The sequence below is a fragment of the Vicugna pacos genome, chromosome 16 (genome assembly GCF_048564905.1).
Source record: "Vicugna pacos chromosome 16, VicPac4, whole genome shotgun sequence".
NCBI classification, from domain to species: Eukaryota; Metazoa; Chordata; class Mammalia; order Artiodactyla; family Camelidae; genus Vicugna; species Vicugna pacos.
Genome location: NC_133002.1, coordinates 4,289,286 through 5,442,718, shown reverse-complemented (window position 1 = coordinate 5,442,718; position 1,153,433 = coordinate 4,289,286). Strand labels below are relative to the sequence as shown.

At 41.6% G+C, this 1,153,433-nt stretch overlaps 14 protein-coding genes, 5 long non-coding RNA genes, 7 other non-coding genes and 2 pseudogenes across 72 annotated transcripts; 13 read left to right on the top strand and 15 right to left on the bottom strand.

The window, feature by feature from the left end:
• Positions 1-77,271: 77,271 nt before the first annotated feature.
• On the bottom strand, positions 77,272-86,468 carry LOC140686273 (uncharacterized). 3 transcript variants are annotated; one of them, XR_012059978.1, is made up of 4 exons: positions 86,199-86,468; positions 79,183-79,383; positions 78,610-78,823; positions 77,272-77,506 (listed from the first exon to the last, which is right to left on the bottom strand). It is a non-coding gene; the product is annotated as an uncharacterized lncRNA (long non-coding RNA). The 3 variants fall into 3 exon arrangements; XR_012059979.1 differs by lacking the exons at positions 77,272-77,506; positions 78,610-78,823 and adding an exon at positions 84,546-84,677 and having other exon boundaries at positions 79,073-79,383; XR_012059977.1 differs by lacking the exons at positions 77,272-77,506; positions 78,610-78,823 and having other exon boundaries at positions 79,073-79,383.
• A 32,112-nt stretch (positions 86,469-118,580) lies between these two features.
• MRM1 (mitochondrial rRNA methyltransferase 1) lies at positions 118,581-131,565 on the bottom strand. Of its 4 annotated transcripts, none has more exons than XM_072939993.1 (5): positions 130,802-131,565; positions 130,505-130,598; positions 128,767-128,903; positions 128,546-128,665; positions 118,581-118,828 (listed from the first exon to the last, which is right to left on the bottom strand). In XM_072939993.1, exons 1-5 carry the CDS (start codon positions 131,362-131,364, stop codon positions 118,816-118,818), a joined length of 927 nt encoding a protein of 308 aa, XP_072796094.1. In that variant the 5' UTR covers positions 131,365-131,565; the 3' UTR covers positions 118,581-118,815. The 4 variants fall into 4 exon arrangements, with proteins under 4 accessions (XP_072796094.1, XP_072796093.1, XP_072796091.1 ...); XM_072939992.1 differs by having other exon boundaries at positions 118,586-118,828; positions 128,771-128,903; XM_072939990.1 differs by lacking the exon at positions 118,581-118,828 and adding an exon at positions 127,690-128,348.
• Positions 131,566-132,374: 809 nt separating this feature from the next.
• DHRS11 (dehydrogenase/reductase 11) lies at positions 132,375-140,727 on the bottom strand. The gene is made up of 7 exons (XM_006213315.3): positions 140,330-140,727; positions 137,394-137,603; positions 134,907-135,001; positions 134,132-134,261; positions 133,415-133,507; positions 133,146-133,211; positions 132,375-133,022 (listed from the first exon to the last, which is right to left on the bottom strand). Exons 1-7 carry the CDS (start codon positions 140,684-140,686, stop codon positions 132,981-132,983), a joined length of 993 nt encoding a protein of 330 aa, XP_006213377.2. The 5' UTR covers positions 140,687-140,727; the 3' UTR covers positions 132,375-132,980.
• A 2,137-nt stretch (positions 140,728-142,864) lies between these two features.
• On the bottom strand, positions 142,865-172,874 carry GGNBP2 (gametogenetin binding protein 2). 6 transcript variants are annotated; one of them, XM_072940280.1, is made up of 15 exons: positions 172,774-172,872; positions 171,984-172,182; positions 165,180-165,260; positions 163,622-163,875; positions 161,361-161,459; positions 157,221-157,346; positions 157,005-157,118; positions 150,531-150,740; positions 149,290-149,464; positions 147,999-148,193; positions 146,018-146,165; positions 145,548-145,673; positions 145,317-145,465; positions 144,555-144,803; positions 142,865-143,509 (listed from the first exon to the last, which is right to left on the bottom strand). In XM_072940280.1, the coding sequence occupies exons 2-15, from the start codon at positions 172,074-172,076 to the stop codon at positions 143,306-143,308; spliced, it is 2,223 nt and encodes a 740-aa protein (XP_072796381.1). In that variant the 5' UTR covers positions 172,077-172,182; positions 172,774-172,872; the 3' UTR covers positions 142,865-143,305. The 6 variants fall into 6 exon arrangements, with proteins under 6 accessions (XP_072796381.1, XP_072796382.1, XP_015102633.1 ...); XM_072940281.1 differs by having other exon boundaries at positions 148,014-148,193; positions 172,692-172,852; XM_015247147.3 differs by having other exon boundaries at positions 172,692-172,851.
• Positions 172,875-177,401: 4,527 nt separating this feature from the next.
• Positions 177,402-181,710, bottom strand: PIGW (phosphatidylinositol glycan anchor biosynthesis class W). Of its 5 annotated transcripts, none has more exons than XM_072940283.1 (2): positions 181,609-181,710; positions 177,402-179,310 (listed from the first exon to the last, which is right to left on the bottom strand). In XM_072940283.1, the coding sequence occupies exon 2, from the start codon at positions 179,295-179,297 to the stop codon at positions 177,789-177,791; it is 1,509 nt and encodes a 502-aa protein (XP_072796384.1). In that variant the 5' UTR covers positions 179,298-179,310; positions 181,609-181,710; the 3' UTR covers positions 177,402-177,788. The 5 variants fall into 5 exon arrangements, with proteins under 5 accessions (XP_072796384.1, XP_006213375.2, XP_072796383.1 ...); XM_006213313.4 differs by lacking the exon at positions 181,609-181,710 and adding an exon at positions 180,776-180,881; XM_072940282.1 differs by lacking the exon at positions 181,609-181,710 and adding an exon at positions 180,338-180,653.
• On the top strand, positions 180,910-212,810 carry MYO19 (myosin XIX). 4 transcript variants are annotated; one of them, XM_015247165.3, is made up of 26 exons: positions 180,910-181,159; positions 181,814-181,951; positions 183,164-183,318; positions 186,196-186,334; positions 186,647-186,795; positions 188,154-188,267; positions 194,045-194,177; positions 194,787-194,856; positions 195,409-195,511; positions 196,152-196,248; positions 196,394-196,470; positions 198,177-198,261; positions 198,716-198,887; positions 200,670-200,743; positions 201,467-201,588; positions 201,768-201,881; positions 202,136-202,312; positions 202,655-202,807; positions 203,256-203,363; positions 204,270-204,340; positions 205,970-206,073; positions 207,682-207,842; positions 207,965-208,094; positions 209,379-209,464; positions 210,768-211,076; positions 212,031-212,810. In XM_015247165.3, exons 3-26 carry the CDS (start codon positions 183,307-183,309, stop codon positions 212,157-212,159), a joined length of 2,889 nt encoding a protein of 962 aa, XP_015102651.1. In that variant the 5' UTR covers positions 180,910-181,159; positions 181,814-181,951; positions 183,164-183,306; the 3' UTR covers positions 212,160-212,810. The 4 variants fall into 4 exon arrangements, with proteins under 4 accessions (XP_015102651.1, XP_031541088.1, XP_031541087.1 ...); XM_031685228.2 differs by having other exon boundaries at positions 195,394-195,511; XM_031685227.2 differs by lacking the exon at positions 200,670-200,743 and having other exon boundaries at positions 201,372-201,588.
• Positions 210,380-210,521, bottom strand: LOC116283630 (small nucleolar RNA SNORA11; annotated as a pseudogene).
• ZNHIT3 (zinc finger HIT-type containing 3) lies at positions 212,697-217,885 on the bottom strand. The gene is made up of 5 exons (XM_072940286.1): positions 217,721-217,885; positions 217,592-217,623; positions 215,288-215,371; positions 214,218-214,301; positions 212,697-213,223 (listed from the first exon to the last, which is right to left on the bottom strand). Exons 1-5 carry the CDS (start codon positions 217,804-217,806, stop codon positions 213,042-213,044), a joined length of 468 nt encoding a protein of 155 aa, XP_072796387.1. The 5' UTR covers positions 217,807-217,885; the 3' UTR covers positions 212,697-213,041.
• An 8,871-nt stretch (positions 217,886-226,756) lies between these two features.
• Positions 226,757-226,893, top strand: LOC116283626 (U4 spliceosomal RNA). The gene has a single exon (XR_004193265.1). It is a non-coding gene; the product is annotated as a U4 spliceosomal RNA (small nuclear RNA).
• A 22,774-nt stretch (positions 226,894-249,667) lies between these two features.
• On the top strand, positions 249,668-257,978 carry CA4 (carbonic anhydrase 4). Its single transcript, XM_072939989.1, has 8 exons — positions 249,668-249,803; positions 253,989-254,042; positions 254,906-255,061; positions 255,781-255,926; positions 256,035-256,130; positions 256,393-256,456; positions 256,595-256,761; positions 257,133-257,978. The coding sequence occupies exons 1-8, from the start codon at positions 249,746-249,748 to the stop codon at positions 257,319-257,321; spliced, it is 930 nt and encodes a 309-aa protein (XP_072796090.1). The 5' UTR covers positions 249,668-249,745; the 3' UTR covers positions 257,322-257,978.
• Positions 257,979-272,675: 14,697 nt separating this feature from the next.
• USP32 (ubiquitin specific peptidase 32) lies at positions 272,676-441,658 on the bottom strand. 4 transcript variants are annotated; one of them, XM_006213310.3, is made up of 34 exons: positions 441,440-441,658; positions 398,260-398,387; positions 362,827-362,932; positions 352,998-353,116; positions 347,598-347,757; positions 332,849-332,980; positions 331,272-331,379; positions 329,318-329,433; positions 328,872-328,934; positions 326,563-326,646; positions 321,099-321,160; positions 320,380-320,482; positions 313,058-313,253; positions 311,357-311,532; positions 310,786-310,926; positions 306,844-306,961; positions 303,713-303,867; positions 302,443-302,524; positions 301,300-301,374; positions 300,679-300,817; positions 300,309-300,414; positions 298,956-299,129; positions 298,111-298,285; positions 297,502-297,653; positions 296,514-296,625; positions 295,052-295,263; positions 289,985-290,169; positions 285,867-285,953; positions 284,810-284,930; positions 279,557-279,748; positions 277,501-277,789; positions 275,977-276,401; positions 275,443-275,535; positions 272,676-274,944 (listed from the first exon to the last, which is right to left on the bottom strand). In XM_006213310.3, exons 1-34 carry the CDS (start codon positions 441,495-441,497, stop codon positions 274,771-274,773), a joined length of 4,818 nt encoding a protein of 1,605 aa, XP_006213372.1. In that variant the 5' UTR covers positions 441,498-441,658; the 3' UTR covers positions 272,676-274,770. The 4 variants fall into 4 exon arrangements, with proteins under 4 accessions (XP_006213372.1, XP_015102659.1, XP_072796375.1 ...); XM_015247173.3 differs by having other exon boundaries at positions 306,802-306,961; positions 441,440-441,586; XM_072940274.1 differs by lacking the exons at positions 362,827-362,932; positions 398,260-398,387; positions 441,440-441,658 and adding an exon at positions 354,000-354,077 and having other exon boundaries at positions 306,802-306,961.
• On the bottom strand, positions 354,584-359,624 carry LOC102530045 (nuclear envelope pore membrane protein POM 121C-like). The gene has a single exon (XM_015247174.3). It carries the CDS (start codon positions 359,217-359,219, stop codon positions 355,989-355,991), a length of 3,231 nt encoding a protein of 1,076 aa, XP_015102660.2. The 5' UTR covers positions 359,220-359,624; the 3' UTR covers positions 354,584-355,988.
• LOC140686396 (uncharacterized) lies at positions 399,324-407,755 on the top strand. Of its 2 annotated transcripts, none has more exons than XR_012060181.1 (4): positions 399,324-399,635; positions 400,179-400,248; positions 404,804-404,899; positions 407,685-407,755. It is a non-coding gene; the product is annotated as an uncharacterized lncRNA (long non-coding RNA). The 2 variants fall into 2 exon arrangements; XR_012060180.1 differs by lacking the exon at positions 407,685-407,755 and adding an exon at positions 405,251-405,338.
• A 9,943-nt stretch (positions 441,659-451,601) lies between the features above and the next one.
• Positions 451,602-472,318, top strand: CHCT1 (CHD1 helical C-terminal domain containing 1). 3 transcript variants are annotated; one of them, XM_072940276.1, is made up of 8 exons: positions 451,602-451,702; positions 455,422-455,503; positions 455,600-455,674; positions 466,007-466,108; positions 466,390-466,565; positions 467,033-467,132; positions 469,262-469,462; positions 472,047-472,318. In XM_072940276.1, the coding sequence occupies exons 3-8, from the start codon at positions 455,600-455,602 to the stop codon at positions 472,140-472,142; spliced, it is 750 nt and encodes a 249-aa protein (XP_072796377.1). In that variant the 5' UTR covers positions 451,602-451,702; positions 455,422-455,503; the 3' UTR covers positions 472,143-472,318. The 3 variants fall into 3 exon arrangements, with proteins under 3 accessions (XP_072796377.1, XP_072796379.1, XP_072796378.1); XM_072940277.1 differs by lacking the exons at positions 451,602-451,702; positions 455,422-455,503; positions 455,600-455,674 and adding exons at positions 464,817-464,889; positions 465,406-465,527; XM_072940278.1 differs by lacking the exons at positions 451,602-451,702; positions 455,422-455,503; positions 455,600-455,674 and adding an exon at positions 464,744-464,889.
• On the bottom strand, positions 458,689-464,671 carry LOC140686397 (uncharacterized). The gene is made up of 2 exons (XR_012060183.1): positions 464,487-464,671; positions 458,689-458,960 (listed from the first exon to the last, which is right to left on the bottom strand). It is a non-coding gene; the product is annotated as an uncharacterized lncRNA (long non-coding RNA).
• Positions 472,319-483,006: 10,688 nt separating the features above from the next.
• APPBP2 (amyloid beta precursor protein binding protein 2) lies at positions 483,007-584,739 on the bottom strand. Of its 4 annotated transcripts, XM_072940290.1 has the most exons (15): positions 583,774-584,154; positions 578,450-578,654; positions 576,075-576,168; positions 515,610-515,698; positions 513,444-513,595; positions 508,916-509,039; positions 495,947-496,115; positions 494,225-494,314; positions 492,961-493,028; positions 492,774-492,879; positions 491,963-492,087; positions 489,340-489,425; positions 487,560-487,750; positions 486,446-486,611; positions 483,007-485,403 (listed from the first exon to the last, which is right to left on the bottom strand). In XM_072940290.1, the coding sequence occupies exons 5-15, from the start codon at positions 513,562-513,564 to the stop codon at positions 485,150-485,152; spliced, it is 1,500 nt and encodes a 499-aa protein (XP_072796391.1). In that variant the 5' UTR covers positions 513,565-513,595; positions 515,610-515,698; positions 576,075-576,168; positions 578,450-578,654; positions 583,774-584,154; the 3' UTR covers positions 483,007-485,149. The 4 variants fall into 4 exon arrangements, with proteins under 4 accessions (XP_072796391.1, XP_072796393.1, XP_072796392.1 ...); XM_072940292.1 differs by lacking the exons at positions 578,450-578,654; positions 583,774-584,154 and adding an exon at positions 584,671-584,739; XM_072940291.1 differs by lacking the exon at positions 578,450-578,654.
• Positions 526,354-526,425, top strand: TRNAA-GGC (transfer RNA alanine (anticodon GGC)). Its single transcript has one exon. It is a non-coding gene; the product is annotated as a tRNA-Ala (tRNA).
• TRNAP-AGG (transfer RNA proline (anticodon AGG)) lies at positions 553,792-553,863 on the bottom strand. Its single transcript has one exon. It is a non-coding gene; the product is annotated as a tRNA-Pro (tRNA).
• LOC116283609 (uncharacterized) lies at positions 569,814-573,859 on the top strand. The gene is made up of 3 exons (XR_012059976.1): positions 569,814-569,937; positions 570,273-570,361; positions 573,640-573,859. It is a non-coding gene; the product is annotated as an uncharacterized lncRNA (long non-coding RNA).
• PPM1D (protein phosphatase, Mg2+/Mn2+ dependent 1D) lies at positions 584,374-628,396 on the top strand. 2 transcript variants are annotated; one of them, XM_006213309.2, is made up of 6 exons: positions 584,374-585,068; positions 599,287-599,515; positions 606,635-606,759; positions 620,428-620,618; positions 622,757-622,999; positions 626,917-628,396. In XM_006213309.2, exons 1-6 carry the CDS (start codon positions 584,597-584,599, stop codon positions 627,472-627,474), a joined length of 1,818 nt encoding a protein of 605 aa, XP_006213371.2. In that variant the 5' UTR covers positions 584,374-584,596; the 3' UTR covers positions 627,475-628,396. The 2 variants fall into 2 exon arrangements, with proteins under 2 accessions (XP_006213371.2, XP_031541079.2); XM_031685219.2 differs by having other exon boundaries at positions 584,384-585,068; positions 599,290-599,515.
• Positions 628,397-629,604: 1,208 nt separating this feature from the next.
• Positions 629,605-629,677, bottom strand: TRNAI-AAU (transfer RNA isoleucine (anticodon AAU)). Its single transcript has one exon. It is a non-coding gene; the product is annotated as a tRNA-Val (tRNA).
• Positions 629,678-640,810: 11,133 nt separating this feature from the next.
• Positions 640,811-1,121,565, top strand: BCAS3 (BCAS3 microtubule associated cell migration factor). 18 transcript variants are annotated; one of them, XM_072940262.1, is made up of 28 exons: positions 640,890-641,054; positions 642,334-642,421; positions 645,265-645,319; positions 650,451-650,526; positions 659,202-659,308; positions 687,106-687,187; positions 709,998-710,070; positions 739,556-739,663; positions 742,874-742,950; positions 753,794-753,870; positions 758,237-758,320; positions 765,988-766,158; positions 773,938-774,031; positions 790,147-790,280; positions 805,495-805,759; positions 811,776-811,829; positions 829,271-829,421; positions 846,188-846,312; positions 848,321-848,486; positions 850,473-850,573; positions 851,950-852,015; positions 872,486-872,586; positions 874,946-875,142; positions 879,214-879,311; positions 1,098,283-1,098,450; positions 1,108,366-1,108,431; positions 1,117,234-1,117,324; positions 1,120,748-1,121,565. In XM_072940262.1, the coding sequence occupies exons 2-28, from the start codon at positions 642,351-642,353 to the stop codon at positions 1,120,782-1,120,784; spliced, it is 2,895 nt and encodes a 964-aa protein (XP_072796363.1). In that variant the 5' UTR covers positions 640,890-641,054; positions 642,334-642,350; the 3' UTR covers positions 1,120,785-1,121,565. The 18 variants fall into 18 exon arrangements, with proteins under 18 accessions (XP_015102616.2, XP_015102618.2, XP_072796363.1 ...); XM_072940260.1 differs by having other exon boundaries at positions 1,098,283-1,098,456; XM_072940259.1 differs by lacking the exon at positions 1,117,234-1,117,324 and having other exon boundaries at positions 640,892-641,054.
• LOC140686272 (cyclin-I-like) lies at positions 678,011-679,238 on the top strand (annotated as a pseudogene). Its single transcript, XR_012059975.1, has 2 exons — positions 678,011-678,082; positions 678,224-679,238. The product of XR_012059975.1 is annotated as a cyclin-I-like (transcript).
• TRNAS-AGA (transfer RNA serine (anticodon AGA)) lies at positions 936,917-936,992 on the top strand. Its single transcript has one exon. It is a non-coding gene; the product is annotated as a tRNA-Ser (tRNA).
• Positions 1,090,979-1,091,085, bottom strand: LOC116283628 (U6 spliceosomal RNA). Its single transcript, XR_004193267.1, has one exon. It is a non-coding gene; the product is annotated as a U6 spliceosomal RNA (small nuclear RNA).
• Positions 1,096,396-1,096,469, top strand: TRNAA-CGC (transfer RNA alanine (anticodon CGC)). Its single transcript has one exon. It is a non-coding gene; the product is annotated as a tRNA-Ala (tRNA).
• LOC116283617 (uncharacterized) lies at positions 1,114,413-1,128,410 on the bottom strand. 2 transcript variants are annotated; one of them, XR_004193255.2, is made up of 2 exons: positions 1,128,089-1,128,410; positions 1,114,413-1,114,648 (listed from the first exon to the last, which is right to left on the bottom strand). It is a non-coding gene; the product is annotated as an uncharacterized lncRNA (long non-coding RNA). The 2 variants fall into 2 exon arrangements; XR_012060179.1 differs by lacking the exon at positions 1,128,089-1,128,410 and adding an exon at positions 1,127,858-1,128,057.
• A 262-nt stretch (positions 1,128,411-1,128,672) lies between these two features.
• TBX2 (T-box transcription factor 2) lies at positions 1,128,673-1,138,131 on the top strand. The gene is made up of 7 exons (XM_072940273.1): positions 1,128,673-1,129,383; positions 1,130,516-1,130,783; positions 1,131,769-1,131,915; positions 1,133,135-1,133,211; positions 1,133,309-1,133,472; positions 1,133,916-1,134,553; positions 1,136,732-1,138,131. Exons 1-7 carry the CDS (start codon positions 1,128,992-1,128,994, stop codon positions 1,137,182-1,137,184), a joined length of 2,139 nt encoding a protein of 712 aa, XP_072796374.1. The 5' UTR covers positions 1,128,673-1,128,991; the 3' UTR covers positions 1,137,185-1,138,131.
• The last annotated feature ends 15,302 nt before the right edge of the window (positions 1,138,132-1,153,433 follow it).

Here is a 1,153,433-nt window from a genome sequence, read left to right as displayed (position 1 = left end):
CCCACCCCACTCAGCAAAGAGAGGGCTCACTAATCCTTACGGATGCGTTTAGGAAGCCCTGAGGCCTCCACTTGGAGAAGGGGTTGGACATAAGTTTCTCATCACCAGGCCTGCGGATCACCCCCATCCAAATCTAGGATGTGGCAGGTATGGGATGAAATGGTACGAGAGCCAGGAGGGCTGTGCTGGAGGAAGGCAGGCTTGGGAGAGCTAAGGGGTGGCATCAAAGAGGCAGGGACAACAGGAAGCAGGCCCTCTTGAGCCCACCTGTGACAGGCTGAGTTTTCTAAAGAAGGACATAATATGAGTTCCTATCTCCTGAGGGTGTTGTGAAGTTGAGACAAATGATGTAAGGGCTTGGTGTGGCCTGGCATACAGTAAGTGCTCAATAAATGTGGGGAAGTGTTGCTGTTCTCCTATTCCCTCTCCCTGTCACAAACAAGCGCTTGTTGAGATGTGGTCCAGAAGGAGAAATAAAGCACACGGAGCACCCACCTGATCCAGGGCTCCCAGCTGAGGGCCCCAGGAGCAGGGCGTGGCTCTTGGAGAAAACTCCTGCATGTGGACCTCAACCATCACTTACCTTCTGATGTGAGGAGCTCAGTGTTGAGACAAGGACACAGCTTTCTGGGAGCCCAGAGGAGGATGCTGAGTTCTGCCCAGAGGAGATGCTGTCTAGGTTGGAAGAACAAGCAGGAAGTCATCATGCAGGGACGTAAGGGAAGGGGACTCAGGCCGGAGGGAAGGAGTCCAGCCCGGCGCTGGCACACAGTGGACATCTTCCTTTTTCTCTCCAGCCGGCCCAGAGCTCAGCAGAGTCCCATGGTGTCTAGAGAACATGAGAGTCCCCTGTGGCTGCTGGGGGTATGAGGGTGGAGAGCCTGGGGCCAAACAGGAATGGGCCCAGAACACCACACCACACCACACGTTAGAGCCTCAGCTTCCTTTGCTATAAAATGGGACCAGATTTCAAAGAACATATACAAATGGCGAACAGGCATATGAAAAATGCTGAACATTAGTCATCAGGGAAATGGAGAAACATTTCACTCTACGAAGATGATTGTAAAAAAAAAAGAAAGAAAGAAAGAAAGAAAGAGAAAATAAATGTTGGTGAGGATGTGGAGGAAATGGAACCCTCATGCATTGCTGGTGGGAGTGTGAAACGGTGCAGCTGCTGGGGAGGGTCCTCAAAAATTAAACATGAAATTACCATATGACCCAGCAATTCCTCTCCGAGGTGTAGATCCAAAGAATTGAAAGCAGGGACTCAAACAGATACTAATATGCCAATTCATTCATCATCATTCACAACAGCCAAAAGGGTGGAAATAACTCAAGGGTCCATCAATAGATGAACGGATAAACAAAATTTGGTGTGGACATACAATGGACTATTATTCGGTCATAAAAATGAGTGAAGTTATGCTACCACATGGATAAACCTTGAAGACATCATGCTAAGTGAAAGAAACCAGACACAAAAGGATAACTATTATATACTTCCACTTCCACAAGATACCTAGAATGGGTGAATTCATAGAGACAGAAAGTAGATGAGAGGTTACCAGGAGGTGCAGGGAGTAGGAAATGGGAGGTTAGTGCTTAATAGGTACAGAGTTTCTGCTTGGGATGATGAAAACGTTTTGGAAACAGATAGTGGAGACAGTTGCACAACATTGTGACTGTAATTAATGCCACAGAATTGTGTACTTAGCAAATGGTTAAGGGAGGAGGGTACAGCTCAGTAGGAGAACACACGCTTAGTATACATGAGTTCCTGGGTTCAGTCCCCAGTACCTCCATTTTTTAAAAAATGGTTAAAATGGCCAATTTTTATGTTGTATATATTTTACCATAGTTTAAAAAAAAAGTTTTTTAATCCAACAAGAAAACAAACAGGGCCAAGACCCTCTTGGGCAAGAATTCTGCTCTGTCTTTCTGGGACTCTCTGGGATTGAGGAGCCCTGACGGGGTGGCCCCTCTGAAGTGAGGGTGGGAGACGGATCGTAAGGCCTGTCCTCCTCCTTTCCAGCTGCCCCCCAACCCCCGCCCCCTCCTCCGGCCCAAGCCACAGGGGCAAGTTGGCCAGGACTGGGCCAGCCGGGCCTCCTCTGAGAGCAGATGGCCTCTCCCCCTCCCCCCCAGCCCCCTTAAAGAAGAAGAGACCTTTCCAGAATACGTCATCTCACCGGAGCTGTAAATGTCGAATTTAAATTCATACTTTGTACCACCTTTGATTTCAAAGCGGATTACACCTCAGTGGTGAAAGGCGGCCGCAGTGCAGGGCCTGAGCAGGCCTCCTGGGTCGCTGCTGGGCCCCCAAGCATTGTTAACTCCTTCCAATTCATTAGGTCTAATCCAAGCGGCGCTGAGTAAGGGGCCCTGGGCCGCATCCGGCACTCGGGACCATATGCGCCCATTGTATCACTCATCCGCTAATCCAGCACCGTCGTGGGCACCGGCCCACTGGAAAGGGGCTCTGGCCCCCGCCCAGCGCAGGGCTGGGAGGGGTCCTGGCCCTCAGTGGGTGGCAGCCAGGGTCTGGCTCAGCTCCAAAATCCCCACAAGCCCTTTGGGGAGTGGGCCTCAGGGAGCACGGCGCAGGGAGGAAGGGGTGGGGGCCTGGGAGAGGTGGACAGACAGACAGACACCAACCCGTCCTGCTTTGCTTCTCTCCCCCGACACACACTCGCTTACTAAACGCCCAGTGTGAATGCACACTCACGTGTACACTTACACCTGCACACTCACTCTCATGCAACACATCCGCGTGCTCACGACACCCAGCAGCACACTTGTGCACCACACTCATACCCCCAGACACATCCAGTCTTGTACACACACAGCCATCCATATGTTCACAACAGCCGACACCCGGCAGTAACCCCGGGCGCCTGCACATGCTCACAGCACCCTCAGTACACTCAGTCACTCAGGTATACCCACCCACACACACATCCCCATCCTCTCACAGAGACATGGCCCACCCCACAGAACTTGCCAAGTTTGTTGAAAAAAATAAAAGAGCCCCTGGCATTTTCCCCCTGACCTTTCCAATGCCTGGATGTTAGTTCTTGAAGGGGCTTTAAAGGGAACTGAGCCCATCCGTCTCACTTACAGGTGGGTAGACCGGGGCACAGTGGAGTGAAGAGGGCTGGCAGGCAGTGTGGAAGCAGGGAGCATGGGCGGAATGGAGCCCAGAGCCCTGGGCAAGCAGCTCGACCAGCCGTCCCTGGGGTGGGAGCTGGGAGGAGGGGCGGGGGGGGGGCAGAGGGAGGGGGCATCAAACTAAAAAGAAACAGGTGTAAGAGCCCCTGCCCGGCAGGACCGTTGTGAGGATTAAACCAGACACTGTTTGTCCCAGTGGTTTGTGAACGTCAAAGCACCCCACACCCGTGTGGCAATGTCACAGATGGGTTTCCAGGGTCACCCAGGAAGCACCAGCAACGGGAAGACCAGGACCCAGAGCTCTGGAGCCTCTGCCCAGGCTCTTCACTGCCCACGACCTTTCAGGAGAGAGGGTGTGCCAGCCCAGCCCGGGGTGCTTCGGGGGCTTCGGGAGGAGGGCGCTAAACAGGCCACAGCTGGGCGGGTCCTGGGCTGCCCGCTGAGGCGGCTCCCACGTGGTGACCTGAGTCTTCAGATAACTCAGGTTTTTCAGGCGGAAAGAGTTAACTAGGTGTGTCTGGCCACTGAGAGCTCCCCAGGCCCCAGGCTCCAAACCCTCAGTGCTCACACCCCAGAAAGCTCACTGAAACGCAGGCTGGCTGGGGGCGATGCTTAGCTGGGGTAAGGGGCAGAGGCCACCGTGTTACTCAGCCTGTCCCCAAGGAGGGGACACATACACGTACAGCACCTAAGGCCAACCATACGCAGGGGCACTCGCACAGCACCACCTGTCTCTGCCATCGGTCTTTCTGGCCACCTGTCCACACTTACGGGTATGGAGGGAGGGGTCAGAGGTTAAGGCTGGTGGGGGAGGGGCTGGTTCTGTTTCATCTGATATTTTACTCAGGCCAAGAAAAGAAATGTGCACATGTTGGAGTTGGCTCCTACCTCACAAGAGCCAATGGCACACATCCCTTTCCAAGTCCGTGCTCAGGGACACCACACTGACAGCTTGCAACCCACTATGGTGGGAGTACTTACCCCACGGAAACTGGCAAATGCTACAAGTCAGGACTTTTTCAACCAAAGAGCCAGTTGATAAAGTGAGGTGCACCAGCCTCACTGGGAATCTTCTGCCCCATGAGTTCCTTAAGCTCAGGTGCCTTAAGTTCCCCAACTCCCCACACCAGCCAATGCCTCATCACCTTCTACTACTTCTGAGCCTCAGTTTCCTCAAACTCCAAATCAGGAGGCTAGTCATAGCGCCTGGGGCAGAGCTGCTGGAACTTCAGGGGGCACATGGATCTTTGGAGGGTCCTGTTTAGATGCAGATCCTGATTATCAGGACGAACCAGGGGCCTGAGAGTCCGCAGTGCTGACAAGCTCCCAAGCGATGCTGCTGCCGGTCTGTGGCCCACACTTGGAGGAACAGGGGCTCATTTGTTAACAGCGATTAGGACCAGGCACAGGTGTTGAGGGTGCCTTGCCTCTCTGACCTCTAGTCTGACCTCTCTCCTCAGCCTCCGGGGGGGCCCCCACTCCTGATGGGTCATCTCTTTTTGAATGCTCCTCTCAGACCTCCAACTCAGTGGTTCTAAAACAAAAATTAGAAAAACAAAAGCTACACTGAAGACTCATCCCTTCATCCCAAACGCCTCCCTCCAGCCTCGTTCTCCCTGGCCGCCCTCTCTCTTGCCTGTGACCATCACGACATTCACCAGCAACATCCTCTGCTCCAGCTCTGATTCCATCACTCAAGCCAGCCTGCCACCCCTCCGGGCCCTATCCCTGGGGGTTGGGTGGCAGGAGTCCACCCAACTTTGCCTGGGGCCCCACCCTCTCTAGCTTGAAGTCCCAAGGCTGCAGCCTGTCAGGTCTCCACCCCTGCTCGGCCATCTCCTCCCTCAAACCAGTCCTTTGCTTTAGGCTAGCCTGTCCATATTCCAATTCAGTGTTGCTGTTTGCTGTCCCCAGGAGGTGCTAAGAGCAACCTGGCTGAGAATTTGCTCATGTGTCCTCAACCCCTCTCTACCCCTTCAAGGGCAGCAGGGTAGCTACTTCCCTGGGAACCCAACCAGCCCTCCGTTCTCTGAGCACCATTCTTTGGCACTTATCTCTGCATCACCCAAAGGGTGATTCCACTCTCCCACTAGACCAGAGGCTTTCCCCAGGGCAGGGATTGAGTCCACCTTTCACAGCAGGTCAAGGAGCCCTCCTGCCAGAGGCTGTGTCTTCCACCCCCCACCCCCGCCCCCATCAGCCCTCTGGCAGAACCTATGTCTCCTCCATCAATCTGGAACAGGTAACGAACATGTTTCCTGTTCGTTCTGCAGCTCTGTCCATGGAACTTGGGCCTCCTTTGGTGGGGCTTGGCTGAACGCACCCCCTTCCCCGTCCATCTAGGCACCCTAGATCCCCCCTTTTCCCAGCCGTGGCTCTCCTGGGCCTAGCTGGACAGAAGAGAGAGAGGTCATTGAAATCACCTGGGGAAGGGGTGCTCTCTGCCCAGGGCAGGGTCAGCTTGGAGTACTGTCCCCTTCACCACCGCCCCCCACGGGCCCCCAACACCTGTTTACAGTGCCAACCCCTGACCCAGAACATCAAGGGAGCCCAGGATTCCCAGAGCCACAAAGCCACTTGTTAATTAATTGCACTAATTAGCAGGGATGAGGCTGGACATCTGGACCCTCTCCCGGGTGAGTTCAGACCCTCAGCACACTCAGGCTGAGGCTAGTTGCCGGCAGGGACACCATCTCCAGTCTGCCAGACCTGGGCTCCCTCCCCAGTGGTCCATTTACCACTTAGCCCCCTTCGTCCTCAACCCACAGGGACACTCACTGGCATTTCTATTTAAACGCTCCTCTAGGCTCTCAAATACAGTGTTTCTAAAACAAAAGCAAAACCGTGAAGATCCATCTCTCCTGCCATTCATTCATTCATTCACTCACACATGCAAAAAATACTGATTGAGCACTGATTCTGGGTCAGGCACTCGGCCAGGCACTGAGCCTGTAGCTGTAACCAAAACGCGGTGTATACGTACCACGGAGCAGTATACGGCCATAAAAAGGAATGAGATTCCGACACATGTTACAACATATGTGGACCCTGAAAACATGCTAAGTCAAGCCAAACTCAGAAAGAGAAATATTGATTGATTCCACTTAAATGAGGTATAGACAAATTCAGAGACAGAAAGCAGAACAAGGGTTGGCAGGATTTGGGGGGCAAGGACTGGGGAGTTACTGTTGAAGCGGGATGGAGTGTATGTTGGGGTTGATGAAAAAGTATAGGATCTAGACAGTGGCGATGGTTACACAACACTGCAAATGTATCTGATGTCACTGAATTTACACTTACAAATGATCTAAATGAGAAATATGTTATGCATATTCTACAGTAAAAAAGAAACAAAAGCCTACCTCCACGGAGTTTAGGTTCTAATGGAAGGGGATAACAACAAAGAAAATAAGTAAAAATATATGAATGATGGCGACAAATGCTACAGAGAGAAATTAAGGCAGAGAAAGGCAGAGTGGGTGCCAGGGGTAGGGCTACAGTACTGAATAGGGTGAGCAACAAGACCTCGCCAAGGGGGGACCTGCCAGCAAAGATATGAAGTGGGTGAGGAGCATGTGGACATCTGGAGGGGACAGAAGACAAAGGCCCTGAGGTGACAGTGGGTCTGGGGTCCAGGAAGTGCAGTAATGGGGCATTGTGGAGTGAGCAGAGGGGAGAGGGGAGGGAGAGGAGGTGGGAGAGTTGCTGGGGCAGATCAGATAGGGCCGGGCATACCTGGAGCGCTCCCATCTGTGAAGCCCCGCCTCGCCCCAGCACCTCCCAGGCACCTCTCCCCTTCTCAGACCTGTCCCTCTCACATCGGTCCATCCACAGACCCTCCCTACATCTCTGAACTCGGCCCCCTCTGTACCCTGGCCCTCAGGAACCTGGACACACTCCTGGCCTCACCACAACATTCACTCTCCAGCTCCCAGCTACACAGTCCTCAGCCAGGCCCAGGGTTCTTCCCCAGTCTCTGCCAGCACTTCTCAGATGAGTACACCAAGGCTCAGACAAACAGATGCGCTCCAGATCCTTGACCTGAAGCTTCTTAATTCTGCTTCAGCAGGAGGAAGGAGGCTTGAGTCCAATTCCAGAAAACACTATCTTGAAGCCCCAGGAGGCAGCCTGCACATGTGTGTGTGTGTACATGCCTCCCCTGGCAGGTCCCACGCGAGGGTCACACTTGGGAAGAAATGCCTGCCCCAGCCCTCGGCAGGCAGAAAAGAGGAGGGATTCCCATTCCACTGGCTTCACTCACCTCCTTGCCTCTCCTCCAACACACCAGGCCCAGGCCTGCCCCAGGGCTTTTGCACTAGCTAAGTCTCTTCCCCCAGAACTCTGCACACCTTACGTAGGTCAGGTCTCCGCTGAGCTGTCACCTTCTCAGTGAGGCCCTCCTTGACTACCTTACTGAAAACTGATCCCACCCCCACAACCCTTCCACTCCCCTTTTTTTCTCTCACTCACCACCTGACGCTGCTTACCATCTGTCTCCCGCTACTAGAATGTAAGCTCCTTGAGAGGAATCACATTTGCTTGTCCCCAGTGCTTAGGACAGTAGCCATACCTAGTTAGTCCTCTGTCAAATGAATGACTCGATCACGAACTACAACAAAGGTGAAGCTCCAGGGAAAGGGCACGGAGAAGGGAAACAGAAGGAAACTGATGTTTGTCTTAGCCTTTCTGTGAGCTGAGCACTTCCCACTTGGGCGACTGAAGCTCAGAGAGGTGAAGTCACTTGCCCAGGGTCACACAGCTTGGAAAGGAGAGGAAAAATGAGCTATCTCAGCTCCAAAACCTGTTGACTTCACCCCGTGCTGCCTCCAAAAGTTTAGCATTCTGACCTCTTGGATTCGGTGGCCCCTGCTTGTTTCACCAAATGCTGTTTCTGACAGTTCCCCCTCCCCACTTCAGGCAACAATCCCACTCCTCCCTTCCCCCACCCACACCATTCCTACTGGAAATCCTATTCTGAAAAACTCTGGCCGAGGATTCGAACCCATGTGACCACGAACAAGTTTCTGCTCGGCACCCCCTCACACTTACTTCCACATTAAGTGCAGGGGCTGCATTAGAAGGTCCCTCTGGGCCTGCTTTGGGACAGGACGAGCGCCCCCACTTCCACGCAGGCTCCCACCAGCGGACTTGCGGACTTGCGCATCTGCGCATGTCAGCGGCCCTTGAGGGCGGGGCGGGGCTCACCCCCGGGAAAAGCCTTGGGGCGAGGTGGCGGCTGGGCTCGCTGGACTCTGGTCTGGCCACAGCGCGCAGTTAAACAAGTGAATGAAGTGAACACACCTGAAAACCACAGGCTTCAGCAAATGAGGGCTGCAGCTGGGATCAGGCCGAGCAACCCCATCCAGAGGAGGAGGAGGTCGGGCAGGAGCTACTAAGGAGAATAGAGTTAGGGGCGGGAAGGTCCTCGCCGGGCGCTGGAGAAGAGGAGCATGGCCTGCCAGCCCCTTTAGAATGCAGCCGTTGCCGCACGATTGCTGCCACCATTACTGAGCACTTGCTGTGTACTCTGTACCACGCTAAGAGCTTCACACACATTCATCTCATTTCATCCTCCCAGCTCTACCTGGGAGGTCCGTCCTATTACTAGCCTCCACTTCACAGGTGGGAACACTGAGGCTTAGGAAGGCCAAGTGGACCAGCCCATGATCACATGGTTGGAAAGAGGCAGAATTAGGATAAGAACGCAGTTCCTCCTGATTCCAGAGCCCAGGCCCTGTTCTGCAGCCTTTAGGATAGACACCAGCCACCCCGCCTCTCCCAGAATGCCCCAGTTCCCTCAGTCTCATTTTTAGGCTCATCGATTGATTATTGACGGATGCATTTGTGGTCTGGCTCTGGGGCCTCTCAGTCAGGCCCTGGGCAAGGACAGGAATGGGGGTGGAGGCGGGGATCCTCCGACCCCAGGAAAGGCCCTGCGGCTGCCCTCACCCCAGCGTGCCTGCTTCTGGCTGTCCAGCACTGCCAACTCAACCCACCTTCCCTCCGCCTCTGAATTTAAAGGCACAGTGACAATTAATCACCCAACGACATGGAGGGCAGGCTGCAGAGGAGTTAATTAATTAGGGAAATTTCTCCCAGCCCTTTGAAGGTGAAATGTGTGGGGAGGGGACAGGGCCAGGGACAGTTATTATTCAAACTGAACAAGCTGACTCTGAGAGAAGTCTTAAGGAACAGCTCCAGTCGAGGGGGGAGGGGGGCTTTGACGGGGTGGAGCCCTCACCAGGGTAGCTCTGTGCATGCCCTAGACCTCCCTCGTCAGCCTAGCTCCGGGCCTCCAGCCCCAAAGGGTGGAGGCTCCCTCCTTTGCCAATGGACTGGGGTATCCCTAAAGGCAGATGGGCCTCTAGGAACCAAGTAGAATAAGGAGGGCAAAGCTGTTACCCCCACCCCCTCACCAAATAAAAGTAGCCAATGAGACTGTATGTGCCAGAGCCCCCTGGGAGTGATTTAGGTGTTATTTGCACAGCTTGGGTGCTCCAGACACACCGAAGACTGGGAGGAGACTCCATCGGACCAGCCCAGGCTCAGGGAGGGAAATTCGGCGAGGGGCAGCTGGTCGCAGGAGACAGGGAACTGGACAGTCTTCAGCCCCGCTCCCCTCTACCACTATGCCCTTGAGAGGTTGATCCTCTTGTGCTGGTGGGGGCTCCATGCTACCTGCCAGGCTGCATGGCTGCTCCCAGAGGCAGGGAGGGTCTGGCCCTGGGGAGCCCATTCTCACCCACAGAGGAAGCAGATGGTTGACTTGGTCATGAGAGTAAGGGCAGCAGGAAGCCCCTTCCCTGCAACCACACACCAAAGATCAGCTTTGGAGCATCAAGACTTGGGAGCTAGAGAGACACTGAAGTGACAAGGGAAGTTTAAGACCTGTCCCTACTGTGAAGGCTCCCACAGACCCTGTTACACCATTGACAGACAAGGCAAAGGTCTGAGCCAGAACATGGTAGGTGCAAAGCCCCATGGGGGCACAAAGGGGGCCACAATTCAGAATGATTAGGGGATCGGGAAAGACTCAAGGAGGTGCTGTCATCAGGGTAAACACCTGAAACAAAGCTGAAATCTCAACAGGCAAAGGCACAGAGGCAGCAACTTGCACAGCACATTTGGGGAAGGGTGAGATGGTGAGCAGGGAAGAGTGGATGGACAGAGGGCATGGGGAGGGCTGGAAATGAGGCCAGAGAATTAAGGTGGGCCCGACAGAAGCCTCACGTGCTGAGACTGGACATGATTCCAACATGGTGGGAATTCACTGAGGGCTTTAAGACAGGGCTGCCGTGACTGGAGAGCTCTGGGCTTTAGAAAGGGCACCCTGGCAGCTAGGGGACAATGGGTCCATTAGGGAGGGGTGAGGCAAGATGGGAAACCAGTGAGGAGGCAGGTTCCATGGCCCAGGAGAGATGATGTTGACTTCAGCCAGAAGATAGAGCACGGGAGAAGGGAACTATGGTTTATTGTTCACCTACTGGGTGCTGGGTGCTGTACTGGACACTTCATCCATCCTCTCCCTTTGTCTTGGGATTTTTATTATGCCCAGGATTTGGAGGCAGCTAGGGAGCTAATAAAGCTGAGGTGAATGGGTTTTGCACACCTGAGGAGGTGTTTTTTCTCCATTCTCTCCTCTCCCCACCCCTCCCCCCCTTAAAATCTCCTTCCCACTTTTGCAGAAGGGTCAGGGGTCAGGGAACATGTCCTGTGCTCAACTCAGGGACCCCCAGAGAGAAATCGTGAAAAGCAGTGCCACGCAGCCCACACTGCTCCCCAACACTTCCCCATCCCTGCCCCCTCCAATCATTTGTACAACAGGAAAAGAACCTAATCCCAAATCTGAAAAACTATGTGATGGAGGATTTACAGTATTAGAAGGCAAACAGTGGCAGGTGTAATTAGGAGAAAAATTTGTCATGCTCTCGACTTGGGGAAGAGAAGGGAAGGTCTGGCATCACAATCTCCCTGGTGTTTACCCAGCGTGTGCACACACGTGGGAGAGCGGGCGCTGGCCACAGGCAGATTAATATTTGATGCAAGGAAGAGAAACCCATGCTGTTCATGTTTATTTAGGATGTTGTGAAATACAGTGAAATTTGCAATTTTATTGGATTTGGGGGGACGGTGTTTTGGAGAAGTCTTAAGCTGCATGGTAGGACACGCACATCTCTCTGGAGCATAGAGGCACCAGCTTTGGTGGTGAGCCCCCTCTACCCCCCTTCCCAAATCCAAACTTCTAGTTCCATTCCCCTCCTGAAATGAGAGAGGATTGGCCCCAGGGGTATGGGTGGAATAAGAGAAATCTCAGCTGGGCCTCTTAATTTGGAGTTTAGTGGCATGGGGCTGGCACAGAAAGAGGCTATCTCCCGGGGGCTCTTGTCAATTACAGTAGGGCTGGAAGCCATGGTTGGGCAGCTTTAGGTACTGGTGACCCCGGCTGGCTTGGTGGAGTGGGGTGGGTGACTGGGAGAGGTGAGGAGAAAGGGTGGAGTGAGACAGAGAGCCACTCTCTTTGTAGTCAAGAAACTAGTTGATGGATAGAGTCTTAAAAAGGCCTGAAATAACCTCCCTGCCCCAGTTGAGGGTTCAATGTTCTTTCTTCACGTGGTCCTCCAGGCTGTGCTTCCACATCTCCAGTGTCGGGGAACTCATTAACTCATTCCATTGTTGGGCACTGCCCGCTGGAAAACTTCTTAGAAACAATTTCTAAGGTACATAGGTTGAGACTGGAGGGGGGAGGAAGACAAGGATTAAGTCATATATACTCTCTTTTGTGTTAAAATAAAAGATTTAGATGATAGAAACATATATAGAGATATAGATGGATAGGTGATAGGAAGATATGTTTGATGCACAGTAAATTTCAGAAAGAAAACATAAAAATTGGAAGTAGCAATTATTTCTGAAAAGGGAAAATGGAAGGCTATAAAACTGGGTAGTCTGGGAAGGGAGAGAGACCTACTTTACACTGTATCCCTTTTGACCAGTTTTCATCATGTGCGTGTAGTACTTTTTGTTACTAAAAAAAAGATTTACTTTTTAAAAAGAATATTTTCTACTCAAAGAAAGGGCTGAGATAAAGAGAAAATAGTATGATATGAGAAAGAAATAGGATGAGATATAGAGGAGTAGATGAGATAAAGGGCTATAAGGAAACTAAAAATGCAATAGCAGAATTCACACACCCACACCCACACCCACACACACACACACAATCACACTGATCATTATACTGAACCAAAGTCCGTCAGTCTCCTTGGAGCCTCCGCCTACTTTCCCGCTGTGCTAGTTCCATCAACTGGGTCACACAGAAGTCCCTTCCCTCTGCCCCACAGCAGCCCTTCCGGTATTTGAAGATAGAATGAAATTCTACAAGAGCCTTGTCGGGCACCTATAAACATCTGAGCTGGGTCGTGTTGGATCCCGGCCGCATCAAGACTTCTCTCCTTCACCACGTGTTGAGGACATGCTCTCGCGAGACTTCCGCCTCTGGTCCTCCCCCCAGGCTCCTGCTTCTCTTAACGGGGGAGCTCAGAACCGGGCTGAGCCTTCCCTATTTCGGGGCTGTCTATGCTGTTGTCTCACACTCTCTGACCTGGACAGAGGCCCAACCTTCTTTGGCAACAAACTGTGGACACTTGGAGCCTGATGGCCTCAGAGACTATCCAATTCCCACATTTTAAAAATGGATAAACTGAGGCATGATGGAATGGGAGACTGGCCTGAGATCATGAAAGCAAGATCCGCTTTGTGTCCGCTTCTCCTCCCTCCATGAGCCCTCTGGAAATTCCACCAGGACAGAACATTGGGCAAGGCCACTGGGAGAAGCGGGAGCAATGCTGGCCAGCCTAGCACTGGAAGTGGCTCTATTTCCAGTATGGATTGTCACAGAACCCAAAGAGCTGGGCAGGCCAGACAGGGCACGAGCGTAACTCAGGCTCACGGAGAAGATGGAGGCAGGGCAGGCATTGGCGTGCAGTGGTAAGGGTGGAAAGGTAGCTCTGCTGATGCTTCCAGGTGCCCATTCATGCATGCATGGGTGTGTGTGTGTGTGTGGTGTGCATGCACATATGAATCTGTGTGAGTGGTGTCTGAGTGCAAAGATTGTGTGTGTGTGTGTGTGTGTGTCTACATGTTACAGCCCTCAGCACACTGACTGCTTTGTTCTCAAGGCTGCCTCCTCCCCTGAACTGTGGCCTGATATTTCATCTTTTTTTTTTTTTAATTTCACTATTCCCAGTGCTAAGTACAGTCCATGGCATATAGTAGGTGCCCAGCAAATGTTTGCTGGACTAAACCGGATTGAATTGACTTCAACTGAACTGGGATGAATTTCCCCGGTGAGACTCGAGGCACAGGAGCCAATACCAAGGAGAGGGAAGGAAAACATGCCACGTGGGTGAGGTTCGTGTGGGTCTGTGCATGCATGTTTGGGGCAAGGCTCCAAGTTCGCCTGTGGGTCCGTATGCCTGCTGTGACCCTACCCTGGCACGAGTGGGTTCAAACCACAAGGAGGGAACGTGTGCACACACACGGGTGTGCCAGCTCCAACAGCCCTCTCGTGCATGCATAAAGCCCAGTGACCCCTGGCTTTAGTCGAACCAGGTTTCTTCCCGGTAAACCTGGAGCAGCTAAAAATTAGTATGAAAATGGTAGTGTTCAGTTAAAAGGAAGGGGGGGTGGTGGGAAGAGATGAGGGTGCCCGTGAGTGCTATTTTATTTCTCAGTGAGAGGATAAAGTGATTTTTCCTACATAATTTTTGATGTAGAGGCTAAATTAGGCCGGAGGAGAGGGACAAAGCAACTTTCGCCCTCATTAGTATTCCGGCCGCGTTGGCCCAGCCACGGCAGTTATGTATTTTTGCAAGTATGCATATAATTTATTGTGGAGAACACAATTTACATGGTAGTCGATGCCTGTTTTATAGCCTCACAAATAGATGTATGAACTCAAGCATATAATGGCCCAACCAGCAGGCGCAAATACGTTCTAAATCTTCTAAATGTGCTTCACAAAAATGTAACTGAGGAATATAAAACAGATCAATTCTTGCATGTTATATATTGGTTTTTGATTTACAAATCTAATCTGGGACATTTCTTCAGAAATGAGGGGATTTTTCCCCCCTCCTCCCCCTCCCCTTCCTCCACCAACTTCTCTGTGCACAAACCTCACCTGCTGATCAGGTGCCTGCTGGCGCTACCCCCACCCCAGGATGTGCATGCGTGCCCACGTGTGGTGCATAGTTCTGCCCAGCTGCCTGTGTGTGCACTCAAAGGGGTGTTGGGAAGCTGCAGACCTTGGGTGGAAGGGATGGAGTGATCTTTGCTCCATCTTTGTGACCTCCCCCATTTGAAGCTGAAAATTTGGGCAGGAGGGCTGATAAGAGGACCCCTTGGGGTGTGGCATCTCTCCAGCCTGGCCCCTCTGGGCTCCTGCCTCAGTGGCCTATTTTCTCTGGACCCAGACCAGCTTCATGACTGACTGAAGCAGAAAAAGAAAGTAATGAAGGTCTTAGGAGTGAAAACTGAACTAACATTCTCTAAGTTCCACCTTTAGTTTGTATTTTATTATACATATTTTTATCAGTTTATCTCCATGTACATGGCTTTTTTAAAAAGCTCATTTGATCAATAGTTGAATGGACACATAGACTGTGATATACTCATAAAATGGAACATAACATAGCAAAGAAAAGGAACAAACTACTACATGCAACAGTGTGGGTGAATCTCACATGTACATAATGTTAAATGCAAGAAACCAGACCCAAAAGAGGACCTGCTGTGGTATGGTTTGATTTATATTAAGTCCAAAGCATGAACTGAACCAAACTATAGTGTTTCAAGATGGCAAATCCATCAAGGAGAGCAAGGAAATACTTTCCATAAAAGTCAGGATAGGGGTTAACTTTGAGGAAGAGAGGTTGGTGAAGTTACAAGGGGGGCATCTGGCAATGTTCTAACTCTGGGTTAACAGTGGTTCCGTGTGTGTTCTGCTGGTGATCAATTTCTGAGCCGAGTGCTTCTCTTTTTATTCAGTTTTCAGTACATGTATTTCACAATAAAAACATTTACAAAAACAGCCTATAAGGGCTTATAATTAAAAGCAAATGGCCCTCCTCCCCTCTCCTGCTCCCCAGAGGCAGCAACTGGTAACCATTTCTGGTTGTTGTCTTCACATTTCTAGAAATGTTGTGGAACTTCCTTGGAGCCTCTTTACCAATGAAATTTTATAATCCTTTTTATTTCTGTAAGGTCAGTAGTAATGTCTCCATTTCCTTTCCTAATTTTAGTAATCTGAGTCTTCTTTCTCTCTCTCTCTCTCTTTTTTCTTTCTTGTTCAGTCTAGCTAAACTGTTGTCAATTTTCTTGATCTGTTGCAGGAAAATGTGCTACAGCTCAGTTGTGACAGTAACCCGGACCTGGGCGAGAGACCAAGCAGCAGTCAGAGAGCTGGAGAACTCAGGCTTATTACCCCAGCGAGCCCAGAGAAGTTAACACTTTAAGCTCTGGACCGGGTCTGTAGGTTTACACAGGCCTTTTATAGGCTGCCAGTTTTACACTTTGCGACATCATATGTAAATGAAGTACAACAGAAGTTGACCAACCAGGAACAAGCTTTGTAGAAATAGGCCAATCAGAAATGAGCTCCATGTAAATAAAGTACTACAAATGGACCAATCAGAAGTTAGGGAAATGGACCAATCAGAAGTGAGAGTAATAACCAATCAGGAGTGAAGGAAATAACCAATCAGAAATGAGCTCAGGGAACCAATAGAATTCTAGGTGTAAGTTAGCCGCTTCAGAGGCAAAAAGTGAGATAGAGCCACTGGGCCAGGGAACCGGATGGTGCTGGCGGGAGAGTAGTGGCCTTGCCTGGGGGTCCTGTTGGTCTTTTTATGGGGCTTCCCACCTCAGATCTTTTCAGAGAACCAACTTTTGGTTTTGTTGATTTTCTCTATTTTTTCTATTCCCTATTTTGTTTATCTCCACTCATCTTTATGATGTCCTTACTTCTGCTGGCTTTGGGTTAAGTTTGGTCGTCTTCTAGTAAGGTGGAAGGTTATTGTTTAGCGATCTTCCTTCTGTTTTAACATAGGTATTTACAGCTATAAATTTCCCTCTGAGCATTGCTTTTGCTGCATCTCATAAATTTCAGGATGTCGTGTCTCGATTTTCATTCATCTCAAAATATTTTCTAATTTCTGTTGTGATTTCTTCTTTGACCCATTGGTTATGTAGGAGTGTGTTGTTTGTTTGTTTGTTTTTTACCTTCACATATTTGTGATTTTTCCAAATATCCTCTGTTCTTGATTTTTAACTTCATTCTGCTGTCATCAGAGAATATACTTTGTACGATTTCAATCTTTTAAAACTTATGGAGACTGGTTTTTGTAGCCTAAGATATGGTGTCTCCTGGAGAACATTTCATGAGCACTTGAGAACATATATTCTGTGGTTGTTGGGTGAAATATTCTATTAGGTTAGAAAACAGTGTCTGTTAGGCATAGTTGGTTTATAGTGCTTTTCAAGTCTTCTGTTTCTTCTGATCTTCTGTCTAGTTATTCTATCCATTAAGTCAATGGGATTTTTGTTACTCACCTATGTGGTACTTACAATGTACAAGTCACAGCCTCAGTTTCAGGGGTCTGCAATCTGGGAAGAAGGGGGAACTGGGCCACCCCATCCCAGCTTCCCAATACAGGATGTTCTCCCTCACTGCCACACTGTCCTGTAGCCTGGGGTCTTGAACTGCTTGAAACACCCCATCAGCCTCAAATATCCCCCCCATGTTCCCAGGGTTAACAACCCTGGAGCAAGCAAAGCAGAACTGGAAGAGTCTTGGAGACCACGTGGTGAAGGTCAATGTGCCCTTGGTACACGTGGGGAAAGAGAGGCTCAGGGAAGGGGAAGATCTCGTTCTAGGTCTCTTGGAGCCAGGCCTGCTGGTGTCCCATCAGCTGCTGAGCCCACAGCACGATAACTGATACACTATTTGTCAAAAAAAATAGAGAGAGAGAGAGATCTGTTGAAGTCACCCTCTGTGCCATTTCCATTGTAGTGCAGGGCAGTGGTGGGCAGGGGCAGGACAGAGGGTGAGTGGAGCTGTGTTGAATGGACGTTCCCAGGGCACTTAGAAGGCCTACGCTCCCATCCCCGCCTCACCACTCTGAGCTGTGTGACCTGGGGGAAGCCACTCTCTGAATTCCAGTGTCCTCTGGAAGCATCATGATCGTAGCCATCACTTCCTGAGTCCCCACCATGCTGCTGGTATGGTACACATATAATCTCATTCAGTCTTCCCAACAGCCTGGAAAAGGCAAATACCTTTAGCATGGGAGGAAACTTGGGTCCCATAAAGCAAAAGAACTCCCCCAAAGCCACAGGCACTCACCCATCACTCTCTTGTGGCTCCAAAGCAATAGGACAGAGAGTCTGCCACTTGGCCTCCGTTCACCCTCAGAACATGAGGCTTAATGGCAGATTTGAAGCTAGACCGAGAATCAGATGATGCTCGTCACTGGGCTCGCCATTCATCTGGTTAGGTGTGATCACAGGGTGGGCAGTTATCAGTGAGAGAGGCACACTCAAGTGTTTCCAGATGAAATGGTCTGCTATCTGAGATTTGATCTCAACTACCTCAGCAGGGAAAAAAAGAAAAAGAAAAAGAAGAAGATGGGGCAGTTGAAGTAAGATGTGCAAAGGTGATCATTGTAACTGAGTGATGGGGACTTGGGACCCGTTAAACTAGTCTCTCTAGTTTTTAATGTTTGAAAATTTCATAATAAAACAAAAACCCTCAGGGCTTCTGACTCCAGTTAGACCCCATCTAGAAGAGTGAGTGGTTCTCTGATAAACTGGCCACTACTCAGGGACCATGCCCCTCAGTGTCCCCAGGGTCAGCAGGGGTCTGGTCTCCTGGTGGACTTGGCAGTGTTGTCTGGAACACAGTGTGGCTGCGTGACCACATGAAGTTCTCTTCCTGCCCTGGCCACCTGCCAGCAAAGGCGTGAGGAGGCAGGAGGCCAGCCCCCAGTGTTGAGACCCACGGTCCCCACAAGATGGAGATGGTCATTTTCTCCCTCGACCCGGGAGAGCCCTCCTGAGAGGCCGTGGAAGGAATGGAGGACTTTGCTTTAAATAACAGGGAGGGTCGATGAGCTGGCCTCTCAGTCCCCTTCCCAGACAAACACACCCCGGCTGGGGGTCTCCACCTGTCAGGAAGGGGAGGGGTTGGAAGGCTCAAGCTGGACTTCCAAGCCTGTATTCACAGCCAGCGTCCCCATGGCAACAAGCTAGTTAAAGGGTCCTCAGTCCGGCCCCCTGGGGCCACTTATACACCCTCCAGGAGGGCAGTATTAATGGTCTACTCTTCCCTCCTCCCCCTCCCAACTCTCAGACCTTCCAAGGTGACCCCACCACCCCCTACATCACATCTCCTTGGTGTACAGAGCCCAGGAGACAAAGCTCCCGATCCCTGGCCAAACACACTCGCACACACAGACCCACACAGAGCCCCCTGTACGTTCAGTGGGAAGGAGGCAAACATTTGCTCCCACACCTAGACATATACTTATAGTCACAAGGACATTCTCACAGTCACACGTGGCCTGGTAGGTCTGAGGTGCTGTGTCTCCACCCCCTTGCACACACACATACACACACACATGCAGGAGCTCTAGTCTGGGCAGGTTCTGGCTGTGCTGTCAGGTATAATCACACTTGTGTGTCAAGCCCTGCTCCACCACAGGGCAATAGGTAAGTTGCTCGTCTTCTTGGTCCCTTTTGAGCCTCATTTTCCCCATCTCTACATTGGGAATAATGAGACCAGCCACCTATGCCAGTGGTAAAGATTACATTTGATCACGAGAACACAGTAGGTGCTCAGTAAATGCTCCCTCCTTCCTCCCACTGGACCGAGGGCAGACTGTGTCTCTGGAAGGCTGTGCTGGGTTCTGGGTAGGTTGGGTCTGGGAGTCGGACAGCCTGGTGGGTGACTCTGGGCTCTGCCTCCTCCCAGCTGCCTGACCTAAGCTGTTGTGGAACATCCCAGAGCCCCAGGCTCCTCTTTTCTGTGAGGATTAGACGAGTTAATACAGCACTCAGTACAGTGCTTGGTGTATCACTAATGTTGCCGCTATAGTAATGACAATAACAGCAACAAAACCATGACGCTGGTGTTGGCCAACACTGCCAGAGGGCTGACTGTGTCCCCAGCTCCCCATCACTGCACGAGCCCAGCCAGTCCCCACGAAGTCTAGGAGGGAGATAAAGCTATCCCCATTTCACAGATGGGAAAACTGAAATATAGAATCACTTCAGAAACTCATTCAGGCCACAGAGATAGAAAGTGGCGGCATGGGGATTAGAGCCCAGGCAGCCTGACTGTGCTTGAACCACTGGGTCACCCTGCAGGGCCAGGAGGTGCCACTGTCGTGTTTAGAGAGCAGTCAAGGGTCACAGACCAGCTCAGCCTAAGGGCTGGACCCTTCTCTTGGCAGAAGAGAAAAATAAGGTCCTGAGAGAGGTCACCCCTGTCCCATCACGTGCCTGTCACCTCCCCAATCTCGTGTCCCCTAGAGTGGGCCCTCAGGGTCTGGATTGCATAGAATCGGGGTGGCTGTAGCCGGCTAAGAGGGGGCTTGGGTACAGGGGAGCCTGAGTTGGGCTCTCGTTGGCAGAGACCACCAAATCCTGCCATAAACCCCTCCATCCCTCCTTTTCCTTGCACAAGGTGACTGAGTTTCAGTTCCTCGCACGCAATTTCTCACGCTCACCGAGATTGCCCAACCCTGCCCCATCCACCAAGCTGGACAGTACATGGCGGGACTTTTCTGCTTCCAAAGAATCCTTTGCAGGCCTCGGGCAACCCTGAAATCGCTTGGTTTTCTGTCTGTAAGGTTGGGGTGCTGCACCCTAAGTCACAGAGCTATTGTAAAGAGTACTTGCGAGAACTCGGAAAAGCTCATGGCCAAGTCCCTATACGGGATGAGCACTCAGCCAGTTGTGTTCGCTACTCTTCCCAGTTCTCAGCAGCTCCCCTCCACGCCTTCCCCTCAGGCTTGGTCCCCTGGGTCCCAAGCTCATGCGTCTCTTCCCTCCTCCAATGATCAGGCTCTGAGAACCTGTTGGGGGCGGGGCCTCGTGCCAGGTCTGCCTATGGATGTTCTATTTGATAAGGCCCTCCCCTCAGAGGACCCCACACACGGCATGAGAGAGAAGCATGCATCAGGCAAGCGAGGGAGACCACCCCACACCCAGAGCACATGGACACAGCCAGCTCTGGTGGGCCTCACTGTGGGATGCGTGCTAGGATCCCCGGGATTTCCACGCCTGGAGTGTACTCTGACGATTAACCCAGAACTTCTGGGGTGGAGCCCTGTTGGGGGTATATATTAAATCCCCAGCAGATTATAACGTGCGTCCAGGTGGTTGAGAATCTCTGCTGGAATAAACATAGCCCCACGGGCATGAACAGAGATGACCAGGGCTCCCAGGGAAGACTATGGTGGGACAGGCCATTGGGCCACAATCCAACCCGTGGCAGTCACTCACTCACCCACATGCATGGACAGGAAGAAATGATGGAGAATGTAAAGAGGGAATAAGGCACTGAGCGGGGGGCAGGGGAGATGGGAAAGAGCAGGGGCTCAGCAGAACCAAGGACCCTGAATTAATATAAGTGTCACATGTCACCCACCCCTCCAGCCCACTGATGCCAAGGCAGCTCCTCCCTTTGTCCCCACCTCCCACTTACCTAATGAAGTAGATGCAGGAATAGCATCATGATGGGGTGGCCCGTGGGGTTGGGATGGACCACAGGGTCTCATAGGCCCCTGGTCACAGTCTGGGTGATGGAGAGGAGGCGGAGCACAGGACCACCATTAGGAAAGGATCTGGTACCCACCTCCACCCCCCCCCACCATCAAGTTTTGAAAACAGTTGAAAGGCTTTTAAAAACAGACTTTTAGATATAAGGAATCTCAACTCTAGAAAATGTCTTAGAAATCCACCTGCCCAACTCCCAAACAGATGTGGACACTGAGGCTCAGAGAAGGGCATGCAGGGAGTCATCAGCATCCGGTGGTGGCGTTGTTTGTGAGATTTCCCTGCACCGTCCCTGGGTTGAGGTGCAAGGATGCGAGATGCCTTCTCATCATTCTGAGAGGCTGCCAAAAAATCACGCTGGAGGCAGGTGAACCGAGATGGTGAGAAAGCAGCTGTATTAGTCCCCTAGGACTGCCACAGAAAATTGCTTCCAGCTTGGTGGTTTAAAACAACAGAAATGTATCCTCCTGCAGTTCTAGAGGACAGAAGTCTGAAACTGAGGTGTGGGCAGGGTTGGTCCCTTCTGGAGGCTCGGAAGGAGAATCTCCTCCATGTCTCACTCCTTACCTTCCAATGGCTGCTGGCACCCCTTGGCTCAGAGCTGCATCACTCCAATCTCTGCCTCCGTCTCCACACGGCCCTTTCTATGTTTCTTTGCATCTCAAATCTCCTTCTTTCTCTTGAAAGGGCCCAGCTCATTGGACCCACTGTAAACCTAGGATGATCTCAAGATCTTTAAATTAATTGTATCTGCTGGGTTTAGCCTTGAAGGATGAGAAGGACTTCAATGGAGAGAAGTGGGGAGGAGGTTCCAAAGTGAGCCCCAAGTCTGTAATTGTTGGGGTGGTTGCCAGAGGGCCCTCTGGAGTGCCCCAGGCTGGGCCCCAGGAGACTCCTGCCACACCTGGTGTCCCCGGCTTGTCCTCTGCTGACCCCTCCACTCAGCTCTGAGCTCCTGAGAGCAGAAGCCAGAAATGTCATCAGAGTACCTGAAGGATGGGGACAGCACACAGTAGGGGCTCAACACTTTTGTTGGCTAAGTGACTAGATGGACAAAGGGCTACGTTTGAAGGGTAACTGGAAAGAGAAGACCCCTAAGAATCTTGAGGTGGGGGACCACCGACCCACCTCACCTTCAACACATGCCACCGTTACTACCATCAGTGATTGACTGCTGAGATTCTTTCTGTACACCCTCCCAACACACACATCCCTCAAGGATTTGAGGTAGCTTGCAAAAAAAAAAAGATACAAATAGGTAAAATAAAATTTAAATATGTAAAGATGAAATTGAGACTAAGGAAAAATGTGGGGGGATTTATCAGCATTGGCATCATCCATTGAGTACCTACTGTGTGCAGGACACAGATCGGTGGTGATTCTAATTTCTCAAAGGAAAAGGGGACCTGGCCAAGGAGGCAGCTGGTTATTTTAAAATTCCAGAGTTTTCAATTTGGAACAGCCCCTAGAAGGGCCTGATTTCAATCCCCTACACAAAAAAGAATGCCCTCGACTTCATTCGTTCACTTGTTCATTTGTTCATTCAACAAGTCCTTATCGAGCACCTACTGTGTGACTGCTGACAAGGACAGGTAAGACGGGCAGCCTGGACAGAACTGCAGTAATCTGTTACTGCTCCATCTGTCTCTGCTCTTTACAAAGTGCTCTCCAAGGGCTGCTTCTCTGGTGGCTCCTTGCTAGGACCCTGCAGGGAAGCGGGACACAGATGTCGAGGCTGGGATCTGACCTCTTGGGGCCACTGAGTAAGAGAGCAGAGCTCAGGTCCCATCCAGGTTTTCTGGAATGGGAACAGGATGGATGCCAGGTGTTCAACAGGTGTTTTAGGTAGTGTATTTCAGTTTATGTATCATTATGCAGTGTGAGCTCAGGCTGGGTACTCAGCTTCTCTGTGTCTCCCTAAGCTCATTTGTAAAGTGGAGGTAATGAAAAATAAAAGGACCTAACGTGCCAGTGTTGGTCTTGGCAAATGTCCCATGGTTACGTAAGATGTTAACAATAGGGGAAACTGAGTGAGGAGTTTATGGAACCCTCTATCTTGGCAACTTTTCTGTAAATCTAAAATTCTTCCAAATTTAAAAGTTTATTTTAAAAAAGTAAAAAGACTGTCTCATGAGTTGATTGCAAGGAAGATTTACTAAAGTATATTCTAAGTATTCATGATAATGACTTTATTCTCACAAAATATTGTGATGGAGGTTTACTATTCCCACTTTCCAAACGGGCCCTGGAGAAGTTCAGTGAGTTGCCTAGGGTCATACAGACAGTATTAGGCAGCGTCTGGATTTGAATCCAGGCCTGAAATGCTCCGGAGGCCACACTCCATCCGCCACACTCTGCTCCCTCTAATGTTCTAGAACTTTTACCGACAAGGAAATGATCGCTTCACTGGGAGCAGTTCTGCTAGTTAAGAAATGATCGTTACAATGATAAACGATCAAATGTGCTGCCCTGGAGCTTTCGTGGGTTGATCCTCGTTCTACCCTCTGGGATTTGCATGGAGCGCATCTCCACCCAGTGCTCCTTCCAGCCCTCGGGTGTAGTAAGCAGAATCCACATTCTATTCGGAGGCCAAATATTCCTTGGTGCCTCCCATAGCATAGCCAGGAACTCATAGCTCAGGCCTTGATTCCGAATGGATGGCCACCTCCTCCCCTGCACCATCTCAGATGAGCTGACCCATGTCATCTGCATTGTCCCTCTTTACCTTAAGTGAGGAGCTCAAAACGGGCCCAGGGCTCCGAGTGTGGCCTCTTAGAGCTCAGCCACTCTCTTCCTCCAGGGATCTGGACCGCGGGGTACGGCTTATGCAACCTGGGGGTAAGGTAGCCTCACTTGCTGCTGAAGGGGACAGGGAGAGCATGGCCCAGGCTGCTGGGATGTCCCCAAATCAGAAGACATAGTGTTCAGTCCCGGGGACTCTGTGTGGTGGTGTGGTTGTGGGCAGTCCTTTAGCCTTCCTAAGACTCAGTTACATTATCTGTTACATAAGAAGACTAACAACCACACTTCCTGTCTCTACCTTCCTCTCCAGTAGAGTCTCAGGTGAGACAGGATGTCCTGGCTCTGCCCATCCCATCCTCAACCCCCGTCCCTTATACTTCCCGATAGCATAGCACATCCTTGGGACTGTAACACCAGTCTTCTTATATCTCTTCTCCCCAGAATTCTACAGTTCCTTCTGGAGCAGCAACTGTGTTTTATTTACCATTAGGCATCCAGTGTCTGGTAAAATCGACAGTAGAAAATCTTATATAGCACTTCCTCTGGCCTGGACTCAACCCTGTGAGGTAGATTCTATTATTACCCCTATTTTACAGAGGAGGAACCTGAACAGAGAAATGTCTGGCACATAAAAAGTGTCCAATATCTGTTATTGTTAGAGATGGAAGGCTGGATAGGTGAGTTAATGAGCAGATTGGTGGATGGACGGTTGGGTAGATGGGTAGATGGGTGGGTATATGAAAGAATGGATGGATGGGTGCATATGGTACATATGGTTGTACTGGTACACGGGTGAGGGCATGGGTGAGTAGACAGCGGTGGGTGGGCATGTGGAAGGATGACTGGATGAGTGGGAGGGTGGATGGATGGATCGATGGATGGAAGAGTGAGTGCATAGATGGACAGATCATGGATATGAGGATGAGTGAGTGAATAGATGAATGAGGGGATGGGTGGATATGTGGACAAGTACTTGGAGGGGGGTTCAGAAAGTGCCTGTATTATCAAGTCCTGAGGGTGAGGAAATAACCTTGCAACCATTTAAAGGGTGGAGGCATTCTGAAATATCACAGGAAACCTCCTCCCTCTAATAGTGGAAAGCGATTGGGAACAGGAGACGCCCTCACTCCAGAGCTTTGGGCAGGCGGCCATCTCCCAGACCTGCGGATTTCTCCTCCCCTGCCCTGACACGGCCTCGCGGCAGCACCCCTGACCCCAACCCCAACACCTGAGGATGAAGGGTTGGCAGAGGCAGCGGGTGGGAGGGCGGCACGTTCCCTCATTGTTGGCGGTAACCTTCCTCCCGGCTGCTTGTTCTGCGTAATGTTACACTTGTCTTCCCGCAACACTTGGATACCCGAGCCAATTTTGTCATGCAAATGAATTCAGCCCGGTGTAAATCCCGCGGAGGGAGCGGGTCTCCGAGCCAGCGGGGGCGGGGCTGCGCCCAGAGCGCGAGTGCCTTCCCCCAGCCCCCTCCACCGCCACGGAGGATGGGGTTACAGAGTCTTGCTGTGGACCCCTGACCGGTCCCCGCTGGAATCCCAGACCGTTAAAGCAGTAACGGGCTTTACAGATGGAGCCTCTCCGATTACTGGGTAACAAGCTGAGGCCCAGAGAAAGCCAGTGGCTTGACAGAGACACACAGCCAGTTAGCCAGGGCTCAGCCAAGTCTCCCGGTCCTCAGCCAGAATTCTCTCCACTAAGTTGAGCTGCCCCTGTTGTCTTCATTCAGAGCCCACTGACCACCAGCCTGGCCTGAATCTACCCCTCCACCCAATCTAAGCTACAGGGTCACAGGAGGACCTTTCAGGGGCCAGGACCTCCCAGTAGCTAGTTCTGTCACAGAGAGCAAGACTGCAAGGGACAGGTCTGGCCTGGAGAAGCAGGAGGGCCTAGGGAACAGTCTGTGGGTCTAGGCAGGTGAAGCCATGTCCAGGGATGTCAGTCAAGGCAGGGCTGGGCTGACAAGTGGTACCAGTGGAGACTAGGGATGGAGTGCAAATGCCAGCGGTTCTGCCAGGGAGGGCAGGCTGGGACCCATGCCGGGATGTCATCATCAGCAAAAGCAAGAGTATGTGGGAGGAGTGCTTGGTCACAGGGAGGTGACGAGTAATCAAACCCACGGAGCTACCTGGGGCCTCGAGGAGGGTGAGCCCTGTTGGGGAGCTCCGCCCGAGGGGGGCAAGGACAGAGGTTCCAGGCAGCCCTGTCGGAGCTGCAATGCTGGCAGCACACACGGAGGGAGGCGAGGACTGGAGAACTGGCATTTGCTTCAAGGCTGCAACACTCCAGACACTACACTGTCCTCAGCTAATTCTTGCAGTAACTCTGTGAGACAGATGTTGTCCCCACTTTATAGATTAGAAAACTGAGTCCAGGGAGATAACCTGCCTGACCCCCAAGGCCACACAGCTTGAAGTGGAGATCTGAATCACGGTCCATGAGATTCAGGCATTCCAGAGACTGTGTTCTTTCCCACCCATATTCTACCCCTCCTGCCAAACTCTGCCATCAGGAATCAGCCTCTCATTGAACTGCTGACCGCTGAGGAGGGTGGGGTTGATGAGGGCAGTGGTCATCGGAAGAGCCTAACTTTCCAGGAGGGGAGAGTTTCAAGCTGTTCGGAAGACTCGGGGGCTCCAGGGAGACACTGGATAAAGACTTGTCTCCTTCCCTGACAGTGAAGGGCCTTCCCAGCCTGCCCCCCTATATAACCCCGACTCCTGATTGTTCCTCAGCCTTCATTCCGTGCTCCTCCTTGCTTCCACATCTTTGCACAAGCTGTTCCTTCTGCTTGGAATGCCCTTCCCTGCTCTGTCCACCTTCTGACCTTTAACACTTGATTCAGTTGTCCCCTGGATCCTCCTTTCCCCACCCTGGTTGGGGTTGGCCTCTCCCTCTTCTGTGTTCCTGTAGTTCTCTCATTCACACCTATTATACTGCTTGTTTGTAGGAATTTATGTTGTCAGTCCTCCCCACTAGTCCTAGAGGGCCAGAGGGGTGTATTACCTCCCAATGTCGCGCCTAGGGTGTAGTAGGAACATGATGTTGCATAATAGAAGGAGAAAGGAAGGGAGGAAGAGAGGGAGGGAGGGAGGCAGGAAGGAAGGAAAAAAGAAAGGAAGGAACTGGGAAGCAGCTGGTCCTAGAAGGAAGATATGGGGCAGATGCAGAATGAATCAATCCTGGACTTTGGGGTCAGAGAGTCCTGAGTCTTGAGTTTTACTGACTTACTAGCTGTGTGTGCCCTGTTACTTCATCTCTCTGCTCTGAGTTTTCTCTCCTGTAAACTGGAGGGTAGTATCTTCTTCTTAGGTGGTTGTGAGGATAACAGAAGATAAGTGTAAAACTTGGAACATGTAAGAAGTGTTCAAGAGATGCCCAGTGTTAGACTCTTGCCAAGTGCCCAGGAGGGTGAGTGAGGTGATGCTGGGGCTCCATCATGTACCAGGAGAGGCTGTGTCTGGTGGCTCCCCATTGTCCACACTGCAGACTCTGTGACCAGCGGCCCCCTCGGGCTGACCTTCTCTACTCCCCATATCTGTCCAGGGCCCCTCCTCCTGCCCTGACTGCATCCCCAGCCCCATCACCAAATCCCTATGCTGTTGATGCTGCCCATTGTCACTGGCCTGAGCCAAACAAAATGCAGGGGATCAGTCAACTGCTAAAAGCACTCACATTTCAGAGCCTGGCCCAGGTCATACTGAGCAAGCCACAGACTGGAACAGCCTCAGATATAGGCTCAGGGCCCCTGAGGCCAGTGGCAGGGACTTGAGTCCCCTCTGCCCCTCATGGCTGTAAGCACCAGTGCTCTCTCCTGCCAGGCCAGCCTCCCTAGCAGAAGCAGCCCAGAAGGCAGGATGATGCAAAGGAAAGCAACTCTCCCAGAGCCAGGAGACCTGGGCCTTTGTTCAGCTCTGCCTGGGACTTGTATGTGCCCTGGGCCAGTCCCTTCCTTCTCTGGGCATGTTTCCCATCAGCCAACTGAAAGGGATGGACTCAGGAAAGGCCAAGGCCTGATCTTCATGGGAGCAGGAGACGAGGATAAAGAATTCACTTAGAGCTCAGACACCTCTTCCCAGAGCCCACCCTCTGCCCATACGCTGGGCCAGATGAAGAAGGAAGCGCTGGGCTGTACAGAAGGCCTTAGGGCCAGCAAGGAACAGTGGCTGCAAAGATAAGAACGAGTTTACTGAGCACTCAGTATGCCCAGGCACTGTGCTAACAGACCTTAAATAAAAGATTTCATCAGTCCTGCCAACCACCCTAGGGGGCAGGCTACATTATCACCCCCATTTCACAGGTGAGAAGAGGGCCAGAGAGGGGTCCTGGTTCCAAAGTCCACAGAGTCCCGTTCTGCTGACCCCAGCCTCTGCTTTCATCATATGGCTTGGTCCCTGCCTGGCTTCAGGGCTTGGCTTGAGGACATCTTTGAGCCTCTCTGCCCAGATGTGCCCACTCCCTTCTGTTGGCTTTAAGGAGGGTGGTCCATGGTAGGTGGAAGGAGAAGGATGGCCAGTGGGTTCATATGCAAAACATGCTCACGTAACCCCACAGCGCCTGGCTCCTCGTGGGCTCTTCTGCTGGAGGAAGGGTGAGATCCCCCCCCCACCCAGGTCCTTGATGTTGGGAGGGTGCCAGCCCTTCTCATCTTCACGTGGACAGTCGTCTGGGTTATGGGAAGCTGGCCTCTCTCAACCACTCCACATGTGAGGCATGGACGGGGGTGGAAGACCCCAGAATCAGAAGAACCTGCTCTGCCCATCCCTCCCCAGAGGCCTCAGGCGCGCCCCTTCCCTTCCCTGGTCCTCATCTGTGCCAGACGTGGACGTGAACCACAGGACCGCCTCCACCGCTGACCCTGCTTTACCGGACCCCCGCCCCGCCTCCCGCAGATGAGCGAGCCCCCGGGCCACCCGCTGCCCAGACCCCTGCAGATGAAAGCACTGAGCCCAGGCCAGGGGCCCCCGATGCCAGAGCCCCTCTGGGCCATGCACCGGGGCCGCGGGGGCCGCTCGGCCGCCTTTCGCTGGCATAATGTATGCCCTGCGCCACCGCCGCCCCCGTCACTCAATCCCAGCCGGTCTGCGGAGGCAGAGATAGTCCTTAATGAGAAGGGCCCAGGCTTTATCTGCTTTCTACTTCAGCCATTATCTCCCCCAGTCTATAGACACGCAGTTACCTCTGACAATAATGCTCAGAGGCAACAAATGCTGATGAGTTTTCTATGCAGCCCGCACAATAAGTCTATCAAAACAACCTCGGAAAATTATGAACCCCCGTGACAGACAAATACAACCAGCTCCGGCATGAATTTAGAGCCCCCAACGCTACGTTTCTTTTAATTCTTCCGGCCTCCCTTATCTCTGCTGTTCCTCTTCTGGTGGGGAGATAACAGTAATTCTTCTCCGAGCTGGTTTTTTTTTTTTCTCTCTCTCCCTCCCCCCTCCTTGCTTTTTTTTTTCCCCACCCACTGAGTGAGATGTTTTCCGTGTCTTTCTGCTTGCTAAAGATAAAGGGTTAAAGACCAACTTATGTTGGGTGCTGGGGAAGGGGGGAGGGGGCACGGGAGAGGGGGGAAAAAGTAATCAGCATTCAAGAGATTGCTATCAGAGAATCCGCGCAGAGAACAGTAATTTTGCTGGCTTTGGCGAGGGCTCTCTCCACTCCCCCCCCCTTTTTTTATGAATGCACATAATGCCTGGAGTGTTGGGGGCAGATAAAAGAATTAGCAGCAGCCAGGGGGACGGAGGCCCGGAGAACAGGGGAGAATTAGAATGTCTATCTTTGTCTCTTCCGGCTCATCCAGCCAGCCGAGGCTCCCGGCTCGTAAACAATTTAATCTTTTTGCTACAGTTAAAATACAAAGACAGCAAGCCTCCTTCCTCCAAATGGAAAAGGGAGGAGGAACAGGACAGGAGGAGGAGGATTGGGGTGCGGGGTGCAGGGGGAGGGGGGTAGGGATGAGGGAGAGGCAGATAGGAAAGGGCTGACGCCACAAACTTTGCTGCTGCTAGCTTAACCTCTTGGCCTTGAGACCTGAGTGCCCCCCCCCACCAATAGTGCTCCCCTCACTGGGAACAGAGCCCAGACGTGGCTTGGTCCAGCTTACCTCCAGGACTTACGGCTCAGCCACTGGAGGAGGGGGTGGGGGAGGGGGTGGACTTGCTCTCACCGAGGGTCCCTGGTCCCTGTCTCCCCGGGAGGTGGCAGCTGCTACCCGCACTTCTTCCCTTGGTCTTCCTATAATCACAGTCTTTCCTTATTCCTCCTCCACTTCCTGCCTCTCCTCCCCCAGCTCCTTCTAGGCTCTGGTGAGAGCTCTCAAGTCTTAGAAAATGACTTGCTTCCCAGGCTGCAAAGCTCCCTGAGGGTAGGGGCCACGTCAGTGTGCTCTCTGCACAGGGCAAGGATGGGGCTGTCTGCCTAGAATGGAGGCTGCAGCTCTCCACCTACTGCCTGAGACCAGCGATGGAGAGAGGCTGAGATGGGATGTAAGAACGCATTCTTTCTCCCTTTCTCCTGTTCTTTCACACCCCTGCAGGCAGTGGGAGAACAGAACTCAGGAAAGAACATGCCTGGAAGGAGAAGCCCCTCTGAAAAGACAGATCATTTTGAGGGACCTAAAAATAGGCCATAAAAGTGAAGCCGCCTGAGGAGTCCTAGGGATAAGAAGGAGGGATTCCTCCAACCTGTTGGGGGGGCATCAGCCTATGTGACTGGCCAGCTGGGCATCCTCAAGGCAATCCAAACAGTGGTGCCCCCAAGTGCTCGCCGTACCTCCACGCTGTGGTCACTTTGAGACATTTCAGCTGGACCCTTGTCACACACGGCATGAAATGCCCAATTTTCATAGGACCAAGTTGGAAGCGGGTTCCTCCTTCTTTGCCCTCCTTTCTCCTGCAAAGTGCTAATCCCAGTATGTTGGCACTGAATTTACTGCCCTCTCTTGCTTAAAAACACCTAAAGGGCCAGGAGCTTCTTCCCCACCCCCGGAAGCCTGAGCCCAGCAGGAGCAGATGCCCGGCCAAGCTGGGTGAACGCTTGCTGAGTGACTTGACGGATGAAGAGAGGAGTGAATGAAGTCAGATAAAGCCAGAAGGGATGGGGGGAGATTCTTTAGGCACCAGACACACACTTGAGGAGGTGCCACTCAGGCAAAAGGTGGGGAGATGAGGGCCCAGAAGAAGAAGGATGGGGTTGTGGTCTAAGAATTGGTCCTCTCTCCCCAGGCTCTACCAGCAGGAGCCATTCTGCAAATGGAGGGAACCAAAGCAATGATCAGGATTCAGCCAGGCGCATCTCTGCTGGGGCTCAGCCACATTCAGAGTGAAATCTCCAACTTCTTGGCTTGGGGTCCTTCCCAGAAGACATGAGGGGAAATCATGGGCCTTGGCATCAGAGAAGCTGGGGTCACCTCCGAGCTCTACCTCTTGTTGGCTGTGTGAACTCCAGTAGGTCAATCTCTCTGAGCCTCAGTTCCTTGTCTGTAAAATGGAAATAATAATGACTTCTACCCTATAGAGTTGGATTAGCACATAGTAGGGACCCAGCGGGTGCTGGTGATATCTAAGTAGAAGAAGCAATGGCTTGTAATGACAAGCACAGCAGACACAATAAACCAGGGATGTCGAAAACACAAGCACATCTCAAAGCTCCACAGAGAAGCATCCATTTACAGCTGACCCTTGAACAGCATGGGGGTTAATCCACGTATAACTTCAAGCCAGCCCTCCATATCCACGGTCCCTCTGCATCTGCAGATTGAACCAACCATGGGCTGTGTAGTACTACAGTATTTACTACTGAAAAATAACCGCATATAAGTGGACTTGTGCTGTTCATACCCACGCTGTATTCAAGGGCCAACTTGAACATATGTGTGTATGTATCTACATTGCTCATCCTACCTCTGCCCTCTTCTCCTTGGGGAATTGAGGCTGGGCTGAGCCATGCTGTGGGGAATAAAGCTCTTTTCTCCAGCTCCTGTGTGCCTCCCAGGGCTGGGGACGGGGAGTTCAGAGGAGCTCCTGGGAGACTCCAGGAGGTGGGAGCTAGTCACCTGCTCCAGAGTAGACAACTTTGCAGATAACCTCCAGCCTGCTGGCTTTCCTTTCAGTCCCTTCACATCTGTGACCTGGGCTAAGCTCTCCATTTACTCCCAACCCCAAGCCCTACTTAAATATTCATCCTTCCTCACCCTGACTCTGATGTCACCCTGAAAATGACCCCTAGTGTAGTTGAGGAGACGTGGGAGTGGAACATAGGGTATGAATATGTTATATATAAGCAATGTTCAAATAATAATGTTTAGTGCCTACATCTTAAAACCAGATAACAGTTATTTTCAAATATACATTAAACATATATAATCTTGGTCACGTCTTAAGCCAGGGTATACCAAACTGTCCACATGCCAGAATCACTTGGGTAGCTTTATAAAAGACAGCCAAGTCTAGAGATTCTGAATTAATATGTATATGTTTGGGGGTGGGTATTTTGGATTTGGGGGTTAGGAAAGTAGATTTTTTAAAAGATCCCAGGTGATTCAGTTGAGGAGCCTAATTTGGGGTCTGTTGTCTTTAGCAGCAAAGAAATCGGCTTCATTTTTTTTCATTAATTCAACAAATCCTTTCTGAGCACCTGCTATCTCTCTTTGTGTGTATTGGGGATCGGGGGACAAGACATAAAGAAGCCAAAAAGCCCATAGGGCACAAAAAAACAGTGTCTAACCAGCAATATAGATGCCCCACTCCCCAGCCTCAGTTGAAAAACCCACGCGATACTGATTTCCCCTGCTTCTGGTATCTCTAGGGTTTGGTGTCCCTTCTCTACTTAGGAATAGAGCAAGAATACATATTAAGTAAGGCCTACTAAGTTCCAAGCACTGCAGTCAGTATTTAACTATACATACAATCACTTTTAATCCATGTCTTGTATGGTGGCCATTATGACTTCGTACTATTTACGGGGAAATAGAGGCACAAGAGGCTGAAGAACTCACGTAAGTTCACAAAGCTAGCAAGGGGCAGGGTCATACCCCCTCAAAATTGTGTGTCACATAAGTGCAGGACCTTGGAGTTCTGCTTATTACTAATCACAGTGCATCACCTTCAATCATTCACTCATTCAAAAAACTGATAAACCACCCACTAGGTGCAAAGCACTTAACTCTGGGAGGATAAATAGGACCCTGTCCTCAAGGAGTACAGTTTAGGAGGTGAACTTGGGCAACTGTGCAAATAATTCAGAGGCAATGAGACTCCCAGGGGAGGGTCAGTAGCAAATTATCAGAATCAGTGGAGAGAAATTCCTTTCAGCTTCTGGGAGTCAGACTGCCAGAAATCCAAAGGTCCTTGACAAACACTGAGGTCTTATTTCATCAGAGAGGTGAAGCACCTCACCGAAGGTCACACAGCTGGGTGGGCCATAAATACATGATGAATCGAATGAGATTATTCACTAACTCCAATTACATCTTAACCACTAATAACTTGGCTCTGGCTCCCCTAATGGGATTTCCTCCTTGGACATCAACCTTCCCTCCCCACTTCCACTGACATCGGCCAATTAGAGAAGGGCAGGTGCTATGATTGGGGTCACCGGGAAAGGAAGAGATGGAGAGGACCAAAGCTTGCCCCCATCCAGGGCTGAGAAGGAGGTGATCGGTTTCAGGTGCTCACAGCCTCTTGTGACACAGAGTCTGAGAGAAGCTCCCCCACGTGGAAAGAGGGGACAGACTGGGACATCCGGTGCCCCTGACATGAATGCCCACAGCACCCTTTCCGTGCCATGCTGAAGGCCAACAGTCATGGGGAGAGATGTGTGGCTACATGTAGAGACATTCAGGCAGATCACAGACCTGAAGTCAGACACAGAGAAGGAGAGGAACAAATACAAGAAGTACACGTATGCCTGAGAACAAACCAGGCGCTGCTATGCAGAGCCACCAACCTAGCTTCTGAGAGTCACAGAGACCCAGAAAGGCATGGGCAGACACAAAAGGATTCTTGGGCAGATTCAGGTATCCACTCATTTATTCCACTGGAATGTCTGAGGCACCCACTGTGTGCTGGCGCAGGGAGCTCTTCGTCCTCCCCAAGCTCATGGTCTGGTGGGAGAGAGCAGGCCTGGAAACCGCAATTACAATACAGCGAGCAGAAAACACGAAGATGAAAAGCAGCCCAGCGAGGCACAGAAAGAGAGCGAGAGAGAAACAAACACAAAGAGAAACCCAGAGGTGCTGAGAAAGAGGAAGGCAGACATGCAGACACACAGAAGTGCTTAGAGAGAAAGAGCAAGAGAGAGGCAGCCACAGATGTGCACATGCATGTGCATTCACTCGCCAACATCTCCTACAGAAGAGGTCCCTTCCCAGGCACCCCAACAGACCCAAAGCTCCTTCCTGGGAGAATGTGGGAGTGGGGCTTAGGGATAGCTTTCTCCTGCAGGGGGACAGCAGGCTCAGGTGGGGGAAGAGCCAGGCCCTGATGAAGGTAAACAAAGTCCGCAGGCGTGTGGGCAGATAAGAAGGAGATGGCAGCTGCTGGGGCTGCTTCCCATCCCCCAGCTGCCCTGGGAGTCAAGGCCACCAGCCAAGCCTCTGTGGATTCTCCATGATGACTATGTTTGGGTCAACAACCCCCTGCCCCAAACCAAGAGCCCTCCAGCTGGCCCAGTGCAGAGGAAAGGCCTCTCCTGACCTTAATTTAAGAAAGTCCCCAGGCACCACTCTGGAACCATGCAATCCAGAGAGCTAACATTCTTTGGGTCTAACTTAAAGCCTTCCAACAGCAACCAAGGTCCAATTCCAATGGAAGAGTGCCAGAGCTCAAGGCCAAAGAGCCAGGATGCTTGCTTCATTCTGAGCACCTGCTCAGGAGCCTGGCCCGCTGGAAGTCACCTACAGGAGCACTCTTCAGGGAGGCTCTGGACCCAGCTCCCTCATAAAGAGAAAAAGAGTCAGGGTGGGGCAACTTGCCCAAGATTTCGCAGAGGTGGATTTGGAAAGGGGTCCTGACTCCTCAGAGCACAACCATTTACCCCACAACACCTGGCCACTGGTTCCCAGTAGAAGCAGTGGGCCCTTGGCGGACCTGAACACAAGAGGACACAGTCCACACATAGCAGACTGGGGAGGGTCTAGGTGTGGTCTTGGAGGACATGCGCCTGCCCCAGCCACCATCCAGAACCCCACCCAAGCCCCAGCCGCACACCCCCACCTAACAGCACAGCATCGGACACCCAACAAGTCACTCCGCCCCCACGAGCCCCCTCCCACCACCTAAGCCTTTGGTCGTGTACTTTCCTCAGAATCCTTCCATCCTCACACCATGTTTCCGCGCATCAACAGATGCCTGTTGAGGGCCCCCTCACTAGGCTAAGCCCTGGGATAGGGCAGTGATCGAAAAAATGACAAAGCTCCCTTAAAGGGCTGGTGGGCCTGCGAGGAAGCGGCGAGGGAGGCCGAGCCAGGGCCAAAAACCCCAGAAAAGGTTCAATCAGAGCAGATCGGGCTTCGCAGTGCAGGTGCTCACCCTCCGGGAGCCCCCGCGCGGGGGCCTTTCCACCGAACCCTTCCCTCGATCCCTCCGCGCCGGCCCCTCCTACCCAACGCAGCCCACCCTGGGCGTCCTGGGCATCCCGGCCCCGGCCCGAGCGCCCAGCCCTTGCAACGCTCCGATTTTGCCCATACTCTGCGGGCTTTGCCCACCCCACCATGACTCTGACCCTGACCCCGCTCCGCCAGACCCTGCCCGCCCTCCCTCCGCCCGGGGGCCCGCTCGACTCCGCGGCCTGGCGCGCGCCGACCGCTCCCAGGGGCGCAGGGGGGTGGGGGGAGGGGCGGGGACGCGCGGGCGAGGGCGCGCGCTGCGCCTCCCGAGGCTGGGCCGGGCGCGGGGCTTGCCCCCCGTGTGTTAAGTGCAGGGCCCAGACTTCAGTAGCAATTAAGGCTGCCAGAGAAGAAAGAGAAGGACAAACAGCCTGTTTATTTCCCTCCCTCCACTATCCCCATCTCTCCTCTCTCTCTCTCTCTCTCATACACACACACACACACACACACACACACACACACACACACACACACACACACACACACACAAAGATACGTCTTAAATGGATGTTTCTGCACAAAAACCCCAGGCTGACAACATCTCTGGCCTTGTAACGGGGAAATGACCGTGCCTCGGTGTTTACATAGCTGAAATCGGGGAATTATGCTGTCATACTGACAACTGTAGGAGGACAATTTTAAAATTACACCGTTCAACACCTTTAATGATTTGTAACAGAAGAGGTGTGGCTACTCCTATTAAATGTGTTGCCAAATCAATAAAAGGGATAATTGGAGTTGTTAGAGCAAATTATAGCAGCGTCTCTTCTGTTGCTGTACAATGTTCCCTTGTAAACTGCTATTACAGGCAGCGCCGTATTTCTCTCTTATTTGGCCGCTTTGTAATGAGTTGGCATTTTGCAGCATAATAGTTCCACTTTCTTTTATAGAGCTCTCACTTTAACTTTTTCTCCTTTGTGCAGCCTATAATTTCCTCGCCCTCCCAGCCTCCCTGCCTGTTTTCCGAGGTGGCCGCGCTGCCTGTCAGCAGCCTCTGGGTGATAAACTATATTATTTCACATTATTTTCAGGCCTTTTCAATTGGCAGTCAGATGGGGTGGAGGGGCAGATGGGTCTGAGGGGATGGGGCTGTGGAAGGCGGGGAGAGAGGAGACAGGGCCAGGAGGAGAAGTAAAAATCCACAGAAATCAAAAGGAAAGGGAATGAGGGGGCACAAGGCTGACCTGGTTCCCAGGGGTGGGGGCTTGGCCCTTTAAACGCAGGACTTGACAGAGGTTCTGAGCTGAGCAGAGACAGTGACTGGTGACTTGGCTATTGGTGTGAGGGGGTGTGCAGAACTCTGCCAGACCCGGGCCTCACCCTCAGCATCCCAGAACCTCTGCCTCTCCCTGTCCCTAGAAATAAAACCAATAAACAGCTCAGGACTAAGGAGCTTCGTCTTTCCCTATTCCCCCACCCATCCTCTCTGCCTGGGCAGAAGCAGGCACCCAGAGCTGAGGCCAGGCCACAGGACAAGTGTAGGAACTGCACCCCTGGAAACATCTCGGGACCCCAGATGGATGGATAAGTCTTAGAAGATGGACGAGCCATTCCTATTGCAGACAAAGCCTGAAGCCACAGGGAATTCTAAGGCACCATGGTCATGGCAGAGGCAAGGAGATGGAGACCATCACAGGCCTCTTCCTGGGGATGTTTCAGGAGACCAGAAGCCTGGTTCCAGGCCTGAAATGCCTCCTCTCATCTGACCCACACAGGCCTGGGCCCCTGGCTGGAAAGGACCGTGTCCCTGGGCGGCTCGGGACCAACCTTGCTGTGTGCATCATTCAGTTCCTAAGACAGCCATAACAGTTCTAGCCCAGATAAACCATACTCAGTCAGTCCCTGCATTGGGCTTCAGGAGAATCAATCCGAATTACCGAGAGGTCTCAATGAGAGAAAATTGGAAACGAAACACCACTTTATTACTCCCACGGAGCTGCTGTCCCTAGAACCCGTCTGCTGCCAAGCAGCGCAGTAGCAAGATCTGCCCGGATGAGCAGATCAGACTTGATGGTGAGCAAATAAGATCGATTTACAATGAGCAGCATCAATTTGCTTGCCAACAATGAGCAAAGTCCTAATTCTCTTTGGTAGGTGACTTGTGGCCTTTGGAGTGTCCTCTTGTGTCCATCTTTCACGGTTCGGGCTAACTTTTTTCCCAGGAGGGCAAATGAAAGTCAACTTGCTTAGGTGCAAGTTTGAGATTATGAAGGTTTGAGCGAATGTCATTTAGCCTGTGACAGCTTTGCAGATGCCTGTCACCAAGCTTCCTAATTGGAGCAATAATCAGTCCCATAAAATCCCAGCAAAATGGAAACGTGTGGACAGTCCCGTAGCATCTGCCTTTAGCAAGAAGGTGACATTTTTCTTTTTACTGGTCTGTACTAACATTGCTTCAATTCAGCTAAAAGTTAACTATCAGTCCGACCAATTTCATGGTCTCTGATATTCCAGACACTGCACTGAGTGTTGGGGACCCAGTGGTAAACAAAACAGACGCCATCACTGCCCTGCGGGAGGGCACTAGATATACAATACAGAACAAGACAGGTGTAAGGCTTGCTCCTATGAAGCTTACAGTCTAGCAGAGACAGATATCAATCAAATGGTCACATCAGCATATAATCACTGAATGTGATGAATGCTGGGAAGGAGAAAGGCATGAACTTATTTCTACTAGCCCCAAACTGGAAACAACTCACATGCCCAAAAGAAGCCAGAATGGCTGCAATACAAGAGGCAGAACAGTCTAGATGAAGCTGAAGAGGTGGGCGAGGGTCCTGGGCAGGCAGGGACAGGTCAAAGATGGGTCTTTGATCCAAAGGGGAAGAGAAAGCCACAGATGGGTTTTAAGCAGAGAGTAACATGATTCAGTGTACACATTAGGAACACCATTCGCTGCAGATATGCTGGGCAGATGGGATTGGAGAGGCCCAAAGCACAAACAGGAAGACTGGTTAGGAGTCCTTCCAAGTGGTCTGTGAGAGTATCCACAGTGGCTTGCAACAAACAAATGCAAGGATACTTAGTATCATTAATCATCGGAGAAACACAAAGTACCGCCATGACAAGATTCTACTACATATCCATCAGAAAGGCTAAAATTTAAGACTGACAATACCAAAGGTTAGTGAGGATGTGAAGCAACTGGAACTCTCATACACTGCTGGTGGGAGTGTAAATTAGTACAACTATTCTGAAAAAGATATTGGGTAATATCTATTAAAGTTAAAAATAAAGTTAAATATATGCTATAACCCAGAATAAGGCCCAGCAAAAGACATGAGCTTCATTTGTAATAGCAAAAAGCGATAAACAACCCAAATATCCAACAACTGCAGAATGGGCAAATAAACCATGGTATAGCCACACAGTGGAACATTATATAGCAATGAAAAAGAAAATCTAATACACACCCCATGGATGAATCTTGCAACAGAAGAGAGGACGTACTGTATGTTTCTATTTATATGAAGCTCAAAAACAGGCAAATGAAATCTGGAAGGACAGTGGTCAGAATAATCGTTATCTTTGGGAGAGACCATGACCACGATGGAGGAAAAGGAAGCCTGCGGTGAAGCTGGGAACGTTCTATATCTCCATCTGGATGGTGGTTACAACAGTGTCAAAATTATCAAACTTAGCATTTAGGATGTGTACACTTTACTAAATATGTTACACCTCAAAAAAGCTTAATGAAAAGAATTGAAAGTGGCTTGGACTAGGAAGGTGGCAGAGGTGATGGAGAGATGTGGACAGAATAGACAGACATTTTAAAGGTAAAATAATACCTTCCTGGCTTGCCTCACCAGAGTGTCTTGAGGATTGAATGAGATAACATACAGGAAAGGTTGTCACCCAGTGGCTTTCTTCCTGCAAAAACTTCAACTAAAACAAAAAAGAATTCCAGGCTTAGAGCTAATTCATTCTGAACGGCCCCACAGCACCAACCTCCCCGTACCCCAGAGGGAGAGCATAATAAAAGTGTTTGCCTCAAATATGGGATTTCTGGCTTTCCAGAAGGTGTAGATTCAACCAGAAGACCCAGCACCAGCCTGGAGACTGACTAGGCTGGGAGATTCGCAGGGCTTCTTGGTAGTAACAAGGCCACTTGCTTTCCAGCTGCAACGTAACCACTCGTGGCCGCCCCCGAGTCCCTCCTTATCCTAATTGCGTTGAATCACACCATTTTCATGCCATAACGGGATTTCCACGGGTGACATGGGGTTGCAGCTAAGACTGGATGAGGCTGCTGCTAGTGAAATCGGATGAGGGCTCCTTAGGGGAAGCCACAGAAAGCTCCCCAAGTGCCCTCCCCGCAACCGTGTGCGGCAGGCATTTCTAACAGATGAGGACACCAGAGCTTAAAAAGGGGGAGGCGGTTGCCCAGCCCAGGCTGGTAAGAGCAGAGCTGAAACGTGACCCAGACCTCCCAGCTCTGGTTCACTGCCCTGCTGCTCCACCAGTGTGGTCCCTCCACAGCCCAAGCTCTGACAGCATCAACTATGGCAAAGCCAAATTCACTGTCCTTGACAGGCAGAGGCTCAGACATAAAGGGTCACTGGTAAGTAACCTGATTCAGCAGACTCCCCCCCATCTTTTGGATCTTTAGGGGGCCATTTCACGGCTCACTCATGTTGAAAGTCCCCCAGGGAGCAGTGCTGCTCAGAAGGAGACAGTCTACCGGGGCACCAATGATGCGGACATGAGCAACCAGTCATATCTGCTCTGAAAGTTTTTCAGGCCAAGATCATTCTTGTCATGGTTGATGGTGTGGAGTTGTGGGTCTAAATCAACTTCTTATCTGTGAGCATGATAGGTACAAAAAAGACCCATTTGGAGGGGAAACCCTGGGTTTGCCTACAAGAGGGCACTCTAGTCTGCCTACACACACAGGTGGAGAGACCTTCCAGGTGGAAAGAACTCTTCTCAATCTCTTTAATTTTAGTCTTAGGATGTCATCTGGGTTGCAAAGCCTAAGGATCTCCACGCCCTCAGTGGGTGATTCGAAATTCTAGGCTTCCTTCTGGAGGCCCACGGGATAGTGCGGCCATGAAATGCATTTTTCTAGCCCAGAGCCAATGCCCAGCTTAGGACAGTGACTAAAAGTCTCAGTCCAAAGGCTCGAAGTACAAGATAAAACTTTTCTTTCTCTTTAATGCAATTTAATTTCCATTCTGAGTCTCCATTCCACTGGCAGTGGGGAAAAAATTTCAGTATCAGGTATTTCTGGATTTTCTCCAGCTCTTGCCTTTCCCCTAGACTTTCTTGCAAGTTACAGGGGCTCATGCAGTACTGAGGACAAGGGGTACCACACAATCCACCTGTTATCTGCCCGCCCTCTAAGAGGACCCCCTTTTCTTCCCCGACTTGGGCCTTCAGTTCTGTGCTCCTCGGGGCCATGATAGAAGGCATATCAGTGATTCTACTTCTCTTATCCTGGGCGTGAGATTCCCCATGAAGCCACAGATGCCAGCTGCCCGGACCCACCTCTCAGCCAAGCCCTCTGGGTTCTCACCCTCTGAGGTCCAGCGAAGCCTAAACTCTCTACTTGGAAACAGTGGCCATCCTGCCAAGGGCCTGAGGTTTTGGAAGAATTGATTTACTTAAAAAAATATATACTTAAGTATAAAGAAAAAAGAAAACAACCATAGTCCCAACACCCAGAATCAACCACTATTAGAGTCTTGGCACATCCAGGCCCTTGATCCAGATTTTTTTTTTGTCTAAAGTAAAACTGCCCTATTGTTTTTGCAAACATTATCCATACTCATTACAAAAATTCAGACAATAACTAAAAATTCCAAGCCTGTGGAGTGTGGGGGTAATAACGATGGCATCTGTGTATTAGAAAGTTTACAGGCTGCTGGGTGGAGGAGAGTCTGGTGGTCGACCAGGGAAGAGGCAGGAAATGACGAGGACCCACTGTAACAGTGCACAGTGGGAAAGAAGAAGATGGATTGGATTTGGACAGACAGCTGGGGCACATGCTCCAATGGGCATTCTAAACCCTTTCCTTGCTTCCAGCTAAGTCCCTAGAAAGCCACAGAGCTGGACCACATTAGGTGAGCCTCCTTCAGGATCGCCTTCACTGAGCCTGAGCTTTCACACTGTGCCCTCTGCTTTTATTGAGGGCAGATACCATAAACAGCCACATGAAGATCCAGGCTGCACCTGCTGTAAATCTGCAATGGAAGCCTTTATCCGTACGCTTTTGGAGTCCCAGAGAAGTGCCTCGGGTGATGACTGCCTGTTTGAATGTAGTACCAGAGAGCAGTTTGTCTCTCTTGAAAAGAAAGTGGCATACTTTTTCTCCCAGGTAGTGGGAATGATGTAATCCAATGTATTTCCCTTTTTGCCCTGCTTGCCAAGAAGCTCAAAGCCTAATTTCATCTTATATCAGTTCTGTGCCTAAACACTTTTAACCTCTTCATTGCTTTTCCATCTTAATTTTAATAACTGTGTTGCAGATGTATCTTCTGAGAAAATCTTTTATGAAGAACTCCCACTTCAGAGGCCGATGGACAACAGGTGTTCAGTCAGTGTTTGATGAATGAAGGAAGTCGTAAATGAAAAAGCCAAATTTTAATTCTGCTTGACAGCAGACAGGGTAATTCAGAGGCAGACACCTCTAGTGGCCATGGGCACAGCCCACAGGAAATGATGGGGCATTTTAGGAATTAATAAGGAATTAATGGAAGTGTCTCTTCTGAAATGAGTAAACATAACTTTCTCTCGGAGCTTAAGTACTATTCAGGAGACACTAAACCAATGCAGGGAAGAAACAAAAATGCGGTAAGAGTGTGTGCATGTGTTTGATCTTCTGAACTACCCTTGGCAACAGCTACCCTTTGCCTATCAAATTCCTACCCATCCTTCAGTATATAAGGCAAGCCATCCCTGGATCCTCCCAGCTCATGATTATAATTGTATCCCATTGCACGTATGTAGTACCTTACAAACATACTGCCTGCCATTCAATTCTTTCAACGACCCAATGAATCAAACAGTATTAGCATTGTTTATATTTCACAAGTGAAAATAATTGGGGCTCTTAAGCTGTTCCGTCCCCTGTGGTTAGCCACTAGCCATTTGTAACTACTAAACACTTGAAATTTGGCTAGTCTGACTTGAGATGTGCTGTAAGTGCAAAACACACAACAGATTTCAAAGACAGTACAAAAAAACATAAAATACCTCTTTAATAATTTGTACAGTAATGATGTGTTGAAGTGATAATATCTTGGTTATACTGAGTTCAATAAAATATACTCTAAATTAATGATAATAAATTAATTAGTATAAACTAAGTTATAGTCTAATTTCGCCTGTTTTTTCCCCTGATATTTTGCTTTTTTTAACTTTTTTTTAATTGAGTAATAGTCATTTTACAATGTTGTGTCAAACTCCAGTGTAGAGCACAATTTTTCAGTTATACATGAACATACATTTTTTTTCGCTGTGAGCTACCACAAGATCTTGTGTATATTTCCCTGTGCTATATAGTATAATCTTGTTTATCTGTTCTGCATATGCCTGTCAGTATCTACAAATTTTGAAATCCCAGTCTGTCCCTTCCCACCCCTCGCCCCATTGGCAACCACACGTTTGTATTCTATGTCTATGAGTCTGTTTCTGTTTTGTATGTATGTTCTTACTTTTTTTTTTAAGATTCCTCTTATGAGCGATCTCATATGGCATTTTTCTTTCTCTTTCTGGCTTACTTCACTTAGAATGACATTCTCCAGGGATCTCCTGTTTCTTTTTACTTTTAAAAAGTGCCTACTAGGAAATTTAAACTTGCTGCTGCTCTGGATCAGGGGTCAGCCAACGTTTTCTGGAAAACACTTCAGTAAAACCTGATAGTAAATACTTTAGGCCTGGCAGGCCGTGTGGTCTCTGTTGCAACCACTCTGCCCCTGCAGTGCAAAAGCAGCCACAGATGATGGTCAATAAATGGGCATGGCTGGGCTTCAATAATTCTAGTTACAAAAGCAGGCAGCAGGGTGAGCAGTAATTTGCTGACTCTTACTCTAGAGCAAAAAAACACCGGTGCAAGAGCTCAGGATTAGGAATAAGAGGGGTTTGGATTCTGGCTCTGCCTGTTGCCAGCTGTGTAATTGTGGGTGGGTTACTTAACTGCTCTGAGCCTCGCTTTCTTTGTCCAAAAAATAGGGATAATTAGTCCAAAAGAAAGTGGGCAATGTACAGCAGAAATTGACACAACATTGTAAACAGACTGTACTTTAATAAAAATATGTTTTTAAAAAAAATATAAATAAATAAACCTCTCTAAAAAAAAAAGAAAGTGAGCAAGAACATGAAAATGAATCCATGTATGTATACACATGACTGGGACATTGTGCTGTACACCAGAAATTGACACATTGTAACTGACTATACTTCAGTTTTTTTAAAAAGTGGGCAAAAAATATGGACAGACAATTCATAGAATATAAATGGCTGAGAGGTGTAGAAAATATGTTTAACTTCACTGCAAGAGACAATGAAGATTAAGACAATAATGCGATGCATTTACCTCCCAATTGAAAAGGTTTTTTTAAATTACGAAGTGTGCGCTTACATATACGTCTCCTGTATGGTTAGTGGGGATGTAAATTGATATAACCCTTCTGGAAAGCAATTTAGCAATATGGATCAAAAATCTCTTAAAATGTATACTCTTTGGATTAACAGATACACATGACTATATTTGAAATAGATAAACAACAAGGACCTACTGTATAGCACAGGGAACTATATTCAGTTTCTCGTAATGAGCTGTAATAGAAAAGAATCCGAAAAAAATGTATGTATATGTATAGCTGAATCACTTTGCTGTACACCTGAAACTAACATTGTAAATCAACTACTCTTCAATAAAAAATAAGAATTAAAGAAAAAAATTTTTCAATTTATACCCTTTGACCCTGTAATTCCACTTTAAGGAATCTATCCTAAAGAATAAGCAGAGATGAGGACAGAGATTTATGGACAAAGATGTTCACTGCAGTGTTATTTATAACAGTGAGAAGCTAGAAGCAACTTGTACATCCAGCAATTAGAATGGTGGTTAAATAAATGTTGACATATCAAGTTGATCAGAACTAAGCAAACATAAAAATTGTGTTTAAGATATTTAATAGCACAGAAAATAAGCTCTTTATCATACCAAGTGGAAAAAGGAATACAAGACTGTATATACCATGCTATACTAAGAGCAGGGGTAGGTGCACATTTTTTTGCATTTATTTGCATAGGAAAAAAGTGCAAAAATGCACAGGTATCCTGCCAAGTGTTATCTCAGGGCAGAGGGATTATGTGTGGAATCTGTTTTCTTTCTTTGCTATTGTCTGTGTTTTCTAATGTTCTTCCTTCAGAATGTATTACTTTTATACCCAGAAAAGTAATAGTAAAACACCTTAAGCCCTCAACCCAATCAAAAAAATGGGCAAAGCATATAGATAGATGAGATGTAAAAAGGGCAAAGAAGATAGGAAAAAATAGCAAATAAATATTAAGGTCCCCATTCTCAGGAGTATTCAGTGAAATTAAAACAGAGTTGTTGTTTTTTTTTTTTATACATCAGCTTAGCAAAAAGAGAGAAAAAAAGATGTATAATGGTATTAATGGCAAGGATAGAAGGTGATGAGGGTCCTCTCAATATTTTGTGGGGAGCATGCAGCCTTTTTGGAGGACAGCTTGGCAACAGCCATAAAAATGTTAATGGCACATTCTGTTCCATTCAGCAATTCCACCTCTAGGGATTGAGCACATGTGCACGAAAGGCCTGTATTAGAATGTTCAGGGAAGCATTACTTATTGCGTTCAGTATCGAAAAATTGGAAAGAGCTCACATGTCCATCAGTGGGAGAAATATGGTGAACCCATTCCATGGAATATTAGGTAGAAGTAACAGCAAATGAGGAAAAGAAAAGCAAACTACAGAAGAACACAACAGAATGATCACATTCATGGGAAAAAAACATACATATGAAAATTCTACCTCATAGCTCTTTGAAGGGGAGGGAGACAGGGAGGCAGAGTGTGACCAGGGTACAGGGAGGTGACAAAGGCTTCTCCCTTTGAGTCCATAAGCTGCTCTCTCATTATTAAGCACTCTGGGTCAACAGCTCAAGCTCTGGACTGCCTGGGCTTAAATCCTGGCCCCACCACTTATGGTCTGACTTTGGGCAAATTGCTTAACCGCCTCAAAATCTCAGTTCCCTCTTCTATAAAATAGGGATAATATGGTACCCACTCCATGAAGCTGCGGAGGAAATGAAATGAGGAAACGTAGATAAAGCACTTAACACAGAGCCTGGTCCTCAAATGTTAACTGCCATCCTTAGGGCCATTAGGATCAGAAACATGGCACAAAATACTTTCATTAAATATCCACACAAAGATAGAAATGTTAAAAGGGCCAATAAATTTATATACACGGAAATGAAGAGGAGGATCCCAAACCAGGGAAGGAGCTATGAAAATGTAGGTACCCAGCGCACAGCAGGTTACGAACTTAAGATCTTCGACCCCTGGAGTCAGCCTGTCTCAGAATCTTCCACTTGCTAGTTGTGCAGTTTCTCTGCACCTTTGTTGCTCTGCATCTCAGTTTCCTCATCTACAGACCAGTGGGTAATAATTCAGTACCAATCAGCTTCTATGGGATACCGTTCTTGGAAAAGTGCCTGGCACAGAGTGAGCATTAACTATTTTGGCTGTTGCTACCGACAGTCCTATCAGCAGCACAGTAGTAGCAGAGGTACCACAACTACTGCTATTGCTAAATGTCTTATCTCCCCCAAGTGGCCTCCAGACTCCTCCAGGGCAGCACCAACATCTCACTCTTATGAGCCCCTCTCCAGCGCCTGACAGACAGCAGCCACGTATATCTTTGCAAGATTGCTATCACTGCCTTAGTCTGATGTGTGAGTTTAAAAACAGAACGAGAGGCAGCCTGAGGGAACGGGAAGGACACAAGCTTCAGAGTAGGATTAGCCCTGAATTCCAATCCTGGTTCTTCTCCCACCTGGGTGACCTCAGGCTGGCATGTCATTGACGGAGTCTCCCTAATCCTTGGCTCCTCATCAGTGAGAAGGCTTCATAATATCATATACCTCGTAAGGTAATTAAGAAAAATAAAGGAGGTAATTCACATGACCCCTCACCCCCCAGCCTGCAATAGGTGCCCAGTAATGTTGGCTGCTTAATGCTACTCTATGCTGGCTTCATAGGGATGAGAATGGCAAGTGTGTACTAAGCCTGCTTGGATGCTTGGATCATAATTAGACTTCACCTCACATCCATTCACAGTATGTCACAACTCAGACCAAGTGCCTACCAGGGAAATAGCCACTTAAAATGCAGAATTTGAAAAGCTGTGGAGGGGTAGTAACTTCTCAGAGGCTGGGTTGTACACAACACAGGTGGGTGGGGCCGGGTGGAATCTACATCATGATAATCATGACAACAATAGCAACAATGTCTTCCCAGGCCCTGAGCTAAGCGCCTTACATCTATTAACTGCTTTATTCTTTACAACATTCCCATCAGGTTTCACTCCCAATACAAATACTCCCAATTTACAGATGGGAAAATGAGTCTGAAAACTGTAAAGAAACTTTCCAAGGTCATAGACAGGAAGTAGTAGAACAAGAATCTGTTTCTAGGACTCAAATTCTGAACTTGTCCTCTTCGAGGGAGATAAGGTGTGCGTGTGTGAGCGGGCACACACACACACACACACCTGCGCACACATGCGCGCCTCAGTGCTGCCCGTGGGCAAGGATGGGTGGGTCTGCTGGGCCTCAGACGTATTCACCCTCACTTTGTCTGCTTTGTTGAGGAAAAAGGGGCATCGCACAACACATCTAGGCAGAGCTGAGGCCCTGAGCCCCCAGCGTCTTGGCGGTTCAGCAGCAGCAGCCCTTGTCTTGCCTCAACACACAATCTTTTTTTAAGTCTATACTTTTCTGAATGATTAAACATTTTACAGTAAATATATATTTACTGTAAAAAAGTTACACACACAATAAATAAATAAAAGCTCCAGAAGGTGGGGGAGGCAGGAGTCAGGAGTTCAGAATCACAGACTAGTAGAAGCAGAGAAGACCTGGCTGTGCTGCCCTCTTGGGGCCGGCAGATGGCGGGGCAGGGGCAGGAGGCCAGGGACAGAGAGGTCCCAGGCTGGTCTAAGCAGCAGCCTTCACCCTCCCAAGCCCTGGAGCACACACAGGCCCAGGGAGCACCTTAGCACTGGGCACCCCGGACCACTCTGCACCCCAGCAGTAACGGCTGTCTGGTTGTCTGGTGGGTTTTCTTCCTGGCAGGGTGGACTAGGTCTCAGCTCTAGACATGAGGGCAGTTGGCATCACAGAGATGAGAAACCGTGGCCAGTGGAACCCATTCCTGGATCCTTTTATTTAACTGCCACAAGTTGTGCTTTGTGAACGGGCAAGGGATCTAGGTGAGAATATGATGCTTGCAAGCAGGAGGGACAGTATGGGACTGAATGACAAAGCCAGCTATGTGTTGCACAAGTCCACATGGCAGTGTGCAAAGTATGTGTACCAGCGCCCATCTGAGCGTTGCAAAGGGAAGGCAGCCCGACACTCCCCAGGTACCCTTACAGGCTTTTTCCAGGCCCGAGATCCTGGGTGTCGGTTTTAGAGAGTGAGAAGAAATCAAATGGTAAAATTGTGCTTGCATTCAAGTGTGCAAGATGCACCAGGGAGAGCTCAAAGTGTCACCAGGGGTGTGCGTTGTTGGGCAATGGAGCCAGCCAGGAGAGGCCACTGCTCCTTTCCTACCTAATCAAACCTCCTGGCATTGACAGAGGGGAATTGGGGGTGGAGAGATCGGCTTCACCATTATCTCTGCTCTCGAGGCACCTTCTCCTCCCTCCCTTTCTCCCTCCCTCCCTTCTCCATCCCAGCTTTGCTCCCGCCTATGAAAAATCAGCAAATAAAAAGTTACATTAACCCCACCCTGACCTCACCGACATAATACACTGCAGGCTGATGCGCTGCCTTTGGAAGCTCGCTGAGAACCTGTCACTCTCCAATGTCCCGAGCACAGCCTGGGGAGCATTTACCGGATAATTAATATATTAAATGCATGAAAAATAGTTACACAGACTTCCCCTCCCCACCCAGGGAAGGGGGGTGGGATGCAAAAAAGACAGATTCAGGCTGTATACCATCAATATAAAAGCATCCCCCGAATAGCCGTCATAAAAACTGTTCATAATTTTATAGCTTCATTCCTGTTGGAGCACCATAAAGGCAAGTCATATTTTTTACACTCAGGATGCCCCATAAAAAAAAAAAAGGAGCAAGCGAGAAAACGAGAACTTGGCAGGAGGCTCTTTACTCTCACCTGAGGGTGAGGGACAAGAAGGCGCCCCCCACGTTTGTCCTCTCTGACCCCCTTCTTCCATCATATTCTTGGCCTGGTTGTGAATTCTGATGAGTCCACCAGAATGATTATTAATTGAATGATTTTATTGCTTTTTATTTGGCCTTTTTTTCCCTTTTTGCTGATTCCATATTTGCCTTTTTATAAGGATGGAGGTAGTGGTGGAGATAAGGTAGTTCTCTGTGTCCAGGTCCTTCAACCCCTTTACCTTTCTTCTGAGAGGCTGGGGTATGAGGAGTGAAGTGACGGGGGTCTAGTTGGACCACATAGATATGTTAAGGTTCAGGTGCAGAAAGGAGTAGGGACCATGAGCATGTCTTTTGTGGGAGATGCTAAGGGCTCCAAACCAGGTGATGGGGAGAGAAGGAAGAGGAAGTTCTGGCATGGAGTAACTAGTGCCTCTGATGTCCTGACCTTAAACTGATGTGGGATGAGCCTTTCAGGGTCCCTGGCAGAAGCCAAGTAGGTGTTTCCCACACAAGACAGAGTAGGGGGGGCATTTGAAATCCGACAGACCCACACCTGATCCCCACCCCGGGAGCAGAACAGCCAAAGCTCAGAAGGAGGCTGTTCCTCTCATAGTCAGCCCCGCACTGTTCCAGGAAGACATGAATAGCAAGATGACTCCTTTACAGAAGTACCTGCAAACACACACACACACACACACACACACACACACACACACACACACAAACACTCCTAGGCCTTCAGGGAGACCTGCCACGCTCCTCCTGGCCCAAAGAAGAACCCTTGACCCCCCTCCTAGCCCTGGAGTGGGACAGCAGGTTGGGGAAGTGTTTCTCTCCTTCGCAGGGGTCAGGCTCGGGCCCAGCAGACACACAGGAGAGAGACACTGATGCGCACTCCTGATGCCTGTGTGAGGAGCTGTGGACGCATGGGGGAGACAGATACTTGCGGAGAGACAAGCGAAGAAGGCGACCCACCGCCTGACACTCACCTCTGCCGCCTGCCCCTTAAGCCTGGAGTGTCTGTGGACAGAGTGGCAAGAAGGGCCAGCCAGGCAGCTGGATGCGGAGGCCCGGGGCTGGGGCAGTGCTGGGGTGCGCGCCACTGTGCGGTCGCTGGCCGTGGTGCTGAAAAGGGAGTGGTTTTTGTTTTGTTTTTTTCCTTCCAGGCACTGAGTTTTCTGGCGGGCTTCCAGCTTGGCCTTACAGGTCCAGGTTGGCACTTCCATCCTTCCAAAGTATCTGCCACTTCTGTGGGCTTGGGCTGACTTCTTCCCAACTAAACTGAACAATGTGTGCCTCCCTTTCCTTGGGGTTTCTGCAATTTACCTGCCTTTCTCCATCCTGCTGTCCCTGTCAGGGTCCAAGCTGCCCCAGAATGGGTACTTTGTCTCTCCAATAAGTCTAGGACATTTGTGACAGCAGCAAAGGCCTCCCTCTAATCATACTGGCACTCCCTGAGGCCAAGGGGTCTATCTTCCCCAGCAGTCTAGGGGTTCCAGTATCTCCCATTAGAGAGGCATTCTTTAGGCTGTTACTTTCATTAGACTGAAATCTCTCCAAGACATACTTTGTCTCTCTATTCAACTGGGATTTTACTATGCTACAGTTATACATCTCTCCTTCCATCTAGGCCTATCTGTTAGCCACAGATTTAGAGCTCCCCTGGAACAAGGATTGTCTCCACCATCAAAGTGGGATCCTCTCCCTACCCACCAGAACAGTGACTGTGTCTTCTCCATCAGACTCGAATTTCCTCAAGGGTAGGGGCTCAGTTTCCCCAATCAGATTAGAAGCCCTCCACCCTGATCAGAGGGTAGGTTTCTCCAACTGGACTGGAATGCCTCCCCGATCAGAGGCTAGAACCTTCTCATAAGACTGCCCCCCCACCCCACAAATAGGCACTTTGATTCCTCCCCAAGACTTGGAGACCTTCAAGGACAGGTGTTCCACCAACAAACCAGATGCCTCTCAGATCAGAGGCTGAGTCTCTCTTATAAGACTGGGGGCCTCCAGGATAAGGATATGATTTTTTCATAGGAGTCTGAGGGCCTCTCAGGAACAGAGGTTCCCTCACTACACTGCAAGCTCCCATACAGTAGGCTTCCCTAGGATAAGAGGTGCGTATCCTTTGTTCAAGGAAAGGTGCTTGGTTCCTGCTACAGTTGATCCTGACCACACCATCTGTGAACAGGACAAAGGAGACTAAAATTATCAGCCCCCTCCAGGTGCCAGCCACAGCCCCAAGGCCTTTCACATCCATTATTTCATGGCCTCACCACCATCCTGCATGGCAGATATTCTTATCCCCTTTCCATCCATAAGATAAGACTGATACCCAGGGGTCCTGCTCCAACTCCCTCACCCTCAGCCCTGGCCTCCCCCCTCACCTCCCTCAAGCCTGCTGATTTATTCCTGTAAAAGCAGCCATATGGGCCAACTCAGGGCCAAAATCTCAGCGCTTGAAAGAAATCAGGCTACAAGCAAAGAATAAGCTGTGCACCAAGGTACATTCTCCCATCTCTTTGAGTATTCAGGACTGTGGGCAAGGGGGGGGAGGGGTCCGCAGTAACCAGGGGCCTCACGTCCTCTCTAGAAGCACCTTTTAGCTCTGTGATTCTGCATGCACTGGGAAAGGGGGAGATGAATGGAGGAAAGGAGGGCCACTGGGGTACTCTTTGTAAATCAGATTTTATGATTCTACCTTTTTTTTTTTTTTTGGCTAAATGAAAACCTAAACCCTCTACCTCCTTTTTATATCCAAAATAGTGTCTCAACATGCTGGAGTGAGAGCAGCTATTAGCATCTCTGTAACAAACATTGTTGTGTGTGTATGTGTGTGTGTATGTGCGTGCATGTTTAATAAAAATAGGTCCACCTCTTCTTCTAGACCAGAACTAAAAGTAGAGGGAGGTGGGGGATAAGCATCCTCTTCCCCAAAAGGAAAAGCATCAACTAATTTGAAAAATATTTAAGAAACTCTGGGTCGTCATCCACTCGCCTCTCCCTGCTCCATAATTACACTGCAGTGCCTGATATTTTCATGGGACATTAAACCAGGAGTCAGGTGATGGGTTCCTTCCGTCTACGCCTATCCGTTAGCCGCCAGGCCCCCGCGGACCTTGACATTATTAATAGTCCTATTCATTAAGTATTACTCTTGTAGAATGAGTAGCATAATATTGGCCTGGAGATAGGAACAGGCAGAAGGAATAAGTCAAATTAATTTTCCGGAGCAAACGCCCCGGTTCTGTAAATGACATTCTGTACTGTTAGCATTTTAAATGTGGCACAAATGGCAGGAGACACAATTTGAAAGCAAAATACTAGAAGACATGGCTCAGGGTGGAACGTGGCAGCAGGAAAATCTAACAGCGTCGGGGACCTGGGGGTGGGAGGGTCTGGCCCATGTAGCGACAGGAAGAGGAGGACGTTTTTTAATGGGCATTTATTTTAAATGCAGGTGTGGGAGGACGATGATAGCAGGGCAGGTATCAAGGTCTCTGTGTGTGACAGTGTGTGTGTGTGGAGTAGTGTCTTGTGGAACAGGAAGGAGAAATCAATCACAGTTTTCCTTTCCCCTCTCCTCCCTCAAGGGAAGGGTTTAGGATTGGAGCTGAGGGCTGTCTGCCACTTACTCCCCTGGTGGGAGGTTTTTCACCCCTTCCAAGCTTTTCTGACCAGGTCTAGGGAAGGTTAACTCATGCATTCTTACTTATGTGAGGTTTGGTAGGTAAGAACACTGAACCTTCCATCCATTCGTACAACAATACATGCCATTTCTGGGACAAACCATGTTATATTTTAGAGAGTGGGGCAGGCACAAACTGGTTAGATAAGGCCCCATCCCCTAGAACCTGAGAGTCCAGTGGTTGAGTCCAGAGGTGCCCAGGTAACTGTGCTACAATGCAGCTTATAATAAAGGCAATAAGGGAGGGAAATATAAAGGCTGTAGAGTGTTCAAGATAGAGAACCCATTCAAACAGAGGACGCTTGCTAGAGATGATGACATTTAACCTGGGCTTTGAAGGGTGAGTAGAAGTTGGTCATGAAATAATGGAGAAGGGCAATTCAGATGAAGAGGGGGGGATGAGCCAATACTGGAGGTATCTAAGGGAGCAGCTTGAATGAGGGAGAGTGGGCTGTTGTCCAGCACAGAAGGCTTGGAAAGGGTCATCATTAGTGATGAGATTGGGAGGGCCACGCGCAGAGAATCCTATGTGTCAGGCATCCGAAAGTGCAGACACTAGTCTGGGAAGATGGTGCCTTTTCTGAAGTCCATACTCCTGCCTCACTCTCCCCAAGACACAGGGGCAGGTGCTTGGTGGGAGCAAGGGAAGAGCACTGTGGAGTGCAGCTCATGCCTTGGATGATTTCTGGGCCCAGATTTCTGCATCCCAGTCAGTGGCTAGGCAAACCAGCAGCATGGTTAGAAATAAGATTGTTCCTCAACAAAATTAGATGGTAGCCAGGTAAAAAGATAAACGTCCATTCGTATGCCCCCACTATTCCCACCAGGAAGCCAGAAGCATTTTTTTTTCTATTTAACACTCCCTTACTTTTTTTTTTTTTAAGCCCAGCATCCATCACTACCTACTTAGGTACTCTCAAGTGTATCAAATATCCCAAGAGGATAGGCAGACCCTGCATCCTGGCCTCACGCCTGCCTGGGTATCTACATAACTATGTCCCTGTCCTCCTTACCCCAACCTCATCCAAGTTGCAGAAGGCTTTTCTCACCTCCTCTTTGAGCAAGGCAATATCTGAACTTGCCTGGATCCTGACTAGAACCTGAGGCTATTTAGGACCTGAGGAAAACAAAATCCCTGTGGTATAGACCCTAGAATCCATTCTTAAGGAATTTAAGTAGCAGATATAAATACACAAACAACTCAATGCATAGCAGTGCATATTTAAAATGTTAAATCCACAATAGCCATCACTTACATAACAATCAGTATATGCCAGACACAATTCTAGGTAGCTTTACATATATTATCTCATTTAATTTTTATATCAACCTTAATGAGGGCAGTACTGTTATCCCCATCTTGTAGATGAGAAAACTGAAGCACATAGGAGTTAACTTGCTCAAAGTTACACCAGCAATAAGTGGCAGGTCCGGGATTTAAATCCAAGCACCTTGGCTCCAAGGCCCATGCTCTTAATGCCAGCTAGGGCCTAGGGGACCCAGGCCCAGGGAGGTAGTCTGGAAGGTTCTTGGGATCAGAAAAGCCACATGTGTTAGCATCTCAGACAGGGCTGAGTAACCACAAAAAGAGTCCCTTTCCCAAGTCCAGGGGAGAAGATGCTGTCTTCAGTCTGCCTGGTCCATGTTCGGCCTTGGCCTGTCTGGGGCACAGAGCTACAGAGCTGGGATGCTGACCCTTCCTAGTCCCTGCTTCTGACACTGGCGCTGTTCATGCTACCATTAAAAAGGAAGGAGTGTAATGGAAAGAGCACTGGGATGGGGGTCAAGAGCCTGACCCACCCCTATGGATCTCGGAGAAGCCGTGGCGACTCTGAGTTTCAACTCCTCACCTGTGAAATGAAAAACTGAAACCAGGGGCTTATCTCCTAGTTCTGACACACTCCTGAAGTGATTCTCAACTTTGGATGCACATTGGAATCAATGAATCAACTGAACAGCTTTTTAAAGAATACCAACACTTGGACCACATCCTGGGCGAACTGAATCAGATTCTCTTGAGATATAACCCCAAGACAGTGGCATTTTAAAAACCTCCCCTGATTCTAATATGCATTCATGGTCTATAGAATCCAGGAGCATTGAAGAACTAAGGCTGCACTCTCCTTCTAGTCTAGTTAGAATTCTTAGAAACTGGTGACCAGGGCTATGGTTGGAGGGTTGTGGGGTTTACAGGTAAAAAGACCATTACAGTGGAACCAAGAATCCCAGAATAGCACCAGAACTTACAGAAAAGCAGCCTCTCAAAAATGACTGGTTAGAATCAAGCCACATTTCTGTGGACATGTCTCCAAGTCGGAAACCACAGAAGGTCTCAGGACAGTGGATATGACTCATCCTTCTTACTCCTGGCATTCCAGACCCTTAATGGCTAGCATCTCCCCCCAGTTTTGGAGGTGCTCCTGCCATAAGTTCTCCCAGAGAACTGGGGTTCCCACCTCCCTCCAGATCTCACTGGGGCACCACATCTTTTGGGAAGCAGTAGGGAGGAGACCTCTTCCATCCAAACCCAGAGGAGAAGCCACGTCTTCCCCTCACAGAACTGAATAAATACATTTAACACCGCCTCTGCCTTTTTTTCCCCAATTTAGTATTGTTTAATATGCATTTAATCAGGCCATTCGGTATTACAGTGGCTATGTAGCGTGACTCCCCCTGTGGGCACGGGGGGAGGGCGTTATAGGCCATTAGGCTAAAGTAATATGTATGAGGAGTCACTTTTCCCCAGGGCGCAGTAACTATTTTTGCTCCCCAGTCGTCCCCATTAAATCATTAAACCTCATGACTATACTTTCTGAACTCTACCATGATCTTTAAAAAGCCAAGCATTAAAGGGCAGCTGTCACCCTCCACCGCCCAGGCCTCGCGCTTTATGTATTCACAGCATTAAGTCCTTTGTCAGTCTATACATCATTGGTGAGGGGAGGGGGTTGGGGGGAAGGTGGTTACAGAGCTTGAGGAGTCGACCAGGCCCAGCTTTTCCCTGGGGAGGGCCCAAGGAGTCTGATGATAGACCCCTCCCTGAAAGAAGGCAGATTACATAGGGCTGACTGGCAAGGGGGTGAAGGCATGTGAGCCCGGGGACTGTCTGTGGTGCTGAAGTTCTATCCCACTGATGAACATTTTCCTCTCTTCCCCCTCTCTAACCAACTACATTTGGCTTTCTCAACTGGCAAGTCATTTTATAACCAAATGTATCCAGAAAAATCCCTATTTGTTTCTCTATAGTGGGTATTTTACTACCCAGGGAAAGTTGTGGAGTAGCGGAAGGATCTGTGGATTAGGATTTGAAAAGTGACTAACCTGCACATTTGGACAAGTTTGAGCATCAGTTTCTTCAGTGGTAAATAGTAATAATGCTGACCAGACAGGATTGTTACATTTAGATGATATTGTATTTGCTAAAGTTATTTGCAAACCATAAACACTGTGTATATAATATATATTCGTGTTCATGATAAATATTGATACTGATTTGTTTTTATCATTTAGGTAAATATTTACTGTATACTGTTACTACCATTTATTACTGTTGTTGTGGGAAGGTCTTACTCAAGGACCATTTCCAAGGAACTTCCTTCTCCCCTAGGAAATCTCTCCCTACCAGGATGCAAAAGAAGACTCCTACCAGTAGGAAAAAAAAAAAAAGGGTGGTTTGTTTTTACTTATTCCCCTCCTATGAGTTGAACTTGAAAGGACCGTTGAAGCCCTTTTCCCAAGACCCAGTCTTAACCCTAATTCCAGCTCTCCAATCCTCATCTCTGACACACAGGTGCTTTTCTTGTTCTGCATCCCCATGCTGGTGTCACCATCAAAAAGCTGGGCAGGGAAGGGTTAAGCATCTCAGCAACCCCCAACAGGGTCCTCCTCACCGGCTGGGAAACAATGGAGCCATCAGTCTATATTTGACCTTTGCTCCTGCAGCGTTTATGACTTATTCCTCTCCTACACAGCCTGCTGTGATTCAGCCTTCAATCTCCCACCCCTTGCCAGAGCAGAGCTGGCCCTCCCCCAACATCCTCCCCAGCCTCTTAGGCCTCCCTCCTTTCCCCTTCCTCACCTTCCTTCCTCACTTCTCCCAGATTCATTCTCGTCTCATTTCCCATTTGCTTGAATTTTCCCCCTCCCTGTATTTCCCCTTTAAGCTCTCCACCTCAACTTCCATTCTCTCTCTCTCTCTTTCTTTTTTACCTTTTATTCTCCTTCTTCCCTTCCTCAGTTTTCTCTTTCCCCTCTTTACATACTAATTCAGCAGGGAGCCTGCCAGACCTGGGTAGGGACTGCTAGGAAATCTCAGCTTGCCCTCTTCTCTCCCTTTAACATTCTCAAACCTACAGACCCTTCTCTGCTCATCCTCCACCCCTTACATCATTGTGTCCAAAAGTGGTCATGAGTTGGCACAACGAAGGTGTGGGGAGTGGGGAAGGAGCTGCATCCACTCATGGGATGGGGAGGTCTCAGGGGGTGGGGATGGTGTCACCCCAACCAGAGCAGAGATGAATGGAGGGTCTTATCCAGTAGGAGGAACAGGAAAAGAGCACACAGGCCCGAATATCAGAAAGAACCAGATTCCAGTCCTAGCTCATCCACCTACTGAGTGACCTCGGGCAAGCCATTTACCCTCTTTGAGATTCTTCCGGCCCTGCAAAATGGGAGTTAATAATGCCTGCCTTGATCTGGCTTGCAATGTTGTAAGGATCAAGAAATATCTGAGTGTACAACTGTGTTGTAAACCATAGAGGGCTGTATAAATACAAGGAGGGAGGGCTGTATTGTTTTTTTCTTGGCATCTCATCTGGTTGCCCTGCCCCATCCCCTGCCCCACCCTACTCTCACCCCTGCAGCTGGATGGAGGAAGCAATGGTCCCACACACCTATATAGCACCTTCCAATTTTAGAAGCACTTTGAGAGGTTTTTCACTTTTAAAACAGCCTGATGGATGGAGGATGTATCATCAGCCCCATTTTATCGATGTGGGCACTAAGGCTCAAGCAGGTTTGAAGTTACTTGTCCAAGGCCACAACACGAGTAAGTAATAAAACCAAGACTCAAGCCTAAGTTTTTGGCCTCCAAGTTCATTGCTGTTTCCATCAACCCCAGTGGTTTCTCACTTACCCTCACAGTCCCCAGGCTAGAGGGCAACTGTCTCACCAGCCTGATACCCTCCTTGTGCCGTTCGTTTACATGCCCACCTTCCTCCGGCAATGGTGAGTTCCACGAAAGGAGAGAACAGGTCTGGTGGGCACTTAGTGAAATTGTTTGCCAAGTGAATGAATGAATGAATCCCTCCTCCTAATCACATAGTGTTGCTCCTGAGTGCAGGGCTATATCCCAGGGGTAAATTACAACTTGATCCTCTTATTCACAACTCCAGAGGGCTCTGGTCTCTGGCATGAGAGTCTCTCTGGGGGAGGAGTCCAGCCTGCCACCCCCCACCACACACACACACACACACACACTGCTCAGCCCCTGCCCCCAGCCCTGTGACAGCAGCCCCTGTAATGAATGACTCTGCAGTGGGGCCCAGCAAAAGGACAGGAGGGCATGAGACAAATCATAGCTGCCAGGCGCTAATCTTCCCCTGGGAAAGTCACCTCCACCCCCCTCATCCATCACTGGGCACTGGGCTGCCACCATACCCCGCCACGTTCACACCCAAGACAACTGCCCGGGCCCCGCGGATGCGTGTGAGAGTACATAGAGGCAGGTTGCAGCATACATGTGGGAGCTTCTGCACACAAGCAGAGCAGCCCATGCAAAAAAACTATTGTTGCTCCACACAAGGCCCCTGCCTCCGATCTCCCATTCCCCAGAAAAAGCAACGTCTGAGATTCTAAATAAATCCGCTGAGCCATACATTTGTTTAATTGCCTAAGAAATGTTTGTTGAGAATCTATTTCAGGTAAAGCAATGTGGTACAAAGGACACAGAGGCAAACAGAACAGGGTCTAGTCCTGAAGGAGCTCACCACCCAGCAGGGGAATTGAAAGAAGCCAAGGGACGCAGGGAGGGGAGGGACACAGCAGTGAGAGAGGGGGAGGATGGAGAGTCCAGGGAGGGGTTTCTCCCAGTGAGGGTGCAGGAAGAGCTTCATGAAGGAGGACCATGAAGGAGTTTGCAGGGACAGGAAGAGGGCAGTTGAGGGCAGGGAACAGGGTGAGCCAAAGCAGAGTGTGAAGGTGAAGTGTGCAGGTCAGAGAGGCAGGAAATTGTGCACGAAGAGGGACAATGAAAGATGAGATTGAGACCCTTCCACTGAAGGCCACACGCTCCCCCATGCCCATCGATTGCCAAAACACACACACAAAGCATCCCAGCATCATGAAGGAGAGGAGCAGGTCCAACTTCAGCTGTAGATCAGTGTCATGGAGATGTGTCCAGCCACGTGTACATCTTCCTCTAGAGAAGAAGCCATGGGGTTGCAGACCTACATCCACATCACGGTAGAGCCACTCTGTGCGCAGTCACCAGCACTCCCTGAGCACCGTTCTGCAACCTTCACATGCGTTATCTCCCCCTAGAACGTAAACCCCACGGGCCATCGAATGTCTTACTGCTAAATCCCCAGAGCTCAGAACAGTGCTCGGCATACAGGAGATGTTTGATAAGCTTTCATTGAATGAATAATTGAGCTCCTGGCCCCATTTAATAGGGTTGTTGGGCTATAAATAGGTATAAACATTACCCACCCACTCTCATTTTACAGAAGAGAAAACTCAGCCTTGGAGGCATTCAGTAATTTGCCGGAGGGGTCATGCAACTAGCAAGTGAAGGGTCCTGAATGCAAATCCAGCCCTGTCAGCAGAGCAAGCTCTCTGCCAGCAGTGCTAATAGCAGCAGCCCTACCTCTGCCTTTTATATCCCTGCAGCCATGGTTACGCTTCAAGAAGGTATAATTTGAACCTACCCTCTCGGAAGCTGCATAATCACGAACTGTGGTAACAAGGCGCTAATATACACATTTCTGCAGCTCTACAGTTACACACACTCAGTCAGCCCACTTTAAGACAGCCCGATACAAACAAAAACAGCCAATTTCCAAAGTAGATAAATCTAGGAGGGCTCATTTGCTTTACAGAAAAATTCCCTGTGCTATGAAAAAGAAGGGTTATCCAAGGGGGTTTTTAAGTAGCCAAACTTCTCTGGGCACTGGGTGGAGTGAGAGCCCTGACATTCGTGGACCACCTTCTGTGTGCCAGGCACCTTAGGGCCCTGGAGAGGAGATACTTTTACCCTTACTTTAGAGATAGGGACACTGAAGCTCAGCTTCCACACATTTAGTCCTTCAACATTTGCTCATTCCAGCTCTGTGCTGGGAACCAAGGCAGCCCTCGGAAAGCGGCTAGGTACAGACACATCTCTGCCCTGCCCACAGCACTTGGATTCTAATGGGAGGAGATTGGTAATAAACAAGTAAATGAATAGGTGGACAAATCTTTGAGAAAACGTCAAGTTGTGATAAGTGAAGGAAGTGCACTGGGTGAGAAGAGAGTGCCGGGGTGTCTCGTGCTGATGCAGAGGCGTTAGGGAACCCCTTGGGTTCCTCCACTAGCAGCTGGCTGACTTAGTCTCTGGCTCCTGAGTTCCAGTACAGGGAAGGGAGGGAGGGAGGGAGGCGGGTAAGTAGAGAGGGAAGGAAAAAAAGAAGGAAGAAGGAGAGAGGCAGGGAGGCATTCGGCCTCTCCCTCTGTGCCACCACCTCAGCAGAAACCCAAACGGGAAGAGCTGCTAGAGACGCAAAGGGTATTCGAAGCCACTGTCCATTGCAGACCCATCTGAAGGTAGCTCTGAAGCCCTGGCACTGATGCTCTGAGAAAACAGGAATGTGGTTTGTAAAATTCCAGCTCAGCCAGCTTGGTGGGAGCACTGGAGCCAGGAGGACTGGGGCTGTGATAGGTGAGGGAGATGCAGGCTGACGGAAGTGAGGCTTGGTGAGGAATTAAGAGCCAGACCTTCTGATTCCACTACTTAAGGGCTTGTAGCTTAGGAGGGGGTGTTCGACCTCTTTGCGCTCCAGTCTCCTCATCTGTAAGATGAGGGTGACAATCGGAGCCCACTCTGAGGGCTGTGGGAGGATTAATGGAATCAGCAGCATGCACCTTCTTGTCCCTCCCGCTCAGGTGAGATTAAAGAGGTCTTGGCATCTAGCAGGTGCAGGGATGGGAGTAACTGAGGATGCAGACGGGGAAAGAGGGCAGGAGGAAGAACTCAGGGGCAGGACTGGAGAGAGGTGGAGGGAAGAGACCCAGGGAAAGAGAAGGCAGGTGTGCACATGGTTACACGGTTTCCCTTCAACTCCCCCAAAGCCTAATAGATTTCTAAATAGGCTTATTATCACCACCTATGAATTCTTTTAAAGGACCTAATTATAAAACACCAAACTAGCTAATTAGGTTTTCTGAGGCTCTCTGGATGGTAGTCCTGGCAAAGCCCGCAGAGCCAGATCACCAGGGGGCAGCGGGCGGAGGGCTACCTGTGACTTACAATTAGGCCTGTAATTGTCAGCCCCCCTCCTGCTGCTGCCAGGCCTCTGAAAATGCTCACTGCCTGCCCCTCTCTCACCTGCAAAACAGGGCCCAGCTTCCCCTGGGCCCCTCTGGGCTTGGGGCTGAGGATGAAGCAAATGGATGTCCCCAAAATCCAGCTTAGGAGGGGCTGCATCTAGGCAGAATGGTCAAGGAATCAGGCCCTGGGCATTTCCCCTTTCCTGTCTGAGCAGAAATGCTCAGGGGCTTCTTAGGCGCTGAGAAAATACACTTGTCTTCAACATCATCGGAGGGATGGGTGCACTTAGAGGGTAGTAAAAAGGCAGAGATGGCTAAGGCCCTCCCCATTAGATTAGAGGACCCCTGCAGGAGGCGAGGGGCCGAGTTCTCAAGCACTGGATGAAACCCTGTCTCCACTACAGCCATTGCCAAAGTGTGACCCCCAGTAGCATCAGCGTCACCTGGGAGCTTGTTAGCAATGCAGATTTTCAGCCACCACCCAGAGGTGGGGCCGTGCAAAACGCGTTTTGATGAGCCCTCCAGGAGATTCTGAGGTTCGCTCCAGTTGAGAACCTTTGCTCCTGTGTATACAGGAGGAGGCCATTAATCAACACAGCTGCCAGTGGTGGTGCTGTTGGCTGAGGGGGTGTGCGGAGAGGTCTGTTTCTTAAATTAAACTAAATGATGGCCATTAAGGGGGCCTCCCCTCCACGTAATTAATTCTCCTTTAGCTAAAGGGGCAGGTAAGAATTGGACAGCTCCTGATAATCACGGCGTGCCTCACCCTCACTCCTCCGCCATGCTCACCGTCTCCAGGGTCCTTCTCTGTGGGCCCCACCACTCAAGTCCGATTTTCTTTCCATGCGGTGACCCTGCTGGAGTCTGAGATTTGTGAGCTACATAACCCTCACTTCCCCAAGCTCCACACCACTGTCCCCTTCTCCAGGCCAGTCATCCCTCTCGTCAACTCTGTCCTCATCCCCCAACTCCTCTGCAGCCACACAGGGTCCCAACGTCCCTCTTTCACCAGAGCATCTCTGCTTTTACTAGCTTGACATGTTAAACTTGTGGGCAGAATTTTGTTTACTATTTAAACCACAGGTGTCACAGCGTTAAGAGATATAAAAACCCTGGAGCTGGAAACCCACACTTCAGACCTGATGGACTCAGGCAAACCAGAGTCCCGGGGCAGATGAGGCCGCCCTTTACTCGCTGTGTGACCCTGCACGAGTCCACTCACCTCTCTGAGCCTCATTTCCACAGCCCTCAGCTGTGAGTGATGCCACCTGTCTTGCTAGGCCTTGGTCAGGATAAACAGGAACTTTACGTAGGGAGCACCCAGGCAGCACGAGTTACACACTAGGGTTGGGGACACACTGCCCTCCCCAGCCACTCCCGTGGGTTCCGGGTGGGCTCAAATGGGGCTCATTCTCATTGACCTAAAGAGGTCTCTGGGTCACAGCAGCTCACCACTTCATCCCGTTAATAAATCCAGGAGTCCAGGTGACAGGCCAAGTTCAGCGCAGGCAACAAATCTCTCGTGGGTACCTGTTGTGTGCCAGGTGCCCTGGCAGTGGCTGAAGATGCAGAGACGGAACAAGAAAGGACCCTGGACCCTAGAAGGTCAAGTGTGATGGGGAAGACATTTACAATGCATCCTTAAGAACAAGGGAGGAGGCAAATGGGGCCCCAAATGGAGTAGTTTTGGAGACAGACCTGGGCTCCAGTCTTGGCTTCACCACTAAGTAACCAGGTAGCCTTGTGCAAATGACTTAATCTCTTTGTGTCCCCTTTTCCTCCTTTATAAGATGGGAAAAATAAGCACTTCAAAGGATGAGGCTTGCGGATGTTATGGGTAAGCAACCGGCATGTGTGGAGGCTCAAAAAGTGGTGCCATCATTATTATTATTATTATTTTGGTAGTGGGATTCCTTGTCCTCCAGGAGCACTGCCCCCCATTCCTCTGCAGGGTCAGGGGCTGAAACCGTTCTGGTGGCTCAGGCTTTGGAGCTAACCAGATGATCCTTTAATACACAAAGAAACCCCAAATAGCTTAACCTCAGCCGAGGCACAGAGGGCCCAGCCGCCCGGCAAATGCTGGCCCAGAATCCCGTGCTCCATTATTGCGTCTGAAAATCCGTTAAAATTTCACACAATTTCCTGCACAGCAGTGCGCTTCATAATGCTGGGAGCCAAGCCGGCCCAGTAATTGGGACTGGAGTGGGGCAGAGTCCAAAGCAATTAATCCAGCCTCCTTCCTTGTTTGCGCCAGGATAAGCCTGACGGGGTGGAGAGTAATTGGAAAGGAGCGGCCTCCATCCCCAACTCCAAATTAATATTTTCCTGTCCTGATTTAATTCCACCCGGGAACAGTGACACAGAGACACGCCGTGTCAAGCGCTAAGTAATCCGCCACGAGCCACCTGAGGAGGAGCAAAGGACTTTCCCCTTTCTTTGTGATTGGCGAGGGGGAAAAGGGGATGGCAGCTAACAAGACAGAACCTCACAAGTTGGAGGGCCTTCCAAGGACAATTGTAGTCTAACTTCCCTCCCAGTGCAGGGACACACCACAAAGGAGGGGGGAAATCCGGGACTTGAAAGGCAGATGGACCTGAGTTCAAATCCTGGCTTTACCCTTTAGATGCGTGACCCTGGGCAAATCATTGAAACCCCACTAAGCCTCAGTTTCCTCATCTGTAAAATGGGAATCACAGGACCTACCATGAATGACTGTCATAGAATTCATTACAATAAATATAAGGCACTTAGTGCCTAGTTAGTGACTGTAAACGGTCGCTATTTTTCCTGTTACTCTATATTTTATAGCTAGGAGCCAAACAATGGTAAGCTCTGAGAATACAAAGAGAAATCAAACATGGGCCCAGCCTTGAAGGAACTTGAATTCTAGTCCCATGTATCCAGGACTGGTACACAGTAGGTGTTTAATATGTGCTAGCTCCTTGCCTTCTGCTAATGGCATCCAGGGGCAGGTGATCATACAACCTCTGCCTGATCACTTTTAATCATTCCATTGCTGATGCGTTTGCCTACGGACCTGTCAGCCTCCTCTTGGGCTTCTAGCTGCCTCCCCGTCCCCTCATCCCCCTGGTTCTGGCCCCACTCGAGGGCCCGCCAGAGAGCCCGGACCAGGTGCAAGAGCTGGGATTCAGGAAGCTGCAGATTTCTGCTGAAGACTTCGCCGTTCTGACTAAGCCCTTTCCCAGCTGGCTCAGCAGCCTTCTCTAAGGGAGGAGGGCTCCTCTCTCATCCCCGGGGTTCTTACCTTAGGGCCTCAGGCCTGCTGGGTAACCTGGAAAACTGGAGCGTGATTAAGCTCAACTGCCCACGGCGGTATCCTTCCGCGACCCACATCCCACTCATCCCCGGAGACCCCTTTCACCTCCCAAATAAACACTTCTATTGAACCCTTGTCTCCAGGATCTGCTTCTGGGTGACATCAAACTGAGACAACCAGGTATTCTGTAAACCCTGAGGCCGGCGCAGCCCTGCTGTGAGGCCTAACAAAAGGCAGCACCAGAAGACGTAGGGGACAGAATATGCTGCCTCAGTACTGGGCAGCTGGCACCGCCTAAGGGTTTCCAGGCATTGGCTGGGGTGCCTGGAGACAAGAGATCTCCGGGGATGGATGGGTGGTTGAGTTTAATTCAGCTGCAGGGGCAGGAGGTGGAGGTGCAGACTTTTTCATGAACGCGTCGAGAGCGCCAGACACCCAGGACACTCAGAAACATTTGAAGGCCACTAGGTAACAGGAATCTTACAGGCGCATGAAGGGGCAAGAATCAGGAAGATCGGGTTATTTGTATGCCCTTCCCCGCAGCAGGTGGAATGAAAAAGTTCAGGGATGGGAAGGAAGAAGATGCCCCAGTGGGCTCCAAACTCCCAAAGAAGCCAAAGCAGGGAGTTACCAGAAAAACCATGTGTTCGACAGAACTGCAGGGAAACTATGCAAATGTCAAACTGATGAGGAGAGGAGGGGGGAGCAGGAATAAACCAAACATTAAATCACATCAGTAGGAGAATAATAGCTAAACTCCTTCTTACTTGTAGCACTCAATTCTGCAGTCGATACGGTCCGGAATGAATGAACGGCCTGCTCAGAGCCACATCTAGATTCAATGTGTGTAGCACCCCAAACTCCAAGAGGGGAGCCAGCCAGCCGGGAGCAATCCTGCCGCACCCCACATCTCCCACCCACAGGGGCTAATGTGCAAGCGGAAAGAGCAACATCTAGACCCTACAACACAGCTGGGGTGAAGAGGGGGGAGCCCTGCACACAAGCTGGGTGATGTGGAGTAAGTCACGTTCCCTCTCTGAGCCTCAGGGAATCAACATGGGGGCCAGCTTGAGGGGGCTGGTGGGAGGCTGGGGCAGGAGGCCTGGTAGTTGGCCACAGTGCAGAGAAGGGGAGGCAGCAGATTGACACTCGTGCCCTTTCTCCGGGGCAGCCTCAGTGCTACACTGCTCTCTCCAAGCACTCTGGACATGTAAAGGACCACTCACCCCAACCTTGGGCTGTGTCCCAGCTATATCCAAAGTTCTAGACATGACTCAGGGCCAGAAGAGCCTCACCTGTTCTGCCCTCACCCTCCTCAGTGCTCCTGCCCCTGACCTCAGGGATTTCAGTGGACACTTGCAGCTTTTATCTACCCAGAATCGATCTCTTTTGAAATGGTACCTCAAATTTCCTTGGGAGCCTGCACCCCTCTCCCACTGTGAGTCTTTGTGGTTCTGCAGGGGTCAGAGCCAGGGAAAACTATAGGCCTAAATCTTCTCTCTGCCCCCTGGCTGTGGTGACTAGTTCATGAGTAGGCATGTGACCTAAGCTGGGTCAATGACATTCAGTCTTGAGAATTTCACTGTTACTGTTGGAAAGAAGATGCTCCCTTTGTTGAATTATTAGGATATGGGCCCAGTGCTACCGGCAGCCGTTTTGTCGCCATGAGTGGAAAGCATGCCTGAGAAAGATGCCTCAAGAGATGAAAGAAGAACAGAGAGAGGAAGACAGATCTGTGATAATGTTGTCTGAAATTCCAGATCACACAGTACCTGAAGACTCCCATGGCCTCTTTAGTAGTCAACAACTTCCTTTTTGCTTACGCCAGTTTGAGTTTACATTTCTATCAGCCTCTTTCCCCAATCTGCGAAGAATTACGACTGATACAGGCATCAACATCCCGTGGGAATTGTGCTAGTGTGTGAACCTCTGCCCACTCTCACCCTCTGGAAGGAATCTTGGACAATGGAGTCCAAATCCATCTTTGGCAGTGGAGGAAACTGAATCCCAGATTTTTTTTTTTTGAAGTTACTTATTCAAAGCCACAGAGCCAGTTAGGGGCAGAACTAAGATTCGAACACCAACTTTAAGCCTCTTACTCCTGTGTGCTTTCTGGACCATTGTGTGATCCATTTCATCTAGTTCTGAAAAGATTTGTATGCAGAGTGTATATTGTGTGTGTGTGTGTGTGTGTGTGTGTGTGTGTTTCTGTGTCCTCAGAGAGATACTAAGGTCCTCAAGGGCCAAGCCTGTGCCACTGCCATCCCTGACATCTCCCAGACCCAAGTTAATGCAGTGGGTCCCCTAGGTCCCCCTCTGCCCCTGCCCCTGGACATCAAGTATCAGTGGACTTCCTGAGGATATACTGGGTCATGCCCAGAGCTGGGCAGCCATGTGGTTCTGGGAATGACACACTGTATGTCCAGGGACAGAGGTCAACCTTTCTGAGACTCAGGCTAATGATGAAGTTGCACAGAGTAAAAATAATACTAGCAAAAGAGGTAACTTTCATGAGTTATCTCTTGTGAAAAAGTGAGACACCTGCTAAAAAAAAAAAAATACTGAGTGTGTCCACTTTAAGAAAATCCAATATCCAAAATCTAAATTTACCCTCTGAATTTAGAGGATCCAGGACAGTTTTATAAAAGGATTCTAATTGTTACAGCAGTTCCATTGAGGATCCAGGGCTGGTGTCTATAGGCCTCTCCAGCAGGAAGGCAGAAATGAAAGAAACAAAGATTTAGAGATAAAGGACCGAAGCCCTGCCCACTGAGGACCCCTGAGGGGAAGGCCGGGGTCTCAGCGTGGGCAGAAGAAGTCAGCGGACAACTGTCACGGAGATGCGTGATTGTGTAAGGGGGCACACCTGTCTAAAGCAGCCGCACCATTCCTAATTGCACTGGGCCAAGCCCCTCTGGTCCATCCAAACAAGATCCTGGACCCCAAATCCTGGGGGAACCTAGGCTCAAGACCAAGCCCAGGAGGGCATCCACTGTTCCCAACCCATCACTCCAGCTGCCCAACCCTCCCGCTGGTGCCCATCCTCCTGTGGGAGAAGCAAGCTCCATTGACACTGGACTTGATGAGATGACTCCTTTTGGCTAACGGAATGGGAGCAGAAGGGACATATGCCACGTCCAAGCAAAAACTTGGAGCATCACATGTTTCCACTGTCTTTCTTGCACTTTTCCCTCTGCCACTGGAATAGCATGCCTTTGACTGGGGCTGCTTTTGCAGTCTGAACCCAGAATGAAGACATACAGAGCTGAACCATAAATGGTCCACAGCAGACGTGTACCATGAGCAAAAACTTAACTTCTGTTGCTGTAAGCCACTGAGATTTGGGGATTGTTTGTTTCTGCATCCCAAACTAGCAAAAGCTGATTAATACAGAGGGCAAGATTCAGAGCTTTAAGGCCACTTCTGACAACCCAGTGGGATAAGGGACTCAGACAGGTTGCTTCAGGTCACTGGGTTACTTAGGAAAATGCAGATTCCCAGATCCGCTGCTGAGCTTTAGTGCCATCTAAAGGAGGGGCCTAAGGAATTAGTATTTTTGACAAGCCCTGAAGATGACATACGGGCTGTCAACAGGCTATATAACTTGAGAAACCCTGATTTCATCAGTCCAATCTTTTTTGATACTCAGAGAGGCACAGTGATATGCCCAAGGTCACACAGCAAGGTGCTTGCAGGAAACAGATCTTCAGATCTCTCCTCTGAAGCACGCTTTCTCCAGAGAAATAGAGGGGAAGGTTGAAGGAAAAAGAGAAACTCACAGACTGAAAATGCAGCTCCAGAGAGAAAGACCAGTGAAGGCCGACAATTCAAGTTGAGCCAGGGTCCAGGTTCCAAGCTGAGGATGAGGCTGCCCTGTGGGCGGGTGGCTAGGTGACCCCCTGGGACATTCCTTGGAGGAGCAGGGGTGGAGAGAGAGGAGTCAGATTACAGAGCAAGGAGGCTGGAGGAAAGAGATAGAAAAAAAATAAATAAAAATAGAAGGAAAAAAAGTCTGCCAGCCCTGGTGAGCCCAAACAGCCCCAGCATCGCTGCAGGAGCCGCCCCAGCCCTCTTCGATTTTGATGTACAGTTTGAAACAAATCAATAGCGGTATAATAATACTCAGCACGCTGTGTAATTTTTATATCATTAGTTTTCATTTTCCGCTCCCCATGCATCAAAAAACTTACAACGGGCTCGTAAAGTTTATTTAGTATTCCATGAATTCCTAATCAGTTTCATTTCATAATGATTCAGGAGCCGCCCGCTGCCTAGGCCCCCGTGTCAAAAAATCGATAAAACCAACACAGTTTTCCTGATGGCGGCTGCAAAAGGATCTATTGTAGGGGAATTATGATTTATGCCCCGGCCTGACCGTGAGCAGCAGCCTCCACCCGGCAGCTCAGGGCTGAGGTCTTCGCCAATAATGATTTATGCACCTTCTGTTGGCCCCACCCAAGCCCTCTCCCTGCCCTAGCTGGCCCCTGACACTGGGGGGAGGGAGAAGGTCCAGCTGGGAGGGAAGGAGGAAGAAGGCACAAGGGGGAGGGCTGAGCAACCCTGCCTGGGCCCAGCCTCTGCCTCCAGGTCCATGCACTCACAGGAAGGCCTGAGCAGAGAAGTGAGATGTTTGGGGAGCCCTACCTGGCCCCAGGGATCTGCAGAGGGAACAGGACTGGGACAAGTGTGCATGGGAGAAGCCAGGATAATCCTGGTTCTGCAACTAGAATCCTCACTCCCCTCCAGCCTCTCTTTCTGGCCTCACAGGTAAGCTCTTGGCCCCCACTTCAAACCCATGCAGTGACCTCCACTCTTGCCAGCCCTGCCCAGAGGCCCCAAGGAAGCTGAGTGGGAAAGAGTCCCCAGGGTCATGGCGGCCAAAAGGCCTCAGCTGGACCTCATGGGATGCAGACACAGCTGGCTTCCAGGAATTCTGAGGCTGGAATGGAGACTTCCAAGGCTCCCAAAAGGGAATGAGGGGGTGGGCTTGAATCTCTCAGGTGCGCTCTCAGGTGCGCTTGGTTTTTAGGACCCTCTGCCCTCCCCGCCCCTGAAGCTCCCATCCCCTTCCTCTACTGGGGGGGGGGGATTAATAGGTCTAAGAGACACGTTAATGGCATTGGCAGTAAGTCCAACAACTGGTTTAATCAAAAGCAACTAACCTAGCCCAGGAAGAGAGATCTCAGGGCGACTTCATGGGGGAGGGGATGCCGTAGTGTGACAGGGGGCCACCAGAATGGGGGCCACCAGCATGTGCACCCCCACCCACCACCTGTCAGCTGGGTCCCTCCCTCCAGGTAGTGCACGGGGAAGGCTGGAGGGCCTCATGCTGGTGGGTTGAGAGAGGCGGAGTTTCAGGGGCTAGGTACCTGCCAGGACTCCGTTCCTGGTCCAAGGTGGCACTCCAGCCTTAGACCCAAGTTAGAATAAGCGGCCCTCCTCCTCACACCTTCACTTTCCTCTTCCTTCACTCACTCAGCAAACATCAGGGAGACACCCCACAGCCGCTCCTCTGCATGTGGCTCAGAGGGGAGAAGGGACTCGCCCAACCTGGCAAAGTCGGGGTTCTAACCGAGGTTTCCATGCCCTACCCCTCCGCACCCAGCGATCCTCCCACGCCTGGCCTGTGGCCCTCTCTCCAGGGCCAGGGTGAGGGCAGGCTCTCCTTCCATTTCTATTCCTAATCCCATGCACACAGCAGCACGGAAAGAGCCAGACTTTGGGACCAGACCTGGATTCAAATTCCGGTTTCTATCATCCCCGGCTGAGTGACCTTGGGCAATTTAATTAACCTTTCTGAGTCTGGCGTTCTTCATGTGTAAAATGGGAGTAATAATTTCTGCCCCACGGATGGTGATGGGTCAAAAGGGCAGGTATATAAAATACCCATCCCCAGGAGGCCCCTGCTAAATGCTTCCTGCCCTTCCCCCATGCCGATTTGCCTCTCAGCCTCGTTCACTTCCCCCCTAAAAAGTCTCCTGTGTGTGTTGGAGGTGACGGGGGGGGCCTGGATATGTCCCCACTCCTCCCAAGATAATTGAGAAACCAAGATCTAGCCAGGACTTGGCCGCAGTCACTATTCTGAGCTGCCTCCCGGCTTCGTCTGCACAAATCTGAGCCCAGCCCCCGCCAGGGCCTCCACCTGTGAAACAGAGGTGGTTCCTTCTAAGGCTGTAGCCTGGCAGCCCACGGTCCTGAAAATCACGTCCTAGGAACCAGCAGCTTCTCCCAGGTTGGGAGCCCTTGGGTGGGAGGGGCTGGGTGGGGAGAGAGAGCCTGGATCTGGGGCGGAAGAAAGGGTGGGACCCTGCCTGGCCCCTTCCATCCCCAAAAGGTTTTCGAGGGGAATCTGGGCTTCTCCCAGTGCAGCAGAGCCCAGACTCCTCCCCATGGAAACGGAGACCTTGGGGACCGGCTGTCGCTCCAAAGGTGCGCGCTTTGCCTCTCCTGCCCCGCCGGTTGGTCGGTTAGTTGCTAGGACCTGCAGCTTTGGGTCAGGCTGCTGTTGGCTCTCCTTGGTTCTTTCCTTCTCGCCCTGCTCCTGTCTCCCTGTCTCTGTTTTTCAGTCAGCTTCTAATCCTTCTGTCTCTTCTCTTTAACTCCTTCCCTCCACCACCGGCTTCAGTCACTGGGGAAAATAAACACTCCATCCTGCAAGGCCGGAGGGGTTCTAACACCTCCCCTGCCCCAGCTGGCAGTGCTAAAAGCCCTGAGATTTCAAGGAATAACCTATCTGCCCTGCTCCCCTTTCTGCTGCCAGGTCCCCCCTCTTTGCCCCCTCAGCTGTTCCATCACGCTGGGCTCAGTGACAATCCTACTGGGAAGGTAGCGAAGTGGGCCAGGAGGCTGATCAGTGGCCAGCCCAGGCCCAGAGCTGGACATCCACCTGGCACCGCGGTGTGAATGGCGTGAACGCCAGCCTGGCTCTGGCAGCTGAGGCCGCCAGAAGAGCCAGTCTCTCCGTCTCCTGCAGACAACCACAAACACACCCGGGCTCCTCAACCCAACAGGCAGCTTTACTGCCTCCACTGCCTCCCCCTCCCTCTCTCTTTGCCCCTCACTCACCTCTCATTCTGCCCGAGAGCAGAGTCTCAGCTGCTCCAACGCCTTGACGACAGTGTCCAGGCTCAAGCTCTCCAGCATCGGCTGTTCCATCTGTGAAATGGGCTCGGTGAGAGTTTTCTCGTCAAAGCAAAGGGCTAGGGCTGGATTATGTGCTGTGCGGACCGTGATTCCTTCTTTAACAGTCCTCAGAGGTCACCGCACAGAGCTCAGGCCCCAGGACTGTGGCCCAAGCAGGGACTCTTCCCCAGGTGACCCTGTAAGTTACAAAGCTCCCCAACTGGCAAGTTGCTGGAGATTAGAAGCTCGTTTGGGGGACAAAGAGAGTCACAAAGGAAATAAGAAAAGAGAGACCAGGACCAAAAGGCATCTGTGTCCCACAGTGGGGAGGGGGGTCACTGAGGCTGGAGGGAGTCGGGCTCCAGGGTCAGAGGACCCTGAGTTTGGAGGTAGATTTGGCCACCTGCCCGGGGAAGGGCATCAGACGGCTATTTAACCTCTGGGAATCTCAGTTACTCATTTGTAGAAACAACTAGGATCCTGAGCTGCCAGGAGCAGGAGCACCCCGTGGATTCGACAGAAAGTGAGAGGGTGGAGGGAATGAGAGGTGGGCCTCTGGAGGCAGAAAGAGGTGGGTTTGAATCTCAGCTGGACGGCGGCCTTCCCGTGTGACCTTCAGCGAGCTCCGTAAGAATTCCAAGCTGCCTTGTCCCCACGTGGGAGTGACCGGCACCCTGGCTCATGGGATTCTGCCGATGACAGATGGCCATGTGGCATTTAGAACATGGAGCTGGCACCCCATAGGTGCTCCTGGTAACTTTTGTGGCATGGGCACAGTGCCTGGCGCCGAGAGAGGTTCAGTCAATGTTTTTTTGATTTATTATGGGGGAGTGAGGATAAAAATTATTACGAGGGTCCCAGGTGAATAGGGTGAGGGATGGGCTCTGTCTGCTCATGCCCAGAGCATCTACACTGATGCTCTGTGTCCCCAGAGAACGGCAGGGACTTGGTTCCTATCTGGCAATGAAAGAAACTGAGGCCCAGAGAGGTTTGGTGGATTTTTCCAAGATCTCACAGAAAGGGAGAGGCAGGACTAAGATGACTCAACACTCCCCAGGCAGGACTTCAGACTCAGGGAGCATGCTGCTTCCTCGTGCCTTCTCAGTCAATTCCAGGCGGTCATTACCACATGCTGCGTGAGCTCCACCTGGCTCCACGCTGTGGGTGGGGGGGCTTATCTCATTTAATGCTCGCATCACCTGTGACCCTGGTTTTCTTCTGCTCTCCATTTTACAGATAAGGAAACAGAGGCACAGGGAGTTAGGGGGTTTGTTCAAGGTCATGCTGCTCACAGGTGCTGAGGGCTGGATTATAAGCTCTCATATGTGGAGCCTGTGAACTTGACCAACTAGTTGCCCTGGCTGACTCAGAGGTGGCCCGTCCAGCCAAACACAGGCTGGTGGGTCCTTGCAGAGGTCAATGTGACAACCCTCCTGTCCCTTCCCCCTCGTCCCCTTCCCCAGCTCAGGCTGACTGCATGTGAGGGGAGCCTGGGTACCCCAGGGAGGCAGTCCCCACAAGCTCCCTGCATCTGCCATTCAAAATCTTCCCTCTTCTCATGAGTCTAACCTAAATCCTTCAAGTTTCAGGGCGGTCCTGGGTGCCTCTCACTCACCCTTCCACCATCATTTCCACCCACCCACCGCTAACCTGGTGACAGCCTCTGGAGGGAGCAAGAAATGAGATCAACAGCCCCACTGGGGGCAGATGGGGCCCACGGCCCAGCCCTCTCCCTGCCCTCAAGTGCCCACAGAAAAGCCCAGGTTTTGGAGTCAGTGGACCTGGGCTGCTGCCCCAGTTCTGCCTTCCTTAACCATGTGACACTGAGCAAGGATGTTCCTCGACCTTCCTGAGCCTCAGTTCCTTGTCTGTGAAGTAGAATCCATCATCCTTATGGTCGCCAGGCTTAGACGCCACAGTGGGCCGGCGGCCTGAGCACTGTGCTCCTGGGGCACCTCTTGGGCTCAAGATGAACACTGCTTTCCTCTCCCGCCTCCCTCTCTTCTCCCTCATCCCCATGGAAACCACGAGGCATTTTCCATGGAAAAGAAAACCTCTGAGTGTTTTCTTTTTTTAAATGGAGATACTGGGGATTGAACTCAGCACCTCCTGCATGCTAAGCATGTGCTCTACCACAGAGCTATACCCTCCCCCCTGGGTGTTTTCTAATTACACCTGAGAAAGTGTGGCTGGAGCTTGTGACAAGCAGATTTTTCCCTTTATTGGATGCCAAGTACCATGCAGGGCACACCCCCACATGGCATCTTATTCCGTCTTCTCTATGCCCCAACAAGGTCCAGAGAGAGGCGGTGCCTCACCTAAGATCACAAAGCGAGGAAGAACCAGGGCTGGGTGGGAATTAGTTCTGTCTGCAGGTGGTTGGAGGCCAAGGGGGTCTTCCCCTACCCAGATTGCCCCCCTCCCAACCTCCCAGCCAGGGGCACTGGTGGGGAAATGCAATCACATGCACAAGGTGGGAGGGAGCTTGCTGTTCCAATTCATAGATGAGGAAACTGAGGCCGAGCAAAGATAAGAAGCTCGACTGAGGCTAGAGGCTCCACTTCTGAGATGACTCACTCCCATGGCTGTTGGCAGGAAGCCTCAGTTCTTTACTGGCTGTCAGCAGAAGGCTTCAGCTCCTTGTTACATGGGCCTTTTCACAGGGCTGCTTAAATGTCCTTGTGACCCGACAGCTGGCTTCCCCCTGAGTGATCCACAGGAGTGCAAAGAGGAAGGTGCAGTGCCTTTTGTGCCCTAATATCCTAAATCACACACTGTCACTCTGCCTTTTTTGGTTGTTAGAAGGAACCCATGTTCTAGAGGAAGGGAATTTGACTCCATCTTTGGAAGTGAGAACCATCAAAGAATTTTAGTATTTTAAATCCACCACAGTGTGTGAGGTGGGGTCAGGGCACTGGGATTTTAAACACTCCCCTGGTGACTCTAACATGCAGTCAGGACTGAGACCCACTGAGATGGAAAGTCACCACCTGGAGGGGGTTGAGAAGGGAGACTCAGCAGGACATGACTTCAGGGCTGAGCCAGCCCCCAAGTCCTCCTTCCCCAGGGAAGCCCACATCGGCAGTCTCAGCCCAGGTCCCCTCCCCGGCCCCTCCCTCACCCCTTCCAGCTCACCTCCTCTGGAGGCCTTCTCAGAGACCCCCACCCACAGGCTGCAGGCCCCCAGCCCAGCATCAGCCCTGCACTAGCTGCCTCTGGGTCTGGTTTCAGGCCTGTGCAAACGTATGGGTTGGTGTGAGCATGTGTGTGCACACGTATGCGTGTGAATGTACCCACACAGCCTTGTCCGCTCACCGGCCAGGGTTCCCAGACAGAAGGGACCCATCTTCTCGGCCCCCCTCTGCTGTCTGTCTTCCTTCATTTTTCCCCTTTCTCTCCCCTCTTTCTCTTCCCTCTCCTTTCTTTCTTCCTCTTGACTCTCCTCCACCTCCCCGTCTTTCTCTCTCCCCTTCCTGATCCCGTGGTCCCTACGCCCTCTCTCTCTTGCCTGTTAGGAGGCCCAGTGGCTCCTCTGTGACTATTTTGATGAAGCCACCCCGAGTGAATGTGGCCCTGGACTTCCCTGCCCACCTCCAGGAATCCCCCAGGTCCGGCCACTCAGGGTCTCAGGCGGGGCCCGCTTCCTATATCTTTAACCCCCGGGTGGAAGAGGGCACGGCTGAGGGGTGGTGGGCAGGAGCCAGGAAGGAGCCAGTCCTGGGGCTGCGTCCATCTCCAGCCTCCTCTGCTCCTCACTGCCCGCCCGCGGTGGGCCTGGCCTGCGAGGCTCCAGAACCTTCCTCTCCATCCCTCTCTCTGCCCGTTGCGTGGGCTTCCTCTTGGGGAGGAGCAGGCCCTGGCCACAGCTTCGAAGGCAGCCTGTGGAAATGAGGAGAGCAGCCCTGCCCTAGTAATGAGGAGAAGAGAGAACTCCTCTCGGGAATTAATGAGACCGCCAAGAACAAAAGAGGCGACGACCAGCAGAGGCCGGAGAGGCGGGGCCCCGCGCAGCCGTCCCCGCAGAACCGCACGCCCGCAATAATAGAGTGAGGAAAAATGGAGTAGAGATCCCTGTGGTAAAAACTATTAGAGGAGGCGAATTATAAAACTATTAACCAGAATGTAACTCCCAATTAAAAGATGATTTAACACTGGAACCTGATGGATGAATTTTGATTAAATGGAGAACTATTAGGAGCCCAGGGATAAGGCTGCTCCTGCCAGTTCTAAAAGTTAAAAGGCAGTTTGATATAAAAATTTATAAATTAAGGTTAATTACTTTAAATAACATGGCTGGAAGCAATGAAAGGAAATTTATCAGAATCTCCAGAGTTTGGGGCAAGATGGATACAGATGTCCAGGCTGGCCCCCAGGGAGCCTGGAGGTCAGGGTGGGGACAGCTGAGGCCAGTAAGAGGGCAGGTGATGTCAGTGCGCCCGTCAGGCCCGCCAGGAAATAAGGGATTGGCTGAGGCCGGCATGGGGTGCCTTCACTGCCCTCCACCCCAGGGCCACACCAAGAGAAGCCAGCTCTGGGAGATGGGCAGGAAGGAGGCCTCACGGCCCCAGGACTGGCCTAGGGAGCTAGTCGGATGGGGAGGACATAATCTCTCCTTGGCGAGCCCTCCCTCTGTTGGAGAGGACAGAGCAGGAGTCCCCATTCTATGACCTGCGGTTCACTGAGCACTCAGCAGGGTTGGGGACATCACCACAGTCCTGCCCCATCTGGAGTCACCAGCACCCCCCTTGCCTGACCTGCCTGGCCCTGCTCTGTAACTCCCAACCCCATGAGCCCTGATGGGCAGGACAGGGCCCTATAAGAGATTCCACAGGGTGCAGGCTGTTCTCCAATGCCCCAGGGTGGTGGGCCATAGGCACCCTGGAGGCTACCCACTGCCCATGGCCCCAGACCTCCCTGGGCTGAAGGTTGTGCTTCCAGGAGACCCAGGCACTGCCCATACCCAGGGCAATTTGAACCCTCTACCGCCAGGCAGTCTCCTCCCTGCTCTGCCCTGGGCAACTCATCCCTTCCCCAGAACCCCATTCCTGCCCTGGGAGGATTTCCCCTGCAATTTCCCCAATTGCAGGCGGGGAGGCCTGCAATTGGCCTGGTCCTGTCCCTGGGAGGATGGGACCTCAGCAAAGGGCATCCCCCACAAGGATGGTACTCAGCTCACTGCTACAGCCAGACCCCAGGGGCTTTGAAAGGCCACATCCAGGAGATATTAGTACAAGGCTGTCCCCACGTGGGCCTTTGAGCCAAGCTCCTTGGGCTCCAGCTCCAATTCCAACACTTACCATCCTGCGTCTCCAGGCCTGACCTCATCTCCTCATCTGTAAAATGGAGATAATAATCTCTCCTTGCAGGACAGCCATGCAGATGAGAAGTAAAGGCCTAATGCATGGGAGGTTCTCAACAAACAGCAGGGATTCTCACCGCCCGTCCTCAAGTCTCATCTGGTGAGAAATGTCGCTCATTATCTGGCAGAACTTCACTGAGGCTTCCTGGCCCCGATGCATGTGAACACTTTGCAGGCATAAGGGGAAAAATACCTTCTTTAATCTTCCCTACACCCTCTGAAGTCAGTCGAGTTATTTCTCCCATGTCACAGACAAGGAAACTGAGGGACAGAGAGATTCAGTCACAAGCCCCAGCCCTCACAGCTGGCAGGGGCCGGTCTGGATCCAGGTCTTCCAGCAGCCGTTGCCCATCGCACACTGCCTCCCAGGGCACTGCGCTAAGGCGTTCACACTCCCTCTTACTGTGCGTCCTACATAAACCTCAAATAAAGTATTTGGAGGTAGAACCAGTGCGCAAGGAAGGAGTGAGGGAATAGTGAAAGTGGGGAGGAGGGAAAGAAAGACAGGAGGGAGGAAGGAAAGAAAGAAGAGGAAAAAGCAAAAAGGAAAGGGATACGCTGGTGAGTTTATTTTTTAGACAAACCTCTGTGGGTGGGAGGTCAGAGTGTTAACCTTGGGGTGACGGGGGGGGTGCCCGAGGGAGACTCTGCGGGGCAGGAGACGTTCTGCTTCTGAGATGGGCGCTGATGACACAGCTGCTTTAACTTTGTAAAAATTCATCACTCTGTGTACTGATTTGTGCTCCTTCCTTTCCATTAAAAAGTTATTATAGTATACAATCTAAAAATGAACGTGATAATGGGTACATTTTATGGTGTGCAAAGTATACCTTAACAAAAGTGTTATTTAAAAAAATAAATACACCAGAAACAGCCCTTACTTGCTCTTGCAGTGCATAACGTAGACTACGTGTGAAAGGACAGAGAGCCCGCGTAGCTGGCGCTTGGCCCTGGGACCATCACCGAAGCCATTTAGCGGGCCCTCCCCACCCAGTGCCCTACTCCATCCACATACACAGCTCAGGAAGTGATCCTTCCCGCTGCATTCTGTGAACTTGAGTGAGTGTTCTTTTATCCCTGAATTTTACTGGATGTGTTTACCACTCCCCCATCATCCCCTCCCTCTACCACACTTCTGTGTGAAGCGTTTTCTGTAAGTCTTTTAAATCTTGGTTGGACTAAAGGCTGAAACAAACAAAAAAAGAAGCCATCAGCGTGTCCTGTGCGGGTAGGGTGTGGAAGAGGAGCTGGAGGTGCGGGGTGCCCATGTCAGCACGTGCACCCCAGCCACATAGCTTTCCCCCTCCCAGCCTCTCTCATTTCCCTCAGGAACAAGGTGGGGAAGAGGGGGTGGGGAGGGCAACCTGAAGGGCATAGCCCAAGCAAAAGTTTGGAGGTGAGGAGAGGGGAATTCCAGGACCAAGGAACAATGAGCCCCTGCAGGCCAGAACTGCCCTGAGCTCAAGGAAGGAATCAGGGTGCTTAGATTGGGGGACAATGTCGGGGAAGCTCCAAAAAGTCACGGACAGAAAAACATTATTGCAACTGAGACAAAGCTCACAAGATGGGGAGGCTCCCTTTCACGGTGTTACTGTCACTGCCGCTGTCATCACTATTGTTATCAGGGAAGCAGTGGGGTGAAGTACAGCTCTGTCCAAAGTCAGTTCCAAGGAACACTTCTCTTACAAGACTCTTTTCCCAACCAACTTTTCCTCAGTCAAGAAGTTAATATTAACTCTGCCCTTCTCTTGGAACTCCCCAGCGCACACCAGCATAATACAGCCTCTGAGAAGTCCTGCAGCAAATAACTTCTTTCACTTTTTGCAAACAGCCTTCCCTAAACAGAGTTGATCACAGGAACTTTTTTTACCCCATGACACTTACCAACACCCCAGGAATGGAGGCTTTGTGGATCACAGCTGGAGGAATGAGGGAGAGTGAAAAAGGCATAAACTCCAAAATGAGACAAAGTTCCATTTCAGCCTGTTTCAGTGTGGCCTTGGGGACTTGGTTTAACCTCTCTGTGCCTCAGCTTCCTAGCTGGAGGAAGTACTGCCAATCTCAAAAGATGGTGGGGAAAGATAAAAAAATAAAAACACTAAGGGAAAAAAGAGAATAAAAAAAGGTTGTGGTGAGTTTTAACTTATGGTGGCCCGTAACAGATCCTCAACAAGTATTTGTCCACCCATTTTACAGATGAACTAACTTGCTGAGAACACATAAGCAGGGAGCAGCAGCCGGGGTGGCAGGGGAGGTGGGGGGCTCAAATCTAGGTCTTTTTTTTTTTTAGTAAGTGCTTTCACCTTTATTTCTCTTGATACACCCCAGATACAGACATTTCATCCACAACAGGGCTAAGCGACGTTTTATGTAAGCTGGAGGCACAACCATGGCTCAAATAACATCTGGCCCAGCAACTAACCTCACTGAGAGGGCTCGTAGGAAGTTCACCCTCACCTTGACGAGCCATGACTTTACTGGAGAATGAATCACTCCAGGAGGATTCAGAAAATGAAGTCATGAGAAGAAGGTCTGTTATTTTTCTGGATCTCAGCGATCACTCTCAAGAGTCAGCTGTAGGTTGCTTTCTTTTCTTTCAGCAGCTTCTGAATTTGAGCAACAGATTCCTCCAGCATCAACCACGCCGGTGAACAGTGCCTAGGGTGGGAACACGGGGCAAGTGAGGTCCGTTTCGCTGAGGAGTCATGCTCTGAAGCATAAAGGATGCAGGATTATGTCCTGACAGGACAGCACAGTAAGACCCTGGTCCATCCAAGACTGAGTCACGACTCCACAGCTCATAAGCTCGGTGACTGTGGGAAGGTCACTTAACTGCTCTGGTTTCTGCATCCATAAGGTGGCAATAAAAACAGTCCCCTCTACGTAGGGTCGTTCTGAGGCAGAAATGAGTTAAAACAGGCAAAGTGCTTGGAACAGAGATTGACGTAAAGGCCCTCAATAAATGTGAGCCATTGTTTTAGTCACTACTACTGTTTATGGCTGGGCTCCAAGTCAGTTGACAGAAGGAGGAGGGAGAGGAGGCAAAGGATTCTTTCTCCCCAAGGGTCCTGAAAAGCAGAGGAGTCCCCCGTCTGCCAGGACCCCTCTTCCAGCCCTGTCCTTCTGCAGATGGCTGCCATGCCTGGGCCCCGTCCTGTCCCTGCTGAGGTCTCACCACTGATGCCCACCCTCCTGGGGCTGTCAGTGCCGAGGGTGAACCTGGGATGGGCTGGTTCTCAGAGACTTCATCTCGCTCAAGAGTCATTGTGAGCTCAGCAAAAAATTCTTCTTTCTTATGGGAGAGTTGTATTCCATTACATATACACGCTGCATCTTCTTTATCCATTCATCTGTTGATGTGCCCTTAGGATGCTTCCATATCTTGGCAATTATAAATAATGTTGCTGTTAATAGGAGGGTGTATGTATCTTTTTGAATTAATTTTTATTTTGTAGTTGGCTTTATTCCTTTGATAACTCTGCAAGTTTAAAAAGCTAAAGCTCTAAACGTTCTTAGAAACAATGAACAGTGCATACACGTAAATTTTAAAAAATACGTGCAGTATATTGTGTATATGTATTTACATGCAATATATTATGTATGTGCAGTCAAACTGTAACAATTTTACCTAACAAAACTGAAAAGTTAAAAAAAAATACTATCCACAAAAAAAAAGTTATTGTGAGCCCACCCTCGCACACAGCTCGAATTGAAGCGGAGGACCTGACCTCTCCAACCACTGTCACTTCTGTGGCACTTCTGAGATGAGCAACATGGGCCCTTGCATCCACAACTTATCAGTGGAGAAACTAAGGCACACAGAAAAATTAAGGGACGCCCCTCCCCCTTCATAGCCAAATTTTGGAGCCTAGAGCCTAGATTGTCTGCGTGTATGTGTGTGACTGTCCCGAGGTCACCTGCCCCTGGCCTACAAACCCCCACACTTGTAAAGGCGGAGACCAGGGCTGCCTCTGCAGTAAGAGTCCTGGCACAGAGCTGATGCTGAACAAGTATGTGATGGTTCAGTGAACCCATGGATGGACTGGCTGATGGTAAGAGAGACAATCTGGAGACATTGGTCTGTCGGGGAAGACGGACACTGGGTCAAGCCGTGTCCCTCTCATACAGAAATAAAATGCTGATAAACCTCCCCAGGGCCTCCAAGAAGGTCCAGGGCACCAAGAGCAATGGTGATTCTGAGAACACCCCTGCCCACTCTGGCGGAGGCTGAGAAAATCCCAGGCCTAGGATCAGACCCTGTCCCGTCCATATATGCAAGCCTGCCCTCCATGACCCACACTAGATAATTAGCAACAGTGCCCTCCATTCCCAGGACTGGCTGTCCTCCCCACCTGGGAAGCATGCCCTCGAAAAATCACAATAGAACATCTGTCTGTGACCAAACGAAAAAGTAGGGGCATGGAGCCAGAAAATCACAAAGTGTGCCCCAAAGCCCTCTGGAAGGAAGCAAGTTGGGGCCTCTCTGCCCATCCCTGGGATGGTTCACACAGTAGACCAATAGTAAAGCAGGTCTTCAGAACAAGTTGGACAAGTAAAGGGCTGAGGGCCCAGAGGATGGAGAGCAGACCCTGTTTCCCTTCCCCTGTAGAGGCTTCTTCCAAGAGTCCCAAGGGCAGCCTACCACAGTGCTGGGTTCACGTCTCACCAGCTGCATGATCATGGACAAGACACTTGCCCTCTTTGAGCCTCAGTCTCCTCATCTAGAAATTGGGTATGATGGCAGGTAGGCAGAGGGCTGCGGTGAGAATAAATATGAACTTGCACTTGGAAGAGCTTCATGAAGGGCACGATCAAGAGGCTTAGACCATGTGAACTGTTTTAGTGTTACTTTTATTAGAGAAGATCAGAGACTCAAAGCAGGATCCTGAGGCCAGTGCCATGACCACCCCCAAGGGGTCCAGCATCTGCTCTGAGCTGGATTTTCTGAAACAGGGTCCAACCGAGGCATCAAACAAATGGGGAGAGGAGAGCAAGAAAGGCATGTGTGTGCAAGTGTCTGTGTGCACACACACGTCCATGTACATGTGGTATGTGCCCGTCCGAGTGTGCGTGTATGTGTGCCCCGGGGTAGGGAGGGGAGGGGACAGAGGGGAGAAAGGGAGAATTGAGAGGAAAAGAAGAAAAGCAGAAAAGCACAGGGAAGAGGAGGACTGAGGCATTCGGTTACATGATCTAAATTCTAATCAAACATCATTTAAAGCGTGTTTTATTTCAGCCTCGGGAGAGCCGGTCCCTCCTGGCTGCTCACCATGGCAACGGGCCGCTCATTTCAGAAGTGTCATGCCACATTATCGTCCTGCCGCCTCACACGCTCTCGCCGCCTGACAACTTCGCTCTGCCCCTTGTGACAACCATCCCCGCTCAGCTGGTTTATTTTTGGTGTCAGCCAGCCCCCCTCCCCTACCCCCTCCCCATCATCAGCGGATTGAAAGACAACCTCAGCCCTCCAGCCAGTGAGCATCGCAGCCTGTTTGGTGATAAGAGATAATTTGAGGAGATATTTGCTTACATGTGTATGAACAATTTGCTGCATTAAGACAATTCCACCTGGTACATGGGGATGGGGGCGGGTGGCCAGTGCTCAAGCTGCCAACACCCCAGGAAAGAGGAGGGAGGGGGCATGCCTCATTTCTCAGGGCCCCTCCAAACTGGAGGCCCTAGGAGATTCTCAGCTGGCTGTCTTCCCCACCATCCTCCAGAAACAGCAGGCCCACCACTAACTCGCTGTGTGACCTTGTGCAAGTCACTCCCTTTCTCTGTGCCTCCCTTTCCTTGTCTGTCAAAAGGCGAGGTTGGACCAGCTAGGACCTGGGATCCCTGCCAAGTGTGGCAGTGAGTGAATCAATGGTTCTGAGGACCAGAGTGGGAGCAGCAGAGTGCCGAGGACCCGAAAAGAGGACAGACCCCTGGTCTCGTCACCAGTATGAAGGTTAATGAAGGGAAACGAGGTTAGTGTGATGCAGCCCACCTCTATCCACATAACAACTCAGAAAAGGGGGTTCCTGAAGCTCCCCACTCTGGCGGAGGCTGAGAAAATCCCAGACCTAGGATCAGACCCTGTCCTGGGAAGGGCCCTTCTGGGACACGCTACCCTGCTCTCTGCCTGGCTTTCTTCACAGGACAAGAGGCATCTCTGAAGCCACTCCCACCCCTCCATCATGTTCATACACTCAGTCCCACATGCATCTCCTCCAGATCAAGGGCCAGATGGAGTTATGAAGGCAGATTCAGAAGAAGATGGGGGAGAGAGGCGCACCCTGAGACCCCAGGTAAGAAGCTAGGACCCCTGGTTCTCCGAGCCGAGAATGGATATAATGGGCTAAAAGACAAAGTGGCCCCAGCCAATGCTTCCATCTACAGAAAGCCAAGCATAGTAGTAAGAGCTGCATCCGCTCAGGGCTTCGGGGAGCCAGGCCCTGTCCTGAGATTATAAGGGTTTGGAACCCCCTCTCTGCAAGCCGTGCCCTCCTGCCCCACCCCCATGGGGTAAGAAGCAGGCCTGGGAGAGAGTGTCAGTCGAGGGGAGCCGGTGCCTCTGTTTACTCATCTGTCAGACGGGATTAATAACAGTTCCTACTGTACCTGGTGGCTGTCAGGATTAAGAGAAGGCTTAGTACTATATACAATAGCCAAGACATGGAAGCAACCTAAACGTCCATTGACAGATGACTGGATAAAGATGTGGTGTGTGTGTATACATACACACACACACACATGCACACATACACAATGGAATACTCCTCAGCCATAAAAATAGAATGAAATAATGCCATTTGCAGCAACATGGATAGACCTAGAAATTACCACACTAAGTGAAGTAAGGCAGAAAGAGAAAGAAAAATACCATGTATCACTTATATGCGGAATCTTAAAAAAATGACACAAATGAGCTTACGTACAAAACAGAAACAGACTCACAGACATAGGAAACAAACTTATGGTTACCAGGGGGAAAGGGGGTGGGGGAAGGATAAGTTAGGAGTTCAGAATTTGCAGATACTAACTACTGTATATAAAATAGATCAACAACAGGGTCCTACTGTATAGCACGGGGAACTATATTCAATATCCTGTAATAACCAATAATGAAAAAGAGTATGAAAAGGAATATATATATGTATAACCGAATCACTATGCTGTACACCAGAAACACAACACTGTAAATCGATTATATTTCAATTAAAAATAAAATAAAATTTTTAAAAAAAGAAGGCTTAGCACAGTTTGAGGCACATAGTAGGTGTTCAGTAAACGACAGCCATTAGAAGTTGTCTTACTAATCAGGGTCTGAGGGACTACGGCTTTCTGAGAACGAGCCTCACTTCCCCACCACCTTAGCCTGTGGGCAGCTGGCTGCCGTGACCGGTTTTGCTCCCACTGAGGCCCTGTCCTGGGGAGTATGGACTCTCTGAGATACCTACCCCTGCCTCCCAGCCCCATGGAATTTCTCTTCTTGGTTTCTTTGAACCCTCCAGGAGTGCGTCAGACAGTGGAAGGTGATCTCCCACCCACCCCAGGTCCCACAGAAGGCACCTTTCTCTGGAACCCTCAGAACCTACAGGATGACCCCCTTCGGTCTGCCTCTGCCTCCTGTCTGCCCAGGGTTGAGGGTAAATGTTAGCTGAGAACTCGGACTTCCACTTACCTCACCTGGTGACCCTCTTCCCTGACCTGGGGTCTCACACAGACTCCCTAGGAGAACTAGGTGCCCAGGAAAAAACACACTAGGGAGACATAAGCCAGCCTCCTTTCCCATTGAGCTCTGGGTAGGCTCCCCTAGGCCTCTGCAGCCTACCCACCAGTGAAGTAGAGATGCAGGGGGCTTCAGGAAGAAGAATCTCTCTGGGGTCAATGGGACTCAGGTCCAATTCCAGCTCCACCACCTCTCAGCTATGGAGTCTGAGATCAGGGGAGTGCCTCAGTGTTCTTATCTATAAAATGGGGATAACAACACATATTTCACAGGGTTGCTGGCATGATTAAAGGTATACTGAACACTTAGTAGGTACCCAATAAAAAGTAGCTATGATGAATAAAAACATCCAAAGCTGGAGCCAGAGAGCTGTTTGCCTTTCATCCTCTGGAAGCTTCCGTGTAGACTCACAGGGCTGGAGGCTGCTCTGGCCCGGAAATTGCGCCCTGGGCTTGCTTTTCCCTCACCCTCCTCCCTACTCTGCCTCTCTACTGTCAGCTCAAGCCTGGGAAGTGACGGGCTAGAAGTGATCCACAATGTTATGCCCCTACTGGAGCAAGGCACACAGGCCCCAGCCTGGCTCGCTCTCTTTTCCCCTCTTTCTCAACAAAATAACAAAATGAATCAAATTACTCATCTCAACCCTCACCTGGGCTTGACTCAGAACTGGGAGGATTCAAGGGGTTCACCTCTAGGGGGGAGGGGTGGGGTTCTCAGGGAAGGAAACTTCGGCCCCAAAGAGGAAGGGTTATCTAATCACACCCACGGTTCTGTGCTTTCTGAACATGAAGAGCATGTTTTGTTCTCATTATTATTTTCATGTATTATTTTCAAAGCAGCAGGAGGTTGCTGGACGCCAGCATCTCGTGATCCCATAAGCTCTCCACCCCTACTCAGATCCCAGAGCTCTTGGAGGCAATGAATTGGGGGCACAGAGGGCTCAACACGGGCTGGGGAGTCCCACAGATCTGCATCTCTGCCTCCTCATCCCTCCCCAGCCGTGTGGCCTTCAGCAGGTTACCCAACCTCTTGAGCCTCAGTTTCCACTCTGCACTGTGGGCATAAGGCAGCTCTTGCCTCAGGACCCCTGTATGGAGTTAAGGAGATGGTGCCTCCCACGCCCACTCCTTACAAGCAGACAGCCCCCAAGTCCTTGGGCTTTGGGCCTTCGCCTCTCAACTTCTCTCCTGAAGCAGCTTTAGGCAGAGGCCAGGGAGATGGGAGCCCTCATCCGTGGTCCGGGAGCATTTAGCTTCCCCAGATAAGAATGGATCGGGAAAGGAGGAGCTGGGCGTCTAGCATCCCTCCTCCGACCAGGCGGCAGCCACAGGGATTCAGGGATTCGGCCCCCGGGATCGCGGGGAGGAGGGGCGGCCACAGACCCCCAACCCGCACCCCCTCCGGGGCCTTGGGGGAAGGAAAGGGGCGGGCGCCTCCCGTTCACCTTCTGACGGTGAAATGTGGCCATTTACCTTCACGCTCCAATGCCAGCCCCTAAATCACTGTCTCTGCGCCCGAGCTCAAGGTTGCTCCCTGAGCTGGCCGCCAACAAAGCCGCCGCCGCCGCCGCCGCCGCCTGGGACCCGGGCGCCGAGCCCCCCCACCCCCACCCCGCCAAGACCGGGAAGGGACGAACGCTCCTGGTCGGTTTGCTGCGCCCCCTCCGCCTTCCTCCCCTCCCTTCCCCGTCTCTCGCTCGCGCTCTAATTTTTGATCCCAATGACTTATCTCTGGGATCAGGGTCCTGGCCCAGACTCACCAAGAACCTCAAGTTCACTTTTCTATCGCAGACGTACATAATTAGGAAAAAAGGCTTGCGTGAAGGAGGTGTTCATTACGTCGCCACAACTTTACTCTCGGGTCCCTCTGCCCAGCGCCGTGCCGGGAGCGCACAGACTGAACAGTTTCTGATGCAGGAACTGCCTAGTGGGAGTCGCTCATAGAGCGCGGAGAGTGCGCGCGTCTCCAAAGCGCTAACCTGCGGTTAACATTGCACCCAGCTGTGCGACTCTGTTTTGACATGGCTTCATTAGCCCCGCTCCCTTCTTTCCCCTCCTTGATCTTTCCCTTCCGGGTCTTTCTCCCCACCCCACCCCGCCCCCGCTGGGGAATCTCCATTTGTCATCCGTGCAGAGAGGACGAAAGCGAGCCCCCCAACTCGTGGTCACGCAGGACACTGGGGGTCTGTTTGGAAAAGGGGGAGCTGTTGGCGCCGAGAACCAGAACCGTGGCGAGCAGGAGGTCTCCGCCCCTGCCCTGGCTTGAGGTGACCTCAGCTGTAGGTCACGGTAAGTTTAGCCCAAGGGGAAATGAAGAGTGCGGCCCACAGAGGGAGAGGAAGATGCTGACGCGACCCCCACCCCGCCCCGCCCAGGCCCCGCCCCAACCCGGAAGTGAGGCGCCCGCACCGCAGGGCTCTCAGTTCTGCGCTCTTGCTCCCAGCGTACAGTTCGCAGTGTCCGTTTGCTCTGCCTCGAATCTCATTCATTGGTACCTTATTTGTTTCCTCTATGTGGATTGGTGAGACTGGTGTCTCCCCAATCTGACTGAGGGTTCCTCCAGGACAGAAATTGTGCTTTCTTCATCAGACCCGAGATTCCCCCCACCCCCACCAGGGCAGAGGTTGTATCCCCCACTTTTCGTTGGTGCTCCCCCAGAACAGAGGCTACATGCCCCATTTGCCTGAGAGCTTCCCCTTGGCAGGGAGGGGATCTGTCTCCCCCATCAGACTGAGGACTCCTCCAGGTCCAGAGCTATGTCTCTCCCCTCCAGACCAGGAGCCCCCCCAGGACCCTGCTGACCACCGCTGACCTACTGTTCAAAACCCCAGGGTCCTGCCCAGTTCTCAGGCACTATGGCTCTAGGAGTCTTCAGGTCTGGATGCGAATGCAGCCTCATTGTGTTTTGGCTCTATGACCTTGAACAAGTCACATGACCTCTGGGGAGATGAATGCCACAACTCAGAAGACTGCCACTACTTGTTAAGGCTCATTTGGTGAAAGGGCCAAGCCAGGGCCTGGCATATAGCAAGTGTTCAATAAACGCTGTCTCATTCCCTTCCCCTCATTCGCCTGAGAAGGATGTCCCAAACCTGCTCTGCCAGCTCGGGCTGAGAGGACAGAGGGGAACCAGAGTTAGAAAAGAGTGCCACAAAACATACACACACACACACATACACACACACACACACAATCCCATCAAGCAACTGGGTACTGGCCTCCTTCGTTAGGGGATGGGGCGGTGGCAAGGAGTTAAATGTATTAAGCAATTTACAATTAATATAGAAGTCATTCCAGAGATAGCTACTAGAAAGAGTACAACAGGGCAATTAACCCACTAATACACTAGGCTATTACATCGCTATGTCTCTTATTTTAGCCCGAGGTGATTTGAAACGCATTGGATTAAAGGATATTACAGGAGATAGCATGAAAAATAGCTTAATGTAATGAGCCATCCCGTGATGTCTGCTATTAAAGATGATTTGCAGTTGAAAACTACAACATACAGTAGTTCAGCTATTTGAGGACCAACGGGGTTGGGGGTGGGGCAGTGCTATTAACCCTTCCCTCCTTCCAGCTGCCCCCACCCCCACCAGGCCCTCTACTACCTTCATGCCAAGATTATCAAGTGCATCTTATTAGGCGACAATGGCTTCATTGGGAGATTGGAGATTGGGGCCTGAGGTTGATAAAGAACCAATAATCTGCTAATAACCTTTAAAAAATAGATTCCCCCAGGGAGCTGTACTAATGGGCTGAGGCTGGGGAGGGAGGTTGATTGGCAACCGGGTGGCTAATGTGGAAAAGGGTGTGGGATTAGGGTTGTGGGGGGGAGGCTTCTCTGGGCAGGAGGGGGAGATCAACATGGCCCCCACCCCTGGCTCTCCTGATTGAGACAGCAGGGAGACCGATGGGTTATGGGCTGCTGCTTAGAAGGTGTGCCTCGGTACATGTGTGTGAATAATTACAATACGCAAAACTGAATTTTTTTTCTATTTAGCTGATCTTTGAATGATGCATCACAGCTCTTAAAGGCTGTTTCGGGATTTTCCAGGCATCCAGAGAGGCAGGTAGTAGTGTACCTTCACGTGTAGCCTAGGCATGCGACCCAGAGAAAGCAAGTAACTTACCCAAAGTTAATGCAGCCAGTTATGTAAGAAAACAGGAATCAAATAGAGGTTTTCTTATTTCAAAGCCTGTGCTTAAAGCTACAAAATGAAACTCCAGCTTGAGTGTCCTACATGAGAAATCTCTGCCTGCCCCAGGGTCACGAAGGTCTTCTCTCTTAGATTTTCTTTCGGAAGTTTGATTGCTCTACATCTCATATGTAGGTCTGTGATCTATTCTCAGTTCACCTCTGTGTGTGTGGAATGAGATCAGGGTTGATGTTCACTTTTTTCAGCTGGACCATGAGTACATTTCCACGTCCACGTGTGCAGATACGTGTGTCAGATGAGAAGTACACATACACGTGCTGGCAGCCGCACAGTGAAAGCCACATAATCTGAAGGCACACACATAGAGGCTAAGGCAGACACATGTAGAGACACACTGAAGATCAAGGATACGTGTGCACAATGGGCATGAGAAGCCGGTGAGTTCCCCAGATAGGCATGTGATGCATGCTTGTCAGGGGAGTGCACGTGTGTGCATCACATGAGTGCGTGCTGGCATGGTCTGTGTCCAGCACTGTACATGAGTTGGTATCTGTGTGTCCCTGGGCATAGATCAGACTGTGTATGCTCACCACTCTGGGTGTCACCGAGCCTGCACGTGTGTGGTCAGCATTTGTGGGCATGTCGTTGTGGCTGAATCTGTGTGTGTGTGTGGTTGTTGGCGTGCTCGGTACTGTGTGTCTGTGTGTGCATGCACGTGTGTTGGTGTGTCTACATGTGCGTGTCGCTGTGCCCATGTGTTGCTGTGTGACTGCACCTCCCCTGGTGCTGCCACCTCCGACAGCTGCAGGGCCAGCCGGGAGCAGCCCCCGCGCCCCCCTCGCTGCTGTCTTTTATCATCATTTGCCACGAAAGGGAGCCCAGGAGGACGGTGATAAATAAGGGCCACTTAAAATACGAGACGACCACTCTGACTTTGGGGAATATTTCTTCTGTGGAGCAGCTGGTGCCGCCTCTGTCCTTGTGGAAAGGGGTCCCAGGGGCCGCCAGCCCCTGCCCAGCTTCTGCAGGCTCCCTCCTATCCACTGCCCCCTCAACCCCTGCCCTACCAGCGCTGGTCTGGGAGGGGAAGTAGAGGGGGACCCACCCTGAGGCCAGTGCAGGCAGGGCAAGGTGACCCTCAGTTTGCCCTTCTCAGGTGCTCTGTGGAAGCCTGGGTGTCATAGAAGAAGAGGCTCAGAGGGGACTGGAGGGTACACAGCCTCCATCTTTTAGGATTCCCTCTCCCTTCAAAGCTGAGGGGACCGTTGGGGGGCTCCAGAGAGCTGAGAGACATACGTGGACACACACCCCACTCACACAATTTTCAGCACCTACTCTGTTCCAAGCCTTAGGAAGACACAAAGACATATATCCTATGAAGAGATAACAGGGTACACACACTCTACTTGCTACACAAAGACACATGCGGATCTGCAAAAAGACTTGTATATACTTGTTCTGGGAAGAGATGAGTTCTGGGAAGAGAAGGAGGAGGAGAAAGAAGAGAAAGGAATTGAAGGAGCTAAGAAAAGGAAAGAAATATTTAAAAATACAAAAACATGGATATGAAGGATGCACAACTGTGTCAGGGTAGAGGTGGTCCCTCGGTAGGAGGGAGGGGCAGGGCTAGGGGTGGAGGACCGCCCCATATGGGAGTACAGGTTGTTCACTGCCTAAGGGGGCAGGCGTCGGTGAAAGTCCAGCCTTCGCTTTATTGGCCAGGCCACACCCTGGTATGAGGCTGAGTCCACCAGGAGGAAGCATGCCTTGCATTGTTTCTAGAAAGCACCCTCCACTAGCCTTGCTTTTAGCCACAGGTCTGGGCGACAACCCCCCCACCCCCGCTGCCCAGGGGTCACCTTTTCCTAATTCCTACAGAGGCACCTCAGGAGCTAGCCAGGCCCTGAGGGAGGGGGTCTTTTACTGTGTTTGGGAGACATTCTTTCCTTAAAATGAAAAAAGAAAGGAAAGAAAAGAAAGAAAGAAATTGAGACAGAGGAGAAAAAAGAAGAGAAAGAGGAGGGAAGGGAAGGAACGTGAAGGGAGAGGAGGAGTTGAGGGGGGCATCCAACCACAGAGGCTCTTCTAATCAAAGAGCTTGTCACCGTCACTCTGCTAGTTGAGATGCCAGGACGGATCTGGGCCTGGCAGCATCTGGGGTTAGGGGTGAGGGGTGAATCAGTACTAACAGGTCACATACACGCACATCTCCATGCCCACCCTGCCTCCCTTCTCAGCCCATCCCAGGTGGCCAGGGACATGTCATGTCTCATTTCCTTCTCTCAGAAACAGTGATGGGGGGCTGGGGAGAGGTGCGGGGAGCCCGCCTGAGCTGATCTTTTTCCTTCAATTTCCCTCCCAAGCTCTGTAGGCATCAGCCATGGATGCGCCAACACCCTCATCTTCCATGACCCCCCCAACACAAAGCCGCATCACCCCCCTATCAGGGACTGTCTGGGAGGAGGGAAGGCAGGGAAGAGCTGGCCTCCTTTCTTATCTGGGGTTTTCAGCCCCCAAGCTTCTCTAGATGGGATCCCTAGAGCCCACCCACAGCCTCTCCCCTCAGCTTCAGTTCGCTGATCCCCACCCCCAACACCCTCTCCCCACACCCACCGATGTTCCAGTCCTCCCAAGCAGTCTCTAAACATTCTCCTTTCCAGCTTGCTCCCCTGTGGAAGGGAGAGTGGTGGGGAACCGACCTTTACTGAGCACCCACTGGGTGCTGGGCCCCTGCCTGGCTGTATCATTTGATGCCCAAGAGAACCCTTTGAGGTGGCTTTTTTAAAAACTTATTTATTGGAGGTACTGAAAATTGAACCCAGGATCTTGTGCATGCTAAGCATGTGCTCTACCACTGAGCTATACCCTCTCCCACCCCCCAGGTGACTTTTAACTCAGAATCTCCAAATTACAGATGGGAAAGCCTCACAGCTTATAACCAGGGTTGCAGGAGAAGCAATTCTGGTCTCTTGACTTAAATCTTGCTCTTCCCACTACAGCGTCAGACTCCTTGAAATCTTGCTCTACTCAGTCCTCTCAACTTGATAACTGAGAGTCTACCCTGTGCCAGGCACTGTGGTAAACAAGTTACCACATTATCTCATTCAACGTCACACTCACCCATAAGGAAGAGCTGTTATTATCCCCATCCCACAGATGAGGACATCGAGGCTTGCCCAAGGTCACACAGCATAAGAATGACAGAGCCAGGACTCAAACCAGGCCTAATGAATACACTTTGCCCAGTGGGATGATAACAGGAATTCTGCCACTACTGCCTGCCGCCCTGAGCCAGCAGCAGGACTCCCCGTGCAGGCCCCTCCACCACCCCACCCCCAGGGCCAGCAGAGAGAGATTAGAGGGTGGGGTGCTCAGGCCTCAGCAGACAAAGAGGAAGGAGATATCAGGGTCGAGCACTAAGCGTCCTCTATCTTCCCAGGAGCGCCAGCCCCATTGTCCCCACAAGTGCCCTCAGATTGTCAGAGCCAGAGCCTCATCTGGCCCTCAGAATATATGGTCGCAGAATAATATGACGGTTAGGGAGGAGGGGTGGGAGGCCGGGGTGGAGGGGCAAATGAAGAAGAATCTGCACAGCCCCCAGAAGAAAACTTAATAGTCTGGGGGCTCCCTTGGGTCCTTCTCATTAAAAAAAAAATCTCTATTTAAATGCAAATTTGTGCTGGAGCTGGGATGGGTTTGCGGGAGGCAGAGAAGCATCCAGACGCTGATACAGACCAGTCATTGGACCCTGCTCCCCAATCTTGCTTTGTAATGTGGGGCCCTGTGCCCAGAAGTTAGCTCCATCCTCCAAGATCGCACCCTCCCCACCACCCAGGAAAGCCCGGTTCAGTTTAACCCCCTTACCACCTTGCTGTCTCTTTGTGTCTGTCTGTGTGTCACACACACACACACTCCAAGTTCTAAATAGAAATGTGTCTAGCACAGGGAATTATACCCAATATCTTGTAATAACCTATAACAGAATATAACCTGCAAAAAAAAAAAAGAAACACTTCGCTGTAAACCTGAAACTAACACAATACAGTACATCAACTATATTTCAATTTTAAGAAATGTGTCGTTGGGGTGAGGGTGGCAAGCTGGAAGCCTAGATTACAGTTTTCCTCCTAAACCAAGGAAGGGAGAGGGTTCTGACCCTACACCCATTCTCCACACATCTTCCTCAAGGAAAGAACTTGACTTTGATGAGGAGGAGCAGAACCTAAAAAGCTTGTAACTAGTTTCAGCCCACCCCCTCCATTCCTATCCCCCCAAACTAGAAAACCCTTGAAACACACACACACGCAAAGGTTTCAAACTAGGTTTCAAACACTAGGTTTCAAACTAGACAATAGAAGACAAACCCAGCCCTCAAATCCAATTCTTGTGGGAAAAGCAGACGTGGGGTGGGGGGTGTAGGGTGGCAGCTGGGGACCCACACCTGCCCAGCACCCACATCCTGTCCCCTGTCCACCTCCCGCGGAGAAGGAGAAGACTCTGCTCCCCCAGCTTCAATAACCCCCGCACCCGTCCCGTCCCGTCCTGTCCCGTCCCGCGCTCCTTCCACTACCCGCAGCATCCCCACCCCACCCCCACCTCTCCAAGCCCATTACCTCCAGGGATAATTATGTGGGTGATTTCGCTGGCCCTGGAGAGCTCTTCAGTGGCATTAACTCAGGATGAGGGAGGGAGAGGAGGGTTGCTCCTGACTACCACCCTGCTCTCCCCTCTTCCTCCCCGCAAACCGCTGAGGGTGTTAATTTAGGGAGCGATAAGACGGAGATGCTGTGTAAATCCATCTAGAACACAAATACCTGTCCCCAGACTTTATGCTTCTATTTCTGGCTTTATCAGGGGAAACTGAGTCAAGACCCTCTCCCTAGGGGAGACACAGATGCCCTTTGGGTAGAGAATCCCAAACGTTCCCTATTGGCCCTGCCTCCCCCGCAGCCTCGCTGTTCCCTCGGCTTCTCCCCCTCTGCCGCCCCATCCCTCCCTCCGCCTTTGTTGATCCCGCACCAGTGTGGCTCCAAGTTGGCTGGGGTGAGCTCTCCCTGCCATGGCACTGCATGGAGATTCACAGGGAAAGGAGGATCAGGATTGGGGTGGAAGCACCCAGGAGACCCCTTACAGCTTCCCAGCCAGACCCAAATTTCAGGCGTGTCTGGTCATGCCCTTGGCAGCCGCTAAGAGGGAAGAGGCGTGGTCAATTCACCGCTGCCTACTTTCCCATGCTTGTGGCCGGCACTGGGCCCTCCTCTGGACACCACGGCCTCTTGGCGTGGGGAGGAAAGGCCGCTGGGACTGAGAGTTGTCAGAGGAAGTGTGGGGACCTTAAATACACAAGATGGAGCAGGTGCTGGAGGTTAGGAATGGGGAGAGAACCTTCCTGCCTCCTTCTGAGAAACCCTAAGTGAAAATCAACAACCACGTGGAGAGAAGGGAGGACCACGGAGATCTGGGGCAAGTCAATCTGCCACTGAGAGAGAGCGGGGTCCAGAGAGGGAAAGGAGTTGCCTTAGGCCACACAGAGTCACAGCTGGATGGAGAAGGCTGGAACCTGGTTTCTTGACTCTGAAGCCACAAGCTGACTTCAATGCGATAGTTTTATATATACGCGGTTTGCACACTCACGTGTTCGCACAGCTGAGTGGGGGTCTGCATGTGGCAGTGTCTGCCTACACGTTTGTGGGCGTGAGCACGTCTGCGCACGTGGGGCTGGGTCCCACGTGTATGTGTGTGCAGGAGGGCGGGGAACACGCCGGCACCTTCGGGTTAAGAAGCAGCGGCCTCTCTGGCCCCACCTGCAGGGGTCGCTGTGCACAGAGCGTCTCCTCCCCTCGCTGTCCCCAGGAGCTGGCTGCGCCTGCTGGGCCTGGACACATCCCCCATCTCAAGCCTGCCCTAGCCTCTGCCGTTCGGCTGCTTCCTTCCAGAGGACCCTCGTGGAGGTGGTGGTGCTGTCCCGAGGTTCTGATATGATAGGAGAAACAATTAACTGGAAGAGATGGCTAATATCTAAGGGAGAACATTTCTAGATAAATTACAGCCTCGCCTCAAAAATGGGGCTTTACCATGAAGAAATACAGTTTATTAGAAGACATATTTTCTTTTAATTTAATCATGTAACCTTTGGTTTTCCAAAAAAAAAAAGGTATGGAGTTGGGGGAGGGGCTGAGATGCTGACATCAATCCTCTGCATTTCCTGTGTGCTCACTGACCACCCAGCACGTGGGTGTAAGTGAGAAGAGGGCTGTGGGAGTCCCGGGAATGGGGCAGACCCAAATCTATCCTAGACCCCCCCACTAAAACACTGTCAGAGGGGAGACGGCTTCAGGACAACTGGGGAGGCCACAGGCCAGGTCTACCGCCACCTTGGGGGACGGTGAGGGCCCAGTCTGCCACAGGCGATCCATCTCACCCACTGAATCAGGCCGCGGCACACTTCCCTCTCTGCCTGACACAGGTACACAAAGAAAATCACTCACAGCACGAAGGGACCAGGCAGACACCCAAATCGGACTGCAGCTGTTTAAACAGTCCCAGGAAAAGAAGGAAAATAAGGCTCCTCCACTTGACTGTCAACAGACTTCTTGGCTTAGGGCAAGTTGCTGACCCCTCCCGGGCCTCAGTTTCCCCGTCTTTCAGGAGGTAGATTGATCGTTTCTAAGAGTCTTTCCAGCTTTAAAGCCCCCTGCTTTAAATTACCATCCTAGGCACATGCCTCCTTCCTCCTGGGCTTTCCCAAGGAGTAAGTAGCAGACTCTGGTGTCAGGAAGACATGGGTTCCAATCCCCACCCACCACTTGTTGAGTGCGAGACCCAAGGCGAGTGATCACGTCTCTCCATGCCACTTGCCCAGGTGTAAAGTGGAGCGGGAAGCTATGCCAAAAGAGGTCAGCCAACGCTAAGCGTGGGACTTAGGGTCTCCATCATGATCATCCGTCCCCAGAGGAGACCATGAAAGGCCCATAAATGCTCCCCAGAGATGAACCCAGCAAATGCTGGCAGGAAACAGAAAAATTAACTGGGTCCCCGTCTTTGGGGACCTCTTTCCTTCTTCATCCTACTGCCCAGCTGTGGCCTCTTCCACCCTCAACCCCATGACCACTGACCTTTGCCCCAGAGCCAGTTCCAATCACCCCCTCCATCATTCATCCCCCTCCCTGGGTCTAGGGCCCTCAAGGGCAGCCACAGAAGCCCCGGTGCCCATGTCTCCAGCCCAGAGTACCTGGTGCTGCCCAGACTGGGCAGCCCGAGGCAACAGGGCAGCTACGGCAGCAGCAAATCTCCCCACTTAGGTCCTAATGTAAGTCCTATCAAGACACAGTGAAACGGGGCGTAATTTTTGCAGAAAACAATGCAGGTGATGTATGCCCGAGACTGGCACACAATAAAACTGTAGTGGAACGCAGAAAAAAATGCGCCCAGTCAATACAATAAAATCAGCACAAATACACCCGTGTAAAGCAAATAAATCTCCCAATCCAAACACTTTCCAGCACGCGCACCACAAAGAAGGTGGAGTGTTTGTGTCTGTGCCGTTCAAGTTTCTCCCAGAAATCTCTAGAGGAAAGAAGCAAAGCAACCAGGGAGCCCCCCACACACACACACACAAACACGCCCCCCATCCAATAATAAATAAACAAAGAAATACGAAGGACCTGGAGGCTGGTTTGCACTTCTGGCTGCAGACAGCGTCAACTGGCGAGGCGACTGGGGGCTGGAGGCCCCCAAATCACCATTCATCTGGCCTTGTTGTGGGAATTTTCAAGGGATTTGCAGTAATTATATGACAGAATGCTTGCAAATCTCACTCATTGCTGAACAGAAACAGGCGGGTCAGGGATTGAACACTTGCAGCTGGGTAATTTGTAAATGTCAATCAGGCAGCGGGGCAGAGAGAGAGGAGAGGGAGACACCAGGAAAATCCTGTAGCAACCTCAGTGTAAGTGTAGGAGGCCTCTTCACCCTCCCAGAACCCAGGAATGGGAAGACCCAGGCCAGAGGCAAGGCAAGAGGGAGCAGGGGAGAGACCAGGGAGGGGCGGGGCAGGGGCAGGGGAGAGGGGAGGATGAATGGGGAAAGAAAGGAGGACTGGGACAGAGCCCAGAGACAGACACAGAAAAGAGGCTGGGCCGAGAGGGGAGGGGGAGATGTGGATGGAGAGTAAAGAGCGTGAATCAGGAAAAACAGTTTAAATAAAACCAGGGGAGATTAAATTAACTGATACATACATTCCAAGAGGTAGGTCGTGGGAGCAGCCATAAATACCAGGTCCCTATCTCCCAGGCTCAAGACAGCAGGGAGAGCAAAATAAAATTAAAAGATATAACAATAAAAATTACAAATGCATTTTGAGGGCCCTGTACCTGAGGTCTGTAATGGAGGCAACAAGCAGGGTGAGCATGAAGCACAGCCTCCACAAGTCAGGGGAGCTTCAAGGCGGGAGCTGGAGGAACGTTTTATTTTTTGGGTCTCCAGCAGACTGGCAGTGTGCCCACTGCACGGACGTGAAAGATCTGAAGGGCGGTGGCAACCGCCATGGCAACTGATTTGGCACTTTAGAACTTACATGGTTTTAACTGGTCATCGCCACCCCTTTAAGAAACTGGACTTTTAATCCACCCATTTTACAGGTGAGGAAACTGAGGCTTAGGGAGGCTGTGATTTGGCTCGAGATGACTAGCTAGGATGAAGCAGAGTGTGGATTTGAACCCAGGCCCCCTGATCCACACCCTTTCCACCATTGCCCTCGGGGATCTTATTCCTGCCAGTTCCATTTGAGAAAATGAACACACTTTGTGAGCACATACTGGTCACATCACCACCATGCTGAATGAGGGGTGCACCTGACAGCTTGTGAACAGAACAAGCCAAGATAGCATCCTCTGAAGCAGGAGTGTCCAACTCTCTAGGTTTCAGAGATCTTTTTTAGCATCCAAAATTTACTCGATACCCCACCAACGACAAGCACTCACAAGCACACTAGGGGTTTTACTTCTAAACATCTGTAAATTAAGAAAAGTGCCAAGTGACCCAAAGTTACCATAGATCCTGGCACACTTTTAAAGGAATTTTAATTTTCATCACCATGTTCTTGGGGAAAAAAATTATAACACAGACATTAAAATTATAAAAAGACAGAGACTCTGTTGGTGGCAATGGGAGGCATCTCTGAGGGTCGGAAGAACCCTCTGTAAGAACTCCAGGGCTCCTTCTCCCATCATGATCCACAGACCAAGGGTCCAAGAGCCTCTGATTGAGACGGGGCCTCTGAGCAACAGGGCCAGGAACTTACGAGTTGGCAAGGTCAACCCAGGAGGACTCCCTGACGGAGGCAGATCCTGAGAAGGGCCGGGAAGGGAGGCAGAGTGGCAGCATCAAGGTCGATATTGTGCAAGGGTTGGGAGGGAGGAGAGCAGGATGGCTGCAGCACTATCGCCCCACAGCCACCAAAGGCTGCAATTTATACTTTTGTCATGATCTCCAAATGGGTTTATGTTGACAGCCACAGGGACATTCCAGCAGGGTTCAAAGGTGTTTCTCTTACCACTTTAAACTGGAATCTCATCTGCCTACGCTGCCAGGAGTGCACTACTCACTCCTCAGAGGAGCGGCAAACATGCTGGGACTCCTGTGTGCCAGTCACTGCTCCAGCTGCTGGAGCTCTAGGCCGGGAACAAAACAGGGGACGAAAAAGCCTGGAGTTTATCTCACGTCCATAATTGTCTCCGTCTTTAATGATTTTGTTAGAGCACAATTATATGCATTGTCTTTTGTGAGTTAATAGTGTTAACTTGTGGACTGTAAATCAGATGACACTTTCGCAATCTTTTTTGGCATTTCTTCATTTTTAAATGTATTAGAGCCTCAGATATAGAAGGGGCCTGTAGGCCCCTGGGAGACTCTGAGCAGGGCAGGGGAATAGCACCCAAAGTCAACCATCCAACAAACAGTAGCTGCTATCTTCCTGGATGCCAGGGGTAGCCAGGGTGACAGAGACACTGTGGGGAAGGTATAGGCACCCACCATCCTCTCCACCCACAGCTGACCCACTTCTTCCTCTGCCTTCCCACCCCCTCCCGCAACCAGGTGCGTGGCTCTGGAATGAAGAGCCCCTGATCTGATTGGCTCATCCTCCAGTCTATCTGCACCACCTCCCAACCAAAAGAGAATTCCTGAAGAGGGACGGCGTTAGGGAATTTTGCGAATAATCCACTTATCTTTAACTAGATAGATGAGGTCACTGCAAAGTATAGAAGCCTTTGGTCTCTCTACCCCAGCATGGCCACATACTGTGCAACCCTGAGCAAATATTTTAATCTCATTGAGCCTCTGTTGCTTCATCTGTAAAATGGAGATAATTACTAGTAGCTGCTCTAGCAGGGTTGTTGTGAAGATTTAAGGACGTAATGCACGTGCTCTAGAAATGTTAACTATTACAATTATAGTCTCCCTCTGAGGATCTTAACTGGACATAAAACTTGGGGGCAGGAGGCAAACTGGGGGCAGAGATAAAGAGTCCAAAAGCTTTTGCCAGAAGTCAGCAGAGAGGAGTAGAAAGAGGACTGGACTGGGAGGAAGGAGGTGTGGCTCTGCCTGCCCCCAGTTCTGTGATGGCCTCTCTCTCTGAGCCTCAGTTTCCCCATCCGTTCAAGGAGGAGGTTGGACCTCTGGGCTGGAAGTGTCTCTGATTCTAGGAATTCATGTTGGAAAGAATGAGCGAGGGCCCAGGACAAGCCCCGATCAGACGCAGTCCATGACCCAAGGTGGGACCACTCTGTATGGGGCTTTGTCTCTCTGGTAGGTTCTCTTAGGAATCTCAGGCCCCAGAGGAGAAAACTAAACCAAGAAGACCCCACAGAGCCATCACCATCACCACCACTCAGCAAAAGGCTGACTGCCTGAGGGGGACAGGGTTGGGGAGGGTGACACCCTACCTGCTCACTTGCCACCTTGGAATCTGGTACCTGCCCCTGTCATTAGCTCCACCCTCAGCTGGATTTAATGAATCTGAGAAAAATTATGAAGTCCCATAAAGCCACAAGTATCATAAAAAGTATAATAAAATTGAGAAAAGCTATTAAGTTATAAATACAACCAATGCATGCAACATCACTCAGTCGGGGAGGAAGTCGCTATAAAATAAAGTCATTCCACAAGTGACTAAATCTCTTAATTCACAAGGCACCGGCTTCCCTTTATGGCGCCCAACTCGATTGTCCTCGCCAGGAGTTTCTGTAACAGGAACTTTCCGTGGCAAAGACCGGAGGGTGGGAAGACAAAGAAAAAGAGCCCAGATAAACAGAGTAACAGTGAGAGGGGAGGAGAGAACCAAGACGGCCAGGAAGACCTAGGCGGAGGCCTGGGAAGTAGGAAGCCTTGTGGGGTCCGCTCTGTGCGGTGGGGCCATCTCTAGATCCCAAATCACCCACTAGATACTTCGCCAAGCAGCCAAGGTGAAAGTAAAGGAGGAAAAAAAGAAAAGGGGGAGGAAAAAAAAGATACAGCGCGGGAGGGAAGTTTGTAGCTGGTGTTCTGGTCTGTGAGCTCCGGGGACCGCTTGATCCCGGCCGCGGCCAAGATCCCTCTCATCCTCCTGGCTCGGCAGCTCTCGGAACCAGCGCTCGCGCCCCGGGGCGCCCGAGACCAGCGCCCCCTGCCCCCCCCCGCCTCCCCTCGACCCCACTCCCCCCCTCCCCCGGCACTCAGTCCCGCGGGCGCGTCTCCCCGGGGCGCCCCCCGCCCCGCCGAGAGCCACCCCCTGCGCTATGAATATTCATAGCTGTAATGAGAGCGCGCGCCCGGCGCCCATTATGGTTATTGTGCGTCCAATAAAAACAAACACGCTAATGAGCAGCTTTAATGCGGGGCGGGCGGCGCGGGTGGTGAGAACCCCAACGCTCCCCTCCCGGCCCGGAGCGGGAGGGAGATCAGGTGGGAGATCAGGAAGAGGGTGCTGGGGCGGGAAAGACACGACCCCGACCCCGCGCCCAGAGTGGGGCGAGAGGGGCAGGAGAGCGGGGGCAAAGGAGACCGAGGGGCCGGGACGAGGGGCGAGGGGCTAAAACCGAGACTCCCCGGACGCGGAGCGCGTCGAGGGAGGCCAAGCGGGTCCCTGGCGACCAGGATGCGGGCTGGTTTCACACCCGCTGAAAGAACGGGACACTCCCAATTTCGGGGAGGGAGTCTGGGCGTTGGGCAGGGACTCCTGAAACACCGGGGAGTCGGGGGTTCACAGGCCCCGCCGCCACAAGGCTGGGAAGCGGACGGGCGGGAACGCCCTGGGCGCAGCCAGGCTGGACCCACTGACTCCACGAGACCTGGCATTTTCAGAGACGCCCGGGGCCTTAAGCACCTGAGGCCTCGTCCTCCTGGGAAGGGTGGGGAGGAAAGCCAAGACAAGGGGATAGTGGAGGCGGGCTGTGTACCCAGAGGGGGGGAGTTGGCAGTGGGTTTCTGGGAGGGAAGGCAGGCCAGGTGGGGAGCAGTCGACCAAGTGACCCACTGAGTGCACTTTTCAGTAGAAAAGGGTTGAGGTAGAGGGTAGGGAGCTATATGAGCCAGCAGATCCACACCATCTAGTGATACTCCGGGCATCCCCGAAGCCAACAGCACATCCCCTTTACCAGCAGAGAAAGCTGAGGCAGCCAGAGGTTAAGGCAATGTCCACAATCACACTCCAGAAACTAGTTTAGAACCAGATGTGTGAGACTCCCAAGTTACTGAGCCTGCAGGCCTGCTTGGTTTATCCCCAGAGCTATGAAAGGGGTAGATCCCCGCCCCCCTCACCTCCCTGGATGGTCTGAGCTGGGGCTCTGGGGGCTTTTGTTTTTGCCTAGGAGTCTGAGGCCTGCTCTCCGGGAAGGTAGGAAGGAGGGTGAGAAGCACCTGTACCTCTCTCCTTAGTCCTTGGGCTTACCCTAACCTGGACTTGGCACCCACAGTAAGTGCTGTGTTAATGTTTGTTCAAGGGATGAAAGAAGGGGGAGACTGGACACAGGGACTTGGTGTGGGAAGATGGAGAGCGAAAGAAAGATCTAGAAGAGAGATGGGGCATGAAGCCTAGACCAGTGGTCTTCAAATCTAGCATGATCAGATTCAAACAGGGATTTCTTATATTCAATACACACAGAATTTTAGGGACAGAATTTTCATAGCATTATTATCATAGCCAAAAAGTGGAAACCACACAAATGTCCATCAAGTGGTGAATGGTTAAACAAAATGTAGCCTATCCATACAGTGGAATACTATTCAGCAATCAAAAGGACTGAACAGCTTTTATACTGCTTCAACATGGATGAAACTTGAAAACACTATGCTAAATGACAGAAGCCAATCACAAAGGACCACATATTATATGAGTCCATTATATGAAATCCAGAATAGGCAAATTTATTAGAGACAGAAAGTATATTAGTAGTTGCCTAGAGTTGGGGGGATAGGGGAATTTGGAAGTGACAGTTAAGGGATGTGGGGTTTCTTTTGGGGGTAATGCAAATGGGCTAAAATTGATTGTGGTGATGGTTGCCCAACTCTGGATATATTAAAAGCCACTGAACTATATACTTTAAATGGGTAAATTGTATAGTATGTGAATTATATCTCAATAAAGCTGTTAACAAAGCAAAACATTATGCTAAGTAAAAGAAGCTAGACTCAAAAGATCATCCAGAATAAGCAAATCTATAGAGACAGAAAGTAGATTAGTGGTTGCCTAGGGCTGGGGGTGGGGGTGGGGTGGGGAAAGGATTAACTGTAAACAGACATCAGGAGTCTTACTGGGGTGATAGAAATGTCCTATAACTGGGTTGTGGTGATGGTTGCACAACTCGATAAATTTACTAAAAAATCATTGAATAGCATGCTTTAAAAGGGTGAGTTTTATGGTATGTGAATTATACCCCAATAAAGTTGTTTTTTAAGAACACAGATTGCTGGATCCTACCCGCAGAGTTTCTGATTCAGTAGGTCTGGGATGGCTGGAGAATCTGAATTATACCGAGTTTCCTGGTGACGCTGATACTGCTGACCAGGGGACCACAGTGGGAGAACCAGTGGTCTACAGAGGTGAAAGGCCAAAGCCAAGAAAGGGAGGGGCCTGTTACACACATGCACACACACACACACACACTCTTCCAGCTGCAGCTCTCCACACCCACCCACCCAGGGTGTGATAGTGCCACCCCAGCGGATAACCGGATAACCGGGAGGGGCTGTAATGGGCGGCCGAAGCCCGCTGCTCCCCGCGCCTGGCAGACATTCCCTGGCCCAGACAGCAGCAGAGTTAATTTCAAGGCAGTCTCTCCACCATCAACCGAAATTGGCAGCGTAAATGGGAACCGCTCCTTATTTGCCACTTACCTCTGTCTTGTTCCGCTTAAATACTGAGAGGAAACCGGAGCCATTAGGGTCAGAAGAAAATTACAAACACGCAGCGTCGCTGTGGGTGGGTGAAAATGATATTAGAGACTGGGGGCTGGGGGGGGGCGCATAGGAAAAAAATAAATAGAGGAAGGAGGAGGGGGAGAGGAGGGAAAACTGGCTTGCACCAACAGAGCATGAAATAAAATAAAATTAAATAAAGATCTGTTTGATGGGTGGGGAATCTTCGTCCCAGGAAATATGGGTGGAGTTTGGGGGAGGGGAGAGTTCTGGAGTTGTTTGTAAAACCCGACCAAGGAGATTAAATTGTGATTTCTGTTTTCTGGCCTGATTAGCACAGTTTAGACTGATTCTTTTTCTCTGGGTCACCGGGAAACGGGCCCAGAGAGGGGACAAAAGCCAAAAGCAAACATTGTCCCCACCCTGGGGTTATCTCCCGCACCTCCGTGGTCTTGGAGCGCCCCTCCTTCTAGGGGCTTCACACCCAGAGATGGCCCCCTTCTCCCTGACCGACCTCCCTCCCTCCCCACACACACACACCCCAGCGGCATTAATTGGAGGCAAGAGCAGTACCACATTTATTACCTCCCCTCCTGCTCCACACTAAATCTTGTGGCAATGCTTCTAAAAGTCAATAAAACGAGAAGGAAGATGCGATAAAATTAAGGTGGAAAGTGCGATGGGGAGAGGAAATGGGAATCTTCTTTTTAATTTAGCTTTAATTTTAATTTTTTGTCACCTCTCCAAACAGCCCGTGTGCTGCTGTGGTAGAGAGGGGGCTGGGGGAGGGGCTGGCCTGGCTTTTTAAAACTGGAGAAGGCTACACACTGGGCTGGTTCTTGGAGGAGAAGGGTCCACATCTTGTGGGAGACCCAGCTGAGGGGTGGGGGAGCTGCCTGCCAAAATCCTATCCAGGAGTCACTCTCTTCTTTGTGCTCTCAGAGCACGTTGTCCAGACCTAAGGGCTTCCTGGAGCTGACTCTGCACCCCCTGAGAGCAGGAACTAGCTCTCCGTCATTTTCTTCATCTTTTCACCCAGTGCCTGACACAGACCAGGAGCAGCAGTAGTGATGGTGACTGACAACGATGATGATGATGATGATAGCTGGGCGTTACTGAGCACTGACTATGTTCCAGGCACTGTTCGAAGCACAATGTTCATTTACAGTTTCATTCCAGTCCTCCCATCAACACTGTGAGATCGGTACCATTATAATAGCCCCATTCGACAAATAAGGAGGTTGAGGACAGAGCGGTGAAGCACCTTAACCGATGGTCCCAGGGCTTGTTGGTAGCAGGAGTGCTATTTAGGAAAACAGATGTGGATAATTCTCATTTATCAAGTGGGTGAATAAATGAGTGAATGAAAATTGCGGAAAAGGCAGGAGGGTATAGCTCAGTGGTAGAGTGCATGCTTCAGCATGCATGAGGTTGGGGGTTCAACTCCCAGTTACCCCCATTTTAAAAAATGTTTAAAGAAATAAATAAATAAAACCTAATTACCTCCTCCATAAATAAAATTTTGAAACTCATCTTAAAAAATAATGTAAATGTAATATTAGAAAATAATAATAAAATTAAATTAAAAAAATAAAATTGCAGAAGAATACTAAGCAATGAAGATGGAAGTGCCAGTGGTGCTCCCAACCCTGCCCCAACACTCAGCCCATGAACACTGAGGGTGCCCAGCAAGGCAGAGGCAGAGGCAGCCGGCCTCAGAGCTCTGTGAGGCTGAGGCTTCTTGGTGTTGTTGGGAAAGCCCTTGAGGTAGGACTGACATCAGCTGTCTCCTGATTGGCTTTCCATTTTTAGGAAGGGGGAGCTAACCCTCAATCCCTCATCTCTATCAAACCAGAAGGTGTTCTCTCCACAGAGGTACCAACCATGAGACAGAGGTTCCTGTGGCTCCAGCTGTAACCTCTTCCCAAGAACAAGGCCCCAAGGCAGCAGCACAATTGCCCCTCCCGCGCCCTGGCACCAGCTCGGGGTCCCGAAGTCCCACTGCAGGACCCGGCATGGCCTCTCAGAGGAAGCCGGAGTTCACTGGAAGCTCTGAGGGCCCTTGAGACTGCAGGTGCAGCTCCGCAGCTTACACACAGGAAAGTCAGTCCCAAAGGTGGTCCACACAGGTGGTCCCCTCTCTATACCGGGAGGTTCGCTACGTCTCTTTCCATTTGATGGGAGCCCCAGAGCCAACATTCCTCCACGTGGTAAGTGGACTTGTGTCTCAGGGCTTGGTGATAGCCCTTAAGGAGGTGGCAAGAGGTAGGAGCTGTTTCCTCTACATACAGATGGGGAAATTGAGACTCAGAAGGGTTCAAAATGTCTCCGGGACCACGGACTAATGTATGCATCAATGCCCAATGAGGATTCTGGCTATTGTCTGTCCTCAACTGAGTGTGAAAAAAATCTTTGTTTCCAGAAGACACTTTCCTCCATCAAGTTCAAGTTCTAAGGCAGCCCAGACTCCCTCCTAGCCCCACTCCCAAATCCACAGGGCTCACTGAGCTCCCCCGCCCCACCCCAGCATCACCGTCCCAAAGTCCTGAAGACCTCCAGCCTCTCCAACTGGAGGAGGCAGGAAAGGATAAACTTCTTGTTTAATGGGTTCCCCTTTGCCCAAAATACTGGTTGCCTCATGAAATAAGCATCTTCTTAAAGACTATTTAATGGCATGGAGAAGGGTGCAGGAAATACTTGTAAGTTTAAAACAAAAAAAGCAAATTACCAAACATCATGCAGAGTATAATCCTAATTATTTTGTTTTGTTTTCAGTATTGTTTATGGCTATAATTGTGTACACATAGAAGACTAGAAGGATGTACACCAAAATATTTATAGTGGTTTTATTTCCTTCCTTAAGATTTCTGTATTTTCCAAATTTTTTGCTGGGAACATGCGTCACTTTATAACTGCATAAAAGAAAATTATCAAAAAAAAAAAGAAAATTATCAGTGAATTTAAAAATTTGCCTTATTGAGTTCAATTTTTGAAAATATTGATACCCTTCTAGCTTGCTAGCTTTGTGGTCTCATAAGCAGCTGCCAAGAACAGATCACATGTGAGTGTGAGAGAGTGTGTGTGTGTGTGTGTGTGTATGTGTGTGTGTGTGTTGGTGGGGGGCCCCCAACTCCCTCACATCCTCTCCCAGTGACTGCTGTTCATCATAACCAGGACAATTAACCATCCCTTATTATTCACACGTCATGATTACTAATCACCCTTATTAATATCCATGCTTTGCAAAACCAGGAGGCAGCTTGGCTCCGATGCTTGGAGCGCCACAGGGATCCAGTCCTGACCCCAGGCACGGCCCTTTCTGCGCCTTCACCTCCCGCTGAAATGGGAAGGTCTGCCCCTTCCTCATCCCTCCGCAGGGACTGCTTCCCTCCTTTGCCAACTTCTAAGAGCCTCACACCCCTGGAGGGCCATCTAAGTTTCCAAACCCATTCACCACCTGAACCACCAACCTCCCTTCCACTGGAACTGAAAGAAGGGTCCCTTCCTGTAGTTGATCCCTTTTCTCCCACTTTGCTCATGAAATGCAGGCTCTACCCCAAACAGACGTGTTATGGCTAAAAACTGAACTTTATGGTTATACCACTTAACCACACTCAGTCTCTAAATCTTGCTGCCTGTTTTGCGAAACACATCAGCAGTTCCGTGTTCAGCCGGCTATTGGTGACCTTGGCCATCTGGCTACTGTTAAGTTCCCTGGCCAATGTTTGAGGCAGATTTATACTCTGAGTCATTCCAGCCTTTGGTTGGTTGTTTTGTTTTGTTTTTACTGAAGTATAGTCGGTTTACAATGTTGTGTTAATTTCTGGTGTCCAGCATAGTGATGCAGTTATACACATATTCCTTTTCATATTCTTTGCATTCATTATTGGCTATTGAATATAGTTCCCTGTGCTATGCAGTAGGACCTTGCTGTTTAAGCCCTTGGTGGTAGCCATGTAGTGGTGAAGTGGGTCCAGGCCATGCCATGTATGCACACACAGAATCAACACTGAACCAATATGCTGGCTCCTAAAGGGGCGGTGTAACCTCTTATGGATGGAGGTGAGTCCAAATGAGCCACAAGAGGTGGCTGCATCCTTCCCTGTGTCAATCATGCTCTGGGTCAAGACACCAAGGACTGATTTCTATGACCCCGGCTGGGAGGCAGAGCCCTGGGTGCCCCCTAGAACCTACTCATGGAACATCCTGGAGGTGAAGACGACAACGGAAGTAATCTGAGCATCATACCCACAGCAGCTGCATTTGTTACCGTGAGAAGTCAGACACCCTCCCATACCCAACCACGAGGGAGTGACCACACAAAGCGACGACCCATCAACGTGATGGGACACCATTCAAATGACAAGACAGGGGCTCTGCCACCCTGCAAATGTCTATGAGTGGATGTTAGGTGAAAGCAGGAAACTCAGAGGGCATGCAGCCCCTGGGGAGAGAGCCCTGCGTGAGAACAGGGGAGAAGTGGGTTCAAATCCAGCCTCAGAAGTAATGCTGTTCACGAACCTCTGTTGTTCCATTTGTCAAAGGCAATCAAAGCCCCTGCTCCCTCCCAGTGCTGCGGGGGAGGAGAGGGTGCTAAATCTGGTCCCAAAGCTCCAGATTTTTCAGGTAACAAAAAAAGATACCCCTGAAGGCAGTAAAAATCCAGAAAGAACTGACGAGAATGTGAATGTTTAGAAATTAAAGTTCTTTAGATCCTTTTTGGAGTAAGTCCATTTAAGAAAAAAGACAGGATATGGGAGGAGGGGTTCCAGAGTTTTAAAGATTCCCCTGGAGATGGGGTGGCCCAGCAAGGATGCACGAGGCTGGAGGGGAGGCGGGCAGTAGTTTAGCTCCGCAGAGCACCTGCCTAGCATGCACGAGGTCCTGGGTTCCATCCCCAGTACCTCCATTAAAAAAAATAATAAATAAAGGATGGGCTGCGCTCTGGAAGACAGGAGAGAGAGAGATAAATGTGGGCTCTCCACCCACCCCCGGGCCCCCAAAGAGGACCAAAGTCACATTCAGTGGCTAGAGGTGAGAAATCCCAAGCTCCATCTAAAATGAGAAGGAATAAAAATCATCCCCCACCGGATGCAGCTCTGTGGAAGCACAGAGGAGCCCAAGGAGTCACCTGCGAGAGGAGGGGGAGCGAGGGGCAGAGAGAGTGAGGGAGCTAGAGCCGGAGCAGGGAGGGAAAAGGGCCGAAGTGTCTCCTCTCCTAGTAGCCCGTGTTCTGCCTCCTGCCTGCTGTTGGGTAGGGACGGGCTCTGCCAGCACTGCTCTAGGAACCAGAAATGAAAAAGCAGTTCTGCCAGCTGGCTCCCTCCTCCTTCTTCTTCCATCTCTGCTGCTCAAACACCATCTCCTTCCTTGGGTCTCAGGCTGAAGAATGAAGAGGGCCGTGAGCCCGGTTTAATGTTCATCACTTGGCCTGAGTATTTCCCGCAAAGAACAGAATCCTCCCTGATGTGTATCTGCCCTGGGGGCCCAAGGACGAAACGTGGCCGCAGACGGATACCTCTGACACAGGGCTGTCCCTCCTTAGTATCTGAGGACAGTTTGGGGCCACCTGTCCCCACCAATCCTCCTCCTGCCCCATCTTCTTTCTTCGAGGAGTGGGAATGGAGTTAAGGGCACAGTGTGAAGCTGAGGGAGTGGAGGAGAAGAGATAAGGGGGACATTTTCCTTCACCGATATTTTTTTAAGCCTCCATTCTTGAGGGAAAGGAAAGAGGAGGCAGGGCACCTTGAGGTCACCTGGAGGTAAATCACCTCCAGGGATTTGACAGAACATTTTAGGAAGTATCCAAATCATTCAGCCTCCTACTCTTTTCCCAGTGCATCCCACTTTGGTTTTAATAATCTGGAATTCTGGTATAGGTCAGTGGTAGAGTGTGTGCTTAGCATGCACAAGGTCCTGGGGTTCGATCCCCAGTGCCTCTGTTAAAAATAAATAAACCTAATCACCCCCTACCCCCAAAATAAATAAATCCTTGCTAAAAAAAAATAATAATAATCCAGGAATTTGGGACAACTCCCTTTCAGCTCTGTCTCACTCTAGGAAAGCAGCCTATTTGCAGTTTGGAGGATGTGCCCCAGCTTTTCCACCTCCAGGCCTCTGCCCGTGCTCATCCCTCCCAGCAGGCACCCCTGTCCCTTCTCCATCAGTCAGTTTAATAGCACTCCCTCCTTCACAAGGCCAGGCGATCTCCCAACCAGAAAAGCCCTTTTTCTTCTCTGCTATCCGGGAAAGGAAATACTCTCTGGGATTTTCTGCTCACACCCTATCCCCCAAATGAATGCCATCTTGCTTGTTCCCCGTGATGCCTTTCACCTAATCAATCAATCAATGAGCTAAGAAAAATAATTGGGGTGGGGGATGGGAGGCCACAAGATTGCCCAAATCCAGGTTAACCGAACCCATCAACGAAGCTTGGATTTATAGTCTGAGGCACATTACTCAGGTTACCCCAGGAAAGTTGCATCTCCACCCAACAGAGTAGACCCTACTGCCATCCTGCCTTGCCCAGGACACTTCTAGCTGGTCAAGGACTGGAAGCCAGGCTGGCTGACCCCAACACCCACGTTCTTCCTACTCTACCCCATTGCCTCTTACAGCTCTTTTCCTGCTCCCAGTCCTAATTCTCCCAGGTGAGATTCCTCTCCTGGTCCTTTCTGGAGGCCCCATCCAAGCTGATCCCTGAATAGCTCCACCACTCAGCCAGCTGTGGGCAGGCGAGTAGGTGGGGGTTGGGGAGCCCTGGCATGCTAATGAAACTAAAGGAAGTGACCAGGCACCTTCTCCTCATGGGCACAGACATCAAAGATTTCTGGGATGGGGCCCCACTGTAGTATTTACCCCCGGATCATTCTGCAGCTGGGCAGCAGGAACTGGGCCTGGAGTGGGAGGCTGGTGGGGGAGGGGTGTTCGAGTGCTCACAGGAGGGAGTGAGGACCCCCTGACCTTGGCAGACAGCCCTGCCAGCTCCCAGCGCAGAGCTGGGGTGGGGAGAAGGGTTGATCCCAACTCAATCTCTGAGATTTACTTCCTGACTTCCCTAAGCCTTTGGAGAAACACTGCAATTTTCAGCCTGGTCCTCATCTCCATATCTCCGCCAGCGCCTCGGTTCCAGCCCCAAGGGATCAGATGTCCTCACAGGAACTGCCAGGGCACCACTCGTCCATCTGATGGCTCACCTGGGCTCAGGCGGCCTGCAGGATAGAGGGAGCACAAAGGCTGGGGTCTCTGATACACACCTCCACACACACACGTTTAAATTGGCCCTGCCCCACAGATAATCTTAATTGATTTAAACCTCATAACAGGGTCCTGTGAGGTGTGCAGGGCAGATGTTATGAATCCATTTCTTAGATGAGGAACCCAAGGTTTGCAGAAGGTGAGCGAGTTAGTCAAGGTCACACTCTCCAGAGCAAGTGCCCATGATTATACTGACAGACCCACAGCCGTTCACATCCACTCAGTGCCAGGCCCGGCACCCAGCACCTGCCAGGCCTCTAACGTTCACACAGGCCCATGGCGAGGCGGGGAGAGGGGAACATTATCATTATCCCCATTTCACAGATGATGAAACAGGCCTTTAGAGCTGTTAGGCGATTTGAGGAATCCACCTAGAGCCAAGCCTCAAGCAGCCTGACTTCACCGACCTCCCCCACGTGGGTCCCCCGAACCCCCAGCACCTGTGACAGTGCGTGGCCCACTAAGGTGCTCACTGAACACATGCAGCACGTTTATTGACTAAGTCTGCCCCCACTGCCCGTGACCTTGGCTTCTCCTCTAGGACCATCTTTGCCCTTCTCTCTTCTTGCACGTCTCCAGCCAGACATTTGACGTGTCTCCCCCAGGAGTCCAGGGTTACAGAATCCCCCAGGTCCCCCCAAGGAGGCTGGGAAGTCAACCTGCCTCCTCACTCCCCACACCTACCAGCTTTCAGGGATTTGTGGGCCCCCCTTGCCTCAGTCTCCCTACCTGTGCCAAAGGTGGGGGCAGACTGCTGGAAAAGAGGCCCCTCAAATTCCTTCTACCCCCAAGGCTGTGCTCGGGACCCCTTCCTCTCTCGATCCCACAGAGCCCCCGACAAGCAGAGAGGGGCCCGCGAGGGGAGGGACTCAGGACAGCTCTGCCGAGCCGTCAGGCCCAGCTCCAAGGGGTACATATCTAAGCAGGGAAAATGCTAAAATCTGAGCGCAGGTGTCTCTCGGGGATGGCTCCCCACAGAGTGAGGCTTGAAGGCCCCTTTGGAACACTGCCCACTCCAGCTGCCCCCACCCCCAGGCGTTGTTAATCAGCCAACATCACTGAGAATTTACTGGGCCTGCAGGCAAAGAAGAGATACAAGATGCTGCTTCTGCAAACTGACAGCCAAGAGAGACGCCTCCCCTGGGCGCCCCCAGTGCCTGTGTGTCACAATCTTGGTTAAGCTTCCCAACAACACTGAGAATTATGCCCATGTCACAAAGAATGAAGCGGAGGTCCGAGGGACCTGCTCCCCGTCACATGGTTAGGACACAGCTAAACAGGGACAAGAATTCATGTCGTGTGCCTGCATCTTGCCCTGAGAACAAAGCTGTTCCCCCACCAATACCTCCCAAAGCTTTATTTAATAGAGGCTGGAGGCCTCCTCTTCTCCAGCCTCTTACCTGCCCTGAGGTACCAGGGCAGGTAAGGTGGGCAGACCCTGCCTCCAGGTGGGCCCTGAGTTTAGAACCTGGGCTTCAGTGGTCAATGACAGGAAGCCCGGCTCAGGGTCACCCACACACCCCTGGGCTACTCCAGCCTCATCCCAGACCTCCACCCCGAGACACAGCACCTCTGCCCCTCCCACTGCCCCTGTTTCAGTCCCCACCGCCTGGGGCCCAGTGGAGGACCAGGAGTCACGAGTGGGAGGAATGATGCTCCTGACCCCTAGCCTGGCTGCCGCCATCTCCAGTGCCCCTTGCCTAGCCCCAGCCCCAGTGTCACGTCCAGTGACACCTGCTTCCCACCCAGAGGGCCACCGCACAGCCAGGCGCTGAGGATTGACCAATGTCAGAGCGCCACCTAGTGTGCCCGGCGGGCACCTCAGCCCCTGCCCCAGCCATTCACTTTGCCTGGGGCAGGGCCTCCTCTCATGGGGTTGGGGAGTGGGGTGAGGACCAGGAAGGTCATTCCAAATGGCCTCATATCCAGCCTGCTGACATAATGTCCCGTGACACCATTCCTCCAGTCACAGAGACCTCAGAACCCAGTCAGGATGGTCTCCTCACAATTTGGAAGCTTTGTCCTCTCACAGGACAGCACTGCCTGCAAAAACTGGACTTAATAATTACTGTAAGGCTTCAAATGAGCTTTCATATAGCCTAATCACGTATTTCATTCATTGGTGAAAAAGCAAACTTCCCAGTTTTAGTAACCCCACTTTGGTAAGCATTTTTAACAAGAGCCTCAAGTAATGAAGTGTATGGAGCCCATGCGCCATACTGTGGTCTTTTTCTTTGATTGATAAAGTCAAATGAGCACTGAGCACGGCAGCAGGGAGGTCAGGTGAATCTAGGTTTGAAAACTTGCTCCACACCAGCTGTGTGACCTGGAAAAATTCACCTAAGCTTTCTGAGCCTTAATTTTCTCATCTGTGAAAGGGGGTGGTAATGAGCACCATGTGAGATAAACGTGAGGCATCCAGCAGTGTCGGCCACTTAGCAGAGGCTCAATAAGGCCAGCCTCCTCTTCCTCACCCCCGCGGGGACCCACAGCCCCTTGAGCAGGGTCTCCACCGTTTTCTTGGTCCCGGAGCACTGGCCACGCTGCACCCTGCATCTCCATTTTCCGTGCGTATGTCTATCTCCTCCCTGCACCTGGCCCTGGACTCCTGGGGGCCCTAATCCCCTCTTCTTGCCCCCAGAAGCCCAGCCCAGCACCACGCCAATGGTGAGTGTGTATGGCAGCCAGTGGCTGAACTGGAATGTTCTCAGGTCAAATGCTACACCCTGTTAGGAGAGCCCATTCTCCAGCCCAGAAGCGAGACCAACCCAGGTTTCTTGCCCCGTCCAAATGAGCATTCCCCCTTCCAGAGCCCCAGTCTTCTCCCCTGTTAGGTGGTGCCGAAGCTCCTCATTCGCACAGTTGTGACAGGGAATAAAGAGGCCATTTTTGAAGGCACTTGTAAAGGGTGTAACACACAGCGGGCCCTCAGTAAGCAGACTTTACTATGATAGCTGGGAGGCCCAGTTGGTGCTCAGAGCGTGGAAGGAAAGCAGGAAGAGCAGTGTTATCTCAGCTGTGCAACTTCAACTAAGCCACCAGGGCAAGGAGGCCGAGGGCAAGCTGGGGAGGGTGGAAGATGCTTAAAACTGGCAAAAATTAAAACCCAGTCAGGGTCCCAGCCGACAACTTATCCACAAGGAAGGCATCCCACGGGCCAGTAACTGGGTGGGAGAGGTCTCTCCTTCCCCCAGGGTGGGGATGGGGAATAGGCCCAGCGGGGAGAGGGAAGCGGGGCGAACAGCCTCTTTATTAACACAATTATTTTATTTGCCGAAAGGTAATCATCCTAAGTGAGGTCAATGGGGCGGCTGGCCCACGTTGCCATGGCGATGGATCACTTCCAGCAGCAGCAAGGGCTGGAGGCACCTGAGGAAGGATCCTCCCAGATCTCTCGTCTTCCCCTAGAGGAGGGCTGAATGAGACCTGCAGGAGTTTGTGTCCCCCTCCCAGCTCCAGGTGACAGACCAAGAGTCCCTGGGAGAATGTCCCAGCCCAGATTTGCAAGGGGTCCATCCTAGTGGAGAGGGGTCTCTGCATCCATCATCTCTTTTCATCCTATAATAACCCCACAAAGAAGTGACTCAGCATCACCTGACCATTTTACAGAACACTGTGGCTCAGAGGGGCTAGTGACCTGTTCAAAGACACACAGCACATGAAGATTTAGAGGCTGGAGCTCGAAGCCTAAGGCACCACTGGCAGTTGCCTCAGAGCCAGGGCTGTGACAGTGACAGGGAGGGATTAGACCAGGATCTTGAATGATCAGAAAAGCTGATGTGGAGGAAAAGTTGCTAACCTGGAAGTCATGTTACCCTCAGCAAATTTGCTCAGAGCCTCGATTTACCCAATGCATTCTACCTTTGTGACTTGACAGTCTAAGATGAAGCAGTGACCAAGACATGTTTTCCCAACTGTAAAATGGGCCAACGAAGCCTGGCCTTGGGGGCCCAGGATGTCAACGACAGCAGGTAAACTTGCCCCACTGAACAAAGAAGCTAGTTTGGTCATTTTCATCCAAATCTCAAAGGGTGTTAGCTCTACAAAGAAGGGAGCAAAACATGCCCTGCCCCCAAGTCCTCCAGCCCTGAAGTCCAGAAGACAGCACAGCAGACGCAGGCCCAAGGAAAGGTGCAGCCAGTCCTGGGGTAGGGGGCGGCGGGGTGGAGTGTCGCAGGGTGGTCCATTTGGCTTATGCCCGCAGCATCTATCGCCCCCTGGTGGACGAATCTGACACAACTACAAGGGAAAACTACAACCAGTGGGAATTCAGATGGGGGTGGGGGAGAGACAGATAGGTGCACATGGAGCATCAGGGCAGGCTTTGTGGGCGGCGGGAGGCCAGTGGGACTTGAGCTGGGTCTCCCAGAAGATGGGCCTGGGATGGGAGTAGGAGGGAAGACATTTCGGGCAGTGGAAACTGTCCCCAATAAAAGCCTTCAGACTGTCAGGTGCCGAAAGAGGGTTTAGATGGGGGGAGAGGTAGAGAAAAGGGGCTTCCAGGGGCCCGAGAGGAAATACGAACCAGACTGGGGCAGATTGTAGCTAGTTCTGACCTTGAAGCTAAGAAGTCTGCACTTTATCCTGGAGGCAACGAGGAACCATAGGTTTCCGCGCAGGGACGGGAATGATCTGATTTGCAGTTGAGGCTTATCATTTGGAGAGAGAGTGGAGGCAAGAAGGCTTCGGGCTCTACAAAGAAGGGGGCTCTTTCCTTTAACAGTAGCCACACCTCAGCACGGCCTGGCTGGAGACCTTACAAGCCCTATTTTAACCACTGCACACAGGCCTCAAGCTGTGTGGGTTCCCCGCCTGGAGGCAGGTGGCAGGGAGGGTGAAGATTCCGACCCTGGGTCCCACTCTGGCCTCCTTCAGTCGGGGCCTCAACATTGACTGAAGAGATGTGAGTCCCCTGAATGATGAAGAGGGCACCGGAAGAGGGTGGGGAGGGAGCCCCATTTACTAAGGGCCTGCTCAGTCCTGGTGACGCTGGGGGCAAATGCCCTGAAGTCATTATCCCTGTTTCAAAGAAGGAAACCAAGATGTGGCATGGTTAGGGACAGTCCAGGACCCTTGGGGCTGGGACACAAGCCCAAGTGGGTCTGACCCCAAAGGTCCTTTGCCACAAGCAGGAAGAGAAACTGAGGCCTCAAGGAAGCAAAGCCCCCTCCTCCCAGGAGCCCAGATACCATGGGGAGGCATTCCATAGGCCCCTGTCCCGCTCCTGCATCCCCTCCCAGCAGTCTCTCCACCAGCCACGGCAGGGGCCCAGCCTCCTATGACACACGCTCACACGTGCTTTGAGTTCTGGCATATGGAAGACATTCACAAAGAAGCAGTGGAATCTAAAAAACTGACACAAATGAACTTATTTATAAAACAGAGACTCACAGACAGAAAACAAACTTACGGTTACCAAATGGGAAAGGGAGAGGGATAAATTAGGAGTTTGGAATTAGCAGATACACACTACTATATATAAAATAGATAAGCAACAAGGTCCTACTGTACAGCACAGGGAACCATATTCAATAGCTTGTAATAACCTATAATGAAAAAGAATATATATGTATAACTGAATCACTGTGCTGTATACCTGAAACACAACATTGTAAATCAACTATACTTCAATTAAAAAAAACAAACAAAGCAGTTCATTCCAACTTCCCATTTTAGATTCACCAACCTCATCTGAGGCTGCCAACTGGAGTTCCCGTCCTGTGCCAGGTGACACTGAGTAAAGGCAGGAGATAGCAGGAGGCTGCCCAGGATGGGGTCCCTGCCCCACCAACCCAGGGAGGAGGCCAAGTCAGGGGCCTGACAGACAGGAGAACTTCTAAGGATGGGACAAGAGCAGAGGTTTTGAGGGAGGCTCCAGGACAGGAGACAGAATCAGAGACTGGGTGAGAGACAGAGAGGAGGTGGATGGTGCTAGTTCACAGCTGGGCTGGGCAGCAATGCGCAGGGTACTGGCCACACTCCAGCCGGGTAATAGTGCCAGCTCAGCTCTAAACTTTAATCAGTGGATCTAAGGCTTGGCCACAATCAGCAGCAAGAAGATTAGCAGAGACCTGGAAGGGAAGGAGGAGGGGGGCGTCTAGCCAAGGAAGGGTGTGCATGGAATTTATCTGGGGGGAGTTGGGGAGGGTTCAACACCCCTTCCCACAAGGCATGGAGTGGGAGGTGGAGGTGGGAGGCAGACTGAGCTATGTCAACAAGGAAACAAATCTGACCCACTGAGGCTCAGCTGGACCCCAAAACTCAGCCTCCAATACCCTTCTCCCTCAATCTCAACAAGCCTCAAGTGAGACACCAAGAAGAACTTACCAACCAGTAAGACCCCGGGATGCCTGAGCAGGGGAGGCTCAAGGTGTTCACGCCTTCCTTACCTGGGGAAGGTGGTCTCCGTAGAGGGGTTCTGGTGCCCCCATTCTCCCCTTCAGGCCAGGCTGTACTAGGGATGGACCCGTATGGGCCACGGTCCCACCCCCCAAGTGCTCTGGAGAGAGGGTGGAAAGTAGGAGGCGACAAATGGTATCAGCTGCCCAACATAACTTATTAGCATCTAGGCAAGATTAATCAAGCCCAGAAACCTCGAGCAGACCCCTAATTAGTTGCTGCTGATAACTATATTTGTCATGCTCTCCAATTATTCCACTGTAAATTTCAGAGTTTAATTGCACCTTGTTCTTCATTGAAGTGTCACTGTTTGCACATGCTCCCCTAATTCTTTAGCAAATTTGACAAAATTCAGCATTAAATATAGATTATCTTTAGATTTCCATAATTAACACAACCAAACTGTCTCAGGCCTAAATATTTCTCCCAGCACCATAAATCTGGCCTGTCCCCGGAACCCAGAGAGCCGCTCCCAGCTCCCCCAGCAGAGGCCGTGGTGAGAACATGCATGCACATCTGTGAACTTACAGGACAGGCCTGTGCAGGGCTGTGGCGGGGGTGGTGGGCGAGGCTTCATTGAGGGCACACACCCAGGGACCATCGCACCCCCCAAATGTGTAGGAAGCCCCATTGAGGCTGCTCCCTGGGGCATCTCAGTCGTGTCCCAGGGCTTAAAAGTTCAGTCCAGCATCACAGTTGACCTCTGGCCCTGGCAGGTGGGCTAGAGGCCTATGGCCCTGCCTATAGTCAGGCCATGAGCCACTTCACCCCATGATGGCCAAAGGGCCCCGTGTGACTTTTCCCCCGTTACGACTGCCCTTGACGTTAGACATTACACTAGGATCATGGCCCAGGCAGACAGAAATGTCCTCTGTGCCACGCCCTCCCCCGGCGCCCTCACTGATCAAGCTTCTAACACCCCCTTTCTAGACTCACCAGGTGAATATATTTCCATCAACTCTAAACATGCCCACCTGAGGCTCTTAGCTCAGCATGGAGGGGAGGGAGGAATTCATACCCACCCCCAGCAGGCTGTGAATCTTTTCCACCAGCCCCCCGAGCCCCAAATCTAATACCCCGACAAAGCCAGCAAGGTATCCCATTTCTAAGATGACGAAGGGGCAGCAGGGGTGGGTAGCAGAGGGCAGAGAAGCCAGTGCTTCCCCGAGAGCCCTCCCAGCCCTTGGCCCTTGGGAAGAGATTCACATTATGGGTTTGTCCCAAGTCAAGTCCCTTCCCTAGGCTGGCTGGTTCGTGGGCAGCAGAGAATCCAGAGTTCAAGTGAGAGGCAAGGCCCCTACCCCATGCTGCAGTCATGCACACCCCCCCCCACCCACACACACACACTCACACAGACAAATGGGCACAGATGCAGACACACCAGTGATACCCACGGATACACACACAGACACACACAATCACACAAAGACAGACATACACACACAGAAGCACACATCCCTCTGCCCAAGCCCTGTGGGAAGATGAGGGCAGCCAGACAGGGAAGTACTCCCCAGAAATCAGTGGCATATCCGGTCTTGCTGCACTGAAGGGCCAGAACAGGCCGGGGACATCGGCAGACTGCTCGCCAGCCTTCTCGCCCTCTGCCCTGCCTGCCGGCTCACTGTTTCCCTGGTGAAGCTACCGTGGTGGCTCAGGGGCTGCAGGTAGAAGCAGGCAGTAATGCTGAGAAGCCTCAAAGTGTACTTGCAGCAAATTTGGAGAAAAATCAATGGCCTTTAATGAGATCTGATTTTTCTCCATGATGGGGATCTCTGGGTGCAACGTGGGAGGAGATGGGCCCGGGCACAGCTTGTAGGGCTGAGAGGGAGTGGACAACCAGCAGGCACTGGTCGAGGCAGAGACAGAAGACCAACAGGTAGGTGATCAGGCTGCCATCCAGCCCCACCCCACCAGGCGGAGAGGGCCCCTGGGCCGGCTTGGGTGTCTGCCATGGCCAGGCAGGGTTCTGGATCCAGGAGGCTGGATCCCCAGCCTGCAGAAGGAATGAGGGGCTGAGGCCCAGCCGGGTCAGATGGGCCAGCCAAGGCCAAGAACAGAGGGAAGTGGCACCGGAGGGTGGGGGAGAGCCCACTCAAGGTCATTGGCTTCAGAGGGATGTGAGAGGTGATTCCTGAGCATCTGCCAGGCCCCAGGCACTGGCTCTTGTCATTCAGCAGAAAACCCTGCAAGAGAGGTAATGACCCCTCGCTCGGGTGAAGAAAATGGAGATCAGAGAAGTTAAAGACATTGCCCACAGCCACCCATGTAGGAGAGCCTGAGGCAGCAGCTCTGAAGTTTGTGTTTCCTCCATTCTGCTCACAAGCAGCCCCTCGCAGGGGATGAAGGTACCACATCTTCATCCCTCTTCTTCTCTACCAGATACTTGGGCCATCTGAGTCAGAGCTTGGTTCAGGCTCCAGGGTGGCAGGAACTCAGGGAATCTCTTCCACGAATCACAAGACTTCCCCAGGCACAGAGGTCAGCTACAGTCCTATCTACAACGCCCCACTGGCTGAAGCTTTGAGCTCCCTCCTTCTTTACTGAATCATAGAGGGAATAGGGGCCATCAACTCAACCTTAACATCATGTGCCTGAAGCCCCTGTACAACATCCTGCCTGAGTGGTCATCTGAGTGCTTGCACTCCTCCAGTGACAGGGAACTCACTACCTCTAAAGAACTCCATTCAACCTCTGAGACCCTGTTAGACTGAGCTGCTATTTACCTCCCTGAGCCTCCCACTGGTCCCAATCCTGCCCTCTGGGTTGCTGCTCTGCTCCATGAGAGCTCTTCTGTAATTCGAACACCATGGCCACTGCTCCCACCACCACCTCCACTACGTGCTTCCATTCTCCCGGCTAAACACTCCCTCATTCCCTCAACTGTTGCAGACTGCCCTCCCCCATTCCCTCCCACCCACCCAAAGGTGTCTGCAGAATCGTTGACAGCAGAGGGGAGTGGTTAAAAGCAACCATTTTGGATGGACTTGGCAATGATTTCTTAGATATGACACCAAAAGCACAGACAATAAAAGAAAAAAAAGTAACATCTTTTCAAAAAAAATGGAGGTCTTGAGGATTGAACCGAGGACCTCACACATGCTAAGTACATGCTCTACCACTGAGCTACACCCCTACCCTCAAAAGAAAAAAGTAGATAAATGAGGCTTTATCAAAATTTGAAACTTCTGTGCATCAGGGGACACAGTCAGCGGGTGAAAAGCAACTACAGAGTGAGCTGGTTGGAGAAAATATTTGCAAATCATTATCTGATGAGGGATTAATAGTCAAAATACACAAAGAACTACAACTTAACAACAAAAACCTAAAAAAACCCAATTAAAAATTGGGCAAAGAGGCGGGGAGTGTATAGTTCAAGTGGTAAAGCTCACGCATGAGGTCCTGGGTTCAATCCCCAGTACCTCCATTGTTAAAAAATATATACTTAAATAAGAAACCTAATTACCTTCTCTCACCAGAAAAAAAAATTGGGCAAAGGACTTGAATAAACATGTCTTCAAAGATGATACACAGATGGCCAAGAAGCATATGAAAAGATGCTCAGCATCACTAATCGTTAGGGAAATGCGAACTAAACCCACAATGAGATATCACCTCACACCCACTAGGGTGGCTAATATAGAAAAAAAGAAGAAGAAAATAACGCGTGTTGGTGTGGCTCTGGAGAAACTGGAACCCTTAGGCTCTGCTGGTGGGATTGTAAAATGGTGCAGCCACTAGGGGAAACAGTATGGCGGTTCCTTAAAAAATTAAAAACAGAACTACCAGATGATCCAGCAATCGTACTTCTAGGTGTATATCCATAAGAATTAAAAACAGGATCACAAAGAGAGATTTGCACACTTATGTTCATTGAGCATTATTCACAATAGCCAAGAGAGGGAAGTAACCCAAGTGCCCATCAACTGATGGATGGATAAACAAAATGTGGTATATACATGCTGTGGAATATTATTCAGCCTTTAAAAAGGGAAGAAAGCTTGTCAGGTGCTACCAGATGAACCCTAGAGACATTATGCTAAATGAAATAAGCCAGTCATAAGAAGACAAATACTACATGACTCCACTTATATGAGTATCTAAAGTTGTCAAATTCACAGAAACAGAAAATAGAACGGTGGTTGTCAGGGCTCGGGGGAGGAATGGGGAGCAGTTGTTTCCTGGGTGTAGAGTTTCAGTTCTGTAAGACAAAAAATCTGCAGATCTGTTGCCCTCTGCCAATGTGCATTTGCATCCCCCTCTCCCTGCTCTATTTCTTGCATAACACACTACATAAATTTACTCACTGATTTTTGCTGAGTTGCTCACTGCTGTAGCCCCCTTTGGCACACAGTAGGTGCTCGGTAAATATTTGTTAAATGACAGCAAGAGCTAAGTCTTGGCCGTCTATCCTCAGAGGCCCTCTGCCCCACCCTCGACTCCCATCTTAGCGGCAGGGTCTGCAGCTTTAAGGACTCCTGCTCCCAGGTCCCGGCAGAGGAGGTAAGAGCCCCACTTCCCTCGAAGCCCCAGGCTCCCCAGCTGCCACTCAGTCTGGCCTGGGCACCAATCCTGTCCATCAATATTGGCCTCCAGCAGCCACACTTGGGCGCCCACCCCGATCGATAACCAGCGGCTGCCATCGATCAGCCCCTCGGGGTAGAGCCAGGGGAGAGCCAGAGAGAGGGACATGCAGGGTCTGGAGACACAGCCCCAGAGAGGGAGCAGGAACAGGGAGCCCCAGGGACAGGCAGACAGGATGGAGACAATCAGGCAGAGCTGGGAAGGAGAGGCAGTGCCAGACCCTGAGCTAGGACAGGGAAAGGGGTGGACACAGAGGGAGGCCCCTGAGAAAGACAGCAGAGGCAGCCGGGGAGAGTTCTCGAAGTTCCAACCTCGTGCCAAGGGCATCTTCTCTCAAGCCCCAGCACAACCCCGGGGAGGGGCGCCATTTTTCAGGGAGGAAACTAAGCTGGGAGGTTCAGAAACTCAGCCAAGACCTGAGCCTTTAGATGTGGGAGCAGAGCTGGGATTTAAGCCCAAGTCTGGGTGTCTCCAGGGGTTGAAGCTCTCTGCCACAGCCCGCTGCAGCTCTGAGCTGTCACTCTGGCCTCCCAGCCTGAGCACAGCACCCACAGCTGGGTTGGGAGGGAGACCCCCCCCATCCATTGGAATGTCCCTCTAAGAGCTTGTCCAGATGGCTGGGGAGACGGGGAGCGGAGAGGCGGGGTGGGGCGCTGCATGGGGGAGGGGCTTGGTGTCGGAGGTGGGGAGGGTGGCTGTGTGTGGACGTGGCTTGCCCTCCCCAGCAGCAGCTTCCTAGCTGGCGCTTGGGCTTCAGGCTCTCTCCTGCCAACCCCAGCTCCCCACCGTCTCTCCCCTCCCACCTCCCAAAGCCTTCTGATGGCCACACCACGACCTGGGGCAAGTCACTCAGCCCCTCAGAGCCTACTTCCTATCTCTAAACCAAAGGTAGTGACAGTGCCCACCCCAAAGCATCATAAGGACTAAAGGAGACAGGCATGAAGAGCCGTTAGCACGTGGTAAGTACGTGATAAACGTGAGCACCATCACCAGCACCAGCATCGTTATCATCATCCTCGTCACCGTCACCCTGCTCCAAGCACCCGGTTTCTGGGTCCCACACCCACTACTGTGAGACCGCTGTGTGTGTGCTGGTCTCAGGGCTCCGATTTAAACAAGACCCGGCCCCTTGTGGTGCCCAACCCCAGCTAGTACCCCCATCTGCGGGAGGGGAATCTGTGCAAGGCCAGGAATGCAGACGGGTCTCGGCAGGGCTGAGGGCTGAGGGGTTCCACCGAGCGTCCCCTCAGCCCTCGATTAGCTCCTTTGTTTCAGAGAACCCAGAGCAGCTGTGGCCCAGGCTCATTTGCATCTTGCCTCCTCTGAAAGGGGAAGGTCAGGGCCAGCTGGAAACAAGCAGAGAGATGTGCCCCCCAACCCACCAGAGAAGAGGAGGGGGAGGGAATTAGTCCCCGACCTCAGGCCCCATTCTCTTGTTCATTCAAGGTTTTAAAACCCCCAGTGTGTGCCTGGCCCTGTGTGGGACCGGGGAATACGAAGGGAGTAAAGCTAATTCCTGCTCCAGCATCTAAAGGAGGGAGTGGGTGTTCCCAGGGGCTGGGAGGGGCTTGCAGTTATAGGGGGCTGGGGGCCTGGAAGGTACTTGCAAGAAGGGACCAAGCCCACCGTCTTACTGCCTCCCTCTTTTGCTGACCTGTGTCCTGTTTTCTTCGTTCTAAAGGAATCTGTTCAGCCCACTGACATTTTTCTGAGGTGACAGACGAACCACAAAAGGTACCACTTTGCATGGAGTCTCCCTTCTGACAACCACAAACCTTAGGAAAAAAGCCGGGGGTTTGAGGGGCACAGAGGTGGCAGGAGACGGCAGAAGGGGCCATGTTCAGCCAGACTGCCTGCCGGGTTGGGGCAGGGAGGGGCCGGCCCCAGCCCACCTCCGGGCCACCGCAGCTGGTGAAGGGTGTCCTCTGAAATGGAATATTGTGACAGAGAGGGCGCATAGGGGGCGAAGGACAGGCATTTCCATAAGAATCCTCCTTGGAGTGTAGTGGAGGGGAACAGGTTTAGAAGCAGCCTTCCCAGGGCCCGAGGTATAAATCTCCAGGTCCCAGTTCAAGGACCAGCCTCCCTCCTGTTCCTGTCTAGGGAGGAAACTGGAAGCTTTAACTGGGGCAAAGCTCACGCCCTTTTCTGCGTCTTTTGAACCTAACAGTTGCTGGGGCTTTGGCCCTGGTACCCCACCCTGGTCGACCAAAATCCTGCTTTTTTGTTTCTTTGTTATATACTAAGATAATTCTGAGAGCAGTTGTTGTGCCTGTAAAATCACAACAGCCGCCACTGTAGAGAGGTTACAATTCACTGGGCACTGTGCTACCCTGCTGTGGGTACCCTATCCCCACTTCACAGAAGGGGTGACTGAATGAATGTCCTGGAGGACAGCGCCTTGCCTTAGGTCATCCAGCTAGGAAGTGGTGGGGCAGGATTCGAACCCAAGGCCAAGCCGTGTTCACACCGAGTGAGTCAAGGGAGATTCAAAAGGAAGGAAGACGTGGCCAGGTTGGGATGTGGTGGGGTTGAGGAGGCCTGCGGAGGAGAGGCCGATGGGGGAGGGGAAAGGAAGGGGCAGCCTCAGGGGCTATACCCCTGACCAGGCCCCCAGACCCTGGGGGGAGGGGACATAGCCTCCTGGCCAGTGGGCACCTCTCACCCACAGAAAACGCTCTCTGTGTGGGTCTGAGCACAGACCTAGGGGTGGGGAGCAGGGAGCTCGGGGCTGGGTAGGAGGCAGTTAGAACTTTCTGGAGCACCTCCCCCAGCAGGAGGAGCTGAAGACCACCAGGGAGGTGTTAATGAAACAGAGAAGCTGTGAACAGACCCAGGAGTGATTCCAATCTGACACCTCCACCCCAGCCCCCACCATTAATGAGCTGGGACCTGCCCTTCTCCCTAGAGAGAGGGGTGGCAGCGGCCGGAAGGAGGAGGGGGAGTCCCCGGGCATCTCTGTCGCGTCAGATGCCTCCTTTCCACCTCCTGCTCATAACTTGTTATTCCTCTCATCATCATTACTGTCACTGCCATAAACACTCATGTTTATTGAGCACTTACTGTGCCCAGGCTAAGTCCTTTTCATACATACACCTGATCACAACAACTTCTATGACAGGCACTATCTCCATTTTACAGGTGAACAAACTGAGGTTCAGTTGGATTAAGGGACTGGCCTGAGGCAGACCAAGAACTTGGACCCTGGACTGTCTGACTCAGAAGTGTGTTCTGAATGCTTTCACTAGCGTGCCTCTGACCTGGCCCCACCCCGGCCTCAGCAGGAGGGTGGGTGGGATGGAAGCGCTCCCCAGTGTGGGGACAGACTGGGGAGCCCAACCCTGGGGGCACTGGGAGTGGACCTTGGTGTGGCTCCAGGGCTAGAGCCAAACTGGTGAGTAAAGGCAACACCCTGGGTCCTGGAAGTTCCAGAACTGGGAAGAAAGCAGAGCAGGATCCCATCCCTGCCACCAGCCTCTGGTCTCCCTGGGGGCTCCGCTGGCTCTCCCCTCATGTGTGCAATGAGAGCTGGGCCAGGGGGCTCCGAGGAAGGACCTCCAACTCTTCGCACTGTCTTGGGAAGGGGATGGAGAGGGGAGGGGTGTTGGCTGGGGAGGCCAGAAGTAATGGGGTGGGGGGGTGCTAGGAAGACCCTTACCTCTGGCCCAGGAGGGAGAGGCTGAGCAGCTCTGAGTCCCATGTTTGTAAACATCATTAATCAGGGATTAGCAGATGGGCATGCTAATTGCACCTGTGGAAGCCTGAGACCTCAAGGTTGATTACATTTACAAACTGTGGGGCTTCCTGCCCAAAAAAAAAAAAAAATCTAGCCCTGGAGGGGGCACGGGTGCTGTCCACAACTGAGCTGCTCTGGGAACATCAGGCTTCTGAGACCCTTCCCCTTGTGGCTCCTGCAAATGTCCCTTCAACCCCTTCCCCTCTCCAACTCTGGAGCCTATGGAGAAACGGGGGCCGGGCTGGTGGGAGGGCAGAGTCGGCACCCTGACCTCGAGGTCTGCCCCCAGGGGCTGTGAGAACACCCCGAAGTCCTCCGTGGAGCTGAGGGCTTGACGGGCTCGGCCTCATTTAATCCGCACCGCAATCCTCCAGAGTGGCCACTACTCTTACCCCGTGTGCAGACGAGGAAAGCGAAGCCTTGGGAAAGTTAAGGCACAGGTCCACATTGACACCACTAGCAAGTGTCAGACTTGGAACTCAAAGCAAGCACTGCTAACAGCTGGGGTCACATTCTCCATCACCACCGTGCCCTCCTCTGGCTGCGTCCTGATGCTGCCCCCTTCATACCCTTGGCCACTGCCACCCCAGCTCCTGGGTATTTAATCACATTTGCTGAGCAACCTCTCTGCGCCAGGCACTGCTCTGCGCCAGGCACCCGAGGCTCCATCCAATGGTTTTGGGGCATCAGGTGCATTTCGTTGAGTCTTAGGACTACTTGGTTTGCATAACTACACACCTGTGTGTACCTGGCAGGTAATTACAACCCCAATTCCCTTTGGTTCAAGTGAGCCTGTCTTCCCAGAGGACAGCCAGCCCGCTACCCAGGAGGTGAAACAGGGAGGAACCCCCGGCAGGGAGTGGTCCTCTAGGTGGCCCAGACCATTGGGACCCAGAAAGCTAATGAACAGCAGGCTGGAGGCAGGTCAGATAGGGTTCCAGACACCATGGAGGAGTCGTGGGCAGGAGCGGGGCTCTGGACCCCGAGGACACCAACCTCAACTTCTAGGCTGCACGCTGGGTTTAGTCCTAGAGAGCAGAGCTCGACTTTGTACCCCATCCCTCGAATGGGAGGGAGCACCAGGACACCTCAGCTCATTTTTATCAAGTCTGTTAGTCTGGGTTCTCTGGAGAAACAGAACCAAGAGGGTATCTAACTATAGACAGACGCACCCCTGCATATACGTACATGGCGTGTATCAGCCACGGATGACCCAGCACCTTCTGAAGAACCTCAGGGACAGATGAAAGGCTGCTCGGCCCGAACCTTCCGGCACGCACGAGAAGGCACAGGTGTGAATGATTTGGAGGCAGTTCCCTGGACGGGAGCGGGGTGGTTTGAGGACTAGTGATTCTCAAACTGGCCGCACACTGGCACCCACCGGGGAGCTCTAAGCTGGTGCCTGGCTCCCTCCCCAGAGATGCTGACTGAACCCCTCTCTCCCCCACCCCAGGACGCCAAGGCGCAGCCACGGTTAAGTCACCCTGGGCTCTTGGTAAGGAATGCAGCGGGGATGCAGGAGGCCATATAGGACACCCAAGATGGACACGTGCCAGTGGAGGTCAGAGTCTGTGTGGCAGTAGGGGACAGACAGCTCGAGGGCGACCCATGCGATGGAGGTCTATGGAGTCCATGAAGGGGTTCCCCCTCTTTCTCAAGAGGAAAAACTTTGACTTTAAAGCCACCTTAGGCCTTTTTTTTTAAATACAAATTCAGACGTCTTTCTAAACTGGCATCACCATTAGAATTCCAAAATAAATCCACTGCACAAAGAAAAGTGCAGAACTACTTATCCGGCACCTACGACATGTGAGGACCAAGTTCGTTCGCCCTCTATATCTCCCGGCAGCCCCGGAAGGCAGGATTACCCGCCTTTGATGGAGGAGGGCACTGACGCACAGGCGGGTGAGGAACTGGCCAAGGTCACACTGCATCAGGATTTGCACCTGGGGCTGCTGTCCTCCGGAGTCATGCTCCCGAGCAGTGGTTCTCCGCTAGGAGCAGTTCTGTCCCCCAGGGGATGTGTGGCAATGTCTGGAGACATTTCTGGTTGTCTCAAATGGGGGGAGGAGGGTGGGCAGAGGCCACGGATGCTGCTAAACATCCTACCATGCACAGCACAGTCCTCACAACAGTCGTCCAGCCCAGGATGTTAGCAGTGCCAAGGCTGAGAAACCCTGCTCCAGTGGTTCCCAGCCTAGGCTGCACATGAGACCCCTGGTGGGGAGCAGAGGGGGGCTTTAAAAGTTCGGATGCCCATGTCGCACACTGACCAATTACATCAGGCTGGGAGGAGTGGGCTCCTGGTATCGGTTGTTTTTTACACTTGCCAGGTGGTTCCAGCGTGCAGCCAAGTCTGCTCTAAACTACTTGCATTAGTGGCCTCTGCTCATTTGTGGGTCCCAGGGGAGGAGTACCACATCTGTCTGGGTTGTACAATAAACCGCAAGCCTGCGAGGTCCTCACCACCTCACAGAATCAAAGACCAGGGCTCTGGTTCAGCGCTTCCTTCCATGGAGACTGACTGACTGACTGATGGCTCACCCGTGGTGGGTACCAGAGGGACAGAGGGCTGGGAGGTGCTTGCTAACCTTTCCAGGAATCCAGGAGATTCCTCGGCCAGGAATCTCCCCAGGTGGCTGCAAAAGCCTCCCGAAGAGACAGTGGACCAAAGAGCGAGGCTGCCACCTAGTGGGGGAATCAGGCAGAATAGACCACCACTGAGTGCCTGCTGGATACCAGGTGATGTTTTATTTGATTCTTACAACAGCGCTGAGGGAGGTGCAGACAAGGGCCCCGGAGACACAAGATGGAGCCCTGTGCTCAAAGCCCCAGTGGGGCAGGGTTTGAGCCTGGATTTGCACCTGTCTGGCCCACAAGAGGGCTCAGGCCTCCCTCTACACTGTCACACTGGTCCCAGAGGACTGGGACCCCTGGACTGGGCTGCCCGATCCCTTCCGATGTCTACACTTCCCAGGCGGGGTCTGGGAAGGAAGAGACCCTCTGTCCCAGCACAGCCTAGACACTGCAAGTCCAAAACCCAAACAGGAAACAACTTCCTCTGGTCTCCACCACAAAGCTCCAGGCCTCCCAAAACAGTGGTTTATAAGCAGGGGCCTGGGTACACACTCAGGCAAGAAGGTAAGAGTCTCTGGCACAGTCCAGCGTATGGATGTGTGTGCCCTCCAGGACACGTGCCTCGGAAAGCCCCAGTCAACCCCCGTCCTGCCTCTCCTTTTCTGAGCCTGAGGACCGTCCTGGGTGCTGAGCCACTCTGGGCCCTGCAGATGAGGCTGAGGGCTCTTGGGGGTCTTGGAGAAGTTGCTTTCTCTCTCCCTCTGCAGGGACACCCTTCCTCTGGCTGCAGATAGAGTGAAGAAGAATTCCTGCACAGACAGACAGAAAGACAAGGATGAAGAGGAAGGACCATGTGCCAGGAACTCCCTCATTTCATCCTCAGAAGGATGTAGGTATTCTCCTCATTCAGCACAGTGAGATATGGAAAGATTGAGAAACTTGTTTAAGATGAAACAGCTCTATATGTATGATCAGAGGGAGAGAAGTAAGGGGCACGTATACTCACCTGCAGCCACGGAGACATTTAAGGACTCGAGTCCACGAGGCAGCTGCCGGCCGGGCAGGATGGTAAGGAGAAGCTGGCAGGAAGCCTGCACCTCTGGGGACAGACCAGAGCCCTCGTTCCCTGCAGGGCACGGTGGAGAACACAGGGTTAGGGAGGCCCCAGCTGGACACGCAGGCGTTCGGGAAACGCCACGTGTGAGCCGGGAAAGCAGGGACACCTACCCACCCAGCACTAGGAGAGTAGGCCGGTCCCAGAGGAACTCCAAGCAACTGGTGACAGGCATCTCGGAGGACGGGGAAATCTCACACCTCGGGCAGCCCACCGTGCCAGCCACGAGCCAGCCCTGCTGGGCTTTGGCCTGAAAGGCAGAAGAAAAAATCATGCTTGAGTTCACCACGTCTTCATCGAAGCCTGGCCGAGAAGGAGCCCGGCCTTGCCCATTTATTATCCCCTCACTGACACCCCTGGGTCCAGTCAATAGTTATTAAGCCCCTAGAATGGGCAGGCTCTGTCCAAGGCACTGGGGCTACGGTGTGAGCAAAACAGGCCCAAATCCCAGCCTCTCAAATGGTGACCAGGGAAGGTGTCGCTGAAGTGACATTCGAGTGCAGACCTGGAGGAGATGAGGGAGCACCACATAGACACCTGGGGGGAGCACTCTAGGCAGAGATCGGCACGGGCAAAGGCTGAGGGGCGGGTGCTTACCTGGCATGTGTGGGGGACAGCGGAACAGCGAGGTGGCCAGTGGGAAAGAAGCCATTGAGACAGGAGAGGGACCAAAGGGCCACTTGAGGTAGGACCTCGAAGGCCTTTGGCTTTTACTCTGAGAGATGCAACAACTTTGAAAGGCTTTGAGCAGAGAAGTAACATGGTCTGACTTATATCTCAGCAAAATTACTACATACTGAGAGCCAACAGCAGAAGCAAGCAGACCAGTTAGGTCTCTGCAGTGATACAGGCAAGAGATGATGAAGGGGTGGACCAGAGTGGGAGCAGTGGAGATGGTGCAAAATGGTGAGAAATAATGTTAAGGTAAAAACGAAAGGATCTGCTGGGATACGGGTGGGAGAGCAGGAAGAATTAAGGATGCCAAGGCTTTGGCCCAAACTATTGAAGGGATGGCGCTGCCATCCATTGAGCTGGTAAGTCCATCAAAGGAACAGGAACAACACTTGGAAATGTTTGAAATGCCCATTAGACAGCAAAAAAGAACAGCTGAGTAGGCAACTAGATATGTGAATCTGAGGCCCAGGAGCAAGATCCAGGAGGATATACATTTGGGAGGCATTCAAATTGAGATGGCATTGACTGGATGTGACTAAGAAGAAATAAATACATACAGAAAAGAGATCCAAGGACTCAGACTTCGGAAACCTAGGGGGATGGTCAGGGAAGCTGCTATATGCAGGGCAATACTGCCCCCTTGTGTCCAGCGAGGGAAGCACAGCTGAAGACAAATGTGGATGGACCAGGAGAGAGGTTTTTACTTAGGTTTGCCCCTTCATTTTTTGGTTGGTGGTGGTAGTGGTTTGTCTAGGATTTGTTTGTTTTGTGGGAGGCACGAGGGGAAAGGCATAGACTAGTTCTTGTTCAAAGAGGCTTTCAATTTCAAGCTGTGCGCCTACCGGAGGAACCCAGGACTCCCGGCCACCAGTTCCTCACAGCTAAACGTTTACCAAAGACTTATACTTATCAGGCAATGAGGCACTGAGGTAAACCCAGTCTGCCTCCAAGAGGAGTGCAGTAAAAGTTCATAACTTCAGATTCTGTTCCACGTATGGTTTTAAAAACTCCAGGATCCTTCCCTTCTCAATGGGTTTTAGAAGGACTTAGGCAGCGAAACCAACACACCCCTTTCTCTCCCCTTTCTCCATCAGCTGCTGGCTGGGGGCCCTTGGAGAGGCTGAGCTCGGCTCATTTCTTTTCCTTTACCGTCACCCCACTTCCCCCCGCCGTTACCTGTAAAAAACCGGCCAGGTCATCAGTGGAGAACACGTCCATCACCTCCATGGCCCCGGCGCTGGCCTTGCTGACTACTGGAGTTAGCGGGCAACTGCAAAGTTTCCCCAAGTCCCTGAATGAGGCTGGGTAATCTCAAGCCCGCAGCCGTGCCCTCCTCCAGCCTCCAAGAGTTTAGGGGTGAGAATTCTGGGCGATAGGGAGGCCTGGCTGAAGGGACTACCCAGGGGTCAAGGTGCTTAGGAACTCGGCCGCGCCTCCAGACTGGGGCACACAGGGAATAAGGGGCGTCCGTGCCTGTTTCTCTGGCTGGTGATGACCTTATCCACCCCGAGGAAGTGAGCGGAGCGCAGAATGGCCCCAAGATTTCGGGGATCCTGGAGCCCCTCGAGGACGAGCCACAGCTGCTGGGAGTTGTCTCCTGGCCCCGCCTCCCCGGCCTCAGCCCAGGGCCGGGGCCACAGGGGGCTCACTTCCATGCAGACGCCCTGGTGGACCTGGTAGCGGCACAGGACGTCCAGCTGCTGCCGTCTGGGCCGCACAACTGGGATGTCCCGCGCCTCAGCCGTGCGGAGCAGCTCGGCCCGCTCCCCCTGCAGCCCGGACCTGCCGGCCTGGAGCAGGAGCCGGGCCACGCGACGGCGGGAGGCCCGCAGAGCCAGGAGACAAGGGGACAGGCCAAACAGAAGCTCCAGACCGCCGGCCGACCGCTGGGTCGGCGGCAGGTCATCCAGGAGCAAGCGGCTTAGCTCCTCCCCGCCAGGCCGCTCTCCACGGCGCGCCGCTTGGGAGAAAGGACGTTTGAGGAGGCGGCCGCAGCAACGCCAGGTCGCGCCCCCGAAGGCCGCCAGCAGTGCCATGATAGAAGCCCCGGCTGAGTCCTTGGGAGCTGTCACCCCACCCCACCCACCGCGGCCCGCCCCCAGGCCCCCAGCGCGGGTGAAGGGGACCCGACAGCCGCCCCTAGGCCGTACGCTCGGATACTGGAGACAAAAGCTGGGACTCCCAGTTCCAAGACTGCCCAGAACCCGGCCGCCCGCCCCAGCCCCCACGTGAACTGCTCCGCTTCCGCGTTCGGGTGGCACCGCCCCCTGCCCGGTGCCGCTCAGCGCATGCCCAGCCGCCAGGTCGTCTCCACAGCGCCCCCTGCAGGACCGGCTGAGTGACGACATCCACCGCACCGCCGCCGACCAGAGAATTCGCAGGTGAGCTGACCCTACTGTGGGCTGCATTCTGCACCCCTCAAGGTCCCAGGAGGCTGGAGGGCACCAGCAAAGGACACTTTAAGTCGGTGTGTTGGCTCTCCTAGTCAACCAGATCAGTCGTGGTGACTCCTTCACCATACCCCGCTCACTACCAGCGTTTCCTCAGACGCTTCTCCTGCACCCAGCTCCTCCTCTGCACCCCCACTGTCAAACCCTCATGAGTCAGCAGGACCCCACCAATAACTTCCTATCCGATGGTGCTGATTCTCTAAGTGACAGCTCTGTGCCCGTCCTGCACCTGCTGTGAAGCCACCCATTGCTCTTGGTCCACAGGTAATGGCCAGACTCCTTGCTCAGCCTCAGATTCCCAGGGATGCAGGCAGGCACTACCTTTTCAGCCCCACCTCACTCCTGCACTAAGTGCTGTGCTGTTCCCACAGCTCTGCATGCTCTTCCGGAGCCCCCAGCCTTGCACACCTTATTGTCTTCTTTTCTGGCTGGCAAACTCCTACCCATTTTCAAGGCCCAACCCAAAGGTAATCCACATCCCAGGAGTGATGCCCCCAGTCCACCCACCTTCCCACTCTACCGGAACAAAGTCACAGACACAACCACCACTGATCCCAGCAAGAGGGAAGAACTGAAAGATACTTCTGAAGTCGAAGTAGGTTGTTGCAATTTTTCTTCTTTAATGATCACAGTGAAATCCTCGTGGGAGGCAGGCCCTGGTATTCTGCTGCCATAGTCAGAGTGGAGTGAGGACCCCACCGGGGCCTGAGAAGCCACACTTGGGCTGGAGAACTGGGACGAGAGGGGAAGGGGTGGTGGGGGCGGTGGGGCAGGGAGAGGAGGAAGCCCGGAGCCCCGGACACCAATTCAGATGGAAGGTGAGGGCTTCCCTCTGCTAGCTCATCCTCAAGGGACAGGGGGTGGGGGACAGCCCCACTTTTGGCCACAGTCCCCTCCCCAGGTCAAAGAGGAGAGACCAAGGACAGCAAACAAAGGCCAAGGAGCTTAAGAAGGGGACCAAGAATGAGTCGGCAGGTGAAACAATCAGGGAGACACCACCTTCTCTCCCCAGCCTGTTTTTCACATTTGCGGTGGAAACAATTCAACAAGATTATATAAAAACCTCAAACAAGTTTTCCAGCCCCTGGTGGGGGTGGGGAAAGGAAGTGGAATCCAAGGGTCCAGAGATCAACACCTAAAATCTGGAGGCAGGTGCCAAGCCGAGAGGGGCAGGGAGGGAAGGAGGAGCTCCCCACGGGAAGCTAGGTCACCTGCTCCGTGGGCCTCATCTGGATGTCTCCGATCTGCGGAAGGCACAAGGCTTGAGGCAGCCAGGACGCTCTCCCCACCCTCTTAAGACACCCTGCTTTCCTCCTCTGGGGATGGTTGGGCTCCTCCAGGGCGTGGACAGCCAAAGCCAGACTCACCTGGACGTGGGGTGGGGTGCTGAGGACATAGATGACAGCCTCGGCCACATCCTCAGGTTTGAGACACTGAGAGTACCAGGGGAGAGGGGTGAGATGAGGACAGAATGGCCCCAAGTTCCCTCCCACCTATGACATCCTCTCCAGCATCCACATTCCCACCCCAACCCTCCGGGAGGGTTGATGGGCTGGCTAGAAGGGCGCGGTGTGAAGGCCAGGATCCCCTCTGCCTTCACTTAAGGAGCTTCACTGGGCCCAGAATGAGGACTCACCTTCATGTGTTCATAGGTGGCAGCTGCCTTCTCAGGGTCCTTGTCATGAAGTTTGAAGGCGAACTGTGTCTCCACCACTCCTGGAGAGATGCACTGGGCCGACAGAGAGAGAGCCTGCTCAGGGGCTGAGCCCCAGTCAGAGTCCAGGCCTTGGGGAGGTGGCAGGGAAAGGATGGGGGCCACGGGACCCCAGCTTCACAGCCCGATGTCCAGCAGCCACCTCCATCCTCCAAAGCTGCCACTGGGGGATTATCAGAATGATTCCTACCATCTACAGAGCCGTTACTATAAGCCAGGTAAACATTTTACAAAACAGTGTCCCTTAAAACCTCGTAACTTGATGGGTATTATCATCTCCATTTTACAGATGAGAAGACTGAGGCTAGGGAGATGGAGTGAGTCACCTGAGGTCATGTAGGCTTCAAAGGAAGTGCCCAGCATCCCGCTTTCCAGCCATGGTTTCCCACAATCCCTTGCTTTTCCCCACCAGTCTCACCTCACCGTGTTCCTTTCAGGTCAGCCCCCTCCCTCCTCAAAGTCAGAGAAATGAGGGAGCAAGGCCATGCAAACAGCAGCAGACCCCAGGAGATCTGTGCCCAGGACAGTCGCAGGAGCTCTAAGCAGCACACCCAGATCATGGGCTCCCTGGGCAGTGAGTGTGTGGGGTGGGGAGGGCCTGTGCCTCCTTGTCCCCACTGGGGCCAGGCCACCCCTCACCGTGGCTCGGATGTGGCTCTGGGCCTCCCGAAGCTCTTGCCTCAGTCCCTCGGTCAGCGCAGTGACGGCGAACTTGGTAGCACTATAGAAATGGGTCTCGGACAGGGGCAACACTCGATGGCCAGACATGCTGGGTGGAGGGAGGGAAATGAAAGGAGAGAGTGAAGCCCCCAGAGACCAGCAGTGCCCCTGCTGTACCAGTCAACCCCATCCCCGAGGTGCTGCAGGGACGCCTTCTAAAGGGGACCCCCAGAGGTCATCCTTGCCACCACTAATCCAGCTTCTGTAACTCAGGCAGCTCCTGTGAGCCCCACTCCTCCCGGAAGTCCTCCCTACGCTGACCACAGAATTCATACTCGTGCAGGCCGTCAAAAATCTCTCGACTTCACCTGTGTGTTCACTGATGTGATTCTACTGGGAGATCTCTGGGAGGAGAGGCCATGTCTTGGGGGCTCCCCAATGACAGATGCTGTGTAGTCTTTGTACCGTGAGGTGAGCTGCATCCTACGGCCTGAGGACTGGACAACCTCAGTCCTGGGAGAGCCCCCAGGCTTCAGCTACAAAGAGAAGGGCTGAGCTACCCCTTCCAGCCAGCTAGGGGCTGGCCCTGACAGATACTATTCTCCCCCTCTCCATAATTGTGCTATTTGGGTGTTAAATCCCTATTTTACCACTAAGGAAACTGGGGTCCAAAGAAGTCAAATAAGCCGCAGCAGATCACCCGGCTTGGAGGGGGTGTGGCGATCTGAGCTCTGGGCCTCGGCATCAGCCTCACCTGCTGATGTTAATGATGTGCCCATCATCCACCTTGCGCTCTTTCATGGACTGGTAGGCTTCCCGCGTGCAGATGCTGAGGGCCAGCACATTCACCTGCAGGCCAGGGAGGGCAATGGGGTGTCACCAGCTTGGGCCCATCTGAGCAGGTGATGGAGCCACAGAGCACCCCCGGGGGTGGGAACCGGGAACGCGGGGGCATCCAGAACAGGGTCCAGGTCCCACCAGAGACCAACGATGGGCCAGGGCACCTAGCCTCTGGTGTTCCTCCCCTTAAGCCACCAGCCACAGCTGACAGCAGGAGCAGCATCTCTCCCTGGGTGATGCTCCCAAGTTCTTGAAACAGGAACAGAAGTCTCCGCCACAGACCCACTCATGACCCAGGAGCCCTGTCTTGGCCGTCTCCTCTGCAAACAGCAGAACCTCTGTTCTAGGGAACTGTCTCCTTTTCTTCCCCCAAATACCCTATACTTCTCTGGGACAGAGCCACTGGCCCTGCTCTCTCCTAAACAGCCTAAAATTCTCCCTAAAATGGCTTTGAAAGTCTCTCCTCAAGCACAGACCCTAGCCTCTCCCCACCCTACCAGCTAGCCTCTGCACCTTTCCCGACCCCTCCCTTGAGTGGAGAAGGCCTGACCCTCCTTCCTTCCTTGCCTCCCTTTAACCTCTGCTCCATCTACCAGAGTAGGCACTGAGACTCTTCAGAGGGTGGGGTAACTTGTCACAGGATGGCAAGGGACCTCCCAGGGGCATGGGGGCTTCCTGCCTTCCTTGGCCCCAGTCCACCCCTACTCACTCTGGCAGAGGTAAACCCAGATCCCCGCCCTTCACGGAACAGAGGCCTGAAGGTCTCTGCTCTGAAGCTCCTACCAGCCCCGCCCCTTAGCCCTGCACAAGGACAAGCAGAGAGAAAGCTTTCGGCAGGTTTTCACGTCTCTCCTCTCGGGAAGAGAGGAGACCAGCCAGGAGATTAGATGTTTCTCTTTATCAGGTGTCAGAGCCAGGCATCAGGACAGAACACACTTGGTGTGAACCTGCCCCAGCGTTCATGGCAGGACAGTGGAGGTTTCCAGCCCTATTGCTGGTCCTCTTAGCAATGTGGGTTTGTGGGGCAGAGAACCCAGCTGCTGAAGACAAACGGAGTAGGAGAAGTAGATCTCCTGGGGCCAGGGGTGTGACTCTCCTAGGTCTGGGGTCAGAGGTGGGAGTGAAGATGCCTCATAAGATGATCCTAATAAAATTACATAATATTCAAGCCGAACGGGGTCTCAGAGGTTTAACATATGTGCCTGATTTTATAGATGGGCAAGTTGAGGTCCAGGTTTAGAGACCCACTTACTGTAGGTGAGGACCACAACTTGGATCCTCCAGAAAACTCTCTCAGGGCAAGGGCAGTGCTTCATTTTCCCTGTCCATTGTTTCAATGTTCATTGTTCATTTCCAGGCCCAAGCACCTGTTAGGTGCTACATCTGTTGTGAGCAGATGTAAAGAGGACTGGGGGGAAAAAGAAGCATCGCGTGTACGTACTGCTCTCAGCTTCTCAGAATATTTTCCTACCCTAATATTGCTCCATAATAAAGTCTGGAACTTAAAAACCCATGTCCTGAAGGCTGTGTTTGAGCCATACATGGTTTTAAAACATTTTAAATTCACTTCCAACATGGATTGGAAGGTTTCAGTCATTCAGAAAAAAGTATCTATTGAGTGTCTGCAGGCTGAGGCTATAAAAGAGGATAAAATAGACAAAAATCCTGGCCCTCATGGAGCCAAGGTTTTGGTGAATGGGAGGAGTGGGACCTCACATGAAAATCTTGGCTCCCCACTGCTGTCAAAGAAGTCATAAGATCTGGCCACACGGGGCCCACACTGCGGGGGCTGCAGCAGTGGCCACCACCACACACACCGGGGTACTTTCCCACGTGACCCACCTCATTCATTTATGTATCTACCTCGCCTCAGGGGACACTGGAGTTTGTGACCCCAGATATTGATGGTCTAGGAGTGTCCATCCCAATCAAATGTGACAAGACTGAGGTTCAGAGAGGGTAACTACCTGAAGCCGCATAGTTACTGGCAGAGCTGGGTGAGATTATCATCTCCTGTCTCTCTCCCTTCCTTTTCCTCCTAGAAGACCATGTTCCCAAGCACTCAGCACAGTGCCGACACCTGGGGACAGACAGCTGTTCTCTCCCCTACCAATCTGTCTTCCAACAGAAGGAAATCAGCCAGAGACTTTAAGAACTGCCCCCAGGGACTAAGAGAAAGAAAAACAGAAAAGATCTGGCCATGCATCCACTCACTGTCCCTCTGGTAAGGAAAGAAGCAGGAGAGAGTCAAAGAGCCCCAAGCAGGAACCCGAAGTCCCCTCTCACTAGATATCTGTCCCCAGCAGCCCTCTGGTGCTGCTCGGGACAGACATCCAGCGATGATGCAATCTCCGGCAACCCGCTCCCTCCCAGCCTCACACTCCTGGCCTGCAGCCCTTACATTGAACATGTCCTTCCAACCGCTGGTGCTGCCCGAGAGCAGGGTGTCCGGCCGGGCCAAGCCAGCGTTGTTGATGCAGATGTCCACACCGCTGTGCTGGGAGCGGACAGCTGAGAACATGGAGAGGATGTCCTCCTCATTCGACAGGTCACATCTGTAGGGGATCAAAGTCCCGGGGTAGCCTGCACTCTTACATTCAGCCGCCAGCTCCTATGAAACCCAACAGGGGTCTAACTGGGGTGAGCTGCTCACTCCACGCCTCCCCACCCAGACACAACCTCCCTCCGACGTCAACCACTCAGAACTCTCGCCTTTGGCAGCCACCTGGCGGCCACAGAGATGTTGGGACTGCCCATCCCCAAAGCTTTGGTCAAAGTCCAGGGAATGAGAGCACTCCCTGTGTGGGGGAGGGAAGGCTGAGCTCATCAATGGAGGAACCTCATGGATAAACTCGAGTCTGCAGTTCTAAGAAGGGAGAGGGTCTAGGGCTGGGATGGGGGGTGCCAGAGAAGAGGTGCAGGGATCCTGGGAATGCAGTGATATCTCTTTTCTGACTCTCTCCCAACTGGAACACCACCTCTGCTCGTAAGTAAGACGCCAGTCTCCCCATTCCATGCCTCTTCCGCCAGTGCCAAGCGTCACTGAGCTGGTTACACCAGGGCCTCAATTCTCTTCTCCCCATCACTTCATCCAGTCGCTCCCAGAGCGTTTGTATCTGAACTATCGCCCTCCCTCCACAAACTGCAGCCGGTCGGCTCTGAGTTCTCACACATACTTTTCAGTGGAACCCAACTGCCAGTCTCCCCTGGCCCTGCCTATAGAAAGGACCAGGAAGTCAGGACAGACTCTTTCTCTCTGTCCCATGGTGTGCCACCCTGCACCAAAGTTTCTCTGGAGACAATGAGCCAAGTCAGGTGGCAGATGACCTTGGACACACCCCGTGCATTGCCAGGGCCCTCCAGACACTGAGGAGCCCTGAGAGAGAAAGCAGAGCTGCTGAGAGATGGCTGTGAGGGAACCTGACATTCAGAAGTGGGAAGAAAACAAGCTACGTGGTCGCCTTGAGGCCAGTGACTGGGCACCTGAGCCTCATGAAGGTGACTACGTACGTGTGTGGGAGGCAGAGGGCTGGTGGGTGCGGGGTGCCCGAGAGGAGGGTCAGCTTGGCCAGCTGCCCTGGAACACCTTCCTTCCCTCAAACCAAGCTGGGAATAAAGGGCTGGATCAGGTGACCTAGGAAATTCTTTTCTGCTTTAACTTTCCAAGAGTTTAAGAGGTATAGTCCTCTGGGACTCAGAAGTCCCTCTGCACCGGATTTCACCTACTCACGACCACCTCAGGAAATAGGCCAGAACTTAAACTGTGTTTTTGTATCAGTGAGTGAATGAATCAATCAATCAATAAAACAAGACTGTGGGCGAGGAAGCCTGGAATTCTCCCCTCCCGTGGCATGCAAATTCTCCCTTCCTCCTCCAGACTCAAAGCCCTGCAGGAAAACCAGAATGGAAAGCCTGAGAATTTATTTCTCCTTGTCACTGCCTTCTCATTGCCCTACCTGTCCCCCTCTACCCTCAAAAATGACCTGAAATCATGTCAGTCCTCCCAGCAGAGGCATTCTCCCCTCATTAAAGGAGGCATCCTGGAGCTGAGTGAGCAGCTGGGGGATCCCCTTGGGGCTCAGGGACTACTTTCCTGGCTAGTTCAGGTTGGGCAGTAGGAGGAGAAGGCAAAGGTGGTTTTAGAATTGGGGAATCCAGTGGTCTAATCCCTGGCTTGATCCTCTAGGCTCCAAAGCATGGGTTTGGCCCTGAGTACCTCAGAATAGGAGAAAGGAGGGGCAGAGTTGGGCAATGGTATAGCCAGGTGACCTTGGGACTACCTAGGAGGCTATAAAGTGTACCTTTGGTCAGCAGCAGGGGAGGGGAGAGTCCTCCTTCCTGTACACCTTCCCGCTCTGTCCCCACCCAAGGCCTCCTCACCCTCTCCCCACACAGGGACTTTGAGCAAGGGTGGAGATAAAGCTAGGCACTAGCCCAAATCCTGAAAGGGATCTTGCCAGGATCCAAAGTGATCCTGTGATGGAAATTTCTCGTCTTCTTCCTCCCTTGCTCCAACACTGCCAACTTCATTTCATTTTTCTCTGAGCTTATTGTTCACAACTCAGGGCTCCCAACTCTCATTAAGGCAAAACCAAGGAGTTTCAGCTCCACAATGCTTTGTCCCCTCAGGGCTCACATATTCAACACCGTATTTTACCTACTCAGTCCCACCTGGGACAGTAAACTTGAAGAAAGGTCTAGCTATGAATATCCCATTCCTGTCTTATGTCCATTGAATAGGGGTTAATCCTTACATTTCAGGAGGAGGTGGGGCTAAGCCTCTTCCAAAGAACTCCAACCCCTCGCTCTGTCCTGGGAGAAGAATGATCATGATCAAAACCTCTAGCTCCTGCTCATCTGGATGGCCAGCCACTTTGCTTGGCTTTGTAGGCTAGGTCTGGGGACCAGAGGAAGCAATCCAGTAGCCAACTTAGCCACTGAGACCAGAAAGCTTTCTTTCCTTCTCCCTGGCCGCCTAGGTAGCTCCTGAGCTATGGCTTCTCTCTTCTTCAGCCAACCTGGGCAGGCAGGTAGGAAAGAGGGAGAAAGATGCCAGGGAGTCAGAGATTTGGTACACTGGAGTAGAGCCTGTCAGGAGAAAAGGCTCCTTAAAAGATGGAACTTTAAAAAGCGAAGGTAGAGGCCTGCCTTGAAGGATCCCTACTAGGCAGCCATCTCTCCTGCCCCTGAGCCCGCTGCAAATGGCCCTGGGGTGGCAGGCCAGTGAAGGCAGAGTGACAGCCTGGCTCCAGCCAATCCTCCTCCCCAACCTGGACCCTATCCCGGCGGGAACGACGCCACCCAGAGAGAGCGACCCGCTCCTCGGCCGGGCCTTACCTCAATGTTGCCCACGGTGCGGGCACAACCCACCACCTTCAGTCCCTGCTGGACCAAGGCCCGGGCCACAGCCGCGCCGATGCCCCCCGAGGCTCCCGTCACCAGTGCCAGCCGGTCACGCCACCGCTCCATGCCGGCCCTGGCCAGGGTCCCGAGCCACCCGCCCACCTCGTTCGGGGAGCCGGGCACTTGGATCGCGGAGCTCCGCCCCAGGTCGCAAGGGCCCGGCCGCTCTCTGGTCACCGCTGAAGAACCCGCCGCAGACTTGCCCCAGCCTGAGTCGCGCCTGGACCCGCCCCCACTCTGGCCGGCCTCCGCCCCCGGCTCCACCCTCCGCTCCTCGGCAATCGGCCGCATCCCGCGGCGGGGACGACCGCGGCCTGGTCGCCCCGCCCGCTACGCCTGCCGCGCGGGCACGGCCCCGCCCCTTCCGGCCCCGCCCAGTGCCAGGCAGGAGGAAACCGCTTCCCGCGGTGCCGGGCAGGAGGGTGCTGGGAGTTTGATGTCCTGCTTCCCCGAGGAGCTCCCACGCTTGCGGAAGGGAAACCAGGTTTAGCCGGGGCTTGCACCAGGCCCGAGAACGCACGTACTCTTGCCTCTTGCTCGGTCTGCCTTCCCTGTTCCTGACCCCTAAGGCCAGGAAGAGAAATTAAGGGCACTTAAGGTGACTCCAACGGCCTCCTAAACCAGTCGGTGGCTGATGGGGATTCAGCCCAGAAAGGATTGTCTCAGCTGAGTGACCTGGGGAGGGACTTTCAACCCTACGTGATCCCTCTGCTTTACTAATCAAGGACAACTGATGGTTAAAATGCAAACACCCCGAAGTACATGTGTACTGGGGAGACTGTATCCCTAATGCCCTACAGTTTCCAACTTTCCTAAGCCTTCTCACTTCTATTGGAGTAAATGTATCACGATGTATACCAAAGAATAAAGCAGCAGCTAACATTTATTGAACACTTACTGTGTGCAGGCACTTTTAAGCACTTCATTTTAACCAATACGTACAATAGCCATATGAGGTAGTACCTAGTAACACCTTCATTTTATAGAATAACTATACTGAGACAGGTGAAGCCTGGCTTGGACGGCAAGCAGTCCAATATTAGGCCAGGGGATGTGTTCCTAAATTGCCTTCATTCCATTCTCCCTTTTGTCTCTTCTTGGGTTGCTGGTTCTGTGCTCTCTGACCACTAAAGATATTCCATCAAAGCACTGAAAACTGCCTCACTCTGGTGTTAATATAATCATCCTTCCGAAGAGAAAACATCTCTGCATAACTACTGGAATTCCTCTACTGCAAGCAATTGAATAAGCAGTGAATGTTGCTGGTTTAATTGTCCAACAAGCACTCCTGTGTTTGGCCCTAAAGGCAGTGATTAAAACAAAACAAAACCAGTCCTTGCTTTCAGGGATCTCAAGAGAAATCTAGACTGCAACAGGTAGTGGAGACTGGACTCAAAGCCAAGGACGGTGGGAGACCCTTAGTCATTTTTTATGGATTCCAGGATGAAAGCAAACAAGGGTCAGAAAGGAATGACTCATTTTATCTCTGCCCCAATCCCTATACAACACTTTGATTTGACGACAACTCAGCGGGTGAATCCAAAAAAAGTCACCAACTACAAAAATTAAATCACTAAGCTTCTACTTTTGCCCACTTGAAATCTGATTAGACATCTGATTAAGTGGCAGAGCGCCCATAAAATTCACTCCATCCCCACTGCACAGAGGTATTGACTGGCTCACTGTTTGCTGCCCACCAAGTATTATCGACATGCAGACACAAAGCTCTAAGCATGTGTTTACTGAACTACTGACTCAACCTTTTAAACGGCAGCCAAATGCTACTCCTAGGGGAATCTCTCCTTCAGTCTCCAAAGACAGCTTGTGAAAGCAGCAAACTCTAATACCATAGTGACTTTATTGTTAGAAACCAGATAAGGAACACACACACAAATCGCAATGTCGTTAGCTCTCGGGGCAGCCTTCTGATCCCAGTTGTCTACGCGCTGAGTGATTACTTAACAAGCAACCCTTGGTTGAAACTCTGCCAAGTTTTGTTTTCATTCTTCTAGTTCAATAGGAATCGCTGATTTTTTTGTTTTTGGGGGGAGGTAATTATATTTATTTTAATGGAGGTACTGGGAATTAAACCCAGGACCTCATGCAAGCTAAGCATGTACTCACCACTAAGCTATATACCCTCCCCAAGAATCTCTGAATTTAAGGTGCTTTATGTTATGTATCAAGGAACTTTTAATAATAGCAATCAAAAGCCTCATGGGGAAGTATGATGCTACCCAGTATTTAAAGGTATTGCAACAAATTTATTCTTTCAAAACAAAAGACTGGAAACTGCTTTTCTCAGCTGTCAACGCTGATTAAGGGAAGAATTTTTTTTGTCTTCCACAATCTCTGTCTCTGTCCTCATTTGCTCTTCATCCTCTCTAACAGCAACACGGGCCAAGTACCAAGACCACAGGTGGCAAGTTAAAATACTGCCACACAGTAAGTAGAAACATGTACACCAAATTTTACTATGCGTATTAATAAATATTCTTTATTTTAAATTTTGCACATTGCGCTTTAACATTACATCCGAACATTTCGCAAGTGGATGTCTACTTTGTAAAACCATATATTCAGCTCGTTGTCATTTCTGTACAGAAGTATAAGTACAACATTACTTTTTGCCACTAAGTTGCTTTAGTAAGTCTCACAGGAAGAGAAACATTTAATGAAAAGAGATGGCTTAAATCATACGGCAGGCCTGCGCAGCCGCACAACTAAAGACACAAGCCTGAAGAAAGAACAAACTAATGAGGTTACCTCCACCGTCCCCCAAAACGAGAAAGAATCACATTGATTTAACATAAAATTTTGTCGTAAGTCACTAAATTAAGAGTTTTTTGAAAGAGAAGGCGCAGTAGTCATCTTGAGTGTTTCATTGAAAGACAGAGCTATTTTATTTATTTAACTTGCTCCAGCCGTTGTCAACCAGCCACTACAAATGGGCCTCTTGTGATCATTTAAGCGGCAGTATTTATTAAATTTCTCCTTCAGATGCTGTCGGTATTGTTCTCTATTGCTGTAGAAAGACTGGTTATTAGCCATAAATGACTGTATTTCATCTTGTGAGATAAAGATTTCCTCATCTGAAGTACATTCAGATTCATCCTGCAAATTAAAGCAGTTAAGTTAAAGTAGTTACAACTATGACTTAAATTAGGAATGTAAAATACTATGTGATGGAGGACAGCTAAAAATTAAAGCAGGCTAACTTTGTAGTTTTAATTCAGTCACATAAAGCCTTTAATTGGAATGTTTACAGGATAAACATAATGTCATTTGGTCTTACTTAGTAAGAATAAAATGCAACTCAACTTGATGTGAAACTCTAGATCTACAATTTGTTCTAGAAGCCTACTAAGAGACTACCAACACACCTTATTTAGCCTTAAAACATGATTAATTAGACAACCAGCCACCAAATTTTAAAAAATCAAACTTATCTTTAGCTGTTCCTATGTTGCAACTTTTATGTCTACAAATTAAGTAAAATATAACATTTTTAAACTATAAGTCAAAGAGCATCACCATTAAACTTTACAAAAAAAAATAGTATTCTAAAGGATTTGGTTCCCTTAGGATCCTGTAATGACTATAAAAAGATACCACCCTTCTCCTTCCTTGCCCCTCTTCCAAGTCTCACACAAACTATGCACTGGGTTGCTTGGAATCAGGTATACTTCATCTAAAGTACCAAGAATTGGAGTCAATTATAAAAGATTTTCCAAGTTCAGTTATGTTTTTATTATATATGACACTTAAAGGAAGTAACCTAGAATGTGGGTTCTAGCTCAGATTCTGTATTATTTCCTGTTCTGAAGAGTGGCTACCACAAATTGTCACTCAGAAAGTCAGTTTGCTTATAATAACCCTCCTCAAGGAGTCAGACTCCTATACGTAATACTAACTCTATCCCCTCTCCCAACTAGTCTCTTCTACCTACCTCTGAGACAAAGGAACGTGCTCCAGAGCAGGTACGTAGACCACAAGGGGAAGAGCAGGAACGAAGTCACCAAAAAAACAATGAAACACAGCCCCTAATTTCTTAAAAGCTTCCTCCTATTCCCAACTTTAAACTTTCAAATACTGTCCCCTCCCACATATACACTGTAATCAGTCAGCTATCCACAAGAAGATATCATGGTTTACTTACAAGGAGTTCAACTAAGCTCTTGGCACCTTTTCCAGAATCAGGACCAAACGACGTTTCTGTAGGTTCTGCAAACTGTGCTACGTTTTTCCTATGTTCAAACCAAGGCAGTGGCTGCCCACCCTTTTCAGAGCTGCAACAGCTTTCAGGATGTGCATCTTTGGTCTTGTCGCGGTGAAACACTGTGTGCACAGTATTTCCTGAGGTCTCTCGATTACCTGGATCTGTAATACAGCTTCCAAGCTTTTGGATCTGAAACCACAGCAAAAGGATTTCTCAGGCTAAAAAGGCAGGGAATAATAGCAATTACTAATTTTTAAAGGAAAAAAAAAATCTCTGACAGTGTGTTGAGATTTTACCAGGAATACTGAACAGCAGCAGCTGGCAGCTACTAGGCACTTAACTATGCACCAAACACTATGCTAACCCATCAATATAATCTCATTTCCTCTTCACGGATCCTAATCTGATAGAGACAATTATCTCCATTTTACAGATGGAAAAAGAGATCAAGCAAGCTGCTCAAGGTTAGCTGATACATTTAAAACTATTATGAAAAGAATGAAACTCACATGTTATGCTGGACAAAGGACCACATTAGACACATACGAATACAAAAATTACAAGATGAGCAACCAAAAGGTACTCATTCTAAAAAATAAACATCCTAGCAGCTAAGCTGTAAACACTTGCCACTCTAAGGAAAACAGGCTGTTCTCCCTTCAACACGTCAAAGGTTTAAAAGTTCCAAGTTATGACACTTACATGTTCATCACATTTTAACATCTTGCTTTTCTTTTTCTTCTTTTTATTTTTTCCTTTGGTGTTGTTCTCTTCAGAATTTGCCCAACATTCAACACAACTATCACCATCATCCTCTTTGTCTTCACAGTGATGAACACAGGAGTCATCACCTGCAGAAATCAATCATCTCTTATTTATGTGCTTAAATCAGCTATGCAGCAGAAATAACTGGGACGCTTAATCTGAACTTACCGTGTTCATCGTGATTACAGATGCCTTCAGTGCAGGCAACATCTGAACCCTCCCGAGAACCTGTTTCACTCCCTTCCATGCTAGATGAGTATCCACAATCACTACCGTTACAGTGTGGAGATAAGCCTGAGAATAAATCAGGTGAGAGCTACAATTAACATGCCAATAAATATGTTAAGACCAAGAGTGAACCAACTGGGGATCACAGAAACATTCCAAAATTAAAACAGTAAAAAGTAAATTAAATAATGAAAATATGATCAGGGATTTACAGGGCTTTTTTTTTATTGTTGAATAGTAACATATCAAATACCATAAAGAAAAAGGAAATATTAGGTGTCTAAATTATATAATATTCTTGGGGCCATAAAGCAGTTCCTAAATTCTAGGTTATAGAATCTCTAAAAGCTCTTATATTTAAAAGAAAGAAAGAAAGAATAAACTTGAGTTAATTTTTTAAAACTACTTACCTTTCTTTATTTTAGGGGACCCCAAAAGATTGCCACTGCTGGGACAGGTACACGATGTATTTTCGTTGGTAACGATTACTTCTACACAACTGTTAGCATCGTCAGTGCTGCCACAGGCTTTGCAGCTGTTTTCTATGAAGTCTGTCTCCTTTAAGAATCAATATTAAGAGACAGTAAAAAGCTTCAACTTTATAATGGCTATATTTTAATTTTCTTAACATTAGTCAATTAGACAGGAGCTATGAGGTTAAAAGCTAAAAAATAAAAAATCTATTCTAATGAAAAATCACTTTAAGACCAAGAACCAACTAAAAGCAAGTTAAAACTTAATGGTATCAAGGGAAGTCTAGGATATTAGTTCTCAGTGTGGTCTGCTGACCCCAGGGATTCCCTAGATCAAAACTATTTTCATCATAGTACTAAGATATGATTTGCCTTTTCCACTATCTTGGCACTTATATTAATGGTATAAAAGCAACGGTGGGAAAAGTTGCTGATGCTTTAGCACAAACCAAGACAGAAGTAATCAAGGTGTGTATGAACAGATACTATATTCTTCACTTGTCAAGCACTGTAATCAGGAGATAAATAAATAAAAGGACATTTCACTTATGAATGTCTTTGATGAAACAGTAAATATTATTAAATACCAACCCATGCAGTAGGGGTCTTTTTATTAGTCTATGACAAATGGGAAGAATGCTTAGAGCACTTTTGCTGCATACCAATGTACACTGTTGTCTCTAGGAAAAGTACCTGTGCAACTGTTTGAGTTGCGAGCTAAACTAGCTGCTTTTTTTCTGGAAGTGAGATTGTTCACTTGAAAGAAAGAATGAGAGACAAACTATGGTTATGCAGACTTGGACATTTAAAAGACATTTCTCAAAACTGAATGAAGTCAGTCCATCTCTTCAAGGAAAAAAAAAAACAGAAAATATTTGTTGTCACTGATAAAATTCAAACTTTCAAACAATCAGAATTTTGAAAACTTGCATACACAAGCACAATTGGCCTGAAGTTTCCCAATACTTAAAGACCTTTCTGATGAGACCAGTCGTGGTTTTTAATGATTATCTGATATTACATAATGAAATGTCAATATCTGGGAAGATCTCCATAACTCAGTGAACCACTGTCTTTCAAATGACCAATGCATGATGTTACAGAACCATGCATGAGTAAAATCTATTCAGAATGCCAAGATAGACCAGTGGATTTTAATTTAAGAGTATGAAAGGTCACTGATAGGGTGTCAGGTTTCACAGCAACTAGTCTTTAAGAAACTACCACCTGTCAAGTTATAATGCCAAAGAAGAATATCCACAACCGTCCAAAGGTTTATATTAAAACCCATCTCCCTTTTCCTACTACACATATCTGTCTGAGGCCAGACTTTCCTCATATGCTTCAACCAAGGAACCTACACAACATACGCAACCAGACTGAATGCAGTAGCAGATATGAGAATCCACCTGACTCCTTTTAAGCCAAATATTAAAGAGATTTGCAAAAATACAAAATAATGCCATTCTTTTCAACTTTTCTTAGGAAACAGTTATTTTTCAAAAAATGCTATTCATGTTAACATATAATGAAATGGGCTCATTATTTTTTAAAGAATAAATAATTCTAAATTTCTTCATTTTAATTTCTAATATAGTAAATGTTGGTAAGAATAATCCACATAAACAAAAGGTCATTGGGCACCATAATTTTTAAGAATGTAAAAAGGTCCTAAACCCAAAGTTGAGAACTGCAAGGAGTTAAATTTCCACATCTGGACTTTGACCTAACAGCATACTAATGTCAGGTAATAACTATCCAGCACTGTCTTTATAAAACAAACACATGACACACAGATTATAGTAAGAAAAAAAGCAACATGCAAGCCACAGGAGCCCATATTCCGAGAAAGCACAGTAAAAATACCGAGATCTAGCAAAAAGCGATACACTTCTGAGCCAATATTAAGGAATACTACCTTCTCTTGGCTTACTTCCTTTTCATCTGCTGTTTGTAAGGGAGCAGGAATATCACATACACATTTGTTTTTTCGTCTGTTCTTCCGTTTTTGGCGCTTCTTTTCTTGCTTAAGCTCTCTCACTCGTTCCTCTTCGGAAAATTCTTCACAAAGTTGTTCCAATCGACTAATACCCTGTACCTTTTCCACAGTCATCTGTTATAAAAACAAAGTTGAGACTGAATACTGACCCAAACTTCCCTTTATTTTCCATGGAAATTCTCACTGGTTAATTTTAAAAAATACCACACCTACAGAAACTGGTATTTCATGCTGCAATTTTGCCAGGCAGTCCTCACAAAGAATTTTAAATTTTAATACTCTTAAGTGATGACAGAGTACTAAAATATACTCAGGAAGTGAATATACAACGAATCTCTATGGGAAAGGCAGGCTTACACAATATTTTTATTTCAAACTAGCAATATTCTGGTTTCAAATTTAAGAATTTTTAACACAGCAAAGTAAACATTCATTCATTTCTTCACACAATGAGAAGGCTAGCTAAACTGAGTAGATAATCTAGTTTCTGAACACACAAATGTACAAACGGAAAAGGAATAAGAAATCTGTTCAACAAGAACTAACACAAAGCTCCTCCAACTCCCCAGAACAGTGTTTAAAGTTTGTGGACATGCTTCTGAAAAAAGGGTTTATAGCTTTCATACCATTCTCAAAAGGGACTGGTGACTCAGTTTAAAAATTACAACCATATCCTAAAATATAACAAAATATTCACTGGCCAAAAATTTATGTTCTACAGAGTATAACTGAAAAAAATGTTAAGAAATCATAAGCATTAAACCCAATACCCAGCATTATAAAAAGCCTTCAGTGTGCTTCTAAAAAGTAGCTCTTACATCATGGCATTCAGACAGCGTTTACTGCCTACTATTGGACAGAAGCAGGCAAACCAGGGCTCATTAAATGTTTCAAATGTGTTGCTTATTTTGGGGCTGATTCTAACTTGCCAATAGTTGTGTTTCATAGCAGCATCTCATCAAATAATCATCAACCTCTAAAAACCAAGACTGGCAGAGTAACAGGATTAAAAAAGGAACAGGATTAAAAAGAAAAATTCATAAACTTCTTCTAAATCCCAGTGCCCCAGCAAACTCTCCTAATCCCCCAGAAGCCATGACCAGTGGATCACAGCCCTTTAAGGCAAGCCAAGAGCAGTGACTAACATTAAGATTCACTCCAATAACTTAACTAAGCAATCGTGGACACTGAAGCAGCCCACCGTTTTTACCTCAAAACTCTTGCGTAAAGCGTCAACACCAAGATAGAAAAGCATCTGCCACGTCTGCTCTTCTGCTCGTAGTTTTTGCCAGATTCGATGCAGTCTTTCATAAAGATGAATTCCCAAGCAGGTCAGAACTTCTTCTTGAGCTATATCTATTGTCTTAGCATGCCTTTCTCTTCGTCTGTAAAGGAGAATGAATCACACATAATTCCTAACACCCTTAAACTAAAACAGTAAAAGATAGATAACACCTCTGCAAGTTCAGGTTTTAAACATAATTGCATACCTAGGAACAAACTAGTAAGAAGACAGTTATACATTCAAACTCAATGTGTATATAAATACACAAGCACACATTTATATAACCAATGAGACATACACATGCAGGTAGAACTCAGTCCTAATATTGCTAAAAATAAGGTAATTCAGGAACTGGTCCTCAAAAGAAGTGTTTTTTGGGGGGCACAGAAAAGCCACAGTAAGTGTCCCGCTCATAGGAGGCATGATAGCTCCTTTCACCTTCCAATTACAGTAAATGCCTGTTTGGTTTGTGTTTCTTTTTTTTTTTTTCCAGGGGGAATGGAGAAAGGCAATGCCAAAATGATTCACTCACGGGCAAAAGGCTTCTAGGCCAATCTTTAGTGAAAGTGTTCATGAACTTCAGTGGTAAAAGGAGTGTTTGTATACTCAGTGTCCAGCAGAACGTAGGCACTCAAATGAGAGTTGACACAAAACACAAAGGGAAATGGGTTCAATTTATTCTATGAACAACTTTTTCTGATTTTATTTTTACAACAAAGACAGAGATAAAAATTTAGGTTCCTATATAATTTAATAATAATATACACAGTTCATGAATTACATTCAGTAAAGTATTTCTTAACCCCCTGCTGCAAAGATCTCACTTCCTATGCAAAAACCATCATTATGAGCAAAATCTAAACATGGAAATGCATGGATGGAGGTGGGGGAAAAAACCCCTTCTAGTCATTTTCAAATGAAAATGATAATCTGTAATAATGAAAGCCAAAAACAGCCTACCTACTTCAAGCAACAAGGAGCAGATGACTGACACTTTCTCCTTTTTTTTTTTTAACTCAATTAAATGTTTATTTTAAAGAAGGCAAAATCTTTACAGGCACAATTATACATGTATCATCTGTACTGAGGTGGAAGGTGATGGAAATAAACTTCCAGTAATAAAATGAAGCAAAGCGCTAGATAGCCCATTCTAGCAAATTACATACTCATACCCTCCTGCGAACTCTGGCTCAGCACGACCCAAAAGATGTGCAATGAAGTCTGTTTCACAGCAAACATGTATGTGTCGCTCATGTGGACAGCACCGCAAGCCTTCATAAAGTGCAGCACAGTAGCCCTTCTCTTTGCTGCAATCAAGTTCACCAATAAGGATATTGTATGCTCGGAGGACTTTATTTTTGCAATCAGTGCAAAACCTGTTGAAAAGAAAAACCTCAAAATTAAGAACTGGCTGTGTAATTATTTCGTAAGGCATGTAACAGCGTACTAGACAATGACACTCCCCTCCCCTACAGAGCATTAAAAAAGCCTCCACACATGTGTATGTTTTCAATGTGTGTAAGATAAAAACATATCTAGGGATTACATGAGGATAGCTAGATCTCTATTTGCAAGTGATTTTTAAACTAGAGAAACACATGGGCCTAAAAAGAATGAGGCAGATAAATACCTGTTAGTTCATAAAATACATGCCCAGAAAATATTAGTTGCCAAGGACTAGTACATCTCCACTTCAAGACCTATTTGTACAGGTCAGAAATAGAACAACAGAGGCTACCAACCAGTCACTCTGGGATCCTCCCCTGCTCTCAGCCCCTGAAAATAGTTCGTATCTTCAGCCAGTAAACCCTGATTCCAGTGTTTATATTTTAATACATCACTAGCTTAAGCATGGCGGGTGGGGAGGACAAGAATGGGAAAGTAGTACATGTATTTTTAGTTTACTGGTGATTTCCAAAATATCAAATTCTTTCCTCCAAAAAAAAAACCGCATGTTTCTCAATATACAGTCATAATATAGAAACATATACATAGAAGTATGGTTTCAACCCAACTGTACATATTGTGGCAAAACTGTAGAAGAGCGTGTGACAAAATTTCCTTTTAGAAACCAAACATCATTCAATCAGAAAAGAAAAAAGAATAGAGCCTGGTTTATCTCTGAATTCCTGATGAAATTCCTGATGAAATTGGTCTGGTGAAAAAGCCAGGTTCACAATATTAATAACTGGTTCTCTGAGATTAGCTGTGGTGGAATGAGGAAATTTTGCTCTCTTTGATTTAAATTAATCTCCCTAGGTGAGTCCATCTATTCCCATGGCTTCAGTCAACATACCTTACTCTTTTTTTTTAAATTAATTTTGGGGGGGCTGGGGGAGGTAATTAGGTTTATTTATTTTCAGTACTGGAGATTGAACCCAGAACCACTTGAATTATACCCTCCCCCAACATGTTTCATTCTTGACTCCACAGCTCTGTTCAAGTCTCTGTCCCTGCCTGAGGGCAAGACCCATACTGAAAAACAGGGGACAACACAGATGACTAACAGGCAACATGTTAAATCAGCTGTCCAAAACCAAGGGCAACATGGTTCCCTTCCTATGTTCCCTTCTATTCCTGTTAAGAAATCACCATTCACAAAAACAAAAATAAACAAATGGGACCTAATCAAACTTAAAGCTTTTGCACAGCAAAGGACACTACAAACAAAATGAAAAGACAACATACCGACTGGGAGAAAATATTTGCAAACGATGCAACCAACAATGGACTAATTTCCAAAATATACAAACAGCTCACACAACTCAATAACAACAACAAAAAACCCAATCAAAAAATGAGCAGAAGGCCTAAATAGATATTTCTCCAAAGAAGACATACAAAGGGTCAATAGGCACATAAAAAGATGCTCAAAATTGCTAATTATTACAGAAATACAAATCAAAACTATAATGACGTATCACCTCACACCAGTCAGAATGGCCATCATCAAAAAGTCTACAAATAATAAATGGTGGAGAGGTGTGGATAAAAGGGAACCCCCCCTATACTGCTGGTGGGAATGTAAATTGGTACAGGCACTATGGACAACAGCATGGAGGTTCCTTAAAAAACTAAAAATGGAGTTACCATATGATCCAGCAATCCCACTCCTGGGCATACATCTGGAGAAGACTCTAATTCAGAAAGATACATACACCTCAATGTTCATAGCAGCACTAGTTACAATAGCCAAGATGTTGAAGCCACCTAAACGTTCACCGACAGATGACTGGATAAAGTGGTGTATTTATACAATGGAATACTGTTTGGCCATAAAAAAGAATAAAATAATGCCATTTGTAGCAACATGGATGGACCCGGAGATCGTCATTCTAAGTGAAATAAGCCAGAAAGAGAAAGAAAAATACCATATAATATTGCATATATGTGGAATCTTAAATTTAAAAAAAGACATAAATGACCTTATTTATAAAATAGAAACAGACTCACAAAGAAAACAAACTTAAGGTTACAAAAGGGGAAACAGGTTGGGGAGGGATAAATTAGGAGTTTGGGATTAGCAGAGACAAACTACTATATATAAAATAAACAACAAGGTCCTACTATATAGCACAAAGAACTATATTTAATATCTTGTAGTAAACCATAATGGAAAAGAATATACATATACATATATGAAACTGAATTACTTTGCTGTACACCAGAAATTAACACAACACTGTAAATTGATTATATTTTAATAAAAAAGAAAGGAAGAAAGAAATAAAGAGAGAAGGGAAAGGCAGGGAAGGAAGGAAGGAATCACCATTTACACATGGAACCTCAATTAATTCCAACTCCTCCTTAGGTCCTGCTTTTAGGGGTGAAGCCAACTGGTATCAATTCTTTCTTACATCTCTTGTAGGTCTCATCTTTTCAATTCCCTCTGTCCTGTTTCAAATTGCCTAGACAGTTTTTTAAAATGCTTTTTAACAGGTTTTCCTGCTTCCATTCTCGCTAGCGCTAATGCATCTCTCATACCAAAATAAATTTTTAAAACAAATCTCATTACATCAATCTCAGCTTAAAAACCTCCTCACTGTTCAAACTCATTACGGCCTTCAGTCATTGCTTCTCTTACCCAACCTACTATTTCAGCCTTATTTCCCAAGACTCCCCTCTCCCTTCCCATGCCCTCCATACCCTGCCCCATGTACACACTGTATAGACAATGGACTACTTTGAATACAGCTGACGTGTCCCTTCAAAGTCTTTTTTTTCTGCCTCCTCCTCACTCCTCTCCACATCCTTCTCCATTTGCCTAAATCATGTCCAACCTTAAAGAAGCCTTCTGCAATTTCCATAACTGGAATTCAACGTTCCTATGTTCCTATTATTTCCGATTTACACTTCTTACCCTTCTACTGTCATGCATTAGTTTGACATACACATCTTTCTGACCCAATAGTAGATAACTATTTCTTGAAATGAATATATGTTAAAACAGATGCTCTAAGCTCACTTGGTAAACAGAGAGAATACTGACAAATGAAGTCAAATCATTGTTTCACTAATGCTTTAAAAATAGACACAGAAATATACAAAAAGTAAGTCAAAATTGGTTAAAGACCTGAAACTACACAACTTCTAGAAGAAAACACAACCATGTGATGATTTCTTGGATACTGCATCAAAAGCACAGGGAACAAAAGAAAAAACAGACAAATGAGACTACACCGAACTTAAAAACTTCTGTGTAGCAAAGGAAACTCAACAGTGAAAGACAGTCTATGGAACAGAGAAAATATTAACAAACCACACACTGGATAAGGGGTTAATATTCAGAATAAAGAATTCTTACAACTCAGTAACAACAACAAAACCTGATTTAAAAAATGGGCAAAGGATGTGAACAGACACTTCTCCAAAGAAGACATACCTATAGCTAACAAGCATATGAAAAGATACTCAAAGCGTCAATCATCAGGGAAAAGCGTATCAAAACCACATGTTATCACCTCAAACCCATTACTATGTCCACTATAAAAAAAAAATAGAGAATAACAAGTGTTGACAAGGATCTGGAGAAACTGGAACCCTTGCACACTGCTGATGGGATAGTAAGACAGTGCTGCCAGAACGGCAAAAAGTACAGCATTTTCTCAAAGAATTAAAAATAGAATTACCATATAATCCAGCAATCCCAGTTCATATATTCAAAGGAATTAAAAACAGGATCCCAAAGAGCTATTTGTACACACTCATGTTCACTGTAGCATATTCACAATAGCCAAGATGTGGGAACAACCTAGATGTTCATTGACAGGTGAATGTAGGGTATACATATAATGATGGTATGTTATTCAGCCTTAAAGAATAAGAAAATTCTGTCGTAAGCTACAACATGGATGAACCCTGAGGACATTATGCTAAGTGAAATAAGCCAGACACAAAAGGACAAACACTGCATGACTCCATCTATGTGAGTTACATAAAGTAATCAAACTCATAGAAACAAAAAAATAGAAATGGTGGCTGGCAGAGGGTGCAGGAAGGGGTAAAAGGGGAGTTACTGTTCAAAGGGTATAGTTTCAGTCATGTAAGATGAAAAAAGTTTAGAAATCTACTCTACAACAATGTGCAAATAGTTAAAAATACTGTAATGTAAACTTAAAAGCTGTTAAGAGGGAAATGTACATTATGTGTTTTTTTTTTTTTACCACACACAAAAAAAGTCTTCCCCTTGCTGGGAGAAATGGACACAGAAATAAACACACTTCCATGTTTTCAGGTTATAAATGGTAAGTTTACATTTTCAGGTAAATAAATGGTTAAATATCATACAGTATCAATAATAAAATGAAGTATTTTTGCCATATTTTACTGCTTTAAATTCTCATAGTAGTTTAATATATGTTTGATTGTACACAATCATAAGTAACATAAGCATATGCAAACAGCAATTTAAAAATGTATACGGAAGCTGTAAGAATGAAAGCCATGTTTCCTGTTTTCAAAAGTAATCTTGCACATAAATTTTAAAAACATTTTCCTAAGGCAGAGGTTTTACAGTATCCTAACACCTCATTTCTAATGATGTACTAGCAAAATACTTAACTGGCTAAATACTGTTACCAAATCTTTATTATAAAGTGCTCAGAAAGGTCCACTAAATAAAGTAGAAGTGCCAAAAAAGTACATTATTCAGATGTTTAAAAATCACTTTCAACTGATTATACCTCAGAAACTCAACTTGTATCTAAAACAAGAACTAGATACACAGGAATTACAAGGACTTGCAGGGAATGAAAAAAAAAAACACCAAGGATTTGCAAATCCAGAGTGCAAACGTTCACTGATGTGATTACTATGTGTCAGATACTGTTCTAAGTCTCATTATGTATCATCAATCCTCGTAACAAACTTAATCTTACAATAAATCAGTACCATCCTGAAAGAAAAACACTAAAGCACAGAAAACTTGTTCAAAGTCATAATCAATAGAACCCAGATTCAATACAATCTCCCTTTATTACTTTCTTAATCATAACTTTCCCACATCCTTAATATATTTATAAAATGGACTCTACCTTCCTTACAAATATAAAATATTGCCCCCCAAACACAGAAAATATCTATAATCAGTTTAGGAAATTCCAAAACATTAGCTCTAATAACTAGTAACTTATCACTCCAAAAAGCTATCTTTTGGATGGACCAACTCAAATTGAAAGAGAAAGGAATTTACAGTGGGGCTATACATTTATATATGCTTTACATTTATAGAACCCTTCTCCCAAACTCTAAATAGTTGACACATTCTTTATTCTCTTGGGTATAATCAGCCAGAGAGGTAAATAAACAAGAAAGTTTGTAACTGAAGGATGAAAAACACTTAATAAACTTAGTACGCAGGTTAAATCGTTAGCTCATTGTGATGCACAATGTGAACACCAATCGTGGTAATGCCAGTTTTTATCATTTACGTATGTTTTCTAGAAGTATCCCCAAAGCAATCGTGTATATCTGTCCCAAAGTGAAAGAACACAAGACCATAAACCCAACATGTGACAAATTTATATTAAAACAGTACAACTCCCCCCAAGAATGCCATCACTAGATGGCTCCCTTACCAGTTTCCTTTCCTACTACACTCTCCCTCCCTACGAATTTCCAAATGTTAATGACACTTAGAAAATTCCTTTGTAAAGTAGTATTCTAAAAAGAAAAATCTGAAGTTTCTTTCATAGTACATGAAGCACATGAATTCCTACTGTATTTTTAGGTCTTGACAAACAAAAATAATTCAAAATATTACTAAGTAAAAGCTGCTAACTTTAATTCTGAAAATAACATAATGAAATGCTTCTATCATAAAAACAAGGAGTACTACAATTTCCAAAGTGATTAAGTATACTTTATGTTGGTTCAGTTATTCTGTATTTCTTGAAAGGCTAGCTTGGAACCAACAGATAAGAATTACAAAAAAAAAAAAAGAAATGCTGGCCCAACAAAAGAAGGCCAACACTGAGAGTCATTCCATTAAGGAACTGCCTACTCTAATATTAAGCTCCACCTAGTGCCAGGTACTAATGGGAAGGCTGCAGTACTATTATATGAAGGTCAGTGACAGCTCAGCCTGGATGACTGACAGCTAAGGCACCTTCCAACTACACCGTGATGACCTTTACACTTACCTGTGTTTTCGCAGGTACGTTTCTAGTGTTTCTAAAAGACAACTAGAGTCAATTAAAACTACTTCATCCCTGCATTCTTGGGACATTAGTTCCCATACGTCCATCCAGCAACCTCTGCAGAAAAAAAAACCAAATCTTAGTGAGAAGGAGGAATATATAAGGGTAAAACATTGAAAAAAAAAAAAAAGAGCAGGGTAAAGGATTGCTTGATTTTACCTGGCTGTTCTCTGGAAAGGTCCATAATGGAAAATGATCCTACACTTGCTGTCCTTCCTGTGGTCTTCACTACTTCTCTTATCTGTACTTAACTTCTCTGAACTGACACTGCTACTGCTCCCTTCACTGTAGTACAGTATAGTACACAAAGCTTAGTGACACTGAGGTAATCGGAAGGAATAAATTCTTTAGTCTAAATTAAAATCATGAACTCTTTAATACATTAAGATATTAGTAGGATAAATTTGCAAATTTGTATATAATTACATATCCACTTTAACCATATTAAAATGTTATCTAAACAGGTGCTCTTATCTTTATATAAAAACTTCTGCTCAACTATTAAGTTTACCTGATATAATTTAACATTTACATTTATCGAGATAGTAACTGGTTAATACACTAAGCATTTTATGAGCAAACCTACTTGGAATGTTTTAAAGTCAAAAGGGCTGAAAAAATTATATTTTCACCTATAAACATGGATCAACCTTCCACAAATTGAAAATTCTAAGAAGTTTTGATCTACTTATTGTGATTTTATAGCTAGGTCATAGCAACAAAATTCTTATCTAATTTCACATGTGTAAGTAGCTGGGAAACAGACTAATTACAGTAAATAAATTTTTACATTTACTAAAATAAAGATAGCATACTAAGATGAACACTTAATACAGCCTAAATCAGTAGTAAGTACTATACAAATAATTTTTTAAAAACTTACTAAAAACTTCCCAGACTCTCCCTCCCCCACAGGTTTCAATGTGGCGCTGGTCATGCATTTTTGCTTTGTTGCAGATGTGCATTCCAAGAGCAACGTGTTTCTATATTCCATTCAATGATAGTCTTCTTGATTTTTCATGATTCTGAACAACTGGCTCCTGCCTGTTCTTCTGCAGGTCTCACTACAGTCCTAGAAATTCATTACCTTGGATGCTTGAGATGGAAAAACTTCTGAATCTTTTCTTAACCTACTCTACTTAGCTAAGTAGGTATTTCTTAACACCCCCTGCCCACCATATAAGGTCACACACACAGGTTGGCTCCCTACTCCCTTCTCATGAGGACTCAGACCAAGGGTCAACGTTCCTTATTTTTGAAGCAAAAACTTCAACTCCTGCTCTGTCTTGCATGTGACATCCTTTTATTCTCAACTCCCATATTTGCTGTATTCTAATTATACTTGAGTGATTCATAATCTCCTAAAACTGAATTACTCTCAAACTCAGGTTCTCACTATTAAGGAAAAAGTTTACGAGATCAGAGCTGGGGAACGATTATTACATCATCAGAATGTGAAAGCTTTATTCTAAAAAAAGGTTAAAAAAATTCCACATATCAAATCAAGATTTTATCCATAATCTCTCTAGACCAAATGTCTTTATACCATTCCTTCCTTTCAAGATCAAGTTTTCTGAAAAAGAAAGTCTTTCCACTTCCTCATTCTACTGCCACAGTTTCCACTCACAGTTTAATCCATTACCACCTTACACGGCATTCACTTTTCTACAAACACTGATTCGGATTCTGTTCCCATTCAACCACAGATCTTCTCATCAAGATCACCTATTATCTCAGTGCTGCTATGTCCAATGGACACTTTTGGGTCCTTGATGCCTCAGCAGTCTGCAACACAGGTGACCAAACCCCCGGACTCCTGGAAAAAACTCTCTTCCCTTGGCTTCCTCCTACATCTCTGGCCGCTCTTTCTGGTTTCTTTAGGCTTATTCTTTTCTCCTATTAAACTGAACTCCTCAGCATTCCTCTCTCTTACTCTACTGTTCCTCTGACCAGGTAATTTAATGCAGCTGACCGCTGAACAACACAAGGCTGAATGGCGCAGGTCCACTTATACATGCATTTTTTCCACTAGTATACACAATACTACACAATCAGCAGTTCACTGAATCTGCGGATATGAAGGAACCACGTATAAGGAGCACCAACTGTAAGTTACACTTGCATTTTCCACTGTGTGGCAGGTCGGTGCTCCTCACCTCCATGTTGTTCAAGGGTCAACTGCATTATCATTCATCAGCTACAGGCCTACAACTCTGGCCTAGACCTTTCTTTCAGATCTCACACTCACTTCTAGACAGACAATACACTTGCGTTTACTTGTATGAATATGAATGAGAATACTCTCAGGAAGACTGAACTAGACTGTTCCCATTGATTAGGCTGAAACCTAACCAATTGTATTACACTTTCCCTGGATAAAGTCTAAAGAGAAAAGAGGAAATAACAGCAAGAATATATACAAAGAAAAGTCACAGCAGCATTGAATCCAAAGTGGAGAAGGAGTCCTGGCTAGGCAGACTGCACTCCGTGGCCTGCTAGCCACATGGCATGCGAAAATACCTGAAGCTACCTTAGGACGCACTGCTTAAGATCAACTAACTCTGTTCACACTGATTGCATAACTCAGCAAACAATCTTCCAGAACATTTGGCTTCCCATGTGGTGAGGCTAGAGCTGAAGGAGGATGTGAAGTCTAGGGGGGGTTTCTTTTCTGTTTGTAAACTGAAATGTAAGAAAATATAGCTGTATGTCAACGTAATAAAAGCAGATAACTGATGAAGCAAAGTCAACAAGAACAAGAGAGGAGATGGAATCAGGGCAAACGTGGAAGGACTGGTCTTTGAAGGAAGGTGGCAGCAAGCACAGATGTGTAAGATGCTTGGGTAGCTGCTGCTTTTTAGCTTCTCAATGAAGAACATTCACAACAAAAAACCCAGAAGGCAGCCTTTTTATTACATCACACTATTCTATGGCTTTAGTCAACAGGTCATTTAGATAAAGGTTACTGTTTAATGAAACAGTTAGATTGCATTCTGCATTCAGAAAGTCAGGAATTCTCTAAAGATATTGGTAAATGAGGCATGTGAAATAATTATCCTCAGACAACCATTTTAGGTTGTGTAGAACTTTACTGGGTTCAGAGTACTCTCACATTTAGATATCTTGTAATGCGTAGTTCTTGTTTAAATCTCGATTCTAACATATCAATGTAAAAAGACACTTTTAGATAGAGTTGAGGAAATGTGAGTATCTGGGGGTATTAGATTATTATAGTTAAAATTTTGTTAGGTGTTACAATGACATTGTCATGAAAAGAAAATGTCCCTATATTGAGAGATGAATGAGGAAATATGTGGTAGTAAAATAACATGATGCCTGGGACTTGCATTAAAATACTTCAACAAAGAAAAAGGTGAATAAATGAAATAAATGTGGCAAATCTTGAAAACTACTTAGTCTGAGTAAAGGTATCTGGGGGTAAGGGGGTCCTTGTATAGTCTCTCTACTTTTCTATGTGTTTGACAGTTTTCATAATAAAATTTAAAAAAAATTTTGTTTCTGAGTATAGAAAAAAAATTGATTATTATCACACCACCACCTGGCCATCCAGGTCCATTTACAGGCAGCAAATGTCTATATAATAATGATGTCAACACTACTACTGAGATATTCAAAAAACTAATTCTTAAAATTAATTCAGAACAATAGTTTTACATCATCCCATTCTCTCCAAAAAGAAAAAAAAGTTACTTCTTAGAAACTCCCTTCAAATTTCATGGCTTCTCCTTAGCACCCCCAGCCCCAAGTAATTATGTAGAGGCAACTGTGACACTGTGCTGGGGGATGGGGGCAGAAGCAGCCTTGGGCATTGTAGTACCTAACCAAGAAGAAAACTGCAAATTAGTTACATAAATGCACGTTGCTATAACTGATTCAAGAATTTTTTTAATCCTTGATAAATTATTAGGGAGACCTAAAGAAAAGACAAAAAAGAATAATTTATACATTATGACTACTACATTAATTAAAGAATACCACTACTTTGAAAAATTTAGTATTGGCTACATAAATTTCCACAAAGATCTCAACTTCCTTCCTCTGAACCTTATTTAATATAAGGAAAAAAACTTCAAAAACTCAAACCTATATTGAGACCCTATATAGTTCCAATGCAAAAAGTCCTACAGAATCAGGAGACATATTTACTTAGACCAATAACATGGTGTTATATGAATTAATGAAAATAAAACTAGCAGTATTTTTTTTCTTTTTGCTAAATATGATCAACATTCATAATCTTAACAATGACAAAGCATCTTGACAATCAATTCTACTTACCCCAAAGGTTTTGGTTTGTGCGTATCTAAGGAGTGCAACTGACATCTCTTGTTCTTTTTACTTTTTGGAATAGCATCTATCATATCATTTAGTTTGGACCTAATTAAAAATAAGCCATTAAAGATTTGATTAATATTATTTTTCTTTAGAATTTTCAAAATCTCTATTTTCTGCTTTTTAGTGAGAACTATATTTAAACTATTACAGACAAATCACTTACTTTGAAAATTTCTCATCAGACAAATTCTAACCTAAGAATTTGTACATTTATATTCCCATTCCATTCCTAGTCCGTCAAGGTGTTGAAGGAGACCTCCTCTGTTCAACATACTCTTTCCCCCAGACTGCATCTGTCTTACTCATCGCTGCATCCGCATTGTATCTAGCAGTGTGCCCGGCACTCAAGTATTTTATGACTGATTGCTACCTGACTCTCAGCCATAGTCCCTGGTAGAAACATTATCTAAATATAGATCCTTGATGAGGAGCCATCAGTAGAAATTTTATGCAAATATAGAAATATATAAGGCTAAATATCCGTATCTTGCATCCAACCAATCAGCAAAGCCTGCCAATTTTAACTTTTAAGTATATCCAGAATAAACTCACTTCTCATCCCCTCCACCATCATCACCCTTGTCCAGCTCGCCTCTCTAGCTTAGTCAACTGCAATAGCTGGCCTCCCAAACGGTCTTCTTGCTTCTACCCTTTGACTCCACATTCTAGGTTTCACTTAGCAGCTAGAGAGATCTTTTCCAAACAAAAATCACATTATGTTGTTTCTATATTCAAAAACCCTCAAGGGCTTCTTGGGGGGGGCGGGTATAGCTCAGTGGTAAAGCATATGCTTGGCATGCACAAGGTCCTGGGTTCAATCCCCAGTACCTCCATTAGAAAAACCAACCAAACAAAAACAAAACAAAACAAAACCACTATCCAAGGCTTCTTTTCTCAGCCAGAGTAAAAATCCAAGATCTCTACCACCACCTTTAAATAGGAAAGCCCCAGGGTTTAGTCTTCAGACCTCTTCTCTTTCCTTATTTATACTTACTCTTTGGTGATCACATCTCATTTCATCGGTTTAGATTATATATATAAATATTATTTATATGCTGATGATACAACTTTGTATCTCTAGGTCAGACCTATCTGAACTCCACCTGGATGCCCAACTGATATCTCAAACTTAACACATCCAAAAGTGAGCTCTGAAAAGAATATGAAAATGAATATATGTATATTCATGTATGACTGAAGCATTGTGCTGTACACCAGAAATTGACACATTGTAAACTATACCTCAATTATAAACAAATGTCAAAAGTGAGTTCTGCAAAGTTGCTCCTCCCTCTTCCAGTCTAACCTATCTCAGTAAATGGAAACCACTTAACCTGTTCTTTAGACCCCAAATCTGTGAATCATCCTTGATGCCCTCCTCTATATCCAACCCTTATCCAAAATTTGTGTTGATTCATTCTTCAAATACATCCAGGAACCAACCATTTCTCATTATCTCTGTGGCCACTATACTGGTCACTATTATTTCTTTCACAGATTTTATTAAACAGCCTGTTTCTCTGCCCTTCCATTTATTCTCAACACACAGGTCAAAGTAAGCAAAACTTCAAGCCAGATCATGCTACTCATCTGCTCAAAACCCTCCCAAATCTTCCCATTTCACCCAAAGTATAAAAAATAAAAACAAAAACAAAAAACAAAAAAACCCCACCACCTCAAGATGGTACTACATAATTAGGCCTTTTATTACTCCTCTGACTTCATCTTTTATTACTGTCCCCTTCATTCACCTGGCTCTGCCACAATGGCTTCCTTGCTGTTCTTCAAATGTGCCAGGAAAACTCTAACTTCTAAACCCTAACACTTGCTGCTCCTTCTCCACCTTCCCTCAGATATCTACGTGTTACAGTCACTCACTTCATTCAAGTCTGTATTCCATGTCATTTTATCAGAGGCCTTCCCTGACCATCCTCCACATTAATTCTACCCACTCATTCTCTGTCTGTCTTTCTGGTTTTTCTTTGTAACTTATCATGCCTGACAAATTATGTATTTGCTTACTGTGTCTGCCTTTCCCCACATGAGAAAAGAATCTTTACAGTTACTGGCACATAGAAGATACTCAATAAAATTACTGAATTTGGACTCAAGTTTTGCCCCAATCAAATTTAGAAAACAAGCTACCAGTTTCACCAAGTTTAAAAATTTAACAAACCCATTTTTTCCTCATTGATTATACTCACCCATGTACATAAAATAATGTATAAAGCTTCTTTGCATCAGTCATGCAGCTTCGAGTTACGGATAAGACTCCCTTGGGGCCTACTGTTAGGGGTTCAAGGGCAGGATTTCCAGACTCTACAAGCTGGGAAAAGAGGCGCTCCACACTGCGACGACAGCCAACACATGGGACAAGCTGAGAAAGTGCACTCAAGACTTCACGTGATGTCACCACCATGGCAATACTCAGATCTTGTTGCTTAAGCATACTATGTCGCTGAGAGAAAGAGGAGGGAAAAAAGTCCTTAAGACAGACATAAAATGACTTTCACTACCACTTCTGGTTCCTATCCTTGTGCAGTAAATACAAGGATAGGAACTAGAAATAGGGCAGGGCAGAGCTTGCCATCTCTACCTGCAACTGAGTCAGAAAGGCAAGGTAGGCGGCCTTGTCCATGCTGTACTGAGTTTGCCCAACAAATCCCCTGTTCTAGAATATAGGGTATATAAAACTGCTTAGGAGGCCAGAGCTATGCAGAGCAAGAAGCCCTGCATCTGGAAATCTACTGCTTGTTCAGTGAGTATTAAGCTTAGTACTCTCACTTAAAGAAAAAAAGAAAAAAACAAAAAAGAATAAAGACACAATACAGGTTTACCATGTCTTCTCAGCCTTTAACAACACACTATGTTTAGCTACACAAGTGAAGTTAGGAAGGTGATCACGTAGAGCAGCAATTCTAAACCTGGAGGCACGGACAGGTGTGTCACGGATTAGTGGGGGAGAAGAAAGCCTATCTTACCTACGTAGGAGCCTGCAGTGAGTAACTAACATGCTGGTGCATATGAATGTTATCTGTTGGTTATGACAAGGAAGAAAAATGACTGAGAACCACAACTGCAGAGAAATAAGCAAAACTCTAGTAAGTAAACTCCACCTGGATGGAGTTACAGTTATACTACAAGTAATACCTCCAGTTTACCACCCCACCCCCACAAAAACAGATGAGAAAGACAACTGCCAAGAAAGATATTCTCACATTTACCATTAAACTTTCATTCAGTTTTCTTCAAAAGTTGAAATAGAATTTTGAAGTAAAGTAACCATTTATCTTCCATTATCTTGATTATATACAGTATATTTACAAAGTACCATACTGTTTAAGAATTAAATAAAAATCACAAAAGTTCACAATACAGGATTAATTTTTTTTTTTTACTTGAACAAAACAATTACTACAGGAAAAAACAAAAATGTTCTCAATGAAAGGTTGGCTACTCTATCTTTAAAAACAGAGAAATTAAATTTAAACTAAATTTAAAGTTAAAATTAAAATGGTGAAATTAAAGTGAAATTAAAGCCTTATGGACATGTAAAATGGTAACACACCACCACCAAATCTCTTTCACATGACAGATACATAGATATACCTGGAGCAATAGTAAAAGAAAGTGACTTCAGTGCAATCTTAAGACCTAAAAAGCCCTAGGTAAAACAAAATTTACACTTATAACTAAAATTTTAAATGATTCTTTAAAACACACACACCCCCCATTTAAAACATTAATTTTTAAAACTATTACCTGAATGAACTGCTTTAGTTGTGCACCATTATTTTGATGCCCATCGAGATTTAACACATTGTCAGGAAATTCCATCACCATCTTAACATGCAAAAGAATAAAAATCAATTATTTTATCTTATTTGAACACATGATATAGACTATTTTATAGTCTTCTAGGATAGGAATAGACCCCTAGAGCCAGATTTGCCACCATCCTCCCACCCTGGTCCAAAAGCTTAAAACAAAAAAAAAAAAGCCAGAAATGGTACAGTCATTAGAAGCAAAGACACTGAAGTCAGGCAGACATGAAATCAAATACCAGCTCTACCACTTATGATTTATGTCATACTGGGCAAGTTACTTAAGCTGTCTGATTTTTAGCTTCCTCATCCGTAAAATGAGACTAAGTAATAATTTTTAGTATCCCTCACAGAATGGGTTGTGAGGACTAAATTACATTTAAAAGTGTTTGCTGCAGTGGCTAATAACAGTATTTAATAAGTGAAATAACCTGATATCTTACATTAAATAGCCTGCTATTTTTAGACATTCCTCTTAACTATGGAATATAGTAAAACTTATCACATAAGTGACTATACATATATATACATCAGAACAGTACCTGGCACTTAGTAAAATGTTTGCTCTAATTATGAACAGAAAGGATACACTGAGATATTTATTCAATTTTCAAAATTCACTACCAGAGGAAGGGGGATATAAAACTTAAGGATGTTTCAGGATGTCAGATGATGGGAACTAGTAATTAGCACATTTCACTGATCTGTGACACCACTGATTTTAAAAAGTTCCTTACGTATGTACCACTAGGAAAGAGCCATTATAACTGGAAGATGTCACCAAATGAAAGAAGCTTCCCAATTTCAGAGATGTTAAAACGTGGGGAAAAAAAAGTATGTCTTCAAAATACTGAAATAAAGTAACATTTATATCTTAACTAGAACATTTTTTAAAGGTATCAAACATACTGTGCTAGGACAAACTTCTATTTCCAGATGACAAGGGCCACAAACTCCTACATACTCAGAGAGTGAAGTCAGGATAAAGAGATCCATTTGAGGCAAAAACAAAAAACTGAAAAACCCCACCCAGTTGTATGGGGGGAGGGCTTAAGAAGATTCCTCCCTTCGCCAAACAGCATCACAAAGACCTACTTCTTCAATCAAGTGACCATTCTTTTCCCTCCATGTGACAAATGAGAGCCTTAAAACATACTTGTAAGAACAACAGGGGACTAAACAACTAAGGCAGGTATAAGCAAAAGATAGTAAGACCTTTGCTTGATTTGGTGAGAGGGGAACACTGGACATGTGAAGAGAGACAAATGAATACTAAGGATGGGCAATGATGCCAACACCAACTCAACAATCCAGAGGACTTCAGTGTATTTCATAGAACCAAAAACCACATGCGCAATGATTCAAATTTTTCTCTTTTCTTACAGAAAAAGAAAATATGTAATATATTAGATGTAGCTGATCTCTAGGCAGTGAAAAGATAGGTGGCTTTTTCTTTATGTGTTCCTATCTTTCCAAAATGGATTATAATACACATATCCCACTTATCATCAGTGCGAAGAGTTAGTGTTCCCCGTTCCCAATTCCATATTCATTATACCACGTTCAGAGACATGCTTCCACTGCAACAGCTTTTACTATTCTATAAAAACTTCTGTACATAGACTACATTGCCTGTATCTCACAGTTTCAAGGATCAATTTATCCAATTTTCAGGTTTATCAATTTCTCTCCAGTTTTCCCTCCAAGTCACTTATAATATCTCCAAAAAGTGGTGGTAATAATAATAAAGACATCTACTATAGCTTTATATATACTAGCCATTGTTCTAAGCACTGTCATATGTTAACTGCCAACAGTACAAAGTAAAATTGATCACTAGTCTTAATTATCCTGGTATTAGAAATCCTGGCCTATGAAAACTGATGAAAGAATAGTATAACTTACTCTCATTATGTTTCCCATAACCACCACATGGTTTAAAATACAAAGAAATTTAAATGTCATGTCACAAAAAAAGGTACAGGATAAACTTTTTTTGGAGGGAGGATAAACTTTAAAGCCATATAATTCAATAGAACACTGTAAGTCACTCCAAATCTACCTTTTAGGCCATTAACATCTTGATTTGCATTTTCACTTGCGTAATACAAATATATACACCATTTAACCACATATTAATTGCCATCATAAAAAAATTAAGACAATTATCTACACTATTTTAAAATCAAAGCTATCTATTTACCATATCAAGGTCTCTCCAGTCCGGTTCATAGGTGAAATCCTACATTCTGACTCTGTGTAAGTAAATTATTTTTATGCTGATGAACTATTTTATTGTTTTAACGGTTAAAGCAGAGGTCAAAGCACACATCTAACATATTGAGAACTACCAGCTGACCTTTAAAATACATATGTATATAAAATTTAATGGATAATACCTGCTACAGGAATCTTTTTTAAAAAGTCAATCAGGAACAGAGTTAAAAATTTTAAAAAACAACAAAAAAACCCCCTCATTTCCAATCATTTCATTTTCGCCTAACTAATACAGAAAAATGTCAAGATCAGGTCTACTACTGAGTCTCCCCTGGGTTTCACTGGCTTGGATAATATCAAATTTTCCCTTATATTTACACAATCCACCTGGTTAGAAATTCTGCACTTACACTAAATAATTACTCTGTCCTTACCTTTCCCTTAGGACAATGGCTTTTTACCTTGCTTTTTTTTTGGCCAATCACTATATGCTCTTTAATTTTGCGACCACAACAAGAAAAAGAGAAAAAGACAAAACAAACAAACAAACAAAAAAACAAGGAAGGTAAAGAGGATAGCAGCATTATTTTCCCCTCTTCTTTAAAACCACTTCCTTGACTTAATCTTCAGATTCTAGGTTACCTAAAGGAAGACAGTCATGTATTTCAGGTGTGGTGTCACAGAGGAATCATTAGTGTCTGGCTTCACGATGAGGTTGCCTATCCCTAGCTAGCCAAAAATAGAACGAGTCATTGTCCTGCAATTACTGTTTCATAAAGTTTATTGAATTCATTACCCACTTTCACTCTTAAGTATCTGTCCTGGTTTCTCCTGACCACAAATAATCTATTCTTAGTGCATCCTCACAAGCTCTAACCCAATATTGTTTGTATTTACTAAAAATCATTGCTCCTTTAGTTTTACTTTTTTACTTCTTCATCCTCACAGCTCTTTGTAACATCTATCATCTTTGGTAAATTATTTAAATATTTAATTAGGAGTTGAAAGCAAACCATAAATATTAAAATTATAACAAATGCTAAATACCTAATCCTCAAGTATCCGGATATGCTACATTTTTAAATCTTTTGTAAGTCTCAGTTAAAAACCTCATCAGTCTCTAGACTATTTAGATTGGTTTGAATTAGGAGGGTAAACCGTGTTCCAGAAATATTGTAACAATTTGACAGTATGTATCAAGAACTTTATAAAAGGTTTTTATCCTTTGAACCAGTAGTTTCACTTTCAAAGGCCTGAAAAAATTTTCAATGCAAAGATTTACATATTATTCATATCCTTAGAGTATTATTCATAGCAAAAACTAGAATCACCTCTATGTTCAACAAAGGAAGAATGATTACATTATGGAATGTCACACAACAAAGTATTCCATGGCCATTAAAGCTGTTTTAAATGACTAGAGAAAATGTTCTCAATATTACATTTAGTGAAAAAAAAAAAAAAAGCAAGATATAAAATGTTACAGAAGACAATACATCTCAATTCTGCACCTGTGTGTCTCTATGATGGAACTACACCAAATGCTGCTACATCCTTAGTCACCTCTGGGAAGTAGGATAAAGGATAATTTGTTTTGCAGTTATTTGGTGGGGGGTAGAGGGTGGTAATTAGGTTTATTTATTTTAATGGCGGTACTGGGGATTGAACCCAGGACTTTGTGCATGCTAGGCAGGCACTTTACCACTGAGCTACACCCTACCGCCACGCAGTTACTTTTAAATATCATTTTATAAGGAGTATATATCTTGGCTCTATTAATTCCTTTTTAAAAAACTTTAAACATTGTAATTTTACAAAGATGTCTCTAAAATAAAATCTGTATTCTGTCTATGTGCTATCCTATAATTCTAATGACACTGAAAAGTATTTTGGCTACATAGCATACCACTTTCCTAAATATTCCACCAGTTTACTTATTTGAGATTTTCTCAAATAAACCTACATCAGCACTGTACCCAAGATTTCAAACCCACTGAACTACCACATGAGCCTTCTGAATGTGGCTACAACACACCACATAAAAGAGGAGGCTACTTCCTCACATACAAGCTTGATTTCATTTTACAAATTCAACTTAAAATAGCCAGTTTAATAAGGAGAGGGGTTTCAACTTCTGTTACAAAAAACAGTAAATCTTTGTAACTGATTGTAAACATTGTAACTAGACTTAACATCTAGGAGCCAACAAGATTCTAAGACTACTTGAAATAAAGATCACAGTGTTTCCTCGGTGTATTACCTATGGACCCTAGGAACAAAGACCAAACCGAACGTTAACTTCAGGGACACAATGCCATCAATCTACCAACGGACCAGTGCAGAGCACAATCTTCTGCTACAGGCATCTTCCCTCTCTATTCCCCAACAGGTGTTTGCTCTGCATTCTTCCTTTAAGTACAGTTTGGTAGCATGGTTCTGAAAGAAACTTGTCTCCCCAAACATGATGCATTCCTGACAAAATTTCACTAACCAGCATTCAATGGCTGTGTCGATGTTACAAAATAAAGCAGTAAAAGGTCCCACTTAATCCCTAATGATAAAAACCCTTCCACAGTAAATAAAAACTGCATCCTTTCCTAAATAAAATGCTATTTTAAGATAGTTAAAGTAAGCTTAAATTTTATTTGCCTAGGTCACAAGTCCACAACACAACAAAAGCAAAACTCAACGACCAGGTCAGTCCAATCCCAACTTCTCTAGAGAAATAAGTACAATGATAAATCACAGTGCAAGGAAATCTTTTTCTACGGAAAGTTTTGGAAATTCATATCTTTGTACAGAGAACAGAGTATTAAAACACTCCCAAAACTTGGGTATTTTAACGTGCTATATGACAGATGTATCAACGCTACATTCACATCAAAGGCGATTATGTGAGCATGAAGAGAGGATCAGTGTCTTTTATGTCCAAACACACAGAATTTTTTTTAAACTTCAAAAGCACCCTGGAACAATAAACATAAAAGGTTGATACCAAACTATGTGCTCTAGAAGTGTTTGCGTTGAAGGGGGAGAGAAGAAAGAAAACATCAACAAATGAACTGATATTAGTTTTCAAATTAAAAAGTTCATCATTTAATCTGATTAGAGTGCTATTCTTTTTTTTTAACCACATAAATACAAGTCCATTATACTTTTAATGCAATAAGTGCAGAAATCATGACCAAGGCATACAAGTACACTTTCCAATATATCAACAGAAATTTCATTTACCTTAACGTGAGGTAAAATCATTTTACCTTTTTTCATGAGAAAAAAATGCACTTGGGTAATCATAGATGTCTTCACTTAAAAAGTTCTAACACATTAAGTCATTCAATAGCTCTTCTAATCCTTTAAAAATACTGCACCTCAATCAAGTCTTAATTGAGACTGGCAAACAGAAAGGCATAGAGTGACATCTCCACAATGACTTGCATTTTATATAAAATTTTTAAAAGTTCAGTAGATATTTGCAAAAAAGAAATTCAGGAACAAAACAGGTCAACTGCCTTTGAAAAGGAAAAAAGCCAAAGGAGGTAAAATGAAGAGACAATTACACCTTATCAAAAAACAGGCAAATGTATAGTCCAAAGCTTCAGCATCATCAAAATGTAGATTTCAAGACATTCAGAAAAGGTTCATTTCATTTCTTAAGAAATTGTGGCAAGCAACTGCACTCATTTCCTGTTCAGATTCAATTCAAATTTCTGCCATTTCCTTTCAAAGGAAATAGTACAGCAACACAGGGTAGAGGGTCTGTAATGCTATATACTACCACCAACTCCGAAAAGAAAACCTACTCAGAACTGGGTTTTGACACTCAAGATGAACAATCAGCTTTTTATAATACTCTAACACATGCAATAATTTTGCTTCCTTAAAAAAGGGGGAAAAGGCTACCTATAAAGAATAACATACCAAGAAAGCCCATTTTGAAGAGTCATGGCCTAGCAACACATTCATTTCGAAGAGTTTTAACGTAAAGATATGAGACTACTTACAACGAAATCAAATCATTTCAGTGGAATCTTTACCATGCACGAGCATGTCACTCGGCCCCCTTAATTATGCTTATGGAGTGAGAGCTGTAGTATTAAGATAGAAAATACACAGGTAGCAGTGCAGCTGCGACATTTCCAGATAATTAAGCCTCCCCGAGGGTGGGTGGTTTCTGTAAGGGATAGGCCCTAAACGCCCAAGATCCTTCAACCCCTCTCCGAGGCGTGTGCTTTGGCAAAAGCACCGTCTCCTATAGGAAAGGGTAAAGGAAGAGGGTTGAAAGGAGGAGGAAAATCTGGGGAGAGGGGTTCAAAGTGCGCATGGAGCGCTAGCTTAAGGGCCCGCAGAGGTTACCGAGCGACCCACTGCAAAGGCGAGTTTGTAGGGCCTGCCGGAGAGAAGGCCTCGCCTAGGAGTTGCAACACACTCTTTCTCCAGTGCGCAGCGCTGGGCCTGGGGGAGGGGGAGGAGGGGAAACAGCTGCCAGGAGAGCTGCGAGCCCGGCCCGGCCCGGCCCGCTCACCGTGAGGGTGTCGTCTATGTAGAGGGGAATCTGCCTCCTCTCGAAGGGAAACTCCTCCTCCCCGTCCCTGCACACTGCCACCAGTCGCGCCATCGTCCCCGACGCTGCCGTTGCCACCGTCACCACCTCCTCCCAGCTGCTGCTGCCGCCGCCGCCGCTGCTCCTGCCGCTGCCGCTGCCGCCTCCTCCCAGCTCCTGCCTGCAACAGCCAAACCCCGCGAGCGTAAGCACTCGCCGCCGCGCAGCACATTCGCCACGGGGGGGAGGGAGAGGAGCAGGAGGGGACCAGAGAGCCAGGCTGCATTTCCCATCACCCGATTCCACACGCGCTCAGCCAATCAGCGCCGAGCAGCGCCGGGACCCGCCCCCTCGCGCCGCTCTCCCTCCCCACCCCCCACCCCGCCGGCCTCCAGTCAGGGTCCAAAGGAGAGGCGGAAGGGATCTGCCGGCCCCGGGGCTTCCCCAGCCCGTCAGCGGAGTCCCGGCTCTAGGACCCCACCCCTGGCCTCCGCTCAATGCCCGCAGCCCGCTGCCCGCCGCCTGGGAGACCTCAGCCCCCAGCTGACCCCCTTCTCCCCCTTTGAGGGCGCGCCCCGCCCAGTCGGTCCCCTAGGCTGCGGTTGCCCAGCACGACCCCGCCCCTGGGAGGGGTCGACCCCGCCTCGGCTCTGCGGAGTCCTTGGTGGGCGGCTCAGATCCATTCCTCACCCTTCTCTGAGGAGGCCTCCCGGTTCTGACCTTCACCGTTTTCGTGGTCGCCTCCCTGACCCCCACCTCGACTCCCCGTTACCGGCTGACGAGGCCCGCGTCAGGGCCGGCCTGGGCGGGAGCGCGGCTTCGAATGTCGTTTCCTCTCCAGGCTCAGTCAGCCGCTCGCGCCACGGGCAGTGGGGGAGGGAGGGCGGGGGAGTGGGGAGGGTGGGGCAGGGAGGGGCTGAGAGTGCCGGGCGGGAGGGTGTGTGTTGGGGGGGGAGTGCCTTCTCCTCTCGCGATAACCCAGACCGCAGCTTCGCCTCTTTCGAAACCCTACCAGTGGGGGTGGGGTGGGGTGCTCCTTTGCTTCCTTCAACGCGTGACCTGCGCCCTCCGCAGAGTCTAGCTACTCAGATAAGTCCTAAATAGGGATGCTAGGAGGAGTGAGTAGGCCTAACCTCAGTCCCTCGCTGCGATGGCCTGCAAACCGCTTTCCCGAGGGCCGAAGGGAGCCGAGCCAAGCTGACTCAGGACCTACCCGAGTGTCGGGGCCCAGTGAGGACCTGGGTAAGTGGGGAGGAGCTGAGGCTTTCCAAGTCAGTGAGGGAAGGGGAGATGAGCATTTGGGGGCTGAGACAAACTCGGCTTGGTTTCAGGTCCTTGACGCGACTTTCCCTGACCCCCTGATTCACCAGGAGCCAGACGCACCACCGCTTCGCAAACAGACTCTAGTCGATACCCCGCCGAGGGGTCCAAAAATATTTTAAGTGCTGACAGTTTTTTGTTGTCATTGTTACACTAGTGACAAATAGCAGACTATGCGGAGAGTGGCTTGTGTATGCGTCCTGGAAACTTCTTGAGCTAGGTTAATATTAACTTAGAGACTCAGACAGGACACCGATTCCCTTGGGCAAAGTACTGGTACTGGCCAAAGGCCCTTCCCTCTGACCCTGTCCTGAGAAGCGGAGCTGCTGTCAGGACAAATCCATGTATTCTCTATGTGCCACCATGTACTCGGTTCCTACTTTGAAGGCTTTGGAGGCCTGCTTGTAAAGCCAAAATAATTGTTAGAAAGTATTTTGCCCTAAGAAAGTCTTGACGATTTTAAGGATCAATCTATTTGCTGCTCTTACAACTAATCCTGATGACAGATCTGTATTTCCTTGTAGAATAGGCTAGAACTGTGATACTGACCTTTAAAAAGTATTTTGGTCATCACATGACGTCTTAGATATTCACAAGAACAAAAAACCCCATAGTGCATCCTTAGCCATGTTGACTTATGACACTGTGTGGTCACTGTTAGGATAGGTGACATAATAAACTGGAAGAACCATTGTTCAGTCCCAAAGGTGTGATTACCCAGTAAGTGTATCTTTGGCCATGTTAGGAGAGCAGAACAGTGGAATCCTTAGCTAAAATTCAGTAAATATGTGCATGCAGGTTCTGACAGGTTAGGCTGTCAGAATATAGCCAAAATCTGGACATTTTTAGAGAATTTTGTGTTTTCTTATAAAAACACTTTTAAGAAAAAAATGAATACTATGGCTTTTAAGATCTGAAAGTACTTAAAGACTATATCAATGTACCTACTTTATACCTTTTAAACTCCTTTGGATTATGGTCAATAAAGGACATTGAAAATGACAGGCTCAATATATAGGTGCTAAATTTAATAACTTTAATTACTGAGTACACAGTACTAGCAAAGAAAGTATTCACCCTGGAGGGTTTTAATCTAAGTTAGAAAAGGCATTAAAACCCAGATATAAAATGTAACAAAGAATATATGTATGTATATGCAGGACATTGTGCTGTGTACCAGAAATTAACACATTGTAACTGACTGTACTGCAATTGAAAAAAAAGTAACAAAATGAGTCCTCAACAGTGTCTTTCCATTGGAGATTACTTTCCCCATTTGTCTGATTACTTTCTCCATTTTGGATTTGTCTTTTAGGTCCACTGAGCTCACTGCTTAGTATCTTTGGACAATGTTTCACATACTATAGGTATTTAATAAGTCCTTATTGTAAGGTTGAAAAGGTAAATAATTTGCTTGATAAATCACCGTTTCTCAAGGAGCCTGGGTGCTACAAATATGATAAAAATCAGTATTTGAGGGAAAATGCTTAGAAAATTATTTTATTGCAGAACAGTTGTTACAAGTTTTAACTATGTATCTTCATTTTAGAGCCGCCACTCATTTATTTTTTCACTACTGGTCTGTCTTCAGCTATAACGCATAGTGCTGCAGGAAATATTTTGTAACTATCTGCCTTTAGAGAGCTTACCTTTCATTGACAAAAATAAGTGATTGCATAAAAGAGCCGGTTGTTACCTGTTTTTAAATTTTGATACTGGCATCGTGAAGGGCAAGACTAAAGAATTTTAAAGGCCAAGAAAGAGCAGGCAATAAACAGCAGAGGACATTTTGCTGATACCTCATAAAGAACAGTTGATGTGATGGAGATGTGATAAATTATCGGCAGAATGCCATTATTTGTCTTCTTTGACAGGTTCCTAGTGTGTGAGAAGCCAGGCACAAAAGTCAGGCATGAATGAGATATGACTATTCTCCAAGCTACCTGGATTTAAAAATGAAGAATACTGATTTACTCCATATATTCTTATCTTCATAGACTATACATAAGTTCCTAGGGAACAAAGTATGTTTTTGTATAATTTATACCACATATTGGATGGTAGATGCTCAATAAAAATAAAACATTGTCATCTTCTGAACACAAAAGTATTGATAGACATCCCCAGTTTATAATTGTTTAAAATTAAAGTCATGGGAATGAGTCATTTTCTGAGGGTCATAGCCAGGATAAGGTCCTAGAGTATAGTCTTCCTTTCTCTCTTTCTCCCTCCCTTCCCTTTCTGTCCTCAAAAATGGATAGTTGAAAAGAAAATTAGTTAATCAGAATACCTACTGTTGTTTTAACTATAATTTAATTATAATAACCACGTTGTCATATGTGGCAATAAAATCGGCAGCAGAATGTTATTTAAATTACCACAAATCTGAGTATCTGTGAATTGGGTTTTCTTTTTCACAAACTGACAGTGGGAAGTTCTGTTGTATCTGTCAAAAATAGAGACACATTTTCCCCATGGAAAATTTTTTAAAGGAAAAATAATGTCCACAAGTTAAATATAAGCCACTTGAGGGCAGGGTCTTACTTTCTGTTGTTTCCCCAGCACCCCTGTATCTGGCACATTGGAGCACAATAAATCTTTACTGAATGATTTCTTTCTCTTTTGTAAACTAGAATCAAGTCAGAATGGTTTTTTGTTTTTTTTTTTTTTTTTTACTAATTTTTCTGTTTGTATGAATGCTATTCATTAGCTTTCTCTTACATGACTTTCATAATTGGAGGTGGAGAAAACAGCACATTTTGTTCTTAGTTATTTACAGAGACATAAACTTACTGAAAGGTACCTAAGACCTCAGACAAGAAGCAATAGACCAATTAGAAAAAATGCTCATTAAGTCATCAAATACTTTATATTACTTTCTTTTCTCTTTAATGAGAACAGTATGGCTAGAGCCTCTCAGCACTCCTATGAATGCTTTGAACAGGTAAGTTGTGGGCTATTAGCACTGGGGCATAGTAAGCAGGAAAACCAATCACATTTCCTAGTCATGCTTAATTTACATACTGTAATCTTATTAAATTTCGAACATCTTTTTAATTGAAAGTAAAGTCCAATTTGATCTTTGTTTTTATAGTTATGTAACTATTCAGCATACTCTTTTTAGGGGGAATTTCCTTTCAATAATAGATTACCTCCAAATATAATTGATTGTAGTTAGTAAGGATAAAATGCCACATAAATACTAAATTAGCCATCATCTATGTAACAAGTTAAAGTAAACTAATTAGTATAACAGTCATGTTTAACAAATCAGGGAATAAAATAAATTTTGAACTAATTTGGGGCAACTACTTAAAACTAACAGCAAATTTACAATTGACTGTTAGAGGAGGCTCCACCTACATGACACAGATAATCCAGATTGTTTACCAAATATGAAATTAACCTGAACACTGACCCCTGCCTACTTCTGCAATAATCAGATTTTTACTTGAAAATAGAATAGGCAGATTTTAATTTTTTCTGCCCGTTTTGAACAGTATACAAGGAACATTAGAATTGGAAACTAAGAATTTTGTAAGTTTTTTAAATCTTAGATTTTGAACAGCAGGTTCAAAGGTCTGCTTAGTTTTTAAATGACTCAAGTTCTCAGTAGGATGTTAAACCTTAATGTAGCCGTAGTTTTAAGTTAGACTAAGTACTTGATGACATTCTCATTGTTTCTCTTCCCCCCCCCCCCCGCCACCAAAACTCCTCATCCCATCCAGCTGTATCCCCCCTCCCCCCTAAAAAAGCCATCTGTGGGGAAAACTTTCTTGACTCTCCTGTAAAGTTGGTTCTTGATTATAACAGTTGTTTAATGTGTTTTCCCCATTAGATTGCAAGCTGCGAGACATCAGGAAACTTTTGCATATCATCCCTAGCAGAGTAGGCTAAAAAAATGGATTATTTAGTCTCAAGGCAAAAAAAAAGTCTCATAATTAGTGTGTAAACCACAACATACAATTCAGTCTATTCTTTGGAGCATTTAACTGTTTTCTGACTTTATAAGTATTTGATTTTAAACTTGTGCTTTCTTATACTGAGGCTTTTTTAAAAGATTAAAATTGAGCAGTAGTGTTGACAATCCCAAAGCTGAGGTATTTTACTGTAAATACTATAAAATACAATAAAAAATACAGAATGGTAATAGGTGATATAAGACAAAGTAAAAATCCTCTCTACCTTCCAATCTTCCAGTGGCACAAATGTAAACACAAGTTTCTTTAAAATACTGAAATTTATAAATATTCTAACAAGTCACGAGGCTTTGTTTCTTTATGGATTTGTTTCATATAGTGTTGAGATTCATTTAGAATATTAAGTATCACAACTGTTAGAGTAGGAATGAAACATTTATAATACAATAAGTTAACATTTCATTGCCAAAGCCCATTTTCTTCATATTTTATATTTATTCTTCCTCATTAAAATAATATTTTTCAAAACATATCCAACACCTATTGATCACCAATATTTTATAGTCTTATCTTGCAAGTGTAGCACATATATAATTAAGCAGTTGGTAAACATATAGAGATTGAGCACAAAAAAGGCCCACAAGTTACTGCTGTGTAAGGTATCTACAGACAGGTTGATTAGGCCAGTTGTTACATTTGACAGCAAGAAAAAAATCAGCTGGTTTCTGTTCATTGCTGTGATTAAACAAAGAGTGGGTTTCTTTCCTTCAGGTTCAGAGACTAGAGATTCTGAATGCTTTTTATCTGTAGCAGGTGAATGGATAAGTTTCCAAGAACATGGTACTGCTGCACCTTTAACTAGAAACTTGGCAAAACTCAAAATTATATCACCCAGTAATAAACTGCTAAGAAGGATCAGGCAAGAAGCAACTATCCAAATACAAAAGGCTAAATTGGCCATTCTTCGGGATGCCACTTCCACATTTACCTGAATGATGTAAAGAAAGATGAAGAGGACAGTAGCTGTCAGTAGAATATGATATGCTGCTTTTATCCAGTCTTTGATATGTGATCTTTTCTTAAGCACATATGACCCTGTTTGAACACCAGCCATGTGTATCGCCACGTACCCCAACGTAGAGATTATTCCTTCTCGGTTCGCATTTAATAAACCAACCCTTGTGCCATTGCCATCAGTGCCATACAAAATTAACCTTTTCAGGGGAGTAAAGTCAAGGGCTAGCTGGTATAATATGATAATGCTGATGGCCACAATCCAGGATTTATTTAGGGGGAAAATAATCAAGAGCAGTGATGTTATCAACTTCACAAATATTAGGGTAAAGAAAAAGTTCCAGTGAACTCCATACTCAGTTAAATGTTCCTGATAGTCTATGGATTTTATAATGACCAATCGTCCCATTCCTAGGAAGACTAATGGCCAAACAGAGTACAATGACCTTGTAAGATAGTAAAATCTGGACCCTTTTGTATATTTCCTCCTAACCTCTGGACAAACCATTGCAGTCCCAAAAACAAAGCCTCCTACTCCAAAATCCATTGCTCCTGTCCCATAGAGCTCGGTTTTGGCAAATCTTCTAGGAAAAAGTGGGAAGTCCACAGCCAAAATGGCAACAGCAGTAAATGCACTGTTAATTACACGGAAACAGGAGATGGCTGGAATGTGTTCTGATTCTAGACTGACTTTCAAGAATTTCTCATGGATTTTCTTGATGGGCATTCTGGCATAGCAAGTTCTCCTGCAGTATATTTGATAGAACAGCCCTGCCCCAAAGATGATTACAGCCAGGTACTCAAGGAGGACAAATGAAGAGAAAATGGTCAAAGTGGTCACCACGGGAACTATTATGAAAGCAAAGTCAATGAAGAATGGAGTTCTCCAGGTATGTGAAGAACATAAGTGCTGTGAGAGAATGATCAGAAGCCCTCTGCCCAGGATACAGAGTGCAGGCAAGCACAAGCCCTCGGTTACTTCAAGCACGCTTGTTCCATTATGATTACTGACAAAAGCTTCCTTCATCTGCTTTTGAGACATTTTTTTCTTCTTCCTATGTAAACAAGAGCAAAAGAATGCATTTGTGAAAAGCAATGTTTTTGTGGAATTGGCATAAATATGTACCTGAGTTGACTTTACTTATTCCTAAGTTTCAGTGCAGAATATAGGACTTGAAATTCTCCTTCTGAGGATTTAAAAAAATGTTTTTTCACTTTATTATATGTTTGTTTGATTTTTTGGGGGGGTAAGTTTTATTTATTTTTTTTTAATGAAGGTACTGGGGATTGAACCCCGGATCTCCTGCATGCTATGCACCCACAACCGAGCTATATTCTCCCCCTTTAAATTTTTTTTTTTACTTTATTGCATTTGTTTTCATTCCAAGTATTGTTGGAATAAGTCTAACACTAACACATGAGGGTAAGGATATCACACAAGTAGTATGAAATGATCGGTTAAAAGCTTTAGCTATTCTAAAGCAGACTCACAAAAGAAAGTGAAATAGATAATGGAATCATAGTAGGACAGGAATTCCTGTTACAGAGCATTATATATGACATGAAGATAATATAATGAAAATTTAATATACCTAACATGATTTAGAGTCAAGTCTCAAAAAGCAGCAGCGGGATAGGGAAAAACGTATTAGGTACACTTTGGAGCTGGGGGCCTTGGTTTCTATTTAGAGCCTCTCCGAACCTGTTGCCCCTAGTACAAAATCTGAGCCCCTCCAGTGATCTGAGCCCCAGGCTGCTCCTTATCTCATTTACAGGTTAAAATGTCGGTAGGTAGAATGGATGCTAATCGTAGAGTAGAGGCCCGAACGGTACATAAAAGTGTCAGTTGTTTTAAAGGGATATAAAACACCTCTCTGCTACATATGAATGTCTAAAAAGTGGCACAGAACACATTTGTTGGCCAAACGAGAACCATACTGAATAAAAGAACGCATGCATGCGTGGTGGCCTTTCTGGGCCCAGCAACAATACCTCCCGGGAATAAGCCGATTCAAATCGGTTGGCCTTTAAAAGAGGCTTTTTCCTGACAGACACAAGCGCCGGCCGCGCGGGCCCTTATACCTCACGCGCTCCTGGTGGTCTTGGCGCCCCCTCCGCACGGGGAAGTTTAAGCGGGCCGGGCCGCGGGGATCCCACCGCACCCGCCGGCCACGCGGAAGCCAGGCGTTTCCGCCTCCGGAGCGGCGCTTCCGGCTGGCGCCCGGAGGGCTGCGCTTCCGGGACAGCTGTCCGCGCCCAGGAGGCTCCCCACGCGCGTCCTTCCCTGCCATGGGCTTGCCCAGGTTGGGTCCTCTCGGGTCGCGGCCGTGGGCAGGTCAGCCAGAGGAGCCTGAGCGGAAAAGGCGGGTCCCGAACCTCACCACTGGCCCTCAGACCCCACGGCGAGGCCCGGTCAGTGGCTGGGTCCGGGGGCCTGGTTTCCCTACTGAGCGACCCACGGCCCCGTGAGGGCCCGGAGACCCAGAAGTCCCCACTCTTGGTCCCCTTCCCCCATCTTACTCCAGGATCTCAAGATACTTTGTCCGGGATCGAGCCCCCAACTCTGGATCCCGGCGTCCCGGGCGGGCCACGTGCGCCCCGCGCCGCGAGTGTGCGCCCCGCCCCAGGGGAGGAGCCGGCGGGCTCCTGGCCATGTGGTCTGAGCCGCAGCCGGCGGGTGTGCTCCGCAATTTTCGGCTTTCTCTCCTCCGGGGCTGGCTCACGCCCTTCCCTCCGCCCTCTTCTCCCGGGCTCTTCCCGCCGCCTCACCCGGCTCGCCCGTCTGCCTTTCCAGTCGGGCCCGGCGGGGGCCGCACGCTTGGCGGCTCAAGCCGTGGGACCGGTGAGTGCCACCTCCAGCCAGGTCCGAAGCCCTTCACGAGCACGAAGGAGCCGGAGAGGCCGGTGGGTCCCCGGAGCGCTAAGGAAGAAGGGGGAGCCTCTCCCTCCCCTTTCCGAAGCGCCGTTTCCCTTCCCTCTGCTTTTTTCTTTTTGACCCTCTCGTATCCCAGGAGGAGGTAGCCCAGCTTTTTGCCTTTTCCAGAACAAGGACCTTTCACGGTCACTGTGCCGGCAGGGGGCGGCCCGAGGTGGGGGAGATCCTGGCCCCAGCTCCTCCATTCTCCTTACCTAGGTACCCAGGAAGGGGCAGCTGGCCCGGGGAGGCAATAGGACAACCGCGCCCTTGGCTGGGGTCACGTCCACCTTCCCGGGAAGGACAAACCCTCCCCGTGCCAGCTGCTTCCGGAGCGGCATCCCAGCCCTGGGTCCGCCGCACACCGCGCCGGACTAGGAGTGCCCGGTTCCCGCCGGTAATCTGGGGGCGAGGCCGGCAGGCCTCCCAGGACCCTTACCCTGCTCTTCTCGTCTGTCCTCTCACTGTCCTCTGAGCCGAGAAAGAACCTGAAGCTGGGGGGAAGGGGTCGGAGGGGAATGGGAGGAAGGGTGGGAGGAACTGATGATCAGGTTGCTGCTTGCCTTGCCTTGGCTAGGTGTTTCATCTATTCATTACCGTCTCCCTCCAGCCCACAGTAGTTACACCCTTCACACCCTTTCCAGAAATTCTTGGCTTGTAACCGCGAAGCCGACAGGGAGCAAGAGCTAGGAGAACTGGAGAAAACTGCTCTAATTAGTTGATTCTGGCTGGAAGTGGACCCTGCATCGTAATAAACCAACATTTGCAAAGCGCTCTCAGAGGTACTGCCACCCCATTTGATCCTTAACTCAGCGCTGTGAGGTCTGGATATTGGTAGTCCTTTTTGCAAACGAAGAAACGGAATAAGGTTTAGAGAGCTCTTGTGAACTGTGTTTTAGGGCTTGTGGGCTTTGGATTCTAACCCCACAATCTGTTATGCTCCCCCTCTGGTCCTCTGTCTTAAATCAGTTTCCAGTTGAGGGAGCTTTGTTGGCCTTGAGTCTTGGGAACCTTTTACATGGCAGTCCCTTGTCCAGGGTGAATGTGTCCAACACAGTCCTGATTCCCTCCTCTGCCTGAATTGTCCTTTTTCCAGTTTCCATGAAAGTCCCTATCCCTGAATTCTTTCAAAGGCTAGATGTATTCAGAATCTCAAGAAAGTCTCTACCAAGGTCAGTCCATTACAGACATCCCTCGTCCTCATCCCTTCTTGTTGGGGAAGTGTGAAACCTGGGTAATTCTGAATCTGAGAGTCACAGTTTTTCAGAGACAGGCCTAGGGCCTCACAGTACCCCCTCTCTGAAATCTTCACTTTGTTAAAATTGACACTGGACTGTTCCACCTGATTAGTGCCTCCGAATGGGTTATCCCTTCTTAGTGACAGTACCAACAATATTCTCCCTCTGAGTGAGGATTCAGATTTGTACTTTGTCAGGTACTTTCAATCTATGACCTCATTGACCTTCACAACCTCTCCTTGTGAGGTAGCTTTTACTATCCCCATTTTCAAGATGAGGAATCAAGGTGGGCCAGGGAGACAAGGTGGCTTACCGGTGAAGGACTGAGCTGTGATTCCCCTCCCACCCAGCAGCCTTCCTGGAACATCAGGAGTTGACTCCAGCCTCCCCGCCCCATGGACTACTGGCTACACTAAGATAGGATATTTCTGTCTACTGGAGAGGATGGAGCATGAGGCTTCTCTGTCTTCCACAGTCCTCATCCTCCATGGCACACTGACCCAGAAGATTTGCGGCCCCACCCCAAACCCCTGTAGTAAAAGTTGCCCTGGAGGAGCGCAGGGAGCCTCAAGGAGGCGCTCATAAAAGTTTTTCCTGCTCCCTAATTGGTAGAGGGCGGGACAAACTCTCCCTCTCTGCTGAGGCTCGCCCTGATCCTCATTTTGGTTCCTCCTGCCTGGTGGGAGGAGAGTGAGTGAGTCACCCTGGAGAAGCCCTCACCTGTGTCTGGCCTTGGTCTTCTCTCTCATGCCACAGGCTCTAGGGTGACTTGTCTCAGAGATTCCTTGAGAACTGAGCCCTTTGCTGGACCCATGCCCGAGCCTGTGCCCCCATGACCAGGTGGACAGCAGCTCCTGGTGCCTGCAACCCAGAACCCTGGCTGACCGCATTGAAGCAGGATGCTCCAGCAGGTAAAGTCTGCCCACCCTTAGACAACCCAGGCCCTCAAGCACCTGAAGCACCTCTGCGTCTTTCACTTGCCCAGATGAAGCTTCCACTACCCTAACCTGGAAGGAAAGACCATTTTAAGATCTTTCTTTCTCTTTTCACACAGTCACTCCAATGCCTTTCACCTGTCACCAGGAAGCTCTTCCTGATACCTGATTTGAATCTCTCCTATTGTGGTTTTTATCTCCTCTTCCTGGGATGTGTAAGGGCATCCTAAGGGCATTTTGGTGACCTTACAGGTCTGAACTAGTGAGGGAGCCCTGAGAGATGTCCCTTGCAGCCTGAGTTATTAAAGCAAGTGGAAGTCTGGGGCTTCCAAGAGGAGATGTTCCTTGAGGCTGAGCCTTAAAGGACAAGTAGGAGTTATCCAAGTAAAGAAGGAAAATAAGCAGTCCAGGCAAAGAGATCAGCCTGTGCAAAAATGTGGAAGCTGACCTATGTGGAAATACGCAAGGATTCCACTGAATGGATCATGGGGTGCATGGGGGGTTGCTACTGGGACATGAAACCTGCCCTTACTCCAGACCTCTGCCCCTCTGGAAAGTCTCCTATGGCCCCAGGCCTGCAGGATTCCAAATCACCCTCTACTGTGGAGCTGCATCTCATACCCATATCATCCTTCACATGCAGCTCTTGGCCCCAAGAGAAAACCAGGAGATACTTGCTGAGTTTTTATTTATTGAGTGTTCCCCCTGGCGCTGAGGCAGATGTTTCAGATGATAACCTGCCCTCAAGGAACTCACGGTCTAGGGGAGAAGGCAGGTAAGACAGGATGACTGAGTGTGAGGTCATCCAGCCTCAAGGGAGCCACGGTCAACACTGCTGCGTGACCTTCTCCCCGCCTTTTGGCTCGTGAAACAGGCTAGAGGCTGGAGAGAAGCAAACAGGGCAGTTGTCTGCTCTGGGCTTTTTTATTATCCATTTTTAGTTTATTTCTTTTCTTATGAAAAAAGCAGTAGTTTTCATCATAAGTGTTCTAGCAGCTGCTCCATGTTGAGCCCTGCTATGTAGTAGGCATTATATTAATCATTTTACACGTATAGCTTTGTTTAGTCCTTGAGAAAGATACAGCGTTGTATGTGCAGTGCGGCTACGTTCCCATTTCGGAGATAAGGCTCAGAGAAGTTAAGTGACTTATTCAAGGTCACATTCATCATAAGCAATGTGGAAAATATAAATAAGCAAAAAGAACATTAAAATTACCCATGATTGTACTACCCAGAGATAACCAACGTTTTAGAGAATATCCTAGATCTTTTTCTCTAAATGTGTATTTTTAAAACATTTAAAGATACTTTTTGTAACTGCTTTATTCTATAGTAAGAATGTACTATAATTTAAGCCACTGTTTGGACATTTGGGTTGTTTTCAATTGTTCTACAATTATAAGTGTTTCTATGTACAGTGAACATTCTTATGGCCATTACACAGGATTATTTTCTAGAAGCAGAATTGCAGGTTGAAAGCACATATAGTTTTAAGGCCCTTGATATATTATTGTCTAATTAGAAGAGCTGCTTTTAATAGAATAACTAGTAATAGCTAACTTTTGGTGGCAAATACCAGATGCCTTTTCTAAATACCTTGTGTGCTTATCAGTATCTATGAGGTAGGTCCTACCTCCACTCCCATTTTACAGATGAGGAAAATTGAGGCACAAAGAGATTAGGAAACTTACATAAGGTTATACGACTAGGAAGTGGTAGAATCAAGATTCTAACCCTGACAATCTAGCTTTCAGTTCTGGGCCAAGGGCCATTATATTCAGCTGCCTCTCTGGTTGGATCAGAGCTGCTCATAAATTATGGCTGGGTTTGTGGCTGATTTCCTTTTTACCCCTAGGACGGAGGGATTTGCCTCCATACTCAGCATGGAGGTCAAGAGCCTGCCTTGTGCGTTATGGTGGGCCCAAGTTCAAAGAACAGGCAATACCTTTGGAAAGAAACTATTACTGAGCCTCTCAGATGACACTTGCCACTTTAGCTGGAGAGGTTTGAACTTTAAGGTTCATTCGTCTCATTGGAAACCCACACATGTTATATCACAGACCCCTTCCTCCAAAAGCAGATTTCAGCCAGGTTATTCCTGTCTTCTCCTACTCCTCACACCATCTTCCCTGCAGCCCCCAGGGAGGGAAGAGGAGAAATGGGATCATGGGAGGAAAATGGGGAGAGGAAACGTGAAAAATGTTGGCACTGAGGATGGGCGAGGGGGAAAGGGCCTTTCCCCTTGGTGCTCGTTCTTGACCTCATCTGACTTCTGAGCCAGGCTTCCTCTCAAGTAGACCAGGGCAGCAGGAGCTAATTAATCAGCTAGACTAAATTTAAGCCCCAGGAGGCAGATGATGAAGGCATGGGGCTACCTCACAGCTGATTTTTCATCTCAGGCTGAATAGTCTCTTTCAAAAGAGGTCCAAATCATTGTTCTTTTCCTTTGTAAGACTCCTGCAGCAGCCCCCCGCCTTGGGCCCCAGTAAGGCTGGTAGCTGGCCAGGCTGGAGGCTGGAACTCATGGCAGGGAGAGACGATAGCATTTATTCATTTGCTGAGTGCCTGCCGTGTGCCAGGCACTAACTGCTTTGTGTATCTCTCCTTATTTTTCTTCCTAACAGCCCTATGAGTTGGTTTTATTTTCCTTTATTTATAAATTAAGAAACTGTGGCTCAGAGAGGTTAAGAAACTTATACAAGCTCATAGGTCTAGAAGGGGGCAGAGCTGAAATTTGAACATCCAGACTATGATACTAGAGGCCTGTTCTCTTTCTACTCTACAGGCCCCAACCTTTCATAGCTGCCAGCTGGCCTGAGCCTCAGCTCTCCTGGTCCTGTTATTCCCTCCTAGGTTAATGGCCACAGTTCAGGCTCTGATGCCCAAGGCAGGGAATCCCTCAGAGAAGACCTGCAGGAGTTCCTGGGTGGGGAGGTCCCGCTGCACCAGCTGGATGACCTCACCAAGGTGAATCCTGTGACGCTGGAGACAGGTACGGACACCCCCTCCTCGAGTGTGTGGTCTCCAAGAGCGTGGAGGTGTGATGAGGGTATTCAACACCGCTGCCCCTGGCCAGGCGGAGGCAGGCAGGACTCCTGACCTGGAGCCAGAGGGGCAGACCTCTGCCTGGCAGCCGCCCCCAGGCTCCTTAGCAGAGGCTTTGCTCCAGATGTGGGGCTCATCTTAATTAGATCTTGTGGCACTTGGCTAATTGCAGAGGGAGCACTGTTGGGCGGATGTTTGTCTGAATATGCAGTTATGTCTCCGTTTGAGCCAGAGTCTGCTAAAGGCACCTCTGCCTCAGTCCTGAGGTGTCTGCAGGCCCGGTACACAGCTGACACGTTCTACACCAATGCTGGCTGCACCCTGGTGGCTCTGAACCCCTTCAAGCACGTCCCTCAGCTCTACTCGCCAGAGCTGATGAGAGAGTACCATGCTGCTCCTCAGCCCCAGGTAAGACACAGCTGTTTCCTGTGGCCTCAGGGCTCCCCCTCCTCCTGTAGGCCACCTTGTAGCTTCCTAGTCCTTATCCATGTATTCACCGGCCATGCAGTCCTGCACAGTTGGCTGGTGCCATGGCCCTGCCCACCAGGAGCTCACAGAATTTTGGATGCATAACAGTAGGTGTATAGTGGAAGATAAAGAAATACTTGTTCAGCTGATTTTGGAACCTAAAATAGGGACATAGGAGAGATGATTTTTTTTTCTTGTTTGTCAACTTATTAATAGGAAAGGACTTACAAGAGGACATTTGTGTATTTACCAAACCACTTTTTTAGAAAAGAATAAAATTACATGAAATAAGGATTTCCCTAGAAAATTCGCATGTTCATCCCCACTGACAGGAACGAGGAATAACTTCTTATGGGGGTGGCTACGGGACTGGTGCAGCCAGGGAATGGACTAGCTGATGTTAAAAAACAGGGAGAAGCAAGGCAGGAGGAGGGTCCAGAAAGCTTCTTCACCTGGGGTGAGATAATTACTCTGGAAGCTGGGGGAGCTGGGTTCAGGAAGGTGAGACAGGAGACAGGGAGAACAGTTGGAGGCTTTGTAACAGTCCAGGTGAGAGGTGGATGGGGCGAGGGCAGGAGGAGAGAGGGAAGGTTCTGACACCACCCAGAATGATGCTTTCTCCCTTCAAGAAGCCGTGGGTAAGTGTTCAGTCCTGGCTGGGGGGTGCTGGGCTGGCTTGGCTTTGTGCAGGTGGCCTGGCTCATGCATGGTTAGTGTTTGAGTGGGAGCCAGGGGAGATCTGAGAGCCCATAGATTACTGACTGTCTGTCTCCTCAAAGGTAAAGCCATGTCATGGTCCCCTCTGTTTCCTCAGGGCCCAGCACATTGAGGACAATTAATATTTGTTGATGGAAAGGAGAACGGAGACTTTGGAATTAAGTCACATGGATGCATTTTTTTGCTGAATGGCCTTGATAAGGTTATTTAACCCCTCTGAAACTCAACTATAAAACAGGGTTAGCTATTCCACTAATGCACAGACTTCTTAGGCAAAGTTCTTGTGAAGTACAATTACATAAAATAATAAATAGAATAAAACTATGAAGATGGGAGGATAAAGTGTTAATGTCATAGACTGGGCAAGGCCAGCACTGCTTCCAGACTGAGAGAAGATGAATGGATAAAACCACCGTGGGGATCCCACAGTTGGGCCTCACATTGTTACTTGCAGGAAATTTTTCTAGAGGAAGCCTTCTGGGACTACTGTTGTCAACCTCCCCATCTCAGCTGTCATTAGATCAATCACTCCTTGAAGACAGGTGTTCTCTCATGTGACCTTTCACCCCTTGATGTTTCAGAAACTGAAGCCCCACATCTTCACTGTGGGTGAACAGACCTACAGGAATGTCAGGAGCCTGATTGAGCCAGTCAACCAGTCTATTGTCGTCAGTGGAGAGAGCGGTGCTGGGAAGGTAGGAGGACCTCTTTCCCACCCTGTCAGCTTCGCGACTAGCTGGACGAGCAGAGGGGCAGGGGGCGTTACTCCTCGAGGAGCCATTTGCTGCCTAGTCCTTCCCAGATAGGCTGGCTTAAGCCGGGAGTCAGTGGGTATGCACTGGGCAGGAATTCAGGAGGCAGGGTTTTTGTCCGGGCTCTTCCACCGGCTCTGCTGTAACCCTGGGTGAGATACTTTCCTGTCTAAGCCTTCGTTTTCTCATTGAAGGGCTCTCCCAGCTCTGACACCACTGGAAACAAAAGTCAGCTGTTGGGGGTACCAGCATGGTGATTAAGAGCACATTGAAAGATGTTTAGCTTCTACAAACCTCAGTTCTTTCACCTGTGAAGTGATAGGGCAGGAACGGCCAACACCTAACTCCTGGGACTTCTGTGAGAATTAAATGAACCAGTGCACAGAAGGCACTTGGTGGCATGCTTAGCATATGGCCCCACTCCTTCAAAAGGAGAGGATTTTTTGGGATGTAGACCACCTGTACCTCTGGGTTGCCCTCAATGGCAAGGGCAGTGCATTGGGCCGACTGTGAGGAAGGACAGAAGTTCCTGGTGTGGTCATGTGGTCCCAGGCGGCAAAACCACTACAGGTGAGACAGAATTGTACAAGGATGCACAGCTGGTCAGGGGAGGCCACTGGCCCAGGCTTCGCCACCTTCTTGCCAAGGCTCACCAGCCGCCCCACCCTTTCCTCAACGTTACCTTCACAAGGGATTCTTTGGACCATAAACCCTTTCTGCCTACACGCACCCGTGAGAGCAGTGCTGAGCACTGAGCACCTGCCAAGTTCTAGGCCCCAGGCTAGCCAGTAAGGAGCGGCACAGGGCGGGGACAGGGATGACAATGCAGCATCCGGCTTTCCGGGGGATCTTAGGCCCCTGAGAAAGACAAGGAAACAAATGAAAGCAGCATGCTGTAGTGGTAAGGGCTAGGATGTGGGTGAGGAAGGGATCTCTGAGAGCTGTATCAAGGTAGCCAGTCCCCACCTCCTGGCCAAAGCCCACTGTCCCCCAGAATTTCCCTGGGGAGCTGAGGCTGGGTGTGGTATCTTTTTAAAATTTATTTTTAATAAATAGTAATATAGCTACGTGGTTCAAAAATCAAGCAATACTACAAAGGCTTACAAAGAAAAACAGCAACCCTGCCCCATACGTCTCAACCCTATTCCCTCTCTCCAGAGGCAACTACTTTCACACATTCTAGCAGTTTGGGTGCCTGCATCCATATTTCTAAACAACATGCCTCTTTTATTAGTTATTGATGTTTCACTTTTGGACCTTATCTGTTAATTTCCTACTTTGATGAGGATTTAGCCCTGTTTCCCTGGCCCCAAATACATAATGTAATTATGTCAGTTTCTAGGTAAGTTCTTCCTATTAACAACCATGTATGTGTTGTTCACGGCAGAGCCGTGTAATATACTATGATTATATTTCCCTTCTTGTACAATTTTCACTTTCCCTGTACTTAATAATTGCCCCCATTTTTCACTTGTTCAGTTTCTGTATACCTATTATTAATTCATCATCAAACTTGTCACCAAAACTGGACACCACCTACCCAACCGGCAAGTATATCAGGTACTCTTTGTTCTTGGTGACGCCCTTCCTAGCGCCCTCACATCTCCTGCTCCCATCTGGACTGGTGGCTGCCAAGGGCTGCTGCCACACAGCTCTTACCTGGGAGCTGTCTGCCTGGCTCTGGGGATCCAGATTGCCATCTGTCCTGTGATAAATCTCCTGTTGTTGGAGTGCAGAGGCTTCGTCTTCTTCCTTCACTGCCTTGTTTTTATGAAGCATAGTAGCTTCCTGACAAAGGTTACATGGAGAGCATATTTTGAGTTATTGCATATCTGACAATGTTTATTCTGCCTTAATTTGATATGTTGGCAGGACTTTATCATTTCAAGTTGGAAATAATTTTCTTCCCATATTTAGAAGTTATTTCCTTATATATTCTGTTGAGAGTCCCAGTCCATAAATGGTGATTTGTGTTTTCTATCCAAAAATTTTTAGGGTCATCTTTTTTATCCGTAGGTGTTAAAATTCATAGTGACGTGTCTTGATATGGTCTTTTCTCATTTGCTTATGCTGGATACTTTTTATGGTTTTGTTTTGTTTTGTTTTTTTACCTTTTTTTTTTTTGAGTTATAGTCATTTTACAATGTTGTGTCAATTTCCAGTGTAGAGCACAATTTTTCAGTTATACACGGACATACATATATTCATTGTCGCATTTTTTTTTTCGCTGTGAGCTATTATGGGTCTTTTGAACCTTGAAACTCATGTCCTTTTGTGTGTGAAAATATTTTTGTATTGTATCTAATAATTGAATAATTTACTCCCCTTGTTCCTTTCTGGAACTCCTATTGGTAGAAAGTTTAATTAATTGCCTAGAAAGTATCCTTATTTTTCTCCCCTATTCTATATTTGGTTCTGTCTTCTGGGAGATATTCTCTACCCTTCAGTTGTTTTGAATTTTGATTTCTAAGAGTTGCTTTTTGTCCCCTGAATTCCCCCCCAGCAACCTGGTCTTATCTCAGAGGTTCATTATCTTTGAGAATATTTCATGATTTTTGCTTATCTTCTGCTCCTCTCATTTCTGTTTCCAAAATTTATTTCTACTTCCTCCTAGTTCTTTTTCTCCCTTTGTTTGTGATATTTGTCATTCATTTAGTTTATCAGATAGTTATTATTCTTGAATTTCTATTCGTACTTAAGAATAAGACATTAAGCAACTGATCAGAATCTTTTATGTTTATGGATAGGAAGTCTCACTATCGGTAGCTTCCTAAACTTGTGGGACCAGAAGAGTTTCTTCGAATCTCATCATTAGAGGGGTAGAAACTATAGTTAAGTGGAAATGATAAACATTAAAAACACAAACAGCTCCTTCATGCTTATCAGCAGACTAGACATTCAGAATACATCAATGAACTTGAGAATGGGTCAATAGAAATGAAAAAACAGAGAGAAAATTGAAAAACAAAGTGCATCTAAGGGCTTTCGTACAGTATCAGGTGGTTTACCATACTTGTAATTAGTGTCCCAGGAGAAAAGAGAGAATGTTAGTGAGAAGTAATATCTTAGAAAATAAACAAAAGATGGCAGGCACAGATCCTAGAAGTCCAGGAAACACTAAGCAAGATGAATACAAAGAAAATACATCTAGGCACATTATAGTCAAATTGCTGAAAAACGAAACATAAGTAAAAAATCTTAAAGGAAGCCAAGAAAAACATACATAAAGAGAAGTAAAGATCAGATAACCAGCATCTTGTCAAAAATTGCAAGCCCAAAGATAATACAGTGACATCTTTAAAGTGCCAAAAGAAAATGTCAGCCTAGAATTCTGTTACCATCAAAAATATCTTTCCAAAATAAAAGTGAAGTAAAGATTTTTTCAGACAAAAGTTGAGAAATTCATTGCCAGCAGATCTATACTACAAGAAATATTAGAGGAATTTCTTTAGGACAAAGGAATATGAAACCAGGTGAATATTTAGATTGATAAAAAGAAATAAAGAGCATTGAAAATGTAAGATCTTATTTTTCATGTATCTTTAAAAGATAACTCACTTCAAGACAAAAATAGTAATAATCTACCATAGAGACACAATGGAATGATGAAAGTACTAAATTCAACCATTTTCATTTAAAAGAAGGAAAAAATACCAAAAATGACATGGAACAAATCAAAAAGAAATAGGGGGAGAGTATAGGTCAGTGGTAGAGTGCATGCTTAGCATGCACAAGGTCCTGGGTTCAATCCCCAGCACCTCCATTAAAAATAAATAAACAAACAAACAAACCTTATTACCACCCTCCCCCAAAAATAAAAAGAAAGAAGAAATAATGAGATGATGGATTTAAATCCAGCCATCGTGATTATTACATTAAATGTAAATGGACTAAACTCTCCAATTAAAGACAGAATTGGATTTCTTTTAAAAGGCAAAACTTACGTTGTATGATGTCTTTAAGAAACCCACTGTAAAGACATAGATATGTTCAAAGGAAGAGAATGGGAAAAGATACACCATTCCAACGCTTATCAAAGGAAAGCAGAAGTAACTATACATTAATACACAAAGCAAAAAAACAATTGAAAGGAGAAGTAAATAAAATCAAAATTAATAGTTTGAGATTTGCATATTTTTTTGAGTACACATGGAACTCAAGTGTAACATTCACCAATATGGACTGTCTTCTGAGCCACAAAACAAATCTGTCTGAAAAGATTAAGATACAAACTATGTTCCCATCCCAAGTAGAACTGAACTAGAAATAAATAACAAAGATACCTGGAAAATCCCAAAGCACTTGGAAATTAACACCCTTCTAAGTATCCTGTGGGTCAAAGAAGTAATCACAAGGGATATTAGAAAACACTTTGAATTGCATGAAAATGAAAGCACAACATATCAAAATTTGTGCTTAAAGAAAAAGCAGTGCCTAAAGGGAAATTTATTGTAGTGTTAGATGCTTATATTAGAAAAGAATAAACTCAAGTCATTGCTTTGAGCTTCTGCTTATTTAAGAGGAAAAAAGAATAAAGTAAAACCAAAGTAAGCAGAAGAAGAAAATAAAGTGGACAAAAAAACGGTAAAATAGAAACAAAAATAATAAAGTAAGTGAAATCAGTAACTCTTTTAGAAGATTAATAAAATTAATAACCCACTAGTTAAATTTAAAGAGAGAAAAAGACAAATTATGAATGTCAGAAAATAAAAGAATAGACATCACTAAAGGTCCTATAGATGAGAGATTTTATTAACTTTATCAATAAATTCTACAATTTAATGAAAAGGAGAAATATTTTGAAATACACAAACTGCTGAAGCTCACACAAGAAGAAATATATAACCTGAATATCTAAGTATATGAAAGAGGTTTAAGTCATAGTTAAAAACCTTTTCTCGTAGAAAGCTCCAGGCCCAGGTAGCTTCACTCTGTGGATTCTACCTGGTATTTAAGGAAGTAATGTTACCAATTCTGTACAGATTCTTTTCAGAAAATAGAAGAGAGGGAACACCTCCCACCTCAGAGAAAGACCTCAAAGAATTTACCAAAAGAGCTACACCTAAAAAGTTGTGAGGTGTAGAGAATTTATCGGGTAATAGGATAGAGTCCAATATATAGAAATTAATTGTGTTTCTCTGTCTTAGCAACGAACAAGTGGAAATAAAATGAAAAGAGACCTCTCAGCTGATTAAAAACAAAGCAGAATTTTATAATTAGATTGCCTGGGTTGAAATCAGAGCCTTATCACTTATTAGAAATGTAATCTTCACTAAAATTTGAATTTTTTCTATGCCTCAGTTTCATCATTTTGAAAATGGGCAGTATGTAATTGCACCTGCATCTGTAGAGTTAGTAAGAAAGTGCATAGAAAGTGTCCTTAGCTCAGCACCTGCCACAGGGTAATCAGTATTAGCTGAGAGCCTCAGAGACACTGAGTAGCCTGCTTAGATCAGAAGGTCACAGTGGGTTTCCTTCTCTACCCCAGCCCCTCTCTTTTCTTAAATGCATCTAGAGGCTGGGAGAAGCAGAAGAAAGCATCCCCATCTCACAGATAGGAGAAGTGCCTCACCCAAGGACACAGTTGAATTCAGCGGTCACCCCTTGGTCAGCAACACAAATGGCGGAGAAGAGGGCGCTGGTGGGCGCCATTCCCTTGGGCAGGCCCAGAAGTGGGAGGGAACAGGGACACAGCTCCCACAGGACCGTTTCTGCCGCAGACATGGACGTCCCGCTGCCTGATGAAGTTCTACGCTGTGGTGGCCGCCTCGCCCACGTCCTGGGAGAGCCACAAGATTGCAGAGAGGATCGAACAGCGAATCTTGAATTCTAACCCTGTCATGGAAGCTTTTGGTGAGCTTGGTGTCCTCTGCACAGCACCTTTGTCCCATTTCCTCTGGGGTTTGTCACCTTCCAGGGAGAGGAGCAGTCTCTCTTGGGATCGGAAGATAGTGTATCACTCACTGCCTTAGATCCCCAGCCTCCTCCCAGGTGCCCGTAGCATCCTTCCACTAGAGGTGGTGTCCCTCTGTCAGCCCCTTCTTTAGCCTAAGCAGATGTAGCAGTGGTGCTGGGGAGGACCCTGTGGCTCTCCCAGTTCAAATCCCATCCTTCTGAACAGTTTCCTGATGGTTCCGAGAAGGAGACTTGTCCAAGGATGCACAGGTAGTGTCCACGTTGGTACTCTAGGTGTTGCGTTTTGCTGTCTGCCTCAGTAGTAACAGCTTGTTTTTGATCTCTTCCCTTCGAAGAAAACAGTCCCTGACTGCCTGAATTTGCTCATTCCAATTCATTACCAGGCAGCTCTAGCTGTACTGAATCACACTTGCCCTAGTCCTGTCCCCTGTGACATGGAAACCAACAAAGGGGCCTTTAGGTGACTTGAGGGTAGAGGCATGGCCCCAGCAGACCCGTAGCCACCTTGGCCCATGAGGACACTGTGAACGTGGGTGTGGTCTGTAGGGAATGCGTGCACCTTGAGGAACAACAACAGTAGCCGCTTTGGGAAGTTCATCCAACTCCAGCTGAACAGGTAATTGCTGCTGCCGCCCTGGCTGATGCGGGTGTGGGGAGGTTGAAAGTGCCTAGGGCAGTCTCCAGCCTGGGCCACCCCTGTGGGCAGAACCCAGCTCCTCTTAGCATGTTTGCATGTGGGATAAGTGAACTGGAGGGTGTTCTTCAAACCTGGAGAACTACAGCTACTCCGTCTGGCCTTAGGATCCCTGGTAGTATGCTTGTCACAGCCTGTGTGTTCTGGCTTCCACTTTTGCTCAGAGACTTCTAGTTAAACTGCCACCTCTCTGGGCCACACCTCTGACCTTGAAGCTAGGGCTTCTAATCTGGTCTTGGGATGGGGCACAGTGATGTACAGAGGCCTTGGTTCTGCCCTCTTAAGCTGGTTGCAGGGGGATGTCCCAGACCCCCCCCCCCGCCTCTTGCCAAGGACCTGCTGAGTTGTCCCTGGTCCTCTTGACCCCTGTTGACTAAGTAGAAGAGCTTGAGGGGAGGCTGCAGCCTGGCACACAGGAAGTGCCCAATGACTATGGAATGAACAGCTAATGGGCTCCAGCCTGCTTGTGCCCAGGGACCACCAGATGACCGGAGCTGCAATTCAGACCTACCTCCTAGAGAAAACTCGAGTGGCCTGCCAGGACTCCACTGAGAGGAACTTCCACATCTTCTATCAGGTCTGTACCAGGCGGGGCCTGCAGCTGCCCAGATGCAGGGCGGAGATGGGTCTGTGCCTCTGTCTTCCCCTCCCCGCCTTGCTTCGTGTCTGCCTCTTCGCCTGGTGCTCAGTGATGCCAGCCCCTGTTCCTGCAAACTGTATGTGACACTTCTGCCACACTGGACCTTGCCCCCTGGGATGGTTTTGGCGTGGGGATGTGCTTGCCTTCTCTATGTGATCAGACTGTCTCTACAGTGGAAGCTGTCACCCTCAGACAGGGCTGTCCTCAGATGGCAACTGTCTCCCCCAACAGAGCACGGACTTCCCTAGACAGTGCCTCCTCCATCAGACTAGGGGTCCCCCAAGGCATGGATGGTATGTCCTCCTGCTCTCAGACTGGGACTAGGGGCTCCCCAGACAGAGTTGTGCTTCCTTTATCAGACAACAGGCCCCCTCCATGAGTTTTTGCACTGGGTTGGAGACACCCAGAACTGTTGCCTGCTGCTTTTGCCCCTGGGCCTGCCCTGGGCTCTCTACAAGGACCTCTTAGCCTTGTGGTGCTGCTGCCGTTCCTCACTGCTCTCATCCCAGCCCCAGGCTTGTGCAGGCCCAGGCTTCCCCAGAACCCCCAGCTCAGCCCCCTGCCCCGACTCCCACAGATCTGCAAAGGAGCCAGTTCGGATGAGAGGCTCCAGTGGCACCTCCCCGAGGGAGCTGCCTTCTCCTGGCTGCCCAACCCAGAGAGGACCTTGGAAGGTATGGGGAGCCTTACCCAGCACCCTGGGCTGGCCCAGCAGCACCCACCCATCCCACCAAGGCCTGCCTGTCTCATCCCTCACTGCCCCCCGCCCCATATTACCACTGGTCCTGACACTGGGCTGTGACTTGGATTCCTTTTCAGAGGATTGTTTCGAAGTGACCAGGGAGGCCATGCTTCATTTGGGCGTCGATGCCCCCACCCAGAACAACATCTTTCAGGTCAGAGGAAAAGCCACACCACTTACATGTGGCAGCGGTGATGGGCAGCCCCTTTCATAGAGCCCTACTCTCAACTCGTCAGTGTCTTTTCTTGAGGATCTAGGACTTTAGGCCCCGCTGCACAATCTCCAAGGAGTCAACCACCTGTCTGTGCAGCTGAGCCTGGAGACAAGGTGTCAGGGTAGACAGGGCATAGAGAACAATGACAGAGCACATAGTGCTATAGAATAGACTAGCACAGTGATCCACGGCGGTCGGAGGGCAAGGTGCCTGGGTCAGTTACTACTGCAGTCATCAGAATAGAAAAGTAATGCTGCCATGTGTTTGTCTAGTGCGTTAAAATTTTTAAATCACGTTCTTAGCTCACCTCTTAGCTCACTTGGCTTTTTCAGCAGCCCTATGGGTGTGGAGATTACTCCCATGTTATGCTGGAGAACACTAGAGCCCTGCCTGTGGCCAGCAGTACTAAGTTGTACAGAGAGTGTTCGTGCTGGATGTAGGGATTCCGACTTGCTGCCTTCCCCTCCCTCCTCTTGGGACCCAGTGCTGACCCAGGCGAGCCAGGCCCCGGGCCTCAGTCATCCCCACTATGGGCTCCCTTCTCCCATTTGTCTTTGGCTCCCCACTCACCACCTCCCCTGCAGACCAGCAGGAGGGGATCTATAGGATGGGCTGGCAGCAGAGACAGGGACGCCACTGCAGGGAAATGGCAGTGCAGTGCAAAGTAACCCCCACCTCCATATGGGGGCTTCTCAGGCAGTAGGGGGTGACCACAGCCAGTACAGTCACCACCAGCCAAGAGCTTGGCCAGAGGGACAGCACATGGGACAGCCCAGGGCAAGTGGACAGCACTAGGAGTCCAGACAGGAGTGCTGACTTGGGGGTGGCATGAGTCTCCGCCCCAGCCACACTGCCCATCGGGCATGGCAGTCTTCTGAGGTGGGTTGTGGCCTGAAAGGCAACAGCATGTGGACATACCCTTTCTGGGACAAGACAGGGTTGGTAGGAGAGACCCTGGCTCTGCCAGTACCGGGTCCAAAGGTTTCCAAGTTGCTGGACCCAGGGTTTCCCTATTCTACAGGCCCTGGGAGCTCATCCATGTGGATCATTGAGTGCTAAGGCAAGGGAGCACCCGGAGCACCCACTGTACAGAGACCAAGACCAAAGAGCCTCCCCTAGGCTGGGCCTGAACACCCAGTGGTGCTGAGAAAGGGCCTAAGGGAGCAGAGCCAAGCCCCCACCAGTTACACAGAGGTAGACCCTGTTCCGCAAAGGACAGGAGCGGCGTTCCCACACAGTCTGCTCCTGGAGCTAGGGAGGCAGAGGGACAGACTGGGTGACATGGAGGCCCCCCTGGCTGCGCCAGGAGGGATCTGAAGGCAGACTGCCCGGTTTCTCAAACCGCCTTTCTCCTTTACCAAGTGTGTGGCCTCAGGCTTGTGATGTAACGTCTCCCCCGTCTGGTCTCTATTAGGGGCATCATCACAGCACATGCCTCCTTGTTTGTTGAAAAGATTGCACGAGATGATGCCTATAGCTTGTGTAGAATCATGCCTGGCCAAGTCGTGGAGTAAATGGGCAGTAATTGAGAGCTACCGTTACTATCCTGTTATCACGATTATACTCAGCAGGAGACAGACCTTTCCCAGGCTGGGCTCCAGCCCTTGAGAAGGTGCCCACTTTGTGTCTTCTGCCCCCCCCCCCAGGCCCTAGCTGGACTGCTGCACCTCGGCAACATCCGGTTTGCTGGCGCTGGGGATGAGGCCCAGCCCTGCCGGCCAATGGATGATGGTGAGTGTGAGGGCGAGGGCAGGGGGCCTGCAGCTCAGGGTTTGGGCAGACACCTGGGGAGCGAGGCAGGCCCTGCCCAGAAAAGAGCCAACATTTGGTGGGATTGGGTGGGAGGGAGGCCAGAGGGTGAAATCTGGAATGTGCCCCTGAAGCCATCAGCTGTAGGGCCTTGCCCTCGGGAAGTTACTCCTCACCCTGTCTCTGGAAAGGCAGCATCATCCACAGACAAGAAAACGAGAGTGGGAGGATTTGTAAAGCGGTTTATCCCACAAGTGGAGGCGTGGACTGAGACACAGAAGTCCTGAGTTCAAGTCCTGCCTCTGCCGTAGGCGAGTCTCAGGCCCACCAGCACCTAGGTTCACTCTGTCCCACTGGGTGGGTCGTGGTTCCACTGATGAGTCCACAGTGCCTTGTGTGGAGGGCTGTTTGGATGGAGAGTGTTTGTGCCTCCCAGGCGCTGTCAGGACATCAGCCTTGCTGCTGCGGCTCCCAGAAGACCCACTGTTGGAGACACTGCGGATTCGAACCATCAGGGCAGGCAGGCAGCAGCAGGTGTTCCGGAAGCCCTGCTCCCAGGCCGAATGTGACACCCGCAGAGACTGTCTGGCCAAACTGGTCTATGCACGGTGAGCACTCTGGGCCCAGCCCTTCCGGGGCTCCCCCCATCCAGAGTTAGACCAGACACCGTCAGGCAGTAGGCCAGGCCCAGGGTGAGGACTGCCAGATAGAGCAGACGGGTTTCTCTCCCTGCTCCCTGGATCCTTGGGGACAGCAGGGAGTGGCTCCTGGGCTTTCCCCGAGCAAGGCCTTCAGCCTCGATTCCAGAGTACTCTGTGGGGAAAGTTGCCACAGCCTGGTCTAGATCCAGCTCGTTATTAAAGTACAGGAGCCTGCCTTGACCTTGAGAGGTGGCCTAGCTCTCCGCTGGCACGGCAGGCCCCAGAGGTGATGTGGGGCCCTCCCAGCTCCAGGCGCAGACCTGTGGGTGAACGGGCTTCTCTGTCTCCGTCCGCCCCTATACTCTTCGTAGTCACCTGGGGAGTTGATAGATGGTGATGGAGCCAGGAGCTTAGGCCACCGTCCTGGGCAGCACTGTGCAGCGGATGGGAGCCCAGAGCAGGTGGAAGGCAGGGGCCCTGACCCCTTCCTGGTGGTTCTGTGGGCATCTCCACCCCTGGCCATGCAGTTAAGGCTGGTTTCTTACCCCGCGTGCTGAGATCCCTCAGGGTGCCATTGAGGGTATCCAGGGCCCAGAACTCTCTGAAATGACAGGACAGAACGTGTGTATGTGTGTGTGTGTGCTTGCACGCATATGCTTATGAGAAATTGGGCACCTGGTGAGGGGGTCCCCCTACTTTCAGGAACTTCTCAAAGAGCTCAGAGCCTAAGAGGCACTGCTGAAGGAGTGGGATGCTCTGAGTTGAAAATGACCCAGGGCAGCCGGGCCCAGACTGAACCCAGTTCGGCAAGAGACTCAGTTCCCACTCCCTTGAAGCTGATTTTAGGACAGAATTTCAGGCCAAGAATTTTTAAGGCTTTTGTGTCAAGTCATTGCAAAATTAACAGATAAAGTGTGATGATCACAGACAGAGTGAGCCTCTAATCATAGAACATTCCAACATGGCAAGCAGGTCACTGTATCACTAGGTCACTCGTTTTTAGTACCTCAAATGGGTATTTGAAGCCCCTGTTGCAAAAATAGAAGCCATTTACTGAATTGAAAAAAGTTAGAGCAATTACTTAAAGAAAAAGAAAGAAACCCCTTACATAGTGTTGTATGTTTCACCAAGTTGTACAGCAACCGTCTCATCTCAGGGACGATGGTTCCAGAGTGCAGGATACCACTGTCGACCTCGGGTGACACAGGGCCCACCTGTGCAGAACCGAGTGGAGGGATGTGGCCCGGCCTTGAGCTCCAGAGTCACACGAATTTTTTGATTTCTCAGTGCATAGAAAAGTTATGTTTAACTCTACTGTAGTCCCTTAGGTGCAACAGCTTTGTGTCTAAAAGAACAACGTAGCTAATTTTAAATAACACTGTTGGAAAAATGGTGCTGATAGACTTGCCCGACACAGGTGTGCCACAGACCTTCAATTTATTTAAAAAAATATATATATCTGGGAGGCACCATAAAGTGAAGCACCATAAAACAAGGTGTGCTGCAGTTAGTCATGTGCTCAGTCTTGCTGGGGGGCAGGCCGGATTTCTATGTGTTCGGGAACACGCACCGCCACAGCCTGCATCTGCAGTGGGTGGAGACAGGATGGGCGGGAAACCAGAGGACAGGGTTTAGCCCTTCACCTGTCAGGCTCCAAAGACAGGCCCTCCGAGATGTGACACCCCGGCTGGAAGGGCAACTGTGCCACCCCTCAGGGTCAGCCTGACCCCTCTCCCCCAACCCCTGCAGGCTGTTTGACTGGCTGGTGTCGGTGATCAACAGCAGCGTCTGTGCAGACCCCGCCTCCTGGACCACTTTCATAGGTAGCAGGGGCTCACTCTCCCGGAGCCCTCCCTCAGAAAAAGGACAGGAGGGACCTGGACGGAGAGGCAGGACCCTGGGTCTGCTCCGGGCAGCTCCTTTCTCTTCTCTGCACCCATCTCCTCACCCGTCCACCGGCGTCTGGGCGAGGTCTCCGTGCCCTCCAGTGCCCACGCCTGACCGTCCGCAGCTCTCCAGGCAGACTCAGTGGTGCCCAGGACATGAGGGCCCTTCTCTCCCTGGAGGCCCAGCTCTGGTCTCAGGAGAGGAGTTGGGGGAGGGGGAGAAAGGGCTAGATTAGAGGAGGCCTGAGGGGCATGATAGCCTTGTCAGAACCTGGGTGGGATAGTCAGATGGGGGAGGACGTAAAGCTCAGAGGTTAGTGGGATTGGTGACATCTGCTCACAGAATGGTAGAATTCTAGGCACCCACTGCGTGGTGAGACCCAGGCCATCCAAACTGGGTTAAACGCAGAAAATGTCCCCTGGGACCTGGTTCCCTCACACCTCATTCAGCCTCTTCCTGCTCTGAGTTCTGACGGGGCGCGAGGTGGAGATGGGAGCCGCCCTGGGGTGGGGTGGGGGGCTCTGCCCACTGCCGGGGTTCATGCTCCCTCACCCTCGTCCCCAGGCTGCCAGGTATGAGGCTTCACCCTGCACGCCCATGGTTCTCCAGTCCCCGCCTCCTCCCTGCACTGGCCCCACAGGTTCTCCCCTTCCTCGCAGGCCTGCTGGATGTGTACGGCTTTGAGTCGTTTCCCCACAACAGCCTGGAACAGTTGTGCATCAACTACGCCAACGAGAAGCTGCAGCAGCACTTCGTGGCTCACTACCTCAGGGCTCAGCAGGTGAGGGCTGGGCGGTCCTGCCTTCTGTCTCCCAGGGTCTGACCAGGGCCTTTAGCTCTTTTGATGCCGTTCTGGAACATGCTGCGGTGCTGAGGCCAGCCGAGGGATGGCCCATCTGGCCCTCAGTCCACAGCTGCCTTCTGCCACGCCCCCACCCCACCTCTGATGTCTGCCCCTAGGAGGAATATGCAGTCGAGGGCCTGGAGTGGTCATTTGTCAACTACCAGGACAACCAGACCTGTCTGGATCTCATCGAGGGGAGCCCCATCAGCATCTGCTCCCTCATAAATGAGGTGGGGGGGTCAGCTAGTGTGCTGAGCACCGACTTGGGCTCTGGGCTTTTCTGGGACCTTGAAGACCATCCTTTGCCCTCCCTGTGCCTCTGTCTCTCCATCTGCATAATGGGTTTGCTAGCCCTATGTCCCCTCTGTCTCAGGGTCACTGTGATGCCTGTGTGACAACTCCCCTGGGGTCCACGGGGTGGGGACTGTGAGGGTCGTGAGCCCCTCTCACTTCTGTGGCTGACTGCGCATCCCGGCCCACACAGGAGTGCCGGCTTAATCGGCCAAGCAGCGCAGCCCAGCTCCAGACGCGCATTGAAAGCGCCCTGGCCGGCAGCCCCTGCCTGGGCCACAACAAGCTCAGCCCGGAGCCCAGCTTCGTCGTGCTGCATTACGCGGGGTCTGTGCGGTACCACACCGCGGGCCTGGTGGAGAAGAACAAGGTGAGGGCTGTGGTGGGAGCCGGTGGGAGGCGAGCTGCTGTCATTGTTGAGCGTGTGCGGACATTTCTGTTGTGCACCCTCTCCCTCCTGAACATCCTCCAGAACCCAGGGTCAGCTCTTGGGCCCACCTGTCTGAAGTCTCTGCTATCGGGCATGACCTGCGCAGAGACGACCCGTGTCACTCACACTGGCTTCAAGGCGTCCAGCGGACCAGCTCTGAGTCTCTCAGGCTCAAGCCCTGCCCTTCTTCTGGGGCCTGGGTGAGCCAGGCTGGCAGCCCATGGACAGCCCGGGGTAGCACTCCACCTGTCCTCACCTGCTGTCCTTGTCCTTTTCCCGTAGGACCCCGTGCCCCCTGAGCTGACCAGGCTCCTGCAGCAATCCCAGGACCCCCTGCTCAAGGTGCTATTTCCTGCCGACCCTGAAGAGAAGTCCCAGGCAGAGCCTTCTGGCCAGAGCAGGGCCCCGGTGTTGACCGTGGTGTCCAAGTTCAAGGTGGGTCCGGTGGTGCTGAGGAGACATGCTCAGCTCACTCACCCATCTCCAGTGCTTACTGAGCGCCCCCGGGATTGGTGCTGTGTGCTGGGGAGCACTGATGAGTCAAGCAGACATGGTCCCGGTCTGCACAGAGCTGATAATTCCATTTGGAAGTCAGAGGTGGGAATCTGACAGATGGACTATGGGCATAATTGATGTGACAGGAAGCTGAGGGGCCTGTGGGTGGCCGTGGGGCCTCTCACCTCCTGCTGATAGGGTGATTGTGGAAGAGCAGTGGTTACCAGAACCTCTGTGACCTGGTCCCCTAACTTCCTGCTCAAACTCGGTCCTCGACCAGAGCAGATTCATCACCTCCTCCCGTATCTAAAGTTTCTGCTGTCTCTCAGCCCTTGCACACTCTGCCTCCGCTGCCTGGGGTGCCCCTCACAGTCTCTGCCTCCTGCAGGCCTCCCTGGAGCAACTCCTGCAGGTCCTGCAGGCCACCACGCCCCACTACATTCGCTGCATCAAGCCCAACAGCCAGGGCCGGGCGCAGGCGCTCCACCGGGAGGAGGTAATACACTGGGCCAGCGCTCCTTCGGGGGGCCCCAGCCAGCCAAGGCCCCAGAGGGGTGAAAGGCAGGGCATCTGCTCCGAGTGCAGTGACGTTAGGGACGGCTTATCTCCCCAGCTCTGGCAGGACAGTCATGTCTGGTTGTGTGGTCTGTGCACTGCACAGTGGCCCAACCATAGAAGGCGAGTAGGGGCTTCAGTGCATCTTGCTCTCTGCTCACAAAGCCATGGGCCCAGACGAGGGACAGGCTGCCCAGAGGAAGGGGTATCTTCTGTGATTAGCTGAAACTGTGTCACCTTCCAGATCGGGCCCAGCATGGCAGTTTCTGACTAGAAGTATAGTTTCTAAAATTTGCACAAATGCACTCCGTGGCCAGTAGCTGCCCTTTGCCGTGTGGAGGGATGTGGATGAGGTATGAGTGCTGGACGATGCTGGAGAGTGTCCCACAGTTACTGGTAGATGTGGCCTTAGGGTTCATAGCCAGGGCCGCTGCTGTGTGGTAAAGACCTTGGTTAGGTCCTGGAAGAATCTTCAGAATATAACCTCTCCTGCCCCTCAGCTGTGACTCACTTGTTGCCTGCAGAATATAAGGTAAATAAAAGTAGAAATGGGTTGGGCTGCACCGTGAGGCAAAGTCGGGAGTGGTGAGACAGCCAGGACCGGCACTCACCTCGGCTGTACTAGAAGCCAGGCTTCAGGTAAGGGGACCTGGGGCCACCAGAACCCTTTCCAGTAGCAAGATTTTCTCAAGGTCTCTTGATTTCTCACTGCCCCAAAGAGTGTCCCCCATCAGCTGAGCCTCAGGAGAGCCTGCAGTCCCATGCCAACAGGGCCGAGGGAGGAGTGGCATTTCTGGCCTGCTGGCCCCATGCTGCAGGTGCCCAGCCTGTCTCCCCACCCCTGCAGGTCCTGAACCAGCTGGAGGCCTGTGGCCTCGTGGAGACCATCCATATCAGTGCCGCCGGCTTCCCCATCCGGTGAGTGGGCGGGTCCATCCAGGGCAGGGGACAGGGCCAATGCCAAGGTGGAGCTTGGGGCGCAGGTCAGACAACAGCCTGCCCAGCCCAGAGCAGGATGTGGAGATGGAGAGAGAGAGGTGGGCCCCAGAAGTGGACATAGAGCTGTAAGGCTGGACTCGCTTTCCATGCACTGTTTTATGGCAGGTAAGAGGGCAAGACTCACCTTGCTTGTTCACTCATATGTTTCTGGTGTGTATCAGTGAATAAGGAAGGTGAGTCTTGCCCTCTTGGGGTGTACATTGTGGAAACAAGAACAAGAAATATAAAGCTAATCAGAGCTGGGAAAGGAAAAATTGCCGTTAGGTAGACTAGGTCAGGGCTGGTCAGGGAGGGGCTCTACGGGGAGCGACCTGGCCTGGGAAGACCTGGGGGAGGAGAGAGCATCCAGACCCAGGGAGCAGCAACCACAAAGTTCCCAGGTTAGGACCTGAGAGATGCTGAAGTGACCGGAGCACAGCAAACTGGGAGGACGGTAGAGGGGAGCAGAAACCACACCCGCAGGGCCCGTACGCCGCGTGAAGACCGCAGTTGTCTGAGTGCTGTGGGAGCTGCTGGACGTCATAAGAAGGGATGCTATGTGGCTGGACGTAGGGCCAGGAGAGAAGGGAGGAGATAGGTGGGAGGCTGTTACAAATGTACAGGCAAGATGGTGGCCCAGTGAAAAATGGAGAGAATTGAGTAGAATTGGAGTATGGCTTGTGATAGAAATTGGACCGTGGATTAACCGACTATGGGATACTGGGCAGGGAAGCTGTAGACTTCCAGGCTGCAGAAGGAACTTCCAGACTTTTGTCTGAGACAAGTGGATGATTTGGGGGAGGGTCAGGTTGGAAATGGAGGCGTACGTAAGGGTCTGTCCTCCGTGATTTTTAACACCATGAGCCAGGAGGAAACCACAGGGGTAGAGGGAAGAGGTCTGTGGCCATTCCCTGAGGAATGCTCATGTTTAGAGAGAGGGTGGATGATAAGAAACCAGCAACAACTTGGAAGGAGTCAAGGTGAAGGAGGAAACCAAGACTGTGGGTGTCCTGGAGGTTGAGAGCTTGCAAGCTCTACAAGGAAGGGGTCAGCGGGGCACCTGCTGCCCAGAGGCCAGAGCGCTGACACATGGTGTTTGCTGATGGCTGCCCTGAGAGCCACACTGGTGCCGTGTTGGGGACAGAAGCCAGACTCAGGAGGAGGAAATACAGCTGTTCAGAGAAGCTTGGCTGTGAAGGGGAGGAGAGAGGTCAGGAGGAAGCAGAGGAGGCCGTGGGGTCAGAGGGGAGTGATGGCAGATGTGCTGAGCACCTGTGCACAGTTAGGGTGACCTGCTTGTCTGGGGAGAGGCCGGCGAGCCCCCTCGGGAGGAGGCAGGTTGCAAATCCCCTCCTGAAAGAGCAAGACTTGGCCTGGGGAGGACCAAGCCTGCAGGAGGTGCCAGCCCAGCGTAAAGTGGCCTCCACTGGCTTCTGGCCGAGTGACCCTAGTAATGTCATCCATTCAGTGGGCAGTCAGGGCAGCACATGGCTGGGGGTTGAGGAGATTAAACTCCTGACTCACAGATGAAGTCACTTCATCTCTCCTTCTGCCTGCTTTGGCTTCCAGGGTCTCTCACCGGACCTTCGTGGAGCGGTATGCGTCGCTGAGAAGGCTCCATCCTCGTGCACCCCCCGACCCCCACAGCCCATCTCCAGATGAAGGGCACTCAGGTGAGGCCGCCCATTTGCCAGTCATTTGTTCACTCAGTTTCCTGAGCACCTACCTGGGCCATCGCAGGGCGAGGGGCTGGGGCTTCAGAGATGAGTAGAACACAGCCCTGCCCTCATGGCTCTCAATTCAGTGGGGGAAGCAGACTAACAGAAGACAGTTAAACAGTGGGGAAAGTGGACAGGTGGAGTTAGGGATAGGTGCTGTGTGTAGTGCTGTATAAATCAGCAGGAAGGCTTCCTGGAGGAGGGGTGTCTGAGGCTAGATGAGATTAGCCAGGTGAAGGGCATTCTACAGGCAGGAGACGGCTGTGTGTGAGGAGCTCCAGGCTTCAATGTCGCTGGCTCTTAAAGGCAGAGGACAGTGGGAGGTGAGGCTGGGGTAGAGGCAGGGCGCAGTCACAGAAGCTGGACTTTATTCTCTGGGCAGATGGGAGGCAGTTGCGGGTAGGAAGGGAGTGATGCCAGCATCAGTGCTTTTTGGACGCTACTGTGGGAGCCCCATGGTTGACCAGAGGAGACAGAAGCTAGAGATGTGGGCCCAGCCAGGAAATGTTGGGAAGAGACTGGTCAGCATTTGATTAGATGGAGAGGATAGAATTGGCCACGCCCAGCCAGTGGGGAAGAGAGGTCCCGGGAGGCCACTGAGCCCTGCCGATGCTGCCGTGTACTCCGGGTCCCTGGACTCATGCAGTGGAGACGACTGCAAGCTTCAACCTCAAGGGAAAGGTCTTGTCTTCGGGGGGCTGTCGCATGTGGCGTCACTGAGGCTGAGAAGGCCCCAGGCACAGGTGGAGGGAGAAGAGGCCAAGGACAGGGTGTGGGGCCCCCACCCACCTGCCCAGCCCTATCCCGGGACCCAAACCCGGGTGGGACAGTTCTGCTTTGTTTTTCCCCCTCTCTTGGGCACTGTTTTGTCACTTTCCTTTCATCCTTTCTCCCCACCTCTCTCTCTTCCCCCATCTCCATGGTGTGCTCTCCTGTTCTGTGTCTCTTGCCCAAAGCTCCCTGGGCCCTGGTTGATTTTGCTGTTTCTCGTCTGCGCATCTCCTTTGGCAGCCTCTGTCCCCAGAGAGGCACTGGGCAGCTAGAGGTGGTCAGAGCCCTCAGGTAAACTGTCCCTCTATAGGAGTCAGCCCTGCGAGGTGCGGGAGGGCGGGCAGGCCTCCACGGGCCTGGGATTTGTTCTTCCTCTTCCCCGTCCGTCCGTGGCGGGGAGAGCTCAGGGCCAGAGGGGGCAGCCTGACTGCTCTGTTTGCCCCTCAGCATGTTTGGGGCCTTGGAAACAGATGCTGGCTGAGCAGCCTGGGGGGACAGGCACCAAGTGCCCCACACTACCCTGCCCAAAGGGACTCACAGGAATGGAGGCTGCAGGCCGGTCCAGGGCACAGCCTCACACGGGACTCAGATGCCTCAGAACAGTCAGGGGCCCAAGGGACAAAAGGGGGCCACCTCTGGCCTCCTCCAAAAAAGGAAGGAGGTAGAAATGGTTAGAGGCAAGAACAGCAGGAAAGAAGCCTATGGAATGTTAGGGAGACCAGACCAGTTCCTTAAGGCCACAGAAGTGTAGAGGACAGAGCGCTATTGGGACCTCTCTCTCCTGTGCCCCAGAAGGGTCTCCACATGCCGAGCAGGCCACGCTGCGAGCCCTCCTCCAGGACATCCTCCACACTCTGCCCGCTCTGGAAGCAGCCGCACCAGCTGCCCCAGCGGGGGCCACGCCAGCACCGGTGCACTGTGGCAGGACCAAGGTGTTCATGACTGACGCCACGGTAAGCTGGTCTGGGATGCACAGCGGCCAGCCACGTGCTGTCCTCAGCAGGCCAGGGTCTGGGCCCTCCTCCGGGCAGGGGGAGGAGAGGCTGAGGACCTCCGTGGATGTGCCTTCCCCCAGCTGGAGCTTCTGGAACGCGGGCGTGCCCAGGCGCTGGAGCAGTGTGCCCGCTGCATCCAGGCGGGATGGAGGCGACACCGGCGCCGTGAGCAGGAGAGGCGGAGGCGGGCCGCCGTGTGCATCCAGGCAGGTAGGAGAGGGTGCGGGCGCGCAGCCATCGCTCCAGGCCAGCTGCTGGGCCTCAGTCAGCACGTCAGCAACCACCCCACAGATGCCTGTTTGCTCTGAAATGCTCCTCACTGAGCCCCACGTGCCAAAGCTGCGTCCCAGCCTCAGGACGGTCCCTGCACGTCCCTGTGGTGTGCCAGGATTCAAATTCCCTGTCCTCACCCAGAGGTGTCTCCAGTTCAGTGGTGCTCTGTAGGTAGCAGGAGCTAAAAATCTGCCTTTAATTCCCCTCTCGCAGACCTAGGTAGCTATTTCTGCTGTCTTTTTTCCCCTCCTGACAACTCGTATCAATACCTGGGCTCCCCGGGCTTGTTACGAGTTTGAGAAGGTAAAAACCGACAAGATTTGATTGAGCAAGGAACAGACGTATGAACCACGACACAGCAAAAATACTAGAAGCAACCCAAATAGCTGACAGTGCCGGAGCCATGGCTGCATTAGGGACCATCCTTATGACCCAGCTAAGAAGTCTTTTTGAAGAATACTTTAAATTTATTGGAAAACCATTTTTCCAATATGATGTCGAACTACACACACATCAGGACAGCACCACCTTTGTACGTTGTGTTTCGGTGTGTACAGGCATAAAAAAAAGGAAATACTGTAGAACTATCTGGGTTGGTGAGAACAGGGGACTTTTATGTCTTCAAACTTTTTAGTTTTGCAAAATCCAAATGTCCTAGTATTTAATGGAATAGCCCCTTTTCTGAATAGGACTGTACCAAAAAGAATCAGAAAATGCTGAAATTTCAATTTTTTTAATTTTTTTTTATTGATTCATAATCATTTTACAATGTTGTGTGAAATTTCAAGAGAAGAAAATTTAAATTGCCACATTCGGTCCCCCATCCGACAGCTTTGACCTTCACTAGTGTGTGGCTATATGGTGATACCATTTGTGGATTCATAAAGCAAGCAGGCAAATTCAACTGAAGGTCTCCCCCTACAAAAAAGGAGAGGCAGACAACTCAGACCCCTCCTGTTCCCCGGGCATTGCCCCAGACTGAGCCCAAGGTGACCCCATGGCAGCTGCCCCTTCGATGCAGGGGTCTCTGAGTCTGGGCAGTCTGAGTGGTGGTTTTCAGAGCCAGGTTTGCTTAGCGTGTTGACTTTTAGTACCTGACCTTACGTGGTGGCACAGGCAGCCATTCGTGCACTTTCACAGTGGCTCTGGTGTTGCTGCAGCCAGGTGACCAAGGGCTCTAACGAACGTTTTATTGTCTCCTGTTTCTGGCAAACCCCTTAGCCATTCGTTCCTGGCTGACTCGGAAGCACATCCAGAGGCTGCACACGGCCGCCACGGTCATCAAGCGCGCGTGGCGGCAGTGGGGAGTGAGTACCGGCCTGTGAAGTCGGGGTGGGCAGTGATGTTTTGGACCCAGGTTGGAGTGCTGGCCCTGCCACTGCAGAATGGAAGGGTGGCCCCGTGTCTCAAGTGGGCACAGCACCACCCACACTGCAGGACGGCTGTGACACAGTGGGAGGGGTACAGGCAACTGTGGGAATGTACTAAAAACCATGGAATTGTACACTTTAGAGGGGTGAATTTGATGGTATATCAATTAGATCCCAATAAGGCTATACATTTTGGGGGGTTAATTTTTGCTTTTATTTGCCAGTGCAACTTAACTACAGTGGCTTACAAACTTTTTTGACCTAAAAGATACATTTTACATCACAATCCAGCACAGACACACACATACACGTATATAACTAAAACCAAAGTTTTGCCCAAAATGTCTACCCTGAGTTTCCTTGTTTTTAAGACTTTTTTTTTTTTTTTTTTAGCAGTTTTAGGTTTACAACAAAATTGACAGAAAGGTACAGGAATTTCCCGTGTACCCCTCTCCACACATATGTGTAGTCATTATTTTTATTTACCAGAGTGGTACGTTTTCTTTTTTTAAACCAAGGATGAACGTACATTGACACATCACAGTCAAAGTCCACAGTCCTCCTTAGTTTGGACAAAAGTATGACACGGATAGCCATTGTTCTAATGTCATACAAAGTATTTTCACTGCTGTAAAAACCTTCTGTCCTTCAGAATAGCATATAGAATCTCTCTTTTCCCTTGAAAGGAGGTTCAAACCCTTCATGTCTGTAAGACCACTCTCGGCCCACCCGTGCATGGACCGAACAGGCTCTGGGTGGCAAATTCCCCCACTAAATACTGTGGCTTTTCTTCCAGTAGTGAGCCCTGTCCCACTGGTCCTGCCCAGCAGCCATGTGGAGGTGCAGGGGGACACATGTAGTATATGTGTTCATAGGAAGGTAGGAAGGCCCCCAGTTTGGGGCGCTTGGTCACAGTGAGCCCAGATTCCTGTCAGGTGTGTTGTGAACAGAGACGCCATCTCTTCAGGCCCCCTGCTCTGAGCAGTGTCACCTCCAAGGCTAGTGTTTTCTAAGGCAGCGTGTGTAAGGCCTAAGCACAGCTGCCTTGGGTATGAAGTTGTGCCACACAGAGCCAGGTGCCCTTAACAGCGTCACCTTGTTGAGCTGAACGTTATATTAATTATATATATCATATAATTATATATGTATACACTATATAACCAAATACTATGTATGGTTTCTGTTTTCCATTAAGAGACCTAGTAAATCGAAAGCTATAAAGTGGTGTTCTCTTTTTAAGATCAGAATGGCCTTCCTTGCTTCTAAAGAACTGGATGGTGTGGAAGAAAAACACTCATCTCAAGCTCCTCGTTCCCCAAGCTCCTTCCCACTGCCCCTGGCACAGACCAAGCTCCTGCGGGCAGTAACCCACCTCTGGCCCCTGGGACTGGTCCTGGCCAACGCGGCTGTGGGTGTTCATGGCTTTCCGAGGAAACTGGTGGTCTTTGCCTGCCTCCAGCTCCCTGTGGGCAGCCCCAGTGGCTACACGGTGCAGGCGCAGACAGCACAAGAACGAGCTGGCATCATGTCCATCCGAGCACTGCCTCAGGTAAGCCGTGTGACGGGATGACGTCCTGCCACGACAGCTCCGGGTCCCTCACACCCCAGCGTGGAGGGGTGGGGGGCAAAGCCTGCGAGTCCACAGCGGGAGCAGGACCGAGGCTGGGACAAGAGCCGTCCTAACCCTGCTGACGAAACCAGAAGCCTGTGCCTCCCTGATGGCTGCAGGCTGGACTGTTCCCAGCATTATGACCAGGAGTTTCCCAGAGCCCTTTCACTTTTTAAAACTGCTTCTACGTGTCTTAGTATCACCTCTGTACCTTTAAGTCAGTCCCACTTTCAAAAAATTGGGGTTATGATGACAGCTTATTTCCCTCCAATGGCAGTGGATTTGATATCATGTTTTCCTCAAGTTATATTCCTTGGTTTATCCTATTCCAGCTGAGCAGATGACAAGCAGGTGAGTCAGCAGTCTAAGTGCTGTGTTTTTAGGTTATGGGCCACCAGCCCAGAAAATGGGCTAATACTCAGTCAACCTACTACATGGGCCCACAGCAAGGATTAAGTGACACTGGCAAGCCAGAAGGAAGGAAATGTTGGATTTCCTACCAGAATGATTCCTATAGGACATAATCTGGATGAAATTTCCATGACCACACACAGGCCAGCCAGAGCGTAAACAGGAAGTGTAATTCTTTCATCTTTCCAGCTCTGAGCCTTTGTAAGAATTTGACAGGCGATACTCCTAATAGAAGAGCGATCCCTCCTAGTGTTTCCTCATCTGTCTGAGTGGGTGTGAAACTTTACATTTTAATACTGCTTTGGGCTCCGCCACTGTTTAAGAGTAAGGAGAAAAAACATTTAGTAACTCAATCCTGCTACCGCCGTGACTCTCACCGGTACCTATGTGTCCCCACTCCCTGCATTTCTAGCGTTTGCTCTGGGAGGTACCTTGGCCCTGGCACCCGTAGGAGCTGGGGTTAAGCTGCATCTCTCCCCCCAGGGCTCGATAAAGTTTCACTGCAGGAAGTCTCCACTACGCTATGCTGATATCTGCCCTGAACTGCCGCCCAACAGTGCTACTGGCTTTAATCAGATCTTGCTGGAAAGACACAAGCTGGGCCACGTGTGATTTCGTCTCACCTTCATCCTCACCTGGCTGTGCCATCCTTGGTGCCTCTGTTCCTACAAGGCCTTTTCCTGCCAGCTGCCTTGCCAAAGATACTTAATCCACACACAGCTGCCAAACAACTCCCACAGCGACCCTGAGCACCCACGGGAGAGCAATGGCTCCAGCCTGCAGGCCAGGCCAGGCCAGCAGCTGTGCCCGTGGGCCTGAGGCTCTGATGTACACCTCAAGCCCGGACAAGTGTCAGGGTTGGTAGTTACCAAACTGGGATTAAGAAACGTCAGGGCCACAGAGAACTTCATTTTACTACCTTCAGAGATCTAACTCCACGGTGCTGGCCATCACTACAGTGGGTACCCACTTCCTCAAACCCAGTAGGCAAAGTCACCATGAAATCAGCTCTAAAATTATGGCCGGAGGAAATTTTGCATTTTAGTTCCTTTAAAAGGAACAAAACCCTACTATTTAAATATTTGTTGATTTATTTAATGTAATTTCAAGCAATTACATTATGAATCAAGAAGGATGAGCAATGCAATGTACCACAGAACAACCACATGTTAATTTTACTTAGAAACACTGAGCAAGTTTTAATTCAAGTGGGTGTAAAACTTGTCTTAACTGTACCAAAAATAAAACATTTAAAAACAACCATATAAATGTCAAGTTCTCGCTCCATAGAGGGTTTGCCACCATGAGTACCTTCACCTGCCTGCACCACAGCCCACAGAGATGAAGATGCGTGGGACCTACCCGGCGTCAGCTGCTCCACATCCTGGAAAGCACCGCCCTTGCTTGGGCCCCACACTGGCTGGTCTCCTGGGAGGAGCAGGCAGGGTCTGGGAGTCCAGCACATGCTTGAGCAGGCAGCACAATAAATCCATCTTAAGAATCTTCATTCTGGGATGGTTCCACGATCCTTAAACAGCAGTCAGCAAACTCCACGAACAGGGGCTCCTGCATGCAGGCTCTCATGAGCTTTGCCTTGTTGTCCGCCTGATCGAGGCTGACCATCAACTGTCGAAGGTGTGGATTGAGCAGTAAGCTTCTCAGTGCTGCAGACTCCCCTTAAAGATGAACAGGGGAAGAGAGCCAAGCTGAGTTCAAGGTGGGGGGAACAGGCAGAGACAGCTGAAAGCTAAATGTTTCAAATGTAATCCACATCAAGGATGCTGCATCCCCTTACCCTTTCAATCCACACATTAGGTCAGCATATTGGGTGATCTCCAAGTCCAATATTATCAGATTCTTGTTCTTGGTATCTTTGTAAATCATGCCATTTCAGCACAAACACAGAGAACAACAGCATTAAGTTGTTGGCATGTTTTCTTCACAGGTATAAAGGTTCTCAGTGGTAACGACAGTTACACCAAACACTCCGAATGGTGTTTCAGCAAATGTTCCAGCATGAAGCAGGCTCAGTAGCAGGGGACTGACACTAACGTCTGTATGGTGCTTTACAGGTTACAAAATTGTTCACACCTATCCCCAGCTCAGCTCCTACCTCTGACTAACTAATCACTCCCACAGGACTGGGTGCAAAGCACCACCTCTGGGAGATGGGAAGAATGAAAACAGTGCCACCTGTAGGAAGTGCACTGGCCCGTTAATTATACACGTAACAGAAGTGCAATCCTACAAAAATGCTGGGCAGTATTAATACTGTGTCCCTCTGAAAAATCAAATCCTGGGATGACCCAGTCTGCATGAATGGCTGGGTGTAACGTGAGCACTGGGAACGTGGGAATAAATGCACCCCCTGACTAGTGTGAGAGAGAGACTGCTACAAAGTGCTGTGAGTGGTGAATTACAGGGCACCACGGGAAGCCGAAAAAGTGCCTAATTCTGAAAGCGAGATAAAAGGTCAAGAGAAGTTTAGCTGAGAAAAGGAAACTTGAACTAAGCCCCAAACGAGAAGAATTTTGCCAGCTCACAAAACCAGTAGGATTCCAGGCCAAGGCTGGGAGCTGTGGAAGCCCTGTGTGTTTGCAGAATCATGTGGCTGGAAGGGCTCCGCACTGAAATATTTAATAGCTCTAAACAAGCACAGCATAGACTTACCTAAATTCTTTAAATTCTGCAAAGAAACTCTGTCTTCTTCCTCATCACTATCGAGAAAGTCAGCTACAGAGTCGTCATCATCATCTACAGAATATAACACAATCAGCTGCACGTGACTGAAAAAGCAAGCCTAGGTGGCAGATTCTAATGACGACTCCAATAGATAAAAACGTACGTCCACACAGGGGACAGAGCAGGCAGGTGCCCATAAGGATACAAAAGTAACCTATTCCTTCTCTGGAATCCGTGACTTCTCTAGGAGAGTGAAAGAATTGGTGACTTTAACAAATGCACCCCAGTGTTCACACGCTTACTCTGTGCATTTGGTCCTTGGACTTAGAGCCCAATTTTCCAATTCCTACCACCCCACGTCCCCTCCCTATTCAACAGCTCCAGCCCTGTCATGAGCCAAAAAACTAGGTGCTCTGTAAAAGCCTGCTGACATGAGTCCCCTGGGTTTTCAGCATGGGCAGAAATTTCTGGCCATGCCTGAATCCAACAAGGAAGTTTATCAAAGGGCAGAAGCGGGCCATCCCCCGACTGTGAATATTCAACACCTCTTTGGTGGCATCAGGAAGGGCTGCTTTCAGAGCCTGGCCCAGTGCATGACACCCAGGAGGCACTACTGAAAGGCTAGATGGATGGAAAGGATGGCAGCCCATTCCTGCTATAAGCTGTGAAGAGCTGCCAGCAGCAGCAAGGCCAAAGGCAGCCTCCCCGCTGGACCCAGCTCAGGTGACAGGCCCAGGGAGGGCTACCTGAAGCCGTGACTAGAAAGGCTCCCTGCCAGCAGGGTCCACCCTTCACTCCTAGCCACAGCTATGGCCTTTCTCCCCTCTGCCTCCTACCCCCGCTCTTCACCACCTGCACCTTCGGGCTGCTCTGTAGTATCACCGGATGACACGTGCCCCCACCTGCCATGCCCAGGGCTGAGGGAGCTGCTGCTCCCCAATGAAGCCACCGTTCTTGACTCCCAGCCCCAATCCAAGCCTCCTCTCCTCTTTTCTTTCAATGTGTTCTATTTGAAAACCCTTTTCCAGATTGGTTTATTTGGTGTCAACCCAACCCACCTTTGTCTTCCACGGGCTTTTTAGTTTTTGCAGTAAGAGCTGGTATTTTTTTTTGAACAGGATGTGTTTCAGGGTTGCACTGCTCTGAAAGAGAGACACAAATCACAGGTGCACATCACCTCCATTTGAGTGACAGGGCTGCACCTCCCCTACAAGCCAGCATCTGGGGAGGAAACATATGTACGGGGTAAGAGAAGTGGGTGGGGACAGAGAAAGTGAGAGATCCAATCAAGAGGCAGTAGAAGAAAACAAGCAAGCCTGAGCCTGGCAGAAGGGCCGAGGAAGCAGGCCTCGTGCACCCCTACCGCCTGTCCCCATCCTCCTGTAATAGGGAAGAACATGTCTGACTCCACTGTTAGATCTGTTTCCTTTTCTTTAACCTTTGTATTCTATTGCTTTTGCTACAAGTTAAGAATGTTGCCTATAGCCTAAAATATACAGGACAGCCCATTCTCAAGGCTGCGACCTTTAAAAGTGTAACACTTTTCCCTTCATATAGAGATAAAAAGTTGCAGAATAGAGAATAACATTTGTCTTGTTGGAGGTTTACAGGAACACCGCCACCTGACCTATGTGGACAGCTGCAAGAACAAAGATTCCAATACCAAGAAGTTTGTGGCAACCAACCTACTTTAGTATAAAAGAAGCCTGAATTCTAACTCAGATAAGATGCTTCTTTGGGACACTAATCAACCATCTTCTCAGTTAGCTGGCTTTCTGAATAAAGTCACTATTTCTTGCCCCAACAGCTCAATTTGTTAGCCTGTCGTTCAGCGAGCGGTACAAGATTGGACTTGGTAACACTCCTTGCCCTGCCTAACTGCACAGAGCTTTCACCATGGTTTGGTAGCACACCGACTTCAATTAGCATGAAACTATGTTCTCAGCAGTTTCAGATATCAAATTTGCATGTACCATGTGCTAAGGGGAATACACAGATGAAAGTCATCAGGCCCACCTCGGAGGGGTTTAAGACATGGACTAGATGGGAAAAGTCTGATATAAGTCACCTGAGAGGGCCAGGAGATAAAAGGGGAAGGTGCTGCCAGGTGAAAAGAGCGTTCTGGGCAGAGAGAAAGGTCTCCGGTTGGTCTTGACCCTTGAAAGAATAGTCAGGTACAAGGAGATGGTAATGAGCGACTGCCAACTCATGAGGCTTGCCCCTTGCCTGGCAGGTGGCTGGGTCACAAGAGGAGGGAAGCCAAGCAAAAGAATGCCACACACAGGTCTGCCTTTCTTCCCCAGACCAGCATCTCTCAGCAAGAGTGCTGTGCTGAGGGCAGAAAGGTCTTTAGAGGCATAGGATAACCTCAAATGTTTGTGAGTCAATATCAACTAAATAATAAATAAAGGCTGTTTATGTGAGTCAATACCAATACCAGAAGTACCACCAACTCCTCCCTACTATTGTGACCACGTGTCTCCATAGGGAGAGCAAAACCCAGATTAAGAATCCCTGACAGAGAAACTAGACTTTTCAACAAGGAGGTGAACTGCTCAAATTTGTATTTCAGAAAAAAATCACCCAGGCAGCAGCAAGGCCACGACGTTAGTTGAGCTTTTGACTGCCCTAGGGGTTCTTGGAGGGGCTGCAGGATCAGAGCTAAGCGTTCCAGACCCAGCTCCCCAACCCTATTTCCAGCAAAGCAGTTCTACTTCTTCCCTGTCTTGAGCTGAAAAGTTTTTTTTTTAATGCTCCAGAAATATTAAGGTTAAAAAAAAAAGTCGCCAGCGGGGGGGTGGGGGGGTGGCGACGGGAGGTGGTGTGTTCTTGAAACTGTAGAAAAACCACCAATGAGGAACTATAACATAAGCCACCGAGAGAGGTAGTGGGACAGGGTCGTTGAGGATTGAAAACAGACGCCGGATTAGAAAGGCGTAAAATGTAGACTTGACAGTATTAATAGCCAACAGCGTTGCTCCTTATTGTAAACAGGTCTACCTCAACGTTTCTATCAAGCTACTATTCAAAAGAAAAACAATGTTAACCTCAGCCAACATAGCTTCTTCCAAACGGTGCCGAGCTGCGTCAGAACACTAAGAGGAAGGAACAGCTAGGATAGACTCCTGCGGCGAAAGCAGTCGGCTACTCTTAAAGAAAAAGATGTAGAAGGGAGAGCAGGGCGGAGAAAAGGTTTTAGATTGTTCAAGACCCCGAGAGCCACTCCCAGGTAAAGGACTCCCCCCGCCCCCAAACCTAGGGCTCCCCAAGGATCGGACGCAACAGGAGAGCGGCCTGAACCGTCCAAGCCCCCGAGACAGCGGCGGACATCGGGGCTGCCGCGCACAAGGAGGGGCCCTCACCTTTGTGCTTCCGGAAGCAGGCCACGGAGCAGCTAGAACAACAAAAGCCACAGGCCGCCGTCAGTCCCGCAGGCCGCGCGGACCCTCCCGCCGCCCGTCCCCCTGCCCTCAACGACCCCCGGCACTCACTAGGGCACGTGGCAAGCGGGGCAGCGGTACTTCGGCTTCTCCAAGCAGATCACGCAGACGACGGTGCTGCAACTAAGCGACGCCATGGTCTTTCCCCTGCCCGGTGCGCCGGCCTCTCGCAGCGGGGCCCACCTGCACGCTTATTCCTCCGTTTCCTTAACCAGGACCAATCAGCGCGCAGCACTTACTGGCAGGCCAAAGCAATGGATTGATCCTGCTCGTTTCCCCAGGCCTGAGAAGTAGAACGTCGATGCACTCGATGTGCATCCAGCCGCCGTTATCAGAGGCTTCCTTGATTAGGTCACGTTGTCGAAGGACTTATCCATCACTGCCCCTACGCGGCCGTGTGACTTGGAGCAAGTTATTGTCACTCTCCAGCTCTGTTGCCCACATATACGTAAAAAGATAAATGTCCTTTATCTTCTGGCTTGCACTTTCTCAGTCTTGCACAGGCACTGGGTTCTCCTCGCACATCTCATTTATCTTTAGGCGAAGTCCAGACCTTGGCCAAACCGGACTTGATTAGATCATGTGACACTCATATGCCCTTCCCACCCTAGACGATTTTTCTCACAGGAAAGGAAGAGGCCTGGCCGCTGACAAATGTTTATGGAGCTCCAACTGTGAGCACTGCACTGCCCAGACACTGGGCTGGGGATACCTGGGGATTAGTAGGTGTGGTATCTGCCTTCTGGGAGTTTAAGGCTTAGAGTGAAGGCAGGAGGAAGAGGTGGGAGGGAGACTCAGTCTTAGATTTGTACAGGTGATAGCCTGCAATTACTCACCCTAGAGTGAGTGCCTTCTTAAATTTTGCACCCAAGGCTCTGCACTACCCTCATCCTAGTCCCAGCCTTGAGTAGACAGACTGGCCCGGGGAACAGATGAGTGACCTCTGGCCCAAAGGTGGCAATCCTGGTCCAGATAGGTGAAATGTGATGGGCCTTGAATGCCACCTCAGGCTTTAGGAATACACAAAGTCACATTATATTGGGAGCCCTGCTCCTCCTCAAAGCCTTGAGCATGCCCAGCCTAACCAGAGCTCCAACCTCACATGTGCAGTGCCCTCTGAGGGCCATAAGTCACCCTCACCTCCAAGGACCTCCCCCTTAGTGTTGGCCCATTAGCCCTCAGTATCTCACTAAGGCCCCCCGACTACTGTTACGTCTGCTGGGATAAACTGGCTACAACCAAGGCAGCCATTTGAGTCTTAACTCAAACCCCTCCCTGGCTGTGTGACTTGGAGAGATTGGCTACCCTCTCTGAGCTTCCTCATCTATTAGAGTGGATGTTCAGGCCTACTTTCCTGAGCTGTTGTGAGGCAGAGAGGAGACTGTAAAAAGGTCTGTGATCTGAAGTGCTACAAAGGTTATTTATGTCATGTCTAGAATGAGTCTGTAACTCTCCAGGAGCTCTGGTCCTGACCCCATGAGCACAGGTGCCAGGTCCCAAGTCCCTTGAGGCCAGGGTCCTGGAGCTCAGGTCCCTCCAGAAGGAATACACTAGGGTTGGGCCATGCTAGGGTTGGGCTTGAGGAACTATCCCTCCCTTGGCTTTGTTAGCCTTAAGGATGCTGTCCAGTCATCAGTGCTGAAGTGTCATGCGTCCCTCTGGCTGCCCAGCATGCAGCTGCCCCTGCCTCCAGCCTCTAACTAGAAATGAGCCCAAAACCCAAGACATGTCCACACTGACTCAGTAATCTGCAGCACTCCTTATATTCCTTAACAGTTGTGACCACTGCTGGTTTAAACCAGAAATATTCCAGAAAGTCAGTGCTTAACTGGGAAGGCCAGAGGTCAGTGACTTGTCTAGGCCACACTTGAATCCTGTGCCCTGTCTGGTACTGATACAAATTCACCCACTATGGGCATCACCATTCCCCACCCCATATTTTTCCTTGGAGTTGTACTTGGAGGCTGAGGCCATGGAGAATCTCAATTTTCAGGGGCTCAACCTGACCCCACTCCACATCCAAACCATGCTGAGTTTTCTACCTTTGGGTCCAGAGATGGTGACTCCAGAAAAAAGAAAATTCCTGGAATTCCTCATGCACATTCCACTCAGTAAAGATACCCCTCCCTTTGCTACCAGTGACCCCCAACTTCCATGGGCAGCCACATCCCTCCTGCTTCAATGACCAGGAAAGGAGGTGGCGGTGGCTCAGCTGTGATGGCGATTAGGTTAGGCAACACCAAGAAGTGAAGGAAGCCCAGTACAGCTCTTCTGGCCTGTGGCTAATTCAGAGAAGAAAGACAGGTATGACTCCAGGTCCAGCAACTAGATGTCTGTATTGATGGGACCTGGCTCTCCCTGCAGCCCTATCATGACCACCTACGGGCTATCTAAGGCTGTCTCATGCCTTCTCACAGTCAGCCTGAGGCTCAGGACTGGACCTGGAGACAGTTGAGGTAATAATCGAGGCAGAATGGTTTTCAGAGCTCTGCTGTCTGGCAATCGCTGTCAAAGCGCATTCCAGGGAGGCTGAGCCCGGCGCCAACGCCGAAGCCTAGAGACGCGCAAGGAGTCCGAGGCCTGGGGCTCATCACCGCCAGAGGGCGCGCCAGGTCGAGATTGGCCCTGGTATAGTGGGCGGGAGAGCTGGACTGGAGCACCGCTCACACCAAACCTTGTGTGGGGGGCAAGACTGTCTTGTCGCAAAGGGAAGAGTAAGTCCAGGCATGGCCTGCACCTCAGACATCACCAACTGGCGGGAAAGAGCACGGGGCTAAAGCAGGTAACAGAATGAGCAGGAGTGTCTTTCCATGAAAGCAAGGCCCGCGCCAGGACAGCTGAGGGCTCCAAAAGCAGCTGGCTGTTCAGGGACAGTTCCCGTGGTGCCTATTGCTCGGAGCTTCCCAACAGTTGGAAGCTGGCCACCCCACCTTAGATGAAAGTTTAACCTAACTTCGAGAGCTTTGGGGTTACTAACTAGGGTGCGCCACTGCCCTGCACCTAACGCCATGACGGGGCGGGCAGATCTATTTACCCCACGCAGGCTGCATGTTGCCCTTACCCGAGGCCAGAGGTTGATAAGGTTAGGCTCTCGGTGCAGCCATGCTAAATGGCTTTCTGTAGCACCAAGAGAAGTCAGTGTTTACAATGCCAGGTTCTCATCTGCTCCCCTCCTTTTACCTTCTAGTATAAGAGAGAGTAGTTCAGATATTAAAAGGTGTACAGTTGCTGGTGGAAATCAAATAAAGGAGGCCTGAGGTTCTGGTGGAGTGGATCCAATTGACATTCATTCCCCAACTCAAGACCATGACTGTCTGACCTTCAGTTAGACTCTAAGGAGAACTTCCAAACAACAAAAGAGATAAACTGCATTATCTACAGCAGAACTGATGGGAGAGCTCAGACCTTAAAGGTCACCATTGTTTCATGAATACACCCTACCCACCTCAACCCCTTCACTTTTCTTTTTTCACCCCCTCTCCCACTTGCAAATCCACATCAATCTCCCACCTTAACATTCCCTTAGACAAACAGAGATCAAAGGAATCAGGGTTTCCCAGCCAGATTCTCCAAGAAACCGCTAAAGGTGGCATGTGGAGTAGGAGTGGGGCTAGGGCTTGCACAAACCTCTTAACTCACCTCTATCTCCCACATGGCAGATGTCCGGGAGTGGAAATTCCCCCTCTATCCATCTTGAGTTCCAGTGGCTGCACTAATAAAATTGACACAAGACAGATTAATAGGAGAGAAAGAAACAAAATGTAATTCACGTGCATGGAGATCCCATAGAAATGAGACCGAAGAAGTGGCCAAAACAGGTGGCTTTTGTACTTTTTAGAGAAAGAAACAATAAATGTGTAAGGAATTGGCAAGACAAAGAAGGAGATTTTGGGTGCCCAAATAATGAAAAATCTAAACAGAATTTGGGCTCGGCTTCTGAAAATGTGAGAAGAGAGAAATGACTTAAAGGCGAATTGCTAAGCACAAAAAGAGCAGAACTAAAAGTTCTTCAGCCTATGCATATTGAAAAAAGTGAGAATACTAATGGTGCGGCCAAGCAACCATCTGATCAGGAGAATTGTATGGATTAGTCATCTCAGCAGAAACCAGGCATTATTCTTCAGAACAAGGATCCATGGAAGAATGACCCTGAAGGCTATTCAGAGATCACTGGGGCTGCCACTCCCACCGTGGCCCAGAGCACACAGCCCAGGGACAAAACAGTTTCAAAGGGTGCAACTGGCTCTCTGGTTCAAGGGGCCAGGATGCCTCCCAGTGCCTCAGGGATGCTCCCGTATCTTCCCACAGAGACTGGGGCTGAGCATCCAGCCAAAGATGATTATTCTCCAGTCTTAAGTTTTAATATTGTTTGCCCGTAGGTTTTGGACTTCCTTGGGACCCATCACCCCTTCTTTCTTGTTTCTCCCTTTGCGGGGTCCATCGGCCCTGCCTTCTCTGACCTACTGCCAGCCTGTGTGATCTTGTGGTTTCCCTTACAGTGGCCCTGATTTGGATCATTGATATTCTTCCACATCCATCTTGCCCTCACCCACATCCCTTACCCCATGCATCAGCTTCCCCTCTAGATGCTGGCTTGGTGGGTAGGTACAGCCTTGTCACTCAAGTGGAGGAGGTGACATGCACCTGAGATCTGTGTCTCTTTCGGAGCAGCGCAACTCTGAAGGAAAAAAAAAATGTTAAGCTGTTACTGCAAAAACTAAAAAACCTGTGGGAATAAAGATGTAATAATTAGAAAGAAGTGATCATGGGGTCTGTAGCTGCATTTAACGTGGAAATTGCCTTACGTTGAGGAGAAGCACCTATCCATCCTAAGTTTCTCCACTTTGTGTTACAGAAACGACAGGCCAGCCAAGAAACAAGCACCATTCAGAGGGTTGGAGTACTCAGATTTATTACGCCGTTGGGCTCAGAGGGGCTTCTGCTCCGAAGCTCTGAGCACCTCCAAGACGTGTGCATGGGGTTTTATAGGGTTAATTACAAATATGGGACTATTAGCCAATAAGGCTTGAACAGCAAAACCAAGGAATCAGTACACTGGAACTTATCTATTAGGAACAGATCATGTTACTGACACTTGTTGAGCTTGGATTTATGATTTAGCTTGTTAGCCCAGTAAGCTGACACTAAACTTCAGATTTACAAGTTAGCCCAGCAGAACTTAGATCAGTAAACTGACACTTACTACACTTAGATTTATGAGTTATCTTGTTAGCCCAGCCCGGCTTTTCCTTCTCACTTGCAAAGGCTGATTACCCACTGCGGGGGTGGCTGCCAGCAATGCTCAGAGGCCTGGCTCTTTCACAAAGACCCTTTGTGGGTAAGAAATACACGACTTATTTACAAATGGTTCAAACACTATAATGACAATAATTAGAGAGAGAGAAAGCAGAGGAAGCAGAGAATAGTAAAAACTTGGCAAAATATTAACAATAATCAAATATGAGTGTTGTATTTACTGAAGTTCTCTGTACCCTCTTCCTCTATAAGTTTCAAAACAGTATTTCAAAATAAGAAGTTTAAAAATGAAGAGAGCTTTTAAAGAGTGTCCTCTTGTGCATCTTTCCTATCATACACGTGCTACAGCCACGTTGCCCACAGGCCTTCTCTGATGGCACAATACTATTCACCTCTGATTTCTCTGCTCTTCATCAAGGGAACACATGGAGACAGCTGATATCTGCATTTCCCAGTTAGCTCCAAACAGCTCTAGTTATCCTGGCAGCGGAAGAGTGATCACTCCCTCGGTCGCACTCTCCACTTATACCAACTGGAGGGGACAGCTGGGGCCTGAGAACCAGTCCCGATGCCTCACAGCTGGCCTCACAGCAAATTCCAAAACAGTGTCCGAAAACGAATGCAAGTCTGCCAGGACCTTGAGAACTGATTCGGAGGTTCTAGTGCAGCAGCAGGTATGGCCATGACAAAGGCGGGAAACGGTCCTGCAGACTGGCCCCCAGCGGGAGGCTACTAAGTTCAGGGCCGCTATTCGGCGGTTTTTCTCATAGGTTTCTTTGAGTTGAAATGAAGTTTCCCTGCTGCTTCAGGTCCTACCTAGCACTGGCCCTTCCCTGCCTCTCTGTGTGGCTTGGGGCGGTCGGCAGTCCCTCTCTGGGCCTGAAGACCCTCTACACAGCAGGTAAGACCCTGCCGCTGAGGCTTCGCAGCCAGCTTCCGGGTGGAGCCGGCTTCTCCCCGCCCACATCATTTGCATAAACGAGCTCTCGGCAAGTCCCGGCACTGACTAAAACGGATTGGCGCCTCTGGCTGGGTGGCGTGACTCGCCTCGCGCAACCGCCCTCCTTGCTTTGCGCAGGCACCTGTGCTCTGGCCCTGCTTTCCAACCACGCCATCCTCGCTGAGGAAAGAAAGCCGAGACTCATCCTCTGACAAATAACTATGGAACTGCTTTTACTGTGTGCCCGCCGTTGAGCGGGCGCTGGGGCCGCAGGGAGAAGCCCATCTAGCGCCTGTACTGCGAGAGGGGCTGTGGTGGGAGACTGAGCAGAGAGCAGACCAATGACCTGCCTCGTTACCTCTATACCAAGGGACTGGAGCCCAGGATGACAGACCCCGAGCCAGGCAGACCTAGTCCAGGAGGTTCTAGGTCTAGGAACCTTCGGACGTGGACTAGTCAAAAATGAGCCCCGTCAGACAGGGTGCGACCAGCTTAGAGCGGTCAGGCCCAGGAGACAGGGCGTTACTTATAGACTGAATCATACTTTAGTGGGAGCCCTGCGCCTCATCCCGGCCCCACAGGGGATCCCAATCTGTTAGGATTTCTCGTGCCACGTACGCTCACCGTTCCTGGGCCTTAAATTGCCGCCCTCTCTGACTCCCCCTCATGGTCTGGTCAACCCCTGGGCCCGCGCTGGGTCAAGGACGCCCTGCCCTCCCCATTCCCTTACCCTCCCCCTTCTCCTGCCTGCTCAGGGCCCGCCCCGGAAACCCTGCTCCGTCCCCTCTGTGAGTTCAGGCTTAGAGGTGAGGACTGTTGTCCCTGTAGGGCGCGGCCTGCCTGCTCCGAAGGCGCTGTCCAGCCCACGGTGCTGAAGCGTCCTGGGCCCCGCCAACTGATCAGAGAGCAGTCCCCTCTGGCAGCTGCCATTCCCAACGTGGCAGGCTCCAGGCTTCCTGCACACTGGCCTAATAATCCGCAAGGATGCTTGTCTGCCTCAGCAGGCTTAAACTAGAATCGTGTCAGAGGCCTAGCTTCCCTGAGAAGGCCCAGGGAGGGCCAATGTTTGTCCAAGGACCACGCGGCTCGAGAGAGTGGACAGTACCCAATTTTTCTGCTCTATCCTGGAAGCAGCAGGCATTCAAGCACTATGAGCATCTCCACTGCCCCCTCTTGACTTGTCCTATGAGTTGTATGGGGAGACTGGGCCCAAGGGAGGGACCACTCATTTTCCAGGAACTCAGTCCCTCCCACCTGCATCCAAACTCAACAGGCCTTGCTACCTGAAGGGGGTAGGATGAGGCAATCCCAGGAATTCCTCCCATACACTCCCTGCAGTGAAATGCCTCTCCTTCCACTTTGCATGACCCCTAACTTCGTGGATGTTCACAACTCCTCGACCTCCCTCCCACTCAACATCCAGGCAGGCAGGGGAGATCAGGTGTCCCCAGTGAGGCACTCTGCAACTTGAAATCTAGAATCTTGCTCTTGAAGGAGTAAATGACACGGTTGCTTCGTGAGTTGAGCATCACTGTGATGGCAGTGATACCGAGCAGCATGAAGAAGCTGAGTACAGCTCCTGGGGCAGAAATTAGTCCAGAAAAGACAGGCTGGTAAGACACCAGAAAGAGCAGCCACTGGTGTCCAGAACGAAGCCCACATTGGACTTACAATGCATTAGCTCTCCCCCAGGCCCCACAGGTGATCATCATGGCAGCCCAGGACCCAGTCGTACCTCCTTAGCATCAGCCGAGCCTCAGTTCAGACTGGGAGAGAGATGAGGTACAAGTCCAGGCAAGAAAGTTTGGAGAGAGCGCTCCAGAGGAGCTAAGTCTAGCCAGCATTCATTTGGAGGAAGTGAATGTCATGTCCTGGTCCCCTGAGATTCATGAAAGGACCCAGGTCCAGTGTCTCCAACTGCTAGGCAACTCCAGTTTAAGGGTCTCCAGGGTGCATAGTGCATTTTGACTGGACGTGGCCCACAGAACCCCAGGTGACCATGCACCATAGCAGGGCTGAGTTCACACCATGAGGAAGAGCAGGTGGCAGCCTCAGGATTGTTGAATCATCCCAGGATGAAGATTCTTAAAATATTATTGTGCTGCGTGGTGAATCATGTTGCTGGTACACCCTGGATGAGCGCCTGAAGACAGGCAGTGCTGCTCAGCCCTTTGAAAGGATAACTGTGTGGGACAGGAGTGGGCAGTCAATCACAAGATGAGAGGGTCTATCCCCACCCCCCTATACATGGGACCCATACTGTAGCCCCCATGCCAATAGATTAATAACTAATGTTGCCCTGAGCATCACAGTGACCCCAAGAGGCAGACAAAGTGAATATTAGAGAACTCATTAGGTAGATGGGGCAGAGAAGGCATGGGACAGTCACCAATGCCCCAAAGAAAGCCCAGCTTTCTGGTTTTCAGCTCACCACAACCCCCTCCTTCCTGTCCCCTGCTCTCCATTTCATCCATCAAAGAGCTGACACTAATGGAGGTCCCCTCAGTCAGATCCAAACAGCCCTGGATGGTCCGTAACAAACAACTGCTCCAGGATCTCAACAACATAATCCTAGGGAAACAGGAGGAGGGCTCCTGCGGCCTGACGGCCAACATGCCAGAACTTGACTGACCCCACAGCCAGAAACAGGGGACCTGTTGTAGGGGGGGGTCTGAGGATCTTCCGACAAAGGGATGGATGCTCTTGGGTGATAGTTACATGGCAGCGGTACTAAGCAGTTGCCAATCCAAACAGTAACAGGAGGTCTGAGGGCCTCCAGGATATCTGTAGGGGAAAAGGGGCTGGAGGGATGTGCTGTGACTGCCGGCATCACCAATTGGTGTTTGCCAGCTCCAGTGGTCAGGTCGGGAATGAATTAATGATAGGTGTATAGCTTTGTACAGTGGCAGGACTGTAGCCAGTGAGGTTATCTGAGGCACGATTATTGCTAATTGAAAACTTTTCCCAACACCCTGCACGACAACTTGAAATTGGCATTGGCAAATTTTTTTGGCATTGGCATTGGCAAAGTTTTTAAAAAATAGATGTATAGAAACAGAATAAAGAGTCCAGAAATAGACCTACACCATATGGTCAGTTGATTTTTGACAAATGTGCCAAAGCAATTCAATGCGGGCGACAACAACCTTTTCAACAAATTGCCATATGTGCCAAAAAAAATTCAACTATGGTTTTACACTACATAGAAAAATAAATTCAAAATGGGTCATGGAAAAAAAATTTATTTTAATTTTTAAAGTTCAAAAAAAAATCAACTATAGGGGGAGGGTATAGGACAGCGGTAGAGCATGTGCTCAGCATGCATGAGGTCCAGGGTTCAATCCCTAGTATCTCCATCAAGAAATAAATAAGCAAGCAAACCTAATTACCTCTCCCCAAAACAAACCAAAACAAAAAAGTGCAAAAAAAAAATCAAAATGGATGATGTATCTAAACATAAGGAGGTAAAACTATAAAATTCTAGAAGAAAACATAGGAGTGACAAAGTTTGGGAAACAGTTCTTAAATATGGTATCAAATGTATAAGCTATAAAAGAAACTAAGCAAGTGAAAAATAAGGTAACTATTAACTACAGGAAAAACAAAACATTTTACAAAATAGGAAATTCAATTCTATTGCATTACAAGGCTCTGCTGTGACCATTTACATGATCAAAAAAATGAAGATCCTGCATATTAACTTAATCAGAAATTGTGATAAAATAATATTGCAGTGTAGGAAGAGTAAAGGCTAAATCCTCATTCAAGTAGCATAGATGTCTAAAATTCAAGTGAGTAACAACAGAAGCATATGATTTAAAGATATGGACATAAATGCTCCAAAAACCTCAGAACAATTTGAAAGGAGCTGCCTCTGGAAAGAGGGAACTTGTGTTAGATGTGTAGGGCAAAGATGCTGTTTTTGTCATAAGCCTCTTGGTGCTCTTTTTCTTTTCAACCATCGCCTGTATTACTTAGACAAAAATAACTTAAATTTAAAGCCACACCAGAGGGCCACTGAGATCTAGGTGTGTGGACCTCAGGCCAAGTCCAGCCCTGGTCCAGGAAGCAATCCTGGGAGGTGATCACAGCGGGAACTGTTCAGATGCTCTGCATGTCGGGGAAGTAAAGCTTTGTCCAGGAGCTGAGAGGCCTGGGCTATCCCATCGCCTAGCTTGACACAGGTCTCAGAGATGCACTCTCATCTTACCCATGGTTGGCATCACTCCTCTGTCCTTACCACCCTCAGCATTGCCCTCAGTCACAGCACTTCTCACCCTCCTGTCCCCATCTGTCTCCTTAACTGTCTCTTCCAGGGGACAGAGAGCCCCTTCAAAAGCCTGGAAGATGCTCTGTTCATTCTCCTCCTCCCCTCTCCCTTCTCCAGTGCCCAGCCCAGGCCTGGCACACTGCAGATGTTGGCAGCCTGGGTTCATGGACAAAGAAGGTCTTATGAAAGTAAAAGTGCTAGGTGGTGAGTCAGGCCCTGGCAAGTGGTTCCCTCTGACCAGTTTGCCACTCCTCACCTGGCTTGTACAATATGTTCTTATGCCTGCTGTGGTGCTGCCACCCAGAGGCCCTTTGGCCACCCCAGGAGCCTCTGTCCTCCCCTGCCAGTCCTCAGCACTGCATCTGCCCCTGTGGGAACAGATGCCAACGATGCCAATGAAGGGCATGCAGGCTCCTTAGTAAACCTCTTCCCACCAGGAAGCCAGCTGACTTCTAGGATGGTGTGAGCATGTGCCAGGCATGGTATGGAGTGCTTTACGTGCACTGGCTTTTTAACCCACTCAGAGGCTGTTGTACTGAGAGGGCATGAAGACTTGGGACATGGGGCAGGTGTGCCAGGCTCTGTCTCCTGCATCATGCCTTGGGCCAAACCCAGGTGTTAACTCACAATCAGAAACCTGTTCCTCATGGACAGTGACCCAGTATCTGCAGAAAAGGACCCTTGGCCTGGCCTAGTAAGGGATAGTCTGGTCTGTGTGGTCCCCAATAAATAAGCCAAACCATTCTGTCATCCCTGGGGCCCCAGGTCCCTGGCAGGGTATGCCTGGACCCCCAAGACCTGGGAGTGGGCGTGGGGAACAGCGAGGTGAAGATTGCGATAGGGAGGATGTATACAGACCAGATAATGTAAAATTTAAAGTCAGTTCTGCCTGGACATGTACCGGACATGGAATTTAATTGATTAATGATGATACTGATTAAAATAGGATCTACTAATTATTGAAGTATTTGTTTAAAATTTAGTTCACCCAAAATGGAGTAATATACTTCACTTCAGTGCGTAACAAAGCACAAAAACAGTATCAATGTTGAATCTGTGAATGGCTTTCCATTTACTATGATGTGCTACTGTAAATATACCTCTTTAATTACTTCTGGTCTCTTTGGTGACCTGTTTAAATTTGTGTACATTATTGTACATAGAATAAAACGTTTTTATGTCAAGTTTGAACAAATAGCTTTTTAACAGACGTAATAATAATTCAGTGCGTCAGCTGTGCCAAAGATTCCTCAGTGAAAGTACGTAATGGAAAAAAGCAAAAAAAGAAAAACAAAAACACAAAGGAGTGAGGCCCTTCAATCCTGGTGCTGACAGCTCAGAGAAAGGCCAACACACACCTTGAAACAGAATTGTAGGGTGGGGGGTATTGAGCAGAAGAGTATCAGGCATCTAACCCAGCCAGTAGGCAGGAGACTGGGGAAGGCTTCCTGGAGGAGGTAAGGACTGACCTGAGTCTTACCAAATGAGTAGACTCTAACTAAAGAAGGGCAGTCCAGGCATAGGGAACAGAATGAGAGAAGGCACAGAGGTAGGGTGTGAAAGAGCATTTGGTGAGAGGGGAGTATTGAAAGATAAGACTGGAGAGGAGATCCCTGGGGCCAGAGAGGGGAGCTTTTTTGTTGGGATCACTGATTTTTTAGGGGAGGAAACAGGTTAGCTGTGAGATATAGGAAAGAAAGCCCAGACAGGAGTGGCCCTCCTAAGGAAGAGCCGCTTTCTCCTCCTGCAGGAAGGGAGCAGGGCTGGAATTCAAAGCCTAGACTTCTACCCCCTCCCAGCACCCCTTCCATGTCAGCTTCCTGCCTTCTTGTCACTGGGAACCCCGGCTTCTGCCGGACACTGTTCTCTGCATCCTCTGATGGGCAGCAATACCTGGAAGGCTGTGCAGGGACTCTGCATATCCCTCGGTGTCTGTTGAAATAATCCCAACACAAAATAAGGCTTAATCAATAGCCTGAACTCGCAACCCAGATCTCTGCAATGGAGAGCAGAGACAGGAAAAGTTCCCTTTTTGCCAGGCCTGAGAAAGCTGCAGCGCCTCTCTCTCCCCTTCACCTCCACCCTGAGTCCTTTCTAGGCTATTGAGGGAGTCCTGGGGGAGGAAACAGAGCAGGGAGAGGGCTGGAGGAGGTCACTGGAGTATTATGGGGCCTCCTTGGTAGAGAGGGTGGGGGAACCTTCTGCCTTTAAATATTTTGAAATAGCAATAAACATAACAAGCACAAAAAATTTTGGCAACACGGAAGACACGTGGTCTCTTCTGGCTTGATGGCCCCGTCTCCCAGATCCCAGGCACAGGAGCGCAGGTTCACATCAGCAGGAGGCTGAGATCAGAGTTTCTGTGGACTTTCCAAGTGTGTTTACTCATATTCCTAAGGGGCCTGCTGAGGTTCCCAGGGACTGCTGAGGAACGGAAAAAAGCAGCCCCTGACATCCAGAACTGATCTGACATTCACAGCTAGACCTCAGACACTCAGAGCCAGCTCATATTCTTCTGTTGGGCCATAAATGATTACAAAATACCAACCTCAGATAAACTTACTCTGAGATCATGATAAAATAAGACAAAATAAGGCCACTTCATAGTGGCCTTCATAAGTTTATCTAAGCACAGACAAAAATAAGGTCACAGAGCTGCACCCATAAAATACCAAACATACCCCTCTTTTGGCTAAAACGAATGACTGCTGTATTTTTAGCAGCTCTTTTGAGATATAATTCACATAACACACTATTCATCCATTTAAAGTGTACAATTCAATGGCTGTGATTATATTCACAGAGCTGTGCTACCACCACCGTAGAAAATTTAGAACATTTCCATTGCCCCAGAAGGGAACCCTGCACCCCTCAGTCATTCCCTCCAAATCCACCCATCCCCCTGTGCCCTAGGAAACCCCTAAAGAGACTTTCTGCCTCTACAGATGTACCTCTTCTGGACATTTCATATAAGTGGATCATACAATATGTGGTCCTTTGTGACTGTCTTCTTTCACTTAGCGTAATGTTTCCAAGTTTCATACATGTTGTAGCATGTATCAGCAACTCACTTCCTACAATGAATTTTATATGTCAACTTGACTGCGGCATGTATGTGTATTGGGCATAACCAATCCTATTGGCTCCATGGCAGGATGTACTCAGAAGCTTCACTTTCATACCTCTGATCCCAGTGATTCTACTTCTAAGGATGGACTAATTCTACTACTAATTAAATAAACAAATCCTGAAAGAATTTAGCATCATGCTTATAGCAGCATTATTTTAAAAACTAAAAAAAAAAAAAAAGAAAGAAAGAAAAAAATCCAACTATTAATAGCAGAGAAATGGCTACATTCAGTACATCTTACAAAAGGTGTGTGGTTGTTGGGATATAAAGAAAAAAAAATCTGGTGGGAGGGTGTAGTTCAAGTGGTAAAGCACATGCCTAACATGCACAAGGTCCTGGGTTCAATCCCCAGTACCTCCTCTAAAAATACATAAACCTAATTACCCCCCTACAAAAAGAAAAGAAAAAAATTCTGAAAGAAAATACAGCAAAAACTTTAGGGTGGTAAGATTACAGGTGATTTTTCACTTTTTCTTTTAAATTATCTACAAACGCAAATATATTGAGTTTTATGTAATACAAACAGCATTTTCTTATTCTGACTTAAAAACAAAATGCTGAAACTACAAAAGTGGGAGTTACATATCCTCACACAAGGAGCTGGAAATCTCACACACTGCTGGGAGGAATGGTAATAACCACTCTGGAAAAGAGTTTGACACTTTTTAAAAATGTTATATGCACACTTACCATAAGATCCAGCCATTCCAGGACTAGGTATTTACACCGTAGGGGACAACTGTTCTTGGTAGTCTTATAGGTAACAGCCCCAAACTGGAAACAACCCAAAGGTCTACCAGCAGACAAACAGATAATCAGATTGTGGTACATCCATACAATGGAATACTATTCAGCAAAAAATAAATAAACTGTTAGGGCGAGGAGGGAAAAATCAGGAGTTGAGGATTAACAGACACTCATTACTATATATAAAATAGATAAACAACAGGGACCTACTGTATAGCACAGGGAAATATATTCAATTTCTTGTGATAACATATAATGGGAAAGAATCTGAAAAGGATATACATGTATGTATATGTTTAACTGAATCATTTTGCTGTATACCTGAAACTAACATTGTAAATAACTACACTTCAATAAAAAATTAAAAAATACATATATATATAAACTATTGACATACAACAACATAGATGAATCTCAAAGTAATTATGCTGGATGAAAGAAGCCAAACAAAAAGAGAGGACATACTGAAGGATTACACTTACAAAACTCCAGAAAATGCAAGCTAATCAACAGTGACAGAAAGCATATCATTGGTTCCTTGGGAACTGGGAATGGGGAAAGGACAAGGGGTAATTACAAAGGGCCATGGGGACCTTCGGGTTGATGGATACATATGGTCACTATCATGATTGTGGTGCTAGTTTTGTGATGCATACACATCAAAACTTATTGAATCACACACTTCAAATATGGGGTTTATTGTACATCAGTTATACCTGAATAAAGTTGTTTTGAAAAAAGTCCTCATTTGATCTGATCACCAGCCATAGGTCATTGTTTTTATCAGCATTTTTTAATATGGTGGAGTCATATCATGGATAAATTCAACCGAGGATTTACAAACAAAAAATAAAAGAGAAGACAGAGGAGGGTATAGCTCAGTGGTAGAGGGCATGCCTACATGCAAAAGGCCCTGGGTTCAATTTCCAGTACTTTTGTTTAAATAAATAAATAAATAAATAAATAAATAAATAAATAAATAAAGCAAGCAAGCAAGCAAGCAAGCAAGCAAACTAAATTACCCCTCCCCCCATAAAAAGAAGTTTAAGAAAATAAATAAAAGAGGAGAACGCATTTCAACAGGTGCGGAGGTAGCTCACCCCTTTCCAGTCCAGGGCTGAGCCTGAGGCCGGAGGTAGGACTCTGTTGGGCCCTCAGCCCCTCAGCCAGGCTCAGCTCCTGGCTGCCTCTTCAAAGTGTAGGTATTTCTCCAAGCTTGAGGGCAGTCTGAGATATTTTTTAAATAACGTTTGCTACTTGTACTGAGTGTAGAACTTAACCTTTGTGAAGAAGCATGATATAGCCTTCGTAGAAAAGTAAAATCTATCTCAAACTTTGAAGCAAAGCTGCAGCAACAGTGATGGCTCTACTTACACTTTCATTGTTCCCTCTTTTCAGTTTCAGGAAGAGATTATTAGCCATGGTTTCCCGTTAACCCGCAAACACCCAGAGGCTGCACATGGAAAGTGAGTTACTGGCCTGGGGAGGCAGGGAGGACAGTGGAGTGACTAAGACTTCAGACAGACCAGTCTGAATGCAGTTTCTGCCACAACTAGCTGGATGGCTTCAGGCAAGTCACTGAACCTTTCTGAGCCTTGAATTTCTCATGTATAAAATGGGATGATACCACCCACACAGCAGGGTTGTAAGAGTAAAAAAAGAAAGTGACATTGGTAATATAAGGCCAGTGCAGCCCAGTTAAAGGACTCCAGCTGTTTGCAGTCAGGTGCTAGAAAATGTGAAAGCAGAGTTTTGCTTCCAAGTTTCTGTTAAGAGGGCTGGAGAAATCTGAAGTTATAGAGCATTTTTTTTTAAGATCAAAGGACTGAAGGAGTGGAGGAAAATTTCTTCTTCCAGGCCCCCTATTCCCTGAGCTCCCTGCCCCTGGCCCCCAGTGCAGACCAGGCTCCTGGGGGCAATTATTTGCTCCTGGCCTCTGGTGCTGGCCCTGGCCCACACCCCCATGAATATGAGGGATCTTTAGGGGAACCCGGTGCTTCTGTCCTGCTTCCAGCTTCAGTGGGGTAGCCTCAGTGATTATACTGTCCAGATGGTACAACACAACTGGGCTGGGGTCACATCCATTAGAGCACTGCCTCAGGGAGCTTGTGTATGACTTACCCCAACTGCAGCAGGCAAGCAGCAAAGCCTAGGAGCCCAGGAGCAGGGGGAGGGATGGAAGCTGAGGCAAGGGCCATCTCTAACCCTGCTGGGTACAGCATAAGTCTACACGTCATAGCCCTAGGTTTGGATTATTTGTTTCAATACAGCTAGGAATTTTCCAGAGCCCTCTTACTTAAAAAAAAATATTTTTGCGGGAGAGATAATTAGGCTTATTTATTTATTCGTTCATTTATTATTTATTTTTTCTTTTTTATTTAATGGAGGTACTGGGTATTGAACCCGTGACCTCGTGCATGCTAAGCCTGCGCTCTACCACTGCGCTCTACCCTCCTCCCTCACCTTACTTCTTTAAACCTGCTAATTAAGTGTTCTAGCATCTTCTCTGAATTTTTAATTTCCCTTCCAGAGTACTATTTTGTTGATAGCTTGTTCTCTCAAGTGGTATTGCATTTAGTAATATTTTTTTGCTGTTGTGATTTTTTTTGTTGTCGTTATTTCAAATCTTACTACTCAAATTTGTCTCCCTTTCCAGGTTAGGGGACGGTGAGTAAATGTTCCAAAGCTACTGTTTTGTGTATTATGGGCAACCAAGAAAGGAGCATGTGCTTGGAGGCGGAACCCCAGAGTTCACGGGTGTAGAGAGGCGTTCAGGAACCTAGCTCCCCAATCCTGCTTTCAGCACAGGAGGGCCACTTGCAAATGATTTCTTTTGAAAACCAATGCTTCAAAACCGAGACTGAAGTTAGGGTTAAAATACTAATGAATTTTAGCGACGGAGCCAATAGAGCGTGAAAGCCTCGGAAGGGCCTCTGAAGCGCCAGATTGAGGCCGATTTAAAAGGCGGACTTGACGAGACTTAGACCCCGCGGCGGTGAGGAGTGAGGGGAAGCCCCCCTCCCGGGAGGACCCCACCTCCACCCCCTACCCCTACCCGGCTTCCCACCCGGCTCCCCGCACTCACGGAGCACATTTGGGCTCCGAGTACCTGGTGCAGACATTTGTGCTCAGGTCACGTCGGATGGTCTGGCTCCACGCCAGGCCCCTCCCACCGCCCCGCCCCCGCCTTGCTCCAATTCCAAACCAGAGCCAATCAGCGCCCAGTGACTCTGGGCAGGGAAACCAATCGATTGGTCCTGCCTTGCATTCAAGACTGCAAGTAGAGCGTCGTGCCCTCGATCGGTGGCAGGTTCTGGGCCCGAGGCAGGGACCGTGCTAAGTTCGAGGACCTTGCTCGGTGGTTGCCTCTTGGGCGGCTGGGAGGTCGAGGTTCCTTCGCGTGGGAGGAAATTGTCCTCGAACAGTTTATGCCCGAAAAGAGCACTATCCCAGGCCCTGCCCCTACCTCGCGGTGTGACTTGGGAGTGGGTCGTGCATTCTCTCTGTGGCTGTTACTCCACCTATAAAATGAATGAGTGGGATAAAAACGGTCTCTACAGTCTCTCGTTTATCCTGACCTTGCAAACCCAGGATCGGCGGCGGTGTGTGTGCGGTGATGTCAGTGGTCTCACCCGGGGACCATCTGAAGCTTTTTCAGCAATAACACTCACTACAGCCAGGTTTTCCCCAGTTCAGTTTTCTGAGGGTGGAAAGTGATTTTCCCAATTCGTTCATGTCTTAAAAAAAAAAAAAACAACTCTGACGTTGGCCCTCACCTACATTGCTATGTGATTTGAGACAAATTACAGCCCTGTCTCTGGGCCTGTAGCCCTATCTGTAAAATAAATTCAGAAGGCCCGAGGTCCTAAGGTCCTCCCAGCCACATCATTTTCATAACATTGCCAATACATCCTACAACTGAATAAACCCAGATCCTGGCAAGCTGCCAGGTCAGAGGGCAGTCATTTGATGGAGACACTTCCCGGGCTATTCTGAGCCATTGGCCAGTAGGAGCTCACCTTTCCTCAGTCTTTGCCACCCACGCTGAGTGAAGTAAGACAAATCTCCTTCACTGACAAATATTTGTTCAACTCCTACTGTGTATTACTATGTAATACTGCTGTGGAGGAGACAGCTTGGCTCCTGACCTGAAGAAGCTCAGGGCCTCGGGGTTGAGAGAGACTGACCAGGGTAGAGAAGAGAGATCTGCAGAGTGACATCTGCTACAAATGCCTGGAGCCTGGGCGGAGAGCCTCGCATTTGCTGCCCGGTTTAAAGTGTTGGAACTAGGACATTTCAGGCCAAAGGGGTTGTACAAACCTCACTGGGGTGTTCAGGGTGGGTGGAATCAGAAATTCGAGGAGGCTGAAATAGCAAGGAGGTGAAACCCTGGGGCTGCCTGTTAAATGGACCCAGGCAGAGGTGAGTTGGACAGCGGGGTGTGACAGGTGCCTTGAATGCGAGTGCAGGAAGTGGGGCATTGTGTCTAGATAGAATCATGCTTAGTGGGAGCCCTGGGTTTCATTCTAGCCCTGGGATGAGGAGGGGGGACCTGTCAGGGTTCCTGAGCCACCTGCGCTCGCGCTCCCAGAGCCGTAAGTTGCAGCTCACACGAAGTGACTCCGCCTCCACTTTTGTCCGCTCTGACCCGGGTCTGCACTCTGACAAGGATGTCCCATGACCCACCCCTGGAGGCGCTGAGGACGAGGCGGCTGCAGGAAGGCCCTGGCTGGGAGAAGACTCTGCTCCCTGGAGGTGTAATCTGAACCCTACAAAGGGCCATTTACACGGTTCCTAGAAGTCCGTAACTTCTTTCTAGGTCACCAGGTTAGCGCAGCCCATCGCTGTGCCTCTTTCCCCTGAAACAGCACTTCCACACCTCTATTTCCCTTCAAGAGGTGCCCTTATCTTTCCTTTTAATCTGAGGCGGGAGGTTGAGGTTGCATGCCTGGGCCTGCGAGTGCCCAAGGATCTGTCGCGTTGAGCACCGGAGTTTCAAGCGCTAAAATTCCGGACGGGAAGGAGGCCAAAGGGGCATAACCAGAAGTTGGCCTTTAGCCGCGGGCTCAACGATCCTGGAACACGATCCTCCCCAGGCTAGCTCGGCTCCGGTTCCCTCCTTCTTTCTCTACCCCTCTTCTCAGACCTCAAACTCTGCCCCGACCCTCTGAGCACAAGCCCCACACAGCCTCTGGGGCTTGAGGCCCGGGCCCAGGGGCTCGGCCCCGCCCGGACCTTCCCTCTGCCTGGCTTCCTACACTAAACCTCGCAGTAGGGGAGTGGGGCTCTCACTGCCCCTACCGGGCTTAAATTTGCACCTCGAGGTGCTGTCCATGCTGTGGTGCTGAAGCTCCCCAAGCCCTCCACCACTACGAGAAGCCGCGTCCCCTGCTGCAGTCTCTGCTCAGGATCCGACCTGAATTCCAGGCCGTGTATACACTGGTCCAGTAACCAGCATGGACCATTGTCTACCTCAACAGTTTTGCTGGTTTGAACTAGAGGCACGCAGGAACTCCCAATTTGCCTGAGGAGGCTCAGAGAATGTCCATGACCTGATCAGATCCAGGGACTACGGGAGGGATGGGCAAAACTCGAATCCCATGCTCTGTCCCGGCGCTGGTAGGAACTCACACACTATGGACATAGGCCTTGCGCACTCCAGACCTGTCCTGATAATTGTGTGGGCAGACGGGGAAGGTTTTCCTCTGTTTCCAGGGACTCAACTTCCTTACAGGTATCCAAGCTGCACAGACCCTACTATCTGCGAGGCAGGAAAAAAAAATCCCCCTCCCATGCACCTTTCACACAGTGAATATAACCTCCTCTAACTCTGGGTGACCCCCAGCTCATGTCGGCGTCCCCATCCGTGCCTCCCAAAGTCTGGGCAAGGAGGAAGGTGCCAGCTGTTCCCAATGTAGAGTGCTATAACTTCCGGTCCAGATCTTTGCCCTTGAGGGTGTAGATGAAGAGGTTGCCCAAAGAGTAGTGCGTGATCGCAATAGTGGTAATGCTGGAAAGCATGAAGAAGATACAGCTCCTTGGTGATGGGACTAGTTCAGAAATAAAGGACTCAGAAGGCACAACGAACAGCCAGGATGCCGCGCTTGTGCGCTCAGCCCAGGCCTGGGAGGGCCCTGCTGCACCTGGGCTTCCACGGTGTCCCTGCAAGGTCTTCCAGCGCGGCAGCGCAGAGTCTTCTTGCACCTTCTGATCATCAGCCCGGGGCGCAGTGCGAAACCAGAGAGTGCAGGCGGAAGTCTGCAGAGCAGGGTAGCAGGTGCAGTCCAGCACGTTCCAGGCGAGCGGAGCCGGTGGCAAGCGCCCAGCACTGCCAGCAAGGCTCCCGGCGGAGGCTGACCGAGGTGGCGGGCGCTCGGGCTGAAAGTGGCACGCGCCGCGCAGCCAGCTGTCAGGCAGCGCTGCACGGAGCCGGCGGCGCTGTGGAGGTCTAGGCGCAGACCCGCACCTCCAACTGCCGGCTGCGGGAGAGGCCTTTGAGGACACCGGCGGCGGCAGCGCGGAGCTGTGGATTTCGAGCAAGCGAGTGTGGAATGTTTCCTGTGAGAAAAGAGAATCCAAGCTAGCGGAAGACTCCACAAGGGGCTGCTGGTCCACAGGTTCTCAGAGGCCCCCAGCTGATTGCCCAGCTGCTTCCCGGACAGCCCTGGGAGGATGAAGACTCAGCGAGAAGAGGGCACATCACCGCCCCCTGATACAAAATGAAAATGCAGAACCCCTCGCTCAAAAATGAAGATTTTCGAGATGCCGACAGCAGAACATTCAACCAAGCACAGCCCTCTGTGCAACTATACAAAGTCCCATGCCCTTGAAGCCAGCCCTGCCCCTACTGCATGGGTCACATTAAACTTTACCCTTCAAGGTTAACTTTGGGTAAAGTTACTAGAGCAGAACCGCAGCCCTCTCTTCATTCTTTGCCATAATAAGGGAGGAGGCAGGGCAGACTGAGCTGACCACTCCACATGTACCCACGTGTAGCCCATATCAGAGGTGGCACGTGAGCTATCTATGCAGCCTTGTTAAATCTCAGCTCCTATCTGCAGCCCTGACACCTTCATCCTTCCCCAGGGCATGGGGGAGCCAGAGTCATACCTGAAGGAAGTGGCTAGGGTGGGGTCTTTAGGGGACTTGCTGACATTCTCAGTTTCTTGTCTCAGTTTCCCCTCTGATATGTAGGCGTAGGTCAGATGTTAAATGAGCTTGCACATGGTAGTAATATCCTGGAAGTCTCCTGAAGGGGGCTGTTAAACACAAGGCAACAGGCCCCAAATAGAGTCACTTAGGCTAAGCTACTTACTGTCCAATTGAGACTTAACTTAACTGTAGTTCCAGCTCTCCCCCAAACAAAATCTTAAATCAGTCAATCAGGAATCTCCTAACCAGCATGAGTTAATCTGCCTCATTCTGAATGACCCCTGCCATTCCCCAATGGAAAGTCCTTGCCATAAGCAATCCCCTCCTTTGTCTAGTATAAACTCCTTGTTCCCTCTCTCTCTGCCTGTACAAGTCTTTTCTTTTGTACAGCACCTCAGAGCTGGTTTCTGTCTGCGAGATTGGATGCTGCCCAATTCATGAAACATTGAATAAAGCCAGAGAGATCTTTAAAATTTATTCAATTGGATTTGTTTTTTTAACAAACAGAGCTAAAGGTCTGGGTATAAAGAACTGCTTTTCAACTCTCTTAATGCTATTTTATTGTCACTAAATGACATGCTCCCCCAAACTGAAAAAGAAACACAAGGAAAGACAGACTAATCTACAGCGAGGGAGAACTTCGAAACTGTAAAAGTCCCAGAGCAGTTGGAAGATAAGGGACAGCAGAGGGCGCTGTTGTTGTGCAAACACACCCACAGGAGGAGGGCCCCACCGCACCCCACCCAGGCACGGATTTTTTTCTTACACATCTCTACCCCATAAATCTACACAGAGATACCCTCCTTACCCCCTTAACCCTATCCGCCTCATAGTCTCTATCTTACAAGTACTTCAGAGGTCAGATTAGAATTCCTGACTCAGAGTCTAACTGGCCTCTGGGGGTCTCTTGGACCCTTATCCCACCTCCAAACTATTTTCATATACTGATGGTAGTTCTCAGTGAGGCACTGGGGCGAGGATCTGAGACCCCTAGTTTCCTTCCCCAGCCTGTGGCCCTGACTCTCCAGTGGAAAGATGTTCCATGCAGTGTTATTTACAATGGAAAGTAAACTGAGGACACAACCTATGTACATTGCAGAACCACAAGGTGACAGTCGCAGAGGCTGTGAGGCAACATGGACTCATATTAATATTGAAATGTGAAGGTTACAAAGCAGGACACTAAATCCTTCACAGTGTCAACAGTGTTTTGCATATAGATAACGATCAAAAGAGAAGTTGGAAAAATTAAACAGATGGATTAAGGTGGGGTGGATGATTATCCTCTATAAATTTTTTTCTTTAAAATATGCTAAACCGTAAAATGGTTACCTCTGGGAGATAAGGTTATCAGTAGTTTTTTTTCCCTGCTTCTTCCCAAATATCCTACAATGAGTAGGTATCTGGATAACCAGAGAAAAAGAAGTTCACACACACACACAATACACACCAGAAAGAGGCTATTCTCTTCATGGTGTCACAGCATTAACTGAGGAGGGACTGTTCCCTTTCCCCTCAAGGCTGCCTATGTGATTCTCCCCTTTTTCTCCCTACTTGGTTCCACCCTCACCACCTTCTTCAGAGGTCCTTCCACCACAGAGCAGAATATATAGGAATGCTACACTTGCAAGATCCAAAGCAGCTCTGATTCCAGCCTCCTGCTGTTGTGACCCTGGGTGCCTGTGGCTGAGACACTGAGAGGGGAGGGGACAGCCATGGGGGAGTTTTCCTGACTTCTCTGCAGGGTGGGAACAGGACATATGTCATCTCCATTGCTGGATTATTCCATGCTTCTTGCTGCTTCTTCCAGCTTTTATTATTTCAAAATGTTCAGGAGCAGAAGTTTCCATCAAACTCTCTACTGAAGAGGCCCCTAACCTGCCCCTGGGATAGCTCTCTCTCTGTTCCCCCTTCCTGCTCACCCAGCGTTCTCTCTATAGACCAGAAAAATAGGGAAGGCGTGAAGATGAGGGGAGAGGAACTGTAGCTTCCACGGATGCTGGCAGGAGAAGCGCTTCCTTGTCTCTGCTAGAACGTGGCAGAGATCCAGGTTTGGGAGTGGTGGCGCCCAGGCTACTGATTAAACACTGTTTTGCATGTGGGCTTAATCTCAATATCCAGGGACACAAAAGCTGGAGTCTCTGCAAACATTTCCTTGAATCATCTGTTAATCAAAAGGGGCTCTTGAGGGTACAGAAAGCTGGGGGTTCTAATGAGAGGGAAGTATATGTGTTGGACAGAATGAGATGGCACGGGGGTGGGGGCAGGAGACTCGGGTTCAAATCCCAGTTCTGCTCTTTCCGTGCTGGGCAACACGAGTCACTGCCCTCTCTGAGCCTCAGCTCCCTCCTCTGGAACTCAAAGAAGTAGTCTGAGGATCTCTGTTCCTTTCTAGGACCGAGTGACTCGGAATCTAAAAAAAAATGACACAGGCTCACACAGACACCTCATATCTGCGTGGCCTGCTGTTGTCTATGGCAGTGTACCCCTAATAAACTCCTTTACTATGCTCCTCCTTCATCTCTGGTAAATTCTTTTACCAACCCGAGTCACTGGCTCCCCAGCTCCCCAGCCTGCTTGTGTCCCACAATGTTCGGTGGCCCATACGTGGCCAAGACGCCGAGGGAGCCCCCTTGGCTTCTCTCTCCCCTCCCTGTGGGATCTCCCCCGGCTTGATCTGACGCTCTGTTCTGGAACAGGCTTCCCTCTTCCCTTTCTGCTTTCCTTTCTCATACCTTCCTGCCGCTCTCTAGCATTCAGGAATTTCCTGAAGTCTTGCTGAGGTTCAAGGAACCCTGGCTGGGCTACTCTCAGCAGGCTCTGAAACTCAGTCTGACAGACAGAAATGAGCCCCAGCCCCTAGTGGTGAACACACACAGGAAAGAAAGCTTTTCTTTTCTAAATACCCTTCTCTCCATCTCTCCATTCCTCTGACTCTGGCCCTTGAGATGCTCCTTGGTTCTCAGGCCCAACCACGTGGTGCACCTCTGTGCCTTCTCTCTGTGTTTTGCAGGTCACGCCTCCAGTTGGCCAAGCCTCCTGCCTTTGATCGCCCATCACCGAACCAGGTAGAAGTCGCAGTGGGTGAGTCCCCCTCCCTTTTTTCCTTTGCTTTTTGGTCCTTTGTGCCGGCTTTTCACCTGGTTTTGGCACTTGCACCGGTGGCTTCTCTTTCTTGGGGTGGCCCAAAGTAAGAGGACGCTGGAAGCTTAGCCCCTCTCTGTAGGGTAGACCACCCCGGAACGGAGTCTGTGCTGGTTTTGAAGTAGAATTAATAAAATGGCCACATACAGGCTAACAGATTGCTTATTCTTATGCTTGCCCTTAAAACGGTCAACTAATCTGACTGGCCGGTTGCTACTCACAGCTCCAGGCCCATTGTTAAAACTAAAGCTATTAATTTTACTGTTTCTGCTTTATGCCAATAATCGAAAGCAATAATCATGCTTGGTTTCTAAGTTGTTCTCCAGGGAGGTCGCAGAACTGTAACCTTACAGAGTAGGCTGAATACCAAGAAGACAGATAAAGATTGAAAAGGTGACAACCGCTAGCCTCTATAGAAGTGTTCCCCTAGGAGGCATCATGACGCATGATGACGCCATTCTAAGTCTTCTGATGAGAAAATAATTCTGTTGATCGTTATCAATGCTTTATTGTTTGAGCCACGGCTATATAATCACCCTACTCCATCCCCAAGGGGGTTCACAGTTTTGAAGGCAGCAGCCTGCTGTGAGCCCCCTTTGCCTGGCAAAGCAATAAAGCTATCTCTTTTCTTCTAAGCTCCAAGACCCTGTCTCTGAGTCTTTCTGCAACAGTTTCCTTCTCTCTTTGATACCTCCCTAACTACAATGGGAAATGCTTCTTCTAGTCCCCAGGACTCACCATTGGGTTGCATTTTAAAACACTGGGATAAGTTTGATCCCCAGACATTAAAGAAAAAGCAGCTTAGCTTTTTCTGTAATGTCACCTGGCCCCAATACCAACTTCCAGATCAGGAGACTTGGCCCCTTCATGGGACTCTGAGCTACAATCTTAATTCTTTGCATCATAAAGTGGGCAAATGGTCTGAGGCTCCCCTCTGCTCAGGCCTTTATGGCCCTCTTCCAAAATTAAGATCTTTGCAAAAATTGCCACGTGTGTCTCTCCTGATTCTTGGAGACACCGCCACACTCCAGTCCTCGGGACCCAGTGATCAGTCAGACTTCCTAGATGAACCCCTTCTCTCTCAGGCTCCTAACAGCCATCAAATCCCTTCTCTGTACCCTTCATTGTCTCAGCAATCGGGAGGAAATATCGAGGTCTGAGGTTTCATGATCTTATGCAGAATTAAAGTTAATGCAGTTGTTAGGTTTATGGTCAATTCCCTATGTCCAGTACTTCTGGGTTACCTTGGTGGATTTCTTCACTCTAAGGATCTAGTCGTTAGGCCCTTAGGAAATGTATTGAGAAGAAAGAAATGATAGTTCTGTTCAGGCCCCTAGTGAGATTACTAGGTGGGATTCCCTCACCTGGTCAATTAATCCCTGCTCTAATCCTGCCCATAGATTTGAATTTTCTTCTGAAGTTACTCAAGCTCAATCAGAGCAACAAGTAGCAACCTGAAGCAGTAACCAGATACACAGTGTTACAGGAGATTTGTGGTTATAAAAGTATAACTCTAGATGTGGGAAGAAGCAACAAGAGGGAATATCTTCTTGGACCATAACTGACTAGTAAGACCAGTGGTCCAGAAACTTTACTACTGTTAATAAGAACTAGTCCTGTAATAGCACAGCAAGTGGCCTGTCAATGAAATCCTCGCCTGACCTAGGAATGAGCGCTCCTAGTTCTGTGGGATGAAAAGGTCATGAAATGCCTCCCAAGCCATGGTCAAATTTACGATGATTGATGATTGATGACCGATGATCGACTGTGAGGATGACACAGAAGGGAAGGGGGGCAGAGCATAGCCATTCGAGGAATGGCACAGCAAGTAACATCAAACTGAGTCAACTCCCAGTAGGTCTTGAGGATTAAGATGGTGGGATATATGACTTCTAGTAGACTCTGAGCTTCATTATACTCTCACTGTAACATATTAGCATGGTAAATAACATGCCCACAGGCACCATGACAGTCCCAAGGCTAACCATAAAAGGTCAAAGAGTGGGTGGTGGCCCAATTCTTGGGAATCCCAGCCTCTTCCCACTTGTAGGTATGTGAAGCTACTGAGCCCATAAAAACTGGTGACACTGCCCTTCACCGCCTCTCACTCCCTCCTCTTCAGAGGTGGCCCACACTCTGTCTATGGAGTATGTACTTACTTTTACTTTAACCTGAGCACCCAACCCCCACACCTCATGGCCTTTCTCTTGCCTTTTGAAACAGCCTACCCTCTATGCAGTATGTATCTCTCTAAATAAATCTACCTTTACTCAACTTGAATTCTGTCCTGTGCAAAGCCAAGGACCCACACCTGGCGGGGCATGTCCTAGGGACTCAGTCCAGACTTGTGACACGGCCCCCCTCACGCCCCACATCCGTTTTCCCTGCATCAAGGGCATTTGCCATCTGCCTCCACAAGGGTTAAGTCGCAAGCCAGTGAAGTCGCTGATCTTCAGCGCACCCTGAAAGGAGATGGGGGTGGGGGGGGAGAGCAGGAATGAGGCACTCTGTGCTCTGGAAAAGCTGGTGAAACAGGCCTTCAGAGAGTTAGATATTCTCAGGAAAAGGTTTTATGAGCCCGAATTCTTGCATCTCCTCATATCTAGAAAAGCATTAAAATCACTGATGGTGACATCTACTTTGGCCATTAAGGAGAGCGGTCATGCAAAACCACACTGCTCTTGCCATCCTTGTGCCAACGTTTATGGTAAAGTAGTCACTAAACAGGTCTCTGACTGGTTCTCCAATGCCTTTTTCTGGATCCCTGAAGGGATCAGGTCTTTCTCTGCAGACATTCTCAAATTTCTTCTCGCTGTTTTTACTGGGTTTAGATATTTGTCATGGTATCCGCCTACTTTTGAGTTGTATTTATTCCTCTTCTACAGAAATGATTGTCTCTCTTTGAGGTCCAAGAACTTAGGAACAAATGTACCCCTCCTACCAAGATTGCCACCATGAACCAAACCAACATCCTGGTGATGCAGCCCTTGGAAGCCACGGGGGTCTCCTTCCGCTCTCACCTTTAAGGCTGCTGGGATGTTGGGGCCCCATATTCCCAGACAGACTGCCACCATAGGCAGAGACTGTGTCACACCCCACATTCAGCAGGAAGTAGATACGGAAGATGAGAACTCTGCCCCTGTTCTGAAGACTTATCACTGCCCATCTGTCAGGTGAGAATGTGGGTCCAACTGACATCCTTCGAAGTCCAACGACCCCCCAATTCCTGGGCTCTCAGATGTCTGCCTGTGATCCCTTAACAGATAAAGTACATTCTTCACTGGGCATCTTGGCCCTAACAAACGAATAGCCCTAAGTAGTGCCTAATCTCACAACAGCTCAGGCTGGCTTGTTTCAGCCCACCTTACCTGAGTCATAAACCCCAATGCCCTTCACAGACCCTAAATGTCTTACCTCACCTACAGCCAATCAGAGACTTGTGCACAAGCCGATCAGGCATCTTGTGACCCGACCTTACAAAAGACCCCAACAACTCGGTGCTCATCCGTGTTGCCCTAATAAACTCCTTTACTATTCTCCTCCTTCAAAAAAAAATGACACAAATGAACTTATTTACAAAACAGAAACAGACTCATAGAAAACAAACTTAGGGTTACCAGGAGGAAAGGGGTCAGGAAGGGATAAACTGGGAGTTCGAGATTTGCAGATACTAACTATATAAAATAAACAAACCACAAGTTTATAGCACAGTGAACCATGTTCAAATTTTGTAGTAACCTATACTGAAAAAGAACATGAAAATGAATATACGAATGTATATGTATGACTGAAACTTTATGCTGTGCACCAGAGATTGACACAACACTGTAAACTGAATACACTTCAATAAATAAATAACAAAAAAAGGCAAAAGGGGATGGGGGAGCGATAAATAGGGAATTTGGGATTAGCAGATAAAAACTACTATATATAAAATAGATAAACAAAGTCCTACTGTATAGCATAGGGAACTATATTCAACATCCTGTAATAAACCATGATGAGAAAGAATATGAAAAAGAATATGTTTATATATAATTGAATCACTTTGCTGTACATCAGAAACTAACACAACATTATAAGTCAACTATACAGCAATTAAAAAAATAAAAGGAAAGTTCAGTCCAATGTTCTAATCCCAGCAAACAAGTCCTCCCTGTCTGGTACCAAATACGCCTCCAGTCTCATCTCCCAGCACTCCCCTTCTCACCCCACCTCTATGCCTTTTCTCAGTCAGTTTCCTCTGCCTGGATTTCCCTTCCCTTTTTATGTTAACATCTACTTGTCTTCCTATACTTGGCTTGAGTCTCATCTCCTCCAGGAGGCTTTCCCCAACTCCCCGGCCACCAGCTGGGCCAGGTGCCACTCCTCTGGGCCCCTGTAATATCATGGGCATCTGCTACTGTTGCCCGTAACAGCTATTCTTACAGCTGAGGTTTAATGAGCACTTACTAAGTGCCTGGACCACTGCAAGGCCTTTCACTCAGCATCACCTACTTGAATCCTGACCATGCCCCTCAGCCTTCCTCATCCCTCCCTAGGTCTTGGGAGATCAGGTGGAGCCTGGGTGTGCCAGGGCCCCTCCCTGGACTTAGCCCAGTGTCCCCTTCCACCCAATGCCACATCCACACCTGTCTAGGGTCAGGTTCAATCCAGTTAAAAGGACTTCCACTTAGAAGTCATGGTGACATGTGCTCATGCGTCCAGGCCCAGGGCCGGCCCTTCTCCGACTTTTGTCACTGAATTCTCACAGCAATCTATGAGGAAGATGGGGAAATAGTTTTCACTTTACACGTGAGGAAAAAACCAAGGCTCTGCTAACATCACAGAGCAGGTGGATGGAGCCAGAAGTGACCTAGGGTTATCTCATCTCAAAGCCCTGTAGCTTTCTGAGTGCCTCCTTCTGTTCCATGGTGTGAAAATCCCCAGAGGATGAGAGCTGTGATTCATTTCTGCATCCACAGCAGGTCATGGCCTCACCCAGGAACCATGAGGCCGGTTGTGAAAGTCTGGGCTGGGCAGGCTCTGGCTCAGTAACTGTTTATTGGCAAGAAGTCAGCAGGGCAGGGTTGTCATCCCCACTTTATAGATGAGGAAGTGGCAATCAGAGAGGAGTAGGAGAGTTGCCCAAGGTCGTCCCTCAGTCAGAAGAAGAGCAGGGACTTGAACACAGGACACTCAGAGACTTTGTGTGGTAAGAGGAAGGAGGCTGTGGTGAGGCTGGGACTGCTGGGCCTGGGCTGGCAGCTTTATGGGTCCTGTAAGTCATGGAGATGTGTCAGAGCCCATCCCTGATTTAATGACCCCTGCTGTAAAGAGGGTCTTGTCCCCTCCAGGGAAGTTGGACCCAGGGTGGCCTAGGCAGTGACAGGTGACACGTTTATAGCAAGCAGGAGAGACTGGGAAATAAGGCTGGGTGACCTTGGTAACACAAAGTAATCTGCCTTTGTGTAACCTTGGAATCGGAGATGAAGGATGAAGCAGGAGCCACCCCTTGTTCTCCAACGTCACACATGTGCAGTTTTCCTGGTGCCCATGATTAAGATGCATCCTTGAGGAAGTGCCCATCCTTAACCTCCTCCCCTGCCCCATGCCTCAGAGGGGACACTCCATGGGATATGGTTCTCCTCCCCCAGCTCACTGGCCCCAAAACATACTAGAGGGCACATTGACGGGAGAGGAGCAGGATTTCTGAGGAGGCAGCTTCCTCCTCCTCTTCTCTGGGAACCCAATGCCATAGACTTTGGAGTGAGTCAAAAGGTCACCAGTTAGTAGCCCCTTAGCCCACCAAAGGCTTCCAAGCCTCTTTCCTGCCTGTCAGGAGGCTGGCCTGGGGTTACAGGGACCCCTGAAATCAACTTCATTCCCAGGAATAGGCTTCCTCCCAGCCCCAGCCCCAAGTCCTAAAAGATATTTCTACAGTCTTGTGAACGCAAACCCACTCCCCAGAAAAAGCTCCGGGATGTGGAATCCCTTCCCTGACTGTCCTAGTGCCAGGCTGATGATTAAATTCTAAGACAGTGCAGACAATAGGGCCCTAAGCCTGATGTGGATCCCTGCTCCCTTCTCTGTAGGATCAAAGCTACTCCTTGAGGCCGTGTGATCCTGGGCCAGAAGGTGGGGGGAGACAGCCAGGACTCTAACCAAGGAGGAAGCCCCTTTGCCTGAATAGTTCTTGGGGAGGCAATTCTTCTTCAGCAGTCCCTTACCTAGGTTCAAAGGCACGTTGGGGCTGAGAGATTGGCAGCGGATGGGGAAGCCACAGGACCAAAAAGCCCTGGCTTCCTGTTGACGGAGGGGGCCCAAGATCACTGCCTGGTCCCTGTCCCTCTTCCCCACCCAAGTCTGAGTGAGCGTCCCAAACTCCCACGCAGCCCCACTCCATGTGGGACGCACTGTGCCTACAGCGGTGAAGGAGTCTAGAGGCACTGCGGGGGTGGGGGTGGGGATGCACATCCAGGAGCGGGACCACCCCTCCTGAGACATGGAGAAGCTTCCTCTCTGTGGGGGCTCCCAGCCCTATTTCACCAAACGCCAAGACCTCCTTCAAGGAAAGTTTCCTTTCCCTGGACTCTGAAGATTCTGACAGATGAGAAAATCAGGAGGCTACTCGGATCCCAGTCTTTTCCCATCTCATCTCAGGAATCTGGAGGTCCTCAACAGGACCAGCCCCTTCCCTCTTGACCGCATTCGTTTCTCTCTCTCACTGAGCCCCTTTGCAATCAGTTTCTCAGTTCTGCCCCCTCGGCCTCCCCAGCGCTGGCCATCACATACACACTCACAGGAATTTAGTGGCGTCCTCACTCTGTGTTGGAAGAAGTCTTTGCGATGCTTAGAAATTAAGTTTGGAGCAGCCTGGGAGGGAACAGAAAAAGAGATGAGAACCAGAGAATCAGCGATCACTGCCGGAGAGAGAGAGAAACCAGCCTCTTTCTAAGGCAGACCTCCAAAGCTGTCTCCACTCCCCCAGCCCCTAACCCCAACGGGCTGCTCCCGAGGCGAGAAGTCTGCGCGGGGGTCCACGCCAAAACGATTGAAAGCAGGAATCCGGGGCACCCACTCTTGTGTGGATCAAGTACCTTGCGAGTCACTGCTCTGTCCCCAAATTAGAAACCAGGTGTGGGATGGGGGAGGTGCGAGGAAGGAGGAGAGGGGAGGACGCAATAGGTGAGGGGGCCTGGCGCACCGGGTGAAAGGTGGCCGGGGGGTGGGGGCGGGGGGTGGGGAGCGCAAGGTGGGGAGCGGAGTCTCAGATCAGGGACGGGCGAGGGGAGGGGAGGCCCCGCCAGGGGGAGGAGCCGCTACCGGTGTCCTGCTGCCGAGGCTCCCGCCCGTCGCGGCTCCGCTATAAAACCCCGGCCGGCATGACCGCGGCACCCCCGGCGGCCTCCTCGGTGCGCGACCCCCGGCTCCGCGGCGTCTCCGCTCCTGCGCAGGATGCGGCTGCTGCTGGCGCTCCTGGCCCTCGCCGCCGCCCGGCCCTGGGCCCGCGCAGGTGAAGGCGGGCTTCGGCCCCGGGACCCCTCTGAGGCCCCTCGGTGGCCCCTCGGCGCCCCCGCCCCGTGCCGTCCGCCGAGGCTGCGCCCCGCAGGCGATCCGGACGGCGCGGGCGGCCGGGAGGGGCGGGCGCGGAGCAGCGAGCGCTCGCGTGTGCGCGGCTGCAGCGCGCAGAGCCCGGCGGAGTGCGGGTCCCTGGCGAGGATGCTCTCTGAGCCGCCTCCACGCACCCCTCCGTTTCTCACCCTTTTTGGAGTGTCGCGCCCTTTCTGGTGCTCCTCGGTCTGTCGCGGGTCGCTGTCCATCTTACGGGGGCTCAGTGCTGGGTGACTGCCCCCGGCCCAGAGCAAGGACAACAAATTGGGCGCGGTGGGGCCCTAGCATCCCCGCTTCCCCTGGCATCCCTGCTTCCCGCCCTGGGTTCCTTTCTCCCCGGAGGCTGCCAGAGCCCTTCACCTCCGGAGACACCGCACTGCGTTGGGAGCCTGGCGGGGGGCCTCTGGAGACCCGTGGTCCCGGCCCAGCCAGTCTTTCCGGCCAGGGTGATTTTTGTTTAAAGATTAATGGTGAGGCCGAGCTCTTAATTATTCGCCTAGATGGGAGGTGGCAGGAGAGGGGTGTTAATATTTGATAAGGAGCTAAAGGCGCCTCTGGAGTCTGCACACAGGGACCTGATCCGACACCTTCTAGGACCCCACAGGGAACCATCGCCTTCGAAGGAGGCCCCTACCTGCCAGTCCCCAGCTCAGCTACCCCTTGGATGGTGCTTGGGGGCCACCTGGCCAAACCTCCTGTCTAAACCTAGCAGTTCCTCCCTTGGAGTCAAGGCGTTAAGGGTGAGGGTGCAGAGAAGGAGGGAGTTGTGAGCCGCTTTGCAGGAGGGACTTGACTGGCCCCTTGTGAGGTCTGAGGGGGCATCTTGCAAAAACTCCTAGCCTCTTCCTAGGAGAGGAAGAAGGAGAAAACGCAGGATGTAAACATTTTATTTGTAGGGTTGGAGGTTTGAAACCTACTTAAGCAGCTGGGCTGACAGAAAGAGAAAAGGCTTTGTAATTAATTTGGCTGCTTTGTAGCTGTGTTGGCTTGGGTAAGCCAACCTCGGTTTCATCACTTACAAAACAGAAAGTAATTCTAACTTCAGGTGTCCTTCTAAGAATTCAGATAAGACAGTGGATGTAAGTGCTTGGTGTGGTATATGTGCGGCATGTTGCACGGCTATGACAGCTGTACCACTGGCATCAGCCCAGCCAGCCAGGAATCTGTCTCAGCCGCCCCCTGAGGCTTCCTGCCTGGGAGCTGCCCAAAGTCCTGCCTTCCTCCCCTCATTTCCTCCCCTAGGGAAACTGAGGCTGGAGAGTGACCAGGCTGCACCTTGAAGTCCCCAGAGCATCCCCAGGGAGAGGAGGAGGGGAGAAGGTTGGAGGCTCCTTCAGAGTCCCAGACCTGGCCAGGAGCTGCTGAGACTTTGCCCAGGGCATATTTGGGTTTCGCTGAGCTGGTTTCCAAGATTCCTCCCTTCCCCTGGAGTGGAGGGTGGGGTGAGCAAGGTCCACAGAGGGAATTTCTTCAGGCATCTCTAAAGAAGGGGGCTAGGGTGATGGGCAAGTCAAGGGTGGGGGACCACGGCCAGGTGATTGGCAATGGTTGCTATTTCTCTCATGCCATCCCTGATCAGGGCAGACAGACGAGGTAAAACTCAGAGCTTGGAGCCAAGACCTACGGGTAGCTCCTCTCCCTCCCAGTTCCTCTTGGAAATGACTCAGGACAGCTGGCTGGTAATTATCTGCAAGGGTTGCCTTCTCATGAACTGGTACAGGAACCCGAGCCCTGCCACCTCTTGCCTAAATATCAGCCCTTACCTTCAGCCTTTGGACATAGACCCAGTTCCTTGCCTTGATCTCATCAACATCATGTTTTCCTGGCTTCTGTTTCCTGAAGAGTGTAGTTACAAGAGCAATCAACCAAGCAGATAGAAAGTCTCTGTGATTAAGACAGTGGAGCAGAGGTCACTATTACAAACCTAGGAGCCAAAGTCAGAGGCAGGGAAGAGCCAGTTCCTAGGAAAACCTCAACCTGGACCAGATGGGCTCCTGGGAGGCTGAGGGGGTTCCACCCGTCCCAGCTGGCTCCTGAGGATTCTGGCTCAAACAAGGCTTCGGCTAGAATGGCTTCCCTTGGACCTCAGTCCAGAGGAGGAGCCAGCTCAACCTCAGAGGCCCCTTCTGCCTGCAGGACCTCTGAGAGGTGAAGACACAGGAGCCTTTCACAGATGCAAATGACCTCCTATCCTGTGCCTCCTCCACCGTGGCCCTGGGAGTTCGGTGACAGCTCCTTCTGCCTAATGCAGAATGTGGGCTCAGAAAAGTTAATGAACTCTCCTGCATGGGTTAAGTAAGAGTCTGAGCCAGGACTGGAGGCCCAGTGAGCGGGCTCCAGTGTCAGAGCTCTGCTCACGTGCAGAGCGGGGCTGATGCCCTTTGCGGAGTTGACCTTCATAGGGCTTCCCCAGATGCAGCAACTCCCAGGGGCAGCAGAGCCCTGTCCCCAGGCAGGGGATGGACTGGTGTGGGGCAGGGACCAAACATCTCTGAAAGAGACCGGTGCTGGCTAGTAGTCTTTGATACAGAGTCTTTGATCCAGAGCTGGGAAACTCCAAACCCAAGGTGACTCTGAGGGGTTCAGACCCAGACCATAGGGGTGGCCCGTTTCCTGTAGGTGCTCACCCTCCCTCCGGGCCTTCCTCCCACCCCCTCCCCACCCATCCCTATTGCAGGGACCCCAGAGGAGGTGGGGTTGGGTGGGGATGGATGTGCTCAGAGGCTAGATGAGGCTGAGCTGGAAGCCGTGCTTTTCTTAGCAATTTCCTCATCCCTGAGTTCTTTCCAGCTCACTTCGTTTGTCTTCTCTCTGCAACCCCCCACCCCGACTTTGGCCATCTGCGCCCTGACAGGAGGTTGGAAGGATGGAGGGAGGGAGGGAGGGAGGGGGAGAGGGACGCAAGGGGAAGGGAAGGATTTGTCAGGGATTTGACTAAATTCCAGGCTGCCTGGAACACTCTCTACCATCTCTCATTTACTCCTCACCACAGTCCTATGTGGTGGGTGGTACTAGTTCTGCTTTACAGATGGCAAAACTGAGGCCCAGAGAGATTAAGTGACTTGCCTCTAAATGCACAGCTCCCAAGTGGCCCAGCTAGAATTCCGGCTCAGATCAAACATTTTGTCCACCCTGCTGGCACAGTCTTCTTTTAAATCAATAGACTAATTTTAGAGCAGTTTCAGGTTTACTGAAAACTCGAGCAGAAAGCCCAGAGGAGAGGGTTCCCTAGTGCACAGTCTGCCCTGCTATTAACATTTCGCATTAGTGCGGTCTGTCCGTGGTGCAGCCTTTTATCAGAGATGCTGGTTCTGCTGTCCTTAGGCAGAGCGGAGATTAGAGCCCTGAGTCTGTCTGGCCCCCAACACCAGGACTTCGAGGTGGGGCTGGGGGAAGGCCTGCTGCCTTCCTCCCTGCAGGACTGTGAAAGTTTAGCCAAGAATGGGTTTTAGTAACATAAGAGGGTGTGTTCCAGGGAGGGGTTGGCTGAACCTCCCCCATCATCCCATCAACTCTGGGAAGGCAGCCAGGCTGAACATGGCTGTACTGTCCTAGGAGGGGAGTCTGGGGGCCCTGATCCCTCTCCTATTCCTCTCTGACCACAGCCTCCCTTCCAGGTTTGAGGTGGGGGATGCAAGGAGGGAGGGGGGCTGATGAGCAGCAGATGGAGAGTGTCCAGGGTAGCCCCTGGGTAGAGCTGACCGGCCTTGGAGGGCCCCTCAAGGGCTGCTGGCTGCTTTGGCCATGTGTGTATGAGGACCATGCCCTGGGCAAGAGGACCAGTAGGTCAGCTGTGGGTCAAGGACACCTGAGGCCAGGCTACTTTGACCACCTCCTTCTCCATCCCTCCATTTTCCTCTTAAGCCTCCTTACCCTGGGATCTCTGTCTCTGACCCCCAGGAACGCTCCACCCCATCCCAAGGTGCACTGCGATGTTTCCAGCCTCTGTCACACTGGATACCCGCCCCCCCCCACACACAGTTGCTTGTGTGCACACAGTTCACCCGCACTCTTAGAGACGTGTGTGTACCCAGAAACACTGACACACAAATGCACAGGCCTCATGCGCTTTCTCTCTCTGCTCCAGAATCACACTGGTGCTACCAGAATCAAGTCAAGCCTTCCAACTGCACCTGCCTGGGTAAGTACAGCCAGTCCTGGGGACAGGTCCTTCTGTGCGGCAGGGCCCGTCCAGGTTGAAATGGAGACCCACAAGGGTGGGAAGGAGGAGGGGTGCTGTGGCCCCGAGTCAGATATCATCTCCTCACACACACGTGCACGCACACATACTCACCCACTCCTGATGCTCACGGAACAGGGAACATGGAGTGACTGTGAGTCTTTACTGGTACCTCCTGTCATCATCTCTGTCATCACAAGGGCTGTAAAATAAATCAGCAGCAGCAGCAGCAAAGGGAGAAATGCATTTTGCTCTCTCTCATAATGAAATCAAGAGTTGGTCCTATTCCAGACACACACACACACACACACACACACACACACACACACACACACACACAGCCAGGCTCGGGGCAGGACTGTCGGGGAACAGGTTGTGAGCTCTGGGATGGGCGACCACCTCAGATGCTCGGCTGTGAAAGAACTCTGGTGACAGCCTTTTAAAGGACCTCAGGATGGGACACTAAGAATTATCTGAGGGCTAGGAGGCAGGGAATCATTCCCTGGGGAGCCTGGCTCCCTGCACCCCAGGGACCTCCAACACCAGGTGGATGGGGCCTGGGAGTGAGAGTAGAGGGGTGGGTAGGTGACGGGACGGGGGTGGGGGGTGGGTAGTGTTTGAAAAAGTCCAAAGAACAGTTGCCCAGGTGAGCATGTGTGTCTGAAGAGGAAGGCCCAGGGAGGGTGAGGGCAGAGTTCTGCGCGGGCATCCCGCAGCCCAGCCTGCCAGCTTTCCGAAGACGGCCTGATCTGAGTGGGGCAGAGAACGCCACGCCCTACTGCCAGGAGCCCCTGACTCCCAGCGCCCACTCCCTCCCTGCTCAGGGCCAGACCTGTGGGGCGATAGCTGTCAGATGGACCACCAGTCCCCTATCAACATCGCCACTGCCAAGACGGAGGTGGACCTAAACCTGAGGCCCTTCTCCTTCTCTGGCTATGACAAGAAGCAAAAGTGGACTGTCCAAAACAATGGGCACACAGGTAGGTCTCACGTGGGTGGGATGGAGACCCCAGGTGGCAGGGGTACCTGGTCCTGGGACCCCGGAGTTTCTGGAGGACTGGAGGGTTGGGTTCCTCCTGGGAAGATGTACTGGCCCTGGTCCACCTTTGCCAAGGAGAGGCTGAAAAGCCTTGAGGGGAGGGGAGGAGGAAGCAGGCTGTCACAGTATTTTCAGTCTTGAATCAGACCAGTCTGGGGATGGGGGAGGGGACATGTTGAAGGAAGAAGGAACAACATGTGCAAAGACGGGGAGGCATGAAACAGCTTAGGGTGTTCAGAGGGCTGCACGTGGCCCCGTGGGCACAGAGGACAGAGCAAAGCCAGAAGGGCCCGGAGCCAGCCCAGGTCAGGTGAGCTGGGCTCGTGGCAGTCCGCCCAGGGCTGAGGAGTTTGGACATGGCCCTGAGATCACTGGGGCACCATCTATGTACGGAGAGGGTGGGAGCAGGGGCGGGGCCAGGATGCACTGCACATTTGGGCAGTGGGGGTGTGTAGAGGAAGAGGCAGGCGGGGAGACCAGAGAGGAGGTCAAGGGGCGGTCCCGGGCTGTCCCACTCAGTCTGTTGCTCTAGGCCCAGGCCAGTAGCCCATGATATGTGGGACAGGGGAGAGGAGGTTCTGCCTGGGTGGAACTGGGATGAGGAGGCTGGGAGAGGCTAGGAGAGGCGGTGCAAGGACTGCCCCCTCCTGTGCCCTCCAGTGATGGTGTTGCTGGGGGACGAGGCCACAATTGCTGAAGGAGGACTGGCCGCCCGGTACCGGGCGAAGCAGCTGCACCTGCACTGGTCCGAGGTGCTGGACTGGGGCTCAGAGCACAGCTTGGATGGGGATCGGTTTGCCATGGAGGTGAGGGACCTCTTCCCAGGTCCGTGCCTTGGCTGGGCTCTGGGTATGCCTGCCTTGGGTGAGAAGGGTGGTCCAGCACCCTCACAGGTTCTCCCCCGACCCCAACAGATGCACATAGTGCATGAGAAGGAGACGGGGACATCAAGGAATGCAAAAGCCCAGGACTCCAAAGATGAGATTGCAGTGCTGGCCTTCATGGTGGAGGTGAGCCACCATCTCCCAGGGCCCACGGGGCTGCTTCTCAGAATCCAGAGACCTGGGGTCTCAGGAAGGCAGAAGGGCGCTGGGGAGGCCCCACCTTGCCCTCTGTTTCTGTGGCTTGTACACTCCCAGGCAGGGTGCCCAGAGTCTCTCAGGGGCTCAGTCCCAGAAGCTGCCCGCCTGCCCCAACCCAGACCAGAATGAACTGGTGGTCACCACCGGCTGCCCACAAGCCTCTCTTAAGCCCCCTTCCCTCCCTTTCCAGGCTGGAGCCAGGAATGAGAACTTCCAACCCCTGGTGGACGTGCTGTCCAACATCTCCAGACCCAGTGAGTCAGGATGGTGAGGCGGGGGAGGCAGGGGTCGAGGCGAGGGGAGGAGACTTCTTTCAACAAAGGACAGTCCGGATGGTGCGGTGGCTTGGACTCTGAGAGTGAGGTGTGAGGGAGTAACTGCTGTCCCGCCAGATACCAACACCACGATGAGAAACAGCATCAGCCTCCTAGAGCTGCTCCCCAAACAGGAGAAACTGAGGCGGTACTTCCGCTACCTGGGCTCGCTCACCACGCCCGGCTGTGACGAGACGGTGGTCTGGACGGTGTTCCAGGAGCCCATCCAGCTCGACAAGGACCAGGTACAGAGGTCCAGGCAGGGGTTGCAGCCTCCCACTGCCTGGCTTCCCAGAAACGATCCCTTGCGGGTGGGCCCGGCAATCCAAGGCCAGACAAGCACGGAAGGTGAGGCTAATGCAGACTCAAGTCTGAGAACCACTGTTCTCTGGTGATAGTGATGATGGTGATAGTAATGGTAGACCCTCAAAACCGTGAGGTTTGAGTCCACTTGGCTGAGGGAAGCTAACGGGAGCTAAGCCCACACTGAAGCACTTTGCATCCCGTATCCTTTTCCTCTGCACAAAAACCCCAGGGGGCTCAGAGAGGCAAAGTGACTGGCCTGACGTCACACAGCAGGGAGTGCATATCCACTTGAGCCCTGTGCCTTCCACAGATCCTTGCATTCTCCAACAACCTGTACTATGACGACAATCAGAAAATGACCGACAACATCAGGCCCCTGCAGCCCCGGGGGCAGCGCGTGGTTTACCGGTCCCAGGCCCCCGGGCGGCTGCTGCCCTGGTCGCTGCCCGCCCTGCTGGCCCCCACGCTCACCTGCCTGACGGCGGGCTTCCTCCGATGATGGCTCACTTCTGGACACTTGACCTCTGGTCTCGGCCCTTAAGTGATCTTTGGCTTGTGTTCCTCAGGCTTCCCAGGTTGGACTTGGATGGTGATTAAAATATGGATATATTTTTGGAGAAATCTTCCTCAAGTCTGTTTATAGTTCCCGCTGCTACTGCTGCTGTTCCCCTCAACCCACCCGGTCGGTGCCAGGGTAGGGGCCGTAGGGCCTGGAGATTTCTTCTGAGCAGGGACCACCAGGCCCCCCTCCAACCCTTGTGAATTCCCTGTTGACCCCTGACTTGGGAAGATTCAGAAGGGACCTCAAAGCTCCAACACAGTGAAAGCTGGAGAAGTTCCAGGCCATCCTCTCCATTATAAAACGGGGGAGGGAAGCTGAGGCCCAGAAAGGAGAAGAGGCTGGACAGAGGCCACACGGAGAGGCCATGGCCGAGCCACCTGAGACCAGCCAGCGCTTTCTGCTCTGCGTGAGGACGATGAGTGGAGGGTGTGGGTCCTGTGAGGGTGTAGCCTAGGTGGGGTGGGTGATGGGGACCATTTATTTGCCTCAAGGGATTTCTTGAGCATCTATGTTCTAGGCACTGGGGATAAGACAGACAAAAATGCCTGTCCTCCTGGAGTTCACAGTCTCACGGGAGACACTATAAATAAAACAGACACATTATACGGTGTCACGTTGTTCAATGTCAGAAGGCAGAAGGTGGTGAGAGCCACGGGAAAGCTAAAGCAGGAAGGGAAGGTGGTCAGGGAAGGCAGGTGCAGCTTGAAGACTTGAAGGAAGCCAGGAAGGGAGGCCATCAGGAGGCCAGCGAGTGTTCATGCATGGAGGGGAGTGGGCCTGTCAGAGGACGCGCAGGGAGGCCAGCGAGGAGTGGAGGGAGGGAGGGAGAAAGCAAGAGAGAGCAGCTGAGAGAGGAGAGAGGATGGTAGAGGGGAGAGGAGGAAGGGGGGAGGGGAGGGAGGAGGAAGGTGAGGCAGGGGGAGAGGAGGAGAGGGGGAGGGGAGGGGAGCAAGGAGAGGCCGAGTGTGTGGGGGTGGGGGGCTGCGGTACAGGGGCTGCAGGGGTGAGGGGCAGGGGGCAGTTAGAGGAGCTCGCTGCTGTCTCCAGGAGCTGATGGGTCACAGGTGAATCCAAGGGCATTTGGCCCTTGTACTTAGTTGCTGTCAGTGAAGGCAGCCCCACCGCTCCAAGATTGTGTTTCTAATGGTTTTTCCCTTTCTGGGGCTCAAGGAGATCAGGAGACTAGGAGGCTGCAGGTGCAGAGAGGAAGGTCCAGAAAACCAGGGGAGAAAGATATAAGGGCCGCATGGACTTGTCTCAAGCCAAGCCCAGCCCGGGAGCCAGGGGTAATGGGGCCGCAGGACCTGGGACCTCACCACCCAGGGCAGGGCTGGAGTTTGGGAGGAGAGTGAAACGAGGGGAAGAGGCCAAGAACTGGCCTTGCTGGGTGAAGAGGAGTCCTGGGGCCAGGCCAGGTCAATTGGTGTGGGGACCACCTGTCTAAGAAGCTTCTGGTCCGGAGGTGATGAGCGTCCCATGGAAGATGTGGAGCCAGGCGGGCACTTGCTTGCTGCTGGTCTCCGGAGGGGGAGCGGGTCGGAGGGGACCTCTAAGCCTTCTCCCACTCCCATACCCTCAGACTCCCGGGACACCCCCAGCTGGGGGCAGGGAAGGACTGCTCGCCCTCCACGGGAGCCTCCCCCTCCCTCTTCCCCTTCGTGACCAAGAATAAGCACCCCCGTCCCTTCACTGGTGGCCACACAGCCGAGGGGGGGGTGGCATTACTATCACTATGGCAACAGCAGGCAGCTTGTGTCAGCAGGGGGTGTGTGGACACGAACCTGTTCTCTTTGGTTCCCACGCAGCCTGCAGCCTGCGGGGGATCTAAGCGCTAAGCCGCACCCCACCCCCTCCCCCTTGCCAGCTGAGGGCTCTCAGAGGTCTGAACTGCCCCTCCTCCTCCCCAGCTACACCCCCTAACCTCCACCCCGTCCCTGCCCTCAAGGCAACATTCAGTGAGTAAGGTGGCAGCAGAACCAGGAAGTCCTAGCTCTTTGCAAGAGATTAGGGGAGCCTTGGCCTCTCCCACCCCAGGCAGAGGGCGGACTACTCTCCCCTGTCCCTCTGACCCCACAGTAATATTAACCTGGCCAGTGGGAGCCGGAATGGGCATAGCTTATCCAGGGCCCAGAGATCTGCCCGCCCTCCCTGCACCTGGAGGCTGAGCAGGTGCTGTCAGCGCTGCGCGACTCACAGCAAGGTCACTCCTGGCCAGTCACCCCAGATGGGTGTGTTTCTGAGAACCTCCCCTTCTGGGTAATTTCACTCCCTCCGCTGTACCACTGCTCCCACTGCAGACCCCCTCTCTGGAGAAGGTGCTCTAAGTTCCCTGTGCCCAGCCTGGCCTGGCCCCTGACACAGCTCTCCCCATCGATACACACACACACACACACACACACACACACTTCAGTGCAGCTGGCCAGGCCGGGGGAAGGCTCAGTGGCTGATAGTTTGGGCCACAATCTGACTTCTCTGGGGTCTGCAGTTCCCAGCACAGACCACGATGCACATTCACTGGATGCCCGCTGGTGCTGGCCACGAGCTTTAGAACAATCCTATGGGGGTGGTGTTTCTCCCGTCCCATGAGTGAGGACACCAAGGCACAGAGAGGGGTTAACGGACTTTTCAGAACCTGGGGTCACTTCCCTGCACCTCCTTGGCTCCAAGGCCAGCTTTCTCCTTTGACAATCATCCGACTTCTGGGCCAGGGGCAGGGTGGGGTCTGCAGCACCCTGTCCCACCCTGTTACCACGTGCTGCTCCGCCTGCCTGGCAGGCTGTCTCCCTGGCCCCCTGTTTAGATTTGGCATCTGGGTGGGAGCCAGGGACTAAAAATATTCCCCATGTGTTTAGATGGTTCTTAGAGAATAAACTTCCCCATCTTGGCTCTCAGTTTGCACACTTGCTGGCCCTGCTTCCTGTGGCTCTGATCTGACAGTGCAGGGAGGGGGTAAGGGAAGTGGGGGAAAGGGGAAAGTAGAAGGGTCTGGGGGGGCCCAGGGTCAAGGGTGGTGATGGTGGACGTGCACACATGCACGCGCATGTGGAAAGGCTGCTGCATCACTAGACCCCAGGGGGTGCCCGTCCAGGGACCACACTGTGAACGGTGCCCCAGCGTGCTGTGACCCTGAGGCTCCATGCTTCTGTGGGTTCCTTGGGGATAGGAAGAGGGAGGGAAGTTGGTAAGCTTGTAGGAATGGACATGTGGCTTCCCCGCTCTGGGCCCCAGTTTATCCATCTGCAAAATGGGCTACGCTTGGCCCTTCTATCTGACTGGGCCTTGCAGAGCTCAGGCTCCTGCTGGGGGCCTTGCAGAGCTCAAGCTCCTGCTGGTGACCTTGGGAGGAAGGCCAGGCCTCTGTCTGTGGGTGGGGCGCTGCTCCAGCACCTTGCCTTACACGAGTTCTAGCAGCTCTGTTTGTTTATCTGAATAGGGACAAAGGCATTATCTCCTCTAGGGACTAAGGGCATGTCCCTGGCCCCCCTGCTCCCGGGGAGGGGCTTCCTTTGGAGGGAGCTACAGGACAGACAAGTCACAAGCCAGTTCCTTCCTCAGAGGCCTAGTCCCAGCGAGACTGGCTCCTCCTATGCCAAGTGCTGGCGGCTGCAAAGCCTGGGAGGGTGGGGAGAGGCCCAGGGGACAGAGAAGGGACGTGGGGATGTTCTGGAACAAGATTGTTCTTTCCACAAGATTTGTCTTTCAACAAACGTTATCACTTCCTCCGTGCCGGGGACTGAAGATTCAGGGAGCAAAAACCCAGTCTGTGCCTGTCCCCCAAGACTCCTGACTGAGGGGCAGACACGTAGCAGCAGGTCTACAAAATATAGGCCGTGGGGGGGACGCGCACAGACCTGGGCCTGAGTCCCTTTCCCCTACTGACTTGGTGAGCCGACTTTGGTAATTTAATTCACCTTTCCCAGCCTGTTTCTGCATCTGTAGGATGGGGACGAGGACGGGACTTACCTCAGAGGGTCGCTGTGAAGGTGGACAAAGATGCCCAGCCAAGAGGCTGTATTTCACAATTCATGGTTATTATTATGATTCTTTCTATTACAGACAGCACTGAAGGATGGGTAGGGCCTACAGATGGGGAAAACTGGCTGCTTCTGGGGATGGGGGTAGGGAATAAGGGGCCGAGGTTGGAGTTCTGAGTAGTGATGCACTGGTTCGCCTCTGGGGTCGGCAGCCAGTGCCCGGCGGGGTAGCAGTCGGGGCAGAAGCCACCGTCTCCACGGGGCTGCCTCTCTGCTCAGACACTCAGGGGCACCTCCACCCCTGCACTCCACCCCACCCACCCGTACACGGAGCAGCCCACTGAGCCAGACCTCCCAGTCTGACCGTTGCCCAGAGTAGCCCAGGGTCACCCAGGGCATCATGAGGAGCCAAGGGGACCAGTGGACGCCCAGGCGGCCCTGCAGCTCTCCGGTCCTGCCTTGTTGGCTGGGGTCAGGGTGGGCGCCTGTTTTCTTGCTGCATAATTGACTGGGCTGGGGCCTGGGTTCCCAGCTCACCTTCCTCCAGCCCCTCTCCTCCCGCTTCCCCTTCCCCAGGAGACTTGATTACCCACTCGCCCTCGGATGTGTCCCCCTCTCCAGCAGGGGCTCTGTCCCTGCTGTCTGCCAGCAGGCCTCTCCCATCCAGGTTTGCTGCAGGCTTTCCCCAGCACATGGTCTGTACCCACCTGGGGTTGCCGGATAAATCTGAATTTCAGATAAAGAACAAAGAAATTTTAGTATGAGTATATCCACTGCAAGTTGCATGGGGCCCACTTACACTAAAACATTATTTGTTGTTTATCTTGTGGAATAAAATTCATATTTGATGGCAAGACAAGAAAAAATTTAGACATAAAACATTCTCTGCCCTTTGGCCTCCTCTCGCCGCACTGTGCCTTATGTATCTGCATTGTGCGTGGACCAGAACTCCCCCATCAGCAGGAACACCTGCTCAGCCATAAAGAGCAATATTCTAGCATCAGCAAGACAGCTCCTTAAAAGATAACATTTCTTCTTGATCTTGTAAGGGGTAACATGACCCAGCAGGATGATGCTTAGATCGGGATTATGTAAACTGCCAATAATCCGTCATTGGATGTAAAACCCTTGGTCTCAAAAAAAATAAAACTGTGCCTTGATTTCTAACCAGCAGAACAGTTCTCAGAAGAGCTTTCTGAGATGTTCTTCCCAGGTTATAATCCTCAAATTTGGCTCGAATAAAATTTTCCATTTCTTTCTTAGACCCACTGATTAACTTTTCATCGACAATTTGAAAATTCCATTGCGCTAGGTGCCGTGTATTTGGATTTCCTAGGTCTGATGGCCCTACCCCCACCCCACCTACCCCAGGGGAAACCACCACCCCTTCCTCCTCCCTGCCACCCTCCCTCTCCCTCCAGCCAGCCACAACTTCCAGGAACTGCTGGCAGACAGGTCAATGGGTTTTCCCTCCCGGAATAGGTGATTCCGGTCTATGGGGCTCCGCGTGCGGAGGGCAGCCCGGCCGCCTCCAAGAGGGCGTTGGAGCAGGCCCTTCTGCCAGTGGATTTCCTCCCCACTGTTTTCCAACGAATTGGGAGAGGCCGGTGCCAAGGAAATCTCTTTATCTTTCTCTCTTGGTCTCCGCCTGCCCCCCCCCCCGCGCACCCCCCGCCCCCAGCTGAGCTGGACGTGCCAGGGCTCCCTTCCTGCAGTCCTGCTCCCGCCCATCATCCCAGGCACCTCCAGCGGAAGGGAGCCCTCAGGCAGCGCCTGGCTGCCGTCCTGGGTGGGGTCTGAAGGGGCCTGATGCCAGGGTTTTATTTACAAAGTGAGGAAAGACTCAAGAGGTGCAGGACCCCGTCAGGACAGGAACGCCTGACTCCGTCACAGCCTGGGGTGCAGACAGAGGATCCAGACACCAGCAGACAGCTGAGTCCCCTCTGCAAATTAGATGCTCTTCCTCTAACTCCTTGGACCTGGTAATCTCTGATCTCTTTAACTCCCTTTAGCTAGCACTATTTGCATACCTACCCTGTTACACAAGGCCCTTTATATCTATGATCTCATTTAATCCTGAGAGCAACCTTTAGAACATAAACTCCCAGTGGAGCAGCTGCTTCAGGACAGGGTTTTTTCATCTGTTTCCTGCCAGTGGTGGACGCTGTGATGCACAGTTCAGAGCCCCCTTCAAGGGACGCCGTGTCCCAGCACTGGGTGCTGAGGGCAGACATCTTCAGTTGTTGATGTCTCCAGGGAGAGGAAGCCTCTTCATTCAAGGTCACACTCGTTTCTGTAGGCCCCCAGCTAATGACTGATCGATCAATGGGGAGGATAAAGGGGGGGCCCCAATTTAGGGTGACTCCAAAGAGCCACTCCAGGTGCAGAACTTGAAACAGTGGGGCCAGTGGAGGTTACCACTGGGCCCGTGAGGCCATCCACTTCTCCCTCTTTGCAATCCTGTTTCCGTCCCCTCCCCGCCACAGGTGTTGGTCCTAGAGGAACTCCTTAGTAAACGTCCTGCACACTAAACTCCATCGGCTTCCTGGAAGCCAACCCCAGGGACATCAAGCGTCCAGACAGCACAGAGCATGGAGCAGACTCTCAATCCATACAGGTTTGGAAGCTCCCTGGGGCTGGCACTGGCATTGCTGGTCCTGACCTACACAAGTAACAGCATAACAACAGCAGCTGAGACGCACCCAAGTGAAGCTATCTGACGTGCTCTCTATCTCAGTCCTTAGAACGAGCTTCTGAGATGGGCGTTTTTGTTTTCTCCGTTTTCAGATGACATGAAATACATGGGACCCAGGGCTAGCAAGTGGTAGAGTAGGAGGAGGATTTGGATCCAGATGATTTGATGCTCAAGCCCACCCTCTTCCCATCACTTTTTGGAAGGAAACTGAAACAGAGAGGTAAAGAAACTTGCCCCTCCCCAGCCAGTGAGTGGCTACCAGGTCGACAAACCCAGCAGTGCTTGCCTGAGCTGAGTGCTGCGGGCCTGAAAGAGCTTCAGAGGAAAGCTTGGACCTAGAAGCCAGCAAGCCAGCTATGGATGGTGGGGACGTGTGCTGTCCCCTAGAGCTGGGATGTGCTCCCTGCCTCTCCCCTGCTTGTGGCTCTTCTCATGAGGTCTACACAGCAGCCAAAACCCAGCTTAAAAGTGACTCCTTTGTGAAGACTTTCCCGATCTCTGCTCCCGTCCTGCTCCCACACCAAGACCCCCAAAGGGAAGACTGGAGGACCCTGTCTTAGCCATCAGAAAATGGAAGTGCCGGGCCGAGGTTGGCCAGACAGTGGGAGGCAGGCAGCAGATGTTGGCAGGGTGAGTGAATAAAGGGAAAAATGATTAACAAACACAGAATTAGCAGGCACCATTCCAGGGCTGGGACTAAATATTTATCTAGCCCATTGGGCAATCCTGAGAGATAAGCCTGGTTTCTGAGCTCTATTTATGCAGACTTTCCTTCAGTGACTGACACAATCAGCCTGATTTGGTTATAGTTTGAACAGCTGTTTCCACATGTGGGGACTGGGTGCACGAGGTGCCTGATCCTTGGCTTCCGCTGTTCTCTGGCATCACGCGTCCTCCCCAGTATATCTGCTTCCCAATCTTTGGGCTCTAAATGATGCTGCCCCTCCACCCTGCAGGCCTGGCCAGGCTCCACGAGGCTGCGGGTCACCTCGGGTGGGCTTACAATGTGGGCTCTAGCTTAAGCTGTGGGTGGGCGTGCAGTCATAGGGTGGAGGGCGTGAGGTCTGACTCACCTGGGCACACAGCCTGAGTGGCCTCCTGGGAGGCACCCCTCTTAAGGGAGAGGAGTTGGGTGTGACATGCTGGGTCCAAGTGAAGCCTCGGAGCTATAGGCGTGGAGGGGCGTGGAGTTGGGTGTGACATCTGTTGGTCAGCCTCTGGGATTCACACATGAAAACCAGAAGAGCCATTTCACCAAAACACAAACGTGTCGGGGAAAGCAGTTCTGCTGCGGGAACACTCTAGTGGAGTAGAAGGGACCAGTGGTGGCCCCAGTCCTGGTGCTCAGTCTGTGAGGCGAGGCGCGGTGGTGTTGGATGAGGGGTACCCAAAAGATCGGGTGGTCCTGCCCAGTGGAAAACCACATCACAGCGGAAAGGACTTGTTTAAGACACATTTAGACCCTCTGGAGGCTGGCATCAATGTGGAGACGGAGAGTGGGGTTTCTCAGGGGTGAGAGTAAGATCCAGTGAATCCTGTGGCATCACAGAGCGTGACCTTTCACTGCGTCCAAGGCTGCTTTGGTCAGGCCAGAAGCTGGTGAAATTCCCAGCCGCTGCCGCGTGGAGTGTGATGACAGATCAAGTTCTGGGAGCCGCATGAGGCTGGCCCGTGCTCTAGATGAGGAAACGGATTCCTCGACCAGCTACCAATGTAGACAGGATGACAGTCGAAATGTTTCGTCTGAGCCTTCTCCCGGGGCAGCAGCCACACCCCCTACTCCCTCCCAGAAGGGCATCCCATGGGCAGTGCAGCAGGCCCTCGGCTTCAGTGTTTCTCTTCCAGTCGGTTAGGGAGTCTAGCTTTCCCTCCAAATTTATACTGGTTGCATCCCTAGAGTCCAAATTAGGCATACATTCTCCCCCCATCTCTTCCTTCCTTCTCTGTCTCTCTCTCTTTTGACATATACCAGTTTTGGATTGAGGCCTAACATTCTATTGCCATCAAAGGGGACAGATGAGAAAACCAAAGCTGGGCTCATAAACCCTGGGGAAAAAGACAACAGGCTGCCTCTATGGGGCTCAGCACGGTCAGAACTGGATGGAAAGCAGCCGAGGTGACTGCTTGCTGCTTGATGGCTGCGCTACGGTGGCCGGATGGACATGTGGTATTCGGTTTAGAAGGCTTATGGGCGCAGACACCTGGGTATAAACTGTCAGGCTCAATTGTTCTCCCTCCTTTTCCAGGAAGGGCCAGGAAGGAAGAGGCCCCAGCTGAAGGGAAGAGACATGGTCCTCAGTGGGTCCAGCATAGTGAGGTGGCCGGTCTGGCAGGGGGCCAGTGGGGGGAGCATGGGATTTTCACAGTTTCTGTGGCTGTTGGCTGCCTTCCCCAAACCAGTTCACTCAGTCCTTGTCTGTCTTTCTCATCCTGCCTCTGCAACTATCACATCCCTGTTAAATCCCTGATAAGATACTATCAGACACTCTAAAGTCCAGTTTGGAGCTAGTGGCCTTGACCTGCCCGAGTCCTTTCTTTCTCCCTCCCTGGTCCCACCTCTCCTTCTACACCCTTTTCCTCCCTCTGTCCAGCTCCTGAGATTGATCCCTGGGCCCCCAGAAATGAAGAGAACGAACCTAGGACATGTCTCCCTCAGGAGTCACCCGCAAGGCTATTTTGCTCCCAAGTTTTTCATCTTCTAGGAAGAGGGGGAAGAGGCCGCTTTCAGTACACCTACTTCCTCTCCTTATGTAACAATGGTATTTGCATAAGTTATCAGTTGTAAAAGGGGTTCACGTTCACTTTCTCATTCAGTGATTATCAAACACTGTTTGGATGATCCTTATTCCTTGTCAGATCTCAGGATGATTGATCAACAGTCCTGCCGTTGCCAAGTGATGGATCACAGACCTCAGTTCAGGCGGAAGTGAGGGAGTGTAGAATCAGCCACTTTAACCTGGAGTTGGCTCCAGCTCAGAAATGCTCCATCTGTGTGATACTTTGGGCAAGAGATTTAATCTCACTGAATCTGTTTCCTCATTGATAGAACGAGATGATAAATGCATCTCTCATAGAGTGGTGGTGAGCATAAAATAAGGAACAAAACACACATAGCTTGCCACACACACTGGCAAACAGTAAATGTCTGCTCAATGGCTAAGTGCCCTCTCTGATTTTCCTCCTGATTCCAAGTGCAGGACTAGCCTGTCTGCCACATAGTAGGTACTCATTAAACATTCGATGTTTGAGTGATAAACTCTGCCCCTCTCCCTTTCCCATGTCTCCCAAAGTGAGAGGATGTTTATTTGCCACTCCAAGCTGCGGGGAGCTCTGCAAACAAGGAGTGGCAGCAGTAACTGTCTCCTGCTGGCGCAATGAAAGGCCACAGCCCCCTGGGCTGGCTCCGTATAGATGCCAAGCCACAGGCTGCTCCAATGATCTCTACAGGGAGGGAGGGAAGTTGACCGGCCTTCACTCTAGTTGGTTTGGCTTTCCTCCCTGCCCAGATGTACTGAGTGTAGCAAAATGACTTTGAAAAGTCCCACCCTACTGCCGTCGCGATTTCCAGCAGATCTAATAAGGGTGCTCTCCTGTTGAAATGGAGCAGGACTCTGCACGACCCTCCTGGGTTCAAAATCCCCTCCACGCCACCCCCTTTCCCATTTTTTGTTTGCAGAAAAAGGCTGTAGTCTCCTAGGCCTTCCCTAAGCTCCAAAGAGCAGATTCAAGCAGTTAACTAATAAGGACAGTGAGGAAATGCAAAAACAAAGGAAAAGCAATCAAGAAACTACAGTTCAGCTGTAAAACAGAGTCCTAGTTCCCCGTCAAGGGATATACATAACAATCTGATGCATATCTTTGAGTTGTTCTGCAGAAAAGAGGACTAGTGCTGACCACAAACACGGAGACCTCAGGCTGATTGGAACCAGAAGGTCCACGATGTTGACTCTCAAAATAATCAACCTGTCACGTCACCGCGCACCAATCAGAGTACTGTGCACGAGCTGATCACGCACCCCAGGACCTCGACCCCTTTACCCCTTTTGCCTTTAGAAATCTTACGCTCAGCCGAGCCGGTAAAATGGATGAGAGACAAACCTATGCCTCTGCCTCCATCGTCTCTGTCGGCGGGGTCTCTGTCAATAAACCTTTCTCTATTCCAAACATCGCGGTGTTTTGGTTCGTTTGGCCACACTGTGCGCTGGGCGCGCAAGCTTGGGTCGGACAACGCTGTTGCTGGGGGCCACTGGCTGGGAGCTCTTCTTCTCCCTGAATGCGGTAGGCGCCCCGGGTGTCCTATTGAACGTCTGATCCGGAGCCTCCGAGGCGGCTCAAGCTGCACCCCACCCCCACTCACCTCCAACGTCGTCAGATTTAGCTGTAGGTCCTTTGGGTGAAATGGAATTGGTAATGGAAAAGAATCTGAAAAGAAAAAAAAAATGCATGCATGTGTATGTATAGCTGAATTACTTTGCTGAACACCCGAAACTAACATTGTAAATCAACTACGCTTTCCTAAAAATAAAAATAAAAAATGTAGTTGGAAGAAAGGGTCCTGTCCCAGTGCTGTTTCAAAATAAAAGCTGAGGACTACTGACCTGAAACAAACCATTCCTGAGTCACAAGGGAACTGAGGCCCTGGGGAGACAAGTGACCTGTCCCAAGTCAAACACTTCATGAAACGGGCTAGATTTCTGGTCCTTTGCTTTCTGTGGTTGCAGCCAAGATGCTGCCCTAAACTCGGAGCTAGAGCAGCCTCTGACTACTACAGTCACCTCCTGATCCATTCTGGGGGGGCCCTCTGCTGACCCTCAAGAGGGAAGACCCCCTTCTATAATCCCAGTGAGCACTGGGGGTTCACCATCAGTGCAGAGGATCCTGCCATGAAGAACAGCAGAAGCCTGATCCCCAGGGACCCTCAAGTGCTTTGGTTGCCTCCAACCAGCCCCCTCTCCTTTCTGGACCCTCCTCTCCTCCGGTCTCCAGACCACGCTCAACAGGCTCCTTTCTCTCACATGCCTTCCTTCTCCCCACCCACAGCCTTTCCTAGACTTCCTCCTACCTGCAGCCTGCTTTCTTCTTTTTCCTCTGCTTCCTTTGATCTTCTTGGAGCACTTTAAGCCTGGTAGTCATCTACATTCCTCTTGGGTTTGTGATAAAGTCTAAAATTCATTATCAAGAGAAATTTCAGGCCGCCTCTCTCACTTCCTCATCTTCGGAGACGGCCCACACTCTGTGGAGTATGTACCTACTTTTACTTTAACCTGAGCACCCAAACCCCTTTTGAAACAGCCTACACTCTATGCAGTATGTATCTCTCTAAATAAATCTACCTTTACCCCCCCAAAAAAATTTCAGCAAGAGTGGATTGTGTATATGAAAAAGAGAACATTTACAGCAAACACCAATTTGCTTATAAGGAAAGAGTTATGTTACCGTACATGAAAATTTGCTTTTAGTGAAATGGTTTCAGATTAGTGTGTATTCACAAAAAACACGTAAAAATGTTTTGCAACCATGCCCAAATGCTTGGCAACGTGAAACCCTTCTGTTGGAAGAGGTCTGACCTTCCAAGGCTTTCACAACATGGTTTCTTTTCTCCTGCTCATCTTCCCCTGGGCTCCCTGTGCACCTGCAGCTCGCCTCACACAGACCTCCACAGCCTGTGGAATGCACTCCCTCCGCTCCCGGTTTCCACCAGACTGCTTTGCACGCTTCTGACGATAAAATCCTGGTCTTGCTTCATAGTGTAGCTCGCTTCCTTTTTCCATTTGTTTTTCACTAAGTACTTTGCCAACAGCTACTGTTTAATGTCCTCAGTTGTCATTTCATCAGAGATGATTATATTGATCACTCCTCCTTCCAGGTGTGCATGTGCATATCCTTTTCCTCATTAGACTGAAAGTAATGATCCATTCCCTGGAGCAGTGGTTTCCATAAATGACTGATCTGCAGACCAGTGCTAACTGGCTGCCAAAGAATCTCCCTTGAGAAACTTATTAAAGCAGATTCTTGGACTGCATGGGAGAAGATCTCATAAATCTGAGTGTAAACAGGCCTAGCACGCAGGTGTAATATGGCAGTGATGGGTGCGACTCTGCAATCAGCACATGTAACAAGCTCCTGGTTGATTTTGATGCTGATGAATTGCTAGGTTGGGAAAAGCTGCCCCTAGAAAACCTAGCACAGAGCTCCGTGCCTAGCATGTGCTCATATGTTGTTAGCTGGACGCCTCTGGACTGGTGAGCTTGATCATAACATTATTGTTGTCTTATACCTGTGCTGTTTCTCTAAGTGGGCAAATAATACTGTTTGTGTCAGAGTCTGTGCCTATGTACATTATCTGTTCCTGACAATAACGTTTTGAAGTGGTATTCTTTTTATTTTTTAATGATGCAGCCAGACCTTTATTAATAATGTCAACATGCAGCATTAACAGCAAGCCATAATGGCTCAATAATTAAATCCATCCTGGGATGGGTATGGGACATTACCATAAATGTGCAGTTGCCAAATACATCGTCAAACGAATATTCCTCACAACATACGCTGTTCAAGGAGGATTTTAATATGGTGACAACCCTTTCACTATTTAAGACACTGTAAGGCTTATAAACGAATCATACTTACCAATGTCTTACCTTGTTTTAATTTGTTTAACTGTGGTTGTTCTTTGTTATCTTTTTCTTTTATTTTTCCTTTTTCAGTTTTATTAGGTTGAAGTGGTATTCTTATTGAGCATGAGAAATCTGAGGTTCCCAGGAACTTGTTTTAATGCACAGCTGTTGTAACACAGCAAGAACTAGAATCTGATCGGACCTTACACTCACAAGTCCATGACCTTTCAACTTACCAGAGGGTGTATATTGGTGGCTTGAATCTGGCTTGCAAATAGGTTTAATTTTTTAAAATTAAAAAAAAAATCTGCCAGCATTTCTAAATTGGGTATTTTGTATAAACATCTGGATTTCTGGCTTTTCTTGAGGGGAACAAAAAAAAAAGGCTTGGTAACACTGGGCCCACATTCCTGCATGGCAAGTCAAATGGAAGCTTTAGATGGCTGAACGCCCTAGAGCTCACCATAGTTCCCTCCTGTTCCCTCTTCTCATCCATAGCTGGAGACAGCTTCTCTTACACTCTGTTCCCAACCAGGCCCCTATGAGCCTCCGAGTTTACAACTCCTGCACTCTTATTTACTATCTTGTTTCCAGGGGTAGATGTCTGGCAAACCTAAAGACAGCCTCTTTTAATTGCTCTGTCTTGGATGGGTCTCTGATCATAGAGGTAGGTGCATTTGTGACTTCTTGGATTTCAAAACTAAGGAACCTCCTGGTACACCATCAAAGAAAACTGGAATCTCCGTTCCCTAAGCTACACATTCTGGCTGCAGCCTAGTAAAATTCTAAATTCGTAACCTTTAAAACAAGGAAAATGTGGCAATTCACCTACTTGCTCCGATGCAACGGTATCTACAATTAAGAAAAGAACCCATAGTGAGCAATGCCACCAAGTGGAAGAGAGATTCCATGTTGAATTGCCATGCTTACAAAGAGAGGCTGGGAGGCTGAAGACCCCTCTCAATTTACAGGGCCATTCAGGAACTAAAAATAAAACGTCTGCCCATCTCTGTGTGCTGGTCCTTTTCAAGGCTGTATTTTATTTTTCATTTCACTTAAACATTACTTGTTTTCTATATTACTTAACCTTCTATGTGCCAGGATCAACATTTGAGATAAAAAGATGATGTTCAAGGTTGTCTTTTAAAAAGCCAGAGACATTTTAGAAGCTGTGCTTCATCTCTGATGACTTTTTGGATCCTTCTTCTGTTTGTTGGTTTCCTTAAACAAGCACTATTGCTGCTGATTCGACATGTTTCATTCTATACATTTTTAATGTGTATTCCTGTTTTTTGGAGAATGTGAGCAGAGGGCTATTAAATTCTTTTAGCATCAGTGTAGCAAAGGAGTAAGAAAATCTCTTTGTGAAACACGACTGACTCTCATGGGGGTAGGGTTTCACATTCATTGAGCACTTACCAAGAAACTCTGCCAGGCACTTACAGACTTCATTTACTACCTAGAAGCCCCTGGGAAAATATTGTAATTTTAAACGCAAATGTGACTGAGGCTGAAGGACCCACAAGTCTAAATCTTCGACTCTTCTCAACCCTGTCAACTGCCTCCTTGGAGACCTCCTAGAAAGACAACCAGGGACATCCCTGGTTTCTCAGCGCCCCCTAGAAACCCAGGATCATCTCAAGGCATCATACAAATAAGAAATCTTCCTCTTCACCTCGTCTCCTAATCTGCAGGAAAACTACTGTGAAACCTCCTTCATCCACTCTCGGTTCCAAACAAGCAAGCTAGCCTTCTCCCCGACCCCTTCAATGCCTTCCAAACGATCTCCTAACAGGGATGCGAACCAAATTTAAATCAATGTACCTGCTCCCTGCAGGTATCTTGTTCTACCGCCAACAGGTTCCATCCTCTCAGAGAGGGAATGTCCACTCTCTAAGTCAGGTAGGTACTATTTAAGAAGGAGGATTAAAACAGGGTCACAGAGAGGAAGGCTAAAGAATGTCTCTTTTATGTTTAGTTGTACAAAGGAAAAACAGCACATAGATGCATCCACAGTATTTAATTTATTTGGATAATAGTTACAGATAAACAGGTACACTCCATATACAATTACCAATACTTTTTATACAGTTCATATTTCAGAACATCAACACTATTTTATTTACACTCTATTTATATACATTAACATCTTTCTAAAGTCAGTGCATTGTCAACAAGTTTTATACAGTAATTTACAAGGTGAATGTAGTTAGTTAATTTAATAAATTTTCTGCTAGTCATGAATTAAAAAAATTAATTACAACCAATATAACAAACACAGATCAAACAACATTAGTAGATTGTGCTACCTGCTTAAATAAAACATCTGTAAGGGAATTATTTAAAAGCTTCCACTGTTTCATGGGACTTGTCCAGGTAGGAATGGACAGATTTTACATACGGAGAATCACAAAACTATGAAGTCTGCATTCCGTCTGATTTCATACACCATTTAGGCCGCTCCTTCCTACTTGCAATTATAGTTTTCTTTTAAATAGGGTTTCAACTTAGGTAGCCATTTAAGACAATCTTTCCAAATGCTCTGAGAAGAACTGAATAGTAACCGGCCTTAGATATCAGAACACAAATGCTTCATTTCATTGGTACCTACTATCTATGAGGAAGTAAGGGCAATGGAATCTGATAATGAGAATCAACTTCCAGGATTCAGATGAATAAAAAAAGATCACTGAAAAAAAGTGGAATAATTACTTCAAATACATATTTTAAAACAACACAGAAAAAAATTACTGCTTGAAATAAATAACATTTAAACTTTTGTTCCAGTCTTGAATTATCAGAGGAAAAAAAAATGAAGTGAGCAAAGAAACATAACTTTTGATGACCACTACTGTGAAATTAAAATAAAATAAAATAAAAGTAAAAAGGACAAACATCAAAATTAAAAAAAAAATGGACATGCAAACAAAACAAAAGTTTACTTCCTAAAACCACCAATTTCATTAAAAATACTTACCCACTATCAATGCTTGGGATGTATTTTGTTTTTAAATTTAATACGATGGGGGAAAAATACCCCAATCAAGTTACTTTATAGCCCTTACAGCCATCAAATATGAACAAGTTTTGAAAAGTTCATTTGCACATATTCTTTTTTTTTTTAAAGTGCAAAACAAAGAAACAAAGAACAGTCACTAGCTGTAAAACACCACTGAGCTTTGCTGCTGCTTTTCCTCTCAGAATTTCTTTGTGCAGCAGTGCCTGTAAAGATGGTACAAATATTGGCAGCTTCCCCCCACCCCCCACACTCAGCAATGGGGAGATACATTTTTGAGGGCCCCTAAAGTATCCTCAAGGTAAGCTGCCTCTGTCTGGAGGGCTGTGTTGGCTGGATTTCCCAGGATGCTTTTTTGTTTTTCCTACAGAGTCTCCCAACCAAGGCCCTGGGTAGAAGGCACACAGCTCTTAAGAGATTCTCCCTTTCAGACCGACTGCTTAAATATGCCTCTGCTACCAACGACTGGTTGTGTCTCAAACACAAAACAACAGCAACAAAAAGCAATGAAGACATAGAAAGAGTGGGAAGATGGTTTAAAAAGTAAATCGAGAAATCTGTGTCCAAGCCGTAAGAATCCTTTGCACACCTTCACGATCTTGCTTTCTCCATCTTATTAGTCTAATACAATGGGATAAAACTTCAGGAAAAAGGAGGTAGCATATCATGTCGTCCCCAGACAACACTACAATTTTTTGTTTTACTTTGACTCCAAGGAAATTCTTAGTATTTTGTTATGATTATTGGTAAACTATACTCACTACATGTTTGTTCATATCTGGACAAGCACAATTTAGTTCTTATTTGGTCCCAGTTGGCTGGTGCCAAACCCTTTGTTTACAGGCTAATGGTGGGCTCTGCCTGAAAGTTCTCTACCAGAGAGCTTGTGTGAGACACTTCCAAACAAAATTATTCCTACTGTTATGTTAACTGCTATTTTAATTAGGATTTTTATTTTGTGCTTCAGGGTCACAGGATAAAATAACTACATTTAGCTTGCCTTTCAGCGACGCTTTTGCCAAATGTCAGCTACTGGGAGTCACCTCCCTCATCAGCAGCCTGTCTAGCGGTCAGAGTGGTAGCTTTACTGCAACACACAGTACTTTCTGTAATCAGATTCGAAGTCTTCGTCCATGCTGCTTGTGTCTGCCATCTTTTTGCCATCGATCTTTGGCAGAAATTGTGCATAGTCGATCCCCTGCTGCTCATAGAAAAGAATGTAGGCAGAGTCGGTGTCAATTTCATCAGGGTGAAGTTCCTAGAGGAGCAAGAAAAGCCTTTAACAAAAAAGCCATCACTAGCTTGGCTCTTAATCCTTGCCAGGGAAGGGAGGACCAGTCCTCTTTAATTACTAAACCTGATTGCTTCCAATCAGCTTAATATTTTGGCTGTCTTGTACCTGCCCCTAAAATAAAACCCAGTATTTTCAATGTTTGTTTCAGGGAAAATACTCAGACCATAGACAAGTCAAAAGAATGACAAAAAACAAAACCAAATACAAAATCCCATCAAATTCTAACAGCTCGAAAGACAAGAACTTATTCTCATTAACCAACACCTTCTTTTCCCTAACTGCTCATGTTTTCCTTCTCTCCCCCGCATATCACTTTTGTTCCTTTATGCTGAAGCCATCTACACACTGATTCTAAAAGAAATAACTATTTTCTATTCAGGAGAAAACACATTATCTCTACGAATACCCTCCAGATCTGCTGACAGGTTCAGTTTCTTTCATTCATAGACGGGAGAGACTTACCTTACAGCTGCTGTCATTGTAACAGTACCACTTGCTGTTTGGGTTTTTGGCATAAGTGACATAATGGCCCCCGCCCAGAATTCCTGAATGGCACTGCAGGAGAGAAGAAGTGGAGGTATGTCAGTGGCTGACAGTACTCTGGCCAGGGCACAGCACCAGGATGCCGTCAGGAAAAGACTTACTGGAAAAAAAAAGTGTTTCCCTTTTCCCAAAAACAAATCAAAGAGGAAATGTCAAAATTCAAAAACTCTAAATCTTACCATTTTATACTTGTAATTATTTTTGGAAAGCAAAAATTCCTTAGGAACACACAATTGTGAGTGGCCTGAACCTGTGACTCCAGTTACAATGATTATATGACTGTTCCCCTCATCACACTGAGCATCTTGGAGTCTATCTAAAAGCTCAAGGTTATCCACTGCTAACTTGGTCTACTGTCGAGTTCAAATAAGCAGGCCCTGAATGAATGAATACGAAGAAACAAACCACTTAAAAGTGCAGATCATTCTGAAAACCACACAACAAACCACTTACCGAAATTGCATATAGATTATAAATAGGCTTAACATGAACATCTTCTCTTTGGTCATCAGTGCTGTCTTCTTCACTGTGGTTCTCAAGCTGACCATTGCTGTAGCCATTGCCACATGCCTCATGCTCATAAAGGAATCCATTGGCCAAAGCTGCTTCGTGGTCCTGCGGGGTGACCAGCTCAGGCTGGCTGCCCCCCAGCACATGCCCTCGGCTCAAGGCATCAGTCAGCTCACAAACTTGCCCAGCCCCATTCTCTTTGCTGGCATCCAAGTTCTCCTTACTACTCGACAGTTTATTTTTGCTGCCGATCTGGGGTAGCCGGAGCCTCCCTTTGCTTCTCCCTAAAGTCCGGGGGCTGCTGTTAGGGCTGCTGTTTTTGCTGGAGGGACAGCTGGTTCCACTTTTTCTTGACGAGGAAGGTGAACCTGTGAAAGGGGAAGAAGGAAAGATTCATAAATCCAAATGCCACAAGTTTAACCAGCCACCAAATGCTAACTGAAGCCAATTTCACAAGTGTACACGTAAAGGTAAAGACAGGGGTGTCCTGACTGGCTACTCTTTATTCCCATTATGTGGCCAATAAGTTGCACTCTTGTCTTCCTCAGTGCCAAACCCCCCCAGAGGCAGCAATGTCCTGAAAACGTAAAATGCCACTAAGTACGGACCTAGAAAGTAGTAGAAAGATAACTTAAGACAGATTCAGTTCAAAACAATATTAAACTAAGGAGTTTTACAAATACACATTCTTCTTCTTTGTTAAATTAGATTAAAAAATACAATCACCAATTACCAAGGACTCACTGTTGCTAGCACGACACTGAGAGCTCTCTCCCCCTGTTATCTCAACATCTCACAACAATCCTGTAAAGCAGCAGGTCTCAAACCTTTTGGTCACAGCTCCCCACCCCATTATATAGCCTTAAAAATTGTCCAGGGCCCCTAGGGCTTTTGTTCATGTGGGTTATATCTATCAGCATTTACCACATTAGAAATTAAAACTGAGGGATTTAAAAAAATACAATCCGCAAGCACACAGTTCACTGACAATATCACGTGCAATGCTGGCTGACTCCACTGTACGGTTGTGCGAGTGACAAGGCAGATACTGTCTCAGAATTTTTATGAAAATAGTTCCGGTCCTCCAGGCTCTCAGGGACCCTCCAGGGGTTCCCAGGTGATACTCTGAGAACCTCTGCTGTAAGTATGAAAAGAATCCTTCATGATCACCAAATGTTAGGCATTACGGAAAGTGCTTTACTCTTGATATATGAAATCCTCACACTCTGTGAACTTAGTGCTATTTTTCATTTTACAAATGAGAAAATGGATTTAGCGAGGGTGTATCTCTTGCTACAAGTCACAGAGCTCAAATTTAGATCAGTCTGATTCCAGACGGGTTCCTTGTACCTCACTAAGCTGCTGCTCCAGAGTAGAAGACAGGGAAACAGACAGCCTAGAGGGGTCCCAGGAGGGCCCGTCTCAGGGTGATGCCTGGCTTCATGCAGCCCCCGGCCTCCTCCTCACCTTTAGGGCTACTGACGGTGTTTGCACTGAGTGAGGACGGGCTCTTGCTCAGGAGCACATTGTCTTCCCCAGCTGAGTTCTGAGCATCCACTTTCTTCACCTCTCCTGTTGGAACCCTGGGATCAGAGAGGTCATCCCCCTGGGGTGTGAGTGGTTTGCGCTGACAGAGGGCTGGGTCTCTCGGCACCAGAAAAGCACTAGGGTCAAAACTTTCACGAGGAAATTTAACAATTTTCTGTGATTTTATCCACCGACCATTTACAAACTGAAATCGTTTGAGGTGAATAATCTGGAGAAGAAAATATAAAAAACACTTGCATCAAAGAGTTCTGAAGATAGAAAATACACATTAAAAACAACAACAACAACAACAAAGCTGGGTCTAATACATGTAAATGTTCCCAAAATATATAACATAACTTTTTTTTACCCCCAAGAATATATTTTATTATGTAACAAAGTTATCAGTTGGGCCAGTGCCCTTCAGCTATGTGGCTAACATATAACCCCCCTCATTTCATAATCTGTGTATATCCAAACTCTCTCCCAAATTTCTTCAACATCCTAAGAGCCTATAATTGCATGTTCTCTGGGCTTGTGGTGTACACGGACCTTTACTTCTCTCCAACATCATAAAAAACCCAGTCACAAATACACTCATGAGGACAGAAAACTGTATCGAATGTTCTGAAGGAAAACAGAGGTGTTTTTTTACAGATGAAGCTTATGTCATCCCCAATAGGACTCTCCTTTCTTACTACATCCTTTGGCTGCTCCAGGGAGCTTCACTGTTCTGAAGAGCTTAAGAAGTTCCCTTCATCTTTTTGGCTTCTCCTCTCCTTTTCAAGAGCAATGAATTCCTCTAGCCTTCCCCAGTGTTACTACGCTCTCTGTTGTGGTCACAGATGTTTGGGTTGCTACCTCTACCCTAAATGCTTAACAATTTTGTTACGTACTCTGCGTAAAGAGGGTTTCTTCCTAAGGGGCATGCTGGTGACTGGGTTTAACAGAAGCCCACCAAGTTCTCAGCCTAATATTTTATTCCTCAGAAACATGGTTTTTTAAATGCCCATACTTCACGATATGTGATGGCTATGTGAGTATATACAGTTGTCAAAACTCATCAAACTACACATTTAAGATCTACTAATTTAATTTCATGTTAACTATACTTCAATTAAAAAAAAAAAACAAAACCACAGACACGTTCCCCTTTCCCACTTACCTGTTCCCAGGCCTGCCCCTGTGCTCTGCTTCCCTTCCCTCAGTTCTCATCCCTGGAGCTAGCTAGTTAGTAATTTCTTGTGCATCCTTCCCTGAGAAGTGGCTCTGGTCTAAGCTGTTCATGGTCTCACAGAATAGCAGGAAGAAGCCATGAACAAAAAGATACACACAAGGACTAGTTAAAACACACCAGTGCCTCACAGTGACTTTGTTTTTTTCAGTGACGTTTGATATGATACTTCCACCCTTAAGGAAAAAAAACTCTCTTAAATGAATAGGAAGATTTGACACTGCAAACTCTATTGACAAGCAAGAGGAGAGTCTCCTAACCCAGGAACGGAGAAGGCAGAAGTAATCCCGTGGAAAAGAATACATAAGCCGCAGTGCGCTTGTGCGCACACCCACACACCCCAGCAGTGTGCCGTGGCCACGTCACCAAGCCTGGTGGGACTGAAGGCTCGGGCCCAAGTGCTCCTCTGTAGCTCATAAAGCGGACGCATAAAGCTTCCCCTCTCCCTGGAGCCAGAAGTGCCTCCACCTTCTCCTGAAGCTCAAATTCACCAGGTTGTCCCAGCTGTGGCACTTCTCACATACTGGCCGTAACTGGAGCCACTGGTCTACACGGCTTCTCTCCCCTTCTAGGCGGTGCGCTGTCTAGGAGCAGGAGCCAGCAGATACCTGTAGCATAGTTCACCTCTGTGTGACCCCACACAGCGAAAGCGCTTTGAACACTGCTGCAGGGAGGGACTTACTCTCTAAACCCATCATTTGTTCGTGGCTTCTTTCCTCCGAGCCAGACTCCTGCTCCCTCAGGGGCGGGGCTGTGACCTACCAGGATGGGCGGGAGCCTCCAGAGATCCAGCTTCTTGGTTGCCAAGCAGTGCGTCTTACACTTGGAGCAGTAGTACATCTCATTCTCCCCGAGCTCCTCCTCACCGGTGAAAGCGCGGAGGCAGCTGTCCAGGTTGATGGGCTCGGCTTGCGCTCGCCGACTCTGTTCCACACTCTCGTGCTCATCTACAACCTACAGGTGGAGGGAACAGGGGAGATGGGAGAAGGGGCGGAAGGGAGGGAGTTTCAAACGGTCACCTGGCCATGCGTTGTCCTCTAGGGGACTCAACTCCATTTTACTTTGCACGAGGGAAAAAATGCAACCCAAACTCGAGTCTGAGCAAACAGAGCATCTGCGCATTTATTCACAAACATCACATCAATAACAATGTTCTTGGGCGAATTTCTGCTTACGTGACCCTAGCTATTGGGGAAAAATTTCTGCATCCTTCGAAATGACAGACAAAAACAATCAAGGAATTGCCTGTTTATTTCACAGTTTCAAAATTCGCAAACAGCTTATATGTGAGCTGGCCCTCTCAAGGGTTAGAGATTAGGCCATTTACTTTTTAACAGTATTATTAGTATGCTGCAGGCTTTACAGGGACCAGGAGAAATAGTATCACGGAACAGACGCCAGATCCGCATTAAATAAGAAAGGATACACACAAAGCTCACCTTGAGAAGACAACATCAGGGTGTTAAAACCCACAGGCTACGACTTATTTGCATATTGATGCCCGAGAGTTATCAGAATACTGTGTGTATCATTATGACTCCTGTCTCTTGATGCATTTTTATCTGCGATGGCAATAAAAGGAACAGCAGGCACAAAAAAGCCGGATTTTGCTGCGAAGACCTTTAACACCTGCCCAAACCTCTGTGGTCCCGTTAACCAGCATGCTAGGCTTTGGGGCAAGAAGGAGGTAAGTTTAGGAAAGGAGAGAGCAAAGGCAGGGGTAGGTGTGTAAGGATGTATGTTGGAGGTGGCGTGGGAATCAGGAGGAGGGAGACAAGGAGGAACCCAGAATGTGACAGAAAGGAAGAACTTGGGGCTCTCCAATTCTTGGCTGCTGCTTAATAAGCAATCAAGAACCAGAGCAGGGCAGGCACAGTAAGACTATGAATGACCGTGAGACTTCACACAGGGATCACATCCCAGGGTGGGGCCCGGACAACAAGTACAACAATGAATGCCTCTCCTTTTGGCAAAGGTCACACACATGTCCTTGTCATCCCTTCCGGGGGTGAATAGCTTTCTTTGCCTGAGGCAACTTCCCTCATGTTTTCCTTCCTGAAGTCATGGTTTAGAACAGGTTTTCAGAGGCGGCTCTTTTCCTACATGAGAAGGTGGCTGAGCAATAGGCTGTCACTTTTTTTTTTTTTGGTATATATGTATTTTTATTGAAGTATAGTCAGTTTACAACGCTGTCAATTTCTGGTGTGTAGCATAATGTTTCAGTCATTCACGAGCATACATATATTCGTTTTCATATTCTTTCTAAACCTGTTACTACAAGATATCGAATACAGTTCCCTGTGCTATACAGCATGAATTTGTTGTTTATGGTCAAACGCTTTTACAAACTTTTATCAAGGCTGGGGTTGATGAGGCAATGAAGGGTTTTGGCACTGTATCATCAACCATTTTAAAAGGGGAACTTAGAGGAAACCTATTTTTCGGAAAGGGAAATCCGGTTTGATCTTGAGTCACTAACTTCTTTTTATTTTTGTTTTGTTTTTGTTTTTTGCGTTTTTAAAAATTGAAGTATACTCAGTTTATAATGTGTCAATTTCTGATGTACAGCATAATGTTTTAGTCATACATACACATACATATATTCATTTTCATGTTCTTTTTCATTAAAGGTTTTACACTAATTTCTTTTCTGACACTAACTCGCATCATCTTTAGGGCTGGTCATCCAAGGAAAAAACTGACATGCTTCAAGAGGAAACATGCCGTATTATGGGGGTTAGAATCAGAGTAGAAAAAAAGGTGTATCAAATGGAGCAGCGTCTCTTTTCTCACAGTCAGTTAAACATTATCTGTATCATCTCTACCAGGGATGCTTTATGGCTAACCACAAATTACAGCAAGCTAGTAAAGAATGTTGACTTTACTGACCATATTTTATACAGAACACACAGACTATAGATACAGAGCTTGATGGAGACAGGGAGGAAAAAGATGATGGATTAAAAAAGCATACTTGTAGATGACAGTAAGTTTTATTTATTAAGAGAACTTCCCTAAATGACAAAGATTCCTTTTGCCTCCTAGGATCCAATTCCAGATCCTCTATGATTATTCAAATAGCCCAAGTTACTTATTGGCACCCTCTTCCGTTTTTTCTAAGTTGCTTGAAAGTTCATCCTAGCAGGAGTGGGTATAGCTCAGTGGTAGAGTGTGTGCTTAGCATCCATGAGTTCCTGGGTTCAATCCCCAGCACCAACATTTAAAAAAAAAAAAAAAGCTCACCATTAGCCCAAAACATAAGGGTATGAAGTAATAGCTTTCATACATTATGAGACTATTAGAAAAAGACAGAGATCTAGGAAGTTACCTAGCTTAATTTTCTATTGAGGAGTGTGAGGTCCAAACAGGGAATTGCCTGTTTTTGCTGCTCTCCTTACCAAATAAAACATTCACATATAAATTCTGGAAAGCAGAGAAAAGTGTAATTTTCTTTTATGTTCTGAATACAAAGGCAAACTGTCAAAATATTGACAGATTTTCTTCTGTCCTTTCTTTTTATATTGAATAGATTTTTCAGTAAATCCAATTTTATATCTTGCTTTATAAAAAACTTTACATGATATTATAAGTATGTCCCCATACCTGTTAGTAAAAACTCCTTGTAATCATCATTGTCAATGACTGTGTAATATTTTATCTGATTACTATATCATGCTTTATTTAACCACTCCTCTAATGTGGGACAAATATAAATGGCCTCAAATTATTTTTGAGTTATTTTTTTTAAAAGGGATTTGTTGTTGTTGTTAGTGGAGGTAGTGGAAAATGAACCCACAACCTTGTGGATGTTAAGCATGCGTTCTACCACTGAGCTGCACCCCACCCACCATAATTTTTTTTTACTATTCCAACAAATGTTATGAAGAAATTTGTCAGTAAATCACAGAGTATTCTCCTTGGATAGATTCTTAAAGGGGAATCACTGGAATAAAAAACATAAAACATTTCGGCGGTAATCTCAATTTTGAACCAAGGTATCTCCTTTGTCTACGTGACTTTCCAAGCACATGCAGAAACCACATGTAGGAAGAAATTAGTCATGTGGCCCCATTCCCCAGCAAGGAAGGATATCTCAACAGCAACTTGGTTTCCATGGTATCTTAAGAGCATCACTGAAAGTGGAAGTGGGGTGAGATTTAATAGGTCACGTAGGCCCTTCTTCCTATAAAGATGTCCTCCAGAGCTTTACAGACTGCACATTGGGCTTGTTAAAAATGGAAAGAGGAGGGCAAGGGGTATAGCTCAGTGGTGGAGTGGGTGCTCAGCGTGCATGAGGGCCTGGGTTCAACCCCTAGTGCCTTCATTAAGAGAAACAACAACAACAACTTGTTGAACACCTTAAGAAATAGCGGAGGAAACCTCCATCAAGAGTCATATAATGAAAAAATGCTCAGTATCACTAATTATCAGAGAAATGCGAATCAAAACTAAGATGAGGTATCACCTCACACCAGTCAGAATGACCATCATTTAAAAAACCACAGATGACAAATGCTGGAGAGGCTGTGAAGAAAAGGGAACCCTCCTACACTGCTGGTGGGAATGCAGTTTGGTGCAGCCACTGTGGAAAACAGTATGGAGATTCCTCAAAAGACTAGGAATAGACTTCCCACATAACCCAGGAATCCCGTTCCTGGGCATATAGCCACAAGGAACCCTACTTCAAAAAGACACCTGCACCCCAATGTTCATAGCAGCACTATTTACAATAGCCAAGACATGGAAACAGCCTAAATGTCCATCGACAGATGGCTGAATAAAGAAGATGCGGTATATTTATACAATGGAATACTATTCAGCCATAAAAATGACAACATAACACCATTTGCAGCAACATGGATGCTCCTGGAGAATATCATTCTAAGTAAAGTAAGCCAGAAAGAGAAAGAAAAATATGAGATTGCTCATATGTGGAATGTGAAAAAAAAAAAAAACAGAACATAAATACAAACAGAAACAGACTCACAGACACAGAATACTAACTTGGAAACTTGTGGTTGCCAAGGGGGTGGGGCATGGGAAGGGACAGACTGGGAGTTCGAAATCTGTAGATACTGACAGGCATATGCAGAATAGATAAACAAGATTATACTGTATAGCAAAGGCAAATATATACAAGATCTTATGGTAGGTCACAGTGAAAAAAAAATGGGACAATGAATATACATATGTTAATATATAATTGAAAAATTGTGCTCTACACTGGAATTTGACACAACATTGTAAAACAATTATAACTCAATAAAAAATGTAAAAAAAAAAAGAGATGCAAAAGCCACTATAATTCTTCATGTGACTAAATCAGCTCCTTTGATTCCATTGCTTTTACTTCTCCATCAGATTCTTCATATCTCTACCCACAAAAAAACCTAGTCAATCCACCCTTCACACAAATTTGGGGAACATTTTTAGGTATGGAGTTAGTATTCCTTTCGAAGTTACATTTTCAAAATTTAAAAACTGCTCTGGCCAGAGAGTGGCAGTAGAGGAATGCTAAGTGAGAAGACCAGGCATGGGGATGTACTCTTAGGTGCCCAGTCTGGAAACATTCAATATTTTCTCTAAGTTTTCTGATCACTGTGCCCATTAAAGGCAGCAGCTATAGCCCTGGAATGCACCTGAGCTAAGTAAGAGTGGTCACCAAATGCTACAGCTTCAATAATCATTAACAAACAGGCAGAGAGGTTGGTTACGCTTGGTATCTCATGGCCAGAGAATATAACTTCTTAATTACACCCAGAGTTTTATTTCAGGAATTACTTATTATTAGTATTTTTGAAATTCAATGCCTCAGTACAATTAACTCTGTAAGTGGGAAAGCTGAAACATCCATAAAATTAGTCAACACATTTAAGAGCTATAGAGAATGCCAATGAAGGTATTCTTGCCTGTCCTTAAACTGTCTGAAAATAGAAATGATATGATACAGTTAAACTGGGGGAAAATTTTACACATAAAAACCACTGCCTTACAGCGACCTTTCTGTATACTTACCCTTTCCTGTGATGTTTGGTAGCGGAGGTGAAGGGCTGTGGGATCCCAATCCACGGCAATGTAGGCGTTTCCAATGAAAGCTCTGTCTTCCCCACAGTCAATTTTACAGCCTCTGCAAAACCTAAAGGGGGGGAAAGATCTGCTGAGGAAGGAATAATTACGAAGGAATCCAGATTTTCTTTATCAGAAGTATTCTCCCTTTCTACTTCTCTGTTCTACTTCTCGGGCCTCACAATTGGGCATGGGCTTCTAACTGCAGACTGGTAAGTGCATGAATATGTATTAGTAAGTGTTATTATTTCAGGGAATCATGCTTATCACTTCTCAAGTCTTTGGTTTTTCAAAGCACTTGATAACCATTTGTTAACCCACATGAATACGTGGACTTTATGGCAAATAAATGATAATGGGAACTGGATATTTGAGATCATGCACCTCTCAAGAAATTCTAAATTTAGTTTTTAATGCTTAGCAGTAGGGCAATTTATCTAGCATAACAACACCTATTTCCTTGTTTGCACAATGGCACATTAAATAGACATATATAAGAATTTATGGGGGGGGCGGGGACCATGACAAAGGCCATGGTTCCAATGCCTAGACAGACTCAGTTTGCTAAGGCTATTACGTTTTCTGAAGGCTGACTTCCATACTCGGGCATTTCCCAAGTTGGAACAGTAATGACCAATCAATCTCCATAACTCTTCTAAAAACCAAAAACAGACTTCCAGCAAGGTCCAGTACACAGACTATGTTCTGCTGGGCTCAGAATTGCTAAACTGATTTATATCTAAGGAGCAGATGGTACAGAATGATAAATGTTGATCATAAACTGTGAATCTGGTGAGCACTGTAGCATTTACAAAACCAGCTAAGTCTCAAGAGCAAAACTTCGCTGTAGACCTTATAGGGAGGAGATGAACGAAGAATTCCTACATTTATTTCAAGTATCTCATTATTCACTGCTGCTTCTAAAAACTGGAAACCTTGTGGAAAAGGTATACTACATGAAGCTGCAATTCTACTAAAGACGTTTTTTTGCAGAAGGTCACCTTACCTATACCATGGGCACCAAGCACAGGAGTTCCCATCTTTCTGCACAACTCGGAGAGTGAATGGATATTGGTAACCCATACTGTCATCACTGAAACAGAACATAAACCAAAGAGAATAAGAAACTTTTCTTATTTGAGGTCTCTTTCATCTTCTCCTGAAGTGACCCCAGAAAAGGGCAGCTGCCATGGCAGTATGCTCACACTGCCGGCTCAGTGCTGGTCATCCGAAGCCACTAACTGCAGCCCTGTACAGGGCTTCCTCCTCACAGAGCGGGAGACATATCAGACTGCCAGATGTCTCTAAGAGGGTCCATGTGGTCCGTGCAGATTTTATAAAATAAGCTAATTATGAAATCAAACACTAATTATCCTTCAGCCCTAATTCTATCAGAAGATTTAATTCACATTAAACTAAAATAATTAGACCTTCTCCATGACAAGAACATTGATACACCACAGAAGGCTGAATGGTCATGATGGTTTTTAGAGGAGTTGACTAACTGTATATTTAGAACCCTCTTTAATCAAAACCCCTGATGTGGTACATAGTAGGTTATCTTTTCCTTGCCTTAACTATCTAAAACTGTAAGTCACATAACATTTTTAGAGTAATGTCTTAACTGCAAGATAGCTTGTGAGTTCTCCAACTTTTAAAAAAGCTTATTCATCCTTGCCCAAATAAGACGCAAAGCAAGGAATACAACATAAGAGCAATATACATAATGGCTCATTTGGCAATTTGAAGTGGCCATGACATGGCTGCTGAAGGTAATGAAATCATGGTAAGGGCCAAAGTGAGTGTCACATCTGTCACAGCAGTTCCCAGCTTTCCACATAACTTACTGATTGAATGATTATTCACAGAACATGCTGTCATGCCCATGCCATCATGTCAATGGGAACCGGATCAATGGTAAGTGAAAAATCCAGAGAGAGCGCAAAACCACTAGGGAGCACTCTGGCAGGGATCTGTGCAGCACCTGTCTTCTAAAGGCCTTCTTGACCTTTGTGCTCTAACAGAAACCTGGCTTTCCTGAGGACACTGCTTCCCATTTGCTTCTTAAACGCTGACTGTCGCCTCACAGATCCCAGGACCTGGAGGTGATACGGGTCTCCTCCCTACCCCTCTTTATCACTTCTAGATGGTAGTTCTCCTTCCTTCTCCTTCTAAAACATTCTGGTTTCTCTGTAGCATGAGCTGTTGAATTATACCTGCGATTCCTCCCTGGTAGGGACATCTCTACTTTATTCACTAAAGATTTTAGCGCCTGGTTCACTGTTGTTCTCTCCGTCACTTCTGTTATTACCCTTGGTGACTTCAACATCAATGTAACTTATCCAACGACACCAAGGCCTTCTCTCCTCCAACAATCATTTCCTCCATTCTACATGATCCACCCTCTCCAATGGTCATATTCTAGATCTTGTCAAACGGCTGCTGAAGGTAATGAAATGACGATAAGGACTTTGACACCTCCAAAAATCTCAATTTCCAATATTCTAATTTGCAGCAACCATCTCGTAGATTCTTGGATCACTTATTCAAAGTACCGCTACTCTAACAATTCTTTGACCCAGCAGAAACCTCTAAATCACTGCCCTCAAATCCTCACTTTCCTCCTTAACCACTGTCCCTCAAACTAATCACCTTTTGTATAGACCATCAACTTCAGGAATTTGTCCATTTAGTCTAAATTTTCAAATTTATTGACATAAACACTCGGAAAAGTAGAGAATTGCACAATGAACATCACCCAACTATAATAATCATCACCTCTTGACCATTCTTATTTTATCTATACCTTTACCTAGCCCCACTAGATTCTTCTATTTCATTTTTTAAAACTGTGGTAAAATATACATAAAATTCACAATTTAATCATTTTAAGTGTACAATTCAGAGGCACTCACAATGTTGTGCAACCATCTATCTCCAGAATCTGTCTTCCCAAACAGAAACTCTTTATTAGCAATAACAAATTCGTCTCCTCCCTCCCCTCCAGACTTTGTTAACCTCTAATCTACTTTCTGTCTACAAATTTGCCTATTTGAGATACCTCATAAAAGTGGGATCATACACTATTTGTCCTTTTGTGTCTGGCTTATTTCACTTAGTATAAGGTTTTCAAGGTTTCATGTGTTATAGTATATATCAGAACTCCATCCCTTTTTATGGCTGAGTAATACTCCACTTATGTATATACCACATTTTGTTTACCCATTTATCTGTTGATGGACTTTGGGATTGTTTGCACCTCTTGGCTACTGTGATGTACTAGATACTTCCGAATAAAATCAGTCGCATTTAATCATTTTCATTCATAAATATTTCAGTGTGTTATCTCTAAAAGATAAGCTTTTTTAAAAAGTGAAAGCAAGTTTATTTAGAGAGCTACACACTCCACAGACAGAGTGGGGTCTGTCTCACTCAGAAGGGAAAACGGCTTAGAAGACTACATATTCCAAAGGCAGAATTTGGGCCATCTCAGAGAGGTGAGAGGGAGAGAGACCAAGAGGTGTGGGGGTGTTTAGTTTACAGTAAAAGCAGATACACACTCCAAAGACAGTGTGCGGGCCGTCTCAAAAGGCTAGAGAGAGAGAAGCTCTTATTATCCTTTAAATGTCTGCAAGATAATCTTTTCTTTAGCCTACTTTAACCTGTGTGCCTTCATCTACACCACCCCACTAGCACAGTTTTTGCAAAGGTCTCCAAAGACTGCCATTTTATCAAATCCAGTGGTCAATTCCTAGTCCTCTTACTCAATTTATCTGTAGCATCTGAAACTGATCAGTCCTTCCTTAAACACTACTTACTCCTGATTTTCTTCTTCCGTTACTGGCTGTTCTTTCTCAATTTCCTTTGCTGCCCCTCCATCCATTATTCAACCTTTAAATGCTGGAATGCATCAGGAATTAGATCGTGGGCATCTTCTCTGACTCTTACTCTCTAAATAGCATCATCTGGTCTCAGGGCTTTAAATATCAACCCTTTGTTGATGACACTTATATTTATATCTCTAGGAAAGGAATTAAGTCATTTCCCACTTGAAAATACAACACACATCTTAAATTTAACTTGATTCCTGTCATTGCTTACCTAAACCTACTCCTTCTCCAGTCTTCCTCATTGCATTAAGTGGTATCACCATTCACAAACGATTGTTCAGGCTAAAAGCCTAGCTTAGATTTCTCCTCCCCTCATACTCTGTATCTGATTCATTAGCAAGCTCTGGGAAAAGCCCTCATCTAGAAGTCCTTTAATTCAATTAGATTTTCACTTCAAATTTAATCTTGCCCTACTGTTATTTTCACTAAACACAACTTTCATCAATTAAATCACTTATCTATTATTTGCAGTTTTCCTCTAAAATTTACTTACCTTAAACCTCATCCTAATCATCAAAACACCCCCGTACCATAACAAATAACCTATCAGCAAAAAGAATGTCTTTACTTAGTTAACACAGAAGCAGAACTCTCATTTGCACCATGATAGCAAGAAAATAATCTACAATTTAAATGAGATACAAATAAGACAACATAATCCCAAGGATTCTTAGAAGTAAATACATTCACTAATCCAATAGAACAGTGGTAAGAGGAACGGAAAGAAAACACAAGATGTTTATTTCCTTTACCTAGACTTATGAAATCATTCCATGTTAAAATGACATGGTATGGAAATAATCCAACTGAACCATCTGTTACGGCATGAGACTTTTCCAGAGTTTATGTATAGACATGCATAGTATCGCTCCCATTCTGAATTTCAGAGGGTTGAGATGATACAAATTTCCTATTGAATTCATACTACTTCTGTAATTACAGAAGCCAAAGATACTACCTGAAGCATTTAAAATACTAGCAGGAGAGATTTATTTAAGAGATCAGAGAATAAAAGGATTATTAGAAACTGGAAAGTCTAGGTGATGAGAGGAAGGTGTATGATCTTGCCTACTCAAAAGACCAAACCAAATGGTTGAACTCTATGTTCTCTGGATGGGTCTTCAGAGAGTGGTTAACCTGATATGGGACATGTACTATAAATCACACAGAATTCACATAAATTCTTCTTCTACAGTCTGGAAACCACAGGTCTAGGAAGATGCACTGAACTCACCAATCCTGAGCATGATTACTGGCTTCCTGAGGTGGGAGCGGGCTGGCTAATCGAGATACTTGAATCCAAACCGCATCATACAGGTCTTTCTTCCGGGTGTGCACAGTACATGGAACAATCAGCGGCATTCCAAAGAGGCTGGGGCGATTCTTCTGAGATGACAGGAAATACAGTTCTGTCCTCATCTGTGTGTACAAACAAGAGAGAGCTGAGAAGACAGGCCTCCGATTCCTCCCTTTTGTTCTTCTAAGACTGCCAACAGCAAGCATCACTACATTTTTAAATTAGTCACTACCACACTTCTCTTTATTTATGAAGAGAATGGTCATTCAAAGTGGGGTCATGGAAATGCTGAGGTATTGCCAATTCCAGAGTGGCTGTCTGTCTACCAGACTTGGGTTTTCAGCATTTAATATTGTCAGAGTATGTAGTTTTCTCTGATAGATATTTCTGACACAGACTGAATCATATGTAAAAAGATTAAAAATCATATTTTTAATTACATGATAGAAGGTAAACTTAAAATATTTTCTTTAAGTATGTTAAGAAGTCTTCTATATTTCTTAACATGGAGATACTGCACAGAATTAGCTTGGAAACAGTGGCTTAAAACAAAAGTTTAGTATAATAGAAAGGTTGATAGGAATTGCAGAATTATTCAAAAAATTGCTGCGCACTTGGACATTTAGTTCTTTAAGATTGGTCTTTATGTAGTAGAGAAGCTAAACCAACAACTTATAAATTCAGTAATTTTTAAGTGAAAAGACTCTCTTATTTCAGATTCTCAAGTAATTTATTCTGCTGTTACTCACTTAAGCTTAGCTAGTTAGTGATTTTAAGACACCAACTCATGTGTTGGTAGTTACATTATTATAGGACCCACAGAAATGTGGACAGAGTTCAGAACAACTTTTTAAAAAGATCTAAAAACTTAGATTACTTCTCTCCTTAAACTTCTACATTTCTTCCATTCCAGCTCTCAGCAGATGACTTATTTTGACTTACTTTACTAAACAAATGAGATCAATCAAGTCACTTTTTCCTCTACTCTTTTCAGTGTATCTCTTTTTTAAGCCCACACAATTAGCATGTTCTTGAAGGTAATTTCTCCCAGAGACCTCCGGCCCATACCTGCTCAGTTCCTCATGGGAAAATGCTCCCAGATTCTTTTTTTTTTTTAATTGAAGTATAGCTGATTTGCAGTACTGTGTTAGTTTCAAGTGTACAGCAAAGTGATTCGGTTTTATATATATATGCATAGATTTTTTTCCTCATTCTTTTCACCCCCGATTCTTTCCCATTATAGGTTATTACAAGATAATGAATATAGTTCCCTGTGCTATATATCCAGTTAATCCTTGTTGTTTATCTATTTCATTGTCTTTTTGTCTTTGTTTACTTTTTTATTAAAAGAAATTTTTTTTTGCAGGAAGGAGGTAGTTTTACTGATTTTTAGAGGAGGTACTGGGGATTGAACCCAGGACCTTGTATATGTGAAGCATGTGCTCTACCACTTGAGCTATACTCTTCCCCCTTTCTTATTATTTTTTATGTTTATCTGCTTTATATAAGGCATGCTCCCAGCTGTACTGCACCAGGAATTCTCCTTTTGCCCTCTCCTAACCATTTTTTTCTCTAATCTGAAGAAACGCACTTGACCTAACTGTGCTAATGTCTCGCCCTATTTCTTCACCTGGTCACACAGCCAGACTTTTCAGTTTTCATTCTTTTTGATGTCTCCGGCCCATGTGACCACTTCTTTCTTTCTTTTCTGAAACTGACATTCCTTTATTGTATCAATACAACACTATTATGTCTCCCTTTACTCTCTGAATATTCTTGCCTATGTTACCTATGTTACTCCTCTTCTTTTTCTATCTTGTAGAAGGGAGTAGAAGAAAAACTACTTTCAAAGTAATTCAGCCATGAGATCAAAGGGTCTGAAAGAAGAAAGTGGCAATGAAAATGAAGAACAAATGGTAAATTCAAGCAGTATTTTGAAAAAGAAATTAAAAGGCATAGAGATAGATTGAATATAGGGTTTTAGATGAAAAGGGGGAAAAAATCTAAAAACACTCCCAGCCTTTAGCTTTTAGCATGGAAGAACATAAATAATGGGAAAAAAAGAGCTGACCTGGGACAGACAGATAGTAAAATCAGTTTTAGGCATTCCCCATAGCAGCTCCTAGGTCATGAAGGAAACTACAAATGGGACTGGTTAAAAGGTGAACATATAGAGCTGAATATGGCTGTATGGTCCGATAATTAAAAAAACCTGTATATAAGAGTATTTATCTTTAGCATTTACCAAGCACTTTATATAACATATACATGATAATTGAAGAGAATTTTCTAAAAAAGATGAAAAAAAAAGCAAAACAAAAACAAACCAGAGTTCTTAATGTGTGATCTGATAAAGCCTAGTTGAAAAAAAAAAAAACATAGGGAAATGCATGAATCACCCCAATTATTTTAGCTGATGGGGCCAGTTCGAGCTGTGCCTAAACAAAATTCCAAGACACAAATATATCCCTTAATTCTGTAGGATGTTTAGTCACATTACCCTGTCTAGAACATGGTCCACAGAATATCATCCACATGGTCAGAAAATCACTTTAAGTCAGTGGTCACTAATTCAAAGGAGGGAAAAAGTACATTCCAAAGAATTATCAGAAAGCAAATAGCTATGTAATCACCAGTCAGGTCAAGAAACAATTCAGCCAGCACTCCAAAAGCCTTCCTCTTGCTTCCTCCCAATTATGAATTCTTCCTTCCTCCTAAAGGTTAACGGTTTTTCTTTATAGTTTTATATCCTATGCATAAATAAACAGTAAATTTCATTTTTCCTGTCTTTAAATGTTTTATTTATAAATAGAATCATATAAGTTGTATTTCTTTTGTGCCTGGCTTTTCCCCCACATTATGTTTATTGGATTCATTTATGTTCAGTATAATTATAAATCCATTCATTTTCATTGCTATATAATATTCTACTATATGACCACATCTCAACTTCCTTACCCTTTTTACTACCAATGGACATTTAATGGTTTCATAAAAACACAAGATGGAATAGTAGAATTACTTACTTTTAACTAGGAAACAAATTTTCCAAAGTAGCTGTACTAATTTACACTCTTCTTAGCAGTGTATTAGAGTTCCTTTTGCTAAATTATCCTTACCAGCGCTGTCAATCTGTTTAATCACAGTTATTCTGGTGGGTGTGCCCTGATATCATAATGTGGTCTTTAATTTGCATTTCCTGGATTAGTAACATGGCTGATCACTTTTTCAGATGGTTATTGGCTATTCGGATATCGTTTTTATAAAGTGCCTATTTTAGTACTAACCATTTTTTATTGAACTGTTTTTTCCTTAATGATGTAAAGGAGTTATTTATATTTTCTGGATTGAGCCTTTTTACTGGTCATATGAGTTGCAAACATCTTCTACTCCAAGGCTTGACTTTCATTCTCTTAATGACGTCTCTTGATGAAACTGAAGTTCTTAATTTTAATGATGTCTAATTTATCAATCTTTTCCTTTGTTAGTTAGTGCTTTCTGCATTCTATTTAAGAAGTCTTTCCCTAAACCAAGGTCATGAATATATATTCACCTTTATTATTATCTAGGGGCTGTTTCATTGTTTTGCTTGTATATTTAATTCTACAGTCCACCTGAAATTGATCTTTGTGTGGTGAGAGGTAGATGTCAAGTTTCATATTGATATCCAATTATCCCAGCACCATTTATCAAGGAAATTTTCTTACTGCTCTGCAATGCCATCTTTATTATGAATCAAGTATTCACACATGTGTGAACCTATTTCTGGGCTACTGTATTCCATTGGTCTGTTTGTCTTTTCACACCAATATCATAATGTCTTAAGTATCACTGCTTTATAAAATCATGATCTCTGGTAGCTCTGTGCCTCATGCTTTGCTCTTCTTCAGCAATGTCTTGGTTATTTTAGTGCTTTGTGCTACTGTATGTTAGAATCAGCTTTATCAAGTTAAACACACACAAGGATACACATACAGAGTTTGCATTTTTATTGGGATTGTGCATTGAATCTATAGATCAGTTTGTGGAGAACTGATATCTTTGAAAAATTGAGTCTTCTAATCCATGAACATGACCTATTTCTTCAAACATTTGAGTCCTCCTTAATTTCTATCAATAATATTTTATTGTTTTCTATGTAGATACTTTGTGTGCTTTTTATAAAGTTTATTTTTAGGTATCTACATTGTTTCTTGGTACTTAATTTTTTTGGATACTATGATTAATGATATCTGTAGTGAATGGTGGTCCTCAAAAAGATACATCCACATCCTAACTCCCAGAACTTGTGAATGTGACTTTATGTGACAATACAGGTTTGGATATGGAATTAAGTTGACATCATCCTGGATTATTCGGATGACCCCTAAATCCAATGACAAATGTTCTTATCAGTCAAAGCCAGGGGGAGAAGCAGCCCATGTGAAGACAGATGCAGAGATTGGAGTTATGTGGCCACAAGCTAAGGAATGCCTGCAGAAGTTGGAAGAGGCAAGAAGGATTCTCTCCTAACACATTTGGAGGAGGCACAACTCTGGTGATGTCTTGGTTTCAGACTTCTGGCCTTCAGAATTGTGAAAGAATTTCTGCTTTAAGCCACAAAGTTTGTGGTAATTTGTTACAGCAGTTTTAGGAAACAACTTGTCTTGCTCAAGAATGTTCTTCTTTCTCCCTTCAAAACAAACAAATTGTTCTCTAAAGGCAGCCATGCTTATATGGCAAAGAAGATGTACATACATACATGAACATATAGGAGTCACAAACTTTTTAAAGAAAGTAGTATTCAGATGCACCAGCTGTCCTGTGGCTGCTTAATATATGAGTGAGGGATGTCATTTCATACATAGGCCATCACGTGTGATACTAATCCTGGCTCCAATCACTTAGCACAGCATTCATAATGCATTGAAAGTACACACAATGAAGATGTTGCAAAGAGAGAAAATAACGTTTTATAAATCACAATGGCAAGACTAGCAGTAACTTGCCTAACATTAAACTAACCATTTTTCGATGGACTGCAATGATGTAGCCTGTAAAGGAACTGTCAGGAAGAGATGGCATATGACCATTCACCATTCCATTTGTGAAGTTCTTCTCAGTTCCACATGGCACAACAGTGTTTGGCATTCCATTGGGGATGAATATTGGTCGAGGCAGGTCCCCATTGGTGGTTAGGGTGAACATTCCATTTGTAGATGGGGAAGAGGAGAAATCTACAAATTTGAAGATAAGTATAGCATCATAAGCTTGTGGTACATTTATCTTTGCTCTTTTCTCAAATATCTTTGGGACCCAGACTACTGACAGTCTCTTTTAACAGAAGACAGGGAGAAATCATAGGTCAAATAATTCTAGACTAATTGGAAGATTTTAGTTTCAGATTCTATTTCTATAACTCACACTTCTGACAAAATGACAAAGCAAGAGCAATTACTGGGAAGAGTAAGTAGAATTTTTGCAACAACCTTTATCAGCCCCAAGATGTGACAGGAAAACAGTTACACTGCTTGCTTTCTTTTTCTTCTCTAAAAATTCATTTCTCCATTCCTCTAAAAATGTTCTAGGACAGCAATCGTAAGCCAGATGTTGCTTTTAAAAAATTGTTTAATTTTTTAAAGAAGAGTTTATTTTTAGAGAAATTTCAGATTCACAGCAAAAGAAAAAGCAAGGTAGAGACTTCACATCTGCCCCCAACACATTCACAGCCTACTCCGTTAACAACAAGTCCCACCAGAGCAAAACATTTGTTACTACTGATGAAAGACGCTGCTTTTTAAATTAAATTAAAGTGCATTTCCTGTCTCACCAGCTGCATTTCAAATGTGAATAGTCCATGTGACTAGTGGACCCTGTACTGGATGGCAAAGATTACAGATAATTTTCATCATTGGTAAGAGTTCCATTGTACAGTGATGATATAAACAAAAAAGCAATATTACATCATCCACCAACTCACCACCAGTACTACCTACTGAGTGCCAATGACAGGAGCCTCATTCTCTTTGAAGCCCTTTATAGTTTGGGAATGTACCTAATTACCAACAGTATAAAGAAGAATAGACAAATCCTAATAATGGCCAAAAAGATTCACTGGATGATATTAAATTATAGGCAATATCAGATGAACAGATTCCTTTCTAGTCATATTTATTGTTTTCTGACAGTGTACTCCTCTCAGACATCTGCTACCACGTTAGTATTAGATAAAAGAGTTAAAAGAGATCTGAATTCCAGTGGTAGTTTTAGCTAATAACTGCCTATCTAACTTAGTCACTTAGGTTCTCTGAATTTTGGGTTGCTCATTTATAAAATGAGGAATCTGAGATAAATGATCACCAAGGTTTCCTTCAGGCTCCAAAACTCTCTTACTCTAATATTGTTAGCCTAAACAAATATAAAAAGGATGATAACCTTTAGACCAATATTCAAAGAATCATGAGAGGGAGCTCTAGTTACGTCTTACCTGTCTGTACTGGACTAGAAGCTGAAATTGGAGATCCAGGGATGGGAATTTCAAATGCACACAAAAATCCACTCACTGAAAGCCGTACTTTCTGGTTGTCCTGAGGGAAATTCTATAGAAAAAGAGGCCAGATGAGAAGGGGGAGACGTTTCAGATAAAATGGAGAATCACCTCTCTGATATATGCGAAGCGAATGTCTTAAATGCTTTCATCAGTCAAACAAACAAGACATCTGAATACTTTTTTTCTAAAATAACTAAGATGAAAGCTTGATAAACGAAATGAAAAACCACCTTACTGACAAAACTACTCATCCTCTTCCATAGGGAGGAAGTCTCTTATAAGTGCCTTTTAAAATTCTGTCCTTCATCTCAAGAATCCCCACAGAGACCTCAACTTCTGCATTACATATGAAAAAAATATCAATGAGGTGGAAGTTTGTTTGGAAATTCTCAAAATGAATATAAATAATACCAATGGTAGAAGCTCAATTTAGGGCAGACAATATATTTATTACACTGCTTGTTTCTCCAGGTGGTATGCAGGAAGAAGTGATTTGTGTCACTTCGTCTTTACTTTCTAACTCCTTAGTTTGGAAAGTCCTGGTATACATATTCATAAGTACTAAAAGCACACATTCGTAATAACCTAAGAAGAACTCTATTAACAGTGGTAATACAGAAGAGCTGTCAAGTGTAGCAGCAGCAGTCACTCGGAACATCTATACTACAACGACATAGTCAGATCACTCCATATAGGCAGCGTGGGCTTACGCATGTTTCTCCTTTAAAACAAATACCACCATCTTTATTACTCTTTTATTCTGGTAGACAACCCTTAAGCTTCTCTGGAATGAAAAACCTGACAATTCTTTTTTCAGTTTTTGGTCTGTTTTATTATCTCCTTTGGCCATTTAACATAATAATTAAGAAAACTGTGATCTTTGAAGGAGGAATCAAGGGTTTCCTAGAAAGAATAGTAGTATCACCTTTATGTTGGAACCATGTACTTCTGCGAGAAGAATTTGTTCTGATTTAAGTCCACAGAGATCGCTCAGCTGTTTTTTTAAACCTGTGTACTTTTCATCCATATTCAGTCTTAGTCCATATCGTACAGGGGTAGTACCATCCAACTTAATAACTAGTAAAGAGGAAAGATCTTTTATCAGTAAAATTCAGGTTTCATTGAAAGCTTTACACTCGTGTGACTTAGAACTAGCAAACATTCCAGTCTAGGATTTTTATTTTATATGTAAACATCACAACAGATGATACTTAGGGATAATACTGAGTGAAATCATTATTTTTTTAATATTCATGTGATCCAGAAGTGGGAGTGACTTTGCAAGATCATAAAAAGAGTTTCTGGCATGCCTGAAACTAACAGAGGGCTCAGTGGGCACAATACTGGATCCATGTTCCAAATCTTTCAAACCTCAAATCATCCCTGAAATTAGATCACTAAATTATAACATGCTGACTACCAATCTTTAGGAGAATGGATTATAAACAAATGACTATACTTATAAGTTCAGGCTGCTTGAATTCAAGGTAAAAGACAATGGAATCAAATCATTTTTCAGAACTTTGTGACTCACCTGTTATTTCTAAATGCATATAACTGTCCATTGGTAGTGGCAAAGACAAAAAATTGAAAGGGTCAAATCGGACACTTATATGCCCACATGTCTTGCATTTGACTTGGGATCTTAGCTGCCCATGAAACAAATCCACAACAATTGATCTATTTCTCCTCAGGTGGTTGTCCCAGGCCTAGCAATAAAAAAGATTAGAGAACTTTTGTATCCCCTCAAATTAAAAAAATAAAAAATACTTCTCTGCAAATTCAAAGAAACTGGCTAAATATACTAGATTTAAATTTCAAGAATATAATCGTCACTTAAATCGTCACTTTACCTTAATCTTCATTTAAAATATAAAAGCTTTTTGTCTACAAATTTACAAGTCAGATATGTAATTTAAAATGTATTGCCTACTGAGACAGCAGAAACAACATAAAGTGAGTAGAGTATGATTCTTTCTGCTCAATCTATAAAACATTACATCAGATGGAAAATCTTATTTTTTTCTTTGTTCTTACCATGGTAACAATGTCCATTAAAAAGCAGATAAAATATGCTATTGGTCACTTTATACATTACTTTAACAATTACGGGGACCCCTGAAGTTCTTATGAATAATTATTCCTACATTCTCTCCCTAAAATTTACAATGTGAAAAGGTAACATTTTTCTATTTTCATTAAAGATGCTTCGTTTGGCACCACTACTCAAGAAGTAAGCAGAGAAATATAAATTCCTTCATTTTCACAGTGAAATTCTGATCACAGGATAGTTTAAGTTAGCATTTAAAGTTGTGTAACATACATTTGTGACCAGAACATTTTCTCTGCTGCTTACAGTAGAAACCGAAACTGACAAACCTCTGCAGCTACTTCCCAGTCTGGTCGACCATCACTGTCTTTCAGCTCCACATATGGCTTCTCATGCACTCGGTTGAGATCTTCATGAAGACCATCCAAGAGAAAAGCCAGAAGTTCCTGGGAGTCCTGTTGTTGGAACCCATTAAACCGGGGAGCATATTTTGCTATGGTCCACTATAAACATAAGAGGAATCAAACTCATTACTTGCTATCTCTACATCTCTCTCTCTCTCTCTATGTATATATCTATCTATAAAATTTAGAATGAACATGTCCATAATTCAATCAGAGCATTAGAAGAAGATAAACAGTATAGTATTTAGTCTGTGTCTAATTTCAGCAAATATATTTTGGATAATCATGAAAATCTTTCTAATCTTAATCTCAAATGACCTCTCCTCTCCCCCTCAGAAAGTATTACGGCCAATACTGTGTTCCAGTTTAGTATCATGTGAGCAAAGACTTCTTTAGGTACACAGATGCCATTTAAGACAGATAAGACAAATATTAAAACAGCATTTTCTCACACCAAAAAATTCCATTTTATTTCTAATATAGTTAACTTTTCTGGTCTTGTTGCATCCTAACTTGCAGGATAGCCTTGTGTTTAACTGTGAGGACTTATACTAGCTTGCAACTCTGGACAAGCTATTTAACTGCTATAAGCCTTAGTTTCCTGAGCCACACAGTGAAGATAGTAACACTACTTTATATTACAGGGCCATTTAGAAGATTAAATGAGTTAATACACACAAAGTAATTAAAATCGTAGCTGGTAAGTTGTAAGGAGCCAGTTTTAACCTATTATGATTATGATTATTAATGTCTGACCTAAAAAGCCTTTGTCTTGCTTTTAAAGATAAAAAATAATCCTAACTTCACTAAAATTCACCGCATATGATACTAATGTCAAATTTGTATCCATTAATTACATTCTTTCAGCTACCTTTTATCCCACAGATAAAACTAATTATCTTAGTAATGTTAAAAATGGATTGAGAATCATTAATTAGATTCAGAGGTCTACCTTGCAGTTAGAACACTGTTAATGGTGAAGGACTAAGAAAGAAAGGTTTACTGTATATACATGTAAGACACTTGATAAATTAGTAAAGTGAATGACGTCCCAAATTTAGACCGTACTTTTGATCTTTTCCTACCTACATCTACAGCAGTATTGTACATACATGTGAACAAGTAAAAGTATCTGATGTCCCGTTTATGTCTTGTGAAGGACCCCAAAACATTAAACTAAAACTAAAAAGCTAACTATAAAAAAATATGTAGAGAAAAATAATTACTTACACAACTGCCTAGGACTTAAATACCTTTATATTACTTTAACGTGCTTACCCGAAGCTTTAATGGGGCGACATTCTTTTGAGTTCCACTCCAAAGTTCCTGTACTAAATCCCCATAGCATTTAGCCATATGCCCCTTCATACCAATGGGATTTGTCCTAGAAGTTTGAGAAGAAAATTTGTTGCCAAAGATTCTTATAAATCACAATCACGTGGGCACAGAAATGCCTAGCATCTGTTTTCTCATATCAAAATATCTTTTCAAAATGAGAAAAATAACACTTGGTCCTTACTTCATGCTAAACAGAGCCAATAAGATTAAGACTTTTCTCTCCCAGGGTGAAGAAAGAGGAGATTTAGGTAATATTGTGTTTATATCAAAATTATAAAACTTGACAGGCCAATGACTCAAGAAAGATTACCTGTTGAGTTCATAAAGATGTCTCCCTGAGATAAAATACTGTGTCAGTGGCTGTGTGTTACTAACACACTGGATGCTTGAGTTCATGAAGCATGTGTTTCCCAGGTTACTCAGACCTGTGGCTCCCTTTTCTGTCGGAACTGGAACAAACAATATAAGAACATAAGCCTAGCTGTAGGAAGATGCTATAGACCAAACAGTTCCTTGTATTCAGTGCAATGATTTTAATGACTCTTCTAATCAGTTAAATGGAGCTAACATTTCTCTATCTGGTCTTGCAAGGCTAAACTAAATGTTTTTCATGGAGCATCACTGGCAATCATGGTATTTATGCTCATTTGTAATCTAGAAGCAGCAATGATTCTCTTTAATTGTTCTAACAGTTTTCTAAACTTCAAACAATTCTCTTCTAGTATCGTGTCTTAAAAAAAATGTATACTTATTTAAATTGCAAGGTTAAAAAGAAATCTGATGCTTTAGGAAAAGGGGAAATAAGGGGAGGCCTGATCACTTTTGAGCCAGAAAGCCACAAGCTGTTAACACCTCAATAGTGAGAGAAGGAAAAAAACCAAAAGAATAATTTTAAGATAATTTCTTTAAAAATAATACACTGGAGACTTACCCTTGTGTCTATCTATTTTACTACTGTTTGCTATAAAGGACATTTCCTCAGGCCAACTCATATCTTTATTTCGAACTGGAAAGACAGAGATAGCAATGTGTTAATTTCTTTTCCATTTAAATCATACCTACTCAATTACTTTTGTTAAAAAAAAAAGAAAGTTCTTATTTCTAAACCAGGAACTGGAAAAAAAAAAGTGAAGCTAATTTTAGTAACTGACTCTGAAACCACTTCAATTCTTTATACTGGGGACTTTGTAGTCTTTGGTTAGAATTAATCAGTAAGCTAATCCCTCAGTTACCTACCTGAAGTAAAATTATACTGAATTGGTGGGGGGTATAGCTCAGTGGTAGAGTGAATGCTTAGCATGCAAGAGGTCCTGGGTTCAACCCCCAGTACCACCATTAAAATTTTTTTTAAATATTAAAAAAAATTATACTCAACCATCTATAGGAGTAATTAAAACTCTTAAATTTAGTACGTTAGAACTATTACAATTTTTCTCACCTTGTGACAAATGCCAGAGTAATCTATTCATTTTCATACAAAGGCAGTTAACAATAGTTCATGAATCTTGATGAGAAAAGACACACTAAGTTTTCAATGACATGTGCATGCCAGTGTGTAAATCTATGCTTATACAAGTTAAGTTCTGTTGGTGAGTGATCCGTGTTGATGATTAATGAAAGCCTGAACCATTACCTATGCAAGAAAGTTAGTCTCCTTATTTATTATTTATTGGGGGGAGTTAGGTTTGTTTGTTTGTTTGTTTATTTATTTATTTTTAATGGAGGTACTGGGGATTTAAACCAGGAGCATGCTAAGTATGTGCGTTATCACCGAGCTATACCCTCTTCGCTAGTCTCTTTAACTCAGAAAGGCAGCTTGAAAATTTTAAGAAACTTGTAAACTTATAACTGAATTCACCTGTTTTCACCTACAGTTTTTCACCCTTGCCAGCCAATGAATATAGACATATTTATCTTTTAAAGCAATCTAAATAGTATCACAACAGGATCACATAAAGGTTTCATGGATTTTCATTACCATGAAGAATAAAATGATCAAATAACAGTTGGAAAAATTATAAAGTGGATTATCAGTGAGTAACTAAATCTTTAAATTCTTTCCCTTCATTTGTACCTTCAATTACCAGGTGCTGCTCATCCTGGATTTTCAAATATTCCAATCTATGATCCTCATCATCCAGAAGAGTAAGGTAATTCTGTATATGGAGGAGGAAATGTTTTTGTTAATTTAACTACTAATCTTGAAACAAATACGGATATAAAAATGAATGACAATTAAAAACGTCCTTGTAGTTATGTAACTCATGTGACATACTTAGTATATTATAGTCATTCAGAAATACTTATAATTTTGGTGGTAAAATGAGGGAAGGAAAATGTATACTTTGTAAACATAAACTATGGCTCTAAAACAGTTATATAGGATTGTGGGGAGACCAGAAAAGACTTAACACACATCAACCCAAAATTCATTGAGTTCAGATTTTTCTGAAGGGCTTACAGAAGCGAAATTTTTCTAATATGTAGTATGAAATTCAGTAAATGTGCTTGTGATCAAGATGGAACTTGACTGCTTACTAAGAACCGAAAATGTAAAACCAAATGTCAAGAAGTAGAATTATACATTTTTGTTGACGCTCACCCTGTCTAAAGTGCTCACAAAGTTAATTCATTTAAATCTTAAAACTACCCTAAGGGAGAAACTATTATTTTTCTCATTTACTCGAAGAAAACTGTGACAGAGAGTTAAGTGACTTGCCTTTGGTTATTCAACTAACAGATGTCAGAGCCAGGATTTAATTCTTGGCAGCATGGCTCCAGGAGCTATGCTCTTAACTTATGCTATACTGCCTCTCTATGGTGACCAAAGGAGGGTATGTATAAGAGAGAAAGAACTAGGGAATAGAGAACTGGTTAAAACTACTTATCATCCAATTTCACAGTACAATGAAAACATACTGCCCGTGTTAGGAAGATTATAAGCAACTGACAGCACTACCTCTGAAGAGAATGGAAGATGGAAGGGGTCAGAAGATGGGAAGGAAGAATTTTCACTATATACTTCTGTGCTGCTTGAATTTTTTAAAACATGTGTATAAGTTATTTTAAAACAAATCCAAAATGAACTTTATTTAAAAAAGATATTTGCTGTTACTTTATAATAATAATCTTTATAAGCTGGTACTGTTCACGATAATCAACGGTTATCATGGATTTCAGGTGACAAATATCTACACATGTGCATACAATACTTTAAAAGTTGAAGTTTCCACTGAGGTCCTAGATATGGGTTTCAGCATAATTACTGTAGACAAAACCCCCAGACTCATGAAATAAGGCTTTGACGCTTAATCAGGTCTTTTCAGGACACTGAGGCCTCTCACCTCACTGTTGTACAGCCACAGGCGCATGTCCTCCTCTTTGATGCGCAGCCTCTGAGACAGGTATTCATGAATTTCCTTGATGGTCTGCATCCGACTGAAACAGCCTGTGTAGGCCAAGACCCGCTTTAACGGCGCGTTCGGAGAAGGGACATTTCCTATGGTCGCGGTGACCACAACAAGGAAAAAGGCAGATGTGAGTATAGCAGTGCCCCCTCAGGAGTGGGAACCAGGCCATTTCAGGAAATAATGATGAAAAATGAGAATTACAGGTTTAATAATTTTATAATTAAAGAGGCTTTAAAGGAAGCTTTAAAATGAAGGTAGGAGACTCAAGCGTCTTTAAGAGTGAGACTTAACTTTGAAAGGGAGAACAAAATCATAGCGGCCCCCAAAATAAGAGGCTGTATTTGGATCCCCAGAAAAGTGGCAAATGTCAGTGGGCATTTGTATCCCGGCTGCCCTCAGCTGGGTCACACTCACCAGCAAAATCACAACTCAGTATAAGAATGGGGAAGATAAAACGGGACTGGATTTGAACTTCACAGACAGACAACTGGATTTACCTGATCCGCCTTCTTAAAATAAACTGTCTTGAATTATTAATTCCATCACTCTCATTAAGTGGCCCAATTACCTGGCACACTGGTATAATTACACAGGAAATTTTTACTAAAATTCTAAGTTGGCATAGACTCTAAATGGCCAAACAGAGCTTTAAAGCGAAGCCACGGGGCTTCTCATGACAAAAAAAAAATTGCCCTATTGAAAGGTAGTATGCGTTGGGAGAATCATATGGCCTGCTCACCCAATAAAAGGACAGCAGACATGACCTTGAGCTCTCAAAGGGCTCAAGGTGGAAACAAAGAGTGGCAATATGGGGAAAGAGTAAAGACTGAAGGAAGAATATATAAAGTCTAACTACATCCTTCAAAAGAGAAGAGTGAAGAAATGACAACAGATTATGGAAATCAAAAATAGGTTGCTAAGAAAATCTGCTAAACCCTGGTTTCAGCCAAAATCTATAGACAAAGGCTGTAGCTTAAAATGGTCATCTCTACCTGTGGAAGGTTATAGTCTACTGAGCAACCCAAAACAAAAACACATGTAATTCATCTAGGGTACAATTATACACTCTAGGTAGTTTTCCACCCATTTAATGATGACTTGGCTTTTTCCCTACCGTTAAATGTGCTTTGAGTCTTCACCTACTTAAAAAAAATGCAGTATTGGCATCATCTGCTTTTTCAGGGCTTCCAAAAAGAATTAACTCACCTAAAATTGGTTGAAAAATCATCTAACAATGACTTCTGCAGCCTTGTCTGTTGAAAAGGCTACGTTTAAGTCAATGTAACTGTGGCAAGGTTTGTATACCTGTCACTTCAAAAGGAATAACAGAGCCTAGTAAACAGCTGATAAATTGAGTAATGAGAAAGATGAAAATCACATTATGGAGAACAAAATGCAACTCTGATCAATTTTTAAACATCTAGCAAAGCAAATCATTTACTGTTAGCAAGCAGAAGACAATCCCTAGAAGAAAACAAAGAGCAAATTTCTCCAATTACACATCAGAGGATTAGTTATAAGATTACAGCAAGAAAGCATATTTTTATAAACTTCAAAATGATTAAAGATTGATTTCACAACTAATTAGCAAGAAATAAAATTTCAAATTAAGAACAAATTTGGAGCATAACTACCCAGTTCTAGGATTCAGAAGCATTTGCAAGTGTAGTGTCCAACTCAATTTCTACTGTCCTAAGCCACGTAAGAAATTTATTTGAATTCTAGACAGTTTTTGTAGCATTGCTCATTAAGCAGGCAGCCACTTATTATACATAATTTCGTGCTTTTGAATAGCACCAACAAACCTAGTGGAATTTACAGAAGCAGCTAAAATCTAGGATCAGCACAAGAGTTACAAAGAATACTTACTAAAAGCACAACAACACACCTTGCCTCTCATGTTATCTTTCAAAGAGAATTTTAAAAGATATGTGCTATGGGTACAGGAAAGTGAGGCAAATAATATTATTTAATGGAAAATTAAATCAAAAGTGTTTCATAGACATTCTTACTTCTCTGTTCCTTGATTTTGATGTTTTCCCCAAAGACAAAATTTAGCTAGGCAGAGTCCAATGCTTTATAACTCTTACCAAACAGTATGTATAAGAATCTCCACAGAATATCTGAATGTAACCTTTAAGGAAGACATAAAACAAACCCTACTAAATTTCAAAGGAAGGATTACACTTACGGGGTTGGTTTGGGTTCACAGGTAGTTCTTGTACACTATTATATTAATTATAGTAACATTCTGGCATTAGTAACACAAAGTCTGGGACTTTGTCTAAATGGATGAACTCATTATTTTTACTGAAGAACTATTTCAAATATTTGCAAAGCAAAAGCATAGAGCAAGTCCTGCCCATTAATAAAATTTAACTTAAGAGAAATCAAAAGGGAATTTTTTGCATGTAATACATTAAAACGAGAACTTATTTATATGTCATTTTGATAGGTTTGATGTTTTTCAAAGGAAATGTATCATTTTCAAAAATATACCCTTTGTTTTGTATTATCTGTGTTTTAAAGGTACCTTGGACCTAGCATAAGGAATATATCATATTTTGCTAAAAATAAACAAACAAACAAAAACCCAAAACAAACAACAAACAAAAAAAGATGATATTGTCTAAGAAACTACTTCTTAGAAATCTGAGTGGAGATGAGAAGACCAGTCACTGACCAGCAGACTATAATTGAGGTCAAGCACATAATTTATAATGGCTTGTTCTCAAAGAAACAAAGTATTTAAAATTTACTTCTACTCATTATCTTTGTATGTTTACAAACCAGAAAAGGGGACAACCATTCTCAGTTTGCTGCTGAGATTTTGCCTCCACCCCCTCTAGTCTTGCGCATGACCATAGATCTAAGCCCCACAGTGATTTACTGAGTCTGTATGAAAACAGATGGAAACGTGTTATTAGTACAGTGGCACCAGACTTTGAGCACCAGACTCTGAGGTCTTTATCTTTTGTTTTTTAACGGAAATGCGTGGTATTCTTGCTGCATTCTTAAGTTACCTCTTGGTAAATGCTGAGGAAACATTCTCAGGCTCATCATACCCATATTCACCCAGATGTTAGACTGCTGTGTCCGTGTGGCAGGCTGCTGTCGCAGGAAGAGAAGATGTCGAGGAAATAACTCCAACTCTGGGATTTCTGTCTTGCTATTCTTGATCACCTGTTGTTTTAAAAGACATAAAGTGATCACTATAACAGAAATAAAACTTCCCACTTTTACCCAATTTCCGAGATTTATTTTTAAACTCACCTGTTCAATAGGTTCACTGCCTACATTCAGTTAGATTATAGAAATTCACAGGTTTCAATTACATGGCTTTAAAGACTCTCAAGCTCTGGTTCCTAAATCCATCTTCCAAGATTAAGACTCCTGTGGGTATTTCCTCCCCTTTCATTTAAAAGCAAGTAACATCAAAATTAAGGGGAAAAAATCTTAAATATTATCTACAATTTAGTACCCTCACACCATAACTCTCTTCACTTTTACGTATTTCATACATAAAAATGATGGTCTTTTAAAGGACAAATTCCTAGGACTGATATTTCAAGTAAAAAAGTATAGAAGTATTCATGTCATTAATTATTTAAGTCATACTGCGACCCAAAATGTAGCAATTTACAATATTTCCAGAAATGTATGAGTGTATTACCTTCATAAACCTTTATCATTGGACATAATTTAAAAACACCCCATTTCTTTAATATATATCAGGAATATTGTAAATTTACTTAAATTTTATTTTTTGTATTAGTAGTGAGAACAAAAATGTTTCCACATATAATTTACTATTTATGTTCTGTGTAACTGGACTGTTCATATTTTTTTTTGTCTATGATTAAAACAATTACATTAGATGTACAAAACTGGGATTCACATGGCTGAAACAGGACTTTTCAGTAACTCCTCCCAATAACTTGCTTGCTGGCTTAAAGACACAGGAAAACATTTCATCATCAAAACAGTGCTTTGAGAGTAGCACATTTATCAATTTAACATTCCAAAAGGACAGGAGAGTTAACACTCAAACTCCTTCAAACATAAACTCTTGCAGAATCTTTAACAGTCTCAAGTGATCAGGCTTTATTTCACTTCCTTTTGCCCTACTAACCAGTGTGTTCTGCAACAGAGCATTTTTTACCATCAAGAGGGGGCAGTAAAGAACCAGGTAAAAACAATGCTACAAAATCAAACCTTCAGGATTATTTCTGCATGTTCTGATATGCTGTCATACGGCACTAGAAAAGTTCCACTTGGGAGTTTTTTTAAACACTTATTTAGATGGTAAACAGTAAAAGGAGCTCTCCGTGACACTAAGACTACTGGATGAAAACAAAGTCTGACCATTTCTAGACAGTCACTGATAGCTGCAAAGCCAACAGTAAAAATTTCTTATGATTTCAGTTTAAATGTGATTTTGGGAAAGATTAATAATTCTGCATCTGTAGTTGTCGGGCTACCTAAAAACATACCTTTGGCAGAATCTGAATTGACAGTGAGATAATTTTTATAATACGTAGTTTGCTTTCCAAGATAAGTGATTTTGTGAGCAAATTACTGATTAACAAATTCTTCTACACACATGCACAATCATACATACATACATATTTATTTACAGTTTAATTATTCTTGTCTATAAACTTGTTAACTTCAACGACAACCAGCAAACAAGACATGCAATTCCATTTACAGAAATTTACCTTAAAGAGATCATCACATGTTTGGAAAGAGAATTATTTACCAGAAAATTGCTTTAAACAACTAAAATCTAGAGGCAAACTAAATGTCCATCAGTGGTGATTGGTTAATAAATTATGATGTATGTATATATGCATACGTATATGTATGCAGTGTATATTAAGGAGCACTATGCTATTATTTAAAGTTATGGTATAGATCTAAATTTATTAACCTAGAAAGATATCTGTAGCATCTATCTTAGATTGAAACCAGCAGATCACAAGACATCAAGTATATGATTCATTTCATAAAATTATCCAAACATATTTATACATTTATATGAATAAGCACAGAGGAACATTTGGGAAAATGCACACCAAAATGTTAGTAGTGGTTATCTGTTAAGTGGTAGGATATGGCATAATTTTTATTTTCTTCATTTTTTCTATATTGCTTAATTTGTTATTGCTGAGCATGTGCATGTACAAATTAAATTTTTTTTAAAAAAATGGTATGATTTATATAAATATGAAGGTGAAAGTATTTTTAAACTTGCCATGGCAAAATATTTAGTATTCTTTAACTTGGAACACCATATTCTAAATGGTTTTATAGCAATTTTTCCTGAAATCAGGCAAATTTATCATATTTAGAGATAAAAAAAATATTACCAACTCAGCAAATGAAGATTTAATGTACTAAAATTATAGCTTAAACTAGTACTTATCTGACATTGTTAAAAAACATGACCTTTTGTGAGCCTCTGAAAAAACTCATTTAATCATTATAATTATAGTTATAATGATGATGGTGACAGGAGCAATAGGCAAAATTTATTGACTATTCAGTATAAATCAGAGGCAGTGCTAATCATTATGTATTATTTAATTATCAGAACAATTCTAACGAGGTAGGTATTACTGTTATCTCCATTTTACAGATGAGGAAACTAAGATTTAGAGATTAGAACACTGGTAATCTCAATCTAGGCAGGCTCTAACACATCAAACTACATCTGCCTGCTTATCTACCTACCTACATACCTACCTACCTACCTATCTACCTATCGATCTATCTAATACAATTATCACAATGATTCCCCTACACATACAGAATATTACATTGAATAGGAAAGTCTCAGAAATTAAGTGACTAACTCAAGGACTACCCTACCTCCCACTAAAGAATATAATATGTATGTATATGTATGTATGTATTTTCATATTTATAGATATCTATCTAGGAGTTCTATTGCCAAACAGAGTAGAAATCTTTTGGAGCTAACAAACACAAATCCTAAATTCCTGAAATTAAACATAATTTTTAACAAACATGATTATTAATAACTCAAAATCACTATCAAAATTATAGATTAAGGATATATAGCAGATTTTTACTTTTTTGGAAGTGACCTAACTTACTGTATCTTATCTATTTAAAACCTTTCTGGTATAAAAAAAAGTTCTAGCTTGGACACTATATAAGAGAGAGTGTTTCTTGAGGTACCAAAAGAATCTTCTTATAAGGTATTTTCCTGTATTGATAATGGAAAGAGTATTCAGAGCAATGAGTACTGCTGTTTACTGTATAAGCAAAACAAATGATGTGTTGTATAGTTAGTTCACTAACACTCTGATACTACATACTCTAAGTCTTTTAAATTATTTTAGAGCATTTCATTTATGCTCTAAATGACTCATTCTAATAATGGCAATAATCAGAATTTATTAGCTTTGCGTTCTTATTATCTTATGTTGTGGTGTTTAAATGCCCCTCCTTCAAAAAGAGAAACCACAAAAATCCACCAACAGCTGCAAGATGAACTCAGTCCCTAACTGGATGCCTGTATGGTTAATGGGAGTAACAGTGCAAGAAAGTAACCTCTGCACCACTTGCCCTACATTCACTGAAACTTTCTGGCACTGGCTCTCAGACTTCTGCTCCGGCCTAAGTTCTGCATTACCTTAATGTCTGTTTGTGTGAATGACTTCAGCATAGACTAGCTTCATAATTTCTTGACTCTATTTAGTCCAGTGACTATTTCCTCCATTCCATATAAGTCACCCACCCACAAAGGAACATTATTATATGGTTGGTACCTAATGCAGTGCTCAATAAATGTATGCATAAATAAATGAACTGAATATGAAAGAATCTAAAATTTATTCAACTAACTTGAATAGGTGCTGAATACCATGCTACTGTGGGCAAGAACTAATTTGTAGATAGTGAGGTTCATACAGAAAAGTAATAGGGGGCCCCATCTATGATTGTTCCTTATGTAACGCACTGCTGGCTATACTTACAGGTCTAGGTAGGGCCAGGTTTGCTCCGTACCAATGATAAAGTGCTCTCCATACAGGTTCAGGGACCATTTCATAGTCTTTTCCATGGATCAGCTGTGGGGTTCGTTTTAATCGTCCTCCTTCTAGTGTTAATGATGTAGCCTTAGAAAAAAATGGAATGTAAATGCTGATTTTTAATATTACAGGCTCTTGTGTTTTACCAAAACCTAGATGCAGGAGAATAAACACATATGTCACTACTCAGTTGCATGTTACTGGAAAAAAAATTAATTTTCTAAAAGAGTCTTATTTTGAGCTTTCAAAATAAACTACTTAAGAAAGGAAACTCAAAGCAAATCATTTGAAACTACATTTTCACAGTAGCTGTCCAAAGTAAGAAAAACATTTCCAAGGATCACTAAATGGCTTCTACGTAAGTACTAAATCATAAAATATTGTCACAGGAACATTTCTATGCAAAGAGATTTCCATCTACAATAGGTTAGTGAAATGTACGGCAAACATTTTCTATGTGCTAAAATCTCTAGAACGAAATTTACTAGCAACTTGAAAGAGATGTCAAATTACTTACCTTTACTGGTTCTTGAGTTACTAGTGGCTGGTTATCAATAGCCCCTGGTTTTTGAGGATTGAGGTGTAACAAAATATTCCCATTGGCTCCTAGTAAACACTGGTTGTTATTGTCAGAAGTGTTATGTTGTCGAGCAAAGCACATATCTGCCCCTGGTGTGGCAGAATACAGAAAGCCTGTAAGGAGAAAGAGGATGGATCTCTCTATTTTGTTATATATAAGTAGGCTTGAAGATATGAACTCAGTGTCCATGTATTAGGTTAATTCTGTGGGCCTATGAATACAGTGTTAGATTAAAAAAAAATACAGTGTTAGATTCTGATAATTCTGCAGAAGATAGGAAACAGAGATGTATTCCTTTCTGGACAACATCTAATATAGCACTAGGTAGAATAAAAGCTTTAAAAATTGTTACCAAATGAACATTTGGCCAACCTCCTAGAATATCTAATAATTCACAAGAATTATATGCCCTCTGATAGGAAAGGGAGAAATATGGCCAAGTAGCTCGGCTCTCACAGTCGTCCCTTAATTCTTCTCTTCCACCTGCAAACACATTCCAAATTTTCTTGGTAGATAATGGTGATAACAAGTCCCTAAACCAAAGGGAAGGAGCTAAAACAAGAACTCCAACAGAAGAGTGCCAGGAGGGAAGGAACTGTTCCCTAATAAATCTATTTGAAAGGAAGGCATGAACATTACTATAGAAAAATATACACAGAAAAATGATTAATGATGACTTGGAGTTGTGAATCTCAATGGTAACTTAAGGTATTTCACCTCTCAACTACACGTTAATCTAGCCATCAATCACGTTGAACCTTCTACCTATGGTACTGCTCAGCATGTAGATAACACAGGTTATGTACAGAGTGAGCCCATGTCAAAAAGGACTTTACGGAGGGTTAAGAATCTTAGTTTTAAAGCTGATCAGAGAGAGCATTTCTAGGACTGCTAAGTGATCCTTGTAATGTCAGATGGAGAAAGAGGGGCAGTAGATTTTACAAAGAGCTTTGTAAAGAAAATGCTAACTCTGTCCAATTTGCCTTCTCCCTCCACAGAAAAGGAGAAAAGACCTCAATGATGCAATAACAACAGAACAAGAAAAAGAGTCCTGCTACTGTATCAGCAGAGTAATAGTGATCAACTAAATTCAGTAGGGCCAAAATAGACGAAAACATTTTCCCTCTAAGTGTAGAACCACTAAGTTTTAGGTAGGTACCAATGACTGCAGGGAATTATGGGAAGCATCATGAATTCTTTCTCAATATTTTAACAAAATAACCCCCAAATTCCAGCCTGAAATGTCTGCAGAATCTGATGTGAGGGTGCATTTAGTCCAGTGAAGGTCTGCTTATGCTCAGAGAGAGTTCTGGAGATAAAAACAGATTTTCTTAAAAGCTGTCTTCCCAAATCTACATCTGCTGACAAAATTATTTAACAGCAATATGGAAGGATGTGGCTTAATGAAAACAGTGAAAATATTTTCATTCTGAGAGACAAATGAAGTAGAATATAGAAGAGCTTCTCTTTGTAAAGCTTCTAATACAATCAAGAATCTGACAACTGACCATTTCATTCAAAATTTACTTCTGGGAATGGAAGCCTGATGCTCCATTTCCTGTCAAGCACACTTTCTGACAAACTGTGGCCTTTAAGGATGACCCGGACTAAACTCCAAGGGAAACAAGCCATACTTACTGCTGCCAGCAGTTTCTGAGGCTTCAGATGCAGTAGAAATGTTGTCTGAAAATTTCTCTTCCGTGGTGTTCACATAACTGGGGCTGCCTCCTCCGATTTTATCTTCACTCTGTTCTATAGGGTGTACTGTTGTTCCGAATGAGCATTTTCCTCCATTCAGAACAGATGACGGCTCAATTACAACAGGGCTGGCATCCTAAAAACCATGAAGTCAGAAATTAAGAGGTAAAATTTAATAATCTGACAATTATGCAGCCTTCAAAAATAAATCCCCAAATTATCTATTGTTTCTAATCTTCCTGTGGTTGGCTACAGCCACTTAAAAACATCTGGATGTATAGCTAAATTTTAATTCTTCAAAGGGGAATAGTATATATAAATAAAATTGGTAAGGCAGAATGGGAACAGGCTGCAAAGGACTCTCCCAGGTAAAGTAATTTAGACTTTAGTCTGTTTAAAGTTGGAAGCTATGGAAGGCTTTTTTTGATATTAAAAAATAAATAATATTTATTCTTTTTTCTATTAAAGATTACATTGTTATTACAGAAAATATAGAAAACCATGAAGAAAATAAACATCACAAGTACTCAGATTCCACCATTTAGTATTAACTGTAGCTGACATTTTGATGTATTTCCTTTATTTTTGTGACTGAAAACATATACATATATGGAAAAACTAAGTAGCATGGAGAATACACTTAAAATTAAGGACAGGGCACTGACTTGCCAGCTATCTGACCTTTCACAATAAGTAAACTTCATAAGCCTCAGTTTCTTCTTAGGCAAAAATTAGGACAGTATTAGTGTCTACCTTAGAAGTAGTATGAAGATTACATGAGTGGCACATGTAAAGTGCCTGGCATTTAGTAAATGTGAACCAGCATTCCAGTTGTTATCAAACAGATGCCACATTTTAAATACAGCATAATGCTTCTTTTTCTTTTACATAACATTGTATTGACAAGATTTTTCTATGAAAGGCTTTTAAACAGGGGAATAATATAATCCAGATTTTGCTTTAAAAATAACTCTAGTGTATAGAAAGGACTGGAGGTAGAAATTGAAAACTGAGACACAAGTTAGAAGATTTCTATAATTCAGATAGGAGATGATGAGGCACTAAACCATAAAGCTAGATCCAGAAGTAAGGAGAGAAGAGCATGGATTCAGGAGTAAACAAAACCTTGTGTATGAAAGAGGGGCCTAGATACTTCCAAGGCAGAACAGGAGGTGCTGGCTTAGATGACTGGAGGAGAGTTGACAACTTCGTAAGATAAGGTATATGGGTGAATGGGATTGTTTTGGGAACGAGCTTATTTTGGGATATTCTGGTTTGAGATACGTGGATATTTAAGGACACAGAAAGAGACTAGATATAAAAATGTGGGGCTCATTTGATTTCCAGAAGTACAAGAAAATGGTATATGCAGAATAAGGAGAGAACAATATTTATAGGGTAGATAACAGAAGAATCTGAGAAGGACACTGAGTCTGAACGATCAGAGAAAAATCAGGAGATGCAGACTACCAGAAGCAGAGACCATTTTATATATAGCATAGATCTATTTTCTAAGAAGCTTACTAGTGTGGGAAAAAAAAAAGCAAAACAAAACAAAACAGAGAGAGCTAAGACTTGAGGAGAAGCAGGAGGGAAGGGGCTATGACAATGTGTATCCGTGTTTTAAAAAGATCAGGATATTTGTAAGTGAGAGGGTAAAGAGAAAGACTAAAGGGGCTAACTAGTTGAACAAGTTCCCATAGGCATCTGAGAAGCATGGGTAGAGGAACTCCAGTGGCATTCAATAAACAGTGACATGAATTTTAGTAGATGAAACAGATCAATGGAAGTGGGTCTTGAAGCCCTAGATAAACAACAAATTTAAGACAAACTCCAAGTGATAGCATAACAACAGCACAGTGTATGCTTTAGTTTCTATTAATGCAATTACAGCATCTCTAATTTTAGCTAAAAAAGGAGACATTGTATCAACATTTCATTAGATGTTTTCTCCTCTTTGATCTGTAAGCCAGGTGAATACTATTAATTTGTAGATCCTTCAGAAGCCAGCTCTGAAGAAATCCCAATGCCTTTAATCAAAAGAGTGTCAAGAAGAATGAGAATAAAACTTAGATTTCTTTCTACATACCAATTAACTTACATACCAATTAATTTTATTGGACTGAAAAGGAAACCTCATTTAAAATGTAGTCAGAGGGTGGGGGGGTGGCCACAGCTCAGTGGTAGAGTACATGAGGAGGTCCTGGGTTTAATCCATCATATACACACACACACAGAGTCAGGAAGCCCTGAAAGGGGAGCTCAATCCATTACCAAAAAAAAAAAAAAAAAAAGAGAGACTTGCCTCTGGTTCACCATCATTTGCTTATCACCAATTACAATTTTCTGCTATTCCCGAATAAACTCATTTTGCTAGTATAACACCTGGCTCTTTCATTTTTCAAAGTCAAAAGGTCAAAAGATATAGAAATAGAAATTAGGCCTGAGTAGTTTATATTATTAATCATATGTTTGGACTTCAGTTTTTAGATTTAATAGCAATTTATTAAAGATAACATTGATCAGTTTATCTGATACTGAGTCCACACTAACAAAATGCACTACATTTAAATTAGGTTTCAAAAGAAAATTTTCAGTAAACAAAAATGACTTATTTAAATTAATCCAACTTTTTTTGCAGTTATGCTTTCTGATTTATTTGGTCTGGAGTGGAACGAAGGCTTGGCTTTTCTTTCTTTCCTTCTTTCCTTCTTTCTTTTCTCTTTCTTTCTTCCTTCCTCTCTCTCTTTCTTTCTTCCTTCCTTTCTCTTTCTTTTCTTTTTAAGCTTTCTACGTGATTTATGCAGTCAGAATTGTTAACTACTGCCCTAGTAAGGATTATAAATGTCACACTTTTGTTTTCATAACATTCTCCAAATGTTGAGTATAGTAAATGATTTCTTACTGAATCTATTACTTGCTCTGGAACTTGCTTTTTAGAAAAAGATTCAGACTTTAATGAGCTTTGGGGTTATTTGCTTCTTTCCTATAAAGATGGAGCACAGCCAGTCGAAAGAATAACTTTCTGAAAAATCAGTCTTCTCCCAGGTCCTGCAGAACCTCACTATCTTCCAGACAATCACTTTATTCTTGTTTTAGATGTTCTTGAGTTTAAATAATGTCTGCATAACCATCAAATGCTTGACAGGCAACTTCCTTTTAAATTTATATTCACTTTTCTATTCCACTTATATTAAGTTTCTGTCCTATTAATTTTTTGAAAAAAAACTGTAGTAATATATTTAAAGAAAGATTAATTCTCCTTAATCTCACTTGAGCAGATAATTTTATTCAAGTTTTCCTCTGAGTTTGGCATTTGACAGAATTTCAAGGAGAAATATTTGAATTGTATTTGAAATGTTTTAATGGGTTTGGAAATCTTATATGGAACCTAGATGTTTCTGAAGAAAATCTACATGAAGTTGTTCTTACAGTATTTCCTATTCTGAAAAGCTTAGTCCATAGGCTGACTCTACAGGTATCACTGGCAAGAGAACAGGATGATAAAAAATGGCAGGGATTAAATCTTTCAGGTTGAGTTTTACAGTAATCTAGCAATAGAATGATTGGACTAGTTTATCAGAGGCTGCAATGTTTGCCCTCAAAGACTGTAGATTGTACCATCTGCTTTTAACATGGCACAGTGAATGCTACCATTAGACTTGGAGAATTTCACAGGGTTTTCTTCACTTCTTTTTCAGTGTTCCAAACTAGTGTCTGTTTTCTCACTGCCTTTGGTTTTCGTTTCTATTCTAGGAACCTACTGCTCTTAGTGGCCAACACTGTCTGAAACTCACCACTACTCAGGTTCTTTTTCCTTCTTCCTTATTGGCCCTGTTTTTCTAGTCACTGCTTTAGCCCTTCGTGGCTTTCAGTAAAATTGTCAACATTTACAGTTAACTAATCTTATCACTAGTACCTTCCTTCTATATGTTGAAAAACCAGTAATGGTCATATATTGTAGTCTCTGGCTCTTTTTGACTTTGTTATTTTCAGTTGCTCTGGGAAATTTTTTTGCCTAAACATCTTGCTGTGTTTTCCCTGACTTCTGGGTCTGGAACTATTAGAAACTATCCTAGAAGCCTGTTTTCAGAAAGATATGTCTCTTGGAGAGGTCAAGTTTCACCTATGGTGAAAAATATCCATACTTTCTCTGAGTCAATGATTCCTTAAAAGGGCTACATGGCACTTCAATGTAAGATAATTCTATTTTGAGAATTTTATGATTCCTTCTAAGTTAAGTTATATGAATGGTTTATGATGTTCCAAAATAAGGGCTCACTGTCTTCTCTATCAGTGATAATATTACTTCTTTTTAGATCTTATACAGATGTATACTATAAGTATTGGTGATCTAAAACAACTAATAGCTATGCCAATTTTATATTTCATTAGTCTACAATGCTGGTTTTGGAAAAATGAAAAGGCAGTATGAAGCAATGTAAAAAGTAATGAGGTAGGAATCAAGAGACCTGAGCTCCAGAGATCTAGATCAGGTAATAGAGTAATTGCCTAATACAACTTCGGGCAATTAAAAAAAAAAAAAACCTAAGGGACCTCAGAAGCATCATTTGTAAATTTAAAGAGAGGCATTTAAAGTGTTTTCTAGCTCTAAAGTTACATGACAACTAAACAGTAAAATCTGTGCTGCTCCCTCACAGCTCTCAAACAGGAGGAAAGACAAATGTATATACCACAACGAGGACAAATAAAATATTTCACCATTACTCCTATTTACATCTTTTTAAACTTTTCGTTTTCATTTCCTAAAATTTTGGGGGGGTTGGTAGTTAGTTTAGTTTAGTTTTGTTTAATTTTAATGGAGGTAAGGGGACTGAACCCAGGACCTCATGCATGCTAAGCAAGCACTCTACCGCTGAGTTATACCCTCCTCCCTCCCATTTACATTTTTACAAAAGGAGATTTCACACAGCAGAAAAGCACTTGGCTCATAAAGAGGGAACAAGATCAGCAAGATCCCACGAGCAGATCAAGTATTCAAGCTCAAGTGAATCACAGCAAATTGGAAGTAAACCACTTCTGAGAAAGGACTGCTTATTCTTCCTGCTTCCTTGCTCTCTTTGCAGTTAGGCATGCTGCTGTCTAGAAGACACAGTCCGCCCTCACAGCCAATCAGTAATTCACATAAGCAAATATGCCATTTTGTGGAGAGAAAACATGAACTAAAGCTAATCGATGTCTTAGGCAGGTGGACTAAGCCCAGAATAAGATAAAATTAGCCAACATGTTAGGAACAACAATTTATTTTTTTAAGCAAGGCTTTTGTCAAAGTTGTCATATATACTGGAAAGGTAAGTTTAGATCACTGATTACCTGCCAGACATAGGGCTGAGTGCTTCACATATACATCAACTCATCTAATCTTCATAATAACCCTATTGAAGTAGGTATTACAATTAATCTTGTTGTTCATATAAGGAAACTGAGTTAGAGAAAGGATAAGTAACTGGTTCAAGGTCATGTATCAAACAGCAGGACCAGTACTCCAACGCAGGAAGTGCAAGCTTACTACGATTATTCTATACTGGTTTCTCATAATATTAGCTAATACTTACTGAGTACTTACTATGTGCCTGACACCTTACATGTGTCAACCCCTTTAATCCTCATAATACCCTAGGAGGGAGGTTACTGTTATTATTCTCATTTTACAAAGGGAAAACAAAGCCCAGAATGCCATTTAAAAAAAAAAAGTTCTTTGCATTTAAAAGAAAGTTACTCTTTATTTAGTAAAGAACTCTTTTCTAATTAACGTGCATCTTCAGAAAGGACTGCTGTTATTCCATTTACATTTTTCTCCTTCTAATTAAACAGGTCGCCATTAGTCTCTAATACCTTTCCCTGCAAATGAACTGACACTCTCTTCCCAGGTTTCTCAGTTAACCAGATTTCAAAGTCTGCATTTGACAGGCACATACTAGACAATAACATAAAATGCCAGAGTGAGGAGGGGAAGATGGCCCTGAAGTATAGATTCCCTCTCTCTACACTTCTCCCTTACCATCCTCAACTAATTCTTTTAATGTACAGAAGGGTTATAGTAGCAGGCAAGTACAAACTCAGTCCATGTTTTTAGCAGTGCACTTCTATTTGTAAGAGATGAACTGCTAAGAGCAAGATCTGATTCTATCATGTTCCTATAGGAAACAGAAAGTAATCTGTCAAATACAAAACTACGTTATTCTCTGAGAGTCTACAGCCTCTTAAGACATTAATAACCATTCATTCTACGGCCAAACTATGAATATAAAAACTAAAAGGTGTTTCAAAATAGACTGTGACACTGACTTTACCCCAGGGTTCTCAATTTCTACCTCTGTGAACCATCATTATCTACCTACAAGATCTCTGAAGTCATTTGCCTACTTTTATTCCTGCAGTGACACCGAAGTCTACCATTTCCAGTTAACATATTTTATGTGTGAAAAGACACTACTAAACTCCGCAAAAGGGGAAAACAACCAGGTAGAATAATGAGGTAGATAATGTACAGTTTACCAACATTCTGATAAATAAACAATGACAAAAAAGGACACATAGGAAAAATATGGATCAGATTATTAGAATTCTGGTTAGTGATTATTTGGCAACTGACAATGAGTCTGTATACCACCTGTCTCTCCTGGAATGGAGGAACTGATTTCTGGCAGTGCTCTTCTCAGTTTCATAGCTCCGCAAAAATTCCCTCCTTGTTTTAAATAAAGCTCTAGAGTATTCACTAATGAGACTCTAACTCTTCGTTAAGAACAATGGCAGATTATCATTTAGAAATTGAGTTCTAACGTTAGTTCTGAAATTAACTTTCTTGAACAGGAAATCAACACTTCTTACCCAAGGGCCTTCAGTTTTTTGATGGAAAAGGTGAACAAATGAAGGATAATGTAAGTGATGTGATTGAGACACCACTGGCATTAAATCGGTCCTTAGGTTTGACTCCAGAACTTCCACCTTGAGCAAGATATTCAGGTAGCCTTTAAACTCAGCCTAGGTTCCACACAGGGCCCACATTTGGGTATAATACCACCCTTCTCACAGGGATCTTGTGAGAATAATATGAGATATATAAGGTGCATATACACGCACCCCTATGCCCAGTATTACCTTCCTCACAGAGTTGTTGCAAGGGAGGAAATTCATGTGGAAATTCTTTATCTGGGTTGGGGCATTTTATTACTGGCCAGTAGTCTAACAAAGTCTGATGGAGTCTATGAAAAATGTAGATAAACAGGAATCTTACTCACATATTTGACATACTCTTTCCACTGCTGCCACCACTGCATGGAGATGATAAACCAATTGTGTCCTGGTTGCAGACCATACCTGCTCTCTCGTTCTAACCATCCTCTGTACACACAAGAGAAATTCAGCATATCAAAAGGTAGGTAAGACAGATGACCACACACCCACAAATTATCATTAGAAATTTTTCAAAGGAAAAACATAAAACAGATATACTTAGAAACAGTGTAGGAAAAGTGGCTGCCAGGAGCTGGAGGAAAAAAAAGGTTAGGAAAAGGGTACAAACTTTCATTATAAGATATATAAGGACTTTAAATCTGATGTGGTGACAGAGTTGATAACACTGTCTTGTATAACTGAAATCTGCTAAGAGACTAGAACTTAAATGGTTCTCACCACCCTCCTTGCCCCGAAAAGGTGAATAAATACATGAGGTGACTGTGATGGATGTGCTAATTAATTCAATGGGGGGAACCCTTTCACAATGTATACATATATCAAGCAATAACACTGTACACTTAGAAATATGTTAATCCAATCCCCTGGTTAGCAAGTTACTCTAACAAAAATATTTTCATTATATAACTATTTCTGAGAAACAGGGTGCTGTGGTAATGATTACATTAAAATGGGACATGCTATTACTTAGTAACAATGTATTTCAGGTGTCAAGAGATTTCAACTATGATGAAAAAGACACAGATTGAAACTATAAACTTACCTAATAATTTGTCCCTCCTCTTCTGGAGTAGCTGGTCTTAAACCCAGAACTATATGACACACCTAGAGATAAAAATGGTAAATTTAACTTCACTGATTGGTGTCAAATGATAGACATAGAATATTTCACATTCTCTATATGAAATCCACTTTCTAGATGGGAGCTGGTATTAGCAATAGCTCTCAACTGAATGAATTATCAATGATTCACTTTAGCAAATTTGAACTTTAAACTTAAATTTTTCTTTCTTTAAACAAACCATCTCAATGGAGGCCGATTTCCAAATTTCTATGTAAGATAGAAAAAAAGAGAGAGAGATAAAGGAAGAAAGGAAGCAAGCAAGCAAGTACCACTTTGCAGAATATTTCATTAACATTACATATTTTAATATATCTCATGCAGAGAATATTTTCTTTCCTGAAATCTGAAGATTGAGGAGAAAGGTAAAGGGGAGACGAAAAGGATATAGGAGATGAAGCATAAAGGTGGCATTTCAATTTGAACAGCTATAAGAAAAACATTATTGCCACTAAGGCTAATTATGCTTTTTAAGGCTCATTTTCTCAATTTATTTGGCTTCTCTAAATATCATCACAAAAGATGTGATTCCCCCCCCCCAATATTTTATCCTGAAACTTTTCAAAAATACAGAAAAGTTGAAAGAATTTTATACTGAAAACCGATACCCATTACCTACTTCTAACATTAACATTTTATTATACTTAATCTATCCATCCCTCAATTCATCCATTAATCCATCTTAATTTTTGCATGCATTTCAATGTAAATTACAGATATTAGTACAGCTCTCTGTAAATATATCAGCATGCCTGTTTACAGTTTTGTTTACCTTTTAAGTTAAAATTTACCTGACAATGAAATACATAAGTTAGGTTTTTGAGATTCATCCATGTATCAGTAGTTCATTCTTTTTTATTGTTGAGTGATATTCCATTGTTTGAATATACTATCTTTTGTTTTATCCACTCTCCTACTGATAAAAACTTGGGCTTTGGATATCTTTTTTTGCAAGCAAACATTTTTTAAAGTGCAAATATAATACACATGCTTAAACGTGAACAAATCTTAAGCGTACAGTTCAGTGACTTTTCACAAAGTACACACACCTATGTAACCTACATCCAGTCAAGAAACAGAACATTGTTGTTCCACTTTGGGTTCTTCCCAGATACTGCTGCACTCCTTTGATGTATTCACCATCCTAAATTCTACCACCATGGATTGGTTTTGTTTGCTTTTGAAATTTTTGGTCCAGTATTTTTTACTCAATATTATGTAAGATTCATCCACTTGTGTTGACTGTAGCACTGGTGCATTTATTTTTATTGCTTTAAAGTATACCATTTGTATGCATGTGCTTCCACTTACGTTTATGTATTTATTTATTGTTGATAGGTGTTTGGGTCATTTTCTGTTTGGGACTATTACAAATAGTGATTACAAGAATTTGCTGCATGTTTTTTGGTGCTCAGATATACAAGTTTCTGATGGGTACACACATGGGTTAGACTTGCTGGGTAATAGGGTATACATATGTTAAACTTTAATTTAAAAAAGCCCATTTCCCAAGTATTTGTAAGAATTCATATTCCCACTGGCAATGTGTACGAGTTGTCCTCACTAATGCTTCATATCACTTAACAACTAACTATTCTAGTGATATCTAATGGTATTCCAAGTGTGGTTTTAATACGTATTTCCATTATTACTAAACAGGTTAGCCCCTTTCCATAGCTATTTGGATATTCTCTTTTATGAAGCACCTGTTCAAGTTTTTTGCACATTTTAATATTAAGGTTCTGCCTTTTTCTCATTGGTTTTTGTTCTTTATATGCCCTAGATACAAGTCTTTTGTTGGAAACAGGTATAGCAAATATATTCTCCCATTGTATGGCTTTTTTTTTTTCACTTTCTTAATGGTATCTCTTGATAAAAAGAATTCCTAATTTTACTGAAGTCCAACTTAAAATTCTTCTTTTATGTTTAGTGCTGTGTCCTGTTTAAGAACACTCTGCCACTTCAAAGTCATTAAAATACCTCTTACACTATTTTCTAGATGCTTTATTTATTTTGAGGGGAAGATTAGGTTTATTTATTTATTTTAATGGAGGTACTGGGAATTGAACCCAGGACCTCATGCATGCTAAGTACACATTCCACCTGAGCTATACCTTCCCCCAGACACTTAATTTTTTGTTTCAAATTTATTAGATTTATAATCTATCTAAAACTACTTTTCATGTATGGTACAGGGTAGGAATAATGACGCACATGCTCCCCGTATGAATACTAATTGACCCAGTACCATTTATTGGAAAGACCATCCCTTCTCATCTGCAATGCAATGTTATAAATCAAGTGATCACATCTATGTAGGTCTGTTTAATTCAATATTGTTCCATTGGTCTATATGTCTAGCTTTATGCAGTTATCACATAGTCTTAATATTGTTTTATAATAAGTCCTTTAGCATTCTTCTTTAATATCATCTTGGCTACTGCTGGCCCTTCACATTTCTCTATGTATTTAGAATCAGCTTACCAAGTTCTACAAAAACAACAAAAACAACAATTAACATTTTGGGATTTTGATTTTGAGTAAACAAATCTTTAAATCAATTGAAGGGGAACTAACATCTGTTGAGCCCTCCAATCCATAAATATGGATTATCTCCCCTATACTGTTTTTTTTAATCACTGCTGTAACAAATTATCACACATTTTGCAGCTTAAAACAACACAAACTTATTATTTTATAGTTCTGTAGGTCAAGTCAGGAACAGGTATCACTAGGCTAAAAATCAAGATGTCAGCAGGGCTGTGTTCCCTACTGTAGGTCAAAGGAAGAATACATTTCCTTGTCTTCTCCAGCTACTACGAGTTCACCCACATTCCTTTGCCCATGGCCCCTTCCTCCATCTTCAAAGCCGACAACTTTGCACCTTTCTAACCCTTCTTCCAACATGATCTCTTTCTCTCTGACTACAGCTGGGAAAGATTTTCCACTTTTAAGAACTCCTGTTATTAGACTGGGCCCATGTAGATAATCCAGGCTAAGCTACCTGCCTCAGAGTCCTTAACCTGGTATGTCGGCAAAATCCCCTTTGCCATGTAAAATAACATATTCACAGGTTCCAGGATTAGAGCGTGGACATGGGTTGGGGGCAGGGTGCACTATTCTGTTTACCAAACTGTTCAACATTTGATACTTTCTGACAAATGTACAAGATAGAAGATCTCACTCATGGTTAGCATGCTTCCTCTGCAAAATATTGGGCACTGAGTTTATTAAAAAGGATTGAAAATCATGACGTTACCACAGGAATGGTTTCCTAACTTTACTGACACTTACTTATGTTATACTTAAATACCCAAAACAGCTAGCCAAGAGTGGGATCTTGGCAAGTTAAATAAAAGCAGAATTCAAGTTTTTATCACTGAATTTACCAGCTAACTCTATTTTAAGAAACAGATAGAAAACAAGACAACTTAGAATAACAGTCTGCTTACTTACATATAAAGTGAACATAAAGTTTTAAAACCATGTCCAAATACAGGATAAAGTGAGCATCGTAAAATGTAATGTTAAAATTTAGTATCTGCAAATCTCGAACTCCCAATTTATAAACAAGTTCATACTGTATAGCACAGGGAACTATATTCAGTATCTTGTAGTAACTTATGGTGAAAAATATGAAAATGAATATATGTATGTTCATATTTGACGGAAGTATTATGCTGTACACCAGAAATTGATACAACATTGTAAACTGACTACACTCCAATAAAAAAATATATTTGCATATACCCCCAAAATTGGATCTCTATCCAATGAAAAAGATCTTTCAGTTTTTCATAATAAAAACCTGGAAACACTGACACACAAAAGCAAATCATGTTTGTTTATAAATTAGTCATAGAAAAATAGTGCCACCGCAAGTCCCTGATAAGCATGAGAAAACAGGAAAGGCAAGATACAAATTCAAAATGCTTTGCTATGTAAGAGCTACAAGATGACTCAGATACAAACTTAAGTGGTCAAAATGTTTATACAATGAATGACGACTTAAAGTAACTGAGTATATTATTTTAAATGAGATAAAAATAGCTACTCAATTTTCATATTACCAAGCAAGTCATTTTGGTTTATAGTAGTGACTTATATTATTTTTATATGTATTTATATTTTACAAAGCCATCAACTTAAATCCTAGCTGACAACTGATAGTGGAGCAACTGATTTAAATGGATATCACAGGCTTATCAGATGTCATATGCTTTAAATATACATTAATTAGTTATCAGCTGTCAGGAAGAGCTCAGTTTCCATTTATTCTAACATAGCTTTGTTGCAGACAGATTATTCTTTATTTACAATGGAGGATCATGATAATATAAAGATACCAAACCTTACTGATCAACATAGGGGTGCTTTTATAAGAAAAGGAAAATAAAATAAGGAAAACCTAAAATACTACTATTTTTTTTTCCAGTGTTCTAACAGTTTTATCTTTATTGATTTATTTATTTTTAAATTGAGTTCTAGTCAGTTTAAAATGCCATCTCAATTTAGGGTGTAGAGCAGTTTTTTAGTCATACATGAATATACATTCATTTTCACATTCCTTTTCACCGTGAGCTACTACAAGATCTTCAATATATTTCTCTGTGCTACACAGTATAAACTTGTTTATCTATTCTATATATACCTGTCAGTATCTATAAATCTCGAACTCCCAGTCTGTCCCTACCCACCCCTCCCCCCCCGTAAAATACTATTACTAAATCAACTTATATATTTATGAAGAACTATGAAAAATGGGAAACTATAAGTTGTTTCTTAAAATTGGAGCAAAGAGAATGACTTTAACTGGGAAAAATAGTTAAAACCTGGCAAGCTCTATGACTTCATATTCACCCTTGGCAGCTTTTCTTTTCCCCTTTCTCCTCCTATGTTTTTTGGACCTTCTAAAGAATTTAAAAAAAAGAAAAAGAAAGAAGAGAAGAAAACTAAGAAACAGCCTTGCATCTAAGATAATCTCCTGACTGGAAAGACCGTATACTTTGTGAAAGTTTACAGCTGCCGACTTATGATCCAAGTCTCTGTTTACACTGCCTTACTTGTTAGAAAGGGTCTTTAAAAAAGACAACAGTGAAGAAAAATAGCAAATTGTAATGGCTTTTACATTTTAAATTATTTTCTATGTGTCTACATTCCGCTCTATCATGAGTTATAAACATAATCAGCTATACTCTACTTTCCTATCTCTCACATCATGATTCTGAGAAGCACGCATGCTCTAACTTACCATCATACAGGTTAATGTAGTTCTTTTGATAATATATGGTTTTGTAGCCTAGTTGTAACAACTACTGCGTAATGGAAAAGATGTAGAACTACTGGTACCACTGCCCTCAGTACCTGTCATTTACCTTAAACATACCTGGAAAAGCAGATTCAAAAACTCATTGGCAAGAACATTTTTCACACTCCAGATCTGATAGTCTTCTAGAGTAAGATGGCCCATCTGAAGGAGAAACAGTATTTAAAAAGATCTTATATCTTCATTTTCTTATAGCATTTGAATAAAATCTGGTTTATTAAACTATAACGGTCATTTGTCTGAAAGAAAACTAACAATTTAACGTAAATGCTATGTGTTCATTTGAAAAGCAGGCCAGCAAGAATAAGTTTAAAAGTAACCAAATTCTGTTGAAGTAGTCAAGGGTAATGTGGACAATTTATCACCAAAAAATCTCTCTCATCCAATAAGACCCGAAAAATAACTCACAACATCTTCTGGTTCAAGGTGAAAGTTAATAACAGAACCCACAAAAGGTCCTGGGAAGAGAAAATGGACTATTTACTAATTTTGAAAGCATTTTTCCAAACTCTCTGGATTATGTCCTTTGATCCTAACAATTTTCTAAGATCTTCTTTAAAACATCTGGCAATATTATTAGACTTCCTAGAGATTTAAAAGAACTAAGTATATATAATAAATGAGTATCTATATTACATTTCTTCAAAATAAAATTTAACATTGCTTTCATAAGTTGAGTATACCAATATTTTTTTTAGTGTCAAAGTGTACCAAAAATTACATTTACATATGGAAGACAATATTTCTTGTCAGGCAAAAATATAACCAAATGCTTCTTACTTCACGTTTCCAACAATCACCTTAACAATCCTAGATGAATAGCAATGTTTTTTAGCTTTTATTTAATTATATTTGTATTATCTAATGATTTATTATTTAATGATATAATTCAACATTTATTATTAATCATATTGATGTATTCATTCAATATATAATAATCATTTATGATAAGAAAAGATTTTAAAGCACTGTGATTGTAACTATTGGCTTTCATGATGCAACTTCAAGTATATTAATACCAATCTAAAGGTACAAAATAATGGGTAACATTGTCACAATCTAGTCACCAGTGAATATGGGTAATAGGTTTGGTTGAAAGGTCCAAATTCTAAATTGTTACCATTTCATTATTATGGTTACATGGAGATGGAACAGCTAAATGTTCTTTTTTTAATGTTTGAAAGCATAGCCAGAAGTAGAAACTTGATCTTACATAACATAGACAGCAATGATACCTCCATACTTCTCAAACACCCAGAAAAAAGGCGCTGGAAACTGTATCTCTACATGAGGCAGTTTCTAACAGAAACTTTCCCATGTTTCTGTTTCGTGTATACCAAATAGAATTGGATATCTTAGTTTGGGGCAGAAAGGTAAATGAAGATGATTATCTGAATTACCAAACAAAGCCCAAGCCTTGTAAAACTCATTCCTATTATTTATTTCTATTGAGTGTCAGTTAATAAGACTATGATGATTTCTTCTGGATTCGTGATTGAAGAAAAAAAAAATGTTACTTATTTTTCTAAGCCTGTATAACTCTACCATGGTCTATATCCTACTGTCTGCTACTTGGTATATGTCAATGTTTGAATAGAAAGGCTCAAATTAACTCAAATATGTCTCACATATATGGATTATCTTCAGTTTCACAGGGACACGCAGACATCACAGCAAACCTATTATAATATCCTTAACTAATAAATGTTGTCAACTAAAAAGTTCATGGATTTATTCTTTGTAAAGTATATGCTTATTTCTGCTATTATATGCTTATTCTGGCTGCTACTAAAGAACTTAGGACAGAACCTCATCAATATTACTGAAAAAAAAAGTTTAAAGAATAGATACACCACTCAGATTGGGATAAAAAAATCATTTCCATCATCCCAGATATCCTTTGGTCTTTCCCAGTTAAACCACCCATTCCCCAAATCACTACTGTAACACTTACTAACATTTGTTATTCTGTCCCTGTTTTAGAACTTCATATAAATTGTACAGTGTGTTCTTTTTTTCTTTGGCTTCTTTTGCTCAATATAAGGTTAGTCTTACCACAGTGTATTAAAATGGGAGAAGTAAAGATTATAAACTACAGACGGCAAGGGCTGTGTCTACTTAATTTTTACAAAATGCCTAGCTTATAAAATATAATAAATGTTTTATGTAAATAACACTTAATGGAGTTGTTTAAAGATGGAATGGGCTTTCTTTAGAGACAACTTGGAGGTATTGTAACCACAGGTCCATATAAGCATTTAGCAGGGATGATGAAGAAGAGATTCAAATATGTATATGTAAGGCATATATACCAATTCAGAGTATAAGGCATTTTTAGAAAAGAATAAATTAGTCTCAGCTAGACTCACCTTTGTGGTGTCATGTGCATTCAATATGCCTTCTACAATGTCAGATAGATCCATATGTAATTCCTTTAAAAACAGAAATTCAAATCAGTAGTTAGGAAAGAGTAGGAATCATTTTTATTAGCCAGTAGCTGAAGTATAAAATATTTTTGGTCAAGTATTTTTTTTTTTAAACTACCATAAATAGATTGCTTATTTGCTTTAAAAATTTAAGACAATTTTCCTGTGGCTTCTTTTTTTTTTTTTTACATAATACATTCCGTTTATTAAATTTTCTAAGGCAAATTCCCTTTCCAGTTTTGCACCTTTGGCTATGAATATTTTGAGTAGCATAATATAGCAACTAGAAGTAGTAACAAGCCTTTTTCTCAACCTCTTTTAAAAAATTCTTCACTCTACTTTCCTGTTGGAGGTTTACATGCAACAAAATGTACACAATCAGACTTTACCGGGATTTCATCGGTGCGGTTGTCCTTCCAGACCTCTAAAAGTGCAACCACCATGTCTCTCAGTTCAACCCTAGAGAGAACTCCATCACGGTCAACGTCAAACACCTTGAAACAAACTAAAGAAAAGAAACTCTTATGGAGGAAAATTACTTTTCAATTCTGAAGTATAATGCATTTTATTAGAAGCTGCCGTACTAAAATTACTTAGCTCCTCAAACAGCTGAATTTTGGATTAAGTTCTCATTTGGAGCAGACTATGTCATGAAAGTCCTTTGAACTTGTAGGACTTCCTGCACACTTCATAAGTCTCTTTCCCTGTATCATTAGCCAGGTTGGAGAACTCTATCCTTCACCTAAATCTAAGGTTAAATTTCTTGCAAACTGAAAAAGAAGGACCAAGTTAATATACAATGTCTCACAGATTTTGAAGAGGTAATTCAAGCCTTTAAATTAATTTCTAATATTTAAAACAGCTCACTTCAGAGTTGATTCTTACAATGCTGAAAATATTCCACTTACATTAAGGATCAACAAAAAACTGGTACAGTCAGCCCTCTGTACCCATTGGTTCTGCATTCACAGGTATGAACAACCACAAAATAAAAAATAAAAATATCCATATAAAATATTTTCCTAGAAAGTTCTCAAAAGCAAAACTTGAATTTGCTACTCACTGACAACTATTTACATATCATTTACATTGTATTTACAACTAATTACATTGTGTTAGGTGTTATAAGTAACCTAGAGATGATTTAAAGTGTGTAAGAGAATGTGCACAGGTTATATGCAAATACTATGCCATTTTACATAAGACTTGAGCATCCATGGATTTGGAACCAATCCTAAGCAGATAATGAGGGATGACTGTATAAAGATTTTTGCCTCTCCAATGTAATTAATGTGCACTCCAATACTTTTGCCAAAGAACAATTTCAAGTCTTCAATGAAGTTTACATATAACAAGCTAAGAATCAGAAATATCAGCCGTTTGCTAATTAGCTCATTTGCTAGTTAGTCTAGTTGGTTAACTTCCATTAGTCCACCGGCAAAAAAGAAATTTAAAAAAATTTTAAGGCTATAATAATAATCCTCAATTGAGAAACAAAGATTTCAGCCTCTTTAATATCAGAACTGTAATGTGAACAAATAATCTATCATAAAGCCAGGTTAGAGTAATGGTATACTATTAGGGAAGAAAAAAGAAATCTAAATTTTTAAGATTAAATAATTATCTACTTCATACACCCCCATAATAATTATCCTATAAAATTAACTGAGTGCATCACAGTACAACATTACTAAAGGATATCAAAATATTAAATATCATACCCAAAATATGCAATATTTGTGAAGCTGTATTTTAGAAAGATGCAGAGATAATAACCCTAGTGAATATATTAAAATTAGGTTCCAATTAAATGTAAACTGTTGCATTTTCTCAAATATGGTTAAGATTCATTAATGTAATTCTTATAAATTATGCTATAACATTTTAGCTAGGTTTAAAATACTATTTTAATATTTAATAAAATTGTGCTTTGATCATAAATTTAATTTTGCTAATAAAATATCAATATATATGTGACAGAAAACAAGTTGGAATTCAAGTTAAGCAAGACACAAAATATTCTATGTAGACTACCAGAAAATATTTTCTGTATGCTTAATATTTTCAAACACATCATGACTGATGTAGTTCATTTATCATGAATTGTACATTCATCTGGAAAATCAACATCATTAATAACCAAATCCCAAATTACTTTACAGTAAAAGAGAATAGTTGATTGACTCCTCACACTAACCTCAGAAAAAACCCCAACAAGAGATTGCTATTTGCCAAAGTGATGAAAATTCAAGCCATTTTAATCAGATGATTTTTACATGAATGAATGCTAATGTTTTTCTCTGTATAGTTTGCAAGTTTTGTGGCAATGTTTAACACACTTACATTTTTGTCTCTCAGCCAGGGGTCCTCTGCAACAGGCTGATAACCCACAGGATATCTCCTTAAAATCTATGTGATTGTCACGATTTTCATCAAAGGCATTAAATAAACCTGTAAAATAGGAAAAGACAGCATAAATCACAACCAACAAACTTCCTGTTAATAATGACACGTTTATGAAAGGAGGCATGACTCCTGTAAACTGATCCACTGTCTCAGGAAGTGTTTCTTTTTTTTTTCCTGGCATAATTATAACTAAAATTTAACTTCCTAGAAGAAAATACTGTCATTTAGGGTTTGTTCTTGTTTGCCTACCTGTCTCTATCTTATATAAACTCCAAAAGCCAAAAATGATTGTAGTATGTAAAAAATAAAACTATATTTTAAAAACTTAACTGAAAAAAAGTCAGAGGCCACAATCATCCTTCTTTGGAAAGACTGAGAAGAAAAAGGAAAAAAGAAGAAGAAAAATTGAACTGTCTATCAAAGATATACTGTGTTGTTATTAATAAGCTTCATACAGCTCCTCCATGAAGCAAAGAAAAATAACACATTATATTATGAGAGAGAGAAATTCTGTACTGCAGTCTTCATTGTACTACTTAATCTGTATAAATAAATATTTCAAGTTTTAGAAATAAAGGGCAACTTATAATCTAATCCTGTGGTTTCCAAACTTTTTGTAAAAAATAGAAATGGAATAATTTTGCTTTCAAATTAAATGATTTCTCAATCTCCAATTCTAAAAAGGTAAAACCACAACTGCACTGTGAAGTAAGTGGAAGCCCTCTCCTGGCTCCCCTAACAAGTATTCTGAAACACACTAGTAATCTGAAGAATACAGACTGTCTATTTCAAGAATCTAATTCTGTGCCCTCAGTTTAAAGAGCAGAAAATTAAAGCTAAGAAGTAGTTAAATGACTTGCTAAAAGTAAGAGAAGTTTTTTAAAAAAGTTCTGAGCCAGAAGCAGAACCCAAGCATTCAGATTTCAAATATAGTTTTTGTGACATCATCCACAACTACGCTTTGTAAACCTCATTAAAAAAAAAAAAGGTTATAGCAGTGAAAAGTTTAGAGCTAAGTGGGGACCTTAGAGATGGTCTAGTCCAATGGCTTCTTAATTTTTTAAGGGTGGGGGAAGGATGCAGCAGTGGAACCTTCTTATATATAAAAGCAAAACAGTAGACACTCCTCAGCTGAGGAAGAGGTGGGGTCATGTGCGGTAGCCCAGAGCTTTGCCTAGTCAGTGTCCACCACCCTGATCCCTGCACAGACGCTGAGGCACCGCGCTGGAGCACAGTGTCATAACGAATGTCTTCGTCAAACTCATTTTATATTTGAGAATATTCAGGTGCAGAAAGGTAAACAACTTACGCAAGGCTCCAAAGGTAGAACAGGAATCTCAAGACTATAGTCTTAATTCTCAATTCAGTTTTTCTGCACTAAACTACACTATCTACAAGAAACTTGTAAATCTGTAATGTTATGGCCTTTAAGAGTTAAGGTGTATTGGTTAGAAATCAGATACGGGCTCGTGTGTTTAGCAAAGAACATTTGTAGAAAATAGAATGATTCCTACCTTCACTCAGAGATGGACGAATTGGGGGTGAAACCAATGGGCCAAATGTCTCTAAGTCAAATCGTCCAGTTCGGGATTGAGCCTTCAGCAACCAATAGCGTTTCTCCAGATCAATGATGTCTGATTCCTCCACTGACAATCAAATCAAATAAGATTATAAAACCTCACTCTTCCTTTCTGGGCAATTAGTTTATCCTGATAATGCAACTTCTAAAGATACATTTTAATTTCCCAGCTAAGACGTTAAAAAAATTACCTAAAACAAAAACTCTGAAAGACATTATATCTAAAGTGGCATGAAAATTAAATTCAAATTTACATAAAAGAGGCTTTAAAATGGGAAACAATTTTTGCAATTTCCCATTAAGCAGGCTGTTTAAGTCCAACATGTAAAATAATAAACAACCGAGACATTGCTCTTCGGCTTCCCACACCACTTTTATCTGTACTCGTTTTTGGTAATTTTAATCTCCAGCTTGGATTTTAAAATTCTATATACGTAGTCTCTCCTGGCTACACAGTAAACACTCTAATAGCAGAATCCATGTCTGATTCATCCTGTCGCTATGGTAACCACTTACACATTTAATACTTATTAAATAAAAAGAATATGATAAAATGTTATAAGTAATAAAGTCAGTAAGTGAGAGAGAAGGTAGAATAGGATTTATAATGTGATATGTAACAGGGGCATCATGAAAACATGAACATCATTTTCTCCTTAATCATCAGAAGATATATTTCTTTTAAAAATCACAGATAAGCTCCAACTATGGTTACATTTTATATGTGCTTTTTTTTCCCCTCTAAGGAACTGAAGGAAAGTTTAGAAAACAAACAAGGTGAGTCCTTCCATTGCCTTGGCTTTCTGCTTGTAGTCTCTTTCCACACCTTGGCAAGGAATGAGGAACCTAAGCCACGAGATTTCACTGAGTTAAGAAGAGAAGCTATAGTTCAGGGAGGTTGAGGCCGCTGAAATTTGCAGGGCAGAGTACTAGAGTAGAAAGAGTTATATAGAGAAAGAGCCCCAGAAATATGCATAGGAGTCTTGTTGAGTTTTGGCAGCGTACTAAGCCACGTGTGCATATGGTGAAATTCACTGAGGCTGGGCTAGGAGATGCCTAAGTTCTCAACAACCAGAGTGGAGATACCTTGGTGGGTTTTTTTTTTTTTTGGTATATAAATATTTTTATTGAAGTATAGTCAGTTTACAATGTTATGTCAACCTTTATGAACACTGGGAACATTCACAGACTCAGAGGGTCACACTTAATTAGTAGGGGAAGAACTAACTCTGGAGTAAAGGCTACTCCAGACTTGCCCCAACAAAGCTTAAAAAAAAAATCTTTGAAAATATCAAGCTGATCCACAGATAACTGCCTATCAAAAAAAGCAAACTTCCTATTTTAAAAGAGGCTAACAAAATCTAATTAGCCATTTAACATTTACAGTGTCTAGCATACAAAAATAACAAGCGGGATAGAAATAACAGACATGAAACCACGACTATATTGAGAAAAGAAATGGAAACTATTTTTTTTTTTAAGTAGCAAATGGAACTATTAGGAACGAAGAAACATACAATTATTCTTCAGTATCCATGGAGGATTGGTTCCAGGACCCCGAAGGATACCAAAATCTGAGAATGCTCGTCTCCTATACAAAAGGGCACAGTATTTGCATATAACCTATATTTGCACATCCTCCTGCATACTTTAAATAATCTCTAGATTACTTATAATACTATGTAAATAGTTGCCAGTGCATGGCAAATTCAAGTTGCGCTTTTTGACACTTTCTGGAAAACATTTTTTTCCAGTATTTTTGATCCACGGTTGGTTGAATTTGTGGATGTGAAACCCGTGAATATGGAAGGCCAACTGCATTCGAAATTTTAAAAAATTCATGGGAGAATTTAATGGCTGGTTAAAAAACACAGAAGATCAGTGAATTTGAAGACTGAGCAACAGAACTGTCTAAATAAAAGCATAAGGAGAAAAAAGACTGAAAAAATTATTAGAATCTTATTGACCTGTAAGACAGTATTAAACGTATAGCATATATATTATCAAGGTCCCAGAAAACAGTGGGCAGAAATTATTTAAAACAACAGATGAAAAATTTTCAAATTTGATTAAAACTATAATCACATAGGTCCAGAAGTTCAATGAACTCTGTGCAAGAAAAATTCAAAGAAAATCAAACTAAGGCAAGAAACAAGTTGATGAGGCAAAAACCTTAAAAGCAGCATGAGGGGGAGGAAAAACACATTACAAACAAGGAAACTAAGATATGCAATGATTTCTCTTCAGAAACAAGAGAGCCAGAAGACAATGGGTAGAAAAAAGGTGTTCAAAGAAAAAAAATCTTATTAATCTCAAGTTCTATATTCTATGAAAATATCCTTCAAAAATAAAGACAAAATAAAGTATTTTTTTGGACAGACAAAACCTGAGAATTCATCAACAGGAGAACTGCACCAAAAGGAATATTAAAAGGATGTTTTTCAGACTAAATTAAATGGTATCATATGGAAATCAGTATCTACAAAGAGGGATGATGATAACAGGAAATGCCCAGTCCTGAACCTCCATCTGGTATTATTAATCATAACAGATTTGGGATGGGAGTTTAGTTGCAGTTTTGGTTAGACTAAGTTTACCTTTGGTTCAAATATTCTTAAGGTGAATTCAGATTTCTTCTCAGGAGAGCCCAGAAACTACTAGTTTTTGAAACTAGGAGTCTATTAAACTCCAGCCTGAATGCTGCATACGTGTTTATATAAGTATTGTTTTATTAGAACACAACAATGCCACTTGCTTACATACAGTTTATGGCTGCTAATGTGTTACAATGGCAGAGTTGAGTAATTATAACAGAGCCATATGGCCTACAACTCTGACTGATTCACGATTTGCCTTTTTAAGAAAATGTTTCCCAATCCCAGTGCTGAAACTGCATAACCACAAGACTTCAAGACTGCGATTCCATAAAATGACAGCACCTCAGGACCACACAGCCTTGACACTGCAACCTTTAAGATTCTGAGATTTCAAAATAGTGAGGCCATGAAACCACATAATCAACAGCTCTTTTCACTTTTCAGCCTAGCCCCAGTCTCAGCAAAATTTCCACATGAGAGAATTAATTACTGTGTAGAGAGGATTATCTTCACATTTGGGGTTCCTTCAGATTTAAATCTGAAACAGGTTTCTCAAAGTTTGGCTAGTTTGTCCTCATTCCAGCAAAGATTGTCCTTAGGCAGGCTCACTCCTCTGCCAGCCTTACCCCGAATTTCAGCATCTGGCCTCAGAAATGAAAGCATCTTACATCCCTTGATCACCTAGGAAGGGCTTTGTCCCTCTGGAGTTCAGTTTCATTTTGTTTCTTAAGATTTCTTTCTATTGATGTATCTTCAGTGGCTTTAAAGAAGATTATGATTGGTTTATGTGATTTCATGTTACCAGAATGAAGACAAAGTTTTTCATGTATTACTTTCCAACTTAAAGTAGAATCCTTCAATTACTATTTAAGATGATTCTGAAAATTCTCACCAATGAAATAAAGTACAAATATGAAGTATAAAATATTAGAAAACAAGAAGCAAGGTTATTATCTGCATATAAGTAGAATACATATCAAGAAACTCAGAAAACATTTACAAATTAAAATTGAGTTAAAAAATTTGTAGGGATACAAAAATCAATGATTTTTCCTATATAACATTAATAACATGTAAGAAAATATAAAAAAGAAAAAAGTATAACCAAAGCAATTCCCTCACAAGAACTAAATATCTAAAAATAAACTTTAATAAGTGAGATTTTTATGAAGGAAAATTTATAAATAATATTAAAGATTTGAGTAAATGAAGAGAAAGAGTGGTTTTGGAAGGTTGTACTATGAGGGTAACATAAGCAGAGATCTGAAGGAGGCAAGGGGGCAAATCACAGAGGAAAAAACACTCTAGACAGGTGGAATAAGGGTAGAGGCCTGGAGATGACAGCGTGTCTAACAAGTTCAAGGAAGAGAAAGAACAGAGTGGCTAAAGTGAAGTCAGGGACGGGGAGAATAGTGACAGGAGAGTAATAGGAGATAAAGACAGGGAGAAAAGGAGGGTCAGATTATACAGGCTTCGGTAAGGACTTTGGTTTTAAGGGAAAGTGTGCACCACTCTAGGGTCCGAAGCAGAGGAGTGACGTGATCTAATCTGCATGATCACTCGACTGCTGAGTTAAGAACAGCCTGGTGGGCAGCTAAGAACAGAAGTGAGAAGACCAGTCAGGTGTTTAATAGAGAGTTTAAATCATCACTATACGCAACTGAAAAGCATTAAGATTACAATAGATTAACAAGTACAAGACAGACAGACAATTCATAAAAATGTGGGGGGGACTACTACTATTTTACAACTAATAAAAAATTATCTCAAAAGAAAAATTTAAGCAGAATCATGCACTTTTGTGCTTCAAAACTTTTTAACACTCTTCTCCCAATATACCTGCATGGCTATTCCCACAGCTCCTTCAGTTCCTTACTCAAATGTCACATTCTCAGACCTTCCAAACTGCATCGCATCCAATGACACTCCTCCATCCCTCTTCCCTGCTTTACTTTGCTCCCTAAGTCTTGTCTGTTTTATTTATTGTTGTCTTCTCCAGCTAGAGCATATGCTCCTTGTGAGCAGGGTTTTTTGGTCTATTTTATTCATTGCTATATTCTAATCCTTAGAATAATACCTGGTACATTTTGAGCACCCCATAAACATTTTTTTTGATGGACAAATAGCTTACAAGTTACCTGGGGAGACAAGAACAATGTACTTTAGAGGCAGGAGTTCTTTCGGCGGCGGGGACTAGGTTTATTTATTTATCTATTTATTTATTTTTAGTGGAGATACTGGGGACTTAAACCCAGGACCGTGTGCATGTTAGGCATGCGCTCTACCACTGAGCTATATCTCCTCCAAGAACAATGCACTTTAAATTCCTAGTGCCTTCAAAGCATTCATTCTTACTCTATTCCTTAGCAGTTTTAATTAAAAATTCAAGGGGAAAACTTTTTCCTCACCAGCAAGATAGTTAAGAGACAGTCAAATCAATATGCATATTATACTGTATTGATACAAGTACTATAGCCATAAAAAGTGGTGAATAAATGAAAAGAAATTCCACCAACTTCTATAAAATTTTAAGAAAAACTATATTCCTCTTGTTTGACCTTCAAGGGGGCTCTGAGGACATAAAGCTAATGTTTTTCTATCTTTCCTTCTTATCCCCTACTCTGCCCTGATGCTCATTATGTCTGAAACCTAAGAGAGGTTTTTACTTAAGGACACAGGAGTGAATTTCTTTTGAAAGCAAAATATAAAAATGAAGGAAAAAATCCTGTGCTGGAGGTACAGAATTTTGTACACATTATCACAAATCAGTAGACCAAAGAACTGAGATTTTCAGAAAGCTACTATTCTTATTCTGACATATAAGGAAAAATTCATGAGAATGACTTACGCCTGCCATATCTGGAAACAAAAGAGGTCTTGACAGTATGTACCTGGAGTCAAGTACACTGATTCTAACTAGTCCCTACATTTTACAAAGAAGAATGCTCTCCTGGGAAGTTCGTGACTTGGCTGTCCCTAGAAGAGTGCCTCTCTCTCTCTCTCTCTTTTTTTTTTTTAACAATTTTTTATTGAGTAGTAGTCATTTTACAATGTTGTGTCAAATTCCAGTGCAGAGCACAATTTTTCAGTTATACATGAACATACATATATTCATGGTCACTTTTTTTTTTTTGCTGTGAGCCACAAGATCTTGTATATATTATTTCCCTGTGCCATACAGTATATTCTTGTTTTATCTATTCTACATTTTGAAATCCCAGTCTGTCCCTTCCCGAGAATAGTGCCTCTTAATGATACACAAAACCTACGGAGAGGGATTCCAAGATCAACAGTGAAGCTACCCTATACTTTTGGCATCAAAAGGGAATAGAATTATTTATTATTTACTAGAAGTAATTATAAACAACTGAGTAACCAAGTTATATAACACATTTTAAGCAGTTAAAAAATTAAAGTACTAATAATACTAGATTAATTTTAAAATTTGTATTACTTGTTTTTATTAAACTAGTAATAGATTTTGTTGCATGAAAAATATTTAAAAACGTGGGTAATCAAAAAAAGGAAAAAGAAAACATAACTGCATGTTTTCATATAACTATAATCAGAAGTGTATTTAATTGACTGTCACCTGGTTGTTTGGGAAGATTACTTCCAATACTTTCATTCTAGCATCTAAACCACTGTATGATTTCTCAGATTATATAAAATCCTAGTTCACAGTTTTAAACAATCAAACAGCTAAGTTCATTCTTAAAATTTTAGAGAAAAATCTTCAAAAAAGACCATGATACAAGAAAGGTAAGTTTTTCATACAAAACTACACACTGTCATACATATTTTCTTTTTTAACCAAATAACAAATATACAACATTCATTACTATATTGTAACCTCCTGATAAATCAACCTTTGCAAAGGTCCAATTACTTTCGAACTAGAACTGATTTTTAAAATGTACTAAACTTCTACATAGGCATATAGCTTCCAGTTTTTAAAACAGAAGTATCTGCTTCAAATACCTAGATGACTGAATTTATTTAAAAGGAATACGTTAAAAATTTAGTAATAGGGAGAGTAATCACTAGAGTCTGATACATAAATTGAGCATTACTGTCTCATTTTTCTAAATAGGAAGTCTGTTCACTCCATTTACGATGTGAAAGAAAGAAAAGAAAGAAACCTTTTCTGTTCCTCAGAGAAACAGCTTTCTCAAATTCTAAACTTTCTTCCAAGCAGTAGATCTGCAGATAAAAAATCTGACCCTGAAACAAAAGGAGGAAGACAGCAGCCTTGACAGAAACTATGTTCTTATTTTTATACTTCTAGGTACTTAGCATATTATGGGAGCTTAGTAAGTACTTCTGATTAATTGTTGTTTAGTTAACTCACTAAATTAGAAAACAGAAACATTACATCAACTGCCTCCCAAATGTTTTTACTTTTGAAAACTAAGTTTATTAATCTCCTTAAAAAACAGAATTTTTCTGCTGAAGGAGAAATGTGGAAAGATAAGTAGAACACATTTGGAAGAAAAAAAAATGATCAGATTGGTCATAATTACCAACTAAAGTCATGGTTTAGAGCTCCTTTTTAAGTTTACGTGATCTGTTCATTTTTTGGTTATAGACTGTAATTTTGTTAATTAAATATTTGCAAAAGCATGTTAAAGTAAATTATATATACTATATTATCATTACCCAAACATTTTATATGAGCTGGCAACAGAACTGTTGGGAAGAGGGAGGTAACTAAACTTATTTTCACTTAAAGAAGTTAGAGGTAAAAGCCACAGTAGTTACTCTATTCGCAATTCACAAATCAATACCAAAACTTATACGTTACTAGCTATATAGGAATGAATTTTTTATCACCCACCTATAGGTGTAATTTTTTCTGGTTCGCAACAGCAGCATACCATGTTCCCAACATTCTAAATAGTTCTTGGCCTCCACTTTGGGCCATCCTAATCAAGTCCCACCTTACCGGAGGCTTCAGCTGCAGAAATAGCTCTTTAATGCCAGAAACAAATTCTCATTTAAAAAAATGAAAAAAAAAAGCCCGGCAAAATATCCAAATATTTTCAAACAGTAACACAGTTCTTTTACATTTTTGAGGAAGCAACCTGTTCTCAAAAGCAATGACCTTCTGAGGTCTACTTAAGATGGCTGTAAGCCTTACATCAGTTACAACCCGCTAAGAGGATAATGAAGGAGGGACGTGCAGATTTACTAGGCGGTTTATGGCCTAAGGATCACTGAAGTAGTTTTTTCTTATTGAAAGAAGGTTTTAACATTGCAAACTCAAATGTGGCAAGGGAATATAATAATATGCATATTTTAGTTGAGATAATAAATGCCAAAATAGAGACAATATATGAGTTAGATATGAAAAGAAAAATAATCAAAATGGGTTCAATGGCCCTAAAATTAGACAAAAATATTACAATAATTACCTCAGGATCCAGATTCTGCTACTTAAAAGAAACCACTGCGTTAGCAGGCTATTTACTCTTCTACATTTTAGGGAAACGTCAAAAACATATTTACAAAAAAGAGTCAGCACACATATTTTCTTCCAAATAAAATAGCTAAATTCTATGAAAATATGGCCAGCATTAAGGGAAATCAATCTCAATTAGTTCTTAAAACGTAATTCTTAAAATCATAGTTCTTCTGATTACCTAGTTCACTGTTGGTAAATAGGCAATCATTCAATGATCTCACCTGGATCAAATGAAATTAATTCTTAAAGAGAAACATAACATCACAATCATTTGAAGGTATCCCAAGGGGGAAGAAAGGAAATTGGAAAAGGGAGTCTACAAGACTGTCTGAAGTGAGTCTGAGGAAGATAACTCACCACAGCCACAACCACCACATGACCAACTCCTTTTATTTGCAATTACAAACTACTCATAAAAGATTAAAGAACAAAATGACTATGTATCAATAAACTGTCTTTGAGTCCTAAAATGATAATAAGCATACTCTGGGGTTCAAATATCCCAATTTTGGCACCTATTAGCCATCTGATCTCAAGACAGTATCTTCAACTTTTCATAGCCATGGTTTCCTCATTTTTAGAATGGAGATAAAGTGAACTTCAGAAGTGGCACAAGGATTAAATGAGATAATGTACACAGAGTAGAGTGCCTCCTCTAGTAAGCTGTCAATCTGCATGTGGTAGATTAGAACCTTTCAAAGTATTTTTGGGAAAAAAAAGTACAGAAACTATAGTCAAGTTCACTTACTATTCTGTAACATTCAATGAAAATATATGTGCCTGATATTGTGCTAAAAATCATATATATGACTGTGAACAATTATGTTTAGATTCTAGTAGAGAGAAAATTGGTCATTTGAATCCAGTGTGGAAAGTACAATGAAAGAACAGACACACAGACTCTTCTGGGAGCACACAAGCAGGCAGGCCCTGGAGGTCCTGATATTTAAACAGGTATGTGCTGAACATCTAAAGGTTGACCAGGGAAAGAAAGAAGATTGTGGCAGAAAAAGGATATTATAAGCAGAGCCAAAGGAGCATATGTAAAAGTCTGTAGAAAAACAGGCAGTAACAGGATAGAAAAACAAAAAACAAAGAATAACTGTTGTATTCTGCTATACTTCAGAAACTAGGAAAAGGATAACCTATCGAAGGATTTACGCTATGGACCCAAGATAAAAGACAAACAATAAGAAAGAACTTTATTTTCCAGGAAGTAACCAAAAAAAAAGTGTTAAGATGACAGTTCAACCTAGAATTACAGTAGGCAGTTTGGTCAGAATGTAGATATTTCAAAGGTTAGCACCTAAAGGATGAGACTTTAAGTGGGGAGGGTAAAGCTCAGTGGTAGAGCATGTGCTTAGCATGCATGAGGTCCTGGGTTCAATCCCCAGTACCTCCATTAAACATAAATAAAAATCTAACTATCTTGCCCCTAAAAAAACAAAAAAGAGTTATATTAAATAAAGGATAAACCTTCCAACTCAAGCAGGGAGCTGCCAGACTGTGTTTGGTTAGGACTATGTATGTACAATAGTACGGGATGTGACACACTGATCTTAATTTGTGAAAAGCTGATTAAAACAAATTACATTTTGAGTTTGCTGTGTGTGTCTCTCCAAACTCTAACACTATGTGTTGCTAAATAATCATGAACAAAATGGATAGGCAAGGGTTTTACAGGAAAAAGCCAAATGACTGGTCCTAGAAAGCATAATCTTCTGTCATATATATGCTATTACTATAGATAGACAGATAGATAGACAGACAGACAGATGGACAGACAGATGGACAGAAATAAATAAAACCTGTACCAAATTATTTAAAAAATTTAACTACACAGACCATATTTATCTTCTCTATATATGTTCTCTGATTCTGAATATCATTAAGAGAGAATGTTTCAGGATCATCACAAACATTCTCTCTCTAGTACAATGTCTTTAAAAATTAGCTTGTCATTGTCATTAAGAACACTGTACATATTTGACCAAAAAAAATCTTTTTAGGAAATCTAATCTTAGATATTTAAATAGGAAATTATAAAAGAAAAATATATCAGTCAATAAAAATCTGGTTAAGATCTACTCAAGCATAAAAACTTGAACTTTTGGCTATAGTTCCAATTCAATTTCTTAAATTTAAATAAAAGGCAAGGTAACAATAGTTTGGAGTTTGCAGTTCTGAAAACTGTACTGGCCTTTCAAAATCTAAAATCTTGCATAAATCAAATTGGTTACATATTCTAACTCTATACTGAATACCAAGTGTCCCAGTTTCATCTGTGATTTACATAAAAGAGAACAAAATTTGATTAAAAATGGCAGTATGTTCAACTTACTGTGATTTCAAATTTTACTTTATAATTATATGTGAAAAAGTAATTAAAGGCATCTGCATTCTAATATAAAAGTTATTTACAAGTGAAAAATTGTAACTCCTTTTTGTTTCCTCGATGCCTTGGCTCATTACACAAATTTAAATGGAGTCACTGATGCTTTAAAATAAATATTTTCTGTCTACTTATAAATCAGTTAATGGCATTCTCTATTTTTATCCCAAGGTTCCACATTCCTAACATATTATTTGGGAAGTTTGATGTACCAAATATTCTTTGAGTGGAAGAGCCTACAAAGACATCATTAGTGAACTGCTTAGCCAGAAGCTCAGAATTTATAAATATGATAGATAAATCATAGTCATCAGAATATAAACCTGCCCATGTAAGAATTTTTATAAGAAATTTAGCAGTAATTCTGATTTTGTTAAGCCTTGTTCAAAAGTTATTCAAACATGATGATTCATCTTGATCCTTTTCCTTGGTAGGGCTTTAGTCCTACAATCCTAAAACAAGATATTCCTCCTGCTCACTCCTGGGGAAATCAAATGTTTAAATCAGTACTTAGAATGTAGACTTCTGGTGGCTGAAAAATTTTCCATACAGTTCAGTCCACCAACATGCATTTAGTTCACTGCACTAAAGAAAACTCAAAAAGGCGAATGGGATATGAGCCTTGTTCTCAAGAGGACTTGTAACTTCTGGTGAGAAACAAAGCCATTTCCAACTGTTTCTAAGGTAAGGCAAAAAGCATCTTAATTGCTTTAATTGAAATGTAAAGTGTACGAGAATGCTAATAGAAAATTAATTAATTCAAGCTGCAGAAAAATGGAGAAGGCTTGATAAAAGAGGCAGCGTGTGAGTTGCGTGTAATGACAAAGTATTTCAACTGTCAAGAACTCAAAGATGGAATGCATTCTTAATGAAGGAATATTAGGAGTGATGGTAGGTAGGGTAGCTATAAAAGTGGTACAGTCATGGAATATTGACTAGTGCTCTGGAGTTGAAGCAGAGAACATATGAGAGGAGAAATGAGTATGGATCAGCTCTACAGGCTGATCCAAGAGAAATAATTTATACTTAAAAGCAGACAGAAAAAGGAGAGCAGTAAAGGAAAGTCAAAAAAATAATAAAAAACTAGAAAACTACAATGTTTCAAAACCAGAGAAGAGAATTTCAAGAAAACTGAATAGTCAATGGTACTAAAATGCTGCAGAGATACTGGTAGGTACAGGGATCCTAAGAAGAAATCACTGAGTTTAGAAATTAAAAGGTCATTATTCCAGGTGAAACAATGCCTCTGCATTAATGTTTTAAATAATTCAAGATAAAATATTTTTTGACAAGGCAAAGGCATTGTAACTTTCAGATACAATTAAAAATCTAAAAATCTTCCCAACTGATAAAAAATTAAAGAGAAAAGATCATTTTCAAATAAAAATGGAGCTATATAATGGGATAACTTTAACATTTGAAAATTATTTTGACTGATTAGATGTAAATAAGTCTGTAAACTTTAATACAGTGCTTTCAAAAACAAGCAGTAAGCAATGTTTGCATTTGCAAAGTATGTCAGAACTAATTTAACTTTAGGCAACTGACAAAAATCCTCTCCTTGACCAAACTGAGTTCCACTCCTGGCCCTCTTTTCTACTAGGCCTTGAACTTGGCCACCATATCATCTTTAGCCTGCTTAGTCCAATCTTAGCAAAAAATTCTGCTAAATCATCCCCCACCCCTGATAAATGATCAAGTTTCTCATACCCCATAATTAATGAATAAGCCTTTGGCCTACCTTTAGCAAGAATTCACCTACTCTTGATGTCTCCTCTTAGTAATTTTCCCTCCACTCACCTCCTCACCTTGCTCCTTGGCTATATATCCCCTACTTGCCCTTGTAATATTTGGAGGAAGATCAATTTCTCTCCCCTGTTATAGTATGCTACTGCAAAGTCTTGAATAAGGTCTTGTTTACCATTTTAACAAGTGTCAGAATAATTTTTTCTTTAACATAAGTCATTCAAGGAAAGTAATCACGCCCTTAGCCAATATTAACAGAAAAATAGTTCACCATACAATTACAAACACAAAGCAGATTGTGTTTGATTGACAACTTAAATATTAATGTAAGTTAGACAGAGCCTAAAGTACGCATAAAAAACTCCCTAATTTTTTACGCAAAACATTAAAAAAAAAGGCTGTCTTATCAGAAACAAAAAAAAGTAGGAGCACTGAGTTCATTGCCTATCCATGCCAGAATTTATCTGTCAGACCTTCTGATAACAATGGATGAAAACAGCAGGGAAAGTAGGTAGGGTGTAACTAGTAGCCAACTCATAAATCACATTAAGCAACAGACACAAACAGCACTTGATACCCAAGGTCCTCCACTCAGTCAACAAATACTTATTTAAGGCTTGGCGCTGAGGGTGAATAATAGGAATAATACAGACTCCCTGTGATTTAAGAGAGATGACATGTACAAATACATAGAATGCTATAAATAATTACAATACAAGGATGAAAGTGGTAAGTTCATTCTGGAAAGGTACAAGAAAGGTACTATGAGAGTTCAGGGGAAGGACAGATGAATTCTCATAGGAAAGCAAGACAATGTTTCATGAAAACCAAATGGTATGTGATTTAAGCCTTCAAAGATGACTAGGGTTTACAGAGAGAAAAATAAAGGAAAAGCATTCATTCCAGTGTTTAGAAGAAGCATGAGCAAAAGCCCAGCGTAGGTACATCTCTGTAACCACAGGAAAGAACAATAGGAGTTAACACTTAGGCCTGTGTTGTGGGGGATTGAAGAGTATCCCTCAAAAATTCATTATCACTTGGAATCACAGAATGTGACCTTATTTGGAAATAAGGTCTCTGCAAATATAATGAATTAAGGCTCTTGAGTTAAAATCATCCTGAATTTAGGCTGGGCCCTAAATCCAATGACTGGTGTCTTTATAAGAAGAGGAGAGGACATACATACACACACACAGAGAAGGTCCTGTGAAGGGGGCAGAAGTTGGAATCACGCTGCCACAAGCCAAGTAAAGCCTGGGGTCACCAGAAGCTGGGAGGGGCAAGGAAGACTTCCTTAGGGCCTTCGGAGGGAACATGGTTGTGTTAGCAATTTGATTTCAGCTTCCAGAACTATGAGAGAATAAATTTGTTTTTTCAGTTTATGGATTGTGGTAATTTGTTACAGCAACGCTAAGGAAACTAACACAGCTTGGTTAAGGACTATCAGTAGAAGGCTACTGTGAAAAAGTAAGACAGTGGTCTTTGCCCCCAGTTCTTACTATTATTTGCTCTTTGATCAAATTCTTGTCATTTTCTGAATGACAGGAGTTCCTGACACAGAGCTCCTAAATCCTTTGGAATTTTCTGGGTGATAGGAATCTTTTGTTTTTATGCTTGAGGTGACTCTTGGTAGGCTCCTGGAAACTGGCTTGTCACTAGAAAGACCAAGCCATAATTAGAAACTTGGAACTTACAGCCCCATTTCTCCTTCTCTGGAGATGAGAGAGGAACTAGGAATTCAGTTAATTATCAATTATGCTTAAGTAACAAAGCCTCCACAAAAAATCCCCAAAGCACCAGGGTCTGGAAAGCTTCTGGACTGGTAACCATATCCACGTGCCAGAAGGACTGGGGCATTACAGCTCCATGGGGACAGAAGCTTCTGCGCTTGGGGCCCTTCCAGACCCCAGCCCATGCATCTCTTCACCTGGCTATTCATCAGTATCCTTTAACATATCCTTTATTATATAATAAGTCAGTAAATGTAACCGTTTCCTGAAGTCCTGTGACCTGGGCTAGCAAATCACCAAACCCAAGAAGGTGGTCACAGGAACTCTAATTTATAGGTGGTTGGTCAGAAGCACAGATCACAACCTGGACTTGTGATTGGTGTCTGAAGTGGGGGTCAGAGGGCCAGTCTTTCGGGACTGAGCCGTAAACCTATGGGGTCTGTGCTAACCCCAGGTAGACAGCGTCACAATTGAACTGAATCGCAGGACACCCAGATGGTGTCCATAGAGCACTGTAGAATTGCTTGGTGTGGGGAAAAAAACCTTATACATTTGGAGTACAAAAGTAATCAGTGAGTAGGAAAAAAAGAGTTTTCCTTTTCAGCTATGTACCCAGGCCTCCAGCATTCCACTTTATTATACTTTGAAAAAAAAAAAAACACTGATAATAAATTTCTCCTTTATAGGCATATCCTCATATCACCAGACAATTGCATTAAAAAGTGAACAGTACACAATGCAATGCCATTACTTACAATGTGTGACTCCAGCTAGAGTTTGGTAGAAAGTGGGAGTATCACTATCATCAGTGAGGGTCACATACACACCTCCAGACAGCAGCCAACGAGAGAAGGTAAAAGCATCTTTGTTTAGAAGAAGCCAATTTCTAAACTTTTCATAGTTTACCTTTTCACCCTAAAATGAAAACAAACACAGGTTGAGTCAAATTTTACGATATCTTACTTGGAACTTATACAACCTGAAACTTGAATTTAATTGACATTTGCCCTTGTAATATCATAAATGAAGAATTAACTAAATACCACCATTGTCTATATATCTGGGAATGAAACTGCCTTCAAATATAATGGTGCTTTAGAATTTCCATTTGCATAAAAATGTATATGCTAATTGAAAATTATTTCATTAATTCATTACAGCAGTGCACTGCTACTAATAAGCCACATTTTATTTGTTAATGCATATCCTGAAATCAGTGAACTGCATTTCTTTCAAAATTTAATAAAACCCATTTTTCACTTGCTTTATCCTTCTTCAGCACTTCAGTTGGTCAGAATTAGCATATTTTAATCAAATACGTATGGAATTAAAATGCTTTTAAATTTCACTGGCGAATTAAAAACTATCCGGGAGTCATTCTCCAAAAGGCATCGCTGAAAACGTGTATTCAAAAAGAAGCATGGAGATTTCTAATTTCTTTGCTTCCCCCCACCCCAAGTATTTGTCTTGCTAAATCTCTGGAGAAAAAAAGTATCCAGGCTGAGAAAGAATATCACATGGCTGTGCAAGTCAATCTCTGACTGGAAGGCAAGAGGACTTAGGTAGAGTGAGGGCCAGAGGTTTCTACGAGGAAAAGGGAGAAGTGACCCACAAAGAAATACAATGAATGACACTCGGGAGCCTAGCAGCTCTCATCCTGATGTAGATATTAAGAGATAAAAGTAATTTATAACCTAAAAGAGATATGGTAGAAATAATTTCTACAATGTTTAGTAGCATCCTATTAAGTACAGCAATATGCTCAGCCTCATAGTTTCAAAACATTAAACAGAGCAATCCAAACAATCAAGACAACATTGAAAGTCCTGTTTTTCTAAAAGTAAGAATACGACATTCAGATTTACTGCAGGGATATGTGACACTGCCAATATGTTTAGAGATTGGGGAATCACACCCATATTTTTTATCTAACTCACATTTAGTCTAGAAAAAGGGTTTGCAGTATAAATTCCACAAAGTGATGCACATTTTTACATGTTACCAACTCTGACACTGGAATAAGTCTTTTCTTTTTCCCCCTAATGGAGGCACTGGGGATTAAACCTAGGACCTCATGCATGCCAATCATGTGCTCTACCACTAAGCTATAGCCCCCACCCCTGGGACAAGTCTTAAAATCAATAATATCCTTCAATTATAACTGGCAGAGTTTTTGTTCTTTCTAATACATAAAGGTGCATCTTATTAATGGCCATCTTAGACTTAGTGAACATGGTGGTGCTTCACTGGTGAACAATGGTTTCAGTGAAGCTAAGATGTTGTTAAAAGATGCACCTTCATGAACCACTAAGAAAGAAGCTGCTAGTATCCACCACCTTCACATATAGTTAATATTTATTGAGTATTTATAAGGCCTTAAGCACCATTCTAAGCACTTTTATATTCATTTAATCTTCAAAGCAACCCTCTATAGGAGATATCATTATCCCCCTTTAACACATGAGAAAACTGAGGCACCAAAAAGTTATCAGTTCAAAGTTATACAGTAGCAGAGATAGAATTCAATCTATACACTACACTGCCTGGTCGACTTAGTGAAATATAAAGCAACCACTTGCTCATTGGGATCACTCCACATAACTGGTAGCACCAAAATTCCATCTGTGCAATCTGACTATGTTTTTGAGACATGGATCTAAATAAAAAAAGAAGCAAAGAGAAAGTCTTTTATAAACTGTCATAATAGCAGTCTAGAAAAAACTTTCCAGTACTACTAAAGGCAATGAAAAATAAACAGGCTTCTGAAACTGATACATCTTTCAAGAACAGTATAAAACACAAATTTCCACTTTAGGTATCAAAAACCAAAAGAAAGCAATTTAACTCCTATGTGGATTTCCTTCATAACTTCATCTGTCAAGGCTAATAAAGCACAAGACAGAAAAAGCTGAGAACCATTTCATTTAAAATCACGTCATTTAAATCTAGGTGCTAGGTTCCACATCTTTTAGCTAAAGTCTTTTTCTTTATAATGTGAGGTCTTTTTTTAGGAATGCAAAACAAAAAACAAAAAAACAACCCAACACAAAGCATTGCTATGGAAGGTCCAAATAAGCCTATTCTAATAAAAGTAAACTGATATTGAAACATAGTAACTTGAAAAGCAAGGGTCTGGATATAATCATCATACACATTACTAAGGAATTACAGCAGGTAAATACATCAAATAGTTGAATCAGATAAAATTAGCCCACTTACAGTGTTGACTTTTAACCAACCATAGGTACCTAATGATTTAAACAGCCATATACATGAGTATTCCAAAACCTTGGCCTTCATTTCTTTGATCTTTCCTCTTCCAAAGACCTTATTCTTCATATACTACCCTAGACATTTACTACCATAGTCTCATATTTTTATTGTGGTAATCATTCCCTTTCCAAAAAATGCAATTTTAAGCACTCTGCTCTCCCTGTCACAATTTTCTGATATGAACTGAACATATTCCTTCTAGTATCCTGACCCAGTGATTTTTGAACTCCACAATACCTACACCAATAACCTATCTTCCAGATCTACCGATCACTTCTCAATGATTAAAGAACAACTCACTTGATATTTCAGTTTAGTTGACACAGTTAAATACTCCTTCCTCTTGAAACATTTTCATCACTTGGCTTCCAGGACACCACCCTCTTTTGGTCCTTTTCACAGGCTATTCCTTAGGCTCTTTGTTTTATTTTTTATTTTAATTAATTAATTAATTTATTTATTTATTTATAACATTTTACTGAGTTATAGTCATTTTACAGTGTTGTGTCAAATTCCAGTATAGAGCACAATTTTTCAGTTATACATGAACATACATATATTCATTGTCATTTTTTTTTCACTGTGAGCTACCACAAGATCTTCTATGTATTTCCCTGTGCTATACAGTATAATCTTGTTTGTCTATTCTACATATGCCTTAGGCTCTTCTTTGATTCTTCTTTATCTCGTCAATCTCTAAACATTAGAGTACAGTCTTCCAATTGATTTTCTATTTAAATTCACTCCTAGATGATCTCATCCACATCTATAAGCCAAAAATCCTTTCCCCTGAACTCCACCTTAATCAAAAGCACAGTTACAACTCCACCTGAATGTCTAATGATTCTTAAATTTAATTATGTCTTAGTGCTTGCTTCGGCAGCACATATATTAATTATGTCTTAAACTTCTCTTGCTACTGAAAGCCCAAATTTCCCTCTCCTGTAGTGTTCGCCATCTCAGTTAATGGCAACTCCATTCATTTACTAAATCAGGCCAAACACCTTAGTCATCCTCTTCTCTTTCCATCATAGTCCATAATCAATACAAGAAAAGATCCTGTCAACTCCACCTTCAAAATAAATGCAGAACCCAAAAAGTCTCATCACCTCACTGATACACCATGATCTAAATGACTAAAACCTCTTACCTAGATTATTCAGTATTCAGATACCTCAATCAGACTCTTTTCAGCATACTTCCTACATAAGAGCCAAAGTGATGATGTTTAAAATATAATTAAACAAAACCTCATGTATTCCTCTGCTCAAAATCCTCTAAAGCTTTCTGTCTGACTCACGGTGAAAACTGAAGAATTCACTGTCCTACAGGGCCATTAATAATATCCCCACCCCTCTCCCCCTCCCCCAACCTCAGTATCTTCATTTCCTATTACTCCCTCACTCATTCCATTCCAGCTAAACTGGCCTCTAGTTCCTTGCACAAGTCAAGTACACTTTCCCTCAGGGCCTTTGTTATATTTTCTTCATGGAAAATGTTTCCCCTCAATATCTCCCTGGTTTTCTCTCTCACTTCCTTAAAATTCTTTGTTCAAATGTCACTTTCTCAGATAAGCCTTTTCCCAACTATCCTATACAAAATACCTCCACTTGGCCACCTCCCCTTTAGTCTACTTTGTTTTCCTCTATAGCACTAAATATCATCTAATATATATACCTGCTATTGTGCCTAAATTTTAAGTGAATAGGGTGGCTAAACACATTTAATTCCCATCTATAAAATGGGAATGTCTGTATAAAATGAAAAATGTTTGTTATTAGAGGGAAAAAAAAACCCCGTAATCTAGTTTTTCTTGAGATACTGAAACTTCCAGTCATAAATCACAACCAAAAATACAGGAGGCCAATCCTTCCGCACCAAACACATAGACATGCTAAGTAAAGTGTAACACCATAACTACTACTGAAAACTGCTTAGCCAAGCTCAAAAGCAAGAAAGGGAAATCTCCAGGTGCTATCAACACAGAGGAAACTCAAAAGCGAGAGTGATGAAAAGCTAAAGCCAGAGAGTCAGAAGAGGTATCAGAACAAGAAATATGCATATGGCTGAAGTACTAACAATCAATGCTTATATAGTTAGGAAGGTGACACTAAAATAATTGAATACAAACTCCCTGAATAAAACCAAGAGCAGTGAAATTCTCTCATATCCGTGAAATGGAAGCGGGTCAAATAGTCATAAGAAATCATACAGCATTGAGTGCTACAGGAAAGGGTCAGAAATTCGTAAAAGTGCTTTCCTTTGCCCCCAGAACTTTTCCCATATTAGCAGACATTAGAAAAGAAATAAAAGAATCTTCTCTGTTAAAGATACATATTTTCTATAAAGTTTTTTTTTACAATGAAAATACATTATTTATGAAAACAGAAAAATGACAAATTTTTAAAACCCAACTCCTTCACTATGCAAATCAACCAAGTAAAATAAATGATAAAATAGGCATTGATGAGTCACAGAGGTCACCTATGGCTCAAGGCCATGAGTGACACATCTACACGTTCATGTTCGTGATGAAAAGCAATGGGACTACAACTTAAGCAACGCTCAGGTTTCTGCAGGATCACTCATGTGTGTCTGTGTTTGGTGACATGACAGTGTGGGCGTATGTTTCATTATAACTTAGGTACAGACAGTTGCCTTTACAGTACAATTGAGACTTTTCAGATTCACAAATATAGCAGTAATATGTGTCATGGACCTTTGAGCGTAGCACACAAATCGTTAAAACATCAACCATTAATTACAAAAGTGTCAAGAATAGGCTGTACGTAAACAGCTATTCATCATAGCCAAACTCATACAACTAAGAGTTAATACTTTATCAACAGGTAGGCGTGAAATGTAAATCTTTAAATAAATACCTCTGAGAAACACTTCCTGAGTGTATCTGGGACTTTACCATCCACCACATGGAGCATTCTTTCCATTTCTTCCCGTATAACATAGCTCCCAGATTCGCTTGCAAAAAGACTAAAAATGTCTAGGAGAAAGGAAGAATAAATTAACATTATCATTGATTAAATGGACCCTGGTGGAAGTATGAAGGGAAGAGAAAAGTAACAATTACTGGCTGATTACTAGTGCCAAGAAGTTTATAAATATATAATTTATATTATTCCTTTAAAAAAAAACAATGCAAATCAAAACAGCATGATATGATACCTTTTCAAATACCAAACTTGCAAAAATGTTTAGGTGTGACAATACAAAGTGTTAGCAATAAACTGGGAGAAACAGGAAGTTTAATATACTGTTAAGTGAGTATAAATTACTGCAACCACTTTGGAGACTAACTTGCCAAAATCTAGTAAAGATGAAGATTTATGTAGAAATTCAATTTCTACGCAATTCCACCTCCACCTTTGAGAAACTCATACGTATGTGCATGAGATATAACATATACTGGACTATTTCCTGTAATAGCAAAATTTAGGGGAAAAGAGAAATATCTATCAATGAAAAAAGGTAAACTGATACACACAATGAAATATTAGAAAAAAGGAACTAAGTGTTTCAACATGGGTAAATATCAATAATAATCGAGGGGGAAGCAAACTGCAAAATCTGTATAGTATACCATTTATATAAAAAATTTTAACTCTATAAAACAGTTGAAGATATGTGTATGGGTATATAAAATGTCATAAATGTATTAAGACTTGAATGAGGAATGAAAGATCACCAAATTCACAAGAGTGGTTACCTCTGTGAAGGGAAGAATGGGGATGGGACCACAGAGGGATACTGGAGAGAGCCTTACCTTGGCTATATTTTATTTCTTTTTTTTTTAATAGATAGATTCTTAATGACATAAGCAAGGAGAAGAATCTCACATTCATACTAAAAATTCCAACTAGACTCACAGGAATTCAGTCTTTGTTGTGGAAAGTCCCAGCCTCCTGCGCCTGCCCAGTGCACAGACGTGTACACACTCGCGCTCACGCTCACGCTCAGGTGCCAGGACGCCCGCTTCAGGGGCTCCTGGAACAACAGTCCTGCCTGTGGGTGGAACTGAGGGAAACTAGCTCAGAGCACTAAATAAGAGAGTCCACCTTATATAAGGTATAGGTAGAAGCTTGATTTCTAGATCCATGCCCCACCCCCACTCCAATCTAGTAGGTATTTGAGCCCCCCCCCAGCTCCACACCCAACAGAGCTCTTCTTGGGGCGGGGAGAAGCAGTCCCCTGCCACAGAACATTCACCCTCAGTCACAAAGGTGGGGTGACTAGTTACATCTACACCACATTATTTATAAAGTAAGAATTACATTTTTATATAATGTTTCCAGAAGGAGCTCTAGTCCCTTGGGAAAGCTGCCTGGGACAGCATTTGAGCCTCTTCTTCACACAGGTATATCTTAACAATACAGCTAATTTCTAGTCAATAGCATTTATACTTAACCACCTCAATGAACCAAACTTGAAGGAATTTAAAAGGCAATTTAGCTTAAATACAAAAATAAATTTTTATTTTGTTAAAAAATTTTAAAAATATTTTTCTTTTAGTTTAGACACACGCATTCATACTTCTCCCAAAGAGGATGGGCCTGGCAGCAAGGCTCTTGGGCCTAAGATATGCGGTTTTGGAACAAAGGAAAAAGAAGGGAAGGGGTGGGGAGTAATATAATTTTAAAATGTGGTTCATTAATTTAGATTTTCAAACATACCCTATGGGTGATCTCGCCTAGAGTGAGGTGAGGGAGGTGGAAAAGAAACAGCAGAGGGAAGAGGCCTTTGCTTCCCCTTGGCCCCATCCTCCTGGGCTGCCAGCCCTTGAAGTCAAAACACCATTTGAAAATCCAGGACTCGGCACTTACAGCCGTAAAGTGGTGCTACTTTGCACATTCAATTAGCTAGGCTCTAGAAACATAAGAAACAGTTAAGTCCGGCACTACCAACATGCCGCCACTCATACAATTCAATGCTTCCTCCAAACTCGATTCAAAGAGCAACAGACATGAGCATCAGACAAAATAACACAGAACAAGGCTTTAAACGTACAATCCCAGAGAGGCAGACAAGCCCAGTGAGGCCAACAAGGTAGGTGGGTGAGGAGGCAGCTGAAAGCAGCGGTGGGCATCCTGCCTGCTCCAAGAGCTTCCGCCTCCTGGAGTGAGGTACCACCCCTGGGTCTGCCAGGCTAACAGTCTTGAGCCACCAAGCTTTTAGGAGCCAAACTGGCAGAGAGGATTGGGGATGAAACATCGGCTCAGACTTGGCAGGAGGAAGTGGAACAGCAGGAGCGGCACCCACTGGGGTCTCCAAGGCAAAGCTAGATTCAGGATCATTTTAAAAGGAATCGATCCTGTAAGGAACCAGAAAGGGATAAAGCAGCAAGAAATGGGGAAACAGTCCCCTAATGGGACAAGAAGGGGAGAACCACTTTTTATAGCCAAGCAAGGTAAAGCTTTAGGGATAAACCATTTCCCCCAATCCCATCAAGTGCATATCAGAGATGCAAGAGGGTGACCCTCCATTACCCTCCAGCAAAGATGGCTCTTGGGGGAAAAGGAGGGAAGGAAGGCCGCCTGACTAAGCTTATACACCACACAAGAGTCAGGGAAGGAAGTGGACCATATGTATAGGTGTTTCTTTAGTTCTCTCCAGCCTCACCAGCAGAACTGTCCCAGTAAGGTAGCAAGCTGCTGCCCCACCTCCCTTGAGAGGCCCAAGGCTTCTGCTTCCTGGAGGAGAGGGGAACAGCCGCCCAGCTGCCGCTACCTCCCTGGTGGTTGAAGCCAGAGGTCTGGGGTAGGTCTGCTTTATGGAACTAGAGGGGTCAGAGGCTCTTCCTAGCAGGTGCCGAGATCCAGATTTGGGCAAGGGGCAGGGGAGTGGGGCAGGGACAAAGGCTATTTTTTGCGGGTGTGCTGCCTTCGGGCCTGCAGTCGCTGCTGAGCCCTTGAGGTCTTGGATCCTGCACCGATGGAAAAGGAAGGGGCCGCTGGTCCGAAAGGTCCGACTCCAACAAAGCCTTGGGTGGGTGTTGAGGATGCTCCAAAGGAAAGGCTGCTGCCCGATGTGCCCACTCCAGGGGTAGGGGTGTTCTGACCAAGGGTGGATGTGGAGGTGCCTCCAAGCACAGATCTGCTATCTGGCATGCTGGCCACATTGAAGGCTAAGGCTGTGCTCTGGCTAGATGTGCCCAAGCTGTTCTGACTCAAGCCTCCCCCGAAAGGGGTGGTGCTGCCCGTGGTCCCACTCTGTTCTGCTCTGAAGCCAAACGCTCCAGAGGTGGCACTGGTGCCTGGGGTGGCCATGCTGATCCCAGAGCCCCCACTGCTGGCTGGCGCCACCGATCCCCCAAATGTGGAGGGTGATGGCGTTGCGCTGCCAAACATCAAGCTGCTGGTGGTCTGGGTTGTAGCTCCAAAGCCAGACACGGTGGCTGCACCAAAGGAGAAAACAGCTGTGGTGCTGCCGAAGGCTGGCTGGGTGCTGGCAGGGGTGCTGAAGGCAGGGGCTGTGGGCTTCACACCACCAAATCCTGACTGCGTGGTACTGCCAAAGGCCGGCTGGGCTGGGGCTGGCGCTAGAGCAGCAGTTGGGGCTGGGGCTGCAGAGTTTCCAAAAGTGAAAGAGCTGCCAAAGCTGGGGATGAGGCCTGACTTGCTCGCCCCCTGCTGCTGCCCATCAGTGGCCCTGAAGGTGGGCTGGGGGTTGGCTCCCGGGTAGGGTGGCAGAGGGGCCTTGGCGCTTGAGCCGAAGGGAACGTTGAATGCCAGTGTGGGCTGGCTGCTGGCAACAGGGGCGGAGGTGCTGAGGGTGCCACCAAAACCACCAAAGCTGGCAGTGCTGTTGCCGCTGGCGGTGGTGTGAGTGGCACTGGGAAGGGACTGGCCAAAGGTGGTGACTGTTGTTGAAGCAGGCACAGAAGGAGACTTGCCAAATTGGAATATGGAGCCCACGGCTGGGGTGAAGTTGGTACCAGAAGCAGGGGGGGTCCCAAAGAGGAAGGGCTGGGAGGTGAAGGCCGTCTTTCTGGTCACGCTGTTCAGGGTACTGGTCGTGTTGCTCACACTGAAGCCGAATGCAGGGCTTGGAGCAGAGTCTGTGGAGGTGCTGGCTGTGGTCATGGAAGCCACTGTCGGGGTGGCACTGGCCTGGCCCGTGAAGAGAGGAGCACTCGTGGTAGTGACTGGAGAAGCTGTTTGCTTGAAGAAGGGAGTTGACAGGGGCACAGATGTAGGTGACCCCACGGTGCTGAAGATAGGCTTGAAAGTCAGGGGTGGGGTGCTGGTCGTCGTGGGGAGGGCTGAGCTGGAAGAGGCCATGGTTGTGACCCTGGATGGGCTAGAAGGCAAGGGGCCTTCATTCTCGCTTTTTGGTGGAGCTGCAAAAATGGGCTTGATCATGGGAGATGCTGAAGACACAGGAGCTGCAGAGACAGGAGGGTCTGCAGGTGTGGTGTTCAGCATTCCAAACAGAATTCTCTGCTTGGGGGTGGGAGATGGGGCAGACAGAGCTGGGGACTTGGCAGGTGTCTTGGCCTGAGGGGCTGGCACTGACCTGGTGGTGTCAGTGACTGGTCCTGTGGAAGAAGCAGGGGTCAGCCCCAAGAAAATGGCTGTGGATGTGGAGTCTGAGGAGGTGTCTGGAAGCGGCCCTGACTGTGAAGAGCCAAGAAGGGCCAGAGGGCTGGGTGACTTTGGAGGTGAATGGGCCACAGTGGCTGCCACTCCAGCAGATTCAGGGAGGGATGGTAGGCCTGGGGAATTCTGCATCTTCTTCAAGCTCTCCAGCAGTGGGTTAGTGCTTGGGGCTGGGAGGGAGGCTGGGCAGGAGGCAGTCCCAGCAGCAGGCAGGGTAAAAGTGAAAAAAGGCTGACTGGGAGATGAGTTCTCAGTGACAGAGTTCGAGGCAGGATCAGTCTTATCCTCCAAGACCTTGTTAAGCCACTGTAGTGAAGCTTTCTTTTCCAAATCGAAGTCTTCAGCAGTGACTGAATAACCAAGCTGGGGAGGTGGAGGGAAGGTCAGCGGGTCCCCTCTCCTGGAGGGCAGCAGCTGTACCTTCCGTTTACGCTGCCCAGAGCCGCCAGGTGTTGATGGGGAATTCCACGAGTTCGGTATCTTCCCTGTGGTTGTATCTGCAACCTCTTCTCCCCGGGACTCCTTGTCTGTTACCAATGGAGTTGAAGAGCTAGAATCATGAGAAAGCTCTTCTCTTATTTTCTTTGCTGGCCTCTCTGGTGTCTGGGAGCGGGGTGAGGGGCGGCTAGAGAACGGAGATGAACTGGGTCCACTCCTCTTCCACAGCTGAGAGACACCTCGAGAGGAACTGTAAGAACTGGTGATGGCGTTGCGGCTGGAGGTAGGGATGCCACCCGTGTACGTGCTTGTCAAGCAGCTCACAGAAGAGGTGCAGGGTCTCTTATGCAGGTGGTCATCTGAGCTCTGGGAATTGAGACCTCTTTTCAGAGACCCAGGCTTAGGCACAAAAGAAGCAGGGACTCCATCGGCCACCAGGGGCTCAAATGCTGAAAGTCCTCTCACATTGCTATCATGGCGCCCTCTTTTATTTTCCTGGCTATCAGCAAATATTTGGTCTTCCTCCTCTACTATTCTTTTCTTCCTCTCTTTGAGGGCACGCAGTACAGTCTCCTTTGCACATGGGTCTGGGGCACTAGTTGATGGTGAGGACAATGTTGAGCTGATAATCTGCTCTGGTATTGGAGAACGAGTCAATCTGCTATCCGGAGGAGCAATTCTCACTGTCACTGGGCTGCACACCATTTTGGAGTTTCGAGCAGAAAGCACAGTCTTCTTGTGATAACCATTCCAGCATACTGTGGGAAGTGTCCCCAGCAAGGAATATTGGGCCCGCTGGATTGGGTATCTTCTTCGAGGTGTTATTACAAACGGATGTGATGAAGTCCCACAATCCTGGTGGGCAGGCCTCCGAGACGGTCGAAGAGGAGAGGAGAGGGAGGGGTGAACGCGAACGCGATTGGGATGCGCTGACTGGACGGGCGGCGCTGCGGGGCGGGCGGGTGGGCGGCGGCCAGGCCTCTCCCGCAGGTCCCTGGCCTCCGGGGTGGGGGCAGGCTGCGGGGGGTCGGGCGTGCCCAGGTAACTGCCCATGAGGAGCAGTTCAGCGCGGTCAGGTCCTTCGAGAAGGCTCCGCGGCTCTAGGAGACTTCAGCTTACTGCCGACTTAGCCGGAGGCGAGGCGAGCAGTGTACGCTGACGCCGCGCGTTCCAAACGAACCAGAAGGCGCGCGACCCTCCGGGCTCGCGGCTCAGTCCCCACCAGGCCGCTGTAGCCCCCACAGCCAGCCAGGCCAGCGCAGCCGCCGCCGGCACCAGGTACAGCGCGAGGCCGAGCAGCGACAGGCCGAGGAGCGCCGCCCAGCTGGCCCGCCGCTGCCCCCGCCCCGGCCGTCCCTGGCACTCGCCGTGCGCCGCCACCGCGCGCCTCCTCCAGCCGCAGCAGCCGCCAGAGACATCGCGGCTCCGCGCCGAGGAGAAGACCTCTATTTCTTAAAATGCAAGATCTGGTACAAAAATAACACGATTTAAGCAATAATAAAGCTAAGTGGACATATTATATGTACGTTTGAAATACTGTTATGGGTTGAACTGCATCACCCCAAAAGATACGCTGAAATCCTAACCTTCAGGTACCTGAGAATATGACCTTATTTGGAAAGACAGAAGATAGAAAGATAGAAAGGACATTCCATCTCTCTGAAGGCCCAGTGGGTTCCACTGCCTGACCTTCCACATCCCAAGGCTGATCCCCTTGTGGGGAATATTTGGTGTTATGGGTTGAATTGTATCCCCACAAAAGACGTTGAAGTCCTAACCCTAGTACCCATGAATGTGATCTTATTTGAACTAAGGTCTTTGCAGATATAACCAAGTTAAGATGAGGTTAAGGTGGGTCCCAATCCAGTATGACTGATTATAAGAAGAGAAGACAGACCCAGTGGGAAGAAAGCCATGTAACGAGATAAGAGATTGGAGTGATGCAGGTGCAAGCCAAGGAACATCAAGGACTGATGGCCACCAACAGGAGTTGGGAAAAAGGAAGGGTTCTTCCCTGGAGATTTCAGAGGGAGTAAGAACCTGCTAACATCTTAATTTTGGACTTCTAGCCTTCAGAATTATATCTAGAGATAAAACATTTCTGCTGTTTTGAGACATCCAGTTTGTGGTATTTGTAACAGCCGCCCTAGGAAACTAATACAACTGTATAATAAAAATTATTAAAAATTTAAAATATAGATGTTTGTGACCTCCAAATTGGTTATCTTTATTTACTGCCTGCCTGGAGCCAGAGCATGTGTTTGTTGGTAGAGGGATGCTAATTTGAAAAAACCAGGGTCACAGTTCAATTCCAATACACAAAATCGGGTTTATGGGTATGTTTGTCAGCCTCATTGTGATAACGTGGATATATATATGCTTCAAAAGGTATCAAAATCTACATGCTTTAAATATGTGCATTTTATTGTATGTCAATTATACTTCAATAAAACTGTAAAAAAGGAAACAGATTAAGAACAACAATCTAAATTCAGAAGTAAGAAAGAAGATTCTGAGAGATTTAGAAGCAGTTAAGAGTGTAGGTTAGAAAAGGAAGAAAGCAGAGAGAAAGACCAGCATCCAGGGGGCAAGGGTAAAAACCCAGGGATTTTTAGAGCAAAATGTCATTCTCTGTTTAATATAAACACCTTCCTAAACTTCCCCTGGAAATTTTCCAATAAAATTTCCTTTGCTTATTAATACCCTAGGTAAGAGCAGATTTATCTTTGGGGACCTCAAAGAAATGAATGAGGAGACAGAAAATAGTAGAAGTAATTAAATGAATAAATTAAAAATGAAGTAAAATAAATGAATATCCTAGGAAACACATATGGACAATGAACGTAAGGCTATCTTCCCTTTCATGTTTAGGCAGTAAATGATGCCCTCTCATCATAACATTTCCCTTCTTAGTAGGACTTAAGTCATAGATGAGGTGCCATTCTCTTCTAGGCTTAGATAACTGACCTAATAAACTTAATCTCTGAAGTTAAAAATAAAACCGTTAAAAAGAAACATTTTACCAAGAATTTGTATAAAACATTATAAAGTAAATGAACTTTTGGTGTATTTGTGAAGTACAGCAAGAAGAGATTACTAAGTCTATGTCGCCAGAATTGTTTTTTAAATAGTAGCTTTATTGAGATGTAATGCAAATTTCATACAATTCACCCTTTTAAAATGTACAATTCAGTGGTTTTTAGTATATTTACAGGATTGTGCAACAGTCACCGCTATTAATTTCAGAACATTTTTACCCCAAAAGAAACTCCATACTCATTAGCAGTAGCTCTCCATTTCCCTCTCACCCTTGCCTCTGGCAACCACTAATTTATATTCTGTCTCTATAGATTTGCCTAATCTGGACATTTCATATAACTGGAACCATATAATGTGTGGCCTATTTTGACTGGCATTTATCACTTAACATGTTTTCAGGTTTATCCATGTTGTAGCATATATCAGTTGGAGGAGAGTTGAATTTGTTGCCCCTGAATATGTCATTTTAGCATGAGAATTGTTCTGAGCTTAAAGTTAATAGAAACTCAGCAGATTACGGAAAACCTCTTTTACCTCCCCTTCAACAGTCTAAATTTACATTAAAAAAGGGGGCAAATACCAGAAAGAGAGCTATTATCACAGAAACCTTTTTACCTAAGAAACTTACCTGCATAACTGGGCAGCCTTTGTTTTCCAAACATCTCTGCTGCCTTCCAGTGAATGGATTTCCTTCCCTTTGTACCCCCAAGACTCCTGTCCCTTTCCTTAGCTCAGAATGTTATATAAGCCTCAATTACCTGGCTGCTCTTTGGGTCTCGTATTTTTATGGGGCTCACGGACATACATATAAAATTTGTTTTTCTCCTGTTAATCTGTCTTATATCAATTTAATTATGATACAGAAGGGAAGAAGGTAAATTTTTTCTGCTCCTACAAAGTATTTTATTCCTTCTTATTGGTGAGTAATATTCTATTGCTGGTTATATCATATTTTGTTTCAGCTGAACCCATCAGTTTTTTTTAAACATTTTTTTATTGAGTTATACTCATTTTACAACGTTGTGTCAAATTCCAGTGTAGAGCACAATTTTTCAGTTATACATGAACATACATATATTCACTGTCACATTTTTCTTCACTGTGTGTTACTCAGCTGAACCCATCAGCTGATGGGCATTATGGCTGTTTTCATTTTGTGACTGTTACAAGCATGCTGTTATGAACATTTTTTTCCTAATGAATATATGTTTGCAATTTTCTTGGGTATGTACCTTGGAGTGGAATTGCTGGGTCATATGAAAACTCAATGTTTAACGGTCTGAGGAACTGCCAATTTTCCAAAGTGGCTGCATTATTTTACATTTTTTTTTTACAGCACCAACATATGAGGGTTACAACTTTTCCACATCCTCACCTCACCAATATTAATACTATCTATTTTAGCCATCTCAGTGAGTGTGAAGTGGTATCTCATTGCTAACTTTAACTTATATTTCCCAAATAACTAATGTTTAGCATTTTTCTAGTGCTTATTGGTTACTTGTGTATCTTGTTTGAAGAAATATCAGTTCAAATCCTTGGAATGTCATCAAAATTTTGAGGTAGATTATTCTGCACCAGATGTAGTATTTTTACATTTTGAGACAGTAAAAGTACTTACATTTTGCTTTCTCTTCATCTTTGCCTCTTGTAAGAAGGACAAGTCCAACTATTAAGTTATTGAAGTGCAGTCCTTTGGATGTTCCACCAAAAGAACAGTAAATCACCTAGAAGAAAATGATAAAGCCAACCTTAGATGTTTCAGTTGTTGAGGAATTTGAGGCTGATATCAGCTTTAACAAATCTTATCTCCAACTTCAAACAAGGCCCTGGCAAACTTAAGTGCAATGATTTACTACAAAGGTCCTTCCTCCTCTTCCTCCTTTACACCTGTTATTGCACTCAGCCAAGAATATACTGTATCTGTTCTAAAGTACATATATCACTAGATCACACACTTTCTCTGGAGAGTACTCATCAAGGTCCAAGGAGGTAAGTTCCTCCCCCCTCAATAGTCCCAATAATGTGATAAGAATTTTGTGCAATGAGAGAACATCCTTCAAACTCTGTTAAACTTATACACATCAATTTGATTTGAAAGATCAACATTCTCTAAGTGAATATTCAGAAATACAATGGCAATTATATCGCAATATATAAATGTACAAATTACCATGTTGTACACTTTAAATTCATACAATGTTATATGTCAAATATATTTGATTTAAGTTAAAAAAAGAAGGAAATACAAAAGACTTCTTTACACTCTTAGAATTGAGTATTAAAGTACTCAGAAATAAAGAAGAAAAGCTATTCTATTAAAGAAAGGGATAGTAACATCAATCACATAAATTCATTCATTCAACAATTCTTTGTTGAACGCCTAGGGTGATAGTGTGATATAACAAACATTTATTTGGTCTTCCTCCAGGTTCCTAACATAAGAGCTTCTAAAATGTTTGGAATTCCCAGAGTGATATAAGTGAAAGCATCATCTTCTGTTATTCATAATATGCCCCTCTCAACTGTACCTGAATTTATGCTAATGAAGTGGCTCTCGGTGGGTCCTTACAAAGCTTGGGAGCTGGTAGTCAGAGAAACTAATGCTGTGATTAGAAGGTTAGAACTTTCAGCCCCACTTCCTAATCTCAGGGAAAGGGAGAGGGGCTGAAGTTAATCACTAATGGCAAATGAGTTAATCAATCATGCCTGTGTAAAAACTCCTAAACTCCAGGGTTTGTTGGTGTACACATCAAGGTGCAAGAAGGGTATTACTCCCAGAAAGGACATGGAAGCTCTGTGCACCATCCCCTTCCTCCTACCTACCCCCCATCACACCCCACACATCTCTTTCCATTTGGCTGTTCCTAAGTTGTATCCTTTGTAATAACAGACTGGTAATAAGGTGATTTCCTGAGTTCTGCGGGCCATTCTGAAGCAAATTTTTGAATCCCAGGAGGGGGACATCGGAACTCTTGACTTATAGCTGATTGGTCAGAAGTACAGAGTCTAGGACCTGCAACTGGCATCTTCTGAAGAAGGGGGCAGACCTGTGGGGTCTGCGCTAACCCTGGTTACTTGGTATCAGAACTGAGTTGAATTGTAGGACATCCAGTTGGTGCCCAGAGAGTTGGAGAACTGATTGATGTGGGGGAAAAACCCCACATATTTGGTGTCAGAAGTGCTGTGTTGTTTAAAAAGAAAACAAAATAACCCGATCTAGTATCTGCTATGCATAGTCAGTCACTAAAATACATGATTAAAGATAATTCAAAAAATGAAACTTAAATGGTCAACATATGAAAATACATATTCATTAAATGATATTTATAAGTACATTTAATAACATTTTGACAGCTGATGCAAAAACTGTGTGTCTCTAGTGCCACTGATAGCAAAAACTAGCATAGGGAGATGGCTCCAGATCAGAAAGATAAAAAACATAAAAAGAACATAGCAAATATACTTTGTGGAATAACTATTTCTAGTTGGCCCCTCCATAAACAGAAGAAGGTAACAGAAAAAAATACTCTATCCCTGGAGGAGGAATAGGAAAACATCTTAGCCTCAGACCTTTAAAAATGCTCTATCATTAGGAGAGAGGCAGAATCACTGAGGAAGTCTCACCCTCCAAAATCCAGAGACACAATGACTGCCTAAACTGAGACAGAAATAGGACAACAGAGAATGTTCCCCACATTTGTACCCCTCAGCCACCCCCGCCACTGGGCCAGCAAACACTGAGGAATAAATAACAGCAAGCAGTCCACTGCTGAAGGAGGGGGAAGGGTGTGGAGAGACATCTTCTCTGAGGTACAGAAACAAAGAGAAAATAAGATCAAAAGATCAAGGTAGAGCAGACATTGGAAAAGAGTCTTCTGGCAAACAGGCCTCTACCCTAAAAAAGGTAACCCTAGACTGGAATTTGAAGCCTAGAGTGCACTGTGGGTAGCCATAGCAACACAAGAAATAGCTCATCTACAGACTAGACTGACTCAACTACTCATGCTAAAGACCTAGCCAGGCATAAACATTATTATTAGCTCAGTCTCTGCTGTCTGATACAAAACATCCACCTTCCCACCACAAATTGTAAGTCACACAACGAAGAAAAGAAAAAAACCCAAACCTCACATACTGACAAAGGAAAAACATGGCAACAGAGTTCAGTAAATCTTTGGTTATCATCCCCTAACCAAAAAAAATTAAATAAATAAATAAAATTTAAAAAACAAATCTTTGGAATGGCTCAACAGTAAACTCAACAGAATCAAGTTAGAGATTATCCAAAATGAAACATAGAGCGGAAAAGAATGTGGTGACGGGAGGGAACAAAACAGAAAATCCAAGAGCTGTGAGAAAATATCAAATGATTTTACACATAATTGAAATCCTAGAAGAAAAGAGGATGGGGCAGAAGAAACATGTGAAGCTAAAGACTGAGAATTTTTCAAAACTAATAAAGACATAAAACTATACAGATAGAAGCTGTTCAGAGAACAGGGAGGATAAATCACACCTCTAACCCTCGCCCCCCAAATCAACTGGACAAATCATATCCAAACTATTTGAAACAAAAGATAAAAAGAAAATCTTTAAGGCAGCCAGAGGAAAAAAAGACAAATTACACTGAGAGAAACATTTCTCATCAAACACTACATAAGCCAGAAAACAGTGGAGTGACACATTGAAAGCACTAAAACAAAAACAAAGACAAAAAAACAAAAACAAATACAAAAACAAAAACAAAAACAAAACTGTGAATCCTATACCCAATGAATATATCTTTGAAAAAGAAAGAACAATAAACTTTTTCAGGAAAATTAAAACAGAGATGTCATTACCAGAAAACTTACTACATACAAGGACAAAAGAAAGTACTTCAGGCTGAAGGAAATATGATTCCAAACAGATACATGTATCTACACAAAGAAATAAGAGTAGAAAATAGCATAAATGAAGGTAAATATAAAATTTACTTGTTTTGTTATTTTTAATTGTTCTAAAAGGTAACTGGCTGGCTAAAGGAGTTATAGTAAAAATTTAATGAGTTTATAGCATTTGTAAAAGTAAAACATACATCAATAGCACAGAAGGAGTTGGAAGAGGAATTGAAAGCATCCTGTTGTATACTATGTCATACCACGTACCTTGATCTTTACATTGTCAGTCAGCAAGAAATTAGTTAATGATAGCGCAAAAACACAAAATGTTGTGTTTAACTCAACATTAACTCCATTAATAAATTTTTATTATAGTAATAAAAACAATAGCTAACACTTCAATGGTCATTATGTGGCATATGACTGTTGTCCTAAGTGCTTTCCCAGCATTAAGCCTCAAGATGATTCCATGAGGAAGATATTACTGGTGTTCCTATTTTATGGCTGAGGAAAACTAGAGCCCAAGGAGATTTAAGTTAACTTGTGCAGAGCCATACAAATGAAGTGGTTCAAGCCTAGGCTCCTGAAACTAAACTCTTAACCACTTCATAGTCCTACAGTACAATTATATACATTCTCTAGTACTGTATGAAATGAAAGACATCACCAGCAAGATGTACACCATTTTGGTGAAATATATTGAAGATTAAGAAACTGCAAATGATCACAAACTCAATTTACAGACACGATGTTCTTGGTGTCCTGTTTCTCCCCACTTTAGCTTGATAGTACACTCTCTTCACTTTTGACCACATCACTGACTTTAATACAAAGAGAGTAAAGTAATCAGGGTAAAAATTAACCAAGAAGTTTTGGGTAAGATATGATGTTTAGTTTTGCAAGTATTCTCAAAGTGTAGATTTGTTTAAAATACATTTGGTTAAAACGCTGAAAATATACTGGCACCTCCCTCCCAGCATACAAGTACAGCAATAACTTTCTAAAACAATAAAGTTCAAAAGTTCATCTGACAGATGAGGAAAGGAGTCCCAGGAAAAAAAAAATCACCATATTTCCTGAATTCTAAGATATATGTATTTTCCACCTTTTATTAATGTTCCAGAAATCATCATGCATCTCACACATCAAATGTAATCTTTTTTCACCCCCAAAAGTTACTTTTAAATCAACAGTCACCTTACAACTGACAGTGCTTTAACACTTATGAAATATTAAGTACTATACTCATTATTATTCACACTGCTTTTAGGAATGGTGAGAGGGACTATGCACAGGATAGCAAGGATATTTTATGCTACTTTTTAAAAAAGCACATGGGTTAACTATTATTATTACCATAACTTGCTGTAAGATCTTTATTTTAAAATTCCTCTAATAATTTTCTACAGCTATTAAAAGATAAAGAACAAAAAAACAGACATTTTCTTAAACATTTGGTAGCCATTAATATCCAGATGGAGACTTGGCATACTGTTGTACTGCTGTATAAAATTGATGCTTGTGGTAATGATCTCACTAGAATCCTTTCAGACAATGATATCATCCAGTAAATATGATTAGTTGAGGAGAGAGGGAAATTGGTCTGCATTAAAAAAAAAAAAAGACTTGTACCAAGAACCTACCCCTTGCCAAACAGTTAGTTAAAAAGTTAAAAAAGGCAAATGTGTGTAGGTCTCCAGAGTTAAGGAAAGGTTGTGTCTTGTCTCAATTGATGCTCTAGACCCTGGTCCTTCTCCTTCCATGTTCTTTTGGACTTAAGGTACAAGGGCATTCCACTATTCCTTGGGCATAGTAAGTGATGCATACTGTTTCATATTACAGCTTTTGGAGTCAGGGAGTCCTCAGTTTGAAGCCAGGCTTTATTAATTTACCAGCTATGTGATCTTGGGCAAATCCCTTAACTACCTGAGCCTTAGTTCCATTCCACTACAGGAGCCATGTGTCACACGTCTTCTCATTCCAGGACCCAGGTTGAAGAGCGGTTCCTGTGTGGGAAATGCTAGTCCCAGGGCAAAAGGCAGAAATCTGAGCTTGATTCCACTTTGTAAATTAGTAAGAATTAATTCAGCATCAATGAGCTCATGCCTTTTGCCTTGGAAAATATTTTTCCTGAGTAAACTATTACACCTTTTAAATGGCGTAAAACATTCAACAAACCGAATTAATGTTTTCAAATTTTCATTTCATTTTACATAATTTTCATGATGATCGGTGCTTTTCCATTTAAAATTTTGATGATTTGACTACCAGTTGGTTTTTCTCCATGTCAAAAATTTTCTGTACTATTTCTTGAAGATGTTATTTCTACCAAATCCAGTTTTCTTACATCAAATTTAGCTGATCTAAATTTGTTAATGAAGAACTGATTTTTCTGGAAATGTCTAAATAACAAGAAACTCTTTGTGCTTAAAAAAAACTGCTATACAGTTTATTCTTAATTCTATATATAAATTTTTATTGTGTATGTCTACAAGACACTTTTAAAATATAACCATAATGTCACTATCACAACTTAAAAAAAAAACCTGTCTTTCCAAAATTCATGTTGAAATCCAGTGTGAAGTGGGACTTTTTGGGGCTGACTGGGGGGTGAATGGGATTAGTGCTCTTACCAAAGAGGCCTAAGAAAGCTCCCTCGCCCCCTCTGCCACGTGAAGACAGTGAAAAGATAGCCATCTATGAATCAAGAAGTGGGTCCTCACCAGACACTGAATCTGCAGGCACCTTAATCTCAAGACTTCTTAGCTTCTAGATCTGTGAGAAATAAATCCTGTTTATAAGCCACCCAGAATGTGGTATTCTGTTTATAGCAGCTTGAATAGACAAAAACAGACAGAAATTCCTCAGCGTAATCAAATATATAGTCAGTATTCACATTTTCCCACTGTCTCATAATTTTATTTCAACTTGTTTGTCCAACTGGGGATCTAAAATATATAACTGGTTTCTAATCTTTTAAGTCGCTTGATCTATACGTTTTCTTTTGCTCTTTCTTCTTCTCACCCTTTTCTCTCTTTTTCATTGCAATTTATTTGCTGAAGAAACCAAGATGTTTGTCCTGTGGAGTTTCCCAAAGTCTGCATTTTGATGACTGTATCTTCTGTCCTCTGTATTTCTTGTAAAGTGGTAGTTAGATCCAGAGAATTGATCACATTTAAGTTATATTTTTTGGCAAGAACCATCTCCCAGTTGGTGCTTATTGTGTCTCCATGAGGAGGCACATAATGACTGCTTATCTCTCTTTTTGTGATATTCATAGCCACTAATAATCATTGCCTATATTCATAAATTCGTTAAAGGTTAAAAAATCCTGATAATTATAACTCTACCATTCTTCTGTTTATTTGCTGGAATATTTCTGTAAGAGAGAATTCTCCTAATCTACTATTTGGTTGCCCTGAGATATACTTTCTATAGAACAGCCAGAATAAATGCTAGATTCTTTTCCTTCATTAATCAGTTTTTTAAATAACAAGTGGTTTCCCAGCAACTTTCAAAGGTATCTGTGCAGAAAAAAAGAGAACACAGAAGACCTGGGACTGCTATCCTTAGGTCTGCTTGCAAGTTTGGCTCTTGACTGGTATCTGTAAACTTGGATTTCAGGAAGGTTTCCACTATTCCCTAAATGTGAAATGTGGCTAACTTCCTAAACTGTGAAAACAATGTGATTTATGCTCGACATCTGCTTTTCTTCTGGAAGACTGGCATTTTAGTATGTAACAGGTAGAAGATACCTACATGACCAGCTCCAATAAAAGCCCTGAGCACTGAGTCTGTCTAAAGAGCTTCTCTGAGAGACATTTCACACCTATTGCCACAACTTATTGCTAAAGGAACAAAGGACATCCTGTGTGACTCCACTGGAAGAGAACTCTTGGAAACTTGCACCTGGTTTCCTCCAGACTTTGCGCCATATGCCTTTTCTCTTTGCTGATTTTGCTTTGCATCCTTTCACTACAATAAATCACAGTAGTCAGTATGACTATATGCTTAGTTCTGTGAGCCCTTCCTGTGAATCATCAATCTGGGGGTAGTCCTGGAAACTCCTGTGTCCAAAAGGGTTATTTTTTAAAATACCGTATTTGATACATTTCGATCTCCTTACAATTATCCGTAGTATTGATGATCAAATTTGCCATCTTTGCCCATCCCTCTGTAAAGGGAGACTCTCCATACTGGCTCCTGAATCCTTTTTATACGATTCCAAGCTCATTTAAAAAATTTCCTGGCCCAGACCTAGAATCAAACATCTTTCCAAGCAGCCCTGGTTTCTTTAAGTGGGAAATGATATTTAGAGGTTACCATCCAGGTACTAGGGGGGCTTAGAGCTTGGATATTAGTGACTGTTTCTCAAACTTTTCAGTGGACAGAGCTAGGAAACTAAAACATATCATGAATGGATGCTAATACTCCCATGTACATACAATCTTTTCCATTTCATCTCCAACTAAGTTAATCATTACATGTTGATATGGATTAAATGTTTCAATATTTCTAAAGGGTATCACTGAACTAAGGTAACAGGGACGTAGGATAATGAGAAGATAATTCTAAATGATAACTTCAAAAGGGAATTTGAGAACATAAAGCCTGAGAATACTGGGCCTAGAAATTGAAGAAGAGACTCGATGCTCTCACAAATGTAGTTCTCCTCTTTGGGGGGCATAAGGCATGGCAACATTCCTTTACGCTCCTTACGACTGAATAGGGCTGTATGACTACTTCTGGCCAAAAGATTATGGGTAGAAATGACAGGCATCACTTCTGGGCCAACTACCTAATTGCAAGAGACCCCTCTCTAGCATGACCTCCACTACCCTTGCTGATTTATAGAAGCTCTTTCTTTTTTTGTTTTGTTTTGTTTTTTGGGGGGAGGGGGTAATTAGGTTTATCGATTTGTTTATTTTTGGAGGAGGTATTGAGGATTGAACCCAGGACCTCATGCATGCAAATCATGCACCTCTATCACTTGAGCTATACCCTCCCCCAATAAAAGCTCTTTCTAATACACAAACACCAAAGAATTGACACTGCCAAACAAAAACACTAACTCAGAAAGATACGTGTGCCTCCATGTTCATAGTAGCATTATTTACAACAGCCAAGATATGAAAGCAACTTAAGTGCCCACCAACAGAATGGATAAAGATGATGGATGTGAGATACACACACTCACACACACACAATGGAACACTACTCAGCCATAAAAAGAATGAAATTTTGCCATTTTCAACAATATAGATGGACTCAGAGGGTATTATGCTAAGTGAAATAAATCAGACAGAGAAAGACAAATACTATATGACATCACTTACATGTGGAATCTAAACAAAAACAAAAACAAAAAAACGAGTGAATACAGCAAAAAAGAAAAAGACTCACAGATATAGAGAATAAACCAGTGGTTACCAGTGGGGGAGAGGCAAGATAGGGGTAGGGGCTTAAGAGGTACAAGCTACTATATATAAAATAAATAAGCTACAAGGATATACTGTACAACACAGGGAATATAGCCAATATTTTATAGCTATAAGTGGAATATATTTAAAAATTAGAATCATTGTGATGTACACCTGAAACTTATATAATAAAAATGGACATCAAATATACCTCAAAAAAACTCATAGTAAAAAAGACCCACGCAAACGTACACTGTTATCTTATAAATGAGTAACAAATTGAAAATAAGCATCCTGGCTTCAGTGCAGGAAAAAAGAAAAGAAAGGAAAAAGGGGGGAAATGGACACTGCCTGAAAAGCTGAAGCAACAAAAAAGTTGCCACGGAGAGTCACTCAACTCCATCAATAGAATTTTTATGAATGAAAAATAACCTTATGTTATCTCCAGGTATTTTGGAGAGTGCATCTGTTAAAAAAGCAAAGCATAATCTACACTGACTGACACAGAATTAGAAAAGAAAATAGCACAGAAGTTAAAAGTCAAAAAAGATACACTTTCCCAAAGAACCTGATGCCTAAAAAACAATCTTTAGGTAATCTATGACAGATACATAACATGAATACAAACATGTGACAAAAGGAGTCACACTGTATGCTGGTGAAGTTCAACGAATAATTCGAGCACACCATAAGACCCACGGTGTATAAACTATTAAAACACTAAGTACTTACTTGCATAAAACATACTTAGTACTCATAAAATATGAAATACTGCAATTTAAATTCAAACTCTGATTCTATATATATGTGTTAAAAAGATTTTTTTCTTTTACAGATAATAAGTACTTTTGTTTACATTACTGTTTTCGCAGAGAAGAGTCCATTACAACAAAATGTTTCTTTTCTTCAAATGTATTTCATAATACCAATCACACTTTTTACTTTCTATAAATTCCATATAGGAATATCATAAGATAGAGTCACACTTAGCTCCAGAAAATAAATAATAGAAGGTCCCTTGAAATTCTGAATGAATAATAAGATGAGTTCATAAGAGTAAATTCCACAGGCAAAGAACAAATACTAAGGAAACAACTACCAGGAATCGGAAAGCTGAATAGTGCTCAAAGCTCAAAGGTCAAATGGAGTTGACCAGTCAGACAGAAAAGAGACCTCAATTAACATCCAGTGAATTTAGTAGAAACCCCAGTAGAGTCAATCCATAGTATGAGAGCTAAACTAGATTTTAGAGTAAAGGCTACTCAAAACCCAACATAACAACACTTTACAGCAAGCCTCAAAGGGATTATATTAATCTGGAACTAATTTAACTGTGTGCTAGAATAAAAACATGTCAGTATTCTTTCAATAAAGACAACAAAATTCAGGTGCTCGATACATAAAGTTTACAATGTCCAGCATATATAAACAATTACTAAATGTAAGAAGAAGGCAAATTAACCAATCTCTAGAAAAAATACAAGCAAAAGAATTACAAATATGATAAAAGCTGGTATACAAGAAGTTGGAAACAGCTATTACAAATACGCTTAAGGATTTAAATGAAAATATGAACACTGAAATTGAAACTATTTTAAAAGAAATGTGGAATTTTTAGAGTGAAAAAATACAACATCTGAAATACAAAGTTCAGAGCTTTAACAGCATATTTAACACAGGCAAATGAAAGATCACTGAATTTGAAGACAAGGTAATAGTAACTATCCAAACTGAAGTACAGTTTGGAAAAAAAATTACTGAGGAAAAAAAGCTAAAAGTGAGGGGCAGGAGAGAGATAGAAAGTAAATAAAAGAGAGATAATAATCAGAGTCTCAAGTAATGTGAAAAATCACCAAGCATTTTTACATACATATAACTAGAGGTCAAGAAAAGGGAAGGGGGTGGGTGGAAGACATATATAAAGAACAGTGGCTAGTATCTCCTAAGTCTGATGATAAACTCACAGATCCAAGATGCGCAAAGAATCTCAAACAAGATAAACAAAGAAAACCAAACTAAAGTGTATCATACATTACTGAGAAACAATGACAGAAAAAATCCTGAAAGCCCTGAGGGAAAAAACGACACATACATAGCAAAACAAAAATAAAAATAAAAATAATCACTGACTTCTAATCAGAAACAATGTAAGCCAGAAGATAACAGAAAAAACACTTCTAAAGTGCTGAAAGCAAAACACACACACACAGAACCTAGGATTCTATATCCATTAACAAAAAGAAAAACACCCAATTAAAAAATAGGCAAATGGAAAGAAAAAAAAAAAGAACCTAAGAGGTTTATAAATCAGAAAAAAAAAATATATATACCTCTCCTGCTAAGAGATCACATATAAGAAGTAGACCAATAACCACATATGCCTGACTATAAAGCCAGCATAAAAGTTACAAAAAGTTAGATTCTATATTATGACAAAGATCATGTTCCAGAAATTTAAAATGGTATAGTGATCAAATTAACTAATAAGAATTAAGATAAATATATGCTGACTTTATTTAAGAAAGTACTTGACAAGGTCTCATAATAGTATATTTTAGATAATACAGTATATTGTAGACTGAATAATTATAGTTAGGGCCATACAAATCTGGCTGAAAATTATAACCATAAAGAAGGGTTTTTTTTTTGAGGGGGAGGAGGTAATTAGGTTTTATTCATTTGTTTACTGGAGCTGCTAGAGATGGAACCCAGCTAAGCATGCACTCTACCCTGAGCTATACCCTCCCCACCACATAAAGAGTGTTGATTAAAAATTCTACATTTTCCTTGGGAAAAAAGCTCTAAAGAAGTGCCAACTGGACTTTATTTTTATCATAACTATTAAACACTTAATCAGTAATTTGGATTATGACATAAAGCATGTGTATTAATTTTAAAAATGACAAAGCTGGGAGGAATGGCTAAGAAAATAGTTAACAATACAGAGTCAGATTCATCTTAGGCAGGGACACTAGGCTAAATGCAACAAGATTAAATGTAATATATTTAGAGTTTCTTAAAAACTCAGTATTGTATGTAAGGATAAAAGAACAAGATCAAGCTTGTAAATTTTAGACAACATAACTATGACCTTTATGTTTAAGTTTATATAAATTTATGCTGCATGGTAGTGATTAAAGAATTAAATATTCCCCTACTGTTCACTAATCTAATTTCATCTAGAGAACAGCATGGGATTAATCAATATGCATATTAACTATGGTTAAGGAGCAGCAGGGGAAAAGGACTTGTTCACGTGCCTAGAAGGGAAGGTTCTAGTTTCCCAATTCAAAGAGCTGAATTCCATCTCTGAGAGGTAGCAGATTTCCAATGGGGGTTCTAATAGAGAAAGCAAAAACTCTGAGATCATGATACCCTGCCAAAATCCCCAGTAGCTTCAAGCCCCACCCCATCTCTAAAGCCAGAAAATGAGGCTGGGTCTACGTCAGATGAATATTTAGAACTGGTTCAATGCCCCCAAATTTAAATGAGGTGGAACCAAAAAACAAAAATGTCACTGAATTCATAATACCTTACATTTTCAGGGTGATTTACCACATTGATTTACAACATCCAACACTCAGCAAGATACAAAACTTTTAATAATGTAAGAGAAATGTTAAAGAGAAGGATGTCTGAGTTAAAACTGACCACTTTTAAAAGTTATTAGTTACAATGGGATATCATTCAGACAGAAAAAGAAATGACGTTCTAACACATACTATAACATGGACAAATCTTGAATACATTATACAAAGGAAATAAGCCACACACAAAGACAAATATTGCATGACTTCACTTATATGAAATATTTAGAGTATGCAAATCATAGAGACTTGGAGAGGGGAAAAGGCAGTGTTATTATTGCTTAATTAGTACAGAGTTTCTGTTTGGGGTGATGAAGATATTTTATTTTATTTTATTAGGTTTATTCATTTATTTATCTTTGGAGGAGGTACTGGGGATTGAACCCAGGACCTCATGCATGCTGAGCATGTGCTCTACCATTTGAGCTATACCCTCCTAGCTGATGAAGACATTTTAGATAAAGATAGTAGTGATAGTTCCATAACACTGTGAATGTAATTAATATCACTTAAATGCACACTCAAAATTGTTTAAAATGATTAAAAAGGCAAATTTTGTTTTAAATATATATTTTTAATTGAAGTATAGTCAGTTTACAACGTTGTGTTTATTTCTGGTGTACAGCATAGTAATTGAGTTATACATATGTGTATATGTGTGTGTATATATATTTATATATATTCCTTTTCATACTCCTTTTCATTATAGGCTATTACACGGCACCGAATATAGTTCCCTGTGCTACACAGTAGGACCTTGTTGTTAATTTATTTTATATACAATAGTTAGTACCTGCAAATGCTGAACTCCCAATTTATCCCTCCATCTCCCCTTTTCCCCCCTGGTAACCATAAGTTTGTTTTCTATGTCTGAGTCTGCCTCTGTTTTGTAAATAAGTTCATTTGTGTCATTTTTTTCATATTCTACATGTAAGTGATATCATATAGTATTTTTCTTTCTCTTTCTGGCTTACTTCACTTAGTATGACAATCGCCAGGTCTATGCATGGGGATCTCCTCTCAAGAACAAATTTCAACATTGCCTGAGTGTGTTAGTTTAAGGCTTGTTTTTTGTAAACCTGTGTTTGTAGAGATTTTAGGCATCTTCTGATGTCTTCTCACCCATAATCCTTAGCTAAGAAGTCAGGGGTAGCCAATGGTCCCTTACTTTCATTTTTCAACTTTCCATTGGTGCATAAATTCCAGCTGGCTGACGCTGTCAGTAATCTCACCATTAATGATCTTTGTGCATGTAGTCCTTGCATCCCTAAAGGATAAGCCACTTTTAACTTTCTACACTGGATATCTCCGTCATTCCATAACCTTCATGGTATGTATGCCTTTGTAGCTTCTCACAGTTTGTTTTCATTTCTAATGTAGCAATAAAATAATAAATACAATCATTATGTTGAGGAAAAATGGTTAAAATGGCAAATTCTGTTATATATATATATTTTAATTGAAGTATAGTTGGTTTAGAATGCTCTGCTAATTTCTGGTATACAACATACTAATTCAGTTACACATATGTATGTATAACACATATATATATATTCCTTTTCATCCTCTTTTTCATTATAGGCTATTATAAGATATTGAATAAAGTTTCCTGTGCTATCTAGTAGGACCTTGTTGTTCATCTATTTTATATATAGTAGTTAGTATCTGCAGATCCTGAACTCCCAATTTATCCCTCCCCCCCCCAGGTAACCATAAGTTTGTGAGTCTGTTTCTGTTTTGGAAATAAGTTCATTCGTGTCATTTTTAAAGATTCCACATGTAAGTGATAACATATGGTATTTTTCTTTCTCTTTCTGGCTTACTCTACTTAGTATAACAATCTCCAGGTCTATCCATGTTACTGCAAATGGCATTATTTTATTCTTTTTTACAGCTCAGTAGTATTTCATTGTATATATTGTTATATATTTTAACACAAACACTATTTGCTCTCTCTCAGTTCAGTATGATCCAGCAAAGAAAGTGACTTACTTGAGGCCTGACCTATCTCACTCACCCAGTCCAAGTGTATGATGTCATGGAATTACATTTAACAAATAAACAGCACCTTGGGATATCTTATCATCAGGCAAATTAGAGAAACACCACACTAACCCAAATACAAAGTCATTCTAGGCAACAAAGACAAAAATAAACAAGTAGGACTACATCAAACTACAAAGCTTCTACATAGCAAAGGAAGCCAACAACAAAATGAAAAGGCAACCTATAGAATGGGAAAAAAAATTTGCAAATCATACATATGATAAGGAGTTAATAGCCAAAATATATAAAGAACTTATTCAATCAACAGCAAAAAAACCATACAATCTGATTTTTAAAAGGGCAGAGGAACTGAACAGACATTTCCCCAAAGACATACAAATGACCAACAGGTACATTAAAAGTTGCTCAACATCACTAATCATCAGGAAAATGCAAATTAAAACCACAGTGAGGTATTATCTCACACCTGTTAGAATGACTATTATCAAAAAGACAAGAGACACTGTTGTATGGCATATGTAAAAGTTGTTAAGCGTAAACTGAAAGAGTTCTTATCACAAGAAAAAAACCCTTTTTTTCCTTTTTTTATATCTATATAAGAAGATAGATGTTAACTAAACTTACTGTGGTAATATTTCAAGAAAAATGTAAGTCAGATCATTATGCTGTACATCTTGAATTTCAATACTGTATGTCAATTTATATCTCAATAAGATTGGAAGAAAAATACAAGAGATAAAGTGTTGGTGAGAATGTGGAGAAAAGAGAACCCTTGTGCATTACTGGGAATGTAAACTGGTGCATCTATTATGGAGAACAGTATGGAGGTTCCTCAAAAAACTGAAAACAGAAATACCATACGATCCAGCAATCCCACTTCTGGGAATATACCCAAAGAAAATGAAAACAGGATATCAAAGACATACATACATTCCCATTTTCAATGCAGCACCTATTATTCAGCCATCAGAAAGAAGAAAATCCTGCCATTTGCAACAATATGGATGGACCTTGAGGGCATTAGGCTACATGAAATAAGCCAGCAGAAGAAAGAAAAATACTTCTTGGTATCACTTATGTGAAACCTTAAAGAGAAAAAAAAGTCAAATTCTTAGAACCAGAGAGTAGAAAAGTGGCTGCCAAGGTCTGGAGGCATGGGGGGAACGAGGACAGGTTGGTAAAAGGGCACAAACCTTCAGGTTTAAGATGAGTAAGGTCTGAGAAGCTAATGTTTAACATGATGACTATATTTGATCACACTATATTATATACTACTAATTCAAATTTGTTAAGAAGAGTACTTTAATGTTCTTGCAAAGCAAAGCAAAGCAAAGCAAAGCAAAGCAAAGCAAAGCAAAGCAAAGCAAAGCAAAGCAAAGCGAAGCGAAGCGAAGCGAAGCAAAGCAAAACTCAAGAGTTAGTTCTGTAAACTCCAGGGTAACAAAGTGTTTTAGAAATCTAAAGAAACTGCTATGATGGTAATTTTTTAAAAATAGAGTAAATATCCCAATTCATACTTTTAAGATACATCTTAACTCTGATAGGATACATCAAAACTTGGTAAGATCATTCCTTCTGGGAAGGGAAACTTGGTGGCTAAGGGACTGGGTGGAAAGGAGATTCTCACTGTTCCTTTTAAAATTTTGAGACATGAGAATGTATCATTTGTTAAGAAGTACAGAAAGAATAAGGAAAAGATAATGTACTTTTTAAATATCCCACAAGCCATTTCATACTGACAGAGCTCTAAATCAGGCAAAAATGAAGCCACAGTCATCAGACAAGACAGTTTTCCAATAGCCCAAATAAGACAGTGCTGGGCATTTTATATAAAAGTAAGAGTCAACATGACAGATAAATGTATGAGTATGCAACTGTAGGTGAGTTTTCAGTGAAACAAAATGGTTAACAACCCTGGAACCAAGCAGACCTGGAGTCAAATCCTAGCTATCTTATAATTGGATAAATTATATAACTTTAGCTTGCTCCTCTAGAAAATGGGATTAATAAATAGCACATCCACCTCACATGGTGTGGTGAGAATTAAATAATTTACATAAAATTTTTACCCTAATGCCAGGTGCATGGTAAATAACTCTACAAATTTTAGTTATTATCATCATCTATGAGAGGCAAGACATAACAGTGGCTAATAAGAATTTGGAAACTTGGACTTGAATCCTGGATCTGCTCATTAGCTTTAATACTTGAGTAACCTAACCTCCTTAAGCCCCAGTATCTTTTTCTCATTCATAAAATGGTAGTAACATTAGTACTTGAATCATGACAAATGTCATATAAATTAAATGAATTGATAAAAATTTGCCAATTCACTAGGCAACACAGTTTTGAGTATTCAAAGCTAACATCCCCATTAATAGTATAATGTAGTTGTTCAAAGTACTAAGAGACATATTAGCGAAGCTGCTAATAAAATAATTAGCATATAATATTAAACAACAACCAAAGTCCCTCACAGTCATATAGTATCTCTGAAGGAATGGTTTGGTTTCAAATAAACAAAATACTTTTATTTGTACCTCCTGTAACATTTGCAAACTATGTTATTATATATAATTGTTATTATAATAACAATATTTCTGGTTTGGGGTTAAACTAAAATTATCCATAGAAGGGTAAATCTAACAACCGTGGCCATTGTAGCATGATGCTCTGAAATGACCTAACAGAGAAACAGACTAATGATACGTTCAGGTCGTATCTCTTTGGAGATTAAGGATATTAAACAAATATCCTATTATCCTTCAAATAAATATGCTGGCGAGGGCTTAATGTGGTTCCCTGGGGTTACTGAAAACATGTCTCTGACCCTAACTGAGACAAGCTGGCACCTGGGACCCTTTGCTGCAGTGCTTGCACCTGGACAAATGTCTCCTATCCTCGACCAACATAATACAAAGGAACTATAAGGGACTAAAAATAACTGTGTACATGCACAGTTAGGGCAAAATATGGACAAGAAACAAGAAGATCAAAAACTCAATTGTCACTTCTGAGGTGTCGGGAGCAAAAGCAGGGCCCCGGGAGCAGAAGCAGGATCCTATGCGTGATCCCTATACGCAGCAGCACGACTCTCACCCCATTTAAGGGACCAGCTCACCTCATCTCAGAGAGCCAGCAAGGGAAGCTCATGCTGCAGCACGAGTCCCAGTAAAGCCTTGCCTGAATTTCTCATCTGGCCTCTTACCAATTTCTACTGATTAAAGAACCCAAGAACCCTGGGTGGTAACATAATGAAGGGGAAAAGAAAAAGATTATGAAAATCAGTAATAGTGACTATTTTTCAGTCCAAAAAACTTCAATACATAGCTTGTAAAATATCAGTACAATTAAGCTGCTGATTCTTTTTCAGGGCTGTCCTGGACAAACAAAAGTATCCTCAAACATATTTGGATGAGGGACTCCAATTCTCAAGAACTAAAGGGTACCACGAGAAGTGCCCCAAACCAAACCCAATCAGAACCAGAAACCAAAGAAACTCTGCTGGAAGATTGATAAATGGACAGTGGCAAAGCAGAGTGCACATGGACTCCATGCTGTGATGTCCACCAACAGAAGACATACAACACCAAAAAATCCAAAGTTTATCAAACTATCAAGCTTTGGTGACTTCACCAACTATTTAGTATCTTGACGGTGGTGACAGACACATGCACTCATGACATAAAATTGTATAGAATTACACACAAACACACACATAATACTGAGGAAAACAGAATAAGATCAATGGATACTATCAGTGACAATACCCTTGTTATGATTTTATGCATTTGTAAAATGTTATCTTCAGGGGAAACAGGCAAAATATAAAAAGGATCTCTATTTTCTTTCTTATTAACTGCATGTGAATCTGTATTTATCTTAATAAAAATTTCAAGTAAAAAATTAAGGATGAACAGATCTTCAGAATATTTAAGTAAGTTTACCATGGAAAGAATTTTTAGGAAAAGTTTTATATTCAATGTATTCTAAGTAATATTTTCTCCCTACTCCTAGCTTTAACAGTTTTTCTCCTAAGGGCACGTGACCAAGGGGAAAAAATTCCACAAAGATCCACACATTTAGAACATGAGCTTATGTGAAAACAAGAAACAACGTAACACTTTTCTGATTAAAAAGAAGAAACAAATTATTCATAAAATCAAATAAGTAATAAAAATTATATCCCACATAATAAATATTATCTACGTGCCAGGCATCATATGGGATAAGGAAGACTGAAGAAGAGAAATAACTTAATTGGTCTTTCTTGGCACCAACATTTTGTTGAACTTTAGTCAAAAATAGATGCATACGTCTTCCGTTACATGTGCTTAATTTGCTTCCTTATTCTACATCTTCATCTCAAAGTGTCTTGGTTTTGAAGGCAGACTTATTCTCTTAGATTTTTAAAAGCCCTTTGAGATGGAGAAAGATTTGATCTAGTGGTGTATTACTCTTATTTCATAAAAGTTGTAGCAAGCATGGCTTTTCTGAGAACTACCTTCATAGTCAAAATGTCTGTCACCTAGACAAGAAATGAGCAAATTACATTAACATACAGTTGTTAGCTTGACCTCCCCTTCCAGCTAAGAGACAGGAATGCTCAGAGTGAGCTCTTCCAAAACTCATGCCAGTTCATGCCCTTACCTACAACCTTTGGGTTTGCGTGGGGGGGGGGGGCTGGGAGAAGGAAAGGTCTTTAACACTAAAATGGAAAAAAAAAAAAAATCCTCATCCACTATAGCACTCAACTATTAGGTAAATACTACATAACTCTATGAGAAACAGGAAAATCAAAACCTAACTCAACAACTTGTATGAGGGTGTGATAAACACTGTGTCAACAGCTGAATTTTATTTTATCTAGAATAGTCATTACAAAACAAAAGAGGACAGGTTATAAATATCTTTCATATCATCACTAGAACAATGCCACCCACACAATAAATTTTCAGAGAGTAATCACTGTTAAAAATCTCAAACTGAGATTTAAACGACTGAGAATACATAATTATATAAACCTATTTCCAGTAGGCAAGGAAGATTTCCTTAATAAATAAAAATATTTTCAGGTTAAGTTATAAGTAATAAACCTGGCATTTTAGAGCATGCACACTTATTACCACAATTTCACAGATATATGCCTCATGCAGGTTCCAGGGATTAGGACCTAGAGATTTGGGGGTCCATTATTCAGTCTACCACACTCTCCAATCAGAGTAGCTATGGTCCTAAGCGGGTGAGATAAACTCCCATTGTTTTCTCCTCTCTCTATTGTCCTGTGGCTTGGCTCAGGACATAGGGATGGTCTTGCTAAGCATGTGGCACAGCAGGGTAATGAAAGCACCTGATAAGAGGACTAAAAATGGGAGCTCAGGGAAAGGAAAAGAACTATGGATGTTGAGAGGAGGAAAGAGCTCAGGAAAGTTGCTTTTGAACTCCTGGGTTCATCTCCTAACTGCACATGCATGGATCTGACCCTAAACAACAGCATGACAAATGCAGGATAGATCAATGCCCAGGTTCCACACTGACCACTGGATGGTGCACACGTAGGACAGATCCAAATAGCACTGCAACGGCTGTAAAAACTTCAATGACACAAACAAAAGAAGACTGGGTGGAATTTGCAGCCTGAACCCATCAATATTCACGATCTAATAAAAACAAATATACAGTAATCCCTCAGTATTCAGGGAGGATTGGTTACAGGACCCTGGCAGATACTAAAATCCGTGCATGCTCAAGTCCCTTGTATAAAATGAAGTAGTAGTTGCATATAACCTACGCAATTCTCTCCTACACTTTAAATCATCTCTATATTCCTTATAATACCTAATACAATGTGAATGCTAACTAAATAGTTGTAAATACTATATAAATAGTTGCCAGCCTGTGGAATTTTTTTCCCAACTGTTTTTGACCTGCAGTTCAAAAGGGAACCTGGGGATACGGAGAACTAACTATACCAACATCTCTGTAGGATTTAAAGAGACTCAGTATCTCATAACATAATACTAGAAGTGTCTATACTATATTCCAAACTTACTCAGCATATAAAGAACCAGAAAGTCTCAATTTAATTAGAAAAATGCAATCAACAGGCATCAACTATTACCTACAACTATTACATGAGACTTCTCAAAGACCCTGGAGCAACTATTATAAAAATATCCAAAGAAATGAGATCAAACACTTTTGAATGGAAAGATAGAAAGTCTCAGCATAGAAACTAAATGGAAATTTTAGAACTGAAAATCACAACAACCAGAAAAAAAAGAAAAATCACTTCTCTAGACTGGAAGTCTAAATTGGAAATCTGGGAAAACAAGCTCCTCTTTTAAGAGTGACAACTTCTTGTGAAGACCAACTCTATTAGTCATTAATATCTCAGTGTTCATTATTTTAATCAGATGACTTTCTTCATAACTCTAGTATGACTAAGTGAAAGAGACATTGTATTTCAACTTTGTCACAACTTTAGTCACCTCTTTTTGACAAAGGGCCCATAGTTGGCACTCACTGACTACTGAATAAAGTTAATGAACAAAAATAAATAGTATCAAAATATAAGTCCTTAAGGGATGAAGAAAAAAATTAACTAAAATGTGACTACTAGGTACAAAGCAGACACACTGTTTTACAAGATGTGTTTAATATATCTTGAGACTCCATGTGCTATTTCTTTAAAGTGAGATGGGTAGGTAGCTCTGTAGAACTCAACTGTGTTCATTTATGTGTTTAATAAGTATTAAATTACAAACCAAGAAAATGTATAAGTGATTTAAAATCCAATGGCATTTCATCTATGTTCTCTACATTAGTAAGTCTTCACAGAATGTTATTTATACAAAATTATGAGCTAAATAGATATTGTAAAAAATGAATTTTAAAAGGTAGAATTTCAGAAAAGGATCAAGAGTGGAAAACATCAAAATTAAATGACTTGAAAAAACAAAAATAAACTAAAAAAAGAAAAAAAAATTAAATGACTTGATGTTCAAAAAAGAGATGACAGTCCCTGGGTTCTAGACCTGAAGTTATATTTATAGAACCACCATATGAAATATATATTAAATCCTTTATATCAACATTAAATTTGATGAATGACTATTACTTTACATTTTAAAAACTATTTACTGCTGAAACACAGGAAACCTCAAATTCTTCCATGCCCTGAAATGGCTTGAGCCAATTAAGCCAAACACAAATTCCCATATACATGTACATCACAGAATGTACAAACCTTTACTATACATTTCAGATCCACTAATGTATTTAATCAGGATACTTGAACAATTGGATATTCTTTTCAAATATTCTGCTTTACAAATTAAAAAGTTTACTCCAGGATACCACTATTCAGGGAACTGAAAATCGAAACCACAATGAGATACCACTTCATACCCACTAGGATGTTAATAACAACGTTGGCAAGGATGCAGATGAACTGGAACTCTCATACACTGTTGGTGGTAATGTAAAATGGCACAGCCACTCCGGAGAACAGTCTGGCAGTTCCTCAAAAGGTTAAACACAGTTACCATAAGACCTGGAAATTTCATCCATGGTATATATCCAAGAGAAATGAAAATAAATGTCCACACAAATACACATGAATACTCACAGCATCATTATTAGCCCAAAAGTGAAAATAACTCAAATATCTATCAACTGATTAATGAATAAACAAAACGTGATATATTCATACAATGGAATATTATTCACCAGTAAAAGGAATGAAGAAGTGATACATGCTGCAACATAGCATAATGTTTTCAAGATTCAACTAAGTCAAAGAAGCCAATCACAAAAGACTGTATATGTGGTTCCACTTACATGAAATGTCCAGAATAGGTAGATCTATAGAGATGGAAAGTAGACTAGTCTATTAGTTAGCTCACAGCTGGCAGAGGACAGGGTGGAAAGAATAGGGTTTCTTTTAGGGGTGATAAAATTGATTGCAGTGATAGTTGCACAGCTCTGAACAACTAAAAGCCATTAACTGCATACTTTAAATGGGTGAATGGAATAGTATGTATTATATCCTAATAACTGTTAAGGAGAAAGCCGTTAGGAAAAAAAGAATACTACTATATTTCATTTAAAGCAAAGAACTGGTATACGCAGCAAAGTCAGTTTAACACACTTTCCCAAAGACTGCTCCTTTTTATTCCTAATCTAAAGGTTTTCAAAATCAAATTAACTATCAGAAAGAGCGAAGATGGGAAAAACAGTTCAAAACAAATCTTAATGTGAGGTATTATATGCCAGTATAGCTTTCTGTATACATGTCAAAATACCTTCATTGCTTCTGTCATTTGGAAAAATTATTTTTCAAAGCTGGAATACTATTAAAGTTGCCACTCATACACAAAATAACTTTAAACTATTTTGCCTAGTAGCAATTTTTATGAATAATACCAACTTAAACTGATTTTAAAATTATAAACTATTTAAAAAACTAAACTCTAACCAGAATCTGTAAAAAATGAAAACATGTTTTCAGAGATGCTACTAACTTGATTTTAAATAGAGTTATCTCAGCTTCTTTCACACAAAGCAAGAAAAAAAATCACAGTCCTTAAGCCTGATTTCTCCTTCCTCTGAGGTCAACTGCTTTGTACAGATGGAATTTTATATCTAGTGTATTCCCATTGTTGTTATTAATGGTAATTTTACAACATGCAAATGATGTGATTAAAATTCACCCTCAATTCACCTCTTATATTTTATCTTGATGTCCCACATTACTCCAACAGCAAATAAAGAAAACTCACTAATTAAGTCTTGCATCAGTTTTTTTTTTTATTCACAGATGGGACAAAGGTGGCCAAAAAGCATAAAAATTCATGGAATATTAGAGGATACAAAGAGAGCCTGATATAAATAGATAGAAAGACAGACAGACAGACAGACATTATATATAATCTCTCTCTCTCTCTCTCACAACTAAAATACTTAAGCTAAAAATACATTTAAAAGATCAGCATAAAAAATTAACCACTGTCTCACAGAAAATTATATTAAAACGTTGTTGGAAGAGAGAGAATGATTTAGCCACAGGTATGAAAACTAAGCAAATGAAAAAATAAGGCAATATTTTATAATAACTATAAATGGAGTATAATCTCTAAAACTTGTGAATCACTATGTTGAACACCTGGAACTTATAAAATACTGTAAATCAACTATACTAAAAAAAATAAGACAACCGTTATAATTCTAGGAAAAAAACAAAAAATTGAGTAAGAAAGAAAACTAAATCATAGTATATACCATGTTGCAGAGAATACTTACATAGCCATAATACTATAAGTAACAAATACTGATTTAACCAAAAACTGTGATATAATTGCATTGGGCAGATGTGGAGGGGAATGTTTAAGAATGCAAAATATCTTCTGTAATTGGAAAACAAAGGATAAAATCTAAAATTAAGGAAGAATTATCAGTAAAAAACAATACTTAGAAAATGGAGGTATATACAAAAAACTATTACTAGACAAGTGGTTGCCTCGAACTGGGATGAGATTGCGGTAGGTGGGGACAAAGATTCTTCTTTTTCACTCTCTCTTTCTGATTCTGCTTTAACTATGTACACATATCACTATGATAAAAATAATAATTTTAACACTGTTTTTGCAAAACAAGTTACTAGTTGCTGCTGGGGAGGGTCTCTAGACTAATGGGGGTAAAAGGGAGAAGTCTTACTTTTCACTTAAAACTCTGCTCTAGTTTTAAATAATGTGCCATAAGTACACACTACCTATTTCTTTTAAATCAATTGATAAATAATAGTTCACAGGATTATAAAGCATGAAATACAGAGCAATTAAGAACAAAACAGCACTAATTCTATTTAAATATAACTAAAATATTTATTGCATATATTTTAAAAAGGCAATTTTATTAAGTACAATTTTCACCTTTATAAGAATAACTAGTCTCCACAACCTTGTCCAATCCATTTAAACATATTTCTGTTCCTACTTACCCTAGATCATAATACAGCTTGTAATGATATAGTTTGTGGCAGAAACTGTTAGCTATCTACACAATATTCATTTTTCTCTTCTTCCTTAGTAAAAGAACCCCATTTTTTCCAAGATACGTATATACCCGTTCAAACTTACATACATTTTTTACATTTTCTGGAGGCTCTGGCAACTGGGGACAGCCAACGAGAAATAACTGAAAGTCAATGGGAAAAGACTCATCAAATGGGACCTGGGTCCCTAATGACAAAGTGCAGCTGCCATTCAATTTCTAGAATACCTACCTTTGAGATTCTTTTACATGAAACAAAAACAAAACTAATACATTTAGTCACTGTGGGTTTTAGGTGGGAGAGAGTAGTGATGTGTTTCCCACTGATATATAGATCAGTAATAAATCGAAGCCTGCATTTCAGACCATCTGCCCTTGCAACTTGACTTGGGATCCATATTTGACACCATGGTTTATTTTCTCACTCTGTTGGGACTTAATACTTATGGTAAGTCACATGGAATTCTTGGACCTCAGTATGAGATACTTTGTAAGATGCCTCTCTTTGAAATTCCCCTAGAAAATCATCAAAGAAAAGTTCATGCATAGCGTAGAGAATAGTCTTTAAGTCCTATATTCCCAAACAGCCTTACCAAGTTTCATGAAAATAAGTCTGGTTATTTTCACAGGATGTTCTAAGAGACAGAAATTAATTTTGTTTATATAAATTGCTATCCTGTCAACATTACTGTTAAAAAATAAATTGTTGAATTTATTGTTAAAGGGAAAATATTAAATACTATTTTCAGAAAAAAACTAAAACATGTTAGTTGCTCCATATTCTTAGTATATTTCATTAATATCTGCCTTACAATTCATTTTTTTTTTACATAAGAATTATCCTAGGCCTATGTCAGGTATATATATCCCACAGAAATGTTGACATTATATGCCTGTCATGAACCTATGCCATAAAATGTTTACATAAGTCAGAAAGTAAGTTACTAATATTCTTCTTAAATTTAGAGAATATAATACTCATTACTTCTCTCTCTTCCTCAAGTCCAAAAGCAAAAGAGCTTTGCCTAAACAAAATATCCAGAATACCTCTGTACTTTCTTATTTATATCTGACAGACTGTCAGACCAATAAGCTAATCCCAGGACTGACTGGACAAGCCAGACTATTACCACTGTCTTAGGTGACTTTCTGTTGCCACCACACCAGATAGCAAGTCCTGAGATTCAGTCTGTACCCTCTTTTCTCATCTCTGAAGATACCTTGTCTACTTAAGTCTATTCAAAGACACAACTACAAGAGAGATCAGAGCACAAACTACAGCGTCACTAGACAACAGTGAGGCAAATTATTGGTACACCCTCTCAACTAGCTTGTCATTGGCTTAACATAAATAAATAATTTCTTTGAAGTTCTGGGTTGCAACTTCCCTTCCACTCACTAGCTTCCTTTAGAGCAATTATTTGTCCCTTTCTTATAGCTGATCTACTCCCATCCCAAGGAAGAAACTAAATTCTCCTTAAACGCACTGATGCTTGAACAAAGAAGCCTGTTGAGGTTTCAGGTTCAACTACTAGGTTTCAAGTCAGAATTGTTCTCCTTGGAGTTAGCATCCCTGAGTTCTGCCTATAGAGATTGCCTGGCTAGCTTTTTCCTTTGCTGTTCCAACCTTAATTCATGATCCTAAGGTTGGATGCTTGGCCTCACACTGGTTTCCCTGTACCTATACATCTCTTGGAAGATAACTATCTTGGATGCTCTATCATTAATGATCTCATTCTGGAATCTCCTTGCTTTAATTTTTATTTCCTAAAAGCTTAATTTAACCCACAAGTTTAAATCAGGAGAAAAAAAGGCAGAGTTCCAAATTTATCATTGAGAATTCCTTCCTTGCATTGCCCCACAATTTCCCAGCCTAACCTGGCCCATCTCCTTCTCCCCTCCAATCCAGGCAGATTTCAAGGTCAAGAGTAGAGCATCACAATTTAACTGCACTTCAAACTCTTCTAATTATAGTCAATCTGGTCATATACCTAAATTCCTACAACAATTCTGATGAAAGAATTGGAGGTTCTTTTGCCTCAGAATGTAAGTGTCTAGGAAAAGATCATAAAGTAAGTAATAAAGTTAGAACTAAAATCCAAGTAACCTAACAAAGATTGAAAAGGAAATCATACATCTGTCAATAGTCTATTTTTATATTTTAGGCTCACATTTCCAAGCAGAATAAATATTCTTTCTGAAAAGCTCAAAAAGTACATCTAATTAAACATTTTACACAGTTTTTGAGGAATAACTGAAGTATAATAAACCACACACATCTAAGTGTACAACTGATCAGTTTTATCATGTCATCCCATTGAAACCATCACCATAATCAAGAAAACAAGTAACAAACATTTCTGTCTCCTCAAAGTTTCATGTCCTTGTGTAATTTATCCCTCCCTCTCCTTCCTCCTACACCAATACCAGTACTCAGTCTCTTGGTAAGCTTTCTTTCATAATAGATTTTGCATTTTCTAGAATTTTATACGAATAGGATCATAAACATGTGTTCTATTTTTACTTGGATTCTTTAATTTAGCATAATGATTTTGAGATTCACTCATGTTATTGCATATACTAACAGATCTTCCTTTTTACTGCTAAGTCACTGAATATAATTTTACAATCAGTAAAAAGAAATTCCTCCTTGTGAAAAACATCTTACTATATTTATAATGAACAGAATGATATTTGAAGAATGTTAAAGAAAGATTACCCAATGAAGAAATATATTTTATTAGTATCAAACTCTCAGGAAAAGTAAGAATAAATTAGAGACCTCAATTATCTAGCTTTAGCAGCTGAAAATACAGGACAAGATTTCTTTAAAACATATTCTCATGGATTAATTATTAAATAACTATTGCTGGAAAAAGTTAGCTAATATGAGAGAAAATACAGTGATAAATTTTACTGTATGTATTATAACTCATTTCTTATATACTATGATTTTGAGTTTACTTCAAAAACCTTTTATGCATTCACAAAAAAAAAATCATAGACATTTTACAACAAATACCTAGTTTAAATAATGGGAATAAACAAGACTCTTACTAAAGAAATACTATAAAAAAAAGATGGACTATACTAAGGACTACCTTTTTAGACCCAATATATAAACATTTTTCAATAAGTAACTTGCCATTCTGTACTAGTTTGCTTGAACATAACAGGATATATTGCTGTTTCTTTATATCATTTATTTCCTGAGAAAATATCCTTGGAAATTCCAAAACTGACTGAAATGTTTAATTACAAAATTAATCCTAAAATCACAATTTTGATGACATAAAAATGACACTATACATACATATATGAAGCTATAATATATGAGGTTATATTATTTATATATTATACATATTTGTATTCAAAACTACAACGAGGTACATAGATGATAATGTTACCTATTACACGGTTAACACTTTTTTAAGTCCATTGTTTTTCATAATAACATATTTGGGACAACACAGATTCTCAGAAAGGTGCTTTAGGATGTTCATATAACTTAAATGAGAACTAGGGAGGAAAAAGGGCACCCTAAGGCTATAAGTATAAATGACTCTAAACACAAATTCTTTCCTCTTCGTGTTTTCAATCAGCTACTCATAAAAAATAAAGCATCAAGGAATTACATTTAGAAGTACATTAAGGAAGGATTCTCGTATTTATCACTTAATGACAAAAGAAGGAAAATATAGAAAGTCCAGGTGTATTGTACAACTCTTCTCCTTACATTTTAATCTAAATATTGAACATAATAACTCATACTAGTCAAAGATGATAGTCTTGAAAGATAATAACTACCATATACAAGGCAAACATAAAAACCACTCCATTTCTGCTATAAATAGAAATTTATTGGTGGGTACTGAATAAAACATAGCTATATTTATTCCATGGGCATAGGGAAAAGGGGAAGAGCATAAGAATTCAGATGCCTTCCTTCTATATCCACCTAAGTTTTGAAAATGTTAGTTGCTTTCCCCACCTTTTAGAATTTTTTTTATATAAAATTTACAATTTCTAGGGAAGAGGGTATAGCTCAGTGGTAGACTGCGTGCTTAGCATGCACAAGGTCATGGGTTCAAGCCCCAGTACCCCCATCAAAAGTAAATAAGTAAACCTAATTACCCCCCCAAAAAGATCAAAAAAAAAAAAGAAGAAAAAAATTTACAATTTCTATAGACAAACTCAGCAAAATTTTATCAGCTAAATTTTGGCAGAGATTTTTAACACTCTCAGTTATAAATTAAATCAACCTATTCTACCTTATAATACCAATTAAGGAATATGCTATTAGATAGAAGTATCTTATCAAGACTGACTTGAACAGGATACCAATTATTTTTATTATCTACTATACCAGTCATGTCAGTAGCTCACTTAATACACCAAGGATTGAAAGTAAGTGATTATACATAAGTTATTTTCTATAAGAGTACTTTTTAGTGCCAGTATAGGTGAATAACTTCTTTGACATCTGGCGTATCACTTAGAACATTCATAATTTATGTAATATATTTGATGTAATGTTTTATAAGGAGATCACTAGTCCTATTATGCTTAATGACATGTCAGCTCTTCTACGATAAACTTTGTTTTCAACAGTTTATCAAACTGTTTAAAAATTGCTCTAGGATAAAACCTGGCAGTTAAGAACTATCAAGACAGTAATGTACATTTTTTAAATGTCCATATGTAATTTTGCAAGAAGAATGCTATATTCTGTCATTATCTTCATCTAACAGAGCCCTTGGAATCTTTTTCGTCCAGTCTTACAAAGAGAAATACTGGAAAACAATGAAATTTAAGAACTCGAACAAAAAGTCTTAAGATAAAGACTAGTGGATATTTTACAGATTCCAGTTACAGAGAAAGATTTTAAACCAGTATCCTGCTTCGTGTTCTCCTGTTAGCCATAATGCTAAGATTAGGATTTACTATAACAAATGAAAACGTTAGTTGCTTTTCTCTGGTTGATATAAACACATTATTTTAGTGTATTACAACAGTCAATGATTAACAGTATCAACAGCTAACAATCAATGACTAGCGTTGTCAAGAATGTTGTTACTCATGATGCTAGTAAATCCAACATAAAAGGATGTGAACAATAATACTGATCAACTAACAGCAAAACAAAACAAAAAAATCACAAATTATTATTCTATGGTCAGCTAGTCTCCCTAAACCTAGACTATCTAGTAAATGTATGTCCCTAGTCCCAAGGGGCATCTAAATGTAATATGAATAACGTACCATACATTTACCACCACTAATGGAAAAATATCCTACTAATCAGCTGTTTGTTTTCACATGTTGATCACTGTCTGAAAACACTGCAGGTCCTATGATTGCTTTTGCTTAAAATGTGCATTTTCCTCTAATTTGGAAAAGGTTGTATGTTCAAAGATTGCAAAGTTAGCGAAGCTGATTTTAGGAACACAGATTCCTGGTCATTGTCCTGGCCATTCTTGCAATAGGATTTTGCAGGATATGCAATTACTTAAAAAACAAACAAACAAAAATTAATCAAAATACTAAGTTTATATTAGATGCCCAGAACTCTGAGGCACATTTTTAAAAAATCATAAAGCTTGCCCATCAAAAATGATAACTCTGTTGAGAGACAATATTTAAATGGACACAATAAATAAGCCATCATCTAATAAAATATTGTGCTACATACGCAGTACAGAGACAGGCTTTAATGTCTGTTAAGGGTTTAGGAATTGGAGGAAAAGTGTGGGCTAAAATTGCCAGATGCAGATTTATGGAGGAAGGTGGAGTGGTATTTTCATATAAGCCAGCCATTCAGAATTGAAATCAATCCTGGGATAGAGATTTAAGAGTTTCCAGTTGAAAGAAAGAGCTAATGAGTAGCCACTATAAATTCACCTGCCTACCATATTTTGTAAACGGTGAAAACCACTTTTAAGTGAATGTGAAAACAATAGGAAATGATTACAAATTAATACTACATGACAATGTTTTGTTAGTAGGTACCTTTGGGTGAATAGGGATTGGGGAATGGGTGACACACTAAAGAAAATATAAACACTGAATTATTAAGAGTTAGTGGCCTTGGTTCAGAAAAGTCCAATTTCAAATAGAACACATTTTTCCATTTACCTTGCTTGACCTTGTTTTCTTAATCCTCTCAAATTCCATTCATTTAATATTTTATTCAAATAATACATGATTATTATAGGCAAGATCAGGATTACATCAAAATATTAATTACACTCATCTATCCTAGAAATAATGAGTCTAATAAAACCAATGCTTTGATTCTAAAAATTGTAAACTGCCATGAGTTCTTATTCCTCATCCAAAATAGTCTCTGTCTTGGAATTTATCACACCAAGTCTTCAGAGAAGGTAAAAAATGGGAGGTTAGTTCAATCCTAGATAAATCTCTCTTTTGCTTTAAAAATATATAGCCACTCTCTTCTAGAAAATCATTGAGAAATTTATGTTGCCTCCTTAATATGTTAAGGATTAAAGTTACTGTCTTTTTAGGTTTAGCATCCTTTTGCACTAAGATTCCAAAAACACCTTTTCTTGCTCTTGAAAGATATCGTTATTACTTCTACTGTAAATAAAAGCTCTGATTAACTAGAGAATAAAGTTTAAAGTTTCCATCCACAATTGGCAGTTTATACTGGTTCTATGGCTCTTCTTAGAGAGGTATCGATGTTAAAATAATGCTACTGCCTCAGAAACATTAATTTCAGAATCTCATCATGAGTAGGTGGCCCACTTCACCCAGATTTAAGGCCCAAGCTCTCTGTAGGATTTTAAGAAAGATCTCACAAGGCCATATACAGTAGAAAGATTACTTCCTTTGATTTGCAACTAATCACTTTGTTTACAAATCCCATCATTTGACTTGATTTCCCTGCAACTAAAGAATATAGATCTCCCATTCTATGAGTCTACCTACACACTAAAATTAAATTCAAACTTCAAAACTATCTGCCCAGATCTATACTTCCATTTTATTTAAAATGCACCATTTCTCCTTCAGCAAATAACTCTGTACTCTGCAAGGATGAAATATGCTCATAAATTCTCTCCCTTTCCCAAATACGTACAAAAGCTGATGAAATCTGTCTACTGACTTGCTTGTCTTGGAGGGATGCCTGAAATGTGCCATAAGCTCATTTTATTTGAATGCTGAAACTGTTTCAGAACTGAGCTTAATGGGGTTCACTCATCCTTTGAAATTATTGTATGAAAAACTATAAAGATTTACTTTTGTAAGAAAACACCAGAGATTAATTAAAGACCGAAGGACTCAGTTACTTATAATACTTTAAAACTTACATAGTATGTTATATGTATTAATCAATATTTACTTGCTAATAATACTCCTTTCTCATTTATTTTATTTTTCCAGTAGAAATGTGTGTGTGTGTAGTCAGTTTACAATGTTGTGTCAATTTCTGGTGTACAGCCTCCTTCTCACTTAAAATAAGCCTGCTCAATAAATAACAGGGCAAAAGAAGTTCACTATTATTACTAAAAGCATTTATAAATTTTCTATTTGTGTTTAATACTGTTCTAGAGTTTACATAAAAGTGTTAACTACAATGAAACTGAAATTTGAAACTATCATTGTGGATTTTACAATTTAAAATTAAGATCATTCTTGCAAAATAATTACTTTAATTATTCAAGCCAGTGATGACTCTTAACAGATAGTCCAAAGGACAGAGACTCCTGAAACAATTTTGAGTGAAATGAAATTTATGAAATAGTCACATAAAACTGATGCTGCAGGGAGTTCCACTTCCACCTTAGATGTAGAAAGCCTGAAAGAGTGTTGCACCTAACCTAAGAACAAGAAAAAGCAATTGAACTATCATATTACATTTCTCGATCCTATCAGAGAGCTGAGATAATAGGGCAACCTGTGTCTGACATTCCAAGAAAGACAGGTTCCTCCAAAACAACAGCAGGAAGACGCAGCTATTATGCACGTGAGTAAGAAAAAAAATCAGCTAAAATTTTAACAAAGTGCCACTAATCTATTTCCTGTCTCCATAGATTGGGTTATCATTGCCATTACATACAAATGGAACCAAAAAATATGTGGTCTTTTGTGTTTGGCTTCTTTGACTTGGAATGTTTTGAAGGTTTATCCATGCACATATCAGAAAACTTAATTCCTTTTTTATTAACGATATTCCATTGTATGGATGTACCATATTTTGTTCTGTTGATGGACATTTGACCTGTACTCTGAAAATTACAAAACATCACTGAAAGAAGTCAAAAATCTAAATAAATGGAAAAAGGGGTGGGAAGGGATAAACTGGGAGTTGGAGATTTACAAGTATTAACTACTATATACAAAATAAATAAAAAAAGAATTTCTGTATAGCATAGGAAACTATATTCAATATCCTATAGTAACCTATAATGAAAAAGAATGTGAAAACAAATATATGTATGACTGCAACACTATGCTGGACACCAGAAATGACACATTGTAACTGACTGTACTTCAGTTAGATAGATAGATAGAAAGAAACAAACAAACAAACAAAGGCATTCTAATTTTGTGAATTGGAAGACTTAAATATTGTTAAAATGGCAATACTCCCCAAACAATCTACTAATTCAGTATGATCCCTATCAAAACCTCAGCTGCCTCTCTTGCAGAAATTGAAAAGCTGATCCTAAAATTCATATGTAAATGCAAGGGACCCAGAATAGACACATAACTTGAAAAAGAAAGCTGGAGAAATGACACTTCATGATTTCAAAACTTACTACAAAACAAGAGTAATCAAAACAATGTGATTCTGACACAAGGACAGACACAGAAATCAATAGAACAGAATTCAGAACCTAGAAATAAAACCTTATGCTTACGGTCAATCAATTGACTTTCAACAAGAGTGAGACGACAATTCAATGGGAAAGAATAATCTTTTCAACAAACAGGGATAGGACTGCAGAGAACTAACCTAACTCCATGTTGAATCTGTTCCTTTAGCTCTAACCTTTGTGCTCTGCTGCCTGTGCTTAGTCATGCTGGCTCTGCACCTTTTGTAAAAGAATGCTGCCTGTAGCCCGAAATATACAGGACAGCCCATTCTCAAGATTCTGACCTTTAAAGGTATAACACTTTTCCACTCATATAGAGATAAAAAGACAGAATAACATTTGTCTTGTTGGAGGTTTATAGGAACATTGTGACCAGATTTATGTGGAAAGCTGCAAGAACAAAGGGTTCTGACACCAAGAAGTCTGTAACAACAAGCCACACCTCTTCCCCTTCTAGTACCGAAGAAGCCTGAATTCTAACTCAGGTTCTTTAGGACACCAGTCCACCATCTTCTTGGTCTCCTGGCTTTCCAAACCAAAGGCTCTATTCCTTGCCCCAACAGCTCATCTCTCAATTTACTGGGTCTGTCATGCAGACAGCAGTATGAGCTTGGACTCAGTAAGGAGAGCTGGAGAACTATTTCCAAAAGAATAAAGTTGGACTCATCACACCATACAGAAAAACTAGCACAAAATGGATGGCATCCAAATGTAAGAGCTAAAATTCTTAGAGGGAAATTTGTGACCTTGGGTTAGACAAAGGTTTCCTAAACACAACACCAGAAGCACAAGCGATAAAGGGGAAAACAGGTAAACTGGACTTTATCAAAATTTTAAAGTTTTGTGTTTCAAAGGGCACCATCAAGAGAATAAAAAGATAGCTAAAGAATGGGAGAATATACTCGCAAATCATGTATCTTGTAAGGGACTTGTATCTAGAACGTATAAAGAACTCTTACAACTCAAGAATAAAAAGACAAACAACTCAGTTAAAAAGGGGACAAGAAACTGAATGGTTATCCGTTCACAGGTGTGCAGACATACACATGTAAATCTTTAATACATGATCCAAAGAGAGAAGTATATTGTGACCTAAGTTTTCTTAGCACTATGAATTACTCTGAGTCTGACAGTTTTGGCTTTAAGGAAGAGGCTGAGGGGAAAGAAAGGCTGAAGTTAGCATGTATTTGAATTTGGAAGCATCCTGTATTAATTACCATGGATTCAGTTTAAATCCCTTTCTCTAATTGGCAACTTAGATTATCTCATTAAATTGCTAGGTATATCCTAAAATGAAAAATTCTAAATTCCAAATTTTATATTATATTAGTATTTAAGACAAACTGATTAAAAGAAAATGGGAAGATAAATTCATACTGAAAAAGACAACCCAATAAATAGTATCAGGAAAAAAATAATCTTGTCATAAATCCAAAATAATGGCAGAACAAGAAAGTACATAATTTTACACAAGAATACATATACCAGAATTAATGCGCATGTCATATACTCCCACCAAAAAAAAGATTAAAACACACCAAAAAAGCAATAAATTTACTTTCTATATTATGTAAACCACAAAGTTCAAAAGCATAAAGAACAGGTTAGAAACACTATCACTAACTAGGAATGGTGAATTAAGGTTTTATGTAATACACCAAGCTTAAAGTTCTTGTAATTTTTGCCATTTTATTAATTTTATTCTCATTTCACCTTTAGAATGACATAACACATACCTGTGTATATACCTATAAAACAGTGAAATTCATGTTAGGGGATATTTATATCAGTTTAGGTCATTTTATCTCCACCAAAAATTTTTAGTAGAATTTAAATAAGCCTTCACAAGTTCTAATAAGCTAGTGTTTCATATACGATACTTAATTTTACAGAATTAATTAGGCTTTACAATATGGGAAGGTTTTTAAACACAAAATTTATTAAAAAAAAATACTCCCAACATAAAAATTCTATGTCAGAGTGACGACGTCTGCAAGACTAAGAAGCCAGCCATATACATGGTCCCATGATTATAATCATGGCTGTTAGAGTTCAGTGCACAAGAAGGAGAATTGCAACTCTACAGTACTCCCATTTGGCCTCCAAGAACACAGCCATATTGACATCTAAAACAAGATCTGTTCACCTACTCAGCAGGAAAAGTAACTGGAGGGAAGACTAAATCTGTCAAGACCAGGAGAGCCCTCAAGAATTCAAGGTGGTGGATAACTACCTCAAAAGAAAACCTAGAACGTAAAGATTACCTCAGCAACTTTCGGAGGCACTCCATCCCCAAGCACTTCCCTGATGAAGCAGTGCTGGCCCATGTAATACGAGAGTCCGCAGGTCCTCTTGAAGGCATCTTTCAGTCGTTTCAGCTCTACATCTGTAACTGCAATTCAGAAATAGGAGATGGGTAAGACACCGGAGGAGAAAAGTCATCTCTCAAAATCTTTACATTTTTTTAACCCAGTTCCTAATAAAAACTGGCAAATATTACTTCTCTTTCCAAGTAAGTAAAACAAACCCAAAGATATTGCCGTAATTCTCTATTTTCAAATCTAACCTAGAAAATAAATATGAAAATTCTTGACTCGCTATCTTCAAATGACAGAACATTAATTTATGTATACAAATTTTAGGCAATGGCAAGGAAGAGGTAACAAGTAATTCAAATTACCGGGTAAGCTAAATGGCATTAGACTTTGGCATTAATATGTTTTTAGCAACAATTAACTCATTTCGTCCAGGATAAAAATTATATTATTTGTACTCTCTGAGCATGTATCTATGTATGTAGAAGACAGCCCTCAAGTTTAGGGTAGACTGCATCATCATCTACAAAGAAAGTAACCTATAAATAAACAGATGATTCTAATAACCTATAATTTTTAGATACCCACTATCAAAAAATTACTAAGCCATTACTTTATATTTTTGGCACTGAAGACTTTTTTTTTTTCCCCACTAAACAAAACAATCTCTGCCTACAAGGACAGAAAAAAGTCAATATTCTTTAGTATTATGGGGTCAGTACAATGGTCACAACAGAGGCACAGAAATGGTACCTTTAGCCCATGCCAGAAGATAAGACTTCTGTACAAAAAAGATGATTACATAAAATTGTGAAGGCTAACCCAAGCCAAAGGGACAAGGGCATGCCAGGCAGAGATAATAGTTTATTTCAAAGTACAATGATGTACCAAGTGGAGACTTGCATGTCACTGGGACAAAATGAACAAAGCAGGGAGCAGGAAACGATAAACCTAAGGCAGTCACTGATCAAGTAATAGAGGTTCTATTCTGTCATAATAAGGAAGAGATTCAGTCAGATACAATTCAAATAAAAACTACAGGCAGATAGGAAAACGGACACATAAAATTCAGTTAACCAGTTTTGTAGAGAAAGGAACCAACCTGGAAGCAAAAAGTAGACTGGTATGAGAAGAAGAAAAGAAGGAGCTAAATCTGGGAAATACCTAGAAGGAAAAGTTAGTAGAACCTGAAGCTTGACTAAAAGTAGAAGCAATCTAGAATAACACTCAGGATTCCATCCTGGGAAACCTGAAGGATGGTATCCGCATGTAGAAAGGGAAAGCAAGAAAAAGAGTAAGTGAGGAAGAAAAAATAATAAATTCTGGTAAGGACATATTGAATATGATGAACCTTGGGGAGATTCATTGGGTTTTGAGTGTAAAGCTTAGGAGGGCATTGATGAGAGTCATCAAGCATACAGGTGGCAAATTAAAGGGATGAATGAATAAAAAGCATAATGAGACAGAGACACAACTGAAAGAAACCAATGCTCACAGTACCTGCAGAGAAAGAAAGACAAAAGAAAACCCTAAAGAAGACTGACAAGGAATAGTTAGAACAGGAAAAACCACACAGCGTAGTCTCCAAAGGACAGGAAGAAGGGGCTGGTCTACAGTCGCAAGTAAGGCAGAAAGGGCCAGCAAGATAAAGACTGAAGAGGGCCTGGCACACAGATTATCACCCAATAAAAGTCTGTGGCAGGGAGGGAAAGTTCATGGGTTCAACAACCTGTAAGGCAATGATAAAACAGTAAGAAGTAGTACTTGAATAAGTAGGTAGGAAAAAGAATGAATACTAGATGCTTAATTCATTAAAAATTGAACTCATAATATTAACCCCAATTAACTGATTTTTTTTTCCTTTTTAGAATGCAAAAGTGAAAAACAGAACAAAGCCTTGTTTCATATATTACAGTAACAGAGAAGAAATTACTTCAGGTACTGGAATATCTATTTCTTTAAGATACATAATTTTCATCAATGGCTTTACTAACAAATAAGGATGCTCATAGTCTAGTGGAGGAGACAAGAAAAATCAATCATTGTGATATAAAATGATAATCTCATACACTGTTGGTTACAGATATTTGAAGGACTGTTCAGTAATATGTTAAAAAAATAGCAACTTGATGACTAATGAATTTATTCATTTATAACATGAGAAAATATAAACTTTTTAAAGCATTTTAAAAGCAGGCACCCATCAGCAGAGGACAGACTGAATAAGTTATTATACATGCACAAAACAGACTATCATACACTAAAATATTGCCAGAGATCTTTACTGAAAATAAACAATATTTTTATTCAAAATAATCAGTACAACAATTAGTTCGTCTGTGGACAAGAAATACATAAAAGTGTTCATTATACAAGTAAAACTTTTGAAAACTCAAAAAATAAAAATTTAGACAAGATAGAAAATAAAACAGAATCAAGCCTAGTAAAATTTTAAGGTAGGAAAATATATTATTAATGCAGTTATTTTAGTTTTAGAAAGAAAAACAATTTCAGTAGAAAAGAAAACTGAACACGTGTTCTTTTTCTGTCTCTCTAGAGACTTCACTAAAATTACAGCAAGAATAAAAAAATATATAAAGTCACGAGGACAAAGGGAATAGGAGAAGAAATAACTGAGGACCTAAGAGGCAGTCATTTTTTTTCTGGTCAACATTAGTGTCTGGAGGAGTGGTGACTGACCTAAGCAGACAAAAGAAAGTTAAAACCTAAGCACTAGCAGCTGAGAAACATGAACAAGAAAGTAAACTAATTTACTCTGTCCAGAGCACCCAAAAAAAGGCTCAGGAATTCACTGTACCGATTACCAGCGGGGGTGGGGGGAGTAGGATTGAAGAGACATTGGGTGAAAGTCTATGTGAGGAGTGCTTAGACTCTTGAGTCCCCAGTAGCACAATGCAGTCAGGCACCAACCTACCATCTGCCCACACAACCACCACTTGTAAATGTAGATATATATCAAAAAACAGAGGTACATTCTCTAGAGAAAGTGAGCTAGAAAGGCTCCATACACGGTAACACCAGATTTAGCTGAGAGCTACAGGAAGGACACCGAGGTATGAAAAAGGTGAAGACGGCGTGAGTATTTGCATCTAGCTGACCTTTGTTGCCCTACTTGGACATATATATCACCTGGGCAGAATAAATGTTTCTCTAAACAAAGCAAATGATCCTAGAATAAAGACCTACTGTTACTGACATGGGGTGAGGGGAGCGTCTCCATTCCATGTTTAGAGATGGTTGGGTTCCAAACTAATTACCCAACAGGAAAATCCACATGTCAACAAATGATATATTCAAACATGTGAGTCTTCCAATCAATCTTTTAATGTATCACTTTTTTAAAAGGCAGTTTGGCAGTTATTAAAACTATTCTGCAATAAAAATGAGGAAACTACCAATTCATGCAACAACATAAATGAATCTCAAAAACCATGCTGAGCAAAAGAAGCCAGATATAAAAGAACATGTATCATATGACCACATTATATAAAAGTCTTAAAGAGGCAAAACTAGCTATGGTGACAAAGACAGTGATTGACAGGTGGTGGAGTGGGGAGAACTGGCTAGAATTGTAGAGAACAGACACTGCAAAGAGACGAGGAGGGAACTCTTCTGAGGTGATGGAAATGTTTTATACATTTGACTGGGATGGTGGCTACATAAATGAATACATTCATCAAAAATTATTAAACTGTATACCTAAAATCTGAGCATTTTATATGTAAATTATGTATCAATAGAGTAGACCTTAAAAAAATGAATGGTCAAGGAACACCAAATATTGAGGAAGACTCCAACAAGAAAGGCACCAAAACAAACCAACAGGGGAATGAGGATGAACAGAAATAATGAAGAAAGAAGAAAAAATATTAAAACCTCCAAATATTCTTGGAGGATAAAAAGAAAATTACATCTAAATAAGAATAGAGTACTATAAAAATATAACAAGGAGAAAGTAGGAACAATGTCTTGTATCTTTTCCTAGCAAGTTACAGGAGAATGTCCTACAACACAATGAGGGGGTAAACAAAGGAAAGAAAAGGGATCCAGGAAAAACTGAGTGCTGCATCAGAGAGGTACAGGGAATTTCCAGGATGATCATGATACAATATCCCAGGAGGACGACTATGCGTAAGCCTAGAGAACAAGACCAGATTAGAAATGAAGGACTCCAGAAAAAAGGAAAGCACAACAGTAAACTAAAACGTCTGACCACAATGGGAACAGCTTAAAGAGGTATTTCACCTTCAAAAAATAAATGTCAAGGACTGGTTTTACTTTAGGTTTTTCTTAATCTAAGGAAGTGTAGAAATGTTTCAAGTACATCTACAACACTGTCATGAGAGTTCAACCAACCAGAATCTTACTGAAAACCACAGAAACAGAATTAAAATCTTTCCTCAAACAGGAAGTAAACGTGAACAAAAGACCAAGGAACACTCAAGGCAAAGAACAAAGGGAGAAAGTTTTCTTTTCTCACATCAAAACAGATTTTCAAGGGAATTTAACACAAATCTCTCCCGACAAAAAGCCGTGGTGATTTCAAGACATCTCAGTTTTTTAAATATTCAAGTATAATTAGCAACTCACGATCAAATACCAAGATCTGGTAAGAAAAAGTACTTGATAATCAATGATTATATTACAAAAGCAAAAGTGATTACACAGAAAGGGCAGATACTGAAACAGATAAAATAAAGACTATGGTGATCACCAGTGAAACAGAATCCTTCCAGTAAGACCCTGCTGAAATACAACCAATCAATCATTAGTTAGTTAATTAAAGGCTACTAGATCCTTTACTTATGCCCAAACTCTGTGCTAGGCCATGAGGAACACAAAAAAAGTAAGACACCCAACTCTGCCTTCAAGGAACTCACAGCAAAGAGACAGACTCGTGAATAAACAATAACAACATAGTAAATATAAAAGACATAGTTGTGCAAAAAGGAAGACACCTTAAAAGGAGGGAAAGAATGCTCTAGAACTACATTACTAAGCACAACTTTGAGCAAAACAGCTAGCTGCACCTAGTGATTATTTGCATATATAATTTCTGTAAAGGTCTCACTGTGAATTCTTACATTTGATCATCCATAGCATGACATTCTCAAGATCTATTTCACCTATAATAAACCTAATATAGCAACTTATCAACATAAACAGCTAATCACCAGTTATAATGTTTTTAAGAGAAAACTGTAGCCTTCTGAGCTAATACGACTTACAGGTTACATCAGCTGATAAAACTGTGACTAACATGGCTGGATGTGAGTTAGCTGTAACGTGAAGGAGAGCAGATAACTAACTTTAGGAATTCCCCATGTGACTTAAGGCCCTCAACCTCCTCATCTGGATGGAAGAATGAATAGCCCTCAGACACAGACAATGGTGCTAACTATGAATTTGTGCTTCCTGGAAACCCTCTCATCCAAGACTTTCCCATCCTCTCTCATCACTTGGTTTTCTGAGCACAGTGAAGGCAACTGTGTACCCTGGTGAACTAAGGGAGGACTCTGAATTCACTCCAGGCAGCCTAAGTCCTGCGGAAGCACTACATAATCAGGGCAGTGGGCGCTGACCTGTGCTGCTTTAGTACTCTCCGCTATTTCTGAACCACATTCCATCTGAGCCTTTATCTCTCTATCAATAAATATTGGCCAAATAGATAAAAATACATGTGTAATTCCAACTGAAAAAGCCAGAAACATAAGGCATTTCCCTTACACCTGACTATTCTCAGACCTGACATTGGGAAGAAAAGCTGTATGAATAAAAATATTCTGTAGCTCCTTTGCTCTGGAACACAAATTCAAGCATAAAAGGAATTACTGGAGTTAGTAAAGACTTATGATGCAAAGTTCAAAAATGGAAATACAGGGACCAGGAGGGTAATATAAATGATGAAGTGGGCCAGGTGGGGCCTGTGGAACCTGAGAGCACATATCCCATTTCCCATCTGCAGCGTGAAGCTGCTACAAAGTTCAAGGTATTTGCTGCAAAGTGGCAATGAGGAAACCAAGAATATACATTTTTTCCTAAAATAGCTCTACCTAAAAATTGTTAGTAGCTAATTTTCTTTTTAATTGTAAACAACAGGCAGTCTTAATACGGCCCACTATCTGCCAAGTTTGGCAACCTCTGGCCGAATGGTTAAAGCTACAAACAAAACATATATATGTTCAAATCGAACACTGCCACTTACTAATATGTATTTTATATATGTATAAAAAACATACGTATATAATGGTTTAACAAACACAGGGAAATAATGGATGCCCAATAATGATAGTCTGGGAGGAGAGGGTTTCTAGCAATAGTGAGGATGTCCCCTGTTCACTTTCCATTCCCAACTCTGGAGGAAAGTTGTGAAAATAAGGACTGGAGAAAGAAGGTAAAAGTCAAACAAACAAAAACAAGTTTTTCTGCCCCCATCCTCTTTCCTCCTTACCGACTAATATCATCCCAGCAGACCCAGCTGCCACCTAACACTGGAACGAAGGGAAGGAAAAGAGAGAGAGTGAGCAGAAGGGGAAGAGAAATATCAAGAGGAAGGCAATTTCTGCAGGTATGACAGACAAGCAAGTATTGCCATTAATTGTAAAGACCATACCCAAGTCAACATACAAGTCATCCCTCGGTATCCTCAGGGGACTGGGGCTAGGACACCCTCCCACCTTCCCATCCAGGATACCAAAATCCACAGATGCTCAAGTCCCTTTTATAAAATGGTGTAGTATCTACATATAACCTACAAAAGTCCTCCTGTATACTTCAGATCATCTCCATACTCCTTATAATACCTAACACAGTGTAAATGCTATGTAAATAGTTGTCTGTGCCTAGCAGGCATGGCGAATTGAAGCTTTGCTTTTTGGAACTTTCTGGAATTTTCCCCTCAAATATTTTCAACCCACAGTTGGTTGAAACCACAGACGCGGACCCTGTTGACACGGACGGCCAACTGTGCTACATCTGAGCACGAGTGCTGTCTTACTCAAAGCCAGGCGAGTCACATAACTATGACTATTCATAAACACTTAAAGAGGACATTAACATTCCGTAAAATTATAAACAAAATAAAACCTTTGTAAAACAAATTTTGCTATCAACATCACATAAAAGAAGCAAGACAGAAGCCATGTGATCTTAATAGGTCAGAGGTTCAATCTGGTAATTTTGCTGCAGGCACTGGCTATACAGGTTGGGCTAAATGATATTCACTGAAAACATGGGCACATTCATTTGCTATTATTTATTATATTTATCTATAAAGGATCTCAATTATAGTTGAACTAAAGCCACATTTTATAAAGACTACTTTGTACCAGATTAAAGAACAGAGTTTATATTCTACTTAACCCATAGATCGAGCACAAGACTTGTTTAAACGTTCATTAAATCCAAGACTTCTCTAGACAGCATTTTTAAACTTATTTTTAAAAATACAGACAAGAGCAGAAAAACCTTTCACAGTTGTTTGTCTAGCAGTTTCTAGTTATACGGTTAATCTAAGCATATTCTGAACGGCCCTTACAACTACATGAAATATCATGAAAACTGAAAAGAACTATATAGTCACCTAATTATATACGGGTATCTCCCACTTTTTTAAAGTTCACTTTATGTCACTTTGCTTTTATGAGAAATCCACTTTAGCACCTGCTTTTCCCAACTGAACAAAATCCAAAGAGGATTTCCATCTTTACGAAAAAAAAGTGAAAACAGCTTTCAGCATTTGCTTTGCAGACATCTGTCTATTACAGAGACGTAAGGCACTCCAAGCAGCAAGAGTGGAACCGCCAAGCTCCTTCCCCAGGAACTACACCAGCATCTCAGCATCAAACCGCCACAGCTCTGAACCGTGTCTGACTATCTGTGCTTTATCTCAATTTATTTTGTACATTGCTAGCATGATGTGTCCTCGGGTCACTGTCTCTTCACTTTATGCCATTTCAGCTCACAAAAAATTTCATAGGAATGCTCTACTTTCAGATAGTGGGGGAAACCTGTATGTAATAATAGGCAGTAGTGTGTTGGGTGCTATGGGGGGTTACAAAAACAAACTATGGTCCTTGGATTTAAAAGCTTAAAAACTGTCAACAAATATTTGAGTGTTCATTACAGGCCAGGCAGTCACTGTGTTTTATCTTCATTCCTTTAGTTCTTAATCCTGAAATCACCTGAGGATCATTTAAAGAAGTCTGATGCCCAGGCTCCATCTCAAACCAATAAATCAGAGTCTCTGGAAGTAGTACCCAGAGATTCAAATGTTTGCTAAATAAATGAATACATAAGTAACATGCTAATAACACAAAAGTAGTATGTAATAAATGGCTTAAGGGGTATAAACAAATGCTATCAGACTACAGAAGAAAAGATAACAGGGGAAGAATCAAAAGTATCATGAAAGGGGGGCAGTTCTCATGCTAGAAAATCAAGAATGAGTACAAGACAGGGAAACATGAACATGTCAAGTATCAGAAAGGGAATGAGCAATGGCAAAGAGGTCAGAAGATGTTAGGGAAGTTTAGAGGACAGTCTGAGAGGCTGCAATGTAAAATGTGGGGATTACAAGAGAGAAAAGTATGGAAAGAGAAGTGGAAGGAATATCTAGGGTAATATGTTTTTACTTTTTCAGGAGTTATTCTGGTGAGAGTGTGAAAGAAGTAATAATAAGGTGTAAGATTTTTAAATTGGGAATGCAAATCTGGAAGCTAATGAAAAACTAAATCTGATCTAAGACAACTATTAAGTGCTTGGTGTTCATATAAACACATGTTCCACACTGAAAAAGTTTACAACTTGAAAAAGAAAGCCAGAGACACACACATGAGCCCTCATACAAACCCATACCTCATTTAATTTCATTTTCTGATAACAGAGAAGAAAAAAGAAGGGCCACTGGCCTCGGTTTGAACTCTCCAGCATTACGGAAAAATATTTACCAAAATGCCCAGCATCTGCTTCCTGGATGCAGAAAACAAAGAGAATGAGACTGAGGAAAGGAAGGCAAATAGAATAAGAAAGTTAACAAAGCAAAAACAGAAAGATTAGAGAAAAAATATTAGACAAAGAGGCAAAGGAACTCAACATACATTTCACTAGTATTCCAAATTTTAGAAGCTGAAATAACAAGACCTTCACTTTTACTGTGTCATAAACCTGCCCAGATTAAAGAGGAGCAAACCACAGGTTCCACATCTCATGGGAGAAGTAAGTGTCAAAGTCACATTGTAAGCACCTTGTGGGACAGGAGATATTGTCATAACTATCTTTTGAAAATATAATCTACCATATATATACAAGAATACTAAATATTACATTTGTACTGGGTTTCCTTTTTCCTGTAGGCACCTGAAGAATTCTACATCTTATTCTACTCTTAAATATTTACAGATCTCTGCAAGGTAAGTTAGATGCGTAAGTACTGGAGAAAATGGTACTTCAGCAAAAAGTGTTACTAAGAACTTGGTCCTAAAACAGTCAATCATGCAACTCTCCTTCAGGAATACTAAACTATTATAGAGGATTACCTCTAGCCAAAGAGAGTTAAACTAAAGATTTAAACTTTCAACCTAACACCTTAGAAAAGATACAGGATCAACACGGAGAAGACAAAGAATAAAACCATGTGACGTGCTACTTCACTGAGAGAGATCAAAACCCCATCTGTAGTATATTTAAGTGCACCAATTCACAAACTGGGAGTAACCTAGCCTTAGAGAAAAAAAAAAGGAGAGGCAACTGACCAACTTCTTCACTAAGAACTTCAGTATCTAAGACCTCGCAAAAGAAGAGCAAAAAAAGAAGGAAAAAAAAAAAGAAAAAGAAAAAAGAAATATATTCCAAAGCAAAAGGATAAAAAAAAAGTTATGTTAGCTTTAATCCGTGATCTGAGGTTCTAGGTCTAGCTAGAGCCCTTCTTCCTGAAAGTTTAAATGAAAATTTTCTCTTTTCCCATAGTCAATTTGGATAATGAAGTACAACTTATCAAGGCAATGGATACACTGTCCCTGAGGGAAAAAAAAAAACAAAGATGAAACAGAGCTAGTTAGTTATAACTGTTTTGTCATAGATTTTTTTTTTAAAGGGGAGGAGGAGGCATAATCTGCAAAAAAAAAAAATCCATTTACAAAAATTCATTTACAACGCAGAGCTATCAGGACTAACTCTGTTTAACTCTGTTTTACGCAATAAGTATGTTCAAATCATTCAGCCAGGGATTTCAGAACTTTCTCTAATTCCATCATTTTAATGCTGTAGTCCATAAACCCTACAATTCATTACCTGCAGTAGAGGCAGTTCCTAACTGCATGTGGCCTACAAGAATAACATGCCACCTAGCTGTTTTTCAATTGGACTGTTAGCTGATTTTTTTTTCAACAATCATTTATTAAATTGTCTACTATGTGTCAGGCACAGTCAAGATGAGTAAGACATAGTCCCTGCATTCTCATACTTCAAAATTTAGTAAGGAAGACACACAACCAAACTAATTGCAGTGCCAAAAAGGAAATGTTAAAGTGGAAATATTAAAATAGACTCCCAAAGGGAGTCATTAATTTTGTCTGAGCTGGTAATTAAGAAATTCTTCCACGAGGTGTTGATCCTTAAAGAACAGGGATTCACCTGGCAAGAAAGGGCAGAAGAGTAATCCCTGCAAGGAAAACATATATGAAAGACGAAAGAGGCATGGACAATCAGGGAACTGCAGGTTGTTCGATATAAATGAAGTACTGGGTGCAAGAAGCAGAGCTGTAGGAAATGAGGCTGGAATGATAAACAGAACCCTTTTTTTCAACGTGATAATATCCCCAGCTAAAAGACTATACTTTCCAGCTTCCCTTGCAATGGAACTAGAAATGGCAAATGAAATGTAATAGGTATTACTAGGTATTACCCCTAAAAAGACTCCTTAAAAGCTCCAGATAGCTAGCAATGTCCTTTTGCTATTATCTCTTCTGCCCACCTGATCTTGGACTTTCCAGCTTCCATAAAGTATTTATAATACCAATAACAAATAGGCTAACTCCTCCTCCCCAATTTAGATAGAAAATCTGTTTAAATGGTTTTTGCAGGGTCAGTGGAAGAGATTAGAACTCACTGTCTTCGAAAGGAAAATAAAAATATGTACTTTAATGATCATACCAAAAAACAAACAAAAACACCTCCATGTAAAAGAAAGAACAGCACAATGCTCATCTCTAAACTCTTATAAATTTTTTCATATCTATACTAGTAGTATCAACCTTCTTCTGCAATGACACAGGATGGATGTTTTCATTTCCATGTGCTTTCCCTAAACTCTAGCTCTAACTACAGTTTTTTTTACTTCCATTTAAGAAATCACATACCTGTGTGAAGTACATGAACTTGAATCCATTGTAAAGCTACGCTTTTTTAAACAAAGTTCAGTACTTCGTTGTTACTCATTGCCTGGTTACAAAATACTTCACATTAGACCACATATTGGTTATCTATACTTCTATTATATACTGCCTTGTATCATAACTTTTTTCAAAGATAATGGTTAAATCTTATCTCCCGAAGTAGATTTTGCAGGGACCAAGTAATCTATTTCTTCATTTTTCTCAAAGAGCCAAGGCTTGTCATAAAATCAGATTTTTGCTAAAAGATAGGAGATGCTGTTTTAACAGTTCAGTTCCAAAGGCATGGATAAAAATTTAACAACATCTGAATTAGGATAACCACAGAAGTAAACAAACACTGGGAAATATGCTTTTCACTGCCAAAGCAGCATAAGAATTTCCAAATATACAAAAGAAAGAAAATGCCCAACGTGGCAAAGAAATCACAACCAATACTAATTTATAAATGTGCCTGGTGCAGCTGATCTAAAGTGAATTTACCTACCAAAAGTCTCTCTGGCAGACTAACTATAGCAAAAGCTACTGCAAAGCTATTTCAAGTAGATAAAGGGCAACCTAAATGGAACATCTCAGGCAAGAAGCAGCCCACAACCATGATGGTTTTTGCCACTAGTAACTTTGTAGAGAACACAGTTTCACCAAGGCTTCAGATTGTATCTAGGGTCAAATGGCGTCATAAGAGTTTTTCTCTTGTAAAAAGGGGCAAAGCAAAGGTGAAGGATTAAACTCTCGCAGACATTCATAATCTTTAATCAAATGGCACAAAATTAGACATTCTGAAACTGGCCTAACATTTGTTCTATAAACTAGAGTTTCTAACAATATAAAGGATCAATTCCTTCAAAGTAGGCTTTCATTTTAAGTTGGTTTTTATATATTTTAAGGGTTAACAAAAAGTATACAAAAAATTAGCTCTAAATAAGATAATGGAAAAAACTAATTTTAATGATTAAAGATTTATTCTTCTAAAAAGATTAAAGGACTTCAGAGAGCCACAATTTTGCACAGTACCACTATAAGGCAGGAAAAAAGTTCCCAATTTTTGTGAGGCCAAAAGATTGATTTGGCTAAACAAAGATAGTGCTAACACTATAATTACTGATTGTAATCTCTAAACAGTATTAGCCTCAAAAAAAGTAATGGCTCATAGAGGTTATGACAATGCTTATACAAACTGTTCCTGTGGCAGATTATGGTAGATATGGTTATGGTTGTACCTGTGAATCCAAAGAATAGACTCTATTATTATAGTTTAAAATAATAATTTTCTACTTACTCTGAATTCTACCCATCACAATATAAAAAGCAAATAAGATCATTAAAATTCCAACTCCAAGACCCCTCGTCAATCCAGAAAACAGTCATTGTCAGATTTAAGAGTATTAATTACATCGCTTCTGAACATCTACAACTTCATGTCACAGGGAATGACCTCAAAGTATCAGACTCCTTTTATTATCTCCCTTTAAAGCAAATATTAGAAAGAGAGCTCAACTAAAAAAGACTTAAATGAGATTCCAAAAAAGAAGATAGCCAAGGTGTTCATTAGGACATTAGAAAAGGTGTTCAATTTCCTTGGTAATCAAGGAAATGTAAATTTAAAGCATGATGAGATACTACTACACAACTATTCAAATGACTAAAATTTAAAAACCTGAGAACATCAAATGTTGGCAAGGATATAGTGGAACTGAAAACTCTTACTCATTGCCAGTGGGAATATAATAAAACGGTTTATCTGCTTTGGGAAAAAGTTCAGCAGTTTCTTATTAAGTTAAACACACACCTACCCTACAACCTAGTAATTTCACTCCTAAGTATTTACTCAAGAGAAATAAAAACATAAGATCCCAAAAGACTTGTACAAAATGTTCACAGTAACTTCACTGATAATAGCCAAAAACTGGAAATGACCCAAATGTTCATGAACAAGTTAGCAAAGAATTATGATACATTAATAATATAGAATACTATTCAGCAACAAAGAGGCAAAAGCTACTGACAGACATAAGGACATGGATGAAGCTCACAGACAGTATGAACAAAAGAAAGCTGATTTAAAAAAAGAGTAGATTCTGCTTACATGAAAAACGAATAAACCTATACCAAATGCATAGAACAGTCCAACAAATACAAATATCTGATCTGACTTAGTGACAACTCCCCAGCTATTTACAAATGGACAAAAATTCCCAAAGATACTCTTATCCTTCTAGGTGAGTGTTATATATAAATACTGTGAGGCTGCATCTGAAATGGGCTGGCTGACCTAGCAGGGAAGAGTATTCTATATTTCAAATATTAACGTTTAGATACATTTTTAAATTTTTTAAAAATTTATCTATTGGTTTTGTTTGTTTGTTTGGGGGAGGAGGTAATTAGGTTTATTTATTTATTTACTTATTTTAACAGAAGTACTGGGGATTGACCCCAGGACATTGTGCATGCTGGGCATGCACTCTACCACTGACCTATACCCTCCCCTATGCTTTTTCAATTTTATTGTGCTTCATTTAGTATCCCCACAATATTGTTTCTACTACTTTTCTATTGCAAATATACAGTATTTCAGCTACACAATGACTTAAATTTCTATATGCCACCACCCTATGAATCTGATCATCATTTATAATATTGTTTCTATGGAGAAATAAATTTTAAATTCCAAATAAAGTTGGGGGGGTGCATAGCCTGTAAAAAAAATTTTTTTTAATTTAAGTATAGTTGGTTTACAATGTTGTGTTAACCAAAAAAATTTCTGGAACTCAACTTATAGTGTACTTTAAAACTAGCTTACTCTCTTTTAGATTAAAAAAATGTGTTTCAATAGCTCAGCTAATCTAATCTGTTTCTCTAACCTGATTAAATCACCCAGTAGTGCAATCTAATTTTTGATAGTGAACATGTCTACCAAAATAACATTTTCACAAATCCCTTTAAGCATTCACAATATTTTGTTTTTTGACTCTAAACTAAAACAGAAATACAGCATTCTGAACATAAAGCCAAAAATAACCATTCCTCCAAAGTTTTCTAAGTATCTGTTAGAGAGGAAAAGAATGGTAAAATATAAATGATTAACTAACATAAAAGTAGAAGTAATATAGAAAAAAATCTCAGAATAGAAAAAAAAATTTCTACAAATATGACAGGAAAACTGCAAACTAGTGATGAATAAATGTTGTCTGGCATGAGTAAATTGCAAAGATATAGATACATTAAACTAGTTGAAAAGAACAACTTCTGGACTAGATCTGAATAAGGAGAGCATATACAGACAATTAATGGCTACTTTAATATATAAAAATGTATAGGAAGCAATCAGAAAAAAAATCAGTTACAGCTTGAATGTCACAACTGAGAAATAGTACTAGAAAAATATAAATCATGCAAAATTCAAAGGAGCAGAAAACCAGGAAAGTAGGGTTTAATAAAGGTAATGTTACTCTGTACATCAAGAATATCGAAGACCACTCTGAAAACAGGAGCCCAAGCAAGAGTTTCTACATCTAAAAATCAGATTAAAAATGAAAGGAATTTTTAAAGAAGGAGTTTATTATAGATTGAATTGGGAGAAACTAGCCAAGACTAGAAAATTGATGATGAGGATGCTTCCCAAGGCTTCTGATTCTACCTCACAGGGCATCATCAGAAACTAAGAAAATATACATGGTTACAAGGCCAAGAAGGATGTCACCTACCAAGACTTGAAAATTTTTGTCTTAGACCAAAAAGATCTAAAATGTTCTAACATGTAATAAATAGATGAAATTTTTAAATGTAAACCTTAGAATGAGAAGTATAGATACAAAGGCTCGAGCTATTCCAAACTATAGTTGACCCCTGAACAATGTGGGTTAGGAGTGCCAACCCTCTGTGAAAATTCATGTATAACTTAGAGTTGGTTCTCTGTATCCACGATTCTTCTAGATCCATGGTTCCTCTGTATCCTTAGTTCCACATTCTCATTCATCCAACAGCAATCATGTACTACTACATGAATTTACTACTGAAAAAAAATCTGCACAGAAGTGGACCTGCATAGTTCAAACCCATGTTGATTAAGGGTCAACTGTACTTACCATTCATTCCCTAACTACATTATACTCACTGTCATCTTCTTTGCACTGTCCTCTGTCCACTAACTCCAATTACTTAAACTGGCCCAACATCTTTCAAGACTCGGTTTAATGTCACTCCTTTACCTTTTTTTGAATTATATTCTAAAGATTTCCATGCCCCATCACCTAAAGTTAAGTGCCCCTCATACAAAATGACCTTCCTTACCACTACTTACTCAATATTAAACTTTCAATGCTTCAACTTCCAAATAACGTAAGTTACATTGTATTGTTGACTTAATTATATACCTCCCCTCTGCTCTCTGGGAACAAAGAAATGGTCTTATTAATCAGTATCCCAACACCTATCAAAGAACCTTAAATATTACTAATGTTCAGTCAATTTTTGGATAAAGATTAGATTTTTTTAAATGATCAAATGAATGTCTTGTCAATTCTACTATTCCCAGTCTTTCACTTTTTACTGAACCACAGCACCTGAAAGTAAGGGCTCAATAAAAATGTTTTTTCATTAGCTTGCACCTGATGTTTATCATCACTAAATATATCTCCCTCCTCACATCCTTCCTTAGCCTAAGATCCAATATGGAATCAGGTTCCAGTGAAACCCAGGTGGGAAATACAGTATGTTAATTCCAAAAGTGCTGCGGAATAGGTATCATTCAGACATTTACCTGCCCAAAGGCAGAAAATTAAATGACTCAAAATCTCTTACATTTGATAAATGCATCTTTTTCCTTATCACTAAAACAGGTACTTTTACTCAAAAATTACGTATTTAAACACTTACGTGGTATGTTTTTGCTTCAAAAGACAAAAAGTTACAAATCTTAGAAGCAAAATAATCACACAATATCAAACAAGGCAGATAAGATACAAACTGGATAACAGTCTTGTTTCGAAGCTCCTCCAAATTAACATTAAAAAAATTTTTTTATCTAACATTTACTCCATGTCAGACACTATTCTAGGTTTTTACGAATATTATTTCATATAATCCTTGTAACTTTCCTACGGAGTAGATAAAGTTATTACTCTCATTTTACAGATGAGGAATCTGAAGCACAAAAGTCAAGGTCACACAGTTGAGTGGCAGAGGCAGGATTTGTACCCAAGGAGTCAGTTTCCAGAGTTCACACTCTTAATCTCTATGTTACGCTTTTAAAAGGAAATCTGAACGATGAGGCTGTGGTGATGTTAGTGTACTTCACCACTGATTGTAGCATTATACACTAGTCAAATCCTTTTGTAAAGTAATACGGCAATACTTAAGATAAGCAGGATATGTTCATATCCTTTGGTCATATGGTTCATTCCTTGGAATTTCACTTAAAGAAATAATTTAAGAGTATTATTAAAGATGATTTTTTAAAAAAGATTTCATAGAAACATGAAAACATGTTTGTAATGTAATAAATTAACAACCAAAGATTATTAAAAGTATACAAAATACATACATCAATGAATATCTAAAGACATCACCATTACCAAATCCTACTCACTTCTTCCCACTGCTCTTGATCCCTTATCCTTCCCAAGAGATAATCAATGTCTGTCTCCTTTCAGACCTTTTTTCATGCTTTTATAAGACGTACCTGCAGAAGCTCGTAGTGGTATCAAATAATATATACCACAATGCACCTTACTCTTATCACATACTAATCTAGCTCATTCCTTTATGTGTTGCATAGTATTAAATATTCCATATGTAACAATACTATAGATCATTGACACATTCACTTATTGTTGGACATTTAGCCTTTTTCTCATTTTTTCCTTCATATAACACTTGCCATGAAAAACTATGTACATGCCTCCTTAGGGGGAGGAAAAAAAAATATATATATATATATAAAATCTTTCTCTAGTAAGTAGTAGGTCATTCACAGTTTTTTGTTTAATAATTATCACCTAACTTCCTTCCAAGGGGCTCTACCAATTTATATTCCTACAGTTGTGCTTTTCCTAGCCTTTTTTTTCACTATTGTTTATACAGCCTCCATAATTCCAAAAACAAAAATTTCTAAAAGAATCTATTCTGTATGGTCCATCTACGGGTAGCTGTTCAAATAATGGAGAAAATAAATCTCCACTTCTCTTGATATTGAGAAGGTATAAATCCAGCTCCCTGCTATTATGTCCTAGCTTCATCCCTGAGTACATCAACTGTAATTCAAAGTAGAAAACAGTGTGGCAATGTATATACCACTTGGCCTTAGCACTCAGATATATAATGTTGATGGTATTGCTATGTGTGAGTGTGTGGAAACTAATAGTGCATGCAGTCATCTCTTCTACCATGCCCATACAAAGTTGTTCCTGGCTCTACCACAACACACATGGTTAATGCATGCTGTAGAATGTGGCTTCATATCTTCACTTCACAGACTGTCAGTGTCTGTAATCAAAAGGAACCACACTATCTTTGCAGAGCATCAGGTTGGACCATCTGCCACTACTTCTATTCTCTAGCATCCCTGAGCTGTGCTGCCCTGCATAAAAATTTGCAGTAGTTTAAGAGAAAATTCTTCCTACCTCCTATTAGTTCTATTAACAAGCATTAAAAATGTGAATAAAAATAATATAGAAAGGAATACGTGTGTTGGATAGCTAAGCTACTTTGTCAATGAATGAACCAGTAATAACTTATCAGCTTAGAGTACAAACAGAGAAATATGCAAGTTGTATACATTTTCTTCTATTAAGAATGACGGCCTACCAAGAATGACTTTCTGAAACATGTCAAATATGCCACTTTACAGTTAGCAACTTCAAATAATTTCTGGAGATGAATGTGTCTTTGAAAACTGCCCATCAGAACATAAATCAAAAAGACACCACTTAGTTTATAGTCACAGGAAATCTGTTGTATACTTGAATGCTGCAGGAGGGTCTTAAAAATATCACAGGAATAATGCCTTTAAGTATTCATTAGCTTTTTTTATTCTTCATAATATAACAAAATGACTATTTAACATATGTTGATGACAAGTTTTCTAGTTCATTCACTTGCTTCCAGCAGTTTCTCAAATCAAACACACAATTTATCATTCTCCTGGTTCATAAACTTCGGAGCTATCAGCAACATGGCACTCATCAGTTCAACTACATTAAAATATATGTCTCCAAGTACCCTCCTTTCCCCCAGAGGGGGAAAAAACTTAAGTCAAAAGACAGGTAGTAGTCCAAATTCCTCTGCAAATCTAACCAGAATGTAATGACAGGTTGTCATCAGAGTCTTTAACTTAAATGAAAAAATTAATAATAAATGTTGTATCTAATCTAGCATTTTACTCTTTAAAAAGCATTTTCATAGACACTCTCTTAAGAGATTCTTACAATAGTCTCATGAGATAAGGATAACCTATAACTCTGTGCTGGTTCTTTTGTCTTGAAGAGAGGAGAGAGAGAGAAAGGGACTGAAGGTAAGAAAGGAGGGGAGGGAGGGAGGGAAGGCCAGCCCACATACAAGTACATAAATTTTCCGGTCCCTAAGAGAACCAATCATTTTTTTCACCACCATCCCCCTAAATCTGCTAAATAAGTCGGAAGGCCAGCCCACATACAAGTACATAAATTTTCCGGTCCCTAAGAGAACCAATGATTTTTTTCACCACCATCCCCCCTAAATCTGCTAAATAAGTCGGAAGGCCAGCCCACATACAAGTACATAAATTTTCCGGTCCCTAAGAGAACCAATGATTTTTTTCACCACCATCCCCCTAAATCTGCTAAATAAGTCAATCACATTTAATATACATGAATTTAAAATCATTTATTACTTCCATTCTATTTTCCTTTAAGAGTAGTCTTTTACAACATAATGTATCCTAAATCTCCCCTTTCCAGAAGCTTTATTATTCACTAAGATGTCTGCAAAGAAAACAAAGCCCAATCCTCCAATGAGATTCATCTTCCAAGTAACACTCAAATTTTATACTTTAGGCTTCCATTTATAAAGAAAGCCACAAATAACAACATAGGTGTACGTCTTTATCAAAGGACTACAAAATTAAAAGTCAGACATTCTACATTCTACCACTAATACTAGCTAAACCCATAATATTCACTGAAAGTTATTTTCTTGTATCTTTCAATTAAGAAATCATGAAAAATTCCCTACAGTTCTGAGTATTCATCCATCCGTGTCACTAAGATCCTTGCTGAAAGGCACTATAAAAAAGCAACAAAAAAAACCTTAGAACAAATTCACAACACTGTAAACCAGCTATACTTCAAATAAAAAAGAACAAAATAATGAAATTGGGAAATAAAAAAACAATTTATTAGTCAGAAGAAAACATATTAGTGAAATGTTCTCCTACTTCCCATACAGAGTGGAAATAACTTTTTTTAACATCCTTCCTGGCAAACTGGTGAAAAAGAACATATATAGTCTCTCTAGTCTCAGTACTGCTGTCATTTAGGAAGAAATACTGTTGACAATAAACTGATGCCTTGGCAACCACTACACCTAACAAGTGACAGGAAAAAATGTCACTTTCAGTACTGTTGATGGTAACAAAATGTAACATCTGACAAAATTTCATGTTATCCCTTCTGATACCAAAAGCAATTCTGAAAAAAATTATATAAATGGATGAGTCAGGTGCAGACAATTCAGAATTCTTTAAAGAAATCCACACATTTACAATGTCAAACTGAGCTCCTTTTTATATTTTCCCAACAGTTGTTTACCCATGCTTTATGATAAGAAGGTGCACACCAACCTGGTAATGACAAATGTTTTAATCTGAAATTTTAAAATCAAAGTTCTAATAAAATCTAACAACTTCAAATTTTGTAGAAAGGATTCATGTACCACAGATACTTAATTTTCATGAGTATTTTAAATATTGTCCCTTACTAGTTCTCTGACCTCAGACTTCCTAATAGCAATGATATATACTCTTCCTATCCTAAACTCTCAATCACAACTTGCAGACAAGTACTAATATAAAACTATTGACATAAATAGCGGAATACTAACAGTTTACCCACAAGTATGGGGCGGGGGGGTCATTACTGTTCTATTAAACATTCAGGTGGAGTAGTAACAGCACTACCAGTTTATGGCTTAAGAAAACTGAAAAGAAAGTTACTTCAGTAAGTTAAAGTTACTTTTGTTTAAATGAAGAAAATGTTTATTTTTTTCCAGTTTTCCTTGTCAACTAAGCTTTAACTATTCAGTTTTATAAATGAGTTTATTTCTTTTAAAATGACTGCATTTTAGTTAGTTGAATTTAACTTGCAAGACAATTAATCTGTAACTAAAGAATTACCTTCCCTGTAATCATTCACTCAATATTTCCCCAAGTAATTCCTGTCCTAGTTATACACAAAAATTTTATTACTTTTTTCATTACTCTACACTGTGACTTAATGGTACTGGTTATTAAGATGTCATGAAATAAAGTAATTACTAAAAGGATTCATTCAGAGAAGGCATTTTTACAAATATAATTTTATTAAAATATCAAAAATAATGCCACAGAATAAATATAAGAGAGAAAAACTAGAACAAAACTACCAAAAAGAGAACCCAAACTTCTGCAAAGGGTATAGGCTTCAAAATGACATGAGATTAATTCATATAGTAATAATAATAGTTTTAGTACTCTGACATTTAAAACTGAAATGAATAGTGCATTGTACTTCTAGGAAAAATATGATTTAGTTAGATTTGGTAAGAGTCTGCTATTGATTCTCAACTTCTATAATTCTAAAAATATTCTAATTTAAGTCTATTGTTGAAAATTGTGGTGTTGCTTCTCTCCTAGAAACAGAAACACACTGCTATTATTAAAGCGGTTAAGAATCTTGAGCCCACTTTTTAAAAGAAACCCATGTAAAGTGCAAATCAAAAACCACAACGAGGAATCACCTCACACCAGTCAGAATGGCCATCATTCAAAAGTCCACAAACAATAAATGCTGGAGAAGGTGTGGAGAAAAGGGACCCCTCCTACACTGTTGGTGGGAATGTAGTTTGGTGCAATCGTTATGGAAAACAGCATGGAGATTCCTCAAAAAACTAAAAACAGACTTACCGTATGATCCAGCAATCCCACTCCTGGGCATATAACCAGAGGGAACCTCAATTCAAAAAGACACATGCATCCCAGTGTTCATAGCAGCTCTATTTACAATAGCCAAGACATGAAAACAACCTAAATATCCATTGACAGATTGACTGGATAAAGAAGTTGTGGTATATTTATACAATAGAATACCACTCAGCCATAAAAAAATAATAAAATAATGTCATTTGCAGCAACATGGATGAACCTGGAGAATGTCATTCTAAGTGAAGTAAGCCAGAAAGAGAAAGAAAAATACCACATGATATCACTTACAAGTGGAATCCAATTTAAAAAAAAAGGCAAACTTATTTACAAAACAGAAACAGACTCACAGACATAGAACACAAATTTATGGTTACTGGGGGAGAAGGGGGTGGGAAGGGACAAACTGGGAGTTTGAGATTGGCAGATACTAACTAATATATATATAAAATAGATAAACAAGTTTATATTGTATAACACAGGGAACCATATTCAATATCTTGTAGTAACTTACGGTGAAAAAGAATATGACAACGAATATATGTATAGTCCTATATGACTGAAGTACTGTGCTGTACAGCAGAAATTGACACAACATTGTAAACTGACTGTACTTCAATAAAAATATATTAAAACTTAAAAAAAAAAAACCTACAATGAGATCACCTCATGCCTGTCAAAATGGCTATCATCAAAAAGAACACAAATAACAAGTGCTGTTGAGAATATGGAAAAAGGGAACTCTCCTATATTGTTAATGGGAGTGTAAATTGGTGCAGCCACTGTGGAAAACAGTAAGGAGATTTCTCAAAAAACTAAAAATAGAAACACCGTATGACAAAACGATTCCACTCCTGGGTATATATCTGAAAAAAACAAAAACACTAATTCAAAAAGATACATGCACTCCAACATTCACAGCAATTATATATAATTGCCAAAGTATGGAAGCAACCTAAGCATCCATCAACAGATGAACGGATAAAGAAGATGTGGTATACATACACATACACACACACATACATACACACACACATATACATACACAATGGAATACTACTCAGCCATAAAAAAGAATGAAACTGCCATCTGCAGCAACATGGATGGACTTGGAAGGCATTATGCTAAGTGAAAAATGTCAAAGACAAACACTGTATGATATTTCTTATATGTGAAATCTAAAAAATACAACAAACTGGTGAATAAAATAAAAAAGAAGCAAACTTAGATATAGAGATATATAGTTGTTACCAATGGGGAGAAGGAAGAAAGGAGGGGCAATATAGGGGTAGAATTAAAAAATAAAAATAAATTAAAATTAAAATTAAAGAAATCTATATACCTCAAAGAATCATATAAGCTAAAATACAATAAACAAATCAACAAATAAATAAAAAGAAAATGCAAGTAAAAATTCCACCTAACCAAGTTCATCCTGTTTCATAAAACACAATTTCATCCTTCCTGCTGCAAGAAAAATACAGTATTTAGAGACAATGAAGCATTTCATGGTACAGGATAGTGTTCTACTTGCTGTTTATTTATTTTAATGTAAAATTTTTAAAAACTTGTGAGTTATATAAGCATTAGATTGCTTTTCATTCCTTTATATAGGGGATTTTTTTTTGTTTTTACTTTATAGAAATCAAGTTCTATTCTTCACAGTTAACAAGAAATCCTGATATAAAGACTTAAAAGAGCTTTGCTGCTAGACGAAAACCTTTCACCAAAAAGCACTGATTCAAAAGAAATAAGGCTACTAGTTGTACGGCCATTATAAGGACTAAAAAAAAAAAGCTAAAGAGAAGATACATTTTAAACTGAGGTCTTAGTTAAAAAACAAAAATAAAACAAAACAAACAGTTAAAACCAAGAATTGAATCTGGCCATCAAAAAAATAAACATAGGTCTAGAAGTTTATTTTCCCTATTGTATACAATAAGGACTTCATAGTTGTTAGCAATTTCCTGACAACCATACATGGTTTTATAAGCAACCTCAAGATGGCAACATTCTGAAGTTTTATTACATAAAAACAACAGTGTACAAACACTTCCAAAACAACCAAAGCAGAACAAAATAATTTAAAATAAGGAAGTCTAGATTACATATGATGCAATCCAAGTCTCTGAGAGAATATGCAAGTTTCTGATGCAAGACTATACGGAGGAATAATTAGAACAGAATACATGAGGCAAAATAGGAGTTATTACACATACTCCTTTTTTAAATATTTTAAAGAAATAAGAACAGAAATGATTCCCTGGCTGATAGTGGGTTAGCTGCTTAGCAGCTTTAAAACAAAACAAAACAAAAAACACATACATTTAGATCCTAATTTTTACCACCCTCTAAAGTAAATTTCAGGTGAATTTTTTAAGTTCAATGCTAAAAATACAATCATAAATTAGAGTCAATTATTTTTCAGGCATCTGTTAGAGTAAAAACATGAAACTTCCAAAGTGATACAAAACACTGTTGGCAGATTTGACTATGTGCAAATTTTAAACTCATGCACGTTAAAAACAATAGCAAAAAAAAAAAAATCAATAAAATGGTAAACCAACTGGAGAAAATATTTGTAGCAAATCTGTCAGATGGTTAACATCTAAGGCATTTATTATAAAAAGCTCTACAAATTGATTTTTAAAAGTTTTAAAAAACTAAAAATGTTGATAACAAAAGACAAAAAGATAATAAAAAATTCAACTAACAAAAATGTCGAGAACTGTTCTACCTTGACAATTAATCCAAAAAATACAAATTGGGGGAGGGTGTGGCTCAGTGGTAGAGTACATGCTTGGCATGCAAGAGGTCCTGGGTTCAATCCTCAGTACCTACAATAAGAAATAAATAAGTTTAATTACCTCCCCCCCAAAAGAAAACAAAATTAAACAAAAAATAGACAAAAAAATCCAAAATATACGAAACAAGATGCCATTTTAGACTAGTCAATAAACAAATGATTTTTTGGCAAATTACAATACCAAATTCTCATAGGTGTTTAATAAAATCAACACTCATATATCACTTTCAGAAAATGATTTCCATCAAAAGATGTTACATTTCTGGAAACCTATTCTAAGGAAATAATCCAAAAATGGGGGAATCTTAAATAAATGAGGATGTTCACTTCAGCATAATGTAATAAGTGAAAAACTAGAAGAAACTTCAAAAAATCTAGTAATAAGACAACAGTAAATTATGGACAATCCAGGCAGTAGAATATTAAGCAACCAAGAAAAATTATAATTATGAAAATATAATAATTCGAAAAAAATAAGACATGATATACTATGTGACAAAAAATACAGAGTTCTGATAAAAGAACACTGGATTGAAACATTTAATTTCACTCCCTTCTTAAAGCCCACTAAAACTCAGTAAAGGGACTGTTTTCTTCTTTGAATGCATAAACCCAAAGACAAGGAAATCAGGCTAGAAGATAAAACTAAGAAAATTTTGGAAACTATAAAGCAGATGAACACACATTAAAGGACTCAGTAGATGTAACAGAGTTGAATCCCTAAGTTGACAAGAGAAAAGATGAATTCTGTATATGGCAGAATCCTACAAAGGCTCAGAATTAGTGGGACCAGGGTACCTCCAGAAGGCATGGAAGAGTTGGGGTAAAGAAGGCAGTTGTGCTATTGGCTAGAAGCTATTTGAGAAGCAGTGACATTCCAGAGCTCCCCAACTCCCTACCACACAGCCTGGTCACCAAGCCTCCCTAACCATGTCAAAAGACTAGAAGTTTATTGTCTAGAAGACATGAAACACTTCTCTGGACACCAGAAAATCTCTCTCTGGACACCAGACATAAACGAGGTTAGTTAAGGCATTCTAAAAACAGGGGTATTAAATAAATACATGAATGAGAATGTAGAGACACCTCCCCTCTTCCTCCTCTGAATTTCCAGAGTCTGGCAGTCAGAACTTTACCCTCCAGACAGAAGACCAGAAGGGACTTCTCTGATTAAAGACCAAAATATACTGACTTGGGTGTGGGGTTAGAAGGTTCCACAATGAAAATGCTCAGCAACAAGCCCCACTAACACAGAACTTCTAATCAGCATTATGAGCAGAGAAACAAGATTATCAGGCATCTGCAAAATGCCTCTAATATGAAAGAAGCAAAAAATAGGAGAAAAAACTTGAGCAGTCTATAGAGGGAGGGAAAAAAATCCCTTAAAAAAGTACCATTAATATCCTCAAAGAGATAAGATATCAAAAAGATGGGGGGAAAAAAAGAACAAGATACTATTAAAATTCATAGAACAAAAAAGGGCTCTTAAGGGACATACAAATGGCCAACAAGCACAAGTATGCATTATTAGTCATTAAGGAAATACAAATTAAAACCACATTAGATACTACTTCCCACTAACCTGGATGTCTAAAATGTAAGACTCACAGTATGAAGCACTGGTAAGGAGGCAGAACAACTGAAACTGAGGAAAGTAAAAGAATTATATAATCACTTTGGAAAACTATTTGATGCTTTCTAATTAAGCTAAACATATACCTACTCTATGTCTCAACCATTCCACTCCACACCTAGGTATGTAAGATATATGAAAGCGTATGTCCAGAAAGACTTGTAGAAAAATGTTTATAGTAGTTTTACTCATCATAGCCAAAACCAAGAAACTCAAATGTCCAACTGAACAGATAAATAATTATGTTAAATTCATACAGCAGACTACTACTCAGCAACAACAGGGATGAATATCACATCTCTCTGACATCAAAACAAAAAAAGCCAGACACAAAACAAAAAAAGCCAGACACAATTCCATTTATATTAAGTACAAAAACAAACAAAACTAATACATGGCAATAGAAATCAGAAAAGTGGTTGTCTCTGGTGGGTTGGGATGATTGATTTGAAAGAGGCATGAAAGATCTTTCTGGAGTGATAGAAACATTCTTTATCTTGAATTGGGTGATAATAGAAGTATAAAGCATTTGCCAGAATTCACTGAACTAAACACTTTAGATCTATACCTTGATAGGAGGGTAGGAGGTTATATGAGCGGATTTTTTTTAAACTCACTGAAGTGTACACTTAAGATTTGTGCATTTTACCACATGTAAATACATCACATGAAATTTTTCAATAAAAAAATTAAGAGCTCTTAAAATTTAAAAAATGAGAGCAGAAAGATAAAGATCATTTGAAAGAATGTAAAAGTTTAAAGAAATCTCCCAAAAGGTAGTAAAAAGACAAAGATGGAAAACGGGAAGAAATTGAGAGGATCAGCCCAGGAGGTGCAATATCAAAATTATAAGAGTTACAAGAAGAATGAAAATCTAAGAGAGGAAATCATCTCTGAGACAATTTTTTTTAATTTCCCCAAACTGAAGGACATCAGCCTTCAAATTAAAGGAGCCCATTTTTAGTAGCAAATAGGTGAAAACAGGGCCATACAGGACATCAGTGTGAAATTTCAGAACACTGAGGATAAAAATCCTGTAGGCAAATCCTGTAAACAAACACAATGCTCCAAGAATTAGAATGCGTTGGATACCTCAAGAACAAAGGGAAACCAGGCTAAAAATGAAGCAACACTTTTTCAAGATTCTGAAGAAAAATGATTTTTAACTTAGAACTCTAACTCAGATAAATGTTCAGTCAAGTATGATCTCAGATTTAAGATATTTTCAGATTTAACAAATGTCAATAATTTATCTCATATAAACTCTTTCTCAAAAAGTTCCTGGAGGAAGTCATCCACCAAAACAAGAAAAAAAAAAAATCCAGAAAGTAGAAGATATGGGATTAGAGATAACAAAGATCTAGCAGCAGAGAATTCCCGGGATAAGGGTGAAGGGAGTTCCCAGGATTGTAGCTGTGGACCAGGTTCAAAGAGTCACCAGTCTAGTTTGAAGTCAGACTGAAGGCTACATGAAAACATGAGAAGAAACTGACATCTGATAATCTTAAGAGGCTAGTGTAGGGTTGAATTAGTGATAAATACTTAGAATACCAAACACAGATAAAACCACAGTTAGCTCTAGGGAAGACAAAAAGTTGTGCTAGAAAAGTGATCACAGCTTACTATACAACTTGGTCCGGTACACAAGGTGTCATAAGGTAAACACTGAATATTCATGTAAGCAAAATTACCATATAACTGTAGTGGTAGGATGAAGTAATAGAGAGGAAGGGGAAGTGACTAAGGGTGAAGGGTAGGGGGAAGAAAGCTAAATTTGCATGCTCAGAAGTGGGAAGTCAACAGATAATGCCTAGAATATAAGACAGTCTCTTCTGGGAAGGAGAAAATACCAAGGAAGATTAGGCAACTGCTTGTTATTCAACAAATCTTAAACAAACAAGTTAACACTTTAAACTATATGTATGTATGACACTGATAACAATTGGCATCTCAGAAAAAAACAACATAAAACATTTATTAGAAAAAAGAGTAAAAGCAAATAATTAGCTATGTTAGGTGACAGGATCATCCGTGGAATTCTCTCCCTTTTCCAATCTGTCAGTAGTATTATTGTGTTGCTTTTATAATTTTTCAACAAATTTTACAGAAGTGCTACTGGCTGTCAGGTGACATTCCTATTTGCCTTTGCTTACAATGCTCTCTTCTTATCTATAGATACCACCTTACTTTTTACAATGCCACCTGAACACCAAATGCTCTTTTATGACTTGGTTAAAACATCACCCCTTCTTTCCTTTCATCACCAAACTCCTCTCACCTTCATGACCCTGCTCTACCTTATATGAATAATAAGCTCCTTGAGCGTAGTAATATGTCTTATTTGTCCTGGTATGCCTAGCATTCAGCATAGAGCCTAGAACAGTACGCAGGCATTTAATAAGTAATCATTCATTTATTTATTCCAACTTAGTGAAAGGTAAATGAGGAAAGTAGTTGTGATGAAAAGGAGGAAGATATCCCAGAGGAAGCAGCACTGGCAAAAAACAAAACAAGACAAAACAAAAAAACTTTTAAGGAATTCTCAAAGGTAACACTGAAAGCACAAAAGGGAAAATGTTGGAAGTTAATCCATACTCAGAAAGAAATGTGACAATTCACCAAAGAAAGATGCCCACTGCATATTTTAAGTTATACAACAAGAAGGCAAGTTTCAAACTACTCTTGATAGGTTTTTTACAAAGAAATAAAACACTAATTCTGATCATTTAAATTACAGTGTACTAAACAAACAGTATTACTGAGCATTTAAAGAAATATCTATAACGTACCAAAAATTATATAGCACAATGCCAGAATGTACAGTCTAGGACCAAACACACAGACCCGACCATGAAGTAGATGAAAAACACATACTAAATTATCTCTCTGGTTAATACTGTTTTTCCTTTTCCTATTTTAAATGCAGTAGAGCTGAGTACATCCCACGGATAAGGCCAGAGTTATGATTACCCTTATCAACTCTGATAGAGGCTATCTGACAGAAAGCTGCAGAAATAAGTCTAACGTGCCAATAAGAGTTGAGATGCGAATTCTAAGCACAAAATGATAGCAGAAGGAAAGTGAAAAAAGTAAATACTAATTTTGACCTGTCATTTAAAATTTTCAAACAAATCTTTAACTTCTCAACTAATTTGGTAAGAAAGGATAATTCATATCCTCCAAAATATGTAATCAAAAAGCATTAAGTCAGACATGCATTGCATTTTTGCTATTACTCAATTTTTTTTTGCCAATTATACTTTGATTTTTAATTTTATAAAAAGTAACAATTTTTTAAAAATGGAGAAAATTTAATGTCTTCCTTGGAGTATGTTAGTGTAACTGTATTGTTATAATATGCCAATAATGACATTAATGTTTAATGCAACATTAAAGCATTAATAACTGATTAAAGCCATGCATTTAAACAATATTCAAAATCCGGAAAAAAATTTTCAGACTAACACAGAATATAAGACTTCAATCTAGAATATAAGTTTTCTCCAATATATTAAGTTATAAAAAGCCACTGCCAAGAGATAAAAAGAATTATTAGATAAATGGCTGACAACCTCTAATAAAATCACACAAAGAACACTGCTATAATAAAATTTTGGTATGTAAAGGACTACGTCTGAGGGGTTACATAGCTAAAAAGAAACCTCTTAGAGCAAGTATTAATTACTCAGTATTACTTACATATTAATCTCTATATGTCCATTAAGATATAACTTTTGAGAAACCTCCCTCCAGAGAGAAAGTTAAAACAAACCCTTCTTTAAAAGTGCCTACGAAAACAAAAGATTTTAAAACATAAAAATGTCATTTGTATCACTAAGTACCATCTTAACGATAAAATGGTCTCTACTCCAGCAGCATATGTCACTCACACCATAGGCCTCCACACCAATGGGGTTAATTAACAAAGGTTAAATTTTAGAATTCATAAAGACACACGGCACTCTTACTCTTAGGGAAAAGACTACCTGTTATCATTTGTGTACATGTTTGCAATGATGGAGACTTGACCTTTTTGATGTTCCTCAATGAATATCCCAATTTTCCACCCTGGCTAAATTTGATAATGAAGTTGGCTTTCCAGTGCTTTCATTACAGGCAGGACTGCTTTTATGGGCATTGTTTGCTTTTAATTTATCCACAGGCTATGTAGATTATTTACTGCCAAAGGATTCTCTTTATTTGGGGAGATTTTTTTGGTTACAGTGAGTAGAGTTCTTTCTACACTGGTTTCCTACAGCTGTGGAGTCAATCTTTCAGGGGTTTGTGGTTGTATCCTCTGCACAATCTATAACATTATTTACATTCAAAACTAAATACCTGACATCATCAAAATTAAAAACTTTTGAGCACCAAAAGACATTATCAAGAGCATGAAAAGCATCCCTCACAAAGGGAGAAAATATTTGCAAATCATATACCCAATAAGGGATTAATATCTAGAATATATAAAGAACTCCTACAACTCAACAACAAAAAAGCAAACAACCCAATTCAAAAATGAGTAAAGAAGATAAACGAATGACGGAGCACAGGAAAAGATGCTCAACACATCATTAGTCATTAAGGAAATAGAAATCAAAACTACAAGGAGATACTACTTCATATCCACCATGATGGCTAAAATAAGAAAGACAGATAACAAGTGTAGCCCAGGATGTGGAAAAACTGTGACCCTTACACATTCCTGGCAGGGGTGTAAAATAGTGTAGCCACTTGGGTACAGTTTGGCAGTTCCTCAAACTGTTAAACATCAAGTTACCATTTGACTCAGCAATTCCACTCCTAGATATATATGCAAAAGAACTGAAAGCAGGGACTCAAAAGATCTTTGTACACCAAATGTTCACAGCAACATTATTCACAATAGCAAAAACGTGGACACAATCCAAATGTCCATCAACAGATAAATGAATAAACAAAATGTAGTATATATATTATTATTCAGCCATAAAAAGGAATGAAATCTGCTATATGCTACAACACGGATGAACCTTGAAAACATTATGCTAAGTGAAATAAGACATAAAAGGATAAATACTGCGTGATTCCACTTACATGAGATACCTAGAATAAGCAAATTCAAAAACAGAAAGTAAAATAGAGGTTACCAGAGACTGAGGGTGGGGGAAATCAGGAGTTATTATTTAATAATTACAGAGTTTCTGTCTGGGATGATGACCAAGTTCTGAAAATAAATACTAGTGATGGTTGCACATTATGAATGTACTTAATGCCAATTAATTACTTTTCAAATGGTTCAAAGAGTAAATTTCATATACTATATAGATACCATAGTAATAATAAATTACTGAAGCCGGGGAAAAAAAACAAAATTATGTAATACCTGAGTCTGTGAAGGTCAGACAAAAATTTACACAAAATATTTCAGAAGTACCTTACAACAATGCTAAGACATACAGTTGAAAATACAATACTGATCATAAAGCTATATTCCTATTACAATCAGATGTCATAATTTAGTGCAATTTTTCTTTCCCTCTCATATGTATGAGAAAAGTATATTTTATTTGTTAATATTAGAAATAAACACACAGTTTTTAGAAAGGGTTGTACAGAAATGCAAATGTCAAATTAGCTATGGCGTAAGTTAAAAAAAAAAGTTTTTTTCTAACTATTAGGAAATAATTGTGAAGGACTTAATAAATGAGAAAATTTGGAAAGGCTGAAAAATCCACTTGTAATGTTTTCACTTGGATAGGGAAATCCATAAACATCTATTATTCAAGTATAGGGACCCAGAATACTAAGGTAAACAGAAAAGTCTACCCTTTCACTTAGCTTTTCACTGCCAGGATCGAAAAAGGCACTGGTGAAAAGTATAGGTCCTCGGTGCATCTTCAAACCTTCAAACTGACAGAAATATAGATGATGAGCAAAAATCTTCTAAATTCCAGTGCAACTTACAATTGTCTATCTTCTAATAAATTCTTCTAACACATGTAAAACTGCCATGCAGTGCAGTTCTCTTGGACCTATTAATTGTAATCTTCAGTCACATTCCTATAAACTTGCAAATTAGGAGTTTGCGATATGAGCCACATGTCATTTAAACATTCAAATGAAGACATGGAAATAAAATTTAAAAGGTATCGTCATCCCTCCGTACCTGCGGGGACTTGGTTCCAGAAGCCCCCATAGATACCGAAATCCACAGATGCTCAAGTCCCTTTTATTAAATGGTGCAATACAATGAATACAGTCGGCCCACCTTATCTACAGATGTGAAACCCACGGAATACATAGGGCCAACTGTATATCTTAAAACAAAACTAAATAAGAAGTACCCATTGACTTTAAAAAGCAATACATCATATAAAGACACCAGTGACTGTAACCATCTGATTCTCTTGGTCAACAAACAAATGCTAAATACCTATTTGTGCTTAAAACAGTGCAAAATGTTTTTTTTTTAAAGATTCCTCCTCAAGAAATCTGCAATCTAGTGGAGAGATTAAATTAAAACACATAAAACAATACCATATTTATGTAAAAATATTAAAACCCCATGATACAAATTAAGAGTCACAGGAATTCAAAGGAGGTAAGTGCTGGATAGTCCAGGAATGTTCCAGAGAAGAAGGTAAAATTTAGACATATTCTACAAGTCTAGAAAGATAAGTAGAATCAGATGAGAACAAACCCTTCATATTCTAGCCTCATCTTGCCTATCCAACACTTTGTACAATATCAAGTTATTAGAACAGATGAAAGCAGAGAAAAAGTCACCCTAGACAAATGACAAACATGAAATGAGGAAAGCAAACCAATTAGCCTACATAGTCCTTATTATGGAGAAGTTAAAGAGTTTTAAGTAGGAGAATACATCTCACTGTTAAAGTTATATGAAAAAAGTTCCCAAAAATTGCATGGACTTTTGACATGACTTTCCCTTGTTTCCTATTCATATCAGTAAGTATTTACTATTTATGAGAAATGTGTCTTAGAACCAGTAAAACCAAGGCTCATCAAAAAGTGGGCACTCAAACTTACTCAACGGTGCTAATTATAACACAAATCAGAAATCTATTAGTCCTTGCCTAGAAGGCTGTGTTTCAGTTTTCCTTCACATTTTCTGAGTCCTTCAAGGATTCAGATAATTTTAGCTTAAAGCCATTTTTTCACCCAAATTTTAAATGTTTAGATTCCCAGTACACTTAAATATTTGCATAAATGTCATGAAACAACCATAATTTATCCTGTAAAAATACAATTTGTGAGATTATTATTATTAGCTTTATTTTGTCAGCTTCTCCCTTATTCAAAGGGCACTAAGTTGTCCCATTCAATCAGTCAACGTTTTAATAAGCCCCACCAGGTACCTTCTAGACAACAGAGTTCTCATTCTCAAAGATTGCAGAACGCATTTAAGGAGAAGAGACAGCCAATTAAACTAGCAGCTGTATTTCAGTGCAATAACTACTACAAAAAAAGTGTATTACAGCAAGAGAGAAGGGAGGAGCAATATCAGGGAAGGCTTCTAAGAGGACTTGTAGTTTTGATGGATGAGGATCTAGTGAGGTGGATAGTTCAGGGAGAAAGATGCATGTCAGTTCATTGATGAGCATGTACTTCATGCCAGCCTCTATGTCACCCTCTGGAAATAAAAATACACTGACCCAAATTTCAAGACATTAGTAATCTTTTAAGGAATTTACTTCATAGAGAAAAGGCTTCAGATTTGGTCTTAAAAATGAGTTCAGACTCAACTTTTTTTAAAAAAACTGAGTTCACCACGCACAAAAGAAAAGAAATATTGGATAATTCTATTTATACAAGACTCAAAAATAGGCAAAACTAACCTATAGTAATAGAAGTCAAAACAGCGGTCACCTCTGAGGGGCAGTACCAACTGGGAGAGGACAGGAGACAGCCTACTGGGATGCTGAAAATGTTCTTTATCTTGGTTTTGCATAGTGGTTACTTGGGTACATACCTAAAATTTCATCAAGCAATACAGTGAGTTTTGTGCACTTTATTGTATGTAAGTAATAAAGGGAAAGGGGGCATTCCAAGATCTAGGAGGCAGTGTTTTCAAAGGCACAGAGTATTCAGGCAGGGACCAAATCACAGAAACTGCCAGGACTTGACATGCAAAAAAGACTGACTTCAAACCATAAGCTGTGGATATCTTCCACTGAAAGGCACTTGAGTAAAGTGACCAGATGTGTATCTCAGAAACACTATTCTGGTACAAATACAAATAATGGATTGGAGGGGTAGGAGACTAATAGTCCAGGGGACAGATGAAGGCCTTTTCTAAGGCAATGACTTTAAAGATGGAGAAGAAACAGGAGATAATAAGAAGGCAGCACCAAAGGGACACTGTGATTGATTAAATGTGAACAGAGGCAAAAAAGAAAAAGTCTCAACTGATGACCAGGTTTCTGGCTTGGGCTTGTGGGTGAATTACAAAGACATGCAACAAAGAAATATCTGAAGATATACAGGCTGAATGATTTTCCAGGGTATTAAACTACTTCAAGTAGTCCATTATCTCATCTGATCTTCACAGCAATTTTGTGAAGGCCACAAAAAGATATTACATCCATTTTACAGATGAAGAAATGGAATCCCAGAGAGGCTAATGGTCTTCATTCATTTATTTAAAATGCAGTCATTCATTTGCTTAGCAAACATTTACTGACTGTCATCATTTGTAAACTTGTTATACAAAGCAATAAAGGGCTTAGAAATAATTTTTTAAAAAACCAAAGACATCAATATATAAGCAGATCTGTAGGAAAAGAAGTCGCATTTAGTTTTGGACTCTATTGAAATAATATAAAAAATAAGCTCCACTGAAAATGGAACATTTTTCTATGAGATGTTATTTCCTGCCAAGTGTTCATTCAGCTGATGTCCTAATTTTCATTATTTAAATATATTTGCTTGGCAATCTTCTGTCAACTTCAATTTGAATCTCTATAGTACCAGTGATGTGACAATATAAAATGCTTCCATCATTAGGTAATTGCTTCTCACCACACCTCTAAGCCTATAAAGAATAAGCAATTTGTCCTTCTATAATCAACTGTAAAGAGGTATTCTCAAGTCAGCATCTCTAACAAAATGCGTAACTTCTGATCTATACAATTCCACACAGTGAAAGATTTCATTTATAGATGCTTGCATAAACTAAAGAATCTCTAAAACAAATTTATTAATCAAACAACTATTCTAAATCCACCACAGCTTCCTACCACAGCTGTTCACCAATAGATTCCAAAACCAACTTTACAGCAGAGCCAAAAATGACATAATGGCATGCCTAGTACAATTAACCATTTTTTAACAGCAAAAGATGCATTTAAATACATATACACTATAGATATGTAAATATGAGTTTTAAGCCTCTGGGCACGCACACCTGAGCACACGCATACCCTTAAACAAGTTTCCACTAAAAATTTAATCTGGTTTTTAGAAAAGGTTGCTTATTCAATTCACTCATTCAACAAATATGTATTGAGTAGCTAATATGTAACAGGCACTGTGCAAGTGCTAGAGACAGAGCAGTGAGTGAGACATACATGTCCCCACCCTCCTGGAGTTCTAGAGTCTACTGATCCGTGATCACGAAAACTGCATTCTAGGGCAATGTCTTCCTCTCATGCCAGTCTTTTAACTGATCGCTGCAATGAATCTGCCCTCAGGCTTAAATTAAGACCCACATGACTGGAGACCAAGTACAAGGAGTACTAAAAAGCACTTCAGAATAATTAGTTGGTAAAAACATAAAGAGCCTCTTGGAAACTGAAGAGTACAGATATAAGAATTATTTTAAAGCAAAAAGCATCAGCTCAAGAATGAAGGTCTCAAAACTTTACCTCCCATGCACCCTTTTTCAAGAAGCTACCAGGCAATGAGCTCCACCAAAATGGAAGAGTAAATCAAGAGAGAGGAAACAGGGATATAGAGAACAGGATCCAACAAAGGACAGCGAAGAAAATCTCCAGGATAATGGTGAAGGAAGATCCCAGGATGGCAAACTTTGAGCACAAGGGCAAAAAGTACAGACTGGAGGTGGACAGAAGGTTCCAGGAAGTTTTTTTTCCAATATGGCGAACTGAGTGAACATCTGATATATATGAACATATGGAGTAGATTTAACATTTGGTGGGAACTTTAGGGGTTGAATTACAGTGACTAGAAACCTAAGCAAATAAAATAAAAGGCAATTATTAAAGGAAATCTTTAAGAGAAAGTCAAGCGTACAGAAAAGGAAAAGTAATCCTAGTATATTAAATGGCTTAGCCATGAGCAGAATTTATAAAGACCTGATTACGGAAACACTGAACACTGATCTAATCAAAATTAAATTATACCAAGATCAGGAAATGGGAGGACAGGAGCACAGGTGTGTGTTTTGGGGACTGGGAGCAGAATAATAAAGAGCCAAGTCCTCATCCTTAATTAGTGGGGACACAAAAAATACTCCTTAAATAGAAAAAAAAGTAGCAATCTAAGTATATTACTTCAAAACATAAAGATCAAATTAATAAATTTAAACTGTTAAAAGCACTGGCTGATGGGTAGAGGAAAACTGGCTAGAGAAACACTGTCAAGGGAGAATAACAGCACTACTGTTTTCATAACAAGCCCTGCAGAATCAGCTGATTCTAAATTATGTGTATATATCACTGTCACAAAAATTAAAACTAAAAGACTAAGAGGAAAAAAAGCATTAGCCATGGAGTATAAGAGAAGAAGAACCTTGGACAAAAAAAGCGCTATTCATAAAATTTAGTTTAAAATCATTTGGATTCTTTAGAACCAGTAAGAGTGCTCTGTATGTTGACGGGAATTTTATTCTCAGCTTCCAAAGGAACTCTGAACAATACTTTAAGCATGTAAGTTACCAACTCTAACCTCACATTTGGCAATAGGATGGTAACTGTCACCATGGATGAAAAGTACATGAAGATCACTGTATAAAAATCAATCATATCATGAGCAAAATTATTAAATATTATATATTACCAAAAGACATTCTTTAGTGCTCATAAACACAATACTTACTGCCATATAGAACTTACCTTAAGTATCAACTTAAATATTTTAACTAAACAGACACAACTGAATATTACATTTAAGGCTCCTATGTTTTTAACTATCATTCAAACTGAATCGCTTTGCTGTACACCTGAAACTAACATTGTAAATCGACTACACTTCAATTAAATTAAAAAATCCATGTTAAAAAAAATTAGCAATTTTTTCCAAAGATTTTCAAAGTTGACAAAAGGAAAAGAAATTTTGAGATGGATATATTGCTCAATATACTCAATCTCTGTCAGCACTCCATTCTTAAATCCCTTACAAACCTTATGCAGTTCTCCAAATCTTCTCTCCATCATTTATATATTCACTCCACCATCCAATCCCTACTGAGCATTTACTGTATACCAGTCACCGTACCTATCTTGGCACTGGGGATGCAGCATCATGCCTGACAACAAATATGGTAATTACAAACTATGAACTATGCAGAATAGTGCAATATCCTCATGTAAGACGATAACAGAAGGCCGAGTTGAGGCAATCAGAGCTAAGACTTCAGATATGAAGAATGGACCAGTCATGTGAAAATTTGTAAACAGCCTTTCCAGGCTGAGAGAAAAACAGACTGAGAGGACAGGAATGACAGGATCCGATTTAAATTTTAAGATTACAAAGGCTGCTGTGTGAAACTAAAAAACCACTGAGTGGTATCTCAGCAAGAGATGATGGCTGGAGTAGGGGCAGTGAAGATGAGCACAAGTTAACAGACTGGACTGGATACCAAACTAACAGGACTAGGTGACAGACTCAAACTGGGGATAAGAGGATAGGTCAGATGGTGAAAGAGAGGAACTAAGGATGTCTATGGACTTTTGACTTTAGCAGTTGTGTTGGAATACTGGTGCCATTTACTGTCATGGGAAAGACTAGGAGAGGCCTATCTTTATAGAAGGCTCTTTTTCATAATGTAGTCTCTCTAGACTCTTTCACAAGTCATTAGGAAAAGGCAAGAAACCACAGCAAAACTTATAAGGTTTTTCTTCTTCAAGGGGTAAGATGCTGAGACAATCCAATTTCACAGAAATGGAAGAGAAGAGGGAGAACTTCCTCTGTAAAACCTTAGTTTAGGATATTTTTGCCTTTAATGCAGTCCAGTATCAAGGACTCCAATAACCATCAATTTTCCTGAACCTTGTTCACCAGTGATGTACTTGGGATTTCCATAAAATGAAGCAAGCCTTACGTTAATGAATATGAAGTCTCTAATAAAAGTGGGTGTTAAGGGAAGGCCTTCATCTTTGAATAGATGGGTCTTCTAACAAATAGGTCTCTGACTATAACAGTAAATACCATAAAGCTAGTTTTATCAGGCTTTTATGTCAGTAATTAACTATCCACCTCTAACCTCTAAGAGTTATCACTAGAAAAAATGGAAAGAGGTGGAGGTGCGTGGCTCAATTTAAACACAAATATTATGAAGCCCAAAAGGTAAAAGCAAAAGTATAAACACGCCCTGAAAAGAGAAGCCATGCTTTCTGGATACAGTATCACTCTCAGCACCACTATCAAACCACCAATTTTTAATTTATAAATAAAATCTCTCTACCTCTGCAGCTGTTTTAACACTGGAGCTTCTAATCTAAACTCTCAGCATTAATCTCTAGTGCTCCAAAAACAGATTTTCTACAGTCACACCAAGAATAATAACCACTTTCCTAACTTTTCCTGTGGCCTATCATAAAATCAAGTGCTGAAAATCTTCCCCTTCTCCTGAGAAAACACCTGGCTATTGGGTGGTCACCACATTCCCAACTTTAAATGACCTATACATCTGTCTGAATGCTGTCACTCTGAAATCTCACTAGCCAAGCACAAAGACAAACAATGAACAAGAAAAAACAACAACAACAGCTGTTCAGTTTGGTAAATGAGGCCATTAACTATCAAGTGATGTCACCTCATTCTGCTCATCCCCCCCCAAACCCAGGGTTCATTGGTGTATTTATCTCCTCTTTGTCACTGACACTCCAGATGGAGTGTCAAACTGGAGATTATGAAGAACAGCACCTTTGTAACTTCTTAGGTGACTACATATAAGCAGACTCATTTAAAACGGCCTTGTTTTTCTCCTTTACATACAATAGCAGCTGGCTAGGTATACTGGCAAAAGGCTTGACCCAAACCTACCATTCTACACTAATGCTAGTTGAGTTCACTGGTAAATTTAGCAAATTTAGATGAAGGCAAATTAGTGCTTTCGTAAGAGAGAACAGTGCATCCTAGAAGGTATCAACTGTGAAATTCAATTTTCACTTATACAATGTTATACTAAACTAGTTAACACCACATCATAGGTAATATAAAGCTAATGAAATTATAATAGTAATACTATAAAACTTGGAGAATAAAATCTTGGTTGGAGGGTCAATGTTTTAGAGCATTTTAGAGTTGGTGGATAAGCAAAATGAAAAGTACTGGACTCTTCAACTATTACATGCTTAATTATCCCACAAGCAAATACAACCTTTAAGTGACTAGGAAATTAAATTCTTTAGCATACAATTATTGAACACATGCTGTGAAATGAGTACAGTGGTAGGGCACTTCCAGGCCACCAAGTACAAACACACTGCATTCCTATAGTATTTCCTTCTATAGGACTGTAGCACTTAATATACAATGTTAATCACTTATAAATTATGCACATATATTCTATTTTAAAAATGTTATGTCCACTATCAAACATACACAAAATAGAACTTTAAACAGAAGTTCTTATATTTTATTCCCATCTATAAAAAGTCATTCATCTTTCTTCCTTCAATGTCTAAGTCATAGCTAGTACTCAGTAAAAATTTGCTGAATGTATGAGCAAAGAGACACTCTAAAGTGTGAATCCACAACATAACTTTTTGACATCACTCAGATATTTAGTCTAACATAAGTGCCAAACTCTACTAGAAAAAAAAAAGGGGATTAGAATAAATTTACCCACTGTATTTTACTACTACAATTTAAAAGCTAAGGACAATTTTAACTCAGCCAATTCTTACTAAAAAAAACAAAAAAAACAAAAAAAAAAAAACCCACAAATGCCTTATAATTCTGTATCCAGAATGCTGCAAGAAAGGAAGAGAGGAGCAGGAGGAAAGAATTAAAGAACTGGAGAAGATTTTTAAGGTTTCTTGAGAGTTCTGAAATTCTCTAAACTACAACTCCTTTCATTCAATGTTTTTTTAATGCTATGTTCCAAGCATTTAGAATACATTGCTAGGAATACACAAGCCACAAACTTAGATGCAACAAAGAAATGAAGTAAAAACTTAAAGACCTTAGCTGCTAAAATTGTCAGTACCCATGAAGTACAGTAGGTAGGTATACTTTAGAAAATACATGCAATCTAAACCAGAGTCAAGCAAGGCTTGTGTTCTACTCAAGGTATTTAAGATAGAGTGTGTGTGTGTGTGTGTGTGTGTGTGTGTGTGTACGTGTACCTCCCTTAAAAAAATGTCAGGGTGTATTTTAAGGAAACTATTTATGCTTGTATAACCGACATACAGTCTAGCAAAACCAATCTTTCTAATTTCTAGAGCATCTGAATGTAGATGGGAAGTCACTTAGACTACCCTCTCACTCAGGTCCAGTGTTATCTGTCATTAACACTGCATTTCCAAGGCCCCATTTTGCAAGATAAACTGCTGTAATTCTACGTTTGTAGGCAGTAATGTATGCTTGACTTTTTTTTTTTAATACTACCTAATTATGGTTAGGCATTATTTTGTGCTCAATAATTTTAAGTAAATCCAAGGGGGTAGGTATTTCAGTAGTTTATCAAGCTTGTTTTTTACTTGTACAATGACTAATATAATATGCATTGTGTATTTGGCCAATTCTCTCCCACTCCCCATTCACCTTATACAAAACAAGCAGGCAGGTAAGAGTAACAGATGGAAGTTTTGGTGTCTATTTAGATTATTCATGTTCCCCCCTCCAAAAAGTTCTCAAACCACTTGTTAGCTCTATCAAAAGCTTTATAAATTCTTTTTATAAACTTACTAAAAGAAATTCTATATTAAACTCTGACATCTACTAAATAGTACCATGTTCAAAAGAATTGCCCACTTTAAAAAAAAAAAAGCTCCTGGTTTACATTTTAAAAAGCTATTTTATCAACTTGCTTATCTATCTTGCCTTGATTTTCTTCTGCAGCAAAACTGATAAAACATAAATTCAAACAACAGCTAAATAAGGTTTTAATAAATATTTTGCTACCTCTTCAAATATATTTGAAAATTCAACAAGCAGACATTTCCTAACAAATTGAACAAAGATCTTCAGTCAAGTCACCTAATCAGTTTAAAAGACACTAACTGTTAATTTCCTTTATATTTACAAACGCAGAATCTGTTTGATACGAGACAAAGCAGGCTAGAGTTGGATAAAAGTTTCATTTCAGAATTCCTTAATGCCGGCTATATCACCCTCTCAAACTTTAGAAACTAAACACCTGTGAACCCTGAAGCTGTAAATCAGTTTGACTGATCTCCTCTTTCTTGCCATGTAAGCCATTGCCTAATTGAGGCCAGACCTGTCAGGCTCAACAGCATCCCGGAAATGACTGGCCTACTAGAGCTGGAAACACATCAAGAATTTGGAATATTTCTCATTTTGAAGCAAGGAAAAAAGTTCAAGTGAGATTGTCCATAAAAACAATCAGTATACTGTTCCACAGGAAAAAAAAAAAAAGAAAGACCTAAAAAGCATATTTTTGCTATTCTGGTCAGTCCACAAAAATACATCTAAATACTGTATCTATTTTCAGGTGATGGTCCACTGAACTTATCCCTTTCCTCCCTACATATGAACAAGAGTTCACTACTAAACTCATTTTGAATGCCTGTCTTGCAATTAATTTTTTATTTTATATCCTTAGTTACTAATACCATCACCTGGATAATGGCTGGTTTCTTAACTTAGAAACCTGTCAACAATAACGCCTAGCACCTAAGCTGCTTAATGTTTTCCACTTCTTACGAAGAAAAGCCATTAAATGCCGAAAAGAAATATAAGTACACCTAGACACAGACAGACAGACACACACAAACACACACTCAAATCCCAGTCATGAAAAATTAAGCCACATTCCGGCCATAAACTGTGCAACAGACACTTCCAGTTAGCGTGTGCTTTAGTGATCATGGACAGCGGTATTGGAGTAAGTGGTAGGGGGTTGGGGCTGTTAACATACTGTGCATCAGAGCCAATAAGCAGCTGGCTAGGACTGCCAGCAAGGCCGGTCTCTAAAGGGAGCTATAACACAATATCAGAATGCTGGATTTCCGAAAGCCATTTTATGGCGAGGGAGGGGGTGAGAACTGTGGATCAAGTGCAATGAAAGGCTCTGACCAACGTCTGAAGAGATGAGACCGAAGATGAGGTCTTGTGGCAACACCAGCTGTCCAGTCTCATCTCATCTCAAACATAACTCAATTTCAGGTCGTTCTTATCAGTCAGCCGCTCAAAGGGTGAGTGGGTGGTGATAGCCCCACGAGACTGGCAAAGGCCCTCGGGAAAGGCAGAGACTCCACAATCGGAAGGGGTTTCTACCAGCAAAGAGAGGGCTTTGCAGCCGCCTCCCCTCTCCCTTCCAGCCAGGGCGAGGTGCGAGGTTAGGATGTCGCTGGGGCGGCGGAGGGGGGGGGGGTTGTGAAGGAGTGATAGGAAAAAATGGCAGTAAAGGATGAGGGGGCCTGGAAGGGCTGGTGCCACCCAAGAAAAGGGGGAGAGGAGGACTTCCCTGGACACATCCAGGACAACAACGCCACCAGAAAGCACAGGCAGTGCCGTGCCGGCGCCTGACACCCATCTCCCTGGGAAAGCTTCCCCCCCTTTCAAAAGGTCCCAGTCCCCAAACACTGCTCCCACCCGACCCTTCTCCTCCACAGTATCCCCATCGCTGGCCTCCTTTCCCTTCCGCCTCAGGCGCCCCACGCCCTCCAGCTCCCCTCCCCTCCCCCGGTCACCCACCCTCTGGGCAGCCCGTAGCCGGCCTCCCCGGCAGCTCGCCCAGACCCCTCCCCCCTCACCTCTCCTCAGCGCCTCCTCGTAGCTGAGGAATCCGATCCGTGACTCCTTGGCGCCCATGCTCCCCTCATCCCCTCGGCCGGGGGTTGGAGCCCACTCTCGCCCCCACCCCCCTCCCGCCTTCTCCTCGGCGTCCCTGGGTGACGGTGTCGGCGTCCCCCGGCCCCCTCCTCCCCCCACACTAACAAGTGCGGCTTCTGCCCCGGCGGCTCCTCCCGGCCACCGCCACCGCCTCCATGCCGAATCACGTGACCCGCTCCCACTCCGCCCCCTTCCCCTCCCTCTTACTCCGCCCTTCTCTCTCCTCCTCCCCTCCCTTCCCTCCTCACGCCTTCTTCCCTCCCCCTCCCTCCTGTCTGCCCCGCCAAGGGTCACCTGACCCGAGGCCGGGGATTGTTCCGGGTAATGGCCGCCCGGGGCCACCCACACCGCCCCGCCCCACGCTCGCCGCGCGCAGGGGCGTAGGGGCGGGGCTAGACCTCGAGCGTAATACATCATCCCCAGCTTCCCGCCAATCCGGGGCCGCGAAGCCTAGGCGCCTCCGCCCTCCTGGGGACAGCGACTTCCGGGGCGCCCGAGGCCGTCCCTCCCGCCCAGGGGTTCTGGCGCTCTCCGGGCGGGGCGGGAGCCCTTGACAGTTGGTCTGGCCGTGGTCCCAACCCATCTTGAAAGAGAAATGGAATCTTAGGGAGCCAGGGTCCGAGGGGTGCGGTTCGTGAGGGAAAAGAGCAGGCAGTCGAGGCATTCCTATCGTTAAGGGCATATTTGAGTGGGAGGGAGTTGTGAAAGGAAAGGATAGTCTCAAGGATTTCTTTTGATGAGCGTATTCTTAATGCTAGTGGGGAGATTCTTAAGGAAAGTGAATCCGGTGATAGAGTTTAGAGTGTCTTCCTTTGCACGTTACCCCGTTTCCTCCGCGCCAGTAGACTGTAGATTTCCTTTCACATGCGCAGACCCAACTGCCCATGGGCACATCTCCGCCTCTGAGCCTGCCTCTTGGACAGTCTGGAAGCTGCTCTGCAAAGACGTAGCTTGATTACCTCCAAAGGTTGCTCCTCACCCGAAATGTGAGGGTTACAAGACCGATACCGTAGTTCCTTACTTTTTTTTAAGTTGTGATAAAATAAACAATTGGCCATTCTAACCATTTTTAAATAGCTCAAGAGTATTTCTATACAGTTTCTCCTTTTGTGGCTGGCTTATTTCACTTAGCATAATGTCCTCAAGTTTTATCCATGTTGCAGCACAATATCAGAATTTCCCACATTTACTATATGATGCAGCAATACCACTTGTGAGTAAATACCCAAAGGAATTAAAAGCACGGACATGAATGGATATGTATAGGCCAGTGTTTATAGAGCATTATTATTCACAATAGCCAAAAGGTAGAAGCAACCCAGGTGTCCACAACGGACAGATAATAAATAAAATATGTCTGCTGTTCAATTTCTTGCTTTTCACTCTGTTCAGTTTGCTTTTCTTAATCTTCACCCTGAAAGACTGAAAGTCACAGCATAAAGCTTCTGGATAAGGAAACACGTCCATTTGTTTGAAAAATAACCATTTGGATTAGATAAGACTCAAGGTGCCACTGAGCTAATTCAGTGCCAGCAAAAGGATTTTACTTCCTAAAGCCGACAGGTTATAATATGCCCTGCTAGAGAGAGAAGGTAATAACTCTTTCTCTACTTATCTTTCCTGGCAGACCAGATCAGCAGCGTGGCATTAGTCACTTTGCTGCCCTTTCCAGTTCACTGTGAGGTAGTTAATTTTAAGACCTCAGATTAGTTTCATTACTAAAAGGCCATGAGTAAGGGGGTTGGGAATGTACTTCAAAGCCTTTAATTTCCAGGTGATTAATTCAACATAGACATAAGTCTCTGGACAAAACAATTCAGTCATCTTCAGCCTGCAGTTAGATTATCCTAATTAATGGGAAGTGAATCTTAAAAAAAAGGCTCAGCTGTGGGAGAGAAGACCCTCAAGAGTTTAATTGCAAGATACCTTGGCATTATTACTGTCCTAAATCATTCAGTACCTACAGGTGACTTGTACAAAGAACAGAACTGAGTGATTTATCTACCCATCTGATTTACAGTAGAATTGGAAGTAAATTGTTTTATCTTTGTAGTACTTTCCCTACTTGAAAGGTAGGATTGGATTGGAATTAATCAATCTCATGAAATAGTAAATTATTACAAAATACTCAGGAAAGAATAGAATATAAACTGTATAATGAAAGATTTAGAGCAGTACTAATACACAGAAACTTCTAAAATTTCCTCCTTGGTTTCAGGCCCTGCTTCCCATATGGCCATAAAAGATTTCACCCTGTCACAGAGTTTACCATGGATTAAATACTTCTCAGAATTTATGGGTTGAGATAGGAGAGTAGGAAATACTATTTCTTCCTTGTCTGAGTTAAATTAAGCATATTATTGAAGGCAGTGAAGCAAATAGTTATGTCTAATGGGAATTTTAAATGTTAAGCTGGGATTAAAACTTGCCTTTTGGTTTGTATTACACAGTTATCAGGCAGTCATATGTTAAACATCCCCCATAACTTAAAATTGATACAGTACTTAAGTTTGATGATGTAGAAAATCTAAAGTCTACCTGTCATGCTTAAAGGAATTCTATTAACCATTTAGTTTATTCAGTTTCATTATATTTCACTTAATCCACTGAAGAGTTGGCCAGCCACCCTACTTTAAGCATTAGGTTGTACTTGGGGAACCATTGTTTTAACTATAATTACACACCTGTGAAAGAGTGGTTCATTCAAAGATTTAAAGCATGGGAGATTGGTATGTAATTTCTGCTTCCAATTGGGCAATCTAAATAACAGTGTTCCTCAGTTTATAGTCCCAGAGAAATGACATAGGAATAGGATAGAGTTATATTAGTACTTGCCAAAGAAGCTTAGGTCATAGAAAGGGAGGTCAATACAATAAAGAAGGGGTGGAAGAGCACCTGACGTGTATAACTTGATTACCACAAAGTGAGGCCAACTGTGCATGAAGTATGACTATATAATAAAAGAAATGCTTTTCCAGAAATAGGGACTTGTTACCTTATGTTGACACAATATGAGGTTTGGTCACTTGTATTATATTTTTATTTAAAGCACATTAAGCTATTTTTTAATGAAAATAGTACTAGCCACTGTAAAAAGTTTTTTTCATCAGTACAAAAGTGTATATAAAGCAAAAAGTCACACTTCTTGCTTCATCCACTCTCGTTCCCTAGAAGTATGTATCTTTCCAGTTTTCTGTGACTACACCCACTGTATCTGTCATGAATATAAGGTATGCATCTCTACTCCCTTTATTTCTACACATATTTTTCATAGTCTATATTACTGATTTGCAGTTTCTCTTTTCACTGGATGGTATATTCCAAACTGCTTTTCTCTTTTTTTTTTTTTTTCCAAACTGCTTTTCATGTCAGCATGTAGATCTTATTCTTTTTAACAGATGCACAATATGCCAGTTTTGTGTATTGTATAATTAATCAATTACCTATTGAGGACATGAGATTGTTTCTAGTGTTTCAAATTACACTGTTGCAGTAAACATCCTAGTACATATATCCTTCTTTATATATATATGAGTGTATCTGTAGATGGAATTTCCAGAAGCGGGATTGCAGAATCTGAGAGTATGCACCTTTTAAGTTTTAACAGATATTGCCAAATTGCCTGCCTAAAAAGTTGGATCAATTTACATTCTAATCAAGATTATCTGAGAAAGCCAGTTTCCCCTCACCTTTGCTAACAATTTAAGCTAATTTTTGTTATTATCCTTTACCTGTTAAAAATCCTACCAACAAGGAATTGAATCTCTGCTCTTCTAAATATGAAATTCATTTGCATTTTAAACCTGGAGAAAATATTGAAGAATGACCAAAGAGGTGTCATTCTCTAATCAGCAATTAGATATGTTTCTCCTTTCCATTTATTGTTCTTAAAAAAGCGGCTAAAATTAGCAAAATTTCAACAGGGCCCATCTCCTAAGAGCCTCTGTCACACAACATACCTAAGCTAAAACTAAAAAGGGGAAAGAAGTAACACATTCAGAGTGAGGGCCTTTAATTAAACCTACTTTAGAAGTTTTCTTCTGTCTAACCACAATCCATGCTTGGCAAGCAATTTATATATACTACCCACTAAGCCTGTGAGTAAACATTTACTCTTTATTGCCCTCCTTCACCCCACCTGCAATGAAGTTATATTTGTGTCTCTTTTAAATTAATAGTTCAAAAATGTTAGGGAATGGGTCTTAGGGACAGTACAACTAGGAGTGCTTTTCCTTGTGAGCTCCTGAAAAATCAAGCAGCTTCTTTGTAGTCCTCTTCTGATCTCTTATTCCTTCTACTGTGGCCACTCCATTGCTCTCTGAGGCCAGTCTTTTCCAGCAAAATAGAAACGACAAGAATAAGCACATTATTGAACTCTAATCAGCAATTAAAACATAGAATAATACAGAATCCAGCTCTGAACAGATAGGATATACCTTCCTTCAGTTTCTAGGCTCTAAATAGCTTTGTCAAGTCATCCAAAGTCCAGCTTATCATTCTAATATGGTATCTGAGAAATGTCAAATGTACCTTTGACTGTGATTTCTTCTTTTAGTAGATGAGAGGTTTAAATTCAATCAGGCTTTTTCCAGTTCTTCAATTCTATTATTATCTCTTGAAATATACATCCTCTTGCCAGCTCAAATCTGTTTTTGTTTGGTTTTTTTATCGAAGTATAGTCAGTTTACAATGTTGTGTCAATTTCTATGTACAGCATAATAGTTCAGTCATCAAATCTGTTTTTATTTTTAGTTCAGGCTGAGTTTTTTCCTCACCTGAATATTAATGTAATGTTTCTATTCTGTTTTCCACCTTTTACAGGTCTGCTGTTTGTCTAATATCTTGAGGATTCCTTTTAATCAAAAACTATCATTTTGATGGGGAAGCTATGCATATGTGAGGATAGGGGGCACATGGGAAATCTCCATACTTCTGTGCAGTTTTGCTGTGAACCTAAAACTGCTAAAAAAAAAAAAATCTGATAATCAAAAATTCTGATGCAGAGACATGCCTGCCTACATATAGGTATTTAATAGCTAGCAACTATGGTGTAATTTGAAAACTCTCAGGGATTTACAATGGAAGTAAAGTTGAGGTAAATAGTTGGAGTCAAAAAGAAGTTAGAAGGAGAAACTAGACATACAGTATGTGAGTTGTGATTCTAGGTTTAGGTAAAACTTTTTGTTTGATGCTACTGATCCAGCAAGTAACATCTCTAAAAATTGCAGTATTTTCTTCCAAAAGGATTTGAAAGCTATAAAATAGCATTTGTTCAAAAAAAAAAAAGGTTTTTTGACAATTATATTCAATTATTGGCACTCCAGGGGTGGGGGTGGAATCAAATCTGCGTTTCTTTAAAAGAGGAAGGAATTTCGTATAAAAAAAGAAGAAGCTGACAAGCCCCTCACTCATGCCTATTTAACTTCTTCCCACAGCCCCAACATTTGGTATGAATGTTGTAAAGAGTTCATTTTAACATTTACTAAGCATTTTCTGTGTACGAGGAATGGTGCTAAGCCCTAGGGAATACAAAGGTGAATTTTTAAAAAGCCTCTGGGAAGTACTATGATCAAGATAAATATAGTATGTGATGGGAACCGAAAGTACAGAGCGATATTAGTCCAAACTGAAGGAGTGCGGAGGGAGGGAAGTCTTGGGGGATAGGAGTCTTGAAGAATAAGAAAGAAATCAGCCAATTATTTACTCTTTAAACAAATTTAAAGTGCCTGCTATGTGGCAGGCATTGTCCTAGGCACTGAAGATACAGAATTGAATAAAGGAAAAAGTCCTGCTCTTATGAAATTTACATTTCAGTGGGAAAAGACAATAAGCAAAATAAGTAAAAATAATGGTAAGTCAGTCAGTAACAAGTCCTATGGAGAAAAACTGCAAAGAAGAGAGGCAGAAAGTGCTGAGATGAAGGTTCAATTTAAAATAGAATGGTTGAAGAGGAGCAGAAAGGCGGTATTTGAGCCAAAGTCTGAAGGAGATGATAGAGCAAATCTTGTGGCTATCCAAGGGAAAATTGTTGTAAACACTGAGGCAAAGAGCATCCTCACAGATGTGAGGACCAGCAAGGATCAAGTATGACTATGACCATGAGGGAAATGGAGAGAGGCAGATCCTCCATAAAGATTTTGGCTCTCACTCTTTGGAAAATGGGATGCCATCGCATGTTTTTGAATGCAGAAGAGAGCTGTCATACATTTTTAAAGGATCTCTTTGACTGCTGTGTTGAATATGGGCTGGAGTAAGAGGAGACATGAAAGGGTAGACACATGGAGACTGGTAGAGAGGATATTACAGATATCCAGACGATGAGTTTGAGGGATGAGAGGTTGGGTCCAAGATAATAATTTGAAGGAAGAGCCAACAGGATTGATTGATAGATGAGACTGGGATGTCAGAGCGAATATTCAAGGATGACTCCCAAGTGGTGGCCTATGTAACTAGAAGGACAGAAATGCAATTCACTGAGCTGAGAAAGGCATTAGGAGGAGCAGGTTTGTGGGGCAAGGACAGAAGCTCAGCTTTGGACCTGTTACGTATGAGATGCCTATTAGACACCCAAGTGGAGGTGTTGAATAGAGCATTAAATAGTTGTCTGAAGTTAGAAAGAGTCCAAGCTGGAGATATAAGTTGAGGAGTCATTAGAGATTGATGGTGTTTAAAGTCATGAGACTGGATGAGATCTCCAAGGACATGTCCCAGTCCCAAATGGCTTCTGACATTAAAAATTCAGAGATGAGGAACTAGCAAGAAGACTGAGAGAGTGAAGCCAGTGAGGTGGAAAAGGAAATAAGGGGAGAGGGCATGCCAAGAAAAAACAAAAAGGTGGATAAAGGCACAGAGATATAAAGTAGAACTCAAAAGATAAGATGCTCTGCTTCATCAGAAATGCCTTTTTGTACCAACAGAATCAAAGCTAATAAAACAACTGAAAAATCAAAATCCATTATTAACTAGTAAGGTAACAGTTCTCACTTTTAACACCTAGTAGGGAATTATAAATGTTTGAGGAATGGTCTCAGGTAGATTTTTAAGAGCTTATTTGGTTTTTGTCAGATTTCTATTTTGCTGTGATCTCTTTGAGCTATCCTGGGCAATACTTGACAGGAGGTTCTGGAAACAATAGGCACCCATAATATTTCATCTAAAAGAAGGAATTAGGCTAATGTATAATAATTAATGGTTAAAAGTAGAGTTCTACCAATGCATGAACTTCAGCCTGGATGTCACTCAGAAGAGACTGTTGAGGCCCCATACTTTGGTGTTTATTAGTAATTAACATTGACATCCCAATTAATTAATGCAAAAATCTAAGACAATAGCCAATAAATACAAAGTCTGTCTCCAGAAAATCCATAGGGAAAGGATTCAAATTTCCCCCACTCAGACAATCTCTCCTTTAATTAGTAGCTCAGACCATGTACTGGAGATATGGGCAACCTTTCGAAAAAGGGTACTAAATTAACCCAACTCTTCTAGTTTCTGTGGATATGAAACAAAAACAAAAATCAGCAGAGTTACAAAAAACTAAAACTAGACTTACTATATGATCCAGCAATCCCACTCCTGGGCATATGTCCAGAGGGAACTCTAATTCAAAAAATGCGTGCACCCCAGTGTTCACAGCAGCACTATATACAATAGCCAAGACATGGAAACAACCTAAATGTCCATCAATGGATGACTGGGTAAAAAAGCTGTGGTATATTTATACAATTGAATACTACTCAGCCATAAAAAAGAATAAAATAATGCCATTTGCGGCCACATGGATGGACCTGGAGATCATCATTCTAAGTGAAATAAGCCAGAAAGAGAAAGAAAAATACCATATGATATCACTCATATGTGGAATCTAAAAAAAGAAAAAAGAAGACACTAACGAACTCATCTACCAAACAGAAACAGACTTACAGACATAGTAAACAATCTATGGTTGCGGGAGGGGGGAAGGAGGTGGGAAGGAATAAATTGGGAGCTTGAGATTTGCAAATATTAACTACTATATATAAAAATAGATAAAAAACCAGTATCTTCTGTATAGCATAGGGAATTATATTCAATATCTTGTAGTAACCTATAATGAAAATGAATATATGTATGTATATATATGACTGAAACATTATGTTGTACACTAGAAATTGACACATTGTAACTGAATACACTTCAATTTAAAAAAAATAGTTAAATTCTAATTAATAGGTCACTAAATTCTAGTTATAGTTATTAACTATACCCAATTTAGCATTATACAAACACTAATATAAGGATTTATTATTTATTTATTATCTCTGTCCTCAATTCTCCATCCCTCATTGATCTTAATCTTTTTCATTCTTCTGCAGTACTAGAATACTCATTGGGATTACATATGTCTGCCTACACAAGTGAGAACACCTGTGCTATTGTATGTGATTCTGGTTCTTATTGCTGCACAAGAAATTATCCCCAAAACTTAGTGGTATAAAACAACGACAACATTTATTTTGCTCATGGATCAACAATTTGGGCAAGGTTCAGTGAGGATAGCTAACCTCTGCTCGGTTTAGTGTCAGATGCAATGGCTTGAAAGCCAGGAGCTGGAATCCTCTGGGGGCTTGATCATTCACATGTTTGGCAGTTGCTGCTGGATGTTGGCTGAGACCTTAGCTGGAACTCTTTGCTGGAACAATTACATGCCTAATGTGCTTCCTCTTTCCTCACAGTGATGTGGCTAGGTTCCAAAGGTGAGGAGAGAGAGAGAGAGAGACAGAGAGAGAGAGAGAGAGGAAGAGAGAGAGAGATCAGAGAGATCCCTTTTTATGACGTAGCCTTAGATGTAACGCAGTGTCCTTTCGGCAGCATTCTAATTATCGAAGCAGTCACAGACTTCTGCCCAGGTTCAAAAGGAAGGGAAATAGTCTCCAGAAATATTGCTGAGCCACGACCGTCTGCCCTCTGGTCACAGCAATTTGCATTCCTCTCATATGCAACTATAGCTTCATTCCTTTCTCCAAAATCCCGATTATAACATCAAGGTCAGGCTTGGAGTCTGGGGCTCATCATCTAGGTCAGGTCCAGGTGTGAATGAGGCGCCTTGGGTGTGTTTTCTCAAATATAGTATCTTTTGACTTGATAACGTGTTCTTTGTAAATAGACACAGAGGTTATTTAGGGGAAAGGGACCATTACGTATAAAACTTACTCTTAAATGGCTCAGGAAAAAAAAAAAACTATTTTGATACACACAATCTCTGGAAACTATTTCCCCACTCCTTGAGCCTGAGCAGAAATTTATTATTGCTTCAATGAACACAATGCAGCACAAATGGCACTGTGTTACATCTGAGGATAGAATATATACAGATACGTATATATGCAGTGTATGCACATGTATGTGTATTGTGTGTATATATGTATCTATATGTATCTCTATACATATAAAGAAAGAATGGGAGAGAGAGAGAATGCAAGTGATAGGGTAAATTGAGTAAAATGTTAACAATAGATGAATCTTAGTAAAGGGTATGCAAGTGTTCTTTATACTATTCTTATTTTTGCAACTTTTCTGTAAGTTTGAAATTAATTCCAAATAAAAAGCTCTTTAAGGGGAAGGGTACAACTTAGTGGTAGAGTGTGTGCTTAAGATGCACGAGGTTCTGGTTCAATCTCCAGTACCTCTATTAAAATAAATAAATGAATGAATAGAGGGGGTGGGTATAGCTCAAGTGGTAGAGTGCACGCTTGCACGCACAAGGTCCTGGGTTCAATCCCCAGTAGCTTCTCCAAAAATAAAATAAGCAAACCCAATTACCTCCCCCTCAAAAAATAATAAGTAAATAAATAAGTGAATAAAATTAAAACTAAGTAACCTCCCAAAGATAAGTAAATTTTTTAAAAGATTATGTCCATGAAATAGGTTCTGAGCATTAATATTTTGATATGTTTAATTCCAAGGGCAAGTCCTAACTTGACCTTTCTGTTAACTTTTAGGTGTTCGGAAAAGACCATTTAATTCTCTCTTTGCCCAGTTGTCTACAAGAAGACACCATCACCTGCCACACTTTAGCCTACATCCCTACACATCCTATTTCCTTAAATAGCTAGTCTTGGAAAGATCCCTCTTTGAGAGAAGAGATTTGGCCTTGATGAAACTCAGCTTTTCCATGGTCTTTGCCTACCACACTAAAGACATCTGTAAGTGTGGCTTGGTTTTTAGAGAAATTATGGAAGGGTGCATATCAATCTCCTTGTAGCAAGAAGGGACTGGGATTAACTTCTTTGAAGAAACAACATTGTGCTCCTAGAGCACAAAGTCTAAAAATAGTAGTTGCCCAGAAACAACTTTCTCACATTTCCAGTTTGAAAATGACACTTAAATAGAAGGGTCTTTTTAGCCAGAATGTCACAATCCCCAAATAAAGAATAGTCACCATTTAAAGTCCCTCTAAGAAGCACATGCTGGCCATTTAACAAATTTATTCCATGTGTACAGTTTTATTCATTCAAAACTGATTATTTTGAAAAGACTTGGACCAACATCAGAAGTGTTATCACCTAAAAAATAAGTATTAGCCATACTGAAGATATATAGAGAATTCATTCATGAGACATGTAATCAAAGAAAATCCTCTTCAACAATAATAATTGCTAGCACTGATTGCGCTCTTAAATGTGTCAGACACTGGTTTAAAGACTTTTACACATACTGTTAAATAACTTAATTGTCACAACAGCCCTATGAGCTGTGTGTCATCATTATATCCATTCTACATGTGAGGAAAATTGAAATCTAGCAAGGTTAAATAATTTTCCCAAAGCCATACAACTAGTTAATGATGCAACTGGGATTTAAACCCAGGCCATCTAGATCCAGAATCATGCTCATAAACTCTACCTCCACTATGGATTAGAAACTAAAGTAGGAACTGAAGTGTGTTGTTACTTTGTGAGTTATTTTTCCCTTGTGAGAACATTGGTGAGCTTTGCCCACACATTCATTCTTTGATAAATTAGTCTTGTTTTCCATGATAAGTGTGGTTAGTTAATTTCTTTGCCATTGGACTCATAGATCAAGGAGTTAGTAAATTCTTAGAGTAGAGTAAATCAGTTGTCCATTCTTTTGGATCCTAGAAAAACCATGCTTAAATTTAATTATGTTAATTTAGCAATTCACTAATTCAGCAAACATTTGTCAAAGGACCATTTTGTGTAAGAAACTGGGGTGTGAGATGTCACCTCAACAGGTTTGTTGGCTGCCCATAAAAGCCCTCCCAGGTTGACACTAATCTTAGTGCAGACACTTCAGTTGAGGAACTTTTAGGTTGACAAACTCCACTATATCAGATTGATCAGTTTCTCACAGACTGGCTTATGCTAATCAAATGACCATGAAACAGAGGCTCTTTGTTTCTGATCACGTTGGAGGAAAAGGGACCAGGTTTACCTTCTGCCATAAACAACTAGCAAACTAGATAAAATATATTAAAAAACTGTTTTCAGACATTGGACAATTGACAGCCCTGAACTGACATTATTGAGAGAAGGAAAACAAATGAGGTGAATTCTACAATTGCCCCGGCTTTCTGCCTAGAGGCACGTTCTGGATCATAAATTCAGAACACGGCAGAAAATAGCAATCTCACTGAGTTGAGAAGACAGAGGTTGGAGTTCTTGGTCTCTGTGGCAGCCGGAAGTTGCTAGACAGAATAGTAAAATGGAAGGAGGCATCCAAAAACAGAGCTCCAAAAATCTACACAGCATCTTGAGTCTTTGCTAGATACTAATGTGGCCATACACAGAGTTAAATTCCAGGAGGATGAGCATGGAATAATCAAAGAGATGTAACTGAAAAATTCCCAGAGCTCATAAAAGGCTGGGAAACATTGTGGCCAGTTACAGTAGAATGACCTCGTTGACGACCCAAGACCTTCAAGAGAGATTTCAGAAGAGTCAGACATTATGAATTGGTCTAACCTAGCTCTAGAATAAGGGATACTCTAGACCTGCTTCAACAAAGCTTTAAAACAAGCCTCAAAACCATCAAACTAATCTGAAAGAAACTTACCTGGCTGGTAAAACAAAGGCCTACAATCTTTAAGAGAAGACTACAAAATTCAAACACTCAAAAATGTAACATCCTAGCATCCAATAGAAATTTTCTATATATGCCAAGAAACAGGGGGAAAAAAACCAAAAAACCTTACCAGAAGAAAAATTAACCAACAGAAACAGACCCAGAAATGACAGAGGTAATGGAATTAGCAGACAAGAATGATAAAACAGCTATTGTACTTAGGTATTTAAAGGAAAACACAAACATAATGAGGAAAGAAATGGGAGATATAAGAACCAAATAAAACTTCTAGAGATGAAAAATACAATATCTGAAATGAAACATTCAACATGGCAGCTAGATTCCCCCAAAGCGAGTGATCAGAGGAAGGAAAAAAAAAAAAAAGAAAAAAGAGGCAGCAAGGAAGAAGGCACATGCCTTTTATGACCGAGTATGTCCCTTTTCTACTGCAGTAATAAATTAACAACGTATTGGCCAGTGACTTAAAAGAACGCAAGCCTATTATCTCACAGTTCTGTAGGGTAGAAGTCTGACACAACTGTCGTGTTGTAAGGAGACTCAGGAAGCCTTATGGAGAAGTCCAGGTGGTGAGGAACAGAAGCCTCCTGCCAACAACCAGCACTGAACTACCAGGCATGCGAGTGAGTCACCTTGGAAGTGGATCCTCAGACCCCAGTCACATGACTGCAGCCCTGGCTCACATCTTGACTGCAACTTCATGAGAAACATTAAGTCAGAATCATCGTGCTAAGCCTCTGCTTGATTCTTGACCCAGAGAAACTGTGTCAGAAACTAAGTATTTATTGTCTTAAGCCATTAAAATGTAAAACAATGCGTTTTCCAGCAGTAGGTAACTAATGCAAGAGTGTCTTCAACAAACAGTACTGGAAGGATTGGATAGCCACACGTAAAAACAAACAAACAAAACACTCCTCCCAAACTGGTATACTCATACAATAGAATGCCAGTCAGCAATAAAAAAAAGTCATGAACTATGGATCCATGCAACAACACGGATGAATCTCAAAAACATTCTGCTGAGCAAAAGAAGTCAGGCATGAAAAGTACATCCTGTATGATTTATTCATATGAAACTGTAGAAAAGACAATTGATGATGATGGAAAGAGGACCAGTAGTTGCCTGGGGCTGGGGTGAGGGCAGAAGGAGGAGGGAGGCATGAAGTTTGGCAGGAAAAGGACAAAGGGAATTTTTGGTGTGATGGAATGGTCTCCATCTTTTTTTTTTAATTCTTTAAAAAATTATATATGTATTTATTATTTGTCTCTTCTTTTTTTAGGGGGGAGGTAATCAGGTCTTTTTTTTAAATAGAGGTATATGGGGATTGAACCCAGGACTTTGTGCATGCGAGGCATGGATCTTACCACTAAGCTATACCTGCTCCACAATGTTCCCCATCTTGATTGTAGCTATCCAGTTCATAAGGATATATTTGTTACTACTCACTGAACTCTACACTTGAAAGGGGTTCACTTTATATAAATTATAATCGCATAATTATTATGTATAAAAATTTACCTCAATCAAGTTGAATTTTAAACTGAAAAAAATAATCCCATGAAACAAATATGCATACACAAATGTTATTCCCTTTTATATAGGAGAAATTTCTTCCAGAATATATAATAATATTGGTCCCTATTAAGGATTTTACCTTTCTGGCATCAGGGAACTTGGGAAACTAAATTTGTAATCTGAAGATTTTTTTTTTTTGGTCAGCCAGTCCCCTTGTTAATAGTTCTCATTATACCTGATGTCATACTTGTCGCTGTAATTACAAATTTCTGGGAGTACTTGATTGATATTTTTCTCTCCCATTAGGCAGTAAACTCCCAAGGGCAGAGATGGGGCCTGTTTCTCTCACTTCTGTGTCCCCAGAGTCTAGCACAGTGATTGGCACAGGGTAAGTGCTCAATATGTATTTGCTAAGTTAATTCTCTACTCCATTCAAAGTACACAAGCTAGTCCTATAAGCACAAAGTCTTGCTTTCTTTCACAGATGAGGAATTGTTTTTCTTTCATCCAACCGGTGGAGAAACTGTGCCGTCAGATACCTCAGCCTTCCATGCCCTTTGTGAGTGTTCCCTCTCCCTTCCCTTTCTCTTCCCACTCCCCTTCCCTAGCCGATCTCTCTCTCTCTTTTTTAATGGAAGTACAGTCAGTTACAATGTGTCAGTTTCTGGTGTACAGCACAATGTCCCAGTCATGTGTATACATACATATATTCGCTTTCATTTTTTTTCATTAAATGTTATTACAAGATACAGAAGAAACTTCTTTTAAAATCTGTTTATATATAGTGGCTAACATTAAATAAACTCCCAAATTTATCCCTTCCCACTGCCTTTCCCTGGTAACCAGCGCTCTTCTAAGTCACGTGACCCACTTCTCTACCTCTAGATGATGTCAGAGATGCTGCCCTTGGCGTGGGTGGCTGCCTGCCTTGACATTCTCGTCTCTTCTCTCATCTGGCTTCTCTACTCTAGTCAAACTAATGTGATTCCCCGTCTACACACTAGTCTTCCTTTCTTACCATCTCCATGACTTTGCCTGTGCTATTCCTTCTGCTGAGAAATCCTAACCCCTCCTTGACGATGCATCAGATTTGGCCTATAAATGGTTTATTTGAGGAAACCATTCCTACCTAACACGTCTCAGTCTCAAGGCTCTTGCTTCTTACCAGCTCTTTGGATTCAACCTGAAGCACGAGGACTTTGCACTTATGAGATGTCACCTCCTTGTGCCGTCGTGATGGATTTGTATGCAGTTATGCTACTTTCCACTAACTATTAACTCCTTCCAAATGGTACCTGCTTGCTTCTTCCCCTTGTATCTGTTTTCCTTTCTTATGCAAGTACTCAGGACAGAGTTCTGCACAGAGTTGCCCTCCATCTCAAAATATTACAGTTGCACAAATGAAGCCTCCATGCGTAATTCATCCCCAGTGCAGGCTGGAAAAGGAAGGCAGGTTTGATCCCATGGAAACAGCTTGAGGGAGAATGTCTTTTCTGGGATCAAGTTCCCAAAGGCATCCCTTTTTTGTGGGCTAGGAGAACCTAGAGAAAAGGTGTAATTTTTTTCTTTGCCAGTGAAGATAATTGATTCCTTGAAACGTACTCTGCCAGGTGGCACAAATAAACCATATAATTATATTTCCTTAAACAGAAAAACCTAGAACATATAAGGATATGTGGCTTCTCTGGGTCAGACCAAAGACCATGTAACTCAGATTTTTTTTTAGTGGTTTGTGTGTGTGTGTGTGTGTGTGTGTGTTGGTGGGGGTGGGGGGGATTAGGTTTATTTATTTATTTTTAGAGGAGGTACTGGGGATTGAGCCCAGGACCCCAGGCATGCTAAGCATGCGCTCTTGACCTATACCCTCCCCACAATTCAGATTTTTTTTAAATAAACATTTTGTTTGGAAATACTTTTAAAGATTCACAGAAAAGTTGCAAATGTTGTATCCAGTTCCTGTATAGTCCTTACACAACTGCCACCATTGTTAACATCTTATATTACCATGGTACATTTGTTAAAGCTAGGAAATTGACACTGGTGTGTTATTATCTCAACTCTGGGTTATACTTGGATTTCAACAGTTTTTCCATTAATGTTCACTTTCTGTCCCAGGATCCAACTCAGAATACCACATTGCATTCAGTTGTCATGTCTCCCGGGTCTTCTCTAGTCAGACAGTTTCTTGGTCTTTCCTTGTTTTGCATGAACTGAACAACACTCTTGAGGAGGACTGGGCAGATATCCTGTAGACCATCTTCCAATCAGGTTTTGTCTGATGTTTCTCTCATGCTTAGACTGGGGTTATGGGTGTTTTGAAAAATATTGCAGGGTTGCAATGCCCTTCCTCATCACACATCATATCTGGGAGTACATGACATACACATGACGTCATTGGTAATATTAACCTTCATTGTTACGTTAATTTAGTGCTACCAGGCTTCTCTACTGTAACGTTCCCTTTCCCTGCTCTATTCTTTAGACAGCTCAGATTTTGATGGGCATCAAAAAAAATTCTGTAAAGACAGCAGGGCATAATGGTCTTCGATTTTATGGATTTACTCACAATATTCCTAATTCTGCCAGGAGTCCAAAAAACCAAATAATCTTCTCAAAGTTTGACCCTCTTGAACTATAGAAATAAAACCAAAATGTATTAAGTCTCACTTGCGAAGCAATGGAACATTGCACAGCTCTAAATTTTTTGATGTAATTGAATACAATCTCTCGATAGCTGAGATCTCCCAGCTCCTTCAAATCTAGAGAAAATTGATGCAGATCTTCAACCTGTAGAGGATAGAAGTCCAAAGTGCTTCTGAAGGTTTCTCCAGGTTCCCAGGAATTTATGGCATCAGGGTGGTACCTGCTGATTCAGTTTTTCCCTCTGTAACTTACCTTGTTGTTATCCCTGTACCTGTCACCGGCAGCCTGGGCCAAAAATAGGAGAGCCTAGCTTCATTTGATTCATCTACTCCAAAAGAAACAAAATCCAAGACTGTTGAGTAGAGTAGACATGAGGGTTTTAGTGAAGGGTTGCATCTTATACCTTACAGCGAATGAATACAATCCATATTAATCCTTCTGGCCACCCCTTTCCAGGAATCTTATCAGAAGTGTTAGTCTCCATCCGACCTAACCTCCAACTCACCCCATGGTCATCTCGTCATCAGTTTTGCTGGCTTCTATCTCTGCAGTGTCCCCCTCTTTTTTCCTCTCCCTTCTAGCATCCTTTTCTAGATCAAAAACAAAAACGAAGTCCAAATGCTTCTCATTTTCTCTTTCAAATCAGCTTAGCTATCTGTTTTTGGCGATAAGGCTCCCTTGCCTGCAGAGATCACCTTCTGCCCCAGGAGTTAGGAAGTTGCCGGGGAGCTTATGGTCTCCAGCAGGAGGGGAGGCCAAGCAAGCACTCACTGTGCAGCAGGCAAGCTGATGGGCCCCTTTACCTGAACAATCTATTTTCGTTCCTTTTATTTTACTTTATTTTGACTGACCTGTAACATTGTATTAGTTTACCGTGTACAACATAATGATTTGATATGTGTATATATTGTGAATGATCGCCACAGTAAGTTTAATTAACATCTTTATTTAATCCTCAGAGAAACTCTATGAGGTAGGCTTTGTTGTCTCCTTTTGACCATTGAGGAAATCATGGCTTAGAGACAGCGGTGTGCTGGTAAATGCTGAACTAACAATTTGGTGGGGAGAAGACCCTGATTTGTAGCGTCTTCTATTTCAGCTGATGAATACTCCCGCTGCAGCCAGCATCCAGCTACCAACACGACATCACTGAGCTCGGGGTTGGGAAGAGATGCCCGGCAGCACACCGTGATAAAGTATCTCTACGGGACAGATAACATTGAGATAAATAACCTCCCGGGCCAGATAATTGTACAGTGTAGAAAAATAGTCAGGAAGCGTTGAGTTTAGAGTATTATTATGTTTCCAATTTATTTACCTTTAAGTGGATCATTTTATTTTTACAGAATCGACTTTTTATTGTGGTAAAATATACGTGACATTAAATTGACCATTTTTAACTGGATAATTCAGTGGCATTAAGTACATTTACGTTGTTGTATGGCTATCACCATTATCTATTTCCAGAAGTGAATTTTTCCAACATCCCAAACAGAAACTCTGTAACGATTCCTTCTTTTTTTCCTTGGTGGCAAGGGGAGAGGTTAATTAGGTTTTATTTATTTATTTTATTTAAATGGAGGTAGTAGGGATTGAACCCAGGACCTCGTGCATGCTAAGCATGTACTCTACCACTGAACTATACCCTCCCCTAACTATTCCTTCTAATTTCCAGATGCTGGTAACATGCTGTTCTACTTTCTGCCTCATTACTATAGGTAGAATCACACAATATTTGTCCTCTTGTCTCTGGCTTATTTCACCTAGCATAATGCTTTTGAGATTCATCCATACTGTAGCATCCATATTGACTGAATAAAATTCTATTGTATGTATATACCATATTTTATTTATCCACTCGTCTGTTGATGGATACGGGTTATTTCCACCTTTTAGCTATTGTGAGTAACGCTGCTATGAACATTAGTGTACAAGTATGTGTTTGAGTCCCCACTTTTAATATCATTTAATTTTGTGTTTAACAAACCGCTCGCAGAATTCCTGAAAATTTAACAATCAGCTCTGGTGAGCCTGTTAGAACCTGTCAGCGCTGGCTCTAGCGCAACACTGCAGAGTCCATAAGGTAGCCAACTGGACCCAAGAAGGGTCAATTTGGGATTCATCTTTCAAACGTGCCTGCTGATAAGAATTGCCTGGGACATCTATTGAAATAAGGATGCCCAGGCCCTCGTGGGACATTCTGATTCTGAAGGTCTGAGATGAAGTGATTTTACTCATTGGGATTTGTCTCAGTCTGGAAAACCTGATATGAGCCTCCAGTACCACCAAATCTGGATCTGAAGATGGGAGAGGGGGGCGGTTAAAAACATAGTGCCCCGGAAGAGAGGAGGCAAGAGTAAGTCTTTTGGAGACAAGTTACTGCAAATTTGGGGGCAGCTTTTTTTTCTCTCCAAAATCTTCTCAGCTCTAATATTCATTGACTATACAGTTCTCTCCTGCTCATCTTCCTGAACCCCATTGTAGGAAAGAATGCTTTCACGATGCAGCCAAATGCAAATCATTAGGCCCAGCAATTTGACAAGATCACAGAAGATTGCATATCATTAGGCTGTTTAGAAACATGCTCTGAAGTTCTGAGGATGCATTTGGCAGTGTTATTTTGATACCCTGACAAGATATTTTTAGAGCACATGAGGCCCAAATTAAAACATTGCTACAAAAGAAAAAAAAAGTGAAATTAATCCAAGGCTCCGTTAAATAGAAATCATCAGTAAATATCAGATAAGAGTGAAAAAAAAAGTACCAAACATTTTTGAGAGCTATTTTGAGAAGAGAGGAGATGATGAGAGGTTCCTGATCAGTGTGCAGAGATGTGCCTACCTCTTGCCAGGGAAGAAGGGAAAGGTCTCATGCACATAGCCCTGTCCTGATGGGCTCTCACCTTTTTATTAGTGCAAGAGGAGCTTTCTTCCCACTGGTAAGGCCTGGATGGAGGCCCTTGGCAGGGGACACCGTATTTCAATTTTACTGGACATGGTCAAGGATCTCACTGCCCCCGACTTAGTCCCTGGTTTCTTGGGTTGGATTTGGAATATGGTTAGTTAGGCCTAAAACCCCTTTGCCTTCTTCCTCCATCCTGTTTCTCTCTAGAGTAGCCCTGTTTCTGGCATTTCTCAGTGTCTCTATTTGAGTACTTTTATGAGCTCAGATTTAAAGACCTACCTGTGAACACTCCCAAAGTCATTCTATTAAGCCACTGTCACCCTGATACCAAAACCAGGCAAAGAGAATACCAAAAAAGAAAACTACAGGCCACTATCTTAGATAAATATGGATGCAAAAATTCTCAACAAAATATTAGCAAACCAAATCCAATAACACTTTAAAAAGATCATACACCACGATCAACTTGGATTCATCACAAAAATGGTTCAACATATGTAAATCAATCAATGTGACACAGCACATCCACAAAAGAAAAGACAAAAAGCACATAATCATCTCAACAGATGCAGAAAGAGCATTTGATAATATTCAACACCCATTTATGATAAAAACTCTTACCAAAGTAAGTAAGTAGAGGGAACATATCTCAACATAAAAAAGCTATTTATGACAAACCCACAGCCAATATAATACTCAACAGTGAAAAATTGAAAGAGTTCCTGCTAAAGTCTGGAAGAAGACAAGGATGCCTACTCTCACCACTTCAATTCAACATAGTATTGGAAGTCCTAACCACAGCAATCAGAAAAGAAAAAGAAAGAAAATGTATCCAAATTGGAAGAGAAGAGGTAAAAATGTCATTATACACAGATGACATGAATACTACAATATAGAAAACCCTGAAGACTCCACATAAAAACCACTAGAACTGATAAGCAAATTTAGCAAGGTAGCAGAATACAATATTAGCATAAAGAAATTTGTTGAATTTCTGTACACTAAGAATGAATATCAGAAAGGGAAAGGAAGAAAATAATCTCTTTTAAAATTGCATCCCCCCAAAAATTACTTAGATAAAAAAATACTTAGGAATAAACCTGACCAAGAGGGTAAATGACTTATACACTGAGAACTATAAAGCATTGATGAAGGAAAATTAAAAATGATGTAAAGGAATAGAAAGATATCCCATGCTCTTGGATTGGAAGAATTAATATTGTTAAAATCACCATACTACCCAAAGCAATCTATAGATTTAATGGGATTCCTATCAAAGTAAACTTTTCACAGAAATAAAACAAGTAATCCTAAAATTTATGGAATCACAAAAGACCCAGAATTGCCAGTAGAATACTGAAGAAAAAGAACAAAGTGCAGGCAGAACCCTCCCAGGCTTCAGACAACACCACAAAGCTACAGTAGTTAAAACAGCATTGTACTGGCACAAAAACAGACATATGGATCAATGGAATAGAATAAAGAGTCCAGAAATAAACTCACACACCTATGTTCAATTAATCTTTGACAGAGGAGGCAAAAACATACAATGGAGTAAAGACAGTCTCTTCGGCCAATGGTGTTGGGAAAGCTGGACAGCTGCATGTAAATCAGTGAAGTTAGAACACTCCCTCACACCATTCATTAAAATAAACTCAAAATGGGTTAAAGACTTAAATATAAGACATGACACCATAAAACTCCTAGAAGAGAACACAGGCAAAACATTCTCTGACATAAAGTGTAGCAATATTTTCCTAGGTCAGTCTACCAAGGCAATAGAAATAAAAGCAAAAATAAACTGATGAGATCTAATTAAACTTATAAACTTTTGCACAGCAAAGGTCACCATAAAGAAACCGAAGCGACAAGCTATGGACTGGGAGAAAATATTTGCATATGTGAGACTGCCAAGGGTTTAACTTCCAAAATACACAAACGAGTCGTACAACTCAATAACAAACAAACAAAAAAATAAATGGGCAATCAAAAAATAGGCAAAGCTCAAAAAAAGACATTCCTCCAATGAAAACATACAAATGGCCAATAGGCACATGAAAAGATGCTCAATATCACTAATTATCAGAGAAATGCAAATCAAAACTATAAGGAGGTATCACTTCACACAGTCAGGATGGCCATCATTAAAAAGTCCACAAACAATAAATGTTGGAGAGGGTGTGGAGAAAAGAGAACCCTCCTACATTGCTGGTGGGAAAGTAATTTGGTGCAACCACTATGGAAAAGAATATGGAGATTCCTTAAAAAACTAAAAACAGAGTTACTATATGATCCAATAATGCCATTCTTGGGTGTATTTCTGGAGAAAACTCTAACTCGAAAAGATACATGCACCCCAATGTTCACAGCAGCACTATTTACAATAGCCAAGACGTGGAAGTATCTTAAATGTCCATGAATGGAAAAGGATGTGGTAAATATACACAATGGAATACTACTCGGCCATGAAAAAGAATGAAATAATGCCATTTGCAGCAACTTAGATGGATCTAGAGATTATCATACCACGTGAAGTAAGTCAGAAAGAGAAAAACAAATACTGTATGATATCACTTTTATGCAGAATCTAAAATATGACAGATAAACTTATTTACAAAACAGAAACAGATGCATAGACATAGAAAAACTTACAGTTACCAAATGGAAAAGGGGATGAGGGAGAGATAAAATAGGAATTTGAGATTGGCAGATACAAACTACTATGTATAAATAAATGGTAATTTCCTACTGAATAGCACAGGGAACTATCTATGTTCAATATCTTGCAATAACCTATAATAAAAAAGAATATATATGTAACTGAATCACTATGCTGTACACCAGAAATTAACACAACATTGTAAATCAACAATACTTGGATAAAAAAAATTTTTTTTTTAATGTCCAGATAGCAGACCTTCCAGTTTGGAGGCAAAGCCAGCTTGCCTCCTAGGATCCTGGAGCTAAATGCCCCTGTCGTGCGCAGCTACCGCCTGCAGATGGCGAGAGGCAGGCCTGGGAGGACAAAGGGGCAGGACCGGCCCTGGCCCCGCTGGCCGCCGACGATGATCCGACCCGGTGCCAGAGAAGGCAGGGGAAGAAGAGGGCCGAACAGGGTGGGGGAAACGGGACCTGGGTCCAGAGGGCGCAAAGGCAAGGGCCAGGCAGGGAGTTCAGCGACCCAGGGAAGAAGATGCGGGAGCGCTGAGGAAACCGAGGCTGCACCATCTTACCTCCGCCGTGACCCGCGTCGGGGCCGCGTTAGGGGCGAGGGGCGGCGTGGACACGCGCCCTCGAGAGCCTCCGAGGGCCTCCAGGCCAAGCGGAGCGGGGAGACGCCGGACCCCGCCGGCCGCCTCCACCTCGGACCCCCGGGGGGCGGCACGGGAGGGAAAAGCCAGGGCGGTCGGAATCCGACCCAGAGCCCCGCGCCCCACTTTCTGGCCGCGGACCGAAGGCAAGTTACCGGACCTCTTGCATCTCGGCTGGTCTATGAAATGGGATCACTGCTGGTACCTACCCTGGGGAAGACTGTTGTGAGGGTCAGTTGAGATAATACACGGTAGCTAGTATTTCGTACATCCCCTAAAAACACCACCACCGCCCAAGCATCATCCAACGCAACTGGCTCCTTAACTTCCTACGGGGGGTGGAAGAGAAGAGCTCTTAGAGAGTTACTGGTTCTGTCCTCTCGGTGCACCCTCTAGTCCACTGTCCCCAGTCCGGAAAGGAATGTTTCAAACCCTGGTCCTCACACTCGGGGAGCGCACGCTGTAACCGAGGGGGCATGAATGATACACACGCAGGAAATGTACTTCAGATACCTTATCAAGGTTCAAAATCAACAGCATCTGACAGTTCTCTCTCGGGAGAAGTGGGTGCCAGCCCCTCCGGGCCAGCTGTGAGCTCTGACCAAGTTCTGGGTCTACCTGACACGAATTGCTCACTTCCCTAGTCCAGTCCCGGTTGAAGGAGAGGCTGCTGGTCACCCCTAGGCACGAGGACAGGGGAGAGGGAGGGGCGCGGGGCGCTTTGTCGGCCGTTGCCATGGTTTTGCTCCAAGTTCTGGAGCCAACCTGCCCACTCCCAGACACACTCAGGTCACAGAGCCCGAGGTCAGAAGCCCGAGGGGACGTAAGGAGCGCCCCTCTGGAGCCCATCAGTGCGCCGGCTGATATGGAGGCCTCCGATGGGCAAGAGGGTGAAGGGGACAAGCCACTAGAGAAGGTTAAGTGGGGTGGGAGAGGGGAGGGAGGGAGGGGTAGAAGGCCCTTGAGAGGCTGGCTTTGGAAAGCAGAGAATTTGAAATTCAAGGAAGAAGAGAAGGAAAAATAGTGAAGTACATGAGGTAGCAGGAGACCGAAAGAACCAGAAAAGGTTAATTCGTTCAAACAGATGTTTATCAAGGACATAGATACCTGGCAAGATGATTGGTGGTTATGAAGACACACAGGCTCTCACGCGTGTGTGTGTGTGTGTGTGTGTGTGTGTGGTGTGTATGGAGATGATCAGCCAGAGTCCCTTCTCTCTGGGGTCCGCAGGAGCCTGTGTCCTATGTTCTCTCCGTCTTCCTCCCTCCCCTTCCCTGGCCCCTCCCTTCAGAGGGTCCTGGGTCTGGATCTTCCTTGTTTCCAAGGAACACAGGGAAGAATTACCGCTCACCTTTCTGAGAGGCTTTTGAAAGGTCAGATGTAAATCTTGCATCAACCTAATCCTGTGCTCTGACTTCACGTTATTCCACAGGCATTTTGCCCTCATTAATTTTCAGCTTTTTTGGCCCCAGCTTGCTGTCAGAAAGTTCCTTCTCATCACCATTGGCGTCACACATTTTCTGGAGTGCCCACTAGCATGGCGTGATGCTACAGGTTAGAGATACAAAGTGATGGTGCCGGGACTCGGGCAATTGATTAGGATTTGCCAAATGAATGAAGTCAGTGAATCCCTGCTCATTCCCCAGGGAGTTACCCAAAAACCCCTTGGTGTCTCTGTGTTCTCATTTGTAACCGGGGATCAGGATATCTAACCTCACAGAATCTGGGAGAATAAAATGAGTTCATGTTTATCAAGTGCTTTGCCAAGTTCACTAGTATACTGGGTTATATATTATAAAAGAAATGTGTAAGACATTCTAGGTTTCCCAAGCAGGAATTCTCCAAGATGGGTTTCTTTGCCCAGGGCCCGCTCACCTGACTGCTGGGTCAAGGAGGAGGTCACTGGGACAATGGAGAAAGGCTTTGGCTGGCACCGGGGCCAGTGGTTGCCCAGCACTGCCGCTCGGGAGCAGGAGCCCACGCCCTGCCCACGCCCCCCCCCCCCGCTGATTCCTGCTCCTGCCTCCTCCCAGGTGACAGATGGACCCCGCATAGAGGGAAGATCCTGCACCAGCCTTGCTAGAGACTCGCTTGTGCGCCAAGCCAAGGGCCTGAGCCAGGACACCTTCAAAATTGTGAGTTAGGGGCCAGCGCAGGACCCTGTCCTCTGTTCCCCCACAGGTCAAGAGACCTGAGTCAGAAATTGACAGGCCTCAAACCCAGAGTTCACTGCCCCACTGGACACACTCTTAGGAAGGAAGTGGGGATAAGGGGTCATGGGGCCTCCTCGCTTAGCACGTGTAACCCTTCCTGGGCCATAACGGCTGTAGCTGGGCCAACCCGCTGGTTATTTGGGGCCGCCCGTCTGCCTCTTCTTTTCTCCTATCACCCTTCACTTCACCTGTTGCCTCCTCAGTGTAAAGAATGCCTAAGGCCACTGAAGAAGTTCCTGCGAAAGTTGCACCTGCCCAGGGACCTTCCCCTGAAGAAGAAGCTAAAGTACACGAAGCAGAGCCTGGTGGTCTTAGGGGACCACATCAACACCTTTCTGCAGCACCACTGCCAAGACTGGGAAATCAAGCACTGGAGAAAGTAGGGCAGCCTCCTTGCCCTTCCACTACACCTCCTCCTGGGCCACCCCCTCTAAATTCCAGGTCACACCCCCTCTAAGGGCTTAGCAAAGAGCCCTTAGTCCCTTATCTTTATATGAAAGAGCCAGGATCCTAGAGTGAGCCTGGTGACGGGAGGATGGAAAGAACGGTGTCCTCTAGTGACTCAGGGCAGCATTGATTCACCATCGCTGTACACACTGTAGACAAAGAACTCTCCTGACCCTGGGAGGAATGACCTCTGATTGAACAACTGCTGGGTGGTGTGGGGTCTCATTACCAGAACAGAGGATTCAAGGTCTGGCAAATACCCGCCTCCCTGCCCCCAACCACAAACCAAGGGGGCAGCCTGTGTCCTGTTTCTCCCTGGGTAGTCCTGGCCACATAACAGATGCTGGAGGAAGAGGGGCTATGCTCCGCTCCCCTCAGCCCTGCACTTCTCCCCTGCAGGATGCTCTGGCGATTTGTCTCCCTCTTCTCAGAACTGGAGGCAAAGCAGCTTCGCAGGCTCTACAGGTACGCCAAGAACGACCAGACAGCCAAGTTCCTGGTGAGGCGCCTCCCCGGCTGAGCTGAGGGTTGGTCGGTAAGGGCCTGGGACTGAGGGGCCCTCTGATACAACCAATGCCCCTCCAGTCTTTTCCACGCTCACAGCCCCACAGAGCGGGGCTGCCGAGGGCCAAGACTGAGCTTCAAGTTCTCCATGTTTATTCCTCCTCCACACCCACACCCTGACATTAGCAAGGTCAGGGACATCCCTGGGCAGCCATGGGTGGGGTCGACTGAGGCCAGGCAGAAAGGCACAGCCAGCTTGGAGAAGGCTCTGGAAACTGTTGCAAAGGACAAGAGACAGAGGGCCAATCTCCTGGGCTGGCTTTGTCCCCAAACAGTGATTCTCAAACATTTTGGTCTCAAGTCACTTGTACCCTCTTAAAAATCACTGGGAGCCCCCAGAAACATTTGTTTGCATAGGTTACATCTAGTGGTAGTTGCCCTTCTGGAAATTAAAGCTAAAGAAAAAAATCAAAATATTTACTAACTCATTTGAAAATAAAAATAAGGAGCCCATCCCCCATTAACATAATTTTTATGAGAAATAACTGTCTTTTCCAAAACCAAAACGTTTAGTGAGAAGAGTGGCATTGTTTTGCATTTTTGCAAATCTCCTTCGTGTCTGGCTTAGGAGAAGGCAGCTGGATTCTCACATCTGTTTCTGCAGTCCATCTTGTATGAGATAATGGTTGGGTGGCAAACGTGAAAAACACCCAGCCTCATACAGATAGTTAGAAAAGAGAGGGGTATTTTATCAACGCCTTTCAGATAATTGTGGATATTTTTCTTTGATACCACGCCAAAATTCAACAAGTGGTAGTTGCTTCATTGCAATGTGGAATTGGAAATTGTATTGATGAATGTTTGAAAAAAGACTTTTTAAAAGCAGTTTCAGGTTTACAGAAAAATTGAGTGTAAAGTATAGAGTTCCCCATACCACCCTCTCCTGATTCCCTTATTATTAGCATCTTGTCCTAGAGGAGGGGTCTGGTGTCTTTGATCAGCCAATACTGATACGTTATTAACTAAATCATGACCATAGTTTACATTAGGGTGCACTCTTGGTTTTGTACATTCTATAGTCTTTTTGGCGGGGAGTGGGGGGTAATTAAGTCTTCGCTGCCCCCAAACCCCCCTGTGCTCCACTATTCACTCTTTTCTCCTTCCCCCACCCCGACCCTTGGCAACAATTGATCTTTTCACTATCTCCATAGTTTTTCCTTTTCCATAATGTTATATAGTCAGAATCATACAGTGTGTAGCCTTTTCAGATTTGTATCAACAAACTTTTCACAGTAAGTTACATTAGAATCCATTGGTTCCTCTCTTGCACTTGGAGTGGACCCCACTTTTCAGGCAGTCTGTGAGGTCAGAATACTTCACAGAGAACACTTGAAGGACCCCTGGTCCAAACTAATCATCATAGGTAACAGTTTCCATGTACCAGACACTTCATGTTCCCCCGGGTCATCTTCCAAATGAACCTAAGTTAATTAGAATGATTGTCCACAGTGTGTAAAGGAAGGTGCCAAATCTAGGAGGTAAAGTAACTTGACCCAAACCACATACCAGGCAGGAGGAAGGAGCCAGGTTCAAACACAACCTGACTCAAAGGAAAGCCCTCCTTTGACCTTAACTCCACCCCCACCCCTGCCCCACCACCTTGCCAGCTGTGCAACTTTAACCAAATCCTCTCCCTCTCAGGGTCTTTATTTCTTCCTCTGAACAGGAAGGAGTGAATCATTTCCATGATTCCTCTCCTGAATATGAGGAGCCTGGATTTCACCAGCCAGAAACATTTCAAAAGATATTTCCAGGCTCTCAATTTTAATTTAGCAAAGGACTGTCCAACAAATACCATTGTTTAATTACAAACACATAAGACCCTCTAACCAAAAAAGAGATGGAGGATGTATCTCAGAGGAAAGAACCACCCAAGAAGAGATGGCTGGCAGCCTGGCCTCAGCGTCCCCATGGTCCTTGCCCACGTCTGTGCCTCTCACTCTGTCCTTCTGGCTGAGCGGTTGCAAGTGTGGCCTGGCTGCAGCAGTTTCCTAATAAGGGCAGGGGTGGGGCTCTGGCATGCGGGGCCCCTCTCTTCTCCTCAGTGCTGTGGCTCTCTTGCAGGTGGCATTCTGCCCCTTGGACACCCTGGAGAGCTCCTTGCTGGCTGACCAGGAGGACAGCCTGCCCAAGCTCTGCACTGCGTGGGGGCTGCACAGCCGCATCAGCAGCATGAAGGAGAGGCTGTCCAAGATGCAGGCCCCGATGCGATGCCGCGCTGCTGGGGAAGCCCAGAGTCCCGAGCCGGGGGCCACATCAGGAGAGGTACTGCCAGGTTGTGGGGGAGGGTCTGGAGGATGGGCCTGCGTGTCTCCAGAGCATCTACCACGATCGTCTTCCCCCTCTCCATCTTCTCTTCATCCCTGCGTTTCTCTTTCTGTCCGTTTTCCTTCCCCTTCTCTGAGGGTATGCTCATTACAGAAAGTTTGAAATGTACAGATAGGTATAAAATAAAGAGGAAAATCACTCAACACCCAGAGGCATGACTAGTAAGGTTTAAGTGTGTTTCCTTCAGTGTTCTGTATCCTTTCCCCACCAGATGTCTCGTAATACGTGCATTTTCCAGTCAACCTTGAAACAAAAGCAGACAGACTGGGATTTCAAAATGTAGAATAGATAAACAAGATTATACTGTATAGCTCAGGGAAATATATACAAGGTCTTGTGGTAGCTCACAGCAAAAAAAAAAGTGACAATGAATATACATATGTTCATGTATAACTGAAAAATTGTGCTCTACACTGGAATTTGACACAACATTGTAAAATGACTATAACTCAGTAAAAAAAGTTAAAAGAAAAAAAAAAACTTCAAACAAAGGCACTTTCCCGAAGGCTTAGAAGCAGAGCACAGACTGTTTCTAGTGGCCAAGAACAGGGACCCCCAGGAAGGGTCCAAGCAGCCGCAAGACACCCACCTCTGGAGGATGGGTGGGGGTGGGAGGGGTTCATCCTCACAGCGAGGAGGCAGTCCGGCCCTTCCCAGCAGCTTTGGCTTCTGTGATGACCACACTGCCTGGAGGCTGCAGGGCTAGGGGACAGACACTCTTCAGTGAGAGGGGCCCCAGCCAAGGCTGCAAACTCTGAAGCCCCTCCTGTGCACTGGGGTGCAGAGAGATGTCGGCGCCCCCCACCTCACTTTTCTAGAACTGGCTTCTGGGGCCACACTTAGCTGTTCTTGCTTAGCTGCTGGGGGCAGAAAATGAAGGCAACCAGGGTAGCCTGGGACCACAGATCGTGGTCCTAAACTGGGCCCAGGTATTCTGGGAAGGCCCGGCTGGCTGGGGCTCCAGGCCTCTTCACTAGTCACTGCTGGACCGAGTCGGAGAGCGGGAGTGAGAACGGTCAGGCTGCTACTGAGACCCAGAACTCTGCCTGGGCTCTGTGAGGGCCCTTGGCCCCGGGGCCCACTGTTTAATTGAGGAAGTAAAACTTACAGTGGAATGAAGACCAGTCCGTCATTGAGATGACTTAGACCACGCAGGCCATGAGTCAGGTGGGGAAAATGAGGTCCAGGCTTTGGGCACCAGCATCTCCCAGCACCAGGTGCTCTGCGGCTCTTAATTTCACTTCACCCCCTCCAGCATCTGGTGAGATGGGCATTATTATACCCTTTTACACCTGGGCACTCTCAAGCCACAGGGCAAAGGGTAGGACAGACCGCCTGGAGTTCAAGAGTCTTTAAAAGAAAAGAATAAGGAGAGGGAAGTGGATAAACATCACCCTCTCATCCACTGGTAGCACTTTTTAGATTTTTTTAAGCATGTAAATTTAAGCAAAATGTATTTAAGTAAAATGAGACCATGTGATACAGACAATTTTGAATTGAACTTGCCTTTTTTCAGTTAATTATATCAGTCTTCCCTGCCAATGGCTTCATTTTGTCTAATTGTTGGATTAAATACTCCCCTTTTCAAGTTTTTCCAGTAGTCAGAGCTATCTTTTGCACTGGCTTCCCAAAGCATGCATTTCACTTGGTATGTCTCCTTTCTTTTCACCTGACCCAGCCCCTTTTCTACACCCTGACTGATTGATGAGATCAGTCTATTTTTATTCTGCAGAATGTTCCCCTCTTTCTGCTTTTTTCTTGTTGCTTCCTTCTGGCATCTTTTAGGCTCATCCCTTTATCTATGAGCGGATTGTGGGGCAAGAGTCTTGATGAATTCCTGTTAAACACATTTTTGGGCAGGAGACATTAGAGACAAGGTTGTGTTTGTCGCATTGTGTTACATGAGGAAACACACACTATCTGGCGGAGCCCCCGTGACTGGGCTGAGGTGAACCACTGAGTCTGTCCTGCAGTTAAAATTGACCAGTAGGGGGAGGGTATAGCTCAGTAGTAGAGCACGGGCTTAGCATGCTTGAGGGCCTGGGCCCAATCCCCAGCACCTCCATTAAAGCAAATAAGCCTAATTACCTGTCTCCCCCCAAAATAAATAAATAAAAAGAAACCGCCACTTTAAAAATAAAATAACATTTTAAAAAGCGACTGGCGTGGTATTTCCTCGGCACTATGTTCATGAGCCAGAAGCCAGAGGTCAAGAACCCTGGGTCTGGTCCTGACTGCGCCCCTAACTTGCCTGAGGCTTTGGGCAGCCCATTTCCTTAAGTGCCTGCCTCCGTGGGATCCCTCATCTGCAAATTGTGGTTGACACTGTCTCCCTCCCTCCTCCCCTCCCCCTGCAGAGTTTCTGCGAGAAAAAAACAAAGGATATATAGGCTGGGAACAAGATAAGATTGTGTTGTTCTTCTTTGAGGTCCCTACTGCACCCCCCCCCAGATATTACAGACTGAGATTCTCTTACTATTCGTGATGTCTTCAGGACTGTCTTCGACCTTCCTTTTTTCAGGTTCTTTCAGGAAACTCCCTCAAAAGCCAAAACTCAAGAGAAAGGGGATTAAGGAAGCCCCAGAAACTCCAGAGACCTGCCCATAAGAAGATCTAGCTGGGACAGACAGCCAGCTCGCCCTGGATCCCAGAGCACTTGCTCCTGGGGAGGAAGGGGAGGAGGACCAATGAGGGGAAAGAAGAAATTGTCTTTATCAAAAGGCTGCTCAGGTCTTAATTACGTATAAATAGGGCGGGTGAGGAAATAAACATCCTTCAGATTGTTCTACTTTACTTGGCTGATCATCATCATTTATTCCTTTTTCATTAAAAAAAAATTTGCTAGCCACCCTCTGAGTGGCAGGTGCCCCATAGATACACAGATAAATAAGTGGTGGTCACTTGTGTCAAGGACCAAAACAGCTTTGCGGGGAGACACTCATATATGGTAAATAGACATTACAACGGGGTGAATGCAGATCCCTGGGGAAGGCCACAGTGGAGGTTACAAAGGGGCTGATGTGCGTTTGCCAGGGGAGGGCACAGGGGGGCGCGGAACGGGGCTGGGGTCAGTCAGAGAGTGGTAAGTCTGGCAGCCTGCCTAAATCATCTGGAATTGATCTTACGGGAAACTTAGCGGGGGACAGTGGCAAGGGAGACTCCAGGTAGTGGAACCGTCTGGTGTGACTTGGGTACTGGGCAACGTATGTGGAAGTGAGAGAGGGTAGAGGCAGGAGACCCAAGAAGGAACCAGATCAATAGTCTTAGCTTGCATGGTGCTTCAAACCAGTGGTCCGAAATTAGGAGCCCAGGTGCTGAATTCAGACCACTGATGTGTTTTGTTTGCCCCTTGTGGTCTACTTATTTAAAACACTTTCATTTAAAAAAAAAATTAGTTGCCAGTATTAACGTGGTGCATTTCATGTTAAAAACAACAACAGCATTTAAAACTGGCCACACTGGGACCTGCCTTCCCACATGGCAACGCCTGCCTAGGGCTGAGTCCCACGTGGCGCGCTGAGGTTTCACTGGGGCTTTTTCCAGTTCCTCATAGTCCCCTCCCCTCCCTGTTGCCCTACGCACTGGCCTCCCTCACTCCCTTATATCACCTGTGGGACCATTTTAGCCTTTAGTGTTTGCTACCCTTGGGATATAAAATGCAATGAAGCTGTGTGTGGAAGGGGGAGGGGTGAATTTGTGAGATTAAGGTAAAATTGACAGTTTGGTCAAAGTATTTTCTAAGAACAGAGGAGAAACAGGGCCCTGCCGGACACAGCGGCTTTCAGGGCCCAGTATGGGCTGGAGTGCTTGGGACCAGAACAAATGTGTGTCTCTTTTTTCCTTTTCACCCTCAATTTGTATTCAGGTGTCAGGGAGGGTATAGCTCAGTGGTAGAGCTCATGCTTAGCACACACGAAGTCCTGGGTTCAGTCCTCAGTACCTCCAATTAAAAAATAAATAACCCTATTTACCCCCTCGCCCCAAAAACGTGTATTCAGGTGTGAATATCATTAAAGATTTAAAATGTTAAAATGAGTATCAATTTAGTCTTGAAGAACAAGCCTGGGGAGGCATAAATAGGGAAGAAGCGGGCAGCTTAGCTCTTTCTTTGTTCCTTATACCCATTGCCTCCCAGAGGCCAGGTGAGAGGGTAAGGCATGCTCCTGGGGTCAGCCTTGCTCAGGTGGTCCTGACGGCCCTGACAAAGCTGGGAGGAGCTGAGAGAAGAGCAAGCCGGCTGGAGGGTGTCCTTTATGACGGAGGGCTCTTCAACTTTCTCTACTACCCCTGAGAGAGTTCACTGACAAGGTCCCAGGGAAAGGGCTAGCTGTGTGGGGACAGACCAGAACAAGGAGGTGTCCCCTGTGTGTGTGGCAGCACCGCCACCTAGTGGAATTAGAGAAATCTACAGCCTTCTTCCTGTGCAGAGAGAGGGAGACCAGGGGGAAGATGGGGAGCTTCAGAACAGCCTGGAGGACAGTCAAGGCCTGACAAAATGGGCAACAGGGGACGCTTGGTTTTGGAGGCTTCTTAATTCTTTCCTCAAATTCAGAAGGATCTCGGAATTCCAAAAATGTAGATCACATGACATTGTTTTACTCAAAACCCTCCAACAGTACAGGGAATTTTGAGGGCAGTGAGAATACCCTGCATGATGCCAGAATGGCGGCTACACACCATTGTACATTTGTCCAGACCCACAGAATGTGCAACATCAAGAGCGAACCCTACTGTAAAGCCTGGGCTTTGGGTGTTGACAGTGCATCAATGTAGGTCCATCAATGGTAACAAATGTACCCCTCTGGTGGGGGCTGTGGGTGACAGGGGAAGGCCATGCATGTGTGGGGACGGAAGCACACAGGAAGTCTCTGAACCTGCTGCTCAATTTTTCTGTGAACCTGAAACTGCTCTGCAAAATAAAGTCTTAAAACAAAAAATAAATAAATAAATAAATAAAACAGCTCTTAACCTCATGCAGATCAAAGGCCAAAATCTTTCCAAGGGCCCACAAGGCCCTCTGTGATCTACCCCTATCCATTCTGTTACCTCTCTGCACTCTTCCTTGTTTATCTCATACGAGTCAAGCATATTCCTGCCTCAGGGCCTTTTCACTGGCTGTTTCCTCTGTCTGGAATGTTCTTTCCCAAGATATTCACATGGCTAACTCCTTCTTTGCCTTCAAATCTTTGTTCAATGTCACCTCCTGCGGGAAGCCTAACATATCTCCCTGTTTTAAATTCCACCACCCTACACACTCTGAATTATCCCTTACTTTGTTTTTGTTTTCCTAAAGTACTTCTACCTCTCAAATATTACATAATTTAGTCAATGGTTATATTTATTTATTGACAGTCTCCTGCCATTAAAATGAAAGCTCCACAGGACAGAGCTTTTTGTTTGTTTTGTTCATTGCTGAATCCCAGGCAATTACAGGAGTACCCAGCATGTAGTAGACCCGTTAACACACATTTGTAGAATGAATGATTGAATGAAGGAACGAACCAAAATGGAGACTTTAGTCCAAACGCCACCTGGTTTAGAGGGGATAAAGAGGCCAAGAGGGAAGGTGACTTCTCCGTGGTCGAACAGGCAGTCAACACCAGTACTGGGGCTAAATCTCGGACCTGCAGACCCCTGGCCAGCACACTTCCCACACACCAAGGACGCATGCTCCACCTGCTCTCAGCCAACACACTCATTTCCCACAGAATATCAGTAACCCACAAGACTCAAGGTATGACTTATCCTAGGATGGTTTGTATTTTCTTAGTAATGCTCTTTCTACCCAAGTATGACTCTCTAAGGTGGACCTGGGGACACCAGAAGCAGGGAGGTCGGGGAGGCTCTTTGGAGGTAGGGAGCCTTGGTGGAAACCCCCAAACCACACCTTGGTCTAAGCTGCCTGTGAATAGGTTCACCCCAAGGAACAAGCCTCGTGGATGGTCCCTCTCCTAGAGCATAATGGATACTTCCTCGAAAGTCTTGAACGGAAGAGGCTCCTGACCCTAAGAACTAGGCACGTAATGTACAACATGATTAATATGATTATGTTCTGTATGAAAGTTGTTAAGAGTAAATCCTAAGAGTTCTCACCATAAAGAACTTTTTTTTCTTTGTTTTGTATCTGTAAGAGTTGATAGATGTTCACTAAATTTATTGTGATAATCACTCCATGATGTATGTAAATCAAATCCACCTTAAACTCCTACAGTGCTGTGTGTCAATTGTATCTCAATAAAACTGGAAGAAAATAAAATAACATAATTGTGTGGCAAGGGCAGAGTGCATGGTGACTGAGGGAATACTTGCAGTGAGACTGGCCATGTATCTATAAGCTGAATGCAAGGTATAAGGGAGCTGCTTACACTAGTCTCTCTACTTCTGCATATGTTTGAAAGTTTTCAAAACAGAAAGTTTCAAAAGAGTAGCCAAACCATCGCCTCTCCCCTAATTCTGAAAGAACCGTAATCCTTCTGCTTTAAAGCAGGATTGGCAGGGAGGGTATAGCTCAGTGGTAGAGCATGTGCTTAGCACGCACAAGGTCCTGGGCTCAGTACCTCCATTAAAATAAATAAGTAAATCAATAAACCTAATTACCTCCCCCCAAAAATTAAAAAAAAAAAAAGAAACAGGATAGTCTTCAGCCTTGATGTTTGGTCTAGAAGCCTATTATCCTGCACAGACCCCTCCCCGCCTCAGGACTCACTTTCTGTAAGGGGGTGGGATCAAGGGGCAGACCAGAGTCCAAATCAAGTCCTGACTTCGGATAGCTGACACATTGCCAGACAACTGTGACAGGAGCGCCAGAGCCATGGGAGATGCTCTGGAGTAAGAGATGCTCTTGGGGCAGAAAGAACTAATTCACAGACATTGCTTACCAGCAGGAGGCTCCTGACTAGCCAACCACAGACCCAAAATGCACAACCTTGTTACTAAGCCAAGAGATGCAAATAAAAAGAGTCATTCTTTCTTGGCATCACAGTAGCAATGAAAACAATCGTAAAGCTCAGTGCTGATGTGGGTGTGGAAAAATAAGAGCTCTGATACATTATAACCTGAATGGAAATTGATACAACCTGGCAGCATATGTCAAAATCTGACCGGCAACTCCAGGACATTTATAAGAATCAGAGATGGGCACAAAGCTTCAGTGTCAAGGATAATCGTCAGAGAGGAATTTAAAGTAGGGAAAAACTAGGAGCAATCTGAATGTCCAGTGTGGAGATTTAAAAATATACCCACAAATTCTGATACTGTTCCTTTCAAGACATGGGGCTTAATTCCCCTTCCCTTGTGTGAGAGCTGTACCTAGTGACCTACTTCTAAGGGATAGAACATGGTGAAAATGAGGAGTGTGGCTTCCTAGGGCAGGTCATGAAAGATACTGTTGATTTCTGTCATGCTTTGTTGGAATCACTCGTTCTGGGCGAGTCAGTGGCCATGTCATGAAGACACGTAGCCCTGTGGAGCCGCCCACGTGAGGAGGGATGGAGACCTCCTGCCAACAGCCACGTAAGTGAGCCATTTTAGGAAGCAGATCCCCAGCTGCCGTCGTCTTAGCAACCCCAGTTACCACCTTCATGCAGTCTCATGAGACTCCCTAAGCCCGAACCACCCAGATAAGCCATTCCTGAATTCCAGTTTCACAGGAATTGTTACTTAATAAATATTTTCTGCTTAAGCCATTAAGCTTTGGGGTAATTTGTTACTGTTAACCAACGTTTTAGAAACAGAGACCTGATTGAAATAAAATGAAGTGTTTATTGGGGGTTTGTTAGGACTGCAGCCTGGGAGACACAGAGTCAGGAAGCCATTGGAATTGCGTTCCACTGGACTACAAAATGGGGGAGGCTTATACAGGCAAAAACTGGAAGGTTACAGTTAGTTACATGAGTTGTCTATCAAGGATTATAATTGGAACTCGCAAAAAGTAAAATACTTAAGTAAGGGTTGGTTAGGGTCTGAAGTGGTTGTATTAGTTACAAGAGACCTTGAGACCCTAAGGTTGCAGCTTGCAGGTCTTCTAAATACAGCTGGTGGTGTCCTTGGGTCTGGTACAGTTCAAAGAAAGTTCAAGTTTTTACTGGTACAGAGATGTGTCTGAGACCAGATCCTCAGTGGCCACCTGTGGACCGTGATTACTATTATAATTCAATTTGTCATCATTACACAGCAATAGATAATTAATAATTCCAGCAATAGAGGATGCATTAAATAGATTATGGCCCATCCACAGAGGAGCATACTTGTACAGTTATTGAAAATTACACTTTCCATATATAATAGTATGAGGAAATTGTCGTAAGAATAAAGCTGGATGGGCTCCCTCCTTCAGCTGCTTCTGAGACTCCTCCCTTTCTCATCTGAAGTGACTTCTCTGTTACTAAGAACCAAGCTTCAAAAAGACAAGATCTAAATAAGGCTCCTCCCTACAAACCTGATCCGAAACCAAAGAGCTTAGCTCAGCCCTACTTATTACTGAAACCCCGAGTAACTACTCCAGTTTTAGGTCCCAGCTGGGTCTTACAGGTGCCATCTTGGCAGATGGAATCATCTGGATCATTGTATCATATATTCAGTAAAACTGGAGTTTCAGTCTCCTCCTTCTCCTCCGTAACCCTCTAGAAAGCGAGGAGGAGGGAAAGGAACTAACACTTTCACCATATCCATACTGAAGCAGGCGTTGCATTCATTTTATTTCATCTTCTTAATAATCCATTTGACAGATGAGGCGTCCAGCTCAGCAATGGGGTAATTTGCCTAAAGCCACACCTGGACGTCTGAAGTCACTGTGAGCACCCTGACTCCCTGGAACTCTCACTTTCTGATAAAAGCTGCCTTTAGGTAAATCTTATTTCTGAAAACTAAAAATTAAAGACCTGACTTGTGTGATCAAATATATACTGGGTAAACTTTGGCTCAGTCAAAAAGTGCCAAAGGCACTTTTTTAAATGACTCATCTTTTTCTTTTCTTTTCTTTTTTCTGTCGAGCGTAGAGGAATGGGATTACTCTGTCACCAACATTAACAGATGCAGAATGTGGGCCGGCGCTGGGTCACAGTCAGTAACAGGAAAGAAAAATACTCAAGCTATTTAAGTAGCAGCAAGAGTGAAAAACAAAACCTGATTCTGTGCTGAGAAGGAATTTAAATGCAAATGAATGTTTGACAGGTTGTATCAGCTTTCTAATTCAGAAGTAATCACACTTGAGGTTTATCAAGCACTGTCTGGAAGTGACCATTCACATTTTTTCAAACTTATATATCATGTCTGCTCATGCAGTTGTCTTGAAATTTGTTGTAACTCATAGAATTTACCATCTGTAAGTGTACAGTTCAGTAACATCGTATTCATGTTGTGTAACCAACCTCCAGAACTTTTTCATCTTGCAAAACTGAAATTATACCCATTAAACAGCCACTCCCCATTTTCCTCCTTCCAGCCCTGATAACCGTCATTCTCCTTTCTGAGTCTGACTACTCTAGATAACTTCTAAGAGGAATCATACAGTATTTACTCTCTCCCCTACCTTTTGCGACTAGCTTCTATCTGTTAGCTTAATGCTCTCACAGTTCATCCATGTTTGTAGCATGTGTCAGAATTTCCTTTCCGTTTCTGGCAAAATAATATTTTACTGTTATCCATTCATCCATTGATGGACATTTGGGTTGCTTCCACCTCTTGGCTGTTGTGAATGACGCTGTTATGAACATGGGTGTACACATATCTGTTCAAGCTCCTGCTTTCAATGCCTTTGGATGTACACCCAGAAGAGGAATTGCTGGATCACATGGGAATACTATTCTTAATTTTTTGAGGAAACATCTTAGCTTTCCATAGCAGATACACCATCTTACATTCCCACGAATGAGACACAACGGTTGCCATTTCTCTATTTTGTGATAATAGCCATCCTACTGAGTGTAAGTTTGCCTTGAATTTTCAAATTATAGAAAGTGTGCTCTACTACCTGTTACAGAGTGAACATCTTAAATTTTTAACACGCACAAATCAGCAAAGTTTATAAGCTAGAAATAGTCTTGATTCTGGAAGTTACCTGATAATGGCGTTAACAAAGCTTTACATAAAATGCTGCATTAAGCGTCAAGAAGTGGCAACTCAGGTTTTAAGGGAAGGCTTCCCTTGTCCTTTGAGCTCGACAGATGAGTAAGACTTTAAGCAGGAAATGGTGTTCCACACAAAACAGGAAATGGCACGTTCAAAGTCCCAGAGGTGTAAAAGGAAAGATTTTTAAATTCAGTATACCAAAGGTGGTAGGTGACGGAGTGCTGACCATTCCAAGCAAGGGTGGGATTTTGTCTAAATGTTTTCTTTTTAATCTTTTAAAATTTGGTTTCATTTCCTGTAACTAACTGTTCTAAATGCTTAAGATTCATGCTGTTTTCATGGTGGATTTTTCTTAAAGAACTAGTTTGACCCCACCGTTCACATGAGGAAGTGAAACACAAAGAGGCTTACGATGACACATCTCAAATTCCCTGCTGTTCAAAGGCAGGGCTGGAACTGTAACCAAGACAGAGAGTTTTCTCCACTGCTGCCAGCAGAACTTCACCAGGTCTCATCACCCATTTTCAGTCTTTTAGAGTTAGGAGAGCAGGGAAAAGAATGGCATCATTACTTTTGGAAAGACTAAAAAATTCCCCACATTAATATAGTGCTTATTTTTTCCGTAGAATTTTCATGAGCACCAACTCCAGGTGCTGTTCCCATGTGTCTCCTCTGCCACACAACTCACTTTTCTTGAGCAGGAGCACTTTCGTTCTAGTGTCTCTTGCAGTGTTCCCTAATAAAAATTGTCTACAGTGTTTAAATAATCCCAAGTCCCAACCAACAGTGATCACAACTAAATTGGAAACAGATACGCTATGAATGCAGGAACACTATATTTATTAAGTCAATAATTCATTTTTAGCAATACAAGTACAGAATATATCACAATGCTGGTTACAAACATACTTAGTATGGTTTAATGGTTACAAATAATGGTGGGCACTACAAGTTTGTGGTAAGGATGATATGAAAGGTCATTCTGACACAATGAAGAATTAGTTGTCTTAAAAAAAATCTATCAATGACCTTAGATATTTCTATAGAAATTACTGTGGCACTATCAGTGGGGATTTTCACATAAAGAAATGGTTAATGATTTGCTTTTGTTTCATTAAGAGTTTTTTACTTTGAGTCTATTAAACTAAAATCCCCTGTTGCTTAATTAAGTATAAAAATAGTACTGACCTGGTAATATTTAATAAAACATTGCATTCATTCACATCAGAAAAGTAGAACTAAGTTTAAAATTGTTTTTAGTTACCATGGCAACACATCTTCCCGTAAAAGCAATCTATAGAAATGAATGATGTTACACAAATGGTACCTGCAAAGTTATTTAGTGATCCAACACTTAACTTGTGCACCACAAACCAAGTTTTCTAGATATCTATATATAGCATATATTTTTAATCTTAAATTTTACTTTTGAAAAAAAAAATGTGCACTTCAACAGACTCACTAAGGCCACTCATGCTATAGATGCCTAGGACTGCAATTAAAGAAGGGCATTATTTAACAAATCCTAAAGCACACTCCTTCAGATCACCAACAGGGTAAAACCAGTTTTCTGCCTAAAACATTCCTGAGATTTGTGGACAATGCAAATACTAGTGTTCAAGCTGGACATTAATGCAAATGTCAGATTAGAAAGAATCTCCTAGCAAGAGCTGAGGTCCTCCAAAGCCAAGAGGTGAAATATATGTTAATTCTTACAGCAAAAATAAAACTCCTAATGAAGTTTTTACTTATAAGTTATTTTTCCAGTAGTAACTTTGCCATCCAGAAAAAGAACAGTTTGGAAGCAGCAAGGCTACAAATTCAGCAGGAAAAAAAAAAAAAAAAGCTGAGTGGCAGTTAACAACACAGGTATCCCCCGCTTTCGGAAAGTTCACTTTATGCCACTTTGCTTTTACGGAAGATCTACCTTAGCACCTGTTTTCGCTAACCAAATGAAATCCAAAGAGGATGTCTGCTTTTATGGAAAAAGATGAAAAGCAAAACTAGTGTTCAACCTTTCTTTTGCAGACAGCTGTGAGAGAGGCAGCCACACCCGGAGCAGCAGGGGTGGCACCGCCATGCTCGGACTACAACCGGTGTCTCAGCGACAGCCCTCCAGAGGCTTAGCTAGGCAAGCATCTGTGCTTCAACTCGATTTATTTTGTGCATCTGTATGTAGCAAGGTATGTCCATAGGAAACAGCCTCTTTGCTGTCCACCCGTTTCAGCTTAGAGAGGTTTCATAGGAACGCTCTACTTTTAGCTAGCGGGGGAAGCCTGTAACTGCTACTTAGCAAACCATTGTTTCACCTGTAAAGCGTGGCCAAAAGCTTCACTCATGTTCTAGGCACGTGTTCCCCGTTCAGCATTCAGTCTGCACGGAAAGGAGCAGCCAAACGGCACGCTCACACGACTGCAGCCTCTGGACCTTGTCACAGTGAACTCTTCCCCAACAGGCTAAGAACAAAGATCTCTGTCAAATCTTTTATTTTCACAACTGAAAGCACACCTGCATGGGGGTTACTCCAAAGCAATAGTGAGTTCATTTTTCATGAAAGAGGATAGAGCTTGGATGGTAATAAGGGTCCAAATGCTTTGGGCAAAATCAGCTTTTGGGAACCCATAAAAATTACGGTCTAAAACACTCAACTGGCTCTATTAAACCGGACGCAGGAGTGACCGACCCCCTGTGTGGCATATGGGTGTTACAGGGCTCCCGGATGCACCCAACTTGAGTAGCACCAAATTTTAGGAAAAAGACTGGGTAAGAGAGAAAAAAAATGAAAGTCAGGAAAGGATGAGACCAAAGGTCCCTTACTTATTAACATTACTTTGCTGAACTAGAAAAACCTTTAAGTTGGTCTCGGCTTCCTTACACACATCCCCATCATATATGAAAAATTCATTCAAGCAATTGGTTATTGAGGTAAATTTTATTCTTTTCTTCGAGATTTTTTTTCTAACCTCATAAATTACGATATTCAGGTCTCCAATTTATCCTAAACATCCCTATTAAAAGGATAAATCCCACACTTAAAATTATTAGTGTATTATTCTTCATTAGAACCAGAAACAAAAGCATATTAAATTAGATCACTAACAGAAAAGGCAATCTCTTTTCTAAACCTAGAGTGTTTATATTAAATCAAAGAAAACAATATTAAAGTAGTGGTAATAAGGGGAAACTATTAACAGTGACTTTTTTTTTAAAAGAAAAACTGGCTGCCATTGAACCCTGTGATCCTAGGCTTCTAAATATCATGTTGCTTTATCATTGAATGTGAGCTAAGTTGAGTTCAAACTGAATGAGAGAAGATGAGGCCTTAAGTCATTTGCTTGATTTTATCCTAAAAAATGTTACATGTGCACAAAACCAAAAAATATAAATTAAAAAAAAAACTTCATATGGAAACATAAGTTTCAAAATATTTATTGAAAAACAATTTACCATGACATTCCTATACCACAAACATACCACAGGACTCTAAATAACCAACAAAAGCATACAAAGCCTATCCTTAAAATATCTTTGGAGGTATTAAATATATAAGCCCATGAGGATAGAGCTGAGTAACTTAAAAATGTTAGTCCTTGGTCACACAGACTATTTGGTAACTAAGAGAGAGGTGCCTCTTGGCATTAGATTGCAATTAACTGGGAGGGGGAGGTGTAGGTGTGCCAATGTACTCTTTTCAAAATTAAAAATAATTCAATTTGAGGAATAAACCCAGGTTTCAAAATCACACAGCTATAATCTTAGGGTCTAGGCTTGCTTCATCTCTTTAGGTACCTCCCCTAATCAATCCCCTCCTGGGGACTTAAAAAAATACTGGCTCATAACTAACAAGATGGCAAGTAACAGTTTTAAACAAGGTTATATTTGGGAAGTTCAAAAAAGTGTTTAAGATCAAATTTATCTGAAATCCCCAACTACTTTTTTTGTGTTCAACGTGGCAGACAGATTAGATTCTTCCCCACCTCCCACCCCAATGTGCCTGTTAAAAGAAAACCAAAATTCAGCACACATCCACTCATCCACAGACCACTCCAAGCCATTAGCCAGGAGCAACATCTCTAACAGCCAAGTCATGAGCCCCTGAAAATAGGGGGTAAAACCCTGATTCTTAACTATAGAGGCACCAAATAAGCCCCTATAATAAGAATTGAGGTAATAGCAAAAGACCTTTCTTGTTTCTTGGATTGCTACACATCACAACTTCTCAAATTTGAGTATTACCTCAACATTAAATAACCTGACTGGCTTAAAAAAAAAATCAAAACCCAATAAACAAAGATAGGTTAGTGAAACGTATCATTAAGGGAGTCTTTCCATCTGACTCCTGAATTTCAAATAAAATGACCTAGTTGGACTATTATTTACCACAAACATGAAGGATTTCTAAGAAGGCTTGCTTATTTCTGGGCATTTATTTTTCCATTAATCCCCGTAAGCCATACGGTAACCTAAAATTCCCACCTGGACATGAGCTATTTCATGACTCTTAGCCAATACACGTGCTAAGTAACTGCATTGATTATTAGGGTAACATTTAAAATGAAGGGGATGGCTGCAGCAGATCTTTATAGACTTGCTTATGGCATTGCCATCTGTGTACCTTGACTAAAGATATGCCACTGAAACTGCCAAATTTCCCTAGTTTGGTGTCTATTACATGAATATAATCTTTGCATTATCACTTTTCATTACACATCTAAGTGAAATCATTCTACTGATAAAAAGTATAAGCAGGGGCTAAAATAATAATCTAAAGCCTCTGGTCCAAATAACCCCTTTCTACATTAGGCTGGTCCTTTTCAGATCCTCCTGGTCCTGTTAGCAAACACTATCAGAGCATCTTGCATTTTTGTACCCCCCAAAAACACAACAAAACCAAAACAATCAAAGAGTTAAAATTGCTGGTTTATCAGCTTTTGTGTTACTTACAGATCAACACTGGTCCAGTTCAGAAGAGTCTGACAGTCCTTCCCTTGAACTAGAGCTCTGGAGTGGCTGTGTCCACCTCTCTGGGTAAGGCAGCCAAACCTACGTCAGGATGTCCCTCTTCTATTAGTACTTGTGTTAACTTTGCTATACTGCATAGAAAGATTTTCCCCATAAAATTTCTTTACAATACAGTATTGAATACCTCCACAAGGAAGAATTATATGTTAAAAAGTTGTTAAAATCATCCTTACATAATAAGAATGCAACTCTTTTAAACTCTTAAATAGTTTTATTTAGGGGTTCTTTTTTTCTTTCAGGCTTTCTGCAAAATGAATTATTTTTTTAAAAAGAAAAAAAATTTTCCTGTTGTTTATTCTACTAGGTTGAAAATATGGGCCAGACTACTTATACATGCGGTACATGCTGAATATAACTGAATATATGCTTATTCCTATGGACACTCTGCAAGGTAGGGATCACCCACATAGGGTCAATGGACTGGACCAGTGTTTCAATGCAAATGCCAGCCTCAAAAAACAACATGGTTTTGATTTCACAGTATGAATTCCCTGGAATCTGGGAAAAGGTAAATTAGTTAACTGAGGTCCTCCCTCAGCAGCTGGGTCCCTCAACATTCTGAGAAATCAGGAAGGACTGCACCACTTCCTCAGTGGACTGGGAGCTGGTGTTGACGTCTTCAAGAGCATCGGTTACTGAATACTGCCGATCTCGCAACCGGTTCCAGTTAGACAGAACATTGTGATACTCAAACACTTTCTCGTAATTTCCAATGGAGTTGTAAAGTTTAATGAGACCTCGGTAATCATATTCTAGTCCACTGTAGCCTTCACCAAAAAGTTTCTTCCCTGAAAGTAACCAAAAAAAACAAAAGAAAGAAAGCTCAAATAACAAAATAACAAGTGGTTATTGAACAACGCAAGTTCAATTCTTTAAAATAGGGTGGCTTGGTTTTTTTTGCTTAAAAGGAAGAGATTCAATTCTCATATCAGCATTCCCAACACAGTCCTACCCATAAACTATATCCAGGACTTAAAAAAAAGTTTCTCTTGTTTGAAGCAGTTGAATAGAACAAAATTATAAAACACTCATTAGAATAAAATTATAGAATAGCATATTCTGAAGGGACCGATTTAAAGAGATCTAAAGAATGGCAATCTGATTATATTAAAATTTAGGAACGTCTGTTTTTTTGAAAGGCATCAAGAAACAAGGGGTAGAGTGAGAGTTATCTACAATACATTTAACCAACAAAGGGCTTGTTACAGCCAAAGTGGATAAAGAATCTCTATGCGCCAAGAAGAAAATGACAGACAAACTCAATATAAAAATGGGCAAGAATTTTAACAGGCACATCACTACATGATGGCTACAGTATCTTATTTTGTAATAGGCCTGAACTGGAAACAATCCAACGCTCCATGTATCCATGAACAGGAGAATGGATAAATAATCATATACTAATCCAATACAGTATTATATGGCACTGGAAACTAACAGGCAACAGTGACATGAAACAACACAGATGTATTTCACAATTCGTGTTCACCAGAAGAATCCAGACATATAAAAATACACATTGTATGATTTCATTTATATCAAGTTCAAAAACAGGTATACTTAATCTATGTTAAAATCAGGAGAAGGGAGGGGATGGGTAAAAAACTACTTTTGCCTTTACCTGACACATTACTGTCATACGTTTTACTAGTGGCTTCAACAACAAATAATCTTTAGCAAAATGCTCCAGGTGATTTTTCAGTGGTTCCTGAATATCCTTAGCAGCTCTGAACTCATTTAATTCTTAATAACAATAATGATAATAACACTTCTCTTATACAACATATAAGAATGCTGATCTCTAATCAAGAAAATTTTAAAATAACATACCAATTGCTATAGATCGCAAATAAAGTTTCTCAGCATTTTCAAACTGATTCATGTCATAATTATATAAAGAAGCCAGATGTCCCACTGAAAGGGCTACTTCATAATCTTCTTGACCAAGAAGTTGCTCTTTAATCTGAATTGCTTTGATGTGCATTTCTTCAGCTTCCTGAAAAATAATTAAGCTGAATTAACCATTAGATTAAACATTTAGATTAAACCTTACGTTGGTAATTCTTACTCAATAAGTAAGGTTCTTCTAAATGCCAAAGGCATCATGTGCATGGCATAAGGCAATCAGATCAGGGAACACACTATACTACTCCAAAAGCTGCCCGTGGGAAGCATTTCTGTTTGGGGAAGCTATGCATGTAAGCTGATGATAATAACCGAGTCCTACCGCAAAATGACAAGAGAAAATTTGTCCTGGTAAAAAAAAATTGTTAGAAGAACTTAACATCAAAACATTCCAAAAAGAAAATTACTTCTTTCGGTTAACATGTTCCAAATTTTAACAGAAACTTAAGAAAGTCTATACTACAGTATGTTACTTTACATAGAAGTACATTTTTATTTTTTAGAGTTTTGACAAATTTTCTTCCAACAAAGTCAGGTTAATTGAGGGACATGTAAACTGATTTTCAAGTAAAAATGAATGTCTTAAAGACAGCAACTCTCATCCTTTCCTTATTGTGACCCTAAAATTTTATAATCCAGATTTCTAAAAGGGAAGTAAATTCAGTAAATTTTTATCACTACAAATAATACTTGCAGTATCTTACATTTCTTGCATATCTACTGTGCGTCCATGCATTCTGCTACGTGCTGTACTTAATCTACTAGATAAGTTTAACTATAACTGTTTTAGTCTTTATGGTTTGATGTATTTCTTATTTTTGTATGGTCTTTATTTCTGAATTTTATTTATATTTTGACTACATTGTTATACACTAGCTATTTTCTCAAGTTTGATGTGAAATAATGTAGGAGTGCAGTAGTGCATACTTTATTATTTAAGATTACTAATGATGCATTATTTAAGATTTATTATTTAAGGTTGCACTTTATTACCTAAGATTATTTAGAGAAAGAAAAATACAGTAAAATATGCTTCTACCTTAAATTTTCTCATTGACTGATAAAGTCTTCCAAGGTTTCCATAGTGTTTTGCAGTCTGTACATTAAATTCACCAAAAGCTTTTTTAGCTAGCTGGAGTGAAGACAGGTGCAAATCATGAGCTTCTTGTAGTAGCCTCTGTTCAGTTTCTTTATTATGACAGTCAATTGCAATCTCCTCTAAAATAAGTGCTGAATAAGAAAGCAATAAAATTAGTGCATTTTTAAACCATCTATCAAGGCTAACAGAACATAAGATTTAAAATTAAATTCTACAAATGTTTGTTGCATACATTTATATGTGGTTACGGTTTAGAACTGGTAAAGGTATTCCATTTTAATGAAAGAATACTTTAGGGGTCATTCTATTTTGCATTGTACAATGTATTTCAAATTTAAGAAAAACAATGGTATACATCAAAATATTTTGCAGAATTATTTTCTATTTTATCAGACCTGTTATACTTTGCTGATATGACTTAGTTTTTTAAGCAAGTGGAAGGAAGATAAGAACAAAAAGGCACATTTTTTAGTTGTGAAACTGGGTCAAGGAGTACCTAAGCACTGACGAAACTTTTGAAACCACATTTTGTAGAATATAACCTTTAACCAAAAACAACTAAAGGAACTGGTTTCCTCCTACTCACTAGACCAACCAAATCAGGCAAGAAGACAGCTCAATTTCAAAGTCTCATTCAAGACTTTCAAATTCCATTTAAAGTCTTAAAAAATATATATATTTTTACCAGGTCATTTTGTTTCTACGAAAACTATCCATGTACACAAAAGTAAAAGAGATTAAGTTCACTGTAGCATTTTTAAAAATAATATAAAGGTCTAGTAAGACAGGTGAGGTTAAAAACATTAGAAAAAAGGATACATACATACATGTATTGAAATGGGAAAATGTTTATAACACAGCAAATGAACAAGTAGATTATAGAACTCAAAAAAAAGAAATTATTCACTCATTCCATTATTTGAAGAGAAAAGAGTCTAAAAAAATATGTACCAAACTGTTGATACTGGATTGATGAGATTTCAGGTGACTTATTTTCTTCTCTTTTCTATCTAACTTTTAATTTTGTGTGACTTTAAAAATGCAAACCTAGAGTGGGGAAAAATCTAGTTCCAAAATTAAGGTAAAAGTTATCCACAGAATTACCACAATGGTGACCCAATCGTGTTGGCAAAATAAATGCCTTAAATAAAAGGGCTTTGGTAGTGATTTGCAGAAAAGATAAAACACAAAGAGACGAAAGTGGTATGTGGTAAGAGCCTTGCAACATTAAGGGTAACCTGATACGAAACTGAGTTTCACGATCCTGCATTATAAAGCTGATGGTATGTGAAAAAACTCATCTTTAGTTTGCTATCCATTTCACTGCACAGTACAGTAATCATTTGTGATTCTTCCACTCCCCCACAAAAGAAAGGAATGAATGATTAAATGAGGAAAGAAAGAAAGGGAGAAAGAAAGAGGCAAAAGAAAGGTATTCTGGTTTATTAACAATGTTACACGAGAGAAGCAAACAAATTCTTAAGTAGAGCTGTAGGTAAGTACTTTAAATCAGTGAATTGGCTATTTTAGTAATATACAGATATAGTCTAATCCTGAGGAAATAAACAAATACCTCTATTTTATACCATATATCATCAAATTAAAAATATCACAGACTAGACATTATTACAACTGACAGCTGAAGAAATCTGAAAAAAATATATATGTATGCATGTGTGTGAATATATATATATATGGGAGACTAGATTACAAAGGGTACCTTTCACCCTCTTTGAAGAAGCCAAAAGAAGATGATCCTCAGGTAGGATGTGGGTAATGATACCAATAGCTCTTTCTGCATGAAATCTGCAATACAGATATATATATATTCTAGCATTTCTTTTCAGTTATAAATGATTTAAGTATTTTAAAAAATCACAATTTATAATATAATACTGATAGAATTTCCAAAACTATTTGTGGTCAAGGACTAGTTTTTTGTTTGTTTTAAATTCTAAATCTTTTGTGGTCTAAACTTTTAACATCCAGTGGATCCCCATCTCCCCCAGAATCAACTATGAGGGTGTTATTATAGCCTACAAGGCTCAATACGATCTTTCACTAGGCCACCTCTCTGACCTCATCTCCTACCGTTCTCAGAAATAAACCCCTCTTTCCTTTCCAGCCACACAGGCCTAGCAGTTTCCTGACCACGTAAAGCATGTCCTCTCCTAGGACTCTCGCACTTGCTTTACTGTCTCTGGAATGCTCTTCCCCTGAATGTCCACATGGCTCACTCCTCACTGAAGTCTTTCCAGACCAGCCTATACAAAAGATCTTAAAATATATTCCATCACTCTCTAAACTCGCAGCTTCCTTTATTCTTCTTTATACTGCTTTCTCACCTGACATGTTTGGTTGTTTATGGCCCATCTTGCCAAAGAAAAGAGGTAAGCTGTTTGTCTATTTTATCCGCCAGTTCCTTTCAAACAACTCCACATCTTCTATCCTCCTCTCTCAGGTAATCATTAATTTTCTCAGATCTGTCTTCCAGTTCACTAATTGTCTCTTTAGTTGTGCCTAATCTGCTGTTTAACTTGTCTATTGATTTTTTTTTTTTTAGCAGGGGGAGGTAATTAAGTTTGTTTATTTATTTTTAGAGGAGGTACTGGGGACTGAACCCAGGACCTTGTGCATGCTGAGCATGCGCTCTACCACTGAGCTATACCCTCCCCCCTTGAGTTTTAATATCAATGACTATTTTCTAATTCTAGCTATATTTTGCCTTTGGTAACAGTGCTTAAGATATGATTCACACGACACAATTCAGCCATTTAAAGTGTATGACCAGTGGTTTTTGGTGTATTTTAGTTATGCACCCTTCACAATTAATTTTAGAATATTTTGATTCCCCCAAAGAGCCCCTGTAGCCATCAGCACTCACTTCATTTCCTCCAACTCCCCCAGCCCTGTCTCCACAGGTTTGCCTATTTTGGATATTTCATATAAATGAAACTATATAATGCAGCCCCTTGGGACTGGCTTCTTTCACTTAGCACACTGTTTTTTAGACGTTCATCCATGCTGTAGCATGTGTCAGATGTTTTATTTTTAAACTGACTTTTTTATTTTCCCTCCAAAATATTACCTTCCTTTATATTAATATCAGCAAATTTTTTCTGTAAAGGGACAGACAGTAAATACTTCAGATTATTTGGGCCACACTCTGCCCCAACTACTCAACTCTGCTGTTAGTAGCATGAAAGCAACCACAGACAATAACACAAGCGAGTGAGCGCTGTGTTCCAATAAACCTTTATTTTGCTTATAGACCACAGTTTGCCAACATATTTTATATCTTTAATTGTTTAAGAATAGTTAATCTATAGTAGCAATCAAAAAGTTCTATTAACTGATATTTTTAGGGTTCTAATCTTGTTCATTATGTCTGCTGACTCACTCATCGAAGAAATGTTTCCTTACTTATGTAAAAAAATTTTATGGTGAGTTCATTATAGGTAAAGCTAGATTTATAGGAAGACTGTGGTTTGGAATGAAGGTTAAGTCTTTCCAACAGTTTTGCATTTTCTTCTGAAAAGCATCCCAGAAGAACGAGCAGTTCCAAAGTGCTTGTTAATGTTTTTCTCAGTTTGGCAGTTCTTGCATGCCTGATGCCCAAACCCAAGAGCAGTAGAAGTCTGTAGCTACACGTTCCCCTGTGAGGTTCCTTTTTTGTTCAACTGAAAGCCCAACTCGAGATGGACAAATTTCCATGTCACCTCTCTTGCTAGTAGGCAGTTTTTTTCCCCTCTAGTCCACCCCTTCCCTGACGGTGCAGCCTTGATCTTCACAGCTTCCTGTGGGCTAAATGCCTTGTCCCTTAAACCCAGGACTGCTGTTCAACCAAGGTTACAGAAACTTCTAAGCTTTCCCATCACCCCAGAACAGTTACACCACAGCTCATGGCTACTCTTTTGGACTTTAGTCCATTATTGTCCCTTGGGGATTTCCTCACCACTACAAGCTCAGTTATACATTTAAAAAGATGATTGTTAATTTTTTTTTCAGTATTTCTGCATGTTTTGAGCAAGAAGTTTTTAGGTTAAGTCTGCCATTTAGCCAGACACTACTGGATTATTCAAGGAAAAATTACTGAAGTAGACACTTAAAAAATAAGTCATATTCTTTATGAAGGTATATGACTCTCAATATTAAACCACATACGATCTAAATGAGTGGTTTACAAGTTGGTATGATTTTTAAATGACTTCAAGAGCATTTTAGGCAACTTATTAAAGCTCTAGGAGGGCAAATTTAATCCACAAGGTACATTAAATACTATTGTATTAGGAAAAACAAAACAAAACAATAGCAACAGCACTGGAAAGGAATGTGGAACTTACAGTGCATTGTCGAACTTCCCAGAGCTATACTGGTGAACGTAAGAAGAATAGGCCAAGTCTTCGTGAGCTGTTGCTACGTGGATATTTTTGCCACCAAACACTGACTGCCGAATGTCAAGCGCTGCCTGAAAGAGTAACGAAAATAACTGATGATACTGTAAATCCTTAGAAAACATGACCTAGTTAAGCTAAGCATCCCAGAAAGTTATACATATATTCTATATACTCAATCCCGTCGGTTTCAAAGAAAGGTCCTGCTATATTTAAATCACAACAGAATATAAAAGTCACTTATAAGGCCCAGTTTGAGTCTGACTTATAAGGTAATGGCTTAGTAATAAAAATCATTTACATGTGTTGGGAAATACATCAGTGTTTTTCTCTGTGTCCTTCAGAAGTGAACTATAAAGTCAAGGATACCTTGTTATTGCCAGAGCAATGGCGTAACACATCATTTACCTGAGAATGAGTAAGACCAGACCTAAAATATTGCTATTAACCCTCCTTGCTATTGCAAAGGCAGCTATAATGATTTGTGCTAAATCAACAACAAAGGCAAGCCATCAACTGGGTAAATGAAAACTGCTCTTGAACATTAACCAACAATTGAAAAACTTTTTTCCTGGATGATTTTCTTTAATTCCTACAACATTAACTTTTAAGCCATCTAGGCAATATTTAGTAAAATAATGATGAAATAATGAGGAAGGTCTCAGAAAGAGTTATTTTTAGAGAGTGGTTTATGCACCACAAATACTGGGTCACCAAGTCAATTTAGGTTGAAAGAAAAAAAGTGTAACTGTTAACATACCTGATAAATTGCAACAGACTGACAGATATTATCTACATTGAGTAAGTAGAACCCATAATCTAGCAGCGTATCAGAATATTTTGGGTGTTTGGATCCAAAATGATCCCTACGAAAAAGATACAAAACTATTAGGATACAAAGTAGAGAGAGACAATTTGAAATGGTATTTTTAATAACAACCACATACCGTGCCAAATACACTGCATGCTTAATTAACTGTTCTGCCTTCTTAAATTCACGTTTTACAACACATGCCTAAAGACAAAGTGAAAAACTGTTAAATAACTCAGTCAATTAGCATGGTAAAACTAGTTTATACGCTCAAACTATAATGATCAAAAAGGAAAAAAAGTATCCTCAAATATACACAGAATGGTTCTGTTTTTAATTTCTTTCCTCCCAAGTATTTGAAAATTTCATTATAAACATATCTGTACATATTCTGGGAAATTATAAAACTTAAAATTTGACAGTCATGCCCAAGAAAAAACCTGTCAATAACAAAGTTATCTTGGGGGGAGAGTACAGCGTGGTGGTAGAGTGCATACTTGGCATGCACAATGTCCTGGGTACAATTCCTGGTACCTCCATGAAAAAAAAAGACAAACACAGTTATCTTACAAAGCTGGTATGCCCCCACCTTCCATATTATTAAAATAAATCAGTTGGAGAGGGGGTCATCATATTATTTTGTAAGGTATTTATTAATATCCCAGGTCTAGAGTGGCTTATAACTGTTTTGTAGTTTTCCATCTAATAATTTTTAAATGCACAGAATTTCAAGTTTTACTATTACTTCTTAAAATACTTTGATTCAGGAGAAAGCCAGTAGTCTTTAAACTCTATCCTTTTCATATAGAAATATAAATCTTGTACATATATTAAACTGTCTTTATATTAAGTGTATAATCACTGGTTTAAATCAATTAAAAACATATTAATATCTCTTCTAGATCTGATGATAACCTGAATACATATGCTATTTACTTGCTCTAAAATGACTTACTTGAAAAGCACATCTCAATGCTTTAAAGCCTCAGGGTACCAAAGCAGCAATTTTTAAATACTATTAAGTGGCCTCAAAGAGTTAATAGATTTATTTACAGAATAAGAAGAAACTAGAGGAAAAAAAATCAAGTAAGTACTGCCCAACAGGTCAAGAAAAGGAAGCTATCACATTGTGAGATTGCAATACTGTGACTAAAAGATTTAATACTAGGCTACCCTTTAGTAGAAAAGTGACAAACCCACACAAACATGGCATAAGGAATTCAGGTTGCTTCTTAAAAGTTGAAGAAAAGCCAGATTTCTAAAAATGAGCTGAGAAACTTAGAACATAGATTTTGTTACCCATAAGTATGCAATATCTAATTTAAGTAGTAGGCTAATTAAAACAAATTTAAAGCTTACTAAATCATACAATTCATTTATAATTTTAACATTATATTCACCTTAGAAGCTTGTCTTAAAACATCCACCACAACTTTGACTGGTAGGCCTGCTGTGATTTCTTTCATTGCCTCAATGCACCATTTATATGCCTAAAAAATATTTACAGAAGAGTAAAAATCAAATTGACAATATTTAATGAAATGATTGTGAATTTTTTCCGAAAGCTTTCAAGTACTTGAATAAGAACACACAAGATATTAACACTTAAAATTTTCTCTCAAAGACTAAGTTTTCCTGAAAGTTTAATTGGTTACATTTTTCTTTGGATATATGACGTATTCAGGAAATCAGAGGCATGTTCTCTCTCGTCCAGAAGCCTCTGCACATATTGTGCCCTCTGCCTTACAATACATTCCCTTCCTTCTTCAGTCCCTTAAACCACCTAACTTGTCTTTCAGGTTTTAGACCTAGACTAGGTTTCCTATGCTTTCCTTATTCCACTGTAACAATTATTATTTTATATCTTAATTGCTTGTTTAGTTGAGTGCTTATTTTGTGCTAGGTATTAGTTTAAGCATTTGAGTGCACTAATGCATTTAACTGATACAACATCATTTTGAGATATGTACTATTATCATAGCAAAATGAGGCACGGAGAGGTTAAGAACCGGACAATGTACTAGCCTCTAAGGATCTAGTGGGGAACAAAACATAAAATGTCCTTCCTCTCCCAGAGCTCAGTGGGGGAATGCAAAAAAAAAAAGAAAGCAAATTACTTTGGATAGTAAGTACTTCTTCAAAGAAACAAAACAATATTATGAAAGAATCACAAAAAATGTGAGGAAAACAGAATAGAAAATATTAGAAAATAAACATTGTGTTTTCTTCTGCAAGCGTCCACCTCTACCATTCCAGCCGTCATTCATTGCTGGTGGGAATGCATATTGGTACAGACAGTTTGGTAGTTTCTTAAAAAGCTAAACATACTCTCACCATACAATTCAACAACCATATTTTTTGATGATGCCTTCTCAGATAGCATTAAAAGCAGGTTGACCCTAGCACTGGGGTTGCACAATATCACTTTACAATTATTCTAGAGTTTTCCAGTTTCACTTCTAATGGTCATTTTCCTTTATATATGGAACACACATTTATTTATATTATGGGGCAAAAATTGAGATGGGATAATTTTAAAATATGAAAGCCAAATGGCAGCTATCTGAAGTAAAAAATAATTATGATATTCTTCCAAAAGTAACCTTGTAAAGTAGTTAAGCATACACAGATCACTTCTCAACTACGTATTCATTAGCACCAAGGCCTTAATTTAATAGTATAAAGCCAGGAGTAAGGCTATCTTTCTCATAATGCAGAGACAGAAGCAAAACAATGTAATAAATTATAAATAAAATTAGGTTCCCATTGAAATGAATGCCTTCAAGCTATGAGAGTTCACTCAAAGAGCTACACATCCATTAAAAAAGCATCTAGTAAAGGTTCATTTAACAGAGCATGCCCTCAAAATAATTTAGGTAGAGATATATTTGGTCAAATTAAAAATAAAAACAGGCCCTAAATCATATATGTTATGTTTAAAATCCATCTCATAGAATACTCCTTTTGCCTGATTTTAAATATTCCATTACAAATGTGTACCGCTTTAAGTAAACCTAGTATGTGAGAATGAGATCTATTAAGGCAAATAGGAGATTACATGATTTATCTTCCATTTTATATATACTTACTGGTCACAACGAAATGTACTTCAAAATACTCACTTCATCATAGTGACTTTTTGCAAATAGGAGTGCACACAGTTCTCCATAGAGTGCAGCTTTATTTGCTTGCTGGCCGTGTTTTGAGAGTTTATCCATATACGTCTGAGCTAACTTAAATGTTTCTTCACCCAAATGATATTTGCAGTTTCCATTTCGCACATGAAGCAACCTGCAAAAGGACAAATAACATTCCTCTATTTCTGAGATATTTTCAGCACGGCAGATCTGGTAACCTCCTGCAGATCACGATGTAGCACCCATATGAGTAGCTGGATACAAGAAACGAGGCAGCACTGGAAACAACTGTCTGGCTCAAACTGGGATTGACTAATGCACATAAAGAAGTGTACGCTCTTTCTAGAAAGCTACCCATGACTAATGTCATCCAACTCTGATTCCTTATCTTCTCTATTTTGTATACTTTGTGTACTCATTGTGTGCTACATACAACACTTAACTCTTTTTGTTCCAAATCCCAAAGTAACGCAGTTTTACTATAAAAAAATTTGGAAACAACAAAGACAATAAAATTAACATGAAATAGTATTATCTACTATTACTTTCCATTCTTTCTTCTAATATATTTGTGCAACCCTTGATCAGTTACCACTCATTTTATGTTGCTTCATAAATGCTTATTTTTGCTTATCTTTCCTGCAAGATAAGTTCATTGAAAATAGTGGTATTGTCAGCTCTCTCTTTTGTAACCTATGGTGGAAAAAAACAGAGTTCTTTATAGAAAGTATCTGTAAAACCACTCTGACAATCTAATGATACACAATAAGAGTAGTAAAAAGAGTAGACTGAGGTCTAGATTGCAATGGACTATACATCTGTATAGATCACACAAGAAAGGAGAACAGTGTGAGAACTGGATATATATATATATATATACCTATTTTAATGCTGGCTAAAACACTATGTCCATGTACCATGCTGATACAATTTTCTGAAAATACTCAGCCCTGAGAGGGAACAAGGTATAAAAATTATTTAAAAGAAAACCAAATATGAAAAAAAAAGGAAAAGAAAAGAAAAGAAAAGAAAAGAAAACCAAGTATAGAGAGAAACATTCTTCAGGAGTATTAAATGAAACCCAGATACTTAGAATCTATTTTTTATATCTATACCAAAAATATTAACTGATCAATGACCTAGGATGAGAAACATTCAATCTTCTAATCTCTATGATTTCTTCTGCAGTCAGAAAAGAGGATACCTTTAAATTAACCAGGACTATTAGATAAGGTGGCAAATATTAAACAATGCCAGTGTGCATCCTCCCAACAGTCACCATACAGTTGGTTGCTTTTAGAAAGAGTAAAACCCTCAAATAAAATGGTATAGTACTGAGGTTAATCAAAAATTCTGAATGGAGTGTATCTTTCATAATAACAAATTTCAACTTAAAGCAGAAATATAAAAGTGGAAAAAATATATGTTTTGGTATATAGACAATTCTTCATGCTAAAGTTAGTATACTAATACAGAATAGACAATGTCACCTGACAGTCAAACTGCTGATCTAACAACCAAGTAATCTGCAATTACCTCTGTCACAATGGAAAATATACATAGGAAAATATCAGTGAAATCTAGTAAAAGAGTACGGTAAAAAGAAATATGGTAGCTCAGATGATAAAATTCTGAGAGACTCTCATAGTCAAATACAGACTGAGGACTGATTATGTGTCAGTCATTTTTCTAGGTGCAAGGGATATGTGCAAAATGAGAGACAGAATTCATGACCATTAGAAGCTTCATTCTAATCATGGAGGCAAAGGGGGTAGGGTATATAGGACAGTGGCAGAGCATGATTACTTAGCATGCACGAAGTCTTGGGTTCAATACCTCCGTTAAAACATACAAACAAGTAAATAAACCTAATTATGCCCCTCTCCCCAGGCCTGAAAAAAAAAAATAATGGAGGCAAGAACATACAATGGGGAAACGACAGCCTCTTCAATAAATGGTGCTGGGAAAACTAGACAGCAACATGCAAAACAATCAAACTGAACTACTCACTCACACCATACACAAAAATAAATTCAAAATGGATTAAAGACATATGTGTAAGACCTGAAACCACAAAACTTCTCGAAGAAAACATAAGCTCTTTGACAACAGCTTTAGTAATTTTAGGGGGAGATATGTCTCAGGCATAGGGAAACAAAAGCAAAAATAAACAAGTGGGACTGTATCAAACTCTTTGCACAGTGAGGAAAACCATCAACAAAATGAAAAGGTCACCTACAGAATGGGAGAAGACACTTGCAAACAATATATCTGATAAGGGGGATGATATCCAAAATATAAAATCCATACAACTCAACATCAACAAAACAAACATTCCCATTGAATAAAAGCCTGAAGAATCTGAATAAACACCTTCCAAAGAAGATATACAGATGGCCAACAGGCCCATGAAAAGATGCTCAACATGACCAATCACTAGAGAAATGCAAATCAAAACCACAATGAGGTAAAAGGGAGAGGGTACAGCTCAGGCAGTAGAGTGCATGCTTAGCATGCACAAAGTCCTGGGTTCAGTCCCCAGTACCTCCCCTAAAAATAAATAAACCTAATTACCCCCCCGCCAAAATAAAATAATTAAATAATACAATAATAAAAATATTTTAAAAAGCACAACAAGGTATCACCCCACACCTGTCAGAATGGCTATTATGAAAAAGACAACAAATAACAAGTGTTTGTGAGGAAGTAGAGAAAAGGGAACCTTTGTGCACTGCTGGTAGGAATGTAAACTGGTTCAGCCACTATGGAAAACAGTACGGAGACTCCTCAAAATATTAAAAATAGAGCTAATTTATGATCCAGCAATTCCACTCCTGGGTATTTATCCAAAGAAAACAAAAACACTGATTAGAAAAGACATGTCCACTGCTATGTTCACTGCAGTATCATTTACAATAGCCAAGATATGGAAGTACCTAAGTGCCCATCAATAAAGATGTGGTATGAACAATGGAATATTACTCAGCCATTAAAAAATGAAACCTTGCCACTTGTGACAACATAGATAGAACTAGAGGGTAATACGCTAAGTGAAATAAGTCAGAGGAAGACAAATACTGTGTGATTTTACTAATAGGTGGAATCTAAAAAACAAAACAAATGAACAAAACGTACAAAACAGAAACAGAGAACAAACGGGGTTGCAAGAGGGGAACGAGGTAGGAAAAGGAAAGAAACAGGTGAGAGAGATTAAGAGGTACAGACTTCCAGTTGCAAAATGAGTCAGAAGTATGAAATGTACAGTACAAGGGAATATAGTCAATATGCAATACCTTTCTATGGTGACACATCATAACTAGACTTATCGGGGGATCATTTTGAAATGTATAGAAATACAGAATCACTATGTCGTGCAACAGGAACTCAGTGTTACAAGTCAATTATTCTTCAAAAACAAATGCATAGAAAATAAGATCAGATTTGTGGTTAGCAAAGCTGGGAGGTAGGAGGAAGGGTAATTTGATGAAGGTAGTCAAAATGTACAAATTTCCAGTTACAAGATAAATAAGTACTAGGGATGTGATGTACAACATAATTAACACTGCTATATGTTATATATGAAAGCTGTTAAGACTAAATCCTAAGAATTTTCATCACAAGAAAAAATACTTTGTATTTTCTTTGATTTTTTGTCTATTTGAGCTCACAGCAAAAGAGAATGTAATAATGAATGTACGTATGTTCATGTATAACTGAAAAATTGTGCTCTACAGTGGAATTTGACACAACATTGTAAAATGACTATAACTCAAAAAAAGTTAAAAAAAATTTTTGTCTATTTGAGATGTGTTCACTAAACTTACTGTGATAATCATTTCATGATATATCTAAGTCACATCATTATGCTGTACTCCTTAAATTTATATAATGCTGTATGTCAATTACATCTCAATAAAACTGGAAGAAAAAAAGCTTCACTCTAGTGGGGAAAAGTGTATTAGGGTAGGCAAACACACCAGTTTAAGACATTTAAAGATAAATCTATGAAGATAATAAAAACAGGGTAATATGATCAAAACCTTAAAGGAGGGGCTTTAGGATAGACAGGGAAGAATCTCCTGCAGAGGTAACATTCGAGTTGACATTTTTAAATGATGAGGAGGCAATCATGTGAATATCTGGGGGGAAGCATGTTCCAAACAGAAAGAATAACAAGTGCAAAGGCCCTGAGAAAAGGAAAAAAACTGTGGCATAATCAAATAACAGAAAGAAGGCCATGTGAACCAGCTCTAGAACATTTCTTTAACTACCTACTCAATAAAACCCAGGACGGAAATGCTTTTAAAAAATGCTGATGTGTTTGGAGTATTATGAATAAAGAATTATGTAAAGAGAAAAAGCAGAGATAAGGAAAATTTTTATAGGGCCTACTGGCTAATTAAGGCATTCTGGTTGCAAAAGTGAATAAGATTATTTAATTTATGCTTTTAAACAACACTGTCTAATAGAACTTCCTGAAATGTTCTCTACCTGCACTGCCCATTTTGGTAGCCACTAGCCACAAGTGGCTACTGAGTATGTGAAATGTGCCTAGTGTGGCTGAGGACTGACTTTTGATTTTTAACTTTCATTTAAATTCAAACAGTCACAAATGGTTAATGGCTATCATACTGAACAATGCAATTCTAGAAAGACTGCTCTGGCTGCAGTGTGGAGAACACTGCAATAAAGCCAAGAGTAGAAGCAAGGCAACCAGGACAGAAGATATTACAACAGTCCAGAAAAAGAAACCCTTGTGAAAAAAAGGACTGGTATTAGAAATAGATTTCATAGTTATTCCAAGGGCTGAACGAGAAAAAGTTAAACCCAGGCATACCTTGTAAATTTAGAGAACAATGTTCACCTCTCATTTTAACAATACTAAGAACTGCATTCCCAGTAAACTTCACTACAGGTCTTCCCCTTAAAAATAAGTTTCTGGAAATTATTTAGTAATTGGTGTATGATGGGGGTAGCAAACTAAATATTTTATGCCAGGAAAGCACAGCTTGATTATTTTCTCCAATCCCTGCTCATTACCTATTAAAACAAAAGGGTAAATTAAACATATGGAGATTCTTCAGGGTCTATGTGTCCATCTGGGCTGACAACGAGCAGGATGTAGGATCCAAGGAACTTTCGATTCAACAGAGGATCTAATTTTGCCTCAACACTCAGCCTAATGAAAAGGCAGGTTCTCAAGGTTCTCCAAGTGTGGCTCTACCATGTAAGCACAGTATTTTATTTAAATATTTTTTAAAAACAGATTTTATTTTTTAGGGAAGTTTTAGGTTCACAGCAAAACTGAGAGGATAACAGTGATTTCTCATATACCTCCACCCTGTAGTATTTTATTTTTATGACAACAGAAAATCACACCTACTTGATCAATTACTATTATCAAAAGTAATTACTATTTAACTGGTTAAAGTCATTGTTTATGAAATGGAAAATATACAAATCTAGAGGTCTTCAGTTTGTAAATATATTTACCGTAGGATTCAGCAGGATGACTAGTCAGATTCTCATCAGATACGTAACAAAAATAAATGTTAAAGTGAACCTGAAGGGAAAAAAGCTCTCTCCTGCTTATACAAGTATATTTTTATAACTACTTAAGTATTTTAAAAATAAATGATAGATTCCAAAGGGGAGGGTTAGATAATAAAATTAAAGAAAAAAAAGTCCTATATATAAAGATACACATTTTTTAAAAATTGTGGAGTAACAGTATGAAACCTGCCATATTAACCATTTTTAGGTGTGCATTTCATTGGCATTAATTATATTTACCATGTTGTACAACCATCATCACCATCCATTTCTGTAACTTTTTCATCACCTCAGACACTGTAATAAGCAATGGCTTCTCATCCTTCCCTTACACCCCCACTCTCAGTTCCTGGTAACCTTTAATCTACTTTTATCTCTACAAATTTGCCTATTCTAGAGATTTCATATAAATGGAATCATACAGTATCTGTCCTTTTGTATCTGGCTTATTTCACTTAGGATATCATTTTCAAAGTTCACCTATGTTGTACCACATATCAAAACTGTTTGAATAATATCCCATTGAATGTACAGTTGATCCCTGAAGAACATAGGGGTTGGGAGGCTGACCCTTCGGCGCACTAAAAAAAAATCCATATATAACTTCAGTGTCAGCTCTTTGTATCCATGGTTCTGCATCCGTGGATTCAACCAATGACAGATCGTGTAAAATGTAGTATGTATTTAGCATACAGGTAACTGTTTGTGTCCCTGTTTTCACTTCTTTCTTTCTTTCTTTCTATCTATCTATCTATCTATCTATCTATCTATCTATCTATCTATCTATCTATCTATCATCTATCTATCTATAGGAGTGAAGCTGCTGGGTCATACGGTAAGTTTTTTGCTCTGCTTTTTAAGGAACCACCAAACTGTATTCCATTCCAGCTGCATTTTACATTCCCATTAGCAATGCATGAGAATTCCAATTTCTCCACATTCTTACTAACATTTATTTTGTTTCTTTCTTTTTTAAAAATTACAGCCATCCTGGTAGATGTGAAGTGATATCTCATTGTTTCTAATTTGCATTTCCCTAATGACAAGTAACGCTAGCACCTTTTCACATGCTTATTATTATTATTAGTCTTTGATATATCTTCTCTGGACAAATGTCTATTCAAGTCCTTTACTCATTTTTAGTTGGGTTGCCTGTTGTCAAATTGTAGTATTTGATATATTCTGGATACCAGACCCTTATTTGGTAAGTGACTTACAAATATTTTCTCCTTTCTATACGCTGTCTTATCACTTTTTTGATAACGTCCTTTGATGTACAAAGGTTTTAATTTTGATGGATTCCAATTCACCTGTAAACTAAAATGGTTTTACTTTTTTCTTTCCAATATGAATGCATTTAATATTTATTTACTTATTTAGAACTGCTTTGGCTAGAACTTTCAGGACAATGTCAAACAGGAGTAGTGAAAGCAGGAATCCTTGTCTTGTTCTCGATCTTAGAATTTGAGCCTAAGGAAAGATTTGAAGATGATGTTAGCTATGGGTTCATCATAAATGCTCTTTATCATATTGAGGAAGTTCTCTTTCCTACCTAGTTTTCTGAATGTTTCTATTATGAAAGGGTGTTGGATTTTGTCAAATGTGTTTTGTGTCGGTTGAGATGATCATGATCTCGCCCCTTCATTCTATTAATGTGGCGTGTTGCATTCAATGATTTTCTTATGTTAAACTAAATGACCTTTGTGTTCCTGGGATAAATCCCACTTACTAACGGTGTATAATCCTTTTATATTCTATTAGATTTGACTTGTTAGTATTTTTTTTTTGAGAATTTCTGTATTTATATTCATAGGAGATATCAGTCTGTAATTTTCTTTTCTTATGATGTCTTTTTTTCTGATTTTGATATAGGGTAATGCTGGCCTCACAGAGTACTTTAGGAAGTGTTCCTTCTTCTTGACTTTTTGGAAGACTTTGAGAAGAACTGATGTTATTCTTTTTCTTTTCTTTTTTTTATTGAGTTATAGTCAGTTTATAATCCTTCTTTTAATGTTTGGTAGTATTCACTACTGAAGTGTTCCAGTCCTGGACTTTTCTTTTATGGAAGGTTTTTGATTACTGATTTAATCTCTTTATTTGTCACAGGTTTGTTGACATACTCTATTTTCTTAGGCCAGTTTAGGTAGCTTGTACATTTCTAAGAATTTGTCCATTTTATCTACATTATCTAATGTGTTGGCATACAACTACTCATAGGGTTCTCTTATGATTCTACTTCTGGAAGGTCAGTAGTAACGTCCCAACTCATTTCTGATTTTATTCTCGTCTTCTCTTTTTTTTCTGTCAGTCTGGTGTGGTTTTAATTTTAAGTAGGGCGTAAAGCACTGTGTGCATATGTAGCAGATACTGTTGGCTCCCCAACCAACAGTCATTTTCCCCATCTCATGCTTGTTGGCAGAACCCTGATTTTGTTTAGGCACTGACCCCTTTCTCACAGGATTCATGAGTAAATCGTGATTAGTTTAAGTAAATCATAATGAGTTTAAGTCATTCAGATTGCCAGTGACTGATTTCAAAGGTCACCAAATGACCTAGCTCTGGCTAAAGAGACTCAAGGATAAGTCAGCTGGGTGGTTTATGAAAAAGGTTCCTTCTCATCACAGGTAAAACAGTACTTGGGAAAGGAGTCTTTCTTCTGCTGGACAATGCAGAATCTCTGTGTGATACCTTACAACCACAGTAGCATTCTTACAACCACCCGGGAGCAAGGAAAAGACAAAACAAGCACACAAAGGACAGAGGAGCAGAAAGATGGAAAAAAGCATAGTTCTTTTAAAATCTCTAAGAATTCTGAATTAAGCCACCCTGGAGGTACTCAGGACTTGGTATTGATTACCTTTTTATCAAATTCTTTGTATTTTTAGGGAGCACTGCCTATGTAGAGGGCTGCTATCTTGGCTGCTATACATGGGTTTATGATCTTTTTGTGAACTGGACGTTTTATTTTTAATATCCCTTTTGTACCAACTAACGGTTTTTATCCTGAATTCTGCTTTGTTTTTTTTTTTAACTTAAGTATAGTCAGTTTACAATGTTGTGTCAATTTGCTTTTATTATTGTTATTTAGGGTATTTTCTTTTAAAATATATAGTAAAGTTTCATTTTTCAACCCTCTTGGAAATTGCTATCTCCAGACAGAGGAGCTGAGCCCATTTACATTTATTGTGATGACAGTTATATTTGCTTTTAATTGCTTCATATTTTTCATTTATCATACTTAGTTATTTCCTCTATTCTACTTGCTTATATCTAGCTTGGACAAGTTTCCAATCATTCTTACTCCTACTTCCACTATTCTAACTTGGAATGTCTATCATATTTTCCCATTTATCAGTTTACTACATACCCCTCCTAGCACTGACAATGTTTGAATATTAAATAATGATAGCTAGTCATACTTCACTCACCAAGATGAGATCTTCATACTGCTTTCTTACACTACTTTCCCCAAATGTGCATTTTTAAATAGGCTATCATATATACTGACTATAAAGCCATCTGAATATAATAACATGAGCCTCCATTTTCCATCCAAAAAGGTTTTTTCGCCAACTTGAATATATCAAGTTTTAGGGATACATATGATAACATTTTAAAACTTACACTATTTAAATCATCTTTATGTTATGTTATAAATACATATTAAAATCTAAGTTAAGTTTTCAAAAATTACTTTTCCTCCTTGCAATTTATGAAATGTTATTTAAACTATTCATATGCATCTTAAAACATTTATCTTCATCATCACCAAATGTTTGAGTCATTTAACAGTTTTTCAGAGTAAAACAGCTTCACTTGTTTGAAAACCAGCACTTTTGAGTCTGGTATGATGTCACTAGAAATTTTATACAAAGGTACTAGCAATCATTTGCAAAGCGTTAAGACTGTTGGGTTTTCTCATTCTACCCAAGATAAGCAGACATCCATAATCTCCACAACCAAACCAGCTAATGCACCATATTTCAACGTAATATTCAGAAAGCCAGTTAATAAAGACATCTAACACAGCTACAAGGTTATGACCTCCAAAATAATTCTAAATGTGTTAAGTTCCATTACTTCCTTAAAAAGAAAATTCTACCTCTATAGCTTCCTGATATTGGCACTGGCTGAGTTTTCAGGCTAACATTTCTTTCCAAATAGTACTTTGTTGTTCAAATAATAAACCTGAAATAACATCACATAACATGAGTGACTTTGTAAGGTAACTCTCTTTACTGAAGGATAATTTGGGGGGAGAGGTATTCTTGTATTTAATAGTATATGGTAACTGAGAATTTCTGCTTTATGTGATTTCTAAAATTTCCCTTTCATTTCCAGTTTGAAAAAAAAACCTTACTTAAGACATACTACAAATTTAATTTGTTCCTCATTCTCTTTCTATTCCATTTACATGTAACTATATGTTACAATATTCACTGCTGACCACTAACACCATCTTCCCCTACCTTAAGATTTGTTATTATTGAACTATTATTTGGTTAGAGAAATTCCTTGACTATTTTCCTCACATAAAGTACATGGAGACATATTTGACTTCTATATATTTGAAAATTTTAAATTTTATTGTAAAAGTTGATGAAGTGTAGTATTTTCTCAGTAATTGAGACATTGCTTTTGTCTCCTAGCTTCTAATTTCTATTTATTTTTGGATTTCAGAAAACTCACCTGCCTATGACCCAGCGTTCTTTTTCAATCTAGATTCAAGTGTTTTCCCCAAATAGTTCAGGAAATTCCTTTTCTCATTTAAAATCCCTAAAATACGCCAATATAGTAATTGTGGTTATTTCTGGGCAGTGGGTTACAGATAATATTTATTTTCTTCTTCATAGATTTCTGCATGTTTTAAATTTGTTTGGCAACAGGCATATGCAGAAGCAGAAAAAAAACAAAGCTATTAAATAAAGAACAAGTAAATGGAACTAGGCAAAGTTTTCAAGAAATACAACAAGGACTGATAAATGGTACCAGGTTAAAAAAAGGACTCTCTGACATTTGCTCTATACTGCTTCCATGCCAGCCCCAGATTAGAAGCTGATTTTGTGCTATTAAATTTAAAAATACACTCTCACACTGAGCTCAGAGCTCTTGGGATTGGCCAAAGGATTTTAATAGTATCTGTTGTGTAAAACAATCCTTTTCCAATTCAATTAAAAACTAAGTAAGAAAAATTTACTCGTTTTCAAGGAATACTAATACAATACTACAAATTATATTAAATAAGCCTATAATGACCAAGAATTTGACAAGCACAGCTGTATCAAAGCAAATCTTACTTTGAAATTTCAAATTGTTAAGAACAAAATGTCTAGGCAGTAAGCCCATATTATAAACAGTTTTGTTCCTGGTGCGGATATCTTTCTATTCATATGTGCCTGTTCTGAAGGCAGCTAGAACAGTCATGGTATTGACAGTTACCTATCCAATATTCTCCTCTCCTGCTTCCTTAATGTAGACCCATGAGTTCATCTGGGGCAGCAAAATGAACGATTAAAACTGTTTTGCTCCCCAGACCACTTTACACCATTGGAGGATGTGCGGAATGTGTCCCAGTTTCCTAGTTTCAAGGAGAGGTAATCAAAGAGACAGGGCTAGGCTTCTGGGAAAGCTCTTTTTTCTGACTGGGAGGGGAAGCTGACACAGGTGGTATGAGCCTTTTGCCCCTCTCCTTCCTTGTGAACAGTTGCAAACGACGTGATCTACGTGCTAAAGATGACAAAAATAGGAAAGGGGGGGAGCCATGGTCCTGTGAGGAAACTAAATCATTTGGTTACATTAAGCAAAATTAATATCAGAGCCTTAAAATCAGACAGACAGGAGAAACATTTATCTGGATGAAATAAACCTTCTCATTCTGTGCATAAAAAGCAAGCACATATAGATAAACAATAAGGACCTACTGTATAGCACAGGGAACTATATTCAGTATCTTGTAATAACCTATAATGGAAAAGAATCTGAAAAGGAATATATATATGTATATGACTGAATCACTTTGCTGTACCCCTGAAACTAACAAAATGTTGTAAATCAACTGTATTTCAATAAAAATTTTTAAAAATAAAAATAAGAACTTAAAAAAAGTCAAGCACATACAAAAGAAAAAATTTTTACCTTTTTATCAAAGACCGCTATAAAAGAGGAATCTACAATGAAATCATACAAAATGGCTTTTCTATTCCAAATTAACTAATTCACATACAAAGAAACATTTAACTAGCCTCTAAAATCCCGTGTGGATAGTCTAGTCTCCTATTCCTACAGGGGTAGGACAAGGGGAGGAAAGATGACACAGATTATTTTTATCAGCACTACAAATTATAGGCCCAGATACCAATCCATTTATAGTTTCTATACACGAGTATTACTAATAATTTATCATAAGATATCTATGGGAAATTACCATAAGCTTCTAAGATATTACTTGTAATAAAGTTTCCACATTATAAAATTAACTTCAAGATTTGAAAATCTGTCTAACACAGGTTAAGCCCTGTATAAAACAGGGTAATGATAACCTCAAAAGACTGAGCAGAGAGAGCTTTAGTCAATTTTAGTTTAAATCAACAATGGTTTTACATAGAAGAATCCATATTCTAGATCTGAAGAGGTTCAGATTTAATTAACTCATCTCTAAGATAGAAAGGAAATATGACCCCTTACTCAATACAAATGGAAGACTATTAATTCAGTAAACTGATCAGACTAGTTAACTTAGGACAAAGATTTTTTTTAAATTTATTTTTATCTTCCTTTAGTTTTATAAAGAAATTCTTTTTAAGAAATGTCAAATGAAATGGGGAGATAGAGAGAAAACCTATGTAAAAAGAGTTAAAATTAAATGTTACATGTGCAAAAAAATAAAAGACATTAAAAGCAAAGACTTACTTCTAGATTAGCTTGCCTTTTCTTTAGGTACCTCTGTTTAAAAATGTATTTTTAAAGAAAAGTTATTTATAAGTAACATATTGGGTTACATACAATTCTAGAAATGTAAACAGGGGTTAAAAAAAAAAAACCACTCCAAAAAAACAGTGTACCGTCTTAGCATCCAGTGCCCAGTACAGTTCCTGGTACATACTAGGCATTTAATAAGTATTTGTTGAATGAATGAACAAATAAGCTCTATGACAAAGCAAAAAGACATATAAAATACACAGTCTGATTCACAACACTCGAATATAAGCTAAAGGTCTACAGCAAGATCACTCTATTTTGGTAATGAAAGGAGGCCAGACTAGTGAAACAGACATATGAATGTCACCTCAGCGGTTTATTCAAATGCTAAAATACGCTGAGAAGAGCTAAAACTATAAAAGGCACTAATATCATTAAAGCATGTATAGGATATATATGAATATAGGATCTGTCTCAACTTACCTTACACAACATTCTACTGCACGAAACCAATGAAGCATCTCATCGTGTAGAGTACACAACTGAAGGCAAGACAGAAAAACTTTCTCAGCGTCACTGTACCAGCCTGCATCGGAAAGAAAGCCACCTAAAGGACAAGAAAAACCAAAAATGTTAATTTAGTAAATCACTTGAAAGCTAAAATGACACGTTTACAATGAATATTATCTAAAATGAAAAAAAAACCTGTAATATTAAAATCCAGTGTTTAGTCCAAAACAAAGATACTAAAATTTTAAAAAAAACTTTCAAACTAGAAAAATTAGATCAAAGTTGAGCCTCTGAATAAGAAGTCAAGAGTTTTAACCCTCTAATAACACTCCATGTCCGAAGAATTGACATTTTCCAGATAATTAGCCACTATGTTTTAGTGATTCTAATATTTTCATCATGCAGCATAAACATAACCAATCCCAAAGAAGATAAAGACATATGAATAAACTTAATCGTCTTACCATAACAACACGTCATAGAAGATACACAGGTGAAAGACACAGTAGTGCTTGCTCATCTCATTTTTTTAAACAAAAAACTGCTGTCCTGCAACAGTCCTAATGCACTGGGCATCTGGACATTATTTCCTTAGAATACTGTCCATTTGTTTTTGAGGCTCTTGACCCTACTAACAGTTTAATACACTTTTTGATAATGTCAAGTAGTCTACAGTGTCAACAGTATCCAAGTCAGGAAAATACAGTTTGCTCAGACTCGTTTTTACATTTAATCAAAGCTATATATAATCAGGGGGAGGGTACAGCTCAGTGGTAGAGTGCGTGCTTAGCATGCACAAGGTCCTGGGTTCCATCCCCAGTGCCTCCCTTTAAAAAAATTAAATAAATAAACCTAATCATCTACCTCCCGCCTCAAAAAGCTGTATGTAAAATGAAAGGAACATTTTAACTGGAGAGAGGTGTGCTTCAGAACACTTTTTTTCCCTCCCAAATCCGGCATTTGTTATTTCGGGGCCCTCACCCAGTGACTGGAATAATGAGATGATACTGTTCATACTAAGCAACCTCCTACTCATCATCTCCGCATAATGTGCACTGTGTGAGCTGTTAGGCTACTGTCTCTCAGCTTCAAACTAACCCTTCTAGACTGTTCTACGACGCTGGGCTAGGACTCTCCAAACCACATTTCTCCTTTGCCAGCTGGCTCCCTGGTAGTCTCCGGCTCCCTGGTAGTCTCCACCGAAGGAAGGGGAGAGAGAGAAAGGCTGTAAAACTGGAGGAGTAAGGGACGCTCCCCGATACCTTCCGGTTTCTGCCAGAAAGGCCCCTGCGGACAGCACTGTCCCAGGGTAATGCTTCTTTACTCTGGCAGTAAGCCAATTCCAGCGGCAGTTTTCCAACACCTACAGAACCAGATTCACAGCACCCTCTCAGAGACACTAGCACCAGCCAGTCAGGTACCCCTCCCAGAGGTCAAGATTCTAGACCCACAGGCCCCTTCTCAGAACTCTGAGGCACTGTACCAGCTGAGCAGCATCCCAGCTCTGTGAGACACCTCCTCAAGCTTCTAGATTTTAATCATTCCAACCCCATCCCTTGGTATCTCAAGCCCTAGGTGTGGCAGCTGATTCTTGCAGGTGCTATGTATAATACCCTAGTGCTGCCTTTTTGTCTCTTCAGTTCTCTAATACCTGGGTAAAAACTCTATAATTAAATTCTACCCCTACAACATGGATGGACCTTGGATCTCGAAAACATTATGTTACATAAAATAAGCCAATTACAAAGATCATGTATTTTATGAATCCGTTTATATACAATATTCAGGATAGGTAAATCTACAGAGACAGAAAGCAGACTGATGGCTGCCTAGGGCTGGAGGGGTTAGAAAGAAATGAAGAGTCACTGCTAACGGGTATGGGTTCTTTTCAGGGTGATGACAATGTCCTAAAACTTACTGTAATGATGTTTTCACAACTCTGTGAATGCACCAAAAACCTTTGAATTGTGTGGTATATGAATTACATCTCAATAAAGATGTCGTTTTTTTTTAAGTTTCTGCAGTATGTACTTGCAGTATGAAGTTTCTTCACTGTTTCAGTAATTCTAGGATCAAGACTGGTAATACAACTAAGTCTGTTAGGACTTGGTTCTATCTCCAAGATATTTCTTCAGTCTAGTTCATTACAATGGCCAGATTGGTTTGAGTGTAGCGGTAACAGAGGATCTCAATGAACAATAGCCTTCTTGCTTTTCATCTTCCTTGATACTAAATAACTCCCACGTAGATTTTTACATGACCATCCAGGATTAAATGGATGTCAATATTAACACTTATCAAGATCACAAACATTCCATTGTTAAGAGACATTCTTTAGTCACAATTCTTTGCTGCAATTTATATTCCATGGGACTATCAAAAGATAAATGTTGAGGGTTCTTTCCAGAAAGGAATATTCTTAAGTTCCTCCAGCAAACTCTATGACTACCCAAAAACTTTTTCTAACACTGAAGAAAATGATCAAGAAACTTGTTGGCAAAGAAAGTACATGTGGCACATACCAAAGAGAGAGAGGGAGAAAACATGCACACATTAATGTGAGAAGTTGAAAATGGAAGGTAGTCTTTGATAATGGAACAGTCCTGTATCCTGATGGTATTAGTGGTTATATGCCACCAATGGAATGACTGCACAGAAATCATGGAATCAACTGCATAGAAAAGCACATACACCAACATAAAAAAAAAACAAAGAACCCAATTAAAAAATAGGCAGAGGCTCTGAATAGACATTTTTCCAAAAAGAGACACACAGATGGCCAACATATACATGAAAAGATGCTCAACATCACTAATCATCAGGGAAATGCAAATCAAAACCATAATGAGATACCACCACATGCCTGTCAGAACAGCTATCACCAAAAACAGTAAGTGTTGGTGAAGATGTGGAGAAAAGGGAACTCTCAGGTACTGTTGGTGGGATTGTAAACTGGGGCAGCCACTATGGAAAACAGCATGGAGGTTGCTCAAAAAATTAAAAATAGAACTGCTACATGATCCAGCAACTTCACTTCTGGGTACTTACCAGGAAAAAGCAAAAACAGTACTTCAGAAAGATACATGCACCCCAATGTTCACTGCAGCATTGTTTATAGTAGCCAAGATATGGAAGCAATCTAAATGTCCACTGACAGATGAACAAATGGATAAAGAAGGTGTAAGACATATTTATACAACATATTTATACACATACACAGTGGAGTATTACCTAGCCATAAAAAAATTTTAAATCTTGTCACTTGTGACAACACAGATGGATCTAGAGGGTATCATGTTAAGTGAAATAAATCAGACAGAGAAAGCACAAATACCATATGACGGCACTTACATGTGGAACCTAAAAACAAACAAACAAACAAAACAAAATGAAAACAGACTCACAGACACAGAGAACAGATGGTTGCCAGAGAAAGAAGGTGGGGTGTGGGGCGAAATAGGTGAAACGGATTAAGAGGAATGAACTTTCAGTTAGAAAAAAATAAGCCACAGGAATGTAATATACAGTATAAGGACCACGGTCGATAACATTGTTATAACTGTGAAATGGGGACTATATTTGTGGCAATCATTCCATAATGTACGCAAATTCCAACACTATGCAGTACACCCGAAACCAACATGGTAGTATGTATCAACTACATTTAAATTAAAAAAAAAAAAAAAAGTTACACACACACACGAATGAGTATACGTAAAACCAATGAAAAGTGAGATAAGGTCTGTAGTCTAGGTAACGGCACTAAACCAGTATCAATTTTCTGGTTTTGATATTGTTTGTGAATCTACAATCATTTCAAAATAAAAATTTTTCTAAAAACAAAATAAAAAGAAAGGTAGCAATAACTTTAATAATTGCCTAAAACATACTTATCTATGTAGATTTGTAAAAACCATGCTAAAATGTTATGCAAACATTAAACAATATTTTTTTATAGGCACAGCACACAAAACCTTTTCAGAATCCTTTTCCATTTATACTTTCAGGATTCTCATAATATGCCCATAAGGAAATGCAGAATTACCCTCATTTTAGAGATGGGAAAACTGAGGTCTCAAAAGGATTAAGTCCCATGTCACACTATAGAGCAAGCTGAAGAGGTTGGCAGCAGGATGATATAGTAGTTTTGGTTCTGGAATCATAAAGCCATGGGATTCTAAACATAGCTCCACTACGATGTGACTTCAGCAGGTTACTCAACTTTTCTGAGTCTGTTTCCTCATTTGTAAAATGCTATTAATACGATCACATCATTGGAATGTCATGAGGATTTTTTTTAGAAAAACAGCATTTATATGTATAGCACAATGCCTGACACAAAGTTAATATTCAACGTATCACACCTAGTTCCTCTGGTGTTTTTCTCGTAACTGCCTTATGTTGACTTTAGGGATGTCCTGGGAGAATCCTTTAATGCTGGCAGGTTTAATTCTGAGTCATGTCACAGGACAAAATACACCCCTGTTTTACCATTACTTACCTAAAACAAAGCCAACCTGAATGGCTTTTTCCTTCACTGCAGCATCTGACTCTGCTATATATGAGCACCGTCTACTGAATGAGTAGGCCAAGACTGAAGCAACTTTCACACCATGATCCATCAAAGCCTGGAAACAATGATGAAGCAAATGTCTGAAAGAGAAGGAAAAAGTCATTTTTGTTTTTATGAAAGTAACACATTTTGTCCTTTTAGAAAGCACTAACTTGCTTTTTAGAAATAAAAAGATGGAATAAGATAAGAAGTTTTCTGCCTTATGAGTTATGAGGCCGTAATACACAATTTAGCCTAATAGCTCTTCCTTAGTGGGTCACTGACTGATCCTGTATGTGTTAAATTGATGACAATGAAGGATTAAATGAACTTTAAACATGAATTTTAAAAACCAAATTGTTATGTAATTCAACAATGACCCAATTAAAAAATGGGCAATGTATTTGAATAGAGGTTTCTCCAAAGAAAATACACAAAAGGCCAATAAGCAAAAGAAAAGATGCTTTAACATCATTAGTCATTAGGGAAATGCAAATCACACTGACAATGAGATACCACTTCACACTGTCCAGGATGTGTTATAATAATACTTTAAAAAAAAAAAAGTTAAGGCAAGGATATGAAAAAGTTGAAACCCTCAAAGACTGGTAATAGGGATATAAAATGGTGCAGCTGCTATGGAAAACAATTTAGGGGTTACTCAAAAAGTTAAACCTAGGGTTACCCTAGTTATATATATGTATGTATACACACAAGATAACTGAAAACATATGTCCACACAAAATCTTGCTCATAAGTGTTCACAGCAGTATTATTTATAATAGCCAAAAGGTAGAAACAACTCAAATGCTCATCAACAGATGACTAGCTAAACAAAACATAGTATATCCATAAAATGGAAAATTATTTAGCCATAAAAAGAAAATAAGTACTGATATAAAAAACAACATGAATGAACTTCAAAAACACTGTAAGTAAAATCCAGTCACAAAAGACCATCTACTCTCTGATTCAATTTATATGAAATGTCTGTAACAGGTAAACCCAGAGACAGAAAGCAGATTAATGGCAGGCCAGGGACTAAGGGTAGGAGGAAATGGGGAGTGACTGTTAATGGGGACAAGGTTTCTTTCTGGAGTGATGAAAATTTTCTAGAATTAGTAATAGTTGCAAAACCCTATGAATACACTAAAAACTTATACTGAACTGGACAATTTAAAATGGTGAATTTTATGGTATGTGAACTATCTCAACATGAAAATTGTTTTAAACAGAACTGTAAATAATGAAGTCCCTGCTCTGGATAAGGGGGGGAGTCAAACTACATGCTTTTAGTTTCACAAATGTATTAAACACTTACCAAGGGATTTGGACCTGGTGAAAGATAACCTGAGAGATGAAAGAGAGGTATGCCACTAAATCTTTATGACGGCCATCTTTAGAACTAAATAGAGAAATTCAAATCCCAGAAAGCTAACTTTTTCTTAAAGAACGTTCTTTTAAAAAAGCTTTTCTGCAGGCTTCTTTTACCAAAATGAAGTTCTCATCTATTATTTTTTTACAGATTAATTTAACTTAGTCAATGAACCAAGAAGTTTCTCTAGGCTTAGTACACAGGCCAACATTCCAAAAGTATCCCTGAACGGTGATATCACACTAATTACTTGATTATTTTATCGCCCCTTTCTAAAATACAAACTTCATGAAGAAGAGACACTGTAGAACTTATTCACCACTGTAACCTCAGTATCTAGAACAATATTTGACATAGACTATGCATTCTAAAAAATATATACTTGGTTAATTTGTTGAACAAATGAAACAACTTGGCAAATTCTTATTAGAGATTAGCAGTATTTTGTAAAACTGTATTTTTATTTTCCTAGAAATGAAGGTTAGGAAAAAGAAATGGTATTTAGAGCAAATTTAGGGAAGAATGCCAAAGACAACAACAAACAAAGGCCATGTCACCTACACCCACATATTAACTCCTACTACATAATAGCCACAATGAGGAAAATGAATTCAGTCTATTTCACTTGATCAAAACAATATGAATGGACTTAGTGCTACTGAATTGTACACTTAAAGGTCACAATAGTTAAGTATGTAGATTATGTACAGTTTACCACAATTGATTCAAAATGAATTTACCTTTTATCCAAAGCTCTCAATACTTTAGCAAAAACTTCCAATTCACAAAATTCACTGCCCAGTTGACATAAGCGTCCCTGTTGGTACAGCTGAAATTAAAAACAAACATAAAAGATACTTTAAATTTTTTAAATTTAATTTCCACTTTATTACATGAATTATTTGATGGACTTAATGTTTGATGAATTTATGAAAATTACTCAAAGGTATCATTACATATTAGTAATACCAGGGAAGATGCTTATGCTAAGAGAAATGTAATGCTGAATTGACAAATCTATATAATTTATATAAAACATTTTAATAGTTGTATACAATAGTTGAAAATATTTGTAAAACAGTAGTATCTGGTACATGCTAAATACTACAAAGTGTCAAATAATTATTTTATTTATTAAACATTGAAAAGTTATATTCAAGAAACTTAAAATTAATCTTTTTTCCTTAAACAAAACTGGATAAAGTAAAATTACCAAAATGATAGTAAAGATAATGTCCAGAAGCCAGACCTGGTCACTATATCCAATTAGGGCTATTAAGACTGCAAGAGTCTCAGTTCGCTTCCAGGCTGAAACTTCACAAGCAGACTAACAGCAGATCATGCCTAAAGAAATTTAGCACGGCAGGATTTCTAATCATGCCACAATCATTTATTCCTTTTGCCTGGCTTTTAAAATTTTCCACTTAAAATAGTATTTTAATAAATGTGCTAAATGTTTATCCCAAATAATACATGTACACAGTTTTAAAAAAACACCACTGCCCCTCTTTCCCCTGCCTCAACTTCCTCAAATGTTACTGAATTTATACATACTATATAAATGCAGCACTTTAGAAGGCAAGAATTCTGTTCTATCAACTCACTTTACATTATAAGCACTTAACACTTGGCTCATTTGACAAAAATATGGGTTTCAGAAAGACGACAGGATCCTAAAATCATTTGCCAAATGGGCCATTTAACTTTGCACAGGGAAAACACACAACAAACTCAGTCAGCAAATTCTTGGGCATAAACCACTAGCATGATGGAGGCCAGCTCAAATTAGGTAGATATGTTAATGCAAGTCAATGACTGCTGTGAAAAATCCATGACTGCTGGAGGGGAGAGAGGACAGGGACCAGGCAGGGGAGGCAGAAATGTTATCTTCACAAAATGACTGGACATTCTTATTAACAACAAACCTTCATAGGGAAAGATTTGCTATTTTTGGAGATGATTATGCTTTCTGCTCTAAAAAAATATGAGCTTCTGGGAATGCATGATAAAATTCACTACTATCAATCACAATCACATACATTTTGACTATTAACCAATAAAGAATAAGTCAGGGAGACGAGTTGGGTATAGCTCAGTGGTAGAGTGCATGCTTAGCATGCACAAGGCTCCAGGTTCAATTCCCAGTACTTCCACTCAAATAATAATAAATTTTAGAGGACTTCCGGGCAAGATGGCGGAGTAGAAGGACGCTTGTAAGCCACCCTCTCCCACAAATACACCAAGACCCACATCTACAGACCCACTCAGCCAACCAGAGCACCTGCGGAACTCCGACAGAACATCGCCCACTTCAAAAGATAAAGACACCAAAAATCTGGTAGGAGAAAAGGAAAAAAGAAAGAACAAAAGGCAAAGCAGCTCGGTACGGGTCCCACGGGGAGGGAGCGGCACAGGAGGACTGGCGCTTGCTCGCTGGGTCTCCCCTCTCCAATTGAGAGGCCAGCGGGTCGGAGGGGGAGCCTCCAAGGCTCGGATCTGTACAGAGCAGCCCTTGTCTGACAGAACTAAGTTAAACGGGCACAGAGCGTCCCCCCGACACCCAGCCTGAGACGCGGGCCGGCAGCGGCGGGCAGGGCCAGGCTGCACAAGCCGGGCGGAGGACGGGGGCGGCTGCACGGAGGCAGCTCCAGGGGACTGCAAGGGGCTGGGCGCCGGGGCTGTGGGTGTACAGGACAGAACAAGCTGGGCCCTCCATAAAACAGCAAGGTTGATGTGCTCTCGGGGGAAGGGTGCATACCCCCATCTCTGAAAACCCGCGAAAACTTTTCAGGGGAAGAGGGGCGGGGCCCAGGCAGAGCCGCCATATTCTCCGGGGCTGAGCACCCAGGCGGGGGCAGAGGCGAGACCTGCGTCCGCACCGAGGGGCTTAGCAGCCTCAAGGGCCAGACTGAGACGGGCCTACAGCCCGGGGCAGATAGGATCCTTCCATTCTGGTCCCCCAGAGGACTTGCTCCACGAAGACAAATAAGCAGCTGGGTCTTGGCTCGGAGCAGGGACGGGGCTGCCCCTCGGTCTTCCACGAGCCCACCCGCGGAGCGCCGACCGGGGCGGAGCGCCGACCGGGGCGGAGCGCCGACCGGGGCGGAGCGCCGACCGGGGCGGAGCGCCGACCGGGGCGGAGCGCCGACCGGGGCGGAGCGCCGACCGGGGCGGAGCGCCGACCGCCAGCGCCGACGCAGAGCGCGCAGCCGCACAGAGCAGCGGAGCTACCGGCGGCGCAGGCAGGGGGAGAGCGGCCCTCCGCCTGTAGGGCAGGAACACAACCCCTGACGGAGGTGCTGGGAGGGGGCACGACCCGCCCTTCTGCCTGGCCAGTCTGCAACATCCGACAGCGGCATCCGGAGGGGCAGTGACCCACCCGCCCACAGCAGAGGAGAGCTGCATCTGACCCCGCGTTAGGAGGAGGCGCGATCCGCTTGCCGACAGGTGCTGGAGCAGCACAGAAGAGGGCGCCAACGGAGGGCCTATGAAAACAAGCTGAGCTTCCAAAACAGGATGAAGACAGAAGGACTTCACATTAAAAGCACACAGACTCCAGGAGAACACCGACAACCCCCCTTTTTTTTTGTTTGTTTTTGTTTTTTAAATCTGTTTTTAACCTGTTCTATTTTCAATTACTCTCTTAATTTTTACTTCTTAATTCATTTCTATTTCTCTTGGGTTTTGATGTCCTGTTATTGATTAGACACAGGCTTCAAACACATATATTGATCTCCCCACCCCCCCTTTTTTTAAAGGTTTTAAAAGGACGTCTCCACCCGATTAATACTCTGCTTCAACCCGCTCTTCTATTATTCATTATACACTGTTTTCAAACCCTTTCTCCCTTCTTTTAAAAATCTTTCTCTATTTTTTTTCTTTTTTTCTTTTTTCTTTTTTTTCCCTAAGTTCTATTCCTAAATAGGCATTAGATAGATAAAATCCTTAAGATCCAAAATAGACAACTGATACTCCATAAACCACAGTGCCAGAGAGGTATGAGCAAGATGAAGAAGCAGAGAAACCTTTCCCAATTAAAAGAACAAAGGAATCCCCTGAAAGAAAGCTCAATGAAATAGACATCGATAGCCTACTAGATCAAGATTTCAAAAAAGGAGTGATCAAATTGCTGAAGGAATTAAAAGAGATAGTGCTTAGAGAAATAAAATATGTCAAAAATGAAATTGAAGCTATAAAGAGCCAAGCAAAATGGGAAAACTCATTGACAGAGATGAGGAATGATCTAACAGCTGTGCAAAGCCGACTAGTTAATGCAGAGGAACGAATTAGTGATCTAGAAGACAGGGCAACAGAAAGCACCCATTCAGAAGCACTACAAGATAAGCAAATAAAAAATAATGATAATAGCATAAGGGACCTATGGGATAATATAAAGCGTCCCAATTTTCGCATAATAGGGGTCCCAGAAGGGGAAGAAGGATCAAAGGGGATTGAAAAGGTTTTTGAAGAAATCATGACTGAAAACTTCCCAAACTTAAAGAAGGAATCAGATATACAAGTACAGGAAGCTCAGAGGGTCCCAAACAGGAAGAACCCAAATAGACCCACACCAAGACATATCATAATCAAGATGGCCAGAGTCAAGGATAAAGAAATGATTCTAAAGGCAGCAAGAGAAAAGCAAAGAGTGAATTACAAGGGAACCCCCATAAGGCTCTCAGCTGATTTCTCTACACAAACACTACAGGCCAGAAGGGAGTGGCAAGATATATTCAAAGCCCTGAATGAAAAATAGATGCAGCCTAGGATACTTTATCCAGCAAGGCTATCCTTTAGGATAGAAGGAGAAATAAAGAGTTTCACAGACAAAAAAAGCTGCAGGAGTTTAGCAACACTAAACCCATGCTAAAAGAAATATTGAAAGGGCTATTCTAAATAGAAAAGCAGCAGGATGCTACAGAAATGAGAAACGTACAACTGGAAAGGTGATAACTCCTGAATTACAAACAAAGAAAACACGAAATTATAAAAGAAGACATACAAATCACTGAGAGTGGGAGAGGGAGGCAGGGAAATATAGAATTTTTTTCTTTCTTTTAAAAATTTTTTTTAACAGTAGGATGGGTTTGAGATCATGTTATTATCAGTTTAATAAAAACGGGTATAGGTTAATAGATTTACAAAAAAGGGTAACCACAAGTCAAAAATTTACAAGGGAGTCACAAAAATTAAATAAAATCCATGATAATACAAAGGAAAATTACCAAACCACAAAAGGAAGAAGAAAGGAACAAAGAGGATATACCAATTCAACTGCAAAGATAAGTTCAAAATGGCAATAAACACACATCTATCATTAATTACTGTAAATGTTAATGGACTAAATGCTCCAGTCAAAAGACATAGAGTGGCAGAGTGGATAATAAAGCAAGAACCTTCAATATGCTGCATACAAGAGACCCACTTTAGGGAGAAGGACACATATAGATTGAGAGTGAAAGGATGGAAAAGGATATTCCATGCAAATGGAAAAGCCAAAAAAGCAGGTGTTGCAGTACTGATTTCAGACAAAATAGACTTTAAAACAAAGGCCATAAAGAAAGGTAAAGAAGGACATTTTATAATGATTAAAGGAGTGATACAAGATGAAGATACTACACTCGTTAATATATATGCACCCAATATAGGAGCACCTAAGTACATACAAGAATTACTAACAGAGATAAAGGGGGATATTGATGGGAATACAATCATAGTTGGAGATTTTAACACTGCATTAACATCACTAGACAGATCTTCCAGACAGAAAATAAACAAGGCAACAGAGAAATTAAATACTACAATAGAAAAACTAGATTTGGTGGATATTTTCAGAGCTTTACACCCCCCAAAAATAGAATATACATTCTTTTCAAGTGCACATGGAACATTTTCCAGGATCGATCATGTACTTGGACACAAAAGAAACCTCAACAAATTTAAGAAGACAGAAATTATCTCAAGCATCTTTACTGACCACAATGCCATGAAACTGGAAATCAACAACAGAGAAACAAAGGAGAAAAAAAGAAAAGCATGGAGATTAAACAATATGTTATTGAAAAAACAATGGATCAATGAGGAAATCAAAGCTGAAATTAAAAAATACCTTGAGACAAATGATAATGAAAGCACAACCACTCAAAACCTATGGGACACAGCAAAGGCAGTGCTAAGAGGGAAGTTTATAGCGATACAGGCCTTCCTCAAAAAAGAAGAATAATCTCAAATAAACAAGTTAACCCACCACCTGAATCAATTAGAAAAAGAAGAACAAAAAGCCCCAAAAAGCAGCAGAAGGAAGGAAATAATAAAGATCAGAGAGGAATTAAATACAATAGAGATTAACAAGACCATAGAAAAAAATCAACCAAACCAAAAGCTGGTTTTTTGAAAAAGTAAATAAAATTGACAAACCTCTGGCCAAACTCACAAAGAAGAAAAAAGAGAGAGCACAAATTAGCAAAATAAGAAAGGAAAATGGAGAAATTACAACAAACAAAATAGAAATACAGAATATCATACGAGAATATTATGAAAAACTATATGGAACCAAACTGGATAACCTAGAGGAGATGGGCAAGTTTCTGGAAACATACTGTCCACCAAAACTGAATCAAGAAGAAACTGAACACTTGAACAATCCGATCACTAGAAAGGAAATAGAAATAGCAATTAAAAACCTCCCTACAAATAAAAGTCCAGGACTGGATGGCTTCACTGGGGAATTCTACCAAACATACAAAGAAGAACTCATACCAGTCCTTCTCAAACTCTTCCAGACGATTGAAAAGGAGGGAATACTCCCAAACTCATTCTATGAAGCCACCATCACCCTGATACCAAAACCAGGCAAAGACACTACAAAAAAAAAGAGAATTATAGGCCAATATCACTGATGAACAGAGACGCCAAAATCCTCACCAAAATTTTAGCAAATAGAATCCAACAACACATAAAAAAGATTAGACATCATGACCAAGTGGGGTTCATCCCAGGGACACAAGGCTGGTTCAACATACGCAAATCAATCAATGTAATACATCACATCAACAAGAGAAAGGACAAAAACCACATGATCATCTCAATCGATGCAGAAAAAGCATTTGATAAAATTCAACACCCATTTATGATAAAAACTCTCGCCAAAGTGGGTATAGAGGGAACATATCTCAACATAATAAAAGCTATATATGACAAACCTATAGCCAGCATAGTTCTCAACAGTGAAAAACTCAAAAGCTTCCCACTAAAATCTGGGACAAGACAAGGATGCCCACTATCACCACTCCTATTCAAAATAGTCCTGGAAGTCCTAGCCACAGCAATCAGGCAAGAGAAAGAAATAAAAGGGGTCCAAATTGGAAAAGAAGAGATAAAAGTGTCATTATATGCTGACGACATGTTACTATATATAGAAAACCCTAAAAGGTCCACAAAAAAGCTACTAGAGCTGATCGAAGAATTCAGCAAGGTAGCAGGTTACAAAATTAATGTTCAAAAATCAGTTGCCTTTCTTTACACTAACGATAAATCAACAGAAAAAGAAAGTAAAGAAACAGTCCCCTTTAAAATAGCACCCAAAGTAATAAAATATCTGGGAATAAATCTAACCAAGGAGGCGAAAGAATTATACACAGAAAACTATAAACCATTGATGAAGGAAATTAAAGAAGACTTTAAAAAATGGAAAGATATTCCATGCTCTTGGATTGGAAGAATCAATATTGTTAAAATGGTCACACTGCCCAAGGCAATCTACAGATTTAATGCAATCCCTATCCAATTACCCAGGACATATTTCACAGAACTAGAACAAATGATAATAAAATTTATATGGAACCATCAAAGACCTAGAATTGCTAAAGCATTACTGAAGAGAAAGAAAGAGGCTGGAGGAATAACTCTCCCAGACTTCAGACAATACTATAGAGCTACAGTCATCAAGACAGCATGGTATTGGTACCAAAACAGACATATAGACCAATGGAACAGAATAGAGAGCCCAGAAATGAACCCACAAACTTTTGGTCAACTCATCTTCGACAAAGGAGGCAAGAATATACAATGGAATAAAGACAGTCTCTTCAGCAAATGGTGTTGGGAAAACTGGACAGCAGCATGTAAAACAATGAAGCTAGAACACACCCTTACACCATATACAAAAATCAACTCAAAATGGATTAAAGACTTAAACATAAGACAAGATACAATAAACCTCCTAGAGGAAAACATAGGCAAAACATTATCTGACATACATTTCAAAAAATTTCTCCTAGAAGAAATAAAAGCAAGAATAAACAAATGGGACCTAATGAAACTTACAAGCTTCTGCAGAGCAAAGGAAATCAGAAATAAAACAAGAAGAAAACCTACGGAATGGGAGAAAATTTTTGCAAGTGAAACCGACAAAGGCTTGATCTCCAAAATATATAAGCAGCTCATACGACTCAATAAGAAAAAAATAAACAACCCAATCCAAAAATGGGCAGAAGACCTAAAACAAGCAACTCTCCAAGGAAGACATACAAATGATCAAAAAGCACATGAAATAATGTTCAATATCACTAATTATCAGAGAAATGCAAATCAAAACTACAATGAGGTATCACCTCACACCAGTCAGAATGGCCGTCATTCAAAAATCCAAAAATGACAAATGCTGGAGAGGCTGTGGAGAAAGGGGAACCCTCCTACACTGCTGGTGGGAATGCAGTTTGGTGCAGCCACTATGGAAAACAGTGTGGAGATTCCTCAAAAGACTAGGAATAGACTTACCATATGACCCAGGAATCCCACTCCTGGGCTTGTACCCAGAAGGAAATCTACTTCAGGACGACACCTGCACCCCAATGTTCATAGCAGCACTATTTACAATAGCCAAAACAAGGAAACAACCTAAATGTCCATCAACAGGTGACTGGATAAAGATGTGGTATATTTATACAATGGAATACTACTCAGCCATAAAAACCGACAACATAATGCCATTTGCAGCAACATGGATGCTCCTAGAGAATGTCATTCTAAGTGAAGTAAGCCAGAAAGAGAAAGAAAAATACCATATGAGATCGCTCATATGTGGAATCTAAAAAACAAAAACAAACAAACAAACAAAAACAAAGCATAAATACAGGACAGAAATAGACTCATGGACAGAGAATACAGACTTGTGGTTACCGGGGGGGGGGGGGGGGGAGGGTGGGAAGGGATAGACTGGGATTTCAAAATTGTAGAACAGATAAACAAGATTACACTGTATAGCACAGGGAAATATACACAAAATGTTATGATAAATCACAGAGAAAAAAATGTGACAATGAGTGTGTATATGTCCATGAATGACTGAAAAATTGTGCTGAACACTGGAATTTGACACAACACTGTAAAATGAGTATGAATCAATAAAAAATGTAAAAAAAAAAGGAAAAAAAATAAATTTTAGAAGAAATTTTTTAAAGAAAATAGAGAACTTAAAAAAAAAAGAGTAACTCAGGGAAAATAAAGCTGATAATTTACAATCAAATCCCTATTTGGGGTTTATCAAGGTGATAAATTTCTGATTTGGGGCAGAAAAACAAATGCAGTTATCAAAATAAATACATACCCATACTCTAAGAACAATATAGGACAAAAAACCTTAGTTTCTTTACAAAATAACTCATTAGCAAACTTAAGGCTTAGAATTTTTTTTTGAGAGAAGAAATGAAAAGTTGTACAATTTTTTTGCCTGTACTCACTAGTCAAACAAAGACAATTAAACTTTGTATGCTCTACAATTCATAGTATCCCTTTAATACTGAAATTTCCCTACCAAATACGATTTGAAACTAAAATGTAGGAAAGTAGTTACCTTTGCTACAATTTTAAATACATTATGCCCTATTAACACAAGCTTCCCCCACCCCCCCACCCCAGCTGTTCAATTTTTCTAACTAAAAAATGGGTCCACATTTAAATTCTGGGGAAAGAGTAATGACTTAAATGTTTCATATAATCCTTATCCATATATCAACAACACTTCAATCAAAAAAAATTTAAAAACATCCTTACCAGGCATATCTCCCAAAATACAAATTTATATATTTTATGAATTGAATTTTTGAATATTGATCCAGAATAAAAATAGCATTTAATCCTTACAGAAATCTTGTATGTATGTGCCAGGCAATGTTAAGTGCCTTTTGTAAGCAACTCATTCTGTGCTTCTATAGAAGAGGAAACTGAGGCATATAAAGTTAAATAACCACTCAAAATCACACAATTAAAAAGTGGCAAAGCAATAATCTGGCTTTGGGCAGTCTGTTCTTACATTCATGTTCTTAATAACTTACACTATAGTGCTTTTCAAAGATATTAAATCAGAAACTAAGGGTATAAAATGGGCAATTTAAAGCATTTTTATAGAAATAATAGATTAATCTCTTCATAGATTCATATACCTTAGGTAGCACAGCTTAGAAGAAAACTGAGGCTCCAGGTTCTTTGGTAATGATTCTCATCAGACTTTTAAAAATTTGATTTATTTTAGTTCATTATTACATAATGTGTTTAATATTAGATTCTGCACCCACTGGGTAATGAGGCTATTAAAGGACTAGCAACTACTTTTAGCTATTGGTACCTTAAGGAAAATAAGAAAAAACAAGTTTATTTTTAGAAGTAGGTAAATTATCTCTCAACAGATATGAAAACAGACAATAAAATACAATTAAAACAATACTGTACAGATATGAAGACAAACCAATCAACGGAACAAAATGCAAAGTTCAAAAATGTATGTAAAAAGTTAACATATGACAAAGGAAGCATTTTAATATCACTGAAAGAAAGAAAAAATTAGTTAATAGTGTAAAAATGGGGAAACAAAGTAAGGTACCTCCTGATAAAATATAAATTCCAGACTTATCAAAGTTTTAAATATTAAACAATAAAATCATAGCAGTGTTAAAAGCTACCTGGTAACACTGCCTTTCTAAGCCTTATATATACTACAGGCAAAAATCGTAAGTAAAGAGATACATGATTATGTAAACACCTAAAATGTCCATGAATGTAAAATACTGTAAATAAAAATTTTAAAATACAACAAAAGTAAAGTATTAGTAATGTACCTGTGTAAGATTTAGTATCTTTAATACACAAAGGGGTGAAACTCCCACTGATGCTTTAGAAGCAAGGGCTTTCAGAAACTAAAGCAAAAACCTTACAGAAACTGAAGGCAGGTATTTCAAGAACAATGCAAGACAGCCCAAACCCAGAGAACTCTACGGGAGATAAAGATGGAGTAAAAGCCTTTCTTAACATTAACCAAGGGATTTTTGAACTGATATGGCTGCCTTCTCAGCCAATTCGAAATCACCACAGGCTGAGCGAACAGCTTAGTGTTAATATCAAATTAGCACACAAGATAATCGAGGCTAATTCCCAACAACAAAAACTCAGAAAGGTTTAGAAAAAGATGTAAAAGAAATTGAGGGGATGAGGGGTATAGCTCAGTGGTAGAGCGTGTGCTTGGCATGCACAAGGTCCTGGGTTCAATCCCCAATGCCTCTGTCAAGGGGGGGCAAAAAAGAAACCAAGTCCAAAACTATGGTTTAAGAATACCTATGAAAAGTCTCTGTCTCTGTCTCTATCTCTCTCTCTCCCCCCTCCTTCCTCCCTCCCTCTGAGAGGTATCTCACACTCATGTTTGGAACTGTTACTTTTCTCTTTCAGAGTCATTAAATAGCAAGAATCTTCAGAAATGAAAAGGAATTATCAAGGGAAAATTACCATGGTATATAAAATGAACAAGTTTCAAAAAGTGTGAGTAATATAATTCCTTTTTTGTTCTTAATTATACACACACATTTTTAAAAAACCTGGAATGACAGTCAACAAAAAGTACATCTGTGGTATAAAATTTCTCTCACATCTTTCACCTGGATTACTTATTGCAAATGTTTGGTAGAACTGGTCTCTCCATTATCACTCTTGGCCCGCCCCCTCTAATCAACTGTCCACACAGCAGCCTGAATGAATTTTTGAAAAAGTGAATCATTTCATGCCACTCTTTGTTTAAAACCTTTTAATAGCACCCTCAACGTGCACATAATTCAAAATTTTTAATGTGGCCTACAAGTCATCTGGCTCCTGCCTATCGTTTAAACCTCATCTTTCACCATTCCTTCCCCCTGTTCCCACATTAGCTTTCCTTTAGCGCTATCCCACCGCACGACTTCGTGCATAGGGGCTGCTGCCTCCACATGAAGCACTGGTTCTAGGATCCTTTGCCTGGCTAATTTGTAACTCATTCTAATGGTCTCAGCTAATATGTCACTTCCTCAAAGAGATTTTCCCTAGACTCCTCAATTTAAATTCTGTTCCCTGTTCTACTTTCTCACGACATACTGTATTTTTCATCCACAGGTGCATCAAGACATGCATACATACATTCACTTGAGTGATAATTTGTTAAACATGTCACTCCATCGTACTCCACACTCTATGAGGTGACCACTGTCACCACTGTATTTCCAACACCAAGCACAGTGACTAGCATTAGATATACATTCAATATTTCCTGAATGCATAATCCAAATTGGTAGCATTCTACTCTGCATAGAACTCAGAACCTTAGAAGAAACAAAAAAGTCAAGACATACTTTATACCTCTGCAGTTTACCATCAAAGAATCAAGTATTTAATATATTCTACAATTATTTACTAAAATTGCCCAAATTCATCTATGAATGTGACACTAAAGAAAAAACCCCGATTTCATAATTATTTATTATCTCTCTAGTCAGACTGCAAACACCTTTAAGAGATACATCTAATAGGCCCTCATGTCCTGTTCTCTACTGACACAGTGCCCATAGAATAAATTCTGAGAACAAATTTGAATGCAAACTTTAAACCAGAGTCATGAAGAATATAAAGGGCCGGCTAAATGCAAAAATCAAGAACAAATTCTAAATAACAGTTGCTTATAGACAAAAATAGGTGTTACCTAATTTAACATCTAATCTTTTACGAAATACCCTGGTATATATATTCACTACATGAAAACTCCCAGCTTACTGAACCTGTTTAATCTTTGTGATTTAAACATCTAAGGCAAGAATATTACAGCTAGGAACATCCTACTTGTTTTTTTAATTTAATAAATATCAAATGGTACTAGGATTGAGGGATAAAGTGGTTAACTATGGTCACCACAGGAATACAAAGACAGTAAGAACTGTTCTGTGATTTTAAAAATTTAGAAGCTGTCAAAGCAGAAAAATAATGTTCAGATTATACAGTGAAGATAGGCAGAGTGTTTTAGAAACCCAAATAAAATACTAATCCAAGGAAGAACTTCAGCCGAGTTTTGAAGAGGAATGGGAATAAAGCTTCTGGCAATATGGCAGAGAGCATGGATAAACAGATAAAAACCTTCCAGCCCCTTTCCAAATACAGAGTAATGCTGGATAAAAATATCACAAAATAACTTTTGGATAAACAGCCAAGTTTGAAATCAAGAGCAAAACTCCACAGCTGCCAAAAATTAAGAAGACACAAACTTAAAAACAGCCGGGAAGGAAGAAAAACAGAATAGTTTTACACCTCTGAACAGTTGTGGACCAGAGCGCAAAGACCAGATAGGAAGGAGCCCAGGTAGCAGATCCCTGTAAGCAAAGGGACCTGGTGCTGAACTAACTGCCTAAAGCCAGGAATAAAAAAGATCCAGAACATCTCCCACAGCCTTAGCAAAAAGTCCGCTGTGAAAAACTGAAACCCCCAGCCTAGGACTCATGTAAGTATACAGTCCAAGTTCATACTACCTAGCCTATTTACAGATCCCAAACCCAGAATCTGGCTTTAAAAACTGGTCTGAAACCAATGAAACCATGGAAGTGCCCACAAGGTCAAAGGCTAAAATATCTACAAGGGATGATGAAAAACGTTTTATATGCTGATCACTGGAAACTCCACCATGGAAAACTCTGTAGTACCTACAGGAAAAAGGATCCTGTTTCTCCAACAAGTAAGTTGCAAAGACAAAAAAACAGATGGAAACTACAGATCAAGAGAGACTTGAAGAGATAAATCAACTAACAGCCAAAATACAGATCTTATCTGGATAATGATCCAAACAAGCAAACTGTAAAAATATATACACATTTAACCTTTAAAACAAATGAAAATTTGAATGACTGGATATTTAGTTACAATAAGGAATTACTGTTAATTTTTCTTAGGTGTTGTAATAGTATGGTGGCAACTAAAATATTTACAGATGAAATCATATGATGTCTAAATCTGCTTCCAAATACTACAGAAAGAGGAATGTGAAGAATAGATTCAGCAGTAAGACTGGCCAAGAACTGGTAACTGTTAAAGCTTGGCAATGGACACACGGAGGTCCATTATTCTATTCCATCTACTTCTGTTTAATTTTTTACATAATGAAGTGGTTTTTTTGTGTGTGTGTTTTTTTTTTTCAATAATGTATCTAGGGAAGAGTATAGCTCAGTGGTAGAGTGCATGCCTAGCATGCACAAGATCCTGGGGTTCAATCCCCGGTACCTCCAACAAAAGTAATAAATAAATAAACCTAATTACTTCCCCTCTCCAAAAAAAGAGAATGACCCTTTAAAAACAGTAATGCAGATGTAAGATACATTTATTCTTGTTCTCTCATCTCAAAATTCATTTGAAACGCAGCTCTGAAAAAATTCACTATGGAATGTAACTTGGTATTCCTTCCTTTAGTCTCATATTACATTATATATTACATTTAATGTCCTTTATCTGTTATTTTACTGCATTGTGATCTAAGATTATATATTTTTGGATTAAAGCAAGTACCACAGAAATACTTTAATGTAATGTGCACTTAAAAAATAAATGCTTTCTTCTGGAGGTAAACCAACATTTAAATTTCTTGCTTCTTGTAACATTTTCATTTCTCAGCTGCTCTACACTCACTGGTTTTATGTCACACTTAGAAAAAAAATACAACTGACCAACATATGATTATTTGTATCTTGCAGGACAAAGTCTTTTGCTTATTGGTAAGTAAGCCAAAAGCTTAAGTCGTCATGTTCACATTACTTAAAAGCACAAGAAACAGCTAACACTCAAATGGGAGGGCAACATTTTCCTAACTTTTAAATATGTTGTCCTCATATAAAGATAGTACTAGATCCACCATCCAGTAAATAAGAAATTAATAGTTTTTCCCCCAATCATTAGAAGAATGAACTTATGCCTAATATTCAGATTCTGTCTCTCACTTGATGGGTCAATGGCATAATTTTCAAGATAGCTTGGTTGTGTTAATAGTGGAAGATACTACCATGATACAAATGGAAAGTCAAAACAAAAACTAGTTAGATGTAAAATCTAACCAACAGTGATAACCAGCCATATATAACTAAATACGTATTAGTGATCTCTGTATTTGGGTAAGAAGTGTCTCAACATGACAGCACATTTCTTTTTGGCCCTATTTTCTTACTGGTTTGAGGAGTTCTGAGTATGTTTCATAAACTTTAATTCTCCATTATGTAAATTAAAAGCTTTTTTTTCATTACGCATCTTTAAATTATTCAACTTGGTTCCAAGATACAGGACTTAGAGAGAAATAGTATCTTTAAAGCTCTGAATCTTCCAGTCTAGGAAGAAAATATGTTTCTTCTACACTTACTAAAGACTTTTAGATCTCTGTACACCTTTTTGGATTTACTCCATGGCATGCTTTCCTTTGACAGTAAAATATATTCTTTCCCAAACTGTGTGTAGAAAAATTATTGAGTTTTTAATTATAAATGTATAATCATCCCTCTTACTGAACTATCTTACTGCTATAATTTTTCAGTAAACTTTGCTGGACTTTTCTTTATTCTAACTGCATTGGTCAGCACTTCAAGAATATTAAACATGTAGTATATAGCTCCGGAAATAAGTCTGAAATTCTTTACTTAAAAAAAGTTAATGAAACTAATACTAGAAAATACATTATAGTCCTGATTTTAATCAGAATGCTTTTAAGTGTTTCACCAATAAGCATTTTTGCTTAGATATGTTTATTATCTTTTAATTAGGTGTATGTTTATAATGTTAATCTGTATTCTTTATTAAAAAGTCTAGTGGAAGAGACGTAAGATTTTTACATTATGACGGTACCCTTCGTCTGTCCTATTAATATAATGAACTACACTAACAGATTTGCTGATTTGCATTTACTATCATTTTATCTAGAATTTTTGCCCCATAGTTCACAAATGTTCTCCAGAGACTTTTTGTTGCTCTTTTACGTTTAGGTATCAGTGTTATGTTAACCTCTCTCTCTCTTTCTTTTTTCAATTGGAAAGAATTAGGTTGGTCTGGAACAAACTAAGTATCTTTGAATATACTGTTCTTTGAATATACACAAGAAACTGTCTAAAATTGGTGGGAGTTTTGTTTGTTTGTTGAGGGAGGTAACAAGAGGACAAAAGGAGAAGTATAATCTCTCAATTTCTTTTACGGTTTTAGTGTATCAACTTCTCTCTTAGGGTCATTTGTACTTTCTTAGAAACACAGTTTCATTAAGGTTTTCAGACCCATTAGCAGAGAGTTATAAAAGCTATTCTACATCTAAAGAAGCTATTCTACCAATTAAAAAGCTATTTTCCTCCTTTTCATTTTATCTATGATTGTTTTCTTACTTTCTCATTCCTAATTTTGAGAGTATACGCTTTAGCTCACGTTTGCGGATTTGGCTAGCTAGTCAAATTAACTACTTAATTAGTTGAATTATCTATTTTTCTTTTAAACCAATCACCTGGATTTATTTTTTAGTCACACTAATATTTACAGTATCAGTTTTTAGGCTATTTCCCCTCTTAGTAAATAACCCAGATATCTTATTCTTAAAAATTCAATTTTACTTCTTTTCTCTATCAAAATAATACTCATAAAAACCCAAGCAACATAAAATAGAGAATATATGTACAAAGTTTACATTGAATACAATCCTACCCCTTGACTAAACACTATTAAAGTTTTGTCTTCCTCTAGATTCTTTTTTTCAACACATACATAAATGCACACATATATTCCCCCATTTGAGAACAACAACAAACACAACTGTTATTCATACTACTTTATAACAATGATTTTATTCTTTCCGTTTGATGTGCTCTGGCATCTCTACCCCAATATACACAGCACTCTCATTCTTTCTAACTGCAGTAAGATATTCCATTCCTGACTGATTAGCATATAGCTGTTTCCAATTTTGCCATCATAAACAATACTGTACTGAACATCCCTGAACAGAATTTTATGCACACTCAACAAGAATTCCTGTTGAAAAAAAAAATTTAATGGTATTGTGGGTTAAAGGGTATGAGTGATTTGAATCATTAAACCATGACAATCTGGTGATGGATGTTAAAATTTTTAAACCTTTTTATTGAAGTATAACGTACATATAGGTGAGTACATAACTCATACTTAAAATGTAAAGCTCTAAGAGGTACAAACTGCTATGTATAAAATAAGCTATATGGATATACTGTTCAACATGGGGAATATGGCCAATATTTTATAACTACAAATGCAGTATAACCTTTAAAAATTGTGAACCACTATACTGTACATCTGTAACTTACATAATACTGAGTATTAACTATACTTCAATTAAAAATGTATAATAGAGAAGAAAAATAAAATGTAAAGCTCAACAAATTTTCACAAAGCAAACACACCCATAACCAACATGCAGATTATGAAACAGTATTATCAGAATCCCAGACATCTGCCCTTGTCCCCCTGCTTCGGCACTATCTTCCAAGGGTAACCTCTCTTGATTTGTTAACACTTTTGATTCATTCTGCCTGTTTTTGAACTTTATAAAAATGGAATCATACACTATATATCCACATTTCCCAAACTGCAACAAGGTGCCCCGGGGCATTCCAAGATATTTTAAGTTTGAAAGAAACAACATTCAACATCTGTATTATATCATGCCAAATACTAGGTTGCTGTATTCTTTTCAATGATGTCTTCTCTTTGTGAAGCAGCATTTTCAGAGGTTGCTATGATAAAAATAATGTGCAAAAATCATTATGGGACAGAAAATGAGAATGGTGGTGTCCAGTCTGACTTCAGAATTTGAGAATTATAATGCCCAACATACATATCACATTAATAAGTAATTGCGGTTATTTAAGAATGAAGTAAAATACTTCTTTCTCTTTCAATTTTTGTGCATTATTCTTTTAATGGCTCTTAAGTTGTTGGGATACAAGTATTGTTAGTACCTAACTACTTAATGAACAGAACTGTTAGGTATTTCTTTTGGCCTAAAGGTGCTGTGAAGGGAGAAAGTCTCGGAGCTTCTGTTATATACTCCTATGACTGATTTCTTCCACTATCATTTGTAAGATTCATCCATATTGTTTCTAACAGTTGCAATTCATTCATTTTCATCATAAAATGTTCCACTATACAACTATTCCACAATTTATTTATAAATTCTCCAATGGATTGGCATTGGGATAGTTTCTACTTTTTGGTTATTATGAATAGTCTTGCTATGAACGTTCTTAAGTGTATATATCTTGATGAGGAATTACTGGGTTATAGGGTATACATTCAATTTTAGTAGATAATGCTAATTTTCCAAACTGGTACATCAATTTACACTACCACTATGAGAGTTCTGATTGCTCCATATCCTTACCAACAAAACACCTTTTTTTTTTTTTCATTTGGTCATTCAGAGGAAAGTACAGTATGGCAGGAATTTCCCTGAAGAAAAATGCCATTGAGCATCTTTCCAAATGTTTGATTGACCCCTGAATATCCTCTTTTGGGATATCAACTGAAGTTCTTTCTCTATTTAAAATAATCTTTTTTCTTAATTTCTAGTTCTTTACATGCAAGATGACTCTTTTGTCAGATATATATGCTGGAACTGTCTTCTCCCACTCTGTGGCTTGGCTTTTCATTCTTTTAATGGTATCTTTTGATGAATAGATGTTCTTGATCTTAACAAAGTCCAATTTATCAAATTATCCTTATATTTAGCTCATTTTCTATCCTATTTAATAAATCTTTGCAGACATAGTGAAACTTTTTTCCTAAAAAACTATTTTTCACATTTAGATCAGCAATCTACACAAAAATGTTAATTTTGTATGATGTAAGGTAAGATCATGATAATTTTCCCCCTAATAAATTGACCAATACCAGTGATTTGATCTTCCGTTCCCCTGTACTGCTGTGTCACTTTTATCATAAATCAGGTGACAGTATACGTGTGTCAAGTCTGTTTCCGGACTCTCCGTTTTGTTCCATTGGTCTATTTGTCTACCCATGTGCCAGTACCATATTATCTTAATTGTTACAGTTTGATATTTGATGGTGTAAGTCCTCCAGATTTTCTTTTTCATGACTTACTTAGCTTGACATTGCATTTCATTTAAGTACCTTTTGATGTTTACTGGCCATTCATATTTTCCTCCACTATGAGCTAGCTGTTCACATCTAGAAATGAGCTGGTTGTCCTTTACATACTGATTAGTAATAGATCTTTCTGTATTAGGAAATTCACCCCTTACCTAACAAATGTTGCCATTTGCACAGTCTTTTTAAAAACATGCTTATAACTTTTTCCCTATTTTTTAATGTATTTGAAAACATCGATTTCTTTTTTCCTGCTGGTTTTTGGTTTCATGCTTTGAAAAGCCTTCTCTAAGCCAAGATGGCATCACAGTGCTGGCAAGATGAGTAACAGAGGACTTCACCTTTCACATTATTTATTTGTATAATGTTTGACATTTTTAAAATTTGTAAATTACCCTAAAAATAATTTCTTTAAAGAACAATTTCAGTCATTTCCCACTGCAAGATACTGACCCAATAATTCATTCTGATACTTCTATGATTTCATTTGTCATACTTAAATCTTTAATTCACCTGAAATTCATTTTGGTTTATAGTGTGAAGTAGAGGTCAATTTTCCCTCCATTTATTTAAAATACAGCACTGTCTCATAACTTTATTATATAATAAATTTTTTAATTTAGGGCTTTTTTTTAAGGGGGGAGGAATAGGTTTATTTTTTATTTATTTTTAGAGGAGGTGCTGGGGATTGAACCCAGGACCTCCTGCATGCCACACATGCACTCTACCACTTGAGCTATATACTCCCCCAACAAATTCTTAAATATGCATTGGTTTCTATCTATACTGTCTAATACGTTCTATAAATCATTTTCCCTCTGCTATTCTTGTGCCAATACTATACTGTTTGAAAATACATAGCTTTCTAATATACTCAACTATCCTAAGTATTGTACATCTTAAAATTTTTCTTGGCTCATTTATTTTCATGTAATTAATTCCTCCATATACACTTCATATTTAACCAGTTTCCTATACCCAGTGAAACTCTGAGATTCTGGATTCAAGTTGTAATAAATTCACAGCTCAAACTGAAATGAATTGACATATTTATAACATTATCTTCACATCCAGACACACGGTATGGTTGGCTATTTGTGTTCTTTTATGCCCTACCCTCTCCTGAAGCTTTTGCTCTCAGTTTATCAATCCTAAGAGTTTTTTTTATGTGAAGAGAGTATTAACTCTCTGGCTGTCAAATATGTTGCAAGAATTTTTTTTCAACTTGTTACCAGCCAATTTAAAAAGACTATCAGAATAATAGTTGAGGCGTATATAAGAATTAGGAATAAACACAGAAAAAGAAAAAATTAATTCAGCTCAATACTAAATCAGGTATTAATTTATGGTTTTTGAGCATGAGACTTGTAACAATTTTTTAAAACCCCAAACTAAATATAACACATTACTGAAAAACTTCACCTGGTCAAAACTTAACTCTATGGCAAACTCTGTTATTGGAAGAGGACACAAAACAGACCATTCAGCAGTTACAATACAAAGAAATGATCATAAACTTCATTCTTTTGAAGAACCCAGCCCTTCACTCCACTTGCTTTCACTTGGCATACAACTTTACAATTGTTTCCATTCACTTAATCCACTTCTATACCTAAACCGTTGAATGCCCTTGGACAAAAATCATTCTGATTCCAAGACATTCTGTAGGGTGCTGCTTTATTGAACCATCTGTTTCTCCTGTCAATTTTATAAAAACATATTTTTAGTGAGCTTCCCTTTGTCTATATACCTGAGCAGCCATTTCCAACTTCTGTTTAGCCTTCTACCCAAAAGTCACCACTCCTACCCCTTACTCTCAGCAGATGATCTTACCTCCTAATTTCTAACAACCATTCTTTACAAATTTACCTATGGTATGTCTTTTATGTCTTTTAACTCCTTCCATCTGATCTTAGAGGGAAGAAGTATTCTTTCCCCAACTCCAATTTAAGACTGATAACTTAATTTCATGGTGAAGAAAGGGACAAGGCTCATTAATTAATGCTCCTACTCAGGGACTCTGCCCCATAATTTATTTCCCATCTCATGTATACTCAACCTCTCATTCTGTTTTGGTTTCTGTCATTTAGCCAATAAATATATTCTAACATCTTTCATTCTTAAACAACAATAAAAACTTTCACATTTTACCCTTTCTACATACCAATACCTCTCTCCCTTCCCTTCTTAGGGAGCAGTCAGCATGCCTACTTCTTCACCTCCCATGCATTCCATAACCCCATCTCCTTAAGTTTTATGACTGTGCCTTCACCTGAAGCTACTGGCAAAAATTAACATAGTGACACTGGACTATGGTGAATCGAGATGGGGCAATTTTTAATGGCACAAACACTATACTTTTATCTTTGACTATACCTACTGATGAAAAGTTGGGACAGCTGGAAGGATCTGATTAAGAGTTTCTCCCTGGCTCTAAACTGGAGAAAATTAGAAACTATAAACAATAAGCCTCTTAAAATTTTCACAAATTGGGCAAGAAATGAGTATCACATATTCATATGTATTAAAATGTTTAAGAAGTATCTTACATTTATGTGGTGAAACAATGCTTAAAAGCAAGAAAAATTCCTTCTTATATTTTTATTAGACGAAAAACTGAGGTCCAGGGATTGACTTTCACTTTACCTACTTTGACAAAATCAAATAAAAAATTAGTTCTATAATGTCTTTCATTAAAATAACTTACCAACTCAAGATGCAAAATCTTTCTAAGCAAGAAAGCAAGGTACACAGGAACCAAATACTAGGTATGAGACCTTGACTTAAATTATTTAACTTTCTCACCTATAAAACAGGGTTATACCCCACTTCACAGTTTAATTGGAATAAACAAGATAACTGTGTAAAATCATTTACAGTTTCAGGCACATGTTAAATACCTTCCTTCACCTTAGCACAGTGCCATATTCCTGACATACAACTATCAAGGAGTAACAGTGTACCAAAAAAGAAGCCATATTAAAGCTTTGTGGACTCTGAAACAGAAAATGTGACAAAAGCACCATATGTTCAGACTCACTAATAATAATCTTCAAGTGAAAAGCTTCAATTAGAAGCAAAAGTTACTAAAAGATATCTAAGTACTTTCTGGGGATTCAATTGCCAAATGTACTTTGATTAAATTCCCAATGATTTTCTCTAAAAAGTGTAAAAGATTACTTAAATGGATAGGGTTAGCAAACACACAAAGCTGCAATTTCCCAGGCTGAGAAAGAAATTCAACTCATCCTTCCTGGGAGGAATGAATCTCAAATATACAAAATTTCCTTAGACACAAAAGTAAGTCAATGTATCAAAGGGATTTGGAATGAAGGGAGATTATTCTCCAACCTTCCCTTCCCCCAAGTTAATAATATAAATGGCCAAAATGAATATTCTCCAAATACCTAAGGGAAAAAAATTTAATTGTCAGACTGGTGTAGAGCAGCTGGATTTAGTAGAATGCACCAAGCCAGCTGCTTTCTGAAAAAATATTCGGGGGTGGAGAAAGCCGGCAATCTTCCCAATGAAGCAACTGCCATAAAACACCCTACATATACAAGAACATACACATCTGTTAAATATCAGTTTACAATGTTCCACCCAAATTACAAATCAAGATGAAGTATTCAGAACTAAAAAAAACAAATTATATTTTACTTCTGGTCAACTTTTGCATGGGTTACTACTGGAGAACAGAAGTTATCCACGCCGATTCAAGGCGAAGAGAAGTGAATAATAAGTCCACTGTTCAACATTCAAATATGGGGGAGAGGAAAAGGGAGGCTCCGAGTCCATAAAGTTCTCCTCCCTCTCTAAACACTGCAAAACTGTCCACGTCTAAATACACTTATCCTTGAAATTCCCTGGAGAGTGACTTGGAGACTTTTTGTTCAGGGATTTAGGAATGCTGCAAGATTACAACTTTCAAATACAGGAACATAATTTAAATCCTAAATTTTTTTTTTCTTTTAGGAACGACTTCCACCCTTCCTTTCGAGTGGTTGATCACCACTCCCATACTAACAAAAACTCCCATTCAAGCCCAAGTATCAACAAAAACCAAAGCATTACTGCATATGCGAATAACGCACAAGGCTACTTCCAATAACTCCTCAATTCCTTCCCAACTAGGAAGAGAAAGGAGAAAAGAAGGAACACGAAGCAGAAAAAGATATTTGGGAAGTACGGTAGCGAGAAGAGAAAAGTAGGAAGGAGGGGAAAAGAGCAAAGCAAAAAGTCCAGTTGATGCTAACACTTAATTGGGAAGAGAGGGCAGAAAATACCCCGAAGAAATAGGCTACTAGGGAAGGAGTAAGTGGGACAAGGGCGCAACAGAGGAAGTTCACGCAAAAGGCCTACCCAAAGGGGCCCCAACGTAAGAGGGAACACCAAAAGGGTTAGGGTAGACTCATTAGGCAGAGGTTATCGATCAAGGCCCAAGAGCTTGAGAGTATACCAGACGGGATGTTTCTATACTGGACACCCCGACACCGCCCCCAGACGTCTCGGGAGGCGACCCTGCTACGAGGGGTGAGGGGTTAACAGCGGGGGTTCGCGGACGTGGAAGGGGGTGCGGCCCCAGGGGTTGCGACAGGAGGGCGGAGAGCAGGCCCACGGGCCGTACCTTGTAGTAAACATCGAACTGGATGTTCTCGGGCAAGGAGCGGATGTCTCGGCGGGAGCGGATGTAGTTGTCCACGACAGCGGAGATGGCGGTGTTATAGAGAGTCTCTGGGATCCACTCTAGTTCCACGGCCGCCATCTTCCTTCCCTCCTCCTCCGCCTCCTCCGCCTCCTCCTCCTCCTCCTCCCGAAGGCCCCCGCCTCCCTCCGTAGCGAACTCCTCTGCGGCCCCGGAGGATTCGGAGGGGCGGTGGCGGCCACGCGGGCACACGGCAGAAGGGCGCGGCCGCCCTGGCTCCTCCGGGCGAGCTAGGGACGGCGGCAGCGAGCGCAGGCCGGGGCGGAGAGCGCGCAGGGAGCCGAGGTCAGCGGGGCCGAGGCCTCACATTCCAGGTCTGAGAGCACCCCGGGTCCGTCCCAGCGCCGATCTCTGCAGGGGCGGGACTACGTGTGCGGCGTTATGACGTCAGCGCACGCCGACGCGCTGGAGGGAAGGAATGCGGCAGGCGAGAAACTTGGGAAGAAAAAGAGCCGTGATCCCGCCCACGGAGAACCTACTTTCCTAGGGGGCCCGAGTTGGGTGGATGGGGGAAACTTTTCTCGCTGGGACGGGTTACTAACAGGTTTTTACCATTCCGTTCCGAGTCACCAGGCGCATCATTCCTGTCAGCCAGTCCTGCCTCGGGAGTTCTGAGGCCGGACCCTTTCGAGGCTCAGGTAGAAGTTTGGATGCACAATTATCACTCTATGGAAAATTATGCATTCAGGAAATTCACGTTACTCTGGAAACCCTTCCTTAGACTCCGGCCCATAAGCCAAACTGGGAACCTTCGGCCTAGGAACTAAAGATCAAGAGGGAAGGGAGACTTGTGTTGTGTAACCATTTTCACTGTTTCTTTTTCCAAACTGAATTAAAGAAAAAAAAAAAAGAAAAAAAAGAAAAAGAACTGCTCTAGAAGAATTTGGTAGGAAGGTTAGCCTGATTATGCAATTACAAATAGTGGTGAGAGAAAAAGGACTAAATGGTGGGTATGATATCACTTCGTGGTAAAACAGAAATGAAGATTTCAGTTTTTTCGCCTAGTTCTAGTCACAGCCTCGGAAGACTGTTGAACAATTGAGAGTACTTGTTTCAACTCCCTTTTATAACCTCAGCCTGAACATCTGCTACTTATGTAATTTAATTTTCCGTGTCTGCGATTTCAAGAACTTAATACAACGTCTTTATGCTCTAGGAATTTAACAAGGAAATGACTGGCCGTAATTGATGACAGTGTCAAGCTGATAGTCACTCTATAACCAATGTAAAACCTGATAACAGTGGTAATAGTAATGTGCTGACATTTAGAGCTAAAAGGATTAGGAGTTCTTCTAGTTCACCCTGGTATTTCAATGTTAAATGGTTAAATAGTTTGGTACGAAAGAAGGAAACACACACAGTCCTGTTATCAGTCTGTACCAGCTCTTACTCTGTAATTCATGAACCTGAGAAACTTGTGTTGGCCTCAAAGTAGGGTTGCCAGATTTAGCAAGTAAAAAAAAAAAACAACTGACAAATACCCACTTACATTTTAATTTTGCATAAACAACAAGTAGTTGTTTGGATATTTTTTAAAGAAGGTACTGGGAATTGAACCCCAGACCTCATGCATGCTAAATATGGACTCTACCACTGAGCTATACCCTCCACCTACAACAAATAGTTTTTTAAGACAAATATGTTGCATGCAATAGTTTTAACCACTCATCCTGAGTCACTCAAACACATCAGTTCCTTCAGCAAATCCTTCATCAGAAGTTCTTAGACACAGAACTTTTGAGGCTGTTTGGACTTCTTGCCACAAAAAATGCATAATTATCTGTACATTATCCATTCAAATATTTCATTGACATACTTCAAAATTATTCATTGTTCTTCTGAAATTCAAATTTAGCTGGGCATCTATATTTTATCCAGCAACCCCACCTCAAGGGATTCATGAATTCCCTGAAATTGTAGTAGGATATTTGGGCTGAATCAGGACCTGGGCTCAATCCTATGAACAGGTTAAGTTGTGTCAGGCACACATGTTGATTGCCATATGAACCTTAGATGCTGCTGGGCAGAGTTAGACATTCAAAAATTATCTATGTGAAAGAGTCTCTGTGGATTCATCATTTGTTCAAAGGCCCCTTGCTCCCTTCTTCACTTTTTTGAGACTGAAGGTTGTTAAAAAGGGTGAGATGGACTGGGAGACCCTAACCAAGAGTAGACAGACTGCCCTAAAGGACAGGGTCCTTGAGAAAGAATTTATTGTGAGGGTCAGAGGAGTCAGGGCCAGTGGGCTAGCATCTGTACAAAAGACAAAAGAACAGAGGGGAGCATCGACTCCAGAATTAAGACGCATCTGCAGGCTTGGGCCCTCATGAACTGGCTGAACAGAGAAACCAGTGGAAACAAGGCCATTTTTGTTGTGGACTGCCCTCAACTGAGGGAAGAAAGGTTCTCCCTTGTACCCTAGAAAATTAACGAGCCCCAGCAGAGATGGGATTTGAACTCAATAATTCAATAAATATTGCTTTTCACATATTGGTTGATAGCGTAGCACCTGACCATTCAGTGGTCAGGATCAGATCATGAAGAGGCTAATATAATGTTAATGACCTTGGACTTTATCACAGAGGTAATAGGGAATCCTTAAAAGGATTGTAAGCAAGGAAGTAAAAGGATCATATTTGTGTGTCAGCAGGAAGACAGCAGTCATCTAACTAGCAGAGCCAGAAAGAGATCTCGAGTCATGCACTCCCAGTTACAGAAGGGTAGAATACAGAAGAGTCCTGCTGAACTTTCATGGCCACCTCTACGTTTTAGTGGACTGAAGTCCTTTGTATCACATACTTACCCCTACAGTCCACCAAATCCCCTTTAATCCTTGACTACTGGTAGCCTCAAATTTGACAGAAACCCTTGCACTCACTATACACTATACAGATCTATATGAGACATGAACTTGGTCCAAAAAGAATCCTGAAAATCCTAAGAGGCAGTACACATTGTGACCTTTTTTAAAAAAATGTATTTTTATTGAAGTATAGTCAGTTTACAATGTTATGTCAATTTCTGTTGTGCAGCATAATGCTTCAGTCATATAGGAACATACATATATTCATTTTCGTATTCTTCTTCACTATAAGTTACTGCAAGATATTGAATATAGTTCCCTGTGCTATACAATATAAATTTATTGTTTATCTATTTTGTATACATTAGTTAGTATATGCAAATATCGAACTCCCAATTTATCCCTAGCCGCCCACTTCCCCCTCTGTGACTGTTTTTAAATTGCAATTTCTCCCTTCATCGAGATGTCGGGGTCTAAGTACCTTGCTCTTCAATCTGGTTGAATTGTGTCTGCTTTGACAAATGGACTATAGCGGAAGTGATGCTAGGTTAGCAAAGGCCATGCTGACTCTACCTTGTTCTCTGGAATACTCAATCTTGGATTCCTGAGCCACCACGTAAAAAGATGAACTACCCTAAGGCCATTATGCTCTGAGAAAACCCACACCGCGTGGAGAGGCTGCGTGTAAGCACTCCCCGTCAACAGTCCCAGCTGGATACAGCCTTTGACTTATCCCAGTTCAGGGACTGATTGTTTCAGTGAAGAAACCTCCAGGTGATTCCTCCAACTCCAAGACATCTGAGTTAACCTCAGCCATGGCAGTCTTTTCAGATGAGGGCTGAAGCATCAAAGAGCTGAGTGAGACAAGTATCCCTGCTTCGCTCTGTCTGAATTCCTGACTCACAGAAGCATAATAAAATGGGTTTTCATTTATATCACTGAGATTACAGTGCTTTGTTATGCCACAGTAGATCACTGAAACACCCCATTCCAATCCCCTAAGTTTCACAGGAACCTATCATGTTAGGCTCCATAATTAACCTATTCCCTCTGAGGGCTACATGTTACTAAGCATATAAATTCTTTCATGAGAATGAGATAATTCATAACCTGTGTTGGACAATTTTCTTAGTTTTCTGATGCTGGCTCTGCTGCACTACTTATGAGAGTGAGCCTAACCACAGAGTATCAGAATGGGGACAACGATTGTTGCCCTAAATTTGAAGAGTCTTTTTTCAGAGCACTCCAAGTCTAAATCCACATATTCATCACCCATCAACCACAGGCCAATAGTCACAGGGACCTCTTAAATAGAGTCATCAAGGCACACCTATGGCACCAGACATCACATAGGCAAAATGAGTGGGTCCTGTAACTTGTAACCACCAATGAACAGAGCAAAGCTTTGTCTTCAAGTTCTTGTCACTTGGGGAAACAATGCAGATGGGAAATCTGCCAAAGTCTCATCCCTCAGGACCATTACCCATATCTGCAGAAAACTCAAGAGGTTTTGGCACTTTTTTTTTTTACTGTGTTTTTAGATGAATGTATGGTGAGAAATTCAACATTAATAATTTTGTATTCTCTTACCACAAAAAATAAAATGAAGGACCTCAACCACCAGAAGCTTATCAACCAGTTTGAATCTATTTGTCTTCAACTGAAAGTCTTTTAGAATATGTAAAAAGTAATGAATAGAGAGGAGGATATAGCTCAAGTGGTAGAGTGCATGCTTAACATGCAGGAGGTCCTGGGTTCAATTCCCAGTACCATCTATAAAAATAAATAAATAAACCTAGTTACTGTTGCCCCCCTCTGAAAAAAAAAAAAAGCAGAAAGAACTTAAAAAGAAGGAAAAATATAAAACAAGAAAGTAATAAATAAATATCTCCCAAGCAACATGTGTAACAAGAACTTCTATAATTATGTATATGTGCCTTTGATGTATTTTCCCCCTCAAGATCATCAACTATGTGTTCGATAAGTGAAAAACAAATCTGTAATCAGTTGAAATTTTTGGTTATAAATGCATTATAATGGAAACTGTTTCACAAACAATATATAAAGCAATATGAAAATTTGAGCAAACAAAAAAAGCTGTCCATCTTATCTTGACTCCTTTAAATTCACCCTGCTTGCTACATGTGACTTGCTGTTTCCAAAATTAATCCAACTGCTACCTGCTAGGATACTTCCCCATTCTTGATCTCCACTGTCTTCATTAACATATATAACACCCACATTTGGCCAAGAGCAATAGAAGATACAACCTCTCATTTGCCAGCTCTTATTCTGAGGAAGCCCTCTTGGAATCTGCCCTGCATACAGTCTGCCTACTTACCCTGATAATCAGATATAGAGAATCATAGAAGGTCTGAGCAGTTTTATATTTGTGCCGCTAATGCTGGTCCAACGTACGGCATAAAGGCTTAAGGGTCATTCTTGGAAAGACACACGCGTAATTAATAATCACAACACAATGTGAGAAATACTGTGATAGAGTTGGCACAGGACATTATGAAGGTACTGAGGAGATAATGAATTGGTTTTGGATGTAGTAATTCTATAATTGTTCCAAGATAGCTCAATTCTCAAAGTATTTTTAGTTGCAATGAAGTTCATAGGAAAATAACACTTGAACAGATTTACTTGAGCAATGATAAATGACACTATTGACACTATACCTGCATTTGGGGGGAAATTTACTAATTATCAGAATGTAAAAAAAATACATGCAAAATTGTGAAAAAAGTTGTAGTTCTTTATCTGTGACAGTGAAAAATTTTAACTTTTTCAATGAGATAGAAAATAGGAACAAAGTAAACTATATGCAAAGTGTTACAGTCATATAACTCTTGAGTCATCTGCTGTAGATATCATTATCCTAACTGCATCCCACCCACCTCCAGCTTCTCACAGTCTTTTAAGAATGCATAACTGATGGTTAAAAAGAATGTGAAAACAAATATATGTGCGTTCCTATATGACTGAAGTATTGTGCTGTACACCAGAAATTGACACAACATTGTAAACTGACTATACCTCAATAAAAATATTTTTAAAAATAAAAAAGGGGAAAAAAATACATAGCTAAAGACACTGAAGTTATGTTGGAAAAAACATTTAGGTAATACATATCAAGAGCCTTAAGAAATGTGCAAATTCCAACTTAATTTACAGACGTTTCCTCACTTCCTCACATGTTTAAATAGACATATGTATAAAAATGTTCATATAGCTTCTTTGTATAGTAAAATAGCCGCTTAAAAATATGAACAGCAACCCTTCCCCCCACTGAGACAGCAGACAGAATGGTTCTATGCTCATTTGTTTTAAGTGGGAGGACTCAGAGGAGGGAAACAAAGATTCTTTTCTTTTCTTCTGCATTTCAAAAGTCTAGGCCCTGCAGGAAAATAGGAAGAACTTATATACAAAGAAAACACAGTAGATTTGATGAAGAATTTCCCCCAACCCTCACACCAGCTAAATTCCCTAAGAAAGGAGAAAGGAAGGAGGAAAGCCCAAAGTGGAAAGTATAGGAAACTGATCATGGAGGAAGTGTCCTGCACCCTGTCCCCACACCCCCGACCCCTGCATGGATCCTAGAGTAGGAATGAAAAAAAGGTTTGATGGGAGGGTGAGTGCAGGGGGTCTGAAGTGTACAAGTTGGTAACTTTTGACAAATGTACCCATGTATGTAACTACCACCTCCATCAAAGTGTACATTTCCATCTCCCCAGAAGCTCCCTGATGCCCGATTTGCAGTCAATCTCCCCAGTTACCTGCTCCAGGCAACCACTGATGTGGTTTTTCTAGTACTACTGATTAGTTCTGTCTGTTTTAGAATTTCTTGCAAATGGAATAATACTCTAATTTTTTTTTAATGTTTCATTTTGTTTCCTGTTAGCTTCTTATCTATACCTCTTCTTATTTCTTCAGTGTTTCCTCTGAGGCTAATAATATGTTTCTTAACTTATTAAAGTCTAAATAGAGTTAATACTTTATCTCTTCCCACTTTACACTGTCTGCTTAATCCTTACCCTCACTTATCTGACACTTCCTGCTTCCCAATGAAATAAATTTACAACAAATTTAAAAATATACAGATAAATTCACCTGCCCATTGGTACTTTACATGATTGTTGTCATATTCTTTCCTTCTACATATAAGCTCCTCACCTTTGTTTTTTTTTTTGTTTTAAACAGTCATCGTCTTTTAAGCAAATTACAAAAAAGAAAACAGCCTTTTATATTTTCCTGCTTATTTACAAATCGTGATGCTTTTACCTTCCTTCCTGTAGATCCGACTATTTGGAAAGTATTTCATATTCTACTAATTCACATTCCTGCCAGTCTTGGCAGTGATCTCCCTGTATACAAATCATAGCAAGTTAGGAAATACAATGAAAAGAAAGACTATAAAAGCAATAAAAACATAAACTACTGAATAGAGAATAAGAATATAGAATAAAAAATAAAATAAAATCAAGAAGGCATGTGAAATACCTACATGAGGAAGGCCACAAAAAATAAAGGGACGCAAAAGAGGCTTTTAATATAAGAAGGGACATACTCTGTTCCTAGAGAGAAATACAATTTTGTAAAGATGTGGGGTGGAAAGGGATAGACTGGGATTTCAAAATGTAGAATAGATAAACAAGATTATACTGTATAACACAGGGAAATATATACAAGATCTTATGGTAGCTCACAGAGAAAAAAATGTGACAATGAATATATATATATGTTCATGTATAATTGAAAAATTGTGCTTTACACTGGAATTTGACACAACATTGTAAAATTATCCTAAATCAATAAAAAGTGTTAAAAAAAACCCCACAATTTTGTAAAGATGTGATTTTTACTTTATTCTCAGCAATCCCATGTCATTTTCGTGGTCAATATAGCATATAGCTGGAATTTACCTTTAAAAAGAATTCATATAGGAATTACTGGTATATCTGATTTTGCTCCAGTAGTCATGATTTACATTTTCCACCCATTGTATATTCTTATTTTCTTTCTTTCTTCTTTTTTTTTTGTATATTCTTATTTTCTTTTTTTCCCTGCCTGTGAATTTGGCTATATAGGATTTTTTTTTAATATACTGTTGTTTTTGCAGTACTGCATCCTATTTGCATTCTTATTGTAAAGAATTTTATCTTTTAAATAAAATAGTTATTAGTTTCTGATTATAAAAGTAATACATACCAATGAAAGAAAGTTTGGAATAAATAGAAAACTAGGAAAAATTTTACCGTAACCCTACCATGAAGAAATAACCACTGTTAATATCTTTAAACTTCCTGTGTCTTGAAATTAAATTGTTTTTCCCGAAAGTAAAGCACACTTCTTGTAACTTTCAAATAATACGGAGGCACTAGAGTGGAGATCTTTTAGTTTTGCTTGTGTAGTAACTATTCTTTCTTCTTCTGGTAAAAATACCCTGATTTTGCTTTGGAGAACTACCTCTCCCCAACTTTCAGTCCGTGTGTTTCAGATGGAACTGACCCCACTGCTCAGCTCCAAGAGCTGGCACAAGACTCAGGTGTGGCCAGAGTGATGATGAGCAAGGGTAACAGAAAACAATCCTGTAGCTTTGGTAAAACTATATGTTGAGGAAAAGAAGTTCTTTTCTGCTGTGACCCACGTCTACCAAACAGCAGATGATGAAAACGACGCTATGTGACTTCCAAGGACATAGCTTTCACTCTGCGTTCTCCTTCCTGAGTCACTTGTTCTGGGGGAAGACAGCCACCACGTTGTGAGGACACGCAAGCAGTCTTGTGGAAAGGACCCTGAAAAGAACTGCAGCATCAGCCACGAGAGTGGCCACCTTGGAAAGGAATCCTCCACCTCAACTGAGCTTTCAGAGGACCATGGTTCCCCCTGACATCTTTGCTGAATCTTCATGTGAGATACCGGACCAGCAGAGTTTAGCTAAGCTGCTCTCGGCCTTCAGGAACCTTGAGAGACAATAAATGTTTGTTGTTCTTTTAAGCCATGAAGTTTTAGGGTAATTTGTGACGTGGCAATAGATAACTAATACAAGACTGGTTTAGGAATCTAGACCTAAGCCAAACAAGAACATGGCATTCCCAGGTAAACTTTATTGGTTTAGAAATAGGTAATTTATTCAACTGTCCTAATTACACCAAAGGGATGGGCTTCCTTTTTTTTTTTTAAACAGTTGTGTGAATAACTCTCTTCCACTACCCGTAAACATGAAAATCTACATTCAGATTGTAACTGGCAGCCATCCTGTTGTTAAAAAGGAGGCCAACTTTAGGATGAATATAATATTGCAGATGGCAAATCAGATAGACCAGATAAACTGGGTCCTTGATGAAATTATTGCGCTACAGAAATAAGTAACTATAAGCCCCACCTTAACTTCACCCTTCCAGTTACATGAACCAATGCATTTCCTTATCACTTTAGCCACAAAAGCCTACCTTTGGTTAGCATATGTTTTGAAATGAACATCTCCCTTTATTTTCAAACTTTCTTAGCCATGAGGTTTTAGGTGCCTCTTTAGCTGGGTTTTTTTCTTTTCTCAACATCCCTTTGCCTTTGATTGGGAGAATTTACTATATTTACTTTTGTAGTGATTGATCATACATTTGTTCTTATTCTCACTAGTTTGGCTCCTACAGTCTATGTGTTTTGCTTTATTCTTCAGTAATTTTGAAGTCCTATATCAGAGGTTGCAAACTGATAGCATATATTCAACCCACAGACATGGCTAGGGTTTTTATTTGTTTTTAGTCTTATAGGATATTTAAAATTCTTCCAGCCAACACTTAAAAATCTGCAATTTTCACACAGGAATTCAGATATCTATCCAGCCACACTTGAAAAATCAGAAGGCCTATTATATGGGGCCCCTAGCATCACATGGCAACAATCGTCTGGAACTGAATGGTGGCTGGGACCCCCCAGCGGAGGTGTGTGCCCTCTGGTCCACCAGAGTCTCCAGTTCGTGTACTTTTTCCAAAGTGGAGAGTGAATTGCAGTTTGTGTTTATAATCGTTGCTTGCACTACTGTTTTCTCTTGGTAGAATATGCCTCTGTTTCTGTGGTGCTATCACTTTCATTAAAGACCTAAGGACCATTGCTATGGAACTGCAATTGTTCCCCCAACCCCCAAATTCATATGTTGGAGTCCTAACCCCCCAGTATGATGGTGTTTGGAGATGGTGCCTTTGGGAGGTAATTAGGTCCAGATGAAATCCGAGGGTGGGGCTCTCACAATGAGATTGGTGTACTTATAAGAGACACCAGAGTGCACTTGCCCACACATTCTCTCTCTCTCTTTCTCTGTCATGATGTGAAGACACAGCAAGAAGGCAGTCATCTACAAGCCAGCAAGCAAGCTCTCCGAACCCAATTACACTGGAATCCAGATCTCAGACTTCCAGCCTCCAGAATTGTGAGAAAATAAATTTCTGTTGTTTAAGCCAACCAGTCTATGGTATTTTGTTATGGCAGCCTGAGCTGACTAACACAGCTACTTTACAAAAAAAAAAAGAGTAAGAATACCCTTTTCTATCTTACCTCTCTGGCCTCTGTGAATATTTGGGTTTGCAATTTCTGATTAAAACCTTTTTCTCTTTTACTTACGGTTACCCATAATTTGTTAATAATTATGATATGAGCCAATATTTTTTATGATCATTGAGATACATTAGCTATAATTTTGCTACCCTACACGGGGTACTTTTAACAGGATTTCATTCTCCCTTGCCTTATACCCCACTTCCACTTTAATTATGATTCAGTTCAGAATTGTTATTAATTTTTCTTACTTTGTCCCTTCTGTTTTAAGATTACTTCTGAAGAATTGCATTAGACTTCAGGATCACTTTATCAACAACAATTTGTACTTAACTGGAAGCTTTGCTGGTTTCTTTGCTAATCATGGTTTCTAATACATCATGCTTCCTCCTTTTGACCCCTTTATTGTGATTCATTTTTTGTTTTGCTGTAGTACTTCCTTTAGGAAAAAAAAAAATCTCTGCTGATCGATGGTTTGCACCCTCAGAATTTGTGTCCATCACTGACCTGTTCAGTTTTTCCCGAGGGAGGCCTCCCACTCCAAGGCTGCAGCATTCCGCTGGCAGGATTTACCCTGGGTGTAAAGCCATGGGTGTGGAACAGGCCTGCAACTGAAGGCCCTCCCAGAGCAAAAAAGCCAGGGAGGTGGTGGAGTTTTGAGGGATTTCACTGATGTAATTTGACTGTGTGCTGAGCCTTTTTGAAATTTTAAAAAATTCTTTCTTTCTCTGTTTGTCATGGTTGTCTAGAATTAGTTGGATCTCAGTTAGCTAGTGGCTCCGATTGCCAAGATAAATTGTCACTTCAGAGAGAGCCAGGTAGAGCAGTCTAGAATCATGATCCCTTTCCCCTGAAAACAGTTAGCACTGCTCTGTTATCATTTTGCATCTACAGTTGCAGATGAGAAACCATGGAATGTTACGAATTTCTTTTTATCGTTGGAATATAGAAAAGTCACCATGAAGGCTGGTGGGGAGGGATAAATTAGGAGTCTGGGATTAACATATACACACTACTATACATAAATAGATAAACAACAAGGACCTACTGTGTAGCATAGGGAACCATATTTAATATTTTATAATAACCTATAATGGAAAAGAATCTGAAAAAGAATATATATGTATGTATAACCGAATCATTTTGCTGTACACCTGAAACTAACACAACATTGTAAATCAACAATACTTCAATTAAAAAAGAATGAAAGAAAAGTCACCAGGATTCACCTGGAATCATCTTTGATCCCCTTGCATCTCACACCCCATAGCCTACCCGCCAGGAAATCTTGTTGGTTCCACCTTCAGGATATATGTAGAATCTGATCACTTTTCACCACCCTGGGCTAAGCCACTATCATCTCTCACCTGGATGACTCCTCAAGTGATCTCACTGCTTTCACAAAGTAAAAGCAAAAGTCCCTGCAATGGCCAAAAAGACTCCACATGATTTTTTTTGTTCCCTCCACCCCACCTCACCTCCCTGACCTGATCTCCTATTGCTTTCCTCCCAATTCTATTCCAGCCACAGTGGTCACCTTGCTGTACTGTTCTCTCTGCCTGGAACACTCTTCCCAAAAATAACTTCACTATGACCTCTCTCATCTTCTTCAAGCCTTCATTCAAATGATACCTTTTAAATGAGGCCTTCCCTGATCATCCTAAATAATACTGTAACTAGCCCTCCAACCCATTTTCTCCCGATCCTTCCCGTTTTCTGCTTTATTTTTTTCCCATTGCACTTGCCATTTTCCAACATATCACATAAACTGATAATTATTATATTTATGTCTATTATCTCTCCTCCTGCTGGAATGTAGGTTCCATAGGGTAGGAATTTTGTCTGTTTTGTTCACTGTTCTATCTCCAGTATCTAGAACAGTTCCCAGCATGTAATAGGTGCTCAATAAATATTTGTTGAATATAATGAACAGGATATATTTAGATGTGGCTTATCTTTCTGTAACCCAAAATAAAGATGATAGCAGCTTATATTTTTCCCCAAATAATGGTAATCTATGGGAAATTCTCAATGCCCAAGCCCTCTTTTTCATCCTCAAATGAGATAACCCCAAACTTTAAAAAATTATCTATATTAATGCTACTCTCCTCCAAACTTTTTATGCGACTCAGATCCATGGAAATTACCTGAAAACTATGGCATGAAAAGGATTCCACTTTAGTTTCCAGAAGCAAGATAAAAACTTCCTTTTCACAATTCTTGAATTATTTCACCCGGAAATTGGAGAAATAGGAAGTAGAATGTGTGTAATTTGTTCACCACCTTGGCCAACTCCACATCTGTTTTGTATTAATTTTTTTTAAACAGTGCTTAAAATATTCCTGACTTCTAGTGAAAAAGGTAGTTTGAACAACTGTGATTTTTTGCTAAAAAGTTCCCTCTTTCCAAAACTCCATGATAGCAACAGTAAATGTATTTTTAAAAAAAACAAAACAGGAATTGAGACAATAGCAACAATATTTTGGCAACTGGCATGTAGACAGATGGGCATTAACCGATGTAGGAGACCTAAGAAAGCACAATCTTCAACCAGCAATGGAGAAAACAGAGAATCAATCTGATTTACAGCAGAGAACTCATAAAAGACTCAGGAATTTCCACCAGTTCTCATCACTATGAAATTTCAGAACGCCTGGGACAGAGAATAAATTCTTCCAGCAGGATTTCAAAATACAATCAGAATGGCATCAAACTTATCAACAGCAAAACTACTGTGAAAATGTTTATTAGCGTATAGTCTCAGGAAATTCCTTTGAGAGAAAATTATTTCCAACCTGGAATTCCCTTCTCAGCCAAATTGTCAATTAAGTGTGAAAGTCAATATTTTCAGACACAGAACATCTCAAAAAAAAAAAAATTGAGGGTCCAACGAAAACAGAGCTAAAGCAGCTGCCTAGGATAATAGTAGACGCAGATACCAACAAAAAGGTGGCACCGGCCTAGAGGAACCAGTGCCGACTGGAACTGATCAGAAGCCTCTGGAAAAGATGTCTAAAAGAAGATTAAATTGAAAGAATATTATTGCTAGAATACCAATGTTTTTAAATGTATCATGAGCGGATTTACCTAACAAGAGGAAGTTTGGGATTAAATTAACAATAAATAGAAAGCCAAATAAATAAAAAGACAAGATAATAACCCCATAAAAGACAAAATGTGAGAGAAAGGAAAAGAAATCTCAGTATAATACTAAATTTGATAAGAATAGCATTTGCATACCCATAATAAAGTAAATCTGTATGTTGACTTATTAAAATTATAGGTATGGAGATTCCTCAAAAGACCAAAAATAGACTTGCTATATGATCCAGCAATCTCACTCCTGGGCATATATCCATATCTAGAGGGAACCTTAATTCAAAAAGATACATGCACCCCAATGTTCATAGAAGCACTATTTATAATAAGCAAGACATGGAAACAACCTAAATGTCCTAAATGTTGAGATCTTTACAAATAGTAAAGGCTGAATGAATCCAAACTGCTGCCCTGAGATATGTTATTTATGTAGCTCTTGCAAAAACAAAAACAAAAACAAAAACAATTCTTTCTTAAAGTTTAAAAAATTATAAACATAATGAGTCCTTCTTATTACACAGACACGCACACACACGTACACACACACACACACACACGTGCATAATTATATGAAGTAAATAGGACAAATCCCTCATTCTCTGAAACTGTCCTGATTACATTCATTCCTATTTTTAAAAAAATATTTGGGGGGTAGGTAATTGGGTTTATTTATTTTTTAATTTTTTCTTAAAGTGGAGGTGCTGGGGATTGAACCCAGGACCTTGTGCATGCTAAACACATGTTTTACCACTGAAATATACCCTTCCCCCATTCCTGTGTTTTAATGCTTCAACTTTTTTTTTTTGTTTTTTTAATGCTTCAACTTTTCCTTCCTTTTCATGAAATATAGTACATTTTTAGTATAGTCTCATTTTTCTCCAAAGCCACCAGAGTCGATCTCTTTTGCTTGCAATCAGAAGAACTGTAACAGTATAAAATGTCCTTGGACATTTAAATTACTTCTGGTTTTTAATATTATTAATATTACAACAAACAAAGATTACACTGTATAGCACAGGGAAATATACACAAAATGTTATGATAAATCACAGAGAAAAAAATGTGACAATGAGTGTGTATATGTCCATGAATGACTGAAAAATTGTGCTGAACACTGGAATTTGACACAACATTGTAAAATGATTATAAATCAATAAAAAATGTTAAAAAAATAATATTACAACAAACATTCCTTACATCTTTGTATATCTGTATATTATTTTTAAGATAAATTCCTTAAAAATTTTTTTTTATTTTAAACATTTTGGGGTGGGGGTAATTACGTATTAATTTATTTATTTATTTGTTTGTGTACTGATTTCAATGCAGGTACTGGGAATTGAACCCAGGACCTCATGCATCCTAAACTTGTGCTCTACCACTGAGCTATACCCTCCCCTCAAGATAAATTCCTCTTTAAAAATTTTTCTTCAAAGTGTATATTGTCTTACTTCCCTGATTAAAGACTTCTAGTGATTCATCATTGCCCAAATCATAAAGTCTACATCTCCTGAACTGGCTTAAAGTCCTTCACAATCTACTCCAAACCTACATTTCCACCTCTTGCATTATTCCTATACTACCTTCTACCTTACTTTCTATTTCTTGAAATCTGGTCTTCAGCTGTGCCAAAAAACTGGCCACTGCCTAATTGGGAAACACATGGTGAATCATGCTCCCCACGCTCTTGACACATCTTATCAATATCAAGAACACCTAAGTACCCTGAATTACTCAGACTATATCCTGCCTGGGATGTCAAGCAGCTCAAAGTTAAATTTGACGCCTATTCACTTAACTCTTACTACTAACTCTTATTAGCCTAACCGTGTCTTTCATTTCTTTGGATTGATCTCTGTCCATATATTTAAGGCTTTATTCTTTAAATTATAAAATCAACGGGATATAGAAAAGAAGAAAAATATTACTAGTTTTTAAAACATAAATAATGTTGTTAAAAAAAAAGTACTTTATAAACTATACAGTCCTCTGTTGTTCCCTAATCCCACTCCCCAGAGGTGGCTGTTGTTAAGCTCATAAAATATACTTCCAAGTTTTTAATATAAGCAACTAAAACTCTCATACATTGCTGGTGGGGATAAAAATTGGAATAACCATTTTGGAAAACTATTTGGCAGCATCTACTAAAGCAATATATACATAGGCACACAATAGTTTTACTCCAAAGTATATACCCAACATATAGATATATGTGAAAATAGATAAAAGAAATGTTCATAGAACATTATTCATAATAACTCAAAACTAGAGCCAACCCAGTTGTAGAATAAATAAATAAATTTTGCTATATATAATAAAAATACCATACAGCAACAGAAATTAACACACTGTAGCAACATTTGATATGAATATCTCTCACAATGATGACCAAAGAAGACAGACACAAAAGAAAATATACTGTATGATTACATTGAAATAAAGTTCAAAACAGGCAAAACTAATGTACAGTGATAGAAATCAGGATGTAGTTACCTCTAGAGAGGATGTTTGCGACTAGGAGGGTGCTTGAGGGGGCACGTGGGCTGTTAATAGGCTCAGTAACTTTGTAATAATTTATTAAGCCGTACATTGATGCAGGAAAAAGATACTGATCTTACTATTTTTAATGCTCCAGAGTCTTCCATTAGATGGATGTTTAGTAATTCACTAATGTTCTCTGTTAATTGGGCATTTACTTCGAACTTAGGTATTTATTCCTACATTACTGTTGCAATGAACAATCTTGTACTTATACCTTTTTCCGTTTGTATAAATATATCTGTGAGATACATTTCCACTAGAAGAGATGATGCTTTAAAAGAAATACACATTGTAAAGGTTGATGGGCATTGTTGTATAATACTGCAAAAAGCTGCACTAATTTGCGTTTATACCAATGGGACATGATTGCTTCATTTCCATAACCAGGAAATTCACTGGGTAGTATTGGTTTTTTAATTGCTGCCTGTCTAGTAGGTGAAAACATTTCATCATTGCTGCATTCATTTGTACTTTTAAATTATTGGAGAAGTTGAAAACTTTTCCACGCTGCTAACCGTTTGTTTATGATTGTTTTTCAAGCTGCCTTTTTACGGTTTTTGTCTCCTTTTTTCCCTAGGGAGTAGTTTACTTTTAATTTACATGTTAAGAACACTGACCTTTTATCAAGTGGTGGAAAGTATTTTTCCTGGCTTGTCATTTGGAGTTTGTTTTCATTTATGGAGGTTTTTTTTTTTTTTTAGCCTTAAAGAAGTATTTAAAATGTTCATGTGTTCAGTTTTAGGGTTTTAATGTTTTCTAGTACCTTGTCAGATTTGAAGTCCAGCAGGCGAGTTTTTCAGAAGTTGTCTTGTGTTGACCATTTTGTATCAGTTTTTCCTGGAACACACTGTCCCCTTTGGATGTTCTAGGGAAGGAGATCAAGGTAACAGACAAATTCTGCCCACACATCCTGGGCCAGCCTCCCAGACACTGGTCTGGAGCAAATAAGACAAGCAGTCTAGCTCGTCAGGACCTTTATGAATGCCTCTTTGATCCTGGCCTCCGAAGCCTTTGAAATGGATGAAGGCAGAACATTCACTTTTCTATCCAACAGACACGTTATATACTACGTAAGAACTCACACCATCTTTCCTGCTCAGCTCTGTTTTCAAATCTGACTTATTAGATGACACCACCCAAATAACACTGTGCCAGCTATTTTTAAAAAGCGTAACATGGTGGGGGGGATAGCTCAGCGGTGGAGTGCATGCTATGCTCAAGGTCCTGGGTTCAACCCCCAATACCTCCATTAAGTAAGTAAATTTAAAAATAAAAAGCATAACGTTTGGAATTTAACAGAATGAACCCTTTCTCTTGTATTTTTAAGAGAAATTGATGTTCCCCAAATGAATCTCCCATCCTTTACACCCAAAGAAACAATGAAATACCCAAATTTCCCCTTTCCCAATTCTCCTTATTCAGGGTTCTAGCTGGAGAGGTCTCCTTCAGGCGTCAGAGTTCTTTCTTTGACAACTGCAGCTCTAACCATCTTTCACTAGACCCACTGCAGTTCTTCCAGCCCCTCCCAGAATGTTCTAACCCAATTCTGTACTTTTCCTGAGTTCTAGAAGAATGCACGAAAATGTTTCAGCATAATCCTCTTGTCCACAAAACTTCATTTCCCACACTGTAGTGATTTTCCATAATCTAATTGCGATCTGAATCTACAGGGTGGGTGCCAGCCATTGGCCGTAGCAGAGTTTTCATTGTTGGGGTAAGACAGCGGAAACAGTGAGAAAGAACTTTCCTGTTTTAGATTTACTATGAATCTCATCAGTACATTCCAGATATTCCAAGCACACCAACTATGCAATTAAAATTCAGTTGGGTCAGGAGAGGACATAGCTCAGTGGTAGAGTGTGTGCCTAGCATGTATGAGGTCCTGGGTTCAACCCCCAGTTCCTCCATTAAGAAGTAAACAAATAAATAAACCTAGTAACTACCCCCACTGAAAAAAAACACACTCACAAAAACAAAATCCAATTGGGAGATGGTCCACAATAAGAAGTTGTGACAGTAAACTTCCCTGAAAAGAAAAATTTACCTTGCATATAAACTTTCATTTCCCAGACAATAATATCTGAACTACTTTTGTCTCCTTGCAAAAAGAAGGAAATTTGTAAGGGTTATTCCTAAGACCCAGACTAGTGAGTTTTCTTTCTTTTCTGCCCCTCATCCAACTTCTTTCATGGTCAGAGAAAGTAGCTCACCTCACACTACAGTAACCAAAGAGGTAAATCCCAGCAACCAGGCCACAGGCCAAATAATTGCTCCTACCTAGGCATTTGAGTCTTGAGTGAGTGATGAAATGACGAAGGGATGGTTGGAAATTCACAGGGTGGGGGTGCGGTGGCAGTGTCTCACCATGGCAGGCACAGTAAACACTTCTTGATAAAAGACAGCTGTGGTGATTCCTGCTTCTTAGGCCTGAGTTGTCTCAGCCTCTGTTTTCTGAGCCTGATTCTCCAGGTTTCCATTGATTCTGTGAGCTAATCACAAGACTATGCAAAGTTAGGGATACCCTCCCCCCACCGCAAAAAGGAGGACTGACACTGGACAGCAAAAAACTGTGACAGATGATGTACTGTATCTTCCTTCTGCTCCCTTTGTGTTTATCTCATGTTTACAACATAGGAATTTCCATTTCATCTTTGGTGCCCATATTCCAGGCCCACCAAAGACAGCCATAGGCTTTGGCCTCCACTCTCCTTTAGGAATGTTGCTGATAGATGCAACCAGTGTTCCAGGTTCTTGTCCCGTCCCAGAAAGAATTCAGAGACAAGACTCAGAGGTTAAAAAAAGATAAAGTGAGGACTTATTAAAGGATGGATAGTACACTCTCAGGGGAGAGCGGGCAGGCTCAGGTGAGCAGCTGCCCTGAGTTTCTTTGGCAAGTTAGTTACATAGGGTGTAAAAATGAATGGGCGGAATATTCACCGGGGAGGGAAGGGTTTGGGATCATATTCCCTGATTATCATCCCAACTCCACCTTCCCAAAGGGAGGAGGGATTTTTGTCTTTATTTAGTCTGGATTGGAAGTATCATGGCGTCGGTGCATGATGGGTACTTCTGATCTACAAGGCTAATTTTATTGAAATGAGGGCATAATGAGCAAAAGGTTACATTCGGACACTAGAAATTCCTGCCTTTTCTCACCTTTCTTTGTTCTTCTCCAGGCCACTTGTCATCCCAAAAGGCATGATCCCTTATCAGCCCCAAGGTTCCTGCTTATCTTTCTCTACCCAAGAATCCCTGCTGCTTACATGATGTGTGATTTCCTGCATTTGGCCTGTGCCCCTCCTTTCTGCCCAACTCCTGCCATTTGGTCTGTGTCCCCCTTTCTCTGCTCATATCTAGCTATCTGCCAGCTCTAACAGGAATATGCCTCCGTGTATCTATAAAAGGCATCTCTCCAAGCAGAGTGTACAGTTTTGTATTCCCTGCAGTTTCACCTCCGCGGTCTTTGCAGCCCTCTGCTGTTGCATATGCCCCAGAGGCTGCCGCTGCTCCTGCCTGCAGCCCCACAGTTCCTCACAGTTGTAGCTCCTGGTTCTAGGTGACATTCTCATCATGTGCCACTCCTGCCTTGTGGGGATCTTCTAAGAGCAAAACATGAGTCAATGAGCTTGAGGTCTGAAAACTTCCTCTTAATACAGCACCTCCTTGGTGGAGTTGTCAAGGAACTAGCCTTCCACTGTCAGCCCAGCGTCCAACCCAGTCTTACATGTGACCTTCTGTGGTGGGTCATGTGTGCTGCTGTCTGGCTCCTGTTTCATGGATCTCGACACTCTGGTTTCCCTCAACTCCGTGTATATCCTAAGCACGCTGCTTGTAGCGTATGTCATTGTGTGTGTGCTGGGCTATAATATTTTAAATGTTAATGTGTATTTCCTTACCCTCCAGACTATCCTTTTGTTTTCTTTTTGTTCTTCCAGAAGAGATTTTTTTCCCACAACCTAGAATTAGCTCTGTATCTCCCACAGCTTTGGGCAAATGGGGGTGGAGGTTGGGGACATCACTGTGCAGTGTCAGAAACAAAAGGCAACACATTTTGATTTGTAAGCTCAAAAGCCATTTCTGTCTTGTAAAGCAAAAAAATATTCAGAAAGTAGATAAAAACAACTTTCGGAGGACCAGACAGGTAGAGACTGAGAATCTGACAATCTCTCCTCGTTTCCACTGCCACTCACAGGAGTTTAAACTCAAAGGGAAGAAAGGCCAAGTAGGAACAAACCTAAACACACTATTTTAAACATGAATTGAGATAGAATTGAATTGGATTGTTTGCTTTAAATTGGCAAGATTGTTTTCTGCCTTAGGCAGGATGGGGACTCAAGGTCAGAAATTACAATTGAATAGTAGAAAATACTTCTAGTTGATACACACCCTGCATTTGCAGGACCCAGAGACGGATCACCTTTTTAATTGTGCACAATAGGTGTCTCACTTACTTTTCTCTGGTACCAGCCCTGCTCTGTATTTGTTGCTTTTCGAGGGTACCTTTCAATGATTTCCTGAACTTTGGCTTTTTCCAGGGAAGAATCAGCTATTTCTGAGATCACTACTTGACCACTCCTTTGTTCAATCTTTTTTGGGCCCCAAACATCCTCCCTGAAATAGTAACAACTGATAGACTGCCCATTTTCTAAGACTGTTGTATCTGAGTAAAAATTTTTCATATGTCCCTTTCACTGTCAGAGCACATCCTTTCTTTCTGACAGGCTCCTCTCCTCCCTCACATCCTGACAAACTCTAATGTACCCTCTGCCAATTCTGCAAAACAAACAAACAAACAAAAAAAACCCCACTGCTATTTCTTTGTTTACAATTTCTTACAAGACACTGTTCTTTCTGCCAGAAGCCCTTCCTCCACCTCTCACCCTAACTCAAAACTGAGGACTCCAAATGCAGATTCTCTTTAAGTGAAATTCTAAAGGCCAAAAATGTCACTCACTTTTTTCTCCCACCCTTTTTCAAGAAGCCACACACAATTCCCATGGCTTCTTCCCATCCATTGTGGTTGCACCGACATTGCAGAGCTCGGCCTCATGTAATGACCACTCAGGATTCTTAATCAGCAAAGACAGGAAAAGGGTGGCAGTGTATTAAAGTCCTTTGGATTTAAACCCAGAAAATGACTGCTACTTGCTAAGGGGGAAAAAAAGGAATTTGATGTGGAAGCAGCTCACAAATCTTGGAAAAAATAGTAGTCTTTTTTTGCTGTTGCCATTTTGACCATTTATAAGTGTACAACTCAAGAGGCACTAATTACAATCACAATGTTGTGCAACTGCCACCACTATTTCCAAAACTTTTTCATCATCCCTAATGGGTACTCTGTACTCGTTAAGCAATAATTCCCATTCCCCCATTCTCCTAGTAAACTCTATTCTACTTTCTGTTTCTATGAATTTAACTACTTCAGGTACCTCACATTGGTGGAATCATATGATATTTATTCCTTGTGTGTCTGGCTTATTTTATGTAACATAATGTTTTCAATGTTCACCCACATTGTAGCATGTATCAGAACATCATTCCTTACTACAGCTGAATAATATTCCACTGTATATATACACCACCTTTGTTTATCCATTCATCTTTGGATCTACACTTGGGCTGCTTCAATTTTTGGCTATTGTGAATAATGCTGCTGTGAATAAGCATGTACAAATATCTATTTGAGTCCCTGTTTTCAATTCTTGGGGGTACATACCCAGAACTTGCTGGGTCAGTCATGTAGTAATTCTTGTTTAATTTTTTGAGAAACCACCATACTGTTGTTACGGAAACAACAGGCCAGTCAAGAAACAAGCACCACTCGGAGGGTTGGAGTCCTCAGATTTATTACACCGGTGGGCTCAGAGGGGCTTCTGCTCCAAAGCTCTGAGCACCTCCAAGAGGTGCGCATGAGGTTTTACAGGGTAAAGTACAAGCTTGGGGTATTCGGCCAATAGGCATGGAACAGCTTTAGCAGCATTATCATCACAAAAGTGGAGGTGGGGAGGCAGCAAACAAACATTCCAAAGCCAGATATGTATCTTTGAAAATCCAGCTGGCTAGCAAAAAAACATGAACAGCAAACCAACACTAATTAACTTAGACTTACAAGTTAGTCCAGCAGAACTCAGATCAGTATCCCAATACTTAGACTTGTGAGTTATCTTGTTAGGCCCAGCCCAGCCTCTCCTTCACATTCCTAGACCTGTGAGTTATCTTGTTAGACCAGCCCAGCTTTTCCTTCACACTGTTTTCTATAAATTCATTTTATACTAACATTTTGTTTCCTGATACCTTATGTGATTCAGAAAGTATTCCTTAAATATGATCATATCAAAAAACTTAGAATAGGTAAAATAATCTTGCCCTTTTCCATTTCTGAAAAAAAATTGAGATTTTGCTAGAGATTACATTGACTCTGTAGACGACTTTCAGTAGTATTGACATCTTAATAGGAAGTCTTCCAATCTATTACATGAGATATCTTTCCATTTATTTAGGTCTTTAATTTCACCCAGCCATGCTTTATAGTTTTTGGTATAGTCTTACACCTCCTTGGTTAAATTTATTCTGAAGTGTTTCATTCTTTTTGATGCTATTAGGATGTGGACTTTAAAGATTAGCCTCTTAGCAACTTTCAAATAGGCGATACAGTATTATTAACTATAGTCACCATGCTGTGTATTACATTCCCATGACTTGGAATTGTTTTCTTAATTTCCTTTTTATATTGTTTGTAACTGTTGTATAGAAATACAACTGATTTTCAGGTACTTATTTTGTATCCTGTAGTTTTACAAAAATCATTTATTAGCTCTAACAGTCTTTTTATGAGTTTGTGTGTGTGTGTGTGTGTGTGTGTGTGTAGATTCTTTAGGGTATCCTACATGTAAAATCATACCATCTGCAAACAGAGATAGTTTTACTTCTTCCTTTCCAATTTGGATAGCTTTTATTTCTTTTTCTTGCCCATTTGCTCTGCCTTGATTGGAAAGAATTGACATTAGAGCAGCATAGTCATCTCCCAGAGCTTCTCTTTAGGATGTTGCCATAAGGCATCTCCGTTCTAAACTATTTCTGTGTGTCTCCATTCAAGATTGCAATTCCTGGGAGACAGAATCTGCGTATGCCCATGACTTCTGGTGGCCTAACTCCCGTGGGTGACATGTTGTAAGATTAGCCGAGCTTGGCCTTCTCCCTGCCTAGAGAGTGAGCCTGCTATCAGAAGAAAGTGATGGCAGAGATGCCAAGTGGATAAAAGCAGTAAGTACTTCAGTACTTGGGGATCCTACAAACAAACCACCCATCTGGTCTGCATAAGGTTGATCTAGGTGCCTGTTTTCTTGTCGATTTCTTAGAGGTAAGTAAAAAGTGCATTGTTGGTACCATCCTGTCCACTCAGGGTGGGTGAGGATTTCTGCAAGGTAATAAGCAAATTCTCTGTTTTGGATCAAAGCATTATGCCTAATGTCCAAGAGAGAAGTGGGGAGCTCAGGTACTCCTAACCAAACAGAACCCGCCTGTAATCCTAAGAAAAAACAGGGTCATCAAGTCCTTCTTGTACTGAGACCTAGAACACAGGTGACACCTGAGTCTATAGCTCATTGTGGTACTGGCAACATAAATCTCTCTTACATCCTGATCATACGTAATGTCTTTTTTTGTACTTGGAAGTATCCTCAAAGGGCCTGGTTCCTTCAGAAAAGGGCACACTCTTTCTGAAATTGGATGTCAATTTTATAACTTTGGCTCATTTCCCAATTAGGCAAGAGTGAATCTTGCAACATAATTTTATATATTCTATTTTGCAAACGCCCCCTGGTGGACAAAACTAGTATGGTTTCCAGCATAACAACCAGTTACAATAAAGTCACTGGAAATAATAGATTGGGTCCAGGGAGTGATCAAACCCTCGCCTTGGATCTACTCACTACACAAACCAGCCAAAAGGGCGTTTGATGACTCCACCACGTTTTCTCTTGTCTTTTCTACTTCCATCCAAATTAATCATGATACAATCATTAAAAGGAAAATATTTGTTATCATGCCATCCAAGTTGTTAGCAACTGTGGTAGCAAAATGTTTGGGGAGTGTATGGAGTAAGGTTCAGGTGCTAGGAAGTGATGGGAAGTTAGTAATTAGCATGTCCACTCTCCAACAGCATAGAATATGCATACCAACAGGAAAACCACTAAACCAAAAATCCCATGTATCATGTGAGAATTCAGTAGGTGCCATATTATTTGCAAAAAGTATCAATCATGACTGTTTCTCCCCATCCACAAGAGTAGCAACTAAAAACTGGAAATCTTTTTCACAAAGGTGAGAAGCACTCCATGAACTTGGACATAGAACACTTATAGACCAGATCCCTGAAATCTTCTCTTGAGAAATATCACAAGTAAAACTGAAATCTAGTTTCTGGGTTTAGACAGAAAAATTATCTGAAACTTATGCAAGTACTTGAAACTGCAAATTACTTGTGACTTGACCTTTACTGAGTCAGCAGCAGCCCATTTTAGCCCTTTTCTTTTTCTCCCGTCCTGCTGATCTTTCCTAGGTGTAGCAGAATATTAGTGTATTTTCTCAGTCTCTGCCAACCACAAATGTCACTTTTAAATTTCAGCTACAGGAAGTGACACAAGTAAACATTCTCTATAAATTATGTCATCAATAATGGTTTCTGACGAGAAAGTTTTAAAAATCAGAGGAAGGGACTAAAGCATATGCTCTGGGCTCTCACATTAAGTCTCCTTGACCCACCTCTGCTTTCAGAAGCAGCCATGGTGGACAGTTCCGTGTGAGCCCAGATGCACCTAGCACTGACCATGGCCCTGCCTCCGTACAGTACATCTTGCATATCCTGGCCCAGGACTTTCTCCAGTGCCACAGGAGGTGCTAGATCCCTAGACAAGTTAGTGCAGGGCAAACTCATCCAGTGCAGAATGGGAGTGGATGGTAACCCAACCTCCCATCCTTCAGATGGACCATCTGGGAGGCATTCTGTAGTTTCTAAGGAGGCTCTGGCTCCTGTTACCCACAGCAACAATCTCGATAATGACCTTTGAGTGATCGTTTCCTTCTCTATTTCATTATTCTCTATCCCTCCTGTGATCATCTTCCAAATAAACTACCTTCACTCAATTCTTTGTCTTCAACTCTGCTTTCAGGTGAACTCAATACTCATCATTGGTATTTGAGTCCTCTATTCAGGAGCTTAGCTATCTTGGCACCTGGTACCTCTAAGGAACTATGGCGGGGGACGTGTGGGAACAAACTGATGGTTGTGAGTATGGGAGACTACTTCAGAGAACAGAGACAGATAAGGGAGGAGAGAAAAGAATCCAGACCCAGACAAGGCAGAGTAGAAGAGGCTTTGATGGTACGAAGCAGAGGGTGAATGGGGATCCTGGGCCATCCCAAAGGGAGCAGCCACCAGGGAGGAGATTAGCTCAAGACTGCTGGGGCTATGTTGACATATCACCCCTCTTCCTATTCTTCCCCTAATTCTTATTCTGACAGCTCCAATGATTCTGTGAGCCCCAGACACATGCAGGAGCATGCAGTAATAGGTATTGTTTTCTTCCAGGGATGGGATATGACAAATACGAAAATTCCAAGGAGAGAAGAGAATGCATGGTCCAGACCTTATCCCCAAGGATCCCTAGTTCATTCCTACCCTCCCTTTGCCCTTTGTCTCCCTGATTTTCTTGATTCCCCCAGTAGATTTCCATGGTGAGTTAGAAGAAGGCAAAGACCACTGAGCTCTTCACTTTCACCCTGTGTACTTGATTCTCAGGTTCAGGGGTTGTGGCCCAGCCTCAGTGTCAGGGTGCCTTTTGAACCCTCACACTATTGTATCACTCTCCATTTCCCACCTCGAACGTGTCCAGAGGAATAATTCCCTGCTTTTTACCCTCCCTGGGTATGAGGTCCTAGATCCTGTTACTCATTCCTTAAACCTAGGAAGAAAAATTAAAACTCATTAGGAACAGGAGGTATCCTTGACTATGGACGTCTTTATGTCTTCTACCCTTTGCCAAGGGAATCTGTGTGAGAAGGCATGCCTTCAAACTTTAGGCAGTTTACCAGTCAGCCTGAGCTTTCACTTTCTGTTTGCAAAGAGCCTTAAAGTCAGCCAGAAATTAGTGACTAGGACCTTCTCCATCTCAGCGTCTCTCCTGGGCATGAGCACAGCCTTGCGCATTCACACAACTTTTTAGATCCCCTGGAATATGCTAGGGCTTTTCAGAGTCCCCTATAGTTACCTGGTTCTCCAGGCTGTGCTCTTAAATTCCCAGCCTGTCTCTTGCTAACCCCTACTCAAAGTGTAGCCTTAGCAGCTGCCATGTTGCCAGTGGATGCCTGTTGTTTTGATAAAGCTCTGGGAGCAGGGTATTTTTTTCTGTCAAGCTAAATTCGGAGTCAAATCCAATAGCCACAACTACCTAAGAACAGAGGTTTTTCAGGGAGCTGCAAGTTCAGACAAAATATTGATTGTGCTCTGGGGATGTTGCTTTTAATTGAGCTCCACAAGAGGTCAGTCCTCTCCACTGGCTGTGAGACTGCTGGCTTTTTGTGGCTACCAAGAAACTGAGCTGGGGAGGGAGGGTGGATGGGAATAGTATCCCATCCACAAGTTAAAATATCACGGATCCCACCTTCTAACCAAAGTTCAGTTGTTTCTCTTGGATAGATGGTTTTCAGTTTGTTCTGCGGCTTTGGTTAATTTCCAAAGTGTTCAAACAGTTGATTTTAGGGTTTTTTTTGCCAGTGTTTCTGCTGTTTTTGTGGGAGGGTGAGTTCACTGAGGTCCTCACTCCACCATTCTGGAGGGTGATCCCCAGGCAAGCTCATTCCTAAACATGCTTCTTCTCATGTGTCCTATGTCTCTGCAGCAGTCTTTATTTAAAGTTTGTCCTGCATTCATCAAACTCAAGGTCAGACTGTGAGTCTTCATCACAGTGTGACTTAGACTTATTCTGCTGTAAAAAAATCCCAGTCATCTTTAAGGTGTGTGCTTCTCTTCAATGAGACTTCCAGGGATCACTGGAACCTATTGCATCAAGAGCATCCCACTAGCCTGCTGTGCGGTAGAAAACTGCTTACTGACAGCAGCACCATGGACAGAAGGCGATAACTTGAGTAACCGTCAAGTTCTCTATACAAGTGCCCCGGCTGGAACAAACCCCAGAAGACCCTTCTAGTTCCGTTTTTTATCTATCTTGCATATAGGATGTGTTCTTGATCCATCATTGCTACCTGAGGGGAAGGGAAGCGTCACGGGCTATTTGGGGAGAAGTGCTGATCTTTCCTACTTAGCACTGGACCTTGCACCTGGCATGAGAGGAGCCAATCAACAATGCCTTTTCTCCAGACTTCTCAGTCCCTCTCCTAAGAATTAGTTCATATTGTCTCCATTGTCATTCATGACTTTATGGCTGGGACGTGAACTGTGTGTTTCTAGGGTCTCAGTTGGTGGTCTGACAAAAACTTTCAGTCTTTAATGAATTTTTGTTATCCCCCAATGATTGAGTGTGAGTGAAGGAAATATATCCCTGCTCCTCTATCTTCATACAACTGATTTAAATAATCAAAGGAAAATTAACATCAATGATGAGAATATGCGTCATTGATGAAACAATATAAGGGAGATATAGATGCATACCACAAATGTTTCTGCTGGATAATGGTCACCTGGGACTCAATGTAAGGCTAAAACTCATACACATAATTTTTAAGAGACTAGTGCAGTACCATGAAAACTAAATAAAGGAAATCCTAGCAGATACTCACTAATCCTCACTAATCAGAGAAATAAGGTCTCCAAGGAAAAGCTGTTTTTTGGAAGGATAGGGGTCATTTCTACTTGGAATTTCTTTTGACACTACAGATCAACTCAAGGCCACTGCACAATTTAGGAAAGAAAAGGAGGCCTTGAAAACAGAAAAACCAGTGGAAGGGTCTTTCCCTGACCATACATGTTATTAAAGCAGGTAGCTTGCCTCAGCACTAGGAGTAATTTCCATATTTTTAGGGGCAACTAACGCCTGAGGCAACTCAGCTTACAAAACAGCCAAGAAGGAAGCTATACACCTGTACCTAAAGCAGAAGCCAAGCCAAACAGAAAGTCAGGTACCAAAAACTGTTACATGGGCAGTAGTTTGAGCAAACAACGGGGAAAGGTCTACCAAGACGAACTTCTAGACAAGATGGCCCATGACTCTTAACTTCCTCTCGACCCTGTTCAGGAAGCTGCCATTCTGAGCTGATTATTTAAACCCACATAATGAAGGGCTCCGAGAGCAGCCAGGTAAATAGGGAGTGGCTCAAGGAAAATAAATGCACAATATTTTTAGTCAATTATTATGTCTTTCTAAATCAGGGGTTGGCAAGGTTTTTCTTAAAGGGCCAGATAAGTAAACATTTCAGGTTTTGTGGGCTAAGAGACATAATCAAGGCTATTATGTAGGTATTTATATAACCATTTAAAATGCAATCATTAAAAAATGGGAAAACCATTTTTAGCTTGTGGGCTGTAAAAACAAAACAGGTGGTTGGCCAGATATGGCACACAGGCTATAGTTTGCTGATCTAGACTAACCCTCACTCAAATGTGAATAACAAGGGAAAACATTGGGCCTGTGATTGTTAGGGGACAGAGAAGAAAAACAGAGCATTCACAAGATATAGGTATATTAACTAAGACACTTCTGGTCATGACAGAAGTCCAGTTTAAACTATCTTAAGTGAAAAAAGATTATTAGGGACCTACATTCAATATCTTGTAGTAACCTATAATGAAAAAGAATATGAAAAGGAATATATGGATGTATACGTATGACTGAAACATTATGCTGTACATCAGAAACTGATGCAACACTATACACTGAATATACTTCAATTTAAAAAATAAATTAAAAAAAAAAGGATTATTAACTCAAACTGAAGACTGATGGGTCAAAAGGGGGAGCAATGTGCTTTTTCTTCCATCCCTTTTCTCAGCTCTTCTCTCTGATTCAGTCACTGTCATTCTGCACATGTAAGTTAAAAGAAATATGTATTATATTGGAAATTTGGATTACGTAAAATATTTTGGAAAAATAAAAATGAGTAAAACTGACCAAGAAAGACGATCTGTACACACACACACACACAAAACCCACAAAAAAAAGAAATAAAAAAGAAACCAAAAAAGAGAGAGAGAGCGAGAGAGATCTGTACAAATGCATAATGTGAAAGTGATCTAAAAACTAGTGAAGAGTAAGCTACAGAGGGAGTAGCTTTGGATTTAAGGGGGCTCGAGGTGAACGGGGAAAGCATGGAATGGTGGAAGAGAAGAATGGAAGAGGAAGGGAATCAACCAAAGACAAGGAAGGAGGTTCTTGAGTGTTGCTCTGGGTCTACAGATCCAGAAATTTGAGGCGGCATTTATCCTCACAGCATCCCTCATCATTCTTGGTATAGGGGCTAAGAAGACGGCATAGGATTTGTTCTCGAGATGGTGTTTGATGTCCAGGATGACAGGAGAAGGAAGGGATGTGAGGGAGGTGAGAGTGCTCCTGAGAGAGCAGTTGAGGTGATAAAACATGGAGGTGAAACTAAAGAGTGAAGGTCTTCTGTAAAGCACAGGGAACTCTAGTCAATATCTTGTAATAACCTATAATGAAAAAGAATATGAAAACGAAAAAAGAAAGAGTGAAGGAAGTAAGGCAGCAATGGGGCTGACAGGCTGGAAAAGAAGAAAGATTAAGAATTTATATTAAAAAAGGAAAAAAAAGAAAAAAATGTTTAGGACTGGGGACAGCTCAGTGGTAGAGCACATGCTTAGCAAGCACAAGGTCCTGAGTTCAATCCCAAGTACCTCCAGTGAAAAAAAGAAAAAAAGAAAAAAAGAACCTGTATGTCTGCAGTAGGGAGGGATAAATTAGGAGTTTGGGATTACCAGACACAAACTACTACGTATAAAATAGATAAACAGCAAGGTCTTAGTGTACAGCACTGGGAGCTATATTCAGTAGCTTATAATAGCCTATAATTAAAAATACATATACAGATGTATAACTGAATCACTATGCTGTACACCAGAAACTAACAGAACATTGTAAATTGACCATACTTCAATTAAAACAAGAACCTATATGTCTCTTTTTTATTTGTCCATCCAACCTCAATAAATCTGGATTAAAAAGAAAAGAACTTGTATGTCTCTGTGTGATCTGAGAACAGTAGTAATACAAGTTAGGGCTTGGTAGAGGTGGAAATAGAGACTGGTAGGTACACTGGAGTCAAAGATTTCTAATATGGAGCAGTTTTTAGCATGGTCATGTGTGAGTCTGGTCGACCTGGAGGGAAAATACTTGTCACTTGAGTTGTATAAACCATGGAAGTGTGGAGTTATGGAGTTTAATGTTTCTTTCAAAGGAAACTGCATTTATCAGGGTGCTGGCACAATATAGAGGCAGATAGGAACTCAGAGCTACAAGCTCTGACAAATGTAAACAAGAACCATAAACTGGTGGATGAGAAAGAAGGTGGCAGAGAAATGTTTACCCATCTGAGGGGAGTACTGGTTTGGTGATAATGGAAATGAGGAAAATTCAGAATTCCCTCCAGCCCCTACAATGTGCAGATAATGGGAGACCATGAGTCCCCTAAGTTCTAAAGAGTAGCACCGGAAGCCGGATTTTCAAGATAAAACAAGAAGGGAGGGAGGGAAGGTTATAGAGGAGAAGAGAAAGGGGAGGAGTAGGTTTATAATGGAAATAAATATCCAAAGGCACAGTGGAAAAGTCTTTTAGGGAAGGGAGCAGTGGGAGGATGAGTCAGGAAAGAGAGAATAAAGTGGCATTGGTCTGGAAGTACAGGAGAGGAAAAGAGTGGGAGACATAGAAGCTAAATGAGGAGATGTAAAATCCAAGAATGATGGGTGAGTTCATTCAGCTGGTCTCGAGACGAAACTCTGGTGTACTGTTCAGGTATCTCTGATATTCTGAATATAGCTATATTCAGATAAGGTCGCAGTGGATTCTGTATCATGATATCCAGGCTGGGGGCTGGGGTGGTCATGCTGGAGCAGGTCTAGTTTGGCTCTATTATGCAATAACTTCTAAGCCACTGTGTACGGTACATGTTCAATGTGTATTTATTATTCGCCCAATGAAAGAGGAACTGGGTGTAACCAAAGAAAACAGATCAAGTCTCCAAAGGACTGAAAAGCCTAGACGATCTCAGCTTTTCTTTTTTACTTTCCCATTTCAACAGTCATAAAACTGGAGAATTGGGTGGAGCTGAGAGTCAGCGGCCTCAGAGAACTGGAGCAGCTGAGAGACTATCCTGCCCAAAAAGGCAAGGTATTTACCAGATGAACTTAGTCTTGAGTAGGAAGGTGTGTTTGTCGAAAGGGGGGTGGGGGAGGGAGGAAGAATTCATTGTACTCAATCCCATGGAACGTGTCCAAAAGAGCCACTCACTGAAAAGTCTATGAGATTCAAGCTTCTGAAATGAATGCAGGGAAATCAATCCATGGCCAGATGAGGTGGAGGAAAATGTCTTTCTTTTAAACAGAGAAGCTCCCTGCACCCCCTCCCTCACTCCTTACCATCATCTCTATGAAATTACCCTACCCTACATATCCTCATCTCACTTCATCTTCTGAATCTTTTCCCAGATCTGATCTCAATAACATTGTCACTCGTCCTTTGGGGATTTGACTCTATGTTTGTTGATTGATTTGTTTCCTCCTCTCTTTGCTGCAGTAGACAAAGTGCTGAACCAGATTATCATTAATTATCCAGAACCAGATAAAAATAACACCTCAAAAACTAAAGGTAAATCCCTACCAGGGAGATTGACAGACCCCCAAAGTTGTGAAAGTTCAATGCACACTACTTTGTTTCAAAATAATTATTTTCATTCTACAATTTAGGAAATAGGAAAACTTTCTTGACCTCCAGCAGATTTCTAACTTCAGATTTTTATCTGTTAAATGATGTATTAGTATTTACCTTTTCAAAGCTGTTGTATTAAGGCTATTAGGGAATTAGTATGAAATAGGCATTCAACAAATAACTATTATTATCTTTCAATCTGCATAAAATACTATGTAAGTATCATAACAGTCCAGTTAAATAAGAAAAATTATTTGGCATCTAAATAGTAGACTGTTGAGGGTTTATGTGAAATAATTTGCTTAAAGCTAATATCTGGTTAATTGATATCACACCCTAGTGGTCACTCCAAGGTCATCTTGGGATCTGACCCAAAACAGAAAGAGCTTGTTCCTGAAACCATATCCTAGATCCGGAATCCTAAAAGGCACTAATACCAAATGACAGGTGCCTCCTCTGATTCACTTATTTGGCACATAATCTGAAGTGAATTCACATTACAGAGCCCTGAAGAGGCTATATTCTGAAGCGGTTGAGAATATAGCCCTGGATTTAGATTGTGCGGAATCAAACTCTATTTTCTGTGTGACCTTGAGCAAATTATTTCCTTCAGGTGCCAGTTTCCTCATCTACAAAATGAGGAGAATAATAAAACCCATCTCCCAGAGCTATTGTGAGGGGCAGCTGAATTCATATGTGTAAAGTGCTTAAAATAATGCCTAGCACACACTAAAAATGGTTAAATAAGTTTTAGTTATTACAGTAACAACTATATATTTTTTTAACGTCACATGAATGGCCACCTAGAATTATGGATGAAGATGAGTGTGGCTTTAAAATCGGTACAATCCAATCCCCTCACAAGACCCTTGTCAAAGTGAGACTCAAAGAGAGAAACTGACTTGGTGAAGTATTTGTGACAAGCACTGTGCTAAGCACTTACTGCGTTATCTCATTTATTTCTCCCAACAACTCTATGAGATGGGTACCATTATTGTCCTCATTGGTGAGAAACCGAAGCTAAAGGAAGTTAACTCCCGTGCCCAGGGTTTCACGGTAGTATGTGATGAGGCAGGATTAGAAACCAGAGCTTCTCTTCTAGAGTCCACCCCCTCAAAAATTCTATGCCATTCTGCTTTTTAAAACCAATTGAGGGGGAGGAAAATAGCTCAGAGGTAGAGGGCATGCTTAATATACATGAGGCCTGGGGTTCGATCCCCAGCACTTCCATTAAAACAAACAAACAAACAAACACCAATTGAATTCCTAAATTTCTACATCAAAGCACATAATCAACAAGATTTGGGCTTGGAAATTTCCAAAGCAAGTGTTTCTAGTTACCAGCCATAGGAAAATCTTAATAATTCTTCCACTGTACCACATAATTTCCTGGTCAACTTGTCTCGATGAATTAATTGCAAAACGCTCCTTTAATACATAACAAAACAAATTGACTTTTTGTGTGGTGTTATGAGAAGAGCTAACTGGAAGGCAGTAAGCCTTCACCTAATATTTATAGTTCCTTATGTCATCAGCATCTCCCTCGCTCTCAGCTGATGATTCCACTTCTACGTCACTGAGAAGATACAGGCCATTGGGCAGTAAATTCCTCAGCATCCTACCTCCCGACAAACCTCCAAACTTATCTGCAACCCTGTCAGTCTGAAACCTCCGAACTCTGCATTTTATCTTTTCAATAGTGAAGGTATCACTCTTCTAAGGTGATCTTCTCCACTTGTACTCTAAATCAATCTTAGATGTGATTCCTGGACTAGCAGTATCAGCAGCACCTGGGAGCTTGTTAGACATGCAAATTCTTGTGCCCCATCCTAGATGTACTAAATCAGAAACTCTGGGAGTGGGTCCCAGAAACCTGTCTGAAACAAGCCCACAAGGTGATTCTGATGCACACTGAAGTCTGAGAACCACCGCTCTAAATTCCTACTATTCAAAATGGGGCCCACAACAAGCGGCACTTGCATCACCTAGGAACCTGTTAGAAATATAGACTCTTAAGCCCCACCCCACACTTTACTGAGTCAGAATATGCATTTAATAGAACCCCGCAGGCGACTCCACGATCCCCGGGTGAATAACACGCATGTTAAAGTTTGAAAAACACTGCTCTACCTAATAACCTCTTCTCAGGCACCAGCCTCATTCCCACCCCGCCCTCCTCTTTTACCTTTTACTCTTTTGCCTCTTTGCTGTCAGCATTTTAAAAATGATCCTGTCCCTTCACTATTTAAAAACAGATTGTTCCCTTGATCCCTCAGCTACTTCTTTCCCCACTTCCATTCACAGACAAGCTTCTTGAGTGGCTGGCCTATACTAAGGGTTTGCTGAAGGTTTCTAGGAAAGTTCACCACTTGAAAAAGAGTAGTTGAAAGCCATTCTTTTTCTCTCACCACACTGGGGAAGCGTGTAAAGTTGACTGCTGCAGACAGCCTTCTTCTAACTTTGGATGAAGAAGGGGTTGGATCTCATGACATCACTGCAACACTGGATCAACCAGTCCTGATGTCTGCCCTTCCTCTGGATTTAAGTTTGAATAATAAACCTTCCACACTTGCTCGCTCATCTTGTTGCCTCCTGTTTGTCTCACTTCCTCATACCTGTTTTTGGTGCCTCAGCCTGTCCCCTGCACACTGACATTTTATTTGCACTGTCTGTTTGGATTTATACTTCAGTTTTCCAGCAGATACTGACTTGAACTCTCTTTCTCCATGTTTTGCATGAAGCCTAGCCATTTTACCACTGTCACGACGACTCCCAGCTCCCAGGCCTCAACCTGAAACCTCAGAAACAACTCTTCCTGCACAGCTGAGGGGCACCTGGAACACAGAAGTCAGAAAAGTGGTCTGGCTGGACTCCAGAACTTTCTTTCACTGCATCTGAGGCTTAGCGGTGGCCTCTGCTGATACTAGGTCAGGAGCACGTGCCGCTCCAACCTGAAACCAATTTTCTTTGGAGTTTTAAGACCCCTACTTAATCCTGTAGAAGAATTGGAATTGAGAAATAGAAACAGGAAGTCCAAAAATTGTGGGTCCTTGGAACTGAAAGGACATAGAGGCTCGAGGGGCTTGGATGACTGTTTTGGGGATATGTGTTTTTGTCTGTTTGATTCCTCTCTCTATGCCCATGTCTGGAACAGTCCCAGTCCCTGCTAAGAGCTCAGTACGTATTTGCCGAGTGAATGTGTGTTGATGAGCAAGCAAAGGGCTAGTCGGCTGAGAAAGGCATTGACAGTTGAGGACTTTTATGCTCCTGGTAAGATAAAAAGAACAATGGTCTTGATTCCTGACAAGTCCCTATTCAAGGTCCTCATCAGGCTGGGCCAGGCTTCCTGCGTTCTGGTTCCATGAGATACCCCTGTATTTGTATAACAAATCTTTTTAAATTTATGTTGTCGTGAGAGATTTGGCATAAGCCACTGTAGTTTTTATCTGGGCACATGGCCCTTTAAGAAAAAGGAATTCATTTCCAGCGTTCTATATGTTAGCTGTGGCCACGTGAGTAAGATCCGGCCAATAGGTTATAAGTAGAAGTGTTCTGGGGCAGTTGCACAGGACACGCATACCTTGGACCACACTTAGGATACCTGTGTCTAGCTCAAGGATTGATCTGGGAAGCCTGGGTTCCCAAAGAATGAAGAGATTGGTAACCAAACATTTCTCGAATACTCTGGATTTGATCCCAGAGATGACCCTTTTCTATAGATCTGACATGGTCCTTGTCATGGCACATTTTATTTCTTGACCCAGTCCCCACAGTAGTAATTATAGTGGGTTTATCAAAGTGATGTTCAATTTGTTGACTCTCTGTTTTCAGATAGTGATTCCCAAAAAGAGTTTTAAAAATTCCTTTCCAATTGCATCGAAAGAAAGTGACTTATCTATTAAAGGAAATGCAAAAATTAGAGCATATAATGCTTAAGATGGGGGGGAAGGTAAAAGAAAACAAGAATCTATAGAGCACATCACACAGACTTTCCTAATATTTTGCAAAAAAATGTCCTGAAGGAAATCAAAGACATCCAAATGTAGGGAGTGTACAAACTCAGGTTGGCAAGAAACGTAAACTTATTTTTTATAATTAAGAAATTTATATTTAATAACCCCACTTCCCCAAGTTAATGAAAAAATAATCTTAAAAAATGAGATGTTCCTTCAAATTATTCAGATGGGCTGATTCCATTCCATATAGGGTCTCCCATACTTAGAACTTTGAGTGGTAAAAAGGGTTACTGGTCATAAGTCATTATTCGTTTGCTCTGGCATCTGCTGAGATTGCTTTTTCTGCTGTTTCTCATGGCACTCTGGATCCTGTGGATGCATCTTTCCAAATCCCCAAAGCAGCCATTTCTACCCTCCTGATGCCTCAACGTGCTAGGAATAAGGCTTAGAGGCTGGTGACTGCCTTCCCAAGAAAATGAGGCATACTCCCTGTTGCATCTGATATCAAACAATCTGGAGGAATTCAATGGACCACCCCCAGGCTTAGCTTGCAGAGAGGGCCAGGCACAGGATAATGGTCTCTCGGACACACGGTATCTAAGCTTTTTAGCTTCTCCTTTAGTTCTCCTCCTCAAACAGATAGTAGAATCATTTACTCCTTCTCCTTGAGAACTTTTCTTTTAATACAGAAAAATATAGAAAATAATAAAATGAACACCTGTGTCCTCACTACCAAGGATTGCAGATTGTTAACATTTTTGTCATACTTTTTTGCTCTATTTTAAATAAAAGAAATAAAATATCACAGATGAATTTGATGTACCTTTATCTCTCGTGATGCAACCCAGAGTCCCATTACATCTCCTCTCTGCAAAGGCCATCACTACCATGATATATTGGTATTCTCCCAGTACACTTTTTAGATTTTAGACACATTAAATTACTTTATATTTTCTATATACTATCCAAATTATACTACTTTAATAATATAAATATAATAATATATAGCACAAGGAACTATATTCAATGTCTTGTAGTAACTTATGGTGAAAAAGACTATGAAAATGAATATATGTATGTACATGTATGGCTGAAGCATTGTGCTATACACCAGAAATTGACACACCATTGTAAGGTGACTATACTTCAATAACTATATGTATAAAAAAGTACACATTACCATATATGGAGATTTAATACCAACCCTTAAGTCTCCTTACCAGCAAAAGATAGTATTGTTTTATTTTCCTCAGAACAGAGTCTGACCTGTGGTATCTTTTCCCATGGTGTTATTTTGAATAAAGACTTCCTTGACTGAAAGACAAAAAAAAAAAGTGTTTAAATTTGTATAAACAGTGTACTATGGCCATATCAATGTTTTCATTTAATATTTTTCATTTTATATCTTCTAACTTTTTTTGAGATGTGTCCATATTGACACAGTGTACCAGTTAGGAATGCTTCTGGCTGAGAATAGTATAAAATTCAACCAAGTGTAACATAAACAAACACGGATTTCTTTTCTCACGTAAAAAATACTCCAGAAGTAAATAGCAGTTGGTATTTTTTTCCATGGCTTGGTAATGTCAGGACCAGAATCTCCATATTTCTCTTGGCATTTCCTTCATGGTTGTACGCTGGGGGAAAAGGCAGTGCCAGCTACCTTTGTCTCCAGAATCCCCCAACAAACTTCTATTTCTATTTCACTGATCTTTATTATTCCAAGACTCAGGTGCAGTGGAGTTGAGGAAAGGGAGTGCTGAGCTTTTTTTATCCTCTACAGAGAAGATGGCAAATGAAGAAAGGGGTTTGGAGTGGTTGATCGGTCAAACGATGTCTGACACACTATTCCTAAAAGGACATTCCTTCTAACTGCTGTCACAGTCATAATGAATATACCACATTTTCTTATCTATTCTATTTTTTTTAGCTTTATGTTTTTTTAAGTTTATTATTGTATTATTTACTTATTTTATTTTGGTCGGAGGAGGTAACTAGGTCTATTTATTTTTAGAGGAGGGACTAGGGATTGAACCCAGGACCTTGTGCATGCTAAGCAAGCACTCTGTCACTTGAGCTATACCCTCCCCCTTATTTATTTCATTTTTGATGGATGTTTTCAATTTTTCCTATTGCAAACAATGGTACAATGAACATCCTTACATATGTTGTCTTCTAAGTTTGTAAAGTCTTTATCACCATCACTACACACAAAAACTGGCTCTAATAAATTATATATTTTCACATACCAAGGCTTTTGAAACAAAAAAGTTGAATATTTAACTTTCATTTTTCCCTCTAACATCTTTTTCCTGAGGTATAAACTCTAAATGATTTTATGAGTTTATGAATGAAGGAAGGGTCTTGAGGTAATAGGAATTTCTGGGAGGGGAAAACCAGTAAACATATGAAACAATTTCCTGCCATACATAAACCAATAAATAAAGTCTCAGTATATAAAAACTGAAATTTGAATTAGTACATAAGCAAAAACTAGGACATATCAAAAAGGAACACAAAGGGGGAAGGTGTAGCTCAGTGGTAGAGTTCATGGTTAGCATGCAGGAGGTCCTGGGTTCAGTCCCCACTACCTCTATTAAAAATAAATAAACAAATAAACCTAATTACCTCCATCCACCAAAAAACAACAAAAAAAGGAACACAAAGAAGCAGAATCTCAAAACAAACCACATGGGATGAGAGAAACCCTGCAACACAGAAGAATGCAGGAGGGTTCAGAGCCCAGACAAACAAGACCAACCGTGCTAGTTACAGGCCATCCTAAGTTCCCTACTGGGGAGGAACAAGAGCTTTCTACTTTTGTCAGTGAAGATTCTTTACGCTGCAAGCGAAGAAAAATTCAAGGCAAACTGGTTTCATTTAAAAGGGAAACTGAAAAGACCAGTGGTGAGTCCAGGGATAGTCATGACATTATTCAAAGTTCAAATAATGTCACCAGGACCTAGTTCCCAGATCTTCTTCCTCAGATGTTAAGCTACTTCTTCAGACTGATTCCCAACCAGGTAGCAGAATGGCCGTAGCAGTCCCAACTTCACATTTGTAGACACCAGATCCTGAGGTGAGAGTCTCTTCTAGTAGCTCCATTATTAGGGAGAAGCTTTTCTCTCCCAGAAGTCCAGCAAACATCTCCTCATACCTCCCTGGCTTCTGATGAGGAGTCCATTAATGAACCCATCGCTAAGACCATAGAGATGGAATATGTTGACCGGCTTAACCCAATCTGGGTCCTCTCCTAGAGCTGGGGGACCAGTGCTACCCAGTGACTGCTTGGGACTAGGGGAGGGAGTAACTTCCCAGAAGAAAATTACTGCATCATTTTACCGAAAGAAGGGGTAATGAATGCTGAACAGGAAAACACAAAATGTCTACTATGAGAGTATTAAAACATTTTATTTAATTTTTAGTTTATTGCATGTAAGTAAGCAGAGTAAGCTGTATTATTCTCATTACAAAGATAGTCTCAGTTATTATCTATGAATTCTTTGACTTCTTCACCTCATTTTTCATGAAAGTCCTCCCAAGTATAATTACACAGTAGAAACTCTTTCCACCAAACACCACTGAAATGATTTACCTGATTAATCAGTGCTCTCTTTTGCTTCTGAAAAAGATACTGATGCCCGATGCCATGCTAAAACTTCAGGGCTAGACTTTGATTTTCTGATACATCCAGACACGCCTGCTTCTACATGTTGAGTCAATGTTGGTCCACAAACCTGTTTGTTCCAGTTGTTCTTGTTTAATTACAAATTTAATTAAATGTTGTAGGGTATGATAAACTATGAGCAAAAGAAAAAGAAGATCTCTTTAAGAAAATTAAATTGAACCCTATAGAAAGATTTAATAAAGGCAAGTCAATTTAAAAAACTGTGGTGAATTAGGTTTGGGTAAGACACACTACTGTAAAAGGTGGATGGTGGGGTGGGTAAGTCATAAAACTCAGAAGAATTCTGCATTGAGAGCACTGTGCCTCAGTTTTTAAATTCTGGTTCCTTTTTAAAGAAGTCAAAACTGAAAGTCCTAGGTGATACACTATTGATGTGGTTTATGGAAGGAGGAGGGATGCTAAACTCCAAACAATGGACTCAACTTTCAAAGTAAAGGTCTTGGCCCTACATCAAAAGATTGGCAAATGAATATATGCGACTGTAAGTTAAAACATTTTATTTTAATATTTACCTTTAAAGTACATATGTATATGCGTGGTGAAAGCTATAAATTAAGCTGAGAGGTCAGTGAGCAAGAGAATTGGAACTAAATTTGGTAATTAGAAGGTAAGAAGTAGTTGGTTTGGGAAGGTAAAGGGGATAGAGGGCAGATTACAGGAGAGTAGGGTGAAAAATAAAACTACTGAGAAAATTTAATTAAGAAGTTTACTACAAATCAATCATTAATAAGACTAAGAGGCAAAGTTATTGAGTGCTTACTGTATGCAGATACTATACTAGACATTTTTCATGCACTGTCTCTTTTTTCTTTACAACTTAGGAGGTAGTACTAAATAACTTGCACTAAGTTAAACAGCTAGAAAGTGAAATAGGTTTTTCTGTGAAAGCACATGCTGGAGGGAAAAAACCCATGATTTTTTGATAAGACAATATCCCAGGAAAAAAGTAAAAGGATTCAATCAAAAGCAAACTGTAAGTATTAACTGTTCTTGCTATGTGTTCAATATTCATTTAAAAATACAAGCTTCTCTTTAAAATAGGTGATTTAAGCAGGGAGGGTATAACTCAAGTGGTAGAGCACTTGTTTAGCATGCAGGAGGTCCCGGGTTCAATCCAGAGTACCTCCTCTAAAAATGAACAAATAAATCTAATTACCACCCAGCCCCAAAATAAAATAAAAGAGGTGACTTAATAGTTTACCATTAAAAGTCAGTTCTGAAGTCCCTTCTAAGTTCACCCACAGACTGGATGGAAGAAAATGTAAGGAAAAAAAAAAAACCCTATGCCTTCCAGTTCAGCACAGAGGAGACAGTGAATATTCTAAAATAATCTGCTCCTACCCTAGCTCAGAAACAAGAATGAATACGTTAGCACCTGAAAACAAATGCAATGTTTAAACTTTATTAGTTTCATCTTAAAGATGGTCTCTGCTTTCGTCTCTAATTCTGAAGGGCACACTATTTGGAGCTTAAAACCTCCAACTGAAGTATATAGTAAGCAGTACTGCTGAGTAAAAGTAAATACACAGTACCTCAAGGAAAAAAATTGCTTTTCCCAAATTATTTAAACAAGTAACTTTTGTTTAACTTTTCAGAAAATGAGAAAAAAAAAAAAACCAGAATCTTTCATCAAGGAAAAGCAATAAATCCAAGAGTAGCCCAGATATCTTTCGGAAAAAAAGGCTGAGTGTGGAAGTAGAGCTATCTGAAGAGAGAAGGTATGAATATTCTTTCCACTCTAATGACTCCAAAACCAGTTATCTGCAGAAAACATGACAGATTGAATTTCCATGGCTAATTAAGAACACGTACAGGTTTGACACCTTTGGGACTCCGGCAGCAGTGATTCTAATTTTGTGTCTCATACCAATTTACGTTTGCACACAATGAATGTGACAGTGGTAGCCAGATTAGACTGATTATTTTGTTAAGTATTGAGTTGCAAAAACAACAGGGTCAGAGTAAAGGCAGGGTTATAGAATTTAGCCTCTTGAGAAACAGTAATCTCACAAGTTCTGAATACACAGAGTGGCTGTAACAGATGAGCAATGGACTACCGCTCAGTAGATGTTATGGATATTTATAGCTATCAGAAGAAACAATAGCAAATAAATTAGAGTTTTATTTTTCTTCTAAGATTAATTCTCACAGTACATGTTTGAAGATTTTGAACTCAATAATTATAAAAAGCAAGATATGACTTCCACATTAACAAATTAGTGAATAAGAATAGTTTACACAAGGGGAGAGTATAGCCCAAGTGGTAGAGTGCATGCTCAGTATACACAATGTCCTGGGTTCAATCCCCAGTACCCCCTCTAAAAATAAATAAGTAAATCTATTACCATCCCCACCAAAACAACAACAAAAAAACCAGAAAAAACAAGAAATAGTTAACACAGAAATAGATCCAAGGGTATACAACAACTTAGATATAAAGAAGAAATCAAGAGTTTGTTATGACCATGTTAAGAAGAAATGACCGTTAGATATCTGTGTGGAACTGTCAAGTGTGTAGTTGCACATAGAGTCTGGGATTCAAGGTGAAGTTCAGACTGGAGATAGGAATTTGGGAGTCATCAGTGGGTTGTTTTTAGAGCTATGGGCTGGGGAGAGGGGATAGGAAAAGAAAGGAGCCCATGACAAAGCCCTGGGCACTCCCAACAACCTGGGGTCTAGCTGGGGAAGAATATGCAAAGGAGGATGAGAAGGCGTGGTCCGTCAATGAGATAGGAAGAAACCCAGAATAGTGTGGTCTCTTATAAGCCAAGAGAACAGTTTCAAGAAGGAAGCAATGGTTTGACTTGCTAGGTTTCAAGAAGGAAATAGTGGTTCCACTCTTAGCTTCAGCTGAAACAAGTCAGTGAGAAGAGAAAAGTCATCACTAGCTTTGGAAACAGAGCAGTCTGGTTATGTCACAAAAACAGTCTTAGTAGCAATACAGGGATGGTTGCTTGATTGGAATGAGTTATTAAGTAGGAATTGGAAGAAGAATCTAGATAGAGACAACTCTTTCAAAAAAAACTTTTTTGGAAGGGAGATCAGAGAAATGGGGTAGAATAAGGGAACAGGTAATTTTGTTTGTTAAAATAGAAACCAGAACATGTTTGTACAAAGATGGAAATAACCCCACAGAGAAAGAGACATTGATGAGGTAGGAGCAAGAAAGGATAATTGGTGGAGCAAAGATCTCCAGGAGTGAGGTGTGTAGAACACCAACAGAGGGACTGGCTTTAATGGTAGCAAGGCACATCACCATGAAGAGGAGGATGAGGAACTGAGAAACCGGAGTGTGGATGGCAAATGTGGACAACATTTTGAAAAATAAAGTGGCTGAGGCGAGAAGAATAGCGGAAGAAATTAGGAGTTTGGGATTAACATACACACACTACTAGGTATAAAACAAATAAACAGCAAGGACCTACTGTATAGTAAGGGAACTATATTCAATATCTTGTAATAATCTATAATGGAAAAGAATTTGAAAAAGAATATATTCATATGTATAATGGAATCACTTTGCTGTACACCTGAAATTAACACAACATTGTAAACCAACTATATTTCAATTTAAAAAAAGTAGTGGCATGGGGGTGGGAAGGGACAGACTGGGATTTCAAAATGTAGAATAGATAAACAAGATTATATTGTATAGCACAGGGAAATATCTACAAGATCTTATGGTAGCTCACAGTGAAAAAAAATGTGACAATGAATATATGTATGTTCATGTATAACTGAAAAATTGTGCTCTACAGTGGAATTTGACCCAACATTGTAAAATGACTGTAACTCAATAAAAAATGTTAAAAACAAACAAACAAAAAAGAAATAAAATTTAAAAAGTAGTGGGAGAAAGGAGGACACAGCCATGAACAAAGGGGGAGTTACCAGGGATCATAGGCGAGAGCATCTTGGTGTGGTGGCAGTTGGCATTAACTTTAAGAAAGTTTGGACTTTGGAAGGACGAAGAGAAATGGAGGCAAGATGAGGAGCAGGTTTGAAGATAAGAATATCTTTGAGAGGAAAAATAATCTCTAGTACTTGAAAAGTTTCTAAGGGAGGTAGTTTTGTTCTGCAGTAAACCAGTTTTCAGTTGGAACAGGAAGTCAACAGGAACCTTTAGAGAAGAAGTGATGAATAAAGAGGAAATAGCTGATAACAGATGTTGAAATCTAAAGGGTGGAGTGAAATGGTTAGGATGGATGGTGATGAGCAGGGTAGTGAATCAGTTTAATAGAAGTAGAGGGTAGCATAGAGATGTTAATCAGGGTAATGACGAATGACCTGGAGGCTACCGGTTGTGACTGAGTGAAAAGGATTATAGAGTGTGGTGGAATTATCTTTTTGTAATCTCTAGGAGGGGAAGGGCAGGTGGGTAAGCTGTTTAAGATCAGTAACAGAGCTACACAACCTGTTCTCTCCTGCAGGTCTTGTGGTAAGGAGACTACTGGATTAGAATTGCTAATAGTTCATTTAGGTGTTTCGCATTTACAGTTATAAAATATGGTCTATAGATTTCCTTCTAGTGTTACAATTGTTAGGTTTTAATAACAGGATTATGATAATCTTTCAAAACAAGTTGGGATTTTTTATTCCCAAGTATTTTTACCCTCTGGAATCGCCTGATCTAGTGCATTTTAGTGTGGGGAAATATCTTTATTGCATTTTTAGTTTAATTGATCTATTTAGATTTTCTACATTTTGAGCTGATTTTGCTTATTTATGTTCCTATTGGTATAAGGATTTTTTTCTGTTTCTATTTCTTGTGTCAATTGTATGAACATTTTTCCCATTCCCATTTTAGTACTAGTATGATTCCATTTGACCATCTCTAAGTTTGTACAGAAAAGAGAACATAGGAGAGTGGGTGGTGAAGTGACCAAAAACTGAAAAAGTAAACTTTAAGTTGATTCACTACAAGTACATTTGCTGCTGAGAACATACTAACCTGCCCACTCTGAGACTTAATTTTAATGTCGTGGAAATTCGTGCAAAGCTTTTAGAGCTTAAGATTGTAACCTACTGGGCGAAGATAACCAAACTGTTGGATCAGTGGAGCGCTGGGCAGTTTTTGCATGCTATTTTCAAGTGGTAAATTGAAGTGATGTCGCCGAAGGAGTAAAATGCTGCACCCAGGGCTCGTCGGAGATAGTACTACTTTTAACGAAAGCTGAAAATAACTGTCAAAAGTTAGTTTAGAAAATAACCCTTTAAAGTCTCTGACATACCTAGTTATGTGAATCGAGACTGTGCAGCCGAAGCTAGAAATTTCCCAAGTTTTCTTAACACAAGCTGGATTGCCTTTCTCAAGTCCCAGCCGGATCCATGCCCCCCAAATCTAGTTCAAGAGTGACACGCTTTTCCCAGCCTGCTCACAAACGACCTTCCAAAGTGAGGTTTCCCGCCATTTCACTTCAAGGAATGCAAAGTCTTTCCCCCTCCAGATTCTCCACGCTCGTGGGAGGCCCGAGCCTACACGGCTTTCCCTGCAAGGAGAGCAGCGGAACGCCCTGGGCAGCAGGCTGCAATACGCTCCCCGGGACTGAGCAAACAGGTGACAGATCAAGTTGTCTGATGAACGTTTAGCACCGGCCGAAATGCCGAAGGGCGAAAGCGCCCACTGCAAGGGTAGAGCCGCCCGGGCTGCGCGCGGGCCTTGCGCCCGCGCTGGGAGGAGGGAGCGCGGCCGTTGAAGGGAGGAGCGACAGTTGGGGGCGGAGGGCGGGTTCGCTCCAACTCGACTCCGGATTGGTCAGGCCCAGAGAGCCAAGTGACGTCAGCCGAGGAGAACGTCTGATTTGTGTGGTGGGCGCGGGCAGGCGGGGGAGGCGCATTGCGCAGGCGCACCTGCTGGGCTCGGCTTGCCCGGGCGCTCCGGCCCAGCTCTCGCGGACAAGTCCCGACATCGCGCGCCCCCCCTCCGGGACCGCCCCCTCCCCCTTCCCGGCGTCGTCGAAGATAAACAATAGTTGGCCGGCTAGTGCCGAGTGTGTCTCCCGCCGCCGGATTCGGCGGGCTGCGTGGGACCGGCGGGATCTCGGCCAGCCGGCCATGGCGGGGCTGTACTCGCTGGGAGTGAGCGTCTTCTCCGACCAGGGCGGGAGGAAGTACATGGAGGACGTTACCCAGATCGTGGTGGAGCCCGAGCCGGCGGCCGAAGAAAAGCCCTCGCCGCGGCGGTTACTGGCTCAGCCGTCGCCTCCGCAGCCGTCGCCGCCGGCTCTTCCTGGCAGCGAAGTCTCGGGGAAAGGCCCAGCGGTGGCAGCACGAGAGGCTCGCGACGCTCCGCCGGACGCCGGGGCCTCTCCGGCTCCCGGCCGCTGCTGCCGCCGCCGCTCCTCGGTGGCCTTTTTCGCCGTGTGCGACGGGCACGGCGGGCGGGAGGCGGCACAGTTTGCCCGCGAGCACTTGTGGGGTTTCATCAAGAAGCAGAAGGGCTTCACCTCGTCGGAGCCGGCGAAGGTGTGCGCTGCCATCCGCAAAGGCTTCCTTGCTTGTCACCTCGCCATGTGGAAGAAACTGGGTAAGTTCCCCGGCTTGTTTGGCGCCCGCCTCTTTTTCAGGCAGTTGAGGGCTTTTAGAGCGCCGGCACCGCGGGCCCCCGGCACCGAGAGCGCTCAGTGTCCATTGATGGGAGCGAACTCTTCTGGGTCTAAGCGCGCCTTCCAGGCTGTGGGTCCGAGCAAACAAAGTGGCTTTGGGTGGGGGATTGCTGTCTCTCTGCAGACTCCCCTCGCTCAGTTTCCATCCCCGAAGGATCAGTGGGGGACAGACCCCTCCCTTGGCGGCTTCACTTTGGTGGCGGCCAGCGAAAACATGTTTGAAACCTGGCGCCAGATTTTGGCCAAAAGATGAATTGAAGACATGTTGCTGCTACCTGGGACGCACGAGGGAAGCGGGAGATGGCAAGAATTAGTATTTCCTTCTAATCTGTCATAATTTTGCTCTTAAAGGACTTGTCCCAATCGGTTGCCTCCTATCGGTGGTGTCAGTCCTCCAAATTAACCCCAGGTGGCTGGTAGTCGGCTAATTTAGAAAGGCCAAAAAGTGATCATCCAGCGACTTAAAGCCTTGGAAGAAATTTGGTGTGCTGATCTTTGGTGTCTAGGATCTTAATGTTTGTACTGCTTCTGAAAAACAAAAGCGCGGGACGCGTTCTTAACTCAGACTGGCCCCACGTTATGGCTGTGTGTTAAATTCAGCTCGGGCTTTTTGAAAGTGCACTTTTTCCCCCTTTGGTAGTTGCCTTAGGTAATTGCTGTCAGATAGTTCCCAACAGTTCCTAGTTGAAAGTACTTGTAAATTGTAGCTGCCTGTCAGAGTAGCAAGAGATAAGGAATCACTGATATGCTAAAAGGAATTAGAGACCTTAATTTCTAAAAAATTGGTGTAGTTGTAGTTTCATCTAAGTTTTAAATGTTTTCTAAAGCAGCCAGTTTTTCTGTACCCAGCATATAGTATCATACAGAGTTATAGTTGCTTATACATTGCTGTGAATGAATGGCATGGATCTTTTTTTTTTTTAAGAGAAATGATAATGCTACTTCTGTCATTTAAAAAAATCCTCTTATTTATGGTAGCATACTGGTAGCTTTATTTTCAGCAGTGGGACAGACATAGAGAAGAGTGTAAAGGTTGGTCAAATACAGAACATTTTTAAAAAGGTCTCACAGAGTTGTATACCAGCTTCTTTCAAAGTGTGTTTTCTGTTTGCCTGGCTTTCTGCCAAGAATTATTTGATTGACTCATAGAACAACCAGTGCGCCTGTGGGAGGCGTTTTCTATCCAATCCCAGAGGTCCCTATTATGGATTTGTTTTGTTTTTGTGTAGGCAGAGCTGAGAGCACTGCAGTATATTCCAGAAATATGTCATTTCATTGCCTGCAGGGCAAGTGGGAGTGGACAGCAAGACCAGATAGAGGAAGATTAGACACAAAGAACTATTTAGAGTCCAGTTTATTTTGCAGTATACTTAAAGCGACATGAAATTTGCCATATGTTTTCACCAAAAGGATAAAGTATGAGCACTGTTACTTGAGCATTTTAAAAAATAAAGCAGAAACCATGCTGTTAAATGTGAGTGTGTATGTTTTTTTGATATACTTGTACTGTATGAACCAAGATTTCACTCCCGTGCATGGCTCAGAGCCAAATACACCAAATGTTAAAGTTTGCTTTGTTCTGCAGATAACCTCGTACTCCATTCTCAAAACTTGAATTTAAAACAGAGTATGCTGAGTATATGGAAGTCTTGACACAAATTTCCACTTTTGTAATTTTCATTGGGTTGTAGTAGTGGCTCTCAAACTTTTTGCTCTCAGAACCCTTTGAACTCAAATGATTTAGGACCCCAGAGAGTTTTTATGTGGCTTATAGCTACTATATTCACTGTATGAGAAGTCAAAATTGAGAAATTTAAAAAAGATTTATTAATCTATAAAAAATAAACTTATTGTATGTTGACATTTTTAATGAAAGATCACTTTTTTTCTGAAATAAGAAATATTGAATTAAGAAATATTCTCATATTTGCTTCTGCATTCAGTATGTTCTGTGTTGTCTGATGGACTATTTAAAGAAAAGACAGTCTCACACACAGATGTAGTAGGAAAAGGGAGAAATGGTTTGTCTTTTCAGATAATTGTGGATATTCTACGTCAAAGTGGTAGTTTCTTAAAATGGAATCTGAAAACTTATCAATGAACTTTTGTATTTTTACATTAAGAGCCATTGGTCTCTTGCTTTTTGAATCAGTCTTTTACCCACATATGATTTTGTGACATGGTGTATTATTCATTTGGAAAATAATGGTTCACTGAGTATGCAGACCGTCCAAGAACTGATGCATTTTATGACACAGTATTAAAAACATCACTGATCTCATCAGTTAACATCACTCATCTCATCAGAAAAGTCTTAAGATTGGGAAGCTAGCAAGTGCATCATAGTGAATACACATATTCTAAAATAAGAGATTTTTAAGCTGCGGTTAAAAATTTATCACTGGCAACAAATACTGTCAGTTGTTTTACTTGAAGTGAAAAACTCACTTTGGTCACTTTGAAGAAAGTGTATGCCAAGTGCCCAAGTCTTATTAACACATTTTATCAGTCTTTCAAGTAAAAATGTTGGTCCATGAAAAATGTGACTTCTTCCTTTCATAATTTGCACAATCACAGGTACTTTTCCTCTAAACAGCACAGTATGCAGCAGAAGCCTTACCCATGCTTCCCTTTTTGTCATATAGAGTGTTAAAAAGACACATATTCATGGGTGGAGATTTAATAAAATGAATTTTTATTGCATCATCAAGGACACCTTGATTTGCTTTTTTTTTTCTTTTCTTTTTTAAAACTAAGTGGGCAGCTATGATGAATACAATGACTGCTAGTTCACTTTGGTGCCACTGCCTTGTCTCCTGCTAAGGCACCGGCAGTTTTACGAACTACTGCTTTTGAACCATCAGTGCAGATATCAACACAGTGTAAAGGGTGAAGAAATTCAGAATTATTATGAAAATAGTTATGGCCTTGTGGAATCCCAGTCAAGATCACACAGACCATTGTGAGATAACTGCTATGTTTGTTTTACCTGGCTCTCAGCTAAATCTTCAGGTCTTTGGGGGCAAAGATACTGCTTTACCCATTTTATAATTCATCTCTTGTATTTTACCACAATGTTTAAAAGGGGAAATTTTTCTTTAATTAAAAAAAAGTAAGGAAAGACAATTTAATCGTTATACCCTCAGAAATTCAACTAAACTAACAGCTACTTTGGGCAAGGAATTGCATGGTTAGCCCTAAGAGATGTTTATCTATTTCATATATAGTAGTTAGTATCTGCAAATCTCGAACTCCTAGTTTATCCCTCCCCATCCCCTTCCCCTTTATAACCATAAGTTTGTTTTCTGTGTCTGTGAGTCTGTTTCTGCTTTGTAAATAAGTTCCTTTGTGTCATTTTTTTAGATTCCACACATAAATGATATCACATGGTATTTTTCTTTTTCTGGCTTACTTCACTTAGAAAGACAGTCCTGGTCGATCCATGTTGCTGCAAATGGCATTATTTCTTTCTTTTTTATGACTGAGTAGTATTCCATTGTGTATAGGTATATATATCTGTATATACACATATATATTCCACATCTGCTTTATCCAGTCATCTGTTGATGGACATATAGGTTGTTTCCATGTCATGGCTATTGTAAACAGTGCTGCTATGAACGTTGGGGTGTATGTGTCTTTTCGAATTAGAGTTCCCTTTGGGTATATGCCCAGGAGTGGGATTGATGGATTATATGGTAAGTCTGTGTTTAGTTTTTTTTTTTTTTAACATTTTTTATTGATTTATAATCATTTTACAATGTTGTGTCAAATTCCAGTGTTCAGCACAATTTTTCAGTCATTCATGGACATATACACACTCATTGTCACATTTTTTTCTCTGTGAGTTATCATAACATTTTGTGTATATTTCCCTGTGCTATACAGTGTAATCTTGTTTATCTATTCTACAATTTTGAAATCCCAGTCTATCCCTTCCCACCCTCTACCCTCCTGGTAACCACAAGTCTGTATTCTCTGTCCATGAGTCTTTAGATTCCACATATGAGCGATCTCATATGGTATTTTTCTTTCTCTTTCTGGCTTACTTCACTTAGAATGACATTCTCTAGGAGCATCCATGTTGCTGCAAATGGCATTATGTTGTCGGTTTTTATGGCTGAGTAGTATTCCATTGTATAAATATACCACATCTTCTTTATCCAGTCACCTATTGATGGACATTTAGGCTGTTTCCTTGTTTTGGCTATTGTAAATAGTGCTGCTATGAACATTGGAGTGCAGGTGTCATCCTGAAGTAGATTTCCTTCTGGATACAAGCCCAGGAGTGGGATTCCTGGGTCATATGGTAAGTCTATTCCTAGTCTTTTGAGGAATCTCCACACTGTTTTCCATAGTGGCTGCACCAAACTACATAGGAGGGTTCCTTTTTCTCCACACTCTTTCCAGCATTGATCGTTTGTGGACTTTTTAATGATGGCCATTCTGACTGGTGGGAGGTGATACCTCATTGTAGTTTTGATTTGTGTTTCTCTGATAATTAGCGATATTGAGCATTTTTCATGTGCCTATTAGCCATTTGTATGTCTTCATTGGAGAATTGCTTGTTCTCAAAACACAGGAACAATCTCAAACAACCTAACCTACCACCTAAAAGAATTAGAAAAATAAGAACAAACAAAACAAAGAATAGACAAAACCTAAAATCAGCAGAAGGAAAGAAATAATAAAGATCAGGGAGGAAATAACATAGAGATTAAAAAAACAAGAGAATCAGTTAAACCAAGAGCTGGTTTTTTGAAAGAATAAACAAAGTTGACAAACCTCTGGCCAGGCTCACCAAGAAGAAAAGAGAGAGGAAACAAATAAACAAAATAAGAAGTGACAATGGAGAAATTACAACCAGCACCTCAGAAATACAAAAGATCGCAAGAGAGAAAACTATGAACGACTATATGGCAATAAATTGGACAGCCTAGAAGAAATGGAGAATTACTTGTTTAGGTCTTTTGCCCATTTCGTATTGAGTTGTTTGTTATTAAGTTGTATGAGCTATTTGTGTATTCTATTTTCATTACTTCTTGATCTTAAGTTATAGTATGTGCCTAATTTATGTGTATTATTCCTATGTATGAATTTACTACTGTTCTTGTATTATGCTTGCCCTCTGAGAAATAATGTTTTAAAGTTTGCCTGTGCTTTAGGTTTATTCATTGGAAGTAATGTTCTTATTACCTCTTTCTTTTGGTAGAGAAGATAGTGAACGAAGTGCAGCTTTTATTCCTGGGTATCAGTTCATTGACTTATGTTATCAAGAGAGCCATTAGAAAGATAGCAACATACTGTTGAAATAAATGGTATGTGATCTCTGATGTGATTACAGGAAATTTGCCACTGTATTTGTAAAGGAAGATGAAATAATGGAAGTTTTATTTTTTAAATTTGTTCAACTGAAGATCAGAACATTTACTTAAAAGAATTTGGCCAAATGAGTGAATTATGAAGAAGCTGATCTTAACCTAAATTGTTGGTTCTAGATTTGGCAGGTAATTTTCATTATCTTAAATTTAAAGACAGGGACCAACTGATGAAGAAGGGGCATGGGAAGGCTACAGAAAAAGACAGTGAAAGTGAGATAGAATTGAATTTGAAGAAAATTTCTATTAAATCATGGAATTTTAAACCTGTATCTTTATTTTGTTATTTCTCAGTTTTTACTATTAAGGACCTTCAGCCTCTCACACATCACATGTTCTGAATGAATTTGCCATATTTATCAAGTACCTATTTTTCTCTGTTTTTGTTAATCATTCATTCTTTTCAATCAGAATTAGATAATCTCTGCTACCACACGTTGTTGCATATATCAGTAGTTCATTCCTTTTTATTACTGAGTAGTACTTCATTGTATAGCTATACCAAAATTTGTTTATCCGTTCACCTGTTGATGGGCATTTGGATTGTCCGTGGTTTTTGGCTATTTCGAATAAAGCTTTTCTTTGTAGAATTCCACTAATAAATGTAGACAGAATGGTAGAATTAGAAAATTACACTTGATAACCATCATAAATTATAATTGATTCATCTGAGAAATATCAATGAGTGCTAAAACTAATAAGTTAAAAATTAAGGAACAGGATTACTATATTAGTTTCCTAGGGGTGCTGTAACAAATTAGCACAAATTAGGTGGCTTAAAACAACAGAAATTTATTCTCTCATGATGCTGGAGGCCAGAAGTCTGAGATCCAGGTGTCAGCAGGATTGATTCCTTTTTCGAGGCTCTGAGGGAGAATCTGTTCCGTTCTCTCTCCTAGCTTCTGGTGGCTGGCAGCTATCCTTGACATTTCTTGGCTTGTAGATGCATCACCCAGTCTCAACTGTCTTATATTAACGTCCTCTGTGTCTTCTCCCCTTCTTTTCTCTTTTAAGGACACTTGTGTTTGGTTTTAGGGCCCACTCTAATCCAGGATGATCTATTCTTAAGATCTTTAACCTAATTACATCTGCAAAGATCCTTTTCCCAAATAAGGTCACAGTTGCAGGTTTTGGGTGGACATATCTTTTACTGGGGTGGGGAGGGACCATTCAACCCACTCGAAGGATATTTACATTATCTCAGATAATCTTCCTATGAAATGCTTAACTACAAAAGGAAAAAGATTATGGGGGGAAACAGCACCTTAATTAAGAGATCAAGGGTAGCTTGATCACTTTTAATGGGACAAACTGAAACTGTTTTCTGCCCACAATGAGAAGATCATCTTTAACACTTTAATATGGTGATATTCCTGCCAAAAATGCATAATCTGATTACAAACATGAGGAAACATGAAACATACCCAACTTGAGAGACATTCTTGAAATGACTGATCTGGTATTCCTAAAAAGCATCAAGGAAACACTAAGAAATTGTTCCAGATGGGAAGAGACTAAAGAGACATGACGATTAAATATAACGAGATCGTGAATTTTATCCTTTTATTATAAATTCTTTATTGTTAAATTTATTATTATTGTTAGAATAATTAATGAAATTTGAATGAGATCTATGGATTAGGCGGCGGTATCATATCAATGTTAGTCTCTTGATTTTGATAGTGGATTCTGGTTCTGTTGGAGAATGCCATTGTTTGTAGGAATTAGATACTAGGATAGTATTTGGGAGTGATGGTATATTTTGTTGGCAGTTTACTCTCTATTGAGTCAAGAAAAAGAAATTCTTTGAATTATTCCCAGAAAAAAGAAGAAGTAAACCTGAAGAAGCAGGTCTCATATCAGAAACATACTTCCAGGAATCTAGGGAGCAGTTTCATTTTCGTCAGGGCCCTGCTGCTGGACACTTACCAGCTAGCCAAGGCTATTTATTTGTTCCGGTAGAGAACCAGAGCTGCAGCTGCATCTGAAATCATGATTTGATTATAATCCACCGTCATTTTCCAAGAGCTATTAGACTTTTGCAGTGGTCAGACTGTAGAATAGAAGAATATGTAGGATGACCATCCCAGCTCTCATGTTTTAACCTTTGAGAGATGTGATAATGCTGTTAGTTTACTATTTCAGAGGAGAATATCATTGATGGGATGCTCCAAAGTCTTGCACTTGGCCTTTTCTTCCGTAATAGGCTTTCTCACCAGTCAATGAAGAGCTATGAGGGCAAGCTATTTTTAAACATTTTTTTATTGAGTTATAGTCATTTTACTACATGAGCCTTAGCTCTTGACCAATGGACTGTGGTTGTATTTTGCAGCTCTGGAATTATCATTTTAGAGCCATCATCCAGCAGTTAGTCAATGTTATGAGTATTTCTCTTTCCTTGGTGTATATATACATGTGAAAATGGCTGCGCATCACTTTGAAGAAGGTTAACAGTTCTTTGACTGAACTTGGAATTTTTTGGTTTGTTTGTTTTGTTCCTTGTATTTTTGTGAATGATCCTTCTGGAGATCCAGTTTTTCTCCTGGCATGTTGTCAGTGAGGTAACCCTACCAACTTATCTTTGGGTGATTAACTGCTCCTATCTGATCTGTCACCTCAGGATTCTGCCACCCCACAGAGATCAGGAAATCCATCTTCCCTGCAACCTCTTCCCTTAGTATCTCTTGCCTAGAGAGAAGAGTCGGTAAAATGTGTTTAAAAGATTTTGGTGTTTACCTAATTGCTTCCGTAAGTATTAAAGTAAGTATTAAAGTTGAGGAGAGTCTTCTGAACCTTTCTTGGCTGGGTAGGTGGGATGCATATGCATATACCAGACTTAATCTAAGATCCCTATTCCCCAGATCTTTGAATTGTTTCCTCTATATCATTGAGTTTGTTTTCTGAAACTGCCATAACAAAGTACCAGGAATTGATTGGCTTAAAACAACAGAAATTTATTGTCTCACAGTTCTGGAGGCCTGAAGTCCAAAATCAAGGTGTTGGCAGGACCATGTTCTCTCTTACTCTGAAAGCTCTAAGGGAGAATCCTTCCTTACCTCTTCTAGCTTTGTGTTACCAGGAGTTCTGGCATTCCCTGGCTTGTAGCTGCATCACTCCAGTCACGTGGCTGCCTTCTCCCTATGTGTGTTTACGTCATCTTCCCACTGTGTGTGCGTCTCTGTGTCCATATTCCCTTTCTTATAAGAACACCAGTCATACCGGATTAGGGCCCTCTCTAATGACCTATTTTAACTCAATTACCTCTGTAAAGACCCTCTTTCCAAATGAGGTCACATTCTGTGGTGTGCTGAGTATTAGGATTTTGGCATACCTTTTTCAGAGGGACATGGTCCAGCTCATAACAGTCTTGTTATTTCTCAGGCATGGAATTTTAGGCCAGAGTGGGGTCTGTGTTTGTATTAGCTGACCCAAGAAAGTTTTGTTACCACTGTTCTAAGCTAGTATGCTGACTGTAGACTTTCTGCCTACCATTTATCGATAAATTCAGCCCTATCTCACCACTGGTTACTATCTGGAATCTGAGCAAGAGTCTAGATGCCTTCTACCCCTTATTGGTTCCAAAACTGACATTTTTCTGAGGGTCAGTTACCTGCAACCTACTCTATGGTATTAGTTTTGTATTACAGTTCTTTGAAAGTAGCATAAACTGACTTGGCCTATGTTAAGGAGGGAAAAGAACATGGGAATTTATTGAAAGGACATTAGGTAGCTCACAGAACCAAAGCAAAGGCTAAATTAGGTCTCAGGATGGACAGAACCACAGTGTCCCTGGGGCTCTAGGGGGTAGGAGCTGGTGGACGCTCAGTGAAAGGTTTTAGTGTCTGGAATGCATCGGCTCCAGTGTTTTCTGGCTTTATGTCTTTCTGTCTAAAGATGCAAATATTGTCTAAAGATGCAAATATCTGAAAGAGTGACAGTTTAGATCATTTGCCTATACCTAGGGCAGGAGCAAGCAAGTTTTTCAGATCCACTAAAGACTGGATGCAGTGGCGGCTGCGTACTCCATACCAAAGTTGGGGTGCTAGTACTGGTACTAGAAGGGGGGATGTGTGCTAGGCAGGTGTGTACTGTATTTAATACCATCAGTGAGGGCTAACGTGAAAGCAACATAGCCTTTCCCTCCATTCGGATTATTTCTTTGGGGAAAAAAATTTCCCAGAGCCAAATTATTTGGTTAAAGAACATGCGTATCTTTTGATGGTTGTTTTTTACATGTTTTAAAATTGCATCCTGAAGCCTTTTACAATTCCAATCTACTCTGGCATTAGAATTCTGTAAGAATTCGTACGTAGCCCAGTGATGACGAGTATGTTGCATTGTCCCAGCTTCTTCATTTACTACTTGTGCCAGAGTATCTTCATCTTTAAAATAGAGTTTTATGGTACCTACCTCCCAAGAGTTAAATGAGTCAGTATTTATTAATTAGTACATGGTAAGTACATAAGCACCCCAATTTTAAATTTATCGTGAAGAGCATATACATTCTATACTTAATTATAACAACTTTACTTCACTAAGAATTTTTGTATTTTTGTGTTACAAAATTTATAAGTCTTTGTAAAGGACACTTCCGTGACACACATATATTATCTAAAGGATGCTATTTAAGAGTTAATACCCTATCCAGTACTGTCTTTTTAATGTTACTTTTTAAGTCATTTTTTAAAAATTAAAAGATTATAATGAAAGTAGAAAACAAGGAAGACTAAAAGGAAGACAAATTACAAAAGAGGTAGTTTCCTTAATACACAAATTAACTGCAGTTTCATTTAGAATCTCTACAGGTTTTTTAATTTTGCAAGTTGCTTCTGAAGTTCAGTTGGAAAAATACTTAAGAGAATGTTGGAAAAAGAAGAATAATTAGGGGATACTTAAACTCCCAATTATTAAAAAAGCACCATAAATAGATCAGTAGGATGAGTCCAGAAATAGATCTGAGGCAAAATGTAACATGTTGTAAAAGGTGGCATTTCAAGTGAATAGAGAAAGCATGGGTTGTTCAGTATTTTTAGATCATTGCAGAATGTCTTGTATAATATATTAGTTCTTTTGACCAAAAATGTGATTTAAATATTTTGCTTTGAATAACCTTTTTATTTTTGGCTTTTTTCCCCTTCCTTTCCATCTTGTTTTAGGTGCTTTTTTGCAAACAGCTGAATTACTTGTATACTATGGGTGAATTTTGTTTTCTCAATGTGCTTTAGAACCGTTCTTTCTGAGGTTTCACCTTATTCATATTTATTGTGATAATAGGCTTTTTTCCCCAGGTTATTAGCTGCAAAAAACAATCTATTCTAGCTTGTTTAAAAAGAAAAGGTTTTAGCAAGAGGTGTAGTTAACGCATAAAATCATTTAAAGGGCTAAAGAAGCATACATCATACTGTAGGCTGAGCTGCTAGGAATGACGTCTGTAAGCAAACTGCAGAACTGGATGGGCTAGGGAGCTGTCTGCTGTGATCTTTACTTGCAAAATTGATGCCTTCTTCCTGCTTTTTTTCTTTTTTAACTAAAAAAAAAAGTGTGAAATACAGCGTACATACAGAAAAGGCCATAAAACATACACTTTAATGGACAATCATAAAATGAACACCATGCAGTTAAGAAAGAAAACATTGCCTGCACTCTCGAAGCCCCTGTACATCCTTTCTGATCTCATATTTCTATCTTTCGCCAAGGGATAACCACCATCCTGACTTTTGGGATGATAATTCTATAGTGATTTACTTATTTTTATTTATAGTTTTTCCATTTGTCTATAAACATGATACTTTGTTGTTGAAGAAAATCATGCTGTGTCTATTTTATCTCACGGTTCTTGTGAGATGCTTACCCATTCCATGTAGGGTAGTCTGTTGTCATGCTGAAGGACATTGGGATTATTGCTCGTTTTTAGCCCATATGCTACTATGAACATTCATGTGTACCATGTGTACATATACATTAATTTATGGTGTATATCTAGGTGTGCTGAGTAGTCAAAGCACACATATCTTCACCTTTAATATATAAATGCCTAGATGTGTTCTGAAGTAGTTGTACCAGTTTATACTCCTACCAGTACTTGATCATAGAACCTCTTGCTCCACATTCTTAACCACGCTTACTCTTGTCAAACTTTGATTTATGCGATCTGATAATTAGGTGGTGGTAACTCATTGTGGCTTTTAATTTGTATTTCTCTGTTAATTAAAGAAGCTGAACAACCTCCACGTGCTTTTAGCTGTTTGGATTTCCTCATTTGTAAGAGGCGTTTATCCATTTTTCTGTTAGATAGTCTGTCTTACTGATTTGGTTTGTTGGAGCATGTTACCTATTCTGGGTACCGTTCCTTTGGCATGTGTATATATTACAGATATGTTCTCTTCCATTTTGTGAGAGTTGTCTTTTCACTTCAGTAAGGTATCTTTTGATGAAGGAAGAGAAATTCTTAATTTTGATAGTAATATAACTTCACAATCATTTTCCTATGTGGCTAGTCCATTCTTTGTCTTTAGTAAATCATTCCTTACTTTGAGATCATGAAAGTACCTTCCTTTGCTTTTTCTAAGCATCTTAGCTTTGCTCTTCATGTTAGGTCTTTACCATTCCTGGAACTGAGGGTTTTTTTTTTTTTTTTTTTTTTTTTGGTTTAGCATCAGGGACCCAAAGGTACTATTTTTTTTTTCTATTTTGTCCAAGTTCATTTACTGAATGTCTATACTTTATCCACCATTCATATGCCAAATGTCTAAATATGTGTAGATCTGTTTCTGTGCTCACTGTTCTGTTTATCCACTGGTTTACAACTTTTCCATAAAGTTCTTGTTAGAGATTTGTTAACATTGTTCCCAAATATGTATCACTCCTTTTGCTGCCTTTTGTGAATGGTATCTTTTTATTTTTACAAAATTACATTTTATGATTTTTGTTGCCATTTTATAAAAATATAATTGACATTTTGTATATCTATTAACCTTTTTTAACTTTTTTTAATTGAGTTATAGTCATTTTACAGTGTTGTGTCAAATCTAGTAACCTTACTGAACTTTATCAATGCCAGTAATCTATCCATAGATTCTTTTGCTTTTTCCAGAAGTGTTTTTTTTTTTGTGGCCCTTTTCTCTCTCCATGATCCATTTGATACCTATCAGGCAGTTTGCTTTTCTTAAATACATAATGGTCATAGCAACAAAAGCTATAATTTATTGAGGACTTAACTTGTGTCTAGCAGTATTGCAGGTGGTTTTACGTGTGTATATGCATATATGCCTATGTGTATGAACTTCTAGCTTCATCAGTATTGGTAGCTGTACTGGTTTCCCTCAGCAATTGTGAAGATCATTGTTTTGTATCTTGCAAACAGCCCTCTTTTGGGAGTGACAGGTCACTCTGTAGAATGGGTTTCATCTGTGGGATGGAATGGGATGGGATGGGATGGGGAAATGCTCTGTAGGGGACAAGAGATGTCTTTTCAGCATATAATATTGGAAAAGAAAAGAGCCAGTTAGCCTGAATATATTAGAGAAGTCCCTGTGGCTGTGAAAGTTGTATGGCACCAGTCCAGTTCAGGGGGGACTATTTCTTCTCCCTCATCCCCTTTGAAGACCCTGTTGTCCCTATCGGCACATGCACCACTTTCCTTAAAAAAGAGGTACTATAGTTACTGGCAGCTGAGGAAGTAAGATGTTTCATCTTATACTGTGCAGAGGTTTAGGGTTTTCCCTTCAGTCTCTGCCACTGCCTCTGAGTTTGAACTTTTCTGGAACTCAGTGTTAACAGGGAATACTGATGTACTGCCTTCTTTATTGACTGTGCTTTTTCCTTATGTTGGATTACAAATCTTGCATTCTGATTTTTCTCTCAATTTAATTCCATTTGCTTAAAATTCCAGGAATTTCTCAGATTTTCTGAGGACTCTTCTCTGTGTTGCATGACTGCTATGGAACTTTTCTTATATTTATATTCTGTTCTTTCAGTAAGATTTTCATGGGGAGCATGTCAGTGTTTGGACTGTTTGCTATCTTGAACTGTAACTTGAAATTTAATACAACAGAATATTTCAGAATTTTTAAATGACAGCGAATATAATCAGTCACTTTGGGTTTTGAAATTAAATATATGGAATCTTTGCCATTTAGAAAACTTGTTATTTTGAGGAAATTTCTTAACGATTCAAAGTTTTGATTTTCTTATGTGCAAAATGAAAATAATAGGACTAATCTTACCTATCTCATAGGTTTATTGATAGTATTATATGAGATAATACATATAAAGCTCTTAGCACAGAACGTGGTATAGAATGGGTGCTCAAACTGTTATTTAATTAGGTTATGAATATTCAAGAGTTATTACAAAAAATAAATCAAGTAGCTTTTTCTGAAAATCTTTTTGGAGAGAGATCAATAAACATGATAAGCTACTGGCAGTGTGATATCAAAACTCTTAACACATTCTGGCAGCTAAATGTAGTTAGGACTAAGACTATGCAGAATTAGTGAATCTATCCTGTAATGTTTTTCTCATATAATTGGTTTGATGGTTATAGTATAATTTCATTACTTATAAAATTAATTTATTAGTATATCAATGAAGGGATTATTGCAAGTCCTTCTTGAATAGCTTTCACAGTAATTTTCTTAAAATATTTTCCTATGCTAATTCACGTTTTAACATGCTAATCTAGCATATGTTGCCTTTTTTTTCCTGCCACAGTATTAATGTTTGTACCTGGAAGAGTAAAATATTTTATTTTTTATTACAGCAGAATGGCCAAAGACTATGACAGGTCTTCCCAGCACATCAGGGACAACTGCCAGTGTGGTCATCATACGGGGCCTGAAGATGTATGTAGCTCATGTGGGTGACTCTGGGGTAGTTCTTGGAATTCAGGATGACCCGAAGGATGATTTTATCAGAGCTGTGGAGGTGACACAGGACCATAAGCCAGAACTTCCCAAGGAAAGAGAACGAATCGAAGGACTTGGTGGGAGGTAATCATTGTGCTATTTTGTCTTTCCTCTCTTGGTTCTAGTCCTTTTCTGCTTTACTAACCAGATTGACCTACTTCTCCCTTTTAATGAAGCTGTTTTCTCAGTATTACAGATTTTTAGTTTGCCTGATAAAGTACCCATGTGTATTCATATTTATCTTTATTATTTTGAATTGACTGTTTTATTTTTGATAATGGCTTACTCCAAAAGGAAATGATATTTTAAAGGCACTCAAGTAACAATACATACAAGGATTCATTGAAAACCTTTTACACAAATACTGATCGGCATGCCCTTCAGAATCTGGACAGAGCAACCCTCAGAGTGCCAGAGTAGGACAGTCTGAATCTGGCTTTGGGAATAGAATTTTGTTAGAATTAGCCTGCAGCTTTTCCCTTTGATTTCTAAACCATATGTGCTGCAAACCTCTGTTTCAACTTGTTGTCTCATGTGTATAGATAGTTTGTAAACTATGAACTGAATTTGACTTCAGCATAATATTTTTATGATACAAACTAAAATGTAAGATGATTCCAAAAATCAAAGTAATGGATAACATAAGATTTAAAAGTTATCCCAATACTAATTTTAAAAATCAAGGATCTGAAAAGAAAAAAGAAAAAAAAAATCAAGGATCTGAGGCAAGTTAAGCAGAATTCAGTATTTTCTAAATCATCATTCTAACTCAAGTTTTACTGTGATATTTTTACTTACTTTCTCTTTTTTGCTTTTATTAAATCAAAATGGTCTTTTTCAGAGAACTAATAAGCTGAAGGAAAGAACTAACATCCTAATAAACTACAAGGAGTTAAAAAAACCAGTAAGAAAAACACTAAAACTCTGCTACCTCCAGATAGGTGGATAAAGGAGAGGAAGTTTGAACAATAACAAAAATGGAAAAGGATAGTAAACATTTGGAAAAATGTTTAACATTATTGAAATGAAATTCTGTTTTTGCTATTAGGTTAGTAATATTTTTGTTGTAATGGGTATCCTGTTGGCAGGATTATATATTGGTATGATCTATAGAATATGACATGTACCACTATCTTTAAGTGTATATAAACTCAGTAATTTTGGGAATCTACTCTAATGAAGAAATCTGAAATTTGAATCAGAATCTGAACAGAGTTATTAATGCAGCACTGTTTCTTGACTGTTCATTTAACTGAAAGTAACTTGAAGGCCCAGCAGCTGGAAAATGGTTAACATATTCATAACATTGATTATGATGTAGCCATGAAAAATGATGTTTATATCACTTAATTATTTTTTTTATTTTGGTCAGGGGGAGGTAACTAGGTTTTTTTTTTTTATTTTCAGAGGAAGTACTGGGGATTGAACCCAGGACCTCATGCATGCTAAGCAAGCACTCTACCACTTAAGCTATACCCTCCCCCTGAAAAATGGTGTTTATAGATAAATTTTTTAAAATAATGGTGGTGTGAAAATTTTCAAACATAAAAGATAGAATAGTACTTCATTAACTCCCATAGAGAGGGGGAGTTTTTTTTTAATGTATGATTTTTTTCTCCTGTTTCATTGAGGAATAATTGGCATGTATTTCTGCATGTATTTAAGACATATTACATGATAGTTTAGTTTACTTGTATTGTGAAATGATTACCATAATAGGTTCATAATAGATCTATCTTCTCATATAGATAAAATGAAAAGAGAGAATAAAGTTACATTGGTAACTCTTTGTCTCCATGGAGGTTGTACCAGTTTATACTCCTATCAACAGTATATATGGATACCTTGACAACATACCTATGGAACTTTTATATCATATCCAGTTTTAAGTTTTTAAAATGGCTAGAAATCATCTTGGTAATGTTTTAATTTGAATTTATCTTAAGAAAGGTTGGATATCTTTTTATTTGTTTAAGAGCCATTTCTATTTCCTTTTCTGTGTATTTTTGTTTACATTGTTCATTTGGGGGGAAGGCCTTTTTTTGTATTAATATGTAGGAGCCACTTATGTGTGAGTGTGTAAGACATTAGAGAAAGTAGACTAATGTATGTGGTAGGAGTTTCAGATGTTGCTTTCGCAGATTGTCTTTTGGTTCTTCTCCTGGAATTTTTTTTCACATGAAAGTTTATTTTAATACAGTTAAGTTTATCAATCTTTAGCATTATGATTTTTGGGCTTTGTGCCATACACACATACAATTCCTTCACTCTGAGGTTATTCAAAGACTTCTGTATTTTCATCTCATATAAGCAGTTATGAACACTTTTGGTCTTAGGAACCCTTTACACTCTTAAAAATTGAGGCCCTCAAAGAGCTTTTTGTTTATATAGATTATATATATTGATTTTACCATATTAGAAAATTAAATGGAGACTTCAAAATTTGTCAATTTATTGGAAAATAACATGAAGCCCATTATATGTTGACATAAAGAACATTCTTTATGAAAAATTAGCTGTTTTCCAAAACAGACATTGGTTGTTTTACATTTTTGTTAAGTCTCTTTATTCTCTGGCTTAATAGGTGACAGATTCTTATATTCGCTTCTGCATTAAATCTGTTGTAATAAAGTTTTTTGGTTGCAGTATCTGAAGTAAAATCTGATCTTATGTAGGTTTATAGTCGGAAAAGAGAAACTATTTTAAAAGCTTTTCCATGTTTTGGGGATATTCTTTGATACTATTCCAAAATTCAAGAAGAGGGAGTTTCTTAAGGGTTAATAGTAGTATGGTATCTGAAATCATGTGAGTGACCTTTTCCTTATTCTTACATTAAGAACCATTGGCTAAATAGTATATTTATCCATGCATGATTTTTTTAAATTAATAGAGTTTTATTTTTTAGAGCAGTTTAAGATTCATAACAAAATTGAGCAGAAAGTACCGAGAGTTCCTATTTGCTCCCTGCCTCCTCCTGTGTGCATAGCCTCTTCCGCTGTCAACATCCTGCCCCAGAGTAGTACATTTGTTACAATCAGTGACCCTACTTTGACACATCATTATAAACCAAAGCCCAGGGTTTACATTAGGATTGCTCTTGGTATTGTACGTTACAGGGTTTTGAAAAATATGTGATGACACCTATCTACCATTATAGTATCATACAGAATACTTTCACTGTGCTAAAAATCCTCTGTGCTCTGTCTGTTTATCCCTTCCTCCCTCCTTAACCCCTGGCAACCCTAGTCTTTGTCTTGTCTGCATAGTGTTCCCTTTCCCAGGATGTCGTATAGTTGGAATCATATAGTATATAGCCTCCATGCATGATTTTGTAACATGGGCATTGGTCTTGTAAGACGTTGGCTAGCTGAGTTATGTAGATCATCCCAATATTGACACATCTTATTACACAATATATCAAGTCATGTAGCTGCTCAAAACTCCACTGTATACACATGGTATTAGTATATATTAGTATTATGTATTAGAATTATGAAAATAATTTTGACCTTGCAGATCCCCTGAAATGGTTTGGGGGACTTCCAGGGTTCCCTGAAACCTGTTTTGAGAACCACTTTTCAAGTACTTGTATAGTTTCATCGTTTACATTTTAATCTCACATTTCTCTGGAATTTGAAAATCAAAGCTGTGTAGTAAGGATACAAATTATTTTTTTCTTGATGGCCACTAGTAGCCACTTGAGCAATTATACAACTTTTGATTACTGATTAGAAAGCTTATGAGGCATAAAAACCTTCTTCAGTGGAAAGATGAACTTGAGTTTGTCCTCGTCTAGCACTGTTACTCTGGTTAAGATAAACATGGAATGTTAGTTCCGTGGTAAGACAATATTGCTTTTTGTAGAATGACCCTTGAATGGAATTGCATCTTGGTAGGAAAGACTTTGAATGGACTATAAATTTCTGTTGGGAAGCACATGCCTTTGCTGCCCTGTGTACTTGCAGTTTGACTTGTACAGGGACCTGGGCATGGGCTGTTGTTACAAGATGCTGATTCTTGTGGTATATGAAGCTTGTTTGTAGTGGCTAGAAAATGGCGCCTGGATTTCTGGAAGGATCACTGCTGAAGACAGCATAACTGAAGCTGTCATGCTGGCATACTGTGTTTCCTGTCCTGTCTCCTACAAAGTTAAATCAGCTTGGTTTCATGCTATGGTTTATTTCATGTGTAAAGTGCGAAGGTCAGTATGTATCTGAGACCACTGTGGCAGTTGTGCAAAGTGAGTTTTGCAGTTATATATATTTGGGACTTTTTCTAGGCTTCTTTTTTTTAAAAATAAAATATATAGACACACACACACACACACAGACACAGTATGTTCATGTACCAGTACCATACTTTTTTTTAAACTGAGGCTCTGTTATAATTTTTGATTATAGGCCTGATCCTTCTCATTAATATTAAAAAAAAATTTTTTCTTGACTGTTCTTTCTTGATTTTTTCTATTTGAACTTTTTCCCCTTTAACTGAGGCACTGGAGATTAAACCGAGGACGTCAGGCACACCAAGCACGTGTCCTACCACTGAGCTATTTCCCCACACACCCTCTATATGAGTTTTTAAATTATATGTTCTGTGATTTTATTAACTTTTTATTTTAGAGTTTATTTATCTTTGTCCTATCATATAAAATGCCATGTGGATAATTGGACAGATGCTCTTTGCCATTTGGGAGCAGGTGTCTTTTTGCACACATTGAGCCATTTTATTGTAAGTTATTTCCTCCTTTCCCTCTGTCCTCACCCTAGGCAACTGGCTAGTGCTCTGTGTTTGCAGCCTTCTGTTGCTGCTCAGTCAGCCCTCTGCGTATCAGGCTGCTCCTTTGTGTGTCCCTTTTAATCATACAGGACAACAGCAGGGACTGTTAAAAGCAGTATCTTTTACAACATTGCTTTGGTTTTTGGACACTGGATTTAAAATTTTGTTTTAACCAGTACCATTATTTTGTCTTTTGTTCCTCAGAAATACAGAGACCATAGTATCTTTGAATATTAAGTATCAAGAGAACTTCTAGTAGTTATGTTGGAAGCAATTTGGGTAGCTACTGTAATTACTTAAGTACTAAGCCTTACTTTTTAGGAGTGGGTTTAGGAAAGAACAAAAGTGTTAGGTGGTATGAAGGCTAAATATTGGTGTCTCTTCTATAACTCTTATGTTGCATATGTTCTTGTAAATGGCGGATTTAGTATTTACTCTCCTGTTTGCTCTTTAGGATCGGTGATGAAGAAAGCATAAAATAGCAAAGTGACCGCCTTTGAAACTCCAACTCTTACTATGACCTAGAGCCGTGTTGCTTTCAGTATTACAAATTAAACTAATTCTCAGAAGGGCTAGTAAATGAGCAACTCTATTGAATTTCTCTTCTGTGTTAACACTGATGTTTTCTGATCATTCTGCACCTGCTTCATCCTTCCTCTGTTCTGTCCAGAATAGTAGCCCCTAGCCACATATGACTGTTTAAATTTAAATATAAGTTAATTAAAATTAAATTTAAAAAGTCAGTTCCTCATTTGTGCTAGCCACACTGACATGGTAGTGACATAGTAGTCAGATGTGGCTAGTGGCTGCTGTGTTAGACTGTGCAGAGTGGCCATTCCCATCGCTGCAGGAAGTTTCATGAGACAGAGCTGCTCAGACCTCCTGGCTTGCCCTTGTCTGATAAGCTTGTTTTCTACTTTAGGAAGATGATTGAGGTTCTCCTTCTGTCATTTTCATGTTTTTCTTTGCTTGGGGGAAGATTGTTTTTTTTCTCATTTATAAGTTTTATGCCTTTATTTTGCTTCTGTTAGGACCTTTATACCATTTGTTTTCTCTCTCTAATATCTTCATTTCATTTGAGATTAGAACAGAAATAGAAAAGCCATAAGTGGAGGTTACCTGGCTGGCTGTTGCCGAGTTGTACAGCATTTCATAGTGACATCCCTGTGGAGGTGGTCACCGTTATTTGTCCTGTCTCCAGCTTTCCATGTCTTGAAGCCAGTTTAGTTTCAGTGTTCATCAAGTTTAGGGGGACAGAGCCATGCCACTCACAGTCAACGTAGTAAACTAATAAGGGACTCACGTGAACATCAGGATGTCACAGTACTCATTAACAATGAGAACAGGAACTGACAAGAAGACTGCTTGTTATTGTCAGCTAGCCTGTTGTAGATGAAATGAAATTTCAGATTAAAATCAAAGGGTTTCAGTGTGCACTTGGGACGTGAGTATGAAGACTTAATTTGATTATCTTAATGTCATCGACACTTGAGTCTTAGGAATCAACTTGTGTCTTGTTATATCTGGCAGGTGAGCAGGCTAATACTGTTTCTTGGAAGTATTCTTTGCCACTCTTCCCCTCAACTTTTCTAGCCTTCAAGGAGAGTGTTTTTCTTCTATTTATTTTAAGACGTTTTCAGGCAGATTATGACTAAATTTATTTAAGGGCTAGTTTCCCATTTCAGTCATTCAAGCACAGGTTGAGAGACCATCTCTATTGTGTTTTATTACTTTTTTGTTCAAATATTTGACCATATTTCAATGTTTTAGGCACCCTGGAGTGTACTATTTTCTCTGTGTAGTAATTAAAGATTTTTGTTGCTCGTTTGCCAAATTTCAAGGAGGGTTTTCTTGTTCTGTAAGTCCCAAACCTGTATCTCTACAGCTGATCGGTTTCTAAAGTCTAGTCTCATACTTCTAAATACAGAAATATCTATCTCACAGATATTTATATTGAGGCATTTCGTATTGATTGCTCAAATTAAAAAGTAAAACCGAAGTTCTGCTGTTTTCAATCCCTCAAATCTCTCAAAAACTATACAGCCTTTCCTTTTTAATTTCTTTTATCACCACATAGTCTCTCTTCATTTCCAACCACTCTTCTTCCCCTTAATTTTTTTTAGTTATCAAATTATCTTGCTTTTTAATTTTACATGATAATCTACTCATTTTGATTCCCATTACTTCCATTCCATTCTGTGTATCTTACCTCAGGGAATCTACAAATTCTCATCTTAATCTACCCAATTTTGTCTTTGCTTTCTGGACAGGACAGGAATTTTGATTTTTGCATCTTTGTATCTGAAACAGATAAATCAATATTTTGTGATAATATAATCTGATTTTATTAGTTATTTAACACGTTGAACTACCTTAGTTATATCTTAATCATTTAGAGTATTTATGCAATCTCTATTTTTTTAGCGTGATGAACAAGTCTGGGGTGAATCGTGTAGTTTGGAAACGACCTCGGCTTTCTCACAATGGACCTGTTAGAAGGAGCACAGTCATTGACCAGATTCCATTTCTGGCAGTAGCAAGAGCACTGGGTAAGTAGGACTTAAATTTGGTGAAATCATTTTGGATTTTCTACAATGTATGGTGGTAAAATAAAAGAGAAGCCTGAGAATTAAACCCTCATTTGGCACATAATGTGGGTAGAAATATTACATTATGATAAATGATTTAAAACCTAATTGAGGAGAAGATTAAAGTATGGATTTCAGTGCCAGTTGCTCTTTGATCATGAGTTATGTTTAATGTTCTGCTAATTCCCATTTATTCTTAGGGAAGTATCTGTATGCCTAGACTTGATGTTAGCCTTAGAATTCTAAATGCCCTTCCCTACTTTAGTCCTTCGTCTTTCTCTTAAGAGCCTTCAAAGCTCTTTTTTTCTTTAGCTAGCAAAGTAAGTTGTCCATGACAAAATAAACAGACCTATTCTGTGTTCTCCCTGGTTTTAGAAGGAATGCTAGAGGATGATAGCTAAAGTATCTTACCTTGGAGGTGCTAAATTTTCTTGTAAAATTTCTTGTAAAGAAAATTTCTCTTAGAAGACACCATTTTTTCCCTTCTCTCCTTCTTGCTCTAACTGACACTTGAGTACTGACTTGGTGCCAGGCACTTACTTGCATTAGGCTTTGGAGAGATATACTCTGCCCTCAGGGAGCAAGAGTAAGTAGCCGGGGAGATAGGCAATAACAAATTAAGCTTGTCCTGAAACTAATATACTATTGAAATATATTATCGCAAGTCAGTTATGCTTCAATTTAATAAAAAAGTAAGCTTGTAATGAAATAGGTACAGATTAGGAAATACGAAAGAAATATGAAAGAAAGAAAAAGGGTCCTGTGATAAAGAGTAATTTAGAAGGGAAAAACTATTTTAGACAGTGTGATGGAAATGCTCCTTTTAGGAAGTGTGATTTTGGCTGAGATTTAATGGCTGAGAAGGAGCTATTCTTGTGAAGAGCCTGTTGAAGAATATTCTAGGCATGGATCCTGAATTGGGAAAGAGTTTGGCATGTTCTCAAAAGACAGGAGTTAATGAGGCATACATGAGCTACAGATATTTTCCTTCTAGTTTAAGGGTACTGGGAAACATTCAAGGATATTAAGCTAAGGAACAACATTATCTGATTAGCATTTTATTTTTATTGAAGTGTAGTCTGTTTACAATGTGTCAATTTCTGGTGTACAGCACAATGCTTCGGTTGTACATGAACATACATTTATTCGTTTTTATATTCTTTTTCACCGTAAGTTATGCTTTTTTTTTCCTCCAAAAAGTTAATGCATTTTTAAAAATTGTTCTCCCTATCATCTTACTATTGTTCACCTTTGGTGATCAAATCATAAAGTCCCAGTCGTCATGGAGCCTATACCCTAATGAGGGGCGGAGGAGTAGATAATAAACAAATAAGAAAATTACTCTAAAAAGTGTCATAAAGAAATTGAACAATATGATGTGGCAGTAATTGGCAGGAGGGACAGTGGGTAGCAGGGGAGGGCTGCTTTGGAGAGGATTATTAAGGAACATTCTTTAAGAAGGTGGTATGTGAGTAAGACCTGAAGAAGGGACCAAAGAAAGTAACAGACAAAGCAGAGCCATAGCATTTGCAGAGGCCATTAGGCAGTTAGTGGACATTTGCTTTGGGAGGGGTGTTTGTTGGGGTTGTCTAGCATATGTTTTCTTTTTCTACTAAATTACGTCCTGATTTCCTTTTGGGAAATTCTCTCTCCCTTACTTAGTTTAGACATTCCTGTTACGGCCCTTTTGCAAAATATACGAAAGGTCAGGCGTACGACACCAGCCAGATAGTTAGATTCCCTATTCCAGGATTTTGAATTGTGACTCTAATAAGGACAAAAATTAAAAGTAAACCTGGTTGGAATGAATTTGCCCTAGTGATAGTGACCTCCTTTGTCAGTGCCCATTGGTGTGACTGTTTCCTGCCTGGTTGTTTGGAATTGCCCCGTCTCCATGCTTGGTTCTCCAGCCGTTTGTCTGTTGTGTAAGCTACTTGATTTTCTTCTGACTTGCCTTTTTGGCCTAAGTTAACTTGAGCTGGGGATTGTCATTTGTAAGCAAAGAATCCTAATGCCAGAAGGAAAGATTTTGAGGCCTCTAGGGAACAGGAATGAGGCCAGTGTGAGAGAGAGGAGGCAGAGAGGTAGGTGAAGGTGGAGATGAGGACACTTAGCCGATTAAGAAGGGTGGTGCAGGCCAAGGTAAGGAGTTTGATGTTGACATTATGGGTGGTAGGCAAAACTAAGTCCTGCAAGGCTTTCTAGACCATGATAAGGAATTTTATTTGAAATGCTTTTGGGAAGGGGTTGCAAAGTAAGAGAGGGAATAAACCATCATGGTTAAGAGGAGGACTTTAGCGCCAAAATTCCTAGGTTCCAATCCCAGTGCTGTTACTTACTGTACAAACTTGAGCAAATTATTTAATATATTGTGACACAGTTTTTCCAGCTATAAAGTGGGGCCTACCTCATACTGTTGTGAATATTGGGTGACTTAACACGTGTAAATTGCTTAAAATAGTGCCTGGCACATAGTAAGTGCTCTATAAATGTTAGTTGTTATTGTTGTTTACTAAAGCAGGGCAGTAACATGATCCAGTTTGTTTTTAAAGAATCATTTTCGCTGCTCCAGTTTGTTTGTAAAAGCTCATGATGGCTAAAATTGTACAGTACTAAAATTAGAGGCAAGGATATCATTCAGGGGTCTGTAGCAGTATTCTAGGCACTTTACGTATTTTACAGATTTTTGCAAAACTAGAAGCCTTTTTAAGATACCAAGGCCATTCATTCATGGTATGCATATGTGTGATATAATTGACCATCCAATTATTGGCAAGGAAAAAGATGGGGGGAAGGTGATAGCTGCTATTTACATTTCAGGTAGATGATAAGTTTCAAGTTAACTGTTGGCGTTTGTGAGCTTAGAAGGAGGGCATGGGAGGCAGAGAGTTAATACTACTAGAGAGTAGAGAGGGCTTTTTTCGTGGGGAACTCAGTATGGACTGAGGACAAGTTCTTACTGCAGGTTCAAAAGTAAGGTGAACCTTCAGTTTAGAAAAGTAGATGCCAAGTTATTTTGTATATATGAAGTGTGTGTGCCAGACATTTCAAGTAATTAGCCTTGAAACCCTTAAGTAATTGTGGAGAGGAAGAGAAGGAGGAACAGATGAAGGAATGGCAAAAAGCAGGAAAACCAACTGGTTTTTCTGTTTCAGACATTCCTGCCCAGTTCAGAGATACCTCTGGAGTAATTCAGACAAGAAGTAATTCAACTCGCTTGAATATCTTCAGTAATCTTTACTTAATGTTTCGAAGTGCAGACTCTTGGATTATTAGACAACTCTAATTGTGAGTTAAAATCTTCCTCCACGAATCTTTCAGACAGGGCAGTGTACGTATTTTTCCTTTTGCATAATGACAGTCATTTACCTATTCAGAATTAGCTAGCATGTTTCTCTAACCTAATTTCAGACCCTTCGTTATTCTTGTCATCATATTCTTCCTACATGTTTCCTTCAGTAAATGTGATTCCAGAAATGAGGACACTCTGCAAGATGTGGTCTGCCCAGGTTGAAGTACAGTGGAAATATTTAGTTCCTGCCACCTGAGCATTGTACTTCCAATAATGGAGTCCTAGAATCCTGTCATTAGTGTTTAGTAATCTTGTCACATTTGTTCGCTTATTAGGCTCAGATCTCTAAATATTTCTCTTATGAACTGCTGCCGGGTCAAGTTTCTCTATTACATACCCTGTTGGTTTTTATTGGGATGGTGTGAGGGTGGGGAGATGGAGACTAAATAATTGCATTAGATGAGTTTTTTGCAGAATGTGTTAATACTAAAGATATTGATTAATAGATTGGTGTATATTTGGAAAGAGATCTTGATTGATATGATGCTGTGTTTTTTCCTTATCTTGTTTCAACATTTGTTAACTACCTAGAAAAAGAAATAGTGTAGTCCTCAATTTTGTATATGATACAGATGTTAATATTTGAAAGTACTTAGGCAGCAGATTTTATCATTGTTTAACTGCTTTTAGTTGCAAGAGAGGAAGAATAGTAATTAGAGAGTAATCAGGCAACACTTTGACTGGATGATGACAATTACCATCACTAATGTCTTGGACATTGTATGTCTCTAGGTGTGTGGTACACATTCCCTGTGTAGTGCTCTGGTCAAGCATGCGTAACCTCAATCTCGATTAAAGGAGGCTAAAGAAATGTTACAAGTAAATGCTATTCCTGATCCTAGGCTGGATCCTATAAAGGGAATTGTAGGCCATTGGATATTTCAAAATATGTGGATGGTAGATGGTATATTAGACAAAAATTATATTAATGTAAATTTATGAAGCTGATAACTACAGTGTCCTTCTGAGAAAAATACACTTTGAAGTATTTAGGGATAAAGTGGCCACAATTTTAAATATTTATACACACACACACACACACACACACACACACACACAGAATATTTATATATATACACATACATAGAATATTTATATATATGTTGATAGAAAACAAGCAGATGGGGCAATATGTCAACAATAGATGAGTCTGAGTAAAGATGGGTGTTCTTTGTCATTTTTTGGAAAACTTTGAACATTTGAAATGATCTCCAAATGAAAAATGTTTTAAAAAACAGGCTGACAGTAATAATAAGAAATTTAATAAAAATAAATATAAAGTGCAAAACTTAAGTTCAGAATATTCTTTAGGAGACTCTGCTTTGCTAGCAGCATTTCATTTGAAAGAGGACTAGATTTTGTTTGTTTGTTCTTTTTGTTTCAGTTGATTGCTTATGAGCATAAGATAATCCAACATTGTTAAGTATAGCTTAGTGATAAAAAATAATGCAGCCTTTAAAGACTTAAACATAAGACATGACAGTATAAGCCTCCTACAAGAAAACATAGGCAAAAACATTCTCTGACATAAATCTTAGCAATGTTCTCCTAGGGCAGTCTACCCAGGCAATAGAAATAAAAGCAAAAATAAACAAATGGGATCTAATTAAATTTATAAGCTTTTGTACAGCAAAGGAAACTATAAACAAAACAAAAAGACAACCTACAGACTGGGAGAAAACATTTGCAAATGATGGAACAATCATTGGACAAGGGCTTAATTTCCAGAATATACAAACATCTCATAAACTTAACAGAAACCAAACAACCCAGTCCAAAAATGGACAGAAGACTTAAACATTTCTCCAGTGAAGACATACAAATGGCCAGTAGACACATGAAAAAATGCTCAGTATCGCTAATTATCAGAGAAATGCAAATCAAAACTACAATGAGGTATCACCTCACATCAGTCAGAATGGCCATCATTAAAAAGTCCACAAACAGTAAATGCTGGAGAGGGTGTGGAGAAAAGGGGACCCTCCTACACTGTTGGTAGGAATGTAGTTTGGTGCAGCCATTATGGGAAACAGTATGGAGATTCCTTTAAAAATTAAAAATAGATTTATCATATGATCCAGCAATCCCACTCCTGGGCATAAATCTGGAGGATACTGTAATGCAGAAAGATACATGTACCCCAGTGTTCACAGCAGCACTATTTACAGTAGCCAAGACGTGGAATAACCAAATATCCATCAACAGATGACTGGATAAAGAAATTGTGAGAGACACACACACACACACACACACACACACACACACACACACACACAATGAAGTACTACTGAGCCATAAAAAAGAATAAAATAATGCCATTTGCAGCAACATGGATGGATCTGGAGATTCATTCTGAGTGAAGTAAGCCAAAAGGAGAAAGACAAATACCATATGATATCACTTAAGTAGAATCTAAAAAAAATGACACAAATGAACTTATTTAAAAAATAGAAACAGACTCACTGACATAGAAAACAAACTTATGGTTACCAGAGGGGAAAGGGAAGGGAAAGAGATAAATTTGGGAGTTAGAGATGTGCAGATACTAACTACTGTGTATAAAATAAACAAACAACATGTTTCTACTGTAGCACAGGGAACTATATTCAATATCTTGTAGTAACCTATGATGAAAAAACATGAAAAGGAATATATGTATGTACATGTATGACTGAAATACTACGCTGTACACCAGAAATTGACACATTGTAAACTGACTATACTTCGATTAAAAAAATAGATTAAATGCAATCTTAGAATGTAGTAATATAGTATAATGTCCAAAAAAGGAATGATTATGCCACTGTATTCTTTTTTTTTTAATGCCACTGTATTCTGTACTTAAAAATATGCCCAATTGAAGATGGTTCTAAGATCATATTGTGGTAGAAAGAGAACTACCAAGTTGAGTGTCTTTTTAAGTGCCAGGTACTGTAGAAGTGCTTTACGTGTTATTTCATTTTTAAACTTTATAAAATGGCAGGGAGGTGGGAGTTATTTCCAGTTTGTCAGTTAAGAAACTGCCTTAGCTGATCTAGTCAACTGGTCGTGTCCACATAGTTGGCATTTTGATTACGGCTTTGTTCAACTTATGAATAAAAGCTCTTTCCGCTAGATGCTGCAGCCGCTCTCCTAAGCTTACACAGGAGAGCTTGGCAGGGTGTAGCCTGAAATAGAAATACTGAGGACAGTTACAGCTGGCTAATATTTGTGAAGTTTAGTCATCTAGGAGAAGAATTAGCCTGAGTTTTAAAAAATTAGTTTGAAGAACTAAAAAAAAAAAAAGACAAAAATTGCAGCTGATTGAAAAAAAAGAACCATTATTTTGTGAACTGCTGTTAGCCTTCCCTTCGTTAGAGGTGCTTGGGTGGTTAACGTGGATTTCTGCATTGGCTGGGGAGCTAGAGTATGTAAGACTTTGTGGGTCTCTTAAAGCTCTGAGAATCCATGGTAATGTTGTTAAAATTGTTGATCTTTGGACTAGCTTTCCATCATATTCAAAACATCTTTTTTTAACTAGCTGTTTTTCTCTGTGCATTGTTTTTAGATTTATCCATGTTTATAAATATAGTTCTAGTTCATGTATCAACTGCTATACGTTCAGTTCCAGTATGAAATAAATTTGGTGGACATTTAGGTTATATGCACACATTTGCTATTATAAAAAATGCTGCAATAAATATCTCCTTGTATACATATATGAGACTTCTTTAAGTACATAACTAGAGGTGGAATTACTGGGTCATAGTACATTACTTAACCAACTTTTAAAATATTGTGACACATACAATATGATAATATTTTACAATAAACAGAGAAGGCTACTATGAGGCTGGAGATAACTGGCTTAAAGGCTGTAGCCACCCAGGACCCACACTGCTGACCCAAGGTCACACTCACACCCTCCAAGGTATATCACTTGGAAAGCTCAGGTCATAGATACGTACATCTTTAGCATTAGTAGGTATTGCTGAATTTCTCACCAAAATGATTATGTCAGGTTATTAAAATCCCATTGTGTTAGTTATCTATTGCTGTCTAACTGAATACTCCCAAACCTAACAGTTCAAAGCACTGATCATCTCACGTGGCTTCTGTGGCTTAGGAACCTGGGAGTGGCTTAACTAGGTGGTTCTGGCTCTGGATCTCTCATGTGGTTACAGTCAAGATGCCAGCTATGATTTTGATCATCTGAAAGCCTGAATGCAGTTGGGACATTCACTTCTAGGATAGCTTACTCACACGGCTGTTGTCAGGAGGTCTCAGTGCCTTGCCCTGTGGGCCTGTCTGTGTAGCTGCTTGATGTGTCCTCATGGCTTGGCAGCCAGCTTCCCCAGAGCAAGTGATCTGAGAGAGAACAAGGCAGTAGCCACAATGTGTTTCTATGATCTAGTGTCACAATAAGTGACACTTCATCACTTCCTCCATGTGTTTTTTTGGTAGCTGTTAGCACTGAGTCACTAGGTCTTGCCCACCCTTAAGTGGAAGGGAATTAATAGCCCTTACCTCTTTTTAAAAAAAAGTAGCAAGAAAAATTGTGCTGTACTCTAGAATTTGACACAACATTGTGAAATGACTATAACTCAATAAAAAAAGTAAAAAAAAAAATGCTCTTATATATAGCACAAAAAGGTAACAAAATAACATGTGCACATATTTTAAAACCACATGTAGTTCCCATTTCTTTATGATTGTTTATTCATTCACCAAATATTTATTAAATGCCTACTGTGTGCCAGGTATTGCTCTAGGTTCTGAGGATTCTGCAGTGAACAAAACAGTTGAAAATTCCTGGACCCATGAAACTTACTTTCTAGCAAAGAGAAACAGATGATAAACTAAAATAAATAAGTAAAATATATATTGTGGTATATATATAAAAAAAAAACTACCGTGAAAAAAAAAGTGGGGAACGCTGTAGGGGTGGGAGTATAATTTTAAATGTGATGGTCAGAGGAGGTCTGAGAAGATGACATTTAAGTGAAGAGGCATCAAGGCCTGTGGGTGTCAGGGGCAGGAGAATTTAGAAGAAACAACAAATACAAGTGTCCTTATGATTTTTTTTTTAACTGAGCAGCTTGAAATGTGGAGTTGCCATTAATTGATACAGGAAGGACTGGAGCATATGTTGTAGGGAGAAGTCAGGGGTTCAACTTTGGAAAAGTTACCTTCCAGGTACTTATCAGACTTCAAAGTGGTGATGTCCATTTATTTGCCTTCTGGTTATGTGAATTGACTAGGTGAGGGCTAGGCTAGAGAGATCATTTTGGGAGCCAGTGACATAGAGATGATGTTCAAAGGCTTGTGGCTGAATCAAGGGACTGAGTGTAGGTAGAAAATTGGAAAGGTCCAGTGACGGAGCACTGAGATACTCTGTTAAGAGGTGGGATGTGAATGGAAGAACAAGGTAAGACAGGGCTGAGAAAGTGCCACAAGTAAGATACCAGAAAATTTAGGAGAGTGTCCCAAAAGCTAAGTGAGGGAGGTGTTTCAAGAAGTTGTTTTGTTAAATGCCAATTATACCTCAATTTTAAAAAAACAGTATTTCAAATACTGTTGATAGGTAAAGGCTGAGAAGTGACCTTTGGGTTTAACAATGTGAAAGTCATCGATGACCTTGACAAAGTAGCTTTTGGTGGAATAGTGAGACTGCAGTCATGATTGGCGTTGGTTCAAGGAAGAGCGAGAGGAAGAAGTTTTGATATAGCAAGTTTAGACATTCTTCCTAGGAGTTTGGGAAGGAGAGACATGGGGCTTTAGCTAGAATAGAAATACAGGGTCAAGAGAGGGTTTACTACTATTGTTGTAGAAAGGGAAGTACTAATAGCAGTTGATGGGAAAGAGCCACCAGAACAGTGAAAACTTCATGTAGGAGATAAAATATAATGGCTCTTGCAACATGCAACAACAATTACATTATTGTAACATGATTTTGTAAACAAAAATATGGGAAATGAGGCTATCTTTTGGTATAAAAAGATATGTCAGAGAGATGAAATTATTTCAGTAATGAAAAAATTGCTTCTGTTTTTTTCTCTTTATTTTATCTTTCACATAGAAAATAATCTTTTTTAAGCTTTATTAAGATATAATTGACATACATCACTGTATAAGTTTAAAGTTTACAGCATTAAGAAAAATCCTGTAGATTTGGACATTTAAGCTGAAAGAAATTATTTGTTATATTACTTTTCCAGTCTAAGGACTAAGGTCTGGCACTTGTGAAAAAAATTGTAAGAAGTGTTTGAGTTCTAGCTTTCTTTTTTTTAACTTGTTATATGGTAATTCTTGTTGGCCCATTGTAAATTATAGTATTTAGCACCCTTCTTATGGTTTATAGCCATTCTTTCCAAGTTTTTTGGGAGAGAAGTTTGCCTATCAAAATTGGTATTATTTGGGCACTGATGATCAAAATTACTTGAGTGCAAATGTAGCAAAGGTGCCTCCTAGTGGCTGCCTGATGAAATTGCATGTGAGTCTTGCAAATCATTTATTCATTGAACAGATATTTGAGTGCAGTGTGTGCCAGGCACGTTGTCTCTGCCCTCATGGAAGCTTACAGTTTAGAAAAGGGAGAGGGCATTCATCAGATGATCACAAAAAGAACTGAAAAATTACAACTCCTAAGCCCTTGTATATCTGTTAATGAGAACTTAAAACAGGGAGAGGCCAGAGAAGTGATGTTTGAGCTGAGATCTGAAGAGCTGCTAAAAGTTAATAGAGCAAGAAAATGTGTTATAGGCGTAGGGTCTGCGTTTGTGAACAGCTCTGCAATAGGGAGAGGCATGGTGAATATAAGGGACTCTGATGAGGGCCAGAGTGGAACAGAGATAGGGGAGTAAGAGGCATAAGAATAAAAAAAAGAAAATACTGCAAATTTATACCTGTGGTTAAGAGTTGTGTCTTTATCTTAAGAACTAGAATCAACTGTTGTGGAGCTGGAGTGGGAAACATACAACTAGATTTGTGTGTGTATGTTTTAAGTATGGCAAAATACATATAACAGAATTTACTGTCTTAGTCATTTTAAGTGTACAGTTCAGTGGTATTAAGTACATTTACATTATTGTGCAACCATCACCACCAGCCATCTTAAACTTTGTGTTTTAAAAAAGATGATTTTGGTTGCAGTTTTGAATATGGACTTGGTGAGGCAGAAGTTGCTGGGAAGCTCTCTATGGGAAGCCACCTATAGAGTGGGGGGTGTGCTGACATTCACTAGAGATAAGGACCACTAGGTGTCCTGCACACTGTTGGCTGCAGTGTGTACCAGGAGCAAGCAGAGGACACACTGAAACCAGAAGAAAGGCCTCTTTCTCCTCTGGTGTCCCTCCAGTGCCTCTAGTGAGGACAAAAGGGAAATGGCCATTGAGCAGGCAACCAAAAACATGTGCCACGGTGTCCAAGGCCCCTCCCTTCAGTATGTACAGGAATGACGTTCTGTGCTCCTATAATGGTGTACAAACACTAGATCAATAATAAAAATATTTAGTTCAATTCTGATTCTTACTCATTTGATCTCAGATAAAGCCATGTAGATTCCCTGAACAGGCAAAATAAGGAACTGGCTATATCTTACGTTCCTAAATTTGACTGTGGGTATGAATCATCTGGTGAGTTAAAAATTCAGATTTTAGGGACTTTTACTGGCAAATTTAAAGCAACTTGAACATAAAATAATAACAGGAATAAGTTATAAAATATTGAGGGAAATTTGTGTGCTGAAAACTATAAAACACTGGTGAAAGAAATCAAAGATCTAAATGAATAAGTTCTTGGACTGGGAGACATAATATTATTAAGATGGCATTTTTCTCCAAACTGATTTGTAGATTCAGTGCAATCCCATTCAAAACCCAGAGTTTGAGAAATTTGAGTTAGGAGAAATGTGTCTTTCTTCTGGTAATGTATCAAAGTTTAGAGAAAAAAGGAAAAAAAAACCAAGAGATTGGCAAGATATTGGGGATTAGTAACTTGGGAGTTAAAAGCTTCAGAGGATGATTTTTCCAAAAGAGTGTACATATATGCTTGTGTGTATATATCCACAGACGTCTCTTGAATATGTAAGGACAGTAGTTGTTTCCTAAGTGGAGAATCAGGAAGGACATGAATGGAAACGGAAATTTTTGTATCTTTGGGGTTTTTGTGCCATGCAAAACAAATAACACATAAAAAATGTTTTCAAATTTATAAAGATTTTAATGTTAAGTTTATATATGAGAAATTGTGACCCTTCTTCAAGGTCATATAATCTACAGTAGCTTGAAATTTGGAATTTCTTTTTTTAATCTAGATTTTAAGTTTAAACATATTAGGGGATTTCACTTTATATAAATTTATGTTCTTACTTGGAGTGGCAATATTAATTACACATATTAGAGAAACATTGCTTTTGAAAGCTTTTAGCATGACATATGAACTCTGTAATTGCTACTTTAATATTTATCTGAACTGTTTCCATGTTCATTTTTATAGTTCAATCAACCAGGGAGCTTTGTTTTACTGGTATAAAGAAGTGTGTCTTTGCGAGCTGACCTGGATTATAATTAACGTTTAGTGGTCGGTCATATGTGTTCTCTTTTGTTGCTCTGAAGGATGAATTGCCCCTTTCAAGAGGCGGCTTTAGCAGTGAATTTTGCTATTTTAGAGTGGAGTAATTGATTTGAGTTACTCTTTTCTTGGACCCTGAGCTTATTTGAATTGGCCGATATTTCTGATGGGAGGTATGGGGAAGTTTAAATAAGGAAGGGAGAGGACAGAGTGCTTCCCCTGGTTTAGCAAAAGTCGGACCTGCTGAAAGACGGCAAAAACAGTTTACCCTCTTGTCTGAAAACCTTTTGCACTTAATTTAGGTCTTCCCCTGAAGTGTTTCACAACAAACAAAAGAGGCAGAAATTAATGTTTTTTTTCTGTTTCCTCCTTCCTGTTTTGAGGCATGAAGAGTTTACATTGCCCTACTTACTTTGTCTTATGTATCACAAAAGAGTAGATTGTTTCTGTAATTTTTTTTTCTGTTTCAGTTTTACTGATCTTTTTAATGGCCCAAGTCAACCAAAACTTCTTTTCTGTTGAACATTTTGAGGTTTACTTCTAATAGATCTAAGAGGCAGAAGTTTTAGGTATTGTTTTAGGTGCAACTAATCAAGAAGAAGGCTGACGATGTAAGGACCCTGTTTTACTGGCTCACCCAAATGGTGAACCGTTGATCTTCAAAGGCTAGTCGTATGGTAGGGTTAAGAGTATAAAAACACTCATCTTTCTGTTTTGTTTTGTTTTGTTTTAAAATTGAACTATAGTTGGTTTACAATGCTGTGTTAATTTCTGGTGAAAATGCTCATCTTTATCTCTGGAATTTTCTTCCTGGTGACTGGCACTCATTCCTTAAGTTTTGATGTAGTTATTTTCTTGACCCCTGGGAGGTTAACAGGAGGTTTTCAGATGGCCACAAGGACTCTTATTTGTAGAGCCAGTTCTCCCCACCTTATCTTTTCTTCATAATTGTCTTGGTTAATCTTGGGCCTTTGCTCTTCCCTATACATTTTAGAATCAGCTTGTCCTTTTGGAATTTTGATTGGAATTACATTGATGTTATTCTTGCAAGATTTAACATATTAAATATTGGAAGACTTAACATATTAAATCTTCCTGTCTTTGATTATAGTTATTTCTTCATTTATTTAGTCTGTTTAATGTTTTAGAATCTAATTATATAATCTTGTCCATAAAATATTTGCACACCTTTTGTTAAATTTATTTCTCAATACCTAACATTTGCTTCATTGTTGTAAATGGAATTGTTTAAACTTTTGTATTTTCTTTTTCTCTCTATTACAGAAAAATACCGCTGACTTTTATATATTGGATTTGTATTTAACAAGCTTGCTAAATGTTCCTGTTCTGATAATTTAATCTCTTTTTGGTTTCCCTTGCAGAAATAAAATTATCTGCAAATAATGATAGTTTCAGTTTCTCCTTTCCAATTCATATGTATGACTTATTTTTATTATCTTTTTGTGTTGGGAAGGATTCCCAGTATAGAATTGGAAGGGAAGTAGTGATTGAAGACGTATACTTTTATTAGGTTAACGAGGGAGTTATGTTTAACGTTTTCTAGTCTGCTAAGACATTTTTTTAAAAAATGAATGTATTTTGAATGTTATCTAATGCTCTTCTGCATCTGTTGAAGAGAACATGTAGATTTTCCTCTTTAATCTCTTGATGTGATACTACTAGCTTGAAAATCATAGTTCTTGCTTTTTCTGCTTCTTACCCCCCAGGCGATTTGTGGAGCTATGATTTCTTCAGTGGTGAGTTTGTGGTGTCACCTGAACCAGACACAAGTGTCCACACTCTTGACCCCCAGAAGCACAAGTATATTATCTTGGGGAGTGATGGACTTTGGAATATGATTCCACCTCAAGATGCCATTTCAATGTGCCAGGACCAAGAGGAGAAAAAATACTTGATGGTGAGAAGAACTCAATTCAATTATTGTCTACACATTGTTCTGGTACTCTTGTCACAGGTCTTGAATATGAACTAAGGATGTTCACCTTGAGTAGATTTTTGCATTTGCCCTTGCTCTAGAAGAAAGTAAAATGTAGACTCCTGCAGCTCATTAGAGGAATGAGACAGGAAATAGATAAATGAAACTAGGTAACAAAACACATAACCACTGACTTCATTATGAACAACCCTTGACTTCCTGGTCTGTGGAACCCTCTCCCATCCTTTTTTTTTTTTAAATTGAGATGTAATTCATGTACCGTAAGAATTTACCCCTTTTAAAATGTTCACTTCAGTGGTTTTAGGATATTCTCAAATTTGTATCACTGTCACCACTAATTCCAGGACATTTCATCATTGCCCCCCAGCAGGCCCTAACCATTAGCAGTCATTTACTATGACCACTGTTTCCCTGGCAACCACTAGTTTTTTTCCTCTATGTATTTGCCTGTTTGGGATATTTCACATAAATGAGATCATAGCGATACGTGGCCTTTTGTGTCTGACTTCTTTAACAAGTTTTAAAAGTTCATTCATGTTGCTTGTATTGGTACTTTATTTCTTTTTATGGTTGAATAATTTTCCTTTGATGGATGTATAACATTTTATTTATTCATGCATTCATCAGCTGATGGATATTTGAGTTGTTTCCATCTTTTGGCTGTTTTGAATGACATTGCTCTTAACATTCATGTACAAGTTTTTGTGTGGACGTGTTTTCTGATCTCTCAGTATCTACAAGTGGAATTGCTGGGTCATGTGGCAACTGTCACCTGTATTTAGTCCATTGTAAATCTAGAAACAACCATCAGTGATAAAATCCTTTTCTTTTTTTCCCTGGCTTTCTTGAAAATTGATTTGCTCTTATTCTGAGCGATGACAAAGTAAGGAGATTTGGAAAAGTACAGTTTTGTTGAAGGCAAGAAAAGAGAAGGTTTTGGAGTAGTAGTCAGCAATGTCGAATTCTACAAAGAAGCAGAGGCGGGTGGATGAAAACAGGGTGTTGCGCTTTACAGTCAGGATCTTTTAGTGACCGTTAAGGATGAAGAGTTTCAGTTGAAGTGATGAGGGCATGAGCCAGCAGATTGGAAGTGATGATGAAAGAGTACTTTGTAAGCCTAGGAAATAGATTTAGTGAGTGTTCAGGGAGACAAGAGAATGTGCCATTGTTAGCTTTAAAAGTAGTGAGGGTCTTGTACTGTCATACATTATGTATTACATAGTATACCTTATAGTATATTATAGTACATTGATATTTTGGACTTACAATACATAAATATATTTTATCACATTACGTAAAGTAACATTAATTAAATGTTTATCACTTATAGTTCATGACACTTTTCTTTTTCAAACATTTCCACTCAGTTTTCATCATTCAATAATTTCTAGAGATACTTTTTAAGACATGTAGCTCTGTTTTCTGGAGCACATCATTTTCACTTGTTTCTTTAAAACTTAGCAATTATGGAATCCATGTAGGATGCTGTAAGTTTTATAACAGGCCACATTAATTTGCATAAGATCCTTTTTTTAAATTTTTGTTTCTCTTTCTGTTGGTATGTATTTGATCTGTACACTATAACCACTTACTGTATTTCTTTTTTTCTTCATGTGAGTAATATTAACCATTTATATGGATAACAGCTGTTTGTATTTCCTTGTCTGAATTTTGTTCATATCCTTTGACAATTTTTATTTTGGGATGGTCTTTGAATTGCAGAATCTCTTACTTTAGAAGAAATTGACCTTTTGCAATGAAGTTTTTTTTGCCATGTGTGATTATTTCATAACTTGATGTTTAGCCTCTTTTATATAACTTCTATATAACTTTTCCTAAGTTACAGTGAAAACCAAGTGTCTTCCTACCAAAAAGATAAAAATACAGGTAAAATTTAGTCAGGATGAGGCTTTGTTTTATTATTTAAAAAAAATTAAAGTAATACTATTTCAACATAGTTAAGGGGGTTGTGTACGTTTGAAAGTTTGAAAATGTAATATTTATTTAGGCCATATTAAACACCTGATTTTTAATTCGATACAGATGTAGTGGCAACGAAGTCTGAGTTGTTATCTTCCTTCTTGTTCTTTTACATACAGGGCGAGCATGGACAGTCTTGTGCCAAAATGCTTGTGAATCGAGCGCTAGGCCGCTGGAGGCAGCGTATGCTTCGAGCGGATAATACCAGTGCCATAGTCATCTGCATCTCTCCAGGAGTGGACGGTCAGGAGAATTTCACCAGTGAAGACGAGCTCTATCTGAACCTGACTGATAGTCCCTCCTACAGTAGTCAGGAAGCCTGCGTGCTGACGCCTTCCCCATGTTCTACACCACCAGTCACGGTACAGAGTTCTATCGTATTTAAGTTATAATAGACAGAATTTCTTGGGTTGGTGCTGCCTGAAAACAGTTTTCAGATTCTTTGCATAATAGAATTTTGGACTTGAGCCGCTACGTTCAGGGAAGTGATAGATCTTTGTCATGTAACTTATTATCAGTGAATCATGAACACCTCGGTGCTAAACTGAATGCTGGCTGTAGAGCACCTAACAGAAAAGTGATTAGATGTGGCCCCTGAAGAATATTAGCAATATTAATATTTGGAACTTACTGATCCCCTTTGAATATGATGAACATTTGTAAGCATGTAGAACTTTGTGATGCACTTTCATATGTGATATTTCATTTGAACGTCATAACCCTGAAAGCTAAATAGTGCGGATGTTATTCCATTTTATAGATGAAAAGACTGAGAGAAGATTGAACTGGGCCTTAGGATCTCAGATGTTACAGCTGGTTGTCTATTAACATGGATAAGAAACATCATTCCTATTTCTTATCCCTGTTATTACTGAATGAATTTTAAGATATGTTGTGAAATAAACAAATTTAAATGATGCCATATTTACCCTTTTCCGACTTCATCCCAATTTTTTTCTACTAATAATTAGTAATATTGATAACTGCTTTGATATTCCTGGCCTTCTGAAAATGGGCTTTAAGACCATTAAAATGGGAAATACAGTGGAATTTTATGTCATGTATTCAGGCAGCTTTTTAAGATGTTTAAAGCTATGCACTACAAAGAATTTAATTAATTTTGGGGTTTGTGTTCCTATACTTACTACTTGGAATTTTACTATCACTGCTTCACTTTTTTTTTACTTCACACGTATATGGCAACTTAAGTTTCCTTACATGGACTCTTCATTTAGAAATTGACAAATATTTTATGCTTATTTTCTTAAATTCTTGTCTGAGATTTTTCTTTGAAAACCCTTGAAGAATAACGGAGATCAAAATCTTTTAAAGTCCCTCGTTCTCCTTTGAGAGTTATAAAGGAGCGCATGCTCATTTGAGAATTTGCCTGTTTTTGTATTTGTATTTATTCATGACTTTCATGTTCACTAATGTATTTGTATTTGGAGAACTGACTTCAGGCAGAATAGAAAAGGAGGCGTTAAGGTGAAGGTAAGGACGAGAGGACAGATGATGTTTGTGATAGAAAAGGATATTCTCAATATTGATCTCAAAAATTATTGCGGTTTGCAATTTGGCATTGGTAAAATTGTACCAAAATTACACGTAGAAATAATTTTTAAAACATTTTAAAATTCTGAGAAATAATGCTCTAATAATTATACTAAGATAAAGATAAGGAGATTTATGTATGTACTAATAACTTATATGTAGGCATAGTTATATGTTGACCATTTAGCCCCACCCAAATGTGAAAAAATATTTAGAGCCATTCAGAATAAGTAGTATTGTTGGCTCTGACCTAACAAGTAAATAAAGGAAAATTTCTGTTCAAGAAATTGTGTTTTGTTTTGTTAATTAACTTAACCAGATATACAAGTGTCTCTGAGTTATTTCATTGTTATAATAATCCCATGTTAAGTAACATCTAGATAAATATAATGACGTTTCGGTTGATTTTGAATGTCTTTTAAGACTTAACCCACATTTAGACTAGGCACTCGAGACTAGGTTTGTCTGTCTATAGACATGTCAACTTCTGTTTGAATCCTAAGCTAGAGCCATAGTCAGATCTTTGTTTGGGGACAGATAAAGTGGAAATACTTCCGTTTAAGTATTACTATGGCACACATTTCTTTCTCCATCCTTTCTTTAGGGCAAAACTAAATTTAGCTCTTTTTTTTTTTTATTTTAAATAAGGCAAGAGCTAAAGGAAGGAGGAATGAGGAAGAGAGTTCTTTCAGATCAACAGTTTCAGCTGTGTTCTAGACACAATTTGTAATGAGTTGTTTGCTCCTGGATTGTAAGATAGATGGAGCTCTCGAGGAAGTCGATCTCTGAGGTAGTAAAACTCTTAAAGTATGCATTTTTAGGAGGTAATATCTCTATATCACAAGTGTTCTATGAACTCATAAGAAGGTTAAACAATACAAATAGTAATTAATCTGGGATGAATCTGAGATGTCTAAGTAGTTGTCTGTGTTAACAGATGCAATGTATTTCCACAAAATGCCAGTAAAAAGAGAAGGAAAAGGAAAAGTTCAAAGTGGGGGGGAAAAGTTAGCGCAGTAGTGTCAGAATAATAATCTGTGAATTTAAAAAGACAGCAGAACAGAAATTACAATAAATTGTGTTAACTCTGAAATCGTCCCATTGTTTTTTTTGGGAAGGGAATTCCAGCTAATGTCTAACCTTGTTACATGAACTAGAGCAGTGTGTTCTATTCCTATAAGTGGCTTGATTAGTACCTTTTTTCTTGTGACTAGTTAGTGATGTGCTTATTTAATAGGAAGCCTTCTGCCTGCAGAATTTATCTGCTGCCTGGTCTTGTTGCAGATCTTTTTACTAGATTAAAGCAAGGTTAACTTTCAGTCAGTGATTACTTATGACTAGATGGAGTTTTCTGTGATGGGTCAGAACATGCTTGTGACCAGGGCAGTAGGCACTGGGATCAACCTAATGCAGAGGGGATAAATTCACAGACAAATTGCTGCTGAAATTGAAAAGCCGTATGTAGATATTCTAGAACAGTGGCTGTCCTGTTATCCTTTCTCAGCACTGGTACTTTGAAACAAGGTTGCTACCCAGCAACTAGTCAGTGTGTTAAAACAGATAGGAAGAGTTGGGCTTTCAATAAACCATGCAGTGTAAAACAGACAGACAAACCAGTGACCCCAGAAAGAAAGAGTATATTCTTAGTTAAAAAAAAAACCCTAGGGTTTCTCATTTTCAGTCTCCATTGGACCTAAAGGCAGTTTATTTTTTTCATTAAAGCATGTTCCAACTTACGGTTGGATTGAAATGCTTTTAGGTTGCTTCAATTTCCCTTTTTCTTTTTAATTCTAGAAATATTAAAGGAAACTTTTTTTTATGAATATACTTTTTTGTATAAGTGCTTTTTTGAAAGGCATTTATTCCTGGGGGATTTTATGTCAGAGGGAGGCCAGATAATGTATCTTTGTTTATCATTTACAAAAGGGTTGACTTGGGCTTTTCAGAATATATTACATATTTTAATAAGTTTGATTTGATTGAGAGAGGGAATGATTGAGGGAAATGTTACACACTTGGTGAAGAGATAGTGTTTATGCTTAAACTCTGTCCTTGAGAAAGTATTTAAAAAATGATTTTATAAAGTATTATAGTGGAAGAGTTGGATTTGGTAGGAAGAATGTTCTTACCTGTCTGGAAATGAAAGGATACTCTGAATATATTTAGATCTAGAACACTGCATCTAAATGTGTGGTGTATATCCTAACCACCCGGGAAACTTTTAAAAAACAATACCTGGAAGTTTCTATATGATTTTCATTATTATGTCTTTGAAAGTTGCCCCAGCCGTACTCAGTGGGTTCCCATATGTCCTACTTTTCTCAAATCACAGAACAGTGTTTAGTGTTTGGGAGATGGGTGCAAAGCAGCAATATGAGTTTCTGTTTTGATATAGTTGCTTTAATATTGCACTTCACATTTCCTACACTCCTAAATATTCAGAAATTAGAATATAGAGGGGGTAGGGTATAGCTCAGTGGTAGAGCACAACTTAGCATGCACGAGGTCATGGGTTCAATCCCCAGTACCTCTGTTAAATAAAAAATAATAATAAATAAGTAAACCTAATTACCTACCCCACCAAAAGAAATTAGAATATAGAAAGTAGGAAATAAGTCAGAAAAATAAACAAATTTGTCACTTATTCTAATGAACCCCCTTTATCTCCCCAGCAATTAAGCTGAATTCTAGGATGAAATATTTATTGGCTTACCGTCTTGTTTTTCAGTCACTGGAGGAGGACCCGTGGCCAAGGCTGAACTCTAAGGACCACATACCTACTCTTGTTCGTAGTAATGCCTTCTCAGAGAATTATTTAGAAGTACCGGCTGAGATAGCTCGAGGGAATGTCCAGGCTGCAGTCATACCCTCAAAAGATCCAGAGCCACTTGAAGAAAATTGCACTAAAGCCCTGACTTTAAGAACACATGATTCTTTGAATAATAGCTTGTCAGTTGGCCTGGTGCCTACCAATTCAACAAACGCCATCATGGACCAAAAAAATTTAAAGATGTCGACCCCAGGTCAAATGAAAGCCCAAGAAGTTGAAAGAACCCCTCCAGCAAACTTCAAAAGGACACTAGAAGAATCCAACTCTGGCCCTCTTATGAAGAAGCATAGACGAAATGGTTTAAGTCGAAATAGCGGTGCTCAGCCGGCAAGCCTTCCCACAACCTCACAGCGAAAGAACTCCGTTAAACTTACCATGCGACGCAGGCTTAGGGGCCAGAAGAAAATTGGAAATCCTTTACTTCACCAGCACAGAAAAACTGTTTGTGTTTGCTGAAATATGTTTGGAAAAAAAAATTTTTTTCCAAATACAAGAGGGCTTTTTGAATTTGGTGCCGAAGTTGAACTTTTTTTAAAGGGACAAAATAAAAATAGTATACAGTTTGACTTTTTGGAATTTACCAGTTTTATCCTGGCCTGTACTTGCTTGTATTATAAATGTGAATTCTGTAGATGTTAGGGTATAAGCTGCTGTAAAATGTGTGTAAATTTGTATCCTTCACACAGACTCAGACTCTCACTCTGATACACAGTAAATGTAACAACAGGGCTAAAGGTTTTTAAAAAAATGAAAAGAATCTATTAGATTTTAGAAATACATTTAAACTTTTAAAAATGCTTCTTAAGAAATTTGTATAAGTCACTTGCGATGAAAACTACACAACTTTTTAAAGTAAATTATTAAGCGAACTGGAAAAGTGATGTATTTTCATAGTGACCTGTGTTCCACTTAATGTTTCTTAGAGACAACTAGTGTCTTTTGAAAATTATTTTTTATTTCTAATTTCATAATCCAGAACTAAATTTTTCATAGAAGTGTTGAGCCATGCAAAAGTAGCCAGATGTTAGTCTTCTTGTCCTAATTAAAATGCTATGCAGGATCTCTTACTTCATTCAGTAACATTTTTTCTAAAACATTAATCATCAGACTTGCTCACTAAATCTTTGGAGTGGAAGAAGGTGCATTTGCCTAAAATGACACCCTTCTCGGTCATCCCAGACCCTCGGTGGCATTAGTAGGTCCTAAGATAGTTACTCTCTTCTAGTGTTTGCATAAAGTATGTGACGTTTTTCTTGCTATTTCAATAACAGATGGTGCTGCTAATTCCCCACATTTCTTAAATTATTTTATATATCGTACAGTTTTCATTGATTATATGGATACATGTTTGTTCATCTAATAAATCAGTGAACTGTTACTAACGTTGCTGGATTTTTGTTGTTGGTTTGTTTCAATGCTATATATTAACTTTCTGTTTATTCCATGATCATGCTTTAGAGTAACAACTTAAAATACATGTAATACTCTTTTTTTTTTCACTTTTGACTTTTTAATTTAGAGTACATTGAAATATCCAGCAATAAGAATATGGTTGAGTCAGTTATGGCTTAGAAGAATTTGATGAAATAGTATGTAGTGATTAAAAATGAATAAAACTATGTTCTTTGCTAATGTAGAAAAAACTCAAAGGGACTAATACCAAAATACAAAATACTAAATGTGTCATTTTGGTGTGCTGAACTGTTCTACAAAGAACCTTTTATAGTTTATTAATTTAGGACAGATGCTAAAGGAGACATTGAAGAGTTAATTCATGCATTCAACGCTGATCATGCACCCACAGCATGCTAGGAACTGCCTCTTGGAAGCACAGTGTTTTCCATAGGAGTATTAATTGGGAACCAGTGGTCCAGGTGAAATGTTAATTGTAGGTAATTTTTCAAAAGTAAAGAGTTTGTTTTTCAGATCTTTCCAAGATAACATAGCAAGTAGCATACACTTCTGAAGTCAATTTTTTGTGAAGGATTTTTCCATCTTTATTTTTCAAATTAGTTCTTTAATATAAAATGTCATACATAGCATTAATTCTTTTCTGGATCACATTTTTGGTGTAATAGAGTTCAGTTACATACCATACTAGGAGCTATCTAATACGGGAAACGTTCTTGGTTTGAAACATTTAACTGAAAATGCTAGTATTAGCTCTTCTTCTGTATGTGTTCCTAGGGCTGTGTTTAGGCCTATTTAAGGAGTTGACGATGCTATGCAATTCCAAATAATGTTTTAATGTTTCTGCTATTTTTATTACATTTTATTTGCCTATAGTGTATAGATCAGTAGTATGATGCATGATGGAAAATTCATGATGTATAAAATGGCACCTCGGTCCCCACAGTAGCCCACAGTTCCCCCCTTTTTATGTGTGTGCTTTCAGTGACAATCTATGTATAGACATGCAACTATACATGTTTCTTAATTTTCTATCTTGAAGAATTTTCCATACCAGTACATTACAGAGCCTCCTCATTCTTTATTTTTAAAATTTATTTCATTCTATTTTATATGTTTTGTTCTTTTATTTGGGGGGGGAGGTAATCAGGTTTACTTATTTTTTAATTTATTTAATGGAGGTACTGGGGATTGAACCCAGGACCTTGTGCATGTTAAGCACACGCTCTGCCACTGAGCTGTACCCTCCCCCTCCTCATTCATTGGAATTCTACTCTGGAAAGAAGTTATTTAACTATGCCGCTACTTAACCATGTCCACTGAAAGGAAAACAAACATTTCTTCTTTTATTCGCGTTCATAATACTTAACGATGTCAGATGTGTGGGTTTTCCTACACCAAAAAATTCTCCAGTTTTCTGCAGACACCAATTGAGTGTCCTACAATTCAGCTGTCTGACACTATCCCTCTGGAACTACCATCTGATCCCACAAGTTAAGGGCTCAGTCTCACTTCAGACTCTAATTGCAAGTCCCAGATTTCACGTACTCTTCTGACTGGCTGACTATACATCAGGGTTCCCACAGTCATCACCTCGGGTTTGATAATTTGCTAGAATGGCTCATAGAACTCAGGGAAACACGGTTTATTATATATAATAGATGATATAGATGAACAGCTAGATGAAGAGACATTAGGGAAGTCCAGAAGGGTCCCAAGTGCAGGAGCTTCTGTCCCCATGAATTTGGGTTGCACCACCCTCCCAGCATGTGGGTATGTCCACCAGCCTAGAAGCTCTCCAAGCCTCATAGTTCAGGGAGTTTTATGTAGGCATGATCAATCATTAACTCAGTCTCTAGCCTCTTCACCTCCCAGGAGGATGGTGGTGTGAGGTGGTGAAATTTCCAAGCTCTTAATCATGGCTTATTTTCTTGTTGACCAGCCTCATCCTGAAGCTTATCCAGGAGCCCACAAAGAGTTGTCTCATTAAATTAACCAAAGATTCCTCTATCAGGAAATTCCAAGGGATTTAGGGGCTCTATGTTAGAAACCTGGGTCTGATAACCAAAGACAAAAGATACTCCTAGCACTTTTTACCACCTAGGTTTTAGGATCCTTAGCCAGGAGCTTCGGACAAAGACCAAAATACGTATTTCGTACATCGCTATCATGTGAACACACCGGTTCTTTTAGATATTTTGTAGAACAGATAATTATTGATTTACCTTATGCCTCAAAAGACTTAAAATAGGTATTAATTACATACTGCTGCACTGTAACATCTCAAAATTTCGCAGCTTAAAGCAACAAATATCCCCACAGCTAGAGTGTCCGGAATCTGAGAATGACTTAGCTAGGTTACAGTCTCCTGTGGTTGTGATGCAGGAAAATGGATGTGGGGCTTGAGGAGGGCCGTGTCCCAGGTCTCGGTTGAGCCCCTGGGACGTGCCCCGCCAAGTGTGGGTCTTTGGCTTCGTGCAGGAAAGAATTCAAGTGCGAGCCACCATTGAGTAAAGGTAGATTTATTTAGAGAGATACATACTGCATAGAGTGTAAGGCAAGAGAAAGGCAAGGAAAGAGATGTGGGAATTGGGTGCTCAGGTTAAAGTAAAAGTAGGTACACACTCCATAGACAGAGTGCGGGCGGTCTCCAAAGAGGAGGGAGCGAAAAAGGGCGCTAGGCATGGTGGTGTCAGTTTTTATGGGCTCTGTAGCTTCACACGCCTGCAGGTGGGACCATTCCAACTGCCCTGGGGAAGGGGCTGAGATTACCAGGCATTGGGCCACCGCCCATCTTTGGCCCTTTGCCCCTTTGCGGTTAACCTTGGGACTGTCATGGTGACTGCGGGCATGTTATTTATCACGCTGTTACAATGAGCATATAGTGAAGCTCAAGGTCTACTAGAAGTTAAACCTCTTATTCCTCAAGGCCAACTAGGAGTTGAAATCTTCCACCATTCTGGTGTTAAATTGCTGTCATTCCTTGAGTGTCTGTGCCCTGCCCCATTCCCTCGTATCTCATTTGCAGTCAAGACAACAATCAGGGCTACAGGCATCTGAAGGCTTCAGTAGGGCTGGAGGATCTGCTGCTCACAATGATCACCTATCTCTTGGTCGGAGGCCTCAGTTCCTTGCCACATGTGCCCCTCCATAGCATGTCTCACAATATTCCCCCAGAGCAAACAATACCAGAAAAGAACAGGGCAGAAGCCACGTATCTTCCGTAGCCTAACCTCAAAGCTCTCACGTCATCAATTCACAGACCAAACCTGGATACAGTGTGGGAAGCAACTACATAGGACGTAAATACTAGGAGGTGGGCATCACTCAGGGCCATCCTGGACACAGTCCATCACAAAGTAGAAGTTAAGAGCATTAATATGCAAAATGTAGGAGTTTTAGCAATGCTTTCATAAGCTGTGCACTAGGTTTGTTTTGGTAACATTAATGAACAGTGTTATTTTAATCACCTTCCAGATATCTGTAAGATTCCTCTAGTGAAGTGAAGCATTTTAGTGTATGTTTTCCCCTAAATATACAATGTCACTAAGTAAAGCTGAAAACCTAAGTTTATTTTTAGTTTTTCCAATGTTTTCCAATTAAAATTTTTTTAATTCATTTTTCTTTCTGTTGTTGTTGTTGTTGTTAATGGAGGTACTGGGGGTTGCACCCAGGACCTCGTGCATGCCAAGTACGCACTCTACCACTGAGCTATCCCCCCTACCCCTCAAAACCTAACTTTTAATCTTTGAGGCAAAATATTTTGGCAGTATGAATGGTTGCATTAGGGATTACAGGATACAAACTTTTATAATCCACTTAAAATCAATATTTTACCACTTAAAGTGGAATGTCGAAAACTTACACTATATTACCTTCACTTTATTTTCTAGTTGTATGGCTATATACTATCAGCCCTCTGTATCGGTGGGTTCTGCATCCACGAATCCAACCAACTGTGGATCAAAAAGTTTTTTTTTTTATTCCAGAAAGTTAAAAAAAAGCAAAATTTGAATTTGCTGTATGCAGGCAACTGCTTACATAGCGTTAGATATTATAAGGAATCTAGAGATGATTTAAAGTATATGGGAGGAGGTACTTAAGTTATATGCAAATATTACACCATTTTATATAAGGGACTTAAGGGGGTGGGAGGCTCAGTGGTAGAGCATGTGCTTAGCATGCACGAGGTCCTGGGTTCAATCCCCAGTACCTCCACTAAGGGAAAAATTAGAATAAAATTATTAAAAAAAAAATATATATATATATGGGACTTAAGCATCCTTGAATTTTGGTATTCTCACGGATCCTGGTACAAATTCCCCATGGATTCTGCAGGATGATTATACATTGAAAACCTTAGGCAATGATACAATTTTTGCTATCAAAAATCAAACATTTTAAAGAACTCATGAGGAGAATAGTCTAAGATACTCATCCAAATATCTACCATTACTATTGCTTTTTCTTCATTCTTAATATTGTTTCCCTTTTTTAACTGTTTTCTTTTAGCACTTTAAAATATTTGCCACATAACTGACTGTACTTCAAAAAAAATAAATTTAAAAATATATGTCACTTCCTTTGGCCTCCATGATTTCTGATGAAAAACTGGCAGTCATTCAAATGGTTCCCCTGTAGGTAACACATCGTTTTTCTCTGGCTGCTTTCAAGATTTGTTGTTGTTTGTTTTCAGTTTTCAACAGTACGTTTATGATGTATTTGCATATGGATTTCTTTGATGTTTTCCTGCTGGAAATTTGCTGAGCATCTTGAATTTGTAAATTTAGGTCTTAGGAAGTTTTCAGCCATTATTTCTTAAAATACTTTTTTCAGAATTATATTCTTTTCCTTCTTTGTTTCTTTTTAAACTATTTTCCTTTCTGTTACAGATTTTGTTGTTATATTTTTGAGTTCTAAAATTTCCATTTGGTGCTGTTAACTGAAAAACTGGGCTCATCTCTTGATAGATGTCTAACCAAAAGACACAACCAGGGCAAAGATGGGGAGAAAGAAGGATTTATTACTTGCAGCAAGTAAGGAGAACACCGGGGATCTTTCTCAAATCAGTGTCTCTTTGAAAGGCAAAACTGGGGAATTTTTAAGCTAAGGACATATGCATAGTCATGAAAGGGCTTGAGCAGAGGAGAATTCAGCATAAAATTGGGGCAAAGATTGACAGAGTCCAAGCTTCAGTTGATTGAAAAGGTCAACATCATCATTTCATCCTCCACCTAGGTGGTGACCTTAGCTCCTGCAGAACTCAAAAATACGTATCAGATTATTATGTATATCCCTTGAGTAGGAACTAGTAAGTCAGGAAGGAAGGGGACAGGGCACAACCATTAAAAGAATGACACAGCAATGAGCACAAAGATGGCAGAAGATTCAACACCCATGAGGCCTTGAGCTTCATGATACATTCATTGTAATATATTAGCATAGTAAATGACACACTCACAGGCATCATGACAGTTCTGAGGCTGACAGTAAGGGGTCAAAAAGTGGGCGGTGTTCTAGGTCCTGGGAATTCCAGCCCTTTCCCTAAAGTAGTTGGAATAAGCCTCCTCTTTCTTAGCATACAAAGTTACTGAGCTCATGAAAACTAACATCTCCTGGTTGCTTTCTCTCATCTTCTGAGACAGCCTGCACTCTGTCCTATGGAGTATGTGTCTCTCTGAGTAAATCCACCTTCATTCTACTATGGCTCACTCTTGAATTCTTTCCTGCATGAAGCTAAGGACCCTCACTTGCCCCAGGGACTCGAAGACCTGGGACGTGACCATGCTCTCGTGTGCCCCATTTTCCTGCATCACTAGGACTCTGTTTTATCTCTGAACTACTGTGTCTTGACTGTTTTTCCTTTGTTCCAGCAGTCCCCCAGTCCCTTAAGCTCATTAATTACCTGTTCTAGAGCAAGCATTGTGGCCAGGCTTAGATCATAAAATGGCTTAGGAAGAAAAAAAAAATCCATGCCAAAGTACTCAATAGGATCATGTTCCTAAGCTCCTCCCTCTCTATAGTCTGCATGGTACTTTCTCCTTCTTTGGGGCTCCTCTTTTCAGGCAGAAAGCCAGGGCTTTAGGGTCCATGCATTTCTACCACTGTGCTTGCTTTTGGGGCTAAATGGCTTAACCTCTTGAGTCTTGGTTGTTGTCTGTAAAATGACAGTAGAGAATAACCTTTGTTTTGTTGGAGGTTTACAGGGACACCATGACCTAGCCTAGGGGGATGGCTGCAAGAACAAAGAATGCCTGCAGCAAGAAGATTACAACAATCAACCACACACCCTCCCTTATTTTTTGTATAAAAGGAGCCTGTATTCTGACTAGAGCGGGATGGTTCTCCAAGACATTAGTCGGCTATCCTCTTAGTCAGCCAGCTTTCTGAATAAAGTCGCTATTCCTTGCCCCAACACCTCGTCTCCTGATTTGTTGGCCTGTCATGCAGCGAGCAGAATGAGTTTGGACTTGGCAACAAAATGTAGATAACAATACTACAATGACTGGCATATAGAGCTCAATAAATGCTACCTAACATTATGGCTTTTCAAAAATGTTACTACAAAAAAAAAATTACTACAGATTCAGTTAAAAATGTTACCGTGCGAAGCAAGGAGTCCAAAAAAAAAAAAAAAAAACCGCTACCTAATATTCGTATTAAATTTTTAGCTTCCTAAAATTGTTACTACAAATTCAGTTTTCTCAGCTTTAAAGCAATTTCTATCCAGGGTTATGTATATGAGGGGAAGGTAAATTATGCCCTGGGCATCATTAAAAACAGTTGATGAAACATGAAAACGAATATATGTACGTATATATATGACTGAACTATTACTCTGTACACCAGAAATTAACACAACACTGTAAACTGACTATACTTCAATTGAAAAAAAAAGTTGATGAAACTAATTTTTGGTCTTTGTCAATAGTTTCACTTCCGGGTCTCTTTACTTACAAATACCAGCTCCATATTTCAGGATAAATTGTTGGGGTTCTGACATGTAATTTTCCCCATTTAGTAAATAGAGTATTATGAAGAATAGAAAATGAACAAATAATCCTTTTGCAAAAGAGCTTACATTTTAGCTAAATAGACAATAGAATTACCTATTAATCATGTAGAAAAGAGTTATAAGGTAGTACTAATGTATCACAGATAAAGCATAACCATAACTCATGGTTCACCTGGGGCAGCCTTTACCTTAATTTTTGGGTGTAATTATTAATAGAGCCTCATTTCATGAAGGGTTCCTGGTAAGGATGATAAATTACATGGCCACTTTATAGATACTAGTTTCATGAGAATGAAAAAGTAAAGGAAAATAATCATTGTATCTTTAGAAAGTTTGCTGGGCCTGATAATGAGCAGAGTGGATTAGGCTGAAAGGACACAAGATAATAAATACTTAGCACTTTGCATAGCAATGTGGGAAATACTGTTTTAGAAACCACAGTTATCTAATAATATGCAGGACAGACAAATGGCTGGCACTATTGTAATTAGATAGATGTGAGGTGATAGAACCTTGGATTCTATCCAAGCTCTACACGGTTTTTTGGTTTTTGCAGGTCTACAAGGTCTAATTAAAATATTTTTAAATTAAAAAAATTAAAAAAAATTTTTTGGGGGTAATTAGGTTTATCTATTTATTATTATTATTTTTTAATGGGAGTGCCAGAGATTGAACCCAGGACCCTGTGCATGCTAAGCACTGCACTCTACCACTGAGCTATGCCCTCCCAGCTATAACGTTTAGAATTCTCATTTTTCTCAGATTACTACTACTATTATTCAGAAGTTTCAACCTGATGAATGCACCAAAGAAATTCTACATGGTAATTAATGTATTTTTATGTCACAATTAGAGGATTTTAGAGAAATGTAATTGTTAATAGACTTATTTTTAGAGCAGTTTCAGGTTCACAGCAAAATTAGAGCCAAAGGTACAGATGGCCTCTCTCTGCCCTGCCCCACCGTATGCATACCCTCGCTGCAACATCCGCAAGTACAGAGACACAACTGATGGACCTAGACTCGATCATGGTAATTTTTTTACCTCTTTGTTTTTCCTGATACTTTACTGACAGTTGAAATGTTAGTGCTCATCATGGTTCTATGTGAAATCAGATTATTTCACCACTGCTTAAATCACATGATTATTATCCCAGTGGTTTTGGTGGCCAAAGAAAGTGAGGCAATGCCTTGTTTGACGCTAAAAAAAGAATCTTAATCCTACCAAAACAAAAACACAGGAGAAAGTAGAAACTGACCTTGACATTTGATTTGCATATGGATAGCTTCCTGATAATTCTCTGGGAACTTTTGTGTTTGGTCTGCAGGGGGATGGGGTAGGCAATTTTCATCATTAGTGATTTTTTAGAATGGGCCAGTTTTTCAACTGGAAGAACATAGGACTCTGGCTTGAAGTCACCCTTCTACACTGAAAATAGGTTTCTGAGCTGGGATTGCTCAGTTCCAAGAACAGATTGTTGAAAAGATTCCCCAAGTCCCAATACTCTGAAATGACTCATGAGCTGGCAATATGTACTAAGCACCCACATGTAACTTCCATTCAAAAACTGATCACCACAAATTTTATTTTTTATTTGAAGGCTCATGAGAGAATTACACACTATCTTTATGGAGAAAATTAGAAATAGTTGGTTAAGTAGTAATTAGAACTAGTTAATTTGGAGGAACTTCTAACTGGTGCTAAGAATTTTAAATTTATTTACACCTCATTAAAAATCTTAGGAGGCTCACAATATTCTTTCCACAATTTACAAAGAATGAATTCAAGGCACAGAAATTCACCTCCACTAAAAAAATGTATAAAAAACAGGGTTCATCCTATCTCTAAACGTCATCACTCAGTTGCTCAAACCCAAAGCACAGGCATCATTCTTGTTTCTCTGTTTTCCTTCTATCCCACATCCAACCCATTATCAAGTTCTTTTAATTCTTTCTTCCAAAATATTCTGAGATTGATTACTTTTCACCTCTACTGCTTTACTTCTAGTTCTAGTTCTAGATGACATGTCCCCTCTGTTCTACTGAAACAGCCTCCCTACTTGACCCACTGCTTCCACTCTTATCCCCTCCCTGATGACAGTTTAGTCTCTGTTTAGTAGATAGAATGAACATGACATTTTCTAGTGAAAAATCCTCCGATAGATTCCCACCCTTACAATCAAGCTAAAACTCCTTATTTCCGTCCAGCACCGTACTTCATTTGGGCACAGCTTACCTCTCCTAATTAGCTTGCTGTCATTTTCTATTTAATTCACTTTCTTTAAACTTTAAACTGTTTTTCTCATTCTTCTTCAAAATTTATTCCTTTCTTAGGGCCTTTGTGCTATGTTGTTTCTTTTGTCTGGACTGCTTTTCCTTCAGCGCAGCTTTCTCACCTACTTCATTGAAGTCTTTTCAAATGTCATCTTTTGAGAGGCCTTCCCTGATCACATTACCTAAAATAAGTCATCTCCCACTTCTATGTATCTGGTTTATTTTTCCCCCATAGCATTTTACACTACTTGAACTTCTCTGATTGTGTGTATTTCTGTCTTCCCACCAGAATATAAATTCTCTGGCTGAGGACACATTAGTTGGTTTTTCTTTTAAATTTTTAATTTATTTTATTTTATATTTTGGGGGGGGAGATCATTAGGTCTATTTATTTATTTAATATATATTTTTTTTAATGGAGATACTGGGGATTGAATTCAGGACCTTGTGCATGCTAAGCATGTGCTCTGCCACTGAGCTATACCCTCCGCCCAGTTGATTTGTTAATTGCTGTTATCTCTACAGCCTAGAACATGCCTGACACATAGCAGGTTTTCAAACATTTGTTGAAGGAATGAACTTGTGTTTGTGATTTTGTTCCCCACCCCCCTCCATAGTTTTGTAGAAGAATAGCGAAAGAGTTACGGCATTTAGCGATGTGTATAAAATGTTGCAGAGACAATGGAGCGGCCAGTTGGTGACATGGTGATGCGGGTTGGTAAAAGAATCTACCAGAGGTAAAGTATGGGAATGGAGAGGAGTTTATTAGGGGTATGCTGTCATAGACATTAGCAGGCCCCACAGACAAGGGGTGCCTGTGTGAGTGCCGAGGTGAAGAACAAGGGAAGAGTTCAATAGTTACGCTGCTATAGGCAACAGCAGGTGCACAGGTCAGAGGTGCCTGCATGAACACCGAGGGCCGGTTGCTGGGGTCTTTTATAAGGTCGGGTCACAAGGTGCCTGATCCTCTTGTGCACAAGTCTCTGATTGTTTGCAGGTGAGGTGAGAGGTTTGGGGTCCCTGAAGGGCGGTGGGGTTTGACTCTGATAAGGTGGGCTAAAACAAGCCAGCATGAGCATTATTTGGGGCTATTAGTTTGTTAGGGGAAACACACCCAGTAAGAATGTACTTTATCTGTTGAGGGATCACTGTCAGACATCTGAGAGCCCAGGAATCGGGGTTGTTGAACTTTGAAGGAAGTCAGCGGGCCCAATAAGAAACAGCTATTTAAACTGAAAAACCTTATGTGAATGCTGGTTATTCATTTGTAATTATAACCTATTGGTTTCCTCTGGATTTCCTTTTTGTTTGTTTCTAAGTGATAGTTAACATTTATTTATTTATTTGTTTATTTGTTTATTTACTTACTTTTACTGAAGTACAGTCAGTTTACAATGTTGTATCAATTTCTGGTATACAGCATAATGTTTCAGTCATACATATATATACATATATTCCTTTTCATATTGTTTTTCTTTATAGGTAACTATAAGATATTGATACAGTTCTGTGCTATATAGTAGGTCCTTGTTTTTTACCTATTTTACATGTAGTAGTTAGTATCTGCAAATCTCAAACTGTCAATCAATCCCTTCCCACCTCCTTTCCCCCCGGTAACCAGAAGTTTGTTTTCTATGTCTATGAGTCTGTTTCTGTTTTGTAGGTAAGTTAATTTGTGTCTTTTTTTTTTTTTTTTAGATTCCACACATAAGTGATGTCATACAGTGTTTTTCTTTCTCTCCCTGGCTTACTTCACTTAGAATGATGATCTCCAGGTCCATCCATGTTGCTGCAGGTGGATTTCCTCTTTATTCATGGGTCAGGGACAACATGAGAATAATAATTATTTAATTCAAATAAGTCTAATTTTAAAATATCTGTTGTTAAACCAAATATCTGTTGTTAGGTGTTAAGGAGGATTCAACAATGTGAAATTCTTAGTCTACTAATGCCAAGGAGGAGTTTAAATTTCTAGTGGGAGAGAATGAGACACGCATTAGGGAAACAACCAAAAAACATTTCAAAGACAACAAGGAAGTAAGCCACTGATAGCAATGAGAACAAAAGGAATTCAAGATATTGGAAAGATTCCTTTTTTAGTGGGTTTGATGAAGGAAGCAAATCTTAAAAGACTGATAGTGCTGGGAATTTGTGCTGTGGAAGAAGATGAATGTTCAAAATCTTTTAATTAGCCTGATAAATATCACTTTGGGTGTCCTTTTTATTGGAACTAATTGAGCATCAGGAGCAAATGAGTGGTTTCTTGGCTATATCTGTATCTATATCTATCTCTCCACCACCTGATTAACTGTATATTTCCGGTGAGGTAGTTTGTCTACATTCTCTTCTCCAATGTGCTAAACCTTACTAACCTACTTACTTATTAAATTTGATAATACTTATGAAGTGCTTAGTACTGGGCTGAGCGTTCACTCAATAAAACAATAAATATTATCATTCTTATGAGAAATGTAACTGATGGAATGAAACCAGCGAGATCTCCATGTTTTTTAGGGGAAGTAAGTGTAAACAGGTAAAGTAAAAGTCAGGCATGGTCTACACGCCTAAGTCAAACCGACAACATTACCAGCCGCACCCCTCATTCAGACCACCACCTTGGCTCCAGGGCTGCCCACCAGCGCAAGCCAGGTTAGGCTCCCGGAAGGTAAACACATCGAAAGGGGTGGGGCAGAAGGCGGGTTCGGGACGGGTGATTGGCCAACTAAAAGTGATTGGCAGCTGCCATGTCCACGTGCTTTGAGCTTCGAACCAGCTGTCGCGAGAATTCGATGTAAACAGACCGGTTCCCCTGCAGTCCGACTCCCAGCCTGAAAAGCCCGGGTGAGGTGCACAGGCTTCTGCAGCCCAATGCTTTTTGATGAGGCCACGAAGATGCTGTGTGCAAAGGAAAACCGACATGCTTGTAACTCCTCCCCACCTGCCTGCGTTCGCAACCGAACCTGACACTTCGGCTTCACCCGAACTTACATACTGTTTTGTTTTCCCTCGAGCCCCAGCGGATTGGATCATATCAGGAGGCGGGTCCGCCTCTTTTCCACTTGCTGGTTGGCCAAGCTGACCTCTAAGGGCGGTACCCGGCCTCGGCGAGTTTGCTTCTGGGATTGGCTAGAAAGGTAGTTCCGCTGAGGCGTGGTAGGAAGTGGTGACCGTCAATCACGAGGGGAGACTCCAAACAGTGAGCCTTGAGCTGGAGAGCAGCGTTTACCGGCGGGGCGGCCGGTGAGAGGGCTGGCGGTGCTGTGGCTTTGGGGAGGCTGTGCGAGGACGAGCGACTAGCACCGTGAGGGGAGAGGGCTTGGCTGGCAGGAATTCGACGAGTGAGAGCTGTCGGGGTCGGAGGGGGAGGGGAGACAGGGCCAGGGGCCAGAGGGCGGCCGGGGGCAGCGGTGGAGGTTAAGTGGGTAGCGCCGAGCTCCTGTCTTTCAGGAGAGTGGGGCCTTAGGGGCTGGCGAGGGCCGTCCTCAGGAGACAGGGCCCTTAAAGGACAGTTCTTGGGAGGCTGTGTTTTGGGAAATAAAGGGTGGAATGGAAATGAGAGGGCTGAGGGGCTGGGGGTGAAGGTACCCACTGAGGAAGGAGCACCTGGGCTAGTTGGGGCAAAGGGTGTTTAGGTTGTAGCAGATGGGACTTCATCAGTTTGCGAGTTTTCACATATCCCTGCTTAGAAGAGATGGTTTTAGGGGCTTTCAACATTAGTTCCAGCCTGTGGGCTTTCCTGAGCCCTTCCTGAGTTAAGAGATCTTTAGTATTGCTATCTAAAGTATAGTCCCTTTTGACCGTAGCCAAATGCATTCCATGCTTTTACAACCTCCTCCAGTGATTCAGACTCTTATTGAGCATTCAAGGATCAGGATTCAGCGAGGTCCCTGGAAAGGATAAGGGGCTTCTAACATCATGTATGTTTTTACTTACTTAGACTCTGGTGATTGGATTACAATAGCAAGGGGTTTAAATAAGATTTTAAAAATCTTGTTAAATTATGACTGTGCAGTTTTAAAAAAATATAAAGGACATATAGCATTATATTAGTTTCAGATTCCAACATAATGATTTGATATTTGTATATTTTGTGAAATGATCACCACAATAAGACTAGTTAACATCCATCACCATATGTAGTTAAAATGTTCAGTCTTATTCGTAGATTCCCTACAGCCTCAGTTGGAGAGTATTACTTCAGTGTTCGATTTGTCTTTAAAATATTATACCAGGTGTATTTTCATTATCCACAACATGAGATTTCAGTAAATTCTTTGATTTTTGGCTCACAGAGATAGCACATTTGTTTTTATAAAGTGATTCTCTGCTAAACTTTCCCTCCCTTTTGAGTTGATGTTAACAGTAGATCAAAGGGTCCTGCAGGAGTCTTAACCTGTTCTGTGGTTCTGAGGCTTGGTGCAAAAGAAAAAGTCTCAGTAATTTGAAAACTTTTAAATCTTTTTTTCCTCTTCCACCTTCTCCTCTTTAAGGTGTAATAGGAATTGCTAAGAAAGTTTCTTAAGTTTAAGGTATTTTTGACAAGGGGTTTCTAATGAGCAACCATTAGCTACCCACCAAAGATAATGATCTGTTTTTTTCTTTTTGTTCTGGAAACAGGTTTGGTGAATGAAACAATGGCTACAGATTCCCCCAGAAGACCCAGTCGCTGTACTGGTGGTGTTGTGGTTCGCCCCCAGGCTGTCACGTAAGCAAATTTTAGATAAGCCTAATAGATGCAGGAAAGATTGCTTAGAATGGTAACTAACCTTCAGGTTTCCTTTCTGAGCATTGCTTACTTTTGTAAAATCTATTTAATTTTGGCTCTACAGGATGATTAATATTGCCAAGGCCAAATAAAAGGAATAATTGGAGGATCAGTTGATGTATTTATCACATTTACAGAGTACATGAAAAGCACTATGCTAAATCCTAGAATACTGTTTTCTTCAAACTTCAGGTTTAACAATTGGTGGGTCATTAAATCAATTTAGTGGATCAGGACCATTATTAAGAAATAATGGAAAATAATAGAAAATACAGTTGAAAGTTAGTATTGTTTTGTGATGCCCTCATAAATATATTCATATATATATGTATGTTTACTAGATTGTGATATAAAATGTATCACTTGCTCTAGGTCCTAGTCAGAAAGTTTCAAAGTCAGTGTTATAAAGAATACATTTCAGGCCATCCACCCTCTCTCTCTCTCTCTCCCCCTTTCAGAGATGGCCTGCACTCTATGGAGCGTGTACCTACTTTTACTCTAATCTGAGCACCCAACCCCCATACCTTGTGGCCTTTCTCTTGCCTTTCAATGCATCTCTCTAAATAAATCTACCTTTACTCAAAAAAAAAAAAAAAGAATACATTTCAAAAAATTTTTTTTTAAAGGGAGGGACTGGGGATTGAACCTGCGCATGCTAAGCGCACCCTCTATCACTGAGCTATACCCTCACCCCCTCACTTCTATATATTAAGCATTCTTTGACAAAGCATATCTATACTTTCTAGGAGCTTATAATCTAACGTGTTTTAAGATGTGTGTGTTTGTAAGCACTATAATCAATAAAAAAGATGCCAGCCTAACAGCATGAGAATTTAGAGGGAGAATTTTAGTGGGAGTTTTTTAAGATTTTAGGTCAAAAAGATTTCATGAAGAAGCTAACATTTGTAGTGTGCTTTAAAGGCTGAAACGAAATTGGGCAGTTAAAATCAGGAGCACATTTTTGGCAAAGGGAATAGAGTGAGTGGATGTGGGAAAGACAAGCAGTTTTCATAAATGAAATCTAGGAGAGTTGACCTATTTAAAGGAGGTTGGGGTGGACAATTCAGACCCTTGAAGACCTGGCTAAGGAGATGAAACTTGTTTTCTACCTTTTCAAATGTTTATGATAGAATTGTAGCATTTTGGATGCTTTCCCTTGGGCAGTTTAGCATGTTACATAAAGACTGCCTTCTCAGACTAACAAAAGTATATGTATAATGTGATATTTTGCCATTGTGCTGCATTTCCCAGGGCTATATTTCTTTGCTAACTGTGATCCATGGCAACAGGAAAAGCATGTTATTAGCTATGAGTTAGGCCCTAATTCAGTCTTCATTTTACACATGAGGGAACCAAAGCAGAGAGAAATAAGTTGTCCTTGGTAATAGTCAAGAAGGGAAATGTGGACCAGACCCAGGCAATTTGTCTCCAAGTCTGTGTCCTTGTGTAGTAGTCAGAGCTGCCTCACCATGTGGTATTTGACATATATTGCTTTTTGTTATGCAGTACATAATGTTAGTGGGGTTTTTTTAAGATATCCCCCCCATTTTAGTGTTTTTTAAGTTCTTCACTTAATTATTATTATTATTATTAATTATTCAATATTCTTTCAAGAAATAATGCTGATAATGCTTGAGCCATCCACTCTGCCTAAGTACTGGCTTATAGATTCTGGAGATATAAGGGAAATATGAAAGATGGATTCCTTTCTGTAAGTTTACATTCTAGTGGGGGACATTGTGAATAAGTAATTTCAGGCTCTAATCAGTGCCCAGTGTGCTATGAGAGTGACACTGGGGACTATGACTTAAGGCCATCAGGGCAGGGCTCTCTGAGGAGGTAAGACAAGCTAGAGATCTGGAAGGGAGGGAACAGTTTGGGAAGGAATCCAGACAGAGAGAAAGCTGGTGTAAAGGTCTTGATTCAAAGAGGAGCTTGGTGTATTCTAGGAATTGAAGTTGCGTATGACCGAAGCATAGTTAGTTAGGAGAGTGGCAGAAAAATGAAGTTGGAGAGGTAGACCTAATCAAAAAATTTTTAAAGCTTAATCATTTTTTTAGATACCTAAGGGATATTGCTTTTAAAAAATTTTTTTTTTAATATATAGGGTTTAGGACAATTCACCTTATTTTCTTCAAATGTAATTTTTCACATCTCCCTGAGATGAGCTTGATTTGGTATTTTTTCCTCCACTTGCTGACGTCCGTGTATCTCCCATTTAAAATATCTTCATTTCCTTAATAGTTCTTCACTTTTATGCATTCTAATATTTTCCCTTGTCTTCTGTGTGCCAAAGTTCTGTGAGGATTTCTTAACTCCTTCTAATGTCTGTGTCTGCAGCAAAATACAGGTTCTTTTTGCTATATACAGGTAAGGGACTAGGTTCATTACCAGTTTAAGGAGAAGGTTACTAAATACTGAGTCATCAGCAACAGTTTTTCTTGCTCTAACTAGGGCATTCTTCTGCTCTGACTCAAGAGGAAGGTCCTGCTTTAGCCAAGTCTTCTGTCATCATTCTTTCAAATACGATTTCATATTAAAATAAGAGCGTGTGACTTTTAAGAAGAGAGGGTGTTTTACAAAATTTAAATCTCATTTGCATTTAATAACATATGAAGAAATTAAGAAAGCAGGTTAGCAGAATTATTAGGTGATGAGAGATTTTTTCTTTCTTTTTTTTTTGTAAATATTCTGAATAACTTTATTAGGGCTTGTAGAAAGAGCTTTTCCATGTTTCATAGGAAGCTGTCGTAATCAGTTTTATCCCTTTCACCCTTTTTCAGGGAGCAGTCTTACATGGAAAGCGTTGTGACTTTTCTGCAGGATGTTGTGCCTCAGGTAAGTGTCTGTGTGGTTTCAGAAATAGTAGGTTTTACTCTTGGTCAGGAAAGCTCTGAAGGGCTGTTTCCTAAACTTGACATGAGTACCATCCACTTCGGAAAGACTTGATGTTTTTGCATGCCCAGCATGCAAAACGTGCCCAGCAGGAGAAACTGTACTTGCCGTCATTATGAGATGTGCCTTGGTTTTATGCTGACAGAGGCACAAATATTATTCCTCAGGACTTGCTTTACTGAGAGGAATCAAGGTGAGGTGTTACTGAGAGATGGGACATGGGACTCTCTTTTTGGGTTCTGTTTCCAAAATTTTTCTCTTGTCCTGGTTAAATGTTACCTGTCAGACGTGAAAAAAGCAACATAATTAGATATTGTATTAACTAAATACCATCCCAAGTACAAATCTGCACCATTTCATCTTGAGCAGGAATTTTTATGCCAAGTAGCACTTGCCTTGTTCACTCGAGGAGAGGAAGCCCTTTACTGTTCTGTCTATATAAATGTAAGAATGAAGAATGAGAGCAGCCCTCTTGGGAGCATCTCTAGTGCCCTGTCGCCCAGACTTAAATTATCAGAGATTATCACTTGGCACACTTGTTAAAAATATTAATTTCCAGGCTTCTCTCCCAAAGCATTTGACTCCGTGGAATGGAGGTGGCATTGCATCTCTAGTAAAAATCTCAGGTGATTCTTTTGATGCAGTAGTGTTGGGAGGCCCTGTTTAGCGGAACTACTGAAGGGAAAGGTTTCTGTGTGTTCTCTTGTGGTGATGTCAGCGTTCTGACTGCCATGGCATCTATAAACTGCACTGTTCATAAAGGACATTCATAGGTCCAGTGTCCCAGCTTTATGAGAAAGTCCTAGAAAAGTCTACAAAGTCTAGATTTCAGTTGTATTAAACAAATTGTATTCGTCAAATAGGACAAAGTATCAAGGCATGCTGTTATTCCTAGATTATGTTCAGTCAACTTTAATGAAAACAGAGCACGGTGACAAAGTGTGGGGGGCATGTAAGGAAAAATACATGATTGCTTGCTTTGAGGAGCTGAGTAAAGAAGGGAAGTCAAGTTGCTTGAAACAGTCAGAGATAATAGCAACATATCAGTAAGTGTTACACATGGGAGTACTGACTAAATATTTAGTTGCTAAGGGAATGCATAGCAAGAAAAGAGTGAAAGAGTCACGTTCCAAAGGACATTGGAAGTAGCATTAATTGAAATGAATGGAAAGGCTGGGTATTTGATGTTGGAGGACACTGCCTCGCTGGGTATGGCAGACAGCAGAGTTGTAGCACCTTGTACCCTGTACAGCCCAGGCTTGGACGGCAATCTGGGGCTGAGATCCAACTTACTCTTCTACAAACTGCATCTTCCTCTCAAACCCTGAGCCCTGACACGAGGCTGGTTCCAAGGAAGGGGCATTTCACAATTTTGGTAATTTGTCTGCCTCTAGATTGACCCTTTATCAAATTTTTACAAAGGCACTTTTTGTGCTAGTGGAAACCCTGTGTCACATGCAGTTTTTGCTGGCTGGAGGAGAGAGGCTGCAGTCAGAAGCTTTGAGGGAATAGTGGAGAGATGGCCAGAGAAACAAGAATACTAGATGGAGTAATAGATGGAAAACAGGGGGCTGCTAAAACTGTTAAAATGCTGGAAGGTAGACGTTTAAGGTCGTTTTTATGAGGATTATACATTAGAAAGGGGATAATCTGTACAACTGACTATGAAGATTTGGATCAGAGTTAAGTGAATGTGGAAGTGAAGCTGTAGTCACGAATCTAAGAATTAGAATGTTCATTTAAGAAATTTATGTTATGCATGTCATTATTGTCATTACTGTGGAAAGAAAGCCAATACTCAGGCAGTAGATGTTTTACTGAGTACCCACTATGAGCCAGGCACTGTGTTAGGCTGGGAGGGTACTCGGACCTCTTTTTTTTTTTTTTTTTTAATTGAAGTACAGTCAATTCTCAGTTCCTATTCTTAAGGCTTCGTGATCTAGGGTAGCAGTCAGCAGACTTTGCTGTAAAGGGCCAGATAAATTTTGCAGTTCATACAGTCTCTGTCACAGCTACTCAGCATTGCTTTTTTTTTTTTTTTTTTTTTTACGTAAAGGAAAAGGTGGGACTGTGTTAAAATAAAACTTAATATTTAAGAGCACAGGTGGTGGGCCACATTTGGTGACCCATGTTCTCTTTTTTCCCCACATTTAATCCAGAATCCTCCATTGGCACTTCTAGTCAGCCATTTGGAAAATGGTATTTTTTTTGCTGATAGTATGTTCCAACTCCTGCCTTATTCTGGAAATCATTGAATTCATGAGGCCTGGAAATTATTCTCTGGGTCTCCACAAAGGGAGAAAATGTGCTGTTTTAGACTGGTATCAGCTTCTTGAGCTGCCACAAATAGAGTGAATTCCCACTGTGTTTAACAGATGTCATTGATGGCTTGTGGAATCCCTAAGCTGTGCCCTTAGATATAACAACTCTGCTTATGAAAATTTATTTAAAAGAAATGTCATCAAAGAAAAAGGTTAAAGCTTAGAATTTTTCATTTCAGTGAGAAATTTTGACATTTTTCAGTGTAAAAAAACTGTAGCCAGCCCAGATATCAGTAGCAGTCAAGCAAATTATGATACGTAGTCCCTATAGAATAATTTGCTGGAATTAAAAATTATACTTTTGACAATAGCACACAATGGAGGTTCTTTTTCTCTATGGTGAAAAAATGAAACAGTGTATCTACAGCGATCGTTACTGGTTTTTAAAATTCGACAGTAAGTTTGTGCTTATGTGTATATGTGTTAGAAACAAAATAAGGAATAAGAGGAGAGATAAACAAATCCTGTGCTCAATAATGGGGTGAAAGCTTTAACTCTGAACACGAGAGCTAGAGCAGTCAGATCTTGGTTGAAGAAGAGGGCTTACAATCAGTGCTGGGGGGAAAAACAAACTTTTGCGTGGCAGTACACTAATTTCCATTAAGATAGCCAATGAAAGTGGAGTGGGCACCAGTGAAGTCTGTGCTTCACTGACAGCTACGTATCTAAACATGAGCGAAGAGTATTATAAAAAGCTGAGCGGCAAAATGACGTGTCACGTGCTTTTGTGCCAGCCTGCAGGAAGGCACACAAGAAGCAACACTCAGATGTTTCCATCAGCTTAACAGAATATTCTCAAACGCTTAGTAAAGAGCACTATGTCTGCTAAGAAGAAAGGAAAACTTGAAGACATAGCAAAAGTATGCAAGCCGCGTTGTGAAAGTCTCGTTTCCCCCTGAAGGGGGAAGAAAAGAAGTTTAAGAATCCCGGTACACTGAAAGGCCCCTATAACCTCGTCTTTTGCTGCATATCAGCCAGAAATCAAAGGAGAGCATCTTGCAAATGTTGCAGAGGAATTGGGAGAATGTTGACGGACACAGGTGATAAACAGCTTTATAATAAATCTGCTGGATGGGAGATTCGGAAATGTATTATTGCTTTACCAGATTAAGGGAGAGTCTGATATAGCGGTCCTAAATGCAACATGGTGTCCTGGATTGGGGTCCAGGGGCGGAGAAAGGGCATCAGTGGAAAGACTGGTGAAATCCAAAGTCTGGGGCTTAGCTGATAGAAATGCCCCAGTGTTGGTTTCGCAGTTTTGACAAATGTACCATGGTAACATAAGATTTGGTTAGATTAGTTAACATTAGGGGAAACTGGCTGAGGGGTATATGAGAACTCCTTGTCCTGTGTTTAATAATCTAGTTATTCCCAAATAAAAAGTTTATTTTTAAAAAGAAGAGTTTTCAAGGATGAAAAGAGCAGGACCAAAGAAGAATGTGAGGATGAGGTAGTAGGAGGTAAAGTTGATGAATTAGGTTCTAGTGTAGGTTTTCCTTTTCTCCAAAGGAATTAACTGCCCTATACACACCTCGAGTTTTTTTTTTTTAAAGATGATTGAAATCATAAGGATGTATAAGATAACTTTTCTTTTTGTATAATAAACCTACTATTAAAGTAACCCCGTCTTTTAGTAATATTTTCAATTGCCATTAACCTTGTGTTGCACAAGAAAAGGGCTGTAAACTGACATGGAAATATAAAGCAGGTCACATAGAACACATGTTATTTATGGAATGGTGGTTTTTGTATGCTTTTTTTTTTCAACCTTTTTTTTTTTTTAATGGGGATAGGATTAGGTTTATTTATTTATTTTAAGCGGAGGTACTGGGGATTGAACCCAGGACCTCATGCTTGCTAAACGTGCCCTCTGCCACTGAGCTACACCCTCCCCCTACAACAAACAGTTTTTTAAGACAAGTATGTTACTTGCAGTAGTTTTAGCCAGCCATCCTGAGCCACTCAAACACATAGGTTCCTTCAGCAAATCCTTCATCAGCTTTTGCTACAGCTTATAGTAAAGAATTGTCCTGTGAACTGACTATCACCGTATAACTGAAAGTGTTGCAGCTCTTTTGTTGACATTCTGAGTACTTGTAAGTATATACAATCTAGAAATTCTAGAAAATTTTAAATAAAAACATTTGCTTTGTAGCGAGATGGCTCCCTTTGAATACTGATAGGTACCGTTGATATGTTTCCTATGACTTCGTGGCAGTTTATGCTTATCTTAGTGACCCTTGCAGGCTTGCAAGGTTGTGTCTAGAGGCTGGATAAGAGACTGAAAAAGTAATACTTTTTTTTCCCCACCTCTCAACTCTGGCTTGTGTCTTCCACCTGAAACTGGTGGTTAGCAGAATAATACTCTTGAAAATTCTAGCTAGAGTGTAATTGCCTGATCAGAAATACCTGGGAGCTAAATATGTGTGGTAGTTTGGTTTACTTCTTAAGCTTCGTTTGTTGACCAGTATAGGAGGTAATTTAGTCTTTTGAGTGTCTTTGAATTACTATGATGCTGTAAACTGTGATCATTGTGTTTGGATTAGGTGAAAAACCCTTTTTTGACCAAGATTATCAAGACTCCTGGATTACTTTCTTTGGGAGTGAAAATATTACAAAATGTGCTAGTTCTCAAGATGTAGGATTGGTGAGGTTGGAGGGGGATAGGGTTGGCGTTATTTAAATTACTCTTTGTTTTGAACATCAGTAAAATTTGAGCTATTTTCATTCAAACATTTCTGTTTACTATGCAGGCTTACAGTGGAACTCCTCTAACAGAAGAAAAGGAGAAGATAGTCTGGGTCAGATTTGAAAATGCAGATTTAAATGGTATGGTTTTAATTTTTCAAATTTAAACATTTGAATTAAATGGTTGTTTGAGGTTGACCTGATTCCAAAAAGAAAACTCTTACATTAGTCAGATTACTTTCTCTTACAGTGACTTCTTAGTTTTCAAAATGAGTTTATTTTTAATTGAAAAAGTAACATATTCAACTACAGAAACTTCATTAGAACTAATACTGTATTGGACAAGTCTTAGAGTCACTGTAGCATATCGTGCCTAGCCTTAAACTTCAAGTCCAAGTGAGATAACAATTTCTTAGAAAAGGTTTTATTAATTCAGGTTTGGACGTTTGTATAGGATGTATAACTGCAAAACAATCACCAGTGTTGAACTTTTTAGATTTTAAAATTATTTTTCTGAATTTACGCCAGTCCAAGGCCTGCTGGCTCTCGCATACCTTCCATTTATCTCATTGTTCCTTCCTGCTGCCTCTTGCAAGGGGACTGCTCCTTGTCTGTTTCCCAGGCTGCCATGTCAGTTGCCTTCTGGCTTAGTTTGGGAGGCGCTGGTGGGAAATTGAAAGGGAAGATGGGAGAAAAGGAAGAGTATTATGCTCTCTTCCTTTCTCTGTCCGCAGCTGCATTTCCTTTGTGGTCCTAACTTCCCCTGGGCAGCTCCAGTTTGTGCCAGGTGACCGCAGCACCCTGCCCTTCTCCCTGTCTCCCTAGCCCAGGGGTAGTAATGGCTTCCTGCCATTTGCTAATCCAATAGGTTGCCTCACGTTTCCTGTTTTGGCTTCTTAGCTATTTTGTCATATGTGTGACCAGTTGTCTGTATTAAATTCCCAATTATGAATACACTGAGTGGTTTTCGTTGCCTAGTTGGGCCTTGACTGATACCATCCTCTTCAGTCTTTTTCTCCTCCAAGACTTTTAAAATATGATACCATGTTTCCTTTAAAAGCTACTGTTCAGGATGAGAGAGTGTAAGTATCACTTCTGCAAACTGGTTTCTTTTGAATTTTTGATTCTCTGTCAGCTGGTTCGTTCAAAGGACAACTTGTTGGGCCTTCTTTGTGGAGAGTAAAATGTTCACTTGTGGTGATTATTTATGGTACATAAACCTTTCCGGCACTATTTCTCTTTGAAAGCTTATTTAAAATTTTCTTTTTACAACTGTTCACATTTCTTTGTTTACTAGCATTATTCTTCTGCCTTTCCTTACTTCCTTTTCCTTCTTTATAAGCATGTAAGTGTTCGTCACCTTTTGTTTTCTATCAGGTTCCTCCTGAATTCAGACTCTTTTCCTCCTGGAAATATATCTGATTTGTGGATGTCAGAAGATATTAGAGGAGTTTCTCGATTTAATAACAAAGAAAATGTGGTCGTGGTCTTGAAAATATTTAGCCGGATAGTAGCAAAACTTGCTGTACAACATATGCATAATGCTAAAAATGATTAATTTTTAAAAGTTTCATGTTGGCAGTAAAAAATGATTTAAAACCATACAATTAGCTTTTAAAAATGTCATCAAAACAATCTTTAGGCAAGGTTTTTGTGTTTTTGTTTTAAACAGCAAATAAGCATTGCTGGGATAATGTTCTATGAAGTTTTTGCTTTCTTGCAGTAGGATGCATCTGGGAATGTAGATGGATGTTGCTTACTTGGTACTATGTATTCCACTGAATTTATCATGGTTGTTCCTAACTTAGTATTTCATATCCCAGTTGACTTATTAAACTTTCAAATTTATATGTCTTCCTCTTAAATACTTAGCACACTCACATGTCCTTTGGTCTCTCCATATCATATTGATTTTGTATGAAATTTTGTTTTGTGTTTTTATGGCTATGCTTTTTATTATCTTTGGTCCAAGGAGAGAGAGGGAGAGAGAGAGAGAGTGTGTGTGTGTGTGTGTACTTTTGTGTGTTTTAAGGCAGTAGTAAATACTACCAAAAAATTTGATCCCCCTTACCTTCCTGGTCTCTTACAGCATTTTTAAAATTTATGTTTTTTTCTTCAAGAATGTTTGTTTATGGCAAACCTTCTGAGATACTTACAATTGAAGGAAAATTTGGCTTTGGGAAAGAAAAAGTAGGGTCCACAGGCTGCAAGTCCATCCTCTCCCTGAAGAAGACTAACAAGGACTAACTTCTCCATCGCACTGGGGATTCCGGATCAGCCAGCCTGCCCTTCCCTGGCTGTGCCTGCTGCATCTGGGATGCATTGCCTTGTTCGTTGCCTTTTGTCTTTAATGGTACCCTAAGGGGGATCATGGAGGGGACTCTCCTGACTGCAGGTATGCTAGTCTAGCAGCCTGTTTCTCTGTAGAGCAGTTGTGGATACCCCGGGATTGTATTAGGTACTGAGGCTTCTCTTTGCCAGACTTGGAGTTTTTCTGGCAAAACAATGTAGAAGTCTTTTAGCTGTTGATAGATTCAAGTTATTTTTACAATATTAATGAAACTGTATTAGCTGTTAATAGAACTTGCAGTGTTTGAACTGAACTCTGCCCTGGTGACTGCTTTCTGTTTTTTCCAGCAGGCCTGGGAGCTCTGCCTTTCTGCTTAAGGTGCCAGTTGGCCCCCTTACCTCCAGGCTGCAGCTCATTTGATTATGGGCTTATCATGGTTGGGGGTGGAGTGGGTAATAATGGACGAGAGATACTTCTGAGGACCCTAGGTTAGTGGGGTTCTTCAGTCCTGGACCCTTGTAGGTCTCTCCATTCCTTTTCAACGTACTAACTTCGCTTTGGTGTCAGGTAGAGACTGCTACTTTTGGAGCTCATTAGAAGGTGGGATTAAGGCCCTGTGTATCATGATCATTGTTCTGTTTCTGCTTTCAGGCAGTCTGCTTTATACCTAAGATTGTTTTTCTTGAGGCATTGTATTGGAAAAAGGTGTAATAAGTAGCCAGAGTAGTTTAATATCCTGACTTTCTTGTGTGTGTGTCAGATTCCCTAAATGTGAGCACATAGTTTGAGTCCCCAGACACATCAGGTTAACCAGCTGGTTTGCTGTCAGCACTCTTTGGAAATTCTTACCAACCTCTAGCCCATCCTGACTTGGTCAGTTCTAATGTCAATGTCTAGTACTACATACTTAGGTATCAATTTTTTGTATTGAACAGGATTTTCTTTTTTCAGTTGCAAGTGATTGTCATAAGGGAATCTTAAAGTTTTAATTGTGGTAAAATGCACTTAGCATAAAATTTGCCATCTTAACCATTTTTAAGTGTACAGTTGGGCAGTGCTAATAAGTACATTCACATTGTCATGCAGCCAGTCTCCAGAACTCTTAGGAAACTGAAACTTTGTCCCCATTAAGTAACAACTGTATGTCCTCTCCTTCCCACCAGCTTCTGGCAGCCACCACTCTACTTTTATGTCTCCATGACTTTGAGGTACTTAAGATACCTCATACGTGGTATCATACAGTATTTGTCTTTATATGACTGTCTTATCTCACTTAGTGTAATGTCCTCAAGTTCTGTTCATATTGTAGCATGTGTCAGAATTTCCTCCCTTTTTAAGGCTGTATGATGTTCCCTTGTATGTACCGACCACAGTTTGTTTATCTCTTCATCGATGGTCATTTGGGTTGCTTCCACCTTTTGGCTCTACGAATGATGCTGCTCTTAACACGTATGTACAGATACCTCTTTGAGTCCCTGCTTTCGGTTCTTTTTGGGTAGTACCCATAAATGGAATTGTTGGCTCATATGGTAATTGTGTTTTTAATTTTTTGGGGAACCGCCATATGGTTTTCCATAGGAGAGTTTTTTCTTTTTTAAACCTACTCAGGTCTGGGAAAGATGGAGGGCTTGATACCTCTAGCCTTTCCCTTCTCGTCACTACTTCTCTCTGAGTGCTTGCTTCTCTTCTTTGGCTCTGTTGAGGTTGGAGTAGTGATTGCTCATGGCTCTCTGTTCATACCATTATGATCAAAGAGGAGAAAGTGTTCATGGGGTGATCCAGAGTGCTCAGTCTGGATTACTGTCCAGTTATTGGAAGAGTTGCAGTGGCCCAGGATGTAGTTCTGGAACTTGCTCAGCTGGGCATGTGCCTGTCCCTGTGCTTGATGGGGGGGTCAGGTCAGTTACCAGAAAAGGGGGAAGCATAGAGTAGGATGTGTGTGAGGTGTGCAGAGATAATAGCTACTGTGGACCCCTGTTGCTCTGCTGTGCCTGGGTCCCCATTTCAGCTGCCTTCTAGACACCTTCACTTAGATGTCCCACAAATGCCTCAAATCTTAATCCTTTTCCACATAATTCTGTCCCCTCAAAAGCTGTGCTTCAACCCCACTTGCCTCTCAGGTCATTAAAGGCACAGAACTTTTCATGTCTTACGATCTTTGCACAAGGGGCTGTCTGACTGAAATGTCCTTTTTTGCCTTAATCTTTGTTTACCTATTAGCATCTCCTAAAAATGACTTTCCAGTTTTTAGACTGGGTATTGGCAGTCTGTTGCTGCTATCAGTATGCATGGGGAATACAGAAGAAGCTGGTTTGGGAGAAAAGACTTAATTTCACTTTATACTTGGATTTTTGAGGTGAGCAGAAAAACCAGTATTCTCTTCTCCCCCTCCCAAATGCAGACATTTCTTCTAAGGAAGGAGAGTGTACTGTGTGCAGTACTGTGGGAGGTTCACAGATAGGTGAAGATGGACAAATGTTCGAAGGGTGAATCAAAGGAGAACATTGCAGTTACCTAAGGCCACAAAGGAACGCTGGATGTGTCTATAGGAGAAACTGTAAAGTCCCCATTTAGGGGTGAAATAAGAAAAAAGAAACCAGTAAGGAAGACCAAGGGCAGTTTATGGATAGAATTGCCAGTGGTGGTGTGACAGAAGGTATAAAGTCAAAGAATAAGGATTACTTAAAGCTACAACAGCTCTGAAGAATAAGCTAAAACGTTTACAAAATTGTATTCAAAAGTAATCAAGACTGCTGTACCACCATCCAGAGAAAGAAAAACAGTACAAGTGACTAAGCAGAATCTAAAATAAGAGATTTTCTCCATGTAATGACCTCGGAGTTTTATATGTGGCATTTGAGCCCTCCTAGAAGTGACAGCATGTGATCAAGGTGGTAGCTGTAGGAGGAAGGTGACTGGATTGAGTATCAAGAGTCCTGAGATCTCTCTTCAGCTTGGAGTAAATTAAACCCAACTCGTCAGTAAAAAGATGGAACTGGCTCCTCTCTGCATACGACACAGAGTTGCTCGGTGTCAGATTAGGTGATGGACACCCAAAGCACATGGGAGATTGTAAAAGAGCATTTAAATGTTAGCTGTAAAGAGAATTAATTATGCTTGAGAAAAATAAATATATGCTTCTGAATTTTGCTGGATATAGAATCATTTGCTATTTTATGCTAGTGATGAATTCCTGTCACAGGAAAATCAGCATTAAAAATACTGATTATAAGCTGTGTTCAGATTCTGATCTTTATATTTGAGCAACAGGAACTCACTAATGTAGACGATGGAGGTGAGGAGGTCTGTCACTACTTGTATTTTAAAAAGAGTACGCTGACTGTAGTATGGAGTTTGGTGGGCAGTGGTGAGGGCAGGAAGCCATTTATGCCTTTGGAGTAGACGCTGTAGAAAAGAGTGGTGGTGATGTAAGAAGATTGGTCACAGATTTATTGCTAGAGGGAAGAAAGAAGGCGGTTCCTGATTTTGCTCTCTGGTGAGAGAATCATGTTGTTCACCAAAATAGGGAGCCCTGGAAGTTCAGGCCTGGGGAGATGATCTTGATCTTTGGTGAAATCTGATCTGTTGAGACATCCAAAAACCCATGTAAGGGGAAGTCACTAGCAGATACTAACTGAAGCGGTGGTTGGAATGAGATCACTTGGGGAGGGTATGCTGTGAGAAGAAAAGGGAGTTTAGGAATTAGCTTTAAGCAACTCTAATATTTAAAGAGTAGCTAGAAAAGGATGAGCCAGCAGAGGAAATGGTCAGGGAGAAACTAGAGAGCGAGGAGGAAAACTAGGAGACGGTTTTGTCTGGAAAATCAAGGGGAAATATTTTAAGGAGAAAGCATTGGTTATAGCTATTGAATAGTCTTAATAAGATGTGCTTGGAAAACGTGTATTAGATTCAACAACTTGGATGTTATTGGTGACCATAGCAAAAGTCACTTGGGAGGAGTGTTGGGGCAGAAACCATTCTGAAATGGATCTGGGGTGAATGAGAGATTAAAAAAATAGATGACATTTATAAACAAGTCAGTCAATGACTTTAGCTTCTAGAAGGAGAGGAAATGCTGAAGTCAAAGGGAGAAGGATATTATTGCTTTGATTTATGATTTAAAAAAACTTGTGTAAATACATCAAGGTAAGTAACACAAATGTATGAATCAGTGAATGAATTTTTACGAATCCAACACTCAAGTAACCATCTCTAGGGTAAGAAATAGAACATTGCTGTCTAATTACCTAGTGGTTTGGAATTTCATGTAAATAGAAAAATTCAGTGTGTAGGCTTTTTTATTTGTGTTCTTTTTCTCTTTATATCTGTGAGGTTCATCCATATTATGATGTTTGGTCGTAGTTCATTTTATTTCTGTGTTGAGTAATCTTCCATCGTATACCACTTCCATCATATACCACTGTGCTTGTCCGCTCCTGGTGATGGACATTTGAATTGATTTCAGCTTTTGGATCAAATAATGCTGCTATGAATTTTCTAGTGTGTGTCTCTTGATATATATTTACGCCTCTAATGAGTATATACTGAGTGTGGAACTACTTGGTCAAAGGGCACTGTATCTTAATGTTGAGTATCTATTGTTCAGACTTCTCCACAGTGGTTCCAGCAGCCTCTTCTCTCCACATCCTGTCAACACGTGGTTTTGTTATTGTGGTTTTAATTAGCACTTCCTTGATTACAATGAGGTTGAGTCACTTTTCATGTTCACTGATAATTGCTTTATTTGAATATCCTCTTTCTGAAGTGATTTCATGTCTCTTGCCTTGTTTTTCTAATGACGTAACCTTTTCATACTGATTTTTGATTGTTACGTGTACTAGATGAATTCTTGCGGGGCTATGATTGTCTCCCACTTTGTGGCTTGGCTTTTCACCCTTCTGGTAAGGGTGGCTCATGATTAACCGAAGTTCTTCATTTTAGTGTAATAAATAATACAATAGAGTTTGCCAATCTTTTATGCTAAGTGTTTTTTTTTGTGTGTCCTCTTATGAAGTTTTCCCCTGTACCGTGATCATAAACATTTCTACATTGTTCTCTAGTGTTTTATTAATTTTACCTTTGGCATTTGTCACTTGGTACTGATTTATTTGAAAAAATTTTGAAAGATAAGAGACACTTCATCATCTTTAAATGCTCACTGGAAATATCCAGTAGCGTGGAAGGAATTGAAAGTGGAAAGAAATGATAAGAAAAAAACTCCTGAGAGGGTTCGGGGTGGGGGTGGGGGTGGGGCAGATGAGATCCAGAGCAGAACGGAGGGATTTACATTAGACAGAAGGAAAAGACAACTGTTTGTAATACAGTGGAATGAGAAGAGGGTGGTACAGATGCACACAGGTCGTTGGCAACAGGAAGTTTCTAGTTTCCCTGTGAGTATGAGACACATTATCTGCTGAGTAGGGAGAGATCGGGTAGAGTCAGGGCTTGGAGAAAGTTTAAGAAAGTCTTTGAAGAAATTGTAGAGTAAGTTCCAAAAACAGAGTAAATGTGTTGTGCAGTTCTGAGGGTCCAGTTGAGATTTGTGGATATTAAGTTATAGTGGTACCAATTGTGTCTCACGGTGTGCTTTTTCTGTAGTAGGACTTGGTAGCTGTGGAATGTACTAGGATAGTGGGTAGTTGGGTTCACCTAGATTGAAGTTTTGCTAGTTTGACATCGTGCAAAGATCCCACCAGAAAAGAATAAGCGAACGTAGATTATTGACAGAAGTTACTGAGCTGATTGAGTGAAGACCGTAAGCTGGGAGGAGAGTAAATGTAAGAGGGACCTGAAGAACTGGGAGAAGGCCTGGTTATTGAAGGTCCTAATGAAGTCAGAGAATGAATCATAATGCAGATAGTGAGCAAACTTGCTGGAAGGTAAGGTTGTGATCTGAGCGTAGAAGGGTTGATTAACGATTTTTGAAGTGTGACAGTTTTGTGCGGTAATAATACTGATACAATACTGATTATGAAACAGGTGCATTATTATTCACTGATGTGAATTAGAAACATACATATAATTCTTTTGTAGTGGGTCGTTTGCCCAGTGTGTTCAGATGTATCAGGATTCAATTCCTGTTTGTGAAGAAACATAAGTTTTCTCCCATTGCTAAATTTATACATGATAGAAATTCTAGATGATTATACTTCACATTTATATTTAATGAATTTTGGTAAAATACTTCATTTTCATTTATCATTTACAGATGGTTTTGTTCCTGATGCTAATATTCCCTTGTTCTCTAGTGAGAGTTTGATTTTTAAAACCTTGCTTGTGCTGATAATTGTAGGTACTGTTTTAAAAAAAATCCCCAAAACTACTAGTTTTGTAATTTCAGCTTCCCATTCACTTTCTTTTAAATGTCTTCCAATACTTCTGTATTTTTAATTGAAAAACAATTGTTACATCAGTAACATTAATTAAGTTTTCTTATAACGTGAATGTTGTTTCTTCAGTAACATTAATGTTGTTTTCTTGATGGACATTGTGTCTTTAACCTGCTCCATTGTTAATTCTAATGCAGATACATCAAGAAATCTGGAATTTCATGAAATACACAGCACAGGGAATGAGCCGCCCTTGCTGATTATGATTGGCTACAGTGATGGAATGCAGGTCTGGAGCATCCCTGTAAGTATGAAGATGGTTAAATCCCTAAAATAAAATACTTCTCAGCATGCTAGCTGGCGATACTTTAAGATCTCATCTACTTATTTCACAAGCAGTTGCTAAGAGACTGGTATGTGCGCACCACTTTTCAAGGCCCAAGGAGTAACGAGCGAGTGGGAAGTCAGAGAAGCTTTAAATGTTTTGTAAAGTGGACCAGGAATTGTGGGAATCATTTTACATAAAGATCTCATTTCTCATTATAGTACCCCTATTAAGTAGATATTATTATTGTATTTTTCTGCATTTTACAGAAGAAGAGTAAACAGGCTTGCAAGAGGCTTTTTACAAAAAAAGTAATGATCATTTAAAAAAAGAATCATTGTTTTGAATCAGTTAGAACTTTCACATGGTACAAAAGTCAGGAGGTATAAACAGGTAAAAAACTCTACCACTCTTGTGCACCGTTTCCTTTGTCTTAAACAACCAGGATTTCTAGTTTCTTATGTATCCTTATAGCTATATTTTATGCAAATAAAAATGCATATACATATATTTCTCCCACCCTGCCCTTCCCTAACAGAAGGGAGCATATTGTACAACTCAGTCTGTACTTTGCTGTTTTTTACTTATAATGTCGATTTTCAGAGAGCTTCTCTATAGAATTTTATAGATGCGAACAATTCCATTATTTGGATTTTCCTTAATTTACATAACTTGTTTCCTGTTTTTGGAAATACTTGAAAGTCTCTCCTGTCTTTTTTTTTTTAAATATTAGAAATAATGATATAATACATGAACTTGAACAAAGATTATTTTATATCTGTATATCTGTGTAGGATAAATCCAAATTTTGAAAAATGTTTTAAATTGTCTCATATTGGTCCCTGTTTGCTTCTTAAATACTACATATTCTTTGGGATGACTAGAAATAAAATGTGCTAAAAGAGGAAGAGGCCTGGTAGGGTCACAGCTCAATGAAGCATGGTAGGAACTGCATACTTTGGCTTGTACTTATGTTCCGGTGTCTGGCACGGCCTGAAGGTTGGAGGTGGTAGTGGCTGGCAGAAGTTCTATCGTGTGGCTGTTTTGCAGTTGGAAGCTTGGGGCCAATAGAATTTTAATTTGTACCTTTTTAAATGCAGTGTTGTACAGTGTATCCTTGTAGCTTATTTATTTTATACATAATAGTTTGTACCTCTTCGCCCCATACCCTTGTCTTGCCCCTACCCCCCACCCTCTCCCTGCTGGTAACCACTAGTTTGTTCTCCATATCTGTGAGTCTGTTTCCTTTTTGTTATCTTCACTAGTTTTATTTTTCAGATGCTACATATAAGTGATATCACACAGTATTTGTCTTTCTCTGCGTGACTTATTTCACTTAGCGTGATATCCCCTAAGTCCATACATATTGTTGCAAGAGGCAAAATTTCATTCTTTTTAATGGCTGAGTAATATTTTACTGTATATCTGTCTGTCTGTATGTACCACATCTTCTTTATCCATTCATCTGTTGATGGACACTTAGGTTGCTTCTGTTTCTTTATATTGTAAATAATGCTGCTATGAACATTGGGATTGAATGTATCTCTTAACATTATTGTTTTGTTTTTTGAGGATACATACCCAGAAGTGAAATTGCTGAGTCATGATAGTTCTGTTTTTAGTTTTTTTGAGAAACTACCATACAGTTTTCTACAGTGGCTGCACCAATTTGCATTCCCAACAACTGTTGTATACCTTTGTACAAGAGTTACCTTTTTTCTGCATCCTCACCAACACGTGTTATTTGTGGTCTTTTTGATGATAACCATTCTGAGGTGAGAGGTGATACCTCATTGTGATTTTGATTCGCATTTCCCTGATGATTAGCAAATGACTTTGAGCATCATTTCGTGTGCCTGATGGCCACCTGCATCTCCTCTTTGGAAAAATGTCTATTCAGTTCTTATGCCCACTTTTTAATTGGGTTGTTTTTTTGTTTGTTTGTTTTTTGATGTTGAGTTGTATGAGCTGTTTATATGTTGGATATTAATCCTTTATTGCTCATATCATTTGCAAATATTTTCTCCCATACAGTAGATTGTCTTTTCATTTTGTCATGGTTTCTTTCCCCTTTGTGTGAAAAGCTTTTATTTTTTTTAATTTTTAAATTTTTTAACATTTTTTTGATTTATAATCATTTTACAATGTTGTGTCAAATTCCAGTGTAGAGCACAATTTTTCAGTTATACATGAACATATATATATTCATTGTTACATTTTTTTCTCTGTGAGCTACCATAAGATCTTGTATATATTTCCCTGTGCTATACAGTATAATCTTGTTTATCTATTCTACAATTATGAAATCCCAGTCTATCCCTTTCCACCCCCAGCCCCCTTGGCACCACGAGTTTGTATTCTATGTGTATGAGTCTATTTCTGTTTTGTATTTAGGCTTTGTTTGTTTTTTTTTTAGATTCCACATATGAGCGATCTCATATGGTGTTTTTCTTTCTCTTTCTGGCTTAATTCACTTAGAATGACATTCTCCAGGAGCATCCATGTTGCTGCAAATGGCGTTATGTTGTCGGTTTTTATGGCTGAATAGTATTCCATTGTATAAATATACCACATCTTCTTTATCCAGTCATCTGTTGATGGATATTTAGGCTGTTTCCATATCTTGGCTATTGTAAATAGTGCTGCTATGAACACTGGGGTGCAGGTGTCATTTTGAAGTAGGGTTCCTTCTGGATGTATGCCCAGGAGTGGGATTCCTGGGTCATATGGTAAGTCTATTCCTAGCCTTTTGTGGAATCTCCATACTGTTTTCCATAATGGCTGTACTAAACTACATTCCCACCAGCAGTGTAGGAGGGTTCCCTTTTCTCCACAGCCTCTCCAGCATTTGTCATTTGTGGATTTTTGAATAATGGCCATTCTGACTGGTGTGAGGTGATACCTCATTGTAGTTTTGATTTGCATTTCTCTGATAATTAGTGATATTGAGCATTTGTTCATATGACTATTGATCATTTGTATGTCTTCCTTGGAGAATTGCCTATTTAGGTCTTCTGCCCATTTTTGGATTGGGTTGTTTGTTTTTTTCTTATTAAGTCGTATCAGCTGCTTATATATTCGGTTTCATTTGCAAAAATGTTCTCCCATTCCATAGGTTGTCTTTTTGTTTTACTTATGGTTTCCTTTGCTGTGCAGAAGCTTGTAAGTTTCATTAGGTCCCATTTGTTTATTCTTGCTTTTATTTCTATTGCTTGAGTAGACTGTTCTAGGAGAATATTTTTGAGATGTATGTCAGATAATGTTTTGCCTATATTTTCTTGTAGGAGGTTTATTGTAGCTTGTCTTATGTTTAAGTCTTTGATCTATTTTGAGTTATTTTTGTGTATGGTGTAAGGGAGTGTTCTAGCTTCATTGCTTTGCATACTGCTGTCCAGTTTTCCCAGCACCATTTGCTGAAGAGACTGTCTTTATTACATTTAATCCATTGTATATTCTTGCCTCCTTTGTCGAAGATTAGTTGACCAAAAGTTTGTGGATTCATTTCTGGGCTCTCTATTCTGTTCCATTGGTCTATATGTCTGTTTTTGTACCAGTAGCATGCTGTCTTGATGACTGTACCTCTATAGTATTGTCTGAAGTCTGGGAGAGTTATTCCTCCAGCCTCTTTCTTTTTCTTCAGTAATGCTTTGGCCACTCTAGGTCTTTGATGGTTCCATATAAATTTTATTATGGTTTGTTCTAGTTCTGTGAAATATGTCCTGGGTAATTTGATAGGGATTGCATTAAATCTGTAGATTGCCTTGGGCAGTGTGACCATTTTAACAATATTGATTCTTCCAATCCAAGAGCATGGGATATCTTCCCATTTTTTAAAGTCTTCTTTAATTTCCTTCATTAATGGTTTATAGTTTTCTGTGTATAATTCTTTCACTTCCTTGGTTAGATTTATTCCTAGGTATTTTATTACTTTGGGTGCTATTTTGTGAAAAGCTTTTAAGTCTAATTAGGCCCTATTTGTTTATTTTTGCTTTTATTTACTTTGCTTATGGAGATAGAGTCAAAAAAAATTGCTGTGATTTATGTCAAAGAGTGCTCTCCTGATGTTTTCTTCTAGGGGCTTTATAGTTTCTTGTCTTACATTTAGGACTTTAATCCATTTTGAACTTATTTTTCTGTATGGTGTGAGTAAATGTTCTAATTTTATTCTTTTATATGTAGCTGTCCAGTATTTACAGTACCACTTATTGAAGAGACTGTCTTTTCTCCATTACATATTCTTGCCTCCTGTGATTGATTGACCATAAGTGAGTGACTTTATTTCTGGGTTTTCTGTCCTGTTCCATTGATCTATGTGTCTGTTTTTGTGCCAGTATCATACTGTTTTGATTACGGTACCTTTGTAGTATAGTCTGAAGTTAGGGAGCATGATTCCTCCAGCTCTGTTCTTCTTTCTCAAGATTGTTTTGGCTTTTTGGGGTCTTTTGTGTTTCCATACAGATTTTAAAATTATTGGTTCTATTTATGTGAAAAATGCCCTTGGCATTGAATCTGTAGATTACTTTGGGTAATATGGTCATTTGAACAGTATTAAGTCTTCCAATCCATGAACATGGTATATCTTCCCATCTCTTTGTGTTGTCTTCCATTTCTTTCACCAGTGTCTTACAGTTTTTCAAATACAGGTCTTTTGCCTCCTTTGATAGGTTTGTTCCTAGGTATTTTATTATGTGGTTACTTCTTACAGGATTTATATGCAAACAAACATATATTACCTCAAATTTAACGGAATTCAGGATGTTCTTGAGTACAAAATTTGGCTTAAGAATTATTAAGTAACGAGCACATTGAACTGCATAATTCTTTAACGTTTTAAGTAAAAAATATTGTTTCTCCTTTGATAAGTCACTTATGATGAACTCTGGTATTCCATCTAATCATATAATAATTATGTGTCCTATTACTAGGTATTTAGGATTTGGGGTTTTATATTTCTTGTTTTTAAAAATTAGCTTTTTTTTTTTTTTTTTGCAGCAATAGATGAATCTTGCTAGTATGTCATGGAATGAGTGTCCTTGTTCTTTTTGACTTTGGAGATGTGTAATTGACATGTTTCCCCAAGGCCCTGCAATGTTGTTTGTAATTTAAGTATCACGCCAAAGGCATGGACAGGGGACTTAAAATTTGGCTTTTCTTTTCCCCTCCTACCAGAAGAAATACTTCTAGGTTTTGTTCAGAGGAGAAGATTTTGTAAAGGAAACTTTTTCGTATTAATAGAGAGTACATTTTGATCCATTACGCTGTTTGTTGACAGACTTGAGGGCAAAGAGGAAGCTATAGCTTTAACAAGAAGGCTGGCCCTAGGGGGCTAGGGGTGTAGACTGGATGGAGCACATTCCTTTGGTGGTACTCAGGCTATCCACTTGTTTTGGTTATAATTAGGTATCACTTCTAATAGTTTTAAAGTTAATTAGTGTCTACCTCTGAGTAGCTTAAAGGTCTTCTGAGTAATTTAAGTTACTTCTTTAAAGTAATTCTTATGCCCAGATTATATTTTGAGAGACTTAAATAATCTCCATGGAATTTTCCTTGACTAACAATTGTTTACTATGTAGTACAGCCCCATGAGGACTGTTTTAAGAATTAGGAGGCAGTTTGGAAAAATAAGCTCTTTCTTTTGCATTGATTGAGCTCTCACTGTGTTCAAAGAGCTTTATACACACACTGTCTCATCTGTATATTGTGAGGGAGAAGTTATCCTGCTTTACAGGTGGTAAGGTCACACCACTTACAGGAGGTGGAATTGGAATTCGAACCCAGTTCTATCTGACTTCAATTTCAAAGCCCAAATCTAAGCTCTCTCTATTTCATGACTTCCCCTCTGTGATAGCTGAAGATAGGCCCTGCAAGTAGTATGGCAGTTTAATTTCAGTTTTCATTGTAAAAGGTTATGATGTGCCTTCATATACTCATCTTTTATAGACTACAGTGACTGTTACCCATTACTCTAACTAAACCCTTCTGAAACTTGTTTATCACTAGTCAGTTATTCAGTAATCATTTAAGTGTTACCATGTGCTCGACAGTGGGGCTCTTACGCTGGTCAACCTAGAAGGAATTTTGGCTCTTAGGGATCTTTCCAGACCATAAATCGTATTTGCTTTTGAGTAAGTGCGGGTGGGCAGAAAGTCAGTCCCTGTCCAAAGCATAGCTCAGTTTTTGCTTCAGGTTTTGTGCACAGGGTTCCCTTTTGTTGATTTTACATAACTGTTCCACCAGTGAGCCTCAGATTATGAAAATAAATGTCCTGCTTTAAGATTTAAAAAATTGTCTACTAAGTGCACAAATATGAACGAGGCTTAAATGATGTCTAAGAATATAGTTAAGTGGAGTTAGCCCAGAAGCAGAACTGTGCAGAAATAGTTTCTCTACTGAGCAGTCTCTGCCACTTTGTGTCTGAGAAGGCCACAGGGAAACTCGCCCTCTCCTAGCTTTCCCAAGCTGTCAGGCCCCTTCTTTCAACACATCTGATGTAACATAAGGAAGAATGATTATTTGTTATGTTGACATTCTGGATAAATAGACCCCGTTCCCACCCGTGCCTAACCATGTCACTGCCTCTTTTTGGTAATGTAAATATAGGCTCTTTGATTAAAATCCTTAATTTAAAAAAAATCAAATTTATACATGTACATGGACTAAAAATCAAATAGTTTTATGTGAGAAAAACAGCAATTCTGTCCTCCTTTCTGAACTCCCTCCATCCTTTTAGTTGTTGTTATCTTAGTATTTATTTCAGTTATTTAAAAATATCTTGCTTACATTCTTGATTTTTTTTTTCCTGCCTGTCTTACGCATAGATTGACTTGGTGCCATGGACTGTGAGAACTTAAGAAGTGTCATTTATTCAAGGAAAGTCTGGGATAAAATATGTATTTTGAGCAAAATAGACATGGTCTTTGCTCTAATGTGGCTAGCGGGAGAGATGGATTTGAATAAAAATAAATGAATAGACAACTTAAATTGTAATGTGAAGAAAAAATAAGAGATTGTAATAAGGAAGTGTCATGGAAGTTAGCCATGGTAAGGTTGGAACAGCAATCAGTAAAGTCAGTCTGAGGTAGAAGTGTTTTCTCTACAGTTGGACATTGATTTAGATTTCTAAAGCTTTTTCCTTCTTAAAGAATATACAGATAAATATCTTTATGATTGTGTAATTTAGATAGATCAATAAAAGTAGATATACTAAGACTTTTGATATATTTGCCAAACTGCATTCTTGTAAAGACATGCCGTTCTACTTGCCCTGTTCATTTATTAATTCATTCCTTCAGCAAAGATTTGATTGCCTTTTATATGCCAGACCCAGTTCAAGGTGCTGGGAAAATGACAATGAGCAAAGCAAAACCATTATTCTTGTGGAATATCCATTCTGGGTAGGTGGTTTGGAGGGTGGGCAAGATGATCATAAACATGTACCATGCTAGATGGTAAGTGTTATGGCGAGATGGGTGATGTTGTGGGCTGCTATATTACATAGGGTGGTTTGGGAGAGCCTCTCTCAAAGGCCCTTCGAGCAGAAGTGTGGAGGAGTTATCCTTCTTGGTATTTGAGGGAGGAGCATTCAGAGCCAGTACTCAGTGATAGGATTATGTTTCCTATATTTAAGAACAGCAAGGAGGCAGTTGGTGGAGCTGCATGGGCAGGTGAAGAATGCTAGACAGTGGCTGAGGGGTGGTGGTGGGCTAGAGCTTTGTAAGGTAAAGCTTACAAAATGAGCTTTGTACCGTTGTAAGGACTTCAAAAACCTTGAATATAGAGCAGAGTTGAAACAGTTTTACAGGGAAAACACATATACCCACCACCTAGACTGTACGGTGAAAATTTTACTGTACTTGCTTTATTTCATTTCCACCTGTAAATGTTACTTGATGCATTTCACAGTGAATTGCAAACGTTAGCGTGCTTTCCCCTGACTACTTTTGCATGCATATCATTAACTAGAGTTCAATATATGACTTGGTTTTAATTTAAAATTTACACATAATACAGAAATCTTACTATGTAAATTTCCTGAGCTTTGACAAATGAGTGGTAACCCAAATCTCTGTCAAGAGAGAGAACATGATTATCACTCAAGAAATTTCCCTCATGCCTGTTCCTGGTTAATTTTTCCTCCACCCCATCCATGAAAAAAAATCAGTTTTCATTTTTTTCCACCGCGGTTTTGCCTGTTTTAGAACTTTGGATACTATTGCATAGGATTCACTCTTTGTGTAAGTCTCCTTTCACTCCACATAATGTTGGTGAGATTCACTCATGTTGATTGTTCCTTTATTGTTGAATAGTATTCCAGTGTATGAATTTACCATAGTTTATCCCTTCTAATAACGATGGCTGGCTGGCTGTTTATAGCTCTTCCCTCTTACGAATAAAGCTGCTGGGAAGATTCTTCTGTAAGTCTTTTTGGAAACGTGTGTATTTATTTCTCTTAGGTAAATATCTGAAAGTGGATTTGCTGCTTCACAGGGTAGGAATGTGTTTAATTTTATAACAAACTTCCTTTTTCCCAAAGTAGTTGTACTATTTTACATTTCCCCTAACCACGTATGAGTTGTTCTACATCCTTGCCAACATTTGATGTTATTCTTTTTTTTTTTTTAAGTAGTGGAGGTACTGGGGATTGAACCCAGGACCTCATGCATGCTAAGCATGTGCCCTACCACTGAGCTATTACTCCCACCCCCATCTTTTTAATTTTAGCCATTCTGATGGGTGATACCTCGTGGTTTTTATTAGCATGTCCCTGATGACTAATAACATGAAACATTTTTTCATGTATTTGTTGGCCATTTGCATATCTTTTAGGGATTATCTATACAATTTTTTTTTTTTTGCCCTTTAAAGAAAAAGTGAGTTGTAGAACCTGTTGGAGGACTTTGAACAGAGGTGGACAGCGATGCCTCTTATAAAAATTGGAAAGGTATGCTAAGGAGCAGATTTGGGTGGAAAGAGTGAGTCTGTGGAGCATAGATTGGTGCTGGTTCACAAGCTGTTGGTAGTCAGTGAAATGTTTGTTACTGTTAGATGCCAGCTGTACATTATCCAAACATGTGTTTGTCATTTACAGAAGTATCTGTGATAGAATGAAAATTAAAAAAAAAATAAATTAAGTGGCTGGACCTTCATAAGATGGTTTGACAAGCACTATCAACAGGGCCTTCTCCAGTTGGAGGAGGAGTTGTTCATGGCAATGAGTGTGTTTTAGACATTACGTAGTCCTGTATTATTTCATTTAACACGATTAATATCTATGATTATTAACATTCATTTTAGTGTTTGTATGTTCCCCTGGATGTGGAATGAGATATAGAAGTTTCAGGGAGGAGATTTGAATTCCAGGATGAAAATTTGGATTTATTAACATTTCAGCCAAACAAAAGGATCTTCGTGTAACAGAGATACAATCCAAAACCCGTATTTAATAAAGACTGGTCTTGCAATGACTGTGGAATGAACAGAGAATATGGAGAAAAGAAAAGAAAGGGGGATGAGCTCGTTATGAGTCAGTTTCACATGAGGTGTTGAGAGCCTGGCCTAAGCTTGTGTTGATAACTGATTAAGAAGAGAAGAAAGAGTCAAAGATGTTTCAAAGGTCTTGAGTTGGTGCTGGTGCTGCCTGGTGTGTAAGATGGCACAGTTTAAGAAGGCATAGAATTTGACTATTAAGACTTAGACTTACATTATGTTAAAAATTTTATGAGGCAAAACTGTGTTGCATAGTTTAAATAATAAAATGTTCTCATCAAAAATTTTTCAATGGGCAGGAAACCCAGGATAGTACCTTTGTAAAAAGTCTTGATATTTATTTTCCAGTGCTTTTTTGATATCTGTTTAAATGGCTGCATATATTTCTCATCCTCTTTTGAAATGTTCAATATCTCAAAAAAATCTTGAAAATGTATTCATTACAGCCCCTTGAAGATGAGAGTTGCATTGTATGAAACTATATTTTAGGTTTACGACTTGAAGTATTTTCTTAGAACGTTGAGAATATTGCAGTGAAGTAACACTAGGTGTCGCTAGCACATTGAGCTAAGAAAAGTACAGCTGTTCCCCTTGAAAGGAAACATTTGCCCTAAAGCTTTTAGTGTAACTTTAACACTGAAAACTTTAGCGAAAACATACAAGGACATATTTGAGGTAAATACCAATTAGTCTATTATTTATTAGAAGTTGGGTGCCAACAGACCTTGCCATGTCAAGATTGCTAGCCAGGAAACAATTCTTGTGGGTTTTATTTGGGAAGACTATAAAGTCAGTGATTTGGGTAACTGGCCAATAGAGAAGAAATTTGGACCCAATCAAAAAATTGCCTTTATTGAGAAGAGGGCCTTATTTAGTTTGGTCCAGTCTCTTATTACTGGAAAGAGAAGTAACGGATGGCTCTTTAGTCATCTGCAGTGGAAGAGCATTGGGTGTCACGGAGTGAATAAATCAGAGATGAGGAATGACGTTGAAATAACTTCTGGAATCAACCCATGTTAATATGGGAAAATATTTTCCTCTCGAGTATGTTTCTTAAGGTGTCACCTTAGAGAATTCTTGTGTCTAAAGTTTATACATTTCCTATATTTTAATAGTGGCTTTTTGTGACTTTTGTTGATCTGATAAGTGAGTATGAAATTTATTATTTGGGATCTTTATTGTTTGAAATATTTTTGATGTTTTTCTACTCTAAAACAGAAGATATTCTTTGGACCTAGGATGACTTACAAGTTTGTGGAAGGCAGTCTTTCTTTTGTTATAAATTTTGTTGAATATATTAAATATGGTAAAGTGTACAGATTTAAGTATACAGACTGAATTTTTGTATACGTGTATGACCTGGACACCACCCAGGTTAAGATAGAGAACATATTTCCAGCAACTCAGAAGAGTCGCTCATGCTGCTTTGCTGTCAGTACTGCCCTCATAACTTCAAGTGGCCACTGTTCTGACTTCCATCACCAGAACCTAGGTTTTTTCATTCTTTAACTTCATTAAAAAAAATACATATATATAGATATCTATGTGTCATCATAGATAATCCAATCTATTTTGTATCTGGCTTCTTTTAACAATGTGACTATGAGATTTTTTCACGTTATTGTGGGCGTCAGTAATTTGTTCTTCTTTTTGGTGTATTGTATTTTGTCATGAATACAACACATTTTTTAAAAGTCCATTATACAACTGATAGACGTTTTTGTTGTTTCCAGTTTTTGAGTATTATAAATAAAGCTGTTCTGAACATTTTTGTATGTTTCTTGGCGGATATATGCTGCACCCATTTCCCTTGAGTATAGACCTAGGAGTGGGTTTGCTGTGTCATCGTGTAGCTGTATGTTGAACTTTAGTAGATACTGCGAACCAGTTTTCCAAAGTGGTTTCCCCAACCTGTACTGTCACCAGTAAATGTGTGAAAGTTTGATTGGCTCCGTGTTCTCATTAGCTCTTGGTATTGTCAGTCTTACTAATTTTAATCATTCTTGTGTGTATGTGTTGGGATCTCATTGTTGAGTTTTAGAGGTGCTTTTATTTTGTAATAATTTCAAACTAGTGCAAGGAACTCCTGTTAACCCATTATCCAGATTAACCAATTAAGGACATTTTGCCCCATTTACTTTATCATTTTCTCAGTTTTTTTATTTGTAAAGATTCTTTTCTGAACCATTTATAAGTAGGAGAAGTCATGCTCCTCTTTTCCATTAATAATTTAGTGTATATTTCCTGACAATAAGCACGTTATTTTTTACAACCATAGTGCCATTATCAAAACCAGAATATTTACATTTGATACAATACTATTTTGTAATCCACGGTTCATTTTCTGATTCCATCATTTGTCCTAATGGTCTTCTTTATAGGCTTTCTTACATTTTTACTTTCTTAATGTTGTCTTTGATGAAAGAAACCCAGATCACATTTTAAGTGGTTTATTTTATTGTTGGTGCCTTTTGTATTCTTGTTTACTCTAAGGCCTTGTAAATATTATCCTGTGTTTTCTTTTAGAAGGTTGTTATTACCTTTAGGCTTATAATCCTTTTGAAATTTCTTATGTATGGTTTGATGTAGGGCCAAAGCTCTTTTGAATGAAAAAAATTAAAAAAAAAAGATGCTAAGTGATTCAGCACCATTTCCTGAAAGAATCATTCTTTCCCCACCATATAATTTTTGCCATCGCTGTGTTTTTTTGCTTTTTTTTTTTCCTTGGTCTATTTTTGAATTGATTTTTAAAACCTTTTAATTTTGAAATAATTACAGACTCATGGGAGGTTACAGAATATTATTTAGAGTCCTGGGTACACTTCTCTTGGCTTCCTCCAGAAGTGACATCTTACATAAACTGTAGTACAATATCAAAACCAGGACATTGACATTGATTTTTAAAAAAATTTTCCTGTTTGTCTTTTCCAGTTTTATTTAGATATAATTGATCTAGTGACACCTTAATTTATGCTCGTTTGGCCTGTTTTGAACTTTCTCTGGATGGATTCACAGGCTGTGAACCCAATCAGATTTTCCTCTGCAGATACAATGATCAGTCTTGAAGCACAGTCCCTTTTCTTTTTAATTGACTGTATATGAATATTCTTTAGCTCTGGCCTGGGGATTATTTGCAGCTACACAGAGTGTGCATCGTTCACATTGGCTTTTTTATCTTCTTTCTTTAGGTGTACGTTTCTGGTTTAGAGAGTTGGTCAGCTTATATATGGTTGTGACTCATTCTTGCCATTACTGGCATTTTGGACCAGAAGGTTCTTCGTTATGAGGGCCAGTCCACTGTAGGATATGTAGCCTCAGCTATGGCCTCCATCTGCTAGGTGCCCAGAGCAACTCCCTTACTTGTGACAATTAAAAATGTCTCCAGACATTGCCAAACACCCTCTGGTTGAGAACCACAACTCCAGAGAAAATACTGGTTGAAACTGCTGGCTTAAATACATATAATTTGATGGGAAAAGTTGTTGTGTGTAGTTAAGAATACTGAGGATTCTCTTTCTCCCTCTCTCCCTCTCTCTCTTTCTCTCCCTCTCTTTTTCTCTCTATTATATATCTATACATCTATATATAATATAGACACATACATATAAGGGATTTTATATATATACAAACACTCATACATACACACACCTTAGTAAGAATTGTAAGAACTGAAATTATCTTTTTAAAGATATTGAAATAAAATTATTAAAGTGCTATCCATTATTGTTTCCTGTTCTTTGCCTTAATATTCATTCAAGTTGGTAAAGTTGTCAATAATCAGTTTTTTCATCTTTTTTCCTGATGGGAAGAAAGAGATAATAGGAAATTTTAGTTTTCAGGGGACTTTTTTTTTTTGACTTTTTTTATTTTTTACTTTTTTAGTGGAGGGAGGTAATTAGATTTATTTATTTATTTTTAGAGGAGGCACTGGGGATTGAACCCAGGACCTCGTGCATGCTAAGCATACACTCTGCTGCTTGAGCTATACCATCTCCCCTTCAGGGGACTTTAAAAGGAAATTGAACTAGTATTTGTATTTGCAAAATTTTGTTCATATTCAATTTAAGGTTTGAAGTTTGGACATAGGACCATGAGAATGAAAGGGAGAATTTCTTTTTTTTTTAAACTTCTTTTTAAAAAGAATTTTTTTGGGGGGGAGAAGGGTAATTGGGTTTTTTTTTTTATTATTTAAATGGAGGTACTGGGGATTGAATCCAGGACCTCCTGCATGCTAAGCACACACTCTACCACTGAGCTATACCCTCTCCCAAGAATTTTTTTTTTTTAAGAATTTCTGATTTCCTAGTTTTTGATTCATTTTGTCTATGAGTTTTAATATTTTCTGGGAATCTTGATTTTACATTAGTAGTTGGGAGAATTTTTTGTAAACCTCTCTAGAACTATGATCATGTCTTAATGGTCTTTGAACATGTGTTGTCAGGTACATTGCCAGTTCGTTGTATGTATGTGTGTGTATTTACATATGTATTTATGTGTATGTATGTTTAATAAATGTGTTTCAGGATTTCAATCTTTTGTTGGATATTTTCATCCAAGTGTGCTAGAGACTCAATTTCAGAAAGATCCAAGCTAAGTTTCATAATCTTTTGCTGTTTGCTCTTATTCCGTTCTATTCACAATCTGTCTGTTCTTCCTAAAATCTCTCTCTCTCCCTTTTTTTTTTGTTTTGGTTATTAGAGGTACTGGGATTGAACCCAGGACTTTATGCATGCTAAGCACACACTCTACCACTGAGCTATATACCCCACCCCTCTAAAATCCCATTTTTATTAATTAACAGAATCATCATTTTCCCATTCAGCCACACTGAAACTTTAGGGTTTGTGCCACATAATAGGAGATAGAAATGTAACTGAGGCCTGAGCCCTGCCTTGAGGAGATCGTATTTTATTTATGCAAAATGTTACTACATAATTGCAGTCTATGTTAGTGCTTCTCAAATGGGAAGCGTTTTGCCCCCAAGGAAATGTTTGTCTATGTTTGGAGACATTTTTTATTGTCACCATTAGGAGTTGTTACTGGCATCTAGTGGGTAAAAGCCAGAGATGCTGCTAAACATCCTACAATTTACAACCTCTGACAGCAAAGAATTGTTCAGTCCAAAACATCTGTAGTGTTGAGAAACTCTGGCCCATGAGATGAGTGTTTCTGTGGAGGTTCTGAATAGAGAGCTGAGTAGTGATGGGATGCCTGGGGGAGTTTTGACACTTGTGCTGCAGAGTGGAGTTTCATAATATTAATATAAATAGTAACGACTTTTTTTAATGATCAGAATATGCCACACATTATTTTTAGCGTATTGCCTATTATTGTCATATTGTCCTGTCAGTTTTACTAGTTAGTGCTTTCCCATTTTACAGATGAAAAAAATTGAATCTCATATTTAACCAGCTCAGCTTCTTTGATAAGTGCCTGAAAAAAAAAAGACTATATATTTTAGAGCAGTTTTAGGTTCATAGCAAAATTGAGTGGAAGGTACAGAGAGGTCCCATGTACCTCTTGCCTCCACAAACCCTCAGCCTCCCTACTGTCAACATTCCACATCAGAGTGGTAGATTGTTAGAATCAGTGACCCTACTCTGACACCTCTTTATCACTTAAAGTCCTCGACTTACATGAGGGTTCACTTTTGGTGCTGTACATTCTATGGGTTTTGACAGATGTATGATGACATATACCCACTATTACAGCATCATTCAGAATGCCCTCACTGCCCTAAATATCCTCTGTCCTCTGCATATGCCCTGCTCTAAAAATCTTCTGTACTCCCTCCCCTGGCAACCACTGATCTTTTTACTGTTCCTATAGTTTTGTCTTTCTAGAACACCAGATGGTTGGAATCATATGATATGATATCATACAGTTGCTCTTTCAGCTTCTTTCACTTAGTAATATATATTTAAGTTTCCCTCATGTCTTTTCCTGGCTTGATAGCTCACTTGTTTTTAGTGCTGGCTAATATTCCATTGTCTGGAGGTACTGCAGTTTATTTATGACAGATAAGTTTTCAAAAATTAAGATACAGCATACATACCATAGTCTAGATCCCAAGCCTATAGTTTGATGATTGTGTGTTTAAAAGTTAATGTAAGTGTGTAGGTGTGTGTATGCACACATAAGTGAAACTGCCACTGAGAACAAAATGTGGAGCATTTTTCTTACCAAGTCAGTATTTACCCCCCCCCCCCCCAGTAAGGCAGTCACGATTCTGACTGTAGCTTAGCTTTGCCTCACACTGAATTTCATATAGAGGTACACAGGATGTGCTGCTTTGTGCCTGTCTTTCATACTGTGTCTTTTTCAGATTCATCCATGTTGTTGCATTTGGCAGTACTTTGTATTTTTAATTTTTTTCCCATTACTTTGTTTTATTCCAAGGATTGACTATATCACAGTTTTTTTGTTTTTCTGTTTTTTAAGCTGTTCTCCCTTTGATGAGCATTTGTGTGTCTGGCTTTTGGCCATAGTGAATAAAGCTCCTGTGAACATAATTGTAGATATGTGTACTTTATTTCTGGTTACAAACCTAGGAGTAGAATTGGGTTAGGCATGTATTTAACTTTATTAGAAATGACCTGGAGTTTTCCAAAGAGGTTATACCATTACGCACTTCCATCCACGACATCACAGAGTTCTGGTTGCTCCATTTCCTGCTACCTTTGGTGTTATCAGTTATTTTTTTATCATCTTATCAATCTTACAAGTTTGTATGATATCTCTTTTACAGAAGAAAAACCTTAGGCTTTTTTGATGTAATCATTTTCTCTTTGGTTAGATAGCTGTTGCAAAACTATCTTCAGTCAACAGATTATATCAGGATAGGTTTACAATACCAGTAAAACATGACAAAGTCTTTTAAAAGTGGAAAAAGCTGTAAGCCAAAATTGGCTTATCTGTAGCGCGGTTTTCTCTCTTTCCCTTTTCTATTGGACATGTATTCGGCACGGAATAAAATAACGAGTTCAAGGGAATCCAGTTCGTGTGTCTGAGTGATTACGAAGTGTTTATGACAGCTGCTAGGCTGACACTCTCTATAATGGTGTTACATTGACTTCTGAACACCTTCCAGTCTGCCTCTAGGCGTGTGTGTCTGTGTAGTCTGAGTGGTTTTACATTAACATCTACCCTGAGTAAGATCTTTTGACTACAGAAGTGTTACTTGCAAATGGAAGATACCATTAGGGCTGCTTCAAAGCTCTGGAATGGTATTTGGTTTGGTGGTGCTTTAGTAACGGCTGGGGTTTTGAAGTGTAATGTCTAAATCTGCGTTGCATAACCGGAGGAACGTGTGACCTTAAACTGCTTTTCTTTGATCTTCCTTTCAAAAATCAGGCTGAGGGGAAAAGGTTAAAGTTGCCTTAAAATATTCTGCTCTATGTGTGTAAAAATTTGGAAGTATGAAGATATGATTACAAGTTCCGTTCATTATTTATGTTCTGCGGTTTTCATATTGTTCTTGAAACTCACTTCCTTCTTGCCTCAAGTTTTGTATTTTGAATTTAGTGTCAAGACCAAAATACTGACTTGGTTGCCGTCTGCTTTATGTGGTTAGCAAGTATCTGTTCTATAAGTTGTTAGTCCTCACAAATATGCGTTTTAGGTGGTTTTTGTGGTTTACATTTTTTTTCTTGATGGCATACAGAGTAGGTTACAGAGATACTGACACTCTGACATTAACTGAATCATTTGTGGTTAGCTAGGCAAAAATAAAACAAAAAACTTATCCCCTTCTTCCTCCTACTTTTAGGAGCTTTCAAAAGAATTACTTTTTACCATTAGGAGTGCTTTCCTCAAACTGTGCTATCTTGAGTTTTTGAAATTGTTGGAGCAGAACTACAGCACATAAAATAACCCCCTGGCAGTGACTGTGACTTTTTCGAGAAAAAAGGCCTGAGTTTAAAAACTGTTCTTGAATACAGTTTATTAATAGGAGATTCTGATGGCTCTTTGATCTGGTCATTTTAAGGGAGTATTTTTCTTTGTTTCCTTATGTCTGAAATGAAAATATATCATCAGATTGCCGACTCCAGAGAGAGAGCTTGCTTTGTAGTTATGATAACCACTCACGTGGCGAGGTGCCGTTCTTCTGTTGCTTAGGAACTGAATACTTTAGAATAAGATGACACTTCCCTGTCCTTCACCTATCTCTCTTTTTTTATATTTTTATCCTTTCTATAAAAATTGTATAGATGCATATATATTTACCTTTTCTCCCTAATTAAAAAAAATTATTGTCACTTTGTAAGTTAAACTGTCACCAAAGTCTCCTTTTTAAAGAATTTCATCAGTTCAGTTCTGTTGTCTATATGATTACTTAATGTGAAAGTTAGCGAAGTGTAACTTACATACTTATTTATTTAAATAGGCCGAATGAGGCTTTTGTGTTGCTTTAGGAACTGAATTCTTTAGTATAAGACCTTATCATGGTGAGAGGGTAATAGCTCAGTGGTAGAGCCCGTGCTTAGCATGCCTGAGGTCCTGGGTTCAATCCCTAGTACCTCCATTAGGGAAAAAAAGAAAAAAGGCTGTCTGTCTCTTCATCCCCCCATCTCTCTGTATTTTTGCCTTTTATCCGTATTTTTTGGGCGGGACGGTTATCAAGGAGGGTTAAAATGTATTTATGAAATCTTCACTTTTTCCATATATATGTAAGTAAACATTAACAGACTTTTTAAAGCAGATTTAGGTTTACTTAAAAATTGAGCAGACCCCTGCCTCCCCAGCCTTCCCCCGCGAGCGGACGCGGCAGCGCCTCTGTCTCGCGTTTTAAAATCCCCCCCCCTTTCCCCTTCCTTTTTTTTTTTTTTTTTTTGCCCTCTTTCCCCTTCCTCCCCCACCCCTCCTTTTCTCCCTTCCCCTCCCTTTCACCATTTCCTCTCGGAGGCGCTTCCCCCGGGCAGGGGCAGAGCCGGCCCCACCCCCCCGCCTCTCCCCGGCCCGCGCCGCCGATGGAGAGAGGGAACCCTGTCCCCACCCGGGCACAAGCGGCGGCGGCCTCAGGTCCAGGGGTGTCACGGAACTAATTCGCTGCCCGACCCGCCGGCTGCAGCTGTGCGGCCCGCGCCCGCGCCCTCTGGCCCCAGTCCCCCTCTTCTCCTTCCTCAGGCGGCCCCATCCTCGTCCCGTGCGCCCATCTGCTGCGCGCTGAGGAAAGTGAGGTGGTAACGGCCCCGGATGACCCCGCGTCACCTCTGGGAGGCCTACAGCTCTGCCGGGGAGGAGGAGGAGGAGGAAGAGGAGAAGGTAGCTGCATCAAGCTGGATGGCAGGAAGATCCAAAGGATATCGTGAAGTTTCCAGGGCCTTTGGAAAACCAGAGACTGTCTCCTGTTGGGAAAGGCAGTCTCTAGGGAAGCAGGTGAATGTGCCAAAAATGCCTACAAATCAGAATGTTTCTCCATCCCGGAGAGATGAAGTGATTCAGTGGCTGGCCAAACTCAAGTACCAATTCAGTCTTTACCCAGAAACATATGCACTGGCTAGTAGTCTTTTGCACAGATTCTTAGCTACTGTGAAGGCCCACCCAAAGCACTTGAGTTGTAGTGCAATCGAATGTTTTTTCCTGGCTGCCAAGACTGTTGAGGAGGATGAGAGAATTCCAGCACTGAAGTTGTTGGCAAGAGATAGTTTCTGTGGATGTTCTTCATCTGAAATTCTGAGGATGGAGAGAATTATTCTGGATAAGCTGAGCTGGGATCTTCACCCAGCCACACCACTGGATTTTCATCACATTTTCCATGCCATTGCAGTGTCAGCTAGGCCTCAGTTACTTTTTAGTTTGCCAAACTGAGCTCATCTCAACATTTGGCTGTCCTCACCAAGCAACTACTTCACTGTATGGCCTGCAACCAACTTCTGCAATTCAAAGGATCCATGCTTGCTCTGGCCATGATTAGTCTGGAAGTGGAGAAACTCATTCCTGATTGGCTTCCTCTTAGAATTGAACTGCTTCAGAAAGCACAGATGGATAGCTCCCAGCTGACCCGCTGTCGGGAGCCATGGCACATCACCTTTCTACTCTGCAGTCCTCCCTGCCTCTAAATTCTGTTTATGTCTACTGTTCCCTCAAGCATGCCCTGGTGACCTGTGACAAAGGAGTGTTCAGATTACATCCCTCCTCTGCCCCAGGCCCAGAGTTCTCCAAGGACAACAGCAAACCAGAAGTGCCAGTCAGAGGTCCAGCGCCTTCTACCATCATCTCCCAGCTCGAATGGGTGCAAGCATACCTCTGCTGAATGCAAAGTAGAGGAAATGAAAGTGAACACCTTCTACGATGAGATCAAATGGCTCTGTAATGAAGATAATGCTTCAGAAAATGTGCGTTCTGTGTATGGCACTGATTTATCAAGGCAAGAGGGACATGCTTCCTTTGTCTACCTTTGCAGCCTGTTTCTGTCATGTAGCTTCAAGGGTTACCTTCAAGTGCAAACTAAGGTAGACTACTACTCTGGGAATGGGAACATGGAAAACCAGGAGAGGCTATAGAAAGGTGTATACCTTATCAGGCTGATTTGAAATGAGCCAGAAAAAAAACATTTATTTGTATGGCTAATTATAAGTCAACATTATTTAAGCACTCAAAGACCAAAAACAGTGTAAAATTCAAGATTGAAAAATTTTTTTAACTAAAAAATTTGTTTGTAGTGTGTCAGTTCCACCCTTTTCTCTGCTTAAATGTAATGTAGATTACCCTGTGTCAGAAATTCAGTATATTTTTTTTAAAGTTCCAAAATTCCTAGCTAGCAAACCCTGTCCCAGAATCCTGATTTAATTTTCATCTTGCTTTTACTTGCTGCTGCTTTGAATACTTACTGAATTTTATGCGTGTTGATCTTCTCCTGACTTCCACTGATGAGGAAACCCTCAAATTTTCTTTAGCGATTTAGTGAACAAATTCTTTGTGTAACAGCCCTGTTTAACCCATGATTCAAATTCAAATTAATCTGGAAAAGGTACTTCAGAATTGCCTCATGAATGAGAAGAAGTTATAAAAAAGGACTCCCATTACCATGTTGATTTGTTTGTCTCCTTTCAATTTCTAGAGTTTGGAAACAAAATTATTTTCACTTTTGTTTATTTTAAATTGAAGCTTAAAAGTGGCATGTGATTAGGACACTTAGATTTGTTGAAAGCATTTTTGACATTCGTATAAAAGAATTTGATAAAATTGGTATATCCTGGTGCTCACCAAAGAAATATGTTCTGTAACAGCTGAAATTGATTTTTTTTTTGGATAACTGATCAATTCACTCATTTATAATCAGTAGGAGAGACTGACTAGATGTTGGAGCAGCTCTATGACTTGGATCGGTAGTATGTAATAGCTGAATTCAGTGCCCTAGTTTTATGTTTAGCTATTAGGATTTTCTAGAAAAAGTTAATACCCCTGCCTCCCCAGCCTACCTATATTTCTTCATGACTTAGGGATCCTGAGCTCTCTGTGCAGTCTGAAGAAGATATTGCAGTCAGAACCATGTACTGATGATAAAAGCCTCTGGTAGCAATAAAGCTTGTCCTTAACCTTAAAAAAAAATTGAGCAGAAAGCACAGAGCTCTTTTTAAGAACTTCATTTCAGTTACGTCTCTATGATTGGTACATGTGAAACAATTAGAAAAGATTGATAACTACATTTGTTAATTTACGTGAGCTGTTTTTATATCACTGATGGTAAGAAAACTGTTTGCAGGTAAAAACATTATATAAACACAGGCAGGTTGGAATGACTGGGGGATATTTGCCAGAGAGAGTGGCAACTGCTTGGATCGTGAGCCGGAGTGTGAGGACTGATGTGTTAAGAGCTGCTGCCCAGATGAGGTGCTGTTGGCCCCCTTGGTTGTCCTTTTCTTGGGAGCTGAAAAGCTTAGGAAGTAATTCACCAGTGGGTTCCAGAATGAGTTGTACCAGAATGTGTTTCATGACATGGTATTATCACAGATTTTCAAGTATTAAGTATTAACATGTTTTGAAAACAGTAGGGCAAGGGGAAATTGTGCTAAGTACCATTAAGATTGAATAATGAGGCCAAAATAGACTTAATCATTTATTTATCAGTACATTAATTCAACTAGCGTCTTCTTGATTTAACTCTCTCCTGAGTGCCAACTATGTGTTACGTATTTTAAATCACACAGTTGCTTTGTTAGATATGTCACTGCTGTTATTTTAAGGACAAACTCAGATTTAGCAAATTTGTATGGTTAATAAACACAAGTCCAATTTATTTTCTGCTATAATAAACTGTTGGAATCACTGATGTTGTTGATGGGTGCTCTTTGTAACTGATGGCTTGGCATATTGTACATACTTGGCAATGTTGCCATAGGCCATGATTTTGGGAAAAGAGTAAAATGTCCAGGCTCCCACCTCTTGGCTGCTTTTACTTGGTTTGATTTCCTACGTGGAACCAGAGGCATTACTTTTCTGGAGAACTCAGACGTGAGAGATATCTTTGAAAGTTAGGATGTGCTTAAGATAAACATGAGGAATTCTTTTTCTGATGTCTTTCATGTCTAGTGGCTTGGTCCTTTAATCTGTATTTCCAGTCTAAAACTGATCTACTGTGTATGATATAGCCATTTTGAAAAATAGGTAAATTAATGCTCATTTTAATTAATTTATTTTAGAGATTAGAGCTTGTTAAAGTATTGATCAGGAAGAACTACTAGTCATATCTTTTGTTTTTGAACTGCTTGAGTAATAGGAGAAAGATAATTTTTGTATGTTTCCTATCTTTAAAAGGGACTAAATTTGCTTTGACTGTTTTTGTATGAATTGTTACAAATTAACATTTTTTGACTTCAAGGGATATCATTTTGTTATAACTCAACCATCATACCTTAGTAAAGGGGAGAGATTGTTCATTACTGGATTTGGAATTAAGATATGAATTCAGTTAAGTACAGAAACCTCTACTTTTTATTTTCCTTTTTCAATTTTATTAGATGGGATTATCACAGTCCAACTGCACATGCACATTATATTGCATGTAAATACATATATACAGTACACTGCACCAGAAAGCTCTACTTTTTTCCAGAGCTTCTGCAATGAGTTCTCGAATCTCATTCATATTCTGTATTGTTCATCATACCTAGTGCTGGAAATTGAGGATCCTTCAGGACAGAAGTCTTACATCATGTGCCCTGATAGAGGACCACTGCGATAAAGGTTGTTTATATACTCAGTTTGAGGCAGCATTGCTTTTCCAAAGGAGACTGATTTATGCATTTCATCACTGTGCATAATAGATTTAAATCCATCGTTTCTTAGAATCAAGCAACTGTGTTGGGCACGAGTATTAGACTATTCATAACTAAATTCCAATAAGCATATGAAAGGGTTGTTCAAGCAACCTCCTTAGTGATAAAGAAAATGCAGATTAAAATCACAGTGGGAATCCCACTGAATGCTTACCAGAATGGCAGACACTAATTGTTGGTGAGGATGTGGAGCAGGTAGAGAACTCTGTTAACTCTGGTAAATTGGTACAATCACAATAGAAAACTGTTTTGTTAAAATCTACAAAATATGCACATATTCATAATACAAAAGCAATTCCACTAGTAAATACCCCAAAGACGTACTTAAATAAGTTCACTAAATGATATGTGTAAGAATGTTCATAGCAGTATTCTTTATGACATTATATTAAAAATAGTAAAAACCATGACACTCACATGGACACATCAAAATGAACACATCATAGATTTTATTTAACTTATTAATTAATAAGATGTTAAGTAAGTTGTCATCGCTGATTCAGAGGAGAATCTGAAAAACCCATATAGGCAATTAGGAATGCTGAAATGGACTTGTTAAGAGATGCAAACCTACCTAATATTTTATTGAGACTAAAAGGTCCTGCCTGGAATCATCTTTTTTACAAGTGGAATTCTGTTGTATCTCTGCCAGACAATTCATTTGCATTTCTGTGGACAAGATTCGATTGCATTACTATCAGTTTCTACACCTTGCAGTATTGTGAAATAGTCCAGTCAGGACAAAGGTCCAGATCCTTCCAGAATCAAATAACCTCAGAGGGTCCACTAGACAACTCTTGGTAATCCATTGAAAGATTACACAGTAATCTTTTTCCCATGTGAAAGTTTTTTTGTTTTTGTTTTTGCCATTTTTCCTGACATCTTAAGAGCCAAAAACGAAAACAACCCAGAAATCCATCAATAGTAGAATGGATAAACTGTAGTATTTTCATATAGTGGAAATCAATATAGCAACAGAAATAAAAAACTGCCATCATGTGCAACAATATGGATGAATTGCACAGGCATGTAATGTGTGAAAGAATCTATTCACAAGAGAGTGCACGATATGGGATGCCATTTACCTAAAACTGAACAAGTAAAACTTATGTAAAGCTTTAAGTCAAGATAGTGGTTATGGTTATTCTTGAGTTGGGTTTGTGACTGGAATGGGGTGCGGAGGGACCTCTGAGTATCCATAATGTTCTATTTCTTGATGTCTGTGCTGGTAACAGAGGTGTATTATCATTGAACATTCATCAAGCTGTGCATATACCTTAGATTATGTATTATTTCTCTGTTTGTTATCTTTCAATAAAGTATGCTGAAAAGAATCAATTGCAGACCACAATTTCTCCATGTGACCAGTGTCTAAAAGGGAAGTTGAGGGTATAAATATGTACTCTTGTCCGAACTGTATGTTGCTGTAGAGCATTATTATTGTCCTTTGTATTTGATTGAGTTTTAGTTTTGCAGTCGGATGCCTTTGAAAAGTCATCAGGGTTTGAGAAACAAGTTGGGTCGTGAGGGCTGGATGAGCTTCATATGTTTTTAGATTTCTCTAAAAGCAGCTATAGAGCGCTCCCACAACTGTTACAGCCTTTTCTCTCTGTGTATGATTGTCTCGCTGTTATAATTTCCTTTTGCCTTAGACTGAGTTGTGAGATTCTAAACTTGTACTCCCCCACCCCCCTTTTTGGTTTGGTATGTAATTTGCATATTTTCACCATGCGAAAGCTATTTTCTATGGTTGGAAAAGATTTTTTTCCTGCAGTGTGAACAAATCATTCTTTGTTCTCCTTATTGTGCCTCCAAACTGGTACGTCCGGTTTATGCTCCAAACAACAAAAGTCTGTCATCAGAAATTAAAATGCCAGTAAGAACAAAGGCAGAGACCCATGAGGAGCTATTGGAGAGGTTTCCTCCCTGTTTGCTCCTCTCCCCAAGTTACCGCAGTTGCCAGGAAGTTGGAACGTTGCTTGGTACACTCCTTCCTTGTAGTTCTACCCTTGCATTTACTATTATTGTTGGTTTAAAAGTGGACTTAGAGCTCCTGGTAATTCTTGTCAGGATCAGTAAAACCGGCATCTCTGAGATTCTTTGACATTTTCAGTGAGCTCTTTTAAAGAAACCTGAAAATCACTTTGAAAGCCTTAAAAAAACTTGATCAGTTTTGACACTCATTTATTTGAGAGCAAAATTACCAGTGAACGTACTGTATAAAATTATTAGAGGCAATTGAAAATGGCAGCTAATGTGGAGCCCGTGAGGACATATCCGCCCTCTCTGTGTCCTACCTAAAATGTGCACATCTTCTCTGTACACACTGTGTTAGCTCTGTCTCTATTTTGAAATCATATTTCAATAAAGAGTTTGCTTATGCTATTTGGAGTGTTCTCTCTGGGAAGTTTGACATTGTAACTCACTTTGGATATTCAGAATCATGCTTCTAACAATCTTGATTTTCACCTATTTACAAACATCTATAAATAGTGATAATGTCTCTCTCCCCCCTTCCCTTATAAGTAAAGATTCTAGGACCTTAAAACTGAGAGGAAATGAAGGATGGGTGATGAGTGTGGGGATGCATTTTGTAATCAATCCTAATGTTTTTTTCTTACCTGTTGCTGTCCATTTGAAGAGGGATTTAGAGTAAAGCTTAGGACAGAATAGGGCATTTAGGTTTGTTTTGAAAGCCGTTATGCTCAAAAGCATGTTGTGTTCACATTGCAAAATGTTTTTGTATGTCGAAGTTAGCTTTTGTGTATTAAATCCAGTGATAACAAACGTTTATCATATTGTGAATATGCCAAGCTAGGTCTGTTTTATTCTTTATTGTTTAGTGTAATTTAGTATAGCAACTCAGTTAAATATGGTGACTTTTTTTTTTCTAACTTTAAGGCTTTTTTTTGGTAGGACCAAAAGCTAAATGCTAGGTTTGTGGCATATGGAAATAATAGTAGAGAGCCATGTATTTTGTGTTAGAATACTATGATTTGTTATAGGTATAAACTTTACCTGTGAGAAGTGGTTTTCATTACTCTGAATTATAATTTCAAGGCAAGTTCTACAGTATTGTTTTATAATTTACTTTTCATTTCATTGTTAACAGAAGTAGTATATATAAACTGAAGTTATTTATCCATTGCCCAACTACAATTTATTTTCAAAAGGTAAATGACCTGGTAGCTTTCATGGTGATAGCCAATACTGCATCCTAATGTAATTGGATTACATTAGTGCTATACCTTTCAGTGAAAGTATGCTTAAAATCAAAGAGATGGCAATATTTAGATTTTAGATAATGTAATCAGTGCTTTGGGTGGGAGATTTAACCAAATGACCCTTTAAGGCTTTTTCTAAATTTAAAATTCTGTTCTTTAAGAGTAAAATGGAGACTTAGAGCTGCAATATATAACGGCTGTGGTTTTTCATTTAGAAAGTTCATGTTTACAAAGGAATTTGTAGAGAGGTAAATTCTTACGGTTTGCTGTCCTGAGTTCGCAGCCTTTGTGTGTTTAAGTGGTGGTAGGTGGTGCTATTGTTGCATAGTTAGTGGGAAGAGCCTAGCTCTCCTCTTGTCTTCTGTATCCCAAGTGTTACAGAGGGATTTGACATTGTGGCTAATAAATAAATTTTAATAATTGTTATAAGAAAAATGAATATGAAGGCTCTTTGGGTGTTACCACAATTTAACAGTTATAAGAAACAAGAATATTTACAGTTTGCAGCTCTTAAATTCAGATAGAAGAGACACTGGAGATCTAAAAAGTAGTTAATCTCAGTCAGCGCTGCAGATTTATAGTTTAATATTGGAAGATTTATAAGACTTTTATTTCATAATATATACAATGTTGATATTTTAAACTGCTTGTTTGGCAGGCCTATTAAAAAAATACCATCAGCATATTTCCTTTGAATGTTTGTTGTTATTACATCTGTTATAAGTTCTTGGGTATTTAGAACTAGTTTTATAATGTTTGCCATTTTCTGTATCTGATGTTACATATTCCATCAAACATTCGACATTTATGAAAATGTATTAGAAACTACATTACCACTTATAAGTAGTCTAGAAAGCCTTTCTTACCTAATTCTAATTTAATCTGTTCAATATTTCAATTAGCAGCAAACTGTTCTCTTGAACCACTAATTTTGAAAAGCAGTTGTTTTCATACTTGATACATATATTAGTATATCTCTTTTTTACTTTTGGATTAATAGAATACAATTCTCTTTGTATTTGAGGAGCAAATCTGATACAACTCAAAATGAACAGATGTTGATACAGTGTTTGATCTATGTGTATAATAAGTGGGGAGGGTATAGCTCAAGTGATAGACCGTATGCTTAGTATACACAAGGTCCTGGGTTCAATCCCCAGTACCTCCTCCAAAAATAAATAAACCTAATCCCCCCCCAAAAAAACCCCTCCAAATATTTAAAAAGGAAAATAAGGAATATAGGTTTGTAGAGTTTAAGTGATTTACTCAAGGTGGTTAACAGCTAGGGTTGCAGAACCATAATTGGTACCTAAAATATTCCCCTTCCACTTCAGTGTTCTTTGCAGCATATTGTATTTTTTCTTATTTATGATATGTTTGCAAAAGTTAGTACAACATTTAAGTTTTACTTTTCAGGAAGCTAAGAATATTTATCTTTTTTTAAGTGGAAAATTGGATACTAATTAAAAAAATAATAGTTGCTTTACTCTAAATGGAAGGCAGTCCTATAGGAACTGAGCAGACAGCATAGATTATTAAAGATAAAAGATCATTTATTCAATTCACACCAAGCATGTGCTTCTATAACTTTCTAAAAATATTTATAATTTAAGATACTGATATGCTTAACGTATTCGATCAGCCATAACATGTGCTAGTGTGTATACATATATTACATTTCAGACAAAAAATTATGATAAAACTTTAGGAGATCTTGTTTTCGTATTATAACGTTCTGACCTGCATTTTCATTTACTAAATTTTTTTTTCTGTCTTCTTCCTGCAGATCAGTGGGGAAGCACAGGAACTCTTTTCTGTTCGACATGGCCCAATTCGAGCCGCTAGAATCTTGCCTGCTCCACAGTTTGGTGAGTGTAGCCCTTAAGAAGAAACAAATCATTCAGAAAGAGGTTTCTCTTTTATTGGTCTTGGACTGCAGACAGCAAGAATGATAACTAAGTCTGTGTTCCTCCAAGTGTCCATCCCCCTCCCCTCCCTCCAAGATAAACTCTTAGTTCTGTCAGTTGAGATGGAAATAGGTAATCTTAACCAATTCAATATGGCCATTCACTTTCTGCTGTGGTTTTGATTTATCTTCCTCCTCTTTGATCTCCATTTAGCCCCTGACTTTGCTGGCTCTTTCTTGAAGCCCTCTTCTCTCTTGGTTTTCATGGCACGGCTCTTCCCAGATCCCTTCCTTGCTGACTGTGCCGCTTTTGTTATGCTTCTGGTTTAGCTTTCTTCCGTGGCCATTCCCCACGCCTCTGTTGTTCTCAGCGTCTTTGCTGTCTCAGTTCTCCTGACCGCCTTGGAGAGCTTGGTTTTCACCATTATCTCGGCTGTAGGTGAATCTGCTGTCTGTACTGCCAGCTATGTCACAAGTATGGTTTCAGGTTTTTGACCTTGGATCTCCGCTTTACTCACTGAAATGTCTTCATGTTGCGTTTAAATATTGTGTGTTTTTTATTTAAAAAAAAAAGTCAGATATATGCTTAAACTACTCTTCTTGGGTGCCTAAATAACTCCCAATTCTTTAACGATCTGAGCCTTTTAAAGGTTGGTACTTTCTCCTTAACTTGCTTGTGTTCACTCAGTAATGTTTTTGCAGGTGCACTAAAAACAATCTTATTAATATCACTTGCATACTTAAGAAAGAGGATATTAAAATATTTTAATTCTATTATACTTTTAATGTTTATCCAGAAGTTGAGAAATCTCCCTTATACTACTTCTTTTTGCAGTTAATTCTATAAGTTGGTGAGAATGATGTTTATTAAAGCTTACTACCATGTGCATTAAGCACTTATCATGTGCATAAGTAATGTTAGGGATTCATTTAGTGATTAAATCTGCCTTTTATTGAATTGGGAAGAATGGTGGTAATGAGGCAATGATACTCTGCAGTCAGGTGGAGATTTTCATTGTTATTCAACTATGTGGCATATACAGAGCTCAACTCTGTCTCTCCTTTAAACTCATTCTCTGTTTCCTGTTGCATTTGTGTTTTGAAAGTTTCGACAAAGAAGATTGTAGGACATTCTTTTCTGATAGGTTTTTGGAATAGTCAGCTTTCTTCTTTGGATGGTTGGAATCAAGAAGAACTTCATTGCTAAAGGACTCTGCTGTGTATTTGTACCTTTTATATGTAATTCACAGAGGCAGATTTTTCTCCCTACATTTCATTTATGAAGTTCTTCTCTTTATACTAATTAGTAGTGTTCAACTTTTCTCAACTTTTTTTACTTTGGGCAGAAATACCTCATGAGAGAATATAAAGCTTTAAAACTTAATATTGCTAGTAGACTTTGGGTATGTTTAATTTACTTCGTTTAATTAAAAGAAATTTTTCTCCATTCACCATAATATACTTTTAAATACAGTATAATATATTTTCAACATGCTTTTTTAAGAATTAAACTATAATTTCACAAAGCTTAATGTTCTATTATGACTTGCAAAAATTACATGTGTTGCTTTTATTGTGTCTAATTTTTCAGGTTTGTTTTCATCAAAGTTATACATGCCACTGATCACATAAAAACTTATAATGGAAAATAGAATACCCCATTTCTTTCTTCGGCCCATTTTGGTTTTGTACTCATTTTGGTGGAATTAGTCCTTTAGTAGCTTCCTGAAAAAGGATGAAAAGGATGTGTGGTGTGTCTTGTTTGTCTGAAGATGTCTATTCTTTCTTAATTCTTGATGGCTAATTTGGCTGGGTAACACATACTTGTTTGTAAATAATGGTACTTCAGGAATTTCAAAGTATTGATCTGATGTTATAGTTGAAGCCGGTTTGATACCCTTTTCTTTGTATATGGCTTGTTTTTCCTTCTGAGAGCTAATAGATTGTTGGCTTTGTTCCCAGTGTTGTGAAACTTTTCACTGTTGTTTCTTGATCACACATTGTCCTGGGCCCCTTCAGTGTGGAAATGCAAGTAATACAGTTTTGAGAAAATTCCTTAAACTTTTTTTTTGTTTTTGAAGATTTCTTCTCCTAAGTTTTTCATGTTCTCTCTTTCTGGTACTTGTATTGTTTGGCTGTTAAAGCCGACTAGAATGATTAATTAGAAAAATAATTTCATTCCCATTCTTTTTGGGAGAGGATCTCAATATGGATTATTAACTCTTCTTGAATAATTCTTTTCTTGAATAGTTCATTTTTTTTAAGTCCTCACCTTCATGTGCCTATCTGTTTCCATCCGTCCGTCCTTCCTTTCCCTTTCTTTCTTTCTTTCTTTCTTTCTTTCTTTCTTCCTTCCTTCCTTCCTTCCTTCCTTCCTTCCTTCCTTCCTTCCTCCCTCCCTCCCTCCCTCCCTCCTTCCCTTCCCTTCCCCTTCCTTCCTTCCTTCCTTCCTTCCTTCCTCCCTCCCTCCCTCCCTCCCTCCCTCCTTCCCTTTCCTTCCTTCCTTCCTTCCTTCCTTCCTTCCTTCTTTTGAATTAATAAGTAATTAATAAGAGCTGTTGCATACCAGACTTATTAACTCTTTTGTGTACTAATTCCCTTACAGTGTATATTTCCAACATCATTTTGGGCCATCTCCGGTGTTCCCTATCTTGCCTATATCCTCTCCCCAACAACACTCATTCTCTTCTGATAGTTTTACTGAACTTCTTTCATTTCCTCAAGTGATCTGTCCGCTTTCTTCCAGGTCTTTTCCCTTGCTGTGTCCTCTCCTAGAGTACCCATGTCCTAACTCTCCTTGCACCTTATCCAGGGTCAGTAGTATGTGCTCCCATGGGACTTACTGGTTTTTATTTTAGTTGCTTATTTGCCACTTACTTGCTAAATTTGTAGGCTGTTTTCATATCTTAAGTACCTCACAGAGCACTTGTTACAAGATGTTAATAAATACTTGAATGTTGCTGCCTAGAACAATATTTACAAAGTTATGATCTGGAAGAAAAGCAAGGTCCCTTTCTGTAGGTGTTTGTGCAAAGTCTGTCTCTTAACTAAAAGTGAATGAAGTATTTGGATGTCCTTTTATCTCACAGAGGGTCATCATTGTATTTAATGGGCATTTACCCATATTAACACAGTTCTTGCTTCCCTGTTTCTTCATGGTCACTAACAATAATTGATTACTTTCTTGATAAACCTATACCTGCTTTAGAATTTTTTTTCACTTCAGTGTTTCAGAAAGCTGTGACCAATCAATGTGTATTCTCATATCAGTTAAAATCTTTCTTTTTAGAACTTAATTCCACGTGAAGTAAATTCTTATTCATTACTCTTAGTAGTAGTTTTTAGTGACTCAGTACCTCACGTGTGAAATAATATACAGCAATATGTATGATTTAATATATGTTAAAATTTTTATATAATTAGAGACTTTGTGCTAGTAGTGGTTATTTCCAAGGAGTGGGATCAGAGGACACTTTTACTTTAAAATGTTTTTAATTTCTTAAAATGAAGGCTGTATAATTCTAATCAGTTAAAATGTTCATTATAAAAATTCAGCGAATACTGAAAATTCACATGATCTTATGTTATCAGAGATAAACCCAGGTTAACTTTTAACTTTCCTTCTTTCTTTACTCAGATATCAAGCATGCATTAACAGCTTAGAATATGCATTTCCTACTTTTTTTCTCTTACTTTTTCATACATGCATAAAATTTACTTGTAGTATTATGTCCAGGGCCTCATTCAAGTTTTTTACATGTATTAATATGTCTTTGCTCAAAAATTTATAGGTATCTAGGTTTTTTCCAGTTTGTATTATGAACATCTTTCCATTTCAAAACTTGAATTTCTTTTAGCATTGTTAAAAATTGTCATTCCATTGGATGAACATTTATATTAATTGTAACCTTTTTCCTATAACAGGCTATGTTGTTGTATACTTCTCCATGTGTACATTTTAAAAAATATATAGAATTATTTTTAGGATCACTCATAGAAGGGGAATTACTGAGTCAAAGAATGTATACATTTAAAATTTTGATAAGTGCTGTAAAATTGCTTCTCAGAGAGTATGCTGTCATTTATATATGACACTTCCTTTTTTCCCGGTTCTATCCTCTGTCATAGATCTTTCAGTCTATGTCTATGTGATGGAGACAAATCCTCTTCATTTGCAATTTTTCTGTCTTTGAATGCTAGGGAGAGTGGAAAAGTCTTCATATTTTTGCTGTTTATTCTAATAACACCATGTTTGTACTCTTTGCTCTTACTGATTTGAGCTTTTTACTAGACTTTTAGTGATAAATCATTATGGACATGTATCCTGTAGACTTCCTTTATAGTTTGCAACTTAACCTTGTTATTTGGTGGAATCTCTCGGTTTTTATGTTATATGTCTTTAGTTTCATGCAAAGAACAACACCTTTGCCTATTTTACCATGTCTAAGTTTAAATCATGACTCTCCTTGAAAGTTGAATTAAAAGTTTTTTCTTTTCTAAACTTGTTTTCTTCTTCTATTATAGCTTCATGATTTTTCCTTGCCAACCTGAGATTTTCATAGTTTTTGGGGAAATTTCTCCTTTATAATGGTCTTTCCCCTAGTATAATGTGTTCCTTTAAAGTCACAGGAACAGTGATTGCATTCTATGCAGAGCATTGCATAACGTGGAATAAAAATGGGTAGTGCCCCCCCCAAAGAATTATCCAATATTTTACAAAAGAGAAACTAGGACTCTAATTTTGTTTGAAGTATGTATCAGTGACCAAATGGGTAGCACTGTTTTTGACTCTAACAGAGCTTATAACTCTGTTAGGAATTATATTAGCTTTGTAGTTATGCTGTTTCCTTATTGCTTGTGGAATAGACAATCATTTTGGCCTCTGACGTGAACCAGATTTCTTAGAAATGCAGATTCAGTCTTAGTTGTTATCCTTAGGAGTCCAATATACTGAGTACCTGAACTTTCTCCCAATAAGAAGGTTTTTGAGCAAATTCTTATGAACTGGAAGGGCCTTTATTCTGAGAATAGAAGCTATAGTTTCCTCAAGAGTCTACGAGCCAAATTTCTGGTACCCATCCAAAACACTGGGTAGCCAACTTGGCTTGTTTCTTCTAGATGATTTTGTTACTACTGACTGTTGGAAAGGTACTGTTATTTTTTGTTCTGCTATGCAGGCAGTTCACAATTTAACATCTTAAAATATTAAAAGGTTTAAAAAAAAACCCTGAAGATCTAACCCATTTTTTTTTTCCCTTACTGAAGTGTAAATGTCAAGTATTTTCTGAAGCTTGTAATACCGTAAACAGCCCACCCGTGCAGGCGAAATACCGCTTTGTTGCTGCTGTTTTATGATGTGAATGGCTTAAGTTATTTTCTAGAAACAAACACGAGTAGAAGACCTTTAGAGCTGTTAGTCAGGTAAACTTTTCCTCATTTGCTTTTTTTCTTGTTTGTTTGTACATTTTCAAATAGACTGCACTTCCTGTGTATTGAGTGTTTCATTATTTTTCTCAAGGTACAAACTACCTGTTTCATCCTTTACAGACAAGTTAAGTGGGATTTTTATCATGTTTAAAGAAGAGCTGTTTGAATTCATTGGTTGTATGAACTTAGATATTCTAATTAACTTCTCCAGACGAGTTTACCGTATTTTTTCTTTGCTGTAAAATTTTAATAACTATGGTTAAACAAGTAAATCCTACAAACACGCACACACTCTCACAGTCTGTTCAGCCAAAACACTAGCAACCTTCCAAAAGTAGGCCAGCTGACATTTGCATACAGTCATCACCAGTATTTTGCAAAGAGGAAACAGGCTTATCGACATTTTAAATGGCCAAACTATGAGATTTAGGGCTTCCCTAATGTTTTCTGCTCTAATTATTTCTCAGCTTGCTTGGCATATTTTTTCATTACACCTAGCCCTTATCATTTGGGGCCTTTTGCACTTGGGGTCATTTAGGTTTTTACAAAATTTTGCTAAGCTTGTGATTTAGGTAAATTATAACTCAGAAACATATGTTCTTTTCACTTCAAATTTCTTTAATGCTTTTGGGCAGAGAAACAGTGTTTCTAGTGGAGAATGTTTTAGAAGTACTTTTTTAGTTTTTGATGATGTCATGGTATTGAATTAGAGAAGCTGATCTAAGAATATACACAGTTTGTACCTATTTGATTCCTGTAGTTAGGGACTTTTCCTACAAGGGCTGTCGTGAGAGGGAAGTATACTGAACAGAAATGAGAGGAAGTAAATTGGTAAGTGAAGTGTATAAAATTGCTTGACATTTCTCAGATGAAATTCTGGGTAGATTATATACCTTATCACCCCTTTGCCACTCTTCTGCAAGGTGAATACCACTAACCCTGTTTTACAGGTGAGGAGACTTAAGCTCAGAGGGGTTAGGTGACAGACGTAAAGACATGTGGTTGTAAGTGATCAAGCTGGAATTTCAACTTACAAAGCTCGCCTCAGTCATTCAGGCTTCCATGTCTCCTAGTATATGACTTTACTATTATTACAGAGAAACACTTTTTTACCAAATCCAGGTGTTTCTAGGCTGTGTTGGATGGCAGAAATCAAACAGTTGTGTATTCACTGAAGCGTGTAAAAAGTGGCTCTGTTTCTCTACCTCTTCGTCTGTTTTGAAGGTCCAAAATATCTTCAATTACGTCTTCATTGTATCTGGAGTCCTTGGTTGTTCAGTCTTAGGGTGAAGAGCAATGAAAATAGCCAGTCCAGGGACCAATACATAAAAAGGCTGTTATCCTACCTAACTCCGTTTAAAATTTTAAGCTGTTGGGATAAAGTTTGTCACAAAGACAGCTGTAGTCTATTCAAGTCACGTTCATCCTAAATTAAATCAATCCTTTAAAAGAAATGTTGGTTCCCTTTTACAGGACTTGGTATAAACTATTAAAAGTACATCAAAAGGGTTAGTGACAATATCTCGAATCAGATAAAAACAAAGGTGTAACATGAAGCAACTAAATTACATGTGAGCTTAATGATTCTGACCCAAATAAACAGACTTGTAATGGAGATACTGATTCTTATCAGTACAGCTTAAATGTACTTTTGCTGTAGAGCTGTAAGGAAGATTGTAGGTGTCTTAGTGAATTGACCAAATTATGGTCTTGGAAACTGTTTATTTATCATAACACATTCCTAGGTGTGAAAATGGAAAACCCATAATTTTCTAAATAAGTTATTTTAAAGTAAGCCTTTTAAAAGATTTATCTTTATTGAGAAATAATTTATGTACAATGAAACTTATCAATTTTAAGTTTACAATTTGGTGAGTTTTGCCAGATGGATATAGTTATGTAGCTACTACCACGATCAAAATACGAAGCCTTTCTGTTACTGTAAGAAGCCCCTTTTCTACTTCATACCCACTGAAACGGCTATATACAGAAGGGAGATAATAACTAGTGTTGGTGAGGTGTGCACTAATTGGAACTCTTATCCGTGGCTTATGAGAATGTAAGATCATATAGCCACTGGAAAACAGCTTGGCAATTCCTTAAAATATTAAGTAGGGAGTTGCCATATGACCCAGGGATTCTACTCCTAGGTGTGTAACCAATAAAAATGAAAACATACATCTACACAAAAACTTGTACATGAGTATTTATAGTAGCATTTGTCTTGGTAGCTAAAAAGTAGAAATAATCTAGATGTCTATCAACTGTTAATAAAATGTGGTATAGTGATACAATGAAATATTACTTGGCCATAAAGAAACGAAATTCTGATAAATACCATAACATGATGAACCTTGAAAACATTATGCTAATTAAAAGAAACCAGCCACGAAAGGCCATACATTGTTGATTCCATTTATATGAAATATTTAGGACAGGTGAATAGTTTTTGCTTTATGTATTTTGCTGGACTGTTACTGGGAGCAAAGACATTTAGGACGGTAAAGCCTTCTGTATGAACTGATCTGTCTGTTGTTAATGAAATCCCTGGTAACGTTCCTTGCTCTGAAACCTACTTTTTCTGTTAGTAATATAGATACTCTTGCTTTCTTTTGACTAGTGTTGGCATGATACATCTTTTTATTTTTAACCTTTGATTTTCTTCATATGTGAAATGCATTTCTTGTAAGCAACATATAATTGGGTCTTGCTTTTTTATCCACCATTTCATTCTGATTATAATTGTGTTTTAGACCATTTACATGTAATACGTGTATTATAGGATTTAAATCACAAAATGATTCCACTTTATCTCCTGTATTGTATATGTTAACCATGTCCATTTGTTTCGTTTTTAGTAGTTCTTCATAGTGTATTTACAAATATATATCTTTTTTTAATTGTAGTATTGTTAGTTCACAGTGTTGTGTCAATACAATATATATCTTCAATTCATCACAGCCTAGCTTCTAATAATATACCATTTCATAAATTATATAAAAATTTGAAAACATTCAACAGGAACAAAAAAAACAAACAACATGATTTAAAGATGGGCACAGGACTTGAATATAGATTTTTCCAAAGAAGATACACAAATGGCCCATAAGCATATAAAAAGATGCTCAACATTGTCATTAGGGAAATGCAAATCAAAACCACAAGGAGATACACTTCACACCCATTAGGATGGCTAGTATATTAAAAACAAAAAACCCACAAAAAATGAAGTTTTGGTAAGGATGTGAAGAAATTGAACCCAAGTGATTTGCTAGGTCGCCACTGTGGAAAGTGGTGTGCGGTTTCTTAAAAATAGTGGATTTGTGAAAAATTTTGGTTATTTATTTAAATATTAAAATAATGTAGAATATATAGATATATCTGTTTTAGTAGACTTTATATTTTAGAGCAGTTCTAGGCTCACAGAATAGAGAATAGAGAGTTCCATCGATTCCCCAAAATGAGAGTTCCTGTTGCTCCACATCCTCACCAGCATTTGATGTTGTCAGTGTTCTAATAGCTGAGTAATGTTATTTCTTTGTTTTCCCTAATAACATATGATGGGACACATTTTTTCATTTGCTTATTTGCCATCTATACGTCTTCTTTGGTGAGGATTCTGTCGGAAGATGTGCAGATGACCAACAGGCACATGAAAAGATGCTCAACATTGCTGATCATCAGAGAAATGGAAATCAAACCACAATGAGATACTACCTCTCTCCTCTCAGAATGGCTATCATCAAAAAGACCACAAATAACAAATGTTGGTGAGGATGTGGAGAGAAGATAACCCTGACACACTGTTGTTGGGAATGTAAATTGGTGCAGCCACTCTGGAAAATAGTATGGTGGTTTCCTGAAAACTAAAAATAGAGCTATCATATGACCCAGCAGTTCCACTCCAGGGTATACATCTGAAAAAAACAAAGACACTAATTTGAAGAGATAAATGCACCCTAATGTTTATAGCAGCATTATTTACAATAGCCAAGATATGGAAGTAACCTAAGTGTCCATCAGCAGATGAATGGATAAAAGAAGATGTGGTGTGTGTATACAGCCCCCGTGACACACAATGGAATTCTACTCAGCCATAAAAAAGACTGAAATTTTTCTATTTGCAACAACATGGTTGGACTGGGAAGGTATTGTGTTAAGTGAAATAAGTCAGACAAAGACAAATACTATATGATGTCACTTGTATGTGGAATCTAAAATTTACAACAAATTAGTGTACATAACAAAACAGAAGCAGACTCACAGATATAGAGAAAAAACTAGTGGTTAACAGGGGGGAGAGGGAAAGGAAGAGGAGCAAAGTAGACTAGTCCTATTTAAGAGGTACAACTATTAGGTATAAAATAAGTGACAAGGATATACATACAATATGGGGCATATAGCCACTATTTTATAATAACTATAAATGGAGTATAATCTTTAAAAATTGTGATTCACTATGTTGTACCCCTGAAACTCAAGTCATTCTGTTCTATTGATTGATCTTCTAATTATGGGTCAGATTTCCTTATTTGCATGCCTTGAAACATTTATTTCGATGCCACACTTTATGAATTTTGTGTTGTTCAGAGTTGGTATTTTGTATTTCTTGAAATATTTTTGGGCTTTGTCCTGGGATATTGTCAAATTACTCATTTTTTGTTTGGCACATCTGGAACAATCTTTAGCTTAAGGCAGGAGTGTGCAAACATCTTCCTAAAGGGTCAGCTAGGAAATATTTTAAGCTTGTAGGTTATTTGTTGATAAAGAAAAGAAAAAAATTGGGTGGGATTTTGTTGTAAAATAGATTAAACTTTAAATCCTTTATGTTGAAAGTATCTTTGGAGAACTTGAATCTCAGATCCTTTAAAAGGTGCAAGCATTCTTAGAGTCATTGTAGTTTTAATTGTGCTGTCTTCTCTCTGGTGCTAGATGTAGGAGCAAAAGAAAATGATAAAAACACCAAGGGATTCTTTTTTTTTTTTCTTTTGATCTCATGAATAGGTATAGGAGGCTTAAACTTTCTCTCTCCTCTTACTATTATCAAGGGATTACTATGATTCTTGCCTTTTAGAAAATGGCATTTTTTTTTTTCCTTTGCCTGTGATGCTTTTAGTCTTAAAAACGAGAGGATTGGGCCTCAGTTGTTATCATTTGAATATCTTCTTGGCACCTACTGTTTAACTTAGTTTTCTCTGAAATTTTCCCTCTTGTTGCTTTTGCTGTGTCTTGCAGTTTTTATGTATATATGGGTTTTCATTATTTCACCTGCAGAACATAGAAAGAATTTTATTTGAGGCTGGTTGAATTTATATAGCTTCATAGTTAACAGCAACAAGCAGATGCATGAACTAATCAAAACCCTGATTTTTGTAATGTGAAAATCAAAAGTGTACCTCTCTGTGTCTGCAAAGGAATGGGAAGCACACATTTAGGAGAATGGCTACCTGGTAGTGGGTGGGTGACAGGATTTAGGATGCGTGAGCTGGTAGTGTTTTACTTGTCATCTTGGGTGAGAGGTTCAGAGGTGTTTACTGTATTATCAAAATGTAGAGAAGTCCAAGCATTCATCATTAAAGAGAAGTGAACCAAAGGTTGTTAATGGTCTGATTCTTTGTATTCAGTGTCCTAGGAGAAGAGGAGAAAGGTGCCAGCATGAGAAACTGACCGTGGCAGTCTTTACTTTGTCAGCAATGAGAATTAAAAGTTTAGAGTGAAATAAAGGGAAGGATAGTTAGTTCTCTTCCTATGTCTTTTGCCTTGAGAGATTTTCTTACGTAAAGATACACTCCTTAAAGATGTTAGTCTTTTAAATTTAACAGTATTGGCAGGGGGCATATAGCTCAGTAGCAGAGTGTGTGCTTAGTATGCACGAGGTCCTGGGTTCAATCCTCAGTACCTCCATTATAAATAAATGAATAAACCTAATTACCTTCTGCCCCCCAAAATGTCTAAAAAAATAAATAAAACCACATCCTTTCAAAAAAATAAATAAATTTAACAATATTAAATCAGTTCTCCATTTTTTAAGTACTGTGTGTATATATATATAGGTTTTCCCAGAACATGACTGCAGCTAACATCTGCTCTTGGCATTTTTATTCATATATTGAACCGGCCACTGTAGTGTGATCTCAAGTTATTCTAACCTGCATACCATAGTTTTATATTCTTTCAAGTGTAAATAATATCTTCCTTTATCCTAACTCACAGCTATCATGAGGACAAATGATACTATTTTTAAAAAAATTTCACTGAAAATGTGACTAAAAGGAGCAGGTGTCAAGAGGGAGCCCCATGACCTCCACTCCACCATTGGCACGAAGGAAGCAGTGGTTCTAGAATTCTCGATGTCTTTACCCATCACCAGCTCCCTCCCCCTGCTCATGCTACACTGACAGTGTTGCCATCACCATCTTAAGACCATGGGGACTAAGTTCCTTACATCCTTTATCCTTGTTGACCTCAGTCACCTTAAGTAGCCCAGCAATCATCTCTCATCCTTACAGTCTCCTCTGTACAGGATGCAATTGTCAAACTTTTTCAGTCAGTATTTCAGTTCAGAAGGGATTTTCCTACTCTGTCCATTACTCACCCCAACTCTTAAAATCTTTTGCCTGGGCCCTCTGGAAGTCGCTGTCATCTGCAAAGTCCACTGTACTTTTAACCTCTTTTGGAATGCTCTTGCCCTTGCCCCTTGTTTTAGTTTTTCTTAGTTATTGCCTTTCAGTTTTTGAAGGTTGGATTTTTATCTTATGGTTTTCTGTAGTACCACTCCTTTCACAATTCCTAATAGTTAAAGATGTTGAACATCTTTCATGTGCTTATTTGAAATCCATCCCTTTATCCTCCTTGGTGATATGTCTGTTCATGCCAATCACTGTTGAATAGAGAGCTCTTTACATATTCTGGGTTTAAGTCCTTTGTTGGATGTCTAATTTGAATTTTTTTTTAAATCCATGGCTTATCTTTTCATCATCTTAATTTAAATAAAGTCCAATTAATCATTTTATTTTCAAGTGAGATTATTTCCTCAGGAATATTTTGCCACAAAGTGGTAGAGATCCATCTATACATTATTAACTTTGACACTCTGTGGTTTTGTTCTCATTTCTTAGATATTGTTATGTTGGGAAATTGGTACAAGAACTTTGTGTTATTCAGCAAGATTTATTTCCCTGCAGTCTGTAAATCTTTAAAGGAACTGGGCAAATTCCCAAAGTTTACAAGTTGGTAGAGTTGATCCCTGGGTGGCATAAGAAGTTTTATAGCTCTTTATAAGAGGATATAATTACCTATCATGTAAAAAGACTAACTCTGGCATTTGACCAGGCAGTAGGATTCTTTTGGCTGGAACTGAGTGGTTTATGCATGTGTGTTGGGTGAATGCTGTGAATAGCATATGGTTGTGTGGGCAGATAAACTACAGGTGGTGTACATGTTAACACATATTTATTGTAAAATTGTCTTGTGTCCAAAGTAGTTTTTTTCTGGGCAGATATTGAATAAACATCTAAATATAATTTTTGTAGTATACTTTTTGGCTAATATATGACTCATGTTTTTAACTTGTCTTAATGCTGCCTTGATTGTAAACACATTGTTCTACCCCTCACTGAGCTTTTCTCTAAACCTTGCAAGGATGGTGTAATTCTCTTTAAAAAGTGTTCTTGGTGGCTATTTGATATGTAGGCTGTGACATGTTTACTGGAACATGGTGTATTATAATATTTTTGGAAAAAAGTCCACATATTAAAAAAAACCAACTTATTCGATATTTACGTTTTCCAGTGAGATTTTTCTCTCATTTGTTTTCTTGTTATCAATTAGTGCCCATTTTTTTCTTCTTTTTTTCCCAACCTAATGAAGTCCCTTTAACTTTTCTTAATAAGGCCAGTTATGAAGTGATGAACTCCTGGGGCTTTCGCTTGTCTGGAAAACTCTTTCATTCTGAATGGCAGCTTTGCTCGGTAGAGTATTCTTGGTTGGAAGTTTTCTCCTTTCTGCACTTTGAATGTCATATCGCTTCCTTCTGGGCTGCAGAGTTTCTGCTGAGAAACCTGCTCATAGCCTTATGGGGTTTCCCTTACATGCAACAATTTAGTTTTTCTCCTGCAGCTTTTAAGTTTCTCTGTCTTTAACTTTTGATGTTTTAATTGTAACATGTCTTGATGTGGATGTCTTTGGGTTCATCTTATTTGAAACTCAGTTCTTCCTGGACCTGGCTATCTGTCTCCTTCCCCAGGCTAGGGAAGTTTTCAGCCATTGTTCTTTCCAAATAAGTTTTCTGCCCTTTCCTCTCTCCCTTCAACATCTGAGACCCCTATAATGACAGTGTTTTTCTGCCTCATGCTGCCTGATGTGTCCCTTAAGTAATTTTCATTTTTAAAAATTCTTACTTCTTTTTGCTGCCCTGTCTGGATGAGTTCCATTGCTTTATCTTCTAGCTCCCTGGTCTGTTCTTCTGCTTCATCAAGTCTGCTTTTGAACCCCTCCACTGTTTCAGTTCAGTTATCGTATTCTTCAGCTTTACAACTTCTGTTTGGTACTTTCTTGTATTTTCTGCCTCTTCTTTGAAGTTCTCACTGGGTTCATCCATTCTTCTCTAAAGTTTGGTGAACATCTTTATGACCGTTACTTTTAATTCTTTAATTCTCTACATCATTAGGGTCCTTTTCTGAAGTTTTGTCTTATTCTTCTGTTTGGAACATGTTTCTCCATGTTATTCAGAACAGCTGTCTCTTTCAGTCTTGAAGGAGTGGCCTTGTGGCCTTTATCCACCTTGCCCTAACTCTTGATTGTCTCTCGAACCTTTGTGGTTTATTCTTGGTATGACTCCCATTGTTGGGAGTGTGCCAAGATCTGTCAGTGTTTTAACAGGAAGAATCTCATTTAGCACCTAGTTTCTGACTGATTGGAAGCCAGACCCCCAGGCAGCATGAAAATAAATGCAGATTATATTACAGTTGTAATCCCCACTGGCCTCCAGTCCACGGGAGCTGTAGGTGTTCCTTGGGAAACAGTTACAGAATTGGGGCTCTAGATGACTGTATAAGCTCCCTTCTGGAAGGTAGAACTGTAGCAAGGTCAGAGGAGAGCACAGGGCTGGCATCTCCCTGCTTTTGTTCCCGGGAGCACCTCCCTAGCTCCTGGGTGTGTGGGAAACTCGAAACCTGTCCCTCAGGCTGACGCTCCAGGCTAAGTAAATAGGCCCCTTTCACAGGAAGACTGGGGTTGTATTTCATTTGGTTTTCTGTGCAGTGCCCTCGGGGTGGTGGCCTGCCAAGAAGTGTCTTTTTGATTGTTACAGTCCCCTGGAGCTGAGTAACGTCAGCCGCCTTGTCCAACAGGGCCAGGCAGTCAAGGGGGTGGTCCTTGTGTGGATCGCACATGCCTGCTGGCTTTAACAGTAAGGCAGCTGGAGAGTGTCCGGAGTGAGGCAGGCTCTCCAGCTTTCCCAGGGCAGTGGGAAAATGCCTTGACTACACGTGCCTCTGGTTGGAGCAGTGCAGCCGTGCAGGTTTTAGACTGGGAGCGGGAGAATGCCACACTGCTCGTGCTTGTCAGCCCCAGCCAGGGTGGCTGAATTTAGTCCCTAAATTTAGCTAGGGAGCAAGAGAATGCCGTGTCTGTTCCTGCTCATCCATTCCAGCCAGCAGTGGTGGAGCACTGCAACCCCCTGCGCTTTCTGGCTTCAGCAAGGCAGTGGCAGAGTGCAGCCCCCACTTCCCCTGCCTGCCTCAGCAAGGTCGGGGCACACCACCTATGCAGGCTGGGTGGGAGGAGAGTGCAGTGACGGCCACCAGTGCCTCTCCCTCCCAGGAGAGATTCTGCTGTCCCTCGCCCCTCCAGCAGTTACTTTTAAACTAGCAAATCAGTCTCCTTCACATACAGTCTAGGTGCTTTTCAAATTACTGTTTTTTAAAGAAACCTCCATACTATTTTCCACAGTGGCTGCACCAGTTTACATTCTTACCAACCCTGTAGGAGGCTTCCCTTTTCTCCACATCCTTACCAACATTTGTTATTTGTGGACTTTTTGATGATAGCCCTTCTTTAAAAAAAAAAAATTTTCTTTTAATTGAAGAAACCATCAGTTACAGTGTGTCAGTTTCTGGTGTACAGCACGATGTCCCAGTCATGCATATACATACATATACTCATTTTTATATTCTTTTTCATTAAACATTATTACAAGATATTGAACATAGTTCCCTGTGCTATACAACAGAAACTTTTTTAAAAGTCGATTTTTATATATAGTGGTTAACATTTGTAAATCTCAAGCTCCCAAATTTATCCCTTCCCACCCCCTCTCACTGGTACCATAAGATTGTTTACTATGCGAGTCTGTTGACATTTACAGTGATTATCGATATGATATATATGTACTCACTGCCATTTTGTTCCTTGTTTTCTGGCTGTTTTTGTGTTAATTCTGTCTGCTTCTTTTAATTTCTTCCCTTGTGGTGTGATTTTTTGAGGGGTGTTATCTATTGTAGGTTTTTGATATGTTATTGTTATGAGGTTCATGTATGTCGATCTTCAACCCCTTGTATGTAAACTGATAGTCGTTTAACTTCAGACTCATTCTAAAAGATCTATATTTTTAAACTCATTTGATGATTTTTGATGTCATATTGTACATCTTTATGTTTATCCTTTCAATTCCAACTTCTTTCCACAAAAAACATAAAACTCTGTAAAATGACTATAACTCAATAAAAAAATGTTAAAAAAAAACAAAAATGTGAAACTCCCAAAAAGATGGAAAGAGTAGGACAGTAAACTGCTGTATGTATACTATTCCCCTAATTTCTAATATTTTGGTCACATTTTAGATAAAAAAGAGGGAAAAGCCTACCTCTGTTCTTGACATTCTCATCAACCACCACTAATATTATGCACACAGTTTATTTCCTTTGCCACTGAACAACTTTGCTTCAATTTTTTAATATAGGTGTAATTAACAGTAGAAAAATACAGAGGTTGACCTGTTGCAGTTTGAATTTTAACAAATACATGCACTCATGTAACCTATACCTCTGTAAAGACAGGTTATTTCTGTTATTCTGGGAAGTTCTCACATTCCCTTTCCCAGTCATCCTCATCCCCTCAGAAGCATGTTATTTTCTGACTTCTTGTACTTTAGAGTAGTAGTTTTCCCTGTACCTGTTAGTGTTGCATGTATCAGTACATCTTTCTTTTTTATTGCTGAGTAGTATTCCATTTTATGAATATTTTATATATATATATATATATCTCTAGTTATTCATTTTTCTGTTGGATTGAACATATACTTTTGAGCTATTATGAATAAAGCTGCTGTGAACTTTGCCATACAGGTCTTCTAAGTCACCACTGTTATGAGACAGATAAATCAATGGAACGTATATAACATGAGACACTGTAAAGTGCTTTGAAGCAAAACAAATTAGGGTAAGGACCTGGAGCATGATGGAGGGTGATCTTTCTGATTGGAAAATGTTTTAGCAACGTCCTGTAAGAAGTATACAAATGAACTGTGGAGCCGACTAGTGTATAACTGGTTAATTCCAAGGAAAGAGCAGAAAATGTGGCGTTCCTGAGTCAGGAGTGTGCTTGGCATATTCCAGTGTGGATGAGCAGGGAAGAGGGTTAAATCAGAGAGATATTGGTAGAAGAGCAAAAAAGGAGTTAAGGATGTGAGTGTTTTTTTGTTTTAACCAGAGAAGTATATGAATAGATTCACCATACAGGGGTTGCCAGCGATGATAATAATTGCATAAAGTTTTCTGAGTTCTTAGATGTTGCAGCACCTTCTTAGTCCATCCTATTTTTTTATCTTTAGATCCTCACAACATCCTATGTGAGGTATTGGTACTTATCTCCACTTTACCGATGAAAGAATTAAAGCACTAAAAGATTACATACATTAGCCTTTATCAATAATTTTACTCATTTTTCAGCAGAGTTCTGGTTGATCGTTTTCTGACAGTAGATTTTCTTAGTGTCCCCGGGTAGCAGAGGAATCAATTCTGGGCTGTATAGATACACTGAGAGTATCTGTTGGGGAAGATGGATGTGGACAAATCTGATTGAATTAAATGTTTTCTAAAAGAATAAAATAATTGGAATGGAGGACTTGGAAGCAGTTTATCTGATAAAATGAACATGGAATCTTTCTGCAGGAGGCATTCTCAGTTAAAATTCATTAGTATTATCATACTTTTGTGTAAAATCTCTTATTTTCCAGATACAATCCTCAACATGAAAAATGTAGCGCTGGACTATTTTATTATCAGTTGGACGTTTATTTGCCTCTTGATATGGTTTTGGATCCAAGCAGAAGTGGTTTCTGTTTGGTATCTTGAAATCTTTAAGGCTGATTCGTGAGCTTAAACTCTTTAGTTTAAATGAGCGTGTATGGTGGGGGCTATTACTTTACATTTATTGACATGCAAAGTGTCTTGAATTTTGTTGAGGGGGAGAGAGGAGTTGGTGACTTGGTGAGCAAGCCCATTTTCATTACTTTAATTGTGCGATTTATTAGGATTTTAAGCTTTTTATAAATGTTTTAGTGTTATAGGACAGAATTAAAAGGATTTAGAATAAAAGGAGTTTAACAAAAGGACTTTGCAACAGGATTGCAATAGTTTTTATATTTGATGGATTTGGCTAACCGCTTTTCATTTCAATCATCATGCTACATTCTGTTAAATGCTGTAGAACAGGTGTGTGTAACGTCATTCTCTCTATTGTACATGCAAATAAACACAATTTTATATATAAAAAGTTAATCCTCCACAATTTGGAGGATTACATTATGGAGGGTGATGACTCCATTAGGCATCATGGAGAGTACTTGCTATTTATATTGCAAGAAAAATCAGGTTAATAGCTACAGTGTTCATGAGATTGTAGAATTTTTATATAGACACTTTAAAAAACAATTGTATCTATTCAAACTATCCACAATGAAACTATTTAAGGCAGAGTTAAGGTTTTGTTACATGGTTTTCCAACTTTGAAAAAATGTACTGTACAGCATGCCTCAAAGAAATTTGGATGATTTGTTATGATTTGTTTACTTATTGCCTTTACTCGTAGAATGTGTGCTTTTGGCTTTATGTTCTTAAATGAGGGCATTATTTTGTAGTTTAAATTTTTTGCTTGGTTACCTTTTCTGAATATCCATGAAGAGTATTAATCTTTAGTAAGTGTCAGGTGACCGACCTACAAGGTAAGGTCGGTAGGACTGATGCACCCTAGTAGGTCAGTGGTAACCAGTGGAATTCTTCAATTCAGGTTTAAGAAACGCAAAAACAATCAAACCATTCTTGTCAGTATTATTTGCATTTTAAAGACATGATGTTTCATTTATCAGAATATCGAATTGGTGTGTATACTGCAGGTATAAACCATAAAGATCTTGTCAAAACACCTGGAAGCAGAGGGAAAATAGGTATTGTTAAAAGTGAAGGTGAAATATGTAGGGGTGAAGGATTGGCCTTGCATAGATGAAGTTCAGTTATAATTCATTTGAAACATAAATATTATGGGCTTTGGACCAGTTAATTTTTAACTTGTGCTTCGTTTGAAAGTCATATTGTTAATTGTGAACTCGGATTGATTTGTTTAGCAAGGGTAAAAGCACACAATCCATAGTAAATTAATGTTTAGTGAAGAGTAGACACTGTTATATGCTTCTCAAAATTTAACATAGTTGTGGAGAACTTTATTCATCAACACTTGTTTATACTTTTTATCTTTATCCTATGTAGGTGTAATAGTACAGTCTATCAATGGGTCGTAGAACTTGTCTTAACTTATTTAGTATGATTATTGTAATCACAATTTAAAAGTATATTATGTCAGATCACAATCTAAATGTGTAGCCATTAACCTGTCCTCCTCTGGATTAAACCTCCTTACTTTTGGAGGGACTCATTAACATGGATTATTATTATGTTTACCACCCAGCCAAGAAGTGATACATTGTTACTAGTGCAAAAGTCCCCTGGCAACCTCTCCCAAATATTGTCCCCATCCTAAACCCCAAAGAGGTGTATGCCTATCCTGAAATGGGTATTTATCTTTATGTGTTTATGTCTTTAGTACTTAATGTAACTGAATATCTGTCCCCATGTCTAACTACACACCCACATAGGCACACATGTATGCAAGCACACAACTTATTTGTTTGTACCTTTTTCAAAATTGTGGTGAAAATCACATAATATAAAATTCACCATCTTTAAATTGTTAAAAACTTTTAATTCCACAGTTTGGCAGTGTTAAGTCCATAGTTTGCATTAGGGTTCCCTACTGGTGGCATACATCGTGCTGGTTTTGACAAATGTGTAAGGAAATGTACCCACTGTTGTAGTATCATACAGAATAGTTTACCTCTCCTCTACAACCTCTCTGCTCTACCTATTTATGTCTCCTTCCTTCTTAACACGTTTAGCTTAACACTGCACATTGGGGTTAGCCTGTTGAATTTATTGTGCTAGACCCTCAAGGCGCTCATAACTCATATTTGTTTATATTTGATTCATATTCATTGACTCATATTTGATTCTTTCCTCCTCTTTATTTTTCTCTGTTCATTTTGGAATTCCTCACTATGTTGGGACTGTCCTTTAATATTTCTCTTGGATATGTGTTTGTGTGTATAAATTAATGCCATTTTCCTCTTTTTTTTGTGGTTTTTTGCTCTATTCTTTAGGAAGTTTCCTCTGACCCTTGCTTTGAGTTTTTAAATAATGCCCACCTTGCTTTTAATTTCCCAGAGCGCTCCTTTATTCTCTGTGTCAATTTTTCTTTGCATTCTTACTGTTTCACGAATGGTCATCTCATATTCTTAAAATTATTGATGACAGTTTAAAATTTTTTGATATTTTCTTCCTGTATAGAATTAGTCACTTTTCCAGGTGATTGTTAATCTTTGGTTGCCTGGATCTATTTGTAAGCTGCAAACTAAAAAGCTGATTGAAAGCACTGTGTGTTTGTCAGCTTTTAACCTTTTGAGGGTGCTTTGGTTGTGCCATGTTTTGGAGCCCTCTGACAGTATCTTTTAGTTTTTCTTTATGGACTGATTTACTAAGTTCTGCAGAGAAGACTTACAAGCAAAGTGATTTATAAGCTCCTAACTTTACAAGAACAAAGTTCTTGCGTTAGCGTCCGGACCCACAATTCGGGGAGGGAGACGGATGCTGAGGAAGGGCTGCTTCCATGTATTAATGCTTCACTGAATTCCGTCTCCCTGCAACTCCCCACCCACCGTTTAAAAATCTGTATTCACCTGTGCATGGTGTCCCCCTGTCTTACCCTCTGTAGAGAATAGCCTTTCAGTCTTCTGGGAATAGGGAGGGTGAGTTGCCTAGCAGAGTAAAGGTCTTAGGACCTTAGTGTTTTTCACATAACCTATACCGTGTCCTCTTCATTTTATCTTCATTGCCCTGCACAGTCCATCTCAGGTGTACCTGGTGTTATCAGGTGTGAAATAGTAGTTTATGTCTCAGGTTTTAGTTTTCCCAGCTCTGGCTTGAAATTTTACTTAGGGCTGCTAAGTTAGTCTTCACTCAGTTATTTCCCAAACTTGATTATTTTTACTGTATATTTTAAAATCATATTTGATTTAATACTGGAATTTATTGGAATTTTCAGAAAAAATAAAGTGAAATACACGTGTAGTCTCCTAGCTTATCTGAGGTTGAAATACCACTTCTGCCATTTATTTGTCTCTTTATTTAAAAACAGTAAAATTTGGAGGGGAATTAATATATTCAAGTGGTTTGAAAACTGAAAAGTATAAAATAGATGTACAGTGAAAACGGTCCTCCCATTGTTGTTCCCTGTCTTCCACTTTTCCCATTCTCCCTCTCATTTAGGTAAGATTTTTTAATGTATCCTTGCAGTGAGTGAGTGTGTGTGTGTGTGTGTGTGTGTGTCTGTGTGTGTATGTGTGTGTCTTTCTCTTGGTTAAAGAAAAGATGGGACATTATTTTTTATCTTCCTGTTTTATATAGTCTCCTTTTTCTGTTTACTGTTTTGGATCCCATTCCCTGTCTTCATAGAGCACTTCTTCATTTTTTTACAGTTGTAGGAAATACTCCTTTGTCCATTCGGATTCTATTAGTCTTCTGGGGTTATAAACAGTACTATCATGCATAATTTTATATAACAGTTATTTTCATCATGGCTGAATATACGTGTAGAGTGAAATCTTAGCAGTGCTGTTTCTCTATCAAAGGGTATGAACATTTATAATTTTGATGGCTATGGGCAGAGTTTTACAGAAATTTTTGAGAAGCTCTTAGGTAAAGGTCAATGTTTATCAATACAGTTAAAAAATTTGAAATAGAAAATTTCTACATTCAAAAGCAATGAAAATACTGTAAATATCTCTAAGAACCCATCATTTTTTGGCCAGTCATGTTTCATTTACTTCTGAAAGATTAAAAAAAATCTTAAAAATATAACAAATATTTTTATCACTTCTTAAAAATTAGAAAGTTTCAATACAGATTTTCAAAATAGTTTTAAGTGGAAATTTAACATTTTTTTTTAATGGTTCAGAGCTTTTTGTGTTTTCTGATTTTACTTTTCTATCTGTTGCTGTTTTTATATTAGTTTCATATCCAGTAATACTGTTGAGTTCTTTTATGATAATTATCCTGACTAGGACTTTCAGCATAGGGTTAGATAAGAGCAGTTAGACTGGGCATCCTTTTGTTATTACTGGTTTTAATGAGCGTGCTCTGAAGCATTACCTATAATATTTATTGTAGGTCTTTTTTAGGTGATCATTATTGAGTTAAGAAAAGTTATTTTTGTTTTCTTTTGTTCTTATGACTAGGTATAGAATTTTATGAATATTTTTTGCATCTGCTGAAATGTTAATATTGTGAATAACATTAATAGGTTTCATAATGTGAAGTTATAACTTGCTTGGGTAAATCCATCTTGGTTATAAGATTTAATTTTTTTCAAATACATTGCCATTTTAATTTTTTAAAGGATTTTTACATTTATATATATAGAAAATTACCTCTAATTAAAGTTTTTGTTGTTGTTGTGATTTCCCTTTAGTTTTGACATCAAGATCATACTAGTTTTAGGTAATTGGTACAATTGGGGGTCATTTTCTGATCTCATGGAGAAAGTGTATAAAATTGAAGTTGCCAATTAAAATAAAGATTTAGAATGTTGATTTCAATTTTAAAAACAGATTAATACTAATATTTATATTGTTTTGGCATCTCTTTAGCTGTAAACATTTTGAGAATGAAATTAATGGGAAATATGCAAGAATAGTTCTCAAAGTTTTATATTACATTTTATTTTATGTTCTTTATTAGGTGCTCAAAAGTGTGACAACTTTGCTGAAAAAAGGCCCCTCCTTGGTGTTTGTAAGAGCACTGGATCTTCTGGGTAAGGAAATTTAAAAAAAAAGTTCTTTGAGCCACCATTAAAATTTTGTATTATTTCAGAAGGGGAACTTTGATGCCTTAAAGTCTTTGTTTACCTTAAGACTATGCTCTTATAAGAGAGAACGGAAGGGAAGTAATAACATATTTTGGGTTTTTGTCACGGAGGCCTTGTTTCTACTTTTCTTCTCACTGTTTCTCATATGTGGAATGATAGCAGGAGACAAAAGAAACTCAGTGGTGTATCAGAATTCAGTCTTGAAATAAAAGTTTAGCATAATTAAGAGTATTTTTTAGTTTATGTGTTTTTTGATAGTTTTAATTTTCATGGCCATCTACTGTCAGTTAGAAGTTACTATTAGATGATAATCATCATCTTCTTCATCATTAACTATCACATTTATTGTTGTAGCACGTGCCTGACACAGCTTTAAAGGCATTGCATGAATTTTCTCTATTATTTCTTAAAGCAACACGATGGAATAGATACCATTCCTATTCCTGTTTTACAGTTTTGAAAAAGTGAGGCACTGAATTCACACAGTGGATATGTGGATACAAACCCAAGATGGCATATTCTTAATTTCATGCTGGTTGCGTTTGGGACAATAAGAGGGCTATGAACTAAGATGATTAAATGGTATTATTCATGAATTCAGATTTTTTACCTACTTTCTTCATGCATTAAATGGGAACACTATTCTTTCTTCTCAGAGGCTTATCGTGATTTAGTTATCAGGTTTACAGTGACCTTTTTACTGTTCAGTTCCAATTAAGAACAGTCTTCAGCTGCTGGTAAAGTTACAATGGCCTGTACGAACCATGTGATCGAAGTTTGAGGGTCGGCAGTCCAGAGCTAGTGAAATGTTTCTGTGATATGTCATTAATGACCTAGATTCTCTCTAGCTGTGACATCTTTTAGACTATGACCCGTTCCTTAAGGATCTCACGATGGCTGCCATCTTTTCAGTTAGTGCATCTCAGAGACTTTAGGAAGAGGATCAAAATGAATATTAGGCTTGGCAACCAATAGTTCCTGCCATGTGTTTTCAGCCCATAGTGTGCTCTAGGTCACGGATGCAGTGGAGAAGGGAAGAATGTGCAAATGGTATAGCACGATTAGATCTTGGGGTCTCTTTCTTTGTTGTTGGGGGACGTAATTAGGCTTATTTATTTGTCTTAATGGAGGTACTAGGGATTGAACCCAGTACCTTGTGCATACTAGGCGTGTACTCTACCACTGAGTTTTACCCTCCCCACTTTGTGGTCTTAATTGTTTTCTAGGGAGATGGTTCGATTACGTGGGCTACAAGGCACTTTTCTTCCAATGTAAATTTTTGGAAGTAGGCAAAAATTTTCCGTGTACTCAACCATTATACCAGGTATGGGGTAAGGATACAGAAACGTGAAAACCTAATTCCTTGTCCCAAAGACTCAAGGATGTTGCTGAAAACAAAAACATAGCACAGAGAAAATGATTGTGAAATAATGATGTGTAATAGGAATTCAGAGAAAGCAGAGATCAGTGTGCATGGATTAATGGGTGAAGGCCTCATGAGGAAGGCACAGCGTATGCTGGATCTAAAGGAGTGGACAGTTTGGCAGTACATGTAGAAGAGTAGGGACTTAGATTGTAAAGCTTCAGCAGTAGAACAGAAAGTGGTATAAATAGGAAAGATGGAGGATTGTGACTTGGAACTCAGGTCATCTGCAAAACAGGTAACAACAACCACTTCAGTGCTCTGGAACTCAACCAGAACCTTCCAACAGTGTGAAAAGTTTCTATGTTTGAGAAACTGGTAAATATTAAGCAGTGACAATGGGAATTTGTGGCATTCATGCCTGGGGCTGCTCCCATCACACTGCACCCTTTCTCCTTCCAGCTTGGTTTATTCTTCCAGAGTGCCCAGGGCATTGTCCATGGAAGTTATGGTCTTGGGGGCATATGAGTTGTGAGGGCCAGTGGCTCTTTTACCTAAAGTCACGGTTAGCTGAGGAGCCATGAAAGCATCCAGGGGAAGCTAAAATCTGGTGGCTGAAAATATTCTGCCTGTTGAATGGGCTCCCCTGCCCACACACAGATCCTTTTGGAGAGAATGACAACCTTTATTAACTCAGGGTGTTTGAGCATATCTCTTTCGAATCGTTGACTAAAAACTAAGCTATAAAGACACAGGGGGCAACCCCCAGGAAATCAGGCTTTAAAATGAAAAGAAGACTTAAAGAAGAGTAGAGGCATTAGTAATTGCACATTGTGGAGGAAGATGGATTTCCAGAATAGTACCATATTATGTGACACATCTAGCTTTCAACAGAAAATTATGACACATGCCACGAAACAGGAAAGTGTGGTATATTGAGAAAAGAAAGTGGATGATACAAACTGTTTCTGATTGTTTCCAATGTTAAATTTTGCAGACAAGCTTTTAAAGCAGCTGTTAGAAATATGTTCAAAGAACTAGATGAACCATGTTTCTGGAATTAAAGGATAGTATAGTAACAGTGACTCAACAAATACAGGATCGCAGTAAGAATTTAGAAATTACAGAAAAACCAAAGGAAAATTCTGGAGTTGAAGAGATACAAAAGGTGAAGTAATAAACTTGCTGCAGGAACACAACACAATATTCAAGTCAGCACAAGGATCAGGGAGGGACTGATGTGTTGACAAGGAGCCGAAAAGGAAGGGGAACCACAGACAGGAGGGGAAGCTACTGTGGTAGAAGGAAACTTTGTTGACTTCACTTTTCCTGGTGTTTTCCTGGTGCCGCTGTAATTCAGGTGCAACTGCTGTGTTTGGTTTGCAGTTTTTCAAAGATTTTCCTTTCCTTGTGGAAATAATTTTAATTTTTATAGAATTCGTTTATTGAGGTATCACTTTATCAAAAAATAAGACAAAAAAAGGAAGGATGAGGTGGTTACATATAGTTGGCGATGAGATCACTGATTGAAGGATGGAAATGATGGTGTGTGGGTTATGTTAGTTAGGGTTCCCCAGACAGAACCAGTAGGATATGGGATGTATGTGTATGAGGAAGAGGGGGCAGTGGGAGATTGGTCTTAAGAAATTGGCTCATGTGATTGGGAAAGCTGCAAATCCAAAATCTGGAGACTGAGGGAAGATTTGCAGCTTAAGTCCAAAGACAGAATTCTGTCTTCCTCCAAGGAAGTCAGCTTTTAAATTCTGTTAAAGCTTTCAACTGATTGGATGAGTCCCACTCATTGTGGAGCATAATCTGCTTTACTACTGATTTAAATGTTAATCGTATTTTAAAAAATGCCTTCACAGAAACATCTAGAATAATATTTGACCAAATCTGGTTATTGTGGCCCAGCTAAGTTGACACATAAAATTAATCACCGCAGGGGTGATGAATATAGTCTTGATTAAAATAGTATTTTCCTATTTGAAATAATCTCTTGTAGGTATTTGTCTCCCCTCACGCCCAACCCATTTCTGCTCCTTAATTTATTTCATAGTAAGGGGGTCATTCTGGCAGGAGACTGCTTTATGTCTGTATTATTTGCTGGGTTGTTTTATGAATGTTTTTTGATAGATAAATGCAAAGAAACTTTTGAATTAAGTGCATAAGCCATCTCATGAGCTGTAAATTCTAAGGTGATGTATCCTGGTATTATTGTATACAAGTGCTCCCTTCCCTGCATGTCTTTTTTTTTTTTTTTAAATTTTTTCCTCTCTTGTTTATACCTTTCTTTCTAATGTAAGAGGCTGGTAGGAAATACTCATTTTGTTTTCACTTATTTATTTGCTGATCTGATTAGAATAAAGCAAACTATTGTGTGTATCATCTTTGTCAAAATGTTTACAATCTCAAGAAGGACATTTTTGTAGAGGATTGTGTTCTGTTTTTTTAAGTGTTACATTACAGTCGTTGGTGAAGAGAATTTTCTCCCTAATCTGAGCAAGTGATTTGTATATGAGCATATATATATCTTAAGTGTTATTCTATGTGTTTCCACTAGGTTAGCAGAAAGTAATACTGAATAGACACTTTTTAGTAACCCCAAATTTGACTATACTAACAGAGAAATTTAAGTTATCAGTGAATTCTTTTAGAATCTGTTTCCCAGATTTTGGGATTAAGAAAAAGTTACAACCCACATTTTTAATGAGATAAATGCTTGTTGTGTATCATATTATAGCACCAGGGAATGGAAGGCAAATGTTAAATGCCTGTGTCTGTTAAATGTTTCCTCCGGCGTAACATCCTTTAATCTTACAACCCTGTGAAGGATCCTCATTTTATAAAGGAGGAGACTGAAGCTGAGGGAGGTTCACTCACAGTAGTGGAACTTTGCCTTGTTTGCCAAGTTTGTAGAAGGAATGGGTTTTGTATTCAGGGTGTCCTATACCTCAGGTTTATGCATTTATACTTTTCTGTTTTCTAACCAGTTATTTTCAGATAAGTGGAGTGGTTGTGTTTAAGCAGGTGACTTTTTAGGAGTGGCATATACTTTGGTTGTTGTTTCTACTTTTATTGTTATATTAGTGTGATGCATATTCCTTTGTAGCTACTTAGTTGGAATTTTTTAAAGTGTAAAGGGACCTCCTTGGTTAATTTTTTCCTTTATTTTAGCACATTGTTAGTAAATGCAAAGGGGATCTCCTTTATACTATAGCAGTAATATTCAATAAACAGGGCTACTGAAAAATGGAAATAGCTAATTTAAGAAACATTCTTATTTTAAGACATGCAGCGCAACTTACGTCTAATGTGAAGGTCCCCTCCCCTGCTTCCAATTTTTAAATAAAGTAACAAAAAGTGAGAGGCACTTGAAGAAGTAGAGGATATGAGCGCATCCAAGTAGCCTGAATTGAAGAGTCTCAAGTTCATGGACGTAAAGGAAGGAACCTTCCTTTTGAGGGAGGAAATGGAAAAAACTGAAATAATGGAAAGAGTAGAAAAGTAATTAAAAGAGACGTGCCTGAGTCAGATGGCGATGGAGCATTTATGTAGTGGCTGCTTAGAGATATTGTCATCAATGTTGCTTGCACTTCCAGAATGCTGATTTTATCTTGTTCGCCTGTATTTCCTTCTTGGTTCTAAGCACAGTGCCTTCTATCTAGGAGGCCCTCAAAACTACTTATTTTTTTGCTAAATGAATTTTAATAAGCTTGCTATACAGCATTTTATTATTATCATACCAGTCCTTTATTTGAATGGTAGTAATACTTCTTTATGGTTGAGAAAATACCTTAATCTGAGCAACGATGTGTCCTGAACCTGGGTATTGACATCTTCAAAGCCTGTGGTGCACAAAATCTTAGGACCCCTTTTACCCTTTGGAGACATACAAGACATGTCTGTTGCCATTCATTTCCCCGGCAAATGCTTTATTGAGCACAAGGTGCTTTGGACATTGTCGGTAGCTTAATATTTGCAATTGCTATGCTTAGTAAGTTATTCTTGGGAAAATTGAGTAAAATTTTCTTTTCTTTTGGGTATTTATACATTTTAATGCCTTTTCAAAGAAAGGAGGGAATTGTTACGGAAATAATCCCAATTTTTCCTCATATTTTATCCTTTAGATATAAACACATTACGCTTAGCCCACAAATTTGAATACTGGCTCTTACTGCATTCATGACGGTCATTAAAACATCACTGATTTTAGTATTCTAGTGATGTGTTCTTTCTTCCTTTGTGTGTTTGCATGTGTGTGTGTGAGAGAGACAGAGAGGGAGAGGGAGGCGCATGCAATTCCATAGTCATTCCAGATAAGCCATTTAAGGTCTTGGAGGGAGATAATGTTTATTGTGCTACTGATCCAGGGATTAGTCAGTGCCTTGTGTAATAATTTGGGGAGGGGGGAAGTGTGGACAGTGTACTAAGGAAATGAAAGTTCGTTGTGTATTATGTGCTAAATAGTTCCAGTAATTCAGTTGTTTGTGGTTAGGATTTTGTTGGGTATTTTGAATAATCACAAAAGAGTAACATTATTCAACAGCTGACTGCAGACCTTGAAGAATGTTAATCCAATATAATGGCATCACTTTATATACATTATTGGAGTGGAGATGTGATCTTTACATAGAGAGAATCATAGACTATGGGAAGTGGAAAGAACCTTCAGAATCATGTAATGTAACCACCTCGTGATACAGATAAAGGATGTCTTACCCAGAGACTCACATCATTATCCATTTGGTGCTGGGAAGTTCTTGTAAGAGTGAGAAAGTTTCCCACAGAAACAGACTCACAGATACAGAGATCAAACTAGTGGTTACCAGAGGGGAGCAGAGTGGGAGGAGGGGTGAAATAGGTTAAGGGGATTAGGAGGCACAGTCTACCAGTTGTAAAATAAATAAGTTACAGGGATATATGTATAGCAGAGAGAATATAGTGAATATTCTGTAATAACTCTGTATGTGTGTATTCTATAAAAGTATTAAAGCACTATATCATACACCTGAAACTAATATAATACTGTGAGTCAACTGTACTTCAATAAAAAAAGACTGAGAAAATGTCCCTTATCTCTTATTGAATAAGCATTCTATGGCCATATTTATACGGTTGAATTTTAACAATCAGAAAAAAACCCATAAAACCAAAAACATAAAAATCATAAATGATTGTCTTTTTAAATTTACCTTGAAAAAAGCAAAACAATTTTAATAGCTGTGTAGGAATAAAGACTTACTTTCAAAATTAAGGACTATTCGTTAAATATAATACAATTAGTTCACAGTATTAATTTTTTTTTTGCAATTTTATTACATATTTCAAAAAAGGTCACGTTAGATTAGCAGAATTCCATGGGGCTCATATTTGGTAGCCTCTGAGATAAAGCAGTAATTATTTAGGTGGAGGTTAAACACAGTGTCACTGTCCTGAAGTGTTACCGAAGAGACTATTTCAATTTACATCATAACATAAAGGTTACGTTAAATAGAACTAGAAGGGAGGTTGCTGGAATAATAGAACACCATGTTTCTTTTTGTTGTGAGGTTACAGAACCTTGACGTAAGATGCTAAATATTTTCAGTCTTAACTGAATTTCATCCTGTTATGTGTGGGGTGTGATGGAATGACAGTTTGGGCTGACATTACTTGTGCAGATAGGAAAAAGACATTTATGCCATTCTTCCAGGGTTTGGTGCTCTAATACATGGGCTTTTCCAGCAATTCCTTGGCCTTCCTTCAGGCACCCAGTCTTTCCTTTGCTGATCTTACTGGTATTTTACATTTCTACGGGGGTCTCTGTGTGGCTTTGTGACTCTCTTTACTGCTTTCAAAGAGTGGGCTTTTACATCTCCGATACACCATTTATGCTGAGAGCTGCCACACAGGCAGAGAGGTTTTTAATGAGATATAGGTCTGAATACTGGTTTATCCAGCATCATGGATGGTTCATGGACCTCTTGACTTTAGTGTTATCTTAGAAGAGACCTCAGAGCATGATAGAGCATGCCCTGTTCATCTGATTATGAATGTTAATAAAATCTTAAAGAAATAGTATTATGTCATTATGGTGGGGGGAGGATATAGCTCAAGTGGTAGAGTGCATGCTTAGCATGCACGAGGTCTTGGGTTCAATCTCCAGTACCTCCTCTAAAACTAAATAAACCTAATTACCTCCCCCCACCAAAATAAAATAATTAAATAATACAACTGAAAAAAGATTATATCACTGTAGCTTCTTAAGTACTTTTTCTCACGTGGCTCTGGTACCTTATGTATCTTCAAATAACACTGCCTTTATTAAACAGGAGCCACGGACAGGAATGTTAATTAGGCAACATTGACTCCGTTCACTTACTTCAAGTAAATTTTTAGTTTTCCTGTAGGGGTGATGCAGAGAACCAGGATATTACACACTTGACTCACACCCATACAGTTTTAAAGCACACACTGGAAAAATCTGTAAGATGATAAAAGATTTTAAACAGGGGAAGTTTTATTTTAATGTATTTATTTTAAAATGTCGAATCTGAACAGTGGACTCTCGTAAGTGGTGTGTTGTATGATCATTTTTATAGATACTGTTGTATGTTTCCTTGTGATCCTGAAATTGGTTCGAATCTCAGATGGCTTACCAAAATGATTATATGTAGGTGACCAAACCAAAGGAATCCTGGTTTAATTTTTTCAAGAACTGTTTTTCTTGCTATTACATGATATATGTATTCCTGAACACCTATGCTAGAAATAGAAGGCATCCTCACCTTGGGTAATTTGAGGAGAGTTTAAATAAAGTAAGAAGGAGCTGAGATCCTTTGCCACTTCTAAGCAAGGGGAAAGAGCCATTAGCTGAAACTATAATGAGAGCCATATCAAGAGGGTTACCTGGCGGGAGCTGTGGCCCCTGGCATAGGGATTTGGGCCATCCGTGGTTCCCATAAGACATGTCTGATTCTGGTTTTCAGTGTCCACCTGAAAGTAGGTCACCTGAAGGTAGATTTGCCTTTCAAGAAAAGACTCTCTGATACCCTTCCTTATCAACAGCCACTTATAATAGAGTCTTTGTACTTTGACTAGTATGATAAACTTTCATTATTTAATTTTTAACTTTTTTTTTGGTGGGGGGTAGGTAATTAGGTTCATTTATTTATTTATTTTTAGAGGAGGCACTGAGGATTGAACCCAGGAGCCCGTGCATGCTATATATGGGCTCTACCACTTGAGCTGTACCCTCCCTACAACTTTCATTATTTTTAAGTTAAAATGCAATCTCTATTTTCAAATTAATGTTTATCATGTTAACTCACTTTTATATTCAATTAGTATATCTTTCTCTCTCTGTGAAAATATGGATTGAAACAGAGCTCAGTACAGTTTTTCCTATTAAAAGTAATGGAAATGATTTTCCACTTAATGCCTTTTCATTTAGTGGCAGAGTTTTCAGGAACGAATTAAAGTCATTGAGGCTTGCGTATTTGCATATTTGGGTTATAGTTTTCTATTTTGTGGGATTTTGGAGGGATATTTTCATTAAGATTAAATCCTTGTTTTTCTTTTGGTAGTTTTGTGTGAATGTTGTTGTTGTTTTCTTTTTTGTTTTTTTTATGATAAACCCAGTAAAGCTTTTCTTGGGCAGTGTTAAAAATAATTTTTATAGAGGTTAGTGGTTGTGGTTGGAGGGGTTGGGTCTTTACTTGGCGGGAGTGCATCTTTTTCTGTAGGTACGGTGAAGTATAGGGTTTCTTTACTAAGTAGCACGGGGGGACAATGACTTCAGTTCTCCCTCCGATTTTCTGGTAAGACCTGCATTTCTTTCAGCTGCTTTCTACCATCTTTCCTTTACCGCTAAGTTACCATGGATACGTCCAACATCTGACGAGATTCCTCTCTGATGCTTTCCCCCTGACAGGCGTCTCTGGTCCAGCACACACTCTCATGCCCTTACTTCTAGTTCATTAGTAGCCAAGGCTTTGGGCCAACATATGTGTATTTTGTGTGTTACCACTTTTCTTTAGGATCGGTACACCTAAGTATGAGCCGGCTGGAAATTCTTTTTATCTATTGTTGAAGCAGATTTGGCTCTTGAGCAACTGAAGCATGGTTGGTGCCAACTGAAGTGCTGATATTGTGGATATATTACATTATTAATTATGTTATACAATTAATAAGCATGTTATAATGTTATATATTCATTTGAAATTAACATTAATTTCACTCACTTCTTTTTAATGTGGTTACTAGAAAATTTTAAATTACATGCGTAGCTCACTTTTCCTTTCTGTTGGACTATGGCTGTAACCTTGCTTTGGGCTACAGGTATGTATTTGAACTCTTTCTGAACACCTCTGTGAGGAAAACCATCACAGTTTCTTCTTACATGTACACATGTATATATCCATCAATCCTGAGCTATTAGCCAGGAAATTTTACAGGGGTTTCTAAAAATCTGACTTAAGGAAAGTGTGCCAGAGATAGTATTTGGTAATACAATTTTGACATTATGATATTCTGGATGATGGTGGGCTTCCAGTGGCAGCTTTGGTAGTGTTAATCTAACAGGAAATCTACCCATAGTGACATTTATGTTGAATGGATCTGGTTTTCATTTTGGGTTCTATGATTTTCTTTCTATATGCATTTAGCCTAAGGTTGGTATCCTGTAATATTTGTTGATACTCCTGAAGCCATGGATAGAAGTTTAGAATAATGGAAAGAACAACGATTTTGGGGACACACAGACCTAAATGTGAATTACTAGAGTGAAATTATTCAGTGGCTTTCAGGCTTAGTTTCCTTATTTGTAATGTGGTGCTCATATGCAACTACTGTGCTGGGTAGGGATTAAAGAAGGCAATATTTTTAGGAACTTAGTACAATGTGAGGCCTGCAGTAGATGTACCTCATATTATTTGGTCAGAAAGATATGGAGGGTAGCCGGGAACACTCTTTACAAGGAATTTCTTTCCATATATATCCATATATATGTATATAAATACAGAACAAAAAGTATTTTTTGTTGGAAAGCGTTGCCTGTGTGATTGTTGGAAAACTGTGCCTGGTTTATCCACTCCTTGTTCTACAGGTTTGTCAGGCTTCATGTCCTAGCCCAGTTCTGTATCTCTTAGTATCTATGATGAAAGAGCCCTCTACTTTCATTGGAAAATGGTAATTTGTTTATATTCCCCAAGAAAGCTCTAGTTGTATTTATCTATTTCCATCTTTATCGAGCTGTAATTGGAACATGACAAGCTGCATGTATTTACAGTGTACAGTAGGATCAATTTTCACGTGTAGACACACCCATGGAACCGTCTCTCCAGGCAGGATGATGAGTGTGTCCATCACCCACAGCAGTTTTCTCATGCTTTACAGTACACCACTGCTGCCCCTCGCAGTGCTCAGTAGGAGAAGCACATCTCTGTGTAGTAAGTCTCTCTTGAGTATTGCTGAGATCTTTTTTATTGGGTAAGATACTTTGCTGCCATGTAGTTCAAGATGACTTCAGTATAATATGGTTAAAAAGATAAAGGTGGGAGTCTTGAATTCAGAGTTGTTTTTCCTTCTGCTCTAAATCTTAAACTAAAGGCCCTTTAAAATAAACGTCTTCCCTCTAGAACCAGTTCACAAAACAACTACAGTGGTTGCCGTTTTCTGTGTAATCATTTCAAAACAACAAGTTTTTTTTCAGCCACCAAAAGGATGCAGTCTTGACATATAAATAGAAAACAGATTGAGTTTTTGGCTGATATTGCTCTACTGGTTTAAATGTTGGTTCAGTCAACTTCAGGCTTAGATTACAAGATTTGCAAATTAAAGGAAAACCAAAAGGGGAAGAACATCTGCATAGATTCTGACTTTGTGGAATTCTGACCAGGCATGCTTACTCCGCTCGGGTGGAACAGGGCATGTGCACAGTGAGTAAGCCTTGAGAAGAGATCACGGTTGTGTTGTGATCATCCCAAAGACAAAATTGATGATGAAAGTCAGGCAGTTCATTATGAAGAACCATGACAGTTTGCAAATCAAGTATTATTCCACAAGTTTGTGGGGGAAATATTTTGTTGTGTATACTATACGGTATTTAACCAGAAGAAAAACCTCGCTAAATCTCACTGGCTGTGTTCCTTGATGATTTTCTTGAATCAAAATCTTGGGAATGGAGGAAAGTCCTTTGGTTTAACTAAGACTTAAATGTGTTGCAGTCAAAGACTATGTTGATGTAATTGACAGTTAATTAATTACTGCACACCTCAGTGAGATGTAAGGAATCTTTGCCTGCTACTGGAAAAATCTTACCTGTGTGTGTGATTTTAAAATGTTTACTATAGATTACCTATGCTGCTGTCTCAAAAATTGCTTTATTTTAGTGTTTTTTCCCTTTTGTTCCCTAAAAGAACTTTATATTCTTCTGAGAAATATTTATGGGTACTCATATTATGATTGATTTTATATTTTATGGATTGTGTTATCTTTTAAATTTATTTATTTTGTGGGGGAGGCAATTAGGTTCATTTGTTGATTTATTTGCTCTTAGAGGCGGTACTGGGGATTGAACCCAGGACCTTATGCATGCTAGGCATGCACTCTACTACTTGAGCTATATCCTCCCCCTGGGTACTCATATTATGTATGGGTACCTATTGTATATTTCAGCTCCTCTCATAGTGTCTGGGAATTCAGTAATAATCCAAGGCAATATTTTTTAACTGAGAGGGGAGAGGGGAAGGGTGTTTTTGACCCCCAGGGGACACTTGGTAGTGCCTGGGGACATTTTTGGTTATCACAGCTTGGTGCTAGGAGGTGCTAGTGATTTGGGTAGAGTCAACAATGTTGCTAAATATCCTATAATGTACAGATCAGCACCTGACAACAAAGATTTACCCAGCCTATGATTCAGTAGGGCCAAGGTTGAGACACTTGGATCTAAGGAGACAAAAACTGATGCACTGACTGAGCTGACATTCTAGCGTGGAGAGAGAAAAATAAAGTAAGTAGTATGGTAACAAGTGATATGTAAAGAATACTAGAGATGGTTAGAGAATGTCGGACAGGGCAATGTTATGTGTTTTTGATGGACATTTGGATAATTTGCTGTTTTGGGCTATAGTGAATAGTGCTCATATGAACTAGTGCCCATTTTTCCTGTATGTTAGGTTTTTTTTTTCTCACTCATTTGTTGAGTCCTTTTAATATAAGCCTCCTATCTGTGCTTTTATGGTTAGTGCCTTTTATATCCCATTTGCCCCCCAGGTCATGAAGCTGATTCCAAAATGTTTATGGTTATCAATACAGAGACTCAAGAATAGCCAAGACAGTTTTGAAGAACAAAGTTGGTAGGATTATACTATTTGACATCGGCTTATGAAGGAACAGTAAATAAGTTGCATTATTGCATTAATGGAGAGACCATCAGATTAGTGGAATACATAGGGAATTGAGAAGCAGATTAACATCTTTCCATGGTAAAGAGGGCACTACGGGATAGAGGTGATTCATTTATGATTCTGGGTCATTTGGATATCCATATGGAAATTGAAGAAATTGTTTCATATACCATGCAAAAATCAACTTAAGATGTATTGTAGATCTAAATGTGAGAGAAAAAAGAACAAAGTATTTTGAAGACAGAGAAATATTTTCATGACATAGATAGGCAGTCATTCCCTCAACAGAACATATGTACTCACCATAAAGGAAGACATTTATATTCTTTTGGTTTCAATATTATATAGATAATTGCTTCATTTGGTGGTATATCACTTATATGTAATATTCTGTTACATAAATGCAATGAAAAGTGAGGATTTTGTTAGATCATCAACCTTTATTTAATGTCAGTGTATGGAATTATCATATAATTGGAACAATATAGTAATTGTGCATCATTTCCTATGTTGAAGATACCATAGGTCCTATGAGGCTGCCTTAAAAAAATTGGGATTTTAAAAAAACTGGGTTTGCTTTTTTCCTTTTGTAGTCATTTAAAAATTCTTTTGTTTCTTAATTTCTTTTCCTAGTTCAATTCCAATTATTGAACACCTTTAAACAGCTTTTTCCCCCCTAATGTTTGACAAGTGTATATCCAACTCCAGTGGTACAAAACATAATACTGTTGCACAAGTCTAGTTGGAAAACTTCCCACAAAGATGGCAGAACTTGAGGGGGGAAAAAGGACATATAGGAAGAAGTCCTGGATTAGTTACTTGATGGGAAAGATCATGCTAAGTTAAATGGTAGAGGTATTCTTATTTTTAATGTGGTTTGTGTTCTGGGCAGGATGGTACAGAGGGCCACAGTTTTCTTGTTCATTTCAGTGTGTAGAGCTGGTCTGTCATACCTTACGATACAGAGGAGCAATACACAAAACCTCCTTTGGACTTACACTTTGTTGAAAAACTTTTACAACGTCACAAATGACTTGAATCAGTGTTTTATGTTTATAAATAGATTATTATTATTAAAAAAAATCAACTTTCTGGCCTCAAGCTGATTGTCACAACCCATTTAATGTCCTAGAAGAAAAACTTTTTGTTTTTTTGTTTAGTCTTTTGAATGTGTTCTATTTTAATGTTAACTGGTTTTGTTCTTTGCCTAGAAACTTACGTAATGACAAGTATTTTTTTTTTCTCATGGAGTTCAAGTAATTTTACTAAGATCTTTTTTTCAAACACAGTATCTAAAGAAGGTTAAAACAGCTCTTGTGTGATAACTGGTAATATTAATTAGAGCCTCCTGGGGGTGGTGTAGGTGTAGGTGAATGTGCTTGTGGGAGAGGAATAAACAGGAGACAATATTTTGAGTGTCCCTTTGGAGTGATTTTTATTTCTTAAACTTCCAAGTGCTTAAAGGTGTGGTATATTTAGGTTCTATCACTTATTTAAAATATAACTATTTTTCTCTCTATGGAAATATTGAAATATAAAAAATGTGTTTGTGCTACAGTAACATCTCCTATTTTACTCTGTTTGCTTATTAGTCTTTTTCTTGCCCCTGAAAAGTTTTCAACGAACTCACTCTGAATGCATGTGCTTGTCCGTTTTGTCCATGCACCTTTCTCAAACAAGGAAACAAAACTTAAGTTTGTGATGACCAGGGAGCCTGATGAAAACAGCTGCACTGCATACTTCCGTGAGTCACTTGTCAAATGAAGCAGCAGTATAGGAAAAATGATAATGCACCCCTCCACTCTTAAAGACGGAACTGCTGCGATCTGGGCCGTTTTAAATTATTAAACACTGTACACGCCATAACGTTAATTAGAAGAGGAACAAACTCTACAAAGATAAATGTGTTTTCAATATGATTCTTAGGGAGGGTACAGTAGAAACCAGTGAAGAGAGAGGAAATTTATTTCTGGCAGGACTCAAGACATGGAACTGTGGCTGAACTTTTTACCCTAATTACCTCCTGCTAATGCCTGCAAGCGGTCTGGAATCAAAGTGGTGCTTCGGGCCCTGGAAATTCTCTGATGTGGCAAACATTTGTTGTGTGAGGAGGGTTTCTTAAGAAAAAGCAGAATATTGTGACAGGATTTAAAAAAAATTTCTCAGTTACCACCCACCTCACTTGTTGCCTACAAAAATAGAGTAATTGTTTGCATCTGTGTGTGCTTTTTCCCCACTAAGAAATAACTGTTATAAATCAATGTGACATAGATCCAGTGAACTGAGGCTTGCCCGAGTTAGGCTTTTTTTTTTTTTAAGTCTCTCCTTTATTTAAAAATCTAGGTTCAAAATGTAAAGAAGTTATTTTTGATAAATGAGAAGAAATATTCTGCCCTCTTAGGAGAATTTGAATCTTAAAGTATGCTTTTCAAAATGAAGTATAACCGCTTTTGGAGCATCAAACTGATAACTATTAAACTGCTTAATCCTGGAAGTTGAAATGGGAATTTCCAGTTTCCATTTTTAGCTCTTCATCCGACTGGGACCAGAACCTTAGAGACATTTCTCTTTAATTTTGCTGAAACTCTCCATTCATGTGTCACCACCTGCTTTTTGTCCTTTTATTAAAAAAAAAATCAGTGTTTCTGTGCTATTTATAGAATAAATACTTTGTGCATTTTGTATATTATTAGACAATCTAAATTTCATTTAGTCTGCCCTTGTGTCATCTGAATGTCTGTGCTAACTTGTATGTGCAGCTCCAGCCCTTCACTAATCTTCTTAAATACCTTTTATATAATTCTTGAAAAACACTAATTGCACTGTTGTTTTGTGATGCAAATATATTCATGGTTTCACCTGGGTAGAAATTTATTTTGGCAGTCTTTTATTTAGGTATTGTATAGATAGCTTTATGTTGTTAGTTTTCTTGATCCTGGGCAATAAAGAATTTTTATTCTTCGTATTGGAATCTAGATAAAATTTCTCAAAGGTTGGATCAGAAATTCACATCTTGTGGTTAAGCTGTGGTTACAAATTGCTCCGATATAACCTTAGCATTTTGTATTTTGTATAGTTATCCTTTTGCATCGCATCTGTGGTAATTCATAGAGTAGTGTTGTTTGTAAATTGTGAATGAAGATTATTTCTTGAATTACCAATTTTCAGAATTATGTTCCAAACAATTTATTTTTATTTTCTTTAGTATATATGTTTATAAAAATTTTTAGCCAGTGGAAAGCAATGATACATTTTCACTTTTGATATATTGTTTCAAAATTATGATTATCCACATTGAAAGTAATATGTGTATTTCACAACTTTTGTTGATTCCCTTTGATTCCACCTCCCCTGTTCCACCTACCTTTATAACAACAGTCAAATAAGAAAAACATTTTTGTTCTAACTACTGTGAAAAGTAATCTTTTATGGTAATAAAAGTGTGAAAACTGGAAAATGACTTACATTTTAACTATACCTTTAGACTTTCGGTGCTGTTGCCATTTAGTTTATACTTCATTATAAAGTAACTTTGCATATTAATTATAAGTGTTTAAAAGTGTCATTTGCTTTTTTCTAAACCTGATACCACAGGAAAAAGAAGGGACAATCACGGGGCTTTAACACATATTATGGAATGTAGATACTCATCTCAGAGTTCAAACAAATGTACTCTACAGTGTACAAATAAAGGTTTTCTTGTGCCTCGTAAGTCAAAATAGGAGAATTGATTTAAAGCAATATAGGTGTCCTCTTTAAAAAAAAAATATGCAAACGCTCAGATTTTCTGTTGTCATTTTAAGTACCAGTAGAAGGAAAGTAATAAGTTATTACTCATGTCCTTTTCAAAAATGTCTTTTAGTACATTTTGGTATTCCTTGATTTTGAGAAGTAGATTTTATATAATCTCTCTCTATTTTTTGAGTGTCCAAACACCACACCCTGTTTTTTTTTTTTATTCATATAGCCACTTAACTTCATCTTTCCTATGTTTCTCAGTGTGTTTTAAATGCTGTGATGATCATCTGTTGGTTTCTTTGACATGTTTATTATGTTAGTTTCATGCACACTGATAAACTCTGGAATAATGAAAACACGTATGCTTTTACATTGTAGAGTGCATTGGCGTCTTGGCTTGCTTGGCAGAAGTTGGTGTAAATAACATCTCTTTGTGAATTGAACCAGACTTCAGTGTTCTCATTTCTGGGATCCCGTGTTTCTCAGTTAAACTGTGGTTCTGTGTATCTGTTGATAGGCAAAATGATTCTTTATATACTTAGTTTATCACAACAGGTAAGCAGTTACAAATTAGCTTTCTGTCTAGGGAAATAAATCCAAGCAAGATTTTGCTTTGTTTTGTTGGAGTGTTACTGCGTCTACCACAAACAACACAACTTCTTCATAGCATTCAGCGTTTCCTGATAATAGCTTGACTCAAAATTAACTTCATATTTTTAAGGCAGCTTTATTTATGATGTATTTCTTAATCATTAAAGTAAAGTTTTAATTTTTAACTGATCTTTTTTGCGTGTTTTTCTGTATCCTTTTGTCAGTGGTTTCCCATATGGAGGAAAATGGCCACAAGAAGGAAAAAAAAAAGGTTACAATAGAGTTTTCTAATTAGACTCACTAAATTGATCCATCTTCAAAAAATTATAAAATAGAAGGCTTTATTTATATTTCTGCTATTATCAAGAAAAACTCATTTTGTTTAACTTAGGGAATTGCAAACTGAGGTTTTAGTGTCTTGCATTATTAGTTTCAAAGAATACAGCATAACATTATCCTATAATTATGGCTAATTATAATATTTACTATATGAATACCAGAGGCAAATTTATTTGTTTTCTTTTGGATTTTTTTTTGAAACTTGATGCTAATGAAGGCAAGTTTGTAGCTTTCAATCTTTGTTTTCTTTGTCTTCTATCCTCGTCTTCTGTCTATAAATCACTTTCCTAATCAATTAGTAAATGAATATCAGCAAATTAAAATGCTGAACATTCAATATTTGAAATCTTTGCTGTTGATAGAAAGATTTTTCCCATGATATCTTATTGCTGAAATTTTTTTTGAATAATGAAACAAATGCTTAGTGGAAAGCTGTCTTCTATAAATAGATCATCATCTGGGTTCAATGAAATAATACATATAATGTCTTTATATTAATGGCTGGTATTTATCAAATGTACGTTAATCAGAATTACAGAGTAGCCGCTTGTAGGGCTTATTAGAAAAGTAAGATTCCAAAGGTAGAATGTCAAACATGTTCGTATCTTTACTTCATAAGTGAAATTTTGCAGAGTATCTTGAGTTCATTCGGTCTTGTACATTCTGTGGGACAAATGTGTAATGACATGTATCCACCATTATAGTATCATGTAGAGTAGTTTGTTGTAGTAGTTAACATCAATTCTTTTCTCAATTCTTAATTGATTCCTTTAACAAAAGTGCTGTGTTCAACCTACAACAGTAAATAAGATGTCCCTGCCCTCCAGGAGCTTCTGGTTCTTTTGAATGAAACGATATATAAGTTGGTGGAATGTGTAGATGACATTAAGTAGATTTGTTTAGTCCCTTTGTATTCCTCCATTAAGAATATATCTTAATATCTTCCAAATATTCTGGCAGGATTAGTGGACAGTTCTTTTCCATATTTGTTGGAATTTATCAATATGGTACATTAATGTTATTTACAGATACCTCACATGTATGTTATTATGAATTGTCATATATTATTTTTAGAGTTATATTTTGGTAATAAGCTCTGAAATAAGATTTTTACTATGTGTTAGGGTTTTTGTTATTATAACTTCAGTATAGTTGTATGCTACTTCATGTTAGATCATGTTATGTAAAAAGGTAATTAGAATGTGTTTCTGTGGTACCCCATTAGTTAAAACCAGTTGGGAGATTTTAAAATGTTCTAATTTTTATTGATATTTATTGATTTATTTATTTGAAGTGGTTGATCCCTAGTTTTTGAATTTAGGAGAGATATTTGACTGGCTAGCAAACTTGTCTTTTGTGTTATTTGAAAACAAGGCTTTATCTTTCTTGGAGACTTGGAAGATTTTGCTCTGTTTTCAAATGATTGCACTTTAAGCTTTTATCTATTGAAACTTTTGCTTTTCTTAGGGTATATCAGAAAAGTTTGAATTTCAATGGTATATTGTAAATCAGCTATAATAAAAAGAATTTGAATGGTAAAATTGATACTTGTAGGTGTATGTATTGAATAAATAGATGCAATAAAAGGTGGCAAATTAGCTGTGCAAACATTCGTAACTTTGTTTAAGCTCTTATATTTCCAGCAGATTACCATACGTCCTGTTTCAGAATTGTGATCCAGTTTATTTGGAATTACCTTAGATTCTTTCTCTTTTGCCTTTAAACTTACCCATATATATATATTATAAAAATACCTACGCATGTGTAATGGATCTGATTACTTAATATTTATTTCTTCAGGGGAGGTGACTGGCAAACACTTGTTCTTTCTTAAATATGTTCAAGCTCTTTTAAAAATGACCATTTAAATATGCTTGAAAATATATGAATTTCTAAAATACATGATCAATGTTAGAGCTAAAAAGGAAATACAGAAATCAATAATTAAAGTTGGAGATTGGCACTCCTCTTTTAGTAACCGATGGGACAAGTAGACAGGAAATCAGGATATAGAAGACATCAACTGCAATATCAATAAGACTCACCTGATATTTATAGAGTATCACTCATATCCACATACTGTATGTAGAACATTGACCAAGACTGATCATATGCTGGATGATAAAGCCAATCTCAATAATAGAGCACGTTTTATAACCACAGTGCAGTTAAGTAAAGAATTAAGTACAGATATCTCAATGTTTGGGAATTAGAATTTAGTAACAAATATCTCAATGTTTGGGAATTAAAAGATTGGTCAGGCAGAAATCAGGGGAAGATAGAACAGATTTTGAATTGAATGATTGAAAAACCGCAGCATACCAAAAGTGTGATGTAACTAAAGCAAGTACAGGGGGATATTTATAACACCAAATGCTTACATTTGACAAAAAAGAAAGGTCTAAAATCTTTAACTTTTAGTATCTAAAAAAGAGGAGCAAGTTTACCTAAACTGGTTAAACCAAAAGCTAGTTCTTTAAAAATATCAATAAAAAAAGAAAGAATAAATGATATGGAATTTAATAAAAAAGAATAACAACAAAAAAGAAAAGACATCAATAAGGTGAATAACCCTTTAGTAAGACTGATTAAAAAAAAACAAACAGAAGGCATAAATTACCAATATCCAGAATGAATGCAGGGGCATCACTACAGATCTTATGGTCATTAAAAGCAATATTTTGAACAACCTTATCTTTGGTTTATCTTTGAAAACTTATATGAAGTGGACAAATGGAAAACATAACTCAATGAAAAGTTATTGGGAAATGAAAAACAATCAGTAGAATAATGTTTCCATGAAGTAGTTCTTAATTGTAAACATATTCTATGATTTTTATAATAATTTTAGTAAGTGAGTTTTCTCTATAAAGAAAGAGCACAAAACAGAAATACAAGAACTCAGAGATCACTGGAATTTGACACAACATTGTAAAATGATTATAAATCAATAAAAAATGTTAAAAAAAAAAAGAACTCAGAGAAGAAAAGGTGAGATAATATGACAGGTATGACCCATTGGAAGAAAGAGAAGGGAAAAACTCGACAATTCACCATAGAACTGACAAAGAAACTAGAAGTTAGAGAAAGAAGACTAGAGAGAAAACTCGATAAAATTAGAGCTTGAGCAAAATGAGAAGAAAATTGAAACATCCACATAGTTCCCAAATATAAGAAGGAAAGTAATGAAGTGGAGGAAATGTCAAGCATCAGTATGGTTAATCCCAAGGTATTAGCACTGTAGAGTTCCCGTATTTCAGGAACTCGGGCTCTCCTCATGTTCCCCCTCAACCTAAGCAAATCCATGTAAGACCCCTGAGAGAAGCTGTGTAAAGCAGCCCAGTTATACTAGAAATGAAAAACTAGATCGGGGGTCAGTAAAGTTTTTTTTGTTTTTGCCATATGCCAAATGTTTTAAGCTCAGCGGACCACATGGTATCTGTGGAAATTACTCAACTCAGCCATAGAAAATAAAGAAACGAATGGATATAGCTGTGTTCCAGTGAAACGAGCAGTAGGGGTTGGAGTTGGAACATAGTTTGCTGATCTCTACTGTGCCCTAAAATGTTTGAAAATTTTTCCTAGATAAAACTTTTTTTAATGTCATCTCTACTTTTTTAAAAAATTTATTTTATTTTAATTTTTTGGAGGGGGGAAGTAATTAAGTCTTTCTTTAGTTAAAAATTTTTTCCCCTAGATAACATTTTAAGTATTGTATTTATGAATGGTTTTTACTTGATAAAGGTTGTGTAGGCATAATTAAATGGTACCATAAATATATAAATTATGGATATGTTTATATTAGTCATATATGGATATATGAACCAAACTGGAGACTTTTCTTATTCCCTGTAACATCACTTCTATAATCTGAATTTCCACCAAATTTGTTTTTCATTGTGGTGTATAAAGTGTATTTCCTTGTATTCATGTTTAGTCTCTATCCTTAAAAAAAAATAGCTGATTTTTTTTTGGGGGGGGAAATCTCCTTGAAGGTACAATATTCCTAACTCATCTTTGTATTTAGTTGCAAGTAACAGAAACTTACTTGAAAGTGTTTTTTATCTGCTTCTTCTGTAGTGTGGGAGATGACGATCTCTACTGAAGAACATTTGTCTAACCCCAATTTTAACAATACCTCCTATTTTTATGTGGAGACTTTACGTACTCCTTCCTGCCTGTTTATCTCCTCATGTAAAGGCATCATTAATACCACTTTCTTAACTTGTAGAAGTGTTGGAAGCTTTTTAATTACCCAGTGTTTATTCAGAACTTTGCAGAAGAAAAATGTTATTATTAACTAGGCTAATCACAAGTTTAACCTTTAATATGGTTAAGTTTCCATTTTCTTTGCTTTTTCTTTTTAATTACTTAATAAAAAAATGCGACCAACTGGCTTTTGTTCTTTAGAAGCTGAATCAGAATACAAATAATGTAATACTATTGAAAATTTTCCTCTTATATTTAAAGGATTAGATTCAGTAACACATGTTGAAGGTTGTGCAGCTTTTTCCCATTTAAAATAAGTGTTTCCATGCTTCTTGCAATTTGTGGTAGATTTGAAATGTCTTTGCTGTTTTGTGTTTCACTTATATATGCACATTCTTGGAAAATGTCACTTTCTCAAATACTTTGTTCCACTTTTCTTAATTTTGATTCAATCTGTTAAATATCATGAATGAAAATAATAAAAGTCTTTGTAGAGGAAAATGGTATTAATATTTAGAATTTTTGAATCATAAAAGCCGTTATCTCACATTGTTTTAACATGTTGCTCAGTGGATTGCATTACAAAAAAACTATTTTGAAAATAATGTCCAGGGTAGGAAATGGCTATGATTCTAATAAAACACATGAATATTAAGAACAAACGTATTGTTATAAAAATGAAAAGTAGTCTGTGGGACTCAAAATTTAAGTATTTTTGATAGAGATTTATAAGTTTAGGAGTTTGATATGTATTATTTGTAATTCTTGTTTTCCACTAGGCATAGAAGCTAGTTTGTTACCTGTCTAATACACCATTTTTAGCCAGTGTCTAAATTTCAGAGATTAAGTATAAGGTCATCATCATCATTCTCCATGTACTATTTAAAGGTATATATTTAAAAGAAAACACTCAACTAACTCAACATCATGCTAAGTCTTCACAGAAAGCCCAAGATACCTGGGTCCTTCCTCATTTTCTAGATGCTAACAGCCTAGGTTTTGACATCAGAAAAAAGATGATTGATTCTTCCATGGAAAGATGTACTTCAACAGGAACATTTAACTGCACATACTAGAAATCTTATTTAACCCCTATTTGAGAAGTTCATGCTTCTTGCTCCTTTTAGTGGTTCATTTAACTAGGCCTCACTTTTTCCTTAAATAGTAATTGTTGAATCTGAAACAGACAATCAGACTATTTCCCCATGTTTACAACATATATAGTCTTATTTGTGTATAAAACTATTCTGAAGTCATGGATTGAGGATTCTGACAATCACTCAACCAAATGTTGTGGTTATTTACATTTGGTTAAATCTTTTCACTGTGTAAAAGTAATTTTTTCATTCATTTATTCAATTTATTCACCAGTAACTTATTCATTAAGAAAAAAGTACTGATATAACTTATGAAAATAAAAAAATCTTTTTGATTGAGTACTTAATGCTCAATAGGGCATTTTTAGTTTTTATTTTGGAGACTCTGTATTGTCTTAATAAAAGTACGTTAGGAAATCAACAATGTTCATATGTTATGGAAGAACTTGAGAAATGGAAGCCCACTCAGATTTGTTTCAGAATAGTTTATAATGGTAAAATTTTATTTGAAAGTGTATTGGTTTAACATAGTTGTTCGTATACTACTTAAAGGAAAGAATTTTTTTGAAAAATTGAAGTATATTCAATTACAGTGTGTCAATTTCTGGTGTATAAAGGAAAGAAATTAATTTGATGTATTGAAAGAATAAACACTAAATCATAACTCTAGATGCATTACTGAAACTTAATCTTCAAATAAATTAAGTGAAAAGGCAACACAATTTTATTTTGAAGTAGTAGTAGATCTTTTTACCATCTCCACAGATTTGTATTTTCCAGAATGTCATATAGTTGGAATTTCATTCTTTTTAAGCCAAAATAATATTACATTGCAGTATATATACTACAACCTGTTTATGCATTCATCATTTGAAGGACACGTGGGTTGTTTCTGCTTTGTGATTGTTATGAATAATGCTGATATGAATGTTCACATATTTTTTTAGTGGACATATGCATTCCTTTCTTGGTATGCTACACACCTATTAGAATGGCCATCATCCAGTACACTGACAACATCTAATTCTGAGGCTGGGAGCTGTAGGAACTCCTATTATTTTCTGGTAGGAATGCAGAATGGTAAAACCACTTTAGAAGACAATTTAGCAGTTTTGTAGAAAACTAGTTTAAAAAACAGTGCACATCTATTTATACCAGCTTTGTCCAAAATTGCTAGAATTTGGAAGCAAGCAAGATGTCCTTCATTGGGTGAATGGATAAATATGGTATACCCAGATAATGGAATATTATTCAGGACTAAGAGCTATTGAGCTCTGAAAAGAAAGAGGTGAAATGTTTAATATTTTTATTATTACTGAGTGAAAGAAGCCACTCTGAAAAGGTTACATACTGTGTGATTCCAACAAAAAAACAACATTCTGGAAAAGGCAAAACTCTGGAGACAGTAAGAAGATCAGTGTTTGCCAGGCGTTAGGGGTGAAGGAGGGATGCACAGGCTCAGAATAGAGGATTTTAGGGCAGTGAGACTATTCTGTGTGGTACTATAATGTTGGATACCTGTCTTTATAAATTTGTCCAACTTCATACAATGTACAACATTAAGAGTGAATCATAATGTAAATACGGACTTTGGGTGATTATGATGTGTCATTGTATGATGTAGCAAATATTCTGCTCTGGGAGGGGATGTTGATAATGGGGTAGACTGCATAAATAGGGACAGGCGCTATATGGAAAATCTTTGTACCTTCTGCTCAATTTTGTTGTGAACCAAAAACTGCTCTAAAAAATAAAGCATATTAAAAAAATTTAAAATATGAGGGAAAGAATTACAGATAAAGTAAGAAATAATGAGATAGGCTAGAAATTTAGCTGAGAATGTTTAGTGTTTTCTCAGTGTTTATCTTCTATATTTATAATAGTTTCAATATTTCCTTTTCAGAAATCTACTTTATTTTGCTTTATAATTCATAATTGCTTAGTTTAATCTATAATGGAAGCTTTCACATGTTTTCTCTTTAAATATTTGTATTTAGGTCTCTTCAGTGAACTGAATGAACTGTATAAATTCCATACCTTTGGTTCTGGGAGAACTTCTCTCCTCCTAATAAAAGCTTAATAACTTCCTTTATGGGTGTAGGTCATGTGTATGGTAGGTAACAGATTGTTTCAGTGCAAAAATTTTTAATATATGTCCTGATTCAATATGTCACTATAAAACGTTACATAGGTAAAGAAAAGGTCAGTTAAGGAGAATTTGCATTTATTTCTACTTTATATTTATCGTTAAAAGTACTGAATAACTTCACATCACCCCTGTTGATGTATGTGTGTTGGAAAGACAATAGTGCCTGGACACAGTTTAAAGTCCTCTAACCAACCATTTAATGATACAAATTGCATCATTTCTGCTTTTCTTCCAAACTCTGGGTTTTTTTGCCTATAATAGATTCAATTACATTCTAAATTTGATTCTCTACATTTCTATGTGGAACTTTTTCCCATTAAAATATTAATTAGGTTTATCTTAAAGTGAAGTCACAACTTTAGGTTTAAATGTCAGATGCAAACCTGTAAAATGTTAACCCATTTGAGCTCTAGGAATCTAATAAAGACTTATTTTATATACAGCTTTTGACATTGCTTGGTGTATAGTGGGATACAAAGTAAAAGCTTGTTTCTTGCCTGTGTGTTTTAGTATAACACGCGTCCTTTCTGTTTTGGGGCATGCATACTGCTGATGTTATGGAAGGCTTTCTCATCAGCCTACCCATGGGGAAAATTAAGATTGTCTTGCTCTGTCCCAGGGAAATAGTCAAGGCTTTTAAAAAGAGAGAAAACAGAGAACAAAAGGACATGTCAGGCGTGCACACAACTGTGCTATTGGCAGATAGCGTGACTCCTTTATGAATGTGTGACTTTCTGAAAACTCTTATTTTAAAAGAATTATCTTTTTCTATTAGGCATTGAATTAGAGGTTTTTTTCCCCATATATAAATAGAATTTTTAGTTCTACCACATCTTGTTCAGTCAACTCTAAACTGAGCCTTCCTAGCATTTGTTTTGTCTACTTCTATTGAAGGTTTTCTGCAGGAAGAATCTCAGTTGTGACATTGTATGGATGCCAGTGAAATGATCAGAATTCAAGTTTCTAGTGTACCGTAGCTATAATGAGCTGCTAATTGAAGGCGACAAGCTGTTTTTTCCCTTCCCAGTTGGTCTGGCAAAATGTTAGATTTCATTCATTATTAACTCGTTGCTTCTCAGCAGAGGACCGGATTAATTAGTTGGGAACATTAAGAAAAGAATTTTTGCCTTGTGTCAGTTTTAGAGATTGAAGTCCAGGTTTCACTAGATTTTCCCCCAGATTTGTCGGTTGTGTGCAGTTGTGTAAGTACCTACCACAGTCAAGACATGGCAACATTTCTATCACACTGCAAGTGGCATCCAACATGCTCCTTTGCCCACTATAGCTTCTCTCTCTTCTCTGGCTACTGGCAGCCACTGATCTGCTTCCTATTATTAGAGTTTTACCTTTCTAGCTTTTCATTGAAAGGGGCCCATACAGTGTGTAGACTTCCTGTCTGGCTTTTTTTTTTTTTAACTTCTTAATAGTTTTGAGATTCATCTATGTTGTTGTATGGATGATTTGTTCTTTAAAAGTTACTGTGTAATATTCTGTTGCATCAATACAGTACAGTATATTTATCCGTGTACTTACTGATCAATGTTTACCTGTTTTTGTTATTAGGAATAACAGCTTACCTAGGTGTGACATATATGTTGTATGTATCATTATTATTGAGGGACAAGAGTTCTTTTTATATTCTGTCTATAAACCCATAGTCAGGTACATCTTTTCAAAATATTTTCTCGCGATACGGTGTTTGTCTTTCATTTTCTTATATCAGTATTAAAAAATGAGTTCTGTGTTGTGAATAATATCTACATTCATGCTTTCTTTTCCTTGTTTTAAGAAGTAAAGTTTTCTGCTTTATATTCTAGAAGCTGTATAGTTTGGTTCTTATGTTTTCAGATCTGTGATCTGTTTTGAGTTAGAAGTTAGGGAACAGTTTCTTTTTTGCATGCAAATATCTAATTTTTGATCAACATTTGTTCAAAAGACGATCCTTTTATCATTTAATTATATGGTACCATCAGTGAAAACTAATTGGCCATACATGTGAGTTTATGCCACTCTATTCTGTTCCCTTGAATATAGATCTAAGTGTATGTCTATCCTTAAACCAGTATTATATATACTATCATTTTTACGAAATGAGATATAATTGACGTATAATGTTATTAGTTTACGTGTACAAAATAATGTACAGATGTATAATATTTGTATGCATTGCATAATAAAATAAATCTTGAGTTATGTCCACTTATTTCTTCTGATAAGAACTTTTAAGATCTACTCTCAGCAATTTTTAGATATATAATGAAGTATTGTTAACTATAGTCACCATGATGTACATTGCATTCCCAGGACTTACTGATCTTATAAATAACTATACATTTGTACCTTTTTACTATCTTCATCTACTTCATACCCTAACCTGACCCTACCTTGCCTCTGGAATCTACTAATTTGTTCTTTTTATCTATGATTTTCTTTAAAAAAATTCCACATATAAATGAGATCATATTTATTTGTCTTTATCTGGCTTATTTCACCTAGCATGATGCCTTCAAGTTCCATTTATGTTGTTGCAAATGGCAAGATTTCCTTTTTAATGGCTGAATAATATTCCAGTGTGTATATGTGTGTGTCCATGTGCCCATTCATCAGTGGACACTTAGGTTGCTTCCATGTCTTGGCTATTGTAAATAATGCTGCAGTGCCCATGGGGATGTACATATCTGTTTGATTTAGTCTTTTTATTTTCTTTGCATAAATATCAGAATTGGGATTGCTGGATCATATGGTAGTTTTATTTTCAAGTTTTTAGGAAACTGTATTGTTTTGCATAGTGACTGCACCAATTTATATTACCACCAACAGTGCACAAGGATTCCCTTTTCTCTGCATCCTTGTCAACACTTATTTCTTATCTTTTTGATAGTAATATTTGGCAGGTCCGAGGTGATATCTTACACTATATTAATTATTGTAGCTGAATAATAGGTCTCATACAAATCAAGTCCCCAGGCATGTTTTATAAATTTTCATAAAGATTTAAAAATTAGCATGTCCTTGTTGAATAGGAGTGGTAAGAGCAGACCATTCTGCCTTGTTCCTGATCTTTTGGGGAAAGTGTTAATCTTACACCTTTGGGTTTTTTGTAGATGCCATTAATGAGTTGAAGAAGTTCTTTTCTAGTCAACAATCTTTTATTTCTAGAATAAAGCACACCTGGTTTTGTATTGCTGGGTTTGACTTGCTAATATTTTGTTGGGGAATTTTTGATGTCTGTTCATGAGACATAGATATCTGTAGTTTCTTGTGAAGTATTTGTTTATTTTTGAGATCAGGTGTTACTGGCCTCATACAGTAAGTTGATAAGTGTCTCCTCTTCTACCTTATGAAAGAATTTGTGTAGGATATATCTAAACTTTTTTGTTTAAATGACTGATACAATTTACAAATGATGTCACTTTTGAGAACTTCCTTATAAGAAGTTTTAAATTATGAGTTCAGTTTCTAGGTTTAGTTTATTGAGATTGTTTTACTCACTCAAGCTGATTTCTTGTTATATTTTATTAACTCCCTCATTCCACTTCCATTGGATGTAACTTGCTCTTCTTTGTCTGTTTTCTTAAGGTGGAAACATTGATCTCTTTATCTACTCCAATGTCAGGAACACAGTATCTTAATTACTACACCATTATAATAATATGTCTTACGTGGAATGTGTGCATAGAATGAAGTCTCATTTCTGGTAGATTCTTGATTAGGGTTGAACTGTATCAAATTAGAGAGTCTGTCAGCCTATACTTCCATTCATTTTGGCCTTTTTTTGGATTTCATTTTGTTCTTTTTTTGTATAAATGTATTGAAATATTTCCTTAGGTTTATTTCAAGATATTCAGCATATTTGTATCTTTCACTTCATAATTGTCCTCAATTTGTAAAAAGTACAGATGCTGTTTTATCTAGTGACCTTGGTAAATCCATATATTAACAATCCATATTTACAATTAATCCACATATTAATCCATGTATTAATGGTTTATCTTTCTTATGGGATTGTCTGTATATATTTCTACCTAAAGATTTGTGTTGTTGGGTTTTATATTTGTATAATCAAATTCTCAGCAAATAAATGACAGCTTTACTTCTTCCTTGTAGTAATTTCTTATGCATGAGACCTTCCGTACTATGTTGAGTAGAAGTGGCCATAATGAGTATTCTTGTCTAGTTCATGATTTTAGGGTGAAAGCTTTCAGTGTTTTACCATTGTATGATTGCTAATTTTTGTTGCTTAGTTTTGAGGTTGGTATCCTTTATCAGATTAATGAAATATTTTATATGAACAGGTTTTTAATTTTATCATATGCTTTTCTGCATCTCCTGAGATCATCTTATGATTTCTCTTTTCTATAGTACTAGTTTGGTAAATGTTTCATTTTTTGTTTTTCTTCTTCTAATTTGGCATTTCTAAAATGAGTAGATTGGCCATATATGTGTTTTTGATACTTCCAATCAATTTGCTTATGTTATATTAAGAAGAAAATGTAGAGTTTATTTTATTGGCTCTCCCACCTTTTTAAAAATAATTTTTTCTTTTCTTTTTTAGGACAAGTCCACCGTACTGTTGTGTGGATCTCTATTCACTTCGTACTGGGGAGATGGTCAAGTCCATTCAGTTTAAAACACCTATCTATGATCTCCATTGCAATAAAAGGTGAGCATCTTTTCATGACATTCTTTTGCAAGATAACATGACTCCTGTGCATGTAGACCTTTACCAATATCATTGACTTTGATATCATAATAATAAAAAAGTCACTAATATGCCTTGTGAATTCTGCGAGATAGAGTAGCTCTTAAGATTTCTTAATGAATGTTTTCGAACTTCCCGTCTTGTCCCATTAATAGATTAAAAGTGAAATGGGAAAGAATAAAAAGTATCTGAGGAAACATATAAAGGTTAAATATTGCTTTGAGGAACCTTTTACATGTATAATATAACATAAATACATATGTGTGTGTGTATATATATAATGTACGTTCATCTTTATGTTTACTGCTTTATGATGTGAAATGTACTTTTCTTGGTAGCATTCATCAAAATAAAGCATATTTTTGAAATGTAAAAAAAGCTTTTAAATATTCTTATTCTTTTACATTTCACAATGGACCTAAAAGAGGGTCAAAATAGACTTATCTTCTTTAAAATCAATTTATTAAAAATCTTAACAAAAATATTCAGACCTAGTGATAATGAAGAATTAATTTATATAACCATAGGACATTAGAGGATAAAAGGGCCTTGCTATTTTTAAAAAAGTTTTTTTGTTAAGAGGAGATAATTCAGCTCATTTATTTATTCTTACAGGAGGTACTGGGGATTGAACCCAGGACCTCATGCATGCTAAACATGCATTCTACCACTTGAGCTATACCCTCCACCCTAAGATCTTATTACTGAACAGTTTCCCTTTACATTTGAGAAAACTGAAGCCCCTTGATGTTGAATGTCGTATGAAGGTCATGGATGCAAAATATAACTCTTTCATCTCATCACAGAGCAAACACATGGAACATGGAAAACAAAATATTTTATGCTCTGCCAATAAAGTAAATTTTATAGCAGAAGACTCTCAGGTTAAATTTTAAAGAGATATTTCAAGAAGTGCTTTAGAAATGTTGAACGTAAAAGGGTAAAGACATACCCGACAAATACAAACTAAAAGAACACATAGGCTTTGATACTAATGATAGATATACTTGAATTCAAGTATAAAAATATGAGACAGGACAAAGAAAATTTGTTCAGCAATAGTGTGCAAATTCATAATGAAGATCTAGTTATTATGCATGTTTACACTTCAAATAATATCAGACTCAAAATTGACATATGATGTAGGAGAAATACTATTATTTCTGGGATAATGTAATTATCCAGTGATACATCAAATCGTTCAAATCAACACTGCTATATGGATTGGTCCAGTAGATAATATATTAAACCTAGAAAACTATAACAATAGCTCTTCTTTTTAGTGTCCTTTGTGCTGAAATAGATTACCTATTATTTAGCCAAAGAGAAACTTGAACACACTTGAATAGAGAGGTAAGTTCAGCAAGATTTTTAGATCATAACTTACTTGTATAAATGCAGTGAAGTTTTAAAATAGTATTTCTTACATTATTTTTTAAGTATGTTACAAAGGCTATGAAGGGCAAAGTTGGTTTTTTTCCCTCAACTCTCCAGTTCTTCCAAGTATTGCAAATCACCAAGTATTTCTGGTGATGCCCATGAAAATACAGTTTCGATTGACTTTTCTAACAGCAAATATTTTTGTGTTTATTTCTTTTAATTTTGGCCATGAAATAATGAACACATTTAATGTTTTCATAGATATAAAGTACCTTGAAAATTAAGAAAATTCATAGTCATCAGTATAGTCATCATAAGTAAAGGAATGATTGTGAAACTTGTGTAAAAACAGATGCAAGAGTGGTAATATGAAGTATCAGTGAAAAGTGGAAATGAAATTCTTTGGATTTTTTTTTTGATATAGCAAAGGTTTGTATTATACCTGCATTTTTTTTTAAAAAAGAAAAGCTATATGAAGTTACGTTCCCACAGAAAAATCTGTTGATTTGGATACATTGTACATTTTTTTGGGAATTGATTTTCCAATTAGAAATTGTATGAGTTCAAATGTGTAGAAGATTAGAGGAAAAGTTATCATGTGGATTTCAGTCTGTTGCATAGAATTTGCTCTATAAAATGTCACATCTGATTCACAAGATTTCCCTGGTTAAATTTGCTTCCTGCCCCGCCCCCCCCCCCCCAAATTAGCAGTATGGTATAATTAGTCTTTTAAACTTACCAATATTCATAATACATTAAACCTTCTTTGGTGAAATCATTTTGTGTATTACTGTGTTTTGGGGGAATGGTTGCTGCATTATATGAAAACTTCATCTCTGATTTGTCTTTTTTGCACTTTTTCTCATTGAGTTTGTCACCTTATTATGGATCTAATGATTGGTTGGTTTCTTAAATACTATGACAGAATCATTTATTATGTATTGTCAGCTGTGTTAAGGATTTTGTTCTGCATCTGATAATGAACAAGATTAATAAAGCATGCGTGTTAAATAGAACATTTTAATTTTTTCCCCATCCATCATTGACATCTGTTACTTAGTAGGTTTATCTCCCCCAAATTTGGAAAAATAAACTATGTGTATGTTAAATATTTAAAAACAGTTATAAGGAGCAGTACTCTAAAACGTGGTTTATAAAATAACTTCATTTTGGATGCATTTTATTTCCAAAAATTTATAATTCTTTTCCTAATTATTTATGAATCCTGGACTCTGGGAGAAAACATTGTTCATACAGATTCTGATTCACTATTTTAGTCAGAAATGACTCATTTCACTGAATAGCAGTTGTCTGAGCTTCCTTCCTTCTTTTTCTTTTTTCCTCTTGTGTTGGGAAATTCAGCAGTCTTTTTAAGTGACAGGTTATATAAATCCATTTTATGTTTAATTCCATGACTTTGAGTCAGCAGTGGAAAAACACTTTTAGTAAATAGCCAGCAGTTCATTGATCTCATACATTCTTAATGAAGATAGATTCATTTTTGATTTGTAATGAATGAAAATAAAATTTTTCTTTGAGAAAAATACTTTTTTGAGGTGTAGTTTGTTCTCCTGTCACTTTTCTTCCTCAATCTTGCCTATCTTGATTATATTAAGGATTGTGTGGGGGGTTATTTTTACAGTTAAGAGGCAGATGTTTCTAGCCTAAATGTAAGAAGTGTTTGATTTTTAAAATTGCTTTGGTAGATATTTAAGTCTAGATTATTTAACTTATGATTCAGTTTATAGGATTTCACATTAATCTTTTATGTTTTTTTCTCTCCAATTTTAGGATCCTTGTCGTAGTATTGCAGGAGAAAATTGCTGCCTTTGATAGCTGTACTTTCACGAAAAAATTTTTTGTCACAAGTATGTACCAATTTGATTTATTTCCTATCATATGCATCGAGTTTATACTACTTGCTTGATAGAATCAGCAGCTAATTGGAATCATAACATTAGTATTTCATGGTTATTCAATCACTGTATTTCTCTATTTCTGTGGAATCTTGTTTAGTAATATAATTTTATGGTATATATGTTCAACCCCACAACACATTTTCTTCATATTACTAAGGAAGCCTTGTCCTATACCTCAGTTTCTCCTTGAGTAGTTGTGATTAATTTAGGTTCATAGAGCTCTGTTATATTTTCAAAGCAGTTGATGAATTATATAATTAATATAACATACTGTGTACAAAACTGGATTATCTCTTTCCTTTCCCCCTGCCTCTCCTGACTCTCTGCCTGGATGTGAAGAAATAAGCATAGAATCTGGATCCAAACACACACACACACACACACACACACACACACACACACACACACTCCATGTGTTGAATACTGAGTAGTAGACATTATCCCTCTCTGATAGGCGCTCATGTTCTATATGTAATTGTATACATTGTATAATATATTATACTATATAACACACACACACATATATATAACACATAATAATTCATTGTGATACATAGTTTTTCATTTTGTAAACTATGAAGAAGAATATGCCAGCTTGTCTCCTTGATGTTATAAGATCTAAAGATGGATTAATGGAGATCATGTTCTTTGAGATATTTTTGTTTTATCACAGAATCTAATGTACACCATTTACAAATTTATATTAGTATCTCTAGCACCTAGGACACTGGCTGCCACAATATAGGTGCTCGTTAAATATTTCTTGAATAAATGAGTGCATTAACCCACTTATCAGTCAGTTATGCTGATCAAAAATTTACTGCTGTTTAATAATATTAAATACAATTTATTAAGCAGAAGTCTTCTATTGTTATAGCTATATGTTAAATTGAAAGTGGGGCATGTATTTGTTAACATCTTCATTCACAAATATAGTATATACATATCATGGTAAGCTTTGGATATTACATGGCCTGTTTTAGCATATTAATTCTTTGTTCCTATACAAATCTTATATATATTGCATTTTAATTGTATCACTCATTAATTTAAATTAAATTAATTAAATTAATTAACACAGGTAGAGAACCTACCTAAGAAACCGTGTGTGAATCCTCCCCTTTCTACTAAATGTGTGGGCTCCAGAGGAGTGAATCAGAGCAGGGTATGGACATTTAAGTGTGGTTATGACACCAGGTTTTCCGGAGTATTTGTCTTTATGTCATCAATATTCTTCTGTTCTTCATCGTTAATCAAAGTTATGCATGTCTTGACCTCTGCAAAATTAGACATCTCTGTTGTGATTCCATTTCATTTTATAATTTAAAAAATAAAGATAGCTCTTGCTGCTTCAGCTGAGTGTTAAATTGAGGAAAACTCTCAAACCATTATTTGTTAAGATAGTTTATTTAAATGGCAATGTATGTTTTGAAATTTAAACCGTATTTAAACATTTGGCTGTACTGCACTGTGTATGTTAAAGTAATATTAAACTTGCCAGTACATGTAATTTTCCTTCATTGAAATGAATGCTAGGATATAAAGTCAGTTGTCACAGCGACTAACGGGGAGTTAGTATATACAACTAAGTTAATAATGGAGATTATTTATAGTGCATATTTATGTTTTTTTTTAGTGAATAGATTAACCGTATGGATTTTCATTCATTTAATACCCACCATAGACTTTTAAAATAAAAAGATTAAACTTTATTGTAAAGGAATAATTCAGAATAATTAATTTTGTGTATTAAGCTTTAAATAATTAGATTTGAAGGACATAGGCTTTTAAGTAATTTTGATACATTGGAATGAGAATAGCTTTTCACAATACTCTGTTCTATTGGAGAAAATTTATAATAATAGTAACTTTTAAGCTTAGATGATCTAATTAAATTTTGCATAAAATCGTGTAGATATAGCCTATATCTTTAATTGTATACATCTACTTATGAGTGAAATTTGTTTCTAATAACGTGAGTATCTGTCATTTAACTAGTGGCTAATAAAAGTGGATTTGTTTCAATCAAGGACCTACAAATAAGAATTTAAAAATACCTTCAGTACTGTATGCTATAAATGGAATATATTTTTAAAAAGTTTTGTTTTTATACATTGATGATATCTGCAGCTTTTCTAGGAGAGTATTTTGCAGGCTGAGATTTTGCAATAGAATGTCGTTTTGTAATGTGACTGGAGTCAACTTACAGAAAATATGTAAAGCTTTTGAATCAATTGGCAGAATCTATATAGAAACTGACACATTAAAGAAATTTCATATTTCGTGGGAGTCTTTCTGTACTTTCTCAATTAAACCATTTATGGTGGAAATAAGAGTGCAAATACCTTTAAGGAGAATAAGAGACAAGAGTATGTATTCTTAGTTTTCATCTTACTTGAAAGTATGAAGTACTTGCAGAAAGAAGTTGAATTTTTAGTCACCTTAAAATGGTTAAGTGTACCTTTGCTTTTCAATAATTTTGCTTATTTGATACATAGAGGTATGGCAAAAATACTATATTTTATTAAATTACTAAGGCCATTGATAAACCATTTCATCTCCTATGTCTTTTTATTTTAAGTTTTATTTTGGGGAATATAAACAGTTATTTAAAGGAAGTAGTATAAGGAACCACCATGTACTTATCATCTAACTTCAACAGTTTTCAACTTATGGACAATCTTCTTCATTTAGACCCTCCCCAAATTATTTTGAAGCATATCCCCGACATTTTATAATTTAACCTATTGTCTAAATGGTAAGAACTTCCAAATCATTATTTCTGTATTACCAAATGATCAAAACGTTTATCATCTAAACTGAGGTCTTCTGATTTGAGCAAATACTGTACTTGATTTAACCCTGGTCAGTAAGTATAAACTTGTACTTTTCCTTCCAACTGAACTCTCAAAGTTCTTGGCATAAAAAAATCCTTCTTTATCAAAGTCCAGTGTCCTTGCTCAGTCTTTATTTCTAGACTTGCATTAGTCTCAGTTCTTTGCAAGTGCTCTGTTGCTTTGTTTTCCTGCCTGAAATGACCCTTTGACTAGCACTCTCCCACCACGGTGTCTTAATCCTACGTATCTTTCTGGCCCCAGTTAGATGGTAGTTCTTACATGAAAAATTTCCTGATCCCCTTAGCTGAAAACAGCCTTAACTTCTAAATCCCCAAAGACAGCAATTCTCAAATCCTGTCGTCAGAACACTAGATATACCTTTCAACGTGCTCTGCAAATCAGGATTTCTGGTCAAACAGATTTAGGAAATGCTGCCTTCTCATGGAGGATGGCAATGGTGATTAGCTTTTAAATCTGTTTAAATTTATTTATTACATTTCAATATTTCCCAGATTTATTTGATTACAGACCTCTTTTTGTTACCTAGCATCCTTTGGGAATGCTTTTTTAACATGTAACCTCTGCCTCTGTTAACGATATTTACTTTCTATCTTATTGTATGTGTTTTCTGTCTACTTGTTCTATCTTTGCCACTAAGCTGTAAACTCCTAGAGAGCAAAGTTATTCTTCTTGACTTGAACTAAGGAAGTTAGATCCATCATGCAAGGTATAATATATCCAGTATGTTCTAGCTAATTTAAAAATATTTCTGATGCTTATTTTTGCTTCTTATAATAATAAAACTTAATCTGCTAAATATGAAAACATTTATCACCTTATTTTCTAGTTTCAAAGCATCAGTGTGATTCTTTCCCCAGATGTTTATTTAGCCATAATGGTTGAGAATGTAATACAACTCTGTCAAAAGTTATCAGATGAAGAGGAAAATTGTTCATATAGGATATGTACTCATCTCTAGGGAAAGTGATACAGATTTGAGCTGGAAATTTACAGTGTTTTTTTGGTATTTAAAGGAATAAATATATGTATGCATATAAGAATGAGGTTTCTCTCTTACATATCATATGGAGTAAATCCAGAACTTTTCTGAAGTATGAGTTTATTTGAAAATTATGTCTTTGTGCTCATCAGCTCTTGAGTATCTCTCCACTAACTGGGTTAGTGTTTCCCCTTTCGGGAATAGGAACTTCTCTTTTAAAAGCTTTAGCAAGCACAAGAGATCAGTGGAGTTTGACAAAAATGAGTGGGAGACTAGTTGTTATTACTCTTTCTTAATGCTTTTGTTTTTTCTTTTTTGGCGAATATTCTTTTAGGTCTTTGCCATGTAGACCTAAATGCTTCCCTCTGTAATGCTGAGCCACTGAACAGTTGAGACAAGTATTAGTCTCTCTTGTATTCTGTGAATCGTTGATAGGTTAGAAGCGAGCTGGAGGGATCAGCAGGGTTTCTGTTGCTGCAGTCAGGTGCTTTATAAGTGGCGGGCAGCTTATCAGTACATCCTGGTCAGGTGGCAGGGGGCCCACCAGTAGTCAGTTTTCAGTAATTTCAGATCCATTATGATTATCACTTATTCTGTCAGTGCGGTGTTTGTAGAATGTCTCTTGTGGTTTGGGGAGGTCGAGAAGTTTATTTAGTGTGGATTTCGTTAAATGTGTGTGTTACCTAAAATGTTGAAAATGGGATAGTATAAAAGTATAGCTGTCACTTCATGGTGTAAATAAGTGTGGTACACTATGTACGAAAACCCAGTGATATCTTTTGAGGACGGGTGTCCAGTATAGTTGTCTTATGAGAATAGGACTGGAAAGGGGTATGAGAGGGGACTTTGGGGATTCTGTAATGTTCTATTTTTTGTTTTGGGTGATGCTTTTATGTATGCATATGTTTACTTTGTTGATTTGGGTATTTCTTTATGTATATTATATTTAATTGCATAGTTTACATTTTAAAAGAGTTCGAAACATATCATCAACAACAAAAGTTTGTGACTTCTCTCCTCACACGCTGCATGCTGTTCATTGTAGAATTTCGCAGCAGGTCTGCCCTAACCCTTCCTCTGTGAATACCCTGGCCAGTAGTACTAATACATCTTATTTTATACTTCCGTTAAGAAGTGTCTCCTTCTTAGTTACATTATTTGACTTTACTTGGAAACCAGATTTATTTGAGTGATGTTAGGTTTGTAAGATTGATGATATTTGGCAAATGTTTGCACGAAGAAATTTAGCTTCTTTTCTTTGAAATACAGCTTCACCTTAAGTAATTTTTACCAATATTTTGAACAAAATTCAACAAGACCTACTATTTAAAGTCAAGGAACACATGAAGCCATTTCCTAACTTGAAGAAGCTCTGCACTGCCCCGAGTCCCCACCCCTCAATTCCTTTAAACAGCCTGAAACTTTTGGCAGGTTGTGTGTTTCTCTGAATTTGGCTCATCGCAGACACATAAACCACTCTTGCCTGCGACAGTGAGCAGGTACGGGATGTGGGACTGGAGGACAGGGGAGCTGGTGGACATACATTGCCTGTGCCACATATCTTTTTCCATTGATTAGTTTCTAGTTCTTAAAGAACTTGTACCAAAGCCCATGCAGAGGGACAGATTCTTACTGAGGGTATTGTGTTGCTCACACAAGCGTTTAATTTCTGAAAGAGTTTGAAAAGCTCCTGGGTAACGCACTTGTGGGTGCCTTAGCTGTGTGTGTGCACAATGACGAGACTGTAAGAGAAGCAGAGGTAGTTGTGTTCATCAGAGAAAGCATCATGGGAATTGATGCCAAAGGCTGGAAGGGTCAGGTAAAGAGAGCTGGTAGAGAAGTGGGAAGGGAACACGGCCAATTAGATGAGAAAGGAGACACCTTTGTATTTAGCTAGACAGAAAAGGTGGCCTCGAGCAGCTGTCTGATGTGGAAATCCAAAACCCATGTATGATTAAGAAGACAAAAGACAAAGACTGATAGATGTCATTAGCAGTCATTTCCCGTGTGCTTAAATTGAGAGGTAGATATGAAGTCTCCAGAGAGACTAAAGGGTTGTATAGTAAGTAAATTTTTCCATTGGCATCTGTTTTTACTTTGAGGAAGGAAATTTATTCCTTACAATTCCAGTGTTATTTCTTAGTGTTAAGTACATGTGTTACATTTGCAAATGTAAAGAATGTATTTAAAGAATCCTTAAAATTCAAAATTATTTTTAATTTTGGGAACAGGAGCCTTTCTTTTTCTGTTTAGAAGCAAATTTGTAACGTTGATACGAAGTGATTGTCAAGTTAACGTGACATCTAAGGCCAGTTCAACTTAAAAGTCAGATCTATCCCCGTTCCCATCTGCATACAATAGACTGGACTGCCATGATGTTTTCATAACCCAGGCGGGGGAATGATACAAAGTAGACACTAAATAATATGTGTGCAGTGAACTAACCCATGACTTTCCTGTTCTCTGCACATAATTCCCATGCACTGAGCCTTGGAATGGCAGTACTCTTAAGATTCATGATGTTTCATAGACATAAAAATTAAATAAAAGCAAAAATCAGAAGTTTAAATTCAAAGCTCATAGAACCTTGAGAGTGTCATTAATCAGCTCTAAGATGGTCAAATAAATCTTTGAAGTGGTATTTAATATTTTGTATGCTTATATATATTTTTGGAGAGGGTGTTCATAGTCCTTCTTGAACTTCAGTCATTTTAAGGTCTTTTGTGACTTGTGTCTTTTACGGAATGTAGTTGATATAATTATATTTATTAAAGAGCAGTTTTACGTTCATAGCAAAATTGAGCAGAAGGTGCAGAAGTTTCCCATATATTCTCATCCCCCCCATATGTATAGTCTCACCCTTTATTGCCTCCCCGTACCAGAGTAGTACATTTGTTACACTTGATGAACCTACATTGACACGTAATTATCATCCAGAGTCCATAGTTTATTTTAGGATTCACTTTTGGTGTTGTCCACCAGTGGGTTTGGATGAATGTACAATGAGATACATCCATCACTGTAATAACACAGAGTATTTTCACTGCCCTAAAAATCCTCTTTGCTCTGTTCTGGAATCATGGCCATCTGAGATTGGCTTATTTCATTTAATAATGTTAGATTTCCTCCATGTTGCTACCCAACGTCAAGATTTACATAAAACTACAGTAATCAAGACAGTGTGGCATTGGTTATTAATATGATTATAGATATCATATTGGTATCTCACGAAGTAGTGTCTGATTATAGTTTTGATTTGCATTTCCCTGAGCTAATGATGTTGAGTGTATTTTCATGTGCTTATTTGCCATCTTACATCGTCTTTGCCAAAATTTATATTGAGTTATTTGTCTTTTCATTATTAAGTCGTAATAATTCTGTTTATATTTTAGATACAAGTCAGTTATCAGATACATATTTTGCAAAACTTCCCTTCTGAGGGTTGTCTTTTCTTTTTCTTGGTGGCATCCTTTGAAAAAAGGTTTTAATTTTGATGAAGTCCAGTTTATCCATTTTATCTTTTATCACTTTTACTTTTGGTGTTACAGCTAAGAAAGCATTGCCTAATCTAACCATATGAAGATTTACCACTGTTTTGTTCCAGGAGGTTAATACTTTTAGCTTTAAGTCTTTGATTCATTTTGAGTTCATTTTTGTATGCAGTGTGAGGTCAGGGTCAGTTTCATTCATTTGTGTGTGGATATCCAGTTGACCTATCATCATTTGTTGACTATTCTTTCCCCATTGAGTTGTCGTGGTAACTTTGTTGAAAGTAAATTGACCATAAATGCAGACATCTGTTTTTTCAAAAAAAAAAAAAAAAAAGCTGAAGTCTTTTGAGTTGTCCTTTCCAAGAAAAATAAGACAGTGTTACAGAGAGTAGTTAAATCCTTTGTTTTTCAAAATAAGTTCAGGTCACCTCCCCATAAGGACCAACATTCTGGGAGGATGCCATCTAAAACTGTATCAGTCTCATGAGTCTTCTTAATTACTTTTTCAGTTATAGAAGCATCTTCAAGTAGTGTGCTTTTTGTCATGGATTTTACCTTTATTCGCATTTGGAAACCTGAGATTTTTAATATCCAGCTCTCTTTTACTTTGTTCACAAACATTGTAAACATGTTAGAATTAGTCCTAGTATTATAGAGGTTCGGGTTTTTTTTTTTTTCCCTTCACTTGTTTTCAAAGTTTAGCTGGAGGCAATGGTTAATCTTTAAAGGAGTCATGCTTATAAAGTTGGGATAGTTCTGAGTGGCTGATGGTCTGCTGATTCCAGCTGTAAAATGTTTTTTGGAGAGCAGAAAAACAATTTGCTTTCATTCCAGTACACTGTAATTCTTGAGGTCCACTGGCTTTCTAAAAACATTGACTCAAAAAGTGAAATGTGGGGGGGAGGGTGATAGCTCAGTGGTGGAGCACATGCTTAGTGTGCATGAGGTTCTGGGTTCAATCCCCAGTACCTCCATTAACCAAAAAAAAAAAAAAAAAATGAAATGAAGAATTGTAAACTATATTTTCCCTTCGTATCCTTTAGTATATGAAGATGAATATACTTTTTTTGTAATAAATAATATACTTGTTTATTGAGGTAAAATGATTATCGGAATTGACTGAGAATTAGATTATGCTAACTTTAAAGTTTGGAAGATTAGCTACCTCTAATGTAATGCCACAGTTCACCAGTATTTATTTTTGTTTTTCATTTGGTTCTTTTTTCCATGACATTTGATATAAAATGGGAAATTTTTTTAGAAAGCATATTTATGCTCATTTCTCCAGTTCTGAAACTATGTATGGAATATGTGTATACACATATATAAAAGTACATTTTGGTATGAATTAGATGGGAGTGTAATAATGAAATCTAGTATGTAAATCTTGTGTGATATATGTTAGAGTGTGTTTCTTTGTACTACTTGAGTGGGCCTTTTCTCTGTGTATATGTCCATAATATGCATTCAGTGGTTATAGTAACATCAGTTACCCGGAAGTCGATTTTCCCCAAACCCAAAACATTCCAAACACAGCCCTTTAATCTCTGAAATATACGAACAATGCAGTACAGTACACAAATTGTTTTTTTAAACAATGAGCAAAAAATTAGAAAGCTTATACCTTTTATTTTATATGACATGGTCTTTCTCTTAGGATCATTGTCTTTTTTATAAGTTCTTTACCTTTAAAAACGAAAACTTAAAATTGATGACAGTTGAAGGAGCTGGAATAAAAACTAGTGTGTAATGGAAGGAAAAGCAATGGGTGCTTCTTTAGTGCTTGTGAACACAGCAGCATTATCATTTTAGAATGACCACCATTCCTACTCAAGAGGCTTTCTGAATTCAGAGAAGCACGTGATGTACATTTAAGAAAAATTTCTTAATGAAAGATCTGGCTCTTTGGCAAGCACGCTATTTGAAAAAATATTTGCAGAATGTTCTTCTGTAAATGACTTTTTTTTTTTTTGCCATTGTGTCTTATAAATATGCTTTGGTCAATTTAGGTGCACTGTTTAATTCATTCAAACATAATTATTTAGCTATTTTTCAAATATTATTCTAGGCAGTGGAGATTCAGCAGTAAATAAAAGACAAAATACTTGACCTTACATATCCCTCTTTTCAGGTGACAGGGAAATAGAAAAAAAAGATCACAGAACATATGAATTATTTTTATTTTGACAGCATATATGTAACTGTTCCTCTTAAGATCAGTGATAGACTGGGATTGTCTGCTGGTAAGGTATTTTTAGGTGTGCAGTTCATGGTATTTAGAACATGCTATGTTTTTTTCCTGTTATGCTCATGTGTTTCATGCATGCTATTTGGCTGTTTATTTTGCCATGGGAAGAAAAGGTTATTGTTATAAAATGTTGTCTGTCTCATTATTGTATAAATTTAGATTCCAAATTGAGATATAAACTATGAAATAGATAACGTCAGTTTGATCCTCTAGTGTATATTCTAGAGAAAAACCTTTGTGAAAATATAACCAGGTACTTGTGGAATGATAAACGAGGAATTCTTTAGATTAGGCTTTATGTGTTCTTTGATTCTATAGTCTCCTTTGAGTAGTCTTTTACAAACAGTTTTGCGAGACAGTAGAATATTATTTCGTGTAGTTGACAGCTGAGGGCATTATACTCAGAGACCTTATTGGCATTGTCAGGATGGGAGATGAGAGCCTCAGGGATGACAGATACCACTTCCTTCACTGAAGTGTGTTATGTCTTGGTTAGTAGAGTTCAGGAAGATGGCACTGGTGTTTCCCTGCATGGATGGTGTCCACTGTCTGGAGTATGTGATTTGTTCTTTTTGAAAGAGGAGAACGACAAAATAATTCTTCCTATTAGTTTGATATTGGCTGGGCTGAAAGCAAGGAGAGTACAGTTGAATGCCTATTGTAGATGCATAGAACTATGTAAATTAGTTCCCCAACATCTGCTGATGCACCCATTGTGAATTACTTCTCATTGGCTCCATACTTGCTCTCCTTCCTGATCCCCCATCCCCAATTATTGTCATTTCATTTTAGGTGTATGTTTTCCTTATCTTTTACCCTTAAATTCCTGAAGCGATTGTATCCTTTCTCTTTGCTAAACATTTTTGCTAGACTTGTGAAGTTGTAAGCTTATAAACTCTAAAAATTCTTCTTGGCTTCTTTCTCTTGTTCTAGGAGTAACTGTGTAAAATGCCCAATTTTTGTTAGAAGTGAATGTCAGTTCTTCCTAGATTTATTTCTTACTGGAACAGAATCAAAGCCAAAAGGAAACTGCAGCAGAGGAAAAAAATGATCCCCATTTAGCTATTAAAATAATGACAAGTGTTATGGGAATTTTTATGTGAAACTTGGAAAAATAAATTTGTTTGATTGTTCTGTTTTTATGGCATCAAAATATGATGCACCAACAGAAAAACTGATTAAGAAATTTCTTACTCTTGCCATTGAAATTTTTCAGGCTGCTACCCTTGTCCCGGGCCCAACATGAATCCTATTGCTCTTGGCAGCCGCTGGCTTGCTTATGCAGAAAACAAGGTAAGGCAAGGAAGGGCCCGTGTTGGAATATTTGTAATGGAGCGACCCATAATGAATGTTGAACTTACTCATTGGTTTTCTTGTTTCAGTTTTGTTTTAATAGGGCACCCAATAGCTGTCCTGTCTTTCTTATTACTTAGTGTGCATCTAAATCTAAACAAGTGTTCTGTGGTCCTCTTGCCTTTTTTTTTTTTTTTTTTTGTGGTCCTCTTGTCTTAATTAAGCCACAGGTGCATACATTCTGTTGATTTCTTTCAGTTAAATCGGTTTCACTTAGCCACTAAGGCCATCGTACTAAATGAAGATACATTTATATGCTGAAATTTTTACTTATGTTTTTAACTCAAAGCAAAAGACATAATCTTTTTTATGCCGTTTAGTGCCCTGCATGCACATGTAAAATGAAATCTAAAAGCTACTCCAGAATTCAAAGAAGATGATACTTTTTTGTTTCATTTTTGTTTGTTTTTATGGTTATTGGCATATTGAGAATAATATGAAATAGTATCTACTGAAGAGTTCTTGACTCTCTAGCCTCTGGAATTCACCAAATCAAGACACTACTGAAGAAAGGTACTTATCTAGATGAGTTCATTGATGCTTTCCCCCAAATTATGTCTGCTATGTACAGATATTTTGCATCACACTGATAAATACTGCTGTATTTATACTCTGTCATGTTCTTTCTCTTGATATCTCATAAAAATAGTTCTTTTCAAGTTAATTCTTTTCAAGCAAGGCTAGAGATGTGCAATCCAGTATGCTGACATAATAGTACCTTCTAAAGTTTACTTCTGTAATAAATTCCCTAGAGTGCTGGAGACATCCAAGAGAAAAAGAAAGAAATTGCCCCTTGGCTCTTGTAGATGTATTGTCACACGTGGAAGACTATACATTTAGAAGTATAGGTATTATGCCAGTAGTTACATATTGTTTTCAAACAGAAAGAACTTCCTTCTTAGATGCATAGCGTGAATGTGTGCTTTTATAGAGATATGTGTCAATAATATCTAGTGTTACATACAAAGACTAGAAAGCGTAGTGGCATTCACAAGGAGTTTCCTAATCCGATGGTCATACCATCCTTTGGAAGAAATAGTTCCAGAGAAACATTTTTGTGTGGCATTTACATAAGGGGTAGTATTTTTTAACAGTTTCTGATTGTTGTAGCATTTGGGCTGAGTGTGGAACTGCAAAATTGATTTAAATTTTTCAGCAACAATCTCTTTCAGTGGAAGTTTTCTTTGACTAAAATTTTAAGCAAGAGACCATGTATCTAGATTGGAATTGTTTTTCATTACCTCTTTTAAAATAACTGTTAACCTGGAAGACTTATGGAAAGTTTACAAGAATAAATATGGTACAAATAGCCTAAAGTATACTCATGTACTCTTTACTCAGATTGACCTCTGAATTATTTCAGGTTTGCACATATCACATTATTCCAAAATACTTAGATTATCAGCCAGTTTAATATTAATAAATTACTTTTATGTATTGTACCATGCATATTCCAGTTTAGTCAATTAACTCTACTATGTCATTTATAGAAATTTTTTTCCTGTAGTGCAGTGTCCACTCTACAATCTGGTATTATATTTTTTAGGAATGTCCCTTTCATTTTTCATCTTTTACAAGATGGATAATTTTGAAGACCACAACCCTCTGCTTCTACCCACTATTCTATTTTTCTTTATTGGAAGGATTTTTATTTTGAGGTTTGTTTTTGAAGTTCTCTCTTAATTATATTCAGGTTCTGTATTTCTGGCTGGAATCCTATGTGAGCGTTGTTCTGTACTTCGCACGGCATCACATCTGGACGTGCATGATATACATCTGTCCTTTATTGATGATGCTAATTTTGTCAAGGTCTTGTCCAGTTTCTGTAGTGAGTAATCACTGTTTTCCCCCCTTGTAACTAACAAATAATGTAGAAAGACCATTCTTATATCCTGCTTTTCATCAAGATCTTAGCCTAATTTTAGCATCCATTGTTGATTCTTGCCTGAACCAGTCTTTACTATGAAGATGGCAGATGAATGATTTTCCACTTTCACTCTCCATATTTACCAGAAGGCATTTGGCTTTCTATCTTTTTAACTTTCCCTTCTTTTCTATCTTTCTGTGTCTACATTTTCAAAATAGACTCATGGATTCTTGTTATTTCAGTGGCTTTTAATACTTGTGCACCTGTATATACACATAGACACAAACATTTTGGGAGTGAAGAGTTCATATTTTGTCCCCTATTTCCTATATATATGTCCTTTGTTTTAATAGGAGACCATAACATCAGCCAGTAATATTTTCCTCATTTCTTCAATCCTGTAATATAAAAAAATTACAGAATTCCTTGCTCATACCACTACAAAAGTCAAACCAACTAAAATGATAAAAAGACTTCAGGATTTTCTTTTCCTTTGACTTTCATTACTGCCTAAAACCCAAGGTATGCAATCAGATACTGTATTTATAGGTTATTTTGGTTAGTTTGGCGTTTATCCCTCCTTTTCTACCTTCCTTCATTATTGTTACAGTTTTCATTTACTACGTAATTGGGGACATTTGTTTTTATTTTTGTTTTATTTATATGCTGATGTACTTTATCATGTATTTTATATCTGTTTGCTTATTTGTTTGTTTTTTGTTTATTTATTTATATTTCCCTTTCTTTCCCAAAAGATAACAGTGTGTGTGTGTGTGTGTGTGTGTATGCGTATAGTGTTTTGTACATTGCTTTTTTCACTTATCAATATTTCCTGGAATTTGGGCCATTTGATAGTTTTAAACTACAAAAATTTCTAATTTATCTTTTTTTTTTTGTTTGTTTTTTGATGTCCTGAGATGCAGATATAATTTCCTAATGAGTTTAAACTAATTGCTGGCTTAGTTATATTTATGTAGACATGCTGACTCAGTTTTAGTTGACTTGAAAAGGTGACAGTATTGCTTGTTTTCACATATTTATTCTTGATTATTTTAATTATCTGAGGCAAGGACAAGATGATTGTATTTCCAAGACAATGTCTTTCCTTGCATTTGCTGCAGGAGGCAGCAGAAGGATAATTTTCTTAGTTGTTTGAATGTGTCTTTGTGAATGAATAAATGAGTGAGTGGGTGGGTGAGTGAGTGAATGAGTGAGAGAGATTCTTTTCATTAGCTAAAATGATCACTTTTCAAACTCCGTCCCTGTTTTCGCCTCTGTGAAACTGCATTTGCCAGTCACCTGTGATTTGGAGAATTCCTCACCACTGACCTTGAATTTTACTTAAGCAACCATTCAGTGAGGCAGCTTAACGTCTCATGTCAGAGTTTTAAAGATATTCTGTTATAAATATTATTATTGTCTTAAGGGATTTTTTAAAATATAAAATCAGTGATGGAGAAAATTTTAATTTTAAAATAAAAGAACAAATGGTTTCTTTATATAATTTAAAACTAGGTTTAAATTATATAAAGCATTTTTAAATTTTGAATTATATTAAGCATTTTTTGTTATATTTTGGGAGAGAAAGACTGAATTCTATAGGCTTTTAATAATTTATATCATAATTTGGAGTTCTAATAGTCTACTACTACTATTATTATATTACTATTATTAAAAACTTAAAAAATCTGATTTTTTTTTCTTTTCTCTCCTTTTTTAAAAACTAAATTTAGGAAGTGTAGGAGCCATGGAGAATTTAGTTCTGGTTTATTTCTCAGCGCATGAGAGAATCATGCATGTCAAACTAGTGATTCACTTTGAAAATTGGCAGGTTGATTTATTTATGTCAGACATGAATAAGGGCATGTCTTTTTCATACTAATGGTAAAACCAGTAAGCCCTCTGAAGTGGACAGCTACTATATGTGTCAGAATTGATTTATGCATAATTTGTGCCACTTTCCCACAAGCACAATTGAAAATGGAAATATGGCAAATTCATTTGTCTATTTTTTAAAGTTTCCTTTTTCAATCTTTTTGTAGGAATTAAGAGGACAAAACTTCCAATTTGCTAGCATGTTAAATATTTAATGTTAGGAAGTCAGTCTTAGTCCCTTGATTATGTTTCTAAAATTTATTTGTGGAAAGTCTGCCAGGTCTCAAATCCTTCCATTTCAGAGTTTATAAATTCTTAAAGACTATTCATCTTGTAATTAAAAATCGTATTTGAGCATGAAACTGCCAGAGCGGCACCAGCAGGCTATAAAAAGGGGTAAAAGTGTCTCAGCAGGGCTTTTAGCTGTTTGTCTGAAAAACACTCATGCAAACATTCCCACCCTGTACCATCATTCTGCACGGTAAATAAGCTCCAGCCTAAGAGCCTGTAGAGTTAAACAGTTTAATAGAAATGGCTTTCTGGTCTCTCTCTCTCTCTTTCCAGTTGATTCGGTGTCATCAGTCCCGTGGTGGAGCCTGTGGAGACAACATTCAGTCTTATACTGCCACGGTCATTAGTGCTGCTAAAGTGAGTACCCAATTGTCTCCGGGAGTTGTGATTATGCTAAGTAAACGATCCTGATTCTCTCCCGAAGTGTATTGAGATTGTCCCTTCCCTTTTCATTCACAAATGTCGAATGGGCTTAAGAAATAACTCAGAATTATTTTATCAAGTGAAGAGAATTCATGACCAAATGATTATGTATTTTATCTCTTAAGGTTCCTAAATAATGCTTTGTTGTTATTAATGATTATAGGGTTTGTATATACCAAGTTTAAAATATTGAAGTTGGCTATGTAGATCAAAGCCTGTAATCTAATTGATACCACTTTGGAAAGAAGCTTTACTTACATGTTTTAAGTAGTTACTTCTGGCTTCCTTTTTGGTGCATCATTGTACCTATACTGACATCCTTTTGCATCCTTGAACATTTATGAATCTTCTTGACATAAAAAGAATATTATTCCTTAGGAAAACTTGAGTGAGACCCCTGGCACATTCAAAGATCCTTTCATGACACAGAGCTGCCCCCTGTGTGTTTGTCAAGTGAGTTCTTTTTTGTGTACACGCGAGGGTTAATTTTGATGATGGCTCGTAAACTTTATGCTGATTAAAAGGTATTCATATAATCACCAGCCTTTTGAATTGTGAAGTATACAACAAAACAATTCCTGTAATAGGGATGACATAGTGAATCTAAATGACAGCATGTAATAGAAAGCACAACTGTTCAGAACAGAACAGCAGTTTAAAGCAAACCACAGGGAGGGAATCAAAGGTCACACTGTTTTATGTAAAACAAACACAGAAATACTTAAAGATTGATCACAAATGCTTGCACAGTATGGTCCGATGAGAGAAGCATTACGTATTTTTGACTCGGAGGGAAATATTGAATGGCTTTATGCTTGCTTATAGCACCCTATACTTTAGATTTCTGAATCTTTATAAAAATTGCTTGCTTTGTTCCCACTGTGTATGACAAAATTGTGATGGTTATTTCAGTGAAGAGAAATCCAAGACAGAATTATCAGACAGCATCAGTGTTATTCAGTTAGTTTGCAACAGACCCACAAAACGTGCCAGTGAGATTGCACATTAGATTCCTTTCCGACTTGTCTGTGGCACACACTTTCTTCAGGGTAGCTTATGGTATTGTCATTCTGAATAATTTTTAGTTATGAGACAGAGGATAACTTTTCAGCTCTCGTTTGCTGTAATTATGTGTTTTTTTATGCCTACGTAAAAGAAAAGTGACCTGCCTCATTCAGTAACTGTTTAGCTGTTAGCTGAAAGTAGACTTGATAAAGTGAGGCTAGACTTAATATCCTTTGAAAAGAACAAGTCCAAACTCCCCACTTTTCTACATGGCAGTATTGTGAACTGGGAAGAATTCTTCTGCATTTAAACTCTGAAGAAATTACGTTGATGATAACACCTTACTCCAGTTAATTTCCCACAGGCTGCTGGTCTCCAATGGAATTGGCGTTGATTGCAGTCCACTGTTAGCTCTTGGATGTGAAACGAAGATCATTCTACAACTGACAAGATTTTAGGAAAATAATTTGGCTGTATTTGCAAAGAAATCTCAAGCTATTCGTGGTTTTTAACTCAAGAGTCCATAAGTACAAAGAAAATGATTACATAAATATAAGAAAAACATTACAATGACAGTATTACACTCTTCTGTAGAATAAAAATGTATGTCTAATAAAAGAATATATCTAATCTTATAGATAAGACAATATATAAGATTCTGACATTAACTCTGGAATAAATTGATTAATGTTTAATTTTTTATTTAAGTGCTTTTGTCTGATTTTAATGCTTACTCATGTTCTTGCCTATAAATTTATAAAGTGAAGGAAAAATATAACCGTGAATGCAAAAGTTTCCCATTTCTCATTAGTTTTAGTAAGTTCAGTCATATATTGTACCCTGGTCTTTTAACTTATTTAACTTAAATATTATGAAATATTTTTGAAAATATTTTCCTTATACATTTATGTAATCATTTTCTTTGTACTTATGGACTCTTAAGTTAAAAACTGTGAATATCTTGAGATTTCTTTGCAAATACTGCCAAATTATTTTCCTAAAATCTTGTCAGTTCTAGAATGATCTTCATTTCACATCCAAGGTATGGATATTTTACATAGGGAATATTTGAAAGTTGGGATGGTTTCCCCTTCAAATATAATTTCTCCTAGTAAGTTATTGGATGTCAGAAACTTTCTGGGTAAATTAACCTTCTGAAGTATTAGCAGTTCCATGGTAAGGGCATGAAAATGTAATTAAGTAGTATAATTATAAATATATTCTTTTTTTTTTTTACTATTACATTATGGGTTATACTCATATTTGTTTGTTCACTTGTGAAAATCTATCATGATGTACACTTACGATTCCTATCCTTTGCTGTATAAATGAGTAAAAAACTTAACCAAGGAAAGAAAAATCTCACAAAGATAACTTCAGATCTGGAAACCTTCTGCAGAGAATTCTGTCTAACGCTTAGAAATAAACAATAACATAAACAACACGAATTTACTGTATAGCTCAGGGAGCTATATTCAGTATCTTATGATAACCTACAATGAAAAAGAATTTGAAAAAAATATATAACTGAATCACTTTGCTGTACACCTGAAACCAGCACAATATTGTAAATCAATTATATGTCAATTAAAAAAGAGAATAAACAATGACAATATTACACTCTTCTGTAGAATAAAAAGGTATGTCTAATAAAAGAATATATCTAATCTTATTTTATGATGCAAGATTACTTTGAAATTGAAAACTTGACAAGAGTGTTATGAAAAAGGAAAGCTACAGACCTGTCTTTCTCATGAACACAGATTTGAAAAATTCTAAACAAAATTCTAGTGGAAAAAAATTAATATACACAGAGGGGTAATATGTATTGGGATAACTCTGCATTTTAAGGCTGGTTTCTTACTCAAAGTCAGTGAGTGTAATTTGCCACAAGAACAGAATAGAGGAGAAAATGATGTAATTATGTCAATACATGTACTGAAAGCATTTGATAAAATCAAACACACATGCATCGTTAAAACATTTTAAATAGTGATAGCTTCAGGTTCTCTAGAATTCCATTTTTCTCAAATTACCAAACTATTTAAACACAGTAAGCATGGCCATTATAATCTGTTTCTGATCACTCCAATATTTTGATTTCTTTTGGATATATTTTTGTTGTTTGGTGTTTCTGTTAATTCTCATTTATGATGTCTTGGCTCCTTGTTTGCCAGAATTGATTTTAAAAAATCTTTAGAAACATCTTCAAGTTTGGATGATACCAGAGTTCTGTGACAGTCTCAGGCTTGGATGATCTTAATCCAATTTCAGGTATTGAGATTACTTAAATTATTTAAATAAAGGTCACCTGAAATAGCTGTGAGAGCCTGATTTCTACAGGTTATTTCTATTGTGTGTCCCTTTATGTTCCAAACCAAACCATAGAGGGAAAGTCACCAGGTAGACCCCCATGAACACGACCACCTAGTTCCACAAGTGAATAGAGCACCACTCAATCTCTTAGAAAGTCCCCTCTAGAATGTGTAAATGCATTTAGGCCTAGATACCAGCTAAATCCACATGTCTGGATCTCCCTGTTCTCTTGGAATTGGACCTAGTAACTCATCACTATCTTGTTAAATATTCAGTGCCTTAAGAGAGGAAAAAGCAAATTCTCCCCAGTTTTCCTACTTGTTTTCATTGGTAGAACTGATCTGATTTACCTAGCCTGTCATTACTGAAAATAGAAAATAAAATATCTCATCATTTCTTAGCATTTCAGTCATTTCTAGGTAATAAGATATTTTTTTGAGATATAACATAGAAAATGTCTTAAAAGCCAGTATAATACTTGATCCTTAAGAAAATATTAAATCATGGCCTTTAATAGAGTAGTCAGTAATATTTTTTTCTCTATGATGACAGCTTCTATGTGGCTTAATAGAGGTTAACCACTTTCTTATATAGAAGGATTATTTATTAAATTAAGTTTTTTATGTCTCATTCAGTTGTAAATATAAATATATTAATTGTATATGTGCTTGGATCTCCTTAGAGGAAATAATTTTTTAAAACATGTTCTGAATTTTCAAATAGCACTTAAATACTCATTTTTCTACTTAAAATTTTTTATTTTTGTTTTTCCAAATAATTCATTTGGCTTTCCTTATAAATAATATAATAAAGATGAATTCTCTGTGGTAGTGTTGAAGGAAAAAATTTAATATTGAAATTGTTCAAATTGGATTATTTTGAAACATTTATTAAATCATTGGTCTGTATTTTCTAGTTACCCTGTAACTGTCCTATTTGATTTTTCCTTTTAATGGGTTTTAACCCCTGTGTGATAAATTGATTTAATAAAAATGCCTGTTTTCTCTTGTTATCTGATAACTTCTTAATGACAACTAACAGCTTTTTTGAGAGAGCAGCACCATTAGTACTAATGGATAGGGAGGACACTGATATGGCAGGAGAAAGGCTAAAGATAACTAGTGACCCTGTGGCAAATCTGTCTGCAACAGAGCAGAATAAGGACCATGCTCATTTGAATTTTTCATCCTAGTAGATTATCTGACACTTATGTTACAGTCTTATGTCCAGCACTTTTACAAGTACAGTTTAGTTCTGTGAATATTCTTGTAAAGGTTATTTGAGAGTATAAAGAACTTTTTAACAATTTAGATACTTCAGATTGTGAGGACATTCAGTTCAATCACATAGCCATTTGGCCAAATTGGATTTTTTCCCTAATTTTTGTTAAGCCTTCATCATTTTTTGTATGTGTTTGAGGAAATCATCAGGTATGTACATAGCCTTTCCATTAAAATCTACTGAAAAGACTAATTACTGTGAGGTGATTTAGGTATGTAAATATGGTTATTGAAAACTGTTAAATAATAACATATTATATATTTCTTCTGGTCACCAGTGCTCAGTGATGTATTTGATTGTAATATGGAGACAAATTTCCCATAGAATCAAATGTCTTCACAAATGTAGAAAACTTCCAACATCCCCTCTCACACCCTGCATTAGATCTCACTGGAAAGTTAATGAGCTCTGATAGACAGTAATGTCTTGTCACTTACCATACATAGTATACATCTGATGACTGTTAAAATATGAGTTTAGATTTGTGTCCACTAATAAGATGATCCCACCAAGTATTCATAAGGTTGTTTTTTTTATGTGTGTGTGTGTATGAGAAATACCATTAAGTCTTCCTGTAATATGAATCTTTGACAATGAAATACACTACTCTGTCTTTCTCCTCTTTCTGGAGTTTTTTCCTTGTTCTCTTATATTAACTTTCCCCTTCATCTTGTGGTTTGCTCTGGTACATTACTTCCCACTTTCTGTGTGCTCCAGTTATTTCAGTTTTATTCCTATTCATTGGTATAAGAGCATGAAATAATAGGCTCAAGGGCAAATAGGGAGGATATACAACCAAAGACTTTAAACCTGAAAGGCATTCCTTTGATAAAGGGATCGCTCCGTTTAAGTGGGAGCATCTCCATTAGCATTAATGGAGCTGGTACATCAGCGGAGGCATCTCAGAGGTTAATCAGGCTTCCTGGCCAGCTTTTGACATCAATACACTGTGGCGCCTGATTTTGTTGGTCCTTCAGAGGCTTTCTTGACAACACTCTAACAGACTTTGTGTAAGTCATTTCTTGTGAATTATTGAAACAAATGTTTGGCTGCTAATTGAGGAACACTAATGTGTTTTATAATCACTGCAGTTTGGGTTTTTAGCACTAAACAAAACAGTAACAATTGATTTGTGGCTTTTTCTTGGTTTCAGTCCACTGTAAGTTATATCATTTTGCTTGAATTCAGCAAGTGACTTTGTTGGTCATTTTATTTAAGTATTTATTAGGACACACTATTGTGGTCTTCATTTTCCCTTTTTTCCTTCCCAGTGTATGTTTGTGTTCTGAAATCATGAAGCAGTAACAGGAATAGATTACAAGGCAATACTGGGTAGCAGTTAAAATCAGGCTTTGGAGATAGACTGTCCTAGTTTCGAATTCTGGCTTTGTCATTGGCCAGCTGTTTGAGCTGCCATTTTGCTTAACTTTACTGCAGCCTCAATTTTATTTTCTATAATTCTGAGGTATTTAAGGAAATCTATACAGGTCATATATGTTAAAGAGCCTTGACCAATCCCAAGTTCATAAGAAAGGTTCCATGTAACATGGCCATACAGTAAAATAATATATTACTACTGTTAGTTATATGGCATTTTAATAGATAGTTTCTTTGGAAATATGTTTCCTTTTTAAAATTTCAATCTGACTATTGCTTAAATCACATTTAGGCCTTTGTAAACAACCTTTTTTGCTTACCATTTATAAATTAATATTTGAAATGCTGTTTATGTAATAATTTACACTTTTAAATTTACCTATAGCATATGCCAGAATATTGGTGAACATATTTTCCCATTATTATTTTTAAAAGCAAGTGACTTTATTGAAGATTAATTTGAAGTATTTTAATAAGAACTTTTCCTCACAATGTAAGAATTAGAAAAAATTATTTCTGAATGTGTGTCTAATATAGATAATTTTTGAAATGTCCATGTAATCTGGATGACTTATTCTGGCGCCAGTGATTAGATCTTCTATGAATCACATAAACATTGTTTTAGCTTTCTTCCCTTCAGACAAAAAAAGAAAAAAACCTGATACTTAACATTATTGTTTGTTAATGCGTATGAAAGTAATCAGATGATGAAATTCATATAAAAGAAAAAATACACATGAATTATTAGTTTTATCTATTTATTTAAATGAAGTGGAACCGAAATGTTATAAAACATCTTAAGTTGTATTTTTATTTTTTTTAGAGGGGTAGTAATTAGGTTTGTTTGTTTGATTGTTTGTTTGTTTATTTATTTTTTAGTGGAGGTACTGGGGATTGAACCCATGACCTCCTGCATGCTAAGTATGCACTCCACTGTTAAGCCATAACCTCCCCCTTATCTTTAATTAAATTGTTTTCTGTTACCAGAGAGCTAGTTTTGTATGATACTTCATTCATCCAGTGATAAGTAGCTTAGATGGAGACTGTATTTTCTATATGCCAAATCTAGATGTAGAATATTATGTAACATCATATTGTATATTTAATTTGGAAGCAAATTATTTCCCGCAGAGGGATTCTACCAATGCCTCAGTCTTTTTCATGCTAAAAAGTAGACTTATAAAAAATAGTTTTAAAATATTAAAAAAAGAACAGCAAATAGTTTCTACTTTTTACTCTGTCACGTGTTTTAAGTTATGTGCATTGAGGAGAGGGGGCAAAAATAAATATTTCTTATGAAATATCCTTATGTGAAACAAAGCTCTTTTGTTATTTATCTATGGCTTTATTCTCACCTTTGTAGACTCTAGTGATATCAAACTAACACCGATTTTCTAAATTTGCTGACTTTGTAGACTCTAGTGATATCAAACTAACACCGATTTTCTAACTTTAAGATCATATGAAAAGTCATACTGATTTTTCATGACGATGCACCGCTACATAGAAGCTTGTTAAGAGAATAAAGAATTTAATACATATGAGAGTTAACAACGTGCGTATTTCCATTTAGATTCCAAATGCTGATGTGAAGTCATACATTTTTACCTTTCATTGTATAGACATTGAAAACTGGCCTGACAATGGTTGGGAAAGTGGTGACTCAGCTGACAGGCACACTCCCTTCAGGTGTGACAGAAGACGATGTTGCCATTCATAGTAATTCAAGACGGAGTCCCCTGGTCCCAGGAATCATCACTGTAATCGACACTGAAACAGTTGGAGAGGGCCAGGTAAGAGCTTCTGATGCCTGTAATGTTCATTTTCTGCAGAGGATGGGCTGGCTAAGAATGTCCTTTGGGATCAAGATCAGACAAAATGTGTTTGGCCTTGGAGATTGTTAATTTGGAATTCTGGAAACTGAGGTTATTTCAGGCTAGAATTTTTTTCCAAAAAATGATGAGTAACACTCTAAAACTTATTATTTCAAGCATAGTTAATGTATCCAACCTGAAGGTAAAATTGAGGTTTTAAGGAATTCATCAGGACATTTGTTTCATAAATATGTAATCTCTTTATACTGTTCTGTCCATAATGTTTCTCTTTTTTTAAATGACACTTGTCATAAACTAAATCAGATTAATTATGACTAGTTATGATATTTATAAGTGCAAGTGTCTTTATTACACATACTTCCTTATATATGAATAAATACACAAAATCTCAAAACATATAGTGGAATACATAAATGGTAACAGCTTATTATAGAATCATATATCTTCAGATAAAGTGTATTTTTACAGGGTTCAGAAATACTTGGGAGTAATTATAAACATGGAAAAATATGCTATGCTTGTGTAAATCTTACTGGTAAGAAGCTAATTGGATTTTGTTTTCCTCCCCCATGCGCCCACTCCAAAGTATTTTTTTTTAATCATAGTCTAGACTTTAAAAATACATTTCTGAAAGGAAGGCTATTGTAATAGTTTGTGATCATTGCTATAAATATGCAGTCTAAAATTTATTGCTAGAATAAGATAGTAGAGCAACATTTGTGAAATAGTAATATATATATTGTGTATTTATAACTAGAAAAATAGAATATAAGATATATATATATATTATATTTATATAGAATTTATATTCTGATTTAATTCTGTTTTCAGAACATAACTGTGTGAGCCTTTAAAACATTAACCCTAAATATTGTGTGTTCTTTTGAGGAAATCTGCTTCCAGTATATATGGTTGTACTTTTGATGAAAGATTGTGCTTGGCTGGTACTCATATACCAGTTCCTATAGTAAGATTAAGTGGCATTTCAAAAAAATATGGACTGTGCTACAGTTAAAAGAGAAAAATTCTTTTGTTATTGAATCTGGCTGTTGTATTTTATGTAAAATCTGAATAATATAATTCTCCACCTTTCCCATCTTAACTTTGTGGTTAACCAAATATGTTACAGGCTTGTATTCTATTTTAAAACTCTTTTTAATGAAGTGCTAGCAAACTTTTCAGTTGACTGTAATGACTTTTTTTTTTTAAAAAAAGTTGTGTTAATTAGCTCAAGTTGATAGACACATACAAATGTTCTCTTTTTAAATTGGAATTAAATATATAAACCCTCAGTGTTTTATGAGTGTTAAAGTAAAAACTATTTTCTTTTGTCCTTTGATTCTTAATTAATTCACCTCTAAGGCCACCCACATTTACTGAGTAGTTAACAACCCTTCTCAACATTGTCTAGTTTGGTGAGTATGAGTGAGTCTGTTAAATATCGAGCATTTGGTGACAGACAGATTTGTGGTCATTTAAAAGCAGAAAATTTATCTCATCTTATTTTTGATAAAATAGCAGTAGAACTCATTATTTTATTACATGTAAGTACAGGAACATGTAAGAAGAAAGATTTAAAATAATTTATATGAAAAGCGTAGTGTGAGTCTTTGCGTTTTCAAGTGCAGTTTGTTTTGGATTTTTTTTTTCGCCAGTCCTTTATTAACTTTTTATAACTTTAAAGTGGAATTCTCACACTCGGAATATGGAAATGGACTGTAGATTCTAGTTGCAAACTTCATTTTTCTGGGACAAATGCATTGTTAACACTGAAAAGAAGTAAAATCGTTTATTAGGAAATAAGAGTCATAGAAATGTTAGCTTTTAAAAGTTAAAAAAAGTTAAAAAGTATTGCTCAGCCAGAACATTTTTATCTTTTTCATTATTTGTATTGGGAGCATAATCTCTTTTCATTCCTACTTATAATATTTTCTGAAATTTTAACTTGATTTAAAAAATCTAAGTCAGGAAATAAAGTGATACTCAATAAATGAGAAGTTGCTATGCACATTTTTAAAGAATTATAAATATTTTTTTAAAGGAACAAGATTTCTTCAGTGTGATACTGTCCTCCTTTCTTTTGTTAACGTGAATCTGTTTTTTGTCAAGAAGACATTTTTGTCTGTGATAAATAGTTCAGTTGGAGTACAGAGCTGTTTTTAGGCTATGCTGGATTGTATTAAAAAGACTGCAGTGGTTAATGTCATAGATTTATCACTTTTAGCCCTTTCCCACTGATGTTTGACCTTAGCTGTAATGTTTTTTTCTTTTACATCTACATCTCAGGAGCTCACACTGTTCATTTTAGCTTTTTAAATCCATTGAGCCTTTAATAAAGATATTTTCATGTTTACAGTGATAGTGTATAAAATTTGACTCACTGTCTTTCTGATGCTAAATTGATTAGTTTGATTTGATGGTGACAGGATCGCTGTGTGGTAACTGCATTAAAAGGGAATGGATTTGATTGACTTCGTCCATTTTTATCTGTGTCACTTTCATGTTTTATTTAAAAGCATTTTGTGGCTAGGATAAGTTAAGTGGTATAATTTGCCTTTACACATTTGTGTAATTGAAGTTAGCAAGGCAGCAAAGTCTCTAATCAAAGAAAAACGGTCCAGATCGTGATGACATAAACTTGAGCTATTTCTTTCCCTGAGTGCAGCTGTATACAAGTGTTATTCGTAATAATTTAATGGTTCTTGAGGTGTTTTGTCTATCTTTTTGTTCATATGATAAAGGCCTGTTCATTTTGTATCAATTAAAGTGCTTTGCTTTGTTTTAATAAAGTCAGGACAGTTACAACATATACTTAGGAGTTGAGCCTGTTAAGCAGTGAGTAAAAATTACATGTCTTAGGGCAACTGAATTGGGATGTCTCTGGTATTATTGATTTGATGTTGAGGAAAGGGGATGATACAATGGAGGGAATCCTTACAAAAGTATCTGGTTGTTATGTTGGTGAACCTCATAAAGAGAAGATTCAAAGAATCCCATATAGTGGCATGAGGTTTTGCTGTGCACCAAGATTAATGAGCCTTTTTGCTGGATAGCTTCTGTACAAGTACCATCAAATAGAGTACTCAATACTAATTGTGTTGGAAAGAGAGATATAGGGTTATAATATATGGAAGGAAAGGGAATCTTATAAGATTGAGTTAAAATAGAAAACTGGGCAAAGGACAAATATTTCACAGAAAAATTAAAATATATCCAAATGGCATAAAATCTATAGACCTGACTTATTATTAAGAGAAAGACAAAATTATACCAAGATACCATTCGGTCACCTATCAGAATGAGGGAGATTAAAAAGCTTGGACTATACTCTACATTTTTAACTTTTAGTTTTGAAATAATTGTAGACTCACACTGAGTTGCACACCCATGTGCCCATCACCCAGTTTCCTCCAGATTCCCCCAAATGGTGACATCTGATATAGCTGTAGCAAAATATCAAAACCAGGATGTTGGTGGTGGCACATTCTCTTAAGTAGGCTACAGACCTTCTTCAGCTCCCGCCATTTGTGTTACCTGCATTCACTTATGTGTGTATGCGGAATATTGAAAGAATTCCTATAAATCAATAATAAATAGATAAATAGTCTTATTTTAAAATGAGCAAAGGATTTGAATAGACATCTTTCTGAAAATGATATGCCAATGGCCAGTAAGCAGAAATGAGAGCCCTCGTACACTGCTGGTGGGAATGTAAAATAGTGCAGTTTCACTTTGGGAAAGAAGTTATCCTATGACTTGGAAACTTATCTCCTCAAGATTTGCTCTTAGGTGATAAAACAGTCAAGAGAAATGGAAATATACGTTCATATAAAAACTTGTACATGAATGTTCATAGCAGCATTATTCATAATAGACAAAAAATAGAAGCAACCCAAATATGTATCAACTGATCAATGGATGTTTAAATAAAATGTGGCATATATATAGAATATATTATTATTTAGCAATAAAAAGAAATGGACTGATTCATGCTAGAAAATGGATGAACCTTCAAAATATTATGTATATTGAAAAAAGCCAATCACAAAAGAACACATACTGTATGAATCTATTTATATGAAATGTCCAGAATAGGCATATCTATAGAAAGAGAAAATAATTATGGGTTGCCTAGGGCAGGGAGTTTAGAGGGAATTGGGGAATGAGCGGTGACTGTTAATGGTTATGGAGTTTATTTTGGGTGATGAAAATGTTCTAAATTTGATGATTGTAATGGTCACTCAACTCTGTGAATGTACCATATATCCTAAAGCAAGTCCTTAGTATATTTAGCAAACTTGGTTGAATTCACTTTCTTGGAACCTGCTCCTGTGACTTCTTTTTCTTATTGTTCTCACCTAACGTTTTTGAAAGACAAATGGAACAGTGGAAAAGAGAGATTAGAGAAGTAATTTGTAATGCATATTTCCCCCTCAACTGTGGTAAAATGTAAAATGTACATAACATAAAATTTGCCATTTAGCCATTTTTAAGTTTACCATTCAGTGGCATTAAGTGTATTCACAATGTTGTACAACCGTCACTGCTGTCCCTGTCCAGAACTTTTCATCATCTGTACCCATTTAATAATAATTCCCCACCCCCCTGTCCCAATACTTCCTGGCAGCTACCATTCTGACCTCTGACATCTCCAAAAGATTGCCCGTAATTAAAAAGACATACAATACAAATTGTTGGAAAGGATGTGGAGAGACTGGAGATCTCATACTTGTGGACATATGAAAGTATCTGCCTTGGAAAATAATTTTCCTGCTTCTTCAAAAGGTCAGCGTACATTTACCATATGACTGAGCAAATCTACTTCTAGGTATCTCCTCGAGAAGTTTAAAAACATGTTCACAAAAAAAAAGATGTGTATGCAGATATTCATAACAGCATTGTGCATAATAGCAATCAATTTGACATTATTCAGATTGCCAAGAACTGATCAATGAACCCACATGATGTAGTATCTCCATACAGTGGAATACAAGTAAGCAACGTAAAGAAATGAATGATACCTGAAATAACATGGTTGAACCAAAAAAGTGAAAGAAATGGAAGATAAATCTCATGATTATACAAAAAATTTTGAAAAATTTTAGAAAAGGTGAAAGAAGGATTTCAGGGATTGCCTGTGATTTAGGGCTGGTGATCTACTGTGAACTCATTATGAAGAAATTTTAGGGGTGTTGGAAGTATTATAAATCTACAATGTGGTAATGATGACACTACTATATTAAGTACTATCCACTAATATTTAAAATGGTTGATTCGTTGGCATAAATTTAGTGATATTTGGAGAATGACTCCCACCTATGGTGAAATGAAAAAGCAATCAAATCCTTTCTCCAGAAAATAAGCACATTACTGGATAGGATTTTCAAAAATAACTACTTGGGCACACTGGAAATTGACCAAAAGCTAAGATGATGCTCTTATCCACATCTCCCTGGAGCTTGGTGAGTGTGATAGTTTTACCAGACCATTGTGAACAAAGCAGGTTCCCCTCTAGAGGAGGGGTTTGATTTGGAGTAGAAGATTAAAACTCAGGCCCAACAGTGTTTTCATTAAAAGTAGTAATCTTGGTAGTTGATAAATAGGGATAATAGGCAGTTCTGGTAGCCTGAGCTTGCAGTTCAATTTTGAAGAACAGAGAGGAAAAATTGATGAAATGTATGTTAGCTTTGGATTCTGCACATGTGACTTCTATTGTATTGAGGTAGTTTCCATAGTTTCCATCCATTCCTAGTTTACTGAGTGTTTTTATCATGAATGTTGTTGAACTTTGTCGAATGCTTTTTCTGCATTGGTTAATATGATCGTGTATTTTGTGCTTCAGTTTGTTAATGTGGTGTATGACATTAGTTGAGTTTTGTATGTTGAACCATCCCTACTTTCCAAGTATAAATCTCACTTTTCATGGTGTGTGATCCTTTCAATGTGTTGTTGAATTTGGTTTCCTCCTGTTTTGTTTTGGATTTTTGCATCATTATTTATCAGGGATATTGATTTATAGTTTTCCTTTTGACTTTCTCTTGTTTTGGTATGGCAATGAGGGCCTCAGAAATACAATCCATTTTATTTCTGTGACATCAGTGTAGTGGCTCCTCTTTCATGTCTAATTTTAGCTATTTGAATTTTCTCTCATTTTTTGTTGAGCATCTTTGCATATGCTTATTGAACATCTCTATATATTCTTTGGAGAAATGTTTATTAAAGTCCTATGCCCATTAATTGGATTTTTAAAAAATTACTGAGTCGTGGAAATTCCTTACTTATACTGTATGGTCTCCAAGAGATATTTACACACCTGTGTTCATTGTAACATTATTCACAGTACTCAGAGGGTGGAAGCAATCTAAATGTCCATCTCTAGATGAATGGATAAAGAAAAAGGTGGTATATCCATAGAATGTAATAATATTACACAGCCTTAAAAAAGAAGGAAATCATATGTTACAATGTGGTTGAACCTTGAGGATGTTATGCTAAGGGAAATAAGCCAGTCACAGAAGTACAAATGCTAAATACTTTGTTTTATTTTGAATATCTAAAATAGTCAAAATCATAGAAACAGAAAGTAGACAGGTGGTTACCAAGGGTGGTAGGAGAGAGGAGGAAGAATTAGAGTTTAGTATGTATAGAGTTTTAGTTTTGCAAGATAAAAAAGTTCTAGAAACCTCTTACACAACAATGTTAATATACTTAATATTAATGTACTAAACTGAATACTTAAAAATCATTAAAATGGTAATTTAAAAAGATATACACACAAAAATTTTTGAAAAGTCTGTAGCTTGACTGAATTGCAGGTTTTAGCCAGAATAATAAGGCAAGAAAATGAAAGCATTAAGATAGGAAAGGATGACAAATCAGACATTTCTATATAATGGATTATTGTAAAGGTTATAGTACTGTATAAAATCATTAAATTGTAAACTTTTTAAAATAAAATAAGCAACTTTTATAACATGTAAATTGTACCTCTGTATAGCTTAAAAGAAAAATTAACATGGCTGTATAGGACTACTTCTTAGATTATTTCAAATTAAATTAATCATGTCAGAATATCATGATCCAGTATCCGTATAGTAGGTTTTCCCTTTCAAACATTAGATATGTGAAACTTTTTTGTTTCTTGAGTTAAAGTCTAGGAATCATTGAACAGTACAGTCACAAAGGGCACGTTGTAGGGAATGTAAATTATGTTTCAATATGCTTACAAGAAAATTAAGGGGAATAAATCTGAGATACAAAACTCCTTGTCTGATATATACTTCTGCTTGGTAATAGCATTTTCAAAGAAGTAATGTGTCCATCTAAAACCTAGGAGCTAAAGACCTCTACTATATGGCTGTTTGTGTTTAACTTGTTATGTTGTTTTTCCCTGTTTTGTTCCAATCATGGGCAAGAATTTTTCAGCAGGCCATGACACAATAAAAACTCTTAGATAAAGCTCTCCATAGCTGATTTTATGTTTTTCGTTTTTTTCTGAACCTACACTTCAAGAAATTATTGTCTCTGTCATTTACAGTCAAGCCACACAATCTGCTGGAGGCATATTACATGTTTTTCTTATTCCTGAAGTGGTATTCTCACTTTATATTGCCAAGAATAATCTTACTCTTGTATGAGGAAGCATGTTATTTGTTCAGGGATGTAGTGGTGTAGCTGTGTGTATCTTCAAGCTCAGTAATCGGTTAACTTACATTTGCCTTCTTTCTTTTTGAAAAGGTGCTCCTGAGCGAGGATTCTGACAGTGATGGTATTGTGGCCCACTTCCCTGCTCATGAAAAACCAGTGTGCTGTATGGCCTTTAATACAAGTGGTACGTCCCTCCCCGCCACCCCCACCTTTTATATTACTTGTTTTCCAACGAAGTTTTTTGAAATATATGTGTTAGTGTATATTAGAAAAATGAGTAGTCTTCAGTAAGTGGTTATTGAATGAGTGAATTTATAGTACAAGTTTAGAAACTCCTTTAAACATTAGTTCACTTCTGAATAAAATGGTAATTGAGTAGTTGCAGAAGGTGAATAGCAGTGGTAAACAGTGCTGTTGAGTTGTGTTAGTTTGGTGGGTTTTGTTTTTCTGATGTTCATAAGGCATTTGTAAAGGGGAGATTTTATAGCAGTGTGGAATGTCCATTTTTTTCTCCAGACTTTTTATTGTGAAAGTTTAAAACATAAAAATCGTAATGACCCATGTATGTCACCTTGATTAAACAGGTATTGACATTTTAATATAATGTGTGTGTGTGTATTTTGCTGAACCATTTGAATATAAATTACAAACGTGATATTTCACTTGCTGCAAAATAAGCATGCATTTTCTAAGAATAAGGACCTTTTAGTACATAATCAAATATATTATATTCAAAAAATTAACATTATATTATTTAATATCCGAGACATAATTTAAAATTTCCCAGTTGTCTCAAAAATCGGTTCTCTAACTGCTTCAAATCAAGGTCTGATTAAAGTTCACTCTTTACATTTTGTTCTGTCTGTATAGTTCCTGTTAATCCAATGTGTAACTGTGACCTTCCCCTCATCTAAATGGGAGTGTCCAGACCAGTTATCTTGTCCAAATTCTGCTTTTGTCACACATTTTTTTCATTATGATAATGTTCTCTTTATTCCCTAAAGATGTTTTTAAATACATTCAGGCTGAGGAGTTTTTTTTTTTTTTGAAACTTCCTAAGTATTGCTGTCTACATCATTTCATCCCAGTAGGAGACACATTATATCAGGTTGTCTTGTAATTTATGACACTGTGTTTGATCACATGAATAATTTAGTGACCCGTCAAATGTCTACATATTGGAGGTAGATTGTCTTTTCAAGATTAGCAAGTAATCTGCAGAGTGTTATTTTGGCTTCATTTCTGAAACAACTTTATACTAAATAATTTTGTTACATTTGAAGGCTATAGAATTGGTGTTTTTTCTAATCCTGTCATGTCTTCTGCATTTATCAACTGCTGTTCTTCTATTAAAAAAATTTTTTTCTCTCATCAACCAGAAATGAACCACAGTTCTCCTTTATGTAAAAGGCAGGATAAATGCACTATGTTGTCTCTTTAATTACCAATTTTCGTAGTTAGGAATTGGTTTAATATTTCTAGTGGTGGAATTTGCAAAATACTTTGCTTCTAAATAAAAGATAATATTGCTCTTTTCCTTTCAGAGCTGAAATAATCTTCATAGGTTTTACAGTCTTTTCAGCTCTATTCTTGGTTGATGGGTCTGAAGAGACTTCCATTTTTATATTATTCTGCAGAAGCAATCCTATTCGTTAAAACTGATGGAAAGACCTCTCTTTTCCCACTTCTTTTCATCTTTTCAGATGAAAAATGATGGTAAGAGGATAATACAGAGTATTTCAAATAATCTTCCTTATAATATCCTAATTAGTCATTTTTGACATAGATGAAGGTTTTGCAGTGATTGTTGATCGGTAAGATTGATTTAATTTATGAAGACAAAAATTTATTGAAATGCTCTGAATGTTGTGGAAATTAAGTTTAATTTGAAAAAACAGTCTGGAAGTTCTGTCGCTTACAGCACTCCCCTTGGAGGAACCAGCATGACTCAGTTTGATAGCCCATCTGTTATGTCAAATCTCCTTTGTTCTAGTGTATAGTTCATATTGCCGTAGAGTGCTTCAGACATTTGAAGCTGCATTTTTTCCTGTCTATGACTTTCCCTTGTAATAGGAACATCTTATAGAACTGAAAGAATATTGTGGTTCTCTCTATTATTGTCCAGTAGTAACTTCTAGAAAACAATAGATTTCTATGATTTCATTATTTTGATCTCTGTTTGCCATTTGATTCCTTTTTTTAATTGAAGTATGGTTGATTTGCAGTTAGTGTGCCATTTGATTTCTGTTTGAACTCTCAAATTTCTTTTTTATCGATAAGACTAAGATTTTAATTATTTATACCTACTTTTTGTTTTTCTAGAGCGTTAATTGTATATAACTCTATGATATAACTTATCTTGAAGCAGTAATTTCTTTACATGTTTGTTTTCCTAGTTAAATAACCTCTTTTCCATTTTACTGTGGGGTTCACTCTTGGTGTACATTCTCTGGCTTATGACAAATACATGACACGCATCCACCATTACAGTACTGTGCAGAAGAGTTTCACTGCTGTGAAAATCCCTTTTGCTCTGTCAATTCATTCAACTTCTCTCAGTACTTGACGATCACTGATTTTTTTTTAAAACTGCTTCCATAGTTTCAGAAGGTCATATGGTTGGAATCTTACAGTATGTAACCATTTCAGATTGGCGTTTTTCACTCACTAATATGTATTTAAGTTTCCCCTCCTTGTCTTTTCATGCCTTGATTTCTCATTTCTTTTTTGTGCTGATAATATTCTATTGTAGGAAGGTACCATAGTTTATTTTCCATTTTATATAATATTTGTTGAGGTGTCTATTCATATCTTTTGTCCATTTTAATTGGTTTGTTCATTTTTTTTTATTTTTGAGTTTTAAGAGTTCTTTGTATATTTTGGATACCAGTCCTTACTAGATATGTATTTTGTAAATATTTTCTCCCAGTCTGTGACTTGTCTTCTCATCCTTTTGAAATGGTTTTTGAAGATCAAATTATTTAATGTATGAAGTCTGACTTACTTCTTCCATGGATCTTTCCTTTTGTGTGTATGTAAATTGACATTCTTGTACTGCTGTATTCTTTTTTTTTAACTTTTTTTTTCTTGAGTTATAATCATTTTACAATGTTGTGTCAAATTCCAGTGTAGAGCACAATTTTTCAGTTGTACATTAACATACGTATATTCATTGTCATTTTTTTTCACTGTGAGCTACCACAAGATCTTGTATATATTTCCCTGTGCTATACAGTATACTCTTGTTTATCTGTTCTGCATATGCCTGTCAGTATCTACAAATTTTGAACTCACAGTCTGTCCCTTCCCACCCCTCTCCCCCTTGGCAACCACAAGTTTGTATTCTATGTCCATGAGTCTGTTTCTGTTTTGCTGTATTCTTAATTCAGTCTCATGCCAAATCTTGTAACTTCTTGGAGAGAGAATAATTTTATAAGAACTGTTTTATGAGTTTTAGAATTTCTTACATTTCTCCTTGAATCTAAAATAAGGCTTCTTAACAAGAGTCTGAGATCCGAGAGGTCCATGGATAAAATTCAGAGAGTATGTAAACTTAGAAAGGAAAAAAATTACATCTTAATTTTCTTTAATTTCTAATGAAAATTTCTTTCACTTATGATTATATACAATAAAACTGAAAGATTAGCTTGCGTGTGAATTTATGAGCAACAGAAATGATGGATAATTTCTTTTTTTCCTGATAATTTCTTATCATTTTGACATTACTTACATAATTCTCTAATAATGCTTATGGTTTAAAATGCTGGTAGAGCCTGTCTTTTAAGATAACACACACACATATTCTGCCATATATCAATTTTTATAATCCTAAGTATTTTATTTTTTTAAAAAAATATTATTCTGAAAAAGAGGTTCCTAGGCTTCACCATATTGCTAAAAAGGTTCATGACACCAAAATTTTTAAAAGCCCGTTTATGCTTAGTATGATTTCATCTGTTTCAACCAAACACGTTGGAGGCTAAACTCCATTCACATCTTTTGGCTCAGCCTTGGTGATGCAGTTAGTAACTGGCCGTCCCTACCCATGGAGCCTGCTGATGTGATAGGGACTTAAAAAAAAGAAGTAAGGACAGAGTGCTAGGAGATGAGTGTTAACTTGGTCTTTGACTTTTGGGGAAAGTTCTTCAAAAGGAAGTCAGTTCTAAGCTAGAATCAAAAGATAATTAGCAGAATATAACTTTTAGATCCTCCAGTAACAGCTCAGTTTTTATTTCCGTGGGTCTATATGTATTTCAAAACTTATTTTATATCAACAAGCTTTAACTGACCCTCTAATAATTCTCTATTTGGTTAAAGGCTTTTTCACTGGGTATATAATGTGGCCAATAATAATGATAGTGCTTGTTGGAATACTTTTTATAGGTTTAGGGAGATTCACTTAAAAAAATAAGTGAAACAAATCATATAGGAAAAGTTGACTGCTTGTTTTTTGTTTTTAAACCCGATTTTCTTCCAACTAGTTTACTTGCATATATATTACCGTTAAATTTATTTTTAGAGAGGCATATTTTTAGATGACAGAATTAAAATGTCATGGACATCAAAATTCAAGAACAAACCAGGAATATTGTCCACCTCCTGAGGAATTTTAAAAACAACATAAAATGCACACGATGGAATAACACTGCAAAGTGAATGAAGGAGAAAATGTAGGTTGTTTGAGCAGCATGCAGTTCGGCTTTGTATGGGACCTATTCAAGGGAGAAATTAAGGGATGCCATTAAATAGAGTTGTGAAACTTGTAGTTTAGCAGCTGCATTCAGTTTGCTTTTCAATTTCTCATTCCCATTCTTGTTTATTGGCTGTGACTCTTGAGTCCCGAATTAAAACAAATATTTTAATGGCAACATTTATGATTTGGTTAGAAGTGCCAGAGAGGCCTCATGCTTAGATCTGGGCAGATTCAGTGTGGGTGGTGTAAGTTTGTTGCTTTCAATTATTTAGGTACACAATGAGAATTTTTTTAATTAATAGACTTTATTTTTTAGAGCAGTTTTAGGTCCACAGCAAAATTGGGTGGAAAGTACAGAGAACTTTTGTGTATCACCCCTACTCACCCACACACACCCACTCCCCTGTCACCCCTCCGCGCACCCCCAACCTCCCACAGTATCCACATTCCAAACCACAGTGATGATTTTCTTACAGTTGATGAGCCTATATTGACAGGTCATTATCAGAGTCCATGGTTTCCATTAGGGTTCACACTTGTGCTTTCTGTAGGCTTTGACAAATTAATATTGACATATAGCCACCAATCTAGTATCATACAAAATAGTTTTACTATGCTAAATGTTTTTCATCAAATTTAGGACATCTCAGTCATTATTTCTTTCTGCCGCTTCTTCCCTCTTCTTTCCTTTTGGGGCTCCTGTTACTCATAGATTTATCTCCTTGATGCTATCTCACAGGTCTCAGAGGCTCTGTTCATATCTTTTCATTCTTTTTTTCCCCACACTGGATAATCTCAGTTGATTTCTTCTGCCATTGAAATCTGCTATTTGCCCTTCTGTTTAATTTTTCATTTTGATTATTGAACTTTTCAACGCCAGATTTCTTCTTCTTTTAGTTTTTTTTTGGGGGTGGGATTAGGTTTATTTATTTGTTTATTTATTCTTACAGGAGGTACTGGGGATTGAATCCAGGACCTTGTGCGTGTTAAGCATGCACTCTACCACTTGAGCTATACCCGCCCCATCCCACCCTGCCCCCATTTCTTCCTTTTTTTAAAAAAAATTATGTTATGTCTTTATTAATTTCCTCTACTTGGTGAGACATTGTTCTCAAACATTCCTTTAATCTTCTAGATGTGATTTCTCTGCATCCTTGCCAGCTTTTGGTATTCTCATCATTTTCTATTTTATGTATATACTGGATTTAGATCCTCTGTTGGGGAAATGTTTTTTCCCAGTGAGAGGTTTGTCCTTTTATCTTTTTAATAAGATCTTTTGCAGAGCAAAATTCTTTGCTTTTTGTCCAATCTGTTTTTCAAAATCAACTATGTTACTGTGTTTCTTTGTTCATGCCAAAGAAGTGGTCACCAGTCTGGGGCCCGAGGATTTTCCTCTATGTAATTTTCTAATAGTATTCTAGTTTTACATTTTGTATTTAAATTTATGAACCATTTTGTATTATTTTTTGAATAATGTGTCAGGCTGGGTCATGTCCTCCCCACCCCCACCCTGATTCATTCCTCCTTCATCGTGTTTTCAAAATATCCTCCTCCTTCCTTCAAAACACTCTCCTTCCATCGAATTATTTTTGCACTTCTCTTAGTAACGTACTTCTGTTGACTATTGCTGGTTTTTCTGATGAAGATGACTCCTTTTAGAATTCTTTTGTCTGAGAGTATCTGTATTTTGCCCATAATTTTGAGGAATATTTCAACTACATATGACAGTTTGGTTTGACTTTTTTTTTTCTTTCAGTAACTGTCAGCTGTCCTTCATTGTTCACAGTGTTAGGCATTAATAAATCTTACTCCTCTTGATTAGTTGGGTACAGAAGTGTACTTTTTTGGAGGGGCATATTGTAACCTATGGCATCCGCTCAAGTGGAGCCATTGAAAGTTTTCGAACAGTTGCTGAGTTCTCCTTACCCTTGTCTATCTCAGACTCCTCTTCTTCCTGCTGTTCTGTTCGAGGTGAGAGCAGCTACTTTTATTTAGGTTTTTTGTATTGAATTTTCAAATAGTATTTTCTGAAACTTTGATTTTGTTCTTCATCAGTTTGTTTTTCTTATAGAGCAAGAACAATAGCCTCTTTTGATTTTATAAATCCAACCCAAAAGTCTTTTCACTGGTCACTTGAGCATGTATAGTGTTCACTGCAGTACTAGGTCTGGAGAGTAACCTGTATACTTGTTATTAGCTCAGGCTGCCAGAACACAATAGCAAAGACTCAGTGGCTTAAACAACAAAAATTAGTTTTCTTGTAATGACGGAGCCTAGAGGGAAATAGCTCAATGGTAGAGCACATGCTTAGCATGCACAAGGTCCTGGGTTCAATCCCCAGTATCTCCATTAAAAAAAAGAAAGAAAGAAAGGAAAAAAGGAGCTCTGTACCAGAGGATGAAGACCAAATATATGTTTTTCTTATTATAAATCAAATTTCCAGCTGATTTGGTTTTCAGTGAGGTCTATCTTCCTGGCTGACAAATGGCCACCATCCCGATGTGTCCTCACATGGCCTTTCCTTGGTGCAACAGAGCAGGGAGAGGGAGCTCTGGGGTGTCTCTTGATAATGCTATCAAATCAGGGCCTCACCCTTATGACCTCGTTTAAACTCAGAACCCTCTCCCCGCCCCCAATCCACATACAGCCGCACTGGGTTTTTAGAGTTTCAGTAGAGGAATTTTAGGGCTATAGAAATGTTTAATCTCTAACAGTATGTATGACAATGACTCAGTTACTCTTAGTTTTTAAAAATCTTCCTGGATCACAGCTTAGTTCTAGGTTATTTTGTTTAACTATGATTATTGTATCATACTCCATATTTACTTCCACTTTCAGATACTCAAATATGTCTATATTTTGAATATATATATTCAAATGTTGTCCAAAAGTATTACAGCTTGGTACAAGTTTACTGTTGTCCTGTGTTCTCTGTACCCTCCCCACCCCCCCCCCGTCCCGCTTGCTGATTTTCAGCTCTTTAAACATCTTACATCATTATACGTCTTCCTGGAGCCCTCTTTTACCTGGCACTTATTTCTTGAATTCCATCTTAAATATCCTTTTGGGAAGACTTACTTGATCCTACATAAAATATCGTGTCCCTCCCATCCCCTTCACCTTGTCACTTAATAGGGTAAGTTACTTAATCTGCTTGGATCACTCCCAGTACTTCAGTTTCCTCATCAATAAATTAAGGGCTATAATGGCATCTAAAATATAGTGAGACCTCAATAAATATTAGCTGTTGTTTCATTATTATTAACCTCCTCATCCTAGTTTTTAATTTATTTATATCTATCAAGAGTATCCTTTCAACATATTTTCTGTTAGAAGTAAGCTTTTATTTTTCCCCAAGTGTTAGCCTGGTAATTTTCACATAGCTGATAGTAAGTATACATTGAATAATTATATTAATTGTCTTTTTCTATCATTATAATCATGGAAAAACTCTGGCAGGGCAGAGATAAGGCATTAATTTAATGTAATTAGTCATTTTTTGAATAAAACCAACTTATTTCCAATTTGTGATTTGAACAAGAATTATTTCCCTCCCTCAATTGTGGGAGTGATCCATGATGCAAATTATATTAAATACAGATGCATGTATCACGTGTAATGAAGGTTGAAATATGTAATAGATATTAATTAAAAATATCTTGTGGAAACTACATCCTATTTATGTGATTATGTATGCTAGATTGGCATGTTTTTAACTATATTGCATTTGACATCAAAGAAGATATATATTTATTTTTATTAATTAAACTGGAAATTAGAAACATAAAGAGGAAACTCTCAACTCCCTGTGTAAGCCCGACATTTCTAAAACAAACCTGTTGTCTTTAATTTGGTAAATAATTGATCTGCTTTCCAGAGGCGTTATTTCTGCCAGCTGAGTAGCCTAGAGCTGTGAAGGGTAACACATCTACATTTTAAATAATTACCCTTCCTTGGCAGAGAAATTGCTTTTCCATCCATTAATAAGAGGAAAATGAGCGTTGGGTCTCTAGTAAAGTAGATTAAACATGTACCTCCTTGGATGCTTGACTGCATCTTTAACAGACTTGAAGTTTTTCTGGTTACTTAAATGCTGTATATTGAAAGATGATGGTGGTCTTGAGTTAATCATTTAAAAGTTGGATTTTGTGTGTGTGTGCACAGTTTTTCTCATCGCAGCAAGTGGTCAGAAAAATACCTTGTCTTGATTTTTGTTAACATCTATAATGACTCATCAATTTATAGAATTATGTGGCTTCAGATTTTTCATCTGACAGCTCTGGTTTGTTACTGCTAGTTACTTACACTGTATCAACAGCAATGCAAAGGTCACTTAAAAAGTTTATTTCCCCTCCCACCTTCCACAAAGGGGATGTTTCCATGACGCTCTTGTTTTTTCATCTTGTAAAATGTCTTTTACTCACGTAATGAATTACTCCTTCAAGAATTTGTTGTCTTTGCCCTGTGTTCATTGTGGCACTGGGCTTGTATGAGAGTCAGAGGGAACTTTGCAGGTTTGACTTGCCATAAAGGACAGCAGGCACTGTGTTAGGGCCCACAATACTTCTAGGGTCCCACCAAAACGTTCCTTTTAAATACAAAAAATATATAAAGTTTTAAGTTAATGGAATGATACAATATACATTTTAAACCAACAGTAGTAGTCATAAAACATAATTAAGAAGACATACATTGAAATGGTTCAGATAGGTAATCAAACCCAATTTCTAAAGACATTCGGTAGTTTTCTAATATTTAATACAGTCTCAAATATACCCAAAATGAAGTGCTAAGTGATGACCAAATTTTATCCTCCATCTAATCATTTTGTGTTATGTAGTTTCTGATCTTCCCTGCTAGGACTCTGAATTAAATCTATTTTCAACTAAACACTGTGGAATATATGAATCATGGTGCTTTGACCACTCATTTGTCCAAGCTGCACATCTGAGACTTGCTGACCTCTGTTTTGACTCCTCACAGTGTATCTGTATTTTTCAAACATCTCTCTATGGGTGCTATATACTTTAGTTTTTTTGTTTGTTTGTTTCGATGTGTTGTATTTTCCCCCATAAGGGTAACATTTTAACTTTCCAACCACTCTGTTTATCATCTTATCTTTTCCCTCTCTTCATTCATTTGGACAAAACCACCAGTGTTATCTCTTTCCCTCACTCTTGTTATTGTTTTGGTTTGTCTTCATTTTTATTGAACTATAGCTTATATAAAATAGATCACACAAATCTTAAGTGTATACTACTGTCCTCAGAGAGAAATTATAACAACAAATATGCTTGCGTGTCTGCGTGCACACACTCACACACACCTGTATAAGCTCTGCTCAGAAAATTTAAAGGTTCTGTTTCATACATCTGTGAAGTACATCTAATGATGTTCCTTTGGAAATTCTTAAATTTCCCTTTCAAATTATATCTCATAGTCCTAATACATAAAATACATTTTCTAAGCAGACTGATCTGCCTCGTATCCTGTTCTTTACTTCTCCTTCCTGTCTTCTACCAAAATTGCTATTAACCTCAGTGGTTGCCTGGGGTCAGGCAATGGGGAAGAAATGGACTGCACTTGGACACAAGGGAATGTTACGTCTTCTCTATCTTGATTATGATAGTAGTTGCATTGGTATATATCCTTGTCATAGTCATCAAACTGTACACTTTAGTTTTAAATTTGAAGTACAGTCAGTTTACAGTGTTGTGTCAATTTCTGGTATACAACAATGTTTTAGTTATCTATACACATCTATTCATTTTCATATTCTTTTTCATTATGGGTTATTACAAGATACTGAATATAGTTCCCTATGCTATGCAGTATAAACTTGTTTATTTTATATATAGTAGTTAGTAGTTAAGTTTCTTTTCTGTGTATGAAACTCTATACTTTAAATTTGTATGTTTATTTTACATACATTATATAGTAATGAAGGTTAATAAAATTTAAAAATTATTCTGGTATCTGACAAGAAATACATTCAGGCAACTGGAAAGATAAGAATACACATAGATATTTATCATTTTCCCCCATGTGTGTTGGGTGAATAAACTGTTGAAAACATGAATGCTAGAATATTTATCCATTGGATACGGCCAAAGTTGTCCTCAGATAGCTAACAATTTCATGATGCAAAGTCAAAGGAAGAAAGCAGTTATTTAAATAGAGATGTTAGGACATATACAAATTACAGACTTACAAAACAACTTATATAATAATAATCTGTACAAATGTTGTTGGGGAAGTATAAAGTTCACAAGAATTAATACTAAAACATATATTTATTTTATGAGTGATACCAATCTGAATTCCCATAAAGATTTCTATTTGCCCCAGCATATTAGTGTTGATGTCTCTTTTTGGAGGAGAGTGTGAACAGCTGGTAATTTGTCTTTGAATTCATATATGTGCATGTGATAAAGAACCATACAGTTAGGTAGGTGTTATAAATAGGATATGGCAAAAAAGTCATACCTACTCATGTTTCCAAGATTTTACAGCCTATGCCCAGTGGAGGTTTGCTACTCTTTAATTTTGCCTTTTGGGCTAACCAGCTGACGCCCAGTTGAAAAGACTTATGTTCTTATGAGGCCGCAAAAGCCTTAATGTTCAGTCTCCAGCACCCTCAGATTTTGGAGAACGCCATGTACCATCAGCAGCTTTAGTCACCATCCTCTTTTGCTAACGCTCATCTATCAAACTTAAGGCTGAGAGTGAAGGATAGGAAGCTTCCAGATAAACATACAGCAGCGCCTAAACAGCTAATCACTCTAGGCTTCCGCTTCCAGGCCCTATAATTAGAAGCCCTTCTTTTCCTTGTGTTCCCAGATGACGCAAATGCTTTTTGTGGCTTGGCACCTCATTTTGGGCGTGGGTTTAGTTTATGGCCAGGCTAGAGTCTGGTTTAGTCTTCTGATGCTGCATAAATAGTTCTCAAGCCACAGTCTACTCTGTACAAGTTTTTCCTTTTATGTATATCTGCTTTTTAACTTGTTTTCTAGAAAAAAAAAAGTTTTGTCATTTCTCCCAGCAGAATGTGTGCAAAAGAGGAAATTACAAATTAAAAGCAAGCACATGATTGGGATGGTGCTACGCTAGCTATTTCTCTAGTTTTTAAAACCTTAAAAAATTATTTTAAAGTTTTATCAAAAAATGTGAGCTTGTGGCTGAACTATAGAAGCCGCATTTGCATGGAGAAATAGAAAAAGAAAACTTTTGAGATAGGTTACACAGAAGATAATAAGGATAAATTTTCAATGGGCTAATTCTCTAAAACTTTGAATGTGTTTTGCATATTAGAAGCATTGCAAAAAAGAGATATTAATATCCGTTTGAAACCTAGGAGCATGTTGAAAAGTTTTCGTCTGTGATTATCATTCATATGCAAAACAATGATATTCTTGATTTGGTTAATAGGGACTTTTATTTCAATGCTCATTATGAGTAATATATTGACATGACTATGAAAGAAACCAGGTGAAGTTTATCTTCAGTAGATGAGTAATATGTTTTCCTATAAATATAAGTTTATCCTATTTCTTTCTGAATGATATTTCCATTGAAGTGTTTGTCATGTGCAGAAAATAATTTTTTTGTGGGAATGTGGAATCAGAACATAGTAGTGGAATGGTGATAATTGTGATAAAGATACCATAACTAAGCAAAAAGTAGGAGGAGTTAAGAAACACTGCCCACAAAAGACAACATGTCTAACCTTAGAAATTTATTGTTGGAGTAGCAACAACAATATGGAATGAATATAAAGTATGTCATTGACCTCATGACCACAGATAGGCACACAGTGGGAGGCAATGTTTTTAAATATGATTGTTTTAAAATCTAATGCAATGACTAGAGCTGCACCTTATATTAGCTAATAAATAGCAAACTGCAATATACTTCATCTTCGCATATGAATGGCCACTTTATTTTTCCATAAGTGCTTAATATTCTTTCATAATCTTTTCTTTCAACAAAGAAAAGTTGTAAGAATGAAAAAATATGCTTTTGCTTCTGTTTCCCACAGAAAACAAATAGAAATCATGGACAAATATAAACAAACACACAAAAATTTAAACAGAAAAAAAGCCAATATAGATAACTAAAGTTGGATATTTAAAATAGTGAAATTATCCAAAAAAAAGTGGGGGGGGGGGAAGGAAGCAAGAATAGATAAATGAACAAAAATAAAAAACAAGGATACAATCAGAAAAAAAAAAAGATTTATATAAGTTCACCCCTAACCATAAGTTACACTAAATGTGAATGAACAACAAACAGCAATTAAAAGTTTTAGATTGGAATGACAAAACTCCTAATTGTTGTCTGAAACAAAGTGATCTTATAGTATAATCATAGTGAACATGGAAGTAAAAGAATAGAAAAGTATATTTCATTCATATACGAATCAAAACAAAGCTGTAGTGATGATACCAATATCAGAAGTTGACTTCAGAACAAGGGAAATACCAGGGTTAAAATGGGACATTATGGTAAAAGAGGAAATTCATCAAGAACTCATAACAATTCTAAATGTGTATGAACCTAAAAAAGTAGGTCTGAAATTTAGGGAGCTCATATAACTGGGAAAAAAAATATCCAAGTTATGCTTGTAGCTGTTAACTTCTACTCAGTAACAGAACAAGAGATCAGGCAACCAATAAGTAAGGATGTTGAAGATCCAAGTAACACTATCAGTGAACTTGAATTAATTGACACCAGTAGGACACAGAAAGTGTTCAAGTGTACATGGAACAATTACCAAGATATATCATTCTGAGACATAAAACAAGTTTTAACAAATTTCTTGTCATAATAGAATTAAACTAGAAATCAATATATGAATGATACCTGGAAAGTACCCAAACATTTGGAAACTAAGCAGCATATCTTAAAATAGCTCATGAGTAAAGAAAGTCTTTAGGTAACATTTAGAACTGAATGTAAAAGAAATTGCAGCCTATTAAAATTTGTGGAATTTATGTAAAGCAAGCCTACAGGGAAATTCATACAATATGCTTGCTCTGGGAAAAAAAAAAAGAGAAGAAAGTTCCTGACCCAGTAATCTAAGCTTCCACCTTAAGAAACTTGAAAAAGAAAGGAAAAAAGGGAAAGTAAGGATGATGAAAGAAATAGTAGCAGAAGGCAGCAATAGTGAAAGAAGGAAGATCAGAGAGATCAGTGAAATGGAAAAGAGAAAACCAGTGACACCAAAATGGTTTCCTTGAAAATATCTATCCAGACTGACCAAGAGAAAAGAGAAAGGACAAAAATCTGTCCTTTCTTCTTCATATCCAGAATGAAAAAGTGGACATTACTAAAGACCCTGCAGATATTGATAAGGACCATTTCTTTGAATTACAGAATGTGATTCCTTGAAGCATGAAAATTACATTTTACATTTCAAATTAACAAAATTTAAATTAGAGAGAAATTAAATGACTAAAAATATCTAAAAATCTTCACACACACACACGAGTCCCGCATAGTTTTACTGGCAAATTCTACTGAACATTTCTTTTTTTTTTTTTTTTAATTTAGACAGAACTTTTTTTTTTTTACATTTTTTATTGATTCATAATCATTTTACAGTGTTGTGTCAAATTCCAGTGTTCAACACAATTTTTCAGTTATTCATGGACATATACACACTCATTGTCACATTTTTTTCTCTGTGATTTATCATAACATTTTGTGTATATTTCCCTGTGCTATACAGTGTAATCTTGTTTATCTATTCTACAATTTTGAAACCCCAGTCTATCCCTTCCCACCCTCTACTGAACATTTCTTCTAGAAAGGAAGAATATAAAGAAAATTCCATAAGACCAGATTTACCCTAATACCAAAAGAAATACATTATTAGAAAAGAAAAGTACAAACCAGTATCCTTCAGGAACACAGTCTTGAAAATCTTCAACAAAATATTAGCTAATTCAATCTAGCAATGTATAGTGAAGGATTTTGACCAAGTGAAGTTTATCCCAGGAATGCAGGGCTTGTTCAACATTTGATAATTATTCGTTACTAAAATTCACCATATTAATTGACTAAGGATGAAAAACCACATAATCATCTCATAGGTGCATAAAGCACTAGACAAAATTCAACATCTTTTCATTATAAAAACTCTCAACAAATTAGGAGTAGAAAGGAACGCCCTTACCTTGATAGAGGGTATTGACAAAAAGTCTACAACTAGCGTCATATGTGAAGATTGAATACATTATCCTAGAACTTGGAACCATGAATATTGCTTCTCAGCACTCCTGTTTACCTCAGCAAATGTAGTAAGTCAAAAAAGGAAGATCTTGAACTATGTCTGTGCATGTACTACCTGATTATAAAAAAAATCCCTTTTGTTCTACATAAAACCCCCTAGAACTAGCAGAATATATTGTCACTGTAAAAGAAATATCAATTATATCTCTATAGTACAAGGAAAAATGAATAATTGATACAGAGTACCATTTCTAGTAGCTTTAAGAAAGTATATTTATAATCTGCTGAATGAGGAGAAAAAAATCATATAAGTCATACATCAAGAAAAAGGAGGTTTTCGTAGATCAGGAGACTCAATATTGTTAAGAAGTCTATTATCCTCACTGTAGACATTAAAAAGCTGAAAAGGCAAAGGAATTGGATAGCCAAAACAATCTTGAAGAAAGATCAGAAAATGAGGACTCACTTTACTTGATCTGAGAAATTTTCTATAAAGTTAAAGTAAATTAAGAAAGTGTGGTATTAGTGAATGTATGGACACAGAAATCAGTGCAATAGAATAGCACTTCCAGAAAAAGATACAAATGTGGCCAGTTGGTCTTTGGCAAGTTGACAGTGGATATAGAATAACAGATAAAGAATAGTTTCTTCAAGAAATCCTGCTGCAACAATTGGACATCATTTTCAAATAGTTATTTTGTGTGATAGCCCACACTTTACACACAAAAAAATTAACCCTGAGTGGATGATAGACCTAAATGTCAAACTATGAAATCTGTCAAGAAAACAGAAACTTTTTGTGATCTCCTGTTAGGCTCAGAGTTCTTAGCTATGGCATCTCACCAAAATTAGAAACTTGCTTTATGAAAGACACTATAGAGAATTTCAATAAATATTATGCCAGGGCAGAGACAAGCTTTAAACTGATGTGTTAAGGCATTACTAGTTGTGTAATAGATAAATTGGAACTTACAATTCAGGTTTTGAGAAATGGAAAACATGGAAGTGGGTTTTAATTCCGTGGAGAAAAGCCTTTCTTTCATTCTTTGTTACCAGATTTGCTATTTTAAAATACTTGTGAACTCTGTAAATTCAGGCATTTAAAACTTTTCTCTCCCAGATGTACGTGGAACATCATAAAACCTCTACCTGTAGAATGCTCACTATGCCTGTATCCTGATGTGGCGTTAAGGTTTTATATTCACACAGGGAAAACACCCAGTGTTTTAATTTTTTTAACTGTGAAGTTTCTTATATATTTGGTAATTTTTTCCCTTTGGTAATATTTTAAAGCATGATGAGTGCTTTGTGAAAATATTTCATCTATGTACGTAACGGTTTTTATTTTTACCCCTTTATGATGTGTCCTTCAGGAATGCTTCTAGTCACAACAGATACCCTGGGCCATGATTTTCATGTCTTCCAAATTTTGACTCATCCTTGGTCCTCATCACAAAGTGCTGTCCATCATCTGTATACTCTTCACAGGGGAGAAACAGAAGCCAAAGTAAGTTGTATATTTTTCAGAAAGTGTTTTCTTTGTGTAATATGACATCTAATCCAGCTGGTTATAAATAATCATATTGGAACTTAACATTAATGTTACTGAGATCATGTTGTTCTTTTAGAGTGGGTCGGATAATTAAGAAAAAGTTCTTACCTTATTTTGACCTGGTAAATACATAAGCAATTGGTGAAACACTCAAATCAGTGCATTGGATAAGGCAGAAGTTCCATTTATCCTTCTCCTTCTACCCTAATACCATTTCTTGCCTCAGAGAAAACCCTGTTATCCATTTGATACCCATCTTTCTGGACATTTTCCTAGGCATTTTGATTCTATATACTTGCATACATACACATACCCACATATACGTGTAAATACATATATATTCACCTAGACTGCAAAGTAATCGAGCTCTGTAAGGTATATGACTGTATGGATAATACTCAGTTGTACGCTGGAGCCAGCTCATAGTTACTAGTGAAAACCAGTTCTGCACGTCTGTCTCAGCTCTGCATAGTAGGGTGGAATCATCCACGGTCGGAGTGTTTACATAACGGAAATCAGCAAACAGTTCAAATCAGAGCTACTTTTTTCTTAGGGAGCCAGTTTTTAACATTTACCAGCACATCCCTGTGCACATAAGCACATAGACACACGCACATACACACACAGACATATCCATATATAATTAAATGAATACTTGAATTAAGCACCCTGATAAATGCATTATGTGCATTTAATACTCTTAATATCACGTGGTAGATACTGCAATGTTAAAAATAGCGTTAAATCCCAAATATTCTGAGAGCCTGTGGTTATGCATTTACTGGTACAATACTGTATATAGCTTATTCTGAGAGAGAGCTCATTGACCCAACACCATTTATTGACTAGTCCATTCTTTCCCCGTGGTCTAACATGCTGTTTTTCATGACTTCCCATTAAAATTTTATGATAGCAGTCTCTTAACTGTATAGAAATCCATGATTTATAATGATACTTAAAAAGGAATCATTGGGCATTATTGTAGGTTGCTTTTTCCCTAACTCATTATTCTGAGAATTGATAATTAAAGGGAAAGTATCCAGCATTTACCCTGCTTTTCCTGTATCAGTTTAGTAAGATAACTAAGTAGTTGATGAGGGAATTTTTTTTTTAAATTGACAAATCCCAGTGTAAAAAAATGTTAGAATTTAGACTCATTTTGATGATCATTTTATAATAGATACAAATATTGAATCATTATTTTACATATTTGGAACTAATGTTGTATGTCCATTATGCCTCAATTTAAAAAAAGGTAGAATTATAAGAATCACTGTGCTGCTACTCCTAATAGAACAATGGACATCGGCAGTAGAACATCTGTGTTTGGTTTTAGCTGATGAGTCTTAACGTTATCAATGTGGAACAGTCACGTATCATGTGCTTCCCAATATTATGTAAGAGGATGTATACAACATTATCTGTGAAATATTTCTGTCCAGCCCTCTAAATTAAACCTGAATCTAATTCAGCCTCTAGATATAATTAGCACTTTAAACAAAATACAGAGATAGAGGGACAAGTGAAATAGTACCGTGGGAGTACAACTAGCTGAATCTAAAATGTGGGAAATTCTTCGTTACAGAAACCAGGGTGTGTAGCAGGAGTAAAAGTAATTTTAGAGAATAATATCTAGCTAGAAGGTGTGGACCTTGTTTGAATCCTGTTTCATAGAAATCAAGTATAAAAATCTATTTTTCATACAAATGGTGAGATTTGAAGATTTGGCTTAGTAAATACTATTAAGAAATTGAATGTCCTTATTTTTTTGTGATGCATATAAAAGTATTTACAGATATGTGGAATTTGCTTTAAAATGATCTAGCAGGGAGTGTTGGTCAGTTGAAACAACAAATAAATCACAGATAGGGATATGGTTATGTTGATGACAATTGTCTTAAGAGGCACACCAGCTAAATGCAATGTATGACCTTTGTTTGTAGCCTGATTTAAACAAGGTATAAAGAGTCACTTCTGAGACAGTTGGAGAAAATCGACCTTGAGCTGGGAATTATGTGAAACTAATCAGTTCATTTTGCTGCGTCTGTAACTGTGTTGTAGTTTGCTTTTGTTTTGTTTTGTTTTGTTTAAAAATTTTTTTTAAGTCCTAATCTACTGGCGTATATCCCGAAGTCATCCCGAAGTAGTTATGGGTGAAACAATATGATATCTCTAGTTTGCTTTTGAATATTCTGGCAAAGCAAAACAAAGAGATAGGTCAAGCATAATATGCAAAGTGTTAATGATTAGGTCAAGCATAATATGCAAAGTGTTAATGATTATCCAAGCTCGGTGATGTTGATATTGGTGGTGCATTATAGCAATCTCTATACTTTGTGTATATTCAGAAATTTCTCTAATAGAAAGTAAAAGTCAAACACTACCTTTCACCAGTATTACGCTGTTTTATGTATTTTAGTTGTATAGTCAGATTTATTTTTCATTTTCAAAAGCTTACCCAGCTATTGGGCATTTTCTCTTTGAAATACATTTTGGAGTAACTCTGTTGAATTATGTAAAGTTTATGTTGGAGTTTTTTTGTTTGGATTGTATTCAAATTACATTTTTATGCAGTTAGAATTCACATCATTAAATATAGAATTTTTGCATCTAGGAATTTATTACATTTTTAAATTAGTTGTTGCTGAGGTATGATGAACTATTTGTTGTTTTGCATCAAATTTGTATCTTCCTGCTTTGCTAGACTCTGTTGTAAGATCCATTAGTTTTTCAGTAAAATTTTCTTAGATTTTGTTAGTAGAACATACTTTCTGACAATTCTGATAACTTCTGACTGTTTTAAATTTTATTTTTCTTATTACATTAGCTTGGAACTCTGAAACAATGTGTAACTGTAGAAGTGATAATTGTAATCTTTTCTTCGTTAATAGTACTTTTCATTTATTTTTTTTACTTTCTTATTTTGTGCTATTGCTAGTATCTGTTTTAACCCTAATACCATACTGTTTTCATTATCTTAGCTTGGTAATATGGTTTGATATCAGGACGTATGATGCCTCCGACTTTGTTTTTCTTTGTCATGATTGTTTGATTGCTTTGGTTATTTGGGGTCTTTTGTGCTTGCTACAAATTTTAGGATTATCTGTTCTAGTTTTGTGAAAAATGCTATTTGAATTTTGATAGCAGTTGCCTTGAATCTGCATATTGCTTTGGGTAGTATTAATTCATCTAATTCATTAGCATGGAACATTTTTTCATTCATTTATGTCTTCAGTTTCGTCAATGTCTTATGGTTTTCAGTGCATAGATCTTTCACCTGTTTGGTTAACTTTTTTGACATATTTTATTATTTTTGATGCAATTATAAGTGGAATTTTTTTTCTTAATTTCTCTTTCTGATAGTTTGTTATTAGTGTATAGAAACACAACCGATTTTTGTATGTTTGATTTTGTTTCCTGCAGCTTTACTGAATTGGTATATTGGTGGTAAGATTTTTTTTAGTGGCTTGTTGAGTGTTTTCTATATATAAGGTCATGTCATCTTCTAACAGAAACAGTTTTTTTCTTCCATTCCAATTTGAATGCCTTTTAATCATTTATTGTTTTTTTTTTCTTGCCTAAGTCATCTGGCTAATACTTCTGGTACTATGTTTAATAAAAAAGGCAAGAGTGGGCACCCTTGTCTTGCTCCTGATCTTAGCCAAAGCTTTCAGCTTTTTACCATTGAGTATGATGTTAGATGTGGGGTTGTCATATATGGCCTTTATTATGTTCGGGTCCATTCTCTATACCCACTTTATTGAGTTTTTATCATTAATGGATGTTGAATTTTCTCAAAAGCTTTTCTGCATGTATTGAGATAATCGTATGATTTTTATCCTTTATTTTGTTAAAGTGGTGTGAATCTCAGTCAGCAACTAGATGCAGGCTGATTGGAAGCTGAACTCTTAGGCAGCAGCTTTTAAAGCATGCAGATTACTTCTTTCAGGAGAAGACTGGGAGAAGGATATTTTAGACTGCTGCCACTATGCTGTGCCCTGGGTGGATAGTGAGTTAAGAGAAGTCATTTAAAACTATGTAAATATCCCATTCCTTATCAAACTGTGTATTACTTCTTTTATTTACATATATCATTCGATGTAATAAATTTCTATTTTATTAAGTGGGTTATATTCATCCAATAATTATTCTGATACTCAAAATATCCCAGGTTTTTGATACCTCTTTTGTATTAGCATTATTTGTCATTGAATTTTCCTTTATATCCAGCCTAGAAATAGAGATCTTGATTAAGCTTCTTGGTGTCTCTAATCTGTAGAACAGTGCCCTGCACATAGACAAATGTTTGTGGGTGCAAATGTTTGCTACTGCCAATGCCATTCCTATTTAACAGGTAGGAAAATCAAATAGACATTATTAAAATGAGTTTGTTCTATGTCACACCCTGTAATTTAGGAGACTGGAAATTTCTAAACATCAAACATCAAGATCTAAGGAAACTCAGTGACCGTAAAATTAATTTTTATAAGCTTCTACTGAAAGTGATCTTGAAGTGATGTATAAAATTTAACACTGATGATAAAATCTACATGGCATGTGATCTGTCTGTCTTTGAGTATTTTAAAGTCATGTCATTCTGGAATCTTCCAGGAACTCTGAGGGTGCTTTAATCAGGCAAAGAAAAAAATCAAGTATGTGGATCTAATTATGTTGAATTAAGTTGTTTTGTGATCTATGACTTGGAATATCCTCTGCATCTGACAGTAATTTTCCTCATAAAGTACATATGCAGTTAGGAAAATATTCCTCATTTTCATCTGTAAAGTCATATGTAGTAAAACCTTACAATATTTTTTTAAAGTATACTTCTGTGATGTCTTACTCAAGCAGACACAAGTAGTTTTTGTACTTAACATGCCAATTTTGATAAATTGTAAACAATTTTGAAACATCTGCACATCAGATAAGTATTACTTTTACTTTATCAGAGTAGTCCTGCAAAATGGTATGATCAGTATGTTTAATTCTGAAGGGGAAAAACGTTATTGATAGCATTCGATGGTCAATTCACGAAAAAACAGCCCATGGTACAGGAAGGGGGAGCCCAATTGGAGCCTAGTATGCTCCCTCTGTGGTGAGATATTTCTAAGAGTCCAGAGAGATGAAGATCATAGTGTTCTCAGGACAGAGGTGAAAGCCACAGAGAGTGAACCCCTCAGATCTGCAGAGAAGTCTGAGACCAGGGGAAGAAGCACCATCGTACCAGTGAGGAAGAAGTAGAACTGTTCATTTAAAGATGACATGATTATCCATGTAGAACATCTAATGGGATTCTACCCAAAAAGTTCGAACTGATAAGTGATTTTAACAGGCCTTCAGGGTATGACGTACTAGCAACAAACAGTTGGTAATTGATAATTTTTAAAAAATTAATTAAAATTTAAAAATAGTAACCAGTGTATAAGACTGTACTCTGAAAACTATAAAACCTTGCTGGGAGTAAAGATGTAACTAAATGGAGTATTAAACCGTATTCTTGGGCTGGAGTACTTAATACTGTTAGCATATCATTTCTCTTCAAATTGATCTGTATAATCAATACAATCTCCATTGAAATCCCGGCAGGACTTTGAAAATTTGGGGGTAGAAATTGACAAGCTAATTCTCAAATTCATATGGAAGTACATAGGATTTATATTGGGCAAATAATATTGAAAAAGAAAAAGTTGGATGGCTATCACTACCTGATATTAAGACTATTAAAGCTACAGTGACTTTCAGGAACACTCCCATCTGTATGTACAGTTGATTTTTGACAAAGGTGCAAAATAGAGGAAAGTTATTCTTTTCAACAATGGTAATGGACCAACTGGGCATTTATATAAAAAAAATCAATCCATATCTCATCCCATATACAAAAATTAACTCAAATTGGATCATAGTTTCAAGTATAAAATCCACTGTTCTGAAGCCTTGAGAAGACAACATAGGAGAAACCCTTTCGGTTAGATACAAGTTGTCTGGTATTTACAGCACATTTTAAGGAACTCTCCAAAAGTCAGTGAGTGGAGGAACTGGATCTTCCATACGTTGCTGTTGGGGATGTAAAATGGTGCAGCTGCTCTGGAAAATAGTTTGGCAGTTTCTTAAAATCCTAACAGGCGCTTACTCTGCCACTCGGCAACCTTGGTTCCAGGCCGTCCACAACATAAAATTCACATTGTTCTGGATGATGTACAAATTTACTGCACATTTCTTTCTGGTGGTTGTTGTAACAAATTACCGTGAACTCGGGGGCTTAAAATAACAAATTTATTTTCTCACAGTTCTGGAGGCCAAAAGTCCGAAATCAAGGTGTTGGCAAGGCTACCCTTGCTTCAGAGTTCTAACAAAGAACCTATTCGTTGCGCTTTCCAACTTCTGGTGACTCTCAGCATTTCTTGCCTTATGGACACATCACTCCAGTATCTGCCTCTGTGGTCTCATTTCCCCTTTGTCTATGTCTTCTCGTCTTCCATGGATCTTATAAGGGCACATGTGATTCCATTTAGTGTCAACACTGACAATCCAGGATAACCTCTCCAGATGTAGAAATTAATCACATATTTTGTTATATAAGGTAATAGTTACTCCTTTGGCGTATAATGTACCATATGTAGGTCCTAGGGATTAGGAACTTGATGTGTGTTTTTTTGAGCCACTGTTTACTTCACTGCAGTCCACCCCTCAAATTCAGGATCCCTTCATGTGCAAAATACATTAACCCCATTCAGATATCCCTGAAGGTCTCAACACGTTACAACATGAACTCTAACTCTAAAATGTCTGTTTAAAATGTCATCAGCCCCAAAGTTCCAATCTCTTCATCAAAATCATACAAATCAGGTACGGTTGAGACCCTGTGTGTGATACATCCTGGAGTAAAGTTGTTCCCCATCTGTGTAGAAGGAGAAGATATAGAGAGAATGAGTCAGAAAAAAAAGAAGTATGAAGAAATAAAGTTGGAAAACTTTCCAAATTTGTTTAAAGACATTTGTTTAAATATTCAAAAATATTAAAATTATAACATTTCTATATAAGGAATTTTAACATTTTCTGGGGGTTATATTTGTGTACATGTAATGCATTTAATAACTATAGCATAATGGACCATTGGTGCTTGGGTGACAGCAGGTATATGGAGCTATTTTAAGGTTCAGTGTGCTATACCAAAAAAGACAAGACTTCATTTAAAATGGAACTCTACAAAATGTTCAATTAATTTAAAAGTAAAGGCAGAAAAGAAAAACAAGAGGCACACGAAACAGCAGAGAGAAACAGAAAATAAAATTAAATGGTACACTGAAAGTCAACCATATAAATAATTGTCTTAAATATTAGTGTATTCTAATCTGAAGAACTCCAGACTGAAGGAACAAATTACCTGTTAACGATTCACTCTGGATATAGAGATATTCATATGAGGATAGTGAAAGTATCTGAAAAGATTTGTTACGCAAATAATAAACATAAGAACGTTGAAAATTTGGCTGTATTAGTGTCAAGTGAGATAAAAGTTAAGACAAAGCCTGTTATCAGAGATATTTCATAATGTTCAGGAGTCAAACGTCAGGGAGATTAAAATGTATATGCACCTAAAACAGTTTAATAACACTTTCTCAGCATTTGATAGAACAAATAAGGGGGAAAAAAGGGCAAATATCTGAGCAGCCCTGTCAGTGATATTGTCCTAAGAGATGAACAGCTAACCCCAGCACCTGTAGTATATTTATGCTTTTCAGTTACGACACTGTATATACTCTGAGTGACACGAAACAGTGGATAATCCCTGGGACAAAGATTATCATTGATGGGTTTAGATGGAAGTCACTGTGCAGCGCAGGGCAGCTTGCTTCCAGTCACTCTCATCAGTGGGTGGAAGCCTACCTTGGGCCTTAGTGACCCGGATTCTTCAGTTACCAGCTATTATTTGCTTGCACAGCTCATGGCCCTGAACGAGGGGCATCTGTAATCTGCCAGTATGTAGTCTGCCTCATGGTAAACCAGAGCATTGGCCAGACCGTTGGCTTCTGCCCAAGTTTCAGTATAAATATAACATTTGCAGTCCTTTGGAGTATTGTCTAAAGCAGGAATCAGCAAACTGTTTCTTTAAAAGGCCAGGCAGTAAATATTTTATACTCTGCGTTCTTTATGTTCTCTATATGACCTCTGTCCTTGTGGCATAAGAACATTCATAGATAATACATTAATGAATGGGTGTGATTGGCCCACAGTTAGAGTGACCCCTCAGTTAAAGCAGGGAACAGCTTTCCAGTATCCTGCTGTGCTGATTGGTCCTTACATTTGTCCCTCCAGGGTTTTCGTTGGTGCTGTGCGGCTAGCCTGGACCAGTGGACACCATCACCTTTCATCTTATCCAAACTGTCACTGAGTCAGGCATTTAAAGGAAGCTCTGTGAATCAGGGGCCTGTTGAGCCAGGGGCATTGCTTCAGGCAGTACAGTAGGTGGTAAAGTAGCTGTAAAAACAGGGTGCTGCTTGGGCCAGTCTGGAACATGTTCTCAAATATACCATTCCCATGTGGCTAGCAAGCCCTGTTGCGCCTTTCCCATCATGCTCATCACCAGATTTGGATCGACCCATCCCATTGTGAGTCTGGAAATTCACAAGGCCTCCATGGGCCAGTTGCTCAACTATAAGGACTTGGTAGCAGGTTGGTAGCTGCCATCTAAAACAGGCAGTGTACTTGGTCGCTGGATCAGGCAGGTGGCGATGTTGTACTGGGTTAACACCTCTGACTACCTTAGCGGCCATTAAGTCTCTACCTCAACTTTTCCCTTCTGGGGTTCTGCTGTTTCTATTACCTAACGTGGGAAGGAACCGAAAGCCTAGCAGGTAGGCTGGTGGGCGCGTGTCTCACTCTCGCCTCAATCTGCATGGCAGGGGATGCGCCCTGACACTTACAAGCATGTCACTACAATCAGTTAAGCCATTAATACCAGTAAAACATTCATCTGCATGAGCCACAACAATAGTACACCCACAAGGGCGCTTAGCTCCTCTCCCCTCCTGTGAACTGTGCTTACATTTCATTCCAGGGTATTTTTCTTCCTGCAGGGACATGGGCTGTTTCCCACTACACGAGACCGTAGACTAATGTGTTTAAGGTGCCCATGCCGGTTGTTCCAGTGACAGCTGCCAGGCATTCTCTTTATCCCCTATCTTGGTGACAGGGGAGGCCAGCCTGCAGATAGTCTGGGGGCAGCTGGGAGCGTTAGCCTTTTTTTCTCTCTTGGCCAAGTGTGGGAGACGGTTATTTCCCCAGGGGCATTGGTGCTGCTTGCCATTGCTCAGTGAGTGTCCGGGCTCAACAGCCCCTTCCTTTCTGCCCCACTCCTATCGCTGCCACCGTTCACACAGCAGTCCTTGGCACCTGGGGCCACCCCTCACCCTCGTCTCTATGCAGGTTCAGGCTGCAGCAGGAACAGGTTCTGTTATCAACTGCTGACCCCATGGTGTTTCCAAGGTGTCACATTTTCTTTCTTTTTTCTTTTTTAGTTTAAATTTTTATTGAAATAATCATAGATTCATATACACATAAGAAATTGTACTAAGACAGCCCATGTACGCTTTAACCAGTTTATCCCAATTGTAACATTTTGCAAAATGTGATTTCACCAGATTTACTCGCATGTGTGTACAAACTTACTGCATTAACCTTGTTGCTTTGTCAGAGTTACAGTATGTTTTACTGAAAGTGTACTTATCAAACTTGAAGGATAGAAATTATTAAAGTGTTGGGTTGGGAATGTCTCTAGAACTTGTATATGAATTCTGATGCAGGTAGCTTATTTTTAATAATTTTCTCTTCATTAAACATAACCTCGTCTGATGGTTGGACCTTGTCTAGTTTGTTTTTTGCTCTGTGGGATTTGTCTTTATGGTTTTGATTGCCATTTTTACAGGCTTCTGAAAGTATAGTACTCTTGCATTTGAGACTTTTTAATCTAAGGATTCTCTGCTTTTAAGTTTTCTTTCTTTTTTTAAAAAGAAATTTGGAAAGGGAATTTAATACATTAAGCAGATTGGGTTTGGCTACAGAAACAAACTGCTATTTAATGGTGGTTTAAAAAAAACCCAGGATTTATTTTTCTCACTTTACAAGAAAGCTGCTGCTGGTTTTGGTACAGTTGCTCAACAATGTCTCAGTAACTCTTTCTCTTTGTCTCATGATTGCTTTATAAATTGCCACTCTAGTGGGCATCATTTCTGAGTTCAAAGCAGTAAGGTGAATCCAAGGAGTAAGGACAGCTTCAGTGATGTTAATTCCTTTCATCAGGAAAGTGAATACTTTCCCAGAGTCCTGCAGTAGCATCCTGATTTTGTCTGACTGATTGTAACTACGTCAGCATCTGCTGTAAGCAAGGCTGTGGGAGGCACATAGGAAGCATCTGTGCTGGTGGCAGGTGAGGGAGTGTAGGTTGGAGACTGGCTGTGTGGTTTGCCATCCACTAGTTTCATCTGTATAACTGTAAATCAAGATATAGAACATTGTCATCATCCCAGAAAGTTTCCTCCTGTCCTTTTCAGTCAGTCTTCTGCCCCACTCACCCCCTAGGAAATCGTTGCTATTACTTCATAAAAAAAAAAAGTATCTTATATATGATTTCTAAGGTTTGCTATGGGGCTGGGGAACTGCCATTTCGGGTCAGTTTATTTTTTTTTCTAGCTCCATTTTACAGACTTTAGGTTCATATCAGAGTCATTATCCGAGGGTTCTAAAGCTGCAGGTTTATTGGTCATATCTCCCCCAAGACCTCCTGACACCTCCTGAATTGTAATTCTGAAGGTGGCACCAAAGGGTCTGTATGTCCTACAAATAACGTGGGTGCTTCTTAACACGCTAGAGTTAGAGAGTCTCTACTTTAGATTTTAGGATGTTAAAATAACCCTAAATTTTAAAATTGCTGTCATTAGTTAATTGGGTTTGGGGGTAGATTTGGGGCATAAATTTGGAGCCTAGTCTGATGCTAATTTCTGTATCTTAGACACTTAAATGTAGTAACCCTTAATTCTCGTGCTCAAATACTCTTATATATAATTTTAATTCAACCTGTTTTGATAATTAAATATACATTTGGGTTTTTTGTTTTGATAAAATGTTACACATAATTGTATGTCTGCTGTATTAGATTTTTGTTGCCCCAGATATTTTTGTTTTGGATTATTAAATCAATGAAATTGATTTAGATTGCCTAAAAATATTTGTATAAATTAGAATTACTGGAATACAGCTGCAGCATATTTTAACCAATAACTATAATAGCTTTCTATAGGCCTAATTGGCTTCTAGTAGCCAAATTTTACATCATTACAATAAGAAGCAAGTGTGAGATGTTATAAATATGTCAAATAATACATTTAAAGAACAATAAATTATATAACCTAATATACATTTGCAAAACATTTTATTAAGCACTCTGTGCGTTTTATTTGTATCTCATTAGTTAAGAATTGTGACATTTGTTTATTTAAAAGCTATACATTGATAATAATGAGTGTCCTAATGAGAGTTCCGAGTCCTTTTTGTTTTTAATAACGTATGAAAAAAAATCCAACTTGTTTGATAACGTGAACGGTTATATCATTCTGCATTTTGTGGGTGGGTGACTCGTTATCATCTGTAATGTTATTTAAAGGATTAAAGTTTCTCTAGTTTCTTGACAGCCAATGTCTTTAACAACTCTTCTCTGCTCACTTATGTATCCTGATGTATCTTTAAGGTCACAGAGCAGAGTCACTTCTCTAACAGCAGTTTTCCAAGGAAGCATTTAGGTGGAATTCCATCTCTTGCCTTGATACTGATTTTAGCACCACCTCATATCAGAAGTATTCTTAAAATGAAAGAAGGAAACTTCTCTTCATTGGCAGACCAAGAAGTGGTCTTGATTATAAGTGTTATGGAAAAAGGTTTTAGATAACACGGTTTAGTTCCACTGTGGATGGAACATAAATTATTCAATAAGCCTAAAGATGTTTTTCTTTATATATTTGATTCTGGCTTGTGTTAATGCATTTGACATTATGATGGTAAATTTTTCTGGTGCTATGTTTCTTTTCTTTTCTCTTACTTCTGCTATTAACACTTTACTTTGTCCTGCCCCTTCCTTTTCTCTTTCTTTCCTGTAAGCTGAATGTGATTGTAGGCAAAGTACAGAGGTCAAACACTTGCAGAATGACTTTCTATTCCTAAATCTAGAATCCCTGGGAATTAAATTTGTCAGCTTTCAGGTGATTCTTTAATTATAACAATAATGTGTCATTTGGATGTGTCACAGTAATTGAAATGGGCTGGCGTGTGGTTGAATTTGGTGTTTAGCCATGTATTGATAACTTTTGTCTAGCAATGAAGTATTATCTTATTTTGATGTATAAGACTAAAATTTTCTTTTTTATCTCAAATATTCCAGGCTTTTTTAGAGACTTGTACTCTGATGAATACTTATAGCTTTTGGTAGTAGACTATTTCTGGAATATTAGTCAAGATTTTAAGCTGAATTTAGGCTTATTTGTATATTTAATATAGTGAAGAATGGCTTTGATTTTTTGAGTTTTACTTAGCTCATGTTGTTACAATGATAGTATTTTTTTGTATTTATATATATATACATATACATTTTTTAGTGTTCAATCCTACTCGCAAACATCTTTATTTTACCATACTTTTTGGTTGTATGGATTAATTTTTTTTTTAATGTTCTGTTTGACAAGTGTTTTATGTAATACAAAATTATTATCATTTGGTCAGTGTAGAAATCTTTCTGTATCTGTGACTTGCCTTTGTCTTTAGAGACTATGGTTAAAACAATATTGGATTTTACTTGGCTTTCTTTTTTAAGTATAGAAGTAGAGACATTTTTGTTCAATTTGTTACCATTAAACTGACATCAAGATAAAAGAAATAAATACAATTTGCTAATTTGAAAGTGCTGAAACTATATTCAGTGCCTCATAAATGTTATATTTATCAATTTAGTGACTGACTTTCTCTAGATCAAGTCTGTAGCCAGCTAGTTGTTTTTGTAAATAAAGGCTCTTAATGAGCATAGCTACATGCAGTCATTTACATGTATTTTCTATGGCGACTTTGACACTGGAAGAGCAGAGTTGAGTAGTTCCAACAGCCAGCAGAGATTGTATGCCCTGCAGTGTTTGCCAACCACTGCAGATATAGAAGTTGTTACTTTTTTTTTGTCTGTTTGTTTTTTTGTTTGTTTTGTTTTGTTTGCTTTTTATTATCAAAGTGTTTTTTTAATTAAATAACTTTGACATGCAGCTTTGTGTAAATTTAAAGATGTGCAGTATGTTACTTTGATGCATTTGTATTTTGTAATACGGTTGGTGTTCTAGTCATATTTATTGCATTGCATAATTATTGTATAATGTTATTGTCTATATTCAGCATACTGTGTATTAAATCTCTATGGCTTATTTACTAGTGGTAGAAGTTTGTACCTATCAATCTTATCCCCCCACTCCCATCCCTGGTAACCACCTCTGTTTTTTATAGGTTTCCTTTTCATGGATTTCACGTACAAGTGATGTCATAGTGTACTTTCTCTGTCTGACTTACCTTGTTTAGCATAGTGTGTTCAAAGTCCATCCATGTTATTGCAAATAACAGGATATCCTTCTTTTCGTGGCTGCATAATATTCCACTGTGTATATATCACATCTCTTCTCTCCATTCATCTGTTGATAGGCATATGGGTTGTCATTAGAGTGTTTTGAGACATTTTTTCTTTTGTATCCCACCTCTCTTCAGGGTCCTATATCTCTGTCTCCTGAAGCACCTTCTGCTTAACTTTCCTTCAGCTACCTGCATCCCCACTACAAGTCCATTCCCCTGCATTTCAGTTCCACAATCATTCTTCCAAAATTTTCTTTTTCGTTTCGTTTCATTTCATTTCATTTCTCTTCTTTTCTCTTCTCTCCTTCTTCCTTCCTTCCTTTCTCTCATTCTCTCATTTCTCTTTCTTTCTTTCTTTCTTTCTTTCTTTCTTTCTTTCTTTCTTTCTTTCTTTCTTTCTTTCTTTCTTTCTCTTCCTACTTTCTTTTCCTTCCTTCCTTCCTTCCTTCCTTCCTTCCTTCCTTCTTCTCTCCTTCCTTCCTTCCTTCCTTCTTCTCTCCTTCCTTCTTTCCTTCCTTTCTTCCTTTCTTGTTTACCTTTTCTTTATTTTAGAGGGAAGGAGAGGGAGGAAGGCAGGGAGAAGGTAGACAGACTGGTTTGGCTCCACTATTTCTTAAGTAAAATCCAAACACTCCTTACACCTCTTGCTCTGGCTTTTGCTGTCTTTCATCTTGTTTCTGACATAACTGAACTACTTTGCCCGTTATTTCCATCTTATATCTGTGCTTTTTTATCTAAGGTGGGTTATCTGAGTATATCTAAATTGGAATGACTATCTCTTCTTTCTCTGTAAGTATATCCTACTTCAAAACCCATTTCCAGAACCCAGAGCTATTCAGATAATGTTTTTGGGGCCATTCCTAACCCTCTACCTTCACAAACATCTCCTTTTCACCTCTCACAGATTTCATATTTTCCTTCCTTTTTGTTACCACTGTGCCTTGTGTGTAAGACAGTTATTTCACTTTTATATGTAATGTTTTTGCAGATTTCTTACGCCTTTTCTTCCTGTTATGCTGTGAGCTCAGGGATTATTTCTGATTCGCCTCGTTTCTAGTACCTTTTGGCATGGTGCCCAATGAATATTTGTTGAGTGAATCATTGGGTAAATAATCTCACCTACACTGTATAATCTGTATCTTAATTTTAACTGCCCTGTGCTATTTAAAAGGCAGATTTCTTTTAAGAAATAAATATGACCCTTGTATTTCTTTCCCCTTCCCAAATATAGCTCTGTAGGGTGAAACTGTCTAGGTCCTCTTTTCAGACATGGCCCTCTATACAGCAAGGGATAGGATTCCCTATTCTAGACCTTATCAAATCCCTGGCAGGGAGTTTTGATCCATATTCTCCATGAATCTAATCTTTAGAGTAAATACTTTAAATTTATAACCTGACTTAGGTAAATTTAATAACGAAACAAGCATTTCTGTTCATATTTGGTAATATGTGTGTGATACTCTTTGATAAATGCAAATAGCTTCAATCATTTCGGTGTTTTTCCATATCTCATTTCTAGGTACAGGACATATGCTTCAGCCATGACTGTCGCTGGGTCGTGGTCAGTACACTCCGGGGGACTTCCCACGTTTTCCCAATCAACCCTTATGGTGGCCAGCCTTGTGTTCGAACACACATGTCACCACGAGTCGTGAATCGGATGAGCCGTTTCCAGAAGAGTGCTGGGCTGGAAGAGATCGAACAAGAACTAACGTCTAAGCAAGGAGGTCGCTGTAGCCCTGTCCCAGGTCTATCGAGTAGTCCTTCTGGGTCACCTCTGCATGGTAAGCTGAATTCCTCTCTCACTGTACCCAACAGTCCTCCTTTCCTTTATCTGTAACTTTCCGATCTGGGATGAAATCAACCCATTTTTCTAATTCATTCATACAAAGACAAGAATCTTAAGTCCACTTGGGGGCATTCTTAATTTCTTTTATTTATAATATACAGAAGCCAATATAGTAATGGTGATCACTGCCATGCTACTTTAACTCCTTAACCCTTTCACTCTGTATGGGATCGTTGATGTCGTATGTATAGAATATCGTGTTTGAGACTATTTTCATAAATTTAGAGATTGAATCTTGTATCTATTAGATCTTTCTCAGGAAACTGTTTTTAACCAGAGTCAGTACTGTTGTTCATGAAGAAATGTTCATTGTCAGAGAGGAATAGTCCTGAGCCACATGTAGTTTAGAGCAGCATTTGCATTTTATTTTAAAATATCCGTCTGTGGGATTTCTCCCAATATGTTGCAGGAAAAACAAAAACGTGTAGGTCAGTAATGTAACCTTAGAGCAGATAGTTGTGTAACCAGCATCCCAACCAACATATGAAATATGACCAGAACTCCGCCTTTGTGCCCCTTTTCCATAAAAGCAAGCCATGATTCTGACTTTTAGGGTAATAACTTCCTTACTTTTTAAAAATAGTTTTATTCCTAGGAAAGTATCCTTAAACAGTGTTCATTTTTTTTATGGATTACGCATATTTTTGTGTAGTCATCTTCTGTAACATGTTTGTGAGGTTAATTCATGTATTTTTAGGAAGGTTTAATTTATTTATTTCCATTGCTCTTACATGTTTCATTGTCAAAATATATTTCTACTTAGTTATTTATCCTTTATCCAACTGTTGATGTATATTTGGGTGGTTTCTGTGTGGAGTTATTATGTATAATGAAGAGTTGAAAACTCTTGGTGCAAATGTGTACTCATTTTTGAGTGCAAAAATTAGGTTACAATGTATGCAAATTTTGACCTTGGTAGATAATATCAGAGTGATTGTACCTACCAGAATGAAAGAAAATATTTGTTGACATTAGATGACACTTTGTTATTTGGAGTATTACAGCTTCTCCTTGACAGATGACCAATTTAGGTTTTTAAATATAGGGAATTTTACATAGAGAGATTATGGTTACTCCAGAAAACAATTCTCATTTATTTAATTGATTTGAGATTTGTAAAATGAAATTAACCATTTAAATGTTAACAATTCAGTGGCATTCAGTCCAGTCACAGTATTTTGCAGCCACCACTTTGTTTAGTTCCAAATGTATTTTCTTCACCCCAGACAAAAACTGCATTTTCTTTAAGCAATTATTCCCCACCCTTCTGTCCCCAAGCCCCTAGCAGCTACTTTCCATCTCTTTGGATTTATCTGTTATGGATATTTCATATAACTGAAGTCATAAAATATATGACCGTTTGTTTTGGGTTTCTTTCATGTAGCATGGTGTTTTCAGGGTACAGCCACATTGTAGTATCTATCAGTATTTCATTCTTTTTTAAGGTTGAATAATAATCCATTGTATGTATGTACCACAGTTTTTCATTCAGTCATTCACTGATGGACATTTGGATTGTTTCTGCTTTTTAGCATTTGTCAATAGTGCTGTTATGGACATGCGTGTACAATTCTTACAATTCTTTTTCCTATTTACCTAACCTTATTTATTTTAGCCGCTGCTTGAACACATATCCTTTTATAATACCTGATCAATTCAAGGTATATATTTTCTAGTGGAAGTTTTAATACAGACCAAAAAAATATGTAGGTAAATAGAATCTCGGGGAGAAATTCTTTATCTCAAAGAATTTGGGGCCTCATTTTTCTCCTTAGATGATGTTTTGTGCTTTGGCCCTATTATATTTCTAAGAATAGTTGTTATTCATGTATATTTAACTAGTGATCCATGATTTTCTAGGTTGAAAATCTTTTTATAATAAGTCCTCGGTTAAAACAGTCATTTAAAAAAGATTTAGAGTTTTTTGAAAAAGTTTAGAAAGCTCTTGGGTATTCATATTTTCAGCCATTTGCAATAAGTTTTACTTCAGAAATAATTACTTACATTAAGTGTAACTGTTTTGTCATACGCTTAGGTAGTAGTATAGGTTTCTTTAAGGACCTTGATTTTTTTCTGTTGAATTTTTTTTTATTGAAGTGTAATAGATTTACAAATGTTGTTAGTTTTAGCTATGCAGCAAGGTTATTCAGTTATCTATATATTCAGATCATATTCCATTATAGGTTATTATAAGAATGTTGAATATAGTTCCCTATGCTGTAAATCCTTGTTGCCTGGGTTGAATATATTTCTTAACTTGAATTTCACCAAACACTTTATGGAGAACGATTCAGTGTGTATGTGGGGCAGCTAGGTTGACCAGAGAACCAGATGTATTAGTAGAAACATTAGGCGGAATTTATAGTCTTTACATTTATACATCTTCAGAGGGCATTCTTTTGAGCTCCTTTTTTCTTCCTTCTCTAATAAGCACACATACCAGGTTCTGTGCTAGGCTTTGGGCATAATGTGCACAGAAAATTAAGGTCATCTCTGCCCTTGTCCAAGGGAAAAAATAGATGTTGAATGACTGAACAAATACCTTTCAATGTATTTTTTGCTGAAGTATGCAAAGTGCCAGCCAATTAAGGATTTCTCATTTGTAAAATATCAAATAGTTGAAGCGTAATCCTTGATTTCTCTGTCAAAATATATTATTTTCTCTCAGTGTTACTGGTTTCACAGCTTTCTTCATAGTTTTGCATAAAGCCAGCAGAAGACCTCTCAGAGAGGAGATTATAGACTGCTAATACTGCTTTTCTTAAATTCCCTTTTGAAAGCAAGGAATTTCAGGAGACATTTCCCTGCTGATAACACATGCTAAATTTTTATTATGTTGGAATTTAGCCTCCTTACTCTGTGTAGTTTTTCTCATTTTTCAAAGTGCAGACATTAGAGCGGTGGTCATTTTTCTTTATGTTCTTTTTGTATCTTGCATGTCAAAACAAAATGGGCATTGTTGTTGCTTAGTTCTAAAAATGATGTATTTACAGTTTGTGTGGATAAACAGTCTGATGCTAGTCAAAAACAATGTAAACCTTTGAACAGGGAGGAATTCATCTTGAAAATGAATCATGCTTTGGCGGTATTACCGTTGTTTGTCTGTGCTCTTTTTAGCAAAGTAAAGGAAACTGTTAAATAACAGTTGATATAGGGATATTTCCTTTTTACTCTCTGGAGTCAATCCAGTTTAGGTTGGGATTATTTTATCTATTTGCCATTTTTTACTTAGCAGAGGATGTTTATTTGAAATATATTCTCTCTAAATATCTCTTTAATTTCTGATCTTGTTGCCTAGACCGTAAGTCTTTATGAGGGGTTCTTCAGATACGTGAACATGGATAGGAAAAAACATTTCACCTTTCTGTTTACGATCCTCTAACCAAAATTAAGTGTTTTCTTCATTATGATTATAGACAATACACAACAGTGATAAATAACAGTACTTGTGACATTGTTACCAGTAAAAGCAGATGTTTTCATATCACATTATATACAAAATACATATATATGAATATATACATTGAATATTGTTGATGCTCATCATTGCTTGGGAATTATCACATATTATTATATAATAATATTATTGATTTTAACACTTACTACATATATTACTATAACCGAACTCAATTTTTAAACTAAATTGATAGCTAGACTGCAACATAATTGGTTTTCTTTGTAATTCTATGTGTTGTATCCCATGCATTTCTAAGTGTTATTCTGACAACAAGTCCAGGTGGTCCATGATATCATTTCTTACCTCATCTGTTTCAGCAGCCTCTTGGCACCGCCAAAACCCTCACGGCCAAACACACACTTCTTTTTTTTAACCACTGCAGACATTTTCTTTGTTTTCTTCCACTTTTCTGCTAGGAAAGTCTTTCAGTGTCTCACTGTGCCTTCTGAAGAAGGTTCCAGCTTATTCCCAGCTTCTTATCACACCACACCTGCATTTCTGTACCCTTCCCTGAAAATGCCACATCATTTTAATGCACAAATTTTTTTCTTCTTGAAATAATTGTCATCCCCTTGAATGCCTACTAAAATCCCACTTCATTATGATCTAGCTATAAAAATATCACATCACCTCTTAAGCTGCTTTTAAACATTTCTTGGTGGTGTCTTCTGTGTCAGCCTCGCTATTGGCACAGTGAACATAGTTTTATTATATTTTAATATGTTAATTGTTCACTGACAAGCCTGTGTCTCCCAGTAGACTGACCTCCAGAAGAAAGGGTTTTTTTCTTGTTGGTATTTGTATCTTGGCACCTCATGTAGAATTTGGTCAAATGTAGATTCCAAGGCTTCAAGTGTCATTAGAGGTTCTTCTAATAAAAACAATTTATTACTTGTCAAAATGAAGAGATTGTCATTCATGGTCCCATTTATTTTCATTTTGACATCTTTGAGATTCTTCCATTTTTTCAGCTATTAGTTAGTGTTACTATGTCCAGGCAGTGTTCCTGAGCTCCAGGAAAAAAGCAGTGAACAAAAGAGGAAAACATCCCTGTTCCCATCGAGCTGGCTTTCTAGTGGAGTTGGGAATGATCAGTAGAATACATGATAAGAAGATGGATAGATGGATAGTTTTAAGTACTAGGGAGAAAAATAAAGGACGGGAAATAGGGAGTGCCTGGAGGAGACTGCACTTTGAAATTAGAATGCTTCCAGCAGGCCTTATTGAGATGATGACGTTTGAGCAAAGAGCTGATGGAAGTGTGGGAGAAAGTCATGCAGATACCTGCAGACAGCGTTTCAGGCAGAAGGGCCACCAACGTAAAAGCCCCGATCTGGGAATGTGTCTAGAGTGTTCAAGAAAAGACAAGGAGGCTCGTGTGGCCGAGGCGTAGTGTGCAAGGTGCAGAGCAGAAGATGAGGTGAGAGAGGAGACGTGGCCGGATCGTGTCAGCCTTTGACTTTCACTCAGAGTGACGTGGAGGGGACGCTGTGGAGGGTTTTGAGTGACATGGTGAGACTGCGGTTGGACAGGATCTGAATGGAGCTCTGTGTTGAGAATGCAGTCTTTGGCCGACAAGAGGAGAAGCCTAGTGAGACCAGTTAGGGGAGAGTATTGCAAAGACCAAGTCAGGGTGGCTTGTCAGGCTTCTGGCCTGAACAGCAGAAAGATGGTGCTACCTTCAGGTGAAATGAGGAACACAGAGTTAAAGCAGGTCTGGGGTTAGACACAGGATCAGGAGTTCTGAACATGTGGAGTTAAACATGTGTCTTAACCTCCTAGGGATGGTTGGTTTTGTGAATCTGGGGTTCAGTGGGAAGGAACAGGCTGAGAATAAATGGAAGGCATAGATGAAGAAAGCCCGAAGCAGGATGAGATCACCCAGTAGGTGAATGAGTATTAGAAGATGACGATGTCCCAGGACTGGGCCCCGAGTCCCTCCAGAGTTAAGTAGTGAGTGTCACAGAAGGGAAAACCGCACATGAAGAATCCTAGAGGCCAAACGAAGACCTTTTTTTTTTTCCTGAGTAGAGGGAGTGATTAATGTGTTAAATTCTGCTGATAGGTCAATTAAGATAAAGACTGAGAAAAAGATAGAATACCATCAAATTTAGTAATGTAGAGGACATGTGGCTTTGATAAGAGAAGTCTGGGTTGAGTGGTGGGGGCCTGACAGGAGTGGATTTTATTAAAGATGGGAAGAGAGAAGCTGGAGACCAGTATTGACAGGTCTTTCAACGGGCATTGATTGTAAAGGGGAGCAGGATATGGGGGGGAGTTAGAGGGCAAAGAGGAGATTGCTTCTGTTTTCTCACGGAAGTAGGAAGTGAGCGTGGTTGCAGGCATTGGGAGCTTTAAGGAGAAAGGCAAATAGCCCTTTGGGACATGAGGCTTTCCTTTTACCAGTTAGTAAATTTCTGCTGAATGAAGAAACCATTTCTGCCACTATTATTTATGCCCCAAGCAAATTTAATTACTTGCTTTTGCTTTTCAGCTTCAATCAACACCTTGTTCCTGCGCCTGAATTGCTTTCCGCTTATTTCTTCAGGTAAACGTTGAATGCATCTTTGAACCTCCGCTCAGCTCAGCTTGCAATGTGCTTTCTCCCTCTTAACAGAAAGTGTCTAACTTTAGGCGTTCGTTTCTTCTGTGCGCGTGCTCTTCATCTGTACTTACTGCTTACTGCTTTCTGCCTATTGTTTTCAGTGATCTCCATTTCTGACTATAGAGGGGGCAGTTGGAGGACCTGCAACCAGACCTCCTGTGGTAGAATCTCCATGACTTTCTAACTCTGTGAATTCAGACAGATGACTTAATCTCCCTGTGCCTTAATTTTCTGTCAGCGAAACGGGAATAATAAAACCACCTGCCTCCTAGAGTTACCGTGAGGATCAAAGCACTTTGAATAGCGTGTGGCACATATGCAATAACTCAGTAAAAGACGAGCTGCTGTGACTAGTGTCATTATCGATACTGTGTACTGTTGAGGTGTATAGGACCGATTCATTATTCGTATTTTTGTATAGTGCCTTTTACCCAGAAAACAGAAGAAATGAAGAATTCAGTCATAGGTGACTGAAATATAATTATAACCTTATTGCATACAGGCTTTTGTAGAATTGTTAGACTCAGTATTGATAAGTTGACTTCTGAAACTCAGGGACACTCAGCACAAAACTGAATGTGAAGGTCATACTATTTTTCCTTTTTCATGTGCTTTTGCTCACTGTCATACCATACGTTAGGAAATACGGTGGGATAAACGAATTCACCTATTCTCTAGCCTTTGCATTTCTTTATTTTGCAAATGAGTGAAAACTGGAAACGGTTTAAGTTCAAGAATATGGCGGTCACTGTGTGATGGGCTTTTAAGGAATTTGTTTTTGTTTCTACTATTTCCATTGGGTTAACGGGGATTTTCGATTCACTTCTGTGGTTTTCGGAAGTGTCTCCTTCCCATTAACTCACTGGTCCTTGGGGAGAGGTCGTCTTTGAGTCACAGCTGTAGGCATCTGAATTCCAGATTCTGCTTCTTCCAAGTGGAAGTATTTGATGAGACGCCGAGACCTGTAGAGGGGCCTCCAGTTTCTTGAACTTCATGTTTTAATGAAGTGCTTCAAAATAAGTGGTAGCATCACTTTTCTTTTTAACATCTGTATGATGCATTCTTTTTTACCATTCAGACACTCTGTTTATAGCCTTCATTTGATGGTTTATTGTAATTATTTACTTTTGTTGATCAGTAGTTTTCTTGATACAGACCACATCACAGCTGTAAATGCAAAGCAAGCACACATTTCAGCCTTATATAGTTTCACCTACTGAAGACAGTCAGTAATAATGTGATGTTTCTTGACTTCTCTTTCCACATCACTGTTTACTTGTGGATTGAAGTTTCCATTTGTATGTTTTAATTTTTGCCAAGAAAAATCAATCATGTGCACTGTAGCTCTGCTTTAAATTTTATGCCTCATATAACGCAGAGTATATATATGGTATATACATGTTAAATGGATATTTAACCTTCTAAGATAGCCTTCTTTTAGGCTATCTTAGTTTAGTACCTGGGTTTATCACTAGTTGTATGTACTTGCTTATTTTAGTTCAAATGAAGTTTTAATTTGTTGTTTTCAAATCTGTTGAAGTTTTCCTAGTGAATTTGTTTTCTTGTAAGCTATTTGATCATCCTTTTAAAAATATTACTATAACATTATACTAGTCTTCATATTCCAATACACCAAAATCATACATATTTAAAATATCTTCATGTCACTTCCTGTCATTTCTCAGAGAGAGCAGATGAGTTCTTTAGGAAAAGTAGATTGGAAAGAGAGGCATTATGATTAATACCATCATGAAAACAAGGGGCTTTCATTTCAGAAGCCCTAACTGAAGAAACCATCTACTAAGTAAAGGTAGCATAGTTTTTTTAATAGACTATTTTATAGAGCAGTTTTAGGTTTACAGCAAATATGAGAGGAAGTTCAGATAACATAGTTTTTGAGGAAAATAAAATTACCTGTGGAGTACCTTTTAAAACTCTTATATTGTATCTAAATTATACTTCATAATTTATTTAATACTATAAAAACTTAGGCAAGTCTCTTTAAATATTTTATCTTTTGTCTATTTCATTTGGAATATGCTACATTTTTTCCTCTCAAAGCTTTTCCATAAAATAAATGCCAGATAAGGTAGTTTGCAATTGAAGCTCAGCTGGTATTTCTTGTTTTGCTTTTTACTGTTCATGAAATATTTTGCATTTTCTGTATACTTTTAGCATGGACAAATTATATAGACTCCAAGTTTCAATAGTGTTGTTTTTAAATGGTTAATGAGACACGCCTCTAGAGGGCGATCTTTTCTAAACTTTCCTGTGATTGTAATCATGGCAGCCCTGGCATGAACCTGGTTGTACTGTGGATGTTGATGTCTTGTAAGATTTTATAATAACCTAGCTTCCTTTTTATTATGTATTCTATGATGTACTCCTCAAAGTCTTATTAGAAAATTGGACTTTTGAAATATATTACTATCAACTAATATCTATTTTTAGTACACCATCCAGGTATCTAGCTCCTATGAAAGAATTTAGGTAGTTGAATGGAGGCACAATTTTTAGTTAATTATTTGAGTAAATGGTTTGCATGTTCTAAAAATTGCTTTCTTTGTTTTTCTATTTATTGACCTATCTCTGTACTTTATGGGGCCAGAGCGATTAAACCATTACTGAGGCATCATTAGGGCTTAATCCTGCCTTTCTTTTCTGTTAACATTCATTGGAGTTTTACTGCTTTTGTTTGCCTGCCTCTTCAGTATAATTTTCATATCAAAGCAGTACATACATTTATTATAAAAGTCAAATAATGCCACAATTTTATAATGAAAAATTGCACTGTCTTGCCCCCACTGGTCCCCTTGCAGTGGCTTCTTCTTTCAAGTCTTCATAGTTGTTTTTCTTTCTTTTTTTTTTTTTTTCTCACCCCTTTCTGGGCATCACGTTAGTTGGATAATGGATCTCCTACACTGAGCTCCTTACTTTCCTTTCTCTCTCTGTGTGTTTTTGTCTTACTTTAAGAAAATGTCTCCAAGTTTATCTTCTAACCTTCTTTTTGCATTTTTACTTCTGCAATATGTTTTTAATATCCTTTTCTGTGAATGTTTCTTTTATCATCACATCCTTTTCTTATTTGATAGATGTGGAGTTGTTTCTCTCTTTAACAGTTATAATTTTTGAAGCACTTCTTTGCTCCTTGCATTATCATGTTTCCTCTGGGTTCCTTTTTCACTTTTCTTGTTGTTGTCATCATTATCTTTCATCCTAGAACTGTAGTTCTCATTCCTGTTTGTACATCACAATTTACATGGATAGATTATAAAAGCACTGAAGCTAAGGCCCTGTCCCAGCCTGATTAAACCAACATACTGACCCAAATGTCTACGAATCCTTGGCTGATCATTCTCATTTTTTATTTTATGTAAAAGTTTTATTATTAATTGTTTTCATTATTTCATTTTTATTCAGCTAATCAACAAACTCATACTAAAGAACCATCTGGAAGGTCTTTGAGCACGAGCAGCTCCTACCAGTTTATAGATCCAACTGGTCTATCAGTTTCATGAGCCCCAATCAGTAGTATTTGTAGATCTTTCCGCTGCGACTGGTCAATTTCCCCATAAAGGAATCCTCTGAAAAACTCTCTGGCAATACAGATTTAGAAGTTTAGTTTTCAGGGAGTTGAAGGAGTTACATTATTTTAGTCTAATGATTAGAATAACAACAAGAGGATTTGGCTTATCTATTTGCAAGATAAGTTTGCCTTACTTTTCCAGTAAGGAAGACAATTAAGTAAGAAAATTCTGGTCAGGTGCCATTGAAATATGTTTTTTTTTCACAGTTGGGTTTTAGAAAAATTGGGGAGGGAGAAGAGAGTAGGAATTATATTTCTTAGGATAATAATGAGCAGTGTCTGACTGAGTGACCCAAACACACAGATTTACAAATTATGAGACTACGGAGGAGCAGCCACAAGTAATCTTGAACTTAAAAATCTGAGCAGGAAGCAAAATTCTAACTGCTGGCTTATAGCTTGTAAACTCCAAAAGGATGAGGAGAGTGGGGTCACTGCTGTGCCAGGGTTACACATACTGAGTAACATAATAGGTTCTTAGCATAAAATGAGATTTAGAATTTGGAGGAGGATGAGAAAAGGAAAGGGATTTAAGGTTCATTGAAAGAGTTATTCACCTTGGATGATGTGTTTTTGCAGGTGAGAATACTGAAGCTAGAATGAGGCACAAGAGTGAAACCATTTGAGAATGAATAGCAAGGAACCGGTGTGGGCATTGTTGTTGGCAGCTTCGGAAGAGACAGGCCATTCCATTTTCAGTGTTCAGAATCATCCCTAGTAGGGAACGCTTAACAGACGTTCAGTGATGTTTCACTCTTGTCTAATGTGGAGTGGATTGAAATGTGTCTACATTTGATAGAATCGTGGATGAAAGAAAATATAAAATGATAGTATTGATCAGTAAATATGGTTTTCTGACAATGATTCAGCTGATTAAGAAAAAGAGTTCCTGCTAAGGCAGAGGAGTTACAGGGAAGGAGGTGGGGGCATCATTCTCAGGTGCACTGATATGGTCCTGCTGTCACTCTGCTTTGTGATTCTCACTCTCAGGGACTTTCTCTCAAAGGAGGTTTTGTGTAAACAGGTAAATTCATGGTTTTGCTTCTGGAAAAGTAAGTTTAGAAGACAAGGACTTGAACTTTTTATTAATGTTCATATGGTGTACTTTGACTTCTTTCTTTTCTCTCTTTCTCTCTCTCATAAACAATTCTCTTTCACAGACTGCTAATAATTTAGGGAGCTAAATTGGGTATGGGTTTCCTGTTTTCCTCTTGAGCAGAACATGTAAGCATATTTTGATAGAAAGATATTTAAATGTTTTTAAGCTGGAAATAAAATATATGTGAGTATAAAAGGTTTTATCTTCCCTGCTGTCAAAAATGCTGATTTGGCTCTTTTGCACAGTACTCCCATCTTTGTATGGTTGTTAAAATCTGTTACTCTTTCCCATCTGAAGGAAATGCATCTTTGACACTTCTCATGACCTGAGTCATGATGCTGAAATAGAGCCAGAAAATATTCTTAACAGTCATGAGTAAAAAGAAGGAAGACTTCCTTGGGGTGGGGGTGAGGGAGCGGGAAGGAGATTGTGGGGAGAAGAACATCTCTGCTCTTGCTGCTGCAAATTATGTCTTTTTTGATGATTAAGAAAATTGCTTAACATTTTATTAGTGTACTTGTTATTCAACAGAAAATACTTTTGATTCTGATATTTAATTTTTCCTGACGTTTGCAATGTTTAATGTATTGGAAAAAGACAAGTTCTACAAGCATTAAATCATTTTGGATCCTCCAAGCCTAAAAAAATAACACCTGACATCTTGCAGTTTATTCAGTATTTTATCTTGTTACAAAACAAGCCTCCATTCTTCCACATCTTATATGTTCAATAGTTTAAGTAATAGCATTGTATTTATTGAGTGATGCAGATAAGTTTCTGTATTGTTTTCTTCAACGGTGAAGTGCTTCTGTTTGCTCTTTTGACAGGATACAGAATTCATTGTGAGATAAGCATGGGAGATATGTGTGTAGAATATTTTCAAAAAAGCATTTCAGTGACGGTTCGATTATACTTTGGGGGAACTCATTTAATCCCAAATTTGGTCTAATAGATGCTAGATTATGGGGTATTTAATTCTGGGGCTTTTTCACTAGGGTTACTGAAAGTCTTCACTCCTGAGCACGGAGTCCTCAAACTCTATATAAGCTCAGTTCAGAATAGGGGTAATTTTGAGGGGGCTTAAATATGTTAGATTTAGAAATAACTTGAATCTTAAAGTAAAAGTCCCAAGATTCTTTTCTTTTATTCTTATTTATAGACAGAGTTTGCTTTCTTCTGTCTAGTGATTAATGTAGTCCGTTTACTGTTTTGTTTGATTTTTTGTCTTTGAAGCAGTTGCAAAGTACTGTTTAAAATGAATTAAAACTTATTGAAACTTCTTAAATATTGAGAGCACTAGCTCTTACAAATTTTCTTCATCCCAAATCTTGGAATTCTCTAAGAATAATAAACTAAGGTAATGAATTTCCCACTTATAGGGGGAGACTTTTAAAATTCATTTTATCAGTTTGTGTCGGCTGTGTGATTGAGCCTAAATTGTGGCACGAGCATAGTGGAGAGGAAATTTTCCAACAGCAGATTTCATTGCCTGTCCCCATACACGCTTCATCTCTGAAACTTTTTGGGCATTAAAATAAAAATTTCTTCTGTATATATTTTTGCATGTTACAAATGGTATTTCTGCCTCTTGATCTCTTCTCCCTTTCTGGGCTTATTTTTGCGTCCCAAGACCCTTTGTTTTCAAGACAGTCTTAATATCTTTTTGGAGCAGTGAAGACTGACCTTGTTCTGCATATAGTTTTAGCAGCAGTTACTTCCTTTGCCTTTTAATTTTCACGTATAAATTTTCTAAATTTATTGAGTTTTAGATTTAAGGAAATACTCAGATTTACATGTAATAGTCATGAGCGCAATAAGATAATAATTAGCTTGTGAAAATGTATTCAGACGAGAAAACTTAGCAAATTGTTTATTTGATTATTAACACATTTATATATTGATAAATATTTAGTAATTAATGCAGTTTCAAGCCTCCAGTGTGAAGTTTTAATTCTACTGACATCTAAAAAGCATTAGTGAACAAGATTACACTGTGTAGCACAGGGAAATATACACAAAATGTTATGATAAATCACAGAGAAAAAAATGTGACAATGAGTGTGTATATGTCCATGTATGACTGAAAAATTGTACTGAACACTGGAATTTGACACAACACTGTAAAATGATTATGAATCAATAAAAATGTAAAAAAAAAATAAAAAAAATAAAAAGCATTAGTGAGACGTTCCATGCAGCTGCTTTGTAGGTAGTATAAAGAGTGATGACAGTGTCATTAAAGACCTCAATCCCCATGTTGCAAAATCAAAAACAAAAACGATTATATTCTTGCTTTCAGGCCAGTTTTGCAGGGGATTTCTCTCATCTTTCTACCTTCCCAACCTTCCCCCGAGTACCTATAGTAGTATCTTTTGTGCTGTGAACTGTTTCCTTGAAAAAGCAACAAGTGTTTTTGCTTGAAGTACATAAAGGTTCGCAGTAGTTTTGCTTCACCGTCTGTCACTCTCAAAGAAAAGTCATAGGGAGAAACAAGTCAGTGCTTCTTCAGAACTGCCCTTGAACTCTTTTTGTCTTGAACTTTGTCACCTAAAGTGTCTGGTCGTTCTGTTAACAGCCTTTTAAAAAATATGTATATATTATTCATTTTGTTTTAATTGTGGGTTCTGCTCTCCTTGGCTCCTGTGAACAAGCTTCGCTTCCGCCCAGTTTGGTATGTGGGTCAGAAGGCACTGTTTCTCACCAGGGCGCTGCTGTTTCCTCTTCCTACTTGAGTAGATTGCAGATTATACTGGAATACGCCTGAGAAAAGGTCAGAAAGGAGGGTGAAAGTCCTGGAACTGCAGCTGGGAAGCTTGTCATTCTCATCTAGCGAAAGGGGAAAAAGGAGAAAGAAAAAGCGAGAGACTCCCATGTCGGCCCAAAACAACCCACATTCAGGAAATTCCCATTTGCACAGGGTACTTTTTATATATTCTGAAAGGACTTTATTTGGTTTTGATTAAATAATTATCGAGTGTTTGGCTGAGAAAGCTTTAATGTTAAATTAGATGGCAAGCGAGAGCCAAGCAATGTTTTTAACTTTTCAGAGCCCAGATTTCCAGTGAGTGTTTCAAAACAAGCTACCATTGTACTTTTTTTTTTTTTTTTGACAGAGTCTAGAAGTCGGGGGCTTTTCAACTACAGAGTTAACTTAGTTAAACTCATTGGTGTATTTTGGATTTTTATCCCTGTCATTTCCACAGCAGGATATTAAAAGCAGACCGAACAGTTTAGTCTTCTGTGGACAGCATGAAGCACCAAAAAAGCCCCATCAGAGCTCACTACCCAGTTTTTATTTTGGAAAGACATGATGTTGGGAATAGAACATCTACATGAGCTCTTAGACTAAGGAAGTTGTTGGAAGGAGGACAGTAATGGGCTATTTGGGAATACGGTTCTTCCTATAGGATGATCATCTCAGGAGAACTGGTTGTCACATCAGTGTTGGCTCTCAGTGTGTCTCATTAATCCAGTTTCAAAATGTAAGAGTTCAAAACACCAGCAGACCAAGGACGCTGCCTGGGAGGCTCATATCCTAGAACAGGAATGGATCTTGTGGACAGATGGGAGGAAAGGTGCTGATAACAGAATTGGACACTACTGTGGGAGTCTCATTTTTATAGGTTTCTGTTCTAAACCTTTGGAAAAATGGAGTGCTTAAAGTAAATAAAGTCCGTGTCCATGATAAGGGTCAAAAAGTGAGAAGATAATGCCGTGTTTTTCTTAGGTCACTGTCAACACTGCCTGGTGTCCTTTTGCTTTTTCGCAAATTAATCTTGACCATTTTTACATTTATTCCTAACCTCTAATGACAGTGTAAGACAGTGCTTCTTTATCCTCTACATTCTCTATTTGATCCACGTTATTTCATTGTATTTCTAACTTTCTTACACCTTCTGTTCCTAGACTCTTCCTTTGACCCCCCATTAGCAATAATCTGTACCTCTAGAAACCTGTAACAGAAGGTTTTCTCTTTCTCACTGATGAACTGTTTTAAGGTACTTTCTCACCTACATCTCTGACCCCTTGATTGCTTCATGTTATTTTAACTGCTCTTACTCCCCTTGATTCACAGTACGGTAGGGTAGGGAAATTTTTTAAAGGGTTGAGGGGAGGAAGCACAGAACTACATTTCTGTCTTATTTTTCCTCTTCTGTTTTGCATTTAAGAAGAAATGCATGAGTACCAACAGATACACTGATAATTAACTTTAATATTTAGCATAATCTGGAATGGTCAATAATTTCAGGATCTGGCGGCTTTAGAAATTTCTCGTAGCTGGCAGTTTGCCACATTCACATGTTCTCACATCACTGCTCAGAAGCTAAGAATACCAACCTGGCAGCTTCTGCAGGGAGGGTGAAGATAAAACAGAAAGGAGTCTAGCTTTGCAGCCACGTTACCTGGGAGTTGTGGCTGATGTCTTTTCCACAAATGTTCAAGTTTGTCAAAGCCCAGTAAATCTTGGAAAGTTTATTTTCCTTGTAGCATCTGTGTTTTATAATGGGTCTTTTAATTTGTTTTTACTTTGTCTGCGGGGATTTCTTTTGTCCGGAGTTTTCAGACTCTTGTCTTTTTTTTTTTTTTCCTGTGGAAGTGAGTCCGTTAATGATGGCTGGTTTGGGAATATGCCTCTGCCAAGCTGACCCGACAAGCCGTTCCTCCAGTGCAGCAACAAAGCCCATTGTCATTTTTCTCTCTTTACTTTTATCCTCAACTTGGTCCAATTTTCCTCTGTGTTTTTATAGTGTAGAGTATCTGGGGAAACGTACTTTGGGACAATGCATAAATGATAAGGTGGCATTTTGAAGTTAGCAGAATTTTTAGTAAACAGAAGTTATATCGTGTCAGTCTTACACACACACACACACACACACAGTGGTGCTCTGTGTTAATGTGGAGATTGAGAATTCCTTCCCCCAGTGTACCGGCAGGTATTCTTCATGCAAAAGGCAGAAGAGGGAAAAAAAAGAGAGAACACATGAGGTTGTTTTCATAATCCCTTTTTCAAAAATGCAAATTTGTACAAACAAACACAAAAAAGTCAGTGGTTAAACCCCAATGTGAACTGTTCTGGTTTAGTGCTTTGTATTGTGATATTAAAAGCAACAGTAACCATAAACAAATATACAACTGAAAACAAAACAAAACATTGTAGCTTTCAACATCAAAGGATGTTTTTAAAATTCTGATTTTTAAATGATCTTCTTTTCCCAAGTAGAATTCCTGCTTTAATTTATTGAGAAACCATTTTATTGGGACTTGGGATTTCCCCCCCTAAGAGAACTCCGTCTATCTTGGGGACTGGTAAACCTCTAAAGGATCAAAGCGCTAGTGGATTTGGTTAAAGACCCCAAAGCCTGAAGGCTTATGGAAGTTTATCTATATAGAGTAAGCCCAAAAAACTGGGATGAGAGTCTTAGAAGAGCTTATTTTCTCATGAGATTTTTGGGACTTCCTCTGTTTGGATGTGCCAGAAATACTGTGAGAATATCCATTCTCGTGGCATTTGTCACTTACAGGTCTTGTCTCAGCTGGAATTTGAAAGTATAATGGTGTGTGAAATATCATATGAAGGCCACTACTAAAATTACAACTAAACAACCCTTACTGTTTTCATTGTATTCATACAATAAAGAGAAAAATATGGTAAAGAATGGTCAGTGAAGGTGACATTCAGAATTTATGTAATGAGTGACCTTCACGGATCTCAGAAATTTTTAATTAAAACATTTTTTTTAATTAAAGTATAGTCAGTTACAATGTGTCAGTTTCTGGTGTACAGCATAATGTCCCAGTCATGCATATGTATACATATATTCGTTTTCATATTCTTTTTCATTAAAGGTTGTTACAAGATACTGAATATAGTTCCCTGTGCTATACAGAAGAATTTTTTTAAATCTATTTTTATATACAGTGGTTAACCTTTGTAAATCTCAAATCCCCAAATTTATTCCTTCCCATCCCCTTTCACTGAGAAATTTTTTATTTTAATAGTACTATCATGCATATGCCTAAAAGGTGGAGCAAAGAAACAGTGTTGCTATCCTTCTCTGTCCCAAGGGGAATTGAAACAAAAACAGAGGGACAGACTTCATCCCCATCCAAGGCTTAGGAAGTTTCTTCTGCTGAACCTCATTATATTAAGAAGCTTCAGGCTTAATGAAAAATCCTGGCTCAGAAATTTAGGCTTGATACAACAGTAAGGAAGTTACGGTTCCTTTTTAATCTATTAAAAAGTTCTTATTCTATTCTTAAAGTTACCAAGTCTAGGCTCCTGGCTGAGTCAACCTGAGACTAAGCAGAATAGTGAAAGCCAAGGATTTCAGCATCAGGCAATCTTCTAAAGTACTTTGAGTCCCCTCCAAAATTAATCTTTTTCCTATAGATCATAGAGCTGTATTTTCCTATACTTCCTGGATATGCAAAAGAATCTATTTCCGTCTTCTTTCAGCACACCTGTCCTGAGTTGTCAGTGATTAGTAGGACGCTGCTCTGGCTCTGGAGGAGTCTTCAGTTTTCCTGGAGGATAAATCTGAAGGTTTGTTAGAGTCTAGTCACATTTTGAAAGGAGATCCATGACACAAAGGAGGAGATGGTGAAAATCATGTTTAACTGAAGACTTTGAACAATTGAAAAGGGAAGAAAGGGTCATGGTATTATTCTCGTGTATTTGAGTCAGTGTGAACTTGTATTTTTAAATTTGGTATTATTTATTTTTTCATTTTAATTACAGTGTATTTGGTCTACAGTGTTGTATTAATTTCTGGTGTATGGCATAGTGATTCAGTTTTATATATATATATTTTATATATTTTTTTCATATTCTTTTTCATTATAGGCTAGTACAAGGTCTAAATGTAGTTCCCTGTGCTATACAGTAGGACCTTATTGTTTACATGGTTTCGTGGAGATTTTTCCTGTGGTTCCCCCTGCCCAGGATCTCTGTCAGAGTTCAGTAGGTATTCCGTGAGAATTGTTCCACGTGTAGATGTATTTTTGAAGTATCTGTGGGAGAGGGTCCGCTCCCGTGTCCTTCCATTCTGCCGTCTTGAAGCCGCTCCTAAGTTTGGTGTTTTTCATGTGTATTTTTACACATAGATCATTATGTGTCCCCAGACGAAATTCCTGTCTAAGCTAGTTCTCTCATTTTACTAATTTCTGGTACAATTGTTCACACATCTCTCATCTTGTCCTTAATTTTTTTTAGAAAATTAGATGTAGGAAGATGCAAGTTCCTTCCTCTATATTCAAAATCTACATATTGTTGTCCCTTTAAAACAACAACAGTAAAGACATCTCCTTTTTGTTCCTGAGACACTCTGCAGATACCCATATTAGCATGTGTTCTCCCACTGAATTCTTTAGAGTCATGTGGTGTTTCTATCTTACTATGTTATGGACTCATGAGAAGTCCCCTGGGCTTATTCCTCCAGGAGTAGAACAGGGCCTCGTACCAATAAGGCTCAAAGAGGGTGGAGTGAAAGAGAGAATGTTGAATGAAGCCTTTCCTTGGTTCTTACAGTATCTCATCTTTTGAGTGTTTTCTTTTCAGCCGCAAAGTCCTTGAGTCTGTGCTCTGTGTCCATTATCTGTGAATGTTCCCTTCACTTGCCCCTTTCCCTCTGACTGTCTCACTATCTTCAGTAGTGAAACTGCCCTTTTGAAGATGCCCAGAGTCAGCGGTTTTCTCTCTGAGTTTGCCTTTCTGAACCTTGTCTTTGTTGAGCATTTAATTAACAGGTTTATTCTTTCATAAAAGCTATTTTGATTAATTGCCTGCCACATAGTAAAATGTTAGGACTGACACTGCCCCTCCTCTTAAGAACACAAAATCTACCCAGCTTGCTTAACTTTTTCAGGTGGGCTGGGTTTTAGAGGCACATCAGGAACGCAGCACCAGGAACAGAAGCTCAGAAACTCTAGGGTGTTGAAGACAATACAGTAGCAGGCTGAGAGGGATGGGTATGAGGTACCTTGTATGCTACCCTGGGGTGGTACTTTATCCTGGTGAGCCAGCCAAGGGCTTTAAGTCATGGATAACTACACCACAAGATGTGGAGCTTCTCAGTGATTCTAGACAGCTCATCCTACCAATGAATTTCAGTGCACAATCTGTAGTCTTCCCGTGCTGGAGAGTTTAGGCACCTAAGTTCCTACTCGTCTGCCTCAATTGAATTGTTCCTGAAACCGAGATCACTTTGTATTCAAACTGCTGTGTGTTCCAGTTCTGTCCTCTGGTTAGAGATGTCTCACTGTGGCTTGCCTGGGTGGCATCTCTCTACACCTCTGCCCTTCATGTTGCCCTTCATCCTCGGAGTATTTCTCCTCCCCAGCACTTACCCATCTTTTACCCGTCTTTCAAAGCCTAGTTCATGTCCCATCTGCTCCATGATCTCTTTTCCAAATAATTGATCCCATGTGTACTTATCTTTAGTACTAGGCAATTAGCACTTAATTAGTCCTGTTTCATGCATTCTAGACTGTAAGCTTTGTGACAACGAAGAATGCAGTCTGCACAGCATGTAATCTTAAGCTAAGGCACTCAACAAATATTTGACTGCTAGTTTTGAAATGTGTGTGTTAAACACAGTCCTTGAATTTCATTAGCTTGTGACATATTTCATGTCGCGGTCTCATTTCAAATCTAAAATAATATTACTGTAGTTGTCAAATGGTGAATCTTGCAACTGTTTACATTTATATTGGCCTTAAGGGTATCATAATAAATCACTTTGAATGACTTAACCCTAGAGTCATTTTTCTGTTATTCTCTCACAAATATAAAATATTGTAATTGGATTCCGCTCTTCATTTTGCCTATAAACTTTGTGTTGTGCGAGTGTAGATATTATTGTATAATTTATTAACAGCCTAAAGAATCTTGTGCATATTCTGAATGCTGTTATTTTATTATCCCTTCCATAGGTGTGGGTGTCTTCAATTAATTTTAATGTGGAATCTGATTTAGAAATTGGGGGTATAGAGAGAAATATTTATTTTGTTTGTATGCATTTCTTATCTTTTTTTTCTTGTTTTGCTAAAAAGATGTTTTTAATTGTTTAACTTGATAATTCCATAGATTTTTGTCCAAGAAAGATGTCACAATTGGTTAAGCCATTATCCCAATTCTGAAGACACCTTCATCTTGTAATGATTTTTTTAAAGGGAGCTTCTTACTTTCCCCTACCTCTGAAGCTATCATTAGATATGCTGTGGTGGTTCTCCCTCTATAGTGAATCCATGCCATTTTGAGAGTGAATGTCTTTTAGTATATCTTTTAGAAATAAGATTTTAATTAAGACCTTGAGGGGGTATTCTTTTGTTTTCTACATAAATTTGTCTTAATTCAAATTAGTAAAAAGAATTATGTGTGTTTGTTTATTGTCAGTATTATGTATACAATACCATATTTATTGCTAACCTAATAACTGGGGCAGGTACTTTTTATAAATAGAGAAGACTAATGATTTGAAAATAACATTGGCTCAATAAAGTATTTTGTGTATGGAAGAGTTGTTGAATTATAAACATTAGACTCTTTTTATAGCATTGAAAATGTGATAAATTTTTATAAAGTTTCTATGTAAGTACATGAATTACTTAGAATCACTATAAAAACACAGTAAACAGCAACAAAAAAAAGGGATGTTGGTTAAAAGACACATGAATCAGTGGAACAGAATCCAGGAATAGACCCACACATATATGGTCAATTGATTTTTGACATTGATGGGAAGGCAATTCAGTGGAGAAAGGATCATCTTTTAAATAAATGATGATGAAGCAAGTGGACATCTATTTTTAAAGCAATGAAGACAATAAACTTCAACTCATATCTCACTCCATATACAAAAATTAACTAAAAATTAATCACACTCTGCTCTTGCCACTTCTGATCAGTATTGTACTGGAATTGGTAACCAAGGCTATTAGGCAATAAAAGAAATAGAAGTTCACCTGGATTGGAAAGGCAGAAGTAAAACTCTCTTCTTTGTGGATAACGTGATTGTGTACCTAGAAAATCCCAGGGAATCCACAAGAAACTATTAGAGCTAAGATATGAGTTCAGAAAGGATGTAGGATACAAGATCAATGTATAGTCTAGTGACAAGGGACTTATCCTGAGAATATAATTAACTCTTACAACTGAACAACAACAAAAAAGACAACTCAATTTTGGGCCAAAATTTTGGATACACATTTCTCCAGAGAAGGTACACAAATTACTAAAATGCACATGAGAAAGATGTTTAACATCATTAGTCATGAGAGAAATGCAAATCAAAATTGTGATGAGATAACTCATCACACCCACTACAATTGATAAAGTATAAACGATCAGCAATAACAAATGTTGCTAAGGATATGGAGAATTTAGAGCCCTCAATACATTGGTGCAGCCACAGTTTGGAAGTTCCTCAAAAGGTTAAAAATAGACCCAGCAATTCCACTCCTAGGTGTACATACCCCAAAAGATTGAAAATACTAGTCCTTGTAACACTTGTGGACTAATGTTCAGAGAAGCATTATTCATAGTAGTCTGAAAGTTAAAACAACCCAAGTATTCATCAGCTGATGAATGGATAAATAAAATGTGTTATATTCATACAACAGAATATTATTCAGCTATGAAAAGGAATGAACTATTGCTACATGGCATAACATGGATGAAACTTGAAAACATAATAAGTGAAAGAAGCAGTCACAAAAGGCCACATTGTGTGATCCCACTCATATGAAATATCCAGAATAGGCAAATCCGTAGAAACAGAAGGGATCTCTGGTTGTCAAAGACTGATGGGTAGGGCAAAGGAAGAATGACTGCTCATGGGCAGGGCTTTCTTTTGGGGTGATGAAAATAGTCTGAAATTAGATAGTGATCACAGTTGTACTGCTCTTTAGAATATACTAAACACCACAGAATTATATACTTTAATAGGGTGAATTTCATGGTATGTGAATTATATCTTGCAAAAATGTGAAGTCAATTTTTAAAATGGGCCAAAGCTTTGAACAGGCACTTTACCAAAGAAGATATATGGGTAGTAAATAAGTACATGAACAACAAGGTAAACATTTTTGACCATTAGAGACATCCAAATAGAAGCCAGTATAGCTAAAATTAAAAAAAAAAAAGAAAGAAACAAAATTCGGGTGAAGATGTGGAAGAACCGGAATGATCATACTTTGCTCGTGGGAATGTGAAATGAATCAGCCACTCTGTCAAACTAGTTGGCATTTTCTCTGCTTAATTTTTTTCCCCGAGTTTTAATAGGTAAAATTGTTACAGTTTGACTGCAGGTATACAATATATTGCATGTGAATATATATATACACAATATACTGCACATTTTTTTAGTTTACACGTACGTACTGATCATTGTTTCTAAGAACAGATTAGAGCTTTAGCTTTTTAAACTTACATAGTTATCAAAGGAATAATGCCAACTGCAAAATAAGAATCAACAGAATACAGTGATCCATTCACAAAGGACAGTCAAATGTGCTTACATGTATTCAAGAAATCAATCATCTGAGTTATAAATAATTAGTAGTTCATTTGTATCCTTTGTTTAAGATTCCCCATTTTCTCAACTTTAAACATACCATTATTATGTCCATGCAAACATTCATTTACTATGATCATCAATTCCATTCCTAGTTTATCTATTTTAAAATAGCAGCTTTATTCACGATAACCCAGAGCTGGAAACAACCCAGATTTCGTTTTGCCAATGACGGGGTAAACAAACTTCCTTCTATACAATGGGGTCATACTCAGAAGTAAGAAAGAAAGAGTTGATGCATGCAGGAAAATGTAGAGTGGTCGAATCTCAGATGCTTACTGGCAAGTGAAAGAAGCAAGATTCAATGAGCTACATACGGTATGATTTCATTTATAAGAGATTCTAGAAAGTACACACCTGTGGAGGGGGAGAAAAGCTAAGTGCACAAGCGGAGTTGGTTTACCGGTGAGATGAGAATAATCGCTCTCACTGCAGATCAGATTTTATTTCACAGAATTTGTTTTACGTGGTTGTCACTGAGCCATAATGACTAACTTTTATTTTTGATATTAATGCTCACCATAAAATAAAGGGGAATGTATTGAGTTGTGCCTTTTAATTTTACGGTGGGGAGTGGTATCTTCTGGGAGGCAGGCAGTGTTTTTGACTGTGACTTTGGTCAGTCTCATCCTGTGTCTCTATGGATACACATCCTTATGACTCATGTTTCTTCTGCTCTCTGAGCACAGTGTTGCCAGGGCTGGAATATTCTCCCCACTTACTCTCAGACTTTTTTAGGGAATCGTTCCGTGCTTCTTGTAGGCTAATTTAGATCTTTCCATTTTGTTTTCTCTGACTATCCTGTATTTCTTCATAACACCATAAAATCATAATTAAATTTTATACTAATTATTTGTATAACCATTTAACATCTATCCAGTTCTGTACCTTTCAGTCCTCCATCCTTAAAAGCTAAAGTCTCTATTTATAATCAAAGCACAGTTGTTGTTACCAGTGTTCTTTGTTTTTGTTTTTGTTTTTGTTTTCCCCATCCATATAACCATGATTCTTTTAGAACCAATTCTGCCTTTGGTAACTTTCTTAAAAGATCAGTGGAGTCAGTGCGAACCCTATCAAAGAAAGAAACTTCGTTTGGTGATGCTTTGCTTTATTTTTCTCTTTGTAGGGAAACTCAACAGCCAAGACTCCTACAATAATTTTGCCAACAACAACCCTGGCAACCCTCGGCTCTCCCCTCTCCCCAGCTTGATGGTTTTGATGCCTCTTGCACAGATCAAGCAGCCAGTGACACTGGGGACCATCACCAAAAGAACAGGGTAAGGCCTCAAGCTTGATGTCTTTTTAGTAGCAGCTTTAGAGTGTTGAATATGTAAAAAATAAAGTGTACTTTTTCTTTGGGTGGTTTTGATTATGTTCTTCATTTCCAGCCCACACGAGACTTAATGGCAGCAGATTAAGTACAAAGTGGAGAACATGCGCAATCATATTCATACACAACCATGTACACGCACATTCAGAGAGAGAGAAAAAAAAAACAAAGCAGTGACAAGTTGTGAAAACTAGTACTGACTAATAAAAACCAGAGCCATCTACTCAGTCTTATAGTTGTTGCCTTGTGGCTTTGTCTGAGAGTAGTACACTTTCATTTTCTTGCTTTTGTGGACATTATCTGGATATATAATGGCCCCCAAATTTTGACGGACAGAAATACTAAGGAGAGAACTTTATATGACAGCCATGTTTCTAATATAGTTAAAAAAAATCAACTGTATCGAGGTACAGTTTACATACATATACTAGTCTATCATGATTCTATCATCATTAATGTCAGGGCAATGTGATGTTGTGGATGGTTTTCAAAAGCCAGGGTCCCAGGCGTTACTTAGATTGGTCACAATAATATCCTTAAAGACTTGATAAAGCACTTGATATCTTTGTGCTTATTTTAGGTTATTTAAAATTTTTTAAAAATTCTTACCTATTAGGATTATAAAATTATCACTTCTTTGGGTTCTGGCAAATAAAGTGCTGTGTCTAAGATATCATTAGATGTTCAATTGTATAGCAACTCTGAAACTCCCATTTTGTACCAAAAAATATTTATGTCTATAGGCTAATTACCTGTTTCCATCAATCAGCAATCCTGAGGTTTAACCTAATTTGAGATGGACCAGCTATCTTAAAATTCTGTATTCAGGTAGTCAGGAGAAAATTCCACCTTGGCTTCAAATAGTCTTCTCAGTCTTTCCAACGAAAGGAATAGATTAAGTTATTTGGCTGCTGTATCAATATGTTTTAATATTGTTGTGCTGGGTGGTAAATTGTTTACAGAAGTCGCTTTTCTAAGAAGAAATACACATTCTCAGGAACCAGGCCCTTGAGCTCCAGATTTTACTGTAACACAAAAAATGACCCTCTACCTAGTGGAATGGTGTTTGCATATAGAGTGATTCTATTGCTGAAAGCAGAAATTGAGTTTGTGGTATATCAATGACAAAAAAAGGGCAAAATACAGCAAACCTAGATCCCAAATCACACATTTTATGAGATCATTCGGCCTGTATTGAAAGAAAAAATGATTTCAGTTTTTTAACTCTTTATGTTCAGTAGTAGTGTAGTTTAGACTTTTTATTTTCCTTCCTTTTCATTTTTTTTAATTTAAAATAAAGTAAATAAGAGTGGCTATGAATAGTAAAGGTATTATGAACTTATATTTACAGGTAACTCATTTTTTTTCTTTGTATAATGTATACAAAGTATTTCTGCATTTTTATCTGTTTCTCCTGAATCTAAGTGAAAGACTGCTCAAAAATTTTCCTATTGATTTTCATTTTATTTCTAAGTTAGAATTTATTTCAAAAATATTTGTGGAGAGGAGTTGAAAGTGAGTTTCCTTTTGTATGTATTTGAAATTTTCCGTAATAAAAACATACGATCTCTCACACACCCTTTCACTCTCTCCCTTGCTACTCTCTTTCTCTCTGCCCTTTGATGGGTAGAAACTATTAATCATCTGGTGTCTTCCTGTGCTGTCATACTTTATGATCTTGGATACATTCTGTGCTTCCTTTTCCTTTTAGAAACTTAGTCACGGTTCCTAGATTTGTAGAGTATGTATATTCTAGACAATTTAATAATTAATGAATTAAGTGATATGAATTTGAATTGTGTTTTGAAATTAATATTAGTTCAAGATACATATACCATATTGTTGACTAGGCTTCTCATCTCAGTTCTCAAACTACTTTATTTTTGCCAAGTCTTTGAATTCTTTTTAATATGTCCTGTATTGAAATGTTTCAAGAGAATGATTAATATTTGTCCCACAATACGTAATTTAAAACCTTTTGATACAGATTCAGACTGTATATAAGTTATAAGGTTATAAAACCAGTGAAAGGAATGCCTGTATACCCAGATTTCCCAGATGTTAATGGATTAATGCATTTGCTTCATCATTTATCTTCTTTTACTCTCTGTGTGCACAGGCGAGCACACGCACACGCACACCCACCATAAACTCACTAGTTTTTTGTTTGGTATATACTGTAGTTGTTGTCTGTAATGAAATCCCTACTTGTGGCAGAGCTTCAGTGCATCATAAATTACCCCACCCACTCTTCTTTTTTTCCCCTCCCCTTGTGCTATTCTTTTTTTCCCTTCCTGTTAATATAGATTATGGTGACCTATAAACACTTTGATGGTAGTATTCATAACTTAGACTTGGCTATTGGTAGATTAAAAGACTTGGTACCCTTAAGCCATTTTCTGAAGGGTTTGTTGGTTATATTCAGAAATTGTTATTGTGACTTTCCTTACAATTCTTAGAGTATTACTGTAAGTCACCCAAACATTTAATGGTCATAGAATTTTCAGATTGTAGTTTGTGGTCTTATTATCTTAAAACTTAGCATTTCATTGAAATACTTACCAAAAGTAGTATTTGTTTTGCGAGAACAAAATATATTTCCCGAATTTCCATTTTTCAAATATGCTGAGATTAGAAACACATTCTAGACATTTTATATCACTAGGTTTCATCCCATTGGATATTAAGTTATATTTATTTCATTTTTATTTTTAGAGATTTTACTGTGACCAGATCTCAAGCTGCAGTTAGCTCATTTGCATCATTTCCAGCAATTTTTATTATATGTACTGAGAATTTCGATTGCTACATTAAGGTCACCAGAGTGATGCACAAACAGGCTTTTAATTTCCCAGATTTCTTTTCATTGTGGAAATCCTAACTTACTCTAACTTTGCTTCGATCGCATAGCTTTCCTAGGTTTTTAATAATAAAATTAACAGAAATACTGGACATGGATTATGTAGACAGAGAACATGGAGCTGACTCATTTATAGACGTATGAGTAATGCCTGGTAATATTCTGGTAAAATTATATACTTACTTAGGTTGGATCAATATTTATTTATTCCGTGTCTTAGATGTTTGGCATAAGGGCATCAAATAAGCATTAAAAAATTACATTTCTAGCACAGAGATTTCTAAGGATTGCCTGGGATCCTATATTTAAATAACCAAATTTAGATGGAAGCCTCAACTCAAACCTTCAGGGGATAGACGTGTGCTTAGCATGTTTCACATCTGCCCTCTTATTTTTGGAAATACATATCCCTGAAAGCTTGTGCAGTGTAGGACCATCTGTCTTACTTGAAGACATTCGCGGGGCCAGTAGACCTACAAATGGCAAAAGACAGATGTATTTACACCTCCATGTTCTGTACCTTGAAGCAGCACTTGGAGGAAATAAGGCCTGTTTTGGCAACAGCTGTTGCTTAACTCTACTGTGGTGTAGGAAGGTAGAGGAGTGCTGGCCGTCATTTGGTTTAACAGTCACTCATTCAAAGAAAACCCATTTTTTTCCAGTCTTAAGACTGGAGGGTTGGAAAGACCTCCGTCCTGTCTTTATCATGTGTAAATAAGAGTAGTCCTCATCTGTTAAAAGTGAAACTGGGTACCGATGGATTGCTCCTTGTTTTGGAGTGTAGTTTTGGTAGTAGGGATTTATTAAGCAACATTTCGTGGATGTTTGGTGGCATTAATGAATTAAGTAAGTGACAAAGGTTTTTTTTTTTAAATGCTTCTTATGTAAAAGTAGTAAAAAAAGATAATTTGTCATCAGTAAGCTTAATTTTATGTATATTGACTCTAACATTACTACTATATGCACATTTTGTAGGCACAAAGTACATTTCAAAACATTGTCAGAGTAATTTCACAGAAATAAAAAATACAGAAATTGGGAATGAAGTTACTTCCTTATTCTTAACTAGCTGACCGTTTTTAGTAAATATGATATGATTTGTCATCTTTTATAGATTTCCTTTTTCTTAAATGGAGTAGCTTCCTGTTTCCCCCTACTCCTACCCCCTCATGTTTAGTCATTTCTTTGTGAGCAATTTGAGGTAGATATTAGGAACCTTTGGCCTGACCCTGTAGAAATAGATTAGGTAATGCAGTGAAAGAATCTTGACTTAGGAATCTGAAGCTCTGGCTTCTCTCATCTTGGCTCTGCCATTACCACTGTGCCCTAGGTAAATTTCTGCATATGAAAAATTAAAGTTTGTATGTATGAGTTATAATCTTTCAGCCTTGCAGCGTATGAGTTCCCACCAGATGTTAAATCCCATTACCTAATTTCTAAGCCTCATTCATTGGTGAGCCCTAGGCCAGTGTGGAGCAAGAGCTCCATTTACAAAATCTAGATGATTGTTCTGTTAGAACTGAAAGCATTTAATAGCATTTACTCGAAGATCTCTGGTTGAAATTTGTCGCCCAGATCTGCCATCAGAGCTTGTTAAGTAAATGAATGACATTGGCATAGAGTCCTCGAGGAAGGTCTATTCCTTCTTCTAATTCAGTTAAGTCTGCCTTGGCTTATTTAGACACTTTGACCTGAGCCCCACACCCTAGAGGTAAAGGTCTCAGAGTTAAGTGGGAAAGATCTGGAGAAAGATTCACTGGATACAGTAGCAGATGGTACTTCTCTACCTCCTAGCCCTGTCTTGTCTGTGTGTTATTTCTTGATACTAACCTCTAAATGTTTGATTCCAGCTGTAAAATAATGGATAATGTATTTTCATTAGAATGGATATGGATATGCCTACATGTGTAACTTACTTACTAGTTTCCAATTTTTGTGTTAAATCAGTAGAGTACTTAAACCGTTCCATAGTTTCTTCCCTTTTACCATAAATGTGTGGACTTGGCAAGGCGGGGAGGGCGGGGATTAAGTCTTCTATATACTGTGTTATAAGTTAGGAAGCATTACTTTCTGTAAAATGTTGACAATCTATGTAAGCTATTCTAGTCTCTTTTCTGCCGTGTCTGGCAGAATTTGAACATTAATGCTTTTCTAGTGAAAATCTTGAGCTTGTCATTTAAATTTGCATGTTGAATGTATCTCAAATTAGACAATTATAACCTGTATGTTTCAGCTTGAATTTGCCTAACAGATCAATAATTTGAGAGCCAGTAGTGCCATTTGTCTCTTTAGTAGGGAGTGGTTAAAATTAAATTAATGAAAAATTTAAAGTAACTCTTGAAAATGTTATGAAGACTAATTTGCTCATGTGCATGTGGGAAATGTGAGTCCATCTCTGTTGCTGCTTAAAGGGGGCATATAGAGTGTAGCAGCATCATTAGAGCGGCTGGAATATATTGTTAGAGAATGCAGCTTTACTTTCCAGTTTGACACATATAGCCCTTACTCTGTTCAGTACATTTAATATTTGTATGATGCTGATGTCTGTTAAGTGATAGTGCCTGAATTCTCATAGGACAGAAACAACTGGAAAATAGGACCTTCAGAGTATGTTTATAGGACTTTTGTCTCAGACTCCAACTATTTCTTTAACTCTGGATGGTGAAATTTAATCATTATTAATGCCTTTCATCGCTTAAGTCAGCTTGTGTAGGATTTCAGCATGTTTGAATCAAATCTAGTTTTATTTTTTACTTATATTTTAAAAATCTTCAGATTTGCCTTATTTTTAAGTAGTTAGGCCAAACCTTTTGTGGTACTGCGTGGCCTTTAAAAAAAGGAGTCAGGATTTAAAGACTTATGTAGCTTTAATAGGATATGATATAAAAGACAATTTCTTTCTATTACCTAAGAATCTGTAGAAGAAACCCTTTGAGAACCAATGGTCAAGTCATTTCATGCTGGACTTGAAATAAGTCTGTAATGGGTTTTTCTGGATTTTTTGTCTCTTGGCCAGTCCTGATGCTTTTCCATCAGAATTAAGCTTAAAAAGGACAGTCATGACATAGTGCATAGGTTTCATATGGCAGATTGTTAAATCTGCTGCAACTTAATAGTGTTTGGAAAACTGCAGACATCCTTAATACCTGAACATGATCATCTGAGTTGCGTATGTTAATACAGACAGTTTTAATTCAGCATGTCCTCTCCCTCACACACTCCCCTCCCCCTCCTACCCACCCCCGTGTAAAACTCCAGCTGCGGGATTTTGGAGGGGAGGGGAGATTCATAGGTGAAGACAGCTGGATCGTGGACTTGTCCTTTGTGACTTTATATTTTCATTCTTTTGCTACCGAGGAAAGATGAAGCGGGCACATTTCAAAGGAACAGCTGACACTACCCATATGAAGTCAGTAATTACGTCAGTCACTAACTCTTTGGAGTTTGTGGCTCTTCTTCGGCATGTCTGTGGCAGAGGTCCAGTTTGTGGGAGTGGGTAAGAAGTGGGTGAGTGTAGGTTGGGACCATGCCCAGTGTACGTACTAAAATGGATTCTCACCCTGTTCCCCCACCTTCTGTTTTCTCCCGGAGCCAGGTTAGCTTGGAGACCTCTTATTTGACCGAAGGTAGCTTTTACCTCACCCACCAGGTTATGCCGTGAACCGTGAGAACTGTAGGGTCTTTGAACTTGACAATGCTGCTGGTAGCTCAGGCCTGTTTACTCGTGTCTGGAGAGCTAACAGTGCATTTTGGGATGGTGGTGGGGCTGTCGAAATCTTGTTGGTAACATGCTGCTGCAACCTGGAAAGGAGAACCTAGGAGATTAAAAGGAACCCAAAACTTGTGTTTAATTTGCTTGGTTAATATGTTTCATTTTTATGCATAAGGGAACCTAAACTTGGAAAGAGGCATTTACTGGCTCTAAAGGTGGGAACATCAGCTGTCTTTTGAAATGTAGAAACTTCAAGGTTTTGTTTCATTTTGTTTGTTTTGTTTCATTTTGTTTGTTTTTGTTGGGTCAATAGAGAAGCCTTTTAAGTCATCAAAGACAAAGATAAAACTTCCAAATTCTTTGCAGTGAATCAGCTGTATCCTGATACTTGGGATGAATGCGGAGGCTCAGCTTCGATACAATATACATTAACTTTTATCTCCTGCCCAGAACTCCCAGGGCACAGTGCCTCTGTCAGAGCCATTTGAAGTATTTGGTGAATTCAGGTGTCTGCCCAAGGAAGAAAACGACAGGAAGTTGGGTAGTGGGTGCCAACAATAACCGCTTCATTCTTGAGGCATTTATGGGCATGTGGAAATGTATCAAACTTTCCATACATTTTCATTGATCATTTCTTCATGGCATCACTGTGCTATTGAGAGGTTGCAGTCTTCACATGATTTCAGTTATTCAAATCAGTGTCAAAGTACAGGGAGAACTCCAGTAATATTTTGTTTCTGATGTGATTAGTGTAAACAGAGAAGGCGATTGTGACTAACTTCTTTTTTTATTAATGGAATAGAATACAATAAAATGTAATTTTGCTACTGGTTCTGCAGACAAGCAGCTGTAGCATTCTATAGGGGCTTGTTAGAAATACAGAATCTAAGGCCCCACCCTGACCTACCCTGTTATATGCATTAATCTTCACTGTAACTAAATCTCAACATTTTATAAACATTGAAATAGAAAATGGTAAGGTTGATTATAGACAAAAAAGACGTTCATTAAATTTTTGTTTCAGTTTGTGTGCTTGTGTACATACCAACTTACGTCTTAAAATACAGATGTCCCTTGGTATCTGGGGGAGGTTGGTTTCGGAACACCCTCTCCCCTCAATCTGTGGGTCTTCAAATCCCTTGTACAAAACGGCCTAGTATTTGCACATCTAACCTGTGCACATGCACCCATACACTTGGAATCTTCTCCACATTGTAAATAGTAAATTGCCATATAAATAGCTGTTGGTGAGCAGCAAATTCAAGTTATGCTTTTTAAAACTTTCTGGAATTTTTTTTCCCCCAAAATGTTGGTCTGTGAGTGGTTAAATCCACAGATGTGGAACCTGCAGATAAAGATGGTCAGCTGTATATTTCTGTGGGTCATAGTCAAGAAAATAATTGGAATCCGTTGTCCTAAATGTGGATGATGACGTATGTCTGGTTGTGGTCTTATCGTTAAGTGTGGGAGAGGTTTCCTTGCCTTGTATTGAGACGTTCTCTAAAGTTTCTTTTCTTTTTTTCTTTTCCAATATCTTTGTCTTCCAACTCATTCTTCCTTCTAATTCGTTTCTTACTTTTCTGTTCCCTTCTTTGTATCTTCTGTGTATTAGTCCTCAGAATTGTCCTCAGTGTTGTGAATACATTTCCCTCAAGTTTTAGTTTGTGGCCAAATATTTTCAGTTTACTGGGAGATCGATGCTAATTATCAGGATTATTTTTTTTTAATGTTCTTAACACCAGATTTGAAGAAGAAAATGTCCAGGTTATGCAGTGCACTTTCCTTCTCCATTTGTTAACGTCTTCTTTCCAAGTGTCAGATGCTGCAACAGTATTTGGTTTTGGATATAATTAAATCACTCAGTCATCTCTGTGCAAATATGCATAGCATGTCTTAAATGCTGTGAACAGAATATTGAGAAGAAAAATGTGTAACACTGAAGTCGGCTTTGTATCCCCAGCTGTATTTAAAAGAAGCAATTATGGCTTTAGTCCTGTATTCCAGCCTAACCCAGTATAGGCCAGGTAGTGGAAGTTAACCACCTGTATCACTATTAAGAGAAATGCTAATTTCCTGGAACGTGACCCTTCATGGAAATATATCATACTACATACGTATATTTAGTGTTAGGTCCTTTGACCAGCAATATGCAGTTCAACTCACTGTAAAGAAGCAATTTAGAAAATATGTACTTTCTGTGGTTCTGAGACTACAACTGGTGAACAGCAAAAGATGCTTACTGAAGTTTTTACTGAGTCCTCTCTCAAAAGTTTTTAACATTTTGTGTCACACAACCACGCATCTGTTGCTACTGCTCTCACTCTTTTCCATCTAATTATTCCATTTAACTTCAACTTTGTTGTAAGGGGCCTCTGATGTGAAATTTACTTTATTTTACCTTAGGGACCCTACAGGGGTGCTCCAGAAAAGGGGGCGAAATAGAACATTTTGAAATCTCCAACCCTGTGAAAATTAAGGGACTTGTTACTGCACGTCATTCTGTTTCTTGGTTTCATCAGACTCGTTAGTATCTGCGACAGAATTGCAAACGATTAGTAATTCTTTCAGTTATTTTATTCATACTCTATAACAGTATGATTTACATGTATTTGTTAATGTTCAATGAGTTTTCCTCTAATTTTTTGTGCATTTTCCCCCCTTTTCCATGAAGGCCTTATCTGTTTGGAGCGGGGTGTTTTTCCATAAAAGCTCCATGGTGAGTCCCGGTTCAGTCCCGCATGCCTAATTCATTTGCTGTTCTCTCAGAACGTAACTCTGTTGTGTCCTGTGTCTCCAGTTGCATGGCCTGATCACAGGTAGATGCCCCTAATCACGGAAGAATTTGTGGTTGGGTCATGAGTGTTGGTGGTTAAGCCTTAAAAGATCGGTTTTCTGGGCTTCACTTCATTTCCTGAAAAGTCACATAAGAAATCATAGATTAATACTTAAAAAAAAGAAATTAGAAGAATTCTCTCCTAATGTTAGTATATATTGTAAGACAAGGCTAACCCCCAGGTTTAAAGCTTTGAGTATTATAGTGATAGAGACTCCCTACTTGTCATGCTGAACATGTGCAGGCATGATTCATTTTGAAATATAAATATATATAAGGTATACTAAAACTCCCCTATAAATTTTTATTGCGTTTTATTTGGGACCAAAGGAACAAGAGTCAGTTCTGTTTTGAGTAGTTTAGGTATTTAAGGAGCTACCTGAGGAAATTTGTGTTTCACATAAAAGCTCCTAAATAATCTATAATTTTGAGTTATTAGCATCTACGTGCTGTAACTTATTTAATAAATTATTGTATGAGTGCTAAAACTACAACTTTGTCAGTCTTAGATACGATGATCATAGAAAAGAAGCAGAGTATATTTATTACTTTTGTGTAAAGATGGGAAGTAGAATGTATTTAGAACCTGGTATAATGTGTTTAATATAGTAGGTAAGGGTCAGGGCTCCAGAGTCAGACTGTCCAGGTCTTAATTCCCAGCTCACATACTCTCTAGATGACCTTGGGCAATTTTCTAAAACCTTTCTGTTTCTTGGTTTCCTTATCTCTATTAAATAGAGTTACCAGTAGCACCTACCTCATAGGTTGGTTGTGAGGGTTAAATGAACTGAAAGTATAAATTGCTGAGAACAGTGCCTGGTACATAGTAAGTGCTCAGTAAATGCTAGCTGCTACTAACTTTGAAGGTTTAAGGGGAAAATAAACCATTTTTGAAAGAAACTTATTTAAATTAGATCCTGATTTTTTGCTTTTAAGAGTGAGTGAGCCAAAAGGAAGTTTTGGTTAATGTTAATTAAGTTACATTGATTTTATAAATATGGTTACAGTACTTTAAAAAGTACTGAATATGTGTGCAGTTCTCATAACTGCTGAGGAACTTACTCATACTGTCCCATTATACTAGGAAAAAACCTTCAATCTTTTTTCTCTTGGACAAAAAAAACCTTAAATAGTTCTTTAAGGTACAGTATAATTTGACATAAACTAATTTCAGTTTTCATTTGCCAGAGGAACATCTGAAAATTTCATTGTCATGTTAGAATAGGGTGGGAAATCATCATAAAAATTTCCTCTTTAAAATGCATCATCGAAATTAGAACACAGATTATGAAACTGTTCTAAAGAAAGTCAGGGTATAAACGAGTAAAGGTTTCCTGAAAGTTAATCTTTATTCTTTTCGTTAACAAAATTTCTTCCCAAAATACATAAGATATATGGATCTTACTCAGGAGATTATAGTGAACCATTGATTTTTTAAATGCCAGATTCAACATATGACAGCATTTCTTTGTAGACTCAATTTAGAATTAAATTCCATCTTAGGACAAATTTCTCATTCTCAGTACAAGGAAAAGAGTTTTAGTATGTTAATAAAGATAGAAGTTTTAGCATTGAAGTGGAGATGGAATAACAAATGTTGTATGCGAAATAAGAAAAGTCCATGCCTTCAACAGCTCATGTGCCCCTCAAATTTAAGCAAAAGCACTTGTCAACCAGAAATGATTTGAGGTTGAAACAAGATTAAAAGAGCCAGATTAAAGAAAGGGATATATGAAATACAGTAGACTTTTAAATCATTGCCTGTCTTTTAGAAGACCGCTATGTGGTTTGTTTGATGCCATCGTTAGCTCCCAAGAAACTCGTTTTTAGTCACTTACACTAGCTTAAAAGATCCTCCTTTAAAATACGTTCCTTTACTGTTGGTGCATGTTTTTCCCATTAAGATCTTAATGAAACCTCAAATTAAGGCAGCAAAATGAATATAAATTTGACAATTTCTTCTCTGTTGTTTATAAGAGCTTCTTTGTTTTAAGAGTTTTTTAAAATCATTTTTCTATGATATTTAGCATTCAACCTGAGAATGTTTTTATTTACTGCTTTGAGACATTATGCTAAATACATGTATTTATTTCATTAAGTTTATAGAACTTCCGGTGTAGGGTAATGTTTGTATTTTGGAAGAATATGAAAATTTTATAGTTCCTCTTAAAATGTTATATAAATTTCACACAGTTTTTTTTTATTGCTTTGAAGTTGAAATGTTTATGTTTAGCTAAGATTTTCCTTTTGCTAGATCACAATTTCTGCCAATTCTTCATTCTTTGATAAACTGGTTTAGTTGTTTAAATTCATGCAGTTTCAGTTGAGTCTTTTGTTCGACAACCAAATAAGCTTGTTGGAAGGTTAACTATGCAAGCCGTCTTCAACCCTTTAGTCATTTTATACATTCTGGAGATTATGTATCCAGGATTTTTGAATTTGAATGACAGTATAAAATAATATAAAAGAATCACATATGTGATATACTTTCTAATACAGAAATTTTAAGAGATAGAACCATTGTGAAATTTTACAAATGAATTTTGCTTTCAGTATTATAAATAAGTAACAAGTATTTATTGAGTTCCTAATCTGCATCTAATATTGTATTTAAATTACTGCTGTTTTTGACCTGCTTAGCAAAAGAAAATGCATGTGCACAACATTGTGGACAAAAGGTGGTCCTTTTGAATATATCCCTTACTTATAACCTGTCTGTACAGTATTATATAAGGTTATTTTTAAAGAAGAGTTAAAACTTACATATTGAATTATATTTGAAGTTTTAATTAGCTCTGAGAGTGTTCAGTCTATGTATAAATAGTTCATTGCTCTTCTGAGAATATTAAAAGATATTATAATTTCATTTTTTGAAGGAAAGATTTATATGGAGAGGAGAATCTTTTCTTATCTGCAAGGTTAATTTGTGATAGAATAATTTTAGATATATTATTAGTGTCTTTATTTAAAACAAAATACTTTCAGTTTCCCACTTAGTTCTTCCTTTAGCAAATAAAGTTGAGAGTGAGAGGAAACTTCTAAATTCCTTTCGAAAGCCTAATGACAGTGAGGAACGTAGAGAAAATTTTTTTTCTTTAATACAAAGACATAATACCACTTATAATTCTTACATCAATATTGTGTCTAACAGTCAAGCTACAATATTGACTGTACCCTTATGGTTTAGAGAAGGAAAAAAACGGTGCTTCTATCTCAATTTAGCTCTTTCCATGTTTCTGTCCTTCTGAACGAGGCACCAGACCTCACTGTTACTTTTCTTGCCATCCATGGATACACCACATACATCCCATTTTATAGGTTGTGGTAAAATTATCTAGATGGACATAACTTTTCTATAATTTTAAAGCCAGTATCGTAAGCGTTTTGCTTTCCCACCCCACCTCCCACCCCCTTACAGTAGAGTGTGGAGGAAAAAAAAAAACAGGCAAGAGAAATTCAGTATGTTTATCTGACTGAATTACATAATACAGAAAAAGCCAATGGGTATCTTCAATACTCTTTGTAAATACTTTTAAAGATATCATAGTGTTAATGTCCCCAGAATGTCTGGTGGCACTGAAAATGATTCTCCTTTTATGATTAGATGGTTAAGTCTCCCAGAAGAAATGACAAAAATGTTAAAACCTCTGAGTTTTAATTTAGCACCTTACTTGTTTGTTTTGTTTTATTTTCTTTTTACATTTATTTTACTTTTGATTATATTGTCTCAGATCAAATTTAGTAAATGTGATGTATTTATCATTATTTTGACTGATACGGTGAAAATTGAACTCATTCCATTGTCCTTTATGTTGTGTTCACAAATTAAGGCAAATTTTTCTTTTAAGTTTTGAACACAGGGTTGTTTATGATGGGCTCAGAGAAGTAAAAAGCAGTTCTCCGGGGAGGAGTCTCCCAGCGCTACCAGCATGTTTTGTTCTGGTTTATAACTATCATCAACACAGTCATTTCTGGACACCCATATACACTGAAATTTTATTTTTTTTTATATCAATTACTAATTTAATAATAAGTGAATAAATAAATAAGAGAAGGCTTCCAAACACCCAGAGCTATTCTTTTTAAACTTCTAATGCAATTCATTAAGTCTCTTTCAGAGAATTCGGGAAGATACTGAGAGGAAAAAAGACAAAAGGCTGGTATTGGAATGCTTTCCTAAGATGGTTGGGTCACCAATCTATAAGTGAACATGATTGACAAGGCTAACACTTTTCTTGTTATTCCTCTCATATATGTATCATTTTTTTCCCTATTTTATCTTTCTGCCACAAAAGTTTAACTTGCCATAGAAATACTCTGGGTCATTGTGAAAAAGTTCAGTTCTTTTTCCACCTAGCATTCCTAGTCTTGGTCTTTTTAAAATTTAGGATAGAGGGCAAATTGAATCAAAGTTAAATTTTCTCCCTTTGGGTATTTCACATAGAAAATACTTTATTAATAATAATCATTTCTTTAGGTTATTTTTCCCTTTTTATTTTTCTGAAAGTCTTGCACACACATGCACATATTTTCAGTTTCTATTTTGCTTAAATACCGGAGTCATTCCAAATGTAGATTGATGACATAAATAACTTGTTAAGAATATGTTCGCCTAATATGCTGAATACCCAATACATAGCACTGTGTCGTGCAGGAGGCAGTAAGTTAGTTTCAGGGATACAAACTTTTAATTACTTATTAAACACAGACTTTTTATTCATGTGATTTATGAAGGCCTTGTCAGAAGAAAAGAAATAACGAAGAATTAAAATGATCATTTTTGCATAATTGTAGAATACTGTTAGCATGAGATACTTATTCTTTGCAGGAAATAATGAGTTTATGTATAATAATACTGTGTTGATGTTTTTTACTTGTATGTTCAGAAGCTTAGTTATGTGTAACATCACAGAAGTGTAAGAGACTTTAGCTTTTGACATAGACTGATTAGACTGTAAATTAATAGACATAAAAAATACGTGTTTGCTTGGCCAAAGACTAACTGGATTGTTACGTTACAAAGGTAGCTAACCAGCCCAGTGGCAATTATTTTTAAGTCTTGTTTAGATGCACCATAGTCTCTCTTAAGAAGTGAGATTTTCACTTTTCTATTTTGTTGCTTACTGGTTTAAAAAAGAAAAATAGCATTACGTAATTTGCAAAGAGCTTTGAATTTGTCCCTAGGAAGCTTATTTGTACACTGTGTAGTATTATTGTTCCTTGATGGTGATTTTAGTGAAAACCTAGTCACACAGTTGAAACACCATTCAAAAAAATTCTAGAGTGTTTTTTCTCTCTTCTTAGAAGATGCTAATTACAGGAGCTTAGAGCTCCCCGATAGTAGTTCAGCGATGGAAGTCGAGACTTTGAAGGAAAATTTATGTCCTAACTTAGCACAGCAGAGAGCAGCAGCACCAGAAAGAAAATTGTGATGCTGGTTTCCCAGAAATCGAGGGAGGGTGTGTGTCTGTCCAGATGTAGATGGAGGGGAGTCTTCTTTTCTGTTAGTTTCGCAGTTTTTGTAAAGGTTTTTGCAGCTGTAGCAAATGCAACAAGGAAGATGTGAAACTGTAGAAGCAGATTCACTTTCTCACAGAAACTTAAAAAGAAAAAACAGTGGAAATCTGACTGTAAGAGGTGTTGGCATTTTAGGTAGGGATGTGATCTTCATGATGAATGACTCAGAGTGTTTAAGGACAGGAAGAAGAGGCCTTTGCATGTACTGCAGTGTGCACTGCTGTGGATTTGGTCAGAGGCCTCTGACCCAGACTTTCTGCTAGCGGGAAAGCATCAGAACAGAAGGCTCAGGAAATAAAATATGTGAGAGACTATTTCAAGTGTCATGACACCTGAAGTCTGATCTTTTTGAAAATTAGTTGAAGGCTGTTGTGCTATCTAGTAGGTAGTTGAGGTTGAGTGCTGTGATCCAGGAAGGCCCTGCCCTGAGTCCTTTATGCACTTTACCTGATACAGCAGGTTGGTTCTTAAACCTGAGGGTGTGCCAGAATCTCGCTGGGGGCTTTAGTTAAAAACCGCAGATTGTCGTGCCCCACCTCCAGAGTGTCAGATGCAGTAGGTCTGGGCGTGGCCTGATGAAGACCTGCATGTGTAAGTTCTCAGTACAATGCCAGGGACCACAGTTTCAGAACAAATATAAGACAGTAATCCTTAAAACCAGCTCTGAGCAGTTAAATAACTTAAAATCCACACAGCTGAAAAGGGACAGCACTGGGATTCGGGTTTGTGTTTCTGCCTGACTCCAAAAAACCAGTCTTTCTCCATCTAACCCTACTTCATTAAAAGAGAAAGAGATAAAGGATAGTAAGCAGAAGAAGGTAGGAGTAATGTTATTTGACATTGGAGACTGGTTAGCAGATTAGGAACATCAGAGCCCTGTTATTCTTGGGCCCCGACTGGGCTCTGATCTTGCCCAGGGTACAGTGAGGCTGTTTCCTGGTCTATGAATCAGAGAAAATAATGCCACCATTTACCTAAGGTGCTTGGCCAAATTCCAAGCGAACTTTGGGGTAGCCTTTGGCAAATCAAGAGCGAAGAGAAATACAGGATTTGAAAGAAGGTGAAAGGTTGATACCAGAAGGTGATGGTATTAGAAGGTGAAAGCTGATTTGGGGAAAACAGAGAGAAAATATCCTTTCTCATGGTAGTTATGTGATGTAGCAGAAGCTATCTAATGTGTCCTCAAACATGAGAAACAAAATGGAAGCAAACCTATCATTTTCACAAGTCCATGAAGAAAGAATAAATAATAAATAGGAAGATGAGTGACTAATTGTGTTAGATCTTAGATCAGCTCCCCAGACGTTGTCCAACCACATGTAGCCATGTGGCTGAGAGCATTTTCAGGGTCTCATTCTGTACCATCTCGTGCTTCCGTACATGCTGTCTTCATTCAACTGTATTGTCAATCCCACATTTTAGATATTAAAAACGATTTTATTACTATGGGATGTTTGTGCTGGTTCTGTTGTTCCACTCTGAAATATCCAGGGAAGTGTTGTCCATCTGAAATGAGTTGACTTGGATTTTGCCAGCACATTCTTCAAAAATAAATTAATGTTTATTGGTCTTAGAAGTTGCTGTTCTGATAATACTCTTGAACTTCGCACTAGTCTTGCTTTTACTGCGGAACAGTCTCCCACCATCAGTGATACTTAAGGCAAAATGCATGTCTACATGGGAGGGTTTGAATATTTAGGGGTGGAATTTTACGGGAAATATGTTACTATCTTGAGGACTGTGATTTCGTCATAGTAATTTTTTTTTAAAACTGTCATTTTATTTTTTAAGCAAAGTTAAACCACCTCCACAAATTTCACCCAGCAAATCAATGGGCGGAGAATTTTGCGTGGCTGCAACGTTTGGGACATCCCGATCGTGGTTTGCAAATAATGCAGGCCTGAAAAGGGAAAAAGGTATGTATTTTTACTGAAGCTTAAACTTGCCATTTGTAATTTTTGTTTCTTAAGGAAAATTCATAGCAATTCTCTTTGAATAATCTTGAACCCAATATTCTAGAAATTTTTCCCCACTCAATTAGCATGTCTCTCCTCAGCTACTCAACTCTGAAGGGCTATCCTCTTACTATAAATGTGAGATAAATTGCCCACTGTTTTTATTTTGCTTTGCTGGTGACTGTATATACAGGTGTTCTCAGTGCTATCAATTCCATGCTATTCTATGCAGCTTTTACATTTTTTCTCAAGCTAATTTCATGCCATTGTCCCTGGAGTGTGGAGAGGAAAAATGTTATCCCCATTTTAGAGATGAAGAACTTGAGATCAGTGAGTTTAAATATTTTAGTTAAAAGAAATATTAGTGGGTGATAGTATCAGAGTTTGAACCCAGGTTTTCTAATGCTAAATCTCTACCTAAGAAATTATCAACTACACCTCTGCCTTATTTATAAATTAAAAGATAAAAAAACAGACTCCCGCTCAGAAAGAAGAGTCATCTTTTATGGCTCCCAGCCTCCCTTTGAGTTTATATAGTAATTTTTTGTAATCCCTGCTTTGACCACCAGGATCAATACCTAACATGTTTGTATAATTACTGTTGTAGTCTGCGATTCCTTCTTGTTTCTGTATAGCAAAGAATGCCTACGTTCGTGGACCAAGTGCTTAATTTTGAATGTTGAAAATTTCCCCTCATTGTAGTGCTATTAAAGTAGGTCACAAACCGAGTTGGTAAGTGAGGTACTTTTCCGACGAGTTCCACGGGCCGCATTGTTCTCGGCAAAATGGCTTTCCTTTGCGCTTAATACCGGCGGTCAGACATCAGCCCTGTCCCCTGTTACCGCCTTTCAGTGACCCTTTCCTTGGAAATGGGATCTCGGGCACAGCAGGCTCTTTACCTAAGTGGGAGAGGATACAGTAATGTATGCAAGCCTTCCATTTTCTTATCCATCTTTATTTTTTTGTTACCTTCTTAGCTTTAATGATGCTGTTGAACTGACTTTTTGTTACTGGGTAAAGCCCTCTGTGAAGCTCGATTTCAAATGCTTCTCCCTTCTGTTCTAATTACCCTTTTAACTTGCTACTCCTTTATGTCCCACTGACTGGTCAGTAGCCATTTTCTCAAATCAGCTGTAATTGATTCCTCTGGCCTAGAGATAAGGTGACCCACCCAGCATTCAGGAGTGATTTTATTCGCTCCTAGGTTTACTGTAAAACCCGAGATAGAGGACCGAGCCTGTTTTGGTGGTGAGGACATGTGTACTCCTTATAAAGTCATTTGATTAGATCCGTATTCAGCACCTGGCCTCCAAGTATGACTGGTCTTCATTTTGCATGTGGGCCCGTGAGCCCGCTGGGAGAAAAGGAGGAAGAGGATTTGGGAAGGAGGGCGTATGTGTTTTTCATTTATTTGTTTGTTTTAATCCAGAAATGTTAAGGAGAAGTTTTCTCAGAGAAAGTCGATGAGAAGTTAGGCTGATTTAGGCAGACAAAGAGCCTCTCATGCAGTGGAGTTGGTTTAGTCCATCTGGTGTAACTAAATCTTAGTCCACACAGCGTTCCCTTTCAGCCCGTCCTTTCTGTCCCACCTGGTATCACTCATTTTTCGTAATCTGGGCCAGGTTATTCCATTGCAGGGAAATACTGTAGACTGTAAAATTTGCTTCAGCATATTAGAATTTTGAGAGAGAGAGTGTGTGTGTGTATATATTATATACATAATTCTTGAAATTTATTGCTTAAGATTTAAAAATATTTTGATAGCATAGAGATTTTCACATTCTTTAGCCTCTACTTATAAAGAGACAAGCTTTAGGCAAGGAACAGGCACCATATGAAAAAGTTCTTGCCTTCTTTTTTTCTCTCAGCAGCCTCAGGACCAGACTGAAGGGTCAGTAACTTGTAAAAATGATGCTGTCCTCCTTCCCTGCCGATATCACACATCCAGGTTCTGTTTTTCCATTTGTAGATCAGTCCAAACAAGTTGTCGTTGAATCCCTCTACATCATTAGCTGCTATGGGACCTTAGTGGAGCACGTGATGGAGCCACGGCCGCTCAGCACTGCCCCCAAGATCAGCGATGACACCCCACTGGAAATGGTGACGTCTCCTCGAGCCAGCTGGACTCTGGTTAGGTAGGATCTCCTTTTGTTTTTTTGTTTAATAAGAGCTTTGTTGACATATAAAATATTAAAAGTGTACAATTTGATAAGGTTTGACATGTATATACAACTGTGAAACCATCACCATAATTAACATGATAAATATATCCACCACCTCAAATGTATTCTCATTTCTCTTTGTAATCTGTCTCCCCTGCCCTACTTCACCCCTGCCTCAAGCACTGAGCCTCAGGCAACCGCTCTTCTGCTCTGTGTACTATAGTTTATAATTTGTAGAATTTTATATAAACAGAATCAGAATGTGTACTATTTTTGCCTTCTTTCTCCCAGCAAAATTATTTTGATTTATCCTTGTTGTTTTATTTTTGATAATTCATTTCTTTTTAAATTGAGATGCGATTTACATACAATACAATTTACCCACTTAACGTGAATTTTCACTGGTTTGTGCACCCACCACCACAATCAATTTTCATAAACCCCGAAAGAAACCTGGTACCGATGAGCAGTCACTCCCCATTTTCCTTCAACCCTTCAGCCATAGGCAACTGCCAGATTACTTTCTGTCAGTGTATTTACCAATCTGGACATTTCATATAAATGGAATCATGCAAAATGTGACCTGTTGGTTGACTTCTTTCACTTAGCATAGTGTTTTCAAGTTCCATGTTGTAGCATGTAGCAGAATGTCATTCCTTTTTTAAGGCCAGATAACATCCTATTGCATGGATATACCATATGTTGTTTATCCATTCATCAGCTGATGGACATTTGCACTGTTTAGCTGTCATGAATTATACTGCTAAGAATATTCACGTACAAATTTTTGTGTGGTCATATATGTTTTCAGTTGTCTTTGATATGTGCCTTTGAGAGTACCTCCCTCTGAACTCTTCTCCTTGCATCTTTGTGTTTTTCTGGGACTTTTGTAGGTCTTGTGTTTTTTTGTCTATCCCACATACAGGGCTTTAGTGCTTCCCTTATTTCAAGTCTCATGCTCACTGCCAATACAGAGTATATTGAGACAGCCATTAAGGGGAATGGAAACTAATGTAAATAGATTGGAAAGTTGCCTTGAAAGTGATTCCCCAAGATATAATGGTTAAGCACTATAGAAATGTTTCGTAACACTCAGAGTCCTTCTCAAAACTACATAATCATTAGAACCATTATAATCTAGTATAAAGAGGGAGAAATAAAATCTAGAATAAAACCCATTCAATATAGTGTACAATTGTACAGAAGAGACAGAAAAAAAATTGGTCCTGACATGTATAGTAGGAAACAGACAAAAATGGATATGAAAATGATCTCTCTCCGTTTGACATTTTAAAATATTCTTATATTGATTTTTGGAGGCTCCAGCATTCTTTACTACTACTTTACTGCACTGGATTGATCTGATCAATATCTTATTTATCAGGCTATTTCAGAGTGGGCAGATCTAATTAAAATTACTGCACCATCATTGAAATAAGTGGCTTATTTTGGAACTTAGATACTAATTAGGTCTATAATAAGTCAATCATTCACTCTGTTTTAAAATTTTTTTTCTTTTTCCAGTTTTATTAGGTAGAATTATTACAGTTCGACAGCGATTAACTGACCATTTTCCCTGCTTTATTTTATTTTAAAATATATGTGTATTCTAAGACTAGAGAGCTCTAACAATTGTCTGAAATTAGTCAAAAATTGGTTGTGGCATTTGAATTCCATACTTCCTCTCTGTTCTGTGTTTTCAGTGTCTTGTCTATCCTATTGGAGGGTCGTCTGCTATTAAACTAATATGGGCTGTCTGTAATTTGTATGACTCACTGCCACCTTTTTATTCTTTCTAAGCAGATGGCCTCATGTTTCAGGTTTCAGCACTCCAAGTTCATTTTAATGATTACAAAGATAGTGTGAGTTTATATCATTGTCTATAAGTGGTGACAGTGATGGTGATTTACGTCCCAGCTATTAAGCTTGAATATTAATATTCTTCTGCTATTTCCTTAGAACTCCTCAATGGAATGAATTGCAGCCACCATTTAACGCAAACCACCCTCTGCTCCTCGCTGCAGATGCAGTGCAGTATTATCAGTTCCTGCTTGCTGGCCGTAAGTAGTTCTCCTTGTTTTTTCCCTTCCATACAGTCTTTTGAGCTTTCATCTTAAAATGCTGACTTTTAATGCAACCATGCACATTACCACTGGTCCATAGGCCAGAGGCATGTGAGATATTTAATAGAAACGTAAGTCATAAGCTTTAGCCCACATTAAATATACCTATGCCTGTTCATATTCCCTGGCCATGAGATATACCCCTGAAATTATATGTTGATGGGAAATATCTCGGGGGCTCAAAATTTGTTTTTTAAAACTGAGAGTACTAGGATATAATAAAGTTTCATAGAATTGCTATCTATTTCTGACATCAACATTGTTTTGGCAGGGTTTTATTTTTGTAGAATTGTACTTGGAATAATGAAATAGTGATTGCAACTCCATCAGGCTTTAGTTTGTTTACTTTTAGACTTAAGCTTTAACATTTGTAGAGACTGATCTGGGTTCTTCTCTTCACTTAAGAAGGAAGAGAAAATGTACACTGAACTAGAAACAGCCTTCTTTGTAGGTGAGGCCTTAAAAGCTAATTTAATATTTATTATCCAGTTTGTGGTCATAGAATTAAAAATTTTTTACAGTTATAATTCAATTCTGTAGAATTGACTGGATCCCTAATTTAACTTGATGGCTCTGAGTACTGCATGTTTTAAGGAAACTTCCTAAAGATCAACATTGACATGTTTTTGATGGAGTTTTGTTGCATCAAACTTATTTTCTTGCCTACCTGTATTATGTAGCACGAAGTAAAATATTTCTAAAACCTTTTTATTTTATGTTTCTAATGTGTTACATGTTACACTGGAAACAGAGGCAGTTCATTGGCTTTGCTCTAAAGTTATGAAACTCCATAATTGTAACAAATAGTTGGCATTCTTGCTCTCTTACAAACTTGAACTCACTGACTCTTCTAGCACATATTTCTTGGGTGACTTCTATGTGTCGGGCACTTGTGGTTTAAATGTGAATAGTATGTTGCTTCTGTCCTCAGAGAATTCACTATCTAACTTGAGACAGGAGTTTAATCAAAAGGTAAAAGAAAATGAGACGGGTGCATCAGGGAAGGGTGGCACATCGAAGTATGAGGGCAGGACTTAAGTTGCCAAAGCTTTCACAGAGGGAGGGATATTAGGTAAGTGGTTTTCTGGTTCAGGAAGCAGAGTCCATAAAAGTTGTTAGGTTCTAGGCTCTCTGAGCATATATTTAACTCTTTCCTATGACTTGGCAAAAACATGACATTTTTATAATATCAGTGTTTATGAGGACATCTCCCCCTACCTCTCAACAGGGGCGAAAATAACTAATTGTTGAATCAAGTGTGGTTGACTCTTTCAGAATTAATACTGGTTTTCTTTGTTTACTTATTTTGATAGGTCTTTTCAGTAGACAAACAGTAGCAAGTTCCAAAGATGTGAGAAAAAGACATGGGGAGAAAAAAAGTAACTATCTCTATTCCTTAATTTTTTTGTTCTGGTGAATTAAATTGATGGATATGATTTTATATTAACAGCTCGAATCCCCTTTGTCCCGTTCTTAGAACTGCAAAAATCCCCAGGTGCACGGTTGAAGAACTGCCACTGTAGGCAGTAGCAAGCCGTCAAATGTTTTCAAGCCCCATCAGAACTGTGTGTTAGAAAGATCACTCTGGCAGTGTTGTAATAAGAGGTTCGGAGGAGGGGGCGGGGTGGAGGCTGGGTGATCCTGGAGCAAGATGAGAGGGCTTTAATTAAGGCTGTATTAAAGAGAAGACAGGACAAACTGAGATGTTGCTCCTAGAACAGAATTAGACAACCTGAAAGAAAGTCATCAGTGATGATTCTACAGCGTCTAAATAAAATATGTGTTGTAATGCATTTCATGTTAGGCCTTTTGAATTCCAGGTGCATTAGCATTGGGATAAGGATGAAAAGGCCTGGTTTTTAGCTCCAAACCACCTCTCAATAACTTGATAAATGTAAAATATCAATAATAATACTTGCTCTTAGAAAGGTAGTATTATGATCAATGAAGTGATGCTAAACTGACATCCTTTAAAAACTGTAAAACAATCTATACACTTAAGCATCATTCTGAACCTTTGTTTCTTATCTCAGAAGTGCCTGATTTCAAACAATAAACTTAAGGTACTTCACAATGGAATGTCTATTCTGACTATGTACTTCTGAGTATGTTGCAAGATCTGTTATCTAAGTGACAGATGTAATTAATATGTTTCCTCTTACCTTGTGAAATGTTACCATAAATAAAACTTAATGGGTTAAAAGTACCTTATAGACAGATAATTCTGTAATGATTATTATATTGCTTCTTTACATTGACACTACAGACAGATTTAGCCTGTTTTATTTTTATTTTTATTATCATTATCATTATTACTATTATTACTACTACTACTTTTTTTTTAAATGGAGGTACTGAGGATTGAACCCAGGATCTCGTGCATGCCAAGCATGCAATCTACCACTGAGCTATACCCCTCAACCCCAGCCTGGGTTTTAAAGTCATGTTTTCTTAAAATAGAGAAAGGCTATTTGATTGAAAGTCCTGGTCATGCTAGTATATTACATGACTGAGGCAATTAAATACGCAGAACATGGACATCTGCATCAGAAGAATAAAAGCTGAAATACACTTGGTAAGAGCCAATGATGGGGCCAGTTTAGAGAGAATGCCTCTACCTGCCGATCTTTTGAACCCTTTATGCAAGTTAGAGCCTCATTAAGAATACTTTCTTATTACTTTCTTGCCTTCTCTCCAATTCCCCATGCTGAAGCCAAATGAAAAGATCTTGTGACCTCTTGAAACACAAGTATACAGTACCTGATGGCAGGAAGTTTTTTGTTTTACTTAACTGCATTGAAAATCACTTCTTATTTCCCAACTTGCAGACTGTTGATAAATATATTACTAGAAGTATTTTCAAATATAACCATTTGGAGTAAAACTCTAAAGCGAACTTCACAAATGTTGCCAACATTTTCTTTGATTGTATTTGGATCTGTGGATCAAGTGAAACAGACTTGCACAAACTCCGGAAATTATAATAATAGTGGACAAAGAATGATGTAAATGGAAATGGGAAAGAGTCTGTCTCAAGTTGAAGAGAGTAGGAGAGCAGGATGTTTAGCAAGGAATCCCCACTCCCCTTTCAGCCCTGTAGTCATAATAAATACACTGCTAGTTGATAAACAACGTTCTGCGTATGTGGCAGAAGGGTGGCTGCTAGGGAGGGAAAGGGAGACCTGCCTGGAACACTAAAGGCTTCTTACCTAAATTTAGCGAAGTAAGTAAAACCCCGAAATTTTGTATTCTTAACTGTAGTCACATTTCCTACCTATATTAATTGAATGGAATGATACAAAATTGAGCAATTTTAGTGTATCTTAAATTGACTCATACAAGAGTGCTCCTTACAAAGCCACTATGGAGGTGGTAATGACTTCTTTGGTATTAGGATGAACTGTAAGAAGTTGCCATTTTGAGTAAGTGAAGTCATATGGTTTGAGCAGATCGATTAGGTTATATGCGTGAAGTGATGTGCAGGCAGTAATCTAATTTCACAGTATAACTCAGTAAAGGTAAAAGTCAGGCATCTAATATCATAAAGAAGGCTTTGCCTTGGTCTCATAAGAAATCTTGGGAATAGTTTATAAAAAGATTATAGCAGAGAAGATTAATGATTTTTGTGTTAACAGTATTTTTTTCTTCCTTCATAAATATTGCATACTATAGTTACTGTCCCTAAAACAGGCATTTTATTTTAGTGTATCCTTTGCCCCAAACAAAGATAAACATTAGACGGGCCTGACAAATATCCACCAGCTTTGAATATGATCCCAAAGGAGACAATACTTTTTCTTTCTTTTGCTTTAGAGCTTCCCAAATTGTAAATTAGAAACAGGGCTTACTGAGCTGACTTGGAAAAGTTTTATTTAGGGGAAAATAGTGTTTCCTCCTTTTCTCTCAGCTATTTTGGCAGCAGCAGTATTTTGAAGTTGCTGACATTAACTAGCTCTGTTGGGGGGAGGTCAGACTTTGAACTTCTTTCTGAGATAATCTATGGGTATGTGAGAAGTTCTTCCCGAAAAGCTCCCTGAAATTTTTGTTTGTTTGTTACATTGTAACAAAGGACTATTCAACAGAAATATAACTGATACACAATAGAAAGGTGACTGGGATCCACAGAAGCTCCCTCTGTTTTATTGGGGATATAATTGTGTTTCTCTACCTTCTTCTAAAGGCATTATAGGAAAGGTGGGGAGAGCTTTTGATGCCAGATGGAAGGGAATGAAGAACCCTGAAAATGGTTAAAACTGTGTGTGGGTTTTTTGGTAATTATCTAAGTGTCTTTAAAATATAAATCACTGTTAAGACAAAAACAGTATCAATGTATTGTGATCTTTAAAATGTGTGTGTGTGTGTGTGTGTGTAAGTGTAATATATGACACCAGTAGCATAAAGGCCAGGAGTGTGGGAAATGGAATTAGATTATTGTCTGGTTTTTATAGTATATGTGACTTCAACATCACTTGAAGGGAAACTCAAATAAAAAGCAACCTATGCCAAAAAAGGAAATAAAATGTAAACAACCCTAGGCATATCAGTACTCAAGTCTAAATATCCTAATAAAAAGTTAGAGATTGTCAAATTTGATTAAAAACAAATGCTGCCAAGGAAAAACACTTTAAACGCTCAGTTGCTACATTAATATCAGACCAAGTAGAACACTGCACCCAACAACAGTAGACCATACATTCTTTTCAAGTGCAGAGGGAACACTGATCAATATAGATCTTCTCCTGGGCCATTTGAAAACAAATCTCAATAAATATAAAAGCTCTCAGGCCATACAAAGTATGTGTATTCTCTGACCACAAATGGAATTAAATAAGTAATGATTAACACATCTCTGAAAAATCCAGAAATGTTTGGAAACCAGACACTGTACTTCCACATGATGCAAAGTTCACAGGAGAAATTAAAAGGGAAAATTGAAACTATTTTTCACTGAATGAAAATGAAAACAGAGCACATCCCTATCTTAGTATTGTCTTGCTATTCAGGGGGGAAAAAAGTAGATTGAACTATAAACCCATGCAACACATTGAATGAATCTCTGGGACATCATGAGAAGTGAAAAAAAAAAAAAGCCAGTCTCAAAACTTTGAATGCTACAAATCTCAAAGCACCAAGAGGAAATAAAGATCCCATTTATATAACATTTTCAGAATGACAGAATTAGAGAGATGAATAATAGATTAGTGTTGACCAGCGCTTAGAGGCAGAGTATGAGAGAAGGTGTCGAATGTGACTGTAAAGGCTTAGGTAGATCTTTGTGGTGATGGGACAGTTCTGTATCTTGACTATAGTAGAGGTTACACAAATTAACGTGTGTGTGATAAAATGGAATAGATCTATACACACTCACTGTCTTTGTGTCTCACACAAAATGAGTGTATATAAAATTGTATACGTAAAACTGGTGAAGTATGAATAAGGTCTGTGAACACTTGCCTGGTTTTGAAACTAGGTGCAGGGTGTACAAGACTCCTCTGTGCTATTTTACAACTTCTTATGCATCAGAAGTTTAGAGAAGATAGAAAAATGTGTGGGACAGCACCAAATCATACTCAGGGTGATATTGCGATCTGTTGTTTTACTGGTTTCACAATACAGTGGTTTTCAACATGTTGATACATAAAGAGGGGGAGAAAGTGTTGGTCTCCTCTACCATAGTCATTATCAGTGCCCTGGAAAAGCAGTTTTCCAAAGTGCTGTCTTTTGAGTGTTACATTCGATTTAACCTAACATCCTGCATTGCATCGCTGTTGTGGTATGTACCAAGCATGGTGGAGGGACTCAACAATATTTCCTTGCATTGTCCATAATAAATATTTGCCCAAGAGTGGGTAGGGTGGAAGGGGAAAGAAAGAAATGTTTTTCTCCTGTAGAGGAAACTTGTAACGTAGGACTTATTTATAGAGTATTTATAGTCCATTGTTGGCCACTGGGTGTGTCACGCTGCTTGTCCAGGTCTGAGTATCTGAGGTAGTTAAGAAACTACTTCAGATTGAATTATGTTTGATGGATTCTCTTATTTCTACTTAACTTTATGAACTGACACATATCCTTCCATGGAGAAATGATTTTAGTCACATGAATGATGTTTTTTCTTCAAGAAACTAGAACTTTGAGAAATACTGACCCTGAATTTAGCCATATGTATGTTGTATAACTTGGGGAATATTATGAAATGTAATACCTCTTCTTCTTCAATGAAAAGATGTCGTATAGGCAAATGAAAGTACCCCTAGCAGTCTGCAAGCTTCCTAAATGATGGGTTGAAGCATTTAGGTTAGATGGCCCCCTTTCCCTCTTCCTTCTTTGTTTTTATGGGATACACGCTATCTGGTGGTGCCCATATCTTTAAATAGATCTTCACACGTATGCAGTAGTTCATTGCGTTTCTCTGTCATTGTTGATTTGTTGTTGAGTGTTTCACATCAGACGCCCTTTCTATTCCAATATAATGACCTGTACTCTATTCTAAAGTAAATCTTGGCATTTCTGTCATTTGCTTTAGAATTTATCATTTGGGAGAAAATGACAGTTTACATGTCAAACCACCTTCCTGTCATAATTGTTCTTAAAATTGAAATGAAACAAAAGGGAAGTTTTAATAGAGGGCTGTTTTGTACTTTTAAATATATCTCTTACTTTTATTTTACAAAATTTTAAGTGATATTGAAACTTACAGTTCCCCTAGTTTCTTTTATGACATGCTTTTTTCCCGGGTACAGTTGATAATATTTTCCCATTGATGACATTAATATTCATTGCCATCACATTGGAAGATTTTGACTGGGATGAAACACTAATTATGGTGGATTAAAGAAAAATAATCTATTGGTCACTAAGCCTCTAGTCCACAAGTACTTCTGCTTCTGATGTCATTTACTCTGTCCCACTAGAGTTTAAGGTTCTTATAGTCACACACCACAGATACATACGGAATGTGCATTTTGTTAATTATGTAGTGGGGATGTAGGGTGGAGGGTCTGAGGATATCTGTTTGCCCTCTCCAAAAATGGGGCGCTAAAACAGAATGGTCTGTGGCTGCCTACTTGCGATCATGTAATGGGTTGATATTGGCAGGAGCTTGTGGTTTGATGTGCCATCGCTTCCATCAGTCAGGTTAATTGCTAACAAATGACTGAATGGGAACTTAGGGGGAATGCTACAGCCGTCTGCTCTGTCAGTGGTAACGGGAGTTCTGGCGCCATTTCAGGGTCACTATTTGTATCTGTCTATCAGAGTTAGAATACAGTTGTTTCTCTCAGTTTCAGCCTTCTCTATAGAATTTCTGTCAATTGTTTGACTCCATTAAGTGTGCAGAGGAAATAAAAGCCTGAATGACCAATCCACCAGGGGCTATGGATAGACCCTTTCATTGTCCATACTCCGAGCACTGCATTAGGTCTCATTATCCATTTATAATAAGCGACCTCTGCCCCCTGGGTCATTGAAAAATATTCAGTGTGCTTTTCTGACACATAGGGCACCTTTCTCAGCAGACACATCAAACAATGGGACGTCTGCTAGTCTGGAGGACTAAGACACATTGCAGGTTTTTAAATACACAGAGATCATTCTGCAATTTGCTCTTGCATGGTTCATAAATGGCCTATGGGAGCCTGATGTCTGGAAGATGAATGTAACGTTCTTTCCTCTTTACTTTTTCTTCTGTTAAAATTTTTGTTGTTGTTGTTGTTGCCATGTTTTTCAGTTTTGTTTTCCGTGAAGAATTTGGCTTCATCTCTGCGTTTGCATTTCCTGATAGAGAAATTTGGGAAGATTTGGATGTAGTGAATCGAGAGAGTCATCATCTTTGGAAAGCATTTGTCAAATATGGCCAGTGTAGCTCTGGAGGTTATCTATGACATGTCAAAAACCCGTCTTCTGTTCCTGTGCTCTGCCCAAAATGGTAGTGATTAAATACCCTGCTGAAAAGTATGAGAAAGAATTTGACACATCCTTGGTCACTCTAGTCCAGATTTCTTCTGTGATGTAAATTTGGGCCACCTACTAGAAAGCTCTGCTCATCCAGTGGTTCTGTCTTCAGCCCCTGGTGCACAGACAGGCTCTGGAAAAGGTGGAGGTAGCATAGTGATTAGTGAATGAAATGTACTTCATCCAGTATAAAGTCAAAAAACTGTCATGTCCAGAGCTTCACACTGTGTAAACTGAAGGTGGCCTTCTGAGTCTTGACTCCGGGTTACTAACCATGTGGTCTCAACTCAGTGCCTTGTTAGGTACAGACAGGAGTCTGTCATTTCCCTGAAGTGTGTTGGGGCAGGAAAAAGTAAAAGATTGAGAGTCACTTCTTTAGTAATTCATACGAAGAAACTTTGAGAATAGGGGAAAATATTGATAACAGTACTTTTTTTTGTGGGGGAGGGGAAAAGTAATTAGGTTTATTTTTTTATTTTAATGGAGGTACTGGGAATTGAACCCAGGACCTCATGCATTCTAGGCCTGTGCTCTACCACCGTGTATACCCTCTCCCCAATAACAATACTTTTTAAGATGCATACATTTCGTTAGTAAAGCCTTGTTGCTCTGTAAGAAGCTTACTTAGTTTGCATTTAGTATCGCATCTGTTGGCTTGCTCACTTTATTAAAAATATATGAGTCACAAAGGCATTCAAAGAAACCCAGTTTATTACAGTGAATTAGCAGCCACACTGTCTGGTAGAAGCCAGGTACCTATTTCAGCAAAGCAGTTTTCGTTATGTGATGTGTATGGCATGCTCGCGGATACCGGGACACAGAGGTGTTACCTCCAAACAATGGCCGTTGAGTTCCAGCACAGATTTTTCTCTCCAAATCAGTTATGGCAAACCATGTAGTTGTCAGAACTCTCCCCATGACAAGAATTAATATATTAACTGGATTATAGCACCATTTGACAAATTGCTTACTAAATACATCAAAATTGATTGGCCATTCTGTATTTGAATTGACAAATGGCTGCATTAGGAGAAGGAGGGAAATCCATTAATTATAGCCGCTCTCAACCATAGGAAATATAATCATATAAATATAGATTTTGCTAAAACAGAAGTCTCTGCTTTATGGTGGTGTTGCTTATATGTGTCCCTGCACCTCATTGCCCTTAATAGGAACGCTGCTCTTGGCCACTGCCCTTTAAGTAATAAAATAATAATAACAATTTCTGCTGTTATGTGTTTCAGGCTCTCCTGACTGCATAATAGTTTTTAGTTATTATTCCAGAAAAGTAGGGCATACCAGGGACGCAGCCTTTCTGCTCTGTTCTCAACTTCACCTCTGTTTGTCCGTCTTGAACGTTATTTAAGTCAAAAAGCTTTACTTTTGCTCTGATGGTGTGTAAGCTTTTATCATCACTGAATTTCTCATTTCTAGAAAAAAAACGTTTTCTCATGATCTTTCTCATGGAAGACAACCAACCGAGTGACCGAGGCGCGAGGGAGGTGGGCGAGTGCCACGGGCTGCCTCTGTCCGGTTTGAATCTGTTCTCCTAACTGTTGTCATATGACAGGAGGCTTTCCGCCATGTGATCCTGAGGAACTTGGTGGAGAGACGAGAAACACTGAAGTGCCTTCATTGCCTTTACACCATTAGTTTCTTGCCTTTTCTTCTGTGCTTTCTTTGTCTTTCATGACCACAAGAAGAGCATCAGAACCATCTGTGATGTCAAGTCTGGGTCAGAGCTGAGATTTATAATGAATATTTTGGGGCTAGTTTTTTTTTTTTTTTTCCCCTTCTTCTCTTGGGCACTCTGCTGCCTTCCAAGACTTTTTTTTCCCCAGGTGCTAGTGGTCCTTCCCAACTTACGTCATTTATACCTTTAAATATGAATCCAAATCAACATTTTCTAAAATGAAATCTTCTAATCCCTCAGAGATACTATAGAGAATGTAAAATGCGGCCCCAGGGACTTTGTTTTCTGTTACTGCGTGTAAGGCTTCCTTGAAAGTCTGTAACTTCCTTGTGTTGGGACTTCTGGTCAAAGTAATTTTTCCCCCATTGTTTGATAGTTTTATATGGTATCTCTGATCAGGATACATAGATGTTTATTAAGATGAGGAAAATGATTATATTAAGTTAAGGAGACATGGAATGCAGAAATCACAGAGACTCTAAATCAATGATACAGTTTATATTAGGGGATAAACATCTCTCAGCTGTTTCACATGAAAATTTTGATTTAAAATAATGAACCTCACAGAGAAAAAAATGTGACAATAAATATATATATGTTCATGTATAACTGAAAAATTGTGCTCTACACTGGAATTTGACACAACATTGTAAAATGATTATAAATCAATAAAAAATGTTAAAAAAATAAACTAACAACAACAACAAAATAAAATAATGAACCTACTTACTAGGTGAAGACATCATGAATTGAAGCAGTTTATACTTCAGGTTAAGAACATGGTCTGTGGAGTTTGCGGTTCTAAATTCCATTTCTGCTGTTTGCTGTCTGGGTGACACTGGGCACCTAACTTAACCTCCGTGGGCTTTAGTTTGCCTGTCATTAAAATGGGAATGAATAATAGCTACCCTTACCAGATTGTCACTAGATTAATGAGAGAATTCATCCAAAGAGCTCCACGCATTATCTTGGATAGAATGAAAACTTACTAAAGAGAGCCGTTGATTGTAGGCGGTGTCAACAGGAATAGTATCCTTCTCCTCCTTTGAGGTCTTTCTTGCCTCTCTCAATCCCAAGTGTTTTGTGCCTGAGATACGACCAGGCAGCACAGCTAAAGATGCTTTGCTGTTAACACGCAGCAGTGCAGAGAAAACATTTGTGCTCGATCATATCTCTTCTCTTAAGTGGTCATCTGGACAAGTATGGCTGTGTTCTAATGTGAGCATTTTCAAAGCTATAGAAAGAGATTTTACACAGCAATTCTCATTTATTGTTGCCAGTTGAAAATTTCTCTTAGATACATTTGTTTTGAGCATCCTCATTCCTGTAGTAATTTATAGGGAGTGAGATTTTTCTTGGTGTCCACTGCATTCTGAAAGGCTCTACTCTAGAATTTCTTTCTGATAGTTGTCTTAAGACTGATACTTTTACCTAAAAATAGGAAAGACTGTCAACCTCTAGACAACTGAAATGCCAGAAGAACATTTGATTTTCTGAGATTATCCTTGGAACCACTGTTCACTGTTCCAGGGAGCCTTTTTGTTTTCACTCCATATTATTTGACGTTTATAATAAATGTATGTTCATATAATATTACCTAGGTGATTTTCCAAAAAAAGTTTAGAAAGCAATGAGAGAGAGAGGAAGAAAGAGAAGAGAGAGAGAGGGAAAACGGAAGGAAAAGAATGAAAGAAAGGGAGGATGGAAGGACAGACTGTTACAATTTGCTATAAAGGTTAGAAGTTAGTAAACTAAAGCTAAAGATATTAACATGATGATTCTCCCACATTTAGTGCCCTGTGAAAACAAAATAGTCCTGAACACTTCACACAGCTCATAGTCTTGCCAAGAAAACAATCAGTATGACTCTGTGTCCCCCTTCAGGTAAAGAAATCTTTGCTCAGTTTTTTTTTTAACATTCATGCAATAGTCTTTAAAATGTTTTTTCTTTTTTTTAAGTTGAGTTATAGTCAATTTACAAAGTTGTGTCAATTTCTGGTGTACAGCATAGTTTATCAGTCATACATGAATATACATATATTCATTTTCATATTCCTTTGCACTGTGAGCTACGAGACCTTGAATATATTTCCCCGTGCTATACAGTATAAACTTGTTTATCTATTCTATAGATACCTGTCAATGTCTATGAATCTCAAACTCCCAGTCTGTCCCTACCCACCCCATCACATCCCCCGCCAACCACGAGTTTGTATTCTATGTCTGTGAGTCTGCTACTGTTTTATATTTAAGTTCACTTGTCCTCTGTTTTTTTTTTTTTTGAAGATTCCACATATGAGTGATATCATACTGCATTTTTTTCTCTTTCTGGCTAACCTCACTTAGAATGACATTCTCCAGGGACATTCAGTTTGCTGTAAATGGCATTATGTTGTCATTTTTATGGCTGAATAATATTCCATTGTATAAATCTACCACAACTTGTTTATCCAGTCATCTGTTGATGGACATTTAGGTTGTTTCCATGTCTTGGCTATTGTAAATAGTGCTGCTATGAACATTGGGGTGCTGGTGTCTTTCTGAATTAGGGTTCCTTCTGGATATATGCCCAGGAGTGGGATTGCTGGGTCATATCGTAAGTCTATTTTTAGTCTTCCGAGGAATCTCCATACTGTTCTCCTCAATGGCTGCACCGAACTGCATTCCCACCAGCAGTGTAGGAGGGTTCCCTTTTCTCCACAGCCTCTCCAGCATTTATCATTTGTGGACTTTTGAATGATGGCCATGCTGACTGGTGTGAGGTGATACCTCATTGTAGTTTTGGTTTGCATTTCTCTAATAATTAGTGATACTGAGCTTTTTTTCATGTGCTTATTGATCATTTTTATGTTTTCATTGGAGAATTGCTTGTTTAGGTCTTCTGCCCATTTTTGGATTGGGTTGTTTGTTTTTTTCCTATTAAGTAGTATGAGCTGTTTATATATTCTGGAGATCAAGCCTTTGTCAGTTTCATCTTTTGCAAATATTTTCTCCCATTCCATAGGTTGTTGTTTTGTTTTGCTTATGGTTTTGTTTGATGTGCAAAATCTTGTAAGTTTAATTAGGTTAAAATTTTTCTTATGGAAATGTTCAAACATACACAGGAGTGCAGTGAATAGTATAATGAATCTACCTATTACCCAGCTTGAAGTATTAACAACATTCTGCCACTCTTGTTTCTTATGTTGTTATTATTATTATTTTTAATGGAGATACTCGGGTTTGAACCCAGGACCTTGTACATGCTAAGCATGTGCTCTACCACTGAGCTATTACCCTCCCTACTCTTACATTGCCTTTAAATGTTTTAATATATGGTTGATAAAATATTATGAGAAAGCTACCCACTATGGTATTTTTTTTAAGCTATGAATACTTTAGTATGTATCTAATGAGAAGAATTTAATGAGAAGGAGGTAGCTCTTTCCAGGAGTTGTATGTCGTGGAGCAGTAGAGGGAAGACTAAGCCTTGGAAAATGTTCTCTTGCGTTTGGAAAGAGAGAAAACCCTGTGGTGTTTGTAGGGTGGTATTCTCCATCTCATTTTTTTTTTTTCTCTCCATCTCATTCTTTCCCCAGTCTTCTTGGTTCTATGAATTTTCTGATTTATTTAGAGGTAAAATCTTAAACATTTAATTTTCCTATTCTATGGAATACATCATGGATCCTTAATGATTGTTTGGGAGGATTTTCAATTATGTTCTTAAAAGTATAGGTTGAAGACATTGATGTCTTCCACGACTAAAAGCTTTTAACTCTCCATGCCAAGAGAGCTTTGCCTCTTTTGCTTAGGCAGGAGAAAATCTGTACTTAATTCTTCCTGCTGCATAATGATCTGGTCTTAGCTAGTATGTAACTAGATGATAAATAAGCGAGGCCTGGAAGAAGCTGCATTAACTCTGCAAAAAATGATTTTTGCCATTTTTACAAACAACTTCCTCCCCTTTATTTCTGTTTGGCAGACTTTGTCGTGGAGGCTGGACTCAGTTCTCCTTGCTCTTCAACTGTGCTGTTGTAGGTAGGCTAGAGAACCAATATGTTTCCAATAAGTGGTCTATCACCTACTTGTACAAACTGGTTCATTGCTGACTGAATGCAGTTTAATGATCCAAAACAGTGATTCTTTTTTTTACCTTCAGGATATCAATTCGAAAAGTTTCTGCATAACCTCTACTCATCTTAGTCTCCTATAGGAGACATTCTATTTTAGAGTGTTCCTTGAATTTAGAATAGAGAATTGATTATTCCTGGAAGACGTGCATCTAACACACGAGGTTAGCTGTGAGAATAGCTGCCACTACTGAAAGATTACAGCTCATAATTCTACATAGAATTAGCACTAGTGAGCTTCTAGCTTCCAGCATTTGGTCATTTTCCTCAACAAAAACATACACTACCATATGTACTTGAACAGTTGCTAGAAGTTGGTCCTACATTTGATATGTGTGTGTGTAAATACAGAGATAATGATAAACGGATAGATATGAAGTGAGCAAGAGAAAGCGTGTATGTGAACGCTACCATTTCCCTTTTTAAAGAAAATGTTACAAAACCTAAGAAAATAGGGGAGGAAATGCACAGCTCAGTATGCCGTGAGCTCAACTTTGTTTCATGCCTCGGTTTCCATCATTCGTTGATGTGCATCAGATTTCTTTGTGTTCCTTTCTTGACTTCTTGGAATGACTTCACTAACTATATTAATTGTAGTGTGCTTATTCCACAACTTCATAATGGTAAAGTTTTAAGTAGGTGCATGGAAGACACAATTTAAAAGGTACCAAGGAGTGTTTTGTGGAAACTGAGTCATTTCTGTCCCCAGCCATACCCATTTCTTCCCATGAGGTAACTGTTGTAGAAAGGTGAGCTTTGGTAAGAATGGTTTTGTTGTTATTTAGACTTAGATGTCTGGGTAGATTATCTCACCCTTGTTGTTACCCGTAAGTTACAAGCAAGGTATTATACAGACATAACATGAACCTTTAAAACAGTAAGGGTGCACTTTTCTAATTATCTTTCTGCCGTTTTAATGTGTATGTCTGATAGTTGTATTATGAATTGAGTTGCCATGATACACATTAAATTGTGTGTATCTTTCCAGGTCTATAAACTCTACCTTGACCTTAACTGCAAATGTTTTGAAGGGATTGTTGCAGTTTATTCAGTTCTTAGATGCTACTTTGGGACCGTTTGAAATTTTCAGTGGAGTAGCTGATCTTGCTGATAGCATGAAATCATTATGTTTTATTCTTTCTCTCCATTTTATGATATGGAGGGTTACATTGAGGAGCAAAACTGAATTGTGAACCCTTCCAGACTACCCCTAGGTGTAACTTGTCCAGATGTTAGATGTCAGATGACCATTATGGTAGCAGGAATAACAAATGAAAGCTCCTTAGTTTATGTCTTCTGTGGGAGTATTATATGGTACTTAGGGGGTAGGGAAAAGGAGACGGAGCAGGGTGGGGAGGAGATGCGCCCAGTGTTGTCAGTTACCCGGTGAAATCTATTATCTCCGAGGCAATGAGGATATGTCATTTTTCTAATTATATATTGCCTGTGACTGTTCTTCTGGGAATGTGGAATAAAAGGAAAGTGAAACCAGAGAGGTACTATGACGGACTGTTAGAAAACTTTAATAATTAATTAGGGAACATCTCTGGTACCGCGGGGTCAGGGTGCAAGAAAGACCATTGATCCGTTTAATATATAACGTAGGTGGAGCTTGTTGCCTTGTATTTTGTTGTAACACTCCCACTGCTGTTGCACTGCTACAAGAGATGACTGCTAATGAACAGAATAGCCAGTAACATTTAGTGCCCTTGCTTAGTTATTCTGTGAGTGAAATTCAGCGAATTCCTTTACATTTAAATTGAAACATTTATAAATGAGAGAGACAACTTCTTTCTAGACTTCACTAGAGATAGAGTTGCTCCCTTAAAAAGAATAAGAATGCTGCTTACATCTGAAGGCATTAAATGTGTGTTACTTTTGACCTGAGAGCCTGCTCCCTTTTTAAAAAAATTTTTTTAAATTATTTTTTAAAAGGCCAGGGTTTAATTTTCACCAGTTTGTATGAAAACATAACTTTTTAAAATTTGAAAATGTTTGAATACCAGTGTTTACATATGTTTTTTGGCTGCTGTATTTTCTCCTCTTTTGTGAATTGCTTATTCATTAGGAATTGCCTTAGACAATTTTGCTTTTGGATTATTTGTCTTTGAGCCTTTCTGTTTAAAAGGCAAGTCCGAGTTTCTGTACTAAGAAACTACATTCCCAAGCAGCATTTCTTCCTCAGATCCTGAATACTTCCTGATCAGAAACAGGGTTTGGTCGAGAGCCCTCTCTTACCATAGGTCTGCTATATAAATGCTGTTTTTAATAAATACCAAAAATATATTGAAGTTTGTCCTTGGATGAGAGTTTATCACTGTTGGCCTTTGGGTGAACTTTGAGCCTGAGCTGTTTCATTCAAGGCAGCATGATGTCATTTAACTCACAAATTTCTCTGTTGCTGGAAAAAGGAATGTTGTTCCCCTAAATAACCCAAAGAACTGAACGCTGCTGGCACAACATTACTCACCTCTCAGGGCTCCACTAAAGACTTCAGCATGGTCCGTGCAGGGTCAGTGGGGGTTTGGTGGGGAGTAGGGGAAACTCAAGCTGTGTTTGGTCCTGACTCTGAAGACCACTTGGTTCTCCTGTGCACTCCGCTGCAGTAGGACCCAGCTCACACTCACGTCTCCAAGTGAAAACCCGTGGATCCATTTTCACTTTTTCATATTAAAAGATTCTCTTTCTAGAGCTAATATGAGCATATTTTAGGTATTTCAACAGAAGCTAAAGCAGAGAGCTGTATCTCACATAAGAAACTAAATACCGTTGGGATCAGCGTTTCTACCCTTACTTGAGAAGTAGATTTCCCCGAGTCCAGTGATAGTGGGAATCACTTCAGTGTTCAGGAAGCAGCTTTTCAGCACCTCCTAGAGCTGGGGGCATGAAGCTTACCAGCAGTGGGGCCCGTAGCTGGTTAGCAGCTACGTCCTCTGAAGCCTCCAGAGCCCCAGCAAAGAGAATTCATTGCTGGGAGTTCAGGAGATGCAGGGAAGAACAGAGCAAGAACATAACAGAATCAAACAGACTTTCCCTTCTCTGGGTTCATGAATAAGCACTGCTCATTGTTCAGCATTATGCTTTGTGTCAGTTTATATTAAAAAGGATGCTTATAACCTGTATGTGGTTAGTCTTTTAACTTTCATATGCATTGTCAACTTTTTCCTCTCATTGCTTTAAGGGCAAACGGTGCTGGGAGCCAATAATTATTCCTTTTACTCTTTCATCTTAACAGAGCGTTTAGGCCCTATGGACCTTGTTGTAGACTCCATAGTTAGGAGATTTGATTTTTTCCTGAATATCTAAACCATGCCCAATATACAAAGAAAAGTAATTACCTATTCTCATATAAAGTGTATTCAGTATATTACTGGTTAAAGTTTACCTTCTGTCTTTCAACTGGAAGACAAAATTTGTTGCAGATGAACTTAGATTATTAAGATCTAGGTGTTACTTTTTGGGTATTTTAGAGAGAATTTGATTCCTTTGAATTGAAAATATACTTTTCACTGCGTTGGAGAGAACACCCTGAAATGTCAAGAGGTTTAAATTTCTTCAGGACTAGTGATAACTCATTCTTGAAATCTTGATTCAAACCTGTGTGTCCTAACCTTCAAGTATTTGTATTCAATCTATTAACCTGGATTAAAAAGGAGACTTTAGAGTGTCACTTTAGATATCTGTTAATACAATGTTTATAACTCTTTAACTTAGTAGTTGTTATTTGAACAGCTTGATACTTTGTATGTTTAACAGCATCTAAATACTTTAAGCTTTAACTCATAAATAGTCTATTTTATGTGGGTAATTTGTAAAAATTCTATACTCACTGGTCCTTATATTATGGTGCAAACATCAAAAAATTCAAAACCAGAGAACTCTCCCTAACTACTTATGGGTTTGAGAAATTATATTATGAATTGACATTTTCCATTTTGGAAATTGAGAATTTTGTTACATGGGTTCAGATTTAGGGACATTATCAAAGGATCATTTAATGTTTCTGTTCATAATTTTACTTAGGTGGTTTTCGGGGGTTTAGATTAACAGGACTAATTTGCAAAGGTCAGCGCTGAAGCAGATTTGTTTTTGTTTGCTTTGCACATAAACACACATAAAATATATAAATATATTCACAGAAATACACACATATGTACACACACACACACTCATACATCACTGTAAGACAGCAAAATACACTTAGTGATTTTTTTTTTTAGCTTTTATTTACTCACGAGAAGCATGATCTGCTTTCCTGAGAACACAACATAAACAAAGTCTAGCTCACAGTTACCTCATAATGATCTGCTCATCCTGCCCTTGGTTGTTGATCTATACTTATCAAATGCCTGTGTGTACAGGCAGTGCTTTCGAAGTAGTCTCAAAAAAAAATCGACAGTGTATCCTTTTTAGTTCGATGGATAGGCTTGTTTTAAATTACTGTACTAAAGGTAGGGATAGAACATGGAGAGATTTTTATTTCAAAATTCCATTTTCTTTTCCTAACCCAAGATGATTAATTATCTAAGAACATTTCGTGAAATATAAAAGATACTAACCACAGAGGGTAGGTATGTTGGTCCATTAAACTCAGGCTTAACAACATATGTGACTTTATTTTTCTCTAAATAAACTCTTAAATAAGTTCTCTTCTGTGCCTCCATCCTAACAAATATGGAGAAATTAATCTCAATCAATTATAACCTCCTAAAAATGGCATCTGAATTCTGTAGGGCTTACAGAGTACAAAGATATGAGATGGGAGAGTTAGGGTTATTTTATCTTTACTGTCACCACTGAGATGTCGCCTTTCCCTACCCGATCGCCGAGTACTGGTTCATATGTCTCTGCAGTATCCATCCTTGTTTCTACTTCAGAGTCTTTTCAAAGCCTGTCTTTCTGAGCACTGTGTGCACACCTCCTCTAGACTCTTGCACGCGTGGAATCTCCTGCTACTTCCCTGACCTCTACTCACGAATGAAGATATTTCATAGCTGTTCATCCCTAAATCTCCTTCTGGGCTCTGTCATTTCGTACCCTTCCTTGGGAACCCTCTTTCCCCCCCTGTTTATGGTACTCTTGCTCCACCTCAGAATATCTTTCCTAACGCCTGGCTGGTTAGAGAGCATGGAAGATTTGCTCTTAGTTATCATACTGTCAATCTCTTTTTCTTATCCCAGGGTCAGGGTTTTGTTCTTTTTTCATTGTGACCCGGTATGCCATTGCTTCTCCAAAGTAGTAAACATGGAATGTTCTTCCTGCTGGGATTGGGGGAGTTTTTCAAACGTGAAGAAATGTGAGAGTGGGGTGAGGATATTTATTTTATGTTGAAAAATACTATCCCACCACACTTCTAAATATTGTGAATCTTCCAAATGCTTCAGTGCATTCTTAATTGGAATACTATTTTTTAGCAAATGTAAGATATGGAAGCTCTTGTTACGATCTCCATTTAGAAATTCAAGGTTCAGATTTAATGTTTCATAGATACGTATTTGGTATTTTTACCACTTTCTTTGGGAAACAGGACAGCTGGGAGGGGGAGGAAAGAGAATTCTTTAAAAAAAATTTTTTTTCACTATGGGAAATTCCAAACATACACAAAATTAGAAAACAATAGTGTAATGATTCTCCATGTACCTGTCATTCAGCTTCAACAATAATCAACTCATAACTAGTCTCTTTGCATCTGTAATCCTTTTCCTCACCCCGTCTCTGCCACTGGACTACTTTTAAGTTTACCCCATGTTGATGATGGATAAGTAAGTGTCCTACCACTCCGGTGTCATTACTTAGTCCACGATGCAAAACTCCATTCATTCACTTAATACTTCTGGAATGTTTATTCTGTAACAGGTGCACAGCCTAGGCCCAGCATATATAGAACACCTTGTAAACTCTTGGAAAAACTCATATTAGGTACTAGTTAGTTACACAAAGGGATGATTTCTCACTTCTCTTTACATTTTTCCCATATCTTTCCATCACATTACGTTAGCTTTATTAAAAAAATATTTTTCCATAAAAAATCTGCTGCTCTTCCCTCCCCTGCCCCATCTGCCTCCTGATTCATCTTCCACTCTCAACCGGCCTCACCCCACCCGACTGCACTGCCTCTTGATATGACTGAAACATTTCTCTGAATGTTCCCACATCACAGTCTTTGTACTTGATACTTGTTTTGTAACACTTTCCCCTCAGCTATATGCATGTCCTGTTCCCTCTCCCCTTTACAATCTTCTCAGCCCTCAACTGCTTGCCAGTCTGTTCTGACCTCTAGATATTCGTCCTTAGCTGCTTTCTTGACAACTATTTAGGGAATGAGGTTTTGAGGGATCCTCTTTCTCTGTTCTGTATATAAATTTCATTTATTAAATTTATTAATTAAAAAGATTACAAATGGTTGGGGAACAGCTCAGCCTTTCGTACACATAAATTTACTTACCAGTTTTGCAGTATACACCAAAATTATTTAAGAGGATGCTTAAATATTCATTAGGTAATTATAATATTATTTTCTTTATGATATCATTCAGAATCATAAGAAATTAGGTGTTACGCTTTGGTGATCACTTGTGTTTTGTGCCAGATGGCAGCATGCCCCTCAGCTGTAGAACTATGATTTTGAAGAACTAGTAGCTGAGTTTTAACCACTGCAAATCTTATATTTTCATACTACTTATCTTGCTGTATTGAGTAACTGACTGGCTTAGGTACCTTTTCTCCCCTCCCAACTAGTGGGGATAAGGTTTTTGTGAGTATATTCTCTTTAAAATCTTCCCCTTGCTTCTGCTTTGTCTACTTCACTCATATGTGTTTCACTAAGATTTAGTTCTTCTAAGTACCTTGTCCTGGCAAGAGGGCTGTGAGATAAGCGTTCTCAGTCACTACTGATGGAAGTGTGTAACTCTTTCTGGGAATATGCATTAAGAAATTTTGATATGTTCGTATCCTCTGATTTTTGATTTTTTGGTAATGTAGCCTAGGGGAAATGCACGTGCCTGTACTCATAGCTCTGGGTGGTAAAAATTCTGAGATTCTTTTCTTTTTCTTATTTATTTCTATTTCTTCAGGTTTCTTTAATACTCATCTACTTTACTTCCTCTTTTGTTCTCTTTTTTTCTTTCTTTTCTCTCTTTCCCCTCAGTACTTCATTGCTTCATTCCTCTTAGCATTAAAATGTATATGGAGGCTGAAATGGGAAATCTCTGTATCTTCTGCTCAGTTTTGTTGTGGATCTAAAGTTCTTCTAAAAAATAAAGTATTTTATAATAAAAATAAGCATTGGACTTTAAATAGAAGAGACTAAGTTTTTTGGGGGATGGTGTTCAGTTTATAGTAGAATCTCAATAAATATCTGTTGAATCATTCTATTGCTTTGACTAAGCAAAGTTCCTCTTTGTATGAGAAAGCAGGTTTTTGTGTTTTTTAATTTTATTTTTAAATTGAAGTTCTTTGTGTTTTTAAGCCTGTATCCTGCCACTTAAGAATCAGGGAAACTAATGAAGTATACTTTTAAAAAAAAAAAGAAGAAGAAGAAGAAAGAAAAAGAAACATTTCTTTGGATAAATGAATATTTGGATAAAAGTGTTTTTAAATAAATGCATTTTAATGCCTCCATTTATATGAAACTATTAAACAGACTCTTAAGGAATGTTACTGTTTGATATTTGTTTTTAAAACCTCTTCTCAAATGATAAGGAACCACATCAAATTAATTTCTTTTTAACTGGAGCTAATTGAAATGTCCTCGATCCTGAAGGCTAGGAGTTACACTGGTGCACAGGTAATGAAATTGTCACTGCTCCATAAAGTACTTGTGCTGTTAAGATGCAGTTGGTTGTTTCTTTCAGACGGTGATATATATAATGACTGAATTCCCTCAGGTGTTTTTTAAAGTGTAATCTTAATTGGAGATTTTTCTTATTCCTAAGAAATTCAGTGTTTCCTGTTCATTAATTATTTGAATTATTTTTGTGCATTAAATGTCATATTTTATCTTTTAAATTACCACAGTGTCCAGAATGGTTATGCCCACCTTCATCTTTCTCACCACATGGATTCTAGTTGTTTAAATATGTTTCCTTTCTCCCGCAGTGGTTCCCCCTGGAAGCCCTGGGCCCATTACTCGGCATGGGTCCTATGACAGTTTAGCATCTGACCACAGTGGACAGGAGGATGAAGAATGGCTGTCTCAGGTAAAAGTCAGAAACTTTTGGTCTATTAAATAATGTGCAAGAAAACAGAAATCCATTGTCTGTTTTTATTCTTGAATTGGAGAAAATGCCAGAATTGGGATCTTTTTAGGATCACTAAGAATTAATCAGTTGTCTTTCCATATTAAGAATTTCTCATCAATACTGCTGCAGGGATATGTGTACATAGACTTTATGCACACACAGATGTCTATATGTGTGTGTACATTAGCTTTCACACAAAGAGCGTAAAATATGCATTTTTTCAAACAGTCCATTTATATCCCCTGAGACCTTGGATTTCAGATGAACTGTTTGGATTAAAATAAAAATTGGCCTTTTTAAAACAGTCAAGCCATTCAACAACCTTTGGGATTTGTTTTGTGGAGCCAACATTTCCTGAAGATTGGGCCCATACCTTGATTGGGGAAGTTCTGCACAAGTCCTGGCTGTGCCTGCCTGGCTTTCCTTCCCTAAACTCCTGCAATGCCGCTTCCAGGGGTCTCCACCCAGTCCTGTAACAGCTTCAGCTGACCCTGCCTCCCCTTGCCAGGTGAGGCTGTCTTCAACTCCAGGGCTTTGAAATAAAAGATACTTGGGGAGATTTCAGAATGCTGAGATTACAAGTGACTTCATTACAAATGCTGTTATGTCTGTCTCATGTCATGACATCACTGGGTGAAGTTAATGACCTGTCTCAGATTACCAGTCCTGCAGCTTTTCATCAGACAGGTGCCTCGGTGCAGGCTGGGTACAGCTTCGTTGCTTTCTCAGGGAGGGGAGTCTGAAAACCACAGGGAATCTGGAAACTGAGGAATCAGATTGTTTCATCTCAGTGAAAATACAGGCAGCTCCTTGAAGGATGCTGGATGCATATGGAGACATACTTTCTTGAGGATAGATACCACGATAAAGTTAAAAAAAAAAAACTGGCAAAGAAACCACTGTCCTTCACTTCAACTTTTCAATTAGAAAAAGGGGTAATGTGTGCTGTCAGTGTGAAAGTATATACAATATGTTTGTACCACATACAACAGGGGAGTGAGCAGGAACATCTGGCCATCGCCTCGGTGAAATTGCACGGGCATCTGTTTACCTCTCGGCTCTGTGACACTGATGGTTTTGAGCTTAAAATACACAGAATGCTCTATCTGTGGCCTCATTTACATTGCTGAATACAACTACTTGAATGAGAAATCACTGTCCTAAATCTGAGTAGTTTTCTCCCCGTGATTAGTGGGAATGTGAATATTGTTCCAAGACCATGATGCTTTTGCCCTTTAGGACTTACAAACACAGAGCTGCACTCCATGAACCTTTTCAGTTATGTTTTGTTAAGAATTAATCACTGCAATCAGAGAAATGTAATTAAATATAAAAGAACTCAGGGCAAAAATAAGGCACGTGGGAAGTCAATTCCATAAAGTGGATGTAGCAATTACAAGACACTGTGAAATACTGTTTCACCAAAGGTTTGCCTATTTAGTCTCTTATGCAAGTTGCTCATTTGTAAAATCACATAATATGTTTATTTTCAGGTTTTACCCAGGGTCCTACTCTCTGCTTCCTCTTTAAGATGTTCAATATAATATTGGCAACATTCCCTGCCCCCTCCATGGAGCATGAAATTCATACCACATTTTGATATTACTGTTTTGCAGCATTTAAAATCCCTATGTCAATGTTCATGGTAGTTGAGAAAATACTCTAATTAAGTAATAGTATTTTGAAAGCAAATCTAGTTTGAGAGAAAATATGTACTACTCTCTTCATTTAAAAGTGAATTTGGGGGGATTTTGAGGACAGTATAGTAAATGTTATGATATTTAAAAGTGGAAAGAAACTGGCTTTAGGTGTTGAAAATTATTTCAGACCTTTTCTTTTCCTTGGATAGTTCAAGAACAATTTCACGTTTGTCATGAGCTTGGTCCTCAGTAAAGGAATTACTTTTAATCTGTGGATTGATAGGTTTAGTGTTCAGTACACGTCCACAAAGTGGTAGGTACTGTCTAGAATGAATCCCTAGGTAGTCCCTAGGGAGCTGACACCAGTTAAATGAGGCAGGCAATTGTTCCTTTTATTGTCATGTGATTCTGTGTGTGTGTTTGTGTGTGCGCATGTGTGTACACACAAAGTGAATTTTTGGTTTGGTTTGGTGAAAACCAGTGGAGGGATGTAGTGAGTGTCTCTGTGGGCTGTCATTCTCATTTCCATTTGATTGTGGATGCCCTGTCCCTCTCCCACTTGGTTAAGATGGGCTTCTTGGAGAATGTGAGTGTTCAGAGATGGGATGGGAGAATCATGAAAGGCTCTCAAAGGGCGGTTGTAATACATTTAAGTCCTGATTCCTAATCTGTTCCAGGTAGAAATTGTAACGCACACCGGACCCCACAGACGTCTATGGATGGGTCCACAGTTCCAGTTCAAAACCATCCATCCCTCAGGCCAAACCACAGTCATATCATCCAGTTCATCTGTGCTGCAGTCTCATGGTCCAAGTGATGCTCCACAGCCCCTTTCAGATTTTGATACGGATGATCTTGATCTCAACAGTCTCAGGTAAGAAATACGAAATAGAAAGTGATTTGACCAGATTAATATGTCCGTTTGTAATGAGCTTCTGTCTGTCTGTCTGTCTATTCCATCATGTATATTCTCTAATCCTGACTTGTAAGAATCATAATACAAGGTTTACAAATGCTTTTTATTATTAGTTTTTAAAAAATGTAATAGAGAACTTTTTTGACTTTTGTAGTCTCAGGTTTGCTAAACTGCAAAGTTTAGTTTGTTACATCCAGACTTAACACGTTAGGGAACAGACAAGGAAGGGCTCAGTCTAATGCATTGTGTAATTTCCCTTTCCTTGTTTTCTTTCAAAAAAAGTTCCACGGTGTATCTTTATTTGAATCTACAATAGCCCTCGGACTTTTTTCTTGCATCTCTTTTTTAAAAATTGTGGAAAAATGTGTCCCAGTCATATGTCGGAAATAAGTTTTTATTCTACCTCTTTGTCAACACTAATAACAAATCTTTATAACAAAATAAAAGCTGTTGCTGAGGTGGGTTTTGCCCCAATGTTTCTTCTTTTAAGAACAACTCATATAATGAAACATATCTCCTTTAGTACCTTTTTAAGAATTTTAATTTTTTGTTTAGGTTGGTTTGTATTTTATTTCTTCTGCAACTTTTTGCTTTATATTTGTCCAGTGTATTTTCTTCAGCTTTCTAGAATCAATCCTCAGCTTAGTGATTCAATATATACTCGTCTGTGTTTATTGGTCATTCTGTTACTTAAATGTTAATAATAAGGCACTTAAAATAAACGACCTATAAAACTATGTTTATTCCCTTTACTAAACTATTTACAAGGTTGCCCCCTTCCCCTTTTTTTCTGATGACTGTCACCCGCTGCTGTAAGACCCTGTCCCTTTTTTAGAGGGGACATGTCCAGCTCCTGCATTTGCAGCTCTGTTCTTTTGTTTTTCACTTCCTTTAGCGTCTTACTTAGCCCCTTCTTCAGACATAGTTCTTCATATAAGAACTCTCTTACTTGCTTCTTCAGATAGAGCTGCATCCTGAAATCCTTCCAGAATTTTCCTCAGAGACTTTGCTTTTTCTTATACTAAAGAGCCCCAGTATTTATCTAAATGATTTTAAATTGTTTATGTTTGTTTAGAATATTGTCCTGTTTGGTGGACACATATAAACTTTAGGAACCTTTATATTAGGCTGAGGTTTAGAAATTTCTTTTGATTGCATTTGTAGTTTATATTTAAGATTTTGAGCATATAGGCCCTTGACTAAGACCTTAGCCCCATTAGAACACAGTTTTGATGGAAAATTCAGATTTGACTCACATCATTTCCATTATGTGTCCTGTTTATTACCATTTCCTGCCCAGCATCCAATTACAAATCCCACTATTTATACTCTCCTCATTCCTGTTCACTGTCGCTTTATCCCAGGTTCTCACCTCTGGTTCTTCGATATTTCTTTAGGCTTATGTGCAGTGGCACTATAACAGTTGGCCTTACTTTCTTCTTTAAATTGTGAAGCCTTGTTTAGATTTTCTTGGCTCAACTGACCCTTTACACCTGGTACCTTGTCCTGTATCCTGTATCACTAAGAATTATGTGGTGCTGTGATGGTCTGCCTTCCGGCACCCTAACAAAAGTGGGGAGCAGCCAGGCGTATTGTTGACTGTCATATCCATAAGGGAATCAGGCGTGGCTAACCTCAAAGCAGCTCCTTAATACTCTAGACTAGGGATTTAGCATGTAAAAAAGGCCAAAGAAATATTGATTATTAGACCTGAGTAACAAATAATGTAAAAGAAAACTGAGATATAAGATCTAGTTTTCCATTCAAGTTTAGCTCCTGAGAAATCAGTTTGATTTTATTTCATTCATTTTTTTTTTAATTTTAGTTTTCCATCAAGTTAATTAACATATCCATCAGCTGACATACTTTTTATATATGTGTGTTGTGATTTTTTTCTTTTGGTGAGAACATTTAATTTCTACTCTTTTAGCAAATTTTAATTGTACAATAAAGTGTTCTCACCCATAGTTACCATGTTATACATTGGATCTCACACTTTTTATTTTATTTTTATTGATACATAATTTACATAATGTAAAATTCACTATACAGTTAAGTGGTTTTAGTGTATTCACTACGTTGGGCAACATCCCCTCTAATTCTAGAACATTTCCATCACCTCTACCAGTTTGTTTTTATTTTTGTCTTATTTTCTATTATGGAAAAATTTCAAACATAGCTAAACACATGCAAGGTTAAAGTGAATAATAGAACAAACTGTGTCTTCAACACATCAATTCATGGCCAGTCTTCCTTCATCTATAGCCTCATCCACACCCCACCCAAAACTCTGGATGATTTGGAAACTCTAATACTATAAATTGAATTAATAAATGTATTAGCCTAGCTAAGTTGTTTAGACTGGGAGGGAGCTTTACAGTGCACGAACTTGACCACATCTAACAGGTTAGCTTCTTCTTTCTCTTAAGACCCAGAAAATTGTTCCTCTTTTCTCATTGGCCTAAATCTGCTTAGGCCTGCCCATCCCAGAGCTAATTAATCTCCACCGTGATGGGAGATGATGGGATTACCATGGCTGGAGTAGGAAAACCCGGCAGAACCAATGTTGGGTGGTAGACCACATCTCCCGCCATTGCAGTGATCATTATCTGTATAGCAGTGTCTCCAACTTCCGGTTCTGGAGCATATGCATCATTTTTCACCTCCCTCCCATTTCTTTCTTTGACACAATGTATACACATACTTGTACTGCACTTTCGATAACTGCTCTTTTCCTGTGGTCCATACTTGGCCTGTCAGGCTTCTGTGATCTATCCTATGGTGGTTACCAACTTCTTATCTTCCAACAATATCCACTAGGAGCTCAAGGCTTTAGCCAAATTGTGCTCCTCAAGACGCCCTGCATTTCTCATGCTTGGTTACAAATCTAAGGGTTCTCTTGTTCCAGTTCTGTGTTTAAAGGGCACTTCTTGCTCTTTGGGATCTTTTATATATCCTGTTATTGTATACACGTCTAGTTTCTGCTACAGCTCCACAGGATCTTCTTGATTTGCTGTGTACCGTGCATTCATCCCCCCATTTCCTCATTCTGATCTTCTATTACCTATTTCGTTCATTTTCACATGTCAGTTTTCTTTTGCATCAGTTCAGAATGTCCATACCATATATCTCCACATAGAGCTTGTATTTTGTGTTTTGTTTCTGCTTCTTCCTAGAGTAACTGACACATGATTAATATTCAGCAAATACTTACTGAATGAATGAATGACAAAAATGCATGCTTATATTATAACAAATCCTTATCCCTCCAAGTTGCCTGAGTCTCTCAGATCTTTTAGCCATACAGGTATTTTTATGTGGTTAGTATTAATCTAATACAGCTGGAGATATATATACTCTGGGCATTTATAGGTTTACCATTCTCAAGCAACTTGAAATTGTATGTAGTGAATTGCAGTTTTGCTGAGACTATAATTGATTCTTACATGCTAATTGGGAACTTTTTTGCAGGGAACTCATTTGGACAGCAGTGATCCTAGCTAAATCCCTGGCAGCCGAATCCCAGCACCGTTTTGTTATCCTGTTCTTATTTTCACATATAAAGTAACTTTCATTAAGTACTTTTAAGGGAGTGACTCAAAATTTTGTATCTAGTATTGCTGTCTTTTAGGGAAAGCATTACTGGATATGATTCTTTCATGAAGTTAAAGATTGTCAAAACTCTGCATATCTGTCCCCTGCAAATGCCAAAGGATTCAGTGTAAAGTGTTTTGTTTCCTCTCCCATTTCACTTAATTTATCTCTTTAAGTTAATGTCAGGTTTTCAACCCCTTGCGTACAGTCCATTAAAAAACATACAAAGAAAAGAAGGAGCCCAGAGTGTAGAGAACATCGTGCTTTAGCCTCGTGCATGAATCAGGGACTGCAGCTCCCCCGTTTGCCTTGTTTTAGAATGAATGGTTCTTTAATGGATTGGGCAATTCCAGCATTCCTGATTTAAGATCTGTTGTAGCAAGCGACAGTTTGGATGCCAGGAACATATGTGAATTAAATTAAATTGCATTGCAGGATCCAGCCGGTCCGCTCTGACCCAGTCAGCATGCCAGGGTCATCCCGTCCAGTCTCTGACCGAAGGGGAATTTCCACCGTGATTGATGCTGCCTCAGGTAGAAAACTACCTCCAGAATGTTTACTGGGTAGTTCTGTGCATTTTTAAATTTCTTTTCTTGCACAGTGTAGAGAATGCTATTTTTTTCTTGCCTTCCTCTTTCTCTTTTCGGGGCTGTGGGGGGTTTTGTGTGTGTGGATGAGTACACACGTGTGTGTGAGACAACAATGTGTGCCTACATTTGCTGCTAAACAATGCCACGCATTTAAATACTGTTATGGTTGGTGAATGATGCGGTGGAGTTGGCACTTGATTAAATGTAATGAACACAGTATTGAAGGCTACAGGGTTGATGACTGTTTTGCCTTTGATCTCTCAAATGTGGAGAAGCAACCTTGACAGAGAACGTAAATACAATATATGGATTCAATTTACTCAACCTGTTGAGTATCAAAGTGCCTGATCTGTAGAAGCAGAGAGTCCAAATGCTATAGCTTAAATGGTTTTATTATTGAAAGCATAAAGTTTAGAAATTCATTAACTTAACTCTAGTCTATCTATCACAGTTATTAACTTCCTATCCTTGGAACCAAGCCACGAATTTGTATCATTGGTACTGGGAAGTAGACCTTTGCCTTTGTAGGTGATAGTTGCTACATTAGTATTATAAAACTGTTTTCTGCCAGGTCTGCCAAATAATAGAACTGTCTGTAATGATACGTTGTCTCATCTCTAAATGCAGCGATAAAGAAAACAAGAAAATAAGTGATGCTTTATATGCGGTGCAGCTGTGGAGCATCTGAAGCTCGCGTACAGCAGGGTTTCATCAAAAAAAGTCTCTTACAAGTAGAATTATTAAACACTAGGCATTAGTCAAACAGTTGAGTCAGAGAGGATTTTAATCTATAGCAATTTCAAAATCCCTCCAGACTGCTGATTTGATTGAGGCTTAAACTGTGAAAGAAAATGGAAGCAAACACCAAACTGATTTGTGAAGGTCACTTTTAAAAGACCAAAGCTTCTGTTTCTGATTCTGTCTCTGGATGTATTTTGAAGTTTGAAGGCTAATGGGGTTTGTACGTTTTCTTGGCTTTCTGAACTCTTTGTCAGTAGATTGTACCTGTCCACATCCAGGGCTGCACTTTCATTTTTAACGTAAACTCTTGCTTTAGAGGACTCATACTTGTGCCTCCACTTTAGCTTGGCAACCAGGGTTGTCCCCTGGAAACAAGCACAGAAATGTGTGAAGTCTGCAGCCTTGCACTGAATGAGATACTGAGACAGGTGACTTAAACAATACATCTTTTTGATACTTTTAACCTGAGAATGCTAATAGATCCTACTCATCTGGAATTATCATTTACAACTGGGGAATCCTGGAAGTGATGTATTTTAACCTGAAGCATTTTATTCAAGATCAATAGTAGGCTTTGTTGGGTTTTTTTTTAAACATTGTTAAACTGCGATATTATTAATGCTTTAGAGTCAAGCGACTAGCTACTGGTCAGGTGAAATGCATGTCATTAAATCAGTTACCACATGTTTTATTAAATTTGCCATATTCCATGCAGTCGTCTGAGCTAATATCCATGTTTATCATTAGCACTATTTAGTCTTAGCTCTTTGTAAAGTTATCTCAAGCCACAGAGAGGAACTTCAGTGAAATAGTGCAACCATAATGTTGTTTAACTCTGTTGCCAGAAGAGTTTTCAGCTGATGTTTGAGTAAGGAATTAGATCTTTGCCTTTGATTTACTTCTGTTTCCATCAGAGACTCATTGTAGGAGTTTCTAGGATGTGATTCCACAACTTCGAGCCTCGGCCTGACAGTACCTAACTTTTGAGTGGAGAAGGGCTTCTTGGTGACTAAGCTCTATAATTTTTCTAGACCTGTTTTCATTCCAGACAGCCACAGTTCCTTGCCAAAAGACAGCCAGGGCGGGGAGATGTGTGTGCTGATTTCTCTGATCTCAAGAACCCCCCTCGATGAGGAGTTAGACGTCTATGAATTGGTCTCTACCTCTCAGATCATCTGGACCCCTTTTGTTGAATACATTTTTAAACTGGGTGAATAATGCTTTGTTGGGGAACCTTCATCTACTTTCTCTAATAGGATCTCTGTTGTCATGGACTTCTGTTGATTTAACAAGGTAGAGGTTCAATGGCTTGAGTTCTTGATGAAAGGAAGTTTATGGGAAAATTCTGCTTTAGGTTCTTCTATTAAAAACAGCCTAATGAATTTTTATGATCTCTCCTGAACCGGGAAGTGCGTCTCTGATTATGACCCATGCATTCGAGTCAGCTGCATGTTACGAAGATGCTAATCTGGAATTCTGATTGCCTTTGCTTAGAGGGATATGACCAGGGTGGCGCCTCCTCTTACCAGGGTTCATTGCTTTGTCTTACCTTCAAGTAGTTTAGACCATGAACATGCTGGCTTTTTAATCATTCCTATGGCATATTTTATAGCTCTCCCTCTGTTTCAGTGACACCTCTTACTCTGTCTAAACTAGTGGTGTTAAAGTTATTTTTCATATAATTACTTTTCAAAGGCAAAGAATTTGAACATTTTAATGTGATAAGAATTAAATCTTTTGATGGCTGTGGCAATTTTCAGAGTGAAATTATTATTGAAGCCTTGGGTCTGCGTGTGTGTTTAGATCCCTGTATATGAATCTGGCAGCATGAGTCTGTTGAAACTGTAAGAGGCCAGCAGAGCACTGTGCCACTCCTGCTAGGAAATTTGTTTTTCCTCACAGTTTCTTGATCATCTAGTATATCTGTGCTTCACTCCTTTGTATAGAACCTTGTTTCCTAAAATACATGTTTTTCACTTATTAACTCTGATGATTTTAGGCACAGTGTAGATTCTGTGCCTTTAGATAACATATGAACCAGGTTCTTGCTATCTCTAAATAAATATGTATGTTTTAGACTCAGCAGATACATAGCTGCTTCATAAGCAGGTTAATCCCGTAACATGTTTCATCTGGTCTTCGGTGATTCAGAAGACACTATCCTACCTAAGATTTTGAGTGTAGATAATTGTAAGACCTTCTCTTCTTGACTAAGGAGAAGACCATTCTGGAAATGGACTTTATAGGATTTACCTTTATGACCAGGCTACTCAGAACAAATGGAATTTGAGGGAACGCCTCCATTTCTCCTGTACCCAGCTGATGAACAGCAGTGTCTGAATCACACGCAGTATTTCTAGACAAAAAGCACTGCATGGATTACTTACCTTTTCTTCTTTCTCTCTCTCTACATCCCTTTCGATTGGGTATCAATAATTTCTCTCTGCTATTTGTCTTTTATAACATGTGTCCTTCTTTTGACAAAGGCGTATGACCTGAAGAGAAAATAGAAATATAATTGTCAGTGTCCTGTTCAAACTTCTGTTTCCCACATTGGTGACTGAAGTTCTTATTCCGAGACTTGCAGGCTGTACTTGCTGGATAACTTAATAACAACTCTGATTGCTTTTGAGTCATACACACAGAGAGCCTAGAAAGATCTGGTTCCTCCTAAGTTTGTTTGTCCTAGTTTGTACTTTTACCAGGGAAACTGATGTTTACCAAGGAAGAACTCAAGGCAGCTAAGATTTAAAGACAAACTTCTGCCTGGCTTGTGTGGAGAGCAGACATCTTTGTCAGACTCTACTGAAGTAAAACTTTTATACAGAAAATATTATTAGAAGTGGTGACAGAAGCATTTAAGTCATTCCTGAGGAAGATGACAGTAGGAGAAGGAATATTGTGACAGATAAGTAAAAATCCTTTAGAGCAGACTATGATCCACGTGGTAATAGTGCTTATTCAAACATTTCGATAAATGATGACAAAGCTGCAGACGTAGTATTTGTTGTTATTCTTTCCTTTTAAAAAATTTATTTTTAATTAATTTTTATTTTTAATTAAAAAAAAATTCCCCCTTAACGGAGGCACTGGGGATTGAACCCAGGACTTCATGTATGCCAAGCACGTGCTCTGCCACTGAGCTCTATTCCCTACCCCCCGTTATTCTTTGACTCAAGAGTCGTCTAAATGATTTCTAGGAATTAATTAATTCAGGCTTTCAGCACCTACTTCTTCTGAATACAAAATAATTTATTTGCTTGACGTAAATCCACACTGGTTTGATTTGATTGATTTTATAATGATCATTTGTGCCTGCTTCGTGTATTTGGCATTTGGTGCAGTAGACTTTTAAAAAAAAAACAAATAATATTATTAGCAAAGCGCGACTGGGTAGGCAACAGGGATATTATTCGAGCAGTCATATCTCTGTCGGAGGGTCATTCTTATCGAGGCATGCTTTTTTCTTGCAGAGATTTTTCTGATGCGCTGGGGGAAGCGTGTTCCTAAGGATTATGTTGCACTGTGTCCACAGTTGCCATTCCAGGCAGACAGACTTAGTCACTGTATCTTAAAGCCGTCAGAGGCACAAGAGATACTGGTGGTAAGAGGCAAAGAGATTTGTAAGAAACACCATTTGGTCTGCCATGGTTAGGCCACTTAGCTCCATGGTTTAAAACCTGGAACTGAGTGTCGGAAGCCATGACGTTGTAATCATGGTTTTGATCTTTTACTGAAACCCTCAGCAAGTTATGTTTCCTTCTTATCCATTCTTCTCTGCATCAGTAAAAAGAATTTCAGTTACCCCGCAAAGGTCTGGTTCACCTTTTTCGGCAGGGATGTGTTCAAATTATTACCTAAAATAATTCCCAGATATAAAGTTCTTTTCAAATATTGAGATATTTCTTTGAATATATGATCTGGTTTTCATTTAATAGAGTTCCAGCTATTCTTTGTGATTATAAGGTGACGAAAACTCTAGGCAGACTTGTACCTTGGGTATTCAAAGCCTATGTGGGATCAGTAAGAGGATTATGGATGAGGGTGAATTAAAAGAAGGCTTAGTCCTGACCTGTGAACAGTCCCTCAGAGGGGAAAAAGGAGGTCAGTAATTTTACTTTGACACTATTTATACTTGAAACAGTAAACATTCAAACTAAGATATTAAGATTGGCTTTTTAATTAGAAATGAGGAAGTTGGTACATTATTTCAGCTATCAGCTAATGAATATCTACTGTTTGTGCTGAATCAAAAATGAATTTTAGAGACAAGACTTGATTTGCCCATCAGATAAGTGCTCAGCCGCATCTCTCTCTTTTTGATTTAAATGCTCCTCTCATTCTTCTTTCTAATATTTATAGGATGTTAGAAGATGAAATTCAAGTAAACAATGTGGAAAATTTTAGCTCAGCACAATTAAGAAAAAAATGATTGCCCCACTTGAAGATGAAGAAACTGTAAACAGAAGTAGAAGAAGCTGTTGGGAAAGTTTCTTTCTGATGACACATTGCTTCTTTGAATAAATCTTTGTGTCAACTAAAACCTCGCCTTTGCTTTCTCTGTTGCAAGCACAAAGTCCTTGACATGACTTTAAGTCTCTCCTAAGCATTTTCAAAAGGAGTTGATGGAATTCTCCGTACTATTGATATACCAGGGTACCAAGTATTTACATGGGACTTTTGGGCCAAAAGACCCAACTTTCCTTTTTTGTACCTTTATTACTACATCTTTAATACAAGGCTGGACTGTTTATGTAGTCTGTTGCCTGAGACTGTGGTGGCAGAGGGACAATATTGGGGGCAGTATTAGAATTTGTTTAAGTCTGAACCGGGAATTCCATTTGTCTTAGTGACATTAGTGTCAAACTGTTAGTGCCACGCTATTTTAAATTGTGTCCAAGAGCCCAAGAGGCTTATGCTTATAGGTGCCATCTATAAACTTAGAAACAAACAAAAGAGCCCCTCTCCATTGAATACGTAAGCCCAGCGAGCAATTAAAAAGCAGCCTGGGACCTCACCGGGCAACTAGTCGGAACCCGAGCTCGTGATATTCCCCTGGATATTGTTGAAAACTGTCAGCGAAAAACTAAAGCAAATAATCAACGTGAAAATAATTGTTCCCGGGAAAAGTTTTGTTTTGGAAGCTTGGTGCAGTGGAAAGAATAGTGCCTAGTCACTGACAGACCTTTAGTTCTTGTCTCAGCTCTGCTTGCAACTGCCTCTTTAAGAAATTGCTTCAAAACCCAAGGCTTTCTTCTATAAAAAGAGGGAATTGAAGTTGGTCATTTGCAAAAAAGTCCCTTCCAGGTTGAAAAATTGATAAATCTGTATTTCGGATCGCCTTTGAAGAAGTTTTTAAAATTAGGGTATAATTTACGTATAGCAAAAATGCACACATCTTAATCATACAGCTTGCTCAGTTTTTATACCCACGCAGTCACCACTCAGATCAAAATTGGAATGTTTCCATTATTCCAAAAAGTTCTGTTAGTCTCTCCCATTCAAGACTACCTTTGACCTAGAGATTACCACTATGACTTTGATCATCAGCAGTTAGCTTTGTCTGTATTGAACTTCATGTAAATGAGATCATTCTGTACATACTCTTTTGTGTCTGGCTGCTTTCACTCAACTTAATGTTTTTGAGATTCATCCAGGTATTATGTGTGTCACCAGCTCATTTTGTTACATTGCAGTGTAGTATGAATATAACAGTTTACATATCCATTACCCTGATGTTTTTAGCTTTTGGCATATTATTAATAAAGCTGCTATAAACTTTGCTGTATAAGTCTTTTTTTTTTTTGAACATATGCATTCATACTTTTGGTTGTACACCTACGACTGGAAGTACAGGCTCACAGGGGAGGCATGTGTTTAGCTGTATTAGGAGATGCCAAGAAAGTATTCCAAAATGACTCTACCATTTTTCATTCTGAACAGCAATGTATGAGCCATTCTAGTGAATGTAAACTGTGGTTTTAATTTGCTTTTCTCTGATGAATACTGATATTGTGCACCTTGAATATACTTACTGGCCATTTTGGATATCTTCTTTTGCGATGTACTTATGAAATCTTGCACCAATTTTTTATTGGGTCTGTCATCTTTAATGAATTTGAGGGGTTCTTTAACCATTCTGCTTATGGGTCTTCCGTCAGATGTTTTGCAAATACGATCTTTCAGCTTATTGCCTTTTCACGTTCTTACTGGTATTTTTTTTGACAAGCAGAAATCCAATTTTTCCGCTGTTTTTCTTTTTATATTTTAATGTTTATGTTTTTGATGCTTTTCTCTAGTAATTGTCTGGTTTTGGCCTTTGCATTTAGGTCTGTGATCCTTTTCAAATTTTATGATCCTTTTAAAATTACTTTTTATTATGATATGAGGCAAGGATCAAGGTTCAGTTTCTCCCATATAGATATTTAGTTGTTCAGTCCTGTTCGTCAAAAACGATATGCCTCTCCCCCAGTGAATTTTACTGATGCCTTTTAGAAAAGAATATTTTTTCTGGATTCTTTATTTTTTTTCCTCTCTGTATCTATCTACCTGTCTTTATACTACTATCATACTATCTTAATTATAGCTTTTTAGTAAGTTTTGAAATGGAACAGATTAATGTCTCTACATTTTTTTTCATGTAGATCATGGCTGTTCTAGACTTTCAAGGGGTCACTGAGTGAAAACTGTTTTTGTAAATATGAAGTGATTATTTGCCTTTATGTTTTACACTCTGTGTCCATTTAGTACAGATTGTGCTGAAGCAATGGTAGATAAAACTGATGGCATCTTAGCATACTAAAAGCAGTGGCACCACACTCTGCTTGTAGCCAGTGCTACCCACTCACAGGTTTAAAACAAAGATCTACACTTACTTAAGGGTGCCTTTGATATAATAAGCATTATTAATTTGACTAAATTTTAAAACATAATAAATTTTATGAAATTTTCATTCTTATGTACTTCTTTTCAACTTTCTGGGTATCAGCGTCACATTGATGCATGGTAGTTGTCTTGAGGAAATGCACTTGTGTGGTTGTTATGAACTGACCTAGCAACAGTTTTCATGGAATGCCAATTTACTTAAAAGAACAAGTGACAAACTATATTTATTTAGACATTGGTATTTGGCAGAAATTTTCTCAAAAATAAACAAAATAAGCCTGTCATTTCAAAGAAAACAACTGACAGTCTATTTATTACCAATGATAAAATTCTAGTCTTCAGATGAAAATTGGAAATCTGGAAACCATGTATCCACATAAACACCAGCCTGCTTCACAGGTTCCTAACACTTAAAGACATTTCTTTTCTTTTCTTTTTAATACGTATTTTTATTGAAGTATAGTCAGTTTATAATGTTTTATCAATTTCTGGTGTACAGCACAATGCTTCAGTCATACATGAACATATATATATTCATTTTCATATTCTTTTTCACCATAAGTTGCTATAAGATATTGAATATAGTTCCCTGTGCTATACAATATGAACTTGTTTATCTATTTTATATATATATTAGTATCTGCAAATCTTGAACTCTCAGTTTATTCCTTTTCACTCCCTATCCATCTGGTAACCACAAGTTTGTTTTTCTATCCCTGTGAATCTTCGTGTTTTATAAATAAATTTGTCTTTTTTTTTTTGAGATTCCACATATAAGTGATATCATATGGTATTTTTCTTTCTCTTTCTGGCTTACTTCACTTAGAATGACAATCTCCAGGTCCATCCATGTTGCTGCAAATGGCATTGTTTTCTTTTTTATGGCTGAGTAGTATTCCATTGTATAAATACACCACAGCTTCTTTATCCAGTCATGTGTTGATGGACATTTAGGTTATTTCCATGTCTTGGCTATTATAAATAGTGCTGCTGTGAACACTGGGGTGCATGTATCTTTTTGAATTAATGTTCCCTCTGGACATATGTCCAGGAGTGGGATTGCTGGATCATATGGTAAGTCTGTTTTTAGTACTTAAAGACATTTCTGATGAGATAGATGGTGATATTAACTAGTGTGATATTTTATATCATATAATAAAATAAATCAGCATTTGGAAGATCTGTAATATTTTGCAAATGACCAATCTTAAGGATTACAAAATTATATATGGGTAATGGACTTATTCCAAGTGCAAGATAGGACAAGGGATTTTTAAATGACAGAGTACAAACATTAATTGAGATAGCTTCACATATCATTGTAACTAATTTGTTAAGTATAATATCAAAGATGAATATCCCCTGTATCTGAAAAGTCTCAGAATCTGAATATGCTCCATCCTTTTCCAGTTACATTTCTGAGTGAGGCCAACTTGTCTTCACATAATTCAACCAAAACAATGTATCACAACAGATTGAATACAGAAGACAATATGAGAATCTATTTGTTGTCTGTTATAAATATTTCTCCCCCAAAAAGTAAAAATGTCTCTCTTCTCATTATTATTATTTAGTTTGGAAATTTTTTTAAATAAAAATATCATTTGAAGATTAGATGCCACAGAGATACAGAAAATCACAAGAGAATATTATGAAGACTTTTATGCCAACAAATTGGACAACCAAAAAGAAATGGACAAATTTCTAGAAATATACAACTTTATAAAACTGAATTGAGAAGAAATGTGCAATCTGAACAGACCGATCACTACTAGTGAAATTGAATTTGTATTAAAAAAACAAAAACAAAACCTCCTAGCAAACAGAAGTCTAAGACTGGACAGCTTCCCAGGGAAGTTCTCCCAAACATACAAATAAGAGCTAACACCTATCCTTCTCAAACTGTTTTAAAAAACTGAAGAGGACGGAATACTCCCAAATTCATTCTGTGAGGCCACGATTATGCCCCATATCAAAATCACACAAAGACACTACAAAAAAAGTAAAATATTGACCAATATCTCTGATGAATATAGATGTAAAAATCCTCAACAAAATATTAGCAAATTAAATTCAATAATATATAAAAATGATCATACATCATGATCAAGTGAGCTTTATTCCAAGGATAAATGGATGGTTCAATATCTGCAAATCAATCCGTGCGCTACACCATATTAACATAAGGAAGGATAAAAATCATATGATCATCTCAATAGCTTCAGAAAAAAATTTGACCAAAATCAACATCCTTTCATGATAAAAGCTCTAATCAAAGTGGGTGTAGAAGGAACACATCTTAACATAATAAAAGCCATTTATGACAAACCAATAGCTAACATACTCAACTTTGAAAAGCTGAAAGCTTTTCCTCTAACATCTGGAACAAGTCAAGGATTCCTACTCTCACCACTTCTATTTAACATAGTATTGGAAGTCTGATTCACAGCAATCAGGCAAGAAAAAGAAATAAAGGGCATCCAAATTGGAAGGGAAGGATTAACACTCAGAATTTGCAGATGACATGATGTTCTGTATAGAAAACTCTATAAAGTCTCCACCAAAAAACTATTAGAACTAATTAATTCAGTAAAGTTGCATGATACAAGAATAATATACAGAAATCTGTTGCTTGTCTATACACTAATAATGAACTACCAGAAAGAGAAATTAAGGAAATAATTTACGATTGCATTAAAAAGATTAAAATACCTAGGAATAAAACTTAACCAATGATGTGACTGATAACAGGTTAATATTCAAAATATATACATGGCTCATGCAACTCAATATTTTTTAAAAAAACAATTAAAAAATGGGCAGAAGACCTGAAGAAGGCACACAGATGGCCAACAGACACATGAAAAGATGCTCAGCATTGCTAATCATCAGAGAAATTCAAATCAAAACCACAGTGAGATATCACTTCACACCTGTCACAATGGCTATCATCAAAAAGTGTGCAAATAACAAATGTTGGTGAGGATATGGGGAAAAGGGGACCCTAGTACACTATTGGTGGTGTTATAATTTGGTTCAGCCATTATGGAAAACAATAAGGAGGTTCCTCAGAAAACTAAAACTAGACCTGCCATATGATCTCACAGTTCCACTCCTGCGTATGTAACTGAAGAAATGAAAACACTAATTCAAAAAGATACATGAACCCCAATGTTCATAGAAGCAACCTAAGTGTTCATCAGCAGGTGAATGGATAAAGAAGATTTGGGGTGTGTATGTGTCTGTGTGTGTGTATATATATATACACACACACATTTTATATATATATATATATATGTACATATGTTTATATATATATATATACACACACACACATACACACACACACACACATATATATAAAATGGAATATGACTCAGCATTAATAAAGAATGAAATTCTGCCATTTGCAACAACGTAGATGAACCTAGAGAGTATTATGCTTGGTGAAATAAATCAGAGAGAGAAAGCCAAATCACTTATATGTGGGATCTAAAAAATAAAACAAACAAATGTATATAACAAAACAGAAACAGATTTAGAGATAACAGATTAAACTAGTGGTCACCAGTGGGGAGAGGGAAAGTGGAAGGGGCAACACAGAGGTAGGTAGGGGCTTAAGAGGCACAAACTACTAAGTATAGAATAAATAAGCAACAGGTAAATATTGTACAACACAGGGGAATATAGCCATTTTTTGTAATAACTTTAAATGGAGTATAATCTACAAAAATATTGAATCACTGTGTTGTACATTTAAAACATATAATTCTGTAAATCAACAATACTTCAGTAAAAAAAAAACTATGTAATAATACCATCAAAAAATGAATGTCAGTGTTTGTAATGGCTCAAGAAATAAAATTAAAATGTCATTTATGTTAACACATAAAGGGATTATTGTTGTTATTTAAAGAGTTAATACATTAATGTTTTCAACATTGATAGTTATAATCACATAAACCAAAGTTCTTTGGAATCCTCAGTTTTAAGAGCACAAAGCAGTCTTGATTCCCAAAAATATCTGAAAACCATTGAGATATATATGCCCTCACACACATACACATTAAATATATATCCATCTCTGCAGAAATTTAGATGAGATTTGATTTGCATTTCATTGGATCTGTGGATCAAGTTGGGAAGAATTGACATCTTTACAGTACTGAGTCTTTCAGTACATGAATCTTTTATAGCTATCCATTCTTAGGCCTTCTTTAATTTCTCCTAATATTTATGAACTTTTAATGTAGAAGTCTTATACATATTTTATTAAATTTATTTTAATTATTTGATGTTTTGATGCCATTATAAATAGCATATTTTATTTTTCAGGGTTTTTTCAGATTGTGTAAAATATAATGATTGGGTTTTTTTTTGGTACGTTGAACTTATATCCAGAATCCTTTCTAAGTTCATGTATTCTACTAGATTCTTTTGGATTTTCTCCTGCTATACAGTCATGTCATCTGCAAATAAAGATGCTTGTATTTCTTTCCAATCCTTATACGTTTTTCTTTCTTTTCCCCTTTATTACACTTGATTGTACCTCTAGTACAGTGCTGAGTAGAAGTGATTAACATTCTTATCTTCTTAATCTTACAGGGAATTGTTTAATATTTCACCATTAAGTATAACATTAGACGCAATTGGTTTTTTAAAAATGAAAACCTACATTCCTCTATTGTATTATTCCTTTACTGGAACTCTTACCTTCTTCTATGTATCGTTCCTTCATTGGAATGACAAAAAGATGGACAAAATCTATAAAAGAACCAAACTGACATTCTAAAACTGAAAAATATAATATCTTAAATAAATTATTCATTGAATGGGCTTAACAGCTGACTGGATGCAGAAGAAGGAATTATCAGAAACTCAAAAGCAAGAAAAAAAATTTCAAAAGTAGAGGAGAAAATACTGAAATAAAACAATCCAGTGTGAGAAGTGTGTGGGGTAATATTTAACTGTCTTAACGTGTGTAATTGTTACACATGGATGGAAAGAGAGTTTAGGGCAAAAGAAATAAATGAAGGGCTGAGAATTTTCTAAAATTAATTACAGACATCAACTCAAATTTCAAGAATCTCAGCTTGCCCCAAGTAGCATAAATATAAAGAAAACCATACTTCGGCGTATCAGAGCCCAAATCTTGAAATCCAGAAATCATGAAGCAGTTTTATTAAGCCTACCATGTATCTTTATTTCTTGGTTACGTATTTGGGGGACAGTTTAAAGTTTTGAAAAAATTAGGGTGATTTTAAGTTTTTTGGGTAGTATGAGATCCCTGTCTCCCAAAAACGTATGAGGAGTCTTCAGGATTTTGCCATTAGACAGATGTAAAAGGTACGGGCAAGTACTTATTTATAAACAGCTATGTGCCCAACACTGTGCTAGGTTTTATCTCTTTAATCATATTTTATTAGGATCACCGGTCCATTTCAGAAATATGCAAAGAGTGGGATTTAAGACACCTAGTTCCTGATACTTAGAAATACTTAAAGTGCATTATGGTGACACCTCAGATAAGTCCAAACCTCTTTTTACCCTGCCTGATCAAATATTCATTTCAAAACACTGTATGCTGAAATGAGCCACGTGGGAGTTGAAGAGAATCAACTATTCAGGTGGTGAAAATGTGTGAATGCAGCTGGCAGATGAAGTTCCAGTGTGATGAATTCCCAGCTTGTCCTTATTGCTTCAGGCAACAACTGACAGGCCTGACTGGTCACTGGCTTTCCATTTCTGGCATTGATAGGACTGAAAATTCTTAGTGTCACAGATACTTAAAAGCTGTCCCTGTTATCGTGGACACAAACAGTGCTGCAGGGTCCTTATTGCATAGAGATGTAATCAATATGGTCTAGAGTTCTTGACCTGAAACCTGTAATTATCTGGACATTGTAAAGGTGGCTTATTGTTACAGAAAATGCTTATATTCAGAACTTTGGGGCTAAGCTGTGAATGGGGAGAAGAAAAATTGAAGCTTTGTCCATCTTCCGCTACTACCTAGTGTTTAAGAAACTATCATAATAATCACAGAACAGGGTATTCTTGTAAGATTAGAACACTGTATCTTTAGGAGTTTGGATACTGAAGTTTAAAATCTTACCTCTGATGTGAAGTTGTGACTTAAGTGTTATGCACCTTGTGATTGTGATGTTTCGGATACCAAAATTGAAGCATTTCTCATTGGTTCAAACACTTGGCTTTGAAGTGCAGCTTACATAACATCATGTTTGAGTCTGCTCTTTTCCCGCAGCTGAGGGCATGCTGGGAAAGAAACTGGGTAAGCAGATATTATGGCATCCATGACCCATGGGTGGGAGTGAGTAAAAGGACTTCACACTGGTCTGGTAGCCATTCTTAAGTTCCTGTTTGTTACCAGTGTGTTTAAGTAGATTGTGGTGGTTAATTTGCCGTGTGAAAGCAGTAAAGGTGAAGTTGTGGAAGGACTCGGCAGTCGAGGCGGATCCTGACGGCCCTGTCACTGCTTGGCTTAAGATACCTCTGGATGGCACTGTTACTGGATTGCCCCGTGGGTAGGATGCCTTGAAGGAGAGGGGAGAGGTAACACCGCATAATAGAGGGCTCTTTGAAAACAAGTTCTGTCTTTGGATTTCCTGGTCTTGGTGCCTGCCTCAGAGCAGAGAATCAATGTTGGTTGCATTGTTGATTTCTGATAAAACATAAGTCTTTATACCACAAAGTGATTAAAGTTTAGTAATGTTGCATCTTTATATACACAATACTGCACTTAAACCTAGAAAACATAATCATGTTGTAGAGCCCGTGATGAAGGTTGCTGTTATGTTTATGATTACTATTCCTTCGTCTGAGGCCTTGATAAACTTTGTGATCAGTTGAAATGTTTTGCCGAGCATTTCAGATGAACTTTTATATCATTTTTTAAAAAGCAGCATTATGTTTGAGTAGCGTGTTTGTGTTTCTCATCTTTGATAACTTTTACAGACCTAGAAAATAAAAATAAAGGAATTATGGCTCTCAACTCAGCTGTGATTTAGTCTTGCTAGGCCAGCGTGGAGATTTGTGTTTTAAAGCCATCTTTATAAAGCTCTAACTGGCCGATTTCTACGTCCTGGGATCTGCTGTCAAGCCTGGCAAACATCCACAGAAAGGCATGGACTTGCTCTTGTCTTCTGGTCACACTAGGCTAACTTCTCGACATGTTATTGTATGGATATTTGGGACTGTTCTAAGCCAGCTTCTCTTTGCCCAGGATATTGGCATATCTCGGGGTCCGAACTAAATTCCATTAAGCCCAGATGGTTGGTTGGTTTTGAATTGCCACCATTTTAATCTAATGTAATGTCATTGCAGCCTAGTGACTTATAAGTATGCCCTAGGCAGCCCTACGAGACGTGCCACCTTGAGTCCTAAGCCTGTTCCAAGAATCTTAGGAAGTCCATAGTTATCCTGTAAATGTTCAGTGTTAAGGGTGCAGAGAATACCGGAAGTTGCACTTGAGACCTTAATTGAACTCTCCAGTTAGTAATCCAGTATTTAGACGAGTTTATGTAGTTCTCAAATAAAGAGCGTTTGCACGACTGGGAAGAGAAAAGACTCCTTCCCGCTTCTGCTTCTCTCTATCTACAGAGGACACTTAAAAGCATCCACAGTAATTAATAACTCTGATATTCTCCCGACTTTGCCTGTGTCGGAAACTTCCAGCCGTGAGTGAACACCTCTAATCAGAGTTTCTATCACCACAGTAGGGTCCCAGTTCCTGAATCAGATGGCCTAAACCAGAGGGACCTTAGAAAAAATTTTGGCACGGTGCCTGAAACTTTTCATTTGCCTTCAAACATGTTCTTTTTTTTTTTTTCTTCAAACATGTTCTTAATTTTACTTTTTATTCCAGTCTACCTCATCGATCAAATTAATTACTTTCTCCTCTGTTCTTAAACTTTTACTGTTGTGTTTATCACCTCAGATTAAAGTTATTTGGGAGCCATTTCCCTTTCAAACCTGTGAGCTCGTCTTTGTACTCCCCACAGCTTCCTGCGTGGTCCTGACACACAATAGGCACTCAATAAATGCTAATGAATTCAACATTTCAGCATGGAATATTGGAACCAAATTTTTGAATTTGGCCAGACGCCGTCGCTGCCTGCTAGGGAACAGAAAGTCTTCTTTTCATTGTAGTCTCTTAGAACATGCATATGCATTAATCCTTGCAAAGCATAAGCATAAATGAAACTTTCTTTTTAACATCTAACATATTTTTCAGAATTTGACAGGTTCCCATCATTATCGTTTGTCCCTTTATTTGTTTATAGAAATAAACTGAGGCTAAGGAATGTTAAATAACTTGCGTATTGTCACGTAGGTGACAAAGCAAAGATATGAATCTGTGGAACCTTCACTTTTTCTGGGATATCAAAGGGCATCTGGGCGACAGGAGCCTACCTTGATTTTGTTCATGCATTCAGTAGGGAGCAGGCTGTGCATCTGACCTAGAAAATACCCCTGTTTATTCTTTATATGTATACTGTATGCATCATAGAAGCCACAAAATAGAGCACCTCCACTCTTGAGTGGCACCTCTGTTTTCAGGGGCCATTGGCAAAACCTCTTTGGTGAGGTTCTGATGACTGAAGATGATTGATGATGATGACTGAAGACAGTTGTCCTCATGGCTCACCTCGGTATCCATGCCACTCACAGAGAGCCTCTTACCCTAGCAGCAAACATTTATTTGCAGCTAGGAAAGCCACTATCAATAAGGTAATGTTTTGTCAAGCTGAAAAAGGCGTTCACTGAAGAATGGTGATTGCCCAAGGTCACATTTCTTTTTCATCCACTTGTGGGAAAATGCAAACTACAGGATACTAGTGTTTGAAACTCATACTTTATTCTGTATTTGGGGGCGGGGGAGAGAGGGGTGGAGTGATTATGTTTCTCTTAGAAATATTGTTAATTGCTTCTTCAAAATACGGATTCAAGCGTAAAAGAAGCCAAAAAAAGCTGTGATTCTAAATGGACCTGACACCTTGATCTTCTATCATGCCATAACATATGAGTGGGGGTTCCCCGTGGACCTTGGTACACTACAATATTTATTACTATAAAGATCTAAGAGTTCTTAGTCGCTTTGAAACTTGTAAGAGCTGTTCAAATCCCAACCACGGGACTTATGTTTTCACATGTTAAAATTAGTCTGGTTTGTTTTGTATGGTTTCTTCAAAAATAACCCCTCCTGACCCCCGCTCAAATTCTAAGTAATAATATCTGACTTTTCAATAAACTTAAAAAGAAGAGCTCAAATCTGAAAGTGCACCTGAGAGAGAAATAGTTTTGCTTTGCTTTTTGACTCTCCATTAACGTCTGAGGCCTTTGTTGACTCATTTTATGCCTGGTTTTTTTTCATCTGCAAAATGGTAACTGAATTTTGCCTTCTATTCCATTCACATGATCAAAATACTAATAGGTTGAAGGGCTCTGAGATAATACGTCCGTCAGCTCCTGCTACGGGTGGTGGAATTTTCACTGTAGTTTGCTTCAACGCTGTGGTGTCAAGGAAAAAAACAATATGGTTTACTTTGGTTTATTATGGTTTAATTTTAATCATTGGTTTTTAAAAAAAAACCAAATTACTAGAGAACCTCAGTGACTATAGTATCATTTACATTCACAAAAATAGCTGTATGCAAATTAGTAGATGTATGTCGCTGAGACAAAATTGTTTTTCAACATGAGGTTGAATCTTGTGCTTCCTTACTTATGAAGGAAACCTACCTGTACTATGTATTCTAGGGAAGTTGAAGAATTAAAGGGAAATAAACAGGATGCTTAACATCTCTACTTAAATTTGGAGTTATATGCAGCCCAGAAACAATATGTATATAATATTCTGCATATAATGAATAACTGTGGTTGGGGGTCACATTTGATTGCTTAAAATACTGTGCTATATATTGCACATCTGCTACCTTCTTTATTCCTCACAAAAATCCTATGAGGTAAAGGTATTGTTATAATTTCCTCTTTTCTCTGATACAGCTCAGAAAATTATGGGCACTACACTACTTCCTGCTTTGATGATGCCATCTGAATTTCTTTATCATGAGTATGTTGTAATAGATGTTTTATTAAAGTATTTTTTTGATAAGAGCATTTTTAGCATATACAGGCGTACAGCAAGTGCATGAACTCTGTGATTAAACGTAGGTTTGATGTCCATTTCTGTGGCCAGCCAGCTAGATTACCTTGAGTCTCTTTGTCCTTAAGAAGAATATGGCTAAACCTGTCTCCTCTGTTGTGAAAATTGAAAGATGGCACACTTGGGTATCCTCTGGCCGGAGTCTGAATACATAGCAAGGACTTATTCAATGTTAGTTCTCTCCTTGTTAACTTTATTTCAGTGCTAATAGTAGTAGTGGTAGAAGTGCTAGTAATAATAGCAATTTTTACTCACCCTAGTTTTTGGTATAGCATGTTCCTCTTTAGTATAGCATGTTCATTCCTCATGACTTCCCTGTGAAGAATGTTTACACTATTGTCCTTATTTTATGAATGAGGAAACTGCAAAGTGGTAATTCCCAGGATGGAGGCCAGGAAGTCTAATTCCAGAGTTTGTATTTTTAACTAATATGTGACCTTCTCAGAGACTATGTTCCAATAACAATAGATTAGATTCTGATATTTCAGGCCTTAATCCTAGAAATTATTTTACCGCCCCCTCCTTCTCCGCCATCCTGTTCTTCCATGTTTAGCTTGTGACAGTATGACCATTTGTTTCTTGATCCTCGGTTGATGCCTATAATAAGTTTGTTTGATTAGATGTTCAGAGACCCTTCTGATTCTGAAGTCGGGGGTCCCACACTGTTCGGATAGATGCAGTGTTCTGAGGCACTGCTGGCAGTCCTTTAAGGGAAAGTGATTCATCACTGTGGCCTGATAAGGAGCATGTTGACTTCAATCCTGAGCTGAAATTAACCATTTCATGGGGGGCTTGAGGGGGACAACAGATTGCAGATTAACTCCTCCAGCCTCTTCATCTCCTTAAAAAAAGAAGAAACTCAAATAGTTCTGCCCAGACGGATTTGACTTCAGTCATTTGTTTTTGTGTCTAAATACATTTTGCTCCACCAACAAAAGATGAAGAAACAGGGCCATTTTGTTTGCCAGAGGAGCAGCCACTCTCCTGCATGTGTTAGCCTGGCTGTTTACATCTGTTTTTGACTGTATCCTGATCTGTCGTTGTCTCCCTTTCTCTCTTTTTTCCCTTCTGTCTATGTTTCAGTTTGTCTTAGGTTTCTGTTTCTCCCTCCTCACTTCTATCTTCTTGTTTCAATAATTCTGTTTTATTTCTGTAAATGAAAGTCTCTCCCAAGGATGCTGAACATGTCATTTTTTTTATAACACTCCCATATATGCACAGAAGAATTTAGTGTGGCTATAAAACTTGTTCTTGGCATAAATTTGGCAGATCGTTTTTAGCCTGGGTGAGACTTTTCACTGGGATCATGAAAGTGTTGGGGCGTCACTGCCTTCCACTCTTCCTTCTTCAAGGATGACATTAGTGGTTTTAGCTCTTGTTGACCCTTCTTTAAACCAAAGCTTTATAGCCTATTAGAGCACAGCTTGGATTTTTTTTATGATATGTTGGAGGGAAAGAAAAAACTCCTCTAAGGTTACAAATGGTTTCATTTACCAAAATGACTATTACTCTTGGAAAGTTTTGTCTTTACAATTTCCAGGAGTTGGGTGGGCTTGAGGTCCTTCCTGTCTCCCACTCCACCTCCCCGCCCACACGCTCATGTTGGCAGAGATGCTGAGAGCTTGAAGCATAATTCCAGGCTTCTAGGAGGCAAACCATGGACCAAGACGCACTTTCTTGCTGTTATTTTAATCTCGTATTTTATCATCGGATCAGATAACAGTCCCAGTTACTTACAATCTGTGTTGGCACCTTGAACTCCAAATCAGGTGTTACGTGTCACTTTGTGAGAGGTTCTCTGCATTGCCCCTCTCTCTATTCCTGCTTCATTAAAGGATTTTATTTAAGCATCTTCATTTTTCCCAGGCCATCTGAAGGTTTCAATGAAATGAAAAATACTTGCCCTCTCCATAAAAATAATACTTAAAACTTTGATCTCACATTTTGCTTATCAGAGTAACTTTGCCCAGACCTGGACCAGAGCTTTCTTAATGGGAGCCAGTGGATCTAAGCTTCTGATGGTTCTACAAGGAACCACTAAAGAAACTTAAGGATTTCCTGAAGCAAGCAATATCCTTCAGTAGGGAACCAGATTATATCATAAATCTAATCATAGCTGAGAAGGGGAAAAGTTGTGGATCTTTTATCATCACAAGCTGAATAACACACACGTTAGGTAACCTCCATGGGTTTCCTCCCTGCTACTGGCTCGGCTATGGCTTTTATTGGAGCCGTATCTGTACCCCTACTCTTTCAACCCTCTCTTTTTATGAGACTAAAAAGTAAATTGGGTGCTATTTAAGTATTTCCTACTTATGTTTATTGAAAACTACCCTGCCGCAGGGCATAGCACTTTGAAAAACTGCCCTGTGCCAGCCCAGTTTTTCACCCACATGATTTACCCAAAAACCTGGACTTTGCTTTGCTCAGATCTTTAATTTCTTTAAACCAATGATCACACAGAAACTTAGGAGGAGCCTAGTTTCACTTGTGAGGTTTTCAATAAAAGTTAAGTGGAGTGTGGCTTGAAAACCAGACCCGTGAAAAGCCATGACTGTGCTGACACTAGAGGAAAAAACTACCGAATTCTCATACCTCCTACTTTCAGTGTTGGAAAGCAAAGGAAAAATTAGGAGGATGGAAGGACTTCAGCCCTGGTCCACTCTGGGAAAGGAAGGGAATGAGGGAAGTTTGGTTGAGTTCATTTGTTACTTATTGGCTTTTTATTTAAAAGTTTGTTCTGTTTCTATGTATGTGTTCTTTCTAGAAATTTTTGAAAATACAGAAAAGTATGCAGAATACAATTTAAAACCTGATTTCACTCCACAGATATAATTATTTTTAACATTTTGGTATATAACTTCTTAGGACCTAATCTCTTTAAATTTATAATATTTTTAAATTGACAGAATATTAAACAATATTTTATAACTTACCTCATTTATTATCATCAGCAGATTTCCTTGAAGTCATTAAATATTTTTCAAAAATAGATACTTAATTGGTTATATTCTCTGAATCATTTATTTGTCTTGTTTTCCATCCTTAAACTTTTCAATTTCTAAGTTTTTTGTAGTACACTAGTTAAGAATAAATAAAATTCCTATATATTAATCTTTGGTTTATATGTTTTCAAACACTTAAAGAAAAATTAATACCAATACTTCTCAACTCTTCCAAAAAACAGAAGAGGAAGGAACACTTCTAAACTCATTTTAGGAGGTCAGCATGATCCTGATACCGCAAACAGGGAGGACACAGCAGGAAAAGAAAATTAGGCGAATATCCCTAATGAACAAGGGGCAAAGATCCTTATCAAAATGTTAGCAAAACAAATTCAGTAATACATTAAAAGGAGTATCCACCATGATGAAGTGGGATTTATTCCAGGGAAGCTAGGATCATTCAACATCCACAAATCAATCAGTGGACTATATACCACATTAACAAAATGAAGGATAAAAATTTTATGATTGTCTCAATAGATGCATCAAAAGCATTTGACAAAATTCAACATTCACTTATGATAAAAACTCAAACAAAGGAAGTATGGAAGGGACATACCTAAACATAATAAAGGCCGTATATGACAAGCTCACCGTGAACATCATACCCGGTGGTGAAAAGCTGATTTTCCTCAAAGATCAGGAGCAAGACAAGGAAGCCCACTCTTGCCACTTTTATTCAACATGGTATCGGAAGTCCTAACCAGGGCAGTTAGGCAAGACAAAGAAACAAAAAGCATCCCAATTGGAGAGGAAGGAGTGAAACAGTCACTATTTGCAGATGACATGACATTATACATAAAAAACCCTAAGAACTCCATGAAATCACTGTGAGAACTAATAAACTCAGTAACGTTGCGGGATACAAAATTAATGTACAAGAGTCAGTTGTATTTCTATACATTAAGACTGAACTGTCAAAAGAAAAATTAATAAAACAATCCCATTTACAATTGCATGAAAAAGAATGAAAGACCTATGTATAAATTTAACCTAGGAGGTAAAAGACCTGTGCACTGAAAACCATAAGACACTGATGAAAGAAACTGAAGAAGACACAAATACAGGCATGTCTAAGAGATACCAGACCACTGCAGTAAAGTATCAAGATAAAGTGTGTCACATGACTGTTCTGGTTTCCCAGTGCATGTAAAGGTAATGTTTACACTATACTGTAGGCTGTTAAGTGTGCAATAACATTATGTCTAAAAAAACAATGTACATACCTTAAAAAAATACTTTATTGCTAAAAAATGCTAACCTTTATCTGAGCCTTCAAGGACGAGTAATCTTTTTTGCTGGTGAAGAATTTGAAATATTGCAAGAATTACCAAAATGTGACACAAAGACATGAAGGGAGCAAAAAAAAATGCTATTGGAAAAATGGTGCTGATAGATTTGCTTCGCACAGGTTTGCCAGAAACTTTCAATTTGTAAAAAGTGCAATATCTTTAAAATGCAATAAAATTTGAAGTCCAGTAAAGCAAGGTATGCCTATAAATGGAAAGATACACTGTGCTCACAGATTGGAAGAATTAATATTGTTAAAATGTTCATAAGCAACCTACAGATTTAGTGCAATCCCTATCAAAATTCCAATGGTATTTTTCAAAGAAATAGAACAAACAATCCAAAAATTTGTATGGAACCACAAGAGACCCCAAATAGCAAAGGCAATCTTGAGAAAGGAGAACAAAGTTGGAGGCATCATGCTTCCTGATTTCAAACTATCTTATGAAGTTATAGTAATCAATATAATACTGGCATAACAATTAAACTTTTCAGTGGAACAGAATAGAGAACCTAGAGAGAAACCCACACATATATGGTGAATTAATTTACAGCAAAGGATCCAAGAATATACAATAGGAAAAGGATAGTATCTACAGTAAACTGTGTTGGGGAAAACTGGACCACTGCCTTATACTATACACAAAAAAATCAACTGTAAATGGTTTAAAGACTTGAATATGAGATCTGAAGTCATAAGTGCATACAGTATATATGTGATAAGCTCCTTGACACCGGTTTTGGATTTGATACCAAAGGCAAAGGCAACAAAAGCAAAAACAAGTGAGACTACATCAATCTAAATACCTTCTGTACAGCAAAAGAAACCATCAAAGAAATGAACAGGTATCCTACAGAAGGAGAGAAAATATTTGTAAATCATGTATCTGGTAATGGACTAATATCCAAAGTATATAAGGAACTCATACACCTCAAGAGGAAAAAAATCTAATTAAAAAGTGGGCAGACAATCGGAAGAGACATCTCACAGATTACATACAAATGGCCAACAGGTACATGAAAAGGTGCTCAACACACTGATCAGGGAAATACAAATCAAAAGCCCAATAAGATATCATCTCACACCTATTAGAATGGCTATCATGAAAAAGAAAACAGACAAGTGTTGGCACAAATGTGAAGAAAAGGGAATCCTTGTGTACTAGCTATTGGAATTATGGAATGTGAACTGGTGCAACCACCATGGAAAACAGTATAGAGGTTCCTCAAAGAATGAAAAATAGAACTATCATATGATCCAACAATTCTGCTTTGGGGTATTTATCCAAAAGAAACAAACACAGTAACTCAAAAAGATACCTGCATGCCCATGTTCATTGCAGAGTTATTTACAATAATCAACACATGGAAACAACCCAAGTATCTGTATAAATGGATAAAGAAAATGTGACAACACACACACACAAAATGTAATATTCGGACATAAAAGGAAGATAATCCTGCCACTGTGACAACGTGGATAGACCTTGAGAGCATTATGCCAGTCAGAGAAAGACAAATACCACGTGATCTCACTTTATAAGTGGAATATTAAAAAAAAAATCATAGACTCATCCATGCAAATAACAGACTGGTGGCTGCTTTGAAGGAGATGTAGATGAGAATAGGATAAAATAGGTAAAGTTGGTGAAAATGTACAAAATTCTAATTATAAAATAAGTCATTCCTGGGGTAATGTACGACATGGTAACTGTAGTTAATACTGCATTGTACATTTGAAAGTTGCTAAGAGAGTAGATCTTGTAAGTTATCATAAGAAAAAAAATTTGTAACTATCTGGTGGATGTTAACTAGATGTTGTGTTAAAGACTTTTCCCAATATATTCATATACTGAATTTCCAAATATATTCATATATTGACTCTTTATGTTGTACATCTGAAACTAATATGTTCTATGTCAATTATATTTCAATTACATTTTTTCTTTTAAATTTATTGAGAGATAATTGCCATGCAGCACTGTGTAGGCTTAAGGTATACAGCATAATGATTTACTTACATGAAAAATGTTAATTATGCATTCACCAGTATCTTTTTGAGTTTTCCTATTCTCACTGATTTTAAGATCATATATCTTTTTCCAAATTTCACTTTCAATCTGTGTATATCATTATGCTTGCAAAGAGTTTTTTATAAACAGCATACAGAGTTATGTTTTTAATTCTATCTCAGTCTTTTATCTGGTGTTTGTAGACAATTTACATCAAATGTACTTATTTATATCCTAGGGCATATACTGCTGTTTTATTTTTTATTTTCTATTTGTTCTGGTTTTTTTGTTTGTTTGTTTGTTTTCTTTCCCTTGCCTTTCTGTAGTTTGCTTGAACGTTTTATAAAATTCTATTCTGATTTATCCATAGTGTTTTATTATACCACTTTATATAGATTTACTAGTGGTTGCTCTAGGTGTATTGTTTTAAGTATTCATAACTTATCACAGTCTCCTGGTGTAGACTGTATACTGCTGGGCGGGGTGGAAGTCTAAGCTCCATATTTGTTCTTCGCCACCACCGCACATGTGTTGGGGTTGGTTCTTGTTAACAGCTGACTTTATCCTGACCACCTACTTAGTCTTCTCTGACACTACCCCAGTGGGCATTTTCTTAGCGCTTCATGAGGGTGGAAGTCTAGGCTTCATACTTGGCCTTTGCTGGCCTGGGTGGTGGTACAGCCACAGTTTCCTTTTCCTTTCCTTTCCTTTTTCCTTTCCCCTTCCCTTCCCTCTCCTTCCCTTCCCTTCCCTTGTCTAGAGTAAAGGAGTTACTGTTTTAAGTCTCTGTCCTGCAAGGCTAACCCTTTCCTATTTTTTGGCTAGAGAGATCAGGTTTTTGTTCAGGTTTTTTTTTTTTTTTTGGTTCATTTCCATTGGTGTTTTCAGGTTGCTGGCTTCTTCAGCTCCAAGGCTGGGATATTTGAAGCAAAAAGGAAACCCGAGAACCTCATGTTCCTTGTGTCATCCTTTGTGTCCTGAAGGTCCTAGGTGTCCTGACGCCTTTTCTCCACCCCTTTCAGGGTCTTACGTTTATTTCATTTTTACAACTGACCCTTGACCAAAGTGAGGCTTGGGGATGCTTGCCTTCTGTGGGTTGAAAATCCACGTATGACTTGTAATTGGCCCAACGGGTCCGCGGTTCCGCCGCGGCAGCTCTGGTTCTACAGCCACAGATTCAACACAAGGCAGATTTCATAGTGTAGTACAATTCACTGTTGGGGGGAGAAAGAATCCCTGTGTGAGTGGACTGGCCCAGTTCAAACCCGTGTTACTCAAGGGTTAGCAGTAATTAATGAGCAGGGTTGGGGTTGTACTTAGCTAGAGAAACGTACATCTACTCTGTTTTCCCTCAGTGGAATCAGTTTGTTCAACTTACTCAAATCTCTGAGCAAAAATATAAACATGTATTTCTGTCTGTATGTGTATGAAAATACAATGTATCTTATAAGTGAACAATTTGTTCCTGATGTGGTCAGTATCAGGAGTCAACAACTCTTTTTCTCTAAAGAGGCAGATAGTAAATATTTTAGATTTTGAAGGCGATACTGTAATGGCAGGTATATTTGAATTTTTCACTTCTTCCTTCTTTCCTTTTACTTTACCAGTATGTTAGGGCATAATTTCAGTATCACAGGTTTAAAACCAAGCTAGACATTTCATGACATTACATTAAAGTAAGTTAACATTTGTCAACACTGCTTCTCTTTTTCAATGATATTGCAGAAACAAACCAACAAACCAACATTGAATGTGCCTTGACTGAGTTTGAGATGGGTGGTGTGAGGAGTCTTAGCGTCTTGCTAAGTAAGAGCACAGCTTTCCTTTCTCCCTATCTCTTTTATCTGGCTCCATTCTTTTACAAATAGAATTTATAGGCCCAGCTTTTCCGTGCTAAAGACCTTTCTAGTGAATCTGCAGAGACCTCATTGTGGGGCTTCTCTGGAGCAGATCTCTCCAGAAAGAACTCGAAGTGACCACTTACCTCAATAAGCTGATCTTGTCTCTCCTATGGTAGGTGTTTTAAGTTACTGCTTCCATTTAGTTCCTTTGTGTTCTGAGTATCTTGCAACTGAAATTTCATTATTCAGGGATGCAATACACTTTATAAAATGAAGAACCTATCCTTTCTCCACCTCATTATGCAGATTCCCTCTCAAACTGATAAAAGCTACTGCAAACTAGTACTGAATCTAAGAACTCCAATGAGCTGTAGAAATGTTCTGAAATATTTACCAAAGTAGGGACTAACTTCTCAGGATTCTGGTGCTACAATTTGAAATGTATATTGTCTGTTTCTTTCTAACTTGGCTTTCTTATTTCTTATTCCTTAGTGACACTGCAAAAAAAAATTACTTTTTAAAATTATCTTTGAAAAACTTGACAGTTCTTATGTTTGTCAATTACTTTAATATTCTATATATTTTTAAATGGTTGCTTGGTTGGGAGTCTCTAGACACAACACTTCACACTAAGTAGGGCTGACAGTTAAGTGATGTGGAAGCCATTATCTCACCTTTGTGCTTGCAGGCTGTGGCCTCTTGCCTTTTCCTGTTTCATAATAAATAGCATTAGCATTCAGGAACTTTTTAACACCTATTGAGGACAGGATTTTTCGAATCTTCTGTAAGAGAGGATTTTAAAAATGAATGGCTAAAACCTCCTAACAAACATAGCATACAGAAAAGAGAACTGTGCATCGTTCTTACATTTGAATTCGGATTCATAAATATCAAATAAAATACCAACCAACCGAATTAAACATTGCAATAAAAAAAATCATCTACCATGACCAGATATGATTTATCCTATGTTAGAAAGTCTATTGTTGTAGTATACAATATTAAATTGGTCCAATAAGAGAACACAATATTCTCACTGGATGCTGATAAAACTCAGGATTTATTATTGAGATTTATTCTGCGATAACTAGGAATAGAAAGGTAAATTCTTTACATAATAACGAATAGCTATCTTAAACCAAACACCAGCATTATATTTAATGTGGAATACTGTTGGCATTCTTTCCAACATCACGAAACAGGCAATTATGCCCTGACCATTATTATACAGTTACTTTGAAGATTCCAGACAATGCAGTAATATATAAAACATGAAGAAGAGATATAATTATAAAATCATCATTTATAGACAATATATTTTTTCAGACAATATAATTTTTTATATAGAACATTCAAAAGCATCAACTTTTAATAAACTTATTATGCTGGTCAGATACTTGGTTAATATGTAAAACATCCACACTATTTCTATAAGTCAGTACAACTGATTAGGTGATCTAATTCTTTAAAAAAAAAAAAACCATGAAACTCTTCAGAGTGATATAATTTACATAAATTAACTATATATCATGTTTCTGAAGAAGGGAACTGAGTATTGTAAAAGTTGCAGTTATTCCAAAATTAGTTCAGAATTTCCTTATCCCAAATCAAAATACCAGTGGATTTAGTTTTTTAACAAAATTATTGCATTTGAGAATTGCTAAGATAATTTTTTGTCTTGGCAACGAGGAGGACGTTTGCTTCACAACTTCCTTGTTTTATTGGGAAAATTTTCTAACTTACAGAAAAAATTTAAATAAATACATTGTCACCAGATTCAACAATTGCTAATATTTTGTGATAGCTCTCTAGGCAGAATAGAATCTTAAGTAGAAATGAATGATCTGGTTTTTGAAGTGAAAAAAAAAAGTGAATGAAGGGACACAAATGGCAAAATACCCTTCTTATGGGAGAGTTGTATTCCATTACATATATACGCTGCATCTTCTTTATCCATTCATCAATTGATGTGCACTTAGGATGCTTCCATATCTTGATAATTATAAATAATGTTGCTGTTAATAGCAGGGGGTATGTATCTTTTTGAGTTAATTTTTATTTTGTGGTTGGCTTTATTCCTTTGATAACTATGTTAGTTTAAAAAGCTAAAGCTCTAAACGTTCTTAGAAACAATGAACAGTGCGTATATGTAAATTTTAAAAATATGTGCAGTATATTGTGTCTATGTATTTACAAGCAATATACTGTATATATGCAGTCAAAGTGTAACAATTTTACCTACTAAAACTGAAAAATGAAAAAAAAAAAGAAATGAATGAACCATGAGGTCCATTTTAAAAGCAGTATCAGCTACAGACTTGTTTCTTTCTTTTAAAGTATAACTCCTCAAGACAGTTATCTGTACTTGCTGTCATCAGTGTCTTTGTGTATGTACATGCACACACACACACACACACACTCTTTCTCTCTAAAGCCTTATTATTAAAAAATTCAAATACATCTAAACATAGAAAGAATAGCGTTACAAATCCCTTAACAATCAAGTCGCTGCAGCAAGTCAGAACTCATGGCCAGATTAGCTTCATATCTTATCCCACTACCCCACCAGATTATTTTGAAGGAAATTTCAGACATATTATTTCATCTAGCAGCACATATTTCCAAAAAATAAACTTTTTTAAAGCGAAGTATAATCACTCCTGAAAAAAATTAACAATAGTTCTTTAATACCAAATTTCCAACTCATATTAAATCCCCTGATTATCTCATTTTTAAAATCATGTTGCAAATAAGACCCATATGTTGTGATTAATTGATATATCTCATAAGATTCTTTTAAAATATTGGTTTCTCTTCCATCTCCTTAGTCACTTCCTTAGTTTTTTTTTTTTCCTTCCCTGGGGGCATTTCCCACCTGTGGGCGGGACTTGGGAAGATTCCCGAAAGCAGAGAATTCTTTGTCTTTTTGGAGGAGGCGGGTATTTAGGTTGATTTCTTTCTTTATTCAGTGGAGGTTCTGGGGATTGAACCCAGGACCTCATGCGTGCTGGGCATGCGCTCTACCACTGAGCTCTACCCGCCCCGACTCCTTACAGTTTTTAAAGAAACATTTATCCTGTAGTGTTTCCCTTCCCAGAAACAGGATTTTGCTGATTGTGTCCCCATGGTGTTCTTCTGTCTCTGAAATTTCCTGTAAATTGTTAATTAGATCTAGAAGATTGGTTAGATCAGATTTTATTTTTTTGGCAAAAGTACTTATTTTTTATGAATTTATATTAGTATCGGCACTTGTAAAAGGGTATATTCTCTGTTTTCAAGAGATCAAGTTATGTTTATATCAGATTTACCTCATTAATTAAGTTTTTATGTCTTCTGATGCCGTATATATCCTATCCTGGACTTGGGTGAATAAAAATCTCATGCTACTAATATTTTTCTCTTTATTTCTCCTTATATCTCTGTAATTCTGCTATATAACATCCGTGTTATATTATGTGATATATAGATATTCATAACTCTTAGGGCTTCATTGTAGAATATAATACACTAACTGTCCTTTTTAACATGTCCAGTGTCCCTTTTTTGTTGTTTAATGTTTTTTGTCTAATTCAGATTGTGACCACTGATTTTCATTTTGCCATTATAAATGTAAAAGGATTCAGAACTGTATTTTATATATTTGAGAAACTAGAAGGAAACGGACCAAAATGTAAACAGTATTTAATTTCTGAGTGATAGGATTATGGGCAGTTTTTAATTTTCTTCTTCAAAGCTTTTCCGAAGTTTTCTTTTATAAGGCTTAATTAACAAACTACTTTTTTTTTTAACAAAATAAAATTTTAAAGAAAGTATGCAAAGATAGTTTGGTATTGTTAATGTTCTCAGCAGATTTTTTTGGCCCCCACCTAAATACTAATTTAGGGACAGTACTGAATAGCCCGCACCCACTACTTTAATCTCAACAAAAATTATGCACGTGCCTCTTCCAGGGATGGGTATGAAATGGGAAATTTTGCTGGCTAGATGTTGTTACATGAGTGAGGAAAAATTTCCCAGAGTGTTTGATACAACTTTAAGGCTGGGAGTGGAACAGGGGAGGCTTCCTGAAAATCTTTCTAACGTTCACTCAGGCTCCTCTTGGTTCTGAGCCAAATAACAAACCCTTCAGTTGAATTTTTCTGTCCAGACACTGGCTTAAATGAAGGTATACTTAACTTGGAAATATCATTTCAGCTTTTGGCTGGAAGAGCTATTGTAGAGAAGCTTCTTTAGATGTGAAGCCATGAGGGAGTTCTCTGAGTACACGCATTTTCACACATCTGCTAATGCAAAAGCCCCAGTGTGAGCATTAGTACTCAGGAATGTGATGTGGATTTGAGATGATCTCCCCAGGATTTTGGCAGGTCAGGACAAACATTATCTTGCTCCCATATGTTTTTGTAGGATCTTAAAAGGGAAATCATATACATTTCCTTAAACTGACATGCTGAATTTTCCCACATACCCCCCAAAACCCTCTCAGCACAGATAAATTCGGGAATATGTATATATGACATTCATATATTTAGCATCTGTTGTCAATACAACAATATAAGCTGATGGCTATTGGGAGTCACAGACAGTTTGCATTTACTTTGATTTATGTTTAAACGGCTTATTTCAGAAAACCTGGCCCAACAGACACAAACTGTGAAAGAGCCCACTTTTAGAGTAAGTCCTTTTAATTTTTTTTCTACTCTGCGTTTCCTTAGGCACAGCATCCATGGGTCCATGGGGCTCGAGTCCCTCATTGTCACTCTTTCCCCACGGATGGCACTGTTTCCCCACATGGACACTTGTCTGGACACATTCAGTGTAAAAGACAACTGTGCAGCTAGGAAATTCAAATGCAATAATAATGATAACACATACTGTGTACAAAGCCGTATCTGTTTTTTATCACCGTTGAGCAAACCCAGTCCTGTTTCATATGGAGTTTGACAAACAGTAGGCGCTCCCTGAACGTTGACTAACCTTTTCCTAAGTCTCTTCGTTCCTCAGTCTCTAGTCCCTCTCGAGAGTGATATGTAATCTGCCCAGTAGTTTCGCTCCTTTTCTCTGCAAGTATATTACTAAAAGTTGAGCAAAGATAGCACCTGCTTCAGCCACGTAATGGCTCCTTGCTCCAAGGATAGCACATTGGTTGATTCTCACTGGCACAAAAGCTGATACATTTAGTCTATTTCATTCTGTATCACAGCCAGGCTCTCTTGTAGGATTGAACCTAATTTTGTAATGGTAATAATCCATAATCACTAGTTGTTTTCATGTTTTGTAGATGAGTTTTGTTGCTACAGTGTCTTGTACCTAATCAAATGGTCTTATAGCTGCTTATACCACATAGTTTTGAAGCTATCACATGTTATTTAAAAGTAGTGTCTGGGATGTATTTCTTCTTCTTTTTTTTTTTTTCCTCCCAACATTTGGAGGGAGGTCAGACATCTTTGACCTCATTTCTTTTACTTTTATTTTGTGTTTATTTATCCCCAGTTGCTTCCTGTTGGATTGTATAGCTGGAAAAATGGTTTCTACCTGGTAGGATTCTGCTCACAAAGGGAAACACAGAGAGGCAATTTATCAATCTAACATATTAACAAATAATTGGTCTTGAATTTTTTTCCCCTGATGTCTTGGTGAGCCACCAAGGTCATGTAGCTTTACTTGGTCTGAATTTATCAGTCTGTAAAAGTAGGGATTATAATAATATATCTTCCCTATTTGTTGACTTCATTCTGTTCTAGAATTGTTATATATTTATATTTTTTAAGATCTTGTGATTCATGAAAATATTGGTTTCGTATCAGCTCTTATTTCATTGCATGTTGGTACTTTGATTTTTGTTCTTACATCCACTGTTGCTTTTTATTAGGAATAACACGGAAAACTTTTTCTTTTTTTTCCACTAGTTTTCCTTTCCTTTATAACATAAATACTTAATTACATAAAAATGTTCTTCTGTCTAAACTATGTAAGATTTTCAGTCCTTTGAAAAAATGGTTATAGTCAATTTTCCATATATTACTCAACATTAGAGATCTGCCTGCCAAATGATCCCAGGTGTGGAATTGCAGCAGGTAATTTCCTGAGCTGTATGGTACAGATGATTTTCTGTGTTAGAAGATGCTGTCGGCTCACCTGGCCTCTTAGTGACAGAGAAATCCTTTGTTTATTCATTTAGTAGGCAGATTAACCCTAATGAATATTGGCTTCCTGGAAATAGATACAGGTGACAATGGCAAAGTGAGGAGTGGGGAGAAGTAAGACAAATTCCCTTTTCTTTCTTCACTTATAAATAATGGTGGCTTTCATTGGAGAATGTTTTAAATCGAAAAGGAATGCAAAATATTTTAGTTTAAAAGCTAGATTTAAATAATCAACCTTTAATTTTTAGTTTTGAACATGTGTACATGTATCTTCTTTTGAGAAGAACTTAAGATTTTCTAACTTCGGCAAACAAGTTAAAAACTTTGTCTTTGCAATTAGAGTTAAGTGAAAATATTTAATTAAGTACTTCATGCTGGTTTGGACAGAACAAGTCATTTGAACAGGAAAATGCAACTCTAACATGTCCTCACACTCAGTTTAAATTCTGTGACTTGAAAAAGTGTGTCATTCATCAGCTTCTCCCAGCACAGGAAGGAAAAGGCACTGTGCTGTGTTCATTTCTAGAGTGTGTTCTTACTGCTTCAGTGACGTATTTATTTGTTTTCTCAGGAGCAAAGATGAAAGACTAATATAGCCATTAGAAGATTATTCATAGAATCATACTATAAATTATAAGAAGTTTGTAAAATTAAGCTATTTGAAATTCTTTGCTTCGTTATAACTTTGAGCGATATTGGCAAAAATCATTTTTATGAATAGAATTCTGGGTATTTGATGTAATTTTCAACAATGTATGATGAAATGACGTGTGTGTGATTGCAGCTCTTAAGATTTGCTTACTGAAGGAAGGAGCGTTTTACAACATTTTTCTGTGAATGGTTTTGGAGATACATTATTCCCAAGACATGAATGCATAGACACAGATGTGAAAATCTCTTAACGTTCTACCAAACTTTTCCAGATCTTACAGCTATAATTTATTCTGCGCTCTCCAAAGACTCCCCAAATGTCTTCTTTTACATAACTTTATTCATTGGAGGAAAAGTTAAAATTCTTCCCCTCCACATGCTACACGTTGAAGATAGGCTTTTTCATGATGCATTTTGTAGTTGACTGTAAAAGCTCTAGAATTTCAAGGGAGAAGTGAAAAAGCAGAGTTTATCTTTCTCTGAAGATTTAAAATTTATGATTTTTCCTAGCTACAGTGTTGCTATTCTGCTTGAATTGTGTTATGGAGAGTTCCGAATAATGTGAGATATATATGTATCGGAGGCAGTAATAAATTCTGAATGAATCTTTTGGTTTTTACTTAAGATTACTTTATCCTTAAAACTAATGTTTCTATAACCTCTGACCGAATGCAGAAGATCCAAAGTACTTCTAAGGGTGAGAATTTTTCCTGGCCTCGTGTGAGTAGTTTAATTCATTCCAATTGCGTGGTACGGTATGGCATGTGATGGGAGCACATCAGAGGTATGTTTCCATTTACATATCACCTTGCCAAAATATGATGCAATCCTTTACTGACTTGTCCAAAACGCTGGAAAAGGAGAAAGCATTGTATATGCGTCATATTATCTTCACAGGAACCACTGCCTGTGTTAGCTGGATTCTCCTTTCCTTTCAGTGGAAAACCAGAGGACAACAGTCATTATATGATTTTGTATTTTAAGTATTTTCATAATCCAACATAAATTGGCCCACCCAAGGATTATGTCTGTCTTATAAAGATGTGTTTACATAGTCATTGGGTGAAAGATTGCAGAAGTTGAACCACTAGTTTTGAAAGTTGAGCCAGACCAGGAAAAATCAGGATACAATTTGGCACTTATGGAGACGAAATGATTTCCTTTTTAGCTGCTGATTTCTACTGGGAAATGTATCCTTGGACTGAAAATTGCATCCGGAAAAATGTTTATGTAGTGTTTTTCAAATGACTGATTATTCTTCTAACCTTTAACATGAACTGTGTCTAATTTTGGTCTCTTTTAACTCTTTCATGACTAGGGGATTTTTCTCTTTGTGGGAAAAAGACTAGTAACAAAGGTATTTTTACTACTTTGAATACAGAAATGTCTTACATGATGACAGTGACAGAAAATATGTTAAGATTTCTTCTTGAGTTATTTTTCTCAGCAGTTAGTACAATGTCCTAAGTCCACCCTTTTTCACAAGTTTTTAATTTTTAAAATAGGTCAGATCTTTAGAGAATAGTTTGTCTTCTTGAGCAGGTCCGTTTCCCTGTCTTACTGCATCGCCACCTGCACGTGAGAAGTAGAAGCTTCTTGACATTTTTGTGGGTAATATTTGACCCATAGAGTCTTCCCAAAGATCAGTACTAGCTATATTCTTTTTCTTTTACATTTGGTGACTTTTCTGGCTAAATGATTGTCCATCCTAAATGACACAAGTCTCTGCTCCCTGCTATCGCTACTTTTGGACCTAAATTAACAAAAGTCTCACCGCCAAATCATTGCAAGTGACCACAGCAGAGGGAAGGGGACACTGGAGGTCTCACACTGGTCACTTCTGCTCACAACTCATGGGTTAGAACTGTGCCTTCCAGTGCAATAGCCACGAGCACCATTTGGTTAACGAGATTTAAATGAGTGAAAATTAATTAAAGTTTGTTTTTCAGTCCCTCAGTTGCACTAGCCACATTGTACGTCTACCATATTGGACAACACAAAGTCTAGGACATTTCCATCATCACAGAAAGGTCTGTTTGAGACTTCTGGACTAGTCTCCCATTAGTCTTCCCCATCTTGAAGGCGATGTGGAGGTACAAGCTCAGAGGTGGAAAAGAAGCAAATTTTACTGAACTGCAATCATGTCTAACACCATTGGTAAACTATATGCTTGCAAATACTCCTGAGATGCTCTGTATCCTTTTTCCTCCTCTTGTTTCTTTTCTTTTCTTTTTTTTTTTTTGTGGGAGAGTGGGTTAAAATATCTGGAGGGTGATCTAAATACATATATCCATGCATATATACTTACGTATACTGCTTCTTGCTGCATGAGAAAGAAAAGAAGCATACAGTTGACACTAACATTTTTGCCAAGGGGGAGGCCTTATGTTTGACATCCCTTTGAAAGAAGAATCTGTGCTGCGTTCGTGTGGCTCTGGAGAAGATATTCAGGAAAGAAACACCACAATTCCCATTGAGCTCAGAAAATGTGATTAAGGAATTTGAATGTAATTACCCAAAGTTTGGCTTTTCTTTTAAGGAACCCATTCATTTTAGAGTTTCCTTGATACTGTAAATCTGACAACCAAATCTGGGTTGTTTTTGGAAGACTTCCACCAGGAATGGTGTCAGTCAGGGATGAGCACATAAAAAGGAAGCCCAGGTAGCAGAGACAGCCCGAGCAATATGCTGTTTTGACGTGATTTGATCTGTGGCTGATATACAGAGGGGTGTTTAGTGGAACGTGCAGAATTTTGTTCGAGATTTGTGTCTTCTAATGATTGGCATACAAGCTTATTTAAATGAAAAGTGTGACAACTGTAAATAGACATTTGGGTAAATCACACTGCAGTTATTTCCGAACACAGTAATAATCATAGATTTGGAAAGGTTTCTGTGCTTTCAGAGACCAAGTTCTTTTTACCCAGAGATGATGGATTAGAATGTGACAAGTGATGAGAAACCTTGAGTCCTTCTCTGTCCTAAATGGTTTGACGGCTGTGTAAAGTCCCCAGAAAGCACGTAACCCAGCAAAGTTTGTGACAGAAACTGTTAACCATCCTTTCTTTGGTGTTTCTGCACTATCTTGTCAAACATCTGGAAATCGGCATATTTGTCATCTCACAACATGATTTTGCATTTACATCATTGTGCAAGCTGGTAAAAGTTGAGGTTTTCTTTCTTTCTTTCTTTCTTTCTTTCTTTCTTTCTTTCTTTCTTTCTTTGGAAAAAAACATCAGCAACTTTTGGTCTGTCACAAGGTCAAGTGATGATTAGTGATGCCGTCTCTCCTAAACACATGTTTAGCCCAGAAAAGTTAAATCAGTTTCCAAAAATTTGGTAACCATTAGTGTGCTTCCTAAGTCACTTCCGGATGTCAGGCCTAAGGTGGAGGGGGGCGGGGGGGACAGGGCTATATTGAGTTCCCTGCAGTTTTTTACCAAAGGGACTTAATTTGGCAGCTGATCCCAGCCAGGGAAACACTCACGCAAGGGCAGAGCTAGACAGGAAACACTTCTGAAAGTGCTGTTTTGATAGAGGATCATGAGATCAGGCAAAGAGCTGTGAACTTTCTACACAGCCCAGGCGGTGTGGCACTAGGCTAGCCACCTGAGGGTATGGAATAAGAAAGGAAATGAAAGGAGGAAGACCGTTATCACTTGCATGCAGTTTTCTTTTCTCAAAAGAGGAATGCTAAAAATGATGAAATGCTTTGAAGCAGAGGAACATAACTGATGAATTTTGTTGTTGTTAACTGTTTTTTTGGTTTTGCTTCAACATTCCGCTGTTACTGTTTCACCTTTACATTTTTAACATGATTGTTAGCTCAGCTACAAGAACTTACCTCATCAATCCCAGCCATCCCTTTATAGCTCTGAGAAGAGCTGTCTTCCAAGGAAAACACTGCATTGAGCAAAGGTTGTACTTTGGGGAGACGGACGTTTTATAATGATAAGGTTTGACAACTTGCTCTGGTCGCCATGTGTCTCCCAGGCCTGCCGGTGGGTGGGTGTCTGTCAGGAATGAGAATGCATCTGAGAGGGGCTGCTCTATAGCAGGCAGACTTGATGTTCAACTTCCAAGGCTTTGAGCCTCCTCACAGCGCAGAAGAGCTAGGAGGGGCTTTGCGTGACGTCGAGGACACCCCGAGGTCCCGTGCAGGGCCGGGCAGCGCCTCAGTTATAGAGCGGTTGTTGGACACCTTTCGCTCTCCCGTGGACTTCCCCATGTTCTTCTGTGCCCATATTTAGAAACTACAACTTGATTTCTTTCTACAGAAGCCATTTTTGTGTGTAAGGCAGACTTGTGCGTTTCTCACAGCAGATCATTAAGCTGCATCTGGCTTAATTGCAACATTTAAAAGAAAAATCTAATCCGTATCGGTACTTAACAAAGCCTGCCGACGCTTCCCTCTAGAGCACGGGTGATCTTGGTCTGTCGTTTGTCAAGGCCATGTTGATTCCGCAGCATTAGCACCCTGCCTCTGCTTCTGCGGCTCAGACAGCTGGCAGGTCCCCAGGAGCAGATGGATGATGCCCTCACGGCATCTGCCCAGTTGTTCTAATCGCATATTTGGCAGACAGCTCAGAGACCCCCATTCTACTTCACTAAGTTTACACGACTAATTCTAAATTTACTGTAAATACTTTTTTTCTCTAAAGCTCTTTAAACTTTTTATTATTACCTAATAATCATCGTGTAAGTATCCCTCTCAATTCTAACTTCCAGAGCGCCTTAAAAACCAACAAGTAATGACTGCACCCAACTACGTTCCCAGTTCCTACTATAGAGCACAGGGAACTATATTCAATATTTTGTAGTAATCCCTGTACTGTAAAAGAATATGAAAGCAAATATATGTATGTAAATGTATGACTGGACTATTATGCTGTACCCCAGAAATTGACACAACATTGTAAACTGACTACATTTCAAATGAAAACAAACTGATGAAGGGGGGAGGGTACAGCTCAAAGTGGTAGAGCGCATGCTTAACATGCACGAGGTCCTGGGTTCAATTCCCAGTACCTCCTCTAAAAAACAAAAAAAGCAAATAAGCAAATAAACCTAATTACTTCCCTCCCTCAACAACAGTAAGTAAATAAAACTTTTTAAAAATGATTAAAAAAAAACCCCAACAAATAAAATATCTTAACAGTTAACTATGAGAAATGAATCTGTACAATTTCCTTATTATCACTGATTCTCTTCTATCCAAAAGGATAATCAGTATACCCCAAGAGACCATCCCCCTAACCCACCACCATTCCTCAGACTGACCACTGAACTGACTCTTACTCACCCCTTACTTCAGCAGCGTCCATTATTGGTCCACAAATGTTGGTCTCTCTGACCCTGTCGCTTCCCCCAGTTTATCCTGTGTAACGCTGAGAGAAACTTCTTCTTCAAATACTGCTTTTATCATGTCACTCTGGTTTTCAAGAACCTTTGATTGCCTCCATTTTGTAGTATGAAGTCTAAGGATTTTGGACGAGGATTCAAAATTCGAGCCACACTTCTTGGATATCCCTTCTATAAACACCTGCACTCTGCTGACGTTCTTCTTTTTGGTTCAGTTGGGCTCCAAGCAGTTCAGATCCTAGAGCAATAAAAAGCCAACAAAGTTGGAACAGCGGTAGGTCTTGGCTTGTGGCCAGGCGTGTTGCCTTTACTGCCACACAGCGTCATGTGACCGGCTCAGTGTCACCTGTGATTTCTTCCCAGAGTCCATGCTGACCTCCCTTTGTCGTAGGCAGGCAGGTATAAAGCAGGTCTTCGGTGTGTCGTTAGAATAAAGTTAGCATCTGTTTTGGAAGCCATGGACGCAACTCTTGGCTTGCTAATTTGCATGCCACCCTCTAGTCTGCTTTTGTATCTCAGGGGTGATTTCATATCTAAGATTGTCTCCTAGGGTCCTGGAGGTGTTTGCCACCATCTGGATCAGTCTTCCTCTGAAAAGTGAATTTTCTCTGTTTTACATGAATCCTGTTAGCTCTTCAGCCTGTTAATGCTCTCAGAAAAGTTGTTTGTAATAATTTAATACTACTTTGAGTATAGGTTGCAGCATCTGTTTAATACATTCAGGAAAGATGTAAACCGCATTTTACAGATGAAGAAACTGAAACTCAGGGTATTAGGTGCTTTGGCCAAGGTAAGTGAGTCAGTGGTGGATGCAGAACTGTGGCCCACATTTCCTTGCTCGTAGTCTACTCTTCTCTTCACTTTTCTCTCTTCTAAGTGGTGTTTTTTCAGCATTTGACTCATGCGTGAAATCTATAGTTGTGTAAGATGTTTGGAATCCTAGGTTCTAGAGTAAATTCTGCTGCTAACCAGGTCTGCTGACTTCCATCAAGTCCATTTAATCTCTTTCTCAGATTATTTCTAAGATCCTTTTCAGTGAAAAAAAAATACAATGTGTTCATAATTTTATAACTCTAATTCCATTTAAGCAAACTAACATTCGTATTACAGATATTTGAGAGTTGTCACCTGGAATTTTTTTGTTTCATTTCCTAAGCACATCACCAAAACAAGAGGTGAGAAGGGGAGTTTCTGACTTTGTTTTAACAATTTTAATTTATCACCTGTCCCTCTGCCTTGGTCATACTAGGTTTTGAATTAGGTAGCGAAATCAGTAAGCTGGGGGTACAAATTTCAGTTCATTAAGCAAACTCATCATCTACCTTCCATCGCTGAAATAAAACTATCTTCCTCTCTCTTACAATGAAGTGTGAACAATTTGCATTTGAGATTTTGAAGTAAGTCCTAGGCCTTGGAGTCCCATCGCACCTTCACTGACTTATTATTTCTACATAAAGGCCTTTCTTCCTTGAGGCCTGTGAGCCCCCAGGCCTTTTCAGCATAGTGTTCTGCACGTCTCTGTTTTTCTTTCCCTGGGAGTGCTGATTAGTGACTTGCGGTGTGGATTCTGATTTATCGCAGACCAGAGCTGCCCCTTAGGGGCTGAGCAGAAACACTCACGAAGGAGCCCTGATTAAAAAGAGTAGTAATGAAGACAAATGTTTCAGAGGGAGTTGAGAGAAAACCAGGCCTTGGCATTCCCCGCAGCTCCTCTGAGCTTTTGTGAAGGAGGTAGTGGTAGCCAAAGGAAATATTTCTCCTTTGTTGTTTATTTCTTATGGCACTGGAAGCATTTTTCTTTTCCTCCTGGGTGTTCTAATTCTCACTTGTTAACTGCTTTTCATGCAGGGTTGCAATTAACCCCTGGCAAATTCCTCACCACGTTCCCCTTATAGCCACTCCTTCCCCAAAGACGTTTTTCATGCTTCGACCTAGAACCATTTTAAAATTCTTCAGACTTGACACATTTGCCTAATTTCTTGAAGATCATTAAATCATGCTTCTGGTTTTTTGATCCAGTGATTTTTACCAAATTTGAGGGTAGGTGCATGTATTCACCTTCCCTTCGTGTTTTTTACAAGCCACAGTGCCAGTAGAAAGAACAGATTTCTACTCGCTTGGTAATTTTAATTGTAACTAGGTCAGAAGTTCCAAACCTAGCGTTATGTCCATGACTGAAGACATCATTCCAAAGTACTTGAGTCTAAGTGGAAACGTTGCAAGTAAGTGTCATCACTTGATCCAGGTCTCCAGTTATCCAACGAATCAGTGGTCTTACTATCTGTGGTCATGTGAGCTATAATCCACTGCCTGGTCAAACCCAACCACAATTCTGTTTCTTTTCAGAAGATTACCTAATATTGGTATTCATGGTAAGGATGTAGACTGTTTGTGACAGACTTACACAGTGAGTCTCTGAACTACATTGAATGGCCAAGATGCCATTAACAGAGCATTTATGGAGGGAGAAAGATGAAGTACCATGCATGCCAGGGACTATTCTGGTGGGCAAGAGCAAACACTGTGCACGTACCTGGCTAGTGTGCTGCATTCTTTGTTCAAAGCTGAGCAGGCAAGATGGAGAGAAGGAAAGACAGAAAATAAAGCATACAGCCCAAGCCCTGCCTCTATCAGTAAGAAGCTCCTTGGAACATCCACATGGGTTAACAGCGAAATCTTAAAGAATTCAAGCAAAGTTCAGAAAATGCCACCACCCCTGATTGATCTGACCCTACTGAAAGCTTTGATTTCCAGAGGCAGGTAGTGGTTTCTGATCCAATCAAGTGGTTCCTGTTGTGGGCGAGAAAGTCTCCGGGTGCCTAGAGAACCTTGTCAAATATCCAAGGTTAAAGGAAAATTCAAATCAAACCCAATCAGATGAACAAAGCTGATGAAAAGATAGACTCATTTGTGTGAGAGGAGCCTTTAAAGTTAGCCTTCTGGCCTTTCTACTTCTGTCTGAAGGCAAGACAAAAGCAAAGAAAAAAAAAAAAACAGCAGAAACAAACTCTGAGCTTGGGGGTTCTCAGACAGAAGGGAGAATTCGCAGTCATCCCATTCTGCTGAACAGCGAGATTAAAGACCAACATTAAAGATTAAAAAGCGCTCATTGAGAGAAGACTTGGGTAAAACCTTTCACACTTAGGTTGTTTCTATTGAGGTTTAGTCCCTCTGAACTCTTCCCCAACTGTAAAGGCGAGGTCAAGCGCTGAGTCTAGGCTAAATGATGTCAAGTGCAAGGGCTGTTAAGGAAAGGCCAGAAACTGCTGCAGCGCATCTGGCAACAGATGAAGATTTAGGCTGCTGGAGTAATTGCCAAGTTCGTAGGATTACTTCAGGAGCGTGCTCCGGGGTAGTAGAATTCCATGCAAAATTTAAGCCATTTGACATTACTTCCATGTTAACTGGGGAAGAAAGACTCTTTCAGGAATTTCTAAGACTGAACCAAATTCCCCCTCAAGTACTGATGGACTCTTCCTGGTCTTAAACATTGGCATACGGCTCTTTATTTTTCCTGGCTTCGAACAGGCATATTAAGATTTCATGGATATCTGAATCTCTCTTTGAGTATCTGGGAACACATCAGAGAAACCAGATAGAAAAGAGGGAAAAGGAAATAGGTTATTTCCTTAGCCTTTTGAAGCAAATGAATTGAAAGGGGGCTTTCTGTGACGTTCATTGGCCCACAACTGCCTGGAATCTCCAAAAACACCGTCTTTTGTTCCTTATTGTGTCATCTTTAACAAAGCGTTTCACAGACACGTTTAGCACAGTTTTTACGTATATATTCTCAGGATTCATGGGAACTGAGTTGGAGAGACTGAAGCATTGGAAGACTTATTAAACTGATTTGAGGGGGGAGGGTATAGCTCAGTGGTAGAGTACTTGCCTAGCATGCACAAGGTCCTGGGTTCAATCCTCAGCACCTCCATTAAAATAAAAAGTAAATACAGCTAAATTACCTACACCCCACACACAAAAAAGTATACAGTGCTGTATGTCAATTATATCTCAATACAACTAGAAGGGAATTTTTTTAAATTAAAAAAGTAATTAAAAAATAATTTGAAATTGGGGTATATACTAATGAAGGAAAAGGTGAGGTAGAGTTTGCGTAATTTGGAAGGTAAATATTTTGCTTGTTAATCTGCTTCCGTCTGGTATGGGCCGTCAGTATGGTTTGATAGGAGTCAAGTTCACAACAAATATAAGAGCAGTTTACACACATTTCTCCAAAAGATGGACAGAGGAAATACAACTTCACAGTGGAAGAATAAGATAATAATAATAGTGAGCATCTATTGAGTTTTGAAAATATGTGCTAGTCACTACTCGATACTTTGTGAGCATTATCTCATTTAATCTCCATTTTATAAATTAGGAAATGGAGGTTTTGGCAGAATTAATTCAGCTCATGGGCTGGTGCAGTCAGGACTCCAAAGCAGGCCTGTTCAACTCCAAAGCCCTCGCTCTTTAAACCATCCCCCCGTCTGACCTCAGTCAGTCGGTCCATTTATGTAATGTGAGGGTTGGACTGTGCAATTTCTAGATTCTGTTGGTTCTTGAATTTTAGAAAAGTATCTTCGAGTTGGGAGAACTTTGCTGTGGTGAACCATTTAGAGAGAAGCTGAAGGAGCGATTGTAATGACGTTTCATGTTAATGACACCTAACCTCGAGTGAGCCCACACTGTACACCCAGGCACCATGCAATTAAATTACAAACAGATCAATTAATCCTCCAAACAGTCCTTCTGACGTATGTTTAGTGTCCCTAAGAAAGATCGTAATTATTCATAAAGAGCCACATCAAAGATGTAAAAGACAGTTGTTTAGATTTGAAATGGCTTTACTTACAATAGTATACCATTGTGGCTATTAAAAGTAATAAAAATTGGAGTCAGGAAGAAACAAGATTTTTTAAAGTACTATTTCTACAGATTAGTACTCTGTACTTTTAAACAGTTTTTTTTAAATAATACATTTTTAAAATTTAGTAACAGTGCCGTGTTTTTGTCACAATATGAATTCATGTTATCAGACTGCTCTCTTGAAAATAGTCCCAAATTAAAGGTAAGAGGTTTCCAGGAGCTTAAAGTTTCTGGCGTCTGACTTAGGAGACTATCAAGACTGAGACAGTGCGAACGCCTGACCTGTGGGTCAAGTCGTACGTCTCATATTGACATGATGAGGTATTTGGTACTTTTCTTCATTGTAACGGATGATTATAAATATGGAGTTGTTTCTTAATAGCTGGTACTTTTTGTCACTTAGCCCTAATTCGTTTAATTCAAGGACATACTCTGTCAGTACTGGGGAGTTAGTTTAAGGATGACTTTGCTGCAGTAATCAGATTACATTAGTGTCAAGTGCCCACTAATTATGAAGAAATTTATATCTGTATTAGGTAAATGTCATTTCACCGCAGTAGCCTGAAATTAGCTTTTCATTCCTTTAGTTAGCCTACCACCTCGTTGTAAGTATCACAAGCAAGCTATTGACCAAATTCAGGCCCAAGTCCATCTGTCTTTAACAGGAGGAGCTAGCAGACGGTCAGTACTTCCAGAGATCCAAAGAGAAATGCCCTGCTCCCTTTTTCACCTGATCAGCTAACGTGTCACCTAGAAGTCCTGTGCATTCACTCTAGCAGGGCTTTGCAGACTCTTAGCACCACCTTCACCACCTGTTTATGTACAGCTCACAGGTTCAGAATGGTTTTCACAGTCTTAAATAGTAGAGGAAAAAACCAAAAGAGAAGAATATTCTATTAAGCCTGAAAATTATATGATATTCAAGTTTTAGTGGCCATAAGTCAAGTTTTAACGAAACACAGCCACATTCATTCATATATTGTCTGTGGCTACTTTCTCCCCACTCTGATCACAGAGTTGCAGAGTTGTAACAGAGAAAATATGGCCTAAAGATATTCCTTTCTGGCTCATTACAGAAAATGTTTGTTGACCACTGATTATAAGCTCAAGTCCACATTCCTTCCTAGCAGGACATGCAAGACCCCGATGCCTCTCCAGCTTCACCGTCTGTCCTCTCTTTCTCTCTGATAAGCATCCTGAGCCCTAACCATGCTGAACTACTGAAACCTCTTAGGCTCCACCATGCTTTCTATGTGTCTAAGTATTTTTTCCATGTTATTCCCTCTACATGAAACCACTCCTTTCCATCTTGGGAAATTTCTCTTTGTCTTCCAGTCTTTTGGCTTAAGCATCCTCTGCAAGCCTCACATCCTGCGCTCTGTTTCCATCTTGAACTCTTTCACTAGAAAGGAAGCTTTGGGAAGACAGAGATTGTTCCTCTTTGTATCCCAAGAACAGGTTTCTTAGCCTAAGCACAATTGGCATTTTGGCTAATTCTTTGTTGTGGGGCTGCCCTGTGCATTACAGGAGCTTTAGCGGTACCCCCAGCCTCTATCCATTACATATTAATAGCTTCCACCCATCATGACAATCCAGAATGTCTCCAAACATCACCAGATGTCCCCTGGTGGACAAAACTGTCCCTTTGGAGAACCACTGCCCTAGAACCTTGCGGTCAGTAGCTCATAACAGGTACTGGATGATGTTGAATTATGAATTAAAAGACTTGGGGGAGAGGGTATGCTTAGGGGTAGAGCATGTGCTTAGCATGCACGAGGTCATGGGTTCAATCCCCAGTGCCTCCATCAAAATAAATAAAACTAATTACCCCTCCCCCCAAAAAAACCCAAAACAAAACAAAACAAAACAAAACAAAACAAAAAAAGACTTGATTCACATTGAATTTTACACTTCAGATGGATGATTTGTATGACGTGTGAATTATTTATGAAGAAGGCTCTTTTTTAATAAAAAGGTTTGGTTTACTAATAGCGATCATTAGTGGCATTATGATTGTGGGGTTTTGTTTATTTGTTTGTTTGTTTATTTATTTTGTCTTCCACAATAGTTGCCAGTATAACTGATGGTATCACATGCTAGGTGAGTTGATGCCAAATATACATTATATTGTCTAATACTGACTTCAAGCCTGGGAACTTGACCTGAGTTTTGCTTCTTTCTTTTTTGGTAAATGCAGACAAAACGATTCGGTAACATGCTGAAAAGTCATTTAACTAGTGGGCGTGTAGGAAGGGATACAGGACTTAACTCCTGTCTGGTTTCAAAACCTGTGTTCATATCACTTGACCACGTTGCTTCCGTAAGCCAGTTATTAGCCAGAGGAAGCCGATCTTCTTGGTTAGGTGAACATGCATGTACCTACCAAAGACATTATGTGTATATAGCAGATGTGAGCAGTTTCTGAATAATGGGAGCATTGTTTTTGTTCAAAATGCTAAACACTGGGTTTCTCATGGGTAGAACAGCCTATACACTCTATGGACAATGGTGGGTTTTGTTTTGTTGTAGTTGTAGTTGCTTTGGTTTGTTGGTTTTCTCTGAATCCACCAAGGGGCCACTTTTTTTCTTGCATGTCTTTAGATCCTGAGGTGATGTGGAATCTGTCTGAAACATCTTAAAAATCTAATTTTCAGCCTAAAAAAATTGGTAGGTGGCATTATCAGTTCTGCCTTTCACTTTGCCTCGGAGCAGTGGCACTAAAGCAAATGTGACCTATAAGACGGGCCGTCTTTAGGAGGGAAGAGTACAGTAGGACGTTCTGTGGTGATGGAAACTTGCTGGATCTGTGCGGTCCAATGTGAGAGCCACGTGTAGCTCTTAAGCACTGCAAATGTGATGGATATAACTAAGGAACTGAATTTTAAATTTAATTGTGATGCATTGAAATTTAAATAGCCATTTGTGTCTAGTGGCTATCAAATTGGACAGCACAGCTTTAGAAGTCTTAGCTTTGATAAAACCACAGACCTAAGCTTAACCCCAGCAAATATCTTAGAAGTCGGAGACCCCAGTTTCAGGTTGAATAAAGAGACCTTAGTTTTTAGACTGAATAAATTACCAGTGTTGAATACACGCGGAGAGTGTAGAAATACATACTTTAACCGTGCAATTGAAAAGTTTACTGTTAGACCACAGCGGTAGGGGGTGCACTTGAAGTGTGACTTCAACATTTATGAGCATTATTTTAGTGAGTAATTTTGCATTTTTCTGTTGATTTGATTGTTATAGTGATGAAATAAATTATCCATTTAGGGGCAATGTTGAGACATTAAGAAGTAAAATGGATAATGTGGTGTGTTTGTTTTAGGTATTTAAGAATTATTGTTGGAGTAAGAGACTTGCTTTGTTGAAATTCTAGAATTTTTTACTGTAATATTTGCTTTTTGGCTCTTGGTCCAATGACAGCTGTATTTAGGAATTCGGCAGGAAACTAACAGAATTTTTCTTCTTTGGGTATATTGCTCAGTATTTTCAGAAGATGTAATGTTTTGGAATATTCTTCTTGTACTCATAATATTTTAATTATGATGATGGTAATAAAAATGTTAAGTTGTAATATTTTCACCAGCAATACATTCATAAAAAGGAGAAAAACACTGTATTTCAAATGCCATCCTAAATTAGCTGTAATCTTTGGCAAGTTGTATTGAAATTCATTTTATGCCTTTGCTTGTTGTGTTCATTACATGTATTCGATCTGGGAGGAAAGAACTCAATTATACTGGAGACAGAGATGAATTTTATTCTTGGACTTTCAAGAGTTAACATTTTATGCATATTTATTTTGCCCCAGCACTTACCTTATATTAATTGCTAGTGATTGAAGTTTTGAAATATAGACGCATTCGTCACTTGATATTAGCCAAAAGGCCAGAACGTGATGGATGCATTCTTAAAGATTATCCGTTATTCTCCTTAGAATGATCGATGATATAATCCAAAAATTTGGAAGACTTAAAATAAGTTGAAAGATATTTTTTCCCCTTCCCCATTTGCCTAACTTGCTCCTTCTAAGGAAGTGTGATGAATTTAAAGATGTCTGTGATCTGACTGAAAGAGGTTCACAAACACCGTTTCCATATTTGTGGTTTTGGTGTTTCCTCTTACACATGTGTCTTCCTTCTTCAGTTTCTCACTCCCTCCGCGGAGAGAGAATTGGCCGCACTTTTTGTGCTCTGTGCGTGTATCAGATGGGCTCGGGGGCAGGGGCGGCGAGGGGAGCTTTGTCTATAGCAGAAACCATCAAGTCCAGGAGTCGGTGAGCCAATTAAGCAACTCCCTTCAAAGGATTCCTTGTGTGAACTGCTTATCAGAAAAGATGCAAATGCTATTATTGATGGTTTCCTAGATATCAGACAGGCAGCATAGCTCTGTGTGATGAAAAGCCACCATGCTCCATGCTCCGAGGGGCATAAAAAATCAAAAAGGCGTGCTCTCTGACCCCCAGAAACCTGGAATTCAGGTGATAAAAATCAAACTCTAGTGACCACAGTCCAAGCCAGATCAAGTCCTCTTAGAGTACAAAGAAGGGAAAGATTAGTTCTAACTGGGGTGATCAGAGAAAGTTGTGTGGGGGAAAAAAATGCCATTTGAGCTAAAATGTGAGAAATAGGGAGAATTTTGATAGGTGAAGATTTAGGAAAGAGGCTCCTATTGACCAGAAACCCAAGGCACCAAGGCAGACACATACTGAGTAATTTAAAAACCAAGTGAAATCTGCTTTGAATTTATAGGAAAGGATACGTGAAGGGAAGTTGGGAAGCGCCAACCATCTCAGGAGGTTAGGACCAGACTATGAAAGGGAAGTGCTGGTGGAGGGGTTGGAACGGAGGACAAGTAACAGAAGGTTTTTAAAGTGGTGTGTGACGCGTTTAGGAAGATTATTCCTGTTCCTATTGGCAGCAGGGTTGAATAGATGGGGTACAGACTGAAGAGAAGTAACCCCGTTACGTGGTTATCACAGTCAGACATCTACCTGGTAGTCCCACGAACAGAGGCTCGATTTGTAAAGCCACAGAAAAGTTGCTAATCTTTCCCTTTTTTTCACCCCTTGGAGAAATAGCGCTCTGGCAATTGGCCATCTTAGCATAGCCTTTGGATCATTTTGGAATGCAAAATAAAGAGAGAGAGAGACAGAGAGAAAGAAAAGGGTACTTTCATTAAAAAGTCGGTGAAAAGCTTCTAGTTTGTGATTTTTAAATTAATTAAATAGGTAGGCAGTTCTTACATAAAATGTTTATGTCAGTTCTTTTCCTTATTAAGCGACTGCATGACCCTGGGCCCATTATGGATTGTAATGTAGTGATTTGATAGTGCATGATTTTAAGATGCATTTTGTCCCAATCTACAGTGTCCTGACAAATGTTAAGTAAGCAAAAAGCATGCCTCCCCATGCCCTGTGTTCATCTGAGTGATCTTTTTTTTTTTTTTTTCAAAAGTGTAATACTGAAATGGTGCAGGCCTGAAGCCAAGTGAGAGACCACTGCCACCACTGCTGCTTTTCATGATCAGTGCTATGGCTTCTGTGCTTCACTGTGCTTCACCTGTACAAGTGCCCTGGGCTGGTTCATCTAGACAAGGCAGTGAGCATTCATCCCCCTCTAGCCTGAGTCCTTACCCTGGCATATAAACAGTACGTGCTTCCACCAGAGCCCTTAATATTTGTGTATGGTTTTAAGGGTGGACAGTAATAAACAGGTTGAAGCACCTATGTTTTAGATTTTGATCTTATTGGAAGTTCCCGTTAAACAATTATACTGAGATGCTTAAATTCTTCAAAGTTAGTCAAGGGTTATGATTTTATAAAAAGGGTGTATTTTTAACCCCCATTTCTTCCTTCACTTCCTCCTTTCCACCTTACACGGATCTTCTCTCATTGTTAATATTCGTCACATATGAGATTCTCTTGCTTAATTCTTAAAAATGAGCTACCATTTATTGTTAAGGTTCTTGGCTAAGCGCTCTGTACATGTTATTTCATTTAATCTCCACAACAATTCTATGAGAGAGTTATTATTATTCCAATTTTAGAGATGAGGAGACAGTTAATAACTCAGAGAGGTTAATAACTTGCCCAAGAATACACAGTTAGTCACTGGCAGAGCCAAATTGAAAACCCGATCTGTACGACTGAAACTGTTGCCTTAACCACTACACTTCCTTGACCCCTGTGCCTTCCCTGGTGCCCGATATTGTGAGCCCAGTTTTGGTAATGGAGGAACCCTGGTCCAAAGTGGATGTTTGCACAGAGGAGTCATAGAGTTTTAAGAATGGGAGGGTGTGTGGAGGTCATCAGCCTTCATGTAAAACAAAAGTCCTGTGTATCTGAGACATGCTCTCTAAATTAACTGGATTCATGTAGCTCCTGTGTAGTAATAGTTAGTACTAGTAACAACATCTTAAGGGGAGGAGGGGGTAGTTTATCATCAGAAAAAAAAATTGATTTTGGGATGGAGACGAAGGCATTCAGCGTGGAATAACGTACTTGAAGAATCTCTGCTTTTTCATGTACTGTGTCTGATTTGATGACATCTGGAATTTGCTTCAAAATAATGCAGGAAGAGGGAAGTGGATGTGGATGGGGCAGGATTGGCCATGGTTTGATGGTTGTCGGGTCGTGTGATGGATGCTTGTGTTTTATTATATTGTTCTGTCTATTTTGGTGTATGTTCAAAATTCCCCATGATAAAATGTTTTAAATTTTTATTTGAAAGCACTGTTTTCATGATTTTGTAGTGGTTAGATTATGTATATGTTTTCTTTCTTTCTTTTTTTTTAATTTTATTTTAATCAACCGAAGTCCACAGTTTACATTAGGGTTCATTTTTGATGTTGTACATTCTATGGCTTTTGACAAATACATAATGACATGTAGCCACGACTTGTATATGTTTTCTTTATCCAAAATTCTCTTGGATGTTTTAGTCAAAAGAAGCATTCTTCCCTCTAGCATTTGTTCCCTCTTAGACTCTCCTTTGACTTTTTTTCTGATTAGTTGTTAAAGAAAGAACTCAACTTTTCCAGTGCTGAAAGTGAAGTTAACTGTCAGCTGCCTACATGGCTGCAGTGTTGGGATAATTTATCTAATTTCTCTTATGAGTAACTTCTCTTTGACATTAGTTTTGAACTCAGAGACTTGCTTGCATTGTTCTTGTTAGTAAAAAAAAAAAATCGCTAGGATGTACTTAGTAATTGGAGTCAGCTGCACTTAAGACTGTTCAGCCAGACTGTTATTTTAGCCTTCACTAGTAGGGTTTTTAACACCAGTTTGACCTTACTTTGAAACATTCTCAAAATACCATACTTTAATATCGATTTATATACTTTCATACTAAGGCAGGGCAGGGTCCCTGGGGAAAAAAATAATGAAAACTCTTATTTCCCACAAATACAAGAATAAAGGTAGATTTTTTTTTTCTGCTTTTGTTTTTTGAAAGAAAAATAGAGAAAGATTTGGGGTGAAGTTTTCCTTTGGTTTGGTTTAGGCATAACGCTTGCAAATGCATTCTAAATATACAAGTGACAGAAGGATACAGGATGCCTGCAAATCAAGGGGGCTGATTTTCTTGGCCAGTGTGCTTGAGGATGGAGACTAAATCTTCAATTCGTAGCACCGAATAGATGCTCAATGAAGATGTTTCTGAATGCGAAATACTCAATTCCCATGACTCTATGCCAGGTATATTTTAGGCAAGTAAAGTGCAAATTTTATATACATTTTCTGAAAGTAAGTTCTGCGTTTTTGTTGGTTCCACAGGAGGACGGTTTTTTGATTGCTTTCTTCTCTTTGCTTTTTGCCATTGTCCCTATTTTTTTTAGCCCCCCGTAAACTCCTATCCAGTGGAATATCAGAGGCGAAGTAAATTTAGGAGTGTAGATGCTGTTTTTCGAAGTCGATTGAAAGGGTTATAGTATTCTCAGGACTGAAGTTCTTTCTCTGAGGACACAACTGTCAGCAAATCCATATAAGGCAACTGGACTGCCTCCCACCTCCTGAGAGCTTTCTGCGCATTATGTCTCGATACCGTGATAGATCCAGTGCCTGTGAAGACCTGGAACGTTCCAGACAATAACTCAGACTTGTTTTCTTATGCTATATATAGGAATTGAGCGAGTGTTTCACAATGAAATATCCCTGCAGGCACTCTCCATCTCCTGGTGGTGCAGAACCCTGAGCCACTCAGTAAACAGTCCTTTTTAAGTTTCAAATTCTTTCTTTCAGCTGTTTTGTTACCTTTCTGAAATATTTGGCCCAATAATTTTCATCATATTAATAAAATCTGTGAAAGATTAAAATTTTCTATTGCTTGATCCTCAGTAGCTTAAAAAAAAAAAAAAGGATCCTTTAACCAACACAGCATTTCTCTGCGTGTTCTTGAGCTTAAGTTCTTGGACTTTTAACTTGGCTTTTATTAACCCTTTATTTTCTTGACTTCTCTGAGTCAACGATTAGAATTGTTTCTGAGTTGCTGAGGACGCGAAAGGTTAAAGATAATTTCTTAGTAAGTTGATTTACATCAAAGAAAAATTCCTTCATGTAGATTAACTGTAATCATGATACTGGTGAGATTTCCAGACCAGGCTCATGACAGCATTTGGAGTACGTCCTCTGTTGCTCTAAACTTGTCTGCCTCACCACCGTAAGGTTTAAAACCTAAAAATACAAAAGTGTTTAAATTTTTCTTTCTCCTTCCTTATCAGAAATATTCATTTAGACCCTAACAACTGTTAGAACAAGATAACAACTCCAGGCCAGCTGTCAAATGTTTACCATTATCAAAACTCTCCCTGGAGGGAGATGCAACTTTGGCTCGCCTCACCGGCAGTAATTTAATTTTTCCTTCATTCTGACTCGGAAATGGCAGCATTTTTCAAAGCTTCCTCCCACTGATGGCTGAAATTTTCCTTGTGAAATGATTTCCACCAGTCTTGAATCTTTCTTGTTTCTGCCGTCTTCACCTTTGCTGATGGTTCTGCAACTCATCACCAGCTATGCAAACTGACAGTTCACATCCTGGGGCAGCAGCGGGGTCTGGCCTGCAGAAAGGAGCAGCCTGACCAAATTTACGCTCACAAGATCTCTTAATTCACAAAAGCATTTGCTCTAGTTCCTGTTCTCTGCTGCAGGGGCTATGGAGAGGCAGTGGGGGTGGGGGCAGGACCACTGGGAGAATGTTCTGAAGAGAAGAGAGGCTCTCTTCACACTCTACTGAGTACACAGACTTTGGAGATGAAAAACAGACGGAGGGAGGCATTTCCAACCATCTTGCTGATCTGCGCGGGAGTTCATTGAACTGTACAGCGTAGCACCAGACCCTCGTGTCATTTAATGTTCCTTCTTAAAACTGTCCTTAAATGTTCAGCGCAAATATCCCTCCCCCTTTGACTTCAGTTGACAAAGAAAATAAAAATAAGCAAGTAAGAAACAGCTAAATATTGCAACGAGAATGACCAGAGTAGCTTTTTTTTTTTTTTGTCTCTGGAGAGTTCTGTTCAATAGGAAAAGTCCTCTAAACCAGAGTGGACAGAGGAAGTTTTAGGTTTGATCTGAACTTCATGAACACAACAGATTTCATCTTTTTTCTTCCCTCACAAATTTCCACCCCAGCTACTTGTTCGCCGAAACTGCCAGACCTTCCCTAGCTGCAGATACTCTTGGAATTCGAGGTTTCCTTTTGTCCTTTTCCCTGCAGCCCCTCGACACTCATCCCTCTCCACCCAGTCTCCCCCAGACAGCCGGTACATCACTGCTCCGTAGCACAAGATCCCTCGTGTACTTGTGAACCAGTTTGGGTCAGTCTGAAAATTGCTTTCGAACACGGATTGTTTATAATGACTGACCTCAGAGGCATATTTCGACGTACTCCCTCCCCAGCCGTCTGAGACAACCTCATCAGCATGGTAGGTTGTTTTCGGGGCTTTGAGTATGGGACTACTATTATTAGAGCAAAAATGATAGAATCCTGAGCTTAGATATGCAGGTTTGAAATTCTAGGCTTCGCTCTCTTACTGTGTTTTTCCATTTCTTTCCTTGTAACACTCATGATCCCAGTAAAAGGCTGATAACACCATCAGGTCCCTAATTCGGATCCCACTAATTCGGAATGTTTGATGATGTGGATGGAAGTTGATCTTGGAACTATCTGGGAGTGAAGTTTGTTATGCAGACTGGTATCTTAAATAATATTCTGGAGCACATTCACTTACTGAAGAAAACAAAAACATTTCCAGTGTTTTCTTCTACTTGTACAGTTAGTTGTGTCCAACATACCTCATTACAGTGGTACAGACTTCTACCTCTCAGCAAGTATTCTTCTTAAGTAGCACTCACCTGTTTCCTGGTCTGAGACAAGCCATTTCCTGAATCGTCTGAATTAGAGGTAGTTTAATATCCTCAGCGATGCTCTGGGAGTACATAGTTGAGCTGAAAAGTTGGTCGGGGATGCAAATACCAATACAAGATCGTATGTGCTAAATCCCCAGAAGAAGCATGGTTAAAAATTAAGTGCTATAGGAATTTTAGATCCGTAGAGATATTTGGAAGGTTCTTTGAAAACAGCACATATATATGCTATTTTCAAAGAACCTGCCAAATATATATATCTATAAACACATAGAAGTTTTAAAAAATTAATTCCAGAACTTGGCATAGTCTCTGCTGCATAAAATGTTCAGTTGATCTATATGAAACCTCCCTGTGTTTTGGAGTCAATGACTTTTATTTGGTGTAGCCGTTTTTTTTAATACCTATCTTTTATTGAGTACTTACTACATACCAAACAGTTTGTGCTAGATACAGTTCCAAACTCTGTTTTAAGCTATTCATGGAGGGTTCAAAACCTCCGATGCTCTGATGGCCAGGTTTCAGCCCGGGCGGGGGAGTGACCTGCGTTTAAGGTTCCGTGGCTACTCCTTCCATGTTGCCGTTGCAAAAATGTGGGCTTGAGGTTGCCAGACCTTCCATTTAGTCAAGAGAGACAGGAAATTCACGTTTTTATGGATATTTCCTGATTTTTAAACCGGTACAGGCCAAATAAAAGTTTGTGACTTTTGCATTATACACTCAGGCCCGTTTGATCTTCACAGCATCCCTACGAGATAGGGATAATTGTTTGTGCTTGCCCACTTCCAACACAGCTAATAAGTTACAAGGGTAGGGTTCTACCCTGGGTCTGTCTCACTCCCCACACGGCGGTGTTAATGTGCTCTTTCCTTTCTCCGCTCGACGCGTGGGACGGGTGCTGGGGATGGTTTGGGCAGGAAAGTTCTGTTTGGTTAAAGCCAGGCCCTTAACACAATGATCACATCCTGTCGTCCTGAACCATGGAGCGTCATCATCCAGAGAACAGTTCCATATGGCTTTAAGGGGAATCACTTACCACATGAAGTTGCCGGTGACTGTAAATATCAAACAAAAGCTCTGTTGCCTTTGCTGCAGATTTATTATTTCAACCTTGTGGTCCTTCTAGAAAAGCTACACAAATACTCTTAACTCGTTTGTACAGGTCTTCGTTTCACAAAGAGTGGCCACGTATTAGCGGCAGTTTTACAAGGCCTGACCTTGCCGGAGACAGAGGAGAAACCAGCCGTTCTCAGGACCTACGAAATATTTAAACACTTTTGTTAAAATTCTGAAATGAACTTGGGGGCCTGAAGGAGTTAACACACCTCCCCAAACCTGCCTTCAGCTGGTAAGATCAGGCCCATTATTATTATTATATACAGCTGTAAAAAGCTGGTTACATAGCATAAATTGCATCGAAGCACTTAGGCCACAAGATTACTCAAGAAGAATTGTATTGCTTGTTCAGTCATATATTTTGATCTTTATTGCTAGTAGTTTATTCTCATGAGAGTCGGGGATTAGCCTTGCTTTTAATGTAAAAAGTGTATCTATGAGGGTAAAAATATAAAATGAAAATAGATTTTTAATGGCAACTTTGGTTCTTAGCATTAATTTTACATGCCTTTTTCATTCTGAACTTTTAAACAGTTTTGAGAAACATATGAGAGATTTGTGAACAGGGGCAAGAGAGGGTCAAATGTATCAAATCCTTGGATTCCAGCAAATGTAGGATTTGTGGAAGACCGGAGAAGCACACATGTGTTGGGAATGTAAATTAAAATAAAACCTCACTCTGCGGAGCCTTGGAGAAGCGAGCGTACCACGTTGTGGCAAATGTCCGGGGCGTTTGTCTCCTGAAGAAATTAAGCAAATATTGAAATAAACATTAATTTTATCAGTCTGCATTTTTCCCCTTCCCTGGATGAAAGTGTTTCAGGAAAAATCATAGAAGAATCTATGGTAGCTCAGAGAGGTTAAACTCAACAGTTGTTTTCTTTGAAGTCCCTGGCCATGAGGTTAATTGCCAAAACTGCTTGTGGAAAAGGTGGTAACAATTTAACAAGACTGTACAACTGCAGAGACTTAGATGAATATCAGGTGTTTGCAGATGTTTTTTTGCCTAACAGGAAAGGGGGTGGGGAGGAGAGGAGGCGCGGAATGAGAAACAGGGGAAGAGAGAGGCCTGAATAAAGTCCCAGCTAAACAGCCAATAATTCTTTGTTTGCTTAGCCAATCATCCTGTAATTGGCCGGGAGGTTAATAGGCGTCTATCGATTGGTCAGGAGGAGTGCTTACTGCGGCGCTTTTTACTGTACGCGTCCAGACAGGAGGCTGCCTTTCCTGGAGCCCTCGTTCCCGCTCCGCAGGGCCATCCCAGCTCTGATTTATGAAACCCGACCAGGTGGCTCTTGGCCGTTTATGTTTTAAGTGTTGCCCTCTGGGTCTTTGCTGCTTATGGGTCAGCGTGCCCTTTCTCATCGTTTGTTGTGGTCATTTGAATACGCAAGCTTATTTACAACGCATCGAAGTAGGAATACATTAAAAATAATACCACCGGGGCGGGCTTGGTGGGGGGTGGGTACAGCTCAGCGCTAGGGCACATGCTTAGCATGCAGGAGGTCCTGAGTTCAATCCCCAGTACCTCCATTTAAATAAATAAATAAATTTACAACTTAATAACACCCCCCCAAGTTAAAAATAAATAATAACCAGCACCCACTTGGACTAAAAAATGGGAATAATCATGTGAGCTGTGGGATGGAGCCCTCCCTGCCCTAGAAATAGAAATTCTGCTTCCCGTATAGAGTTCCCAGGAGACCAGGAGATAAAATAATGCAGTCCTTTTTTTTTTTTTCTGCGTTGGACAGACGGGTTTCTCAACTCTCCCCATTCACTTGCCCTAATTGATTATGCTTGGATATGCTTTTGTGTAACTTCTTAGTGGCAGCTATTTGAGCGTTAAGGAAACTGAGGCCGTGTGTAACACGCCTTTCACCATCCAGGCTGCCTCTGGAGTTCATGACAGGGCTCTTCTGTCTTAACCCATCCTGACCTAGTCCTGACCCGAGCATTACTAATAAGGTACTTACCTCATCGTTTCAGTTCTCACTTGCTTAACTTGACTATAAATCCTTCTGCTGCTCGAGATCTTGGTTCTCCACCCTTGCTCAAATCTCCGTTTGTAGTTCAGAGTTCCCTGGGAGCCCGGTTGAAGGGGAGTAAATCCCCACTGATGATCAAGCCCCGAGCCACAGATTTCGGTGTAGCCACGTCTAGACAACTGGTTTCACCTGCACTGCCAGCTTGTCACTTAAGGCTGTGATGACCACAGCCACTACTTCCGCCTGTTTCTCCTACTGCTTTAATTTTACTACTAATATTTAAAAAAAAAAATACAAAACACGTTAAGGACTTCTGCAAATCCTCCCCTTGTTACTAACAATCTCCATCATTCAACATCCATATTTTGAACGATTGCCCTATCCCGGGATCTCTTGCAAGTACTGTGGATAAAGACGACAAGCCACAGCTCCATGCTGCCCGCTCGCGCCTTTGGAAATGTGGCGGATGTTGCTAAAACCCAGCAAAGGGTGGCAGCCACCAACCCCACGAAGTGACCCAGTACAAGAAGGGCAAGGATGCTCTGTATGCCCACGGACAGTGGTGTTATGACAGGGAGCAGAGGCGGTGGTAGGTAGACTAAGTCGATTTGCCCCCAAAAAAGCTAAGTCTACAAAGAAGATGGTTTTGAAGTTTGAATATGTTGAGCCCAACTGCAGGACTCAGAGAATGTTGACCAGTAAAAGACAGAAGCATCTTGAACTGGGAGGAGATAAGAGAGGGGACCAAGCGATCCAGTTCCAAGCTTCATGTTTCATTTTACTATGAAGAGTGTAAAATCTTGATGTTATGTTTAAAAACAAAAAAGACCACAATTATACTGACTGTGCAGATTCCTGGTCATTTTCCTTATGGAGAGAAAGGTGCCCTCTGGTTTGGTGGGTCTACCTCCCTCTGCAAAGCAGAGAAAGATATGATCCCCCCGCCTGTGGCAGGAGACCTGCAGACAGCCTTCCAGAGATTTTTTTTTTCCTGTAAGGTAACCTCTTCTTACTGAACTTTGTTATTTGTGCTGTCTTGGCATTGCAGGAGAGAATGCCTTTCTTTCTTCCTTCTTTTAAACATTTTCTTCTGGGGAGGTGGGGCAGGGTATAGCTCAGTGGTAGAGTGTGTGCTTAGAATGCACGAGGTCCTGGGTTTAATCCCCAGTTCCTCTATTAAAAAAGTAATAATAAATAAATAAATGAACCTAATGACCTCCTCCCCCCAAAGACAAAACAAACAAAATTACCTAAATAAATAAATTCTTCTGTCATCCTATTCAGACTCACAATTTTTTTCTCATCCTCCTGAGTTCATTAGCGCTCGCAAGAACCTTCTTAAATTTTCTCCTCTGTCAATTGTCCATAGAACTGTCTCTTCCTGTTGCTTCTGCAAGCAAGAATGGCCCTTTTCTGCTCCCCTCACTCCCCCATTACCTCATTTTAGAAGTCTGTTCTGATTATGATTCCTTCTTTTGTGTCTCTTCAGATATTCTGACTAACCTATTGTTACCATAGTGTTATGATGTAGGAGAGTGTCAGTCTGAACTCTCAATGTAGTCATTATGGTTCAAGGAAAGCAGAATGTTAGTAGCTAAGTATCCCATGGGGTAGTCGGCCACCAGTTCCACTAGACTTTAAGAATATCACTCCTGCCTTTCTCGCTGGTTCAGATCTAGGTAAAATGACCTTCTCTCTCTGTTTTCTTGTTATGTTACAGTATTTATTACGACTATCATAGGGAAAGAGATGATTCAATGTGCTTGAAAGCTCTAACCTCACCAGCCCCTCATCATTATGTGACAGCTCTTATTTACTCAACTTGGAATTCATAAGAGAAAGTAGCTTGGTACTTTTAAACAGACTGCACCTTCTTTATCGTTTGCTTTTACAGTAATCCCTAAAGCTCAGAGGCCCAGAGAAAGGTCCCTGAAATGTATTCTCTCTACCATATATGCCTTTAGAATTATTGCACTGGCTTATTGTTTTCTCATTTTTTGCTAAACTTCCCTATTTAACTCCATTATCAACTTTAATATCAGAACTCAACAGCATTTATAAGATTCTTTAGTAACATGGTGAGGTCTGCACGTCTGTCTTCCCATTTGTGGGTAGAATCTGCTACTATTTTCCAAAGGAAATAAAAACCAACCAACCAACCACAGCAAAAATTTCAGAACAATCCAGGTTCTGAAACTAACCAGCCTAAAGGTCTCATCGTTGGTATCCCTTCACTGGTGATGAAGGAATTATGAGAAAGGAGAATAAACAGACAACAATCCATTCTTTTAGAAAAGCGGAGCAAGGGCTGAGTAAGTAAGCGTGGAGTTCATCCCCTAGGGCCGCCAGGTTCTCTGGGAGGACCTTTCCTGTAAATATCTGTCACACTGCCTTCCTTCCATTTTGTTTCGTTGTCCTTTGTTTTATTTTGAGCCAGCCATGTTTTTTGCTGGATGAGCATTATAAAAAGGGAGGGAAAGAAGGGAGGGAGGGGTCGGAGGAAGGAAAGAAGGAGGGAAGGAAGAAAAGGAAGGAAGGAAAGAAGGAAAGCAAAGGAAACCCATGAAATAAAGCAGAGGTTGTGAACTGAGAGTTGGAGCAAATGCAATATTTGGAGATAGAACTATTTATAAAAGTTTGGGCGCTGACTCAGCCATGACATATTCACCTTTTTGGGAAAACTCAGGGAGATTTTTTGGCAAAACTCCATGATTTTGTTTGCACAGTTCTGGGGCAGAACTGCCACCGCAGACTTACACATTCTTGAGCACTAAAACATGACTTCAGTTAATCACTGGAGTATTTATTATTTAATGTGTTTAATGTAAAAAGGAATAAAATCTATTGCAAATGCAGTTACTTGGCTCTAAATATGATTTTATTTTAAAAATGTACTCTTGAAGTGTTCTTTTGATTGAATGCAACTGTTTTGTTTTGTGTTTTTAAATTTTGGCTAGCAAAAGGCAAATCATTTCAGAAATGTGTCCCTGTCTGCACTTTTCCTTGAAATCGTCTTTTGAATATGGAGAAGCGACCAATGAACAATACAGAGAATTTCTAATGAGGCATTTCAGGCCCCATGGAAGGTTTGTGCATGGTTCCCTCGTGTAAGATGACCTCAAAAGACATTTTCCTATACAGCAAAAAAAAAAAAAAAAAAAAAAGTGTGAGACGCTTACATATTTCGATGAAAGTGTTACTCCATCCTACAGCACAGATGAAAGAAACTTTAACAGGGAGTAAAAAAAATTTAATGAACATAGTTTGATATGAATTTTTGTGAATGTTATCAGAGACAAGTTATGGGGGGAGCCAAGTGAGTTGATATCTTTATAGGAAAACTTGAATTGGAGCAATAAATACGTCTGGAGGCTTCGGTGACATCATAAAGTATTTGTGCTTGAGTCTTTGTGATTTATTACTTTATCAACAGAAGTAAGCATTTGTCTTCAGAAATGGATAATTCATACTTTAATCTTATTTTCCCTCTATTTAATCAAGCTTAAGTTACAGGTTAAAAGCGGTGGCAAACACAAAACAAAACAAAGCAAAAAAAAAAAAAAAGACTCCAGCAAAAGCGTAATATTTAGCTTGAATCTTCATTTAAATTTGCCTCCCAGTGCTGGGGTTTTACATCTGTCCCAGGGCAAACAATTCTGGTATTTGTCAATAAGCAAAAGAAAAAGACTGGCTTTCAGAGAACAGGCATTTGATGAGAACAGGCATTTGATGAACTGGCGACAGTCGTGCGAGCGAGAATGTTCAAATGACTTCAGCTCTTTCTAGCTTCATTATGTCGGGCTGGCGGATCATATATGGAAATCTGGAAATCAGCAAATGAAAACCATATTGATCAGCATTGAGAACAAATGTAAAAAAGGTGGTCTCGAAGAGGAGCGGAGGCAAAGAATGCTTCCCTGGTCAACCTGATAGGCCCTTGTTAAGGCCTTTTAATCATTTATTAACGTAACCCCCCCCCCTTCTTCCCTTTCCACTCAGATTACCTCAGCCACAGAGCATCCTGCTCCATTTATCTTTTAATGTTTCCTTTATTTAATTTATTTTTAAGCTCCAAGTTATACTCTTATTTCAGAATTGAGTTTTACTTTTTATGGGATTGTTTTAAGTGACTGAAATGACTTTTCCCAACAAGCTCACCAGGCATTCAAAGGAGAAAAGCATTTGCTGAGATTCACCTATCAGCAAATAATTTACTTGGTATGCACCGCAACCAAAAGCAGGGAGACAGAGAGAGACAGGCAGACACATAAAAAAAAAAAAAGAGAGAGAGAGAGAGAGATGACAGAGCAAAATCTGAGTTGTTCCTAAACCTAATTCTCTGGGTTAACGGGAGGGTCAGTGTTTCCATTTTAAAGTTTTCTGTCATCCCCCCCCGCCCCGAGTTTGGAATTTATCTTGGGACAATTCTTTCAGGTCCTTTCCTCCCTCATTCTGTGACTAACAGAGGAAGCTGGAGTGGTCTCTCATCTTGTTGCCGTGGGAGGAACATGGGAGTAATGCCGGGTCTCCCTGAACGAGAGAGAACAGGGGGTCTGGGCTCGACCTCCGGGCCCCTCACCTGAAATGCATCTTGGGTCTGTGGGTTGCTGCTTTCCTAAATCACATTCAAACCTGGGTCTGACCCGGCTTATTTCTCTCCCCGCCTCTTCCCGCCCCCTCTCTCTCATCCCCTCCCACCCCAGCCTCCCGTGACATCTTTATGTGCAGGTTCCTTCCTCATTTGGTCAAAACTTTCAAAGATATTTTTTCACGCGGGGCCGTGTCCTTCTGTAGTTGATGAGTTACCTGTGGATGTGATCCTTTGGGACACTGATGGGTGTGGGACAGTAATTGTCTCTCCCCAACTTGGGAGCATAAATCACTCCTTAAAACAATCAATGTACACAAAAGAAACCAGAGTTAGAGATTGAAGTTCATGCCCTGAAACTGGTGTGTACAAACCAAGTATATATGATGGACTCTTTCAGGAGATATTTAGCAAATTGATGAAATTGATTTTTCTAATTTTTTCCCCCTTTGAAATCAAAACCCCCAAAACTCATCAACGTGAAACAGTTAGGGTATCACTTTGCTATAAATTTAACATCAAATTCTGAAATAGATATTCATTTAAAAACGTGGTTAAGCTCTGGGTGCTGGGGGCAATCAAATCGCTGAACTTTCTTTCTGTTCCGGACTCCTTGTCTGTGGCCGTTTGGGCATGATTATTTTTATCTTAGCTTCCCTACGTTTGCTTTTCTTTCCCTTGCATTTTGAGGGGCTATCTCTGATCGATTTGGATATCAAAAGATGCACAGCGTGGAGGTCTAATCCATCTAAATAGAATCAGGAATTTATTTTATTTTGGTTCTCCCCAGGTACTCCAAAGATATATTCAATAATGGATTTGAAAAAAAAAGAAAACTCCATGTATAAAATCTGTTTTATTTTTCCTTCTCACATACTCATTGATTTCTAAGTGCTTTTCCTCATAGACTCACATTACTGTCCCACGTTCCTTTCTGGGCTCTACATCAAACAGTGTAGGAATTACAGCAGGAGTGCTATCCGTGGAAGGCTCACTCTCCTTGTTTGTTGCAGAAGAGCAGAACATTAAACAGTGAGTGAACTATGCAGAAACGCTCTCCCTCTCTGGCTTTTTTACTCTCTGCCTCCCTCCCATCCTCTTTTATTTTTTTTTTTTCCCACTCTTCCCACTCCTTCTCTTCCTCTCTTTCTCTCTCTCTCTCCGTTCCCAATGGGAGTGTTGTTTATAGAGCATTATAATTTATAACTGAAGAGAGTGGATTTAATTTCAGTGGAGAGGCTCGCCAGCAGGGCGCCAGCCTGCAATCATATGAATCAGCAAGCTGCAAACTCTATTGAATGGAAAGTATTATCGCTGGCCACAAACGGACACTGTGCCTCCTGAACAACTCCCTTGGTGCAGGAAGACCTTGTCTTCATTCATCTATTTTACATATCTACTTCTGTTTTAATTTTGCCATTTCCTAAAAGTGTTTTCTCTTTAGACTGCAACTTTTCTCTGCCTTATTTCCTGACCCGACATTGGAAACTGCTATTTGTATATTTCTGGCTAGTTTGATATTTCTTCCATCACCATCCTTAGCATGTATGACTTTAGTTTTCCCTTCGCTTCTCTTTCCTGCACACAAGTTTTTTTTTCTTTATTAATGGGAGCCGTTAAACATGCAAACAAGACTATGATGAACCATTAGCATTAATATTGTAAAATGCTAGTCAATTTCAGTCACCTAGAGTTTTATTTAATCGTGGATATTTTGTTTGTTCTCAGATTTATTTTCTGTATTCATAGCAAGATTTATCTTCTTGCCCTTCAAACATCTTAGAGATGCTTTCTTATTCTTTTTTTTTAATTGAAGTATAAGTTGATTTACAACATTGTGTTGTGCTTTCTCATTCTTTATGTGACCCATCCAATCTCTTGTAATGTTAGTATCTGCGCCTTTGTAAAGCCAAGGTTTTTTTTAAGTGTTTCAGTCATTTTTCAGAAAGAGTGCTAGAAATGTGCATGACTTTTTTGTGGCTAGTATTTGTTTTAATCCACCATCGGCTGCTTTCATGTAGTTCAGCTAAATCTCTGAGTCATTTTGAAAAATCAGGTTAAACCTACAAGGCTGGTACCTTTTTCGGAAGTATTTTACTGAATTCATGTAGCTATTATAATGTTGGTAACTTAGGTAGCGAGTCTTTACACTGAGATTTGACAGTTTGCATGAATCGTGCCTCAAATATCAGGCTGTCTTCATCCAGACTTTTGAATAATTTCAACACTCAGGTCTCAGCAGTGCAATTCAAGTTGCACTATAGCCTGATTCTGATACTTGCTTAAAGGGAGAGAGGAATAGTTCACAAGGCACCAAGGAAGCGCCAGTAAAGGGATTTATTTAGACATAATTGGAAAAGCCAGACTAGTCTGACTTCATTTGTTTAAAATAAAGGTCTTATATATTTAGAAAATACTAACGAATGCAAAAGTTAGCAAATAACCAAAATGCTGAAAGCTCAGAAAATTGCTATGAAGTTCACATGCTTTTTTGTCAGAAACGTGCTTATTTCCTTGTATGTGTCTAATGGGAAATTATGTATCCGCTGGCATATTTTCTTGACACAAGGTAACATCAACAAATCAAAATATATGTAACCATCATTTTTCTCATTTAAAGCTCAAACTGATGAATCCATATGTCTTCATAAATTTTCTCCTTTAAAGTCTGAGAATAGAGTTACAGTCCTCACTGTCTCAGCTAGGAATTTTTTTTTTGTCTTTGATTACTTAATAAGAATTACACATAGGAACAGAAAATCAATATGTTTACTTCTGCTTATTTTCAAAATTGAGCATTGCTCTGTATTAATATCAGAGGAGGCAGACTGAGCGTCAGCTTAGATTCTGTTTGGTTTAATTTTAAATTCCTTGTGGTGGCAGTTGTCACCTCTAACAGCAGTGAATTAGCAGCAGAAGCGAAATTTCTCATCCCTCTGTTTTTATTCCAAGAAGTAGTAGAGGAAATGAGGAAGAAAATGGTGAGGTGACTGCAGATGAATGTATTTCTAAATGCTTTTAGTCCTGACTTAAAACCAGGTGGTAAGCCTGACTCATGATATTTGGATTTTTTATTGAATTAAGATTAGCCAAAGGACAGGCAGTTCCCTAATGAACATCTTTCTGCAGGGATCTTGTGCATTTGTAACATCCTTGAGGAGGTGGGAGGACTCCAGGGAAGGACAAACATTTGCGCAAGGTTGAAACGAAGCAACAACAGTGAAAAGGCCCTTGGCTTCATCCGTTTCTTTTCAGAGGCAGGGAAAGGGAGGACCTTTGGCTTTTCACTTGAGTTGTGTGGGCTTAGTTATTGAGTTTCTTTGGTGTGTTTTTACCTAAAAGATGCCCCCCTCTCTACCCACAATGCAATGTAAGGTTCAAGACAAACATGGCTCATTCATGCTTTATTCTGCTGAATTCCTATTTTTAAAAGATTCTACCAGAAGAATTCTCAAAACCCAACCCTAGATCAGACGAGCTCTGTTTGCCTGAATATTGCATGCAAAGGATTAGTTTCTTAACTTGGTGCCCACAGGTAAGTGAATTCCTTTGGGAATTTTCTGCAGTTGAAGTAGAAGAAGGAAACAATGTGGCCGCTATCTATGATTCAAATTTTAAACATATATTGAAAATAGAATCATCTGTAAATACATTTGCCCCAAATCTTTATCTGCTTACCAGAGTCAAAACTCGAAATTAAGTGCAGGAAAGTAGAGTTCACTAAAAAGTTGTTTTTTTATGGTCTAAAGCAGGTTGGTGGTTTTCTGTTTGCTTTGCTTTGCTTTGCACAATTATTGCACGTTACAGCGATCTGATCCCTTGATCAGAAAACCTTGATGAAATAGTCTGAATGGATTTTTTTCAGTGTTGCTAGGTGCCCTTGTGGAAGTCCCTGCCCTGGACATACAGGGGATATGTTGCATTCACCGTAATTGCTATTGGCTTCCTTGATTGTTCATATCCAAAGTTTCCAGGCGTTGCTTTAACAGAACGCGCTCGGGCATCAAGGCCGACAGCTATGTTTCCCCTCCCTGTAAACCCTGCTTCTGGACCGTGTGCTTGGCTGACTTAGCAAAGCTTAGAAGTCAGCTGCGTCTGTGTGAGCCAGCTCTGCTTTGACTGGGAGCAATTGAGAACACCATTTGTTTTCTTTCCTAAATATCACCAAAGTTTTATTTTCCATTCAGTGGGTTTTTTGTTTTTGTTTTTGTTTTTTGCTTTGGGCTAAGGGTTTACTAATTTTTCTAAACATCTATACATACTTCCAAAATATAAAAAAGGTCATGGCCTTATTATAACGCTGCGATCCCTCTAGTTAAAACTGTGACCTTGGTCGGGGGAGGGGGAGAGGCCGGACTGGTGGCTGCTTTCCTCACTATTTGGAGCTTTGATGTGTCCCTGCAACTGATAGAAATGCAGGGGGCGGGGGCGGGGTGGGGGGAGCGTTCTGGGAGAGGCAGCTGGCTGGCAGCGACAGATTAAAATATTTCTGACCCACAAAAGTAACCAAATGCCCATATTTCTTCATTTAACATAATTAATACCTTGTATTTCCATTGACTTTGATAAAGTGGCCTTTCTCCTCCCACCCCATCCCCCTTCCCTCTGTCAACTTGGGGAAGACTGCAAGCGATCTAGAGTTAAAATATTCTACAGATGATGAAGGACAGCATGTCTTAGAAAAGCTAACATCAAAAGTCTCAATTAGGTTGTTGCCTTGCAGGAAGCTTATAACCACATTAAAATGGAAGTTATTTCATTTTTAGTAGACTGTGTCTGAGCAGCGAGGGTTGCAATCTAGGAGCAATATGAAACACTTTGGTTCGGCTGCCAAGTAAATCCACATTTTGTTATAAATGTGTAATTACAGGAAATATATGAAAAGAAAAGTGTTAAGCATTTCTTATCAAATATTGTTCAAGAGGAATTTGGTGCCTTTAGCTTTGTAGCCTGGGATGGATTTTGGTCATGTTACAAGGTCTACTTGTTGCCTTTAATTTGAAGCAGTTGTTCTTAGAGCGTTATCACAGAGCACAGTGTTTTTTCGGTTCTTTAAAAGACAGAGAAAGTGGCACGAAACACGCCGATAGGTTTTAGCAGTATTTGATCGATCACATGGTCCTATCAGTATCTTATTTTCCTTTGATTTTGCACCTCAGTGTACACATTCCTGAGTGAAAACACGGACGATGTCTTTATTTTAAACAATCTAGTAACGGTGGAGCCAGCCATCTGGAAAGGTGATGTCAGCTGAGGGCAAGGGTGGTTGCTGGTTGAGGGTAGTCATCTGTTCCTCCCCCCGCCACACACACACCAGCCTCCGCAAATCCAGTTTCATGGTGCCTGGGTTGCTGTTTGGTGGGTTGAACTCATTCTCTTCAGCTGATATTTAACCAGTAGTTTGTGCTGGAGAAGTATCAGTGCTGCCTTCTCTGGCCTTTCCAAACATGATCGCCGAAGGCGAGCGGCCCTGATCTTCTCCGATGGGCAGGATTCAACTCTCTGTCAGAGGTGGGGGGAAGCACACGTTTAATGCCATGACGAAATCGGATTCCTCCCTCTAAGAAATCCTAAATTTGTGCCTGATGGCCAGATAAATGTGGCGCTGATTCCCATCTGCAGGCTGACTGTAGATCTGGTTCATAGAATATAGAATTTGGTCTCTGGGTACATGATGTTCCTCCCCCAGATGATGCGTAGGTATCCTGGTCCTGCTTTATTTTTCCCTTCCATAAAAATTGAAGACCTCCCATTGGCGACTACCTTGAGTGAGTACACCGACCGTGACCGCCACGTGTCAGGAGCCGTGTTCTTACAGGAATATGCATGCTTCAGGGAGATCCTGACTCCCTGTGAGACATGGGGCAGGTAGAGAATCATTTCATGAGGCGGGGCTTGCAGTGGAATCGTGCAGGCGCTCCTGATGCCTGGCTTTGGTTTTGTTTTTAATTCCGATCCAAGAGATGTTTCAAATGCATCTGCCTCCACAGAAAGAGAATTTTCTCATATTATACGGCAACAGAGAAAGGACAGATAGGCACCCCATATTTTATCTGGAGATGTCCTGACGGCATTCCTCGCTGCCTTTTTCCATGCCACAGCCAGCTGTACAGCAGCAAGACAGATGATCCCAGTAACAAACCTTACTGGTATGGTTCACTGAGTTTTTTGGACTCTGCATTTATTTTAGCGGACTTCTCTGATGGCTTTTTGCAGTTTTCAGCTCTTTGTTGTTGAAGACAAAAATAATAAGTAAGCCAGTTTCGGGATCTCCCTCTCTCTCTCTGTAACTGATTCCACGTCCCGGTGCCCTCCTTGGGGAGGGGCCCCTCCTAATGGAATGTGAGGGAGAAAAGGGTACTGTTTCCGTCCTTGGTGTCTTATTATTTGAGGCATTCAAGAGGATCAGCATGGTATTTGAATTTTTTCCTGAAAAAAAAGTTCTGTACAGACATATCTTATTCGAGTTGTATACATAGGTCTGTAAGTTTGGTCTTACTTTCTGAAAGGTCGGGGCAACCTTTTATCCACATTGAACACATTTTGGTTGAACACCTGTTGTGCAGTGTAACAGTGAATCCTTAGAATGGCTTTACTACCGGAGTAGATGATCTTGTTCCTCTTACACGAGTGCAGCACACATGATAAACGTTACTGAATAAGACATTTCTGCTGCACTAAAATTTAAGGGATCAATGTGTCTAAACTCTCAGGAGACGGGATAGTTCCTCCTAACAGTTGACCCCCCCGGTATTTTAGGTTGGAAGGAGTAACTACAGTACATTGTTCCAATGCAGAGTTGCTCAGATTTTTTTTTTTTTTTTACTTAAAATTTTCATTCCAGAGTCCTTTCTGGAATGTGGGTTAAGAAGTGGTAATATTCCATTTATCCAGGAGTCAAAGAAACAAACACAACTTCAAATAAACCGAAGACTTAACTGAAGTGACCATCTTGTTGGCCACTAAAATCAATGATAAAGATGTGACTTCTTTTTTCTTGAGACACTGATATTGGAAAATTTATAAAACCTTGAAGACAAAGCAATGAAAGTACCATGGAAGCATGTGATTGTGAAACAGTGGCAAGATACTGAATTGTCTTCTAAATCGTCAAAGAATTATTAAATTTGGCTCAATATAGAGTCTGTATTAAGTGTCCACATAATTTTCTAATTCCTCACTGGTTAGTATCTGCGTATGATAGCTGCAATGATTCTTCATTAATGAGAGTGTTGTTCTGTGAGCCCCCACATTGTAATTTCCTAGTTAGACCACCTGCTGATCTGTTAGGAGAAGGCAGAGCTGAGCCGACCCGACCTGGGCACACAGACTGGAAGGAGGTGATCCCTAGTTGGTCCCCCACGCAGGTGTCGTCCGGGAAGCAGAGCTGAGCTGGCCTCCTGGGACAGTGCCTCCAGTGATAGCTTCTTACCTTGTCTCTTATAGTTTCTGCAGTTACCTAATTTGTTCCAAAGGAAGCCTTGTTAGGGCGCAGAGTACTTGGAGACTTTTTTTTCTCAGAGGGAGCCCCAGGATCCAAAGGAATTAGCACAGACCCACCTGAGCTCCCAGATGCTCTCTGGAAAACAGCAGCCTTACTGCCCCACCTTATTCAGCTTGGCCACGCCTACTTCAAGAGTGTCAGGCACTCTGAGGGCATTTGTGGGAGTTTTTAAAAAAACATACTCAATTATAGAGAACGCTTCACTTACCTTTTCTCGATTCTTGAATGGACTCAGGCAGGAATTATGATCTTATATTTTATAGAGGAGCAAACTGAGGCTTAGAGATGTTAAGTAATTTGAACGTATGGACCGAGTGCTAAAGCTGGGAGTCAAACTGAGGTTCTGTAAATCCAAATTCCACCACCATGTGACACTGCCCACTTGTTTGTGATGGTGCTAAAATAGGTAATTGCTACCTGGGCTTATTAATGAACAAAGGTAACTATAAGTCTCATGTCAAGTTTTCCCCCATTACCGCTAGTTCAGGAGATGCCCCCCTGCTCAGTTCCTTTTCACTTTTGCAAAACAAAACACCTTTTCCAGGAGCATCTTTTGGCAGGTTGTCAACAAGCAAAAGCCTGGAATTCCTTCATGGCGTATTTTTGTCCTGTAAGGAGCTTCTCTAACTGACAGCTTCATCAGTCCTTCCCCCTAGCTTCTTCCAGTTAAAAGGCAACTTGCAGCATGGCCTCCAAATGGTAGGTGACAGCCCTGAGAGCATTTTCGTAAAGCATCAATTCATTTTGTGAAATAGGTTGATCTTTATTGAATGCTTACTGTATTCTTAGTGGTGTGGGAGATGAGAAAACTTGTTCCTTTCTCAATTCAAGGAGCTTAGGTTGGGAAAGATGAGGCATAAATGCATTTGAATTGCTTAAAAGATGAGAAAATACCACAAAGCTTTCTATGATCAATTGCAAAACTAACGGTACAGATTGTAAACGCTTTGCATTCAAGAGAAGAAAGAATCATAATCTTAGAATGCGTAATCCTCCCATCTTCAGAGAAGATAGAATGCAGCAAGATTAATATCCAGGCTTAAATTTATATAGCAAGGTATTGTCATATCTGGAATTCAAATTCAGATCTTTTCACTACCAGTCTCTTGCCAGAAGTGCACCCTCTCCCTGACCTGTTACCACTTAGATTTTTGAGAGAGAAATGGAATCTCACCATCAGTATTTTTAAGTTTTGGACTTGATGTAGTAGGTACCTGTCTATCCAGCACCCTGCTGTGCCCTGGGCACGAGGTACCAGGTACCCAAAAAAGTGGTCCTTGACTCAAGTAGTTTATAATCTAACACTAAAAATGTATATAGTTAACTGGACTACGAGATAAACGTAAGTCAGTGCCACAGAAGAGCCTTTCATAAGTATAATGCTGTGCGTGCCCAGTGGTGGGGGCAAGAGATTGGAACTCCAGCTTCTTGTAGGGGATGCACTGCAGTATTTGGAAGGGCATAGTGTGCAAAGGGAAGTGCTCTGATTTATTTTCTGTTTTTTAGTGCTTTCACAATTAGTTCCTGTTTTCCCCTAGGCTTTCTAACCTCATCTCTGTTCCCCACGCCTATTTTTCACCATCTTAGCCACTTCTACACGGGATTTTGCTTTGCTGCTGAAACCTACTCTTTGATATTTGCAGTAACTGTAGGTTTATTTTCTCTCTTCTCTGGTATCACATGGCACAGCCCGTCTCTTGATTCTGGAAATAATTTGATTTCCACATTGGCTTTTGTCATTCATTGTGAACAACTGAAATTTATGCCCATTGACAAAAATTCCTCACTAGCTTATTTTATTTGCTGGGTCAAGCTTGACTTTCCTTTTTGCTGATCTTTCTTTCTTTCTCTCTGTCTTTCTGTCTCTCATTTCTCTAACTCTAGGCTTTTTTCTGTCCTTCCATGGTTTCTCCGATGTAACATCTACACTCTGGAAGGTCATCTTGATGACTTAGACACCACCTCCCTATCTCTTTACACCTCTCATGCAGAGCTGTCTTGTCCCTTCAGCCTTTTCTATGTCTTCCTTCTCCTTCGTTTTATATCTGGCATTTAATTGCCGTATTGTAAATGGTTTGACATCATCTTGTGTTTTTAAAAAATGGAATCAAATAAAAGTTAATTTATTTTGAACCCTGACTTTGATTCATTAATGACCACATGGAGATTAGGTCATAATTTTCTCACCTTATTCAAATATTTATCTCTACTTTTTCTCCTGCCAAAGTCAAGAATTCCAAAGTGTCTTTCCTCAGTAATTTAATTAGGCCACAAGTTTGAGGCTTAATGATGGATCAAAAAATGTATGATATGCTTGAGAGATCAAGACAGCAAATTGATTACTGTTGTAGCAAAGGTTGGCAAATGTGGGAGAGGGAGCAGGTACTGCCCTGTGCTGCAGGATCTGAGTCAGTGATCAAGGTCAGCCTCAGTTCATTAACTTCTTTTGAGGGCTTATGGTCATTGTACATATAACTGCTCGTACCTTATATTCGAATTACAATATAGTATGGTTTTGGAATGACTTATGTTCACTTCAATAATGTCCTAGAATAATATAGGGTGTTAAAAGATCCTGAGTAGCATAAGCTGGTTTCTGGTCATTTTGCCTAGTTTCTCAGTGACCTTGTACGGAAGGTCTCACCTCTCGCGATACTGGTGTGGACGAATGTGCTGCCATTCATGGGCACATTAGGCAGGGGCCTGTTCTTAACCTAATTATCTAAAACCATCCATTTTGTTTTGTTTTGGGGTGGGGGGAAGTAATTAGGTTTATTATTTATTTTTTAGAGAAGGTACTGGGGATTGAACTCAGGACCTTGTACATGCCAGGCATGCACTCTACCACTTGAGCTATACCCTCCCCCTAAAACCATCATCTGTTTTAAAGAGCAATATACAGGGATTCTTATTGTGCTTTCAGCTAACACATTATTAAAAATTAGAATGCATTTCTTGATAATTTTTAAGGACTTGCAATCAAGAAAAGTGTTTTTTCAACAATTCTAATACCCAGTTTCATTTCTATGTGTAGACAGTACTGTAAATTGTTTTGACCATAAATTGCTAATAAGCCTACTTTTCAGTGACTTTTAACGTATTTTACTTGAAGCAGAATAGTGAATCATTTTAAACTTAACAGTTTTTATGAAACCTAGAATGAAGATGACATTTTATATGTCCAGTCCCTTGCACAGAAGTGTAATAACTTGGTTTGGGGTTTTGCACATGGATGGCCTAACTGCTATGAGATATGCTTTTGGGTAAGGATTCCTCTGTGTACCCTAGAAACTCCCAACACCAATCTTCAAAAATAAACACAAAATCAGAAAAATCAGAAAAAAATGTAGATGTTAAAGACCACTTGAGAAGCAGAAATTGGTGTTGGTGATAATGAATTGGAGTTTAAGCTAAAGATATTTGTGAACATTGGATTTTTTTTTACTAATTTAATTTAAAATAGATTTTGTTCCGTCCAGTTTCTGTAAGTTGACTTTCATAAAGGTGAAATAATTAAACTTCATTTTCTAAGCATTAATTGGATACCCCATATGTAGAATTTTACAAGGCCTTTGATAAATGCAGGCATCAGACATGCGTTTCCACCTGAAACAAATAAACTGGGCAATTGTGTGATACAGTGGTTTTCAAGGCATTGGGTGTCAGGCAAGTAAGGACAGTGATCCCTGCGACATGGGAAACAAATGAAGTGAGTCCTGCAATTGTCCTGGCTCACTGCCAGTACGTATTGTAGGGAAGAGGAATCCTGATTGAGCACAGCAGTCTGAGTGGAAGAGATGAAGCTGGGAGTTTGAGGGGGACCAAGTTGTCTGAGTTTGAGGGGGACCAAGTTGTCTGGTGTTCACCAGGCAAGAGTACCAGAGAGCTGTATGGGTAGATGGCTCTGGAGATCTGCAGGGAATATCCTGTATGCCTTCAGCTGAGTACCGATCAGTACATGAGAAACTACCCAAGACCCAGGGAAAAAATCACCTAAAAGGGGCAGAGGGAGCATTCACTGGAGCTCACAGGGTTGAGAATAGTTTCTGTTTCCAGTAGCCAGAGTTGAAACTCTCATAATTTACAGGCAAACAGGGAGAATACACTGAAAATTTTTGCCTCCACAGTGGGGCAAATTTTCTTCTAGACTATACTGGTCCAGTTCTGCCTAACAGAACTTAAAGCAATGACCCAAGGCACATTGTAATTAAATTGCTTAAAGCCAGTGATAAAGAGAAAAAGCTATAAGGTTTTTATGCTATACATGAAATGGTATAATATTCCTTAAAGGTAGATTTTGATGAGTTAAAAATACATGCTATTCACTCTAAAACCACCACTGAAATAACAAGTTATATAGCTAGTAAGCTAAATGAGATAAAATGGAATCTTAAAAATAGTCAATTACTCCAGAAGAAGTCAGGGAGGAAAAAAAAAAGAAAAAAGGAACAACAAAAAAAAACCCATATAGACAAATAGTAAACATATAGCAAGATGGTAGATTTAAACCCAACATATCAAAAATTGTGTTAAATGTAAATGGCCGAAAGACCCAGTTAAAATTGGACAGAAATTGCCAGACTGGGTTAAAAAGGATGATTCAACATAGGCTGTCTACAAGAAGCCCAATTAAATATAAAGACACAAATAGAGTAAAAGTAAAGGGATGGACGTAATATACTATGTCAAGACTAATCAAAAGAAAGCAAAGTTGTTAAATAGATATCAGAAAAAAATATTATTACAGAATAAGTGGACAGTCATAATATTAAGGGTGTTAATTCATGAAGAAGACATAGTAATTTTAAATGTTTATATGCCTGATTATAGACTTTTAAGCCATATGGAACAGAACAGACTGCAAGCAGAATTAGTCAAACACAATTATAGTTGGACATTTCAACATCCTTTTCTCGATAACTGATAGACTAATCGACAAAAATCAATTGAATAATACTAATAACCAGTGTAATCTAATAGACATTTATTTTTAAAGAACACTACCATCACCACCAGCAGAATCACTTTTTTAAAAATTGCACATAAAATATTTACTGTGATAATCCATATTCTGGGCCAGAAAGCAAACCTCAATAAATATGAAGGATTTAAATCATACACAGTTTGTTCTCTGACCACAGTGCAATTAAATTAGAAATCAATAACACAAGATACTTGGAAAAATCCCCAAATATTTGGAAACTAACACTTGTAAATAGCTCATGGTTCTAGGAAGAAGTAAAAGGAAAAATTGGAAATTATTTTGAACTGAATAAAAATTAAGACACAACATATCAAAATTTGTGGGATGCACTAAAGCAGTACTTAGAACTTTATAGCACTAAAATGCCTAATGAGAAATGAAGAAAAGTCTCAGATCAGTGACTTCAGCTCCTGTCTTAGACTGGAATAAGGATCGAAGTGGAAACCAAAGGAAAACAGAAAAATAATAGAGAAAAATCAATGAAACCATAGTTTCTTAGTTTTGATAACAAAAATGTGGCCCATAAAATGTGAAAAAATCGACAAACTAGACTTTATCAAAATCAAGAACATCTGTTCTAGCAATACACACATCGGGAGAAAATATTTTCAATTCACATAATTGATAAAAGACTTGTATGTAAAATATGTGAACATACAAAAACTCAGACTCAATAATAAGAAAGCAAACAACCAAATTAAAAATTGGGCAAGTGATTTGAACAGATTTCACTGAAGAAGAAACATAGATGGCCAATAAGCACATGCAAAGATGTTCAACATCATTAGTCATTAGGGAATTGCAAATCAAAACCAAAATTAGATAATAGTACACTCTTATTAGCTTGTCTAATATTAAAAATATTGACCATACCAACTGTTGTCAAGGACATAAAGCAACCAGAGCTCTTATACACTGTTCAAATGTGGAATCATACAAACACTTTGGAAAACAATTTGGCACTTTTCTTTATTTTTTCATGTATCAAAATTTAATAGCAGCTATATTTATATTAGCCAAGAACTGGAAACAACTCAAATGTCCATCTACCAATAAATGAACAAATTGGTATTTATCCATAAAATTGAATACTACTCAGCAATGAAAAGGAATGGATTTTTGAGGAATACAGTAACATGAGTAGATCTCAAAATAATTAAGCCAGTGGAACCAAACCAAACAAATAAATACTGTATGGTTTCATTTATATAAAATTCTAGAAAATGCTAACAAATCTATGGAAATAAAAAGCCCATGGATGGTCTTCTGGATATGGAGGTGGGGCAAAGTGAGAGTTGGATTATGGGGGGGCATGAGGAAACCTTTGGTAGGGATGGATGTGTTCCTTATCTTGGTTATGGTGATGGTTTCATAGGTGTATACAGACGTCAAAACATCAGATTGTACACTTTAACATACACAGTTTATGTCAACTAAACTGTTAAATTGTCAAGGATGACAGTTTATATTCTCATTCTAAGTTCTATAGAGTAATGCTATTTTGAGACTTTTGGTTTAGTGTTCCAATTAATCCAGTAGCTCTTTCATCTGAAAGATGAACAATGTCCAGCCATTGTACCTGACTTGTTTCCAAACTGATCACTATTAAATGAGAAAACCAAATCGTGATATCATACTAAACCAACAGAATGAGTATATTACATGAGAACACGTATAACAGCTACTGAATGGATAATCTTTTGTCCTAAACTTCTACATCCGAAAATAAACTGAACATTAGATACTTGTTGTATAACTTTGAGTGTCTGGGTTAGTGATTTGCTTTTGAATTCTGAAATACAGACTAAAATCCTAAACATGCTTTTTCATTTCCTCCCAAATTCACAGGTTCTGGCTCTCGTATATGTGGCGGGCTGTACACACCCAGTCTGCCATCTTATTCCATGAAAGTCCTGCTTGGACATTGTATTTTGAAATCTGTATTACAAAGTCTTTTATCCTTTTATTAGTTTAGTACTTTAAGCCTTAGACATAAGAAAGAAGACTATCAGTGAAAATCAATTGAAATGCGGTTAGATAAAGATCTGTTGTACTAGGCAGAAGGCTTAGTTGCAGCACAATATAATCAATTAGGACCCTCCAGCTGCATACAGAGTTTTACCCAGCCAATCACTTTTCACACGTTTCCTCCATTAGCTTGACTAGAGGTCTTTTTTTTTTTTAATGTGAATTATGATGAATGAGATTGTTGTTATGAATATAGAGATGGGTCATTACCCTACAGAAACCAGACTGTGCTGGCGTTTAGTGATTAGGGCTTTGTGCTCCTGCTATCAATAAAGTAGAAATTTATCTGTCTCAAACTGTAATTGGGAAGCTGTAGTCATTGTTACGTAATTCATTTAACAACGTTATAATTGTGAATTGTTTTTGTTCATCTGGATCATTTGCATAACTTTTAAGTTCGTCGTGAGGATAAAAAGGAATATCATTTATCAAACAGAGGTGGGAAATTTTTCATGGCTTCAAACCAAATAAATATCCCTCAGGAATTAGTAACCCCAGATTTAGCAACCTAGGTATCGCCCTTCAAGATGTCAAAAGTGGAAATAATGAATGAAGTTTACATACCCACCATGAAGGGGGAGAGTAGAGCTCAGTGGTGGAGCGTGTGCTTAGCACGCACAAGGTCCTGGGTTCAGCCCCCAGTACCTCCATTAAAAACAAATAAATAAACCTAATTACCTCCCCCCACAAAACAAAACAAATATATACCTCCCACATGAAGATCTGGAGGTTCGCGAAGTAATAACCATTAGCTTATTATAGAAATCCTATAGCTGTTAAATTATAAAAAGTATTTGACTTTTTCCTGGGCTTAGGTTGTGGAATTGGAGGGAGAAAGACGTTGCTGGGTTTGGTTTAATGCACTCAGAGGCTGAGATTGGTAAACTGGGCCAATCAGCCTCACATAAGCGTGTTTTATGAAAAAGAGATTTAATCATTAGAATACCTCCACCTGAGTAGATTAGTAGAGCATATAAGCTACTGAATTATAGTCAGATTTGGTCTTTTTTATTTTGCTCTTAAGAAACTTTTTTGTTGTTGTTTTAACTCTTTCCTATTCTAGCCTCATGTTGTCAAAGAAAAAGGCTTTTTGCATGTCTGTGTGTGTTTAGAAGAAGGCCTTAAAAAAGAAAAAAACTAGAATACAGTGCTTACAATACTCAGCTCTCACAGATGTCAGTGCATGGATAGAAAAATCTCATCGTCTGCAGGCGTGAGCAACTTTAACATTACATGGAAAAGCAGACACTGTTGCCTGACTGTAGTGGATACCAAAGAAGACTCCAGGAGAGATGCCGTCCTCGGAAGCTTAAAGTTAAAGCAGGCCTGCCTTTGAGGTCCATTGATGAAAAGACCTTTGTTTTGCGCTTTGAGGGTGGGGGAGGAGTGCTCAGAACTAGAAGAGTTAATAAACACCAAGAGCTGTGCTCATCTTGAGCTTTAGTAAGCTTTAATCTGTAAGCTTGATTACCTCCTAACCCTCTATCTCTTGCCTCCCCCTTCAAGCACTGTGTGGGCTTTATGGCGGTATTAGTGGCATTTTGCCCAACATTGGCTTTAGGGAAATCACTCTACAAGAAAGGAAAGCAGAAAGACTGGATCTGTCTGCTATGTGAAGTCATTAACACACAAATAACCTTATGAGCTCTAGAGGGCGGTCAGGAAAGTCTGTACTTACTAGAAATGTGCAGGTGACATGATACTGTCCTTTCCTTGTAGCTCAACTTGTTCTAGGCCTAGTGGCATCCATCATCTGGAAGAACTCCCTTTAGTTACTTTCAGCAAGATACTCCATTTTATATCATGGAGAGACCTTTGTGTTTCCTCTGATATTTCATAAAAGTATGTTTGCTCTCTGGGATTTTTTTTTTTCAGAGATACATACTAGCATAGAGTTGCTATGTAATGAATTCTCAGTATGAAAGATATTCTGGTGTCTGGGACCAGATTTATTGCTCCCTGTTTTGCCAACAGTGATGAAGTCATTAGTGTAGGGGACTTGTTGTGAAGGACTGATTAAAAGCTCAGAGAAGCCCTTGTATATTTTTATATTAATCCCAAGAGCTTTACAATGTTCTTTTTTCTCTTTATAATGAATAGTTTGAGAAAATGACGTATCATTTCATTAAAAATATCTTGGCAGATAAACTAAGACAGAAAATGATTATGGCCACAGATAAGCGATTAAACTATTCAGCCAACAAGCTGTAATAAATAAATACTGAGCCCATATACTGTTAAACTGGGAGCCACTGGGTAGAAATAATTTGGCTTAAATTGTGACCCTGTGTTGTCAGAGGATGGGAGAGAAACGGTGACAGTTGTCACTTGCCTCCAGGGTATCCAAGAGTTGATTGTCAGGTCACTTGAAGAACATGTGTGCCTTACACGTGTGAGGGAAGAACTCGGAGGGAGTGTGACAGCAAGTGATGGGCCTTGACAGTAAATGGTGGCTGTTATTTGCAACCAGAGAGCGTTGGCCGCATGCCGTGTGTTTGTGCAGTGAAACAGAAAGCAGCAGTTCCTCCTCACAGATGGCATTGCCTGCAGGACGCAGCAATGTCCCCGAAATGAGGGGACAATCAGATAGCCATGTAGAGCCCAAGGGTAGACTAGAATCTCCACGAGGCCAGGCCTTGTCTTCTGTCATTGAATTTCCAGAAGTTGGAACAGTGCCTGGCAGAAAATGGCAATTTGATATAAAATTTTAATTAATTAATTGATTGGCATGTCTGGTGAGGGACAGGAGATGATTAGATCTGGGCCTGGGCCCATGCTTATATGTAAGGCCTGAAATACTGCAGGCCCAAGGGTTGTGGTCAAATGAAGGATTCTAAGCAGATAAGAGCAAAGTATGGATTGGTCATGTTGGTTTGAGAAAGTCTTTATTCCTCTTTCATTTATGAAGGATGGCTTAGCCAGGTATAGAATTGTTGGTTGGCAATTTCCCCCCCCCCCCCAGCGTTTTGAAGAAGCTTATCCCATTCTCTCCTGGCCATACAAGTTTTTGTTGAGAAATCTACTGATGGTCTTCTGAGGTTCCCTTGTATATAACTTCTCTATTTTCCCTTTTAAAATTCTTTTAAATTTTAAAATTCTTTGTCTTTGACTCTTAACAATTTAATTATCTTGGGTCTCAGTGTAGCCCTGTTTGAGTTCGACCTTCACGGGGTCCTTTGGCCTATATGGATCTGGATGTCCATTTCTCTTTCTAGGTTTGGGAAGTTTCCAGCCATTCTTGCTTTTTTTTTTTTTTTTGGCAATTCTTTAAAAAAAATTTATTTTAATTTTTGGCAGGGGAAGGTAATTAGGTTTTATTTGTTTATTTTTTTAGAGGAGGTACCAGGGATTGAACCTAGGACCTCATGTTTCTAAGGATGCACTGTACCACTTGAGCTATACCCTCCCCACCATTATTGCTTTAAATATACTTTCTCTCTCTCTTTCTCTTCTCCTTCAGGAATTCCCATAAAGCAAATTTTGTTTCTTTTCATTGGTTCCCATAAATCCCATAGACGTTCTTCAGTCTTTTTCATTCTCTCTTCTTTTTGCTCCTCTGGATAATTTCCAATGTCTTATCTTCCAGGTTCCTGATTCTGTCTTTTTATGTGGTTGATTCTGCTCTTGAATTCTCTATTGAATCCTTCAGTTCAGTTATTGTATTTTCAACTCTAGGATTTCTGATTTCTGTTTGTTTGTTTGTTTGTATTTGTTTTTAGTGGTTTCTGTTTCTTTGTCCAACTTCTCATTTTGTTCATCCGTTGTTTTCTTAATTTTGTTTAGTTGCCTGTGTGTTCTTGAAACTCGCTGAACTTCCTTAAAAGTATTATTCTGAATTCTGTGTCTGACAGTTCATAGATCTCTGGTTTTTTCAAGGTCAGTTATTGGAACTTTGTTAGTTTCCTGTAGTCGTGTCATATTTACCTGATTTTTTTTTTCCTGTTGTCCTTAGTTCCTTGTGTTGGTACCTGCACATTTGTGTAAGTGGGCTCCTCTTCCAGACTTCACAGGCTCACTTTGGCAGAGACAGATCTTTACTAATCAGCTCAGTTTGGGTTTCTCGGTATGTCTGCTGGTAATGTCCTCGGGCAGGTGGGGCCTGTTATTATGGTCTATTTTGGGCCAGGACAACTGTTTGAGCTCTGAGGTCAGGGATGGGGGATGTTCCACTGTCTTGAGGACTGTTGGATAGGACTGATGGCTTGGTTTCCTACCTAAGTGATATAATAGGACAGGCCCATGGTTGTTTGGATTCTCTGGTTGAGCTTGCTAGATGGTCAGGACTGGGTACTATATTCAGTAGCAGATGGGACTATGAATGAGTTTCCCTGCCCTGGCCTTTATGGCTCATTGTTTTGGGACTGGAGTCAGGCAAGAGTGTGCACTGAATTCCCTGGTCAGGTGAGACCACCATCTGCCCTGCAGATGGGGAAAGCCATGGGCTGTGCTCTCTGTTCAGGTGCCACTGTGAGCCGAGCTTTTGGATGGGCTCTGCAGCTCGCTGTGTACTCTGGTTAGGTTCGCTGGTTGGGCAGGCTGAAGGCATATTCATCCAGGAGTGGGACTATGAATTAGTTTCCCTGCTCAGGTGTAGTGGGAGAAGCAGCTCTACAGCTGATAAAGCTCTTTATTTGTTGCCTTAACTCAAGCTGACTTGCACCCCAAGTTCCCTGGCTGAACAGGGCCACTGGCTTAACTCTGCAGACCATCAGCTCTAACTGCCCCTTTCTCAGCTCGAGTGTTGCTGGGCTTATGCAACTTCCAGCTGTTCTCATATCTTTTTTGGTCACATGAGGCCAGGAAACACTCTCCACAGTAGCCACAACTATGTCTCAGTTCTCTTGCTTGTGCAGGATGAAGACGGGCCATTCCGCCTCTCCTAGTTTATTTGATGGAAATGTGACTGGAGGCTCACAGCTACCTCATTCTGTTTTTCCTTTAGAAAATTTCTGTGTTCACTAATTCTCAGTGTTCATGGTGACTTTATAGAACATAAGTACCACAGATAACAAAAACTGGCTTTATTTAATAGAGGAATCATGTGCAAAATATGTAAAGAGCTCTTATAACTCAATAATGAGCAGAACAACTCAATTAAAACATGGATATTTGAACAGAGACTTCACTAAAGAAGATAAAAATGTGACCAATAAGTATATAAAAGATGGTTATCATCATTTGTCATTAGGGGAATGATGCTATAACTAGTAGAACGGCTAAAATTTAAAAGACTAATAACACCAAGTGTTGATGAGGACATGGAAAAACAGTGGAACCCTTATACATTGTTGTTGGAAAGGCAAAATGGTATAGCCACTTTGTAATATAGTTTGGTAGTTTCTGAGAAAGTTAAACATCTACTTACCATCTGATTCGTCCATTCCACTCATGTGTATTTACCCAAGGGGAATGAAAACATGTGTTTATACAAAGACTTGAACTCAAATATTTATTGCAGCTACATTCATAATAACCAAACTCTTTAAACAAACCAAATGTTCATCTGTTTGTGAAAAGATTAAAAAAGGGTTGTGTTTTACCCCTACTTAGCAATAAAAGGAAAGGGACTACTGATTGATACACATTGCAACTTGGATGAATCACAAAAGCACCGTGTAAAGGAAAAAAAGACAGACATAAAACACTGTATACTGCCTGATTCCATTTCTATGAAATGCTTGAAAAGGCAAAACTGTAGAGATAGAATGCAGCTCAGTGATTGCCAGGGGACAGGAGTTGGAGGAAAGAGATTGACTTCCAGTGGGCACAAGTGGACCTTTTGGAGTGATAGAAATGTTCTATATCTTGATTGTAGTGATGATTATATACTATATGCATTTAAAAAAACCCAAAAAACTTTTCACATTCAACACCTAAAATGGACAGGTTTCACTGAAGGTAAATTAATGCCCCTATAAAGTTAATTTAAACAACAACCAAAATCCTTACCAAAACCTGTAAGGCTCATCTTAATAAGACTTTTGCCTACTTTTCAACTTAACAAAAATAAAAATTTCACTGTATTTGTATTTATAGGCCTTGAGCACAACAAAAGCTACTGGTGGGGTTGAGTTATCCCCATATAAACCAGTAATCATTGAAATTTTTCTTTCTTTGAATGGCTAATGGGCTAATGGTTTAAATACTTACCCCTACTCCGATATGTTCTTCTCTTTCATGACCACGCTGTGACCTCTCAAAACAAAAGTTAGAGATCGGAAGTAACTAACTGACAATTACAGTGGTTGATACACTCCAGTTTAAATAGAAGTGTCCTCGGTTAAAATATGGTTCATTCATCGGTCAAACTGTCCTTATTTCCTTTAATTGAATTAAGATGGACAAATGAGAGATGTGTGCAAGACAGAAAAAAATCCTTTCACAAATCACTGTTATCCTCCCTCTGAGTGTAAAACGAATCAATTAAGAAGCATGTTAAAGCATCTTTTACTCCTGAACAACTTTAAAGCAGAAAACATTTCATAAAAATAAAATTTCGAGTGAGAAATTGAGAGAAACTGGTTACCTTTTACAGCTAAACACAATTTTATTTCTGAGAATTGTGGATTATGTTATTTTATATGTTCCTGTTTGGCTACAGATTATACCATTGTGCTAAAAAAAAAAAGCCTTTTTCATTTTACCTTCAAGTTGAAAACTCCTAATAAGAAGAAAATATAAAATATGGGAAAACATACAACTCACAACTGTGTGTATACAATTTGGTCTCATCTGTACATTTACTAAATCATATTTCTTGGGGAGAGGCAAGGGAGTGGGATAAAGGGTGAAGTAGAATTTTTATTTTTCTGATTAATACCTAGCTATTTTGAAAAATGTAGATTCCCTGCTCTTAAATCATTACTCCTTTAAGTGATTATTTATGCTATATCTTATATATGGATTCATGCACACTCATACACAGGTTAAAGTGACTTTTAACTTGTGTGATAAGGTTTGTTTCTATTAAAGTTAGTTATCTAGCCTCATTTTCACTAGTAGACACATGCAAATTTATACTGCTTAACTCAGAGACTACTTTCTGTTTGTAATTCGTAGCTTTTCATACTTAAAAATGTTTTTTCCTGCTTTCTGAATTTACTCATAGATATGCTCATAACTTGTGTTATTTATTCATTTAAAGTTTTGTTTTACTTTTAATGTTTTTTTTATTTTTAATAGGTTAAAAATATAACGCATACAAAAAGGTACATAGTGAAAAGTCTTTCTTCTGCCCCCGTCCCCCAGCCACCTAATCTCTCTCTTTGGAGGCTGACAAAATTATCAGTTTTGTTATCCTTCCAGAAATATCTTATACAATATATATTTGGGTGGGAGAGAAACAAAACAAAACAAAACAAAACAAAACTGAAGCAACCCTTATTTATAAGTTGGAGGCATTCAAAATTGCAAAACTATCGCGGTGCCATCAGTTTCTACATGTTGATTTTTTGGACTCAACTTGCTGACATCAATCAAGTCTCAGATTTTAAGTGTTATCAGGGACATGAAGACAGACCCTTCACTATGAGATTTTAAGAACTTACTCAAAATATTCTGAATGTCAGGCTTTTAGAGTTTCCTATCTCTGGACTTTATGTCTATGACCTGTGTTCTAGGCTAGAATTCTGGAATGTCTGGGAAGCTCTTCTTTTCCCATTTGTCTTTTAACATGAATGAACCATGCTAGTTAAAAGAGCGTGGATATGAATTACTGAATAGCGCCGATCACCAACGCATCTGCCCACGTGGTGGTTTTCTCTTACTTTTACAGTCTATACTTTAAAAAATTTCCTTCTAAAATACCTAGAGCTCAGAAAAACAGTTTTACCTCACACCTTCTTCCCTAATAAAGAAGTAAATAAAGAAATAAATAATAAATGAATAAAAACAATGGACAGGTAACTAAAATCCAGAAGAATATTGGCAAACATGTTTAGGGTTATTTATTGATGGCTTGCTCATTGGCAATATAAAGTGTGTGTCATTTGTCATTAGCAGTAACAATTTCAGCACGTTATGTTCTCTTTTTATTTACTCTGGTGGCAACATGTTTCTGAGCAGGGCCACTGGCTGTGGGTCAAGAGGTCAGTCTTTGAGGTTAAGAGTGGATGGGGTCATTTACTATTAACCTAAGATTAGCAGCTAAGTTTTTTTTTCTTTTTTTTTCTTTTTAGCAGATTTCCTCCTATTTGTGTAACATGCCAAATTAATCTTGCCCACTTTTAGAAGAATTTCTTCTTTCTGGTCTGAATTTTATTTTTTTAAATGTTATTAAAGTTTTTTTTTTCCAATCCAGATTTCTTTCTAGCCCGTTTTCCTTGTCCATGAAGCCATGTGAACTTCTAAGATTTAAAAAATTTCATATGTTTAATATCCATTTACCAATGTACAAACACAGCTATTGTTTGATATTTTTGAAGTCTTAAGGGTTTTTCCCCCATATACATATACCAAACAAAACTATAACATAAATCAATGCACAGCAGAATTTTAGGATTTCAGGGATGGATTCTTAGCTGAGCCAGTCTTTCTCTTTGCTATTCTTGCTGTTAGATAATGTCCAACTCCTAAAATAACACGTGTTTTGTTGTTTACCGTTAGGGAATCTATGTAGTTGGTGCCATGATATCTGAAACATTCTTTTTCTCTTCTACTCTTCAGCAAAAAGAATCACCTGTTATAATGTAGTTTCATTAGTCATCATGTAACAAGTGTTCTCTGTGGAATTTCCGCACAATTCCCAGTTTATATTATGGAATGAAACCCAAGCCTGCTCTAGAAGCTAAGTTCATGTTCAGTCTTTTATACCAGTTATTTCTCTTATATCATTGCTCATTTGGTTACTAGAAAGAGATTTCATTTGCCTTTAAAAAGCTATTGCTATTGGTGATTCACTTTGTTTTCCTCTCTAACCTTCATAGTAGGCCTTAGCCAGCTAATCATCATGTAATGAGTATGCTGTGGACACAAGGTACGCCAAGTAGGGAGGAGTGCTTAATGCATCCTTCTTAGGGTGCAGTACTGAGAGCTTAATGGGTAAAAGAAGGAGAGGAGAGGAAAGTATATACATAAAAGTTTCAAATATATAAGACCTATGATAAGGGAGAGATGAAAGTCAACTGGATTTCTAATCATGTTATACTCTAACGGACAGCAAAGTTCTTTGCGGTATAGTCTTTGTTGCTAAGTTCCTTTACATGCTTGGAGTTGAGGAAAATGGAGAGTATTTAAGGAAAGCTTTAGACACCCAGGATGAGGAAGAGCTGAGTTGGTATTCCATGAGTATTGTCCCACATACAGATGAATTTTTGATGTATTCATGGGAGTAGGGAGCTCCACGTCCTTCTACTCTGCCATCTTGAAGCCTCTCCAGGAATTTATACTGTTAATTTTAGGAATGTTGAAATTGATGTACCTTTGAGACAATCAAGGCAGACCACCTGGCCCTGAATAAAAATGTGGGAGTTATCAGGGTAAATGAAAGCAAAAGTGTTTGGAGTGAGAAAAATGGTGGGTCAAGGGCAGACCCTGAAAAACCAGCAAGATATTGTAGGCCCGCAAAGGATAATTTGCTCAGAAAGAGCTGATAAAGAATTAAGACTAGATCCCACAAAGTGCAGCGTCACCAGAAGTCATGCGGTGGGAGCAGGGGTTTCAATCAGCAGTGCCATTACATATGGATCATGCCATGGTCCTAGATGACAAGGATAGAAATACAGACTGAATTTAGCAACTGACTAAACATTAGAGGCGTTATCGAGAGCAACTTGAGTATAGCACTGAAAATGAGAGCCACACTACACAAATAATGGAGTGAACAGAAATGAGTAAGAGATAAGAAAATAGGACATGGCATGTCTCTTTTTTGGTGTCATTTTCAAGAGAGGAATTTTTTTTCCTTTAAAAAACTTGAGCATATTTCTAGTCTGAAGGGATTAATGCAGAAATGAGGGATAAATCAGGAATGGAAGAGAGATGGGATGCCTGACAGACCAAGATCCCAAGTAAGGAAGAGGAGATTGGGTTGGAGGCCTTGAAAAGTAGGAAGGAGAGCTCAGATTTGTATCAGAAGAAGAAATAGCTCTAGGCATGTGGGGATGTATTTGCACTTACGGACAATCAGCTGCAGGATAAGGTGTTTGGCCTCAAGCTCATGCTATCACTTCTGTCCTCTTTGCATTCAAGAGTAATTATTTGCCCCATCGCTACTTAATTTTTACTCTTTACAGAGATATACAGACATAGTCCTATGGCATTAATACCATAACTATCAAGAAAAGAAAATATAGGTTACCCATTAACATTCTTCCAGAATAAACATTTTGGTATAACCTTTAACCTCTCTTCTGTGTATATGGGTGTATTCTTAAAGTTACTATGTAGTATTCTGTAATTTATTTAACCATTCTCCTGTTATTAAATATTTTGTTTATTCCTTTGCTTTTGTTTGTTATGCTATTGTTAGTTTGGTTTTTTGTTTTTTGCTTTTACAAACAATGAATTCCGTGTATATTTTGGTACATTTATGTTATTACTTCCTCAGGATAAATTTCTAGAAGTAGAGTTACTGCTCTATTGAGTATGGGTTCTCTTAGGTTTTTTATGTATACTGGCCAAATCACTTCTCAAACAGATTGTCAGGTCTGCACTACCATAAAAGAAAATGATTTCTTCTTACTCTTAAAACTCTCTCTTAATTTTAGCTATTTGCCAACCCAGTAGACAAAAGTGGTATCTTTTGCTTTAAGTTTGTATTTCTTTGATGTTGAATACTTTTTGTTTTGATCATTTATGAGAATGTATTTTAATATTTTCACTCATTACTTGAATAATTAAAAGTATAAGAAATTAATTACAGTTATAATTATAAATTATAAGAAATCATTTGAGTATAAGAACTTTTCAGCTGACTTGCATTGATAAGTATCTGTGACGTAGCAATAATAAAGCCATTTTGGCTTAGAGGAAAATCAAAAGGTGAATGCTTTAGAGACCACGAAAAAGTTGGTTGGGAGAATTCTCTCAGTTAAAGATGTTATTAGTTTACACCTTAATGATAAGCTATTTGAAAAGTAAGAGGAAAAAAAACCAAAAGAAAATTGAGAAGACATGGCTGAAAAATAAGGCAAACATCTCTATGGAACAAAATTGGAACAGAAATACAAGGTGCTGAGAAATGGGTGTTAGTAGTGTCTGAAAGATGGCTCAAGTGACTTGGAATCAGCCTTCTGCAGAAAGCTCCATTAGGGGCCATGTAAGCGTCTTCCAAAAGACATGAACGGAAGCTGCTACTGACTGCTGCTAACAGCTGTGGCTTGTTCAAAACTGCATGCCTAGAGAGGCAGGAAGACAAAGACAGACTTAGGAACTAAGCTAAGGTATCCACTGGCTCATTTTCTGATTTGGATTTTCCCCAGTGTGACCAGGTATCAGATCTCTTAATTGCCAAATATATGACCAGATTCTGGGCTAGAGTTCCAGGGCTTCTGTGGGCTAATGCAGCCATTAGCTGCAAGATAGGGAGTGGTGTACTCATAGAGAAAGTGAAAAGAACTCGTGCTCATTCCCACTTATGCCTACAAATCAAATGTCAAAATCTGTAAAATAAATATATTAATATCAAGAAAGACACAATCAAGTCAGCAGATGGGAGAAGAATTCACTCAGATGACATGAAAATAATAGAACAATCTGAAGGAAAAAAACCAACCCTTTCTATTCCAAATTTTTAGAAGGATAATGAAATGACATTATAAAACAAAAGCTGGCAGAAATGAAGTAAGACCAGAACAAGTAGATATGAAAAAGAATCAGCTCAAAATATTAATACAGTAATTAAGACATTGAAAACTCAAAACTTAGTAACAATTTGAGACTGTTTCTTTGGATAGTAGTTCTCAGAAAGCAGCACAGAGATATAAAAATGTGAAGTAGTAGTTAAGATATAAAAATGCGAAGTAGTAGTTAAGAAGTAAGCTTAGAAACTTCAGTACATATCTAGTAAAAGTTCCAAAGTAAAACAGAGAAAATGATCAAGAAGTGATGCTCACTTTATAAGAACTAAGAATTTTCCAGAATTGAAGAGATTTAGCCCTCAGATTTAAACCATAACTTAAGTTCTGAGCTGAATATACATATAAATTCATGTCTACCTACTTTATAGTAAAATTGAAGACCAATGATTTTTTTTGAAGCTCACAGAGAGAAAAGAGATTACCTATATAGGTACGAAAATTTGACAGACTTTTATTTGGTCACATTAGATGCTAGAAGTCAATGAAATAATACACCAACGTGCTGAGCAAAAATAATCCTAAAATTATAATTCTATACCCAGCTAAAATTATCATTCAGCATTTTCATAGGGTAGTAAGACTTGCTCTTCCCGGGGGGAAAAAATCCTTTAAAGATGTTCTTCATCATGAAAATGTGAATGTAGAAGGAAAGGGTGACATGCAAGGTGCAGAATTATTTTGGCAATTAACTTGGAATGTTATAATAAAAATAATACCTTTCATGGAACTAAAATCCCAGACAGTAATGACAAAGAAGCTGTGGGGATGTTCGGTGGCAATTAAAACATATGTAGGGCAAATATGGTGATATTGAATAACTTAAGGAATTTTATAGTTGTGTATAATATGATAAAAATTAATAGAGATATAATCTACAGCTTTCAAACATACAGAGAAAAAACTGATTATGGAAAACTATCAGTGCAGTAGAAGGCAAGGGAGAACAGGTCCTACAAAATAAGATGGTAGAAATAAGCCCCAATATATCAATGATCAAAATAAATATAAAAGACAGGGGCTATAATATTAAATTAAAAATCTAATTATAGTCCGCTTACAAAAAAAAGTATATCTGGAGATTGTGCCATTAGCTGGTACCAGTGGTGTGAAATTTTCAGTCAGGCTCTGATGTAAGCAACAAATGGCTTTATTTTCTTTTCCTCATATTACAAATACATTTGCATGAGAGAAAAAAAAATCGCCTTGTGATTTCACAGATTTTGTCATTAGTTAATCAGAGTTCATAGAAGCCTCAAATATCCCATCAGTTAATTCCCCCAGCACTTGAAATTTTCATTGTGCTAAAGCTGATTGAAATTCTGAGCTGCCTTTCAAGCAATTCCAGACCTCAAGCTTCTGAGGATTTTTTAAAGATATATACTAAGTATGTGACGCTTAAATTCATAGGCTAAATTTCCTTTTGGATTGTTTTTCAAAGACTGAAAATGCTTATGTCAGGAAATATCTTCCCTTTCCATCGCCCGGCTTCCCTGTTTGTCAACTATTCTATTCTGACCTCTAAGATGGGGTCCACATTTTAATTACAGTTATGTATGGCAGGCTCCATCTGCCGCAGCCAGCCAGCCCGCAGGCTTGCAGAGAGAGAGAGAGAACGTAATACAGGACTTCTTTTCAAGAAGCTATCTTGCTACTTTACAGTTAGACTCTCTAAACAATAATCTGTGGCAATGCCTGGATGACCCTCTAAATGATCAAATATTAGAAATCTTCAGTTTTCGGAGGTGTCTCTGTTTAAGCATTAACAGCCCATTTCTTTTTAATTAAATTTCTTCATTCTTCACATATGCCGTTTGCACTTATGGCCCGAAGGACTTCATAAAATTTATGAAAGTTGTAAAAATGTGCTGTTTATTCTCTTATTCCCATTTAACTGCAGATGAATATTGGTTGTTCAGGATGCAATTGTCTTAATGGGATATTCCTCCCTCCCATCCCTGTGGGGCCCTCCCCCGACTATACGCTCCCTGAGAATATTTCTGAACTTTCTAGTTTCACTGTGACTACAGTTATCTGTAGATTAAACGTAGATTTATTCTGCTTGGTGATGTGCAGAAGAAATGATCTGACTGGATCTTTAGGAATGATTTATTTGTAGGCTACAGTAATGATCAAAAGCCCAAACTGATGTTTATCATTTTGTCCTATTAAGGTAGAAGGATCTACTTTTTAAAATGTATGGACATTAGCATCAGGAGCATTAATACTTCTGTACAAATATATATAAACATGAATATATATATATACATATATAGTTTTAAGACTGAAAATATAGCTTCTTTTTAACCTCTCATATAAGTATAGAGACGATTGCTTCTGCAGCTGTATCTGGAGCACTTTTCGGGTTCCTACACGTATAAGGGAAAACTCATTTGCTGCTGCTGATAAATTCTTGCTCTGACTCTAGCTGAAATCACTGCAGTCTGAGTTACTGAAGAGACGCCGTTCCATAACTCAGTGAATCTCAGAATTTATTTTTTCAACTGATACTTCCAGCTCTGGATTCTGTGACATTTGCCCAAAGGGAAACACCGGTCCCTTGGATTACACTGTGCATCCATTGTCTGAACTGTCACAGCAATAGCGCGTAAAGCTGTTTGCATAGCGTGCTAACTCTATCAGGGTCAGTTCCAGTCTGTGGCCGCTAAAAATGAAAACCATGCCCCAACCGGGACAAGAGCAGGGTCAACAGCTGGCAAAGGATATGGCAGTCATTTATATAAATATGCTTTCTCAAGCCCACAAAAACAAAAAACCCCAACGCAACAGCTGGGAAGGGTTGGAAGTAGCCCCAAGGCTGGTTAGTCCCCTTCCAGATGGGGAGGTTAGACTGGGGCTAGCCAGACTGCTCCACATAGACTTCCGATTCGCATTAGAAATGAAAAGAGGAGAGGAAAGGGAAAAGGAAGAAAGGCTACAAGCATGACTGCTCTGTTTTTCACCTAACTTAATCAAATAAGTGAAGACTTTCCGAGACGGAAGGCTTGCATTTATCGGTATTCACGCTCCGTTTTTTCTGTTTATCAGAGTGTCTAATACACTTCTTAACTGCTTAAACAGAAAGCATATATGCTCTAAAGTATAGTTTATATATAATGTCATGGTTATTTGTAGACAGATTGAAGAACCGATCTCAGATTTATGTCCTGTTTACATCTTCCAAACACTTATGTAGAACATTCAATGCTAGAGAAGATAATAATTGTGGTGTTGGCTCCCTCCCAGAACTTTATCCAAGGGATAGGGTTCATTTTTGTAATTTGATTTACTTTATAATACATCATTATTGCACATCTAATATATCCAGCAGAATAACGAATACCATTTTCCTGAGTTCATCTTAAGGTTGCATACCATGAGACAAAGTATTATTTTTATAACCTGTGGATGCTACAAGAGGCAAAGGTGGAGAGTATATGGCTTTCAAACTCCTGCATAGTGAAATAAAAGGCACCACACTGATGATGAAAAATTTGTTCTTATCTAGAAATAGGCAGCCTCCACCTAATAATGGAAAGTTCTACTGAAGCCAAATTGAATGGCAAGCAGCACCTTCCTCCATCTCCAGCCTTATATTTGCTTAAGGGAAGGCTTACATAATGGAGACATTTTTTAGGTGTAGGATGAGCTCATGATATTGGAATTCATAACGAGGCATGAATTAGGGTCTTTTGCCAAAATTGAGACATTGTCTTAGAGAATGTGCTGGTCCGACACAGAAGTTAAATAATGTATTTTCCCTCTTGTAATGAGCTGCCTGAAATAAACATTTAGCTTTGCTCATGGAATGTCACAACTAGGAGGAACTTCAGTGATCATCTCAGGTACCGCCTCTCATCTTAGCGCCAGAGCGGTGGCGATCACAAAGGTAGACGGTGCAGCTGGAGGATGCCATGGACCTCTAATCAGGATGCATATCTCAGCTGCGTATACAGAAGACCCTGTCCTGAGGAAGAATAGTGCTAAGCCAAGCTGGATAAAGACTTGCAGAAGACCTGAATTATCAGTGCTCTCTGCTGATCCCAGATTTACCCAGATTTGCTGTGTAATTGTACTTACTTCCCACTCTACTATGGCTCTGTAATAGTATCAAAGCAAGTGTTGTTCAAGCATCAGCATTATATTAGATATTCTGACAGTTTTAGTCCAGATATTTCCATGGAGAAGTAAGAGGGTGGGTATGTTAGGAGTGTATTAGAAGTCCATCTTCTCTGTCTGTGCAGTTCTACATTTTAAGCATTTTTAAGGCAAGGAAAACTAAGTCTCATTCACATTCGTATCCACTGAGTTGTGCACATCTAAGTACCCAGCAGATGTTTGCTGATGTAGAGTTAAATGAAGTACAGGAAATGCTGATTTCCAAATCATTCATTCATTTATGGATTTTCTTCTATAATATATGCAGCCGTTTTATGCTAAAAATTTGGGGGTCGGGAGGCACTATGTATTACCTTAATGGATGTAATAGGTCAGTTACGTTTCCCAAGAGAGTGGAAGTGTGGAAACGGTGTTTTTGACAAGTTATCATTACTGTTCTGCCACCTTTGGTTCCGTTAGCCTGGCCCTTTTCTAGATCCTGTGTATTTACTTTGGGTTAATCTTCTATTTGATTTGAATACACTGTTCAGTTTGTCTCAAACATTTTCTTAGCATTTATCTACAAACATTAAATATAAAAGCGAGACAGGCTTAGAGGTATGCTCAGAATTTAACAACTAGTGGTTTAATTTCCTGACTCTGAGAGTCTAAATGTTTCCTTAGATTGATGCAGATTAGTTTAACATAATTGGAAGTTTGAAAGGTGCATGTTTCTAAAGCTTTTAAGATAATGATACTTAGAAATCACTGATTCTTGCCTGATGACTAATGTCTGTAATACATGTTTACAAACTCCAAAGACTTTTAATGTATTTTTACCATACTCTGATTACTAGTAATATAGAACTGAAGCAAACATTTTCTCTATCTTGTAATTCTTGGTGGAAAAAAGAGTGTTTGGGAGAGGCTGTCCTTCCTGAATTTAGTTAAAGCAGCTCTGTATCTTATTTTTATGTTTCTTAAAACTTTAAAACTTATCCCAATCTGCTGGGATGTATCAGGAAGATAGTCTTTCCTTTCATTTTCTTTCCTTCTTTTAGCCATTTATATACCACATACACCACATAATACATATGTTTAGATCTGGTCTGTTGTATAGGATGTTCATGCTACCAGCCAGTCTTACTCTTTCCCCTCCACATTTCCATAGCTACAACCACTTCTCTGGCAAATGTTAGAAAAACAAAGGGAGGAAACCAGCACACGGTGTTGCGTTGATGACAGTATGCTGACTGCAACTTCCCTGTCTCAGTTGAAAGCTGAATAGTAGCTATCCCAACCAAATTCAGGATGCGATTAACACCCTCATTTAGGTGTGTTTGTGATCCAATGTGGTTATCTGATCACATATGTTTTTCCATCTAATTTGTGGCCTCACTGTGCCAAGGTTTAGGACAGCGATGAACAAGTCAAAAGAAATGCTTTCAGGGTGGACAAATGTTGACTTTGAACAGTGGACGCAGAGGGTAAACGCCTTTCTCAAAGAGTGCCAGGTTGAGTTTGAAGGGATCCCTATGATCTTTGCAAAGTGTATTCATGCCAGTAATCTCGTCCTCAGCATCAGATTCTATCTCATTCGCTTTTCAAAAAGCCCGGTAAAATTAGGTTGCCTAAAAGAACCTGAAAACATCTTTCTAGATTTCCACCTTCCTTCAGGGCTCCAGGGTCATAACCTCTTAACCTTACAGGTTATAGGTCTCTAGCTTTTTGATCTTCCTTGGTTCCTTAGTTTTTGCCTGCTTCCTCCACGACATTCAAGCCTTGTTATATAAGGAAATTGGAAACACCAATTTTGGATGAGATAAGAGTTACCCTCTCTTCCAGAATAATGCAGAAATATGATTTTAAATGGAAACATGCTTGGGGAAAAAAAACTTAAAACTAACTACAGCATCCTGTCGAAGCCGGTTTGAACTAGAGCCCCTTCATTCCCTCCCCCCTGCCCCCTGAAAAAAACAACTTAGAACTTACTGTTGACTTAGTGATAAAAATTTTATTTAGGTCACAACACAGCTTGCTTGAGACATCAGAAGCATTCAGAGTGATGTGAGTGACCAAGAAATGGATTCATAAAATTGGTTGGTTAACTTACTCTTCTTGCCCTACCAGTCAGTGGGCTGTTGGATACTAGTAATAACTAACATCAGTATGACACCTACTGTTGATGAAGCAATGTCCCATTTATTATTTTAGAGCCATATCTATTTAGCAAGGGAGAGATTATCTTCATTTCACAGTAGAGGAAGTGGAGCTTCAGGAAAGGTCCTTGACTTGCCCAGGGCCACATAGGAAATAAATGGTGGAGCTGGTGTGGAATCTTAGCTTCCTGGGTCCTGATCCTTCACAGCCAAACAAACATTCCTATTAAAGAGGCTTTCGGAGCGGAGCACATGTCTTTTGATTCTCAAGTAGGCAGGTGTTTGGCTGACCAGTTGGCTCTCTCATTTAGTTAGTATCTTTTGATTATTATGTTTCCTTTATTTCAGCCAGTATTGGGGTTTTGTTTCTTTGCCACATGCATAGTACCAGGCACAGTTAGACTGAATTTATAATTCTCTTAAGGGAGGAAACTTCTCTTAGCCTAAAAATCAAGTACTGAAATTCCAAATAGAATTGGAAAATGTACTTTTTTGACAGGAGACCTCTCTCCACCCCTGACTCAGCCCAACGAATGTGCTCATTAGAAATAAAGAGACCTTACATAGGATGTTGAAGCCAAGTTAGAAGCTCTGAGTCATTTTTAGCAGGACAAGGGTTTGTCTTTGATCCTTGCGCAGGAAGTACCCTTCACCCATCCGCCAGACAGAGCAAAAGAGGACCTATGGTAAAAAAAATTATAGGTCATTTTTCAGCTGTCTTTCAGTCCTGTTAAACTTATGAGAACTTGCTTTGAAAAAAAATTAAGGTATGTTTTAACTCAAACCTAAAATCAAACGACAGCAGTATTTCTTCTCAAATGCAGAGTACCTGACATTGGCAAATAGCTGGTCATAGCAAAATGAGAACGAAGAGGCCTCTGAATGGTAATCATACCACCTCAATTAAACGTCTACTTGTCTGACTCACAATAGCACTGAAGTGTGTGTGTGTGCGTGTGTTTGTTCTGAATTTATTTTTATTTTATCTGGCTTGCCAGCTGAATAAGGGGGCAAAAAATGTAATGTGGAAACCATCCCCTGCCACTGGTGAAAGGATCCAAGAGGAATTCCTCAAGCTGAGAACATGAGCTGTGAGCAACATGTTTAAATAGCTGAATATCCAAAGTTTGAGTCAGGTCCATTTATTTGGGGGTGGGGATGGGGTACACTCTCTTCTTTGTGGCTTAAAGGAGTCCTTTTGACTTAGACTATAACAGATGTGGTGCTGGAGGAGGTGAGAGGCTGGAAGCCTGGAGAGTTTGCCCGGACCGTGGTGATGGTGAGAGGGCGGTGGGGCTCCACGTGCTTGAAGGATATCCCACGTGCAATCTGAAAGAGCTGTGGACTTTTAAAGAAAGCCTTTTCTGTTTACTTCAGTGAAAGGAGGGGAGAGGAAGGGGACAGGAAGCTAACATGTGGGAGTCCTTTTTCCAAGTTGGATGCCAGGTATGTTCAGACGTATCCCATTTAGTTCCATCAGCACCCTTAGTAGGCAGTGATTTTTACCCCCATTTTGCAGGGAGGAAACTGATGACGCCTGAAACGACCTGCCCAGTCTAACACAGCTCGCAAGGCTGGGAGCGGGATTTGATCCCAGATCCGGCTCCAAAGCCCAGACTTTTCTCAATTGCCTTGAAAAACACTACTCAAAGCCTAAACTAGAGCGCTCAACAATAAGCTGACTTTCCTGCTGATTTTCCTTGTGTTTTTGCCCTAGGCAGTCTGGGCTAATCACTCCATTACTTGGAATGAGAATACATTGGGCTCCAAATTTTGTTTGATCTCTAGAGAGTTCCAAATTAATTTTTTTTTATAAAGCAAAGCTGAGGAATGTATGGCGTCACCGTTGACCTGCCATTGTGACGAAGGCGTGAGAGATGAAATGAGAGTGGGCCTGGCTCCACGCCAACCCAGAAAGACAGCTCAAATGCACGCGTCCTGTTGCTCTCACAGGGTCTGACTATTTAAAGGGAATAAAAGTAATGAATGCATCAGTAGTAGAAATAAACAACCTAAAGAACTTACCCCCAAATCAGTAGCTTTTCAACAGTAAAGCTGATTCTTTTACATCTGTCTTGTTTCAATTGAAGTAATCAAGGTACTGCATTTTCTCTAAGCAGGTTTATATTTATAGTATCAGCATCATGACTAAGGTGGTCAGTCCTCTGTTGTGAATCAAGGCTCATATTAAAGTATGTTAATTGCTGGAGAAGTTGGCTAATGCCTGTGCTGATTACTTCTTTTTAAAAAAATGTTTTTTTGTACCTCACAGGTCTAAAAGGGCTGAGTTTTTCTCACAATTTCGGGACTTCTTTCTCCTATTTTCTTGTTCTTTTTTTAAGTGTAAGCACCTTGGTCTGTCTGTCTTTAGTCTCTGCTGGTTGTAGCCACGCATAGATGTTTTTATCTGCCCCACTTTTTTTTTTCCATTTGCTATTCAAAAAAATAAACATTTTCACCCATCACCATACTTCTTATTTTAAGAATTTTTAGAAAACCATTAATAAGTATCTTTCATTTATACCATAGCTTAAGTGCATAGTAAGATTCTCTGGGTGGAGAGATTGAGCTTGATATAGATAAAGAATATGTCATCTTTAAAAAGTCCTTTTTGAAGAGTAAAGATTAATGAAGAGAATGAAATGTCAGTCCAGCCAGAAAGAGCCTTCTGCCTAGAGAAGTCAAGAAGAGTCCTTCAGAGCATCTCCCTTCTCTCTTCCTTCATTTTTATTTTATTTTATTTTATTTTATTTTATTTTATTTTATTTTATTTTAATTTCCTGACTCCTGGGGGACAACAGGACACAAAAGAGACAGTTTATGAAGAACTTAACAGTTTCCACATTGTCATCTGTGTAAGATCAGGGGAAAAAAATAATTAACAGATGTATCATAGACCAGTTAGGGAGATTAGTGATCAAAAAGGGCTTGAAAAGATATTTCGAAATCCATGGAAACTTCCAGCTACATATTTTGCCTCGTGTTCATCTTTGTAAACTTTTTTTTTTTTTTTCAGGTTGAGTGTGATTCTTTCTTCCCAGCTGGAACTTTCAGCTTTTTTTGTCCCTGGGACCAAAAGCTCCATCAGTATCACTCTGTAGAGAATGTTTTCAGGGTTGGTCCATCCTCCCCTTGGCACTCGATAGGGGACAGTCAGCACTGCCCTTGGCCCTGAGCTAATGAATCACGTAGCCCTCCCAGCTCTGAAGTGACAGAGAGGAGAGGGCAGAGAATGGAACCAAGAGATCATTCAAAGTGGGGTTCACGCTGCGAAGTGGTGCCCGGGCCCCTCCTTTCACAGCTGGGGTTTTGGCCGCGTGTCCCTCGCCTTGTTCAGCAGGGTGACCCTGGCTGCCTGTGATTTACTAACTGTTTTACAAACATTTCCTCACTCTGGGAGGTTTGATACACTCTTCATCCTCCTCAGCTCACCAGAGTCACTCAGTGTCTGAGCCAAACCTGCCTTTGTTTACAACTTTTCCGGAAATTTTCACAGAGGGGGGGAAAAAGAAATCCTCCCTCCTCTTCCAGTGTTTTATTTTTAAGTCAACACTTTCCCCAAGTTTATTTGTGCTAACCCAAGTTCTCCTACAAGGTATTGCTCTATATTCAAATGGGAATTGCTGCGTTTCTATAAATAGAATGAAGGTCATGTGAACGAGTTCAGAAAAATCTAAATATCACATTTTACTGGACCTTTACGTTTAGTGCACTATTTTTTGAAAATAATATTCCATGTTTGGATTTGTCTTTTTTTCCCACATTCGTATTAGTCTGACCATTATGTGAAACACTGAATTTGGGAAACATTGAATGGAATCTTTTTTAAACGAAAATATCCATGTTAAAAATAACAAAAATTGTAGTTCCTTCATCCTTGTAACTTTCTTTAAAACACACTATATGGCCCTTATATTAAATATTTTTAAATATAATTACTTTAGAAAACACAGTGCCAGGGCTCTTTTCTTTTAGTCAAATTCCTGTTGTATTATTCGGTCTTGACACTGGCTGAGAATAAAAAAAACCGCCTTGGAACTTATCAAACATCAAGAATAATTTGAAGAAAAATTCGAGATTGGTAGGGTAAAAAATTCGGAAGTCCAATTCCATTCGAAATCAAAGGCTAACTTTTAATTCACTCTGAAGAAATTAAGTATGTAGCAAATTCTGACAAATATGCAATGGATTCCCCCTAGTCTGTTCATTTTCCCAGCGCACTGTTAAAATGGAGAGAGTTTTAAGACCCTTCTTATTAAAATGTGACTTTCTTTGGAACTTACCTGGGAAATACAAGAAGTATTATTTTTCTCTTCTCTGCCTGTCAAGAAAGAAAGAAAAGAAAAGAAAGAAAAGATGGAAAAGGAAAGAAAAAAACCAAACAGGTATATTTCTTTCCTGCTTTTCTATCTTCTAGGGCCAGAACAGACAGAATGTAAACTTAAGTTGGATACAGCCAGAGACTAGTTTCCTGATAAAGTGTGTTTTAGGAAGGAAAAATTGTTTTATTTCAACAAATCCAGCTGGACTTCCTGGTGGGCCTCCCACCTTGTCAACATCAATAGCATTTATCTGTTGACCAACAGAAGACCACCAGAATGAGGTATTTTCATTTCTGCATATTTCTGAGTCCGCAGGAAAGATAGCTGTGAAGAGAGCCAGTGTGGAGGAAATGGCAAGCAAACACCATAGGTGATCCCGTGTGACATTCAGGAACTAGTGCAGACGTCCAGTGCTCAAGACAGTCTCCTCAGCCATAATGTCATTGACCTTGACATGCTCAGAACAAATTGGTCTTTGTGATTGCTACCACATGCTGTTGCGCTTCCTAACCCTGCCATCGGGCTGGAGGGAGGGGGGCAGGAGAAAGGGCTGCTCATCCGAGAATGTGCTGCTTTTTTTGTTCTTTAGATACTTGCTCAGTGTGCTTTTCCCACTCTGGTTGGTCTGAAAATGGCTAAAGCTGCCTCAGCTTCGGAGGACCTGTGGCATGTACCTGGTATTACCCATGTACTTAATAGACCAATACCCTTGGCATTCGTAGGCTCTGAACTGCATCGGAAACAGAGTTGAAGGCAGACACTATCAGAAAGACAGCCTTGATGATCAGTGAGGAAGATCATTTTTGCCCCAAAGTTCTTGATATTCTCTGTAGCCATCAGACGAGGAGCATCTGAGCTTTGAAAGGAAAAGCATTGATACCTCTTTTCCCACCTGAAGGGCCAGCTGAGACGAGCCTACTCCTGAATCATACTTCTCTTTTACTTCTGCGGGTTTTTCATTTCTCTGGGGAACACAGGTTTCAGCCTGCATTTTAGAGGGTTGTTTCCAGCACTCTCATTATAGGTGGGCACTTAATAAATGTGTGAATGAGTGAATCTTGCACAATTCGGGATATGTGGCGTAAATCATTATCTTGGCAAGAGCCTTACCTAATACATTCAAATCATTGCCTCTGAAGCAGGAACTTAAACCGTGCCTTTGATTTTTTAGCTTAAAATGGATACATGTACTTTTGTGATGCTGTGCACCTTGACACAGACACTAGAGTATGATGAGGTGTTGGAACAGCCACATGCCTGGGGCATCCTGGGGCGTTCTTTGTACATCACACCTACTGTGTCCCCCATATTCTAAACCAGAACTGTCAAGATGATTCTTGAGTTCTGCGAATAACTCTTTTGATGTTTTACAATAAGTAAGGCATATTTTACCTTGGTTTGTGTGTGTATGTATATTTGTAAATATCTGTAAATTATGCTAGTTCTTTTGTGGTACGATGAATACCCACAATATTAACTAAAACTACATTTTTTTTATATTAGAAAATTTTGGGGAGGTTTCCCCCTGTGAATGCCCAGTTTTTACTTTGATTCTATCTAGTTCCTCTTTTTTAACTTAAAGAATTCGATATAGGTTAAAAATCATTTCATTTTGAAAGAACAGAGGTATTAGAGGAACAAATGACATGTAAGGTACAAAGGAAGATGCTTTTCCAGTGTCTCTTTATTTGAAGACACAGTAGTACTTGTCCTTAGCACCTTTTCCAAGTTTTCTGCTCATAAACTCTTGCTGTGTGCCAAAGATAGAAATGTTTTTCTTTTTTTAAAAAATTGAAGTATAGTTGATTTTTATAGTTGATTTATACATATATCTATATTCTTTTTCAGATTCTTTTTCATTATAGGTTAATACAAGATATTGAATTCTGTGTGCTATATAGTAGGTCCTTGTTGTTTACCTATTTTATATATAGTAGTTGTGTATATGTTAATCCCCAAACTCCTAATTTATCCCTCCTCCTCCCCTACCTCATTCCCCTTTGGTAACCTAAGTTTGTTTTCTATATCTGTGAATCTATTTCTGTTTTGTAAAGAAGTTCAATTGTATCAATTTCTTTAGATTCCACATATAAGTGATATCATATGATATTTGTCTTCATCTGACTTCGCTTAATATGGTAATCTCTAGGCCCGTGTTGCTGCAAATTGCATTATTTTATTCTTTTTTATGGCTGAGTAGTATTCCATTTTGTATGTATGTACTACATCTTCTTTACCCATTTATCCGTTGATGGAGCAAAGGTGTTTCTTAAACTTTGATCTGCTACATGCATAAAAGCAGAGAAATTCAGATTTTCCTCCCTGTCTTTATATTGCTCTATCTGCTGCTCTCCAGCCTGTGTTTTTTCCTCACCTATTTATGTGATAGATATCATCTCCCTGTCAGTGTTTATTGTATGTAGAGATCTACTTTATTCTTTTTACTTTCTGTATGTTAATAATAATGGATAATACTTCTCAAGACAGGTGTGGATAATTCACTTAACCTTCACCATAACTTTAGAAGATACGTATTGCTAGATGAGGAAACTGAGTTAAAGAAGGGTTATAAACATGCCAGAGTTATAAACACATTAAAAGCCAAGGCTGGATTCAAACCAAGATATGCTGGCCCTCTGGCCTGTGCCGCTGTTCACTGAGCTCTTTCCAATAGCATTCTGCTGTATGGAGGTATTATAACGTACGAAACTGCCTCCCTATGGCAATCGTTTAAAACTATTTGCTTCTATAAACAAAGCCACAGTGAACATCTCTGTACGTATTTCCTAGTACACTGAGTAGCATCTTCAAAGCATGGGTATAACTGCCCTCTCCAACCCCTCCTACCGTAAGCAATGCCTATCGGTTGCTCCAGAACCCAGAAGAGGAGACAGTCTGCCCTGTCACATGGTTCAAGGAAATTTAGCCAGCAACAGAGTTCATTTTTCAAAGTTTTCTTGGAGCTGTGAGATTTGAACTTAGAAATAATGCATATATGTATTTGTGTCTTGTTTGGTGAAAGTCGTAGGAGGGGTAATGTTTTTGGTTTTGCTGTGATTTTATTAGTAACAAGGCTGAAAACATGGGGCTTATGTGGAAGCAGGGAAAGAAAAGTATTGTTAGTATTACCAATTTTACTTTCATATAAGAACCTCGATGGAGAAAAAAAAATCTTAGGAGGTAATGTTGATCACCTCTTTACGTTACCTTTAAAGTATATAGTAATGATAATATGTCGGGCTATTTTTATAAGTTTCTGCAATATGTGTTATATGTGTAATATGCAGAAACTTATAAAACTTATGTGTAATATGCAGAAACTAATAAAGACTGGGACATTTAGGAACTCAAAAACAAGTTCAAAGAAATGCCTTGCTGAATCTAGGGTAGAAATAACCTGTTTTCACCTATGGTTTTACCTCTTACCTATTCTATTTTAATAAATAACAGTCATTTAATATTTTAGAAAATGGTCTATAAAAATTTTTATTAGTTTCAACTTATTGTTTCAAAACCTAAATTCAAAATGGGGAGGTTTCATGAACTCTCAGACTTTTCAGAGGCTGGTAGATACCTTTTCCACTTCCTTGCACTCGGTATTTTACTTAGTATATTGCCTGTTTACATATATTTGACTTTTCATTATATTTCATTTTTTCTAAAGCTTCTTCCAGGAACAAGAGAATTTTCTTCCTGATGCACAGCTAACGCCCTTGTAATGCTCTGAGTCCTCCTAACTTTAGATCACATAATTTCATTTTCTCACATTATTAATGATTAATATTGACATGCCAATTATTTAAGTGTGGCAGTAAGTTTCATTAGAGAGTTGAGATAGTAAGTTTCATGACAATTTCTTCTGTTTAGGACGTTTCTCATCTTCGGTGCGAGTTTAACTTGAAGCTCACTAGCCCAGTTTCACGTGAGGATGTTCTGAAAAAGGAAAGGGGAGAAATAAGGCACCTGGTCCTCCTCGGTGCTATTATCAGAACCTCCTCATTTATACATCTGTTGGGACTATGCCTCGATGAGGAAAATAGGTATCCATGTTGTTGATGCTTCCTCAGAGGACCTCAGACACATTTTGTTCCCAAACAGAATTGGAAGGAAAAAGGCTGCTTAACTGTCTTTTCCTGTTTAAAATGCAGCTGCCCCTGATGCAGAGCCGTCGTCAGCTCACCAGGGCTCTCTGCAAACTTGCGGTGTGTGTGTGTGATAGAAGTGATGCGGAGTGGTTTTGTTGCTAAGGGAAATGTGCTTAAAAAAAAAAAAAAAAAGGAAGTGGAGGGGGTGCTGTATCTCTTGTAGAGCTCGGATCCTTTGGGTATTTAATGTACAGTTTCAACAAAGGACACTCAGAATTATACCTCTGGTTCAAAATTGCTTAAATGTTGAAACATATGGTCTCGTGTTCCATTCGTTAGGAAACAACCAGCTGTTCTCAGCCTGCCAAATCCAAGTAAACATCCACTGTGTGGAAGAATGAATCTGAAGTGGTTCCGTAAAAACATAAAAGCTGTTTTTGCTGAAGAAGAAGAAGGGGGAGGGAAAAAAAAAAAAACGGCCACCCCGAAACAACAGTTAGTAAAGAAAAAAAGAAATCCTGTCCTGATAACGTATTTTCCCTGGCTGGCTCATAGTGGTCTTGTGGAGCAGGAAAAGCTCTGGAGATGTTTCAGTGAGAAAAGATTCGGAGCCTTCCTTGTTGTCTCCTGTGGGGGAAAACCCCGCAGTGGTCTCAGTTACCGTGATTATTTTAATAAAATGCAATTATCTGAATAATTAATTTATTTGGCGACTCTGCTGTGTCCTCCATTCACAGAGGCCAAAATGTCAAAGATCAAGTAATGGGGAGAATAGGAAAATTCTCATTATAGAGGCAAAGGGAGGAGGGAAAGGATGAAATAGTTGGAATTTCAGTGCAGTGGCTTCTATTTATCCGAAATGTCAAGGGCAGTGTAAAATGTATTTTTAAAATGTGTTTCTGTATGGTTTGTGCCCATTCTTGGCGTGGCTGTGGCTCTACAGAGGCCATTGTTCTTTGAAGAGTATGAGGGGGTGTCTTTGTCCAAAGTGACAAAAAGAAGACTTGGAAGACTGGGCTTCCTTTGTTCCTGTGCGGTGCTGTAAAATTTGGTTTGAAATTAGGACCTCAGGGAAGGACCTTCAATAGAGAGCTTTCATTTCCTGCCAGCATTTTAATCACTCTGGGGTTTAAAGTGGATGGCCGGCCAGCATAATGGCCTTATGTTTAACAGAACAGCTCGTATCTTGAAGGCCAGTTAAGGGATCTGTCATCCGCCCAAATATTCGTCTTTTCTGTTTCCTGTCCATTTATGAAGATCACCCACCCTTTTAGGTGGCTGCCCTGGACCATTTTGTAGGCAAGCCGCTGCCACTGCTTCTTAAAGAGGCTGAACAGAAACCCAGTTGAATGTGGTCCAGTCTTCACCCTCTACAGGAAAGGGCTGGAGAGGGCTCTAATTAGACACGGAATTCCCCAGGTTCGGGAGTTGATTCCATCCATTGCAGAGAGGAAGTGTCTGGTTTCACAAAAGTATAGAATATGAAGGTGGTTAAAATGGATCCAAATCTCATCAGAAATATTGGCCCCTACCGACCTGATGTGTGACTCCATCACTGCTGTGGAAGGTAACGTCCTCTCATCAGGCAGAGGACTCATTCACCCCGTGGAGGGTGAAGGGACCCGGTGGATTTGTTCCTGTTGTATAATAAGGAAATCTGCAGGTTTTGTGATGGAGTGGCTTTTTAACTCTGAAAGCTCCCTTCGGAGCCATTTAGAGATTTACCTTTGTAGCATATTAGATGATGTCCAGAACTCCTAAAAGAGTGAATACTGGACTGAAGTCTTGAAAGACAGAGCCAGCATTAAGAAACAAGAGTTCTGAATTTCTTCCCTGATTCACACTTGGTGGCCAAGAATAATCTAATATCAGCGAAAGCCTCAGATTCACTAGGTTTTTTGTTTTTAAATGGAGGCACTGGGGATTGAACCCAGGACCTTGTTCATGCTAAGCACACGCTTTACCACTGAGCTATACCTTCCCCTTAGACTCACCAAGTTCTGATCTAGGACCTATGACTGAAATTGCTCTGGGACCAGGTGCTAAGTGTAGGATTGTCCCCATGTGGTGGTAGTAATGGCGAACTACTCAGCGGAGACGATCTCGGGGCAGCCATTAAGCAGGATCACAACGCGGTTCCCTAACTCTGAATTGTAACAGACATGAGGGGGGAGCGAAAGGGACGGGTCGTTTTCAGCTACTGACACTCTCTCCACCTCACAGTCAGGAGTGATGCGAGAGAAACAGACTCTCCTCTCCAGGGGCATTTTCTTCTTTGCACGTGGGACTGGGTTATCAGGGGGAAATGAAGGAATGTGTAAGCCTCCTTCAGCAGGGCTGGAAGGATTCTCTGATCTTGCTCGGGCCAAGCCTGACCTGCACCCCCAGAGACGTGGAAGCAAGCCAGTCTTCACTGCCCACAGGCAGGGTCTTGGCCCCGGGGGGGAGGGGAGGAACAGAGAAAAGGCCTGGGGGAGAGGTGGGGGCACAGTTATGGGGAGCCTGCTCTCTTCTTCAGAAGAAATGGAACGGCATTAACATTCTCCCCACTCCCCCCTCAAAATTGCCGGAACCAGCTCCCCTTGAATTGTCCCCTCTGGCATCGGTGATCATTGCCTGGTTAGTTCCTGTGATAGCCGGGTCGGCCGCCAAGTGGTTGTGCTTCCTGAGTGACTTGTACTCGGCGCCCTGGAAGACTTTTCAAACAAGGATTTAAACATCCAGAGATTTTCCTGCCTCTTTGAGAGCCACCCTCCCCCTGGGTCCCTTCTGACCTTTTTCGTCAAGTCTCAAGCCGCAGACGTCTTAGCTGCCCAATTTGATCCCTTTCGAGCAGCCCTCCCTTGGATGAATAGCTGTTTGAAAGCTGATTTAAAGTGAGTGTTGCTCCGCGTAAGAGCTATTGGCTGAAAAGAGCGCTATTTAGAGCAGCAAAGGTGGCCGCATAAGGTAGGCAGGCTCTCCTGAGGTTGGTTTCACAGATGTGCGTTGGTCTAGGAGGAATTATGCATCATTAGACTCAGGGTCTTTTCTTTGCATCCAGGTCGTTTCTCCATCCAAAAAAAAAAAAAAAAGCCTCTTACATTTCAGCCCGGGAACCACCATTGTACTTATACTGGCTATTCCCACACATGAAATGTTATGACTCAAATAACCACTCAACAGCTCTTCTGAAAAGCCTTGGGTATGTTTCGTGGGTAAAAATTTTCAGGCATGGATCTGAAGGGAAAGCTGCCCACCAGAGCGGGGCCTTAGCATAAAAGTTAATATCGTCAGAGAACGGACTATAATCCGTTTCATTCACTGCTGCCGTTTGCTGTGTGGGTGTCTCCCAAATGTGGGAACCTCATTTCATTGAAGAATCTGAATATATTGTAAGGATGTGAAGAGTTGCAAACAATCTTTTCTGTAAGGCTGGGAGAGGAACAAAGCCGCTAATGTTGGAAAGAACTGGTACACTCTTGTTTTCTGCCGTTTGTAAAACTCAATAGGAATATTCTGGACTTGACAGATTTATATCCTCCACTTGTTGTTCCCTAAAGAGTCTACATATCCTGTTTACAGAAAGCCTACCTGTGAAAAGATCTGTTCCATCGGAAGGATATCCTCTTTTGAAGCTCAGCTCGTTTAAAAACACGGTGCTATATGTACTAACCCCTTAAATTCTTTGTTTATAGCAAAGAATCTGTCCATACCTTCAAAGAGCTATCTAAAGTCTGTTATATTAGCAAAAGACAAGGCATGGAATAAAGTTTTTATAAACATATACACACATGTACACACTTTTTTATATATACAATTGTATACATTAAAATTACATAATAACATATAAATAAATATATTAAAAATGATATAAATATATAAAATATAAGTGTGTGGGTGTATATGCTAGTCAGTGGATTTAGCCAAATGCCTTCATTTTTGCCTTGCTTTAGGCAGTGAGGCTACCCAGCCTTAACTGTAACCAAGGCGATTATGAGCTAGTTTCCAATTTCCACTTTTCAGCCTAAATCACACTAGAAAATGAAGTGGCCTTTCAAGAGGTCCCGTTTTTAGGCAATAGCGTTTGGTTAGCATTGTTTCTATGGGCTTCCTTGGCAAATTTTGCCTCTATCTCGATGTCCTTCTGAAAGTCTCTCCTGTGAGTTCATCCCTTATTTAGTTCATACACCTTGTATTATTTTGTGTGCAGATGATTTTATGTTTTAGAATTGAATCCCAATCAGAGAGTTACCTTCTTTGAGGCTGGACTCATGTCGTTATTTCTTCTATGTTCCTTTGAACCCAGCCAACTGTTCACTTTCTCAGTGTTAGTTTCCTTCCCTTGTGTAATTCTCGTCCATACAGTTTTTCAGATGAGAAAAAGTAAGGCATGATGAGAATTTTATTGGTTGTTTAGTTGATCAGAAATTCAAAGCAAAAGCAGTGCGATAACCATCTTACCTCAAGTTCCAAGAAACTGATCCCCTTTTGTCACTTCTGCATTGTAGCTCGTCTCTCTTCTTGACCTTTAAGTGTCTGAGAATTACGTGCTTGTTTTAAAATCACAATTGTTTGGAAAGTCGTGAAAGAAAGATGGAGGATGAACGGATGGACAGATGGACAGATAGACATTTGTGCCAGACAGCGGTTTAGAACTCAGCAGTTTTGAGTCTTCTGGATGTGATTTACTACATCATGAGTTGCAAACCATGGCAGCTCCCAGCATGTGACTGTGGGGGAGGCAGGCAGGGAAGAGTAGAATGAGATGTTATACTCCGCCTTCTGCCCTTTCGTAATTGTCCCAGGATAGCAGAGAAAGGTCTACCTGAAGGTAGTACCAAGGGGTGAGTAAGTTATTCTGGCAGCCAAATGCCTCCTAAAGTGAAGGGCAAGAGAATGATTGTTGGGAGTGGTTGCTTGATTTAAAGTGGGGCAGAGACCCTAACTCACCTCACAGGACTCCTCATAGGGCTGGTTTCCAAGCTTATTCCAACTAGAGGAATATTTTGATGGAACGTCTCCTTGGAATTAACAGTGGCTTTCCTGGAAAATACTGAGGTGTGCTCTGGCTGTAAATGTACCGTAAGATTCTGAGCAGATTTAGCAATAACAGGTTTGTTGTTAATTTCATCTCAGAAAATTTGCCACTCACACAAACTTAATGCTCAGGCTTACCCTATAAATGCAACCTCCATTCCTCTTACATCTATTAGATAAAATTTAAGGAACTAATCAGGACCTCTTTTGATAGCTGGAGCAGATAGGCAGGACATATAATTAACCAGGATTAATTTCACATATTGTCTATTATTGTACTTTTTCTTAATCTACTCCTTGGCTTGGTCTAATATTTTTCCCTTCAGGGAGCTGGCTTCTTAAGAATGGAGGACAAGGATACATTTCACCGACGTCTAATGCTTTAACTCTTTTGAGAGGGAAACAAATGTCTCTTGAAACCCATCCGTTAGAGAAAATATTCCAGGAGTCACTGGCATCATAGTACGAGAGAAAAGAACTTAGCCGATTCTTCGTGCTCTGGATGGGGAATCTGGAGGTGCTGATTTTTCCTTGTCTCTGGTACTACCTAGGTCTCTTTCCTTCTGACACTTCACTTTTCTATACTTCAGTTTCATATTATGTGAAACATCTAAACTCGATGGTTTCTGACCTTCCCTCTAGAGTTGTCGTCATTCTGTTGCTTCATCACTTGAGACACGCAGACACTTACTTGAATGCGTCTCCAAACACTTGTATGCATTGCTCCCCCTGCATCGAGTGGGAACTGATGTCCACTCTGCTGCTGACTCTAGAAGACAGAGGAGTAGATGCTGACATGTTTTTAAAGCTACCTAATCTCAAAGTAAATTGCAATTTTTACAAGAAATGTGGAAAATTAACATTAGCCTCTCCCAACGTCCATCTCTTTCGTATTTACCTACTGAACTTGCTAACCTCTCCGTTCACGACATCCAGGCTCCATTAGATGTGAAGACCAGCAGCTCTTGTGCAGTAATTCTCAACCTCGACACGTTAGAATTCCCTGGGGACCTTTTAAAACTCCCTCCATCCAGGCCACACGCGGGGCGGTTGAGGTTGGATCACAGACGTCAGTGTTTTTTGAACTCCCCGGATGATTCCAGTGTGCAGCCTGATTTGAAAACCTCTGTCTTAGTTGGATCTCTTTTGCTTTTCAGAGTGTAATATATAAGTTCACTTTTCTAATTTATTATCATACCTATGTATGTTGGTTCCCCCAGTAGTAGGTCTCATATTTAAGGACATTTTGTTGAATGTCTTACTGACTGCATATTTTATTCCATACCAATCTCTCTGATCGCCATCTCCCCTCCCCTGGAGGTATAGCTTCATTTCACATTCGGCAGCATGACGTGGATCTTCTGTTCTCATTTCCTGTGAGTAAACCCTAAGTAAGCTAGGAGGGCGATTCCTTAGTGTATTGTGGGATGTCCAGAAATTGAGCATAGCCTGGGACACACGAGTGGGTTTAGAGTGGTGTCGATCAGTGTTTATTTACAACAGAAGATACTGTTGGGATTTTTGTCACATTTGCCTTAATGCAAGTATACAAGGTATTGACAGAGACGCTGTGTTCTTCCAGCACTGACTCTACCCTAAACAGAAATTTAAAGTTTAAAAAAAAAAAATTCAAAAGCTTAACAGTTTAGAAAGAAGAAACCAAATTAAAATCCATGTAGGATTATAGCATATGTCATTGCACCTATGAATTGGGCAATTCAATAAACACTTGTTGATTTTATGTGACGTTAAGATAATTTTCAAACACTGTTCTAAGATAACAGAATTTAAATGTGCATTCGTTAATGATGACTCTGTACACTTTTGCGCAGCTTTTCCTTTATCTAAATGTCAGGTCCTCAGTCTTTTGCAAAGTTGTTTGCCTACCACGTAGAGTTTAAAGTTCGTGCTAGTTTTAAAGCGTCCTCTGCCTTTTGTGATAGTGGAAAATCTGGATTCCTGAAAAGAATAGATTCTTTTCCTACCTGGATGATTTCCAGTCCTTACAATGTTTGGAAGCATTTGGTGAGGATATTGTGACCCAGAAATCACTGTGGCTTAGTTTGGCTTGCCTTAGTAATGTAAATTATAGGAAATCTTTCCTGAAAAAGATAAACAGGAACTAGGAGCAGAAATGCTTTTTTTCCCTGTCATGGTTATTTGGAGCTATTGAGGGAATGGACAAATAAATGAAGGGCATATTCCCAGGACCTAGACACCCTCCCGAATTCCCCCATTTTTGTCCCGAGTTAGGTTTTACAGATCTGATATCATTAGGATTCTTCTGACTTGTCAATTTGCTTGAGAAATATTTTTCTTCATCGTGGAGCAACCCATATTGCTTTGCTTAAACTCTTCGAAGCCTTTTTTTTTTTACCCTCTTCCTCAAAATGACTTTTTAAAAAAAGCCTAATGCCAGGCACAAAATAAACTATACAGGAAAAGTGTCAGACCTCCTGTGAATAGTCTTGGTTCCCGAGGTTATTGCCCGGAGAGGCCTTCGTGTTTTGAGTGAACAACTGTGATCGGCCAGTGATAATTTAGGTGGACTAGTTACTGCCAGAATTCTTGGGATTATCTGATCTTCTTCAAGCAGCTCTCCACTGAATATTGCTCTGCCTACTGTCTGGGTATGCTATCACAGTCTGGATCCAGCCAGAGCGAGGAGAACTGAGATGGTGAAAAGCAGAAATGCTAAGGGTTGGGTCTTGAGAATTTGAGGTGAGCACCTCATCACTCGATCCTCGTGGAGCTGGCTGCCCTGGCTTTCTCGGTCTGAAGTCCCCTCGCCACCAGCCCTTTACCCCGTGAGCCCACTCCCACAGTGATTAGGAGCGTCCAGAGGGTCAGGGAATACCCTGTCCCTGGAAGACCACAGTCTGTATTTTCCTTAGAGTGTTGGGATTACCTTAACTTCTACCAACGTGGAAAGCGCCCAGGCCCCATTCTGTCTGTCCTCTGGGGTCTGTCCTTAGGACAAAGAAGAGGACCCTGAGAGCAGCATGCTCGTGGCTTCAGGTAAATTTCATGGAAACATGCTGCTAGCTGTCTAGGTAGGACCCTGCGTGTGAAGCTGCAGTGGGTAACGTAACATTACAACGTGACTGCGTTGTAAGCACGGGGTTGTAAGCATGGCAGGGCCGGCTCAGCTCGGCACAGTTGTGTGCCCGAGCACTGTGGATCAGACAGCCTGATATTTGTCACTAGGCGAGCAGGACATCCAGCTGGTGGGCTGAGCATCTTCATTCCATCCTGCTGTTCGTTCTGTGAGGAAATAGCCACTTACTTGTTTCCCATCTCATCGCGTAACTTTTCAAGTCTCAGTTTGCTGTGAGGACTTCGTTGGGGTAACCCCAGGTCCCGAGATACCCGGCCCCGTTTGCATTTGTGTCAGTTTAATTATCAGTGGTGTTCAGTTCACCCTTAAAGGTGCACCAGTGTGGGTGACAGCCACCCAACTTACCACCCTGTGTTAGCCAAGAGAAGGGCCCCCGAATGGAGTGTGGGGGACAAACGTGGGTAGATGTTGGTGGAGCAAGCTGCCTTCTGAACATAACCCCCCCGAGAAAGGAACCTTATCCAGAAATCCCGTGCCTTCGCTGGGGCCCCGTGGTGCCCTGGAAAGGAGCATTCATTCCAGTAGTTCCTTTCTGGGCGGGTTTCCTGGGGGGTATTGGAAGGTCAGTAGCAGTATGCAGGTTCAGGACTTTGGGGCCAGACCCCAACATAAAGGTCTTTCTCACCCCAAGGTGGTCCACCGGCTTGGGCTCTATATGCCCACATTACTGGCTCTTATGAAATTTTGATGGAGAAATTAGGTTGTTGCTTATCTTGTACCGTCTTGCTCATAGTATTGACAGTACCATTGAATTGCTTGAGGCAGATAGCATCTCTGCGATCGCTGTGCTGTTTCAGCCCTCTGCCGCTGACAACAGCAGAAGTGTTTTAACAGGGTTTTAATGGGCAGCCTCTGTAGCTCCTTGGAGGCTTGCAAATCGCTGCCGTGAGAAACCCTCTCTGCTGCTCTGGGCTGCTGTGCCCTCCTTTCTCATCCAGCTGCTGCTTGTTTAGACGGCCGCCTTCCTGGTGACAAGCACTTCTTATTTGGGCTGAGCAGTCCTCGGACTTGAATTCCAGAGATGAGATTGTGTAATATAAAAAAGGAAAGGTCTCTTAAGGACGTTTTCTTCCCATCCTGTTGGGGGCAGGAAAAACAAGGCGGGCTGTGGGGGCGAGGGCAAGAGAGAGGGTCTAACCAGGAATAAGTCTGCCATTCCCAGAACCTTTCAGAGAAAATTCCTCATGTGTCGTGAAAATGAAAGTGTTCTCATTTGATGGAGTCACAGGAATCTATTTGGGGAATGCCATGCCCAGAGCCTCTGTTTTCTAGCTTTCCCACATTTCAGAGTTCTGTTTCGTGGCTGACAGGCACGCCAAAGAGGACAACACCTTTCCACACATGAAGACAATTTCTAACTATTTCATGATACCCTGGGATTTTATTAAATACATCTCCAGAGTTAAAGCAGAGTGAAATAAAAATGCTGTTTCAGCTTTGGTTCCATTACTTGATCTTCAGATGCAACAACGTGACTGAATTCCCCACTAGTAACATCAAACTTCAAATCTTCGGATGAAAGGGGATGGATATGGCCCTTCCTAGAATTCTCTTGACTGAGACAATGAGGTCGTGAAATGAGGTGAAAAAAATGACAATACGTTGATCTCCCAGTTGTGGTGCCAGAGACAGTTCTTGACATCTGTACCCAACACGGTGCCCAAAAGGGTACGGGTAATAATGGAAGGAAAAAATACGGTGCCAGAATAATTAAGTTTTCAGTCCGATACAAGAGCTCGGTCTAATCAGGAGTGCTGCTCCCCCGCCGCCCCCTCCCCAGGAAAATATGTCTGTCTGTGTTGCACTTAGAAAGTCTAGTTTATAGTGGGATCCCAGTGTTTGGATGTATCAGTGCAGACATCAGCTGCTGTCATTGTTTCTCTCCATCAATTTCCCTTCTCAGGGACATAGAAACAGTAGTTTGCCTGGCTCCTTTTAAAAGGAGATCTAAGGCTACTTTCTTCTGATGTCAGAAAGAGGCTGCCTCCACTTCAAGCTCTACCTCCTCAGAATTGGTTTTTATCATTTATCACCCTCCACAGATTTTTCAGGCTGCCAAGAAGAATCTCCTATCAGACACTTAAGACCATTTCACAGCCTTCTCTCCCCAAACCAGATTGACAGTAGCAGGTTATCATCTGTCCTTCAGAGATGTGAGATTCTTAACTTCTTGTCACCAGCGGAGGCATTACTTTAGCTATTATCAAGGTTGGAAGGGGGAAAAAAAGAAAGAAAGAAAAGAAACAGTACACCTCCGGGACACATTCAGAAATGGATTCTTGGGACGGCCCGAGCCTGTTTACCATTTGCCTTCTTACAGCGGCTGTTGGCTGTGCTACCATGGGGGACTGTTAGTCCAACTAAGATCATAAAAAGGGCTTTACGAGATGGGCCTGTGTTTGGCGTCTTCTGCAAGGCACTGAGTAATGAAAACTATAGGAGGCTACTTGATACAGAGGGAAAGACAGAAGATGGCCTGTGCGAGAGTGTGACGGTGAGGAATGTAAATCCTAGAGTTAGGGAGAAAGCTAACCACACCAGTAACTGACATGCGGATTTACCTCTCTCTGCTTCAGCACCCTCATTCATAAAATGAAAATTGGGATGAGAATTAAAGCCTGCTCCTCAGATGGTTGGGGATTAAATAAGAAAATGCATCAGAGGCAGAGTACCTGACAGGTAGTTAAGGGCTTGGTTAACAGGGGTGGATAGCACTATTTCTGTGAAGCATTCACACGCCTGGTACTCAACTGAGGTGTGTGTAATCCCTGCACATGTTCAAAGTGCCTAATTCAGGGAATTTATTAGCAGTTATAAATACAATCAGGCAGAGATACAAGTGTAGAGGACATACAGGGGCAGAAGAAAATCAGTTAGCCAAGAATATGAAAGGGAATATGTGCATGTATATGCATGCTGTGCACCAGAAATTGACACAGCATTGTAAACCGACTATACTTCAATTAAAAAATAATAATAAAATTAAGGAAGAAATTAGTTAACCAAGATACGAAAGAATGGTGGGGAATTGTAAATAAATGATAAAAATAAGGACTCAGCATAAACCTTTGAAAGAAAGAGCATCTCTTGATTTGTCAAACTACAGATATTAACTTTGAGAACCTATATTCTCTTTTGCAGTCAAAAAGCAGGATTGGACTGGACTGTCTCCCGTGGTCTTGGGATGGTTCTTCCTGTCTCTGACGCCTCAGTTTTCTCTGAAGTGGGAGGTTGGGATAAGTGGTCTCCAGAGAATCTGCTGGTCTAAAGTCTCATAGGTGTATTGACAAAGAAGGAGCGTAGTCGGAGCCTTCTTTTCACAGTCGCTCAGCTGTGTTGTCCCTGAACTGGAGGTGTTTTGTGGACCCACCCTGATAGCTCTTTCTGGGAGATTTCAGCCTCGGGCCTTGTGTCTCGGCAGCTCAGCAGTAAGGCAGCGTGGCTCACTTATTCTGCTCTATGGCTGGTTTTTATGAGTTACATCCTGGGATGAGCGGTCTTGGTCAAGGTGGGCCACTGGCCAGCCCCCAGCTCCGGGCTGATTCCTGGGCCTGCTGGCTTTCGGGTTTGCTGTGAAGTTCCCACTTGCCTTGAGTAAAACCACTGGCTTCCCCTGCGCTTATGACTTCCTCTGTTTTCACGTTTGCTCCCTCTCTGGCTAGGCCACATGGCGCTAGCCCTTTCCGTTTCCCTCACTGTATTACTCCGCCCTGGACTTTTCTCATTCCCCGGTTTGGGTGTTCCCAAGTTCAGGAGTTTAATTCTCCATGTTTGAAGAACACCAATGCAATATCTCCCTTTCCTTAGTCATAACCGTGGATAATAATTGTGGATTATATTTCTTACAAGTATTAATTTTGCTTTCAATATGTGCCAGTATTCAGAGCTGTTTCTTATGGATATTTTAAAATCTGACTTCATAAAGACACCTCTGATCAAGTCCCGGATGGCTTGCAAGCTGCCTGATCTCGTCATTCTCCTCTCTGCCCTTGGGTGCTGTCCCCCTTCATGCGCCTGCATTGCCTTATTTTATATACCACCTGCCAGCATCTAGCTTAAAGATGTCTTTAAGCATGAGTCATCATACATGGTTGCGTAGTATCTTTTCATGGTGTGAAGTTCTCAAAAATTAAAAGCTGGCTGCTAGGATACACCTGAAAGGAGGAATATCTTGATTTCCTAGAACAGCATAAGGAGCAATTTATATTCGCGTCTCTGGTGGGCCTTTGATGAGGTGGCCATGTGATGACAGAGCCAGCTCAGGTGTTTTCAGAACAGCTGATTTCCTAAGCCTGGGCGCTTTGTGGTGTGTCAAGTTGTTGCTACAGATGTCAAGCAGGCAGGATCACTAGAACTCAGTTATAGCTGCTCAGGTCTGAAGGATGTCTGCCAAGCATCATTGTGGGCTAGAATTTGAATAGAAGGAGGTGGGTGAGAGTGAAGTTGACATTCTTCAGATCCCGTCAGCCACCTCTAATTGGGAGCAAAAAAGCATTTGTTTTATATCAGTTTGATAGTCCATCTTTCCTCCTGTACTTGATCATGAACCTATCGAGGGTAGAAGGCAGTTTTAATGTTCACCCTATCTCTTTGTTGTTTACTCATCCATTTATAAAAGGAAGGTCTGAGCACCCATTATGCGCATCTCTGTGCTCGGAACCATAGGTAATCGAAAGATGCACAAAGCAAAGCTCTTCTTAGCAGAAAGGTAGACTAAGCACACCTATGACTATAATACACCTACATTTACCAGAAGGACGGGTGAAGGACCGGGGACATTCAAAGGAAAGCGAAATCAGTTTCCACTTGAAGTTCAGGAAAGGCTTCGTGGAAGAGGTACCATTTGAGCTGAGTTTCGTTATATAGAAATAGGAACGGGAAGTCATTCCAGGCAGGGATAATGGTGCTCAGCAAGCACGGTTTGGCTTGCCTGTAGGACAGGGTGTGACAAGGAGAGGAGAAGGAGAGGACATCTGAAAAGAAAGTTCGGCTAGAGAGTGTAGGATTTGGGATGTGCTTCTGGAATCAGCCTCCACTGCTTCTCACCTCTGTGACCTTGGGCAATCCCTCCCCCACTCTGCACTCCAGTTTTCTGGTGTATTAAGACTAACAGGAGGAATGAATTTTAATAATACATTTTATTTAACCTAATACATCTGATATACCATTTCAAGATTTCATCAATACCAAAATTATTAATGGAATAGTTTACATTCTTTTTTCCCATGTTACGTCTTGGAAATCTGCAGTGTATTTTATACATACAGCCCATCCCTATTCGGACCGGCCGTCTTTCAAATGCTCCCCAGCCACACCTTGGCAGCACAGAGCCACCATATTCGTCTACTCTACTGCCTTTGGTTGTATGAACACAAAGGGAGAAAGATTTGGATTGAACTCAAGGTCACTCCATGCTGATATCCATGGCTACCCCCTACAGATGCTTTTGACATGACAGAAGTAATTCAAATAAATTTTGTTCTCAGTTGGCCGTAAGAGATTTGTCAGCGATTATCTAGGGAAGTAATCACTGGTAGCAAGTCCGTCCTGGTGGACATGTTAAGTTTTGCTCAGGTGTTCGCTTAGAGAAATAAGACTTGTCTCTCCTTTTATTCCTCTCTGGCCAATCCCTGCCTTTGTATTGAGATCCAGCAACCTTGGAAGAACACAGGTTATGTGCTTAATATAATAATTACCGTTTTCTACTTAAATGGCCGTCCGAATTCCCAGCACTGATCTAATTCCAATTGCTTCTAAAGTTTAACCTTTTACACTTGTGTTGGTTTTAGCCAGTGGCCACTGTGTCGAAGGTCAAGAACTTGTATACTTCCTCCCCAAAGACTCACTGTATCGGTGCTCAGCGTGTTCGGATCCCTCTGGATTTGTTTCTTTCATTTTGCCATGATTGGTTAATTCGTAAAATCATAAGGCTTTTTTTTTTTCCTTCCTTCAATTGGATGGCAAATGGGCGATAAAGGAAGAGAAGGAAAACGAATGGAATTCATCAGTTTCCTCAGCATCTTAATTATCTTAGTTTTAAGTTCCTCTGTAAGTGTGTCTTTATGGATGTAGTTTTACTAGCTTAAAGCATCTAATTGAAACCAGATCCTTAGATCTCTCTGGATGAAGGAGCAGTAATAAGCCCAGAGCATCGGATCCCTGCAATCCAGAAACGCTTATATGTCTTGTACCTGATGCACATGTAACCAGTTTACCCTCCCTGCTTCGTTTCCCACCTAAGACTGTAGAGTGTGCATCTTGCTCTAGTGAGAATGCCTCTTCTTTTATGCTCATTTGTGCACATTTTTGCATCACTCCCCACCCCACCCCCACAGGCTCAGTAGAATCCGGTGGCAGAGACTTCTTCATTTTGGCAAGCGTGACTCCTATGTGTGGGGCCAGTCATCTGGCTCTTCACTGAAGCCTTGGCTGGTTTCAAGAGTCCTTAATTCTTTTGCTTTGGGATTCTTTTAAGCCCCAGTAGTGTTGAGAAATTGTGAAGGAGGGTATAGACACATTGAAGTCTTTAATCAGAGAAGCTTCCTTAACAAGAAACCATAATTTGTAATATACTTTAGAAGGATTTAAAAGCACTGCAGTAATGGGTCCAAGAATTATAGTATTTTCCGAAATCATTGGATGTTATCCTAAGGAATGAAAGCTATCACTTGTAAGTCACAGATCAATTTTCTATGTCTAAATTCAATAATTTTTCTTCGAGGCAGCCCCCGTGTAAGTTGCTCAACCACAGTCTTGTGCTTCTGAAACTTTTCCATTGAAGTACCTTGAACAGCAGAAGAGGGATGTTCACGTGTCCCCTTTGTTCAGTCCCCACTTCTGGAGCCATACCCTTGACTGCTACTGGCTTAAAATTTTTCTTAAAGCTAGGCTTTTATCTTAAAATCAATGTGGGTATTATATTCTCTTCCGCAATGTATATGTTTGTTTTACTATCTAAATTATTTGTCAGTCCAATTACTTAACTTTTTCTCCTACAATTTTCAAGCAAAATAATTCAAGCAAAATACTGCAGAAATACTGCAATAACACAACTATTGGTAGAGGTTTTGTGTGTGTGTATTTTTTTTTCTTTTTTTTTTTTTTGCTTGCTTATATTCCCATTTTACAGACAAGAAACAGGTTTTATAAAGTTCAGGCACTCACTCAAGGTTATAGACTCATGAAGTGGCAAAGCCATTCTAACCCATGTTAGAAATTTCTCGAGTTGCAAATCGATAATATAAAACCATGCTAGATATGAAGACATCCTATCTTCAAAAGAAATAAGAAGGTAGGTTTTAAAAGATTCCACTAAGTTAGTGACTATGAGTTATTCATGTACAGCGTGCTGAGTTTCCCAGATAGCTTGGAAACAATTAATTTTGGATAAGCATACATGTTTTATGTAACTGCAGCTACTGGCAGTAATGTTTCATGACTAATGCATTTTGTCAAAAAAAAAAGAGTAGGGGGCTAATTTCCCTTAAAAGCATTATCTGGCAGGGTAAGGAGGGGATGTTTTTCATATTCGAACAGAGAAGCAGAGACTCACATAGGAACCTTTGTCGCATTGATAGCAGTTTGACAGACCCTTGAAGAGAACCCATTTCATGGCCCATGTGCTGGTCCTGCCCTGAGAACCCTCTTGCTTGTGAGGAAAATCTTTAAAACCTTAAGTCCCCGAGGTGCATCCTGATCTAGGACCAATTTTCTCTTTCTTAAAAGGAAAAAGAACCAAAACGGTGGGAAATTCTCCGCAAGTCCTTTTTCATTCTGAATTGTCTCTCCCTTCTCCACTGCTGTTTGATTAGCAGCTTCAGCCCCTGGGATGAAGCACATTGGAAATAGTTATTATTAGCATTATTAAAATAACTATTTTCTTTATCGTCATTTTAAAGTCATATATCTATTTAGCAGACCACAACAGCTAGCCCAAGATACAAAATTATGTTGCTTGCATCAGTTGGGAATTTCATGGAATTTGCTTCTATTTGACTATATTTCCAGATGGAACCATGTGCCTAAGTGTTTGTTTTAGGCCTCCAAGAAGTCATTCCTTTGCAATGATCTGTAGCCAGACTGCTCTCCTCTTGGGACTAACCTGTGTGACTAATTTGAGTAGGAGTGTGATAAACTTTGTCACCACTTAAGAAGAGGCTAAAAATACTTCCTTTTTTCGGTTGTTTTTTTTCCCCTCCATATTATCTAGCGACACTCCTCGAGGGATAATCCAAAGGAGGTGGTGAAGATTAGAGCTAATGGAGAAGGTTCTGAATGCCCAAGCTTCATTTCGGAAGCTTCACACCTTCAAGCCCCAGGGAAAAGTTTTGACCCCAGGCTTTTACAGGTTTTATTGTAAAATCTGAGCTGCCCAGAACGCTCTGTGGCTAATGGCTTTAGCAGAAGTGATTTTTACCAGTAGAGATGGCCATCAACCAGGCTGGTCTTAGTTCATTGTCCAGATCTAAAAATGTTTGTTAATTTAACTTACTGTGCTAGTTAAGCATTTCCAAAAAGTGTCTCTTTTTAGGTTGCAGTCTTGTGATCCAAACACGGTAAATGGAGGGAGGGCTTCCCTGAAAGGTGGAGGAGACAGACATGGCTTGGAGATGAAACATATTCAGAGCTGGAAGGCTGGGGAGGGACTCCTGTTCTACCCAATTCTCGACTCGTTGAGGGACTTCGGACAAGTCACGACCTCACTGTCCCAAATTTATCTCTTTTGGTGGGGTGGGTAATTAGATTTATTTATTTATTTATTTGCTTATTTATTTTATTTTTATTTTTTTTAATGGAGCTACTGGCGATTGGACCCAGGACCTCACGCATGCTAAGCACGCAGTCTACCCCTGAGCTATATACGCTCCCCACTGTTTAACTTTAAACTGAAAGATTGCACCAGCTCTTTGGTTTTCAAAGCTCTCTCTTACACCCTCCTCCCCAGCAGCAGAGCCTTTTTTCTAGTGAAATTTATGCAGGACCCCAATATATAAAACAGGAACAAATGGAGATATTTTGTTAATGGAGGGTCCAGGGAAAAAATCCCTCTCTGGCTTCAGTTCTGGGCCCCAAGACACTTCTCCTTTAGCCATTCTTTAAGAGCTCTTCCAACTGTGGCATTCTATACTTCTAATTAATGCAAATTGAGCGTTATTAATATCAGTGGGGTTTTTTTTTTTTTCCATTCAGTACCCACGGCAGGGAAGAAAAAAATAGTCTTAAATTTCAGCATGATTTAAGTTAGATGAAGGTATAATTCGTTGATACTAAAGATGCATACAGGTCTAATCATACAACTGTTGAAAGTTGTGGAAATTCACAATAGAAACTCTCTTCCTTTGCCCCAGGAAGCACGGAGCACTAATGCAGAGGAGTAGATAAATGATAAACCTTCAACCATTAGACCTCACTTCCTGCACGCTTCCCATTGCGTCCTCCCATACACCTCCCTCTTTCTTCTCCTCTCTCAAATCCTAGATTACCGCATAGTTGAGAATTTTGGCCCCAGAAGAGTTTTTCTTGGTTCCTCGTGTGTCTCTCTAACTGGAGCCAGGTCTGAAGTACTCTGATCTCTACCTGCCATCTCAGCTAAGCCCTTGCCGATTTAATACCAACCCATTGTATAGGATTAAATTCTGAGCCTTCCGGGGGAAAAATTTCAGAAGGTGTTCCTTCGCTGCTGTTAATTGCAAAATAAACAGATCTCCCTCGCGGGGAGCAGGGTTTCCCTCTCCTTTGGTGGGCTTCCCTCTAGCAACGCAGGAGTGGCCCGGCGCAGATTTACACCTACAATTCCAGACCAGTTGAGAGCTCCCACTTCATTGGCTCAGTTTGCAGCATTTCGACGACCCAGGTACTGATGGCTAATCACTCCAGCCTTTTCTGAGCCATAGCCTCTCCCTGCCAGCAGTTTTTCACTAACCGTTAAAACTGTGCCTCTGAGTCAGGATTTCTCCCCCAAAATACTAAGAGCAAATAGTGTTTAGCATTTTCTCTCAGCCAGGCACTGTCCTAAGCACTTTAAATCCGTCAACTCATTTGGGCTCTTTGAGAATGGCCAGACCAAGGCCCGAGGGACAGGATAGGTACAGAGTTTCCAGAATCCTCTGTGGCTTGTTCTCACCAAATGACTTGCAGACGGGCGCGCTGGGCAGCTCCCAGACGAGTGTCCATCCATTAAAGTGTACAACTTTGAGAATCTGGATTTTTTTTTTAACAAACAAATGAGCCACTTGAGTTGCTTATGTATGAAATGATGGTTTGGCAGGTGGAGTTATTATTATTCTATTACGATCAAAATGATTAACAAGGGCTTAATTTCATTCCAAACAGATTGTGTCAAGGCGACTGGGCGCTGCAGAAGTACAGTGAAATATGAGATGCTCGAGCTTTTGGTCGGGGCTGAGCTAGAGACCCCGGTTAGTCCTACCCTTTTCTAAACAGCCACAGCCATGAAACTTTCTTGACCTTTTCACCTTTAAACTTTGTTTGAACTTGGAAAGAAGACTTTTGAATTATTAAAAGAAAAAGAGAGAGAGAGAAGAGAGAAGAAAAAAGAAAGACAGGAGGAAAAAAAGGTCGGGGGAGGCCGTGGAAGAGATGTGGGGACTGGGAGAAAAGGACTGATTATATGTTAGCGTAACAGTAATACTAGGAAAATAATCCTCCTCTTGTGTACGAGTTTCTGCTACTGGGAGCCACAGGGTAATCAGCTCACATGACATACCCAGAGGCTAATGCTAGCCTGGGCTGTTTTTGAACATATTCAAACAAAGGCTGATTATCCAAACAAGCATTTGGACTGCAGCAGTCGGACCAGTTAAATTATAGTTAGTAAAACTTGGCGCCTTCTGAGCTTGGAATGTTACAATTGCAGCTGGATCTTCGTTTGTCAGGCAGCCTCACCAAACAATAAAACCAGAGATTTTTTTTTTTTTTAAATCTCCGCAGGACTCAGTTTAACTCCTTGGATGCAAAGAGAAAAGTGCCAACTGTCACAACTTGGACCCCTGGCAATGTCCGTCTCCCGTCCTGCCTGAGTTAATGAGGCAGCGGCATTTTTGTGGGGTTCTGTGGGGAAGTGGGAGCGTGAAGGCAAGTTGTTTCTTTCCTTAGATCTTCTTCTAGAAAGAGAATCATTGTTGCTTGTTTATTCCTTCCATCAATGTCTGTTAAGGGCCACTATGGACAAAGCCCTGTGCTGGATACTCTGTTTATATACACATGGCGATAATAGATGTCATAAAATAGTCAGGTGTCAGAAGGCTACAAGATATTATGAGTGATTTAATGAAGGGGGATGGGGAAGATGAGAATAAAAAGGGTTTTTGAAGAAGGTATCATTTGAACCAACTTAGAGGGAAGGTAGGCTTGAATTTAAAGGTGATTCTAAAGGCGATTTTACGCAGAGGAAACAGCCCAAATAAAGGAGTGGAGGCAGGAAAGCTGGATAGTGGATGAGAAGGAATAATGGTTGATTGAGACTAAAAGTCGATTGGGAAGGTCAGGCCCAAGAGTGTGGTCTTTAAAGTTATCTTTTGTTTTTACATAGCTGTCTTTAATAATAATACATTAACATAAATTGAAAATTTACCCTTTTTTTGGGACTTTGAGTCCTCATAGTAATGCTCCGAGAAAACTGTGGTTCAGAGACACTAGTAACTTTCCCCAGATCACACAGCCCGTCAGCGGCACAGTCAAGATTCAAATGCAGGCTGACTATAGACCCCGTCACCCCCACCCCCAGCTCTTGACTACTCTTCTGTTCTACTCTTTACGCCTTTTAAAGTTGCTGACTTTATGATCCCAGGGCAGGATTGATTACGGCTTATTTTTCTGTGGAGGCAGGACTGGATTATCACCGTCCTTGAGTTGGGTGGTTATAGTGAAAAGAATCACTTTACTTGGATGATCTTTGTATCGGAGGTCAGTGCGCACTCACCACAGCCACCACTCTGAGTCGGTTTAAGCGTATGGGCTGTGATTACAAGTTCATGCGAGCAACAGTGTTTCTTCCTGACCAATCCCATCATAAGGAGACAATCTGCTCTCCTAGTTACTTCTGATGGCGATTTTACAGTCGCCCAGGGCCGACTCTGGCAGTCAAGGTCCTGTGCATTTATGACGTTGCCTTTTCTGAGAAACACATTTGATACCATTGGTATATGGCTCCCCGCTTCCCTGCTTCCACAGGGCATCTTCACCGTGTTCTTATCCTCTGCTGACCCTGCCACTGTCTTGTTTTCTTTCCTGTCCTCTTTGATATACTCTGTTATTGTAAGCCGGGCTTGTGGCTTCTGGGACGGGTGATTGGCAGGGTCGGTCAGACATGAGCGCTGAAACGTGTGTCCCAGAGGTGGAAGCCAGATTTCCTCTTGGGGCCCTGAGGCCCACTCCAGGGATGACTTCGTGGCTAGAAATAGCAAAAATCAAAATGGTTATTGCAGATAGTCCAGACAAGCAAATAAGAAATCCAAATGCTTGGATACTTCAGATTTTTTAATTTACTAGTGGATATTTTTAGCAGTGGAAGCAACATAGCCTAACTTTGTGTAAATTTTTTTCCCGGGTATAGGATGGGTTTTTAGTTCTTAGGGGAAAATGAGGTGCTGATTTAGTGAGCTTATTTTTGAGAAGCAAGAGTGAATAAACGGGGTCACCGTATTAAAGAGTGGGAGTTAATTGGCAACGGTATCCTTATTTAGCTTGGGTTAAAAGTGAATGTGGAAAAGACATGTGAATTGCATTATTATCAAAGACAGTCACGTACCCAACAGGAAAATGTAGGTTTAAAATACTGAACAGAGCTGTATCGATTTGGGGGTGTTGGTTGCTTTATTTTGTTGTTTAATTCAGTTTGCAAGGCCTCCAGCAGCTAACTCTGCAACCTTTGAGAAAACTCTTGAAATTCTAGTGCTAAGCTTTCTATAACATTATGACGCTTTTGGAAATTAAGGTGGCCTCGTGATGAGCAGTTCTTCCTTTCTGATGTGAATCATTTGCATTTTTATCGGTGGCTCTGAAATTAATATAAAAAGGGAACTTCATTTAGTTTAGGTGATCACATTTCAGGAGTAGCAGAGGATAACATGCTGCTCTGTTAAGATCTAGATCATGCTAAAAGTATTCAGCTTGGCTTTTGGAGATTAGGTTTTCCCTGCTTAAAATTAAGAACTTAAAGATTTTAATCAAGATAATCTTAAAATGTCTTAAGGTGCAACTTACTCTGGAGGTGATACTCTCCTTGGTAGAGTAAAGACCAAAGGAGAAGTTGTAAGTTAATATTTACTCATTTATTACTATTTTAATCAAATGGCTTTGCAACTTGACCTTCTAAATGTGAATATTTCTTGTTTTGGAGAGAACACTCAGGTATGTGAAACCATCACTGTTGTGTTGGACGTTCACAGGCCTAAAAGTCTTACACTTGAGTTTTAAATATGTCCGTGATAAAAATATTTCGATTGGGATTTTCTGTGAGGGCAGTTACATTCTCCCGGAGACCTGCATTTTGGTGTAGGTATTTGGATGTTTGGGGACTGTAACCATGTCACCTCAAATAATAATAATTATAATAGTAGTAGTAGCGCAAGAACTACCATTTATTGAACGCTGCCTCTGCAATGGGCACGTTTATGCATAGTTTCTTACCCTGACAGTTACCCTGTCGGGTAGAACAGTATTTTTATTTCTAAGAGAACTGAGCCTAAGAGAAGTGATAGGGACAGGCTTTGGAACCCAGGATTCTCTGACCCCAAATTCTCCATATTCTTCCCACTACACCATGATATTAAAAAGGAATGAGTTGTAGCTGATGCTTGTTGAAAACTTCTCAGTTACAGCACACATATCCTAAAAAGTTCAAAACCTGTCTTATTCAGTAAACCACATTCATTTACCTATGTCATTGAGCCCGATGAGAAAAGGGCTCATTTCTTTTAAATGAAACTCACGCGCACTGAAGTCTATCTTAAGTCAAACCGTCCCCGCAAAGGAGCAGTCTTAAAAGGTACCAAGGGTGGTTGTTCTTGAGCTGATTTTGATGGATTCAAGGGCAAAAATAGGCTAGCCATTTGATTAGATTTCAATATGCCACTCTTACTTGGGAATTTTCCTCTGTCTGGGCACAAGAGAATTCTTGCCATGAGAAACCGTCTGCTCCCTCCCCCGCGGCCCTCGCTCCCCACCTCTCACCCTTGAGAAGAATCCAGCACGAAATTACAATCCAGTTAGGCTGTCTTTTGGGGGACCCTCCATACAGTAGACACACTGAATTGGTAGATTTGACATTAGAGATTTGACTTTTGGAAAGTGATTCCATAAGTCAATGAGGAATTTGCTGTTACTACTGATTTGTAAGTTGGTGTGTAGGAGTGAGTGGTAAAGCCGGGGAATCAGCCCGTTTGACCACCCAGCACCTGCGTCTCCCTTTGCTCTGTTCCCTGCTTCTTGTCTTATACCAGGATTGAAAACACACTCACACACACACACACACACACGGTAGCCATCTCTATATGCTAATACAGGGAGAGACAGGAAGATAAATAAGCCTCATAAAATAACAGTTTTGAAATAAAACCAGTTTAAAAATTGTACTTTTCCCCCTACTAGTAGCATTTAACACATAGATGTTAAAAAACAAAAACGTGTGTTGAATAAATGCTTAATTTTTCTAAGAAAGCCAGGATGATGATAATGGAATAAGAGTCAATGTGTGTGCGTGTTTGTGTGTGTGTGTGCGCGTTTATTAAAGAGAGATCGTTTCCCGATGTTGAGTGTATCTAAATCCAGAATGGCTCCTGTAATCCAAGAGGAAGAAACCAAGAACATGAGAAAGGCAGTGTAAATATCAGAATCTGACCGAAAAGAGACGGTTAGATAGGTCCTGGTTAGCCCTTTGATAGGTCACTATATCTTAAAACACGTAATGATATCTGTAGTGATGTTTTAGTAACTTTTGTGTCTATTTTGGACTCAGTCCATTTGGCTAATGTTTCCAGGCCCAGACTCCAGCCCTCCTCCCTTTATATTTGATGTGTCAGACACGACAAGAACTTCCTCACTGACTAGCTTGTGATCAGACCCTGCCTCCAATTAGAAAGACATCACTGAATGCAGGTTACAGCGAAGAGTTGAGACAGATCCTGTCCTTACAACCTCATGAGATGCGAAGAGCTTGGAATTCAGGAAGCTGAGGGGAAACTCAACCTTCAGAGCCTCTCTTCTGCCAGTCAGCCTGCTTTTTTGCGGAGGTTTATCCCTCTGTTTCTGAGCCAATGTTGAATAGAAAGAACAGTGCTGATCACAGTTCTCCGAGGATGACTGCGTCCCCCACTGCCTTTACGAACTAATCCCAATTTCTTCCAAACAGATTCTTGAGAACTTTATTTATAATCTCATATAAAAGTGGTCTACGATTCCATCATTGTATATATCAGAATTTATTTTGCCAATTCTTTAGAAGGTACTGTCTTTAGAAGACAAATAAGTAGGTTTTCAATAGGTTAAAAAACAAAAACAAAAAACTAAGGAAAGTCTTTGGAAATGACACCAACAAAGGCATCAGTGTGAGAACAGACTGACTAGAAGCTAGCAAAAATGTGGCCTAAAAGAATAACAACAGGGTAAATTCTGAAGAGTATTTTACCTGAGTATTAAAATTGCCTAATGCTCATAGGCTTCATTCAGTCCACATTTTACGAAATGGGACATACAGGGAAGGAGCAGTGTTTTTGAAGACAGAACTGTAACTCCATAGTATTTGTGATCTCACTATTCATCGTCCTAAGCGCCGTGTAATAGACTAACTTGAGGCAGTTTTTCAGCAAATATTATTGTTAAATAAATAGAATGGCTTATTTCAGAAAGTGAAAAAGCTGTTTCCATGCACTCTGACATCCATCAGCTTTTCTCTCAGGTAGAAATTTTACACTTACACATCCTAGTTGTCCAAGTCCTCTGCCTGCTGCTCAGTCACTTCGGACGGTCGGCTTTAATGGGACAACTATGAGATGCTGGGCTGTCACAAAAAGCGGTTCCTAGGGGAACACCTAAACTTAGTACTTCTTTTTAAGGGTCATGAAAGTCTCATTGAAAGAAAAAAAAACAACAGGAGATTGTTGGGAACCTCTTACTGCCTCGTCCCGAGGGACGTGGAGCAGAAGGGGCTCCTCTTTAGGGTCTAGAAACCCAGTCTTCGTGGACTCGATGTAATGTCAAAGCCAGAAGGCCTCCTCCCCTGACATGTGAAAAAACTGAAGCTCTGAGGGTTCAAGTGATCTACGCCTGGTGACTGACAGGCCTGACGCTTAGAATTCCAGCCTTCTAACCCCCAGATTTGGCCTGCCTCACGGACTGACTGAGGGATTCTTTTCCATCCTGGGAGCACTCTGGATGTCTTGTGACCCCTGACCTGATCTGTCACAGGTGGCATTCTAGAGATGCTGGAGCCAGAAACAGGTCTAAAATAGGTTGAAACTGGGCCCTGGGTCTCCACCCCTCCTCCCCTCCCCACCCCACTTCTAAAACTATGTGAGGTTGCTCTTGGAGCCCCAGTGGTCTGGGGGAACACTAGGGATCGCATATCCTGTAACATTTGGGACATGGCTCACCTGGCGTGGCCTCATCAGAGCTTGTGTGTCTGAATTACCCTGGTTGTTGCAGGTCAGCTCTCTTGGTTGGCAAGAGAATTTCCTTTTCTTTTTAAAAATGCAAGTCATGCTTCCATTTTAATATAGTATCAACCATTCAGCCTTGACATGATTTAAAATGAATGCGGCTAGTTTTGCCTTTGAGTGTGTGTGCGTGGAATAACCTAATTGACAAGCAATCATGAAGTTCTCTTTCAGCCTGATGTTATCCCATCATTCGCAGGCCCATTTTGGTTAATTTGTTTTTTCATATAGTTTCTGGTGGGAAAAATGCATTGCTTTGGTCCTGAAATTAACTTGATTGAAATATCTGAGACGTTGTCATTTTCCAGTGGCTCAAGAGGTTATTTCCCAAGTGTTTAATTTTTTAAGTACAGTGTATATTAATTTAACTGCTGCTTTCTGACATTCATCATCCCCTGAAAAATTATCAACCGTGCATGCATGGAACAGATTTTTATTTACACTCCAAAGTCCCACACAATGTAGTTTATTTACCTTTTGCAGATAGTCATGCAAATTTGATCAAGATGGGGTTTTTAAAAACTTGTACCATTTATTGATTTGCTCGATCTCATTTTCAGATTTTCTTTAAAGTATTCTATAATATATCTTTCAGAAGGAAACACTTAAAGACTAATGCAATCTCCAGGACCTGTTCAATCAGAAATAAATGAGTGGAGAGGTCACTTGTCAAGAACATATTGTTTGAAATACTTACATTTAAGGGTTTCCAGTCTTTGACGTAAAAAGTTCTGCCATGAAAAATATGGACTTCATTGGGCTTCTGAATTCTGTACAACATGTCACGATTTTTGCTCCGAGGCTAAAGATAGAAAGTAAAATAAAATGTTCTTTGTCCATTTAGTTATCCTTGACTCCATGAAATTCTCCAAAGTAATTACTGGTGACCACAATACCACCTACTGGCAAGAACAGCACTGACCCTGTGCCAGCTGCCTTATTGCTGACCACAGCTGCTCTTTACTAGAGCAGATGTTTCTCCTCTTGCCTTGCCAGTAAAATTTTATTGAGCAGTTTTGCAAATACAGAGCAGTATACTCTGCCTGATGAGCGGCCAGAGATCTTAGTCACCACGTTCAATAAGGGTAGATTTCTGCTGTCTGCCACAAGGCCCCCACTCCTAGGCTTCGTGCATCGTACTGACTCCCCCCCACTCCCACCTCCAAGGCCTCAGGACTTGTAAACTGCAGTCCTCTTGGGGTTTGCTTCCCTACCCACCCATGTAATTTTCTCAAAGAAAATAAGGTTGGAAGAGCAACCACACTTGTGGTTGCAACTTGCTGCTTTAAAAGGCTGTCACATTAGAACTCTGCTCCTGCCCACTGTGGGTTTGCACAAAGGAGTTAGGGCACTTTGTTGGGATGTTTTGTTAGGATGCTCTTCTGAATTTTTCCACATCTCTTTGGTTTGGATGTTGACCTGGAAATCTCTTTTTGAATTAGCTTCTTTTGGAGAGCTTTCTGCCTTCCTGAGCCCTGCTTGAATCCTCTCCCCAAGAAGGCAGCCAAGGGAACTTCTTCTGATCCCACCTCTTTGTACCTGTGGTGGACGACCCCCTATTTGAGTCAGGACATTGAAGCACTTTCAAGGCCTGTTTTTTGCTTTAGTTGATTTGAGACAATTTCCCTCTGTGTTCCTTGTCTAGATGGAAAGGAATAGAGTTTTCAGTTTTGTTTTTTTTTAATGGAAAGCTAAAGGACCACATTCTGCAGTGATTACCGCCTATTTCCCAGGACCTTTCAAAGAAATCAGTTCATAAAGATAATGGCCATTGAGGGGCTAAGCCCCAGCTTGGCATGAATTCCCACAGAGCCTCGGGCCTCGGGCGGACAGGTAAGATGGAAGGGCAGAGGGCAGAGGTCATAGGGTGAGCGTTTGCCCGGCTTGTGCTTCCTCAGCAGGAAGCAGCAGGCACCTGAGTCCCTCGGTGTTCATTCCAGGAGTGTGTCTTTGTGGGACTTCATCCAGCCAGCTTTGTGGCAGATAAACCAACTGTGATAGCCTAATTTTAAGGCTCCTAACACATACAATACCAGGACTTCATTGAATATTCTGTTTAGTCCGTATTAGGACACATAGGTCAAGGTGAGTGACTCTTCTCCATCTATAGGTCAAGAAGTTCGAAACACTTTTAATGCTTTAAACCACTTGGAGCAGTTTAAAGCAGTACTATATTCTCAAATACCTGTAATATAAAACTTCATTCTTCTTTGATCGTAAAAAGAGGAATTCGTTTCGATTAACATATATTCTTTCCGTACTTTCTCTGCTGCTCCTCTAAAAATTGATTTTTAAAATAAGAAACTTGAAGGCAATATTAGCACTGGTAGACTGGGTATTTGGCTCAGGACTGGGGCTTTTTTTTTTTTTTCTAATGTTCCCAGAGCAGAGCACTCTTTAAACTAGGATGAGAAAAGTTAATTTTAATCCTCCAAAGGCTTATTTGCTAGCACAAAAGGTCACGAAACACACCCAAAAACCGTATTGCTAAGATCTGAAGGAGAAAGATTTCCGCAGCAGAGACCAGTTCCAGTATCCCAGCAGAGAACTTTGTCCCTTGCTGAAGAAACAAGTTTGTTTTAGGAGCACCGATTAATTCAAAAACTACCGAATGGAAGGGCTTTCCCATAACCTGTCTAAGGGAAAACTCTTTGTTTCACATTGTTTCATCTCAGAGGAGAATTCTTCAGAAGTGGTCTTAAACCGGTGATAGACGTTATTTGCAAGGATGTGTAAGGAGCTGTTCTCTAGCCAATCTTTTTGTAATTATTACCCTTTAATCTGTGATCTGTCAAAAGAGAGAGAGACTGGCCATACCGAGCTGACAGACCCATGGAATACGAAAATGTGATGACCCAGTTTTTCAAAGCTTTCTTTTCAGCTGATTTCTTAGGGTATTAACATGTCACCTGCCCCAAAGATTAAGAATCAGAAATTGAACGAGGCAGACTTGAAGAGGGTCAACAACTATGGTGCTGACTAACAGCAGCCACTGTAGAGCTAGAGAAGGCAACGAAGTGGCCTTGCTTTTCTGTAGGGAAGGCCTTTTGCTTAGGTTTGTTTGGTGGGCGTTTTAGGAAAGTTCATGCCCTGGGGCCGTTAGATAGCTTCACCTCATGGTTGTCTGTGTGCGGTAAGACTTTAGTACTCCTAGTTGCTTTATCCTCCTCAGCACATGTATGAAGTAAAAGGTTACTAAAGGAGGCTAAAGAAGAAAATCCAGTTGAAAATTGCAGTTTTGATAGATTTATAAACAACTGCTCCTTCACATTGTGAATTCTGACATATTATGAAAACAGGGCCTGCTGTGCCTTTGGAAAAATTCTCAATGTATTGTGCAAGTTGCGATGGCAGGAGGACTGAGAGAGAGGTTTGTTTTTCATAAAAAAAAAAAATTTGTGTCAGAAACTAAGGTTGTAACTGAGCTCCACTCTGTACTGTGTCAAGCCATAATATCCAGTGAGTCATGAAGGCATTAGGGAAACACTGGCGACATCGTAAGAAACATTTGAGTTAATGTTTGAGATAAAGAAGATGACTATCTCTGAAAAGAAACTGAAATTAAAGGGCACAGGCTCCCATTTTCAGATGCCTGAAGGGAATCCCTTTCAGTGCCGCTTCCTTTCCTCACTGATGGTCATCCTGTAGGTGAGGAAGAGCCAGGATGGAGAAGTAGAAAGCAGGTTTCTGAGCTCACATCGGCCATGAGACCTCAACTGAAAGTGTGTGATGGACCACATCATCTCCCTGGACCCCTCTGATCCAAGGAGTCTCTGAATCTGGTTTTTGAACATTGTTCTACATGAGATAATCCTGGAAAGGTTTTATCATTTGTGGCTGCCATTGTGGTGCTTCTTATCACTGGGGTACTTAATACTTGGACCTGTCAGGAGACCTGTGCTCAGTTCTGTTGTTTCTGGCTGGTAGACCAGATGGCCAAATGCCTCCACTTCCCTGGCTCTGCCCTTAGAAACTTTCAGCTCAGAAAGGTCATTTCATTTCCTGTGAGCCTGTGATTCAGGCTTACATCAGTGGTCTAAGAGCTGGGCACTGTCTGTCCATCTGGAAGGTGGGACAATGGAGACCTCAGCCCCTGTAGACTTGTCAAGTGACCCGGCCTTCCATGGACTTGTCAGGCTGGTGACAAACTGGTGGACAGTCCAATCCCTCTGTTAACTTCAGGGCGAATTCTAGTGAATCTAGGATTCCTTGCTGAAAAAAAGACTGGATCTTGGTGTGTCTAAGACTCTGCCCTTGAAACCACTGGGTTGATGACTGATATGTTAGTCTCTTGGGACAGGGCTGTACAGTTGAGAAAAGTAGCAAGAGCATCAGATCTCTGCGGGTCATCTGGCCCCCATAAAAAAGCAAGAGCAACTGGGAAAAGGCTAGACTGCTAGGTTCCCAGCTATACTGGGTGATTAGACAAAGCCACCCTCTCTGTCTTTGTTTATAGAACTCATTTTCAGGAACAAGTGTTTTATAGTGAGGTGGAAGTTGTTAAGAAGCTATTTGTAATTGAAGATCTCAAATATGTGAGCCCTGTATCAAGCTTGATCTAAAAGAACTTTGCATGGGTGGCAGTTTAGGAGAAAAAGGGAGAAAAGGATAAGGAAAAAAACTAATAAAAATAGCTGAGATCACTCACCAGTTATCAAGAAACAGATACTACAGTTTTATAACACTAAGTACTAAAAGTATATGCACTCTTAAAAGGCAATTAAAACGTATGCTCAGCAACTATAAAACATTTTCTTTTCATCTGCAACATAGAGGGCAGATTACAACACATTAATAACGTTTTGTTTAGAGTTCAGTTTCTGATGGTTTCCAAATGTAGTCTGTGTAGATTAACCAGAAGGAGTCCAGTTCCCTTTTTTAAGAGCGCTTGTAAAGGAAAGCAATGTGGTAAGATTGTTATGAAAAGAGAGTGTATTTAGGAAATAGCACTTAGCAGGGTCTCTCTGAATGGCTGCCAGGTCAGGAAGCTGAAGTGCAAGGCTTGGCCCTTGTTCAGCCCCCCCAGTTCCAGCTCCTTGACCACACAGTACGTCAGGAACATGTCACAGGCCAGCCAGGAAGGCTCGGCCCCGCCCACGGGCCAGCTTGGCACGGCCGCTTTCACATAACCCAGGGCTCCAGAGGGGCCGGAGGCAGGCATTCCAGGGCCACGGGAACATGCGATTTTTTAAAATAGAAATGAAGAACTTAAAAAAAAAAAAAAAAAGCCTGGGAATCAAACCATTGCTGAGTCTTTACGGATCACGGCCCCTCATGGAGAATGTCAGAGCTGAACAGGGCCTTAAAGGTTATCTCATCCTCTGCCCTTGTCTTGCAGACAAGGAAACTGACCTGCCTGCAACCACGGTGGCAGGGCCAACGTGGAGTCCGTATCTCTCGGTCCTCCATCTGCTCAGCCCGCTGGCTCCACCTCCGTGGGCTCAGTCTTCTGTCTTGGGAGCTCCGTCCTGCCCTTAGCTCCCTACTAGGCTGCATGGGAGCCCCGTGCACCCCCTCCCCCTTGGATCTTGGCTATCCAGTGATTTGCTGCTGTCTCATTTGCTCCTGCGAAACTACCATCATTGTGTTGTCACCATTGTTGCTAGTATTGTTTCTACAGTTCCTGTATCAACAGTCACCCTCAGGAAATTGGGTTTGGGGGCAGGGAGCATGAGCTCTGTGGACTGAGGGGCAGAGTCAGGAGGACGATGGGTCTGGGCCAGTGCTTCACGGAGTCCTGCCATCAGGTTCCAGCTGAGGAGCAGAGGTTTAGAAGTGGCATTCCGGGGGAGAAGAATTTTTATTGGCATTGTTTGTTCTTGTTTAGGGGAGGGTTTTGCATTTCTAACTGCATCATGTAATTTCATTTGAAAGGGGCTTTAGAGATGATGGAGTGATTATATATTACGGTTCAGTCTCCTCAGTTGACATGTGGGGAAGCTGAGGCTCACAGGGAGACAGTGATTTGCCTTCTGTTTTGCTACCTGAACTTCCCAATTGACTGGAGCTCCTGTCTTATTTATACATAAAAGGGGAACTGGAGGAAGAAGGTGCCTTAGGATAATACCGACAGGACCTCAATCCTTTAGCTTTTCTCCTCCATCAGGCCCACTGTGACCCTGTTAAAGCGGCAGTTGTGACCTTATTCCGTGGTCAGCACAGGGACAACCCTAAAGGAAAACTCAAGAAAGCCGACCTCTTCCTTAGGCGTTATTAAAATCCCTATAAAAAATTAAGTGGATGTTTGTTTCCTTTATTTGAAGAGACCGTGGTGGGTGGCGGCTGCGTCACCCAAAGCAGTGTCTTTTGAGCCCCCCCCCCACCCCGTGGCACTACTGGAAAGAAGACTGACTTTCCAGTTGCCTGAAAAACTGTGATAAACACATCTCTTTGCTTCACATAAGGCTCTCTGGTTTCGAAAGTAAAATTAACTTCCTTAGTTCATGCATCGATTGTCTTTTCCTTGAGCTTTTCTCTCTCCTTTGCCCTGGTGTCAAATCAGCTTTCCTGTTTTTCTAAAACGTTTGATCAAGTAGTTGGTGAGATTAGAAAATGTAACTGTACTGCTTTAAATAGCAGATAAGGAGAGTATTTGATTGCTGGGAAGGTCTTGCATCCTTAGCAACAGCGCTACAGCAACATCAATCATAATTTACTTAGAAAATTTACTTAAATTCATCCCAACCTTTAATAAGAATATTTTAGCCCTTCCTTTTTAAGATGTTAAGCTCTGGCCTTGCCTGGTTACAGGGGAACAGCCCTACTGTGTTATCTCACTTTCTCTTTCCCGGTACCTTGCTCTTTGGGACTTTTTTTGCTTTCATTAATCTAAATTTGTTCTGAAGGCACGAGAGCAGCTTTTCTAAGAGCGGTAACTGTCACAGAAGGAACACAATGACTTATTGAGGTTTCAGATTTTGCTCTGTTTGGAGCTACCGGAGATTGGAACAGATTCTCCAGCCTCATCTCTGCCCCAGAGTTGGTTGAAAATATCAAACTTTTCCCTTCTCTGTTGCTTGTCAAACATACCCTCCCCAGCAGCTAATCGCGTTCCTGGTTTTCCAGAGAGGAAAACCAAATCTCAACAGGTAACTATTCATCTCAAGGTCACCTGACAAGGTAAAAAGAGAGCTTAGATGAGGGTGCTCAAGTTTCTTTCCCTTCTAGCCTCCGAAGAACCTCCAAAATACTCTTTCTTTAGTGTCCACCGTCCACTTCCCTTCATTTCTTCTTAGTTCGACAGTGTCTGGAGAGCACTGTGGGAAACTTCTGGTGACTTCCAATGGTCAGAGACTTTTGAGTATCATCAGTACCTGTAAGTCTTCCCACCCTTCCCTGGAACCTCGGTGGAGACATCCTGTCAGTGTGGGCTCTGGAATCAGAGTAGACATGGCCTTGTGCTTCTGTTTTGGTGCTTGGCTTAAGTGCCAACTGGATACACTGTGTGATGCTTTTCCATCAGAATACTCATTATTTGGGGGGTGAAGTTTATAAACACCTTTTTGCTTGATCATACCATGTGTGGGTTTTGGGGACTAAAGATTTCCTGATTGAGCTGCTCAGCTGGAGAACCTGGCCATGAATTTCTTTTCCCTGAGATATCTGTAGTCCAGCCCTGGCAATTTGTTCATATGTTCAGTGAATAACACCTAATAAAATGATACATGGATTGGGCTGGACTCTTAAGGAATTTGGGGGCCTTGCTAATTTTCTTTCCAAGCTGCTCTAAGCAACTTTGCTCTTGGACTTTACGGGTAAAAGAGGCCACATTATCCGTTTCCCCCTGAAAATTGTGTCTGATCAAACCCAGAGAGTATTTTCTGAAACTCCACGTCACAAGTATGTCATATTTATTTTCTGGCTTTGATCTTTACTTTTTACAGTTGGTAGATGTTTCCTGCCCATTGTCCACCTCCACTGGTAGTCATAGGATAAACAGGCTAATGGCTCACTGTATAACTGAGGCTTCTTTTTTAACATGGAAGTGCTATGTTTCAAAGTACCTTCAAAGTGACCCCGAGCTGGACCAGGCTACATGGGGTCATTAAGCCTTCCTTCTTCAAGCCAAGGGGTAGTTTGCTTTTTGTTGGTTTTTTGAAATGAGATGTCTTTGTCCATGGAGGGCTGTGTGTTTAAGATTGATGCCCACTTCTTGCCTTTACAACCATTGAATCTGGGGGCTGGAAAGGGACGAGTAGGATACACAGGTCACACAAAAATAACCGTTAGAAAAGAGTTACCTATGGGTTTTAGGATTGTTTGTATCCTGTGGCACAGGAACCCAAAGTAATTTCCTTCGCCTTAACCCCAGCCCCTGCAGACGGGCTTTGAGTGACCTACAAGTAAGGGGGAGACCTGATTACTGCACGTACGTACGTCTCTGTGCAGTTTCTGGGGGTGAACTCAGCTTCTGTTTGATTTATTTTCTCTACTAAATCAAGGGTTTTAGATTTTTTTAATTTACGTTATGCTTTATACTTACAGAGCATTTCCACCCACTTTATATCCTTTTAAATCTAAACCCATGAGATAGATGTCCTCATCCTCACGGGAGTCTATGAATCTAAATAAAATGACACAGCACAATGCCTCCCACGAATACCGATAAACTGAAGTCTCCCTCCCCCCCCTTTTTTTTTTGGTTCAAACTGATCTTTTCTATCTGACGTCCTTTGTGATGTGCGATTTAATGTATTTATCATCTCTTGAGGATGCCCTCTACCTTGCCACCTTCATATTTTTATGCACACTTTCCCCTTCCTCTGAAAAGCCGTCCTGTCATCCGTGTCCCTTTATACGCTCCTCTGTAGCCACCTATAGAAGTTCTACTCATCTTTCAAATTTTAGATCAAAAACCACTCCTCCTTGTAGATTTCCTAACCAGGGGACTTATTGGTAATAATTTTTGTAAACTCATCTGCTATGACGAGGACTGCTGTACACTCTCTGTAGTTTATTTGGGAAGCCAAGTGTTACTCTGTGGAAGAATCACAGAACCTGAGCTACATACTGGCCACCGACTGTCCCATCCCCTTCCAGCATATGGATTTGTATTTCTAATTCCCTCCAGATAAGATTTTACCGTCCCTCTTAATTTTATTAATCCATTCTAAACTGACAGATGTTGTGGTGAGCCTTGAGCTCTTGGAGATTCTTATTTCATTTCTGATTAAAAGAGGAGTTTCCTTCTTAAACCCAAGGGGCTAAGTATACACCACCCTTCTCTTCTAAACAGCTTATTTGAATGTCAGAAGTCAACTTGTTATTCTCTGTCGGATACTGAAGAAGATTTCTAGTAGCTAATCCCCCTCTAAAATGTTTCTTCCTGGTGGGCAGAAGAAGAGTGGTATAGGAATGGATTAGCACTGGCACCTGGTACCTTGTAGTTGCTTAGTTGATAGTAGTATGATCTTTACTTCTTATTTACTTTTTTTTAAACTTTTATTTAGAAATTCTTTTGTTGGTTTTTTTGTTGGTGGTGGTTTTTTTTGGGGGGGGGGAGGTGGATAGGTTTATTTATTGATTTAATGGAGATACTGGGGATTGAACCCAGCACCTCGTGCATGCAAAGCATGCGCTCTACCACCAAGTTATAACCCCCTTCCTTTTTTTATTTTGGAAGAGCAGAACTCACAGAACTAATCTGTGTTGACCTCTCTGCTTCTCGAGGGCATGAAGAATGTGACAACACTGAAATTCAGGTAGATAATGACCCAGAGTTCTGGTCAGTGTTCCGGTATGGTTTGTGCTTTGTCCTTAGGGTCCAGGTCTGACTTTCACAGCACAGCGACTGTCAGTTCCTGTCCCGAGGGGCTGGGAACATCCGATCATCTGTTTAGCTCTGGAGAAGCTGAGTTTGCCTAAGTACGGGGCTGCCGTGTGAACTGCTGCTCTAAAAGGCAAGTGGGACAGCATAGGAATTTTCATGAAGCCGTTCAAGTTTTCTGCCCTTAGGAGATGGTTCTCTGATGTTTTTCCCCCCTTTATCAGCCTTCCAGCAAGAAGAGGCTCATGTTCTTTCCCAGGGCACCAGCCCTAGAGCGGGCAGTTGTCCATCACTGGCCTAGGATAATCATATTGGAGATCTCCCCTGACACCAGACACTTGCTGTCACTTCTGCTGTCCCGTTGGCTGATCCTCCTCGTGCTTTTAGGGGAACCTGAGGTCATCTTTTTTCTTGGGAGGTGACACTCCGTGGCCTCGTTACTGAAGGTAACTGGGGATTTGCCATCTATTAGTTTGGATGGGCAATAGTTACCGTTTATCGAACCGCTGTGTGACTTAAGCACGGTGCAGGCTGCTTAACATTGATTGTCGTTAGTTCTCCCAACAACTAACTTTCAGGCAGTTATTATGACAGCCATTCTACAGATACGTATTGCAGAAGTTAAGTAACTTGACCAAGTGACTGAACGCCAAAGCCAAGGCTTAACTGCAAAGCCGTTTTTCCACTCCGTTTACAGAAAGCTCAGAATGCCCCCAAAAATCACTGTGGTGTTTCACACTAACAGCACCAGAAATTCCCAGGACGTTAATGCAGCGATCAGACTTGAATGGGAAGAGGCATTAGCCAATTTGAAAACAGTAGATTTCCACTGTTTCACAAGAAAACCCAGAGAAGCCCAAGTACATTAGGCAAGTTGGAACTGAAAAGCTTAAGGAAAAAAAAATCTTCATTTTAAGGTCATCCGTTTATACCGACGTGAGGTCTATGGAAAACGAAGGAGCCGGCATCGTGTTTCTGAAATATGCAATTTTACAATGGGAACGTGTTATAAAACGCCCTGCCACTGTTGTTTTCCTTGGGATTTAGAGTGAGAGACATGAAGGCTGACAACTCTCTTCCTGTTGTAGGTCAGCGCTTCAAGGAACTCTGTAATCTTCCCACCAGCTTTGCTCTCTCCTGGAACTCACGGGTAAAATTAGATGCTGGCTGGACTTCAGTAGCTGAGTCTGAAAGCTTTCAGAGGCTCAGTCAGACAACTGCAGCAGACTGCTTTCTCACAGTACCATTTTGAGAGATGCTTCGTCCAGACTAACATAGTTTGGTAAACTGATGAGTGTCTGACTCTCCTGCTGTAAAGCACCGTTAATAACAATGCCCACGGGAGCAGAAAAAAAATTACCTTTGTGTGGTTAATCTCCTTGGAAACAGGACAAGGCTTTATCTGCCTTTTATCAAGATTTGCCTTTTGATGTTGCTTTACTATATGTGTCTTGTTAAAGCTTAAAACAAACAAACAAACAAAACCCTGAATTTGAGGATTTAGACACTCTCAAGTTGGAATTCTTTGATTATACACATTCTCATTGGCTCTAGGAGGCAAACCTGGTGAAGAGGGTGTGGGAAGAAATCAGTGAGAGAATGAGGGTTCTCCCAAACCAGCAGCAAACACATTTGTCTAATTTGACGCATTTTTGCCTGGAAGTCTTAGAAAGAGACTGAGGTGCCCCGGCTCAGAATATAAAGAGCCAGAGACTAAAACCAGACTAAAAAGGGCCAACCCATCAGGGAAGTACCTCCCTGGGGAGCGGGTAGGCAGGGAAAGGAGGGTAGATGGCGGTTATTAAACCCCGAATCGAGAATATGTTCAGAGAGGCTGCTGCACAGGAAAATCCTCCTTCCCAGACTCAGCTGGGCAGGGGACAGTTAAGGAAAAGGAGTTCTGCTTATTCTCTGCTGCAGGATGCTACCCCGTGACCCTTTATAAGTCAGCCTCGCTTGATTACTCCTTTTAATTCAAGACTCAGAACAGCTTGTAAAGTTTTTTTTTTTTATCATTCCTTTCCAGATTGTGTGGGCCACACTGTAGCATGCACTTTCCTTTTGTCCACATCTGTTTTCCAACCTCATTACTCTTCTGTTATTACATTCATTAAAAAAAAAAAGAGAGAGAGCTGTTTATTTCTTTTCTGCATGTCCCCCCCGCCACCAGCTTCGAAAGCTAAAATGGTAAATCATGTGATGTTTGATGTGACCCTCTCCACAATTTCTAGTATATGAGTGGATGGTTGCTTATACGGCGATTGGTTGAACCTTATTTTTTAAATTAGGCTATACTCGAGCCAAGGCTCACAACTCACATAAGGCTATTTCAGTGTAGACTGCGATCGCCAAGGCGTGTCATTTCTATATTCGAATGGTACATCATACGCTCTGGAGCATATGGTAGTAATGTGTCTTTTTTTGGCTAATGTGTCTTCTGAGCACTTTAATTTGAGTATAATTATTTAAAGGCAAATGGAAGCTGGGAGGCATAGCTTTAGGATTTATGGTAGTTTTGCTTGGTGAAGAGAGTGCTACGGGAAATGACCCAAGGGTGCCCATTAACACCATTTCTATTCGACATTATATGGAAGTACTAGCCAAGGTGATGAAGTAAGAACAAGTGATAAGAAATACAAGAACTGGAGAGAAAGAGACATAGCTGACCTTATTTTCAGATGATATGATTTGCTACATGGAAAATGCAGGAGAATCAACAAACTATGAGAATTAATAAAAGTGTGCAGCAAGGTTGCTAGATACAGAAATTGATGGTGTTGCTACACGCCAGCAAAAACCAATGAAAGAGAAGACCCTTTTTGGCAATAACAGTGAATCACCAATAAGCTAGGAATAATCCTTTCTAAGACACGCAAAATGTTTGCAGAAAACTTATAAAAGTATATTGAAGAGCTGAAAAAAGACCTAAATAAGTGGATGTAGTATGTTCATGGGTAAGAAGACTCAATATATTACAGTTGTCGATGATTCTCAGATTAATCGAGACGTTAAATGAAATTCTAATCAAAATCATAAAAGATTTTAAATCAGTCAGAGGCCTGCCAGGTGCACACCAAAGTTTTTACTGAAAAGAAGTGAAGGGCTTATTTGCAGAGGTCTGGGTGAAGCTTAGGGAAACCAAGAAGCCAACAGGGGAAGCTAACGCACCCTAAGCTGTCAAAAGCAAGCAGTCTTTCTCATGCCTGGGCCTGAAACAGTGAAGGATGGAGCAGTTGTCAGAGCCCAGAGAGGGCTGTAGATACAGTTCCAGGAGAAACCCGCCTGACAGGCCTCCAGTGGAGGAACAGCCACTGCTAGTCTGGGCGCCGTGGCAATAAAGCCAAGGGGAACATACCTTGACCTGTTTCCCCTCTTGCCCTTCATCCCCCTGTCATTGACTCTTATTGGCTAAATCCAGGATGAAGGGACCCAGGTGATGCTGTCCATCTGGAGACGCCTCATGGGGATGGAGCAAAATGGAGAAGAGTCGAAAGGGGATCTGAAGGAGCAATCAGAGAATATCCAGCACAGATTTTTTTTTTTTCCCATGAAATTTTTCAAGGTGATCTTGAACTTCACGTGGGAGACTAAAGAGTTGAAAACAGCAAAGAACAATTTTGGAGAACTGCCCTATTAGGATTTTCATTAGAATATCATTTAATTTCTGTCCTACCAGATACTAAAGTGTATTATAAACTATAATCATTAAGGCAGAACTGTATGGTCACAGAGACAGAGTAGAACAGAATCCACATGTGTGTGGCAACTTGAAATAAGATAGAGGCAGTGTTACAATTCAGTGCTGTAAGATGGACTCGTCAATAAATGGTACTGGGACAAATGGTTATCCATATGGGGAAAATTTAGTACTTCTTATTTGGATAGCTGAAATTAAAAACTTTGCCCACGAGTGTTGGCAAGGATGTTGAAACTCATACACTGATGGTGGAAGTGTGAATTGATGTAATGATTTTAGAAGGTACTGTGCAATGTCTAGTAAAGTTGCTCAGACTCCCAGCTGTCAAATAGAGGTAACAACAGAATCTTCATAAGATTATTGTGAAAATTGAATGACTTGGTATATATAAGCCACTTAGAGCAATGTTTGGCACAGAATAAGCACTGTTTAAGTATCAGTTATAACCATTATTTTTGTTTCTGGATCCTGCGGTTCCATCCCGAGATATGCAATGCAGAGAAAGTTCTGGCTCGTATAAAAGAAGACTCCTACAGTAAGGTTCATGGCAGATGAGCACAGAATGGATTTTTTTTTTAAAAAAATCATGATCTGTTCATTATATCGAGTAAAGATGAATGAACTAAAGCTATATGTAGTGACATAGATAAATCTTAAAAATGTGTTGAGGGGAAAAAGAGATTGCAGAGGAATGAGAATAGAGTGATACTGGGATGGAAGGAGAGATGGGACCTAGGTAAGGTACACAGGTTTCAGCGGTATTTGTAATATTTTATATCTTTAAAACCATTTTAAAAAATCAGAATCAAAAAAGAGGGAGAGAGAGCTAAGCAGTAAGTTATGGTCAGGTTTGAAAAATATGAAAGGGCTATCACAGAAAGAAACCAGCTTGTAGAGGGGAGAGTGCAGTGTCTGGAGGCAGACAGCCCCAGGTTTCATTCTACCTTTTTTTTTTTTTTCCAAGTTAGCTATGTAACTTCATATAACTATTTAATATTAGTTACCTCCCTGAGCTAGTTTGAGGATTAAATGAGATACCATATATAACATAGCAGAGTGCCTGATATAGAATAAATGTTCAATAATTATTCCATTCTTTTCCCTCGTGTACAAGGAAGAAAAAAAGTCTAATCAATATTTTCCTTGGAAAATATTCTAGACAAATATCTGCTTCTGTGGGCCTGGTTCCTACAATCTTTTCTTGGCTCCAATTCATGTTGACTTTCAGCGAGGACTGCCAAGTCATACCCGAGCTTAGTGAAACGAGCTCGTCTGATAAAGAAATGAGCATCAGGATCTCACTGCATAAAATCATCATTCTTTTTCTTTTTTTTTTTCCATCAAGTGGTATATTTCGCAGTGTTTGGGTGTGCAATGCTGTCTTGGGCTTTGTGTGAAAAAAGAGCAAATGACCGTGGTCCTTCCCTTTATCCTAAAAAAACTTTCATTATATTTTTGTAATTAGTGCTTGTGAACTTATACCTCCTCTTGCTAACTGAGCTGGGGAGTAGTTATTAAACCCACCCCCACCCACCACAAAAAAGATGAGTCTTTTTCTTGTGAAAACCAGTGTCGCCTTTCATGGATACGTAACTGTTTCCCTTCCTCATGTCTAACGAATTGCTGTTTAATTATTGTTTTTATAAAGATATGAAATCCATATGAGAGCCTGTGTTGTCAGGGTCAGCATCTCCACGGGGAAAACTTGTCCTCATTTTCATTAAAATGGCTCTATTCTAGGTAGACCCCGTTTGATCATTAACAAGCAATTTGATGATTTTCATAGGAACACTTTTGCAACAACCAAGAGAGCAAATTAGGGATGGTGGTTTGGGATTGAACCTCATTTTTACTCTAGTATTCGGGGCATTAGATATGACATTAAGTGCTAAGGAGAGAAGCTAAGCGATAGATAAAGGAGACAGATGGCTTTAAAAAGAGACAGGCAGGGACAGAGTGACAGAGAGACCTAAGCCCATTAGTGGACAAAGAAAATGACTGGTGTGTGAATTTTTAAAGGAGATCTCCTTTCTTGCAGGCTTCTCACAAGGCAAGTCCCTGTGAGCGATGCCATTTAAGGAAAGATATGGGAAAGGAGAATTAGTTTCCAGAGGAAAGTGTGAGAAGCACCTTGAGCTTGAATGATTTAACACTGAACTAAGACTGAGTATCTGAGAAGCTGTATCTCAGGCTGGAGAGATGAAACAAGAGGCCTAGGACAATTTTCCTGTCTGGCGTCCCCGGGGTTTACCAAGATGACCCTGCCTGTAGATGGTGTTTTCTGAGACTGACATACTTAGGAAATCTTGTAAAAGACCTAATTGCTCCAATAAGTCTGACTCATAACCCTTTGCACCTTCTGTTGTCATGGAGTCCACCCCATGCCGTGTTAGAAATTTTCTGTAACCTAAGCCTATTTAGTCTGTTTTCTCCCATTTTGTAAACACCCCTTTTTCCATAGTTGCAAATGTCTCCACCATTATTTGTTTCGATTTGTAAATTGCAGAAAGTCTAGAATAAACAGTGTCCTCACACACGCACATCAGCCATGGCCGGAGATTAACTCTCTCCGGCCAGAGATACATTCAGATGGGGATGCTCCATGTTGTCTTTATAAAGCCAGAACTCTTAAAGTCAGGTTCTTTTCTTCTTGTCCCCTCTCTGTGAGGATAAGAAAGTTCATTTTTAAATCTCCGCAGTGGGCTGATAACTTAAAAGATAATCAGAAGTGACGTCAAGACTTTTCTTTCTTCAGAAACTTAAAGGGGGTATTGACTGGTCCCTCAGAAATATTCAGAACCCTGAGCAACAGCTGCCACGGTAGGAATTATCTTTGCCGTGGTTGGTGGGTGAGCGAGAGAGTGAATAAATGAATGAATGCCATGTTGCCAAAGTGTATTATCCCTGGCAAGAGGCATGAGATGCCCACAGGCTCACAGTCTGATTCTGAATTCGAGGAGGGAGGTGGCAAGGAGGTGAAACATGGAATTTTCCAGAGCGTAGCCAGGAAGGGCTACGTAAGAGAGGGCTGCTTGACCTGAAACATGACCGTGGGGTAAAAGACTGCTCCCCTTTGTTGTGTTCTCCTCTGTGTCCACGGACCTGCCCTAGATAGGTCTGTGTATGCTCAGAGCTCACTGAAAACCCAACACCTCCACCCCCTAAAAAAAGTGGGTCATGTATCTCTTAAATATTTAATATCCTGTCCTACATTTTGTGCCTGGAAAGAAACCGTTACTCACTTGTAGATGTCACTCAGGCCACAGATCTTCTGTCACTCACTGAAGAGTCAATATTTCCAGTCAAATATTTGATCTCGGGCACCAGTACAGACATCAAGACGGTATAGTGCTGGCATAAAGACAGACAAATAGATCAATGAATAGAATCGAGAGTCTAGAAATAAACCCTCATGTATGATCAACTGATGTTCAACAAGGGTGCCAAGACAATTCTTTGGGAAAAGAATAGTTGTTTCAACAAATGGTGATGGGACAGTTACAAGTTCATGTGCAAAAGAATGAAGTTGTTACCCCTACCTCATATCCTAGACAAAACTTAACTCAAAATGGATCAGAGACTTAAATACAAGCGCTAAAGCTATAAAACTCTTAGAAGAAGACATTGGCATGAATCTCTGTGACCTTGGATTAGGCAATGGTTTCTTAGCTACGACACCAAAAGCAGAAACAAAATTTAAACATAGAAAAGTTGGGCATCATCAAAATTTAAAACTTCTGTGCTTCGAAGGACAATATTACAAGGTAAAAAGATAACCCACAGAATAGGAGAAAATTTTTGCAAGTCAGATATCTGAAAAGGAAATTTTATCTATACTACGTAAATAACTATTACAACTCAATAATGAAATGGCAGATAACCCAACTGAAAAATGGGCAAAGGATCTAAATAGACAGTTCTCCAAAGAAGATACACAAATGGCCAATAATCGTGTGAAAAGATGCTCAACATTATTAACTATCAGGGAATCACACAAGTCAAAGCCACAGTGAGATACCACTCTGCACCCACTAGCGTGGCTACAGTCAAAAAGGCAGATAATAATAAGTGTCAGCGAGGATGTAGAGAAATTGGAACTGCCTTTGAGAACGTAAAACGGTGTTGCTTCTTTGGCAAGCTGTCTAGCAGTTCCTCAACTGGTTAAGTATAAGTTACCATATGATCCAGCAATTTCATACCTAGGTAAAAACCCAAGAGACATGAAGACATGTCCACACAAAAACTTGTACACAAATGTTCATGGCAGCATTAATCCCAGATAATAATTAATAGTCATTAATAGCCAAGAAGTAGAAGCAACTGTCTATCAACCGGTTAAAGGATGTACCCAAAGTAACTGAAAGCAGGAACTCAAACAGGTACTTGTGTGCATTAGTCACACCAGCTAAAAGATGGAAATAACCCAAGGGTCCATGAATAGGTTAATAGACAAACATAATGTAGTATGTCCATTCAACGGGATATTACTGAGCCATTAAAAAAAAGAATGAAGTCCTTTTACATTCTACAACATAGATGAACCTTGAAAACATTTGTCACTGAAAGTAGCCAGTCACAAAGGACCACCGATTGTGTGGTTCCGTTCATATGAAATGTCCAGAATAGGCCAATAAAAGAGACAAAAAGTAGATTAGTGGTTGCCTGGGGCTGGGGGATGGGAAGTTTGGGAGGTGATGGCTAAGAGGTACAGGGTTTCTTTTTGAAGTAATTAAACTGTTCTAAAATAGATGGTTACCCATTCTGTGACTATACCAAAAGCTGTTGAATTGGACCCTTTAAAGGGACAGAAAGTATGGTAGGAAACTTATATCTCAATAAAGCTGTTTTTTTTTTTTTTTAAAAAGGAGTGCAAGGTAGGACTGACTCTCTGAACGGAATAGAAACTCTTGCTTACTTCTTCTTTTCCTTAGTCAGCAATTCCCTTTGGGGACAGGTGTGTGAGCAGTTGAAGACTTTTCAATCTGCTTTTTATCATTGGAGTTCTTCTTGAATGGCAACTTCTGCCTCACTTTTTGTGGCCAAAAGATTCACTAGGTATTGCTTGTATTCTGCAGGTTTTTCCCTGGGGCCTTGCAGAGGACAGTTTTAGAAAAACTGTGTGTCTTAGTGTTGATGTGGCCCAGTGTCTCTGTCCGCTTGTTCCCAGCACTGCCATTGGGATAAGTGCGTGTTACATTTGCTCCTGATTCCTTGGAGGACACAGAGTTATTCAGTCCATCTTGGAATAGACCACAAACCATGTTTAAAGTAGCAGGCCAAGCCATTGGGCCTCCATGGTGAGGTGGCATTAATCTCTCTGCTTGGATAAAAAAACGCCGGCCAGGTAACCACAAGCCACGTTGGGCTTGGCTGTTTCAGACTAGCTGGATGTCTGAGATGGTGAGAGTTTTGCTAAACCTCCTTTGGCTCACTCTTTGTCTCTCTCCCACTCTCTATGTTAACTCTTTGTTTAGTTTAGCTCCAGGGCTTCGAGTGCATTTTTTTGGTTAGACGTTCGTCCCTGGGATATTCTCTCCCCATGGTCAGAGGAGAGTTGTAAGGGATCTGAGAATGCTTATAGTAAGAGCTCCTTACTTTACCCTTGAGCACCATGGATGCCCAGAGAAAAGCAGTTGTAGTCTGTTAAAAGTCCAGGAGGCTACTGGATGCTACTGAGTCCCAGGAGTTTGTAGAGGCAAAATAATTACTTCACAGCTTTTAATTGGCACAGCTTGGGCACGGAGGAGTCCTCACTGACTTACCTTTGGAAGGGAACGTAAAGTGGTTGACCTGGTAGAAAGAACATCTAATTTGGAATCAGAGGATCTGGGTTTGAGTCACAACTCAACCACTTACATTTCGCATCTTGGGTGAGTAACTTAAATTTTCTGAGCTTCAAACGTACAGATCTGTATAACAGGAAGGAATGAGAAAGTAGGACCTTCCTTGGAATGTGATTGTAAAGATTTGGTGAAATGAGGGATGTAAAAGCTTCTCGTAACCTGAAAGGAAAGGTATATTCACGTGAAAAGATTGGTACTATTCGTGTGCGCACGCGTGCGCGCCCAGTGAGACATGCCCCGCCCCCCGTCGAGTACACTCTTACAACAGGTGAGTGTTTACGTGGGCAGCACCAGAGCCCAGGGTTCTTCCGGCTCTTCTCATGCATGTCTGCTCATTTGCGCAGCAAAGTGGAGCCATATGGGTAACCCTGGACTTTTAACAGGTCAGAGGCTTTTTCCAGCAAGTCTCAACTCATTGGCCTACTTTATTCCCATGGTATCTCAGCTTTTTGAATAGATATTACATACTATGCAATTGCAGAAGAAAATGAGGCACAAAATGGTATGTAGGGAAGAGTCTCCCTCTCCTGTCCCCTAGCCTTTCCGCAGAGGCAGTCACTGTTACCAGTTACCTGCGTGTCAGTCCAAGGATATTCGGTGCACGTACAAACATCCTTTTTTTTTTAATGTCAGAAGGACACCCTACTATGCACACTCTATTGTACGTTAGTTTTATCATATGTCAATATATCTCAGATAGTTTTTCTTTTTTAAAGCATTTATGGAATTCCCTTATTGTTTTTAGAGACAAGAAGGTTTGCATTGCAATGATCTATTATGATTTACTTAGAACCCCTATTGTTGGCCCTATAGATGGTTTTCAATCTTTTTCCATGATAAACAAAGCTAAAGTAAATATCCTTTTACATCTTTGAGCATTTGCATAATTGTAGCTATGTGATTAGTTCCTAGGAGTAAAATTCCCAAGTCAAAGGGTATGTGCATTTATAATTTTATTTTCTAATGCCAAATTTTCCATCATAGTTGTTATGCTAACTTATGCTCCCACCGACAATATATGAGGGTGCTTTTTTCTCTATACCTTTTCAGATCAGCATGTTATCACATTTTTTGAGTTTTCTCAGTCAGATAGAGTCAATGTGATATTTCATTGTAATTTTAATTTGCGCTTTTCTCTTAGACCGGCATTCAGCGTCTTTCCGTGTATGTACATTACGTACTTTTTTCATTCTCTGTCCGTGTTCTTTGCTCATTTTTCTATGGTTATTGGGATTGGTCTCATATTGATTTGGGGAAGCTTTCTACATACTAAGCAAATTAGCATTTTGTAGATATATGATAAATATTTTCCTATTTTGTCAATATCTTTTAACATGTCTGTGATACTATTTACCATACAATATTTTAAGTTTTTATATGTCTTAATTTATCAGTGATTTTTAACAGTTTTGAGAGTTTGCATCATACTTAGAATAACTTTCTCCCCCTCTCTATTGATTACAAAATTCTCCTATGTTTTCATGATAAATCTTCACATTCTCTTATTCACCCTTCTGATACTCCCTTTTTGCAGGAAGGTTGCACACATAATAGATGCTCAAGAACGTTTTTCCTAAACAACTATTTCCATTTAGGCTTTTTCGTCTAGTGGAAGAAACACTGAATTTGGATTCCAAATACCTCACTGACTAACTGTAACATATAGATACCAGTTTATCTACCGTGTACCTGCCTGTTGGATTTCTGTGACCATCTAATAAGACCACATGAAATAATACATGAGAAAGTACTTTTTATAGGAATCATTTGGGGTGGTTTCTCAGTGAACATGTTCATACGTGCTTTTGCTATTTTTTTTTCCCCAGTTGGTCTCAGGTTCAAAATAAAATTTATCTCTAGGAAAAAGCAAACCTCATAAATGTGAGATTTCCTTTATTGCTTCTTTGGGAACATCTGACCAATGTGAAGTCTTTACTGAGCCTCCTGGTTGGGCGTGGAAAAAGGAGGGGAAGACTGGGTCTTTAATGAGAGGGTCTTTCCGAGTGTCCAGACTGGTCACTTTTAAGAGTTGGATGGTTGGGAAAAGTGGGCAGGGCCTTCGGTTAACATGGAAGGACAGAGAACCCAGTTCACTGGGGTTGTGCTGAAAGAGTTCAAAGGCAAAATCTTTGGGGAACTAAAGTTGGTTTACTCTTAGATGTGACTTCCTGTGTCAGCAAGGGAAAATTCCCTTGCTTGACCTATGAAGGCTCCAAGGACATGTTAAATGCCTAAGTTATAGAAAGTTATGTTTGGATTGGTCCCTGTTGATAAAATAGAAGAGCTGGTTTGAATGAGAAAGAAGGAAGCCTGTGAACACAGAGGGCTGTGGACCAGATCCTTCTCAAAGTTGCTGTAATTCAGTTGGAGAAGAACTGAACGCTATTATTTTGGGTTCTATCCTGGTTTAATGAATTGGAAAAATTATATTATCCCTTTATCTATCTAAAATGTGAATTTTTAACTTTTTTTATTGAGGTAACTTATATATATATATATATTTGACTGGAATTTTTCCCATCTTTAAAATGTAAAACAAAGCAGCCCATGGCATCTTATGTTTACATAATGCCACGATGTTGTGATGTTCTAACAGTGGAAGCTGTGATGGTTATTTCGCTTTTCTTTGCTCTTTATGTGGTGAAAACGGCTGGGCCACTAGGATGCTCAGTGGTACTGCCTAGTCCCTTCAGAGATTTTACCGATTTATTTATTTTTTAATACCAACAAGACCATTTGGGCTGCAAAAGTACCGATGAATCTAATTAGTCTTGGTTTCCTACAGTAGATCCACGCAGCTCTTTATTAAGCACCCACTTCGTGCCAGGCACATGATATTTGTTTCACTGTCCCTCTCTGTCCCTATTTGGGAGGAAGCAGAGGTGACAAAGGGATGGCCAAGTGAATTTAGAGGGGATTTGTACCAAAATGAGGTTAAAAAAAAAAGTTGATTGATTTTCAGCAGTTAGAACGCGAGAACTGTCATTCAGGTTAGGCCTTGAACTCCCTCACCTGGGCCACTCTCATCATGCCTTTGGTGTTAGGCTCTGTGGAATCAGCGGGGCAGCCCGGAGCTGTGTTGCTTTCTTGCTCTTTGGCTCTCTCCAGCTGAGCTTTGGAGGGTGTCGTTGAGACTTCACCTCTCCTGCTTTTTCAGCCGGCCTGGGATTGCTTTGTTCCCGTCAGGCCGCACTGATAGTTGTAAACATGGACAGGAGCAACCCTCAGGGGAGTGGTCAGGACTTCCGCGGGGGGAGCCCATACCCCTCCCGCTCACCGTAAAGTGAGCGATTTGTCCAGGCAGGACAGGGCACAGCACACTGACATAGTGACCCGAGGCCTCCTCAGAAAGGACGCAGAAACTTCCCTGGCACCTGTTTGCTGAATGGTTGGGTGAACGATGTTCTCCAGCAGTTGTCACCAAGGCCCTCTCCTGGCTGTCTGGTCTGTAGGCTTCTAGAAGCCTTGTTGCCCTGAATTCCTGCCCTCAGTCTCTGCTCAGATGCCGCCGCTCTCTCCTGACCCACTGCCTGGCTCTGACCTCGGGGCCTCTTCTGCCCCCTGGTGACTCAAACCAGCTACCCTGGATCTGCCTCCACCTCAGTAGACCAGGGACGACAGGAGCCAGAGAAAAGGAAAAAAGTATCCCCTGAGAGTTGAATTGGGTGGCGTCCTTTGCCTTCCCATCCTCCTGGGCTGTTTTATCTTGCTACAATGGAAGAGATACAGTTATGCTATTTAGTGACTGGCAGAGTAGGTGCTAACACACGTGTGTTAGACAAGAACCCAGTGCAGCTTGCCCAGCCCAGAGCAGCCCCCTGGTCTGAATACTGGCCTTTGTTTTTTGCTGATTTCCAACAGGTGTCAGTTACACTTTCTTGGCCCTAAAGCGTGGAGCGCCACGTGTTTGGTTCAGTTTACCCATCGGCTCTAGACTAGACTGGAGGTTTGACTCAGTGAAAATGTTTACTTCTCTAATTAAGCAGAATTAAGGTCTGGACTCAAAACTGTCTTGGGCTGTGCTCGGCATAATTGAGATGCATGGGCTTTGTGTAAATAATGTCCCTCTAATTGGCTTTGATTAAGTGCAAATTAGGATCACACTTCACTCCAGTGTGATTTACATTCCTAAGCCCTTTTACTAACTGAAGTAGTGTGGGTGGCCGATAAGGCTGTTTATCCAGGATGCGGAGAGAGCTAGGAACTGGGGAGCTGCAGTTTTCCGAAGGTAGAGAGCCTGCGGCGGAGAGCCCCAGGTCTGACATCTTCCTTCCCATTTCTGGTCCCTACTTTGGGTGAATCAGCTTAGTCTCCTCAATTTTAAAGCTCCACCACTTACTCTTTGATTTTTAAGACGTAGGAAGCTTGTCTTTAATAATAATAATAATAAAAGCCAAGTGAATATTGGCATTTGCCTTGTGGGACCTCAGACCTGAAACCGGCGCCAGGCCTTGGCTGTCAGAATTTTGTGATACCTTGGTTACTCGTTGACCAGAAATATTTCATAAAAGGAAACACCTGGTGGGAAGTTTCCTCCAAAGAGTTCCCAGCATGCGGGTGCGAGTCAACAGACTGCTTACAAAGCGGCTTAACTCCACACATCCTCCTCCCGGATTGCTTTGCAGTATTCGAAGGGAAAGTCTTTGCCATTGGCCCTTCGTGAGCCCGGATGGGGCACGTGACACATTTTTTCTTGCGCATAAATCCTCTGAATCTGCATCTGAAAGGCATCATATGAGTTGGAGCAACAGTTGCTGAGTTTGTCTTGATGTCGGCTCCTAACCCCGAGGGTGGTGACGTCTGGCAGGCACAGGAAAGGCCTCGGGTTAGTGCAAACCTGGTGAATTGACCCCCAGAGGAGGACTGGGACGTGGTATTATGACCCTGCAGGCCACAGACAGCTCGACCTAGAAGGGGTTTCTCCAGATTTTCTCACGTTTGCATGCTGCTACTTGGTGAGGGACCAAGAAATAACATGACAAAATAGGGACTTACACACTGACCGCTAACAGTGCGCCAGGATCCGTGGGAATGCTGTTAAGAGGTGTGATGTGTAACATGCTCACTTCCCAGCCTGATGAAAGAGTCACCCAGAGCGTCACAGAGGGACTCCTTGACGTGTCCCCTTCAGAGAAGGCTGGACTGCAAAGACGTTTGGACTCTAAACTCTGCCCTGGGCCCACTCGAGTGAGGAGGCAGCCCATTTAGACAAGCCACACTCCGGCCAGAGTGAGGAAAGACAGAGAAGGCTTTCTAGGCCCTGTAAAGTACATCCATTCATTTCTTCATTCTGTAAACATCTGTGGGCCACCTACTGAGCCAGACGCTGGAGATGTGACTAGGAATAAGCGACAGACTCTACCCCAGGAGAGCTCTATCTGGTTGGGGAACAGATCCGTCTAGAGCTAAATGGTAACCAAATGTGGTCTGTGCCGTGGCCAACATGAGGAAGCACACGGTGGCGGCCATCGTGGGGAAAGCTGTTGGCCATACAGCGCTGGTTCAGAGCCCTCTCGGGCCACGTGTTGTTCCCCCAAAGTGCACTTCTTATCCTTTTCACTTGAGTGGGACCAGCACATGAATTTCTGAAGACAAAACAGCAGTAACTACAATAATTAAGAACAGTTGTTCAGTATGTACCACGTGCCATTCTAAGGTCTTTTGTTCATTCTTGGAATCAAATCTTCGTGGTATTTGATGGAGACAATTATTATTCCTATTTTAAGAGGAGTAACCTGAAGCTTGGTGATGAAGTAGCTCGCCAAAGACAGGAACCTGGCCTTGGACTTGAGTGTGAGGTCGCCACAGCTCATGACCACTGTTCTCCTTCATCAGGGTGCGATGGACTGTGAGTCGGAAGCTCTGGGCTCTGGTCCCGACTCTCACCAATGGGCTGTGAGCTCTTGAGCAAGTCACTTCCTGTCTCTGCCTCGGTTCCCTCGCTTGCCTCCCCATCAAGGGAGACGCTCAGTCAGCTTCTTGAATCACAGAAAACGCCTGGGCTGCGGCTAGGGAAAGGGTATGGGCTTTTGCTGCCTGCTGTTGCTTCCGTCAGTTGTGAATTTTGCGACCCTGACTTGCCACCTGCCAGCCCTGAAGTAAGTCATGTTGGTCTTTGTCCATCTCGACCTGAAGAGTTGATTCCAGAAAGCTTCTTAAAGTAGGGAGAGCTCTGTCTCTTCCTTTGTCAGGAGTGGCCCAGGCAGCAGAGAGGGGCCCAAGGTTATGGGGCACAGGGGCTTCGTCCCAGGGCCACCTCGGCTGCAGGTTGTCCCAGCTGTACGTCGGCACATGCTTTCCGCTTCAGGTCTCCTGTCAGGCCTTGCTGGTACACGCAGTGCTCTGATCTTCCAAAAGATGTAGTTCAGCCCGAGACCTTGACTCGGGTATGTTCTCCTAGACTCCCGGTGGGTTAGGATGATAATTTCCTCGTCTGAGTGACAAGAGACAAGGAACCAAGTCGGAGGCAACCACCAAATATGGCCCCCCCGAGGGCCAAGACGTCTCCCTTCCTTCCCACCCCTTGGGTCTGCTTGTTGGAACAGCTTGTTTCAGACTCTTCGTGTTGTCTCCTCCTTCTAATCATATTCTGGAGCTTTGACCTTGAGTTGTATTTCCAAGTGGTAAGCATCACATCGGAGAGGATGCAGCCACGGTGACTCAGCTGGCTCGCTCGGGGGGGGGGGGGGAAGGGTGCTGACCCAGGAAATTCTCACCCACTCACTAGGAGGGGCTCCACTTCTGACCTCTCCCCAACATCTTCAGATGAGCCCAGTTTGGTTTTTAGCACCTTTTTTTTTTTGCTCTCGGCTTTTAATTTCCCAGCAGCAGACAGAGTCATTTCCCTCCATGTGCATTACTGCCGTATACGAAAGCATTCTCTTCTCCGAAAGCCAATAAACTGGCTTTAATGGGTGTGCTGGCAGCTGGCAGCTAAAGAGTTAAAAGTTTCAGCAGGCAGACTGGCCAGCAGGAGTTAGTGGTGTGGAGTAAGAGGGACGCCAGGCTGTCTCTAAACTTTTTGGCCCTCCCCAAGTACAGAGATGAAGGAAGAGCCTCTATAAATCACTGGAGATTAGAGACCCTGTTCTTGCCGACTCTACGGGGTTGCACTGCTTAATGTCAAAGCCTCACGTATTACTTTAACAGCACTCCTTTTCTTTATTAAATCCACTTTGAAATAAAAAAAAAAATGATGATCTTTCCAGTAAGGGGGAGAAGGCTAAAAGGATTTAGAAAGTATCTGCTATGTTACATTACAGAGACTAATAACTGTTTAGGGAGTAAGTAACATTTTTGCACCATCTTAAGCCATAAAAATGAAAAGATGTATAAAGGTCTGTTCCTTAAAATCAATTTGTTTGAGCATTTATTTTGCCCCGTGTCCTTGCCTTCAGATTCCTTCAGAGAGTGAGCACGGGGCCTGGGAACTGGAGGCGTGAGTGCTTATGACCCAAAAGTCTGGAAACAAGCTCTTAACGGAATTGTTCAGAAACGAGGGTGTTTCACTGGGGTGTGTGCGTGTGCGTGTGCGTGTGCGTGTGCATGTGTGTTTCTGAAGGGAGCTTGGGAGGGAGTGCAGTGGTCGAAACAGTTGTACGTTTATACTTAAAAGAAAAAATGCAGACTTTGACTATGTTCCACTGGAGGCCGGGACTAAGCTTATCTCCTTCATCTGACTTTAATGAAGACATATTTTAAGCAGCTGCACCCATGTCAAATGTCATATTTTGGCTCAAAACGTCCACCTTCTGAGTGGGAGGTTTCTCACAACTAAAAATTTGGTAGTAATTATAAACTAATTGGGGAGCTCTAGGCAAAGTCTTGTTGTCAAAAAAGTTCGAGTTAAAAACTCATTTATGTAGATGAAATTAGAGTGGCCATGAGTTGATAGTCGTTAAAGTTGGTGATGACTACATAGCGTTCATTATACCATTTTCTCTGCTTATATATTACATTATTGTTGTTTAGAAAACAAATAAATCGGTTTAAATAAAATACTTAGCACTCAGAATTAAAAAAAAAAGACAAAAACCCATGAGCTGAAACGTTAAATCACTAATGACAGCATTTTTATTTGTACTTTCAGAGAGATCTTAAGATAAAGAAAAGCTGCACAGAGAATTTGGGCGCCTCGAATTTGTTTACTCCCCATTAGGCTCGAAGCTCCTTTCTGTTATTTTCATTTATAGTCAAATGGCCAAGACTTAAATAGAATTATTTCAAGAAGGTAGGATTTCCTCACTGAAAGCCCAGCCAAAAGCCTTCAGAATCTGGGGAACAAATGTGATCAAGGGACTTTTTCGGTTTGCCTATTTTAGCCAGGCACCCATAAGCCAAGCCCATCTTGTTTTCAGGGCTTCACGTGTTTATTCAGCAAATGTTTCCTGACAACTACTACATCCCAGGCAGCGACAAAAAAGCTGAATAACCCAGGCTCCCACTCTTGAGAAGCTTACGATCTTTAATGGGAATAGAGAGAGACAGATTCAATATAAAGTAGGCACGAAACCCTAAAAACCAAGGCCACTTTTCAAGGTCGCTATCCTCGATGCAGGAAAAGGAGCCATGCTTTCTTCCTGCCACTCCCAGGTCACGGCTTGGAGGACTGCAAGGTCTGAGATGAGCAGGGAACCCTCTTGCAGCAGATTCCTCGTTTGGGAGGGTGTTGTTTCCATCTGCATTTTGAAGTCTGGAAGGAGTTCACACCTTTAAAATATGATTCCTTATTTGCCAGGGAGGGAAAAAAAAAAAAAAAACAGGTGGTTTTGTAGTGCTTCCCATCCAAAAGCTGACAAGTCACAGCTTTTGATTCTGACAAACAGCTTGAAGGTGTCACCTCTGCAGGCTCCTGACACCATGAGTTGTGGTCCTTCACTTATGACAGTTTGTGCTTCGTGTATGCTTTCATGTATTTAGGATGGTTGCCCAGTTTTAAAGTAGCAGCTCTGAAAATAGCTGGAAATGGACGTGCAGTTCAGGCTCGGTTGAACTGGGGTCGGTGGTGGGTGTGTGTGCACACTTTTCGAGCCGTGCGCGTGCCGGCGCCGCTGTAAGTCAGCGCTGGAGCAATTTACACGGGGCTCCACCGTGACCAGAAAAGAAAAGGCACCGAGGGCGAGGAGGAAGAGGGAGGGAGGGGGGCATCTAGTGATCCTGGAACAGTTGCTCAGACCAGCATTTAGTGTTTTATTAGGAGAGAACAACTCTATAAAAGGAACAAGAGGTTCAATCATTATGGGAGTTGGGGGGGGGTGCGACAGGAGGCAGCTGCCAGCACGACTTTGAAAACCCTTTCAGATCCTAAAAGAGTTGCCACATATAACGGGCTGCAGCTGCTAGGATCATTTAGGAGAAATGCAGAACTTGGCACCCACTCACCTCCCCGGGAGATGGGAGTCTAGGATCACCCAAGTGTTTTCTTTAGATGAGTTCCAATCCCGCCCACCCCCACTTTCCTTCTTTGCCACTGAATCTTCTCACAGCAGTACTTGTATTTCTCATTTTTTTTTTCAGGTAGGTTTGCAGAGAATTAAAAGAAAAGGACAGTTCCCTAGTGTGACTGGAAAGGGTGAGTGGGTGGGTCGTGGCGGGTTCTGGGTGCTCGGGAGCTGGGTAGGTGAGGCCAGGGTGGGAGAATACAAAGGGTCTCTTAATCATGCGTCCAGTGTTTTGTATTTGATGAACGAGTTCCCATAGCCTTGCAGGCTATCCCTTACATGATGTCATGCAAGTAACAAAGTACGTGGATTTCATTTCTGAAAATCTGCCTCGGGATGTCTGTTTTTCATCAGTACATACTGAATATTTGCAAAGTTGAACCCTTGGTGATTAAAAATCTCCAATTAAATCATATAAACTTCAGCAATAACCCGTGATAACATATGCCAGGACAAAAATCATTTATGGGGAGTTATTTTTGACAAATGCGATGTTGGATATATGTGTAAGATTTTTGATAGAGATTTCTCCAAGTATAATCATCAATTACTGCTGAAATTTGGCAACCAGAAGAGTTTGTATGAACTCATGTTCAGCGAGCAAGCTCAGGGACCACCAGTATGGTAGCAAAAAATATTACTGATCTAATCTTGAAAGAGATATGACCCTCACCCTGCTGGGGAACAAACCGAGAGAAAGTCAGGGGATGCAGAGGTAGTCATAGTTTTATATTTAGAAGGGATATTAGAAATCCTTGAAGCCAGAAATCTCACTTCTAGTTTGAGAAAATCCCCCTGCCCCTCCAATCTGATAGCTTCTTACTTTCCCCACCCCAATTTAAAAATCATCCCCACTCTTACTTTGAGGTGCACATGTCTCTCGGATATGTTGAGATGGAGGGAAAAAAGTTAAGAATCTCTAATTTAAGCTTCCTGACTCTTCCTGAAGATGAGAAAACTGGAGCTCAGAGAACTCCTCTCAAAGAAAACAGAAGAACGTCTTCTTATTTGGTCATGACCTGAACCAGGCATTTCTAAGACCGCGTCACAACCCTTCTGTAGCTGCCAGGGGACCAGGGATCAACAATGGTCAAGGAGGAAAGAGAAAAGCTCATGTTGCTGGGGAGATGATGTGAAGGACCGCACGTGCTCATAAGCTTAAATTCTATGACAGCAAGGTTCAAAAAATCTACTGGGAGTAGCAACCGGTTTTGCCGCAAAGTATGTTGTTGCATCTCCAAAGCAGTTAAGTAATAGATTACAGCATTTCGTTTTTATGTCTTCCAGTCACCAAAATAAGTTGCTATTTTAAAAAAACAAAAACAAAAACAAAACAAACAAAAAAACCCAACGTATATAACCCTGACTACTGTAGTTAAACTCATAATGGAGTTACTCATTAGGTTTGAAAAGAGACTGGAATAGAGCGGCCCGTGTTTTATTCTGGGCCCCCAGGTCCGTAGCAGCACACCCACAGGTCCCCTCACCAGTCTGGGAAAAATCACCCATCCTGAGTGTCTTTCAGTCTTTGATTCAGCCATACAAGGAGCAGGCTGAGTTATGCTACCCACAGTATGGTATTTGGAATTCCTTTTGTTATTAAAAAATTCCACACTGGTAGTATGAGTCCAGGAAGCTTGAGGAAGGATAAGAAATAGAGAGCCTTTGTCTAGCGCTGTTTTAACACACTCCTTCAGGTACTGGTGGGCAGACTTTGAATTTGAGGGGCCTTGAGTTGAATTCCAGGCTGGGCCCCTGGCGGTACTCTTCTGCTCCCCCCCTCTCCTGTCCCTGTGTTTGTCAGAATTCTCAAGACAGGATTGTCCCTTCAACACAATTAGGCAACTCCATTCCGTCCTGCCAGGCTCCATCCAATCCCGGCACCGGGATCTTGCCTTGATTTAATACCATGGGGCTTGGGGATAAGGTTTGTCTTTTACCAACAGATTCTCTTGAGACTTCTGGTTCATTTCTCCCCCGGGAGGTCTTTGCCCTGAAGACAGTTCTCTCTGCTTCTCTGGTGCTTTCAGGACGGCAGGCCAGTTAAGCATTTAGCCCCCTCACTAATTCAGACAACAAAGACCACCTCCACCCACCTGACCACAGCCTTTGATGACATCACTCCTCAAGACCGTGGCTGACAGGAAGGTCTTGGTGTCACTTTATGGTGGAGACAAGCTGAGAAGCCCAGCTTCTAAATAGCCCCTGCTGGGTGACGAAGTCTCAATTGGGGAATGTGTTCCCCGCCCCCCCATCCTGAGCCTTATCTCTAAACCTTTGGAGGGCATGCTCCCTAATAAGCTGCCTGAGATGGGCGACGCAGACAAGGAGCCCCCTTTAAGTGAGTCACAAGATCTGGAATGATCACACTGGATTACTAGGCAGACTAGCCAGCAACCCCATTGCTCCTTTCCCGAAACCAAATTCCCAAGTGAAGTGGTGTAGAAGGAGCAGGTGATGGCGGCGAGGGGGTGTTGGTGACGGAGACTCCTGCCCGAGAGCAGTCTGGCTCCTGGCGGGTAGGAAGGCATAGAGGACCTCTATCTCTGAGGCTAGCAATGCCCAGCATTATCCCCAAGGCGAAGGGCAGCCCGAGAGCCTTTTAGAAGACGAGCCGTCTCTCTGTCGCTGAGGTCAAGGGAGCTGCTTTTCTGTGCGCTTGCTGCCTCCAAGAGCCAAGGCGGTGGCTTCCAGGCGAAGGTTCCTTTGTCCAGTTCTTTACGTGATGATGGTAAAGCCTCTTTCTGCTACCACTCAGTGCAAGACTAGTCTTACTGTGATGTCTGTTCTTGCATTTGAAATTTCCACAGATCATTACAATTTGAAACATAACAGTTGCTCAGACAGCTCCTGCCCTGGCCCAAGAGGGTCCTGGACATTTCCCTTTTCTTCCCTGAAAATGAGTTTCATTTTACTGATGATGTTTAGTAAAATATCCCCTCCCCCCAATTTTTTTTGTTTAGGGACATGGAATCAAGATGTAGATCATCCCCCTATCTGCCTCCACCACTCCCTCATTCCCCCACTCAGGTTAGACAGCCCCGACCCAGAGCTCATTTGGATACCCCACGTTCTTCGTGGTTACCTCGAGTTAGACTCAGTGACAGTTTGATAGGACTGTTGCTGGCAAACTCCGTGAAGGCAGATCCCATGGTCACTACGATTCGATGGTTCCCGATGATTCCAAGGCAGGCAGTTATGTTATTGCTCCAAGCTTCAGATCTTCTGTGGAGAGATGTTCCTTAGGATTCCATCTCCCTTTTGAAAAGGCGAGTTTGACAAAGATACCTGAACCAGGATGCTTCTGCCCACGCCATGATAATGACATCACATGTGGCCGAAGTTCTCATTCCCCAGCCTACCTTCTTTCCTTTCCCTTGGCTGTTATTACTGCGTTTCCATAGGAAAGAGAAGCGTTTCCTAGAATATCTCCCTACCACTTTGTTTGGTGTATTCATTTAGTCAACGAAGTTATTAAGCACCAACCACGTGTCAGGGAATGCTTCCTAGAGGAATGATTGCTTCAACCAAGTCTTGAAGAGCAAGCTGAAGTTCTCCAGGCAGCAGTGAAGAGGGAACAGCATGGACAAAGTCCATAGACAAGAGAGGCCAGAGCACAAGCAGAGCCTCGTTTAGTTCAGGAAAGCCAGGCTGGAGGGCATGAATGAGAGATGAGGTGCAGGAAATAGAAGGCTGGTCATGAGGAGTTTTGGTATCACAGTAGAGAGCCCGAAGGCTTTGCGGAGCTCCTGTGGAATTTTCAGCAAGGCAATATGGTCAGATAAACCACTTTGGCTACAGTGTAGAAAATGAATTTTATTTTATTTTATTTTTTTATTGAAGTGTGGTGGGTCTACAATGTTAGTTTCAGGTGTACAGCAAAGTGATTCTGTTATACATATACATACATACATACATACATACATACACATATTTTTTCAGAGTCTTTTCCGTTATAGCTTATTACAAGAAATTGAAAATACTATACAGTAGGTCCTTGTTGTTTATCTACTTTATATATAGTAGTGTGTATCTGTTAATCCCAAACTCCTAACGGAAATTGGATTGAAGCAGGGTGAGACTGGATCCAGGAAAACCATCAGGGCCTGACTGTATTGATCTAAACGGTAAGTGAGGAAAGCCTGAAGTTAGGCAGGGGTAGTGGGAATGGAGAAGAGAGGCAAAATGCGAGAGAAAGCTCGGGAGCTTTATGAGGGTTAATGGCGTTTTGCATCCAGAATGTAATAAAGAGGGAGGTGTCTAGGATGGTACCCAGGGTCTGGTCAGGCAGCTGAGCGGAAAGCAGTACCATTCATAGAGCAAGAGGATGGGGAGGAGAGGAGATATGTTTACTTCGTAGCACTGAGTTTAAGGAGCCCAAGGAACAACCAAGAGAAGTAGGGGCAAGTCATACTCCTTGACTCTCCCTTTCTTGGCTCAGATCGTCTCAGTGTCCTTGGCTGTTGGTTCGTGAGTGCAGGAGAGGGAGAAGGAGGGGGGCATGTGGAAACTCTCAACATCCAAGAGAAGTTAGCATAAACCCGCCTGTTGAGATTATTTCCAAAATTTGACCAGATGTTTAAGCAAATTAACAAATGATTAAAGCAGCCGTCGGCAGAGACCTAGACCCCTGTAGGGATAGGCGAGGGAGCAAGGCCACAGGGACAGCCGAGCCCAGGTGTTCTCGCTGGAAAGGTCAGTGTGATGTGGGTCCCCGGTGGTTGGTGGCCAGAGATAAAACAAGGCGAGCCGAGGCAGACAGAGCGGGGGAAATAGGCAGTCTAGGAAAAGTACAGATGTTTGTGTTCATTTTGAGAATAACTTCTGCCCAGTGGCTGGGCTTTCAAAAATGTTTTATCCTATCCATGGTTAGTAATACATTCCACTTTTCTCTATAGTTAAGTGTTTCATCCCTCAACAACACTGTTTCTAAATAGTCCAGAGAGAATAGTTTCAAAGAAGGACCATTGTGAGGGTTTTGCTATTGCATGAGCACTGGACCAGCAGCTGGAAAGTGACGTGGATTCCCCACGTGGAGCCTTGAGCACATCACTTACTATCTCTGGATTTGCGCTTTCACTTCCAGACAGTTAAGGAGCGTATTGTAGTCGGTTCCTGGGGTCCTTTATGGCACCATCATTCTACATCTGTGTCCATTTCTGATTTGAAAAGGCCACAAGCCTTGCTCAGAATGGCAGCTTCTTCTCACTCTCACCCCAAAGACACGGGCTTGGATAGCAGCAAAATGCCTCAGTAAATTGTGCTTCCCAGCACACTTTGTGCATGGTGTGCAGTAGGCTTGGAAATTTGCCACAGAGACACTCGCTGCAGTCCTTAACCCATTAGAATGTCAGGTTTAAAAATCCACTGTCTGTACATCCCCTGTCCCTAAAAACAAGTCAGCTCCCTAGCTAGCCTCAGCTCAAGGCTGCATTCTTTCTGATCTTCAAATAAAAGCAAAATAAAATGAACAGGACATTGAGCTGTAAGATATGGAAACTCTCCCAAATGTCCTGATCTTTCTGTCCCCGATATCACCGGGCTCTCCTTGGTGTCTTCATTCTCCTCCATGTGAGTTGATTCTCCACTTCCCAGAGGGGATGTCCCACAGCCTGTGTGGTGCCATTCACGCTCCCTCAGTCTCCATCTCTCAGGCTGCATCTCCCCGTCTTTCCACTCATCCCTCTCACCCCCTGTGGAGGAGCGGAGATTTCAGTGCCCTCAAATACGGGCTGCCTTCCAGTTGAAAGTCATCACGTATCATAATTAACCGCTTACCTTGCCCAGGAGGGGAGTCTGAGTAAACTTGGGATAAATATTTGTATTAATTCATTAACTATCTTGTGACAAATTCATGGCAGTTTCATAGCATTCTTCAGAGGGTGTGGGCTCCTTTCCCAAAAGAATCTCATTAATAGTTGTGTCATTTTTGGTAGGGCAGTTAACATGTATCAAAATGTTTATTTCACATTTGGATATCAGCGAGCCAGAGAGGTTTAGCTACTTGCCTGTAATCACACAGTAAGTGAGTGATCAGCACAGATGAGGAACATTCCAGGTGGAATGAAACCAAAATGTTTGGGCTCTGACAGAATAATTCAGCAGCAGGATGTTAGTCCTCAGATGGTGAGTGCAGCTTAGCCTTCAAGTCCCATTGCTCTCCCAGGAGAACTGTATTTTCTACTCTCCTGAATTCTATTATGACAGGTTTTTTAAAATGATTTAAAATTTATGTGTATGTATGTGCATGAAAATATGTAGCTGCTCACAGATACATATATAGAAGATGAAAGAGAAAAATGGACAGCTTATAATTACAGATATTTTTGTTCATCTGGTATCCAGATGATCTCCCTTGATTCTGACAGTTTTGACAAATCAGTTTATTAAAATTGTAAATGTAACCCAGAGCTGTTTAGTACAGAACTAAGCAGAAGGTGCTTTCTTCTCGCATTATATTTTGCTGTTGACTTATTAGAAGTAAATACAGCTTATACTTGAAGGACCAAATGGCCTGTCCTCTCTGAGAAGGATGTAACTTGCCACATACATTCCCAGTTGGTTTCACTGTTCTGAGATGCTAAGGGTATTTTCATAGAGCTTTGACCTTGATCAGGCACAGAGCAGCCTGGGCCCCCATGTCCCCCTCTCCCCTCCAATGCCCCTGTCCCTTCAACCTCAGGTTTCTAAATCGAAAATTCTAAAGAGAAGACTTGCTCCCTAATATCCCAGAAGGCATTGTTCAGGTGACATCTGGGGAAAGAAATCATCAGAAAGGCAAGTTTCAATTTGGGGTCTGTAAACCCATTGTGCTCAAGGAACAGATTTTCACTGTAAACTCTTCAGAAAAATGCATGACAGCAAGTAGTAGTGGCTGGGGGCAGCAAGATGGGAAGAGTGAGTGCTTCTTCAACAAGGAGAGAGAAATGCACAAAAAAGTGGAATTCCCTTTATGCAGCCACTGAAAATCAGGAAAAGAATTCCTTTTTTCCCCCGTCAACTGCCACGGAAAGTCCAGGGAGGTTTTTATTTCATATCTGATTAGCTTCAGTTGACAGTGCCTTCCACTACTCTGACTGCTTCTCCAGCTTTCCTTCCCCAGTACCTCTAGTCTTTGCCCGGGAGTCACTTGTAAACAAGCATCTATGAAAAGGCATCTAAATCTTTCTGGGGAGAAGGGGATAGCCCAGTGGTAGAGCGTGTGCTTAGCATGCACGAGGTCCTGGGTTCCATCCCCAGTACCTCCATTAAAAAATGTTAAATAAATAATTAAATCTTTCTGCCATGGACTGCTGGTAATCTGAGAAAGGCCAGGGACTCCTCAGAATATTTCTCAATGAATACAATGTATAAGAACATAATTATTAAAATGTTTCATATGCCTACACATTTATGATAGAGTAATATATACTTATGTTTTAGCATATTGAATAACCAGAACTAATCACTCCTATTATCAGTCATAACATGTGTATACCAGAGATTAAAGTCATAACGTGTGTCTACGAGGCATTAGCAGACTACAGCCCAGAGATGGTTTTTGTAAATAAAGTTTTATTGCAAAGCAGCCGCGCTCATTCATTTGCATATCATCTCTGCCTGCTTTCATGCTACGATAGCAGAGTGGAATTGTTGGAATGAGATCATACAGCCCTGAACGTCTAAAATATTGGCCATCTGGCCCTTTATGGAAAAAGTTCCCCAGTCCCTGGTGTACGTTGCAGCAGTAGTAATGTGCAATCAAAATGTGATTTCCGCTGACGACAGTCACAGGCATTGCTAACTACTGTTTGCTGCCTACGTTCATAATTGATACAAGTACTAAATTTCAATTAGAGGTTAGTGAAAATTTAGGTGGAACTTTTTTTCCATCCAACTCCACAGATCACTTGAACACTGTGGATTCCTTGGGGACCTGTGGACCCCAGGTTAGTAACCTCCAGATGGGATTACAATTTAAAAGAACTTTCGTCAAAAAGAAATAATTCTTTTACAGTCTGACAAATCTTCTCCCTTTCTACCCCTCTCACAAATTTGTATATTGTAATTTCATATTTTGATATAAGGGGTTTTTAAGGGGTAAATGAAAAAGAAGCCAGGGTCATCCCCAGAATCAGGTGACTCAGAGCCACCGTGGACTCATTAAGAGTCCTGCAAAGACCCAGTGTCTTGCTGGGGAAAGGTAGTCTCTGTCAGCTCACGCTAAGAAAAATGTGACGTCCTCGGCACAATCAGCTCATCACCACTGCCCCACCCGACTCTTGCCCAGGCAGGAGAAGGAACCAGAATTTTCCCCACCCCCACTCCCAAGTCTCTCCCTTGGTGCATAACTTGACTTCTCTCATCTTGTCTTTTAATGTCACATAAAGACACACCACGGGATCTGACTTTACCGTTTTTGTGGCTATGACGTCTTCTTCTCCAGAGACAGCTTCAAGTATTCAGCAATAACTCATGTCCACTTAATGTGAAAATTGGTACCATCTAATAGAATCTTCAACATGCTAACCACACCACTCCAATAATGAAATGCAAATTTCTCTGCTTTTTTTGTTTGTTTTTAAGTATGGTCATTTTTAGACTCTTGAGGAGTGGAATATCCTCTTTATTATGAACTGAGAACTGGGAATAAAGGTACAGATTTTTCTTACACTTATTTTAAATAAACTCTTTCCCAAGAGTCGTAGGCTGTATCATGTTTAATCCTCACATCAGACCCAGAGAGTCCATGCCATTGCTATTCCCACTTTACTGCTAAGAAAACTAAGATATGGAGAGTTCAGGTGGCTTTGATAAGTGGCAGGATTCCAGAATTCATGTTTTTTTTTTCCAACTTTGAGAGAAAAGACAGTCTTACTTTAAATGTTCCTTCATTTAGGGGATCAGCTATGGCCCGTGGCTGTGTTTGTATCTACAGTGAAATGGACTAGCTCTGACTGTAGTCTCAGAGGATCTTGGATCTAGGTCATTTCCCAAGTTTCTCATCTAAGCTGTAAGGGCTCTGAGAGAGAAGACCATCTTTAAGGCCCCTTCCACTGCTGTGGAACCATCTGTGTTCTGAGATACTCAGTGCAAAGATGTTGAGGAAGCCCAGTCTTTGACGGCGCGCCCCAGCCTGCCTTACAGGTGGACCATTAAAGGCAAAGGCTAGTCCCACAGTGGGACCTCTGAGGTGGATTCACAGCCCTGCAGCCCCCGTCCTGTGTGCTGAACCGCTCTGCTAATACAGCAGAGATGAGAGATGATTGATTTTTCAAATAATATTTGAATGTCATCTGATGGAGACAAAACTGAAAGGAGGTGTGGGGACCCAGAGCTGCCTGCCCACTGCTGCCGGAGATCTTAAAAAAGGGCAAAATAAAATCGTCCCTCCCCTGTGAGAGTAGGGGAAAAATGTCAACAAGTGCCTGGGTGCAGGGACCCAGCCGCAGCCTGGAACTTCTGAACTGCCAGGGAAACATGCAGGGGGTGAGAAGGAACACGTGGGCTTCACTGAGCAATTAGTGCTGTGGGTCTGCCCGCGTTGGAGTCCTGATCTAGCTCCAGTCTGATCCAGCCCCAACTCTGCTGGGCTTCCCGGACGGTGATTTGAACTGACAGCCTTACCACCTGTTGTTAATTGGACTTTGGGGCTTTCTCCTCCTGCTGTCATTTCTCATTTCTGTCCTTGACGTCTTTGTAGGGGTGTAGGGGCCGTGGGGAGTGACCAGCCCGCAGGAGGAGGGCCCAGGTATGAGACGGGGCTCACCCTCCCTTCCACCGCCTACTCTGGCCTGGCCTGGATTGATGCAGAATCCGTGTTTCCCCGTCCTCTCTCCTTCCCTCTGTGCTGTAGTTTCCTGCTGACATTTCTAACTGCCTTCTGGATCGTAAGATCCTGTACAGCCGAGCTTGAAGAGTCATCTCTGTGGCCCTGGCACCAAGTTCTGTGCCTGGCGCTTAATAGAAGTATTCCATAACATCTGTTGGATGGCTGGCTGAAGAGTAGGCATTGTTTTCCAATGGGGGCATCCTCACCGCTGCCTCCCTCTCCACACAGATAAATCACCAGTTCCTGCTGATATTTTTCTCCAAAAGTTCACGAATTTGTCCTTTCTCCTTTTCATTCCTATCACCACGGCCTCATCATTGCCATTGTCTGCTCTGCCCGCCCTTCACGTTGGCTTCCGTTTATCTGTCCTGTGACACGGCTGCTCTGGCCTCGTCACTGTCTTGTCTGAAGTCTGCCAGAGGCTCCCTGTTTACCCACAGCAAAGAACCCAGTCTTCTGGCTTAACAGACACACATGAGTATATATAAAATAGACAAACAGCAAGGACCTACTGTCTAGCACAGGGAACTACATTCAGTTTCTTGTAATCACATACAAGGGAAAAGAATTTGAAAAGAAAAATTTATATATGCATGTATATGTATAAGTGAATCACTTTGCTGTACACCTGAAACTAACATTGTAAATCAACTATACTTCAATAAAAAAAAATTTTTTTTTTAGGGAAAAAAACCCAATCTTCTTAGCATGATCTACAGAAACTTTCCCTGCTCTGGCTTCTGCCTGTCCACATCCACAGCTCTGACCACTGCCTGCCTTGAATCTCACGTTTCAGCATCACCAGGATTCTTACAGTTCTCCACATGAGTCATGCCATTTGCTGCCTGGGGGTGCCTGCCTCACTTTCGCTTTGTCCATTCTCAGTCGCACTGTGAGACTCAGCACATATGTCGCTGCTTCTCGGAAGCCTCATCTGATCCTGTCTCCGCAGGGAAGGAAGGGAGGGAGATGGGGAGGGTAGGTAGGCGACATCTCCTCTGGGCTTTTACAGAACTCCGGACGTGTCTCGGCATCCCTGACCCGGGAAGACACTTCCGTAGGGTACTGACCTTCCAACACGCCTCTTAAAACCCTCAGATTCTCTCCATTTTCCTTCCCGATCCTTCTCTACTAGAATAGAGGTGATGGGTAAATGTGACCTTTCTTAGGAGGATTCCCATTTTTCTAGCGCCCTGCTCCTCTGCAGATGGGATACTGTGTAGTCAATGAGTGAGGACTCATCTCTTGGGGTTGCCGGATGACCCCAGGATAGTGAAGAATCCATTGAACTTGGACTCAGCTGCTCAGTTGGGTTAACGCTTTCCTTTCCACTCAGTACAGGGTGAGGAACGGAGATTGTACCCGAGCTCCAGCCGCACAACGTGAGGGGGGACCACAAGCCAAAAGCCGTGCTGAGCCCACCCAGCCAAAAACAGCCTGGCATTCTAGGAAGAGCATGGTCTCTGAGGACTGACAGGCCTGGGTTCAAACCCACCGTTGGCCACTTTACAGTGTAAAACTGAGCAAGTCCCTTAAATCCCCTCCTCGTGCACGATACCTTCCAATTCCACACTGAATTAGGATGAGGATTAAATGAGTTAATATGAGTTACATGCTTGGAAGAGTCACTAGCACATAGTAGGGGATCAAAAGTGATGGCTGCCTTTGTTGTTATTTTAATTGTCTCACTCCCACCAGAGTTTGTGTCTGTGTTTTCCTCTGGTTTCACTGAACTTGGCCCTGAGGCTTATCCTCCACGTCCACCTCCTTGGGGGGCTTCTGACTCGAAACACCCCAGTATGTGTTTCTAGTTTTCAAACAGTTGGTGAGAACATTATAAAGCCTTAAATCCTGTCTATGGAAAAGCAGCATGGTATTAAAAAAAAAGGGGGGGGGTAAATCTGAGTCCAGGTCCTGGTTTCTCTTCTTAGTAGCCGCAAGATCTTGGGCATAACTGTTAAGAGTCTCTGCACCTGCGACGTAAAGATCCCATGAGGTTAACGTATATCTGGTACTTTCTACGCTTGGATGTGCTTTTTTATGTTCTTATACACACTTTTCTTACCATGAAAATACTTTAACACTGTAATAGTGGTTTGGCAGACTTCAGCCTTAAATATAACTCTTAATTTTAGAGCTGAACAGGCTTTGCTTTGTCTTCCAATAAAAACACTCTCTTAAGAAGTGGAATACAATCAGTATCACCAAATAATTAATTTTCAAAGATAATTCAAGAAGCTCTTTTCTTTAAAATATTTCTTTGAAAATAAGCCCACAGATCGTCACTATTATTAATCATTCCTTAATGGAACTTTGGATTTTTCCCCAGGCTTAAGCAGAATGATTATTTCTAACTCTTTGATTTCCTGGCATCCGATCTTTCTAGGAACAGCCCTGAGCCTCTCGGCCAAGTTGGCGTTAGAGCTTCTGGGCCACTTTCCCCAGCTTCTGTGATCCTCTCAGAGATCTGACGGTGTTCATCAGAGATTCATTTCTGCTGAGTCCTTGTGGTTTTCCTTCCCCATAAGCCGCAGAATTAGAAGAGGAGGGACGAAGCTAGGGGCCCAGCCTACCGCCGGGTTTGGGTTGGCACTTTCTGAATGTTGGTTCCCATCCCGCCGAAGAGTACACCGCAGCCTACCTCAGCCGCCTCATTCCTCTGGGACTGTTCCCAGAAGGAAATTCTTCTGTCAGTTTTTAGTTCACTTTTTGGAGAACAAAGAACACTACTGATAATTTTTCCCATTCCCCACCCCTACACTCTTACTAGCATTTACTAGAGTTTGACTCCAGTCGAGAGTGATCTCAGAGAAGAATCAAACTCATCTTTTCTTTCTCCTATTGCATTTCCCACAGCTGTAAGCAGAAGAAATGCTGAATTATCTTTCTTTAGCCTCTAGCCAACATGAGCGGCCCCTTTTAATTTTTGTCCAGTTTTATTGTGGTGTAAGTTGACACAGAACATTGTATAAGTTTAAGGTTTGATACATGTACACATTGCAAAATGATTACCACAATAAGATTAGTTAACCATCACCTCACAGAGTTAGTTTTTTTCTTCTTGTATGAGAACGTTTAAGGTCTTCTCTTTCAGCAACTCTCAAATATATAATACACTACTGTTAACGATCGTCATCATGTTGTACATTACTAAGTGATCCATTTAAACTTTACTTTCTGTGCTTGGCACCTACCTGTGTAAAGCAGCAATAATCCCAGTCATCTTCAGTGGGATTTTGTCCCCCCCACCCCCAACCAAAAATAGCATTCGGAAAACAAAAGGAACCATATAAATCCCAGAAACTACAGAGAAGGCGCTAATTTCGTGTCCAAGTGCTCTACACTGAATTACTGTCTCCCATATAAACGGTGTTCTAGAAGAGGTTACATTCCTGCCTAAGTACATAATGGTCCACTCATTGGGAAATAACCAAATTAAAGTAGTTAATTCTGACTTTTAACTGATTTTCAGGAACACCTTCTTTAGGCACGTCCATCTGACCTATGTCAAATGCACAGCAAAACATCTGCTACCTAGTTAGAAATGTAACACCGTTTTATGAGCGTCTTGGAATGATGTACCTTTATGCTGTTGAGACTTAAATTTTCTGAACACTAATTAACTTGGATGGATAAATACGTATTTCATCCAATTACCTTCTGCTTTATCTGTTTAGCTGTGTGTGGGCCTCCTGAAAAGGGACCTGGGAACCAGGGACAGAACGCTGACTGGCCCGCGGTGAAGGGGGTACAAGTGGCCGAGCCCCGTGAGCGGGGCTGAGTGTGTGGGGACTCCCGGTGTTATTGTTTATGCCATTTGGCAAATATTTCTCCTCAAGCCCTCAGCTAGTTTATAGCATTTCATTTTACAGCCCATCATGATAGTAACCAACCCCAGGAAAACATCAACAAGCCGTTAGAAACCATAGTGTTAGAAGATGAATGTGACCTCAGAGACCTCCATTCCACCCCCCCATCCCTTCACCAGCCCCCGCCCCGTTCAGCGTTCAGTGAATTTCTTGAGCCAAAGTGGTTGCCATGGTTCTTGGGTCAAAAGGAGGATATTTGGAGGGATTTTTCTAAACACACACATATAAATGTTGAGAAATAGGACTCTCAGAAGTAGGAGTTATACACAGACCCCAGTCCCTCTCGGTGAGTAAGACAAAAGGCAGCATGATCTATAAATACAGTAAAGTGCCTTCAAATGATGAGTATTGGGGCGGGAGTGCGGGGGGCTGTGTGACACCAAGCATGCCTGCTAGCCCCTGCAAACACAGCCTCATAAGAAATTTTCCATTTTTGAACAAGGAAACAACCACTACAGTTTAAGTTGCATTGGTTAAGAACAGAAAAATATAACTTGGCACGAGTTCCTATCCTGGGCCGTTTAGAACGGGTTGGTCCGTAACACAACACTAAGTCTGTTTTCTATCAGTGATTCCTAGCCAGCTTATTAAACAGATTTATACAATGAAAGAATCTAATAACAGAAACATTCACCTCCTTTATTACTTGGCATTATTTATGGTTTGAGTTTTTTCAGCTACTTTTTTATGCACCGGAATCTGGCAACTTTGTACTTATAAAGTTTATGTACCAAAGTATGAGTAGGTTGGGGAAGCATTATATGCGTCCCCTCCACCCGGCCACGTGGACTCCACCAGCAGAGATGCCGAGGACTTGTCTGTCCCATCCTTTCGGTGTTTTTAGCGTGGAATCTTGTTTCCTTTTGGAGGCCATGATTCTTGACACAAGCAAGGGTTAATTTTTACCCCCCAACAAGGAGTAATGTTCCTTTCAGCCCTGGGTTTAGTAACAGGAAAAAAGAAAAAAAAAGAACCTTAGCCCGTGTGAGAATGTTTATAGGGGAATTAGATAATTCTCTACTGAACTGCAAATATCTCTCAAATTTTTTAAGGTGGAGAAGGTATTCAGAGCCTCCTTTTTCCTCCCCATTCGTTGTCAGATAATGAAGGATTAGGAAGAAGTAGTGGAAATTTTTTGAGGGGACTGGTTTGGGGAGAACCCTGGGGTACTAAACCCTACAGCAACCCTCCCCGAATTGCCCTTTTGGAGGAGAGGTAGCAGGGAGCCACTGAGAGGGAGTCAGCGGACCTGAAGTGGATGTCAGATGGTCCGTGTTGTGTTCAGTGTGGCCCCGACCCTTCCCTACCTCAATTTCCTCTGCTTCCCAGCTTCATCATAGCATGAAAGAATATTTTGATGTGTTTGTTTCCCCTGAGGAAGAACCAGTCCCATCTCACAGAGATGTCACCTCCTCTCTCTGAGGTGCGTCCTTCCTCCCAAAGAAAACACATCCGTGAGCCCCTCTGAGCAAAGTCTGGAGCTGGAGAAGGGGACCCGGCTGTTTTGGATGGTGAAGCAGACGCTGCAGGGAAGCAGTGGCCTGTTGATGGGTTGAGGAGGAAGGACAGGATGACATGGGGGAGACCAGGAGGCTCCCATGAATCTACACACCCTTGTAAAAGTAGTCCATGAAGTTGAACGGCAATTTGTACAAGGAAGCTGTGAACACTGGCAAATGAGAACGTTGGTGGTTAAAGATGAGGGTATAAAATTAAGGGACAGGCTTCTGCTTAAGCCTTTTCCTTATAAAACCCACAGCACTTAGGCTACCACCTTGTGTTTCCTTAATAAGGAAGCTGTATCCCAGCCATGTGGCAGGAATCAGACATTGTTGCCCATATGGCTTCTAATAATAAATATGAGAATTCAGGGGTTAATGAACTGGTCCTGGTTCTCAGTTATCAGTGGGAATTGCCATGGGTTTGCTGGGTGAATGGATCTAAAGAGGTCACATTTCCTCCCTCTCCCAGCTTCCAGATTTCCAGCCCTACCTCCCTGTCATGCATATATGCACATGGGTTTCCATCTCTTGGACCCACTCATCCCTATTTTGAAGAGTCTTTTGAATCATCCAGAATGAAACCATTGAAAAGCCTCCCAAATCTCTCTCTTGTCTCTGCATCTCTCAGAAACCAGTATTTCCCTTGAGCCCAGGTACTGAGCCAAGCTGTGACCCAAAAGTTCGAGGTGTGAGAGGTGTGGCAAGGATCAGGCCTCCACACCCTGCCCTCCAAGAGCCCCTGCTATTGCTCTGTGTTAACAGATCATTCTAGTGGCAAAAACGGTGAGAGAAAAGGGACTCCCAGTTCTGTTGGCCACTCCATGTGCTTGGGGAGGCAGCTGGGAGGAAGGTGGAAGGCAGAAGGGGGAAGGCTGTGCTCCAAGTGGCTTCTGAGGATCTTCCAGGACATTACTGGCCGTCCAGCTCAGTCGATTAGAACAGGGACTCTGGATTAGTCCCCACAGACTTCAGTTCCCAGCTCTGCCTCTTACTAGCTGTGTCACCTTGGGCAAGTTACTTAACCTCTCTGTGCCTCGATTCTTCATTCGTAAAATAATATACCTACATCCTAGGGTTGTCATGAGGATTCAATGAGTTAATATGTGCAGGACACTTAAAATACTGCCTGCTAACCACACACAAAATACTGCCTGATAGTAAATGCTAGATATAATTATTAGCTGTTACTATTTTCACATATTTTGTGTGAATGGATATCAATGTGATATATGTATAGCTGTCTTTTTTTTTCTTATTTGAGCTTATACTATACAGAGAGCCTAACTTGCTTTCCATGTCAGCACATATAGCATTATCTTATGACGATGATTTAAAATCGACTTTCCTTTGAGAAATTTTATAGTTAACCTCATCTGAGACTGGAGAGTCCATGCAGTGGCACCGCTCTAGGATTGGGGTTTCCTTTGGTTGATGGAGTTACATCTTTCAGAGTCCAGATTTGTGTCCTCTATTCAGGCTGTTCGGTTTGTGGAAGGTTTAGATATTCATTTTTTAAATCCACATCAGGGCGCATTATCCACTTGTTTGGAGAAGTCAGTGTACTAATTCCTAGGCTGCTTGAAGAATTTGTAGGTAAATTGTTGCTCTTAGATCCCTCTGAAACAGGGCAGAAGGAAACCTGGCATCACTGTGTTTAAAAGGTACATTTTTATATCACGTGTTAGGGTAAAGAGGTCATTTCACATCTCAGCCTCGTAAGACTTGTGCTGCTCTCAATTGTTGTGGTTTCTGGGAGTTCTGTTAGAAACAAAGCAGGAGGACCTTTTGATCTCTTGCTCCTCAGATGGGGGCCCTGGGGGGTCACGAAGAGGTGCTGGCCTTTGCAAGTGTTTTCCCTGAGATCCAAGTCCGGGATCCTACATTTTACAGAATCTGCGGCGATATCCATTAGACGGGTCTTTCCGAGGAAAGGGAAGGGAGCAAGAATGGTGGTGTCGGCCAGATGAGCTCGCCAGTCTAGTGGATGCCAGGTCTCCCACAAAGCAGACACCCCATGTAGTTCACATCTGGTACTGAAGAGGCTGGAGTGTTGCCACGCCCCAACATGACACTGACCTTGGCGTTGCCGTTGGGGTAATTGGACTTTCAGGATGAACTCCCTGAACAATCTCACCACTGTGGCTGGCACAAACAGGCTTTTCTTCAGCAGTAGACGTTCATGTCTTCTCACTCCAACTTTTTTTTCTTGAACAAACATATGTATTGTCGCCAATGCAAGGAAAATCCCACTCATCATTTTGTTCTGAGTTGTTTCTGTCCTGGAACAATAGTCTAGTGTACCCGGGGCCCTTGGAAATCTGGTTTCCATGCCCGAGTCTAGTTTTGTGAATCTCCTTGGAAGACCCTAAGGCCAGGAAGCCATCGGTATTACTGACGGCCTCCTGCCGCCATCCGTGACATCAGTGGCTTTGCATCTGATTCGATTCTTTTTCCAGGGCCAGAGAGGGAGCTTTTAGCAACAGCTCCAGGGCGGGCACTGGTTATACTGGAGAAGATCCGCAAATCAAAGGGCTGTCTCAGTGCCGATCTTTCCCCCCACGAGGTGGCCTCTTCATTACTTAAAAGAGCAAAACCAAGGACGTGTCTTCTCCTTTGAGCATCCGTGTTACTCAGAAGGAATGCGTCTCCAAGCAGTGCAGACTAGCGAATCAGCACCTTCCGAGCCTGGGTACCAGCTCAGGGTCTTCACATCTTCCATCCTGCTGGGCTCCTCAAAATCCTGCGAGGTTCTGAAGCGCAGACTCACGGAGAAACCTACCCTGTATTAGGCACAGAGGACACACAGATGACCAAACCACACAGGCTCTGGGCTCACGGAAGTGGCCGCCGAGTAAGAGAGGGGAATGCTGTCACTTCCATAGAAGAGGAAACCGAGGTTCAAAGAATCAGTAGTTCCTCAGGGCCACACAGCGCTAAAGGGTGGAGCCACAATTCAGACGCAGCCCAAAGTGTCCTCCTTCCACTGGGCCACACTTGCCTTCCTACAGGAAGCTTCATCTGTGGTTCCACTTAAAACATGAGGAAACATCTGGAATATTCGTTTTCAACCACATTTCAGACACGGAAAGCGGAGCCTGAGGAATAGCCCAGTTGGCTCCTCGCTGAGAGTGGGTTAGAGGAGAAAAGAACTGCTGATCTCGAGCATTCTGTTACCAGAATAACCCCCCAGGAGAGGCCCGGCTGAACTGGGATCTGTGTGGGCCAGACAGCGTAGGGGATTTATTTCCAGAGCTGGAGGACGGGCCTGGGATCCTGGTCCAGCTCCGCATCCTCCCTCGAGCCCCGCTTGCCGAGGAGGCGCGGCCTCTGGAGGAGGCCTTTCCGGCTGGGCTGGGGCAGAGCTCGGCGGTGCCGAGGCAGTTAACGATTAAACAAGAAGCAGCCTTTGGCTCCCAACCTAATGGTTTGGGTTCCAGGGCGCAGGATAAAAATATACAACTGGAAAGGCAAGCTCCCAATTAAGTGGAAGAGCTCGAGCAAGAGATGTTTCAGTTCAGCGTCGCCAGTGACCACACGCGGGCCCGCTGTCTCCTCAGACGGCCCCGCGCTCCCCGCCCCATACTTAGCGTTGGCTCCAGGATTTTGTGGGGGACGTCAGCTGGAGCACACAGGCTTTTGCTCTTTCCCATTCAAAGAAGAACTTGCTTGCCTTCAGCCCGGTGATTTATCTTCTTGGGCGTCTAGGAGGAATAGGATGTCAGAAGTCACAGGGCCCTTTGAGACCGTCTGGTCTGATCCAGCCCCCGGGTTGAATGCTGTGGAAACTGAGGTCCAGACAGGGGAAGTGACTTGAGCAAAATCTCTGTGTCAGCTCAGTGAGTGGCAGGGAGAAGATGAAATTCTAGGTCCTCTGATGTCCGTATCCACACCCGCCCTCCCCCTCCATGCGAACCGAGCCAGCACCACTTGGCAACCTGCCAGCCACACTTCTTTCCTTCTGCCCCCTAAACATAAGCATGCTCAGCCCTCCTCCTCTTTTATAGGAAAGGATGCTAAGGCTAGGAGGGTACACAATGCCCACAGAACTGACAAGATGCCAGCAAGGGAACCACAGAAGCCCGACTAGCAGGCCAGCCTTCTCCATCCAACCACATTCCCTCTCTAAGAACGTGTTGTGGGAGGACCCGATTTGGCCTCCCCTGCGCTCCCAGCCTGCAACGGCCCTCCTAATGGCTCTACGGTTCCTGGCTTCCTCTTTCCACTGACTTTCCCCTCCCCACCGCTGCCCAGGACAACCGTACAACTACGGTGACTTCGAGTCTTGCCAAGACAAGCCCAATAGTTACTTTCAGACTCAAGTTCTTGCCAAGCCTGAAATAGTGATTGCCTGAAGGATTCCAAAAGGCTGGGCTTCGTCTGCAGCAGAGCCTCAGTAAATCAACACACGGGTCTTATCTCTCGATTCTCTCCTCTCCACTGTGTGGTCTCCTAAATGAAAAATGTTACCTAATTGCCTAAAACAGCTGGCCTGATGTTTAATTATTTCAGCTCGCTAACCTGATGTTCGGGGCCAATAAATTGTACGCAGGGAGCAGATAAAGCTCTTTGCAGATCATGCATGTCCAGGTTGTGAGAGATGTTGATTTCAGCCACCAGAGGGAATTCCAGATTTGGATGCTATTAGCCATCGCTGCGTTTCTCCGCTGTTGGAACTCCTCTTCACCCATCTGAGGAACCATTTGCTGAGAAAATGCCTTTAATCCTCTCCCAAACATTCCAGTGGCCTGCCCTTCTGCTCCCTGCACATCTCAGCCTGCACTCCTTGCTCTGAGGCACAGGAGAGCGCTCAGAACAGCCTCCAACCTGCCCCTCGGCCTCCATGCCTGTGCCCTCACCCCAGACTGCAGACAAGCCCGTGGACGTAGCACGGTGTCGCTGGTTAAGGACAGTGCCAGGGTCACGGGCCGGTGAACTCCCGCGATCCTCCCTAACCCGAGTCCCTCCAGCCTCTCCCCCAGCTGTCCCTGATGTGGGTTCTGGATTCTAACCAATAGGCTTGTCGTTCCTGACCGCCGTCTCATGCCCCTTCGCTTTTGCTCCTGCCAGTTCCTGTGACGTCGCATCACCCCCCGGCCTCAACCTCCTCTTCCCTTCCATCTGTCAGATGCCGCCTGCTCCTCCTTCAGGAGCCACCTCAAGTGGCAGCACCTTTGCACAGCCCTGTCCTTTGCCCCTCGGTAAGCTCAGTGGTTCCCATGGCCGGTATCTTAACTCCACCTTCATCGCCCACCCGTCTGTTACTTCTTCGGGGGTAGGATGTTATCTTTCCATCTGAGAGTCTCTGCATTTAGAATAGCATCTGATCTATAGCAGGAGCTTGTCAAATATGTGCCGAATGGGAGAGGTACTGGGAGGGGAACCTAAGATGTCATTCTTAGGGCAGCAAAGTTAGTGTCATGGAGCTGCACTTACTTAGTGTCTGATCCAAGAAATAAAGGAAGGAGGGAGGGAAGGAGAAGGAGGAAATAGATAGAAAGAAGAGGCAAATTCTTCAGAAAAGGAATCCCGGCCCTCTGAATGGCGTGGTCCTCTTCTCTTCTTAGACACCTGCTTGCTCACACGCAAGGCTGTGTGTGCTGGGCCAGGTTCCTTGGGGTAATAGACAACAATTCCTACCATTTAGCTTTATTAAATTAACTGTTTCAACTTAAATTATGTTTAGCTGGTTTCCCCTAAGGAATTCCTCCTGTATTCTATCGATTGGTGTAAGAGGCGAACTCCGGCCACTGCCGGTCCTTTTGTGGAACTGTTACTGTGGAATCCAAACTGCCTTTTTCACGGCAGACCCTGATGTTACCATGAGCCTTCAGGGCTTCGTGTACAATTCTGAGACGGGTATAGCATGCGTGGAAATTGCTCTCACTGCTTTAGTTTCCTAAAACTTACAGGTTTCCAAAGAGTAGTATCTTCTCTCTCAATTTAATACGTGTATATATTATACCCATTGTATTATATTTAGCTCTTTTCCCCCAGGTATTTGATCGATTTGCGCATTTCATTGCCGGGCTTTTAAGAAGCCTCTGCTCCACATCTTCCTGCCACCCTCGCTAGCTCAGGACAAAGCCGATGGGCCAGTGAGACAGGGGACTCTTCTCCAGAGCCCACCTAGGGATGCCATATGTAATAGGACGTCCTATAACAGTACAAAGGCAACACTGCCTAGGCCGGGTGCTTTTATTCTTGCATTCATTCGTCTACAGATGGTGTTGCTTTCACTATCAGCGATCAGCCTTTCTCAAACACCTGTTCGTTTGTGGGCTGGTACAGAGAGTTAGGCCTGATGAACTAGACAGTTCCTTGTGTTTGGGCCGTGGGCCAGGGAGGTACCACTCCTGGCATCGTGGAGTGATGGGGACTCCAGGAAACGGCCCTGTGCAGATAGATGTCTGGGCTGGCAGGGTAGTAGCAGCAGTAGGGGAGGCTGGCAGGGGGGCCTTGTAGCACATCGAGAGTCCAGCAGGACTCCCTGGGATGGAGTGGGAGAGCGGTAGATGACAGGGTGCGGTGCCTTCTTGTTCCTAGACAGCTGAGGCCTATGGAGGTAGGGAGCCAATGCACAGAGATGCCTGGGGCTCGTCCTCAGGGGAAGTACAGAAGCCTCGCTGTTGTTAGAGCAGAGGCACCGAGTGCCCCGGGGGGCCTGACGCTAATCTCCTCCCCTCCACCCACCTACCGGGCAGGCTTGGACCAAGAACCTGGTTGAGGTCTGAGGGTGGGGAGGGACCAGGGAGAACGTGCCTGATTGCCCCGACCAAGACCGCTCTGCAGTCTTGACAGTCAAACCAAGTGGTGAAGGGACAGGGAGGGCAGTGTTTGAGCGTTGGGCATCCCGGGATCTGCAGGAGGCAGGGGTGGAGACCTCCTCTTCTCCAGAGCTCTGTCCCACCCCTCTCTTCCTCCCCTGCCATCCTCACACTGCAGCCCAGGCCTCTGGCTAGAAAGAACTGGAACCTGCTTTAAAAAAAAAAAAAAGAGGCCAGTTTCCCTGCTAGGTGGACTCAACCCTTCCTTTAAGATACCATCTGTGGCCAGAAGTTAATGAGGGTTCTCCAGATAAATTCTGCCCTTTAGGGGGCAGGAGTAGAGATTCCAGAATTAACTGACTTTTCTAAATTGGAACCTCCCTTCTTAGGCTCCAGGATATGCAGAGTCCAATCTCTGTCCTTCGGTGGCATGCCAGCAGCAGCATTCTTCTCTCTGCCTTTTCTCTTGTTGGAGCAAAACACCCTCTTTCTTGAAGCCCATCAGGGCGGCACCATCTCCCATCTCCCTCTCCTGCTGTCATCAGCAGCCCCACTCCACTCTGCTCCCCTCAAATGGCAGACGTGGCCATTTCTAAGTGTCCTGTCGCGTTAACAAGGAATGAGCGGCTTCATAACTTGTTGAACCACAAGCAGACGCAAGGTTAGTTCCCACATTGCTGCCCACCTTGCGGCCAGGCAGCAGCCCCGAGTGGGGTTTCTGAGCAGTGCCGCTGCTCTGAGGACGAGCGCTATTTCCAGCCCGAGCTGCCCACCTGCAACTTTCTGCTAGTGTTAGCAGTTTCGTCTTCCATTATGAGAGTCCAGCTGGAGTGCCTTTGAAGTTGGTCCCACAACGTTAAATGTTAACTATAATTTCTCTTGGCCCTCGCTGGAGAGCACATTCCTTCTGCTGGTTTGATAATAGCCATGGTTAGGCTGGCTGTGTTCTAGCTGACCACCTCGGCAGTTGCTTTCTCTCCAGTAGTGACATCGAAAGCTTTGCCCTGTGCATCGCGAAACTTGGGTTGGGATCTGGCTCTGCCAGGAAACCGTGTGACCTTGAGCAAGTCCTCTCTCGACCTTGATCCTCATGGTCCTGCCCTGTGAAATGACAGGTAAGGGCTACTGGATCTCTCAAGCCCTTCCGCCTCTGCATCTGAGATCCCAAGGTTCAGAGGATGCGCAGCGATTCTCAGCTCCTGCCTTCACCTCTCCTCTGGCCTCCCTCCCCATAGGTCTTCTCCGTGTGCAAACCCCAGTCGGTAGCCACAATGTGGGCGTACTAGGAATAGGTAGAGAACCCGGGGTCATTCTGACCATTTGAACTTGAAATCCTCAGAGAGCTTTTTATTTTAATAAAAAGACATAATCTTGGTGATATGACACTCCGGACATCAAAGTCTATCATATTAAGGAAACCTTAGAACTCAGATCTGCAGTCTGGCCTGATCATTTACAATTCTGCTGGGATTAGTAAGAGGAATAATTATATCTATTTATTTATTCCACTGTCAGAATGTTGACGCTAGGTTTTCATATTGTCTCCATCACTAAAGATTATAATTAAATAATATGTCAAACGTATTGATCCTTTTCTTATAAATTTGCGTGATGTGCTGTTGGAGGCCTTTTGTTGTTACAGGAGATCACAAGATTAAAATCAAAAGTTTGCCAGGCCAGCTAGGTCTGTTTAAGAGATCTTCTTTTTTTCTTAATGAATCATGGATTTTTGATGGCTTGTCATTTTGACATCGACTAAAGCACTTTATTTTTCCTCTCTAGCGCAGTACTGTATCTCAGTTAGCCTTTGGTCGGGCTAAATACCTCTAATTCCATTAAAATGAAAAGTCGTGTGTATCTTTGAAGGTGGATTTTAAATGTCTTTTCGGGCATGTACTCATCATTTTCAGAAGACAGTCTATTTTTGCAATGCATTTATTATAAGAAATTTTCCATAGGAAAAAGTATATCTTTACTGTTTTTCTAGCCTTCAGTTCCATTCTTCTAATACAGAAATAGCAAATAAACCTAATTTGTTAGGTAACTAATTTATTTTGGAGAATACGAGAAATGAAACCTGGTCCCGCTAAAGGGACGGGATCTAATAAGATGATAAGCAGGCAAGATGGGAGATTGAGAGAAAAGAGGCATTTCTGGATTAGGTGATGAGAACAGAGAGGGCAGCAAAAGCGTGTGAAGGACTGTCCATGGGTGCAAGAGGCCAAGGATGGCGGCTGTTGGAAGAGGAAATGAGAGGCAGATGGGAAAACACAGTGTGTTTTCTGAGCTACACAGACACACCTCTATCTCTGATGTTTGCTATCTAGAATCACTCTGAAGTGCTTGTTACACTAAAGCTGTCCATTGTTCAAAACCCAAGAGCCTAGATGTTTGCCCAAAGAAGGAAAAGCCAAGAAATTGTCTCCGTTGTACATAGATGCTTCTCCGTAGACACCGAGAGAAACAATTAGCAAATGAAATTTCAAAGCCCACATAATATGTTTATGACACCTGCACGGGGAAATTTCAGATGTAGTGAACTGAAAAGGGATAAGCTGAGAAAATTAATTGTGCTCCATAAGTGCTATTTATTGATCTCTTCCTATACGCTTGGCCTTCTAGAGTTCTTCAGAGTTTGTCCCTTGCAGTCTTTACGTTGACAGGATGGTATTTTTCCTGTGTCACAGATGAGGACATTTGGGCGGTGACCTGCCCGTGGTCTCACAGCCAGTGACCCACATCTTCCAAACCTGGGTTTTCCCTGCTACCGTACTATTGTCTCTAGATTTTTCCCTTATGTATCTACCTCCTTCAGCGAGCCACTAGAATTTTATGACATTTTAGGAGATACATAAGATGTCAGATGTAAGATCACTTACAGGGAGCGTTTACTGTACGTCGTTCACTTTATAGACGCAATTCTGTATCCTTCTGGCAACTCTACACAAGTGGGTATCCTCATTTTTCTAATGTAACAAGTGAAGCCCAAAGAGGTTTAAGTAAATTGCCCAGGTGCATGGCTAGATTTTTGGCAGAGGCAGCACTGGAACTCAGGTCCGTCTGACTGCAAAACTCAGTGTTTTCCTCTGCATCAGGCGTTGTCTTCCTAGACAGCTGCACTTCGAGCCAAAAAGACTTGGGTTCCTCACTTGTCCCTGGGACTCTCAGCCAGGGGACTCTGGTGAAAGAAAGTGTTTGACTAGAAGCTCTTTTTTTCAGCCTAATTCTTTTTTTCTTAAGTTACAAAATGTTTACCTGCTTTCGTGGCAGGACCCACAGGGTATAATTAGAGTTTTTCTAATATTTGCTTTGGATGTTTCATATGTTTTCTTAATAGGCAAAGAGGATTTCTTCAATCTGCCTGAAACGTGTAATAAGCTCTTAGGTCATAATAATAATAATATTTCACAGGTGTATAATGCTTTGACATTTGCAAAGGGCTGTCATATACGTTATCTCGGATGACCCTTAAAGCACACAGTGATAGAGGCAAGGATTATTACTATTACTTCATTTTACAGATTTTTGGGAAAAAGAGCCTAGAGAATTTAAGATTTTTCCGTATCATACAATTAGTAAATCGTAAAGGAGAGACTAGAATTCATGTCTTCGGAATCCTTAATCTAGTTTTTTTCTTATGAGCTTTACACTCGTAACTAAAAGTGTGGTATCTCCAATTTCCCCTTTTTGCTTATTTGTTTAAAGTAGACGCTCAGTGTCCTTCTAACATCTAGTGCCCTGGATAGATGTGGCGTGAAATTGAATGGCCACACTTTACTAACCCGAGGAAGGACGGAGCAGTAGCAGGAGGAGAGAGATGCTGGTTGTAACCGACTGAGAGGTGGACTCACACCCCTCCTCCCCCGCCCTCGTGTCCCCGTACCTGCCATCCTCTGCCTTCTTGGGCAGCTCATGACCTCCATTTTTGAAGAGCTTGGTTGTGGTCCTGGGCCAGGAGGAAACACGGGAGCGAAAGCAGTGATGGCGAGTGAAGAGGTGGTGTGAGGCTCTGGCCAGGAAGCCCCTCCTCCCGTGGGCCATCTGGAGAGCCCCGTGGGCCACGAGGCTCCCTGTGCTTTTGGGGAACCCCGCACCGCTGCCACTTGGGTTGGCATTTGGGCCTTGTCATGAGGAATTGCTCACACTGGAGCAAGCCCTGGGAAGAACGACCAGCAAACTGTCCTTGCACTGCTCTAGACTATGAGAATCAGCCTGGCCTGGCGTTCCCCGTTCTGGTCCACGATTTGGTCGGGAGACAAGACAGCATAGCGTGAAGAACCCTGGGGGGCTGGATTTTAGGCCTTGCGGCCCCTGCGACCTTGGGCACCTTATTTGATGTCTCCAGAATTCTAGCTTTGTTTCTTCATGAGTAAAACATGAATGATAGCCCCAATTTCCACTTATGTCCTCAGGTTGCAATGATAAGGCAATGATGAGGTCATGTAAAAAGGCACTTTGCTTGTTCCAAAGCCCATTCAAACGCAAGGGACTTCTGAGGGGAGGTGCTAGTCTCTGGAAGGTTGTGTTTTAGGGGAGCTGCCAAATCGAGCAGTTTATAAGAACAGAAACAATTCTTTCTTCTCATCACTCTTGGTGAGGACCAGGGCTGCCTACCAGGGTTACACCCATCCCTCCAGGCTTCCGCCATCCCCTTAGAAGTGAGGTTGTAAGTCAGCCACCATTCGTCGGGGACGTTTCTGCAGGCCCGAGGCTCAGCCAAGAACAGGGCCTCGCTGTGCCTCCCACTCTCCTTCCCCTTTTCCTCCCTCTCTCTGGCCTCCACTTCGTTTCAAACAAGTGGATTGTGTTGGTTAGCTTATTAATGAGGTTTTTCCAGCCTCTTGTTTTTTTGTCCTTGACCATAAAGAACTCCCAGTTGCTCAAAGCTGAAAATAAAATTTGGCCACAAGTAAGCTGCGAATATAGTCTTATTATTGGTGTTGATATTTTTAAGTACTCTCTTTAAAAAAAAATAAGGGGGGCTCTGGGAGAAAGGGAGGATTTGTCATGACATGAATATCTGTTTGAGGACTCTGGAGTGAGGACTTTGTATCTTTTCCTGAAAACAAGGCGCCTTCCTTCTTTTCAGGGAGAGTCGTGGCTATTTTGATGCCTTTTGAAAGCACCACAATTAATTTGATTGAGCTGCTAAGCGGTTGGTTTGAAAAAAAAAAAGAAAAGAAAAAGGATAATGGTCACATGAATTTAGCATCACATGGGGAATTTCACTGTAACGCAGTGGTCTTTCAGACAGCTGATGACCACGGGCCAGATTGTTCATTTCACAAAAGAGAGTCTTTTAAAGATGAGAAGACTTTTGTCTAGAGCCCAAACTTCCCCAGGGGGATGGACTCATTATAACCCATTCTGATTATTCTTCCCTCTTAAATCTCACTGGTTAAATATGAGTATATGTGGCGCCCTCTGCTACAACATGAAAATAAGAAATACAGGGAGAATTTGGCCGAAGGGAGTCCTAGCCTGGGGGCCCAGTCTCCGCCCTCACACTCCCTGGAAGGCCGTGTAGACACAGGAGTGCCCCTTAGCTGGCTTGGAATTTCTACGCTGTAAAATGAAGCAATGAAATGAATCCTTCCTACCTTGGAAGACTGGTTTGGAAGAGAAAATGAGCTGATAATGTAAAGCGCTTTAAGAAACATCTTAGACGTTCTTAAAATTATGCACTTGAGGGTGTGTGGGGAGGTGGATTTGGGGAGGGACCAGTGACCAAGCTCCCCAGTTCCTTCCTCCATATGGCATCGCAGTCAGCAAGGTGGATCTCTGTTTCCTTAGTAGACCCCACTTCCCTCCGAGGACCCAGAGGCCATTCATCACTGCGATGTGGGATCCCCAGGAAGCCGGCGGCCCGTCTGCTGTGCTCCACCGCTTATAAGCGATCCGGCAGAAGCAGGCAGCCCTGATGTTCCCTGGGCCCCCTGGTCCCCACGCAGGTTTGTTGGCTCTTTGTTTCTCCTCTTTCCCAGGATACCTGTCCCCTTCTCATGTGTGCATTCTTCGTGGGGGAGAATGATAACTCGTTGTCAAAGCTCGGGTGGGAGGCAGGGTTCAAGCTGTTCGTGTCTGTGAGGTGTTTGGGGCCCTTCCATCACACTCACCCTCACTTCCAGCTGGAATGCTCGGCCTTCTCCGGCTCCGGCCTCCTTCCCCCGTGTTCCCCGGGCTCGCCTCTCCATGGGTCTGCTAGAGCACTTAGCACGCGGGGCACTCCGAGCCTCCCTCTTCCTGTCAGAGCACTTTTCTGTATCTCTCTGTCCCCGGTGCCTGACATGGGCTCATCACTCAGCACATGTTTCAACGAATAAATGAATGAATGAATGAATGAATGAGAGATGAAGGGGACCTTGGAGTACTTACAGCCCCCAACTTCCTTCCTTGTACACACTGATGAAGCTGAAGCCCATGGCTCCTATGAGAAGTGATCCTGCAGAGAAACCTAGGACTGAGATTAAATATATATTTATAAGAAATGCATATATTTATATGTTGTGTTGTGTATGCTATATGTAACTAATCTCAGTTCTGCTATATCCTGACTCTGGTGTATCTGGATAGATCCTGACTCAGAGTTGGCTCTGTGGTGAAAAGCAAACTGAAATAGCCCAGAAAGGAAGGCAGCACCGCGTAGTGAGGCAGGAGCCGGGCTTGGAGTCAGCAGGCTGCGATGGGGTGTGTGACTTTAGCCAAGTCACTTCCTCTCCCTCATCTCAGGTGCCTAGTTTATAAAATAAGGGTGTGGATTAGATGATCTCTAAGGTCTCTCCATGTTCAAAAATCCAAGAATTTCATGAGTTTTTAAAAGAAAAGTTTGAGCTTCTTGAAGAGAAATGCTTAAAAAAAATTTTTTTAAATAAGTTAGAAAGTTACTGCAAAGGAGGTTTTTCGTTAAAAATTCTTACCTTAAAACTGATTTCCAGTCTGGTCCCATCAGGAGCACTGGGCCTGTGCTTTAGATGCACCCCTCCCTTCCCCTCCCCTCCCCATCGCCCACTGAGTTACTGGTCAAAGACTAGGATGGTGTGGCTCTGTCTCCATGGACCGCAGCACAGGCCACGGGCTGTGGCTTAGGTGCGTTTAGGGGGTGGCTGTTTGAGTAGAGATCATGGGAGGAGCTCTAGCCAAATCAATGGCATCCTGACCTTTTCATGTGTGTGAGGAGTGACTCCCAACCTCCACCGGGTCCCACACCTACTGGGGCAGCCTCGCCCCGGCCTGCCCTGCCCCGCCCTGAGTAGTCCTCGGGCATCACTGGGGTGGGAAGGCTGACCCTCTGCCCCAGGGCACTGGGCACTGCCCGAGGGTGGCGAGCCTCCCTGGGAGACCTGTGTGGGCGCTCCCTGCAGGCTTTGCGAAGCAGCAGAACCCTCCACCAATTCATCCTTGGTCAGTGGCAGGCAGATTTCACACTGAATTCCACCCCATGGGGCTGTGTCTAATTGGACAAATTTGAACAGCAGGCAGCAGAGCCAATGCAGCGAGGAACATTGATATATGGCCCAAGCAAGGGACCAAAATCTTAAAGTGATAGGGGTTCTTTTTTCAAAAAAAAAAAAAAAAAAAAAAAAAAAAGACTGGCTGGATTCCAGGAGTAACAGGCCTGCCTGGCAAGAGAGAGATGGACCAACTCTTCAAAGCAGGGGCTCGTTCAAGGAGGTGTTTTTGTAAAGAATGTCTCCATTTCTCCTGGTCTCCGTGGCAAGATAAACAGTATAGGGTGGTCCCTAGGGACGGTCAGCCAGAAACCAGACATGCTGAATGCTTCTCCCACCAAAAAACTCGCAGTATCTGATTAAATCTGGCTGAAATATCCAGCAACGAAACCTTGACAGAAAAGAATTGCGAAATCATGTGGTTGTACGTTACTGGGCACCCACCACCATTCATTAGTTTAACATCCATCAAACAGCTATTCAGTGCTGCTGTGTGCAGTATTAAATGCACTGTGCTTGGACACAATGGGGCTTGTGAAGGCTATGGTCTAGGGAGGGGAAAAGACATTAATCAGATAAACTCACAAATAAACATGATTACAAGTTGTGCGAAGTATTATGAAGGAAGCATTCCACGTGGTATGAGAGCATCTGAAAGGGCCACTGGGGAGAGTTGTCCTGAGAAGTCACGTGGAAGCTGAGCTCTAGGGGGTGAGTTAAGTCCGCAGAGGGGGCAGAGGTGCGGGAGGTGGGGGTCACGGTCAAGGTGAAAGGGGGCCTGTGAGGCTACGGCTCAGTGCCCACGGCGGGAGGGCGCCTGGGTGAGACTGTGGGGGCTTGCTGCCCACGTGAAGGATTTTAGTTTTACCCTAAAGAATGGGAAACATATATTCAACAGAAAGTGATATGATTAAAATCTGAGCTTTGGAAAGATCACGAAAGGAAGGAAGATAGGAAGGAAGGAAGGAAGGGAGGGAGGGAGGGAGGGAAGGAGGAAGGAAAGAAAGAAAGGTTGACTTGGAAGACAGACTTCTGCAGAAGCCCAGTAGGAGATGACGGAATGGATTAGGCTGGTATCAATAACAAACAGAATCGGACAGACGCCAGTGATACTGAGGGGGTACAATCACTAGGACTTGGAGATGGAATCAATATGAATGAGAGAGGAGGAGATGTTAAGGATGGTCCCCAGTTTTCTGGCTTATTTTATTCTTTTTCCCTTCATTCACTGAGAGTTGCCAATCCAGTGGAGAAGGCAGTTTGGACGCGTTGAGTTTCCATGGAGATGTCAAGACGTTGACTCTGCAACTGTGGAGCTGGATCTGAGGGTCTTCAGCACAGAAGAGATATTTGCGCTAGGTGTTTCCTGGGAGAAGGATGGGGAGGGAGGAATGGGAGATGATAGAAAGGTGGAGTAGACACCTTCTTTACCTTGAGGCATCCCCAAATCTATTTGGGGAAGCTATGGGACCAGAGAGTCTAGGAGACATTTACAGATTAATATAATAAATGTAACTGTTCGTGATTTTGTATTCGTGTGATGAGACTGTGTTGAGAGTTAGAGGACAGCCAAGTGCGTAGTGCGTAGAGATGAGGGAGTGGAGCTGATGGAAAGTGAGGTGGAGCTGACGGAGGGACTGGGGCAGAGGTGAGGCCAGCAGTTCAGTTCACAGGAGGTTAGCAGTAGGCACTGACTTCATTTAGTGCTTGTAGCGCGCGTGTTCAGACCTGGGCAGTGGAGTGTAAATTGGGTCACCCTTTTCAGAAGGCTTTTTGGTTCTAACCATTATATATTAATAGTTCATTCTTTTTGATCCAGAAAATTATCTTCTGGGAATTTATCCTATAAAAATATAGGTAAAAATTACTAAGATATAGGGAAAAGCAGTGTTATAATAGCAAAGAAAAACTAATAACACAGCTGCCCATCAATGGAGGAGTAGGTAACAGTAAATTTTGGGATGTGCGTATCATGCAATAGCATGGAGGTATTAAAAAGAACATTTTTTGATTTAAAAAAAAAAAGCAATTGAAAGGCAATGTAATTATATGGCTAGTGCAAACACAAAACTCAGTCAATAGTAGTTACCTGGGGAAGTTTAAAAAAAGGGAATTCTTATTCTTATGTGATTTTACATAGTTAATATGTTTTGCAATTAACATCTATTACTTTTCTGATCAGAAATAACAGTAAAGACTTTTACAAGGAGAACACGAGTGAGGGGGCAGGAGTAGCTACTGGCTGGAGACGAGCTCTTCTGGATGAGGGTGAGGAGGAGGGGATGGGGCATACACACTCCTTACTTTCTCCTCCGCCTTGCTCGCCTGCGCCTGCGTGACTCAGCTGCACTTGCCCCTGGATCCTGCAGGACCACGCTCAGATGCCAACTCTCCCAGGACACTGTTCCTGATGGTCAAATTCAGGCTGTTGGTTTCATGAGCGTTTATTGAGAACTTCCTTTTATCAGCCCTGATTGGACACTGGAGATATGAAAGTGAATAAGATGCAGTCTCTGCCCTGAAAAAGCTGACTATTGAGGGAGCAGAAATTGCCGAGGAGACAAACACAGTGCAGAATGCAGTCTAGGTGCCCTGAGGTCTCTTCCAAGTTGAAAGGCCTTCAGTTCAGTGAAGAAGGTCCCCCAGACCTCTGGCTTCTTTCCACAGCCTGGGAGGAATGTCCTGGTAGCAGTATTCATTCCTGAATTGTCCTGGGCCCCCCCAGTGCAAGCCATAGGTCCCTGGGCAGCGGACTGTTCCCCTCCATGGAAAGTTTTGTGGGAGAGGCAGACACATGAGTCTGTGGCCAGTTGGCCGAGTTGATGAGCTGACAGCTTCTCAGACCTCAGCCCCAAGGGGAGTCCCCCAGCCTGCCTGGTCATCCGTCAGCAACACATGCTGGTGAGCACACAGGGGACACCCAACTGCACGGGGGACTCTCTGGGAGGCACAGTGCAAGACGAGCACTCACTCTGCTGACTGAGTGACCTGGGACAGATTCCTCTTTCCTCTCTGGGTCTCAGTTTCCTCATTTGCAAAATCAGCAGCTGGTGCTGACTGGTCCCCGCTAGCTTTGATGACCTACAGTCATGATGAAACCCTTCTGCCAGCTCCCGGGTGGGTCACAGGACGTCACAGTGCCAGGCACGCAGTCGGTTTTCCACATGTGTTTGTGGTGGACAACCTATGACAGAGGCCGGATGTGGTAGAGTTGAGAGAAGCCTATAAGACTTGGCCCTGCCTTCTGGGAGCTTCCAGCCTTTTCTGAAAGGCAAGAGAAATATCCAGGAAACAGGTGCAACCCCTAGAACCCACAGGACAGAGGTGTGGACAAGTGGGGATGGTGGCGGCTGGGGGTAAGAGGTGGGTTCTTTGATCTCCAGAGAAAGTGCCCCTTTGTAAGGTGTGTGACAGTCCCATTGGCTTGTTTCATTCCTGAGCATCCGATTCTCTGAATCACTTCCTGACAGGGAACGGACACCAGAGCCTCTGAAATTTCCTTCGGGGGAGGGGGAGGGTTGGGAAGCAGTGAGACACCCCTCTCCCTTTGTTCTAGAATGCCCAGGCTGCCCACCTTGGCAGGAAAAAAAAAGGCCCAAATAATATAACCTTCTTACATCCCCCTCCTAAGGGAAAATGAAAGGGGAATTCTTGTCAGGAAAACCGTGAACAAAGCACACATTTCAGTGCCATTTCTGTCATCTCTGTCCCTTTTGGGCTCGTCACTGTGTACTCAGCACATAGCAAGTGGACAGCGTGTGCTTACTGGCCTGAAGTGACCACCCTTCTGAGCCCTCAGCCTGTCACTGGGGCTGACGAGAGCTCTATCTGTCCGTGACGGAGCCCACGATGGGTTTGGGTGGTGCACTTTTTTTGGTTTTGTACCAAAACCGGCCTTTTCCATGACCATCCTGTGCTGGTGTGTCTCTTCTGCGTGTTGGGCTAATCTTCTCCATATGTGCGTCTGGTCTGGCATGTGCGTCCCGACCTCCCGTGAGTGAGCAGGGCGAGGCTGCCTCAGACAGACACGGAGAGTTGCCGCCCAGCCCGCCAGGCCCTGGATCTGGGCCACTGGCTGGCTCTCTGGGAAGGGCAGCCCCCCTTAGACCTCCTCTCCCTGGAAGGGCTCTATGGAGAGGCACCCCGGGGGCCACTCTCCTGGGCTGAGTGGAGCGTGAGAAGAAGGTGTTCTTTGAGCAGCTACTGTCTGGTGACCCACCTGGAGCAGAGTCTCATGGGGACAGTGGGCCCAAGGGGTGCCCAGCTGTTAGCCAGGCCATGTGTGGCCCTCAGGCCAGGAGTCCCCTAGGCCTTGAACTTCCTGCTCTGACTTCCAATGTCCTTTGCTCCCCTGCCTTCACCGTCCTAGAGATCAGCTTCCTTCCCCAGCAGGATGGAGCCCCTGTGAGAGGCAAATAGATTGATAGGGTTTAGGGCTGCAGATTGAAAGGAGGGGAACGACTTGACAGCAGAAAAAGAAACCTCATGTGAAGGGGATGTTACAAGTTTACAAAGTTCTTTCAAGTTCGCTGCCTTCATTAATCCTGCAGCCACCAGATGAAGCAAGGATTATCTGCCCCCGGTTCAGAGAAGTCATGCTGCTCGTAAGAGGCAGAGCCAGGACTAGGTCCCAGCCTCCTGATTCCGGGCTCAGTGCTGCTTCTAGAATTCTGCCCTCCCCTAACCTACATGCTGCAGCCTCGCGGCTCCTGACATCCTTTCGCGTAGACCCCACCAAGGGGCTTTCTCCGGGGCTCTTCTTGTCTCCCTTGGGCCACCTCAGCGTATCTCTGGACCTTGGTTGGTGTGTGGGTCGGGGGAGAAGGCTGTGTGAGCAGAAAGATGAGGTCCGTGTGAGAAGAGCTGGTACAGCTCCTGCCCAGGGCCCCTCCGGCTCCCTCGGCCACTGCCGCCCTGGTCCTCGTTCTTAGAAAAGCTCCATCTTCAGAGGGGTTTGTGCCTGTTCGCTGGTCTCCACCTGTAACCTTCAGAGGGTACCAGTTCTCATCGGGCGAGAGTTGTCCATGACCTCAAGCAGACCCTGGTCAAAATGGAGGCATTTTGTGAGCCCGGTGGGCCTCTGCCTCACCACCACCAATAGCACACCTTCCTTTCAGCCTGCACTCTGCCGCCCCCGGCCCTCGCCAGTCCCGCCCACACCACCCCATCGCACCAGCCCGTCCTTCCTCTCCTAACCCACGAGGCCCTTTTATGCTCAGTAGACTAGCTATTCAGCTTTCTGGTCCTGAACCTTTCTGGTCCTTTGTTTCCCTGACTGAGAGATCAGGTCAGCTTTCAGCCATTCATCAATTCATGCATTCATTTATATCAATTCAACATATAATTTGATGAGCTCCCCAAGATTCAGATTCTAGGGCCCCAAGCCCTAGAGAGTCACAGAGGTAATCAGACGCAGGCTCACTGCCCTCCAGATGTTCATAGTCTAGCAAGGGAGACAGATGTGTAAACAGATGATCATGATACAGTAGGAACATCAACAAAGTGTTTCCCAGCTCATGTCAGAGCTCTGTCCATTGAAAGCCGCAGAGGGAAGGAGACATGGGGACTGTTCCTTAGGAGTCACGGAAAAGCGCGCAGGAGATGAGGGTGAGCTGAATGACCCTGGGCAAGTTCTGTAACTTCTCTGAGGCTCAATTTCCTTATCTGTAAAATGGAATGATAAAGCCCGTGTTACAGAGTTTTAGTGCAAGGGTAATACAGAATGTATTCAAGCATCGAGCCAATGCCTTATACAAAATAGGCCATAAGAGAGGAAAGGAGCCACGAAGATGATTGAATTGTAACTTTTGGAAAAATAAGTGTCACAGGGATGGCTCATTATGACAGCAGCTAGTGTTCGTCAGTAACCAGTAAACGCCTGACCCCTTTACAGACCGTGGCCTGTACCTGAGGCCAAAACGTCGGCTGTGATCTGGGCTTCCTGAGCAGAAGGTGGTGTGCAGGTGGAAAGACCCTGAGCCTCCATCCCATGCCGGGCCTCAGTCACTCAAGAATAAAGCTGTGATGGCCCCAGCACGCCTGTGACCTCAGAAGGTCCTAGAACAGGCCGAGAAGTTCTTTCCCAGGCACATCACTAGTCCCCTCTTGTAGCCTTGTATCATTTTCAGCCCATTTCTTTTTTTAAAATAGTTAAATTAATTAACTGGGGAGAGATAATTAGGCTTGTTTATTTTATTTTTTCATGGAGGTGCTGGGGATTGAACCCAGGACCTTGTGCATGCTAGGCTTGCCCTCTACCACTGAGCTGTATGCTCCCCCCAGCCCATTTCTGTTCCTCACCAAGTCAACATAGGCAAACTTCCTTTTAGGAGGCCCTGTTTTGGTCAAGTCTGCTACCATTAAAACCCTGTGTGTTCAGGGCAGCAGATTCCTCCCAAGGGTGGAGCGTTCGCCTCTGGCCTGGCCGCTGAGTCCTACTTTGCAGCGCTAACAATGTGTCCTCAGTCAAGGCGCCTACTTTTTCAGGACCACCTCTTTCCCTCTCACCCAGAACAGCTGTTTTTGCCCTACACTCTTAGCATAATCAGATATAAGCAGAGCGCATTCTGCTCCTCTTGGCCAGTCATTCAGAAGATGCTTCTTTTGTAGCTTTTCTGACCCCCAAATGGTGAGAAATGGAAAGATGCGGTGTGGGGACCATCCAAGCAGCTGTGTCCCCACCAACAGGGTTCTTATTGCCAAGTAATTAATGCTGACATATTGAGGGAAGTTCAATTAAGTGTCTAGTGGGTCTTCTGGCCTCAGTTTTCTCATCTGGAAAATGGGTGTAGTAATAATATCCCCATGAAGCTCTTGTGAAGGACTAAACAGTGTCCCTGAATGAATTCCCCAGTCCAAACTAGGTGCTCAGAATGCTGTAGTTCTCATTCGTCTGCCCTTTCAGCTACCAAATATTCATCAAGGGCCTTATGTGGACTAGACACTGCAGTGGGCCCTGGACATACCGTGGTGGAGAGACCCGGGCAATCGGGAAGTCATTCTCCCAGCCTAGGAGGGGAAAGAGGCATTAAACAAAGGATCACATAAATAAATTGTGATTATGAATTTCCCTTCTCTTGCCCGTCGGGGACTAGGGCAGATTGCATCAGGACAGTTCTGGGTAGAGGAGAGAGCAGAGAAATGGCTGTATCTCTCGGCTGCTGAGGCTAGCTGGGTGCGGAAATGAAGGAGAGGCTGGCGTCTGCTGGGTCTAACCCAAAGATCTGGCCCCTTTTCTCCAGTTCTAAGGCTCTGAGCAGTGCCTGCAGGGCACGTCTGTGCTATTGCTCCTTTAGGGCCATCCCGGACTCGGGATGAGACATCACATCCTGGAAGAAGTGAGGAGTCCGGGTGCCTGTGAGCCCGCGTGCTGGAGAGCATCTCCGCTAATCCCCGGCCTGGGGCTGCACCTTCTCCCCTGGACGCTGACTGACTTCTGAGATATGCCTTTCCCATGTTGGGAATTCACGGCCCTTTATAGTGACCGGGCAAAAGGGAGAAAAAGCCCCTTTTGGCTGGATTTTCTTCTCAGAAATCCACCAACCTCATCCTGGCCAGTCTGGATGGGAGAGCGGGCCCCTGAGAGGGAGCAGCTGTGGCAGCCTGCAGACCAAGGACGGTCCCTAGACCCTCCCGGAAGGCTGCCTGGATACCCAGAGAGCCCGCCCGCCCCTCCCGCCCCCTCCCTGTGCTCCGCTCCGACGTGGGGCATGTAGGACTTCCCCGATGATGTGAGTGAAGCTCCCGAGGCCCGGCCCCAACGGTGCTGCTCTGGATCAAGGCCTTTGCTAAACTCCCAGCTCCCCGGTTTGCAAAGCAAACTTCAGCCTTGTACTATTTACCTTGGCAAGTCCAGGACCAGATTGATGATCTGTAAAGTGGATTTGTTATTTGGCTGTTTGCTTTGGCAGCTCTTGAAAGCGCTTTGCTGATTACAGTCCCAGATGTCATTGCATACATTACCCTGCTCTCTAACGGGGCTTTGAACACTTTAATTTAAACTACAAATACTATTAAGCTTTTTGCACCTCTTCTGCCTTTCATTCTCAGATATTAAATATCAGAACGGACAGCCTGCATTCCCTTTGGCTCCTTCCCCCTTGCCTTGGTCAGTCTCCTCCTGTAGAGAGCATCCAGCTTTTCTCCTGTTCTCTCTGGCTCTTTCTAGAAACCTTACCCACCCCCCATGCCCACCCCAGCCCAGCTACCCTGGCAGCAGCCTTGCCAACGTTCCCCTAACAGGTAATCTGCTTTCCAGCTTGGAGGTGCGGTGTGTCCATCCCCAGCCTGGTTTCCCCGCGCTCCCAGTCCCCAGGACTCTGTCCCAGTGCTCCGTTCCATCCACCCACGAGGGTTTTTTGTTTGTTTTTGTTACTGATGGCATTCTTTGGGAGGAAGCTAGATTTGAGGCATAAATGTATCACGTCCTTTCGCCCAGAGAAGACAAGGGTCTTGCAAAAAAAAAAAAAGCTAGCTGTCACCTCAGCAGAGCAGCGTGGGGAGGAGAGCCGTGGCAGGGCCTGTAAGTGGGGGCAGCCGCTGCTGCTTCGTGTATCTTTGGGGGTTATTGGTGGAGAGTGCCCGTGTTTCTGGCTAATGGTGGGGTATATGACTCCGTGTTCTCCAAGGTAATTGCCTCTTCCTGTTGTAAATAAACCATTAGCCAGGTCCTCGCCTCAGGAAGCAATTTAAGGCCCAAGGGAGGTAGCCGAAGAAGTCAGCTTGCAGCCTCCTGGAAGGGAGGCCCAGCTTTGCCCAGCGCCCCGGGCCCCGGTCTTTCCCCAGAGCAACAAAGAGCTCTGTCGTCCTTCTGCCAAGCCCCTGACGAAGGGCTTCCCTCAGCCTGTGATTTGCCAAGCCCCGTGTGAACTGCCTCTGTTTTTGTTACTCTCCAGAGAAAACGCCTGTTTCTTGTTCACCTAAACTGAGTATCGATGGGATTTCTTTTTTTAATTTTTTAATTTTTTTTTCCTTTTTGCTTTCACTTCTCAAAGGTCATTTTTTGGTGCACTCCTTCCTTAAGTATCCACAAGATTCTTAGCTGAAGCCTTGCAGCATGTCACAGGGCTGTAGAGACGGAAAAGGTCTCCGTGGTATGGACAGTCGGTGGAGTGCCTGTGTATATTGCTGTTAATCACGAGAACATCCCTGTGGGGAAGATAGTTCTAACCCCATTTCATAGTTGAGGAAACCGAGGCTCAGTGAGGGCCTTGTCCAATATCACAGAGCTACGGCGGGGCTAAGATTTAAGCCGCTGGATCTGTCTGAGTCCAAAGCCACAGCTCCCTGCTGGGCAGTCTCTCCCTGCCGTTTGCATTCGATTCTCCTCCTGTAGAAGGTCTGAGCTCTGACTTGGGAACTGCAGGCTCCCTTCTGTGGTCCAGGCACCTCAAAGGTAGGTTGGATATTGTGATTAATTCTGTATCCTGGTGACTAGTCCTGGACCTTGTTTGATTTAGATGCCCGATAAATATTTGTTGAATGAATAACCATAAATCCACCAAAGTGGTTCTGATTTTAAGTGACCGTGTCTTCCCTGTGGCCAGCCTCTAAGTTCCGGGGACAGGGGGCAGAGGGGAGACTTTCAACTTTGAAATATTTCAGTTGAAGAAGTTAATTCACTTTGTGAGTTTACTTTAGGAACAGAGATTATTGCAGTCTTTTTGGCCACCGCTCTCAAATTCTTCCCAACTTTTACTATAATAAGCAAATTGAGCAGATTAAGGATGTCCTTAACTGCCAAATGGTGTTCTGAACTGTGTGAAGTTACCAGGGTGGCTTTTTCTTTTCTTTTTTTTCCCCCTATATAAAAGATTGTGTGGGTTCTGTGAACTTCTCTGCTTTTTTTAGCCCTTCCTGTTTTATTGTGTTTGAAGTGTCTTTGTGGTGACCTGTTGGGATAGGATTCTTCCATATGGAAGTGTTTCTTTAACTTTTTAATCATTTCTTTTGGGAAGTGGAGGGTTAGGGGTAGCAGATGTTTTTCTGGCATGGTTTGCTGAGTGGAGGTAGGGGCTTTCGGAGCTGTGACTCAGGCTAAGCCCAGCCTGAACGAAGAAGTTCCCTCCCGGGGCTAGGAGGCAGCCCGACACCATTGGATCTGGCAGATCAGGCCCGTGTGGGAGTAGATCCTTCTGCCCTTGCCCTGGCTAATGCCTTTTCCATTTCCCAGGAAGAGCACATTCTCCCCTGTGACACTGAGAGAAGTTATTTTTTCAGTGTCGCAAAGCAAATCCTTACCAGTCCTCAAATGGGAAGTCTGGCTGGTGCCCTTACCGAAAAAAAAAAAAAAAAGGCAAAATAACAGATAAAATGAACCCTTGTTTCTCTTTTTTATGGCAGTCATGTCCCTTTTCATGTTCAATTTCTCAGTGAGCCCAAGTTTAACATCTTGGTTTAAAAAAGAAAGGTTGCGAAAACCTGTCTGGTTCTCCCATTTTCTCATGCTCTTTTGGACTCTGTTACTCAGTCAGCCTATTTGAGAAGTGACATGTGACCTCCCGGGAAGGTCGTTCGGTGGAGGGGGCAGAAGCTTATGGTTGGCAGTCATGTTCCACAGCTCTGAGCCTGAACACTGGTTCTAACAGCGGCCGCTGCCCTTGCCCTCGGTCTGTTTTACTGCCTCGCCCCCGATGTCCACCTCTCCATCATCCCCAGTTCATGCCAGAAAAGCTAAGGAGGAAAAGGTTTCGGTGCGGCGAGCGAGAGCACTCAGGCACTGGCACACGTCGGACCCAGGGGATGAGGAGACAATAGGAAGAACAGGGAAGGAGCTCAAACCAAGGCTTCCCTCCCACTCTCATCCTTTCTTGACCAGACTGTGGCTTTGCATGCGAACTTGGGGATCTCAGCATTTAGAGGTCGAGAGGGGGAGTAAAAGAGTGAGCAAAAGAGACTGAGAAGTAGCTGCTAGAAAGATGAGAGGAAACCAGATGAGTGTGATGTCCTGGATGCCAGGGAAGGGAGGGACATCAAATGCACCAGCTGATAGATCGGGTCAGGTGGTAACTGAGAGGTGGATGGAGTACCATGAGGGTCACCACCTTTGGAAGAGCAGTTTCAGTGGAGAGGTGAGGCCATACACCCCGACTGGAGTGGATTCAAAGAGAGCATGGGAGGGAGGGTGGACATTGTAGACGGCAAGTCCAGACATGTCTTTCAAGGAGTTTTAAGGGACCGAGGAGAAGTGGGGAGGTAGCTGGAGGAGGAAGTAGAGTCAAGAGTTTTTTCCTTTCTTTTAATGGAAGAAAAATCAGCATAAAGGTGGCAAGAGGGTGTGCGGGCCAGTGTGCAGCCGGAGGGGGCGGCCTTGGCGGGTGAGCACGTGCGCGCAGAGCGGGTGGGTGGGCAGATGCAACAGAGGGGCTTTAAATTCCCTTCTCCTTGCTTCCGTTTTCTTGGCAAAGTCATACTAAGCCCTCGGCTGAGTGTGAGAACCGTGGAGAAGGTATTGGACGTTTGAGGATAGAGGAGCCAATATGAAGTCATCGGCTTGGAGAGGGGAAAGCAAATGGCCTGAGGAAATATGATTAGAGGGCAGCGTTAAAGGCCCGTTTGAAGGCAGTGCTCATAAATTTAAAGTAGGACCAGTTAGCCCAGGGTGCCTTTTTTCCCCCCCAGTTATGAGTAATTGCATGGGGACAGGGAGTAGGTGGAGACTTAGACTTAACAAGGTTGTGGTTTCACCAGGCAAGTACAGCAGAGGGAAAGGGGGGGTACAGGGTGGGGGCGTGTGCCGGGGGGCTGAGCATAAGGATGGAACATGGCGGGGGAGAGGACCCCGAGGGGGAAGGGGCAATGCAAAGCAGGCGGGACCAAGGGATTATAGACCTTGGTGGGGGCGGGGGGAGAGGGGCAGTCAAAGGATTCTTGGCGCCCGGGGAGCCAGAGGGAGAGAACCAGAAAGACAGAAGGTGGTGGTCAGAGTGGGCTGCTGGATCTTGCGGTTGTGCTGTCTTTGCAGTTGTTGTATCAGAGGAGCAGTGGAGACAGTGGGTGGTGGAGGTAAACTACACGTGAGGAGGTTCAGGAACCCAGAGGCCACATTGCTGAAAGGATCATCTGTGTGACTCATGACAGGGTTTGTGTTGGAGAACCTGACGGTGAACCAGGAGCTAAATCTCCCAGGAGTGAGGGGTGTGGTGGGGGAGGGGGAGGAATTGGAGATGGAGGGGGGAGGGGCCCTCGGGTCTTAGGACATGAGAGACAAAGTAGGAGCTTTCGTAAAACAAAGAAGAGACGGTGCGTCTGTGAGGAGCCAGAAGGCCGCCAGCTCCACCCCAGGGTCTGAGGGATACGGGAGACAATCGGGAGACGCCTGCTGGGCAGGCAGGTCCTCAGAGGAGAACCTGGCGTTGCTCAAAAACCTATCACTTGAGAATTTACAGAGACAACGAGTGTACATACACTTCCTATTTTATTTGATTCTTTTCAACAACACTTCACGTAGGGAGAGCAGATCTTGTATGCGCGAGGACACTGAAGCTTCCAGAGGTGAAGTGTTCGCGTGGTGACACTCAGCAAGTTGATGACGGATTCAGGCCTTCTGACTCCAAGTCCAGTGCATTTCCCACCACATGGTACTGCCTTCCTTCAGGAGGCCAGGGGGTGGAGGATATAGCTCAGTGGTAGAGTGCGTGCTTGGCATGCACAAGGTCCTGGGTTCAATCCCCAGTGCCTCTATTAAGGTTGGGGGAGGAAGCCAGCAACCCTTCCATAGACCCCACAATAACACGCTTGAGCCAAAGTCACAACTGTTGTTACCTTGCTGCCTCCACAGCCCGAGATTCAGCCCCCAAAGACAGCTTCCAGGAGGCGGCGGTCACGTGACCTGCACTCTGCCCTCTCAGATGCACCTAGATATTAAGGATCATTTTCCCTAGTACCCAGAATATCTTAAACTTACCAGCCAGCATAGGACACAAGTGGACATTCCCTTTCAGGGCTGATTTGGAGAACAATTCTCAAATAGAAATTAACACGGTACTGTAGTTTTAAGGAATTTCGGTGTCCTGGGACATGCCCAGGTCACGGCTTCCTAGCCACAATGGACGGAAAAGTTATTATGAGACATAGGCAGGCAATTGGCCACGCTGGGAATCATGAACTTAAGGTAGTGGTTCAGAGCTTGGTTCTTAAAAATGTTTCCTTCTGAATTCTCAGATCCAGTAAGTTGGGTAGTGTGCCTGCCCAGGACTGCCAGGTTACCCCACCCCTCCTTCCTCCCTGGGCCAGCCACTCAGGACGGAGATGGTCTCCATTGTTCATTCACGTAGCAAGCATATGTTGATCACCTCTATTACAGTTCTGGCACACAGCGAGCAACACTACACCACAGAAATAAATGCAATGAAGGGCTAGAGATTTTTATCCATGCACTGTACGAAGAGATTTTTCTTTCAAAGGAAAGCGAGAATATTCCTGCCTTGGCCAGTAAATAACCTCTTCTTAGCCACCTCATCCTAGTTTCCCAGTTTGCTGGGCCCCGGAGGAGGACTGCTCTGTGGAGGGTTGACACCAGATGCCTCCACCAGCCCTCTCTGCCCCAAGGCTGTTGCCACACTGGGTGGGGACGGTAATGTTTCTAAAAATGCCACCTGGATCAGCAGCACGAGCCCTTCCGTGGAGCATCCTGTTGTAAATGGCACCCGTGTGGCCTCTGAATAGAGAGAGTTTTGCAGGTGTGTCCCCTGCTCTCCACGTACTAATGGTCTCAGGCGAACACACTGACTTAGACAGGAGGAGAGACCCGCTGTGGTTTATGGCAACTGGGAGTGCCTCAGAGTCACCTGAGGAGCTTTTCCAAGATCAAGATGCCCAGATCCCAATCTTATGCCCCAGAAATCCTGATTATGACCGGGGCAGGGCTCGCACCTCCGTATGTTTGAGAAGCTCCCCAGCGGATTCCGATGCATCGCCCCAGCTGAGCCGTGCCGGTGGAGGAAGGGTATGAAGGGGTCTGTGCCAAACAGCTGGATGGCAAGATAACCAACATCCCAGTGGCCATTCCTTTACCAGGTCTGAGTGTGATCAAATGTCTCTTCTGACAGCTCCCTTCTCCACATTATCCTCCAGGAACTTGTGATTATCCTGAGTCTAAGTCAGAAGCAGCTTAATTCCTCTGAAAACAGTGCCAGTTGGGCATTTTGCCTGGAACGAGAGAAGCAAATCCGTGGCAGGGCTCTTTGCTCGGCTCAGCTCTGCAGCCTCCACGGGGCACCCTCTCTGTTTGCGCCGCCTCCCCGCTTACTCTTCCTGCCTCAAAGTCCAGTGCTTTGTCTGGTGCCTGGTTGGTGAAGGCAGGTCGTTCCAGCAGGACGGGGCGCCTGGCTGGATGCAGACTTGGATATCCTTGTCCAGGTGAAATCTGGTTGGTGAGAATTCCAGGGTGGGCTAAGACAGGCAAGTGTCGGTTGTAAGATCAGAAAGTGGGAGCCTGGGGCCGGGGGCCAGGAGAGCAGGCAGAGGGTGCTGGCCAGGCCAGCACCGAACTGCGATGCCGTGACGCACCGCAGTCGGGTCTGAGAGAGGCTCAGTGAGACCTACAAGGAGCTAGAGCACGTGAACCCTCTTTACACAGAGGAAGCTGACTTCATCTGCCTACACATCCTTTGACGTCAAGCCCCCTTGGTCTTAAAGGGCCAACCTCTTACCAGTTTCTTCTACCCTGTCAGAGACATAGGCCTCTTCTACCAAGACCCTGAGCTGAACATTGGAGACACTGCACCATGAAACCAGCGGCCGTCAACTCTGGGTCCTCTTATTGAGACTGGTTCCCTCTTTAGGCCCCGTGTTGTTTTCACTGGGACCTTCTTCCCTCTGTGCACTGATATTAGTGTTCTGTTACCATGTAAAACCCTTGATTCTCTGGGATCAGTACAGAGATGTTAGCAAAGGCGGGTCCTAAGTTTTGAGGCTACTGTAAAGAGCAAGACAGATGATCTCTGTAGCCCTCTTGGACCTTGTATCCTAGAAGAGAAAAGTGACAAGCCAGCAGCACCCATGGAGAGTCCTTGGGTAAGGTGGGTTCAGGGGCTCTGCTGTGGGAGTACGTAGGAAGGCGCCTGACCCTCCTGGGGTCAGGGAAGGTGTCCCAGGAGAAGTTCTGTTTAAGCCAGCATCAAGGGATGAGCAAGGCAGAGACGGGAAGGCCCAGAGGTGAAAGAGAGCAGTGCACTGGAGGGACTCGAAGAAGTTCGTTATGCTTAACACAAGGGACAAGGGAGAGAGTGGGAGAGACGGCCCAGAGAAGTGAGCAGGGCCGGGCCATCAAGGAACCTGGTAACCCTGGCGAGGAGTAGAGACAACCCTCTATCTAGCCCCCTGCTTGCACCTCCTGGGATGACTGAAATAGGTACGTGCACACGCATGCGCACACGCAAATCTCCCAGGAACGATTACTGCTCCGTCCCCTCTCGTTTGGAGGCAGCACAGGGTAATCGGGATTATAAACCACCCGCCTGGGGCAGGGGCTCACTCGCCTGCTGTAGCATCTTTTCTTCCACCTCGGGATGCTGCTCAGCCTCACACAGCACCAGCCATCTGATGAAGAATAGAAGTGACAAGGGCAAAATCCAAACCTCTCCAGAATGTATTCAGTGGGAAAGCAAAGGCAGGAAGGGCTGTCCTCTCGTTCCCAGCCGACGCCCCCACTTCTGCTCGCTCGTTCCAGAGGAGACTCCGCTTCCGCTCTGCCTGAGTGCCTGGCAGGGCGATTCTTCAGGGGCTGTGTTTTGTGCTTGTCACTCCTACCCTGGGTCGCTTTTAAGATGCATGGACTTCTGAATCTTTAAAAGAAAGAACTAAAAAGGAAATCCCAAAGGCAGTGAGTTGGCAGGTCATTGGCTGAGAATGAGGGAGAGAGTTGTGACAGGTTTGGGGAGCTTGAGAAGGGGGGGAAATACAGGAGGGAACTGACCAGGAACAAATGGAAAAAGGGGGGAAAAAGGTTGAGGCGCAGAGAGGGTCTGGCTGATACACTTGTCTTGGTGCCAGTGGACGTGAGTGTGTGGTTTTCTCCAGCACAGCTCAGCAGCCCAGGAGCAGAGAAAGCCGATGGTTGGATGGATCATCCTGGATGCGTCTGGCAAAGCAGGAGGGGCAGACAGACCTGGAGGAGCGGTGATGGGGGGGTGGTGAGGGTGTTCTGGGACCTATAAGCCCTGAACCCTGGGGTGGATGGTGAAGAGTGTCACCAGGAGGGAGCTGGTGGCTTGGGATAATAGAGAGGGCTCAAGAGGCTGGCAGGCTCAGTGAGGCCGAAAACCATCATTAGTGAAAATGAGGAAGTGAGAGAGATAGACAAATAGAAAGCTTCATGATCAAAATGTGGAATTTCTTGCTTAAAATACAAGAAATGCAAGAGCCAGCTGAGTGAATGTCTGGAAGGAAGGTGAAGGTCATTGGCGTGTGGAGGACAGTGAACTGTGAGGGCTTGGTGTGGTCAGGCACCTGAGCGTCACACTTTCTCAGCATTTGGCAGGATTTGTCGAGATGGTGACAGTGGTGTGGCACTACAGTCCTCCTTGAAGTCGAGGGACTGTTACTTCGGTCTGTGGAGTCCGGACAAGGACGAGGAGTGCTATTCTAGACAGCCTGTGTGAGCTCTGAGCATCTCCCCTGGTTGGTAAGACAATTTCTTTGGCAGAGGTGATGTAATTCACAGAGAACATTTGTATTCCCTTGGAGAAGAAAGGACTTCCTTTTATTGTCAGATCATTTTAGTATGATTGAAAAATCAGGGAGAAAACATTTTTTTTTAAAGGGCTTGAAATGAATACTATATGAGATGTCTCAAATCCTGGCCCTGAGGTCCAGCCCCATGGCCTAACACAGAGCCTCTTTAAACCTCAGCTTCTCTCTGAAGCAGAACTTCGCAGTGTCGTTGCGACGATCAGTGGGACAGTAGGCCCTTTAAGCATCTATTGTGTGTCAGGCACGTTTGTTTAAGCCTTACTCTTTTTCATTCTTTCTGCTGAATAGATGGATAAATTGAACCAGGAGAGGTAACTCATTTGCCCAATATTGTACATTACACGACTGAACAAGGGCCCTAGATCTGAACCTTTCACCATTTCCCATCCCGCCTCTGTCGGGCTCTGTGAATACAAAAATTGGACAAAACGCTCCCAGGGCTAAGTTCAGGGGAAGACGTGGAAACAGATCGCTGGACCTCAGGCCCATACACGCCGCGTTAGAGGGTGTGCGCGTGCCGTGGGGTTGCGGCAGAGGGACCGTGCCCCGCCCACGTGTCCCCAGGAAGGCTTCACAGAGGGGCTCGGGCTGGAGATGAGTTGGCTGCAGGGGCAGCTTGTTGTGTCAGCTGGTGCCCCTTCTCGCATCCATCTGGAACACTTCAGCGTGCTGTCTTCTCCCTCTAGGTCCTTTTTTGCCCCCCGGGGTCACACCCACCCACACACAGATCTATTCCCTCTTCTGTAACATTGCTCTCCACATGTTTGAGTGCTAGACTCACAGCTCTCGGACCCTCTTCTCCAGGTTAAACAACCTCAGCTTTATTCCCTCCCTCCTCCCCTCCCTGCTGGTTACCAGGAACGGAGGCGCTGTCCTGCCTAAGAAGTGGCTGCCCACAAATGCTGCCCTCCAGGAACCTTGCCGTCCAGTGAGAAGACAGACCAGAAAAGCCTTTACTTCTCTTTTTTGCAGGCTGTTGCTTTTACCAAAATTCCCAGCACCCAGCACGGTGGCTGGACACCCAGTAGACACCCAATAAGTGTCTGTGGTGGAACAGACCACACCACGGGGCTCTCAGGAGAGGAAGCTCAGGGTGTCGTGGGGCCTGTTGGAAGACCTAAATCAAACCCAGAAGGAATGTGGTAGACTCCCCAGCTGATCGGAGTCTTCAAAAGGATAAATAGGACCCAGCCAGGGAAGATGAGCATTCCAGGCAGAGGGAACAGCAGATTCAGAGGCCTGGGGGGTGAAGCCCAAGGTGGGGCATGGTGTGCAGAATCTGGAGAGCTGGCCAGGCCCAGGTGACAGACAGTGGTGCTCAGAAGATGGGGCTTTGTCCGGAGGAGAGATGAGGCAGATGTTCAGAATACATGGGAAAGAAGGTCATTCTGGTGGATTCTTCTAAGAAGAACTCTATGGAGGGGCAGGAAGACCAGTGTAAAGCTGTTGGAAGTACCCTGGTGAGAACTGATGAGGGCCTGAGCTCGGTGGCTGTGGGCTAGGGGACAGATTGGAGAGGGTGTAAGAGGGAAAATCCTCATGACTTCCTGATCAGCTGGCTGTGGGGATGGGATGGGGGAAAGGAGGGGTCTGGCTGGGGCCACCGAGAAGACAGCGTGGCCATTTGTTTAGGGACTTGAGAAGGGAGACCAAGTTTCGGAGCAGTCAGGTAACGGATTTGTTTCGGACGTGAGTCGGAGGTGCCTGTGGAACGTGTTTGGTCTGACACAAATGGCTTTGGAGGCCAGGAGGGAACTGAGTGAGAAGCGCAGTTGGGAAGTCAGTCTCATGTCCGTGATGGTTGTGACTTTAAGAGTGGAGAAGTTCACCCAAGGTACTGTGTACAGAGAAGAGAGGAGGGCTAAGGGTGAAACCCTTAGAAGCACCAAGATTTGAGGAGCAGAAAGAGCAGAGCAAAGCCTTGGGAGAGACGTGGGGGTGGTCAGAGACGAGGAAGGAAGGAAGCATGGAGGAGGAAGACCAGAAGAAATGAAGGAGGCATGGGGATAGTCAGCCATGTCCCAAAGCGATCAGCTCTCCTTGACAGCATCTGGGTTGCCACATGGTTATAACCGAGCGACCATGGTCTTAGGGGGACAGTCACACAGTTTTTCAATCTTGAGTGATTCTTCAAGCTAGATTTGGGCACGGCAGCTCTAGAGAAGTGCTTCCCAAAATTCCCAGGTTAAGAGTCAGACCCTATCCCAGAACCACTGCATTAGAACATCTTGGAGACGGACCTGAGAGTCTGTTTTCAGTAAGCCCCCAGGTGATTCTTCTTTTAGGGAAATCTGGGAATGATGCTCTGAACCAGAGGTTCTCCCATAATAACCTGGGGGCTCTTCCTGACTACACACACCACAGCCCCACCCTCCCACCCTGCACACAGACAGATTCCGCCCTAAGGTTGCGGAGAAGCCCTGCAGTTATGATCCACTGTGACTGGTGGGACTCCTCAGATGTGCGGAAATGGAAATGCTGACCCACTGATCTATGGGAGAGTTTCTGAGCAACTGTCTGAGTATTCGGGAATCCGTTGGAAATCCTGCATTTAGACAGATAATTGGTCCAGCGCTACTTCTCTGAAAGCATTTGGACTGGAACACCCTCACTGCCCTCTGGTGTAGACAGCCTGATTGCCCACTCCACTTTGTGGAATAATGGACCTGAATGTAATCCAGCATTTAAAAAAAAAACAAAACTTACCATCTATTAAAAAGCTGACTATTAAAGAAGTTTGGAAGAGACACCATATGTAGACAAAGAAGACATTTTATAGCTACTGCCATGGCAAGAGCTGACTTTCACTCGTTTATATGTTTAAGACCTAACACTGCTCACTGTCCCTAGCTGTGAAATTCGTGACACCTGCTTAATACATCTCTTCTCGGGAGCAGTTTTGTAAACAGGCCTTCATCTCTACTGAAGGTATTTACTAGGTGTAGAAGTTGTTCAGAGGGCCTGCGCCCTTTGTGTGAAATTACAGATCTCTCAAATGCAAACACGGTCATAAATGAATAGTCAGGAAAAATCATCTTTCCTAAACAATTGGCTTTGGAACATTACCTTTCCAGGATAAATAGAAATATTAATTGAATTTATTTAATACTGCAGGGGGAAGGTGCCCTCTGGGTAGAGCACTCCGGAATGTCCCTCTAAGGGGCACTCCTTTTCGGAGTTATTTTAGAATGAGAGCTTTAAGGAGGGTGGCCGAGAAATGCCTTTATGAGCTCCCTTTCCAGACCCACGATATATACATACTTCAGATGAAAAGATAACGAAGTCTTGTTCTTTCATCCGTTCATTCAGTAAACATTTATTGGGCACCTATTACGTGGCCAGATCTGTGCTGCAGGCTCTGGGTTCTTTGGTATCTCTGGGACATCAGAACAACTTCTGGGTGAGCCCTTTTGATCCTGGAGGACAGCAGTGGAGGATCTTGTGCAACATGAAAGCTGCAGTAAAGACGTTCCTGGCAACCTCACATTCCTGGTTTAGAAATGAGCCGTGTGCTGAGCTATGTGGACGTTCCCACACCACAAGAAGCCACACAGTTGAGACATCATCTTCGCGTCTCAGAGGAGCTGGAGGGAAGTGGTGAGAGCACCGGCCTAAGGCCATCCGGCGGTACTTTGCATGCAGATTACGCATTATGGTCTTGAAGGTTCCATCATGGACCTTGTCATCTGAGTCTTCACATAACTTTGAGAATTATGAGCAACTAGCTGTAAGGCTCTGTCCCACCCCACCCCCATTTCACAGTGGCTTTAAAAATAAAATATAGGAAGGGGCCGCATGAAGAGAAGAGATTGCAGCGAGATTCAAAGGGTGCCAGCAACTGTCGGACCTTAAAGGTAGACACCGTGGGCAGGGGTAGGCGGAGGAGGGATGGTTCGCCCGAGGCATGGGGGACCACCACCCGCCCGGCATCACCTCCTGCGTTAGAAGATTACAGAGCTCCTGTCCAGGCCTCTTTGTTAATGACTTGCCCAGGAGGGTTTGGGTGAGCTTGCAAGTTCACTGAGCTGTTTGGTAGGTGTTTCTGTCAGAAAGATGGCTTGGTGTTTATTTATTGCCTTTTTTGGGGGAACAGCCTGAAGCATATGAGAGAGCTATTCTAGTAACTTTTCCACCTGAAAGGCATTTCTCAAACTCACAGGAAGCACAATGAGAAATTAATTCTTCCGTTCCGCTGCGAGGTCTAACTCAAGGGTAGAGGACAGGCCCGTGTCTGCCTGACGTGGCAACATGAGGTCTCCAGGCCTCTGGTGGCGCCTTGGCTTTGCTTTTTTGCTTTCATTTCTCTCCGTATGGATTGACTCTGCTCTTCCTCTAATTCACTGTGCACCCTAGGTCCAAAGATAAAGAGGGAGGTTTCGGCGCACACGCAAAACGCTCGTTCGGGGCTGACGCTGTGAACCTGCTCCTTTGCGTGAGTGTAGCAGAAACAAACCCTGTGGCTTCCTCCTCACGGGGCGGGGGGAGGGGGACTGGCATCACTTACACAAGGAAGGGGTAGAGGAGGCTCTACTGGCCTTTTTGAACTTGCTTCTCAACTCGGGAAATGAATAACATCCTGATTGGCCCCAGTGGAGTAGAAGCGGAGGGAAAGGAGGGGGGACCCTGGCCCCAAGCCCCAGTCTCGGCGTAAGAATCACTTTACCCACAGGCGCCAGACTTGGCACACGGTGCGACCAATGAGTGGAGGGGAAATCGCAACCAGATTCACACAGTTTGGGGGCGTTTTCGGACGTACTACTGCAGTGGGCAGTTTACAAGGCCTAAGCGGGGGTCTCCTTCATTGGCAAGCAAGTGTTCCCAGCCCTCTCCTATAAGCAGGAAGGCCAGAGGGGAAAGGGCAGAGACGGCCCAAACATTGCCCACCCCCACTGACACACACTCACACACGCACACACACGCACACACACACTCCCACTTGGCTCCTAGGCTTAACACGAGGTACGAACGTCTCTGCTTTAATAGAGGTTGAATGTCAGCTGGATATCGTGGACCCAGGACTGATTTGCAAAACCAGGGCTCTGTCCGCTCCTTCTCCCATCAGGGACCAGGACCCATCCCCTCCCTGGGCCTCAATTTCCTCATCTTAAATGAGTAGATAGAACCAGATATACCCTAAGTGTGTTTCGGGGGACAGGACAGGGTGAGGGGGTTGCGGTGTAGGCAGGACTCTCCAGCGGTGTCCCGCACACAGATCCCCTGGGATCTGATTTGAAGGCAGATTCCAATTTATTCATCCCTCGGGTGGGGCCTGAGGGGCTACGGTTCTAACAGGCTTCCTGCCACTGCTGCCGGCCGGTGGCCCACACTTTGAGTAGTGAAGGTGGAGAGCACAGGATGGGGTTCCCCAGTCGACACTCTGCCCCCCACTTAACTCCCTGCACTTTTTCCCTCAGCTGTGAAAGGGGGCCTCGTAACCCTTGCCTCGCCGTGCTCCCCAGGGGTGTTGTGAGGATGATGAGGGGGAAGCACCTGTGAAAGCACCTTGGAAAGTGTAAAGGATTATTGTCGTTGCAAAGATTTCTCCGCCTCATTGCTCCCCGCCGCCCCCCATGTGTTCCTGCAGCATCTCAACTTTCCCCTACATCCTCCCCGGTTGCCCTGCCTGGGCTGCTGAGTCAGTGTCACCAGCCAGGCATAAACAAATACTTGGACATGTCCAGGCAGGAAATGACAGTTCCCGGGCCCCCGAGAGTTTCAGGCGTGGGGCAAGCCTCAAACACACCTTGTGCGATCAATTCAGGTGATACCGAGCTGAGCCTCACCCCCACCCACCCCGTGGGGCTGCCGGACCAGGAAATGAGGCCAGAAGTCAGGGAAGTCCCTGTAGGACAAAGGGCCCGAGCACAGCCCTAGCCGAGCTTTCGGCAAGAGAGATGACCAGTCCTTGTTCCCCGCCAGCCCACTTCTGCGCCCGCCACCGGCAGCCACGCTGATCGCTCTGAAGTGTGTCACTTTGTTCACTGAGGACCATCACAGATGGTCCCACAACTCCCCTGTGAGGCAAGGAACTTGGGTGACTGAGGCAGGTCTCAGACTCACCCTGAACCTCAGGATCCTCGTCTATAAAATGGAGTCGACAGTGTCTGTCCTGCCGACGGTACAAATTGCTATGATCCTAGAATCAAAATGAAATAATTGGGTGAAAGTCGGCAGTGATGACGTGACGTTACGTGAGGTATGGCCTTCAGAAGAGACCTCCTGCTTCAGCGGAGGTGACTCTGCCCCGCCGTGAGCAACACCCCTGCTTTGGTGTTTGTGCTCAGACACCCCCTCCTGCACTGTGGATTGTCCAGCCACCTGAGTCCTCCACGCCTGGTGGAAACCATCCCCGGTCGCCCCCACTGCCCCAGCCCCAGTGGGTGTCCAAACACGGCTGGTTCTCCTCTTGCTCTTCTCAGGCCCTGAGACCAAGTCTTTGCTGAACAGCTTCGTTAGATGGGCCTGGAAAGTAGAGACCCTGTTATGTAATGGACCCCAAGTCAGGCTAGCAGGCCAGGGCCAGACCTTCATCCCAAGATGCCTATGGCTGAAAATCTGGCTCAGGTTTGCCCCCTGGAGTAAGAGCAGATGGGTTTTGATGGCAGAGATAGGTAGAAGGCTGACCACACGTTACCAATGGAAATGCCTGTTGCCCAAGCTGGGGCCCCATTTTCAAGGCCACATACTTAGGTGACTACCAGAATAACAAAACCAAAAATGGGCAGGGTATCAAACCAGTCAGGCACATTCCAGGACCCTCCTTCAGCACAGGGTGGGTCCCTCTCTTCCTCTGCCCACAGCCGCAGCCCTGGGGGCTTAGCAGGGGCCACTTTGCCCACCCACCCCGCTCTGGCCTTTGGAAACACCGGAGGCCAGCAGGGGCCCAGGCCTGCAGAGCTGGGCCTCCGTTCATCTCAGCCAGCCCGGGAAGCAGAGAGGTCTCGTCTGAGGAGATGCAGATCCTCAGGGACGGTCAAAAATAACCCAGAAGAACAAGCCATGCTTGTCTGTGGGCGTATTGAGTTTCGCATCTGAAACCCAGTTGTGATAAAGCTGATGGTTTTGAAACATCTTTAATTAATAAAAATGGAGGCTGTCTTAGCCTGAGGTTTCAGACTTCGAAGTTCTCCTACGTCGAGAGCCTCAAATCTGACTTATTTGCGGAGCACTGAAATCCCTTTTAAGACAAACACAGGATTTTGGTTGGGTTGTTCCCCTCACCCCGCTACAGCTCAGTGGCGAGAATCGCTTTTAAATTCTGGCATAGGAAAACTGAGCCGAAAACCCCCTTACTGGCCTTGCAACCTCTGTTTTCAAAATCAAAACTCAGCTTGGATTTTCATGGGGAAAGTACAGGCTTTGGAGGCAGATGAATCTAGAATCAAAATCTGACTGTACCCTGGATATTGTCATCCTGAGCACAATTTTTGCTTCTCTCTACCTCAGTTTCTTGATCTGTAAAATGGGAATATTAGCACCAACCTCCTAGACATGAGGTGGCTGTACCTGGCTCAAAATAGACACTCAACAAATGTTAGTTCTCTTGCCTTTCCTGATATCTGATCACAGAACTCATTATTTGGAATTGAGACTGTTCTGGAAAACCCAGTTTGTGGTCTTGCTTGTCTTGAGAGATACAGTTCCACAAAGTTTTTCCATTCAAGGAGTTGTTAGGTTTCTGAGCAGGCTGTTTGTCTTGCAGTGTGTTCTGAACCTCTCCGTGGGAATCCTCTGGCTGTGTGTAAATTTCCTCTCCATCCTCAGAAGCAGGCAAAGCATCCTGGAGGGAATACATTCATTGCAGTCTAGCTGCAGAATGAGTCTTCCCTTCCTATTTACAGAGGGAGAAATCTTGACTGTGTCACGTTTAAAGCAGAGGAGGAAAGGTTCTCTGGGATCCTGCCAGGGAAATACCAGAGTCAGCCTGACCTGGAAAGCTCTCCTGCCTGAGGCACCTCCAGGTCTGGTCTGAGTGTTGAGCCCATGGAAATTTTCCTTCCTGGGATCTACAGTGATGACTGAATTCTTGGGCTCCCAGGCGAGAGGCAGGGCCCTGGTTCAGTGACCTCCTGGTGATGTGTGAGGGACTCAGACCTTCCCTGACAGCCATGAAATGGTGTCTCCTAGGAAGCTATGTCCTATTTATCCCAAAGGATAGTGGGAGTGTCGGGGCGGGGCAGGGTGGGGACAAAGGTGACAGGTAAAGGGACTTGATGTAAAACTTGACTCCTTCCAGAGTTGCTCTTCTGGGCCTTTCTGATCTGATGTATGAAACTTGTACAGAGGTGGAATTGTTTCTGCCATTTTTCACACACAAGTTGGTGCACATTCCTGATAACGAATGAAAAAGAAATATGCCAGCTGTACACAGGGATGGGTCAACATTGCGTGCGGACAGCCATGGCCACTGGGAGAAAAGTCAAGTACTCACCTGCCCCAGCTGAGTCAAGCACAGGGCTTGACAGGGGGACCAACTCAGCAATGGCAGGCCCTCCCCTCAAATGCATCTCCCAGGCACCCTGTCCCGGCCCCAACACAAGTCTTTCTACAGAAGGCATTTCTTTCTCTCTCAGCTTTTTCTTAGCATTTGTTGATTTGTTTTATGCTGATTGCAAAAATTATGAGAAACCTACAGAAAGGTTTAAAGTAACAGCAGAGTTCCATATAACCCAACAGCCCAGAGGCAACCATGGTTAATAACATTTTGTCATGAATTGTTTAAAAATGTTTTTTTAATGCTTTCTTTACATTGTTCAATAATACCAACTATGCAATTTTGTTTCACTTTTTTTTCATTGAAGTATGATTGATTCACAATGTTTTAGTTGTAGGGTAAAGTGATTCAGTGATTCAGAATATATATATATATATCCAGAATATATATATATATTCTTTTTCAGATTCTTTTCCATTATAGGTTATTACAAGATACTGAATATAGTTCCCTGTGCTGTACAGTAGGTCCTTGTTGTTTATCTGTTTTATACATAGTAATGTGCATGTGTTAATCTCAAATAATTTAACATCATCTCTTAAAGAATTTCTCTTGTTACCAACATCACTTTTCATGACTGCCTAATATTCTGCTGCCACAATGAAGTATAATTTACTTAACAAATACCCTATGGTAAGGCTGTATTAAGTGGCAATGTGCATCTTTATGCATGAAGATTGTTGGCATCTTAGATTGTTTCCTTAGGTTAGATTTCTGGAAGTAGCACCCTAGGTCAGTAGTTGGGCACGTTTTTAAAAGGCTCTTTATACATATTGCCAAACTGCCCTTTAGATAGTTTACACCAGTAATATTCCCGTTAGCAACAGTCTATCTTACTTCATCCTTACCTGGGTCGAGTATGATTCTGCTTACTCATTGAAGAACTTAGAGGGCAGAAACGTCCTATCCGCATCTTTGCTGTGGGGAGATCAGGGGATGTGAGGCACCTGACCTCAGAGCTAAGAGGCCACCTCCCCTGCTCTCCTGTGCCCCCTGCAGTCATCCTCAGGGAAGCGGAGGACATATACCCGCTTAGATGCCATGCCTCCCCATCAAAGGCTCTTGCTGTGTAAGGACACAGCCACTCAGCTTTCATGATGGAGTTACCCAGGCTAGGAGCTGATATGCCTGTTTCCCATCCAGCATCCTCCTTAAGCCACTTGTCTTCTGGCCTAGAGGTGTCCCCAGTCCCTTTCTTTCTTTCTTTCTTTTTTAAATTGAAGTTAGTCAGTTACAATGTGTCAATTTCTGATGTACAGCATAATGTCCCCAGTCATGCATATACATACATATTTTCATTTTCATATTATTTTTCATTAAAAGTTATAAGATACTGAATATAGTTCCCTCTGCTATACAAAAGAAATTTGTTTCTTATCTATGTTTATATATAGTAGTTAATATTTGCAAATCTCGAACTCCCAAATTTATCCCTTCCCACCCTCTTCCCCCCAGTAACCATAAAAAATATGGAGCGCTTCATGAATTTGCATGTCATCCGTGCTCAGGAGCCATGCTAATCTTCTCTGTATTGTTCCAATTTTAGTATATGTACTGCCGAAGTGAGCGCCCTAGACCCTTTCTAAGCCTTTCACAGAATCCCACTGCTCCTAAGAGCCTCTTACAGAGCCCAGGGTGGCTGTCTAGGTTGGAGTGGCCCTGGGCAGTCTTACATGTCACTCTTTTATGTACTATCCGATCAGATGCTTACGACAGCCCTAGAAGGCAAAAGTTCATTCCCCTGTTTACAGGTATACTCTTTTCCTAGGACAGCCGTCACAAATTCCCACAAACTTGCTGACTTAAAACAACAGAAATTTATTCTCTCATATTTCTGGAGGCCAGAAATCAAGGTGTCAGGAGCACCACGCTCCCTCCAAAGTCCCTATGGGAGAATCCTTCCTTGCCCTTTCCATCCGAGACTCCCTTACAGGGTGGCTGCTTGATGATGAAAACGAAATTTGGCTCCCTTTGCCCTGGGAACCTCAAACACCATCTCACTGTTACTCTGTTAGCGCGTTATTGTTAATTACATTGCAACTATTCGTGAACCCCTTAAATGAGACTCACTCTTTTATTCCCCATGTGATAAGTGGGGAAATTAAGACCTAGAGTAACTAGAAAAGTTAACAAGAGAATTCCACTGATAACCTAGATGTCTGGATTTATAACCTACATTCTAAGCTTTAAAGTATGAGTTGCGATCGTATATTGCAGTTGTGAATGTAGATGTCAAAATGACTGCTCTTTTTTACTGGCTTTTTTAGACTATTTTTTAAATTTATTAAACTATAGTTGACTTACAATATTGTGTTATTTTCAGGCATGTAACTTCAGATTCTTTTCCATTTAGGTTATTATAAGATTTTGAATATAGTTCCATGTGCTATACAGTAAATCCTTATTTTTGATCTATTTTGTGTATAGTGGTGTATATCTGTTAATCCCATACTCCTAATTTATCCCTTCCCTTCCCCTTTGGTAACCATAAGTTTGTTTTCTATGTCTGTGAGTCTGTTTCTGTTTTTTAAATCAGTTTGTTTGTATTTTTTTTATTCCACATATGAGTGATATCATATGGTATTTGTCCTTCTCTGCCTGCCTGACTTCATTTGGTATGATAATCCCTATGTCCATCCATGTGGCTGCAAATGTCCATATTAACTGAAAATAGAGTTACCATTTGCTCCAGCAATCCCACTCCTGGGCACATATCCAGAAAAGATGAAAACTCTAATTCAAAAAGATACATGCACCCCAGTGTTCACAGCAGCACAATTCACCACAGCCAAGACACAGAAGAAACCTAAATGGCCATCGACAGACAAAGGAGATGTGGTTTTTGTATGTGTACGATGGTATATTACTCAGCCGTGACTATTTTAAGTTGCAAAGAAATTCTTGGTGTCTCAATTACTGTTGAACTCCTCTTCCCTGGCTTAGGTGCTTTTGACACGTTGGCCACACATGGCAGTCTGTGCATGGGCCTCTGATGAACAATGAGTAATCCCTTCCCACTAGCGGCCTGTGAGGACAGATGTGCACGACATCACCACATCTGGCTGTCCAGCACCTCCTGGCTGGCCAGCGTTAGCTGAGGAGTTTCTCTACTTTGCTGTTCCCTTTCCTTTCTCTCGCTAACTTCACTTCTGAACTGGAGCAGTAGATCCTTTAAAAATGAACTAACCCCAAGGGGTGGGGGGTATAGCTCAGTGGGAAAGCACGTGTTTAGTATGCACGAGGTCCTGGGTTCAATCCCCAGCACCTCCATTTAAAAAAAAAAGTGGAAAAAAATGACCTAACCCCAAAGTCTAAACGCCTACAGCCAAATGGATGAATATGGGACAAACATGGCACATGGCCACAAGAATGGTGAGCATTAGATGGTCTGAGTCATAAAAGGTTGCTGGGGCCTAGGCCCCTTTGCTCTGTGCTACGTCTGTGGATGTGGGGTTATGGTTGTTTTGGGAACCACCCTAAAGGATTGTAGAGAAGGGAGGTCCCCCACAGCGCCAGCCTCGAGCTGGGTTTGGTGAGCCAGCTTGGAGAGCAGGCAAGGAGACTCTCCAATGGCCGTTCCTTATTTATCATCGATGTCATTGCCATCACGCGCTCTCACCCAGAAGGGCTTATGTCCTGAAGAGCATTGTTTAATGACAAGTTTTGCACTTGGTACCTGACCTCCCTGGTGGCGGGAAATCTGATCAACAGGCTCCCATCAAAGTCCAAACCCTGGGCTGACAGTAACAGATGCAAAGCGGGGACTGAGCCCCAGTCTCGTGAATAGCGAGGATGTGATTAGACACTATCAGCTCAGGGGAACATCCCACCTCCCCTGGGCCGCCTCCGCCCCCTGGGCTTCCGTGCCCCTCGACAGTGGTGTACAAAAGACAGAGCACGTGTCCCCTAGCCTCCCCTCGAGCTGGCTGGCTCACCAGCTGTCACAGCATGCCTCTAATGGGTTTGTGAAATCCAAGAGCCTGACCCATTTCTCCTCTGGGGAGAGTGTAACGCTGGATGCCAACCTAGGAAGCAGGATTCGGGACACTCACCTGTATGAGGCTGGCTCTCGGTGCCATTCAAGGCAGGTTGTTTTGGTTCTTCCAGTTCCCAGAATCTCTGTGCTAAACTCAGTGCACAGACAGCAGGAGGGTGATATTGTGACACGGTTTCCTGCTCACTTACAATCTTCTTCCTTCCTCTCATTTAATTTTAGCTCCTTCTTCTGCCTAGCTCCATCTCCAGAGGGACTGTCAAATTTCTCAATGATCATAAGCAGTCAATAAACATGTTTTGAGCAATCGCAATGCACCAAGTCCAGTGCTTATTACAGACTTATGGGTTATGGAGGAATCCATGCCCTCAAGGAGCTTCTAAACTAGGTTGAAGAGCAGATCACGAGAATAATATAAGGCAGTGTGGGAAGAACACAGGGGACCGATCTAGTTAATCTGGGATCCAGGGATGGGCTTCGGAGGCATCCATCAACACCCTGAAATGGCTTCCATCATTTAATGTAGGCAGACACATTTTGAGGGGTAAGTTTATAGCTTTCATCAGCTTCACCCCAAAAGGTAAAGAACCTTTTGTACAGTCAGACTGTGGAAGAGTGCTCACTCTAACTTAGTCACTCAAGATTTCATTGAGCAAATGAGACTTGAACTGAATCTTAGAAAATATATTCGGAGAATCGCAGGGTGGTAGGCGGCCCTGAAGGAAGAGGTTCCCAGGAGGCATCGGGGAAGACTGTTACACTTAGAACCAGTGACCTGAAGTTGCCTCACTTCGCTCAGTCTCAGTATAATACGAATCTGTAATAAAAAATGGTGATAATTGCTGCTTCCCAGGGTTTTGGAAGAGCCATGAGCATTTTTTTTTTTGGCTCACTTTATATCCCTACCCCTTAGCACAGTGCTTGACTCATATCACAGTGGACAGTAATCAATATTTGATGAATGTGGGAGTTAAATAATAAACGTGAGAGGGCTGGGGAAACAGCAGAGCATTGCTTCAGCAAAAGATCATTGTAGCTAAGTACATATATTTCGTGCTTTGCAAACAGCCTGCCGTAAGTGTCTTCTCCCCCTTGAAAGTGACCCTTTCCCCCGTAATGGGGCTCAGAGGGCCAGCCCATCTGACGGAGTGTCTCTGGGCTGGCCAGATGAATGATAGCCGTGCCAACCATGCTGACAAGATGTGCAGTTTCCCTCAGAGCCCAGAGGTGACCTCACTCTCCAGGGGCTTGGCCTCTAACCCCAGCCCCTGCTGACACACACACACCTGCAGCCCTGCTCTCACGCCGGGACCAGGAGAGCCCGTGTGCGCCTAGGCTGCCCTCGTCTGTCCTCGTCTGTCTGGTGGGGCTGGAAGGGCAGGATGGGACGGGGGCATCGCCGAGCCTCTGCTGGGACTCCCTGAAGCACTAGGAGCAGGACCACTGATTGTATCTCCTCTGGGACCTCTCAGGACACTAGAAACAATCGAATGTTCCTTTGCTGAACACCTTTCGTATCCCCAGCCTCCTACCCACAACGTTCTCGCGGTGCCCACGCTAAGGGAGAACAGCCTAGACATCCTATCACCCTTTTTCTCTCCTGTGTGCCGCCAACAGACAGCATGGCTCACCAGCGTTCCCATGAAACTCTAGGGAACTTGGGCTGGTGTGGGGGTGGGGAAGACTTTGGAAAGGCGGTGGTGGAAGGTGACAGGAGTTCTCAGAACCAGTTAGGAAGGACAGAGGTGACTTCTCCCCGGAACGGTTCTCCGCTGCGGGTGCAGCTGAGAGAGGCAGCGTGAGAGCTGAGGGGATGAGCTCCAAGCTGAGAATTAGGAGCCTGTGTTCCAGATCTGTCACTGAGAGACTTACTCTCCCTGAGCTTCCAGCTCCTCTCCCATGAATTGCAGTTGGTCCCTCTGTGCCTCTCAGGACCACTGTGATAGTCGAAGTTTATGACGATGCTTCAAGTGGTATAAAGCTCTACACGTTTGTTATTCTTAACATGTACACGGGCACGGTCCTTACACGCCAAGCACGCCCTGGGTGCCAGGTGCTCTTAATTTATCTCAGGCCATCCTCTCAACACCCCTATAAGATTGTGTTGTTGTTCCGTTTGTACGGCTGAGGAATCAGAGACTCAGAAAGGTAAAGAGCTTGCCCAGAGCTAACACACGTGCAGCTAATATGTGTCAGAGCCTCTTTCTGTTTCCTTTCTCCCCGATAACACTAGCCCATGATCCTTTTCTTCCGAACACTGTTGCTTGTCCCTTAAAATACGATGTATTCCTCTGGCCTTTACCATCTCTCGTGGACCAGGCCTCTTACCTACACCCTCTTGCTATAACATCTTGCTGGAGTGTTTTGTTTTCCTTCTGCTTTTCCTTCTGATACCCACTGTGGCCCTGAGATCAGCTTACCTGCCCTGACCCCTAAACACAGGACGTACAAACCTTGACTGAGCGCCTTTCTGGAGGCAGCCCCCTGCTCTCGTGAAGCAGGAAAGGAAAGATCATTTCCTTCCCTTCCCCAGGCTCTGAGACATCCCTGTCCACAGACAAAGCTGCCGCCCCAGCCCTGAGCGCGCGGGGAGGAAGCGTGCGCACGTTTTACCATCAAATCCTCTCTTCTGGAAATTACTAAGCCTAGGCTTCCCAGGCAGACCTTTCAGAGAAGCAGGGGCGCTGCAGCTCTGGGAAGTCAACTCGGATCGGGGCAGCTCAGGAGGAGCGCTCAGACTCCTGGCAGGACCCTCGCTCAGTCTCTTCCCCCCTTTGAGACCGGACAGAGTGTTAGCTCCACTACAGAGACGGGAAAAGGAGATGGAGGCACTTGCTCGCATCTCTCAGTGGGCGGGTAGGGGAACCAAAAGCTAAGCTCTGAGCGGGGAGAGTAGAGCTCAGTGGTAGAGTGTGTGCCTCGCATGCACAAGGTCCTGGGTTCAATCCCCAGCACTGCCATTAAATAAATAGATGAATGAACCCAGTTACCTACGCCCCCCCAAAAAGATAAATAGATAAATTTTTTTAAAAAGCGAAAAACCTAAGCTTATGTCACCAGTGCCTCCGTGTCCTTGAGGACTGGGCACCTCCGAGTTGTTGCCAGTGCTGGTTGAGTGTGGGCTCCGAGGCAAGACTAGAAGCCCAGGCCCTGGGAGGGCTGCCCCTTAGAGCTCCCCACCCGCACTGCCCAGCGCCCGGCCCGCTGGGCCACCTCCTGACCCCACCTGATGGAGGGAGACGGTAGTATAAGGCAGCTTTCTGTTCCTGGGCCCTACCTGACAAGCTGATCCCCCGCAAGCCACTCTCAGGGTGGGCCTCTTCGTGGGGAGACGCATTTATAGACGCTGCCCATTCCCCCAGCACCGGGAGTCTACCCTACAATTAGGCAAGAGATAAATCAAAGCCAAACTTGGCTGATGACATTCAGGAGCCAGGACTGACCCTTGCCACACATAGAAATCCCAGCAGGCCAGCCGAGGGCCTTTTGTCTGGTCAGGAGAGCCCGGGATTATCTGGCCCTCTTTGCTGATGTATGGAGTCCCCGGCTGTCGGAGTGTTTACTAACGGTTATCACCTCGATGCTTTGGCCATTATCAGAGGCAGGGCCGCCTGCCGGGGCCGGGGCTCGCACCCTCTCTATTACCACCTGTCATTGGCAGAGAGTGTGCGCTGACGCTGCCCAGTCCTGACTGCCGAGGGAAGATAGTTTCTGACGGCTGATCAAAGAGGAGAAGCGAGGCCTGATAAAAGGAGTGTGTGTTGGTGTACTTTTAACTTCGGGAAACGTTGGCATTTGCATTTTTTTCCCCATCTTCCTGGTGCTGGCAGGAACCAAGGCCAATAAATGCAGTGGATTCAGTTACCTAATCGCTGGGGAAATGGTATGTGCTTAAAGCAACAGAGCATGACAATAATCGCCTTCCAAGAGAGGGTGGATGAAACAAGCTTTCACAGAAGACTTGCTATATAATAAAGTAGAATAATTTAAATTTAGTCTTTGAAGCGATCTTGCATGTAAAAATCTAATCTTGGCGTTCAGCGGAGCTCCATGTACTTTCTGGAGTTGGGGAGCAGCTCCAGATTGAGGAGAGATCTTCACTGAAGATGCTGTCACCCACGTCTATTGCTGCCGTCCCCAGGATGGTGCCCCAGTGGTGCGCATGTCCTTGGGCCTCTGGGAGACTGTACGCAGCAGAGTAGAAACAGTTCTTGACTGAGCTGTTAGAAGATCTGAGTTCTTGAACCAAGTCTGCCACAAACTTGCTGTTGGATCTTGGGACGTAACTCTTTTGAACTTCAGATGTAAAATGAGATTTGGTATAGGTGAGACACAGTGTCTTAGAAGGCTTTTGTGTGTTAAGTGTATGTAACCCCTTTTTCATATGAATCTTTGGGTGAAGCCTTATTGTATCAAGCAGAGAAAAAAAGAGGGGTTTAGGATGAACTTGGAAAAGAAGTTCCCTGCCCTTGACCTAGTTCCTGAAGCAGTCTCTGAAGACTTCAGAGAAACCCTGTAGTGCCTCTGAAAACAGCTGAATAAACCACTAGCCCACGACATGGATGTGGAGGTCTACACACTCTGATCCAGTGGCACGAGCTGTTTCGCTCTGCCCTGCGCATACGTGTTTCATGGTGTCCCCTCCTTCATCCACCCTGTGGAAGAGCAGACATGGACCCCGGGCGGGGCGGGGAGTTGGTGGGGGGCAGATGTGGGGAACCGACTGCTCTCTGCAAGGTGGACTCAGCATCGGATGTCCCCTCTGTGCTGCAGGTACCTTTGACCGGAGCGTGACCCTGCTGGAGGTGTGCGGGAGCTGGCCCGAGGGCTTTGGGCTGCGACACATGTCCTCCATGGAGCACACGGAAGAGGGCCTGCGGGAGCGGCTGGCGGATGCCATGGCCGAGTCACCGAGCCGGGACGTTGTGGGATCCGGGACAGGTACAGGTAGCCTCACGCTTCTAGCCTGACTTGGCAGTGACTGGCAACTGTTGGTGTGGAGCTTCTCTGGCAGGAGAGGCTTGTGTTTGTTTTAACTGTTTGTTTTTTTTTTAATTACTACTCTGATTGCCATCATGCTGGAAGCTTCTGGTATTGGGAAGCCCAGTGTGGAAGGGAGTTCCCAGGGGAACTGACCCCTCCTACATGGAACAGTGCATACAGAAATGCTGTGGTTACACAACTGTGTTGTATAAGTGGTTTCCAGAAGGACGTCTTCTCCCAGGGAAGGGACACCTTGGTGTCCCTAAGGTTTTCAGCAGCCCTTGGACACCAAGTGCTGAGGCAGCACACCTTCTGCTGTGCTGGAGCATCAGTGGGCTCTGCCAACCTGGGAGAGAGCAAGTGGGAAGCAGGCAGGGCTGGTGTGACCCCCTAGACAACTTTGTCTTATGCTGCCTTTTGCCTTTGCACTCTTGCCTCTGAGAGGGACCAGCAACTGGGGCCTGGGGTGGCTTCTCGCATCCACAGAGCAGTCAGAGACATCCTTAGATGATGGGTGAGCCTGGCCCCAGGCAAGCAGGTATACACACACACACGTGTGTGCACGCAATTACCATCCCGCCATCTCCACACAATTACAGTGCAGCCTGCCTATCCTTTTTTCCAAAGCACCCCTGCATTCCAGATATCTGTACTGTTAGTGATGGCTCTCGTCCGGCTTTTATACCTGAGGATGACTGCTCCACAGGCCTCTTCCCAGTTTTCTGAGGTCAGCGGGAACTCTGTGGGGGGTGCACCAGATCCTGGCTGCAGGCTCTCCCACTCTTGCCTGCCTGAATCCTTGCAAGACTATGATTCTTTCTCGTGAACTTCTCCATCCCTGTTCCAGGTGTCTAGCTGGAGACAGGATCCAGGGAGGAGAAACTTACAACCCTGGGGCAGGAATCAGGACCAGCACCACTTAGAGTCAAAGCGTTTTTGGCAGGGCTGGAAATGCCTGACATTATCACATGGTCCCAATTCCCTGCAGATCCTTGGGGTCTTTTAGATATTTGGGTTTAGCCCTTAAGCTTTTCCCTCTCTTCTTCCCTATCCCGTTCAGTTCCTCTGTTCCTGCACTAAGAGGATACAGACAGATTGTCCTCATCTCTATCTCCCCAGCCCTAGCTTTGTGCCTTCCCACGGTGCTTGTGTGATAATTGGCAAAGGAACAGAATGGATGCGAGAGGGAGAGGAGGAGTTGGCTAGAGATAGAGAGGTGCCTGATCCGGCCATGGAGGCGGCCGTCTCTGAGGACCAGCCCCCTTCCGTGGCCCCTTCTTCCCTCAAAGGGAAAGAGGTGTGGTCTTTGGAAGCTGCAGTAAGCTGCGCCCCACTCCCTCGACTCCCACGTGCACAGAGATGTGTGCACCACCTCTCCACCCCCATCATAAAGTCCCCCGATTGTGGACAGCAGGTCATCATGCCGTGGAGATGCGGAGCAAGCAGCTCTGCCCTTTACTGGGGCTTCAACCTCATTGTGCTGGGAAGCTGGCTGAAGGGAGAAAAGCTTTTCCCTTGCTGAACCTCGCTCATAGCACAGCCTTTCCCCTGCATCTCTGGGACCCCTGGCCGGCCTCAGCTCACATGAACCAGACCGGTAGCACCAGACTCATTCCCCAGGAGCTGCCCTTCTAGGGGCTGGAGCAGCTCTGGGTCTGCTCTCCTCTCCAGCCGCCTTCCTCGGAAGCCACTTAGAGCCCCTCTGTGTCATCCAGCAGGCAGACTGGCAAGTGCATTCAGGCAGGGCTGGGGAACCTCGGTGTGACACAGACCCTTAGTAACCTGAGCAAAGCTGGCAGCCGTTCATCTGCCGGGCAGCTGAGGGATTCAGGAGAGTCTTTGTGGCCTTAAGCAGGTTCATGAAATTTAAAAAGAGAGAAAGAGAGAGAGGAAATTAAAACTGCATGACCTACAGGTCAGAAAATAGGAGGTGTCCTTTTTGAGCAGAAGGATTTCATTTTCCTCCCCAAACTGTCAGCAAATGGCATTCATCTGGTTTTCTTTGACCAAATTAAATCTATCAATCTATCTATATATGTTTATGTGTGCATATATATATATGTATATATATATAAAAAATTTTTTAAGTGCCTCAATTTTAAAGGCCAGTAAGTAAAGCAGATATTGTGGAAGTTAATCTGTTCCCCTCTGCCATGGCTGAAAATCACTTTTCACATTTTGCAACTCCAGATAAAGTATCAGCCTGCTAGTGCAGCCCAGGACCTTGAAAGGGCAGCTTGGCACACCCACTCCAGAGTCAGCCTGCTGCCCAGAGAGAGCCAGAGAAACACAGTGCGAGGGGGCTGAGAATTTCCCGCAAGTCACCCTTTGCTCAGAGCTGCCTCTCAGTTCCTCTGTCTCTTTCCACAAACCTGCTTCTCGGGTAGGGTGACATCAAATATGTGCTTCTGTTGGGTACTCTGAGGCTCCAGAGATGCTCGGTCCCTGTAATGCCTTCCAGCCAGCTCCTTGTTTAGTATAGCACCAGGGCTGGTGGCCTCTTCATCAAGGGATGAACGGAGCACGGTGTGACCCGTCACGCCGAAGCCCATACGTGCTTCACCGTTAACAGCTAGTATCTAGCACTGATGTGCTGGTAAATGTTTATAACAACCAGCTCTCCAAAGGGAAGCAGGAAAGCCAGCCCTGATCAATAGCATTTGGGCATGTCCATAGTATAAAAACTCCCATTATGGCCAATTTCAAGCTATCAACAGGATGTCAGTCACCTAGAAGAATTCCTGAAAATGTAACAGTCAGCCAGCTCCAGTGCCCCACTGATAAGCTGTACCATATTGCAAAAGCACACTTCCCAAAAGTAGAGCTAAACCTTTCAAAACCTTTCTATCCCAAGAGTGGCCTGTGGACTAGCAGCGCCATCTTGAAAGCGCTGATGAGAGATGCAGAATCTCTGGCCCCTCCTAGCCCTACTGAGTCAGCACCTGATTTTTAACAAGATCCCTATGCACATTAAAGTTTGAGAAGGTCTGTTTTAAAACATGGTTAACCTATATTTTAAAAAGTGGATGGAGGGTATAACTCAGTGGTAGAACATGTGCTTAGCATGCATGAGGTCCTAGGTTCAATTCCCCAGTACCTCCAGTTTAAAAAAAAAAAAAAGGTAGGGGGAGGGGTGTTGCTCAAGCGGTAGAGTGCATGTGTAACATGCACAAGGTCCTGGGTTCAATCCCCAGTACCTCCTCTAAAAATAAATAATAAAACCTAATTACCTCCCCCCTGCCAAAAATAATAATAAAAGAATACAGTAAGAAATCAATAAAATTTAGTTTTAGAAAAGATAAATAAATAAACCTATTTACCTCCCCACCTCAAAAAATATTTTTAAAAATTAAATTAAAAAAAAAACCAAAACACTGTGAATCTATGATGCAGGTGTTAGTTCTGTCCCCACGATGGCTGCTGACCAGTTAGTCTAATTAGATCACATGTGTGATTTGCAAGTCCAGCTCTAAAATAACTGAGTGAATTGCTTTCTTTCTAATATCATCACACCTCTTGCCTCATTGCCTTTCCATTGTCCCCATCCAGCAAAACTCCAAATTGAGGTCAAGCCAATCCTGCTCGTACACTTAAGTGGCTGAAGAAAAGTCGTAAATTGTTCAGATCAGCGCCTCTACGAATTTATGGTCTCTACTCTCCAGGGAGCCCCAGTAGTCTTTCTGCATTCTCCTCGTGCCCCTTTTTCCTGTTCTCAGTTTGTACACCTCTTTTGCAGCAGAACCCGGTGCCTAGAACAGTGTCTGGCACATAGTGGGTGTACAGTGCCTGCTGGATAAATGGATTCTGCATTTAAGCTAGATATTACCCCATTTTACTGCTGTGGCTTCTGGCCTGTTTCCAGAAGAATCTCTAAGAGAGATTTCCTAGATCTCTGGTCCTCTGAGGGTTTGTGTTGTATTTTTTTTTCATATTATTGCTATTTATTTAGCATGAATTAGTAGGATAGTCCACCCACCGTCTTGAAATCAGTCTTTCCTTCTTCCTGGACACTATTTCAAATTTCTCGTTCCCCTCAAATCTCTTATCCCATCTTTTTATCTCTTACCCTCAGAAAATTGTAGTCAGCATTTGAGAAATCCCTGGACTTGCTGCACTGAGGGCCTGAACGTCCCTGTAACAAGCTTCCCCTTTCCTCCTGCCCAGAGGAGGGGCAGTCCCTGCCCAGCGACAACACCCCATTCTCCACAGAGAGGCCACTGGGTGTTCCCTTGGCCCCAGTGCTGGCCCTGAGCGCCAGGCCCTGTGATCTTCAAGTAACCTCCCTCTGGCTCCTGTGTCACCACACTCTCCCGGCTTTTCTTCTGCCTCTGGCTACTTCTCAATCCTTTCCCTGGGTTTTCTTTCTCTGTTGACCTTAAATGTGTTTCTCAAGGCCCTGTCTTGGTCCACTGTCCTCTCCCTCCGTCAGTACAGGGCCATCTCCTCTGCTTCTGTGGCCTCAATTACCATCCACAAACTGATGGTTTCCAGAGAATCTCCATGTTGGCTTTCTCTCATGCTCTCCAGACCATCTATCCGGTCACCCACCGACATTTCCACCCCATCCCCAAACTGAACTCTTCTCCTCGCAACCCTGTCCTTCTCCCCGGTTCGCCCCATCTCGCCCTGCACAGAGCCCTTCGTGACCAGCTGCTGCCCTCTCTCCAGACTCCTCTCCCACTGCCCCGTGCGAGCCCGGCCGGGCTGAGCTCCCCGGAGGGTCCCTAGGCACACGTGCTCTCTCTGCACATATTTCTCCTCCTGCCTGGAATGCTGTCCCCCGCAGCCCACCCCCATCACTCCCCCCCCAAAATAACTTGACTAATTCCTGCTTAGCAGACATTCCTTTCAATATTGCCTTTTCTAGAAAAATAAGTTTTTTTTTTAAATAAGCAAAACATGTACTTATTCCAATTGTTTTGTGTCTAAGTAAAGCTATAACCTAATACAAAAACATTTTCATAAACACCTGGATACATATGAAGTTTCTTTTCTCTTTAGACTTTAACTCTTTCAATCACTAGCTAAACCTTGTCTTTGGTTTTGTTTTGTTTTGTTTTGTTTTCTCTCACATCCAAGAGCAAAAGCCCCAGGCCTGATTCACAGGTTTAAGGTATTCTTGACCCATCTCTGTTGTGGGCGGTGGGCCTCTCTTTGCTGCTGTTGACTCTTAAGAGCTCACTAAGTCAGCAATCAAGGTCAAGAGGGACTGTCTCCTCCCCATGACTGTGGCTTCCTGCAGCCCTGAGAAGGCTGTTTCATTCTCTTTTATGATCACAGCACAAAGGGTGGGGAAAAGGCTGCATCTTTGTCTGCCTACCGTCCCTTTAACGGACTCTGTTCTAGTCCAGAAGACATTGCTCTTGGGGAATCACACTGTGGGCTCAGTCTTTACCTCTTGTGTTCCGTCAGAAGTCCACTTACTTCCTTACTCAGATACACAAAACTTCCAGAAAACAATAGTATGGGCTATGCACTCTAGCACTATTTTATTTCATTTTTTTAAAACGCAGTCATGACCCACTAAATTGATTTCTACCATACATGGATGAATTGCCATGTACAGTTTGGAAACGAAAAGTATCTGTATTAATTACTCCGCAGAAAAGGCCGTAAGGTTATTCACAACCAAAGCTCTTCCAAAGATGTCAGAAATTGCTTTTACTTATTAAAAGGGCTGTGCCTTTACTTTCCTTCTTAACATGGAAACCACATTTCGAACAGTTATACACAATTTTTAAATGGTCCCGGGAAGGGTTCAAAAAGTTAACGAACAGACATCCGTTGATTACCTATGTTTTTGCAGAAGACAAACTAAAAGCACTATTTTTGTGTGTGCGTGCTTGTATCTTTCATCACAGGACTGTGGGAATTAAACTCTCCGTTAATGTTAGTTACTGTCTGGAGTCGACCAGATGACCCAAAACAAATAACTCCGCATGTTGGACCATCTAATCTACATCTAAGATTAGCTCTTCCAGTGGGCCCTGGAAGCCCTGCTTGCCCCAGTGCTAACGGTGGGAGCATTTTCATGCTAAGGCAGCATTTCCAGCAGGGGCTGTATTAGCCTTCTCCCATCTCAAGATGCCACATGATCAGATCACAATAATTGCAGGCCTAGGGCAGTGAATTAATTCTCTTATCTTTCCAACATCCCTGCTCTCAGGCAAGCACTATCATGCAAGCAACTTGGCCAATCACTTGGGTCCTCTCCTCTGCTTCACCTATTCCGGCCCTGGATTTTCCCTCCTCCTCCTCCTCCTCCTCCTCCTCCTCCTCCTCCTCCTCCTCCTCCTCCTCCTCCTTCAGAGGCTTTACAAAATGCTCCCAGGGGCTCCTCTCAACCACCTCCTCGGTGGGGCTGCACCTTCTCTCTGTGGCAGGCAGGCGGGCGGGCAGGCAGGCTCCCTGTAGGTGCCTCTGGTTCTCTCCACACGAGGCTGGGCCCTTGTGGGGAAGAGGGAAGGCGTGGTTCCTGTCCTCAAAGAGATTAAAGCTTGGAGGAGGCAACCGTGCTGAGCACCGGATGAGTTGCTCTCTGGCTCCCATCCCCAACCGCCCACCGGGGCCCACCTACCCGAGCTGGACCGAGCCGAAGTCTGGGTTGGTCCCCTGCCCACAGGCGCGGTCTTATCAGGATGTGAAGACAAAACTGGACTCTCCAGTAATGACACCATAATGCTGAGAGTGGGGAGAAGGGAATCAGCCCCCAGAGGCACGGGAGCCCCCCGACACAGGGCCCAGTGCCGGCCCACAGGCCGCGAGCACCCCGGCTCAGGGTGGCCGCAGCTGCCAGGGAGACGGGGTCCGGGTGGCAGCAGGGCTAGCATTGCGGGGGTTGCTATCTGTGTCTCGGTCAGGGCTGGCCGCCTGTTCCTGGCTACTTCCCACTAGTAGGAAAGGCCACATCCGAGAGTCCTTCTGCTGCCCGGCACCCAGCGACCGCCCCGGGGAGGAGTGTTTGTTCTTTCTTTTCAGCAGCACTTGGAGGTCCTCACCAAGAATCGGGGAAGCCTGTGACCTTGGCCAGGTTCCTTTTACTTTCTTCCTCTCGGAGGACAAGGGCGAGGGAAGCCAGGAAGTGCGGGAGACGCTTCCCTCCCACTCCTGTGACACCCGGGCCGCTGTCCCCTGTCCTGAGAATTTAGGTCTCGTTCCTTCTCTCACTGCACCCGTGGCCACCACGTCCCACGTGGCCCCTGTGCTGCCCACGACCGTCCTCTAATCCTCACTCCACCACCAGGCACATGCCCCTCTCTGCGCTTTACAAAGGAGGGAAAAACAAAAGATTGGAAGTGAAATCATAAGGAAAAGATGTGGGATTAAGTTAGATGTCCGGGAAGAATATCCAGTTCGTAAGATCCTGTCGGTGTCACCTGGTCAGAAGGGTTTATCAGTCACTCCTGCCCTTTGTTCACGGGAGGGGAGCCCCAGAGAAGGAAGCCGCTCTCCCTGTGGGGACCTGCTCTCCCTGCCGTCCTGCTGTGACAGCCTGGCTCCTTGCTGGGGTACTGCGGGCCTCTTGCCGGCCTTCCTCACCTTCCCTTCCAGCCTGCTCCCCGACTTCCCCTCCACAGTAACCCCTTATCCATATGTCACCACCACCGGCACCTTCATCGCCTGTCATCCCCAGCATATGCTCTACTCACCTGGCTCTGCTCAGGTGCCTGCTGCTCTCACCCCTGTCCAGACAGCTTTTTAGTCCAAGCTCAAATCTCACCTCCTCTAAAGCTGTCTCTGACCATGCAGCCAAATGCCCTTTCTTTCTCCTCTGAACTCCAGCATCCCCTACTCACTGGGCATGTGGTCCTGGACAGGTAGTGCTTGCTGGCTTTTCCATTAACTAGCAATGGCGGATGGCTGTCTGCGTCCCACTGGGAAAAGGCTGGGCTCTGGGGGTCCCTTCAGCCCCTGCCTCAGCCGCACTGCCTGTGCTGTGTGTCTTAACCCAATTCCAGTTCCTTGGACTGAGTCTGATTCATCTTTGTTACCTCTAACCACCAGCCTTTTCCCTGCCCAGCATCCAGCACTGGGACAAGAGCCAAGCTGAGCCCCAGTTAATGTTTGCTGAATGACTAGATGGGTTTTTGTGGCTCCTGAGAGGTACATGAAAGCCGGTCAGAGCAATGGGGGAAAGTATTGTGTTTAAAAAACACACTTGTTAGTTTCTGGCCAGTTCTAGATAGCTGTTTTCCTCTCCCTCCTCCTCCCTCTCTCCGTGTCCCCTAAGGCTGCTGGAAGCCCCAAGCCGAGACAGAGCCATAATGGAAGGTCAGGACTGAGAAGCAGCTCTGCACATTTCTCAGTTGCCCAAAGTCTACTTTGAATTCTTTAACCAAAGCACACTGATTCCTACCTACAAGGAGGAAGTGCCGATGTGACCTCCCCGGTGACCCTTCAGAGTCGCCTTTCCAGGTGTTGCCCCAACATGGAAGCAGGAATTCCTGTGGAAAATGTACAGGCTTGGACAAAGGGTGGAGAAGGGCCATTGGACCCCCAGATAAGGGCCCTTCGCTGAAGACATTAACATAGGTTAATGGTTAACAAAGGGAGGATTTCTCTCTGTTCCTCCTCCCTTGCCAGAGAATTCACCTTTAACCGTTGACCTTTCTGCGAGGTGTGAGATCTGAACAAAGTTGAACACAGTCATGGATGGTTAAATACCCATCTTTGCCTTCCACCCCTGCCTCTGCCCCTCTAGTGCCTCAGAAGACAGTATTTGGACCACCTCCTAGGTTGGGTGGCTGGTGACAGAGAAAAGACACAGAGACACACAGAAAATGAAAGTTGGAAATGGCCCTCTGGCCCTTTAGGAAGCCAGAGCCTCGGCTCTTAAAGCAAAAGAGAGTCCTGTACCAGGAAGGCCAAGCCATGCCCCTCGGGCTGAGTTTAACAGAAGGAGGCGTTCCAAATACCATACCAGAATCAGCTGTCCAACCTCTGACACTTGGTGATTGCTTCCTGCCCACTTCTCTTCGAGCCCCACCCCTGCCCCCAGGGACCTGCAGGCCCACTGCATGAGACATTTCACATGTGCTGGCAGAATCCCCCAGCACCAGGCTTCACCGACCTCCCCCCGACTCCCCCCACACATGTTTTATTTAGTGTAGCCCGATAGCTCACCATCCCACCCCTCTGTGTGCCTAATTGAGTTTGGGGAGAATTGACATCCAGTTGCTTCATTTGCTCAGGATTTTGTTCCATTCTGTGCTCATTTTGCTGGCCTGTTCCCATCACCTCCAGCTCCAGTTGCCCAGGACCAGCGTGCCATCTCTACTTTGATGTGTGTGACTGGTGCTCGCCTTGGGGGCAGGTTGGGGGCGGGGATTGGGCCAAACCTACCAGGGCCCCTGCCTCCATTTGGGCAGGGGCTGGGTCCTTGGAAGGCTTGGAGAGTCTTTGGTTTCATACTTTATCCGTCCCCAAGCCACTGGGAGCTGCATCTGAGCATGCAGTTCATGCATCTGAGCACGTCTCCATGATCCTTCCCTAAGCAGCCCAGCCCCACTGCCAAGCAGCTCGGAACTGCAGGCCTGGTTTCTACATTCATGGAGCCCGGGAGGAAGAAGGAAAGCCCAGGGGCTGCCCAGGTGCTGGCTGTGCCTCCACGTCCTTCCCCGCTCCCGCTCCCCTGCGGGAATGAGGCGGGACTGGGAGGAGGATCCGGAGGAAGGATAGACCAGTTCAGGCTGGTGAGAAATAGGTAAAACCCTCCATGTGCTGTGCCTCGGAACAGACCACGAACACCCCCTGCAAAGCTCTCAGTGGTCAAACCAGATTTCGATATCTACTCCTTCTGATCTCGGCACTTGCTGCTCTCTTAAAGGTCCACGTCATGCTCCTCTTTAAAGAAATATTTTATTTTCAATACAGACACAGCCCTTGATGTAGCAGTAAAAGCCACCACCCCTGAGAGACACATGGCTGTGAAGTGTGTTGGTATGTAACTTCCTGTCTTTGCCCACGTGCAAGGCTTCACTCACTGCTCTTTTTGTCCCTCAAAGGGTCACCCCCCACCCACCCAACCACCCCTGGTGCCCAGGCTTCGGGAGGCATTGGAGCAAGGGCCAGAGGTCGGCTCAGACAGGGGGCACCTTCTGGCAGTGACTGGTTTGGGATGGGGAGGAGTTGCGGTTCTTCCCCCGACAAGAGTTTCTTTGAGAACCTCGCTCCCTGCCCCCCACTTTTTTAAGATGGAAGTCAAATTTTCGGATTCTGCTGTGCAGAGCAGAGAGGTCACTAGGCTCTAATGCATTTACCATTGACTGCCCCTCTTGTAGTGCGTCTATTAGTGGGTAATTTGATTTGTACCTATTCATTTGCAGTCCCTGCAGGAGCCTGGAGCTGGCCCCTAGTATAATTGGTGCTGTCTCTATTTTTACATCATTAGATTAGCCCCGACTCCTGGCCACTTGTTGTCTGCGCTTGTCTGTCCATTTATACAACCTAATGTAACACAAAATTCATTACTGATCACATTACTTTCAACTCTGAAGCCAGCCTTGTGATAAACATTTGGTTAACCCCTTCCTGCCTGCGGCGGGGCTGACGGAACAAATGCACTTCCAGTCGACAGGCAAATCAATATCTTAATACACCAAAGTGGAATTGCATTTCTAGATTTGTTATTCCTCCTGGAGGAGCAAATGGAAAGGCTCGTCTGAGCGAGCTGAATTGAATAATGAATAGAGCCCCGGCACCAGCAGCCAGTCTGCGGACAGAGCACAAAGGCAAACCCGGCACCCGCCCAAGCCCTTTCGTCTGGACGGGCGGCACCGTGGCAATTAATTGAGACTTGTGCTGGTGGGTTCAAGATCATAGGCTGGGACCCTAAGAGGGGCAACAGAGACCTTGACTCCACCGCCACTCTCTCCGCTAGGCTTGGCCTAGGACAACTGGACCAAGAACTGGGTTCATTTCCTGAAAACCTTCACTGATACGAAGGCACCAGCCATAGATGCCTCCAAGAAATTAAATTAATTCCATTACTAAGGTTTACCATTTGCAAACAAATATACAAAATTATTCCTATTTAGAGCCAGGTCAGCAACGTTGGGGTTGGTTGTGTGCTGTGCCTGCCTCCGGGGTGAGCGTTCTTTGGCGTGGAAATGCCACGGGCACCTGAAAGCGGTCCTCAATCTCCCTCCATAGGGATGTCGGTGAGCAGCGTCTGGGGACTCCAGGCCAGGAGCTGGCCAAGAGTCTTAAAGGGACCTCAGCACAGCTTTATTTAATCTAGAAGTTCCTCACCTCCCCCCCACCCTGGTTCTCCCCTCCGCAGCCCCCATCTGTCTCTGGGTAGCATCCTTACCCACTATAAGGCATTAACTTGCAGGATAGTTTGTTTCGAAAGGAATCATACCCTGACTTACTAAGAAACTCTCATAAAGCCTACACCACCAAGATTGGAAAAATAGACATCGAGGGAGTAGAATGGAACCCATTACTATGAAAGTCATGAAGCCCTACGTAAAAAGGAGCCATAAACTGAAGATACTCAGTTGGGAAGGGAAGCTGGAAAAGGCAGCCCATCTAGGGGATGTTCTGCTTAAACTGGGGACGTCCTGAGCAGGAGGCCAAGTAGAGGCACCTGAGCTTCTGGTGACTGGGCCTCCTTTCTTTTGAGCAGGCCACCCTCCCTCCCCAGGGCCTGCACCCTGGACTCTGCTGCCTGTTAACCCGTTCAGAGCCCTGACAGACCAAAAATGACCAGCCATCCTGTGGGCTGTGGAGGCCCGAGGGATGCCTGGAGAGGGCTCACATGCCGCTCCTGGCCTTCTCCATTCCCCGCCCTCTCTCGGGCCTCCCTCCTGCATGCATGGGGGCGGGCAGGCTGCTTCACCCTGTCCTGACTGTGGCAAGTGCCATTTCCCTGTAGGGCCAGGCCAGAGGCTCTCCAGTGCTCCCAGGGGTCCCTTGGCAGGGCGTTCCAAGATCCCGCGCATCTAGGCAGTGGAGGGAGGATGCTGGTGTGTCCCTGAGCTGTGTCCCAGGGGCCACACACCTCCCCACCCCGCCCAGCCCTCAGTGCACTAACTTGCTCGGTCACAGTGAGCCTGCTGCTTTGGTCTCAGCTGTTAATCCTCTCACGTGGGTAAGTGGGACAGTGGGGTAGGGGGCTCTGGGCATCCCACAGGGGCCTCACCCCCGTCAGCCCTAGGAAACAGATCCGAGTACAGGCCTTTCCTGTTCAGACTAGGACAGACCAGCGGTGGGGAGGAGAGTGGGTCAGCCGGTGGAATGAGAGACTGTGATTTCTTAACCTTGATGGAAGGGGGAAAGCCACATCTTACCAAACTCTTCCGCTGCATCGGAGAGAATTTAATTACGTTTGGACATTTGAATGAGAACCAGATGTGGCTCCAGCCTATCAGGCCAGCCGTGTTCAAGGAGCAGCGTCTTTCCTGTGGTCCGCAGGCCCCTGCGCCATCTCCCAGCCCCGGAGGGCGGCTTGGACGGGGTCTTGCCAGCTTCAAGGAGCTGGACTTGGGGAGACAGGCAGGTTGCGGCCGGCTGCCAGACACCTGGTTCCATGGGACGGTTTCCAAGCCCTGGGTCCTCCCCAGAGCCATGCTGAGTGGGCACGTTAGCGGGCCCTCGTTAGCACCCACGTCGGCTCCACGTGCGGATGCACACAAAGGAGTCCCGTTGCAGGCCCTGGCTAGGCATCCTCTGCCACCACGCTGCCCCCTCCCTCAGGTGACCTCAGATGGCATCTGCCACAGCTCTGCCCCTGGTGTCTGGCCTGGAGCAAGAGGACAGTTCAGACCCTCCTGGGTGAGAGCCGCTTCTCCAGGGCCCTCTGCCTGCTGAACCGTCAGAGGTGGCAACGTCTGTTCTCTAAGCAGGACCCTGCTGCGGTAAACGCAGCCTTTCCTACGCGATCCATGCGGTGCATGTCCTGCTTCTTGAAGCACCTTCACATCCTTTTCTCTCTGGAGCCTCACACGCCCCAGTGAGGTCGTCAGAGCAGCCCCTCCCCTCCTGCCTGACAGATGGGGAAGCAGATGAGAAGTGAAGCCACTTGCCCAGGTCATTCGGCACGTCTGCGGCACAACTGGGGCTAGAGCGAGTTCTTGGCCTCCTCCTCCTCCCCGCCATCCACAGGGAGTTTCAGCTCAAGGCTACTCCTACATCTGGCTGATCTCAGGCAGGGTTTCAGCCAGATTTATCAAATAACTCAAAACCGGGGACACGTGAGCCGGGTCAGCTCAGCCTTTGCTGTCCCCATGTAGAATGTGCTGTGACAGGACATGTTTAAAGTTAGACTGACGGAGTGGCACCGAGAGGGCCCCTGCACATGGGGTACTGGTGGAGGTGGCCTGGGGGCCTGGGCCGGCTCTCTTTTCCTCTGAAGCCAAGACTTGGGAGGGCTTGGGTAACGTGGGTTTCCTGGGCGTCGGGTGTGGCAGCCTTTCTGGTCTTTTCCTGACTGGGATTGGCGCTGCATCGTGGCTGTTGTAGGAGGCACCTGGGGGAAGGCTTCAGTCCCCAGACAGGCCAGGGCATCCTCTGGTGCACTGATACCCCACCTGAGGCTGGGGAGAAATCTGGGACTGGGCTGTGAGCTGTTCTGCCTGGAACTCAGATGCTCGGCTCCCTGTCCCCGCAACACACACACACACACACACACATACACACACACACAGCAGGCTCCAGGGGAGAGGGGGTGGAGGATGCATTTTGAACATGGGCCCTTCCTCATTCTTCAGGCCTTGGTCCCTCCCCTTCTCTTTTTTTCTTTTTGTGTTTTTTTATTTGGCGGGGGAAGGTAATTAGGTTGGTTGGTTGGTTTGTTATTTGATGGAGGTACTGGGGATTGAACCCAGGACCGTGTGCATGCGAGCACGCACTCTACCACTGAGCTATGCCTTCCCCCTCTCTTTTCTTCTTTTCTTCTCCCTTCCCCAGCATCCCGGCGTGCTCCTCTCCTGTCGTCCCCACTGGGCCCACCAGGAGTCCTGGGATCTAGCCTGCCCCTGTGCCCCTACCTCATGATATTAATGTCAGACTGGCTTGTTGTCAGGCATAGGTTTCCAGGGGCCTGAGAACCTTGCCTATGGGAGGGAAGGGGTGATGGGGAAGAAAGGTGATGTGGGTCCCCTGGTTTTTCTGGGTGGACCCAAAGGCACAAGAGGGCTATCTGCTTGCCGGTCTCCTCAACCATCCTTTCCAGGTATTGGCCCCTACTTTCACCTTCCAGGGTCCAGTGGATGCCCAGGAGGGTTTGAGGTCTCCCTTAGGCCTCAGGTCTCCCCCTAAACCCTGAGCTTATTAGGCACCTCTGCGTGGCCAAGGGAAACAATTTAAAGTACCTGAGCCAAGAGCATCGGATGTTTGCCCTTGATGTTTGGAGCTGGGGGTAGGGGACAAGTGTGAGGGGCAAAATAGGTCATGTGGCCTTGGCCTCATCCTGCAAAGATATTCCGGGTCTCAGTACCTGTGGACGGGAGTCAGGAACAAGAGCTGGGCAAGGAGATGAGAAAGTGTATTTGTGGGAGCCCTGTGGGTTGGAAGAGACTCCTGCCGGGAAGGAAGACACGTGCCTGCCCACCGGCTGCGGGACTCGGGCCGATGGCACAAGCTCTCAGGACTTCCAGGCTGAGGGTGCGCAGAGCTGACCAGAAGTCAGTGGCTGAGCGGGCTGGAGCTCTGTGCTCAGACACTGGGGTGAAGCCCCGGGGATACCCAGGCCAGAGTTAGCCGTCTTCTCGTCCACTCCCTCATTCTGCCACCCAGACCAGGATTCCTGCTATCTGAACGTGGAGGGGCACCCTCAGCTCCTCAGCTTCGGGAAGCTGCCCTCCTTCCTTCCACAAGCACGCTCTGGAGGGGAACAAAACCCTTGCTGGAGGAGAAAGGTGATACCTTCTCAGCCCCACTCCCCCCCAGCCCCCATCCTTCCAAGACCTGGTGCTGGTGGACAAAGAGGATCCCTGCTCTGTTGGCATCTCTGCAGGCTCTGAAGCCTAAGGGAGGTGCCTGAGGATGAGGGGAGCCGACACCGAAAGGCTGAGAGTGGGGAAGAGGGAAGGTGCCGGGGAGCTGGGCAGCTTCAGGTGGCTGCGTCATCGGGTATAAAGAAAATCAAGGCCTCCCTACAGGCTACCACTTTTAACTGCTTGCCCTTTTAACCTCCTAAAAAGTGCCCTGGGACTCAAGCTGGCTCCAACCCAGAGTGTGATCTCTGACAGAGCTGTCAGGGTTTCTAGAAGCAATCTCAGCCGACTCCATTTCTGTCTCCCTGAAGAGACCTCCACCTCCCTGAGCCACCTCGGGAAGAGAGAATGATGTGAGACAAGCAGCCCACAGCTGTGTCTCCCAGGCCCACCCTCTAGTTGGCATCCTGACCATCTCTGCGGGTTCCAGCGCCAGAAAGCTGCCAACCTGCTGAGCTCCATGGGATGCAGTCGAGCCCCTCACCTCCTGAGCGCCTCTCTCTCCAAGCCCCATTTGCATAGCTGGTCCCAGGCCCTCCTTGTTGGCAGGCCCCTTGCTGACTAAGTCAATGGCTGGGGGCAGGTCCCATTTGGACCCCTTTGCTGAACCTGCTGCAGGCCTGTGGTCCCCTGGTCTCCTCTCTGTATATCCCCTGCCGAGAAGATGCTAAAACTCTCTAAACTCCTGGTCTGAGGACCCTCTTCCCCGACCCTCAACTCCTACCCCTACCCCAACCCAACTCCCCAGCCAAGAATCCTCATAGCAGAGGGGGATTAAAACTGTTCCTGTTAGCACACCCCCTCTGAGCCAGGCACTGGGCAAGATGGGGCAGTTTGACTTGCTGCTCTGTGCTCTGGGGCACCCAGTCCCCGGGGGTACCACTGAGCCCTGTCCAGACAGGGGGCTTAACCACAGGCCTGGCTGAGGGGGGTCGGAAGGGACTGGGAGGTGGACGCAGGAGGGAAAAAAATCAATGCATGTCAACAGGGTTGGAAATTTATTTTCCAGCTTGGAAGAGGGTATTTACAAAGAGGCAAGGAGGAAAATGAAAAGCTGTAAACACATATCTGCCATCTTCCTCTTCGGGCCATTTCTTGATTAAAAAGAAAATATTTCCCAAGGTCCAGCTGGGGGGAGGTGCAAACCGGTGGGGGCCTGGATGGCCGACGCCTGCTGGGCAGGGAAGATGGAGAGGGGTCCTGAGGTCCTGATACAACTGCAACAGTAAGAGGAACTCATTTGCTGACGGGAAGCTTTCAGCACTTTGGGATGCAGTCTACATGCATTATTTAATTTAATTCTACAACGAGCTAGAAAACAAGCCCTGTTATCCTCCTGGGCAGGAAACTGAGGCACAGAGAGTGAAGAACTTGCCCAGAGTCTCCCAGGTAGCAGGGGCCACAGCCTGGGCTTTTAACCACTTCCCTAACCTGCCTCCCCACCCTGGGCAGACCCCGCCCCTCCCCTCCTCTCAGGCCCTGAGGCTGAGGGGTGGGGGGGGCATTCTCCCTTGTCTCTGCTGGAAGAGTCCCCCCCTGAGGTCTAATCCCACTCCCACCAGGCCGCCTGGGTGGGTAGTGGGACGGGGTGTGCGGCTGCAGCCAGGGCCCCATAAACGTGCTCTGCTAATCCCTTTAATGAGCAGCATTGTGAGGCTCTGAGTGTGCGGGGCAGCGCTGGCTGGAGCCTTCGCGCACACCAGAGGGGCCCCGTACTTCATGCCGCTCCTTTTGTGGCAAGGGAAGTGCCAGGGCCGCCTGGGGGCTGAACCAGGGCTCCCAGGAACCCTCCTCCCAAACACACCGAGCGCACCTCCCTTACTGACCGCACTAGGTCCCAGACACAGGCCTCCCTCGGAGTCCTGAGACTTGGGCTGGCCGTGATGCCCCCGCCTACCAGAAGCCAGAGGGGCTTCGCTCGGGGTCTCTGATTGGCCGGCCACCTCCGCTGCCATCTGGCCTGGAGGAGGCATGGATAAGGTCAAGCCCAAGATAGGACCTCACTCCCGATCCTCCCTCTGGGCTCCCCTGCCTTCCTGGGCTCCCCCAGTTCTCCCCAGAGCTCACACAGGCCCTGTGTCCTTGGCATTTCCCCACCCCCACCCCCGGATGGAAGAGCCAAGACCACAGGGCTTAGTAAAGTGACTGATGTGTGAAGAGAGACCTTCATCCAGTCTGTCCCCAAAAGTCCCTGCCTTGCCAGGTGTAGGGGTAGGCATACCCAGGGGAGAGGACGGTCCTAGGGAGAAGAACCTTAAGGGTGAAACTGCCTTGGGGACCGGCACTCCAGAGGGAAAGGCCAGAGAGAGGGGCTTCCCCGTGCCCTGCCCCCTCCTGCAAGTGTCCCCTCCCGCTTCATCCCCTGCCTCTCCCACGTGAAGCCCTGCCCCACCCATGCTCCCAGGAGCCCATCTCTGCTGCTCCTGTCTTTGCAAAGGGGCCACAGTATCCTGCTGGGGGCTGAGGGGCCGGGGTGATGGTGGGGTGAAGGACGGAAGAGGGGCGTGCCCTCATCCTGTGTGGCCCGGCCCAAGAGGGGGGCTCCTGCCTCCTCACATACTCCCTGGGTCTCCGTTGGATCCATGCCCAGGGAACCAGGGTCACTTCTCCCCAGCAAGGCCAGCCACCTCTCTGCCCTCTCTGACACCTTTGAATTTTGCCAGGCTCCATACTGAGTGAGGGCAACATAAGAGTTGAGCTTTTTCATTCCTTTCCTTATTTCACGAGAGCCATGGCTCATTAGTTGTGGCTCATTCCATTGTCCCCCTGTCCCCTGTGGCTTGCCCATCCTGTGCCATGGCACAGAGGGGCAGCTGTAGGTAGCAGGCCCATTTTCCAAAAAGAGCCAGCAGGGACTGGGTGGACACAGCCGGCGGTGGGCCTGGGAGCCAGCCTTAGTGATGCCGGCAGTTGCCGCATCTCCGTCTGGGGCCTGCACCAGCGCAGTTCTCTCTCGGAGGTTGCAGACGCAGGGCCGCTGGCTTCCTGCTCTCTAGTTTGGCTGTCTGCAAGACGGGGTGACCAGCATCTACCTCCCAGGTGCACAGAGGTGCTGGGGAATGTGAGGTCACAGTGAGATGTTCTGTCTGAGTCCGGCCACCTCTCCAGGAGCTACTCCTCATCCCCTACCTCACTTTGAGGTCTGGTGAGCAGCCTCCTGTAGAGCGTGCCTTTTCCCACGGACCAGAATCCACTTACTTCCGCTGCGTGGGGAGGCCGCTGGGATGCTAGTCCCCCCCCACCCCAGAGCCCCCAGCTCTGTCTCCTGCAGCCCTGGCAGGTGTCTGGTGGACCTTCCCTACGAGTCCAGCTCAGCTGCAGAAGCCCTCTTCAGAGCCGGGGGTCTTAGGAATGGCAGGGAGGATGGCAGCCAGAAGCTGGGCCACTGAGTCAAGATGTTCGGAGGCGGCCCTGAAAACTCGGCAGCCTTTTTCGGTCTCCTCCTTCTCCTGGCATCCCGCCTGCATGGGGCGCCATCCGGCACTGCATGGGCCAGAGGCCCCTTCTCCCCCCTTCCCACAGCTGCTCCTCCTGCTCCGTGTGCAGCTCTTCCCCTCCCCCATCACCCCGGCGCCAAAGGGGGTCTCGGCTCTGTCCCAACATTTCTGTCTCTGGGACCCCCAAGACTGGCCCCTACACATGCATGTCACTGCAGAATTCTGCTGCAAGCTCCCCCTCCTCCCAGTGTGACCTCCCCACGCCTCCCGATTCCCTCTCCACCTGCTTGCAGAGATCAGTGTTCTTCTCCACCATTGTCCAGATCTTTTCCCAAAAGATTCCTCAATGCTTTTCTTTTCACAAGGGAAAAAAAAAGGAAAAAAAAAACAATGCCAACAGCCCAGCGTCCGTGAGCAACCCAACAGTAACAAAGCGAGTGTTCGGGATGGAGGAAGGTAAGGCCACACACTTCCGTTTGCCGCTTGCTCCGAGGGCTGGGCGGCCGGGGGACCTGAGGGGGGACCGTGTGTGCACCCCTCCACATCCACGTCCACTTCCGCTTCCGCACACACTCGTTGTCCTGTCTCAGTGAGAAGAGAAAGGGGGTTGACAGAGGCATGTAGGGAAGCACCCAGGACCAGCCAGGCCCCTGGTTCTTTTACTGGTAGTCATGCTGCAGAAGTCCCTCATCTCCTTACCACGTCACTCACTCATTCATTCATCTGAGAAATGTTTTTTGAGCATCAGCTACTTTCTAGGCCCTGTGGTTGTCACTAGGGAATGCAGAGATAAAGCACCAAGCTGATCCCTGAGGGACGGTCCCCCTGGATGGGGACATATGTGTGAGCAGACAGCACACCACGTGCTTGAGGGCCCGGGGCAGGAGCCAGTACAGAGCACAGTGGGGCCTGAGTCAAAACAGCCCAGGCTCATGGAGGAGTGGATGCTTGTACTAAGCTTGGAAGATGAGTGGGCGTTCTGGGGGCCAAGGGAGACTTTTCAGTCAGAAGGAGTTGCACGAGCACAGACCTAGAGGCCTAAAGAAGCCTGGAGAGCCCCCCAAACTGCTCAAGTTCATGACTTTGGTCCCTCAAATCCGGTAACAGGTGCCATTAGGGAGGTGGGGCCTCGGCGGGGGTGGCGGTGGGTCGTGGAAGGCTGTTTGATTGTGCTGAGGAGTTTAGACCTTATCCTGAGGACCATTCGAAGTTGATGAAGGTTTTTAAGCAGAGGAAGCGCAAGGGGAGGTTTGTGCAGCAGACAGGCCACTGTGGCTTCGGGATGGAGGTTGGGAGCCCAGCAGGGAGCTCTTGAGACTATCCGGACGGGAAGCGCAGGCCTAACCCCGGCAGCGGCCATGGGAGTGGAGAGGAAGGAAAAGACTGGGGGAGACGTCCGTCCGTCCGTCTGTCCGGGAGATAAATTCAGCACAGCTTGGTCAGCCTGGGATATGGGGGCGAGGGAGAGCCCGCCCCCTTCCCTCTTACCCCAGGCCTCATTGGTGAAGACAGAGTATGAACAGGGCAGTTCAGGCTCTACCTGGCCCCCAAAAGCAGCAAACTCATCTTGTCAGCCCCTTTGGCCACTGCCCCTGCACTGTCACACGATGGGACTCGTGAGATGGGGTCGCTGGGCTGCTGCGGGGGTCGCTGTGGGCCTGTGCTGGGGGGCAGCGGGGGTGCCGCGCTTGGTCCCAGGCTCCTGTCTCCTCAGCTTCCTTGGCAGCATGGTTGTGCTGGCACTTTGCATCAAGGTCGTTAGGCCTGTCCCCCAGCTCTGGAGAGGGGCCAACCTTCCCCATGCTAGGGGCCTTTTCTGCTCCTTCAGCTGGGGCTTTCTTCCTTGGGCCTGGTTTCCAGGGCCTCAGGAAGCCCCTGCTGGTCTTGCTCCTGCCGGTGCTCCTCTCCCCTGCCCTCCTGGCCCTGCTGTCAGCGCCCCCTAGTGCTGGGTCGGCCTGCGTGAGGGCGAGGGCCTCTGAAATCGGTGGGGCCTGGGAGATCTCCCACAGATTCCTTGGCTGGCTTGTGGGGAAAGAGGTGTGTGGAGGGAGCTTTCTTGGCGCCTGCAGCTTCCATACAGAAACCCCAGGGTCTATTCTCTGCTTTCCTGCCCCGTCCCTCTCGGCACACTGGCCAGTACCCCCGAATGAGGGTGAGACTGGAGAGTAAGTGGGAAAGGAAAGAGCCCACCTGGTGGCCTTGTTTTCTGTCCACATCTAGATAATTCTCGACCTATCTCGGAGTCGGGCCCAACAGGGCAGCCTGTGTCTCCTGGAGCTTAGGGGCCGTCTCCAGGCCCACAGCCTGTGTCCCCGGGCCCCTCCTTCCACTGCCTCGTGTCTGCTGAGAGGTTCTGGTGTCCAGGCGCACCCTCCCAGCCTGGGTCCAGGCCCCAGCCATGGCCGGTGCAGCCTGAGAGCCCCTCACGCCTGGGACAGGGGGCCTGCTCTGAAGGAGGGCAGCAGGGACTCCCCCCCCCCATTCTGTGGCTGCTGCTCCCGGGCCACCAGTGCTTTGGGGGTAGCCTGCAAGGAGCAGGGGTCAGTGGCCAGTTCCCGGCTGGCTGGTAGAGGCCAGCCCGGGAGTAAAGGCCACGGCTCGTTCCCTAACAAGAGCCAGCTGTGCTGCGTGGGGGGGGCGGCAGGGGGCCTGGGTGCGGGTGCCAGCTGGAGATGAAGGAGACCAGGTAAGCGTAACATTCGAGCACACCTTGCTATTTCAAATGACTGCTCTGAGGCCCTGAGCTCCTGAGGCAGGCAGGCCGGACCCCATCAGTCCTGGGCAGGCATACCTTGGAGGAGAGGCTGCAGGTACCACATCTCGGCTTGGGGCGGATGTTCAGAGTTTACCCAGGGAGGTGTGTGCCCATATCTCAGAGCCCACTGTGAGGGGCTGAAAGGGGATGGGAACTGGCCGTTTTCAAAAAGCCAAGAAGTAATTATTTTTTTCCTTGCATTCAGCATGCAAGGAAGCCTATTCCCAGCCCACCTACCCCAGTACCTGTCTTCGGTCAAGAGATGGTGAGGCAGTTGAGTAAGGTGCCCACAGCTGAGTGAGATGGAGCCAGTTGCCATATCCAAGATGGTAGCACGGCTGTGCCAGGCCCAGGGAAGGGGCAGAGGAGGGGGTGGGAGCCTCATTGCCTGCTTCCCAGGTTGACTGAGCATGTACATTTTGGGGGGCCTCCAGGAGACTTCTGAGCCAAGAGGAAGGGAGGAAGGAGGTACTCAGACAAGTAGGGACCCTCTGCCCATTGGAGAAAGCCCCTCTCAAATGAGGCAATCCCTCCCGCAGGGAAACAGGCCACTTTCCAGGCCGGGCCACAGATGAACCGGGGCCTGGCCAGCAGGCGGATTGTGTGGGTGAGAACAAGTGAGCAAGTGCGTGGCTGAGCCGGGACAGGCAGGGCAGGAGGAGGAGAGGTAGAGACAGAGCAGGCGGGGAAGCTGCAGTCCTTGCCGTGTCCTGGCTTCTCCCCTCCTGCCTGACCTGTCAGTCCAGGACAGGAGCCTCCCATGGAGGTAGGGGAGCATGCTGGCTGAGCACGAGTGTGTGTGCAGGTGTGGGCACATGCCCCGTGCATGGCAGTGTGGTCCAGACACGTCATCAGGACAGCCACACTTCTGGCCCAAAGGGGTTCCCACAATGAAGGAAAAACTGAGGCCTGCCGGCCAAAGGAGCTTCTCCTTCCTCCGGCTGAGCCTCCCTGTGACCTGAGGTGCCACCTGGCCCATCTGGGGAGCACGTGGGGGTCCCCCTGCGGAAGGATGTAAATGGACCCAGATTGGTGCCTGAAGGCAGGCAGTCCTGCCCAGGGTATATTCCCCACCCCTTGAGACTACACTCTGACCGGGCCCGGTCCTCTCTTCTGTCTTGCAGAACTACAGCGAGAGGGAAGCATCGAGACCCTGAGTAACAGCTCCGGCTCCACCAGCGGCAGCATCCCGAGAAACTTTGATGGCTACCGATCTCCACTGCCCACCAACGAGAGTCAGCCCCTCAGCCTCTTCCCTACCGGCTTCCCGTAGGTACCAGCAACCTGCTTCTGACTGGCCGGCCCACTCACCTGCTGGCGGGAAGGGGAGAAGCCCCCTCTGGTCCTACCCTTCAGTCTCCGCTCCTCGTTTACCGCCCACCTTCCCCAAGCCTAGTGACAACAGCACCCACCCTCCCTGGATTGAGAAGAGACCTTTCTCCGAAGCACCTCGGCGCAATCTGACCTCTGCCCCCTCCCCATCAGCAGGGCTGTGGCTAAGAGAGACTCCGCAGAAGCTCCGTCCCCTCCTCCATTGGCACACCATATCCTGCATTGGATCCGCTTTTGTATTTTCTAACCAAACCCTTGGGGGGGCCTGGGTGGGGAGAGGGTGGATGGCCTGGCGGGCACCTTGGTCCTGAGTGGACAGCCCCAGTCCACTCCTGGCTTTGACACATGCCGCCCAGCTTCCCTTGGCCAACCTCCCCTCTGGCACGGGGTGAACTGAGGCCCAGAGTGTTAGGGAAGAAGGAAGGAGGGAGAAGCCCCCTTCCTCTTTTCTTTCCCCTTTGGCTCATGGAAAGGATTTGTCTTTCTTGTCTGTAAGCCCTTTTACCCTGGCCCTGTACCGTTCAGTGGAGGAAACCGTGGTTACCAAGGCCCTGTCAAAAAGTGCACGTCTTGTCCAATAAATCACGCTGCAATTGGTGTCCATCCCTGAGTTGCTGGGGTCGGGTCCTCTCCAAGCACTGAGCAGAGAGTCCTGTGGGCCTGACCGTGTGTCCCTGCTTGTGACACCCCCACCTTGACGTGTGCAGCTGAGGGGGAGTCAGGAAGGGGGTCGGAAGGAGGAACTCTGGAATTGGGGTGAGGCTTGACTGAAATCCATTCTCCAACCCTCTTGCCTATTACCAGAACCACTGAGTTCTGGGGGCTCCTCAGGCCTGGACCTACCCTGGCTGTGGCAGTCAGGGTCCGTCAGGTCCTCCGCATGTGCCTGTGGCAGCTGTGGGAAGGAGAGGCTGATGAAGACTCCGGCCTTAACTTTGGGACGGGCACCTTGTCATTCCCTCTCTTTTCAAACTCAGAAAGTGAAAGATGGTCAGGTGATGGTGGGTCTCCCATGAAACCTGGCTGGAACCTTGGATGACAAGTTCCTGATGTGGTTGCCCTCCCACCTCCCAATCCTGGACCTAAGGTGCACGGCAGGAAGGAGACGGGAGCAGTGGGAGCGAAAACGGGTATTGAGCCTGAAGGAGCCGAAGGCTAGCGCCAGTCCCGCCTTCCCTGAGGCCCCAGAGGGGCCTGGGAGGACTGAAGGAAACCCACTGAGCCAGGTATGGTTGGGGATGAAGTTTAATGTAACAGCCGCAGAAGAGCTGAGTTCACAAACAAGCAGGCTCCCCATCCAACCGTCCAGCTGGAGCTGGGGCAGCTCTGGGGCCCCTGCCCGCTTCCCACACACCCCATCCCACCCTGGCACCTAAAGAGAGAGTTCATCTTCATCTTCAGTGCCTTCAACCCCAGCATTTTGGCATGCCAGGAGAAGGGGGACCTGAATCCTACTCAGCTCTGAAGCCTGAGTAGATGGCCCTGCACAGAGTGGCTGAAGCCAGTCTCTCCTGCCTGGGAACCTGCGGGGTGAGAGATCACATGCCAGAGTGAGGCATGCTGGGAACGGAAGGAGGTCTGGGCACAGCCAGTGGGGGCCACTGGACGAACAGCAGCTTTTCCCATTTCAGGTGAATTGGAGACACTGATGTGCCTGGCACAGCCCTCACCCCTAGCCAGAGCAGTGTTTCAGTCAAAAGGGGACAGGCAGGGAGGGGAATGCCATCAGGCTGTCAGTGCACACTGCCTGTGGCCTGGCTCCTTGGGGATGGGTCCAGAGCTCAAGAGAGGGTACACCTCTCTGACCCCACCCTTGGGCACAAGGATGGGGCAAAGATGGAGAGCCAGGAGCGCCCTCCAGCCATGCAGGAAACTGGCTGGCAACTTAGAGTCTGGAGTCCTCCCTGGCTCAGCCCTTTCCCTCCAGGGGGTGCAAAACAGCTGTGGCCGCCTTTAGTCAGGGAAAGTGGTGGGTGTAGGGCTGGACTTGCCGGCTGAGCTTGCAGGACAATCTGGTTATTCATCTGCTCGCAGCCAGGGCAACTCTTTGAGTATGTGGGGGAAGGGGGAGGATAAGAGAGGCCAGATAAGCTGGCCCCATGGCGGCTGCCACTGGAGCTGGGGTTATCAGAGAGGCCTTGGGCCTGGCCCCCGGCTAATTGGAGAGGTTATGGACCCTGCCACCGCCTGTAATCAGCTGAAGTGAGAGCTGGGCCCCAGGGTGGGGGACCTTACTGCCCCCTGGCCCAGGAGCAGCCAGCCTCTTGTCCTCTAGAGATAACACCCCGGGCAACCTCTGCCTCACCCCCAGCGGCCCCTGCAGACCTCCACGATGGCATCACCTAGGAGGCCATCAGGACATGCATCTAATTGTGGCCTGACCAGGTGACCTTGAGGAAGCCTGATTCTCAGTGCTACCTGCTCAGCAGGCAAATTTCCATGGACTTTCAATTTGATGGAGGAAAAAGTATCTTCATGCTTTGCGAGGAGGCTGATGGGAGCTGGGGTGGCAGCTCCAGGGGGGAGGGCACTGTCTGGGCTTGACTGGAGAAATGGCCCAGTGGTCCCAAAGTAAATTCAGGCACACAGCACTCTGTCAGACATTAGGGTCGACTCCTCTGGAAGCAAGCAGAGGCCAGAGCAGACAGCTGTCAGTCTAAGATTGTACATGATTTCTCACTGCTGATTTTTCTGATTTTCCCAGATCAGAGAATCTTTAAACAGTGCTCTAAAATAGCACTGTTCAGTCCTCATTTTGCAGATGAGAAGCCTGAACTCTAGTGAAGCCTTGCCCAAGGTTAAGAAGTCACACAGCTAATCTGCTGGCCTTGCTGCCTCACATGCCTGGGCCAGTTCCCCGAGAGGTCTCTATTCTGTGGTGACCTCCCTGTCCTGGGCCCCTACACAATCCAAGACTCTGAGCCCACTCACTCCCATTCCCTACCCCTAAGAGCATCCAGCCCTGGCCCCTAACAGGTTTTGAAGCTGTTCCTTTGTCGCTGTGTAACTAGGAAGGCAGCCCCCTTTCGCAGACCTAGAGCTGGAAATTCTAGGGGCAAAAGAGAAGGGCGTCTTGTATTCAACGCAAGAGCCCAGCTTGGAATGGGCTGGAGTCTCGGTATTGCTTTGCCACAGGAGCAAGTGTAGCTGGCAGGACAGCAATGACATCACCAGCTACGAAGAAGCGGGCTGGAGTCTCGGTATTGCTTTGCCACAGGAGCAAGTGTAGCTGGCAGGACAGCAATGACATCACAAGCTTCGAAGGAGCGGCCTTGCTCTCTTTTAAGGTCCCTGGGTCCCATCCCAACTTTGCTACTGGTAGCTGTGTGGCCTCGGGTAAATTACAGCACCTCTGGGCTCATCTGTAAAGTGGGGGAGGGGAGCACACTCAGCAGAGAAGAGCAACAGGGCCGAAGCAGGCGAAGAGGAAGCTGCAAGTCAAAAAAGCAACAGGTTGGTTGGAGGCCTGGAGGCTGACAGGACAGGCCAAATAGCTCTTTAGTGGCGGCAGGGTGGAGGGGTAGGGAAAGGGAGGGCAGGTGCGGTGATGCTGGAACGGGACTGTCTCGAACTGCTCCCCCCCCCCAAAGCTGCTCCAGAGAATCCTGGTGGTGCTCCCTGAGAAAGGGAATCAAGAGCCTGGTGAGCGCGCAGGCCAGCCCCGCCCCTCTCTCGCAGGTGGGCTGGTCCTAGGGGGTCCTCTCTATGCTTTGCCCCGTTTCTCAAGCCACATAGCAGCGTGGTCTGTTCACTCTGCCACGATCCCAGTCACCCACACCCATGATCTCACACTCCTGCAGGTCCACTCACTGGCAGATTCACAGACGTGCCCCTCACTTTTGCCGACTCCTGCGGCCCAAGCGGACTGCTGCGACCCGCGAACCTCGACCCCCGAGCATAGAACAGTCTGGAGCTCCATATAGTTATGAGATCCCCCAAACTCTGGGAGAAATCATCCAAAGTCCAGCAGGGACGCGTCTTGGGCTGTCGGGCCCTGTGACCTTCAGGTGCACAGCGACGACCCTCTAGGGCCAGGGCTGTCCCGCGCCAGAGCAGCCAGGCTGGGCCTCGCTTTCGCGACAGCCTGGAAGCCTGGGGACTGGACCGCACGGGCCCTACTGCCCAGGCACTTCCCGGGACCTAACCGGAAGACGTGGCCCCGCCGCGCAAGGCCAGGGCCACGACGCAGCCGGGAAGAGGTCGAGCCTCCCGCTCTCCCCGCGCCCCCCGCCCCATCCCAGCCACTTGGCCCGACCCTGCGCGGGGTAATTGGGTCGGGAGGGAGGCGACGGGCGGGCGGCGACTCCAGAGAGACTGCGCGCCTGTCAGCCGCAATTTGTCTAAGTGGACGGGACAGGCCGGGCCGCTGCGGGCCAGGGTCATCGAGGCCGCGGCCCCCACCCCAGCCAGACCCGGGACCGCGGGGGAGCTGGGCCTGGCCACTAAACGGGGCTGGCTGGCGCCAAGGCTCCGGGAGGCGCGGGTCCGGCCGGGAAGCCAGGGATGGGAAGCGACTCTGTCCTTCCCTCCCCTCCTTCCTACACATACAACGCTCAAAGACCAGGAGGATGCGCCCAGTGGCACCTTCACTACTGGTCATACTCACAGGGCCACACACGTCACCAAAGCTTGGCCCGGACACACTCGTAAACAACGGCGCACTTAGTACTAGTCTCACGTCAGCGCCCCGCTGCCCAGACGCACATCCCCTCTGCCACACGACTATACACCCCAAGCCATCATTCCAAGCAAGAACACACAGATCCACGCCCAAGACACCGGTGGGGACCAACCCCGCAAAGTTCCCAGAATTGACCCTTGACCCTGCAAAAGGTTACGCGGCCAAGGACGGTCAGGCAGCCCAGCCAGGCTCCGGACCACGTTTCCACCCAGCCCAGGCCGCCCCTGCCCGATTTCCGGGTTGCGGGAAGCACAGAGCTTACTGAGCGCGTGCAACGGGCCGGAGGCCCGAGGCCCGCGCCTGCCCGACGCCCAGGCCCTGGACGGCCCGGGAGAGGGAGGGGCGGCTGAGCGCGCGTCCCCCGCCCGTCTGCGGGGCCCGGCCGATGCGAAGTGACAGGGGCCGGAGCTTTGTTGTGGAGCCTCGGCCGCCTGGCGCCAGCCGCCCCCGCCCGTGCCCTCCCCCTCCAGCCCCAGGCGGCTCGCAAGGCGCCCCCCGGGGCCTCTTAAAGAGACACGCACTCTCAGCCCGGGGGACCCCCCGGAGGCGCCTGTTCCCGGGAAGGGGAAGAGGGGTAGACCTGGGGGGAGGGGCTGAGCGGGAGTTGGGCGCTGCACGGCGCCGCTCCGGGGCCGCCTGGGTCTCCCCTTAGCGGGTTTTCGTTGAGCCAAGAATATTCCTCACTGGAGAGTCTGGCTGGAGGAGGTGGGGGGAAGGAGGATGGACATTCAGAATCTTAAGAGTGGCTGTAGCGGAACCACGGGTTGGTTGCGGGAAGGCCGGGAAGGACAGAAGATAGGGTCACGGTCGGGAAAGAGCCTGTGGCCTCCGGAGGGCAGGTCGGTGGCCCAGTAGCTGGCCAGGTGGGATCGTGGTCCCCAGATGCAGCCGCTGCACCATCGCCTTAGGGTTTCTTGGACAAACAACCCGGGCCAATGTGCTTCAGACTCTCTGGGCTTTGGACCAGCTACAGTCCTTCCCCAGGAAAATGTCCAAATTACACACATTTAGGTGTACTACACGCCATTCTTTCAAGTGCGAAAGTACGTGTACACACACGACTTAGCAAATGCATGCAAAGATTCCCAGGCCTGTGCACGGATTCCTGGCCACAGAACGCTGCCCTGGCTATTGTCTCTGGTCACCGCACCGACTGCGCAAACCTGTCTACACACATCCCTCCCCAGGGGCAACGTCCCACCTAAGATGGAGTCGGCAGGACTTTGCCTGTGCAAAGCTGCGACGGATCCTGCCCCAGCTGCGTAGACTGCGCAGCGGGGAGTCGAAGATTCGTTCTGGACAGAGAGGAGGCACTAAGAGAGGAGCGACCCAGTCAAGAGCAAGGTCTTGAAGAAAAACTCTTTGCGGGCGGCGCCCTGCAGCGCGCTGGGTAGGGGTGTTGCGAGATCTCTAGGGTCTCCTCGGAAAAGCAGAAAAAAGGTCCAGGAGGCCAAACCATTTCGGCCGGCTCCCAATCCGCACTGCCTGGAATGATCAGGCTTTACACGCCAGCTCTGAGCATGCAGCAACAAGATTCCCTGTGACTGGTGTGAGCGGCGAATGGGTCACTGTTGGATGTGGGCTGTATACGCCCACCACGCCAGCATAGGGCCCGCGCAGGCTGAACTCGCCCGCTCTTGTATTATTAGTTGTGCGGGCCAGAATGTCACCCGTGCCTAGTGCGTGATCCGTCATGCCTTCAGAACGCGACCGCCAGGAATCAGTCCGAGTGTCAGCGCCCGACCCTGATTCAAGGCAGGTGTGTGGCCGCTTCACTGGGCTCACGCCTTAAGTTGCGGCTCCCGCTGCGCGCAGAGGGCATCACCACATTGGGCGCGAAATACACACACACACACACACACACACACACACACACACACACACACCCCAAGGGGTAGGGGGGCAATACTGGTGCTGCAGGAGAACGAAGACCGATTGCGGGGCGAAGATGGGGGTTCAACCGCAAGTGCGTGCAGACACTTAGACCCCCACACTCGTTACTGGGCACTACTGAACTTGGGAGACGTGAGCTTTCGACAGCTGGAAACAAATTCTAGGAAAGTGGCAGAGAGCGGAGAGAGGATGCCGGTGTTTAGAAAGAGGGATATTTATGTCCTCTGGTACCGGATGCGGCGAAAATTCGTTGGGCCGCGGGTCAAGAATCTGGGGGCTGGATCCGCCAGTGCCGTGCCTCCCTGTGTTCGGCGGAAGGTGCGGTCACCTTTCCAGCCCCGAGGTCCGGCTCTCGGGGCTGTGGGAGAGCTCAGCGTAGGCTGGGGACGCAGACGGGTGCTGGGCTGTGTCCAGGGCTTTCCCGGAACTCCAGGTTCCTCCGGAGTCTTCCTGTGAGGGGAGGCGCGGGCTAGGGGGTCCCCGCGTTTCCCGAGTGAAAGGCCGCGTCCCGCTCCCGCCCACGCCGACCCCACCAGGGCTCTGCCACCGCTCCACTCACCGGCTCCCGCCACCTGGGTTCCTCTCCGGGACCTGACTCGCCCGCCCACTGGCCTCTCTTTCCAGCACCCGCAGCCTCCCTCCGGAGCGCAGGGGCCCGGGCGGCGCCTCGGCCCGGAGCGGGGTCGGAGGCCAAGCTGGGGCGCCGGCCAGAGCTGCCGGGCCGCTGGGCGCGGGAGAAGGAGGGCGCCCCCTCTCCTCTCGGGGCCGTGTCAATGCTTTGCACTTGGGGCGGCTTGCGGCTGGGGGTCCTTCCCCAGGGCTCTGGGACCCGGGTGCCCCCGCCTCAGGCCCTTTCGGCGGGTCGGGTCGGCCCGCCGCGCTTTCCCGTTCGGGCGCAGGCAGCCGCGGGCGCGGGCGGCGGGGTGGGGGCCGGGGCAGGGGGAGGGGTCTCGGGGCCCGCTGGCCCGTCATTGGTTAATATTTTATTCTGTTGACATGTTTTCTTACTGCTGAGGCTTCCGACACCTTCTCCCCGGCCCCCCCTCCCGGCCGGAGCTTGGCCTGAGCTGTCAAAACCCCGCCCCCGGAGACCCACAATTGGTCCAAAAAGCGTAAAATCAGCAATCAAGGGGGGCCTGGCTCGTTAGCGCTGGGGATCCGAGCAGGGCAGGACATGTGAGATAGTCACAGTTTTCCAGAGATCACGACAAGATCTAACCAGTCGCGCGTGGTCCCCGGCGCCGGAGCGGGCCAGCCCAGCCCAGCCCCGCGTAGAGCCCCCCGCCGCCCCCGCGCTCAGAGCCCCGCGTACCTCGCCGTGCGCCGGACGGGGAGCCGGGAGGAGCCGCCGCCGCGCTTGCCACCCCGGTCGCCCTTCCTCCGCGCGCGCCGCCGCCCGGGCCGGGGGTCCGAGCCGCGCGCCCCCGGCCCCGGCCCCTGGGCGCCTGGGCCGGATGTCCCGATGAGAGAGCCGGCGCTGGCGGCCAGCGCCATGGCTTACCACCCGTTCCACGCGCCACGGCCGGCCGACTTCCCCATGTCCGCCTTCCTGGCGGCAGCGCAGCCCTCCTTCTTCCCGGCGCTCGCACTGCCGCCCGGCGCGCTGGCCAAGCCGCTGCCCGACCCGGGCTTGGCGGGGGCGGCGGCCGCGGCGGCGGCGGCGGCGGCGGCCGAGGCGGGGCTGCACGTCTCGGCACTCGGCCCGCACCCGCCCGCCGCGCATCTGCGCTCGCTTAAGAGCCTGGAGCCCGAGGACGAGGTGGAGGACGACCCCAAGGTGACGCTGGAGGCCAAGGAGCTGTGGGACCAGTTCCACAAGCTAGGCACCGAGATGGTCATCACCAAGTCCGGGAGGTAGGGAGGCCCGCCGGCCGGAGGGCGCGAGGGTGGGCGGGCGGGCGGGCGGGGGACCCGACAGCACCGACCGGCGCCGAACCCGCAGCTCGCGGGTCCTGGCTCGGCCCCCGCGCAACGCTTAGCTCCCAGACAACCAAGCTGATTTTCCTCATTTGGCACCGAACGAACTTCTTTCAAACTAAAGCATCGAAATCTCCTGAATGAAGTAAAACGAAAACATGTTCCTACAGAATAGTCCCAACTGTTCTGTATCCCAAAGCCGAGAAGGCCCACGGCTCGGCCCTGGCGGGTTTCGGAGGTCTCGGTTGCAAGTCCTCAGCTCCGCGGCCTCGCTCTCCTGCCTCCGGGTCGGGCTTGGTGCTCCGAGGAGATGCAGCGTCTCCCGCACTCTCCTCCAACCCTGGAGCCCAGAATGGGACTCGCACCCCGCTAAGGCCCAGGATGGCCCGCTGGTTCCCGCCGGCCGCTCCGTTCTCGGCAGCGAACCCCGAGCTCTGATCCGGACCAGCTGCTGCCTGACCCGGCCTGGAACCTAGTCCCGGACGAGGAACCGGGAGCTCCGGACACACAAGCCGCCTTAGGCCTTAAAGCCGGAAGAAAACTGCAGTCCCCGACCACTCAAGCCTTTGACTCAGCCACGGAGAATTCAGGCCTCAGGCTCACCCTCTTCCCCCGAACTTCAGGATCGGGGTCCTTGTTCGGTGCTGTAACCCAGTTCCTTCCCCAAACAGACATCCTCCGAATTTATTTCTGGGAGCTTGGGTCCCAAGTGAATGTATCCCCTGAACAAATTTCAGGGAGATTCAAGAGAAGGAGGTGTATTTCTAGAAGGCCTGGATTTCTTTCCTGGACACTGGCTTTCATCTCAGATGAGGGAGAAAGAGGATCACTCTATCTAAACATAGGGCAAATGAGAAAGAAGCCTTATAATAGGAGAGGGTCTGATAGGCAGAAATGGGCTCTCTTAGGAACAGCAACCACAGGTGGGGTCTCCCAGGCAGTAGTAAGGGGGCAGAGGAGAGACAACAGGAAACTCGGTGGGGAAGCAATGGTGTGTATGTTGAGGGAGAGGGGATCGCTGACATAAAGCCGAGTCCCATGACTGTCTCCGTCTTTCCCCTCCTCGCAGGAGGATGTTTCCTCCCTTCAAGGTGCGAGTCAGCGGCCTGGACAAGAAGGCCAAATATATCCTGCTGATGGACATTGTGGCCGCTGATGATTGCCGGTATAAATTTCATAACTCGCGCTGGATGGTGGCGGGCAAAGCTGACCCAGAGATGCCCAAACGCATGTACATCCACCCGGACAGCCCAGCCACAGGAGAGCAGTGGATGGCCAAGCCAGTGGCCTTCCACAAGCTGAAGCTGACCAACAACATCTCTGACAAGCACGGCTTTGTGAGTGCAGGGCGGACGTGCAGATGGGGGTCGAGGACTTCAGCACCCGGCAAGGCTGAGGGTGGGTGGAGAGGAGAGGAGGCGGCGGGATTCTCCAGAGGGGAGTGCTTGCCAAACCTCCAGCGTGCCCCCACCCAGGTCACTGCCCTGTGGCCTATGATGGCTGGGCCTGGGCCCAGAGGGCTCTGCTCTGCAAGCCTGGAGAACGATGTGTCTGAACCTGATAAACTCTAGGCTGCTCACAATCTCAGCTTCTGTCAGGCCTTGGAAAGCCCCTCCTAGAGTCTAGCGGTGGAGGCAGGTGCGGGACTGGGTCGTGCAGCCGCTGGTCTTTTTTTAGGTCCTGAGCTTGGAAGACTTTACGCAGGACCTCAGCTTGTCCTCACCCTCCCCAAGACCCTTGTTCCCACCCCTCTCCCCAAATGAGGAGGTTTAAAAGTTAAAACAGTCATCTCCACACCTTTTCTGAGACTCCTTTCCCTCCTCCCACAGGCTGATGCCCAACCAGGAGGAGGGAGTTTGGAGTTCTCTCCGTTTCTGCCAGACCCAGGGCCCCAGCAAATGGGAGGGGGGAGTTCATGGGGCAAAAGGGACTGCCCATTTGGAGGTAGGACAGTCGGTGAGCCCTGGAAGGTTCCAATCTTCTCTCCCTGGGATTACTAGGGGCTTAGCAGTGAGCCCAGGAAGAGAGGTTAAGGATGGAGTTGTAGGGCTTTTTAATTTTGTTTTATTTCTGTTTTTCAACTGGGGTAAATTTTTTAATGGAGAGGAAAACTAGGATAAAGAAAATTGAGAGGAAAAAAACAAAAGAAAAGGAAATATAGGGGAGAAAAGGCAGAGAAGACAGCAAAAGGGAAGTGTAGGGGGCGGTGGAGAAGACAGAAACGTGAAAGAGACAGAGATGGAAAGAGGTCGGGTCCCCAGAGAATAAAAATGCTCGGGTCATAGTTGAGGGGCTGCCGGCTGACCCGTGTCCTCCCCACAGACCATCCTGAACTCCATGCACAAGTATCAACCACGCTTCCATATCGTGCGAGCCAACGACATCCTGAAGCTGCCCTACAGCACCTTCCGCACCTACGTGTTCCCAGAGACCGACTTCATCGCGGTCACTGCCTACCAGAACGACAAGGTGCGCCGGGAGTGCGGCGGGCCCAGCCCTTGCACCGATGCCCTCTCCCACATGTGGGCTCCAACTCTCCACTCACACCTGCCCGCAGCCCACCCCCGCCCCCGCACCCACCGTGAGCCCTCACGGCCCATTCCCGAGCACCAAGCCTCGCATCTGTGAGCGCAGCGCCCACTGAAATCCCTTGGCAGCTCTTTCAAGTCCGGGACACATATGCATACTCACCCCCAGGCCCGTGAACAGCTGGGCCCTCCGTTGGGGTGGGGATGTTTACTTAGCAATTAGCCGAGTCTCCGGGCCCGTGCTGACATTTTTTAGTTTTTATTCGTTTATTTCTTGGCTCAGGGGTGGGAATTTAAATGAAGAGAGGGTGCCCGAGGCAATATGCCCAGGCTCTCCTGCTGCTAAGAACCCAATGCTAGGAACCAGGGGTCCCAGTTTTCACCTTCCTGGGGGAGACAGACGGCGGGACAGGTGACACAGCACGCCCCCAACATCCTTCTCTGGGTCAGTCCAGGCCCAGGACCCCTTCAGAGGTGCTTAGAGACTCCCTTCAAGTTAAAGGGCTTTTTCTGATTGCTGCCTTTCTACACCCTCTCTCTAGAGGGCCAGAGCACCACCCAACTCGCCCTGTGTCCTTGTGCACCACTCTCAGATGAACGACAGTTTCTGAGTGTCCTGGGAGTCGTTTTTTCTTTCTTTGTGAACTGATGTGTCTGAGCGGGTTTGCGTGCACCTTTTGGAGCGCCTTGGATCCATGTGGAGGCTTGCGAATTTGTTTGGTTCCCTGGACACTTGTTTTGCCTGTGTACTTGTGTGTGTGAGGGCCCGTGAGTGTGTTACCTTTGCGTATGTCTATGGACCTGCGTGTGTTCCGTCTGCAGTCTGTGCGTGTCTGCTCCGGTGCTGGGTTGGTTTAACGTGAGTAGCCATGTGGGCTTGTGTGCATGCTTGGGCAGATTTCGACTCTGGTCTCACAGCTTTGGGCCTGTATATGCAAGTTGAGGGATTATGTCTCAAATAAAGATTTTGCAGGAGAGACCTTGTCACTTTCCTCCAGGCCCGTGCGCCGGCCTCACCTTGCCCTCTGGCTGGGAGTGTCCCATCCCAGGCAGGAGAGTTAAATGTCTACACCCTGGAGTCTCCTCTGGGTGGGCAGCCGCTGACTTCCCGGCTGGAAGAGCGGCATTTTGACCTGATGCCACCCTCTTGGTCCCCGCAGATCACGCAGCTAAAGATCGACAACAACCCGTTTGCCAAGGGTTTCCGGGACACCGGGAATGGTCGGCGGGAGAAAAGGTGAGGATTCACGAGACCGCCCTGCGGCCGGTGCCTGGGTAACAGGACGTGGAGGGTGTGCGCTGCGCTCTGACCCGCTCCCTCCGCTCATCCCCAGGAAGCAGCTGACACTGCCGTCGTTGCGCTTGTACGAGGAGCACTGCAAGCCGGAGCGCGACGGCGCCGAGTCGGACGCCTCGTCCTGCGACCCTCCCCCGGCACGGGAACCGCCGCCCTCCCCCGGGACAGCGCCTAGTCCCCTGCGCCTACATCGGACCAGAGGTGCGGGTCGGGCGGGGGGAGGGGAGGGGAGGGTGTCCTTCGGGCGCCGGGTTGGCTCCGTGCTCAGCATCTGTCTAACTTAAGGCCTGGGGGAAGCGTCAGCAGGGTGTCTGGGATGGGCCTCTAAGCTCGGAATCCCCTTGAGGGCGGTCCCAAGTGGCCAGCAGATGAGGCTGGGCTCCTAGCTAGGGCCCTGGCGCTGGGTGACTCTGTGGCAGTAAAGTCTCAGCTATAGGGCTCACTTTCTCCCGTTGTAAACAAGGGGTTTTGGATGAGGTGACCTGCAGCTGCTCCCTGCCCGATGACGATCTAGGAGCTCCTTCCGACTTGGCCTCCTGGAGAGCAGGCTTCTGCACATCTCTCCAGCCGGGTCCAGACACCGAGAGAGGCTTGGCTCCTGTCTCTCTCCGGGCTGTAACCCTACGCGTCCATTCTTCCCGCAGCCGAGGAGAAGTCCTGCGCTGCGGACAGCGACCCAGAGCACGAGAGGCTGAGCGAGGAGCGCGCGGGGCCGGTGCTCGGCCGCAGCCCGGCCCTGGACGGCGGCAGCCCCCCTCGCTTGACCGAACCCGAGCGCGTCCGGGAGCGGCGCAGCCCCGAGAGGGGCAAGGAGCCGGTCGAGAGCGGCGGGGACGGCCCGTTTGGCTTGCGGAGCCTGGAGAAGGAGCGCGCCGAAGGCCGGCGGAAAGACGAGGGGCGCAAGGAGGTGGGCGAGGGCAAGGAACCCGGCCTGGCGCCGCTGGTGGTGCAGACAGACAGTGCGTCCCCCCTGGGCGCCGGACACCTGCCGGGCCTGGCTTTCTCCGGTCACCTGCACGGGCAGCAGTTCTTTGGGCCGCTGGGGGCCGGCCAGCCGCTCTTTCTGCACCCGGGACAGTTCGCCATGGGCCCCGGAGCCTTCTCCGCCATGGGCATGAGTCACCTACTGGCTTCGGTGGCAGGCAGCGGAGGCAGTGGCGGAGGCGGCGGGCCCGGGACCGCCACGGGGCTGGACGCAGGCGGGCTGGGTCCCGCGGCCAGCGCCGCAAGCACCGCTGGGCCCTTCCCGTTCCACCTCTCCCAGCACATGCTGGCATCTCAGGTAAGGCCTGTCATCTGGTGTCATCTGGCACGATGGAGGGAGGAGGATCGAGGTGGGCAGCAGAGGCAGGCATAGGGCTTGAGGGTGCCATAGGCGCTCCGAGCTTCCGGTGGGCAAGAACTCCGTTCTCGGGAGACCTGATGGACCCTGTGGACCACACATAAGTTCAGGGAGTCTTACGTAGGTCTACAGTCTGGCCAGGGCACTGCTTCCGATTCCTGTATGACCTTGGGCAAGTCCCTGACCCTCTCTGGACCTGTTTCCTTCCCTATAACCCCAGTATAGTGGCACCCATTAGACTCTTTCTGTTCCAACACACTGGGGGCTGCCCCTGGCTTTTGTGAGGGCCTGCCTCAGGACATTTTTCTTGGGGAAAAAGACCCTTGGCTCACTGTCAGTCCCCAAAAGGCTCAGGTGGCTGGACAAAAGGAATAGGAATTTTTTTACAATATGTTCTGGACAGTTGACCACCAAAATGATCCACCTCCCAGATGTCTCTGGCCCATTTCAGGCCCTCTAGGAAGTCCTCTGACCTGACAAAGGACAGGGCTGTTCCTTCCCCCACAGTGGGTCTCCCAAGTCCTCCAGCCACATGTCCCAGAGAAGAGGGGCTCAGTTCCCCAGGCTCAGGTTGAAATTCTGAGCTCCCAGAGGAGAGTTTATGAAACTGTGGCCAGAAGCAAAATAAGAAGATCCGATGGAGAAAGCGGCCTCTTTGGTTGCTTGGGTGGAATATTCCCTGTGGAAAGATTTGGATTCTCTACATTCATTTTCTTCCCTCTGAGGTTTCTGGCAAATTGAACCCTTGAGATCTTATCTTAAGGGAAGAAAAATAGGAGTCCAGGTCTGAGAAGGCTCCTTTGGTTCAGAAGCAAATATTTTTCGAGTGGGGGAGGGGATTCTGAAATGAGTTTTAAATGGAGCTCAGTATCAGGGGTGTGTGGAGTGAGTGTTTGAGGCACTAACATCATGTATCTGGGGCTCTGAGCTGGCAAAGAAGTCTCTGGAAAATGGAGTTCAGGGCCTAGAGGTTTCATCTGTACCCTCGATTCTGTGTGTATGTGAATGCCTCCTCCCCAGCCCAATTCTGGTGACAAGCATGGGCATCAAAGAGGTGGCTGGGAAGTCAGGGCTTCTGGTCACAGCCTGATCAACAGGTGTAAGGCCAGGGCAAGAGTACTCCGCACTCAGGAGGCATCACTTGGTATACTGCCAGTGGTTAAGTTCTCAAGCCAGGGTAGCCCACCTCTGGGCCATCAGGAAGGGCCAAAGCTAGATCTGAAGCCTCCCTCCTTCCTCTGAGGTGCCAGATCTGAATGCTCAGTAGGGCTTGACCTTCTCAGGAAGGATATTTTCTCATTCCTGACTAAGCTACTTCTCCTCCTCCCTGCCTGAGGCTCCCTGGAAGCGCAGCACAGTCAGCCCCTGCCCTCCTCCCCATACCCACATACTCTGTGGGTTGAACCATTATCTCAAAAGTCAGATAATCCGAAAGTTGGGCCTCAGGGACTAAGGAGGTATTTGTCCTGGGTCTCCTGGCTCCTGTGCTCTCCACAGGCAAAGACTTTGCATTCCTTCCTCAGCTGCCACTGAGGTGCCGCCAGGAGTTCTTTGTAGTGTATTCAGGCCGGTTTAGAAGTGGATTGGCATCTGTATCCCTCTCCTGGCTCAGGCAGGAGACCCCCGAGCAGGTGGGCAGGCAGAGGGAGAGTTTACAAAGCTCCTCCCCGATCTGTGCTGCCCCAGCCCTTTGCGGCACCTGCAGGTAGAAGGGCTGGGGAGGACACTGTTCTAAGTGAGCAGAGACCCCCCATTGCAGCCAAAGTTGCCTGCTGGCCACCTGGCCCTATGCCAGCCCTATTTCCTCCCTCAAGGCCCAGGCTAGTTCAGTTGCCTGTAATGGCCTTTCCTGACTCCTACTGTAACACCTGGCACAGAGCTTCATGGTGCCAGGGCTGTGCATCATAAGCTGCACTTCTACCTGGGTCTGGCCACAGGCATACTGGCTCAGGCCCACCTGTGCTCTTTGGGATTACAGTTACGTGAGCTCTGGTCTTAGATTCCTAGAAACAGTGGGGCAGGGATTCCTAAGTCGTAGCACCACTCCCACCACCCAGATCACCCTCAGGAACACCCCAGGCAGGATGCCTAACCCTCGTCTTGTTCTGTTTCTTTCAGGGAATCCCAATGCCCACTTTCGGAGGCCTCTTCCCCTACCCTTACACCTACATGGCAGCCGCTGCGGCAGCGGCCTCCGCTCTGCCAGCCACTAGTGCTGCGGCCGCCGCCGCTGCCGCCGCCGGCTCCCTATCCCGGAGTCCCTTTCTGGGCAGTGCCCGGCCCCGCCTGCGCTTCAGCCCCTACCAGATCCCAGTCACCATCCCGCCTAGCACTAGCCTCCTCACCACTGGGCTGGCGGCCGAGGGCTCCAAGGCTGCAGGCGGCAACAGCCGGGAACCCAGCCCGCTGCCCGAGCTGGCTCTCCGCAAAGTGGGGGCCCCGCCCCGCGGTGCCCTGTCGCCCAGCGGCTCAGCCAAAGAGGCGGCCAGCGAACTGCAGAGCATCCAGAGACTGGTGAGTGGGCTGGAGAGCCAGCGAGCTCTCTCCCCCGGCAGGGAGTCGCCCAAGTGAGGGGGCTGCCCAGCTGCTCCGCCACCACGCAGGCCTCCCGGGCTGCCTGCCCCTGCTGCTTGGGACGTGTACAGCACAGAATGGGTATTTATTTAAATAAAGGAGTAAAAGAGGGCTGCAGCAGCCGGAATGAAGCCCCCACCAGCCAGCCGGGGCCTGGGACACTTCCCTGGGCCTCACAAGGAATCGGGCTGCCGGGAACACAGTCGCTTTGGAGCCAGTCCAGGTCTGCTCCAGTGTCAAGGTGTCATCGGCAGGGGCCTCTCCGAGTCCTCCAGCGCTGTGAGGAGGCCTCGTCCTTTGCCCAGCCAGGGGCTGGCTCTTTGGGAGCCAGAAGATGCAGGGGTCAGGGGTAGGAGCTTCGGAGGAAGCCCCGGAGCCCCTAGTCATGGGCCTGGACCACTTGAGAATCTGGGATGAGGGATGCTGGGGTCAGTGAAGACTGAAGTCAGTGTAGACTCGAGCTGGGAGGGACCCGGTCGTTTAGTCCTCCCACCTCTTCTCCCAGACAGGCGCCCCTCCAACCCCTGGGTCAGCGGAGGGAATGGCACTTCTGCCCTGAGTCCCCAGGGAAAAAAGATATTTATGAAATAAATGGTAATTTGTGTAAATAAGCTTTAAGGTTCCCAGAATATGCAAATTGGTATTAATTTATTCAAAGGTGTACATTGCTGTGTACATAATATTTAGAGATTAACTCATAGCATTTAATTTTTTTCATTTTACATGAGCATCTATATTGTACAGGGCTGAGTGGGGGGTGTCCTTGGCTGCGGGAGAGGGCCCGTCCCCCGGAGGAGCTCCCACCCCACCAGCCCCTCGCCCCTCCGCCCGGGCTTTGCTCGCCCGGCCCGCGGGCTCCACCTCAGGTTTTCACTTTTCGCTCCGGAGAGAGACGAAACGACAAAAACGCGAGAAAACAATAAAACGCTGCAATGCGAAGTGAACGGCGCTGTGCGCTCTGTGGGCCGTGCGGGGCAGGGGCGCAGCAAGCGCGTCAGGAGGGACTGGAGGCGGGAACCAAAGGTTGGGCGCCCCGGGCTCGGCGGCAGCTGCTCCCCGGGGGCGACTGCACGGCCGGGGCAGCAGGCGGAGCTGCGAGGCCGGGCGGCGCCGGTGCGGGCCGCGGGCTGGGCCGGGAGGCGCCGAGCCGCCGCGAGCCCCGCGCGCTCCCAGTGCGGGCCGCGTCCCAGGCCGGGGGCCGGGCTCCCTCTGCTGGCCGCTTGCTTCCGTCCGCCGCTCCCGCACTCGGGCCACCACAGAGGAAACGCAACCCGCCTTCAGAGCCTCTGGGTAGGTGGGACTGGTAAGATGGGTGCTCCCTGCTCCCTCTCTCTCTTCCGAGGAGCAGCTTGGCCTCGGTCTCCCAAATACTGCGGATCCTAGAATCTTTTTCCATCTCTCTGTCTCCCGAACCACAAAAAAAATACTCTCTCCGTATCAGGGTTGTTGACTAGCGCGGCAAAGTCTAGCCTGAAAGTTCTCCCGTGGAACTCATCTCTCTTGAGGGTGTGGGGAGTGGGGCTCAATAGGCTCTTTCCTTTCCTGTCTCACGTTCCCTCTGTATAATTAGGGGTTCGACTGGGGGTGTCTCAGGAAATCCAACTATGTCAGTATCCATTAGGCCGGTCCTGCCCCGTGGCCCACGTCTGCAAGAACAGCTGCTTCCCATCCCCATCCCATGAGCAAGCGACGGCGGCATCGTCTCGCCTCTTCACCCCGCCAACTGGTGTCTCAGCCCCAAATCCTAGCAGTGGGAAGGGGTGGGAGATAGGCTGTCCTTCAAACCACTCAGAGTTCATCACTGAGCCCCCTCCTCCCTTCCCAGTTCACTCCTCTTTAAGCTTTGGGGATACAGGACGCCCTGGACTAGCAGGCTGGCCAATTTGGTCACTTTGTGGGGCGGGAGCTCTGGCTTCCAATTCACCAGGGACACCGGGGATGGTGAGATGGAGGAAGGGTGAAGGTGGAGGTGGAACTCGCCTCCAAGCACCCAGGACACGTGCGTGGGCAGACACATTTGCAAGGAAGAGAATCATGTCCGCCTCTTCCAGGAAGGGAGCTGGCTACAGGCCATGCTGAATTCGGCGAGAGGCTCGGCCAGTGAAAGAGTGGGAGGGCGCAGAAGGCTGCCCCAGCTCTTGGAGTTCCAGCCTCCCTGCCTCTGATCTTGGGGCGGGCAGGACAGTGATGGGGACAGTTCAGGAAGGGGGCAGGGCAGAGGGGCCCCTTTCTCAGCTCAAATAGAATCCTTCGTAGACAGTGTGTTAATTCGAGGCCTCTTCGGGCTGAAAACTGCCTAGAAAATTCAAAGAGCAGGGGAGCCTCTGTTTCTTCCGATTTCTTACCGTTGGCCCGCACGTCTACGAAGGAGAGTTGGGAAGAGGCTGCGGACAAGGCTTTTGACACCAGGGGGCAGCACCGACCTGGAGCCGCGGGAGGGCCCGCGGGCTGACGGGGAACCCGAGAAGGGGTCGCTGTAAAGGCTGGGCAGAGCGGCCCGGTTACGGCTGCGTTCTCACCGCGTGGTGGCTGCAGCGCCCCGGGTGTGGTGGAGTGATATTCCAGGGCCTCGAGACACCCCGGGCTCCCGAGCGCAGCTTGGAGACTCGTCCCCCCTTCCCCTCGGCCCCCACCGCACACGTCCCCACCCGGAGTCGCCCTGGCGGCTCTGCGCTGGGTCCCAGCTGCGAGCCTGAGTTCGGCTGCGGGAACCGCGCGGCCGGCGGCAGGGCGAGTCCCAGACAAAGGCCAGGCCGCTCCCAGGCCCAATTAAGCCGCCCGCCTCCCAGCCTTCATTGTTCCTGGGGTCGCCAATTAGCCCTGGCGCCCCGCGTCCCACCGCTCCGGTGCCCCAAGGCCTCCTTAACCCTTCAGGGCCTGGCACCAGGGGCCCTAGACGGCAGAATCGCCAGCGGACGAGTGTGGAGGGCACATTTGGGGGTGATTGGGGTTGCTGACTTGGTGTGTCCCCGCGGGGCCCTGTGCGTTGGGACTGTGGGGGTGTGAGAGGGCATTGTGTGTGTCGTTGTCGGATTGTGAGTGTAATTCACAGGGGAGTTTAGAGACTGGGAGCGTAGGTGTGAGGGGGGGGGCTCCGTGAGACCCCTAGCGGCTAGGCAGCAAGGATTGCGAGACCTAGGGGACCTCATTTCTTCTTCGGTCAATCCGAGTCTCTGGAGCCCTCGAGTAATCCCCCATCTCTACGCCGCCAGCCCAACCCCCAGAAATGCTGCGGTGGAGGAAATCCTGACTTTAGTGGCCTGGCCCTGCCCCCCAAGTGTACAGAACTGGGACCCGCCTCCCCAGTGTACCGCGAACGTCCACGCAGGGCACCCCTTGGAGCCAGAGGCGCGCGTTCAGCTTAATGCTCCGCAGGACACCCACAGGTGAACGCCCCGACCCCCACCCCGCCCCATTTCCCGGATATAGGACGGTTCAAGGGACGGAGTCTCTAAATTCTGAGCCTGCTTTTCTCATCGGCTTTGGGAATTACCCCAGATCCAATCCCACTCCATCCTCTCCTTCGCCGTCCTGGACCCCAAACCCAGAGCACGAGCCGGGCAGACAGGATCCGTCCGGCGAGGGGCCGAGGGCTCCGTGCTCTAGGACCTGAGCGGCAGAAGGGAGACCCGTGCGCGGGAAAAGGGGCAAAGGGGAAAGAGCCTGAGCTCCGGGTTCTCTCTGGGTACTCCCCGGGAGCTCCCTCGGCAGTTCAGTCTGGTCACCTTCGCTGAATGCTTTGATGACTCCGTCCGCCGAATGCGCCGGGGACTTTGATTTGGCCTTAGAGCTCCTTTGGGGCTCTCTGGAGGCGCGGATCCTCTCGCCCCACCCCGCGTTCGCTTCTGAAGCACGGGATTCCCAGACTCGACGGCTGCCCCCTTTTCCCAGCCCTCCCCCTTTTTTGGTGCCTTCGGCAGCTCCCCTTTGGGAACAGACCTGGAGCAGACCCTGGTCGGGGACCACGGCAACTCCCCATATGCCCACCAGATGGCGCTCCAGGCCAGGGACCGGGCGGCGGCCGGACAGCCCATCCCGGGTTGGGGCTGGCAGTGCACACAGAGCCGCCGCAAGACGGGAATCGAGACAGAGCCAAAGACAGACTGGCTTCCATCCAGGCCCAGAGACGGGCACAGGCAGCCGAGGGACCGAGGCGCTCGGCAGAGCCCGAAGGAGGCTCTGGACAGGGATGCAGACACAGGGATGGGATCGCCCGAGGCTTGGGATGGGGGCTTCTTCCCTTCTCCTTGGGGCCGCCCTACGGGCCAGCCCCTCGACTTGCGAAGCCCCAGCTGCAAGCACCCGCCGGCCACCCGCGTGCTGGGCGGGCTGGGCCCTCGCCATCCTTATCGGGGCAGGACGCCGCCTGACTCCCGCCTTCCGGGCCTCTCAAAACTGAGGCTATGGGCTTGGTTCCGTCGCGCACAGGAGGAACTGCTTTGCACGGTGGGGCCACCTAGCCATGCGGGGTTGGGGGATAGGAAGCTGAGGCGGCTCCCGGGCGATGGGCAGGTTCCAGTGAACCTCCCGCCCTGAGGTCCGCCGAGGCGCCTTCCTCTAGCTAGCTTCCTCCACCCCTTTTTTCAAGGTGGAGATCGGGGGCAGCAGGATGCGCTCCCCTGGGGCGAGCTCTGCGGAGCTACTCCCCGGGGTCCTGCCTTCTAGGCCTCGGGTGCCAGAAGATCTGAGGAAGCTTTGGTCCAGTGGGAAGTGGTTGGGTTTGGGGAGGGGGGCAGGAATCAGCTTGAGAATCTATCTTGGGCTTAAAAGCCACCAAGGTTCTGGTTCAAGTTTGAATGGAAAGGGGGCAGGTGCGAGGCTCCAGGGTCCTACTACCAGTCTGATTGGGAACGAGGTTTGGAAACCCGATTCCAGCTGACACTTAACGTCCCCAGACGAGCACTGGCACTCTCTGAGATGATCTCCCTTATTATCAACCAAGGATACACAGCTCGAGGGCAGCCCAGCTAGCAGCGTTTCCACGACAACAGTCACCAGCTTGTTGTGTGACCCCAGTCAGGTGTCTGCCCCGCATTAGGCTTCCAGCTCTCTCACCTTCAATGTGTGACACAAGGGAGGGTCAAACCCGTGGCATCAACTACCACGTGGTAGTTATCTATATGCCCATCTACTGCTGAACTGGGGGGGTAGGTACAAGGTCAAACTCTGGCTCTAGCTGTGTGACTTTGGACAATGTGACTTTCTTCTCTGGGCCCCAATTCCTCCTCCTGAAAATCAGTAGTTTGGAGTAAAATCAAATTGATCCTTGAGTGACCAGTTGAACTTTATCCAGTTCCCAGTGACCCCCAGCCTCAACTTCCTCAGAGAAGAGGCAGGGACGCTACTGCCATTTAATGTTCAAGGAGCCTGAGCCCCGGATACCACGAGGGGGGAATCCACCACCACTGGGGCTGTTGCTGCTGAGATTCCTGGGGTGGGGGCAGGACTGGTGGCCAGAATGAATTCGCAATTAGGAAGTGCACATTCCAGGTCCTGGCACCCTCAGGGAACCAGCAGGCTCCAGCTGCCTCCTAGTGGGATGTGGTTATTCCCACCCCCCTCCCACTTTAGAACAAACTGCCTGCCAGAGAGGCACAGCTCAGAGGAGGGTGCTTTGGGCACCCAGCACCAGTTTGTCCCCTGCCTGTGACTTCCTCCCAAAGAGAGAAGGGGCTACTGCTGGAGGACATTGAGGCACCGTGTTTAAGGGTGCTCTCCAGAACTTCCTCCCAAAGAGAGAAGGGGCTACTGCTGGAGGACATTGAGGCACCGTGTTTAAGGGTGCTCTCCAGACCCAGGATACCCAAAAGCTACCTCCCTACCTGGTGGAAGGCTTTGGGGGCATTCAAAGCGCTTTTGTGTAGGGGCTCCCACTGAACCCTCACTGGCAGGTTGTTGGCGATGAACCCGCATTTCACGGCCCAGGACAGTGAGGTTCCGAGATGTGAAGTGAAGCGCCCCAGGCCATCCAGTAAACAAAGGAAGAGCCCTTTCACAATCGCACGGGCCTGGGCCTGGCGAAGATTAGCTGATGAAGTGATGACGGGTGAGACCCAGCCTCACGGCTGGGAAAGGGCAAAGGGGTGCGTGCCCTCTGGGGCCTGCTGGGCCGTGAGTCCCTGGGAGAGCAGCCTGACTCAGAGCCCAGGAGCAGGACGCCAGGGGAAGTGTGGCCTCCCTGCTTCGTGTCAGCCCAGCGGGGCCTGCTGGGGACCCCTAGTGGGAGCAGGGGCTTCCCCTGCATAAAACCACAGCAGGGGTGATGTCACATGGCAACTGCTACTCTCGGGCCTGTTTGCTCTCCTTATTGTTGGTTTCTGTCCCCAAGAGAACAGGACATCCTCTGGCCCCACCACATCTCAGCACGACGGCTTGAGGTGCTTAATGCTCGGCGTACCTTTTCTTATTTCATTCTCAGCCCTGGGCAGCGGGTATGCTCACCCCCATTTTACTGAGGGGAAAAGCAAGGCTTAGACCTGCCCAAGGTCATACAGTTGCTAACAAGTGGGTCATAGGTCACACCAAGGTCTGGCCGGCCCCAAGCCTGGGCTCTTTCCTGAATCCTGAGCGGCCCTGCTCTACAGCCGCGGAGCCTCTGTGTCCCACTGGGCATTTGGCCAGGCCCCCTGCTTTGGGTTCTTGTGGGACACACACACAGGCCTGCACACACACACACAGACACAAAGAGACATACAGAGAAACACACACAGACACACACACCTATAGACGTACACGAGTATATCACATGCAGACACGCGCGCATGTAAACACATAGAGACGCTTGGGGACACTTGTTGGGGGGCAGTTTTCCATGGAGAAACCAGCTCCCCGGCCTCTCTGAGGTTCTGAGGCTCCCCACTGCCTCCAGTTGGCTGGAGCCACCCTTTCCCAGCCCACCCCTCTGCGTGGCCACATGTCCTCGAGGAAGGGATTTATTTGTTTAAGGTCTGTTTCCCGCGAGATCATTGGCTCCCTCAAGGGAGGGCTAGTGTCTGCTTTGCTTATTTCTGGGTCCCCAGACCTAAAACTGCTTAATACAGAGAAATGGTATGAAAAGTATTTGCTGAATGAATGAGTAAGTGAATGAATGAAATGCACCCTCCAGAAACAGGGCTCACGCCTTGTCCCTCCAGGATGTTTGCTGGTCCCTGGACCGGAAGCTCCACGTTCACTTGGAGTAGGCTGCAGAGGGCCCCTGAGGCCAGGGCCTCAGCCTCAGGCCATGGGGCCTCCTCTCTCTCCTGAGGGACTGAGGCCCAGGGAGGAGGGCGTATATCTTGCCTGAGGACTTGCCGCTACACGAGAAGGGTCCAGGCTGCTGTGGTCTGAATATTTGTGTCACCCCAAAATTCATGTTGAAACCTAACCCCTGAGGTGATGGTATTAGGATGTGGAGCCTTCGGGAGGGAGGTGCCTGGGTCGTGAGGATGGAGTCCTCATGAGGAGATTAGTGCTGTCATAGCCTCTTTCCACCTTGTGAGGATGCAATCAGACACCTGTGACCTGGAAGGGGGTCCTCACCGGACCATGCTGGCACCCTGATCTTGGATTTCCAGCTTCCAACTGTGAGAAATAAATGCCTGATGTTTTATAAGGTACCTAGTCTGTGGGATTTTGTTACAGCAGTTTGAATGGACTAAGGGCCATCCACAATCATGGCCTCCCAGACCACAAAGCCTGCCCTCCAGCTGTGCGGGGTGATTTCTCTGTTCCTTAGGGGCTCCGGGGCCCTCTGGCTCCTGGGCCTTTGTGGCCACTGAGCCCCTGCCTTGAGCAACAAACTTGCTCCCCCAACCCCACAACGTCAGGGCAAGCACCTCCACCTGGGACCCTTGGGAACCTCCCAGCCTGTCTGCTTGCTGATCTTTGACACAGAGGAGATGCGGTCGTTGCCCTGTTTAATGTTCTCCAAAGGCTTTCTGTGCTCTTGGGGTCAAGTCCAGTCTCCTTAGCCTGGCAGTGGGGCCTGTTTGAGTCCTGCCCACTCAGCCCGCCCCGCCCACCTCCCGCCCATGGTCCGCCTGCCCAGGTCTAGCTTAATCGTGCTGCCCTTGCCTCGGGGACTTCTCACACTCCTTTCTGCCCTCTGCCTGGAACCTCGTCCTTCTCCAGGAAGCTTCCCCTTCACCTTCTCGCTTCTGAGTGTGGCGCCCATGCACATCATTTTGTAGTTAGTATTCAATGAATGTGTGACTTGGGCAAATCACTTACGCCTCCCCCAGGACTTTTTCCACGTGGGGATAATAGTGTCTAGCTCTTGGGGTTGTCTGAGGACTAAGCGAGATGCTGTTCAGAACAGCACCCGGCACCGCGGATGCTGGTTTCCTGCCCCTCCTGAGGAGGCCTGGTCCCTCTGGAGGAGCCTGAGGATGGGGGTCTGGGGGCCAGCTGAGAAGAGGACAAATTCTCCTCTAGTCTGGGCAGCAGCCAGGGTTGAGCCCATCAGAGCTGGGTGACCCCTCTACCCTGGAGGCCAGCACAGGCCAGTGAGACCCTGCCATTTGCGGTAACAGGCTGCCAAGTCCCTGAACCTGGAGAATCTGGTCTAGACATGGAGGTTTAGACTGGGGAGGGGGAGAGGCCTGTGTGTTGGGGTGTCTGCAACAGAGCCCCCACAGGCAACTGGGCTGCTGCAGAGAGATACTGAGGGCAGTGAACCCCAGTGCACAAGCCAGTTGATGGACCTCCTCTGTCCCCCATAGAACCTGGGCCCAGGGAGGGGATGTTTGCTGCTGGAGAGTGGTTGCCGGTGGACTGGCTGGATCAGTGTCCCATCCAGCTGCCTGGGTGGTGCGGCAGTAGCTCCCTTCCACCACTAGGTGGGGATCTGGAGTCATCCAGGCTTGGAGTCTGGGGCTGGCGCCCCTGCCCCTCCTGCCACAGGCCTGTTTCAGGTCAGGGGTTCCCAGCCTGCCTGGCTGCTGCCTCTGGGGGATCCAGGTCTGCTCTCTGTGCCTCCATGCTAATTTATGGCTCGACCCGCTGCCAGGCAATGACACTGAGGGAAGTGAATAAGATCAAGGGCTTTGTGCCGCCAGAGAGACCCGAGTTCAAATCCCAGCTGCACCTCTAGCTCTGTGGCTTTGACCCCTGGAGCCACAAGTGTCCTCATCTCCGAAACAGACTTGTGTCTACGTGTCCTGCAAAGAGCGAAAGGAAATGTGGCCACCCTGATGGAGTTGGGAGAACGGGCCGTGTTCTAATGGCTTTGGCTCACATTCAAGTAGGATGCTGGATCAACTGTGCCAGGAGGCGGGACTGAATAGGGGTTGGGGGTGGGGAGCGGTCCCCATTTGTCCCATCCAGCACAACCCAGAGCTTGCTCTCAGGACTCTGAGGTGTCCCAAGGAGGCCTGGCTGGTCCCCTGTCTCAGGGCGCCCACAGACAAGCATGAAATAGAACATGGCAGGTGCACAGGGAGGTGGGGATAAGCGGCTTTGGGCGGTTCATCTTCCACAACAGGCCAAACCCGACTTCCTGTCTGTGTGGAATGGCCTTCTGCCCCGGTCTCCTGACTCTGTAAGTGCTTCATTATTTCCTAAGGCTCAGGTCCAAAGTTCTTCCTTCATCATGTCTTACCTGGCTCCTCCCGTCCCCAGTCATGGGCTCCCACAGTCCTGGTGGGTCCCTCTCTCCCAGCATCGGCTCACTGGGTCAGAGAATTTGGCTGGGTTCAGGCTTCTGGCACAAGGCAGATGCTTAACGGACGTACAAGAAAAGTTGCCAGAAGATGAGGACGGCTTCGTAGAAAGATGACCTGAAAAGATGGGAAGACATTTCAAAAGCCCAGGGGCAGGGTATTATCAGGGTGTGTGGGGGACCATTCCCAGCTCAGGAAAGGGCTGAGCTCTGCTTGGGGCAAGGAGCTCTGGGAGGAAGGCAGGTCCCGGAGGGTGGAGGTGGGCAGGGAGGAAATGACTCCTTAGAGGACTTATATGGAGCCCCAAATCCAGGTGGCGGCAGGGCTCGGGACTGGTCCAGCCTCTCTGAGGGTTCTGTGCCATCCCCATGCCCTCCTCACCCCGCCATCTCCTCCTCTGCCACCACCCCCAGGGTGATCAGTGGAGCCAAAACCTGAGATGTTTTCAATTCTTTCCCCAGTTCCATTTTCCAACGGGGCAGAGTGCCAAGAGCTTGGACTGTGGGGTCAGATGAACCTAACTTCTGACAGGCTCTGTTACCTCTCAGCTGGGTCACCTTAGGTGAGTGGTTCCACCTGTCTGGCTTCCTCACCTGGGAAATGTGAAGGCCCCAGACCTCACCCCCCATCCTCCATCACCATCTCCCAACTTATGCTGAGATTTAAGGAGACAACATGTTTTACCATCAATGAATGTGCCCTTCCTCCTTCCTTGGGGGCCTAGGAGTAAACTATGATCATCTCTGCCCCCCGCAGTGCTCCCCACAATGCCTCTCACAGTGCTCCCCAGTTCTCCCCAGCTCTGCTCCCACAGCTCATCTTCATGAGAGCAGCTGAGCCGCTCGCTGAACTTGCCCCTCCCCACTTCAGGCTGGGCCCTGCTCCCGGCTGAGCCTCAGGCTGTTTGTGGTGTTAGTGTGACTCATCCCCAGGACCCTTCCCCTGGTCCTGCAGGCTGACCTCCTAAATGCCCAGGGCTGGCCAGCCCCCTATCTTCTGGACAACGCCCTGCATTCCAAGCCCTCCCCACTTTCCCAGCTCACTGGTGGAAACTTACCCTTCCCAGGGCTCCCTCCCTTGGGGCCACGACAGGGGAGGGTCCATGTCACTTGCTGTGCTCCCTCCCCCACGTGCCATGCTGGCAGCTTCCATCAGACTCTGGCCTGTGTCCCAGGACATCATTTCAGATGCTCAGAAGTCCCTTCCCCCATCCCACAAAGGCACTGCCTCTTCCACCTCCATCAGGCCCTGGGTCAGGGCTGCGGGCTAATTTCCCTTCTCCTCCAACGAGGGGCAGGAAAACTGAGGTTCAGAGAGCCCAGTGCGGGTTCCATGAGTGGGAAAAAGAAAAGGAGAGGCCCCAGGAATCAGAACATGCGGCTCGTTCCTTCTTAGTCACGAGTCTGTTCTTCTGACTGGCTCTGCTCAGGTGTTCCTTCCTCCCCAGAGCTCATCGCCTGGCCCTTGAAGTAGCAAGTATCTGAGTGAGAACCCCCACCTGTTCAGAAACCAGAACCAGCCAGGCCCAGAGGGAGCTGCTCTCCCTGGCTCTCACCACCTTGGGATCTGGAGGTCTCTTCTCCACCGTGAAAAGGCAGAGGCCGTGAAGGGGTTAAATATTGCCGCTTTCATGTTACTTCAACAAATGTGCATCAAGCCAACTTCTGTGCTATTGGGTGCCAGGCATCGTCCTCACTCTCTCAGAGGCACTGGGCTCCTTGTTTTTAAATTTCTTTAACAAAATAAAGATAGAATTCACACACCATAAAATTCATCCTTTTAAGATGTACAATTCAGTGGTTTTCAGTATATTCACCAGGTTGTGCAGTCGTCACCACTATCCAATTCCAGAACATTTTCATCACCCCTGAAGAAACCCTGACCCATTAAGCAGTCACTGCCCCTGCCCCCAGCCCTGGGCACCACCCGCTGAACTACTTCCTGTCCCTGTGGGTTTGCCTATTCTGGACATTTTATATAAATGGAATCATATAATACGTGGTTTTGGCTTCTTTTACTTAGCATAGTGTTTTCAAGGCTTATCCATGCACTTTGCATGTGTCAGCACTTTTATTCCTTTTTAAGTCTGAATAATATTCCATTGCTGTGTGGATATACCACATTTTGATTCCCCATTCATCCTTTTTTTTTAATTTAATGGAGGTACTGGGGTTTGAACCCCGAACCTTGTGCACAGCAAACACATACTCTGCCCCTGAGCTATACTCTTCCCGCCTCCACTCACCTGTTGATGGACATTTGGGTTGTTTCTACTTATTGGCTATTACGAATAAGGCTGCTATGGATATTGCCGTACAAGTCTTTGTGGACATGTTCTCATTTCTCTTGGGTCTATGCCTCGGAGTGGACTTGCTGGGTCAAATGATAACTATTTAACTTTTTGAGGAACTGCCAAACTGTCTTCCAACATGGCTGCACCATTTTACATTCCCATAAGGCATGCTTTGCCATTTTTCAAACATTCCAGGCACACTCCTCCTTGCTCCCCAACTTCTTTTATTTATTTATTTATCGACGTTTTACAACATGTTAGTTTCTGGTGTATAGCATAGTGATTCAGTTATATATATATTCCTTTTCAGATTCTTTTTCATTATAGGCTATTATAAGATACTGAATGTAGTTCCCCATGCTATACAGTAGGACCTTGTTGTTTACCTAATTTATATATAGTGGTTACTATCTGCAAATCCCAAACTCCCAATTTTTCACCTCCACCATCCCCTTTCCTCCTGGTAACCATAGGTTTGTTCGCTATGTCTGTGAGTCTGTTTCTGCCTAACTTCTTTCTTTCTTTTTTTTTTTTTAGGCTGGGGGGGCGGTAATTAGGTTATTTATTTATTTACTTCAAATGGAAGTACTGGGGATTGAACCCAGGACCTCATATGTGTTAAGCACGCACTCTCCCCCTGAGCTATACCCTCCTTAGTCAAAGGATTTGATAGGTGGCAGTTGGAGAGGGCATTCAACTGTGACATCAGTGCCCTGCATTGGCCCAACCTGTCCCCCCTCCAGGGGGACACCAGATCTGAGAGCTGCTTGACGGGAAAGGATGTTGGCTTTCCCCACGCCAGGAGCCAGGGACAGCCTGTCCTGCTGCAGAGCTGACCCAGTGGGTCTTTTATGGCCTCACCTCAGTCGGCTTCTAGGCATCTTAGTCAAGAATTCTTTGTTGGCGAGGGATGGAAATCCAGCTCAAGCTGAAGGAAGAGACCCATTCCTTGTCTCCTGTGATACCTAGAAGTGCAAGGAAGGGGGCAGTGGCCTTCAGAACGCTGGCGGCCAGGCGCACGCGTCCCCGCCCTCTCTCTCGGGCTTCTCTCTCGTTTCTTCTTTCTGTGGGTGGGTGACACTCTCTCCCACCGCAGATGGGCCTCGTCATGGGACAGGGAGCTGGGCTGCAAGCAGCTGTGGTTACAGGAATCCAGCTTCGTGGCTCAGAGAGGAGAGAAAATTGCCCCGCTGCAACCCTCAGGACAACCCAGAAAAATGCTGATTGGCACAGCTGGGATCACATACTCACTTGTCTCATAAACCCGTACAAACCAGTGGTTCCCGTCCGCCACTGCTGTCCATCATGTTTATACCAGCAAACCAGGCTTGTTGGTCTCTCACAAAATGCCTGCCTAAGTGCCAGGTACTTGGCAATATTTCTTTTAATCCACACAACTGCTCTGCAGAAAGATGTGCTGGTCAGGACTCTCTGGGTTCCTACTGGTAGAAACCCAATTCAGATTAGCTTAAGTCAAAAGTGGAATTTATTGCTCACATAAATGATAAAAGCAGGAGTGGACATTAGGCATAGCTGGATCCAGGGAGTCAGATTGGCCTGGGATGTCTGTCATTGGCTCCAGCTCTTAATCTGACTCCCTCTCTATATAGTCTCAGCTCTCAGGCACGTTCTCCCCACATAGCAGGAAAGACGCCAAGGGCATGTCACATGCCTACACCTGCAGCAAGAGGATGGGACACAGCTGTGGAGGTTGGTGCCCCCAGAACTGGGAGGGGGCAGACAGATTCCCTGTGGTCAGCTCTAGTTGGTGTATTTCCCCATTGTGCAGAGTAGGAAACTGAGGCTTGGAGAGATTAGGTAACTTACCAGGGCCATTTAGCTAGAGACCTAGCTGGGATTCAAACCTATGCCCGTCTGCTTATCCAAGAACATCACCCTACCTCCTTTTAAAGTGATATTGAGACATCACTTGAAGAAGTAGATCCCTGTTGACGGCCATGTCATTCCCAGCACTCCTTGCAGCAGCTGTCACAAAGAGGATGCCCTGGGAGGAGTGAGGAGTGGTGGGCAGGGGCCATGGTCTCAGACGAGATGTTTTACGAGTTCTGCCATGGCTGGAAGAGTCTCTGGGGTCATTGACTCCTGTTGCCGTGCTGAACCAGTAATCCAACATCTGGCCCCTGTTTGGACAATGTCCATGGCAGGGAACTTACCATGTCCCAAGACAGGCAGCTTTTTATAGATTTGATCTGATCTAAGGATGAAAACTTCCCCAATGGTTAGAAACAGGGCAGTTTGGGCTGACTCCTAATCATTTATTTGTCTTCACTCATCTGTAGGGGAAACTTGTTTTATAAGTGGAAGAGGAGAGAGAAAGATTGGGTAGAGGGTGTGGCCATCCAAAGATTTGAAAGTTACTATGTACCCCCTTCCTCTAGCTCCATGCAGTCATCTCCCAAATTTTCTCAACTGAGGTTTATTCACTAATATATTATCCTCTCCCTGGAGACGGTATCTGTGATCTCAAGAGCCCTCTTGACAAATGTGAGCCTCAGTGGGTAGAGACCAGGAGACAGGGTCCTCCCTCCTCCTGCACTGTTTAAATAGAGCTCAACAGCACTTGCTCTTTGGTGACCATAGAGCAGTATTGGCTCAAATTAATTCCATGCAGATTCCCTCTCCACCATGGACAGGTGACACTGATTTTTTTAAATCAAAAGTGACAGGTCAACAGTATTTTGGTGGTTTTTTTTTTCCAAAAATGGAAAAACCTATCGTAAAATTTGTATAGAATATCAAGGAAACCTAAATAGCCAAAAACAATCTTAAAAAGAAGGACAAAGTTGGAGGGCTCATGCTTCCCAATTTCAAAACAGAGTACAAATTTATAGTAATCAAAACAGTGTGGTGTTGACGTTAGAACAGAGATATAGACTAAAGGAACAGACTGAGAGCTGAGAAATAAACCCTCACATTTATGGTCAATTGACTTTCCACAGAGGTGCCAAGACCATTCAGTGAGAGAAAAAGACAGTCTTTACAAAAAATGGTGCTGGAAAAAGTGGATACCCACATGAAAAAGAATGAAGTTAGACCCTATATCATATACAAACTCAAAGATCAATCAAAGACCTAAATTTTAGAGCTAAAACTATAAAACTCTTAGAAGAACTCACAGGGGGAAAATCTTCATCACTTTAGGATTGGTAGTGATTTCTTAAATATGACACCAAAAGCACAAGTGACAAAAATAAATAAATAAATTGGACTTCACAAAATTAAATAACTTTGTGCATTGAAAGACACTATCAGGAGAGTGAAAAAGCAGCAAACAGAATGGGAAAATATTTGCAAATCCTGTATCTGATAAGGGGTTAGTATCCAGAACCCTTACAACTCAACAGCAACGAGACAAAACACCTCCATTAAAAAATGGTCAAAGGATCTTGAACAGACATTTCTCCAAAGAAGATATACAAATAGTCAATAAGCACATTAAAAAGATGTTCAACATTACTAGTCATTGAGGAAAGGCTAATCATGACCACAATTAGATACCGCTTCACACCACTAGGATGGCTAGAATTTTTTTTAATAGAATTTTTTTTAATTAAAATAAAAAACAAGTATTGGCAAGGATGTGGAGAAATTGGAACTCTTGTTGGGAATCTGACATGGTATAGTCACTATGGAAAACAGTTTGGCAGTTCCTCAAGAAGCTTAACACAGAATAACATACGACGGAGCAAATCCGCTCCTAGGTATATACCCTTAAGAACTGAAAACAGGGACTCAAATAGACACTTGCAGACCAATGTTTTTTGCAGCATTATTCACAATAGTTGAAAGGTAGGTACAACCCATGTGCCCATCAAGAGATGAGTGGATCAAGTGCGGTACTGATGTACTTTGTTGTATTGTGTTTCACTTTTCTGTACTTTGGAGGTGTGTTTCTTGCAACCGAGGGTTGGTGGCAACCCTGCATCAAGCAAGTCTCTCAGCACCATTTTTCCATCTGCATTTGCTCACTTCATGTCTCTGTGTCACAGTTTGGTAATTCTCGCAATATTTCAAACTTCTTCATTATTATTATGTTTGTTATGGTGATCTGTGATCAGTGGTTTTTGATGTTACTATTACACAAAGATGATGACTCTCCACAGGCTCTGAGAATGGTTAGCATTTGGGGGCAATAAACTATTTTTAATTAAGTTATGTGCATTGTTTTTTTCAGCCATAATGCTATTGCACATTGAATAGACCACAGTATAGTGTGAACGTAACTTTTCTATGCACTAGGAAACCAAAAAATTCATGTGACTTACTTTATTGTGATGTTTGCTTTATTGTG

What these genes read in the sequence shown, in the direction of transcription:
- MRM1 (XM_072939990.1), bottom strand. Translation starts at nt 131,364, where the DNA reads ATGGCACTGCTGGCGGCCTTCGGGGGCGCGACCTGGCGTTGCTGCGGC. An exon ending in ACTCTCCTAGTGCTGGGTGG is followed by an intron (nt 128,666 to 128,766) that starts GTAGGTGTCCCT and finishes CGTGCCCTGCAG; the next exon opens with GGAACGAGGGCTCTGGTCTG. An exon ending in AAATGTCTCCGTGGCTGCAG is followed by an intron (nt 128,349 to 128,545) that starts GTGAGTATACGT and finishes CTGTCTGTGCAG; the next exon opens with GAATTCTTCTTCACTCTATC.
- DHRS11 (XM_006213315.3), bottom strand. Translation starts at nt 140,686, where the DNA reads ATGCGGCCGATTGCCGAGGAGCGGAGGGTGGAGCCGGGGGCGGAGGCC. An exon ending in GCACCGTGGGCAACATTGAG is followed by an intron (nt 137,604 to 140,329) that starts GTAAGGCCCGGC and finishes TGGGTTTCATAG; the next exon opens with GAGCTGGCGGCTGAATGTAA. An exon ending in CCACCTATGAACACATGAAG is followed by an intron (nt 133,212 to 133,414) that starts GTGAGTCCTCAT and finishes TGGTACTCTCAG; the next exon opens with TGTCTCAAACCTGAGGATGT.
- GGNBP2 (XM_072940280.1), bottom strand. Translation starts at nt 172,076, where the DNA reads ATGGCGCGACTGGTGGCAGTGTGCAGGGACGGGGAGGAGGAGTTTCCC. An exon ending in CCTTTCCAGAGAACAGCCAG is followed by an intron (nt 157,119 to 157,220) that starts GTAAAATCAAGC and finishes TTTTTTCTGCAG; the next exon opens with AGGTTGCTGGATGGACGTAT. An exon ending in CTTTACGCAAGAGTTTTGAG is followed by an intron (nt 148,194 to 149,289) that starts GTAAAAACGGTG and finishes TTTTTATAACAG; the next exon opens with ATGACTGTGGAAAAGGTACA.
- PIGW (XM_072940282.1), bottom strand. Translation starts at nt 180,546, where the DNA reads ATGGCAGGGAAGGACGCGCGTGGGGAGCCTCCTGGGCGCGGACAGCTG. An exon ending in GACCACCAGGAGCGCGTGAG is followed by an intron (nt 179,311 to 180,337) that starts GTATAAGGGCCC and finishes TTGTTTACATAG; the next exon opens with GAAGAAGAAAAAAATGTCTC.
- MYO19 (XM_031685227.2), top strand. An exon ending in ATGCTGCTCCTCAGCCCCAG is followed by an intron (nt 186,796 to 188,153) that starts GTAAGACACAGC and finishes TTGATGTTTCAG; the next exon opens with AAACTGAAGCCCCACATCTT. An exon ending in GCCTGGTGGAGAAGAACAAG is followed by an intron (nt 202,313 to 202,654) that starts GTGAGGGCTGTG and finishes CTTTTCCCGTAG; the next exon opens with GACCCCGTGCCCCCTGAGCT.
- ZNHIT3 (XM_072940286.1), bottom strand. Translation starts at nt 217,806, where the DNA reads ATGGCGTCGCTTAGTTGCAGCACCGTCGTCTGCGTGATCTGCTTGGAG. An exon ending in AAAGCCCGTGGAAGACAAAG is followed by an intron (nt 214,302 to 215,287) that starts GTGGGTTGGGTT and finishes TATATTCTGTAG; the next exon opens with ATGATGATGACGACTCTGTA. An exon ending in GCAGAATTTAAAGAATTTAG is followed by an intron (nt 213,224 to 214,217) that starts GTAAGTCTATGC and finishes TTCATCTTTAAG; the next exon opens with GGGAGTCTGCAGCACTGAGA.
- CA4 (XM_072939989.1), top strand. Translation starts at nt 249,746, where the DNA reads ATGCGGCTGCTGCTGGCGCTCCTGGCCCTCGCCGCCGCCCGGCCCTGG. An exon ending in CCAAAACAATGGGCACACAG is followed by an intron (nt 255,062 to 255,780) that starts GTAGGTCTCACG and finishes TGTGCCCTCCAG; the next exon opens with TGATGGTGTTGCTGGGGGAC. An exon ending in TGCTGGCCTTCATGGTGGAG is followed by an intron (nt 256,131 to 256,392) that starts GTGAGCCACCAT and finishes CTCCCTTTCCAG; the next exon opens with GCTGGAGCCAGGAATGAGAA.
- LOC102530045 (XM_015247174.3), bottom strand. Translation starts at nt 359,219, where the DNA reads ATGGGCAGTTACCTGGGCACGCCCGACCCCCCGCAGCCTGCCCCCACC.
- USP32 (XM_015247173.3), bottom strand. Translation starts at nt 441,497, where the DNA reads ATGGGCGCCAAGGAGTCACGGATCGGATTCCTCAGCTACGAGGAGGCG. An exon ending in CGAGGAGGCGCTGAGGAGAG is followed by an intron (nt 398,388 to 441,439) that starts GTGAGGGGGGAG and finishes TCTGAATTGCAG; the next exon opens with TTACAGATGTAGAGCTGAAA. An exon ending in ATGCACATGACACCACAAAG is followed by an intron (nt 326,647 to 328,871) that starts GTGAGTCTAGCT and finishes TTTCTCCTTCAG; the next exon opens with ATGGGCCATCTTACTCTAGA.
- CHCT1 (XM_072940276.1), top strand. Translation starts at nt 455,600, where the DNA reads ATGAGGAATTGTTTTTCTTTCATCCAACCGGTGGAGAAACTGTGCCGT. An exon ending in CTCAGCCTTCCATGCCCTTT is followed by an intron (nt 455,675 to 466,006) that starts GTGAGTGTTCCC and finishes GCCTCCTCCCAG; the next exon opens with GTGACAGATGGACCCCGCAT. An exon ending in GCCAGGACACCTTCAAAATT is followed by an intron (nt 466,109 to 466,389) that starts GTGAGTTAGGGG and finishes TTGCCTCCTCAG; the next exon opens with TGTAAAGAATGCCTAAGGCC.
- APPBP2 (XM_072940289.1), bottom strand. Translation starts at nt 539,065, where the DNA reads ATGGCGGCCGTGGAACTAGAGTGGATCCCAGAGACTCTCTATAACACC. An exon ending in AGTCTGTTGCAATTTATCAG is followed by an intron (nt 492,088 to 492,773) that starts GTATGTTAACAG and finishes TTACTCTTTCAG; the next exon opens with GCAGCGCTTGACATTCGGCA. An exon ending in GGGAAGTTCGACAATGCACT is followed by an intron (nt 489,426 to 491,962) that starts GTAAGTTCCACA and finishes TCTGTATTGCAG; the next exon opens with ATTTCATGCAGAAAGAGCTA.
- PPM1D (XM_006213309.2), top strand. Translation starts at nt 584,597, where the DNA reads ATGGCGGGGCTGTACTCGCTGGGAGTGAGCGTCTTCTCCGACCAGGGC. An exon ending in AGGAGAAAAAATACTTGATG is followed by an intron (nt 620,619 to 622,756) that starts GTGAGAAGAACT and finishes TTTTACATACAG; the next exon opens with GGCGAGCATGGACAGTCTTG. An exon ending in GTTCTACACCACCAGTCACG is followed by an intron (nt 623,000 to 626,916) that starts GTACAGAGTTCT and finishes CTTGTTTTTCAG; the next exon opens with TCACTGGAGGAGGACCCGTG.
- BCAS3 (XM_072940259.1), top strand. Translation starts at nt 642,351, where the DNA reads ATGGCTACAGATTCCCCCAGAAGACCCAGTCGCTGTACTGGTGGTGTT. An exon ending in CTTTCCGCTTATTTCTTCAG is followed by an intron (nt 811,830 to 829,270) that starts GTAAACGTTGAA and finishes TTCTCTTTGTAG; the next exon opens with GGAAACTCAACAGCCAAGAC. An exon ending in CTTGATCTCAACAGTCTCAG is followed by an intron (nt 875,143 to 879,213) that starts GTAAGAAATACG and finishes ATTGCATTGCAG; the next exon opens with GATCCAGCCGGTCCGCTCTG.
- TBX2 (XM_072940273.1), top strand. Translation starts at nt 1,128,992, where the DNA reads ATGAGAGAGCCGGCGCTGGCGGCCAGCGCCATGGCTTACCACCCGTTC. An exon ending in CTGCCTACCAGAACGACAAG is followed by an intron (nt 1,131,916 to 1,133,134) that starts GTGCGCCGGGAG and finishes TGGTCCCCGCAG; the next exon opens with ATCACGCAGCTAAAGATCGA. An exon ending in GCGCCTACATCGGACCAGAG is followed by an intron (nt 1,133,473 to 1,133,915) that starts GTGCGGGTCGGG and finishes TTCTTCCCGCAG; the next exon opens with CCGAGGAGAAGTCCTGCGCT.